Raw genomic sequence first — 890,764 nt, forward strand, 5'->3', positions numbered from 1 at the left:
CAGGTTCACCAGCTTCATCCCATTATCCAAAACAGTGAGAATTCTACTGAAAAAAGCCTAATTTTACTAAATTCACTTGATGAATCATTTTTGTTGAACTTTTGAAAGCTTCTACTGATGATTGATCATCGTAGTTTAATGACTGCTTTATTCCCAACATATACGAGCATAGATATGTCTTCTAAAGGGCAAATGTTTTATTGCACTTATAAATGTATGGAGAAAATTAGGTGTCCATATGTTCAAGATCATAAGTCTTTGATAATTTTCTCATAAGACAAACCGTGATTAGAACCACAAATTAAAATGTGGGAATAATCGCCGGTCTGGTCCACTAATTACACATTGTGTAATTGCGTTAAAACCGCACAAAAACCAAATAAACGATGCATGGAATCGGTTATCGAAAGTGAACCCACCCAGTCCCTCCTCTAGGCGTATTATTGAAATCAACATAAGATTGAACTTAAATAATGGCCGCTTTATTTCGGGGGATTGTTTATCATTACCAGACTGAAATGCACTCGATGGGACGCAAAACAATCGCTCAGCGGTCCGCCACGATCACTCGCTTAGAAACGACCAGGGGTGCAAATTGCAGCAACTTGAGTTTTTTTTGTGTCATGGGAAAAATAAGCCGAATAATGCGAATATTTGGTTTCCGAATCAGTGCTTTGACGAGTTGGTGGTGGATATGGGTCATTTTACTTTATAATTGTCTTGTTCAAAAAACATTTGGTCATATAGTTCCCTCTGACTAGTAATGAAGGGACAGTAAGTATATTATTTTCTGCTCAAAATTTCAAATAGATTTTGGAGTTAGTATTAATCACTCCATTAAATGTCTTACGGGCCTGCAACGAGGAATATGACACGTCTGTTACGCAAATTGTTGTAGTTTACAGAACGGTTCTAATATGATAAGTCTGGACGTCTCGAACTTCACACTTGTATTTGTTTATTCGAAAGAGTTTCGTAACGATCGATCGTTATTTGCGAAAATAACCCACCAGCGTCCAGTTTCCCTTCTGCCAATTACCCACCCCTTATCCGTCTAGTTGCACGGTGTCTGGATAACGACCGTCTCCCGTGTTAGAAACACTCCAGGCTAGTGTTACCAAACTTGTTTGTCCAATTCGATTTTCTGCATCGCACTAGTCACTCAATTATTTGTCTGTTATTAATTTATTTCATTCATCAAAACGAAAACGATCATACAATGCAAACAAGTCCGTTTGTTCCGGTGCTAGGATGTGGGCAGTTTCATTCATTCGAACGGATTTCGTGCGGTGTCTGGGATAAATGTTTTTTAATTGACGGGCACCCGCATCCCGATGATCTCTCACGCCAGTTAATGTTGAGAAAGGCACAATATTGACCAACAAACCTACGCAACTTCGCTGGACCATGACAACCTATTAATAAGGGCCCATTATTTCACCACTAGATCAATTTCAGTTGGTCCGGAGAGAAAAGTGGTGTCACATTTAGGCACGGTACTAATAAAACGTGAACAGTAAAACTGAAATCCGTGTGGCGATTCCCGAAACTGAAATAAAGTGGGTCATCTTGGTTACGGTAAACAATGGATGACACCGCAAGTGGCGTGCCATAAATAATAATAAAAATAATTGTGTCCAGGGCTTGGCCACATTTTTTCCCCGGTTGCCGTTTGATATAATAAAGTATATTGCCCTGAAGAGAAATCTATAAGTTGAATGCGGTGGCCAGGATGAACAAAACGTCTTGGTCTGAACTGAAACTATGGACGCAATAAAAACAAATCGTAAAGTTTACGATAGCTAAGAATGTTTATTATTAAAGAGTAGTGTGTTTAGTTATTTTCACCTTCGAGGTGTGGATGTATTCGTAGTACATATTACACAATTCAATAAAAATTAATAAATATATTTTAAGGAACAAGGGACTAAGTTTAAATATCTTATTTTCTCATATTAATATAGTTATTGCTCAGAATTATAATTAATTAAAAAGAAAATGGAATTTTGAAGAGCTTATCAATATTTTAAAAACGTTGTTAAATTGATAGCTTCAAATTTAACTAAATAAAATTAATGTATCTTATTTATATCTGGCGCAAAATATTTATAATGTATTATATATGTTAATAAATGCAAACCTAACATATTTTGTAATGAATATGCCAAACTATATTTCTATGTGTCTAAGATCCAAACTAAATAAAGACACTTTTAAATTACTTTTATTTTATTTTCCCATATAAATATGTATTAGTTCTCATTTTATTCTTATCTATTTCTGTCTTATCTCTTGACTTAGTAACTATTACCAGTGTGTACTAGTATAAAAGTTTAAATTTAATTTAAAAAAGCTAAAGTTATAATATATACAATATACTAAGTTTTTAAATATAATCGTAAGGATTTTTAAAATATATATATATATATATATATATATATATATATGTATTTGCTGAAAAATTCAACCTGAATAAAGAAACGCTTTTGACTTCTATCAATTTATTGCCGTGAAATCATCAATTGTAGAACGTGCCACTGGAATTCTAAAACGGTGGCCAAAATTTATTGCCCCAATTAAATTACAATAGTGGCCAAAGTAAATGAACTGATCCAATTTCTCCTCATTTTTCGGAGTACCACATTGGTTTCTAGATCATAAATCATAAAATTTACAGCAGATCAATTCGTTACACCTATACGAATTGCTTCTTATTCAAGTGGTTTCACCTTTCATACTGATATTCTTGTACTCAAAAAAAGTAATATTTAGGAACATATGATAATTTATTTTTATGCTTATCTTACCTAGACTTGATAATTAATAAATTATTATAAGAAAATGATATTCATCATCATTATTAAAATAATTACATTTGTCCAAATATTATTTTGTTGTATTAATATGCCTCTAAAAGTATTAGCAAAGTAAAATTTAAAATCAAACATTTTATAAGATATTTCATAAAAAAATTATTCAAATTTTGTGAATATAAAAAATATATTTCAATATTTTATATTTTTTTTTTTTTTTGCTTTTTTGTTACATATCTTATAAACGTCGGAGATATTACTTTAAACACATATAGCAAAGAGCACATTCAAATGTATTCACGTTTTGTATATGAATTTAACAATACTCTTAATAGTTATAATTTATTCTTAATGGGATTTATATTATTTTATTAAATAAATTCAATTTAAATGAGAATATAGAAAATTTGCACTCCAGAGAAAAGGAAATTAATAATTAACATGAAACATCATTGTCCAAATATTTCAGGTATCGCTTGAAACTTATGATGCTTCTAAAAAATGGTTTACATTGCATATTAACAAATATGAAACAACACATTCAACTGAAAATATAATAAGAATATATCCTAACAAAAATCTATTTCTTTTATTGACTGACAAATTGGAAAAACGAGTAAACGACATATTTTCATGTCCTCTACATATTAATATTTTATTAATGTAATTTTAAAAATAAATAATATGTTTTAATAAAAAATAAACGAGTCTAAACTTGAATCAATCAATAATTTGCACTTTTTTTCGAAAGATCTAATAAATTTGTATCAAATAATAAATTAACAAAAGGATTAAAATTTAAAGACTTAGTATGTATGCGACATCTACGGGCAGGATGTATGACTGTATATACAATATTACAGAAATCGTAAATTTATCCATCATTGACAGAAGTGATGAGAGAACAAGACAAAATTTAAAACAAACAGTATTCTACACATTCTTTCGCTTTTTTGAAATATTAATTCAGACAGACATTTTCTAATAAATTTAAGTTTTGTGACACTATTTAACAATACTCTTAATTTATCCTTAGTAATAATTATATTATTTTATTGAATAACACAATTTCAGTGAGAAGATAAAGATGCTCCTGAAAAATAGTTTACAATGTTATTAACAAATATGAACAACACACTGATATGACAGTACAATAAGGAAACGTATGTAACTTAAATATTTTAATAACTATTTTTTAGTATTTTATTTTTATACGGCGACACGAATTTCTGGAACACTTGAATATATTTTAATAATAAAATAATAATATAATTGGTTAATTTAAATAATTACCAATATAATTAAATAATGTTAATAACATATTAATACATATGAAAATTAAAAAAAGTTTTCCTTCGAGCCGGATTTGAACCAGCGACCTATGGATCACTATTTAGAGTACCAACTACAGTCCACCGCTCTACCAACTGAGCTATCGAAGGTTATGCAAGTTATTGCACCAAATTGTAATTTATTATGATGTTTACTTTAATGTTAAATTATTACTTAATATAATATATTTAAAAATTATGTATTTGCTATTATAAAATGTAGAAAATTGCCATGAAAACATCAAATGTTTTCTTAAATGTATGATCAAACTTTTTATCATTTTTATAGTATCCAGATAACCTAACAATTTTGACACGTCAAATGAATTGTGTACAAATAATCATAACACTATATGCAAATAGTTAAAAAATGGATCCAGAGCGAACAAAACTTTTACAGTTACTTTATCCTGAAGGATATCCCGGTAAATTATACATTACGAAACATAACTGTGTTATATTCGTGAAATTTTAGGTGAATGGGACTACAATGTTAACTTGAACGAATACTTAACTAAACTAGGAACATACAAAATCGACGATCTAATAAAAGAACCGACACGTTTGCAAGATGAAAAGAGTAACATTCATGATCAGACCCAAGAACTTGCTTCATCCAATTACAAGATATTCATAGAAACTGCTGACTGTTCCAGAGAACTGTTTACACAGTTTAATGAGATAGAAGACAGAGTTGGGAAACTGTTAACTCATTTGCCAGAGTTTGAGAAAAAATGTCATGAGTTTAGTGAGTCAACAAGTGGAATTAATAACTTGAGGAAGTTAAATTCTTTAACACTAACAAGAAATGCACAGTTATTAGAGATTTTAGAAATGCCACAATTAATGAACTCCTTTATTAATGATGGTTTGTATGAGGATGCTTTGGAATTGGCTGCATATGTTAGAAAATTATACAATCAACATTCAGACATACCAATATTTAAAGTATATTGATTTTCCTTTTAGTTAATTTAAAGTAAAATGAGTTATTTTTAGAGCATACTTGATGATGTTAATCAAGCTTGGTTATTGATGTTACATCAGTTATTATCACAACTTTCACAGGATTTAAGTTTACCAAAATGTTTACAAATTGTTGGCCACTTACGGAGGATGGAAGTTTTTACTGAATCTGAGTTAAGACTCAAGTTCTTACATGCTAGAAATGCATGGTTACAAGCATGTCTTAATGCCATATCCTCTGATGATGGTAAATTGTGAGATCTGTTAAAATTTCCTGTTTTAACTAATATTTTTTATAGTTAATCATCACATCACAAAAACTATAGAGGTCACAAGAGTAAATTTGTTCAATATTGTTACACAGTACAGGGCAATATTCAATGATGATGAACACAGTCCATTAGCATCATTAAGAAGTCAAAATATAAATCAAAACATCATATTCTACAGTTGGATAGATATCAAGGTAAATTTATATAATTTTTTTTTGACATGCTGATTATTCACATATTTTTAGGTGACAGAATTTTTGAAAACCCTTGAATCAGATCTTTCAAAAGGAGTGACTTCAATAGATTCCATTTTGGGGCAGTGCATGTATTTTGGTCTGTCCTTTAGCAAAGTGGGTTGTGATTTCAGACCATTAATGATACCCATCTTCACCAATACCATAGCAACATATTTCAAGAACAGTATTCGCAAATCAATTAGAAGCTTTGAGAAAAACATTGAAAAGTTCACTTTAATTAACAAAAATCACACCAGTGTACCATGGAAATCAAAAACAGAGGACCATCTGCAGCCCCCAGAAAGCTTACTGGAGTTTTATCCACTAGCTGAGTATTTAAATAATGTCTTAAACGCCTTAAATGAATTAAGAGTTTGTGCTCCTATTGCTATTATAGATGAGATTGTTGACACATTGGAAGAATCACTAATTATTATAGCAAAGTCCTTGTTGATTTTATATGGACAAGAGCAACAAGCCTTTACAGCAAATTCAAAGGATGCTTTTACAAGGCTCTGTATGTGTTTTGCAGATGATTTAGTACCTTACATACAAAAATGTGTTCATATTATTTACCCACCAGGAAACATTGCCTTGAAATTGGGCATTGGAGTTCAAACATTGCAAAATGAGGGTATTTCCTTCATTGATAAGATCAAAATTGTTGAACCTATAAAGCATCTATTGCCAGAGAAAATAGAACCTACTTTAAATTTGGAAGAAAAAATTGATCAAGGTGTGATAAACAAAGAGAATGTAACAGAAACAAGTCAGTCCTAGTTGTAATGATATATTTATTTAATTTTATTAAAATAAAATTTTATCCATTAGTCTTGTTTTAATATACACCCCTCATATAACTAAAGAAAATATTTTTTAAGCTAATTGTTAAGCTGTTATAAAGGCCATAAAAGAGATTGTAGACACTTTGTATTTCTAGCAATTATCTAAATATTTACTGCAGTTTAAATATTGCAAATTGAGAGAATTTCCTTCCTTCATTGAAATCGCACACTCTGTTTTGGTTAAAAAAAGAAAGTCTATCAATAAAGAACCTTCATTTGGACATAAAATTTGTTTAGTCTTTCTTTGTTTTGCCATTCGCAGGTAAAATAAAAACAAGTCAGTTGTAGTTGTAGAGATATATTTATTTAATTGTATTAAAATAAAAGTGTATCTATTAGTCTTGTTTTAATACATTCCAAATGTAAGTTTTGGAATTATTTACAGTTTGTGCTAAACACTACCTCTTAGTTAGCATAGCAAATCACAGCTTGTACCAGTCCTTGAATCTCTTTCAATCAGTTTGGGAAACTGGACGTCTAAACAAAAGAACGTGCGGTTCCGGTGCGTGTGACATGTAGTGCATCCAGTTCGGGCTTTGCTGGACGCCCAAATTGCGCCATTCGGTCTCTGTCATCAAGTGGGGCCTTGGCACTAATTTTGCCAAATCCGCTGGTAATATCACGTGTCTGTATTCGTAGTGTTCGTCGTAATATTTCTCGGAATACTGAATATTTTCTGCGGGCATTTTTATAGAAAAAACAAATGATTTTAGTCTCAAAACAAAGTAAACTAACCTCACTCTTATTCTGGTGAAGTTATTCGTTACTGTGGTTCGAGTTTGCGCAATAATATTTTTAGGGATTCGTATTACTGGTTGCATAATCAGCATTAAAGTCCGTTGTTTTTTATTTTATTTGAAATTCTGGTACTAATAAATTTTACTCAAAAGATTCCCATATGAATAAAATATTTAATATAAAATGAACAAGTATATTGGCATATATTAAGCTATTAAAACACTTGTTTTATTTAAAACTTGAAAAATAAGGTAATAATTTATTTAATCTAAAAGTTTTCCAATGTTGTACAAATAAATAAAAGCGAAGAATAAAAATGCACACTCTATATGTAAAATATTTAATAAACCTGTACAAATTGATTTGTTTATATATATTAAGGAAAATGTCAATTCATATAAAATGTAGATTTATTACACAATTAATTTCAGCTTTATCTAGATCTGTTGATTTATCGATTTTTTACACCTTGATAGAAGTAATCTTTTGAGCAAAATTAAACAAACGTTTATCACCATTTCAAACATTTTATTGAGATTAACAAAATCAACTAACATATAAAAATATAAATAGGTACATTAAATTCGAACAGTTTAACATGTCAAACGTGTTAGAGGCTGTCGACGTTCCAGTGATACGCACTGCACCCGTGTATTCCTAACAGAAGGTCCTCATCCAGGTTCTCCTTATTCTTGCACTTAATTTTCCCCTCAACTTTCCGTCTGTCCTCCAATTTAACAAAATCTTAAATAAAAAAAAATACTCGCAACTAAAATATGTACATTGCACAGGTACTGCTTATAAGTAATGGCTCATGATACATCTAGATATGTCGGGCATGTTATGCGTCGGTTTCTTCATGTGCAGTTCGTTCTGCATTTGCTGGGAGGGAATTGGATCAGGTAACAGTATGGGGACGGCCTCTGAAAACAGATTTCAGAGATTTAATATTTTTTGTCGGCACCAACACCTATTTATGAAATGCTATGGGATGATATGAAATGATAATGATTTTAGTATATTTACGACAATATACATTGAATGTTAATTGTAACACTAGTCAAATTTTACAGGCATTAACGTAGGCAGGAACTGGGTCTATTAATTACATGAATCAAGGAAATAATAACTTTTTAAGTATCTAAAATATTATACTTTTTTAGTAAATAACTATTGATCTTTAAAATTTAACGTGAGTTACAGTCAACACATTGAATAACAAATACTGAACATATTATATCGTTGTATTATTGAATACTTGAAATAACAAATTATTTAAGTGGTTCCATTAAGAAATCTTTTCTAACATTAAAATTACATCACAAACATCATAGAAACGAAAATATGTATTTTACATAACCTTTTACTTGTTACTATACTTTTGACCATTGAAAAGAACGTCATTTTTTAAAAAATTGTTGCTATATTTATGACCACACATGTTTAAAAACTTATTTGAATACATTTATTTGAAATTATTTGATAATCCTATTCATATAAATTTTGAGTATACTTAAAAAACACAGACTTCAAGAAGAGAAAAATCACAGTTTATAAATCAGTGTAAAAATATACAACATTTTGGATATTAAAATCAAAACAAAATTAAGAGTGTTAATTGTGGAAAAATTAATTTTTATTTTTCGGTGCTTTCCTAATTCATATTAAACGTCTTCTATGAGAATAAATTTAAACTATATAAATCAATTTTTGATGTAGTTTCTAATGACCGTTAATTCATATCTTAAGTTATCAAATGTTATAAAAAACAAATTAAAAATTAACGACAAACTTACTTTTTTGATAAGTAATTAGCGGCTATCAACAGTAGGTTAAAGAAATTTGTATGTTATTTAAAGCTATTTTTATGCAGGTGATTTAATGAATGATTAAGCAAAGCTCTCAGACCCAATTATTGAATGACATACACAACTAATTGGCGAATATTTAACGACAATTTATTCATCGGGTTTCGTAATCCACATTTTTAATATTTGAGGAAAATAGTTTAATTTATGACATTTGTACTAGTAATAAAATATAGTAATCATTGGTACAACAACAAACACAAAACAAAACAATGATTAAAAGTTATTTTGAAACGGTTTTCTGTGTAATCAGGTCAAATTACAGTAATATTTCGAACCGCCCCCGTATTTGAGACGTAACCGTTTCGCATCCCCGCCAGTTTTTAGGTACAAACAAACCGATGGGATATTCCGCTTGGAGCGAAGCATGTGTTGCAATTCGCCTACACGAGATTTATGTTTATCCTGCACGATTTACCGCTCCGGCTTTAAAACAAACGGTGCAACAACTTGTTCGAACTCGACCGCTCATTGGACGACCGCCAATCGTCAACAACCGTAAAACATTCGCGGAATTCCCCCGAATAACCCGATAACAAATAAAAAAAAAGCAATGAAATCACCATAGTGAGGTTACAAACGTCCTTACCATTTTGGCGCCTCTTTTTGAACTCGGCCCCATCGCCGAATTCCCAGGCCCGTTTTCTGTTCAATCGCAACACACTCTGTGCCGCGTAACATTCATAGTCCATTGTTTCTTGTGTGTTTTCAGTCTTCACCTTGTGGGCCAAGTGCGGCTGATAGCCGTAATAGCCGTTCGACGGTAAACTGGCGACGCCGCCGGCGTTGTATGCCATACCGTCCATCGCATCCTTAACAATGGGTAACACGTTACAAGTCAAGTCCTCCCGCATAGTGTCAAAAACGTACGACGTCTCGCAAGAAACTAAACAACGGGATCGGGAAGCCGGCATCTACTGCACACACACCGCGCTTTGAGATTGCGTCGAGCGCTGAATAAATTCTGCTCCCCGCCGTGACCGGCGACGCACACACGAACCCGATCGACTTTCACTTTTTAAAGAGACGCTATTTCCTAACGGCATACCCCACTTGGTTTAGGGCGGGTTCCCGGGCTCTGGTGCTGCGTTTTTTCAGGCGGAGTGCTGAAATTTTTGCGGAATTTTATTTGAAAACGGAAGCGGTCGGCAATTTTAAATTTTCGTATAAGGCCGGCGGGGATCGGGCGAAAGCCGAGTACTTTTCCGTCGTCGCGGCCAATAAGATGCGAAGGGGACGTTTTGAAATGCTGACAACATTGAAACACAAACTGCGTCCAGTTTAATTCAAAATATAAAAATTAATTATTGTATTAATTTTGTAGACGAATAATAAAATTTATTCTGAACTTTTTAATTTAAAAAAATCACACATTACAACGACTGATTACAGTCCAGTACTTTTCCTCGACGAATAATTTTAAATTGATTTAATGACAGCGTCGTTAAAATGGTTTATTATTAGAACCATGTTGATAAATTTGATTTAAACGATATTTCCGTGAAACAGGATAGAAATAACACTGATTATTATTTTTATTATTTCTACGACGGTGTAACAAAAAGAGACCAAATTGAACATTTCGAATAATAAATATTATTAGAAATTTGCTTTGTATATAAAATATAATACTTCACATATTTGAAAAGGTTGGTAGGTAATAATTAACAGATATTTATAAATACCATTAATATATTTAACATTTAAATTGGCATACATTTGGACAGCTCCTGAAACTATTCTATTTTCATGTTTTATGTTTTTGATTTGAAATACATTTCTTAAATTAATATTAAACTAGAATTTACTTATATTTTTGTCAAATGTATAAATGTTATATTAAAATATTTGTGTATATTAATCTATTTTAATTAAAAATACACAGTTATGGTTAAAATAATAACAATAGATGTATCATTTTATAAAAATAATTATTTTAAATAAAATATTGCACTTATAAACAAAATGTCACATTTTTTGGCCTAAAATCAACTATACCACTGTACTAAACATCTTCTGAAATGGATATATACCAAATTTCATAAACAATATGCATTTTCATAATGCAATTAAAAAATTTAAAATATGAGAAACGATATATCAGATGTGGAAAAATAAATAAATATTGTAGGAGGATACAGAGGAAATTACCTGTCAAAGTATGTCAGAAATTATTAGACTCTCTCATGTCCAAGAATATAATATAATAATATAATATAATATAATAATATATAAGAATATAATATAATAATATATAATAACTTTCTTATAAATATATTGGTTTGTTAATTTTTTTACTTTTTCTTATTCAATAATTATACCACAATTTGTATATTTAATTTGTTATAAAAGTTAAAATATAATATATTAATTCAGGACCTGCTATCTTATTATTTTGAGCACAATTATGTAAATTTTATTAAATTTGTGATTAAAATTGGTATAATTTTATATTACATTACTTTTTAGCAAATTTAATATATAGTTCTAATAATTATTAATATAATAAATATATATATATATATATATATATATATATATATATATATATATATATATATATATAAAATATATACCGTTCCTTGATAATTTTTTTTTAATTTTCATTAGTTAAATGAATGTGAAAGTTATGTTATCAAAATGTAAATTATATTTGTTGTTTGTACATATCATAATAAAATTAGTTAGCATTAACATTACAATTTCAGGTAATAATATCATTAACACAAAACACGTATTGGTAAACAATCTCAAATAAAAAAACATTTTCTTAAAGCTCTTTATTGAATATACCATATAAAATATACTAACAAAATCAAAATAAATATAGTATTTCAAGTGTTCGAAAACGTTTATTTTAAACCTAATAATATAACAAATAATTAAACACAACATTTTTCTTAAATCACAAGATACAGTGTATCAAGACAAATCTGGACAGAATATGATTATGCATCAGAAGTTGTCAGGATCTCCGCGTGAGGGATCTAAAATTTATTTTTTAATAATTTTCTAATTACATGGCTCATAAACTATTTTTAGAAATTACAGTTACCTCGATTTGGTGTGGTGGATCTTGATCTGGTGTTTGTTGGCAATCTAGTTGGTACTTGATCTAGGCCCTCGGCATTATTGGCAAAATCTATTGTCGGTACGTCCAATTCTTCAGAAATAGCCTACAAAATAATATGTCAGTAAACACAGCGTGTGTATATTAGAAACTCTAAAATTACTTGAACCATGTGGAACTCAGAATTCTCCTGAGGCAACTCTAGGTAACCACCCACAGCACCCTCCTCCTCAGCTTCGTCCTCCTCCCCCCTACTTTGGTCAGCTTCGGCTAGATCTCCGTTATGTAATTGCGGACTGTTCGAATTGTTGTTCTGCAATTCTGGAAACTTGAAATGCACACTGGACGGTGGCGAGTCCGACGTTAAATTCAAGGGGCAATTTTCCGGGCTTGTCTCTTGAATCAGTTGAATGAAAGATAACTCACTTCTTAATAGATCACCCAAACTTTGCAGGAGCGCCGCCTTCACTTCAGATAATCTGAAATGTGAATATTGAATTACATTCTTTAATTAATTAAATTCACATTAATATACTTTTTCCCCTGATACTGCTCTAAAACTTCGTTCAGGACGTTGGAGAAGTGTTTGAGGAACACACTGTCTGACAACACTTCCTGAAAAGATTCCGAATCCAGTAACTTCTTCTTGAATATGTTCACAAAATCGTGGTCAATAACCATGTCATTGTTTTCATTTAAAAATTGAGTCACACCCTTAAATGCCGACTGCACGTCGTTCTCGACGTGTTCCATATTAATCAAGTTCCTTTGCGTTGAATTTTTTCTAGTTTTGGTCCAAACCGTGGATTGTAAAGAGAAACTCTCGGTTCTATTGTGGGGTAAACTTTCCGCACCAACCGGTTGAGATTCTGAAGTTTGCTGAAAACAATTGTGTGTACTTTGGAAATAAACAGACAATAAACAACTTACCAGCCTATTTCTATTCGGGTTGGTCGTTAGTGAATGCGTAATGACATTTTGAATGGATTGTAGAATTTTCGTCCGCAAAGAATCCGATCCAATCATTTGCAGATCTCTAAAGAGTTGTATCAAGAAATGCGGCCTTGCTTCATTCGCGGAGATCAGGGACGCAACTTCTTTGTACACGTTCTCCCTAAGATCGTCAAATAATTTTGTCCTGAAAGCGAGAAATAAATCAAAATCAGACCGAATTGGTTTTTATGATTCCCAGATATCTTTGATTTGCAATAGAATATATAAAAAAATGTAAATTGCTTATTTAAATTCATATAATATAATTATAATTATTTTATATATTCTTTTAAAATTACTCTCTTTGAACAAGAAGTAAAATGTCCAAAAGACACTTACTTTGGCGTCTGTTCTCCATGAGTGTCATTGTTCCATTCGTTCCTTCTGCGTGTTAGCGGCGGCGCCTCCCTCTCCTCCGACACGTTAGACTGGTTCGAACTTTCGTCATGGTACGAATTCAACAACATTTGAAAGCCTAGCTGCAAATCGTCCATGCTTCCCCTGTGTCTTTTATCTAACTCGATCGGTGGTTGGCCATCCCCAAACTTTCCGTTATTGTTGACGTTCAATACATCTGGTGGAATTGCCGAGTTGTTGTTGGCAGTGGTTTCGTTGTGTCGGAAAGGGAGTCGTCTTTGCGGGGTGTTTTCCTGCGACGTGCTGGTCGATTCGTGTTCGGAATTGCTCTTGGATAAAGTCATCAAAGTGAACGGGTTGCTACGGTCGGATGTAGAAGTGTTGAAGCGATCCAACCCAGACGAAGAAAGCACGTCGCTGTTTTTGGTCGAAAGGAGGTTTTGTCGTGAATAACTAGAAGAATACTTTTAAATTTAGAATATTTATAACGTGAGAAAACAGGAAAAAAACATCAAAAATAACAATTGAAATTAAATTAAAGACTGTCTAAGATATAGCAAATTATTTTTCAAGACACAATCAACAAATCCAACATACCTGTATACTTGTGATATATCTCGAATAGGGAACAAAGGAAATATCTAGGTTTAAGCGCGAAACATAAACAACGTAACGAAAAATAAAACAAATTGTTAATAAATAAATAAATAAAACGAACTAAAGAATATAATGGGCCTGCCCGAAATTACCTTCTGAAATTGTCCCAGTAATTGTTGGCACGATTGCCGGGCGGCACTTGGTTATTCAGCGCCTGCCCGTTCCACAGTTGTCCGGGCAAGGGGTTAATATTGGCGTGCAGGGCCGCATTGTTAGTTTGATGATGGTTATCAGAAGACGGTCCAGCGTTCATATGATGGTTAGCATTGTTATTGAGGCAAGAAGCGGAGTTAATATAGGAGAGGTCGAGGTTCGAGGGTGGCGCAGCATTGTAATGGTTCAGATTGGGCATTGAGCATGCGGCGGCCACATGGTTCACTTTAGGGGACGGCGAGGGACGATATAGGTTTGAGGGATTCGGAGGAGGAGCACGTTGATGGTGTTGTTGTTGTTGTTGTTGCTGCTGCTGAGCGTTCGTGTCGACAGATAAGTTTTCCATTTGATCTTGAAGCTAATAAAAAATAAAATTAGTTTCTTAGGAATTTACTGTTATTCCATTTCAAATCAACTGGTTTATTCTCATCATTATTTTGACAGGAATGGACCAGTCAATTTGAAAAAGTTCGCCTTTACTTTAACTTACCATAGACACAGCGTTTCTAAGATTCTGCAACTCCCTCTGCTGTATCCAGAGCATCTGACAACACTGATTTAAAGTGTTCAACATGAAGCTTTGAGTTTGAAGAGTGTTAGTTGCCAGCCAACCATTGTAGCCATTCATGTCAGGTTGAGGGGCACCATTAGTCAACCAAGGAGGTTCAACAACGGGATTAACGACGTTTACCGTGTTCAAAGGGTTGGAATTGGGCGAGGCGAAACGTCTTGGTTCTGAATAGAGCGGCGATGGTGTCAAGTTGTTCCGTACTTGGACGTTGGCTTGTTGGTTATTATTATTTGGAGTTTGTTGTTCCAGCATCGACTCACAGACCCTTTTTATCAGTTGCAGCTGTTTTTTAACCTAAACAATAAGGAATTCTAGTTCTGTTTGTAAATCAAACACGATCGTCTTACTTGACACTTGTTCTTCTGTTCAGTATTTGATCTGGGCCTCTCTCTAACGTAAGTGGGAGTGGTCACGGAACTGCTCCGGACATTCCGTTCTGGGGTGCATGAGAACCTTTGCGACCCCTCGTAGTTAGATGACGGATATTCGATCCTGGGCTGATTATGTGTCCTATGTTTCACGGTGTTAGGTGGAGAAAAATTGAAGCTTTGCATTGGGATGTGGTTCTGGTTCTCTGCAATCTCCGAATATTCATTGACGTCTTCTTGGCATTCATCACTATACAAAAAACAACTAAATAGAAAAAACAAGACACTGTTAAATCATTTACCTTGATAGATGATTGCTTGAAATTGACTGACTAGGTAAATGTGATAGAGGCACCCAACCAGCTTCATTCAGGGAATTCGTACAGCTAAACTCTGATTTTGAGTCGGCACCGATGTCATGATTCAAATTCGATGTTCCAGCTATATAAAAATAATAGTCAGTAATAAATAAAGATATTATAAGTATTTTTACCTTTATGCTTTCCCATTAAATCCTCCAATTCTCTCTTTTTTGCTTCCAACTCATTTATACTTGATGTTCTGGATTTGGCGCCTCTGCTTTGTTCTCTGGTGTTTTTGTTGACTTGTTTCTGTCTGTTATCACTCATAGTGTTGTTGTCGTATCGCAACATGTTACTGTCATTCTGAGTATTAGGTCTGGTCTTAATATTCTGAAAGTCGTTGAGCAAGAAGTTTTCCGCTTTGGTACAAACGTCGCAAGCTAGCTCATTTGCCTCTTGTGATCCATTAGAATTTTGGACGACGTTCTCCGTTGTCTTAACGATTTCCAGCATGTCTTTTAGTTTGTTTAGTTGATCCTTCATCGTCACTATTCTTCTCACTTGACAGCCTGAGGAATAATTACATAAATAATGACAAAATAAAAAGTATTAATCCAAAAACTAACCGACATCGTTGTCGTCTTCTTCGGCGCCATCGATACTGTTGAGCTGAGCGACGAGCTGATCGACCTGTTGCTTCTTGTTCTGCAGGTCCATCAGCTTGTTCTGCAGCTCAACGTGCTGCGACCTCAGTTCCGCGTCCCTGTTGTCCAGCACTTCGATCAGCTGCGAACGTTCCTCGTTAGCGTCATGCATGATCATGATCTGGTTTTGGAGTGCATCCACCTCGGCCAGAAACTTGTCTTCAAAATTGCTGTTGGGCGGCGGTCGTGTTCCATTCAGTCTTTTCGCTCTCTCCTCGAGCACACGGATCGCCTCGTCGAAGTCCTCCTCGCTCATACAGTTGTTTTCCCGCTTGGTGGACACGTTCTTTGACTGATTGCCAACGGCTGAGGAATATGTATTAGTTGGGTTAATTTAAACATTTTTTTTATTTATATTAACCAAGTCTAAGCTTCATTTATTATATTATATTATGTATCAAAAGCTAACAATCAAAATCACTTTAAATATTAAGATGTTTTACATTTCTAAATGAAACCACAGATTTGAATATATATCTAACTTAATGATTAATATATGTTACCTTGGGCCAAAAGCATTTTTTCTTGTGCCAATCTGGCATCCTTTAATTTATTTTCTGCCTTCTGCTGTAACTTCAACAAAGTCAATTGTTCCTCTTTCAACTGATCAGCATCATGTCTGTTATGGTCATTCTTTGTAGAACTGGAAGTGCTTGGCTCAGAACCATTATCTCCATTCACTTCGACAATCTAAAGTAAAAAACTAATATTGAACAATATGAGCAAGATGTTACAGTTTCATAATAAAAGCTATTATGTTATATGGCCACAGAAATCATAAAATATTGTTAATGACAAGCCCACTCAAGCAACAGCAAACATTCACCTGTACCCCTCTGTTTTCTTCCTGTTCCATACTATCTAAAATATCTACTAATTTGGCCTCACTGTCATATAAATCTTTCATCATTTTGGTTAAACTCTCTAATTCAGTGTCATCTACCAACTGGTTGAATGAGAAATTTATTAACTTGAGAAAAATAAGAACAGGAATCATCAGCAACATACCTGGTCATCAGTGTTTTTCATTGTGGCCATTAAGGAGCTGGTTATTCTTAAGTATTCCCTGATTTGCGACAGCTTATCCTCAATTTGCTTTTTATCAGGATACTTTGTTACATTGTCGCACTTCAATGTTGAAGAGTTTCTTCTAGAGGTGCTTGAAGAGGAGTTTGGAGTCAGATGTCCATTAGCTATAAATAAACTTATGAAAACATGCTTGAAACAAACCATGCAACTTACTATTAATGAGGCTGTTGAAATTTTGATTGTGCTCTTCCACCGAGGTGTCCATCATGTAGTAGTTGTTGCGAGGGTCCCTCCTGGGATTTCTTATGAAGTTGGTGTAATCTGAATGATGCACATCCGACGCCTGCGGAACATACCAGAAACAAGATCATTCACTAGGTCTAATTTTAACACTTTTATTTTTAGAAAAAGAGATCACTCGCCAGTTTTTACGACAAATCTCATTTAACTTACCAGGTTGTTCGTTAAACTTCTAGGGGGTTCGCGCGGGTTATGCGAATACGGCGTATTAATACGATATTTCACTTTTGGAACAGTTCCAGTGCCGTGTTTATTCGTTTTTCTGCGCTCTTCCGACATCCTGGTGGATTTTTATGTACGACGGGCGAATTCGTGCAATATCCACGAACGAAGGAAATTGATTAAATCCCGGTCGGTTCTAAACCAACACCTACATATTATTGTTCTTTTTTACTAGCTGTCAGTGACAAGGGTTGAAAACACAATTTTTGTATATCTTGTTAGATATTTTGACAGTGTTCTTCTTGTTAAGATCTTCTTAACCGATCCTCAAGCGCGAAATTCAAATAGTGTCTTAATAACCATAATTAAATTTAATAAAATGTTAGTAACATCATGTATAAAATAGAAATACTAATTCAAAATATTTAATAGTATCTTTCCAAATATTTGGATTTTGAATATCATTTATTTATTAAATGACCGGATTTCTATGCATAGTCTACTCTGAAAAGAAAAAATATTTCAGAAAGTATTAAAATTTACTTTTATTTTAAAATTTTATACAATGTTAGAATTATTCAATTACGGATACTTAAGTTAGGTGTAAATATTTTTTTACTCAAATATAACTATTATTAGTGTAGCGTATATTTATATCTACTATATTTACATATTTTCACATAGTAATCACACACACACACGTTTATTATTAGTATGTGACATTATAATAACTGACACATTTCATATGAATAATGCAAAAATAATTTAATAGCGAAAATAAAATATTTCGATATGCACAATCAATTATGCAAGTTTTGTTCTTGAAACTAATAGAGTTTAATAAAAGTAATAAAATTTATTGTCTGAATATATAAATTTACGACGCACCGAAAGATTTCAATTTACACGATTACTGTGCATATCTCCAACCGAGTTTTAATTGTTTATCCAACATTTTTTCTATATACTGTAACTCAGGCCGACCGGATAGATTCATATTTTCGTCAGGGTCGATGGCCAGATCGTACAGTTCCTTTCCGTAAATTTGACTCCAATCAACTGAAAAGTTTTGATGAAAACCCACCCATTCGCTATATCGAAATTTGGTGGTCCTCATGGAATATCCCATTATTTTTATATCCTTCAATCGAGGTCTGTCGCTGTCTGGTTTTTTTGTGGGAAATATTCCGGGTCTTGGATATTGTGAGAAAATCGCAGATTTTTCTACATCCTAAAAAAATTGAGAGGGATTTCTCAACATAACAATCTCAATAATATCAATTTTTATACCTTTTCATTTGTTCTGTTCATCATCAGTTTAAAGAAACTTTTACCTTCAGTGCACAGATCTACTTGAGATTCTAAATAAGGGCATTTTTTAAGAGGTTCCGATACTTTCGTTAGATCAACTAATGTTGGAAACAAATCAACCAGTTCAACTAAACTATCGACATGAACGGTCGTGTGTTTGGTTTGTGGCAAATGAACGATAAGTGGTACCCTTGTTGCTACTTGAAAATTGCTAAACTTTGAGATCTCGCCATGCTCTCCCAACGACCAACCTGTAACATTTATAATTATTTACATATATCAAAATTTTATCAAGTTACCGTGATCTGCAGTAAAAATTATTAAAGTATTGTTATCGACATGTTTCAACAATTGTCCTATTAAATCGTCGATATAAGTGACTGCAGCATTATAAGCTTGAATGATCATCTTCATAGTTTGATCAGGCATCGGACCAAATGGGAAGGATATGTTAAGTAACTTCATATCATCCCTACTTCTCACATCATTCCATGGATTCCAAGCAACTGTTGGTAGTAGTGAAGGTCTATACCGATTTACTGGCAATTTAATATTGTCTAACGGATGATAATCTGAAACGAAATCTCTTTAAAAATCTTTTTACATTAGGCTTATTCCCATTTTACCTAAATACTTTAACGGAAACTTAAGTGGTACGTGTGGTTTGTGGAAACCAACAGCCAAAAAATATGGGCTATAACTTTCATTTTGACGTTTTAAAAATGTTATAGCTTCTTGCAGGGACTCCAAGTCCGGCAGAGTTCCAAGAGGCTGAGTTTCCAACAAAACAGGACAGATTAAATTCTGCGCCAAATTTCCACGTTTATCGAGGCACACTTTAGCGTTTTTGAACTGTTCAGTTTTTGGGTGGAAAGGAACCTCGCTCCAACTTAAAGGATAATCGTCAGTGAAATTGGACGAGACTCCAGGATGAAATATCTTTCCAATGGATTTGGTGTGGTAGCCGTTTTCTTTGAAGTGTTGAGGGAGGGTAGTGAAATTACCAGCAAAAGTCCTCCAATAGCTGTAGAAATCGTATAAGTGGAGGGTGTCGGGTCTTCTGCTAGTAAGGAATGAATTCCTACTTGGAGCGCATAATGCTTGCTAAAAATATAAAAAACAAAACATCTCAATTATATAAATATTTTTTTAATATTTCTTCTACATAAGTAATCTAATAAACATTTTGTTTTGTTGAATTAAATTTATTAAAGAGTGATTTTTTTATTATTATAATTAATACATTAAATTAATTATTTCAAATATGTAATTTATTGTCAAATATCTTAAATATAATTAGACTGCATATAAGTCCATCCTAAAATTTTATTCAATGATAACATTGTACTATGCGTTCAGAGTTGCCTATAATTCAAATATAATCCTAGAAAAATTACTTCTTCAATTTTATTTAAAATACGCAACCATATAGTTATCAGTAAGTACACAAACAGATTTATATAAATTTATCACTAATAACAGATAAAACTGATAATCAGACACCTAACCTGTGCGAATGCGTTGTTGAAAACAAAACTGGAGGCCGCCAATTTGTCTATGTTGGGTGTAAATGCATTTTTGTATTTATAACAACCCAAAGCTGGTCGCAAATCATCCACCACTATGAACAACACATTTGGTTTTCGCGTAGACACTCCAGAAATTGTAAAAAATACAATACATATACACAGATACAGAAGTGAAAACATTGAGTTGCAATTTGTGTACTTTTTTCTATTTAAAGTACATATTTAACTTTGCACTTTGCTTTAATATCAGTCACAAATGTATCCAGCTATAATTTATGTTTTTGTTGTGTATGATAAGCTGTTGTCATTTTCTAGGTGATAAATGTTTGTTTATTTTAATACACTTGCTATAATAACATTTAGTAAACATGTATAAATTGCCCATATTTAATAAACATGTGATTTTTTAACTGCGAAATTTAAAATGATTGTATATGTAAATTAAGTATTTAAAATTGGCGCACTTTTTCTCGACAACCTGACAACAGTGGTTTTGCGTGGGGGTGTTGTTGTATTGGTCCAATCAGCTGATTTCTGTTGTTATGACAGTTGCAAAGTAAAATTGCTTAACCAGCCTGCTTTGTGTTCGCGTTTAACGGTGTTTGTCTATTGATTATTTACAAGCTACGCGTTCAAACACCAAACAACAATTAATTCAACAATTAATCGTTGTTCCTAGATGAGTGCATTGTTTTAGAAACTCTATTTTTAAGAAAATGACGTCACAGTTTGTTTAGACCTTTGTTATAATATGACGCAGTTGTGATTGAAATGTTATGTTAAAAACACGGTGAGTATTGTTGGTGTTTCGTAATGTTATAATTTGCTTTTTTTGAACGTTTCGTGTTTGTTTATTTGCTGTGGTGTTTTGATTTTGACGAGAGCCCACACCCATTGTTTTGAAATACGCAAAGACCTAACGAAAGTAAACAAACAAAAGGTAAAAGTCGTTTGGGTGAACGTCGATTTTATTAAAATGTAGTTTTTTTTAAATATATCTATATATTAGAAAAAACTCCAAATCAGCTCATGCCATGGTGATCGTTTCACCTTGAATTTTTTTTCAAGCTATAAACAAATGCAAGCTGTCGGCAAACACTAATATATCACGTATTTTGCCTATTTTGTTTGTTTATTAAAAGGTGTTTCGCAAAATTAATTGCTTATTTTATTGGTGCTGTTTTGGGGAAATAAATAAATATATTCAATCCAAAAATTTTAATTATTTATTAAATTTTTCTGTTAGAGCTTATATAAAAAAGTTGAAAATTGATGCCTTAAATAAAAAATTTTTGTTCATTATTTTAATTTTAAATATCTTATATTTACATGGTACTTAAAAGTAAATAAATATTTTTTATTTTCATTTCAGTTACAATAAATGCATTGATAACTTTTTTTGTTAATAAATTCAATTAATCTACTCATTTGTAAAACTTTGTACGTAAACTACATTTGTTCAGGGATTAAACATGTTTGTTGGCTGCAATAAACCTTCGTTGTACGAAACTTTCCACATTAAACGAGGATGTAACATATATGTGAATTACAATTGTAAACCGTGCCTGTATTTAATCTGGAAATATATTTTGAATACAAAATATATGTAATACAATAAAAATAATTACAACTGAATAATATACAGATAATATACTCATATTTCGTACATTCAATTGAATTTTAACTCTCATAATTTTCATAATTATCAGCAATAAATTAGATTGTTTTTTGCTTTATTGACAAAATAAATTTTAAATATCGTCATAGTTAATTATAAGATATTAATTAGGAGCCTTTTACATTTTTGTGTTGCTGACATCAAATGATTTAATAGAAGACTATGCTCAAACTCTGAAGCCGTACTATTATTAAAGCAAATGCGGCCGACGTTTCAACGGATGAAATGAGATTTTAGAGCAGATTTTATGGACGAATCGATAAAATGAATATGTATTTACTACATCAAACATTGTATTAAATTCTACATTGTGTTTACCGACAAATTTCTTATAGAATATAATATTAAGTGGTGAAATTATGTATCTTACTTAAGTTAAGTGGTGAAAACTTTTTTATAAATATATATTAATATTCTTTCTGTTTTTAAATTGTTTTTAATATAACTTTATATTATTATTTATTTATAGATATTTTCATAATATTTTAGAATTTTAATATATAGTAAATATTAATAAAAATTTCGATGAAACAGTAGTGGTCATTATTGTAGAATTTTAGAAGCAAATTTTTGTTTAATATATCGCTGTACATAAATCAGTGTAAGGGGGCATATGCCAGAAGAATTGATGCATCCTCATATCACAATTAAATTGCTACAATAACATATTTCAATATGGATATAAGAAACTTTATTGTTCCTATAGGATGTGTAATATAAGCAGAACCATCTTTTTTTACAATTTGGATTTGGACACATCACTAAAAATTACTCGTCTCTACTAGTAGAAACCAGGGTTTTATTTGTAGGTCTGGGGACAAATGAATCACTATCCAGTAATCATCTTCTCACAGTTCATGAACAACTTTAAGCAAATTCTATTTCCTTCAGGTTGATTTTAATCAAAAACTAACGATAAGATTGGGGTGTTTTTTGATATTTGAATCAGTTTTTCGCTATATCAATTATTTCGTAGATAACATTGGTATCCAATTCAAGTAGTATAGCCAGCTACTTTTTCACATGTTTAAAATTTTACATTATTGACTTAATTTACTAATTATCTATTCATATTCTATTCAAAGATTTTCATATAATATTATTTAAAAACTTATTTTAATATTTTCAATTGAAATAATTCTTATTCTTTTAAATTTTGAGTACACTTCTAGATTATTTTTTTTAATATATTTTATTAATTTCAGTATTTTTAAAACTTATTTATTTAAAGTTATTCAATGTTATTTCTCAGAATCGCCACGAACAGCAGGGAAAATGTCGGCGGAGTCGCCACTAAGATCGTCCGAGACTCGGAGCGTCGGACCTTGCGTGATCACGCCGCAACAGGTGAACGATCCCTCGATCCTCGACAACGTAGCCGGCTTCATTAACGACGTGGTGCCAAGCGCGTACAACCTACCCCAGGAGTCCAAGGACCAGATTCAGTGGGCCCACTTTGAGCAAATCGAATCCGAAGAGGCAACCACTTCTTCCGATTTCGACGGCGACAAAGAACTGCCACCGCCACTGGTTCTCGTCCTTGGATACTCCAATGGCATTCAGGTACGAAAATTGTGGTTTTGCTTTTTGGAAACAAACTGTAAACGGGTTTGTTTATATTGTTTTAGGTCTGGGGATTGCCGGCTAACGGGGAGGCCACGGAGATCTTCTCGTGGAGGCATGGAAGTGTTCGGGTGATGAAAGTCCTGCCGAATCCTTTCGAAATCGGACATTCAGAGGCAGAGGATCAGTTCCACGCCAAGCGACCACTGATTGCTTTGTGCGAAAGTGCCAATCCGGGATCGCAGTTCTGCTCAGTTAACTTTGTCTCCCTCAAAACGGGGGATCAGGTAAACTAAACTGTTTAACTCGCACGCGAATTCTTATTTACTAATATTCTATATTAAAGGTCAAAGTCATCAAATTCAAGAATCCCGTGTTAGACATCTTTGCCAACAAGAAATCCGTGGTCGTGACGTTCGCTGAGAAGATTGCCGTATTCGATGCGTTCACATTGGAGGATCGTCTCAGTGTTACGACGTGTTACTTAAGTCCCGGACTGCAACAGAATCCCATCGCTTTGGGCTCGAGATGGATGGCGTACGCCGAAAAGAAGCTCAATCAATCGAAACGGAGCAGCGGCGGTAACGAAGGAGAGGGCCTCCAGGTATTTCCACATTATATCGTTGTTTGTTGATTCAAATTAACATCGTTTATTGTTGCAGAGTTACACAGCTACCGTTTTGCATGCGGCCAAGAGTTTGGGGAGGGGTTTAAGGGAGTTGGGGGAGTCGGTGGCCAGCAGTTTGACCGGCAGCCAGTCGTATAAGCCTGGCACTTCTCCGAATAGTCCTCAAAGCGGCACCAATGCTGATATTCCACAGAAGGGAATCGTTTCTATAATAGATATAGAGGTAAATAATGCAGTGACAACTTGTTCTTTCATAATTGAAGTAATTTTTTCGTATTTTTGTTTTGTTAGTTTCTAGTTTTTTTTTAAAACAATGTTATGTGTTCTTCCAGTCGACCAATCACACAGACAAAACAGGTTTTCCGGATGCGGTGATTGCCCACTTCATCGCACACACTGAAGCCATAGTTTGCATGGAGTTCGACCCGAGCGGATTGCTGCTGCTAACCGCCGACAAGCGCGGCCACGACTTCCACCTGTTCCGCATCCATCCCCATCCTGCAGGACCGGCCCTTGCGGCCGTGCACCACCTCTACGTTCTGCACCGCGGTGACACTACAGCCCGAGTTCAGGATATGTGTTTCTCACCAGATTCTAGGTCAGTATTTATTAATTGACAACCAGTTGGTTGATGGTAATACGTGAATTTTTAGATGGGTCGCCGTTTCGACGTTGCGAGGCACCACCCACGTCTTTCCCATCACCCCGTACGGCGGCAACGTGAGCGTCAGGACACACGCGACGCCTCACGTCGTCAACAAAATGTCTCGATTTCACAGGTCGGCGGGCCTGACTGCTGAGGGCAGATCCAACAGTCCGGTGTCGCTGATCGATTTGCCGACTTGTTCCAATTATCCGTACAACAATCCCAGGTTCCCGCCGTATCCGCATCCGACTATCATCAGTCCGCTTGCACAAATCAGGCAGCCGTTGTACACGCCAAGTCTATTGAACGTGCCACAAAGATCCGGTTCAGGTATGTGTTTGGATGGGGGATTAATCGAAAAGCGTAAACCCATTTTAAATTATTAATTTATATTAATGAGTTTTGATTAATTTTAAATAGTGCTGATCTTAAAATGTGATAAAAATGGATTTATGTGAACGATTCTCAATTTTAGGTTTACTGTCGAATGTTCGAAGAATTTCTGTTTTATGTAACATGTGTTTGTCGATTACCTAACGTCAATTTCGATCTATTTGCCAACGTTCCCATGAAAATTGTCGCCTGACTCGACTAACATTAATCCCAAACAAGATATGTGTGTACAAAATATATTTTTTGTCGAAAAACAAAAGCGTAAGTAATTCTCGAACGCACAATTCGTTTAATTTATTTACAATTATTAACTTAGTCACTCATATTCTCATTTGTTTGCATTTTATCATCAATTAAAAACATTCCATTTTTTTCAAAATTTAAGACATTTGGTCGTTTTTTAACATTTATCACACTTTAATTTATTTTGTTTTACAGTTTTGACATTTGTTTTAATTTAATATTTACATTTTGCAGGATACTATAGTTATTTTTCAGATTATGGCATTTTTTCAACATTCCAGACGGGTTGGTCATATTCAGGTACTTATTTTTTGATATTGGCATGTTGTAGATTTTGTATAAAATTTTTTAAAAATTTTTTATGTATCATATCATAGTTCTAAAAATTTCAATATTTATTATAAATATTGGAAAAATTTGATAATTTTTTGATAATTATCCAGATAATTATCAATTTTGTATATGTTCTTAAATTTCCTTTATGAATAAAATGATACATATAACAACTGATTTTTGACAATTAAAAGTTTTTTAGATATTTAGTGATCTTTTTAAACAAATACATCAACAAAATACACATATTATTTCCAAATGTTTTAAAGAAATATTAAAAGAATCCATCCAATAATTTTTAATTGATTTTAATACATTTATCAATTGATAATTCTTAAGACTAAATATCTCGATAATTATCAATGAACTCTGATATTTATACAGTGTATTACAATTATAATATTTCAATAATTAACTGAAAGGATAATTTATATATTTAAATATTTTTAATTAACAATTTTTAGATCAATTATTTTTAAAAATTTTTAATCAACAAATTTTAATGAGTTGTTCAATAATTTTATTTTTCAATTTTTCAGGATTTTTATCAATTTTCAACATTTCTTACAAACAAATATCAACAATTCGCAAGTATTATAGCAGTATTAAGTTTTACCTTTTTCAGGATTATTATATTTCAACATTTCAACATTTACGAGCCACCCAGCGGGTATATTTTGTTTTACTGAAAATTATATTAAAACATCATTCGACGAAAATTTTAATTAAATAACTCAAATAAAATGTGAGAAATAAATCATATGCATGTCACCTCATCACCTCATTTTAAGCTTGTAAAAAGGCTGCAATTATCAAAACGTTGGCAAACAGTTGTAATTTAATAAATTTACTGAACAGCCAAATAACATTATATTTCGTAATTATAGGTCGACAAAGGATTCCCTCTTCATCCGAAGAGAACGTGTCCTTGCGTCTGACGACGTGTTTCGCGCCGCCTCGTGCCTGGATCGACAACGCACCGGCGAGAGAACCGGGACCCATCAAAATCCAGGCCAAACCGGTCGAGTCCTTATTTGTGATGTCCTGCAATGGATGCCTGGTACAGTATGACCTCGATCCGCACCATTCCGCCTCCATACCCAAGGAACGGGTGTGCGACGACTCGCCCATTGATCTCACCGTTACAGCAAGGGTAAAAACTAATCATTTGTTTTGCTACAGCCATTTAAGGATTTAATTTGTTGCAGGCGCAATGGATATTGCAAAGGCAACCCGGCCACGTTGACATACCATTGCCCCTATCGCCGGAAAATCTGGCGTTCGTGGCACAAGAACCGCAGTGGTTCAAGAGCTCGAAGCCGGACCACACCGACGAGAGCTGGCTGTCTCAGGTCGAGATAGTAACGCACGCCGGCCCCCACCGCCGACTCTGGATGGGACCGCAGTTCACCTTCAAAACCTACACCACTTCCAATGGGTAATACTTCAAATACTGGTGTAAAATTTGATTAATAATGGCGATTTTAGATCTGAACTTTCGATGGCGTCGATGGCAGAGGCTTTACCAATCGACCTGCGACGTTCCAAGCCTGTCAACATGCCAATAACTAAGGCGAACGCTGTCCTGATAGAATCTAGCTCGGCGAATAGTTGTGAACAATCATTGCTGGACAATTATCAGCGTACTTACGAAGAACCTGGTGGCCAGTGCGAGATCCAGCTGAGGGAGGACCTGGCGGAGGCCATGCAGGAGTCGCCGTTCGTTAAGGAAACAGGTCAGTGGCGTTGAGTTGAAAATCTCCGTTTTGTGACTAGCTGGTTGGTTTACTCTATTTTTTCTGTGAGATGCTGTTATAGTTTGTATGTTGTGGTTGCACAAATTCTTTACAATTTTAGTGATTATGAGTATACTGTTATGAGCACCAGAACACAATTAATTCGTAATCCTTTAACTGAACAATACAGTATTAAAATGGTAATTTAATGAAAATTGTTTAGATTAACTTATTTTTATTAACATTAATAGTGTTACTTTCAATTTAATTTTCATTAAATGATCATAAAAATGTAGTAGTAGTAGTAGTAGTAATATTCTACAATTTTCTTCAAAATTTAAGTTCTTTCTAAAATATATTATTGCGACTGTTTCAAATCAATGATAATGATTCAATTGGAAAGTATCAAATTTGTTTTTTATATAAATGGAACTACTGATTTCTTTGATGATTAATTTTTATTATTTAGATTTTTTCTTCGGTTTCATTACTATATTATTTTTATTTAATTTAAATTTCAATTGAATCATATTAATCTATTTTGAAATTAATACATATCAATTTTCTTTAAATGTTACATAAAAGAACCTTATTGTTATAAAGCACAATTTTTGTAGACCGTTTTAGGATTTGTAAATATTTCGTCACTATCATCTTTTAATGGACAAAGTTTAAATGATTTAAAGTTTACCTACATTGTTTATATATTTTTAATATAATTTTAAGTAAATCTATAATCTTTGTCCTTGTAAATACATTTTATTATATTGTTACATATGAAATCACCACCTATAATTAAACATTCTTCATAACAAATAAAGTTTCTTCATTTTCCTACTTCACTACTAACATCTCATCATCTATTTCAGTATTACATGTGGAATTACCACTGTACTACTTGAGAATTTTACTAACCAATCCACACCTTAATTTGTAACGTTTACTTTACTGTTAATCTACAAATTTAAATCGGTACACAATTTAATTATTCCAGATGCGTATGTGCGCAGCCACAACAAAATCGTTTACGTCGCTTATTCTTTTCTTTGTTTTTGGTTGTGGTTATCGGGCTTGCAAAACGAAAGTCAGAAATAGCCAATGGTGGGTGATCTGATCACATAACAAAAATTAACTTAATATTAATTAATTTCACTGCACATTATGTATATGCCACTTTATGTTTTGTAAATTAAATTAGACACAGTAAATTGTAAATTTGAAAGCGAGTGGCTTTGGAATCCCAGCTTTGTATTGGAACCGCTTAAGACCGACTAACTCCAGATTGATTTCAATTGTTTCTTAATTATTTTTTTTGTATTTTGGTTTTGCGAACGCATGCGTGCATGATTTTACCCCAATCTGCTTCCGTCGCCCCGTGAGAGTTTCTTAATACCTGCCATTGGCTTTTTCTGTACACAGGTGGGCGGTGCGTAATTGTCTCAATGAAACCACACACGTCGGCGACGGTCGCCAAGGTGGTCAACCCGTTGGGCACGGTGGTGACGGTGCAATCCGACGAAGAGGCGGAAGTCGTCGACGTGTCCGACGACGTCGTCATATTGGAGAACTGCGACGAGGCGCTTTTCAGGCCGGTGGTCACGCCGAAGCCGCTGCACTACACGGAAAGGCCGCGCACTCACTCGCCGGACAAAATTATCACCAAGAATTTGGAGTCGAACACCGAGGTGACGGTTAAGATACTTACTAAAAAAGATAAGCTCGCGGAGGCGCCTAAGCCGATTAAAAAACCGAGATCGCGTGAGTCGTCGCCGAAAGCGCCGGTTAGCAAGAAAGCTGAGAAGCACACGTCCAACAAAATCAACAAAGAGTTGAGGCAAAATGTGAAGACGGAAGAGGCAGTCGAACTTCCCAGAGCGGAAGCAAAGGCTAAAGTGGAAATAAAACCAAAAGAGGAAATCAGGCCTCCGAAGCCGGACTTCAAGCCAAAACTCGATGCTAAATTTATCTCTGACTTTTCAGATCCGTTGGAGCTTCCGGACACGTCAAATGAGGTGAAACCTAGCGAGGAGCTCTTCGATATTCCTATGCCGAAGCCGTTGGATTGTAATTTATTCGACGATATAATACTAGATACCATGATGAACTTGGACACTAAACTGCCACAACGAGAGAAATCGAGTGACGATGTTTTTGAGGACATAGTCGAGTCTGCTTCTTTTAAAAACAACAAAGAATCGAGGAGTAAAAGGGAGGAAAAGGTGGAGGTCATGACAATGGACGACTCTGTGTCGGAAGAAAGAAGCTTTTCAAAGAAACCTAGGAAACCGAAAGCAAAATTGGGAGTAAAAATTGCCACAGTTAACAAGGAAAACATAGAAAAGACCCTTGATGACTGCACCACTGACATAACATTGGCACCTCCACCAAAAAGATCTTGGAGCAGCATTGCTTCCTCCAAGCCAGCAGAGTCTGACAAAGTGTTAATCGACACCACCGAAAAAGAGAAGAACCTCGATTTTGTCGAGCACTTTTCCGTAACTCTCCCTCAGAAGTCATATTCATCGTCGGTTACAAACGATGATCTGATTAACATCGACACACCTCAAGAAGAACAGGTAGAAGCCAGCGAGTCCATGAACAATTCGGCAAACTCCGACGACAATCTATTAAAAATCGACAAGTCCTCCGACGATGAAAAACCAGACACCGGTAGTTCACCAAACGAAACCACCGAAAGCGACGATTCAGGCAAATTACAACCGGAAAACGATCCTAGCGCGGACGACGATGTGGCGGTGCTTAAATCGAACGCACCAATGTCTAAAGCGTCCAAAAGGAAGTTAAAGAAAAAACGAAAATAACAAATTGCTCAGCTGCAAGACTTCCGCAATGACACATACCTATATAAGATTCTTCATATACTCAAGTATATTAAGAGTAGCGTTCAAAAGTTGTGTGTGAAGTTGTTGAAACTTCTGTATTTTAGAAATCAGTGTTGATTTGTTCATTTTAACCGTTTGTTCACGTAGTTAGCGGTGCTAGCGGATCTTAGCGAATATGTATGTTGATGTTACTGAAGTAACCAACACTGGTTTATTGTACTTTTATTCTTTTTTTAATTATATACGGACTATTTTTAAAAATTAGTATAATTTTCTAACATGAACGTAATGTGAAAACCTTAGGATGTTTCACATACTATGGTCGGTTCATTTTCATAAGATTAATTAATAAGTATTAATATTATTTGTAGTCACTAATTTATTAATGCAATGCATATTAGTTGTTCCGCATTATTGTTCTGTATTTTAGTTCACAAATATTTCAGATGGTGTAATTAAAGTTTTTTAAACAATTTTTTATACAAAATTTATTGTGAAACATCATAAAGCGACCATATTAATTGACATCCATACAATGACTACTTACATATCATTTTCGATTATAAGTATAAATGATAATTTTTATTGTGTCCATAAAACCGATTAATTGTATTGTAATGTACATAATTTTAATTTATTGTTTAATTTTAAGAATAATATAATTATCAAATTACTAATCAAACATTTAAACTACAAAAATGTTACAAAAATATTTTGGATTTTAAAGTTTTAATTGCGGGTCCACTTAACGAAATAATTTTGAACTTGAATTGTAATTTTATCTGAAGTTTCTACATAGGCGTATGTAGTTTTATTGTTCTATTTATTTAAATATTATGTGAAAATTTAACAAAAAAATTATTAAAAGGCAGAAAGGAAAAAGCAAAGTATCTGTAGTTTAATAATATAATAAGTGTTCAATTAAGCTTAAACAAAACGCCTTAGCATTTTTAAGAGGGATGGTTCATTGTTGAGAATTTCGCACCCTATTTTTAATATAAAGCAATTGTGTGTTATTGAGTTTTTCAGTGCCTCAAATTATCCAAATTAAATAAAAATAATTAATATAACGGGACATCAATATTCACACAGTTTGGTTTCCAGTTGTTTATCATGTATGTTTTATCTTGTACATAAATATTGTAAATACAATAATTGATGTATTGTTTTTGTAGAACCAAATATAAAGATCTCATACAACTCGACGTTTTATTTTTCTTAAAACAATTGCTTAGGTAATTATATTTGATGTAATAATTGTAAGGTGTTTTTAGGTGGAGAATTGTCGACTCCAGATGGGGTTTTCAGGGAGTTAGAAGACCTAAGTTCGAGTAGTTTCAGTTCAGCTAGTCGTGCATCTCCAACACCGTCGTTCGGCGATCACATTTTACATTTTCCTGGAGATTCCAGTAATTCAATGTAAAATTGTCAACGTCTATTTAATATCTTTCTACAACTATAAGAAAGCATAAACTTACCGTAACTTAAAAACATATTCACATGTATTTATATAAATTTAATATTACCAATATTTTAACGTATACATTTGGAAATAAGTACTGTTAAATGTTATTAAATCATATTAAAATACTGGATTCGGTGCCAAAGCTTGACAAAATCTTCAACTGATGGCATATAGGGTTTTATCAATCAAAATTTTGTTTATAATTATAATGAAGTTTACCAAGACGGTGTTCTTATAGAAGTTAATTGCTTAGGTCGTATATTTAAGGTAGTAGTATTTACATTGTGCAAAATATGAACCAAATTGTGATAATTGTTTTGGAATCAAGTTGTAGCTTTTCTGCTAGAGACTAAAACTAATTTGAATTGTTTGTATTTTTTTACTCTTATTAGAATTATATTAAGTGTGGCAATATTTAATAAAACATAAAAAAGAACAACCAAATCCATCTATATAAATGACATTAGGTAACAACTATAGACTCATTTCAGAACATATCTGTTAATTTTTGTTAGTTACATTATTCATTTATTGTACATGAATGTTTTACACAAGTAAAATGGGACTGTAATTGTTCCCAATTTAATATTTTTATGTAAAAGTTATGATATACACTATGTAATTTTGTGACTATGCTTCCAGATCACATGTGCTTTTCTACAGTTATCCTTAAAAATAACAATGTGATTTAATAAGTGATAACTTATAGTGAATTTAAATTAGTTTTGTTTATTAAAATAGTACAAACCAAATAAAAAAGCAACGATAAAAATTAAATCAGGACAATTTGTATTTTTTATATATTTTAATACAGCATGTCATAGGTATTTTGTAAATAAGAACTGAAATATAAGTTAAAATATTATCATCGTTTTATTTTTTAAGATTATAATTATGTTTAAATACATGATAATAAATATATTTGTACTTATAAATTGTTTCATTCGTATTTTGTATTTTTATGTAATAAATTTTGCATTTTGTCATTTTAATAATCTAATAAATGAATATTCTATTTTCAAAAAGTATTTTAAGCAATTTTATTTATTTTGAAGACAATTTAAATTTATATGTCATGTCTAACATTTATTGTTAATGAAATAAAACTTCAAATATTTTGATACATTATACAAACATATATTTTCTTAATAAATCACATAACAATGGTTTATTATCTACATGATTATTTTCGATGGCACATCCTAAAAATTTTTGTACATTAAGTAATGTACCAGAAATCACATTAGGGAATGCCCTTTCCTTATTTATAGTTGTTGTAAAAAGTAAACGCTTACTGAAATAGTCGCCATTCAAAGAAATGTTGCCTACTTCAATATACCTTTGTAAATTATTAGAATACATTTGTATGGACAGTCTTAGGGACTCAGTGAAATGTAAATCTTTAGCTGGTATAATTACCAACTTATAATGATAGTTTAGTGAATCATAAAAATCTATTATAACATTTTGTATGTTTTTTAGCAAATCTCCCTCCCCATCCATATAACCCATAAACATTGACAAAGCAGAGTCTTGAGCTAAATTAAACAATCCCCCATTCCATTTGTCATCAAATGGTTGATATTTTCTACCAACTGAGAAGTATTGTAATGGGAACTTGTTCAAATCCACTAGATGTTTTGTGAAATATGCCAAAAAAGATTCAAGTGCTGCTCCACCAGTTAGGTGTAACCTACTCAAACTATTGAATTTTTCATGTGGTTCTTCTATTGTTAACACAGACTGGGCATTTTCAAAGTTTTTGCCTGCACCTTCAACTACCACACTTCTAGAAAAATCGGGGCTTGAGAACTGTGTAAATTTGGATTTTTGTAAATGTTTTCGAAGATAATTAAGTGCTGATATTTCAAATAGTGCACAATCTGCTGTTAAGTAACAATTATATGGGTTGATGTAATTAATGGATTTTGAAAGATTTATATGGGAGTCTGTTTTATTGTCAGGTTTTTTGTTTTTTTCATGGATTAGCACTTCATTGTTAATGGGTGTGTTTTCATGCAATTCATTAGGCAGAGATAAAATTTGTAAGAAGACATTTTCTTCAACATTGTAGTACATGTCCTTTAGGTTTTTAAGATCATCTTTTACCAGTTTTGATTGCAGCTTCCATTTTTCCAGTTCTTCTTTATTTCCATCAGTTTTTAAAAGTTTTGAAATATGATTACCAATTTTAGACCTGGTGGCTTCCAACTGCTTTCTTTTGTTATCAATATCTTGAAAGAACTCCCATTTTTCAACAACTTTATCCAAATCAATATTCACAGACCTGGATTTCAAATTATTTACAAACTTTTCCCTGTTTTCTAAAATCTTACCAAAATCCACATATGGAGTGAGCACTGCAAAATGTTTGTCAGCCTTATCACCAGTTATGTACAAGGCAGAAGAAAATGATCTGAAACCACATACAGCAGGCACTTTTAACAATTGTCTGTGAAACATCTTGAATTTAATCTTCTTCCATCTGCACCTTCTTCTTTTTATTAGGACTCTCTTCTTCTACCTCCACAGGTTTCTGGGTTTCAATCTTTCTTTTAACAGGTGCCTTCCAGCTGCCGTGTCCTGCTGCTCTTTCAGATTCCTCTATTGAATATGGCTCTAATTCCAATGCCTTCAATCTGCGTTTGTGCACTTTAGTTTTGAAATGGTCATTCAGAGCAGTCTCATTGATGAAGTATCTGGCACAATGTACACAGTAATGTTGAGCTGAACCCGGTTTATCAAAATCCACCTCCTGATTTAGAAGTTTCTCGACGTTACTTGGTTGTAAATCTTGATCAATCTGAAAATCAATTCAACTTATTTATGGTGTTGTTTTACATTAATTTTTTCAAACCTCGTCCAAATCCTTCGTTCTGCGCTTTGTTCGCCACTTTTTCTTCAAGTGTGTGTCCCCGTAATGGTATTTTTTACGTTTATAAACCATTTGAAGTGATTTGTATGGTACACGTGCCCGGACTAAATTACAAAAGAACGTTGAGGTTAGGGACGAAGTTTGACAAATGTCAAAATATTTTTAATATTATTTTATAATAACATGTAGTTGCTTAAAAGTAATTTTTTTTAATAAAAGTAGTTTAAAATAATGTTTTATATTTAATAAATTTACTTTGGAAACTTCTGCTGATGCTTTTAAAATATTGTAAACCGGGTTGTCTATCTTACCAAAATACAGGTTTGTTAAGTCCATCGAAACTCAAATAAAAGTGGAAGAATTACAAAGAAGCGTAACAATTTGGTGTAACAAAAACCGTTATAAAATAAAAGGAATTATATATATTTAATTTTATAACAAATTTTTGAATCACAGTTATGAATAACCTGTGTATATAATAAGACGTCCTGATTAATAAGTCCTAATTACTAAGTAACTGATATCGTATTTCCCAGAAAATATTAAATTTTTTGATTAATAAAATATATCACTTTTTAACCAAAAACTGAGATGAGATAACGCTTTGATAAAAAATAATATAGTATTTAAGGATTAGTATTGTAAACTTAGTTACTTATCTTATCAAATGCATTTAAATAATCAAATAAAAAAGAAAAATCACAAATAAATGTAATTAATCCATTATAAAATAAATAAAAGCATACACTATAATATAATTGTAGTAAAATATATATCTAATTTTGGATAAAATAAATAAATCATTAAAAAGGTTAGTTTTTAAGTTCCTTAAATTCTTAAATAAAAGAGAAAGATCACAAAGAGAATCAATATCAATTATAAAATAAACAAAAGCAAACGGAAAATAGAAATATCTTAATGTTTCCACTGAGATATGGTGCATATTATGGACATGATATACATTTTAAGAGCTATGTTCATAATGACAATAATATTAAAGAAACGTAATCAATTATTTTTCAGTATGTGTCCTTAATTAATTCAGTATTTTCCAGGAAATGTATTTTTATAAAACTTTATTTGGAAACTTAGGTCGAGGCAGGATAAGGGTGTTTTAAATAAACAATAATATTAACATAAAATTTGCAAGTCTTATAATATTGTAGAAACGCATCAAAAAAATGTTCAATCAAGTATAACTAAAAAAATTGCCTTATCAATCCTCGTCCTTTGATTGATGAAAGGTTTCAAATAGAAATCTAATAACGAGGAAATAAATAATAGAAATTGCCAACTAACCTCAATGTGTATTTTTAATGAATCACATTTAGATTTCTATATTATGTAACCGTGCGAGCGCTATCTACGACAAATCGCCCAACATTCCCACCGACTATTTACACTTTTCCCCGCGCTTTCGCCGCTCATATTGGAGCGACGTGCCGCTAGATGGCTCATCGGAATTGTCATTTAAAACAATTCTGTTGTCAAAAGTTTTGTAATTTTTTACGGGAGCGCTGACGAAAGACGAGCGTTAGAGCGAAAACGGGCAGATAAAGGGTGTTATTAATTAAAATCGCAGGAGCGGAGTGAATGTGTCGGTGCGTTTACAATCAGTTGGCACAGTTTAAAAACGTCGTGTTCGCGCCGTTATTAAACAGACAGCCGGCGCCATGTTGTAATCTTTATACAAGCCATCATGGGTTAGTGGAGTTGAAGTTTCTGTGTGCATTTTTTACGTGTAAACCAAGCGCTGGATGATGCGAATTAGTGCGAAATAAACTGAAAACGGCGCGTCTGGAAGCGTCGACCATCTGTATATAGTGCGGCGTGCGTTCGGACAATGTTCTGCGCATTTAAATCGGTCATAGAGTAATGTTGAGTTAGGTATAGCTGGGAGTCGACTGCAAGCCCACGGTTCCGAGGTGTCGAATCTACCCCTTTTTGCCGCTACAATCGCCGGGATCTTGTGGGGCTCGCGCTCTCTCGAGACGATCATGTCTGTCGCGTGAGTGTTAGTGTGTGCGCCAGAGTTGGGAAATTTCCGGGGGGCCACAATGGCCCGAATACTGGACAAGGATCCGGCCACGTATTGCAGGGAACGCGACGGTTTCCTCAGGGACCTGCAACACTTCAACGAGACCAAAGGGTAAGTGTTTGTGCATGATTTTCGGCGGTTCACACATAAATCGTCAGCCCACCGCGGAGGTCGACTTTAACCGTTAACCTGGGTGTCGTTTCCAGGACGCCCTTCCGACGGTGCCCGAACCTGGGAGGCCGCGAAGTGGACCTCTACCTCCTCTACACCCTGGTGACGGCCCACGGCGGATGGATCAAGGTACGTACCCCCCTACGGGAGTAGTCGCGGTGTCGGCACCGCCGCTGTTGATGTTATTGTTTGCGACGTCGTCGGTCGGCCGGGCCGGCGGTTTTTCGGACGCCGCCGCGGCGCACGATACGGAAGACACCTGGCCCAAGGTCAGGGTTACATGCATTTCTTTATCGGTGCTCTCCTGGTGGATCGCCCCGCCTCTTCGTCCACGCTCTCTCGCGATCCACACACACACATACACGCGACCTGGTGCATCGCTCGTCGCACGTGTGCAGACGACGCGCATTTCACGTTACCCTGTATGTTGTGGCTGTGTGTGTGTGTACGATTTTGATCGCGGACGGCTACCCGGGAGAGACGGTGAACGATCCGCGGCCGTTTCGCATTTTTACAACGTGGAAACTAGTTTCTGGTCGGCAAAAGGTTCTCGTTCTTTTGTCGAGAATTCGAGCCGAGTGGAACAGTTAGTTACCAAGTAGTAAAATTCGTGTTCTTTGTTCTTTGTACTATACAAAATGTCTGGGATTTTATCTGATCGGATAAACACAAGTCGAAATTCGCCCCTAATTTGCACGGTCGGGGTCTAGGTAACGTCTGAGTTTGCCTACCCCTGTTAGAAAGTCCTCAGAAAAACATGGGGTTTGGTATAATATATAACAACACTCGTGGATTTTATGGAAAAATACAATGGCGTAATTAAGGACGAGTAAATAGTATGAAAGTTTGTTTCGTGACGAAACAGAAAACAATTTTAACAATAAATCCATTTTGTAATACTTATTCCTGCTGTTAAAAAGTTGCAATCAAATTTTCAACTGTTAATAGTTTTAATTTGTTAATTTTATCATATATTTTCGAATTTCTATTCATATTTATTTACTATTGCAAATTGAATTGGTGAGAGTAATTCATTTCGAGCCAATTAAAATTTTATAAAAATTAGACTGTGTCAGAATAGTCGTTTCTATTTAAAATTTTTACTCACACAGATTTGTTAATTTTAGTCGTGTGTTTTTGTGAATAAAAAATAAACAATAAAGATATGTCAGTATTAGTTTTTATAATTAATTTTAAAAAATTATTTATGAGTTAAATTTACATTGAATAATTTTCAGAAATTTAATGTTTCTGAATCAATTGGAATTAATTCTGCATCGTACACTTTCTTAAAATTGAAAAGTATTTTGAGTAAATAAAAATTAATGTTTCGTTTTAAAATTATAATTGAATTTTCATCAAAGATCATATTGCAAGAGAACAGTTTAATTAAAATCGCTTGCAGCAATAGAGTGCTTCTGATTACAATCCAGCAGGTATCTTGTTTAGTAAATTGAACATTTACTACAAATTTAAGTGACAACATTGAAATTTTTTAATATTCATAATAAAGACTAATAAAACGTATTGCAGTTGTCAGAAATGAAATTATACGACTTATCCTTCAATATTGCACTTTGTATAATTCAAAAGGTAATATTTACAGTTTTATTTGCTAAGTAACTAATTAAAAAGTTATTAACTTTACAGTTGGATCTCATATTTAAATGATTTATTAAAAAAAACTACCATAAATAAGGAATATTAATCATAAACTATAGTTAAATATTAAAAATAAAAAGGAGTCAACCATCTCATTAAAAAGATGTTAAGTTAATGATTTTCTATTAATTTTTTTTATTAATAGTGGTGTTTGTCATGTAATATTTACCATTTTTACTAAATACTTATGCCAGTTTTATTATGTTGCGCAACCGACAGTTTTTTCAAATAAATAAGCAATATATCTATTATTTTTGAAATTCCTATTTAATCTTTTTAAAATTGTTACGCAGTAATTATAGTACAGTTAAAGTAATTATTTTATTACTTTTTAGATAATGGTTAAAAATAGTAGTTTTGCCCATTGTATAATTATTTATAAATTCTAAGGAATACATTTTTATATTGAAAAATATTGTAAATGTAAAATTTGACAATCTGATAATTTGGTTATTGAATAATGCTAAATTATTGTAATATTTATCTTTAATTTTTTATTTTATTTATTTATTTTAATCTTTTTTTGTTACACGGCGTCGTAAGAGTGATTACTCTCTTGCTTATTAGATAATTGGTTAAAAATAGATATTTTAGAATTATAGAAAATTTAAAAGTTTGTTAAAGAAATACAATTATAAATAAAAAAAATGAGTATTAATTATACTCAGTATAGAATATTTGTCTCTAATTTTTTATTTAATTTATTTATTTATTTTAGTTTTTTTAGATAGTACCATAAACGAGATTACTTTATTGCTTGTTTGACTATTGATTAAAAATACTTATTTTAGAATTACAGAAAATTAACTTAATAAATAAATAAATAAAATTTATAATACTCAATATAGAATTTATTTCTAATTTTTTATTTTATTTTTTTATTTGAATCTTTTTAAATATGTTACATAGTGCCATAAAAGTGAATATATTCTTGCTTATTGGATAATTGTTTAAAATTAGACATAGAATTATATAAAATTAAGATTTAAAAAGTACAACCATAAATAAAAAATTTTGAGTATTAATTGTATTCAATATAGAAAATAAAATGCAATAATATGTCACATTTGAACTGAATTTGATCTTGAAAAGATTGCAAATGTCTTTACATTGCACAAAAGTGATTTTTTTAGAATTATGTAGATTTAAATTTTTATCAATTTTAAATTTTCTAAACGTCACAAGTCAGATGTTACAAGTGGTGTAAATTTCTAGTAAATAAGTAAATTTAGCTCTCATTTTTTATTTTCACATTTCGATTGTTTCAAAATTGTTACGCCGTTATTTGTTAGAAAACAGTAGTTATTTTACTATTATATAAAATATAAAAATTGTGTTGCCAATGGCAACTTCTGTTTTAATTTTAATTGTAAATGTAAATAAACAATTCACAAAAATTTTCGTATTTAAATCCACTTTTAATTAAAAAGTTTTTTAAATAAACAAAAGCTTGCCATCGCATTCAATTCGTAATAATTGGAAAACTACATTTAAACAACATATTTCAACATAACTTTTCATAAAAGCTGCACAGTAGGTCGTTGGAAAATAGCCGCACCTACAAACCATCAATCATATCGGATTATTGTGTCTTAAGGATAAAATCGGGTCGAGATATTATATTTTTACCGTGTATTTTATAAATTATGAAACGGATCCACCTTGAACGATCGATAAAAATGGAGTTATTCCCTTCGGTCGGACTGAAATGTGTGGTGGCTGCGAGATGTTTCGTTGCAATGTCAGCGGACATTCAATTAACAAATTGTTCTTAATTCCTCGCAATTACGGTCGGATTATGGAAAGTTTTTTATCTCTAACCTTGGTCGTTTGTTATTTTCATAGTCGCTTTGGTTTTGCCGTTTTTAATTTTCGTGCGACGCCAGATGTTACGGCAGGAAACAAAGACGCCCGCCATTTCCATACCATACCACGATTCGATTGAAACATTTCGGTACGTTGGCGCATGTTGGAAGAAATTATGGGGCACCGACTTATATATAGATACATCATAACCGGAATGCGTAGATCAAGAAACGTTCGTGATTCATTCGTCGGCAATTCACGGTGGCGTAAAAATTAAAAGGGCGGGCGTCGGAAAATTCGTATTTTAAATTCGTTATGGAAGTTGCATGTGAGGGGACGTGTTTGCGACTGGTAAACTCGAATCTGTCGGCGGGATCTTTGAACTCGACGTTGGAACGGCCTCGGTGTGTATTTAATTTAACCGGATTGTTTATGTTTCGCAGTCCAAGATACCGAGCTCTATTTATTGGTTTATTGTAATTTTAATGGCCGACGTTCGAATCGAGAGACCATTCCATGATTTTGCGTCTTTTTTTTGTACAATTGTTGTTTGTGTGAAAATGAACTGGAAATAGTGAGGCAAATAAATATGATTGTCAAAAATGTTCATAAAGCTTTGAAAAATTGCTAATTTCAAAACAGCGGAAAAATCTTAAAGGAAGTTATTTTTTTTTCTATAATCTATATTTTTTTCTATATAATCCACATGATATCTTGTAAAAGATTGTTTAAAATTCATTGAAACTTAATCATTAAATTTGTTTGAGAATATTATAAGAATAATTACATAAGTGAAATAAGAAAATATTTTTTATACATATACAGTAGTGGCCATAATTGTAGCAACTTATTAAAATATATTAAAAATACATATTAATACTTTTTGTTCTTTCTATTATTATTGTGTCTACCATGCAACTGGGGAACCTATTTTTATTCTTTAAAAAATTGCATACTATTTTATTTTTCAATAGATAAAATTATAGCAATTTTACTTTATGGTCTTTTATTGCTTTCTGTGAATATAAATCTATTATTTAATAGCGGTCTTTTGCTTATTATAATTATTTAATCATTTAATCATAAGTGAAACTAAGAAAAATTATAATTTAGTATTAACAAGACGGAGAGTAACAAGATGAGATAACTAATAATATACGGCTAATTAAGTCAATAGTTCCCGTACTATTAAAAAATTTAGAGAAAATGATTAAATGTTAGCTGTGACAAAAATTAGTTCGAAAAACTTCAACGAAAATCGTTAAATGGATAATTTGAATAACAAAATACAATCCTATCTTATCCTCAACTGGATTAAAGTCAACCTGAAGGAAATATGACCTGCTGGAATTGACTCGAAGATCTGTTACAAGATGGTTAGTTGATAAGGGTTCGTTTAACCCTAAACCTTCAAGAAAATAGAATTTTGACTTGCTTAGGATCACATTCACTTGGCTACAGAATAAAGGAGACGAATAGTTTTTAGTGTCGTATCTAAATTTAATTTATAAAAAATGTTCTGCTTATATAAAACATTCTACAAGAGACAAAACTACACAAAAAGTTTGTTATATCCACTGTAAAACATGGTGGCGATTCAATTATAATATGAAAATGATTCAATTCTTCTGACGTAGGTTCTCTCTTAGATTGATTTAGGAACAGGGATATATTAAACAAGAATTTATTTCCATACATTGAAGAAATGAAGCTCATAATAAGTATGTTTACACTAAAACGATCCTAAAGACACATCCAAAATTGTGATGAATTAATTAAAAGACCAAAACATCGATGCTTTGTCTTGTTCGTCTCATTCCCCAGTCATCAACCCTATAGAAAACATGAGGGATCATATTTACAACTAAATTCGACATAAAAAATTTATAAATGTAAATGTATTCATCGTAAAAAATGGTCGAATCTGTCCTGTTAATGTTAAGTAAACCATTATGTGCAGTACGATTCAGAAAAATATATGTACTATTTTTTAGAATTAGAATATGGTAGTTGTAATACTGCATAAAACAACATTAAATTAACACTCTACATTAAATAATAGTTTTGGCAAAAAAAAAGTTCCTTATTAATGACCACTACTGTAAAATTTTTTAAATGTAAACAACTTTTATATTATTTAAATTAAAATTTGTTAAAATTTACAAAATTAAAAATATATAAATAGAATATTATGAATTAATAATGTACTTTTAAAGAATTTTTAAAATTTAATGATAATATTTTATTTTATTTATCACATAATTTTATATATAAACATACTATAATAATAAAATTTAAAATTTATCTTCAAGACGCGATTATAATTCGTCGTTATATGTTTAAATTGGAAGAAGTGACCTTTGCAAATGACCCTAATTTTCTATTCGTTAAAAGTTTCAAAAAGAGAATTCCCATATAATTGAAACATAATCCACAATAACTTCACATCAGTGCAGGATCAGCTCATTTTTTATGTACTTTATTTGACCTTTACCCTTACATATCCAGTTTGCATTCTCTCCCTCTAGAAGCATTTACGAATTTCATGAATAGCAAAACATTTTCTACCACCCTTACTTCAACGGAATCCCAAACTGCTCAAACATCACCCCTTACATACATACGTACGAGGGTGCGACGTGGTGTTTCATTCCCTAAAACATACGTACCAAACGGCAATGTAAACGACCGCGTCCCAGCAATTATAGGTCAATTGGCTCTAAACGCACCAATCCACTCAGTCTCTGATAGAAAGCAGCAGCAGCAGTAACTGCTAGCATCGTTTTATCTCTTTGTGTGTCCCAACATTTGGGATTTACTGCGTTTGAAGATTTAAATCGTTTAATGTTTCCTGCTAACTAATAGTTACTTTAGTAATTTTCACACTATTTTGACCTTTCATTCGCTTTCTGAATGGTGAAACGTTTCCTGTCGTACATAATCTTTGTGAATTTTGCACGATTTTAGTTCTAGTCGACGTCGCAGTCGTTGCTGAAGGTGAAACTGACCATTAAGCAAAAATATTGGGTTAAGGTAAATTTTTGTGGGCACTGCACACACAAATATTTTACTTACATGTTTATTTTTTTTTTTTTGACCGACCTCGTTTCGACAATCATGGAAACGTCATAAAAAACCTTGCTACAAGCACAACCAGATCTTCCATCCACTTTGTAACCTCCAAGCGGTTTTAATGGTGCCATAAAGTTTTCGAACAACAATATGTGTGCACACTGCTCTTATCTCATCTAAATATAAATCGAAATGGGAGCTATTGGTAACACATGTGCTCATAAACTTAAATACAAGATGAAAATGGAATTGTTTAATTCAGTTTTACTGTTAAGCAATTTGTTATCGTTTACATTTTTTTTTATATAAAACTGGAATCGTGTTCTGGTTTTACCCACATAAGGAGTTATCAAGTATAATATGAGATATTATAGCGACGGTTTAACTAGGTTATTATTATAGTTTTATTTTAGTACACACGTACGGGCAATTTTTAGTTTTGCATTGGGAACGTTTATCACAAGTTTCGGTTTTTACTAATATTTTTTGTTTCTTTTATAGCGCCCAGAAAAAGTCGACAAGCAGAAGTAAAATGGCATGTGACATGATACGGGTCGAGTAACCAGCAAATCATCCACTTTGTAATATTACGAAACAAGTCTGGAAAACATGTCATGTGGAATGCAGTTTTATCATGCTGAAGAACATGAGGCTTTTGCCCAAAAATGAGATGATAGAATTTAGTAGTAGTTGTAGTAGTAGTAGTAATAGTGTTAGCCATAAGTTATTAATTATCCGGTAGCGCCGAATTTCGGGCAAACTGCGCCAATCACTCGGAAGGAGAGTAGACAGCGTCCGGTGCCTCGTCTCCGCGTTGCAACGCTGACGCGTTCCGTGCGTTCGGGTGTCCCGTCCCGGCGTGTGCCGAGAGGGAGTCCCCGCGACCCACAGAGAGACAGCACAGACGACGACGGCAGACCGTGACCTAGTACAAAATCCACCATGTGCTCCGCACTGTCCTGCCTTGCCTCCTCGCCGCCCGGACGCGGACGGAGCGGAGGCGGCGGCTGCGACGGGCCCACCGCGACACGACGGTACCTTGTGGCACGCGCACGAAACGTCCGCCGTCCGATAAGCGGCGGGCGCCAGGTCCCAAGGCGAACGCGAACACGCTTGACTATCTACCACACTGTTCGACTAACCGACCAAACTGCTGCTGCTGCCGCTGCTGCTGATCAGATCGCCACTCTAGGCCCGTGTTCACGCGCTCATCAAGTTTCGTGGTGACCCAGGTCGGATGCAGTTCCGCGTTGGCAGGCGCCGCGGTGCGCCGGTGGCGCAGGGTGAAGGTTTTCGGGTCGTGGTAGGTGGTCTAATGTTCTGAATGGAGTGACGATTATTACTCCTGGGGACATCAGTACGCTTCTAAAGGAATCACAAGTTGCGATTCCGTCACAGGATCTTCTGATACAAAGGGTTTCCACCTGTAAACGTCTATTTTTCATGTTTTTGGATCCAGAAATAAATACGCCAACCTTATGAGTACCAAGGATCTGCAGATCAAAAATAAATAAATACAATTTCAATGAGTGAAAGCATATTCAGGAAATGTATTATTGAAATACTTAATTATTAATAAAAATTCATCAAAATATCGCATCATCTTTGTGTTAACCTTTAGAAGCCAGTTTCATCATTCAATGAACTTTAATTTTTGATGAAGGAAACTAAAATGTTACAAATGTTTATTAATATCGTATTACGAATTTTAAATTTTAAATTTTATTTGGTATTTGATCAAGTTACTTATTTTTTATTGATCTCTGCAACGAATGGATGTAATCTTATTTTAATAAAAAAATATGATATCCAATCAATCGAAATCAATTATACCAATAATTAAGAACCATCAAAATATTATTATATCTATTGTGTCGTCATGTGTAATTTTTAATGTAAAAAACTAAAAATATAAGACATCTTTACCAATTTAGTGTATCATTAAATTTTAGTTTCTTTTAACTTCTACATTACAGAAGTGATTGTAAAAGGAACCTCAAATTGACCTTCATTATTAAATCTAATTTTTAATGGAGGAAGCTTAAAATATAAGGAATCTTTATCAATTTTGTCCATCAAATTTTATTTTGACGCTATTGGCTACTTTCCAAAAATAAAGTATATTTAGTAGTCTTCTAATTAATAAAGGAGCTTCAAATTGAACTAACTTCATTATTAAATTTAATTATAAATGGAAAAAATATAAGAAATTTGGTAGTCTCCTATCTTCATCAATACATAATTCCAAATTAGAAAAAGTGTCAAATTGTCCTTCATTATTAAATATAATTTTTAACAGATAAAGTTAAAAATATAAGAAATTATCAAATTTGATTTTGATGACAATTTTTTTTGATTAAATTATTAAATTTTTAATAAAAAAAATTGAAAATCTTAACCAATAAATATTTTCTTCTACATTACATTTCTAAATTTCTAATTGACCTTTATTTTTAACCCTATAGAATGTATAGTGTTATTATCTGATGAATTTTAATTTAAAATATAAGAAATTTTTATTTTATTTTACTTTAATTGTAGTTTACTCTAGTAGTCCTCTATTAACTTTTATGCATCGGATGACGTGTATTTTAATATAAAAGATGCGATAAAATTTTAATTTAGACGGATTCTAGATTATATTTTAGTGACTGTATATCATTAATTTTCCTTATATCATGTTTTTGTTTTTCATTTTATTTTGATGACATTGTTTATTTTTCAAAATTAGAATTTATTATCAATTTAAAATTATTTTTGTTGATATCGGTACGCACAAGTTTGATTAAAAATTAAAACATCGAAAGGATGTGATTTATCACACAAAAATACGATATTGTTTGTTGTATTATGGCCGTGTCAATTTACCACCTATAGTTGGTAACCATTGGTTACCGATAAATACATATTCTCTATTTATAAAAAGAAGTTATGTCCAATTAACTTCGTTTTATATTTGCTGTGCATTGCCATTTTATAATGAGACCATTGCCAGCAACTAAAATTTATCTTATCCCTAACCGCAATCAATGTGAGCATATATCCTTAACAGCCAAAGTACTATACTTCTTCACTTAGGTAGTTTCCACATATGGAATTGAATTAAATTATTCGAACCGCCACGGTCTGGTTTGAGGTTGGTTCGTGCCCGTTCGGTACCGACGGCGAACACGAAACCCCAAGAGAAACCGCACCGAGAGAGAACTAGTTTAGCCGCAGAAGGCAATAAAGAACCGGGGGCCCCCGCGGATCGTAAAAGGCACCTCTGTCTCACCTCTCTCCGACTCGAAACACGTCTCGAGCGCAGTGAAGAGGTGAAGAGCGAGGAGACCGCTTTTATGTGCCGAGGCGGTATCGACCGTCTTCACGACGTACACGGTGCTCCCTCGCCGACGGGCGGTCGGAGAGAACGAACGGCCGTGCGGCTCCCCGGCATCTATCCGCAAGTTCAAAGACCTGCGGCTGAGAACCGCGCCAAACGGACCATCTCGCACAGTGGAACGAGGATTTTGATGCTGTCGTTAATCGGATTTATGCAGATGGTGGAAGGGAAACTGTGAATCAAAATCTTGCTTGGATTTTGCCACTCTTAGCTATTGATAAGGGGTTCCTGGTCATAAAATTGGCTGCACCTCAATAGATTTATTTGTGATCAGGCAGAATATCACCGAAACTTGATGGTGCCCTCTGAACGTACTGGAAACATTTTATAAATTAGTACAACAGTATTGTTTGCCTAGCAACTAAAACCATTGCCTGGCGCATACACGCACAAAACACTAACATCCGGTGTTTTGAAAATTAAATAGTCACTAGGACAGCTCAGTAACGTTAATTGACTCGAACCCAGCCCGTATTTAACAGGGAGTTGTGCTTGCCCGGTCTCGCTAGATAAACAATATCCTGTTTCTGGTTGAAGATCGGGTTGCGTCCTCTTCACTGTAAACCACCACTGAAGTCTCATCTTTACACACTAATTATAAATCACAAGAAAGTTGTGAAACAAGATATCTTGCATTTCCAAACGTCTATAAAAGTTAACGTCTTGCGAAGTGTATAAAGTTACCGTATATTTATTCTTAACGGTTTCCCATAATTAACCAACTATGTCGCTACATTTTAATACCCGATACGCAATTATGAAGTCCGTCAATATGAAAAGATTTCCAGATCCAGACGGTAACCGATGTCTTTGCGCGTCGCATAAAAATAGCGGTCGTGTCGTAACAAGACATCTGACCGAATTTTCCCGCTCAGCTTGGCGCGCTCATTCCGTACGGAGTGACGTACGGCGCCGTGAGCAGGAAATGCAAGCGGAACGTGGAAAAGGCTCCGACCCGGAGCTTCGTAAAAACCCTTCGTTCCGACCTCTGAGACCTTTCACCCGTTTCCGCGGCTAGAATATCATCAAGATGAGTTTCTAGTCGCACAATGGGATTAAGGGACCACATTAATATTGTAAACTGGTGGAGGTGAATGATGAAAACTTGAACGGAAAAATACCAGGGCATAATGCCAATATTAATTGAGGGTTTCAAAAACTCTATAAATATTGCGTCAATGTCTTTGATGTAGTTCACCAAGTCTAAATAAAGACCCGGGAGTATTAACAAATATAATGAGATCTAGTAGTCAATATTGAATATTGAACTTGTAAGAGACATGTTTCAAAATGATCTTGTTACATTACTCCTCAATTAATGAAAATGGCAGCATAATGGCAAGCATAGTGCAATTTTGTTGGGCTGCTCTTGTTAAGTGTTCTGCTTTGTGTGTGGTCTTTAATATATAATTTGGTTATCAAGCGGGAGTTGGAAAGGAATGGGGGTTGTTTGGATGCATTACTTACGAGACCAAAGCTTTTGAAGTGAAATTCATGCAGTATTCAAAAAACAAAAAATAGACAGGGAGAAACATTAAAACTGTTGACTCTAAACCACCATTCTATTTTTTAAAAAAATGATTATTTAAGGATGCTAAATATTTTATACTACAATGTGGTTTAACTGTTGAAGAAACTGTTGGATTTAGGTAGCAAGACGTCAGGCTTTATCTGTAACTTATACTTGATCTTAATGCCTTTCATCCCGGATTTTCGAATAAGCTCTCAAAGATCTTCCAGGCAACCATACATCGCATCCGGCCGCGAACGCACGAACCAATCGATAATGCAACAATTCCCGATTGCAAATTGTTGCATCTCGACACACCGCACGCTATCGATTCCCACCGATGGGTTTTGCAGACGTTGTTCGCACCCCCCTCGACCTACCCACCTACCTCGAGCCACGCTCGAGCTCACGCAAGATTATGTCGCGTGTCAGGTGTCGATTTGACGCGTACCACCGTGATGGCGGAGGAATCGGGCCGTCAGTTGTTCGGCGGCTGTTTTTGATGATGGAACGTGGCAACTAGGCGGAAAAGGGGCTCCGCAACTTTTGCTCTGCGTTGCCAGATGTGGATGTGATTGATTATACATGTTTTCACTTACTTCGATACATGTTGGCAAACACAAATTGGGTGGGGGATGTTGCTTGCGTTCGTCGTTATGTGGTTGTTGTGTATTGAATTCAGATACGGTCGAATTTGGGGGTATTAAAGGCGTGAAAATTCACCGAATGCTACTACAAATACATACCAAACACTTCGGGGAAACACGCCATACGAAATTAGCTCACGAACGTCTGTTGTAACACGAATGGGGCAAATTGAATTACTGTCTTATTTAACATGGTATGGTGATTTGTTATGATAAAATAAAAAATATGGGTGTTCAGGAAATTAACAATGTATATTTTTATGATGCCCAAGATGGTTTTAAAGTTCAAGAGCAATGCTCAAATTACTGCACTGAATTCTCGTAAAGGGTTAAATGCCAAAGATGGAACGTAGTAGACTGAAGAATAAGCCTGGGTGAGAAGGCCCGAATAAAACAGATTGAATCTGAAAATGAAAACGATGTAGGAGATCAATGAAACGTATACTCGAGTTTTAGTACGTTCCATACAACGCTGTGAGGGTCACACAAATTATTCATGACGAATGAACAATAAAAATACAATTGGACGAAGTAAAACGCCATTTGTTAAAAATTAACTGTACACAAGAGAACCATTATCTCATTGTTTTAATCTGTGTGTTTTCTATTAATATAAACTCCATTGTGCCGTGGAGGTTGTTGGTTCTGGCGTAGGTTAAAAATGGTGATGGGTTTGTTTGAATGATCGATCTGGATGGCGAGTAAAAAAATTTCACGAGATCAAAACCCGACTCGTAAATAAACAACAAACATTGATAGGACCGGAATATCTCGATCGTCGGCTGACGAGACGTCTCAACGTCGCCTCGCCAGCAGATCCGGCAACCGGGCGTCCGCCGGCTAAAAGTGATCACATTCATTTCCCCGGCGATTCGATAATCGGGCCCTGCCAACACTGTCCGTCATAAAATTGCGGTTCGACGTTGCCACACCATCCGCCCGTCGCCAACAAGGACGGCAGCGTGTCGGACCGATAATTTATTTTCTCCTCGCTTTGTTTCTGTGTAAATGGATGTTGTGTGCATGTGTGTGGGAGATCGGACGGCTCTCGCTATCGATACGTTGCTCGTTTTCTTCCTCCGGTCTTCTGGTTGCGATCGGAGCCGCTTCTGGCCCTGCACCGTTCTTTCGGGTGCGTTGGGTCCGAGCCGGTTTCAACTGGTTTATGGCTGTTAACTCATGGGATATGACCAAAATTCTCTGGCTTTTTTTGTATGGCTTCTGCAGCATTTTAACGGTTGTTCCAGAAATAATTTTGAGTTTAATATGGGTTGTTTTCTGTCTAATTTCATTTCATCAATTTTATTTCAATATATGATGTAAGATAAAAAATATTACTGTTGCAATTATATTTTCGAAATATGATGACAAGTGGGTCTTGGAGATTGTCTACCATGTCATTGTATCCTACTAAAATTATTCTTATTATTTACTTTGGTGGGTAAATTTTTACTAAATTGTGCTGACTGATGCAAAACTACTGAAAAGATCAAAAGTTCAATTACGAATTCTTGCCATACCCAATGAAAGATGTTTAAGGATGTTTTGGAAATATTTCTGTGAGGAGTTTTACTCATCACAAGTGCAATTCTTTCTTATTCCATACTACATGTATCATCCAAGATGTAACATAAACTACTACAGTGTCATACAAATTTATCACAATTATTGTTTGGTGGAATTTATTAAGATTTATTTTAGAGGATAATTGTTGTATTTTCTTATACAACGTGGGGTAATTGACGCAAAACAATTCCAGTATTGAAAAGATCAATATTAAATTAAAAAAAGGAGGAATTTTATTCATCAAAAGTGTGATTCTTTCATGTTCCACACAACATGGTTCATTCAAGAAGTTCAACGCCACACAGTTTTACTTAAATTGTTACTTGGTTAAGCCTGGTTTATTTCATATTGTATCTGTTTACTCAACAAAACACACCAATATTGAAAAGATGAAAAGGTCAACGACGAATTGACACCTTCATTTTCTCTCGCCACATCGAATAAAAAGAGTGCATAAAAAAGTTAAAAATACACGTTTTCGTGAAAATACTTCAACGTGGAATGTTCATAAATACTGTGTACATCGAATGAGGTTTTTGTGGCGCTGGACTAAATTAAGTTGTTTACCTCCAAGGTATTTCTGATTCATTGGTGAAGTGACAGCGTTCGCTGTTCGTTATTTTCGTTCAACACAAAACACGTCTCGCACAGTCGATCTAAATAAATGTGCATTTGTCGCGTCTGTAACATTCGGGATTATGAATTTCAATAACTGCACCGTCGGTTATGTAAATAACCGCTTTGAATATGGAAATGGAAGAATTTGTAATCGAGTCTGCTAAATTTCCCGATGTCTGGAATTAATATTTAAATATTTTTTTATGGGTCGTATTGTCGTCTGGTTAAATAATAAATCAGTAAGGCAACAAAATATCAATCCGGCTGAAAGCCCAGATGAGTTGGTAATTCGCGGTGCGTCGTATATCAGTTATGGGCATCTAAAAACCGTCGTTACGACTGGAATTCAATTAGTTTTACTGCCTTCATGTCGCCGACCGCGCAATAACAACTCACCCCGAACCTGTTAATTTAATGGTGACTCCTCCCATTGTAATCGTTCATTTTTGTGTTGCAGGTTAATTCGAAGAACACGTGGTCGGAGATATTGCCACATTTTAAAGTACCCAGTCACTGCGTGAACGCAAGCGTCGGACTCAAACAGATCTATTTAAGGTAAGGAATTTTATTATTTTTGAGGACCAAAATACATATCAATTATTTTGCCTTTAATTATCAAATTAGCTGGAGTATCTGTTGATTTAGAGTTAAAACGATATTTTTCTGCTACTGTATTATTTAAAATCCTACAGTTTACATTTTCGACCTTAGATCATCATGGCTACATTAACTACATGAAAAGGCAATTAAATTTAATAATCGATTATGTTTATCACTGATTTTTGTCCTAAAAATATATACAGTCAATAAGGTTTCGACAAATTGATTTTCGATTGTCCTTCGAGTTATTGTTTTTCAAAATATCACAACTTGTACAAGCATTCATCCTTCAAGCATTGGTTGTTACAAGGTTATATTTAATTTAGTAGGAAAACGCTTTTATGGGGTTTTACAATTGTGGCTTTTGACCTTCCATCCATATCAATGCAATTTAAGAAAAACCACTCCATGATTTATTTATGAGTTAATATTTGTATAATAAAAATTTTGCGACCAAGTCTATATTGATGTTTTAGTCACATTTTCTGGACAAGAAGATTCAAATGATTTGACATTTAAGTTAATTAGGTTTTTTGTAATATATTAAAAGTAAGTTCAACTTTGATGATTAATTTCCTAAAAATTCATATAGAAAATAAGCTTTTGATAAATTCTTTCTAGTTTTTTACATTAATAGATTTGGGTTGTGCTAATTATTCATCCTTCAATTCAGGCGTTGTTGTTACAAAGTTAAATGTAATTTAGTAAGAAAACGCTTTTAGGGGATTTTAGAATTGTACTTTTGAAACTTCCATATCAATAGACAGTGGTGCCATTTAATGTTAAACCATACCTTGATTTATTTATGGGTTAAGTCAATATTTGTGTAATAAAATTTTAACCACAATGTTTATATTAACGTTTTAGTCACATTTCCTGAACTAGACGCTAAATACGTTCAAACAAATTGACGTTAAAAGTATTTAATATTTTTTAATACATTAAAAATTTTCAAAATTTATTATATGCCAATTTCATAAAGTACAGAAAGTAATTATTTATGATGTGTGATTAATTTCCTATTTGTCCTTCATGTTATTGTTTTTTTAATATCACAACTTGTACAAGTTATTTATGTATCCTTCAATGCATTGTTAATACAAGGTTACCTTTAATTTAGTAAGGAAACCCTTTTAGGGGGTTTTAGATTTGTAGTAATTGCTTTTGACCTTCTATATTAACAGTGCAATTTAAAGAAAAATCATTCCTTCATTTATTTATGAGTTAAGTCAATATTTGTATATTAAAAATTTCGTCACAAAGTCTATATTAATGTTTTAGTCACAGGTTGTGGACAAGAGGCCCAAATACGTTTAAATGAATGAACATAAAATTATATAAAACTAATTAGATATTTTTATAATATATCAAAAATAATTAAAATTTTCGAAATTAATAGATGTCAAAAAAATTGATAATCTTTTACGTTTACAACTTGTAATTAATTTTCTAAAAATATATACAGTTTCGACAAATTGTCTCCAGTTTTTTTATTTATTAATTAATTTAGTTTGTCCTTTTACAAAGAATAAAAATAAAAAAATTACATTATACAATTATTAAGATTGTGATAACTGCTTTTGACCTTCCATATCAATTGTTAATATAATTTAAACAAGCCATTTTGAATAATTCGTTATTTAAGCAAATATTTATACAAGAAAAAATTAAGTTTAAAATCAATATTAATGTTATTGGACAACAAGCTAAATATGTTCAAATGGACATTAAAAGTTTTTAAGGTAATTTATAAATATTAAAAGTAATTATAGTTTCAAGAGTCATTAATTTACATTTTATCTTTGTATAGAGAACAATTCGTAATAAAAATTCTTCAATATATGATTACTTTTTTTATTAATTCTTATGTATTTAAATTTTGTTAAATAATTTGTTTGTTAACAATCTTATTATGCTTATTGTTTAAAGTACCGGTTTTCCTCTTTTGACTTTTAGTACTAATAAATTTGAAGTCTTCAACAATGAATAAATTAAACGAACGTGCATTGAAAACAAAATCGTTGCTTATTTCGCAACTTCGCCTTGGAATGGAAGACTTTCATATGTGATCATTCATTGTGACGAGACGTGAATATTAAAATTGTTTTTGCTCTCGAGTAATAATAATAAGTTGAAATAAGTTTTCTCAATCCGCGTCCGCCTCTTGACCCGCTCAACCCGTACAGACGAGTCGGACGTCGGGAGCTACGACCCGGGCCGTCGAGCTCTCGTGACCGATAGCCCACCAGGTCGGTCCTCCGGTTCCTGGCGCGTGCCGGCGCACTTTTCGCCGGACGTTTCCTGATTTGCCGCGAAGGTCCTCCTGTCTGTCTGCTCGCCTGCCTCCCTCCACCGATCGCCGCCCGCGTGCCGGTGAGTGTTTGTGTGTGTGTGTGTGTACGGATAGACGACCGCCGTCGTCGTTGTGGTGCAGCGAGCGGGGCAATGCGTTTCTCGGCGCCAAGCCGTCTGTCCGAGTGTGTACGTGTGTGCCATCGACCCGATAGAGATAGGACACACCGGCGAGATGGGTCCGGCGTTTGCGATCGCACTTGGTGCTACGCGAACCCGGGGCTGGCTCTCCAACTGTGTGTGTGTGTGTGCACGTCCGTCCGCTCCGATCTGACACCGCCACGGGACTGCGGAGCACACGCAGCGGTGCCGACGGTGGGCAACACCCCCCTTTCGGATGGCGGGCGGCATGAATGAACGGAGTTGCTTCCGGGTCCGAAGAGAGCCACTCACTTTCTCCCCACCCTCCCGCAGTCTTTGTCGTGTTCTGTGTTCACTTTGATCGCATTTTCGCGGTGTCCTTCCCAACTTTGGGACGGGGGCGACACGTGAGGCGGTATCTAGCGGGCGAAAACTGAAAGCTTGTTACGGCGGGACCAAAGAGATGTTTGTTGTCATTAGAGGCGGATGAGGGAGGTATAACTTTTGGCGGTGGACCTTTAAAGTAGACCTAGCTAACCGCAGGCGTCAGCTAATCATCTTGAGGGGGAGGATGCCAACCATGTGAAAATAAGAAAATTAATAACGGATGAAAAACAATTCATTCCCAACAATTACAACGTCTAAAAAATATTTATAATTGCTTTAATAACTTTCTTTAGAATTTCGTGGGAACTAACTTATATCATTTCTTCTGCATGACATGACACGTTAATCTGTTTCTATTCTTACTATCTTTAAAAAAATGCTTTGTGATTAAAAGTATTTATATGTTATAAAATTTAATTGTTAACTGCAGAGAGACGTTCACTTTTATGTATTAATGGGCGGAAAGAACTACTTTCTGTATCACTTTAAGATTAATCAATATTGAGAATATCGTATATACTTTCCACTATATTTTCTGTCATCGTAACTTAAAGTATCTTACTTATTTTGTCTATTTTTGTTTACCCCATCCAATAGTATCAAATTTTAAATTTTAAAATAACTCGGAGCAAATTAGTTGGCAAGGGAGTCCAAAGTGAAAATTATGTGTAATTTTTACTTGATAACTCGAAGTAAATTCCTTGAGGTTTTTCCTGTTCGATGATACCTCACATGCCCTGTCGACAACCTTTCTAAAACCAATTATTGATTGATTAAAATAATGCCGGAAACTTTTTACTTTATGGTGATTATTATGATTTATGATTATAACATCTTAAATTCTAAATGAAGTAAATTTTTCTAAGGGTTTTTCCAATTAAATGTCTTAAAGATTACCCCTACAATGTTTATATTTCCTTACTAGGCTTCGTATGAGAAGACCTATGTATGAAGATCTTGACAAAGCTTCTGGAATGGTTTAATTATAGTTTTTTAGAAATTAAAATAAAAATCCTTTCGTCATATTGATAAAGAGAGTGTACTTTAGCATTATCTTTCGTAATACCTAGCTTAAATTATACTTACTTGATAAACTTAATAACTATTTTTTTGTGGCAAATCATACTTATCGAAGTTCAACTGTAATTAATGTTATAAAATGTCAACTTAATCATTGTGATACACAGAGAATTGACGTTAATTAATGTAAATTTAGGTATATATCCATGAGTACTATAAACTACTATATATCCATGAGTAATATAAAATTTGCCAATATTTTTAACAATGACAATCATCTGAAGTAGGATATTGATAACTTATTTGAGAAAGCACTTTTTAATGTTGCAGTATTTTGTAACCTTGTTTGAAATCACGGAAAAGTAAATAATACGTTATTGTGGAGTAAATAAGTTTATGCATTTTTTAATTATCACGTTAATTGCATTTCGTGAGAAAACACTTGGCAACGCACTGAGCAAATGCCATTGTTAAATGTTCCATGTCATAAACAATTCAACACAATCGACGAGACGACTTGCTGAGAACATCGACATCTTGAAGGACCAATTAGTAGCTGAACATTCTTGAATTAATTTAGAGAAGCAATATGTAGTGGAATTTCTGAGGAACGTTTGTATGTATTAGCTGGAGTACATACCATCATATATTAAACATGAAATATACTAATTAATCCTCTTATTGGAGTTATCTTATTTAAATGTGCAGATTATTTTAAATTTTATAATGTATAAGATGAGTTCTTCAAAAAACTAGGCAACATAACTTTGGGAAAATGTCAACGACTATTTTTTGAAAGGTTGTTTCAAATAATATCCTAGTATAGGTCTTATGTTGGTCACATCTGATTATTAATGAACTTTCCTCATATATCTTATTTTAATTTATCAGAATAATCTAAATAAATACACAGTTAACTTGGAGGAGAAATTTCTTTTAATGATCAAACGTTTCCCATCTGTAGTACCGCCAACTACTTATAGATAACTGGAGAGTTATTATGAACGGCGTCTCTTTAATGAACCGCCCGTGCAGCTGATAACCGTGTCGTACTCAATGAACCCATTTTGGGATTTATCGGTGACTCGCCTCGATGCATGGACACCGTCGCCCTGCCTCGGCCCGTCCGCTTTCTGCTAGCCGTGTACACGAGATATGTATTGTGTGCATGTGTGTGTGAGCATTGTCGAAAGTCACGTGGTGCGCCCCGGAGAAAGTCGTATGCTCGTTTTTTGACTTGGTCTAGGTCAGTTATGGCTGGCCGTGATTTTCTGCCTGCGGAGAGAACGATCGGGGAGCCTCACTCACACTCTCTCGATGCGTTTTGCTCGGCTTTGGCTTTTGACCCGCCCGTACGTCGACGTTGACGCGTCGCTCGGGTCGTCGCCGTCGACGTCGTCGTCCACTGCGTTCTGTTGTGTTGGTGTTCCCGCCGGCCGGTGCGTTCGAACGCCGGCACGCCGTTCCTTCACCTCCCGCTTGTGCGTCCGGGGATTCCCCGGTTGCTGCTTGCAGGGGGAATTGTAATTACAAGTAGTGGACACGTTTTTGCGGAGAACATTTTCATTAAGTGAGAGTTATTAGTAAATTAGTAAATTTAAATTAATATATGACTAGATGAATGATATTGTTCTCCTTTAAACTAACTTAAAATTGACTACAATTAATATTTCACATTTGTCAATTAACATTGAGGAATTTAATTCAAAATTATTAATTATGTAGATATGAATCCCGCCATTTATAAGAAGGAAGAAGGAACATTTTCTTTAAGTAAAATTTTATTTATATTTTGTTCTAATAACTTAACTTAATTAAGGTGGCAAGAATTGTGATTACAATTATTACCACCTCACATTTGCTAATTAATATTGGTTAGAATATAATTCTGAATCATTAATTGTACGGTTATGAAACCTCCTTCAAATGTCCGGGAATTCCCCGGTTAAGGTTCTGTAGTTGCCATTTTTAGGAGGGAATTGTTATTACAAATCATAGACTTTGTTTTTGCGGAGAAGTGAGATTATATTGATTTGAATTTTTATATTGATAATATAAATAATACTTTTCTTTTTATATAGCTAAATTTATTTATCTCAACTGAAAATTAAAGCAAGAATTGTAACTACAACCATTATCCCTCATTTGACAATAAAAATTAGTTATGTAATTGTGAATCTTGATTTGTACATCCTCTGATTGAGTTTCTGCAGTTGCAACTTGTAGAAGGAAATTGCTATTAAAAATCCTGGGCTTTTTATCTCATAATTGCCGCTTAATATTGATTAGAATTTAATTCGAAATCATTAATAATGTGAATTATGCGTCCAGGAACTTCCCTGCCAAGGTTTCGCAACTGCCGCTTGGAGGAGGAAATTGTAATTAAAAATCTATTTTTGCAGGAAACATTTTTTACAAGTGACATTTTATTGGATTATATTTATTTTGAAATAAATGTTTCTCTCTATAAATATTTCTGTTATAAGACTTCTTTAATTTAATTGTAAATTAAAGCAAAAATAGTTACAATTTTTCATTAAAATTATGTAAATTATGGTATTCCCCGACTGAAGATCCTCAACTGCGATTTGTACAAGACTTTGTTTTACGAGAACTATTTCTATAAGTTGCACTTTATAAAAGTATGTTTATGTTGTAATATAAATAGATAATTAATGTTGTTCTCCCTCCCACATATATTCTGTTGAATTCAACCATTATGCCACATTTGCTAGTTGAAATTGGCTTGAATACAATTCAAAATCATTAATTATGTGGTTTAAATTGCCTCTTAATTATTATAGTGATGCAATTCAAACATAATAAGAATAACCGCAAATTTCGCTTCGATTTGTAACTTACCACCAGCCTAATAGAAACTGGTTTGCCGTAAATCTATTTTAATAACTGTGGAAAAGCGTCCGCTATTTTTATGATGGCGGTGTTTGTTTCAACATGACTCGGACGAAAATAGTTATGTCACTTACGTAAGCCTGCATAATGAACATGTTTTATATTAACAACATTTCAATGTTCCAGGTACTTGGACAGATGGGAGAAGGTCCATTATTTGGGCGAAGATGGAGAAAGGGGTAGTGACGACGACGAGGAGAGCAGGCACAAGCGCTGGTCCGCAAGAGCTCTGCATTCGGTGCCGTACACCTACAACTACAGCCAACACAACATCGCCGGTAAGTAACCTTGTGTGATATTTACGGAATAAACCGATTGTCGAGTGGTGTTGTAAATTTGATTGCAACGCACCGTCGCTCATCTCGCCATTATTTGTTTTCATCTGGCAATTAAATCGGTTAAACGGCGTGCCTGCGTTCCCGCGGGGAACCTTGACAAACGATTTACTAAGTACGTAGTCCGTTTGGCGATAAAATCGCCGGAGATTGGGTAAAATCAGCTGAAACAAACCGTTTTTATTTCGTCATTCGGTCGACGTTCTTGGTACATTCCTTTTGTGTATTGACGAAAACATCGTTTTGCATAAATTTGTTTATTGCGATAAGGATATTGTAAATACGATACGCCTAGCAACACTGAATGAACACATTAATTATGTATGTGTACAGGGAAAGTTCTGTTATTTTTACCAACAATACGATGTAATTGTTTAAAATTTCTAGAAAAGTAAATAAGAAGAAATTTAATGAATATTATTCACAGTACAGTCGGCTGCAGAATGGCATTACCACTTTCCAAAGAAAATCCTTTGCGACCCTCTCTCGCTAAGCCCCGCCCGGAACCCCAAAAAAATGTAGGCCGTAAAACCCAGGTATACGTAACAAAGGGTCAATTGCGGGTCAAAAAATTTACTTAATTTAAAATATCGATTACATAATAAGAATTTCATATTTTTGGAAACACTTCTTGAGAAAATTAGAGATTGACTAAATTAGTATCACAGTCATAAATTAAATAAAATAGCCCTATTTATAAAAACTAATAAAAATGTATAAAATTAGAAAAAAAATTTTCTCTCATCTGTTATGAACTAAAATTAATCCTATTGACATAAACTAAGATATTTATGATTTTATTAATATATAGCAGAGGTGGCCAACCTGAGGCTCTTTGGAGGATTATTTGTGGCTCTCGATAAATGTAACCCCGTTCCCTTTTCATTCCAGAATTATCAAGAGATCTACACAAATGTATCATAGTCCAGAATTTTCTTTAACACGAGCTTCATCAAAAATCAGAGCAATTACAATACTATATATATATTCATTGTCAAATTGCCAAATTGTAGTAAAAGTCTGTTAGTGTAACGATATATACTACTTTGATTATAATAAACAATCATTTTTTTTTAGTAAAAATTTATTTATTTAAATTAAATGCTTAATTTTAAGCAGTAAAATATAATTTATTTAATAAAATTTTTAGTTTTCAGCAGGTAACTTATGATCTGTAAAAAATCTCTTTCGGAGATAAATTATAGGAAATTGAATTCTCTACAAAAAATGTCATATAAAATTTTCTCATAAAGTTGATGGTTGCGTCAGAAAATGAGAAAAATGTCAAAATTTTAAATCAATCCAACTTTAATGTTAAATAACTTTTGAAAAAATGAATATATCAAAAAACTGTAAGAGACATTTTTTGTAGAACGTTAAATTTTCTATAAAAATCTGTTTTGGTCATTTTGAAATATTATCTTTAACTAAAGTTAAAAAATTTCAAAATCCAAGAGAACACCGTTCCCGTCTTATTTAAACAGGAAATTAAAATTTACGATTTTTTTACCATTTCCAACAAGATTTTCGATATAAATAAGAAAAAAACAACTTTGTCGATTTTTTTGAAACAGTCTATAATTATTTTATATATATTTAATAAAATTTATATATTTTAAATTTTGGTTTATATTTAGTTCTTTTATTTCATCTATAAATATCACATATAAATGTATTATATATAATACGATGTAAATTTATAAATAATAATTTTATAATAATATAATTATACTACTACTCAAAAATTTTTAAATTTACAGAAGTGTTCTACAATTATTGCGTTAATATGGTCACATAAAATTGTTACTTACTAAAATAACAATAAATGTAAATTTGGGGATAATTTATGTGAGCCCGCTTGTTCAGGTCGCAAACAAAACTCGACCTTAGGGTGGTAATGCCATTCTGCAGCCTACTGTATAAAAATATCAGATGTTTATTTATATTTCAATATACAGTAGTAGTCATGAATATAGGAACTTTTCAAAATATTAAATATTTTAATTGTGACTATACTACTATAATATTTTAATATAATAATAAGTTCTAAGTAGGACGGTTAAAATTGTCACGAATAAAAAGTATTGTTTTGGTAATTTGCAATACACCACATAACGTGATATTTATATTAATATAAATATCATGAAATATATCCTTGAATCTCGATTTATTGTAATTATTGCCATGAAAATTTGAAAGCCACGTATGGCACAGATCAAAAAATTAAAATAAGAGCCCCGGATCCCAGGAGGAACGCGGCCCCGTGACCTGTTGTTCGTCGACCGTTCCGTTCCGCCCGTCGTCGCGTCGACATGCGTCGTCGGCGTCGCCGATGACGGACGACGAGGGCGCAGCGTCGTCGAATCAATAACGGTGCGGCGAGGCACCTCGCCGAACGCGACTAAACGCCGACCGCGTCGGCTTTCCTTCTCCAAGACCGATGCCGCTCCCCCTCCCGTCGTTGCGACGGGACCGGCGTGAAGGGATTCTGGGGGAACCCTTTCCGGAGCTCTTTTTTTTGACACGGATGACCGCTGATTAATCCGATGTGACGTGCTTTTGTGTTGGGGGAATTAAGGTTTCTTCGCGTTGCCCTTCATGTTGAATTATTGCTTTGAAATTTGATTAATGTAATGGGAGACTTTTGATTATGTATTGAGAATATCAATATGATATAGTTTGGAGAATATATGGTTTAAAATTATAATATATTTAAAAAAAAATCATAGTTATATTCTAACATAAAGAACAACATAAATATTTCAAGTCAAGAAAAAAATAAAGTTTATATTTTTTAAATATTATATTAAAACATTGGTAACTCGAATTTAGAGTAGTGGTCATAATTATAGCAACTCAAAATATAGTATATATTAAAAATATGAATTGGAGCCAGTTAAATTAGACAGATTTATTTAATCATTAAAAATTCCTTTCTAAATTAATATTGCTATATTTAGTCCAGGTTAATTCAGAAAAATATGTGGAATATTTTATAGAATAAGAAGAATAAGAATATTATTTTAAATAAAGGCGTTTTGGTCATTTAATATTTTAAAAAGTTTGTATAATAATTACCATCACTGTATATCAATAACTTTAAAATTTATTTGGATATTAATATCACAGTAAATATTATGATATTGCTTTATGTACTAATAATCATAACGACATGAAACTAATTAAATAGAAAGTAATAGTACTGATGTTAGAAAGTATTTCTAATAATTCCGTTACTTATCATTAGACCTGGAGTATATCTTGTTGGTTTAGATTATTTAACACACCACTACGTTATTGGTCTAGTGCAATGTGTTGTAGACACAATACACTTTTACGATTTGCCGAGAAATCTGTCGTCGCAGGACACAAATTCCACAGCGAATGCGTGTTCTGGCAACTGCGCCGCGTTCCCGAGATGTTTGAAATAGCGAGATCCGGCCCATAATCGAGATCTCCAATCATTTACCAAGTACCTACACGGAACGTCTTGTTTTTTATTCAGACGTTCCTGTTGTGAGTTTTCACGGTTACGGGTAATTGTGGCTAGAAACCTGGTGGTGTTCGTCGATGGCCACAAAGGATCCTCGTGTCGGCGGATATCGATTGTCAATTTGCAACCTACGAATCGAATTAATTTAATGGCGGTAATTGGATTTCGTGTATGGAAGGCCTTGGTCGTATTTTTATTTCATTTAATCGCGGTGTCAAATACAATAACTTGACGGTTTCGAGAATTATTATTTGTGCAGGTTGATGACGAAATGTTGTTTATCGTTGCAGGAAAAATAATACCCTCGCATTAATATCGCGTTACTCTCACGTTTACGACTGATAAATTGAACGTGAAGCAAAATGTTTTTTGTTGCGGCTGATAAAACGGTGTAATCAGTTCATTGCAACGTGGTACAATTAATAAATTCTCAGAAATATTTTACTACAATAAAATAGTGGTTTGATCTTATATTATACAATATACAAAATTAATTTATTTTGTGTTGAAATAATAATGTGGTCAGTAGAGTTAAAAACACAAGAAATTGAAATATAGCCAGATAATTTCGCAAATATTAAAATATTTTCTACTCATCGTACGTTGCCAACTAATAAATCATTCCAAACATCAAAAAGTCAATGCTTAAATTATAAAATCAGGGACAGAACACTGTCCTCAGTCAAAGCCCAATTGGGGTGTACTGGAGTTTCCTAATTCAACTCTGTCTGTCACTATTTTTTTATTTTTTATATTCAATACGAAGAAGTGAATACTTAAATTATAAAATCAGGGTGACAATTAAAGGACAGAAGACTGTCCCCAGTTGGAGCTGAATCGGGGTGCCTTAACGAGTTTCTTGGTTGAATATGGTGCTATCAAAGGCGTCAATACTGGAATTATTAAATCCGGAAGACCAATAATTGAACGCTGTCATGTCAGCCCTAATGCTCGCGTCGCATAGAACATTTCATGTGCTAATTGTCGCCGAGCATTTCCCGGCCCACCGACGGTTTGGCAGTCGTCTCGTTTTACCGAAGCGACGACCGGCGCCCGCACTCGGAGGGCGACCCCGATTATCACCTGTGCATGTGCAATTTGGCGCACGCGGGCCTCGAAGGGGGATGGCGTACAGGTTGCACCGTTGTTACGTGTATCGACGCGTGAGCGCCAAAACAGAGATTTTGTCGGGGGAAACGATGATCACGACGACGGCCACGACGACGACGCGGACGACGTTATTGGGTCAGGTCGACGCGGTCTTTTGCTCCGGTTTTTGCGGCGGTCGCCGGATTGTGTGGTGGGGCTTCATTTGGGGGAGATAATGTGACGGGATTGGCCGTTAAACTGTCAACAGCCGCCAGCTGAATGGGGGGACTATTTAGATATTAGACTACTCTTGTTATATCTTTTTAAATTAATAAATATTATTAACAATAATAATAAATTGAATAAATGATAATTTAATAAATTAATCTTAACTCAAAATTAATAAGAATTACTCTTGCTGGTAAATTTTAATTCATAATTATTTTTTTATTGATAAAATGAAAAATTATTATTCATAATTTACATTTTGCATGTTATACCAGTTTCCTGGTAATTAAGGTTTATTAATTTAATTAAAGGTAATATATTCTCTCACCTGATAAAAAAATGTTTATATTAATTATATAATTTTTTAAATTAATTAAGAGAAATTTGTTGTCTAATCTGAGTTTTGATTATAAATGATAGTTTAGATATATCACTGTATCTCAAGAAAAAAATAAATGTATATTTTGTGATTAAATTTTAATTATTTACTTATTCAATAAATGAGAGAATTACATAGTATTGATCAATATTCTTTAATTAAAGGAAATTTATTTTCTTACCTGACAAAAATCCCGGTTAAATAGATTATATAACATTTTTAAAGCATTTATAGCAAAATAATGAAGCATTACTTATGTTCCCAACAAATAAAACACCTCGCCGGTTCAATATTGATTGGACGCCAGTTTTAAAATCATCAACCATTGGCTGAAACAAAGACAAAACCCGGATGACGCGATACGTTTCAGATCCGAAATAAAATAATAGATATAAACACATTTTTGTGCGCATCAATCATTGATGCACTGAATCAATAACGGGGTGGAATATTCACGCTCGACATTAAAATTTTGTAGGACGACAATCGGACTGCAACATACAACAGCTACGAGGTACGAGACGGACGCGCAACACGTTACGAAGCGTACTCAATTATACGGACAGAACAATATGGTCGTTAATTAGCGAAGGGTGGAAGTATTTAAAAAAAAAAAATAAATAAAAGGATTTTAGTTTGAGTCAGGCGCACTTTCAGATTTAATGCGGATCAATACTCGAGAGGCGACGTGCAATTAGATGTATGCGTTTTGTTGTGTGCAATATTTAAATGAATCGCGTTTGCGTGAATCGATATTTTCAAATTATATTCGAATTTAAATAGCTTGAACTGTTTTCCTGTATTATTTTGAGAAGGTTTACTTATAGCTTACCGGTTGTATTTGTGGGACTACGAATCTTTATGAAATATTAATCAAATTAATTAAAATTTTAATAATTTTGAAAAAACTATCTAAAAACATTTATTTTTATCATTTAAAAGAGTTAAGAAAATAAAATGTAACTAATTATAAAACAAAGTACATTGATTTCTTTTTACTATAAATAATTATATTTATAAAACATGAAGAAAATTATTATTTTAAACAATAAAAACAGTATTATTACCAATAATTAAGAAAATGAAATATAAGAAATTTTCATTTTATCAAATTATTATTTAAAATATAATAAATTAATTTTTAATTATTTAAAATTTTAAATAAATTATACAAATTTACTTATTTTTTTTTTAATAAATTAAGATAAAAATGTTAAATAATTTAAATAATTCTTTTTTAATTATAAATTATAATTTGTTCTATAATAAAAACAAATTAATAAAAAAATATATTTAATCAAAATACAAATTAATCAAAATTATATTGATTAATTTAATTAATTATCTAAAAACCAGTATATATTGGTTTTTTAACAGATGTTAAAAAATATATGGAAAAAAATAATAAATATAGTAAATAATATGTATAATAAATTCATAAATTTTCTTTATTATTAATCGGAATTTGTTTCATTAATAAAAAACAAACTAATATTAAGATTTTAATGAGGAAAATAAAGCTCCGGCAAAATACATCTGCAGTAAAATAAAATAATACAGATAACGATTATTATTGAGCTTCCTTGATTCTTAACCAAATCTAGGAAAAGATTAATAAGGAGAAATGTAAAAACCTTAATGAGAAATAGTTATATAATAACATCTGTAGATTTATAACTCAGTAAATATTTATTAAATAGGTTTAATTTCAATATGAAAATTAATCATGACTGTCTAATTCTCTCTAATAATTAATTTAATTAAAAATTTCACTATAATTTGGTAAATTTTTTAATGAATGATGATAATAGTCACCATAATTATATCAGTTTATTAAAATATATTAAAAATATGAGCTGTACTTCTTGAATTAGGTGATTTTTCATTTCATTTCATTCATCTGAGAAATTAAGTCGATTATTTACTAGTGAGTTTACAGTAAAACTGTGAGAAAAATTATAACTCAGCTGTACCAGGATCGAGAGGAACAAGAGGACTAGTCAAGTGGTAACTACGAAAAAAATAGTCTGAGAAAAAAAATCTATAACTATATAATTCGAATGTCAAAAACAGAATCCATTGTGAACTGAAATTAAAGCCTGACAGAAGGGAATAGGACTTGAAATTACTTTATTTTAATTTTTATATCTCCAATAAACGTTGTCCAATAGAATAAATATTTTGTTGATTTTATCTTAAATAAATAAAACTTTTTTATGTCCATTTTATCGAACTTATAATAAAGGTAGTTAGTTTTATTTGTATTAGTTCGGTTTTGAACTGTAAATTTGAGTGACATGAATATATTTCTTATTATAATAGTTGTACATTGTGTAACATGCCAATTTGCATATATTAGCAATGTTTATGATGTTATGTTAGTACTGATGAATTGATTACATCAGCGGACGATTTACAAAATGTCGTCAATAAATTATATTCCATTTAAATATCAATGAGTGTACTGTTTGTTGTTAAGTTAAAATGGACGATTCCATTGTGCATTTACTCGGGAATATTCGAAAGTTTTTCTATTTTTATCATTTGTAGGTGCAATAAAATTAATGTTTTATATTAATTTACAGAAAGCAACAGAGAATACAACCATCTGTCGACCAATTTGTACAAGGCATCGGACTACGACCGCTTGGCCCTGTCGCTGATCTCACCGCTGCCCAACGAACAAGACTTCGCCATCAACGTGTGCACGCTGCTCTCTAACGACGGAAAACACACCTTGAAGCTAGAAAAACATCCCCGCATTGTTAATTTTCTTCTGGGCCATGCCGGCGTTTTTAATCATGGTAAATCGATTAAGTAGCAAAGAGTGTAAAATTCATAACTTGTTTAATATGTTACAGAATCTCTTCGAAAAGTATTTATCCACTACTACACGGATATCCGGAAACACTCGATCCACAGTTTCTGGAAGGACGTGCTCGAATCGCGGGAATACCTGGATCTCACCGAGGAAAGCAAGTTCGTGGAGAAAAAGGAAAAGACGGTTACGGAGAAGGCGCCCGGCACCAATTTCCTCAGCAAAGACACGATCGTAAGCATAGAGAGTGAACGGATGGAGGTGGACGCGCCCGGTGCGGCTGTGAACGACAAAGACTGCGACACGGACAGTGACTGTGAAATTGTCGACCATCCGGACGCGTTGAAACAGTGGCCGGGCAAGATGAAAATCGAACCGGAGGACGAGAGCATGTTTTGCCTGAAGCGGTCGCTTGGCACGCAGGACTACGTCGGACAGCGCGTGCTTCAGATCGCCACCATATTACGGAATCTGAGCTTCATCGAGGAGAATATGCCGGTGCTGATCGGCAACGTGAACTTCATGCGGTTCGTGTTGTTGTGCTCGAGTGCCCAGTGGAGTACGTTAAAGAACTTGGGCCTGGACATGCTCGGCAACATGGCCACCGAGTTCTTAGTGAAGGATTCGCCCAACGACATCCTGTCCACCACTCTGATGAAGATCGTTCTGAGGGGCTTGGAAAGCGAGGACCGTTCGTTGTGCATTTCGTCGCTGGAAGTGTTAAACAAACTCAGTCAGAACGAACAGAACGAGGATGCGTTGCTGCGTATTCTCGAATCCAACGTTTACAGGCGGGTGTGCAGCTTCCTGACCATCCACGACGTCATGTTGCTGATCTACACGTTGGAGTGCCTGTACTCGCTGAGCTCCTTGGGGGAGAAATCCTGTCATTACATAGTTTCGAATCACGGCGTCATCGACACGTTAGTCTCCCTCGTCACCGTGGAGGGTAAGAGCTACGGCCCGAAGGCATGCATCGGGATGAAGCTGGTGGAAACGGTAACGGGGGTGATGAATGTGGCGCAGCAGAATCAACAACAAAACCAACAGCCGGCCACGCCGGCGACAAGTGCTAATGGCGCCAACGCCTCGGGCACCACCACCACGACCACGTGGACGACGAGCGCCCCAGCTAGCGTCGCAACGCCGGTTAAGATGGTCTCGCCCGGGACGCCGATTAGAACGACCGTACAAATGGCACCCCAGAGGTTGATCGCGGTTACTCCGGCTACAATTGCTAATTGTAAGTAAAATTTGATGTGTGGGGATATTGGAGGCCAGGTGAGGTGGACGTTGATATGTCGTATGAGCATACGATATTTTAATTAATTGGAAACATTATTACGACCTGTCAGTATCTGTTTTCATTGGAGAATGAATAATAATTTCTGGGAAATAACTATGGTTTTGTTGATAATGGTGTAACGAATTCTTAATTGCACACACAGTTGTTAATGTGTCATAAATTAATCATCATTATTCAAATAGAGTTGATTAGGTTATATATTTTTAGTATTTTTGTAGCTGTGTTAAAATAATATATCAAATAATTTTGTCAAAAATCCATATCTATAGTTGAAGCTTCAATTTATTAAAGATTGATTGAATGAAATGAGAAAGTATAAAAAACATTAGTAGGAATCGATACATTATTTTTAAATCAGCTTATGGGATGAAGAATAGAGTTGAAAATAAACTGTTGTTTTTTGATGAAAAAAGGAAAATAGGTTTAAAAGCTTTAAAATAAAGTAATATCGGAAATGTGAAGTTTCCCGTTTTATTTCTAAGATGATTTTCAATTTTAAGCTCATTTGAGACGTTTTATTTATCTGTGTGTGTTTTTGAATGTAAATTTATGACTCTTGATTTATTTAGCTCCCACACCTGTATCAATTGCCACACCGATTCCTCAACAATCGATCGCGTTAACCGCGACCACCGTCCAGACTACCACCACGTCGGTATTGACGCCCCAGCAGATGATACAGCAGCAGCACGCGCATCAACAGGCGATACAGGAGAATGAGCAGTTCGCGCTGGCGTGGCTGCGCGCCACCTACGAGCCCTGCACCAACGGGAAGGTCGACCACCAGGAGGTTTACAAGCACTACTTGAACTCTTGTTCGAAAATCGGTCGTAAGGGCGTCATCTCACCACTACACTTTCCCAGATGCGTCCGGTAAGTTGTTTTAATAAGTTTAAATCGCTTCTGAACGTTTGATGAATTGAAATGTCGAGTATACTGAAGACGTGTGTGTTTTAGGTCCGTTTTCGGAGGAACAGTCGGCCCCAACCCGATGAAGCCCGCCAACCCGAACGATCCGCAGTACTATGACGGCATAAAGGTGCGACCGACCCCCCTCATTATAAGTATCCCGAACACCTCGACAATGGCCCAGTCCCCTGTCAAAAACGCTCCCCAACAGTCCAAAGGCGTCCAACTCGCCAATCCCGCCACAGTCACGCCCCAATCCCAACAGGCGGCGGCGATCCGTAATAGACGGGCGACGCCGCCGTCCAAGTCCCCCGTTCTCAGCGTCCCGACAGACAATGTCGGAGACGCGGCACCCCTATCCGGCTCTCCCGCCTCGCCCATACTCAAAGCCCAGCTGAGCGCTCCCCCCAAACAGCAACAGCAGCGGGAGCATGCGACAGCGGCGACGGCCCCCAAGCCGGACGCCAAGAGCCAGGTAAAAAACTATTTTGTCTAAGCCGATTACAAGAAACGATACACTCAGCAGCACCATATTTATCTACTGTCTTGCGCTCTACTCTTGTATCCAAATACGTCTGGTACTCTATGTGTGGTTTGGGTTGAAATTTGTTTATTGTTCTGTTGGTTTACGAATTAATAATGCCTACCAATAATGACGATATCTACGAGACTAAAATCAACAAGTTTTAACTCAGAAATAGATTATTAAACATCAAATTATTTTTACCAAGGATGATTGGTACCGTCTATCAGATTGACAACATTTTTTAACAATAAGTATAGAAAAAGGAAGGAATTATGTAATTTTATATGTTGATTAGGTTTGACAACCAGTTAATTACAGTTACAGTTCATAATTAATTATTATTAATTATGAAATGTCTTGGTACGAAGTCAACATTAATGTCGTCACTACATACAGTCTTTGGTCTCTATACACAATATTAATAGCAAAATTTTTTTATTAAATTAGAAAGAAATATCTCTGTTAGAAAGAATTAGTAACCAACATTGATTAGGTGCTGATAAATAAGCTGATGTGTGTTGTTAGAGGTTGAGAGGGTAAATGTTAAGTGTTTAATCTAGTCAAAATAAAGTTCTTAGTTAGTTCAAAAAAATCCAAATATTAAGTGTGAAAATTTCGACCCAAAGTCGCACAAAAATATCCAGATTCCTCTTTTCATTTAGCATGACATTTAGTAGAGCAGTATTCTTGTCCTACATCACGCATCTTTATTTTGAAGTCATTTTGGTTATGGGACTATTGTCATTTGTTCTGTAGAAATAAATTTCGGTTTAAGGTAAGCGTTTTGAATTTTGTTTTTAGTTTAAAACTCCTGGGTTGTCCCCGTTTATCCCTTGGTTGATGGAGAGTTGTCCAGTTTAGTTTGTATTGTTTTGTTTCATTTACATGTATTCGGCCTAACAAAATTTTACCTGCAACATACTAACATTTACGATCATCCTAATATAATAATTCTTAAAAAGTAAAACGTACAAGTCTACCATGAGGCCTAGCAAATTTTTGCTGGACACGTGCGTGGTGGATGAAAAATACTATTGACCTCAACGTTCGTATTATTTCGCAGGTGATGGCGCACCCGCACCTGAGCCAGGCTTTATTGGGCGCCAGCGGCACTACGACCACGACGTCGGCGACGTCGGGGCAGAAAGACTCCGGTCAAAGTAGTACGTCACTCATCAAGAGTCTATTGGCTAATAAGGTAAACGATTGCATGACGACAGTGAGCATGAAGACAACAGACTGCCAAAATGTAGCTCAGGTAACACACTAATCTCAAACAAAAAAAATGAGCATGTTTATTTGTTTTTGTGTATTGTAACGGAGCAACGAATTCATAAGTCTGTCCCTAAAGTTTTATGAAGTTCGTTGTTTCATGATTTTGTTCGCTTGGTTTTTTTAATAATAATAAAAATCTAATAAAGTAAATATTGTAAAATTTTTAGTGTACACACGCTAATTGTAAATGCATGATTACGTAATTTAAATTACGTTAAGATGTGTATTTTTCCATTTTATCACTAAGTTACATTAATGTCGAAACAAACCGTTTTTACCACTTTATCGAAAGACTATTTCATTGTAGTGCTTCATGTGCATGGTAAATACGCGATAAAAATTAACGATTTGTTTTTATTTTAATAACGTTTTATTATAGTTCCGAAAAATACTAAAAATTTGCAATCCAAGTTAACAAAATTAAAATGTAGTGTTTTAAGTGCTTGTATAGATATCTTTATTTATACATTTTAAAAGTAAGTTAAACAATGCCTTTGGCTGATCAAAATACCTGATAAAGGATTTAAAGGAAATATTACTAGTCTGGCATACTATATTCATGGGTATTCAATCTCTAAATCACAGACTACAAAGTAGATGCAAATATTGAGGGGATTAGCTAGATGGCAAATGTGTAATATAGTGTATGACTTTCTAATAAAAGAGAGTATACAACAATTTGACCAGAATTATTTAACCCTCAAAAAAAAATGTATGAATATTTTACTACACATGTTACATAAACATAGAATTAATTGCCATGGCACATTGTGCATGAATATAAACGGGACTCGTTCGACAGGTGGCAGCACGACAACAGCAGCAGCGCATGCTCGCGCAGCAAGGCACCAGCGCGGCATCGGCGGCCACCACCCCCGTGGCCGACCACAAGGCCAAGACGGGCGGTGGCCAGGAGACGCCAAAGACATCGCGCCTGAACGGCGCCAGGCAACTGTTCAACGACATAGGTTCGCCGGAGGCAGTCGGTGATCCGGCCGTCTCGTCGACAACGCAGTTCGCCAGCGGTGTTAAGGGCAAGAAGGAACCGCCGCAGCCGCCTCCTCCACCACTGGCGCCGCTCAGCAACAACAACGCCAAGCTTAAGGTCAAGATTGATAACGAGGATTCGGACTCCATTGGGAACAACTCGCTGTCCAGCAGCACTGGTCTAGGTAAGTGAAATGTTTGATGTGTAATTTATATTTAATAATGTTATTTTGGACAAACTGCTAAAGAGGAAAAAACTATTTGGACACATCAAAAGTATATAACCTTCTGCTTTCAAACTTCCATTTCCAGACCTTTTAAACAAATTTTGATTAAAAGATGGAAAAAACTATGTCCACCCAGCAATTGAAATTTTATGTTGCTACTTATTTCTTTATTATCTCTTGTTTTATATAATTTTTATTTTTGGTGATGATTGTAATATTGTTCAAAATTTTTGTTCGTTATTTTATATACAAAAGAAGTCCGTGTGGCGCATGCTCTTGATTTTTTTTTACTTTACAAGAAGTCGATTCGAAATTCGTTCAGTTTTGTACAATATACTCGCTGGTTACGACGTTAAAATTTATCAAAAAAAATGAATAGAATTGGACCGTTCCGTTGGGACTCCAACTGTGTCCTAGGCGAAGGAGGTTTCGGAAAAGTGTACTTCGGCTGCAAACACAACTCCATCCCCGTGGCCATCAAGAGAGTCAGAACCTCGTATCAAAACGAAGAAATGATTGAACGTGAGATACGCATGATGCAAATTCTCAACCACGACCACATCGTCAAGATTCTCGGTCACGCGTTGTCCTCGAAACACGTGCACATCTTCATGGAATACTGCAACGGTGGCGATCTGCGAGACTACGTGAAAAAAGTTGGACCCATGTCCTTACGTGAGCTGTCGTATTTCCTGCGACAAATCGGCTCGGCTATGAGACTGCTATACGACAAAAATATAGTGCACAGGGACCTGAAGCCGAACAACATTCTGTTGTCCTTCTCGTCCAGATATAAATCGTATCCTTCGACCTCGAAGATCACATTCAAAATCGCCGATTTCGGGCTGGCCCGATTCATGACCACGTCATCACCCACGATTTGCGGCACGCCGATTTATACGGCTCCGGAGATTCTGACCGGCAACAAGATCAGCTGCAAGTCGGACTTGTACAGTATTGGCGTAATTATTGTTTTTTGTGTGCTTGGTAAACCCGATTTGAAGAATCTGTATTTCGATGACGACGATCTGACATCGCTGGTTTGTGGTTTGATTAAAAAGAGAGTATCGAAGCGCATGGAGCCGAGGCAATTTTTTCATCATCCCTTGGTGGACTAATTTAGTGTTTTTTAATTGTTTTTTCGACTTATTTTATTATATTCACATGTTGACTTTTAGTATATTATGTTGTTTTGTGTCCTTTTATTTAATTTAATTTTTCCATGTAATTTATTATAATAAATATGAATATTGACTTTATTTTGATTTCACTTAATTTGCCACGGAATCTCTTATACTTAATCAGAATAATTTTGCACAATTAAATTACCAAATAAATAACTTTATTAAGTGGTGTGAATTGGTAAATTTTTATTGACTATTTTTTATAGCATATAAAAAAAGTTGATTTTTTTTTACTAAAAATAATTTTAGGTTATCATTTTTGTCACAAATTGCTTCATCATTATAAATACTATTTTATTCTGAAATGGATATAATTCATTCATAAATTAAACGATTTACAATTTAAGAAAAATAATATTGATGATCTTTGGAAAAATTATATATTTGATGACAATAATAGACAAAATAAAATAAGATGTTATTGATGTCTTATAAATTAATTTAAAAAATAATCTAAATATATATCAGTTAATAAAAAAATTAAAATTATAATTTTGTTATTATTCTTAGGATCGTATTACGATTCTTTTGTTAATTACATTTTTATATTTCCAATTTTTTTATATAAAATTTGATTCTCTTTAAATTTGATAATCTGAAAGTAATTACTAAGTATTTAGTTTCAAATTTTCTATACTTCAGTATTCAAATAAATAGTTTTAAATAAAATAAAGTAAGTAATTGTGTGTGTCACAATTTATTGCAGTTTTTCAGTTTTTATTACATCATATTGTATGTAATTTGTAGTTATTTTATAGCTCTGTTATCGATAATTTAATGTGTTTTTTACTTGTTTAGTAACAAAACATTTAAATGTATTTATTAAAAATTTTTAATGACTATATTAGATAATGACATAAATAAATGTGCATTTTTCTTAAATTCAGGTACGGTGGGCGTAGGCGGCATAAGCAGCACAGAGGACGGCGAAAACTCACTGACGTCGTTCGAGGGCTTGCTAAACGGTGTGCCCAACATCGACACCGCCCTGAACGAGGATAGTAACTCGAAGGACTCTGTACATATTTTATCCAACGAGATACTGATCAACAAACCGTTGCGGCTGGCTGACCTGCTGGAAAAGAAGTTCGAGAAGAGTCCGCCGATGTTGAACGGCGGTTTGTCCAAGGACTTGAGACTGGGCGACAAGACCGGCCTCGATTTGGTCGAGAATCACATAGAAAAGGCGCTGAGGGACAGCGACTGTCATATCAAGCACGAAGAGCCTAAGCTGGAGGATGTTCCGACGACGAACAGCAGCGAGAACAAGGTCGACGACGTCCCAATGTCGGACGCCGAGATTAAGCAGGAAGACGGGACGAACGTCGGCGACGCCCTGATCGAGACCAAGCCCAAGATCAATTTGAAACGGGCCGCAAGCGACGAGATCGTGGAATGCGATTCGAAGAAGCCGCTGCTCAGTGCCAATGTGAACGGATCGCGGAATCCCGACAGTCCGGCTCCGGATTCGGTCTCCAGTTCAAACGGGGAAGAAGGTAAGTCAGCTTATCAAATAATATGTGCAGCGTTTTATGAACCTTTTTTAGCAGCTTCTACGGCAACGGCATCTACGGCCGCCGCAAAGTTGTTCGCCGACCTGGCCGCCGATATTCTGGAAGACGAAGACGAAGAGCAGCTGATGCAGGAAGCGGCCGCCCCCACAATTTCTCTACCCGAACCCACACCCCAACAACCGACGCCCCAAATCGTGGTGGATAACAGCGGTGGGCACGTGCAGCTCGTAACTTCGGGTACGGGCACGCCGGGAGCTGTCACGCGACAAGTTATCGTGTCGCAGGGTCAGATTCAGCCAGCTAATCAGGTGGTATTCACCACAAGCGGTGCCGCCCAGATTAAACCGGGGACGACGCCTACGACGAACGCTCCGCAAACGGTGATCGTGAACGCTGGTCAACAGAGGAATCCGGTGGTTATACAACAGGCCAACCCGCAGTTTTTGTTGTCATCCGGATTGCAAGGTAATACTACAAGAAATTATTCAGTAATCTTCTTTAAATGGACTTAAATCCATTGTTTTATGTTCAAATATATATTTTTTTAATATCAAAATTTATATACAACAGCCCTTTTATGAAAATTCTCAATAATTAAGATTTATATGTCAAATATTAAATTGAACAACTAAAAAGCAATATGTTGTTTGGAATTATTTATTTTCTCATACTTATATATTGTATTAATGTGTTTATTGATTTTATTTTGTAGGTCAAGTTCAGTTGTATCAAAAGATATTTTAATATATTTAAACCTATACACCTTTGCGTCATTATTCTAATTATAACTATAAGTAATATTTATTTAGGGTGAATTAAATAATAAGTTTATCAATTGGACGCATTTAAGAAAACCTTACTTAATATATTATATGCTTATATATGTCATTAATTCGTATTATTTTATAGGTCAAGTTCAGTTGGTTGCCAGTTCTCAACCTGGCCAGTACGTGCTGCAAACAAGTGGTACACAGGGCACATACATGGTGGCCCAGCCGCAAACAGCCGTCGTACACGGACAGCCGCAAACTGTTCTCGTTGCTCAGACGTCCCAACAACAGGGCACCGGAGCTAAGACTATTATCATTTTGCAGCAACAACCCGCCAACAATACAGCTACTCACCATCAAAAGGTACCTAATTAGACTATCACTTCAGATGATATTTAAACAATTTTTTTTATCAGGTGGTGGTGACGCCGCAGGGTCAGCAGGTCGTCGTCACCCAAGTTCCTAGGCCGGTAATACACCAGTCTTCGGTGTCGAACAACAACGTCGCGGCAAACAAGGCGATCAAAACGTCGGTGGTGGGCACGACTGCCACCACAGTTGTCCAGACAACGAACTCGAATGGCATCACGACGGTCGTCGAAAAGAAAGAGGAGATCAAACCAAAGATTATTAGGGACTTGACCACCGCATTTGTGTGCGAGTGGGGTCAATGTAATGTGTAAGTATTCAGTTAATTATTGTGTGACAAGTTATTTATTGTGATTGCGTTTCAGTGATACAAAATTCAAATCGGCCAATCAAGTGTATTTGCATGCCTGCGAGGCTCATTGTCCGCAGGACGGCGAAGAGGTCTTGTGCCAGTGGGACAGATGCGACAGTATGAAACGGAAACGGTTTTCCTTGATGACCCACCTTCACGACAAGCACTGTAATCCAGAGGTAAGTCTTTTTAAGACCATAAATTGGAGTTGTCAATAATTTTGTTTAAATTTTATAGGCAATGAAACAAAACCTGATTCGTCGGAAAAAGGAGGCGCAGGGAGTAAAGGTGGATCCCCCACCGCCAGCCCCGGCTAATTCTCATCCTGGTTACGCGCCCGATGCGGCCTTACATGCCATCAAGCGTCACGCTTTAGAGTTCGTCAATCCTAAGGAGTTGCAGGTTAGTAATCCCCTTAAAAATCTACGAATAAGTTAATACGATTGGCTTTTAATAATGTATAATAAATTTTGTGCCAGGCTGTCTGGCTATAAATAATCAAGCCAAAATTAAATCAATGATTAGTTAGTTGAATAACATGATTTGGCTTTTAGTACACTAAATTATTCATCCTACTTACAAAACTCTACGATTTTAGTTTACTAACCGTAGACTTGTAACTGTACTGTGTATACTTTATTACTGTGTATGGGAGGGTGCCTTTTCCAATATATTTTCTTTTTTACTTTGTAAATATAGACAAAGTCGGCAAAACACGCGACTCCGGCCGTGTCGGCAGTGGTTGCGCGTCCGGGACCGTCGGCCCAGCAGGAACAGGTGAGGTGGCGGTACCGTGTGAAATTTTTCCAAACTGTGTTTATTCATGTTTTCATTTTTTTATGTATTATTTGCCGCATTTTTAACATATCTTTTCCCTATTCTATTAGTTTTGGTCTTCCTTCTGTTAGTTGTAGATAGTAATATTAACTCTGCATGCATTATTAATTTGTTGTTTTAATAGAAATTAATTTTACAAATTTAGATTAAACTTTGGAATGAATTTTATATTATAACAATAAAATTAGTAGTAGTATTTAGTTTAAAATAAATTCCCTAGAATTAAATTATAATTTCAGTATTATTTTATTGAAGATTCAATATGAAATCTATTTTGCACTGTTTGCTGTTTTTTTGCTTGAAATTGATAGTACTATATTTTTTCGTGAACTAATAATTTATGGTGGAAATTTTCAGGATGACAATGAAGGTCCAGTAACAAAGAGCATACGTCTGACAGCCTCTCTAATATTAAGGAATCTCGTGATTTACAGCACTCATTGTAGAAGGTAAAATAACGTCGAGAAATTTTGTAATAGTTATTTTAATGTTTTGTTTTCCGTTTTGTAGGTACTTAAAGGGTTATGAATCCCATTTAGCAAACGTGGCACTGAGCAACGTGGAATCGTCTCGAACCATCGCCCAGATACTTTATGACATGAATGAAACTTCGAACCTCAGGTGACCGAAACGCAAAAAAGACTAAAGGACTCGCTCCCCCAGTGAAAGTGTGAATAAGTAAAAACAAAACTATCTTCTGTAAATTATTATTAAGTGGAAGTGTTAAAGTGTACAAATATTAGTTTTAGGTACTAAAATGCCTAATTGTTATTTTTATATTATTTACTATTTACTAGTGTAAAACCAGCTTGAAAGAACTATGCAAATTTGTTTTCTGGATTTAAGTCTTCAAACATAGTAAATAAACACAAACGATTTTTTATATGTCTGTGCAATTATTCTAGAGGGCTAAGGTGTTTAGTCCATTGTAAATAATCACAAAAATATATTAACTGAAAATTTTACAGTGTAATTAAAAAATATTACAGCACAAGTTTTTTATCAAAAAACATTGGTTGTGCTAAGGTAAGTTTCCATTTTGATTCGTTTTATTTATAATTTCACTTCACTAAATTCCTACGTTAGAAAGCATGAGGTTTGTCAACTGACTAAAAAAAATGAAATAGAAAAGGCACTATCTCATTTGACAATCCCCAATTTTGTAAATTGGCTTAAGTTTTCCTTTTAAATGTTGATTTTAATTTGTATAGTTGTTGCAGCCAATGTTTTTTATAAATGCATGTGCTTAAATCACTGTAGTTATTAATTATTGAGAGCAGATATTCTTCTGATTCTGTCCATGATCTTGTGATAGAGATTAATTGAAAGCAAGCACACCATGTTTATAATAATCAGTATTAAATGAACATATTCGTAAGATGATGTGAATATGATTTGTAATGAGACTTCTGGTATAAATAAACTGGTATTGTCTGATAGACTTAAAAAGTCTCCGTTTTTTCACCTTGTTGTGATGCTATGGCTGAAAGTTTGTAAATATCCATAAAATCAAGTAAAAATAGTAACATTCACCTTTTAGTCTGGAAAAAGGCTGTGAAAATTGAGAGCAAGTAGGTAACGTTTATTAGTTAAGTAGGCATGATCAATTATTATTTGATTTCGATAGTATTTACAAAGTTTCAATCAAGTGAATTTTTTAATTAAGTAAATCGCTGACATTTTACCGTTACAAATAGTGGTAAAAATCAACGTTTCATAGCCTTGTTAAAGGTGGACTAAGCAAGCTTTGTCTTTTTATATATTTTTTTTTTCTTGACATCTTTTTAATTGACTGACATTTTTGTATAGATGAGATTGTTACATTTTTTATGTATTTAGCGTATCCACCTTTCTTGAATAACATAAACTGTAAAATGTTTACACTTATGAAAGGAAATAAAATGCATTTAATGTGCCCATTTTTTTATTTGACACATCATCAAAGGGATTATAATAATTAACACAATTCGTAGTTATAATAATTTTATTTTAATAGATTCATAGCATGAGTAGAGAGACTTAATAATATCAACATTTATAGATTCTTTATATACATAAAAACATAGGAAGACTTACACATTACTTTGTACAAATATAAATCAATATTTACATACTGTTCTAACTATTGTAGGAAAATTTATTTACTAATTAGTGATCTCAGTCCTCCTATAAAACATTGTACAATACACCGTAACAGTGTTGCATCGAAAATTACTGTCACGTTACATAATATAAAACTAGTTTTTAAAACAAACTTAACATATAGTCTTTGGCTTACAAAATCAGATCTGCAAACATACAAAAATAAAATTCACTGTTTAAAATCAAATAAGTGACACCGAAGCCAGTGCTTCTTCGGCCGGTCACTGGATAGTGGTTGGCACACTCTCAAGGGCTGCGGTCCGATGCGGATTTCTCAGGAGGCCAGGTCCAGTCCTAAACGCGCACACGCGATGTTTTTTCTCAGCCTCACTATCTCCCAATAAACGTCATGAGCTGAAAAATCCAAATTTGTTAGTTAACGTCTATTAATTTAAATTAACTCAATTATTTTTGAAGGTATAAGTACCGATATATGCAAAAAGAAAATTTTCAATTTTTCAAAATTTCACATCAATTTAGTAAACACTGCAACTGCCAGACTATATCGATTAGAAAAAAAAATCGAGATTAGAGATATTTACATAAAATTTAGATAAATTTTCAATTTAATTGATTACCTGAACTTTTGACGAGTCCACGTTCGATATATTTCAGATAATTTAGAAAATCACAGACAGCAATAATCTGAAACAAGTAAACAATATTTAGCATCCATCGACTTTCATTACTGCGATAAATCTTACCCGATTACGACATATTTGTGATATGCTGTACCAGTCGTCGGATTCCCCCATATTCATTCGATAAAAACACAGTCTCGGTACCTCCAACAGCGAACATTTTCTGCAAGAAAAAAGCCAAACATACTGTTAATATCGGGTTTAATAAAGCGACTAAATTGCAACGTTCTAATTTACCCCCAACTAATCTCATTAGAAAAGCTTATTTCCAAGTTCATTACATAAAGAGCTGACCCGCTGGAAATTCCCTCGAGACGCGATCTACCCACTGAAATTGCTCTCCGGCCTTTTACTGCACACTTCCGCCAAACTATAAATTTCAATTCCTCTGAATTATGCACGGAGCACCGCGACGCCATGCCGTTTTTCATTCGTTTAAAAATGACCGGAATTTAAAACTTACTTCGGAAACATCGCCTTGGTTTTGTCGCCAACCGCCTCGATGTGGATGGTCCCGGATTCAACGGCACCGATCACCTTTTCGCTGAGCTCTTTGTTGGTGAAACTGAGACACAATTCGATGTCCTCCACGTAGATCCGACGAAGGAATGGATCGGTTTTGTCCAGCGTCGGATTTTGTTTCCATGCCAGGAACTCCTTGTGAAGGACGGGGTCGACCTGAAATGAATTGATTTATGAAACAATGAAATATTGACTATTGATTTATCGGCCTGAACGTTTCATATTGACATTGAATGTTTACATGACTAGCAGACGTTAATTTGAATTCGTCCCCACGATTTAAATTGCTTTATCAAAATGTCAGCGGAAAGGTTAAAGGTACGTAACTAATGGCAATTTAGAATCAAACATTTGCGAATGTGGGCCATTTTTAGAAATGATTTATTTTTCTGTAAATTACATTTCGTGTACGGCAAACATACGTGTGCTAACGACCCAATGTTTTAATATCAATCAACATTAAACTAACAGTAACAGTACATATTACATGTTTTTATTTCTATACCAACGGAATCTTCAGCTGTAAAGAAGGAAACAAAGTGGAGGAAAACACGAGAAACATGGGAATAATGGGGGAAACTGAGCAATATATTTCTGAATAGTACGTAGTAAACTTTGAAAAGTGTTTTCTGAATGTAGGAAAACTAAAAGAAAATAAAAGAATATTTTCACTGAATTTTATTTTATGATAAAGGGAAAATGAAAGAACAAATAATTACATACAAAAGGTAATAAATGCCATTTTATTTTTAAACTTTTAATTTACCCAGTATATTTTTGAATTTTCAAAATTTACATGTAATAGGAAATAAAATGATCTATATTTAAACCATTGGTTTTTATATTACTTTTGTTGTCCAAAAATTTGCACAATTTTTTTAAATATTCAATAATTATGTTAAAAAAACAATGTTTGACCGAAAATAATTAATGTACTAAATTAAACGTAAATAACGAACAATCTGTATAAATTTTGAGAGTACTGATAATGGGTCTTTATAAGATTGTCATTTGTGAACGTGTATGCTAAAAGTTTACAGGTGAATAAGTAAATCGTTTCCAGTATTATTAAAAAAATTAGAGAAACTGGCTACGAAAAATATGAAAGAAAATCGATAACCGAATAAATCGAATGGGAAAAAACATCGTCAACTGAAATTGAAGCCAAACTGAAGGAAATGAGAAGTGCTGAAATTAATTCAAGAACTGTGAAAAAATGGCTCATGAATGGAGGTTTGTTTGACCCCAGATCAACAAAAAAAATTTCTAGTTTCTACTAAAAATGTGAATGTCCAATTTTGACTTGTTTAGGATCACAGAATAATGGTAATGAGAAGATTTTAGGGACAAGTTTAAATTTAAATTATAAAAAAAATGATAGTTCTGTTTATGTTAAATATCCTACAGGAACAAAACAACACAAAAAGTTTATTATAACTTTAGTGAATCTGGTGGCGGTTCAATTAGCTATGGGGATGTTTCAATTTTTCGTGCGTAGGCCTTCTTAGAATAATTTATCTTCAAGGATATATTAAACAACCATTTGTTTTTATATATTGAAGAAATAATGCTTTTAATAAATGGGTTTCAACATAAAAACGATCCCAAACATAAATCCAAAATTGTGCCAGATTGGTTAAAAGACCAAAGCATCGATGTTATACAAAACATGGGAGATCACATTTATAACTAAATTCAACATAAAAATTTTACAAATTTAAATGAACTCATTACAGCAATTCAAGAAGCTTGAAGGAATATAGATTTGAGATGGTAAAATGATAAAAAAGGATGTTATATAAAATGTAAATGTTAAATTCAATAGAAGAATTAATCATTAAACATTTTCAAAATTGAAGTTGAATTGATATTTATGTAAAGCTTAATTCAGAAAAATATACTTAATATTTTATAGAATAAGAATGTAGTAGCTTTTATAATAGTATAGTTTATAATGATATAAATAATTTTTATTTCAAAAATTAACAAAATTTGGTACCTCCAATCCCTCCTTCGTCTCGAACTCGCCGGCGATGTGCAACACCTCCTTGACCGGCGATTCGGGCGGCGAATTCTCCCTGCCATATTTCAGGTTGAAGTGCGAGGGCGACCTGCGGTGTTTCTTCGTGAATATCGCCACACCTGCAAGTACAAAAACCACCTTCAAACACGGACGCAAGTATAGTAAACTAGTGAAGTAACGTGCTTCGGTCACGTCATGTTAACACGTTTAGTTAACAGGTAGGTGTGCCCCATTCACAAACCTGGGCGCTCCTAACAATTTCATAAATTCTTCAATATTTAGTTTATGTTGTGCATGAAATTTTTGCATCATTAATTTTCATTGTTAATAATGGGAATAGCGGGCAATTTTATCCATTGAAAAACTGAAAAGTTTCCCACGAATCCGGACCATTGTTGGAGCAACGCGCTCCACATTAATTGAGTTGATGATTTCGCAAAGCCGAACAGATAAACGGCCTGAAACTCGCTAATAAGCTTTTAACTGTTTTAGCCGGTTTAGGCTAATGCTTTAATAAGCCTTGACATCAATGAGCTTATGACGTAGTCACGTCGGACTCGTCACTGTGACAATGGATGCTTGTACTTCAAGTTTAATTTATCAATTTCATTAACCAGAAACGGTTTTATGCGTAGAGCATTATGTAAATTGCGGCACTAATTAAAATCAACAGTTAAATGCGGTAACGAGCACGTGTTGCGGTCACGTGAATCGATCATTCTTCGATGGTCGGGTCTCCTTAATTCAGAAATTTCCAAGGTGATTTACTCCCGTGCATCGATACCGTAAAATTGTGGTAAAAGCTTTCACGACAATAAATCAAACATCAAATGCATGCAATGAGGGGCGGATTATCCGTTACGCCCTTGACATTTTCCGTGAATCGGATGGGAAAAACGCGCCCGGATAATAACGGTAATTTGGCAAATTCATTATGCAAACTAGACATTAATCTCTCTTATGAAAACGTTTTCCCATTACGAAGCCCGTTTTCCTACAGAGGATAAATATTTACCATTAAGTGGTTTTTACACGCCCTTGTTTGTGGAGGTATCGGCGTCCAAGGAGATAAATTACTAATTAATTATTTTTATGATATATTGCAATATCGTTGATATATTTTTTTGTGTTTTGTTGTTTCATATTTGATAAAATTATGTTTAGCTTACAGTAAACATTTTAATTCAATTAAAAACAATAGAGGTCAATTTCAATTAATTATATAAATTAATAAAAAATATGAATGAGTTTTTTTAAATAAGTTTTAGAGTCAAAAAAACATTCAAAAAACCTTTATTTCTTGACGGAAAAATTATCAATTTAAAATTCAAGATAAGTTTTATAATTAGAAAAACTTTTTCGTTAATACAATACATTATAATTGTAAACAGATCTAACAAACTTGTTGATTCCTTTAAAAATTATTACTGTTTATTATATTATTTTCTTAAACAGATTAAATTTTAAACTCTTTAAAAGAACTTCCAAAATCCATAACAAATTTACAGAATACTTTATAAATACACAGATTTATTGTATTTACAAAACACATTGTGCCTTGAGAAATGTTAATTGGTGCCAAATTTACGGGCTGCAACAATTTTACAACATAAACAGAATTCGAATGTTCGCGTTGGGAGTCATGTTTCATCTCAAACGCGTGTACCCACGTCATAAACATTAAACACGCGAAACCTTCTAATTAACAGCCTCTAAACGGCATTATTTTGACCCAATTACTCCACACTCCTCCAACGTATATATAGGTCGGAGGTTCGGGTACGCAAACCCCCCCATAAAACCCGGCGTCGTAACCGTCGAACACGATAAAAACGTTAGGCAAATGCTGCGATTTAACCCTGACACGGACCCGTTCGGATTTTTCGCACCGCTAGAAAACCATAACGCGAACGTTTCGGCCTCGAGAGGCGAAAAAGTCGCGTTGCGTCACAGACGTGAACTTGGTGCCAGGTTGGGTGATGCCGATGGAACCGGTCTTGGAAATGCGCAGGAGATGAATCCACACAGTGGTTGAAAATTAATTGATATCCGATATTTGATATAAAAAACACAAGAAAGTAATAACCAAAGACTATTTATTAATTAGTATTAGTTTAATTTAATTTATATAATAAATAATAATTTTAATAATTCATTGTTTTACTATGCAACAACTGGTAAATCTTATTGATTCTTTGAAATATTGCGTACTGTTTTATTTTTCAATGGTAAAAATTATAGCAACCTTTTATATTATGATCTTTCTCTATGAATATAAGGGCATTATAATCGAAGAGTCGAAGAGAAACTTTGCAAATAATTATAATTCAGCTTTAACAAGACCTACAGAAATAAGAAGAGATGACTAAGAGTATATGGATAAATAAGTTAATATTTTTTCATATTTTTAAACAACTGACCTGTGGTAACTACAAAAAAATATTGTTGATAATTCGAATGTCAAAAAACAATCCTCTTATATCGTTAACTAAAATTAAAGACAATCTGGAGGAAATGGGAATTCCTGAAATTTGTTTAAGAACTGTCAGAGGTTGAAAATCCATTTTGGACTTGCTTAGGATCACATTCACTGAGTCTAAATTTAATTTATAAAATAATAATGGTTCTACCTATGTTAAACATCTTATAGGGATAAAACTACAAAAAAAATTGTTATAATCAGAGTAAAACATGGTGGCTCTTCAGTTATGCTATGGTGATGTTTCAATTCTTAAGGCGTATGCCCCCTTAGATTGACTTACGTACAGAGATTTATTAAACAACAATTTGCTTCCATATATTGAAGAAATTATGGTTTTAATAAATGTGTTTCAACATGAAAAGGATCCCAAACACAAATCTAATGTTGTGACGGATTGGACCAAAGCATTGATGTTTTTTCTTGCCCGTCCCAATTTCCAGACATCAACTCCACAGGATAGAACACAAATTTAATCACTAAAAAATCCTTTGAAAATTAAAGTTGTTACATTTACTAAAGAAAATGTGTTCAATTCACAAAAATATATGTAACATTTTATAGAATAAAAATATAGTTGATATTATAAAACTATATGAAATAAGAATAAGTAAGTTAATATGTAAAGGTTGAGGCTTTCGTGTCCATTGTTTCCATATATAGATATGGAAACAGCTGTTTGGGTTTATTGGTCGACGTTTGTTGGAATTCACATTTATGACAAAAAAGTTATGGCTAAAATATTTAATATTATAAAAAGTATTATTGGCGACTACTATATACAGTACAAAAATAGTTTGATCCATCTGAATCCTGAAAGAGACATCATGTGCAATAGAGGCAGTAAGTCTCCCACTATAGGACAGACTTCGACTGTCTCTGTCATGCGTGATGACTCTCTCTATATTCAGAGGGGTCAAATGCTTTTCCTATTGTATAATAAATCCAGTTGGGCCATTAAAATGTAATTAAAAGCTACTTGGACTTTTTGTACAACATAAAGAAAAAAATAATAAGTAATACATAGTTCAAATTTAAATTAAGTAATGATATTAAGTAATATTATATTGTTATATAATAGTATTATAATTAAAATAAAATTAAAAATGACTTTATCAAAACAATTTTTATAAAAATTGTTAGTAAAAATTGTGTGAGCTCAAATCATTTATTATTATTATTATTTTGTTGGTATTGCTTGTATATTTGTTTTTTAATTGTTTAGATGTATACCACCTTACAATTTCATTAATTTATTTATTAATAAAATATTACACTAATGCAATATTTGATTTTAATTATTTATCACAATATTTAAACATTGTCTGTGGAAAGCTATTTGAACATCAACAATGAATTTACTCTCAGAAGTAAGGAACCACACACGAAAGTACCATAAAGAGCACTGTGCGAGATTCTGGTATTAAAAATTTTTTCTTAGTTATTGCGTCGAATCATGTTTTGGATGGCCTTGAACTGCAGGAGAAATTCGTGGAGAAACGGTGTATTTACAATTTAATGGTCGATTGATTTGAATACAAAATAGGTTGTTGATTAGCCCGATCCGTTGTTTAATTGTATGGTTAAAGGCACACGACCCAACATCCAGAACATCATTTCACGGGATATCCTCATCAATTTAACTAAAAACATCGTAGTAACACTAGAAAGCATGTTATGAGAAACTTGTAGCGCATGGAATCTTTTTATTGTCCGGACAGTATTTCATTTCACAATTTGAAATGAGTTGTTTGTCTTTTTAATTTTGTAATTTAACATTTGATGCTTGAACTTATCGATTCTCACCTGGCTCGTCCTTGGAGATCTGCGGATGTAGATGGGGGTTGGGATGGCTGGGCGTCGATGTAAGGACGAGGGTCTTGAGCGCGGCAACCTCGGCCGTCAGCACGTCCACTTTCATCTGGCTCTCTCTGAGCGCCTTCTCGGCGGCCGCCTGCTTCTCATTCGCCTCCCGCACCATGTTGTGGGCCTCCTGCGAACACAAAGACAAAAAACACTTGTCTCACTTGTTCGGCTAACTAGATTTCCATTTGCTCAGACGTCGAGAGACTGGGTGGCGCGTCGGGACGCTTTTTTAACGAGCACGGACTTGATTTGGAGAGTTTACTCAAAAGTATATGGCTTATTGAGTTAACTCTGCTGGCGGATGACATAAAAATGACTTGGATCAATTAACTAGGCAGAGTTATGTCATTTTACTGAAGATCAAAATATTAAAAATACTTCCATAAAATATTATTAGCAAATATGTAGTTATTAACACTGGTTTAAATATTTAATTAGGTTAACCATATTTAAAAATTTAAATTAAATAGAATAGAATCATTAAAAACTAAAAATGAATAAACTTCATTAAATTTAAATGTCTTTGTTACTGAATAAAGTTAAATCATAATCAAGATTTTCATTATAATATTTATGGTAAGTTAATAAAAATAATAGATTTCCTCCAAATCAAATTTGCATCATGCACGCTATAAATGTATAAATAATTAATATGGAAATTATTTCAAATCTGTTTACTATTTTCGGAAACAAGATAAACGAGTAAATCAATAGGAATTTTACAATAAAAGCAAAATTATGTACAGTTAATGTTAATGTTTTATAAATAGGATCCCTGCAAATATTTATTATTTTCACAATTTTACGTAAACAATGTTGATTTTTTAATATAAAAAAACACAAAGTGTTTTTAAAATGGGTGGTAAAAATTTGGGAGCAGTTAGAACATGTCCAATGTTGAAAAAATTTTACATATTTTTTTTGTTTATCCTGAAGAAAATATAGTACCTTAAATTTAAATTTTAAGAATTGTTACTTTTACATATTTCTTTTACCTTTGATCCAATCGTCCACTAAATATTCTGTAAAACTATTAAGTTTTTCATATTCCTTGCACAATTTAGGAGAAAAAAGGTATTCTTGATTAAATTTGCTTATTACAGACGATTTTGAGATATTTCAGATTTAGTGTTCAATAACATTAAAACTGAAACATCTTATATCTTCTAAATTATGCAAAGAATATAAAAAGTTTAATAGTTTTTAAAAAATACACAGTAATGTAGAAAATAGAGCGAGAAAAAGAAGAAAAAACTCAGAATCTTCGCAACAGTATCATTATGGAGCAAATTTATTACACTGAATTATAGGAATGTATTTTAGGACAATTACATATCAAATTTAAACTCGATTGAAGCAAAGGTTACGGGAATACGAGAAAAATATTATTTAGATTTTTTCATTAATGAACCTGTTGTTAATTTCTCCTAAAATTCTCACTACATATTTTAGAAACACCTTATTTATTGAATGTTTACATCGAAAACATTGAAAGTCATTCATATAAGAATACAAATAAAAAAGTTACAGAGGTGTCCCACCTTAAATAGACCACACTGTATTTATTTAATATTTTTCAGATTATACTGGTTAAATATAGAATAAAAGAGAGGAAAATAACTCACATAATCATAATAAACTGCATCCAACTTTTCAATTTCTTGTTCTAGTTCTTGTAGACTAAAAGTCAGTCGTTTTTCCAGTCGATATTTTCTGTCCATGTTCAAACTTAAACTACTTCGAATTAAACAGTATGAATATAATATGCCACAAATGATACAGACAGGATATTCGGTTTTTACCGGAAGAGTGTACAGTTTGTTAAATATTATATATAATGTGCGTTTTTGCAAATTATTTAGAATTAAGCTTTTTAAAAGTGGGTTTTCATAAATCAATCATGACTGTCGGGAACTGGTATTAAAGTTTTATTCCCTAGGTACTTTACGCCCTATAAAAATTTTACTGTTGTATATAATTAATTATACTTTTTATAGCCATAACTTGGGTAAGTTTGTGTGAATGTTTAATGAAGTGATGCAATAGCGGCAATAAAATTCCATTTCATGAAAAGTACCTCGAGTTGAATGTTCTTTTAATGTACAATTTCACTTTGATTAAAAATCGTTTGGTAGAAACGTTTAGGTCGCCCAGTTTTATTATCCGAATAATTTAAGCAATAAGTAACAACTTCATCTTTAATTTATATTATAAAAAATAATATTTTGATTTGACAAGTCATAACAGTATTATTATAAACATTAACCATCACTCATTCACATGATCCATTGTGCGGTTTAAAACAATTTTATCAGAATCTGGTTAAACAAGATGACAAATATGCAATATCTTCAGCGTCCATCAGGAATTATAACACGTCCATTTAAAAATATTTTCTGGTACGAATTACTGTACATGCCAGTCATTCACCTTCTTTACGTGATAATCGACCATTACCAGAAGTTATAATTGACAACGACATCTTGGTTAATTAAAATTCTCCGCATTACTATATCACGATCGTTAACAACAAACAGTTTGTTTTTGTTTATAAACCACGACTAAATTAATCAGTTTGATGCTTTTTTCCTCGTAGCGTTAGAATGTTTAGAAACCAGAACCGGTAATTCAAATATTTTTCAACTTATGGAAACTATTATTAATGTTTGGCTTAATTTAATGTTCAAACATGCAGGGAATTTATGCATAAACATATTCCGATATTTCCCACAACCTTGAAAGTATAAATAGTCTAGCATTATATTTTTGTGCGATTTAACACCACTCGTGTGTGTTTTTTGGCTAGAATACTCAGTAGCATAGAAAATAGAAAACATGTGTTTTTAGTGCTCAGTTTAGTACAATACAATTTTGTACAATATCAATTTTTTGGTATTGATCAATTGCGTCTTGAGATATTCTATTTCTAGCCATCTTTATTTGAGTGCCAACAAGGTCTGTGGAGGGAGGACTGAATTTGGAAGTTCCCTGACTATGACGTCCCACAGGTTTTAAATCAGTTATAACTTCAGAAAACTTGTTTGTCATAATTTACATTGAAAGTTGAAATACTCCACAGTAATCCTTATAATATGTGGTCAGGCATTATCTTATTGGGAATCTGGATTTTGAAGGATTCTATTGCAAGGAAACAAATGTCATGATTAAAATTTCATGTCTTCGTACTTTGAACATTTAAAATGAATGAAAGAAGTTCAGTGAGTCGAAAAAATTAAAATGTGGAACAATATCATTTTTTTAAATAGCAATTCCAATTTGAAGCATTTCATTTCATACCACGTTCCAACAAAGTCTGAGGAGGGACAACTAAATTTGGGAGTCCTTTGACTATAATGTCCCCCACGTCTTCAATAAGTTATACATTAGAGAATTTGTTTCTCAATGCAATAAATTTACATTGGAAGTTGAAATACTCTAAAATATACCATTACATCTTGTTCTATTCTAAATTCTAAACCACATCTACATTTCACTATTTAGACTTAATCTAATAATTTTTCGTCCTGTTATGGAAAAGTATACACAACAATTTTTTTCAAAATTAGACTGTGATTTATTTTCCATCTCTGAGTACATTATGGTAATTATCATTATAATATTAAATTCAGTGTTAATTTTGTGAATTTGAGGATGAATACTTCAGAATTGGAAAGGGGTGTAATTTTATTGACTAATTAATATATTTGTGTCTTAGGAGTTAAGAGCTGATTTATGTAATTAATTATTCATAAATTGGCAGGTTTAAGTTACACTACTTCCAATGAAAATCGACTTAATTACTGAACAGCATATTGGTCTTTGGAATAGTATTCACGAATACCAAGAAATTTACAACTCACGCGATTTCCGACAATGGAAGGCATCGATTAATGATTTTCCGTGAGTCACATTTACATCGTGAATTTCTGGGGACATTTAAATTAAATGGTGCTCTAGTCTGGAATGACTGATTGTTTGCCGTGTATTTCACTTTCTTAATTATAAACATTGTATCGATCTCGACAACGTATTCAAAATGGATTGTTTGTAATTATAAAAGTGAAAGTGCAAATTAAAAGCCTTTGTCAAATCGACTTACTTGGAACAAACTGGCGGTCAAGTCCTCCAGTTCCGATTCGACATCCTTCCTGATCCTCGTCAGCCTGATCAGCTCTTCGTCCCTCAACTTCAGCTCCTCGTTGGCCTCCTTGAGCTCGTTTTGCAGCCTGACCACGGTCTTGTCCCTGTTGCGCACACACGCGAAGTCCACCTGATCCACATCCCCGTTCTCTCCATCGAACCTCTTCAGATCGTCGCTGGAGCCCGCCTTGCTCCCGTTCTCGTACCCGGATATGTCATCGCACTTCTCGAACTCGCTGTAGACCGACGAATCGGATGAGTTGCGATGCATGACGGTCGCATGCCCTATTTTGTCTGTGATGGTGGCTATGTCCGAGTACGAGCCGAAATCGCTTGTGTTGTTTACGTACAAGTTCCTGGTGACGGGCAGCGATAATTCGGGGTCGTCGGTGTCGAGGTCGAAGTCCTCGTCGGTGGTGCAACTCTCGTCGCCGGTGGTGCCGGTCGAGCCTGCACGTTTGTGCTTGTTGATCGTGTTCAAGATGTTCTGCGGCTTGGGCACCATCAGCAGGCCTTCGCTGATGGTGCCGCGTTTAGGTGGCGTCGGTTCCGGCGTCATGGTCTCGCTCCTCATCTGTTTGGACACGATTTTTGACTAATGCGCCATTCACGTTCTGAAACAATGAGACACTGATAAGGAATTTTCTTATTTTTGTTTAAATAACTCTTGTTACGCGTTTTAACTAATTACACAGGTTTAATTATCTGATTAAGGATCTAATACTGATAATTATTATAAAATGAAGTACTTAACCAGATATTTTCAAGAGGTGATAGGAATTTTATCACAATTATAATTTGATTATCAAATTTTAATACATATTTCTTTACAAGCTAGATTAAATTGTTAATTATTATTTAGTAAATATCTCTCAAAATCCGACTTCTTTAATAACAACCCCAGATTTTTCTTTTCTTTATGTAAATTATGTCAATAACAGTTATTTATATTGACAGGATCAATAGAAAATCACATTTCAACATCTTATTTTGAGACCCAAGTTTAGACAGATGAAATACTAATGAAAAACTAACAAAATTCTTAGAAATATCACAGCAAACACAGTTATTTAATTTGAGTCATGCATAAACTACATTTTATCTGATAATTGAGGATTTCAGATAACTAAAACAATATTGAGACAATTAGTCTACGAAGTTTAACAAGGAAACCTCGGGCCAGTATCTATTTACCTTCGATTTGTACGACGTATAACACAAAACTCCGATTAATTGCGATATCACTTAACATAATTGACATTCACTTAAATTTATCAAAATAAAACATTTTGTCACAACCAATAAGAGTACAACGTGGATAAAACGTGGCATCATGGTGATTCATCGCTGACATATGCATTTTTAGTCAAACATAAATTTAATGTAAAACACACGAACGTCTCAACGTCACACCACAGTCATTTTGACACACATACCTAAACAACATTCTTTCCATGGTGTTCACTTTGTTTTTGTGCAGCTGCCTTTTCACTTTTGTTGTGCGCTTTAATTTAAAAATACGTATTAAACAATGAGCAATGAAACTATGGGAACGTTTAAGCTTTGTGTTTTAATCATGTGATTAAGTGCAACGATTATGCATGTTGTAGGAAATATTTTCCTAAACAGTATTATTAAAATTGTTCCAACCTTTATATGACATAACCAAATACTGATTATCTTAAAACGTGTGTACTAATAACGATAAATAATTGGTTATAGAAACAATACCATGTGTAATCATTCTTATTAACAAAGAAACTTAATATATTGTATTTAGTGTTGCTCAGACCGCACTTTCTCTGCAACTATTTGTAGAGGCTGGCCACTTAAGAAATCATCGCGAGATAATAGTAGTGATTTGTGAATTCCTCATCAATTTTTTACGAGTTCTGTTTCCCTACATTTTTGTTATTCAACTAGATTTCCTCGATTTCATACCAGGAAACTGTCTTGTGCATAATTTAATCCAGTTAAACGAATTGTATTTTTTTTATGTCTTGTAAAGAACGTATTTATCAATAAATTGATTTTGTTTGACGACATATAAACGTGGGTTTTTGAAATAGCCGAAGGGAAAGAAAGAAAACAGATATAAAAATAGTAATATTGTGTTGACGCCTGATGTATAAATAATCCCACAGTTGTGAAGCTCGTTTTGTTAAAAAAGTTGTAAAAACTAATTTACTACATTCCTACTATTTAATTTCCAACTACAATTATCTATTAAATATTCATTCCTTCATTAATGTTCAGTTTTAAAATAGAAATGGAACTGCACTATACAGAAATATTCAATTATTCATTCAATTTAATTCTTAAATATTCATTCATCTATTCAATAATAATGACTTTATTTATGGAACTGTGTTATACATAAACAATTGTTTATTGATTTAAGTTAATTGGAGAAATCCCACCCCAATTGCGTCAAATAAACTCATTTATTACAACTCCTTGGCCATTTTAAACTATAGTAAATCAAGTAAATAATTGATTGATAAACTTTAGTCCCATGTATTGTAAGATAATTTTGTTGAGACTGCCATTATTACTCTTAAATTAGTTTTAAAGTATTAATCAATAGTTCATAGTGTAATTACATTCGAGGATTTTCAATATTAGAACAAACGAAAGCAAAAGGTTCATCTTGCACTTCAATTTTCTGAATAAATCATATTCTCAGTTGGATACTTTTGAAGGAAATTGCATCGAAAACTGAAGCGGAAAAAGAACTAACTGTACCATTATAATAATTTACTTTAGTATTTCTTCTAGCGTAATGTACATTTTACGTTTTTGTTTTAGACAGCAATTAGGCTAAGAAATAACTGTTTTTGTTAGATTTATTTTTAATCAATGAAGCGTTTATTTTTAGTCCTGTTAAGATCATCCAAAATGTAAATAGGGGAACATCCTCCACTAAATTATAAATGTTTAGTGTCGTGCTATTTTTACCAACAATCCATTAAACGTATCAAAGAGCCAACGTAATACTATGTATTATGTATACCCTCGTTATTTAATCAATGCCCGGCAACGACTTGTTAGGGTTTCTTTAGTTGTGGGCAATTATTAATATGGCACTGAAATAATTTTGACACCAGCAAAATGAGGTCACAAAATGTTTAGTGTGTAGATTTATAACAATGGTATCAGTGCTAAACAATTCTATCTAATTGTAAATGATCAGTTAAAGGTGCTTGTGTCAAAATTAAAGTCTAGCACTATAGTGTTAAGAAGGTTGTCATATTTATAATAATGAATAAATTCCTTAACATATTTAATCTTAATTATAAAGACTATTTGTCGTGTTACTGTACTTCTTTAAATGCTTAGCACCGTAATGCTAACAATTATCATAACAGACAACAGACACCAATTAAATTATCCTTCAAATTACGTCGGAGATCAACTCGTTAACACGTAAAAAAACTTAAACCAACTCTACCTCGTAACTTGAATATCGATTAGGATGTCGGAGTGCCAAACAAGGTCCACACACATTACATTGTTTGGTGCGGTGCGTCCTTGTTATTTAATCGACTGTAGTTGTAATTTGTTTAAATAGAGGTATTTGTGAACTATGACACTTTCCATTACATCAATTGCATTACATTAAATTATGCATGCCCACGTACGTTTATCGAATTAAGCCTTTGCAGCTGCTCCACGTTTTCCGTCTGGTCATTTCATGCTTCTTGTGCGACATTATCGGTGCCGCTCGGTCCCAAAGTCATTTTCTTGGGTGCACTTGACGAAATACGCAAAGATAATCGAAGCAGGTCCAACAAAAGAGCGACTTCCATTGTTCATTTAAATGGTTTTGCATACAATGTGGCGGTGCGAAAGAAACCTTGATTGGCCGTAGTTGGGTGCAGGTGTACTAATATATCAAAATTAGTTTTTTTTTTGCAAGTCGTCAATCAACTTTGGAATTTACATAACAGCTATTTCATCATGGGCTCGGGCTAGAAACGTGGCGGCGACTACATTTCGTTAATATGTAGGTACCGTAGTGCTTTATTAAAACACACCCAAAAATGCGATTGTTATCGGGAAGAGAAACTTGATAACGATAATTTGGTAATGGCCAATTTGTAAGAAATAGATTTTAAAAGTCGACGTCCAAGTACCAGTTGTGAAAACACTCTTCTGTTTTTAAATATTATTTTAAATAAGAGAGAACAATTTTTAACATTATATATATTTTATACGTATAGATTATTAGTCCAACATAATATTTATTAATTCATATTTTCGATTAATAATTATAATTACATATTTCAATATTTGTAGTAGTAACATAATATTTTATTGAAATAATTTTATTTTCCATTTTATATGTATTAATTATGTTTCATATTCATATTTTAAATTTAATATTTTGTTAGTAGTATTAATCTTCCAAAGCTTTCAAAATTTAATTAATATTATTTTATTTCAAATTATAACTTTGACATGATATTTTAGGATATATTGATTTTCTATTGCCTTTTTCTGATTATTTAAAAGTTGATTCTTTGAATTGAATAGTGAAATAAAAATGTTATTTTTTTTAACTAACAAACTAATAAATTTATTTAGTCAAAATTATAAATCATTGTTACAAAATTTGTAAAAAAAACTTAGTAGAAAGCCAAATCATATATTATATTATTTTAGTTTCATATTAATGTAATATAGTTGCAACATTTAATTTAAGGTTTACAAAATATGATATTGATTTTTGATTGATTTTTTCTGATTATTTAAAAGTAAGTTAACTTTTTTATAATGATATTAATAACGTTTTAAATTGGAATATGAAATAAACATGTTAGCAAATATTTTGATAGAAATGTAATTATCAATATTTTTATTTATGATAAAAAAAATTTATAAAAAAAAATGTAATAGAAAACAATATTTTATTTTTAATCCTCTATTGATTGTTCTAATATTTATGTTATGTTATGAGTACTTGCAAAATTGATTTTCTTTTTAAATATTAATAATTGATTTTAACAAATATAATAGTAATAATGTAATTTCAACTATTTTTATTAAAACTTGATATTTACTTTCATTTAATTTTTCTAATTACTTGAAATGTAATGGTTTTAGTCTTAATAATAAAATTAAAAAAATTTTAAAAATAATTTAATAATAAAAATACTTAATTTTTTTATTCAAATCACAACGTTGGCGTAATATTTCAATGTTAAATTATTATTTTTAAAATAAAATTTGAAGTAAAATCTTTGTAGCAATTATTAAGTAAAAACTAGTCAAATTAATTTATTCATATTAATAAAATATTTAAGACAAAAATTGTAATAGAAAACAAAATATTATTTTCAATATTATTTTGTCTTGAATTTGCTATTGCAGTATTTTTTATATTTTCATTTTGTAATTTGAAATTAACATGTAGTTTCTACTGTTATTTCTATTGTAAAATTTACAAAATATTGTATTTACTTTGATTATTTATACTTTTATGTAATTTAATGATTGTAAAAAATTAAAATTGTATTAGTTATTAAAATTTTAATTGAAATCATAAATTTGATATAAGATATTTTATTTTTTTTTAATATTTCAAGATTTTATAATTAATATTTTTTATATTTAATTGAAACATTTTTCTTTTTATTTATTTTGTAAATATATCAATTGAACTAATTTAATTTCTGTTCAGTTCAGACATTAATTAAATAACAATAATAAATCTGTCAGTCACAATTTTGACATATTTTATTTTTTTTAAATATTAAGCTTTTATAATTATTTTTTTATGTTTAATTGAAATCTTTTTTCTTTTTTTATTTATTTTGTAAATATATCAATTGAACTAATTTAATTTTAGTTCAATTCATTAATTACATAATAATAAATTTAACAGTCACATTTTTTTATCATATTTAACATTACATAGGAATGTGTTACTGAAATAATATTTTTATTTTTTTGTGTAATAATAGATTTATGGTGTTTCGCGTATTTTCCATATTTATACAATTTTTCCACAAAACAATTAAACTTATCCTTGAATTTATGATAACTGCAGCAACATTTAAACCTGGAGGTTACGTTTTTATATAAGCATACCATACGATTAAGTCCTTTGATATTATGAATTAAAACTAAGTAACTCGTCCATTCAACATCTTACTTCATTATATCAGTAATTACTTCGTAAACTCAATCGCCACAAATCCACAAGCGTAACGAATCATATCTAAATTGTGGCATTCGTAATTACAATCGCAGCATTTCAATTGTACAAATCGATCTCTAATGTTAATATTAATGTTACAATAATTATTACATTTCAGTAGGCTAACGTGAAAATGGGTTACTTAACGGATTTGTTGCGATCTGATTGAAAATTTTCTACACTTGAACAATCATAATTATCCGGTACAATATTGAACTACATAATGATTCCGACGAGATGGACAATTTCACCCGAACACAGCTTTTTTAATTAATTTTACATAAATGTAACAAGCTTGTTAATTTCAAATATCATTAATTTAATTAGCGTTTGCATAATTGTCGTGACGTGTGTAACGTTTGTCCAATTAAACGTGAAAAATTGAACGAAAGTGCTCCGCTGCTTTCACAATTAAAATTTATTTAAAATTAACACATTCCTGTGTCGCATATTTTTGGGGCTTAATTTAATTTAAAAGTGGGTTCCGAATTGGAAAAAAAGACACCAAACAAACATTTGCATAAACCAGATAAGCGAATTGATGAATATTAATTGCGTTTTTGGGCAGTATCAAATGGCATGTCGGACATACCTAACTGTACTTCGGAATATCTCTTGCACGAGATGAAATTCAAGCTGCCGCGACTAACGTGTCCATCCGCCTAGTCGAAAATGACGGACGAGAGGTTTTCTCACGAGTCGTGTTGCGGTACGAAATGGCTTTCCATTGTTTGACTGCTGTGGAATTCTGTGTTTCGTACGGTCACACTTAAATTGGTAAAAAATACGCATATTTTAGTTATTTCAAGGCTTATTTATGCCGAATAATGATTAAATATAATTTTCTCAGATTCGTTTAATTACTGTATTTTTCCTTAATTACGTTGTTTTCGGTTAATTTTTACTGATTGTAACAAATGTTTTTTAAAATATGTAATGCAAATGAATATTCCTCAATAATTTACTTAATATGGTTCCCCAATTAAATAAATGTATTATAAAATCTAAAATATAATTAATTAATATTGTTAGTAAATAATTAAATGTTTTTAAACAAAAATATAAAAAAGCAATTTTAACTATATTTTAAATATATCACTTCAGTAACTAAACAACATATATATTTTATAAAAATATTGAAATAAATTAAAATTTTAAATTATTTTCAATTAAAAAAGGGATTTGAAGAAACTTTACTAAATATGAAAAAAACTATAATAAAAAGTTTATGAATAATTTAATAAATAAAAATACATAAATATTTCTTAATATTTTAGTTTAGTTTACAGTTTTCAATTAAATAAAAGTATTTTATAAATTCAACTTTGATTTTTATAAATTAAAAGTGTTTTTAACAATATAACTTACAATTATAAAAGAAGTTTCTGATTAGATACTATAATTATTAATTTTAAAATAATAATTCCAATTTACTTAATATGTAAATATATTATGTATTATCTGTCATTAATTAAATTAACTTTTATTACTATATAGCTCAAAGAAATGTCATCTCATAACTGCGTTATTATTTAAACAAATTGTAAAGTCCTCAATTTTATTACAAAACTGCCGATATATCATATTTGCCTAAGGTTCGTTTATTTACATTGCCAACGTTATTTACATACGTTATTAACGTTTCAACATAACATACAAATAGTTGAAATATGAACGTTACTAAACAAACTATTATTGTGTCACTTATGCCCACTTCTAAAAGATAAATTTTGGGCTCTAGTTAGTAAAACTGCAATAACATTAATTCCGTCCGTACACAAACGTCCAAAATAATGGCAAAGTCAAATTAATCATCGGCCAAGCGAGTCCGTTTCAGTAGTAAACAATAAACGTGTTAGATTGCAACAGAACAAAACACTTCTCCGTCGCATTTAAATGACCGAAACGGTTCTTCGGCCCGGGTCTCTTCCACACCAAAAATCCACGAACAAATTACGTAACACAAAAGGTAATGGGCCAGGAGTGTGGAACGGCCCCGAGGAGAACGGGTTCGGCAGGAAACCGAAGAGATTCCATCCACGTTGCGGGTCGAAAAATGCACTTTCGAAGGTTAATCGTCGGGTCGGAATCAGAAGTGGTTTTTAATGGGTTCGATGTAATATTTTGTTATCGAATCGAATGCTGACTGTACTAAATTACTTTGTTTAATATTATTATATGTGGTTTTAATTAGAAAGATTATCTGTTGTTGGTTAATACAATTTCCAATTCGATATTAATGTATTACACAGCTAATTATTACAATGGATGTAATTCAATATTTGTTTATGGCAGCTCAGTTTTGTCCATAAAGCAATTTGGTGTATATATATTATTATTAATTAATTTTCAGAAAAAGAAGAAACTGATGAAGTAATACAAATAATTAGAAATTTTAATAAATATTTCATTAATTAGATTTTTCCATTTGTTTATATTTCAATAATAAATATTAACATTTACAATATTTTTAAATTTAAATACAAAAGATCAATTAAATGAACAATTTAATTAATTTTCTAAATAAGAAGACATTGGTGTGTTAATACAAACATTAGGATACCATTAATTAGAATTTTCCATTTATTTATATATATTTCATTCCATTCCATTTATATATATATTAGTTATTGTAATGAAAAATTTAATTAATTTTCAAAATAAAAAGCTGGTAAAAAAATTCAATTATACAGAAATGTTTTAATACTGATTTAATTTACATGTTTTTAATATTATATTAATAAATATTGTCATTTAGATTATTATTTATTAAAATGAACAATTTAATTAATTTTCAGAATAAGAAGGAATTAGTGAATGGTGCAATTTTATTCAGTTTTCTATTAATTAGAATTTTTAATTTTTTTAATACTTACTGACAAATCAATATTGACATTTAGAATATATATTTTTTTAATCTAAAAGAATGAAATTAAGTATTATAACAAACAATTTAATTAATTTTCAGAATATGAAGAAACTGGTGAAATAATACAAATATCCAAAAATGTTTTTAGTATTTTATTAATTACAGTTTAGATATTTTTTGTATAAATATTAATGGCAGTAAGGATATAAATATATATAAATTACTAGTTATGATATAAAATTCAATTAACTGTATATATAAGGAAAAACTGGAGTAATATAAATATGTATAAATTTTTCTAATTGTACTAATTATTATTCTATTTATTTTTTAATTTTATTAATTACCAAATTTTTGGAATGAAATTAATTTTTAAAGTTAGTTGTTAAAAAATTTATTGTTTAAAGAATTAATAATAACTTATGATTAATAAATATAAATAACAACCACTTAGAATTCACAAAAACACAAAGAACTGCCAAAAATGTTACATAAAACTCCCACATATTTATGTATAATATAATTTTAGTATTACTTATTACTATTATATTATTAGTTTTGTTTAATTAATTGAAAAATTAAAAATTTCTACAGTTTCATTTTGAATATATCTGTTTGTGATAGGATTTATTAAAATTTTTGAATTAATATTTGATGCAATTTAAACATGTAAATAAAATATAAAAATAGAATCTATAAAAGTTTAACTGTAACTTTGTGTCGTAAAGTGGAATTTTTAATAAAATGTTATCATTAATTTTGATTCATAACCTCCTACAATTTCCCGTCTTACATATTGACATTCCAAAATAATCTAGTGAAAGATAAAAATACTGGAAGAATGTTAGTATATAAAATAACTGCGTATGTGATTTAATTGCCTAAATTAAATATTATCTTTAAATTTAATTTATTAGTTTCCGGAGTGTAAATTTACAAACAAATAATCAAAATGAATCTGTCGATGTTGTACCACAACAACATTAAAGCGTATTTGTTTTCGTGAACGAAATTTTGATATACAGGATTAAAAACGTGACGGAAAATTACAACTAGGAACCAGAATATCAATGACACAGCCATACATTTAAATAAATTTTAAAATCAAATACCATTCCCGATTAATTTATGCCATTTACATTGTAACAATAACATTAAATCGTTCAAATTGAATTGGATTTGTTCAGATTCAGATTTATTACACTTCATCCCAATCAGGACAATAAAAACTGAATTGGACACCTGATGCGGGCGGATATCAAAAATTGTTCGGTGAAAGTGTTCACACGAACATTAGACAACCGGTGAAATTACTTTTAGAAATTATTCGTAAATTCGCTTCAATTTTTTTTTGTATGTACGTATGTAATTTTCCCTCGAAATTCAAACTAGAAATGTTACGCAAATTTAATTTCCGTCGATGACGTCTGTGAAAGGAATAATGTTTACTTAATCAAAATTTCAATTTACTTCAAAGTCAATCTAAAAAAGATGTTTAGGAAAAAGTAGTCGAGTGTATGTATGTTTGGTTAAATGACTGGAATTAAATGGAAACGGAGTAATCAATTGGCAAAATAAAATTTATTGCAGTAGAAACTACTCCATTTAATAATTAAAAATTAATTGTATATAATCCCCACAATTATTTTGTATCACATTTGAAATTATTATATCATACAATTTTTATATTTGTAGAAAATTAATAATAAATTAATAAAACAAATCTAAATATTGTTCTATTAATTGTAATTAATCTAGATAATTATTTTCTATTTCACTTTTAACTTATTAAATCGTATGACTATACAAATTAGTAGAATTAGTACAAAATTTACAAATACAAATTATTAACTAATAAAAAATTTTAGTAAAAAGAACAATAAATATTTAAGAATAAGTAAAATACAATTAGTAAAAAAATTATTAATAATAACTGTTTTTTCACTTTTTATTCAAAAATTATTTGTTTTTTTTTTTAAATTATAAATAAAATTATTTTTTGTAATATTATAATTTATAATAAAAATTTAATACATAAATATTTTATAAAGATTAATATTAAATAAAATATATTTTTATTTTATAATTTTTAAAATTTATAAATTATAAAGAAAATAATAAACAGAAAAGAAAACAATAATACAATTTCTTTCAATTTTGGTAAATTAATATAATTAAAGAAAGTAAATATTGTTGTCTTAATTATAATTATTCATATACAAATAAATTTAATAATGTAATTTTTTCACTGTTTTTTAATAATTTAATAAATCTAATATAATTTTTTAAAAATATAAATATTAATATAAATTATAAATTAATAAAAAATTAATAAAACAAACCTAAATAAATAAAAATAGTAAAAACAACAATAAATATTAAATAATAAATTAGTTAAAAATAAAGAAAAATGAAATATTTTAATAATTAATCATTTAAATTTAATATAATTTTCTTATAATGTAAATATTAATACTGAATGAAATTATATTTTATTCAGTAAATATTTGAAAATAAATGAAAATTATATTTTTAAAATTTTTAAATTATGAAGAAAATGATGAATAGAATGTTATTAAAGTTTTAAATAAAATAATAAAAGGTGCGATTTAATAATTCAAAATATTGGTAGAAAGTATATATTGTTGTCTTAATTGTATTTAATTTAAATAATTATTTTCTTTTACAATTTTAAATTATTAAATCGTGGTATTTATATTTGTAGAATATTTTAATATACAAGCATAAAAATTAATAAAAGAATTTAAATAAATTATAATACAAAGATTATATTTTAATGAAAAGAACGTAAATATTTTAGAATAAAATAATAAATACAATTGGTTAAAACATAAATACATTTATTTTTTTTTTGAAATTTTATAAATTTAATACTCTTTTATAAATATAAATATATATTTATTAAATTTGTAAATAATAAGCAAATCGATGAATAGAAGCACAAAAAAATAATTATTTTCTCAAATCTCTTAAATTTTAATAAATTCAATTTTGTATAAATAAAAATTAGGAGTAAAAATTAATTAAGAATTATAATTATTAAATTATTATCTTTATCATGAGCTTTTAGGATACCAAAAAACAATTGTAAATAATAACCGAAACGGTGAATTTCTGTGGAAATTAATTATTGTACTAATAATTATCTTTTTCTATGACGAAATATTAATTGTATCTTCAGGTTTTAGGGTAAGTTTACCAAAAAAACTAATGTGTAGCAGGTTAAATGACTAGAATTAAAGGGAAACGTTTATTAATTATGAAACTTGTGTAATTATAATTGGCGAAAGCGTCCTTAACATTCCTAATTACTCATTAGTTATTTAATTTAATGTCGAAGACATCAATTTCAACTATTGTTATAACATTTTGTTGTATTTAAACTTGATTTGCTTTGATGTAAGATATGTGGAATAATGAAAGTTTCACGACAAAATTGCACTTCTTTGGTAAATGTCAGGGAGACATTTAACATAACTCGTCTTGCCGTGACATTCGTATTGTCTTCCTCTTTTTATAATATAATTTAAGATAAATTTGTAATAACTTGTAATATATAATTAATAAATTAATTCTAATATTTAAATGTCAAAGTAAAACGATCCCGAAACAATTAATAACTTACCGCAAATCACCGAAGAAAAAAGTTCTCGAGGACGCCAACCAAAACAACCAGTAAATAAAATTCCTGCAACGTCCGCAAAGCACAAAACTAACCGCACTGTAAGTGTAAACGAGCGCGAGTACAGCGTCGAATACGTCGTCGGGCTCGTGTTTGGTTCCTGCGAAGCTCCAACGACTGAATCCTGTCCGGCACTGAGGCGCGCGTTTTCGCTGGCCGGCGTAGCGCCGTGGAGGATCACCTCTCTCGGTCGAGATGCCGTCCCCACGGTTGCCTGGCAACGTCGAGGGGGAACGCCGCCGTCGCTGCAGCGGGTCCGGGTCCCCGTCATCTGCGACAGGCTTTAGCTGAAACTATCGCGAATTAGAGAACTACCCTTAATGTGTTGGTCCAGAAGCCAATCTAAAATTGTATCGACATAAATGTGTTGTTTGAGAAAATTTACAGAACCATTCAAAATATGTAGATATTTATAACTGTATTTGTGGGAATAATTATTATCTGTTTAACGTAAACTTAAAATTGGATAATTCTAAATTTTTATTTTAAATATATACGAGTATGTTCTAAATTTTTTAACAATACGTAATAGATATTTAATACGTCGTAGAAAAAGATAATTATTAGCACAATAATTAATTTCCACCGAAATTCATCGTTTTGTTTATAATTTACAATGTTTTAGTATCACAAAAGTTCATGATAAAGATAATAATTTAATAATTATAATACATAATTAATTTTTACTCCTAATTTTTATTTATACAAAATTAAATTTATTAAAATTTAAGAGAATTGAGAAAATAATTATTTTTTTGTGCTTCTATTCATCGATTAGTATATTATTTACAAATTTTATAAATCTATATTTATATTTATAAAATAGTAATAGATATTTAATACGTCTTAGGAAAAGATAATTATTAGTACAATAATTAATTTCCACAGAAATTGATCGTTTTGTTTATAATTTACAATTTTTTTAGTATCCTAAAAGTTTATGATAAAGATAATAATTTAATAATTATAATACATAATTAATTTTTACTCCTAATTTTTATTTATACAAAATTGGATTTATTGAAATTTAAGAGAATTGAGAAAATAATTATTTTTTTGTGCTCCTATTCATCGATTAGTTTCTTATTTACAAATTTTATAAAACTATATTTATATTTATCAAATAGTATTAAATTTATAAGATTTCAAAAAAAAAAAAGAAAAATTTAATTATTTATTTATGTTTTAACTAATTGTATTTATTAATTTATTCTCAAATATTTACGTTCTTTTTATTTAAGTATAATTTTTGTATTATAATTTATTTAAATTCTTTTATTAATTTATGTACTTGTTTGTATATTAAAATGTTCTACAAATATAAATACTACGATTTAATAATTTAAAATTGTAATAGAAAATAATTATTTAAATTAAATACAATTAAGACAACAATATATACTTTCTACCAATATTTTAAATTATTAAATCGCACCTTTTATTATTTTATTTAAAACTTTAATGGCAATCTATTCACCATTTTCTTCATAGTTTAAAAATTTTAAAAATATAATTTTCATTTATTTTGAAATTTTAAAATATAATTTCATTCAGTTTTAATATATATATTATTAAAAAATTATATTAAATTTAAATGTTTAAAAAAGTTAATCTATTTTTCTTTATTTTTTAACTAACTGTATTGCATAATTTATTCTTTAATATTTATTGTTGTTTTTACTATTTTTATTTATTTTCGTTTGTTTTATTAATTTTTTATTAAATTATAATTTGTATTAATATTTATTATTTTAAATAATTATATTAGATTTATTAAATGATTAAAAAAGGTGAAAAAATTATATTATTATATTTATTTGTATATAAATAATTATAATTAAGAGAACAATATTTACTTTCTTTAATTATATTAATTTACCAAAAATTAAAAAAATTTGTATCATTGTTTTCTTTTTTGTTTGCTACTTTCTTTATAATTTACAAATTTTAAAAATTATGAAATAAAAATATATTTTATTTAATATTAATCTTTATGAAATATAAAAAATAATTATAATTAAGAGAACAATATTTACTTTCTTTAATTATATTAATTTACCAAAAATGAAAAAATTTGTATCATTATTTTCTTTTCTGTTTACTATTTTCCTTATAATTTATAAAAGTTAAAAATTATAATATTATTATATTATAATATATTACCTTTATAAAATATGTATGTATTAAATTTTTATTATAAATTGTAATATATTTAAAATTAATTTAACTTAAAAGTTGTAAACTGCTTATAAAATATTTTTATAGAATATAATTATATTAGGAAAAAGTTGCAAAATAAATAAAATATATATTTTCTTAACCAAAAATAATTAAAAATAATTTATTAAAAAAAGTGAAATAATAAAAATTTTATTGTCAATTTTGATAAATTAAATTTATAACAATAAAACTATACTAACTTAAAATTATAATAGAAAATAAAAGTAACTAGACAAAAATAAATTATAAAAGGTTTGTTGGTTCTAAAATTTGTATTTGAAAGAAATGTAATAATCTTTTTTTTTTAAATCAAAGATTTATATACATATATATAATTTAAAATAAAATAGAAAACTGAACTAAATCATTTTGATTAATTGTTAGCCAAGTTTTAAAAAAAGTTATTCTAGATACTATATCTTGTTTTCAATCTTTAATTTTAATAAATTAAAATTAAATTTTAATTAAATACTGCTCTAGTACAATTTTGTGTAAATAAAAATATTAAATGTGAACAATTTTAGTTAAAAATAAATAAATTATAAATGATTTTTAAATTATTTGATATGTGAATAAAATTTTTATACATATTTTGCATTTTTAAATTGATTATATATAATTATAACTTATTGGGAATGTAAAGAATTTTTAGAGAAAATAATTATTTTGATTGAGATGAAAAAATAAATATTGGATGTGTTTAAAATAATTCCTAGTTGATATTATTTTAAAAATCATACTAAAAATATTTTTTTTAAAATGCGTTCAAAGTATTAAATAAGAATGATTTAAACTGGCAATTAAAATTTAAAGAAATAATGAATAGAAATAATTTTTTACAATTCTTTGAAATATATAAATAATTTAATATTAATTGATTAATAAATTAAAATAACACATTATGAGTAATTTCGAAAAATCACATAATTGCTCAGTGACTCATTTAGTTTGGTTCAGTTGTACTTTTGAAATAGTAAACGACTTGTATTTTGAAGTCGAGGCCTCGCACTAATGTTCTCTGCACCGGTGTACAGTTAGTACAGATTCTGCAGCATTCCACGGACAATGTTGCACGGCATTATGCAAAACGACGCCGCGACAAAGACCAGAACTAGCTTTGGAACTTTAATTCCGCGAGGAAACGACGTCGCAACAATTCCACTTTTCGCCTTCCTGCACCGGAGGAAAACGATAATTTGCACATAATTACGGTAATCTGGTTTGTTTTCTTTGATATTATCACGTAACATGTCTGTGCGAATTTGTTTTCTACGTTAAATGGGACAACTAAGGTTAAATTTGTTAGTGTGACGTGGAATTTTGAGCGTTGAACATGTGGGACAATTGTTACGTTTTCGTACTGTTTTAATGGTACATTGTAAAATCGGTTGATTAGATTCTTTTAGTTATCTCGTGAGTCAAAATTTTTTAATAGGAAGTTATACTTCCTACGTGGGTTACTCACATTTGTGTGACTAACAGAAGTGAATCAGATTTTCGGTCTCGATTTAGTTGGAAATAGTTGAGAATCAATAACATTTTATTGTCACCTTAAGGACGTTATATAAGGAGTTAATTAATTAATATTGTGACTAATAAACAATTAAATTTTAGAGAAACTCCTTGAATTAATGAATTAATTACAAATAGGTAGATGTTTTCTAATCAATGTTAATAACACAGGTCAATAGCCAAATAATTTTCAACTGCTTTTGCTTAAAATTTAGATTTCTCCTACCAGCTCTAGTTTTTGAAATATACTATTTCATTGTTTTACTATATATTAATTCATAAATTATCACGTAAATTTTTTGGTTTAATTTGGATTCAACTAATTCAGTACAATCCTTTCAAAGGTTTAGTCCTCTTATGATATAGGTCATTTCTTGCTTATTAAGAGGTTGAAGAATTGTTTAATCTTCTTCAAAGTCACTACCTTACTGGTGGTGTAGGTCTTAATGAGAAATCTTTTAATATTTTTTATATTTACAAGACAAAAAAGTTATTGGAATTCTCTTCAAATCATGGGCATGCTAAACTTTAGGTAGTAGTTCTGTCTCATGAACCAATGAATCAAATGTCAGCGAATGGTGTAACATAAAATGTATTCTAAACTCCAAGACAAAGACATATAGATTTCTACTTTCCTTTCCAAAAAACCGTTTGAATGGTTTCATAGCTATGAATGATTTTAAATTCCATCGTTTTAGTTCAGTGGTTTAATAATACTAATCGACGCCAAAAATCCACACAGTATAACATATCACAACTTTAGTCATGAAAGCTCAATAACCAGGTAAGACAGAAAATCAGAAATTTTATTTCAATCTCAAAAGGTATTTTTATTTCTCTAGATATTTCTTTCATCAGAATAGTTCAATTAACCCGAATTTCAAAGTATGATGGTATTTTTGAAATAAGTATCATCATTACTTGACCTGGATAATCATTATTAATATCTAAAACTAATAACATAATATTAAAAATATTTAAAAAAGTGTCAATAAAGGTTAAAAAATACATTTTGTATTTATATTATTAAATACACAATATGAAATTAGAAACATCCAAGCGGTAATAATTTAAATGCATTATTTAAAAGCCCATTAAAACCAAGAACAATGCACTTTCAGATTTCAGATACTTTTACTAATATGGTACAATCTCCATTAAATGCTCATGCTGCTTTGAAAGGTATAATATTGTATACAGTTTATGAGCTATAAGATCTTGAAAATAAACGACACGACAGTGAACATTGTATAAATTTTGATAAATGGCACTTTGTTTTTGATAAAACTCTCTAAAAATCCCAATGTAGATAAATTATTCGTTACAAAGTAACATTTTAAATCTTGGTGCGTCACATCCAAAGTGCCGGAGTGCTTTCACTCTCTTCACGTGAATTTTTGACACCCGCCTCACGTTCGATTTAACGAGAGAATCGGAGGTGTTGTACGATTTGTTTCGATCGTTTTGTACGAAGCCAGTAAAAGCATCATGTCCGCACAACGGTTGCAGATAAGAACGACTAAAATAGTAATCGCATCTAAGCGAACGAAGAGATGGAATGTTGCTCGGCATTATGTGAAGAAACAGGTCAACGCACCATGTCTTCGTATCTCGTGTACAATTATAGATAATTCGTTGGCTCTGAGGAAATATTTCAATTTATTTACATGCATCTGTTGTGATGTATTTTTTAATTTTAATTTAGACTTTTACTTTTACGTTAGAAAGGTGAAATTCGTTTCGGACGGAATTACAGTGGAGGCATTTAATTTTGCACGAAGTAAACAAGTTGGCAAAGAACTTGAAACTAATATTAAATGCTGTAAAAGTTAAACCAGATGTTTCGTTATTTGTAACGTCCTTTAATTAACGAAAGAATTTGAAATGAGGTTGTATATTAAATATTTATTTAGCCGATAAGAGTTAATAAAGAGACACAAATCAGAAGGACTTTTGCCTTTAAATAATGCAGTGCTGGCAGAATATATAATTTGCTCTTTTAAAGTTTTGTTGGTATCAGATTTCCTGTCGCAATCTATCAATGTTCTGGAGTCAAGTGAATTAAGCTTTCAGGTACTCTTTTTTTGTTCAAAGTTTGGATAAATAAATAAGAAATTCTTTGTAATATCGTTTAATTATAAAAAAAATCGAAAATAAGTTGAATATTAAATATTTATTTAGTTATTTATGACACTTATGAGAGACACCAATGAGAAGGACTTTTCTCTTTAAATAATACAAAATTAGCAAAATACAAAATTTTCTTTTTATTAAAACAAAGTTTAGTTTGCATCGAATTTACTGTCTCAATCTATCTATGTTCTGAAGTCAATTGGGTTAAGCTAGTAGTTTTATTTTGTTGGTTACTTCGCCGGAAGTTTCAGCGTATAAGATATATACAAAACTTTATTTCATTTTACTGTAAACTTGTTTAAAATATAAACGAAGAGTATTTTAACAAAAGGAATTTATTTCCAACATAAATATCAATGTTTGTAGTTAAAATCCTTCATAGTGACTTTTATAATAAATAAAAATAAAGGTAATAGCATGGGCACAAATCAATAAGACTGTTCTGTTTAAATAATACAGTATTTGTAGAATACAAAATTTGTTCTTTAAAATATATATATAGTTTATTATCACAATCTGTTAATATTCTGGAATCAATTGAATGAGACTCCCAGGGTTTATTTTGTTGATAATTTCATTGAAAGCTTCAACTTATAAAGTTAAATTGAAACTTTCTAAATTTATTTCCTTTGTTACATTTTGCTTACAATTAAACGATTGTAATGAAAATGATTTAAACTCCACTTCAGCGAAGTAAAAACCTTAATGTCTGTTCCATATATTCTCTAATGGTGTTTTTTAATATTGAAGTTTCAATTTAGAAATAATTGCTTCTCCATCGTTTACTAATTCAGTACCCAACATCCATTAAAACCCATTATTAAAAGAAGCATCTAACCATAAAACAAAACGAATTTTCTGCCTAATGGACTGTGGAACTTAATTAATTGGCTGAAAAAGTCATCGAAGCGGACTTTCACGTTTTTCGTTTTAAACATGACATCGATATAAAAGTCGAAGGAGAAGATGAAAAAGTTCAACGGTCGTAAACTGAGTTCAGCGAAGAGAAATGCATATTTCAACGAAGTTTAGCTTTTCTTTATTTCGGTTGTCTGGACATTTTATTGGTCGAGTTAAAAATTTATGATGCGTTGCGGTTTTGTCAGGTATGGAGATGAACACGTTGATTTTTGAATGAGATAATTAAATTCGTTCCGAGAATGATGTGTCTGGCATAAAGATTCGAATTGTGCATTTTAGTAGGAACAGTAAAATGGTCTTTAAGACACGTTTTATAAATAATACGTACGTACTGTTTGAGTTGTTTCTTAACAGGTGGCCTGAAAATGCTGATTGTGATGCCAACTAAGATTTCATTAGCTGGAAATTTATTGTTTTCATGTTATTTTTGGAAAGTTCTGAGAAGGGATGGAAAAGTTCAGATTCATTAAGTTATTTTTGTCTACAGGCAGTTTTCACGTTGTCAACGCAGAAAATTATTTCCAAGCTGTAATTGGAAAAAGTTCCACGTGTGGAAACCGTACATTTACAATGTTGAAAATATTCCAGACCCTTGCGAAGCAATTCCAAATTACACACAAACAATTTTACCTAGTCCTCTTCCAGTACTACACATCTGTATATCAACAAAAAAATGGTTGTACTTTCGAACGAAATAAAAAAGGGTAAGTCACTTAACATGCGAGGTACAGAGTAATGATTTCGACGAAGTGTACATGTCCCAGTTTGCGTCTGTTTAGCCGGTGCCAGGCAGTACAACCTCAGCAGCGTACCGGAGAAAGGTTTTTCAAAACCGTACGAGTGCGTTTCTGCTGGCAATGCTCTCGAACACACTCACACGACCAGATCCCTCATCTCGTCTCACCGTTTGTATTTTAATTGCGCTGATTATGATAATCACTTTCAGGTGCATTGCATTACTATCGTTCTCGGACAGGACAACAATGCGTGTTGCTATTGTTTATGAATAGATGTGGGTTTCACTGCCATACAAAGAACTCTTTGGTCTTGGTTAAATTGATTTGCAATTAGTACCAGACATGAGCAAATTTATGGTACTATGCCATGGAAATTAATACCAATAAAAAATTCTTAATCAATGCCAATTACTTTTCTCTTTGTTTTTCCTTTACATTTATCGGATTACGTTTTATATTTATTGGTTGTAAACATTATTTTTATTATCCAGCCCATTAATCTTACAAGAAATAAAGGTAGAATCTTCATCGCATTTCTTAGAAGTATTAAAGTAATATTTAATCAATGACCAAATTTAATGCATATTTATTATGTCCTCTGACACATTCAATTCAATGTTCTTTGTTGTATTGTGTGATTCTATGGCAAAATCGTTGTTAATGTCTAATTAATACTTAGTTTCTTAATTTCAAATATAAATAAATTATATTGAAAATAATTTGAGAAAGTTTTGCATCCATTCACCAATTGCTAGTAATAATATTTTATTTATTTATGATATGTCCTTAGTATAATTAAGACAATTTTCTAATTAGACCGATTTATGTCAGTAAACAATCTCTGCGATAAATTCACTTAAAAACAAACTAACAAAATAAATAGCTAGAGCAATCAGAGCGTAATGATTTATTAAATTAGTACTCTACAGCTTGATAAAACTTCAAAACCATCTCCCGTTTAATTGAAGCCCATTAAAAGGTACACGAAGGAAGTCAATCTAATATATAAATATTAGATTAGAAAGCTTAATTAGTTGCAACATCCGGTTGAACTTTTTTTGAAAAACACGATTATGATTTGTCATTATTTTTTATTTATTATTTGTGGTTGTACAGGATGCCATTGCGTAAGAATGCATCAACCGATGATTGCATTCATCAGTTCAAAGAAATGTATATTAATGTCTATTTAAAGTTAATGATTGAAGGTAAAACAGGTTTGAAGTATTTCAATGCAAAGTTTGCAGTGCAAAGGTGCAGTGGTTCTAACTGGAGGAGTGTTGATTCATTCAAATTCCAACAATTTATTTGTAATTGATAAAAATTATAATACACAATGGCTTCTTTAATGTTCCCAAGTGAAATATGTATAATTTCTTAATTACTTGTGTTATTAAAACTTATGAATATCTTAAAAAAGTTATGGATTTGTCTTAAGGAAATAAAAGGACCAATAATTAGTGCATAAACTAAATTGATTTAACCTTTAAAATAACTTTTATTCAATAATATCATTAAGCTACGAAAAAAAAATAGGTTCTTGCAACAAAAAGAAATCAATCTCAGTTTTGATTTCCTCTTCAGAATTAAACTATTTATGAAGTAAAAATTTAGACAATGATAAAAATGAATAATAGTCACATATGAACTATATTTAGTCGGTACATTAGTTGATTTTCCATTTTAAGCTCCTCTGAATTTGAATAAGCTCAGTATGTAGTTATCAAAATGTTTCTTGGGTTTAAGTGTTGTTTTACTAGCTTCAGCATATTGTCCAGTCTGACGAAAATTGTGTAACAATATAATCAATAAGAAGTTGTGTGTGTATATTAAAAATGTGAACTGTACTACTTGAATTGGAAAGCAGTACCTATAATGTTTATTGATTTTTCTATCATTATTGGATAAACTATTCAACTAGCCAAGTGGTAGCTACAAAAAAATTCTCTGAATTTGAAAAACTTGATAACTGGATTAGAGTGTCACGAAAACAATTCATTCTTATCGTCAACTAAAATTAGAGGCAATATGGAGGAAATGAAACTTGAAGTTAGTATAAGTTTTGTGAAAATCTGGTTAGTGGATCGAGATTCGTTTGACCCTAGACCTACAAGAAAAATCATCGTTTCCCCTATAAAAATTTATTTTTATTTTAACTAATTTAGGTTCACATTCACTGGACCACAGAATATTAATTAATAAAGTTATGGCTAAAATATTCATCATTTTAAAAAATTGCTATAATAATGACCACTACTGGATATAAAATATTCTCTTGGAATTGACAATAAAAAAGAGACATTATTGTTATAATGAGGGAGGGAATGTTTATTTTTATTGTTTACATGAAATATGGCAAAATGTCAAACATAAATTGCATTACGTTATTTCATAATGTTTAAAATAAACAAAATACTTCCTCGTACATAATTTCACGTGAAATAACGGCCTTTTTTACAAATTGGTATTCAGGAGTGGATTTATGTTGGCAAAGTCCATGCGGAATCATTTTAACTGTAAAATGGGTTCTAATGAAATGAAAATTAGGTTCATCAAGGTTACATCAATGTTGGAATCCTGCTTTTTTATCAGTTTATTTATTATTGCTTTAATGTTTATTACATAAATAAACTTAATTAATGGTAAGATTTATATCCGGGTTAAACATTAGAGAGAACAATGATGAATAAGTTCATGAAAGTACATTTCAATTAAAATCCATAAATATGTATTTAAAATTCGCATAGTTTTTATTATTTTAACTTTTAAATTTGTAGGAATAAAAAACGTACTTGCTATGGAACAATTTATTCCACCTCAACACACCTACTCCCGAGAGAACATAAATGAAATATCCACTGGAAAAAGGTCAAAGCCAGAGCAATTTTTCACGTCGCACGTGACGTAGCCCACTGAAGAAGTGGATGAGGCACATGTGAAATGAACGAACAAAGAACATCCACATGTTTTATGTATTTAATTTTTTTCTGAATGGTAAATTGCTCTTATTAACTCGCATAACTCCCGGTTAAAGGACCATGAATGTGCCGGTCACGGGGCATGCGCCGTTTATTTAAACAACCTGAGTTACATGGCTGGATCACTTGCAACTTGTTTTGTATGCCGATGGTTCACGGAATGGATATTGCCATTATGTTATGGTTATTTTGTATTTTATAAATGTAAACAACTGAATGCAAACTAAGTGAAAGTGTTCATTTTAATACTGCAATTCTCTGGTATCTTCAATCTCTCAAAAAGCTGAACGCAACAACCACATGTACTTACTGAATGTTGTTCAAATAAAGATATTGATCTTCGTATGTTCTACGGCTAGTTTTATTAATTTTATGTAATTATAAAAACAATTTCTTACGTTTAGTTTTTTTCTTATGGTTTCTTACAACATATTGTACAATACGTGTAATCTGTATAATTTGATAAATCGTGATTTCTTCTTAGAACCTTAAATGGAATCTTACAATACTAATTGTTTTGATCAAGATTGTACTTGAAGGCCGACAACAAATCTTTATTAATGTCTGGTATTTGTTAATAAATCGGTTAAAATTTTTATACATATCTATGTGATTATGTGAATTATAATTCATTGTGTGTATCAACAATAATAGGTCATTAATGATTTGGGAAAGTTTCTGTCATCAAAAGAAAAGATTATATAATTCATATATTGAATTAAACATATAAAATTAAACTTATAATTCATTGTGGATTATCTTCGTTTTGTATAAATTAAAAAAAATATATAATTTAAAATAATAATACATTGTCAGTGATCTGAATAAAACGTTACTCAATTTTTCAGCTTTAATATTTATCAAAAATATTTTTATTTAAAAAAAATTGCGTTTAAAAACATTAAATAAAATTAATTTTACATTAGCAATTAAACAATTTTTTAAATATCTTCTCTTCTTTTTCAAAAAAAATATATTTTTTTTATCTTACCTTTTATTTTTAGACAAACTAAATTATTTGAAAATAAAATATTAATTTTTATTAATACCTAGATTATTAGTAAAATTCACAATGATTTGATTTAATTTAATAAAAAATAATAAAATTTTATTATTTTTAAATATTATTTATAATAATAAAAATAATAAATTGTTTAATTTAAACAAATAATCTTAAAATATTTCTTTTAAAAATAAAAGCTAAAATAAATAATAATTAAAATAATAATAATAATAAATTATTTAATTTAAAAAAATATATATTCAAATATTGAAATTAAAAAAATAATAACATATTTCATTAAAATTAAAAAATAGTAACAATAAATAATTTAATTCAAATAAAAAATATTAAAATATTTAATTTAATATTTAAATAATAATAATAAATTATTAAATTTAACAAAATTATATTAAAATATTTAATTTTACATAAAAAAATAAAATATTTAATTTAAAATTAAAAAAAAATAAAATATTGATTTAAAATTATAAAAATTAAAATATAATAAAATATTTAATTTAAATTAAGATTTTAAATTTTTAAGAAATAAATATATAAATAAATGTTTAAAATTACGCCTCCGGTGAAAAAATAAATATTAAAATAGACAATTTAATTTAAATAAAAAAATAAAATAAATTAAAAAAGTAATTTAAATATTTAATTTAAAATTTAAATAATAATAAAATATTTTATTTAAATTAAAAAATGTACGTATAATAAATTATTTAATTTAAATAAAAATATTAAAATATTTAATTTAAAATTAAAAAATATATATATATATATATATATATATATATATATATATATATAATTAATGTTTAAAATTGCCTAAAATACAATAATATAAATTACAACTTAAATGTTAATTCAAGATTTGACGAATTATAAATTTGTTATTTAAATCTTTACCCACATACAAACACAACGAGCCATTGTTTACAGTCTTCACCAACACAATTCCGAAGAACCGCATCCTAAAAACATTCGATTATCGCGTAGAGGTACTATTTAATATTCAAGGATGGTGCAGATATAGGAATGCGACTGAGCACATTCTATACGTGATGCGTTCAATTGTACTTTTTATTAACACCAATCACAACAAACAGCAGGTTTCTCCATTCAGAAAATAACGAAACGAAACGAAAGTAAAGCCATTCGTTAAGATTTATACGCATCACAGGTGAATCTAGAAAAGTAGATAAAGCGGAAAGTTTTAATTAAGATGTACAAACTCATTTACTTGCTACAAGTATTTTTCAAATGGCTGTGTGGAACTAAATTATTAATAAGATGGAACTTTTCATTTACTTAACTACATGTTAACATTTATAAAGTCTATTTATTTTGCTCACTTTTGTGTTTATAATGAGGTTACTATAAATTAAATTAATTTTAATTATCTTATTGTATATTACTAATTGAAATAACAGAATTTAATTGAAATTCATTAAATTATCTATATCCACTCTTGATGTATTGTTCCATTCATATATTATTCATATAAATTCATATGTAAAATTGGTTTGTGGATTTTACTTAAATGGTTTGAAGTACGCTGTTCCATCTATGAATGAATATGTGAAACTACTTTCTTTTCGTATAGATTCCTCATGAACCTTTTTAATCAAATTTACTATAGAAGAAATAAAAAATAATTTTTCTGAAGGATATTTATCACAGATTTATTAAATATATAAAAGTATAAAATGTTAGAAAAGTGTGATGATTTGATTTAATATTCATTCGCTGCAAAACTGATAACTTTCAGCAAAGGCTTATTAACCATCTTGTATGCAACTTTCTGATTTGATTTAATATTCATTCGCTGTATAATTGAATATAACTTTCAACAAAGGCTTATTAACCATCTTGTCTGCATCTTTTCCAAATATAAAATCAACGTGATTCCAAGAATCCATTTTCACTTCATAACTTCCAATAAGATGGGGCAATTTGGAACTCAGCCTTAATACATCCTGAAACATAATAATATTTATCCACTAAAGTCATTAAAAGATACAAGAACTTACAATAGGGCTGGCGAGCCAATCGTTGAGTCCGTACATGAGATAAATAGGCGTTTCGATATTGGATATATTATAGTCTGGCGGATTTTCAGTACCGTACCGTTTCTTATTCCCATCTGCCCCATAATCATAATGCTGGAACTTGCCTTGGTTCTTGATTTCATGGGCGTAATGCAGGATGGTTTTAGTTGATGCTCCTGCAGGGGTATGATGAAGAATCACTCCTAAGTTATCCTAGAAAACGTTAATTATTAAATTTTGCATAAATTTCGTTAGTCGAATTCGTACGTGATTGAATTCCTTCTTGTCGAATCCACACAAGATGAAAACTATGTTTTCACAAGATGCTCTTCCCCAACTGTTGCGTTCGCATTCTGCTGATAGGATCTTGATTATCCTGTTGTTGGGGAGGAATTGGTTCAGGCCGAAGAATCTGTTAAGCCACTAAAATGTACAATATATAAATATTTAGGTTATTAAATTTAAAATGTAAAAAACTAATTAAACCCAACCAAACAAATTATTATAATAAGGAAATTTTTTTCGTACCTCAACATCATTGACAAATGGGGATAGATATCTAATTGGTGTTTTAATGTGTGTCATATAAGCTACAGGTGCTAATGCCACCATAACTTTCACATCTCTGGCAGCTTCAGGCATCAACGAGGAAAATATAAAATACATAGTCGTTCCCATAGAATGACCAATGTATATAATATCTCCTCCTTGTCTTGTCACATTACTAACGTACGATAAAGATGCAGGAAGGTCATAAATTGCCATTTCGTGAAAACTAAAAATATACTTTTAGTCTAAAAAATACAATTGTTGACTGTTGACTCTACCTAAAATTCCAAAATTCAGCACTGTCAGTCGGTAAAGAAACGTGAGCCTTGGAATAAGTGTTGCCCCGAGCATTCCCCAACCATACGTCGTAACCCAAGTCAGCCAAAATAAAACCTACAAGTTAATCAGTTAAAATCTTTTTTTGTTCAATAACCCACCTACCTAAAGATATATTATAGTTGACGACCCAATCGAAACTGCTGGCAAGGAGACCATGCTGAAGGAAAATTGGCTGGCCACCTCGTTTGCCGGATTTAGGGCCGGGTATTCGGTGCAATGTGAGAAGGTACCCATCTTTGGTGAGGACAGTGTGGGATTCTGCATCGTAGCCGTGTTTTCTTGCGAATTGGACCTACAAAATTGCCATGATTCATCTAAACAGATTTATAATGAATGTGTGAATAACACAAATGTTATGACAATCTGGGCGATTAAAGAAGTTAAAGTCTTATTAATTTATAAACAATTATTTTGCAATTGCGGATGTGGGTATTTACGCATTTTTTTATGGAAATTTTATAACGATTGATAAAATTAATGCATTTATAATAATAATTTAATAATAATTTACTTTAACAAATGATTTTGTATAAATTTTTATAATTACTATATGTAAAACTTCTAGTATTACATTTCTCTGAATAAGTTTCTAGAATAATTATTATATATAGAATCATTAATGATTTACAGTTTTACAAATATTGAAAAAATATAAAAATTATATTTTTTAGAAACAGTGTTGTTAATTCCAATTCTACTATTAATTAATGTTTCTATATAAAGTTTATTTATAATATTATACATACAGTAGTGATTATATTTATAACTCTTTTCTTTAAATATAATAATAATATTAATTTACTATTGATATTTTTACACAGTATTATAAAAATTATAAATACTTATTCTATAAATTGTTACATATATTCTATTGTATAGAGTTCGACATAAATACAGAAACATTAATTTTGAAAGAGATTTATCAATTTCTTTTCAAGTTTTTAGAACTCAGACAATTTTTTTCATTTGGTATTGTGTAACTATTCAATAATACATTTTAATATGTTACTATAATTATGGGCACCTCTATATAGAAATATATATAAAACTAATTATTAAAAAATTAGTTTAACTAAAAATTTCCGTATATAGAACTCAATAAATAATTATTAAGAAATAAGCTTTTACTTACCGTGTCTAAAATTTCATCTGGATTATACTGGCATAATCTTTTTGGCCTGATCCACTTCTCCAAAAAATTACATTTCGCACCGATAACAACCTGAATACAACAAAACCCAAATAGGATAATAACGGTCTTCATTGCACTGAAACCGTGTGCCTCAATTGTCTTGAGCTAAGTGCCAATAAATGCAAGCCGTTTCGTTTTTAGTCGATCCTTATCAATTAATTTTTAACATTGAAAACAAACCGGCGTGAACTCTAACCCCTTGAGTCACCACTGGTGTTCTTATCAAAGTCGTAATTAATTGTGAATAATAAGTGACGAACGATGAGCAATGCGATGCAGAAATAGATGCGGATGAATGTGTGACTTTTATAAGTTTACCTTGTGAAGGGGCTGTCAAATTTTACCTGGGTCTTACGTTCCTTTCTTGTAAGAAAAATTACTTTTCTATGTTAACGGCATACTGTGGTACAACAATGAATGGTATACTGTGTATTGAAATTTAAAATTTTAACTTAAAATCAGTAAAATAGGGATTGAGTTTTTCGAAGTAAAACTAAAAACATAACTTTATTTATTCTAATTCCATTTTGATTACAAATGTTATTGGGTAAATGATAAAATATATGGTGTGGCCCATTTGAAAGAGAAACTCCCCCATGAAATTTGTTTTTTTTTGTCAAATTTAATTTTTTTTTCAATTCTAAAAATTTCAAAATGTCACGTTTTTTGACCCAAATCCAAAACCTTTTTTTTGTTAATATAAAAAAAAACAAATTTTTTGAGGGTGTCCTGATTTCAAATGGGCCACACTGTATATAAAATGGGGACAAATAATGAATTGAATAAGTTTCTTGATAGAATAGCTAATAAGTTCAAGAAGAAAAGTAACCTAAATAGTTGTAATTTATGTTTTATTTATTCATACATTAAACTTATATAATGATGTATGTTTGTCAAATATTGTCGTAATTAAGACATTAAAAATATTTTCTACGCTTACCAGACGTTAAGTTAACTTGGTTGTCTAATTTTAAGTTAAAATAATTAAACATGTAAAAATATTACATATACCACAACCAGGGACAAGTTTACTTAAATTTAATAAAAAACTACTGTAATTTTATGCACGTGTATAATATTTAAAAAAAAAAAGATGTTTTCATATTCGAAAATTTGATGTTTTTCTAAGCATAAATTAATAGATAAAATAATTAATAATAGTGCATACAAAAAATATAAAAAAGTAAATATTTGAATGATAATTGAAATTGATCTCGATTAAAAATTGGTTAATACACTTTTAATGTGGTTAAAAGCAAAATACTTTTAGGTGTTAAACAGTTATCGTTAATTACACAAGTTATTGCATATTAAATATTAAATTTACACATATCTAATCAATTATTACTTCCTATAAACATTTGAATTCCATCATCGCCATAAATGAACAGAGAGTGCGCCCAATGACGAATAATCGATTTACTTCTATGTTCCTAAACGCAATTATTTAACTATATATTTACGTTTTATCATTAAACTAGTAAAACTAATTTAAAATAATTGTTTTATCGACATAAAGCAAGAACAACAACATATGATCGGGTGATTCATTACAATGTGCATCAGTGCGGATTCGTACTTAAAACCAGTTTGAAATTCGCATTTGTTGAAACTGAAAACGCGACATGGAACATAACGTCGTATTATTATTGTTGCCGGTTATGACAGTGGTAAACGGTATGACAATTATAAATATCGGTAGTATGTTGGATGATCCCGACTGTGACACTTTGTATGATATGGGCAATAACCGTTGTAACATTAACCCAGACGTTTATTTGAGTGTGGTAAGTATTTTTTTTATTTCTGATTAATTTTCTAAATTATTTGCATGTTAAATTTATGTAAATTTTATTCTACATGGAAATCTACTGGTACAGAATTCTTTTCAACTTATATGTAGAGGGCGGTGGTTAAGGGGTGATATATTGATTGGTTCGAAAACAAAATTCAATTTATTCTTAAATTATTCCTGAATTTAATAAATAAATGTTTCATTTTAGGGTAGAATTATATGAAGAAACTTAATTTTTCAAGACGAAATTTTTATTCAAGTTTTCTTAATTTTCTTCAAACTGATTTTACAAATATTATTAATTGCAATAATTGAATGAAGAAAATTGTTTAAAAAATATATATAATTCTGGAATGTAATACTTATTACATTCTTGTAAAAATGTTCTACTCTTATTCTGAATGAGTTTTAAATATTACTGAATTGATATAAAAACTAATAATTTAATTTATAAAAATCGGACGGTAAAAATTTTTATTAATTTTTCTTTAAGTTTTTAAATCTATAATTTAAGTTTTAAATATTATCTGCAAAATTGAAATTGTTTAGTGGTTTAAAATAAATACATAATTGTAATGTTATTTAATTTTTCTTATCTATAATATAATACAGTTTGGCGGAAGTAACTTAATTAATAATGAATATGAATAATTTTTTTAGAATATTGTGATATTTTTAAATTTTTTATTACAATTTTTAAAAATATTTATACTTATTATAGTATAGTATATTTAATTTGTTTATGCAAGTATATAAAAATCAGGTAATATTATATAATTACAGAATAATTAAAATTTAGAAAATTTACATTAATGTTGTTAATTAAATAAATTTAATAGTCCCATAGTCCCTGGCGTATTCCATTTTTTAATGTATGTAGTAGTATGTAAAAAATTACATATTGTTATAAATTATACTTTGCCCCCTGTAATCACGCTACCAAATAATTAAGAGAAATTGATCACACGTGACACGTAATTTACAAAAATATCAAACAAATTTTCAGCCTCAAATTATAAGTCGTCATGGATATCCAAGTGAGGCTCACACGATCAGAACGGAGGACGGGTATCTGTTGACTTTGCACAGAATACCAGGCGATAAATCAGGAAAACGTGGCGGACAACCCGTGTTTTTGCAGCATGGTCTCCTTGGCAGCAGCGTTGATTGGGTTGTTAATGGCAACGATTCCTTAGGTAATTAAGTAATTTTATATGTTTTTCTTAAATGCTCGCACGCTTATAAATATTATTAACTGTATATGGTAAACAAAATAAGTGTGTATATGTAATTATAAGAAATCTCAAGGAAAAAACTGCGTAAACTGAGGAAATATTATTAAATGTAAACAAAATATCAGTTTTATTTCTGGAACGTAATTCTATTTTGAGATTTCATACATTTTAAAATTCTCAAAAGCTTGATAAAGTATTGTTTTGAAATTTCAATACAATACGTCACTGCGATTGATTGAGAAAATTATAATTACAGATTTAAGTATGAATTTAGAAAACATGTAAATATTGATAGTCGTTTTTCCTTCCAGCTTTTATTTTAGCAGATGAAGGGTATGACGTATGGCTGGGTAATGCTAGAGGTAACTCCAATTCCAAAGGCCATGTATCCCTTTCAACCAAAAGTGCAGAATATTGGAATTTTAGGTAATTACCATTTCTATGTAAATAGTTTATACTGATTCGTGTTTTTCGTTGTTAGCTGGCATGAAATGGGAATTTATGACTTACCTGCTGCATTATATTACGTCAGCAACACTACAAATAGGATGGGTGACATAATCTACATAGGTCATTCAATGGGAACCACCATGTTCTTCGTGTTTGCATCTCAGAAACCTCAAGATGCTAAAAACGTGAAACTTATGATAGCTTTGGCACCCACCGCTTACATGACCCATGTCAGATCTCCCATAAAGTATTTGGCACCGTTTTCAAACGACGGAGCGGTAATATAAAATCACGTTTTTATTATTGCTATTATAAACATTTTATATTTATGTAGTGGCTTCTAAAACATCTCGGTTTCAACCAGTTTTTGCCAAGAGGTAAAATTCTTCAATTGTTGACTTTCGAATGCGAAATCCTGGAGGCGAACAAAAGGAAATTCTGCGAAAATATGTTCTTCGTATTCGCCGGATTCAACAAGAAGGAATTTAACAGGAATGTGTTCGACGTAGTTCTTAGCCATGATCCTGCAGGAACATCAACGAAAACCGTGATCCACTACGGGCAGGAAATAAAAGAGGAGGGCAAATTTCAGCAATATGATTATGGCGAAAAGGAAAATTTGATAAAATATGGACAACCAACTCCTCCGGAATACGACCCTGGAAAAATCAAAAATTCCATTTACTTAATGTTTGCCGAAAAGGACAAGCTTACTAACCCAATCGTAAGTAGATGCTTAATATTATTTATCATTTAATATATAAATTAAAATATTTTTGTTTTGCAGGATGTTTTGCGATTTTCACATAAGTTAAACCATTTGGCCGGAATGTACAGAGTACCGAATGACGATTTCGACCATTTAGATTTTATTTTGGGTATTGATGCTAAAAAATTAGTGTACAACCAAGTTCTCAAAGTTATGAAAAACTTTACTAGTGAATTTAGTGTTTAATATAAATTATGTGATCAATGTTCTGAATAATTTACTGGGAATAAAATTTTTTTAATGAAAAGATTTGTCTTATTTTATTTGCAACAATTCATAAAAAATAGAAACTAACCAGATAGTTAGATAGACTATTAATTTAAAATGTTTCCTTTGTAACAAATGATTGTAAACTGGGTTGCCTATATTAAGCAACAAATTGACAACATCGTGAATATTTCCCGCCACTATTCATGTCAAAAATCCGCATGTTCCAAGATTTTGTGTATTTTGACATTCTCAATTTTTATTTACTTTCGTAACTAATAAATTAATTAATAATCTTACTATAAAAAACAAAATGGTGAGAACTGGTGATGGAGGAGTTAGAAGTGAGTGAATTGATTTAATTAAAAAAAAGAATTTATGAAATAACCAGTTTTGTTTTTTTAGTTAGTGGTGGAAAATCATCAAAAAAAGGAGGTGGAGGAAGCAGATCTTCCGGCACTCCAAGCAAAAGAACTGGTGGAGGTAAAATTAATTTAAACTCATTTATTTCATTTTGTCTTCTGGCCAAAGTATGTTATAATTATATTATATAATTATAAGATTTATATTTTTTTGTAACAATACTCTTATAATATTATTACTTTTTATAGGAGATGGAAGATTACATGCAGGAGTGCTTCGAGAAACACCACAATGGCAAAAACCTATAACCAACTTTTTTAACATGCCACAAAAGCCCATGAATGAGGTATCAGAACAGGACAAGACTGAGAATGAAGTTGATGAGGTCCCTGATGTAGGAGCTGAAGAAGATATCATATCAGAAAATTCTGAAAATAATCAAGAATAATTTGTTGATTTATTTCATTTTCTGTCAGTATTAAAAGTTTGTTTGTATTTTATGTATATATTTTGTATTGTACCTTCTTAAATATATGATGTTTATAAGAAATGTATTAATTATACTTTTATTTCAATATACTAAAAATTCCATGATATCTTCTTTAAAACCTAATCAAGTGGTGTCAACAAATACAATTTTATTATTTAATAGTACAAATGCACTAATTGTTAGGTTTGTTAATACAAAATTACGTAACTCCAAAATAGCACAGTATTAATAGTATAGAATTGTAACTTAATTAAGAAATTAAATACCACAACTGATAATGAAATTACGAAACTGTATATTTCCGAATCAGCACAATTCCACTATTAAACGTGTGTTAATCTCGAAAATCATCGCGTAAGTAATTTTTGCTCAAAAAGTCATCACGCGTTGAGTTCAAATCGGGTCAGATCCGTGCAAACATTTTTTCCTAAAAAGATATGAATTAAATTAAAGAATTAAACCAATAAAACATTACTGAACGATAAATAATCGCAATAAAGTATAAACATTGAGTTAAAGTTAGACATTTTGGTATTTTGGAAGTGAATAGAATTAAAGTTTCAATTTAAACGTTTTATGTTTATTTTTGCCTTTTAAGGTTTATTTAACAAGATAGGTAAATATAATTTATTTTCACAAAAACAAAAACAAATAAGTTGGAATAAGTAATATAGGTCTTTTTTTAACATATGCAATTACTATATTAAACACATAATATCTTAAGTAAAATAAAATTATTTCTGAACAATGGAGTGCTCACTTGTTTATAATAAATTTTTTCAAATTTTTCCTTTTTTATAAAAAAATATCCTCCCCGGCGGGGAATCGAACCCCGGTCTCCCGCGTGACAGGCGGGGATACTGACCACTATACTACCGAGGACTTATTTAAAAATATTTTATAGTACTGCACTCGTCCATAGTGGCGCTAAATTATCTCTACTGTAATTGTTTGTCAAAAAGTTAAATAGTTTAGGCTTATAAATAATTTAATCAACTAGCTATATAAAAATAAGTAAAATTTATAATAAAATTTTTTAAAATGAAACATTTTTATAAAAAGAATTATCCTCCCCGGCGGGGAATCGAACCCCGGTCTCCCGCGTGACAGGCGGGGATACTGACCACTATACTACCGAGGACTTATTTAAAAGTATTTTTGTAGTATTGCGCTCGCCTGTGGTGGCGCTATTTTTATATCCATTCCAATTATTTGTCAAAAACTTAAATAGTTTAGGCTTATAAATAATTTAATCAACTAGCTATATAAAAATAAGTAAAATTTATAATAAAATTTTTTAAAATGAAACATTTTTATAAAAAGAATTATCCTCCCCGGCGGGGAATCGAACCCCGGTCTCCCGCGTGACAGGCGGGGATACTGACCACTATACTACCGAGGACTTATTTAAAAGTATTTTTGTAGTACTGCACTCGCCCGTGGTGGCGCTATTTTTATTCACCACAACAAATGCTCATCAAAAAATTAAATAATTAAGGTTTACATATAATTTAATCAACTATCTACACTCAAATAAATAAATTTTAAAAGAAGTTATCATAGTACGATAAGTAATCTGAATGTATCTCGTTAGTTTATTTTCAAAAATTTTAAAATTATATTTTTTATATTCCACATTTTATTTAGTAATATGATAATTAAATATTACTTTTACAAAACTTTTAATAAAAAAAAGTAAAAACTTCATACTATTAAGTAGTTTAGTTTTAAATTCAGACCTTAATTTTTTTCTGTATTTTAAAATTTATTATTATTATACTTTTATTATATTCTAAAGGTTTACAATTCAAATATTATAATATCGATTATCTTAAGTAAAATAGTAAAATAGGTTACTTCTGAACAAATATTAATAGTTAATAACAAATATTTATATCCAATTTATGGTTATATAACTATATATAGTTATTTAAATATTTTGGTCAGTCACACTAATAAATTGGTTTCGACTTAATAATAACTGAGGAAAACAAATTATTGGATAATTAGATTTGCGCATAAAGTGTAAACTGTCAATCATAATATTTAAAATCCTGCATAATTTTTTGAGTACAAACTCTAAACTTGGAGATTCCGAAGATGAAAGGTCAAACCACTTATAAAATTTGCAATTCAATTCATTTTAACAACAGTTGTAACATTAAAAGATATTACACAAAGTCAACTTAAATAAATTCTATTCATGCTTAAAAAATAAGTGTGATATGTATTTATATTTTTAAGTTGTCTTCATCCCCATTTAGAACTTTTTATTTAAATTACATACATAGGGGCCATAATTTTTATTAGAGAGTAAGATGAACTTAAATTATCTCGTTCTTTCATTGGTTAAATCTTAACACTATTTATTATAATTTATCTCGATTATTATTATTCGATAGTTATGAGAATATCTTACAATTATTCATTTATGTATTCATTCATTCTGATTTTGTATACAGTGTATATGTTCATGAATAATTAATCACAATTATGTTAGCTTAATATTGTTAAGTGCTTTCAAATCGGTGTGGTGAATATGAAACACACGTGTCCCAGATCATAATAAATAATTATTGCATGTGAACGATGTTGATCTGTAATATTTATTCTGAATAGTGTTAATTAGTTTGCATCAATTAAAAATGGCAGTGATGTGTATAATAAATATTTAAAGCGACGAAGTGTGAACTTTAATCACGTCCTAATCAGTAAACAGTTTAACTATAGTGGTGATTGATAATCCATTAAAAATAAAATTAGTATTGTAATATCATAATTGAAAGAAAATGGTAGATAAATGCAAAAGTGAAAATTAATGAATATGTTGCAACAATAATAAAATAAATAAATAAATAAATAAATAATAAATTTAGTTATTATTTAAAAATTAAAAAAACTAATATTTATAAAGGCAGTTATAATGCGATCAAATGCACTTAAAATGATGTTAAAAATGTATTTTCTCTTTAAAAAAATATAAGGATAAAATATAATAATTAACAATAAATAATTAATATTTATTTTAATATCAAATAACGCAACTTTTAAGGTCACTAAAACCCATGTTATTGAAAACATACGTTACGTTATTGTTTTGTATCTTCGTTAAAATGTTATTATGATGTATTTTAATGTAACATTGTCAATGCATTAGTACAACTGAGTTAATAGGTACAATAGGTAATTAATTACGAATAAGTTTCTTGTTAATTACGGCATTTAATTTATAATAAAGACATTAAACCTTATTTTTATTGTTGAACCAACCAAAATTTGTTTAGCTTTAAATTTATTAGTACCACTTCCCAACATAATTTTTTATTAAAATATTATTTAAACTACAAATAACTTACATTTTAACCTCATAGTTGATATTTACATGAAAGAGAATAAATCATTCGTGGATAAATACTAATAAAAAACAACAAATTCTCCAAAGATATTAAATTCCAAAGTCCGAACCAATAATTGGTCATTGTGAATGCGTCCAAAACAAACAAACAAGCCACTGCGCCATTTCCTTTGCCCATCTAGGAACTATCGCCCTCAGCCGAATCACCATCGGAAATAAAAAAATCAGATCGACAACCAAAGCATAATGAGTCCGCGAAACCGACAATACAAAGTGTGAACTTTAATCGTGGTCCAATCAGTAAACACTTTCTATATAAGTGGTCGTTCCGCAGATAAGCAAAGCCAGTCCGTTGCGGCGACCCGTTTTGCTCAGTCGAATGCAAGCCATCCCCACAATTTGGTGATTCGCATTTGGTCCCAGTCGAGAAATGGAGATGGTACTGCACGAGGCGACCAACGGTCATGGTACGACCGAAAAGAGTGAAAGTGCGAGTGCGACGCAGGTGCCGAGGACTTATGTACAGGCCGAAAATGGAAACCGCGCTACCAAGTTCAGCAGACTACCGGAAACCGATCCGGTTGATATGCAGTTCACAGATATCACATACACTGCCACCATGGGAAACATATTCACTAAAAGAGGTGAGCTTCTACAAATGAAAATACCAGCAAGGATTTTGTCCCACGTTGAAATGAAGAAAGTATTCATGTCTCCTAAATATGCATCATTATTTATTAATATAATCTTAATAATTATACAGATTTTCATGAATTTTAGAGCATATATTTATAACTTTTTTTGACTATGAATTATTAAGTTCTTAGTTCTTGGTTTGACTCTTTTGTTTTTAAACCATAAAATCTTTAAATTTTAATGTAAGTTACAGGAAACACTTGATTTTCATAATTTTTCTGTTTATTTATTTTATTTTTAAGTCACTATATTTATCAAATTCTTTAAAGTTTTCTTTGTTTATTTATTGATTAGATAATTTAGTTTTCCCACTTGTTTATATTATTTAATTTATTTAGTGTCTTTAATTTCTTAAGCTCAAAAAACTTTCTTCAGTTTCTCCTGTTACTTTAGGTGCCTTTAATTTAAATAGTATATTTAGCTAAATAAAAATTTTACTTACTTAATTTTACTTATTTTAATTACTCTGATTTTAATCTGAATCTTTGTCAAATACATATTTTATATTTCTTGAAATCTCTTAAACTTTCCTAGTTTTTTAGGTTTCTAAGTTTCTTCAATATTTAATTTTGTGAAACTGTTACATTTTTTTAAATTATTTGCCTAATAGTATAGTTCAATATATTATTTCCGTTTGTTTTTTTTTTACTTTCTTAAATTTCTTCACTTTCTGTAAAGTATTTAACTAAATAAAAGTTTATTTTCTTTAAATTGTTCTTAATTTCTTTGTAGTTCTTGTTCCATTAATTAATAAAGATGATAATATTAAAGATTTTGATTAAATCATTCAAATTCCATTCGATACAGAATATTTAAATATAATTAATGTTCAAATAAATAGTTTAATTACATTTATACAGAATAAAATACTATTTAAAAAAGCAAATTGTAAAAAGCATCTGTAGTCGCTTAGACAGACAGAAACTTGCTGCGATTCAGGTTAATGATCTGTTAGGCGAAGAAATTAATGGTAGTTCGGACAAAGACCGAATAAGATTTCTTCTTTTTTGACCTTGAATTTGAACCGAAATTTCTATCAATTTTTTTTACTTTCACTTCAAATTTCCTTGTAAAAATTGATTCCGATTTAATTATTAAAATTTTCATTGGGCCTTGCACGTATATTTATGCACTTTGACTTGCCTTGGATTAATTAATCTTATCGAAATTGATGATTAATACTTTGTCTTACAATCTAGTTTATTAATTTCTATAGACGTTGATTGCATAATTCGATTAGATTCCTTATCAGAAAATATGTTCCTAATTAAATACTTAAATCCATAATTATTTTACGGTTTTTTAATTTATTGGATTAGATAAAATATTGTAATGACTGTATATTTAAATATGTTATGTATTCATTTATTATTTCTTAATATTCTAGCAATAAAATTAATATTTAAATATGTAAACACATTTTTATTTTTTGATTGTTCACAATAATTAAGTTAATTATTGTTATTTGTCAAATTGAACTACTGAATCTATCACTATACCAACAAAGTAAACGTTTTGCCGATAAGCCAAGGACTTGTCTACAAAGTAATCATCTTAAAATTCACCTCACAACGTCAATTGCATAGCGAAGGTCTACACGGAGATACACCTGATAAAACAAGTATTTTATAATAACAGTGAAGTAGATTCATCTTGTATTAATATAATTGGTAAACTAACCAAAAAATTTACAGTCACTTAACCGGTTTTTCGTTATTTGATATACGAATAAGTATAATTACTGGAGTACTGGCCTTGCTATGAATTTCATTTAAGTAGTACTTCGCAAGGACGAGGATAAGAAATTTGTGGCAATTGCCTTTGGTGCCCTCAATATTTTTTCCACATTTCGCATTTTTGGCTTCGTATCCAAAAATGTAAATCGACCAAAAGGTCGACGCTCAATGGGTAATTGTAATTTTTAATTACTTGACTCTGACTTGTAAATTTATTCGTCCTTTGTAAATGTTGAATAAAACAAGAAAGTGTAATAGAATTAAAATTAATTATATATAGTAAACAAAAAGGCCTTACGGAAGTTTTTTTGGTTTGATATTTTATTACAAGATAGTGATTATTACATCATATTTTATTAATAATAAATCTAGTAATTACTGGAAAATGGTTGGCAATCCAAAATCTCATCAACATTTTAACCAAATGAGGAAGTTTGCATAAAGTATAAATAAATATAGATATTCTGTGTATGAATGTTTATTTCAGTTATAACATATCTTCATAAAGTTGATTGCAAAATGATTCAATGACCTATCAACAAATATACAATGATGCCTGGCAAAAATCTCGTGATTTATAGTACCACCGCCTTATCGATTTTATGACTCTGAAAACGAAAACGAACTTGTTTTTATTGCATATAGGAAGATGCCACAATCTTGTATTTACATGTTGCTGTTAATTTCGTTCAAAGTTCATCCGTTGAAACGCCAAAAATATCAAACAAAAGCTACTAATTAAATTATTGTTGTTGGTGCAAAGTCATTGTTTCCATGGAGGAGCAGATGTAACATTTGATGAAATGTGCAGAATTGTAAAAAAATGCGATGTACTCTCACTTTTGTCGACCTAAATTTGAGCATGATGTATACATACAGTGTTGCGAAACATTTGAAGTTGTTTTCTCGCTTGTATCCTTCAATACTGCAATCAAAATAATAAACGGGATTGTAAATATTGTTGATTAACGGTGACCCACGGAATTTTGGTAAATGTTGAAGGTTTTGCGTTGCAAACTTTGAGGACATATGTCAATTGATATTTATTAGTTTAAACTCTAGTTCAAGATTATGTGACGTTTCACCTTATGAATAAAAAATTCGATATTAAAAAGGAAATATTCACACATGTTCTTTATTGACGATACATGCATTAATTTAAATAATATCAAATTACTTTACAAGTATTTTTTCAGAAATTATTAATTTTATTTTTGTTTCTTAAATTAATATTATATAAAAATAATATTTTTTGATTGGTCTGGTTTAATATCTAATTCGGTCTTTTTGCGCATATTTAATTAAAGTTAATTAATGAATAATACGTTTTAAAATTGAAATTTATTAGTGTTTATGTTCGACACAATCAATGACCTAGAACTCGTGTTATTTTTCCTGATATGATAAAAATAGTGACACGCTCAAAAAATTCTTGTTGGTGCATTAAAGCGTGCTTTAAATAAACAATTATCAGTTTATATAATAAAAAAAATTGACAAAATAATTCTTGAAATTTTGATATCGATGTTAATAAATTTTATCGGCTTGGTTGATTTATGTAATGTAAATTAAACATTTTTAAATCAATATAATCTATTATGTTATGGAAAATTAAAACCACATAAACTGACATTAAAAATATTTGTATAGCCATATTAAATTAAGTATGTCGAATCTACTTTCATGAGGGTTTAATCATAACATATTTATTAAATATTTTATTTAATATTTTAAATAAACAAACACCACCACATTTTCCTCTCGTTGTTTTTTATTTTTTAAATTCTATAAATTAATTATACTATATAATATATATTTTTAAAATTATTGGTATTGGTGTTGGTAAAAATTACAACAGATGATAATAGATATCTTTAGTTAATATATAGAAAACAACAATTCTGCATTTTAATTTGCATTTTATTTATATAATTATTTCAATTTTTATTGTATATATATTTTTCTTTTATACTTATAATTTCTTTATTTTATACAACCTATTTTATTTTATTATTTATTTTTTAAATTAATTTTACCATTTTTTTTTAAATTTCAAACCTACTATCAAATATTATGTTAAATACTTTCTATCTTACCTCTAATTTGATTTTAATACATAATAAATAGTTATGTCATTGAGAGAAATTTTCTTGTTTCAGAAAAGAAAGAAATCTTACACAAAGTAAACGGCAGATTCCCCGCGGGACAGCTGATAGCCATCATGGGTCCATCGGGAGCCGGCAAAAGTACCCTGCTGGACGTGCTAAGCGGTTACAGGATCAACGGCGTGGGAGGCACGGTCAACATAAACGGGAGACCCAGGAATTTGAAGGCGTTCAGGAAAATGTCCTGCTACATCACACAAGACGACCGTCTGCAACCGTTACTCACGGTCAGGGAGAACATGCTCATCGCAGCTGACCTGAAGCTCGAATCAAACGTGACCAGAAAACAGAAACTTTCTATTGTAAGTAGATAATGGGTTTTAAATTGTTTTCTAAGTTGCATTTGTGTGGTCCAAAAATTAGTTGTGTGCGCAAAATTAATCAGGTTTATCGTCCGGTACCCGCATGATTTCTCCGGGTTATCGTCAATCAAAGCCATGTTTTACATGCGTGTAATTAGTTAAATCATATGCTTTTATGTTTAATTACCGTTCAATTAATCACAATTAAATTCAAACAAAAAACATGCTATTTATAATCTTCATGAGTTAATGTTATATTTTCGTTTCATTTTTTGACCTTTCCGGTAACAATGCAAATTTTTAAAATAACGTCATCAGCCTATATGATTTGCTTTTTATCTTATCGCAATTGTTTTCCAATCTATTGTTCTACTATTGATATCACCAAGGTTAAGATGGTAAACATAGTTTACATATTTGTTAATAAATGTAATAAATAATATTAATAATTAATATCTTTCACGGCTGAAATAATTTAATTAATATGACTTCAGCTTGGAAATATTGGAAATAGTAGGTTATGTTAGGAGAAGTAACGTTTAACTTTAAATTATTATTCATCTTCAGTTTAATTGCAAACAACAAACTATTAAATTATATAAAAATATTAAACAATCACAATTAACAATTAGATAAGTAGATGTTTTGATAATTCTACCTAAACTAATTTATAATCAACAATAAATTAAAATAATAAAAAATCATTGAAACTAAAATTTATCATCTAATGATTTATTATTTTTATTAAATTAAACATTAAATTTCCAGCAGGAATACACGTTTTAAATTAAATTTAGTAGTATAATATTACTTAACTTGATAAGTATTAGATTTGTCAATGTTTTCATTTAAATTAAATTTTAATTTTTGACATTTCTGAAATATAAAACAATAAATAGTATTTGTTTTATCTCTCACACAAAATTAATTGATTAATAACGTCAGGAGTGAATTTTTATAAAAAAAATCACAATTTCTAACTAATTAATACATAATTTTATTATTTAAGAAACGATTTATTAAATTTCCAGCAGAAATAATTGATACAGGTTTAAAATTAAATTTAATAATATAATACTGCTTAATTTAATAAGTAGCATTATTTCTCAATATTTTAATTAAAATTAAATTTTAATATTGGACATTTTTGACGAATAAAACAATAAATATTGTTTGTTTTATTTCCCAAGTATAATTAATTAATTAATAACTTTAGGAAAAACCTAAAGAGTAAATTTTAATAAAAGATCACAATTTCTAACTAATTAATTCTTAATTTTGTTATTTGAGAAATGATATATTAACTTTCCGTTAAAACGTAAAGAGTCAATTTTAATAAAAAATCACAATTCTAAATAATTAATTCTTAATTTTATTATTTAAAGAAGGGTATATTAAATTTTCAGCAGGAATAATTAACACAAGTTTAAAATTAAATTTAATAATATAATACTACTTAATTTAATAAGTAGTGTTATTAGTCAATATTGTAATTTAAATTAAATTTTAATTAATATGATTTTTACGCAAATTTAATTTAACTAAACATTTTAAATTTTGATAAGCTTCATTTTTTATTTGTAATTATCCTAATTAACATCAAAAGTATTAAAAAATTAAAAAAAAATTGACATAAATTTTTGAAGCATTTAAAAATATTTTTGTGGACAACAAAAAATGTTTGAAATTATGGTCCCAAATATTATTTATTTAAATATTGCAATTTCAATCAAAATTAATTTATTAATAATAAAATTTGTTTATACTTATTTTAATGGTAACCTGAAAAGATCTGACGATTTGGAACGGCTAGCAAAAACAAAAGATTGTATTGTCATTTTTAAAAATAGTTTTATAATCAGAAACAACATATTTGAAAATAATTCGCTAAAAATTACATAACAAAAATGACTTTACACGATCCAAAACTGTGCGCAGCGACTACCGACAAAGTAATCTCGTGGATTCCGTCCGGACGATTGTGGATGCATTACTAAATTTCATATTGTGTGCATCGCATCAACAGTTATCACAATCTTATAATTAACGATGTTTTTTCGTTGTCGGTTTCGAACTTCGCAGCACATGCTTTGTGTGTGAAATCACCATTGCCGGAGATAAAGAAGCATACGCGTGGCGTTTATCATTAGTTTCTTTGACCCGTGTCCGGCGATAAACCGAAGACAACTAGGACAATATTTATTTACTTGCTTCGCTTCGACTCTTGTTCCTTAATTGATAAATTTTGTTGTTCTTTGTGTGTTTAAAATCCGATGGCATTCTTCCGCTCTCACGCACGGACTTTAGTCATTAGCGATAGCACGTGAAATTTAAAAACAAATACATTAAGACACTAAGTACAAAGAGAAAGCTTTACGTTTTTTGTCTGATCTCTTATCGAAGTCTCTCAGGTCTAAATTGTTTTCTTAATTTCAGATCAACGAGATCCTGGAAACTTTGGGCCTGAGCAGGACGAAAAACACAAAGGCATCCGGTTTGTCCGGTGGTCAGAAAAAGAGGTTGTCGATTGCTCTTGAACTTATAAACAACCCGATGATTCTGTTCTTGGATGAACCCACTACGTAAGTAAAACCAGTTGTGTAACCAGTTATTATTGTCAAATTACCTGAGCAGAGGTTTTCTTTTTACAATATAAAAAAGGGTTCAAAATAAAACAATATAAAATAAATTTAATGTAAATTGCAACAGGTGACCGTAAAACTTGGCACAAGGTTAAGTCAACAACATAGTTTACATAATTAAAAGGGTATTATACCTTTTTGTTTATTCTGGAAAATTTGAATTAAAAGCTGAAGATTAATTGGAAAATTCTAAATTAAAATCAACGTTAAAAAAATACTGAATTTTATAAATTATACGATAATATTGAAATAATTAGTTTATAGTAATTTTTGTTTTAAACTTATCATATAAGTAAGATAAGATAAGTTAGTTATTTTCAATCATTAAATGTATCAATTATAAAGTATCCTGTATAGATATGACACTAAATTATTTATAATAAAATTTTATATAATTTCTATACAAAAAACGTTTATTAAATTGTTCAATTTAAAATAATATTTCATATAATATCACCTTTTGAAATATTAATTGACTAGATATTTTATGTGTCTAAAAAAGGGCGAATTAAAAATTAAATATTGATTTTAAATTACATATTCAATAAATTTTTACACTATCTATACCCTACTTAATTTAACATTACCAGAGTTTATTTAATCTTCTCGTTGTCCAACCTAACCAATCATAACCTAGTCTAACCTGATCTACCATATCCCAATTAAAAACCTATACTTTTGTATGATTATTAATATAAAGACATTTTATAACGTATAAATTTATTTTAAATTTTATTAAAATGATTGTCACTCTGAAGTTTAAAGTGGCATAATCGAAACAGATCAAATATTATTAAACATTATTATAAAAGTCAAACAACAATAAATACCTATTTACCAAAGAGGACGAAACGTTTTTCGTAAAGGTCAATAAACAAATTTATTTTTCGACCCCACAACCGATAGTAAAACAACGGGTCAGACTTAAATCGAATTAAAACAAATTGAGGTTCATAAAAATTAGTCGGCCAGCTGATACAACAAAACATTTGGTGAATGTGCAGCGATTTATCTCTTCTTTGTGTACACAACACCCACAAGTACAAAGGACAAAGATAAATTCATTTGCATTTCATTAGCCGCTAATTTAAATGTTTTTTTTTACATTTAATGAAAGCTAAATAAATCATATTCTTTGTGTGACATGATATGATATTGGTTAATTGCTTTGATGTGACTTTTTTATGCATATTAAGTAATAAAAATTGCTGTTACTTGATAAATTCACATATTTGTAGATGAGTAATTACTAAACCTTATACTTTGAACCTAGACATACCTTCGTACTTTAGAATATTAAAATAGTTTTAAGATAAAACTTACAGATAAAAAACTGTTTCATAACTATTTATTTAATCAATCGATTAATTATTATTACGTTAGATATTATAATAATTATCTAGCTAATTTATTTTACTATACATTAATTTTTTAAATTTTTTTGACTTATGACCTTATTATGTTATGCTAATTTAAATTTCTGTATTCAGCATTTTATTCATTTTTGATACATATTTTATGAAGTAGTAAATACATCCATTCTTCATCTTTGTGAACGTTGTCATAAACAATTACACGCTGCGCAAAATAAGAGAAAAATAATCGAGAACTTTGAACTTCAATGCAATATTTGATAACAAAACGTTAAAAATATGTTGGAAAATCACAATTGAATTGTGCATTCCTCCAGATCACATTGACGTACATTCTTGTGAAGCCACTTTGAGCAAAATATTTCAAGAACTACGATAGTTTATCACCAATGTCATAACTGTTGATCTAACTGACCCTGATTCACGACTTACGAAATCTATATTATTTTACATATTTTGTATTATTTTTAGTGGTTTGGACAGCTCGACATGCATGCAGTGCGTGAAACTTTTGCAATTTTTGGCCAGACAAGGAAGGACGATTGTTTGCACAATCCATCAACCTTCTGCTTCTTTGTTTTCGCTATTCGATCAGGTCTATGTACTTGCTGCTGGCAATTGTCTTTACCAAGGGGACACCAACAAACTGGTGCCTTTCTTGGAAGACGTTGGCTTCCCTTGTCCAGAATACCACAACCCGGCTGATTATGGTAAGAACGTACAATTTTAACTTGTCTACGTTATTAAAGTTTTGATTTGTTTTAGTTATCGAATTGGCATGTGAAGAATATGGTAAAGATAAAGTCCTCTCAATGATTAAAGCAACCGGAAATGGTACGGATTACAAATATTTAAAAGACTCAGAGAAACTTCCTATTATTCAACAACCTATAGGTTAGTTTAAATTGCTATTATTTGAATTGTATAATATTATTAAACCTTTAGATGATGATTATGATGATGACGATGAAGATGGTTTACAAGCCACATCCTCCTTTAATCAACTAAAAGTGTTAATGAGAAGAGGATACATTAAAACCAAAAGAGATACGGTAAAATTATTATTATTTAAAAATATAATGACAATAATTTGTTAATGTAACTTTCAGACTCTGACTTACATGCGTCTTATTGTAAACGCCTTGGTAGGTTTGATGTTAGGATCTGTTTACTGGCAGGCAGGACAAGATGGTTCAAAAGTATTGGACAATTACAATCTTCTTTTCTCTATTCTTATGCATCACATGATGTCCACCATGATGCTGACCATTCTAACTTGTAAGTTCAACAAATTACAACTTAAAAACAGTCTGTTAAAGTTAAATAATTGCAGTCCCCAGTGAAATGTCCATATTGGTAAAGGAGCACTTCAACAGATGGTACTCGTTAAAAATGTACTACACGTCGGTAACTCTCGTGGACATTCCAATTTCGGTAAGTGTTTAAAATTTGTTGAAAGATCATGTTGTTTAAGCAACGTTTCTAGGTGCTCTCATGTGCTATATTCACAATCATCGTCTACTACATGACAGGCCAACCAATGGAGTATGAAAGACTGGCCATGTTCTTCATAGCCACGTTGCTGGTGGTCTTCGTTGCACAGAGTTTCGGACTTGTCATCGGTGCATTTTTCGACGTTGTGGTAAGTCTGCACTTACAACAAACACTCTGGAACTTCTACATATTTAATTGCAATTTTAGAACGGCACCTTTTTGGGACCGACACTTTCGGTGCCAGTGATGATGTTTGCCGGATTTGGAGTTTCAATCAGAGATCTTCCGCCCTACCTCCATTGGGGAAGTTACGTCTCCTATCTCCGTTATGGTTTGGAAGGAGTGGTGGCCGCAGTTTACGGCTTAAATCGAGGCATTATTGAATGCCCCGATGATAAATACTGCCATTACAAATATCCTAAAAAGTTTTTGGAGGACGTAGCAGTCAGGGCTGATCAATTCGACAACGATGTTTTGGCTCTACTGTTGACTTTGTTTTTCCTGAGAATAGGAGCATACGTAGTATTAAGATGTAAACTTTTGGCTTTGCGTTAAGCGGTTGTATTGGTATGTTTGAGTGAATGAGATGCTAAGTCAGTAGAGTTTCGTACTACCCATAAAATTATGAGGAGTGTATATTTAGTTTTATACTTACTCGCCAATGTGACTATTTATGTAAGGCTGTGTGTTCGTACTGTATTCTATTTATTTTTAATTTTATTATGTTATTTCTAATTTATGTGTATGACTTTATAATTAAAATGTTGTTGTATTCGACTGATGTAAATAAAATAACTAGTTATAATATTGTTTTTATTTATATTTAGTAATAAGATAAATAAATATTAATTCTACAAAAATTTTTGATGTTTAAATTAAAAAGGCTTATAAATTATTTAACCAACTAGCTGTATTGAAATTAAAATAAATGAGTATTGCTTTATATACAAATTTTTAAAATTAGTTATACCACATTACTATGATTATTAAAATAAAAAGGATTTTTCGATGGAGAGAATTAAAAAAGTTCTTAGAGTAATAATTCTAAAATTCAATAAATATTATTTTCAAAAACTTTAAATAATTATTTTCTAAATTTTAAATTTTACTCACAAAAATGAATTACAGAAACTTTTAATGAATAAATTTACAACAATAAGTAACATAGTAATAAAGATCTTGTTTAAGATGTTTCCCCGTTTGAAGTAAACATTTTATTTTTTTCATATAACAGAATATTTTTTTTAATTTTTACATATTGCATAAAAATAATTATTCTCCCCGGTGGGAAATCGGGAAGAATTAAGAAACTTTTTAGATTATTAATTAAAATATTCTAAAAACACTATTTAAAAATAATATAATTATTTTCTAAACTTTAATTATAATTACCAAAGAGGAAAATATAAAATATAACTATATATCTTAGATAATAAAGGTAGTTTCTTGTCTACTTGTTTAAAGTAAAAAAATAATTTTCTCTTTTCTTTTTTTTATTTTAAAATCTATTTTCCAACAAAGTAAATAAACGTTTTTGTTAAATGAAGATTATTTTTGGATTTTGATGAACTTACTTGTTTATATATAATAAAAAATTTTAAAACGTTCACATTTTTACTAAAAGAATTAACCTCCCCGGCGGGGAATCGAACCCCGGTCTCCCGCGTGACAGGCGGGGATACTGACCACTATACTACCGAGGACTTATTTAAAAGTATTTTTTTAGTCCTGCACTCGCCCGTGGTGGCGCTAATTTATCTCCACTCCAGTTATTTGTCAAAAAGTTAAATGTTTATACTTATGAATAATTTAATCAACTGGCTATATAAAAATAAATAAAATTTATAATATAATTTTTTAAAATGTTCACATTTTTACAAAAAGAATTATCCTCCCCGGCGGGGAATCGAACCCCGGTCTCCTGCGTGACAGTCGGGGATTAAACTAAACTAAACTAACTAAACTAAAATATACTTTATTCGTCTTTTGATAAAATACATATCATTGTTTCGTACAACTCGAGTCTCCAGTGGGCACTATGTGTCGTAGGCTCCGTTCTTGGGGAGGTGGGTTACCGAATGGAGTCCGGGGTTGTCCACCATCTGGGAGAGTGGCTTGGCCAATTGCCGGTGTAGTGGCATCTCTGAGCGTCAACAACGATTTTGAAGGTAGAATAGGTCCAAGACCCCCCTCACATGGTCGTAGCATTTCTGGGGGCACTTTGTCTCCAATATGAATTAGATAATGGGATTTGTAAACAAAATTAGCAGAAACTGTTGCTGGATGGCCCGTTCTGTAATTTAGTGTGTTCAGGAAAAACTTAGGCAAAAAACCCGTTGAAGTGTTTTGAGGGAGATTTCGTGTTGTTGGGATAGTGTTTTGTGATTTAGTGGGTGTTTTTACGTTTTAAGTAAAAAGTTTTGAGTGCGCGGCAGACATTATGGTGGGAGTTTATGGAAAATTGGGAGTTTGTAGTAAAGGGGTTTGTGTTTGTGATTAGGGTCAATGTTGTGGTTTCTGACATCAGTTATGTGTTTTGTGAGTGTCGAATGGTGTATATGTTTTTCATGGAATTTATTAGCCTCTTGAATGATGTAATCCTGTATATATGGTATTCTAGTTGTGTCGTGTATGTGTCGGGTTCTGCTTCTTTGGGGTGCGCTGATTGCCATTCTCAGCATTTTGTTTTGCAGTCGTTGTAGTATGTTTATGGCAGTTATGGAGGCTCCACACCAGATGGGGCATGCGTATGTCATGATGAGTCGAAAGACTGTGGTGTATAAATTTATTTTGTTATCTCTACTCATGGGGCTGTTTGCAGAGATTAGAGGGTATAGTGGCTTGATTGCGCCAAATATCTTTGGTCTGATTTTGTCGATATGGGGTCTAAAGGTCACTCGATTGTCCAGATAGGTGCCTAAGTATTTCACGACTTTTTTGCATGGGATGATGGTTCTGTCTATAGTGGGTGGAGAGACTATCCTTGTGTTAGTATATATTTTTGAAAAGTTGATCATTTCTGTTTTTTCAGGATTTATTTTAATTTTCCATCTCTCAAAAAACGCAGTGAGCATGCCCAGATGGATTTTAATCTGTTGAGTGGCGACCTGTGAGCTGAAGGACGAGCTGTAGATGGCAGTGTCATCCGCGTATAATGCCAAGTTAGTGTGGGAAAACTTAGGGATGTCGGAGGTATAGAAGTTGCAGAGTTTTGGTGCGAACACCGTTCCCTGTGGGACTCCTGCCGAAATGTTTTGTGTTTCGGCAGTTTTAGCTGGCCCAGTTTATACACTAGTCCATCCATCTAACCAAAATATTTAACTAACTATATATAGTTATATAACTATAAATTGAATAAAAAGATTTGTTAATAACTATTAATATTTGTTCAGAAGTAACCTATTTTACTTAAGATATTCGATATTATAATATTTGAATTGTAAACCTTTAGAATATAATAAAAATATAATAATAATAATAAATTTTAAAATACAGAAAAAAATTAAGGTCTGAATTTAAAACTAAACTACTTAATAGTATGAAGTTTTTACTTTTATTTATTAAAAGTTTTGTAAAAGTAATATTTAATTATCATATTACTAAATAAAATGTGGAATATAGAAAATATAATTTTAAAATTTTTGAAAATAAACTAACGAGATACATTCAGATTACTTATCGTACTATGATAACTTCTTTTAAAATTTATTTATTTCAGTGTAGTTAGTTGATTAAATTATATGTAAACCTTAATTATTTAATTTTTTAATGAGCAATTGGCGTGGTGAATAAAAATAGCACCACCACGGGCCAGTGCAGTACTACAAAAATACTTTTAAATAAGTCCTCGGTAGTATAGTGGTCAGTATCCCCGCCTGTCACGCGATAGCGTTGACATCATTAACGACGACCTCTGTAAATTACCGATTTTTAAGTGCATAAAACCGTCGAATTCTACCAAATGAGATTCAACGTACATATAGAGAAATAGACTCAGTTAATTGTTACTTTAGTTTAGTGTGTGCCGTTAAAATTAGTTTTAGTTCTAATGATGTGAGAAACTTGACTCATCCCCTGTGAACACTCAGTGTTTTTGTTGGACTGCATAGTGCCGCCCAAAATAAAACGAACAATTGCCGGGCGCGGCAGAAGGAATGACGCAAACCTAGGTACAGGTGTAGCAAAACGATACTACTCAAAAAATAAAACAAAATCCGTAAGTACACCCCTTAGTAAGGAAGACAATTGTACTGAAAGCGTAACACCAGACGACCCCCAACTTTCGTCCACCAATGTATCTTTATCATCCGCCACGTCCCCATGCAAAATGAATGATAGCTCAAACATAAACAAACAAACCCCAAAATTAAATATTTCCCAGTCTGACCTATATATGTCAGACTATGAGAGGGATCAAGTGGCAAAAAGAGAATACCTTATCAATGTGGTGAAAAGTAAAATTTTCCCTGAAGGGCCCCTACACAACCAACCAGAAAGCTTCCTCCTCCCAAGCCTGGGGAATAACTCCTCAGAGTCAGTATCTGTGACTACCGAGGCTGTTGACACATCTGTACAACCAAGTCTGGATTCCAACAGCAAACAAATGTCACCACCCACACCCCAGTGCCTAATGCAGGTTGAGGCTCTGGTACACCGCCCTGCAACCAGGTCGAGTCCCAGCCCCGATAACAACACACACAACAATTACGGATCACTAGAAACTAGGGAATCCCGCATCAACAATGTAAACAATAACAAAATACAAGTAATAAATGACAACACAACAATTCCACCAAAGCAAAAATCAAAATACGATGGGGAACAAAAAAGTAAAACACCTGTTACTATGGACTACGATACAATTGAAACAGTAGAAACCACCCAAACAAAGCCACTAGAACCGTCGCAAACTGAAATTAGAGAAAACACCATCAATGATAAATTCCTCAAACCGAGAAAAACAACGTCATTAAAAACGATTATGACAAAGCGCATCGCCATAGAAGAGAAACTGATGCTGAATAATCGTTTTGAGAAACTAGAATCACTGAACAAACCCGAAATTGAAACGGGAGTACTACTCAACAAAAGAAAAAGACTGTCTCCACTTTTGCACGACATAACCAAAAAACACAAAAATAGAAACTCCGATTATACTGACACAGAAGACAGTGCAACTGAGAACAACCCGCAAACCCACAAAACTAAGACAAACACAAGAAAATCATCTAAGAAGTCCACCCCGCCGCCAATAGTTCTTGATGGGAAACCCTCAAAACACGAAGCACTACAAACACAACTGAATGACTTTATTAAGAAGGGATATAATATCAAATATACCAAAAACAATACCCACATATACATCAACGACTACCTCGAATACAAATTATACTTACACGAAATACAAAAAGAGAAAGTCGCATTCCACACTTACACCCATACCAACGAAAAAACACACGCGTTCGTAGTAAGGGGGCTGGATGGTGAGCCAGACACAGACACCATAGTAAATGACATAAAAACAAACCACGACATCATAGTACACCAGGTATATCGTCTCAGGTCCACGAAAAGACCACTTTTCATGGTCGTCACAGATTCTACAGTTACCTGCGATTGGCTGAACACAACTTGCAGATATATCCTTCACACCAGAGTTTTCTGGGAGAGAAGGAAAAATGAAAAGCAAATTATACAGTGTCATCGATGCCAACTGTGGGGCCATGCCACTAGTAACTGCAATAGGGATCCTAAGTGTCTGAAGTGCGGCAACCAACATGAGACGAAGACCTGTGCCAAGCCGAGGGAAGAACCCCCCAAATGCGCTAACTGCCAGGAGGCACATACCGCAAACAGTGTCAAATGCCCTGTATATATATACAAACTACAACAATTAGAGGAGCGCCGTAAACACAACAAATTCAACCCAAAAGCTCAACGATTAACCGGCCCAAAAACATTAACTGACCTGCCCAGACGCGATAACAGGGGAACCAATGGAGTAATTAACCCAACCAACCTACAAGAATACCCACCCCTGGAACGGACAACAATCGAAGTAAACAACCCAAAACCGAAGCTATCAGCACCAGCTAGCAACATTTGGATACAGAGGGCCCAAAAAAGTATAGCTACCAGCTCCGCACACAACGCCCAACGAGCAACTGGGCACCAACAGGATGACACTGATGGCGCTGAGGACATGGGAGCTCTGTTCTCGGTGGCCAGGGACTTGCAGAACGCAGTTAACATGAAGGAGATGGTGCAAGCTCTCCGCGACCTAACCGCAAGAATGTCCAACGCTGGCACCAAGCAGGAAAGATTCCAGGCTTTCCTACAATTCTGCATCTTTGACGTAAACAACTATGACATCTAGGCTGAAGATCTGCACTTGGAACGCTAACAGTGTTAATAACAAAATACCATGTTTAATTAATTTTCTGCACACACACAAAATAGACATAATCTGCATAACAGAAACAAAACTGTCCAGCAGACATAATTTCAAAATTAAAAACTATCTAACTTACAGAGAAGACAGGCAATACAACCCGGGTCACACCCGCCACACACACGGAGGAGTTGCAATCCTTGTTAAAAACTCCATCCCACACTCCAAAATAGATAGTATACCTAGTCATATAGAGAATATATCAATCAAACTAGCCGACGGAACCGTAATAATGTGCGCATACAACCCTCCATCCAACAATTTTTCTACACCACAAATAGACCAACTCTGCAAAAAGTATAACAAAACCATAATCTTAGGGGACCTTAACTCTCGCCACACAGCCTGGAACTGCCACAGAAATAATACCAACGGAGCCACCCTGTACAATTATATACTCAACTCCGACGTTGACCTCCTTTTCCCTGAAGAAGCCACGCACTATCCCAATAACGGGGGCACTCCATCAACAATAGACCTAGTCATAAGCAATGGAGTACGCAGAGTGACTGAACCAACTGTACTCCATGAACTAGACTCCGACCATGCCCCAGTGCTAATTAATATCCAACAAAAAAGAACAAATGTCCTCCAACAAACCAAATTCTGTTTCCGAGAAACGAACTGGGACATGTACAGGCACGAGCTAAACACTCTGACGGTCCTAAGAGGTCACATCACGGATTTGGAATCACTAAAGAGAGAAGTGGATTCATTCACACTCAATCTAAAAATAGCCAGGAACAAAACTACTAAGGTAACAAAAACCAAACCACCAGCAGATGATCTTCCAGATGATATAACAGAAGCTATCAAAACAAAAAACTACCACAAAAAACGTTGACACAAATACAAACTCGACAATGACAAACAAATAATGAACCGGCTCAAAAACGAAATTACATATAAAATCGGGCAACACAGAAATAACGTGTGGCGGGACCTTCTGGGCAGGCTCCAAGCCACGGATTGCTCCTTATGGAGATACGTAAAGAAACTAAAAGGGGAACGTCCTATATACCCGACCATCCTCTACAACAACATCGAGCACATGTCCAACAAATCTAAAGCTACAGCCATCTCCACACACTTTGCAGAAATTCATAAAACTGATACGACAAACCTCACACCGGAACAAAACTACATACAGCAAATGGCTCAGAATATACACAAAGCTCAACCAGAGGTAATTCAAAACAATGAACTTGCTAAACTACTCACAAGGCCGAGTGAAGTGCAGCAAATTCTGCGAAAGCTGCCAAATAACAAAGCTCCAGGACCAGACGGTATCCAATACATCCTTTTAAAAAACATACCAAGGAAGACACTGGTCCATCTAACCTATATTATCAATGGTATTATTAGGCTGCAATACTTCCCAGAACAATGGAAACACGCTGTGGTTATCCCCGTACTAAAGCCCGGTAAACCGCCACATAACCCCAACTCATACAGGCCAATATCGCTACTAAGCTCTATTTCCAAGGTAGCCGAAAGAGTTATACTGCGACGCCTGGAAACAGCCGACTCACACCTACACATAACACCACACGAGCAGTTCGGATTCCGCCCCAAACATGGCACAGTCCTGCAGGTGGCGCGAATTGCTGAACACACTAAGAAGCACTGGAACTTCGGGAGAAACACAGTTGCACTCTTTTTAGATATGCAGAAAGCCTTCGATACCGTATGGTTGGATGGACTAGTGTATAAACTGGACCAGCTAAAACTGCCTAAATGTCTGGTCAAACTAATCGACTCGTATCTGCGAGGAAGGACCTTCCAGGTAAAAATCAGCGGGGAATTATCCGAAACACGAAACACTTCGGCAGGAGTACCACAGGGAACGGTGCTCGCACCAAAACTCTACAACTTCTATACCTCCGACATCCCTAAGTTTTCCCACACTAACTTGGCACTATACGCTGATGACACTGCCATCTACAGCTCGTCCTTTAGCTCACAGGTCGCCACCCAACAGATTAAAATCCATCTGGGCATGCTCACTGCGTTTTTTGAGAGATGGAAAATTAAAATAAATCCTGAAAAAACAGAATTGATCAACTTTACAAAAAAATACACTAACACAAGGATAGTATCTCCACCCACTATAGACGGAACCATCATTCCATGCAAAAAAGTCGTGAAATACTTAGGCACCTATCTGGACAATCGGCTGACCTTTAGACCTCATATAGACAAAATTAGACCAAAGATATTTGGTGCAATCAAGCCACTATATCCCCTAATCTCTGCAAACAGCCCCATGAGTAGAGATAACAAAATTAACTTATACACCACAATCCTCCGACCCATCATGACATACGCATGCCCCATCTGGTGTGGAGCCTCAATAACCGCCATTAACATACTACAACGACTGCAAAACAAAATACTGAGAATGGCAATCAGCGCACCCCAGAGAAGCAGAACCCGACACATACACGACACAACTGGAGTGCCATATGTACAGGATTACATCATCCAAGAGGCTAATAAATTCTACGAAAAACAAATACACCACTCGATACTCACAAAACACATGGCTGACGTCAGAATCCACAACATTGACCCTAATCACAGACACAAACCCCTCTACCATAAACTTCCAATTTTTCACAAACTCCCACCATAATGTCTGCCGCGCACTCAAAACTTTCCACTTAAAACGCAAAACGTAAAGACGCCCACTAAACCATAAAACATTATCCGAACAACGCGAAACCTCCCCCAAAAATGCTTCAACGGGTTTTTTGACTAAGTTTTTCCCGAGCGCACTAAATTGCAAAGCTGGCCATCCAGCAACAGTTTCCGCTAATTTCATCTACAGGTTCCATTATCTAAATCATATTGAGACAAAATGCCCCCAGAAATGCAACGACCATGTGAGGGGGGTCTTGGACCCATTTTGCTTTCAACATCGTTGCTGACGCTCGGAGATGCCACGACACCGGCAATTGGCCGTGCCAATCTCCAAGAAGGTGGACAACCCCGGACTCCATTCGGTAACCCACCCCCACAAGAACGGAGCCTACTATATATAGTGCCCACAGGAGTCTCGAGCTGTACGAGCCAATGATGTGTATTTTAACAAAAAGACAAATAAAATATATATTTTAGTTTAGTTTAGTTTAGTTTATCCCCGCCTGTCACGCGGGAGACCGGGGTTCGATTCCCCGCCGGGGAGGATAATTCTTTTTGTAAAAATGTGAACATTTTAAAAAATTATATTATAAATTTTGGTAAAGTTGCAGAATCGGTCACTCTAAGGAACATTATCTAGCGCATGCGTCGTGAGGCGCTGATTTCGCGCTTCTTGAATATTTTGAAGTGCAGTGTTGTCGGTTTGCAACGGTCAAAATATTCGAATCATTTTTTATAGTTGAATTATTGTTGTGTTGTTGTGTATGTATTATACTTTTTATTTTTTTGGTAAGTATAGTATTTCTTCTATTTTGATGATTATTGCTCGTTATTAAAATATTATACTTTACAGATTATATTCTCATGGCGTTTTTAAAAACAATATATTATTCCTATTCTTCTGCTAATTACTTTCTTAATTTATTTGTATGCTCATTTAATATATTTTACTTTATAGATCTTTCTCATTTTTAAAATATTTTACTTTTATTCCTTTAGTAAGATTATTTTTAATTTGTTAGCAGTCATATTTTAAGTTATCTTACTTTATAGATTATTTGTGTGCTGCATTTATTATTTTTTTTGTACAATCTTAATTTATTGATACGGGTCGTTAATTAATTAATATATTTTACTATATAGATAATTGTATTGTATTTAATTAAAAATGTTTTTAATTTTTATTATTTTTTAATTTATTCCAATTTATTAATCAATTTATACTATATTTGCATTGAACATTTTGAATTTTTTTCGAGTTACATAGACCATGACTGTTCCTCGGAAGATCTGTTTCCATCGTACCTCCACGAATTCATATGGAGAAATAAATTTAAAAATCATAATATGTTTATGAGCATTTTAAATTGTATCAGGAAGCAATATCCAGTGGAATAGATTTTTTTGTTTTAATTGATTTTGTTTTTTATTATAAAATACATAAATATATCTTTTTTGTTAATTTTATATTAATGTTGTAAATTTACCTAATTATTTAATAAAGAACTTTTAATTAGATAGTTAAACTACCAAAGAAATATAGAGTAAATAAAAAATGAATATACTAATTAATAAAGTGATTTGCCGAATTTTATCTCTTTTCGAATTCAACCACATAAATAATATAAGTCATACATGAAAAACATAATAAATTACATATATATTTTTCTAAAAATCATTTCTCTACATATTTCGTTAAAAATGAAATCTGGCAACTATGCTGTCTAAAATCTCCGAAACAGACGATTTCAAATCCAGTTGACGCATGCGCTACAAATATTCCTTAGAGTGACCGATTCTGCAACTTTACCTAAATTTTATTTATTTTTATATAGCCAGTTGATTAAATTATTTATAAGTCTAAACTATTTAACTCTTTGACAAACAACTGGAGTGAAGATAAATTAGCGCCACCACGGACGAATGCAGTACTACAAAAATACTTTTAAATAAATCCTCGGTAGTATAGTGGTCAGTATCCCCGCCTGTCACGCGGGAGACCGGGGTTCGATTCCCCGCCGGGGAGGATAATTCTTTTTATAAAAATGTGAATATTTAAAAATTTTCATTATAAATTTTATTTATATTTATATAGCCAGTTGACTAAATTATTTATGTCTACTAAACTAAACTAAAATTAAAATATACTTTATTCGTCTTTTGATAAAATACATATCATTGTTTCGTACAACTCGAGTCTCCAGTGGGCACTATGTATCGTAGGCTCCGTTCTTGGGGAGGTGGGTTACCGAATGGAGTCCGGGGTTGTCCACCATCTGGGAGAGTGGCTTGGCCAATTGCCGGTGTAGTGGCATCTCTGAGCGTCAACAACGATTTTGAAGGTAGAATAGGTCCAAGACCCCCCTCACATGGTCGTAGCATTTCTGGGGGCACTTTGTCTCCAATATGAATTAGATAATGGGATTTGTAAACAAAATTAGCAGAAACTGTTGCTGGATGGCCCGTTCTGTAATTTAGTGTGTTCAGGAAAAACTTAGGCAAAAAACCCGTTGAAGTGTTTTGAGGGACATTTCGTGTTGTTGGGATAGTGTTTTGTGATTTAGTGGGTGTTTTTACGTTTTAAGTAAAAAGTTTTGAGTGCGCGGCAGACATTATGGTGGGAGTTTATGGAAAATTGGGAGTTTGTAGTAAAGGGGTTTGTGTTTGTGATTAGGGTCAATGTTGTGGTTTCTGACATCAGTTATGTGTTTTGTGAGTGTCGAATGGTGTATATGTTTTTCATAGAATTTATTAGCCTCTTGAATGATGTAATCCTGTATATATGGTATTCTAGTTGTGTCGTGTATGTGTCGGGTTCTGCTTCTGAGTCGAAAGACTGTGGTGTATAAATTTATTTTGTTATCTCTACTCATGGGGCTGTTTGCAGAGATTAGAGGGTATAGTGGCTTGATTGCGCCAAATATCTTTGGTCTGATTTTGTCGATATGGGGTCTAAAGGTCACTCGATTGTCCAGATAGGTGCCTAAGTATTTCACGACTTTTTTGCATGGGATGATGGTTCCGTCTATAGTGGGTGGAAAGACTATCCTTGTGTTAGTATATATTTTTGAAAAGTTGATCATTTCTGTTTTTTCAGGATTTATTTTAATTTTCCATCTCTCAAAAAACGCAGTGAGCATGCCCAGATGGATTTTAATCTGTTGAGTGGCGACCTGTGAGCTGAAGGACGAGCTGTAGATGGCAGTGTCATCCGCGTATAATGCCAAGTTAGTGTGGGAAAACTTAGGGATGTCGGAGGTATAGAAGTTGCAGAGTTTTGGTGCGAACACCGTTCCCTGTGGGACTCCTGCCGAAATGTTTTGTGTTTCGGCAGTTTTAGCTGGCCCAGTTTATACACTAGTCCATCCATCTAACCAAAATATTTAACTAACTATATATAGTTATATAACTATAAATTGAATAAAAAGATTTGTTAATAACTATTAATATTTGTTCAGAAGTAACCTATTTTACTTAAGATATTCGATATTATAATATTTGAATTGTAAACCTTTAGAATATAATAAAAATATAATAATAATAATAAATTTTAAAATACAGAAAAAAATTAAGGTCTGAATTTAAAACTAAACTACTTAATAGTATGAAGTTTTTACTTTTATTTATTAAAAGTTTTGTAAAAGTAATATTTAATTATCATATTACTAAATAAAATGTGGAATATAGAAAATATAATTTTAAAATTTTTGAAAATAAACTAACGAGATACATTCAGATTACTTATCGTACTATGATAACTTCTTTTAAAATTTATTTATTTCAGTGTAGTTAGTTGATTAAATTATATGTAAACCTTAATTATTTAATTTTTTAATGAGCAATTGGCGTGGTGAATAAAAATAGCACCACCACGGGCCAGTGCAGTACTACAAAAATACTTTTAAATAAGTCCTCGGTAGTATAGTGGTCAGTATCCCCGCCTGTCACGCGGGAGACCGGGGTTCGATTCCCCGCCGGGGAGGATAATTCTTTTTGTAAAAATGTGAACATTTTAAAAAATTATATTATAAATTTTATTTATTTTTATATAGCCAGTTGATTAAATTATTCATAAGTCTAAACATTTAACTTTTTGACAAATAACTGGAGTGGAGATAAATTAGCGCCACCACGGGCGAGTGCAGTACTAAAAAAATACTTTTAAATAAGTCCTCGGTAGTATAGTGGTCAGTATCCCCGCCTGTCACGCGGGAGACCGGGGTTCGATTCCCCGCCGGGGAGGATAATTCTTTTTATAAAATTGTGAACATCTTAAAAATTTTTATTATAAATTTTATTTTTTTTATATAACCAGTTGAGTAATTTATCTATAAGTCTGAACTATTTAACTTTTTGACAAACAACTGGAATGGAGATAAATTAGCGCCACCACGGACGAGTGCAATACTACAAAAATACTTTTAAATAAGTCCTCGGTAGTATAGTGGTCAGTATCCCCGCCTGTCACGCGGGAGACCGGGGTTCGATTCCCCGCCGGGGAGGATAATTCTTTTTGTAAAAATGTGAACATTTTAAAAAATTATATTATAAATTTTATTTATTTTTATATAGCCAGTTGATTAAATTATTTATAAGTCTAAACTATTTAACTCTTTGACAAACAACTGGAGTGAAGATAAATTAGCGCCACCACGGACGAATGCAGTACTACAAGAATACTTTTAAATAAATCCTCGGTAGTATAGTGGTCAGTATCCCCGCCTGTCACGCGGGAGACCGGGGTTCGATTCCCCGCCGGGGAGGATAATTCTTTTTATAAAAATGTGAATATTTAAAAATTTTCATTATAAATTTTATTTATATTTATATAGCCAGTTGACTAAATTATTTATGTCTACTAAACTAAACTAAAATTAAAATATACTTTATTCGTCTTTTGATAAAATACATATCATTGTTTCGTACAACTCGAGTCTCCAGTGGGCACTATGTATCGTAGGCTCCGTTCTTGGGGAGGTGGGTTACCGAATGGAGTCCGGGGTTGTCCATCATCTGGGAGAGTGGCTTGGCCAATTGCCGGTGTAGTGGCATCTCTGAGCGTCAACAACGATTTTGAAGGTAGAATAGGTCCAAGACCCCCCTCACATGGTCGTAGCATTTCTGGGGGCACTTTATCTCCAATATGAATTAGATAATGGGATTTGTAAACAAAATTAGCAGAAGCTGTTGCTGCATGGCACGTTCTGTAATTTAGTGTGTTCGGGAAAAACTTAGGCAAAACACCCGTTGAAGTGTTTTGAGGGAGATTTCGTGTTGTTCGGATAGTGTTTTGTGATTTAGTGGGTGTTTTTACGTTTTGAGTGGCTCAAAGAATACGGGATACTGACCACTATACTACCGAGGATATGTTTAAAAGTATTTTTGTAGTATTGCGTCGCTCATGGTGGCGCTTTCACCATTCTAGGTGTAGTTTATTCTATCAAGTACAATACTTTAGGATTATAAATAATCATCGGGCTATATTAAAATAAAAAAAAAATCGTTTTATATATAATTTATTGCAATTACACTTGCGATTTAGGTTTTTATGGTACTAATTCCAATATCAATTAACATTATTTTCAAAAAATTTATATAATTATTTTCTAAACCTTGGTAATTTAAAAATAAAAATATATTTTGTAATTTTTAAATCTTTTGAATTGGTGGTTCAGCGCACCAGCGCACTTAACGTACAGCCGGCATTGCTACTGAGGTCTTTATTAAAAGTATTTTTATAGTATTGCGCTCGCCCGTCGTGGCACTATTTTTAACACCATGCCAGTTGTCTGTCAACAAATTAATTACAAATAATTTAAACAACTTCCTATATTAAAATAAATATATTTTGGTTTTTGTAGATATTATTAAAATTACGATTTCAATTTTAAAGGATGCTACCATACTGTTATGATTAAAGTGCTTATAGTACAAAATGTACTTATTGGAAAGCCTTTCCCACTGAATTGTGAGAGAGGTCATGCATGACAGAGACAGTAAAAGATTCCCACTACGAAGCAAATTTGCAGACTTTTTCTATCTCTGTCGTACATGATTGGTATAAATATCATTTTTAAAATTTTTAAATATTTATTTCCTATATTTTAAATTATAATTATAATTATAATTCGTAAATAAAAAATTTAATAATCTCAATTTTAATAAATATTAAACAATTTTTCTTCGTCTTGACTTAATTTATTTCATAAATCCTTTAAATTAAATCTTTTTTTCTAAATTTTTACTATTTTCTTTCAATAATTTAAAATTTATTTAAAAATAATACTTGTCTTGTTAATGTCTTAGGGGGACTTGGTTGTGTGTAATAAAATTTTTTGACATCTTTCTTTTTATAAAAAAAATTCTCCCCGGCGGGGAATCGAACCCCGGTCTCCCGCGTGACAGGCGGGGATACTGACCACTATACTACCGAGGATATTTTTGTATAATTCTTTTTGTACTTCACATCGCTAAGTTTATTTATTTTTATTTTCACGTTATGTTTTTATTTTATTAAAATAAAAATTAAAATAATATCTAAATCTTCTTACACGTAACATATGAATTTATTTTATTAAAAAGCATTATTCATTCAAGACAAATTTAATGAAAGATTAAAATGAGACGTTTCAATTTTACTTAATAAAAAATTGTAGTTAAATTGTATTAACATTAATATCATCTTATTAATTCCTTTTTTAACATAATATATTTTGGTCATTAAATTAACATAAAAATATTTGTTTAATAATTATAAATGAATTTTAGAAATTTGTTAACTGTTTTATGTTTACGCCATACTTTAGTGTAGGCAAACCATAATACACCATTTACAATTTGGTTCAGAATATGTATGTGAAATACTTTAATATCTATTTATTTATCTCTTATTTAGAAATAATATGGTTGCATTAAAAATTTTGTAATTTATTTCTACATTTTACTAGAGAACGTTTATTAAATACATTATAATACAATAAAATCAGGGCAAAGAATGTTATTAAAATATTTACATTGGTTAATAAATTTTTATTCCTAAAACGAATTCCAATTAATAATTCAAAGTTAATGATTTTAATAATTAATAATTTACAAATAAGATTATTAGTTAAAATATATATTTCAGAGATACTAAATTTAAAACCACGGATCCACCTGTGATATAAATCTGATTGAAACTAGTTCAGCTGTATGCAACTCGTTTTATTCTACCTGGACCCATCCCTGCGTACTGGCACAAAAGGGCGACTTATTAAACCTACCCTAACAAAATCGATACAGCAGTCATATGAAAACAAGGTTGTGTAACGTGTCCCATTTATTACAATTTTCTTAATTCGTTTACAACAACGTAAGTTAACGCAGATTTTTTTAATCAATTTATAAACTCGTACATTGCGTTGTATTTGGTCAAATCAGACAAGGTTTTTTGTCTGTCTTAACCTTAATAATAATGGGAGTTTCGTGAAAGAAGTGCGTGCGTGTATGGAATACTGTGTTTGATTATCGGATGTAACGTAATATGTCGTCGGTTTTATTTCGTATTAATTAATAGATGTAAAATTGAACTTTGCTTCCCCAATTACACCTACGCATACTAAATGATAACTGTCATCTCTGCTAGTTTTGTTATTTTATTTCTGTCACAAATAAATAATAAATTTAAATTAAGTCACACACAAATTAGTCAAATTATTCACTCATAATAAAGTTAGAATTTATTTATTTATAATTAAAATTTTTCATGGACATATTTTTAATTGAAAATAAAATACAATTATATATTTTAACATAAATATTTCACTATTTATTCTGAAACAAACAATTTTGTAACTATAACTATATTTTATGCCATTTTTTTAATTATATAAAATGACATAATGCTAATGAGAATTCCTATTTTATTATTTAAAAATGCAGTAAAATTAACAATTTTATGAATATTAAAATAATTTGCAACGATACAAATAAATGAATTAATTGTTTATATTTAAACTTGAATCTTCATGTTTGTTAATAATTTTACAAATTAAAAATCCTGATGACCTACTAATTTTATAATTTTTATTTTTCTGCCATACTATTTTGTAAATGTTAAAGATAATCAATCAAATATTTAACCACATAACCACAAAGTAAAATATCGTATTTATTTGACTACTTAACATAATAAATAAAAAAATTAATTTTTATTCAGTTTGGTTCCATTTTCAAGTAAATAATTTATATCCAATAAAATTATAAATGAATATATTTATTATAAAAATTATTATTATTTAAACAACTTAATTAAATATTATTTATATTATACTATTTATATTTGTTTATATTATTTATTTTATTTTCAATTCTTGATTTTAATTAATGTGTTAATAAATTAATAAGTAATTACTTACTTATTAATATTTAAACAAATCCTTAAATAAAAATTGTCTTTTCTTTACTAAAATGCTCATTAAATATTGTCAAGTCAAATATAAATAAACGAGGAGGTTTAATTATTAAATTCTCATTATCCTCTTATTATGCGAAGTCATAAGTCAAAATTGAAATAAAACGTAACATTAAAATAGATAATAAGTGTAATTACGTTTTGTAGTCTCCAATTCACAAACCAAATGAACGAGGATTAAAAAAACAATAAAATATCAATAAAAAATACTAATTAAAAATATAACTAGGTATTATATAAATTACAAAGAAGGTGACATATTTATAATTAATTTAAAAATAATTAAATTAAAAAATTCACAACTGTAACACGTGTGAAAACCGCATTAGACAATACTAAGGTTGTAAAATAATTTAGTGATCGTCGTAATTTTAGATACGTTTTCAATATAATTTGAATTGTTATTTTAAATTAATCTAAAAACATTTCTTTGTTTTTCTGTTCTGTTGACATAGTGCATTAATTTCCATTGAACTTTGCCATAATTGTCATTCAAAGTGGACAATTAACTTAAATTCTTGAAGATGACTTATAATTGTTATAAATAATGTTTTAAGAAAAATAGAAAATATATTTTTATAGTTTTTATGGCGGTATAAGTTATTTTCATAATTTCATTAACTGACATATGTAATAAGCAATCATTCATAATGTTGTTATCTTTAAATTTTACAATACAACATTATCGATTTATATACCTTCTTATCAAATTCGAGAAACATTCTAAATTTACCCAGCTGTTTCCATTTGGAATATTTAGAGGATAAAAAATATAAATAAATATGTAAAATATACATGTAAACCAAATTATGCTTACTGAAAAATTGATATATATATATATATATATATATATATATATTTATATATATATATATATATATATATATATATATATATATATAAATATAAATTATTATTGACATAAAAATTTTACTTAAATACTTTGTAAATATTTTAATAAAAAAATATTTTTACACACATTTTGTTGTTGTGTCAAATTGAGTATATAATAAGATATTGAGTAAAATAATAAGATAAAACTGATTAAATCTGTAGATTTTATTTTCAAAGCCTACTCTTTTCAATCAAGTTTTGAACTTTAAACTTGATTGAACTTTGTATCTAAAACATTCGTAGAACCAATTAATAATACTGAAATAATTTTCGATAATTATTTTCATATAGGTTATTTGATTTTTAATGGATGTATCCTTTTTATTTATTATTTAACACGATCGTTTAGGGACAATTGCAAATTACTGACTGTATTAAAAGAGTATAACAAGACATTTAACATTAATATTTAATATTTTTTCTAATATTATACTAATTATAGACACAAAGGGTTCACAGAAAAATTATTATTATAATTTTTATTAATTCACTTATAAAAAAAAATAATTAAAATATTTTGTATGGTATAACTTGTTAAAACAGATTGTTAAAAAGTAGAACTAAAATTAACATATAAAATTTAAATTTTATGAAAATCAACTATGACAAGGCGGTTTTAAAGATAAAAAAATAACTTAATTAGTTTAGGAATTGGCGAACGAGTACAAATCTTTAATTAAATAATATTAAAAATCACTGTGGACAATTTACTATTGAATGTTTCAAATATTACGAATGAATGAAGTATGTTTTATTAGTTTTTCTAAATTTTTGCACCAGTGTGAAACACAGTTTAAACAAAATTTACTTGAATTATCACATCATTAATTACATTACATTCATTAAGAAAGTAATTTAGGTTTTTTACTTGTAAACATTGATATTTTCAATTCAAATAATAAATATTTTAATTATTATTGAATAAAATATTTTTTGTTCATTTAAAGACAAGTAAAAATAATTAAATTACTTGCGCATGTATGTAATAAGATTATAATGAACAAATACACAATTTTAATTTATCAGCCAATTAAACAAACAGTTTTTTGTTTAATTGGAAATATGTTACATAAAATTAATTTAAAATAAAGTTTACATATTATTAAATCAAATTTCTAAATTTTTATATTAGTTTTGGTTATTTTGTTAAGGTTTTTAGCAACATGGATTATGATAATATATTGAAAAGTGACTTAAATATACAGTAGTGGCCATAATTATAGCAACTTTTCAAATATATTAAAAATTAAGATCTGTACCATTTGAATTGTCAGCAACTGGTCAGTCTAATTTTATTCTTTTTGTACACCTTTTACTTTTCTGTGTACAAAATTATAATATTTTACTTTGTGTTTTTTCAACCAACCTGGAAGAAATAGGACTTGCTGAAATTAGTTTAAGGATTGCGAAATGATGGTTAATGGATGGGGGTTTGTCTGACCCTGGTTTCTACGAAAAATGTGAAAGTCCTATTTTGACTTGCTTAGGATCACATTCACTGGACAACATAACAATGCGGACGAGTGGATTTTATTGACAGAAAAACTAACTTCCTATAGGTATAAAACAACACAAAAAGTTTGTTATATCCACAATGAAACATCGTGGTGATTCAATTATGTTGTGGGGTGGGTCCAATTCTTCTGGGGTAGTCCAATTAGACTGATTTATATATTACTTCTTATAGTGAAGAACGATGCTCTTAATAAATGTGTTTCTACATGAAAACTATCATAAAAACATTCAAAACTGTGACGAATTGGTTTAAAAGACAAAAGCGTCGATGTTTTGTGATACACATCCCAATTTCTAGATTTCAACCCCAACCAAAATAAGTAACACATTTTTAATTAAATTTTACATAAAAATTATACAAATTTATATGATCTCATACTAGAAATTGTAGAAGATTGAGGGAATATAGATTTCTTATATATTCGGAATAGATTTAATCATTAAAAATCCCTTTTAAAATTAAAGATGCTGTATTTTTGTCCAGCACAATTCAGCAAAATATATGTAATATTTTATAGAATGAGAATAGTAGTAGTTTTTATAATATTTTATTACGTTATGACTAAAATTTTTAACATTTTACATAAAAATTATACAAATTTATATGATCTCATACTAGAAATTGTAGAAGATTGAGGGAATATAGATTTCTTATATATTCGGAATAGATTTAATCATTAAAAATCCCTTTTAAAATTAAAGATGCTGTATTTTTGTCCAGCACAATTCAGCAAAATATATGTAATATTTTATAGAATGAGAATAGTAGTAGTTTTTATAATATTTTATTACGTTATGACTAAAATTTTTAACATTATAAATATGTATAATAATGATCAGTCGGTATATTACATAAAAAATGAGAAAACAAAATAAAAGTTTTATAAAAAACTTAAACCATTGTTTTTAATTTATATTTGTAATTTAAAGATTATAAAAATCTTGATATTATTTCACGTATATGAATAATAAAAATAAAGTTTCTTAAAAAAATAATAATAGCAGGAATTTATTAATATTTCAAATAAGTATTTTAATTTTACCACAGATAGCGTTAATTATTGAAAAGATTCTCTGAGAAAAAACTCATTTCAAATAAATTACCTAAATTGAATTATTTGGCCATTTTTTTAAATTAATCAAAAATAGAAATTCTATTAATTTGTGGGAAACACAAACCAAGTAATTGGTTCAATAATAACAATAACACATAATCAAACTGTCCAGTCAATTTTCAGCGTCCCATTGTCAATAGGATCGGAAAAGCGTTGAATGAACGTCGCATATAAAAAAGCCAAGCCGTCGGTCGGACGTCAGTTTCACTTCGACACTCGCGCGCAGCGAATACACACACAACTGCAACGCACCGCGTGAACGTCGCGACGCTTTGTCCGTCTCACCGCAAACCGAAATAGCCGCATTGTTTTCCGCGACAGCAATGAACTAGACGCATCACAATGACGTCGGAGGAGAAAGCCAGACATTCGAGCCCTTTGCGGTGCTGTCGCAGCGATTCGTCGATCAGCGATGGCATCGTCGCTGAGAATAAATATTCGGGGGTCGTGCCGAAGCCCTACACCTTCCCCAAGAGGCAGGCCGTCGATTTGGAGTTCGAGAACGTCACGTTCGACTCGTGGGGATGGTCGATGACACGCTTTCGCAAAGGTAAGTGGCATTTTTTTGCGCACAAAGAAACTTTCTTCTTTGTGTTATTATCTTGCGATTGTCCCGACCGATTTTTATTTTTATTTTGTTCATTAAAGATTTAATGAGTACAAAAATGGAGACAATTAAAACTTTATTTCTTAATTAATAAAACGGTGTGGATGCCACAAATTCTACAGATTAATATGGGTCAAGTATTACAGGTAAACACATGAAGTTAAATATTTACTTTTGATGAGATGGAAATGTTTGGGTTTTTACTTGATTGAAATTGAAAGTAACCCAGTTTAATTTGTGGCAGTTTTGCTCGTATTGGTATCTAAATTAAATTAAACATCAAAAAGCAAATATTAACGTAAAAAATATATTAAAAAATGATAAATATTTAAGTAATAAGTAAATACAATAATATCTTACTTAAAATTCTTATCCTTGGTTATACAATTGGTTTTATCAAATAATTATGGGCTTATTTTTTTAATCTTGAACACAAATATGTTATATTATTTTTCACAAATATTGTAAAGTTTCTTCTAAGATTTCTTTTTTCATATATCATTGATTTTCAGTATATGATTTTACTTAGGTTATTTAGAAGTATAATATATTTTTTTTGGGGTTTATTTATTTTAAAAATTGGGTTAATATAAAAAATACAATTATCATCAAAATGCAAGTTATCAGTAAATAAATATAATAATATCTCACATAACTTTTTATCCTTTTATTAAAAAAATTAGAACTACATAATATAAACATTTTTATATATAACATTTTAACAATTTATATTTATTAATTTAAACAATAGCAATAACAAGTTATTTGTAAGTATTCAACTTTATTCTAAGTAAAGTAATTATTAAATATAATATTCTTAAATTTTAAATTTCTTTTTTTTATTTAATAATTTCTAAACAATAAATGATTATTTAAGAATAGTAGTATTAATTTTTTATCTTTAATCTAAAAGTGGGTAAGGTTAGTACAAAAAATACCATTAAAAATCAAAATGCAAGTGATATCACAGATAAAATTATATTTAACAATTCAGTAATTAAGTAAATACCACTTAATTTTTTATCCTTACGTATGCAATTTATATCAATAAATATTTATGGTTTATTTTTTAGTTGAAAAAATATATATTTTCTAAAAATATTGTAAAATTTCATATAAAATTTTTCTTTTCACTGAAATTTAAAATTTATTTATTAACTGATTATTTAGAAGTCTAAAAAATTATTAATTTTTTTGATTAACTTAATTATAAAATTGCATGTGTTAATGTAATGTAAAATACAAATATTATGTCAGACAAAAATATATTTAACACTTAATTAATATGTAAATATTATTATTTTTTTATCCTTACTTTTATTCTTGCTTATACAACTGATTTTATCAATTGTTTGTATAGTAAAATTTCTTATAAACTTTCTATTTTAATAATGTATCAATTTTTAATATATAATATTCTAAAATTTTAAATTATTCTTTTTATTTAATAATTTCTTAACATTAACGGATTGTTCAGAAGTATATTCATTTTTTTCGTTATCTTGGTTCAAAAAGTGAGTAAGGTTAGTATAAAAAATATCATTAAAATCATCATCAAAATGCAAAGTTATCACAGATAAAAATATATTTGAGTAAATATTAATAATCACCCACTTAATTTTTTATCCTTACGTATGCAATTCATATTATAAAATATTTATGGTTTATTTTTTATTTAAAAAACAAATTTATAAAATTATTATTTAGAAATATTGTAATATTTCTTATATTTTTTAGATAAACGTATCACTGATTTTAATAAGATGTTTAAAATTTTAAATTTTATTAATTAACAATTCAATTTTTTGGATGACTTATTTAAAAATGAATATGTTAGTATCAAAATTTTAGATGAACGTCAAAATTCAATTATTATGGTTGACAAAAATATATTTGGCCCTTGATAAATAAGTATTAATCTCTTACTAAAATTTTACTTATTTCTTTCCTTGGTTATACAACTGAATTTTATCAAATATTAATGGGCAAAAATTTTAAATAAAAATATTATTACAAAAATATATATTATAAAGAATTTTATAAAATTTCTTTTTAATATGTATATCATTAATAGTGTTTTTTCAGCTCATTTTTTTATTTAATAATTTCTTAATATTAATGAATTATTTAGAAATATAATAATGTTCTCAATTTTTTAGTTATCTTCGTGGGTAAGGTTAGTATAAAAAAAATTCCACTCAATATCAAAATGCAAGTGTTATCTGAGATAAAATTATATTTAACAACTGAGTAATTAAGTAAATAATCAATCTTCCACTTAATTTTTATCCTTACGAATGCAACTCATATCATTAAATATTTAAGGTTCTTTTTTTAATTGAAAAAGCAATATATAAAATTATTTTTTAAAAATATTATAAAATTTCATATAAAATTTCTTTTTTAATTGAGTATTTGAGTAAATAAAATAATTATTCACTTAAATTTTTATCCTTACTTATGCTTAATTATTGTAATTATATTTTAAATAAATATATCATTCATTGTTGTTTGTAATATACCACATTTTAAAATTTTAAATTTATAAATAACTGGTCATTTTAAATTACAAAGTAAATTTATTTTTTAATCCGAATATCATTTGAGTCAACATTAATTTTATGTTTCTGTTAATTCAATTTTACATTGTAATCATACACTCCTAGATCTTATAAATAAAGTAATTTTAAAATAATGCACATTTTTAAAAATATTTATTTTACTCAAAATTAATGTAATACTAATAAAATAATTACGTGATTACCAATTAAATAATTTAAAAAAAATGAATTCACATGTAACAGTTTAAATTAAATTCTATTTTATTAAATAATTGATCAATTAATGATTAAATTATTATCATTAATAAAAGTGACTTTTACGTTATTTATATACTTATATTCTAATTATTTTTTTAATAAAATGTATTTTTAGCTTATAATAACATTTTAATAACAATTAAATTATAACATAAAATTGTTTAGTTCCATGTTTCCAAATTATGTAGCATTTAAGATGACAATAAAATTATGGGATAATTAAATACGAACACATATAAATTATAAAATTGTACATGTTTTTAATGGAGAAGAACATAATAATTAAAAAACTAATTTAAGATACGAAGCATATAAACAAAACAGCATTTCCAACAAACATAACATAGTTCCCTGTTCATTTTCAATTTTAAATTCACTTGAATTCTGAAAAACTGACTTTAATTTGCCACAATTATCTCAAATTGAAATCTTAACCATGGCAAATATTAACTTTCACATCCATCCATCCGTCCAAATCAGGATGGTGACGTTAATCCGAATTGAAACTGGAATGATTTCTAATGCACCAAAACTTGCAAAATAACGCGTGTCATCGCGTCGAAACGGCGGAAAAGTCGGAACATTGACCCAGAAAATTTTCTGCACTGTTTTTATTTATATGATACGGCCGTGAAGCACAACTAAAAATAAGTGAGGATCAATTCCGTTTCCACACAATAAATCACACGCTGTTTGTCTCAGCGATTATCACGTCTGTCTTTGCTTAATTTAATTGAACGACAATTACTATTGTTTAGTATTGTTTATAGTCCGTATGGTTTTGGTGATATAATTAAAATTTAAAAATTTCCGTTTAAATATTGAGCAATGTCATTGGTTTTAAATAAACTAACTTTTAATTGATACATTGCAGAAATTTTTATTATTGCTTCAATTTGTTTTTGAAAGAAATTGTACATATATTGATAAAATATATTTATATATTTTATTTCTTAAATTATATTTATCCATATTTATTGATTTATATTTTTTTCTGTAATAATTTAAATTTTAAATATAATTATTTAAAATTTCCAACAATTGTTTTGCACTTATTTGTAATAAAAAGTAATTAATTTTTAAAGTAGAATGAATAATTAATAAATTAAATATAATCTACACACTAATATTGATTAATTGTATAAATATTTTATTTCTTAAATACAAATACTTATTCCATTTTCTTTTTAAAAATTTTTATAATTAATTAAAATTAATCTATTAATTTTTTAAACCATGATATTACACACATTTTTAATTTAGGATTATATAGTTTGTTTAAAAATATTCCTTTTTTTAAAAATTTTTATAATTAATTAAAATTAATCTATTAATTTTTTAAACCATGATATTACATACATATTTTATCTTTTAAAGTACAAGGTTTTTTTACAGATATAATCAAAACTTATAAATAATTTTTTATTTAATCTATATCTTAATGCACTGTGTCCTTGATAAAAAATACTGCATTTTGAAAATAGTCACGATAATAAAAAATGAATAAACATTTTCATCATAAAATGGGAAAGTAAAATATACACAATTCTTTAAATAATGATTAAATGTGTTCATGTATTTTATTGCTTAAATACAAATACATAATTTATAATTAATTTTTTTATTTATTATGTTATTTATTATAAATATATAATTTTATTTCTTTTTACAATAAATAATAAATGTAAATTATACACAATTATTTATATCATGAAAAAATATTTTTAAATAAAACGACACTTTTTCTGCATATTGAAACATAATTTACTAATAAATTTCTGTTTAAAAATACTAATTCTTTATTATTCCTTTTCATGAACAATATTCTATTCTGAAAATAGATCTGACAATGAAAATATATATTTTTTTATAATTATAATTTCATATAAAATATCTAATTAATTATACAAGATTGTTTAAACCATAACAAAATATTTTTAAATATTAAATAAAATATATAAATGTAAAAATATGTTTTTTATAGAGATTTAAATGCAATATATGAATAAATTTTCGAAAATCCTTTTTTCACTGAGCCTATATACAATATTAAAAATGTTTCATTTCGGAAAATGCGTAATAGTGAAGAAAAAACTAAATTTTATAAAATTTTAATTTTTTATAACAAAATATGAATGTAATATTTTATAAAATAATTTCATTTTTTTATAATAAATTATACTCATTTGCTTAAACATTATTTACGAGTAATTTTTTTGTTTAAAAATATTTCATTTTGAAAATAAACTTGACAATGAAAAAATCTGAATATAAATATTAATTTATTTATAATTAATTATGTTAATAAATGACACGCACTTTTTTAATATTTGATAAATTGGATAATTTATGGTTTAAGTACAAGTACATATATTTTTTGCAGATATGATTATTTTTTTATCTAATTTATAATCTTAATGCACTGATCATGACCTTGATATAAAAATATTGCATTTTAAAAATAGACAAGATAATAAAAAAATTGAAAAAATATTTTTATAATAAAACAGAAAAGTAAAGTATACACAATTTTTTAAATCAGGATGAAATGTGTGTTTTTTTTTAATACAAATAAATAATTTATTTTTTTTTATTTAAAAATACAATTTTTTATCTGACCTTGTTAATGATATAAGACATACTCTATTATGAAATGACAAATTTTTATAAATATTCTTATTATAACATATAATTAATGTAAATTATACACAATTGTTTAAAAATATTACTTTTTAACTGATCCTGTTCATGATATGAACAATATCTGTTTTGAAAAAAGAATAAATAAAAAATAATAAAAACACATTTTTTTATTATAATAATATATTGTAATAAATTATAAAAAATTTCTAATAAAATATATAAATATTAAAATATGTTTTTTTTTTGGAGATTTAAATGCAATATGAATGAGTAAATAAATATTTTAAAAGCCGAACTTGTACACAATATTAAAAATATTTCTGTTTGAAAAATTATAATGAAAAAAAAAAACAAATTTTTATATATTTTTAATTGTTCATAACAAGAGATAAATGTAAAATATGCACAATTATTGCAACCATGACAGAGAATTTAAGTATTTTATTTTGTTTTGTTTAAAAATACTATTTTTTTCTTACTGTGATCATAATAAAAAAATATACTCTATTTTGAAGTAGACGTGTTAATGAGATACATTTTTATATAATTTTACTTTTTTAAAATAAATTATAACTAATAAATAATAAATGATAAAATGTGTTCAATATTTAATTTTTTAATTACAATTACATATTTTTATGCATATTCAAACATAATTTAACTATTTTTTTGTTTAAAAAAATTTTAGTTTGAAAATAAACTTGACAATGAAAAATTCTGACTATAATATTGATTTTTAAAACCATGATTTCTTTTAAATATTTTATCTCCTAAATACATGCACTTACTTGTACAAGTATTTTTTATTTAATCTATAATCGTAGTGCGTTGATCGTGACCTTCATATAAAAATATTGCATTTTTAAAATAATCAAGATTCTATAAAAAATTGAATAAATGTTTTTATAATAAAACAGGAAAGAAAAATATACACAATTCTTTAAATCAGAATAAAATGTATTTATATATTTTATTGTTGTTTAAATACAAATATATAATTATTAATATTTTTTTTATTTAAAAATACAATTCTTTTTCTAACCTTGTTCATGATAAAAAACATCCTCCATTATTATTTTCGTTTTTTATAATAAATAATATATATAAATTATGCACAATTGTTTAAACTATAATAAAATGCTTTTAAGTAAATAAATAAAAGTACAATTTTCTCTGTTTATTGAAACATAATTTACTAATACATTATTTGTTTAAAAATACCAATTTTTTATTGATTACATTCCACAATATTCCAATGTAATTATAAAAAGACAATTTAAGTATTAAATAAAATATTAAATAATATTACATAAATATAAATTTATGTAAATAAATTAATGAACATTTTTTCAAAACTTTTTATTAAGCATATATACAAAATTAAAAATATTTCATACTGAAAAGAAATCCATTTTCATAAAATTTTAATTTTTTATAACAAAATATCAGGAAAAAATATATTAAATTATTGAAAACGTAATTGATGCTAATTATGATGTACATTTATACTGTACTTAAACCTAATAATTCACTGGAATATATCAAAAGTGACAGTATAAATATTATAATTAACTATAAAATAATGATTATTAAAGAAGTTGATTTGGCATCCCAAACATAAACAATTTTATCATCTTAATGTTTGAAATATTTATAGACATGCTGCTAACTAATTATGCACTGGGTACTTTTATAAACAATTTCCTGTGTCATAAAATTATTAATGGTATTTGTAAGTCGATTTAATAATTGAAAATGATTTCTATTGAAAATAAAAGTCAATTTATCATCTCAAGTTTTTTGTTCATAATTGAACAGTTATAAATAAATTTTCCGCACAAAATAAACCTTGTACTTTCCCAAGCAACCTCCAAAAAGACCCTTGGTTGCACCAAACCGACCCAAAAGCAGTACAACTAGTCCCATTAACTCGTTCCACATTTGCGATTCATGTGAATCGACGACGTTAACAATGCGATATAAATAGAAAAACAGCACTTGTCGGGACGTTTAACAATTTTAACGCAACGACTGTCTGTAACTTTTATTTGCACGCACTTTCGATCGGACTCCAATCGATTGGCAACCTTCGTACGAAACGAAAATAACAGTGACACTGATTAATGCCCATTTAACACATGTGCATGATGGCGTGGGATTCATTCCGGAGATAATGACGGCTCTTTAAAGTAAAAATTATAGATTTTTCCGTGTCAAGGTTTGCACGTAGTACGGGCGATAGGTAGGAACCACAATTATCGTGATTTTCCAAGCAGTTAAAGCATAATTGCGTTATACTTGCCAACGAATTCGCGAAAACCGCGAGTAGAAACTCTATGAGATCAATGTTAAAAAACAACTTTAATGGCCGCGTTATGCAACCGAGAAATTGCAATGGTGCATTTTAAATGATCACGCACGAGCACGAGTAAATTCGTGCATTGTTTCACGCCGGTTTCAGCGAAATGAATCATTTCTTTATCGTTTTCTGGTCTTGCGTCATTTAATTTAATTAGATGCGGAGTGTTTGAAAGCATATTCTATAATTGATGGAATTTTTTTTGTTAACAAGATTTAATCTTGTGTTTGTTTGGCCAAAAATGAGCATTTTAATCCTTGAACTGCGGATGCGATGGCTTTATTGAACGAAGGCAAAGCAAACAGTAAACGGCATTGAAAAAAATGATTTACTTTTTTTTGGTTTCTGATTTATTTGAGAGTTTTTTATATTATTTAGAACCATGCTACTTTTCTATATACTTGTATTAATAACATCTTTTGTGTCTTTGGAGAAGATGCTGTAAGAAATGAAATTGCACGACGTTGGTTTACAGCTGGCATAGAAGAACCTCAAGGTCAAATTAAGAAATATTTCGTGCCAAAATCTCCGTGTAGTAGACCAGTCATTAACAGGTTATCCATCAATCATTAGAAAGAGGTAATGAAAAAGTGGGCAAACGAATTCTTTATAAATTAAAAGAAAATCTTAAATTTTGACGTTTACCAATTGCACGCAAAGCAAACGAGTCTTTTATTGATGATATTGTTATACGTGACAAAAAATGGCGATTGATCACGAGAATTGTCACAGGTCTTCTACCAGGGTTGAAGCTTCCAACGCTGATAGAAGATTTTGATAGAAGAGATTGACCATCAATGCAGCTGGCTGCTGCTCTCACAATTGACCATTGAAATTTTTCTTAAATATTTCCTTCTTTAGCCAATGGTGCCTCTTCATAACAACGCAGGATCACATGTCACATTAGATACTCATAGGTAGCTTCAAAATTTTAAATGACAAGTTTACCTCATCCACCATACAGATTCGATATTTCTCAATGTAACCATTATATAGTAATAAAGTGTTTAATTATGAAAAGAAGGTCAAAACTGAGGTTCCCCAAGCCCATAAGTTTTTCTTAAGGCATGAAATTGCCTCTAGAACGTAGACAAAAAAAATTGATGAAAAGTCATTTTAAAGTTACCTAACCTAAAATAGTTATATTTCTATAACGATTTTATCCATTACTTTTTATCGTTATTTTATACGTCTCTTGTTGGAATGGACATCAGAAATTTAAATTAATTAGGTACAATGTTACACGAATGTGTGTCAATTGCATTGACCAGGTTTAGAACGACATGAAGATGATAATTTAAATTGTGTGTATGTATGGATGTTTACAATTTCCATAACTCAGTTTTCCAACTGTGAACACTATAATTAGGAAAAGATACTTGTCATAATTAATGTTTCAACAATTAATTTCATTTAGAAAAGCAGTATTGTATTCAATGTTTGTGTATAATGAAAAAAACACCTTCCTTAAAAAGTTTTACATATAAAATGTTGCAAATTAAATATTAGAAATGCGAATTATTATTAATTATTCACTTAATAGTAAAACATTAGTAACCAGTTTTTTCTATTTAATTTTATCAATTGTTCTACAATTAATTTTAGTCGTATGAATTATTATAAATATTTTGCAGAGAAATTTTGCCTTAGGACATCAAATTTTTGGTGACATAACCACCAGCTATCTCCGCTATAATAGTTTTTTGTAAGGATGTATCAAATGTTAACATTTAAGAAAGTGAGAGTATATGTCTAAAATTATAATAATTAATATAATGTTATCGCAGGGAAACATAATTTTTCATAAAATAAGTAAAAAATAAAAAAGCAATTTATGAAATGTATTTAAGAAAATTACTTATAAATTATTGTATATATTTATATAAGTTTTGTTTAAATAAATACATTTAAAATAATAATAAAATATTTTGATGCAATTATAGAATAAGTTAATGTTGTCCTTATGTTAAGTAAAATAACGTTACAGTTAAGTATACATTTATCTAAATTTGACATTATAATGTAATTTAAAATATTAGAAGCACAATTATTTTATCCCTCTAAATATTTTTTCTCATTAAAACATTAATTTTCAAAAATATACGTAGTTTCTAAAGAAAGTAAGAGTACCTCTATTGCACTGAGTGAGGCAAAGAGTATGTCATTATCCTTATAATTAAGCTATTAATATTTTTTAAAATACTCAGCGAAAGTATTCAGCTAATTAAATGAAACAAAATAAAAAATGCATAACATCATTAATTAGCTTACAAGGACAGCTGCAAATACCATTAAATGCCTGATCCAATAAAAAGATTAGATGTAGTTTTAAACGTAAGACTGATATTACCGGTCTCGTACTCACTAAGTACTTTAGAATTAAAGTCAACGATCCTAGATGCCCTTCAGGTGTAAAAGTCACAAAAGTTTTACATAAGACATTGAACTTGCACCTAAATTTGCTTAGGGGGGCATTTTAAATTTCGCGCCTAAAGCGGCAATGACGTCATTATTTAGTAAACACTTAAATGCGAATAATGTTGCAATAATTTTTATATTATGCGAATAAACTAGAAAATTATTGACTTTCAAACCTTGATTTTGCGAACGTGAATAAGCCAACGCATTCAGTCGTACGTATCATCGGTCATCGAGTTATAAAATTTCAAATGCGGTAATTATCACCTCGAAAATATAATATTTTACCGGTAAAGTTTTCTTACAACGGTGTCGCGTAACATAAATACTTCAATGAATCAATTGTTTATGACCTACACAATCGATGCATAATAAGTTTCTCAACCTTGGCAATGACTTACAACTCAAGTTGTAAGCTCAAGATATGACTTAATGATAGATTAACTGCGCCGTGCATTTAAACATTCTGCTCTTTCGTCTTCTTGTAATGACATTGTGGTGCAATTTTCTTATTTTAATTAATATTCATTGTGTTTATCGAAACTCACGTGCAAATGAGTCTATTTCCGTTGCTGATACTGCTATCGCAGAGCGTTGTGAATTATTTTTGTAAATAAACATCCACATTTAGTTTACTTTGGTGTTTATTATATTGTAAATGTTTGTTAAATCGACACCACTATGAGATTAACGTTAGTTATAATATATATTTATCTGAACGATAAAAAAAGATAAAAGCTCCTGAACCTTTTTTCAGAAGTGCCAAATCACCATTAAATCAATAGTGACAAATGATTAAAACTAATTGTTGGACCTTTAAATCATGCAAAAATTAATGCAGTCGAAGAAACCTCTGTTTAAATATGTAAATATTCAATTCATCCATAACTTTCACTATCATCTGAAGTGATGAATTTTTCTTCCTGATTACTTTCACCATAATCTCGATTTGCGATTCGGTTCCTGCCACCGCCTCGGGCAACATGAATGAACATGTGTAAAATTCAAATCACATAATTACGTCGATTAAAAATTTCGCAGAAGTAAAATCCTTTATTAACACGTTTTAAAGACAGTGTATCGATAACATCCTGCTATTAATGCTAATATGAATCGAATCTTGCACGTTTCTCTGACAGTGTTCATAGAATTATAAATAAGCTATTTATGTTTTTTAATTTAACTATTAAATGAGTCATTTAATTGGCAGAAAATGCGAATGTTTAAGCACGTACATAATGAACGGTGAACTTGTTATCCAAAATGTCGACGATTGTTTTACAAGATTAATATTCGTTGTAAAATTTGACGTAGGTTAATTTATTAACTAAATAATTATTTTAGTAGAGCAAGGCTGTTGACGACATAAGGAAGAAGAGTCATTAAGGCGATTCATTCATTGTTGGTCTTTATTATGATGCTGCAATCTCCTAAAAAATATTTGAAAATCATTTTATAGAATGTGATGAAATGTATAAATAATATAATATTTTGTATATATTAGTTTAATATAAGAAATCAATTATTATACTTACTTATTAAGTTCTTGCCAATTTATCTTATTAAAACTTTATAAATATTTTTATTCGATTCGGTTCTATATCAATCAATAATTATACATTTTATATATTTTAATTAAATATAAAAAAAGTACTAAGTATACTTGCCACTTAATAACTTCTTAGAAAATTAAAAGATCTTATTAAAAGTTATAATTATGCTTCTAAACCATTTATAAAAAATTATGAAATAAAAATATTACCAAAACATTGAAATATGATTTTTATGAATTTCTAAAAAGTTGTTTCAAGTAATATGTGATAATTTTTATATTTTTAATATAAAAGATATAATATTTAATAATAAAATTTTATAATATATAATTTAAACTCAAATTGAATAAGTTAAAATATTTACAAAATTAAAATAAATTTTAATAACTTTAAAAACATTTGGATTAAGAATTTTTTAAATTATTATAAGTTATAAAATTAAAATCATGTTGAATAAATTTTATCATATTCACATTAATATTACTTAAAATTTTATATTATTAATATAAACATAACGACGACCACAAACTCATTTGCATCTGGGTATTTTGTTCATCATAATTGGAACCTAAAATTAGCATAAGAACACCAACATTCAATTTGTAATTTACAATTTAAATAAACACTATTGTGTTCTACTAATTCTAGGTCATAAGAATCATTTAAAGACATAAACGATATATTTATTTTCTTTAAAAGAATAAAATTGCAATAAGTTGCACAATAATTGAGTCGACTACTGAATTTTAATTTTATTCTTTACCATGTTTAATGCCAACAACTAAATATGATTCCAATCTAATTTAAGAGTTCAACGAACTTGCGAAACGCTTTTGCAAAATTAACCCACAGCATCACACTTAAAGGTCGATGCAGCAATCAATTTTGCAATTTTCGGCGGTTTCGAAACACCCTAAAAAGGTACGCCAATAAAGAAAAAAAAAACGAAGCAATTAGGCTATAAAATTACGGTCATAGACGAAAAATTAAGCAATTTACGATTTCGGTTTTGTTTCATAAACAGAAATATGAGTGCAACTTCTATGATTTAATTAAATTGGCAACAAACAAGACTAAATAATAAACGCACGTACACTAAAACTATGTTCAAAGCGGGCATAAATTCACCGCGTTTCAGGATTAATTAAGATCGTGAAAACGATAAGGTACGCATTTGCGGTTGAAAGTAAGTGAACGTGTGGGTGAACGCATTTTTTTGACCGATTTACCAATTTTGTTGCAGAGAACAAACGCATTTTGCACGGAGTCTCCGGGCAGTTCAAGTCCGGTGAACTGTCGGTCATCATGGGCCCGTCCGGCGCCGGCAAAAGCACCCTGCTGAACATTCTTGCCGGATTCATGTGAGTATTTCAATAATTTTTATTGAATAGTTAATCGAGTAGAAACGAGTATAATTTATTGTAGTTTACATTTATTTAAAATAATGTAATTAATTTAATTTACGATTCGCAAATAAAGTAAAATAGTATCAGACTTTCTAATTGTCGTTTTAATCAAGAATTAATCACTAGTTGTTAAACGTCTTTTGCTTTTATTTTATATATTTCAAAACAAGTTTAGTGTAAAAGCTTTAGTATGTTAGTGCTTTGAATATATTACTTTTTAAATATAAATAAATGTAAACAACTCATTTTAAACAGTAATTATTACATTTTAACAAATTAAATTAAGTCATTTAATTTTAAACATAGGAAATACCAACAATTTTAATTTTATTGTTACTATGCCACTTTTTCAATGTACAAAATTATAGTAACGTTACTTTATGGTATTTCATTGCTCCCTGTGAATTTAAATCGATTATTTACTAGTAGTATTTTGCTTAATATAATTATTTAATTATTGGTTGAAGTTAAAGTGTAAGAAAAATATAATTCAGCGTTACCAAGATCGAGGGCAAAAAGAAAAGATGGCTAGAGAGTTTTTGGCTAAATAAGTCAATCGTTTCCCGTAATATTAAAAAATTTAGAGAAACTGACAGAGTGGCAGATACGAAGGACCGTGCGAAAGTGGTTAATGAATGGGGGTCCGTCAAACCCCAGATGTAGAAGAACAACTTTGGTTTTTACTAAAAATTTTAAAGTCTAATTTTGACTTGCTTAGCATCACATCTATAAAAAAATGAAGGACTAAATTACATAAAAAGTTTGTTACAGCAACTTTTGGTGTAGACTAAATTTTGTTCAAAAATATATTAAACAAGAAGTTGCTCCTATACAGGGTGTTTCATAGCTAATTCAAAATTTTTTAACACTTCGATAAGTCGATTTCTTAAAAAAAAAATCTAATAATAGTCCAACAGAGAACGAGGTATACAGTAAATTAAAATCAAATAAAAAAATAATTTCAAACTAAAAATAAAATAACTTAATTTAAATAAATAAAAAAATATGTTTAAATTTAAATGTAAAATAAAATGTATTTAGTTGTGGCAAACTATTTTATAAACATAAAAAAGTCAAATATGTTCAGGTTCATCAAGAAGAGTTTAAAAAATAATAATAATAATTTACCTATATTAAAATTATTAATTAATAATGGTATGGATAATTAAGTTTATTTAAATAAAAACGTATAAATAATAAATGATTTCAAAATAAAATATATAAAATAACTATTGTATAAATTAATAAACGAAAAAAATTATTTTTAAATTTTTATATCAAACGAATGAACTGAAAATACTATTACAGTTTTATTATGATAATTATGAAAAGTGTAAAATTACTGGAAAAGAATTATATTTACTATTACGATTTAAGTTTTAGAGTTTCTTTTAATTTGCGACATTTTTATATAATACATATTATAATTAAAGTCAATTTTAACAGTTAATGCTTAACCAACAAAATTAAAATGTACCATAAAAAAACTGATTAGAATATTAGTAATTGGAAAGTAAAACCAAATTGTAATTTTTATTGATAACCAATAACTAATCGATTTAGAGTAAACTGAGCGAATTAAATTAAAATGAAAGTAAATACTAATTTAAGTCATTTGCTTTGACTGTAACTTTAAAAATCGCTTTCATTTCAAATTTTATTGGAATTAAAAATAGTTATTTCACCTGTAAAATATTCTTCTGACTATTTTCCGATAAATTCAAATTAGTTCAGTTAAAACTAACTTCAATGTCAAATTACGTATTCTTATACAGAGCATTCCATGAATATTGATTAGTGGATTAAAATATACGCGAGAAATAGTGTGGCAACGCCAACTTAAATTGTTATATTTCAAAATATCCAGATTTATAAAAATTAACATATTGTAATGATAGTCAAATAAATGGATTTATCTAATTTTGAGTTTAAATGTTCGTCATTGACACATTAAATTTGAAGGTCGTAATTTAGAATATTAGAATTCACAAAAATATTACACAAAATGTAATAATTAAAAAAATAAACATGTGTTTGAAGAACACAACAAAAAATATCACAGAATTATTTAAGCAATTAATTTTATGAGACCACTGCACAGGACTAGGAATGATGGATTTTATAAATGCATTAAAAATCGTGATGTCATTCTTAAAACATGGAAATGCAATAACATTTGGATGTAGTTTTATCAATATATAGCATCAGTAATGGTCATTTTAATCTTTTTAATTATTATATTAGTTCTGTTTTGAAAACTGTTTTAAGTGCCATTACAATTGATAAAACACATTCATAGGTAATTTTATAACAGAAACTTCATTAGAAATGGTCACTTTATCCAGTTTTTATTTTTATGTGATTATTTATAAAATTTTTATAATCAACCTACATAAGAATTCATCGAAATGAAAATGTTATCACTGTAATAAAATTGTTACATTAACATTTTTCACTTGTTAAACGTGTAATACAAATTACTAATAAACGTATGTTAACTATTTATAAGTAAGTTGTACTAATAAAAATAGATAAGATTTTTCAATTTCAAAGAATTCAATGGAATAATCACATTACTATTGTAAAATGTACAAATAACAATAAAAATTTTGCATTAACAATTACCATGGTCATACATAACCCTTGAAAGAACTACATCACTGCATATGTAAACTTAATGTTCAGAAATCAAAACTCGAAGTATCATGCATAAAAATTGACCATGATTGCCAAACAAATGTTAAAACTTCAATGTCCTGATATTAAAATCCTCGTCCTCGTCCAGTTTTATTATCGGCCAAATTAAAAATACAAAAATGAATAAAACTTTAATTACTCGCCAACAAAGTTACTCTGCAACATTACTTTTACTTATTGCATATCGAACTAAAGCACCAACAATCATTAATGCTTGTGTAACGCAGTTCAATATTTACTATTTGCATTCAGGAAGTAACCGTGCATATATTATTATTCGGCGTGAACACAGTTATTTATCAGGTACCGTACTGATCCATATCCAGAACCAGACTGGCAGAAATGGTTGTGCAAAACTGAACAAAATTTAAAATTGTTTCGAAGTAATCTATCATTGCCTTCACCTATTAAGATCTCACATTCTCTTTTTTTTATTAACTGTGTCGCACGTGGTTTGTGTAGGATTGCTACATGTCCTGACACAGGTTCTTTATTGTATTTTTTGTTTCACTATGTCAGACATGTCAATGTTAAAATTTGATGTACTTTAAGTATAAGATTGTTCCATCAAATGAAATTAGATTAAAGATATTTCTGAACGACATTTTCGAAAACATCTTAATGATAATTTTTTTAATTTCAAAAATCAAGGAAAATTATCTATAAATATATGGATACAGATTTTAAAATTTTTTATTAATTATCGTCTGTTAAACCTGTTGGGTTAAAATTAAAACATTTTTGAATGATGTTTTTAAATAAAAACATAAATAATGTTCTCGAAAAAAAAAATATATATATATATATATCTATAAATAATAAATATTTTTAATTGGAATACTTAAAAACTGACAATCCAAGAATGGCTGAAACTATATTTTGACTATACTTTGTGTATTTGAAAAAAAATTTCGATTATAAGGATAGAAAATGTGGACTAAAGGAAGAAGAGCTGAAACCATATTTTAAGTATAATAATACTTCGTGTTCGAGGAAAATTTTCAATTATAAAGATGAAAAGTGTATATTAAGAGATATTTTTATCATTTTTTTGTTGTCTAACATAATAGGTTAAAAGTAACTTTTTTTCTACATGGAATACTGAAAAACTGATACTGAAACCATATTTTGAATATAAAACTTTGTTTTGGTAAAAATGTTCGATTACAAGGATAAAAAGTGTAGACTAAAGGATGTTTTTATAATTTTTGATGTTATCAAACCTTATGAATTAAAAATAACTGTTTCTACTTGGAATACTTAAAAACTGACAACCCAAGAATGGCTTTTGATAATTTATGTTGCCATCGAATTTTTAAATACTTAAAATTGACTGGCTTAAGCCATGTTTTGAATAAAATAGTGTTTTAATAGAATTATATGAGTATATTATTAATTACAATAAGACATTTCTTTTTGACATTTTGGAAAATCTGTCAACTTTTTGTCATGAAATTAAAAAAAAAAAAATACATTAAATTTTTGTTGAACTTTTAGGTTAAAGCCATTTTTGAACCATGTCATGACGTGTTTCAAATTATTTATATTTCATGTTTTACTTACCTTTTCGGATTTTATTTATATACTATAAAAGAAAAGTGAACTGTGAAGTTAAGACTCGAAAACAATGGAGCAATAAGTTTTAGCTTTATTGCAAATATCTAATAAAAGCGCCAGAAACAGTTGCGACAGTTGTTTATTAGACAACAAGGAAATATAATTACCCAACTGTTTTGTCAATATTCTTTGTTTTAGTTCAACTATTTGTTCACTGAATTGTTATTTTTTTTGTTCTAGAACAAGGGGCAGTGGCGGTGACGTAAAACTGAACGGCACAGTTAGAGATCAGAGCCCCCGTTACAGGAAATTATCCGCTTACATACCCCAAGACGAAGAACTCCGTATGACATTGACAGCCAAAGAGGCCATGACATTCGCAGCCAATCTTAAGCTTGGCTACAAAGTCTCCCAGGAATACAAACAAAGACAGGTAATTTTGCTACTTTTAACGTCTTTAATGTACTATAATAATTATAACTATAAAATATGTTTAATGGTAATACAATAATAACTATAAATATATATAAACTTAGAAGTTTTCATGGATATAACATAACTGTGCGATGCGAAAACCCCATCCTCCTCGATCTGGCGTGGTTAGTCAACACATGATTCTTGTGCATGCTATCATCTATTATTTTTCGCTTTGTTGATATGTTTTCAATTAACACTGACTGTAACGGCGCGATGTGTACTTACTCCCCTTATTGTGATGGCACTGGAAATTTTGCAAGTCAGCCTGACACAAAATGAAGACCAAGGTTTCGTAGTTATGCATTATCCGTTCGTTTTTCCGTTTCGTAGCTTCTTAATAAAGACGAAGCTTTCCTATTACCGTATTACTTGTATTTGTGATTACACAGCTCCATAATAAAGAAGCAGCTCCCCTATTTTTGTATTTTTCTTAATTAGTTTTTCACAGCTCCATAATAAAGGCGAAGCTTTCTTATTTCTGCATTTTTTATTTTTCTATTTTTTTGGTGTTTTCTTTATTGTCTTATCAGAGTTCCCCACTGATATTATGCCGAATGATTACTAGAAATTTCGAATGTTCGGACTCCATAGTTACAGATTACGATTCGCTTGTAATCGGATCCATAATTACGTGGCTGAAAATAATTACAAGATAACTATTACAGAGCGAACCAGTAACAGCAATATATAAAATAAAATTTAAAAATATTAGGACAACTTTTCTTAAATTGTTTCAGCATGAGTAAATAATGGTGAAACAATATAGCATTGAAATCAAGTAAAAAATTGCAAAGTTTAAAGTAAAGTATTCTATTAAATCCTAACTTATAATTAAATATATATATATATATATATATATATATATATATATATATATATATATATATTATGTTCATGTATGTATACGTATGTGTATGTATGTATATGTATGTATGTATGTTTCAATTTGAAAAAAATTATATCAAATTCAACTTACCCTCACAAGAGTGTGGTTCAAGAGATCTGGTACGAATGATGATGACTGAATATTAATATTGCATATTGAACGTTTTGTTTAGTTTTTTCCATTACTATGGATATGGTTTATTTATTTTGACAGCGCCAAATTTGAATGACCGGAAACTGTTTTTTTTTTATATTTCATGATTCACTTGGAAGTCAATGATACTGCGATTGTATGACTTGAATTTTAAACATAAAAGACATAGATGTATACTTATCTAAAACAATTGTTAGCGATTCATTCATAAAATTCTTAAAAACACAATAATCTAACACATTCATTCCAAAACCTGAATATTTATAGATAACATATTTTAACTTCTAACAGTTTCATAAAAGTATATGTGAACGTTCCATAAAAATAAATATAATAATAAATTAAGTTCCTTTCAACACATTCTTTATTCATAATTGCTAAGATTGTACAGTTAAACTGAGCTACAACAAAATTCTTAATTGCCATAAAAATTGCTCCAAACACCAGTAGAATACTTTTAATTGGCAAAATCTCAGTTAAATTATGCGGTGCAGATTAATAACGTCCATGTGCGATTTTATTGCGCATTTTTAGAATTAGCCGCGACAACATAATCTTTTTAATTGTGTTGCGAAATTTTAACTGGCCTGTTTACTATGTAATGTGAAACATCTTTTTTTATATTTGATGATAAAATGATTTTATAAATGAAATAGAACTCGTTTGGACTTCCTGGTATAAAATAAAACAGGAAAAGAAGCGTCAAGAAAAAAAATGAAATAATATGACACGGAAGAAGTACCTTACAATAAAAGAATAAAAAGAGGAGAAAGCAAAAAATTGTTGAACACAAGTAGCAATTTAGCTTAATGGTCTATTTATTTCCTTATTGAATGGATAATGTTATGATTGAAGTTAAGTCGCATGCATCATTAAATATGGTGACAATAATTGGCAATTACTTCTTTTCATTAGCGTACTTTTTATTATTGTTTCGAGCTTTTTTTTTGTTTTTAATTACCTTCACTTTACTTGAATTTAATTTTCCTTTTTTTTTCAAATTGAGAATTCATAAATATTTTAGCTATTAACTATAATTTGCATCTATTTGTAATTGCATCATTTTATTACAAAAACCACCAGAAGAAGGAAAAATAATACAGAACAGAATAAGTATATACATGTAAATGATTATATATGGATTCATGTTCAATAAAGAAGTCCTAGCTCTAAGACTTATCTTATATTTCAATCTACTTTAAAGCAAAATATATGATTTAAAACAGTAACATCACTGATAGGTTAAAAATAACGTTCTCTACATAAAATACACCTTAAGAATGACTTTAAGGATCATAACAAAAATTAATTTTTGATATTTTATATTGTCATCGAATTTATTTTTCAATTTGAAATACTTACGTAGTAACACAAATCAAATATAATTTGATACAGCAATAAAAGTAAAGATTGAAAAAATAATATAAAAATTAATTATCCCTTATTGTTCTAAATTAAAGTGTTGAAAAAATAAAGATTAAGCACGTTCCAATAAAAAATACTCGTCGTTGTAATTTTAAAAATAACTTAAAGGAATTGTTTTATATAATTATCAGACTTTCAGACAACAATGTTTTGATAATACATTTTCAAATGAATAAAGTAATTTTGTAATTACCATTTTCTAAATAATTAAATAAAAGTATATTTCAATGAAAATAAACTATCATTTCTGTATTTAAAATAATTAACAATGTGGTAGCATGTATGTGTTAAATATTTTAGCTATAACTCTTATTTAATGTGATTTTTTAAAATAATATTAATTTCTGGTTAACTAGTTTTTTGGTAAGATTAAATTTAAGAATTAATTTTAAACACCATATTTAAAGTGGTGGTCACGATTATAGTAACTTTTTAAAATTTTAAATATTTTAGCCACAACTCTAATATTGTAAAAACTACTAAATATTTATTCTATAAAAAATTACATATATTTTTCTTAATTCTGGATATAAATAAAAAGATAGACCATAAATATAAATATAAATATATTTATGGTCTTTTATTGCTCTTTGCAAATTTAAATCGATTATTTACGAGCTATAATTATGGCCACTACTATATGTGAACAATTTTAAACAGATTTGAAGTAACGATAAGAGACTCAAATATCGTATTCAAAGAGCATTTCAAAATTGTAAAATTACGACAATTTCCGTCTGTCAACGATTAATTCCATATGCCAGACTGATGTTCACAGATTAACATTTTTATAACGCACGACCTTCAATAAATTTATTGCTACAATTTTTTTCGAACAACAAATTCATTTTACAGAAAAACTACATCATCATAATTTGATTGTTACGTCAACGTCCAGAGATTTTCGTTAATTTGGCCGACCCGTTCCACATCTACAAGGACTTTCACGCATCAACATATATCCCGGGCGTTCCGTTCTTGAACTTGAACTGCACCGGAATGTTTAGAAAAAATAATTAAAAAAAAAAATGCGGTGTAGTCTTGAATAATGGGCGATTGCGTAACATTTGTGAACCGTGAAAAATGTTAGTCACAATAGTCATAGGACAACCCGGTGTAAAGTTTAAAATAGTTTTAATTGCGGTTTTGTAATTATAACATTGTGTTTTTCGACGTGGTGAATCAGCCACCACACAACAAAAACAATGTGACTCAGAAAATTCTTGTGACAAGTTTTTTATTAATTGCATCATGTCCTGTACGGAAACATGTTTAGAAAAAATAAACAATTGTGTAAATTCAACTTTTTTTAAGGAAAATAGGCTGTTAAAGAGAATTATACTTTTTTCTTTCATGATTAAACAAATTTTTAAACGTCTATGTGTTAATGAACTTGTGTCAGAGCATCGTTCACATTTTTTTATTTTTCTTCTAGGTAGTGGAAATACTTGATCTGCTTGGCTTGGGTGAATGCCATCACACTCTTACATCGAGATTATCCGGCGGACAGAAGAAACGACTGGCTGTCGCATTAGAATTACTTAGCAATCCACCAATATTATTCTTGGATGAGCCCACAACGTACGTTGAAGTTTTAGTTTGTTATTTAAATATAATTATTCTACATGTCAGTACATATTAGTTGTTAGCTGAGGAACGGCGTAAAAATTATGAATTTCCTCACTATTTCTATAGTTTAAATTAATTCTTAATCACAGTACAAAACTGCGCCAAATTAAACATTTCTGTAACAAATTAACAGGAACTATTATATTACTAATACTTATGTTAATACAACATAATTAGTATTAATACCCCATTGCAATAATTCTATAAACTCCAGCTTATCTTTCGACCCTGAATTAATTAATTTGACTTTACGTTTTGTTTAATAATCATTTACTGCGGAAGACATATTTTCACATCGCACCTAACAGGGCGTTATCAGGGTTAAACGATTATATAATTAATGAATTATTTTCACAGTGGCTTGGACAGTTCCTCTTGTACGCAATGCATTTCGCTATTCAAACGTCTGGCGCAGGAAGGACGCACCGTCGTCTGTACGATACATCAACCTTCGGCCTTGCTTTTCGAAATGTTCGACAGGCTTTACGCTTTGTCCGCCGGAAAATGCATTTACAATGGCACAATATCTGGATTGATACCGCATTTGGAAACGCTAAACCTTAAATGTCCCGCGTATCACAATCCTGCTGATTTTCGTAAGTTTTGTAAACTTTGGTAGTTGACTCTAGGCAACCCACATTACACAGTGTATTGAAATTTACAGTGATGGAAGTTGCAATTGGAGAACATGGAACTGATGTTGATACTTTAGCTTCAGCTGTTAATAATTCTATGGCGATTGAAGATACGAAAGGTAATTTAGGAGAATATTCGATTAAGGTCTTTAAAAATGGTTTTCTTTGTAGATAAGAAGTATTATTCGTTTGAAGAAGCTGCAGAAGTGGATAAGCTTGTTGAAGGTCCAGGTTCTTCACCAGCTGCGATTATCGGACAATTTTTATTGTTATATAAGAGAAATTTATTGACAACCAAGAGAAATTATGTAATTTTTAATTATATACTGCTTTACCATTATATTTTATTACTTATTTTTTTGTAGATGTACTTATTAAATAGATTAATAGCCCACATAGCTATTGGATTTATCTTTGGTTATCTGTATCTAGGGGTTGGAAATACAGCCCATACCATTCTTGCCAATTATGTGTATTTGTATGGTTCACTTTTACTCATTGTCTACACTGGAAAAATGTCAGTTACTCTATCATGTATGTAATTTGGATTTTTCCTTAAATTAATATTATAAAGTGGTTTTACCTGCGTTTCAGTTCCCTTAGAAATGAAAATACTAACAAGAGAACACTTCAATAGATGGTACAAGTTGACCCCCTATTTGCTGTCTGTGATATTAATTGAAATACCTTTCCAGGTAAATATTTATTATTTTTTTAATTTTAATGTGTAATATTGAACAATTTTTAGGTAATATGTACGTGGTCTTACGTGGGTATTTCATATTGGCTGACGGGCCAACCGTGGGACTTCCGAGTTTACTTGTTCACCCTCTTCTGCACGTTACTCACCCTGTGCGCACAAAGCATGGGCTACTTCATCGGAGCCACGACACCCATCAAGGTAAACCCTCCACCCCATAATAAACACATAAAATGCATTGTTTCAATTTAGATCGCAGTGTTCGTCGGACCGGTAATCGCCTGTTTCTTCTCCGTATTCGGTTTCTGCCTACGTTACATGGATACACCCTCCATTTTCAAATGGTTGTACACAATCAGCTACTACAGGGCAGGTTTCCAGAGCATCGTCTATTCGATGTACGGTTTGAACAGGAAGTATCTTATTTGCCCGGAGGAAATGGTCTATTGTCACTATCAAGATCCGAAAAAGTTCCTTAAAGAGATGGACATCACCAATGTGGATTTGGTGTCGAACATCTCGTTGATCGTGGTGATTTGGTGTCTGATGCACGCCGCCACGTATCTGACGTTGTGGCTGAAGCTCAACAAAAGATAAACACTTTTATGTATTCTTTACTGTGTACTTATAAAGCCAAAGATTTTCTAACATTTATTTTTTCACTGGAACAGTTAAATCATTTTAAATCCGATTATCAATGAAATATTTTTATTATTTGGCTGTTTATATGCATATTAATTGTTTAAGTTCATTGATTTTTGAACTGAAAATATCCCCATCTTCGTTTCATTGTAAGAAATATATTTAAATAAATTATATACGTAATTTAGTTATTGCTTAATGCTTGTATTGTAGAAAAGTTTGTATTAAAAATGAACTAGTCTAGTCAAAATTTAAATATGGTGATAATGTAAGGTAATATTACTTAATTCTATTTTTTCATTATTAAATAAATTTACTATTATCTATTTATTGCACTGTGTTTTATTTAACTGCTACATTTAAAACTTTAAGAATTTAATTGTACAGAATTGTTGAATTGATCTAAGTAATTTGATTTAAAGAATTATACAAAATAATGTATTTTTATCACTTTTCTGATTTATACTGAACAAACTTCTAAATAAAAGAGGCAGACCTTTTTTTCTTTTTAATTTTTATAAGATAAAATTTTGTTTCAATTGCACACTAAAATACAAACGTTGCTGACAAATATATTTAACTGACAATCAATTTATCACACGTGTCTCAATATCGTATATATTGTAGTTATGGTATAATAACGTATTCCTTATCATCAAAATCAATAGTTCAGTAAAATACTATTCAAAAAAATTATCTTATCTTTTTACAATTTATATATTTATAAAATATTTGTTATACATAATTCTACATATATATTATTTCAAATAATCTTGGCTTACAAAATTATTGCAAAGAGTCAACATTTGTTACACAAGGAATAAAAGCATATTCGAAACGTAAATATGCACATGTATTCTACAAATTTATCTATACTATTTCTTCACTGTCAGAAATACAGATTAATATAAAATATTTCACAACTAAAACTTAAAATATAATATATTAAAATTTACTAATTTCAATTTTTTTAGAAACTTTTAAATTACTAATTAAACTTATTATTTTATATTTTATTTTTATAAAAATGGTTTTAATAACTTCAACAATCTAAATTTATTAAAATAAATTAGATAATTAAATTAGTTAAATATCTTTAAATACTTTAAATAAATATTTTTTTAATGTCTGTCTGTACAACTAAAAATTTTAAATTTATTTTAAATAAATATACAGGGTGTTTTTTACCAAACCGAAATTTTTTAACCAGATATTGGGATTTTGTAACAAACCTTACTCTACAAAAGCTGTTAAAAGTTTTCTCCATTGACCTGCAAGCAAACTTGGGCCTGTCTTATCCAGTTTCGTCGCCTCCTTGCTGTTTTTGTTCCCGGAGACGCAGATTACAGACAGTCATTGTGACCCGTTCTCGCAGTTAACTTACATTTTGTGCTTCCTTTAAATATCCCTAGAAAAAGCTCCAGGATGGATCCACCTTGTCATGGTCCTGTGACTCAGTTTCACTCCACAAACCAGTGGCAGGCAAGCTAACGGATCCAACAGCAATTCCAATCCATTCCCAGAAAGATCTCCGATCTTCCTGTGATTGTCCTTGTTCTTCCAAACCCAGTTGATAGGGGTCTGGCATCTTTGCTTGCCTTTCTTCTGGTTCAGTAAATCCATGTATGCCTCGTATATATGTCTCTTTGTCATCCATATATGAGTTTTCATGTACGTCTGACTTTTGGTTATGATCTTCAGATTGGTGCCCGGAGAGGAGTATTTAGACGATGGGAAAGTAAAATAAATAAATAAATTTCAATATATTTCAATTTAAAATTCTTCTACATTGATTGATTTAAGGCAAAACATTTTTTGTTTAAATTTATGAAAATAAAATATTGTTTTACAAATATTAACACTTTGGACACAAATTGATAATTCTTAAATCACTTATTGTCGGTATAATTACTAAATCAAATTAATTATGCCCGTTACTCGTTCAAATAAACAATAGTTGTTCAACATAAGCCAGAAGTTTAACAATATTTGTACGTATGTGTTGAATTCTCGCCTGTTTCTCTTATGTGACAGCGATGCAGACGATTTTTATTCCTGTCTGGCTATGCCTTTTCATTAATTGCCGCTATTTCGAACATTCCCATGTTTCATTTGGCCGATTGACTTTTAGCCTCGTCGTGGGCCGATTTTATAATTGCTATTAAACCATTAAAGACTGTTGATGTGCGTTTATTAAATAATATTATAATTATCAAGTGTCATTTAATCCACGCCACGTTATTATGATTTTTGCTATTGCCACCTCATGACGGTGCTTGATTGATTGAAACAATATTAATGACGATGTATGGAAAACCTTGAATACAAAATTTATATTGTTCCTCTTACATTTCGGTAATAAAAAAGGTTACAAAGAGTAAAATGTATGGATTAACACGAAAATTAGCAGGTCCTGATTTAGAATCTATTATCGGTCTGGGCCCCAAAACTTTTTCAGGTGTTCTATTGTAATTTCAACATTGAAAATCCGTAAAAAAGTATCTTGTCGATTTGATACAGACCTCTGGTTGGTGAACACTGCCGGGTTTGTTCCTGCTGGCCCCCTCCGAAATCCGGTCCTGACCAACAGTAATTTTCTTCTGACGCATGTATTATAATAATAATTCATGCGCCAATGCAGTCATAAATTGTTAAATAATGCTATTATTTAATAAGATGAAAAAATTTCATACATTTGTTGGTTAATACAATTGCAATAGACACTAATTTAATTAATGTATTGGATGTAATAAAAAATGTTACTATTTTTACTTCTCAATTGGTATCTTTATTTGTTTGTTAAGATTATTTATTTACCTATGTACATTAAAAGTAAATATTAGTAACAATATAAACATATATAAAAGATAAGATTTAAATTAAAACAACTTCAGTTTAAAGAATATATTTTATATTTAAATTAGTACTTCAATCCCATTTGAGTTTTAATTTTTCTAAAACTTTCGGTAGATTATAAATTTCCCAAAACCACTTAAATTATCACTGCCTAATTTATTGTTGATGAAATTATAGAACATGAAAATATCATTAGTAAACTAAATTACGTAATTTTATTGTTAGATTAATTAGTTCTTGGAATAATATCTACGTTTGAAATTTTAATTCTAAAATATATTATTATCAGCAATTTACTTAAGTAATTCAAAAAACTTTTTTGTTGGTATAGACCAAGCGAGTGAATTCAAAAGATTAGTGAAAAATAATAAAAAGCAAACATTGAACATATAATTCAAAAGTGTACATTAAATTTATTTATAATTTAATATTAGACTAAATAATTTCTTTAAAAATATAATAATTAAAAATGATTAGCAATTATTTGATAATAATTTTAGACAAATAAAAAATTAAATAAATAGAATTGTTGTTAAAATCTATTTTGTTTTTTATTAATTAAAAATTACAGGTAATATTACAGATTTTTTTTAAATTTAAATAAATATTAAATTTGATAGTAGTCTGTGATTCCCCGAGATAATGAAACAAATTTTATACATTATCAGTAGAATTATTCATACTTTTATTGGAATAAATCATTAAGTATTAATACTTAACTACTCTGACGACTATACTTTTATTATTCAATAAAATTAATTTTGTCAATCTATTTTTATACAGTTTCGTATTATTAAACGTTATTGTTTTATTGAGATATTAAAATGAAATGACTAATAATTTAATAGCAATTTCAATTTTCTTTGTTTCGAAAAACAATTAATTAAATAAATACCAAAATTTTAAAAAATTTAATAACCAATTGAAATTATTAATACTGGAAATAATTTTAATTAATCTGCAGCAGATAAAATCTTTGACCCGATAACAAAGACAATTAACTTATTTAAATTGTAATTTTAGACACAATTTGGACTTTTTAACACACATGTGTGTTCTATCAACCAATTGTTTTGCGTAGTAACTAAGGGTCAAGTTGAACAGAGAATAATTCCTCATCAGTATGATTCATGTTATGGAGTATCTATATGTACTGATAGACAACTTTTTAAAAAGTATCACTAATATTGATTAAAATTATGCATGGCTAGACAAAGTTCTAATTAAGTCTAACTAATCTTTCCATTATGTTGCGGAAAAACATGTTTAATTTAACTAAATCTAATATCCTTATCACATCAACAACTGGAATAGCTGCATCAATAAGAAGATAAGATTCCCTTATCAGACACAATAATGAAGATAATAGAGCAGTCTCAGGTGCGGATCCACTGTGACAGAGTCGATTGGTATACCACAAAACATCGAAATAGTTTTGAACCAGCGATAGATAAAAGGAGTACGATACTAGCCAGAAACAGAGACACCGATGCGGTAGTGGGGCTGAGCGTGTGGCCGACCGAGTGCTTACGGGACCGCAGTTGATGGCAGAGCTGTCTTTCAGCGCGATGGATACGGCCTCGGCTCCGAACAACGTTTCCAGACTGAAAAACAAACGGCCCGACTCGCAGAGAATCGAACTGTTGACAATACCGGAAAATGAGTGCGTGAAGTTCGGACAGCCCGAGGGTTCAGTGAATGTGGCCTTTCAGGACCTCAGCTATTCGGTGACCGAGGGCATTTTCAGGCGAAGTAAGTTTTAATACGAAAACAAAGAAAACTGATCGTCTTAATTAACATAATTAATTGGGTCGTCCCTTAACAAAATGTAAGATTGTGTTTGACAATGGTCTTTGTTGTGGTGGTCCCCACGTTGCGTCGCCGTACAGCCTCGAGCTGCGAGCGCGTTTTGTTTATCAACAAAACGAAACTCAGCTGATTCTGAAACGTGAAAGTGAAACGCGTGGAGGGTCAACGTATCCACTCTTCGGTTTGAGTGTGCACGCGTTGTTGCCGGTTGCCTGGGATACCGTTCGCAGCCTCACGGGAAGGGGTTGCTGTTTATGTGGGTGGTAAATTCCTTCGTTCCCATTGTCTGTTTTGATTTTGAACCGAACATATATAGGGGATCATACGCCTTTGTTGGTTTAAGATGGATGAACAATGTGTATTTATATTTTATCTGGGTCATGTGGATGTTGTTGATATCGAAGCCAATGATCAATTAATAACTTTTTGTTTTAAAAATTCCTGGGGATAAAAGTGAGACGTTTCTCAGCAAATATCAGTCAGAACTCATTGAATTTTCATTTTCCCAGATGAAATTTGTATAATTTAATTCTTCAATTTCAGTTTAATTTTAATTCAGTTCACTTCCACCAAATTAAATCTTGTTCAATCTTGTTATGTTTAGAATCTAAACTTACATTAATTCAAACAAAAGTTATGGTTGCTTATCATTTATGACATGTGTATATTATTACTATTTATTTATTTTTTTATCTCGTAAATTATTTTATTCTTAGAAGCATATTAATTAAATATTATGTTATTGTGAAATAAAATGTTACAACTAAATATGTACTCACAGATAACAATTAAGAATTGGTAAGAGTTAGATATTAAAATATATTTCAGGAATGGCAGAAATTCTACAAAATATTGAAGTAAAAATTAAATTAGAATATTTATAATATAAATTTTAATTAATTTGTAAATAATCAAGGATATCAAAAAAATTAAATAAGTCACACAGAAAATTCTTAAAATCTTTTTGTATTCTTTAAGAAAGCAAATTCAATATACAATATTGTTAAAATGTATATAACTTTACTACAATTGTTTCTTTTAAAATAATTAAATAAAATAGCTTTGCCAATCTAATTTTACATTAGTAATTCCTTAGAATATTAACACTATTTATTTTAAACCATTTATTAATTAATTATATGTATGATTAGACACATGTATGCAGAAAAAATGTTTAAATTATTTAAGAGAAGTAAAGTTTTTATAATTTTTATAGTTTATAAATATATTTATGTTAACCTTTAACTTCACTGAGCAACAATAAAGATAATATACTACAAAGAATATTTTGCTAATTCTCAACTAGCTTTTTCAGTTAAATATTAATTAATATTAATTTCCTGGTCAATAATTTTCTCAATTAATCTATCAAGTTTCTACGAATAAAATTATATTTAGTAAATATGTTATTAATATATTTTTAAAGAACAAGAATTTTGTGTTCAAACTGTTCAAATTTGATTATAAAAGGTTATCAATTTATATAAAAAAATTAATTTCCCTAAGTGTTTAAAATTTATTTTAACCTTTAACTTAATTGAACAATAGTACAATAAAAAGTTATAAAAGGCTTAATTCCCTATTTTTAAAACTAATTTGTTAGTAAAATGTTCGATTAAAAATAATACCTAATTGATATTTATTTAGTGACCAACAATTAATCCATCAATTAATGTTGTTTATAAATAAAATTTAATGTGTAAATATGTAATTAATTTATTTTTATATAATTAAGTACTCATTAAATAATAAATATTATCTAGAATTATATGTTTTAAAATACAGTAATATCAGTTATTCTTAATAAGGGTTTTTAAACATAACAATTAACAATATTTGTTAAATGTTGAAAATAAAAGTCTATAAATGTGTTTCATCCAATTTTATTATTTTTGTTTATTAAAAATATTCAAACCATCCGGTATATAATAACAATGAAAGAGTTCTGTTCTCTTTACACACTGAAAAAACCTAATTTCATTAATTCAAATATATTATAATTAATATGGCGTTAGATTTTCTCGAAGGACACAGGATGACAGGAAATGGAATTTGATATGGGTAACACCAAGTGGATTCTTCTCACTCATTTGTTGTGAAACAATATGTAAATCAAATAATTTCTAACTCCTAACAGCTTTATAACACAACATAATTTTAGGCATCACTTTTGACCTTTACTTTCTGTTCAGTAAAGATTACACAAAGCGATATACCAACAAATTTATCTGAATGTTAATGAACGACAATCAGCAAGACACTACTTGTCTTGCACTTCCGTACATACAACTGTGCAAACCATCCACTTACGCACATACTAAATTAGATTATAAAAGAGTTCTAAATTAATTTAGTGAATAGACCAAACAAAACTTATCAGTTAATCATTTTTGATAAACATCCGCCCTACATAACATCTATGTCATATCGCGTACCGCAGTTTAATGAATTATTATATTGGTGGCAACGTATACTGGTGTTAGGAACAAAGCATTTTTCCAAACATATCTCCCACAAAGAGATTATTGCGTCGTACGACATTCCTCAACAGTTTCCTCTATATTGTTTGACTGTCACGTGCGTGTTGAACACCACATTTATTTCTTTCTCATCGTCTTATAGTCTCATGGAAACTGGTAGTTCGATAATTACCAACTGGTTCATGAGTTTCCTTATATCTGAACTCATTTTGGTTTTGTACGAACACGAATTTCATGGCCATAGACCAAAGTGCGTATACTTGTTTGTTGATATTTAAATGTAAATTATAGATGTCCTAATTATATTTATTACACACATTAAATACTTTATAAGTTTATTATGAGTATTTGAAGGTTTATGTCAATGATTTAATAAACAATTTATTATTTCTTTGGAAAAAACCAGTTGTTAAATATTTCCGAAAATGTAATAAAACATGTATTAAATATAAATGATGTAAAAATTTAATTGGTCCTAAAATAGGAAATTATAGTACTCGGTAAGATATTTAAAAAAATTCTTCTTGAAATTGGTTGTACTACAATAGTTTTGTTTGGAAAGTTGATCTTGATGTTATAAAATTTTTAAAAATTGAAAAAAGAAAAAGAAAATTTCTATAAAATTGCATTTATAAATGTTTAAAAATAATAAATATTAATTATATATTATATATTTTTAAATTAAACTATTCAAAAAAAATTATATTTAAAAATTTGTAATATTTATGAATAATAAATATTAATTGTACAAATTAAATTTTTAAATGTTCAATGACTTACAGTTCTAGTAAGAAATCAATCAAATTTAGAGATTTAAACAAATTTGGAAGAAATTTTTAGTGTCGTTTGGAATTCTTTAGTTAATAACAAATAATATAGTTTTATAATTCCAAAAATTTCAGAATTAAATAAATAAAAACAAAAAATTGTTTAACTAGTAAAGAAATAAATTAATCTAATAAAATTCTCAAAAACTAAAATTTGTAATATAAGTTAACTTTTATAATTCTAAAAATACATTTGAATCATCCATAATGTTTATGTTTAAATTAAATTATTCAAAAAATTAATAATTTATAATGGTATATAAAAATATACATACATTATAAATATTATAAAACTTCTTATAGTAATTTACAAATAGTACTTTTACTATAAATTATAATTAAAAAATTGCCAATTCAAAGATTTTAATAAAAATGAAGGAAATATAAAAATTTAAACAGATTTTAAAAAACGACGAAGTTTTATAATTCAAAAAGATTAATTTTAATTTTTTGTTTAATTGATTCTAATAAACTTTCAGATTTATGAATAAATAAACTAATATTTAATTTATATTTTTTATTTAATGGTTAAGAGAGTTACGAGTTGATTTTTTAATTATTAATTTACTTATAAATCATCATTAAAATTAGAAACTTTTGTTTTTTTTTTATTTTTTGTTAATTTCTATATAATCCAAAAAATAATAAAATTTTTTAAATTAAAAAATACCAAATTTTAGGGTAAACAAGTTTTTCTACTTTAAATACATATAACTTTTATTATTATTTATTTAATTTCAGTAAATTTTAATAATTATATTGTTTATTAATTTACAAATAGTACTTTTATTATAAATTATAATAAAAAATTGCCAATTCAAAGATTTTGATAAAAATGAAGAAAATATAAAAACTTAAACAGATTTTAAAAAATATTCGAAGTTTTATAATTCAAAAAGATTAATTTTAATTTTTTTATTTGATTCTAATAAACTTTCAGATTTATGAATAAATAAATTAATATTTAATTTGTAATTTTTTATTTAATGGTTAAGACAGTTAAGAGTTAACTTTTTTAATTATTAATTTACTTATAAATCATCATTAAAATTAGAAACTTTTTTTCTTTTTTGTTAATTTCTATATAATCCAAAAAGTAATAAAATTTTTTAAATTAAAAAATACCAAATTTTAGGGGTAAACAAGTTTTTCTACTTTAAATATATACAACTTTTATTATTATTTATTTAATTTCAGTAAATTTTAATAATTAGATATCTGCATTAAAATTTATAAGAATGTAACAATTTTATTTTAGTAATAAATCTATTTTTGATATATTGTATTTTTAACGATCTACAAAAATGTAGAAAACACTCCTTATAAATAAGGTAAGACGCACAATTATTCTTATCTGCAAAATTTAGAATGGTATTAAGATACGGCCTCAATATGAAACTTTTTTTTTTGAGCTGAAGTTATCAGACTTCAAGTGTGTTTAACAAAATATTTACAAAACAATTTGTAGAATTGTATTGGTTTTAACAGAAAATGAAATGAATCTCAAAAAAAAAAAAGTACTACATCCAAAAAGATTTCTGTAAATTTAATAATCATTAAATGGATAATTTCATTAAATAATTCATCAAAAAAAAAATAAAAAAAATTCGCATATTTTATATCCTGCTTACACCTTTTCGTGAAGACCGAAGTGAATTAACGAAAAATTTAAAAGGTCAATTGACAGAACCAAAGAGCAAATGTCTCAGTTTTCATGGCATCAGCTCGTGCAGGAATAATTCTTGAGCGTTTTTAATAAAATTTGGCACACACATGTGAACAGCGGCGACCAGTTTTTACCAATTCAGTTGCAAAATCTGACCGCCTTACCGGTTCACCTACCGCCAACAAGTCGTTGCTGTTCCTCGATCTTACTTACGCATATCTTGCGTTCGAACCAAGGCCGCAAAATTCAAACAAACCGGGCATGTAAACGGAAAACGAGGATAATCTAAATACTAACGCCATTACCATTCGCTTTTTACTTCCACCGGCCGAATGTTCGTAAACATCAGACCCGGCCATCGTGAATTGACCCCATTTAAAGCGTTACCAGCCTGGCCTTTGAACTTGGAGGAAATGAAATTGTTATTCAGGTTGAGATTTGGCATTAGCTATTATTAGACGTGCACGACAATCGAGTCGGTCGGAAATTTTGGCGCCTTTTATCGTTGCACAACCGTGAGTTACGACGGATGGCTAATTATTTCAATCTACTTACGGCGTTTAGAATTGGTTGAAGTAATAGATTATGTTTTATCTAATTGATATTATTGTCAAGAGATAAAAATTCACTTCGGGTCAATACCATTGATTATTCGCGTAGGGAATCTCATATCATTTTTTAACCGAGTTCCTCATATAAATATAATTATAATCAGTCTGTCTAATTTTTATAATCTTATGACATTTGTCAATGTCTCACGTTTCAATGACGGAACTTGATAATATGATAATCAAAATATATCAAATAGAATAATATATTTTTTTCATTATTAAATATTTTAGCCTTAACCCTTTTATTTGATGTGAACTACTATATTCTTTTCTTATACATTGTTTCAACAAATTAATGCACCACACCAATATTAATTGATTATGATTAACATTTTCTGAAAACGGGAAAAATGAACATTTATTTATATTTATAATTGTAACAAAAAATCTTAAAAAATATTGTTTTTCTAAAAAATTAAAAATTAATAAAATTTGATGTTTATAAAAAGTAAAAATTTGAATTTAATATGGGGTATTTCCACCACTACTATGAGTGACAGCCTCACATCATCTGATCATGCTCAAAATCTGGGTTCGAATTTCATTTTGGTTCAAATTCTCTCAAATTTCAAATAGAACATGCTCCACACTCTCTAAGTTATTCAGGATGGTGCTTCAAACGTTTCCCAAGAATGTCCCAGATATGTTCAATTGGGTTAAGGTCAGGACTAGGAGCTGGTCAGGCCATAACATTAATCACAACGTCAGCAAGATAATGTCGGGACAACAAGGGCTGTATGTGGTTGTGCATTATCCTGCATTAGTAAAAAATTTGGATCTACAAAAGGGACATATTGCATGACATGTTCTTCTAGAATGACCAAAATGTAACGCTCAGCATTAAGGTTCAGATTATTTATCACCACCAAGTCGGTACGTACTGTTAAAGAAATACCTCCTCACATCATAATTGAATTTTATGTTTAAAATATAAAGAAAGTCACAACCATTTAAAAACGAAAAAATTTTAATATTTAATTATTTTATTATTATCTATAAACTATTAAAACATTTTAAAAATCATTTTTTATTTATTATTTTAAATTATAAAAACATAAATAAATGTTAAAAAAAGTTTAAAAATACTCCTAAACATTGATTAACTATGAATTAAAAAAAAAATAATAATTAAATATGTATTTATCTTTTCATCTATTTTGAAGGTTACAACGCTTATAAATATTATATCTATAATAAATATTGTTAGAAACCCTTAATATCAATTACTATTATTATTTCATCATATTTTATGTGTCTTAATTAATATTCACTGAATAATTAAAATCGTTGTTAATTCTTTCTTATTTATCTTCTACTCAGTAAATATTATATATATAGTTCTATATGTTAAATAAAAATAATAAATATTACATTTGTTTATTGATATTAGTAAATTCTTTGTTTCATTGACTCTTCATTTTTTATATATTATAATTAGTACGCACCCTGAATAGCAAATAAATAATAAATATTTTCAACCTTGATGTTCCTGTAGCACACAATAAATAAACAGGTCTGATTTGCAATTACATTTTAATTAAACTGGTTATTTTCAAATTAAAAAAAAAATTATACAATTACTGTCTGAACTCGACTTCTCAGATATTGAATCGAACAGTGTGCTTCAATAATTTTAAACCCAGGAAACAATAATCGAGACAAATATTTAGATGGTCACAGATAGGACAGAAATTAGTCTAGAAATTAGACAGATTAATCTAAGGATGTAAAGTTCGAGTGTCCAAAAATTAGTCAGATTTCTGACTTTTATCGAAGCAGATAATGGACTTAATTACGAGTCCAATGACGGTTTGTGAGAAATGCCCACAACGCAACTAACTGACGAAGATAAAACACGGAGTGTACAGTTCGAACAGTTTCCTGCGGCGTCGAAACAAAGTGAACAGCTTGACCCCATTAGTGTGCTGCTAAATCGATGTATGCAAACAAACGAAGCCAATATTCATATTAGTATTGTTTTGATCCATTTTTCCTTTAAAAAGGATTGGCAAATTGTTTGCTAAAAGCTCTCTACATTATTTTTTTTGTTTTGAATATATGTATCAAATTATGTTATATTAAACAAATTACAAGAACAAGAGTATCTCCATTACAGCATCAATTCAAAAATTATTAATTATAATGTTGTGTTAATTGTGCTATTTTGGACTGTTTCAACAGAACATTTGATTAAACAAATATATTCATAAAAAGAACATGACTTTTTATTTTTCCACGCAATTACTACATACCCATTTTAAAGGGTGCTTAATTCCGCTAATAATATTTTTATTTCTGGCTTCCATCACATTATTTTTAATTTTAATTAATTATCAGATTATGATTTTTTTTATATTATTTTATCTATTGTATCATCATTTTGTTATCTTTTCAAATCTTTTAAATTAATTAAAAACAAAAAATTTGGTGACTTATTTATTAAAATTTTATAGTACATATTTGGTAAATAATTGTTGCTTTGTCTTTGAACGTATTAATGGAAATTTTTGCTAATATTTTCTAAATCTTCTACAAAATTATTAAAAAAATGTTTAATTAAATCTGGTTATATTATATTAAAATAACTTTTAAACCTTAGTTGCTTAACATTACCTATAATATTTAATTTATTTTATTGTATTGTTTTAGCAAAAGTTTGCAATAAATATTTATTGCATTTTTAGTGAGTTATAACTTTTTAAATACTTCTACAATTAAATGTATTAATACATTTTAATTGCCTAAGTTTAATTAAAATGTAGTTAAATTATGTATTAAATATTTTAATTTCCCTCTCGTAAAAATTAACCTGTCCACAAACTAACTTACAAAATGTGATACATTTATTGAAATTCATTTTACGTACTCGTTTACATTGTAAATTTAATTATTTCTTGTTCCACGTCGTCGACGTAACGCAACAAAATTTCCGCACGTCGAATAAGTTTTTAGTTCATTTGTACCGAACCCTTGCAAAAATTTAATTGTAATATCAATTGAACACACTTTAACCATTACATTATAAATTACACTGTATTTACATATTACAGTTGATTCGATGATTACGATAATGACAAAATAACAGCCCGTGTAGTTTGCTTGGGGGCGCCAAATATCAGACAAAAGTACATGGCAGTTTTTTAAATCCAACAAAAACAATTAAAATACAATTTAAATGCAAGATAAGATTTTAAGATAACTAATCCGTCGTGTCTTTAATTAGCAACAGCAAATGGCAATAACCGCGTAGCAAAGTTGTTTCAAAAACAACTAAACTTCAGTCAACGACAGTTTTTAACTATAATTGAAAATTGGATTAGGCTTCATTGTCAATACACAATCAGCAGGTTATCACACCTGTTCAAACAAATTAATTGAATACTTAATTAGAACACCTGGCTTTTATCAACAACACAACAAAATAGACATTTTAAATCTCGTTTTAACAATAGGTTGTAAACATTGTTGCAGAACATCGTCAAATTCTGAAGGGGATCAATGGGGAGTTCAACGCTGGAGAATTGACGGCGATTATGGGCCCGTCGGGGTCGGGGAAGTCCACCTTAATGAACATTCTAGCAGGATACATGTAAGTTTAAACAATTCATATGTCGGTTTGTGTAAGTATTTACATTCAATTGAAATAGGTAAACAGATAATGCAGGTTTAGGATTTTTGCAAATTACTCAGATATGTGGTATTCTTTTATTTGGTTAGATATTTATAATTCATAAGCAAATTTTTTATTAATAAATAATTAGTTATTAAATGATATTTAAAACATATTTGTATAAGTTGGATAACATGCAAATTATAACAAATTTAAATTAATGTGAATTTTACAAAATCATAATGATTGTAAAAATGTACAGTAAGATAAACAGAAATCATCAAAATTATTAATACCAGTAATTTAAGTGCTTAAAGTGGGTTGTATATCAATTAATATTATTATTTAACTAAATAATTATTTATGATATGATCAATCAATCACAATTTAATATAATCATAAACATATAGTACAGCATTACATATATTATCAATTGCATTAGAATAACGTTTTGACAACTATTTAAACTGTAATAACTATATAATTTTAAATTAAATTATTTATATATAATACTTTATATTTTTTGTAGTTTTTTATCAATTTCAATGGGATATGTATAATATTTTATTTATTTAACTGGTTTCCTGTTATATGCTAAATAATTATTCATTTCTTGTTGACGTGAAAATCCTTTTAAATAAATAAATTTCATAAATTTAATATTAATTACAAATTTGAATATAAACAAGTGACAATTAGACTTTTTTTAAATTACCATCAAAATTAACATAATGAGGCATATAATGACATTTTTTAGGGTATCGTCTGTGTCTAATTATAGTTAATTGAAACTGGTTTCAAACAATGGCTGATACGAAAAACGTGTCAGATAATTACGAATACGAGCCAGGAGGAAATAATTATGTACATGGATAATTGTTTTGATGCTTTGTGGTTAAAATTGGTTGGTTGAAATATGTAGTTTAGAAATAAATCCCGGAAATGCTTTTAGACACTAATGAAGTATTAAGCGTTTTTTTAATGGAACAGTTTAGGAAATTTCTCGGTGTATGAGTAAACTAAATTACAATGCAATGTATTGGTTGTATTGTACAATTTTATAAAAATGTTGTGATGCGATTAAACTGAAACAATAAATTTAGGTTCCTGACATTTTTACTACATGTTGCTTCGCATTAATGTATTATCTGATAAAACTTAATTTATCTGTACGGAAAACATACATTCTGTACATTGAAAATATTAACTGTAATTTTGACTGTTGATGCATCTTCAGTCATACTTAGGCTGCATACTGAAATTGGACGTATTTTTACATACACATATACATACATACACATTACACTTACGGAACATCACACACTGATTTTAAATTTTACGGAGCAACGTTGCAAAGTAAAATAGACAGTCTCTCTTATCAAATACGAAATAAATTATACGTGGGTCAACGATTTGGTGATAAATTAACTCTTGCTAAATGAAATAAAGACAAAACCATTTCAGCGTTAATTAAATCAATTTTTATATTTAGAATTTGTATTATTCTATTTAAATATTTGACGTTCAACTTTATCTTATAAAAACAGTGGATTAACAAAAAAAAATCAACAAGAGTTTGTGAAATCCAACTATTTTCATACTAACTGATTTCTCAATTGCATCCAGTAATTTTCTAAATGCGCAAATCGACATTTTTATTATAATTATTAATGTAATGGCGTTTATTATTAACCATAATTTATACAAACATAATTGCACATCATTAAAATATTCTTATAGTCAATGAATGGATGTTTTATATAAATGAAAACATTACTCGAAAATTATTAGCTCATATATATATAAAGAAACGTAAGAATTCGTGTAAGGTCATTATTTAGTAATTAAATAAAAAATCAGGTTATTTCAATTTCTATTGGAAAGTAAACGAATAAAGAACATTACGATGAATATATTAATATTGTTATTGTTTCTTTTAATTGCTTAATTTTAAATGTTAATTATTAAAATCGTTGATAAATATCATTATTCATTTTTCTTGTGTATATATTCCTTTTTTCTTTTTTATTTAAAAATATACTGTTTAATATAACGATAGATAAATGAGATTTTTATATTTTCTTTATATATATTTATTATAATGTAAATTTATTCTTCATTTAATTATATATACCACATTTGAATAAAATATTTATTGTTTAATATAAAAATAAACAAATTACATTTTTACTTTGAAAGATTAAAATTTTTCATACAATTCAAAAATAATATTAATTTCATATATACAGTAGTGGACATAATTATAACAACATATTAAAATATATTAATAATATAAGTTATACTATTCGAATCTGCTTTAACTAATTTTATTCTTTAAAAAATTACGTACTTATATATTTTACAGTGGACAAAATTACAGAAACTTTTTTCATTATGATCTTTCATTGCTCATGACAAAACTACACAATTTTTTTCCCGTAGTGAATATCGTCGAGGTTTAATTTGATGATATTTGTCATTAATTTCTAATGTATATTCGTTGTTCCTGAAAATATTTTTTCTTTTTAATTAGATTGTTTTTAATTAGATTATATTTAAATACATTACATATGTTTTCCCTTAATTGTCTTAAATTAAATTTAAATAAATTCTTCCGAATAATTATTAAAATCTTTCTGAAATACCATTATTATTAAATTAAAAATTCTTTCACCCACATGATTGTTCAATAAGATTTTGTTCAATTTTTATTTAGTAACAATTTTTGTTCCCTTTAACTAGGAATATTTAATTAAACAGTATTACTCAATTTATAGATAAACGACAATGAAAGTATCTCTGTCTAACATTTATATCGATAACAGATACAGATCTATTAAATGCATTTTAAGTCAGAATTGTCAGTTGTGGTCCGCATTAAGAACGGTGAACATCCCAGCAAGTGCCAAAATGCTAATTAGTGCCAAAAGTATAAAAACCTCTATGACTCATTGTGACACAAAACTGTTTGGTGATACCCAGAGTGAAATTTGTGCGAATGCGTTCCAAGTTCTGGTCTTAACACGTTCATTTAAATCGGTGAATTACCGTCTTATGTAATCCCACAACAAAGTGAATTGTTGGGCTGAGAAGCATGAACTCGCCTTTCAATTCCGTCAGCAGAAAATAAGCAGGTAAATCCTGCAACGAATCGAGTACACATGCACCGAGACCAAGGCGGCGTATCGATTTCGTCGAGTACATTCGCACCGCAAATGAGTGCGCTTGCACTCAACTTATGTTCGTCCTTTGTCCCCGTTTCTGGGATAAAAAACGGTGAGCAAACATAAGCATTAGTCAGCGAACTGTTTCTTGTATCCGATAACAGGTTTACTCGCCAAGATGTTTCCGGTTAAACGTAATGGTTTTAGAAGAAAAAGAGAATTAAAGTGATTATTGGCTGGATCAGCAATTTTATTGACGGTTCGTGGAAATGAGAGCTTAATTGTTCGGACGAATCCAATCTATCATTATCTGATATTAATTGTTCATAATCTTCTAATAAATAAACACTTATTTCAAATTCCAAGAGAGGAAATTGCTAAAACATAAATACAGTATTTAAATTAATTCTATTATTTCTTTAATGTTTCTGCCCTAAAGAAGAGTTCTTCCATAGGAATTTAATTTAATACAACTGTCTACTTGTCTATTATTTCAACTACTTTCATCATATTAATCCAAATGATTATTTGAACCAGCTAAGCTTAAATACAAGAATTGAAATTGTATTTCCTTTTCATCAAGGTTAGAAAATGGAAGATATAATGAGCATAAAAGAAGAGGAATCGGAATCAATTCAAACATTTATAACTATTATTATACATTATATAATTTTGTTGGGCACTTCTTAATTGAACGTTTTCATGAACGTTCTTCACCATTTATAAACATTTAATTGCAACAAATAAGCACAGATTTAAAATTAATTTTACATATTTTCTCAGAACAAAAGGGGTGGTTGGCAAACTACTCGTTAACGACGAGTTGAGAGATGAAAGCTCGTTCAGAAAACAATCCTGCTACATAATGCAGGACGACAGCCTCCAACCGTTGTTAACCGTGAACGAGGCAATGTCGGTGGCCGCCAACTTGAAAATGTCCTCTAGTTACAATCACAAAGAAAAACAACAAAGGGTGAGTGATGACACATCTAAATTTATTGTTTTTATTATCTATGATGTTTTAGGCGAAGGAAATTTTAGAATCGATTGGATTATGGGAACAGAGGGGCGTGAAGACTCAAGCTTTGTCTGGTGGACAAAAGAAGAGGTTGTCCATTGCGCTGGAACTTCTCAAGAATCCGCAAGTTATGTTCTTCGATGAACCAACAAGGTATACAATATTAGTTTATAAGAAAGATTCCATCTTATAATTATGAATTATTTTACCATGTAAATCAAAACATTTTGTTTGCTTTTTTAATTACATAATTTTTTATTACAAATATTGACTAAGTTTGGTAATATTTTGCTATGTAACTAAAATTATACAGTATAGAAATGTAATATGATTTTCATATCATATTTAATAATTTATTTAGTAAATATAATAAATATATAATATATAGTTATCAAATATTAATTTATTATTATTTACAATATAAATAACTTAATTTAAAACTTATTGTATTACTTGTATATAATAATTATTTTAAATTTAATATGTAATTGCTTAAAAGTTTAAAAACAACAAAAAATGAAAAAACTTAAAAATTTTCAAATGTACTGTATGTAAAATAGAAAAAAATAAACCAAATAAATAATTACAAAATGTATGTTAAATAGTAATTTATCCGTATACAAAATTTAACAAAAGTTCTTTTGTTATGCAAAAACTGATGATTTGTTTCAGATAAGGATATCATTTGAATAACAATAATACCCTTTAAACCTTGGGGCGCATTAATATAACTCAGTCGTCGACTCATCCAACCGCATAATGATTGTTAAAATTACAACATTAATGGATTTTAAATTTAAAAATTCGTGCATTATTTATTTAAAACATTTCTTTATTTAAATGCTCCATTAATTCGACCTCGCAATTTACCGATGATGAATTTATACTAAGGTTGACCCTTTCATGTCGTGATTAATTTAGGTAATATTCGTGTTAGAAATCCGTTGATTGTAATAATCACAATTATTCTATAAATTGCAAACCACAAGATCTATTTCTCTTTTTTAAATGGTTCAAGTCGAATTATTTCGTGAATTTTATATCATAATTCATTTATGTGAATTAGAATTTAAAAACAATTAATATTAATTCCTAATTGCATATTTGACAAAAATATTAAACTGAGAATAAAAAATATGAATTAAAAGTTTAATAAGTTTAGTTTATAATAAGAAACTAAAATATATGAAACAAAGATACACAAAAAATTATTCCTAATGTTATAATTAATATTAACATTATTATAATTTTAATCATTAATTTTTTATAGTGGTTTGGACAGCCTGACATCCAAACAATGCATAATGCTGCTGAAGCAAATAGCAGCAACCGGCAGAACTGTGATATGTACAATCCATCAACCAAGTGCAATGTTATTCGAGATGTTCGACCACCTCTACGTCCTGGCTACCGGAAAGTGCCTCTACCAAGGCTCCATCAAGGGTCTGCTTCCTTACCTCGAAGAAGTCAACCTCAGATGTCCCTCCTATCACAACCCCGCCGATTATTGTATGTTGTCGCGGCGGTTGTTTAGAGCTCGTTTAGTAACTTGTGGTTTTTAGTATTGGAAGTTGCGTCCGGAGAGTACGGAGATGACTACTTGGGAATTCTGTCCAATAAGTCCGACAACGGAATGAACAGTGACTGGAGGAAGAAGCAAAGGAATTCGCTGCAGTTCCAGTCCGTGGAACACATAGGTAAGACACCGGCGTCCACCAAAACCATTTCCCTAATCGCATTTTCATCGCCCACAGAAAAAATTATGGAATCCGGAAGGATAACACCGGTGAACGCGCCTCCAATAATTCCGCCCAAATTTGTGAAAGCCTACAACCAGTATCCTACGTCGTTTCTGTATCAGTTGTACGTGTTGTTAAAGAGGACGTTTTTGATATTGAGTCGCGACAGGACGCTAACTTACTCGAGATTGGGCACACACACCGGCATCGCCCTCGTCATAGGGATTTTATATTATGGCATCGGAATCGACGCTTCGAATATGCTCAATAACTTTAATTTCATATTTTTCTCCGTCATGTTTCTCATGTTGACCGCCTTCAATTGTGTCACTACTACTTGTAAGTATATTTATTTGATTAGTTATCCAACAATAATAAAAATGCATCCTCATTGAAAATTTTGGCTTACAATTAATGTACTAAATATAATAAAGTTATATTTTAAATATAAAATATGAATATGGGAGATCGCCAAATTATATTCAAATTAGAAATTAGTTATAATAAAATTTGCAATAAGTTTAAACATATGGAACATACCTCAGAAATTCTCATTTTTCAATAACTTTGATCTAGTTTAAATTTACTATGTATTATACTAAAATACATACATACAAACATAGTGGTGGAGAATAGTATGGAATATTTTTAAGAAGTGGATTTTTACTCCTGGGATTTTTCATATCTGTTGTAACGGTACTAAACATATAGGAAAAGAGTAGTTGAAATTTGTGAAAGTGACCAAACGCAATGTGACTTGGCAAAAACATTAAATATTACTCAGTTCTGTTTCGATTATTCTGTGTAAATTCCGCATTCAAGGTGGTGTTGACATTCGACGTAAGCCACTACATCCACGAATTAATGTTAATAAAATATTCCACATTTTTTTCCATGCCAAATTGATATTTCATTAAAAAAGTAAAAACCTGGGAATATAGTGATCATTGTGATTAATGTACCAATCTTACAGTAAATTTTCCACCTTTCTACCTATAATTCAATACAATAGATTCAATAGATAGATTCTGGTGGTTCCCCTCTTTTTCTCACTTCTTTTTCTCTTATTTTTTAAAAATATTAAGTAAAATTTAGAAAAAAGGTACTATTAGTTAATTTTGATTATCACAACCGTTTTTGTGATATTTCTGTTTAAATGTTTAAAGAAAGTTAAAGTTAATTTGGAAAACTAGTTAGTTAATTTAATAGTTTCTAAAAGTTTCAAAAATATGTTCAAACTCCAGTAAGTAATAATTCTGTTACTGAAACAATTTATGAACATTTTTGGAAAAATTATTGGAAAGGCTTTTTTATAATATACAAAAACTGCACATACTAAACAAGATTATAATTGTTTAATTTGGAGTTGGACAGATAATTTAAAATTTTTATACATCATTCCAAAAAATGTATTCATAATTATCTTCAGAAGACAAGAATTACTAATTTTTAAAATTATTTTCATATTATCATATGTTCCTTAATTAAAATGAATTAAATTAATTTATTTTATTTACTTTTTATTCGTTATTGAAGATCATAACCAAAATGATCGCTTTAAATCCGGGTTGCCTATGCACAAGTTAAGTTACAACATATTTTAGTGTTATTTCCTGTATTTATTAAATTTACGCCATTATATGTACTAAAATGTATTAAAATATTAAAATAATTTCTAGTTCCATCCGAGGTACCCATAATAACAAGAGAACATTTCAACAAATGGTACTCCTTGAAATCATATTACCTTGCTATATCATTAGCAGACATTCCAATTCAGGTAAAATAATGAATATTGAAACTTCTCATCAAATAAATTAATTGATCATATTTTTTCAGGTTGCAGCTACATTAATATACAGTCTCGTTACTTACTTCTTGACACAGCAGCCTTATGAAATCCAACGAATATTATCTTACATATTCATATGCATATTAATATCTTTGGTTGCTCAAAGTTTCGGCCTTTTGATAGGAGCTTGCATGGACATAAAGGTAATAATATAGCGGTTTTACCCTCTTTAATGTAAAATAAAGATTTTAACTTTAAGAGTTAAAAAACTCTTCCAACAAATTTTGCCCAAAAAGCTTGATTTATATAGATGTTTATAAATAAAAATATTAAATTTCGATTAAGATATATTTGATTACTCACTCATTCAATGGTTTGTTTACAGAATGGGGTAATATTCGGACCATTGTGTTTCCTACCCTTCACAATATTCTCCGGCTTCTTTGTCCAGCTGCACGACGCGCACCCGTACATGCGCTGGCTCTTCCACATATCCTACCTCCGCTACGGTTTCGAGGGTCTCGTGCTGTCCGTGTTGGAGAACAGGGACAAGCTGCCCTGCAACGCCGACTATTGCCACTTCGTCTATCCGAACAAATTCCTGGAGGACATGGACATGCAGGACTCCCATTATTCCATTGCTGTGATATTCCTGCTCAGCCTCTTCTTCGCCATCAGATTGGCGGCGTACTTTGCCCTGATCATCAAGGTGCGGATGAAGCGATCGTAAATACGGCCAAACCTCACTACCTCCGAAAAATGTCTTCACAGGGTTTCATGCACGGTTTTCCAGGAAAATGGTTCAATGTTTGTTTCTGGGTGTTTGTTGTACGTTTTATCTGTACTTTTTCGGATGACTTGGTTCTTAAAAAGACGGTGTGATACACTAAAATGTGTTCAGGTATAAAAGCCATTGTGATAACAAAGCATACATATATATTTTAAATATCTCTTTTATAGCTGGATGTGTAAAACTAGGTTTAGGGTACGTTGAAGACTGTGTACTATAATTACGTTCGAGTAGCACTCACTCACAATCAATTTGCCAAAAATTTTTATTGAACAAACAGGGTACTCTGTCGACGAAAACTTGCTCTTGTCATAGTTATAGCACACATTCTGAAAGAATTATAAAGAAGTTTGTCAATTTTATAATCACATAGACTGTTAAAATATCATGCAATAAAGTTACCAAAGAAAGAATTGTAACCACATCAAATTGAATTTTTTAGTGTTATCGCGTTTAGTTTGTACATATAAATAATACATCACTGTATTGAGTGAGTCCATTGTTACATTTTGTACGTTGAATCATAGCAATTTTGGTGCTATGGTTTTAGAAAAACGCATTAAAGTATTTTGTAAAAATATTTTTTTTATACGATTGTGCCATTATTACATATCATGTTAGTTTTTATAAATATCGTGACGACTTTTATGGATCAAAAATGGACAAATAATTTTAGGACTATTTATTTTTTAACAAATTATAAGGATAATATGAGATTGATTGTGAATTAATTAAGAATATTTTGCGTTACATTCCCAGTACTTTAAATATTTGCACATTGTATTGTGATTTATAGAAATATATCAATATTTTTGTAGGTAGTTTATTGATTTGATTTAAATCCTGTTTTTTCCATTTTGAAAGGTCAGTTTAAGTACGCTTAAGTTTGCCAGGAAAGAAAACACCTTAAGATTATCATTTGAAGAAAATGCGTCTGGTGTTTATACTATAATACATACACATTTATTATGATAATACGTAATTTTTTCATACTTCCAAATCTACAATTTATTATTTTAAGATCTGAAAATAAATTTGTGTATTTTGAGAGCCATTTGTTGATTATAATAATATAATCACTTCTAATGTTAATCTACAAAAAATTAATATATGTAATTACAGGATTTTTACATCTTAATGCCATAATTAATAAGGTGAAATATGTAAACCATATATTTAAATATAAGTTTATTCAGTTTAGCCTCAGGTGATTGATTAAAACAGGAAATTCAATAACAATTATATTAATTTGTTTATTGATAATTGATAATAACTTATCTGGTTAACTAACACACTATTATAAAACAATTTTGCGTGATTGGAAGATTTTAATTAATATTTATTAGGGTAATTTAACCTTGGCAGTGAGAAGAATCAAATCATGGAATACACAATTATATCGTTGTGATGAATAATTGTTACTCGTTATCATTCAGTTTAGATTCCTTTTTAATAGTTGTGTTATAAAATCAACTGAGGCATCACATCATATACACTGCGCATCTTTTGAAGTGGATAATTTAAATTCTCCATACTAAATAATTTGAATAATATTCTCAATATTTTTTATCAGTAATGTTATTTGAATATTTCCATCTTTAGACGGTCTGTATTTTAAATTTATAAAAGTTTAATAGACAACGTTCTTGTCAAGTAAAAAATTTTATTTTGTTCATTCTTAATTTGTCTATTGTTCAGCATGTTTCAAAGAAAACTTTCTTTTGAAGATTTTTTGGTTGTGATTGTAGTTTTGGAAATCACAGTCTGAGTCAACAACAAACAACCCAAATGATTATTTATGCTAGACGAAATTCCAGACGTTACATGATGCTGGTTGTGGAACCAGAAAACATTTTCGACACATCCTGTTAAACAGGGAACATTCGGTTGCTCGCAGAGCAAAGACAACTGTTGTTTTTGGAGGTGGTTTTTGGAGGTGGTGAGTTTCTCATATTAAACCGAAAACCTATGACATATTCACCAGACTGCAATCCTATTGAACGTGTAAGGAACTGTCTTAAAAGAGAATTTTTCATTCGTAACCACCAGTTTGGATAAAGCCCTTTAAGAAGAATAACGATGTCTGGAACAAGAATTTATTATCTCAATAATGTTGAGGATGCCAAGCAGGGTGGAAGTTGTTCGTAGAACAGGAGAAGACCGACCAAGTACTGATTGATACGTATGATATAATGAATATGTATGTAATATTGTAATATAAATTCTGACTAAGATTTTGTGTGGGTTTTATTTATCTTAGAAATGTGTTCCAATAACAATAACAATTTATATACTATTTAATACAAATCTCTATCATATGTTATGGTAATCTGAGACATAGAATATTTACTGAGTTCCAATAATTTTCCTCAAGACTGTTTAGTCATTTTCACAGGCGGATGTTGTTGACGAGAAAGATAAGCACGAGAATATACCGTGTAAACATAAACAATCCTATAAATAACCATCACTCACCGTGTATAGAGGAAGAGTTATTTATTCTGGGAATGCCCCTGCATCGAGTATGACTTCACATTCACGTCCACAGTTCAGACATAATAAGGTGACGTACGCTATCACAACCAGTGGGGTTATTATTCTTATTTTGGACATGAGCGCATTATTATTTTTTATTGCGGTCCGCAAAATTGTTGGCGCTTAAGATAACAACGAGACGGCAACTTCCAACATCATTTCTAAATAAATACGCCTCAAGTTGGGTAATTGTGTGGGTTTTTAAAACATCTTGTTATACTTGTTTGTAAAATTCTTCCTTTTTATATTTGTGCATGTTTAGTATTACACAACTGAATTAAAATAAATAAATAATTTATGGAATTTGTCAAATATTTGCTACATCCGTTTTAGAATGCAAAAAGCCGTCCTTCGGAAGACACAAAAGAATTTTTATCGTACCGCTCGATTTGAATACTAATGCACCCCGCGGATAATTTCTTAACGTCACAACATAATTAAAACAAACTAAATTAAATAATAATAATAATAATAAATAAAATAAACACCCGCAGATAATTTATAAAAGTCCCAGACCAATCATTATTTAAATTCAGCGCAACATCAAATCAAAATTTTAAATAAGCCTTTTGTTTGGGCAACATGAAACGGTTTATTAAACTGGCAAAACCCAATATCAAAAAGTGAGATGCGATTTTATATCACGTTTCGTTAATTTACTGCTCCACGGGACCCTTTATTTCGTATGGAATGGGTATCCGTCAACGTCAGGACTATAAAATCAAGATTATTAAATGTCGACGATAAATCTGATGAGATTGCGAGACGTGGAGTTGCATTTTTGATTGTGGATTAATATAAATTGAACTTAAAATTGGTAAATCCAAAACGCAGGTGAAGATTTATGTTTGTAATTGAATTTTAACTTTAACTCGTTTCCATACAACAAAATTTTAAACGTTAAAGACGTTTACAAACTCAAAGGAAGCTTCAGAATGTTAAATGGGAAGTCCTACTTCATCCATCATATACCTCAGATATTCCTCCATGTTACTGTTTTAATAATTATCCAATTCTTTATGTAATAAACAACTTAATTTTGAAGAAAAGAATGGACATTTCTTCAATTCCAAAAATATTTTTGTTTGACATAAAATGGTTAATTTTAATGGTGGTGATTTTGTTGAATAAAATTTTAAAGAAAGTTTAGTTAAACGTTGAAGCATAAATTATTTTTTACCCTACGTAACATTACACATAATTTATTAAACCTGAATAATCTTTCTTATTTTAATATTAATCGTCGAATTAATTAACCATGATTAATATAATTATTTGTTACGCGCCTGTGATTGCTACTCTGAATAATTGTTATTCATGAGTACGTTTTAAATAACAATCATTCATGAAAACAACAGAATTCTGTCGGACCTTATAAGTATTTTCTTGTGATCATCTCCAACTTGGTCACATATTTCTGTTAAATTCTTGTCGTTTTAATCGACGTGCTATAATTGTGTTTTGATATACATATGTTGAGGTCAATAAAACGCACCATACGAGTAGCTGAATCGACGTCACCAGTGAGTGAATTATTATTTGAACTAAATTATGTCGATTCCAGTAATTGGTTTAAATATATCAGTGAGTTATATCATAGAAATAGAATTATTACTTATTAGAAGGCGTTAATGATTAATGAAATACGTGATCAATATTTCTAAACCATATTTTTGTAGTTTTTTTTTATTTTTAGAACAATATCATTGTAATTTATAAATAACTTTTTGTGAGCTTCTTATCTGGTACATACTTGTTTACTGAAATTATTGTAAATTGCCCACAAAGTATTTAAAATGTTATTATGTTATATCAATTTAAATGATCATTAAAAATTTTCATTAATTTGAGTCTATTTATAATATTAATTATTACAATTTTGGAAGACTTTTTTCAATGTGACTGAGTGTTCTTATTCCAGCTGTCTTAAAGGTTCCAAATGAAAACTATTAAAACATAAATATTACTACTACTAACTGCTATTAGATTATTATATATCTGATTAATTAAAATTAAATCAAATTATAAAAACTAAGATATACGCAGAAGTTCTGATATTTTGCAATTTTTTAAAATTCTGAGAACCATTATTTTAAAGAATCCAAGAAACAGATTTTAAAATATGTCTAGGTCATCAAAGTCTGTTTACAATGGTGTCAGTTAATTGACTTATATTCCATTTTACAGCAGAAGATAAGATAGGTGAAGGACGTGACAACCATATTACTTTATTAATAATAGATTTTTTCAAAATAATATACTTCGACAATTTTACTTTATATTTAAAAATAAAAATAAATAATCAAAGATGTATAAATTTATTATTATGTATATAATTATGTAATTATTAACAATTCAAATGTCTAAAAATCGATTTAATAAATATTAATTTATTCATATTTATTTTTGTTTATTTTCAATACAAAGTACAGTTTAAAACATTATTTAATATGTATTTTTGTTTATATTTTTTGTACATTTTTGATAAATCCGGAATATATAAATTTAAATATTTTTCGATTGTACATATGTAAATATTTAAGAAACAAATAAATAAAATTACATGGAAATTTATTTATTATAACTCTGTATAATATAATTATTAATATTGAATAATAATAAACAAACAGGTATCTATTTTCAAGATGTATTCAAATATTACTATTAAATGCTTTACAAAAAATGTATATAAAAAAAATATAAATTATTATTAAAAAAAACCTTAGATGATATAATTAAATAAAATATATTGTACATGTAGATAAGAAGATATATTTCATTGAATTAATATTAGTAACAATTTTACGTAATTTATAAATAGGCAAGATAAATAAGCACTGTTAACAAGAATAGTAATATGATATTTATAATATACCACATTTTTTAATTGTGTAAATATAATATAATAATATAGTTTATAACATACTGTTGTGGTCATTATTATAGCAACTATTTAAAACATTAAATATTTTAGCCAATACTATATTCTTATTCTATAAAATGTTACATTACATTTCCGTGGCATATATTCGATAATTTTCTCAATATTCGGAAGCTCCTTGAACTGTTGTGATTATTCATTTCAATTTGAAAATGAAGCGTTCATTTGTTTATAAATTAAATTTAGATTTGTCATTAAAAACTACTCGTCCCTTCTGTTTTGTCGTCCAGTGAACGTGTTTTTAAGTAAGTCAAAATTTGACTAATACATTTTTAATAGGAACCAGGGTTTTTCTTATACGTTTGGGTTCAAACAAACCCCCATCCACGAACCATTTTCTCACATTAATTGAATTGTTTTATGACATTTGAATTACCCAATTATCGATTGTCTTTTTCGTAGCTATCACGAGTTTTTCTAAAATTCAAAATTTTTCTAATTAACTTATTTAGACATGAACTCTTTGACTCTTCTTGTTTGTCTTGGTAACGTTGATTTATAATTTATTCTTACAATTTCACTTCGAGTAATGATTAAATATTTATAATAAGCAAATCACCACTAGTAAATAATCGATTTAAATTCATATAATGTAAAAATTTGCTATAATTTTGCCCATTGAAAAATAAACAAGTACGCATTTTTTTAAAGAATAGTTGCGGGTCTACTATACAATAATAGAAAAAAAATCAATAAAGACTATAGGTACTGGCATCCAATACAAGTAGAACAATTTTTAACATATTCTAATACGTTGCCATAATTATGATCAATACTGTGCATATTTATCCAATATTATTGATACAACTGAATTTAATAACAAAAATACTCATAGTAATTTTCCCAAATAACCATAAAATATAAATAAAATTAATGAAACAAAAATAGAGCTGAAGAAACATTTCTCTAAAATTACGATAAAATAATATAATATCAACAAATATAACAAAATGTGTTTAGAAATATGTTTATTTAAATATTAAAATTATAATTATTTTGACAAGACAAGACGCAGCTGAATCAATGTCATTTTGTCCGTCAAATTAAATTACAGTCGCCGATTGTCCTTTCGAAAAACGGTCGTCCAACAGGTGGGAGACAATTCTAGATCGGGCGCTTCGCAGGAAAACCACGCCGCCGATTGTGATGCCTATCCTGCCGTATTTATAGTACGCGACCGTCCATCGAGGCAGCCACAACTTATCATACCGCAGACGGTTATTTACATACACAGAATTTATCGGAGTTAAAGAGCAATTTCGACGCAAGTTTGTTTCCATATCGATTTTGCAAAACGAAGAAGAACGGCTTAAGAAAAATGAAGAGCGTGGTGATCGTTTGTCTTATGTGTTTGGTGGCCGTCCACGGATTGCCAGGTGAGCCTAGACAATTTCGTTTTGTTTACGTACAGAAAATTAATTTTCGAGTGGGTGAAAAATTAAGCGAGTTATTAAGTTGACCATATTGGACGTTTAGATCATTTAAATAATCCCACAATTTGTGGCTTGGCTATAAATAAAATTGAACTTTAAAAAATTTTTTATTTTGTCGAATTTGTGTATATGAATATGCAAGTTTGCGAAAATGTTATATCTGTAAATGGTAACAATTATTAACAGTTGACCATATTGATTGATTCGTTCATTTAAATAATCCCACGATTTTTGTTTACTTTAGGGCAAATACAATTGAACTATAATTTGTTTTCCAATAATTTTATTAATAAAATTATTTTAAATAGAAAATAATGTCAACTTGTCTTGTTGCAATTATACTATCACTTGCATAAGTAAAATTGATCTTTGGAGTCTAATGTACTCATTTTTATATTATTATTAAGTTAATTCAAAAATTATTTGATTAAATTCATTCAAAATATTTTATTTATTTAATGTTACTGGCAACGAAATACATTAATTTTTAAAACAAAAATTAAATAAAATTAAAGAATTAATCTAATTGTCAAATATTTAGTAACAAAATCAAGGAATTTTTTAAAAGTTAAACATTATTTTTAATCAATTTTAAAATATAAAGAATACAAAAAATATAAATACATATAATATAAAACTGTTTTCATAAGTTCCCTTGAATATTTTTAAATATGAGAATGGAGCTCATGGAAAATAAAACTTTCATACAAAATTATTTTCAATTATACTTATTATACACAAAATTTTATTTCAAATATGACCGGAAATAAACCAAAAAATTTTTAAAATATAACAAAAGGAATTTCTCCCCTTTTAATTCCATTAATAGAGTAATAATAAATTCTATTATACTGTACATAAACGTATAGTATTTATAAAACCCTTATTACATTTTGGTAATCAAAATAAACAACTAAATAACCAACTATTTATTATTTAAATTTATATTTTGAAACAATTAGTAGTTGTACCAAATTTTGTAGCTGCAAATATTTTAAAATTTTCATTTTGTAAAAACAGCGTAAGAGTACAAAATTATTATAAAATCTCAATGTCACATTAATTTAATTTTGTGTTTAAACTTCCTGTTTCCGATTAAAATAATTAACCTGATATATAATTTTATAGGGATTTAAAGAGTTCTTAGTTAATAGATTTCAATGCGTTGTTAATTGTTTTCTTGAAATCGATTTTTGTTTATTTATAACTACATAATGAAACTTTAGTATTTAATAAAATTATAATATCCTTTACTAATATGGAAACCAATTTAAACAACTTAAATTACATAAATACTGAAGTTCAAGGTGAATACGAAACAATTTATTTTAAAGCGGAAAAACAACATTATTAATTTAATATTTATAATGATCTATTAATATAATAGCCTTTATTCTTTTTATTTGTATTCTCGAGACTACTAGAGAAATTTACTTATTGCTAACGAGTATTGAAATTTCTCTAATTGCTCTAGTATAATGTCCATTGTTAGTATTCTTTAGAATTCACAATCAATAGATTAATTGCATAAAATTAAAAATACATGTCAATTGAAAATTATACTTTTCCTAGTAACCTTTACAGGTTTTATAAAATGAATCATCAATTTACACGTAAACAAGGTTCATTTTGCTAAAATCAAAAATATGTACTCCTATCAATGTAAATTACAGTTAGTCATACGCTTTTAAAATTTACTTTTTACAAGCCCACAGAATTTCTGACTATTTACGTTTAAATATTAATGAAATAGATAAAAACTTAATTATTATACTATTCATTTACATAAAGTGATATTTGCTGCAGCATTGCTGGCCTTATCGAAAAAAAACACAGTATGAGTGTATTTTTTCCAAGGTTCAATAATAATCAATAATTATATGTATTCTTAGAGTCTTCCTATATTTATAATAATTTATGGTACACAATTATTGTATTTAAATCATTTGCGAAGTCGTTACTAGAAAATAAAAGTTCAATCTCAGTTTTGATCTTTTCTTCGGTTTTAAGTTATTTATTACTTAAAACATTGGACGATGACAAAATAGATGATAACATACAGACGCTGTTGACAAAAGAAGCTCGCCTTTATTTAATTTATAAATGTGGTCAATACAGACATAAGTTAAAGCTTTTTTTAATACTGTTCCGTCAGCCATTGTCTAAGACCGGCAAGAAAAGTAACAGGACGAGTAATAAAAGGCTTATTTGCGTTGCGTGCAAAATGGAATTGGGAAATGTCAAACACTTAATTTTATTAACCTCATTTAATTTATGTGAAATCCACTTGTCCAACTTTTTGATGAAATTCATTACAGGACGCTTCTTTCTAATAGTTGATTCATCAGTTTAATGATTAGCCAGCCTATTTCCGAACATATTGCACGGGAATTTTGCACGTAATATTGCTTAATTTCTTCGTTAATACAGGTTTATCGACGACCTTGGCATTGTTCATTTTCAATGCATTAATTGGCACTTTTAAAACGATGAAACCAAAATTGTGCGACTTCATTACTTGCAGCATCTTCTTCAAACATATTGTGAATGGGTTTAGCCGATTTTTTGACTCACAAAAGAAGTTATTACTAATTATAACACTTATATACACTGATTTCAACAAAAATGTCTCAAATACAATGAAGAAAAAAGTGAATGGCATATTTAATGAATATATAATAAAGTTTTTCATTAATCCATACAATTTAATATTAAAAATGTCTTCATCAACGAAAGACGTAAATTACTTTTTCTTCGTACCTAATATTTCATTTAATTGTAGTACCTGTTGATGTGAAAAGTACTATAAAAGATCTGCTGGAGATTAAATATTTTGTAACAATAAAATTCTTACCCGCAATTAATATTATTTCACTATAAGAAATTCTTAATAACTAATTGATACTGATCTTATGGTTTCCTTTTTTGCTTTCAAATCATTAAAAATACACTACGTACATTATTTTACATATCATTTTACAAAAATAAACGTGAATTGTTACTCTTTATTTTTTGTACTAAATTACCACTATAATTAATTACAGTTTCAATATGTAGTAATTTCCATTTGGTATAATTAAAATCAATACATATGTAAAATATGACATTTATTTGACTTATTTTACAATTAATTTTTATACCTAGTTCTTTTAATTATTATTAATTATTAATAAACGACTACTCATACAAATAATGTATATCTAGTTTATTGACACATAACTAGGACGTCTCTAAACGACAAAAAATAAATCTTCTAATGGCACAAAAATGAAATGAATCAATTCGTATGATTGTTATTCAGCGTGTGATCTAATAATGAACAATGGAAACATAACATTTCTTTTGGTGATAAGGCATATTATTAAAAAAAATGTTTATCAATAGAAATGTCCGTCGACTTCGTAATTTGAAGTCCGAAGGCCGTCAGGTATATTTATTGATGAGCTCCGTTAATAAGCGTTAGTCATGACTGTTTTCTGCGGAATCCGCATTGAAAAATTAAAACGGATTTCGACGAAAAAAAAAGAAAACGAATGTCCCACAGCCTAAACCATATTTAACAAACATCCAATCCGTTGATCTGCACACCTAATTGGATGTCATAACCCGATTGGTAATTTCAAGGATGCAGTTTTTTGAACTGATCGTTTATAAATATTGATTTTATATATCTGCACTCATTGTTTATGATGACGGACAACAATTTTATAGCAACAAATTGCGCGCGACGTTCGTGTGCAATTAGTGTTTGAATTAATGGCGCTCACCTTGGACAAGTACAATAATAAATAGTACTCTGTACCTGTATTATTTAAATGTATTGTCGAAACGGCTTCGTTGAATTTATTTTTAGGAAAAAATATGATGTAGAGTTAATCCTTGCATGTTACATAAATTATTACAGTTTCAGATGTTTAATTAATGTTAACTGCGATTTTCAAGGCAAATATGCCTTTTTTATTTTTTTTATTCTTGTTAATTCACAGTTAATTTCTATTTTTATTAACTTTGATCACAGCACAACAAAATATTTTAATCATGATATTATTCATAATACATAAATATTTATATATATTTTTAGACCAATATTTTTAGTACCTTTTCCTAATATTGAAATTCTGATTCTGATTTTTCCAAATCTTAATTAGTAGGATAGTATTTTTCAATGATTTTATAAAAAATAATAGGTTTCTGCTTATGTTAAACATTCTACAGAGACAAAACTATACAAAAAGTTTGTATATGCTTCAATTCTTCCGATTAGGCCCCCTAGACTGATTTATGTACAGGTATATAATAAACAGCAATTTGCTTCCATATATTGAACAAATTATGTTCTTATGAAAACTTGAACATGAAAACAATCCCTAACACATATCCAAAATTCTGATGGATTGGTTAAAATACCAAAACATTAATGTTTTGTCTTGCCCGTCCCAACCTCCAGATATTAGTCCTATAGAAATCATTGAGGATCACGTTTATAACTAAATAGACATAAATTTTACAAATTTGAATGAACTCATAGTAATTCAAAAAGATTGAAGTAATATAGACTTGATGTATATTCGGAAGATGGTCGAATCTATGCCACGGAGATGGGCCAAAATTATAATACAAAAAGGATATTATATAAAATATTAATGTTAAATTAAATAGTACAAATTTATTTATAATGATTAGAAATCCTTATTATTTTTTGTGGCAATATTACGAAGCATATATTTAAGAGATTTTTTATGTGCTTTGGAAATTGTTTCTTAAAATCGCTGCGGTCCATTTCTAAGAAATTCAGAGTTCACATTCTTTCAAAGGCCAACATAAAATTACCAATATGGGTTTTTACAGAACCGATACGTGTGCAACGGGAAACAATCTAAATTCCTTCCAGACTAATTAGGTACTAAAATAACTTGAATTTATTTCAGCCAACAAAAAAGATGAAGTTGAAGTGATTCCAGCTAGGGGAAACCAAGGAGACCAACCCGTCGTGGACACCGGAATCTTCACTACCAGCGACGCAGGATTCGGCTTAAACTTCGACCTCCTACAAGGTAAATTACCGATATCCATCACAAATCTTAATTACCTCAATTAAACAATTAAAGCCGTGGGTGACAACAAACGAAACCGTCCCGTTTCGGACTTAAACCATTATTCCTAATTACCGATTGAAATTCGTATGCAAAACGTGTCCGAACTGCGTTTCATGCAATCTTGTTAACCAATTAATGTGCGACATAGAAAGACTGTCGAAGGTCTAGACGTAGGTTTGTTTGGTACCTACACAACATGTGGGTGCAAGCGACTGATTTAATAAAAACGGCAGGAAGTCGATTTTTTTATTTGCAATTGAACCGTGTCGCATTTTGTGCCAGGTGATGGGGTTTTTATCGAATGCGGGCCGATATGTGTTAATCAGTGCAGTCGGATGTCCGTATTGAAAAATGTGCGATCAATCGTGGATCACAGGTTTGAAATTTTAATTTGAAATGATGGATTTCAATTGGATTATTTATAGCTAAAATAGAGTTTGATTGAAATTCACTTGTCGGTTTATTTGTTAGACTCGAGCAATTTTATTCACATTAATCTATTGCAGGATGTTGCGTTGGGAAAAAATAAAATATGAGTTGATGCAAAAACAGGACATGTATGTGTTTGCATAGAAGTATGCACCTACTTAGTCAGCGACCCATTAAATGTTTACTAAACGGAGTATTTATAGCAACTTGTTCCACAATTGCATTTTATGCGTTAATTACATTTAAATGAAAATTTACTTGATAGCGGTTTTATTGCTTACTTGTTTGAAATACAAATCAGGAAACATTTTTATTATATCTAAATTTTAGATAAAGAAAATGGACTAACAATGTGCGCATTTAACATAGAAACATTGATTTTTTTATTTAGATTTATAATACACTACATTTTTTATTTATTCCCTTCTATTGATATATATATATATATATATATATATATATATATATATATAAATCTGATTTTTTTTATTCCATCTAAATGTATATTTCATTCTTGAGTTTAAAACTTTTTTAACTATATGCAGTGGTGTAAAATATGGAATATTTATTTACTTGTTACAAATGTCACTTTATGTAAGATAGGTCTATCAATCAATCACATTCACATTAGTAAAAAATCACTTTTGGTCTAAAAACAAGTATGGAATATTTCATAAATATTCATAAAAAGAAGAAATTCTTGTTGGCTTTTGATGTTTTTTGTTCGGATGCGACGGTGGAGTATTTCCAGAAGGTGGTCAATAGGATTTAGATCGGGAGACTGAGAAGGCCATTCAAGCATATAGTTAAGTTTTTCATTAAAAACCACTTTTTATTTTTAGATGTGTGATTAGGAACAATCCTATTAAATGGTGTCGAATCTTCTTACATGATTTTTTTGATGTTTTGCAAGGAATCTTAAGGGAAAGAACTTTTATAACTTTGTCTATCTTGGGAGTGGTTTTTGGTGGACATCCTGACTTGCGTCCATGTTCAACACCACCTTGAGTGAAATTTATTTTATAAAAAATAAACACACTCTGACTTCTACATTTCTCATTAGTCCGCATTGTATAAAGAGAAAGCTATTCTTTTTTATTTGTATTATTCTATTTTCTTAATTATGTCATTAAATTCACTTGTTTTGTTGATTCTATTTTAAAATCATTTATTTTTATAATAAACATTCTTTAATTATGCAAAATGATAGTTTTAAACATCTAAAAATTGATATTTGTCTGGGTAATTATGTTTTAATTTATGACTTTTACTAAATTAACTATATTTATATTTAAAAATAGAATTAATCGATTTAACTTGAAATAATTTTATATATTTAAAAATAATAAAATTTAATGAATTTCTGAAAAATATGAGAAACGGGAAAACTATAATTTATTTATTATGTGTATTAACAAAAATTTTAAATATACAACTTATTAATACATTGATTGTGATTTTCTCATTTTTAGGATTGATGACCAGAATACGACAACAAATGGACCAACTGATCAGGAACTTCCCGTTCCCCGGTAGCTCTAACGAAACCGATATCGCTGGATTCCCCGACTTCTCCATTGGCGGTCCCCAATTCCCACCAATTGATTTAGGCAAAGGCAACACCACTTCCGTCACCAAGGTAAAAAACTAATTGTTACAATTGATCATTCCTTTCAAGACCGAGAATTATTTATCAATTATTTCTATAGGTAAACACAATTTACATTGATAATTTTTTTTCGTCTTGAATTGTTTACAGCTCCTATTTATAGAGGACAAACAAAACTATGAGCGAATGTTGTATTTGCAAAATTCAAAGAATTTGCGGACCTTACTCATTCAACATCTATTTTGGTTCACTGAATTACCACTCTATTAGAATGGGTGACATCACGTACACCGATGCGTACAATGTAACTTTGATCTACCAAAATTATTATTCTGTGTGATTAAACAGTAGTCGATTAGTCAATAGCACTTCCTGAGATTTCCCCTCCAATGTCAAACCAAAAATGTGACTCACAGTAAGCAATAAAAACACATTTTCACACTTGAAACAGTTCAATTGTAATTATTGTGCAGTAGTGACCGGTTGTTTTTAGTTTTGGGTATGTGATTGTAATTTTATTGAAGTCAATTACTTGTTATTGTGTTTTTATCGTCCGTCCTTAATCTCATTACATTTACAATTAATCATTGTTGCAGATAATTGACGGACATAAAGTGGTGATCAACGAGACAGAGTACCAGAAACAAGACGACTTCGGCGGTTCGTTCTTTAAAGTGAGAATCATAGACGTCCAACCTGATAGTAACGAAACATCCGACGAGGTTCCAGCAACCGCTGTGACCAAAGACAGAGAACCTCTCGAGAACAACAACAGCTTCGAAAACGAGATCCCGAAAGGAACCGAGGTTGGTAAAAGCTCAACACCAGAAAAGGTTATCCAAGCTTAATCGCATGATATTTTAATATTAAATTTTACATAGATCTACAATAACTAATATTAAGTAGTTTATATTGTAATATTTTACTATATTATTATTATTATTAAAGCTGTTGTAAAAATATACAAATAAAGTAAATTTACCTGAGCTTGCATTTAACAATTTTTAGTATATATGATTAAAAGCATGTTAACATTACTAACACATATTAGTTAAATCTTTTTTCTTTTGTTAGCGGTCTCCAATATTTTGAAATATCCACATTTAATAATACATTTTATAAGACAGCATCCAGAAACCTAAAACTGCATGACGATACTAAAACGAAGATAAAGCGAATGGTGCATGACCTGCTCTTACAACTGTATCTTTTTATTAACCCCTTTGATATGAGACATTTCTGTTTGGGCACAAATTTCATTTCTTTGCACTTTCCATCCCACTTAGGCTCCTACCTTACAAAAACTCGAACAATTTGACGAAACGGACAGTCCCATCATGAGTACTACAGATTTCCTCGATGAAAACACCCTAAATCCCACTGAAATAGATCTTAGCGGAGATATTTTGGTTAACGATATGGTACCCAGTTCTTATTCCAATCCCGATGCAGAAACAATACCTAATCTATCAGAATTCGAACCGATAGATTTGAGTGGTGACATAAAAGTTAATGAAATAGCTGCCAGACAAGGGTGGCCTTTGAATCCCGATGTGGAATTCGTTGTTGGAAATGACGGGAAACCCATTCAGCCCGGCTTTTATCACTACGAAACAGTAAGTTAAAATACACAAATTGTTAACGTAATACAATAATGTAATTTCTAGGCTCCTGAAGATAATATCGAAACCTTTGATGAGATTGACGGCGAGAAAGAATCTCCTTATAGAGAAAGTCTTGCTGAATCATTCGAAGACAATTCACTTTCAACTCCGGTCGAAACAAAGACGGTTGATTTAAGTGATGATACCCTGGTAAATGATTTATTGGCAAGAAAAATGGCAGCTCTGAATCCCGACGCAGAATTCATACCAAATTCTCAACTGTACTCAAAAGTCAATCCTCGTTTCGAAAGACTGGAAAGTTTAGATGATGAGTCTAAAGATCTTAGCGGTGACACATACGTAAATGAATTTGCTTCGAATTCTGGTTATCCGATAAATCCTGATGCGGAAATTATTGATGTGAACGGGGACTCAGTGCAAGGACCTAAGTATGAGTACAGTTAGAAAACGGAGATTTTTCTCTTGACAGAGTTGAGACTGAATTTGTTGGTTGTCTTGTAAATGTGCGATTCAAGAACGTTCTTGCCAAAGATTATTTATCATTGTTGCCATTGTCTAACAAATTAATGTAATATTGTGTGATATTAACATAGATGAAGTCTATGAAAATTAATGTCTAAACGTTTGTAGTTTAGTTTTACTGTTTTTAAAAGGCACCACTCTAATTTATTGTTGGGATTTAGAGGCTAATTAATTTATTATCGGACATCACTTGGAACTACTTATTTTTGTATTTATTTATTTTTAATAAATTGTAGTTTTTTATAATTCTGTTTATTTATTTTAGAAAAGATTAAATAAAGTAATGAAATAAAACATTTGGTACATTTTATAGCTTTAATTTAGCATAATCATCATATAATTTTATCAAACTAGGTGGAGTTCTTGGTTTAATCAATTCTAAGGCCTTTTCAAAGTGTTTCTTCTCCACATATTCAATATCCAAACTTTCTTCTAAGGCCATCATTGCAGCTTCATGACAAACTGCATTTACTTCAGCTCCTGAATACCCTTGTGTTGATTGCACTAACTCATCCAAAATTACGTCATCACGAACCTGAAAAACATCATTATCCAAACAAGAAATCAATTAAAAGTATTTACTCACTGGCATCTTCGCCAATTTAATTCTAAAGATCTCCCTTCTAGTGTCTTCACTTGGTAAAGGCACATAAACAATCCTATCCAACCTTCCAGGCCTTAACAAAGCTTTATCAATTCTATCTGGTCTGTTAGTGGCAGCTATTACTGTAACGTCTCCCAAGGGTGTAACACCATCCAACTCTGTAAGTAGCTGAGCCAAAACCCGCTCTTGAACACTCGTCGAAGAACCGCTACTGCGCTCTCCGCCCAAAGCATCGATTTCATCGAAAAAAATTATAGACGGTGCCACTTGCCGTGCTTTTCTGAATACCTCGCGCACCGCGCGCTCCGATTCCCCAACCCACTTGCTAAATAACTCCGGACCCTTAATAGACAAAAAGTTTAGGCCACTTTCTGTGGCTAAAGCTTTGGCTATCATGGTTTTGGAGCAGCCCGGAGGGCCGTACATCAGTACCCCTTTAGGGGGCGTCACGCCTAATCTTTTGAAACTGTCGGCGTGCTTCAAAGGCCATTCGACGGCCTGTCTTAAAATGAGTTTCAGTTTGTCCTGTCCTCCAATATCATTCCATTTGACATTTGGTACCTTAAGATATACTAAGGTAAGTAAAGAGTATTTGCATTTATTTAAATTTAATTTTACACTGACGACCAATTCCTCAGATTGAAACTAAATAGTTCTTACCTCAATTTGAACCTCCCTCATTGCACTTGGCCTGACCCTGGTCAAAGCAAATTTGAAGTCATCGAAAGTTACGCAATCGTCGTTCCTTTTCGAAGCACTTAAACTTGCCCTTGAACACAATGAAACTAAATCGGCACCGACAAATCCGTGTGTATTTAAAGCTATATCTTTCAATTCATCCTCTGATAAATTCCTAGAATAATCCTCCAAAATTTTTTCAAGTATTTCTTTTCTGTTTTTGGGATTTGGAGTTGCTATTTCCAACTCCCTATCGAGTCTTCCAAACCTTCTGAATGCTGGATCTATGTTGTCCACTTTGTTGGTTGTGGCAATCAAAAATACTTTAGAATTAGGATTTTCATTTAAAAAGTCAAACATCATCAACAATGTTGAAACAATCCTTTTCTCAGTGTCTGTGATTCTGGCAGTTCTAGATGGGCATAAAACATCAATTTCATCCAACACAATTATAGAGGGTGATTGACTGACAGCACTTTGAAACAAATTCTTGATAGAATCTTCAATATTACCTGAGTGTTTACTGTACAAGTCAGGTGCACAAATTTCAACTTTGTTGAACTTGGACTCTTCTGCAATGGCATTGGCAAGCAAAGTTTTACCAGTTCCAGAATGTCCATAGAGAAGAACAGATCTGCAATACTTTGGGCCAGATTTTGATCCAAAATATACTTTTATAATGTCCCTGATTTCTGTAAGTTCATCAGAAAGTCCAGCTAGTTGGTGTATGAGATTTGGTTTGATTTCAACTTTAATGAATTCATCATGGTCTTTGTACATCTTCCATTTGGTTTTTTCATCTATTGTGAAGAATTCTGATTCTTTCAATTGTAGTTTATTAAAAGATTCAATTAAATCATCTTGTTGTCTGGCTTCAATTGATTTAATTTGGAATTTAAGTATTTTGCCAAAGTACATCAGGTTTACTTTATTTTCTGTTTTTAAGATTTTACCAATGAAGTTTTTACTGATCCTGTTAATTAAATCTGGATTTATTTCTAAAGCTTTCGGACCATTCAGCAAGATAACTGTTACCAAAGAAGCTGGTTTTAAATTACTGTCTAACTTAGACACACTAGCATGTTTTACACCAGAGAAATTTAAATCATAACCTGAAATCAAAGATTATTTAAACACAAAGTAGCGTTTCACGTAATGACTTACTTTAAACTTACTGTTTCTGGTGAATAATATTGAAGTTAGAGTTTTTTCTGTTGTGGGCCAGACAATTTTAGCAATTGACACTGGCCCCCCTTCAACTTTGCACCAATCACCTATAGATAAATTTGTTAGCTGTATTGCACTTTGACTTAAAAACACCAGAAAGTCTTTTTCCGAGGATGCTAAATTCTTAATCTCTTCATTCGTCTTTACATCCACCGTACCGTACAAGATATTATCTTTGATAAAATCATAATTTTGCTGATTTTGTTCTGGAGGACAATCTTTAGAGTGCAATTCAATGTCCTTGTTTATTAAATTTGTGCCGCAGGATTCGCATTGTGACCATGGCGAAGAGTTTTTCTTGCCCTTTTGTTGTGCCATTTTAAATGTGACAACTTGAATATAACCACACTTTAATTTGAGGTTAATCAAAATGTCAGATCAATAATAACAATAATAATAATAATAATAATAATAATAATAATAATGTATGTCAGTCCCGCAAGACATCCCAAAATAAACAAAATAAATACAAATACAATTGTTAAATAAATGTAATGTTAAGCTGAGTTTACATTGAAGTGATGTCATTTAATTGATTAAGGTGTATTTTCACGATGACTTTGCATTGGAGTCAAGGTTTTTAGCAAAATTATCTAATTTACTGTAATTTAATCATTTCCTCTAATTTGGATTAGGGCGTCAAGTTTTACAACACCGTAAATTCCACCAGTTTAATTCGATTAGTGTGCTAATCAAGATGAAATACTTTTTGGTTTTGCTTCTTTTCGAAGCAATACAAAGTCAGAATTTCACGAAAAAGGCGTACTACTTTAAAATGGATCAACCTAGAAATGAGTTTAAAATACACAACCGCATACAACTTTTAAACTATAACGTAAGCGATGTAAATCATAACCGGCCGGCTTACCTCAGAAAAGCCCAAAAATCAGTAAGTAACACATCAAACAAAACAGATAACATTGAAATTACTCGTTCTAACTCACAGGAGCCTCAACAGAAAGAGTTATTTTTAGACCCAGAATGGGAACATAACTATACGTCATATAATAACTCAGAACTTCCAGCATACTTTCAAAAATTCTACGAGGCTAGAACAAATAAATTGCACAATACAAATAGCACCACTACAAGATTTTTATTTAACGAAAACGCCAACACATCAAGCAGTATAATAAAATTCAACTTAGGAAGTTTGAACGAAAATGAGACGATACACGATGCTGAACTATATTTTTATTGGCCCTTGGACAATACTTCGGATATTTACAAGACTTCGGTTGTTTTAAGACTATATCAATTAGAACCACTTGCTAACAAATCTGAAAATGAAATAGATAATCCGGACGTTCATAAATTGTTCAATGTGATTTATATATTGAAAGCCCAAAAAGGCTGGCAGGTATTTTAACCCTTATACGTTAAACTAGGTGTTTAATATTGTCCTCAGAGTTTTAAGGTGAAGAAAGCCTTCAATAGTTGGATGAAAGAGGAACCAAATTTGGGATTACTTCTAACAATTTCGACCTATGGTGAAAATAAATTATTGTCTATATTCAACGACACGAACACGGGGAAGTTCAGAACATTTGCTATTATTCATATAGGAAAAAATGGTGATGATTTAATAATTTAAGAGACTGTATAAATTTATAATTCTTAAAAATTTCAGACGCATTGAATATAAACAAACCTGAAAGTCCTCAACAAGAAGTAGCATCTCTCATCAATGTAGATCACTCACTTTTGATGCACTACTCCACTAGATGCCAAAGAAAAGGATGGTACGTGGATTTCCGTCGATTGCACTGGAATAACTTCATAATATATCCTGAAGGATACACAGCTTTTGACTGTTTTGGAAAGTGCACAGTTAACGATGACGAAATAGCTAACAATCATATTAAACTGTTGGACTTCTTTAAACAAAGACTGTCGCTTTGTGTACCAATAACTTATTTGCCCCTGCCAATTATGTACTACGATACATTTGGAAATATTGTATTGAAAAATTATGAGAACATGATTGCAACAAATTGTGGATGCAGATAAAATGTATTATTATAATGTATTCAATTTTTAAAATGATTAATTGATGATGATTTATTTCTACAATTTTCAATAAATTATATCCACTTTATGGTACAGTTTGTTTTATTTATTTAGAAGTTTATAACTTTTGCTAGTATGATTTCTCCAATTATCATACTTAACAAAGCGAATTATCCCGTAGATTTCGGTTTTGGGTCAAATTGTGTCAAAATTAGATAGATCATACAAATTTCATGCGAGAGTCCCGCTATCAAATGGGCCACACTGTATGCATAACTTATAAATAAATAAGTAAATAGAGTAATTAAATGTTTCCATTAAAATTACAGAAAACTGATATTTGTCGTAAAAATTAATAGAAGTAAAAAATGGAAAAAATGATGTGATAAAATAATATATAAATGCAGCAGTTAATTTAAGTGATAAGTTTTTTAAAAGTAAATTTATTCATTTAAAAATGTTAAAAAATAAAAACAAATTTGTTAACATTTAATCAATTTATATTGTGGAAATTGTTTTTAATCGAGTTTTACAAATTTTCGATTTTAAGCGGGACTTTTCGAATCATGTAGCATTTGTAAACAACAAAAACCGGCAGTTGGTTGACTTGACCTGTCATATTTTTCTTTTTATGTCAACCAAAGAGATAAACAGATCGTGAAAATGGGAGACAACAATGATATTTCGACAAACTCGTCCGCTGAACAGACGAACGTGAACCAGGACGAACTGATATTAGCCCAGCAACGTCAAATCGAGAAGGAGGTAATTTTCTATATTTTGAGGTTATGCCATTTTTTTAATTACTTGGTCATTTTCGCAGATATCGGATTCGATCCCGCTAGTCGGAGATTTGGAACCGGTGTCGTCCCTTAGCAAAGAATATGTGACTGATAACGTTTATTTAGACAAAGTCAATGACTTGGCTTCAAAATACAAGTTTATTAGAAGGACCAGACCTGATGGTAACTGCTTCTTTAGAGCATTTAGTTATGCCAACATTGAACGTTTGACTGATAAAAAGGAAGAGTTTAATGAATTCTATAATTTTGCTGAAAAGAGTAAGAACACTCTGGTGGAATTGGGCTTTCAACAATTCACTGTTGAAGACTTCTACGACACTGTATGTTTTTCTGTCTTATTGTATTCAATTTACTTATTTTTGACGTTTTTAGTATATGGAAGTTCTTAAGAGAATTAAAGGAAAAGACACTCCACAGGAAGCCAGAAATGAACTCCACACTTTGTTCAATGAACAGGGTTTTTCAGACTATATGGTGGTTTACCTAAGACTATTAACAAGTGGACAATTGCAGAAAGAAGAAGATTTCTATGGCTGTTTCATTGAAGGACACAGAACTGTATGTATTATTAAAAAATGGTATAACATTGTTAACATAAATCTCATATTAGGTAGCAGATTTTTGTCATCAGGAAGTTGAACCAATGTACAAGGAAAGTGACCATATTCATATTATGGCTGCATGTGCTGCTTTAAACTCAGGTGTTAGAGTAGTTTATATGGACCGTGGAACTGGAAAGTCCTGCACAGAGCATGATTTACCAGAAGGTTGCACTCCAACTGTTCATTTATTATACCGTCCAGGACATTATGATATTTTGTACCCATAACAAATGTTAATTTTTTTGTAATATTGTTTTTTTCAATAAAGTGTTAAGCTCCCATGGAGTGGTCAGTAAAATTATACTTCAAACCCCTTTAATCTTTAATAATACATTCAGTTTAGAATAATGTATAAAATAATATATAAGAAAGCAAAATTAAGAGAAATTTGGGATTTTAAGTAATGTAATTTCAATAATATTGTAATAAATTAAGCATAATATATATTAAAAAAGAAATAGTAAATTATATATAAAGTCCAAATAATTTTTGTTTATAAAAAAATTGTTTTATTTAAGATTTATTAATTTTAAATTGATTATACAACACAAGGTAAGATATGTGATGAATATGATACATTATGATTATATAAAACCTTTACGGAACGACCTGCAACATTTTTATGATGAATTCAGTTCATTATCGACCTCTATATTGATCGGTGGGGTGGTGGTGTACATCCGCTCCCCAATATTAATTCAATTTCATACTTCACTTTAATGCAGTTTTGCTTGCAATTAGTGTTTTATTTAGTGTCCTACTGGTTATACTATAAAATTAAAAAGTAAGTTTCTTTTATTGTAAACTTGAAATCATTTATTTCAATAATAATCAATTTAAATAAATTCAATTAAATAGATATTTAAAAATTCCGTAAAAATATGCTTTCTCGGCTTTATTGGTCTGAATGATTTTTATCATTCAATATAAAGAACGTGGAACTTCATACTTTAAAATTTTACTTATAAAAACAATATTACACTTCGAAGGCATTTTTGGGTAGGTGTTCTGTGAATGACAGTTTCGTCAGATTAGGATTAGTTCCAATAACTCATTTGACAGTTCGCAATGTAAATATAAAAAGTCGGGAAAATTTCATTATTTCAAAATGGCATTTGTCGTAAAATCCATAAAAACCGTCAGAACACATTGGAAGAAGTCCACATTCGGTGCTGTATGCTTTTATTACGCCGTTAGTTACGGAAAAAACTATGTCGAGTAAGAACCTAACCTAATACTTGTATGTTTTCGCATGTTCCAATTTTACAGAACCAAAAACTTAATGACTGTATATTGCGAAAAGGCTGCTCAGTACGGACGACAACCAATTCCACTTCACGTCAATCCGCGTCACATTACAATTGTACTAAATCCAAATGCAAATAAACGAAGTGCTTCGGACGACTTTAAAAACTACTGTGCTCCATTGTTGCATTTAGCTGGTATTGCTGTGGATGTGATAAAAACTGAATCTGAAGGCCATGCCAGGGACCTGATGCAAGATCTGAAAACAACAGATGCTGTTGTTGTGGCTGGTGGTGATGGGACTCTATCAGAAATTGTGACAGGTTTACTTCGAAGAACACAAGAGAACACTTCTAATTTGGTACCAATTGGTTTGTATATTTTTCATCATAAGTGTTATCTTAAAGTTAATATAAAAATTATAGGTATTTTACCACTTGGAGGTACCAATTCAGTTGCAAAATCACTGTTTCCTGTGGGACCAAAACTTGAAAATGTAAAAAGAATAGCTGAAGCCACAATGGCTGTAATTGAAGAAGTAGTGAAGCCAGTAGATGTTATGAAAATAGAAGTTTTTGACAATTCAACAGGAGAAAAAGTTGGTAAACCAGTGTATGCCTTAAACAGTATAAAATGGGGTGCATTTAGGGATGCAGAAGTAAAGAAAGAGAAGTACTGGTACTTTGGTAAACTCAGGAATTACGTTACTTATTTATTTAACGGGTACAAAAATAGTTTGTCATGGAATTGTGCAGCACAAGTGAATTATAGTGTACCCTGTGAAGGTTGCAAACATTGTGTACAAGTTAAAAATGATCAGCCTAAGAAATGGTACCAGAAATTCCAAAGGGAGGCAGATCCCAATGCAAAATACTTAGCTGTAGACAATCCCGCATGTGAAGAAGTGCATGAAAAGAAAATTTCTACTTCAGATCTAGCTCTTTTAACTTCAAATGCAATTCCCAGTAATTTAAGTGATCCACGAATTCCAAAATTGCAATTAAACATTGGTCCCGACGCCCCCGAATATTTATCTTTTGTCAAACAGGGTTGGGGTCATGAAAATGGCAAGGGAAGAATTATACAGGAAGTTATTGAAGCAAAAACAATTGAAATTAACCCAGAAGTCGTGTCAAATGATGATGATGAGAAATGGTTTTCTATTGACAATGAAAATTATGAAGTTAAACCAATTAAAATTACATTATTACCAAAAGTTATAAACATGTTCTGTAGAAAAGAAATGGCATAGTAAAGAGTTATTTTATTAAAACTGTTTTATTTTTGATATTTTAACTTCTATTCATATTAAAGATATAGGCTTCAGTAAATTGACATCTAAACAAATTATATACAACAGTGGTCATAATTATAGCAGCTGTATTTCTTGAACTGGATTCCAATACCCAAAATATTTGTTTGAACTAAAAAATATTTTACAATTAAGTATGTCCAGTTAGGTTTGGAAAACAAATTCAGTATTTTTAGTATATAAAAAAATAATACATAAATTTTTTTTAACATGTTTATTTTAAATGTCTTAAATTCAACTAAAATATACTTAACACATACTCAGTCATGGAATAAATAGATATATACAATTTTATAAAACTTATACAAAATTAGAAACTATAGAGATCTACATCTAATAAAGCATTATAAAACTTCCATCAGGAGTTCATTTCTAATGTGTGAATAGTAGTAACTCATTATTGACATTGAATTTTTGCTTCTATTCTGGAGAATATGCAATATAAGTAAATTATTTAGAGGTATATCAAATTTGAACTTATAAATGTTATTATTATTCACAACATCTGATAAGAAAACTGCCGTAGAATTGGCAAGAGTAAAGTTTGTTGTTAATTTGTTTTCCAGTTAGAGGGATCTAGATTTCTAGAGAATATATAACTTTCGCTGTACACGAGGTTCTAAACATCCAATATCTCTAAAAAGATTGTACAATGAAAATAAAATTTGAATTCTTACGAAAAATGAATCATGAATTGTTTAAGCATAGTAAATTTTTACTTAATTCTTCCAAAAATGTATTAAATTCACAATAATAGTGTTATCAGGGATATTAAAAGAGAAGCACAATAATATCAGGCTGAAAAAGTGTGCCTCTACTGCACACTTGTCCACTAATGTTATTGTCTCTCTCTTTTAACATCTCTGTTAAAACTATATTAGGTTTTAAGTGGATGTGACTTCACTGAAAATAGATTACCGCACACTTTATTCTTATGGTAATTTATGTGTACTATTTTTATTGCAATCTACAAACCTTTTTAGAGATTATAAAATTATTATTTCCAGAAAATCTAAATATTGTAAAATTGCTCATAAAACAAAATATATACTTTAAATCACAATTAGTGGCTGGGACTTGAGATATAATTATCACATGAATGTACTTTTGAAGGACACAAACCATCAGGTTTTATGTTCGTTACCTTAAAGAACCGTAACAACGGGCTTTTAGTGGAGGACGTTCGTCTGCTGGGGGTAGTGTCCACTCTCGGAATTTTAGGAGAAGGACAATTTTCCATCGCCTTCTCCTGCATTTCCCTTTTGAATTTACGCTCAATTCTCAACCGCGTTAACCAGTCCTGATTCCGCTTTTTCGGTGGGGAATAGTTAATGTGAGGCGCCAATCCATCCTTCACGAAATTGGGGAGATTAATTGTGGGGGATGGAGGCGCGTAGTCGAGGTCTTGGTAGCTGCTGGTGGTAGGGGAGTTACACTCCTTTATTTCATCCGCCACTTTCGTTTCAGTTTCTTCATCCAAACTGGTGGCCAAAAGTTGGTTGGACTGCATAGCTTGTCCAGTGAACAATCGTTTCGGTCCAAACTCGCTAACGGTCGTTTTATTTTCGGAGTGGAGTTCCTCAGAATTGCGACGTTTTCGGTTCGTTCTGCAATTTTCACACGATCCCTTGCTGTTAATTAAGCTGTTACATCTTCCGCATTCCACCGCTAATTTTTTAGGAGTGTCCTCCAGAATAACCGGTAAACGTTTCAGAGGATCTTTATCTGGAGCTCTCAAGAATCTGGGGACAACTTCCGCTTGGCCGCATCCGTTTATTGCCCAATCGTCGGGTTTCTCTTCGTTGCCCACGGTCCACAGTTTATGGGTCATGTCGTCTGAACATGTGACAAGAGTGTTGTCCAAATGACACCAGGCAACGCATGTGACTTCGGCGTTGTGTCCTACGAGTTTGACCATGGGATTGGACCGTTTCGTCGACCAGATGTACGCGTTTTCATCGCTACTGCCGCTTATCAAATACTCCCCATCTTTGGACAAACACGATTTTATATAAAAGCTACTGTTTTGATGACCATTGTAAATCATCAAGGGTTCAGTACAGTATGTGCTAACATTATAACAATATATACAATTATCTAGACAATTGGCGTACAATTTAGTTCCCTCCTCGTTAACGACCAGACTACTGAACCCGTTCTTCGAAGTGTTACCCGAGTAAGGTATGACGAACTTCGGCGTCGGATTGTTTTTGTAGACGTTGTAGTGCCTTCTCAGATCCCACGCTTTTATCACACCGTCGCCTGCGCCGCAAGAGATCAGTGTGTTGTCGTCCTGGAACACGAGACCGGTAACGGACTTCACGCCGGACGTCGTTGGCGTCCACTTTTTACGTTTGCTGGGCGTGTAGTTCCTACTCATGTGCGAGTTCTGAATGGCGTGGTCCGGTTTGCCTATCAAACTCGACTGCACCATTCGGGTGTCCCACAGGATTATTTGTCCGTCCCGGCCTACAAAAAATGAGATAACATATTAGATTACAATTACAAGTAAAATTCAATTAACAATCGCAATTCATTTAAATTTGATGGTTTTGTGGGATTAATTGAGACTCTATCTCATTCCACAAGTTTTTAATAAATTTGGGCGCTTACTTCAGATCATTATAATAAAAATTAGCCTTGATGAATATTTTTTTTTTGATGCCAATGGTTTCTTTACTGAAATACATCCTTTCTAGTTTTATTCATTCATTTGATATTTAATTTCTCTACTAAACACACAGAAATTGTGACTCAATTCATTTTTTTATTTGTCTAGTAGACAAGAATTGATTTGGGCTACTGTCTTGGTTGAATGTTATTTCAAATGAGCATGTTGTTAATAACATTGTAAATCATTTTTCAGGAGCATTTTTTTGGCTGTCAGCAACATTTAGGCCTTAATATGTCATCTTAATTATTATTTCAGCATATTATTTGCAAAAAGTTTAAATATGTTTAGTATACTTACTGGATAAATTTTATAAAATGTTTAATTTTAGATTTTGTACTATTTGTCTGCTCCCCATTGTTTTTGTGATGTTACTTAAAATGAACATTAAAGACAACTGTCCATTAATTAATTGCATGTTTTGATTTGAATTCTTTAATAAATTTAATTTTGTTCAATTAGCTTTTGCAATTAAACTAAATTTTAAATATATTATGAATTATATGTTATTAGGTATATATATAATTTAAATCTGAATGAATTTTGTTTGTAAACATAAAAACAGTAAACAAATATTCAAGTCAAAAAGTAAAAATAACCTACATACTAAAAACAAATGACATTTCACTTACCACCTGTAGCAAAAACACTGGAATCTCCCTTCTTAAATGTAACAGTCTTCACTGATCTGGTGTGTCCATAAAATACAGTCTCCTCTCTAACCTCTCCATTGCCTATGTCGATCAATCTGGCAGCATGATCCCCACCTGCAGTCACCAACTTCATCTGGTCAAACATCCAAGCCAGATCGAAAATCGCATTGTGGTGGATCTGCGCCCCGTACCTGCTGTTGTCCTGGACGTTGTGAATGGCAAGTTTGCCATCTTCATTTGCCAAAGCCAAATAATGTTCATTTGTCGGCTGCAGCGCGAATTTACATGCAAATATCGGCGTGTCCCTTGTCAATTCGTCGTTTTCGCCGGTGTCCAACAGTTGGGTGTATGCATTCTCCTTTTTGCACAAATAACGCGACATAATAACGCCGTAATCGTTCCATTTTGCTGTAACCGAAATTCAGGTTTGGGGTCGGTTCTTTCGAATTATCTACTCACTTACCGTATCCTGCCTGTTGATTATACAATAGTTTTGTGTGATTGTCTAACATTTTTGGCGGATTTTGCTTGACTATAGAAGAAAAGCGGGAAAACGTTAAATTTCACATCTCAGTAACATACAATCTGCGTGACACAAACAAAGCAACTATCTTTTTTTAAATACGGATCAAGATGTGTTAAAAGAGGATAGACATATATTCTAGAAAGTAAGTTGGTATAACTGATCCAAATGAGGGATTTATTTACGATGATGCCAGATTAAATAATTTTGGTGTGTTCTAATATTTATATTTACGTTTTAAAAATTATGGTTTAAATTATACATATCAAACATGTTGAGATGATCGAATAATTTAAGTTAAAAACATATTAAACAATAAAATTAATATGTTTTTACAAATTTGATAACAAAACAAGTAGGTCTGGCATCATTGCTTTAAATTTAAAATGAGTTTGTTTTAAAACTTTTTTACATGTTAGTAACCATAGATTATTTAGGTTTTAAATTGTTTTAGTGTTGTTTCGTTAGTCTATTAATCTAAGTCCAATTAATAAAATGGCTGAAGAAGGTATTTACAATATAAATATAATTAATAATTATTAATTATGTATATTTAGAAAACACTAAAACCCGCTGGGACAAATTTCTACTCTACATGACAACAAAGTATGAATTAAGGAGCAAATTTATATCAGAAGCAACCACCATTTCAAGCTTGACCGAGGATATATTAGAAAAAGATAATTTGCATGAGAAAATCAAGATACAAGATAAAAAAGCTGAAGTAAAATCTCTTCATGCAAATAACTCAGGTGAGAAAAGCCAATGTCACTCAAATTCAAATTGTCAATCAATTTCTATTTCTAATAAACCACTTTCACCTCCTCATACTCCAAAGAAGGCTTCAGAAAAATTGAAATCGCCTCAGATTAGTTCACCAGATCAATCGACTACAGGTATTGAATCATTTTCTTTTCTCATATCTCCTTCTAAACATGTTGATTCAACCCCATATAATAAAAATCCTGATTCACATGTCCCAAATGATTTTGAACATTGTAATATATTGACTGATCTTAGTGAAATGACAGAAACTACATCTATAATGGATAAACTGGACGGTAATGATCATTCAGCACAATCCTCTCAATCAGTGTATGATCCAAGCATTAAAGCAATTGTAGACAAGTATACAAGTGACAAAAATATCTGGATGACTAAAGAGGAAATCTGGAATATCCATTCTTTTGTAACAAATACAATTCATAGTAATCTCACTGATGTGCTCATTAATAAAGACATAGACTATGTTTTGTGTCAGGATGAGAAGAGAGACCATTGGAAAAGGTGCTGCAACACTGAAATTCGGAAAATAAATAAACATTTTCCAAGAAATATCCGAAAGCATTATATTAAGCGCCTTTATGACATTATCTATGCAGACAATCTGAGTGATATTTATGAACAATGTGAGGCCGCAGTAAGGAAGGATATGAAAGTACTTTATGAGAAGTATGAGGTGGACCCTAAGGAATCAACAAAGAATCGAATTCGAAGAACATATAAAGTCATGCGCCTTCGTTTTGGTAAATTTGATGTATTACATGCGATGAAAGCAGTTCGAATGGGGCTAAAAGAGAACAATTAGCCCATTTCTTTCTACTTAATAAAATTTTATTTTTTTTGTTTAATGTGAAATTTATATAAATTTTATGATTTGATAATAATAAATGTTTAATGTGAAACGTGCATTATTTTATATTGTTATTTTTTAAGCACAAAATTTCATTGTTTATTATTAGGAACATATTAAACATTTTGAAACCGTATCTTCTTCATTGTTATTTGTACAGTCTGAATATTCATATGAGAATTTAACTATGTGTTACTTAATAGTTTTATTTTAAATTACAGGACTGACTATTGATAATTCACACAAAATATTAATTATATCAACAAACTTATTTAAGACAAATAATAAAAATATGAACTATGATGTATATTTTTATTTTACAACATATAGTAGTATCTAAATGGTAGGAAAAATAAAACTCAGATTCAATATTTTTCATTCGTTTTATTAATCTAAATAAATAAACAATGTAAAATTTAATAAAACGACAATCTATCATTTAAGTATTACAGTAAGTTACTCACAATGTTACTAAATATCAAATTTAAGAATATTTGTATGAAATAATTAAAATGAGTTACGTTATTTTGCGATTGGAATAAAACTGACGAATGATTAGATGATTAGACGTCGAACATTTAGAGAAAACGGCAGTGTTTTGAGTACGATCAAGCCCATCTAAAACATTTTAAGTCCAGATCGAGACTTAAATTGGACATTTGAGCGAAAAGTTTATATTTCTACACATTAACATACTTTTTTATTATTTAAAACGGCGGGATTTGCCCGGAGAGCGCCCGCAATTTCTTACATACCTATATACGTATTCCTTAAAATAATTTTAAAATAAATAATGAGAGAATTAAAATATTTATATACATAAATGACAATATTGTTCAATCTCTATAGCTATAACATTACTTATATATAAGTTTCTTAATATCATATATATTTCTGTTTATGATAACACACAGTATTATTCAGAGAAGGTTTATAAAAAGTCCGCATATCGAAAAGCGGTACTGACGATTCGATTACTTGTTATCAATCTTCCCTGTTTAGCACAAGACAATTAATATGTATACAAGTTAACCTTACAAGAACAATGATTATTTATCATTAATCTTTTCCTTACGGTTTTAAATATTACATTTGTATAATGGAATCACATTTTATAACGATTAAAATGCTTGCTAAACCGCATGTGAACTTACATCTTTACCTAATAATAAAGATCAAATTCAAACAGGTACCACTAGCAATCAAAATAGGTGTTTAAAAATTTTTACTTTGCTATGTAAAAGATGATGTTTATATATATAACTTGTACCAATTACGCTTTGGTCGTTGAACTTGACAATTAGAAAATAAAACATTCAAAACATATATGGAAAAATCGAAAATTCTAAATTTTCTGCTGTTGAAAAGTCTCATCGGTTTGTTTTGGTATTCAGTAGAAGTTGGTGGTCCTCAAAAATTACAAGCAGTACTTTGGATAACAGCTAAATGCAATCCCGCAAATATTTGTACAATCGAAAATATTTGAGGCAGCGCTTTGGGAGTCATGATATTTACGTTAAGATATAAGATTATGGTATCTGGTCATTGCATGGTTCATAGAAAATTTTGAGATGGTTGAAATATGAAAACTTTGCTGGTTGAAAAAACGTTCATAGATCAATAAAAAAAAGTTATTCCTATTGATTACACAATTGTTTACCAGTTTCTTCGAACAAATTCTATCAATTATTTGATTTTTATATACACACATTTACCAACATTGAACTATACTACAGTTGAATCGGTGAGTAGCGCTGTATAATATATAAAAATGTATAGGTATTGTGAATAAACCTTTTCAATGAAACTTCTATTCTAACATCCAAGTTAATAGGTAATATATGTGTAACACTGATGCTATATCTTCTGTTGTCTGATATATGTAGCAAAATCTAACTAACGTTATATCGTGGAAGCAACCACCACTTCCCCGGACCTCAATTTGTAAAACCAAACCGAGGTGAAGTGGAAATTGCCTCGACACCGAACATTTTGTAGCAAACCAACTGTTTATGGTTAAGCCTAAACATCGAATACGGTTTATATAGATTTTAAATAGTTATACTGTTGGTTTGGAGCAAGAACGTTCTTCTTAGTTTCTAGAAATGTGTGCGTATAAGTACCTATCTATTCGATTTGTCCAACAAAGTTGTTAATTTGCCTGTTTCCCTCAACCAGTTTTTATGATATACATATAAGTAATAAAGCTGTGTCTTGACTAGTGCAATCAGTCTTTGTGTTTTTTGTTTTTGTTGTACTTCGGAAATCAAAAATTGTTGTTTCCTCGTAGGACAAATTAACAATTTTCTTGCTAAATTACCAATATTGGACAAAAACTAAACTCATCAACAAAAAAATAAAATATATAAAACAAAACAAAAATAAACTTAAAGCTTGGTTTTTACACGTGAGCAAAAATCATCAGACCATCAAATTACAACGGCTCCTGGCCGCATATAACTGAGCAGCTGAATCCAATAAAAAATCCCAGTAAAATCAATCTAACTAAATCCACCGTTTACTCCAGTCTAGCCTTGTAACTGGTCTTCCAGATTTCGGCTAGAGTAACAGCCGAATGGAATCTATGGAAGATGCAAAGGGGCAAAGTGATACGTTGCACAATAGCCCAGGCTAAAAAGCCGTAAAATTCAAGTTGCACCGGATTAGCTTCTACTTTTTGGGTCTCGAACGTGTATATTATCCACATAGTTACGTTGCAGATCAACAGGAACGTAACCACTTGTCTGCCTGGCTTGGAGCGATCGTGTTCCGGAAGGTGAACTCTGCGACGTGAAACGTCGGCTATAAACAGCAATTGTAAAAGAACCTGAAATTATAATCGGTTATTTCGTTGAAACATTTGATGATCGTAAGCGGCATTTTACCTGGACCACCGAAAGCACACCAGTGATCATGACGAGAAGATTGGGTTCTTTAGTAAAGGCGTTCAAGTGTCCGGCGATGACGCTGAAAACGGCATAGAGGAACAGTCCGAAGGCGGAGACGCGCAACAGGATGTCATTGAGATCGCTTTGCTCTTCCGTCTTGAATTTGAGGTGTTGTACCCTGCAATTGAGGCGCGATGACGTCAGGCGCATTCTGTGTTGTGTGAGCGTGATGTGTATGATATGGTTTGGATGATTTTAGATGCAGATGGCGTGCGAAGCGAACATAAAATGAAAAGAAACGAGACACTGCATGAGTGAAGCTGAATAAGCCATGAACAAATTGTTACCGACACAATTCATAACATTTTATTGGCATTTAAAAGCTATTAAGTAGTTGCTCACCTGATAAATCCTATGATGATGGCAAAGATGCTGAGCACCATGAGCACGCAATGTGAGACGTCGGCGAGATAGATCGCAAGAAGTCCAAAGTCGCGGTGGTGGATGAGGACGAAGAACAGTATCAGACAGATGAGGGAGGCGACCAGCATCAAGAGGCCAAAGAATAAACCCTTGGAAGCGCCCACGCAGTCTACACGGCCTTGGTGGGCCTGCGCCATGGCCACGGCCCTACGAGACAACATGATTTCAAGACGGTGCTCCAGGTCCTCCTGGGTCACGTATCTGACACAGAGACAATGAATAAATGCACAAATTATAAAAATAGCAAAATGAACTACAAGCATTTAAAAAGTGTTCGTTATTTTTACCTGGGATTTCTTCCAATGTGTTTCCACATGACGTAGATGACGGCAGCACCGATTAATGAGTATTCAATAATGAAGGGGAAAAGGTATGGAGCTGAGTCTTGGACGATGGTTCCCATGATGTTAACTCTGGCGCAACTGTCGTTGGTGTTACTACTGAAGTTGAAAGCTCTGAAAGCTTGCGGTATGATATCTTGGATGAGTTCGGTTCCATTTTCGCTGACGCTGTTAACGAGTTCTTCAGGGAAGCTTGCTTCTTCAGCCACTGAAAGGTATCCACACATAAATTTTGCATATTACAACAAAAATTACATTAAAAAATCATGCTATTAGTGAGGTTAGTAGTCATACCAGCAGCCACATCGTTAGCAGCAAAGTTATTGAAGGTTCTGAAATCCATGAAGTTTCTCATGGGTGCCGAAGTAGTTGAGGTGGTCGTGGAAGCTGTCGTGGTGCTAGCAATAGTTGTGGTTACCGCCTCCCAGAAACGATTCGCAGTAGTTTTGAGAGTGGTGGTTGTGGTGGTCGATGGGGTAGTGAAAATTTGCGGAGCATTTGTGTGGAACATCCGGAATAGCGTCGTTGGCACCGGCTTCGGTGTGGTCCATACGTCTTGGGGGAAGCCATTAGTATTGTTAGTAAGGGGGTTAGGTTTGCTCATAAAGTGAAAGAACTTTGAAATGAAAATCATGCTGTGTTTTGATTAAATTATTTTTGAGATTACTCACGAGTGGTGGTGGTGGTAGTTGGCAATGTGGTGGCCACTTCGTTCAATTTGGTGGCAGCGGTACGAGCTGTGCTTTGAACTAGATTTTGAAGGGTTGTTGCAGCTACATGTGGAATTTCTGTAATTGCTTTGGCAGCAGTTGCTCTAAACGGATTTTGTTGGATTGGTACTGTAATGAAAGTGAAAAATTGCAATACTTAAAACTTATTTGAATCAATTGTTTACCGGGAGTTGGAGCAATAGTTGGAAAGGTGTCGTTTAGCATCTTCCAATGATGATTGGTAATCTCTTTAATATTATCAAGTAAAGTTCTAATCCATACGCAGATATTTGTAGCAACAACGTGCATTAAACCGAATCTAGCGACAACTTTAAAACGGTGAATATTCAACTAAAAACGAAATATTGATAATTTCTATTAGAGACAATATAAAGCAAGTCCTTACGCGTGAATTCATGAAAATGAAATACATTTGCATGAATGTGAAGATCATTTGAAGAAGGGGATTTACACCACGAAGGATCATGTAGCATGCGGGTGTAAATGGTACTTCAAAGAACGTGCCAAATTCCAAACCATTGTAGATCATTGTACCCAAGCCGAATGCTGAAAATTTATTAAATAATTATAATCCCAAACTATTTACTTTATCTGGCCAATATATATGAGTAAATGAAGGTGCATTAGTGTCCGTCAATTTACCATAAAATACATAAATAAAAGGGAAACGCAGAACAATTACTCATATAAATTTTTTTAGGCACTTCCTCTTCGTAACTCCACTTCATTATTTCAATCGCAAAAAGCGTGAAATAATATAGTAACAGTGGGGGTAAAAATGTTAAATGTCCTGTAATCAAGGAAGCACGTTTTATTTCACCTTTTCAACTGTTTTAGTGTTTCTCCTGCAATTCTAAATTTAGTGAACCGAATTACGGCACACGAGGGAAATGTTTTGTTTGTGTAATATGCATCTGGCGCGTATCCAAACTCAGGAAATATTCATTCAGCAATATTTTCCCATCCGCATTTCGGCTCATGCACGTCGAATAATTTAATAATTTGAAACTTCGACGAAATTACCATTTTTTATGCATTGGAAATAATACATAAATCAGCTTCGCTGAATGGTGATTATTAGATTAATTTCCACAAAATGATCGTTCAAAAGTAAGTCAATTACAGGAATCCGCTTCACAAATAAAATTTGTCAATCGCTCATTTAATCGGAAATTTAATTGGCATTGGAGTTCCATCGGCTTTTTCATTAAATTTCCGGAATGAGGATGAGCTGAGGAAAGAGACATAATTAATTTAAGACCTCTATAATTAAAATGCACTTTTTAATGGGCTTTATTTCTTTATTTAATATTAAGATAATTGTAATAAAAGCTCACAAATAATTTTATGTCTTTAATTATTGAGCTTTTATCATAGTAATTAATATTCCATAAAGGTAATTTTGGTACGTAAAGTAGCTTGATTCGTTAGTTAATTGATACAAAACGTACTAAAACGTAAATATATTGTGAAAATAACGGGATGTAATTTAAGAATTTCCTGCTAATGTTACGATCAGCAGTCTTATTCTAAATTAGATTTCTAGGAATAGTTGAAAACATTTTTGTTTTTTTTGTTTTAAATAGAAGTTAGAGTCAGAAGATTAGTTTAAAAACATGGTCATTGTCATAGTATATTGTGGATGATTTTTTATCCTTCACTATTCTATTTGATTTTCGATACATACCAATAGCACCAATTCTAAGGAAGAAGCTGCCGTGACTCTGGTCATTTTGCGTGGTCTTCCTCTTCCTCTTGACCTTGACCACGGTACCCGCTTCGACGTCGACCGAATTGTTTCCCGCGGCGGACGGTAGCGGCTGTGGGGCCGCAGGCGGCGGTGCAGGAGCCGCCGGCGTCTGTTCCTGCAATGTGTCGACTTGAGACTGATTCTCGAGCTCGGCGACCGGCACCGGCACGCTCGAATCGACCACCCCCTCTGAGTTGCGGCGGTACGTGCTCTGTACCGCCCCACAAAGAAACCAAACAAAAAACAAAAAGGGAAATTAACACAAAAAAACGGAGGAATGGAACGAAACTGGGACGTGTGGAAGCGTTGTGCGTGTATGTTTGCTCGTTATTAATATTACATTTGAGCGTGTGGTGCTTTATGTCTAGCGAACTGTACAAAAGCCAGATATCAACTGATCTATTGATGTTAATTTGCAATTTAATAGTTTTACATCTGCAATATTTTATTTATAATGCTGACTGTTGGTGCCAATTAATATTTTACACAAATGATCATTGTTCTTTCATAGGTGTTTGTACTTCTATTCTGAAAGTTTGATTAGATAGTAATAAAAACATGTCTATCTATTATTTAGTGTTAATTCTAATTTGCAGTTATTTTTGTATTTTTAGTTATATTAATTTGATCAAAAGATAAAATTCCATAAATAATTTCAGTTACAACACCTGGCTTTCTGTTCTCGACTAAAAGTATCAAGTGATGTATAAATGTGGATGTTTTGTCAGGCGATTGGGGCAGAAAAGAGGATATAAAAAAACTTTACTCATTGAGCTATTTTTACCCGTTTTTTTTCACATGAACTATTAATAGTAATCAATAATTCATCTGATTAAATCCTGTGTCATATCGAAACAACAATTGAATTAGTTATTTTTGGAACACAAAAATAAATATAACCTGGTTGTACACATCTGTTTAATGAATGGTTTTTAATGAACGTCGTAGATTTTTATATCCTCTTTAATTTAATGATCACCATAAGAGAATGAATTAACTTGACTTTCACATTTCATCGTGACATTTTTCATTTTTATAATAAAGTTTTAGATTATCAAAAGCATGTTCAAAAGCATGATCTAACTAGATTAAAATAATTATGACAAAATCTATGCGGTATCTAATGTTAGCTTAAAGGTTAAGTTCTAAAACTATATTATAATTTTAAAAACACTTAATAAATTTCAACTATTTCTATTTTAAATGAACCAATATGGTTTACTTTACGTTAGAAAAGTATATTAACACTATTTATTTTGATAATTTTAATAATTTTAATTTACTAGGGTCCATTTTGAAATATTTTATTGACATTGTTAAAGGAAACCATATTATGCACTCAACAAAATGATATTTACTCAATAAGTAATGGAGAATTATTTTTTTCTTTGTGTTGGTTGTTCTCACCTGATGGTTCAGGATTGTCGACCTTTGTTGGACCACATCACGCATCTTACGTGGGAGTTTCTCCCTCTACACGCACAACATGCTCAACAACATAAAATAACTCAAATTTAATATTAAATAAATCAAATTAACCAAAACCAAATAAAAATCTAATACGTTCACATCATTTAAGTTTTTCGTTTAAAATGATATAAACGCATCGGATCAAAAGGAAAAGGAACAAAAAACAATTAGTAAAAAAATTAAACCAGTTAAACGAAATTAATGTAATTCAGAAGCACCACCCCGTAATTGTTGCAATGTAAAAGTGTAACTGAGAACCCAGCCTCACCTTCTCTTGCTTCTTGTCCTTCTTGTCCTTGTTCTTATCCTTCTCCTTTTCTTTCTCCTTCTTCTCCTTCTTCTGACGCTCCTTCTCCTCCTTCTTCTTCTTCTCCTCCTCCTTCTTCTTCTCCTTCTCCTTTTCCTTGGCCTTTTGTTTCGACGGCTTCTTCACCACCACCTCCTTCTCGCCACCGGAACAGCATGTGCTCTCTTGGAGCAGGAAGCAGAACACGTAGAGCAGGAACAGGATGCTCATGCCGTAGAGGTAGGTGAAGAAGCCCTCGTAGTAGTACTCGTAAAGGGGGATGTTGTGGGTGACCACGTCGGATATCACGGACGCTACGCATATCACTACCAAGATCTTCGCATAGACGAAGCTCATGATAATGAACAGTGATGTCCTGGATAATACGTAAATGCATTAAGTTGTTTACTTAATTTTCTTCATGGAAAACTAATTAAAATTAATTGTTATTTGCTATTTAATGAGTGAAGGAATACTTGGTTATTTTGATGGAAATACAAACAAGGGAAATAAATGTTAATTAGAGTTAAAATTCAAACTGAGAATAATCTGCCTGCAAATTACATTGAGAATGTTAAAAAACAAATAATTTAAATGTACTAATTTGAAAGAAAGATTTAAAAACTACTGCAGTAAACAAGAAATACTGTACAAGTTATTCTGATGAAAATATAAACAAGTAAAATTAATTAATTAACTGGAGTTGTGAATAATAAATAATTCACAGTCTGCTAATTATACTGAGAATGTTTAAAAAGAAGTAATTTAAATACTGTAATTTATTCGAGAGAAAAATTTTAAAACTACTGCAGTGAACATTAAAATTAAGAAAGATAAATATAAAATATATTAATATCATTAATATATTAGATAGACTGTAGTATAGTACTATTTTTTTATTTTTATGATAATCTTCTAAAATTTGTTCTGGTGACATCAATTAGATATTTTGTAAAATTTGACCGTGTCTATTAATAACAAAACCTCGGAAATAGATCAAACATTATTTTGCAATGGCACACACAAAATTCAAAGACAAAGCACATAACAATCACAGATAAAAACATAAAATGCACAAAACTGATTGCATACCGCGGCACATCGGCAATACATGTTAGCTTAATCATCGTGTAAAATTTTTTACACGTTTTCCCACAACACCGACCAACCAAATGACTATAAATAAGTTTTGAAAACCTTCTGGCGCATATATTTACTATTTTATAAATCCCACTACGGCTCCGCTACATATTTTGCTCCACTCTCAACACAACCCGGCTTAAACTGTTTATAATTTTCCTTGTTAGCGCCATACAACGCTTAACACACACCGATCTTTTGTTATTGTTTTAAGTGCTTAAATATATTCCGGCACGTAGTCTCGAATTAGCATGGAGGAACGTGAAAACGGCTTCCGGACCACGGAATCGCGCAATTGAATGCCGTCTCGTTCCATTCCCAAACTAAAAATCCCTTTGTCGTCGGCACGAAAATCCGTCTTAACAGCACAAACGTGACGGACAGTTTTATTGCTTCATTCTTCTTTGCCGTTTCTCATTCAATGATATGGAAATTATATGTGCGCATGTAAAACTATCTTTTTAATCTTCCGCTGGTTTCCTCCGAGACGACAGGCACGTCAGGAATTTTATACAAAATTATAAAAGAAAATAAACGTTGCCGCATCTGTTAAATAAAAACACACAATTTGCGTGTACGTTCCAATAATTGCTTATGTTTGTACGGATTTTTATAACCTATCTATTTAAAACCTCAAACTAATTAATCACCAAAATATTCGACTACCTCTGATTCAGTTTATAACCGCATATCTTGAAAGCAAACATGTATGGATTTTAATACAAACATGTTGAACTTCGCGATGAAAACTGGATATTAAAATCTTTGCTGCGACGAGATTGGAGCGAAGACGATAAAGGTGGAAGCTGCGGAGAAAGATTAAGAGGCTCTGTTATGTAAGGGACTTATCGTCGTGTGTGTATCGAGGTAAATGGCCGAAGGAAATTTGCGTTCCCCGTGCGATAATATTCTGTCACTTAATGTTGCATGGTTGGTAATGGTGACGGAAGGACCCTCGGGGATTTTACCGTCGCTAAACAATTAATAAGGATAAAGACGATGAAATTACAGTGATTGCCTTCATATAAAATGGAAGCACGTATCAAATAATAATAACAAACTAAATATGAAAATTTCTGATTCGTTACCTCAGCTGCGATTAAATTGAATTAGGTTAGATTGGGTTGAAACCAATAAAACATAAATGTTTAATTGTGTTTAATTAAGTTAAACTAATTAATTTATAGGGTTTCAGTTGACAGGTTAAAATATATATATATATTTTACAAACTAATTACAGAGCTTTATAGAAATGCATTAATTGATTTAATTTAACCTACATGAATCTGAATTCAAGCAAATATCTAGACAAAGTACAAAAATATTTTCTGTTAATAGCAATGGTTTTTAAAATATTGCTTAGTTTAATTTTAATAAAAATATGTATACGAATATGTAACATAATAAACGTATGCTTATAAATATTTATAATTCAAGCCCTCTTATTTTAATTAAATTTAAATATGTTTAAATTAATTTTTTTCACATTAACTAAACATTTTTATTATATATAAATATTACTCTAATAAAGTCTACTAAAATATTTACTTAGGAATAGTAAATATATAATAATAAAAATAATAACTAAAATTCCATGTAAAAATGAAGTTAATGTAAATTAAAATCTCTTTTCAAAATAAACATCAAAAGAAATTAGTTAATTAAAAAAGCAAGTACATAAAAATGTACAAAATTTAATTAAATATTGTTTGCTTACATTTTAAGCTGTGCTTTTACAGAACACATTTGACATATTTTGTTGAGTAATTAGAATATAACAAAATATTTTTAATTGGATATTCAGAGTTATAGTTAAGCATGGAAAAATTTTATAAACATATTTTATTTAAATAATTACTTTAGCAATGTTAAATTTTGTAAGTGATTTAAAGAAGGAACAAATTCAAAAATTAATGTTAATTAAATTTAATAAATAGTTATAAATTAATGGTAATTTTAAGTTATTGTAGCCAAGAATTTTAAATTGACTGAACGATATCCAATGAAATATAAAACATCATTTTAATTCTGTTCCAAGCCTCAGTAAGGATTTACCCTTAATGAGTGAGAAGAACAGGATACAAAGCAGGAACAGATTAATTAAACAGAGATGGAAAGTATCTTGTGAAGCATTAGCAAAAAATCTGAAGCTAAAATGAGCAATAAAAAAGCTTTTAGGAGAAACGTTTAAAATTTTTTCTTAAATAGTGCCTATTTAGGATGGAGTACGACATTTAATTTTTTATGATCACGATTCCTTGATACTGACTAAGAAAGAAATTTGATTTTGTCTATAAATATAATAACAGTAAGCATCAGTAAACGTTTTTGTTTAGTTTTGATACGAGTCTTCTTCGTTTATTATTTAAATGAGAAAAAATACGTACAAAAAAGTCATTATCATTTTTGTGTCTTTTTGTATCAAAAAGTTTCTATAAATTTAAAAAACAATTTAATTTAAGTCATGAAGGTGTTGGTTGTGGCAACTTTCTTTGTGTGTTGGGTTTGTAACTCTGAAATGCAAATCCATTAATACGTCAACAGTTTTCAGTTCGAAATAACGGCAAACAAGTCGTAAAAATGGGTGTAACGTCGTCTTATGCTTATTAGATTTGTGTTGGGTAAGATTTTTGGGGTGTTGACTGTATTGTTGCGGTTTTTGGTGTTTCCGTGCGACACAACACAAGAACTACTTAAACATCAAGTACCTTTTATCGGGCTTGGGTTGGACGTATTTTAATTCCATTTCTTTGTTGGAGGCATTATTTTTGTCATTGGATTCGTTTCCGGCATGTGCCCGCGAAACCGGAAGTGTCGCCATGTTGTCTACGGACTCCACCTCAACGGTGGCTACTTTCACCTCGCCGCCTACCATATTTATTTTTTGTCTAATTTAAAATTTCCAAAATATCCTCGAACTCTGGTACCAATTGAATAGTATTCGCTCTACTTCGTTGCAACTATCACAATCATTAAAGTCATGTCGATGTCTGTAGGTCGGAAGGGGTTCCAGGACTGTCGTATCCAGTTACATAACGGGTTAATGAGAGGGTTGATGTGACAATTAAATATTTACATTGTCCCCGTCACTTATCACGCAAAATGCAACCGATCGCGGGCGAACGCTTTTTATTATTAAAGTGACAAAGGCTCTTCTTTGGCAGACGGGCACAACTGAAAAGCTCTTTCAGCGGCTGATGCTGGGAAGGGATGCTGTCTACGTCACGTGCTCCCCACATCTCGTTCTCATTGGACGACGCGCAGTAGCTTTCCCGGGATTTCGACCTAGTAACCCCTCATGACCTCACCCAAAAATTTTAAAACAATAACAAGTACAAGAAATTAACAATTTTTTTGTGTAAACCATAACGAGCTGCTTAAATCCTGAAAATCCGCAGCTCCTCAAAGCCGAAAGTCATGGGGAAAAGTTAAAAATCTCGACCTTCACGGGACCACCTTAATAGAAAATTCGACCCCAATTTCCACTTTAAAAACTATAACGCAATGAGTGTGTAGGGGTTAAAAACTACGGCGAGTAAACGTGAAAATCCGTTGTGTTTTCCCGTTTTATTGATTTTCCGCGGATCCCCTCTCTCGTGAAGAGGGCGTGTTGCCCCGTTCGGTTCGGGGAAGCTGTAAAGCAGGAAAATGAAGCTTATTACAGCCGATCTCTGAACTTTAAACAAACTGCGAATCGACCATTCTTACAAGAGCTTTTTATGGGGTAGTATTTCCACTGAACGTAAGGCGTTAGGGTTGGTCGTACGTGGAATTTTAGACGGGTGGCATAATTAATAAGCGTCGGATGTTCAAGTCAGGTGTATTGGTTTTCGGATAGATGTATCTATGTTGTTATCTCAGTATATATCAAATTGCTGATTTATGTTTCATGAACGATTAGTGTGAAGGGAGGCTAATTAGTCTGTGATTTACAACTATTGTTGCAATCAGACAGTTATTACAAGTAGCTCTTGAACAAAGAAATAAATCCTACGTAAGAATAATATTTATAAGTTTCAGTAAATAAGATATAATGTTAATAATTGTTAAATGAAATATTTATTAACATGACAAATTTTTAAAAGTTACAGATTTGTTTGTAATACAAAGACTAAATAATAACATTTTATAATCTGTATAATAAACCATTCAATCATTTTATATATTAATTTATAAAATGATGTTTATTTATATGCTCTTTCAGTTTCAACGAATAAAATTATTTCATTAATATAAATTATTTGACAAAATTTTATAGATTTGCTTGAACTTATTACACTATATTATAAAATCATATATATATATATACAATTTATAAATTGTCTTCATGTTAAAGAAAAAATAAATAACTTCAATAAATAAATATTTTACATATAAATTATCTTTTTAGAGCTTTGATTGAAATATACCGGAAAGATCCAATAATATTTTTCTAAATTTTATAATTGTCTGTAAATTTATAAAACGGTATATTACTTGAAATATTTTAATAACGTCAAATAATATGTATCCAACTTTAATAAATAAATGATATTACCACATATTTACAGATTCGGTTGAATCAAATTTACTTATACAGTTTAACTTGTAACTCGAACTTCAATTACTCGAATATCTCGATAACTCGCACTACATGTTTGGCACAGCTTTAGATAAGTCAAATTTCTCCTGTCTCTCGAGGTTCCTTTCTGATGATACCCGTCTTATGCCAGAACTGCATTCCCTGTTGGCAGCAATTCTAAGACCAATTATCAATTGATTAGAATAATGTCGGAAACTCCTATAATTTACTTTGTGGTGTTTACATGATTACAAACATCTTACATTCTAAATGGAGCTAAATACATTTTAATAAGGTTTTTTTCACTTAAATGTTGACAAAGATATTCTGGAATGGATTAATCCTTTTGTCAAACACATATAACTGATTTTTTTCACATTAAAATGAAAACTTTACATAATATAATAATTAATAATAATAATATTGACTGTATTATGTATTACATATTTATAGGTTTCAAAATGATATTTTAATAGTTTATTTTAGCAGTATCTTTTATAATATCTATTTTAAATCATTCTTATATGATAAATACATATTTATAACTTTCTATATATGAATTTTACTATTAATTTAATATTGTTTTATACAGTTTTATAAAAACTACTATATTCTTATTCAATAATATGTATATTATACATACATTATTGTACACATATTTTTCTATATTAAGCTGGATATAAATATAGCAACTTTAATTTTGGAAGATATTTTTAATTATTAAATCTGTATTATTTAACTTAACTTTAATACTTTGCATTATAATATAGTTTTGTTATTTAGAAATATATGAACAGTAATATGAAATGTTGAACGTGTCTTATATCTCACAAATCAATAAATTTCAGAATGAAATATCTTACTATAAACAAATAGAAATATATATGCGGACCATTAAACATGAAATATACGATAAACATAAGCGAGCGTTTGCAGTTATTGTTCACGAACAATCTCGTAAAATTTCAAAATGCAACATCCCATGAAATTTAATACACAACCTCCATAATATTTTTCACGGACAAGAAACTGCGAAATGTTTATAGACGTGTTTGTTTTATACGTAATTTTAGCCACTGTTTGAGAAAAATAAAAGATCATTGATGCCCAGGGATTTATTGGCAATACGTTCTTTATTACGCCATCATTTTCGATGAAGGGAGGAACGGTTCAGAACCTTTCCCAATGAAACTTGCCGGCAAATTGAGTAAATATTGAGATTACTTACTTGGCATTTTTAGGATATGAAGTTCTTTCGACATAGTGGAACTCATCTTCGGGTTGTTTAGGCATTAATGGGGTTCGGTCGGCACGATGATGTGTTGGTGACGTGTGAGATCCGTATCCATCTGGATTTAACTGTAAAAAAGTATATATCAATTTAAAAAAATGCAGCCTTTATGATTTTATCCCTTTCTGTTCATCATTCTACATCTTTAATTCTTTTAAATAAATACAATTGTTACTTTTGTATAATTATTACTGAGAAAGAAAGATGAGCTATATTAAAGTTTTAAGAGGAAAAAAAGATGAGTACTAAAAGTTTGTGTTAAAACCACCCCATTTAATAGCTTCACTTTGCAAACCTTAACAATAGTAGCTACTGGTTGTTGTTGTAAAAGTTGTTGTTGGTCCATATTGAAAGGCGGAGGCGTCGGTATTTTCTTGGGGACGGGTTCCATAGGTATCTGCTCTCCCAGGAGACGCTCTTTCATCTCGTGGATGTACGGACACCTCTGCATATTGTTGCTAAGTTTGTACTGGAACAAAATAATAGAAATTTACTTCTTGGGAATTGGATATTTTTTGTATTACGAACTTCGTAAGAAATGATAACTTTTATTGGCATATTTCAGGAGCAAATTATACGTTTCTTTTAACAAAGTGGTAATGACGGAGTAAAATAATTCGAATGGAAATGATTGACATGCTAATTAAGCAAACTGAATAAAATCTAATAATAAGTCCATCAATATGCATTGTGCAAGAACAGATATCTGGATATTTTTATGGCCACGTGCTCGAACATCCTTTATGCCATATCAGAAAGATTTCCTTTCACACGCCATCCACAAATACGCGTTGCGTAATTCCGCGACCAAAAATGGTCAGACTTCTTTACAATGCACTTGATCAAACTGATTTTAAGTGGTACGTGCGACGTGAAAGTCACGAAGGTAGGTTTTGTTCTTGAAACGGCTTTTCGCATACGGCTGTCTTGTTTGTTGAGATCCGATTCAATTAATTTGTCGCATAATTACTGTGCCGCACCGATAAGGACTGTCGTTAATTCGGTGTGGTCTATTTGGTTGTTGACTTGGCCACACATTCTTGTTGTATCAATTAGTTGCTTTCGTACAAACTAACAAATGGGTTACCGGTGATTCTTGAAGTTGACAATTAAAATGGGGCGCAATGGAAAACATGCAAATCTCCGGCTTTAATATGTACCATACATTCCTGCGAGCAAGTTCTCTTATTGCTCCTGCACTCGTAAAGCTGTGCAAACAGCTCAACAATCTTCCGCGTCTTGGAAAAAGCTCTGAAATTGGAATCTCGCATCGGTTATGTAAATCCGCTTTTAGAATTCCTCGACAACCATTAATTTAGATGGGATGGACTTGTGCACGTGCTGCTCGTTTTGGGTCTGTGTATTGGTTTTTAATTTGTTGGCGTGATGGTAAATTGAAATTGGTAATTGGTGTGTTATTTTTGTCAATTTTAAAAGTGATATTATAAGATTTTAATTGGAATGGAATATTTTAAGGTTCAATTAAAATGGCGACGAAATCATTTGTATGATAGTTTGTAACTTAATAAGAATATGTTATTTATTTCTGTTGGTATAGTATTCATTGGCAATTAATGATAAATTAAAGATAAATAAATTTTAATTTTTTAAAATGAAGATTGAGTAGTTATAGTTTAATTCGTCATATTCATATAAAATATTATATTTATCATAATATATCAATTGAATTACTTTAAAAACTTCTTATAATAAATCACATCATTAATTGTTTTATGTCATTTAGATTACTAATTTTAGATTACTAAAATGAATTAGAATGGAGTATTTTAAGGTTCAATTAAAATGGCGACGAAATCATTTGTATGATAGTTTGTAACTTAATAAGAATATGTTTTTTATTTCTGTTGGTATAGTATTCATTGGCAATTAATGATAAATTAAAGATAAATAAATTTTAATTTTTTAAAATGAAGATTGAGTAGTTATAGTTTAATTCGTCATATTCATATAAAATATTATATTTATCATAATATATCAATTGAATTACTTTAAAAACTTCTAATAATAAATCACATCATTAATTGTTTTATGTCATTTAGATTACTAATTTTAGATTACTAAAATGAATTAGAATGGAGTATTTTAAGGTTCAATTAAAATGGCGACGAAATCATTTGTATGATAGTTTGTAACTTAATAAGAATATGTTTTTTATTTCTGTTGGTATAGTATTCATTGGCAATTAATGATAAATTAAAGATAAATAAATTTTAATTTTTTAAAATGAAGATTGAGTAGTTATAGTTTAATTCGTCATATTCATATAAAATATTATATTTATCATAATATATCAATTGAATTACTTTAAAAACTTCTAATAATAAATCACATCATTAATTGTTTTATGTCATTTAGATTACTAATTTTAGATTACTAAAATGAATTGGAATGGAGTATTTTAAGGTTCAATTAAAATGGCGATGAAATCATTTGAATGATAGTTTGTAACTTAATAACAATATGTTTTTTATTTCTGTTGGTATAGTATTTATTGACAATTAATGATAAATTAAAAATAAAAAAAATTAATTTTTTAAAATGAAGATTGAGAAGTTATAGTTTAATTCATCATATTCATATAAAATATTATATTTATCATAATATATCAATTGAATTACTTTAAAAACTTCTAATAATAAATCACATCATTAATTGTTTTATGTCATTTAGATTACTAATTTTAGATTACTAAAACGAATTGGAATGGAGTATTTTAAGGTTCAATTAAAATGGCGATGAAATCATTTGAATGATAGTTTATAACTTAATAACAATATGTTTTTTTATTTCTGTTGGTATAGTATTTATTGACAATTAATGATAAATTAAACATAAATAAATTTTAATTTTTTAAAATGAAGTTTGAGTAGATATTGTTTAATTCATCATATTCATATAAAATATTACATTTATCATAATATATTAGTTGAATTACTTTAAAATTTCTAATAATAAATCACATCATCAATTGTTTTATATCATTTAGATTACTAATAAATAAAAAAATAGAAAATTATAAAATATTTATGAAATATTTTACCATTATTTAAAAAACCGTAAAGTCATTTGATGTAAAAATATTTAATTAAATATTTCTTTTTCTTTAAACAAATAATAAAAATTTATATTGCAGTTAAGCTTTAAATTATTTTAAATTAATTTAAATCAAAATTATATATCAATTTTATTACATTGTCCCGACTAATAATTGAAGATCTTTCTACAATTAAATAATATTTTAATTTTTACAATTTAAATAATTAGGCAAAATAGAAAATTAAATATATTTTTTAAATTATAATGAATAAAATATGAAAATATGTTACATAAATAAATAATAAAATCAAATTAAATTTATTTATTTCTACATTAATATTTTAATTATTTTATATATATAGCATTAAATATAATTAAATAACAGGATAGACTAATTAAAGAGTTTTGCTGGAAATTCCATGTAATAACAAAATCTACAATAATTTTCCATTACGTATCGCTAACTTTTTAAAAGCTTTTAAAACATTTTGCCTTAATTTTATTAGATCACCGATGCGTTCGTTAATGTACTGAGCTCATTAAAATTAAATGTTTACGTTACAAATGCAGCTTTTTAACCTGGTTTAACACCCCCTTAGTAAATGTAGGTCACACCCTCCCGCTGCAATATTGATTTAAAACTTAACACTGTTAAAGTGGAAAATGAGTTGAAAGCATGGTAAACAAATATAATTGGAAACATTTTTCACTTGTTACATGCTCAATATTCAATCATCTTTTATTTTTGTACAGGTAAAATTGTTTTTTAATATTTTCGTTTGCAATGGTGTTTTCAGACTGTATTGTTATTAGGTTAAACATTCCAAACAGATTTATAACAATAGGTAAGTTTTAAACTTTTGACAGTTAAATGTTTTGTTTTGGACAAGTGAGTAGGACTGTTGTGGTATTGTGTTGGTGGTTGAGGTGTGTTTCCTGCTGGCTGTGTCAAGGAATGCGACTTACCCACCAATCAAAACCTCAGCATCGCGTGTCCGTACTACCAACAACCCGTAATGAACGAAACGACCCAGAACCTCGTGTATCAGCACATTGTTTACTCGGTCCGCGGACTGGCGGATGTGCACGGGTGCATAGTGGCGACGTCGGGTGCAAAAAAAACCGGAAACGCGAGCCCCAATGAATGGGACCCGAATGGAAAAATGATGCCGCTACAAAAACAAAAACGAACAAAAATCGTGGCGTGTGCGAGAGAGCTTTACAAAACTAGTCCTACTACGGCGGGTTCGTCGGACCTTCGGGTCTCGTGTGCGTTACCATCGGGGCCGACGCTGCTGCGCCCTGCGTCGCGGCGCTCGCCGTCCAGATGTGCGGGAGACAGTTTCGGCGTGTTTCATGGCAGATTTGAGACGGTGCCGTCGACGCTCTGTGATCGGCCGGGTGGAGGGAATGCAATTAATTTTTTGAGTGTGGGGCACCGGAAGTGGGTCATTGGACGGATTAGTTGGGGGATTTTCGAAATTCGACTCATTTTTGGGTGGTTATCTGGTTGGATTGTTACAATGCTCATTCGACACAATTTTGAAGCACGTGTGGGCAATAATTATACTAATTTAGACAGGGGAATACCTTTAAAAAAATCTTGTTAAAAATTTTCTATTCTATTTACTTTAAATGGGTTTTCGTCTAAATTATTAAAAATTAAATATATAAAAATATTATAATTAATTAAATTAAGATATTAGAAATTATTTTTTTATAAATATAAGATGAATTCTGATTATATAAAACATCTTAAACTTTTTAAATAAAATTATTTACTGTTATTTTAAATTTCAAAATTTTAATTTAGTAAACCCCAACTAATTAATTATCTAAAATTAATTTTTATATTTTTTTATGAAATAAAACTAAAGTAAAATTTAATATAATTTATTTATGACATATAAATCAGAAACGATATATAATAAAAAATCATATAATTTAGAAAAAAATTCTTTAAAATGTTTTTTCTAGTAACTATTGTTTAATTGCTACTTTATATAAAAAATAGTTTTATTATACAAATATTTGAAAACATTCTATAATTTAAGTTAAATAAAAAAATACTCACGTAAAAAATAAATTAAAAAAAATTAAATTATTTTTTTATAAATACAATTTAAATTCTAATTATGTAAAATATCTTAATCTTTTTAATTAGAAATTATTTTTTTATAAACATAATATGAATTCTGATTATATAAAACATCTTAATCTTTTTAAATAAAATTATTTACTATTATTTTAAATTTCAAAATTTTAATTTAGTAAACCCCAACTAATTAATTATCTAAAATTAATTTATATATTTTTTTATGAAGTAAAACTAAAGTAAAATTTAATATAATTTATTTATGACATATAAATTAGAAACGATATATAATAAAAAATCATATAATTTAGAAAAAATTTCTTTAAAATGTTTTTTCTAGTAACTATTGTTTAATTGCTACTTTATATAAAAAATAGTTTTATTATACAAATATTTGAAAACATTCTATAATTTAAGTTAAATAAAAAAATACTCACGTAAAAAATAAATTAAAAAAAATTAAATTATTTTTTTATAAATACAATTAAAATTCTAATTATGTAAAATATCTTAATCTTTTTAATTAGAATTTATTTTTTTATAAACAAAAGATGAATTCTGATTATATAAAACATCTTAATCTTTTTAAATAAAATTATTTACTGTCATTTTAAATTTTAAAATTTTAATTTAGTAAACCCCAACTAATTAATTATCTAAGATTAATTTATATATTTTTTTATGAAGTAAAACTAAAGTAAAATTTAATATAATTTATTTACGATATATAAATTAGAAACGATATAAAATAAAAATATAATTTAAAAAAAAAATTCTTTAAAATGTTTTTTCTAGTAACTTTTGTTTAATTGCTACTTTATGTAAAAAATAGCAAATAACATTCTATAATTTAAGTTAAATAAAAAAAATACTCACGTGAAAAATAAATTAAAAAAAAAATTAAATTATTTTTTTGTAAATACAAGTTAAATTCTAATTATGTAAAATATCTTAATCTTTTTAAATAAAATTATTTACATTTATTTTTTTCTTTTAAATCTTTATATTTAGTGAACTAAATCTTTTAAAACCCTAATTTGCTACAACCACAAATTATCTAAATTTAATTTATTTTTTATGAAGTAAAAATAAAGTAATAATAATAAAAAAATAATATAATTCAGAAAAAAATTCCCTTAAAATGTTTTTTCTAGAAAATCAAAATATTTGAATCAACTATATTTAATTACTTATTTATATTTAGAAGCATATAAGATAGAATTGCTACTTTATATAAAAATAGTATACAAATATTTGAAAATATTCAATAATTTAAGTTAAAATTAAACAAAAATACTATTATATATTATAAACTATATTATATTATAATATACTAATTAAATTTATAATAATTAATAATTTAATAATCAATATATTTAATTTTCAGATTAAAATTTTTAGTTTACAAGTTTTTTATGATAAAAATGGTAATTTATTATAAATCAAAAAATTGTAAAATAATTTAATTATTTAATAATAAATTTTAATAAAAATAATTATCTTAGAAATAGAGGAGTAAGAGTTGTTAAAGAGTTTTTTTCATAGAATGACTTTATCTAATACCATTTTTAATTATATTTTTATATAAAAAATAGAATAATTTTAAATAAGGAATATAATATAATATAATATAATGGTTTAAAAAATTCAAATTATCTTTAGTTTGTTTATTTAATTTTTTATAATGGAAAATGTGATTATTTAATTATATTGGTAATTTTAAAATTATCTACAACTAATATTTTTGGCTTATATATTTTTCCTAAAGTTAAAATATTTATTTAACACTTTCTTCAAAAGGGGAACAATTTATTGATTAATTAAGAGAACTAATTTTTTTAGCAAAAATTATAAATTTAATTAAAACAATTTAATTCGTTGTCTATATTTATAATAAAAAAGTATTTTAAAAAACTGTTTTTTACTTTTATAGTAATATTCTTCTTTTAATGTCTCAAGCTTAATTTAAAATGAAATTGATTGATATTGGTAATTAAGTAGGATATATAATTTTTTCTTTCATATGATTTTAAGTAATAAAAACTTAGGAAATAAACTCAAGATGACCCCAATAGACAGTCATATAAATAAACTGCGTTCTAGGAAGTAACTACCATAGTACTAGAATAATACCCGACAGATCTAATAAACCACCCAACCACAAGTTATTTTGTCTGACCTATTAATAAACTTACACTCAAAATGCTTTTAACTCTTAACATTAAGACTTCATTTAACAGATGCAAATGCAAGAGCGACAAAATTAGAGCAGTCAAAATCTATCTACAGTTATTACATATGAGCAACTCAACCAGCGATTCTATTTCCTGTGAAGAAAAGAAGTTATTACTCCAGTAAAAAGTAGTTATTGACAGGAAATTGTCTACTAGGAAACGTTCAAACACACTATGGGGTTAAATCACGAAAGTAGACTTGGTAACACCTGTAGATTCGGGGTGAACGACACTTCGTCGTCGTCATTCAACGTTTCGTGTTACCAATAACTACTAACAAAATCGGCATCTCAAGCGGCGGCATGTCACTACCGGTGTGGCGGTGTGTGTGTGTCGTGTCCGTGTGTCAAAACAAAGCATGGAGCATCAAACAGAAACAAAAAAAAAAACCACCCGATTGCCGGGCCGTCACTCTGCATCGACACTTACGATTTTAACTTTGCACCTGATGACATCCTGCGATTTGGGATCGCGGGCCTGGTCGTGAACTTTGTCGGACATATCGCCTGGTCATGGCTATCGATCAGTAAACGTAGCGCCACTGCAACAGTCGAATTGCATCCGCCACATGACTCGGTCCCCCCGTTCGGTCGGCGTGAATCGTTAAAATACGCGGAAACGTGTGCTAGGACCGGAGTTTGGACGCACGGCGTCGCGGCGCTGCTGCCGGCCCTCTATTTTCAGCGTCGCGCGGTCTGGCGGCGGCGACCCGAGGAATGGCGAAGGCGCCCGTTTCGGGAGACCCTGTCTCTGGGATCGGGGTGATCTTCCCTCGACTTGAAGGGGGGTATTGATTCGATGGGGGATGCTGGGTCACTTGCGGGGGAGGATGCACCGCGGTCTCGAGGGGTGTTGAACTTTATCCCATTTTCCGATTATTCAAGGACGAATCGCTTGAACTAAGACGCAACACTTCTGCTACGTCATCAGTTGTTGTGGTTTTACCTAGATTGGAACAAATTGGCAAATGCCTTTTTCTTGTTCACGTTTTCTCAACTGACGTTCCTTTCCATCTGTATTTTCTATTATTTAAGCTCGAAATGATTGTAATGTAAGATACTTCGACGTCACACATGATTTGTCACAGAAATTGAAATATCAATAAAGAAAACATCCCCACATGTATTTTTATTTCACAGACCACAGAGATTAAATTGAGCAGGTCATAAGAAACTTCTTTCACAAAATAAATAAAGAATGTAACATGTGAAGGTAAAATATTCGTTTCCAGTAATTGAAACTTGAGGATTACTTTATAAAATATGAATGTAGCTTATTCACACATGTGAACTATACATCCATTAAAACCATGTATGTACTTCTCAGTCGACTGAAGTAAAGTATCATATTTCGCATCCTCTTTCCTATTAACTGTTTTATTCATAATTATCATAGTAATTGAGCAGCATAATCATAAATTTATTTGAGGATGAATTTAAAGTGGTGTCGGAAGCAGGTTGATATTCAAATTTTCCATTAATATAATGCAAATTTATGTAAATTAAACAACTCAAAAAAGTGATAATTTTAGTGACGAAATTCAACTGGATTTTGGACAGAGGAAGTAGAAATCACGTATTGAATAATTAAAAGGTAATGATAAATTAGTGGGTAATTAAGATTATTGTCACAAATGTAAACTGGCAATGATTACAATTAAAGTAAAAAATATTAAAGTACATAGAATAATCATTGACAGACAAGTTAATGATCCAATTTTAACAAAATTTGATGTATATATTGGACCCCATGAGGACAAAAAGTGATCAAAGTTGTTTGTCGAAGAGTTTCATCTAAAGGTGACAGAAGTATTATATTATTTGGTTATCTATCATTCATTCATTTCAAATGGCATTAGTATGAAAACGAGAGAGTCATCTAATTGTAAGTGACTTTGATGAAGGATGAATTATCTTGAAAGAGGACATTCGCCTGTGGAAATTGCCAATCGGATTAACTGGAGTAGCACAGTCTGGATATGTCGCAGGGCGATGTATGAAGAAGGTTGTGATCGACGTGTGAGAGGTTCAGGAAGGCTACGAACGAGAGAACATTAGCTCTACGAGATGGCTTTGCGACCACTTGTCCAACTACACAGTGGTCAGAAGAAGGAAGACTACAATGCCGAGTGTTGGGCTTTTATGTACGTCCATAGTTTATGTTTCTTCTCAGGTTGAGACATAATTGATTACTTCGTTAAATCGATGCCAAAATTCAATGAGTGTCTAGATCAACCTGAAATCAAGAAAATCTGACCACTGAGTGGTTATATGGAGATTTATGAGAAGGATGTTAAACATAGGAAAGATAAAGATTAGTTTTCATATACCTAATAAAAGATTTCTAAAATATTTATTATTATTAGGTCTTAATAATAAAATTGGTTTGGTATCTTTTTTGGTAGCCGAAGTTTTTATTTTCCTAATGTCCAACACTATTTTAAATGGCTCAGTAGCAATAATTTGAATATAAAACCATTGAAAATTGATTGTCTCAACTTTACAGCTCAATTACTAAGCTAATCAGCATCCACTCATATGTCAGCTAACGAAGCAATAGACTTTTTAAGCGATTCAGTGATTTGCAATCGTTCCGGGGAGGCGTCGATATCTCAAATGTCGACGATAACACGTCGAGAAAAGTGCCCACTTAAAAAAAAAACGGGTGACATTTTACAAATGTCGCCGTCCCATGTGCATACGTACCGCATAATACCAACCGAGGTAGAAATAAGCCGATGGACACGCGGACCTTTTACATCCTTTTGTTCCGGTCGGGCTGTTGCGCGTGTGGGCATTAACGATTGCCCCATTACTGTCTATTTATAAATTGGCAATTTATGAACGTCGATATTGTCCACTTTTATTTTATGCGACGCAAGTCGGTTGCAGACGTGACGGATGACGAAATTGTGTGTCTGATGGATGATGCTGCAACCAACGGCCTTTTTTGGTCGGGGATTGTGGGTCACTAGAAATCGCTGGTGGATCGTTGAATCGTTTAATGTTCTAAGTGGGCCGTGCGACTTGCACTAATTTATCTTTGTATTTAAAATTATATGAACTAAATAATTATCTTTGATAGCTGTGTTGTTATATTAATAATAAATACAGATGATTTCACTTAATTATTAGAGGAATGTAAGATAAATTATTAGAACAATTTGAGAACTTATAAAATTTAAAATTTCAAAGGAATATAGGGGCACTATGACAAATCTTTCAATGTTAGAAATATTGAAAATTATACAATTATTAAATACTAGAAATTTTAGTGAATATTATAATTATTACTACAATATTATATAAGTAATTAATTAAAATTTCATGTGTTTAGTAAGTTTTATTTATTTTCAAAATAAAATAAAATAAAATAAAATTTTAAAAATTATTAAAAACTTAAAAATGAAAATACTTTTTTTAATTATAATATGTAATAATCATTTAATTATAAAATAACATGAAAACCATTTTTAAATATATGAATATATTTTGTGATTTAATAAAATAGAATAATGTGATTATTAACAACTTGAATAGACCCTGATATATAGAAAAAATTATAAAAACTAACTTATTTTAAATTTTCATGTTTATATATTCTACATGAAAAATTCTAAAAAATCTAATGAATTTAATATTATAATTATTACTATTGTATTATATAGATAATTAATTAAAACAACTTAATGTGTTCAGTAAGTTTCAGAAAATCATAAAATATTAAATTGTTAAAAGTGTCTAAAAATGAAAATATTTTTATAAATTATAATATGTAATAATCATTAAATTAAAATTAATAATATGTAAACTATTTTTAAATATATTTTTCAATAAAATGATTCAATATTCATTATAATTTGTCATTTAATAACATAATAACTTTATTATTAATAACTTGAATAAATCGTGTAGAATATGTTTTGTTTATTTTGAGAAAAGAATATTACAAAAAATATTATATAATATTTGCCTTGGCAATAAATATTTGATTAAAGTAGGTACCATAAAACTTGGTGGTACTATAATTTAATTATTTTTTGCTGTAGTCTTGAGTATATTGAGCTATTAATTAAAGAAATCTGAACAATTATTTATATGCGTAATATTTATACCTATAGTAATAACAATAATAATATTTCACATAACTAATAATCAATATAAAGCATTATTATTTAACTTTTTTTTAGATAAATCACTTAATTTTAATGTATCTAATATACAATAACTTAAATAAAATAAGAATGCATTCAGTCGTAAATTTAATATTTCATCGTCTAAATGTATTCATTTATTTTTAAATGACTAAAAGTCAAGGATAATGGTAATTATTTATTGTTAAATAATTATTCTCAATGAATAAAGTTGCAAATTATACATAAGGAATACATAAAAATTTTATGAGTAGTAATATACGTTTCATAGGCTTATATTCACAATTTTTATTATTTTTTAAAAATAAACAAGTAATTATACTTAGAAAAACTAAAACGTTTCTCACGAATGTCGGTTCCTTTGTAAACGTTTTTAATTAATTAAAAAGAACATGTGAGAACCATTATTAAATTGTTCTATTTACAAACGCAGTTAGTCCACCGGAAATATTTTAGTGTTAAGCTCCTTCCTTTGAACTAGATCTTATCCAAACCGAATAGTATTGAATTGTCTTTGTGATTTAACAAAAAAGTATGACTTATTTCCCATATCCGTATTAATAAAACACATTTAATAAGGTGGTTTGGAACCCTTAGTAAATTCATAATTTAAACCCCAAACCCGTATAAATGTCATGTCGTCCTCATAAATTTTAATCGTACTTATAGGTAACACAATATGGAACAAGTTTACACAGTAATTACTTCTGAACCCTTACTTCGCCCGTTTGAAGCGTATAATTATATCTCTATCAAATCCACCATATGTTATAAAATTTTATATTAACAAAAATTTACCCCGAACTGAATTGGGTTGTTGAGAAGGCATCAATTGAAATTCGTCATTTTAGCTGTTATGAATTCCGAGTTCCCATTTCTGGTTTCAGCATTACAAGGATTTTAGTAATCAATAGTAATTATAACTGTGGCTGGATAGCCCTATGCACATGACATGCTGTACATTGTTGCAAATAGGGATTGTTTCATGTCGTGTTAGGACGTTGTCATAAAAGACACGTGATAAACATCTCTATTGGTAAATTTATGTACGTACTAAATGTACTATTTCTATTGTGTTGGAGACACGTCTTAAATTGATATATACAAAGAAAAGTTAATCAATACAAAAAATTGTGTAATGGAAGGGACGGTACATACAGCAAGAGTTTTAGTAAAGCTTTTAAAGCTTAGCAGAGGGTAAATCCAAAAATCTATACAAGTGAAAATGAGAAAGAGATGCACCACTCACACGAGGGTTGAGGGATTTTATATTGGATTTAAAAAAGTTTGGGGGCAACTAATTGGCTTGAAGAACTACAATTTGAATAACAATTTTAAAGAGAATGAGGCATAGTTTATTTCAAAATTAACAGAAATGTGAATTACGGACTACTTAAGTTTTTATTACAAATCGATAGAGAATTTATTCAGCAATTTAACTCAATGAAAACATTTCGTGCATAAATATTATGGAATTTTTAATGTTATAAAGGAATTTTAATTTCTTTCACAGATAAAATAAAAATAAATTCAAATTAATATTACTTTAATGTTAATTTTCATTAATAATAATATTAATTAGTTAATTTATATTAATATCATTACATTTTTAAGAATTCATTCTAGAATTTATTCAACCAACTTTAGTTTTATGCGAATATAATTTATCAAGATCGATTTAAAATTAAATTATTAACTTATTAATAAACATTTTTTATTTTATATTATTTATCGTCTCATTAATTATTGTTAAATTTAGTAAAAATTATTTGAAAATATTAATATATTTTTAGGAGAATATATTTAATCTTATCATAATATTAAATAATTTGTTTTTTATTTTAAATTATTAACATTTTAGCGTCATTAATTATTGTGGAATTGTGTGAAAATATTAATAAAAATATTAATATATTTTTTATGGGAATATATTTAATTAAATTGGAATTAATACTGAAATATAAAAAATATTCGACAATTTCTTTTTAGTTTACTTTTCATGTAAGTATACTTAATTAAATAAACTTAAAATTGATTCATTAAAATATTAAAGAATTCATAAATTGATCTTATCATAATATTGAATCATTCGTTTTTTATTTTATATTAATATCATCTTAATTTCATTAACCATTTGTTGAATTTAGTTAAAAATATTTGGAATTATTAATAAAAATATTTGAAAATATTAATAAAAAATATTCGGAAATATTAATAAAAATATTAATATATTTTTTATGAGAATATATTTAATTAAATTCTAATTGTAACTGAAATATAAAAAAGTCTTGAGTATGTTGAATTATTAATAAAAGAAGAATTAGGAATTCTTTCTAGAATTTATTCAACCAACTTTAGTATTATACGAATATAATTTATCAAGTTCGATTTAAAATTAAATTATTATTAATAAACATTTTTTATTTTATATTATTTATCGTCTAATTAATTATTGTTAAATTTAGTAAAAATTATTTGAAAATATTAATATATTTTTATGAGGATATATTTAATCTTATCATAATATTAAATAATTTGTTTTTTATTTTAAATTATTAATATTTTAGTGTCATTAATTATTGTGGAATTTAGTTAAACATATTTGAAAATATTAATACAATATTAATAAATTTGAAAATATTAATAAAAAAATTAATATATTTTTTATGGGAATATATTTAATTAAATTGGGATTAATACTGAAATATAAAAAATAATCGACAATTTCTCTTTAGTTTTCTTTTCATGTAAGTATACTTAATTAAATAAACTTAAAATTGATTCATTAAAATATTAAAGAATTCATAAATTGATCTTATCATTGATCATATTGAACCATTCGTTTTTTATTTTATATTAGTATCATCTTAATTTCATTAACCATTGTTGAATTTAGTTAAAAATATTTGGAATTATTAATAATAATATTTGGAAATATTAATAAAAATATTTGGAAATATTAAAAAAAATTTTAATATATTTTTTATGAGAATATATTTAATTAAATTTAAATTGTAACTGAAATATAAAAAAAATTCAACAATTTCTTTTTAGCTTTTTCTTTTCATATAAGAATATTTAATTAAATAAAACTTATTAAAATATATTGATGAATGTATTAATCGATCTTATAATATGTTATTTATTATAAATTAGTTCTAGTAGTAGAACTCAGTACAATATTTTATTAGATATAGTATACTCAAACATTTGATATATATATATATATAGAGGGAAATTTTAAAATTATGAAGGAATTTTTATTATTTTATATGATATATTTAATTAAATTAGTTCTAAACAGTACAATATTTTATTAGATATAGTATACGCAAACATTTGATATATAAAGGGAAATTTTAAAATGATGAAGGAATTTTTATTATTTTATACGATATATTTAATTAAATGGAATATGAATTTTAAAATGGATTAACAAATATTGCAAATTTATTTTGTTTATTTTATTTTATAATAATATTCAACAATAACTATACATATTTCGTCCTAATATAATTATTTATTATTAAATTTATTCCAAATTAATTTTTAATAAATATCGCATTAATTTATTATGTATTTTACTATAATTAAGTAATTCAATCATGTACGAATTACTTAATTAGTTAAAACTTCGAACAAATTATTTTTGCAATATACACTAATTTATGCGTTCCTGAAATCAAGTGTAATTCCCTTCAATACATACATGTATAATAATTGTTAATTAAATTTAATCAATGAACATAATCCTACATTATTATTTCAAACATCACATTCGGCATTTACCGACCGGGTCCAACCCCCGGATCGATACCAAATAAATTCCGGTTTACCCCCTGCATGCGATTTCCAGACTCCGTACCAGCTCCCCCGTTTCCACCGTACCGCCGCGGCCGGCAAGTGTTTACCCCGTCGCCGACGAGAGCAAGGGTCAAAACCTCCCTGCCACCGGCTGCATGCAGGAATGTCCAACGTACCGCGTTCAAACGCGGCATAAAAAGCGTGTGCCGCTGCGTCACGCAAAAACAAAGCGCGGAAAGAGGAAACGCACCGGGGTGCATTTACCCCCACCAAACACCTGTTCGGAACAAAGAAGCATCGGGACGCCATCAGACGTCGATCGAAACCTGGCTACGAGCCGTTCCGAAAACGTTGCGGTATCAAACAAAGGGAAATCGTTTTCATAATTTTTGATGCGAACGTGCACCCCCACGTCAGTTTTTCATTTAATCGCACCACGATTGTCATTCACGTGTGCGAAGCCGCACAACTGTTATTGATTAAAAAAATTAAATAATTCATATTTATTTAAATTACATTTAAAATTGGAAAGTTTCGAGGCTTCATAAAATTAACTTTCTTTAATAGATTGTTAAAGAATCGATTTTCCCATATTAAATATTATTAAAATCGTAAAGATTGGATTTTGAATGAATGAAGCCGGTTCGAATCCAACTGATTAAATTTATGGCTCAATAAAATTAAAAATATCATACATGTATGATAATTTATATAAATTATTTTATCAAACCTTGAGAAATTAATTAAGATTAATATTATTCAACAGCTAATAAAATAAAACAATTTTTATACCAACCTGAAATGGTTCAATTCAAACGGTGTCGTAAACATTGTTATGATTAAAATTCCTGCAACTGTGTCTCCTTTAATAAAATATGAACATACATTCCTTAAAACGTTTTAATGTGTAACAAAAGTTTTAATCTTTTCATTATTATTTACTGAAGTAGTTTGAAGACATTAATATTGTGGATTTTTGTAGAAAATTATGTTGAGAATTTTGTTAATTTAGACGTATATATTTAACTAGTTTGAATTCCGTTCCTGTTAGAATAACAAAGTTTTCACATAAGTTTCCTAGAATATAACAGAGATGTTCATTAATCTTCTAAAGAAAAGTTTTATGGTGGTTATTAACATTGAAGTTTATTAAATTAGGATAGTTTCCATGAAGTAGAATAAATTAGAAAAAATACTTCTATCTACATTCTTGTAACTGATTTGATTAAATAGTTTAAAACTTCTTCTTTTATAATTAGAATTTATGTAATTAAACAGTTTCATAAAGATAAAAATTTGAATAAAGTTATACTGTTTTACAATTTTTTAATTAATTTCAGCAAATTTATTATGGACATTCCTTTTTTAAATAAAGTTTTAAATTTTTTGATACCTTATAATGAAATAAATAAACTTTAAAATTCAATAATTTATTTCATTTCAGTATTTACAAAATTTATTTGTGTATATCAGTATTAAAATTTATTTTTTATACTTAAGGTAATATTTTTTTATTTTCATATATTACCATACAATGAAATAATATTAATATTCAAAATTTATATTGAAAAGTTCCTATAAAATAGCAGTAATTTAAAAGAAAGGAAGTAAGTAATTTTTAATTGAATTAACTAACTAAAACGTATTACTTTATCAATTAAAACTTCCTTAATTAATATAAGTGTTATTTAATAATTTTTACCGTTAGATAAACATTTAAAATTGGAACGAAATTTATTGCTCAGTAATTTTTTGATTTGAATTATATTATAATGAAATAAAATATCAAATATTATTATAAAAAGATTGTTTAAATTTATACAGTGCATCAAATTAGCACGTCATTTTTTGAATATTATATTATATTTTATTAAAGGTTCAATATGTAAATGACAATTACAGTTAAAGTAATTTTTTAATTTTATTAAATAGATTTAAACTTATTATTTTATTCATGAAAAAAACCTTTGCGTGATTACCTAGTTAGATAAACAATTAAAATTGAAATTAAATTAAATATATTGCCTAATAATTTTTTATTCAATTATATTATTTACAAAGTTTATTTATTTTATTTTATTTTTATACTTCATGAACTAAATAAGCTTGTGAACCAAACTTGTTTTTTCAAATTTTTTTACAACCAAGAAAAGTAATGCTAGTGTACAACATAATGCAATTAAAACATCAGGAATATTAACAACTATATTAATTAATTTTATAAATAAATAAAAACTACGAAATCTACTTTTAAATTTATCTTTAAAATTATTTTGATTTTCTAATTTATAATGAGACTTGATCTTTTGAAGTAACATAAAGAGGATAAATTACAACACTTAATTGATGTTAAAACTTTCGAAAATTTTAGAAAAGTTATGTTATTCAAACAAATTTGTTTTATACAATTTTATAATTACAACTTAACTTTAACTGTATTCGTAATTATTTTCTGATTTACATAAATATATGACTCTAAACGCACTAATTGTTTAATTACAGAACAATTTTATCGCCAAAGAAAGTAACGTGAATATATGAAACATATAATTTAAGACAGTGCAGCAGGAATAAAATTTCTCATAATTAAAAAACAATTTTTGATGTAAAGAACAACATGCAGATTAAATCTTTATATCAACAAGCAAAATTGTGTGTACTAACGAAACTGAAAATGTAGACGGCAAAGATCCGGACCAAAACACAAAAGATAATAGATTCAAAAGACAAACGAAGACGAATCACATGAGAACAATCCGTCTATTGTTTTGACTGTAAACGAAACCAATCCCAATAAAAATACGATAATACTAAATAAACCATTGTTGATATTTGATTAGCAGGAATTGCAGGAATTGAATGCATATAGCAACACCTGTACCACAACCGAATTTTTATTACTCTTTAAGTTGTTAATTCGTGATTAAGGTAAAGAAACAAATTAAGTAAAAATTTCGCCAGTTCAGCAGGAACCGTCCACCAAAACTCACCAAATCATATTGACAGCTTCAGCTCAAACAATTCACGAAACATCTGCGGGACCGCGCACCAATTTCAAAGTCACAAAACCAACGAAATGTTCGGAAACGTTGTTTACGTTCGCACGGACCGTAAACGGTGCAACACACGCCGACGACGACAACTGGTTCTCTCGCTCAGGAAAGCAACGGCAACGGCATTGCAGTGCGTCAATTCGCCTCGTACCCAATTTCACCAGTACCCAACTATGCGTTTACCCCTCTCCCAACCGTGGTCGTGTTGTTTGTGTCACGTGACCGTTCAGCCTAAGGGCCCGAAGGGATTTCTTTCATTCATCCCCCGTTCCCGTTTCCCTTCCGCCGCGTCTTTGACTGCGATAACTACGACCCCACTTTTACGAGGGTGCGTTCAAATTTCGGATTCCGTTCGGGTTTTGTTCATTGACTTGATGCGTCTACGTCTGTTGTGAGATAGAACAATATAAAAGAGGATCGATCGATTCATTGATTAATTGTTCGTATCCGGTGTAACATAAGATTTTTTTAATACATAATAACAACTTACGTAACGTTTATGCGGTTATTGTTAGTTAAAAATAAAACATGACTAAATAATAATACGTACTTCGTTAACTCTAATGTTTCGATAAATCCATAAGTAGAATTTTTGGAGGAAACATCTAAACCATTATTAAACTTATTGAATTCTAATAATTTATAATAAATTTTGAAAATGTCTTTGATCAGATATTGGAAGACTTAATATTACAAAATTAGTCATTATTGTCATATTAGACTCTCTAATCGTTGGTGTAGAAATTATTTATCTCTTAAATTATTATTAATCAATTTCTTATTTTATTATTAGCTTCTGAGAAGTAGACGACTTCTCTAATACGAAGCTTTGACAAGTCGAAATATTTTCGTGGCTAATGATAATTCGGGTTATCGAAATTCCACTGCATTTATTCACTTTAGATACAAATTAGACATTTCCAATCAAAAAACTCTGTAAGGAATATTTTTTATCTAGTCATAGTTGTGGTTTCCAAGAATGAATGAAATCTTTATCTTTTTTGACATCTTACATCTAGTTTACCTTAAAAGATATAGCAAGAGGATTATAATAAAAAATATAGAAAGTTTTCTCAACATAAATAATCCTCTTCACTAAAAACATCTTTATTAGATATTAGATTAGAATTTTGAAGAAAAATTGATTGTCAGAGCCATGAGTGGAAACTTTAGAAAAAAAAAAATCCTGGACCACTTTTAATAATAATTAATTTCTACATCTATTCTATTAGTAGTTTCTACGAAAAGGTAAACGACGTCTACAATTTCGTAGAAACCTTAAACGTGTAGTTTATTTGATAATTCGGAGCTTCATAAGTCGAACTTTTTTCCTGCTCGGTTTTCAAGGTTTGTTTCAAATTTCCAATCTGAAAACTATAGAAGAAATATTTTTTTTTTTTTGGTTTAATGTTGACATCTTAAATCTACTTTATCCTAAGAGATACAAGAAGATAATAATTTAAAATATAATATAATCATCATCATTAAATACATCTTTAATTAGCAAATTTTGAAGAAAAATTTTGCTGATTAGTCAATGTTGCCAATGCCCATGAATAAAAATCATATAAATAAAAAATAAAAATTGGTAGTTATAAAGACTGCCGTTAAAAGTAAAAACTGAAATTTCATAATGTTTGAAAAAAAATTATCAACATCAATCTGGTTATCACATCTATTGACACTCCAAGCAACAATTATATGCATGTTTATGTGGTTTTTCATTATTCAAATATATTACGGGCTGTACAAAATCATAACAAAATATAAACACAATTTTAATTAATATACAATCATATTATTATGGATAGTATTTGTATTTACTTAAATTTCAATGCACTTGATTTTTAACATTGTTTTAATTATTTGCATCATTGTCATCATTAATTTCCACAATACTTAGACTTTTTGTACTTTCAATTATTTCATTTTGTTCTAAATAGATGCAATAGGCTTCTAGTAACTAAAGTAAGGAATGAAAATGTTTGATTCATCTAAGTACCGTGTAAAAACGGATTCGATGTCGTTTTATATTTTGTAATACTGAGTTTTCGATCATCGGACATGGTCAATCAAATAAAAATCAAACAAACACACTATATCAACAATGCACAGTATATACACATTGAACTTTTCACTAAATCCATTCAATTTCACTTATAAGATATACAAGCACTATACGTCAGCTGTATAGCTACAGATATACTGCTATAAGCATGTCGGTGACGAGAATACATGAGATTTCATCCATCCAAAAAGTGTCTGAGGCGTCCAGCTCACTGCGCGTGCGTCACTATCAACACGATTCCCTGGTTGCTAAAAGAAACTTTGAACAATTGATGAATGAGCATGTCGGTGACGCGAACCCATAATATATTCCCCTACCAAAAAGTGCCAAACGCAATTAAAGAAGTTTTCATTTTAAAAAAATCTATGTTTTTTCAAGACCACGTTTATTAATAATTAATTTCTGCGCTTATTCTATTAGTAGCTTCTGAGAAATGGTGGACGACCTCCACAAATTGAGGATCTGTATTTTGCAGTTTATTTCATAGGTCGAACTTTATTCTTGGCAAGACTTAGTTCAACTGTATTCACTACACACGCAAATTAAACATTTGCCAATCCGAAATCTCTGGAGGAATCATTCTTTATCCGGTCACGGTTGTGGTTTCCAAGAATGCAACAAAAATAAAAAACACAATTAAAACAATAAACGGTACCGCAAAGTTTTAATCCGTTTTTACTGTTATGTTAATGCGCCGTTTGAAATCCAGCAGTAATTGAACCTTACCGTAACACAGAAGCGAATTTTCACGCCGCATTAACTTATACCATGAACTGCTAGTCCACACACTATTTATAGAAAATCATAGTTGCAACAATCTGACAAAGTTGTGTCGCTTAGAAGATTAGAGCTTAGACTGTTTCGTGTGCTCACTGTAATTCATTAGGTAATTAAATTTATTCCCTACCTGTTTCATTTGAGTGTTGGGTTACCTTTTAGGGGTGGTTTTTTAAATTTGAAACCTTTGAACTTGTCGTCACACGTGTTTACTTCCGTAAATGTGAAAAAGTAAAAGGAAATTTGTTTAAATTCATTCAATTTAATTAGGCTAATGAGGAGAAGCAAAAATACTAAACTAAAACCAACTCAAAATGTTCGCCATAATCCGCCCCTCTAGTAGTTGGTGGATCAGCATTTCGATGCGTTTCGTTTAAGTACAGTTATGTCATGGCGTTTTTAATGAGTATCATTTGTATCTATGGGGGTGTGTTGCAGCGGTCGAAGGGTGGGTTTAATTTATTGTCCGGATGAGTTTGGGGACCCGCACAAAACTCTGGCCTCGGGCTTAGATTAGGTGATTATGGAGGTGCGCTCACGTGTTAGCTTTAGAAATGTTTACCGAGTTAATTGAATTAAAGATCGATTATCGCCACATTTAATGTGTTTCTTGATACAATAACAAACATCTTCTGTGAGAAAACTGTAAGTTGATGATTGAAGTAATTAACCCTAATGGTTTTGAGATATTGTTTAAAAATTACTTATTGCTAATTTATATTCAAAAATGATTTACACATTTAAAAATGAAGTCAATAATTTTTGTAGGTATTAAATTAATTATATATCCTTCTAATATATTTTTTTTTCTGATCACGTAAATTAATTTAATTCTTATTATCAATGAGATACACAAAATATATATTTGTTATTTATTCTGGAGTTACTCATAAATTGATTGAAATTATAAATAAAAAATTGTAAATTGATGAAAAACATGTTAATTGGAAAAACTCTATTCAGTAAAAATTTTACTGAAACTTGTAAACAGTATAAAAAATTAAAACTTAATTACTGATATGTTGCTATATTTTAAAACAGTTTAATTTAAATTCTATGTTGTATAAAATGTATTTATACAAATTGATTTTAATAAAACAAAATGTATGTCAACTTTTAAGTGACATTGAAAGGAATTATTTATTAAAATGGAATTATAAATAAATATTTGTAAACGGATGGAAACCATGTTAAAAGGAAAACACTCTATATTTATTAAAATATGTAAATATTATAAAAAATTAAAGCTTAATTTCAAGTATATTGACTATTATAGTTTTAAAGACTTTAATTTAAATTCAAATTTTAGATATCCAAAGTAATTTTATTGAAACACATTACATATCAAATTCTTATTGACATATTGAGAAAGTACTAATGGTGGACTAAACTGGATTTATAAATAAAAAGTTTATTTATTTATTTATTAAAATAGAATAGTATTATTATATATATATATATATATATATATATATATATATATATATATATATATATATATATATATATATATATATATATATATAGTTTTTTTATTTATTAAAATAGAATTTAATTTTTACAGATATTAAATACCATTAAAAGTTAAAACTTGGGTATATATTTTTAAAGAGTTGAATTTTAAGACTATCGAAATTATATATATATTTAAAGTGATTTTATCAAAATAAATTGCATTTCAACTAATTGTAAAACATGGAAATGAAACACGTTTAGGATATAATAGTTTAATGGAATACATTTACATAATCATATGTAAACAACTTGCAATTAAAATTAACATCAAATAAATAAAATAATACTCATATATACAATAAAATTGTAAAATACATAACAAATAATAATATATTAATAAATTATCTAACGACTATTACACAGTAATTAATGTATGGCACAAAACAAATATCAATTAATTAATCTAAAGTCGATGAATATGTGGAATTATGCACGAGCTCTAATAACTGTAATTTAATTTGGTTTGTAGTAAATAATGGTCTATTAAATTATTGCAGTTTACTTTTCATCGACTTTTCACATCGCCAACAATCACAAATAGTCAATAACAAGCTTTTGATTGGCACCAACATTAGAAACAGTACACACAATAACATGGGTTTTCTTACTGGAGCAAATATGATTATCAAAATTATAATGTACCTTAACCTACATCTAAATATCATATTGTTCCCAAACATTTGTACATGATATAATTAATATAAAATTACAACAGAACATACATTAATTTTATTATAATTTAAATCAACAGCCATTTGGAGCTGGAAAATCTTTACGGAACTTCCAGTTTGTTCAGTCAAAAAATTTAATTGTAGGAAATTAAGTTGATGAATTTGTTATAATTTTGGAGGTATCTAAAACGACTGGTTAATATTCGTACATTTATACTCGATTACTGACCTTATAGTTATAAAATTTATTCGATGCACTAGATATGCAAAGTGGATATTATAAAATTTTAGTATTTACGTAGAAAATGATGTGAATGATTAAATATTAACATTTAGTATTTAAGACTAGTTTTATGTTACCTAATTATATAAAAAATGATGGATATGAATATTTATTGATGAGCAACATGCTTTGATTATGAGTTTGGTATCTATATTTTGATTTCTAGACATTTTTTTGTATTTGTGATAACACATATTTTCTTTCACATCTCAATCTAACTATTTGCAAATGTGCAACATATTTAGGGTACTTGGTTAAAATAGTTTTATCCAACATAGATATACGTATTTTTAGTATCTGTCAATAGTAGAAAGAGCTAATTCTATCTAAATCATGAACTAGTTTGAGGAATCTACAAAGTTTTTTTAAAGTGTTTTATGTAATAAGAAAATCAACAAGAATGTCGCATAACTTATTATTAATCTTGTTTGAATATTGAAATATTTAAATGAAACTTGAATAAAAATGGCTAATCATTCAATCAAGTCAAAGATCATTTGAATAATATTGCTCAGGCACATGAATGAATAATTATAATATTGACACAAATCTCCTTAATTATACATACTCAAACGATAGAAGTAACATCTGCACGTAGGTGTTTTACATATTAAATAATTTTTTATTTGAGAGGTATAAGAAAATATGATTTCTTCTAAGGTTGTTCTACTAATTATGCAATTGTCTAAATTTGGACGTAAATCTGGATGTTGTTTCTAATACCTTGTAGCAAATATAAAACCTACATAAAGGTACACAGTAAAAAATAGTTATCATTGAGTCTAGATCTACGTAGTCTTGGTCTATGTGGCTTGTACTTTGATTCCTTTCTAAACTACTACTCCAGCAAATCAGGTTTTAATCTACAACTACAGAAATTATTATCCAGTTTGCTGAAAAGTCTTTAGAATACCTTGTTGCCTGTTGCAAAATTTCGCCTTTGTCTTAAAAATGTTTATGGTACTACAGCCTACAGATCTACAATCTATCGAGCATAGTCATTGATTGTACGGTGAGCAAAGCATGACGACGACCACGCTTTGCTCTATTTTCACATGTACGTTGGCTTAATTTTATACGCCCTCTTCCAAACTTCGCAGAGACAAACAGTGGAATGGAACCGATAGAAAATAGCCAGGGGCATTGAAACGTGTGTGATGATGGTCCAGGCCCATAATCCGTAAAAATGCAATTGAATTGGATGTGATTCGGCTCTGGATTTTTCTAAGGTATTGATTGCCCACATGGCTAAATTAGTTACGAGCAAAAATGTGACGATCTGTCTTCCAGGCTTCTTTCTAATTTGGTCTGGAGTGCTGCATGCCCTTCGGGAGGCGTCGAGGATGAAAATGGTCTGGCAAGTAGTTTGGAGCAGAGACGCCAAAGCGGTCACCAAAACTAGAACTGTGTTCTTCTGAATTGTAAACTGACCTCCGATTATAGTAAATGTGCTGTAAATAAACATGCCGGTTTGTGCTCCTATGAGGAGGATATTGTCCAGTTGCAAGTTTTTACTGCCGTCATACTTGAGCTGCCGAATTTGCCACATTCCAATCACCGACGCTAGTGTCGTCAATCCATACAAAGTTAACTCGCAAATGTTCACCTCAATCACAGCCAATCCAACGAATTCCACCCGTGATATTAACACGAAAAAGAGTATGAGGGAGATAATAGTCAACACCAGGAACAAAATCCCAACAAACAAGCCTTTGTGCGCTCTGGCACAATCGACCGAATAATGGTGAGGACTTCTTTTGTAAGCGTTCAGGTCCTGTTTGGAGCTGAGCATCCCCTTCTGGGGCAGTTTCGATATGCTCCTCCACATGACGTATAAAATAGCGGCGCATATCAAACTGTACTCGATGGTGCAGGGAAATAGGAAGGGTGACGCGTCCTGCACCAAGGAACCGATTATATTCGTGCGTCTGCATTCGTAAAGATGGTGGGGACCTTTCAGTCCTCTGGCCACTATGTGATGACCGTGACTTTCCGGGTGATGGTCGGATGGAGTTGGGAGGCCCAAGATGTTCCCTAAAAAAACGCATGGTCAATCAGAGATTACTGAAGTGTCATAAATAATGCAAAGTTTATAAAAACAGGCTGCGAATAACTTTGATGTTATCTGATTTGTGAGTGTAATCACGTAAAATACACGAAATTTTTCGCCCTGTATGAAAAATTGATGAGACACTTGTTTTCCTGTTTTCCCCCTTTTTGTTCCCACGGGCCATAAATCGAACGTGTCTCCTTAATCGAATACGTTCTTCCAAAAACACCCCATCCGGTTTAAATTCGATCCAATCAAGAATGTCTGTGCGTCCCCAAAATAAATTGCGCACGTTTGCGCCCTTGTAAATGGCAAAAAAAGCCACCACAAAATATAGAGGTTTCAAAAGAGGTGCGCTAATGAAGTTGTACATCTCGTTATCCCATTTCGTAATTTTGATGTTCTACAGAATTGCGCCTTTAGAAAACATTCTTTTAATCAAATTTCACGTGTCTGCACTCGTATAGAAAGAACTGAGCTTACGGATTAAATGAGTTTTATTAAAAATTAATTGGAAGACAACGTTGCACGGGTGGGTTCGATGTACAGCCCCTTAATCCAATAATGTTTACCTTTGTAGGGAATCCGGTGAGAGATCCTAAGGGAATTATTTTCGGGATTGTAGAAAGTCAATATCTCGTGTTTGGTCTCCTGCACTAAAACGTTCAGCCACACCGATAAATTCGTGCCTATCATATGCATTAGGCCGAACCGTGCAGCCACCTTGTGCTTGTAAACGCGCATTTGCTGGAACATAACAGATAAAGAAAGTGAATAAAAGGGGCAGTGGGAAAACGTGAGAGGTTTATCTAATAGTAGCCTGTGATTTTTGCCCCCATCCCCTATATAAGGGAGAGGAGGAAATGCGAATATTTCTGTAATATTGATTTGTAATTTTCTAAATATTTCCTCTTACTACTTTAATAACAATTATACGTGAACAATAATAGGCAAAAAAATAATGTCGTGTCTAAAAATAATACCTACTTCGTTATTTAAGAATATAAAATACATTTGTATAAAAATAAAGGCCATTCTTGTGGCTGGCGTCAGGGCCAACATGACGTTGTGGCATTTGGTGTTCGTTTCCAGTTCAAAGTATTGTCCGAATTCCAGTCCCGAGTAGATCATGCTCCCGATACCGAAAGCTGAAATCAAAATTCCAAATCACTTCTAATAAAATTTATGGTCCAGTCGTAAAAAATACGGAAGATGGTCCCTGATATGTCTGATCTTTTATGGTTATCGTTCCACTTTCACATGTTTATGATTCATTCTCGTAATGGTTTTCGTTGTTAATGGGCGAGATTACACCCCGTTCTTATGAGGAATAATAGTCTAGAAATGCCATGTGTGAACAATTTAGAAGGAACTTGATAGTCTTCTATTATTAGTTTCAGGAAATTGCTTTCATTTCTCTGTCGAATATTTTCTACTAGAATTTATGAATTCGGTGTATAATGACGCCAAAAGCAAATATGGACACGCATTCACTTTTAACGTCGTTGATATTATTGAAGGATAATTTAATTGACAGTTCTGTTATTGGTTTTGTGTTTGTGGTAACATTATGCTGAAAGGCCTGCGTCAGCGATGATTTTCTCATTCATTAATATCTGTCACCAACTGATGTCACTTCTGTTACACCATTTCCATTCAGCTTAGTGTGCATTGTGGCGTTCAATCATTTTTCTTTAAATAATATTAATATAGAGGATTACATGGAAATGTCGCAATATCCAATTAATTTTCCCATTCCTCACTTCCAGCCCGTTCACGGCATGCTTATTATTTCGAATGACTGTTGCAGTTATATGGATTTCTCGTTCGGCTCTTGAGTTGGAATTATGTCAATTATAGAAATTTATCCCCCTAAGGTATGTCTCAATTTACCGCTGCTCATTTTGTCAGAAATTCCTCTCAATACACGAATTAAGATTAACGAAAAGAGAGCATTAGTGGCGTTCGTTCTTGTCGAGTAAAATACAAAATTAATTATTTTTCTAACCGTCCACTTGAATGCAAATGAAACCGGCAAAGGCCCAAAGATATACCGTCAAAAACTTTTAATGGAGCCTCCAACTTTTCCACACCCACGTTAGTGTTAATCTTCTTCAACTTAACAAGTTCATTAAAACTCTTAACAACTAATTTATTATCAGAAATAACCGGAAAGTTTTTTCTAGGACTCACCAACTGCACCCATTCTCAAGTAGAAACTTCCGTAGTGGTTGTGCTTTTGGGTGGAGAAGGATACCTTTCTCGATCGGAACTTCTTGGAATCCACGGTGCTTCCGGAATCACCTGTTGTGTTGTCCGATTCGTCTGTGGATATACTACTGCTTGTCTCATCCTTTGACTTTGATGATTCTAAACAAAATTGTTAGTGAAGGTGATATAAAATTAGAGGTGGCTATATTAGAAAATGTTAAAAATGGAAAGGATATAAAATATATTTTCGAATTTCTCCTGCCTCAGGCAGCTTTTAATGCTTTTATTACAGTTTTGATTAAAAGAATTGTTAGAGTGGAAAGACTGGAGATAAACATATTTAGCTTTTTGTTAAAATATTGAATAAAATTCATCAAACTTATAATTTCTTCTTGCATTAAAGTAAATTTTAAAAACACCTAAACTTTTACACAATTTACAACATAAGTTTCCAACTAGTATTTTTTTAATATTAAAACAGTTACAACAAACTTTTGTCCTGTTTTAGTTTTTTTCCTATTAAAAACGACTTGGGAAACTTTTATGGCAGTTTAAAAGACACATAACGAAAATATAGATAGAAAAGATTCTAACAAGACTTTCAGAACTTTTCCTTTCCAGCTTGGTTCGATGAATTTCTCAATTTAATATCCCGAATATTCTGCTTTAAAGTAAATAAAATATCAGTCTGAATTCCATTTAATTTAAATCGCAGTAACTTCAACTGTGACTGTTATATTCATTAAGTACCTCTTTTACGAAATATTTATTTAACATAATCCAGCTATTACAATAAACATATACAGTTATTTGCATTATCTCAGTCTTTGCCTCGTCTCATTCGGATGTAGCCATCTTGTGACTCATAGATAAACGAATTAGACCGCGTATAAAACACAAACGTTTAATTAGCGAGCCCCGCTATCTCCATAATTAAAATCCATCCTATGCAAAACTAAGATTTTCCACTAGCTAATGTGATTACAGTTCAGATGGCAACTTCCTGCGAAAAGTTTAATTATTCAATTAAATTCAGGACCCTAGCACAGCAGTAAATTCTAAGTGGTCGAACCCGATTCATACTGCGACATTGTTTTATAAGTGGCCCTCGTACACATGTGTGAGACGTACTCGTCGAGAACGTTGCCCTTTTGTGAGTAAGTGTGCAGAAAAAAAAATCCAATGGTCCGATTGTTCTCCCCCCTTGAAGGTTTGGTACTTGAATTTTTAGTAAAAAAAATTGTAAATCGAACGTACTTGCTGTCGCGTCGGCTTCCTTCTTACGCTTGCGTTTGTCCCTGAGGAGCACCAGGTACATGTAGAGCAGGAAAAACATGCTTCCGATGTACAGGTAGAGATAGTAAGCCTCGTAGAAGGAGGGCGGGATGTAGGTGGAAATTACTTCCGCCATTGGGAACGCCGTTCCCATTACCACAAGCAACTTTCCATAAAGTGCGGAGAGTGTGGTCGCCAGGGCGTCCCTGAAATCAAATTCGTCAAGATAAATAACCCGCGTTTCTCTGGGGGACTCCTCTTAGAAGTTATTTTCGAACCATCTCGATTCGTATCAGTTCCTCTTTGATTATTTTTAACTGTTCGACACCTCGGCATGGAAACATTGACGCTCAATCAGATTGTGGTCGGTTCATTAATTACAACAACAACAAGACTGACCGATAATGTTGAGGCAAGAACCCGTTCTCACACAACGAGGAAACGTCATAAATGCATAACACTCAGGTATCAAGCAAATAAATTGTTGCTTCTGATACTAAGATGGAATAAATTGGTTCTTCAGTGAATAAATAATCATATGTCTATTAATGTGGTAATGTTTGATAAGTTGGAGTTATGCAAATTGGCTTTTATGCTGTCAGCCTTCCAACTTGGTTACAATTTTATTTATTTACGGTGGTCGATATATCCGAAGGCTGCAACTCATAAATTGTCCATCAGTAGCTGATTCAAAATTGTTTCTTTCAAGTTAAACTCAAAAGGAGTATATTTTAAAGAGTTTCTCCGACATTTTATACGCTTAAAGGCTAAGTAAGCAACCTAATTGCTTATAATTAGATAATACCAGCTTTCACAAACCATAAATCCCTATTAAACGATGATCATCGTCCCGATCTGCATAATTAAACTGCGTTTCAGTCCAGATTTGAAACAATTAGCCCGGTGAAACGCTCCCGTCTTAATTATGGTCCGGGCACACGATTCCACATCTAAGACAACCGAAAACCCGGAGGGTTGGAACAACGTTGGCCATAAACACAGTTTCTCCCGTTCCCTTTTCTTAATTTTATGTTATGCTTTGTCCCCCTTTTTCGTATGTATTGATTTTTTTGTCGGATAAAGTGCGGGAGGAAACTGAATACTTGCAGTTCTCAACATTGTTGTTTATCGGATTTCACGGTACATTTAACTGTCAACGAAAGGTATCGCTTAAATTACTAAATTTTCTTGAATTTGTCTCTGAGCGATGATGTAAAAAAAGTATGCTTACGCTCCGAGCTGACGCCATTCAATTTGCCTCTCAGCTCTGGATAATCTTCTCATAACTGGATACTGCTGATGGTATTGGTAGTAACTTAGGGCGGTTAAAGCAAGCGGTCCGGGCGAAACTGATCTGAAAAAAGGCGAAGACAAATTTAATAACACGAAGAATATGCCAAAAGGTGAACGAACGATTCAAGTGGAAGTTTAAAGTCAATAAGCCCTTGGGACCTCGAAATTGGACTCTTTTATCAAATTTTATTCGAGAATTGGAGAATTCTGATGGAAAAGGCATTAAGAAATCAACACTAATAGTTCATGTTTCTTTGTTACAATTTACTTAGGAAACAGATTCTTGATAATTAAAAGAGTATAAAGAAAAAAGTAACTAATAATAAGTGAGGAAGAATTTCAAGATGTTTGTGCAATCGTTTGGATATAAAGATGTGAAAAATAAATAAATAATATCATCAAATATTAATTTACAGAAGGTGATTAATATTTAATTTTTGGTAAAAACTTGAGAAAAACTGAAAGTTTAACAATATCTTTGTTTTCCTTAGCCCCTTTCAATTTTTTTTTAGAGTAACCGAATATTTATAGAAGATGTATCAAATCAGTACTAAGTAGTAGTTTTTTATGTTTAAATAATAAAATTTAATTAGCAGGAGGAGAAGAAGTTTCTTAAATAGATAAGAGTTGAATAAAATAGTTTAACAAAAACTGAGGAAGTTCAAGATGTTTTTGTAACCATTCATATATGAAGATAATATTATAAAACCAAAAATATTAATTTCAAAGAAGACTTTTATGATTTATGATTTTCTCATATTTTTAATTACCAGCATATTTTAAAATTTTTCTTTACATTTTAATAGTTTGTTCATCTCTTTAGAAATAAATTTATGGTTTAAAATACTTTTTCTTTCAAATAGCTTACATATATGTAATTCAATCATTGTTAATTTCATCAATATACCAATTTTAAAATATCCTTTTTTAAACAAGAAACTATAACGATTCATGTGTTCATTCGTCTAGACAACAGGGACTTGTTGTTTCTGAAGTGGTCCGCGAACGTGGTGGAAAAAGACACCATTCACGTGCAGGCTCATTAACTACGTGCCCCTTTAGACTCCCCAGGGTTAAAAATTTTTAATCCCTGACTCTTGACACTTGAGATACGTCTTACTTTGTAATCTGGAATCGGAGTGAGCCTTCTAACAATGGGAGCACAGATCCAAAGTGAAAACATTAATAATTATTACATTGCTGAGAAATTAATTTGCTAATTAGCTCTTTGAAAATGTTGGAAATGCTTCTACTTCTTTAATGGTGGTAGCCAAAAGCAATAAAACTAATCTTGCAAATTACTTTGAACAAGTCTCCATCTTTTGATTAGTTATCAACGTAAATATCAACATTAGTCATTAAATTTGTTGTGTTATGGAACAGATTCTAATTTGGTTGTCAGAAAGTGAGCATCTTATATTAGTCTTATTAAAGTCTCAAAGTTAACAAGTCGTTGAGACCTCAAGATAGAGCACACTCTCTGTAGGGTATTAATTTGATGCTTACGATGTTAAACGTCGCCAAGTTAAAGAAGCTTATGGTTACTTATAATTACTCCCCGTCAACAGCACAAATAAAAATCTTCGTAATGGTCGTGTCCCTCTTGCTGCGACCCGTGACTAAGAACTTTTGCAAAGTTAATGTTGGGTTGTTGATATATGGCGCTGTTTCGTCCCTAAAGTAAGATTTATTTATCGCATCCCCATGTACTGATGAGTCAAGAGGGATCGTAGATTTGTCAATAGAGAACTAGGGGTAAATGTGACACAGATTGAGTCACACAATTTGGAAGATCACTAAAATCAAGGAAAGGTCACGACAAAATCGTTCATATCGTGCCATCCACATTTTCATATTCAATCACTTTGGAGAATTTAAATCGAACTCGATGATATGTAAATATTTTTACAGAAATCTACTTTTATTGCGTCTGCATGGAAAATTTCCCTGTGGAGTAATATATTTTTATATTGGCTTCCAGACTTTATGAAATGAAACATTGTTACAGTTAGTGTATGAAATTAAAATAAAAATGATTTATTCGCTTATCGATCCTTACTTCGGTGGTGGAGGTGCGATTTGAACATGGGCCGATTGTCTGGTTGATTTGGAAGGAGATGAGTGGCTCAACGTCTCCGGTGACACGATCACGGCGCTGGGCGATGCCGGCGACGGCAGCAACGGATCGCCACCCCCCAGGGCGCTGCTTCGGCTGCCGCCGCTCATGTTCTGGGGTGGTATTGTTGGCCAGCTGAAAAATAAAAACGAAACTTTTATGCAGTTGTGTTTGTTTCAATTTAACAAAGTAGAATAATTAATTTGTTATCTTTATGTTTGAGCGTTGTTCAGTCAATTTATCGTAATCCTCTGCCACCCTTTGGATCCGCAGCCCCAACGATGATACATAAGCTTCACGTAAATGAGTTAACTCGTGATTTATAAGGCCATTACGTAGCGAAACTGGATTCGGTTTCGTGTTTCGCCAAGTGTGTAAATTCAAGAGATCCGCCGACAACTATCGTCCTGTCGTCAGGCCGCGTCTGTTTATATCGATCGTCATTTAAAACAACCCTGTATTAGCGTCGTCGGCCCTACGATAATTCAATTACTGTCGTTACGCCTCGGCTTAACAAGAGTTTGGTAAAGCCACACAAATCACAATTAAAACGTGTGAAATCGATTTCTTGCGGTCTCGCAATTTGAGGACCTATTGAAGAAGATTGTATGTGTGAATCACTGGAATGGTGCGACGGAAATCGGAAGTCTTGCAATTGGGGACAATTTATTTGACGATATCCAGTGACTGTTGTATTGGAAGGATTGCAGTGGAAAATTGAATTCGAAACAAGAATTCTATTCCGAAATCGATATATTCAGATCGGGACGGTTTTTACATGTCTGTTCAAGATTATTAAATTTTCCATATGCATTGGCAGATACGGGAAATGTTCATTTGTGTATGAAAGGGTATTGTTTAAATTGTTAAAATTCATTTATCATTTATTACATTTTTGCCACTCTGAATTGAAAATGAAATATATGGAATTGTATTGTACAAAATTTTTTTTTTGTTTTGAATAAAAGATTAAAATAAAATTGTAACATATAAATTTATATTTTCATCTACACAATAAAGGAACAAAGTATAATTTTAAAAGCAAAATTATTTATGTATGTAATTTTTATTTTTGTTATAATTCAATGACATATATTGTGTATTTTAAAATGCACACCATACTATTAAATTTATAATAGAAAAATTATAATAAACAAATTAGCAAAATTTTGGAGAAAATTATCTTTAATTTATATCTTTCTTTATAATTTCAGTATTGGCATTAAATAAAAAAACAATTTTTACCCAAATTCCATTCACAAAGTTTATTTTTATTGTTGTCAATTTATCTATATGTATAATTATTAAATACTATTAATGATATGTTATATACCATGTTTATCTGTGTTATCTTCTTCATTTTTATTTTCTGATAATATTTTTAATTATTATTTTTACAAATCGGGTTATACAAATTATATTTTTCTACAGTAATAATATTTCTTTTGATTTTCATACACATTTAATATCCATTTTATTAAATTTGTTCAAAGGAAATTATTATATATATTATTATTATATTTTATAAAAATAATTGAAAAAGTTAGATTAGAATTTTAATGAAGAATAATTTAATATATATTTACAACAGAAATTATTTTATATTTTCATAAAAGCTATTTAAATACAATTAATTTCGTTTAATGTTTTTTAATACTTTGATAAAAAATTTTAAGACGCTACATTAATTAGTATTTATTTGACAGCCAACAAAGTGGATGTTGATGAAAAATAGTAACAAACTAAAAATGCATTATGTAGAGAAATAAAGTTTTTCTGGACATTTTTGCGTTTTGTTTGTTAATTTAATTAATTTTTTAGAACAACCTCAAGATTGTTGAGTTTTTTAAGATTCTTTTTTAAAATTTTATTTTTTTTTTCATTTAATTTGTTCATTTTAACTTTTTTAGCATAATTTTATATATTTAAATATTTGTAAATTATTATTATTTTTATTTTTTTAACTTAATTTTTAAAATTTTTATAACTGAAAATTGTTTTATTATTATTTTTTAATTTAATTGATTATTTTTAATTTTTTAGCTTAATGTTTTAAAATTTAAGCTCAATTTTTTAAATTTTACAAATTCAAATGAACAATTTTATTATTATTTTTTAAATTTAATTGGTTATTTTTTAAGCTTTATTTAATTTTAAACTGATTTTAATTCTTTTTAAATTATGTATTTGATTTTTTTTTAAATTTTTTTAAATAGTTTTAAGCTTAACTTTTTAAATTTTGTACATTGATTATTTTTTCATTTAGTTGGCTATTTTTATTCTTTAAGCTTAATTTTTTTAATTTTATTTCTTTTATTTAATTGGCTATTTTACATTTAATTTGTTAACTTTAATTTTTGGAATTTTATTACTTGAATTTAATTTTATTTTAAAAAATAATTATTTTACAAATTATATAAATTTTAAATAATAATTTATTTTTTATTAATTTAATTGATAAATTTATTTTTATAAATATAAATTGATAGATTTAATATGTTTAAATCTAATTGGTTAAAATAGTTTTTAATTTTTTTAGCTTAATTTTTTAAATATATAAATTTAAATTTTACAAAAATAATTTTATTATTTTATATTAAATTAGTAAATTTTTTTTAAGTATAAATTTTATTAATTTTAAATTAATAATTTTATTTTATTTTTTTAATTTAATTGGTACTTCATTTTTATTATATAATTTATTCGTCTAATTTAAACATTTAACTTCATAGAACATTTTATATTTAACCTACACACATTGCAGAAATGTTTGGGTGAACGTAGCTTGGTAGAAAGTGCATCATTCAACGTGCCCGTCCCTCGAAAACCGCAAAAGGCACACGTGTCCTATAAATACAACCGAAAACTGGGGAAAGCCACATAAAAAATAAGCATCGACAATAAAACAGGAGGGTAGACGTTTATGTACCACAATTCGGAGCTATTTTTGAATAAAAACACGACTGACATGCGACCGTGCGTACCTGTAGACGTTCCACACAAAGACTATAAGTAGATGCGTATCTTTATGGTTTGGCTCGACGTGGATTTTTATTTATGTTCAGGATCTGAAGGAATTTCAGAAGAATTTATTATGCTCATTTTGGCCTTTGTTTAATAATGGAAAATATCTAATCTTGGAAATGATTTCTTTTTAGAAAATGATCATGATTAATACCACAAAAACTAACAATTATCTTTGATTTTTGTTACTTATAACCTTTTAAGTCTTACACCTACAATTTACTAATCGTCTTTTAGAAATTGTTCTGAATGGGGCTGTGTAAGTGTGTGTAAGTATTGTTAGGACTGTGCGTAATTCACACTTGACAGATTCCAACTCAGTCCTTACGCACTCATTCATTTTTCTCCCCTTCCGATACGTAAATCTGTCGTCGACTGTAAAATATTGTGTTTTTATACACTGGCGCGTTGCCTTAACTAAGAACTGGGGGCGACATGACCTGAATAAAAAACACATTTCTCCACGCAATGTTCACTAAAAGGGTAGTCTACTAGAAACACATGGATTGATCGGGGTTTTATTGATGTGAGGCAATAAAAAATTTACTTTTTAAAGATTCACAGTCAATGGTTGTCTAAGTATCAACTTTGGATGCGCCATCTTGAATTTCAATATAAGTCTAAATTAGATTTAAATCAATGACAATTTGTTTCACTCAAAAGGACGAATTTTAAATTGGTATTTCTTTTGACAATTATATAAAACCTAACAAATGTAGATAATCAAGGAAGATCACAAAAATCCACGTCAAAAATTTTTCACACACCCCTTAGATATTTGAAGTATCTTTGATATCAACACCAAATATTGAGAATTGAAACAACAACAAAAAATATATAGTTAATTACCTTATGACGAGTGTTGTTGAACGACATGCGAACACATGACCCTAACATCACCAACTGCAAGAGTATTAGGGTGTCCTGTATTCCTCCTAACAAGTCAATTATTCCATTGAACCGGTCTCGGAACATTTCCCACATTGTTTTTAAGTATCAGACGCGTTTAACAACTAAATTGGTTTTGCACACGTGTACTTGCAGTTTGATTGGGGTGTTCGGATGACTGTAGTGGTTTGTTGGTTTTGATCTCATATCTATCATTGAATTAATTTACCGAAATAGTCAAATAGTTGCACAAGACCTAAACCAATATGGGATGAAAGAAACCGAAGTGTTGGGAATGGGTGAAGACATCCAAACCAGATGTTGGCATGTAATGAAGGAAAAGATAATACATATGTTATCAGCTTGTTCCACTTAAACCGGAGCTCATTTATAAAAATAGAACATAAATCTTTAAGAGTTCAAAAAACACCTGGCAAAACATTTTCAACAACATCAAAATATTGACGAGTTTAATTAAAATTGGATTGACAAAAACTACGGATACATTAAATACTTTTAGCCGGCCGAGCAATTAAAATTCATTTTACTTTTATTTCCCATCTCGACGACGATTAAAGCGAATACCATTAGCGCCTCCGCCGTATTGTTATCGGCCTCTCAAATTGAATTTAGTCCCGGCAGGAAAACAAGGAGTTTTAATTAATCAATGAACGCGGCTACGACACCGAAAGGCTTATTTGAATAATTAACGCCGTCATTTCGGATTCAGCGGAAAATGACACTGGACACATCTTGAAATATGTCGGAAGCCAATTTGTTACATTAATTCGACGTAGATTTCGGTAGGGTGATAAAAATAGCTGCGTTCGGGTTTTATTAGTTAATAAATTCAAACGGTTCAAAATTTTTTAAAAGACATTAACTAGATTGTTTCGAGTATCTCCATCCACTTTGATCGTGGCTGGTGAGTAATTTCGTTAAAAATAGTTGGACGAGTACTTACAGTTTTAAATTCAACGCTTCTAAAATTATATTTGTGGATAATTTGACTCTGACAACTCTTTATCGAATTATGTACTTTAGTCTTTTCGGTTTTTATCATCCTTCTCAGTTAACATATAATTCTGCAATTCAATTTTATTATTAAGCATTCTAAAATTATATTAGTTGTTGGAATTGATAATTTGGAATTTCCTAGATTCAAAAATATATTTTATTTCATTAGTTTTATATTATTATTAGAATATTTGTAATCAATATATTAATTTTATTTTATTTCATATATAAGGTGTTTCTAAAATAGGTTGTCTATATTTCTTGCAGTTGAAAAGCCACTGGTATAAAAGAAAAATGGAGTGTCCAATCTGGAATGTGCAAAATCCCACTTGTCATGGGACTCAGGAGGAATGAAACATACCATTTTAAATATCAAATTCTTACGGTTAACATGGTGGCGGAAGCGTTATGGTTTGGGGATTCTTTTCTCGATCCAAAGATGGACACTTGACACAAGTGGAGGGTAAAATGGATCGTTTTCAATTCAGGGACATACTGGAAATCACCATGTTTCCATTTGACGAGGAAGAAATGTCACTTCGTTGGATATTTCAACAAGACAACCCAAACACACGTCTCAAATTATTAAAGAGTGCTTTCTAATGAAAAAAATTAACCGTGCTTGAATGGCCGTCTTAGTCCCCCGATCTAAATCCTATTGAGCACTTTTGTGAAGTGTTAGACCGTCGCATCCGTCGAAGAAAAAACATCAAGAGCAAACAAGAACTTCTTAAAATCGTACAGGAGAAAGAAAACGCTTCTAAAATTATATTTGTAGACAATTTGACTGTGACAATTCTTTATCGTATTATGTACTTTAGTCTTTTGGTTTTTATCATCCTTCTTAATTAATTTATAATTCTTATGCATTCAATTCAATTTTATTATTAAACATGCTAAAATTATATTAGTTGTTGTTGCACGTCTCTTGGAATTGATAATTTGGAATTTCCTAGATTAAATAGATTCAAAAATATTATATATTATCATTAGAATATTTGCTGTCAATGTATTAATTATATTTTACTTCATATACAAGGTGTTTCTAAAATAGGTTGTCTATATTTCTTGCAGTTGAAAAGCCACTGCTATAAAAGAAAAATGGAGTGTCCAATCTGGAATGTGCAAAATCCCACTTGTCATGGGACTCAGGAGGAATGAAACATACCATTTTAAATATCAAATTCTTACGGTTAACATGGTGGCGGAAGCGTTATGGTTTGGGGATTCTTTTCTCGATCCAAAGATGGACACTTGACTCAAGTGGACGGTAAAATGGATCGTTTTCAATTCAGGGACATACTGGAAATCACCATGTTTCCATTTGACGAGGAAGAAATGTCACTTCGTTGGATATTTCAACAAGACAACCCAAACACACGTCTCAAATTATTAAAGAGTGCTTTCTAATGAAAAAAATTAACCGTGCTTGAATGGCCGTCTTAGTCCCCCGATCTAAATCCTATTGAGCACTTTTGTGAAGTGTTAGACCGTCGCATCCGTCGAAGAAAAAACATCAAGAGCAAACAAGAACTTCTTAAAATCGTACAGGAGAAAGAAAACGCTTCTAAAATTATATTTGTAGATAATTTGACTGTGACCAACTCTTTATCGAATTATGTACTTTAGTCTTTTGGTTTTTATCATCCTTCTCAATTAATTTATAATTCTTATGCATTCAATTCAATTTTATTATTAAACATGCTAAAATTATATTAGTTGTTGTTGCACGTCTCTTGGAATTGATAATTTGGAATTTCCTAGATTAAATAGATTCAAAAATATTATATATTATCATTAGAATATTTGCTGTCAATGTATTAATTATATTTTACTTCATATACAAGGTGTTTCTAAAATAGGTGGTCTATATTTCTTGCAGTTGAAAAGCCACTGCTATAAAAGAAAAATGGAGTGTCCAATCTGGAATGTGCAAAATACCACTTGTCATGGGACTCAGGAGGAATGAAACATACTATCTTAAATATCAAATTCTTACGGTTAACATGGTGGCGGAAGCATTATGGTTTGGGGATTCTTTTCTCGATCCAAAGATGGACACTTGACTCAAGTGGACGGTAAAATGGATCGTTTTCAATTCAGGGACATACTGGAAATCACCATGTTTCCATTTGACGAGGAAGAAATGTCACTTCGTTGGATATTTCAACAAGACAACCCAAACACACGTCTCAAATTATTAAAGAGTGCTTTCTAATGAAAAAAATTAACCGTGCTTGAATGGCCGTCTTAGTCCCCCGATCTAAATCCTATTGAGCACCTTTGTGAAGTGTTAGACCGTCGCATCCGTCGAAGAAAAAACATCAAGAGCAAACAAGAACTTCTTAAAATCGTACAGGAGAAAGAAAACGCTTCTAAAATTATATTTGTAGATAATTTGACTGTGACCAACTCTTTATGGAATTATGTACTTTAGTCTTTTGGTTTTTATCATCCTTCTCAATTAATTAATAATTCTTATGCATTCAATTCAATTTTATTATTAAACATGCTAAAATTATATTAGTTGTTGTTGCACGTCTCTTGGAATTGATAATTTGAAATTTCCTAGATTAAATAGATTCAAAAATATTATATATTATCATTAGAATATTTGCTGTCAATGTATTAATTATATTTTACTTCATATACAAGGTGTTTCTAAAATAGGTGGTCTATATTTCTTGCAGTTGAAAAGCCACTGCTATAAAAGAAAAATGGAGTGTCCAATCTGGAATGTGCAAAATCCCACTTGTCATGGGACTCAGGAGGAATGAAACATACTATCTTAAATATCAAATTCTTACGGTTAACATGGTGGCGGAAGCATTATGGTTTGGGGATTCTTTTCTCGATCCAAAGATGGACACTTGACTCAAGTGGAGGGTAAAATGGATCGTTTTCAATTCAGGGACATACTGGAAATCACCATGTTTCCATTTGACGAGGAAGAAATACCCCTTCGTTGGATATTTCAACAAGACAACCCCAAACACACGACTCATATTATTAAAAAGTGCTTTCTAATGAAAAAAAATTAACCGTGCTTGAATGGCCGTCTTAGTCCCCCGATCTAAATCCTATTGAGCACCTTTGTGAAGTGTTAGACCGTCGCATCCGTCGAAGAAAAAACATCAAGAGCAAACAAGAACTTCTTAAAATCGTACAGGAGAAAGAAAACGCTTCTAAAATTATATTTGTAGATAATTTGACTGTGACCAACTCTTTATCGAATTATGTACTTTAGTCTTTTGGTTTTTATCATCCTTCTCAATTAATTAATAATTCTTATGCATTCAATTCAATTTTATTATTAAACATGCTAAAATTATATTAGTTGTTGTTGGAATTGATAATTTGAAATTTCCTAGATTAAATAGATTCAAAAATATTATATATTATCATTAGAATGTTTGCTGTCAATGTATTAATTATATTTTACTTCATATACAAGGTGTTTCTAAAATAGGTTGTCTATATTTCTTGCAGTTGAAAAGCCACTGCTATAAAAGAAAAATGGAGTGTCCAATCTGGAATGTGCAAAATACCACTTGTCATGGGACTCAGGAAGAATGAAACATACTATCTTAAATATCAAATTCTTACGGTTAACATGGTGGCGGAAGCATTATGGTTTGGGGATTCTTTTCTCGATCCAAAGATGGACACTTGACTCAAGTGGAGGGTAAAATGGATCGTTTTCAATTCAGGGACATACTGGAAATCACCATGTTTCCATTTGACGAGGAAGAAATACCCCTTCGTTGGATATTTCAACAAGACAACCCCAAACACACGACTCATATTATTAAAAAGTGCTTTCTAATGAAAAAAATTAACCGTGCTTGAATGGCCGTCTCAGACCCCCGATATAAAACCTATTGAGCACCTTTGTGAAGTATTAGACTTTCGCATCTGAAGAAAATACATTAAGAGCAAACAAGAACTTCTTCAAACCATACAGAAGAAATGACAACATATTCCTGTTGACACATTGCAGAGGTTGGAAGATTCTATACTTTAAAGATGCCAAGCAATGGTAGAAGCCAAATGTTACACCATAAAATATTGAAATATTTGAGTAATTGTTAATTTTTTATGAATATTAACAAAATATATCACACATTTTTTCACACCAAATGGATTTTTTAGTAAAAAAGAGCAAAAAACCTGTGAATATAAAGATCATTGTGTTTAAAGGACCGATCTTGCAGTAAATTAGATTTGTTCAGATTTGCAACAGATTAGGGAAACTCTTCATCAAATTATTTTCTTCGATTTTTGGTTTTCCCAATACTTCTCAGATCATTCCTGATGTTCGTTTAAGCAATATTCCAAATTTAATAAAAGTTTTTATACACATTTACCATTCAGTTTAAATAGTTTCACTCTTTTATCTTGTACTTCCCCTCCATTGGCAGCGAAAATAAAAATTCACAATCCGCAAACAGAGATAAGTACCCCAACTAGAAGACTCAATGGACCAAAGAAAAATGTCAGTCTAACTAAAGTTTAATGCACCTCGGGGAGTTTCCGAGACGAGATCATAACTTTTCACCCTCAAATTGAACGAATGCGGACGTAAACGGGGCCAGTTCGAAATGCACCCATAAATTTGTTATGCGCTTAAGAAATGAAATTCCCTACTAGTGTTGGTAATTCCGCCGCCTAACAGCATCGAGCCCTATAAAATCGGAAAACGCAGATACATTTGTAACGGCTGTCTAGACGTGTGCCGACAAAATAAACAGTGCCTCAAAAACGCATCGATAAACAAGCGACGATTGAAAATGCATAACCGAATTTCCTGTACGCATCCATTAAAAATTCAAACTTCCAAGCGAACAACTTCCGGATACGAATTTTCGTCGCAGTCACGCGACTCGATTGCACCACACGCAGTTTCCGGCCGATGAATGGAACGGGAACCCGTCGTTTTTGTTTGGGTAACTGACCCCATCTAAAAATAGTTATTCAACCTACGTTTTTGATATCGTTCCATCATTTATTTATTCGCGGTTTTGTATTGGTTTCTGTACAAAGCATAAATCAATGGTTTGTGTGCGATGGGTAAAAGGAAACACGGATTAATGTACAAAACTGCTTGTTCTTTGTTTGGTTCAAAAAGCGACTCGGAGTTCCGAAATGTAGCCGGAACTCAATTCGAATTCCGTGAAAAAGTTGTTCGTAATTTGTATTTTCCTATTTTTATGTAATAAAAACATTGCTTAATTAATTCATTTTGTAGTCAAGTAGTTAAAATTTCGCTTCAAAATTAATATGAGTAATTCGGATATTCACTTTATTCGATTAACATACAAATATTTGGAATTAAATGTTCGTGTATATTTATATTTTTGGATATTCATTTATAAAATTGAATAATTCAAAAGACGTGAATACATATTATATTAAAGTATTTGGATATTTGAATAATCGAATAATCACATAAAAGCCACATTGAATTATTTAACTTTTGAATATTCAAATATGTGATGAACTATTTGGACCTTTAATTATTCTAAAATTCTGAGTATTTTCAACAAATTTTAAATAACTAACGCATAAAAAATACTTCATAAATTGCATTTTAGCGACTTTTTGTAATATTAGACATTTGGTCGTTAGGTAATTCGGTCATTTGATCATTATGAAATTTTGACATTTCAGAATTTTAGTAAATTTATACGTCTTTAGTAACTTTTTTGGATTATAGAAAATTTTTACATTTTTGGTGAACGTTTTAATGATTTTTTGGATATTTTAATTACATTCTGCATTTTTAGTGATTTTTATATTGTTTGTATTTTTCAGTAATAATTTATTCACTAAAGATGTAGTTTCTCCAAATTCCTAAAGTATCTCAATTCCTTCCATTTTGCAACTTTACCAAATTAGAGAAAATTTATAATTTTAACTATTGTTTATTTAATCATTTGGTCATAAAGTAATTTGGTCATTAGGTAATTCGGTCATAAGGAATTTCGGTCATAAGATAATTTTGTCAAAAGGGACTTTGGTCATAAGGGAATTTAGTCATAAGGTAATTTGGTCATAACCTTAACTAACCTAGCACAACAGTATACAGAAGCATATCAAAATTATACATCAACATTAATATTATTGGAATATAATTGGAATTAATTGAATAAATTTGACTTTGAATTTTAGAATATTCGAATATTTAAATATAATATGAATAATTCAAATATTTTAAAAAATAAAAATTATTCAAATAATTGATCAATTAAACATTCAAATATGAACTTCAACTTTTGAAAATACTCGAATAAATATGATTTATTTGAATACTTGTATAGTCTAAAATTGTGTAATTCGAATAAATAATTGTTTTCATCAAAATTTATTTATAAATTTAATTATGTGTATTACTGAAGTTTTGAGATTCAAATTTTAAAAGCCAGTGGGATAAAACCGAACAAAGTAACCAATTTGTAGCATACAAATATTTGGAATTTAAATGTTCGTATATATTTATATTTTTGGCTATTCATTTATAAAATTGAATAATCCAAAAGACGTGAATACATATTATATAAAAGTATGTGGACATCTAAATAATCAAATAATCACATAAAAGCAACATTGAACTATTTAACATTTGAATACTCAAATATGTGAACTATTTCGACCTTTAATTATTCTAAAATTCTGAGTATTTTCAACAAATTTTAAATAACTAACGAATAAAAAATACTTCATAAATTGCATTTTAGCGACTTTTCGCAATATTAGACATTTGGTCGTTAGGTAATTCGATCATTTGATCATTAAGAAATTTGAATATTTCAGAATTTTAGTAAATTTATACGTCTTTAATAACTTTTTTGGGTTGCAGAAAATTTTTACATTTTTGGAGAATTTTTATGTTTTGAATGATTTATTGGAGATTTTAATTACATTCTACATCTTTACTGATTTTTATATTTTTTGTATTTTTCAGTAATAATTTATTCACTAAAGATGTAGCTTCTCCAAATTCTTAAAGTACCTCAATTCCTTCCATTTCACATCTTTAACAAATTAGAGAAAATTTATAATTTTAATTATTGTTCATTTAGTTATTTGATCATTAAGTAATTTGGTCATTAGGTAATTCAGTCATAAGGTAATTTGGTCAAAAGGTAAGATAATTTGGTTAGAAAGTAATTTGGTCATAAGAGAATTTAGTTATAAAGGAATTTGATTATAAGGTAATTTGGTTATAACCTAACCTAGCAAAACAGTATACAGAAGCATATCAAAATTATACATCAACATTAATATTATTGGAATATAATTGGAATTACTTGAATAAATTTGACTTTGAATTTTTGAATATTCGAATACTTATTATAATATGAATAATTCAAATATAAAAAAATAAGAATTATTCAGATAATGGATTAAATAAACATTCAAATATGAACTTCAAATTTTGAAAATACTGGAATAAATATGATTTATTTGAATACTTGAATATTCAAGTACTTGAATAATCAAAATATGTACGTTATTTTTTTAATTTTCAAATATGCATTCAGTCTGATTAATGAAATATAATATTTTTTAATATGATATATTGAAATTCTGTAATTCGAATAAATAATTATTTTCATCAAAATCTGTTTATAAATTTAATTATGTGTATTATTGAAGTTTTGAAATTGAATATAGAAGAACAAAAGTGCATTTTGTGTTTATTTAAATTTTATTTTAAAAACCAGTGGGGTAAAACCGAACAAAGTAACCAAAGCATGGGATAAATCGATAGACTTTAACTACCAGTATCGCAAACGTGTTGCTCGTTTCCCCCGTTTTGTTTCATTTTGTCAGCTAATGAGTCAATTAATTTTCAGTAGTGCCCCAGAGTCGAAAGTTTTCCCACATTGTTTTGCATTTCCCGACAAATTGGATAACGGGATCGTCGTTACACACGTGCCCGTCCATTTTATCGATCCGCCGTGCACAAAAGGGCCGTAGCTGGTCTTTACCGTCGAATTATACAAATCGGAAGGGTCGCGAGTTAAAACTAGTTTCGTTTAACAATCGCGCCCCGGAATTGTTGAGTCGCGAATATCGCCAGTTTTTTGCATGTCGACCGTTTCCAGTTTTAAAGGCCACTTGATGGAGCTTCCATTCATTATTTTCCCTCGCGCCCGTTTCGACATCATCAAGCCTCTGCAGTTTATTTATCTTTTCTCTAACGCCTTTGGACATTCTTTCACGAACGCCACACGTTTAATTCGTTCGGGAAACGTAACATATTTTTCATGCGGATTTATGAAAAGTTTAATTTTCGCCTTTCTTCTTTCACCGTCGGCAATTCACTCCGTTCAGCGGTTTTGACGCAGCGAATTCTTCAACGTGCCGCACAATGCGAACCATTTTTCTCTGCGGATTATTTATGTTTTTTTTTATATTCGTAATTTCCTTCCTCGATGTTTAATTCGTAATGAGAGTTCGCGGCAAAACGGTCAATCACGTAAGTCCGTTCCAGACACGCAAAGTGCATTGCTACGGTGCTGATATAAAAGATATAATAATTCTCTCGTGTCGTGGAAAACGATATGTGTACAAAGGAGCAACGGAATTTTAAAATCATGCACGAATTTTCTACTTCAACTATAGTTATTATTATTGACCGAATCTGAATTAATAAAACGCGTTGTCTGCTGATATACGTTAAATTAATGGGCGACTGCGTTTGAATTATATTTTAATACGTCATACCGGTCGTATATGTACTGTGGTGTATGGCAATATATTAATTTGGTAAATTGCTATTCACATTTGTGAATGGTTTAAACGCAAATTTAAAACGGCTTTTTTAAATTAATAATTTTGATGTTGATGTTTAATTTTAAAATGCCTCTGTATACAGTAATGTTATCATAATTCCAATACTACTTTTTGTGAATTTAACTAATATAACACAGAATTAATATATGATTTTTATACAAACCTAAACTATTTATTACTTATTTAAATTTAAAAGAATCGCATATTTGAGTAGATAGGAATTTTTAAAATATTCGAATATTCAAGTACGTATTATTCTTGAATATTTAAATAATCACTTATAATATTTGATAAATATAATAATTTATTACTTATTTCTTTTTTAAAGAATTTGACAGATATAATAAAACGAATTAATTAATTATTATACAAATTATGAATAGTTTATTTTTATACCAACCTGAAGAATTATTAAACAAATTAAAAATTAACAATCAAATGTATATATTTATTATTTATTTAATTTAATTAGTTACAATTATGAATAATCATATAATCATCTCTTATTTTGATGCAAAACTGAAAAATTATTTTTAAAAATTTAATTTTTTTTATGAATTTGACAGGTAAAAAGTTAATAAATTAATTATTTACTATAATTTTTTTTTGAATTTATACAAAATTTTTAAAACAAATTGGTTTGATTTCTCTCATCTATATTATTTGTACATATTTGTGTGAATATTATGAATATATTTTCATAATTTATTTTTACTCAAACCTAAAGAATTATAAAAATATTGATCTAATTATTTAAATATATATTTTAATGAATTTAGTGTCAATAATGAATTATTATTATTTAAATTGCTAATAATGATAATAATGATAATCATGATAATAACAACAATAATGATAATATATAATATCTATAATAATGATAATAACGATAATAATGATAATAATGATAATAATGATAATAATGATAATAATGATAATAATGATAATAATGCTAATAATGATAATAATGATAATAATGATAATAATGATAATAATGATAATAATGATAATAATGATAATAATGATAATAATGATAATAATGATAATAATGATAATAATGATAATAATGATAATAATGATAATAATGATAATAATGATAATAATGATAATAATGATAATAATGATAATAATGATAATAATGATAATAATGATAATAATGATAATAATGATAATAATGATAATAATGATAATAATGATAATAATGATAATAATGATAATAATGATAATAATGATAATAATGATAATAATGATAATAATGATAATAATGATAATAATGATAATAATGATAATAATGATAATAATGATAATAATGATAATAATGATAATAATGATAATGATAATAATGATAATAATGATAATAATGATAATAATGATAATAATGATAATAATGATAATAATGATAATAATGATAATAATGATAATAATGATAATAATGATTGATAATGATAAATGGGAGCTTTACTAAATTAATTGATATTATGAGTCAAATTATATTAAACGATATGATATGAAATCTCCATTTCTTAATTAGATTAAAATTAATTTATTATTATGAATTATAATTTTAATAATTTATTTTACAGTTTACTATATTTATTTATATAACATAAATAAATTTATTAAATGTTATAATAATTATGAATGTATTTTTTCTCATTCTTAACTGAGGAACTATTAAAAAATAATTCAGCGAATTACAGATAATCAACATTATATGTAAAGTTTAGTCAGAAGCACTCAATTTATGTGACTTAACAATGAATAAATGGTCCAGAGATATTTACTTAACAATTTGTTAAGTTCACATAATTTGAAAAGCAAACTTGTCTAATAAAAGCTAAAACACACAATATTCATGCCTTTAATAGAATCAAGTTGTATAACGGATAAATAAATATGCTAGCAGGAATAACTGCAGCATGATACGGCTGTTAGACAACGAAACTATTGAGAATAATGTAACCTGGGATACCACAGAAAACCGATCGAGTGTTAAACATCAAAATGCCTCCGTTGAGACTCCACACAATTAAAATTCCACAAACGAATTTACAATTGATTGGTTTTCATCTTCATGCTTTTTGGAGCATCAAGAATTAATAATGAAACATTCGTTTTTCGTTTGTAGTAAACAATTTTGGACCCATTAAAAATGTCGATGAAAAAATGAGACAATGATTAAAAGAGGAAACTTTTTTGTTCTCCGGAATTTATTACGTTTAAGAAATCCCAATGGAATAACCTTTTAGAGGAAAAAATATGAAACATTCTCACCTAACTCCCTCGCTCTTGCCTGGCCCGAAGGCGGTCGGGGTGGCCGTCGTGTCCGCGGTGGTGTCCGCGTGATCGGCACCGGAAGTCGCCTCGATCTCCTCGATGTCCGAATCGATGCCCTTGTCGAAATCCATGTAGAACGAGTCCCGGGAATCGCTCGATCCCCGGCGCAATTTCAAACTCAAATCCGGCGAACTGTCCTCCATTGTTATTCAATTTTTTCGCTTTCTTTTTTTTTATTTTTCGTCGTGTGCGTGAACGGTTATTGTTTCAGTTTGCAGTTGCTCTTCATGGTTTTCACGTTAGTTATTTCGAATGTTCCTGAAGGCGGTGTTTCGTGTCTTCGATGCCATTTCGGTGATTGAGCTGCTGCAGAAATAGAACTCGTGAGGAGGATGCATCGAAGCGGATTTAATTAATTTTAATTGATGCTTCGGAAGCAAATCGCTGATTAAATTTGCCCCCGTTGAACAGGATTCGGTTGTTAGCTGCAGTCGGACGAAAGTTTGCAGGAGTTCGGAGTTTTTGGATGTTGCTTTTGTTGTAAAACAATTATTTTACTGTATTCAAGAACTAATATGACTTCGTAAACTGAGTGGGAAATGGGAAACATAATTTATCGCTCCATCTCACATCATTCATATTCGGGGGCAACGTTTAAGGAAATACTTGTCTGTCACATAAAGACTGCCACATGTTGAGACGAGACTCAGCTCAGTTAATAGTTCTGTCAGTAAGATGAATATCTTTAAGCAGAATCTCCCTTTTGTCAGGAGAAAACTGGGACCATATTTCACTCCCTGTTATTGTTTGACGGAGCGACTGAACCTGAGCAAATCGATACCTTTATGTTTACGTTTGATGATTATTTTTCTAGCCTCGCCGCTGTTTGTAATGGTCAATTGGTAATTAGCGTTATGAGTTGCGAACAATTTAACGGTATCAAACATTGAAGCGACATTAGATTTATGTCCCAATTAATGCTGTACCTCAACTGGAATGTACGTAGCTACGTGTACTAATTATGGATCTGCTCAACATTCACACATGTGTACACATTTCTGTGTATGCATGTTTCGATAACAATCGAAAATAAAACCAAATTATACATTGTAACGAGTTTGTTGCAGAAATTCCGACAAAGCTTTCAGTAGTGAAAAATTGAGCTTTTGATTTCCGTTAAAAGTATTCCTTTGTGTTCATGTTCATTCCGTGGACATAAAGAAGACCGTGAAAACGTATATACGCTCTTAATTGCCAGTTTTAGCACTAATTATTTTGGTTCTGATTTACGATATATACATTCATTCCGGGTTATATTTCAGACAGGTTTTTTGCGGTGTTTTTCAGAATTATCCTGCAAATTAGTTTTACAAAAAATGTTTGGCCAAGTAGAAATTAAACAAAAACAAGTGAAATATTTATAGTATCTATATTAATTTAAGATAAATTAAATATTAGTTTCTTAATAATTAAACTAGATAATTATTTTAATATTCATAAATAAACCCTGACAAAATTAATAAATAAAGTATTTATTACAATTAGTGCTTTTCATTCTATTAATTTAAGTAGATACTCTCATATTAATTATATGTTTAAGTTTTTAGTATTTAAATTATTAGAAATATTTCTTTAAAAACTAATGCATTATCATCTAATTAAACTTTAATATTTAATCGTATTTACTAATTTTCTTCTCATTCATTCATACACACTATATAATTTGTGATATAAAATAAAATTGTTTTTTTTTTCATATTGTTTATTATTTCGAATAATTTAATATATAATGTTAAATTTTACATTTGATTATTTTCATTGTCTTTGACTGTTGTCATTAGTAAGATAATTATCAATTAAGTTAAAAAAATAACAATTATTTCCTTTTTAAAGTCATTTAATTAAAATCGAAATAAATAAAGTGATTACTAACTACCTTTTCTAAAACTTAACAAGTAAGTACAATTAATATCATTTTCTTTATAAATGTTTTATTTAAATTTTATCTAATTTATTGTAACAACAGTTTTAATTTTTAGGTTAAGATTAGGTTAAGTTAGTTTAAGTTAGACAGGCTGAGTTAGATTTGCTGTAGGTTAGTTGTAATTATTTTATTAAATGTAATTATAATATTAAATCAGACAATTTTTGCAACAGAATAAAATATATTATTGTCTTTAACTGTTGTTATTTTAAAATAATTATTGTTAACTAAATTAGAAAATTAAAAGAATTTGAACTTTTATTACCACTTTAACACAATTATTTCCTTTTTAAAATCATTTATTTATTTAAATAAAGCTACATTTATTAAATATATAATTATACAATTAGTACTTTTTAATACAAGTTATTTTTTAATTATTGAAAGGAAAACATTAATGTTATTAATTATTCCAATTTTAGTTGTTCAATTAATTTAATTCAAGTTGTACATTTTTTAGAATATTTTATAGTATGTATTTTTTCAAAATTAAAATATTTAAAAATAGTTTTATTGACTAAATGTCATATTAATAAAATTATTTTTATTAATTGAATTAGCAAATTAAATGAAATAAAATAACTCTAAAACAATTATTTCTTGTTTTATATAATTTAATCAAAACTGAAATTAATAAACTGACTAATAACATATAAGTATAATTTTAAACATACAATTTTTAATTAAATAAAACTACATTCATTTAATAATCAATTTTATAATCATTGTTTTTGACTGAATATGAATTATTTTGTTTTAAATATTATAGAAAAATAATATTGAAATCGTTTATTACAATAACTAAATTAAAAATAGGTATTAAAATATATAAGTTTATTACATTTATTTAACAAAATGAATTATTTATTGCTTCAACAATTATTTGATTCACAATTTTTACATATATGAATTTTCCATTGAATTAAAAATATTATAAATTTAACTTATAACAATTAATATTACTAATTAATTAATAGTAAATAGTATATGTATTTAAATTTGAAAGAGAAGAAATATATCAATTTTAAAATTTAGAAATTGCCATACAAAATTTGCAATAATCCCTTATATGGTCCACCTTTTCATCATACAGAATCACCCCAAATATATTCGCTCCATCGCCCGGATGCTTCATACACCCAAAAACACTCCTGCATACTCGCAACCACGCTCCTGCAACCTTCAGCCTTCCACACACTTACGCTTCCTCGACGGCTCACATCATCATCCCCCCACAGCCACCGTTCAACCGATAACAAAAACAGTCGTAAACAGATCCGCAGGCAGCAGGAGAAGCGAGCGCGACGCGGCGTTTCGCGCACAAACTCACGCACGGTCCCTTCTCACTTCCAGTGCACCACTGACTGTCGGTTTCCCTTTCATCTGGTGCGCCGTGGAAGTCAACGACTCGGTCGTAGTACGCCACGGCGTAGAGGGGGATGGGTCGCTTTTGTGCAGGGGGTTGGTCGCCCTGCACGCCGAAAATGCGACCATCAAAGGAGATTTCGGTGTGCGGGAATGTGCGTGATGAGGAACGACCTGCGGCGCTAGCGGGAATTCGCCTCAGGGGCGGTTTGTCGTTTGCTCTAGGTAGTTTCTTATTAGTCCTTAATGAATCTTGGGAGACGAAGGCCAGAAAGTAGTTTACCGGGCTTGCTTCCGTTTGTACACAATTAATAAACCATATATAGTTATATTTAAATTAAATTAAATTAAATATATCATTTTTTATAATTTTGTTTTTATAACAACACATAAATATATTTCTTCTTCATTTATTCCTTATTTAATATGATTATTGCAATTTTTGCAGATTGAATTTTTTAACTAGTTTAAATTAAGTTGGGACAGGCCAAATTAGATTAGGGGTAAACAAAATAGTAAATTATTGTTTTATTTTTATAACCACTTAAAAATAATAAAATCCTCTTTATTCCTAATTTATTATAACTATTTCAATTTCAGCAATCAGGTTAGGCTAGACTAGGTTGGGTTGGTTTGGTGTGGGTTAGATATAATTAATTTTCAATTATAATATTAAATTAAATAACCAATCGCCTTTTTATAATATCCTACTTATATAATGCAAAATTAATTTATAATTTGTCATTTTTATAATTAAAGAACAAAAATTTATAATATATAACAGTAATTGCTATTAAAAAACTAAAACATCTCACAATTAATCTTATAACACAAAATCAATTAATTCCATCAAATCTCACCGAACTGTGGTCGAGACAATACGTAGTTTTTTTTTAATATCAGCCAAGTCCAATTTACCGGATCTGATCGGATCGGCCACAGAAACCGGCAATTTATTTCTATCAGTTCCCGTTTAAATGAAAGCAAAAAAATAATTAGAAAAATTTCATCCGTTCGTTTCTTGTTAAAAACGACTATCCGACGATTTAAAAGAAACTAATACGCCCGTATAAATGACGGATAACAGTCAGACAACCCTTTTTAATGAGCTTTATTACGTTTATCCTCGTATCCTAAATGATGTGTCATGAGTTTAAATTTGCAACTGGCATTTGTGGCCTGACGAATGTTCATAACTGAATGTAATCGATATATCTGCCATTTGAAACATTTGCTTTATTGAATTGGATTGTTCAAATTTAATCGCTGTATAATTTAGAATTTCAGACTGAATTCCAACGTGCCAATCCATTATTAACTAACAGTGTTTTTTTAAAAATGTTTATATATTAAAATATGTTCTATGTGTTAGTTCTATGGGAATATAAAAAAAATTGTTATTCATACTTTAATTGTTCTCTCTTCTGTAAATTTAATGTATTATTCGAAAAAGAAAACAACCTATTATAAACAACAACCAAAATGTCACGACAATTATATATAAAATATGTAAGTCACTAGAAGTAAAACCAAAAAACCGATGTCTGTAGATATTTGGAGTTCGATATTTGGATTCGATGTAGTCGAGTTTATCATTTATCCAAGATGTATACATCGACACGTCCGTATATAACCCCAGGAGACCTGGTGATGCACACTTAAATCCAAACGAAACTATGCCTAAAACCAATAATGGCGAATGCTCAGAAATTATTATATTATCCATTTAACTTGTTTATCATAGTATGGCACATTTGGAAGCAAACAATGTTACATTCTGTCTATAAGCATACACTAGGAAAAACGTTAGACCCATCTGAATTTAGAGAGAGGCAGTAAAAGTCTATCCCAGTGAGAGACTTACTGCCTCTATTGTTCATGATGTCTCTTTCAGGATTCAGATGGATCTAACTCAAATCAAACAAAAAAGTTTGTTAAAATCGAACAAAAAGTAAAAATTTTATGAGGATGTCCCTCTTTCAAATGGGCCACACTGTATATATTTAAATTTCACCTATTTGCACGTAATTTCCGTTTGATCCAATGACTTGTAACGGTCCTCCACTATCCCCCTGGTTATAGAAAAATATAACAAATTGAATTTATCTTATTTTTATATTTTTGATGTTTTGAATATTCATCACATACTGATATATTGAGTACCGGAAAAGTTATGTTTTAACAATTCTGGCATTGAACTCTATATATTAAGATTTTTATGCTCATTATAAATACTTTTTTTACTGTTTGTGTATCAAACAACTTTTGGTATTGAAAATGGTGTACTTAAGAAAATAATTTAATTTTTTTATGATACTAAATCCATATAGTAAGTGAATATATTTCACATTTAGTTAAAAATAATTAAATACTTAAACTGTTTTATATCAATAACCCTTTGTTCAACAGAGTCGTCCAAAATTCATTAGATGATATTCCACAATAAACCGAAACCTATATAATTTAATTTTCAAATTACCAATTTTATAGATAATAAAACAATGCAGTAAAATGAATAATTAACGCGAGCTCTCACCTGGCATGCGTCGATACCACCAGCCAAATATCCGGCGCAGAATGCTGATTTTATAAGGGTATCGTTGTTACCCGTCTCATTTAACATTTTATGACACTCCTTGTCTGTATAAATTAAGAGCCTGGCCTCGTTCAGTTTGCAGGGCGCTTCACCATTATATTTCAGCGAGCCCAAGCCCACCACAATTCCCTCCTTCGGCTTAAACTTTACGTCTACAAGGAGTTATTAAATTTACGAGGAAATTTTGCGTACTCACTTGCCGGTGGAAGACATATCGGGGTGAATTGGTCTGTAGGGTTGTCGAGCACTAATATGGCAATGTCATAGTATGGTTGGTAGTCCCAATATTTTTCATGAGGGATTACTTCTATTAAGGTGTAATTTTGTCGAGTAGTGTTTCTTTCACACCAATCGTACACCCCTATACTTACTTCATACGCATCCGTTAAATTCGCCAGTCCCTGCCTGAAAGTTTCGGCAATAGTAATGTGCCTTTTTAAAAGCAATCCAATACCTGGCTTTTGGAATGAAGGATTTAAAACAATGTGCTGACGTTAAAACTGTTCTAGGTGCTATTAAAGAACCACCGCAAGATATAAAGTTTCCATTGTGTAGTGCTACGTACCAAGGGTACTTGTAGTAACCTACATCGTAACCGGAAACAATCCTTTCTTCAATTCGATATTCCCCTCCAGATGGTTTTCCACATTGAAAGGCTTAATTGAATAGTTAATTTACATGATAATTATATTGTTATCCTACCTTGTATTATTATAAATATGATGTTCAGAACCGTAGCTGCTGTAAAAGTGTATAGAACGTTCATATTCTTTAATGAACACGTGTATCAATGTTAAATTTTAGTTCGTTATAACATTTAATATCGGTATTTCATTTAATGACTTCATTAGTGGAATAATTTTTAATTACAAAAACTGTGTCCGTATAAAAAATTTTACACAAATAATTGCGTGTTTTATATAGTGAGGTCTATTTGAAAGCAAAACACCCTCATTAAATATTTATTTTTTGTCCGATTTTAACAATTTTTTTTTCAATTATAAAGCATGAAAATATATACTTATATACAAATTATAACGTTTTTTTTTTTTGACAAAAACCTACAGAGTAATTTTTAGGCATAAAAAATGAAGAAATTATACTAACAATTTTTTTATAAAAAATTTACCAAATTTATCATCTGACAGTTTATTCAGGGGGTGCTTAATCCAATATTGTAGTTAAATTTTATGTGGTTATCCCACTTTTAAATGGTCCACACTGTATATTTTTTAAACAAAACTATTTTTTAGAAAATACTGAATGTATGTTTATTGATATATTTAATTTCAGTAAATCATGTTAGTACTCACTAAAAATTGTTGTTATATATGTTTAATTGACAGAATTTATTCAGTAAATCTACACCAGTAATAATCATGTTTTTATTTCTGATAATTAATATATTATTTAAATTTTAATGTTCAATGAACAGAATTTAGAAGATATATTAACAATAGGATATACAAGTAATGTAAATAACTTATTACTCATTTATATTTTTTTATCTGTATCTTATCACTTTAAAAATTATGTGTAAATAAATTTATTATATACTTAGTAAATATGTATTTTTTTTACCAAATGAGGATGATTGGGCAATTGAGATAAATAAAACAAGGCTAAAAAAAATTCTAAAATAATATATTCATCTACAAATACTTGTTTAGATTATATACAGAGTCGGTAGGAATGATATAGACAAATATTTCATTTTATATATGATTAATAAAACAATGTTGATGAGTAAAACTTAAACCTATAAATACATTTATTTTGCGACACATCCTTTCCATAATAGCCCACCACAGGCAAATGAAATGATAATGTAAATAATCACAGTAATAACCAGACCAATAATCACATACAACTTCACATTTTTCCAAAACATTGACCTTGCTAAGTTCCGGCTGGTTGTGCGAAATGTAACTGACTAAAAATAAATTTATTTTAGTAAATTCATGTAATAAATATGCCCTTTAACCTACTCCTGAATTTAAGTTTTCAGCTTTATTAACTAAAAGCTCTAGTCTTTCTCCTCTCATTGAAACATTATCAATATTCTTCACCATTATATTTTTCAATTCATCCAATTCACTGTGCACTTTGGCTATGGTATCAACATCATGAGACTCAGAATAATGTTTCATTTCAGTGGCCAGTATCTTTGAAAACTCAGAATTCATAGCATAGGCAATGGCAGTTTGCACATTAGGCCCGTACATTGACAAAAACCTCCTTTTGACTTCATTTAAAAATAAAAATGCCCTACTCCTTTCAAATTCCTATAAACCATAAATTAGTTAACAATCTTATGAGTATTATTATACGTACATCATCTGTAATACACATGTAAACAACTCTGTTTTCACATATGTAGTGGAATAAATAGTTGCCATGGGAGTATGTAAGTTTATCATCTTGGGGTGGAATCTTTGTGATTATTTGCTCTGTTACTTCTGCAAAATTGCCGGCGCAGCTGGCATATTTTGCCAAGATTACCGTTCCTCGACATACCACACTATACAAAATTGGCATCTAGAATAAATGTTATTCAACCTAGTTTATGTTCCACACTCAAAACATTTAAAAAAGTGCCCTAAGTATAAAACAATATCTACCTTGGTAAATTATCAAAACATTTATCGAAATTCACTAAATTTACATTAAAACTTATAGACGTAAATTAACAACAACAACAAATGTAATACGTCTTGACAATGACAGCGAACAGATGATTCATGCTCAATATGTCAGACAAAGAACCACACAATCCTTTTAGAAGTGCATTTAAATCAATGAATGGTCACACTACCAAGTGCGTTGCGTTAACAAAGTAAATTAGCATATGTAAATAAATTCCTGTCCTTAATTTATCCATAAAAGAAGTGTAGTCATGGTTGCATAAATGTGGTAGTTCTTTCGCCTCCACTCGAATGACCCTGTTCGATTCATTTGACGTTCACTCCACGCTTTCACGCTCAGAAATAAAAATTAGCACATGTTGTGTTCAGTGTGGTCATAAAATTTTTTAATTTTGGTTTAGCAATCGTGTGGGATAATGTCAGGTAAAGCCGTTTTAGAAGAACAAGTGAAACAACAGGGCGAACTAGTGAGGAAATTGAAAGCGGCGAAAGAAAATAAGGAAAAGGTGAGTTTACATCATTTTATTAACGGGATGAGCTGGCCCTGAGATTTGTGCGCGTTGCATTTTACTTGTATGTCGATAAATGTTGATTTTTTCCTAGGGTGATACTGGAATTTCGACATTCCTAGTAGACCTGACTGAATCCCATTATATTTGCTTAAATGAGTACCTATCATCGAGAAGCTACATTTGTGGATATTCTCCAACGGTAGCGGACAACGATGTTTTTTGCAAAGTCACAAATAATCAGAAATATGTGCACATCTCCAGATGGTACAGCCATATTAAGTCATACTCGAATAATGAAAGAAACTGCTTCAAAAAAAGTGACAACAATCTAATGCGCGAACTAATCAATGACTTTTTAAATCTACAGGTAATTACTTGTTAGGCATTGTGGTTTTGGTAGACTATTGAAGAATGTTGCAAATTTTCCGCTCTGTTTGCCATTTTTCACGACCTGTGGGACCAATAAACTTATTATGCACCTCTGCAAGCATTAATAGGATGCCACAGGTCAGTGAACAAAATTATTAGACTGTTTAGTTGTGGCTTTTTGGAAAGTACCCATTATTTCACTTTGTGTGCAACTAATATTCAGTTTTGAAATATTGGGTATCTTTTTATCACTTGACCTTAGTTGCACATGTTTGCATAGTTCCTAGCATGCCGTCTATGTTGTCTTCGATTTGATATTTAAAACTGCGTTTATCAAATTCATGGTCATTTGTAGTTGGTACCAAGTTAAGGAATTATTTATTGTTCATGAATAATAATTTTAAATACTACTTTAGGAATTTATATTATGCGAAAGCTATTGATTTACATGTTATAATTTAATTGCCGCGTTATTTAATGCGTATATATTTACCACTTTGCTTCAAGTATACTAACTAAATACACTTATATATTAGTACATCTCGCAATCTCTACGTGTGTGTATTTATGAAATTTAATTTTACTCTAATATTAGAAAGTATTTTAATATGTTTTGTTTGTTTGTTCATTCAGTAGACGTCTGATTACTCTACTAGACACTCTGGCTGTGTGACTCAATTAATTCATTTTTTATTTGCCTAGTTGATAAGAAAGTATTTCGTTTACTAATTCTTCCAATCTGTCTAACTATCATGACATTTTGTTAGAATTGTATGTTCAATTGAGTTTGTTGTTTCATATATATTAATAACATCGTAAACCAACGGAACGTGTTAAATTTTTAGTAATTTCAACAATATTTAGACCTTTATTTTTCACATTAATTATTATTTCTTTTGTCTCTGAAATGCAATGTTTCTTTCTTTCCACTGAAATAATATATTATAACTTGTGCAAAGAATAAATTCTTATTATTTGGAGAATTGTTAAATAGTGTAACAAAATATAAATAGTGTGACTCATTTAAAAAGCGGCACACAACCATAAAGATTGAATTTTTTGTCCTATTTTGAAAAAACTTTTTAATTGTAAAACATGAAAATATATATCAATATAAAAATTGAAGAAATCATAGTAGCAAAAATAATTATGTGGGAAAATTAAAAATCATATTCAATTAGTCTGTGGAGTAACATGTCAAAAATAGCATAAATTATCTTATTTTTCAAGAATATTGGAATATTTTGCCTATAAGTACTTACTTTCATACTTTATAATTGAAAAAAAAGTTTTTAAAATCGAACAAAAAATACAAATTTTATGGGGGTGCCTTGGCCACACTGTATATTTGAATGTGTTTAATCATATTTTAATAATATCTTCGTCATTTTTATGAAAATAGCAAGAAAAAACCTATAGAATATTGAAATATATTTTTTATGTTCTCTGGACAAAATTTGAATCAAATACTTTTATAAAACATTTAATTTAAAATATTTCTATAAAAAATATATTTATTTTTAACAAATTGTAATTTGGTAATTTCAAACAGTTAGTAAATTTAACATTGCTCTAATAGTAGAAATTTTAAATAAATAAAATGCTACAAATTTTGTGGAGATTAACTTTTATTTATTATAATCACTAATGAATTATAATATATTCTTAATTAATTAATACAAATCGTTTGTGACTTAATTACGTATAAGAAATATGTGTATATGTATATGTATTAATAATTATTTCTTAAGTGTAAATGTAAAATTGAGTCTGTAAGTTAATAAATAATTCTAAGAGTAATTCTATTATTATTTAACTAAAAATCTTACACTGATTTAATGAAGAAAATAAACAATCTCCATTTTCATAATAAACTTTCCTTTTAGCAATTAACAGTATTTTTGTTAATATTTCATTAATTTAATTTTAAAGATAATTTTTTTACAAGGATATTATACTTATTTCTCCTATAAATAAATATATTCAAGTTAATAAGCTATCCAACAATACTATATAATTAAATATCTGTAAATTAATTAGTAAAAAACAATCAACACCTGTAGAGAAACCAAACGCGAGTCCAACTCTGCCGTAAAAATATAATCGGCAACGGTTGTGAACGTATGCGTTTATATCTCCCAGTTCCGTTGCAACTGCACCAGTTTCGCTTTCCGTCGCCTGCAACACAAAAGTGTTCTATCTCGTGTCTCTTGCACAAGATCCGGTTTGAATATGGTGCACACTGGCTCTCAAAATTTCATCGTAAGCCTCCTCTTTAGTTTTAAACACTTTTGGTAGTTCACCAGTTTGCTGATGCAATACGTCGATGATTTTACAGTAGTTTCGTTTCATTTGCAGATCGCCGAAGAAGTAGCCAAATTGTTGGAGCTGAAGGCCCAGTTGAACGATGGCAACGAAACGACGGCCGGACCCCAAAAGTTCACCCTCAAAACGCCGAAGGGCACGAGGGATTTTTCTCCGGAACAAATGGCTGTGAGGAACTCGGTTCTGCAGAAGATCGTGTCAGTATTTAAGAAACACGGGGCCGAAACCATCGACACGCCCGTGTTCGAACTTAAGGTGAGATATAAAAAGTAATTAATTCTAATTACATATTAGAAATCAACTAAGCAATAGCGTGGTATCCAGTGATTGGTAACTGAATTTCTTTATAATTATATTACAATTCCAACATTACATTAATTGCCGCAGTGATTGTACATATGTAATTTTCATATTTAACACAAATATAAAATTTATACTTTCGTCCAGACGATATTGACCCAGTTTTCTATCGCAGATAACCGCGGGGTATTTAGTTCACTCGTGACAACACTTCTACAAAATTATGTGACGCGTTGGTAAAATCCGGGCGATATAAATTTCGCATTTTGCATGATGCAACTTTCGTCGCTTTCTCGGATTCACAATGGAACAGCTGTGCGAACCATTTAGCATCTAAGTTTTCACGGTGCATACGCTCCGAGTTCAGTATCAAACGGGATGATGTAATGTTGGCCTTTGGGAGTCTGATATTAATGTCGACTCTTGAGACCTTGGAGGTGTGTGTCGAAGAAGTAGACACACCTCCGGAGAGCTGCGCGCGTGACTTCGTTTAAAATGGTTTAATAGCAGATTTCGTTGATAAGTAGAAAGGAAAATTGCAAGTTGTTCCAATACAACCGCTTATTTTCTAACACACATTATGCAAAGTCTTTGTTTTGCGTATCTAAGTGAAATTTAAAGTAATGATTGTGATTTTATTCCGTTATTCTTGACTAAGTTCAATAACTTTGAGTCGCAAGTTAAGTAGCTGTTTTTACATTTCCGCAAATCACTTTTATAAATACAAAATTAAATAGTTTTTCATTCTGTTCCTTGTGTGGTGATTTAATGCATATAAAATATATATTTAAAGTAATATAAGTATTATTTACTTCATATTTAAGGTCAATATTTGTATCATTATTATTTTATATTAATATTATCTAATATTATCCGTAAACCATTTTATTTTTCAATCCGATTAATGCTTAAAATTGTATATATATTCTCATGATTTTTGAAAAACCGATAGAGTAAGTCTGTCTATTAAACATATACAAATTTGAATCCATTTTTCATGTAAAGATTTTAGAAATTAACAATTAAAACCATAACTGCAATTACCTAAAAAGAAGTCCTAATTTATATCTGTTTGTTATTATAGGAAGTATTGACTGGAAAGTATGGCGAAGATTCCAAGTTGATATACGACCTGAAAGACCAAGGCGGCGAAATCCTTTCGCTACGCTACGACTTGACGGTTCCTTTCGCCAGGTACCTGGCCATGAGCAAAATAACTAACATCAAACGTTACCACATAGCCAAAGTGTACAGAAGAGACAATCCCTCGATATCGCGTGGGAGGTACAGAGAGTTTTACCAATGTGTATGTCATCATACAAAGTTTGTTTAATTAAAGTTTGTAATAATTGAATCGTTTGTAGGATTTTGATATAGCGGGAGCTTACGATGAAATGATTCCGGATGCGGAATGCGTGAAGATCGTGTACGAAATCCTGGAGAAGCTCGAAATGGAACCGTTTGTCATTAAGCTGAACCACAGGCTGCTCTTAGACGGCATGTTCGAGGCCTGTGGCGTACCCAAAGATAGTTTTAGAAGCATTTGTTCTGCCGTCGACAAATTAGACAAAGTAATATTAATCCAATGCTTCCTTTAACCACTAAATTAAACATTTTTTTTTAGTCGCCGTGGGAGGATGTGAAGAAAGAGATGTGCGAAGAAAAAGGCCTGGCAGAACACGTAGCCGACCAAATCGGCGAATACGTCAGACTAAACGGTAAATCGGAACTGGTGGAGAAACTGTTGGCGGACGAAAAACTGTCCAAAAACAAGTCGGCGGTCGCAGGTTTGGAAGCAATGAAGTTGATCTTGAAGTACTGCGAGATCTACGGGACCTCGGATAAAGTGTCGTTCGATTTGAGTTTGGCCAGAGGCCTGGACTACTACACAGGAATCATCTACGAAGCAGTTTTGATGGGCAAGTCTGATGGGAAAGGAGAGGATATATCTGTTGGGTCCGTTGCTGGCGGTGGTAGATACGATAATCTTGTCGGCATGTTCGATCCCAAAAATAAACAGGTTCCGTGCGTTGGGGTGTCCATCGGAGTTGAGAGGCTGTTTGCTGTTTTAGAAGCCAAACTTTCCGCTAACAAGCAGAAGATCAGGACCACTGAGGTGCAAGTTTATGTGGCTAGCGCACAAAAGAATTTGGTTGAGGAGCGCATGAAAATTTGTAAGGAACTTTGGGACGAAGGTTTGAAGGTGGAACATTCGTACAAGAAAAACCCGAAACTGTTGGCTCAATTACAACACTGTGAAGAATACGGTATACCTTTAGCCGTTATTCTGGGAGAATCGGAAATTAAGAACGGGGTTGTTAAACTCAGGGAAGTAACAACTAGGGCGGAAGTGGAAGTACCTAGAGGATCGCTGGCGGATGAAATCAGGAAACGACTGCAAACATTTTCTTCTAATGGATCGGCTTGACGTTTCGGATTTTATTACACCTAGGTCTAATAATGTAAAAGAAAAACGATTTGGGTAACTGGATTGAATCATTAATTTTATGTTACCTAAATAGTATTATTTAGGATTTAAATTTTATTTATTGTTTACTGCAATGATTTGCTACACCTATTTATTATACATAACTGTTTATAATAAATATTATAAATAAATGTCTGTACCATATTTTTAACACTTTATTTATACCATTTTAACAATCATATTTAGATTTTGATGGATCACAGTTTTGATTTATCACAATTTAGGTTTCACATTGACTAGAAAACTTGTGACTAATTTAGCCACTTCTTTGGTATTAACATTATGAATATCATGTGTTCCATTAATGGTAATAACTTTAAAATTTTTAGATTTTTCAAAAAAGTCAACTATGGGATCATGACTTGGCAACCTATATTCAGAGTCCTTCCCTAAAATAAGCAATGTTGGTGCTGTTATTGGATACTCTTTCAACAATTTTAGTTGATATGTGTTGTCATTCAAGGGGATAAATATATTTTTCAATCTCTGGTCTGTAGTAAAGACATATTTATTATCAATTTGTACAACATTTCTCTCCAACAGAGCCTTTGCAGCTTCCAGAGATATTTTGCCATTAGCCCTTTGATGTTGCACTTTTTTCAGTGCTTCATCATAGGTGTATCTTGGAGGACTTCCGGTTGCAGTTTTTTTGGATATTTCCATAAACTTGTCTATATGACCTAGCATTACAGTTTGGAAATCTTCCACAGCAATACTGTAACTGTAAATGGCCTCTAGAAGAATAAGTTTTTTCACAATTTCTGGGAAAAGTTGTGAAAATAAGGTTGCAGTTACACCACCATAACTATGACCTATGATTATGTACTCATTTCGTTCAAAGTAATCAACAATCAGCTTAAGGACTATTACTTCATGTATGCTGTGCAAAGGCATATGTGGTGGATATGGGCTAGATTTGCCATGGCATGGCAAATCATAACACACATAGTAATAATTGTTAGGCAGTTCGGGTATTAGCAAGTCAAAACTTGCTGCATTGTCCTGGACGCCATGTATGCAAAGCACTATTGGATCTGTTACTTTGCCCCATGCTTTTACTAAAATCAAATTAGTAAATTGAAATAAACTAAGGTGTTTTATTTACCTGCAATTTTTCCCCAGGGAACTTTCACAGTGAATTCTTCAATATTCATTGTTATTTCTGTTATACTTTACACTTTTAGAATATCTGGTGTTATCAATTGCCTTTTTTAAGGAGGCCCTTGAATATATTTGCATTAAACATGATATAGAGTAAGGCTACACTTCACCTTTGATCAGAGAACTTCAGTAATTATAAATAAAAATTTAATTGTTTTCTGTTAACTAACATTATATTGATTTGTGTAAAAACTACATTGTAAATATACACAGAGTAGAGTATTTAGATTAAGCTTTGATAAACCATAGATTTAATATTCATGGATTCGAATGTCTGGCCATTTAGTACAATAAGTTCCCCTTCTAACTGTCGCCATCTATGAATCAACCTTGCTACATAAATTTGTAGGTACTGACATCTGATAAGTGGTAAATTAAATGGCATATTTATTGGTATTGAGCTAAAAGTTTAGAAATATTAAGTATTATTAGCCAGTTGACATTCTACATTAGGTTTTCTTTCTATAAATAATTCAAATAACAATAAATATTATTTCTATGTTTTCTCTACTATGGATTGAACGGTAGTTCAAAAGTATGAAACTTTTGCAAATCATTCAAAACCCGATTTTTTTATTGAAATGGCATCAAAAACAATCTATGAATCAGCTTACAACGGGGATTACGATTATGTTAAATCCAAACTGGACGAAGAACCATCACTGTTAACAAAGCTTGACGAAGTAAGTAATTGTCTCTTATTAAAATCCCATTTGACTGGTCTGTTTGCAGAGTAAACGCACATTGCTACATTGGACCTCCGTGGGAGGCAACTTCAAATTACTTACGCATTTAATTGAATTGGGGTCGCCGATTGACACCCCAGATGATACAGGTACAACGCCTATTATACTAGCCAGCTCTGCTGGACATGAAGAAATTACCAATTTGCTTTTGGAAAAGGGGGTTAATGTTAACAACAAGACAAGCACAGGACATTCTGCTCTTCAATATGCTGCCTCTAAAGGCTGGACAAAAGTAAATATCCATTGTTTCTAACTGTCAGTTATTAAAATTGGTTTTTTGTAGATCTGTGTTTTGTTATTAGAACATGGAGCTGACATTAACATTGTTGATAACAGAGGAAGTACTCCCCTTCATAGAGCTGCTTCAAAGGGAAACATTTCAATTGTCCACATATTATTAGAATACAAGGATAAATTAAAATTGAATAACAGAGATGTTGATGGTAATACAGCTTTACATTTAGCCTGTGAGGAAGATCAACAAGATATAGCTCTATTGCTAGTCAAAAATGGTGCTGACATCACTTTAAACAACAAAGAAAAGAAAACTGCTTTAGATTATTGCTCGCCAAAATTATTAAGACTTATTAAAGCTGAGAAGGGTGATTAAATTCTTGTAAAAAAATTTTACCAATAAATTTAAGTTTTCTCATTTTTAAATGATTTTGTTTTAATAATTAGTATTATTATATATGCATGAAACAACTTTTTACTTTTTTATCTTTGATTCTATTAATGACATTCTAAGAGTGTTCATTTCTAAACAAATTATCTCACTTCACACTCTTATATTTTAGAACTCTGTTAAAAATATGTTGTGAAAGAAAGGATATAATAAAAGTACAAATATTAATTGGATTTATTCAATGAGTTGACGTGCTCCTGTACAATAACGAATGTAAATTAATAAAAATTACATTATCACCTCTGTAAAACTTATGAGCACTAAATAATCCAGCAACACAGCTTGTTCTTCCTTTCTTTAAGAAAGTCTACTGATATACAGAAATTTTAATTACAATTTTGATTGCACCATGGATAATAATCTAGTACAAAAAATATACTTATAAAGGGCAGTAACAAAACAAAGTGTCATGTACAAAGGGCTGTGTCTCATTTAAGCACAAATGGGACTTGTGATGTGATTTATCACAATTACATCAAACTGGATGCATCAGTGTAAAGAAAAGTTAACTTTCATGGCTCTTAAAAAATATTAAATATTTCGTTTCGTTTGTTAGAGAAGCAATCTTGGATTTGGGATTGTTTCTAATAAAATTAAATCAAACTCTTTTAATATACTAACACCAGAAAGTTTACTCAACTTTAAAATTACAAGGCTGTCTATAATGTGAATCAATTAAAGAAAATAGACCTTTATAAACAATAAACATAAATTAAAGAGGAAATATATAAGAGAATGATTACACAGAACAATCAATAACTTTAGTGCCTCATATTATTACAAAACCAAACGGGAGAGATACATTGCTACTGTTTGATTTCATAAATATAAGTGTTGTTTTTGTTCATGGCCAAACAAACTAAAAGCGTATTTTAAAACTTATAATTAAATAATAATATGGCAAATGACAAGACAAGGCCATGCTCAAATGAAAACACCTAACAAGATTATTAAATAATGACACTGCTATAAACAATTTTTCAGTTTGATGAAAATAATTGGCCCATAAGAGTTTCTCCTAATCTCCATATTTCAACAAAACCTTACAGTTTTTAGTTAAAAATGAATTATTTAAACTGTTCTGCAATATCAAATATGTACATATATGTTTATCAAAAAATCTTTTCTTAAATCTATTGAGTACAGCGCTTTCTACATATTTCATTTTGGATATTAAATATCAAATAAATAACTTTCCCAGTGTCATATTTTATCAAAATTTTAAATAAAAAAATTACAATACAAAATAATACAATTGATATTACAATATAAACTCTCTTAAAATTTCAAAATATACATAAATGTTCGAGACTCCTGCCCCGAGTCATGATCCGAAAACAATATAATCTTCTTTACGTTCAAAAAATCACATTTGATTGTTTGTAGAAAAGTCAAAAAACGACCACCACTTAAATATCACTGTGACACAGGCGGTTCCTTTTTTAAGCTGTGTTCTATACAGTCTATTTCCGCCCACAATGTTCGTACATTTGAGAATAACTGTAACAAACAAACTTACTTTAAACCAAAGTTCTTAAGTTATAGAAATACAATAGCACAAAGATCAGTGATGAAATTACCTGATATAGCCAACCCTCATCAGCTAGTAATTCGTTTAATATACAAGTCGTATCTTTATTCGGGTCTAAACTTCTTTTCTCCGCAACTTTTTTTGCGCATTCTATGTACATGAGATACTTTTGGTGGGTGATTTTGTTTGATAATTCTATTTTGCTTGCACACATCCGACACATAAGGAAATCCTGCAACATTAACGTTACAAAAAGCCTGTCGCAACATAAAAGGTTTGAAACACTCACCTTTTCGTTCATAGCTGAGGGATCTGGCTGGCATCCCTCGAGGGTTGTGGAATTATAAGGTTGTCCGTACATTAAAACTCTTACGGACACCTCCGTCTTTCCACAGGCATGGCACTTTTTCAGCTGAGCGTCTTGGCTCACCTACGCAAAACTTTTTGTAGAAAATCAAAGGTAGTGTTGAATAAACTTACCTCTTTTAAAACATTAAAGCAAGGCCAAGTACAAACTGCAGCTTGCAATGAGGGGGGCCACCTCAATATCGACAAAAATTTCGTTTTCCTACTTTCTGTAATCTCATCTATTGTTCTAACGTTTGATAAAAAGTATTCATCTGTAACAATATTATAATCAGTGAGACTAATGTAAATACTAATGACACTAACGATTATTACCTTTTTCACTGAAGATCTCCATGAGGAAATTACTATCCAAGGCTTGCGATATCAGAGTTTGTATATAAACTTCGAAGTTGTCCTGATAACTTTCGAATTCCTTCATGCATTTCGCTTCGTATTCGGGATCTATGATGGTGAGTTCGTGCTTGAGGAATTCCACTATGGTTTCCATTGAACCTTGAGACTTATGTTTCACCGGTATCGAGATGTATTGGCGCTTGTTTTCGGGCGACCATGACGTATACTTAAAACAATAAATCACAATAAATATTAATTCAAATTTTGATAAACAAAATAATTACAGTGGACATATTCCTGTAGAGGGTGATGCCGTTTTGCTCGAAAGGCTCGTACCGTTGAAGCAATGCCTTGCCGTCGACTCTCCAAATGGGCGGCCACTCCTGTTGTAAGTCCGCCTTTATTGCCAAAAATTCACCAGTCTGCAATCACCCGTCTAGACGTTACACAAATGGTAAATAGCTTAGAACAAGACGTTTACCTTGAAGGGATTGTCGTCGGTGGAAGTGTGATTTTGCATGGAAGCCGCGATGTTGTCCTCCAACATGGGGGCGGCACCAGAGTGTTTCTTACCCGGCTTGTTGTTTTTCTTCGGTGAAAGCTCGGTGCCGTACAGATCGTTGTCAAGGATGCCCGCCCCTTGGGCCGCCGCCGCTATCAAGTTTTTCACCTTCTTCGGCTTCATACCTGAATAAAATTGAAAAGCTTACAACCCAGTTAGTTAACAGTGGATTTATGTATTTTATAAAACCCCTAAATGTACCTTGCCTATTTCTTTTGTTTTTCTTGAGAGGAAGCACTATTTCTTCGTCACCATCCTTAGCCATCGGTGTCCAGGCGGGATCTGAATCTTCGGAATCTTGGAATTCAAGCGGTTCATCGGGTTCGTCGTCTTTCATCAAGGAATGAATGCTCTTTTTCTCCTTAGCTGCCCTCTTTGTTGTCTCACGTTTCGGAAGTGATTCGGTATCCAACTTAACTGAAGTTCGTTTATTTATTTATTAGTTTTATGAATGTAAACTAATTAGGATTAAGTAATATTATTATAATATTACCTTCTTTGTCCTTTTCCCTAAGTAATCTTTCCTTTTCTAGTTGTTTCAACCTTTTTCTCTCAGTCGGTCCTCCCGGTTTGCAAGGTCTTCCCTTTCTGGATGGTTTATCTAGAAAAAACACAACCCTTTAATACCAGTTTGTAAACATAAAATATATAGTCCATATGTTATTGTTTTTCCATAAATATACCTTTATTTTTATCTTTATCCTTCAAATCCCTATCAGATTTTAAGCTGGGCAATGCCAACGACTTTTTACCAGGATTGAAGAAATCGTCGTCAGAATCCGCATCGCTGTCAGAATCGAAGCTATTACGTTTCCGTTCTTTGGGCAACGGAAAGTACCGCGGATCGTCTTGGGGATCCCCCTGAGACAATCGTTGGATTGGAGGCACAATTGGTGTCACAGGTGGAATATTCGGGGTACTCACAACCGGCGTACCTAATAAATATACAATAATTTTATTAATGGAAAATCAGCTAATGTATATTAAGTGTTTATAACTACAATTTATAGTTTCTTTATATATCTTATGTAAACCGCAGAAGTTGAAAATAAAGTTAAAAAGAGGTTTTACTATACAAATTTACAATTATTCGTCCACAATTTTTAAATTCAAATTTGAGGGGCTGCAATTTCTTTAGAAGAAACTTGAATATGTTTTTCCTGCTCTTAAATTGTGAACACCTAGTTAAGGAACATCTTGTATAAATAAATTACCTGTGATTACGCCGTTAGTTTGTCCGGAGGGTGCGCCGCCTTCGCCGGCCGACGACGGCCTCGTCCAATTCTGTTTCCTTCCGCCGCGCGACATGGGCGGCGGCGACGTGTCGTCCCGCTTGCCCTGCAGGAACTTGAGGTAGCTGGACATGAAACTGGCGCCCAGACCGGACGCGGCCTTGTCGGTCACATTCGGCTTGCCGAGCGTCGCTCCCACATTCAGCGGTGCGCTTGCATTCGTTTTGTGGTTGTTGTGGTTCGCCGGCCGTCTAACCGTACCTTCTGCTAAAAAATTAAGTTCCTCTTCGATGTTGGGCACCACGACTTTGGGTTGGTCCTCTTGTGGTGGTTGGAACTGGACTGCCGTGTTGGCTGCCTGTTGTTGTGGCTGTTGCTCCGTGTACGTGGTGAGTGGTGTAAGTTCCACGTTTGAGGAAAATTCGCTGGGTGGAGGAATGTGGAAGGGAGCGAAGTACGGTAACGGGTGGCCGGGATGTCCATGCGGATGTGGCACCATTAAACCTAGCAAAATTAATGTTATTAGGCACTCATAAACAATTTCATTTATCTTAATATTTCTGATAAAAATACAATTAATACCTTGGTGCTGCTGATGAATAGCTTGCGTAGCGAATATCTTCTGTGGAGGCAGATTCCATCGTTCGAACTCGAAATACGCCCCGTTCTGCTGCTGTTGATTAGCCGGAGTGTGTGCAGGTGGGGGTATCCTATCTGTTTTTGAAACAAAACCGATTTATTAAATGTTACGCAACTAAATAAGCATCAAACTTACTTGCAACATGAACCTCAGGTGCAACCACTGGTTTCTCATTGCTGAGCCTCCGCTTAACAGTTTTTTTAATCTCGGGTTTAATATCCTGTTGCACCTATAAACAGTAAAAATTTAACTATAAGAAATAAATATAGAGTAACAAATATACCTGACAGCTCTGTTGCTGTTGGAGATTCTTAACGATGCTCATCGGATCACCTCTACAGCTGGACAGATCCTGCAGAGTAACTTGGTGTCCGCTGGCTGAGTCGAAGTATGTCGTCGGTTGTCTGTCCGAATTTGGGATAGGACGTTGTTGACCGGCGGGGTGATCTATATTATTGGGGGCGGCAGCAGGCGGTTGCGGGTATTGGTTGTTCGGGAACTTGCGCTGACGCTGTTCCGTCCAGTTACAATTTTGTTGCGGTCCCCCCGTTGCTTGTGATTGCTGAAATTAGATGTGTATAATTAAATAGATGTGTGATGTAGATTCTGACAGTTAATGATTTTTATTAATTGTGATAGGATTATGACGATATGACTTCTTACCGTTTATTTATTAAGTTCTCAGCGATGCTACTTGTCTATTTTAACTTTTTTAAAATTTATGTTAAAGTTACACAATGGTTTTGACTACACTGAAAAGTATTTAGAAATTTAAGTGGTCTACATACAACTGAAGAATGTAAATTTACGAGAAGTGGTTATTTTAGGTCAATTGAGGTCACGACTTTTTATTTTGATGAGACTGAAATATATTGGCAGTCAAATATAAATTAAATTCATCAATCAATCAATAATTATTTATTCTCTAAAAATAAAAATATCTATAGGTCGCCAGGAATTAAGTACAGTAATAATTAATAAATTCGCTTAAGAAACAATATTTCATTTTTTCCACCACCACACCAAAATATAAAATCTTGACCATAATACTCAAATACACAAACTTACATCGATCTGCGCTGAATGACTGTTGTGTTGAGGCGCCCTCTCGTACCGTTCGGCAAAAGTCTTGTTGTCCGAGTTTAGTGCCCGCGTTATCACACTGGGATAGGCCACGCCCTGCGCCTGCGAACTGGCGCTGCGGGGTAACGAAGCGTCCAGGGGCGACGTACCGGACGTCTGTTGTTGTTGTTGCTGTTGTTGTTGCTGCTGTTGCTGCGGCGACGATATCGAATTCAACGGACTATTGTACAGTGGATAGGCCGGACTTTGTGCGTGCCCGATGGGCGAGGGTTGAGAGTGGGCCTGCAACGGACTGGGTCGTCTGGGCACCACCACTACGTTGCAGTCCTGCTGGCCGTTCGGTGGGTAATCTGGCCCACTCTTCGGACGCTGGAACTCGTCGGTCGTGTTGGCGGTAGGTTGCGGTTGCTGCGGCTGTTGGGTCTGCTGCGGTTGTTGTTGCTGATAGTGGCTGAAACACGTAATACAACGTAAAATAACTACTTATCTATATATCTTTATTTCTTCCTTATCGTTATTAAAAGCTATTAATGTTACTTAATTGCGATATTTACCGGTAATTATGCTGGAACTGCGGCGGCCTTTTCCCTGAACTGTTGCTGCCCGAATAGTTGAGCCGTCCTGGCGAATCCATGATTGAATAGCTGATGGGACTGTTCTGCGTTGTCGCCTCTTCGGTCGCCCGCGTCCTTTCGTTCTGACTGCCCAACTCGGGGTATATCTTGGTCTGTGCCTTTGTCTGAATTGCATTCTGACTCGGCGACAGGGAAGACTGAGTATTCTTTGCCGCCGCCGTGAACGTTTTTTCGATGGTGGTCCGCGGCGACGAGTTGTTGTTAGGCGAGGCGAGAAAGGCGGTGCGGGCAGGCGCCTGAGGTATCCTGTACTCCTTCGTCACGGCCGTGTTCGGCGACGAGACGATACAGCTTTGCTGTTGCAGTGACGTGTTGTTCGACGACGTGAATGTCTTCGTGTTGGTGGACGGGGTTTCGGAAAACGTGTTCGGCTGACCTTGGAAGAATGTTGCATCTGGAAACGGAACCATATAATGGAATTTGTTCTTTGAAAATAATGTTTTATCTATCATTAAGCATATTATAAATATAATAAACAAGTTATTCAAATAAATTATGAACCAAAAACGTAAATTACAAAAGTAGTTCTTACTCTGGGTTGCATTTTTTGTGGAGGCGGTGGTGACCTGGGGACTCTGGGAACGGGCGGCCGCTGTGCCCGTTTTCGCGTTCGCCGCCAGCTGCGAGTTTAGGTGGTTCAGGCTCTGGGCGGCGGCGAAGTGGGCTGCGTTGAAGTTCTCGTACGGCTTGGTGGTGGTGGTAGCGACGACGCTCTCGTGCGGCAATATGCCGAACGGCGAGTTCTGGGGCCAGCCCGCACCTAAAAAAACATCAACACAAAAATTATAGATTTTTTTCTTAATTAATACTTTATTGATACCAAATTAAAGAAATTTTACTGCTTTTAACACTCGAACTATTAATTCAAATGAATTGCTGTTATTTTATGTAACATACATTTTTAATCGTAATAAATGAAAAAATTTCTTTTTTACCTTTGGGCTATGAAACCTTTGAAATGTTCTATGACAAATAAATATATATATAATTTGAAATGCGATTTAAACATTGATTTTAAATACACAATAAATAGCTAATAAAAAAAACCTTACATATAATTATAATTATAAATATATCACACGGTGGGATAAAATTTACCAACATAATTAGTTGAAGAAAAAATCTCCAAGCAAATTATCTCCTAATTAAATTCTCAACATATTTAAAAACTTGTGACTTCAATATTTTTAATAAATAATGAATATTATGTAACAAGAAATAGTTTTTTATGAACGATTTATTAATAACTTTTGGAAAATTTAGATAAATATATAAAAAAATATATATTATATGTATAATATATATACAAGATTGTGCATTTTCATATAAAAATTATTAAAGATATGAGAAAATGTTTTCATAAATATCAGTAAAAATTTAATTACCTGGATTTTGTTCGAAAAAAGCAGGTGTTTGAAACTCTCCATCTCCTTGCTTCGATGCGGCCTGAGCCAAGGCCTGCCTATGTTGCACATAATGAGCAGGAGGTTTGGCCCCTGAAACATAAAATGGTATGTTATAAAGTTCTTGTATCTTTTCTAATTAAATATATTTAATATTACTATTATTTTAGATTATTTCCTGTTAGTGACATTATCAAAAAAGTACAATTACAATATACACTTTTGGCATTTGAAACATCAGAGAATCAATTATAAATTTTTTATTTTAATTTTTTCAATTAATTTAAAAAATAATGAACATTAGTACCTGCATTTTAATAAGTAAAAGTTACGTTACGTAATAACAAATACTATTTTACCTAATTAATAATCACATAAATTGTAGCCATTTGTGTTTAAGCTCATTTGCATTTAACAATTATTTATCAATTTTTGCATTTTGTCACGTTTTAATAAAATAAAATCTGCTTATTTATAATTTATTGTTAATATTTATTCAAGCAACAATTTAAACTTGTAATTGTACAAAACCGTTGATGCAAAATTATCAATAAAAATGATATAGGTCTTGCATTATCTTTATAAAAACGTCATTGAATTTCGTCATTGTTTATTATAATGGTCACATATCCATTAAAATTAATAGTTATTTTAATTATATGATACTACAAGTCCTTTAACACATTTTACTACAGCCTTTTAATACATGTGTTTATACAAGAACTTCCATGTTACAAGAAATTAAAACAGTCATTAATTAGTAATATTATTAGCATACATATACAAAGTAATTAAATATGTCAATTCCAACATATAGTTAAAATGTAACATTCAAAATATCCTTCAAATAAACCATTAAACAAATAACATTTTTATCCAAAACGTTTCACCCTTTCTCACACATAAATCAATCAAAAACAAATAAAATAAAAAATTACCAGCTGCGGCGTGATGCAGGAACGGTGTGAACACGGTCTCGTAGCCGACGGGCGGCGGCGACAGGAACCCGCCGGGCAGCAGCTGGGCGGTGGTGGTGGCCGGATGGGAGCCGGTCGCCGCGGCGGCCGCCGTCGTCGACAGATGGTGGTGCAGCTCGCCGGCAGAGGCGGCACCGCCCTGCACGCCCGCCAGCCGGTTATACTGGGCGTAGGCGGACCACGGACCCACTGGATCCATCGCGCGGCGTCCGCTGCCTGGCCGGCGCTGCTGCTCCTGCTCCTGCTACGGCTGCTGGCGCTGCTACTGATGCTGCGGCACGCTTGCCCATCCCATCTGAAATATTTCAACATATGAATGATTGCACTAGTTTACATGAATTTTATTTATAAAAAAGTGGTCCATTTTATGATTAGGGGGTTTAATACAAAATAAGATTGAAAATCATCGTCAAGTGTAACAATGACAAAAAACGTTTTAGCATAATTGATCACCCATTAATTTGTATAATAGTATAATTGAGGTGTCTGGGGTATATCACAGAAAGTAAATAAAAAGAACAACAACAAAAAGCTACAAATTTATTTAGAAAAACTAAAAAATTTAAGAATATTAATAACATTAATTTTAGGAGATTTAAATAATACCAATAGGATAATTAAATTTAATTACAATAAATAAATAAACAGAAAATTAATTAAATAATTAAACTGAATAATAATTATTATTGTATTTATGCATTTGTGGTTATTAATTTAAAATAAACCTTTTAGATGTATCAATTTATTTTTAGTGTAATTTCATTTCGTAATAACTTCAATTTATGGTTAGCAAACAATAGATTTTCTTTGTTTCAATTAAATATCTTGTACACTAAATCTTTAACCAAAGATTTTTTTATAAGAAATTCTTATAAATAATTGACAATATTAATAAAATTGTTTGTATTTTATTTAATACATATGGTGCACATAATAGTTCCTAAAACATTAAAATAGTATAGTATTTTATTTTTAATTAGATACAATTGACATTACAATTATTTCAGATTATTTTCTGTTAAAAACATCGTCAATATACATTTTTGACATACTTTATTTAATTTAAAATTCTCCAATCTTACATTTAACCATTAAGAAAGTTCAGTCATTATTTCTTACCTCCATTGTTTTATTTTCTTGCTTAATTTCATTTTAATAATAAGACTATTTAGGAACTGGAAAAAATAAGATTTAATATTTTTACCTTATAGCTTCAGTAGATATGTAAGATGATATCTTTGATACAAGCAAAAAAAAAGTTTAGTATGTGTCAAAATGTAATAGTAATTCGATAATCGAATTAAACGTATTTAATTATTTAAAATCAATATTAATTAATAATAATTTATATTAACAACTTATATGTAACAATCAATTAAATATTGTAAATATTATATGGGTTTCAATTCATAAAATGTATATTTATATTTATTTATATTTTCACACGATTTCAAGAATACACTTTCAGGAATCTGTTCTATACTATATTTACTTGAATTAGTAAGTTTGTAATAAAGGTGTTAATGATACGTATATGGTAATACCCTGAATATTTAATTGTTATTGATATAAACGACACGATATTATAAACTATTTGTAAATTGAAATAACAATTTAATGTTAGTAAAATGTTTTTGAAACGTGTAATTTTCATAAAAGTGTCATGTTATAGTTTTTATACAAAACAATTATTTTCTTTTACTTACATTAAATTTTCATTTTTTAAACACTTTTTTATAAGTAAATCACAATATCGTTAAAACGGTTTGTACTTTATTTACTGCAACATTCAATAATATTTTAAAATAATCGAAACGCATTTGTAGTTCTATTTTGTGATATAACCAAGGCCACAATAATTTATACCTGCATATTCAGAGATATTCGCACGGGAGTTCGTATCAATTGAAATTGTTTAACAATAATATGTACATAATCTAGACAAATCATTTTTAAAGTAAAAAAATCATCATTATATAAAAATTACTATTTTTACTAGATATTTATATTATAAATTAATTTAATTTTCAAATGCCTTAACTGATGGTAGTTATTGTCAAATTACTAAGTACGTCTCTGGTTCATTCATACATGAACGTATCAGTGGTTCTAAACATTTTAAACATTATTTAAACGCAAAGTGGTTTTTAATTAGAAAATTGTACATTTTTAAGTTTTAATTTAAATCACTGTTTGTAAATGAATTAGCAGTAAATAATTCACGATAATACGCACGTATAAAAAAATTTATTCGGCAAAAAATCTAAAATAATTTTCTATCAATAATTTTAAGTATTACACAGTTATATGTAATTTTAATATGTATTGTTAAATTGATTATTCGGATGATTCACGATGATTTGCGGTTGCAACTTATTGTTAGTTGAATTAGCCAAAATGTACTTATACAGTGTCCTTGAAATGATCGACTTGAATAAATAGCTCTCAACTTATTTTAAAAGATGAGACGTATATACGGTGTGTATAAATACCTATAAATAAATAAATGTTAATAAAGAATTCAGCTCCAAGACCAGAATAAGAACAAACAAAATTTGAACAAAATTCTGTGGTCAATGAAAGATTAAGCTTTGTTTTTGAATGACATTTTTTATGTAATGTATATCAACCTATTTTTCAACATAGAAATTTATTTAATAATTACATCGTTAAAACCAACTATCAATGGTCACAAGTACGTTGACAATTGTAAATTCACCTCAAATATTAAAACAAAGCCTACTTTATTATTGTCCTTTGAACATTGTCCAAACAATAGTTCAATTTTACCGACTTCTAGCTCATCTGCTATTAATTAGTAATTTTGTAATCAGGAATGTACCCTATCAATGTGGAACAACCACATCCAAATACCTCATATAACATTCATACATGATCAAACCTTAGGTCTTTAAATGAAACTCAAGATCGTTGTAAAGGAACTGTTTTAGAACCACTGATTAAAGGACATATCGGAAGTTAAAGATAGACGTAATAGTTTTTGTTATGAATGAATTTTTGATGAAATGATTCAAATAATTTTACTATATTTGTTAATAGTTGTATATAAATATTTAACTTTATGTTAAATTGGTAACAATTATAGCATAATAATTGTAATATCATTTAATTTGTAACTTCAACAAACATAAACACTATAATATAAAGTCTAATTACTATAATAAGATTTGTTGCGATGCTATACTATAGAATTAGTTTTTATTGGAATTTCAAGAAATCAATAAATAAAAACTAGATATAACGTACGTATCAAATATTCTCTCTTAACCAAAGACTTAAAATTGTTATCATATTTATCAAATAGGAAAAATTTGTATTAATTTTAAATGGCAATATTTTGATTATTTTTTTACTAGTGGAAAGACCATTAGATAAATTAATGTTATAGTATAATGATAAAAATTTAATGACAATTAAAAATGAATAATAAATATATATAAATATATTATTTAAGTCATAAAATATAAATAGCTAAAATTATTTAAAACCTCAACTTAATTTTAAATAAATTAAACCAAGGCTCTGCAAAACTGATAAAAGAATGTATTTACTGAAAACCAGCGACTCAAATATACAAAATAAAAATAAACTTGAGATGTTAGAATGTTCTTTGAGGATAATCAGCAATTTATCTGGACAGACAAATAATAAAAATACTTCATAAAAATGTCTTTTTGTTTAACTACAAGAAAAATCAATTATTCTAGCAACAATACCAAAAAAAGTGCTGAAATAAAAAGCATGAAAAAAAGCGATGGATCTACGTGCACAAGACAAGATTTATTGTCGAAAAACAACACCATCACTGAAGACTTGACGAACCCAATAAATTCCACAATAATTTGTTTGGTGTCTTTGGTCAAAATTTGAAATTCGATAACCTTGAAATCGAGAAGACCTCAATACCACACCGCCGGTTAGAGGACGAATTTTTAGATTCGGTAAATCGGAAATTTTTACAGTCGCCCTTCACCGTGCACCATAATATTTGGCGAAGAACCAGTATTAGTGACCCCTTGACATGTTCTAATAGACAACGCTTGTTACGGGCCTGGGCTGTACGAATCGGGACAAACCGCTGGCCCAAACAACCGTTCCAGACAGTCCGCAAGCAATTACCGCGGACGACGGTTTGCGATAACTCACCTCTCATTTAAAATTTCGGTTTGTTACGAGCGACATGCAAAAAAATAAAACTATAAATATGGCTCCACATAAATTTTGGAGACAATAACACTGAATTTCACCACGGTTTATCGGTCAATTCGTAATGGTCCTCGACAACGATCACTCTAACGCATCGAACTTGTTCGGTTTGCACGCGTCTAACAGCAATATTCATTATAACATCGATTTGTTTGGATTTTGGCGTTTCAACGTTTCACGGATAAACGGCACGCCGCCATTTTACAAGTTTCACTAACAAAAGACCTGGCGCCATCTTTGGACTTGCAACGATTTTTTTGGCAGCAAATTTGAATTCGAATCGCGATTTCGGCCGGCCGGTGCGACTGTTAGGTGGCTATTTTTCGACGTTTGGCACACCAAGACACGCACGGTTTTTGCGTGCACCAGCTTGTAAATCGTTTATCGACGATGCGTCCGACGGTGTGGACGAGATGACGATGATCTACCTGCTTCGACGGTAGGCGGACGGACGCAAAACTTTTACGACTCGACCTCAGAGATCACAAAGTTAATCCTCTTTTGTCGTTTTGTTTGATTTATTGGTGTTTTATTTATGGGCTTTAAAAATTGCTTTTTTCACTAACGAACCGCACATTACAATTATTTATTATTATATATAATGTTACGTACATATAGTCTATTAAAAGAAAAATACATATATTTATTATCAAAGAGTAAAAATGAATATTTTACTCTATTTACTAACATATATTTTTACATTATTCTACATATTTGAGGCATGATGGCGGGCTCTCTAATAAATAATTATTGTGGCGACTCAGGTGTTCGAACTACGAAACATATGAAGGAAACTATAAAAGACATAAAGTAAGTTACTAATAGATATTATGTAATTATAATACACTATATTGTTTTTAAATAATCAATGTTTCAAAAATTATTTTGTTTTAATTGAAACTTTTGTAAGATATTTTTACCTTCATAGTAAATAATTAGGAAATAATTAATAATTAAGTATATAACTCAACACAGACTGTACGTTTAATAAAATTATTTATAAATACTTTTTCTCACAGGAATAGTAAGAAATATTTATATAGTGGTGGCCAGAGAAACAGCAAAAAAATTTAATTTGAAAACAGGATACCACTATAAAATTTGTATTTTCAATTTAACAATTTCTTTTTAATTGTAAGGTTCGTTGGGTCAACTAAAACTTACATGGTAATTTTTAAGCATGAGAATTGACGAAATCATACTACCCATATTTTTCATAAAAAAATTATGCATATTCATAATTCTGTGGAGAAATTAAAAATCATATTCATTTTATAAATTTATATTTTTAAATAAGTAGTCTGTAAAATTTTCTTCTTATTTGTGATATTTATCATAACAATGTCTTAGTGTAATAATTAATAATATTATTAATTTAACAATTCTTAATAATAATTTTATTAATATAAATTTATATGTCTATTTATATTTATTGATTAATAAAAACGTGTACGTGTGAAGGTGTACTTCTTGTTAAGCTTAATTTTTATTGAATATTAAATTTGAGGTTTTCAGTGTTTCCATACAGATTTTAATTTTAATTAATAAATGTCAAAAAATTCTTATCTTTTTATCCTTTATTTAAATATTATCACTATTTTAAAATTTAAATTTTCTATTACTGACTCTGTTATGGAAATTTTCTTTATTTTCTTTATTTTCTTATTATTTATTATGATGAATTAAATATAAAATACTAATAATTATAAGTTTAGAAAATTCAGTTTTTAATTATCTCGTTTAAATATTTGAATGAAGAAAAAATAAAGTAATTGTATATAAGTTAATTAATTTACTTCAATTTGTTGTTTTTTATTATAATAATAGTAATATTTATTGTTATTTGCTATTAAATAAAATTAATAATGCATACAAACGTATTCAATATTTTATGAAATATATATTTTATTAAACTTTAATAATATGTAAAATTCATTAAAATTATTAATGATTATAATAATGTTTACACAATTATTTATTTTACAACGGTGTGTACGATTTGTAAATATAGAATCAAATATTTTTATGTAATTACATGAACCCCAGCGTCATCAATTTCAATTCAGTCCATTTAACAGACTCTTATCGACCTACGTATCGATTGGTCGATCAGTCGGGTGGTGGTGCGCCGAATTATTTTGGTGGTGCAGTTTAGTTTAATGTGGGGTAAATTAGTGATGTCGTAAGTGCCCTATTTATTTGATGTATATTAAACTGTTTTATTTAAATTTGAAATCGATATTTTTATATATTTTATCATCAATCGTTCATTCATTCTATATTTTAAAACTTTTAAGTACATTACAATTAAAATTATATAAAATTACCAAATCTAGGTATATAAAGTTTATATTATTACAAAATTAAATATAAATGTTGAATTTTTTATCCTTACTCCTTATTTTCCGGGTACCCTTTTTATATTTTTTTATTATTACAGAACATTTTTGATTTCTTCGTTGACTAGATGAGTGGAAGAGAAGAGTAATGAATAACAAGAGTTTTGTGAAGGTTTTTGGAAACAACTAAACTGTAGTGCCCAACCAACTGGAAGATGAGAACTATACAGAAATTAAATGATATTATATCATTGAAACATTTAGATGGAACCAAATGCCTTTAATAAACTGTTTAATTGATTATATAAATGTGACAACGTTGCTATATATCATATTGGAATTTGAAAATATGTTCACTATTGATTCCTTATCACTACTTAAACTGCAAGAATATCAATTCATTGAAATATGATTGATTTTTAAATTAAATATAAATTACGGAATTTGACATTTTTAATACCTGCAATAGTTCAAATGTATCATATTTGACAAGAGCGTGTTTGACAGCCGTCATAACAGTAACGATAAATTTATTGAACGTATTACTCATATTGTTGTTGTCAATGCCGTAAAAAAATCGTATAAATTTTCCGTCATTTTTTCCATTTACTGCCCCCACATTGCGTATCGACCTTACGACGTCGACTCCATGTGAGGTTAGGCTGACACAGTGACAGATATTGGGCGATAAAATATGTGCATTTAAAACATCTAATACGACGATAAGGGTCCACGATGGTCGGATTTAGGTGCATTTTCGGGTTGCTCCTTGCCGATTTCGTTCTGCAAATCAACGCACTCCCAGAACAAGGCAAATGGGATGAACTGTTAACTATGGTAAATTATTTACATCCATATTATATTACTAGACATAAATATTTTCGTAAACAATTTTCTACGATTTGCTGCTGTGTCTGATCTGTATTGTTTGTTTATGTAATTAGAGCCGGAGCAATATCATTTTTTCAAAGAGTTTGTATAAGGAGGCACAAATTTTCATTCAAAGTGAGTAAGAAACTGTTTGTTGACACTGTGTGGTTTAACAATAATCTTTTTTTAGTTAATTGTGAATCAAAAAGTGCTCAAGAACTAGGACATCAGCCCAATGTGGATATCCGATTCTTCATTCTGCAGTCAGTTTGTTGGGACAGTACAGATGTAAGACAGAGTGCTCAAGATGTAAGTAAAATTTTTATATATATCATTCTGTTCAAAATTATTTGTATTTCTGGGTTTTTTGATAAAGTGATAAAAATATAAATTATCTCACTGTGTTATTTTCATGTTTAGTTAAGGTAAAGCATATATAAACTTATCTGTAATATATCTGTTATGTTAAAATATTATCTCAAAACGTAAATATGTTTGAATATGCTATATTTTGGCCAACCAAACCAATACTAATTCAAATCATACTAATATGAGCATTTAATTTTTACAATATGTGCAGAGAAGAATAAAAAAACATAGAATATTAAAATATATTATTTATACTTACTGGACAAAACTAAAATTAAAAACTTTTAAGAAATATCTTACAAAATGTTAAATTTTTTATTATTTCTGTGGGCATCACTGGATACCAGTAGTGATTACAAAATAATTAATTACAGTTATAGCCTATGTAATATTTGAAATCTATGAGAAAATATGATATTGATAAGGTTATATACATTATACATTTATTTTTTTATTCTTATTTTATTTTCTTAATACAGCAAACGTTTATATTTCATAAATAACATTATAGAAATGTTTGGAGATCATCCTGTAAAGAAATAAGATTATAAAAAATAATTAAACTAAAACTAGTCACGATTGTTCGAAGGTGATCTCGAAACCGACAGACAGACAGAACGTGTCGGTGGAGTTCCAGCTGGGTCACACCTATACCTGTAACGATCACATCGTCCTAAACGGCACCGATCTCGCCGCAGACGAGAAGTCGCTGCATCCCGGCACTCATCCCGTCTTCGTGACGCAACATGACGGCGTTTACGTCTTCGGCATGTCGGCCAACACCAACGCGTCAGACTTCACCATGAGCGTGCACTTCGACTTTCGCAACACTTACGGCTACTTGTCGGCATCGGACTGGCCGCTGCTCCCGTTCTACGGGTTCATGTGCGGGTTCTACGTGATCCTCGGTTTGATTTGGCTGGCGTTGTCGTTCTTGCAGTGGCGAGATCTGTTGCGCGTCCAATTTTGGATTGGCGGTGTCATTCTCTTGGGAATGTTGGAGAAGGCCACCTTCTACGCCGAGTATCAGAGCATCAATAACACAGGTGAAACCATAATTTAAATACAAGAAAATATGTTTTTACTAGAATGTTACTGCAGGAAGTAGAGTGCAAGGAGCCGTTCTGTTTGCGGAATGGGTCTCTTGTGCGAAAAGAACACTGGCCAGGATGCTGGTCATCATCGTGAGTCTCGGCTTCGGTATCGTGAAACCTAGGTTGGGCTCAACCTTGCACCGGGTCGTTGGGGTCGGACTTCTCTATTTCTTCCTTGCCGCCTCTGAAGCCTATCTGCGAATAATCAAGACGAAGAACGAGAACGCTAGAGATCTATTAGTTGCTCAAGTAATCCATTTAGTTGTCTGCTAGAGGTCCTTACTAATATTTTGGTTACAGGTCCCGTTGGCAGTTTTAGATTCGGCAATGTGTTGGTGGATCTTCAGCGCTTTGGTCAACACCACCAGGACTTTGCGGTTGAGAAGGAACGAAACGAAATTAGCCCTATATCGTCATTTTACAAACACTTTAATATTTTCAGTTGTCGCTTCCGTGTTCTTCATGTTGTACTGCATCAAAGTAATTACTAGTTTCTTTTTCATCAAGCTTTAAGTAATAATTATGAATTATGCGCAGGTTCATCATTACGTCAAATGTTTGAAAGTGTGGAAGGATATGTGGATTGAGGACGCTTTCTGGCACATTCTTTTCTCGGCACTGCTTCTAGTAATCATGATTCTCTGGCGCCCTACCAATAACAATCAACGATACGCTTTTGTACCCCTTTTGGACATGGGTGATGACGAAGAAGAAGAAGAGAGACTAGTCAGTGATGCGTATGGTGTCAAGGTAAACTTGACTTGTTCACTGTAATAAAAAAACTTTACAATTCGGTACTTTTAAGGTGAGAATACACCATCCTAAAACCACAACAGCTCCTCAAACCAGGAACAGCATAGAAGACGATTTGAAATGGCTGGAGGAGAACGTGAAGAGCGAATCGGCCCTTCCCATTCTTGATTCGGATGAAGAATTGGTCAACACAAGGTTTGAAGTGTCAAAGATGCAGTAGACACGTGGATAAACGCACTTTACCTCATGTACCTCCTTTTTTAATCTGGCATTAATACATTAAGATCATTACAAACAGTTCTTTTTTGTATTAGTTATAGGTATTGGGCTGTTTGTGATTTTAGCACTATTTTAACAAGATTAGAAAGCGTGAGCAGATAATTGACAAGGTTACCCTTATGAATGGAACTGAGTGTGTGCCATAAGTGTTTATATTCCCGGTGCAAATGTGCTTTATCGAAAATAAAAATAATAATTTATATTATGTTAAGCAGCTCCGAACACCGTCTTTAGTTAAATGTAAATAATTTACAATTGTTACTATAATATTTTGCGTATTGTATCAGTGTGACTGAAGGATTTTTTTACTGTGATAGTTCTGTATTAACCCGTCTATTGACTTATAATTTTTACAGCCGCTTTATGTTTTAATAAATTACTTTTTCAATCACAGTCATTGTAATATTTATGTTTATTATTATCGGTCAACATTTCCCTTACTTTTAAGAAATATAATTGTTTAAATTTTTTTTGACTTTATTTTTCCTATATCAAATAAGAAAAAATTTTTATAGAAAATTGGAGAAATAAAACAATCCCTTTTTTTAATTTTTAAAAATAATTGAATAGCTGTAATATATATAACTAACAATACATATTAAAGTATTAATTGATTAATTACTACATGTAAGTTAAAATAATTTTGGTGGGTTTAATTAAGTAAATACACATTTTTAATCGATCATAATAAAGCTATTTTATTTATGTACGTATATACAATATAAATAAATAGAGAAAATTATTAAGGTATTGATTTCGAAAAATATGGTTATAAAACAGATTAAATCGTCCAGACCTGAACTTTTTCTGCAATTATACACCAAGATGAATGATCATAATAACTACTAATAATGTGTAAATTTTCAACGTATTTCTCAATCAAACTATCCAACTCGCCCTCTCTGAAAACGTGATAATATCTGTGGAATGTAATCTCTCCCCCCTTCTCCGACTGAATCGAATCTAGAGAATCGTTTGACTTTTCCGTCACGTCCTCCACGTTGAACTTCTCACCGAACTCTTCCAGCGAATCGGTGCAAGCCTTTTTTATCTGTTGCAGCCTTGAACTCTTCACTTCCGTCGGTTTTTCCGGTGACGGTTTGAAATTCTTCCAGTCGGAACAGCTCGCAAGGCTGGCAGTACTACCTTCGTTGCTTGTCACACTGATGTCGCAGGATTTTTGGGATTTGAAGTCCTCGAAACTGTCCTTCTCGCGACCAGTTTTGTTGGAGATTACCGACTCGAAGCTGTCCGACGAATCCGTTGACTTGTTGAACGTCGACGAAGACGATAAAGCTTTCTTACCTGTAAAATAAACAATATGTCGAAACGTGAACGATGTTCATGTTAAACCGAATGATTACCAATTGGGTATTCGGTGGATTTGTTGGGTTTGGTCAAGGATTTCCTGGCGACGCGGTTTGTGTTCAGCAGGGGTTCCTCCTCGGAATTATTATCACTGTTGTTTATCGTACTAACTTCGCTACTATTGTCAAGGCTGCATTTTTTCGTTTCTAATTCCCTAATTAAAGTCGTTAAACCCGTAGCGGTATCACTACAGCTGTTTGAACTTTTATATTTAATATCACTTTCACTTCGATTTTCGCATTTACAATTTTCTACTCTAGTTGCTCGTAAGCTATTACCGCGGTGTACCGTTTTTGTATCACATTGGTCGCATGGTTTCTGCTCATTGAATGACAAATTGTCCTTTACGCTTAACTTGTTTAGGTATTCGTTTTGTTTTTGAATCTCGCTGCTGATCTTTGATAAATTGTTCAGTTCTTCCGATAACCTGAAACAAATGTGAACGGAAATTTAATTAATGTTGATGGCACAAATTGAAAACCATTGACCAACCTGACTATATAGGGGTCATTGTAGTCGATCTCATCGTTCGATTCCTTTTTCTCTTGATAATGGTCGATTTGCTTTAAGAGCTTCTCACTAATTTGTTCGGCGAAATCGGTCAAGTGCTTATGACATTCCTCGTTCCAATTGTCGGGCCAATTGAAATTGTCTGATAACAATTCGTTGTCTACGTACTTTCTATGTAGGATCGATAATACCTAAACCAAAACCAACATGACACTCCATTAAGACCGTACAAAAGAAGTTACTTACTTCGTTAGTTTCTACTTTTCGCTTAGCCTTAGGGCTGAACTTAATAACTTTTTGTACAGTTTGGTCCAATGAATTCGCTACATCTGCAGCTGCTTCTAATAAAGTCTTTTTAATGGGATAACTAGGGTCATAAATTGCATAATTCTCTGGAAGGCCTGTAATCATGTGGTTACAAAAATATGGCACTTATTACTTACAAAGTTACACTTACCAACTGATTGTTTGTCACAATTTATCCCCATGAAACTATAATTATCAGATAGTGAATCTGGAGATGATATACAACTGGAATCGCTATCTAAATCATCTACGGCGGGATTGAACAATTCTATGTTCATGAGCTTGGGTAAGGGTTTAGCGACTGCTTCTACTTTCCCATTCGCTATTGAACTTCTTCTAACTATTGGGAATGTTTTGTCTTTTGCCTTCGAGCCAAACTCTACAACGACATTTAATTATACCAATATTACACCAGTGGGAAATGACTTACCTGGATTCTTGGATAAAATTTCTCTAATTTTTTTAAGGCGCTCGTTTCTGGAATCCACAGGAGACTCTTTCGGTTCAGGACTCGCACTAACAGTCTGTATGGTAGGTATTTCTGAACTATTAACGTTATTACTATTTATGCTGGTAGCACTGTTATTATTATTAGTATTATTATTATTATTATTATTATTATTGTTATTATTAATGTTACTATTACTATTTGTTGTGTTAGTTATAGGATTGCCACTAGTCGCCATTGATGGAGTATTGAGTACTGTTTTTTTGAATTTCGGAATTTGTTGTACTGCGTACTTTTGTGCTAATGTATTATCAATCTGAAACGAATTAGGTGTGAATTTGTTTGACACCGTGCTAAGTTGCCTTACTTGTCTTTTTGTGCTTTTCGGGGGTTGCTTGGATGAGTCACCCTCAACCTTCTCACTAAATACAAAGTCGGTCGCAGGTTTCGGATTGCTCATTTGCTTCGTGAGGGGATAAAGTGCGAGGGGCAGCTGTTTGAACTTGGGACTGGTCGGGCAGCTCGATTGCTTGATTTTCGGCGAATTGGGCAGCGAACTGAAGAAGTTCGTGTTGGTGTTGTTCTTCCATCGCGGCGATATTGGTCCTGGCGATAAAATCGGCGACATGTTCTCCGATTTCGGTACGTAAATCACCTGTGAAGGAACGGCTCAACAGGTTGTTGTAAAAGTATGATTGGTACCTACAGATGCAAATGAATCTTCGCTGTCCACGCTGGTGTCGCTTTGCAATGAACTATCCTTGCTGCTGTCGCTGCTTTCTTCTTTAGATGATCTTCTTTCGCTAGTTTCTGCCACCTTCTCTTCAATGTAGGGCAATTTCTTGCGAAAATTGTCCATTGATGCGTTTTCGGGGATCGTTGGACTAATTAGATCGCTATTCTTCCAATTCTGGAATATTCTAACAAAACCGTTCTTCAAAGATGAGCCTAAAATAGTAAAATAACATTCTCCCTGATGGTCAAACTGTTGTAAATCAAATCTAATTTCAACCTTCTACTGTTTAATGACTCTACTAGTTCTAGTTCTAGTCTATCTAGTGAAGCGGAAAATGATAATTCTACGTGGTTCCACTAGATGCGAGCAGTGTAGAAGATGAAATTTAAGGAAAAAGAGTCGTAGAATCAATGTACATACAAAGTAGATACTAGACTAAATGTATGAATACAACAAATTTAATATTAAAATCTTCATCTCAAGGTTAAATGAAACATGTAGTAACAACGTACAGTACATACATAAAAACTGGTGATAAGGAATAAAAATCGGTTCATTTTCATACTCTGAACCAACGTGAGAATATAAAAAATATGTTAGTGTTCAAGTGAAGTTCGTACCTGCAACTTTCTCAATATTCGTGGTGGAATTTTTAATCTTATTAGTAAATTCCATTTTAATAAAATGAAAACCCTTCGAAGTGAAAAAGGAATCTTTTAACGAGTCAAAAACATGTCTTTGCGTAATGTACTCTTCATTCAACGAAGCTTGTTTTTGGATGTTCTTCTTTAATTGTTCTTTTTCCTTCAATCTTTCAGTAGACATAAGCTCTTCATTTAAAGATCTTTGCTTTAAAACACTACCTCTAGCTACAAAAAATGCATAGATAACAAAGCGGTGCACTTTGGGTAAACGCAATCAAAACGACGAAAATAAATGAACGCATAAATCAAACCAAATTGATTTTCATCGTTTCGACTGTTAAAACTAAACCCACAGTGCGGAAGCGAAACCATACCTTTCTGATGATACTTATCATGTAACACTTTGTATTCGGGCGGACTGTTTGACGAACTGTTCATGTCTTTCGGTTCGTCTAACAATTCATCCATGTCATCATCGCAGATACTCTTTTTCTGTTTAACCAGCTTCGGTTTCTTCAATGAGTTCGTGCTCGAAACGCTGACGTCTTCGGTCTGCGATTTGCCCTCTTCGTCCACGCTGGACTGTTTCGAAACAGTTCTGCATTCGGTATCGTTCAGTCTCAAATTCGAGACCGATTTCGATTTGATGGAGACGTCGTTGAAGGACGACATTGTCGAGGATGTTAATTTCCTGTCTAGTTCTACGTCGGCGTCGTCGATTCGTCGCAGTTCTATTGGTAGATCTCGAATGTTCTCCAGGCAGTCGTAACAATCGCACATGTCATTGTCGTATTTCTTTTGCTGATTCACTCTGGTGCAGTTTGTCCAGTTATCCAAAAACCACGGCCTGTTCACCTGTATTAACATCTATTTTAAGTAAACCTCAATTTTGACTGAATGTTAAAATAAATTCGATCAAAGCGTGAGCACCTTTAATTTCAAATAGTTTTAATTGTGGAAAAACTTACTCCAAGGCGTCTTCCCCCGGACAATTTTTGTAGAGCCCGTCGCAGGAAACTGTAGCAAGTCTCAGACGTGCTGAGCGAATCGGAATCGTTGGACTTTCTTTTCTTAAACCTATTTCGTTTTTTCATCAGTTCCTTCGACCTAGTAACAAACTAATGTAAACAATTTCTCACTGATGTTTTATTTATATACCTAGAGTTTTTGGTTGGTCCTTCATTAGCATTATAGTATGTGGCATTGTACACACTCAACACATCATAGTCGGATATTTCCTTATTCATCCTAAAATTGGTGTTTATCATCTGTTTTGGCAAATGCCACGGTACTAAAACGTCCTGAAACAAAATTGAAACAAATTACCACAATCCCAGTAAAAAAAAACCTAAATTACAGTGCACAAAACAATTATCTGTTGAACTACGTCACCGGCATTAGTCGTTTATCGATTATTTTTTCAACGAGTATATAAATATCATTTCGATTCGTGTAAAATTAAGTTTGACGTCTGTGTATCGTCATGGATGGGGGTTGTAAAAATAAATAGTGTTATTAGTCGTGGGTTGATTCCTTACTTGGGTTTCGAATTTTCTGTGGCTCTGTTCCATAGCCCAGGCCGATATAATAAGTTTTCCACCTATCCTAAGTACTCTAGATAGTTCTTGAAGGGCACATACTCGTCGCTCCGTTGAAGCAAAATGGTGAATCACAGCAATGGAAATAACTGCATCTAAACTCTCGTCGCGAAAAGGCAAAGATAAATTATCTAGTATTATAACCTGAAAGGTCCAAACATTAGAAATATGTTTTTACCTACTGTAGTTTTAGTTGTGTATTAATAATAATGTAAAATATAAGTGTCTGACGAATAATAGAAAATAAAATAAATTTATTTTATAACAATTTTTATTAATTGCTACAATTTTTTTTTTGAATCGATGAACAAAATATAAAATTTAATAAACCAATTAATTAAACATCAACTTGGTATTTATTAATTCATGTGAATATGCTATATGATTAATTAATTACACTTATACTAAAGAAGTTTAAAATTAAATAAATCAATGTCAGTCAATTTGTATTTATAAACTATTTATGAGAATAATAATTTTAGAATATAATTTAAGTCAATTAAACAAAATAAGTGTGATAACAATAAAAAAAATTGAAGATTAATAATAAAAAAGTAAGTTAAGTATAAATTAAAATCTAATGAAAAGAATTAAACACTTACCTCATTTTGTTTTTCTCTAACGATATTACTTAATTTGAAAGACCGTTCAGCCCCAATGTTAAATATTGATTTATTAATATTGAGATATTTTCCGTTACCACATCCTAAAAATAATACATTATATTTTTATATTACATGTTTATCGTAATATTTTAATTTTGTTTTTTGTAAACTTTTGTCTAAAATATAATATTTGCTGAATATTATTTACGTAATTTCATAAAATGATATTATAGTAAAAGTCATAATTACACGGATCCATAACTAATGTGTCTGCACGTGTAAACATGTATTGAACGAATATAAACAATTAAAGCTCGTTAAAACAGTTTTCAACATGTGATATAAACATCCACATTGTCACTGCATGACCTACGATTATAACAATGGACAATCTGTATAACTAGTAACACCAATTTCCAGAACTGTGGAACATGTTAAAGTTGAAAAGTCCAGCTTAAATTTTAATAAAGCTAATTAGTAATGTATTTCTAAAATTGTATGTAGTTTATGTAGTTTTTTTCCACATTTTGCTTTGATGTATTTTTCTGTGAAGTTAGTATAAGCAAACATTTAATTAACATTGATGGTAAATTTCATTTCCAGAATGTGGCTAACCACAAAGTAAATTATTTCGAAATGAGGCCTAGCATTTCGAATTTGTTGAACAAAGAGACTGTTTACATGGGAATTTTAAAATTTTAAACATCAAAGGCGAAAGAGAAATGCAAGTTTAAGAGGAAAATATATTTTTGTGATTATTTTTCATATTTTCACCGAGCTACTTTAATATATTTGATGTTATTTTAGATTTATAATCATTTATAAAATATTTACAATATCTATTACATTTTTATGTAATAAATAATAGTCAGTTATTTTTTTTTAGACTTTTAATTATCAATTATTCTTCAAATTCTACAAATTGAATATTTACAAACAATTACAATTTATTGTTGTAATATAATAAAAAAATACAATTAAATTTCGAATAATCATTTAAAATTGATATTTTAATTTTAACAAGAATTTAAAACAGTGAAGAAATATAAAAGATTATTATTTTGCAAAGTATCTACAAGATTTTTAATTTTTTTTATTGAAAAAGAGAATAAATATATATTTATAAATAATATATATTAAATAAATATTATTTATATACTTCATTTTTAAATGAATTATTACTATAAAATTATTAAATGAAAATATTTTTCATATAGTTTTATATGTTGTAATTTTGTAAAAAATTTACTGCAATCTTGAAAAATTATTTTCTATTATTAATCAATTAAGTAATTTAAAACTGATATTTCAAGTTAAACAAGAATGTCATATTTTTAAAAATCAAACGATGACTAGAAATAAAAGTTTATAATAAAAAATAAATAATAAAATATAATTTTATTATTTTGCAAAGTAACTACACTATTAAGATTTTTTTATATTGTTTTTTAAAAGGTAAGTGAATAAATATATATTTTTTAAACGTTACATATTATATAAATGCTCTTTATATATATATATATATATATATATTTATTAATTTTTAAATGAATCATTACTATTTAGCTCATTTAAAAACGACATTTTGCTTTCTTGATTTTTTTATTATATCTTTATTTTAATAATTTATTTTTATTCAAAATAATTTATATAAATTCTCTTAGTAAAATGTTCTAATCAATAATTTTTAGAGAAATTTTTATTAAAATTAAATTATTATTAAAATTTAAAATATAATATTAGGACGAAAACGTTATTAAAAATATGAATAAGCTTAGTTAATAAAATAATAAACAATTATTGTAATTAATAATAATACTAATAATGTTTTATTTGTTTCAAATATTTAATTTTATAATAGGAAAGATTCTCTTGGCCACAAATATTGTTTGTTTTACTCAAATCTTAAATATTCCTTCTTATTCCTTTCTCGACTCAGTAATAATTCTTAGTTTAATAAAAGAAAATAATAGTAATTTCAGCATTTCTGCATACCTATATCACATACTATGGAGCCAGGTTCGAGTTCCTCTAAAAAATTTGCTACTTTTGGCCACGGTTCATTGTGAAGTCCTTCCGGATCGAGTTGTTCGTAGACTTCATGGACGTATGTTTGCTCCAAAGCGAGACTTCTTGCTGTTTTCTCATTTGATGACATGATTGGTCTTATGTCATGTCCGCTGAAACGGAAAACACTTTAATTTTCCACGATCATTTCAACAAGCACCTTTTGTATATAAAAAGAATACAATAAAACCGTTCGACGAACACAGTACCGGATATCAAATCTAATTTTTCAGCTTTGAATGACACGTCCTATATTTTTAGAGCTGCATATGACAGTTGATAAATACAAAAGCCCATCGTTCGGGTTTATTATTGTACGGAACGGGGAATTTTCGCCGCGAATCGATAAGGAACAAAGAGATTATATCACCACTTATTCATGTCCGTTTAACAGATGTTTGTGTTTCATTGAAGCGACGACAAATATTCTAACGAGGCGATTTACTGCGGCAACGTCCATATTTTCAAGTGCCGTTTAATGAGACAATTATAAGAAGTACGCAATTAGGAGATTTTTAAAACCACTTCAGTCCTTCAGTGCAGTCAAGGGCTCTACATGCACAAAATAAACGTTAATGAGTGCATTAACTTGACATGCCTCTTCAATTGGTAAATCAATTTAGCAGAACATTTAAGACAACAGTTATGTTTTATTAGTGTGAAAGAGTTGAATAAAAATTTAATGGGTCCGTAATTGAAGGAGGCTTTACGCATGTTTAATTAAGGCGAAACAAAAACTGCGCTGTTTAAAGATAATTGCCGAGAGTGAAGTAAAAAGTAAAGAAAAGAATGCTTCTCAACGGCGTACATTTCTTAATGGCTCGTTTTGTATAACAGTATGTGGTATGAAAATTTTATGTGACACTTGTCCTATTTTTCAAATAAAAGTAGCGTTTTGTCATTAGTTATGAAATATGGTAGTTGAAATATGAGTAGGTAAAGAAGAAGAAATATGTGATTATATATTAAATTATTAAAGAAGTATTTTTGAGTATAGTAAATTTTGCTCTTAATTGCTCTAACTTATTTTTTGTAAAAATTTTTTTGAACAAATTAAAACTTCTTTGATTTTTAGATAAAAAAATTTACCAGGTAAATTACTATTTTAATTCAAGATAATTATTACATTATTTTTTAAAATTAATCATACTTCATTGTTTAATTAATTATATACATTTATATTCTTTTAAATAATAAATGATAATAATATATTTTTAAACTTATAACTACGTATATAATAATAGTTGATATCAATTATTCAATTGATCAATTTTAAAGTACTATTTATCGAATTTTTTTTCATTAAAAAGAATCAAAATTTGTCATAATTCTGAATTACTAAAAGTGTATGTTCTTTGTTCTTCGAAACCTCCAAAGCGAATTGTTAAAAATAATATATCAAAATCAATAAAGATTTAAAATTTATTGAAAACGCAAAATATTAAAAAATTAATATATATTACATTTATAACGTAATTATAATTGTGTTTAATAGAGAGTACTTTTATGTAATTAAAGATAAGTAACATAATATGATTTCTTCAAGTATTTCTTTCGTGTAATTTTCAAAAATTATTAGAACTATTTTGTTTTTTCTGTTTCTTTTAAAAAATCTTTATTAAATATTACCCGACTCTATTTAGTTTTCTTGGTAAAAATTGCTATAGTATATTTTAAATTGAAAATTGGTTATTATTACTAAATAATTAAAATTAAATATTTATTAATCTTAAACTGTTTATTTATTTTTTTCTCAAAATTTCCGAAAATTAAGTTATACTTTAAAGATATTAAAAATATGTTTTAATCTTTAGGTTTATTTAAAAAAAAATATTGTTTGGATATTATTATTTCAGATTTGTTTGTCAAATTTTTAAAAATTATTCGCTTATAATTAACTTCCATTTAATTAGAATTAATTAATTCTAATTAAATATTTAAATTATTACCTCTGAAAAAATTTTTATATATCTAAAGCTACTAAGAATTATTTTAATTTTTTTTATTTATCATTATAATTTTTAAGAATATTAATGTTTATGTTGGTTTACAAATTTCTTAAAAAACCTTGTTTAGTGTATTTCATTTAAATATTAAAATTATTATATTCAATTTCAACATATCTTTCTTAAAGTTTCCACAACTTATTAATTAATTAATTTTTAAGAATATTTATGTTCATTTTTAGGTTTCTTTTAAAAAATCTAAATTTAGATATTATATGTTAAGAATATTTTTAGATTGTCTTAATAAAATTTTTAACTTAAAAATTAATTAATTTCCCTAATTAATTTTAATTGAATATTTAAATTATTATGTCACTTAAAAAATTTCTACAAGTATCAAAAAATAAATATAATTTTTAATAATTTTAAATATTTATGTTAGATTTTTAGGTTTCTTTTTAAAAATCTTGGTTTAGATTTAATACACTTTCAAATTTTCTTAAAAAATTCTTAACTAAAAAATAAATTCAGTTTGCCAAATAATTCTATTTAAATTATTATATATCTTAAACAATTCAAACAATTATTGTAATTTATTAGTTTTTGTTTTAAGACTTCTTATTTAGATATTATAAGAATACCTTTATTTTTTCGTAAAATTACTACTTTTAATATATTAAGTTAATTATAAGTTTCAATTTCACTAATTAATTCCAATTAGTCTTAATTTAAAATTTCAGTAATGCGCATTCGCCATATTTGTAACAAATGTAACAGAGTTACAAACTTAACTTATTTAACATGTCTTTATATTTAATAAGTTAAATGTGATAATGTTAATAATAATAACATACAAGTAAAAAGTGAACATAGAAACAAAATTTACATATTATTGTACAAACATCAATTTTAAATTGTCGCATTCGCCATAATTTTAACATGAAATTATATACTATACATATATATATATATAGTAATGGAAGAAAGGCAATAATGAAAAGATAATCTCTTTAATCTCTTACTAATGATGTATTTGATTATATTTTTAACTATTCGAACGTCATTTGTATTAAATAATTAAGCAAGTTAATTGTTGAACGGATGTGTATCAACTTCCATAAATAGAAGCGAAACATGGTCTCCGAAGGACACCAATCTAGAAATAACGTCCGTAAATCAACCGCAACCTGCTGAACAAACTCCATGGTTAATTAGAGCCATGGTCTTGTCCTACATATCAAATGATCACTGAACCCCCGCAATTTTTTGAGAGCGAGGCGAGTGCGATGATCAAATAGGCCAATTTCTCAACCGAACATAATATTGATTATCTTTCGTCTCTGTCCCGCCGTTCACGGAACGTTGTCGGATCGCACGAAACTTCCAACATATGTTGCTGGTGCCCCGAAATGCCCACCCCCCTCGCCGGCGAAAAGGTGCAGCGGTGTAGTTCCCCCGATCGTGGACCAGGTGCTGGTGGAGCGGTGGATCCGGCGCCGACGGTGGGAGGGCGGCACCGGGTGGACCGGATGAATGGAACCGGGGGATGACTGATGCAAAAATAACAACCTAGGGGGATGACCCATACAAGAACGGGGGGGTCCGGCTTAATTAAGATTATGATTTCGACCGGCGAGGCGGCAACGTTGCGTTTTACGTTACTCGTTCATTCATTCGTATTTTATCAATAACACAGAACCACCTAATTGAAATGGAACGATAAAATCGGTGGGTTCTTGTGAACGGTGCCGGACGAGATTGTGGTGATAACGTTCCGAGAGTTATGTTATTGTGAGTGTGTGTTCAGTTCATGCTCTACCTTCTCTACGTCTATTACGTCCTTTGTCATGTTGCCTTGCTGCGACGGTATCCATAGGCACTCATTCTTTCAATATAAAAAAATAGATCACTGCGTTGACCGAAAAACGTAACTGGCCAGTCCACTGTGGCATCGGCGGTGCTGACACATCGGCGTTACGGTTAACGAGTGTCTCGGCTCTATGGTGCGGGGCGTCGCGACGGTCGAACGGCAAAAACGAGGGGTGTTATCCCGTCACACAGGAACCGTGCGAACACTCGAACATATTTTGCGGATATATCTTCCCTTTTGGTCTCACTCGATTGACTGAAATCGTGCGTAGGACGAGTCCGTTTGACGTCATCGGCGCGACATGCGCCCTAAACTAACCACCCCTCCCCGTATCCTGCCGCCGTTTCGGTACGGGCGGGGGGTTGTTTCTCGGTTTGTGTTTTTCCTGCTGGATTCGCGCAACCGACGACCGAATTCCGACAACATAAAAACGAATGGGTTTTATTTTCGGCCCCGTTGATTGTTGCCTCGTTAAATGTAATAATGCGGCGTCAACACCCTTAAATTGTATTAATATCCATCTGAAATTGGAATTTTTCTTGGTTGCACAACGTTAAAGTCTGATAAAAAAATTTACGTTAATGTTAAATGGCACAAACATATTTGTAAAAGATTATTCAAAATATTTTTATTGGTGCTAATATTTAAAATATTCAATTATTTGTACAAATGCAATGTTTTATACATTTATTATTTATATTAATTAAAGTAAAATTATATAAACATTAATTAGTTAATACAACTGCTTTTGTGACTCTTCTTTATTCGTTACAAATATGGCGAATGCGGAAATTACCTATATTATTAATAGAAATAATTACATTTTATGATTTTAATTAAAATTAGTTTATTACAATTAATTATTAAGTTAATAGTATTAAAATAGAATATTTATTAATTATTAATAAATAATAAAAAATTAGTAACTAATAAAGTTTTTTTTTTTTTAAATCTGAATTAAATTTTAATATTCTTAAAAATTACTAAAATTAAAATATAATATGAAGAAAACTTCCCAAATCTCAATAATTAATTAATAAAAATAATTTGAATTTAGTATGTTTAGTATTTAGAAAATCTATTATAATTAAAAATTTTGAAAATTACAAAATATATCTAAAATATTATTAAAAACAATAATAATAATAATAGACATATAGAAATAAACAATTCAAAATTTATGTTTATTTAATATTTTATAAAATAAAAATTTTTGAATATGAGTAAAAATAGATTAAAAACTAATTAATTGCAGTAATTAATATAAATAATTCCAATTTAGAAAATTTATAATTAATAATTTTGATGAAAATATAATTTAAATTATAATAATTTTAAGAAAATATTTTCTAAAAAAACTAAATGATTTTAATAAATTATTTAATATTAAATTTTCAGAAATAATTAAATAATAATGTTTAACTAAATTTTAACAAAATTTATGGAATTACTATAATAATTTCAATTTACAAATAAAAATTTGGATATGAATTAAATTTAATAAAGTAAAATAAATTTTAATTAACCATCTACTTCAAAAGTTTAGAAATAAAATTAATTAGAATTTTTGAGATATAAAATTTTCTCAATTAAATAAAGTGCAATTTACTATTAACTATTAAATATAACTAGACAATACTAAATTAGACTTATATGAATTTAATAATTCAATTTACAATGATTATGAATACTAAATAAAATGCTGAAATCTTAATTTTAGAAATATTTATTTATATTTTATTTTTTCTAAAAATTTAATTAATTATACAATAACCTTTAATATTTTTAAAATGAATGATCTAATCTATTTAACACACTATAAATTTTACGTAAATTCCAACACATTTACTATGAACATATGTTAATTGAATATATACATAAATATATTAAAAGCTTTTGATTCATTTACTTCTTAAAACTGCGAGGATACAATTCAGTTACATAAATTTGTGCATTATAGTTATTTTTAACATTTAACACATTATTTTTCTTAGGTCGATATACCAATAGTCGCACGATAAAATAAATAATTTCAATCAGACTTATTATCGAACCTCCCATGCACAATCCAAAAATCCCACCAATCGAAGCTGAAACATCCGCATTGTAACAATGTAACGTTCAATTAAACTCAATTTTACCCAACAATGAATCCCATGTAATATAAATACTCTTTTTGTATTGGGTGCAGGCGACTACGTTGAAATACACATTCAAAATCGTTTCGTTAATGTTGTCGTCGTCATATCCAACACTGCGAAGTTGAGTTATAGTTATTGTTTTAATTTAAATACGTTGTATGTCCTTACATTGGGTTAGTGTAATGCTGGTCAGCCTGGTAATCATACGTAACCTGGTCACATTGAGACAGGCAACTGCACTCCTTCATGCTTTTGGACAAGCCATCTGAAAGATTAAATTTATCATTGCTGTTAATTGTCTGAAATATTTTACGTACAATTGTTCAAGCTGTCGTTTTCTCTGTCCACGTCGACGTATAAACCTGATGTTAAAAAAATGTTTTCATAAAATTTGTTTTTAACATTTATTTTATTTTTTTAATATTAGCTTATTTAAAAAATTATCATAAATTATGTTAATTTTTTTAATTTCAAACAATTGTTTCATCTAAACTAACAGTTAGTTTACGAAGAAATAATTAAGAAATTTAAATTAGTTAGAGAGTTTAGCATTATACAAAATAGCGTGGCTAATATGAAAAGCATAGTTTAGTAAGTTAATAAAATAACTACTTATAATTCATGAAATTTTAACAACAAATTCAGGTATGAGATGAAACACACAAAAATAAAATTAAACACATAGATATTTAAGGAGTCATTGCAGAAATTACTTCATAAATAAAATACATTTAAATTTTAGATTGTAAAATGACACATTTATAAGATATCCTGTTTAAACAATCACTTCTTTAAAAATTAATATACTTACAAATTTTCTGAGCTCAAAAGCTTAAAATAGTGAATATTTTAGTATTTTATGTGTTACTTTGATTTAAAGAAATATGTGTTTTAGCTTGAACTTATTTATTATAATTTTTGAAACCGAAGTTTTAAAATATTCATAGAGTCAGGTAGATCACGTGCAAATATGAAAAAAATATAAATATTTTTTTTGCTTGAAAAAAATATTATCTCTATTTTTTAAAATTTTGTCTCTCATAAACTTTGATCCAATCATGTTAAAATTTGATGTGTTACCTACAATTTGAAGTAATAAATTCTTTTCTTAATTATATGATAGGGTAGATTCTAGAGAGTTCTTTTTTGTCAACCTATTTTCTACAACATAAAAGTCACCGTAACTGTAACGAGTGTGATAATCAAATTAATCAAGAGTAACTTTGTTTTCTAAATTGTATAGAGAAATTTTAAAAATTTAATTTTAAACAATATTCAATGACGTGAAAAATAGGGGGAGATATAAAGGAATACCCTCCAGAATCTATGCTACTGTATGATTATAAAAAAGTTTATTACATTGAATTGTAGATATGTGTATTAGAAGAATACATACATACATTTTAAATTTCGAAAATATGATAAAAAACAATTTTTAAAATATAAATTTTAAAGGGGTTGCATTTATTTCAGGAAACACTTCATTTTTAGACGTTTTCTACCTACATTCAAAATTTGGACACATATTTTGTATAGTCCTCCTTGTTTACCTGCAGTTAATTTTAAACAGGGGGCATCCAATATAGTACAAAATCTAACTGGAGCTAAAAAGTGGTAATTTTAATAATATATTGTAACACCGGACTGTTACTTACCAGGAATCGGATAATAATATGGAACACACTTGCATACCTTTAAAATTGCTATTAACTTACAATCAGTTATGCAACTGGAGAAGCTGTACTTCCTCGTCCAACTCATTTTCCTCTGCACCAAAACATTACGAACTTTAAATCTCATACAGAAAAAAAGCGTGTCTATGTGGTACTACTTGCTCTATGTTCTTTATACCTGCCTCATCATAAAATATACATCCTCGATTTTTCTTCCCAATAACTCGTATGTCTTCATCACTGGAGAAAACGGTCGGGGTCATGGCCATAGAAATTTTATAACCCTGAGACAACGTGGTGCTGGCAAATATCATGTCAGGAAATTGGTACGGTTCATGTATTGCAACCTCTAAACCGAAGTATGGTTTTATCGGCGACACATACTGATCTTCATCTATGTTCACAGACACCTTCAAACCAAACTGTGGACCCACTCCACTAACAAAAACATCTGAATATCTACGATAAAAATGCAAGACAAGTGTTGCCAATTAATTTATGTTACATATTTACGTTGTTTTGTCGCCATGCAGTACGTTCTTGTAATTGAACGAACAACAAAAGCCATATGTTGTTTTGATAAGTCTAAATAATGAACTGCAGTTTGCATCTTTGTCGTTCCATTTACATCTTACAAGCATGGCCTCACATGGCTGCGCCAACTGGAAAAAATTTATTAAAGACTTACTTATTAACGAAAAACAAAATAGTTACTGATTTCATTAAAGTTTCTGTATTGTAACCAGCTTCTTCCAATAAACCAGTGATTTTCTCATATGATTTTGCTTCCATATTGCCATAAAGATTGTCGTTTAAGACCAGAGTAGACAAGTTGTAAAAGAAGTCTTTTATATGTGCTTCAGGTACTTTACCATTTCTAAAATTTTAAATAGCTGCCGACCAAAATACTTTAAATCGAAAACATAACACTTACAGAATTTTCTCTATAGCACTAGTGTTGTTTTTGTAAACAACATTTACGTTGCAAAGGGTAACAGATGGAAAAGGTACGTCATAAATCGGGTACACCGTTGTGGCTATGTTAGTGTTTACCCTTTTGGTCGTATATGTAATTAATTGTAGGTTAATTAAGTACAGACAAAACGCCAAAGACAGACAGCAGATTAAAAACCAGATAAGGGATAAAAGTATGCTGGAAGAGTTTGTAGTTATGTAATGAAAACCATGTAGAGTTGTTTCTTGACAGTATCTCTGTAATTGGAAGTGAAACCTCTTTTTCACCACGTCGATTTTCTTTCTAATTGAAGCAACTGTAGTGCAAACAAATTTAGTTTTATTTATGATGTTACATCAACAACTTACTGCGGCTGTAACCAGTCATTTTAGTTGCAGATTAATGGAAGTAATATTGCTGAGAATACTTTATCACTTGACTTTTTAATTAAACCAATTTTAATTAACGTCTCTATAATTAAAGAAAGTTACACAAAAATATTTGATTGAAAAGTAATTACCTATCAAAAGTTTTAATAATGTTTTTTTTAATAAACTTTAGTGGTTTATTGAAAAAAAAACATACTTAGACACACAAATGTGATTAAATTTTAATGGTAAGTAGGTCAGGATCATAATAATAATTATTATTATTAATCTAAAAACCAAAATAATAATTATTATTACATAATCGTTTTAAATATTGTAGTTGTATAACAATTTCAACAATATACGGTGAATATTATAATATAACTAACGCATAAGAAATTAGTTCATAAATTGCTGTTTTAACGATTTTTCGTCATATTAGACATTTGGTCATTTGGTCGTTAGAAATACGGCCATTAGATCATTAAGTAATAGGGTCATTAAGGGTCGTAAAAAAATTACTAAATTTTTTAAAAAATTAAAATTCCAAAAAAAGACTTTTTTTTGACAAAATACCCAATTTGGTCTCTCCTTACGTTAGAAGAAGAATTTAAATTAAATTAAAATAAGAAACATAATTTAATTAAACAATTTATTCATACTTTTTGTGCATTTATTTCTTAAAAGTACTAGGATATAATTCAGCCACATAAATTTGTGCGTTGTAGTTAGGTTTAACATTTAATACCTTATTTTTCAAAGGTCGATAAATCAACAGTTGCACGAAAAAATAAACAATTTCAATTAGACTTATTATCGAACCGCCCATACACAATCCAAAAATTCCCCCAATCGAAGCTGCAACAATCGCATTGTAACAATATAACATTCAATTAAATACAATTTTACCCAGCAATGAATCCCAGGTGATATAAATACTCCTTTTGTATTGGGTGCATGCGACATCGTTGAAATACACATTCAGCACCGTTTCATTGATGCTGTCGTCGTCGTATCCAACGCTGCGAAGATAAATTTTAGTTATTGTTCAAATTTAAATGCGTTTTATGCGCTTACACTGGACTGGAGTAGTACTGGTGGACAGTCCGATATTCATATGTAACTTGGTTACATTGAGACAAACAATGGCATTTCTTCATGCTTTTGGACAAGTTATCTGAAAGAATAAGTTTGATAGTGTTGTGCTTTGTCTAAAATGTGTTACGTACAGCTCTTAATAGAAGCTTTTTCACGATATATGTCTACGTATAGTCCTGAAATTTAAATTAATTATTTTTCTTAATATTAATATCATTTACAATTATTTACAAGAACAAACTTCAATTTGAAATTGCAATTTTAGTTCAAGAAATTTAATATAAAATATTTTTTCCTAAAATATTACCTGCACATGATTTTAAACATGGTGCATCCAGTATAGTACAAAATCTGGTTTTAACTGAAAATTGATCAATTTTGCTAACATATTATCATATTTAATTATTCACTTACCACGAACCGGGTAATAATATGGAACACATTTGCATACCTTTAAAATGGCGATTAACTTACAATCAGTTATACAACTGGAGAAGCTGTACTTCCTCGTCCAACTCATTTGTCGCTGCATCAAAATATAATTAATGTAACAGCACATTGAACGGAATTAATTATTAACATGTTGTTGTAGTATATTCAGTGACATACAAAATAGAACACATAGATCTGGTGTTCAGATTTTATTGATTTGTATCATACAGTCTGGGATAACAGAGTATAGTAAAATGATTAAATATTTAGGGAAGGAAATATTTATTATATTGATCAGTATAATGTTTTAATGGAACAGATACTCATTGAGGCATATTGGCATTGCTCTAATGAGGTAGACAGTTTCATCCTGAGATTATCACATTGAATCCTACTTGATGCTGAAGTCGGTAGAAGGAGGTCTGAATGTATATTCAATTAACGTAACAACACATCAGATTAGGAGGATTGAATATTATCCTGTTGAAAAGTCTAATATAGGACAGAAAATTGAGTTACTTCATACGAAAATTACTGAAGACAACCTTTTCTCTTCACCACTCCAGTCTTTGATGATGATGTTGCATTATGAAAATGTTCATAAGGCTATGGTCAATACTTTGTATGGTATGAAGCATTCCTTCTTCTCTAAACCACTTGTGTACAATTATATGTTACGAGTGGTCACAAGTCACAAGTTCGCAGAGATAAAAGTTCAAGGAATTGAACCACTGTATTTATGACTTCTGTTTTATTTACTCTATATTTACCTCATCATAAAATATACATCCTCGATTCTTTTTCCCGATAACTCGTATATCCTCATCACTGGAGAAAACGGTCGGGTCCATGGGCAAAGCAATTTTATAACCTGGAGACAATGTGGTGCTGGCGAAAACCATGTCAGGAAACTGGTACGGTTCATGGATTGCAACCTTTAAATTATTGTTGATAATTTAGTATAAATAAAAAATACGTTTAGTTACCTCTAAACCATGGTAAGGTTTTATTGGCGACACATACTGATCTTCGTCTATGTTCAGGGATACCTTCAAACCAAACTGTGGACCAACACCACTAACAAAAACGTCTGAAAACCTACGACATATGAATATGTAAAACAAGTATTGATAATTCAGTAGTGTGAACACGTTTACGTTGCATTGTTTCCATGTAGTACGTTCTTGTAATTGAAAGAACAGCAAAACCCATACGTTGTTTTAATGTGAGTAAATAATGAACTGCAGTTTGTGTCTTTATCGTTCCATTTGCATCTTAAAAGCATAGCTTCACACGGTTGCGCCAACTAGAAAAAATATATTAACGACTTAGCAATCGTTAAATTAAATAGTTACTGTTTGCATTAGAATTTCTGTGTTGTAACCAGCTTCCTCCAGTAAACCAGTGATTTCCTCATACGACTTCGCATGCATATTGCCGTAAAGATTGTCGTTTAACACCAGGGTGGACAGGTTGTAAAAGAAATCGTTTATGTGAGCCTCGGGAATTTTTCCAGCACTAAAATTTCAAAAAGTTCACCAATTTTAATAAACCTTAAAAACATGGTACTCACAGTACTTTTCGTATGGGGCCCGTGTTGTTTTTGTAAACAACATTGACGTTGCAAATGGTAACAGATGGAAAAGGTACGTCGTAAATTGGATAAACCGTTGTGGCTATGTTGGTATTTACCCTTTTTGTCGTATATGTGATTAATTGTAAGTTAATTAAGTACAAACAAAACGCCAAAGACAGACAGCAGATACAAAACCAGATAAGGGATGAAAGAGGACTGGAAGAGTTTGACGTTATATAATGGAAACCATGTAGAGTTGTTTCTTTGCAGTATTTCTGTAGTTGGAAGTTAAATCTTTTTTTCACCACACCAAACCTTTTTCTAATTGAGGCTACTGTAGAACAAAAAATTAGTTTTATTTACGATAAAATGTTACATAATTAACTTACTGCGGCTATAACTAGTCATTTCTAAAGCTGTTGTCTAATAAAAAAGATAAAAAGTCTTGATACTTTTTGTTCAACTTTTTAATTAGATCAAAGTTAAATCAAACCTAATTAGTGTATTGCTGTTGTTAATTAAAGAAAGTGATACCAAAAGTTTGATTGTAAAATAATTACAAAGTTTTATGTCATTTATTGAATTCCATGTTAAGTGAAGTGTTATCTATAGTGTATTCACTTAAGGTACTGAGTGAAGTAAATAAATCGTGCACAATTCACACACAGTACAGTTGATTGTTGACAGGGCCATATTTAAAACTAAAGATAACCAAAAAACATTTTTAGATAAACATAAAAAAATGTTTCTTTGGGGTCAATAATTTAGCATAAATAAATAATAATACTATTTACGCCTGAATGCTACTCTGGCAAAATTTAAATATGAAGTAGACATCTACACGACCCAACCATTAAAAACATGAAATAGTTTGAATGGAGTATAGTTAATATAATGAAGAATTTTATGTCAAATTAAGAAATTATATGTCAAATTGACACAGATTTTATCTGTGCACATGAGTCATACACATGTCCAAAAAAATCCTTCAGTATGGAACATACGACTGTTGTGAATCTTGCGGAAATTTTTATGAGAAAATGTTTTTATTGGGCAGCACCGCCAAACACATATATTGTGTGATTTGTATTAAGGCAAAATTACGTAAAGGTAAAATCCACAGCTTTGAAGAAACCATCTTTTCTCTTTTGTGTATTAATTTAATGTGAAAAAGAGTGTGAGTATCAAAAATTGATTGTAGGTTACTTTTACAGTAAATAAAACCCGCGTCCAATCATATCGTGGTTACCAATCCAATGAGTTTTTACCAAAGCCGGAAATTTTTGTTAAGCCAAAGAAAACCACGATGACACTGAACATTAAGAAGGCTTCCAGCTTGATGGATCTTTCGAAACGGTAGTACTTAATCATTCGTTTTTACTTTTTAAATCCTAAGTCGTTTCAGGCCATTTCAGTGTCCAAACGGTGATTGCAATAAATTCGTGTCAGTGAACAATTTACATGCTCACTTTAGATACGAACATCCGTCGATCGACAATCTTTTCACAAATTTTAACGAAAGGAACAAGATTCAAGTTTATCTTAATGACATCAAATACGATACTTCGCAGTGCATTTTTATATTAAATGTTGTGGCTGCAAATTCTCCTTCACACACCTTCACCTGTAAACCTACATCGCAAGTATATTGCTTTGAACATCGTTTCGCTTATGTATAATTTTAATTGTAGGCAGTTCGGTTTGTTGCAAATACTGGAAAATCCAAACCCTATGTTATTCCTGCTCACATCCAGAGTGAGGGTCGGCGTACCAGAAAATCAAGACTCGGAATTGGAGTCCAGCGAGACGGACGAGACGAGCCAGAGTTGCGACGACGAGAACTCAGAAAACTATCCCCTGTTCAAAGAAAATGACTATGTCATAATTTGGTTGGCCTCCAATTTGTTATGGTCCAATCTGCGTTGCACCATTTCCGCATCAACAAACGTACACGACGTACGACTGAATTATTACGGTACCATTCAAGATCTACGGAACGGTCCTTCGGAGGTTCATCAAAATTCCCGTTGTTTGATGTTGAGCCATTATCATTGCGACAAAATGACCGAAAACGGACTTAAATCCGTACTTTTGGACGTTGAAATCCATGAAGCTTAGCTTGCGGTCAATACTGATAAATTATCATGTAAAATGAGTTGTTATAAAACCCTTATCTTCATTTTATTTATTTACACCTTTGTGTTTGCTTTTACTGCATTGATAAATATTTCTTGCTATAATGAATATAGAATATTGTTTTAATAGCTCAGTGCACACACATCTCCTATTTGCTAAGATATGGTACGGTAAAGGATTCAGCGCCAGCCTTGGTTATATATTACGACCTTTAATATTTTCATCGGTGTAAAGTTTTGTTTTGATCTACGAAACTACGTGGGATGTGGTTTGACGTCATACTAAAGTCTTTCCTTTCCAGAATGCCCTTTTTTATGCCAGTGTCTGTGATATTTCATTGTCGTATTGAATATTTATTGCATTTAATCGGTCGAAAATTTATAATAGTCTTAATTGAGGGGATTTTCATATTTAATACTTTAATTTTCTAGACGTACATTTTTACTCACTTTTCAAATTGTATTTATGTTCTAGTAAAGCCATCATTAGTTTGCACAATATTGAATTTCACTTATAAAACCATTATGTGCATGTACATTCGTTATATAAATAGACGCCGACATTTGTTAAAGACGTGATAAAAATGAAACTAATTCACTTAATAAACATTTTTTATATTTTAATTATTTACATAATTACTTGTACAGCTTAAATTAAATTTAAATAAACTGTTACATTTGTACCAGGATCCCTTATAGAACTGAAACATTATAGTCCTGGCTGTTTCTTATTAATGGTCACGCAAGAAGCCATGTCCATGAATGGCATGCCATTTATATGAGTCATCTCTGATCTCGTAAATCCATCAACTTTGTTTATAATCGTATTATTTGACGGTTTCAGTTTTTGTGCCAGGCTCCGATTTTTTTGCCAATTTGGTTCTTAAAATTCTCATTGGAAAATTATAAAATGAACTATCTCCCAGTATATCAGACTACGGTATTATAATCAATAATACAGATTACAATTCCATAGTTCTCGGTGCAATTTCTTTTTGAAATTTCTCGAAATTATAGCTGATAGTAAATCATAACGAACTACAAATAACTAACGTAGCCCTTCTTGATATTGATTCTAAATTCGACGTTTAAATTTGTATTATTAACTTAACTAAGTTGTTACTTAGTTAACAACTCAGACTACAATATATATTATCTTTTGTTATATATAAATTATTGTAATATCTTTTAATTATAGCTAGTGGTAATAACTCTAAAACAACAAACTATAAATGATTATGGATCTAAATTTTGTAGTCTTTACAGATACATACTTTGAAAGTTTGTATTTTCATAGTATTAACTTCAGTAACCACGTAGTTAATAATATGTATAATAATGTAGAATAATATAATGATTCTTGCTACCTATACTTTTTTGTATTAATTAATTCCAAATTATTGAAAGTCTAAATTTTTTGTTAGTATTAACTTAACAAAGTAGTTGTTTATAAAAACTACAATAATATAGTTAGTAATTGATTTAAAGAAAATTAATAATATGCACTACACTCTTGTAGTAAATAATATAGAATAATATAATGATTCTTGCACTCTATAAATTTATTGAATTCCTTTTAATTATAGCTAGTATCAATTCTTTAAACTACAAATAAGTATACATATAGTTTAGTATAGTACTAATTGACATTAATTTCAAATTAGAGTCTAAATTTTCATTAGCACTGACTTATCTAAGTAGTTAATTATAAAGACTAAAATATATATAGTTGGTAAAACTATATAATACACTACTATAAATATTTGCACTTAATTGTAACTCCTACTAACCCTTAAATAATTCCTCATATATTGATTCCAAATTTGACGTCTAAACTTGTGTTATTATTAAGATAGTTAAATAGTTTATTATTGAAAGTCCAATATTGTAGTAGACTTCAATGTATATTGTTTCGTGACATCTATAATTTTTTTTAAAATTTCTCTTAATTATAACTAGTTGTAGTAGCTTTAAAACAATAAATTAAAAATAATTATGAATCTAATTTTTGTAGTCTTTATAGATACAATGAATTAAAGAATGTTATCATAACATTATCTGTACTATAAAGTTAATAATATTTACTACACTACACTACATATTTTCTTGCTGTCCAATTTAACTAACTACAATATTATAGTTAACAATTCAAAAATTTATAAACTCAAAAGTTAATATTATAATGCAGTTTAGATATAAAAAGAGTACAACATTACGTATTTTTCATTAACACCTGTAGTAAAGTAAAAACATATTTATATACGTTATTATTAATATAAATAAATATTGATTAAATTTCTTTAATTTAATAAAAGAGAATTATAAGAAGCAAATGTTAGTATGTGACTTTTTTGTCACAATGTTTCTTCTTACAATTTGAGCCGATCAACATTAGATTATTTTAGATCGAACAACCCGAACCAGTATTTTTACGAACAAACAAAGTGCGATGACAGACTAATTTCCATCAGACTGCACGTTGAAAAAAAAAACTGTGCCGCAACCGAGAGCTCCAATCTTAATGGCATCGCATAATTCACGTCGCCCACGCGAAATCGACGAAAGCGGACGCATTCGTAATGAAATAAGGATAACGCGAACGTTTCCGAAGGATGGCCTTCCGAGAGGACTCCCACCTCCGTCGGCTCCCCCAATTCCGACGTCGCTACACGTTTTCAGTCGCATCCGAAAAACGGACGCTTTCATTAAACAAATTTTAATTAGGCCACAGTTCGGGTTGTCAGGCGTTATTTGGAAAGTTCGTGTTTTTCTTCTCCCTGATGTTCACGATCTGATGTTCCCTGAAACATTTCCACAGGCCGTATCTGAGTTCCCAGTCCTCTACGTAGAAATCCCCGTAATTGTACAATATGTGGTGCGGTGCGTACTCGTACGTGGGCCTCAAAGGAGGAAGCAAATGCGGACCGAACATTGCCCTTTTGTGTATTATCCTGTTGATGTAATCGTGGAGTTCATCCGCTTGGAATATGTAACAGATCAAAGACAAAATTGATACTACCTAAAATATACGTATCAAGACCACGTACAATTTAAATTTAATATTACCATAGCATGTAGATGGAACTGATGCTCGTAAGAAAGACTGTCGCGTGCGCTTAGGGAATACTCTTGTATTTTCATAGCCAAACAGGCGGCGGATGAAGCCACTACTCCACACGGCAAGTCGCACAAATTTAGTGCGATGCATGTGAAAATGTGCTCGAGAACAATCTTGTTGTTGCAATTGTGCCTCAGACAGTCTGCAATTTAACAATACTTCAAACTAATTTACTCTCGCATCATACAAATTACTACCCAAGAAACAGTTTTGGAAGGCGTCCTTCAAATCGTTGTTAAAATAGTTCTTGCTTTGTGGCGTGTAAGAGCCAAAAGTCAGATGATAATTGCCCTCGTCCTTAAAGATCACCGGAGTACTGAAGTAAGGACGGTTCACAAACCGATCCCAAAGGTTCTGGTAGACGACCAAGCCCAATAGACTTTTGTACACGCAATGGGATATGATGAATTTGAAACAGAGCGTCAGCATTTTCTTCGGTATTGAAAGCAAAGGGGAATCGTACATTAAACGGAAAGCCGCCATTTCTGCCAACAAACCGAAGTTGATGATACCATTTTCAGACAGGTTTTGTTTATCCACAATATCTAAGATCAATTCTGTAAAATTAATAATTGGTATTTTAATAAGAGGCTTAAGACATCAGTTAACATGAAGAATTCAAATTTGTGTTGGTGCTGTACAAGTTTAGTGTTTACTAAAAACTGTTAATGCTATTTAATTATTCGTAAAACTAATATTTGATATAATTGAGTGGTATAGGCTGCAAGAAATCTCATATTACGAGAATAGGCAACCAAGTTTTCATTATCAGTACTGTGAAATATGAAATAAAATTAAAATTTGATTTACTATTAAAGGGTATCTCGAAAATAATTTCATAATTAGAATTATTTGTACCTAACAATTTGGATTTGCGTTGCTTTGGAAAATACTTAATGCACACTTTTAGGGAATATTGAACCCCTTCTTTAAGATATCCGTATTTGAACTTGTCACGTGGTGATGTATCGATACTTAGTTGGTACATGTACATCAATTTAGTCATAAAGGCTTCAGATAGATCTTGAAACTTCATAAATTGCAACAGTTGGTACAAAATCTGAATGACGTCCCTCGCTTGACTCGAATCGGACAGCGACAATTCTTCTGCAGTATCTAAACAAAATTATCATTAATTTTGTGTTTTAACTTTAAATGGGACTCACTAATGATGAAGAGAAGGGAATCTTCAATATTCATGGTAAATGTCATGGTTCTTCCCAACACCAAATGGCAAACTTGTTCGTTTTCCCACAACTTTCCCACTTTGAAAAACGTCATCACTGCGCTAACAATAATAACATGGGATCCTTTCGGAAAATACTTAAGCAAGTCGTCGAGAAACTTGGCCACCCTGTTAAACTTCTTTTGCCTACTCCAGCTTATAATACCTAATAGATGTTCAAGCAATGAGTATTTTAAAAAATACACACTTACCACTTTTCAAAATGAGTCTGGTCTGAAAATGGTGAATGCACGTTAGATACCCCCATAAAATATGAACCATATGTAAATATGAGAGTTTATCGGCTGAAAACTTGCTTATTATATACTTGATTATCTTTAAACCATTACTTCTATATTCATGTTGTTTGTGTCTGTCTCTTGTGGTGATGAAGCAAGTTTGTCTGAGTCGACTCATCACTTCTTGAATTTGTTGTTGTTCATTTTTCTTCGTGAAAATCTTCTTTTTAAGGTTTGATGTTATATATGATGGCTTATCCCCATGCAGCTCATCTTTTTCTTGGAATGTCTTCAATGTTACTTGTGACAAGTTGGATTTTAAATTTATTTTTGAGGGTTCATGTTGCGATTCAGAATGTTGTGGATTAATAAATTCGTTTGATGCGATGGCATGGACATTTCTCTTGTGAGAACTGTGAATATCGTTGGGGTCTGACATGTGTCACATATATGAAGATTTATGAAATATGAAACAAACTAAACAATCATGTCAATTAAAATTAATAATTATATATATTATGTGACATATTCATAAGACCACTTATTGCAGTAGCCATTGAATATAAATTTGTTGTAACCTATAATATAGATGAGAAATAATCTGAGTAATGTTTTCATTGTTTAATTTACCTTTACAATTATTGTATAATCCAAACTTCTGTTTCAGACATGCATAGTTTATGGCCATCTATGGTGTCTATGAGCACTATAAATGACAATATAATAAGACAAAACATTGTGGAATAAGTAGCATCCTAAAAGTAATAATAATAAAACATTATTTTTGTTTAAAATAAAATGTTGACCCCCAAAATTGTACCAAAAATAAATTGAATCAACAATGGATATGTCACTAATTCTTCGAGTCTATTCAAAATTCTAGAAAGAAATGCATAAGCGGATTAATTAAGTTTATTCCAAATTATACCTCTTAATATCTTGGTGATACTTAATGCAATAGATGAGGCGTTTTTTTATACAACTCTGATAATCTTTGTCATAATATAATTCCAAATTTTCTATGTCGTGATCATATGAAATGTATAATATATAATTTCTTAAAATTCTAATTTGAAATATAATTTCTAAACAAAAATATAATAGTGGCAAACACTCAATAATACTTTCAAAAAACAAATGACAAAGGATTAAATAATATAGCCAAATCATGTAATTGACAACTTTTTTACCAAATATATTAAAATAATTTTTAATAAACCAGATAGCAAAATACATTTCTTCATTAGCCCCACTCAGTGGGGTGAAAAAGAATAACAATATTTGAGTCATGATTAACAACCAAATGGAAAGATGATTCGAGAATTTTCTAAGAAACTCAATGCGCTTTTGCGACTTTCTACTGAGTGTCACGATACTTCGACTTAACTTGCTTAAATTATTTACCAAATCCTTTTCCGAGTTGAAATAGAATTCGGAAATAAGGACCACAGCTAAACACTAAAATATATTTCATTAGTGTAGAATTAAAAGCGACAGAAATTATGCTTACATATAAAAAGCCAAAAGTGGTGGCTGCATATTTCATTAGATACTTAGTGGAGAATTCTTTTATGAAATATATAAAAGCTAAACAGAGTGCTACTATTTGCCCTAAATTAGAAATTTTTATAAAATGTCTTAGAATCTTGTAGCTGAGTCTATCAGTACTATTTGCCATAAAATAGAAACTTTAATACCTAGTCTTAAAATTTTGAAGCTGCCAATTGTTACTGTTAAAAACATCGGTACCTTCATTTTTATTTCTGAAAAAAATAAATAATACTTAATAATTTACACTTTAGATAAATTATTTTCAACTAATATTCTTTGATTCCATTGAAATGTAATATTTATGATTTCAGTCATTATGTTTAATTATCTATCACAATCGTTTACCAAAAGATTTTTTCAGCTATTTTATTTAATCATATTCATTATTAATTCAGTTAATAAAAACCTTAATGTATTTTATAACAATTATTATATGAAAATAAAAGTCAATGATTCATATTTTTTTTTGTACTTCCTATGATAATTACAAAACGTGAATAGTATTTGTTAAATGGACGCCATACGTACGTTTTTATTTATGTACAAATTTATTTTTAAATTAAAGTATGGAAATTACATAAAAGTAATCTTTAATTAGTAATAACTAAATAAAATTAAAAAATTACATTAATTGCAACTAAGTAACATAATAATAAACTTAGTATAATTAAAATTAAATATACTTTATAAATAATAGTGTAACGTCAAACAAAATTGAATTGGTTCTAATTAGGAGGGAATTTGGCCTAATTTGACGTCGAAGATATTTTTAATATTCTCTTTTGTACTTTTGCATTTTCATTATTTAATTTTTATTTCATTTTCTAATTTTAACCAAATATACTTCTAATTAAAGTATTACTCTTACTATTTTAAAGTGTTTTGGATACAGATTGAACGTAAATTCGTAAAAATGTAATCATTTCAGTATTTAATATTAATTACCTCATCATTAAATAAAATATTTATTATATTTTACATATATTTATAATATTTTACATATACGAAAACTATCGGAATGTATATTAATAATTATTACAATACAACTATCGTTTATCGGTGATTTCTGAAGATCATTTTAACTAGTTCTAACTGTATAATTTTAATAAGCATGTATACATTTATTTAATAAAACAAACTTAATAATCACATCAATTTAACATATCATATTTATATATTATGTGACATTTCTATTCATAAGACCACTTATTGCAGTAGCCATTGAATATAAATTTGTTGCAACCTATAATATAAAAGAGAAATAATCTGAGTAATATGTTTTCATCGTTTAAATTACCTTTACAATAAATGTATAATCCAGACTGACTGTGTCTGACATGCATAGTTTATGGCCATCTATGCAGTTCATTAAAAAAATGTGGAAAATTTGTTTATTCTCATTATTCCACATGAACCAAGGGCAATTTAGTGCTTCATCAAAGATCGCATTGGACTGCAAAACGTTCCAATAATTTTAGTTCATATTTCTATTTAATCTTACCTCATTGGCTAAAGCTTCTCCTAAAATTGACACTACTACGACCAGTGTAAATGATAACATTATAAGACAAAAAATTCTGGGATAAGTATCTTTTGTCATATCCTAAAAGTAATAATAATAAAACATTATTTTTGTTTAAATATTAGCCAGATTTACCGTGTACATATAAAATAAAATGCTGACCCCCAAAATTGTAGCAAAAATAAATTGAATTAACAGTGGATATCTTACTAATTCTTCCAATCCACTCAAAATTCTACAAAGAAATGCATAAGTGGATGAAGGAAGTTTATTCCAAATTATACCTTTTAATATCCTGGTGATAATTAATGCAATAGATGAGGCGTTTTTTTATACAACTCTGATAATCTTTGTCATAATATAATTCTAAATCTTCTATGTCATAATCATGTGATATATATAATATATAATTTCTTAAAATCCTAATTTGAAATATAATTTCTAAACAAAAATATAATAGTGGCAAACATTCAATAATACTTTCAAAAAACAAATGGCAAAGACTTAAATAATATAACAAAATCAAGTATTTGAGAACTTTTTTACCAAATATATTAAAATAATTTTTAATAAACCAGATAGCAAAATACATTTCTTCATTAGCCCCACTCAGTGGGGTGAAAAAGAATAACACTATTTGAGTCATGATTAACAACCAAATTGAAAGATGATTCGAGAATTTTCTAAGAAACTCAATGCGCTTTTGTGACTTTCTACTGAGTGTCACGATACTTCGACTTATCTTGCTTAAACTATTTACCAAATCCTTTTCCGAGTTGTAATAGAATTCAGAAATAAGTGCCACAGCTAAACACTAAAATATATTTCATCACTGAACAATTAAAAGGTGGCAGAAATATTGCTTACATATAAAAAGCCAAAAGTGGTGGCCGCATATTTCATTAGATATTTCGTGGAGAATTCTTTTATGAAGAATACAAAAGCTGAGCAAATCAGTATTATTTGCGATAAACTAGAAATTTGTAGAACAACTCTTAAAATCTTGCAGCTGCCAAGAGTTATTGTTAAAAATATCGGTACCTTCATTCTTATTTCTGAAAAAATTAAAATAATATTTAATAAAATAGTTTCAACTAAAATTCTTTGGGAATTTTTAATAATAATTCAAATTAGATTAACATACTATTGTAAATTAAAATTAGTGCGGACTCACCTGGATCATAAATAATAGTTTCGTAATCCATTTTAATGAATTGTAATTGTAAAAATCACTAAGAACTCAACTCTTTTACTATTTGTCTTCTATATATATTTACGATGTTATTAATTAAAATTTATTCAGATAATTACATTAAAAGACCATTGAAATGTAATATCTATGATTTTAGTCATTATGTTTAATTATCTATCATAATAGTTCAACACAAAATTTTTTTAGCAAATCCATTTACCCATTTTCAGAATTAATTTGTGTTAATAAAAAATATTAATATATATTTCATAACAATTATTATATGAAAATTAATATCTGAAAATAGTTATAAAGGTAAATAAAAGTCAATGATTCTTATTTTTTCTGTATTTCCTATGAAATTTACTAATCATTACAAAATGTGTCCAGAATTTGTTAAACAGATGCTATACATACGGTTTTTATTAATGTTCACATCTATTTCTAAATTAAAAAGTATATCGCTATGAAAAATTCACAAAAGTAATTAATTATGTGACATTTCTATTAATCAGACCATTTATTGCGGTAGCCATTGAATACAAATTCTTGGCAACCTATAATATACATTAGAAATAATCACAATAATATTTTTCAAATATTTTGTACATTACCTTTACAATAAATGTATAATCCAAACTGACTGTTTCAGACATACATAGTCTCTGACCATCTATACAGTTCATTAAAAAAATGTGGAATATTTGTTTATTCTCATTGTTCCACATGAACCAAGGGCAATTTACTGCTACATCAAAAATCGAATTGGACTACAACTCATTCCAGAAATTTTAATCCATATTAATATTTAATCTTACCTCATTAGCTAAAGCTTCTCCCAGAATAGATACTATGATAACCACTGTAAATGACAATATAACAAGACAAATAATTCTAGGATAAGTATCTTTTGTCATATCCTAAAAATAATTATAACAATAAAACATTATTTTTAATTACACTCTAACCAGAGTTACCGTGTACATATAAAATAAAATGCTGACCCCCAAAATTGTAGCAAAAACAAATTGAATCAACAGTGGATATCTCACTAAATCTTCCAATCCATTCAAAATTCTAAAAAGAAATGCATAAGTGGATGAATGAAGTTTATTATAAATTATACCTTTTAATATCCTGATGATACTGAATGCAATATATAAGGCGTTTTTTGATACAACTCTGATAATTTTTGTCATAATATAATTCTAAATCTTCTGTGTCACAATCAGATGAAATGTGTGATATATAATTTGTTAAAATCCTAATTTGAAATATAATTTCTAAACAAAAATATAGTAGTGGCAAACATTCAACAATACTTGCAAAAAACATATGATTGAGACTTATATAATATAGGATAATCAGGTATTTAACAATTTTTTCACCAAATATGTTAAAATAATTTTTAATAAACCATATGCCAAAATACATTTCATCATTAGCACCACTCAGTGGGGTGAAAAAGAATGCCACAATTTGACTCAATATTAACAACCAAATGGAAAGATAATTTGAGAATTTTCTAACAAGTTCAATGCGTTTTTGTGATTTTTTACTGAGTGTTTTGATACTCCGACTTATCTTGCATAGATTATTTACCAAATCCTTTTCCGAGTTGTAAAAGAACTCTGAAATAATAGCCACAGCTAAACACTAAAATATATTACATCAAGTTACAATTAAAAGGCTGTAGATATTATGCTTACGTATAAAAATCCAAAAGTGGTCGCGGCATATTTCATTAGAAACTTCGTAGAAAATTCTTTTATGAAATATATAAAAGCTAAACCGAGTGCTACTATTTGCCCTAAATTAGAAATTTTTATAAAATGTCTTAGAATCTTGTAGCTTCCAAGTGTTACTGTTAAAAATATCGGCACTTTCATTCTTATTTCTAAAAATAATACTTAATAGTTTATTCTTTATTTAACTAAATTTTTTTGGGGAATTTTAAATCTAATAATACAGACTTTTTGTAAACCAAAATTAGTGTTCACTCACCTGGATCATAAATAATAGTTTCATAATCCATTTTAATGAATTGTAATTGTAATGAAAAAAAGCTCTAAGAATCCAACTCTTTTACTATTTTTCTTCTATATATATTTACGATGTTATTAATTAAAATTTATTCAGATAATTACATTAGAGAAATCCTTGAATATGATTTTAGACATTATGTTCAATTAACTATCATAATCGTAGATCTTTTAACCAAATTTATTTAACCAGTTTGGTTATTAATTTAATTAGTAAAATACATTAATCTATAATTTATAACAATTGTTATATGAAAATTAATATCCGAAAATAGACATAATGGTAAATAAAAGTCAATGATTCTTATTTTTGCTGTATTTCTTATGAAATATACTAATTATTACAAAATGTGTCCAGAATTTGTTAAATAGATGCCATACATACAGTTTTTATTTATGTACACATTTATTTTTAAATTAAAAAGTATATCGCTATGAAAAATACACAAAAGTAATCTTTGATAATTAAATTTACAATTACTAATATCTAAATGAAATGTATATATTACATTAATTGCAACTAAGTAATATAATTACAAACTTAGTGCAACTAAAATTAAAAATATTTTATACGTAACAGTATAACGTCAAACAAAATTCACTTGCTCCTAATTTAATCTATCAACGGGGAGAATTTTAATTTGATAGAGAAGTTCACCATTTTCATTGCAAAAGTCCTTCATCATGTTATATTTGAACATTATATATTTGTCCTTCTCGAATCGTTGTGCGTCATCAGTTAAATGTACACAAGGTCCTCTCACCGTTACCGCTTCCTTAAGGGTATCTCCGTACATAATCGACAGGTCAAAAATATATTTCATAACTGTCCTTAACTTGTTCATTGAGTAAACACCAAACCTAACATTGCCCTTTTCTTCGTTTATGTCCAAAGAGCATCTGAAAATTTCGTCGTACACGCAGAAAAGGATATAATATTTTTTGCTTGTGTTTGTGTTAAAGTCCTTGCATTTAAACGTTTTGTGTTCTTCAAAGTATATGTTGGTTGCGTGTTCTTTCTTACAATGCAACACCAATTCCAATTTTCGTCCTTGCCACTTGCAATAATTGTTAAATCTTAAGGGACACTTCCTCGTCGAATATTCACAACCATCTTCGTGGGATTTGATTTGATGACCTTTAGCCTGATATCGACAACCATCGTCAGAAAATCGACAAGGAAAAGTCAGCTTGTTGTAAACTCTTTCCAGGACGAAACTTCTAGCTTCAGTTTTGGGAGCACGACATTCAGGACACCTTGATAACTTGTGAAAGCACTCCTCACAATACGAATGGCCCGTGGCACATTGTTTTATCGGCGGGTAGAGATAATTTAAACAAACTGGACAAACTAACTCAGTGAGGACTTCAGGACAAACATTTTCATATTCCTAGAAAGAATTAAACTGATATCAATATAACAGTTTTAAAATAAAAGCAAATTATTTAAATTTGTGTCGTATAAGAAACAACCTGTATATAATATACAACAAATTAAAAACTGAAAAGTTTGAATTAATGTAAAAAAATAGTTTGAACATGGTAAGATGCCTTGGAAAATTAAATTAAAATTAAAATAAATTTATTTATAAATGTCGAAAGACATGTTTAACTAAACCATAAGAATAGTCCAATAGTCTTCAAAAACAAATTCTGTATTAACCAACTCACATTTAATCTTCTCAATTGCTCCATTGTCATATAAATCACAGTCAAAGTTTGGTAAAAATAATTAAAAACAATAAAATAAACAGATACAATGAATTGACGGCACTGAAGCAATGTGCTTCAGAAATGCAATTGAAACATGGCGTGGAAAAAAACCAATAACAAAAACCACTTCATTGAACCTGGTTGAAAAAAGTAAAATTTCATTTCAAATTTATTTGCGCCATTAATCATTTAGATTATTGGTATGAGTGGTACAAAGAAAAACAATGTAAAATTACAAATATTTATTACCATCCTACAATTCACATAAGCATTAAACAATTCATATTATATAAAACATTAAATAAGTGAAATCGTGCAAAAAATTCATTAAAATAAACATTAACTAACATATTCAGTCTTCGAAATGGGTCTGTTCCTCGAATTCGTTCTCATACTTTCCGCGCAATCTTAAGTTCTTTGGATCGAAAGGACTCTTCAGGAACAAAGTTGCTGGGTATTTCTTGTTCCGAACTTCAATCTGGTAATTGCCACTTCTCAGGAACTCATTGGTTAACGTGGATCCTTTGGGGTGTTCTACGTAGCTGAAAATTAAAATTGAATTAAATCGACGTCATTTTCATAAATGTTTAATCTTTACCCAATGCCAATGCTGGTATCCAGACTGAAACCATACTCAGCCCTCCGGAGATATCCAACAATGTCGTCGTCCCTCCAAATGGTTTCCAAACCGTATAAAGGAACGTAATCGTCCAATGTAAGGAAAACGCGACGTTTCTTTACCCCTTCTTGCTTCAACTTTTCCACGTGTTGCTTTCCTAAGTATTGACCATCCTTCCTGCACACATGCTGTAGATTTGCTTCCACTGGATTATCGTCCATTCTCAGATCATGATGAAGGAGGTGGTAACCTAAATGTATGTTATTTTAGATTAGTTAATTTATAACTGGATTTACGTACCTTTTTCAGTGCTGAGTGATTCCAAGGCTCTAAATCCGGAGTGTTTCATGTCAAAACCACGTCCAGCCTCCATAACTTTGTTATAAATGGCGACACAAGACGCCAAAGGAATATGGATTTCATAACCTAGCTCGCCGATGTAACTAACTCTTAAAACGCGACATTTATGACCAGCGATTTTGATTATAATTGACATGCCATAAGGAATTGTCTCATCGGTTATGGGATATTCTGTGATCGACTGCAACAATTCTCCACTGAAAAATTAAAAAACAAATTTAACACTCAAGTGGCTAGTTTCAAGAATTTAGAACGTACCTCTTGGGTCCCTGCACTGATAAAATTCCAAGTCTCTCAGTGGTCTCCGAAATGACCGCTTTAAGATTCTTTTTGGCGATTTCCTTTCTGAAATGTGATACTGAATGGTATCCTGAGGCGCTTCCAGCTACTATATAGTAGCCCTTGCCCTTCAAGATGGGACCTACAAGAGTACCGCCTCCTTCTTGCAAAGGAGTAACCGTAACATCACTTTCAACGCCACCTTTAGAATTCAAGGCGCATGTGTACACAACTCGTCCAGGTTCTTTGTCGACGTCAGCTGTGAACAACCAATCCGCAGCCTCTTCGGCGTCTTTACCGGTCAAGTACATTTTAGTGTAGCAAGACAAATCGAAAAGAGCCACATTGTTTCTGGCAGCTAAGGCTTCATCTTTTATCTGTAAGAATTTTAAATTAGTCCCTTGAATACGGTGGAATATGTTATACTCACCAAATCGTGATGTTTGGAGAACTCGAAAGTGCAGTCTCCCACCAACTCCCTTTCATACCGTTTGTCCTTGTTATCAATATGATCGTAATAGCCGTACCAATCATAACCACGCACTGGAACTGTACGATCTTTAACGAAATATGATGGTCTCTCCCATCCACCCGCTTGCTCCATTACAGCACCAGCAGCAACCAACACCTAGAGTAACCATTATATTACTATTACAGTTCATTAATTAAGGAAATAAAAATGTTTATTACCTCATGGAAGGCATCGATTCTGTGGTTCCTGCCGGCAAGAGGCTGATCGTGCGGATAAACGATGCTGTAGGTCTTCGCATAACACTCATGACTAGTCTCTATGACCCAAGCGGTGTCTTGTCTTTGCATTGGGGTAAACCTTCGAATGTCATAATTGTGCATGGATAGCGTGGGACGACCTTTTACCACCCATTCAGCCATCTGTTCTCCAACTCCTCCGCTTAACTGAATACCCAGAGAATTGAAACCACACGCATGATATAAACCTATAATAGAAATTGAAATTTTAGGTGTAAATGTAATATTCAACTGTGCTGAAATTTACCAAACAATTTAGGGTCTTCACCCAAAAGGGGTTTGTGATCAGGTGTGAAGGATTCTGGACCACAGACATCGGATTTGATACCTGCTTTTTCAAAGCTTGGACAGAGTTCAACGGCATGCTTCCAATGGACATCGAATATGGACTTATCCAGTTCATAAAGACCAAAGTGGAAATCATCAGCAATCTATAGACAAAATCTTGTAATGTACATTTAAGAATAAGCATGAATCCTAAATACCTCTTTGATTAGTTCCGGATTGTTCTCGTATCCGCCGAAAAGCACGGAATCTCCCTGAGGTCTGAGGTACAGTCCCCCGTCGTGGTCTCTGATGCAGGGAATGCCCTTCACTTCCGGAATACTTCCGGTCAGCACGTAGGCATGTTTCATTGGTGCCAGAGGAAGTGGAACACCAGCCAATTCGGCAATGTTCTTAGCCCAGCCTCCAGTTGCGTTTACAACGCATCCTGTTTTGATGTTACCCCATGTCGTTTCGACACCTGTAATCTTTTGGCTATAGGAATAATCTTCTTTGAAAATGTTCGTCACCTCGCAGTTTTCTAATATCTAAAAATCATTTTATGAGCTCGTTTAATTTGTCTGAATTTGTTTTATACGACATACTTGGCCATGTCCGTGGATTTTGGCTCCTTTGGCTAAAGCCGAACAATACATGGTGGGATCAACGTAACCATCGCTTGGTGAATACAGGGCACCAATAAACGACTTTGGATTTAAAATAGGTGCAAGCTTAGCCGCCTCTGAAGGCGATATTAGTCTGCTTTCTACATCGAAGAAATGACCCAGAGTGTGCAGTCTCTTGTATTCTTCCAACCGTTCCTACAAAAACTTCATAAAGATTTCATTTCCTAAGCCATGAAAATACTTACATCCGTTCTAGCGATAAAAATTCCTCCGTTATTAATCCAGCCTGGATCTAAACCAGTTTCAGTTTTCAAAGTTTTAAACAAATTTCTGGTGGCTTGTAAGATTTGTATGTCTATGTCGTTGGGTCTTAGAGACCACACGAGACCGCCGGTGTGCCATGTCGTGCCGCTTGTTAATTTATTCTTCTCAACCAATACTGCATTCACACCTCTTTTAGATAAATGATACAAAATGCTACATCCTATTACTCCTCCACCTGTCACAAAAAAAAAGTTCAAATACAGTTTCAAAATGATAATACTAAAATTTTTTGTGCTTAATAAAAAATTAATTGATAATATCTTTGAGAATTTTGAAAGTCAATCAAAATGTATTCAAAACAAAATTAACATTTTAAAAACAGAATATCTGCATGACTAGTATTCAACTGTGACGTATTTAATCAATTGATTAATCGTAATGAGACAATTAATAGCCAACGAACTACAAAACTTCCATCATTTGACAATTATTTAGAATATACATAAAACTGCTTCTTTGATTCCCAAAAAAATAATTAATAAATGTCATTAGCATTGGCATATTTAATTAAATTTCCTATATCGATTACTTCTTCATAAATACGTTAATAATTAGATACAAAGTTCAAGTGTTCAATTATAATTGTGGTATTATAAAAAGGATATTTCCGATACACGTATTGTATATTAAATATGAATTTCGGCACAAGAAAGATGTACCTGGGTTTGTGATAAATAACAATATAGCACATGTTTTTATCACGTGTAAAAATATTTGTTCAATTAGTAATATGAATAAATTTGTGTCTGATTAATTGACGTATGATATCGCCTTTAATAGAGAGCAAGGAAGGTAAATAAAAAAATTAGTAAGGCAATAAAAACACAAATTCTATATTTTATTGGTTTTTAAATCGTTGAATTGTTTTATGAATTTAGTTGGAATATATAAATATTCTAATATGAATATAATGTTGACGAAACTGCAAGTGCACTGTAAAATTTAATCAGTTCTAAAACAGTAAATATAAAAATTATTCAGTGGTTGTTATCTCATTGTACTTTACACTATCTGAAATTCACCGATTAAATGTTAGCTAAAATAGCCGTAAACTTAATTAAATTTTACGAACGTGAACATGAAAAATACCATTATTTTATTGAATTTTTACGAACTGAATCACAGATTGTGTATAAATATTATTCACTTACCAACAATAACAACATCGGCAGATTTGGGCAAACCAGTGTCCGAACTAAATTTTCTGTCCAAGTGGTTTTTCAAAATACTCGCGGATTTTTTCCTGAGACCACTTGCACTGGCTGACCTTAACATTGTTATATTATTATGGGCAAACCGATTTGTTTACTTCATTTATATGAAGCACATACGTCCACACAAAATGCTCTTCTACAACTGATAAATTAAATGTTATTAAAGTCGTTATTCTATCAAAACAACTCTGACCCCGAACCGATTTGTTACAATAATCACGTATCAGCCAATGGTTTCGCTTTGAGAAGGGCCTCGCTAAATGCACCGTTGATATGTAAATGTGTAACCTTTCTTCGCGATGTTCATCGAGGATTATATAGTTTAAGCTTTAAACGATGCCGTGTCTCACACAAATTCGACCGTAACTCAATACTGCAACTGCATATCAGACAAATATGCCAATGTTTATAATTGTTCGGTTGATTTGCACTTATGAACCTTTCCAACATATGTATGTGGCGTCTGGGTGCAATCAAAGGTCCCATTTCTCTCTTATGGCTTTATGAATACCGCGTATTTTTCAAAAAATATAATGAAACCATAATGTTTTCTAAAAATTACACTTTATCCTGGTATAATTTTTTTATAATTTATGATCCCATTTAAATTTTATTTTTTAAAAATATTATTTATTTACTTAAAAGAATAGAATGGAGGGTATAAAAACGTATGAGTTTATTAATTATATTTATCATTAAAACGTGTAATATCTGGTATTGTTTATTTGAACATTTAAAAAAGTTATAAATGTTCGATAAGTATGAAATATTACATATAACTTGTTATTGTATTTATTTTTAACGCACGTTCGGTTAAAATTAAATTTGTAAGTGGCCAATTATTAAGCGTAATTTAAAGTAAATTTACAGGCAGAATACACTTCGAATTAAATCAATTAAATAATGTATTTATATAATTTTGATTCCAGATATTCGTTAACTTGCTTGAACAATATTGACTCTGATGTGGTTCTACTTTTATTGATAAGCTAGTACTATTAAAAGTACATAGGTCACTACTACCGGACAATTAAGATGTTATTTCAATTTAATAATATACATTTGTATAATTTTTATTATTCTATAGTAGAATTAGAGAATTAAGTATTATAATTTTATTATAATATATAACTTCTGAAACATGAACATAATATATAAAGTAATAACAAAATAAAAAATATGCCAAAACTTTAACAATATTATCGATGAAGATACGCCAATTTCTTGTTGTTAATTAATAAGAGGTGGAGGTCAGTTTGATGTAACAAAAATTATTAATAAATTTAAGATTTTGTTTTGCACTTGTTTATTAGAAAGACAATTAAATAAACACAAAGTCATTTTAATAAATAAATTTTCTTATCAAATATGTGTTCTTTGACCTCAACTAAATATTTATGTATATTTAAAATATTCGTAAATATATATTCATTATATACCAGTTTTAAATTATCTATACCTTAGTTTCAGAAAATTAGTGCTCTATTATAATAAGATTTTAATTAATTTAGGTGAAAACAAAGACAACTAAAATTACTCACAGTATCATGTATTTTCATGATATAATATTTTAATATTCTAATTCTATTAGATATACATATCTTTTAAAAAATAATCATAATTTTGATTAAATATGCATAATACATAATTATTTTTCTTGTATGTTTTGATTTCAAATATTTAGAATTATATAAGAAAAATAATCACTTTTAAAATAAAATTAAAAATAATCACTAATAATAAGATTTTAAATATAAATATATGGACCCTTTTTGAAGACAAAAAACTCATTTCGTAATATCCAATCACGTATTTTGCGTGTCTTATCTCAATATTTTTGTGAAATACGTCAAGTACTTGTAAAGGTCAGTTTGATTTAACCAAAATAATATAAAATATTAATAGTATGTTTTGTAATATAATTAGATATTTATTTGTTAGAGATAGTAATAAAACAGATGTACATAATGAATATTGACAATTTCGAAAGTTAATTGAATATTAATTTATTGGGGTAATAAAAACGTTAAATACAATGCACAAAAAATATTAATTAGTGATTAATTAATGTATATTAATTCTATTTTCATTATCATATATTTTTTATAATGCCAAAAAGTCATGACTTGCTTCTCTTATATATGACTACAATTAATAAAATGACTATGCATTAGCCATTATTAACTATATTTTTAGAATAAAAACAGTGAATAAAACACTACAAAAATATACAGTCTCTATACGAAAAATGATGCATTTGAAATGCAGTAACATTTAGTAATATGCATATAAGATTTAGCGAGTCTTATCTTAACATATTTGACGAATGCGTCAAATACTGGTAAAGGTCAGTCTGATTTGGAAAAAAATAAAACGTTAATAACAAATTTGGTAATCTTAATAAATATTTGTTTGTTAGAAATAGAATATAAACATTGAGTTTTGACAACTTCATTAAATTAATGATATATTTTTTAAGCAATATAAATTTTGATATGAAACTAGGAATAGAACAAACAATTAAATACAATTAATTATTATCCTAAGATTATTATTTTTATTTTCTGAAAAATATATAACGAATAATATTTCTATATCCCTTTCTATCATAATTTTATGGATTTTTAAAATTTCATCTATTATATAAGACTAAAAGTACATAATAAGCCCTTACTTGTTTTTCTTGTATATTATTATATTTAGTTATTACAGTTATATAGTAGTATTGAGTTGAAATTTAATGTTTGATCAAATATATATTTTTAAATTAATGAATTATATTGACCAAATTCATTTTGAGCGAGCTTAATCTTAACATTTTTGTTGAGTGCGTCAAGTAGTTTAGTAATCGCATTAGATATTTGTTTGTTAGATATATAAATAGTAAACATAAACTTTGATAGAGCGACCATCTTTTGACTTCTTTGATTAACAAAAAAATACTTTTTAAATAGATTTGTATCAGCAAATTTAATTTTATGTATTATTTCACCACACCACTCAATTATAATCTTTGTGAATTGACATTATTTAGGGGAAAGGTTACAAAAACAGCATATTAAAAACAATATTTATTCATATTCTCTAAAACTACTTTACTTATAAAACAGTCAGATCTCCATGAACCTTAAAAATACTGATTTATGTACTTTGGAAGAATATAACTTCATCGGCCGCAATCGCAGTTGTTGCCTTTGGTTTGCCATCATCAGTTCTTATTTCACCATAAGTTATCCTACCAGTCACATGGACCCTTTGTCCTTTTTTCAAATAATTTAAAATTGTTTCCCTTAGGCCCGGCTTGAAGCACACTACTCTGTGCCATTCTGTACGTTGTAAGAACTCACCGGATTCGTATCGATAATTTGAATGTGTGGCCAGAGAAAACACAGCAACTGGATGGTCATCGGTACCTTTTCTTTGGGGATCTGCTCCTACCCTACCCAACAGTTGCACGCTGTTTATTGCTAAAATTAGTAACCATTTATAATTATTCGAGAACGTTGTAACAAACTAACTTTTTTCCATTCGAGCGGGTTCTTGTGTTGAACTTGTTGTCGAACCCAGTCTTACGAGACTTTGACAGGCAATTTGTCTTGCTTCATTGTGAAGGAGTCTCAGCTAAAAAGCACAAGCTTAAATATACTATTACGCTAAATTGTGTATATAAAAACCTTAGATGAAAGCATTTTGTTATCATGGAATCACGTTCAAAAAACCGAATTGTAGGTTAGGTCACTGGTATACCAACCACGAAACTTCGGAGCATCCAAAATTTTAAAGTTAAACAATTATCAAATTGTTCCTGTAACAATCACTTGGACTCAATTGTTTCAAATTTCACTTGTTATTTAAAATAATAATATAACAATAAAATTTGTTCTTAATAAAGAAGGGTTCTGTAATTTTATACAGGTCTATAGTCAATATATTTGTATTTCTGTCATATTATTTTTCCATTGAAAAATGAAATTTAGTCAACATTGAAAATGGGAAACAGCAGTAGCCAAATCCATGATATTTTGCCACCAATAGTTTCAAATATTTTATGTGAGGAACCCGTGAATACTCTAATTTCAGATGAGATACGTGGTCTGACTTATGAAAAGTTTTTAACAATAATGGGAGAATTAAATCGCTTGTAATAACATTCTCATAGTATCCATTTGAAAATCTAATCACTACTTTTATAGGTCCAAACAATGCCTGGATTCAAATGGAAAACAACTAGTCTTTGCTGTGAAAAAGGATACAGACTCAACAATCCTTTGGAAAGCCACTGTACAGATTGCATGCGTGAAAATTGATCCAGAGACGCAAGAAATAGAAACTTACAGGCTAATTAACCTGGCTCAATTTCTGAAAATTTTCAAAACATTAAAATGTCAAAGCAATGCTGCAGAACATAGGTAACTTAATATACTAAGTGTTATTGTATTGGATAATGTTTCAGCTTGTTTTAGTAAAAATGATATGAGCATGTCCACTTTAATTCAAAGATTGGACAGTTCTAGTTCAGCTGAAAGTACAAATGAATGTTGTATATGTTTTGAAAGACAAAAGGAAGTTACTTTGCCTTGTGCTCACAGTTATTGTCACAAATGTATTGAGGAATGGTAAGAAAAATATTTTTGTAACTAACATAAGGGTTTAACTGAAAAATAAATTTATTTTGTTTTACTTTTCTATCATTGTAATTAAAAATAGTTCAAATATTTTATTGACTATGTGTGTAAAACATTAAGTTGTAAATTTATTTCATTTTCTAGGAACGAATGTCATGATACTTGTCCAATATGTCGCGAAATATTGGAGAGTCCCGACGACACTTGGGTGATGTCAGAAGTACCAAAAGCTGAAGAGATCTGCAAAGAAATTCGTGAAAATTTGACTGAGTTAACTGAAGAAAGAACTAGTTGCAATCCATCATAAAATATTGGCACATTCCTGCACTATGATTTTTTGGTATTTATATTGCATTTATATACTTATATGATGTTATAATATTGTGTATATACTGTAGTTATGTATTTTAATAATGTTTTAGACTACCCCAAAAGGGATTAAAAAATTTGAGCCGACAATTAAATTTAGTCAAATATTCCTATGTCAGTATTTGTAATTAGGCTGTGAAATTGTTTATGAATGTTTGTAATTTTTCTTTGTTTTACATTAAAATTCCTACTCAAATAATTTAGGTGTTTAATAATTACACAATTTATTGTAATTTATCATGTTAATCTTATAAATTATTAATAAATTTCCATAAATTATTTCTCTCAGGTTTAAACCACTTAATTGATGATTAATATTAATTATAAAATAATCAAGTTTTTGTTGGTTTTAATAAATCAATAGTTTTCCTAATATGTAAGAAGCACAATATAAATTAAAATTTGCATATATAACTTATTAACATGGAAACTGGGTTGCCTAATAGTGCATAGTATACATCTGCCATCTAATCAAAAATGTTGGCAGTGTCACTTAATGAAAAAATTATATTAAAAATGTTTCGGAAATACAGTTTTGAAATTAATCCGATATGATGACGTTCGAAATAAACAAAGAAATGGAATTAGAAAATATTTATTTCAGAACCAGCTCAGAAAATTTAGAAACAACACGACGTAAATAAGCTTTTTTAAATGAAGATGTCATCAACATTAATTTCAAATTATTCTCAAGTTATTCTTAAGTAATTCATTGTAATTTATGGAATAAATATCATGCAAAAACCCCTGAATGAATTATGTGATTAATAATTATATTTTCTACCCTACGATAAGATAACCTCCACATTTTGACATTTCTACTGGAAGCATTGCGAGCATCTGTACTTAGTATTATTTTCCAGATTATTTTATTTTAAAAAACAACGAAAGTACTTCAAAAAATGTCCAGAAATGCTATTTCGGTAACATTTCTATTATCAAAATAATAACAAACAGTTTATAAAATTATTTTCAGCGGGAAGAAATAGCCAAGCAGTTTCTGTTGCCAGAGAGGCAATCTAAAATTGATACACTTCTAAAGCAAGATGGCCAAGCCTACTGTTTTTGCAGATCATCAGATAGTTCCAGATTTATGATAGCTTGCGACGCCTGTGAAGAATGGTAACAGCCACCTATTTTAAAAAGTGACATATTTCAAATAATTTGTTTGTACTAGGTACCATGGCGACTGCGTGGAAATATCTGAGAAAAAGGCCAAACTTATTACACAGTACTTTTGCTTCCGATGCCAGGAAGAAGATCCTACTCTTGTAACAAGGTGGAGGAACAAAAGAGATGATGGTGACAGGACCGAGAGGACAGAAAAACAAACAAACAATGAAGAGAATAAAGAGAAATCGAGAAAACGCAAAGAAAGAAGTGAGAACAAAAACGATAAAAAGGTAAAAAAATGTGGAGAATGTGTGGGATGTTACAAAACTGAGGACTGTGGCAGATGTGATGTTTGTACTAGAAAAAATAAACATAATTCTTCTAGACAAAAGGAAAGGTGCAAACAGAGAATCTGTGTCAATTTTGGAGGGTATGTGAACTTATTGGCATTTAAACTAATATTAAGATTGTTTATTTTAAGGAGTCGGAGAAAAAGGAAAGATTCAAGTGATGATGAACAGTCATATAATGCTCATTTAAAGACAGATTATCCCAGGCAATGTTATGGTTTAAAATGTGTGAAATGTGCCAGGTATGGGTCAAAATATTGTTCTGATGAGTGTGGACTGGAACTAGCCAGAACTAGAATTCTTCAAGTGCTACCACAGAGATTGCAAGAATGGTCTTTGGGTCCTTCAATTGTTGAGGAACATAATATAAAAGGTAGTTTTTAATAAAAATATTTATTTTATTTAATTCAGTATAATGGATTAAATTATATTGAATTGCAGCTTTGGATCAAGTGCGAAAACAACAGTCAGAAGTAAAGCAAATTCTACAAGAACTAGACAAACATCATAGAGAACTGGATGCAATAGTTGACAGAGCCAAAAACGCGGTGATCGATCCGAATCAAGTAAACGATAACGAAGATGAGGGAGAAATGTCTATGTACTGTATAACTTGCGGCCACGAAATACACTCAAGAACTGCAATTAAACATATGGAAAAGTGCTTTAATAAGTATGAGTCACAGGCTTCCTTTGGATCAATATTCAAAACAAGAATTGAGGGCAATAATATGTTCTGTGATTTCTATAATAGTGTAAATAAAACTTATTGCAAGAGATTAAGAGTTTTGTGTCCAGAGCACTGTAAAGACCCAAAAATTAGTGACACTGAAGTATGTGGGTGTCCGTTGGTTACTAATGTGTTTTCCACAACAGGAGAGTTTTGTAGAGCCCCAAAGAAATCTTGTACAAAACATTATGTGTGGGAGAAACTAAGAAGAGCAGAAGTAAGTTTTGATTTATTTTATTATATAATTTACTAAATGTGTTACATATTACAGATTGACTTAGAAAGAATGAGACAGTGGTTGAAATTAGATGAGCTTTTGGAAAAAGAAAGACAGTTAAGAACTAGTATGGCATCTAGAGCTGGAGTTTTGGCATTGATGTTACACTCAACCTACAACCACGAAGTGATGGAAAAATATACTAAAATGAATCAGGAACAAGCTGCCATGCAAGCAATGCAAGAACAACTAAATCATCAGTGAATTTATATCATTCAATTGTTAACTTGAACTAAAATTGCTTTGTAATACTTTAATAATAAAAGGTTTTTAATTTTTTATCATATGTTTATAATTATATTTATTTGTATAATTCAGCTCAAATTATATACTACTCTATAATTAAAGTTTTTATTAAAATTACTTTATATACATTTTAGTATAAAATTTTAAAAACAATATTCGATTTTAAATGAAAAGTTGGGTATGTATGTGTGTGTATACAAACGACGTTTATTTCACATAAAAATATACAAATAAATTTTACTTGCAACAAAATTAATCTATATTCATATCACAAAAAGATTCATTTTATAAATGTATATAAATAACATAGGTATTAGATATCTTGAACATAAATAGAAGATTTGTTATCTCCTTTTCTTCATCATTAGCCTTTTCCTTTTCTTCTCCTCCTCCTCCTTTCTCATGTCTTCCAAATCTTCCATAATACCAATTTTTTTACTTATGGCTTCCTCTTTCATCTGTTGAGCCCATGAAGATTCCATATCATCAACATCATCCTCACAGTCCCGGTATCTTGATTTATCATAACCAAATATTTCACTGATATATTTTGAGTAATCATTTCCTTCCTCTGGTCCATCATCAATAAAGTCATCCATCTCACTATCATATTCACTATCATCATCATCCAGAATTCTTCTGGGATTTGGATGTGGTCTTTTCTTTGTTGGAAATCTGGACATATCTGGTGGTGGTATGTGATGTTTTGGTTTAATATCCCTTGGTGGGGCCTGTTTTTGCTTCATAGCATTCTTCGGTCGAAGATCATTTGGTGGGAATTGCTTAGGCTTCAAGTCAGAAGGTGGTTTTCTCTTCAAATCACTTGGTTCAATTTGCTTCCTTGCCATATCTCGCCCAGGTTCTTTTGAAGATGCAAGTTTTGGCCTGGAGTCTTTCATCAGCTGTTCTTTCCTTTTATCAAAGTGTTTTTCTTGACTACCATTCAAGCTGGTAGATTTAACTGGCACCTTGGCAGAACTATGTGTAGGTTTATTTACAGTTGGTCCTTTATCACTAGATTTAGTTAAGGCATTCATTAATTTACTAGAGGAATTGGCACTTGTAGTTGAGTTCATAGATTTCTTAGAGTCATCTCTTGAGCCATTTAACTTAGGAATTTTATCAGACAAACTCTTCATGACTGGTTTCTCTTCAAGCCTAGGCTTTTTTGCATTCAATTTTGCCTCTTTTTCTCTCATTTCTTTCCTTTCCCGGTACTGCCTCTCTAGCTCCTGTTCCCTTTTTTGTTTCTTGGTAAATAATTTTTCCTCTTCTTTAGTTTTCTGCTCTATAACAATTGGTTCATACTGTTTCTTTTCAGCAATTTTCAACAAATCAGCAAAGTTCATTGGTGGGGGAGCGGCAGGTCTGGGCTTTGGCTTAGGCTTGTCAGTTTTCTCAGGCTCATACTTGTCATAAATTTCTTCTTCACCATTCTCTTTATGTTTTCTTTTTCTTTTGTGTGGCATCATTGCTTCTTCACGTTCCTTTTCTAAAGCAGCCCTAACTCTATCTTTAGTACCCTTTAAATTTGTGTCTACTTTTTTTTTCGTGAAATCATATTTCTTTTCATCTGGCATCTTATTATATTTCTCCATCATTTTGTTGTAGAAAGCTGATGCTTCTTGCGACACATACCCATAGTCGTCCTCATCAGGTTGACTTGGTCCTGCTAATGTGACCGCCGTATTATCATCATCTACAGCATCTTGTATAACAGATTGGTTTGCAGATTTTGTACGTTTTAACATGACATTGACTCTGCGCGTTGCCTTTTTATCTTGTGCTCTCAATGCCAATAATTCCTCTTTCTTCCTTTGGGCCTCCAATTGTTTTTGTTTCTCTTCCTGTTCTTTCCTTTCCAAAAACTTTTTAACATTCACCGACAACTCCTTCGATCTTTGCTCCTTCTTAGGAGGCTCAAATTTCGTACTGTAGTACTTGATCTGAAATAGGACAACAGTAAATAGCTGTTCTAGAATTTCTACAGTTAATTACATACCTCCTTCTTTTGTGTTTTGTCATTTCGTTGGGCTTTGTGAAGCAACGTGCCGAAATCCATATTGGTAAGCTTCAATCAGATCAATTTGGGGCGCCTATCTTAAAAAAACCAAGTTTATGTTAGACGACTATTAGATTCCAGCTGTACATATCGCCATTTTTAATGTGAATGACATTTCTAGTGATTTCATGCAACGGAGCATGCGCGTTTGTTCAGTGACATGCCGGATTAAATTTAATTTATAGAGATAGAACTATTTCGTTTAAAAAATAAATGTTGAACATTTTACTTACCAACACTGTTTCCAATGACACTTTAATTGCAAATAGTAACTTAAATGATAACCTTAATTATATACTGAATTACTAATAAACGAGGTATTTGAATAATTAAAGGTATATTTAAATTTACTTAATCATCAGGTAAATTTTAATAGTAACAATTAGGATAAGTCTTACAATCCATTTCCTTTTAGCCTGTATGTGTAAATAAAATACATTCCTTTACATTTTTATGATGGTACATTTTGATTTATGTATTTTTATATTATATTAATAGTGTATTAATTTCAGAGGATAGAAGGGTTAGCTTAAAAAGGAGGGATTAAAGTTTTTGTTACGCTACAGAATTAAGTTTTTATTAAATGATTAAGAGATTAATTATAAGAAATAATATGTATCAATTTAATCCATCAGATTATCTGAATTAAACAAAATATAAATATTATTTCGATATTAACATATACTGTAACCGAGAATTGTTCTTTCTTCCAATGTTTTTTCTTAGATAAAATTAATAAACCACGTTCTTCGTTCTTAAATAATATTTATACTAGATAATTGTTTTAATTATAACAAATTATAATTACTTATCCATTAGGTCAGGTGCAAGTAAGTAACTAAACTATTTTGATATTGAATTAAAATAAAAAACTATTTGAATATATTGAATTTATTGAATATAATTTGATAAACACATACATAAATTCTAAAACCCTTTAGTAACAAATACATGATTGTATTCATCACATAAGTTATATAATATATATTTAAAAGATAACATTCTAAAGAAATATGAAATATTCTTGTAACACTATATACTTCATGGACATTTATGAAACATAAACTAATTATAATTCCACAGAAACTGAACATTTAAATAAACATTGCAGACTTTACGTTTACAAATAATATAACTTATCCCAAAGTTCATGAGATGGCATTATTTTAATATGTTGTCCCACCAATCCGGCGACCTTATGAGCATATTGACATGGCGCTGGTACACGTACTGTGCCCGCCCAATTATAATATAAATGACACATTTTGTATGTCAGCCTTTGTATTATATCAGGTCTCATGTTGGTTTCGTCGTGGAGCACAATGTAATGAGTCGGATTGACAGTACCCTGTCGTACGCTTTGTGACACTATAAAGAAATCTTTTATGGTACGTCTTGTCATCGTGTGATCCAAAACCGTTCCTAAAACAAAATTTTTGTTTAACCATTTTGGTACAATGAAGTTTTGTATTATGTACCTGGAGGTGGATTATGCGTCTCATTTCCTAGGGCAAAAATTCTTGTATTGATGCGCTTCTGGACGGTGATAAAACAGATCTTCGTTTCGAGACCAAACTGTTCAATTACTGATTTAAATTGTTGCACTTCATATCGTTTTACTTTTTCCAACTCTCCGTCGCTTACGCCGTCTCTATATATGATTAATTTGTCAGGATATGATCCGTTCTCATTTTTATAACGTTCTATCATTTTCGTAAAGGAAATTTTTAAGTGATCTCCCATTTCTTGATCTTGAAAGTTTACTAGAGTCATGTAGCGGGATAGACTTTCGTTTAAGCTGCACACGAGACCACACACAGATTTGTCCCCTTTTCCATGGTACACATCCATACCTTTAATGTAAAATGTCAATTAACATTAAATACTACTATGAATGTGTTTCATCTACTTTCAATCAGCTTTAAATACAGATCAACTGATAATATGTATGATAAAATATTTTAAACCATCATATTTACCTGCCACCATCCATCCTTTGAAGGGACATTTAACATTCCACAGGCTGCCACCCATTTTGGCCACCATTTGAAGCGCAATCTTCTGCACAATAGCACGTACTTTACTCGTATTAGATAAAACTCTGGACGTTACTACTTGGGATGGGACTGGAATCACATTGCAGCACATCTTTTTGATTATCGCGTAACGGTCCTGACGTATGGTGGGCACCACAAACACAACGATCTAAAATCACCATTATATAATTCAAGCCAATTATAATCAACAACGAATATTACCTGCACATTGTCATTGATGTACTCGCGGCAAGAGCTCATGTAGGTTTCGGTGCGATCGTTCGGGAGTTGGACAGGTTTCGGCTGGTTGACCCGACACCCCATCACGCCGCTCAGCCGTACCATGAGCTGCGCAAAGTTCTTCGCACTATTGGCGTCCCTTGCCGTGTAGAAGACGATCCAGTCGCGGATGTCGACCGGCGTGCACACCGAAAATTCACTGGTGGCGCGGGACCAGTCGGCGTTATTGTTGGTTTGCACGGATTTCCCGTCACCGAAGAATATCTGCTCGTTCTCCAGTTGTCGTGCAGTTGTTTGAACGGGTTGGTCGTCGATGCTTAAGCCCCAGTCGGCGAGAACATTCTGCGCTTCGGGGCTTTCACGGACCTTGTTGAGATAGTTGTGCATGGCGTTGACACGCTGTTGGGGTGTTACCCGTGTGTATTGCGCCACGTCTTTCATCACCTGAAAGAAAGAGAGAACCAATGAAGTTTAGTAAAAATATTCCCTGTCTTGTAATGGTACCAACTGGGGTATCATTAGAATTTACTAAAGTACGACGAAATGGCCACGCGATCAATTAGAACAATTAGGAGGCCTCATTGTGTGTGATACGAAAATTATGGAAATATAGTAATACAACACTGAATGCATAGAACTGAATAATCAAGGAATACCACAAAGAATAAACACAAGTGAAATTAACTGTGATTTATTTGTATCTTTTGTATCACCATATCCACATTTGTTCAAAATATATGCAAATTGACTTTCTTGTTATTACGATTATCAATATAACGTGTCCTGCAAAAGTAATTATTTATGACTAATTAAATTAAATGAATTTAGTTATTGTCCATCGTCATTTGGACACTATCGAATACCGAAGACAATTCCTTCCTGGTTCTATCAACACAAATTAAAAAAAAAACATATACATAATAATAATCCCCTCGGAGTTATCGGCATAACGTCTCATGAACAATAAGTAAGTAGTATATAAATATTTCAATAATTAAAGTAAAACATTCAACGAACAGAAAATGACATGAGAAACAATATAATTCTGTACGATTCTCAATATAATAATTTAAAATAGTGAACTAAAATTTTGACGCAATATCATACAAAAATTAATAAAAAAATATTAACTGTCTGAAAACACAGCTCCCACCTAGATCTCCAGAAATCTATATGTGAGAAACTGTTTTACGAGATCATATCAAAACTTTATAAATCATAATAATATGACTGAAAATATTATAATGCAATGGAAATTTTAAATGGCGGACAAATTTAACAAAGAAAGGAATATTCATATCTAAATAGAAAACTCGACATTTAAACAGAATAGAACAAATACAGATATTATTACAACAGCATAATTTTTAACAAGAAATATAATAAATATAAATTTTCATACCCAGAATTTATTATCGTTCTGGATAGTCCTGTTAGTTCGACGGATAGAAACAAAGACATCAAATTGCTCCAGCCAAGGGTCGTACCACCCCTTCTCGTTACCAACTTAAACAGAAGGGTGAAATAATGATAACGAAGAAGAGTTAATATTACATTAATTAACTCGAAAATCTAAACAATATGTAATAAAAAACAATTATATTCTAATATAATAGTATATATTGCAACATATATACATATATATAACAATATTCATAGTTTTTAATATAATACTTATTTGAAAGCCATCGTTGGTCATTTTGATATCTTGCGCATTCGCGTACCATATTTGCGTAATTAACGGGTATTGGTCGAATCGAAAACTATGACGACATTACAGGTAGCGGGAATTTAAATTCAAAATATTTTACTTTTAAGAAAATAGTTACAAAATGCAAGTTTTTATCTCCGAAGGTTTTAGACTGATTGACTTAAATCTTCAGAAAATTTTTTAAAAGCTATATTTTAAAAATATAATTACAAAAGGAGATATCAAGTGATCAGAAAAAAAGATTCAATCAAGCCAGGGAAAAAGTTTCTACTTCCCAGAGTTTTACTCCGATTGACCTAATACTTACTTTAAAGTCGTTTCTCATGCTTTCAGTCAATCCAGTCATATGACATAGCTCAGGTACTAAGCAGATCAGTCTGTCCTCCTTTTCACCGGTAGATGTCTTTACGGTACTCCTGTTCACCAGCATAGGCTGATTTATATCACGAATTTTCAATGCGTGTTGTCTTTCATAATACTCCAGAAAAGAAATTTGTCCTCCATCCCTTGTGGGAAACGTGTCCTTGGGCGTGAGCTCCCAGTTAATGTCGTCGATCGTGTATGTACGATTGTTGTATTTAGTAAAAACGCAACTGCCTATCAGGTTTGCGACGGCGATTTCCTTGAATCGAGACGGATCGCTAGCGTTGAGCTCCATTAAATAACTGTAGACGTTCTGCGTCCGCATCACTTTGTGTTGGGTGTCCAGGCATAGGAAAAGGCCACCCTCCATTTGATCAACGCTGACCGCATAGCCTGGTAGTACCTCTAATTGATGCTGGGGAATCATGTGCTTGTTCGTGGGATCGAAGAAGCTCCTTCCCATTTGTTTGTAGAGTAAAATATACATTATTCTTTTGAACAAAATATTATACAGATGAAGGCATTCGCTGTCATACATATTTTTCTTTTTTTTGAACACAAATGTTACCTCGAACGTTTCGTCGCCGCCTGGCAAAGTCGTTATGAACGTTTTTCTGTCGTCCGTGATTTTTGTGGGTAGATAGAGAACGGAGCCGCCGTCAAATAATTTTACGTTGTCGAGATCGTTACGAACCACCATGCTGACCAGTTTTTGTCTCCTATATTTGGAATCGACCACTGGTTCTATGATGACTTCGTACTCGTAGACGCCGCGGTTACTGTCGCAAAACAGTTTGATGTAATTTGCTGAGATTTGCAATGTCTTGCCGTGTTGACCTATGAACAAGATAATAGTAGTATTAATACTTCATTATCATTTGTACTAATAAGGTTTCAACTGTTTTCTTTGTCACAATTGTATACGTATACGTAGTTTTATATTAAATTAAAATTACTTATATAATATTATAATTATTATTATTTTTGAATGTATTTTATATATGCATAATTTTATCTTAATAACCTATTATTTTTGTTATAGCTATTAGTATTTATTTTATGAAAGATTTTATTATAATAACAAAATTTTATTCATATCTTTACCAGTTTTTTAACATCATAACATTCAGAAATTTATGGAACTTTTATATATAAAAGAACATTATTTGGTACTGTATATTTTCATTAATCCATTTTTACATCTATTGTCAACACGCTGCATAATTTATTTTTAAAAGGTACAATTGGTGGATTCATTTATTTACAGAAATTTATGGAACTTCTATATATAAAAGAACAATATTTGGTACTGTATATTCTCAATAATCCATTTTTCTATCTATTGTCAACACACCCTATCATTTATTTTTAAAAGGTACAAATGTTGGATTCATTTATTTACTTTATTAAGTTGAATAACCTGCTGCATGTTTCTATGGTGTCAGTACATAACTATGTATAAATATAACATTGAGTACTTGACATTAGTAACTATTAAATAAAATGTAAAATTAAAACAAATTTGGGAAAATCATTTTAGTTAAAGAAAATAATAATTATAATTTTTTTGTAAAATGATATTATTAGTTGTATATTAAGGTTTCAAAGACTACAAACAGTACTGTCAATAATTAGGCAATTTGTAGTGAAACTACTGTAAAAAATCTTTCCTCCAGCAATTATTTACTTACCTTTGAATGACACAAGTTCCTTCACCTGCATTTGAGACACCGTCTGGTCAAGCCTATCAATCTGAGACTCTCTATCTTTTAGTAGCACTTCCTTTCGAGGGGATGGAAAAGGTTGTTCAGAGGTCTCAATAACTTCTCGTTCAATATCTCTACCAATGGGTTTAACTTGCGTTTGTTTCAAGAACGCGAGCATTGCAGCTCGTCCCCTGGGTTTCTCGGGTTCTTCTTGCGGTGGCTGGGCTCCCACTTTCCGCATCTCTCTCAAAGCAGCCAAAATAGCCCCCCGGCTGCGGGGCGCCATCGGCCGCTGTTCCTGAGACATTTTCCTGGTTGTCACTTTTATTTATTGATTGAATTATATCACTCGGGCGTTTTGTATTAACATATTCTCAAAAATTTGCACACGTTTATTACTGTTATTGCAATGTTTTCCATTTGATGTAGGAAATTGCTAGCCAACACATTTCGCAAAAGTGTGAAGAAGAAGCTATCGAAACCGAAAAAAACGCAGAACAACATTTGAAAAAATAACTAAAACTTTAAAAGTAAAAAATAATAATTAAATTTAGGGATTTCGAGTGTCACTGGACATAAACGAACCATAAACAAAAGATTTAGAAACAGAGGTAGAAACAGTACCTCTAAAAATGCGCGGCGGTGGCGCCATCTAGTGGTTGAACCACAAACTAAATTTAAAAAAAAGGCACGAATTATAAATTTGAAGAGTTCTAAATTTCTTTGCTTATAATTCGAAAATAAAAATATTTATACATTTTCCTATTTTTCTTTTAAACGTTATAAAAGTTAGATAAATTAAAATCATAACAATATCACACAGAATTCAGAAATCCGTTTTTTGATATCTTTAGTTATTCGAATAATTTATGTTATAATAAACATATAATAATATAACTAGAATTTTATATTATTCAATAAAAAATAAAATTAAAATTTCATTAGTTATTATGTGATTGTAATGTGAACTATCTTATAATATATTTTTAATTTCTTAATATCTTTAAATATATTGTTAACAAACTGTGAATAATAAATAATATTTATTAGGAAAATAAGCAATAATTTTATTGTAAAAAATTTACTTTAACAAGTAATAAAAAACTATGCATATTTAAGCACAAGTGCATATTCTCTTTCACGTTCTTTGCATAGTTGTATTTTGATTTGCATATTTTTCATGGTAGAATTATCTAATTAAACTTAAGTTTTTTCATTATTTGTTGCAATTTTTTCGATATTTCACTTACCGGAATGATTTATTATAATTGATTGGTTTAGGACCAAAAATAAAATAAAATAAAATAATATATAAATTCATAAAAATAATGATTTTTATTTTTTTCACAGAATTTATTAATATGCATATTTTTTATGAAATTTCAGAGGGTGCTTAATCCAATGGTGTAGCTAGATTTTCTGAAAAAATGCTAGTTTGATTTCTTCAATATTCATACTTAAAATATACCCTGAAAGTTTTAGTTTTGGGCCAAAAAACGTGACATTTTGTTTATAAGAACATGTTTTACAATTGAAAAAAAAAAAAAATGTGTTAAAATAAGACAAAAAATATAAATTTTAGGAGGGTATCCCGCTCATATCTTATCTGTGGAATGCAAAAATGCATATTCATAAAAGAAGGGACGGACCAATTATTGATAACCAATCTTTTTATTCTTTAGGTCACCTTTTTCTTTTTTATGCTCGAGCTTTAAACTTTAACTATTCCTCTTTCTACGTCGCTCTGTCTATAATTTTGTAAAGTGTATTAATAAATATATTTTAAAATTAATATGACTCTTTCAAAAATGACTGGTACTGGTAAAATGACTATACAGATATAAAATATACAGTGACTCCAAAATATTGTATCACAATACAACAGGTAAGTGAAATTTATTGTAATAGCCATTGAATTCACCAACGATCCTTATTGAAAAATGATGCCGTATATTCCTATTGCATATTAAATTTTATGTCAATATAAAATCGTATCAAAGTATATATTTTATAAAACTACCAAACAGACAACAGATTCAACATGACTGGATGAATCTTTATCTGTTCCCCCGTCGCCCAACTTATCCAACTCTCTGGTTCACAATTACGGAGTTGGAAGAGAATAATGCACACAAAGTAAAATAAAAAGCTGACTCGTCAAATCTTGTGAGAAGAGCCCATCACAATCTGCGCGCATGTTGAAGTGACACTTGAAAATACACTTCAATGCCGCCGGTATTCATTTAGGACACAAAAATTCCCAGTGTCTTATTAGACGGTCTTTCTGCCCTCACAATTTGCATACATTAAATTTTAAGGTACGGTTTCAGATTGATTTTAACCGCGTTAATGAACGAACGATTCGTCGTTTCGTATTTGATTTCGAGCTATGTGGCCACCGGCACATCCGTTTCAGAAGCAGCTGTGCGCTTTGTTCGTGTCTATAGTTTTCGTGACGTATTTTCTGGCCAGACGACAAATGATGAGTTTGGAGGAAAGCGTTCCGGCATTCAACACCAGTTCGGATGTGGACGAGTACTTGAGACTGCTGGACCAAAACGAAACGGACAAGTTTAATGAATTTTTCTCGATAGATGACAATTTAATGGACTTTACTTCTTTTGATTGGTACAATTCCACTTTGGTCAATAACACGAGGGTGCTGTATATTCTGGGACTGTTTGAGCTGAGTACAAAGTACGGGGAACGGGTGCAAGGAATTAGTGAAAAATTAGCGGCCGAGTTAGCTGTTCAACACGTAAATCAGCTTAATGTTCTACCTGGATATCAAATAAAAATGTTGATTAATGATACAAAGGTATGATTATGTTTTTAAAGGCCCTTTTTGTACAATATTTTTATTCTTGTAATTCTGCTTTACAATCTGGGACGTGCCTCAAATTTCTTATAACTACAATATGCATAACTTGTCGTATTCGAAGTTCTCTTAGATAGTGTCAGGGGACTCCACTTTTAACGTGTCTCAAAAACGTAGGAGGGTCAAAGGGAACTATAATTTTCGGGACCAGACATCAATCACGGTTTGCTTGTCAGAGAAATTGCTGGAGCAGTTAAAAGTTTTGGTAATTAGCTAAGACGGAGCTTAAAGAACAAACACAGGGGAAACATTTTTCTGATCAATATTCGTAACCAGTTACAGTGTATTGAAATTGTCCCACGCATTTTCAGCCAACAAAACAATTTTCATTTTAATTTGTTTAGAAGGTGCTTTTGTTTCAGTGCGATCCTGGTGTGGGAATTGATCGGTTTTTTCATGCTTTGTATTCAAACAAAACTATCCTCATGCTGTTGGGAACGGGATGTTCAAACGTTACGGAGAGTTTGGCTAATGTGGTGCCCTATTGGAATATATTACAGGTAACTGGGATAATCCCAGTTGTTGGTTCAATAATTCTCAATGTGGTGTTAGTTAGCTAGTTAATGTTGCAATATGCTATTTGGGTATTGACAACCCTTTGAAGTGGATTTAACAAGTATTTATACACATTAGTCGCATTTAAATAGCAAAATATGCAACATGATATGGTTGGAATGGAAAACAAGAATATTATTTTCTTTCGTGTGGCTGAAAAGAGAAATGCGAAATACACGGGATAAAAATGGGCGAAACGGGGAGAACTTGCTATAACACAATTTGCCGGCACGTGTATGTGGTCATTAAATTCTTAGTCGAACCAAACTGGATTATGGTTATTTTAAAAGTGATGTAAATTTAATATGCTTGTACCATGCAACTGTTCAGTTGCATTTAAAGTTTTTAAGGGGATGTCAAATACATAAATTTCTAAATATAAAACATAATTTATTTACTTGTCCAACTATTGAATCAGGGATTTGTTTAGGTATCGTTCGGTTCGACTTCGCCCTCGTTAAGCGACAGGAACAAATTTCCGTTATTTTTCCGTACGGTCGCTCCGGATTCATCCTATAATTTGGCCAAGATTCATTTTGTGAAGAAGTTCGGTTGGAATGTGGTGGCCACGTTCAGCCAGAGCGAGAATGCCTATTTGCTGCCCCTTAATAGGCTCGTCAAAGAATTGGAGAAGGTCAACGTTACGTGCATTTCAACCGTTACGTTTTCATCCGATAATTACTTGGAACAGCTTAAAGTTCTGAAAGTAAGTCTTTCAGTCCTACGAGCTTTTCAGGATTTCCATTATCCCAATCTACAGATTGGATTACAACTGGTTTTATAAATGAATGAAAAAATAAATGTGTTTAACGTTCCAATAAAAAATCTTATGCATTGTTAAATAAACAAAGGAAAAATTTTAAATAATTGAATAGTGAAACAGCTATATAATTATTATTGTAATTTTATAGGATTTAAATACAAGAATAATTTTTGCAAGTTTTTCGACAGAAATGGCAACAAAAATATTCTGCGCAGTAAGTATAAAAATAAAATGTAAACGGGAGTAGGTATTATTTGGCATTAATTCAGCAGCATTAATTAAGATTGTTCTTTTATCAAGATTTAAGCTCTTTTCTGATTTATTTCTTCGTAAAATCACAAATACCAAAATTAATAATTCATAGCATGATTAATTGATGAATGAAATGAACATTTTAAAGCATATTTAATTATTTTAGGTACACGAATTGAATATGTATGGAATGGAATACGTTTGGATTTTGCAGGATCAGGAGTATATTTGGAATAACAAGTACTGCTCCAGTTTCTCGTTAAAAGAATCTATTGAGGGACTCATATTAGTATCCAGTTATGACAGAGTTTTTGCAAACGACTTAACAATTTCTGGAATGGTACAAGTTTTATTTTTGTTGCTGATTAATTGTATGGCAATAAATTTTAGAATTCTCAAAAATTCCAAGACGTATTAAATGTTACACCATCGACAATGTCGAAGTACGCGAAACAAACCTACGATGCTGTTTGGGCGATGGCTTTGTCGTTGAGGAGAACCCAGGAGGTTTACTGGTTTGATTCGTTGCACGAGTTTCATTATAAACGACAGGACATGGTTTGCAACTTTTTGAAGATGATGAGTCAGTTATCCTTCGCAGGTTTGTCGGTGAGTGCAAATGATTTTAGGAAAATTTGGGTGTGAAGCTATGGTGTTACAGGGCCCCGTTCAGTTCAACGGTGCTGATAGAATTGGTGATTCCATTTTAAGGCAAATTCAAGGTAAACTAACATACTTATTTAACCATAGTTTTGTATTGATACTGAAAATGTATAATTGTAATCTATGAATGTGTATATTAATTAAATGATTAATATAATTAGTAATTAGAATTTTTAATTTTCAAAAATATTATATTCATAATTTTAATTTAAATTGTAATACATTTTTTAATATTAGTGTTATCGAACTTGTTATAAAATGAAGTTTTTAAAGTTTGTACATTGTAAATATTTATTTTATTATATCAAACAATATTTAGGTGATTGAATAAAATAATATTTTACAAAACATATTTTAATAATAAGTAAAAATAATACATTTTTCTTAAGATAAAATATTAAAACTGAAAAAAGTATATTTAAACATAAATGATTTGAATGTTACAAATCCAATTAATTGATCAATTTGGAAAAGTTTAATTTCTATACTTCAATTTAGTTGAACTTTTTTACGTAGGGTATGAACCAAATACAAATAAATAAATCACATAATTTCAATTGAATAGAAGTCATTGAACCACAGTTTTGAAAGAGAAACATTTTTTTCATAAGAAGTAACCAAACGTAAGTATTTAAATATGTAATATAATTTTTATTATAAATATAAAATCATTTCAACTTGAACTGAGTTCGTATATTTTATTAAATATATCATATTCACATTTTGCCCGTTGTATTTACATTTTAATATGTTAAACAAAACACTTCGGATTACTGAACAATGTACAATTTTTTTTTACAGATGGAAAACCCACCGACATAGCAATATTCGATTCGACGAAAAATAAGTTGGATTTCAAATGCGGCAAATGTGGAAACATTTATTGGCCTAACGGAAAAGTGCCAATAGCACAAAGAATCCTAAAACTCTCCTTGGTTAAGATTCCCAACTTGCTTTTCACATCTGTGGTGGCGGTATCTTTGAGCGGACTGGTTGCATCCCTTTTGTTCCTTTACTTTAATCTCAGGTTCAGGAGAATGAAAACCTTTAAGCTGTCCAGTCCGAAATTGAATAACGTCACTGTCGTCGGCTGCATACTAGTGTACTTGTCGGTGATTCTTCTTGGATTGCACAACTTCTCCATTAAGTCGAATGTTTATTTTAACGAGATGTGTATTGTAAGCAAAGCGATTTCGTTAATGTCAGTTATTTGTGGTAGCTTCGTTTGTTTTCAGGTGCGCGTCTATTTGTTGTCTGCAGGTTGTTCGTTGAGTTTCGGCTCAATGTTTGCTAAAACTTATAGAGTTCATCGACTTTTTACTTATAGTGGGACTGCAGGTCTAGTCAAGGATAAACTTCTGAAGGATAAACAGCTGATAGTGCTGATACTGATACCGTTGGTCATAGATGCAATCATATTGAGTCTTTGGTCCGTTATTGATCCCATGGAAAGGAATCTCCATAATTTATCACTGGAAATTAGCACGAGGGATCTCGGTATCGTTTATCAACCACAGGTAAGAACTGTAAGTTAATTCCTGTCACATTAGACCAATTCAGCTACATTTTAATTAAAGAGACTTTTTAAAAGTGTGGCGAGGTAAAGATTTAAAAAAAATGAACGTCTACAAATTATTTCAAAAAAACTTTGACATAATATTTCAAAGTTATTCTGTCAACTATTGGACATAAATTAAAATTTAGTCATGAGTGAAACATTACTCGAACCGGAATTTTTTAAAAAAGATTGAAAATGTGGTTTTGGCAAACTTTATTATGTAAATTAAATATGCAGTATTTTAAATTTACGGTAGCACGACAACTGTATACTGCGTTTACATGTTTTACCGATTCTAAGTATAGAGTGTCTCCTGATTTACCATTAGAAAATTTGAAAAAATTTACATTCGTAAATAAAGAAAAGATAATTGATGACTGCAAAGTTGCAGGTAAGTTTAAAACTACATTTATACTAGTTATAAATAAATTTTTGGTTATTAAAAAAGTATGGGGTTTTTCAATTATTAAGTTTATTTTTAGAAAACATTTTGAAAAGTCCAACATTACAACTTCAATCTTGTCTGAACAAAAATCAAGAAGAAGTTGCAAAAAATGGTAAACGGAATTTTAATGTAAAAATTATGATGAAAGATTTAATTATAATATATTTTCAGAAAATGAATTAAGAGGAAATATCGTAACATTTGTAAATCCAACGCCAAAGGAAGCTCCAGAAGAAAGTAAGTGATATATTTTTTTTTAAATATTTTGTTCATAAAATTCTTTTTAGAATATGTCATTGATGATTTGCCAAACATTAAAGCTTTAATAAACAAAAAGCAGGAAAATCAGATTGTTGTGCAAGATCGAACAGAAAAATGGCTTGATTTGCACAACACTTATAGGAAACCCAATAAATTAAATTTATTTCCTGTTGGTGAAGGTTTGGGATCAGTTATTAATAAAATTATTATTTTAAATAAAGAAAATTTTAGATTCATCCAAGAAAAGAAAGAAACCATCAACCAAATCTGACGAGCCCGATAACGTGCCTCCTTTAAGTAACCACTGAACTGAAACTGAAGTTGGTCTTTTATTACCGTATAATTTCAGGGAATGTTCCTGAGATAAGGGAGTTATTCAAGGAAATCACCTCAAAAAACAGCAAACATAAAAAAGGAAAATTTAAATTAAGCGCATCCGCTGACGATGACGAAGACTGTACCACAGTTCCAGAGGATCAAGCAGAAGAGATAAAACCTCCGGAGGAACCAGAAGCAAAGCCAGAAAAAAAGGAACCTGATGTGGACAACATTGTGAAGATACCCACTGAACCTGTCGGACCGGGTGCTCACAAAGACGGCGAATATAAAAACCCCGAATATTTTTCCTACAATAACATGAGCTTTTTCGACGCACTCACCGAGTTATCCAAGTTCAGACAACCACAACCAAGCAACAAAACACCAATCAAAGAAAAGTAATCGTAAACAATAAAAAATGTGACTAATGAAGTTGTAACGTTGGCGTAATAAAAATTTAAGACCGTACCAAGTCTCGTTTTAATTAATTCTGGCTTTGTATAAAAATTAAAAAGCTTCCCTATTTTACGTCATAAATTCAAACTAACTCCTAATTATATTTTTTAGGTGGAAATCTGCAGATCCCACAACACTTACGGGTGGTACATTGCCCTCTATGGTTACAAAGGTATCCTGCTGATAATGGGCGTTTTCATGGCCTGGGAAACGAGACACGTTAAAGTCCCCGGACTCAACGACTCCCAATATATAGGAATTTGCGTCTACAGCGCAGTTTTTAGTTCCATCATTGTGGTCATATCTAGCCTAATATCCGAGTATGTAGTGCTAAGTTACTTGGCCAAATGCATAAGTATTCTTATGTCCACCACTATCACTCTTGTTTTGCTGTTTCTACCCAAATTGAAGTCTGTATTTGGAAAGATCGATGCAGTCGATCCCATTATGCAGAGCATGGGCCTGAAATTGGAATGTAACACCCGCAGGTTTATATCCGATGATCCCAAAGAGGTAATTTCCCGGTTGGAGATACAGAACAAAGTATACAGATACGAGCTCGGTTTGCTAGATAAAGAAATTGCTCGGCTTGAGGAGTTGCTCAATTCAAATGCTTCCTACTCAACCATAAACATCAATTTGATAGAAACAAAAGCCGAATGTTATTACTTAAAGGTACCCTCACCGGTTGTGACAAGAGCTTCATGGCCGAATAGTCGTGGACAACTAGGGTTGCGCAAGCCTAGCTTCCATTCCGACAACAAATTGAACAAAGAAAAATTCTTTGACAGGTTTAGTTTTCTGACAAAGCTCAAACACATCTTTGGAAGTATTCCGTCTTTGCAGGTCAGCAAAGAAGCTTTAGCAGACTTGAATTTGTATCACGTCAAGTGCAGCACCAAACCCAGATCAAATCCTGAGTTACAGTTACTTAATCCAGATATTGGTATAGTTAAAGCTCTATCAGAAAACGCAATCAACAAATAATTTGTAAAATAGAAATATATAGTTTAGTAGAACTTGGAATATAATTTTTTAATGAACTGTTATAAATAATATATGTAGATTATATTATTTATCGTTTTTACTACTAATGGATGTGTATTTATGTGTAAAATTAAAAGATATTACAGAAATCTATTTATTTTTTTGTTTCCTTCAAATATGACAACTTAGTCAAAATCATTCCTAGATAAGGGAACTATTCCTTTATCTCAGGTATCGTTCATCTACAATGTCATCTAGTAAAGATCAGAAAATTGTAATACCAAAAGGAACGGTGAAAGAAGACGAACAAGTAGTAATAACAATTAGAAATGATTTAAAACATCAAGATCTTATTGTAGTAAAATCATCAGAATTAAGTTACAACAAAGAATCAGGAAAACTAGAAGGAAGTCAATGTCCTGGTAGAAGTAAAAATCTATACGCACAAGCTATTGATCCTAACGAAAGAGGTTGTTATGTTACATGTGCCAAAAAGAACAAGGATAATCAACAAAATTACGATGAGGTTAAAAATTTTTGTAAAGAAAATAATGGTATGGGAATAGAAGCAGGTGAAAATAAAACTCAAACTGTTGAAAATGCGTCCAGAAAAACATCCAGGAACAAATCAAATGATAAAGGTTCCACAGTTAATATAAGTGAAGGAAAAAAGCAACCAAAGATACCAGAGTCAATAACCGAAATAAATGTGTCTGATCCAATAATAACTAATAGTATTAATACATCAAATTTAGAAGATTCAACTAAATTAATGGAATATAATCAGGCTTCAAAGAAATTTTCAATTACTATTGTTACAAATGATTGCCCTTGTTTGGAAAAAGTTAATACCTTTCCAGGATGTTATTGCAATACTGCCAACAATGAAGATCCATTAAAAAATAATATTAATGAAAAAACATGCATTTGCGGCAGGATTGAGTATCCTGTTATTGCTAATGTATCAAATATATCTCAAAAATGTTCAAATAATCAATCAGTCAGTTTGCAAGATGAAAATACCAATGAGTTTGTGGAGGGAATCAAGAAAACATCAAGTCAACTTGAGTGTTTTAGAAGGAAAAAGTCTAAGGAAGTTGGAAACACACAAAAATCTAAGAAGTCTATTAACTCGATAGAAAATATTAAGAAAACAGAGGGCAAAGACATTTTAGAAAGTCGAGTTGATAAGTTGGATTGTAAGTGCTCTTCAGACTTTAGTTTAGAAAAAATCGATAAATATGAAAATGATAAACGCGTTAATTCAAACATCGAAAACCATTCTTCTTGGGATAAGTGCTCAATAGATGCATGTAAAAGAAGTAGTTGTCCAATATTTGAAGATTCTCTGAAAAAGGAAGTTCCAAAAAAATATAAATCCACAGAAGCAATTGCTAAAGAAAACGTGCAACCGAACTGTAGTTCCAATTGCCCAACCATACAACCAGGTAAGTAATTTCAGCGCTATTGTCAGTTTACTTTAGTGGTGTCAGTGAGTAAAAACGAATATGACAAGACGTCAAAATTTTTGCGATCACCCATTTCGGTCAAGATGGTGAAAACGTTGCGACATCACACGCCAAAAGTGCAGAAGGTGATAATACCAAAGGGAACTATCGATCCTGACCATGACACCGTTGTAGAAATTCCTGTTGACATAAAACAAGGTGCCGTTGTTGTTGCCAGTAGAAAGTTTGACAAGCAGTCCAGAAAGAAAGTCCTGACTCCGCAGGATGAGTATTTACTAAGGTCATTAGGTGAACAATGTCAACGTGATTGCGAATCGCATGTTTGCAATCCTGGTACATCTCAATTAGCTGAATCAACGAAAAGTTCTGACAAATATATGAGCTTTAGAAAAAACGTCGAAGATAAGGGTGTTCAACAAAATGTATCAAAGAAAGATTTTAACGTGGGTCACAAGAGTAGATTTCAACATAAATCTAAAATACAGCAGCATAAAAATAAAAATATTAATGTAGATTGTCAAACAGTTGAGACAAACAAAACCCAAGGGCTGTTTGATGACTGCTGCTGCTGCTTTAGTGATTTCTGTTCACCTTACTTATTTGGAAATCCTTCCCAACATCAGTATTCAAATTTTTGCGAAACTTGTTGCAATTTCAATTGCAAGGATTTTCCAATAAATCAAAGGATGTTTGATGTTCCCAAAGATGTCCTTAACGATAGCTTTATGAAAATGTGTCAGAATTACATGAGCAATAACAATTGTAATACTGCATTGTATGACTCCTTTAACAAACTTTACGATTCACCAAACATAAATACGTTCATGAATTTTGATTTATGCAGACTTCTGAATGTGTGCAATAATGATAGACCTGAGAAAAACGTGAAACTTCTGCTGAAATACAAAAAAGAAGCGCTTGATGATTTGTACCTAATGTGTTGTTCGAATGTAGACCTACGTAAAAACAAAGAAACTGAGCCTTACTGGAACAGTGAATATAATGAAGGTAGGTTATTTTTTGTTACCGTCTTTGTCACTACGTCAGTCATCAAAATTTATCATGTCAAAAAAACCTCAAAAAATAATAATACCTAGAGGCTTGATTAACATTAACGAAAACACAGTCGTCGAAATTCCTGAGGCATTGCGTGAAAACGAAGTGATTATTGTTAAGCCAACGGTTGATCAGGAAAATTTAAAAGAATGTGAAAATGAAAGGAATTCGATTCGACAAGATTACTTTATAAAAAAACCCACCAATTTGAACAACCAATATGCTCAAACTGAATGTTCCAATTCTACACCCGCCGTAAAAGAAATACCATATCTACGTCTACCTAAACCATTTACATTTTCAAGAACTACTCCAAAATTTTATTCAAGCGCATTAGATCCGTTTTCAAAACCTCAAACAGAACGTTCGTACTATGATTCATATGATGACGAATCGTTGAGGTACCGTAGTAGGAAGCAATATGAAAATGATTCCACATCTACAGGTGGTAATCATTACCCACATAGTTCCTATCAAAGTCGAAAATCTGAAAACTGGAAATCCTATAATCCCAATGATACTCAGGATTTAAGTGGCGTTATTTCAGAAATAGAATTCATTTTGAAAGGTAACTACCAAAATGTAACACAATTTTCCTATTATTTCTACCCAATTTGACAGTTGTCATACCCGTCCATCAAAATTCCATGTAGTCATGCGAAAAAATAAAAGTCAAAAAATCATCATTCCAAAAGGGACGGCAAATCCCGACGAAGACATGATCATAGAGATCCCTGGTGCTTTGCGGAAGACTCCAGAGGTGCAAATCGAACGACAAGACTACGTAACGTACGTGCATCCTAGGGAGGTTGGACTGTACGGAACCAGCAAACGTAGTACGGCCTCCGCATGTAAAGGATGCGGCATACAGCCGAGAGCCAGCTTTTATGTCAATCAACAACCGACAACTTCCGCTGCATATCAATCATCTTCGAGTCCGATGAAAACGAGACGGGTCAGCCTCGATATGATTCAACTTCAGGATGTCCCAACAATAAAGGATCAGTTGTCGAAAAACGATATTAACTTTCTGCAAATGTGCAAGTCCTTACAGAGACTTTGTCCAGTGGCTAGCGAGACTGATTTCAGACAAAGGGTCAGTCGGGATGATTCTAGCGGCAAAGACTGTAAAACAAATAAATCCATCGAGAGGTTGTTAAGTCAGACTGTGATTGGCATTGAAAGACTCACAGAAGGTTTGTTTGTTGTTAGGAGGTGTGCTATTTGGAGTCATGCAACAACTAGTTAAATTATTTCCGAACAATTGATCATTAATATCTTGTTTTCTTTCAGCCTTGACGACACCACAAAAATCTGTAAAGCAAAACAAAGAATATCGAGACGTTGGCGATAAAGATTTGTTGGAGACGGAAGAAAAGGAATTAAATGAAATCGAATCGGCCTTAAAGGACTTTCAGAAAGCTAGAAGGAATTTGATTAATAAATTAAAGGAATATTCAAGCACCCAGGCGTTGTCCATTTCTGATTTGACCGATAAAGATACCAAATGAGAGACATGTAAATTATATAGACATTGTTGTTTGCACAAGAATTAAATATACACAAGTTTGTTAAAGGTATATTTTCGTCTGATAGTTTTATTGATAGGATATAAAAACCATTGTACAAATTTACATTAAAGGTATATATAAGTTGTTAATATATTGTTTTTGTTGGGTATAACATTGTTAATATGATCAACGCAACTGTCTACTGCCCAAAATTCCCTGAAAAATTTACTCAAAGACTACAAAATGTTCAATGAAAAGAATAATCATATATTTTTTCATGTTCCTAATATAATAATTAAGTCACTTTCACTTACAGCAGAAATATATGTGTCATTTATGTAATTATGCACAGCTAGAATTAGGTCTTTTTCTATGTTAGCTGATGATGAAGATTCTGTGAAATACAAAGTATTTGTATACATATGCTGCTTTAATAAAAATGTGGAATTTAAAAAAAAAAACATTCAAATAAATAATCTCCTCACTTGACCCTTTCGTAATTTTAGCACCTTAGGCGACCCTTCGTTTTGCTTAAACTTTAAGCCTGTATTTAACGTAAAAACAAATCCAGTTAGTCGTTGAACATATTGTAATATCATAACCGCATGTAAAACAACAGTAATTTTTCCCATTAAATTAAAGGAATTGTGTAAATGATAAACAGAATTAACTTCAAATTAATGTTACGCATTTTTTTTTAATTAAAGTTAGGTTATTAAGATATTAATAGAAAACACTATAAATTAATGTCACGCTTAATTAAAGGAGAAACATAAGGAAAAAAGTAATAAAACTCCTCCTCAAACTTTCTGATTAAAGCTTATAATTCATGAACCTTTTTGAAATGTATTAGTGTTAATTATTTTTATTATTATTAAATTTTATTTTAAACATGAAGCACCATTAATTTATGTTTCGATTGAAGTAATATAACTGCGTAAACATTTAAAAATTATGTGACATACAAAATAAACAAAAAGAAAAAAATACAATATTATCGTCCAGCATAAAATAAATATAAATTACAAATAACTTCACTCATGGGAGTACTCCTATTATAAACTGTGTAAAAAGGATTGTAAAAAATATACAATATGTAAATTTCTTAATATAAAAAAAAAACAGTCCATCCCAGTTCCGGCTTTCAGGCGAACTTCACCAAATTAGTTGTAAGTTTTCGACTATATATACTTAGAAGTTCATAGTCGATTTTAAATTGATGAATATTTGACGCATTATTTAAAACAGACTGAGAATTTCAAATTGAAATCTGAATTTTGTTTCTTAATATAAAAGTAGAAATAGATGATTATTAAAAGTGAAAAACAATATTGTTGGTTATTATTTTTCTTTATTACATTTCAGGAGACTCATTACATATAATCAAAAAATTCTCATGTGAGAGTATTTACAAAAAGAGCAAATAAATCTGTTTGTTCTTTGTACATCAGATTATAAATTGGAGGAAGTTTATTCACTAGGGTCTACAAACATAAACCTATGAAATTTATGTTTTTTCATCATATCTCCGGGTCAGTAAATGTGTGGGTGGACGTAAAACTACATTTTCAATTTATTTTCTTTTAAATTGATCACATAATAAACTTAAAAAAAGCTTAAGAAGCATATGAGAAACATTTTCAATATATCTATAACTTAATAATAAGCACAAATTGCTACTGAACCAACATAATTATGATTGATGATTTTCGTTTGTCACATTATCTAAAATCATAGCAGATATTATAGAGAAAAGTTACAATGTTTATGGCAGATTTTATTTAATTACTCCGAGAAAACTTTTATAATTTTATTTCAAAAGTCGGATGCTATTCATAATTAGTTCAGATTTAGTGTAATTATGAATATTTAATTAAATGTGTAACTCTAAAACATTTAGTCCGATGCATAGTTTTTGATGTTTAATTAAATTATGTGAATTGCAAAACGTATAACAATAAAGTTTCAGAATTTAATTTAATATGTTTCACGATGAAATGTGGTTTTCTGTAAATTAATTTCTTTGTTGTATAATCATTCTCACAATTAAAAGCATTTGTGAAAATAATCTATCTATTTATTATATGCATGTATTTTTCATATTCATCTATAAATATATATTTATAAATATGTGTGTAATACTTTTACAGCATAAATAATGACTGTATGTATATAAAATATATGTATTGTGTACCCCATCTTATAAATTATCTAGAATATTATTTTATACTCTCTACTAAATGGAACATGTTCCTGGTAAATCGCCTCCCTTGTGGTTAAGTTGTCAGTTGTCATAGTATAATAGTGAAATCCCATTTATAAAATATTGCTAGTTGATAGAAATTCTTGGAAACTTACTACATATTAAATTCAAATATTAGTTACTTTCTTGAAATAGTTACGCACTCTTCGGGCAAATTTATAGTCGCATAAATCCCTGAACCATTTTAAGGATCTATTAACTTGAAGGTCGCATTAAAATTTATTACATGCAGGAAAAGGCATGCAAAACAAAATTATTGATAATGTCTGCTAATTTCGATCTCACTTTTTGATTTAATTTATATTTTTTACTGTTATTTTTTAAACTTTTACTGCGATGTAAATCTACGAACAACTGTTATATTATCAGTAAAACTTTTAAATTCTGGACTTTTAATCCTTGGAGAGTTGCAGTTATCCAAGCATTAACACGTTATTTGAAAGAGTAATCGTGCGAAAAGGTGATAAGAGTTTAAAGTGAGCCACAAATTTTTGTGTGAGACAATGCATTCGATTATTTAATTAAATTAAAACAAAATATCTAAATCTAATAATTCGGTTTATTCAATTCTATAATCAGAAGTTGACATTCCAAGTTTTATTTTATGGTCAATTAAATACGAGGTTTGTATCTACCATTTTAGGTTTAAAAAGCTCCATTTAGAGTTGTAAGAGTAGTTTCAAGAATATTGCGATTTAGAGTGTGTTTCTTAAAACTTTGATACAAGTTTTTAAAGAAGTCATAAGTAATATTGTTTTAAAACATTTAAGAAGGTCTACAATGCATAAATAGTAATATACCAGATATAAAATATTTTCAATATTAAACATACATAAGCTATAAAATTATTCTGCTGAAATCAAAACTGAAGGAATTTAATTTAATGTAGGAATTCTATTCCTATTAAAAATCAATGAAATGAAATAATGAAAAAAGAAAACGTCACTTTTTAATTACAATCATATTTTTCCAATTTGCCAAATTGAAATTACGTGTTTAATTATTTTTCCACGATTTATTAATTTCTAGATTACAGTCACTGGAAAGTTGTTTCACTTCGTTTAATTGGAATCATAAATTTTTAAGAGTAAAATACATGGCACTGTTTTAAATATTTCCGGTTTTAAAAAATGATTTTTTTATAATGTTACATTATCAACCGTTATTTTGATTTGTTCAGTTTTTTAATCATTTATAATCTTTATTATTTGGTAATTTTCAATTTTAAATAAGGATAAATGTTAATATTAAATCATTATTATAGAAAAAATAAAATAAATTACTACAAAAACCATTGATTCTAATGTTATTGTCTAAATAGAAAACGAAGAACGAATAATTTTGGATTAAATGATAATTGTAAAGGGTGATCTTCTACAATGCAGCTGCATTCGTTAATTCGTTTAGTTCATCCCATTTATAAAACTCTGTTAGATGCGAATTGATATCGATAACATTTTATCGAAACAGAAGCATAGATATATCTCGTTTTGTTTTATTTTTAGTAAATATAATAATAAATATTATTGATATGTTTTGTGTTTTAAACGATTCACCGTATCTAATTTTAAGTCCTGATTTTGACTCCAATATCGATATTTATATGTAGATTCCCAATTTGTTTATAGCATTGTATGTCTGGTATGGGATGTTCTCTCGTTTATTTTAAATGTGTTGTCAACAAATTTAATGTGTGTATTTCTTTTTCAACCTTTGACTTTAAATAAGTAATTCATCAGTCATCAAAATTTTTCTTCTCTAAAAATCTTCCTTAGATTCCAGATTTACCACCTTCAACTTATTGCCTAGATGTTTTTGGGCTTTTATTTAAATTATGTGCACAAATGTTTATAGGCAGCATTTACAGTTTATAAAAAACTAAATAAATATATAAAGAACTCAATTTTTCTCTAAGTGCATTAGCAAGCTCTTTTAAGTATTGAGGCTGGTGGTTTCGAGTGTAAATTTGTATTTGCAGAGGTTACCATACGTGCTCAATTGGATTGTAGTCTGGTGAATGAGGGGGGCACTGTGTCCGAGTAATGTTATGATTTTGTCTGGTTCAGATTCTTAAACTAATGGAATAACAATTGGTTAAATAATTAAATCCTGAAGTTGTCGAACTCTCATAGTCTCTCAAAAAACAACATTTAGGGCCATGTTTTGCTCGTGATATCTCTTAACACGTTCGCACCAAGTCTAAGGTTATTCAAGTGACATAATGTTTAATTAGAATCATCTGAGAATAAATGATTACGCCATTCGACTGCTGTCCATGGTTTAACAGAGGCGAAAATGTCTTCTGACTCTGTCTCTAAGACCTTCAATCTTCTTATGCACGGAACGATTCCAAAGACTATAAATTATGCTATGTGAGACATTATTCACTTCAGAATAAAGTCTTCTTTAAGTCTCTTTGTGGTGCTAAACAACGGATTAACTAAGAATGGACCGTTTAAAATGTGTTCAAATCCACAAAATGTCTATATATAAAAATATATTTCATATACTAAACATCAACATCGAATATTCAAATAATATTTCTGATAAAAATAAAACAAACTCAAAAGATTTTTTATTTAATATTAAATTACAATAAAAACGATATAAAATGTTTAGAATACATTTAATTTAACATACACCCAACGAAAGGCCGAAAACATGCTAATAGATTTTTTAATTTACAATTTTTGTATAAAAAACAATTTTCTGCCCATTCTTCAGAAAAATGTACAATAACCACATGATAAATAACCTTGTGCAAACACCGGTTAATATTTGTGGACAATTAAGATAACGCCAACATTACAAAACAATTGTTTAGCGCCATCAAAATTAAAACGAGACAAATTTTACGTAGATTAACGGAGTTGTCGGCCAAAAAAAAATAGGAATACAGCGATTTTCCACGTCTGTGCGAGATGCACTCGGCAATGGTGGTGGGTGATAACGCCGCGTTTTCAGTCAACGACGACGCACCACACCGAAAAGTTGAGCTGTCGTCGCGACGCTAACTCACAAGCGCCGCAACTCCACGGTGCATCGCATTGGGTTAAAGTTCTCGACTGGCAGGAAGTGACGCTCTCTCAGCTTTAAACTATGACTTCCGTACCTGTTGAAAATATTTGCCCGATCGACTAAGTAACTTCTTCTATCAGTTGCGACAGTCACTTCTGAAGTTTGGTGAGTTCTTTGCTAATTTATTAGTCATTTTGGTGCGCATTTTAAATTAGATGAGGAATATTTTAAAAATATTTTGAATTTGTTGCTTCGATTAATTCAATTAAAAATAAACAGTAATTGTCATAATTACATTTATAATTTTCAAATTGTATTAGAATTGAATTATAAAACTTTATTGTTAGAAGTTAATTAGCCAAATGGCCCGTTTATGGTATTCAATGCATATGAGTCTCCAAAAATTAATTTATTTTTAAAATAAGAGATATTTTTACATAATTAAAATACAATTTAAACTTTTTTATATTTTAATTAATTAATTTTTTAATTGTTTTTGGTGTTAAATTTTTAAATAAATAAATAATTTAAATATATTATATTAATTTTAAATTAAATTAAATTCTAGTAATTTAATATAATTTTATTAGAATTTTTAATTTTAAAATATTTTTACATAATCAGAATGTAAACTTTCAACTCTTATTTAAATTAATTAAATTTTTGTCTTAATCATCTGTTAAATTTATTTAATTAATCAATTAAAATGAAATAAAATAATTTAAGTACACAGTAATTTTATAATTTAATTCAATTATTAATAATATTATTCTTGCTGGTAAATTTTGCATAATTAAAATAGTTTCAACTCAGTCAATTATTTTATATGTGTTATTAATTTTATGTAATTAATCAATAAAAGTATAATTAATTATTCATTAAAATGAAAAAAAAAAAAAAATAAATAAATCAAATTAACTAATAATTTAAAACAATAAACATTAATTTAATTCATTAAATTTTTTAGATTTTATGTTTCCATCCGTATAAAATTTTTTATAAATATACTGTTCCTTACATAAAAAAAACTACATTGCTGTTAAATTTATTTAATTAATCAATAAAAATGTAAAAAAAAATTAAATATGTTAAATTAATTCTACAAAAGTAAAAACTACTGTTTTTAATTTTAAAATATTTTTCTGGTATCTATAGTAATAAGATATATTTTGACATTTTGGTCTTAAATTTATTTAATTATTCATTAAAATGTATTAAAATATAATAATAATATATAAATATTAAATAATTTTAAATCAATAGGCCGTAATTAAATTCATTAGGTTGATTTGTTATTATGATTTCTAAGCTAATAAATTATTAATTTCTTGTGGTTTAATGATTTAGAATCGTTTTCAGTACACTTAGTAATATTACAATTTTTCTAGATTTTATGATTCACTTATTTATACGTAAGAAAACCTACATTGTGAAAGAGTTAATTGGTACAAATCAAATAATTTAATTAATAATATTCAAATAATTTACAAAACAATAACAATATTTGCATAATTTATAACATTTTGGTTGTAATTTAATTGTATTTATAAATTCCGTTTCCTTAATTGACCACCCGAGTTTGAACTTGTTGCTTAAGCCCCCGCGGGGTTATTGAAAGTTAATATTGAATTTCCCAAAACGAAAAGTTCGCCTCGATTAACCTGCACTTTCAATTCTTAACATAGCTTGAAAAAACATCTTTTCATTTTTGTTCAAAAGTACAACCACATTCGCTGTATAATAAAGTATAAAAAAACACAATTGTTTGCCACAATTTAAATAGCTTCATTTGCGACATTATATCCTTGTACTGTTTAATACATTTATGACGACAGATAATAACGTACGTATTGTTAATCCGTCAACATATCCAGCTGTAGATGTAGGTCTGGGCATACAGCTTTATGTATAAATAATGCCGTAATAAAAAGTGTTTACATATGGTAATCTTAGCCGCAAATAAAAATTTCATTGTATATGTTAATCTTGTTGACATCGGTAATTCCCCCATCATTGATTATTAAATAGATATTAAAGATATGTTTATGACAATTTTTAAGTAATGGTAATTTTGTTGTTGCTGTTTGTACATTCATTTTTGTGTCTTTTTTTCAACTTTTCAATAACGTGAAATAAAGTAAATATCTTATTGTCTAGACGTTATTGCTAAAAAAACTGACTATCGAGAAATGTAATACAAATTCGACATTTCCATTGTGAGATTTGTAACATTAACTGATATTAAAATGTTCTTTAAACTCCATTACTTTCACTGGAACAGTCAAACTTTCGAATGAAATTCCATTTAATTTTTAAATGTGAATACGAATATGGGACTTTGTTGTCTAGTTGTCATGGTGATACGTGACTCGCTAACTAATTTAATTTAACTGTAGCATAAATTTTGTGAAATATTTTTTCCATGAATGGATATCAAATTTTTCATCTACATTCGCCTTTGGCGTACACGTTTATCATTGTTAACAATTACGAGCAAATATTTGTTCAGCTACAAGAAAATTCCTTTAAATGATGTTTAATACAATTTTATATTTAATTCAATTTTATTAAATGAATATAATGAAATTTTAAACAAATGTATATTTAATATTTTAAAAATATTTATAATAGGCATAATTTACTAAATAATTGTAAATATACATTTAATTGTTAAATTATAATAATTATAATTAAAAATATCAAATCAATTAATAATTATTGTTATTGGTAATATTTGCTTTATTTATTTTTAATACACAAAATCTATTAAATATTTTAAATAATTAATTAATTACTAAGTAACATTAAAATTTTTAGTTAATACTTAGTTTTTATTAACCAAATTTTCATAATTGGTAGTATGTTAACATTTTAACTAAAAGATCGGATGTTATGGTGTAAACGTGATAGACAACAAAGGGTTCATTATACAACGTATTAAAGGAATATGTAGCTTTTGCATTAACATTATGTATACATAAACAAAAATGAAAATTTGGAAATAATATTTTTTAAGAATATTTTATGTGGTTGTAGTTGTCTATTTATAAATAGACAAATGTATTTGTATTTTATGTGGATTATTGAATCAACCATAGGGTGAACAGATATAGACAATTAGGTGGATACTGAGCGTCTTAAAATAGAAAAAAATCCATCAATCAAATCAATCTGACCAGAGGCTTATAAAATTTCTGACGCAGTAATTCACAAATGCAGCCACACCTGTGACTTTAAGGAATTGTGGCGTAAGTCAGATAAACACAGATTTCAAAAACTAATCAACTTATTAAAAACAATCACAAAACAAATAGAAAATTTACGATAAGGAAGCACTTCGAAAATGTGACTGAAACTACCTTATTATACTGAATAATAATTCCCCAGAGTAGGGAATCACTGAATCAATCTAATCCCCAATTCTAACTAGAGTTGTGTTTATTTAATAACTCTGGATGTTTATTTATCAAATATGGCAAATCTGCTATTCAGCATCTAGTCAGTGTTAATATCAATAATAAACAACATCTCCTGTCTTATGTGAAAAAATTACTTAATCTCTCCCTGGAAGTACAAAACACAATTTTGATGACATTAAAATTTAAAAATATTGTGAATAGCACGAAAATAGTGTGATAAAAGAAAAATGTACGATTACTCCTTTGACAATTTTTATTAAAGTCCTTTTTCATTTCACGTTTCATCAAAATATGAATGAAGGAATATATGAATAAAGGGATCAAGTACACATTTTGGATGTAGCTCGATGATTTCCGGGTTGAAGTGGTTTCCAACAGGAAAAAGGTCTCACTTTTAACGGCTTCATATTTTATTTAAGGACCCTATATTAGTATAGAAAATATTTTTATTGGATAACAAAATTTGTTTGTAAATACTTTGAAAAAATTTAATATATGAATTATAAAAAGTGACTGAGAATTTGTAATTAAATTGATTGAATTTGTAGTTGCATGAGTAATCAAACTTGAGAGTAATTAATGCCATGTTAAATTAATTTCATTATTTAACCAACGGATAGTACGTATTTGCGAAGCAACCTAATAATACAGTAATAATTGACTGTTAATAAATCTCAACCTGAATCAGTTGAAGCATACTTATTTTATCTAGTATCTAAACAGGATATGGAAAATCAACAATTATATATAATTCGCATACAATAACCACACTTTCTTACATTAAATGTAAATGTCTAAAATATATAATGGAATTTAATATACCTAAACGAGGCTTACAGATTTACCTTATGCTTTATCTTTTTCATGATACTTTTTTTGTAATACAAAAGGGCTTGTTGCACGGTGTCTCGTTTCAAAATTAAATTTGATTGGATATTCATTGTATTAATCATGAATGTCTGTTTATGACAATTTATTTTTTGTAAATGTTTAGTTATGTAACTCTGAGCAACCTTGTTACCCAACAATTTCTAATTAAATTACGTATTGGCTAAAGATAAATTTCATCTAAATAACTTAAAAATCAAATCATGTGCAGTTGATTATTTTTATTGAAATTGGTTGGCAACAGCATCAAAAGTGATAATTACGAGTAATTTTTACTTAATACCTCGAATATTTTCATAATTTGAGGAAAAAAATATTTAGCACTAAATTCAATAAGTCGAACATTTGGTTAACCGTTCGATGGATTTTGATGACTGTTCAATCAGAGTTTTTAAGTGATAACTTTTAATAGTTTATATTGTTTTTAAAAAGTTTTTGAAAGGACTGAAAGCTAACAAAAAAATTTGACGACTTTATGGAATAATCAAATCAGTTTCTTTAACGGCTGACGTAAAAAAAGAATACATGTTCAAGGTAGATACGTAAAAACTCTTTCTTTGGATGGTAAGTTTATCGATTTCTGTTTACAAAAATTAATGTTATAGAGTTTTATCTATTTCATTGTCTAATTATAATATAAAAATGATCCGGGTTTTCAGTTAAGTAGTCATTGCCGTAAATGCACCTTTAATTAGTAAATTAAAATTTTTCAGTACCATTTTAAATAATTGATGTTTTTCTACACAAATTTGTATTTTAGATACTGACATATGATTGGCAACCACTATTCTTAAATATTTTGTAGTTTATTTTATAACTCAAAATCTCTCTTTTTACTGGTAAGTCATTGCCCAAGTTATTGAAGTTTAACTGAATTTTAAAGGGAAACATTTCAAAAACGATATCTCTAAAGGATATTTGGTTGGTGTACTTTTTTCAATATAAGTTGGGCAAACAATAAGTGAGGCAAATTTGATTAAAATTTTACGTCACAAATACAATATACTGAGAAACCCTTAACACCCTTATGACGCCAAAATTATGCGATACCATTTTCAAAAGTCATTATTAATTAAAATACGAGTTGTCAAATTTAAGGTCTTATTTTTGGTTTTATTTAGTAACTTCGATATAAACAAGAGCAAAATTTGTTGAAGTTTATGCCTCATTACTATTCATTTGGCACTTCTATAACTAAACTGTTATATTAAACAATTGAGAATATGAACTAATTTCTAATATTACACAAAAGGCTTTCTGTAACATATGTAGACATAATAATTTATTATATGCATTCACTTTAGTGGCTTATTCCAATTTTGAATGAACATAATTGTTTAAAGTTACACACAGAAAACAATTAATGAAAGTTGTTCAAATTGTTTTCAGCATAAAGCTACGTATTTTAAACACCTATGAATGTTTATTGAATTAAATACCTTAGTCAGTAATTGTATAAATCCTTTTAGCACATTTAGTTCTCACTTATAAGACATTTTCAAAGGAAAATTAGTAACGTTGAAAGTACTTTTAAATGAAATAACTATTTTTATCTGGAATTTTGCATTGACAAGGCATTTAACTTATATTTAAAAATAAAGGTGAATCTCTCCTCTGTTAGTAAAAATGTAATTGGTTGGTTAAAACAGACAATTTTTCAATATAAATTGTATAAACATAAATAATTAAATAAGATCATTCAAAATTTATTTATTATAAAATAAATATTGATTATTAATTAAATATAAAAGCGTTAATTAGATAAGGTGTTATCTAATTGCTTGTAATGAAAATAAATTAGATAACAAGATAATTCAATTAAGAAGTAATTTAATCTGGTTGGGCTGTATCTAAGAACTTGTGAACTTCAACCCGACTGAATTTTGCAGTTGCATTTTTGAACAAAATATCACTTTATTTATGTATTGCCATAAATTATTATCAGCATGAACAGGGTACGCGGGTTAAGGGTATGCATATTCTATTTATGGCTTCAGCGTTTGTCATTGTGTAATCATTTTCTTTAAAAAAGATATTCCAACCAAATATCTTTCAGAGAAACTGTTTTCAAGATATTCGCCTTTAAAACTCCGTTAAACTGTCAGGAAATTCAGGATATTTTATGTTACTAAATAAACAATTTAAGTATGAATGTATCCGGTGGTCAAATAGTGAACGTCGTCAATCATATTTCAGAAACTATAAAATCGAATGGGTTTGGAAAAAATGATACTGAAATTATCGGATTTGCCCATTAAAGGTACATTTAAGACATACGACTATTTATCTGAGGAACATGCATCATTTTGGCCAAACATAACTCGACAAACTTAACATTCAAAGAAATCTATCATTTATATTTTATTCCTTTTTTACATCAGCAGAAATTAATATACTTCTCTAAAAAGTTATGTTAATTTTTTTTGTTGTCTTTCAAGACATATTTTAAAACAATATAAGCAGTTCTCAATTATGATTTAAAGAATACTGAGACTAAAATTTTATCAAATATAATAACTTTTTAGTTGAATTTGATGCTAAATATTTTTTATGAAAACATTCAAGTAAAAAAGTAAAAATCACACACAATTCTCACTTTTGATAATGTATTCGAATTATCGACTGCATTCTATTTAATTTTGTGAAATGCTGCATTTTTCATTAATTCGGCTTTCAACATAGTGCTAGTTAAATATTTTTCGAACAAACCTGAATAATAGCCAGTGTTGCTTATGCTGACAAACCTGAATGGTAACATCACTGTACAAATAGTAAAATTGTTGTAAAAATGCCGTATTAATGCGGTTATTTAAATAATTAAATTTTTCTAAAATGGTTATTTAGTAAAATAGGTTATCTAAATTACAAATAAGTTCTCTATTATCGATTCAATAAATACGAGTATGACGCCTCACCTTTTTTATTCTTCCAAACGTAAATAAAAACATATTCTATTCCCAGTGTTTCAACAAATAAAAGAAATTATTTACCTTTACGCGAGGCTGGATACAAATAACTTATTGATTCTAGTATAATTCCTTCGATTCCGATGAACCCATCCGAAGGTTTTGATCTCATACGTTTTCGGACAACTGACCCTCTCAATCTTCGTATATATATTATTAGGGAGTTATTTATTTATGTTATATTATTTGTGGGGATGATATTTTATAGATAGTGTTTAAAATCGATTAGACGTAACTTAATTCTATTTTTAAGATAAATTATTCTCAATTTACAAATTGCTACGAGATTTAAAAACTGCCATTAATTTACTAGTTATTGTTACATGTCTCCAGAGAAAAGACTTTTAAACTAACTAAGCAACTAATATTCTTTTAGATCTTTATTCATATAGAATATTATAATGTTATGTATACTCGTTATTATTTTCGTTAACTTTATATTCTTTGTATTTTAGCCTTTTATTATTGTGCATACCTAAACTTCACGATTTTGTTAATTGATCTCTTTCTATAGAGAAACGTTCAATGAAATTTAAATCCGAACAGATCGTTAAAAAGGTTTTAACAATTTTTTATTCATGTTTAACGTTACATATGTTACTTCAATGTCAAAACAGTCAATATCTAATCGGATAATCATCCTTAGTCAAAAGCAAATATTTTTCTACTTTTAATTAGCAGTCTTTCAAATGGAAGGATGTTGTCCACAGTAAACAATTTATGTTGAAAGGATTAAAAAGGCAATGATAATACTATTTTAATTTCCCGATCTATTATAAGATGTTAATATTGTGTTGTTCGAGCATTCTTGATTCTGATTAATGAGACCAGGTGACTTTATTCCCAAAATGGAGTCTCAGCACGTTGAACAGTCGAGATTACATTATCATAAAGTAAATATGTATGTTTGAAAATGGATTTTGTGCCGTCATAACTTTGAATCTTTTATAACTGCGACGAATGTGGTTAGTTGTACGATATGTCAGGCGTATCCAAACTAATGCTTTTTACATGAAGATTTTTTGCAAACAGTAAAAGTTTTTAATGCAACAACAGCAAAAGAAAAATGTTATTTGCATTGAAAATATTTGGAAAACAAACCAAAATTAAGTTTCAACCACAAGCTTTATTATTATTATTATTACATTTTGTACAAATAAATACGATATTTATATAAAAAATATTTGGAGAATTGTATCTAACCTTATATTTTAATTATTTTTAGAAAAGTTTAAATATATTCTCGTGTCTGTTTAGATTTCAAGTAATGACAATATTAGTTTTCAAAACAAATATTGTCTTTAGGTTTATTAATGTTTTTGTGTTATTATCAACTATTTTTACTTTCCTAGCATATTTAAATTAACTTTATTTAATTATACAATTAATTAATATAAAAAATATTATAAGACTATTTGATACAATAGATTAAAAGAATTTCATATATTTTATAATATAATTTGAAATATTCTAAAATTTTATTATAATAGAAGTTCTCTTAATTGACGTTTGGATTAAAAATAGTAGAAATGAATCTCCATTGTAATGTTGTACGAAATTTCAGAAAGTAACTTGTTTTTCTCAGGTTGTTTCCAAAAGCTTCAGTTTCAAAGTGACGGGAGTTTATATGCACCTTTGTTCAGCTTAATTGCTAAAATTAGATCTATAATTTTAATTAAAAGGAAATATTTGATGGAGGGATCAAAAGTTCCAATTTGTTTTTTAAGTGTTACAGAGCTTGTTTTTAAGGGTATTTATCTCCATTTCACAATATTAAATTAAAATTAAGTGAGTTAATAATTACTTTAGTTAAATTAATTTTAATAATATAAAATAATTATATCAATTCATTCCTTAAAATACAAATACGTCACATAAAACGTCATAGCTAAAAATTAGCTTAAAACTACTCGAATACAAATATATGCTACGTTTATATTGCCTAACATAATTTTAGTCAATACATCGACAAAATTATAATAAAGGTTGTTTAATGAAATTTAGGTGGTTTTAGGATTTATAATTGATATTTGGTTAGTTTAGAAATTAATCAATTAAAATACATACTATACTACAAATACAAGACTGACAAATATTGACCCAACTTAACCGTAATAATCTAATGATATAAACAAATATATGCATTTAATCGTGTGGCTAATTGATATTTATATTAATTAATTTCACTTCTTTATTATTATTATTATTATATAGAGTGGTGGTCATTATGACAGCAACTTTTAACCAATCTGTCACAATTTTGGATTCATTTTTCGGATCTCTTTCATGTTAAAATATGTGCCAGAAGCACGAAAGCATTCTCATAACCTAGATGAAATGCCACCATGTTTCACAGTATGTATGTAACATGTATAACATAAGCAGAACCAACTGTTCTGTGAGCCCGTGAATGTATTCCTAAGAAAGACAAAATTGAACTTTCACATGAGTTTTTCTTGTAGATCTGGACTTCTTTAAACTCAGCCAAAATTTTTCGTAGTAATACAGGAAAATATTGACTTATTTATCCGTAAACTCATTTTGTTTCCCTTCGACTAATGAATAAATAATTATAATAAGCAAATGTTCGTAATAAATAATCGATTTAAATTCACAGAGAGCAACGAAAGACACAACAATAACAAATAATAATAATAAACATTATAGGTAGTGGCATTCAATTAAATAGTACAGCCCATTTTTTAAATGTATTAAAATAATTAAATTTAACTATGGCCTCTGCCATGTATATTGATTGTATACTATAATAAATATATTTTTCCTTCAAAATTTATTTATATTTATTTATTTCATTTCGTATTTTTCTGCTTGTTATATTTGCAGGTATTTTTTTAATATTGTACTTTAAATTTAATATGTAGAAATATTTTATTTACGATATTTAATAATATAGAAATACCTTCCAAATAGTTTTATTTGTTGTAATTTTTTCACATATGCATTCAAAAATCCATGATGTTGCAAATTTAATAAAATAAACTGTTAATCCGTATATTTTCAGTGGTTCAGCAGTAAATATAATTTAAAAGTAAATAAAGTACACACTAAACACATTCTTAAATATATTATGAACTCTCAAGGATTCCTGTGATACGTTATGCTCGAAGAAGTTTACTAGTAAATTTTCTCTAAACTGACTATTACTTTATCATAAAGCAAATATCAACGTTTAGAAATGGATTTTGTTAATGTACCCACCATAATTTTGAAATTTGACAAATGAATTGTATTTTTTATATTTTTTTAATTCACCCCTTCATTATATAATTATTATATTAGGAATTAGTTTTTATTAATATAATATTAATAAAATTAATATTGCACATTAAATTCAATATTTTCTGTATATGTACTCTGAAATATTTCATTAAATACATTATATTTCAGGTTATACAATTATTGTTATTATATTTAATAGAACTCAATTATCATTTGTTTTGAATTTTTCTCACATGTTTTCAATAACTCATGACATGGCAAATTCAAAAAATAGTGAACTCCCTTATTTTCAGTGGTTTGGTAGTAAATAATGTAAAAAAGTAAATAAATTATGACCCCATTTCTTTTTAAAGTTTTAAAGGACACAGATTGTGTTAACGCCATTGTGAATAAAAGCCTAAAGGTCACAATATATTATTTCCGCATTATTAAATATTTTATGAATCTAGAATGATTTCTGTCATCTGTTATCCTGGAAGAAGTTTACGAGCAATTTTTTTTAAAATTGAGATTCTTTTACAAGTGTCATATAATAAATATCCATGTTCAGAAATGGATGTTGTGTGTGCAGTACTTATACTATATATTTTATGTGTTACAGATAAATTAAGCCTGAACGAATGCACAAATTGATTATTTTGAAAGAAATAAAATTGTAAAATAATTCTATATAATTTTATATATATCCAAATCATAACAGTTTTTAAAATATAAAAAAGTTATGTTATTTATATTTTTAAATAGTTATTCAAATCAAATAGATAATCAATTTTGACTAAAGAATCAACAATTTTTAATTTATTTTTATTATCGATCAATTTTATTTAATCATCTAAGATAATACCATTCTTTTAATTTCATTCATTTGAAAATGTATTGGTGCATTCACCATTTTTTTAAAAAGACAAATGTGACTACAAAAAAAAATATTTTATTTTTTTTTTGAAAATTTTAATTTCCAATGATTAAATTCGTACGTTTACATTATTATAAATAATTAAACATAAATGTTTAAATTCAAATAATTCGACTGAAAATTCAGACATGTGGAAAGTAAGAAGATGTTTAAAGGAACTAGAGTGGAATAAATGTTTAGTGTAATTTCATGCAATTTTATACAGCTCTTTTATCACAATATTAAAATCTCATTACTGTTATACAGTAGGATTATAAAAACCAGAGTTTATTTGACAATTAAAAAGTTAACTAGGTTAGGATGCTGCCAGCTTTCCTAAATCTTGCTGAAAGCTCTAGTTTTACAATAATAACGTAAATTGACTTAATTTATGAGTATCCATCAGCGAAATTGGTGTTTATTTATATACATGCATATGCAAAATTTGTATTTACGTTTTATAAAAATTCATTTATATTCATACAAAGCCTAATTTATCTCACTATTGGGATATTCGCTGGATCAATCTGAATGTTGTGTTCATTGTTAAATCTAGTTATTCAATTTAAAGCATAATTACAAAAATCAACACAAATCATTTATTTAATATTTTTGGAATTAGGAAAGTTGGCTGAAAAGGCAATTCAACTGGAAATTAATAAAAGGAATATTTAATCGTATTCTCTAATCACGAGAGAAAAACATGTTTTCCTTAAAATATGTTGTGTACGAATGTGTATTTTATTCAATTAAAATGTTAACAATTACAATTCCACTTTGTATTTGTAATTCATTTGTAAAAAAAAATATTTTGAACTCGACATACAAATGCTTTGTGCAATTACTTACCATAGTGTGCATTTTTTATTTCACATAATAAAATACTTGATTAAGGTCGATTTGTGTAAATACGGTTTCTTTGGAATTTTTAAAATAAAAATTTATGCAAGCAATTTGCGTTTGATGTTTTGATTTTCCTCCGCCTGCCTTCAATAATTATTAACGTCGGTGTTTGTGTTACGTGAATTCAAACGAGTGTTTAAACAACACCCTTTTATTACATCAAATATTTCCTTTCCGCCTTCTTAAGTAGATTATTATAAATCAAAAATACGACTCGCTTCTGCGATGCACGGTTCTTGAAGTATTTTATCATTTGTAAAATGAGCAAAAGTAATTGTCTATGTTTATAAATGGATTTTGTTAATGCCGTAATAATTTTCAAGGGAGGTACGAACGTGGGTGTTGGAGCAAAGGCAATTTTTATGTTCAGGGTAAACTATAAACATAGTCATGTTTCATTGATAAGGTGGAGGGACAAATATACGGACGAAAAGCAAATGATACAATGTATATAAGTTACTTTTACAACGTTTTTTATCTGTTACAGGCAAATTAAGTGTGAAAAAGAGCCCTCTGCGAGTTTTTAAATCTGTTTTTAAAATCCAGTGATAAAAAGAGAGATTCTTGCAATAAATGTAGCCAGGCTATGGAATAAGAATATAAATATAATTTCTGAAGGCAAATCACAACAAATGTACCTAAATTACTATATATATATATATATATATATATATATATATATATATATATATATATACAGGGTGTCCAGAATATGTGGGCAATCCCCAAGATTTAGATAGAACATAGAACACAAAAATAATAGGATAAGTTCCTATAATTTTTTTTCTCAAGGCCCACAATGGACACTCTCGGAAACTGTTTTTAAGTAACTTTTGAAGTACTAGGTGGAATTGAATAATTTTTTAATATGATAGTAACCTATTTAAATGCTAGTACCCTCCTTTAAATGAGATTCGGTCCGGGACAGACTAGTTCTAACACATTTATGCTATTTTTTGTTACACCCTGTATGATAAAGGTGCAACAACATTTTTGGACAGCATCTAATATTATCCATTAATATAAAAATAAAAGCATAAAATAATTCTTCATGACGTAATTCACAGTTTATTTTATTTATGTTTACATAAGTGTAATGTAATCACTTATTTTTAAACAAATTCTTTTGTCAAATATTGAATTACTATAATATGACAGGGTTACAAAGTAACAGAGCTGAAACATATGTAAGAGTTACTTCATATTATTCAATTAAAAACATTAAGTAGCTTAGGGTGCAAGCTTTCCCAAAGGTTGCTACTGAAAATTTTACAATAACGTAAATTGGCTTAATTTATGTTTAATGCGTTTATGTGTATCTCCCAGTGAAACTTTTGTTCATCCGTTCCATAAAAATTCATTTATATTGAAATAAGACCTAATTTATCTCACCATCGGGATATTCATTCATTGAATCAAACTGGAAGTTGTTTAGAATGTTAAATCTAATTATTTAAATTAAAACTCAACTAGAAAAAGCAACAAAATATAATTTTATGAGCCTAAATTTTTTCCCACTTTGTACACTTTGGTGTAAACTGCCTGAAAAAAATGAGATTTAGACTGAAATAATTTAATAGTACAAAAGGCAATCACGAACAGAGTTTTCCTTATTATTGTGTTCAAGTATGTGTTATTAAAGATTTAATTTAATTAAAATTTCTTGGTTATATTATGGATGTAACATTTAAAATTTGTACAATTTAAAAAGTAATTTTAAATTTAAAATTAATTTTTATACATATTTACAATTCCTCTTTGTTTATTATATTTGTAATCAATTTTAATAAAAAAATATTTCTAACTCAATATACAAAAGTTTTGTGCAATTATTCAGTGTTGACATTTCATTTCACGTTATAAAATACGTGTCAAATCTCAACAATTTTTGTTTAAATGTATTAGTGTATGGATGTAGTGAAATTATATGTGTTCATTTATATACAAGTAGCAAAATTTTTTATTTTTGCATTCCATATAAAATCATTTATATTCAAACAAGGTGTAATTTATCTCACTATTGAGAAATTCACTGGAGCAACTTAAGTTGTTATGATTTTTAAATTTAGTTATTTAAGTTTAAATTAATATTTAATTATAAAAAACTTCAAAAACTCATTAATTCGTTACTTCTATTATATGGTATAATAGTGTAATTCAAATTAGCAAAACTGCCAGAAGAGAAATAGCATCACGAACAGATAGTAAAACATGTTTTCCTCAGCATATGTTGTGCATGTGTTTTATTCAATTAAAATATTATAACTTAGTCGCACTATGGTTTGGCAATTTAATATTAAGTAAAATTTGAATAATTTAATATTTAATTATTTTTTGATTTACAATTACTCTTTGTTCAATATATTCGTAATTCATTTTTATGAGAGTCTTGGGCAATTAATTGTTGTAGACATTTTATTTCACATAATAAAATATACGTTACATTTTTTTATTAAATTAATGTGAGTCTTCTGTGAGTGAGAAATTTTTCAACTGAAAATTTTAATAAAGAAACAACAATTATACAAACAATTTTTGTTTGTTTTGATTTTCTCCCATCTACATTCAATAATTAATAACGTCGGTGTTTGTGTTACTTGAATGCAAAAGGGAGTTTAAGCAACACCCTTTTATCACATCAAATATTTCTTTCCTCTATTCTTAAATACAATATAAACCAAAAATGCGACCCGCTTATGTGATGCACGAACTTTGAAATTTTTATCATTTGCAAAATGAGCAAATTTTATTAAACCTGTTATATCGCAAAGTAAATGTATATGTTTGTAAATGGATTTTGTTAATGGGCCCACCGTAACTTTTTGCAAGGGAAAGACGAACGTGGGTGTTGGAGCAAAGGCAATTTTTATGTTCGGGGTAAACTATAAACATGGCCATGTTTCATTGATAAGGTAGCGAGACAAATATACGAACGAAAAGGAAATGATACAATGTATGTAAGTTATTTTTACTACGCATTTTATGTGTTACAAGCAAATTAAGCCTGAAAAATGAGCCCCCTGGGTAGTTTTAAACATTCAAATGTCAAATGATTTTGGGAACAAATATAGCGTAACTGTAGAGTAATAACATCAGATTATTTCTGGTAAAGAACCACATACTTGATTTACTATACGATATATAAAATTGTATAATATTAAGAAAAAATGTAATAAATTAGTAGTACATACACTATCGTTCATATGTAGAGCAACAAATTGAAAAACATAATCATTTTATTAAAAGAATGATTCGTTTTAATTGAAATTAATTTTATAATATAATTTTTTACTTTTACTTCGACGTTTATAAGTAAAGCAACCAAACCGGACATTCAATACAGTTGATTTTATAATTTATTTCCGTATCCGACATCGTTCCTTGAAATGTCTGGGACTCGATTTATCGATAAAAATTCAACAACAAATGGTAGAAAATTTCCGATATGGTGAAAAGCTGAGTAAAATTGCAGTCGATTTAACTTTAAACGAATCGATTACTTCGAGGACGATTTCCATTTTTAACAGAAGGAATTCACTGGAGTTCCCAAAAGTGGTAGAAACACAAGACTAAGACTAAGAGAGTCGTTGACAGGAAAATAAAATGCTTGCTATTCGTGACCCTTTTATGAGCTTATCCCGCATAAATCAAGAAACTAACGAAATCAGTGCGTCAGTAAGTACCACCAAACTGGACTAAAAGAAACTGGTCTCTATGGCAGAAAATCAGCAAAGAAGCCCTTCATTTTTGCAACAAATACGGCAGCGAGACTACTTTTTGCTTGAGAACTGAATAGATGGGCAATGGAAAGTCGGTTTCAATTATTCAAATCTGATGGCATTTCATAGGTGATAAGACCAATTAATGAAAGGTATAATCACACCAGACGTACTGTGAAGCATGGTGGAGTAGGTGTTATGATTTGTAGATGTTTTTCTGGATTCTAACGATCTGAAACACGCGTTTAAGTTAGTTAAAGAGTTTCTCAAGGAGTACGAGTAATATCTTGGCCAACACAAAGCACAGACCTCAATCCAGTTGAAAACCTTTGGGATGAAATTGATGGGAAGCAGGGCAAAGGAATATCGGACGGTTATATTGAATAGCTACTGAAATCAATGACAAAAGGGGTTTAGAAGTCTAAATGTTTTGTTTATAGTTTTATTTTATAGTTTCTCTTCTTTTGACCTTTGATATTTTTTCAAATGTTAATAAACACTTAACTAAACTCACTAATAAGTAATTATATTGTCATATTGTTGTTATCAAACAGACTGCATAACAATAATATACATATTTAAATGAACATTTTTATGAAGACAAATGATAATTCCTAGAGTTGCTCTATATATAAGCGTAGTAAACTTTTTATTTATTTTGTAAAGGTTAAGAACCATTGTTTTTATTTATTTAATTTTTATTTGTTGACAAAAGTTTCTAATTAGAACAGGTATTTGTATACGTATAAAAAGCTTACCTTTCAAGCATTGAAGATTTTTATAAAATAATTCTGACAACAGAATTTACAAATTCTCAATGGCACATCTAGTAATTTTAACATGATTTAAGAGTAATTTGTATTCATGATATAATCAGATAATTACTTCGGAATACTAATAGAAAATATTAATACAAAATAAACTAAATATACTATTTGAATATAGTAATTAATTTTTTAAAAATTTGCTTATTAAAATTTTTCGACCCACATGTTACAATGTGTCTTCCTACATTTTTCATTACTGTGCGAAATGTAAATCCCCAATTAATTAATCGATTCTATTCGAAGGATTAAAGGAAATATTGGTTTAGGGAGCCAGTTGGTCAATTAGTACAATTACTAAGTTTATTTTACTTTATATAGGCTTAAGACAAATTAATTCGTAAAATTAAATATTTTATTACAAAAATAAACATGTAATAATTCATCGTATTATCCACCAGAATTTAATTAGAATTTCAAAAGAGAAAATGGTTATCAGTAAAAAACTCTTTTCAATACATTCACGTTACGCCGTTGGAAACATTTAAATTTCCAATCTTATCTTTTGTTACATTCAGAATCATTTCTTGAGAACACGACGCGAGTGAAAACCATTTGCAAAAGTGCGAGTTTTATTCAAATGTATTTCATATAAAACAAAAAATATAAATATTTATTTCGTGCGGTTATTCGAGTGTTTCACAAAATAATGAGGTTTGTTTCTTATAAAAATTCAGATATTTTGATGACTTAAGATTATGTGTTCAGATTTGATTACTGAAGTAAATATTAACAATGTTTTGAATAAATATTGTAATTTTAGATATATAAAACTTAGCTGGAATATATCATCATAAAAAACGTCTTAACCAAAAGAGACGAACTTAAGTCAATTGAAAATATCTTTTCCTCTCCATATTGGACTGGTTGCGCATTCGCCATTTTTAACAACAGTTGTAAAAATGGTGGATGCGAACCAAAATACTTAGTTAAAATATTCAAATGAATTAGGATAAGATATTTGAAAACATAAAATTAATTGCCTTTTGCATGTAGTTGTAATTATACAATTTGTTTGCGCATTCACTATGTTTAAACATTTATTAAACATCAAAGTCATATTTTTTATAGTATTTTAAAGGTTACTTTACTGACTGATTAAAAAAATTTAAATAGTACCTGTTAAAAATGTATCTAACAGTGGATAAAATATATTACTTTTAATATAATCAACTTATTCTTGGAATTTGTTTAATAGTAACTAATTATTGGATTGGTTGCGTATTCACCATTTTTAACAACAGTTGTAAAAATGGTGGATGCGAACCAAAATACTTAATTAAAATATTCAAATAAATTAGGATAAGATATTTGAAAACATAAAATTAATTGCCTTTTGCATGTAGTTGTAATTATACAATTTGTTTGCGCATTCACGATGTTTAAACATTTATTAAACATCAAAATCATATTTTTTATAGTATTTTAAAGGTTACTTTACTGATTAATTAAAAAAATTTAAATAGGACCTGTTGAAAATGGTTCTAACAGTGGATAAAATAAATTACTTTTAATATTTTACTTTTTTATTAATCCATTTGACGGCGCGTTTGTAATGGATATTGTACCAATGTTCAGATTTAGATCGCGAATAGTAAAAATGCGAATGTAGGAAGCGCGAATAAGGAGCTTTTACTGCACTCCTTTCACCAGCAACATCTTGTCCAGATATTTCTTAACGAGTTAGAAATTTATTTTTATCATTGTCCAATTTTTTAAGTAATAAATTCTGAAAAAAGATTAAGACTGAGTTTAAACTGTCCTTTTCGGGGGTCGTTTTCAGGTACAATTTAATTAAAATAAATACAAAACATAAATTCTGTCTGAAAATCGTTTGTTGTTGGTACATTTTTTACGTGATTCACGAAAATAAATAGGATATAAATCAATGTGATTTATTTTGTCCCTTTTCAAGTCACATTTTTGTTACACGAACTGTTAATATATCTAAACACAACTTATTAACTTTAACTTATGACAACTAAACAAAACACTAGTTTAAATTCTTTTCTTACTTTATCTTTTAGAATTTCTAATTGAAAGTCGTTCTGAAAAATAAAAAAAAAAAATTATGTAGTAAAAACATGCACGATTTAATAAATTTAACATCATTTAAATTTTTAATCAAATTTATACCTATACTATAGGTCATGTAGAGAAATTTTAGAAACCTTCATTTGTTTTATACGTTCTAATATCCATATTATTATTAGTTATGCAGTTTGATAACATGTACGTTTGTTTATTGGTTGGTTTTGTGACTTATTTATTAATATTTGAAATAAATTCAAAGGTCAAAACTAGAGCAACTATAAAATAAAACAATCTTCCTTTATTTAGTATCTAGTGGCACATTCATTATTTTTCATAGATTTCAGTTGCTTTTCAATATAATCGTTCAATATTTCTGTCCACTGATTTTGAACTTCTTCGTAGAGTTCATTCAAATTTGACAGATTAATTTCAAACAAAAAGTTGATACTCGTTCCAATGTATTACTTCTCTTAAAATTAGAAATCGCCCTCGAAATTATCGATTTGTTTAAATCGACCGCTATTTTACTCTGCTTTTTCACCATTGAGGAACATTCAGTAAAGTTATATAAAAACTATGTTAATAAATATTTCCATATATAAAGGGAGGTACGAAACGCTTAATAATTATAAAATTAATTAAAATTAAAAAGAATCGTTCTTTTAATAAAATGATTATGCTTTTTAATTTGTTTTTCTACATATAAGCGATGCTGTATCAATATTTCATACTTGTGGTTTCGCTAATAAATAAAACAATTATTATAATGGGTATGTTATTAAAAAATTATACAGGTAAAATACAATTTCATTCTCATTTAATTGTATCCAAAAAGGTATGTTATGAATAAACAAGTTCAAATATGTGAAGTAGTTTTTCACATCCGAATAAGCAACAATTTCCATTGCATTAATCACAAATTCCGAACATTTATGAATACCAGAATTAACATAGAAAATAAGCGAATTTTCATATTAAACTGTAAAAACATTATGATTAATAGATAACTCATACCGATATAATGTAGAAAATTTTCAATTATTAAGTTAAATTGATATGAACGATTTTAATATGCGGAAATGGAATGTGTTCAAGTATTTAATAAAATAAAATTTCCTGTGTTGAATCTGACCATTGATAATCCATTTAAGGACACAATAGACTTGAAACGCTCAAAACAGCATTCGCACTTGATTTAACTGTCATCCCCGTAATTACTTTTAACATGTAACTTCGTTACACGCCCAGACATGTTCCAACGCATAAAACGGACTAAGCAAAAAGTAAATTATATGCGACATATCTATGAAGGTTTTTGTTCATTGGTGAATTAGGAATTTGAGTGAATGCGAAATATAGCAGCCGCGATGGGGAGTGTGGGTGCACCCATTCATGTTTATAAAATTTACGGTCTCCGAGTTTCCGTGTTTCAAGATTAGATTAGCGGTGGTAATTTTGTAAAACCTTTCGAATATAGTTCAGGATTTAATTAATTACTTACCTAATTTAATATATAATTAAACCGTAATTTGAATGATATTAATTAAATCCGGATTTGCTTTCAACTCCCAAATTGGTTGGTTGATTTTGATTATTGCGAATATTTCTAAACAAAATAGAAAAAAAAGATGACTTCACACCTCATTTTTTATTAATAATATTTCACAAATTAAATATTTTTTGAAAGCAAACACAACTGAGCTCATATTATTTCGAAATATAATAGTATTTTGTATGTAACTGACTAATATTAGGTAAAAAATTTAATTTTAAGTTTTAATTTATTTTGTGTGTTACTTGTGTGAATACAATATTTTTTTTTTAAATTTATAAATAAAATAAATTTATAAATTATCAGTTATGTAAATTTACAGGATATTAATATGTGTTAGCTAAAGATAATCTCGAAATTTAATCATACTGATAGAAAAGTGCATTTAGTAAATTTTTGTCAAATAAATATATAAAAAGTTATTAAGTTCAATGAATGAAATATCAGTTTTCGTTGATATTTCAGAAACTGACATAGATATTAAAATGTGATATTTCATCAAAAAGTTGACTTTTAAAGTTATCAAAATAAAAAAGGACGGAATGTGAATATTTATTATTTGTGTTAATAAAATTGCATTATTTCCACTACTTATGAATAAATTATGGTTTATTGAAAAATTAGACAATCATAATTAATATCCCAACATTATTCATGCTGATATCAATTTAAATATTATTATATGTAAAACGAACAAACAAACCACATAAAATGTAATAATCTATCTTTTCCCTTTGTTTGCATATTTAATAAATCTAATATTTGATAAGCTTTTAATTCACAAATATCACAATTTGTGCGTGAGTTTATATGAATAAACTAGAATTTATTATAAACTAAATGAAATAAAATAATATTTTTTTAAATTATTACCTCAAAATTTACAGAAATATTGATATGAGTAAGCTAAAAATAATTTAATATATCTTAAAATCTGTATTTTTGTTAATCCAAATTTCTTCTGATATTTTAAAAATTCAAATTCAATCATAGTCATATTATCTCGAAATTTAAAAATATATTTTTAAATATATAACTCTTAGATAAAAAAGTACATGTAGACAGGTTTTGTCAAATAAATATATAAAAAGTTATTAACTACCCTTTTGAAAGAATTGCCAGTTTTCGTAGATATTTTAGAAACTGACATAGATATTAAAATATAATTTTTCAGCAAAAAGTTAACTTCTAACCACTCAATTTCTGAAATAAAAAAGGAGTGACGTTGATTATTTAGAGTTTGTGTTAATAAATTTCTAACATGTTTAATTAATTAAAATTACATTATTCCACTATTTACGAATATATTATGGTAACATTAGACATACATAAATAAAATATTTCACAATATTATTTATGTTTATGTTTATGTAAAACGAACAAACAAACCCCAGAAAATGTAATAATCCACCTTTTTCCTTTGTGTGTACAGATATATTAAATATATGACTCTATATCATTTTTATGTCAATAAAACCTTTCTAAATACAAACACAAATATATAAATATGATTTGAACATTCTTTGTTTGATTGATAATACTTTATGCAAATCTTAAATGACATACGGTTCGTTAAACACAAAATTCTAAGGACTTTAAAACGTCTGTAATTTAATTAAATTACTGTTAGATCGATTGTTACCATTTTAATGGTTTATATAAGATAAAACTTATAAAACAGTTTATATAAATCTAAAATAAGTTGATAAAATAGATTTGTAATTTATATATGTTCAAATAATTTTATTTCATATTAAAAACTATTATATATAAATTTAAATAAATGATAAAAAAGTGAATAATAAAGTTGAGTTTATATTGTCATAAATAAATTTAATGCATACTAAATCAGAGAGTTATATTTTCGGTACAATATATTTTATATCTTCAAATGAATTTTCATTAATTTATAATAAATTGCTTATAAAATAATAATTTTTTTGCCTTTTTGAATTAGAAATATAAAACAAATAAAGATAAATTTTTGAATTCTGTTTGTTCTATTAAAGTAAAAAATAACATTACTGAGAAAATTAAATTAATTTACAAAGCCAATCTTATAAACAATTAAATTAAATATTTCATAAATCTAATATTTAATTCGTTTGAATTTAATTATCTCGTAGAATTTCCTTACCTATTTAATATGCAAACTTCGAAAACCCCTTGAATTGCAATATGATATGTCCTAGATATAAATGGTAAAAGGATTAGTGTCTAGTCCAATTAAGTTGTTTTCAACGACGCTTGATAACACAATTAAGACCTTAATTACACGTGTTATACCACAAATGCTTTAATTTCTTAGTTGACAGTCGAACAATCGATGCGATGTCCGTAAGTAACTTAATGGCGGTGGACATCTTCATTTAATTATGGCTAGTACATTTTAAATTTTGACGTGTCCGTTCCTATTTTCCGTGACAATGTCTACGACTGTGTTCTGTCTGACAATCATTTTCTCGGAATTATCTATGAATCACGAGTTTAACTTTAACATGTTGACATGTTACAGTGACTGTATTTTAATTACTACTGCCATTACCATTTATTACAAATAAATCAATTTTAAAAATTATATATAATTTTATCATCCATGTTAATTCATAGTCAGGGGACTAGGACCAAAAATATAAAAATAAATCTGGGGACTGAAAACTGATAGTTTAAAATACATAAGTAAATAATTCTAATTATACCAGTAAAAAGTGCACAAACTTTAGATAACATTTATTCTCCTAACTTATAAATAATGAAAGTATCATGTTTTATTTACAAAGAGAAAATTGCCGAAAGCAACTCATGATTTTTTTTCAAATCCAGAATTTAATATTATTAAACAAGAAATTTTTCCTTTATAGATATTTTGTATAAAATATCTTCCGGCAATTTAAAATAAATAATGATTTAAAACAATTTATCATTGTATTGAAATGTCCTCTTATTGAATTGAAGTATTTTTCCTTAATGAAATAATATGAAACCACAGAGAGGTCCTGATATGTACAACAAGAGAATGTTTCCAATTCAAAGGGTTTTTATTCTGTTTACTTAATAATTACTGAATATTCATTCAACAAACTCAACTGTGAAATTCGACTACCCTTTTAAAATAATAATGGACTGATAACAAACTTAAGTGAACTAAAGTAAAAGTTGATTAGGGAATGTGAAAACACTTTCACATGCTGACCTTGCGGATTTCCACTGCCATTGTGAACGTGGCAAGTGGGAAGTTCAATGGTAAAATGGTGTAATCAGGGGAATTATCAACGAAAGTTAGGAACTCGCCTGAAAAAACCTTTAGAACAAAAATGGTTTAGCTTATAAAAAAAAGTGAATGTACGAGGAAGCAGTATGTAGGTAAAGTAATAACATTTTCGACACTTTCACGTTCTGACCTTGCGGATTTCCAACGCCATTGTGGACGTAGAAAGTTCAATGGCAAAATCGTGTAACCCGAGGAATTGTCAACGAAAGTTGGAAAACTAGCTAGAAAATACCTTTAGAACCAAAATGGTTTATGTTAAAAAAGTAAATGTGCGTGGATGCAGAATGCAACTGAGATAATAACATTTTCACTACTTTCACATGCCGACATTGCGGATTTCCGCCTCTATTGTGGAGGTGGAAAGTTGGAAGTTCAATGGCAAAGTTACGTAACCAGTGGAATTATAAACGAAAGTTGGGAAACTGGTCTGAAAATGCGTTTAAAACAAAAGCGGTTTACTTTGTAAAAAAGTAAATGTGCGAGGATGCAGTATGCAAACAAAGTAACATTTTCAGCACTCCGCTTTTTATGTTAGTACACGAAACATAAAATACAAACATAAATTTTATTCATTAATGGGAAAAAAAGTTTTAACGAAATCCTGGTAAATTAATACCTGGAATATGCAATTCTAATTAATTTTTATTAATTTTAATTGAAGCTATCAATAACACCAGGAAAAATAATGAACGTAAAATAATTTTACTCGGTCAATTTACTAGTGGTAGCGAGTTCCACTGGTAGTTTTTGACCTCTTGGTAGTTTGTCAATATGTAAAATTCCAAGCGTATTATCAAAAGATTAAAGCTTTAATCTAGAATAGTACGAATTCACCACTTACAGCATCTTCTCCAAACGCATTATGAATACCACCTACGTGTTAATTTTGTTTTGAATACATTTTAGTCAAAAAATATGGGAAAGAAATAAATAGCATAAAGAAAGCTTTCAAATAATATACAGTATAGTTTAAGACAAAAGTATTAAAATATAAATGTTTATTCAAATAAATGATGAAACAAAAAATAAATTACTTTTTCCGGTTCCTAATAGGTTTTCTTAAAAAAATATAACGAAAATTCTATATAAGTAAGTTACTCAATATCAGAAATAAATCAAAGGTGAAATAAATATGTGATTTAAACGAAACAAGGATTGTTTCCAAGTGTAGCATTACAAAAACATCTGTATCCAGTTTCAACTGAAAATATTACTGTAAAAATAAGCTAAGGTATTAGAATTTCCATTTGTTTACTGACACAGATTTTGTGGTAAAGTGGAACGAAGCAATTCCTTTTGTTTGATTCACAATCACCCACACAAAAATTTAAATTAAATTGTAGTTAATATTCTTTTCGTGTTAGTGAAATTAAATGGGGTGATATTTAAATTAAGTTTACTGATAATTAATGGTTAAAATATTTGATTGTTGAAATGAAAATGGGACGAATTTTCTAAGGATTAAGTCAATTTTGAATTTTATTACACTACTTACACTTATGGAATCCACTGACCAACCAAGATTTTAAATAGAAAAAGTTCCAAAATAGCGGGTAACTTCAGCAAATGTGATCTGTTTTTAATTTTTTACATTTTTGGGAAATTTAACTTCAAAATATTTACAACAACATTTACTGGAATCAAGAAGAGAAGATTATTTGGATTTCAATGTGTTGAATACGTTTTCTAAATATTAATAAATAAAGGTTAATTAACAGATATTAATTATAACAGTGCAATAATTTAATGCATTCATCATTGTTTAAATATTTTATGAGATAATAATATCTGTTATAAAGTTGCTAATGACTGCCCAAACTAGTTTATGTTTATATATGAGTTTCTCTATTAACGTTTCAATTATTTGCTACTCTCGATTATAAATGAAAAATTAATGCAGCTTTATTATTCTGAAAATTTCAGTATTGTTAATTAAAATAGTTCACCCCATTATTCACCAACGAACAGTGTTAACCTAAACCAAAATACGAATATATCCATTCATTTAGACAATATTTCTAATTATGTGGTCAAATATTTATTTTAATGTTTCATGCGTGAGTGATTTAAGGGGGTTTAATATTTATGTAAACCAACTTACATACAATATCAATATTTATAATAATAGTAATTAATACCGGCACCCTCGTGGGTTTAAGATGAATTCCAGTGACTGATCATAACGTAAACTGATCAATTTTTTTACACTGCATTTACCCTCTTTTAAAAGCCTTAAGTGCTTAGGGAAGTACTGAGATAAAAATTGAAAGTAATATCTCAATTTTAATACTCAGACGGAAGTATATTACTGTTTGAGCTAAGGAAGTAATAGAAAAAAAAAAGGGCAATAGAAAATTTTAACTTTTTAAGACGTTTTGAATACATTCTTTTATAGTATAATTTTGTTTTTAAACGAGGCAAATTACTTCAATTTCAAAAGTTGCACAGCTTGTTTATCGAATATTAAGAGTTTAATAATAAGGTTGAAATGTAACTACATATTGTTATTTTGGTTTTACCAGTGTGGTAGACTTATGACCCCAAAGTTGTGACAAGTATCCCAGCTGTTGTCGTCCTAAAGAATGTAATTCGCCTCAAAGCTTCAAATTCCTTAAAATGAACGCGAAACTGGAAACTACCTCAGATATATAACGTTTGTCGAAGATATTTTATTAAAAGGAAATGCCTAAAATAGTTTACATAAAACGTTCTACAATATTATATATAATTAAATTTTATAAATACCATGTGACAAATTTTAAATTGATATTATATTCAAAGAACTAAGGATACTTTATTTCATTTAGAGGTGATGCCACTAATTCGTAACGATTTTCAACATTTCTTTCATTTTTATTAATGGTTAATTAGCCAAATATCACACTAAAAATATAAATGTTGTGACTAATCTCTGTTTTAGAGTTTTAAGAAAAAATTCAACAGCTTTTCTTATCAAAAGTTTTATTTGTAGCTTCTTAAATTAAATTAAATAATTAATATTTTAATTATAATTTTACCAAAATGATATCAATCTCTACAATTTTGTTTCTAATAGATTATCCCAACCACAAATAAAATAATTAATATATTAATAAAAATATTAATTTGAATTGTTTTCTGCATTATATTTTATGCAAAATTGACTATTTATAAATAAATATTGTCTCAAATTTTGTATAAAAATAATAAAAATAAACAAAAGTTTTTGCTAACTTTAATTCAAAACAAAAGACTTTTGAAATATTTATTAATATTGTATTTGTATGTGTTTCCCTCCTAAATGGCCTTTTGTAAAAATTTTGTTATAAATCAATTGAAACTGAAAAAAAAAAATATTACAGTTTTTATATTAGGCGAAACTATATCCAAACTTAGAACTGGAAATTGTTACGTATAAACCTTAATGCATTTTAAAAACCGATGCAAAGATATAGGAAGCAATCTCACAACTTTTCTAACCTTGATTGTTTCCAAATACTTTAAACGTGAATTCCAGTTAGTAGAGGGGAGAATGATCCCTTGAGCCTCTTAACTTTCTTAAGATAAATTACAGTATAATAAGATCCACGTCTAATATAAATGCTAACTTATATTTAATTACATTGTTTCCTAAATGAAACTGTGTTATTAGTGTTGACTTTATAATTATCGTTGATTGTGTCGCTTAATAAATAAAGTGTACACGAATTAAACAGAAATTTGTGTAATTAATTAAGAAGATTGGGTCTTCCTAATTCAGAAAAAGTTTAGTTATAATAGTATTTATTTATTATGTCCTGAATATTTAGAAAAACATTTTTTGATGTCTTAAAGTATCATCTAACTATATTATTTCTTAAATTAATAACATAAACATTAGAATGGAAATACACAAGCAAATATTTGAAAGCTTTTTTGTAGTCTTTCTAATAATGCTATTTATTATTTTTTTGTACTTTGTATTTAAACTATTTGAGTCAAAAATTAGTGTCCTGGAGTCTATACTAACAAAAAAATTAAGCAGTATCTCGTGCAAAAATCCTTGTGTGACATGTTTAAAAATCACTTCATTGAAAAATTGAACAAATGTAATTTATTTTAAGAAATGTTATGTTATTAAAAACATGAATTACATTTTTACAGTACCTAATATTGTATCTCACCATTATTTGAATTTTTAAATTCAGGTGGAGATTGTATACTTGCGTCACCACAAACATTGTTTCAATTAACACCGATATCCATTAATAATGTGCGTATTATCCATATTAAGTTACTAATTGCGTCATTGTAATAAAGATATATCCGAATACTTCATTTTCCCCTTATATTAATCCATCGATTTTCAAATTGCGGAAATTGCGTTGTTGAGCCACAAATGAAAAATTCTTCCGGTTAACGTACCCATAAATGTTCCCGGAAAACACTGAAAACTTTACTGTTATTGGCTTCTGCCACAGTTAAAATCAAATAAAGTCCCAAACGAGAATTTCGTTACGCCAACTAAAAACGTCATTAAGTCGCAAAGACAATAAATACCGCGAAACGTTAATTGGCGGCAATTTCTATTGAAAACGAAACGCAGCTCTGTCAATGATTTAATGCAGACGCGAAACAATTGTTTATTGTCACGCCGACATAAATGACAATTTGATTCACCGGCAATACGTCCAACGCAAACTAACTAATTAAATTTACGCTAACTAGTTTCAATTTAACGGCAAGTTTCAAACCTCGGTTATGGTTACAATGACCAACCACATTTGCGTAATCTTATCGTATAAGTAAAAATAGGAATCAGTTCTCCGTTCTGTTCGCGGTTCATTATATAAATTATTATTCCGGACGTGTCGTGTTGAGAGATAAATGGCACATTCATCTTCAGTACACCGTGTAATTGAATCAAGGCCGAAGACAATAGTCTGCAATCAAAATTATTAATTTGCAAGTTAAGTTTGATTTATACATAACACCACTTATTAACGAACAGGTTAATAAAGTATTATAATAACAGAAGTGGATTCTATGAAAGTAGGATTACCGCTCGTCCTCATTAACATGTGAATATTTCGACAGTTTGTTTGGATATTACTGAACAATTCATGTAGATCCATTGTTATGATTTAATAATCGATGTTTTCTAGCCATTGAAATTAACATCATTAAAATTAATACAATGATTGTTTCAGGCGAATCGGATTAATTAATTTATTTGTTTTTTATAGAAAATCGAGTTTCTATCAATTTTATTAATCGATAACACTCTTATTATGTAACTAAATTTGTCCATGTTACTCAGTAACTGGTTTGAATGGAGTATAGAATTTTATCATATATATTACAAAAAAAGATAATCCTTTGGAAACTTGTAAATCAATATTTATGACATTTTGGATCTACATTCATTAGAAGTTTTTTCTTAAAATGAATTCAAGAATCTCCCCATTAAATATTTTAATTACTTTTGAAATTCACTGCATACATAGACCGTAATATTGAAAATAAGTTTTAATAGATTTTTGCATAAATTAAACATATAAACTAGTATTACAATTAATATCACCAAATACCATGAGAAATAAATAAAAAAAAATTAATTAAATTAAGAATGTTGGTCACCTTTTGTACTAGGAACAGCTCCCATCCTCTATGGTATACTCTAAACTGAAGAAAATGTTCATTCATAGCACGATATTCTTCCCTGAGAGTTTGAATTGAGAATACAGTTGTATCAAAGATATTATAAGAAAAGATAATTCTCTGAAAACCAGTAAATCAAAATTAATGACGTTTAGGATCTACATTCATTAGATTTTTTTTCTAAAAGTTAAAAATGGACCATTATTTTACAGATAATCATGGAGAACATCACGGATTCCATTTGTCACAAGACCAATGTCACAATCAACGACTCCGATGACTTCGACGTCTGGGCCTATGTCGAGTGCTATCGCGGTCTACAACGTCAACCGCTCTATATGGCTCTACCGATTACCATTATCAATTGCTTCATCTTCGTCACCGGATTTCTAGGGAACATCTGCGTGTGCATTGTAATCGCCAAGCACTCCTCACTGCACACCGCTACGAATTATTATCTCTTCAACTTGGCTATTTCGGATTTGTTGCTGCTGGTCTTTGGTAAATATATACACACCCTTTTATCCTTCAATGACATTCCTTTACGTATCGTTTTTTTTGGACTAAGTAATTTGAGGTACGTTAATAATTTCTGTTCAATAATTGTTGTGTTAAGTTATTTATCGTGAATAAAATTAATTTAATCAAATTAATGAGCGGTGCACGCTCACGCATCTGCTTTGAACGAAACAGAATGTGTTGTTTCAATTCAACTTTATCCGCAGTCTATCTGTATTTAGATATTGAAATAGCAGCCATTAAAATAATTTAATACATTTAAATTTATATAGTAAAACATGAAATAATTTTTATTACAAATTCAAAAATGCTGAATAATAATTTTTTTATTAATTAAAATCGAAATGTTAAAGTTAAAAATTATTTATTGTGAGGTAATATTATATTTGAACTAAAAATATTATGCTCATATATGTAAATCAACAAATTAAGCTAAAAATGCCTAGAGGTGTACATTTAACGATATAAATTAAAAAATAGAATAGAAAAGTTCCGGAATGGTGAAAAGCAGAATAGAATTTCAGTCGATTTAAATTTAAACAAATCAATTTCGAGGACAATTTCCAACGCATTCCATATAAATCATGAAATAAATGAAGTTAATGTGTTGGTGAGTAGCGTAAAGACTTAAAGAAGCTGGTCTCTAAACCAATCAATGAAAGGTATAAGTTTACTAGACCTACTGTGCAGTTTGGTGGAGGATAATGGATCGTTTTGTTTTTCGTGACATTCTGGAGAACCTTAAACATAAGTTTAAGGTGGACCTTCCAGCATGATAAAGATCCGAAATATGTCTATGTTAGATAAAGAATTGTTTGCTTCTCAAGAAGTACGTGTAATATCTTAGCCAGCACAAAGCCCATACTTCAATACAATTGAAAACCTTTGGTATGAAATTGATCGGAAAATCTATGCAAAAAGTGGAAAGAAAAAAATATTAAACGATGTATAGAAAAGCTACTGAAATCAATAAAAAAAGTTATTAAAAATAATAGATACGCTACTAGATTTTAAATAAAGGAAGGCTAAATGTATGTAAGGTTGTTTTATTATATAATTGCTCTACCTTTGACCCTCAATTTTTTTTTTCAAATACCTAACTAAACCCACAACAATAGATAATTATATTGCCGTATTGTTGTTATCAAACATATTGCATAACTGACAATCAAGACAAATGAAATTTTTAAAGTTGCTTTACATATGAGAGATAACGTATATATTTTTTTCATTATGATTCATAGAAAAAACATTTTGTCATTAATTTTTAAAACTAAAATTTCTCACTATAAAATTTATAAATTGAAATAAAATGTTTAATAATTTTTATATCTGATTTTATTTAAATATTTATTAACTGAAAGTTAAATATATTTTTAATAATAAAAGAATATTTCTCATCAGAAATTGGTTTCTATTGTAATTTATAGAAAACATTTTGTTCCAAATTTGTAAAAAAAAATAAAATTTGTCACTCGGAGAGTAGTTTTAAAAATGTTTGAAATTAGAAAATTTAATTTTTTATATTCATTTGTGAAAAATAAATGAAAATGCTTAAATAACTAAATACTCAATATTATGAAGTAAATTTCGATTAATAACATACGAAAAGAGAAAATAAGTAAACATTATTTGTCAACATTAACTTTAATCATTTAGATTAAATATTTTGAATGGAAGATTCAAACTCAACTAATTACGGACGTATTAATTTTAAAGGTAAAAGTAAAATGCCGTAATAAATTAAAGTACCAGATTAAATTTATCTTGACTTTATGATCTGAAAGACGCTTTTAATAAACGAAAATTAATAAAATTTACCCATTTATCTAGATTCGTTCACATAAAACTTAACACGGAAAAACTTGTAGCATAATTTGTACATTAAACAAATAGACAAGCCTTAACATGCAGTAGTGGCCATAATTATAGCAATTTATTAATATGTTTAATGTTTAATATTTTATATTTTTTATTCAGTATCTAATTTTATTCCTTGTGTAGATGTTAAATAATTTTATATTAATAAATTATTAATTCTACACGTGTAGGTCAGATTATCCAAATCTTTAATCAGTTTATTCAAAAAATTTAATTAAACATAAAATCGCGTGAAGGAAATGAGATGATTTTGTTCAATAGATATTCGTATGGTTGTAAAATTCTTTATGGGTAAATTAAATCAGGCTATAGTCGATAAGCATATGGAAAAAAGGAAATTACAAGTAAAATCTCCAACATCTTTTAATCAGTATTTCAAAGGCATTTTTCAAATTGATTGATGTTCCAACATTTCGTAATGTGTTTAATTACAATTTCATAATTGATTCTTATGAACAGCTAAATTATAATTTACTTTTACCATTAAGTATACTTAAACGAACGCTGGTTTGACCGTTATAAATTATTTCGATTCTTATAAGTCAATAAATTGGATACAGTTATACTTTGTATATAGAAAATTTGTAAATGCACCCGTTCAATTTTCAGCGGATGGATGTCTACACATGTAGACGGGTCGCAATGTTGTTAACTGGCAATCCTCAACAGGATAATCTCCAATTTTTTTCTTTAATATCCACACAAGAATTCGCAAAAAAATATCGTGTTCAATTTGAAATTCACAGGGAAAAATGTAAAGTGAGTTGCACGACTATGTAATGTGAATATTGAGTGGGTATGGAATCCATACTATGGTTGAAAATAAATTTTAAAAAACGTCAAAATTATGTTTTGATTCATACTAAAATTGAGTCATATTGCATTTGATATTGCATTAGATATTAGTTTGGTAATTTATTTGAAAATTCAATTTGCACGTATTTTAAAATGAAACGTACAGAGCGAAAACTTTTGTGTTTTCAACGAAGTTTTAAAACAAAATGTGACCATAAACACAGTTTAAATAGTTCTTCATAATGTCATCTTAATTGATATGAACTATCGTTCATATATAAAGCAACTTGTATGTTTAACAATAACAATACGGCAATACAATTGTTTATCAGTGGGTTTAATTAGGTAGTTATTAATATTTGAAAAATATTTAAGGCATAAAAATAGAACTAGAAGAAGCCTTTTTTTATAACTATATAATATTTTAATAATAATTAATTTAATAGAATTTTAGCAAAATAAAACTTACATATTTAAATTATATAAAAACTATACAAATTTTTACATTTTTAAATTTTTTTATAAAATAAAAAAATTATAGTATGATTTTTGTGTGTTTTCCAAAATTACAAATTGATAAACAGGTGTGTACCTTATGACCAAATGACAAAACGACGAAAAAAAAACCATAAATTTTTTCTATGTTAGGAAAGTTGTGGAATTGGAGAAATTTAAGTGATTTAAAAAGTTCTCTTTAACGATTTTTAACAAATTTAGAGAATAAATTATTACAGAAATTGTGAAAAATTACCAAAATCCTGAAAAAAAATCATTAAAACGAAAATTTATCTGGACTTATCTGGATTTAATTCCAATTTTTCTCAACTGAAATAAATTATAAATAATTCGTTCACATCAAACTTAACACTCAGATGAAACTCAGATTTACTAACATTCCGAAATGTCCAAATTACATAATGTTCAAATGACCGAAAAATCACTGAAACGGCAAATTATGAACAAATTTTTTATGCGTTAGTTATTCAGAGAATATTCTTCGTGTATTGTTGAAATTGTTAAACAACTGCAGTATTTAAAACGATTATTTAAATGGCACACATTTGGGAATCGTGTCTTATGATGTGATGGGATCAATTACTTGTTGAAGGAAGTCGACGTAGCATCTTATTCCGACTATGTTAAGACCTTAACAATTGCCCATATTCTGGCTAATTACCCAAACTACGAAATCCGCTGATATTTCGATAACATCAAAGGACACTAGGAGACAGTTCAAAGTTTCCCACATACAAATTTTTCTTAAACAAACGAAATTATATAACCTATCCTTACTTTAAACTATATTTCCATAGCTTATAATAACATCCTGGGGTTCATTCAGATTTAAGAAATAAATATCTTTCACAAAGACATAATAAGAGTTCAGACTCGTGAATACATTTTACGTTTTTTTCATATTTTATTTTCCGACATTTCACATGTAATCTCCAAATTTTAAGGAGATCAGAAATGCACAGAATTATTTTTTGGGAAATAATTAGATTAAATTTAGAAGTAAGGCTCATTATTAGTTTCATGTAGAAGTCACAGTTTTCACCAATTTATAAAGGTATTTTCTCAGCAAATTCAGTAATGGCACTCACCTCGGCAATGTTATTACATATTAAATTTTAATATCCGCCTTCAGGCATGCAAAGTGTTCGTCTAAAAGCCTGCAATATTTACAAGTTTGTTCATTCATTTGCGTCTCCAATTTTTTGTATGGATGAAAACTTTTATTGCGCGGCGAATAGAACAGAATGTTATTAAAGACTCCTCTGAAGGCGGATAATAAAAAGTCCTTTATCTTGCTGATATGCAAGGGCATATTTACTGGGGTAATTTGTAAAATTTAAACTTTCAGATGCAAAATTATAATGGGAAAAGTAAATGGAACAATGTGAATTAACTGCTTAATATTAATTAATACTTGTTTATTATTTTAATTCCTGTTAAAATCTGTTTTTCTATGGTGTAAAAATATGATGCAACACAACGTCAAATCTAATTAATTATTTTCAAAACTAATGTTTGAATTAACTGTAACTGTGACTGCAGAAAACACATTCATGGGTCACAGCATTTCTTTATTTTGAAAACTACTCGTGCATATTTTAAAATTGAATTTAATTCCGTAAATCTAATTAAAATAGTAGACGGAAAATCTAAATTAATGTTTATCTGTTAACGCAAAGAGATTTACTAACATGTCTAAATGTCAGACCGTTTCAGTTTCAAAAGTTCCTCATTAAAACTACGGGTTTAGCTGTAATTCCTTTTGAGGTGCAAAATAAAAGTAGACTGGTATGTGAGGTTAATTTTGAGCGCGCCAGAATATTGATTGTTGATGTGTGGAGTTTTTCTTTTCAACAAACTTCTTGTTCTTATTATATCTTGTCAGTTGAGGACCACCCTTCACATAAAACGTACTGATTATGGTTCTTCTCATGCATAATTCTTTTGGTCGTAAATTGTGATGTATGTAGAACATGTCTGTCTTATTTTACGTTGTCTGTCCCTCCCTGATTCAGGAATTGACCTCAAAAATATTTAACAACAAAAGACGAACGTTTATTTCAAAATAACTTGTTTTCCAATCAAATTTGCGAAAGAACTAATTGAATTTGCATAGTTTAGATTACAGGTTTGATCATTTTGTTCTATATACCAAATATTTAAATGAAAATTGTTTTTGAGTAAATAAATCGTAAGTTTACACAGTTTATTTAATTTTTTTAAAACGAGTTTCGATAATAAAAAGGGTACATCAAAGTTTCAACGGTATTTGATTTTCATTAATGGAAAATTCGTTGCCGAAACTAATGAATGATTAAATAATGCAGTTTATTTGTAATGAATTACTTTTATAGATTACATTTTTTATTACATACAATGGTAATGGAGATCAAAATCTGATACTTTTAGCATTTTGTTGATGATTTATTCATTTATTTATGTTACTTTCTCTGTCTCATATTTAATATTCACTTTTTCAATAATTTCATTTCAAATGTTAGATTTAAACTTTTCTATTTAGACCTTATTTATAATATACAACTGTAGATGTTTGTATATTATAAATATTTTTTAACTAAAAATTTTGTTGTCATTTACTAAGATTAAAGTGATTTATTGGAGCATGGTTTTAAATCGTGTACTTTGCTATGGATTCGAATCCAATTTAAAATATTCTTTTGTTAGGAACAGGATGACAATCAATACGTAATATCAAGTTATTCTGGATATTTGCAAAATTTTAATGATCCATGAAGTTAGAAAAGAAATATTTACTTTACCGCATCCTGTTTTTTTTACATTTCACAAAAAGTTTAGATAAAATGCATTAAAAGTTACTGAATATTTTAAGGTTCTAGGATGAATTTTTGTTTTTAAATTCTTTCTTAAGTGTGAACGCATTTCATAATATTAAAAAGAAAATTAAATTAATAATAAAGAATTATTTTTTAACGTATTAATTAGTTATATTAAATAAATTAAATACTTGATTAAAACGACAAATTATTAATAATTATTATTATAAAGAAACAATAAATATTCAAAATAATTTGTTATTAATAGGTTATAAACCCGAAATCTTAAATCGTATAAAGTTTATTAGTTTTAACATTTCAAATAAAAATTTCAAAATATTTTTAATAATTATTTAATAAATAATATTTAATACTTATAAGATATAATATAATTTTGAAAACATTAAAAGCAGTTTATTAACTTTAAAATATTAAATAAAAATTTCAAAAACTTAAAATTAAAGTAAATTGGATAAATAACATTTGTCTTAGAAACACTCGGTGTTTTACGAATGTATACAAAATTTAAAATATAATTAACAATTATTTAAGAGTAGATAAATTTTTTTGCTTAGTACTTTTTTCTTTAATGAATTAATTAATTGCTACATTAAGTTAATTAGCTATTTATTGATTAACACCATTTTGGCCCAAGTCCTAATAGTGCTTTTAAGTCTTAAGTGCTATGTCGTGAAATATAAATTAGTTGCTGCTATTTAAGAAAAAATAATAATAATAATCAGACCATTGTCACTCACGTATATAAATTCAATTTAAAAAGATTTAATCCACTTTTTGAATTTTTTTGGCAATCTTTCACTTTAACAACGTCCCGACAACAAAAAACGTTTTCTTACTGATTTTTAATGCATTTTAAAGCAAGGCTTAAGACTTCCAGGTGAGATGAAATTCCCACGTGAGATGCTAAAACATTACACACGGATTTGTCCGGACATTAATATCAATATTAATAGACAACTTAACTCGGTCTTCGGTCAATAAATCTTTTTGCTTAAGGGTTTTGACTGAACATTTTAAGCATTTCAATAGTGATAAAAATATGACGTTTTTTCAGGCTTGCCCAACGATGTCGCTAGCTATTGGCACATGTATCCTTGGAATCTCGGCGAGTTTTTCTGCAAAAGTCGGGCACTTGTGTCTGAAATGTAAGTGGATAATATTGAATGTTTATATTCTGACTCTTCCTTTTTCTTCAACCGTACGGAAAGTTTCGTGGGTGAATGAAAAAAGTTTCTTTAATTCTCTTGTTCTTATTACGTGTTGCCAGTTTATTTAACTTTGTTTACTCTCTGATGTGATTGTGACAAAATCCAAATACTTTCCATGTTTACATGTTATATTCGATTAAAATAAATAAAACACCTTCAACAATGGTCGAAAATAATAAGATATATTACTATTAATTAATCAATTTTTTTCCTATCAATGTCGACCATTCGTGTTGTCGTCATGGCACCATGATAAAAGAATTGTTGTGATATGGTTGAAGCCAAATGATACAATAGAAAGCCAATACAACCGGGAAATATTATTTGAAATGCAGCCAGCGGCGCAATTAGTAATTAGAGTTCTGTTAATTGAGGTTTTAAAAATGTTGGTTTGTATGCTGTATTCATATATTTTTTAAGCATATTCATTAAAATAGTGTGATACAGAGCGCTAGTTAAACTATTGAGCTTCTCCCATTTTTTCCAGTGACCACCATTGTGGAATTCCATGCCTTTGATTATTCAATCTGATTTCATGATAAAAGTTTGTATGTTTGATAATAGTTCCATCAAAATGTTTCATATACGTGCTAATGTTGATACAACCCTGTTAGGCGGTGAATTATTTCATGAATGATAGGTGCGTTATTTAATATCATATTTTCCTATATACAATATATAACTGATATTTTATAATTTACTTTTGAACTCTTGTAACTGCTTAATTGTAACACCACAGTTCTTTCAAATATTTTACCTCTAAAATACACACTATCATCTTCTCAGATCAAGTCGTGACCATTGTTCCCACCACCAAATACATTAACTTAATTGAAAATGTACAAAGCCAGGCCTTAAATTGTTCTACTTCAAGATTGATCGTATTTACCCAGTTAGAGGGACTGAACAAAATACAGTTTATTTACCCTTATGTTTCTGCATGAGAGGTCAGTTTTTAATTAAATCGTTTAATAGTAAATGAATTCGCTGGGATTTATTTTATTAATATTTTAAACAACAATTCCTTAAAAAGAATTGGAAAATTCTTAATAACCTGTTTATGTGAAATCTTAACAAATTTTAAATTATATTGAATATTTTAATTTAACATTAAACACAAACAAAATTTATATTTACTTCTGTTAACAAAGGGTATTTATAATTATTTCAACAATTCAACAATGATATGTTTGTACGTTAGTTAAATATTTATTAATTTTAACTATTTTAATTAAAAATGAGATGTACTATCAGTAAACAATTCTTATTTAATTATAAATACCCCATTTAACTATTAATAATTTTCTTATAAAACTAACCTAAATACGTCAAATTAGGTAGGTAAATGATTGATTAAAACCCTTTAATTAAATTTATCTTTCTAACTTTGATAATTAATTATTAATCACAAGCAATGTGTTAACTTCTTTAAGAAATTGATTAATGACAAATTAAGAAATTTGTAATCAATTTTATTATGAAAGTAATTTACGCAATTACAATAATATCTTAAAAGTTTCGCACATGAAATGACATTCTTGCAAGTAATTTCATGTCGACCCATGTCCTAATGAAACCAGTAATTTGGCTTGTTAATTTGCAGGGCCTCTTACGTGTCTGTATTGACAATAGTCGCCTTCTCGACGGAACGGTACTTGGCCATCTGCTATCCTCTCTATTTGCATAAGATGAGCGGATTTCAACGGGCCGCCAAGATAATCGCCGTGATGTGGGTCGTCTGCTTCCTGGCCGCTCTACCCTTTGCCCATTACACAACAGTGGACATGATTTACTATCCAAACTCAAACAGAAAAATTCAGGTAATATTGATCTAATTAATTGGTTTATTTTAAATTATTAATTACAATTAGACATTAAAAAAATAATAATTAATTTAAAGATTAAAAAATTAAAATTAATATTTGAAATTTGTTTACAAACTTGTAACAATAAAACAATTTTATTTTAATATAATATTTTAATTACAATATAAAAATATAAAATTATTATTAATAATAAATTATGTGTCAAAAAATTTTTAAAAATTGATTTTATTACTTTGTTTTCTAAAAAATTTAAGTATAAATTATTTGAAAATTTTTTAAAAATTGTTTGATTTTTTTAATTTTAATTCTTTATATTTTTAAATTATATTTAAAATTTTCTATTAGCTGAATTTGTAAAATATATGGTAATTGACTTTTTCCTAAATTTTACAAAATTTGAAATAAACCGGAGAGAAATTTATTTTTCATATTTGGTTATTTGGTTATTATTATTACTATTTTAATTAATTAAGTTGTTTAATATTTTTATTTAAATATGATATTAACTTGTTTATGTTTACAGTCCTAGATAATAGCAAACAGAGTATGGACTGAAAAATAAAAAAAAATATAAATATTATATATAAAATTATATATAAAATTAATGTGCTTAACATCTGCCCCTGCTATCTATAATCCTGCCAGCTTATACTTAACCTGTCCGGTAAAAGTTCTAACAAATACCTTTGGCTTTGTTTTCTGTGTGGTTTATTTTAATTTTCATGAATAAAGCGTTTATATCATAAAAGGCATTTTATGAAGAGAATATTATAATGAAATATGAAAAGGTTTTATGCATCTCATTAAATAATATAATAATAAATTTAAGTAATTCGTATATATTAACAAGGAACATTGTGAATTTTAGTCTCTGTTCAAAATAACAATAAAATTCAATGGACTTTTAGTTATCTAAAAATTAATGTTAATACATCTTATTTTTGCAATAAATAATTAATATTAATGTTATGGCAAATATAAAATGAAATTTCATTTAATTACGACATATTTTATTATGTATTTTAAATAATAACAGTGAATTTTCATCTCACAAAAGTATTGTTAATATATATTTATTTATAAGTGTAAAATGATAAAATAATATTATTAATAAATAAATAATTTTAACATTATTACGCATAAAACCCAAAAAAATTTCATTTAACATAAATATTGTATTAAATTTGTGTCCAGTATTTATAATAAGAAATAATTAAATATGAAAACAGTCAGTAATTAGAGTTAACATTAATTAAAATGAATAATAAAATCCAAATTATTAAAAATTGGAAAAACATAATAATTATTTAATTTAATTTATATTAATTAAAAACGTACTTTTGTTGTTTGTTATAGAAACACATAAAATATCATAACTCAGTTTTAACATAGTTCTTTTAAATGTCTAATACTTAAAAATAATAAAATAGTTTCATAAAAACTTGTGCATATACCTTGTCATTTTAATTATGTCTAAATTTGTTGTGTCCGCAGAAATTATATAATAATTGATGATACTTTTTGTGTTGCTCAATTTTATGTGTATTTTTATAAAAGCTCTCAAACAATTCACCTGCGAAGCATTTTAACTTTTAAATGGTAAGCTCTTTAAAGTAAACTGTGAAATTTGAAATACATCAATATATCACTGCCAACTTTTGTCACCGACTTTCCACTCGCAAACAGAACAACAATAACAACACGGAAAAAAAATAAGCCCAGCTTTTTTACATCAAACGAAATAAATCATCCACGGGCATTTAAATTCACACCAAAGCTAATTGAATAGATTTCAAAATCAATTTTGTAATGTTTCTTTTATGCAATGAGGAAAAATGGTGCCTGTCAAAAATTCATTTATATATGTTCATATGTTAGATTTTATTTGTATATTAAACATCTCAACTAAAATAGACAAAGTCATTATTAGTTTTTACACAATTTTACAATTTCACCTGAAAACTAACAAAAATTACACAAATTTACACTTTTTTTCTTACTTTTTTAGTATAATCACTAACATGAATATAATATTTTATTAGAAAGGTGTGTAAATTATGCTTTCAGTGGTGGCCCTTTTGGCTAATTTTTTTAATAATAAATAACTCCTAGTACCTCCTTGATAGCTTATTCAATTACAAACATTTCAAGTTTTAACAGATCAGGATCAAATATAAAATGAGAATATTTTGACAGAAATAATAAGAAAAGAGTATAAACTGTGTGCTAATTTTATGTTTGGTATAATTAAATATTATTTGCTTCCCAGAAAATAAATTTTGGATATTATCCAAAAGTTTAGTTGTAGGGTGTTGTGTATGATTCCACTTCTTCTGAGACACATTAAACTTAAACATAGAGAATTAAAATTGTCTTCAAATCAGTACATTGTATGGCGAGAATGAATGATTAAAGGCAGTTTACTTAGGAACATTTCGTAGTTAACAAGTTTTTGGAACAATACAAATGTCCAATTACGTCAGAAAGCATTGTTATAAATGTACAAGGCATTTGTTATTCATGATTCTTATTTATTCTAAGACATACCAAAAAAGACAATTCGAATTTCTACTTTCAAATAAAACAATTATCGTTGGATGCATAATTGACTCACCTTTCTAAGAAATATATTATTCTGACTGACAATTTATTGTAGATATAGAAAGTTTCTATATGTTTATTGTAAACTGGTGCTATTAAATTGAGATAAAAATAGAATATTAAAATTATAATTTATTCAATTTATAAAATGATTAAACACAATACAATTAACAAAACTTTAAATTAGAAAAATCCTGCCATAAACTAGTTCTCCTGCACGAAAAAAACAATTGAAAACTTGCACATGGCAATATTACTCAACCTTGCCCTCTTTGTTGAGTCTTGCATAATATGTCAATAAAGCAAGATGTAATAACTGAGAAATTTTAACCCCATTTTAATATTTAAAAACTTCATGATAATATGTAATTTTAAGTGCTACTGCCTCATTAACTAAAATTCCAGACCGTGGCAGGCTTCCGACAAACACACATTAAAGTTTCTATTGGAGGCCCGCACTGCGATGTGGTATTACAGTCCTATTGTGTCCCCGCATCACCGCCCAAATTCAGTTGTCGCTTCTTTAAAACGCAGCAGCTGGACGACAAACGTATTCGATTCGTACTTTTCGACTCGCTTCTCCTTCACATACGTGCCATCGATATATAAGTTGGAAACCCGATTTTGCAACTGTATTGAGAAAATTTATTCGCAACTCAATTACAATGTGTCGTCGTCTTCTCATGTAAATTGGCCATTAGAAACTGATGGGGATAATATTTCAATTTGCAGGAGTCGGCCTTCTGCGGAATGTTAAACGGTCCGAAATATTTGTGCGAGATCAGCACGTTTACGTTCTTCATTGTACCGTTGATAATAATATGTGTCCTATACGTAAGAATGGGATTAAAGATACACAGAACTGCGAGGAAAACCTTAGGAAAAGAACTGAAAGGATCGGTACATAGGACGAACAGAAGGCTACAAGTGAACAAGAACGTCATAAGGATGTTAAGTAAGTTTCTCGATAGTTGCATTTCTTTCTTTTGAAAACATTTTCGATTAATTTAGGTAAATAAATTTATAACTTAATGAGGATGTTGGATTTTGTAACAACTTTTTTTGTTTTATTCGAGATGGGATATTTCTTTTGTATCAAAAGAATAACATTAATATCATATTTATTCTTATAAATTATATTAGAAATATCTGTGAATTATCATTCAGAAATAGTTTTTATAGTTTTACTTTTTTTTTAACAAAGCTAACATTAACACACATAGAATAAATAAATGTTACAAATCAGAAATAATATTGATAATGACACTCAATTATCAAAGAGCTAAGTTAAAAATAACACGAACATCCACCTACATCAATTATAAAAAATATCCAAAAAAAACATTATCCTTGTTTCTCTTTACATACCATTTTTAAATGAATTCACTGACACGATCTAAATCCCGTTTTAAATCTCTGAACTTTAACACATCACATGCTTTGACATATCTTCAAATTATCTTTTGAACTTATTTATTATTCGAGTGAAAATAAATTAGTCCATATATAAATTTAAATGTATATTGAAATTTAATTAGAGATGTAAAATTAGACGTTATTATAACTTTATTTTCATTTTATCAACAATAGACAAACTACATAGTATAAAAATCTTTAATAATTTAAATACTGCATAACTAATTAGTTTTCCTTGTGTAAAAGCATATTAAATACCTTGAAAAACTTAAAACCTATATAAATTAACAAAACATGGTTTTAAAAAGTAGTGTTGTTAGTGGATATAATTAAATTGTATAAATTGGACAATTTAGTATTATTTATCTTTAATATTGAAAATTGACAAAATTTAAAAAGATTATTTGAGTAAAAATAAATTGGTTAATATTGAAATTTAATTATAATAGAAAATATACAACTGAAACGTTGAAATTTAAATTTTCTAAAACTAATTAGTTTTCTTTGTGTAAAAGCATATTAAATTGTACTCTTCATAATCAAATTAAAATTGAATAATTAATTGAAACTACATAATTTTCTACATAAATTAACAAAACAATTTGCTAATTTAATATTCAATACATTGTATAAAACTTTAATTAAATACAATTTTAAAAAAATATAATTTATAAGAAACTCCAACTTCCAATTTCTCCAAAAAAATGATACATTTATGAACATTTTATCCGTAATATTTTCATAAAAAAGAGATATCCAATCCGATCAACAGAATTGGTTAATTAAAGTATGGGGAGTTCAAGCAAAATTAAATGATTGGCTTGCAACTTGTTGCCATGTTCAGTTTTTCAGTCGCAACTACAAAAGGCAATTGAATTCTCCATTAAACTTCCCTTTGAAGTTTCAACTTTATTTTCATTTGCTGATGATGCTGTCTAAAGTTGTACAGCTCGTAACTCAATTGTGCAACTATTAAATGGTCGCTGACTTGTTGAAAATAAATTATAACAAATTAATTTTGCTCTTTGTTAATTATGTTAATGTTAAAATATATAATTTCGAACTGTGTTAATCAAAACGTGATTTGAAAATGAATTCAAACTTTATTTATTCATTTTCAATCTTTTGAATTATATTTCACTCTTGTTTTTTGTAGGTAAAAAATCATTTTTCATTTGTTCCACATTGTTCACTTCCATATTGTCATGCATAAATTATTTCACGATTCTCGGATGTATCAGATATGAAATTTGTAGTTTTCTTTTTAGTAATCCATACACATTTATAGATGTGATACAAAAGGAATACAAAAATACGATAAATATTTATATATTATTTATAAACATGAAACAAATAAAAACAAAGTGGCGTTTTTTCTTCTTCGAACACACATTTTTTAATGTCTAAACAGAGATAAAGTTAATAACCACATAAATATAGACCAATTAATATTATTAAAATTACCATCATTAAAAATGAATCGTGTATCTACTAAATATGAATTTTCCACAATAGGAAATTCAATTTAACTAGGTTTATTGAATTTGAATGTCAATTACAATTTATTTATGTGTAATACATATCACAATTTACAAAACACAATACATACAATTTATACAACATTTGTTATAGTTAAACGTTGTGGGTAAAAATAATTACTAGTTTATTTCGTAAAATTATAAAGTTCCTTTTATGAGTTTAGTTGGATTTAATTAGTCTTGACTTGTAAGTAATATTTTTAAAATATATATGTGTGTTCCTTATTCTTAACATTCTTCATATTTTTTTTTTAAATTTATAGATATTTTTTATTCTTCATTCTCATTGTTAATATTATTTTACTGATTGATTAATACATTTTTTTTAATTTTATGCAATTTCCTAATGGTTCGGATATTTTAAATTATTTAAAACGTTATATTATTTAAATACTGTATGATCTTTAGATACTTAAATACTGACAATGTTGGCCATCATCTTTTATGCTTTCATTTTTCATTTCGTCTTAAGCATTGCACGTACTTTACAGTGTAAGGAATCGTTACCCCTATTTATTGTCGCATGAAGCAACCAAAACATTAATATGTTGTATTGCAGATACATCCTTCTATGGAGTTCTGATAAAATGTTGGATCAATGTCTATTATGCAACACTGCAAATTATGACAGTCGACAAATCAACTGGGTTAAACTAGTAAAAATTTCAGAACTTCAAAGTCCGAAACTCCCCATTAACAAAGCAACAATAAAATCAAATTCATTTCAAACTTAAAATAAATCAATATCTTGATGATTTATAGATATTTTTGTGTTTCAGCCTACGTCGTAATCGGTTTTTTCTTCTCCTGGGCGCCGTTCCATGCCCAAAGATTGGTCTACATCTACATGCAAGACCATCCATATTATGAAGAAATAAACACTTGGATATTCATCATAACGGGCATCTTTTACTATTTTTCTTCAACTCTGAATCCCATACTTTACAATTTAATGTCGGTAAAAATGAGGAACGCTTTTAAGGAGGTCATTCTCCGGAAGAAGCCACAAAGGACGTTCATTACAACGTCACAAACGACGACTGTGGTGAGAGACACCAGATCCAACCGACAGAGTCAGAAAACTGATGATACTGAACAGTTGGTAAAGAAAGAAATGGTTAATACTCCACCATCAAGAAATAAAAAAAAAATTATTTACAAGAGGAATAAGAACATCAAGAATGGTGATACTCGCATCAGTTTAGAAACATCAATATAAATTTTATAAATGTTAATTAATATGATAATTAAGTTGATGTGAAATATATATTTAGAATTATTCATATTCAAAGCAAGTAATCAACATACTTCTTGTCTATATTATAATGAATAAGATATACTTATATAAACATTTTATGTAATATGTTATAAGAAATAACATATTATTTCCTCCATTTCCTCCTCAACATACTCTTTTCAAAACTACCATTATTTTTGAATACTCAGTATGGGATAAATTGAATTTAACATTCCTACAAAGTAAATTTAGAGATTAAAGTCACAAAAAATACATAATTAATTATATAAATAAATCTCAAAATTCTGTAAATATATAAAATATAAGGCTGAATTTTAAATTGTTTGTAAATACTTCAATAAGTAAATTAAAATAAATTATAAGAATATGTATCACTCCATGTTAAATGTTAAGTGTTATCTGTGATATATGTATTAGGTTTAAACAATATGTTTAAGTAAATGTACGTTCTAACTGTGTTTATTTTATAAACCTATAATTTTATATTAATATTTTTATCATGCGGCGTACTGATATAATTTTAAGAAAATATATTAAAAAAATCTTTTTTTATTACAGTTTTTATAGTGATCGGGTTTATCACCTCTTGGGCGCCGTTTCATCTACAACGACTGTGTTACTATATGACTGGTATGCCCTACTATTTTGAAATAAATACGTGGATGTTTATCATCACGGGATTTTTCTATTACTTCTCTACGATTTTAAATCCAATACTCTACACCATGAAGGAAATATTGTTGCATAAGAAGAATGTTACAGAATTAAAGAGTAAAGTAATTTATAAACCAAAACCTAGAAATGGCGATTCCCAAATCTTTATTGAAATAGTAGAAAGATAAATTGGGTTATTATATGTATTTCATCTTTTTGAAAAGATGCAAAATGTATTAAAAATCTAAATGTAAAATAAATGTTAACAATGTAGTTTGTTAGGGAATAACTGTGATCATGTTGTGTCGTGCAAAATAAAATCATTTTTTTAAATATGAATTTTTCCGTTATATCCTTCCAAAAATCTCTAGATCGTGGTAACAACCAGCTTGCTACATCCTTATAAAAACATTTTATTAAAACTATATTACATAAATAAAATCACTTAAAACATTCTAATCTTGTCTCTTAAAATTAGGAACTGGTGCATTAACTGATCCCCAAAAGAGTAATTGTTTTGTTTCCTCGTGTCTGATGAAAAAGAAAAACGGCACATCTACCCGGAACGCCACTCTGTTACCGCTCCTAGTTAAGCTTATTCCAGTTGCGGCTGCAGCTTCAGTGCCAGTCTCAGTGATGTCCATGTAAACTTTATGAATTACTTTATCTGCATAAAGTCCTGGATTTTTATAACGATTATCAGTTGATTCTGTGTTAATTAATTCTCTTAAGGAATCTAAAGTCTCAACTTTTTGTTGTATCCGTCTGTTGATTTTCTTCCATGGTCTGTTTAGTGGCTCAGTGATATCGGTTTTGTCCTGGCACACGTTTACTGGACTATTAGGATCAATTGCTTGGGTGCAATTCTTTGGTTGTCCAATCCTGCTGAAAATTAGTACGTCGTTATCACCGGAGTATCTTTGATCAACTGCAAGTGGATTTTTAACATTTTCTATTGGCACATTTAGTTTTTGGTTTGCCAAAGCTGGCAAAACATCTTCGGACGTCCCTGGTGATAACAAAGCCAAGTTTGATTCAGAAGCATTAAACAATGATTTCACTCCTAATGCGTACAAAGGTTTAGTCAAATCTAAAGTACTTTCGATCTTCATCTTTGGAAATAACGTAACCATATCTCTAAGCTCAGTACTGTCAGCTAACCGGTTCAAATCAGCTGCTGTCATTTTCAATTCTAGTTCCCTCAAAATTTGCATATTGGAGTCGACAGGTTTTACCACATACATAACAGTCTTGTTGCCTTTATAAGGTAATCCCATTACTTCACAATTTAAAATTTCGTCATTAAAATAAGGGAAGAAACCACCGTTCGCCATTAGTTCTACATCAATAGTGGCTTTAGAATTCTGGCCATTAGTATAGAAAGGATGTCTGAAATAAATAAATCACGTCTCAAGATTTTCATAATTAAATATATAAAAAAAAACTCACTTGTGGGTTGTTCCAGGGAAAAACGGCCTCTCCCAAGCAGCTTTAAAATACATGGCACTTACGATAACGACTTTAGTCGACGACGACAAAGTGTTTTGCACTATATCCGTAATTTTTCCGTGCGTTCTGTCAGACACCCACGCATTTATTTGCTTCTCCGCAATCCCAATGTTCCTCTCAAAGTCCACATTCAGCACTTCGCATTCGTACAAATCCTCAGCGGTTTGTTTGTACAGGGAACGGATGGGGAAATTGTCCTGGACAAAAATGGATGAGGCGAACAACACCTCAGATCCCATATCGAATCCGGACGTCCTCTCCACCTTCCGGATCATTCGACCGAATTGTGTGTGCACCACCAGGGATTTGGACTTCAGATCTTCCATTCCGGTTGCTAGGCCCATCAAAGATATGATCTCGTCGTAAGTTTTGCCGTTGGATCCCAACAACACCAACGCCAGCGCAGCTGAAATCAACGTCTGTGTTTTAAAGGTAAAAGAAGTTAGGAAATTTTAAGGATTCCGTGGTAGTAACGTTTGGATATTAACATTAGCATTCATGTAACATCGGCCCCGTAATACATATTTATTCTAAACAAATGTTGATGCACTTTGCATAAAAAATTAAATTTAAAATAAAAATAAAATAGAGATGACAAAAAGTATATAAGGAACAGATGTAAAGTATATTTTATTACTAAGTAATACGCAAACACTTTCAATGCATCATTATTTTAAAAACTGTTACCAAACGTTTAATATCTGCAGCTCAACCTTGAATTATTGCCTGATGCATTAATATGAATATTCTAGTTGTATAAATATTTATAAGTACTAGTTTCCAATTTTATTTAGTTGTATATTTGTCTTAAGTAGTAAACAAAGTCGAATGATAAAAAGGTGAAGGATCAGTAGATATAAGACATACCCTATATAAAGTTATCAAATATTTGTAATAAAAAAAGTTAGAAATAAACGGCTCTGAAAGGTCTTAATAAATCAATACTATAAAGATCTTACCTGATATACTGACAGGGGCAAACACAATATTATCATAATTCGACCGAGAAGTTTCCAAAATGACCCTGTTGATCGCCAAAGTGGTTTTAGCAATTCCCTCCGAAATAATCCTGTCGATGACAGTTTCATATTCGGGACTACCTTTAATGGCAGTAAGGTCTGGAACAATCGGTTGCGATGAATTTAACAAGGGTGCCTTAGGCATATTGTCCGGAAAATAGAACTGATTGCATTTTGCTAATGATAATGTCACAAGACAAATAAACAATCGTAACTTGAAATCCATCTGTAACAAAATGCTACATTAGTTTTTTTTAACATAGTACAAACTAAATTATATAAAACTAACACTGTTATTTAACTTCCGATTATTATCTAAAGTAAAAAGTTTATTCAATGTAATCATGTTGTAGTTCGACAGGAAGCAGGAAAATAACCAGGAAACTGAACATTTCAAACTGATAGACTTATGTTGTAATTGTTTTTGTAAATTCAAAATATGTCGCAACAATTAAATCAAAACACAAATCAAAAATTTACCAAGGTAACAAGGCTAACTTGTACACATGCATGTTTACAAGTTTTATATAAAATGTTATGCACAAATTCTGTTTGTTAATGTTGCTCGGGTCTAGTTGTATTTTAGTTATTTAAGAGGATCTTTTTCTATAATCTGAGAACTGTTTTTACAATAAAAATAAAACAAGAATCATAATATTATTTATTACAATATTAGTAATAACATTTTGCTACAAAATATTTGAAAACATCAACAACAAATTTAATTATACTTTGCAACCAAACAAACTTTATTATTGTTTTATTTTAAAAATCTTTAGTTAAGATTAAATTAATATTTAAATAAAATTTTCCATTAATTATATTTTGAAACAATGAAATTAAAAGATTATATATTTATAGAATGGAAAATACATCTTAGTCGTCTATACCAATTAATTACCAAAATACATTGAAAAAGTTTGATTTTAAATTAATAAAATAATCAGAAATATTTAAATGCAATGATCAGTCCAATATTTTTTTGGAAAAATAGTATTTAAATAAAATTGAAAATAATACGCTGCAAAATATTTGCACACAAATATCTTATAATTAGGTTTCCATCTATAAAAATAGATATATAATTTCTGACATGCAAATTAAATTAATTAATTCACAAATTTTAACCGTTAGGTCATCTTTTAGATTCTTCACTTTCTAAAATACATACATACCATAGCGGTGACAATTATCCAAAAATATTCAAAGAAATCAAGTCATTTAACACAAAACCCGCGAAAAATATTAAAACTATTCCGACAACATAATCGAACCACTACAACTAGTCTACACCATTTGAACGAACAGAACCATGTGCAACCCGACGACCTTCTCTGAATCCCCACTTTTGTTTTAATTTAAATAAAACATGATTACTCCTAATTCCACATTACGATTTATCGATTACATTTTACTCCGGAATAATTTTTTTGTTCTCGCAGACGCAATCGGGAACTTCAGAGTCATCCGCAGAATTAGGGTCAATGTCACTAAGTAAAACTAACCCGTGTCAAATTATATTTGCGTGTTAATTATCTGTTTAAATTGACTGATTCAATTGTACACAAAACAACATATCAATTAAAAAAGTACCGACACAATTAGTTGAATCACCTCGACAAAATTGCATTGATAAGAGACACAAAGAAATTTGCGTCGTTTATTCATTCAACAATGAATTAAAGAACAAAGACATTAAGATATTTTTATTTTTGGTGGTACGGGTGAAAGTTTTGTGCGTTACTTTATTTGTAAAATGATTTTTTTCTAATTTTTTTTTGGAACAAAGAGGGATATTTTAAAAACCCCCCTCCGGGTACCGATCCGAAGATCATGTCCAAATATGTCAGACTCATGAAAATTCATGTAGGAATGACAAGACATATATGCGAGGCTGCAAGGCAGGCAAAGATACCAGCCCCGCTATCAACTGGTTCGGAAAGAACAAAACCAATCGAGGAAGATCGGAGATCTTCCTGGGAAAAGATTGGACTGCAGTTGGATCTGTTAGCTTTCCACTGCCACTGGCTTGTGGAGTGGTACTGAGCCTCAGGACCACGACAAGATGAATTAATAAAATGTAATTTGTTGTGTGAATTAATATTTATTTTTCTCAAACAATAGTAGGCCAGTTAAAAAATGTGATGAATATCTAACATTTAGCCACAAAATATCCTTTTAATATCATAAGTTTAAGCTATTATTTGAGCGAACGTCATCATATTAGCATCATGAAATAATTTAACAAAACCTGTTCTTTATAATCACATTAAAGTACTCAAAAACATTAAAATGTAGAAACTGAGATCATAAACTTGACCTAATACTAACATGACGATTTTAGTCGCCTTCAACATTAAATTTGTTGAAATATTATGTGTAGGTTTAAGGTTTTTGCCAGGGATCCAGACAACCGCACTGACAATTACATCAAGAAAATCGCTAAGAATTCGAAGGTTGTGCATATTATTATTGTAATAACCAAAACGTGATACACATGCACAAATCATGTATAAGGATATTCAATAAAAAAATAAAAGCTTTGATTGGAAATTTATATAATTAAATATTATAAAACTATGCAAATACAACAACAAATTGATTAACGTTATTTCCAAAAAACAACCAATTTAGAATGCCACAGGACTTTCCGGTTTAAATTGTTTATTTCAATAAGCACTAAAAATAAATAGTAAAAAAGTACCGAATCTCCCAAGAGTCTATTTAGGAAATTCCATTAGAATTGTCCAGTTACATGCTCTTTTTAATGGAAATGAATAATCAGAGGAACGAACATTGTCATAGCTGGAATTCCCTGAATTGCGACGCACACGTAAAATGAATTTTAACTAAGTGTAAACAAATATAGTATGCAACTCAATGAAAGCTGACGCAAAACATTGCTGATGATTAACAAAGAACTTTTCCAAATGATTTATTTGTGTCCTTTTACAAATAATATCAATATTTAACATGATGGACGAAATGCAGTTTTTTGATTATATTAACATTAACAAGTGGGTAGAAATAAGATCGGACGGCACATTCTTAAGAAATTTATTAATGAAAAGTACAATACAAAGCATACTGAGAGTCCTAAAATTAGTGTGGTGGTGGTACAGGCATAACCTGCCCCAACAATGGAGGTGGGGGCGGAATGGGATTGAACATCGGCGGCCTCGGTGGCGGAGGTACCGGCAACATCGGTGGCGGCGGCACTCCCGATATAATATGGCCCGGCCTTGCCACAATCGTCGTCGGTTTCTTCGACTCGTTCTTGAACGCAAATTGCAGGAAGAACTGTTTCGTGTCGCGGTTCCAGTGCGTCCAGAATTTGTTGTCGGTCTTCTCTACCTCGCGGCTCGGCACTTTGAAACCGATCGTTTCGTACGGTTCTGCGGCGAACAACAGGTACTGCCATTTGCGATCTGGTGGTTCGATTTTCTGTTCATATGCTGACATGAATCGGTGTCTTGGAATAACAGTGTCTCCAATTTCTGAAACAAATCACACAATTTATTAAATATATTTAAATATGAATCAAGGAATGTAAATAATAAAATACTATTCTTCGAAGTACTCAATTTAGGCTGGATATTCAAACTGCTAAAATTGACAATACCTGGATAATCAATTTGAAATAGTAAGCTCTGTTGCCCAGTCTCAGTGTCCCTCTGTTTAGTGACCCTGTAGCCAGGTCGTCCAATCTTGACGAACTTCTTGGGCTCAACTCTGGGCTTCTCAGGCTGTATAAGGGTGGGTGCATCCTTAGCCTCTTTGGCGGCCCTCCTGGCCAAATTGGCCTGATGCTTTTTGCCTTGAGTATGGGCCAAATAACTACCCTCGTTGTTGTGCAAAGTCAGACATAGTTTACACTCGTACGATCCTAGATGGTTTTTCATAAAGTACGGGTCCTTTTGTAAGTCGATGGTTTCCAAGGCCAATTGCCTGAGACGTTCGCGGCGGTCCCTGTTCGTTTCCGACCATGATGCCACCCCGCCACCGCCGGTTTTACCGCCGGGACGATTTTGGAAGTCCATGTTTTACTAACGTAACACAAACAAAATTCACAACCTAAATACCAAACATAACCTAAAAATTCTCTCAAAGATAGCCAACATAAAATATATATATATACAATTATTTATTTCCATTAAATATTTTTTAATTGTAATACATATAATAATATTTTTTTATTTTGAAAATGTGAAAGCAAGATCACAAAATTACAATATATTATCAATTTACATTAAAATTTTCTTAAACCAACAAAACTAGTATTATATGTTGGCAACACTTATCATAAGTTTTTTATGTATCATAACCATAGAAACCTATCATAACCTAGAATTTTTATCAACAAAAGCAATTATAAATTTAATTAGTTACTTATTTTAATAATTGAATTAACAAAATTAAATAAATAACGAACAATTTAAATTTTACATAATGTCATTTAGTGCTTTAGAAGAGGAGAATGAAGACGAAATAAAATATATCGATTCAGTTATAATTAATAAATTATTAAATTTAAATACTTGTAAAAAATGTATTCGTTTTTATTTACGCCAATTTCGTGATCCAAATTTTGTAGAAGATTATGTAAGTTTACGTGCATTACATTACATAACTTTAATTAATTCAATTTTAGATTGATGGTTTGCATGAAAAAATTAACAAAAAAGCGAAATATTGCCCATGCAGATGTTGTTTAGATATTTTTCATACAATTAAGGAATCTATTCCTACAATTGTAGAGGACCTGAAACAACGAAAGTTGAATAAAGTTATCTTAACATGTCACTTTCCTAAGTCTCTGTTATTAAGGATGAAATGTTTTCATATAATGTTGCCAGAAAAATACCCAGGATACTATGAAGGTATATATTTTCCCACAACAAACATATACATATGAAATATTGTATTCATTTTCAGAAATAGAATTTCCTGGTGTATCCCAATATTTGATGGATGAAATAAAGAATGAGTTGAAAAAATATGATATAAATCCTACTAGAAATACCCACGTTACACTGAAAATTGTTTTTCAATATGCTGATGACACGCAGGTGGTAGTAAAGCATAATACAATACAACATAAACAAAATTATTTTCGAGTTTAATTTTAACTGAATCAATAAATTGATATGAATGAATTTTAGGAGGTATTGAAGATGCCACAACTCAGTGAAAAACATATAAGTGCAATGCATGTTAGAGAATTTAGACAATACTTACCAAAAATTGACAATTACACCATGAAAAAGCACTTTGGTGTGCCTCCAGATACTCCAGAAAAATCAGTTTATTTAGAAGAATATTTACTACTATATGCACCCATATACATTTGCGGTCGTTATAATAGGTATACAAAGAAAATATTTCAGGACCACCATCCAAATAGTATTGAGCAAATAGTAATTAAGGCAATAAGTACTGTAATGCGGTAAGTTATGTGGTTACATTAAACCTATTTGTAAATTAAGTGGTGTTTCAGAACGCCTAAGGAAAATATAAAGGTATCGTTCTGCGGTAAAGACGGTGCATTCGATAGAATTTTAGAGAATGGTAAACCATTCTTTGTGGCTATTACAAATCACAATATTCCTTTAAGAGGTTTGACCCACACACAGCTGGATCAAATTGAACATTTGTGTAATCTGGTTGAGGACTGTCGCATATTTAGGGTAGTAATTTTTAAGCACACCAGTATATATATTTTTACAAACACTAAAACTTTTAGTTATCAAACACGGTTTTCAAGAGCGTCCAACTTCTTTCAGAATTTGAGAAAATGGGTTGCAGAAAGTACGATTTGATAGTGTGGACAGATGCACCAAATGTTGCCCAATGCATTGCATGTTTGAACAGAGAAGGTGAGAAAGTGCCAATGTTAATAACTCAGAAAACCCCGATCAGTGCTTTAAAATACCGTCCTCTTCTAACGAGAACACGTTACGTACGTTTACTAAAAGCGGAACCCATTGAAGGTATTTTTATTTTTCAATTTCAATATCCTTGATTTGGGTATATACACTTAAGTTTTTCAGGAGAAAATTGCAAGTTTAAAATGTTGCTGAAAGTGGACGCAGGTACTTACGTAGATGAATTGTTTCATGGAGACCTTGGTCGAACGACTCCAAGCATTAGTACTATAATTGGAGGTTTTAATGTGGTAATAACGCATAGGGATTTGCTTGATCTGGAAGGGGAAATCCCGTCTTATGATGATGAACCATTAGAAAACGAAGCACAATCTTCCTACACGGAAGATTGATTTAGAATTCTATTTAATAAGAAAATGTTAATTTTATAAAAAATTCATTTTTTGTGTATATGATATAATGTTTATTTTATATTTGATTAATTATTAAGTTTCCATTTTAAATGGGTTAATATCATTAATATTTTTCTCAGAGTGTACATAAAAACTTATTTATTATTTACATTAAAATTATCATTTTATGGTAATAAAAAGTTACAGAAAATTGTTATTGTGTTCTTATTCTCGTTTTAATAAGAATTTTGTATAATGATGAATAACTCACTTAATTTGCATTTTATTTATTAATCCTGCAGTAATACAAAGATGAACATTTAGATATATATTTATTATGAATTATATTACTATACAATAAAACTTTGGTAATAGCAACAATATTTAATAAAATCATGAAAATATTACATATTTTAACATGAATGAATATTTTAGATTAAACTATATACAGATAGAGAACAAGAAGACATTCTGAACATTTCCCGGGCCATTTTATCACTATTACTAAATCTAAAACGCAAATCAATTATTTATACAGTTTCATCTACAATATACAATGATTGTACATATTTAAATATTGCTTAGGTATGCTTTAAGGTAGTTAAATTCGATAAATTTTACACACACAAATCAAATAATATCGAGTTTTACGACTACACATTAAATACTGCGATTGGTTCAGTTGGCACTATATAAAAAATAAACATTCGATAAAATATATTCCAAAAATTAAAGTTGTGCTTTAGAAAATCTGTGGCTTTTAGACGAGTTTATATCCATATGCACAAAGAGATATCCTTGCAGTAATTTCCCAATTATTGTACAGATTTTCGGGTTTAAGAAAAATATCGATGCCGTCTTCATTGAGATTGTCGTTACTCTCTAATCTAAAAAGGGACGGATTTTCAATTTACTACCACATCAACGAACAAAAAAGCCCTCTACTCGCTACGGAAGATGTTCAAAATGACCCCTTACAAATAACAATTCCTTACAAAAAGTCGTTTTTAAATAAATATAAAAAATCGGAGACACGATAAGTATGCAGATACTCAAGATATCAACGATTATGCGTTGGCAATAAAAACGAGATGCCGCCTATCAATTTACGAGCAACATCCAATCTTTAAACGAGTTCAGTGATGTTTATTTATCGATAACATTGAACGGCATTCTCTCCTAATTGTTTTGAAAAAAAGTTTAATTATTTTTTATATAAATACTTGGTTTAATAACGTTGTCTCAGTCGATAATTCTCATGTGAGTTGTGCAACGAAACTAGATAATGAATCGAAATGATTGCGAAACTTATGATTAGGAGGAAATCATTGGTTAGTCCAGTCCGAAGAGTCAATAAATTGTTCACGGAACAATCTAAAAGTTATCATGACAACTGCATTTTCTAAGCAACTACTAATAATTTTCTGAATGCTAGACTTCTAATCTTCGAGGTGATCTTATCACATGGACCCGTTAGAAGAGTGATTCTATCGTCCATTTCAGTGTTTGAAACTTTTAGAAATTCCGGGAAACCATATTAGGAAAGTTATCCAGTCATCATCGTTCCCAAAGTGTGTCACCGTTACCTTGTAACAACCACTATTTTTGTGAACTATGGACCATTATTAGTGTAATATAAGGCTTACAGGAAAATACCTCGTATAACAAAAATTAAATACTGCAGTCACACCACCTTTGATAAGGGATAAATACTCATTACATATGACGAACTAGCTGTGTTTATTTCATTCAGGTTGTAAGACCAAACAGGTCAAAATTTATCAGAAAGCACAGTTTAATAAAGGCACAAGGACGTTCCAAAATATGGTCTAAATGTTAGATTAGCTGCAAAATGAAAACAATTGTGAAATAAAAACAGCGAAATCGTCCTCTATTAACCTAGTAATCTTCACGTTTTTGATTACTTAATCCCTTATTCATACATTCATTATGCATAAACAAGACTTAAACTATTTGGGATTTGATGTTGCGATACAGGAGGGGGTTCACACCAACCAATATATGTTTTGAAATTGTTCAATTATGTCTCTAAGGTACACACAGACAAATGAAAGACATCCCTAACCATAAGATAACGACGAAAGCGTTAGTTTTTTCCATGATTAAGATTCGTCGTTTGAGTTGTGGTCCTCCTGAAATAAAAATAATTGATGTCATTGATATATTATAATTTTTATCTACAGTAAATTAGTGTTTACACGAATATATAAATAAAATAAAAAAAAATAAATATATTATGCAAGTAGTACTTAATGACAAATCAGACTAAATAAATATTTTATATACTAATAATATAATATATATATATATATATATATATATATATATATATATATATATATATATATATATATATAAAATAATATAAATAAACTCAATTAAAACCAAATGGGACGTTCCAGTGCAAAGTAAACGAATGCTTTTAAACTATTCGATTTGGTATGGAATATGAAGTATTAAAAACAAAAAAAGTAAAACTATGTGTATAATATAATACTAACACTCTTTGTATTCTGCACAATTCCATTTACTTTAAAATACAAATGTGTATTTATTCAATATAATTTACACAGTGCTTATTAAAATGAAGTGACAATTTTACAATTTCCATGAATAGAACAATGTATAAAATAACTGGATACTACGGTACATTATTATTTACCTCAGATACTACACTCGATCTATTGCTGATCCCTAAATCACTACCAAATGGAATTGCTTTAGAACTACTTATTGACGATTCTATTTTTTGCTCCTTCGAGGAAAAGATGTCTAATGGTGATTCACTGAAACGTGTAAAACAAATTTTCATCAAAATACAATTTTTGTCCATTACTCGTCCCTGAACCCATTAATTTTTTCATTTTTTTTAATTAAGCAGTGTGAAATTTTTTTCCGGCTTTTAATAAATATTATCGTCATTATTTCTCACCTAATATTCCCAAAATGTTGAGTAGGAACAGGTACGGGATGATCGGCGACGGCTTCGTCTTCCAACAGTGGCACCAGCTCGTCTTCCTCTTCCACATCCATCGGTTGGGGTGGAGGCTCCTTCAGCTTGGGTTTCGGTTTGGGCACTATGTGGTCGTGGCACTCGCAGACACACTCGTCGGGATTCACGTAATTATACAGCACACCCTCCTGGGAGAACTTCTTGCTCAGCTTCTCTTTATCCCTGCCGGGTATTGTCTGTATCCTCTTGGGATGACGCCGCTTCTCCGGAATCTGTTCGAAGTCGATCCATTCGCGTTGCACGCCGCGCGGAGGTAGAGGAGGTGGGGGCTCCTCTGATGCCGTTGGTGTGGTTCTGGTGGCGATGGCTGTCTCGGCGAATTCCTGCCAGTTAATTCTGGTCGGTTTGGCTTTGCCTTTCTCCATCGAGTCGGTTCTAGGTAGTGAGATCTTTATCTTTTCTATCCGATGGGTGATGTTTTCTGCGTTGCCGAAAATTTCCTCACAGTATTCGTCTAAGCACGACGGATTCAACGGCGTTGTGGATCGAGGTCGTTCAATGGGGCAAGTTTTGATGTCAATGGCTGACCTTTGGCTACTCGGCACTATGGGAACACAGGATGAACGTTCAAGTGGCAGAGTTGTAGGAACGTAAGGCAGTTCTTCCTCAAAAGAATCTTGAACCAGACCTTTAATCTCCTGTTCCGATAATTTGAGTTTTAATACTTGAGACCTTCTGTTGTTTTTCAAGCCGTCGGCTTCTGAATCTCGTTCAGAGTCGGAGGAATTGCCGTCCGCGATCGTAACCAATGAACTCAAACTACTTCCTGCTTTAGTAAGACTGAGATTTGAGTCGTCTTTTTTTAAATCAGAGTCTTGTTCATTAATGATCGGTTCTTGTATTGGTTCAGATTCCGGTTCCAGAGTTTTTTCTGGTTGGTTACCATTGTCATCGCACTTTATTGGGCTACTAGCTTCGTGTACTATAATATCTACGCAGGATGTGTGATTTTGTTCGTTTTTGTCTTGTTTTGGTAGTTTCGTAGTAAAAATCTCATTATTCCCTAACTGTGTAGAAAAAACTAGGTTTTCGCTGCTGGTACTGCTCTCTTTGCTAATTTTCTTGTCAATGTGTTTAACCTCCCTAATCTCTTCATCTTTTTGTTTATCCTCGATTATGTCTCCATCCTTAGGGTTGGCTTCTATAACTGTATCTTGTGACTCTTGACTCCAGTCATGTATGATTGTTCTTTCAGTGTAGTATGTAGGTGAATGTAGTGGTATGTGTATTATTCGTCCCGCTAGTGGCGTTGCCGGAAACCTTTTGTGTTCACGATCAGACTGGTCGTTGTCGTTAAACTTGAACTCCACCTTGCCGATTCCATCGATTGGATCTGGATCCGGTTCGGATTTGGTTGGCGTCTCCGAGTTTCTACCGAACTTGAACAGAGACAGCAGCGATTTCTGTTTGGACTTGCAGTCTATACTTTCGGAAGAGGACGGAGCTGCAGACAACGATTGAGTGGTGTCCTTACTGTTGGACCTTGGCCGGTTTTTCAGGTGTTTGCTTACCTCTTTTATTTGATCGCCTGCGTCTCTGATAAATCCAGACAAAGCACTCAAGCGTCGACCTCCAGGAGAATCTGGAGTCGACTCGCGACTTCTGAAAAGTGACGCAAATGAGCTACGACGCGATACAGTTGGCGACGGTGTGACGCTTATAATATTACTTCTAGATAATTTGGGACTTACACTTGGTGAGCTTTTCGAGCTTTGCAGCTGGTCTTGAGTTGACGACGAGTCTCCAGTGATCTCCGAATCGTACTGGACCGTCTTCAAGTCTAATGTGTCCGGCTTATGGATCTCATTTATAGGAGAGCAGACTGGTTCGTCGCCGTATTCGTGATCCGGTTTCAGCTTAATTCTGATTATTTGTGGCTCCTTGGGTTTCAAATCCAATACTGATTGAGGCTGGGGCTTTTTAGTTACTTTTTTCACCTCCACTTTTGCACCTTTTTTTCGTTTATTGGGGGATGGGGACGTAACCCCTGGTAATCTTCTTCTGTCAACAGGACTTGCTGATTTACATTCCCTCAAAGTCTTCTTATTGTATTTAGGATATGAAACTTGGCATCCTGGCACATCTTCCGGTAACTTACCGGTTAAAGGTATGTAAAAATATTCAACTCCGCTGGCAGAAATGTGCCTGCTCATCAACGGCGTGCTTCTGCTTAAACCATTTCGTTGGACAGGATCTATCGTAATCTTTATGTCAACTTGCTGTGACTGTGGCTGTGTTTCCATATCTTTCCTAACAGGTTTAACAGGAGCTTGCTTCGGTGACTTATCAACTGCTATTCCTTCGGCCAAAATTGCCTTCATTGGATCATGTTTTCGGGATAAAATCACTTTCTCCAACGCTTCAGTGTCCACTTTGATTCCACTCAAATTTTCCGGTGGCTTAACCAAATCCGGCGTCTTGTTCCCGCAAAACGACGTCTCCAAAACCATTTTATGCGGCGAAGAACATCTCGAGGCGTACGACAGAGCACTTAAATTTGATATTCTACTGTTGGCCGAACCCTGACTTCCGATACTGGAAACGCGACTTGTTCTACCCGCCACCTCGAGCAGATCCGAGTTCTGAGAGTCTTTCCGGTGGAACTCGTCCTGCAAACTGGGCGACCTCGAATGTCCCTTGCTCTTTTTTTTCTCGTGATACGGCAACTCTTCTGTGGACGATCTCAAGTCTAACGCTCCATCCTCCCTGAACCCCAGTCCCAGTTTGGCGCTGTGCGGATCGTGGCCTTCGAACACTTCCCTATCTGGTGTGCTATCCCTGCTGCCATGGTGCGAGGAGCTGCTCGCCCTCGATATATCGATCCTAGGAGTGTTTGGGGACTTGAGCTGACGTCTCAACGTACCGGGACTCGGTTGCTGCATTTGAGTACCCACCAGACTAATGCCCGGATAGACGAACTGTTTGACAGGACTTTCGACCAGTCTTGGGGAGTGGGGCGTCAAATCTTCGCGAATGCCGGGCAACCTCACCACGGATCCTGCTAGGTTTTGTTCCTCGGGTGTTGTGTCGATCTGTAAATTTGTCCAGTTGATACAACCGATTGAAAGGAAGGAGTGAATTGAAGTGGGTTGTGAACTGATAGAAAATACAAGTAGGTGGTTTAACTGTTTTGGTGTGCTAATAAAAGATACGTACTCTATTCTTGTCATCAGAAAGGTCTTCGAAGGAAGCAATTGGGGCAGGACCCATGCGTTTCTGGCGTTTTTTTATGGCTCCAGTGGATTTGTCTGCAGACGCCATGCTGGATCTGGTACTGGGCAAGCAATAAAAGGTACGTTAAAATTAGAGACAGAGTTACCTACGAAGATTTGTCACATTCAAAGGGAAGTTCATTTTATTATCTACAAATACTTTTACAGACAACTGAACTACAAAATATCATAATGAACTATTGTATCAATATTTCAAAAGATGACACGAATATGATATAAATGCGACGTCTGTTAAATTTAGAAGTAATAAACACACCCGTGGAATTGTAAAAAATCAATACCGAAGTTTAAAGTCCTATTTTAGTATAATGTTAATGGCTTCGCGAGAGATATCTTTTATTTAATCAATATTATTACATATACATGTGTAGTCTTTGTCGCATTATTCCTTTGAATGCACGAAGCATTTTATTGAATGTACTTCAGCATTGCATCGTTCAATTAGAGAATCCGTACGAGATTTAAATTGTAAGAAATGACATTTCACCTTTGATCGAATTTAGTTCGCATCTCGCAATTTCTTCTGAAGTAACTTATTTAACTGTTGACATTTTTCGATACAGCTGCATAAAAGTTTGTTATATGACTTCTGATTGGAGACCGTTTTTGCTCAAACTCAATTATTTGTTTTGCAGGTATAATTTATCTTGCAAAGGTGAAAGATGTTGCAATATGATTCAAAATATAATCTCGTTAATTTTTTATACAGCACTACATTAAAAGTTTTTTATTACGGATACTTTTTAAATTAATGTATGTACATTAAAAAGATTTAAAATATAGGTAATTTATTATGAATACTCTTAGCAATCTAATTAAATCTTCTACCTTAAATACGTCTCATTTATTGACATTGTCTGTTTAATTTATTAATTTGGTGCATTAATAAATATTTGACTTACTACATAATAAAATTATGCAAACTTATGCTTGTCGTATACAGCAAAATCTACAAATATTTAGGCAGAACTTCATAAACTATAAAACGAATAAATTATTTTTATATTAAAAATCAATATTTTAAGAATATATTACACTTTTTACATTTTGACTAACAATAATAATGTATTCTTTAATAATAAATTAAATAATATTGTTTTAATAATTTTTAATATTTTAAAAGTAACTAATAATACTAATTTTTATTCAAAAAATTTGCATTATTATTAGTACTAATACAATGATTACCATTAATAATGTGTTCAATCTTCTAGACTATTTGTAAATATAAACGTATGAATATGAAATTTACAAAATCATCATATCATATTTTAAGATAATTTAATATGTTTTTACTTTTATATATTAATATAAGATTTATTTTACCACAACAACCACATAAAATAAAGTATATCTTATAATTTGACAGATGTTCGGATTTTAAGTCTATTTAAAAATATTATTAGTATTCAAATTACTCATAAACGATTTATTTTATTATTAAAGACTGCTTTATTATAGAAGTAAAATCGTACAAACTATTATAAATATAAATTCGGAATCACTAAATCGTGTTTTTAAAATTTACATAATTATTTTACAATAGTTATAATGTTACATAGGAGAAAGTTTTGTATTTCGTCTTGATCATTGCAGTTATTTTACTTCTCTCATTTTACATTCGTTATGTTCGGGGCTTCGATAATTAAAAGGTATATTTAATTTCTTTCTTAACTTTAATTAGAAAAAAGACTAGTTTTATGAATCAAGTTATATAAATTGCTTTTAATATAATAATATACCCATAATTAGTAAATATAAAATCTACCTGATTATTATATTATATTAAATATTTGAGCATTGTAATAATCTTGTGTTTTATATGCATCTTATTATAAATATATTTTATTTTATATACATATAATCATTGTAATCATTAAAATATTACCTTAATTTTGATAATTACAATAATTTTAATTTTTGTGTTTTACATTTATTTTATATTTTATGCCATTAAAGATAATTGAAACATATAAAAATAATAATTTAATTTTTTTAACAATGTATAATAAATACATAATGAAAATCTTAAATTATGGCGAATGCGCCTATAGCAAATTTTAATATTTTTAAATAAATAAAATTTTTATAAATGAAAATATATAGTAAAGTAATAAATCAGTAATCAGTAAATTCACTCATTTAAAAAGAATATGCATAAAGAATTGACAACTAGTCAAGTTATTTGAATATAACAATAAATCAAGAATTATTAATTAATATTTTTAAAATTTAGGTAATTATTTTATAATAGAATGTTACACTACTTTAGTTTCATATTTCATCTTAATCTTTACTGTAATTTTACTTCTATTGTTTTATATTGTTTATGTTCGATTTTCTGTTACATTAAGAGTAATTGAAATATACAATATAAATCATATATTTCTTATATACAATATTAACATAAATAGAATATATATATTTGATGGATGAACAGGTTTTCAATTAAAATTATTATTATATAATAGCAATTTAATAGCCCATGTCTTATAAAATGAGTATTTTGTTATTGACTAAATGATATAAAGAATGTATTGAATGTATAGAAATATAACAACAAATCTAGAATTAACTCTAATAATACTTTTAAATCCAACCGAATTATTTTATAATAGTTACAATATTTATACAATATTAATGTAATCTTTGTATTTCATTTTAATCCTTGCAGTAATTTTTCTTCTCGCGTTTTATATTCTTTATGCTTGATGTATTTTGTGACCTTTAAGGTTAATTAAATGGTATAAATAATTTCTTACCAAATAATTTTCTTGACAGACTTCAAAAATACCACTTATTCGACCGAACCGAGCCTAAACTTTTAATCAACCCCAATTTTTGTTGCCGGCTTAGCCTTCAACCCATTTTCATTACCCAGTTACATACTGTATTCTTGTCCTCCTGACAATAACGCATAAAAAAATGATCGTTCGATGTCGAATAGAGGAATTTATTGACTCCAGAATTATATGCCCTAAATACCTTTTAAGGTTATGAATTCAATTGTTCTATGAAGTGCTCTAGAGACTCAACTTCTCAATTACAAGCAAGATTTCACACGCCAGAACTTAATAGATAATGATAATGGGCCTCGATCCCTTCTAACTAATACGTATAAAATTTTAGGTGATGTTTTTACGGTATGGATTTTGCGAAATAGTATCCGCTTTTAATAAATTAAAGCGGCTCTCGTTTAACCCAGTTCTGTTTCATCCCGTCTATGCCGATGATATGACGGTATGGACGCGAAATACAAAATAAAATACGTGCTGTATGTATGAGTGGCGTGCAAACTTACGATTTTTCACGCGGTCCACCACACTATGTCACACTCACATTACTATTTCGCGTTTCCACCGTCAATGTGTGTTTTCCTTTTGCGCCAGCCTAAGAGTTTTCCCGCTCGGGGGCGCGTACGCCGGTTAGAGTGGTGGATAATCAATATGCCGATTGGTCACTGACACAACAGATGAGGATGATGTTGATAATGTGCTTAAGGGTGATTGGATTAGGCATTTTAAATTTCAACGATTTAAATTGACCCCGTAATGTCGTGTCGGTACACTTGTGGGCTTTCCGGGTCACGAATTACCGTTTTAGGCGGGAAATGCTATTAATTTTATCGAATTATGTGCGTGGAAAATGTGTTAGTACGCATCGATGGTTGTTTTGGTCAATTTAGCCGCTCTAGTAGTATGGTATAACTACAATTCAAAGGAAATGAAATGAAATCGATTAAGAAATATTTTTATTACCAAAACTAGAAAATATATGTATTAATTAATATGATATTTAAGTTACAGATTATTTTATTCTTATATTATTCATTTATAAACAATTATTAACATCTGTAAGCCTAAATTTACTAGTTGGATATTTTATATAAATCTAGATGTTTTATTTTCCCTAATTTAAATGTCCAGTTAGTTTAAACTACATTATTTGTAATTAATTATTTAACCATTAAAATATTTTAGAAATTTAATACTACACGCGCTTACACTAAAATGTACAATGTTTGACTATAAACTAAAATTATTTAAGAGAAGTTTCGAAATTAATATTTCAAAATTAATTTACCACATACGTTGGTTTCTATTGCTTATAAAATAAAACATCTACCCTGCATTTCGCGGATGTTTCTATTCGTGAGTTCCAATTTTAGTCTATTATACCTTGTTTGAAACATTTCCTGCTCGTATTGTGTTCAGTGACTACATAGTTTCATGAAGTAGAATTAAAGCCACATGAATTTACAACAATTATATTTGTCCTTCCAGTGCAATACCTAATTGGACATATTTGTACATATAGTATTAACGATACCTGGAATAAAGTCCTGAAATACCATATATATTGAAATACTGTTAAGTACAAATTATATAATATTGAATTGCACAGAATATTTATGTGAATACGAAATGTTTTAATATTTGTTAATATATGTTTGTCGATAGTTTCTGCAATTTTTATTTATTTTACATTATTTTATTATTTAATATCACACACTTCTTTCTAAAATTCTAAGAAAAACAATTTAATGTGGTTTATTAAAAGTTACACAAATTAAGCAATTTTATATCAAAAATGATCAAATTACCTAATGACCGAATTACTTTATGCACAAATAACCTTATGATTCTGTGACCAAATTATCTTATAACCTGACCTTATGACCGATTACTTTATGACCATATGATCTTATGACTTCATTACCGTATAACCTTATGACCAAATTATATTATTACCGAATTACCTTAGGATCAAATTAACAAAAATGGGAAAGTTGTAGAATACACAAAACCAAGTGTACATAATTATAAAGTTAAACAGAAAACAATAATTTTCTCCGTTAATGTAAATGACAACAAAATAATTAATTAAGTGAAATAATTTTACTTTATTTTTATTTGTGATTTTTTTATTACATTGTAATTGCGACTTAAGCAAGACTTTTAATTGATTTATGTATTCTTAAAAAAATGTTTTGTAGTGTGATGGGACGCATTGATCTACTCAGTTCTTATCTTGTAGATAGGTCGTAAAGAACATGCTTTAATGGAGAAATCTTGGATGGGAAGTACATTAGTATTTACGTACCGCAGGGTTCAATATTAGAACCGTCGTTGTTTGCAGTCAATATTAATAACATAAATAAGAGTGACATATTTATTTTGAATACAATATTTCTTTATTAAGCATTAATCCAGAAATTTATTAATGGACGAAGCTGAAAATGTTTGAATAATGACGTTGATTCTAGATAAACCAAAAAAAGGTCCTTCGAAAACTTACTATATTCCATGAACCAATCAAAACTTGATTTTGTGAATTGAAGTTTATTTTTGCTTGCTTAGTATTGACATATAGTTTGTGTATGTTAGTTCTGTCCAAAGTGAGAACGTTATCGTGATTTGAACGGGGTATCACCCCTTAGTGTAGAGTATTTAGGCATAGTCAGTCCAACATGGTCATGATGTGTGTCTTAAAAGGAGTATCCCTGTTGAACGTAACTGTATATACAAAAGTTGTTCAGTTATTTTTTAATAAGAGGTATTATGATATCGATTAATTTTAAGATATTTAGTTTAATTTGTGTCTTTTTTGATTTTTATCTTTTAGTAATTACATTTATAAACTCTTATTATATGATTGTATTTGTGTCCATATTATTTTCAGATTTTCTCAACGATTTGTATTGTATTGATAATTAAATTAATCCAATATTTAAAATCAAATTATAAATATAAATAATCCTCATAAATTATAATTATTTAAGGTAACTATTAAAAAATTGGTACAGTACAATATCATATTAAATTCTGAGTTGTATATCAACATGTAATATATAAAATTATTAATATTAAATTAAAAGTGGGTTTTTTCTATGTCACAGATGTGATGTGTTATTTATACTTGTTTTACCGGTGTAACCAAAATAAAAATATTATCGTTTTGTAAAAATTACATTATCAAATGATTGCAACAAACATCAGCATTGATACTTAATTTATGCAGTAAACAAAAAATATACTTGAAATTTTTGATCTTTGTCACATAGACTTGCGCCAAAGTCCACATGAGATAATTACAGTTATATTACTGTTTATATTAGTCTTATGTTACTTAGTGATTTTCTTCGCACACATCTGTGTACTTAATTTAGAAAAATTAAAAATGCAAATTAAGGAATTTAATATCCCAGTGCCATGGGGACATGTTGCTGGTAGGTGAACAACCTTAAAAATTTGAACTAACAAGTGTAAACAGTAAACCTAACCTTATTTATTTGATTTTAGTAAAAACTTGGGGAAATGAAAATGACCCACACATTTTATGTTTCCATGGAATATTAGACAACGCAGGTTCATTCAATAGGCTCATACCACTTCTTGATTCTCACTATTATTACATTTGTGTTGACCTGCCTGGCCATGGTAGGTCATCACATTTTCCTGAAAACCTGCCCCTGTACAACATTGACAACATCATTGTGTATATGCTTGTGGCAAAATATTTTAAGAAAGAAAAGTATTTGATAATTGGACACAGTTATGGAGGACAATTGGCATTTTTCTTTGCACAGGTTTATCCTGAGTTAGTTGAGAAGCTTATCATGCTGGACACAATTATGATGTTCCCTTTGCCAGCCAAAAGTTTTAAATCCTACATCAGAGAAGTGTATGAGTCTTACTTAGTGATGGATGCAAAATTAAAAAAGAATAAACAACCTGAATACACATATGAAGAAGCACTGGATAGATTACAATATAAGCGGTCTTATGGGGAAGTCACTAAAGAAGCTGCTGAGGCTTTGTTAGAAAGGAGTATAAAGAAACTAGACAATGGGAAATATGTATTTACTTTTGACCAAAGGCTGAAGAACTTTACATTGCCCTTGAATGATATCAGATACAAATTAGAAACTCTGAAATTTAACCCAGTGAGTTGTCCTATTTTAATGGTATTAGCACGAGATTCAGCAATACAACAGGTAATTTTGAAGAAGGTTTTGGCTGCATTGAAAAAATCGAAGACAATCAAGATTGTGCTTGTGAATGGCGATCATGACGTACATAATACTAATCCGGAACGTGTCGCACCGCATATACGGGCATTTTTACAATTTAAAATGAACAAATTGTAAAGAGTATTTTGTTTTTGTTTATAATTTTAAACCTTTATTTTATTGTTACTTGTCCTATATTTTTCTGTGGTATTTTTAATAAATTTTATACACATTTGTTTTCTTACATTTTATTGGCGGAGATAAGTACATATTCTTATGTAGAAAAAAATTTTGAATAAAAATTTTAAAACATTTTTCGTGGTTAATATTATGTAAAGTACAGCGAAATCTATTAACTTTTCTGTCTCAAAAAATATATAAAAATTTCTTAATTTATATTTATAATATATATATATATATATATATATATGTTTTGTATATATCTAAACATTATATTTGCGTTTTATCCCAAACAAATTTTAAATAGAACAATTGAAAAGAAACCTGTAATACGTTTAAAGGAAAAACAATTAAATAGAAACCTGTAATATTCATACTTTGAATAAGAGGTGGCAAATTTTTGAGTCCGGTTGCTGTGATCATCTATTGTTTGACCAGCTGTCATACATAAATATAACCCTAAAAAGTAATTTTAGTAATTAATGTTTGTTGACTGACAATTACAATGCAACTGAAAGTGTTTACGCTCAATTGTTGGTGAGTACATTTGGTCATTGTTTAATGCTTGTTATACATAGAAATTCTTTAGGGGTATAAAGTATGTGTCGAAGGACAGAGAAGAAAGAATAAGGGCCATTGCCGAAGAACTGGCCACCGGAAAATATGATATTGTGTGTTTACAGGAGGTTTGGCTGACTTGTGATTATAATTTAATTAAAGACAAGTCATCAGGTGTTTTACCCTATGCACATTACTTTTACAGGCAAGTGGTTATATTAACTTGTTTAAAAATATTAGAACAATTTTGTGTATTGATTTTGATGGATATTAATACCTAATAACCTTCACAATATCAATAGATCTAAATATAAAGTGGGTAATGGTCTTATTGGATTCTCTTTAAAGTAATTAGTATAAAATATTTATAACAGTCAAATATAGAATTTTGTAAGGACTTATTGATAATTCTAACAAAATGATTTCCTTTGTTACTGATTTGATTCTAAAAATATGATAAGTAATATTTGAATGTTAATATTTAAACCATGGTTTAAACTAATATGCATAGACTAATATATATTTAAACATACATTTTATCAGAAGTAAACAAATATTATAATTTGAAGTTGAAACACTATAAATAGTGTAGAAAGATAAATTTTGATATTAGTTCATCCTGTTTCAAATTACTTTCACAGTTATGTGTTGAAGTAAAATTCTGATTTGGTAATAATATAATCATAAAACTGATTAGATTTAAATATTAAGTTAAAATAATTAAAAACTTAGTAAATTATCTCTTATATAATTATATTATATACAGTTTGGCTTTTTAAATATGGAAACTCTTAACTTTTTTGTTATAATTCGATTTCAATAAATAATAGTCAAAAAATCGATGGACTAAATTTCGCTAAAAATGATTGCATATTGATAAATCTAATGAAGTATCATCTACCATTTTATTATTATTTTTATGATTAAATTTTTCTTTCTTTAAATTGGTGTAAATTTACATAATATAAAAATATGGAGAATGATTATACAAAATGTCTTATGAAACTGTATACCTTACTACCTTTATAAATTCTTCAATTATTTGTAAATAGTTATACTTATTAAATCTTATTAGGTTTTATTACATTATTTTTTGCATACTTCAGTGGTGTAACAGGTTCAGGCGTCTGTATTCTGAGCAAGTATCCCATAGAAGAGGTATTCTTCCACAAATGGGCCATAAACGGCTACATCCACAAAATCCACCACGGCGATTGGTTTGGTGGAAAGGGCGTTGGATTATGCCAATTGAGGATCGAAAATTTTATAGTCAACGTTTATTCGGCCCATGTAAATCACCTAATCTCAAGGTTTAATATTTAATTAAAATGATTTGTTACAGTTACACGCTGAATATAACAGAGCATCGGACGAATATTTAGTGCACAGGATCTTGCAAGCTTTCAACACCGCTCAATTTATCAAACAGACTTCAGCTCACGCCGACTTGGTTATATTAGCTGGCGATTTGAATACAGAACCTAATGACTTGGCCTACAGGTAATTTGAACGTTTCATAAGATTATTTTTTAAACGCTTTATCTGGTTCTAGAATTATAACATCGGTAGGGGGACTGACGGATTCGTTTGGAGAGGCCGGCCCCGTCCCTGATTCGATGGTGGCAACAAACGAGGCGTTGGATAACTCGTACACGTCAAAGAGTCGAATTAGCAAAAACATACCGGGAATCAGAATAGACTACATAATGTACCACACTGGGAAAAACGCTTGTGCAAAAGTGGACAAGTATCAATTGCCGTTACCGAAATTCGTACCAAACACACAATATAGCTATTCTGATCACGAAGCCGTATGCGTTACTTTCAATGTGAAACGCAACGATACGATGGATGAAGGCGAAGCTGCAGGAAACGATTGTGGTTCTAAAGTTAATACAATTAAGGCTGCTGTACTTGAAGAGAGTATGGATTTGTGTACTGATTTTTTGAAGGTTTTGCGAAATCACCAATGGGTCTATTTGATTATGGTATTCGTATTTTTGGTCATTTTGGCCATGGCTCTTGTGGCCGACATACCTTACGGTTATCACGTTCTGTATTCCATATTTAAGAGTTTAATTACAATTGTTATTTTTTATTGTTTCTTGATGGGCACATTATGGAATTACATAGAGAAACATGCTATTATGGCCACAATTGCTGGCATGGATATTTCTTTGGCCACGCATAGAAAGGTTCATAAGGATTTGTGATGATATTCAGAAATACATATCTGTAACTAAACCTTTGTCCTCAATATCAATAATTTTTAACCACAGCTCAGTAATTTATAACAAATCTTTGCCAAATATTATTACAACCTTGGGACCTTTAATATGATCTGTCAGGCATTATTTTATTTTTGATTTTTGTTCCTTGTAATTATAATCATTATTTTTAACTTGCATTTAGGAATCATATTATATATTCACATTTATGTTACTAAGAACATTAAACTATAAGGCATATTTCCTCATAAATAAATAAGTGTACTTACTGTGAAGTACAATGAGCTATTAGCCCTAAGCCAATGCATTTAATTTTATATTGTATTCAAGTTTATGTAAGATATGTGCATCATTTTGCATGAAATATTTGAGATTTTATTTATGTGTTTAATCATGTCATGAAAAGCAACATTGCTCAAGTTGTATCTTGTACTTCTGTGATATGAGAAATAAAATAATATTTTAATTTTGTGTTTAATTTATACTATAAATTACATATTTGTGATACATATATAATTATGTATGTTGTGAAATTTAATCAACAGATAAAACAAAGAGATTTATACTTTTATTTTTATTATATTCACTTTTACTTCATCTTTTAATTTTTAACTAACATACCTTTAATCAATTAGTAATTAATAATCGTCGGACAATTTGCAACATTTTATGAAATTTCAATCGGGAAAATTTACTTTTTTTGATAAATATTTCAACACATTTTAATAACCTAATGTGTTTAAAATCTTATCACTATATTAAATTATTTTTTATTTTATGTTTATAAAATCAATTATATTTTATTATGATTATTTAATTTTGATATTTGATTAATTTTTTTAACTTTTAAAATGTCTGTTTCAAAATTCATTGATAAAAAAAATTATTCATTAATTTATATTTGTTAGTTAGAATAAAATGTATGTTTAATTTTCCCATTTTGAATTTTTCTGATAAATTTAAATTTTTTTATATACATTAATGTCCTATTTTTGAATAAAATATTTATAAGCAATGGAGCAATTGAAGAGATATAAGATGTAAAAAGATTTTAATATTCATTTTTTAAAAAGAAACTGACTTTTGATACAGTATATTTTTAAATATTTCATCAAAATGTAGAATGGTTTTAGTCAGTGCCGGATACTCCCGTGTTCAATTTTAGGTCGGCCGCGCGCATGACGTCACGCGTAGAGTAACTTGCATTACGGAGATATGAATTTTATACGAATATTCTCAGAAATGTGTTTATTTTCATAGTTTACAAAAAAATCTAATATAAAAAATGCTTGTTATGCCATATTTTATAAATTAAAGATAAAAAAATTTAGCGTAACTGTGCTATAAGATGCATTACTGTTGCCGTAAAAAAATTTTTACTTAAAAGTTTATTACAATATTAAAGTTTATAAGGATAACCAACCATGGTTTTAAATATAAATTTTTATTAATACATTTTGACAGGTAAACATAGAACAAAAAACATAAAAACCTAACACTTGAATCTACGAAACAATTTTTTTCCATTTTCTTTTGCCGATTGATTTGTCTCTTAAAGCCCTGTTGAGTTCCTTAATTCTGAAGAACATTCTAGTTCTAAAAAAAAGCTGTTTTGCTTGTATGGGACAATCAATTTTACTACTTTTCATTAAAAGATCATGGATAAAATTCTGTTTTTCGGTTACTATGAGTTCACCATTAACTTCGAGAAACACTTTGTTTAATTCTTCAACTTGAGACATAAAACTTAACGATGGTTTTGATAAACCACCCTCAGTGAGGTGATCAATCCATGACCATGATTGACTTGGACTTTGTAAGGTGGAATCTTTTAGCTTGTAACAAACAAACCCTGCCAAATTTTGTAAAGCGTCATTTTCACTAAAAACCCGTTTAATTGCAGCAAGTTGTTTTTTAAGTTGTTCATTTTCAAGTGCGAGGTCATCTAAGTTTTTCCATGTTTCGTTTGTTTGAACACTAAAATTTTTAACACATAAGCAAATGATATGATAAATGATTTATAGAAAAACCATTACCCTTTTCCAAAGTAATATTTGATTCCACTACCATATTATTATCTAAATTTTCCTCCACCTTACAATCATTACTAACTACAGGCTGAGCTGCCCTTTCCCCAACCCTGTTAAGCAAAAAGATAAGCTAGTCTCATACAATCAAAGCAACACACCACCACAATTTGATATTTCAAAAACTTACGTGTTTTCAGCCTCAAGCATGTTCTTTATAAAACGTGCTGTTTCTCTTTTTTGTACGCAACTTTTCTTCTTTTTCCAGCTCCAGAAGTTGAAGGTGATTGTACAACTGATTGGGGTAAATTTTGCGTAGGAACAGCATCATCTTTCAGTGCGCGAAAATTTTTAGGAGTGTAACCCAGAAGGATATGTTTTAAGATAACTTTGTAATCAGTTTCACAGAAATGTTTGGAACACATTACAGCGTTTTTTGTGTTTACTTTGTCTTTTCTCTTTGTGAGATGTAACCACGTTTTGCATAGATTATTGTCTTTAGGAAATCTAAAAAATCTAACGTTTCCGATAGGACTACGTTTAGACTGGTTGTCAGAATTACATCCTACAACAGCACACCGCATTTTTATCACTTTAATACACAAATTTAATCCAGAAATTATGTAAAAAACAATACACACAGAAACAAAACGCCGAAAAGAATACCGTACATATGTTAAATAAGTATATGTATGATAGATTAGCGACTGTTAATCTGTCTTTTTAGTTTGATTAAAACACTAAATTCACAATAATACGCTTTATTACAACAAACGTACTTTAACCCTCTACATCTAAAGCTTGACTGCCTGGTTCTTTTTTAAGAACTGCCCCGATTATTAAATGTAAACAAATACTTCAGATTTGTTTATAAAACAAAACTAGTCTAAATAGATGTGAGCACGTCGCATTGGTCCATCGGTGAAGGTGAAGACGTAAGCTAACATGTATATTCAACTATTTACTTTTAATAATGCTTATTGAAACAAAATTGCCAAAGGGCATAGTAATTCGCAGATTATAGGTCAAAATCATATTGTTCAGTTCAAAACCTACTCTACGCGTGACGTATTCGCGCTAAAATAAGCACCGCCCACCATGCGCAATATCCTACCTTATATTCAGTGTATCATGGGTTTTAGTTAAAAATTTTATGTTCCTACCGTCTACGAGAGGTCGCGCGACTCGGGACTGGATCTGCTCCACGGCGGTTTGTACCTAAGCTGTCAACCTGCGGCAAATAAATGGAAAAATAATATTAATTTAAACCGCTTAACGGTAAATGAACGTCAAAAAACGTTTTTCCGACAAGTTCTCGTCGCGATTTTCCCGTTTCCATTGAGAATCCTGTAGAGTAGGCGAAAGAAAGGCAACAATATTTTGTTGTATATGACGGTCGGTTGCCATGATTGTTTCCAGCGTCACTAGAAGCAAGCGATGTGAAAAGTTTTTTAAATAATGTGCGTATTTTGGACGGTTGTCGACTGCAAAGTGGTAATGTTGCAATTTTAAGACATCGTAGTATTCGAATGTAACGCAAAACGGGAGGACCTAAGTCAATTTAATTGTCCAAATGCGTTTTAGATTCCGTGGTTCAATGAAAGTTCAGGTACGCCATACTTGACAACTACCGAAATTTCGTTGTCGTTTTAAGGGAAGTCGGTACATGAGAGGAATTCGATATTTAGGTAGGAATTTTTTATTGATTTGCCAATCGTCTGGGTCCAGTTTGAACGTATGATAAGACTGTTGCAGTGCGTGGGAGTGGTTATACAGATTGTATTCATGAGCGACATTAAAAAAAACCAAATTTGTCTTTGTTGCCAGCCTGATTACTGACCTTGAAAAACTGTCCCAACAAACTTCATGATAGTTATTGTTTACGTTTTTGCACTCCGTCCATCAACTCTCACATTTTAATTATGAGAATCATCATACAAAATTTGCAATTTTGCACTGCCGTTCGTTGCAGTTCGTGGGAACCCAACCTCACAATCTTAACTTGAAACAACCGTAAACTCAAACAAAGACATGCGTTGTTTAAATAAAATAAACATTTAGTTTTCAAACTTAAAAATCATTCTAAACAAACCCATTTTTTCTCTAGTGAGTCAGAATGGTTGTGGATGTGCCCGTCAAGTCTCACTTTAAGATGCAACCTGTTGGCATGAACCCGAAGGAGCTATCTGAAAATGATGATTTGGCTACATCTTTGGTCCTGGATCCCCATCTGGGGTTCCAAACACATAAGATGAATATCAGATTCCGACCACTCAAAGCTAACACAACAGAGTTGAAAAGCATTGTCAAGGACTTCATTGCCAACCAGAACTATGACAAGGCTTACAGTAGGATTTCGAAGGGTGAATGGATGCCTAGGATCAAGTCCAAAAGTCAGCAGAGGAAATTAGAGGAACATGTGAGTATTTTTTGTTATTATTTTATTGTGATAAACTTTTATTAATTTATTTGTTATTTTGTGTGAATATTTGCAATATTATTTATTGAATGTAATTTATTAAATGGAAGAATAAACAAATTGTTTTGGTGACATTCTGAGTATAATATAACGAGTAGTTCGGATGTCGCGTAGTTTAAATGTATAGGTGACGTACGCTGATATAGAGATCTGTAATTATTTCTCTGATTTTGTTTTTTAAAAGTAAATTAAAAAATTTGTGCTAATTTAGAAATTTATCTATAATTAAAAATCCGAAACTTTAAATTGTTTATAATTTATTAGTCAATATAAGTCAGTATTAATGAGTGTGTTTTCAAATCATATACAGGGTGATTCCCCCAACTTTTTATTAGAAATTTATGGAGAACAGAACGAGTTATTGATTTAACATTTTTATAGCAATTTTAAAAGAACTTTACCTACGTTTTTAATTTATTTTGAAGAAAATTTCATTTCCAGTTCGCCGGAAATCATATCAACTTTGATATTTTCAATGAAACGCCCCTGTATATTTTTGGATTTTTAAATTTATAATTACAGATCAATTGGCTATACCATGTCCTATACGTAAACTATAGTTTTTGAGTTTTTATTTTTATTTCAAAAATTTTGATAGTACATAATGAACACCTTGTATAAAATTTGATAGTATTAATAACGGGTCCTTGATTAACGTATATGCCGAAAATTAACTTTCCAGCATCAAAATTAGTGGCTTTACAGATAATTTAGCTAGCCCATCAATGTCAAAATTTTTTGAGAAAACGGACGGTACAATAGAAAAATTGTATATTAAATTGTTTATATTCATTTATATTCAATTGGCACCTTTTGTTGTTTGCAAAATATTATGTTACGTTTTGATATACCGTTACTTGAGAGTCTCACAAATTAAATTTATTTCCAGATATACCGTTATTTACGTGTCTTCGACAAAGAATCTGGCTTCGTGATCGAGCCCTGCTTCCGATACTCGTTAGAGGGTCAGAAGGGCGCCAAGATCTCCTCCACCAAGAAATGGTACAAGAACGACAAGATCGAGTGTTTGGTCGGTTGTATCGCCGAACTAACCGAGGAGGAGGAGAAACAGCTGCTGCATCCCGGCAAGAACGATTTCTCCGTCATGTACAGCTGTCGCAAAAACTGCGCCCAACTGTGGCTTGGTCCCGCCGCCTACATCAATCACGATTGTCGGGCCAATTGTAAATTTGTCGCCACAGGTAATTTATAATGATAAATGTCGATGTAATACGGGAAATTTTATGTAAAATATTATTAGGTAGGGACACGGCGTGCGTAAAGGTTTTAAGGGACATCGAGGTGGGTGAAGAGATCACGTGCTTCTATGGGGAGGACTTTTTCGGCGATAAGAATTGCTATTGCGAGTGCGAGACCTGCGAACGCCGGAAAACCGGTGCCTTCGCCAAAGAAACTGATCCCAAAGAACTGGAGAACGGTTACAGGTTAAGGGAGACGGACAATCGTATCAATCGCACGAAGCAGAAACTACAGGTAAATGAGGTAAATTGTGCAGATCACTTTTTATATTAAGTACAGGAAAAAGTTATTTATGTATTTGGTGGAATCTTTAACATGATAACTGTTATAGGGTAAAAACGGCAAGGAGATCCAGCAGATCGAGAAATGCGATCAGCGATTGCACGAAAATGGCAAGGTGGTGACTCCTCTTAGTATGAAGGAGATGCGTCAAAAGGGCCTCACGAAGTACGACGCCGAAATGTTGATCGCGCAGGGCTGCAAGTTTTCTGACATCACGGACTTTAAAGGCGAGCAGCAGGAGGCAAAGGAACGCCTGACGATGGACGGGGCAGTTCCGGCGCCGACCGTCGCCAAATCGACGAGGACGTTGCAGGCACACACGGAGGAGACGGCTGCGACGCCCAATGACTCGGTCACGTCGAGGGCGTCGCGGTTACAGAGGCGACATGCCCGTCTCGCTAATCAGGAACTGATGCAGACTGCTAGCCAGAACGTTTCTAGGTCCAACCTGTTGGACGATCTGCAAAGCAACGCCAGCAGTTGTCCCAGCACGTTCAGCGATACAGATCCGGTGGCGGACGGAGGACAGCAGAATAGGCAGTTCAACGATTGTCATGAGAGCGGGAAGGTTATTGCAGGTTAGTTGCAGAAATTAAAATAAGTATAAAAATGCGTAACTGTTTTTGAATTAAATTTAAATATCAAATTTTACTATTAGGATATTGTACTATACGTAGTTTATTTGAATTTTTTTAATTTTAACTTTATATTATGATTAATTCTAAAGACAAATAAAAATTATTTAGATTTATAAATGTTCAGTTAATCAAATCATTTAATATTTTAAATAAATAATTATACAATCTGTTACAATTCTCAGAGGTTTAAGTTATGAACTTTAAATTCATAGGTGATTTACCTAATTTATTAATTAGAAATTTATGGAAAATGGATAATAGTTTTTGACATATTATTTTATTATTTTTTTTTTTTTTCAAAAATTTCGATAAATTGTTGATCTAATTTAAATATTTGTAAAGCCATTTTGAAATTGGAAAGTTCATTTTTGGCATAAACGTTAATTAAGGGCCAACTTATAAGGAGCCATTATAGTCCCAAATTTTATACAGGATGTTCATTATAATTTGTAATGTATAATTTTTTACATATACGTATGTAATTAACTAATAAATTATATTTTTATTTATTTACATTTTAAATCAAAAGACATATTACTAAATATTCCCGAGTTATGATATTTATAATAGTTTTTATATAACTTATAATTAAGTGATTAATAATTTACTTAATATTATTATTTTTTAACAAACTTCCACACAATTTATACAGGTTTTGATAAATTTTATAGTTATGTTATTCATATTTATTTTATTCCCAATTAAATATTGAACATTGTTTACAGCAATTTATAATTTGTTTCTGTTAAACAATTATTTATAAACTAATACTACATATCATTTCACATCATTTACTCAAAGAAATTTAATTAATTAATGATTGGTGTTGGTTAGTTAGTTAGTTAAAAGTTTACTTACATCATTTCATTTTCGTAACTCTGAAAGTAATTGCATTGATTGTATTGTAGGTGACCGTCGCACTCTAAGGACTTTTAGTAATATTCAGTTTCAACATATCGACAGGTGTCCAACATTGACTACCATCCGATTTCAAATTTGACATTTAGTTAGTACAGGCATATGAAAATATGCATTACTAAATAACAATTACTTCAGTATTTTCATTATTTAAGTACCTGTATGATTCGGTTCTAAGGAAGAACTGTTACAAACCATATTGCAATTAAGAAATATTAATTTACTTAAAGTTAAAACACAGACAAGAAAAGGATACAAAAATTGGATGTATAGTATATATAGGAATAATTGTAAAATATACTTATAAGACGATTAAATTAATAAATTTACAAAAAAAATAAGTTTTTTCTTCAAAAATTATGGGTAGGTCAATTGTGTTTTTCTGGTAAGTTTTTTCTTTATTGGGTATTGGCAGATTGTGGTAGTTGGGTATAAAAAATATGTAAGACTTGTTTCTATCAAAAAAGTATTATATGGGCATAATACTTAAAAATGTAATATGTAAAAATAGTGTTTTGTTCTTAATTTTGGGAAATTATATAACTTTATAATAAATTACATTTTTTTACCAGTTATTAAATATCAATACTTGGTAAATAATTTATTTTTGGTTTTTATTATGTTTTAATTGAAGGGAAAAGTGAATAAAAATGTCACCATTTCTAAATTATCATAATTATAATAATTTTTACTATAGATTTGCGTTTAATTGATAAATTATCTTTGAATTTTTTGAAATATGGAAACTTCACAATTTTCAATAGTTACACATTTTGATAAGTTTAATTATATCTAACATATTCACTTACCTTTTACATTTATTTTGTACATAAATTAAATATTTTAGTTAGTTTTATTGTAGCAGAATTAAGTTTATTTTCTGTTGGTGTGTTTACACAATATTTAGGTAGTAGTCACCGATTCAATATTTAACCAAATTGCAATTGCAATTTTTTTTTCAGACGAAATCCTAAAACAGCCCCGCATCCTGCGCAGCACTATTATCGACGATCAGTCGATCAAAGAATCGGCTACCGATTGCAACCAGAACGGCGTTACCGAATTGCCGGGCGTCGACGACGCCCTCATCACAAAACTTCCGGACGATGTACCGGCGGTTGCGTCGGTTGAAGCTAACGCGAAAACCGGGGGCAGGGCGCCGCGACGTGCGCACAAGAAAACACGACGACGGCGTGCGCATCACCGGATCGCCGTGATCGAGGACTGCCACAGCCACGGCGAAACCAAGAACGACATCTACGACTTCAATGAGGACGATGCGTCCACCGATTCTCTGATACTGCGTAAGGACAGGGCGAAAGTGACTGCGCCCGATCACAGCAGGGATGTTAGTGTTGTAAGTAGTGTAATTTGTAATATAGGAGAGGATTTGACAATTTCTTTTAAATTTTAATGTAATAAAATGTAACATAATATTTATAATTTTCCATTCTTTATTTAATATTTAGAAATAATTATTTAATTTAAATCAAGACAATAATTAAGTAATTGTATTTTCATTTCGTTTCAGTGTAGTGACAATGATTACCGTGATACTAGTAATAACAGAGACAGTAGTGCACAGACGGCGACGGCGATCGAGACGACGCCGTCGCCACCGTCTAAGAGAGCGAAGACTGAGGGTACGCCGACGCCTATTGTCGACCAATGGACCGTAAAAAAGAGCGTAGAGCCAACGGCGACGCGGGACGTTGCCAATCGCACGCCGGAAAAGTGCGGCGGCTTGAAGCTCACGCTGCGCATGAAACGCAGCCCGGTCCTCGACGAGGTGATCGAGCACGGCAACAGCCTGGGCGACGAGTGCTACGCACCGGAGTACGAGGTTCTCAGGGTCGAAGGTAATTGCACATCTCTTTGATAAAAAAATTAAAAGAGCAGAAACCTTTTGGATTGCTTATCATATTTTTCTAAGGTTTATTTAATTGAAGTACTAAAATTTTTAACTGCTGAAGAAATTGTAAGAAACTCTTGGTGCACCTTCGAAAAACATTGAAAGCAACAAATATCTGAAGAATGAAGAAGACACTCGAAAGTGGGATATATAAAATTTTTGTGTAGATAATTAATTTTGATGAAATTTAATTAATGCATGAAATAATAAAAAACAAATCAAATAAGCATTAAAGTAATATAAAATCAACTGCATGAACAACAAAAGAATTTATAGAATGAAAAACGTTAGTAGATTAATCGAAAATTCAAAGACAAATACGTGGTAAGGCCAAGCGAATAACGGAACTCCCCAGTGACAGCGTCTGAACGTGGACTTCTTCGATTTCCAGGTGTGGACGACGTGACGCGCACGCCGTTCTCTCACCGCAAGAAGCGGCACAAATCGAAGGACAGGAAGAGGGATCGTAAGGCGAAGGAGGCGGAGGACGGGGCAGCGGTGCCTCGACTGCCGATGAAACGGCTGCGACTGATCTTCGGCAATGAGAGCCACACGATCGACATACCGTCCAGCAGCGGGACCGGCGCCGACGTCGACCGTCGCATTTGATCCCGTACACACAGCACGATGCAATATTGCGCAGTGGCCGACATCGGCCGATTGTTGGGCGTGGCGTTTCCGGTGCTGAGGCACGGTCGCGTGCCCATCGGCACCTTCGTCTTCGGGGGTTGTCACTAGTCAGGGTTCAGGGCGGCGTTTTGACGATGTCAGTCTTGCTATGGTACACAATGTAGTTGTGTTATTGAATAACACCACGGGATTGATTTTACACAACTTTTTGTTGCAACGTTAACTTATTCTAGGAAAGAACTGATTTCTGTATTTATGGCACAAAATTAATTTAACAAAATTAAATTGGTAAAAAAATATTATGCAAGTTACATAATTTTAAATTGTTTTAAATCCATTTATCCTGAAACCTTATAATAAAAATAATCAAGTTTAAAACAAAATGTTAAATATTCACTATGAAATAACTCTAATAAAAATAAGTAAATTTGTATAATCATTTTTTAATTTTTACATACTACACCTTTAATGAATTATGAAAAAATTGTTTTTGTGCTTAAAATATGCCAAAAAATTATCAAATTTTAAAAAATTTAAATTATGATCTTTAAACAACTTTTATAAATTTAAAATGTGTAATAATTATTTATTTAATTATTGTAAAATTTACAATAAAATCTTAAATATTTTATTTGTTAATGTACATTTCCAACAACAATTTGCATATGTTGATTTACGTCACTTCAGCAGCTAATTGCATTTAAAAATTTCTAATAAGGATTGACATTGTTAAAATAACACGTCCCCAGCAAAATTGTCTTAGTAAATCGTCTTTCATTATTTATTAAATGATATACCAAAGTCTTGATATTTATTTAACAGCTTCACAGATACGTATTGTATTAATTTAAATTAAGATTCGATAACCAATCACTACCAGTTTTATCATGACACCAATCTGTGACTTTAGTTTATTTCTACCATTCGTGATTTATATTTAATATTAAAGTGTGGTTGAAGGAAGAACGTTTGCCACATATCCAACATTAAACATACAAACTGCCATTATTTATTTATAAATTTAGCATACTTGTACATATCAAGAGTTTATTTATTTACATTTTAGTGGCCCAGATAAACAATATTACTTCCTTAATATTTATGGTATGCATAAATTAAAGCAGCAGATGACCTTAATCTTAACATTTTCATGTGATTTTACAAGAACCCTTGAAATCCAGCATCACATTTCAAAAATTGTGATTTATTTTATTATGAATGTGTAAATGAATGTAAACTGTGCAATGTTGTGTTAGATCATTTTTAACATTTGTATAGATAATTTGTGAGAATGATTTAGTACTAGACATTATTTATTTAAGGATCCTTTGTACTATAGTTAAACCAATTTTTTTTTAATTTATATTTACATTCAGTTTTAGCATCAATGTATTATTTTTGTATTTATTCAGTTTTCATTATTGACCTCAGAATCTTTGGCTAGTTGTTGATCAAGATAATGGTACACTTAATGTCATAACATTTCATCTTTTCAAAGTAATTTACAATTGATATTTTTCTATTTATACCCAAGGTTTTTGGTGGTAGGGACATATCGACGGTAATTTTTAACTATTGTGAATGTGTAGCTCTATGTATACTATATGAGCTTAAATTTCTATCAAAGTCCATGTTCACATAATGTTACATTTAAGACTTGTCATTTTTAAACATCATCCCATTTCTATTTTACGTGTAAACCAATTGCTGTAAACTTAATAGTCAACATTAACTAGATGTGAGTAATCGTTCGTTCAAATATTATTTTTATGTTATGAATCTCATTTATTGTTTACTTTAGCCCGGTTCATCAATTCCTTTAAACACCAGTATTAAAGAAATACTAATAAAAGTATACTGCCAATAAATTTATAAGTAATATATATATTTTTTTTTAATTTGCAATATGTCGAATATATTTTGTGTTTATTTCAGATGTTAATACTATAACTAATTTTTTTTACACTTCAAGCATATTGATATAATTGAAATTTATTTTGTGTATTTCTTGAATTCAACAAATTAGCAATTAGAAATTTCTTGTTGAACTTTGCTGTTGAATTTTATATTGTAAAAGTATTGAAATATGCTAAATGTAAAAATTACTTGTAAATGATACTGTAAATATATGTATAATGTCTACGGCGATATTCGTTTAGTTGATTCTTACCTCATGTATCTGTATATATTGATTTAAATTTAAAAATAAAATAATCAACTTTGATTCTGATTCCAAACAGATTGTTCCTAGCTGTTATTCTTGTACTAAACGGCTTTTCTGTATATTTCGGCAGATTCACAATAAATTTTTTATTTCAACATAATACTGTTTTTTGTTTATCATCATATTTTAGTTGCAATTTTACAAAGTAAGTTAATAAAACTAACATAAATGACTCATGGTTATTATTCAAGAATAATGACAAAAAATGGCATTTTTCAGGATATTTTATGCTGAAACATTGATAATTTAAATTTGCCAATTAATTACATTTATTTGATTAAAAAGGAAATGTATATACATACATGTAATACAATCTATTTGTTTAATAAACACATATGTACAACGTGTCCCAAAATAAAAGTCGATTGGTTGAAATCGTTCATTGGTTCAGAGATTTTATAATAAAAATTTTAAATACAGTGTAGGAAAAAAGATATAGTATAGTTAAAAGTATAAAAAACTATAAATAAATACAAACATGTAAAAATTTAGTTAACTAGATAGATAAGTTATGTTGGGTACCTAATATATAAAATAGCTAAGCACTATCAATTTGGGACACCTTGTATTAATTATTTTTCTACAGTTTTAATATATATAATTTATTAATATATTATTTATGTGCGACGCAAATTACGTAATTGAAAATCTGTGAAATCTAAAAGCAAACTCCTCCGATATTGATGTTTAATATTTTGATTGATATCACCATGAATTAGTTCAAAATTATATACAGTAACCCATTTAAAGGCGGAGCACCCATAAGATTTGTATTTTTTGTCTGATTTTAACACACTCTTTTTCGTATAGACAAAATGTTACGTTTTTTAGCCCAAAGCAAAAACCTATTTGGATATTTTTTTAGGTATGAAAATGGAAGAAATCATACTAGAAATTTTTTTATAGAAAATCTAACTATACCTTTGAATTATGCACCCCCTGAAATGGGTATATATCATATTTAAAAAAAAATACGCAAAAATCAAATAAGGCCAAAAAACATGACATTTTGTCTTTAAGTATATATTTTTGTACAAAAAAAAGTCAAAATCGGACAAAAAGTATAGGTAGGAATTTACTTTTTGACACCCACATAATAAATTAATAATAATTAACGTCGTTAAAGCTGACATTGAAGCAAACATTTATAATCATACTGATGGTTTAATGGTTTAATGTGTGGAGTTTGGTGTCGCCCCATTTGAAATCGTCTTGAGCTGTAAAATACACCATCCAATAGCATAGATTGAACAATCCGAATGTGGTGGGAAACAATACTCTGGACGCACGATCTATTAATGAGACACTGTTAATATGCCTTACGTTATGGTGTCCATTTTCTTTTTGACCTTAAAACGGGTTAATTAAAAAATTGCACTTTCAGCGTAAATAATTACCTGAAGCTTCGCGTTGCCTCTGTTTGCGAAATTTTTCGTCACCTTTCAAGCAATACAAAAATTGTTTCCATTTCGGTAGTTTGTTTTCGGTTTGTGTCATTCTTTCCATAGTTAAGCGAACTGGAGGTGCAATTTGAGGACTGGAAGTTAACGATGTTCTTCTACTTTCATAATGGAGAGATGAATTCTAAAATAGTCGTTGAAATTATACTGTATTATCTGTAAAACTTATTTACATTGTAAATGGGACATATCAAAGAACTTTTCCTTCGCCTACTAATGGTCTCGCCTAACGGGTTTTCAATTAATTGGGAAGTAGAAGTGTCAATTGTGTCGTCTTTTTCTGCACCATACTCTTCCCAGTCATCTTCATCTACTGGTATCTCCCCACTTCCAACCTACAACAAACCACTAGGTTTGGAAGTTTTTTAAATTTTGCACTAGTTATACCTTTGTGAAGTAGTGCACGCCGGCGAATTCCAACAGGGTGGCAATACAGTAGAAGAAGCTCATCAAAAGAAACCAATCCAAAGCTGTTGCATATCGTACTTTGGGTAGATCGGTTCTGGAGTCCAAACTGATGGTGGATAATGTCAAAACGGTGGTAATTCCAAGTCCTACACGGTCAGATGTGGCCTCCCGATGGATCCAGAAGGATACCCAAGAAAGTACCACTATAAGTATGCAAGGTACATAAACTTGAATAAGAAAGTAACCGGTGTGTCGTTGGAGGTTGAATGAGACTTGAAGAACGGAGAAATCACCTAAAAAAGAATAAGTAAAGAGTTGATAGAGCAATGACTTCAGTTGTACCTTCTCTTCTAGTGAATGTGAAATTTCTATAAGGAAAACTCATTAAATCGAATTGTGAAAGAGTCATCCCCGGCACAAAATTCACACTAGCTTCATTCTGCCATTGGTAAACGAGATCCTTAGATGTATAAGCATCTAAAACCACAGATGATTTCATAAATGAATATTCGGTTAATCTTTTAACTTACAGCTTCCCAAAATTAGCGGGCACGATTGTCTGTCCATAGGAAAACTTTTCAGTTCCATTGGACATTTCGCTTTTATCGTAAGTCTGCAAAAACTGTTTTATATAAAAGTAACTCTAAATTTAAAATATCGTGTACCTCATGGAATATAAAATATCGCCATCCTGGCTGATCCTCAGTAATTTGTTCGGCACAGTGATGGTGTGAACGTACGAGTTTTTCCCGTTGTAAAAATATGTGTCCGGTCGCCAAATACGTTCCAGCATTTTTATCGACAACGATAAGGATTTAATAGGACCTAAAAATGTTCACGAGTACGATTGGTCACATAATATTTTCGATGATGTCCGGGGATGATAATTAGGACAAGGTCGTAAAATGACTGGGATGATGTCAGCAAACATGTGTATTGTGTTAAAATAAATAAAAGGGGTTGAGAATTTATATTTGGCTTTACGATGTGATTTATTCGTTTTGTTTAGTTAATATTACGCAGATTATTAAATTTTATAATTAATTTTACATGTTTTATGTATACCTAAAAATGATAAACGTTGATCTCTCCAGTATTGTCTGAAATAACAATCCATAGAATATTCCTGTAATAACAAACTATTAATAATAACAATAAATTGATATCAGTAGTGGTACAGGTACTACGTACCATATCTAATTCGGAAACTGGACCCATGCTTCGTATTAAAATATTGGTTTGGACAACAGTTGGTTGCTCTAAAACAAAATAATAGAAAACAATTTTCTGTTTCAATTATACAAACAATTAGTATTAAATAATCATCTCATGAAATAAGCGATTAAAATTTATATGTTAATCAAATACAAATTTAAATTTTAGAGTTTTAATTATTTAATATTAGATTACAATAATATAATTAATACTTTTGAAGTGGATAATTTAAATTATTTCAAATTTCAGAATACTAATTGCATTATACTACAACAAATGTATTATCAAAATAAGGTTTAATAAACAATATAATCTCCTGCATAAATTAAATAAATTTGAAACAACAACAAAACCAATAATAAAATTAATACCACCATATTCCATAGGAAATTAATAAAACAATTATAACTTTATAAAAATCACTACTTGATCGATTCCCTCATTGGTTCCACCCTCTTTGACATTCTAAACATCAGTGAACGAATAAATAACTCATCCATAGTTATTCTTTATTCTTCTCTAAGTGCATTAGCAAGCTTCTCTAAATTTTGAAGCTGGTGGCTTCACGTGCAAATCTGTCTTTGAAAGCTGTCTCATATGTGTTCAATTGGATTGCAGACTGGTGACAGCATGGTTTTTTCAATATATGGAAGCAAATTGCTCCTTTCGTATATCTCTGTACATAAATCGGTTCATTTGTTCTTCTATACGAGGGCCTTGTCAGAAGCAGAATAGTATTCCCGTACCATAATTAACCACCACCCTGCAGACTCATCACTAAAAACTACCCATCGCCACTGTTCTGTGGTCCTCACCATCTTAGTAAGCCAAACAATCACCCATCCTCTAACCTTCTTCTCACAGTTCTTAAAATAAATTTCTGTAAGTCCTATTTCCTCTATATGAGCTTTAATTTGAGGTGACGATAAGAATGGATTGTTTTTTTACATTCGACTTTTTCAAGTTTATAAAACTCGCTGAATATTTTTCGTAGCTACCACTTGACCTGCTACTCCATTTTTTTTTGCTAATACAGGAAACTACTAAATTCTTATGTAGTGTGTATCCAAATAGATTAAATTATCAAATAGATAATTTTAATAATTAAAAACAATGAATCAATCCAAAAAAGATCTAAATGTTAAAGTTTAAATTATTTTTACTTTAGTTTTAATTAAAAGAAAAATTATTATAAAAAATTAAAACCTCATAGTTTTTTAGATATTTTATTATTTATTCCAAAATTTCATCCCCATCCAATTTTCGGGTTTGAAGCGCTTTGATGTCGAAAAGCGGCATAGTTTATCCACAAACCTGCGTCCTGAAAACTTCGTGCCGAAAACCCGAATTCCACAAATTCCTAGATGCAAAACACGAGCCCATTGTCTGTTACATCTCGTTACCATTCGACGCTATGCAACGCAATAAATCTACAATTCAAATTCCACCACTCTTCAAACAAATCATAAACAGATTGCGGATCGGATAAGATTGAATTCAAGGATTGTCGTAATTTTTGTTTCACCAGCAGAATATTTTCGGTCCATTTCGCTGAGAATATCGGAAGTAGGACAATGAGGCGTTAAAATATTTATTTCCACAAGGAGCAGAAGGACAACGGGGAATGACCTGTCACTTCGAAATGAATGGACTCCGATCTTGTTATAACATTAATAAAATACCAATTTCACACTTCACACATGACAAAACCTGTCCTCATGCATGTAACAGTAATTTGCCAAGAACAAACACCACAAGCTTATTATTTTTAGAACCGGACATGTAAATTACAATTAGTGCACATTTTATGCTAATTTATAGCCTTGCAAATGAACTCAGGAGTTTAATTGTTGGTGGACGACTTTATATTGAACTTTAATTAGAGTATTAAATGAATTGTATACACTTGTAACACAAGTTTCATTTTAAAAAGAACAATTTATAAGAAACGCTTCCTAAAAAATTCAATGTAATACCATCCCCATAATAACTATGTAGATGCAAACTCTCCAAACTAACGTAAACACGGAAATCAATTGCACCCCGATTGAAAACAATCTTCACACTTTATCCCCTCTTTCCCCCCAGGACACTTGCATTCAAACGCCAACGCAATCTAATATTAAAACAAACCTTTTCCGTGCGTTGGCAACTGGGAGCTCTCGTAGTTCTTGAGCAAGTTCTCCAGCACCATTGTTATGTTCTTGCTCACGACGTCGTTGACTGGAGGTCTGGACTTAGGTTTTCTGGTAGAGTTGTCGAAGGATTTCGACGCCAATGGGGCCGACAAGAAGTCGACCACTACTGATTTTAATGTCATGTTTTGCCCTAAAAGCTTCGTTTCCAAACTTATGCCACTTTCCCTCGGCTCCGCGGAGGAACAAACACTGAAAATAGTTGGAAATTTAATTTTGTCCTGAAGCAGAACAATAACGCTAATGGAATGTTGGATAAATTAAAGAAGTTACTTCATTTTGTTGCATTTTCCATTTAATACAATCAACCTACTAATTGAAGTTAAAGCGCTTTATAAAGAGATAGTTTAAACTCTATAATTGGATTGCAAGAACAAATTTAAGAGCTGTTCCTGCAATTAGAGTTGAGCAAAACAGTTTATTAAATTTGACCCTTTACTTTTGATTACATTAATCTAATAAAAATTTGCATAGTCACGTAACGTCCATTCCAGCCTTGTTATTTTTGATAAACCTGAATAAACTTACAATTTAAATAACCGTCGAACATCGCGCCGAATATATTTTATTGTATAAATATTTGTCGTTGTAATTTTCAATTTGACGATCGATCAGGGTCGCTTCAAGAGTTGAAAAAAGCTGATCGGGCATTTGTTTTGTGAAGACTTTAAAAGACATCGTCAATAGTCGAGTGGATGATTTGCGCCCTTCGGCTCGTTCAATTCGCATCTGGTTAAAAACGGTTGTCCTCGTCAACCCTGCATTAATTAACATCGTTTTATTTTATCATGGCGTGCCGGAAGAATGTTTTAGTTTAAAACGTTTTATTGATAATTTTACTAAATACAGAGACAGAATATAAGCTTTCATAACCATAATAAATTGTTAGAAAAGTTATTTCCTTTTAGAAGTCCTAGTATTCTCCACAACAAATTAATTAAAATTGTTCCAGGAATTTACCACTTTAATTATTTTCTTTAGGAAACTGTGGAAATTATGTAAGATATTTATTTTATTGCATTTTAAACTTTTGATATTAGATACTGCTAATGCAATTTTAGATTGCAGTCGAATACAAAGGATTCCGTAAGTTGATATTTTTCGAGCTGCATTCTTTACATTTACAAGAACAAAAGCCAAACAACGGACTTCTTGGAGTGTTGAGTGTCCGAAGGAGAAATACTTTCACGGTGAAAAGGAAACCAACACAACTATTGAAAAATGGCAAGTTAAATAAAGTGAAATTCAATTTTGGGTCATGGAGCAAATATATCATTGTTTTTATAGGATGAATAAAACGTGGTCTAATAATTCACATGATAAACAACAAAGGAGGCACCGTTAAGATTATGGTAAGGACTATTCACAAGTTAATATTTATTTGCCGTTATTCTTGGATCTACGTCTTTGATCATTTCCTCCACTACTTGCTAATGAACCACACATTTTAATGACATTATTCATCTTGGCTAGACTCGCTATAAACCAACTTTAGTTTGATATTTGATCTTCACCACGCATAAATAACTATTTCGTTTTATACCTCATAAACACTCGTATAATCCCAATTAAGAACATCTTGCAACATCAATCTAGTCAAAGAGGACGTTTTTAATTATAATAATATTAAGAAGAACGGGATCTTATTTAATTAAATACTGTTAAGCTTTTGAGTTCATTCATTTTACAATATAAATAAAGCTGTAAATAAAATCTGAAGACTAATTTATTCCAGTTGCTCGAATTTTGGTCGTCGTGAAAGTTTTCTTGTATTTGCCTGCGGCTTGGCAAGCGAACAATTTGATATTTCTTATGTCTTCAAAGGATTGTAATAATTATATACATATTGTTAGTACAGTTAAAACTTTTTACAAAGTAACAGTTAAATTGTTCTTTTATTTAATTTGAACTTATGTCAGTACAAGTATCTAAATATCTAAATATTAAGTAAGTGTTTTGTAAAAACCCATTTATTATTCTCATTTTCTTTTTAATTTATGCAAATTAACAATATGCACGACAATCTAGAAGTTGAACTCGCCTTGAGTCTGTCTGAATTGTTGTTTTAGTTGAAGAAGGTTGCAGTTACCATAGAATAGCGGAAAGATTTGGTATGGAGACCGGTGACCATACTAGAATACCAGTTAGGGTAGAAATTGTGCTGTGACCGTTTTTGGAGGCAAAAATTTATGACTACAAGAAGTTTACAGCCTCAGTTAGAAAACGTAGAAGTTGTCGAATAAGTATTGAAACTATTCGACAACGACTTAGAGAAGATAATTTGCAACTAACCAAATAAAAGAGAAGCTCAATGTAATTTCGAAAATACCATCTTACTTGGTGGGTGCTCATTTATGGTGTTCCTTTAACAGCACTTACTCACTTGGCGGTGATAAATAATGAGAACTTGCTGAGAGTTATATTCTCGATATTCTGTGTCTCTTTTATAGGTATAAATTCTTCACTAATGCTTTATTATGGCCTGGCCAGCACGCAATCAAGAACTTAACCCAATAGAATATATCTGGGATATTCTTGGGAGATATTTCAGTGACCATCCTAACCGTCTGAATAATTTAGAGGATGTGGAGAGTCTTCTACTCGAAATTTGGGAGAATTTGGCAAAATGAAATTCGAACCCAGATTTTGAAATTAAAAGTTTTATTTTTTATAAACATCAAATTTTGTTAATTATCGGTGTAATTTGAACCAGATTATTCTCAATTTCTTCGTTGATATATTTTTCAACGCGTTATTCATCACTTTTTTAGTTAGAAACAATATAACAAAGCTTTCAAATAATACAAGTAAATTTCTTTTCCACATAATTTTATTTTCGAACTAAGATTCTTTACGAATTGAAGCTGGTTTCTGTACTATTTTTTCAACTAGTTTACCCCTTAAACAGTAACCTGGACAACTGAAACTTTGCAACCCTTTCGCAATAATCGCCGTTCGAGAATGTACCGAAATGGACCGTCGTAAAACGAGTTGCCCCTAATAAAACGGTGGCGAAGTCGGTGCGGCAAGTGAAAAATCTTGTTTCGGTAGAGACGCAGCGACTTGTCACGTATATTTTCATTAATGCAGGCCTCCTTAAATAAATAATAGTTAATTCGGTGGTTCTTAAGCGGTTTTGCTTGCCGCACAAAACGAAATCCGACGAAAAACTGCGTCGCATGTTACGATCATTTAAATTTTAAACGACGTGGGGATGGAAATGGAAACAGTAAATGTTTAAAATTAATCCTTAAATTTTATAAAAGTAATTTAAATACTTTATATGAAACTTTTTAGTTATTAAATATTTTTTAATAGACTGTTTGGACAGCTCTTTATTTCATTTTAGAAAGTATAAAATTTATTAAGATATTTTATATTAATTTGTTATTCTACTCTCATTACATTCTCCTGACAAACATCTTACAGTAATATAATGTATTAAATTATTAAAAAATAAGTTTTTCATGAAACGAAAGTAAAAATATATGCTGAAAATAAAAAGATGATAAAAAAATTAATTAAAATGTTGAATCTTTTAAAAGAATTTTTGTTATATGAAAACAGCTGTTAAATTAATTTTAACATAAAAGAAAAAAATAAGTATTTCAATAAAAAAAATCTTATAATTATTTTTCGTGAAAAAAATAATTTTATTTTATATCGAATAAAATAAAATAAAAATAGTAAATGTACAAAATTTATTTTTCAATTTAATAAAAGAAACTTAAAATTTATTAAGATATTGTTTTTTATTTTGTTATTCTATAAAACTATAATAAAAATATATATTATACAGAAAATAAAGTTTTAAATAAAATATTTATTTAAAATGCTGATTTAAATCTTTTTAAAAGAATTTATATTGTATGAAAATAGCTCTTATATTAATTTTAACCTAAAAGAAAAAAAAATGTTTTAGTTAAAAAAACTGTATAATTATTTTTGGCAAAGAGGATAATATTGTTTTAATCCCTACAAAATAAAATAATAGAAAAAGGGTAAATGTAAAATGGTAAATTTTAAATATTAAATATTTATTTTAAATTTTTTGGACAATTGTTTAATTAATTTTAGTAGTTTTAGAATCTTTTAAAACATTATTATTAATTTATTATTCCATAATCTTTTAAATGGTCTTGAAAAGTATATTACAATAACAATAAATATTTTAAATTATTATAAAATAAGTTTTTTTTTAACAAAATCAAAAATAGTTATATAAAATAAAAAAATTAAATTATTTTTTTACCATTTATAAATGTATACTATATAATTATATACGATCCTGATTTGAATATAAAAAATCTTAAAGTATTTGTTGAATCTTAAAGTAGCTGAACACAAAAATATAAATAATAAATATTTATTAAGTGTATTGTTAAATGTATATTACGGTTTTAATAAAAAAATTACAAAAATTAAATTATATTGAAATGTTTTTAATTGAAAATAATAATTCTGAATTTTTATTAAATATTTTCAAAAAAATTATTTCTGGCGAAAAGAATACTACTTAAAATTGAATAAAACAAAATAATATAAAAATAGTAAACGTCCAAAATATATTTATTAAAATTAATTTTGTTTAAATTCTATAAATATTATTTTATAAATATGATTATAAATGTAATGAAAATAAATTGCAATTATTAGTTATATTAAAAATATTTCCTTTTCATAACTAAATCAAAAATTATAAACAACAATTATTCATAATTATAATTGTTAGAAAGTATTTATATTTAGTACAATTTATTTATTACATTTCGTAGGTAGGTTTGAAAGAAACTGATGTTGACTTATCAGTCGATATTTTTCGTAACTTAATACTTTCAGATATCACGAACGAAGGATTTTCTCTTATTTGCGGGCCAATTTAATTCTTCGAGTCAAGCCTGTCTTATATTTCAGTAAATAATAACAATTTCTAGGAATATCCATTTCACATTTTTAATGACCGAACGTATTATATCATCATCAAGTCAAGTAAGTTTGATTGCGACTTCAGCTTCAAATCGACTGCAGGTTTAAGCGAAACTGATCATGAATTAGGTCCAAACAATAATTGAACTAGGAGCGTTCCAATTTTCGAAATCCGGAAGTGTGTATTGCTTTTTCTTTAATTATAGAAGACGTGATTGGCGTTTTCATTACGGTCCTTCGTAGCAAAACTTCAATATTTTCAGTGCGTCAATATTAGATTCTGATTGACATTGTTTTTACGTCTCTCCAAATAAATAAAACGACTTGTGGTGTTTGAAGGGGAGCAAGTATTAATAATACAATTTTGTTGTGAATTTTACGCCTCCGCAATTAATCACGTCTCGGGTCAGTCTATGAAGTTTGAAAGAAAATTTTGAAATTAACTCAGACAATTATTAATGGAATTTGGCTTTGTTTTTTTAATTAATGGTAAAAAGTTTATTGCTAACCGAAATCTTTTGTTAAAAATTACTACGCAGCAGACGTTTAATTGATTTTTGATTATGCTTGGAAGTGAGTAATTTTTTAACTTCACGGTGAATTTTATTGTTATTAATGGTAAACAACGAATTGAGGCACTTAAAGCAAACGCACACGTTTGATGTATGTGTGGCATTCCCCGGGGGTAGCTAAACTAACTTTCCAGTGTGGTTGCTCATAACTCTCTAAAATGCCATTCCGACGTTCACACAGAAAATTCTGATCGTTGCAACTGTTGGCAGATTCATTTCAAGCAACAAACAAAACGACACAATTGTAATATTTGATAATTATATTTATTATAATTATTTTTTATGGTCTAAACTCAAATTTGCAATGCAATTTTTTTAAATTTACTTCTGTTTAACAAAATAATTACCATTATAATCAACAATTTTTTGATTACGTTTTATAAGCAAATTCATACCACGAAAAAAAAATGAGTTCTTGAATTTATAGAAAAGATCATCCTCAGCTTTGACCTCTTCTTTAGAATTAAACCAATTATGTATGTGGAATTGATTGACTTTCAAATGCATTATGTGATATTACTTTATCTTGAAGAGGTGGAATTCCTTCCACGATATCAATATCTTTCTTAGGATTTTTTTTAAATACTGTTTCACCAGATTTACCAGGTCCAATCCTTTGCCCAGAATTGTCGGGGATTGTCATGATCAGCCTAATTAGACCAATATATGTTCATTTGCGTTGCATGTAAGGAGAGAATTGGCAATTATCAAACGTCTAATTTTCTCATTTTATGTGAACTCCATTTATCCAAGATTTTCATAAAGTTTATTGCCACACTGTATAACCAAATACAATATATCTCGATGTATTTTAAAAAGTTGTCCACAACCATAAAAATGTTCTATAAAAAAATATATTAAAAACAAAAACTTCGATACATTAATCAGGCAAAACTTAAACTTCGCTGCGGTGCAGGCACAAAAGCCGACGCGAATAACCGTAAAGGTATGCGCCTCTTAAGAAAACTAGGCATCATTCGTCGAATATGAAGTTAAAAAAAGGAGCGGTAATACGTTCGACATAGATGCAAACTGGCACGGAACCGTTTTACCCGCTACTCAGGTTATTAAAATTGTAGCTACCATATTATGTGCCATTCGTCAGAGGAAATACGCTTCTTCGGTATGTTTACGCTCGAAAATCCTTTCGACACAGTTTTCGAATATGTCAGTCAGTGCGAGAGTGAATTTTACATGTTATATATCCAGTATTTAGAACGTTTTACAATTTTGGTGGATGCGCTTGTAAATATAAAATCACTTTTTAATTAAAGCTAAAATTTAGGCTATAATTAAATAAAAATAATTTCCTTAAATTATCAGTTAATATCTTAGATCAATAATATATTACAGAATGTAAAATATTTTTTATTTAGAGTAACTCCAGAGGGTCAAAAGTCAAAAGTACGTAACAAAATTAAAAATGGCTCTTTTAAAAATATTTTAACTAGTACTGAATTGAATTTGAATTAATGCATTAAGTCACTCTCTGATGATCCAAGATTACTTACTTTAGATAGTTTAGTTGATGAGAAGATATAATTTTATTAGAGATGTGATTTTGGTATAGTGGACCTGTATTTCCAACTTATACGGGACACATAGTATTTATTTTTAATCAAGTTTTTATTACTCTAAAAGATTAATTTATTTACTTACTTTTTATATAAATTTTCTTGTATTAATAATAAGATTATTATTGAAAATACAAGTATTTTTTAAATCCTAAATTATTATTAAACTTAGATTACAGTAAAATTTTATATTGTGCCTACATATTTTAATTACACAAGATGCTTCAGAATGAATAATCGATTACTTAAATATTCTCTTATAATGATAATTTAGGATTTAAAAAATAATTTAAATTTCAATAATAATCTAATTATTAATACAAGAAAATTTATATAAAAAGTAAGTAAAAAATTGTTTTTTTTTTTTTTGAAAAATCAATGATTAAAAATAAAACACTATGTGTACCATATAAGTTGGACAAATTATGTGTTTTATGGTAAATATTAATTAAATATGAAAATCGTGTAAAATATAAATACGTATATAGAACATCCTGGTTAAATATTAAATTCGCTATAATATAATTAGTAAAAATTTATGATAAATGTTATTTAGACAATATTTTAATAAGGGCATGCAATAATTAGTAAAATACTCTATGAAGTTACGTTCATGAAAGTTCCAAAAAGACAATTAGTAATAGTTTAGACAGTGACATTGATGACTTAATTAATACAAAATATAAAAATATGAGTCAATTAGGTTTTTTAATTAAAAGGCGCATGCGCAATCTGAACTTAATGTACCAACAAAAATTAAAATCGTGATTTACTCTTGGTTAATATCTAATAAACAAACTACACCATTTAAACCTATTAAAACAAATAACTGAATGACAAATTTATAAACAAAAATATGGAACTTACTTGATATTAACAGCGAGTGCAATGACGAGTACCACGAAGACGTCCATACCAATTACCGATGACAATTGTGCGGCTCGCATTTACCACAGTTATTATCCCGAAGAAGTAGGAAACACGGCGGGAACAATGAGTTCTGAGCGCGCCGTTTCCACCGAAAAGTTTTCAAAGTCGCCGACGGCACATGCGTCGCGGCAATGCGAGGCGGCGGTGGCGGCGGCACCGAGGAGGACCTTCACATACGCAGAACTCATCGTTTTTACGAGTGATACCACCGGAATGTGGAGGCTGTCGTTTCCGTCGGTTGTGTACCAACCACTTGGCTGACGGGATCAATATTCAATAACTGCGGTTGAAGTTGCTAGAAACTCGGCTACACTTACGAAAATGATCCGACAGTTTATGTTCAAGACGTGTACAGTCGTCTTGCCTTATTCCCTTCCAGATATGTCGAATTTACATAGCATTTGTTAACCAATTTTTAAAATCAGATAAAGATTATTAATGTTTGAAAAAATTAAATTCAAATATAAATTAATTTTAAAGATTAATATTAAAGAATGATACTAAGTTGCAAAAATAAAAAAGCTACAGATTCGAGGAAATCTAAAATATAGGATCAACCTACATTATAAATAACTAGGGCTCTAACGAATGTGAAGAATGTAGAGAATGTAGAGAATGTAAAGAATTTAAAGAATGTAAAGAATTCAAAGAATGTAAAGAAAGTGAAGAATATAAAGAATGTGAAGAATGTAAAGAATGTGAAGAATGTAAAGAATGTGACGAATGTAAAGAATGTGAAGATGTAATGAATGTGAAGAATGTAAAGAATGTGAAAAATGTAAAGAATGTAAAGAATGTGAAGAATATAAACAATGTGAAGAATATAAAGAATGTGAAGAACGTAAAGAATGTGAAGAATGTAAAGAGTGTGAAGAATGTAAAGAATGTGAAAAATATAAAGAATGTGGAGAATATAAAGAATGTGAAGAATATAAAGAATGTGAAGAATGTAAAGAATGTGGAGATGTAATGAATGTGAAGAATGTAAAGAATGTAAAGAATGTAAAGAATGTAAGGAATGTAAAGAATGTAAGGAATGTAAGGAATGTAAAGAATGTAAGGAATGTAAAGAATGTAAAGAATATAAAGAATGTATAGAATGTAAAGAATGGGAAGAGTGTAAAGAATCTAAAGAAAAGAATCTAAAGAACATAAAGAACCATCTAAAGAATCCAAAGAATCCTAAAAAAATCTAAAGAATCTAAAGAATAAGATATTGAAAATAATCTAAAAATTCTTAAAAGATTTCAAGATTTCTGAAGGATTTTAGGATACTGGAAAATCTAGAAAATCTAGAAAAACTAATGTGTATTATAAAAAAAACAATAAATAAGTAAATAATAATATTTTTCAGCTCCCTTAAATAATAAAAGTGTATTTCACATAAAAAATCTATCGGTAAAATTTGTATTATGTGACATCCATATAGTGTTTTGCCAAGTCAACTTCAAACATATTGTTGAGGAGTTTCATGGGCCTCAACATATCTACCTTTATATCCACACCATCTGTTACGAATTTATTATATTGAGCACAATGTGGATATAACATGTCCTAAGGAAATAAAATGTCTCAGATTTATATTTTGTCATATTTGACATTTCATATTGTAATTAATTTCATCAAATATAAAGTTAATTACTGACCCCTTAGTCTCTCCAATTATCACGTCCGGGTTGTGCTTATGTACATATCGATTGTGTTAAATGGTATGTGGCCTTAATGCTTTGTGCCGCACAGTAAATTAATTTCCAATTACCCTTTCTCTTAATTTAATTACACACGACAGTCAACAATAAAATTTATGCTCCGGAGCGCAATTTTCTATGAAAATGTAAATTAAAGAATATTGTCCCAAAATCTACGAACAAAGTTTGGGAGAATTTCTTGTTTCGAATTAAATTGATATATGTGGATATTTGTCACTTATAAATATAAATCCGTGTTTTATCTTTTTACAGCTTTGTGACTATGGAAAAGTTTATATCCGTGAAAACTGACGCGATTTGCTTTCAGAAGTTCAGCGGCAGAAGTTCTCTTTTCTGTGATAAATTCAACAAAAAAATGATGATTTCTTATTTATTTTACATATTTACGATTTAGATTATTTAGATAATCTATTATAATATGCAAAGAATATATATTCTAATATTTTGTTTTAAATATTTGATAATGCATAATTGTTGTCATTCGGAAGAAAATTAAATGATTTATAACTGTTGAAATTATGACCATTTTATTTTCAACAACACATGCAATAATTCCTATTAAAATTTGTTGTTAGTTTATTAGGTCAAAAATTTTTCAAGCTCTGATAGTCTGGATAAGAAATGAAAATGTTATAATAGAAAGAAAAATAAATGAATATTATATTTAATGTAGTAAAGTTTACTGGTTCTATATTTCTGTTTCATCTGTTCAGCTTTGAGTTGAAATTTTATGTCATCTACTAGTCGGAACTTTTCGTATAAGAAGCCAATCATAGTCCGCCATCATTCGCCTACTCTTAAAGCTTATATTTCAGTTATGAGTTGATGAAACCTTTCACCTTTAACCAGCTATATATTTTTGAAACCAACTGACGAAGAGATAATTAATTTTAATTATCTTATTTGAACTTATAAATCAAAAATGTAATTAATTAAACATAGCCCATTTTGAAAATAATTAAATGGATAAATTTAAACTATTTATTAAAAAACTATTATAATCAGTACGCATTGGGATTTGGATGCAAATATCTTCTAAATAGAGTAATCGATTATACGAAAATATAATACATCATAAATATATTAATTGAGTCGCCTTTTTAAACGTCTGTTAGACTCCAAAACAAAACAAACAAAAAATCTAAATGGGAAAACGAATTTAAATCAATTTTCATTCATTTAAACTTTCCCAATTTCACAATGAGAAAAGTACGAATGCACCTAATGAGTCCGCATTTCTTTAAGTGACACCGGATTTATCCCACATCACCAAATCCACGGGAGCCCAAAGCGTTTACAAAACGAATTCGAAGTCACGAAACAAATCGTAAACGAAATTCCGCATTCTAATTCGGAAGTTCGGCAAGTTTTTTCGCCGAACGTTTCCGGCGTGGAACGTTGGACGTGTGTGTAGACGCAAACGAGAAAGGAATGGGTTATTGGTGCCATAAGTTTTGATTATTGCCCCGTGCGTGCAATACTGGTGGGTGGCTCAGATAAACACGGGTTTATTTGTTTTTTATTTTAATAAATGGTCTCGCTGAAACGTATTTATGTACGACAATCTCTTAAATCAACATACTGTGGGAATTAAATTGTTTCAACCCTTTCGCATTTCTTATGAGTTGCAACGATGTTTAACCAGAGGGTGGGATATTTTAATATGTAAAATTACATTTTCTAATAATGCAGAAACATTATAAAAAGATATATGAAAATATAGTCATTATATAAAGACACTACTAACATAAAAATATTTGAAAATTATACTGTCATAATTTTGTTAATATTGATTTGGTTTAATTACAAATTTAGTATATTATATTTTATTCACAAAATCAAATTTTGCATTAGTGATAATTTTATGCAGGAAAAGCATTCGAGTATTAAATTGATTTAGTGCAGACTGAATGGTCGTACATTAATTAAAAGTAGATTCAACATACTGATAAAATAGTTATCAATCATTTACATATAAACACAAATGAATGAAATCCAATACACTGAAATGTGAATCAATGTGCACGAAATCGCAATTTCATATGTCTAGTTATATAGGAATATAGTCTGTATAAGTTTTTGATTTATAAAAATAATTTTAAAATCTTTGTCTTATTGATAACCTAAAACTTTATTTATAATCTTTGTTTCTCAAATATATTATTTCGTTTTTTTGTTTTGTTTTAATAACAACAAGTACTTAAAGTCTTCAGTAGTATAATAATAAAATGCTGTTGAAAATCATTCTTTGAAAAATCAGGATTAATATATATTTTTTTGTTTTTTAAGACATTTAGTTTCATTATAAATATAAAGATTTTTTAGAATTCTACAGTTTTCCAGGTATATTATAACATTTTATAATTTGTTAGTTTCATTTTAATAATAATAATTAATTATTAGTAAAATTTGTTTAATTATTAAATTCCTCATATTGTTTCACTTGTTTTAGATTCTTTAATTCCTTTAGATTATTTAGATTATTGTTCTTCTTTTAGTTTTTTTAGTTTTTTATTTTTCAAACATTTACTTCTTTTTAAGGGATACTTTACTTATGAAAGTTATTATTAATTATAATTAACTATGTTTTTTAATTTTATACTACTGAATATATCAATTTAATCAATTCATATTGATTTATTTACCCTATAAAAAAGTTTTTAAGTAACTAAGATATTTATAAATGTACTAAATATATTGACAAACAAAATAATTAGTTGATTTTCAAATTCAACCTACTAATTTGGATAAATTTCTTTATAAAACTATCGTTTTTTAAACTAATTAAATCATTCATTAGTAATTGGACATAAAATAACAGTAAAAACGTTAAATATCGGTATTAACACATCAAACATTTTAACGGGGTGGTCCATCGAAAATCGCGTATTAATTTCCTCCGAAAAGTGTCTTATCGTATTCCATAGGTGTCGGGGGGCCCATATATCGACTGCAGGCGGTTCATTTTCCAATCTGACAAATAGTGGAAAACGTCGGATTTGCTCGGAGGCGCACGCGCCGCCCCACAACAACACTTGATACATAGAGAAGCTGGTGCAGGGGAGATATACTCTCGCCTCGAAAAATCAGATTGCGTTTACCGTTTTTCAACAACAAAACGTTTTAAAAAAATCCGATTGCATGATGCAGATTTGTTTTGAGCTCACAACGGTGTTGGGGTGAACATTTAAGTTATGTGAGGGTGATTGTGTGTGTGTTCGACGTTAAGGTGACAGATTTATAAACAATTGTGAACGAGGGAATAATAATTTGTTGATTTTCATGACGAGAGATGTGACGCAAGGCGATGGTGTTAAGTTGCTGTCATGAGAAAAGTGGAGGGGACGATGAATGCTTTTAAAATTTCAAGTATTTTTAAGACTTTATAGTTCAATTTTTTAAAATTAACTAAAATGTTGCTGGCAATTTTTACTCTGTGTTTTGGTTTCTTCGATGCCATTTTTGTTAGTGGGTGAGTATATTTAACTACAGTTAATTTTCATGATCTTCCTTTAAGGTAGCACCAAACAAAAACAATTTTTTTTAATTTAATAATATTTTAATAAATATCATAATAATTTATACAATTTGAAAACCTAATTTTTAATTAAAAATAATATACTAATATTATATTAATAAAATTATTTTAATTTTAAGACCAAAAGAAAAATATAATATTTACCAATAGCCAAACATTATTTATAAATAATTTAATAATATAGATTACTATAAACAATAAAATAAAATTAACAAATAAATTCATTAAAATTTATTAAAATTAAAATATAAAAAAATAACTAACTATTAAATTATAAATTTGATTTTAATTCACCAATTTTGTCAAATATAGAAAAAATATTGTTTATAAATTTTAAATTCATGTTAATATAAACATATGTACATAAATTTGTTCTTACCGATTAATAATAAAATGTTATTATATTTATTTATAATTACACAATAAAATTTTAAGATTTAAAATTGTTTATATATGAATAATCGAATATATTTCTCTTAATATAAAATTAAGGTATATGAACTATTGAATAATATAATATTATTACTAATTTTTAGAAGGAATTGAATTATATTAAATAATTAAAAACCTTGTTAATGTAAACCAGTTGCATTAAAATTTGTTTTATACATAAAATTATGCATAAAGTAATATTGCTAAAATTATATTAATATATTTTTATGTATAATTTGTAATTTTTTGTAAAATATTCTAACTAATCCACTACTTACTTTTATAAAATGTATTTTTAATGAGTTTTTTAGGAACATATATTAATGTCATTAATATAAAAAAATTATCATATAATATATTTTTTATTTTTAAACGTTTTTTTTTTAATACTGTACATTTATTCTAATGTTTTGGATACAAATAATTAAAAACACTTATGTAGAACAAAAAGTAATAATAATATAATTAAAAAATTGTAAAAAAATAAAATTAAAATATTTTTGTTACAAATGAATGAAAATGTTTTAATGTTCCTAATACTAGTTAAAAAATATATATTTGGTCAGACTAAATAACAGATTAGTTAATAAGTTTTATAAACATTCTAGATTTGTAATTATAAAATTAAAACTACTATAATTATATGTACTAATACTTAGTATTTAATATATAATCTTTATTTAGTAAAAAAGAAACAAATTTTTATAATGCAATTAAAATATAATTAATTAGATTTGTATACTACATACATATTTTTTTAATTCTTTTTATACAACATATTAAAATATTCAAGTACTTTTTATAATATTTTTTTATATATTATTATAAACAATGTAAAAATTTAAATTTTAATTATATAATTATGAATTGAACAAAATAAAATTTTATAATTAAGTGAAGTAAATATTTTATGTAAGTTAAATTAAAATATAATCATAAGGTTCATGAAATGATGTAAATAAATGAATTTAAAAATATAAAGCATATTTTATTTATTATACTATTTATTAAAAACTATACTATAACTATACTATTTATTAAAAACAAATTAAATAAACTCATTAGTTGACTATTTATTTACATATTATAATTTAAAAAATAATAAGACAATGTTTAGTTTAAATATAAAATTATTATAAAAGAAAATTAAATATTTTGGCTTAACAAAATATATACATTTAATACTCATTAAAATATATTTAATTAATAAAGTACATCTACATAATAATATGTATTATATATTTCTATATCTACAGTAATATTTATGTATGTATTTGTATCTACAAACTAGTTTATATTCAATAAATAATTCACAAAGTAATTAACTACAATATGATGTTTGTTCCTTTATTTAAAGTAAAAATGTTTTAATAATATAAAAGAAAATATGATTTCATATCTATCTAGCGATCTATCATTCATTTTATAAAATCTAATTTCGTTGTGTAATATTTGTTACTGAAAATCCCCGTAAAATTAACCTCATACTCCAATACTGCCGATATACGCTTTCATCCATCACCGACTTTAATTCCATTTAAAATTGATACAAATGCAACATTTCAATCTATTCGACTATGCTGCATTTAAATTTCCCTTTGTTTGCAGTTCCCAACGAAATATGGTTTCCGATAGACTAGAAAATGTAACGCAAACAATTTCAAGACTGCTAGAGGGCTACGACATAAGATTAAGACCGAATTTTGGGGGTAAGTACAAAAAAAATTATTTAATTTAATTCAGTAGCACAAAATGGAATGGAATTATATAAAACAAGGACGTTCTGAAAACGTAATTTTTATGATTTATTGAACGAATTTGTCAGCTAAATGTTTAATGAACTTTGAAATTAACTATTACTCTTCATTCACTTATACTTGATAGTATTAATTAATTATGGAGTTAACTTTTAAATAATATGTGATTGTAGCTTGTTTTGATAATATTTACTTAATTTTGTTTTTTATAAATGATACGACTATTATTTCAATGTTGTTTGAATGTCCACAGAGAAAATTTGTACCTTTAAAAGGGGCCCATGTATGCCCCTGGCAACCCATAAAAATTTCGACACGCATCTACTTTCAACGATGTTCATCACATTTTTAAATTGATTTATCTCGTACAGTTCATGAATTAATGCATGTTCCAGGTGACCCGCTGTACGTAGGCATGGATCTGACGATAGCCAGTTTCGATGCCATATCCGAAGTGAACATGGTGAGCAAACAAATTAGTTGAAATTTTACAATTTTTGCGGTCCTACATTATTCTCCAAAGATGGATTTTCTTTATCGGACAGTCAATCCCGATAAGCTGGAGCAAGGTTAGCTGGCGAGATCCCTTCTAATGACTTGATGCGATCGGCGGGGCTCATCTTGTGTGAATTTATGGATTTTTGCACCCACTTACCGACCTTAATCTCAATACAATATTAATTTAAGGTGTCGGGGGTGATAATTAAATTTTTAACAGTAGAATATCATACTGGAAATATACAATTATTTATTACAATGAGCAATAACTAAAACAACAAAGTTATAATAATAAATATAATCTTATTTAGATTTAATTTACTGAAATTGGAAGAAGAATAAAACATAAATTAATTATAATTTAAAAAAGGTTTATTAATTTATTGTTGTTATTCATACCAATAGTCTCAAAAAGATTTGTTAATATATTCTACACGCTCTCGACGGTTGCCATTGTAAATGAAAAAATTGTAGTGCTTTTTCTTAGCCATTGGCATATCAAAATGTACACTATTTTTTTGCACAATTACATATGAGACTATTGATAATCTGATTCTGTATGTAAGTGAAGGAACATCGTATGTGTTTCCATTCGATGTTGTTTGTTTCCATTTTCAGTTCTTCTTTCCCGATTTATACGACAGTTCCATGATTATCTCCAGGTCGCTGGAGTCAACTACTAGATAGGAAGAATTGAAATATACCTGACTAATCTTATACCTTCTCTTAGATTATTTTGATAAGTAAAATTTATTTTTGGTAATTTTAATTCATAATAATTCATATTAATCGGTTACAGAATTGCGTTACCACCTGCTTCACATTGAAATATTGTTTCTCTTTGTAATATAGTAATAAAATAAAGATACACATTTAAATAAATTACTTTATTTACAATAAACTAAGTACAGTAATTGAGTATATAGTATATAATATATGAAAATTAATAATTAATTTTTTCCTCATTCCATGGCGTAATGGTCATCGTTAGGTTGTACCCTAAGTCAGAGAAATACCGACCCATCTCCTTCGATAGTACCGCCAAGCAGGCCATACGTTCTTGACGGTTGCCATTGTACAATTTAAATTTGTAATGCATTTTATTAGCATGTGGCATATCAATGTATACATAATTGTTTATGCATAAATGGCATTTGCATAACAAACTTTTGATCATTTCTTCTTGTATGGATGAGAAAGAACATTTTATGTGTCTCCACTCAGCATTGTTTGGTAGCTGCAATTCGTTCTTAAGTTGTTCATCCCCAATTTCGACAACGGTTCCAGGTATAAATCTTAGTTCAGCCAGTATTAGAAAAAAAGACACGTAATTTGTATTCTCTTGAATTCTTTCGGGAGTCCTTGTAGAATGTGTATGCGGATTCATCTTGATCAAGATTGTGAATCAAATGTTTGAGTAATTTGAATTTATATAATGTTATTATACCTAGTTTTTCTTATACCTAGTTTTTTTTATACCTCGTTTTTAATTTATTTAATACACATTATATTGATTTCTATTCTATTGTATGTAATTTGAAATGCAATTAAAATAATTTTATGAGGTGCAATTAAGAGAATTAGAATTTAGTGATTGGCATTTCCTTTTTATCATGAAACATTTTATTTCAATGAAAATGCCAATAAATTTAATGATAATTAAAATAAATTCAAATATTATAATATCTTATAATATAAACAATATGATGTTTCAGAGATTGTGGTATAATGATTTCATTATATTTATTTTTTTACAGGATTACACAATAACATTATATCTAAACCAATATTGGAAGGATGAGAGACTCGCTTTTAGTAACGAGGAAGAAATTCTGACCCTTTCTGGCGATTTTGCAGAGAAAATATGGGTTCCGGATACATTTTTTGCCAATGATAAAAATAGGCAAGTTTTCATATCCAAAAACATTTAATATAAATTATTTAATTTTTTGTTTTTAATTAATTCAAAATTTGTATAATATCATAATTTATAATTTATACTTTTTTAATAAAATATGACCTAATCAATGTTTTTCTTGTTACTTATTACAAGATAATTATAAATAAACTAATCACAATGAAATAGATATCACTTCAAAAAATGTTTGTAACTTTTTATTTAATAAATATATCGAATAAAAATTGTGATCATTAGGTTGCAGAATATCCTCAATGTATAGTCTGAAAGTGTAGGAACCGTTCAAGACGTGAAGGACTGTACGTCAGTTTGAAGTTATATCACCCCATACCAATACAGATCCTCCTCCAAAAGCTCTTCTCTCAGAGAACCTGACTACATTGGTTCATGTTCCAGTTAATCTTCAATAAATAGTTCCATAGCTTCAGAGAGTATGGAACAAAGTACTCCAAGACTTGATCCGTCGGTTGATACAATCAATACCTCAACGTTACGCCGAACTTCAATGAAGTAGAGGAGGACATATTCACTATGAAATATAGTGATATCTTTAAATTTTCGACATTTTATAATATTACATTAATTTAAATATTAGCACATATTTTCATTTTTGTTACGCCCTTATCTACTACGATTAAAGTCTGTACAATTTATTATTCAATTATTTGTTTATACTATAAATGATCAAAATTTCATTTCGATATATTTATTGATTAAAAAATTCCAAATCAAAGGAAGTAAAAATGTTACAACCAACCAACTTTTCACACCAAAACATTCCTTCATTTATCATTTTTCACTCCGCTTAATCCTCCAAATCCATACAAAGTATCACAAAAAATGGGAAACGTTCGGAAAATCACAAGTGTTTTTTGTTCAGTTTTCTGCACGACGTGACGGAGCGAAACAAATTGGTCCGTTTGAACGGGGACGGCTCAATAACGTACGGGATGCGCTTCACCACCACCTTGGCCTGCATGATGGATCTGCACTATTACCCGCTGGACTCGCAGAATTGCACTGTCGAAATTGAAAGTTGTGAGTGATTTTATCGGTCAATAATATCTTTCACATTTCATTGAAAAGTGCTTCAATGCAAAATAATTGAGCCAATTTTATAATCTGATGTTGTTTCAATTCACGATTTTGCTTTCAGACGGCTACACGGTGACAGACGTGGTGATGTACTGGAAGGACACTCCAGTTCGAGGAGTGGAAGAAGCGGAACTTCCTCAGTTCACTATAATCGGCTATGAGACGAATGACAGAAAGGAAAAGCTAGCGACAGGTTCGCCTCTTCAATTAAAATAATCACAACAATTTATATTTGCTAATTTACTACAAGTACATAATCCCAATTTCCTTTTCAGGCATTTATCAGAGACTGTCGCTGTCGTTCAAGTTACAGAGAAACATCGGATATTTCGTGTTTCAAACTTATCTGCCCAGTATTTTAATTGTCATGCTGTCTTGGGTTTCCTTTTGGATTAATCACGAAGCTACAAGTGCTAGAGTGGCCCTTGGTGAGTGCATTTAATTATTTAATTTTCCACCACTTGCTTATAATTGGAATTTGCCAAAAATATCCACTTCATAGTTTCCACTAACCCAAAATAAGTCATATTTAGTGTACAAATTTGTGATTAGGAATTACAACCGTTTTGACGATGACCACAATCAGCACGGGCGTCAGAAGTTCGTTGCCCAGGATCAGCTACGTGAAGGCAATCGACATTTATCTAGTGATGTGTTTCGTGTTCGTGTTCGCCGCCCTGTTGGAATACGCAGCCGTCAACTACACATATTGGGGCGCACGTGCCAAGAAAAAGAGCAAGAAGAACAAAGAGGCGGACGAGAACAAGACAGGTGCGTACCAGCCATCAATTAACGTTCGATTCGCGTGCAAAGTCGATTCCAGGGACCAAAGTGAACAATGACCAGCTCTACAACAATGAGGACATAATCGAGCTGCAGGACGTGAGGATGAGCCCGATAGCTTCGATCCGTAATCGGCACAATTCCAAGAACAACGCCACCGCCGGAGTGGATCCGTCTAAGTTCCCGCCCAGCTTCCGGATCTCCAGATCGACGGGCTACGCTTACAACTACAGATCACAGCCGGGGTTGAGATTCAGGGGAAACAGAGGCAAGACAATTGATAATTTGAGCTGCGAATTTGAGTACTTAATTAAAGTGTTTTTAGGTAATCCGATCCACAAACCGAAAGTACTCCACGCCATCAGAAAAGGTGCTCTGGTGTTGAAGGCGTCCATGCCAAAGATCAAGGATGTGAACGTCATCGATAAGTATTCCAGGATTGTGTTCCCGGTCACTTTTATGCTCTTTAACGCCGGCTACTGGCTCTTCTATTTTTTCGAATAGCCTCTAAGGATATGCCTGAAACGAGATGCGTGGCCCTAAATTTCGATAGGATAGTGAGACCAAAGATTTATAATTAATTTTTTATACAAAAATGACATTTTTTTAATGTAAAATGACTGTCGAATTGCGACGTTTTAGTTTAATTTTGATTTTGTATCGTAATTAGATAAGCTTGATGATGAAAAGAGAATAAGAGCTTACAGATAGTTTAGCAAATTAGCATTTCTTGGACACTGGTTGTGTAATATAAGTTTTTTTACTCTGCTCCACCAGATTACTATTCAGCTTCAACCTACTATTAGATGTACTCAATGAAATGGAATTTAAGATAAATAGTAAGTCTCAATGGACCAAAAAGTGCGTTTATTTTAAGTTATTAGTGATTTTTACATTGTGATAAATCGGTTATTTTTCTGAACAATGGTAAAAAAATTGCCAAGGTTAATTTGTTTATAAATAAACAAATAACTTTCTTAAATTAATATTTATATTTTTTGTAACGTATGACTTGTATTTAATTTTAATTTTGTTTATATGTGTCCATATTTATCTGAATTCATAAATATATAATGATCAGATATAAACCAAAGAAGACAAATTTATATGTTTTAATGTGTTTTAATGTATGTATATATTGTTGTTTCAAGAAAAATATACATAGAATAAGTAATTATCCAGAAATTAAAAACACTGAAACGAATTTATTTTTCAAGTCAATATATTTCACCTTTAAGAACATATCTACCCTCGAGTCGCTTTGGTTTGTAAAAACGATTCTGGAAGGTGATTCATTAGATGTTAGATTAGCCTTTAGAAAAAAACAATGTTACTATTATTAGGAATATAAAATTTATGAATGTTGAATGTTAATATTTTAAGAGAATGTGTTAAATCATATTTTATTCTAACTCGTATAGACCATAAAATTTATGTATACCAACATTGTATCACTATTTGGCGAAAATATTAAAATTATTGAAGTCATTGTTAATTTATTATTGAAGAAGTTTATTAAGGTGAGTAAATATTGGTTGAACTAACTGCATAATAATGTGTGTTTTATTATTTTAAATTATCCAAACACCGATACATAAATTTAGCTGATTGTCTAAATGGTACTTGTGAAAATTTGGTCAATTATTGTAGTTTTCCTCGACGGCTAATAAATAGTTCAAAGAATCCATTAGCTCCCCCACAGTAACTCGTCAACGGCGCTATTAAATCACAGAAAGATAATCTTCTTATCTTAAATTTACACGACAAATTTATCTTATTGCAACGTCAATATGCTATGCAATTTGTTTATTAACCCATTACGATGTATCTGTAAGATGATCTCGGGATCTGCGTTCCTACCACCGGCTTCCGTTTAAGGAAACTTGCCTGAATGCTAATTAACAATGGTCAGTAGTTGTACTTCATTGGAATTTTAAAGATGTTTATTACGTTTATCATATGTTATTTTTGGATGCGCCTTTTTGGTACATTTTAATATTTTAATGTGATTTATTCAGTGATTGGTGTCTGGACTGTTAATTTCATTAGTGTATAAATATATACATTTTATATAATCATTACCTTATAAACTTAAATTATTTATTAAATATAATTATTAAACAATTACACAACAATTAAATTGCGTTGACTTATAATAGGCAAAATTAAAAGAAATTGTAAGGTAGTCCTTTGAACTTATTTTAGTAGTACCTCCAAATGTAATATTTAATTGTGTGCTGCAAACAAAACAACTTATTTGTATAGATGAAAGAAATATTTAATTTAAAATGCAGATTTTAATGACAACATATAATTATAGCGCAAATTTTATCCGATTGAGAATAAACAACACATGGTCTATAATTATATAATTACAGCAACATTATTGCTTTGTTATTATCGCAGTTTAAAAAGAAAGTCTGTAATTTACTAATATATTTTTACAAACATATTCAATAATTAAAAAGTACACGTAGTGTTTTTTAAGATATAAAAGGAAGAATTAATCAGTTTATTTAGTTTTCGATTCAAGATGGCTAAAGAAATCAACTTCTTGAAAATGTTGAAAATGCTCATGATAATTTCAGGCATTTGGCGACTGCCTTTAAAGGCCAAACCTCTGCAGAGATTGTACAATAATTACAGCATTATTTTCCAAAGTTACTTTTATGGGTTTGTGTTAAGCATGGCCATAGCTGTTCCAATAATATGGAAGTATTCGATGGAAATGACGGTAGAGTGCTGCAGCGTTTTGATCTTTTGCATCACCATGACATTCAAAACCATCATGTGCCAGACCGACACCGTTAAGAATCTACTGAAATACATTCTGAAAAAGCAGGCTGAATTGAAAAGTTCAATCGACAACGAATCGAAACAGATCTATATCAAACACCAAAACGTTACATATTTTTTTATTGGACTTATCACGTTTCAGACGGGAGTGGCGGCTGTTTGTCTCCTTTTGACCAAATATCATTCGTATTGGGACATGGAGACGAACCAGAGTTATCCCAACATCACGATGTACAGGAAGAAACCTTTGCCCTACGTAATTTGGTTGCCGTTTAACAGTGACGAACATTATGTTCCTGCTTTTATTCTTCATTCGATTGCAGCTTCTATTGGCGTTATTTTCAATGCCATCACCATTACTTTCTACTTGACGGTCATGATTTTTATTCGCTGCCAGTTGAAAATTTTGCAGCTCAGGATCAGGACTCTCGACACAACAATAAATAAAGCCGAACTGGAAGTTAAAAATAGATTAAGATCTTTGATCATCGACCACCAAACAATCATTGAGTGAGTAGTTTTCTTGTGAAGTTCATAGAATATGTACATGTGCCTTTTTCAGGTTTTCAAAACAGTTCAATAACGACATTAATTTGATTTTACTGCTAGATTTTACTTTGAATTCAGCCCAACTTGCATCAATATGTTTCCAAATGATCACAGTAAGCGTTTTAATAAAAATATTAATATAATAATAATTGCAACATATTTTTTCAGAGAGATTTAAGCAGAATAATGATGCTTTTTCTCTTCAATTACCTCGTACTAACCTTGTTGCAAATTTTCTCTTTCTCTTGGTATGCTAACGAAATTAAAGAGCAGGTAGCCAGTTTTCCATTTTTAAACACAAATACTACTGTTAATAATTTTTAGAGTTTGGGCGTAGCAGACGCAATTTATGAGCACAATTGGTACGAACAATCCGTTTCGATCAGGAAAACACTCCTGTTGATGATGATGCGGGCTCAGAAGCCCTTAACTTTGACAATTGGTCCATTTTTTACAATGACCAATAGTATACCATTAACGGTAATTTTTCTGTTATCGTACGTGTATATTTATTTATTATAATATGCCTTTTTTATTCGTTTTCAGGTTATGAAAGCGGCGTATTCGTACGTAACTTTGATGACCACATAGAAAAGAAAAAAAAATAGCAAGTTTCATGTTTGTTGCTTGTTTGTTTAAAATAGTTTTTATTTATATATTGATTAATTGTTATAAAAATAGAATTCAATTTAGGGTGACATTATTAACTTATCTTATCTCTTCAAAAAAATGGTAACAAAGTATCCTTTTACAAACTATTATAGTTGATAAGTTTCCCAATATCATGCACTTATTTTTACTGTAATTTATTTGATTTATTGATTTGCACATTATTATTCATTTATCTATAGTTTTTTGTTGGAATATAAAAATATTTTTTATGTTTGTTGATATACTTTTATAAAAGCAGTTTAATTAGGAAAACTAATTATAGAAAAAATCCTTTGTTTTAGAAAGCATTTTATCACCTACTTAATTTTTGACACTTAAAGAGAAGCATTTAAATAAATTTTACTGTTTTTACAAAAGCATGTATGTAAGAAGCAATAACTAAATAAATGAATAAGCTGCTCTTTATAAAAAAATTATCACAACATCGTAGAATATATATTTATGTAGAATTGTAAAATTTAAAAGTAACTGAATAAATATGTTTACAGTTGATAAAATTGTTTATTTTTATAGATTGTATTTAAACGATAACACTATAAAATGTAATAATTAAAATTGTATTTAAAAGTGTTTCAGAAGAATAAAAATATCTTTTTATTGGACGTTATTGACTTCATAGAATAATTGCATGCAAAAACTTTATTTTGCTTTATGGAAATTGCGATTGTTTGCAGTCAAGAGAGTTGAATAACTCAATTATACCAATTATTTTTACGTTGAAGGCACAAATTCCCACTATCAATTCCATTCCGCGTTCGGTTTGCTCAACTCGCTTTCGGTTAAGCCCCGTATAGAGAAGCGTGGGCACGTTTTAAGCGCCGGCGCTTCGAAAGCTTACCATCTCTATTCATCTGTCGCCTCGACCCACACACTGATCCACAGATCTCAGTATCCAGAATCCGTGCGGGCGCATCTTGTGTCCTCGGCCGTTTCATGTGAATCTATCGATTTTCCTTCGACGGATCGGTCAACCGATATTATTTCCAGTTTCCGGACAACCGAACAGACATCCGTGCACCCATAACGAAATACGTTGCGAAGTCGGTGTTTCGGTATAAGTGATTGGGTGGTTCATTCATGGACGTTTCGAAGGACTATTGAGAGGACCCACCCCGTTACAGGGAGGGCTCGCCCCCGGTGGCCTCTCACCCACCAGCGACAACGGCATCCGAAGGATGCTCTCATATAAAAGAAGAGTTTAAAGGATAAGGGTGTTGTCACTCTTCTCTTTTAAATACTCGACGAGGAGGATAATGCTAAGGATTCGTGGTACACCCATTTCGGGATGTCAACTGATATTGCTGTGTCTAATATTTACTTTTGGTGAGCAACATATACGTGTCCTTTGTAATAAATTGTTAAGATCTGAATCATTGGTGTAAGGCAATAAATGGCATATGACGAAGTACAGTTTACACCTTATTCGATTTTAATTAAATTAATAATTATCCATATATTGGGAAGTTTTTATTTAATATGTTTAAAAACTTCTTTACAATATTATTTTTATTATTAATAGTCTGAATATCGCAGATTTAATCGAATAAAATTTATTTATATGGTATATTAACATACATGTACCATGTAGTTAATTATCTGGAAGAAAAATGTTTAATTATTACATTCTTATGTCAATAGAAAATATGTAACTACTAAAGTGTTTCTCAATCCCACAATCTTGAATGCAGAGTAATTAACCCACAAATTAATCATCATAATTATCTGGAATGAATCTTAATTGCATATGTCTGTTTTATTTTAATATATTACAATTAGTCTTGTCTAAATTTATATATTATGTTGAGTATCTTATCTGATTAAAAAAGTAAAAAATTGTTTATCATAGTTTGAAAATGTAGAAGTATATGTTAAGGCTGAAAATCCTTTTCAAAAATGTATTATAAAAAATGTATTTATTATAAATATATTTATATTTTTTATTTATTTCGAGAAAATAAAAATTAAGATAGGAATATAAATATTAATGAGTAGGTTAAGCCATATTAGGATTCATGTAAATTTAACCTATTCTTAACTTAATAGACCTTAACCTAAACTAAAGTAATATTACTTAACCTAGTTTAATCATTAATATTATTCACTGGAAATTTAAGAATACCAATTTTAATGTTATAAAAATTTATAAATTTTATATTTACATATTAAATAAAAACTTGTCATTACAGAAAATTAAATCAAATCAACGATAGCTTATAATTAATATTAATTATATAATGTTTATGTCCCCATTTTTAGTTCAAAGAATAAAAAACAGAAGATCATTCTTAATATTCAATAAAATTGTGAAATAACCTAATTAACTTTAAATTATTTAAACCTAATCTTAAAATATTTAATTTAATAATATTAATTAAATTAAATAAATACAATTATAATAAAAAAATCTTGACAATGTCATCATATAAAACTAAATAATAATAAGCTAATAAGTAAACAATTGCATCCATTTAATAATAATTACATAATGCCGTCATAATTTTTGGTTCACAAAACAAAAGATAAATCTTAATAGAACTACAAATATAAATATTTATACTGAAGCTTACACTTAATTAACTTTAAATGACTTCTTAAAATATTTTGAAATTATATTGTAAGATCAAATGTCACGTCAAATATTAGAACATTAATGAATAGGTTAACTTATGGTGGGCTATAAATTTAATCTAATTTAACCACTCCATTACTAACCTGCCCTACCCTTGCTCAACCTAAGCTACCTAATTTAACCTAATCATTAATATTATTTGACAAATATTTAAGAATAAATTTTTTAATGTTATAAAATTGTACATTATATCTAAACAATACAATTTTGATGAAAAATATAAAATTTATAGACTTCTCATTATAAATAATAATAAGGCAAATAAACAGAGCTTATAATTAATATTAATTATATAATGCCTACATCACAATCTTTAGTTCAGAATTGGATGCAGTCAAGTATTGTTTTGATTTTCTTCTAAATATTTTTTATGTAAAATTAAACTGCAAATAAAATATTTTTTTAAGATCTGAAACTAAAGCTTCAATAACGTGTTTGATAATCAAAAGTGCAAACTTTGAAAATTCCTTTATGTTAAATTTATTTTAGAATACGCAGGTCATTGAATCGAAAACGTGTGGAAGAAAATCGCGTCTATTAACGGTCAGACGTACAAAACAACCACGAGGACGGTTTAGCAAGTGACACGTGAAACACATGTTTGGAACCGGAGACATGTACATATTAATTAAAGTTCACACTCTAAATATAAAGCGAATTCAGTTTAAAACAGTCCGTGTTTCACAACTGACAATTAATAATTTACGTGCCGTTTCTATAACTGGATTAATTTTACTACAGCCAACCGGCAAACAAAATAAATCATTTTAAATCGCGTATTCTCTAACTCTCCCGTGACTTTTGTGTACAAACACATTCGACACTTGGAATTGATGTAAACACATTTCAGTGTAAAACTACAGCAGACTCGAAGTGGTCTATATATAATTATCCGGTGCAGCATGCCGCATAACCAGTCCCGATTATATCCAATTTAATCTTACATCGTCGTAACGAAATGTGCGTGCACTTTTTTAATTCGTCCGGATTCATCATGTAAGCACGTACATTCGTTACGCAACCACTTTTAATGAGCAGTTTCATCTGAATTTCATCTTGGCAATCCAGCTCTTTTTCTATTGAGTGGCTTAAGTATCAGTTGCCTTATACGTCTCCTAGCAGCAGAAAAATGATACGTAACTCAGTTATCTACACAGGAGTTTTTATAATTTATTATTTTGAAATTTTCTTTCAGGCAATTTCAGTTGTAGATAATTCTTTAAAAAATTTGTAGATAATTTTGTGAAAAATAACCCCGATCCCTGAAAAGTTTTAGTGAAAATATTATAGATATTTTTTCTCCTAAATTATATTCAAATTTGAGAAATATATTTTCATAATTATATATATTTTTTCTTCACAAAAATTTCAATCTATTAAATTGTAGATTATAGATACTTTTTTTCCTAAATTATATTCAAATTTGAGAAATAGAACTTTATAATAATATTCATTTTTCCTGCTGATCTACATATCGTTTCTAAAGAAGATTACGAACAATATTTTTTTCAAAATTATCTTGAAATTTAAAAAATATATTTTCATAGTTATATATATTTTTTCTTCACAAAATTTCAATCTATTAAATTGTAGATTATAGATATTTTTTCCTAAATTATATTCAAATTTGAGAAATAGAACTTTATAATCATATTCATTTTTCTTCCTGATCTACATATCGTTTCTAAAGAAGATTATGAACAATTTTTTTTTTTCAAAATTATCTTGAAATTTGAGAAATATATTTTCATAGTTATATATATTTTTTCTTCACAAAATTTCAATCTATTAAGTTGTAGATTATAGATATTTTTTTCCTAAATTATATTCAAATTTGACAAATAGAACTTTTTAATCATAATTATTTTTCCTCCTGATCTATATATCGTTTATAAAGAAGATTATGAACAATTTGTTTTAAATTATCTTGAAATTTGAGAAATATATTTTCATAGTTGTATATATTTTTCTTCACAAAATTTCTATCTATTAAATTTTAGATTATAGATATTTTGTTTCCTAAATTGTATTTAAATTTGAGAAATAGAACTTTTTAATCATATTCATTTTTCCTCCTGATCTATATATATCGTTTATAAAGAAGACTATGAACAATTTTATTCTCAAAATTATCTTGAAATTTGAGAAATATATTTTCATAGTTATATATATTTTTCTTCACAAAATTTCAATTTATTAAATTGTAGATTATAGATATTTTTTCCTAAATTATATTCAAATTTGAGAAATAGAACTTTTTAATCATATTCATTTTTCCTCCTGATCTATATATAGTTTATAAAGAAGATTATGAACAATTTTTTTTAAATTATCTTGAAATTTTATATTTTCATAGTATATATATATATATATATATATATATATAATATATAATATATATAATATATATATATATATATATATATATATATATATATATATATATTTACTTCACAAAATTTCAATATATTAAATTGTAGATTATAAATATTTTATTTCCCAAATTATATTCAAATTTGAGAAATAGAACTTTAATCATATTCATTTTTCCTTCTTTGTGACTCACATTTTCCTTCAGAAAATTTAAGCCTGTTTAGTCATTTATTAAGAAGTCTATAAAGAATATTTTATAAATTATCTTAAAATCCGAAAAATTATTTCTCTTCACACACACACACATTTTGTATTTATTTAGTTTATTTTTCAACTATAAAACAAAACCAAATACCAAATATGACGGTGTAAAATAATTAGTTCCCAGCATAACCAAATTTCATGAATAAATTGTTAACAATACGAATACCTGCATGCACTCAATTAACCTTGAGATGCGCCATGAAATCCAGAAATAGGACAATCGAATCCGGGGCGTAGTTCGAATGGATGCATCGCTGCAACCTTGCCATACAAAAATACCACTCGCTGATTCCATACAGCAAACAATAACCGTTCTATACGGCAAAATCGAGAACGGAGATGTAGTAAGGCCCCGCTAATGGTCATTATCGATCCGGGTCGGATACAGCCTTGCCGCGTCTACTCAATGAAACCGTTTCATTCAGGCTTTCAGCTTTCAGACTGAAACGCGTAGCGTCCGCTCGCCAATATCTTTCTCTAGGTCAGAGCCGCCATAATATCGTACATAAAGTTTTATGGCATCGCTCTTGCTCTTCTCTCATCTATGGGTCGCGTGGATGTGGAAATAATGACCGTAAATTAGATGAGTTGTATAAGGTTTTTTGAATGGCGGTCGTAAAAAATTTACTTATTTTCATTCGTGGTTAATGTGATACAACATTAACATGTAGTACAGGAGACACTGAGGACTTACATTAATTTTTAAATGAGTTACAGTCAGTAATCTAAATACGTAAACCAATAATTCTTTCCAGTATCATGTCAAGGAGAAATAGTGACATCTCCGACGACACCGCCGCACCGAGGCGCCGCCCGCCTTAAATACGGCTCGGGATCTCTTAGACCTCCGGGTTCTAAGCCCATTTATGCCACTGGTCAGAGGGACCATGGCGTCAGAACGACCCTAAGCCCGGCTCTTCATAATCACAATGCCAAGTCCATACCAATCCTCTACCAATACCCTTTCGTGCCATACGCCATTCCAATCGATCCGATCTACTTCAATCGCGATTTGATGACCAGATTGCACCCCAAGATTGACAACAGAGGAAGAAATAGAGGTAAGTTGTAAAATATGATGTCAGGATTTCAAAGCACGTCAAATAATGTCGCAGGTGGAATGTACGGCGGACGTCCCGAGTATTCGAACGGTCGTCCAAATCACGGAATCATAAACGGACGGTTCCCATTCGATCTTGGATTCCTACCTGGAAAGGGTTACGAACCAAACATTCACGTGCCACTTCCAAAGTACGCACTCATGAAATATACTTCAACCCTTAAGTATCCACTATAAATTATTAATTTCCCTCAGATACTTACCACCATCCCCGCCAAGGAAAGAACTAGGTCCCCCCGATCACGAACCAAAGCCGGATGTGGAAGATGAAGCACCAAAGGTCGTGGAGGAACATCCTTGCGGAGAACCTTGCGGACCTGGGGAATTCCTTTGCCTGCAGAGTTGCATTTGTATTAAAGACATTTATAGGTACCGTACTATAAGCAAATGTCCTTATTTTAATACAATGAACACGTTCAATTACAGATGTGATGGCGACGCAGACTGTCAGAATTACGAAGATGAGCTGGAATGTGGGGAAATGTTGAGCATTCACAATGACAAGTGCAACGAATCGCAGAATTATGTTCGATGCCCCAAAACCAACAACTGCATCTCGAAAGATTGGTTGTGTGATGGTGACGACGACTGCGGCGACTTCTCCGACGAAACTCACTGCGGTAGGCCGTACATTTTTCTAATGAACTGAAGAAAACGCTTAATGTGCATTGTTACTTAAGGTGTTCCCGAAAATTGTACTTCTGACCAATTTCAATGCGAGAACGGCTTGTGCATCCCGAAAAACTGGATATGTGACAACGACAATGATTGCAAGGACTTTTCGGACGAAATTAACTGCAAGAAAATAGGGTAAGTTATTTTTATTATTATCATTTAACGTACCAATTATTAAAAATTAAACTATTAGAAATTTAACCAAAGTTATATAAAAATCTCATCTCAACTTTTAATTTTAAAACTAAGTAAATATAATATTTATTAAGCAATAAAATAAATAATTAAAATTTAAGTATGTAATTTAAATTAATAAAAAATAATTGAAATTGAAATAATAAAATTATTAAATGTCAGATTGCTGCATTTTTAATTTTTATTGGAATTGTCTAATTAGCTCACAAAAGATGTACATAATTATTTATGATACTGATATATATTTTTGTTTTTTCATTAATATTATTATTAATTATTTATTATACAACTATATAATAAAAATTGATGAAAAAAGTATTTTTTAACTGTTTCATAAAAATCTACAATTTTTTTTTCTTATTTATATCGAAAATCTTGTTGGAAATGGTCAAAAATACTGTGAAAGTTACAGATCTTAATATTAATATAAAGGGGTGCCGCATCGTAAATTTGAATTTCCCGTTTAAATAACACGGGAACGGTGTTCTCTTGGATTTTGAAACTTTTTAACTCTCGTTAGAGATAATATTTCAAAATGATGAAAACAGATTTTTATAGAAAATTTAACGCTCTACAAAAAATGTCTCTTATAGTTTTTTGATATATTCATTTTTTTTAAAAGTTATATAACATTAAAGTTGAATTGATTTAAAATTTTGACATTTTTCTCATTTTCTGACGCAACCATCAACTTTATGGTATATATTTTATATGACATTTTTTGTAGAGAATTCAATTTCCTATAATTTATCTCCGAAAAAGTTTTTGATATTTTTTACAGATCATGAGTTATCTGCAGAAAACTAAAAATTTTATTAAATAAATGTTATTTTACTGCTTAAAATTAAAAATTAAACTATTAGAAATTTAATTAAAGATATATAAAAATCTCATTGATTTAATTGATAGTTCGAAAAGATAAATTTTCATATAATATATAAATTATGTTAATAGTCACCTTATTTAAGTAATGAAGTGTTTTATATTATATAATTAATTAATATATACATGAAATATTTAATTATTTTTTTCTTTTAATTACTCTTTAACTTTTAATTTTAAAACTAATAACTAATATTTATTAAGCAAAAAAAATTAAAATTTAAGTTTAGTAATAATAAAATTTACGTAATTTAAATTAATAAAAAATAATTAAAAATTAAAATAATTGAAATTGAAAAATTAAATTAAAAAAAAATTGTAAAATAATAAATAATAATGAAATTATTAAATGTCAGATCTTTATTGCTGTTTTTTTAATTTTTATTAAAATGTCAAATTAGCTCACAAAACATTTACATAATTATGATACTGATTATTCCTATAAAAAAATATTTTTGTTTTTTTTAATATTATTATTAATTATGTATTATAATAAAAATTCATGAAAAAAGTATTTTTTGTGTTATTAAAAATTTCTTTCTAAACATAGTTATTTATTTACATAAGGGGCCTTAACTAATAAAACTAATTACTCAATTTTATTGAGCAATATATTGTGTTAAACTTAAAATATTGGTTACATTAGATGAATATGTAAATATAGCTAAACAAAAAATATTGTTCTTATTAATAGATTAATAAAATATTAAAATTAAATTGTATGGTAATTTTGTCAAAAATAAAAATATTTTATAATATTAATAAATTAAAATATAAACGTATGTACATTTTAATTAAATAAATAATAATAAAATAATGTTATGTTAAGCAGTTTTTAAATAATTAATTAATATTGATAAACAAAATTACTAATTAGAATCTTAGGCCTGAATTGGCCTTAGGCAAAGAACAAGGAAGATATCACTGATAAAACCAATTTCGCGTTATCCTATCTATTAACAAAAAAATCTTCGAGGAAACCCCAATTTCCACACTACTTAGTTCGATGCTCCCGACCGATAAACAGTACAAACAGAAAGACAGTACCTAGTGGAGGGCTAAATCTGGCCTGATGAATAAAAGGAAAGTTTAGTGAGGGACGTACGCCCACGGGGAACGGGGGTATGCTGTCCACCCACTGCGTGGGTGTTAACATCAGGATTACACAATACTGCGTCCCAGACCTAGTCCTCCTCCAAACGGCTTTCCTTTTCATTTTCATTCTGTTCGGATCCTATATTTAGATTTGTTTTGCGATATCGTCATAATTGCGATGCTGATGAGGCCGATTGTGCCATATCGAATGGAAATAACTCAATTACCAATTATTTACGTCCCGATCGATCGTTCTCCGGTGGCGGAAATGTGGAATACAAATTTTCATTGGCGTTGAACAAGTATATATTAATCATTAAATTTAAACGAAATAAAATGCAATATATAGAATAGTTTAATTAATACATATTAATTTGATAATATTATACAAAATGTTTTTCAAATAGGTGTTCAAAATAAACTTAAATTCCCTTTTCTAAAACTATTAAGCTCTCCATATATTTACATAATTTAGAAAAAAGGTACTCACAATTAATTTTGATTATCACAGTCGCTTTTGAAATGTTTCAGTTTTAATGTTTGAAAAAAGTTTAAGTGATTTCTCTCGATACCTTGTTAAAAGTTAAATTTTAAAAATAAAGATTAAACAATAAAAATTAGAAAATTAAATATTAAAAATTAAAATTAAAAAGGTAAATTGAAAAAATCAAAATATTAAATCAAATAAACAAATAGAACAAAAAATAAAAGTTAAATTTATGTAATTAACATTAAAAAGTTTAAAAAAATTAAAATTAAAAAAAAATAAATTATCTAAAAAAGTTAAATTTAAAAAATCAAATTTAATCAAAATACTAAATCTATGAACTAGTAATTAAAATTAAAAAGGTAAATCAAAAAACTTAAATTAAAAAAAAGTTAAATTTCAAAAATTGGAATTACATAATTAAAACTTAAATAAGAAAAATAAAAAGATATAAAAATTGAAAAGTTAAATTTAAAAAATTAAAACTAAAAATTTGAAAGATTGAAAAAATATATTAAATAATTTTAACAATATTTATTTTATACTTTATATTTTATATATTGTTTACTATTTTTGGTTAATTTCATAATTGTAAAAAATAACCTAAAATATGATATATTTTTACAAAATAAAAAAAATATTAAAAATGTCATTTTATAATGGTCAATATATGTTAATTTAATTTATTGCAAATTGTCAAACCTTTGAATCATAAAAAACGGAACAACAAATATTTCATTAAATTCAATTTAATTTTTCATTTAATTAGTGCTCATGATAATTCCATGTAATTAATTAATGATTAAATTGGAATAGTCCAACAAATAATTCTCGTAAAACCTGTGCCGTTAAAACGCCATTAATAGGAATATCTATCATGAGATCCAACATGTGGGTTGTTCTATTGTCGTAATTTCGGGGTGTGTTTTGTAGAGGCGGCAACAATTGAAGTCTCCGACTGTCTGAACTGATCGATTTCCAGATGCTTTTGCTTTTCCGTTGCCACGGGAACCGGATACAATATCTGGATGCTTTTCAAGTTCAAAACTGCAAAGCGTGTGCAATACAATTAATTCCTTTCATGTATTCATGTTTGCAGTTATTGATCCGAACTTGAAACTGGATGAAAAAGAAATAAAATGGATAAAATGAAATGCAGTAATATCTCTTGTTACCTGCATGTACGAGAATATATTAAATATTTATATCAGTCTAAATTTAGCATTAAACAGATTTTATGAAATAATAATTTCTTTCAGATGTAATGAGCATGAATTCGAATGCGGCGATTCCTCTTGTATTTCAGCCAGTTGGAAATGTGATAAGCAAATCGACTGTATGGATGGTTCAGATGAAAACGATTGTGGTATGTTTAGACACTTCAGTCACTGTCGCCAAATTTAGCAACATTACTTTTAGATATTTTGCCTCCGTTTTGCAATGATGAAGAGTTTCAATGTACAAATAAAATGTGCATCAAAAAAGCGTTTAAATGCGACGGCGACGACGACTGCGAAGATTGGAGCGACGAGAATGACTGTCCAAAAATTCAAGGTGTTTGCGTGTCGGGAGAATACAAGTAAACAATTAAGTCATGTTCATGTTACTATTGACAAACAATTAATATATTATAGATGCAAAAGTGGAAGGTGCATACCAGAAAGATACAAATGCGATAAACAACAGGACTGCGACGACAACGACGACGAAGAGAACTGTCAAGTTGCAGAAAGCAAAACCTGCTCACCCGACTCATTTACTTGTGATAACGGCGTTTGCATCTTGGTAATTTTATTACTCACCCAGATTCCAGTCGCTCATTCGAATTTATTTGTAGCACACTTGGAGATGCGATGGGTTCCATGACTGCACACATGGTGAAGACGAGGCAAATTGCGAGATAAAATGCGACGAATCGAAATTTCCATGTTCTGGACCGGGTCCACATGACAATTCCACTTATATGTGCATCAACAAAAAGCACGTGTGCGATGGTTATAAAGACTGTGCAAAAGGTAAAGGAAAAATTTCACATAAAAATACAACAGTGTTTAAAAATTTCGATTCCAGGCGAAGACGAAGGTAATTGCCCAACCAAAAGAGAATGCGAACCTGGCACCAAGTGCAAGCAACTCTGCATAACCACCAAAGATGGCAAAAATGGCTGTTCCTGTCTTCCTGGCTACTATCTAGCAAAAGATGGATACAGGTACGATTATTTATATACGATAATTGAAAAGAAATAAATTCGTTTGTCTTACAGTTGCGAGGATATTGATGAGTGCATGTATGCGACGGATCCGGTGTGTTCACAGACTTGTAACAATACGATTGGAAGCTTCCGTTGTGGTTGTATGACTGGTTATGTCCTGAGGCCCGACTTGAGGTCTTGCAAGGCTGTTGGAGCTCCCCCAACTTTACTTTTTGCTAATCGAATTGATATTAGACAGGTACTGTTTGTTTTGTTTTGGTAATCTTGATTATGTATCAAAGTGTCAGATAATAACTTCAATACTTTATATTGATTTAAATCAATTGACTTGAAGCAAGTAAAGTACTACGTATTTTTGTATGTGCAAAACGATTATGTTTTCGTTTGTATTTTTTTATATTGGCCGTTTGATTATTGTGACATAAAGATGTAACTAACCATCTTCCACAAAGGTCGATTTGCAGGTTTCACTAAGCAACAATAAATATACCGCCATTCTCAAGGGATTACACAATGCGATCGCTTTAGACTACCATTATGAAAAGAAATATATATTTTGGTCTGACGTGTCCATGGATGTTATCAGAAGAGCCTATGTCAACGGATCAGGAGTGACTGGTATTAAATTAATTTGTTGTCTTAATTTTGTTAATATTTTATTAAAATAACAATTTTAGATATCATTAAATGGGGTTTGGAAGCGCCAGGTGGAGTAGCACTGGATTGGATTCATGATTTACTTTTTTGGACGGACTCAGGTACAAGAAGAATTGAAGTAGCATCTTTAGACGGGCAACAGAGGGCGATTATTATTGCAAATGAAATCGACAAACCTAGAGCCATAGTCGTTCATCCTGGTAAATTAAATTTATTATTAATAACAACATTGAATTGAACTAAAACTTTTGCTTGTAGGTGAAGCCCTTATATTTTGGACGGACTGGGGACCTAATCCGAAAATAGAACGAGCAGAAATGGATGGAAGCAATAGAAGAAGCATCATCACAGAATCTGTATTTTGGCCCAATGGATTGACTTTAGATTACACTTCCAGCAGGATATATTGGGCAGACGCTAAACATAATGTAATAGAAACCTCTCTATTAGATGGAACAGACAGGAAAAAAGTCATTAGCAAAGGCTTACCACATCCATTTGCAATAACAATTTTCGAAGATGCAATTTACTGGACGGATTGGCACACAAAGTCGATATCTACAGCCAATAAAGCTACGGGCGCTGGACTCAAGACAATACATTCCCAGTTGCACTTCCCCATGGATATTCACAGCTACCATCCGCAACGACAACCTAAATACAGAAACAGATGTGGCAATAACAATGGAGGCTGTGAGCACATGTGCATACCCAATATAAAATCTTATACTTGCGTTTGTCGTATGGGCCAAAAGTTAAAAAATGATAGAAAGTCGTGTCAGAAGCCCGATAAGTTGTTATTGTTTGCTAGAAAGAAAGATTTGAGACTCAAACACTTAGATCCTAACCCTAGTCATCAGTTGGAAATGGTCATACCTGTAAATGGAATAAAATCTGCAGTGGCAATTGCATGGGACTCGAAAACTGATTATATTTATTGGACAGACGTGGAAAGGGACGCTATAAGTAGAGCTTTATGGAACGGTAGCAATCAAGAAGTGCTTGTGCACACAAATATTAGTAAGTTAATTTTATAATATGTGAAGACTTAACTATAAACGTACATAATTTATTAGTTACTCCTGCTGGTTTGGCTTTGGATTGGTGTACAGATAAAATATATTGGACCGACGCTGACACAGCAAGGATCGAGGTGGCAAAAGCTAATGGTGAGATGAGAAGCTTACTAATATGGGAAGATCTGGACAAACCAAGGGATATAGTTGTGGATCCAATAGGTTTGTTAGTGAATTTAGTCAGAGCCTTTCTCATTATTTCTTCATTAGGTGGTTATATGTATTGGTCTGATTGGGGTGATAAACCTAAAATCGAAAGGGCTGACATGGATGGGAAGAATCGCCTTATCATTGCAAGTACAAATTTAACTTGGCCCAATGGTTTGGCCGTTGACCATTCCACTGGAAAAATATATTGGACAGATGCGGGATCTAATGCTATCGAATTTGCCAATTTCGACGGCTCCGATCGCCGAGTTTTGTTGTGTAAGTTTTTTAATAAAAACTCTACAAGAAATTAAATCTTAAAATAATTCTAGCTGGTATTGATTTGCCTCATCCGTTTGGATTGGACGTGTTTGGAAATAACATCTATTGGTCGGATTGGCAGAACATGAGTATTGAAAAAGCGAATAAACTAACGGGACAAAATCGGACCATTTTATCTACGTCTATGAATGGAGTAATGGATGTACGAGTGTTCCACCGTAATAGAAAAAATATTCGTTCCTCTTGCAACAACAATAATGGTGGATGCAGTCATTTATGTTTATTGCGCTCTAAATCCCACAGTTGCGCTTGTCCCACAGGAATTAAGCTTGGAGTAAGCGATGGAAGGATAAAGTGACCATTTTTATAACATTTTTTGTAGGATGATGGAAAAACTTGTGCAAACGGTCCAAAAAATTTTTTGATAATGGCCCGTCGTGTGGATATTAGGCAGATTTCATTAGACGTACCTTACATGGTGGATGTCGTGTTGCCTTTACCGAAATTAAAACTAGCTACATCAGTGGACGTGGACAGAAAAACTGGAGAAATTTATTGGACCGATACAGCTGAAGATGTGATCCAGAAATCGACACCTGAAGGAAAACATGTTGAAACTATCGTAATGCACGAAATGGAAGCTACAGATGGATTTGCCATAGATTCCACTGGCAGAAAGGCATGTTTCTGTAATTTAATGCCTGTTTCAAATATGTTAATTCGAACTCTTTCTAAATTTACAGATGTATTGGACTGACGGTGAGAGGAACAGTATTGAGGTGGCTGAGCTGGATGGTACCAATAGAAAAGTGCTAATTTGGGAAAATTTGGATAATCCTAGAGCCATTACGTTACACTACCATCACGGCTTAATGTTCTGGTCGGATTGGGGAACTGCAGCAAAAATAGAAGTTGCCCACATGGATGGAAAAAATAGGTAATTCCTAAAATATAGGAAAAAAGTTTTTGTCTTTAAGTAACAAATTTTACAGACAAACCATTGTGTCTACAAATTTGTCATGGCCAAATGGTTTGGCAATAGATAGGCCAGCTAACAGACTTTACTGGAATGATGGCAAATTGCACACCATCGAATCTAGTGATTTGAATGGGAAGAATAGGCGGGTGTTAATTAGGGATGTGTCCCATCCATATGGTTTAGTCGTTGTTGGAAATCATGTTTATTGGACCGATTGGAAAACACAAGCTCTGCACAGGGCGGAAAAAATTAACGGGACTGACAACACAAAAATTAAACAGAATTTGGAAGGTACAATTTAACATTTTTGAGGATCTGTCATACGTTATAATACAGAATTTCATGTAGGTTTAATGGACGTTCGATCTGTACAAAGTGACAATATCGCAGAAAATGCATGTGGAGAAAACAATGGTGGTTGTTCTCATTTGTGTTTAAGAAATCCCACTTCTTTCACATGTTCATGCCCAACGGGAATACGATTGACCAAAAATAATCCAAAACAATGCGAATCCCAACCATCCACTTACCTTCTTGTAGCCACTGGTTACACTTTAAGTCGAATTAGTCTTGACACAGATGGTAAGTCTATATTTGTTTGTCTATATACAAATAAAAAATAACAATGATTTTATTACAGATGTGTGGGATTACACTTTGCAAATTGAGCAACTTCAAAACGCTGTTGACGTCGACTTTCATTGGGAAAAAAAGAAAATATTTTTCACAGATATTGAGCAACACCTAATTCAAGTAATGTCCATGCAAAACTTCTCAGACATCAAGCCAATAGTACAAGTTAATCTGAGTAGCCCTGGTGTAATAGCTGTGGATTGGCTGGCTGATAATATTTATTTTACCAATACTGGAAACAAAATTATAGAAGTAGCAAGACTAGATGGATCTTCAAGAAAAACTATCATTAAACGAGGTTTGCAAGATCCAAGGTCAGTGGCAGTATTTCCAAGAAAAGGATATCTGTATTGGAGCGACTGGGGTTCTAAACCAAAAATAGAAAGATCATTTTTGGATGGTAGTAGTAGGAAGACTATCGTAGATACAGATCTTTCACTTCCAATTGGATTGGTCGTCGATTATTTAGCTAAAAGATTATATTGGATTGACGCTAAAATGAATGCTGAAAAAATCGAAACCAGCGATTTGCATGGTGAAAATAGGGTTTTATTAAATGTACAAGGATCGCCATTTTCTTTGACCCAGGTACATCGTTTATTTAACGATTATTAACATCTCAATAAACTTTGACACTTTTTTGCAGTTCGGAGATCATATCTACTGGACCGATTGGAAAGAAAAATCAGTTAATAAAGCGGATAAAACAACGGGAAAAGATGCTGTAATAGTTCGACCACATTTAGATGCTACTATGGGTCTTACAATGGTCACCCAAAGCAGACAAATGGGATGGAATCCTTGTGCCATAAATAACGGCGGCTGTGCTTACTTGTGTCTTTTCAAGCAAAAGAACTACACTTGCGCTTGTCCCGATAACCGTCCCAATTGTAAACCAGGTCAAGTTTTGGTTCATTTACTTAATATAAATTATTTGAAGTCGTCTGTGTGTAACGAACATTTAAATTTTAGGTCCTAGTCAAGTAGTTTCAATAAAATGTCCCGGGGAAAAATTCAAATGTGATTATGATGACGATGATGAAACTGATTCGTTTCAGTATGATATTGAAACTGGCGATGATTATCAAAAGCATAAGCGTCATCCTAATGTATTCTACGTCATTACTCTGGTACCTATGCTTTCTATTATTTTGATATGCTCCACATTCTTCGCCTATTTATTTGTCAGGAAAGGTAAGTAAAATCAAGCAAGTTGAAATATGTCTTAATATTCTTGCTATTCCAGGGAAGAAAAAGTACATGTATGCGGCTAGTCGAAGTTTTTCAAATCCAAACTATTATTCCTCCAACAATGAACCGGGAAGGGGAGCAGTAGGTGCAGACAGAAAACAACTGTGGAAGAGACTAAAATACGATAAATCACAAGTAATATTTTAACCATATTAATTGATAAAAAGTAATAAACATTTTTTTCAGGAACGAGTTTATGAAGAAACAACAACCAATAGCCCAGAAATAACCAGCTTAATTCCAACCATTCTAACTCCATGTAGCTCGAACTGTGAAACGGTAACTCCGGAACTAGAAAGATCTCCATCTGTTACGCCTTTGCACAAATCCGATATCGCAACACCCACGGCATAAGCGACATATTTAATTTTGAGTAACCGATTCAATCTTAAATCTGGGTAAGAAATATTATAAGCACATATTACACCCAGTACTTTTTTGTTTACTATTTACACAACGAACTTAATTTGTTGCTCATTTCTCACACCCTCGTAAATGAGGCTTAACTAATAATTATAAAGCCAAAGAAATTAATTGAAGCAGGTCACCTTTCTTGAAAAATCTGCGCATAATAGAAACTTCTGTCGATTATTGTCAAACCTAATGTAAATATTAACTATTCGGTTTTTAACCATTTCTTCTCAACGACGTATATTTTGACTGTGTTACGAAGTAATTGTCAAATTTTAGGGTGACTGACAATAAAATATTTTTTAATAGGACTGTTACGTCAATAGTTTATATCAGTGGTGATTTCATATATATTTTTTTTTTTTTGACGCAAGTTGGACAATATGTTTAAAAAATCTTCGAAGTTAATATTAAATAAAATACAGTGTTAAATAATAAAAAATATTGATTTATCTTATTATGACTTACTAGGTTATAATTTGTTGTTGTGTTTAATATTGTTGAACATTACCAAAGATTAAATGCAAAAGACTTTTTAAATTTATAAATTATATATTTTATTAAAAAAAGTAAAACAATATACCTATTTGTAATAGATGTTTACATATCGCTATTATATAACTGAATGTAATAAAAAAGGTTTAGTTTTCGATCAATCAAAACTAACATGTAGTATTTTATAATTTGTAAGATGCAAAATCAAATGATATTTTCAAGAGATTATTCTGATGTACAAAGTGAGATAGATACCTAAAATGGTAAACTAGTAAACTTAACTCAAACTCACTTTGTATAATCATCTCATATCATAACTATTTTGATTTGAATACCACTTAGTCGAAAACTGACCAAATTATTTCTAATTTATAGTTCTGTTTAACAATTTTTGACTAAGTGTTAAAATTTAATTCTTATGAAATATATTTAAAAGAAATATTTTTTATATATTGTCGGATGAAGACTGATCAGAAAGTAAATGTATTTAAATATTTTCATGATACATTGTTAGGGAAAATTTTTGCGGTTTAATATAATAGGTATATTTAAATACATTTTCAGTGATATTGGAATTCCAAACAAAACCTTACTAAAGAATACTATAATAATTTACAAAAGTCATCGATTTGTAAATCAATCTTTTATTAAAGTAAGATTGTGTCTGGATGAGTATTAAAGGTCAATGCAGGGAGATTGAACTTAAGAATCTCATTTATTACTATTACATTGATTCTAACTTTGAATCACTCTGCTAGTTATGTGTCAAATGTAATAACTTAAGTAAAAACTTAAGCTAATGAGGGCTCAAATTAGCTTAACTTTTTCTTAATATACAGATCTTTCACGTGAACAGTACCCAGTGTTGAGTGATAGTAAAGGCGTTGTCTAATTACACTAATGGTCGCCAATGTCGAACAGTCCGCTGTCTAATTTTATTAGTGAAATAAGGCAACAATTATCTGGTGTGAGTACCACGATAGTAACAGTAATATGGATAGTGTTTGTATGAAGGATCGGTATATGTATAATGGAATTATAAATAAAACCACAAACGACGTTATTATTAATAATAAAATCGTCACATTGAAAATTACAAAAATATCTTGTAAACTTTGTAAATGTATTAATTCCATTTTTGAGAGAAATTAAAAATTAACTGTGTATGTTTATTTTTAATTTCTTCATATTAGCTCAAAATGTAATAAATAACAACTGGCTCAATTGTTTTTTCTATTATTTGTTATTACGTATGGAGGTACTCAAATAGAAAGTATTTATGTATAGACAATTAATTCAACGGAATCATCTATTGAGATTTCAAATGAAATTTCAATGTGTGATCCGATTAAATGCCTCTCAAATTCCTCCTGTACACTTGTGAACCGTCATTCGTAATTTGAGAAATATTCGTGTAAAAATAAAAACCTGAAAATTTAGTCATGTTTATTAAATGTTAATAGGTAAGGTTATTTATATAATAGAAAAATTATTTATGTTTATAATTAAGATATTCCCAATTCTAGGAAACATGACTCTCTTACGCCTCCAAAAGGGAGGTCATGAATAAAAGTGAATTTTTAATGTTACTTGTGTTTTATTTAATAATATTAACTTAATTTATTGATGTAATGATTTATCTTTGCAACTACACGTCCTGTAGACAAGAATTTAGTTCAATAAATACACAAACATATAAAATAATTTATTTAATTTAATATCAAATTACAGAATATGAAGTACATTTTTATCACTTGAATCACAGATTTTTATTGCTTCACAATACAATACAAATGATGAAGATAGAATGGAATGAATTAGAAATTCAAATAAGTAACAACTAAATAAATTACAAAATACTCTCATCTTCTTTCATAATATAACTAGCAAGGCAGTTGTGTATGAACTCATATTGTGCCTGAAAGTTATAGAAGTCATTATATGTATTCAAATATTAGTGAATTCTTACATATGTCTGGACCATTAAAACTCTTTGTTTTCTGAGATCTAAAACTGTTTTATAAACATTGATATCTTTATTTTCATCAATCAGACCCATATTAATGTCGAGTGTAATAAATGTTCCCGTTCTGCCAACTCCAGCACTATCAACAATAATTTAGATACATAGGTAACACTCCAAAATATACAACTTACCTGCAATGTACTAAAATTTTTCCATACTTGTGATAACGTCTGACCGCTTTGATCAACTGAATAACACAACTGGTGTTCTTTGGAACTCCAAAATCCGGCCAGCTCAAAAAATGAAAATGTCTTATTTTTATAACATCGTCTCCTTTCTATAAAATTGTCATTAATAATTTCAATCAACAGATCCTAATGTACTTACCTGTAATTCAATATTTCTTAAGTAATAATTGTCAAAGAATTCTTCCTCAGTACACTGAATCGTAATCTCGTCTTCTAACATCGTGGAATTGACAGTCGGAAAGTATTCGTAACATTTTTCCTAAAATCCACAATGAAGAAGCGGAGGTCCAATTGCAATTTCATTACCTACTTTTTTGTTTTCATAGAACTGAGTGACCATTACAATAATTGATACATCTTCCGTTATCACCATGTTCCAGAAGTCTTTATTAGTATGTTCCAAAGGGCCTTGGGACGCTATATATTCTATTTGGCCCGATTTACCCTAAAATATTTGGTGTGTAAACAATACGAAAGGGTGAGTCCAATGTAATTTTTTAAAAATATTTTATACCTTTATGTAAGAGGCGTTTATGTAGGTTCCATCGGGCAAAACCACTCTCGTAGCATCATCTGAAGCAAAAATGAACAACAAACTCACACATATCACAAGCAACAATAAAACTTAATTACAGGGTAGTATATTTGCGTATCTGTTCAGTCTTTTGTTTTCCGGTAAGAGGGCAGCTTGGTTGGATTTTCCCAAACGTTGGGCCTCGGCAACTAAGTCAGTGAATTGTAGTTTCAACGCTTCATCGGTGGTCTGTAAGCGTTTCCAATACATTGGGAAATTGTTCGGCGTACAACTGTACATGCCATTCGTGTTCTTCAAATCCCTGTAGAAAGAAAAGGAAAATATGACACGAGGCATAAGAGAAATTCAAGGGGGTTACTTGTATAACGGTTTTTCGTCTCTGATGTTATAAAATATTATGGCTCCTCCAATAACCAACATTAATAGTACTCCGAAGACTATTCCAATTATAGTGCCAGTATCAATTTTGGCGGATGCTGTAATTTAAATAAAGTAATCTTTTATGGTTAGTTTTTTTGTAATTTAACATACAAATTTTAAAATGTAACTGGTGAGATTGGCCATAAGCAAATTCAGTGAAGGCACGAAGGATAATGTAGTATTCAATTTGGTTAAGTTCTTCGTAAATACAGTTACTGATTTTCTGTTGTAGTTCACGCGTGGGGCAAATTTTTATAATAGTTTCAACTTCATCCTCTATAAAATTAACATTAACGAATCAAATCATAAACAAATAAATCAAAAATATACTTTTAAAAGGATTCCACAATTTTTCTGTAATTGTTTTTCCTGTTGCTTCCTCGGGCCACTGAGTGGTCCAATTGGAGAAGTATTGTGGCAAACAATATCTGGGAGGTATTAAACTTCTGTTAGATGCACCTGGGATTTCACCTTTTTTGTATAACAACAAGGCGTAATACAATATTTTGACCTTAGGATTGAAATAATCATTCCGCATTTTGAACTCGATCACATTCTCCTCTGTTACTTTTGGTTCCGGAATTGTTGAGTTTAAAACGGGTACTAAAAAAGTAAAAGGTTAACGAAAAATATTTTTTTTTTAATTAGGTTTAACTTACTGTCAGGAGATGTAATAAATTCTTGTGCAGCAGTTTCTTTCTGACCACTGTATGTCAATATAGTTATTTGTGCAGAGTATTTAGATGATGAGTTAAGATTTTTGACAAACGATTTGTTATTTTTTAAATCAATATTACTATGCTTATTGATTTCCATATTTAATAATTTAACTCTATACCCTTTTAAATAATTATACAGTCTACATGGAGCAGTGAAATTACCAGATAATTGGTTTTCCTGAATACAATATTCGATATTTCTTGGAAGATCTATCTGATCTAAAATATGTCCGATTATCCAACAATTAAACAATACACATATTTACCTACTAGTAGAGTTGCTTCTTATTTTCTCTATTGTAGTATTTGTTCCTTTTGACGTAGTGGCACTAACGGAAACTTTATATTTATAAAATGTTTTCATTACATAAGAAACCCGGGTAACACTCGCATTTACAGTTTCACATTCGGGTTCTTTTTTTATAAAATCACAATCCTCCTCTATGGGTCCCACAGTTTCAATGCAGTATGTATAATTTTGTATTTTTCCCTTTCTAACTTTGTTTTCCGACCATTGTATAGCATTATCCGTTGTTTGCACATTAGGACCCCAAGGAGCTAATTTAATAATTATAATTAACAGATTATTCAACAGATATGGTATTGAAAATAAAATTGAGATATGGGTGCATGTTTTGTAAATGTTTTATAAAATTACTCACTTCCGTCCTGAGTCCTGATATATTTTGATTGTACCAATTGTTGGTTATCCACTTCCACAATTAATGTGAAGTTATAATTATATGATGAATTAAAATTTTTAAATTTAAAAGGAGATGTGATATGTTTCTCTATCTTATTGAATGGATTATAATGTTCATCCTCGGTATAGAGACCATTGATTTCAATTCTAGTGTAAGATTTTAATATGTTAGTTTGTTTATAATTTAATAAATCATGGTACTCCCAAGTAACAAAAATATCCTCCATCTGCTCTTTCAAATCAAAATTTGTTGGATCTAAAATTTAATTTAGGAAAATATTAATATTCATGCAATATTTGCTATACATACATACTTACATGGAACAGGGGTAGTGAATACCACTTTTACGCCCCTACTTGTATTATTATTTATTATTACTTTAACATAAATATTATGTTCACAATACGGTCTTAGGTCGTTTAAAGGTAAATTTAAGTTTGTTGTTCTTTTTTCTGTTGTATTTTTACAATCATTTATAGTAATTAGAAATTTATAATCTAATCTGTTAGACAATGTATAGTCCCACCTTAAGATGTAATCAACCTTATAAGTATCTGTGTTAATTATAGATTTATCACCGATTTCATAAGTTAAATTTCTTACTTCATCGGGTTCTAAAATAAAAAAAATAATCTTAATAACATCAAATTGTTGCGAAAATTTAAAAATTGTCTGTCACATTTTTTAGAGCTAAATTTTTTTATTTGATTTATTTGATATTGAAAAAAAAAATAATTTGGTTGAAAAACATCAAAAATTTGCTGCGGGTACTTTTTATTTCGATCGAAACGAATTGATACCGTTGGTTCCATAATTTAAACATATTTCTAAGGATATATTAGGTACCGAAAAAGTAACATAATAATAATAATAATAATTTTTTGTATTATATTTTCGCATTTTGTATATTATTTGAAAGAAATTAAGCCATATTTCATTTAGTATTTCTTAATTTGTGTTATTGCTCAATGTTTTACTTATTAAACTGTTTAATTCTAAAAAATGTTGTGTATAATAAGAAAAGTTTCTATGATTCAATTTGATAAATTGATTTTCAACAATCACTTTAATAAATGTACTTACGTCCTAAGGGAGTTGTAAAGTTAACCTTGTCACCGCTACTTTTTATGCCATTTTCTAAAACTACATATACAACTGCCTTATATTTACAGTGGGGTAAATTTGCAATAAAACTGTATGTATTTTTCTTTGTTTGATATTGGTTGGGTATTTTAGAATCACATGATTCTATTTCAATTAAAAAATATTTAAATGGCCCATTTAGCATACAAGGTTTTTTCCATTTTAATGTATATTTTACTTTAAAAGATGAATGTCGTATACTGACTTCTCTAAAATCATATTCCAACTCTTTAACCTTCTCCGGAACTGAAATAGCTCTTTATCACTCTTCTATAATATCAGAACAAATTGAAACTTACCGCCAGGATTACTCTGGTACTCCTTTTCATTACTATAACCGTAACCTCTTGTCGTCCTACACTTAATAGTATAATGGTAGTTATAATAAGGTTTCACTGAATGATCATAATAGTCAAAAGATGTGTCAATAGACGTTTCATTCTCATACGCTTTACAACCAGTATTTACTTCAGATTTCTCTTTTATATTAACCTTACAATCTAAAATCTTCCCCTTTCTTTCGGAATTTATTTCCCATGACACCCTAACCCTATCCATAGCAATATTCTTGACTTTAATATTTCGTGGTTTTGGTGGTTCTGAATAAATTTACAAATAAAAGATTACTTTTTAATCAAAAATTATAAATTGTACTTACTATCAGGAGGAAAATTAATCGATTTTTTTACCACAACACTTCTTTGATTTTTATCAAATACAGTAACCGACAGAGTGTAAGTTGTTGCTGGTTTCGTGTTGTTCAAATCAAAATAGGGTTCAGAAGTATTATAGTATTGAGAACTTTCTGCATCTTCTTCATATTTTGATGTGAGTACCAATTCAAATTGGCTAGGGGGAATTAGGGGATGTGGATAATACCATTTAAACTCGGTAGTACCAAAAGTAATATTCTGAACAGGCTCTGCAACAGGTTTTATATTTTATATAGTTTATTTGGGTGTAGGACTTCGAATAGTAGTAGAATACTTGGTAAGATGATCATTGTGTAAAACACAAATCGATTTTAGTTTTAAACTTACCCTTTAGTAATATTATACAGTTTTTAAAAAAAAAAAATTAAAATTATAATACAAAAACCAAATATGTTCATAAATAATATAGAAATAGAAATAATAATAAAAAATAAGCAATAGTATTCAAAATAAATAAATCACTGCTAAATATGTTTTATAAAAAATATTTTGTTTAGTACCTGGTTCGGTCGTAGTAATTTCAGTGGTAATTCCTGTTAAAAACACTAGTTAATTATTAACGTTTAAATGTTTTACAATATTTTTATTGAAAAAAATAATAATCGCTATAATAAATACAAAATCAGGAAAATGTCAATATATTTAGAATTTCTTTATTTGTTTTTTATTGAATCGAAAAACAATTTGTTGACTGATTTAAATACAAATTTTGAGAAAAAAATTAATCTAATATCTGACCAACTGAAAAACTAAGCGACGTTTTATTGCTCAAAATAATTTTTTAAACCCAACAATTATTTACTGTAAAAATATATTTTTTTCTTTAGTACCTGGTTCAGTGGTTGTACTCTCAGTGGTCATTCCTGTTTAAAACATAATTATTAATTTGATTTCTCTCCAAATTTGTTTATAAATGTATAAGTGAAATTCTGATTTTTTATGCTTGTGTGTACAACTATCAATTAAATATTTTTATAAAAAATATTTTGTTTAGTACCTGGTTCGGTCGTAGTAATTTCAGTGGTCATTCCTGTTTAAAACACTAGTTAATTATTAACGTTTAAATGTTTTACAATATTTTTATTGAAAAAATTAATAATCGTTATAATAAACACAAAATCAGGAAAATGTCAATATATTTAGAATTTCTTTATTTGCTTTTTAATGAAACGAAAAACAATTTGTTGATTGAAATAAATACAAATTTTGAGAAAAAAATTAATCTAATATCTGACCAACTGAAAAACTAAGCGACATTTTATTGCTCAAAATAATTTTTTAAACCCGACAATTATTTACTGTAAAAATATATTTTTTTCTTTAGTACCTGGTTCAGTGGTTGTACTTTCAGTGGTCATTTCTGTTTAAAACATAATTATTAATTTGATTTCTCTTCAAATTTGTTTATAAATGTATAAGTGAAATTCTGATTTTTTATGCTTGTATGTACAACTATCAATTAAATATTTTTATAAAAAATATTTTGGTTAGTACCTGGTTCGGTCGTAGTAATTTCAGTGGTCATTCCTGTTAAAAACACTAGTTAATTATTAACGTTTAAATGTTTTACAATATTTTTATTGAAAAAAATAATAATCGTTATAATAAACACAAAATCAGGAAAATGTCAATATATTTAGAATTTCTTTATTTGCTTTTTAATGAAACGAAAAACAATTTGTTGATTGAAATAAATACAAATTTTGAGAAAAAAATTATTCTAATATCTGACCAACTGAAAAACTAAGCGACGTTTTATTGCTCAAAATAATTTTTTAAACCCTACAATTATTTACTGTAAAAATATATTTTTTTCTTTAGTACCTGGTTCAGTGGTTGTACTTTCAGTGGTCATTCCTGTTTAAAACATAATTATTAATTTGATTTCTCTCCAAATTTGTTTATAAATGTTTAAGTGAAATTCTGTATTTTATACTTGTGTGTATAACTATCGATTAAATATTTTTTAATATAACATGCAAAAAACAAAATTGAAATTTAACATATTTAAAAAATGAATATTTAACAATTATTTAATAAATTATTTCCTTTCAGTACCATGAAAATAATAAAGAATACAGAATAAATCAAAAACAAAAAAAATTAATAAGAAAAATACATACAAATAATATTAAATATTTTTCCTAACAAAAATTTTCTTCAGTACCTGATTCCGTAGTAGTACTTTCTGTAGGCGTTCCTATTTAAAACAAATATTAATATATTATTGATATATTTTTGTTATATATAGTATTATTATTTAATTATAAATGCTCAAATTTCACATATTTCGAAGAAGAATATTAAACAATTATTTAACAATTTATTTCTCGATATAAAATATGATAAATCGACTACTTATGCGACAGTGAGTGTATAGTTAAAATTCGTCGAATAAGTTGCGAAACACCCTGTATTTAATTACAATGTTTAAAGAATTTACAATATTTCAAAAATTGTTCTTGAATTCAATTAATCTTTTGAAGAATTTTGATTTTTCTCTTATATTTTTATTTATAAACGTTGAAATAAAATTTGAATAATTTGGATATGTATACTACTTATTTATTATATCATAATACTAAATATTTTTTAAGAACCTGATTCCGTAGTGGTATTTTCCTGTTCCTGTTTAAAACATATTAATAATATATATTAAATATACACACGTATAAAGTAATCTTTATAACAAACAGACAAATAAAATTTATATTAAATTGTTTATATTTAGTGCCTGGTTCAATTGTAGAACTTTAAACCCCCATTCCTGTTTAAAACATTAATTTAATTTGTTTCTATATTTTTTATTAATTTATTTTCACATATAGTGTTATTTATTGTGATAAAATTTAAAACAAAATAGTTTGTATTATGTGAATATTAATAATATTTAAATAAGAGATATCGATAACAATATTTATTTTATTATTCATATTTTTACTCTCTTATATATAATTATATTTTTTAATAAATATAAATATTTACAATATTTTATTCAGCTTTTATGTTCACAATTGTAAATAGATGGATATTTAACGCCAAACTTACCTATGCAATAAACAAAATCACCACACAAAGATATAAAAAAAATCACAAAAATTTTCATTTTCTGTTGCTCACAAACTTCAAAGTCAGTCATTACATTGATTAAACATTTGTTTAACAGGATGTTTTTATCAGTTGTGTTAACCGTTGTCACATCACTATATTAATAATTAACACATTAATCACACATTTTAAACTCGATGCAAAGTTAGGGGAAAAAAATAACATCGATAAAGAAAACCACGTTGTGCCGCGCATTTCAAAAAAATATTTCACTGCTTCAGTGGAGTCTGTAGTTAAACATGTGAATCGCCCCTAAGAGAGATAACGGTTTATTTTTAGAAAGCATATTGTTTCTGGGTTTTGGTTTTATTTCTGCTCAAGTCTTCCTCAATGCAATGAAACACATGCATTTGTTTTATGTATCTCTTTATAATTTTTTATATTATTAATTAGTAAATTGAAATATTCATTTTATATAAATTGATTGGTATTATTAATTATTAAATTGGAATATTCATTTTTCATAGAATGTTTAACGTATTATTGTAAAAGTTTAAAATTACCCTAAAATTTCTTAATCTTTAATCTTTTATTTTATTCTCCAACAAGAAGCTAAGAAATCATAAACTGAAGAAAGAAAATAGAGATAATTTCTTACAATAATATCTATTATAAATTACCTTTAGTTAAAGAAAAATACAAAAAATTTGTTTTTTGAATTTTGTACACATTTATCTGTAACACTCAAAATTATTTAATAAATAAATATGGATAAATTTTCTACAAAACGTAATCAATATGGGAAAAAATTAATTTATCAAATACATTACCAAAAAACATATGTTATTTATATAAACATATTTAATATTTTAACAAGTATTTTCTTTTATTTGTCGTGTGTACATTATGTTAGTCATATAAAAGGAGAAGGTATTTTCTTTTTTAAATATTTATTCACAATTGTCATAATTATTTAATATATTTTACATATATTACAAAGGACATTTTTTAACGAAAAGTGCTGAAGAAAAAGTCAAATATATTGTTAAAAGAAACAATATTAATCATATTAATTTAGGAATTTAAGAATTTTTCAATAATTTATTCATATATACAATATTCTTAACAATACTTTATTAAAACCAAACATTGGCGAATTTACCACCACCAGTCACCATATGGGTATCCATATCCTAATCCATGTCCATATCCGCCATATCCTATTTGACGAAAGAGCAAAATAAAAACTTTAATTTTCACAATGATTTTTAATATTTACCTCCATAGCCTCCATAGCCTCCGTAGTATGATTTGATAACTGGATAATAGGAATATGAGGGATAATAATGGCCATATCCTCCATATCCGCCGTAGCCGTATCCATATCCATAACCCAATCCAATACCTCTTTTTACCGGTTTCTTCACTTCAACAACGTCTTCCTGTTGTTCTTGTTCTGCTTGAGTCAGAACGATGAGGGCAAAGAAAACTAACAACTGAAATAATTCCAAACCAAAATTACTCAAAAAATTTAAAATCACCATCACTATAAACTTATAAATAAAAAACATTCCTATTGTTTGTGTCCACTCACCAAGAATTTCATATTGTCGATGTCGAAGCACACACAGCGACGCACTGATGCCGGACATTTTTCCATTTGCCGTATTTATACACGTAAATAAATTATTAAAAATAATTGCAGTATTACGGGGTGGTTAAGCAGAGCGACCACTCCAAGGTTCCCCACGTATTACAACGCTAATTACCGTTGTGGGTTAAGGTTAGGGAAATATTTGTTTGTGTACACATTTTCTTTGTTCGAAATCGGTGAATTTTAAGAAATTTGCGTGACACATTATGTTTGTTGTATCTCGTATTTATCATTGTTGTAATTTAGAATTTTTAGGACAAATCTACAAATTTTATAATTTAATATCAATTTTCTGTGGTTCACGGAAGGAAAGTTAAAATGAAAGAAACAAATAAATTTTGAAATTTCAGTTGTTTTTAGAAAAAATTACTTTACTTACCTTAATTCCTCAACATTTTTAATATTTAGTTTTACTATTCAGGAATATCTTCCTTGATCGTTCAGACTTCAGAGTTCAAATTAAAAAAAATACAAAAAGAAGAATAATATTTATTTATTTCAAACATTTAAACTACATATTTAATTGTTTATTCATGCTAAAACAAACTAAAAAATTAATATTTGTAATAATCATCCTCAAATATTTAGATTAATTTTTTACATAACATGTGGTGAAGGAAAATGAAAGATAATGACTAACAATTTCCTTCAGTGTGTGGAATATTATCGTTATTAATTATCTGTATTCCGGTTCAGTATTTAATCACATTAAAGTATTCATTTTCCTCATTTTCAGACAAAAATATTGTGTTTATATTAAAAAATTCTTTAGAAAACATATTTTCATTCTAAAATTAATTGATTTAATGTTCCAAAATATACTAAATAATTTAATAAATATAATTTTAATCCCCAAACATTTTATTTAATTTAAATTTTTACGAGTATGGCGAAGTAAAACAGTGTTTTTTATTAATAGTCGACACATTATAAACTCTCAAAACAAAGGAAAATGGAAAATAATGGTAATAATTTCCTTTTCTGTATATGAAATATTATTATTATTATTATTATTATCTGTTCAAAATAAAATTACATTAGTGTTCATTTTCCTCATTTTATATCAAAAATTTTATTTGTAAGTATTTAGATTTAAACATTCTTTATAAAACTAAAGACTAATCTTCATAAATACTCTATTTACGATAATGTATGAAAATATTGTGCATGACTATAAGAACAAGCAATTTGAGTGACTACTTGAACTATTAATTTAAAAAATTCTATCAAGTACTTTCGATACTTTTTTTGCAAGATGCAGAATGGAAAATAACAATGTTTTTTTTAAGTTATCATGGGAAAGAAAATATATCAATGCAACTCAGACTGATTGTATTTATTTATTTACTTCCTCATTTATTAAAACCATTACAGTTAATGTGTCGCAATTAGAGTCGTCGCAACCACCATTGCGATTAAAAAAAATAATTGTACAACATTATTGATAATAATTACCCATATATTACGTAAATTATCCATATGAAATTAAACACTTTTATAACGCATTTAAATGTATGCATTTAAAGATTTTTAAAAATCTTAACTCGGATCCGGTGTTTTCAATGACTTGCCTTGTGTCAATATTAATAGTGTGAATGTGTGCGTGAACCTCGAGGACCTATTAAAAATAATTTTGACATTTCTATAGTCTAACAGCCAATAATTTTTCACGCATCGTTTCATGTGCTGTCGGTGTTATTGAAATGTGGAAACAATTAATAACCGTTCATCAGCATGTTGTTTCAATATTGTTGACCTACTTGCCAAAAATATATGTAATACCGAAAAATGTGATAACAGGACGCATTTCTATGGTATTATTAAGAGATTTGTCTTTTAAGCAATAATTGGCAAACATGCGAAACCACAGTTTTAAACCGCATTAAATAATTGTATATTTTCTTAAATGTGGTCAATAATTAGATGAGATCTGAAATCTAGACATTTGTTAGTCTAACAAACAATTTTAACAAAAAATATTTATTTTACTATTTAGTTATTTTACAATAGGATAAAAATCAAATAAAGAAAGACAGATGAATTTATTATATTTAAAATAAATTTTATTAACTTATATATATTATAAACGGTTATAAAAATTATAAATATTATAACAAATGCGCAACAACATTTGAACCTTTTACTTTAGACACATACATAATATTTTAAATGTTGTTCCACTTTCTTGTAATCTGCTTTTAAACGTTTAAATTTCAAGTTAATATAATTATATTAGCAATTAATTATGTACAAATACATTTATTTTTTTACTTCATAATTTTACAATTGTCCAACTATTTTTCTTTTGGGTTAAATAAAAAATAAATTATTTAAAAAATTACAGTTTCTAAATATTATTAAATACAATTTGATATCCGTGCCCGGCTCCTTGGCCTCCAACCGAAGAACCCACACCGAAACCTCCATAAAGATGTTCCCCGTTTTCCCGATTCAGGAACAACGTTCTGGCCACCACCACTCTTGGCACGAATACATGATGCAAATGTCCAGGAATGAAAGCGTGATGATACACGTGACCTGGTACCCAGACGTAGGAGTTCTTCCCTTCCGTTTTGTCAAGGGATGCTTTTAGTTGAGCTCTTTCGATATTATCTTTGGGAAGATGAGAGGGCAGATTGAACAGCGAGGCAGAGCCGTGTTCGAGTGGTGAACGTTTGCGTACTGCACAGGCCAATAACGTGCAGTTTAATAGAAGGATCACGGTGATAATCTGGAACAATTGTTTTTTTATTTAAATGACGGTTTTTAGCGACCGATACCCATGACAAATTTTAGAGGTAACGAAGGTTAGTTTATCACATGTTAATTAACAATAATTGATAATTAGTATAATTTAAACAAATCCAGTACCTCATACTTTGACCGGCGCATAATGATGCCGTACGTTCCACTTTCTTGCCGTTTTAATGCACGCAATGCGACTTTTTAAACGGCATGCACTCACACACAATGCCATATTAAAATAGGCGAGTGAATTGAGATAAATCAGTACCGAGTGGCGATCGGAATGGTTATAACCTGAATATCTATTCTTCTATTGCATCACATCAGGCCGGCACAGGTTTTAATTAATTATTAATGCTAAAGAAGGTGGTTTAGGGTTTTCAATGTCGTTCGACTGGCTTATGCAAATTTCGAAAGTGATTTTGTTGTACAAGTGAAATGGTCCACCGGGATATCATTAAATTTCGTTATAGTTAATATTAATAATGTCGATAAAAAACACAAGTTATTTATAAAAAAATTAAATTAGTTTATAATATTATACATTCGTTATAAATATTTCGTGCTAAAATTATTGCAATCTGCACTTTAATATGCGCAAATTAGTTTTTAAATTGGTTTATGTCTTTATTTAATAAATAATTTATAAAAATATCAATCTTTAGTGTAATGAAATCCGTGATGATAATGTGTCTAGTTAACTAGTACCTAAAATTGAAAATTGTTTTATTTTTTATACATTTTTTAGTTTGAACTTCTGTATTACAATCAATTACAATTTTTTTAAATTAATTTGATGAGTTATCAAAATTGAAATATTTTAAATATCAAATACTACTAAAGGTTGTTTAATTTTAATTTTTGAAATACATTTATATTTAATTTCATTATTTGTTTTAAAAAATATATATTTTTTAATAGTTACTTGTTTAAATGAAACATGAAAAATATTCTTAATAGGTTAATTAATTTGTAATTGGCATATAGTTCAAAACATAATAATTGGGAAAATCATTATAAAATTTTAATTTGAAATCTAGCCAACAATTATTGTGTGCAGAATTATATTGGTATTTAATTGTCCTCGTTCATATTACTTATGGTAATAATTAAAAATTGGATAAAAATACACAAACAAATCTAATGTAAAAAGAATATGTTAAAATACCAAAAAGACTTAAAATTTTAAGTAGATTAGTATGATTCAGGCAAATTGACAAAGAAATTACACATTATTACACAAAGGAATGAAAAATAAGATGGTTTATTTTTAGCAAATATATTTTATTAATAATAATCTTCGTAAAAATAACTATCATTAGAAAATTTTAATAAACTTAAATTCATAAATTAAACAAAATAAAAATATCTTGATACAATATAAAAATAACATAAATAAAAAAATCAATTGCATTTTTTACAAAAATTTAAAGAAATAAAATAACAATTTTAACTTACTTTATACCAATCAGAACAAAAATAACACAGTACATATTATAAGGTAAATTAGGGAAAACTGCAAGAAAAATTTAAATCAAATGATAAGTTCTAATAAGTGGCAAATGAAAATGACTGTCTTTATTAAATTAAATTGTTCTGTATCTGCAGTCGAACCCTTTTCATTGCATGTTGTACATCAATTTTACCAAAACGATTACATACAATTTTATATTGCTTTATAATTAGATTCCTTGTACTTTCATCAGCGTTTTCTTCCAATTTCTTATAAAGCATTTCCATTTTCTTCCTTACTAAAATCTCACACTTTTCATATTGCTGAGATAGATTATTTAAATATATAATCTTATGGAGGTATTTAATGTAATATTTTCGGATATTTTTTGGAAAATATTTTTTTATTTTACGAATTTCAGTGCAGGAACACCTTTTCCAATACCTACTATGTTCATCCAAACCCAAGACATAGTGAGTATCTTTATTAAAGAGGGTACCACAAAGTTTACTACCAATTCTGTTTGTTACAAAAGCATGGACAAGTCTAATTTCCTCATCAGTCATATTAATATCTTTGACATTTACATACTTTGCCACAATTGTCATCACACTTAGATCACAGTCTGTTTGTGATTGTGGGAAATTATCACTTGCAATTTGAGTGTCTGTTTTATCAGTGAAAATATCACACTCACTAAAGGTACTTAGGACAGATGAACTAGAGAAAAAAATGTGATGAAAAGAAACCGATTGTGTACTTGAAGGGCTTGCATCAGTTAATCCATTAGCCAGAGGTGAATTTTTTTCTGTATTTTTATTCAATTTATTGTGAATATTGGATTTTATCTCTTGTAAATCATTTTTTAATGAGGCACTTGATGATTTTGAAGGGGTTGATTGTTTTAAAACAAAACTACTTCTTAATTCATATCTCTTTGCCAAGTAATGTAGAGATTTTTTCCAGGTGGTATTATTGCCTTTAAAACATATATATTGAATTTCAATTTGTTATGTCTACGTTAAACCTACCCTCTTGATCCATTTTAACAGCTGTAGCTTTTACTCAAGCTCATAATTTTCAAATAAATTTCGATAGTTTACAACAGTTTACGTTTACAACACTTTTAAACTTGAAGCAGTGCAGCCAAACGTATGTTTTTATAACCAATCTGACATCTTCACAACTAAATCGCGCCTTTTAAACCATAGAAAACCAACAGAACAGCTAAATAAGTTATACCATCTTTATTCAATTAGTATGAACTTTTAAGTATTATGCAACCCACATTGCACAATATATTTGTGGTGACAGTGTTAGGTTAGGTTGTGTTATTAATTAATCTTGAAAGTTACTTTAAATCTGATAAAACAACATACACTATGAATATAATTAGAAAAGTTATTCAAATAGTGCCTCAAGTTAAGCCATCATTATTAATAAATGCAGAAAATAAACAACTATTGGACATAACCTCTTCACTAACCAGCAGACTATCATGTTTAAATATTCAGGGTAAGAAACATTTATTAATGTGTTCGTTTTACTTTTTTAGTTCCCAGTTAACAATGAGTTAATTTCCATTTTAGTTCTTCTGTGATCTATTTTGTTGTTTGAAAACAGTGGTCTCATGGACTTTTCAGATGGCTGAGTTATTCTAAGACCATATATACACTTATAAATTGTTAAATACTGATATTAATTTAGATATTACCTTTTACACACTACATTTACTCTGATGTATTATTTATATTCATTCTATATATATATATATATATATAATACATATATACCTCCTTATATATATATGGGGGTGCTTAATCCAGTAGTGGACTTAAATTTTCTGTAACAAATGAGAGTATTATTTCTTCAATATGCCCAAAATATGCCTATGTGTTTTGGTTTTGGGTGACAAAAATGTTTGTCAAAATTGGACAAAAAATACAAATTTTATATGGATGTCCCGCTTGCAAATGGGCCACACTGTATTTTATAACATATATGAATAATTATAAAATTTCTTTTATAATTTAAACTATGATGAATTTTGTTGAAGACATGTTGTTTGTTTATTTGTAGCTTTTCCTTCTTGAAATTGTTAAATTTTCATGTTCTTCCAGTTAGAAACCTCACATATTCATATAGTTTGTGAATAGGAAAATTGTGATTATCTTGTCAAAATGTCAATCATCATCAGGCAAATCTGTACATAAACCGATTTTGAAAATACCTTTAAGTTTCATAATCTTGTGCCATTTGAATTATAATTTTCCGAACCCGTTGGCAAAAACAGGTACTTTTTCAGTCAACTTCTCGAGACGATTGTGTTTGCATACAATGGATTAACAAAATCGGTTTTGTACGAAAAACCTTACGGAAGAAAAACGCATATGATGAAAAGTTGACAACATAATCTTTTCTTTCTGCGTCCACGACACGAATTAACTTGTTCGGTTTACTCGAAATGTGCATCTCATTTTGTTACGCATTCCCGGAATTCCAACTCTTCTTTTGCGTGTTTATTGCGCAGGGTTTTATTGCCGGGGAAAGTTTTTTTTTTTGGGCAACACCAAATTTGCACTGTAAAAATTGGCGTTTCGGCACGGTACCGTTATATTATGCATTTTTACGATCGAACTGGACCATCGGGCAAAACACCCTCATAAAATAAATTTAAATGATCGGTTATTTTTATGAAAGTAAAACCTATCTGATTTATTTATTTATTTGGAATCGGTTTTTATTAGTTTTGTTGTAAAAAGTATTTAAAAGGCATTCTTGGAAACCGTTGGGCATAATTCATATTGCAGAGTTAATTTTGCAACACCCGTACAGTGTGCCCATTTGTGATTATAATCTTGCAGATTTTCGTTGACTATTGTATGGCACCGTCAATGTCGTTTCAATTCTGCTGTGTCATCAGGCATTAGGGAAACTGTACAGTGGTCAGTCTTTTGCTAATTTCAGATTTTAATCTTTTTTCTCCTACTCCATTCATACTTTTTCGTCCTTACTACCACTAATTTTATACTGAGAATAGGTCCTGACAGAATAATAAATCGTTTTATAAATGCACAACTCTTAGGTCACGTGTGACTTCGTGAATTTTATGGGACAGTGTCCAAATTAAATACCAGTGTTTTTTTTGAACAAATCTGTTTTTTTTTAATTTAGTTTTTCAAATATTTACAGAATGATATCTTATTGCTCTTTCTGATGGAAACAGTCTGACATGGAGCCCACCTAATTCCCACTGTTTACGTTACATTACCAAAAATTGTCCGCCAAAATAGCCAAACAATGAGTCCCACACGTCACCCTTTGCACAGGCAGGTGAACTCTCGGACATTGTCCACTGTGCGACAGTTGCACCCGCACATAAAGCCGTTGCACGGCGCATTGCACATCGTAGATGGGAAAATGGGTCCCAGAAGGATTATGAGTAGATTGACCAGCGATTGTGGTCCCGCCGATGACCACACGGGTTGCCGTCCGTCATGATTCCTCCCGATTTGCTTCGTGACATCTAATCAATTTGTTTATCGGCAGATCGATGCATGGCCTCGTTGTCGCAGATGCACAGGAAGGGGCCGCATCAGAAGATCCGTAAGCCGCGACAACCGCTGGACGGGAATCCCTTCATGAAAGGTGTCGTCATAAAAACGCTTATTAAGAAACCGAAAAAACCGAACTCGGCGAATAGGAAATGCGTCCTAGTCAGGCTATCCAATGGTAAAGAAATGGTGGCTTATATACCAGGGATTGGTCATAATCTTCAGGTGATTTGAATGTATAAATGAAGCGATTTAATTTGTTGATTATGATTTTTTTAGGAACACAATATTGTACTTTGCCGTGTAGGAAGAGTCCAAGATTGTCCAGGAGTGAAACTGAAGTGTGTTAGAGGAAAATTCGACTTGGGACATGTTATTCAAAATAAAAAGTAGAATTATCTAAAGTTGTTAATAAATTTGTTAGTTATATTTGAGTTTTATTATTCAATTAACACACAAAACATACAAAAGTACAATAGTCGTCATTATTATAACACATAATCATAATAACTAATTAGAGTTTTTTTTTAATTAATGAGACTATTAAGGTATTATTAATTTACTAATATTTTATTTTGGGATCTAAAAAATATATTTTGGAATTTTTAGAAAATTTTATACATATTTTTATTAATTGAGATTTGTCCTCGTCACTAAATCTAGTTAAAATTGGACAGCCACGTTTTTATTAGAAATTAGTTATTTTATTTTCTAGGTGTGGGGTCAAACAAACCCTTAAAGGTCCTCAAACTAATTTCAAAAAGTACCATTTTTTCCATGTTGCTTTAATTTCAGTTGGCAATAAAGTTGAATGGTTTTTTGGCATGCAAATTATCCAGTTACAGATTTTCTATTTTGAACTCTGACAATTTTTCTAATTTTGTTGTTTCTCTGAATTTTGGTAAAGATACATTATAAATTTTCTTACAGTTTCACTTTGACCAAAGATTAAATAGATATAATAAGCAGAAAATCACTAGTAAATGATCAATTTCAATACTCTGGGGCTAATGAAAGATCATAAAGTAAAAAATTGGTATAATTTTGACCATAAAAAATAAACGCAATTTTTTAAAGAATTAAATTAGATTGACCAGTTGCATAGTATAGTCAACAATAACAGAAAAATAATAAACATAGGTACTGGATTCCAATTTAAGTAGTAGTGCTCATATTTTTAATAAATTTTAATTAAGTTGCTATACATGTGGCTATTACTGTAAATATTGAAACATTAATTTTGAAGTTCAGTATCTCAATAATCATTCATTCAATTAATAAATTTAATAACATTTAACATGAATACTCTGTATAATATTCTTTTCGTTTTATAATTGACTACAGCGGTATCTCCGTACCATAATTAAACCACCATCGTCTTTCACAGTTGGAGTATCAAACTTTTTTGCTTAGTTTGGTTCCTGTAAAAGATGTATCATATAAAATACGAAGCAGGCAAATTATATAAGAAATGTTTGGTTTATACTAAACCAATTAAAACAACTATTAACCAAAAGCCTAATTGCTACTAGTTTAGGTAGAAATAGAAAAATCCAGATTCAAATTAAGATAACGGTACCGTAATAAAAATGTGAATGGCATTTTTTGAATTGGCCACAAGGGATGTTGTCTCGGCTACTAGTTCACTTGCCGACAAATTTTTATTGAACGTAATAAATGACCGTGCACGTAACGAATCGGACTATGCAAAAGTCCCGTTCATTTTTCATAAAGTTATTACGGTAAGCAAAAATTTTTGGCAACCCGATACAAAAACCCTTTGCACGCTGGCAGATGTTTCCGCATTATGTAGGTCAATAGGTTTAAATGTATTTGAAATAGAGATTAAAAATTTTGGTCAAATATGTATACAGTTATGCTGGACAGTTGACACAGACATCCATCATATTCTTGCACAAAAGGAAACGAATGAGAAGAATGGGTTTTTGTGGTTTAATGTCGAAAACCCTTCTATAATAACCATATTTGTAAAGGCTGACCAGCAATGACAAGTGACAAGTAGGTAAAAGGATCAATTGGAAAATGTGCAAAACAAGACGTAAGATTTTTACATGTTATGTCCAGTAACAGTAACTTTTAATAACGCAATCGATCACATTACAAGTACTCCTCACAAAATCGATTTTTAATTAACTTTCTAATATATAATACCTACATTTTTCCCAAAGCCTCTATTTTTAAAAAACTTATTTCAAAAATTTTACCGATCACTAATTACCTAATTTAAAATTAATATTACTACTAGCGTTTTTAAAAAGATTTTTATTATTGTCAGTAATTTTAAACGACAGGCCCAATTTTACCTGGAAATTATGTTATAATAAATAAACTAGTTCAAGACAGAACACAAAAGACAGATCATTATTAACCCCAATAAAATAATTTAAAAAATAAAACTCATTTTTTATTTAATGTAAATTTTACAAATATACCAGGTAGGGATACTTTTATCATATTTTTGTATTTTTAATTTATTCATTATTTATTGTTGTGTTATAATGAATATTCGTCTCATTATTCATTAATTGTATTTTTAATATTTTTCAACTGGTCCAATTTTCTGCATTTTATCGTAATTAATAAGAATTTGTAAATTACAATTTAATTTAGATCTGAACGAATATAGTTTGTTAAGGATTTATAATTTTATTTTAATTTATTTATCTTTAACCCTCCTTTAAAAGTAAGAGTACATTAAGCAAAAATATTTTGATCTGATTTACATTTAATTCATGAAGATTAACTCACAGAAATGCAAGAACACAAAGCACAATGGCCATAAATCAAACAGTAGAACCATTTTCCACGCACTAATCATATTTGGCGTAGGGGTTAAATATCCAAATTACGCTTGTTTTGTATTTCTAGGATCCATAAAATTTTACAACGCAATGCTTCAGTTATTGCATCTCGTTGCTACCAGAATTACCAATAACCATTGTCCATTGGGCAATAAAGTCGAAGGGTTAAATGTTAGTCGAAAATATTAACTTTAGGTCGAACTGGTGAAATTTATTGATGTAGATTTATGAACGTTTTCTTAAAACTTGATTAATTATTTATGAGTTCAAAGTCAATGTTGCTCTATTTTAATAACAAATTATATTTGACTCAACCAAAAATCAATTTGTTTATTGTAACCAAATAAAGAATTTTGAGAAAATGTAGTTATTAGAAGCTCAATTATTTTTTAACTTCCATCCCTTATACAAAATTCTTAAAAAATATTTTGTAGTATCTTTAGAATTAGGTTTGGTTTAAAAATAATTTGACCTTACAATTATTTGAATAATTATATCAAGGACTGTAGCTTTTATATACAGTGGCTGTTATGATAATAGCTTTAAATTAATTAAAAGAGATTAAAAATAATATGTTGATCAAGGACCAGACTTCTCAAAAAGTATATTATCTCCACCCATGATATGGAGATACCACTTTGCTTCAAACATAGGCTCTCTTTAAGAAATAGAAGGACGCAAGAGTACACATTAAATAAAAACATTAAAAAATGTGTTTCAATATGATAATGATTCCTACCATCTAAAATTATCATAGATTGTATAAAAGACTAAAGCAATAACCATGTGAGATTATGTTAGTTACCAAATTCGACTTTAAAATTATACAAATTAATATTTTTCTCAGTAATCAAAGAAGCTTGGTGGAATAAAAACATGTGCAGTAATGGTCATGGAACAACTTATTAAGATATTTTAAGAATATGAATTGTACTACTTGTAGTTTCTGTACTTCTACTGACGTAGACCTCCTTCATCGTACTCATGGACCGATTTATGTACAAAATATTAATTAATATGTAGAAACGAAACAGTTAATTGTAAAATACAATAAAACACATATTCAAAACCAAAGTTGTTTATTTATGTCCAACTGAATTCATCACACAGTATGAAATAGCAATAGAAAAATAACATATTAATTAAACTAAGTGCTTAAAGTAAAGTAATGGTTATAAAATGAAGAAGGTAATAATATTATGCACTTCTAAAAATTTTCTTGGTATACCTTGCAGTTTGTGTAAAGTGTGTCAAAATTCGGTAGTGTTGCAATTTGCATATTTACCGTGAAGTCGAAAAATTAGGTGATCAGAACGCAAACAAAGAGTTTTTGTGTCTGTAGGTCAGTGAATGTAACGGGGTTTGATTTACGGTCCGCAATTTGCGATTGTGCCCGTCATAAAACTGGCAAGGGGTGGTTGATGCAGCATTCATTGTCTAACTGTAGGTCAGAAACGTGCAAATATATGTCAACCCTTTACCAATATTTCTGCAAATGCCTTCCTGAATCCGAAACTGACTCACGCACTTGCATCGTTGCGGGACCCTTCACTTTCGGTCACAATGTCGTTTCCACAAACTGGCCTATAAATTTTAACCGAGTAGGATTAGAAATTTACATTTCAAACTGATTTTATTACCTTTATTAACTTCATGATCATACTTTTATTGTATCCTATTTACAAATACGATTTCTATCTAGTAATGGTGTACAATTTTCTGCTAAAATTAAAACATTACCACAAACAAAAATTAATGTGGAAAATGTTTTGGTACCTACAAACAAAGGCACAAAAAATATAATTAATGGCTTAATTCTCAATATTATTTTGATTTGTACATATTTACGACATCTGGAATAGTTGCAACCCTAACATCCCCCATATAGATGTTAACCAAACATAACTAACCCTTCCTCTTCCGCAAACTTGGACATGTGTGCGACCGTTTCCGTTATGTGGGTGTGATGCCCGCCACCACATGAATAATGATCGAGAGGAATCTTCATCAATCCACGATTGTGGACAAAGCTCCCCCAAATGCTTTGGCCAAATTATAGAATACAATTGGGAATGTTTCACTAATTGACAGCTTCACCCGAAGCGATATTCTATTTTTCTCCCATCTTTTAATGATTTATTCACGCGGATTTAACTCAATGCTAAGCTCGGTTACCGTTATTGGGATAAGGCGTGAGATTTTCTACGCGGTAGCCAACGCAAAGGGCTGACAAGTGATGCGTTTAATGCACCTGAATATTTACCAGTGAATGCGATTTTTTACGTACCGGTTTTTGTTATTCCTCCATGGATACATTACCGTACTAATAAGAAGCGATTAAGAGAACTTTCAGTCCTTGAATGTTTTTTGGAAGTAGCTACATTTTTTCCTAGTTATTATCACAAATCTAAACAGTTAAAATAAGAATGAAACCTTAGTTAATTTAATTGTTTTTTGATTATTATAATATTTTAGGATATGTATGTGAATGTATTCTTCTTCTAAATATATAAAGTAAATAAAGTTTTTTACTCCATTTACAATAAATTAATGTAAAACACATTTTAGTGTTCTATAACAAAATAAATAGAATTAATAACTTGTTACTTATTTAATGGGAACTCAGTAAATACAGGATCTAGGCCTTATTCCATAATATATCATTTTTCTCCATTTTGGAGGCCTATACCAAAATAAAGGAATTTACCAAATTAAATTAAGAAACTTATTTAACAGATTTTTAATATTCAATTGTCTATTATATCTACAGCATATTAGTAAATTATAAATATATATCAAAATTTGTGTTACATATAATAACTATTTTGTTAATGTCAATATTTAAATCAAAAATATTTGCGGCACCAAGACAAAATTACATAACTTTCAATTTGCTTAATACAAAAATCTCATTATAATTATGGTATACATCTAAACATACTGTAGGTATTACCTAATCATCTTACACATCTAAATAAAAGCATTTTCTGATACCTATTTTATTTATTCATAAATATTGATAGTACTGATTTCTCTTGTATCTGTGTTAAGCCGTTTTACATTTTATTACTCTTTATTGCCCCTTAACTAATGAACCAAAGGAGTAAGAAAATTCACCTGACTTGGAAAGACATCAATCTTCGGCTTAAAAGTTAATAATTCCTGGACTCCAACTTCTGAATAGGGTTAAAAATAATCAGGTAAGTGGCTTGAATAATAATGACATTGATTAAACACAAATCAGATTAATTGCATTATTGACTAAAGCAAAATTGTAATTTATGCAGAATACATCGGCATTTGGTGGTCAAAGGCCAAAATTTGGTTAAATCCTTATTATAAAATTTATTGACAGTAAACATGTTTACGTGTTTGACTCATTAAATGTGTTATGATTAAAAAAAAACTAAAGAGAAAACAATCAAGGAAGACATGAAACTTTTGACAATAAAACATTTGTCCTCGAACGAAGAAAAACTATTTCCATAATAACTGGAATACCAATAAAAACATCCTGTCGATCACTTTCTAACAGTAAACAACCTTTTTGTGGCCCCTAAAAAATTTCGCAAATTTTTACAACAGTCAGGTACCGTTGGACAATTGGCAAATTTAACGGTACCCTTGCGTGCGAATCTTGCCCCCCGTAAGGGACAGTACCGTAAATCCGAGAAGAGTGGGGATTAAGTCTATGGTCATCAAAGGGTTGCTTGTGGGTGACGCCGCTTCCATAAATACGAAAACCACTCAGTTCTTCTTATCAGTCGTGTCTTGTCCATCCACGGTGTAGTTCGGTGCTTGGTGCATCCAAATTTGGTTTTGTGCGTGTTAATTGGATACTTAAAACCACATCAACGTAAGTATATATTTCGTTCTTCGTTTAACAACAAAATAATGTAAAGTATGTGGAACAATTTTTAATGAACTTCTTTATTTTACAGATGAACACTGTACCATTCATGCCCTACAATGCCGCCTTCTACCCCGTATCTTCCAATTACTTCCCAGCCAGCCATGTGGACATCGACGCTCCAATCGATTTAAGTGTTAAAAAAACTTGCACACCGTTCGCGTTCCCACCAACCCAACTGCCCTACATCGAGCCATCAGAATCCTCCGTTTGCCTCAGCCCGAAATCAGTGTCCGACTCCGACGGATCGGAATACTCGGAATCATCCACCGGTGTGTCTTCAGTGGACGTGAAACTTGGTGGACCGAAAGCAGTGAGGCCCTTCAAGGCATTTCCGAAAGATCCGCTAAGTCTCAGCTTGGGAACATCGTTGCCCACACTATGCGACTACAACTCGGACGAGGCTTACGAAGAATTCAGGGAGAAGATGCTGGCCAGGGTGCGCACCAACACGGGAACCAACAAGAACATGAGAAGGAACTCGCAAAGTCAGACGGCGCAAAGCGAAGACCCCAACTACCGGGAGAAAAGGAGGAAGAACAACGAAGCGGCGAAGAGATCGAGGGACGCGAGGAAAGCTAAAGAAGACGAGATCGCGGTCAGATGCGCCTTTCTGGAACAAGAGAACATCAAACTGAAGATGCAGATAAGCTCTGTCGAACAGGAGAACGCCAGGATGAGGATGATGTGCAGTGTCAATAAGTAAATCTTTTGGCTACCTCCTCCATTCTTTTTTGTACTATCGAGAGCTTTATTTTTACGTAAACTTGGAAATCTGTGTTTGGCGGCTCAACTGTGGATTTTCGTATTGGTTTATCACTTTTCTGGTCAATTAGGTTTAATGAATTCATATATTGTATATAAGTATTTATTTTATGTATAGAATAGTTTTAAGAGATGTCATGTGTAACTGTATTTTGTATAGAAATATAATTTATAAAATATAAATAAACTATTAATACTATCTATTTTAGACTTTTTTTAAATAATTACCAAAGATGATAATTGTATAAATTATTTTTATCATATATTTGTTTTATAATACTCAAGATAGGTTAACATAACTTAAACAAAGATTTTTTAAGTATCGATTTAATTATTACGATCCACAAAGTTTCGTTTAAAGTGATCTGTATTATTAGTATTATTTAGTATTTCTTCAGAATGACTTTATTTATGACTTTACATTTGAAAGTTGACATTAAGTTAAAAATTATTGCAAAACTTCAACAAGATAAACTTGACAAAATAACCATATACCTGAAAACATTTTACTTTTGGAAATTTATTTTAGCCTTACACATTACAAAATTACAAATTACAATTACAAAATTGAAGAAGCAAGAAACGTTTATATTTATTGTAAAAATAATATTATCCAGTGTCTCTTATGTTCTTGATGAACTAAATATTATACCTTTAAACAAACACCATTTAACAAATAAAAATTCTGTTTTTGAAAACTTCAATTTATGTCTTCAATTATTGAGTAAAAAGTTTCTTTCTCTGTTGTTTGAAAATAAACCCATTTAATAAAAATAGTTGGAATAAAAACTATTACGTAATTTTCCACAAAAAAACACCTAACAAGTAAAAATTCAATACCTGGAAACTTTGTAATTTACTTTTCCAAACTTATTGCGTTGGACCACCCCCTCGTCAAAGGATTAAACTCTGGTCACCAGAATTTACATAATAACATTCCTGGAAACGGTCTTTGAAACGTCGACAAGCCTTTAGTGCAAACGGCATGCAATTTTCGCAAGATCTTTCTGATCTTAGGGAAAGTTAATGCAACGTTAAGTGACGAACGGCAAAAATTCAATGGGACTAAGACAACCTAAAAACTTCATGAAAATATTGGTATTTTCATTGTTCGATTTCCGGCTTCGGTGAAACTATACCGAATCGAAAAATGGAAAATTTCTAATACATTATCTAATAAATCTGCATAGTAATTTTCAAAAATCTGGTTACTTAAAAATAACTGACCTTCCGTGTTAACGATATCGTTACATAATTTCCAATAACGCAACCAAAAATCATTAGAAAGGCCATTAAAAAATTATTACGGTTTTGTCACGTATGGACCTTAAAAATGTGTTAAAAGTAATTAGGGAAATATTAATTTAATTTTGTCAGTTCTAATAACTAATCATTGTTCGAAGTGTTAACAACAAAACATTAAAATATAATTACGTATTTCCACTAAATGCATAAAAAATACTACGCTTATTTTAAATACAAAAACAAGTTCTCACGAATTTTGCAAAAGGGCTAACAGAAGCCTGAACTGTAAAATGTGTACAGGTTGGCCCAAATCCCACCTCAATGACAAAACTAACGGAACAGCGGTCAGAAAATCCAACAAAAATGAACATGCAAATAAATACAAATAAAGAAATCCAAAACCGTATATAAAGGATTGCTGACAAAAGCGAAGCTTCCCAGGCAATGTATCTTTTTGTGGGACGACCGATAGTGTTGACAAATGTATTTGCCCTATATTATGGCGAAATGTGTGGGAGATTTTTGAAGAACCCTTTAGCGCGTGTCACCTGGCAGTTCAAAATACATATTGTATTGTCGCGTTTTGGTACCATGGGGATTAAGTTTGTCAATTTTCGTTTCCCGTTTCCAAATCCCACAACCACTGACCATTTACAGTTATATTGAAGCTATTTGTTAATGGAGTTGTCTTTTAGAAATTTGTGTGTGAGAATGCCTTACTTAATTATGAAATACTCAAAATGTTTCATATTATTTTATGACATTAATATTATAAACATATAAGTACACAAAACTGCTATTATATACATTTTCAAAATGTGAAACAAAATAGTTTGATATAAACGATTAATTAAATTATAATTATATTATTATTTTATTGAATTTACTAATAAAATCTATATATTTTAAATTCACAGCCCAAACTTTTCTAACAGAATAAATATCTCTCTTCATTAATAATAAATATAATATTAATTTTCAATATTAAAAATTTGAAACAAATTATAAATTTTGAAAAACATGATGATATGATTTTTGCTGTACAAAATATTCTGTGATGACAATTAAACCGTTAATATAAAAACGATAAAATCAATATACCAAATGACTTTTTTTAAAAATCACATCCAAAAGTTAATATAGGTAAATTTAAAATCAAATAATTTAAATAATATATACTATACATCAATTATTTTTTATTGTTACTAACGTTAAAGACTAATTAATTAACTGAACTTAGAAGAGATCAATTTTTTTATTGATACATAAAATTTTAAAAAGATTCAACTATTAGAAATATAATTTTATCTAACACACACTGATCATTTAACTTTAATGACCAAGAAAATTCCATATTATTAACAACAAACGTGTAATGTTTAAACTTAAATTAACTAGTGATTGATATTAGAGGATATCCCCTAAATAACTTTGCTCCACAATAAAAATAATTTTAGTTCACTATTCCTGAGCATATATACCTTTTGTAACAATGCATATCTTATGTTTCCATTCATTGACAAATTAATTGATTGAAATCGACTCTGTGTAGACTGCCATCAGATTTACAATATTACTCTTAAATCATACAAAAAAATATTTTTATTTTTTAATTATATGTAAATTTATTTATTGACAATTTTTACAGTTATATTGATTATAAAAAGAGCCTAAAACTCCGACTTCTGTTTCTTTATTGCACCCTTGCAAATATTGCAATGCTTTAAAAAGAGACGTACCGTTTTCTTCTTTGTACCGTACCTGATATTTTATGGCTAGACTTTTTTAAAATTTGCATTTTAGTGGCGCACTTCAATCTAACAGTACTTTCCAGAATTAGATAGTCAATTTAAATCAGGCGACTAAAAAATGTACCAATAAAACGAAGCCCTTTTTATGACGAATGATTTTCATTTGATTTATTTATGAAGTTGTGCCTTTTCCAACCGCCAAAAGTCATTCAGGTAAATGTTGTACGCAGATTAATTAAGATTAATGTTTGACCAAAATTGCTCTGATATTTTAAACGCATTTAAATTTTATTACACATATTTATATATTTGGAATGGGACGTTAATACCAAGAGGTAAATGTCAATTTAATAATTTTAGAAAATAGTTCCATAGAAATTAATTAATTAATCAATACTTTTTAATGTATTTTTTAAAGATATATTACATTTAATACAATATTTAATATTTCTGAATTCATATAATTTTTAATATATTTCAGTCTATTAAATACTCAATCAAAATTACTATAATTATGTTTTTTAAAAGAAATTATTTCGATTTCTTTGTTTCTTGAAATTTTGACGAGGATAAACATGGAAAAAATTTGTATTACTAACATCGCTAAAAGTTTATTTATTTATTTATTTTAAAATACTTATATCCTGAAATCCAATTAATTAATATTACCGTAAAAATATTTAATTTTTTATAAATAATAATAAAATATTTCCTCAAATATTCAAATTCATTTTCTGCATACAAGCACGTCCTATGTCATAAGACTTCCTGGAAAATGGTGCAGATTTCAAAAATGAGGGTGGGAGGGTGACTTCTTGCAATGCCTGCTCCCCATTGGCCAGAATAAAAGGGTTCTAAGCCAAGTTAGGGAAAACCGTAAATATTCTAATATTTGGAACATTCTATACTTGCGCACAGTAGCATCAATATCAGTTAGTTTTAAATTTAGTCACGCAAGGGTCGTCCAAATTGGTTTACGAAATCATCTGTCACAATGGTCGTAAGTACAAATGTTCATCCATTTAATTAATACTTTATTAATAAATAATAAAAATGTAGTAATATTAAACATTTATTAAAATGTTTTTAATGCTTTTCATTTTTAAGTTATATGTATTGTAAAACGACCGGGTTATTTTCAGTTGGACTTGAGTTCAAAATCAACCTCGGAGTCGTTTCGAAATGCGGAACAAAAAGCGGAAAACGTATTGGACCTGTGCGTGAAGAAAACTACGCCAGAACCCTCCTATCCAGTGGCCACCAATTTGACTATAAAAAGTGAAGTAGATACGACACAGCAAATATCGATAAATTCCCCCCACGAGTCTCCCGTTCCCCAAACAGACATTTACGAAAACAACAACCCCCCCAATCAAGTAATGGACATTACTTCGGTGTCGTCCTCAAAACTGGCACGTCCGTTCAAGGCCTTCCCCAGCGACCCCTCAATCCTTCCGATTTCCTTGACCACACCGCTGGCGATACCCTCGCCCAATTCCGACGAGTACGCGGAATTCCGACAGAAAATGCTGTCGCAGGTGCAATCGAAGAACGGCACCAACAAGAACATGAGAAGAAATTCGCAAAGTGCCAACGCCCAAAACGCAGATCCGACCTACTGGGAGAAGCGGAAGAAAAACAACGAGGCTGCGAAACGTTCAAGGGACGCGAGACGTGCGAAGGAGGATGAAATCGCTGTTCGTTGTGCGTTCTTGGAGAGGGAGAACTTGAATTTGAAATTTAAATTGGCCACGGTCGAAAGTGAGAGAAAAAGATTGCATAGTATGCTGTATAGTTCTTGATTGATTAAGATTGTATATAATTGCAACTCGTGTGAAATATTTTGTGATACTTATATTTAGGTTTAGATGTTATACAAATTTTGAATATGTAAATTGGATTATATCATTCATTACATTTTTTTTTCTTGTACATGTTTTTTAATATTAATAATGATAAATAAATCCTATTAAATGAAGTTCACTTTGATGAAAATGGAAATGCTATAGTATATGTTAAAAATATAAACAAAGAGATTATAATAAATAAATATAATTAATAATAATCATATAATTTAAATTTTTGTTTTCAACTAAGAAATTTAATTAATTATTATTTATTACTTATATTAAATAATAATAATAACATAATTTTAAAATATTAACAACATGACTATAATGAATAAATAAAATAAATATAATAAAATGTTTAATTAAATTATATAACTTAGTTTTTTATGCAACTAAATATTTAATTTATAATATACTATTATTATAGTATATTATATAATTATTTATTATTAGTTAATTGTATAATTTATACTATAACTGTATTGTACTATTTTTTTGTTTTCATATATAAGGCTGTCAACTTAATACACATATTATTTAATTAATGATCATAAAATAAAAAATGTTTATATGAAGTATATGATTTTTAAAAAAAATGCGGAAGCGGCATCTATCCTTCTTCTTTAAAAATACTTTTACAAATAATTAGAATGCTCTTTTATTATATTAAAAATTATCTTCTTATCAAGAAACTAACTCTACTGGTTCATAGATGGCGACAAACTAATATTATTATCAAAATTAAACAGCCGAAATAAAATTTACAGATTTCTGTTTTAACTTGTTAACGAAACTGTCCCACAATAAAATCAATAATTAAAAATTAAATATTAAAAACTCCTTTGCATTAATATCAAAAATTTTAAGAAAAAAATTTGTTAAAAGCTTTAAATAAAATATTGTTGAATCGTTGATATTAGCCATGACAAACTTTCAAACCATTTCCATGAAGAAGATTAAATACTGTGGATTTCCTCTGAGTGAAAAGGTAACTTTTCTGATTCCAGATATGAAGTTTATTATTATAACTTTGCATATTCAAGAACTTTTTCTATATTTTAACTATTGAAGAAAAAGCTTTAAAAATAAATGCTAATATGAAAACAGAAGCAACTACGTCCATGTTTTATAAATTAGTATAATAGGACTAAAGGAAGTTTTGGATAACTTCTGTTTAATTTAATAAGTTCCAGACTATGCGAAGTAGAAGCAGGAAATTTATATCCACCATCTAATTTCAAATCTTATCAAACAGATTTAATAATCTTTTTTATCAGAAAATGGAACTCAAATATTTTTGACTGAGTATAAAAATTTTCTATATAAACCCAGGATATATATAAAGATAGAATATTGCATCTCAATGCTATATAATTTTTATATTATTATATATTATATTTACACCTTATAACAAAAACGATTTTCTGAAAAAGACTCTGCTTTCGTATTCGAAATTTAATCAAAAATGACCTGCCGAAGATATTATCTAAATATATCAAGTATTAAGCAAAATGCATATTCTTCTCTGTGATTCTGTGGAAATTAAATTCAAATATATTTTGGCATACATATACTAAAAATGTGTTAAGCAAATTTTGAAGAAGGAAAGTTAGTTTAAATATAGTTATAGTGATAATAAATTTACGTACCTATCACCAATTTCCGTTTTTTTATAAAAAAAAACAATTGCATATTTTTAAAAAATATAATTAAAATCACAAACATAACTGTATAAAAATATTGTTGTAAAATAAAACTGTATAAATAAAAACATATGAATATAACAAAGATAAATAAACTATTTTTTACTAAATTCTGCGTCTACCTATACATCATGTTGTGCAACCTCTCACGTTCGCTTTCTAACGTGGCAATTTTAATTTTGAGATGCAGATTTTCCCTTTCCAAAAACGCACACCTTATGGCGATCTCGTCCTCCTTCGCTTTCCTGGCGTCCCTCGACCGTTTCGCGGCCTCATTGTTTCTCTTCCTCCTCTCCAAATACTCCGGATCGCTGGACTGACTAGAAGTGGCCCGTCTCATGTTCCTGTTCACCGAATTGGCTTTCGCCTGTTGCTTCATCTTTTCCCTGAATTCGGCGTAAGCCTCGTCCGAGTTTTTCGCCAAGATTGTTTCCGTCGGCAGTGCCATCGACAAACCAGCCGGATCCTTGTTGTACATTTTGAAAGGTCTGGGTGATTCCTGATTGTCCAGGTTGGACGAGCCGGAATCGGATTCGTTGTTAGACTTGGGACTGCTCGTGGTGGACGATGTTTGCTCCGTGTGTTGGTTGTCGTAATGGAAAGGCACTATTGGCGGTCGTCCCACGTATAAAACGCTGTCCAACAGTGGAGGCATATGAAAGGGGTGGGCTGCTTGGTATGGAAAATATCCTGGGTGTGATGCCAGCAAAGATGCGGCAGCAAATGTGGAAGCATTTGAATTCATCTGGAAAAAAATATATAAATTAGTTAAAGATTCACAAAATATTTTTACTATAATATCCTAAATATAATTAATACACCACTTACTTTTATTTATCACAATAGAACAGAGTTACCGAAAACAACTTAAAAAAACCAACTTATGGAAGTTTATGGACGAAGAGATGAAATGGTACTGATGGATAAAACTGAAATGATACAATTTAAACGCAATTTTGGATATTACCTGATATCCCTACTTTTTGAGGCAGAAGTACCGCTACATAAACAGGCAAATATTGCGCAATTTGAAATTCAAACTGCCCTTATAATAAAACATCATAAACCCAACCGCTAAAAAATTTGCGAACTTTAGGAAGAAAATTGCACAATACCTGGGACAACAATGGTTTACAATTGAGATGGTGTTGTAAACGGTTTATTGTAGGAAGAGGATAAACAAACACAGACGTAAGACAATAACCTTATTTACTATTTAAAATCTTAAATGGGCATCTGGAATTCTTTTTATATTATTTAAAAAAGTAAACGCTTTTAAAATTTCTAAAATAAAATATATATATATAATATTATCTATATACATTCACATTTTTCTCTTTTCTTGCAATTTTTTCCGAGATCTTTATAAATTAAAAAATATCTAATATTTCTCTATTTCTGAAACATAAGTTAAAAAATAGCAATATTTTAATATTCTGATTTCAAAAGTATTTAATTAACCTAATTTCAGTAACGAACTTACATCGGAAGTAAGGCGGAAATGGTTTATAATAATATCATTGTAATAAAAAGGATTAAGAAATTATAGTTAAAGTGTAAATGAATTTATTAGGTCACAATATTTAATTATTGAATTATTATGTCGGCCCTTTTGAAGTTTAAGGAACGCAATAAAACTATTTTTGCTGTTTTTAAGATTGTATAATTGTTGATAAATAATATAAATAAATAAGTTTTTATAGTACTTTTTACATACTATCATTAGTTATTGTTGTTGTTTAATTTAATATAAGTATATAGTTTTAAAAGTAAAAGAAATAATTATTTAACATATAACAATTTATATTCAACCTAGTGTAGTTTAATGTACTTTTTTAATTCTCTAGTATCTTTTCTTTAGTCATTCATAATAATTAAATTCGATGAATAATATTATTGTTTTGTTAAGCCAAGATTATTTTATTAAAAATCTTATTATTACTTTATTATTTTTTGAAATTTTAGAAAATGTTAAGGCGACAGTTGCCTAATAAAATAATGGTGACTGTTTAATATTCAGTCTAACGGGATAATATATCTGTGTCCACAATAACAATAAACCGTATAATTTCGCAAATTGCTCCCCAAATTGCGCAACACAATTTCCCAGGTAACTACCGGAATTCAACCTTATCACGAGCCATCCCTTTTGTCCTGAAAATATTGCGCAACTACCCTTATTAAATATTCATTTTAAATATGCCGAACATTTTAAAGGCACGTAAACTATTTTACAACTGTTTTATTTTTTAATATTACTTAATATACATCGAATCACATCTTAACTTATATTATAACATTTATATTTTTTAAACTGATTTGAGCTGTAATCAAGTTATGTAATAATTTAAATTAATTAATTGTTGCTTAAGTAAGCACTACCAATTAAATTAGTACATAAATCATTTGTGTTATTTTTGATTTGTAATAAATTTATTGATTTTGTACGAAATAATTATGTAAGGAATCCTTAAAGTAAATAATTGGATTACATATCCAGTATCACTGGGAATAGAATTGATAAAGGAATAATTTTTATTATTTTTAATAATAATTAAATATTGTAGGTATATAAATTCATATTTAATAAAACACAATGTTTTTAAAAACTTTTTATTTATGAATATGCATAGAATCACAATCTTGGTTTATATTATTGTCTCATTTAAATGAAATCTTTATTTCTTAAATACTTCTAATTAACTACTGAAATAAAATAGTATTTATAGATTTAGATTGAATGATATGAACAATATCTCCTTGATGTGTCGTTATATGAATCGTTGTTTCAGAAGGACCCCTATAAAACAGTCGTTAACAAATAATTTAAATTAATACAATTTAGCACCTACCCGTTATAAAAAATTACTGCGATAACATTATCTGGTCTCTTAAAAGCTATTGCATTCACGTTTGCAGTTCTATGCAGAAACGTCGTTTCAATACGAACTGATCCTGGTCGGATAAATTTAGAAAAATGACCAAGCGCATAGTAAATTGGCAATTTGTAGAACTGGCCAGATGTAGAGTTGATCATTATCGCTGCATCTAAAGGATTCAAAAGGGTTGGGCCGCCGTTTTCATTTAGGACCATGTTCCAATCTACCCAACCAACAGAATTGTGTTGTAAATCCTAAAAAACATATTAATTTTTATTTTTTATTAAAAAATTAAACTTGGTTAACTTGATTTGGAAGTGACACTTACAAAAATTATACTTTCAATATAACCTTCAGCCCTTGTCCAATTTCCTATGGATACTGGACCTACAAATAGCAAATATAACAATTTCCCGTTAAATAAATTTACATGTGTCTAAAATGTACGTATTTACCATAACATGCTTCTGTAGCCAACAAAAATAAATCCTTTTTACTGGACTTCGTGTATTCCAAAAAGGAATTCGGATAATAAGTGTCCCAATAAAAATGTATGGCCACACCATCAGCATATTTTATTGTCTCATCATTTTCTAGTTGCTAAAAAACGATCTTTCAATTGAATCTAAAAGCTTTTCTTACCTGGTTACCAAAGGAAGAAATGGTAATGTAAATCTATTATCATCGTGTAGCATAATTTTCAAATACCGAAACGGGGAATTCCTTATTGTTGGACCTAAATAATTACCAACCCATTTGTTCTAAAATATCCATGACAAATTATCTGTTTGGCACGAAATTAAAAATTTACCATTTGGTGTGGATAAAAGCCCAACCAGTTTAGACCTTGTGCGAAAAAAGGATAGATTCCATCCAGCGGTTCGTTTTGTGTAGTCATACCCCAAAAGTGTATGCCTTGCTTGGAGTACTCTTCAAAAAACCTTAAATAGTAATTTGCCCACGCTTGATAAAATTCCTCCTTCAGCATGGTAACTCCGGTGAAATTATTGGTCTTCATCCAAGCCGGCACCGTCCACGAACTAGCAAATAGCTCCAACTGATTCCTAGTCAGTTCCAAAGCTTTTTTTATCAAAGGTATCTAACAATAAAATTAGTCTAGATGATTTCCATTAGTGAAAAAAGCAATGTAAACCTTTATATCTGTATCCTCAGGTTGCAGTTTGAAGTGGGTCATCTCCAAATCGTTTCCGTAATCGTCGGCATAAGTGTATTGTCTTTTAGAAAAATCCGTACCGGCAATTGGGACCCTGCATAGGCTGTATCTCACACCGTCATCCCCAAATAAACTGTTAAGCAACAGTTTTTGTGCCCGTTTCGGAAGTGCGTTCACACTGATGCCTGTTGAATCAGTGAAAGCCCCACCGAACCCAACAATAGTTTGATAAGTCGTTTCGGGATTGACTGAAATGTAATTTTCCGCGGCAGCATGTTGATTTTCCAATAACTCCCCCAGCGACGATGAGAAACCCAGTTTCTTCTCGCTGGTGGTGTAGATTTGATATGAGCCGGGGGAAAGAGTCAATTTTTCAATGGAGTCACAGTATTTTGAATCGCAGATACACACTTTTCCTGCCTCCGTCTTTAACTCGCGACATTCTCTACAAAAACCTGGAATCAAACAGTAAAACTCTTCTAATAGTAGAAAAAGAATATAAAAGAAAATGTCATAAATGTTGTTTTCAAGTGTTTAGGTTCCTATTAATTAATCATTCAAACAATGCGGTATTCAATAAAATAAATGAAGTAAATACTGCATTTAATTTTAGTTACATATAAGGAATTTCTACTATAACTCAATAAATATTAGATCAACAAGTTTTTAATTTGCTGTAAGCGTTCAAATCAAGGAAATTATGTGGTACTCAAAAAAATATTTCCTCATTTCCTTAACCGATGCATTTATTCGATAAATAGAGCGTTAAGTGAGCGTTGCAATGTCAATAACTAATGCACGTGAAAAAGGTGAGATGAAATGTTAACTTACATAATGTTACAGCAATTTTCATTTATCGTTATGAATTAGATTGTGTTCCTTGAGAATGTGTTTAATAGCTAGAACACTTGTTTAAATTGTTGGTGTATTAAATCATTTTGGAATTATTACAAGTTTACATTATTAGTAATTTATAAAAGGATATTTGTTATTTGTTACAGTTTTACAAAACTTTGTAAAAACTATTAAAAGTCAAAGGAGATCTAGCTCTTCTTTATCACTTTTTATTATAATGGTAGATACAGCTCAAATAAATTAAATGCCTCGTCATGTAATATGTCAATACAAATATTGAATAATTATATTTGCCAATATTTTAAAATAAAATAGTTAAAAAAATATCTTGTCAAGAAATGCACATTAAAACTCTAGTCAAAAATATTATAAAAATGATTTATTTTTTAACCAGAAACAAAAGAGAAGTATTGAGATATTTATTACCTTATAAACGTCCCAACTGGTACACTTTACCATTACATCATCACATGTTATTTACAAATCACTAAATGGCATAATCATCACTTACCTAAAACTAGAAGAAAAGATGCAATTATCACTTTACACAGCATCACGGGTGGAACCTGTTACAGTAAGAAATACAAATCTAACAGCGCACGTTATGAATCAGTGAAAGTGGCCTAGTAGTATCACTACCCGATTTGTTTTTTATTTTGTACGGATTTATCGGAATCACTGTTTTGCTAGATCATTTAATGTTTGTAAATACGAATTAATTAATATCCATATTTACTTTAAATAAAACTTAAATTAATTTTTATTCAATTAACATATATTTAATAAAAAGTAATAATATTACTTAAATTAAGGCATGGATTTAAAATACGTGTTACAAATTATATTTATTAAAATACCAATCTAATTAATTATGACAGATTCATATTTATCGATAGTTGCTATAAAACCATTAATAAAATATTTCTCTTTATTAAAATAATTAATAAATAATATCTTGTCACAATTACTTTTTTGAATTTTACTATTTATTTTAAATCACCCTTTCTTAATTGGGTACAAATTAATTAAATTCATAGTTGGTGATATTTTGTGTAAAAACGGTTTTATTTAAATAATATATTAAAATATTTAAGATGTAATATTTTTTAAATTAAACAACACATTTAGAAATGTCGCATATTAAAGAAGTATCAGTAATAAAAAGTTCAAAAAGTTGTTTGTTTGGATATAATTGAAAATTAAACACACAAATCTAGTAATAATTCTTTATTTTGATATTGTTAACATTCAAAATAATAAGAACTTCAGATCCAAATTTATTATGGTACCAATAAACGCTTTCCATTTCATCAATTTTTTCGCACTACGCTCATTAATAAATCAGCCTTTTTGGCCAATTCTTCCAAAGGTAAATTTTTGTAATTTGCTAATTCAGATTGGATATTCGGTGGAAGGCGGCTGAACCACACATCCTGCACAATTTCTTCGAAGGATACTGAAATGGCGTAACGGCGAAGGTGACGGAGGAACTGTGACGGCTTCTTGGCACCCATTTCTTCGAACTCGATACGATGCTTAATGATCTCCAATTTTAATTTTTCGTATGGACGGTCAGGCATTGATATCATAATGCCACGCACCCTGGACAAAACTTGCTGGTTCAGTACGAAAGACACTAAAAAAACTTTATCTTCCTCCTCTTTGATGCGGTGACTTCTAAAAGTACGTTCCACCATATCAAACCATAATTCTGGTTGGTTTGGTTTATACGGTGGTAATTTAACTTTATTCAGTATATTCACAGATGCCATTTTCTGTCTTGTTGCTTCTTCGCCTCTTTAATGAAAGGTGTGTGTACTTACTTATTTCCCTGTTCTTTACTCTTCTTGTGTATCAGAATGGGAACCAGGTACTAACAACAGGATTAACGGTAATATTTGAAAACTTTCGAAGAACACTAGGTATAAGAAAGTCCTCATGTAATTTTGAATTAAAACGTTTGTTTACGTTTATTCAAATTGTTATCTATCAAAATATCTGATCGCAAATTTAAAAGGCTTTTTATTTTAATTATAATTTTTAAACTTATGTAAAATACCCATTTATTTTTATTAATCTAAATATGCTAAAAATAAATTATTTGTATATGTGTGAATATTTTTATTTTAATTGACAGAATTGACAGGAAATATACATACGTATAAATTAGGATTTTAGGCAACACTGAATGCACATTCTAATCGTCTAACAATAAGTTTCAATGATCTGCAAACGTGTTCCATAATCTCTCTAGTAAAACAAACAAACAAACAAAAATTTTTTGTTAAATTTATTCGATATAATATTTAATTAGTTTAGAAAACATTAATCAAAAATTTTTAATTATATTTAAAAAAATAAAATTGTTTTAAATTTTCAACGTATCAAGTAATACTTTAATTTATACGTATATTAATTTATATAAAACAAAACGATTAATCAAATAATAATATTAAAATATAAAATATATATGTTTAATCAATATTATTTAAAAATTATATTATTTATAAAATAAACAACTTGGAATATATTGTGAATCTCATTATGTAATAGAAAATAATCTTATATATGATAACACGTTAATTTTAACATTACAAACTTAATTACATATTGGTTCTATAATATTACATTTATCGATTGTCAAAAATAATGATAATTAAATACATATTTAAATTACAATAATAGTAAACATTCATTTTTAAATTGAGCATAAAATAATATTCTTATTTTTATCTATTTATGTTTCATATTTCACCTCACCTGGTTTATTTTTTTAAAATTTGATTTTAAGATATTTTTACTATTTTACTTCATTAAAATATTTACATAACAATATTATAATACATAACTACTGTGCGGTTATTTTATTATAACAAACTAGTAACACCACGTATATTTAAAAATAATTTGGATTTAATTTATTTTAAATTAATCAACAATAAAAATATTTTAACTAATCTACCATTTGAAGTTATCTACAAATGACGAAGTACGGAAAATGGCCACTTGTTATTTTCAAGATTATGACCCGATTTAACGTAATAATACTATTAATTATAATAAAATTTTCAGTATAAATCTAATATTAAAATACGAAAAATTTAAATATACACAGATGCGACATAATAAACCAATAAATGAGAATAATTGTGGGATTTCAAAGTCTTCCGCCAAATCACCAATGCAATTGTTATTGGTCACGTCAAATTTACCGATAGAGGTCCGTCATGGCCCCCAGTATGTTTGTAAACTGGGGTTTTCTATAATTTCATCAAAAAACAAAAGTTTCAGCTTATCATTTATTTAATAACAATTCTGGAATCATTATTTCAGTGCAATCCGGTTTCAGCGTAAAATTATTCACTCTATGTGTTCGATGTATTTATGTTTGAGTGACAATAGGGGTTAGGTTTACCCTTGCAGCCTTATTGAAATCGCAAGGTTCCAGTGTGCTTGCAAAACGAGACGATTGCAGTATGTAGTTGAATAGAACTGATGTTTTTGTACATTTATAAATAAATAGCAAAACGTGAGTAATTTTAATGTCATACTGTGTTTACATGACCTACTAAGTTAAGGGATGAAATTTATTTAACTGCCCTCAAACGCACAAATGGAACCGTCCGATCGAACTGACGACGTTCTAAATGGGCCTGTTGCTTTGTTTCAGATGTTCTTGACTGATTTTTTTATATTCACATGGAACTAACATGACATTGGCTGAATGTTGATACTGAGAGACTCTAACGATGCAAAGCCTGGAGGCAGCATGTGACGAGGGTGAAGTATGTAAAAATCCGTTTTCAATATAAAATAGAATTTTAACAAAGCAGAAATGATACTTGCATGTGTAAATGGTCACTGACATTTTGATTCTTTACAGCGTACAATTAAAAAACTGAAAACAAACCGTTCCTCCTTGCCCCTGCTTCAAACCCAGGAAGAGCCAGAAGTATCAGAAACATCAGAAGAAACAGAAGAAACAGATGAAACTGAAAAGAATGAGACCAACCAAAAGTCAATATTCACAAAATTATATGAACTCTACAGTGAACTAGAAGAACAATCTGAAGGAAGCGTAAATATCCTTTTTTATTTTGTTTTTCTTTGTAGTTTTTTAGTACTTGAGTGTTTCTTTTTCAGATTTACTTGAAGGTCCATATATTTCTCTTTTTATTAAAGCTAAAGTAGAAGTCTGAATGTATTCTACATTTTTTATATTTATTTATGGAAATAGTTTTTTTTTTTAATTATGACCTAAATCATATTTTCTAAATACTAAGTGACAATCTATATATTTCAATACTGTTTTGTATTCAACAGTAGTTACAGAAATATTGCATATTCAAATAATGATTTCATTTGATATATATTGATTAATTAAATTTATTGAAATACTAATTATGTATTTAGACAAATATGTACAAAATAAACAACCATACTGATTTAATAATGCTATTACCAATGAATTATTTAATTTTTAAAGAAGTAGTATTCCTCAGAGGCAAGTTAATTCAAATCAAATTAAAAATTAAATGAATTTAATGAAATTTGACATTTTTACTTTTATAGATTTTAATTTACTTCTAAATCTTAATTTATAAAATTGAATAAAAAATATACAAAAGACTGTCAGTTTAAAGGATTATATAAATTCAGTATTTCATTTTGATTAACGACACAAGTCTATATTTAAATGTCATAGAATTTGATTATAAATATAAATATCCTTTTATTAAAATTCATATATATATATATATATATATATATATACGTCATTTTCTAATGAATGAAAAAAATATTAATATTTTAGGTACAAAAAGCCTAAAAAATAAATTGTTTCTCTACCCTCAGTGATTAATTATCGGAAAATATTTTTCAGTTATTAAAATAAATGAATCAAAAATATTATATATCATAATAAAAAATTGAAGAATTTCAATTATTTCAGCTAAATTGTTAGAAATATAATATAAATAAGAATTTTATAATTTAATACTTCAAACTAAAAATTTTAATTTAAAGATATAATTAAATTGTAAATGATGGGTGTTAATAAATGTATGGAGGCATCTAGAAATTTAATTTACTAATATTTGAAAAACTGTATTTATATAAAACTTGAAGAAGGAACGTTGTAAATTAAAAATATGTGTATTGTTTATTGAAACTAGATATAACCTCTGTTTTCATTTTATTCTTTCTGAGAAATTTCTTTAGTATGTTTATCAATTTAAAATATATCTATTGTTAAATTGTCGATAAGACGGTTTAGTTGTCATGCATATTATGTTTCCTTTGTTTATTAAAATTGATATTTTCAGTATTTTGAAAGTTATAATATTTTCATATTAATACATGCGTATTTTTTTGTCACGTATTTATAAGTTCAGCTTCAGTTATTGCTTAATAATATTTCTGCCATCTCTCATCAGTGACACATATTAATTAATAATTTATTCATTTTCAGCGGATAAAAGACAGCTCAAATCTGTTAGACAAACTTGTAGCGAGAGAAAGACTGAACACATTAATTCTAAATCTGTACCCCGGCAACAAAGGATATTCCCTGGCGGTAAGAGCGAGTCCACGAACCGCCGACGCCCCCGACGATACTGCCAATATAATTGAATCAGCACAGTGGCCTTACGAGAAGGACGAGCTTCTCATGTATATTAACAATGAAGAGCTTCCCCCGTTTCTTGCGAAAGATTTGGAGACAGAATGCAGTTACCTCTTTTACAATGGCTGTATCATAGCGGAAGTTAGGGACTATCGCCAAGCCTACCCTCATTTCAAGTGTGATATACACCATGTTCTACTCAGGCCTACACTCAGAGTAAGTTTATCTATTTCCATTTGACCAATTATATGGTGGAATTTTATTTTTTTCTTACACAGAGTCTTCTTGCTGACATAAACAATATCGTGGATGAGACTGGCGATTGGGGGAACGAGGACAGGGATCAATTGGAAAGCCAACTCCTACTAGCCAACTCACCAAACTTGTGTTTAGAACCAAATAGTTTAATTAGTTACAAAGTAAATCAAATCAATAGGACAAGGCAAATGTGGAACACGCACAGGTTAGTGTAGAGTACTAATCCAAAACATTATCCAGTAAATTTAACAATTGTTTATGTTTAAGGTTTAGGCGGGCCGCCCGCAAATTCTCTCAAGTAACGGTTAACCGAAAACGGAAATTGGACCAGTTCACACACCGCCACGGTCTTGAGCTTTTCGACTTTCTGACACGGACGAGGGCACGAGCTCCACGGACACCGTCGACGAGTGGGGCGACCACTTCGGGCGCCTCGTCGTCGCAGACGTTGTCGTCGGCCGCGTCCACGTCGACGAGCAGGCGGACGCCCCGACACGAAGACCTGATCAGACCTGTGCCGGTGCCCAATTTGGATCTGCCGCCCATAGCGGCGCCAAGCGGTGGCGTGGTCATCAACGAGTTCAAGGCTTATCCCAGGATAAAGGCATGTGATCAATTTCTTCCTCATTATTTTATACATAGGAGGGTTTTTAAGTTTCTTGATTTGTAACATTGGATTTGGGATTGTAGGAGACGGACGATTGTCTGCCGCAGCCGGTCGAAGAGTACACTTTGGAGACCGACATGCCGTCGAAGGAGAACGGCAAGCCACGAGTCTATCACATAAAGCTGTCGATATTGCAGCGTCCCTCCAATTCGGAGTTTCTGGGCGAGCTGTATTTGGACCGTGATCACAGACGGAACGAAAGGAACGGGGTGGCGTGTCGGTTCTCGCTCGGGTCGAGGAACAACGCGAACCGTTACATACACCAGTTCACGGACATTTTCACGGAGAGTGGCAGGAAATCGGTGCGGATACGATGCACGCGGGGGCCGTACAAAGAACTTGCGCAGCAACAGGTAATTAAGACGTCATCCTTGAAGCTGACGTTTGTTATACACCAATTAATTTTTGTCAACGTGCATTCATTTGTTATTGGACAACATTTCTAAATTTAGTATTTCTAACATTAACTGCAGATATTCAAGTAATTCTTGTTAATCTTTAAAATCCAATGTTTTTGCCTTTAATTGTCTAAATGTTGTTTTTAATAAAAATAAATTATATTTCATGCAAAGAACTCAGTACCTATAATTTTCAAAGTAAGTATTACTCGGAAATTTATCCGATTTATTTTCGTATCGAATACATATTTAGATTTATTCAAATACAAATTTATTTCCACCATTGTGTTATTAATTAATATAATTATGTTTTGCTGCCATTTTTTATTTTTAATTTGCTTGAGGATTATGTGGAAAAGGTTTGTGTTTGATAGTACCACATTACTTTTGCTTTTAAATATATAAAATGCAATATTAAGTACTGCTACAAATATAAATTACAGAACAACTTTTACGAAATGTTTCAATGGATTATTTCATATGATTTTATTACAATTTTCTTTATTAACAAACGTTGATAACTATTAGGTTTCGTTAATTGTGCATAATATAAAGCAACTATATTTTCCAATGAATATAAGCCACAAAAATATTATTTTATTGTAGACTCAATAACGTTTTAACAAAAAATTAGAAGGATGATTTAAAATAAATAAAACTAAAGTACAAAGTTCTAAATGTTACATTTACTTTTCGGAATAAAATAGCTTCAAATATAACTAATATTTCTGAATTAAAATATATTCTGTATTGATTAATTTATTATAAATTTTTATTTCTAAGAATGTATAATTATTTTCGGAAATCATAATAAACAAATTAAAACTCATCTTTAATAAAAATTAATATTCTGCTTAATACCTTAAACCCTTTTTTCCAATTTATATATCTTTAAATTTTAATCTTTAAAGTTTGTAAAATAATATATAAGAAAGAAGTATTACAATATTCAATTTTATTACAAAATTATTATTTAATGGTGAACATTTTAATGGAAATAAGAAAAGTATTAGTATTACAAATTTAATTTAATTTAAAATTATTCATTTATTAAAGTGTTATTAACATTATGCAATAGCACAATATTGAATCATAGTAAAATTTTAAATTCTCTTTATATAAAATGCACAGTTGTATAATTATTTGTAAATAACGAGTATAAAATGATAGAAATAAATAAAAATAATCTTAATGAAAAAATACATTTAGTAGATGGCCCTAATTTCCTGTTTTAGAATATAATTTATATTGCATGTGACGTAGATCTATTTTTATATGTATTTATAACTCTTGAGTATGAAATTATCAAAATATATACGCTAATAAATGTCTAAAGATAAAAGCTTTATTTTAGAATAGCCGCAAAATAAAAAAGCCTAAATAATTGGTCCAATGACCACAATTTAAAATTGTTTGCATGATTTACAAATTCTTGTCAACGTTCTTCTAACGAACAACGTTAAATATTTCTTTTAGATGCAAGCACAGACAAATTTGGTACAGCAACAGTTGAACCAGATTGGTCAGAATGTGCAGGGTCAATCGCCAATAGTCAACGGGGGCATCAGCCTAGTACAACAAAACCAGCAAACCACTCACAACATTAACGTTCCCATTTTGGTAAGAAACCGATCGTTAAACGCGATTAATACAAATAATGAGATGTTCGTCTCGTCGGTGCAGCAGAACCAGCTGCAGGGAGGGACGACGCCGGCGAAAGTTACGCAGCAGGTGTCCAATCAGGAATTGGAGATCAGTGCGCTGGCGCAAAAGCTCATGAACTCGGCAAAACAGTTTCAAGCCGCTGGTAAGGATTTGTTGACAAAATATAATAATCGAGTCAAAATATAACACTGAGCAATTTAAAAAAGTAAAAAAAATGTTCAGATTCTCTCAATCTCATAAAAGTGTATAATAATCTTACAGCGAACGCAAAACATCAACAGCAACAGCAGCAACAACAGAAACTGACCTCAGGCAGCAGCAACGCGGCTATTATCAACCTGTTGAACAGTTCCACAACCGGCGGTGCTGGCAGCGAGGCGACCAGCGCCGCGGTCGCGAGCGCCATAGGCGCCCAGCCGCAACAACAGACGGCTACAGTAACGACGACGTCGCTGCTGCCGCAGCAGCTGCAGGCCGTCAACCAGAAACTGATGGCGGCCGCGGCGCGTAAAATGACGATACCCAGTGCCCGTGTCTTAAACCACGCCGGCAATTTGATCGCCATCAACAACAATAGCAGGTAAATTCATTGTTCAGCTTCTATAATACATTTATTGTATTTTTACAATTATTTACTATTAATTTTTAATATTTCTATCATTCGTTTCAGACTGAATTTGGCAGATCTTAACTCACAGATTACTGGCAGGCAACAGCCACAAACTATCACTTTAACGTCGGTCAATAGCGGCGGTACTTTTACGAATTATACGACGGTTCCAGTAAAGCAGGTAAAATTATTTTGAATTTATTTATCCAAGCATTAGTTGTATACGGTTAATTGTTGATGTGTTTAGGTGCTCAACCAGCGGATAGTTACGAGCAATACGGCGGCAGCTTCAGCTTCAGGCGGTGCCGGCGACAACAAATCACTAAGCGCACTACTTGTTGGTACGCCGGCCGCCGACCATCCCGACATCGCTAGTCCCAACACCAACTCGCTCCTTATCGAAAAACTGGCGGGGGCGTCGGGAAACACATCCTCGTTTCAGGTATATTTGTTGTTTCAAATGAAATAACTTTATATAATAGGAACAAAAGTTTAAAACAATAGCAACAATATCAACACATTTCTCAGTCGTGCATGATTCAGTTAAGATATAATTTGAACGTTAAAATAAGTGCTGACTATTTTACTCTCGTTAAAAGGGTACCACACATTACATACAAAGTCCAAAGGGCGGACAACAGTTCATGGTGCAATCGCCCAAAGGGCAACAAACTGTTTTGACACCACTGTCTAGTCCTCCGCCACAGAACTCAAACACCATCAACGTTCAAAGCCTCAATTTTGCTCAATTACCATTACAGGTAAGTCGGAAAGCATAAAGGATAGTAGTAATTTAGAATGAAACGAAATATATAAAAAGTTGTAAACGAAGAAAGAAGGAGAAGTGTCAATTATAAAATTTACTTAGGTACAGCTACCGGGGTTCGCGCAGTCGATCTCGACGACGGGGACGACGTCAGGCGCGGCCGCCACCAATCTCCAGGGAGCGACGGCCGGTCCCACCAGCCTCCTGGTGTCAATGCCGGGGGCCGTGACTACTGCCGCGGCGTCCTCGAACACCGTAGCGCAGGGAGGCGGCGCTCAGACCATGAACTCGCTGGTCGGCTCGCCGACCGTCGTTTTGGCGAACGCCGCCTCGCCTAATTTAGGTATGCATACGCTAATAACCGGGACCGGTCCATACAAATTGTTAAATTTTTGTTGTTTAGCTCTGCTGGTGACGACGGGCGTTAAGGGATTGGGACAGCAGGGAATACGCGCCGCTGGAACCGCCCAGACGGTCACCCTATCACCAGGTGGGCAACCATTCCAGCTAATAACGCCGCTGCAGCGGGCCAGACCGCAGCACCACGGTGGGCAGGGCACCGCCACTGCCCGCACCATCCAACGAACCACGCCGATCACCATCAAAATGGCCACGACCAACGCAAGTCAGTTGACAGATTTGCCATTAAATTTAGATAACTGACAGAGAAGAAGCTTAAATTAAACTCAAGATGAATAATTCTCTTTCTTTTACAGTTTTTGCAGTCAGTAAACTCAAAGAGATTAAAGATTAAATAATAAGTCAATGAAAGTCATGCATGCATATATTTATTATATATTTTTTTGTTGTTTTTTATAATTATTTAAATTTTATCCAGTCTTGCATAATTTAACTGTGATATATAAAGTTCCCGCAAGAAGCTTTTTGAAAACGTAACCGATTTACTTCAGATACGGTACAAGTACCAGGAAGTCCAGCGTTGTCAAGCCAACTACAGAAGCAAATGCACATGCAGCAGTATCAGCAGATGTGCCTCAGCCAGCAAGCCAACATGAGCAAGTTAAGAAGAAGACCCAACGGCTCCGAACCTCAGTGATTCAGTTTCGCGGTCTTGTTTTTAGTAGTTAAACTCCCATGTGTGCGGGTCACCTCCCCCATTTCTTGTTTCGTGTCACCTTAGGTCGAGATCGCAGCCGTCACTAGCAGTACTCTATTATCAATGTTGCTTCGATTGGGAACGGTCGAAAATTGCTTCGATTTTATTTTAGCATTCAAGTTTTATTATACTTTGTACATATTTTATTTATACAATTTTAAAACTTAATTATTTGACTATGTTGCAATGTAGACATTCATTTTGGTTGTGAGATATTGTGGATTGGAAAGATTCTGCATTTTAAGAAAGCTCGATATTTCTGAACAATATTTGTGTTTTGATTTATAAAGGACTGCCATTGCCTTGCGTTAACTTGTAGTTTGCGAAGTTTCTATCACTGATAAAAACATTGCAATCTACAAATTAACGTAAAACAATGGAAGTCATTAATAAATTTAATCATCGTGAATCTTTGTTGTGAAAATTTAAACATATATTTAACAGAAAATATATTATTTGTGTAATTATACTGTTAATTTAAAATTGTATTAATAATAACGTGATTGTAATTGATTTTTCACACGTTATTATATTTATATTGGAATTTCTTTTTATTTTGCTTTAGTAGAAATTATGATCAATTGATTGTTTAAATTGCATTAGATTGTATTTCATATAAGTGCATTTTAACAAAAGCCACCTGCTTATTCTTTTACACAAAAACATGAACTACTTCACTTATCTTTGTAAATTGATGCAAATCTTTCTGATTTACTCCTGGTATAAAATTAAATTATATATTATGATAACTAACGCTTACAGGAATCAAATAAATCAGAGAAAATGATATACATTTTATAAACTTCCATAAGTTTCTACTCACTTCTAGTTTATTTAGTTACAGTAAGCGTCTCCTATTTTGCATATGAATTTTAATTGTCTATTTTTACCTACTTTTTATAAAAATGCAATTTTATTTTTATATCAATTTTCGATCCGTAACTTTTCCAATACTTTACAAAATAGTAATTAAGTAAATGGTCAGTCGACGGCTGTGATTCAGACAAATGTATTAACACATTACATTGATACTAGTCTATTTTTGTCTATCCTGTTAGAACTTTACTTTTAAGGTATTGTTAACTTGTATGAAAACTGCCGAGCATCATGTGCAAAAAAACATCAAGAACTCGTTAATTTTTAGTGCTAAACTATTTGTGTATATGGTTATAAAAAAATTCATAACAGACAATCACCACGCAAAAATAATCCTAACATGAAGCTAATCAAAAAGTGAAGGTCCACGTTTTGAACATGTTATGAAGTTCCTCAGGTATTTATGGTTTAGAGAATACGTTGCTTTCGGTGAATACCGGACTAATGTAAGTATTATTGTATATAGAATTTAGTTAGAATGGACATTTTTTATATACTCTCCTGTGTCAACACATCTATTTTTGTTTTGTCAAGCGAAATATGCACTATTTCGTATCCAATTGAATACTTCCTATAACATAAATAATTGTAAATAGCATATACAGTGTGGAGGCCTAGATTACTGATTTTTTGTCTGTTATGGGTACATCATATATGCTGTTTATTTTGTTGGATTTTAAAAGACTACGGGCTATGGTCAGACTGCTTCTACCAATATTGTTTTTGTGCATGTTTGTAGAAACGGCAGACCAAACTGAAAATAATACATAGTCGGCGGCACTTACATCTCTGTAATTTAACCATTTGACTTGCTAAAAATACGTGTTCTTTTTACAAGTGCCGTTGGATATCCGCAATAAACCTTGATCGACCTTTCGATTAGTAAAAGTCGATGAAGGGAGATAATCTGATCTCAAAAAGCTGCGTTACATTTGCACAATTGTTCCTGGAATTTTCATGTTACATTGTAATGCCGGTGCCAAACTCAATTGGTTACCTCACCCATTGTCTGCTCGTATTTTTGTATCGTGGTGCGTGACGGCTTCTATAAATTGATGTTGCATAATACACAGTCCTATGTAAATTAAATGTTTACCCGCTGTTCGGTCGTCCCACGTCACCTCACGTTTTTCTTTTGCAAAACAGTACAAATTAATTTTATGGTGTTGAAACAAGTGAAAAAAAAACAATTATGTGTATTTGTAATTGAAGCAGTTTCTAGTTTTAAAACTTGTTTAGTTTTGTTATATGTTGTATATAATAGACAAGTGTTATTTTTTAATTTATTGATCATCGAACAACTACAGTTGGGGTTAAGGATTTTCGACGCAACATTTACTTTTTAATCTTAAAATTAGTCTTTTAGTTTAGTGCTAAATTTAATTATTTAATAAAATAATCTGTAGTTTTATTTACAGGTATTAATTAAAGTAATTTTCGGACAAATAGGGCAGTAAAAGTTGCGTGGAAAATGTGAAACCTTGTATAAAATATCACTAAGTGCATTAGCAATATTTTTTAATATACAAAATGCATTAGGATTGTTTTGAGGTTCTATATCTACAATTGTCCACTTTTTATATAATTATTTAATAGTTAATACTCTTGTACAGTGTTTTGTATTAAATTTTGTTACAGAAATTTTGAATTTTACCACAATTACAGATATAAAACCCTTTTAAAAACAAATTGTATCTAAAATTGTACGATAAACATTGTAAATACTTTTTTTATGTAATCATTATTATAGTTATTATTTATATATTATCTATGAGTCTATTTTTTTACTCATAATTCTAAGTGGTTGTGTATATGTCATTTCTTATTTATTTCTTCCTTTGCTCATATTGAAAATATAATTGTTTTTTACTAATTGTGCCAAATAATATCCAACAGGCAAAAAAATTGTTACAAAAACAATAAATTCTTATAATTTTTTTTTAATTCTTATTTATGTATCAGTGATAAAACAACGATAGATTACTATTTGTAATATAACATGTAAATAGTAAATTAATTTCAATGATTTTGTAGAATTAAAAAATATGTTCTCAGTTATCAAAAGAATCGTTTCATATTAAATAAATAATTTTTTTCATACAACAAAGGTTTTTAAATGTCTACATTGAGAAAATTATAGTGGTAAGTATTATTTCTTTAATAAAAAAACGAATTCTCGAACGAACACAAAATTTATTATTGATATACTATAATGATACAATAAATAAATTTTTAAAATGTTGAACAAATTAAGCTATTATAAAGTGTTTTAGTTATTTGAAGAATTAATTACAGAAAAAATTAAATCCTGTATAAAATAAGTCCTAGCTTTAGCCTTACTAATACAATCTGCTAATATAGATTGTTCTAATGGTGTTCCTCCAGGTTTATGCACATAGCATAATTCTCCTTTATTTATAACCACGGTAACTGTTCCACTGCTCAGATCTTCCTCTTCAGCAGTTGGATCAGTTAAAATATATTGACTAAAAAATGAACAAAACACATTAAAATAATTTTTTGAGACATATTGTAAAATCATACTCATCAAATACAACAAATGTGGTGGAGACTGGTGAACCATCAGTCATTAGAGGTCTTCTGTCCTCCAAATTAGTTTGCACATTTTCCAAAGCTGGATCATAATCTATTGTTGGCAAAGTCACTAAAATAATAAGACAATTTGGGTTTTATTATTTTATATATATTATTAATTAACTTACTTGTTCTTAGTGCACTCATTAGGGCAATGACACATGCATCAATTATTGACCCATCATAATCTAAACATATTAAATCTGCATATAAGCACCAAGCTAATTTGTCAGGGTGCAAACATAAACTTTTTAAATTAATACATCCAGAATTTTGTATAATATCTCCTATAAATTGAGAAAATACTTGAGCTTGATCACTTGGTGGCCCTGGTCGGAATCTTGCTGAACACAATGGTGGTAAATCTACATTGGGAATTATAAAACCTTCAGATGGTGCTTCAGGTTTAGGCTTACATAGTTCCTAGGGGAATATGTAGGGTTAGAGAAATTATTTGTTTGACATTATTACTTACAGCTTTGACACCGCATATTATAGTTGTTTGACCAATTTTACAAATTGCAGAACCATCAGCATTGGGAATCGACTTAACATTGAGCATAATAGATCTGGTTTTATCAAAGGTTCTGCCATCTGGCCTGATGCCGTTTTTCAAATAATGGTTGTAGAATTTTTGAGGGTGAAGTGATCTAGAAAATGTTTATATTGATTTTTGTATTGAACATTATAAGAGAAACTTACTTGTATTCCTCAGCCATTTTCTAATGAGATTTGAACTTTTTGCGAGTACTAAACTTCAATCTGTACTTCATTCAAAAACCAATAAACACCACATTTGAAAATATAACCTCATTTATTCACTCCTATTTGTGTATTTTGATAGGCAGCCCGTGAAACACATCATAACCTACTACATTGAACACATTAGAAAAGTGAAAATAAATATATTAACTTTTAATATGTATTAAATTATATTAATTAAAATATACAAGAAAACGTTTCATGGACTGTTTTTCAAGGTGCAGTTTCAATTAAATTAAACATCGTGTGATTTGATAATTTAAATAAGACTATTAAAATATTTGTTTGATGAAAATGAATATGATTTTAATGATTTTCAGTATTTTTCGATCCTATATTTATTATTGGTAAGGTATTATAATTAATTTTTTATAATCTAATGTTCATCATCATAAATAATTCTAAATTAATGCATTCCATTTCTTCAACTCTTCACTTTTAGTTTAAAAAAATACCATTAATTGTAAAATAAAAATACAAAATGTGTAATTGTGCACATAATCCGATTTTGATATGAATAAGAGTAAATTTATAAACTTTTTTAATTTCTTTATTGAACAGATTTGTTATAAAATTTATTTATATTATAAAAAATTTTTCTAAACCGTACTATATTTAATTTATTTTTTAATTAAAGATATAAACACACATAGTATATTTAAGTTATTGTAAAAAAGTTATTCACTGCTTCTAAATATAAATAGTAAAATTACCTTTGTGAACTGTTTATGAGTTGTTTCTGAATGAAAAGAAACAATGTAGCAATAGCGAACCAAGGAACCCGTTCCAAAATCCACGAAAATTACCCCATATTTATCATATTGTGCTGCTTCCTGTGTCCAGTCAAACAAAAAAAAAACTTGCAATTCCAGTTATGCGGAGGCCACATGTGCCAAAATTTGCTCAGATTTTTAAAATCCCGTGTAAATATGTGTCGCGTATGCGCCCTACGAAATTTTGGTACACGTGACTGGAATCGTGCTCCACTATTGGTCCGACAGACAGTTGGCAACGGTCTCAGCTGTTGGCCGTTTCCCGCAATTGCACTCTTTGCCCGCGACCGTTGCTGTTAACATCGGTTATTTTTCGGCCCATTTGCCGCTATCCATATCCAAATTCGCTTCGTATTGCTAAAACTCCGTGTAGAATTTTACTCTCGTTCCGGTGGGAGTAAATAGCACGCGTAAATTGCAATGGCTACCCTATGTATCCACGATGATCAAGAGAACCGCGTCCCCGACATCCGGCAAAAACAAACGAACGTCGGCAGGAAACGTGCAGTTTTGGGTGTCATCGATTCGAACAAAGCGCAGCAAAATATCCAGATAATCAAAACCAAACAAGTAAGTGCCTCTTGTGTTTATAAAATCCTTTATTTTCTATAACCCCGAAAACGATTAGCCTTTAGGTGTTCAAAACTGCAATGTTAGCCAGAAGGACCAAGAAAATGTCTCCAACAGAGAAAACAGGAAGAACTTGGTCAACCCAGTTGTGCCAGTGGCCCAATTTGAGGCCTTCAAGGTCTATGAAGATACCACCATGGAAGAACGAAGGGCCAAGATTGATGCAAAGTTAAAGATGAAAACATCTTCTAATCAAGTCTATACTGGCACTGAGGAGAGATTCCTCACCAAAACTGAGGCCGCCGAGATTCTCAAACAGAGAAAGGAGAAAGAGGAGGCTGAAAGACCAAAAGTGAGGCCTGAAGATGTAGAACTTGAAATCTGTCCCATGAGCATCGAGAAGAATGAGAATGAAGTTCTTGCTGAGGAGGTAATACTCAAGACAGGACAGAAGAAAGATGTATTCTTTGAAATGGAAGAGTACAGGGATGATATCTTCAAATATCTTCGTGAACATGAGGTAATTTTTATATTAAGAAATTTTTTTTGTTAACATTTTAAAGCAAAGTTTTTGTGTTGATTATTATGTACAGGATGTTACAATTTGTTTTAAGTATTTCTATGCCAGGTGGATAACTCATCACAAATTTTGATACAAAAAAATTCAACCTTTTTAAATGAGTCTGAAGTTTGTTTATATTTTGAAATAGTTACTTTTTTATTTTTAGATATACATACATTATATTTTTGATATAATATGAGATAAAATTGTATATTTTGAAATTAAATAGTATTTACACATGTAAATCTAATTTTTAAAGATATAAATATAAAATAATTCAAAGTGATTATAATGCTCCTAAATTTACTCAGTTACATAAATGTTGAAAATGTTCCATTGCACTTTGATATATAAAAATAAGATAAAATTGAAAAATTGATATTTTTCAAATAGTATTTCTCATGTGTTAATTTTTGAATACTATTTTCCAACAAACATTAAATATATATTTTCTCTATATTTAATCTTTGAAAAATAAATCAAAATATTATTTTATAATTTATACTGATTTGCAGATTTTATGAAATTCTTGCATAAATGTTTGTACTTATTCTTATTCTATACTTGATGCTTTAAAAGATTGATAATATTTTTGAAAATTATATTCTCATATGTGTATCAACATTTCAATATAAAACAGTAAAATGCTTATAAAAATATTTATAAAATTTAGGCCCGTCAAAATAAAATTGTCTTATTTCAGATGAAGAACAGACCCAAACCTGGCTACATGAAGAAACAACCGGACGTGACCCCGAACATGCGCACAATCCTCGTTGATTGGCTTGTGGAGGTCGCCGAGGAGTACAAGCTGCAATGCGAAACCTTGTACCTTGCCGTCAATTTTATCGACCGCTTCCTTAGTTATATGTCCGTTGTGCGTGCCAAGCTTCAACTCGTCGGTACCGCTGCTATGTTTCTGGCCTCGTATGTCAATCTTTGTATATTTTGATTTGTGGAGTATTAATTGGTGTTGATTTTTTAGGAAATACGAGGAAATCTACCCACCGGACATTGGAGAGTTTGTCTACATTACCGATGATACGTACAACAAAAGACAGGTAATCCGTATGGAGCAACTGATTCTCAAGGTTCTTGGATTTGATTTGTCCATTCCCACGCCATTGACATTTATTCACGCAATTTGCGTGTCAACCAGGTTGACGGAAAAGACGCTGTATTTAGCTATGGTAAGTGACAATAATTTTACTTGTACTCGTAATTAAAAACCGATTTTTATTTCCAGTATCTCAGTGAATTATCGATGCTGAACGGCGACGTCTATTTGGAGTATCTTCCGTCGATGATCGCTGCGTCGGCCATCGCCCTAGCCAGACACACCCTGACCGAGGAGCCCTGGACCAATGAACTCGTCGCCTACACTGGCTACGAGTTGGACGACCTACAGAAATGCATCGAATTTCTGAACGTGATGTTTAGAATGGCGCCACTCCATTCCCAACACGCCATCCAGGACAAATACAGGAAGCAGAAGTATCTGATGGTGTCTAATCTGCGCCCCAACATCAAGCCCATATACTAAGACTGAAGAATTTTTATAATTTTATTGTATTGGGACGAATGTGCCTTGTTTTTATATGTATTCAGCTTTTACTTACAGTTTTGTCTGACTTTTAATCTGTTTATCTATTCAAATTTTCGTCAACTACGGTTGAACATTTTCGAATGTCTTTTATGATTTTGTTATTGTCAACAGAGTACACAAGAATCATCAGTGTTTTAATGTTTTTTCGCGTGTCTATGATTCATGCAGATTTTGTTACTCTGATATATTTGTACATATATTTATTTTTTAGTGATGTTTGTCATTAATGGACAAATCGATTTTATTTTAAGAATATTTTTACGTAGTTTACTTTTTCTATATTTACGACATGACGTTTCGATGTCAAATGAAATCTCGTTCAGATTTGCAATAAAACGTTTAGTGTAACTCGTTTTTTTTTGTTAACCTGTAAGGTAGCATTTAAAATTTTTCTATTTTTAATTATATTAATGTTTATTATTATTAACACTTAAAATTTTTATATCGACACCCATTTATTTATTTTCTTTAAATTGTAAGTAATTTGCAAACATCTGAATATGTATGTTTTATGTATTTTCAAGGGCATAAATGATTTACACATTAAATATAAGTTTTTATTTATAAATAGTAAATACATAATTACAGCATAATTAACATATATAAAGCTTTACATACATATCAGGAAAGTAACCGAGATTTATTTATTTTTTCTCGTGACACGAGAAATGGACGACGTCACCATTTGGGTACCTTACCAGAGCACTGAAAAATAAATCAATTTTTATTAAACTAAGTTTATTTTAAATAAATCATGTAGTGTAAACCTTTATTAGTAATTTATGTTTACATCGAGATGAACAATTGATTTTATTGTTAATATTTAACAGAATATATTTTTGATACAAAGAATATAATTAGAACATATTCTCAAAAAGTAATTTGAGATTATTGCTAAATATTGAATAGTCAACATTTTTTTATTATTTTGAATGTAAATGTAATAATATAATGTAGTAAATGATGATTGTAGCATTTTTTTTTTTTAAAATTACATAAAAACCTGATGTATTTAGTTTGTTAATGTAATAAAAAGTATTAAATTATTTTAAGTATTACTTTTCCAAAAGCACAATTTTATTTTATTTAAAATTAAATAATTCTGAAATACGATACTTAAATAAAATAAAATTTTAACCTCAGCATTTCATTGTATACAGTGTAAGTTACTCACTCACCTTTGATTTCCAAACCTCTTCTTGCAAACTGGACATACGTTGATGTCGGTAACTAAAACATATTGACTCTGCAGATTAAGCCTCATCTCCTGGCATTGCAAGTGCTCAGCGTACAATAGTCCCTTCATAAGTTCCTTTCGGCGCCTTTCGTTCGTTACCTTTTGCAATGCGACTAGCAGAAATTTCCTAATCCTGTGCACGGGTACGTCGTCCGGCAGAATCGCCAACATATCCAGCGGATTTATGGCATTGGAATATTGCTCGAGAAGTTCCAGGGCTAGTTCCGTGTTAGCCTGTGCCGTTTTCGGTGATAAAACGGTTCCAGGCAAGGCCAATTGACAACTGTCTGGATTTAAGATCAAGTTTATTAAAGATACGTACACCTGAAACGTTTTAAATTTAAGTATTGAATAATTCGCTGTGTGCCGACACTTACAGATTCATGACCGTACAATCGATTGTCGTACACTTTTTTACAATAGCCTTTTGCCTTTTCTATGTCACCCAATACCCTAACGTAAACTGCCAATGATTGTTCATGTTTGCCCAATCTCCCTAAAATAATCGCCCTCTCCTCCAACAAATCGTCAGTAGGAAAATTGCTGAGTATATTCTCTGCCACATAATAGGTGCTCTCTTCCAGAAAACTGAGCAATTTTTTTCTGGTGTGTTCTGAAGATATACTTTCCTGTTTGATTTTTTCTCGATATTGATGGACCAGAGCGTTATGGAAGAAGGCACTAGTATCCTTCCACACATGGACGATGTGTTCCAAGTAAGGGATTGCGGCGGATGGATGGTGTTTTAAAAGGAAGTCCAGGATTCGGGGTCGAGGTAAAGCTTCTACTTCTGCTATATCTTCAGTGAATATCTAAAATAAGATTTCTACCATTAAAACAAATTATTATTGTCAAAAAAACATACTTTAAGTCCTTCCTCTGGTGAAGCTTTTAATATCCAATCAGCAAACTCCAGTATTAGCCCCATATTTTCAGTGCCTAAATGCTGTAAATATGTGATAGTCCTTTCAGCACTACCTTCAGACTGTAACAACTCCAAAGCACGTCTGTGTTGACCTTTCGTCTGATATAAAATTATCAAATCGTTGTGTTTGCCTTTCTTTTTCAAAATTTTTTCTGCCTCCGCCAAATGGCAGTGATTCAGGCGCAGTAATGGTGCCACAAGTGCATCGTTCGTTTGTAGGTAGCACTTCAATAAGGTCGTATCTATAATTTGAAGTAGTTGTTGCGTAGATTTACTCGGGCCCTTTTCGTTCAGATTTCCCTGAGCGTTAACGTTAGCCTGCAATAAAAATCATTAACGATACGTATAAGGCATATTTTCGAATGAGTTACTTTGGGTTTGGCTTGAAGTCTAAATCGCATCTCAGTTAAAAAGTCGATCAACGCCAACAGTCCAGTTTCCAGTTCTTTTTCGGTTAAATCTCTGGACGTTTCGGGGAATTCGGGTGCACCTGTTTGTTGCGGTAATAAATCAGGAAATAAACGAATTACATCACACGGATCTGTACCCAGTTTCAAGAACTCTTTCATGCTGTCATGGAATTTTTTATTTGCGAACAAGTCGTAAGCTAGAAGAGTTTGAATATGATGGATTTTTTCATTCTTGTCTTCTTCCGATTCGTTGGAAACAATCTAAACATTACCACTTTTAATACATTTACATTTTGATTAGAGACATAAATTTACCGTGATATTTAGAGCTAATTGAAACTGTTTGGTATCCAACAAAATTTTCCTTTGTTTGGCTACGTCTACGGCCTGTATGCACCAGATCTGGCTAACAGAAGCAGCATACAACAAACCTTGCTTGCAAGGTAAAATAAACCGGACCTTTTGCAGGTCAGTCAGGGTTTGAACCAAACCATTAGGTTCCAAAGTTAAAATCTGAAACTCTTTTAGTTACAAAAAAAAACAATGGAAAACGTAAAAATGGGTACCTCAACAGATTCAGGCAAAACACCCAAAGCATAAGGTTCATCCCAGGCCAAAGTGATTGGAACGTCTGACCATTTTAGGGCTTTATTTCTATCGGGTTGTCCGTTTACGTTCACTAGAACCGTTTGCGACTCCCTACATAACGCAAACGTGTTGTCAGATACTTTGACTATGCAAGGATCACTGGACTTGGTGCTGCTAGTTGGAAACAGGTCCGTGTATGTGGTTTCAGAGTCTTTAAACTATGATAGAAGTTAAAAAGATGTGTGGCTTCAAACTTCTAATTTTTACCTCTATTAATGCGTATTCCCCTCTGAACCCAATACAAATGGATTCCTGACACCACACCATGGAGCGCGGGATGTCCGACAAATTGATATCTTCGTTCAACTGATGCAAACTACTGTTTTTTAAATAATACAATTGTATTTTACGTTTGACCACAACCGCTACACGAACTAGAACGCTTGATTCGCCGGTTAAGGAAGTTCTTTTCTGAAATTGCGAGTTTTTATATCGATAAAAAAAATTTAGAGTTATTACCTCAGTGTTCACAGCAAACAAAGTGGCTCCCTTTGATTTCTGAACTTGATGAATTGTGGTGAAATTTATTGCGTTCATATCATGCAACTGTATTAAATTATCTAAAATGATACAATGTGTATATTCATGAGCATTTGTAGATACATTTCTGTTTAAATTTTGAAAGTGTATAATTCTAGGTTTCTATTTTTTAAATTACTCTCTTTCACCATTTAATTAATGACACAATTCTTTAGTTTTTTTCCCTCATTTAGAGACATTTTAAGTACATCTTGCATTATTTTAATTAGACAAATAGAATATATTAAAAGAAAGGAAACGTAAATTTAATATTCATACAAGAAAATAATATAAATTAAATATACTTAATTAAACACTACATAACATTTCCAATAATTAGTTTTTAAAATGGTTTAATGAAAAACACAGTGAGATACCAAATGATGCAAATGATAGATCTATATAAAGTAAAATATATTTTATTGATTTTAATTATGTATGACTGACCTGTTAGACTAATTAGAATATTATACTCAGGTACAACTTCAATTTGTTGAACAGCCTTTTTGCTAAAAGACTTGTTATACCTCATAAGTTGTACTTCACATTTGTCTTCGTTTCTTGCCACACTGTACATAAACAGGTGCCCCTGCCTAGTACCCACCAATAAATTTTCATCTAAAATAGATAGATACTTGATTAAATAAATTTGTAATTAAATTCAGCTTACCATAAGCTGCTATTGACTCCACTTGAAAAGAAAGTTTTATCAAAGAATGGGCGTTATAAGCTTCATGCATTTTAGATAAATATATAATTGACTGGTGGCTTTAATTAGTATCAAAATGTTAAAATTTAAAATTCTTTCAATATATATCACAACAATAAAAAACTGTATATCTTCATTTCCGTAGAGAATTGCAGATTATTGACAGATTATTGTAAACAATAAAAGTGATAGGTTATGTGCAAGGTTGCCATTTTAACAGCTGTCAGAAATATGATTAAAATCATAAATTGGATATACACACGAAGCTGTCACTGAAATAAAAATATCAACATTTAATGAACTATATATTTTTCTTTTATTTCGATGTTCTGATATTTTTAAATTGTACGTGTGGCAATACAGAGTAAATTGAGATGGCAACGAAGTAATGTTTTGACCAGAAATGTCATTTGCATGTTTTGTTAAATTCATTTAACCATCTTTTTCGTATTGTTCATGTAAATTGTATGCAAAATAGATATTTTACTCCATTCTGATAATATTTATCCAACATTAACTTTGTAGGTTTTGTAGGTAACAAGTCATTGGACTCTCCTGGCTGTTCAAGTGCAATTTTAAGATGTCCCTAACAATCCAGCAAATAATAACTGATGCAAAAAGGCTGGCAAGTCGTTTAAAAGAAAGAGATGTCGTGGCTGACAGTCTGTTGAATGAGACCCATGCAATAAACAAGAAAATAGATGCAATGAAACAGGTAAAATATGTTACCTATTTTAACATTCTTATTTGAACTTTCTATTTAGTTTCAGGAGGAGGTCGAAATATTAAATGAAGTTGCCAACCAAAAACCACATTCCCAATTACTGGCCAACATCCAAAAAGAGAACAGACACCTGAGGGAAATTCAACAAGAGAATCGTGAGCTGAAAGCTGCTTTGGAAGATTACCAAACCACTTTAGAACATATAATGTCCAAATATAGAGAACACACCAATGAACACATATATAATTCCAGGATTAATTTCAAAGCATTGCAAAATCATAAGTACAATTTAATAATAGAAAAACAGGCTGAGCAAATAAATGAAATGGCTGCAATTATGCATAAGGCTGTTAGGCTTGATGATAATAAGGGAACCCAAGAACAAGAAATGATTGCTTTACTTAAAGCTGAGAATCAGGTAAATTGGGTTGGAATTTATAAGTGATGTGTATTAATAAATTGTATGTTTTTAGGGATTAAGAGAGATGCTGTTAATCTCCAAGAAGTATGGGTCTTTTAATAAAGAAGATAAGGATGTGCAAACTGAAAAAAGTTAACTTCCAAAATTTTACAGCATGTATAGTCAAATTAAATATTAAATCCACTCTTTTAAAGATGTTTGTCTCAGTTTTGTTCTTGTAGAAACTGTTCACTTTCTTGTTTTTATTATTTATTGTTTTTTATTTGTTATTGTATAATATAATTAATTAATTGGTAGTAATTTCAGATTTAATAATTTTTATTATTCACTTAATAAATTATTTTTTATAAAAAATGTCTTTCAATTTATTCACACTCTAGAAGATGTATATTCCACTGGAAATTGGAATGTATGTTGTCCATGAGCAAAAATGTTTGGTAGCAAACCAGCATTTGGGATGATGTTCCATGATAGAGTTAATGTGATATTCTTGTTTCCCCTGGAACAGAAAAATAGTTAATAAAAAGATCAATTTTATTGTATTTAGATTCTTACTTCAAACCATTGCCATCATCCCAGAAGTAATATTTGGTGTTCATATTCTTGAAGTCGAGTACAGCATTTTCCCCTCTCAATATGATTTTATCCCATAACACAACCTTAAAAAAATATTGAAATATTTGATTCAAAATAATGCATTTAACAAACCTGATTAAGTTCATTGTTGGGCGTTTCATATTCAGCAGTGAGATACAAGAACAACTGCTTAACATTCCAGTTGAACAAATGTGTCAGGTCAGTTTGAAGATCAAATGTTAGAAAACCTAAATCGTTCTTTTCTCTGGACGCGCTGTAGTCAGGTACGTTTTTTCTAAAAGAGAAACATAATTATTAGATGTGCACAAATGATGATACATACACATACACAACAACTTTGACTGTGTTCATTTTCGCATTAGTCCTATAATCGAGGAATACAGTCGATACGAAGCAGGCAAAAGTTAAACATGCTAACACGCTAAGGGCATAAGCCAAAATTGAATTTCCTCGTTGAAGTACTGTGTGCATTTTAGTAGTATTTTTGCTATAAATACCGGAGTAACAGACACGTCAACCGTATGGTTGAAAGTCGATAAACATAACCTTAGTTGACGTTGGCGATTTGATTATTAAAGTTATTTGAAAACTGTCTTACTGTTGTTGTAACGTTAAATATTTCCAAGAGATGGCGGTGGGTACAAATATGTCCATTCACTTCAGCAGAAGTATTTTGTGAGTAACTATTTTTTGATGATATAGTTGTACCCATAATTCATAGATGGCACCACAATTACTGAGTGCACAAATGGACATTAACAAACAATATTTTCATATAATATTATATTATTCCAAGAAGCAAAAAGTTACAATGACTTTAAAATACGCAAATTGTCGTACGAGGCTCCTTTAATCTACAAAGAAATTATAATAAATTGCCTCCATGTAAATGGAGAGCTTTCTGAAATGTGAATGAAATTTATGTTTATTAAATTAATAAAAAAATATAATAAATGTTTTCTATTCATTCTTTAACCATCAAAATCAAACAAAAGTACCTTATCAAAAATTGAAACTAAAAAAATGTCTCAAAAACGGATCAGAACGGAAAGGAGTACCTTTCTTCTAAAATATGCAAGAAAAGTTTAAAAAATATTCAGTAACGTAGAAAATAGAGCGAGAAAAAAGGGACCCCTCAGAGTTTATGCTACCGTATCATCAATTTTTCATAAAGTGTTATTTAGATTTTTTTCATGATTAAACGTGTTCTACAAGTTCCAAATTTTGGCCATCTAGACATAAACATCTTATATATAAATATTTAAATATAGGCAATAACAATAACAATTGTATAAGTAAAGTAATTTATTACCTAAATAAAATTACATAATAACTAGAGACAGAGAAAACAAACATGAGAGTAAAAAGAGGGTCACAGTTTCATATCCCTGAGCATTGTTACAGGGATAGGTACTTAATCCCTTCTGACTTTTGCATAAACAAACTTCCATCTCGTATCCGTCCACTGTTTGAGTGTAGCAACCGCTGGTTGCCGCGCCGTATCCCACCTTCTGAGCCTTTGTGCACATGTACGTGATGTTTTGAGCTGAAAAAATGCAGCAATTAACCCAACACCGTACTTTTCATGACACATTTCTTTTTGGTTGGCAAGTTATGGCATGACATGTATCTGGGGAGACGTTTCAACTAAAATTCTACATACCTCTTCCATTAAACTTGTAGGTATACCTGGCGCAGACTTTGTTTGCACTTTGCAAGCACAGAATGCTGTTTAGCTTGTTCTCCCACAACCATGTCATATTTGGTGGTTGGCCGTTATCTAGAATGGAAATATTTTCATTTTATTTGTTGAGGAAAAACGGAATCACCTACCAGTTATAACAATTGGAGGGCTGCAGGGCACATCTTTCGCACGTTTTTCGTCCAAATACTCTTGGCATGTTCCATTGTAAATTGTGTAATTATTGTAATCGGGACCTAGCCAAGTGAATTCGAAACAATACTCCCATTTGTCGGATAAAACCATTGAAGTATCATCGTCGTCGTCATGGTTGTCAGCTCCTACAACAAATGATCTTATTACTTTTAATTAATAGCATGTGCTAAAATTACCTTTTGTTAAGTTTACAGTGGCGACAATTATTAAAAAATATATTAGTATTTTCATCATTTGTTTTCAAATTGTATTGGAACATGAAAGTTAAACGTTGTTTGGATTAAAAAATTCTTCGATAAGATATCTAATCTTTTCTTTATCGGAACATAACGGATCAACTAAATCCGAGGAACGCGATTAACTTAATTACATTTCTTTAGAAGAATATAAATAGATAAGATTTAATTATAAAATATTATCGTGATTGACGATGTATTTTATTTTATAATCTTTTGGCACCAATTTAATTTTTGTTTTTAAATGATCAAAATTGGAATTATTATATTACAAAAATTGTCAGTTTTAATTATTAAAGTTAATGTGTAAAGAATTATTAAAATAAAAATTTATGAAAATTTTATCTTTCTTTTATGAACATTTCCTGATTATGTCGATACTCAATATAAATAAAAATGTAAAATTATAACTAAAAAATTATGAAACATTTTTTCATTGTTCAATGTTTTAGAAGAATTTTCCTATGCAAAAATACAATTACATAGGACAATTTTATATATGGTCTACATTTTACACTTTTTTATATTTTAAATTAAATTTTTCGATTAGAATTTTTCAAATTATATTTGTAATATAAATTTTTATCAATAAGTAACATTAAAATTGATGATTAATCAATTTTAAATGGCTCAACCTGACATTTTCAAATACAATAAATATATAGAATATATATTTATAGAATTCTGCTTATATTTAATAACATAAATTACTAAAAGTATCCCAGTTTTATCATACTTGAAGAAGAAACTATAAATTTCCAATTATAACTTCGGAAACTAAAGAACTACCGAACAACTTATTACAGAATCGGCTAGCACCGACAAATAAACTAATTAATTTAGCACCTACACTAAAAGTGGATCACACATACTGTAAAACACGTAACCCTCGAGGATTACATGCAAGTAGTGAATTCTGGTTTCCGCAACGGCCGTAAACTCAGTGGTAGGATTTTCTTCAGTATCTGGCAATGAAATTTAAAATCGTCCAATAAAGTTCACCGGAAACAAACAATACAAAATCCATCATTAGCCGTCCTTTTGTGCGAGACTAAGCCCGCGTACAATATGACAAAGGGGATTTAATTTGTATTATTTTCAGTCGATATATTTGAATTTCTAATCCGAACCTTGCACTGTTATTTTCCATTTTAATTGAATGCGGGCGACATGAAACGGCCCAACGACTTGACACCTACGGAATTAAGTGCGGGATTTTCTCGTGGAGCGAGGCATTCGAGAAATGGCAGTCATAATGGAGAGGCGCATTCGAATAAAATAATGACGGGACCAATGATGAAACCGACTGAAACTTTTCGACGTTCAAAACACGAGGAATTCAAAGGAACCATTCAATTCAGAAATAAATGTATACAGCAAACCAATCATACAAATATGAAAAAAAAGAAAACCTACCATTAAATCACAGGGATGATAATAATGAAAGAAGCGACTTTTTTCTATCTAGTTCATGAGCATTCGAAAATGTCAATGGTTTTCTGAAATATTTGTAAAAAGTAATTTGTTACATTTTTTATTAAATTGTAGAAGAAAAATTACACAAATAAAAAAATTAAGTTTAAAAATAAAAGAGTTTAAGCTTTCGTGACAAGAACTAAAAGTTAAACAGAAAAAATATAAATTTATGTTGATTTAAACAATTTAGCAAAAAGAACAAAAAGAAGAAGTTGTTTTCCCTCAAATTGTTTCAAATGGGAATGGGTGTCAAGAGATACTACATTAAAGGATATTTCATTTTCAGTACTTAAGTCAAGAGGAAAGTAATCTATCTAGATGGCAAAATACTTTCAATATAAGGTATATACTATGACAATAACTTTAAATGACAACCAAGCTCATTCAAATTTTACACAAATTCTCATCTTTCTGCATCAGCTTATGAGCTTGAATAAATATTTTCAAATGATAGCTTCAGAAAAACGGTGATAGGTTATTGAAATGTAAGCTATCAACATCAAAAGTTTTTAGTGTTTTATTAGGCCACTAATAAGGAGAAGATTTGATATAACTCCACCAGTTTGGTAACAGCGGCATCGTGCTTGCATGAAAGTATAAAAAATAAAGAGAATTGACATGTTTTCAATTGATATAGTTACTTATTTATTGGTAGATTATCCATGGCAAGTTTAGTTTCGCAAAATAAGTCTTCTGCTATAGATATAAACATTGAAATTCATGGACTCAGTGAAGCAGTATATGTGTATGGGTTTGGTGACTCGAATCTAATATTTACAATTGAAAACGTAGCTTTCGGCTAGCGCAATATTTTTTTTAATGGGAGAAACTGAAAATCGTATGCGGAGACGTCGAGCGTAGTGATAGATGGAAATCGATATGGAAAAATGTTTTATTATGTATTGCGCCCTGAGGTAACGGGATCTTTATACATTTTTGCTGACATTTTATTTATAAGTATACAAAGCTTTGTAAAAAAACGAAGTTTACTATTACAAAAGAATTCATATAACAGACCCGGTACCCGTCCCCACCCCGATATGCGAAATATGTTCAGTTGGATTTTTAAAACGCCCAAAGGGCTTCGAGCAATATGAGTTCCTCGAGAACGTCGTCTTGAGGCCATATTAGCAATGCAAATGCTAAGATATATTTTTACAACCGTCTTTTTGACTATAATCTTTTTGTCGCCGTTCTCTTTTAAATTTAAACTTCATTTAAAGTTTCCAGGCACGGTTATGCGGCGAACTTGATAATACACTTATTTTGATGGTTAACAGCTAAATAACGAAACAAACTTTTACTTTATACGAAGAATCTTACCTAAAATGCTTATTCAATGCTATTTGGCATTAGTCCCATAATTTTCTTTGATGTATCCGGCCTAAGAAAAGCTTCAATATTCCTTTTTAAAAGTTTCTTATTTATGAAAACATAAAAGCATTAAATTTTACAATTATTTATGATAGGTAAATCCTGCCAGTCAGCAATTAAGGTATATCAAGTCTGCCAATCGACAAATTAAAAATTAATTATACATCCACAAAAACAATTGTGCTGTCTAAAAAATTAATAGTTCAGTCAGCCATATGTAGTAAAAAATTGATTCATGGGCAATTTGGAAAAACATATTGGTCATTAAATCTGGCACGGGTACGCCTTAATTTGCAACAATGGAAAATAATGAGTGCTAATTAAAAGTGATCACTTCCTGATAACTGAATTCGAAATTCGCATCTCCCACGCCCACATCGCCGAAAAAATGTTCTAACCTTCAGGAGCACTCGGTATTAATTCACTAATAAAATCAATGCAAGGTTGATTAAATCCAATTAGGTTTCCCTCAGTTTTTGATTCGATTCCATTATTTTAATTAGATTAAGTTCACATCTTAAATTACGACATTGTATCAAGGCTGACGTGTTATTGTAGTAAATCCGTGACAAGCAGCGGTTTGCTCTTGCAAATTGATGGTCCATTGTTGGGTGCAGACGGCGGCCTTTTATCTATTAGGACGTCCGCATGGGAAGACTTGAACTTGAACAAAATCTAGGTTAAAAATTCAATCCGGAAGGTTTTACGGCGGTTGCTGTAAAACCACATGAATAAATCAAGATGGAACATTTCACTTTCTTAGGCTCCGCGATTTTTTTATGAAATATATCTTTCGACATACGATCTTAGTGAATTTATTAATAGTAAAATAAAAACATAAATCATAACTTAGTTAAATTTTATAAAAACCATTCCCTCACAATTTTGGAGTTGTTTTTGGGATACTGCTTAGTTTAATCTATTTATTATGAGCATTATTTCCTTATTGTTTCAAAGTGGTCGTTCTTTAATCATTCCAAACCTTGACAATTTCCCATATGAGAATGAGAAGCCCAAACTAGGGACAGTGGGAAAAAACTGAATTTTATGGTAATCAATTCTCATGGTAAGTTTTTCTGGTTGGCAATTGCACGAGTGGTTTTAAGTTTAAGAGGACGGTTTTGGCATTTGTCTCTCGACGTTTTCCTGAACCTTCCGCACGTCACTCACGTCGTTCTTCAGACCACATTCTCTAACAATTCCAAATAGTGATTCGACTTCGATTCATCCGATTGGCAATTTCTACAAATGAAAGAGTTGCCTTTTTTAATCCAAGAATTCGCATTTCATAGATGACTAAAATTTGTACACCTTAGAATTTGAAAAGAATTAATGAATGAATCCTTTAAATTCAACAAAGTAAAATTAATATTTAACTGTGGATGTATTCTTTTAATGTGACACACAAAAATTTTACGAAAAATTTATTAAAATTTTGTTTGATGTTTAGAAGCTTCATTTAGAGTTTTAACCAATTTTAAATCTGGCGATATCAAACACAAAATTTAGTTAATAAAAGTTGTAAAATAAATTTAATTAAGCAAATCCAATATAATATTTATAATGGGTTAAACTTTAGAGTGTTCGGTTTGCTGCAGGAAATGACTTTATTTTATGTAATATACTAAAACATCAGTTTTAGTAACTTTTTTATTATTCGTAATACAAAGGACACACTAATTTATACTCAATTAGTGACACTATTATAATTATAATATATTATATGTTGTGCCATTCATTAAAATTTTATTATTATTTGTAATTATTACAATTTTTGTTTTTTTCAATTTTGGCTCGATTTTTTCTTTTTTAATTTTTATCTCTAACTAATCGACTTTTTTTTCAAAATTTTCATTTGGAAAATAATATTATTTGGGTAAGTTATGGCTCATTCAAGATTTATAAAATTGCTATTAATAAAAAAATATTTTTATCCCAAATCAGTGATTATTAAAATTTATAATCATTTTATTTTATATTTCCAAAATAATAAAAAAATTGTAATGTGAGAATAAAATTTTATAAATTTTTAAATCATTATTTTAATGCCATCTCTACATAAATGATAAGTAAAATAAATTTAAATGAGACCTTTTCTGAAACTGAGAAACTGGTCATTACAACTTTTGAATAAAGAATAATATATATCTTTGAGTGAATGGTTATAGATATTAACCTTCAACATTCAATAGAATAATATAAATCTTTCCCAATTTCCCAGACGTCCCATTCACCCAATAACCATATAGAGACCATAAAAGTTATGAACACTTGAAACAAAGTTTAGCAGTTAGCCTGAAACGAAACCGAATATCAAATGGTAATATATCTCAATGTACGAATAACGTTTATAATTATTAATCGGACTAGAAGTTCTCGTTAAAACTACTACAGTGCCGTTAGATGAATATGAACGAACCATTCTCTGTACATAGGAGAAATAAACGAAAGGGTAAACACAAACAGCGAAGGGCGACCCTCGTCTGGGTTTTTGGGGAGAGATGCGGCTCATTGAGGCAGAATGTTTAGCGAAGCAGCATAAAGATGTGAACATCGATCGAATATTGAGTTATAAAGAGACATGTTTACATCACATCGACACAGGAAGAATTTTAGGAAATAATTCTGAATACATCACGTTCGCAGATTTACTTGGCTGCCGAAAAACCCGATGGAATTCGATTCTAGCGGACTTATTTTTCACTGGAATTTATATACGAGCTTGATATACCGTATGAAAAATGCTCTTCGTGTCTGGATGTTGTAAGAGATGGATGCACGACAAAGAGAGAAAAGTTTTGCCCGGTAGTAAGAATCCCTACTCTCAGAGACAATGCGCCGTGCTGGTGCGCGCCGGCGCACAATGTAAATTAATCTTTGCGAATGCATTTAGTAACTCTCCGTATGCGTAGGGATGTAGTTCGAGTTCTTCGGATGCTCCATTTAAATTCCGTAACTTTGTATAATTTTCAATCTGTAAAATGAAATATTTTTTGAGGGTATATCAAAAACAAAAATAAGTATTCTAAAAATAAACTACTTTTTTCAAAATAAAAATGTATCCCAAAAATTAAATAAAATTACTAAAAACAACGTCTGCGGAGACGAACCGCATGCTAAACGCAGCAAAACCAAATGATCCCCTCCAGTCAGTTCGGCCCGCCCACATAATTGCATGTATATCTTTCCTTTTTGTTTACAAAGGGGTATTGATGTTCCGTCTCAATATGCGAGTAGACACGCTCATCATTTTTGATACGGTATGATATTCGGGGTTCATTCCGTTTAGGAATATAAACTTCTCGTTTGGTCTTGTTGTTCAATCTGCGAGTACATGTGGATGTTTCATATATCAGTGTTTGGAAAAATGCGAGAATGTTTTGTGTTGCATCTCAGAAAAATGGAATAAATAACAAATGATGTATACATTTTTTAAGTAATAACTGAGACATCTATTTTTATATTGATAACATTGACAAAATTTGAAATTAATATTTATGACACATTAATGAGATGTTTAAAAAAAGGCTGCTGGAATACTTTTACTATTAAATCAATCAGTGAACAAGATATATACGGTTTTCCATACAATCATGTTAAATAGTTCAATTATCGATCAATAACCCTAACACTCTTGTGTCCCATTTGAATGCAATGTAAAACCAATAATCAATTGTCTGTTGGAATGTCAAGTGAATTCGTATATCGAATCTGGCCACGCAATTTAATGGGCCGTCGAGAAAGTGCTGTTAATCCCATTTAGCACATTGTCCCGCGGGATGCAAAACGGTGCACCCCACCGAAAATCACCTGCTTATCCTCAAGTTACAAATGTGAGAAACTGCTGACAGAATACTAATATTCGATGATCATTGCGTTCAGCACGGACATGTAAATTTCTGGGAGGCAGTGGTAATGATGATCTCAATTCAATTGACTTGAATGTATATTGATGAATCTATTATGGGGGGCTTTTGTCACGGATCCTGGTCCGAAGGGGGTTGAATTACACGCCGTCTGGTTTTCACTGGGCTGCGTTATGGAAATAATAATGGGTTTCCCAGTAGGTAATTCGGATTACACCAAAAAAAAAAATTAATTTGGAATTCAAAGAACGACTACTCTTTGTTGTGGTTAGTACAATGTGGATAAACATTGATTTATTTTTGTCCTTTGAATTGAGTTAAGACTTTAAATTATTGATTAATGAGAAAACAATAAAATAATAAAAATCAAACTTAAATTAAACTTTGAGTATTTTTCTAAAATATCTAGTAATAGTGGTTGCCTAATGTTAGTACTGCACATGTGCTGCTTTCTATTGTATATGCTAATGAACTATTATTTCTATAAATATTTTTCACAATACAAATTAAAATATTCAAACGTTGCATGTTTTATTCATCGAAACAAATTTTATAATCTATAATTTTCATTTTAAACAATCATACTATTCAAATCTAGTATTAAAAATATCAAACATAAAATTACCCTAATAAAAGTTATTAAATAAATTTAATTAATTAAATCCAATATAAAACAATATACATTTTCAATTTAATTACAATTTACGCTTTGCAATTTTATTTTATGTAGTATTTTGTTATTAAATATATATTTCTTGAAAGGAATTTAAATTATTAAATAGTCAGAAAAGAGTAAAATAGCAAAACTAGTGAATAAAAGGGTTTATCGTTTATAGTAAGCATGATTTCATAACATTGGCACTGGATATATGTTGCCTTCTATTGTATACGGTCTTAACTAATCTCCTAAGAGTCTAACTGTCCAGAATACAGTTAAAGTGGTCAATTTTAAATTAGTATTAATTTACGATACGCTTCGGCCAACCAATAAAAAAAAACCAGATGGATTTTACTGACGGGTACTTAATGATTCTTCATTAAATTTCCACGTGGACTTTTCCACTGAACGTTTTTGCTGCCGTCACGGGGCACTGTTTCCCCGTTAATCCTGATTGACTCGCCCTCCATGCCCAACCAATAACATCAAGACAAGAGATTTAGAAAAGAGGATTCCTTCTGGTCACATTAAATTAGAACGAGGCTTTAAATTTGACCTTCCTTTTATTTGCGTTCAGTCTGAGAAGCTATCGGACCCGCAGTAGTTATTTTAAATTGTTGTGCCCTGGTTGTAATCTCCGGGAATAAAATATCACGATTCGAAATTAAATAAGAATCCACGGGGGATTTGAATAATTTGCAGGGTTTTTAGTTAGATTTTACTTTTTGATATCATTGTAATTGATCAAAAAGTTACAATATTTTAAAATTAAATTTTTTCATTAAAGAAAATTAATATTTCTTTTTATGATATATAACCAAATGGATAACAGTTATGACAACGAATAATGCAATGATTTACATAAAGTTTATTTCACCACTTAACACAAATATTAAAAACGTTGAAACAACTTCATGTGGATCGGGCTAATTGTCATTGTGTGGATTTAGCTGAATATTTCATTTCGCTGAATAGTGCTGATTAATGCTTTTCAGATTCAATTCGAAATAAATTGCATTGTAAATGTTAATCCATTTAATATGAACATTTATTTTCGCCATCGTAAAATTGTTAATGAACGTAATTGTATTAGTAATTTTCTATAGGACGTGAATAGTTTTATATTTCAAATTACCTTGTTTCTGTTTCAACTTGTTTTCATAAATGATCGCTTACACGTATATCGTATTAATGCACATCAACATAAATGGGGATATGAATATTATTAAAAAAGTTGTTTTTGTTTGTTTGAACGATAATTTATATTTATTCGATTCGCTGCACTTCAAATACGACATTTCAGCCAAATGTTCGTCAATAATTATTTGCAATAATGTGATGAAACATTTATTTCGTTTCATTTCTACCATTTTTTTAGTCCCCCAATTATGTACAATTTTATTTGATAATAAAAGAAATAAAACGTCACACAATTAAATTAAAATTAAATTTTCTGAACTTCCTACAATTAATTCTCATCCATTAAAATAAAAAAAAATCCATACATTCTAGACATAATTCCAGCGAGTCCGTTGCAGGGTGCATAATTTAAATTCTTGGCCTGGTATCGTAGCCCGGTGTAATTTTCATATAATGGGCTCGAGTCATTACCAACTCCAATTTCAGTCCTCTGGCGTTATTGTTACAAGTTGACTGTCTTAATTGCAACACTGTTGTTAAAGCTCGGCTGCAGGTTACTGATATAAACACTATTCACGTCAAAGGAGAACCCTCGAAAAATCCAGTTGGACAAAATCTCATCCTCACACTTACATTAAGTCTAAGTTAAATTTATAATTATCTACGTAACGATGCAATTTATGTAGCCTTAATTATCTTGTTACTACGGGCAAATCTCTGTAAAGGCTTAATGAAATTGAACAAAGCATTTTTAGAATTACTGCTGCCTTTAATTTATTGAACAATAGACGGTATACAAAGTAAATGTATATCCAGCCAGATGGCGACACTCAGTAAGCGGCACTAATAGGCAACTAAGTTTACTTTAATAGTAAATGTGAAATAATATATATATATATATATATATATATATATATATATATATATAATAATTAATGTCTCAAAAAAGAAACAATATGAAGTTATGAAGTAAATTAATATATTAATGAACATGTTTTTTAAAGTAATTGTTATTAAATGTTGGTTTTCAAATATCATTTAACCCACAGAATTTTTCTATACTTTTATAGCAGATAACCAATATCTAACCTAATGAAAAGATAGAATATAATTTTACCTTTGACTGAATTGATCATAATTCCTTAAAACACTTAATGTAATATTAATTTAAGTGGGTTTTACTTTATTTAAATCACATTAACCTTTACGTATTAGTGGTATGTAGCAAAGACGCTATAAATGTAGAGCCATTTCATTTGTAACATTGAGGATCTGGGACTGTTTTATCTATAAGTATTACTAAATTCGTTTACTACTCGACTGGTTTTACAGTTGTCAGGAATGACACCTTAGTTTGAGCAGTAGTTCAAGCCAGGTTTAACGAGCTTAACTACAAGGGCCTTTTATATTCTTTTATATTCGTTTCCCGAATTGGCGGACTTCAAAGAGGGTCTATACCCATTGTAAAATGGCACATATGTCTTGTCGGAAAGAAACTATCGGGCCCCTAGTATCAAACTGTCAGAAAAGTACGTGTTACAAGTATTTTTTCTGCATGACTTGACTTTTCTATTAGAGTAAAGTTGAACTAAAGTCCGTGCAACATAGTTTTATGCGAATGGTCAAAGTTAGATAGCAGACGATTTCATGATACGAATGTCGATCACCCTGTCGCGACAAACCCCTCGGCTTTGCACTGAGAATCCTCTCTATAGATTCAATGAAATTACACGGTGATTTCACGAGGACTATTTATCGCATTTTTGAACGATTTACTTTGATGTTTGACTTAAGTTGTCTAAATTTAATGTGGGGCTAAAAAATAGCAGTAATGCAGTCAATGTCAATATCATACTTAACAGTTGAGAAATAATTTTTTCATAGTTTAAATCTCCAGTCATTTTGACAGTCAAGCATTTAAACTAAGAATCTATACTATTTTTACAGACATTTATCTTGTGCTTCATAAATAAGTGCAAATGCTCGAGCAGAGGCAGAGATTTGCTGTGATTGCCAATTTACTCAACTGAATCATATGCATGCAGATTTTATTGTTGGAGGAGATTGCTTTTTGAATATAATGATTATGAGTCTGCTGTTCAAACTAATAACTTTAATAGGATTCAGTAATTTGAATATGCGCGACGTTGAAATTTTGAAATAAGATATAACATTCTGGTAACATACTCGTAAACTTGGTTGCCTAATATTAACATGACATATGTGCTGCTTTCTATTAGACATAGTTCAAGACTATCGAGAACAAAGGAATGAACCATAAATTATGTATCCAAATTAAGAACCAAATATTTTAGTATAATTAACGATAATATAATATTGATAGACATTTTATTACAATATGAGTTGTTTTAATGTGTGCAAATGTTGGAGTTAATAAATAATTTATGATATTGCTGGGGTTACAAAATAAACAATATGAATATATAAATGTCTAGACGTTTCATATTAAAGACAAATATCAAGAATATTGAATTACAGTTAATTGTAATATATATATATATATATATATATATATATAGGTGTGAGATACTGTAATGATAAAATTTCAACGCTATCCATATTTGCAAATAAACGAGAATCCACGAGCCCGATTATGTATCATCAGCAAGATTTGCGGTTATGGCCAATTTACCGTGTTGAATTCATATTCATGCAGATTTTATGTTGAAGAAGATTGCCTTTTGCAAATAATAATTACCCGTCCGCTGTTTAAACGTGTTGTTTGTTATTTATGGGATTTAATAATTTTCGAAATTGCTTTTGTTTGTTGTTTAGCAGTGCAAAATTTGTGTTGTTAATTTTAAGCATCAATTATTAATGCATTGTAAACAGAATCTCTGATTATTATCTAATGCCTGATTAGTCAGCTCATTAAAAGGCTGATTTAATAATAATTAATATCGACACTTGAAAATAAGATAATTAAATCTGTGCAAATTTAATTATTCCGTGATCATATACGAAATAAACATGATTACGTGTGTTGTCCTTTCCTAAAACATGTTAAAGAAAAGTTTATAATTTGACTGTAATTAACAATAAACAAAAAAATGTAGGTTAATATGTAGGACAAATACAACAATTGTCGTGATTTTTCCTCTTGATTTTATGGAATACTTCTGTTTTATCATTAAGACGTAAATAATTTAAAGATAAGAGAATCCATTTAGAGATTAAATTTTAGTTTAAAAATTAAATATATTTAAAAACTAATAAATAATATAGGTAATTAAACCATCAAAGATTTTTAATTTGTAATATTAATAATAAAAGCAATTTGATAAATAAAATGGCAGACATATGGCAGACAAATTAATATTTCAAAATCATTATTAATTAAATGGTTTAGCGTCAGAAGAACGGTTAATGTTCAACTTAATGTCGGTAGACTCAGAAAAACTTAGCGACAGATTAATTAAACGTATCGCTCAAGAGGATCCGCAAAAAGCTCTAGTTCAAAAAAAAAAAGAATAAAAAATAGAGGCGGTTTGGAAGACTGACAGTTAACTCATACAAACTTTTTGGAAAAAATGTTATGATATGGGAATGCTTTCGATGATGTGGCACTTATCCAATAGTATTAATATATATACTAATAAATATAAATATAACCTAACCTAACCCAACGTATCGTAGACAAATAATATTTTTTAATTCTTTTGTATTTTTTATGTTATCTTCTGATATTTATTTTTACAAAAAATTTACAGTAAAAATTCAATGTAAATAATAAACTATTGTCAGATAAAAGATGAGTAATGAGAAATCAAAATTCAAGATGTTTTTATTGAATATTTACATCCTTTTGTCTGCTACTTTAAATGTGTTATTTTTAAAAAATTCAATTCAATTATGATTACGTCTAATCAAACTTAAAAAAATCCATCACGTGCATATTGCGTAGGCGTATTATTTTAAAGGTAATGTAAAACTTCTGTTGCATTACAATAATATTCTTATTTCTGTAAATCTATTCTGGGATTACCAAATAGTCAATCCAATAGTGTTAATTTTTTGTGTCAATGTATTTTGTATATTTTAGTTATATATAGTTTTAGTAGAATCCATACTGATGTAATTTTTTAGTGTCTGCTTAGAGTTAATCAAAGTTGTAGCGGAATCACGGTTTAACTTTCAATGGGGGCAAAAAATTATACATCCAGATTCGCTTACTTCTGCCTCAAAATACAACTTATCGAGATAAGAAACGTAGTTACTTGAAATTGCTATATAATGTGAAAATCATATGCATCGTATCACTTTGCTATCGACCACAGAAAAAAGAAGACGTTAAATGAATATTGTTAGTGACTAAACATTCGTCCAGCATCAATGTTAGCAACCCCATTAACAAAATGCAGTCATCGGTCAAATCAAAATATATTTATTTCGTCGTTCTTACAGGTATTTAACTCTTTAACATATTTAACTCTTGTGTTGTCTTTGTTACTATTTTTGTATATGCCCCAGTAGTAGTTCCACTATAGTGACAACAATAACGTGTTAACCACAATCAGTTCTTTATGCATTTGTGTTAATTGTTAATTTTTCGACTCTTTGTAACATTTTTTATGAGCCGTGAAATTTATATAATTAATTTTTTATTTGTAATTTGGGTGCTTTATTTTCAAATTTATGGACTGTGATAAAATATAATAATAAATACTTTCTCCAGCACATCCCCCAAATTTTCATATCGAATGACGTTGTAATTTTTATAATTAATTTTTTATTTTATTTTATCACATTCTTTGCTTATTTTGGTATCTATTTATCATGTTAGATCTTGTCTATAATATAAAAAATACATGAATAAAAATTTATTAATTGTTGATAATATATGTATTATGTTATTATAAGTTAATTTTAATTAAAGTATTTATATTCAAATTTGTGGACTGTGATAAAATGATTGAAGTATTCCCTTATATATTACTTTTAATAATTTTTATTTTTAACAATTACCTATAATAAACAAGAGCACTAAATAAATTATTTAGTTAATATTTTATTAAAAAATTGGATATTTACAAGTTTATGCTTAAAATTTGAAAATTCAAAAATTATTAGTTAAGAGTGTAAAAGTTTCAGTAAAATTTTTTTGCCACTAACTTAGCAATGTACTGTCATATCTTGGGAATCTTTTGCCGTCTTTGTGATTATGACAACCCAAATAAATTTTTATTTTAGTCAATATTGCCGCATTCACCACCGGGACCCTGGTCTCCAGCACATCTTCCCAAATTTCCAAATTGAGCGACGCTGAACATAGTCCTTTGGGTCGAGCAATTACTAGCACCGAAGAAAGTTGGATTGGCTCTTTGCATGCAGTCGGAGGAATGTTTGGACCGGTGCTGCTGGCGTTACTGTCGGCAAAAATCGGAAAACGTTACACCGTCATATCGTTGGTCGTGCCATTGGTGGTTGCTCCACTAATCTACGCTTTTGCGGAGACCATTTATTTGTTTCTTATTGCTAGAGTTGTTGGTGGTATAGCTGTTGCTTCGATATTTTCTTTGGTTATATTATATGTGGTTGAGATATCAGACAACCATAACAGAGGTTTATTCACTACATCTTTTATAATATTTTTGAGTTTGGGTATGGTATTTGCTTATTGCGTTTCACCATATACATCACTGAAAGTTTATAACTTGACTGTGATTGTGTTTCCTGTGCTATTTGCGGTTGCGTCTTTTTTCATAATTCCGGAATCTCCTTTCTATCTTGTGGCCAAGGGGAGAGAGGAGGAAGCAAAAGATGTTCTTACAAAATTACGAGGAACGGATGTCCACATAAAAGAGGAGATACAAGTTATTAAAGACGCACTCGCTAGAAACAGTGATCAAGCTACTATTAAAGACATGATCAGTACAAAGGCAGCAAGAATAGCATTTCTTATTTCCACATTGTTGGTGGTTACTCAGCAATTCTCCGGATTGGCTGTAATTTTGTCTTACACTGAACAAATATTTAAGGAAACAAATAGTAATTTAACACCTGCAGAATCTTCAATTGTTATTGGAGTGGTAGGATTTTTGTTTTCTCCACTTGCTCCAATACTCTCTGATAGGTTTAATAGAAGAGTTTTATTTTTATCATCTCTACTTGGAAATTTATTAATGTTGATTGTCATTGGATTATATTTTTTCTTGAAAGATAATGGTACTGACGTAGATGCCATATCTTGGTTACCCCTCGTGTGCGTAGTTATGTTCCTTTTTTTCAACAGTTTCGGACTTATGCCACTAGTTTGGCCTATAATTACTGAAATATTGCCACAAAATGTAAAATCACATGGCACTGGAGTTCTGAACTTACTATCCAATGTATCAAGTTTCATAGTTAATTTCCTGTTTCCTATAATGCAGGATTCCATGGGATTGGCAGGGATTTTCTGGTTTTATAGTGGAATTATTACGGTGACAGGTATCTTCTTTTATTTTAAATTGCCTGAGACTAAAGGGAAGAGCATGCTTGAAATTCAAGATATTCTTTCTTCATAGAAGAAATAATTGTGATACTTTGATCTAATTAATTATATTAATTAATTTGTTTACATATTGTATGATATATACTTTTAGTATGTAATAAGCATAAAAATGGTAATTAATCAATATATTTTTTAAATAATAAGTATCCTTTATTGTAAGATTTGATTTTTGAACATACCTACCCTAAAATTTTGATTTCACTCAATCACATTTATTAATACCTCCATTTAAACAGTGAAATAATAATAAAGTAAGAAAAAAATAAAATTATAAATATATATGAAGAAAAAATAAATAAAAATAATTTGAAAATGATTAGATATAATATATGTCTAATCATCATTTTTAAGTACATTTATATCATAATTACTTTCACTTTTTCTACATCTACATCTTAATTGAAATGGATAATATTTGTTTTTGTCATCTCCACACAAACTTAAAAATGTATCAGTAATTACAATATTACTAGTAAGTAATTAATAAGTTAAAAAAGAAACACAATACTTTCAAGTTTTTTGGTAATACAATATATTCAGTAAACTGGGTTGCCTAATATTCATATTGCATAGGTGCTGCTCTCTAAATTTTTATTGAATCAATTATCAATATTTGTACATGAAAGAACTGGACAAATATATTTTTCCATGTTAACAAAACAAATAAGTTATGTAATGTTGAAATACAAAAGGGATAATTTAATTTATGTAGAAGAAGTGGATTTAGAAAATCATTATTAATATCTCAACAAGATTTGATGTAGTGGTTTCACTTAATAATCAAATTTGCATAGATTAAATTATCTTATTACGTAAATCCAAACTAATTTGATTTTTTAGTGTTCGGCTACATTTAATCAAACTTGAATGAAAATGGCTTAACCTTAAACAAGGGCACATCTACTCCTAAATCTCTATCCCGTACTGGATTCACTTCTGCCGCACTATACAATTTATCGAGATAAGAAGCGCAATTACTTGAAATTACTATAAAATGTGGAGATCCTGTTCATTGTATCAATTTGATTTCGACGATAGAAAAAGAGGAACGTGAAGTGATATTCTTTGAGACAATCAACAAAATGAAGTCAATAGTCAAATCGAAGTATATTTATCTTGTCGTATTTACAGGTATTTAATATTTTAATGGTTTATTATTATTTTTTTAAATTATGTACCATATTTCACAAATTTTAATATTTTCATTATTAATTTGTATGAATATAGTTATTTGATACGACAGTATCCATGGTTACCAAGTAACCACCATTCTTCAAAATTTAATGAGGTGATTGTTTTAAAAGAGTTGTACTATTTTTTGAACTATTTTTGTTCTCGTGTATTAATTTAATTATGTACTAATTAAAATACATTTTCATTTCAGTTAATATTGTCGCATTCTCCACTGGCTCCTTGATGTCCAGCACATCCTCCCAAATTTCCAAACTGAGTGACATTGAAAATAGCCCTTTGGGTAGAGTCATCACCAGTACCGAAGAAAGTTTGATTGGCTCCCTGTATGCAATCGGCGGAATGTTTGGACCCGTACTGTTGGCGTTACTCTCGTCAAAATTTGGAAAACGCTGCTCTGTCATAGCGTTGGCCGTGCCTTTTGCGTTTGCTACGCTGACTTACGCCTTTGCGGAGACTATTTATTTGTTTTATATAGCAAGAATTGTTGGTGGTATTGGTATTGCCTCTACATATTCCATACTTATATTGTATTTGGCGGAGGTATCAGATAAACATAACAGAGGATTGTGCTCCACATCTTTTGTAATATTTCTTAACTTGGGTATGGTGTTTGCCTACTGCGTATCACCATACACGTCACTGAAGGTTTACAACTTGACTGCGTCTGTGTTTCCTGTAGTATTTGCAGTTGCGTCTTTTCTCATAATTCCGGAATCTCCTTTCGATTTAGTGGCCAACGGTAGAAACGAGGAAGCAAAAGAAGTTCTTGTAAAGCTTCGGGGGACAGATGCGAATATAAAGGAGGAGATACAAGTAATTAGTGATACCATTGCAAAAAACAGTGAAAAAGCTTCTATTAAAGATATGATCAGTTCGAAAGCGGTGAGATCAGCATTTGTTATTTCAATATTGTTGATGATTAGTCAACAATTCTCTGGATTTTCTGTTATTTTGGTTTATACGGAACAAATATTTGAGGAAACAAATGGTAGTTTAACACCTGTACAATCTTCAATTGTAATTGGAGTGGTAGGATTATTATTTTCACCAGTCGCTCCACTGTTCAGTGACAGATTTGGTAGACGAATTTTGCTATTATCATCTATATGTGGATGTTTTCTAATGCTGGTCAGTATTGGAGTGTATTTTTGCCTAAAAGAGACTGGCATTAACGTAGATGCCATATCTTGGTTGCCTATAGTGTGCGTCGTTTTGTTTATATTTTTTAAAAATTTTGGACTTATGCCATTAGTTTGGCCAATAGTTACTGAGCTACTGCCACAAAATGTGAAGTCACAAGGTGCTGGCATACTGAATATGCTATCAAATGTATCAAGTTTCGTTGTTACGTTCCTGTTTCCTATAATGCAGGAATCAATGGGATTAGCAGCAATTTTTTGGTTCTATGGGGCAATTATAATGGTGACCGGCATCTACTATTATTTTAAATTACCTGAAACTAAAGGAAAGAGCATGCAGGAAATTCAAGATATTCTTTCGTCATAGAAGATACAACAATTGTGATGTTAATAAACTTTTTATAATATTGATGTTGAAATATTATTTCTAGTATTTAATTTTAAATAATTTACGATATCACTTAAGTATGTGATAACAATTAAACTTTTATTAAAAAAAATTAATTAATTTTAATTGTATTAATATTAACAAATTTTAAATCAATAAGACGCACCAGAATGTATCACATAAACAATAGTTGTAAAGGTCAGTTTAAGTGAATTCATATGTACACATAATTCAATACTTATTGAAAGACATTATGTTGTGAATGCAATATTTATGAGTCTCTTGTTCACACCAGTAACTTTAATATGATCTAGTAACTTGAATATATGCATGAAAATTTAAAAAAATGAGGTAAATTACCTGTAACCTACTCAGTAAACTGGGTTGCCTATTATTATCGTTGTATATGTGCTGCTTTCTATTATACAAATTATCACTTCTAGTTGTAATCAATATTAAAAGAAATATTTCATTTGTTGTTTTACTAATTTTATTAATTAAAACACGAGTTGTTTTAATTTATATTCGAATACAAGAAACACTTATTAGTTATAAACAATTTTATTATATTACAAAACAAAATATATTTCATTTTTTAGTATTTATATATAGTCATACAAATTGAAAAGAAGTTAAAAAGTAACTTTCTGTTAGGGCAATCTCCATCTCGTAATGGGCTTACTTATTTCTGCCTGCTACATAACTTATCGAGATAAGGAGTATAATTATTTGAAATTGCTATATATTGTGAAAATTTAATTTATTGTATCATTTAGAATTCGACGATAGAAAAAGTGAGGTCGTGAAGTGGTAGAGACAGTCAACAAAATGAAATCTATAATCAAATCGAAGTATATTTATTTCGTCGTATTTACAGGTATTTAACACTAACAAATTTAATAACGTATTTTTTAAATGACGCGTACTTGAAAACAACCTTGTAAAAACGTCAATTTAGATGATCGAAAATTGATCTCATGTGTAAAATGTGTTTAATGTTATTGTAGATTTTTTTTTTTTTGATATAGAACATGACATCAAGGGTTATTTAAACATGAATTGTTAACTTTCGTATCCATGAATTGTTTATTATTTATAATTGATCAATTGCTTTCCATACATTTTTATAATTTTCTTTAATAAATTTTGATTTAATTGTTCACCAGACGAAATTTTCAATGTAAATATTTTAACAAATTTAAATTTTCTATAATCTACATTTATACTTTTAATTTTTCATGACATGTCTATATTAAGATATTGTCTACAATTTATTGCTTATTATACTATTAAAATAAAAAAATACTTTAATTTGATTAATTAATTAGGAATTATATCGATATTCGTATTTAAAGTATACAAAAATTTAATGTTTAAAATCTGACAAAAACATAATTATTGATTTGCAGATTGAAAGTTTATGTAAATATTTGTTTGTATTGACTCAGTAAGGCACCAATCCAAATAAATTTTCATTTCAGTCAATATTGTCGCATTTTCCACTGGGACGCTGATGTTCAGCACATCCTCACAAATTTCCAAACTGAGTGACATCAAAAACAGCCCTTTGGGTAGGGAGATAACCAGCAACGAAGAAAGTTGGATTGGCTCATTGATTTCAGTCGGAGGAATTTTAGGACCGGTGATGTTGGGGTTCCTGTCATCAAAAATCGGAAAACGCTACTCTGTCTTATCGTTAGCTGTGCCCTTCGCGTTTGCAACACTAACATATGCCTTTGCAGAAACGATTTATCTGTTTTTTATTGCTAGAGTTATCAGTGGCATAGGTATTGCTTCGACATTTTCCTTAGTTATATTGTACGTGGCGGAGATATCAGACACACAGAAAAGGGGATTGTTTTCCTCATCTTTTATAATATTTTTGAGCTTGGGAATGTTGTACGCATATTGCGTATCACCATATACATCACTGAAAGTTTACAACTTGACTGTGACCGTGTTTCCTGTACTATTTGCGATTCTAGGCATTTACATTATTCCAGAATCGCCTTTCTATTTAGTGGCCAACGGGAGAGAAGAGGAAGCAATAGAAGTGCTTACCAAGCTGAGAGAGGCAGATGCTAACATAAAGGAAGAAATACAAGTTATTAAAGATGCTCTCACTAAGAACACCGAACAAGCTTCTATTAAAGATATGTTTAGTACAAAAGCGGCAAGGTTAGCATTTTTTCTTTCAATATTATTGGTAGTCAGTCAGCAATTTTCTGGAATGGCTGTTATTTTGGCTTATACCGAACAAATATTTAAGGAAACAAACAGTACTTTAACACCTGCAGAATCTTCAATTATTATTGGCGTGGTAGGATTTTTATTTTCACCCCTTGCTCCAATGCTGACTGATAAATTTGGTAGAAGATTTTTGCTCTTATCGTCCATTTCTGGCAATGTATTAATGCTAGTAGTTATAGGATTGTATTTTTTCTTAAAAGACAATGGCACTAACGTAGATTCAATATCTTGGCTACCTATAGTGTGTGTAGTTATATTTATTTTCTTTAACACATTTGGATTATTTTCTCTAATTTGGCCAATAATTTCTGAACTACTACCCCAAAATGTTAAGTCACAAGGTGCCGGCGTTATGAGTCTGCTCTCCAATTTATCAGGATTTGTGGTTACTTTCTTGTTCCCGATAATGCAGGACTCAATGGGATTGGCAGGACTTTTTTGGTTCTATGGAGGAGTTATTTTGGTGACCGGGATCTATTTTTATTTCAAATTGCCAGAGACTAGAGGAAAGAGCATGCAGGAAATTCAAGATATTCTTTCTTCGTAGGAAAAAGATCTTTTAAACATTAACTGTGATACTTTAATTAATTAAATATGTGATGAGAAATAAATAAAATTTATTTCGTTAGGATATACTTATTTTAAATTTATGGTTCGTCGATGGAGGTCATTTTTTTTGTAGTAACTGTTATAAATCTCAGTACTGTAAAAACGATAATGAGTTGAAGAGTTAAAGTTGTATGAGAAATAAGATTTCTTAATAAAAGAATTAACTAGAAGAAATGTAGAAATGTTTTTTTTTATAGCTACCTCAAAATCTTATTTAACACAATAAATTAATAATTGTGGGGAACCATTTTTCCCTATTTGAATGTATAAAATTACAAAAATATATTTATTATTATTTTGCTACATTAATTAATCTATTAAATTTTAATATTATACTATGTATATGTATATGTATATGTAAAGATTAGATATAATATAGATTACAGCTGGTGAGAGCTGGATTAGTGATTAGTTTTGGGTATTATGTAAATCATAATCTTGAATTGAAATGAACACTGTTGAAAACAAAACGTTTTATTTTTTATGACTTTTCTTCGGAATAATAATAATTAAGAATGATAAAATAGTAAATGTATGTATTAGTAACTAAATTAAATAGAAAATATGTAGACAAAAAAATTAAAAAAACATATACTCTCAGTTAAAATATGATTTATTCAAAGTAGACTCTTTAGCAGTCTAGACTTCGTTTTTGGATTTACCACACATATACAAGAATATTGTAGACCCGAATTGTCTACATTAACTAACATTTTTTGCAATAGCATTGAGAATTTTAAATATAAGTAATGTGTGTTTTATTTGGAATTTATATTGTTAAAATTGTGGCATGCATGTAATGTTATTACGTATTTAATTTAAAAATAATCATCATATCTTATCCTAGTCATATTTTCAACATCATCAAAGGTAAGTAAAATCATTGTATTTCTAATTTATTTTTATCAAGTGGTCTGTAATTATGTATTTATAAATAAATTATATGAATTGACTAAGACCCTTATCAAATTTGTAGTATCTGATAATTACATTAGGAAAAAATTGTTTCTATTGTTAAAAGTATCAAAACATAATAGTACAGCATAATTCTTCTCATCTTCATATGTTATGTTGAAAATTTTTAATATTAATTAGTCCCTTACAAACTAAATAATTTGTTTCATCGATGTGAAATGAAAATCAAACATTTACTTTTGAATAGGCTAAGTAACTTCCTGGTTGTATCACGCAATTTGGGTAAGTGTATTTAATATAATTAATAATTCTCTTTTACTGCTCCAATAATTGGGATATTCAATTTTTTTCCTACATATTAATAAATCAATTGACGTCAAAATTGGACAAACTGAATAGTTATGAAAATGATTTCATTGACATGATGTTAATATTGAAAAATACATTTTTTTTTTGTTTTTATTCTTTAAAATATATAACTTCATATTTAAACAAAGATAAAAGATATAGTTGATTTTATTAATATTTATGAGTAATTAATAAAATAAATAATAATATTAAATACCAATTTCTCCAATTGCTTCTCCATCCCCACCTTATTCGTCAGATTTAGCTCCATCGGACTATTATCTCTTCCCAAACCTCATCAATAAAAAATTCAACTCGCGCTCAAAAAGTTGAAAAATCGCTGGAATAAGTATATCGATCTGAAAGGACGCCCTCGAAGGTAACTATATTGAATAATAAAATCAAATTCTATCAAAGACAAATTTTTTTCTATGCTAGTCTACGAACTTTTCAGCTCAACTGCTAATTTATAATTATCAAACGATCCGTAATCATGAATTTATAAAAAGTAAATGAACATGATACGTCATTGTCTATGACTATTGTCACATTTTTTTAGTCTTTTACATTACATTAGTGAATCGTTGTTGCCATTGTTAAAAATATCAAAGCATAACATAATCCTTCTCATTTTTATATGCCATGTTTGGGAATTTTTGTTGTTAATTAGTACTGTAACAAACTAAATGTTTGTTTCATTTATTATTCCAAAGGAGAAATGAATATTAAACTTTTGATTAGGTTAATTAATTCCGTGGATTTTCCGAGCGATTTGGATAATTGTATTTGACATTTTTAATAATTCTCTCTTATAGCATCAAGTTAATTACGGCAAAAAATAATAATTCAATTGATATTTACGTCGAAATCGCACAAATTACACAGTTGCACCACAATGACGATTACCACCTCAAATTTCAATAAACCAATTAACGGCCTTCAATAAATATCAAAACACGTATTTTAGCAGCATATCCAATAATATTGCGCAGCCCTTTAATTTTGTTCCCGACTCGAATAATTTGGTTTATGCATTTTAGGAAAATGCCATTTTGTCGCCGTACATCGATAATTTGTTTAGCGATGTAATTATAAAATATATTGTACTGTAAATACACCTAAATTGTAATACGGCGGGTATTTCGTGCGCTGCATTAAAATATAAATTATCGACACCCCAAAAATGTAATTCTATTTCGATAAATTATCATTAAAATGTTGCAATAAAAATGCAAATGAAACATTCATACACGGCCATATAAAATTTATCAGCGCCAATGAGAGTGTGTTATCAGCTGGTGAATTAACAAATAAATGCAGTTTATAAAGGCAACAACACCCAAATATATGTATTTTAATATGCAAATTAACTGGACTGTTCAAAACCTACAGCAGATGGTGAGTTTGTAAATACAACGGAAAAATCTGATACAGAAATTAAACTTAAATTTATAAATTACATTGGGTAGTATAATTTTTGCCTTGGGCTGCATGTATCCTAGAATTAATAGTTAATAATTATAATTATTAGTTATGTGTATCATGTAATTAGAATATAAATCATGATCGTATTAAATATTTTTAATTTGATAATTAATTATTACTTTATTTTTTTGTTAATAGACCTGATTAAACTGGTAAAAAACTGTTGACCCCATAAACACCTATTCCTGTGTTTATTAATTTCCTTATGGTAATTAAATAAATTGGTTAATGTGAGATTAATGGTTTTAATATCTTTTAGGTATCAAAAATATATAATTAATTATTGATACTGATCGATTTTTTAAGAACGGCAAATTTACTTAAAAGTACAATATTTTATAAAAAAATAAACTAATTACAGAAAATTGTACAGTACAAACTGTATCAGCAACTGTTAATATATAACTTCCATGTCACGTTTTTATTGTTGCTTATGAATATAGTGTAACCTTGTATAACTATTTTGTTTGCAATTAAAACACCAGTTATAATTTTTCATTTTTGATGTAGATTTTGTATGCTGTTTTTTATTCAACAGATTAAATGTTGGTTTGAGTCATAAAATATTCATATGTGTTGGAATAATCGACCTCTTTAACACTTTTAAGTTGAGTAAATATCAATCAAAGTTAAATCCTTTAAACTGCAATATAAAATTAAAATAAATTATGAGACAACGTTGACATTGGATATTATTAACATGCAACACATTTAATTTAAGCTTTGAAAACAAGATTGTAATCGATAAATGCATTTTAATCCTCCACTGAATGAACGATGAAGTGTTGACGATAGTCTTAAATCTGATGGTCTATTGTCAACATAACTAGCACATTCAGGAGGATTAAAATATGCATTAAAATATGTTTTTAAAAGCTTATCAACTTCGTCTCATAAGTTAGACCGATGAAAATCAACATCAGGTAATAACATATGAATTAAAAAGACTTTCCCTTGCTATTGTAGTTGAAGATGTGGATAATCAGATATATAAAATATGGCGCAAACTAGAATTAGTCCGTCTCTTTAAAACATATTTACATTTGAATAATACATCATTTCATAACAATAGTTCCAAATCAAAAAATTACACCAAATGTTGATGACTAAAATACATTTCAGTGAAAGGACGTACCTTTTTCAATTTTTTGAACATAAACCAGTGTTGTGTACTAACACACGTTTAGTAGCACAAAATGAGTGAATAAAAATGCACTCTAAAGTACATAAATTCCTTCGACCGTGTCACACCAAGACAGTTGGCCAGGAATTGCAAAATCCAGTGGAACGTTTAATTGTGCGTAATGTGGCATGCCAAAGGCTAGAGAAAGTGCCGGATTTTGATTCATTTGCGGGTGTTTACGTTTTGCTGAATGGCAGACCATGAACTGGCGACCCACTAGATAGTAGATCTAATGGCACCGCGCCCATCAAAGGCGTTTTCAACGTCTCCAATACCCACTTGTGCAGGACAGTCAATGTCAAGTCGTTGGTCGCGTTATTCATTAGGAACTGTCAAGACTAAGGCACTCGGTTTTTTCAACACTCATTGTTATGTTGCCTTATGCAGCTTTCCTTATGGTATAGGAAGTCGTAATTGAATTAATGTCGTCACGGTTTGGCAATAGTACTGCGTCCTTTAACATCAAATAAAAATAACAGTTCTTACAGAATTAACAGATTTTTAGTGACGATGGTAAGACAGAAGAAAACAACAGTAATTTATCTTTATTATCAATTTATATTCAGAGTAAAAACTACAGTAATCCATGTTTTCGAAGGGATTTTGTTTGGCCATCACGGTCAGATGCCTCTAATTCGATCAAATGAACTTTTACAGGCCTCGATAATTTCCTGACGCTGACGAACGTCGACGTTAATAAGAAAACGGATTGACTTAATGGATCGACGTTTTTTATCTATCGTACAGCCGCAAATCAATCAGCCAAATCTTGAATTGTTATTGTTGGAACAATTCATTGAAATGTTAACGTTGGGTTTATTTTATGGTATTAACAGCAAGGAAATAAAAATAGTGTGACATTAGGCGAAGTTATTTTTGGTAAGGCAAAATAAGACTACCCTTTAATAGATGGCGGCATCGAATCTCTCGTGTGCGCTGTAATTCCCAAAGTCCCATTTGGAATCCGACCAGGAAAATTGTATCGTTGTCTCCGCCATAAACAGAATTGAGTTGATCCGGAATTATCCATTGGTCGGAATTTCGCAGGCGCACTCGACATAAATTAATTAAGGGCTCGCAGTATGGAAAAGGCGAATCTCGACACTTGATAAGGTATGATTGTCCGACGTCTAAATTAATATAGAGGCCAGTCAGGCCGCAACAATGCACTCTTGCTGAATTACGTTTAGAATGTGTCTGCCACTCTATAGTTCCAGGAATCCAAACTGTTGTTCAATTAAATGGATATTTTAATGTAAACTTTGTAAACACCATCACTTTTCTATGATCTCTTGTTTGAATAAAGCTGCAGTTTTCAAGTGGTGAGGATTAAAACCTTTCAAAACTGCTGGGTATACGTATATGTGGAAATTCAAATATTCTCTGTCAGGATTAAAGTAAAATATGTAAAGTTTTGAATATGCATTTTTAGATATTTGCATATTATAAATTTTATGGCTATTAAAATATGATTAAAATTTCAGTTAATTTAATCTAAAATCATTAATCTGCAGTTAAACAATTTTAGTTATGTGCAATTGTTTAATTTTACGATACCACATTTAGAATACAACTTCTCATTTTTATCTCCAAATAATAAATGTCTTATAGGTTTTATATACAAAAGTGATCGATGATAAATTCAACCTCTACATAGTCACCATAAATCGTTGTTAAGCTGACGTTCCCATGAATTTTTCATTATTTGAGTGGCGTCTGCACCACAATTATGCTCCTCTAATGGCAACGTTCCGGACAGTTGTTAAATTTTCTTTGATAAATTCTACAATCCCACAAATGCATTATTGATATCCATCACTTCTTCAGTTTTAATATAATTTATTCACCAAGCTTCAGATTATTGATGGGCTATACAAACATTTGCTTATATTAATATTTATAAGTTGTGTTGTAAATTAAAGAAAAATTATTATTCAATTGGAACATCAATTGGTTCAAAATAAGAAAACAAATGTAGAAGTGAAAATACATAAGTCAAGTTGCTTAATTGGCTGTCACAATTTAAAATGTTGCTGAGCCATCGATGGAATTAAGGAGGAGCTCCGAGATGGAAGACATTTAATTGCACTTAGCGGAGCGAGGCAACCAGAAGAGAATAAGGCGCGGGGTGCGGCCGCAAATCAGCTGCGGGTCGTGATTATCCTACGCCGCGATAAAAATAGGTGAAACCCCGGCACCGGTTGCAATTACAATGAAGACGTGGCGGTTGCGTGATGTAACATTTAACATTTTGATTCCCGCGGCGGTTGTCGTGATAAAGGTAAAATAATTGTTGGCTCGTAAGTTACAAAGTGTGGCACGGCAAAACGATACGCCTCCTTGCACACGATCGGGGTCCCGCGGGTGCCGTTTCGGGACGTTCGCCCGCATAGCCCGAAAACAATAATCGTCCGACCAGATTTTCTGATAGACATTTTATGTACACACTTTATCGGTTTTATAATCACTTTGTTGTTGGGAATCGGAGCCGGGAACCGGAACACGCCCACACATTTGCATCCAGAGATCGAAAACAATAACCTAAAATTTTATGGGAGACATAAAATCGAATCAGATAGCGATTTTAACTGTTATACGAAACAAATTTACCAGTTGAGGGCGATAATAACGAAGACATCGCCACCACACGGAACTCGATATGTATGAATTATTTTTAAATATCTACCGTACGACAGGTGGCTCTTGCATGTAATCATTTTAAATAAGCATGCGCAAGGGAATGTAGCACTTTTATTAAATATTAAACATATGAAATATTAAATTTTATTACAAATTATTCTGTTCCTGTAACATCACTAAACATTTCTTCTATGATTAAAATATTAAGTATATGCATATGTTTCTTTAGAAAATAAATTAATATATTCTATTGGACTAAATTCAATGGAAGGATATTTTAGTGTTATTACTCGATTTTAATCTATTAAAACATTTTTATGACCAAAAATCAGATTAAACTGTTTAATTTTCTAAAAATTATTGTTCAAATATACAAAAAAATACAAAAAAATAAATAGGTAAAATAACACTAATTTAATTCAAACTTAAAAATATAATCCTTTAGATAGTTTTATTGAAGTACGATATTCATTAATTTGTTTAAAAAATGAAAATTATAAAATTCACATGTAATGTGAATATTAAATTTTTTTGCTTAAAATTACAAAATTAACATGTATTTTTTTTTTTAAATTACTAAAACTTAACCACCAAACCTAATTGAATAAATATGAATTGTTATGTTATGAGAAGTATTTATAGTTGAACATATTTAGTAACATATGTATTTATTTATCTAATAATTAATTATTTATTATGTAATCACTTAAGGTATGTATAAAATATTTGAAATATTGTGCAATAAATCAATGAGATAGTAAATATTTGTTTTTATCTTAATACATAAGAGGTTTTCATTTTTATACGTGCTCGAATTATTTATTAAAAGATAAACCATGTCAGTTATTACTTCTTTATTTTTTTTTTTGAATTTCAAAAAGACTAATCTAATGGTATATATATATATATATATATATATATATATATATATATATAAATTTTCCTAATTTAAGACCTTTCCTGTTACCATTAGATTAGTCTTTTTGAAATTCAAAAAAAAGAAGTAATAACTGATATATATATATATATATATATATATATATACAGTATCAAAAATGATGAACTTGTCTACTCGCGTATTGAGACGGAACATCAATACCCCTTTGTAAACAAAAAAGAAAGATATACATGCAATTATGTGGGCGGGCCGGACTGACTGGAGGGGATCATTTGGTTTTGCTGCGTTTAGCATGCGGTTCGTTCCCGCAGACGAATCGGTGTCTTTGAACACTTACAACTTTATTTTTAGAATACTTATTTTTGTTTTTAATATCGCATATGGAGAGTTACTACTAAATGCAATCGCAAAGATTAATTTATTTTGTGCGCAAGCGCGCACTAGCACGGCGCATTTTCTCTGAGAGTGGGGATTCCTACTATCGGGCAACATTTTTCTCTCTTTGTCGTGCATCCATCTCTTACAACATCCAGACACGAAGAGCATTTTTCGCACTGTATATATATATATATATATATATATATATATATATATATATATATATATATATATATATATAATAAAAAAATTACAACATACGATACTCAACAGGAATGTTAAAATTCTTAAAGGTTTGGAATTGTGAAACAGTAGCTCTATCTATTAAACAGTAGCTTAATCACGTGACGTTGGATGGAAATGTTCGTTCAGTTATTGCAAGGACGTGGTAAATTTGTGTATATTGACATGAGTACACTTTCTCCATGAACACTAGACAGCAAATATCATTAACGTTGACAATTAAATTTAATGCGGCGGTTTGAGCCTGACATATCCTATAATGAAACGTCGAATAAAATTACCATATTAATCTGATTATCGTCGGGAATTTCAGGAATAAAGCGTCCCGTGATTTCGATATACTAAAGGAAGTGCCACAAATTTTATTAGCGGCACACACCACACTAAAGTTTAATGCAATTACGTTTGACAAATTGCTTACAAAATGGATTTCTGCCAATATCCAGGGCGCATATCGGTGTCTTGCAAATAACCATAACACGGCTATTGATCTAAGGGGGGGACATAATAAAACAGCGAGAGGTGAGGTTCAGGCATACTGCCAAAATTAATTACGAGTTTATTCACACCCACACATGAGTTAGTAGTTAATTTGCATCGGTCTTTGCGGCACTGCAACACATAAATATTCAGGTATTTCAATAATACCCCCGCATAAATTTATTCCCTACTGAGTATTTCACACGTTACTTAAACATTTATAAAGTACAACCTACATATCTAACAAACAAGAAGGGTAATAAATAATTTTTAATTAAATAATTACAAAATCTATAAGATACCTTCTTTCCCAAATGGACGTCGAAGAAGCTACAAAGAAACAGATGGAACTAAGGGAAGAAATACAAAAACTGTTTTAGAACAAGAGAAAGGATTAAGCTTACAGAAAAAGAATATTTCGAAAACATAATATTTATGAATTTTGAAGACCATATGGCTTAATAAAAAAGAAGTACAAGCATACACCCATTTAGAACCCTAGTGATGAGGCGATACTAGAAGTTTTACCAGTAAATCGTATCGTATTAATCCTTTGAAGTTTAAACTGTTGAAATAGTTAATTGAAGATATCACAAATCAGTTAATCAATCAACAATCAGTGCTTGGAATAAAAGAAATCTGATATTGACAACCAGTAGAGACCTATACCTTTGGAATCAAGGAAGGAAGTCATGAACATAGGGTCGAATTGGAAGAGGACAGCAACCAGGAAGAAAAAATACGCTTGCCAACAATAAATATTCAAATTTTAAACGGAAATTACCACAAAGTATTTACAAGAAATCTTATAATAATCTTAATAACACCATCGATTAAGAAATCCAGTTATAATAAATAAATCATGAAACGTGCGCAATTTTTAAGGTACTAAATAACTGCTCACATAAATAATTACAAATGCAAACACGTGATCTTCAACATTATACAAGATTGAACGGTTCTCCAGTTTTTTCGCACACAACATTTATTTGTCCAACAGCAACTGTATTCATTACAAATCTTATCTTAAGCTACCGCCTGTCAATATATCGTTAATCATTACAAAGTCAAGAACACTATCGTTTACGCATAAAAAAATTAAATAAATAAATCGGTCTTTAATTTAATCTATGGTGATAAATCACAGTGTTTTATCTAGTGGTACAAATATGTTAAAATTAATCACTTCAGTAAACGCAGTCGTAAACGTTCGCAATTTATTTACAAGGTCTTGGAAATAACATAAAGCTATGGAGAGTAACAGTGTTAATAAGTATCGTTTTTTATCGTTGTCACATCCATGACACTAATTTTTACAGCAAAAATGCAAATCCTTATTATTGTAATTAGTACAAAGATTTAATAACTACTTATTGATTAAAAAATTACCAATGTCATCTGAATAATTAATAACAATATGCACACGAGAGTAAGAAGTAGCGGTAATAAAGTTCCTGTTTCAAGATTAATCGAATCATGATCAACTTTATAAAACTAATAACAAAATAAAATTAGAACGTCTGAAATCATAAAGAAGTAATCACATAAGAATCAGGCCATGGGACTGTTCCATGTCAGTATTCCGAGCACAGAGCCACGAAACTTTAAAACTAACTCAATTAGTGATACTGAGATAAAATAAACTTAAGCCAACAGATTCAACAATTATAAAACTATTTACTTTTATTCCACGACGTCCGGAAAACTTTCCTGCCGATGCCGAACATTTTTCAAACGTTACACAAGATCCTAATTACGGAACTCGGTTAATAAATGTTCCAAATATATTTACACCCCGAAGCCGACGTATCAAATATGTATTGGCCCCTTGACATAGTTCAAACAGGGGTTGCCAGCCAATAGGCTGGGTAATATGCGGCTGGCGGTAGGTTATCCTTTGCGAAAATAAAATAGGTGCGGAGATTGAATCGGGAAGTTCTCTTTATCAGAGGTCTTGGCTTCATAAAAACAAAGATTTCATAAGGAGTCGAACGCTTTGAAGTTGCCCCCGTCTATAACCCGCCCGTCTTTGTAATTCTCCCTTTTCATTTAGAATACATACATATTGGTTGCCATACCTAAGGGAGTCAAAGGCGGACCCATGAATAAAGTATGCAACTTATTGCAAACAAGCTAACGAATATATTAAGATCATTTTGCAGCCAGTAGTTTGAATAAAACTTATTTTATAAAAATAAATAATAATAAAATGATTTGTGGAATTTTTGAACTAGTGATTATACTTATACTTATAAACAAAGTTAAAAAATGTATAAATTTATATTAGGAAATAGTTAAAAGTTAATCCCAGGAAATTTAACTACCACCTAGTAGATGGCGCTGCCTGTTACAACTATATAAAACGCATGTGTAAACATTAAAAAATAATAATACTTTTTTCTGACAAAATACATTTAAAATTGAAGTTGCAAGTTAAAAATAAATTATTTTACTCTATGAATAAACATCTTTTTAAAATTAGTTTTAAAATTAAGTTAATTATTATTAACTAAATATATTAATAGTATTCGCATAATCATATGAATCATTACTACCAAAGTCGAGCTCATTTCGTTATAAGTAATATCAAGGACTCATAAACTATATAAAATGACAACTTTTAATATAGATTATTTCATGTGATTATGAAAAATTGAATTTACTTATAACCTACAACCGTTTTAATAAATATTTCAAATGTATATGTAAATTATTTAAATTGAAATGTATAGAGATCTGTCGATTAGTATAATAAATAACTCCTGCCACCTTTTTTATTATTACCATTGTTTATATAAATCATTATTTCCTGTTTTGTCGTTGAAATTGAATATGTATTCCCACATTTCAGTTTATATTCAATTACATATTCAATTGACAAATAATTTTCACACCTAAAATATAACCACAGTTGAAGGGAAACATATTTATTAATTCACCGACACTAAAAAATTTATTTTGACGACTCGATGGTGTCAAACTAGCACAGGACGGTATGATATCGATTTAATATTTCAAATTAATTTAAACTTCTCCGAACTCCTCGACACTTTCTCAACCACTCCCTTTTAAATTTCATAATAATAAATTAGTTGTCATTACTATTAATTCCGTTGGGAACTAAATTTGTCACATTTCTTATTTTCACTTAAAATTTGTCTCAATATAAAGTTGAAGGGGAAAAATTTGTTGAGGATCTTTCGATGAATATATTATTAATCGATTTATTTAAATAATTAAACATACAGATCAATACTTTTTATTTAATTTTATGAAACAAAGACATTCTTACACAAAATTTATCATCGACCTTTTCAAATACGGAAGTTAATTGTAGAAGTTACCTTCCAACTAAATACATTGTAAACATTTATTTAAACTTAAAATCTTGTTTCCCTGATTGGATTTAGAATCACCACTCCTCTATTCCTTCCACCAAATCGATTTTCGCGGAAAGTTGCCCCGTCAAATTGACTTTGAAATGGAAACAATTATAGGCAGTTTAACCGGTTAAATCTAATGAATTTTCCGTGCGAATTTAATCTGTAACGTTTGTTAAGTTGCGTATAATGACCGGTGGACTGTTTGGCGCGCGATTAACTAGTAATTAGGAAGTGATCTCCATTGTAATGCCGCTGTAATTGATCAATTATAGAGCCGATTCAATAATGCATGTATTTGAATGGGTGAACGTATTTGTTAACGTCATTTACTAATACAGTATGTTACAGAGAAATGGCACGGGATGGATCGATTGACTAAAATGATTCACCACACGTCAACGTGCATTAGGAAAATCCATAATTAAACACTAAACTATGAACGGACTACCACGGTGGAGGTTTAAATTAACTTTTAATATAATCTGAAATTTTACCCTGCACTCTCAGATTGTTCATAAATGGCGGATGCGCCGAATTAAACTTGCAGAAATTCTCTTAATTGGACAATACATGCATTAGGAGATAGTTTTGGAGTAATTGGTAATTATTTAGCAACTTTGTCTGCTTTCCTTGTGATAGAATCAGCATAAATTTTCTCTAAAGGTGAGCAATTTAATATGTATTAAATGTAATATCAAATTATCCAGTACTGTTTATTAAGCTATACTAATTAAATGTTAATTTTAGTATATCTAATAAGCAACAAGCAATTTCATATACATGATTATTGTAAGATATAAATTTTTGTTTATTTAACTTTTTACTTTGTCAAAACTTTAATATATGTGACTTAAAAAAAAATGCTAAGATTATCATATAGTCTTCTTGGTAATAGGCTATAAAAGTTTATTTAAGGGGGTATTTTATTGTAGAAATTCAAAACAATCGATTTTTTTCTTCATATTTTCAAAGTTTAACTATTCAAGAATATGTCTACAAGAGGATTTTTGAAAATTTAAATTATTTTCGGAGATATAGGCGTTTTACTGGCCCGGCATCCAAATGGGTTCGGCCGAGTATTTATTTATTTAAACCAATTTATGAGAGTTTATCATCAGAGGAATTATTAACTCGATGTTTAGGTTCAGAAACTCAAAATAATAATGAGTCCCTAAACTCGTTGATTTGGACTTTGGGGCCAAAACATATTCATTCCGGAGTTCAGATAATTGAGATAGCAACATATTGCTGTTTGCATTTTTAATTAAGGTTTCATTCCTATTTTAAAAATGACGACGCTTATGGGAGTGAAAATTGGTTCGGAAGCTCATTCATTTGCTGTGAGACGAGACAATGCCCGGATTGACCGCTCCGAAATACGAACATCCAACGCTTCAAAGGAGGCCAGAACAGCTCGATTGGAAGAAAGAAACGCGAAAAATAGTTTTTTTGAAGATTGAATAAATGTAAGTATAGCATATCATTTCATGATTTTGACAGCGAAAAACTGTACGCGAAACTCTAAATGCGTTTTTCTCAAAACTGTCTTTTTCAATAAGATATCCACGATTTCTCGAGTTCTACTGAATCGGTTCACTTGAAATTTTCAGAGAATCTTCTTTATAGACCTCTCTCGAGTATGATCTATCCTCACCCCCAAATTTCAATTTTTACTATTTTTAAAAAAATCGAGAAAAAGAAAAAAAAATTTTTAACTTATCCCTAGTTCATGCAATTGCGACATCATTCTAAATTAATAATCTTCATCAGTTGCTAATTTTTAAAATTTTTAACTTTTTTTTTAATTTTTTTCTGTACTCTTGTAACATTAATAAATAACTTATAAAAAAAAATGGATAATAAAAATATTGATTGCCTTTTTTTACGACACTTTAAAAATCACCTAAAATTCATGTCTCTACACTAGAAGAAGTAGGTACGCTCATAATATCATGTACTTTTAATTTATTGTAATATAGATGGCGCCTTATTTTGATTTAAAACGCATGCGCAAACTGAATTTATTTAAAGATGAAATTCTATACTTTATAAAATTATATGTTATGACGATATTTATATATTTATTACAAATTAATCAGTAATATATAAGACAACGTGATATTTAAAGAATAAAAACAAAATAAAAGTAATTAAAAAATTATCTATATAATTCAATTATATATGGTAACAGGATTAATGTAGTAAAATATTTTAGATAATTATGAATGAATATGTCTGATAATATAGTTTATTTAATATTAAACTTTATCTATTCTATTTTATTATGTTGTAATTCTAGATGAAAGTTTACTGTGCAAAATCAAGAATTCAAGAAAAAAGTTAACACAGATTAAATTTATATTAATTATCCATTGCAACCTAAAATTAAGCACCATTGCATTAAATTAATGTTACTTGTTTTTCAATTTTGATATGGTAACTTCCACGTCAACTAAGTTAGTCAGTTATTGACAGTAGGGGATCTAATTCCAGTTAATACTCCGATAACTGAACAATATAACAAATTAGCGTTGCGGAGATATACCGTACGAAATTGTTTACCCCTGAAGCACAATGTATTATAATTGTAAGCGCCATAACCCGTATGCTGTACAGGCGATTTCAGATAATCGTCAGGAAATAATTCGGTAGGGTAGGAACTAGATGTCGGGAATTGTAATTGATGTCATAACTCAAAACGCTTACCTAAAGGATACATTCATGTTATGATTACATTTGCATTTTAACTGCTACGCTCCTCACGCATAAAAACCACCCATATATTTTGTTTAAGCTTTAATTAAGGCCGAATTTAAATGGCCACCATTCTTTTCTTTCGCACCGACTTAATGTGTGTCTAGATCGCGGCCCTAATGGCGAACATTCCGGATAATAAATGTATTTTAACAATTATTGCGGCGCCGGTGTTTTTTTACTTCACACTAATATCCACGAAAAATGTGAATTGTCGTTTGTGGGCCACGAACTGTGGTGCACCTAATGTATGACGTCAGAAACAGTGTGTTAGTGCTTTTTGCCCATCTATAATCAGTTATTTACTATTTTATTATAGTCATAATTTTTATTCTTTAAAAAATTTTGTAGCATTTTAGAGAATAAGAATATAGTAGTTTTTATAATAATAAATAAAACAACAATAATAAATTAATATTATTTTAATAGCTCACATTAAATAAAAGAATTATGGCTAAAATATTTAACATTTTAAAAATTTGCCATAATAATGGCCACTTCTGTAAATCGCTTATCAATATTTATTTATTAGAATGTCGAATTTTACTTTAATTAATTTCCTGCTGATTTCCTAACATCAACTATCGATCGTAATACATTTGACGGGCACTGATTCCGGAACGTCTTCGCGAACAGGCGATACAGATTGAATAAATACCGAAACCTGAGGGTGAACGGGTCACAAATTTTATTAGTGTCAATTCCCCGTAGATTTTTAACGCGTTTCGCAATCCGGATAGAACCTTTGTTTCGGCTGTCATCTAATGTCTCGTTAATGCGCATTGTCTTCGTCGAAGATGTGTTCTTTGTCCTAATGGATTTGCTAAAAGCGTTCAAATTAATTCCGGTCGATCCTCGAGCCCGATGGAGTCTTAGTTTTTTACCGCTGTTTGATATGACGGATCGATTTACTGTTGCTCGAGTGTCGAATAAAAGGATTTTGTTTTAACCTCGTGAATTATAAATTGTTCCTGTTTTTAGTGCTTTACATTACCGTGTTTTATGTTTATGTTGTGCAACTCTTTTGTGGTGCATATCAATTACTGAAGTTTGCTTAAGGAACACCACTGTTTTATGTTATGAGATTTTCTGTAAAATTTCTTGTTAAAGAAAGTAATAAAAATTGATTATTTATACAATTTGATTAAATGTATTAAATCAGATTATATTAAAATTATTACTGTTTTATCTCAAAAGATTTACTATCAAATTTTTTTGTATGAGAAATAGAAATTAGGATATAGAATATGGGTCATAGGATGTAGGATGTAGAATGTAAGATTTAGGATATAGAATACAGGATACAGGATACAGGATACAGGTTACAGGATACAGGATACAGGATACAGAATACAGGATACAAGATACAGGATGCAGGATACAGGATACACGATATAGGATATATAAATTTCTTTAATAGTAAGTGTGGTAAAACTAGATTATATTAAAACATCTCTCTTTTATAATATATAATTGTATGATCAATAATACTCAATTCACAGTTTTATCTCAAAAGATTTACTATAAAATTTTTTTGTATGAGAAATAGAAATTAGGATATAGAATATGGGTCAGAGGATGTAGGATATAGAATGTAGAATTTAGGATATAGGATATAGGTTATAGGATATAGGATATAGGATATAGGATATAGGATATAGGATATAGGATATAGGATATAGGATATAGGATATAGGATATAGGTTATAGGATATAGGATATAGGACATAGGACATAGGACATAGGACATAGGACATAGGACATAGGACATAGGACATAGGACATAGGACATAGGACATAGGACATAGGACATAGGACATAGGACATAGGACATAGGACATAGGACATAGGACATAGGACATAGGACATAGGACATAGGACATAGGACATAGGACATAGGACATAGGACATAGGACATAGGACATAGGACATAGGACATAGGACATAGGACATAGGACATAGGACATAGGACATAGGACATAGGATATAGGATATAGGATATAGGATATATAAATTTCTTTAATAGTAAGTGTGGTAAAACTAGATTATATTAAAACATCTCTCTTTTATAATATATAATTGTATGATCAATAATACTCAATTCACAGTTTTATCTCAAAAGATTTACTATAAAATTTTTTTGTATGAGAAATAGAAATTAGGATATAGAATATGGGTCAGAGGATGTAGGATATAGAATGTAGAATTTAGGATATAGGATATAGGTTATAGGATATAGTATATAGGATATAGGATATAGGATATAGGATATAGGATATAGGATATAGGATATAGGATATAGGATATAGGATATAGGATATAGGATATAGGATATAGGATATAGGATATAGGATATAGGATATAGGATATAGGATATAGGATATAGGATATAGGATATAGGATATAGGATATAGGATATAGGATATAGGATATAGGATATAGGATATAGGATATAGGATATAGGATATAGGATATAGGATATAGGATATAGGATATAGGATATAGGATATAGGATATAGGATATAGGATATAGGATATAGGATATAGGATATAGGATATAGGATATAGGATATAGGATATAGGATATAGGATATAGGATATAGGATATAGGATATAGGATATAGGATATAGGATATAGGATATAGGATATAGGATATAGGATATAGGATATAGGATATAGGATATAGGATATAGGATATAGGATATAGGATATAGGATATAGGATATAGGATATAGGATATAGGATATAGGATATAGGATATAGGATATAGGATATAGGATATAGGATATAGGATATAGGATATAGGATATAGGATATAGGATATAGGATATAGGATATAGGATATAGGATATATAAATTTCTTTAATAGTAAGTGTGGTAAAATTATATTATATTAAAATATCTCTCTTTTATAATATATAATTGTATGATCAATAATACTCAATTCACTATTTTATCTCAAAACATTTACTATAAATTTTTTTGTTATGAGAAATAGAAATTAGGATATAGAATATGGGTCATAGGATGTAGGATGTAGTATGTAGAATGTAGGACGTGGATGTAGAATGTAGGATTTAGGATATAGGATACAGGATACAGGTTACAGAATACAGGGTACAAGATACAGGATGCAGGATACAGGATATATGATACAGAATACACGATATAGGATATATAAATTTCTTTAATAGTAAGAGTGGTAAAACTTTCCTCTTGTCGAATAACAAAATTTTATCTAATAATTGTATGCCAAATAATACTCAACACACTTTTTTGTCTCAAAAGATTTACTACAATATTTCTTATAAAAGGATATATACAAATATTTAATTAAAAATGAAAATATCAGTAATACTAATCTTAACTGCACCAAATCATTTTATATCAAAATATCCAACAAATCCAAATGTGGCAGAGCGTTTCTCTTGCCGAACAAATTTTTATAATAATTGCACGTCCAATAATAAAATAAACTAAATAAGCAACTATCTGGGACATATGTTGCACACAATACGAGTATAAGTTCGCGTATTTTACATTGTGCCGTTCCGTTTCTGAGATTTCGATACTTTGCTATTCAATTCAGGTCGATGTCGAGTTCTAAACATTATTTCGGTTTGGGAAGCTGCTGCGATTCGGAATCGAAATGCACCGCATGAAACATTATGATGCCATGAAATGCGAACTCTCGAATCGTGTTGTTTGTTATTAAACTTTTATAATAATAAAACTTGGTTACTAACTTATATATATACCTTATATATTTTTTAATTTAAAAGTATGTAACATGTATCTCATATATTTTTTGAATTTCTTTTATTATTATGATTATTACTATTATATTATTAATATTATCATAAATACAAATTATTGGAATTAGATAGAATTGAAATATAAATTTGTTAAATTTAATTGTAAAACTTGTTCTATAATAATTTTAAGAGTTTATTTTGAATAATTAAACGAATTAATAATTGGATTCATTAAAAAATTTTATATAAAATAAATTTAACACAAAATAATTTTGGTTCATTTATATGTTAAAATATAAATATATATTAAAATTGTAACATATATTATATTAATAATTAAAACTACTTAAAATAAATGTATAATTAACATAATAATGTTTACTATTTTTAGAAATTATGTGAAAATGTGCAGAATTTTGAGATTAACAATGTAAATAAATTTTAATTAAACGTATAAATAGTATTATACGTTCAAAAAATTTGCCTCTTATCTTTCCAATTTAAATAATAGCACAAAACAGCGTTTTCTGTTTCATATCAAGTCCCCCCAGACAGAATAATTTTTCTCATAAATATAATTTAGTATGAAAACTGGAAATTGCATTCCTTATTTTAATTCCGCGTATGCAGCAATGCGGCGAATTTACAAAGATTAAAAAGTTTATTCTATTCATCTTCATTTGGATAGTGTTCTAGTTAAGTTTGCGGCCGTATAATCTTGTTGGAGACACTTATTTCTTTGCAGTTCCTTAATGAAATAAACGATGGCGCACACCGAATTGGCCGTGTTTATCACGACAATAACGGATGGGATTTAATATTATTTCTCGGTACCTAAACGGATTCCAGATAAACGAGTTCAATCCATTGGTAATTGTTTCATTCGTAGTGAAACTAATTCCGATAAAGTAATTGGCGGCAGTGAGTTAACCTGGTTTGATTAAGATTTGTATTCAACTTGCATGGATTAGGTGAACATCTCACACTTTGTAAACCCATATAAGTGTGTAATTATCGTATAATACAACAATGATTTATAGACTTGCCTTTACACGGTTTTAATTGATAGTTAGAAGTGCAGACGTCTCTACAACAGCGTTTCAATTATCTCGAAACTTTATCTCTTTGTGTTGGATTTTCCTCAGCACTAAATAAAACCGACTACATTATTAACATAATATCACGCTAGTCTGGGCCCGATATTATTTACTGCTTAGTTTACTTCAGAAAATTGTTGCAAATTCTAAATTGTTATTGCGCCCCATAAAGTTTTATTAGCTGGTCATTTATTTACTATTTTTGACGTTCGGTTGTTTTGTATATTTTTCATAAAGATTTACACACCGCATTTGAAACTAGTTTCTTTATTGCTTTATATTTAGAATCATATATACTTAACATTAAAGAAAATGTATTAATTGGAAAAATTATTCTTAGAAAATGCCTCAAATTTTAAAGTTTTGTATTGAAATTTGTTGTTCAATAAATAGTTTTAATTATTTTTGTATTAAGTTAAGATTTACAATAAATTTTATGAAGAATCTTCAATTTCTTAATGTAGAAAAGCGTTTGACCCGTCTGAATTTAGAGAGAGACAGTAGAAGTCTGTAGTGAGAGACTTCAGATGGATCAAACTCTTTTCGTACTGTATATATACCTCAGAAAAATACAAAAGAGAGAGATGCAACATCTAATTCATTTTTTAATTTAAAATATTACAATTTTACTGTATTGTGTTGTTAATAAAACTGTTAAATTCACAATTATAGTCATGGATTATTGACTATTTAGATACCTTTAACATTTACTATTTTAAAGTAAGCCATTTTAATTATTTTTTCTTAACTTCATTTAAATTTATATTAGTAGATTAGTAGATTATTTAATATTAAAATTAAATTTCACAAAGAGTTTTCAATTTCTTTCTACTCAAAATTAAGAAAATTACATCGAAAAAATACAATTAAGAAGAAATAATATATTTATTTATTCAGAATTCTAAATATGTTGGAATTTAATTTGGAAAAACTTTAATAACTTCAATTCAATAAAAAAATTAACAATTACAACTGGACTGTCCACGAAGATTTTTTAGTTTTCTTCTGCTCAAAATTTTAACCCATCACATCAAGAAAATTAAAAAAAAAAGAATAAATGTTAAATTTATATATTTCAAATTTTAAATATCTAATATATATACATATATATAAAATTTTTAATAATACAATGACAATTTGACAGAACTTTATTGTTAATAAAACCATTAAGTTCAGAATTGCAGTAATAAATATTTGATTATTTAAGTAACTTAAAAAGTAAATTATTTTAAAGAAAATATTTTACTTTTATTTAATATTTTTTAATTATTTAAATTCGATTTCACTAAGAGTTTCACTTTTTTACTACTCAAAATTTTAACATATTATGTCAGAAAAATACAAAAAAAAGAAATGTAAAATATTTATATTCAGAATTCTAAATATGTATGGAAATTTTATTTGGAAAACCTCTGCATCAGTTTTGGTAACAATTATAATTTGACAGTATTGTGTTGTTTATGAAATTAATTATTTAAATATTCTAAAAAATTTCAGAAATGCTTTGGAATAAATTATTTTAATCACCTCTATTTATTAGTGGATTATTAAGAAGAGTTTTTTCACACTGAAATATTCTTTCACACCGAAATATTAACAAATCATGTCATCATCAAATCAAAAATACAATTAAAAAAATATATGAAATTTTTATATTCAGAATTTTAAGTATGTCGAAAAATTCAATTTTTGATGAAATAGATACAATTTGAGTGTAATTTTATTTTTTTATTCTTTATTCAAAATTTTGGTAAATTATACTTCAAAAATATAAAATTTATATATTCAGAATTATGTTTGGAAAAGCAGTAATTCAATATTTCTATTTCCTAATAAAGGTAAATGTTAGATATATGCAATATCGATTCCTGATAAAATTATTCCTGATGATGACTAATTGTAAGTGCGGGGATAAACAAGCAACGTTATTGCGTACATAAATAATCAACTAAGCCGGCTAACATTGTTGCAAACGCTGCTTAATTAGCATACGAACATTTTGCTCTTCGAGCCTAACATTTTTGAAGATGTCCTTAATCCTACACGATCTTAGATAAAACCACACCATCAAAGTCATCGGGCATAAAACACAATACGTTCATTGTCGTCGCTTACATTTCCGTGACATTGAGATGTAAAAAAATCGTCATAGGTGCGTTTGGAGCACGTCATGTGCTATTTCATTCCTTTGGAAACTAGATTAAGAGCAAGGATGTATGAGCGTTTATCATTTTGAAGCGATTAGGAAAATTATTACCTTTATGATCTCGCCGTTGTTCGCCGATTTTTTTTAATTATAGACGATTGCGTTTACATATCGATTTAAATGCACTATTTGCAGCCACTTCGACATCTGTCTTTTATTTCGCGACCTTATCTGGGGATGGGTGATTATTTATTGCCCGTTTAAATGTAATTGTGCGATCATCGTTATGGTTAATGATATGGTTGAGGTCGTAATTAGTGGGTACATCAAACCACCGATACACCTACGAATAATTCGTTCATTAACGTTTCTTGGTGCCCACGCACATAAACAATTACTTAGAATATAGTTTTGGACTCCATATTTGGAGTGATGCTGCTGCACACAAAATGGTATTAAGTAATAAAAATTAAAAAATATTTTGTTTATATATACACGCATAAATATAATCCGAAAAAATTACAAAATTTAATTAGTTCTTTTTAAAAATTGTAAAACTCATTTGTTTATAAATAAGGCAGTTTGAATTTAAAATGCTGCTTAACATTTTAACATAATATGATGCTTACGTAAATTAACTAGCGGTAAAAATTAAAAGATATTACAATTTATTTTAAACTTTAAATTGAAGTTAAAATGGGATATTTAATGATAAACAAGGTAAAAAAGTGAAAGTTAATTATCATTAGGTTCCTTAATTTTGGAAGATATATTGTAATTTCTAGTTTGTACTTTAAGGTTTTTAATTAAAAAAATGAAATATTGTTTAATACATATATGTATGTAAATAAATTACAGAAATAAGATTAACAATGAATTATTAGGGGAAACAAAGAGAGATTTACTTACGACATTTTATATTTCAAAAGGCTTTAATAAAAACAAATATATTTCAATAAAATAAAAGAAAATATTAATTGTAATCAATTATAAGTTTCATAATAATAATTATTATTTATATAAAATTTTTCATAATTCACCATTACACAAAATATTCTTTTAAATGTTGAGGCAGAATATTTTCGTATTAATTTATTACCAATGTAATATAAATTTATAAAACCACTTGTACTTTAAGATTATTAATTATTATTATTATAATTATTAATTTAAAAATGAAAAAATATTTTAGTCATATAAATTACAGAAATAAAACTAACCATTGAATAATATTTAACCCTGTTGAAGTAATTGAAACATTTTCATTGGTAATTCGACGAATTTAATGAATGAGAAAGAGTGAGAGATGTAATAACGACATCTTAAATTTCAAACGTCTCTAATAAAAATTATTATTATTGTGTAAACATTTATTATTTAAATAATGTTAATTATTTTCAGTTTAAGTTTAAAATTATATTAACATTTACATAACACTTTAAAACTCATGTTAAAATTAGTAATTTTATATTATATTTAACATTACAAGGATTTGTAAAATGTTGTCATTGTTTGATAAAAATTATTTAAATTTATTCATTTATCACAATGAATATGAAACAAGAAATATGTAACAATGCAACATAAAGTAAATATTATTTCTAAACCTAAAATGTATAATTAATTATTCAAAACCTAAATAAAACCATGAAATTAAAATTTAATCTGGTAATGAAATCTTAACAATTTATGAATGTGACTTGTTATTATTTATATGTATTTACAATCGTCCATTTTTTCAGAACACAATTGCACACTACGTGTATTGTGTTTTCGTTATGATTATTTCAAAACAATTTTATTAAATATGTGTTGACATACTTTTATTGGACAATACAGTTATCAAAATACCAAATTATTTATGATACATAATTAAAGCATTTATCGTTAACACTACGAATTTATGTGTTCATGTATCATATTTAGGAGAACAAATGTTCTGTTGCTTGTTTACATAAATAATTATAGAAAGGTGCCTTATAAATTTAGTAACAAATACAATCTGATTAACGGCACAAATCTATGAAAGAACAAATAAATATATGTATATCAGTGCAATATTACACAACGATCAATTCAATCTGGTATTTGGATAGGTACTCATATCCAGGGTACTGTACCACTTTCAACATTTGGTTTATGTTCAAGGCCGCATTGGCCAAAGAGGAATCGATGATAATCAGGTTTTGTAATATTAATTGTTGGTGTCAAGTTTACTAGACCATTGTAATAAGGTAATAAATTAGTTTTCGATATTTCCATCAATTGATTTTGGATAAGTCATATTTTTGTATATACGAAAGTATTGTAATTGATTGAACCAATGATACATCAATATTTTAGATTAAAAATATTTTTTTATTTAATTTGGAACCAATAATATTTCAGTTGGTAGTGACATATTTTTTGATATGATATTTTGATATTAGATTTATTTATAACAATTAATAATAATAACAGTAATACAATTGATAAATTTTGATTTACAAATAAAACCCATAAATTTTGTCTAGTGGTATATTTATTAATTTTTTTTTCAGATAATTTTTTTAAGTTATTGAGATTGGTAGTATGTTAATTGAACAAGTCATTTTGTGTTTTGTAACCTCGTGATAGTATTGTAACAATTTAATTTTTAACATATTTGTTTTCCTAATATCGTATTTCACAGTTGATAACGCATCATTGCTGGAATGTCTCTTGTAAAGTTGTCTGAAGGCATAGCCGAAGACCCTCAACTGAAGGATTACTTTGATTTGTTGGAAAATTTAATTTCAAATCAAACTGTAAGTAGTACCACATAATATTTGAAATTAGGCGTCATTCAAAATATAATGCAGCAGAAAATAAATAAATAACCTTTTAAATTAGTTATTTTAAGAGGAATTCAAAAAACATAACCTTAAAAAATAAACGTCAAAATTGAGAAGTCGCCCCTGGTGACTACACATGGAATGAAAAGGTTCGATTTAATTTAAACGCAAATAAAATACATGATTAAAATTTAATTTTAGTTATGTCGTGGCCAGAATGAACATCTTTTTATTTCGAGTTATCACTTATCCTTTCAGATGCACCACAAATTAACGTACATTCCAAGCGTAACTAAGTATTACAAGTGTCCCCTCTGTGACGTCTATTTATTCCCGCCAATCTTCCAATGCGTGAATGGTCACTGTTACTGTAAAAAATGCTTCGAACTGGTGGGCGGCTGCGACACCTGCAAAGCTCCCATGTCCGACAAGCGTCACAGTCTGTATGAGAAATGGGCCGAAACCCTCGAATTCCCTTGCGAATGCGAAATCAACGGCTGCAAATACAGGGGCCACTACAAGGATGTGCTCCAGCACCAGAAGGTATGTCGCTGGACCTGTTGCAATTGGGTAAAGTCCATCGGCAAATATACGTTGTTTGAGAACAACTTGGGTTGTCCCGATAACGTTCTGTCTACTTTCTTTGCCAATGGTATTAGACGCAAGACCAGAAGGGGCAAGAGGAGGAATCCAATTTTGTTAGCCAATTAATTGTATTTTAGTGAATTATTATTATTATTATTATTATTATTATTATATTTTGTGAGTTATACTGTAGTAGTTAATACGGATTATTAATATTATTGTTATTTATAAATTAATTAATGTTATTAGTATTGTATTTCTGATGAAATTTATATGTGTAGTATTACTTTTCACACTGTTAAAAATGGCCCATATATTTGAAATGATTAATTTTGTATGGAGTACAGAAGTTGAAACATGCTTCAAAGTTAAAATGTAATATTCAACTGAAGATTAATATTTATAATTCTATGTATTGAAAATTCTTTTAATAAATTAAATAATAAATATTGTTTGTTTACTTCACACAGTCTGACAATTATGAATCATTCATATTATTATACATTAAAATGCCTACGGAATTATTCGGTTTATCATACTTGAAATTTAGTTATAATCTTTTAATCCACTCTAAAACTAAACCTCAACAATTTCATCAGAGCCACTAATTATTTTATATCCTAATTGATGATGTATGTTCAAAGCAGCATTTTGTTTTTGTGGTTAAATGTTTAGGCACATCCATAATGTGTTTCGTATTATCCGACGATGCAGTTAATGTGTTCTAACAGTTTAAAATCAATAACGCAATACCCTTCTCCTGTTACCATGTAATTTTCACGAAGCTCGCTGCATTCCACTTAGAGGAAATGCTGCAAAAATTTAATTATTTACGTTTCAATTACCTATATGGATGGCGCCATTTCATATTTCACCACACACAAACTACATGTGACAAGTGGTTAATTCGAAATTTGTCTTCGAGCCGGCGAAATTAAATTTTGCCGGCGTGGTTTATTTAAGTAAGCAATTTACTTTTTAAATTCTTTAGGACAGTTCAATTTCGTTGTTATTTCAGTTAAGAGAATCCAGATTGGAGATTTACGCTGCCGTCCAATTGGGTTCAGAAGTGTTGGCAAGGTTCCAACCACATAGTCGAGGTTCTCACAGTTTCTGCGTTTGTCCTGCTATTGCAATTGATCTTAACGCCTGTAAAGGACATGTAATTATCTAATTTCGCAGCCTGCTTTATAATTATCATTAACCTCGTGGTGATTTTAAACATTATTAATGTCTGGCAAACATAACGAAATTGACAGGCTGCTGTGTTGAGTTATTAATCAATCAGCCTTCCAACATCTATTATGTTGACAAGTTAAATATTATCTTCGATAATATTTGGTACGTTGGAAAAATTGTTCTCATAGAAATTGTAATGATGGTAGTTTTAGTTTCAAGGCTGGTGGTATTGTTTTTATGTGATTTGATGGTTATGCAAAGTGACCAAAAAAGTGTCGCATTTCTGGCTTGTTGGCTAATTTATGGGTGCAATAAAAATGGATGGATTCAAGGAAGTTTATGCAAAGATCTATTTTAAGAAATCTAATGTGTATTAGATGCATTTGAAAAAAATCATGCAATATTCATAATAACCGTACATAACAGTATAATCTCGTACATTTTGAAGTTGATATCATGATTTTGACGCAATCAATTTCCGTCATCAATAATAAAGTTTCAGATTTTCAGATGATTAAACAGATCAGTCAATATAACGTTACGTTACACAAATCACTTTTTGAACTCTTAAATGAATGATGGGCTTCAGTTGACCAATTTTAATATACAAAACATTCAACCTAAACTAACCATTAAGCAATGAACAAGAATCGAAGACAAAATTAATACAGTTTTATTGAATAGTTGTTTTGTATGCTAAAGAAGTTATCAATATTCTTAATTTTAATTGTAACATTAATTTCAATGATAACATTAGTCAAATTTGATCTAAGAAATAAGGATTAATGTTATATAAAAAGTTATAAACGAATCAATGAGTAGTTTATAAGATGTATACGATAAAAGAGAATAGTTCTTGTTGTCATGTATGTTGTTAAAGAACATAACACTATTCTTTTTTCTAATTCGGCCATAAAAACAAATCCGGGATATGGTAATTTGAACTGTTTCTCTCACTGAATTCTGATATTGTATTTTCCGCAAATCCCTGCTTCCATTTCATTTAAATGATAGCAATCCAACAATGGCGTCGAGATGTCGTCATCAAAGAAAATTGCAAGCACATTCGGTTAGAGACGTTATCCTGGAAAGGCGACGCAAAGTCTGCAGATGAGTCTTGTTACCTCGGGCATGAAACAGGAAAGCCCCGTCCTCGTTATGTGTAACGAATACACTCCTTTTTAAAATATATGCACCCCAACCTGCCTGAGCTTGACTCGACCCGGTCTGGCCAAATAAGCTGCTGCTATATATAAATCACGCGAGTTTTACGGCCCTACGTCGCGTATTTACATAAAGGAAAACTTTTGCAAATATTTAAAAAAGTACGTGCACACGGGAATGTCAACCTTTTTCAATTCCTTCCACTTTTAACTGACCCAAGTTTCTAGACCCCTTATGAACACGGAAATCTGAATAATTCAGGGTAATTGGTGCGCACTAAAACCAGTAAGGGTAAAAAGTAAGTGGAAAAATAAACTTTTTTCTATTTAACAACCCAACCGTATTTGAGTAAAATATTTGCTGTTGCTTTGGAGCATTTTTCTTTTAAAAATGATCCAAAATTAACTTTGGAGATTGACATCAATGTAAACGCATCTAGTTGACCCAGACAACATTTTAACATGCTCTTGAAAACCCAATTTCCCCAATCATTTTAACCTGACATCATAATAGACGTGGGACTCACGTGAAAGCGACATTTGAAAAATTAATTAATATTTCGCATCAGCGGCATTAAACTGGTTAATACCGGGAGTTTATTGGGTTTTCAAATTAAACGAATTTAACCAAATCGACTCGTTTTTCATAGTGGAATTCGTTTTTAAAGCATGTGGGATTTCAGGTAGATGGGTGATAATGCTCAACATCTGTCCGGTCGCACGACTATCAATGCAAATTTGTAATCATATTTGCTTTGCTAATACAGTGCCGGGAATTTCGATGTGTGCAAATCATTTCCAATTTGCGATGAAATCATTTCGTTATTTGCTTAACACCATCCTACCACTGACAAGGGACGATAATAAAATGGAGATGTTGCAATATTCAGATTATTGTTGACTGGCCACAATCCTCTAGAGTTTATTTTGTTGCATTTACACAGTTATTCGTCAATATATAATCTACACGTGACCATAAAAGATGAGAAAGTTTGCTTTCCACAACTTGTTTGTATGAAAAATTGTTGGTATTTTTGTCATTGCTACAAAGTTCCTTCTTAACAAAGTTATTACCTTTCAAAATTTAACTAATAAGTTAAAATTTTAATAGTATTCAAATTTATTATTAAATTTAATATTTGAAAGCTTCTTTAGATTGCAAGATTTATTTATAAGTTAATATTACAGTAGCAGTAGCAATTAATTTTCACAAAGACGTCATAAAAACATTTGATATTATCTTTTCATTTATAATTAAAACATATCCTGTCACTGAAAAGAGACGATAATAAAATGAACCAACATACTGCAATATAGAAGAAGTTACTGTTAATTGATTACAATGACCCTTGCACCGTTGTGTTTTTAGTTATTATTATTATCTACATAATAAATTAACTAGAATATTTATTTACCAATATTTAAGTCCTTAAACTTACACCTACTAAAGAACTTTTGAAAAAAAGGTAGTAAAATTTTGATGGTTTTAGCTTTCAATAAAACATTCTGTTAACTGTTCTGTTATTTGCAAAGTTCTAAATTCATAACTTCTTCTTAACGTAGTTATTAGTTTCAGAATTTAATAATCTATTATTTAGAAAATATTTAAGTATACCATAAAATATTTAATTTACTTTGTTTTTAAGTTTCGTGACATTAATTAAGTTTGAAATTTCTCCAAAGTAAAACCTTATAAGCACCCTAAGATTTAATATTTAAAAGTTTTTGGTATATCAATTTAATACTAAAGAGAATAAATACCATATTCAAAATTATTAAATAATTAATTAACCGTTATATTCTTATTCTATAAAAGGTTACATACGTATATCTTAATTTAGAGCATTAATATCTGAAAGTAAATTATTGTTTAATATATACCTGGGTATAAATCAATCTAAGGGAGCCTACACCAGAAGAATTGAAACACTCTCATAGCATAATTCAACCGCCACCATGTTTCACTGTGGGAAATAATCAAAAATCTTTATGTGAAAGTTTGAATTTTTGTTTTGTTTATTTTCTAAGGTTTTGACATAATCTTAAGGTAAAATAACAAAATATAAAATTTTAATATTTTTTGACTAATGTCATAAATGTTTGAATTTGTAATAATTGTCAATTTTTTGTAATGAATTTATTACTCTTTTTACAGATTATTTATTGAAAGCAATTTTGTTTATTTTAAAATTTCAAATTCAATATTCAATGTTATTTTTATGTTGAAGTGTTGCAATAATTTCACAAAATAAAATAATAATATTGACATTGTTTAACTTATTCACATTTGTGTTATTTCATATCCGTGAGAAAATGTAGGTTTTCTTAATGAAATAATATTAATCTACTTTGATACACGACTTTATTAAAGTTAATTCAGCGTATCGAAAGAAACCTTAAGATATGATAAATAATCTGGTTTTCTTATAAATCATAAATTCTAGAATTTATAATTAAGATATACATTTTACAGTGAAAATAGTAAGAATACTTTAGACCTATGTATTGTATTAATGAGTGTATAAATAAAACATTGTATTAATGGTGTTATATAAATCATAAATTTTTAATGTAAACCATTTAATTGTTGTGATTTGTGTTCAGCATTATACACTCATACATTAATTTTTTCTTAAAACAATTGTTTTTTGATAAAAAACAGCTGTTTAACAAAGTCTGTCAGTCTTCCTGGATCCGCTTAACACACAAGGTCATCAAATATTAAATAATCGAAGTTAAATTTATCGTGAGAGAGATGGTGGTGATTACGTTTAATCCAGCTCTCGTCAAGGAGTTTGAGTGCCCAAACTGTCCCAACTACATGCTTCCACCAGTGCCCCAGTGCACAGAAGGGCACAACATGTGTACAGACTGTTTTAAAAAATTTGGAAAGTGCACCGAATGCTCATCTCCCATGTCTCACGAAAGCAGCGAAGTGATGGACGAAATCGCCGAATACTTGGAGTTCCCGTGCAAATTCAGCAAACAGGGTTGCTGCTTTAAGAGTTACTACGACAACGTGTTGGTGCATCAGGACTTCTGCGGATACAGCAAGCAACAGCCGAAGACGGTGGTTAATGCGGAACCGTCGCACGTCATTACGAAGAAGCCGGTTAGCCGCAAAAAGGAGAAGGTGAAGAAGTTGTACATTGAGTTGAATCCTGAGTTGAAGGAGGATTTTAAGTGTCACTTGTGCCAATTGTACATGCTACCTCCCATACTGCAATGCACGAAGGGCCACAATGTTTGCAGGTCCTGCCTGTCGGACATGGAAATTTGTTACATCTGTCTCGCACCGGTTACTCACGACAACTCTCAAGTGGTCGAATATATCGCGGATAATTTGGAGTTTCCGTGCAAATTCGAAAATTTGGGGTGCCAATTTAAGGGACATTTTCGAAATGTTTTAGAACATCAGGCCGACTGCGTCCACAACGATGATGATTTGTCGGAAACGACCGTGACCGCTATTTTTGAATGTTCCCTATTTGGCGAAGATAATGATGAAAGTTACGTTATTCAAAACTTTTTTAATATTTGTACGATTTGATGATCCCATCATATCTTGGTCTTGACACTTTTTATAATTTGATGTTTCTTTCATATGTTAGTCACACATTTTAAATAAAGATTTTCTAATTAAACTGCGAGTTTTAATTTTAAATTTACGAGTTAGCGCAGCTTTGGAAATGAGACAATTTTATGAAGTAATATTTCTCTCCAAGTATGGATATTCCAAAACATTTCGTTCCATACATTTCCCTTTTAATAATGCACAAATTTTAATTAAACTGATACGACCGATTAATGTCCAATTTTGGACCAGGACTTTAATTAAACAAATGTCTTCATTGGCCATAAAATGAAGTAGTCGTCTGAAAGTACTAACGTAACAAGATAATAAAACAAAAAAGGATGGCAGGAAAATAAAAGATTCACGAAATGGGTTATCACAAATTTCATTACAGGTACAAATAAATTTCGTAAATTACTTTTAAGGAAATTATTTTAATTACGCATTAAACGTAACCGCCTAGCGTTAATCTAGTTTGAAAAATGGTAATTGCATTTGTACAATTACGCGGCTACAAAAGAGAATGGGAGAAATTAAACATTTATACAGGATGTTATTCGGTTAGATTTAGGAAATTCATCAGCAATCGCTAAGCTGAAATTTTTATTGAAAACGGATATTCAGGCTTAATAAAATAAATACAAGCTTAATGAATGATGAGATAATAAAACTTTTGACATTAGCATATGTTAAAATTTGCATTTGTATTGAAAAGTAGAAGCTTTTAGTTTAATTATTTTAATATAATGCCCAATGTTTATTTATTAATGTGTGCGAATAATTTAATAATTTTATTTTGTTTCATATCAGGCTATTGTTCATTAATTAACATAAATTATTAAATATGTAAATTATACATTAACTGTACAATAATGCAACAAATTTTGAAAGGATAATTTAATTATTTTTGATAATTAATACTGCGTCACATCAAACATATTCCCTGTTCATTTGAATGTACAAAAGTCTCTCAAAATTAAATGTTTCACACACGACTGTTAAATTTATTTTTTGCAAATAATATTCTGTTAACGGTTTATAATTCATAAATTTAATTTACAAGTTAAATTAAAATAATTAATTAAAAACCTTTTACATGAAACTATAAAGTACGGGTATATTATGCATTTAATAGAAAGGTTCCTTCAAGTTTGAATGACTAATCAATAAAAAGGTTACATTTTACGACATGTATGTACATTAAAATATTGATTAAGTATTGTTTCTAATAATTTAAAAATTACACCACATTAATGATATTTAATAATATTTTAAAAATTGAAAAATAATAAAGTTTGGATTACAATGATTAATTTTTTTATATTCAAATAAAAATAAATTAAATTAATAATAATTAAATTAAAATTTTCAGCACATGACTGTAAAAATAAATTACTAATTTTTATATATGTATATGACATATTTTCTCCATTTTAACGTTGTCAAACATACGTAAATAGTAAAAGAACATTTCGTTTATATTGAATTTTAATTAAAAATAAAAATTACTACAAAAAATAATAAAATCATAATTCCTTATTATTTTCGAGTAAATTTAAGTAATAAAATTTATATATAAGTGTCAAATTTGAAAATACATATTTAAAAAAATAATCAACTATTTGAAACACAAAAATGTTACTATATATCTAATAAGAAATTATGTATGAACTGAGAATTGATGAGAAGAGATTTTATAAAATAATTATTAATAATATAATAATAATAATAATTAATAATAATTATTTAAGAATTAAAACTATTATTAATTGATCAATACAAGTGGGCATTAAAATAATAAAAAACAGGATTACTCTTGAATTATTTGTACATTTGTTAATATATATTTAAAAAGTGTCCGTAATTATTTGGAAATTAATAATTAAAAAAACATTAATTTAGAAATATTATAGATAAGAAAAATGTTATTAGATTAAATGTAGATAAAATAAAGAAAAATTTTAGATTAGTCGAATGATATTCATCCACGAATAAGGATTAATTAATTAAATATTAATTTAAATAAAACAAAAAATAAAAATTGTAAAATTTTATAAAATTAAAATATTTTTTAATAATATTTGTTATTAATTAACCAAAACTTCTTTGAATTTTATTAATAAAAAAAATAAATTACTTCACTTTTTAATTCAAAAATTAAAATAATAATAATAATAAGACTAATATTATATTTTATTTGAGTTTATTAAAATTGAATATATTTTACAATAGTCATAATTTATTTAATAGTATTTTGTAAAATTTTAAAAACGAATGATTATTATAATCTCTAGATTTAATTAAAATAAATACAAAATAAAAAAAATAAATTATCTTACTTTAAATTATTTCTTTAAATTTTAATTCAAAAATAATTAAAATATATTTTTTTTATTATTACTTTATTTTATATTAATAAATATGTTAATAATTCAATAAATTATTATTAGAGCTTTTCTTCAATTTCATTTCATAGTTTAGGATTTTTCATTTGAATTTAAAGAAAAAAATATTTTTAAAAAATATTTACTACTATTCTATTTTACTTAATTAACAAATGAACCCAATTAATTAATTATATTTTAAATGGGATATGGTAAAATATTTTAGGTATGATAATTGTCTTCTTATTCTTGTCTTAACATAAAGTTAATAATTAATTTGCCCTACTTCGGCGTAAAATTTATTTAAGGAGAGTTTAGAATTCATATTATAAATTTATTAAAATAAAATTATAATATTTTTTAATGATTTTACTATTACTTTATTAAAAAATGATGTATGTATGTTTAATTGTTGTATTAACAGTTATTGACATCTGACTGAAACTTGTTTATTCTAATTAATTTTAAAAATAAATTGCGTTAAGAATTTGAACAAATTTTTTATACAATTATGTTATCCCTCTTTAGTGTTTTAAAACAATTCAGATAGTATAATCCAATTAATAACATTCAGATTGGAATGTTATTGATTGGTAAGGTGTAAAAAATTAAAGTTGGATATGTTACTCAATATCTTTTTAAAAACATAAGAGGTCTCTTTCAACAATTTCTGCTACAATAATTGGATCTGTGTTAACATTCGTTAACCATACCAATCGAAACGACAGAGCATCGTGTCAACAAGTTCACAACACCATTCGGTACTATTCGAAGTTCGTGAAAATGGTTACGTTTTGAAACCAAGTTGCAGTGCCCCGCAACGCCTATGAGGTGTGGAGGGACCTTGCTCTTCAAATAATTTCGGTGATTGTCGAAAAAGAAAAAAAAAAGTTACGCAAATCGCAGCAGCGACAATAAGACAATAGTACGGAATGCCCGTGTGACCTAGAGAGAAAACTCAATTCGGATTGGATATAGTCGCGCCGCTTCAGCTGTGGAGGAACGGATTCAGTCGCGACGCGGACTTCAACACAGTCGATACTACCTTTCTTCGGAAGGTGCGTGTTCCGTGGGTACCGTTTCACTCTCGTCCAATTTTACCGGTAAGTAGTACCAATTTGTTCACTGCTACGGTGTCGGTGTGCGACACCCCCGCTTGCTTGGGGCTTTCTTTTTGGACGTCGTTCTTCAATCATGAGGATCGGGTGAATGATCTCGTCTAGAAAGTACTCTCTATCGCGGAAGATTTTAACGAGGGATCGGACGACGAACCTTTTCCTGCAGATTCGCAAATCGATTATGATCGTAATCTCGTCATTTTCTCCGGTTATTACTTTCTTGTGATGAAAACTAACTGTATGTAAACCGTTCAAGGTGCATTGTCTTCAATTAATTCTATTTATAAACGTAAATTTCCTATGCATGAGTCAATGAGCCATCAAAGTGTTTTCCAATCAAAATATTAATTGTCAGCAAACAAACATTTATTTTTAGTGTTAACATCACTTCCAGTATTACCAAATTAATTATTGTTTTCATAAATCAGAAAAAAAAATCATGTGCATATTTTGTTTATATGTCTCTCCCCAATAAGAAAATCATCAGGAACAATCGCAAGGGCACGACATTAAAAGACGAGAAGTATTCGTGACGATGATGATTATCGTTTTTCCTGAAGTGGGGATGTGATGTCATCGTTGTCACTTTTCAATAAATTATCACAAAAACACAGTTGGTAGGGATAAGGGGGTTGTGCCATCCCCACCCAGGATTTTAGGGCTTGGTGTTCGAATATAAGTACGTTAGATTTTATTGTCACAGTAGTACTGTTACAGGGATTACAATAGATGATATACAAAATAAATAAATTGTGGTTTTCGAAATCTATTTGTGTTATTATTATATTGTGAAGTGTTGGTGGTACTTGTTTTCTTTGGAAATTATTGTGGTTGGTTTTTGTGCCAAAATGTGGATATACATCATTTACATTTGGATTATTCTTTTCAATAATTAGATAAATATTTTTTGAATTATTAAAAATTATAATTTGAAAATTAATTTTAGAAAAATGTCTATTTAGATAACTACATTTAATTTTAAAAAATGGTCAAACATCATTAATACAATAAATCAATTTTATTAAATGATTCTAAAATATTATTTAAATAAATTTAAATTTAAAATATTTAATTTTAAGATATTGAAGTCATTTTTTATAAAAAACAATTAATTTAACTTCTTTATGAAACTTCAATTATTCTGCTTTTATAAATGTATAAAAATTATATATTCTTTTTAATTTACACGATATTATATATATATTCTTTAAATCTAACATAAACTTTATTAGGTGAATTATTTTATTTTTAATATACTCTTTTTTTTTTGTTCGGGAAATTTAAAAAGAAATACCAGAATTAAACCAGTTTGTTTAATCAAAAAAATACATTATTAAAATTTTAAAAATTGATTAAATTTATTATTATTATATCGAATATAATTCGAAAATAAATAAAGAAAAATAATAAATCAAAATTTATCTTTATTTTTTTTTCTAACTTAAAAAACATTAATTTTAATCAGAAAAGAAATTATTTAAATTGAGCAAGAATTATTAATTAATTAGTTTAATCATCAATACAATATTGTAAATTAAATAATTTTTATTAAAGGATTCGAAAATATTGCAAAAAGACTAAATTTAAAATATTTTTTTTAAGGTATTGCAATTTTATTAATAATAAATTCATTACAAATTAAACTTCTTAGTTTATTACATATTAAACATAAATATTTTTGTTGAAAAATTTTCTTAAAATCTGTTCAACTTATATTTAACGTAGTAAATGTTTATTATTATTATTAAATTGCATGCATAAATTAAAAATTTTGGAAATTTATCAATTAAAGCATAGTTCAATATTTTTCAATTCTAAAAATGATCTAATCTAATATAAATGTTTTAAGCGAAATAATAAATCTAAATATGTAAAAGTTTTTGAATTTATTCATATAAAATATTATTAAATTAATTATAACACTTAAAATAAATATATTATATTTTTTTGTCTAATAAAAGAATATTCAAGTTCATTGGATTTATTAACTTCTCTTTCATATTATAAATTTATTTCAATTGGAATTGGTTCTTGTTACTATATGTATTTTTAAATATTAATGTTTTAAATATGTTATTATTAAAATCTACACAATAGAATATTTTAGAATATTTTAGAAAAATAAATTTGATGTACTGATCTCTAATTAATAATTATGACCTGTTTTACAAAGAAAATTCCTTTGTAAACTTATCGTTAATTTAATTACTAATACATATGTACAACAAATTATAGAACAATGCATGTAACATTTAAATAATTAATTAATTTATTAGCTAGCACGATGATCATTTTTATAATTTATATGTTATTTATTGAATAAATTTAATACGGCACCATTTCTCCACAACAATTTAAAATAATAACATCCATGCCCGATGTAATTGATCATAAAATTTAATTTCGGTTATGAAAGCAAATCATTTTGAAGTCGAAACATAACCTTTACCGGCTCGTCCAAAGACAATAATAAAATCGCAACGCAAATTAGAGCATTGCACTGAAAATACCAGACCATTTGGAACGCAATTTATCGCACTAAAATCGCACCTTTTGCACCGTCGATGTGACATTTAAAGTTCAAGTCTAATTTCATACAATATAATTTCTATAATCGCCGCTAAATCTCAACCTCTGCAACAATGACCTCTTAAGTATCTTTCTTCACTGTGGATAAACGGAAGAACTAATCGATTGTTGATTCACGTTGCTTGGGCCTGTTGTTTATAATTTGTAAACAATGTGGGTGAGGCCGATTTTTCAATAACTGTTAATAATAAGCGTTTCAACAAAGTAGGGAGTGTTACGAGAAGTCTTTGACAGTAATTTGCGGGTGACAAAAAAACGCAAAACTTTTAAAAGACAGTTGGAACTTTTTCCACTGCTGTTAATTAGACAGGTTTGGTGTAGAATTAGAATTATTTTCTTGGCATCACATTTTCAATGGAATTGATGTGAATAATAATTATTAAAGAGGTCATACGGATCTTTTATCTAGGGAATAATAAATAATGTAATTTGAGCTTAATTAATTATGAAGTGTTGCGGGACCATCAATTCATGTTAATATAAGGGATATTGATTTCTAAAGTATCTTTATATACCTAATAATCACAATATTAACGATTTATACAGGGTGCAATGTAATAAAAGTCCAACAGAAAACAGGAAACTGGATAATAATTAATAAATTTTATAACAAACCATTTATTTTGTTCTGTAGAAGTTGTTCAAAATTGTTTCCATTGACTTGAACGTAAGCTTGAGCTCATCGAATCCAATTTTGACGTTCTAATTCAAATATTCCTACTGATCCCGAAGGCGCAAAATATCGTAGTTCTGATCAGGATATTTTAGATACTATATACACCATTTTTTAAATGTCTCCATTGTTTTCAACTCTGGTTTGAAATACTAAAAATAAAACTTAGTTATTTTTATATAAGTTGTGAAATACCCAGTATATAATCTGAAACATAAAAATAATTATTTTTATATCTCTTCTTTCCAATATTTTTTAAATTAGATGTGTGTAGAATTCGAGTTATTTTGTTGGTATAATAGTTTCAGAAGAATTGTTGCGACTCTGTCCTTTATTTTGTGAATAATAATTAACTTGGGTTTAATTAAGTTCAGAGTTTTAATAGACCAATAAATACATCTTGATTAAAGGGACGTTAATAACTCATTTAAAATATTATTTTTATATTGTACTTTACTAATAATATTAATATTAATAATAACTTATAAATAATTTGAAAGTAAAAGGCAATTATTTTTGTTTCCCATAATGAGGAAATCATTATTGTTAAAAATAAGATAAGAATAATAAGAAGAAAATTGTTAGCAAAGGTTTTAAATGTGATTGTAAATTATGGGGTTTATTTTCCTTTCGTTAAACAAACCCCAGTTCTTTACCCTGGGAGTAATAACTTGAGATTAATTAATTAGAAAGTTTTAAGGAGCCAATCAATACATGTTAATTAAAGTGATATTGATATCTAAATTATTACTGTTATTATACAATATGATATTATACAATAAATTTATATATATATATATATATATATATATATATATATATATATATAACATAGACATAACATAACAAATGTTAATAATGTTTGGTTTATAAATTTTAAAATTTCAGTTTATTTTCAGTTTAATAATGCTTTCACTGAAACACAATTTTATGATATTTCTCAACTGGCAAGTCATAACGTTCTCACGTTTCAGCGGTTTAATTAACCCTCGTTTTATACCCATAACAAACACTCGACCAACAATTATGTTGTAAATAAATTTAAAAGTAATATTTACTGAATACTAATGAATTAGTGTCTATTTTCTTTTTTTTTGTGTAACGATTGACTCACTGGAATATTTATAAAACGGTCTAATTGGATTTCCTGACTATTAATGTACATAATTTCCAGCCACAACAGAAACTAATTATTCCAAATATTGATCGATCACGGACAATTGAATTGAGTAATTGAACTCGAATTTTTCGTGGCATCTATCGTAAATCGTTTTCTGTGCATCTGTCGTGATTTCTAATCCGTCCCATTTATCGGAAAAGTGTTACGGTCGCCAATGATGAACAACGATCGTTAGTTAAAACGAATCCAGTCCGGTTGTTTTGCGGTGCACATTCGATCGGAACAATAATTGTTCGCAACTTCCGACCGACGTTTCGGACCATGCGAACTATGCAAAGGAGTGCACATCTCGCGTTCGGGTCCGGACAGTGGTATCATTCAAGTCACGGTCCACTTTCTATACCGCCGCGAGTTCCATCTGTTGTTGCCGTTCTTCTGGTTGGGCTGTCAGGAGCGTTCGCGTTATTTTGCCATGGTTATCCGACGATAATCTGTTGACATCCACTCAGTGGCGACATCGCGGTGAATGAAATACAAGGGGATAAAAAGGGCAGTGATTCGTTATTTAAATGTTTTCCATCACGTTTCCGATCACGACGACCGTTCATGTTGTGATGTAAAGGATTATGTTCCGGCCGTTTTGCATTTAATATTATATTTTACAACTGCGAAATATTATTATCAATGTAAATGCCCAAATAAAACAAGTTTATTGCTCATTATGAATTTAATGTTCATTTTATATTTCTTTTATGAAATATTATGGTGAATGATAAAAGGTTTTTGTTTTAAAATCTTAAATTATCTTTTTGAGTGACATTTATTTTAATTATTTTCTTCAGAAATTATAATAAATGCTTCTGTATTTTAGAAAATGAATGTTTTATAAACATTTTGTAACATGTTCATTTTATTTGACATAATTTTAATATGAATAAAAAATGTAATTTTATGAATAAAGTGGAACTCATTCACTATTTTTAATTAATAATTCACTATTAAAAAAGATATACATTTATAATATAAATATAAAAATACATAATATGCATACTATAACTAAAGATTAAAGTAGAAGGATTTAATATCTAAATGTAAAAAATGCATATTTAAAACAATTTTTCTTTGTATTTGAGATAAATACATATTTAAAAAATTTTAAATGAGAATTGTATATTTTTTTGATTCTAATCTTTTTGTTGTAATATTTATATTTTTGAAATATACATTCCCTTTCATAAAAAATATTTTATAATTATTTATGATATAATTAAAATCTGTTCAGACTAATACATAAATTTATGGAATTGTATTACGTACAAATATTTGAAAGAATTTTTTAGAAATAACTATATTTTTAATGAATATTAATAATGGCGTAGCAGAGAATATTCTCAAATAATGAAAAATAAATAATAACAACCTGCAGATTCATTAATTTTAATAGGTATTTTTTGGTCATAACACGAAGTACGAGATTTGTTTGATAAAAAGCATGATTAAAGTAAAATTTTTATATTCATTAAAATTATACAGACGCAAAGACACTTCCATTCGTCAGAATAATATTGAATCAAAACAATCGATTTGTAAAAAAATTCAGATGTAATTATCCAATTAAGTCGGAATTAATTTTCAATGTCGACACCGTTCAAACTAAAACTGAATTAAAATAATGCTCTACATAACAATCCTGAAAGTTACATAACCGTATCGAATTAATTAACGAGCGATTGCTAATTGTAAACGCGGAACTGTCTATTTAAATTACAAAACCGTCCTGAAAACGGTTTTTTATTCGCATCTTTTTCGAATTTCGCCCGTGAACTTGACTTTCCTTGGTGTCTGTGAATTCCACAAAAACTGGTTTCTGACTGGTGGCTGCCGTTGGATTGTGGGTGTCCAGTGTCAATGATTTTCATTTTATGGATTACGAATTAACCGTGAAGCGATCATTAAGCCTACCGTTTCGACGTTAATCCACTTTTTTGTGTTAAATCTTTTCAAGAAGTTTTTTTTTTTCTGGGACGCATTATTAAGATAACAAATCTGATAGGCTGAAGCAGTTCTTTTTCTTTAGTAGCACACTGACCCATTTATATTGTGTTAGTGTTGGAACGTTAGATTTTATTAATCACAATCGCAATCTGTGAGCGATTATTAGACCAGAAAATCGACGAAAACAAACGTATCGTTTTTACGTCGGATCATAAAAACTTGCACTTGCATCAAAAATTTTTGGGTTCGCCCGACGTTGATTCAAATTCCATAAGCGAGGTGCACGTTTGTTTTCTTACAAATGTAAATACGACGTGACTGGGCGACAGGACGTTCACTCCGATGCAAAATCAATTTCAGGCTGATTGTCATTTAAATGAAGGTAGTAAAATTCAGTTGACTGTTGCCTTGCATTCGGATGCGAACGTTTAAAAACCAGTCTGCACTTAAAAACTGGAATGAAGCATCGACTCTGGAATGCATTAAGTTATCTGGAAGATATTATGTAAGGGAGTAGATTCATTAGATATTCATTGCAAAAAAAAAGTTACATTGAAATGTCTATTTGTGAACGTGTAGGTTGAGTCTTATTGACTTTGATAATTGCTATTCTATTATAACTTTACTTAAATCACTCAAGAATTTTTTGTCAAGTAACAAAAAAGTAATGTTAACACGTTAATTACTTAATAGCCAATATTTTAATATGTCAGATATGTTTATATATTATTTTAAATAAAAAACGAATTACTAGACAAATTAAGTTCTTTAAAAATATGTATATTTTATTTTTTTATTATATTAGTACATTTTTAAATAGTTTTAAATTTATTACTGTATTTAATAGTTATTATAACCAAAAACTCAGTTGATTTAGATTTGTTTTATATTTTTAGAATATTTTCAATTGAATAAATTTTAAATAACAATGACGATGAAATTTTGTATTATAATAATATTTTTTTAGCTATTAAACTATAAGTAAAAATTCAGGTCGTAAACTAGATTTTTATATATTTTTTAAAATATATAAATACATAGGTAAAAAATAGTCGTTAATAAAAAATATACTTTATTCTCTTTCAAATAAATATTAATAATATTTGGAGCAATATTTTCAAATATTTTGGAATTCTGGGAGGTAAAGTATAATGTAATAATTATTATAACCAAAATATAACTCAGTTTATGAACTAGATTTTTCTATATTTTTTATTTTCAGAATATTTTCAATTAAATAAATTTTAATTAACAATACCAATGAAATAATAAGTATAACATAATAATTATTATAACCTAAAGACAAGTTAAGGTCTAGATTTTTCTTGAATTTTAAAATGAGCTTTTAAAAGATTAAATAAAAAATTTCACTGTTAAATAAATATTAATAATACGTAGTTTTTTAATAACTTGATATTGTTATGTGGTAGTGGAATAATAATTACTATAATTAATTAGTTTTAGTTAATTTCTGTTTAAAAAGAATATTTAGAGTATACGAATCTTTAAACCTAAAAATTGAATTGACTCATTAGATTTTTTTAAAACAGAATAAAATATCATGTAATATTTACAATCAATCAATAATCAATCAACTGAATTTTTAAAGCATTTAAATATACAAATAGATATATCATTCATAACAAATATGTCATATTCACTTTCAAATAAATATTAATAATATGTAGTACAATATTTTTAAATAATTTGAAATTAATTATTACAACTGAAACCTCACAAGATTTTTCTGTACCCTGAACTACAGAATTTTTAATTGAATTTTTAAAAGAGCTATTAAAAAATCTTATTAAATAATAAAAAATTACTCAAGTCAAGATATAAGTAATACAGCATTTCCGTACATTTTTTTCGTTCTCCCTAAACTTTTGGCGAATAACTTAGACGAATCACACTGTATTTGTTCTGTGTATTGATTTTTAGTTAAATATTTTTAAATAAAGTTTACTGATTAATATAGTCAAACTGAACAAATTTATATTATATTCCTGTGATTTTTTTACTTAAACAATTAAATTATTCAAATCAACTTTTCTGCTTTAATCCATGAAACATCCCAAGGGTTTAATACAATAACCCCACGACAATTTTTCTATATATATATATTGCCTGTTTGACTTTCATGAAGCCGACGTTGTTAGAAGAAAATGCAATTTTAGATGGATCCGATAAAACAAACGGCCTGATATCTTGTAATATAAGTGCATTAACAAACATGACTTTCTATAAAATAAACTACCAAATACATAGTACGTGAGCGTAGAAATTTAGCAATTTTACGAGCCATTATAATGTTATGATAAAGCTTTGTTGAAAATATTCCGGTGTTGTATCTTTGTTATGAGATATTTTATGCTTTGAAAATTATGCACTGTTTCACTAAAGAATTTATTAAACCTAATAAGTTAAAAGTGTAAGTTCGTAATTTTACTTTGTGCCACAATTAAATTTCCGTTTTATGCATGCCACAATATTATATTATTCTCAATTTTACCGATGCTTTTAAAACCGACAAGGTTGCGAAGTATTCCAGACATTTTTAGCTCTATTAAAATTTTCGTTTTGCCTTGAGCGTTCAAACAAATTTATTACATTGACATATATACATATGGAACAATCAAAAAGATTAATTACACATACTATTAAAGCCTACGAGATCATTTAAACAAACCAAAAAACTAAATATAGATCATTTATTTTAGTTCCTGTAATCTGGCAATTACTTGGAAATAAAAATTTGATATATTGTTATTAGTGTGTCAAAGCTCGGTAATTATTCTTTTATAATTAATGTACGTTCACTGAAATGATAAAACATATTATAATTGCTTTTTAGCAGCTACGATTTGCCATGATTAATCTATTTTTCTAAGCTTTTTAATTAACATGTTAGTCGCCTTGAACGATGTCGTTTTTGATCGTTAGGAAAACAAGGAAATGCGCAATATTTTATGGTTTTGCCACAGATTTATTGATCTGATCGAAAGCGAAACTGTAATTTAATGCACCGCATAAAAATGTTTTACGAGCAATTTTTTATTCTAAAATATTGCAATATGGATATTTCGATTAAAAACATAATTACTTAAAATCGTATTCATGGAAAACATAAATGGAGGTATTAATATTTACATTCATATAAATATTTATCTGTATTAAAAATATTGAGGTTATTCCATTTGTGGTAATAAAAAAATAACGCATCTACTTGATTTAATATTACAATTAATGAAGCGCAAAATATTTTCTATTTTTTTATTTAGTGATTCCATTTTATTTGATGGATGTTTAAAATTACAGGTAAAAATATCGGTATGTAAAATAGTAACATTTTATGCTATATTTTATTGAATAAATAAAAATGTTATTAAAAAAGAAATTATTTAAATATGCTTATATTTTATGATATTATATTTTTTATACAATTTTCTACACTAGTATAAAATTAATTCAGAAATTAAAAAATATTATTTTTAATAAACATTTATATTGAAATTGTTTAATATAAGTTTAGTAGAAGTATCTACTTAAAATTTTGTTACACTGGAAATATATAAAAATAATAGGGAACATGAACCTTGTTCAGAAGAGATGATAATAAAAAATTTATTTATTAAAACTTGATTTTTTATTAAAAATAGAAAGGGAAAAGCAAATCAAATGTAAAAAATTAAATTTGACCTCAAAATAAACATTATTTTTAATGAAAATATTTATTTAAATTTGAAAATAAACAAACTAATAAAAAAATTGAATTCAAAATAAAATATTAATTATAATTAATAAATAAATTAAAATAACACATAATAAATAATTTATTGAAGAAAAGGAAACTATTCTAAAAGTGAAATGAAATTTAAATAAAAATTTCTTGTATATTGAAATTATTTAATATAAATATTAATAAGTACCTAAAGTTGGAAGTTATAAAATTACTGAAGATTTTTATTTAAGATATTTAATTTATAAAATTAATAATTTTGAAAATTCAGTAAGTGAAAATATAAAAAATATATTTTTTAATACTTTTTTTGTTTAAACTAGAAATTAAAAAACATTTTTTAGACCTTTTTAATAATGAAATATGAAAATAAAGTGAAATAAAAATTAAATAAATATTACTTACATGTTGACATTATTTTAATAATATAAATATGAAAATAAAGTGAAATAAAAATTAAATAAATATTGCTTGTGTGTTGAAGTTATTTTATGAAGAAGAAAAAAATTAAAATAATTGTTATTTTTATGAAACTTTTCTTATTTAAAAGAAGAAAGAGGAAAATTCAAAATTAACTTAATTAATTAAGTTAACAAACATGGTCAAAATGGTAAATATCTTTCTTCCATGTACGACTTGTTATTCATACTTGATCATCAAACATAAACAGAAAGTGAAACTGCAAATCATGTGTAGTAAACAATGTGTTAATAGAAAACTTGCACTTTTCACAAAAGTATTTTTAGCCATACGAGCAAAATAAATAATAAACGTCAACATGATACCACAACATAAAAGATTCTCATCGTTGCACAAATCAATTATGAAGCTTTGAGCAATTTCCATGGGATTTTACAGTTCACGACTTTTAACGAGGCATTCATTCCTGAATAATTCGAGTCGCACACTTAAACAATGTAGTGTGGAGAACAGTGAATTTATCGGGCTCGAGTTACATAAATATTACAATTGCAAATCTTTTTTAATCTAATTAAAAACACTTTCATTTTTTTCACGTATTAATTACCGCGTTTTCTTGATTTCTAATAAAAATTGAAATTGCATTCGTAATTGCCTGTTTGTGTAACAATGTTGTTCCTCACAGTTCGTTTTTATTAATACAACATTCCCATGATTATTATCATTATTGTAACTTAGTAAAATGGTGCAATTACCGAACAATAATGATATGCCGTCCATTCGAAAGGTTAACAATAAACCCCATCGGAAAAATGAAATTAACAGCTCACACCGAGAAAATTACGGTAATTTTTTCGTGTTAGGTAAACAGGTGTTTATATCCACTCAATTTCCGTAACGCCAATCATACCTTACATCAAAGCCCATGTTTAAATAACTTGTCACAACTAATCGATCGTTTTACAGATTTAATTCACACATGGACAACTTAATTAGAATAATTACAACATGGAGAGAAAAAAATTCTATTGTTCGTTTTCCATCTGATCAGATCCAATTAGATTACCACGTGAATCAAGGAAGCAAAAGGCGAAAACGAAAGGATTACGAATGTGTAACGTGTTACATGCCTCACGGTTCCGCTAATTTAAAAATTCTGTATATGGTAATTCAATTGCAGCCTCTCGAGTGTATCGATTTCCGTGTTTAATTGTTGAAATATCTTGTTGATTAAGTTACAATCAAAATACGGAATCATGTCTATAAATACGGCAATTAGCATAAATAAATATTGAAGAACAACATTAGTGAGAACGTAGAAAAACATGCCAAATTTACCGGGTATAATATGCAAATTAAAATATGTATTTATGTTATGTGATGATGTGAAGAGGATATTTTACATGGTGAGTGTTTGTTTATACTGGGGAAATAATATTTATTTATTTGTTCGATAAGATACACACTCTCATGTAATAGTGTAATCAGATATTCCAAAAATAAAGACTGTCAAAATAATTGAAATATAAGTAAATAAGTTGTAGTTTAAAATAATACATTTATTTTAAATAATTGTATTAAATTATATGAAATAATTATTCAGGCTTTAATATGAGAATCATTGTATATTAAAAGAGTTGAAAAAAATTGATTTTTTTTAAAGAATTTAAAAATTGTACTTAATTCATATTTAATAAAATCGATATATTAAAATAATTGTAGATATAAATTCCAACTAATTATTAAGTAAAATGTGTTATTAACAAAGGATTTACATTAAATATGCAAAAAGATGTGAAATAATTAATTCATATTTCCTTTTAATATTTAAATGATTACTAATATATTACTAGCATTAAAAACTAATTTTAAAATTACGTTTAATAAACATTAAACATACATTTTTTAAAACAATTTAAAGAAAGTCAATGAAAATATATCAATAAAATTAATATTAATATTAATTAGTTACTATTAAAACATGAAATAAAATGCATTAAATATAAAAAAAGAAGTTGCTTCTAGGTGGAGTAAACAATAAATTCGACCTCAATGTTAATATTTAAGTAGCAGAAAATAGAAAAGAATTTTACCAATAGAAATTAAACTATTTTGAAATAACACAATTTTATAAAAAATTAAACATAAATATATGAATAAAATGAATATTAAGATTAATAAATATAATTTATTAAAATTAAAACATCAAAATAAAATGTAAAAAGAAAAATTGAAATATTAACAATTTATTCATAGTCATATCATGTAAAATTAAAAAAGGACCTTTTTCCCTATTGGAAAATATAGAATATCAATTTTCAGAACATTTAAGTATTTAGTATGTACGCTAACATTGAAAATAAAATTTATTTTATATGTTATCGATATTAAAATATTATTTTTCAATGCTATTAACATATTTAGAATAGAAGCTGCAAATAAATTACAAATTAAATTATTATAAAATATTAAATTAAATTACGGATTTAAAAATTATTTTTTGTAAATATAAACGTAAATAAATAAATATACATAATATATATTAGAAAAATATTTTAATGAATTTATTAAATTAAATTGAAGTTTTATGTTATTTGTGTTACGTTTTCTTTTCAATAAAATTCATTAAAAACCATTTTCCTCATATTTAAGATTAACATAGTAAAAATATAAATACTGTAATTGAAAATAAAATTAAGTGAAATCACAATAAAGCTATATTCAGAATAATGAAATATTCAATTACATACGTTAACATATTGAATAATATATAGAAGTTGTCTGTTAAATTTATTGGAAAAATATTTAATTTAATCAATCAACTTTCTTTGGAAAATAATATTAAAATATTATTTTTTAATATTATTACCATATTTAGAAAATTTAATCTATAAAATCATATGTATTGAAAATACAATTGTTAAACATAATTGTAATGGATAATTATGAAAAAACAATGAATTAACATAACAAATAAATTTTATTACATATGACCAAGTCATTACATAAAGTAATTTTAAAATTCATATATTGTTACCATTATTTTATTACTATTAAAATTGCATAAAACTTATTTAAATATTAATTAAATGGAATTGCTTTAAATAGTGTCAATAAAAATTAATTTATGGCATATCCATGTAGTTCAAGTTTAAATTACAATTCAGATACTAATGAGACATTTTTTAAGATGTAAATAATATGTGTATCTATATTTATTACGTTATATAAATTTTATTTCAAATCAGTCTTAATAAATTTGAAAAATTTTAGCCACATTATAATGTTGCATAATACAATATATATAAATAAAATAAAAATATTACTTACTAATTAACTTAATTAAGAAGTTATTTATTATTAGATTTTAATAATCTAATAAACTAAAACCTTATAATATTATTTATTACAACAATAAGCTATAATTAATAAAATAATAATCGAGTTTTAATGTATTTCACAATATATTGATTTGAATATTAATTAAATGTATGTATTTTATGCTATCAATAACATTTAATTTGTTTATTCGGATCTTTTTAAAATCGTCATTTTAATTATTTCATAAAACAGACATTTTAAATGATTATCGAGACAATTAAAATGGATTAGAAATTCATTCTGTGCATATAAACACAAAATAATGCGGACTGGTGAATAACTAGTGTCTTCTTCTGCATAGACTCAGTTAAAAAAATACTTTCTATTTCAGCCCATACTTTATTCCTACAAAGAATAGATATTAATCGTAACATTCAAAATGAAATGCAAGTCGATATCTGCACTAATAAAGATACATTGCGAAACCGTTTCACCTGCTGGATTAAAATGATATACGGCTTCATCTCTCGCACTTGACTGGAAATACCGAATGTATCGTTTTGCGTTTGATTTCCAAGCTTATCCTTTATTCGTTTTCGGTTGTGCCCTCATCCCGGTTCCGATTTATCTCCTTCCGAAATGTATATATGGAAATAAAAGTCGCCAAATATAAATGTTAAACGGAGCCTGTGGGTCGAATGCGACAAATAAAATCGCCATGGGAAAATTAATGTGCAAACGGCGTACGCCATGTTTGTTTCGTTATTGAAACGACAAACATTCAAACAAGTCGAGTTAGTGCCGGCAACACTTTGTCCATTGATTTATCGTGCCCAAGATTTGTAGGTGGATGTTAACTATGTATTTCAATGTATACGATGGCAATTTGCAGTTAGACGTTTCTGCGTTGCCCAGCTAAAGATGAATTGGTTGGGTTAGGTTAGTTCTGTACTAAAATCGAAATGGGTGTATGTTCAAATTCAGTGCAGAGTTACTGGTCTAAGCATTAATCAGAGGGTAACGAATACGTTACATTTTGGACAATAGTTACGGTCTTATATAAAAATAAATTCCATCAGTATGAAGGTGATTTAAATAAATTTAAGGGATTCTAGTTTTATTCATTTTATCGGAAATTGCTTGGCGATAAAATAAAATATCTAACAAGGTCATAATTTTTAATATTTTAAGGTTTTTAATTAATTAAATTTTTCCAATTTAAAATTTAATATAGAAACATTAAAAAATTAATTATTATATACATCGTCACTGTATTCAAAAGTAACCTTGCACCGTAAATTATTAATAATATCATGCACTTGTAATTTAAAAGATTGAATGGAACAAATATTGTTTCCTATATTTTTATTTGCGCATATTCATTGTTATGAATTGCCTTACCCATTATTCCGTTTTACAATATTATCAACATCCAAATTTGATCCTCTTACTTAATGCAGTATTTTAAAGTTAGCACCGAATGCTTAATTTCGGGATGTAATAATTTCGGACTGTCGCAAAAAATACCATAATCTTTTAACTCTATTTCTTGTTCATTTGGAGCATAATTAACGCACCATATTTTAGAGATGAGGTCTTGTTATCCACACAGAGATTTGCACAGAAATCGATTAATTATTGAAAAATTTTGGATATTCCACTTAGCAGTGAATAAATTCAATAAAATCAGCATCTAAGGAATATAAAAAAGTCTAAAAACTTCAAAATATACAATGAATTCAATAAATCTATGGACTAAAGAATCTAAAGAATCTAAAGAATCTAAAGAATCTAAAGAATCTAAAGAATCTAAAGAATCTAAAGAATCTAAAGAATCTAAAGAATCTAAAGAATCTAAAGAATCTAAAGAATCTAAAGAATCTAAAGAATCTAAAGAATCTAAAGAATCTAAAGAATCTAAAGAATCTAAAGAATCTAAAGAATCTAAAGAATCTAAAGAATCTAAAGAATCTAAAGAATCTAAAGAATCTAAAGAATCTAAAGAATCTAAAGAATCTAAAGAATCTAAAGAATCTAAAGAATCTAAAGAATCTAAAGAATCTAAAGAATCTAAAGAATCTAAAGAATCTAAAGAATCTAAAGAATCTAAAGAATCTAAAGAATCTAAAGAATCTAAAGAATCTAAAGAATCTAAAGAATCTAAAGAATCTAAAGAATCTAAAGAATCTAAAGAATCTAAAGAATCTAAAGAATCTAAAGAGTCTAAAGAATCTAAAATGTCTAAAGAATCTACAGAATGTAAACGAATCATTAAGATTCATAGATCTAAGGGATATAAAGGATCTAAGGGAACTAAAGGATCTAAAGGATGTAGAGGATGTAAATGATGTAAAGAATGTAGAGGGTGTAATGGATGTAAAGTATCTAAAGGATCTAAAGTGACTGATGAATCTGAAGAATCTAAAATATGTTATATAATGAACCTAAGAATTTAGTATTCTTTTTTTAATTTCTAGTATAATTAAATATTAATTAAATTTAAAATCTTTTGAAAAAACATTTAAAAAAATGAATTAATACGTTCATCGTCATTGTATACAAAAGTAACCTTGCATATTGAATTATATATAACATTATGCACCTGTAATTTTGTTTTTAATGGAATAAATATTGTTTCCTTCATTTTTATGCATATACTTTTTTTTCTGATTATGAATGGACTTGTCCATTACTCCATTATTCAATACTAATCATTATCCAAATTAACTCCTCTCACTGTTTACAATGCTTTAAGGTTAGTACCGAAGGTTCCATTTTGGGATACAACAATTCCTGATTGCCAAAAAAATTGACACAATTCTTTAATCATAATTCTTGTTAATTTGGAACAGAACAATTAACGTATCATATTTTGGAGGTGACGCCTTGTTATCTACACAAAAGCTCGGCCGAAAATCGATTAATGATTGAGAAGTTCCGGATATCTCACGTAACCGTGAATTATTCAATAAAATCAGAATTCTTGACCTTGCTATCGTTTAATTCCACATATGTACCACGACGACTAATTTAATTAAGTTCAAATTGTTGTGTAATAGTTTGCCTCTGCATATTAATTAGTTGCATACAATTATTTACTATTTGGTCGTTTATGTTTGCCCAATAATCACCGAGAACGTGTTGAAATATGAAACATTTTAATTTGTGACTATTGTTTAATAATTTTAATGATATGTTTTTTTAATATGACTTCTTTATGCAATTAACTGATGCAAAACGGTGCCAGAAATTAATTAATGGCAGGAGACAATAAACATATTTTTTTCTTTCATTTGCGAAACATTTGCTTTTGTACATCGTTTCGGTGATGAAAAGAAATGTTAATTGAATCGTTTTTTTAATCAGCCATTGCTTACTTTATTACACTAATTGTTGCCCATTAAATTGCAACACTAAGAATAGAAACTGCCCATTAAACCACTCAAAATCTAAATCCCTTAAAACCGAATTGCGTAACTGTCGTTCGGGCATGATGCGATGATCTAAAGGCATGCAAAATTATGCGAAATGTGACCCAGATTTGATTGGAATCGATCCGAGATCGGTGAGCGAAAGGTAATAATGAAAGTTGATCTGGACTTTAAAAATCTGCGGAGGAATCTGCTACCGTTCAATGCTTGTTGTATTCATTAAGAATCTAGGCATACGTTTATACTTTTATTTACCATACTGTACTTATTATTTATTTACTAGTTATCGGATAAATTTACCTATAAAAGAAGTAATATTTTAAAATAGGTCTATAACAATGTTGGTATGAAACTATTTAGTTGTTAAAATATGGAATGAAGTAATAAAACAATAGTCGAACATGAGTCATACTAATAAAACTGAATGAAATCATAAGGCATAAATAAACTCCACATATTGCTGGAATACCTGGAAAATCAAATAAATAACGGAAATAACTGAGTTTTTACCACACTGAACTGTGCTCTTATAAACATTCATTTTAAAATAAAGCAAGGAATGCTAAGATAATATTGATAAAAATTTTGCAAATATAAATACTTCTTATTATTATTTTTAATGAAAGATATTGTATAGAAGAAACTACAATGAAATTTTAGCAGAAAATCTCACAAAAATTAAAAAATATATATATAAAAGCAATATATATTAAGGAATCTAAAGAAATCGACAATTTTTACTTTAACTTCCAACACTAGGCACCTTCAAACATGAGCTCTTTAGTTTTTTATTTAAGAATTATCATTAAATTTATTACTAGAAAAGAAAAAAGTAAATAACAAAGTAAATTTTTATTAAATTGTTCAAACTTTGACCTCCGATATCTTCTAAACGTTAAGAGTCATGAAAAATATTGTAGCTTACCTTTTTTGTAGGACATTCAAATTTATAAAAAATATAATTAGAAATTTTCTGTACGATTAAGTAATGGTGACATATGAATTTTGCCAAATGGGACTGAAAAAATGGAAAACTGAGATGAGGAGGAGCTTCCTATTAAAATGAAGAGCACTTTTTAAATGTGTCTTGGAACCAATTTTTCAGTGGCGAGAATATTCGTTTTTTTTTTGGTCCACTCTAATTAATTAATGACGTAATACCCAGTGAGTATAAAAAAATAAAAAAGATATTATGGTAAGATCATTAAAATAACAAATCATTTTATTTGAGTATTTTAAGAATGTTTAAAATTACATGGAAACATAAGGAAACAATTAAAAAATGGTTTATATCATATAAAATAAGAAATAATTTTTACATTATGATAATTTGACAAGGTTTTCTATGTTAATATAAGACAAATTATTATACTAACAGCTACATTTTACTGTAAAGTCAACAATGAAAGAATAAGGAAATAATAAACAATGATATTTAATGTGTTATAAAATTGAAAATCAATCGGTTTAAGATCATTAAACAAGTCCTAAAACAGAGTTAATTAATCACCAAAAAACAATTAAAAATGTATATTTTACTTATTAATTTTTTTAATATGGTTTATTCGATTTTGTGCCAAAATAATACGGAATTATTATAAAACAATTAACAAAATTGTTTTTATACAATTATAAAATTAAAAATAATGACCGGTTTAATGTGATTTAACAAGGTCTAAAACGTAATTGATAATTGAGCAAAAAAACAATTAATAAAAAAGTAATTTTTAACATATTAAGAATGTCCATAAAAAAGATATATGATAACTAGTAAACATATTTATTAACTGTGGGAGTATATTAATTTAGCAATCACGCATTGTTTCAAAATGAAATAAAATAATTGTTAGAAACAATATTTTAATGTCTTTTGAATAAATGATAATAATTGGACATAAAATAAATTTTTCATTCATTTTGTATATCTAACTAATTATATCATCCATAAATCATTAATTTCACCTTGTAAATTAAGGTGTGGTCATATTATTTTAAAAAACGTACATTAGTCGTTGAAATAAATTTTCCTTTGGATAATGTAAGAAACACATATATAAATAAAATATTTTAAAATTATTTTAAGGAATCCAATCTTGGTGAGTCTTGTAAGATCTAATATTAAATTTTGATTCACATTTCTGAGAATATTAATAATGATATTAATTATAGACATCATTGGTTTATTATAAAACTTGGAATTTTTATTCGAGTTTTAATATTATTAAAGTTTTAGAATGTTAATTAATAAATAATGAGTAACTTTTTTCAGTGAAGCTCTAGAACTTCCTGGATATTTGACCATATTCGATATTTTTAGATAATTGCTTTGTCAGTAAATTCTGTTTTATTATATTAATAAAGTAAAAAATAAGAAAAGAGTGTTTTAAGTTTAGTGTTTATTGTTATATTTGTTTTAAATTCCTATTATATATATAGTATAGTGGAATTATCAGTTGTGCGGAGCCTTGAAATGTGGGGTGGTACAAGACCAATTCCTCCATATACCTAATCCGTTCCATGCGGCGCGAAATCCCGGCATAGATCATGGCCGTGGCAGTTAGCAGCAGAAACACTAAACATTAATTTGGACCGTCCTTTGTCGGGACTGAGGAGGACCGTATGTAGTTTGTCATAGTTGCAAAACAGCGTCATTCCTTACCCACTGGCACGTAACAAGGGTTCAGTTGGTCAATGGGCGTTATGAGTTGCGTGAGCCGCGACAGACGGAAGTAAGGTCGACACATCATTTATATCCTGCGACCCCGTCGTCGGCCACATGTGCACTGCGTCGCCTGTATATCATGCACGCGTCCCTCCCGTATCGATCGACGTCGGGACGGCCCGTCGACTCGGCATTCCTGAGGTGCGTCTCACGCGGACTGACGAAGGAATCACGTTCGGCTTCGCTTTTTCGTGGCCTAACGGCTGTTTGATGGTCCATCAATGTGGGTGCCGCAACGGGATTTTACGTGGTTCGTCTAGACGTACTTTATGCCGTTTTCTCTAGTCTTGTAACAAGAAAAAAATCGTGGTCGAGGTCATTTTGCCTAGTTGATTTTAATTAATTTTCATTAGATGCGCCGATTACTATCAAAAGTTTTTATTTAATATTGTATCTATAATATAATTTAATAAAATTCTTCAGTTGGAACAGTTAAAAACTCCAAGAGATCCAAAGAAATGAGAAATATTAAAAAATATACAAAAATAACATGAGTCAACAAGAATGACAATCATACCTTAAAGATATTAAGATTTTAAAGAATCTAATAAATATATATGGAGATGTAAAGATTTTGAAAAATCTTCTGATTCAAAATATTTCAAGAATTTAAAAAGTGTCTAGAATATGTAGAATATCGAATTAATCTAAAGACGTTAAAGCATCCAAGTAATCTTAATTCTAAAAAATTTAAAGAACAAATTTTTTTTTTAAATGTAAAGAATGTAATGAATGTAAATAACGTAAAGAACGTAAATAATGTAAACAATGTTAAAAATCTAAAGAATCTAAAGGATCTAAAGGATCTAAAGGATCTAAAGGATCTAAAGGATCTAAAGGATCTAAAGGATCTAAAGGATCTAAAGGATCTAAAGGATCTAAAGGATCTAAAGGATCTAAAGGATCTAGAGGATCTAAAGGATCTAGAGGATCTAAAGGATCCAAAGGATCTAAAGGATCTAAAGGATCTAAAAGATCTAAAGGATCTAAAGAATCTAGAGAATCTAGAGAATCTAAAGAATCTAAAGAATCTAAAGAATCTAAAGAAAGAATCTAAAGAAAGAATGTAAAGAAAAAATCTAAAGAAAGAATTTAAAGAATCTAAAGAGAGAAACTAAAAAAAGAATCTAGAGAATGTAACGAATCGAATCTAAAGAATAAAAAAAGATGTAAAAAATATTAAGAATTTAAATTTACAAAATTTATATATTCGAGAACAATGATAATTTTTGCAATAGTAAATTAAAAAGTAAGAATATAAACATGTTTTGAAACGAAGTAGCATTCCTGTAAACCCAAGGACTTTATCCAATAAAATCACGGAGAAAATCAGTTTGTCAATCATAACTGCGAAATAAATCAAAAATTTTAATAGACCTGTGTCAGGTTTGTAAATGTCGCAAAAATTTTGTAATTTAATTAAAATGTTGATTGCAAAAAGAACATTTATGGCGTTGGTAAATTGCGAATTGTTGCTTAGAAATAAATCTTTTATGTTTATTTAAATGAAAATTTTAAAATAAAACATTAAAATTAAAAATAATTTTGCAACTATAATTAAAAACTAATATTGTATAAATGTACAATAAGACGCAACTTATTGGATATAGTTGGATGTAAAAGTGTTACTGAAATGTAAATTTTCCATGTACAATATCTTGAAAAAATCCTATTAAAATGTTATTAGATATTATCTATAGTAGCATATTTTCAATAGTCTATTTTAAGAGACCTAGAACAACTCACGTCTAAATTAAAATTATTAAAAATATCTATTATAACAACTATAATCATTATATTAAAGCTACCTAATATAAATCTACCAGTATAAAAAATTGTATAAGTCCTGAGTAATGATGTCTATTAAAAATGAAATAATGTCTCGGCCGAGTAATTATTAAAAATCGTGAAAACCACACGCCTAAATATTACCTAGCACTATTTGTCCCGCCGTCAATTATGGTTATTAATGACCCCGTCACATTATTTCAATTAAACGTCATATTTTATCATAATTGATATTTGTTAAATTTGTTTTAATTTATAAGTTTATGCGGACACCCATTAAATTGGGCCCAGATTAATCGATCTTAATCTAATTTATTTTTTGCTATAGTTTTCACTCTAAATCATTTTCATTAACACCGTCCTTCGGATAATTCATAACCGAAAATGGTCCGCACCTCTTTTTACGACCGCTTGGAGGTCAAGATTAGACGATTTGTTCCTCGAAGACTGGCCTGAGTAATTGTTAATTGTAAATTCAAAGTACAAAGTGAATGCCGTAGAAAGTTAATGGGATTTTTTTTTCTTGTTTCAGGTAAACACCGAATCGTTCGTATACGGTGAGTAACTGCACCATTGTGTACCATTCGTATTGACAATGACTGATCCTTAAGTGATGGAGCAACACTGAATTCCTGTAATTAATTTACAATTTTGTAGATAATTCTAAAATTCTGATTTGGGAGTAGTCAAAATTAGACTTGCTTAACATTTTTCCAAAATTTTTCTTTTAATAATCAGGTAAATTAAGTTTTGAAGAAAGAATTAGATGCAAAATCTAATAGGAAGTACACCATTTAATTTTGAGGGGTATTTTCTTCTGCATATTATTTGTGAATAAACCAAAGAATCATAAATGGTACAAAATATTCCAATAATAGTCGTTACCTCTTCAAAATTTTAAAGGTGTAAGTGAGACACCTTTTCGTTTTAATACATATCATTATGTCTTTCAAATTTAACCGACACTCCTAACCATTAACTGTTCGAAATCGACCGGAAAATAAAAGATACATAAAGTGTGACCAGCACGTTTTCCCTGAACTTTTTCACCGTGTCACGGAACCGCGGCCTTATCGATAGTCAGTCCGAGGCTTGAGTGTGTGCCCGGACCACCGGAGACCGATTCCAGACGCTACTTCTCGAATACCACATCAGCCACTCGGTTACAGCCCCTGAGAGTACCACATTCTATCCGGAGCCCCGCAAATAACGAAGCCCTCAATTGTCCCATATCTCTTTACGTTCGTCCGGTAAATACGTTTGGTCTGTCGATTGGTAATTATCGTCACGAGATGCTCAAGGGATGGAAGCAACAATTTTTCCTTTGAATGAGGAAAGAGAGAACTATTCAACTAGTCTTCGGGGATTTTTCTTGTTGGTTTTAAAACAGTTAATAGTAATTGGTTTTTATTTTTCGCGTATCACGATATTTAAGTTATTGTGTATAAAAAAAACTGTTTATTATAATTTTATTATGTAATTTACTTTGTACAAATTGGTACATATTTGGTCGTATGGTAAAAAAATGAATTGTTGGCTTGTACCTATTCAAATTAAATAGTTTTTATGAGAAAATTATGAGCAATTAATGACAAATGACTACGTATATACAAAGAAGATAATAATTGCTGCTGCAGGTAAAATATGTGAATGTTTGAAATATTTTTAATGTATTCACGTTATTAATTTTAATACATCCTTGTAAAACCTTTTTTACAATAATATTATTAGTTTTTAACATAAATAATTAACATTAAGTTTATGTTTCTTTTCTTGTAACAGTTTAAATGTACACACAATTTATAATAACTCAAGTTTTTAGAATCCAATGAATCAAAATAACTAATAGTTATTTTCAGATATGTTTTTAAAATCTAAAGTAACAGTAAAATTTACGTGAAAAATTAAAAAAAAAACACAGTTTCAAAGAATATTAATCTAAACAACTACAAAACGAAGTCAAAATATTCAAAATTACATATACATTTAAAATTTTGAAACTTTAAAGATAAATTTAAAGAACTTAATATAGACAATAAATAATTGGAATAATCTACGGATTCTGAAGATTCTAAATAAATAAATGTTTAAAAACTATAAAAAGCAATATAAAAATAGTAGAGAACTTAATAAAATTAAAGAATCTAAAAAAATTATAGATTCTAAAAATTTTAAGGAATATAGAAAATTTGAAGAATAAAAAGAATCCAACTAAAATATAGATTCAAAATAATTTAGAATCTAATGAATACAAAGAATCCAAAAAGAATTCAAAGAAATCAAAGAGTCGAAAGAATCCAAAAAAATAAACGAATCCAAAAAATTCAAGTTAACTAAAAGAATGTAAATAATTTGAAGAATCTAAAGAATTTGAGGATTCTGAAAAATATATCTCAATAGGAATGTTAAGATTCTTCAGAAGAGATAAAGAATTTAAATATTTTAAATAATCTAAATAATATAAAAACTCATGAAATTTGTCATTATTGTTTGATATTTTGTTAGTTAAGTAAAATAAATTTTATCCAATATCTAAATAGTTTCATATTAAAACATTTTAAATTGCAATTATCAAGTACAAACGGCTAAATTAATGACCGATTTCATATTCACATAAATATTTTTAACCATGTAAATCATAATTTTGTTTTAAAAAGTTGTACGTTTTGGAGAAAATTCGCTTAAACTAACTTAGTTACGTACTATTTCTCCAACTCTCATTTGTTATGCGAATAAATTAGTGATTAATAAAATAACTGTAAAACTGGGTTATTGAGACATGTGTCGTACAAGCTTAATGCAAGTCCTTTGAATAATTAGATTACATTATACTAAACAAACAACCGATACGCATTTACAAATTAATAGTGTTTGTTCAACAGGTGAATAAAATTTGTGTTAAAATAACAGAACGGCCATTTCTGTAGAAGAACGGAAAACTTGGACGAGTGATAATTGCATTTTAAATCGGAGATTGTTAACGTAACAAAATGGAAAATTTTATTGTACTGCTATTGAACTTTATAAAGGGTTATTTAACATACATGAAAAACAAATTGAATGTACTAGAAATTAGTTAAAATAACAATTGGTTTGTTGACCTAATACGTACGCAATAAATCATGTAAATTTATTAATGATGAATATTTAATAACACAATTTGAATAAATATAATAGAATAAAACTGAGTTGCAGGAAATAACGAGAAAAAAATTCTGAAGTGAAGGCGTTTGTGTTAGTTTGGATGTTTAATAAATTGTTAACTAGTTTTTTTTTCTATATTAATCCTGTTATGGTATTTTATGGGATTTGTAATATTTATTGAGAAAGCGACATTAAACTGGAATAATAAGTTGAAAAAAATGTACCATATGTGTGAAAATAAAACTTGAAATTGGCTAATTAAGTTAGATATTTAATGGATGTAAATATGAATTAAAAACGTGAGTTTCACAACAACAAGTTTTAATATAAGAAATGCAATTTAAGTAAGTAGCTAATAATATTTTATTTTATATTAATAAATACAAAGTAACAGCAGAAGTTGTGCCAACAATAATCAGAAAACGAGATGCCTAATTTGGCATAAGCCGGGCGCGTAATTAATCCAGGGTGATGAAAATTTAACAACAAATTGCTGACCACATTTAAAATTCGCCAAAGCCGCAGAGATTTCATTAGGACGCATTGCTTTTGAATCGTCGAATAATTCACACATTCACTTCTCGTATGGGTTGATCTGATTTTAATTGTTGGTTTTTGTGTAACCAGAGACGTTCACCACGCACCATATGTTTTCGATTGTTTAACACGTTTTTAATTTTTACCGTAAGTTGATTTCTATTTGATGGGAGCGAAAGCATCTTTAACTGCTGGATTTAAATGTAATTTCGTTCACAATAGCATTTTTGCGTTCCTGCTAATATTATGTACGTCCTGAAAAACTTTAAACGAGCCCACGATGCCCGAACGGTGGTGCGAAACGCCTAAACGTTATAATTAAACTAAATTCCAATTAAAACGGCCTCATTCAATTTCGAATACAAATCCACTCAATTCCACCACTTTTATTTTAATTAGTTCTCACCCGTACTAATTAGCAGATTCGTATTCATTATGTAATCGCGGGGATTTTGCGAGATGTCTAAAATACAGTTTGAACGTTTCGGAATTAAGCAAGATGTCACGGTTTCCGTATTGTTTTTCCTGTTTTAATGAGGATTTTGTTTTAGTCATGCGTTTCGACAAACAACTTGTCTCCGACATTAAAACATTACTACTAATTATATTAAACAAAAATGTTCGTGATTAATCTGCGTAATTACCACAAAATGTATGTGCAAAGTTGTACTTCCTCAACTTGTACGAGTACGATTAATTCTTTTTCATATTATTATTATTTGGAAAAGAAAAATATAATAACATGTTTCCGTAAATTAAATTTAAATTGAATTCACCATGTTTTAATTAAACGTTTAAAACATAATTTACATAATTATATTTTCATAATAATTGAACGTTTATTAAAATAACAAATTTAGCAGTCCTAATTAAACTAGCCCTGTTCATAAATTATATCAATAACATTATTCTGCACAATAAACGACGTAATGTCTAATTTCACACTGCAATTCTAATCTATCAGACTTCTTGAATTACTGAAAATAAATTAAGTAATGTTATTATTAATATTTACAATAATAATTTAATTATAAAAGAAAACTATAATAATAAAATATTTATCCAAGGTGTTTCTAAAATAGGTGACAATATTTGGGAGCAGTTTAACAATGAAAAAAATCTGTCTCTTTTGATCCAATTCGCTGTGATAATCAAAATTAATCCAGAATACATTTTTTCTTTCAAATTGTGCAAATAATATGAAAATCTTAATAATTTTAATAAATATTCTGTTGTGTAAAACATAGTGCGAGAAAAAGAGGAGATTAACAATATGGATAAAATTTATTACATTGATTTTTAGACACACATTTTAGGATAATACATACCAAATTTAGACACGATTCGACAGAACAGACAGAAATATGAGAAGGAAATAAGTTAAATTTCGGGGGCTGCATTTTCTTCTAGAGAAACTTTTAAAAAAACAATTATTCATCATTGTTGGACGTATTTTAACTCCTTTCAAATTTTGACCATCCATTTTAGAAACATCGGGTATATTAAAATTAAAATTAAAAGACATACAAATTATTATTAACGAATTATTATGATTATGACCTTTTTATTCTATTTTTTCTATAATTACTTCCACAGTTAATATTTTTATGATTATTAAAATATGTTTTACCAATAATTTAATTGGAATAAAAAAATACTGAAACCGATGACAATTTAAAAAATATTAACATTTGAACATGTTTGATCGTAAATTGCCTCAAACACAATAATTTGCAATTATAAACGAATTTGTATCTAGTATAAAAGTAGGTGCAAATAAATATTTAGACCTTGTTCTGTTTTTCTGGCATCTCGTTAAAAAAAGAGCACGTTATTCAAAAGCTCTTCATTCCCCATTCATATCCATTCAATTTTATTTTGATATTTGTATCTGGTACATGGCTATTTATAACGTTTTACAATCAAAACGTAATTTACCATATGCATATTCATTTTGGATGTTTAACTCTAAAAGCAGATTGATCAGTCATAAATATTTATACTGAGTTTTTTTCGATATGATAAATTAAACCTCAAACAATCACTATTATTCTCACGTCACCGCCATTATCTCATAATGACAGAATTAAACAATAATTCAAGGATGCACACGAAGAATATCATTCCCAGGAGAGAAGAACCGTCATGGTCACATTTTTCCAAATAATACACTAGAAACCGTAATTATGTCTTTGATTCGTGCTGGAGCAATAACGTTTCAACTCACGGTCACACCCTAAGGAAAGGCGTTAAGTTGAGCATCAAAAAAGCTATTTTAAAGTTATATAGCTTTTTTTTGTGCACGGACAATAGTTTTTTCAATAAATCAGACAATTGATTTCACTAAGACACATTTGAATGATTTTTGTGCATTTACTGAAACTTACTAGTGGATTTGTGACAATAAATTATTGTTGCACAATAAATTTTAATTAGATGCACCTCTTTTAAATTGAAAGGAAAAATTCGAATAATAGGAATTAAGTAATACGCATTAATGTAGGAGGATTCATAAGAATAGTGTATAAATCAGCCTTTCAAAGTAATATTTTAATTGCATTCGAAAATTGTAAACGTTATTTTTACAAAATATATTTCATAACAAAGCATAAAAATATTTACTCGTAATTTACTTTTGCATTATGTAAATTTTTGCAATGTATTCTTGACGTTAGTTTAAGTTTATATTTTTTGAAGAGACGCTCAACAAAAATGTGAGTAGTCACAAATATCATCCCCCAGGGGTTTACAACAAATTTATGGGTTATGAATTTGTGGGTGCACGTCACCAGATAAATTCGTATTTATCGCGTTATATATTGATAAGAATTTAAAAGGGAGATTGCTTCATTTTTCTTTGTTTAGCGTGATACATGATATCTATTTATATTATGCTGAAAATGTAAACTGGTTATTTTTCCCGTGCGTCGTTTTTCTAGCACCGGAGGCGATCTTGTTAGGAATTTGATCGCCAAACTAATTTGCCCTTACTATTGGTTGTCGTTGTAAGTTTCCTCGTAAGCTTTATTACATATAAGGCATGAATTCCGCAAGTATTATTGAAGATTTTATGCTCTTATCTTGCTTTTATATTGCGTTTTAAAACCTAATTTGTGAAGGATAATCTTAACGTTGTTGGAGAATTTTAACAATCACGAAGGAAACGTTTGAAATTTATTCTGGGATTATTCATCATGTTAATTTTTTAATTGATATACACAAATTGATTTTAACTATTATAAATCGTATTACCTTTTCAATAATATATGATATATTAAATTATAGAATTAGACAATTTGTAGAATTTAAAGAATCTGAGGAAAAGAATGTAAAGAATCTTAACAATTTAAAGAATTTACAGAACCTAAAGAAGAAAATCTGAATAATCAGAAGATTCTAAAAAATCTGAAGATACCGCCGATTCTGAAGAAGTTACAAAAAAAAATTGTGGGTTTATTTCCGACTTAGGTGGACTACACTATACGTACAAGTCAAATTTATTGTTCCCATAAAAGTTTACATAAAATTACATTAAAACCACATTAAAAAGTTGTTGCAGGATATAAATTTCTGTAATTTCGAAATATTACAATTATTATATCCCTTAAATGTCTTTTAAACCATTGTATATCAACGTTAATTGCTTAAAATTTACCAGCTCAAGTGACCAACTTAATAAAACAAAGTAACAGCTTAACCACTGTTCCCCCAACTGTTAACATCTGGCAAATCTTTATCATCAAATTTGTTAGCATTACACTGTCTTAAACTTGGCCATTACTTCGCAAACACCGCTCACCAATTCCAATTGTAACACCGAAATTTCCAAACTTCTAAATACCATTGCACTCGAACAAAATTACGCTGATTAAATTCGCACAGCTGAGTCATAATAATTTTTTTTGTTTCGAATTTTCATTTACATGATAAAACATGTATATAAACGAAACACACATGACCGACACATTTATAAATTGAATCGGGAATCGCTCTTGGCCATGGCATCCGGTACTGGATTCAATCAAAGTAACGACTTCAATCGCTGCAAACTAATGATATTCTTCTATTCGGTTGCAGCTGCACAATGCGAAAATAAATGACTATTTTAAAACTGCGAACTAAACCTTTAGCGTGGCGCAGCTTAATTGTAATTACAATTGTATTCATTCGATTAACCGATTGGTTTTTTTTGCAAACATCAGAAAGCTTTGTGTATTTGTAATTGAAGATTGTTTTAGTTGATTCATTTTGAAGTAGACTGAAAAGTGCATAATTAAAGCACTATTGTGATATATGTGACTTTTTTGAAATAATCTTACTGAAATATTGGTAAATATGATAATAAAAATATATTTAAGAGATTTCCAACATGAGACATAAACAATTAAAAATAATAAAATATAAAGTAAATGAACCGTACAAATGGATTTAATTAAAACTCGTAAGAGCAAAGCTTGATGAAAAAATCCACCAGTAACAATACATTTGAGGACTCCGCAATTATGGAGTGCGGGGTAAAAATAATTAAGTGAGACGTTTTGGAATTAATAAAGCTATTTAAGTATTCATTAAAATTTCATTATAATTATTATCCAGTCATGTAATCATTATTAAAAGTAATTTTAGATGTCGCTCGGTGGTGTTCTCTTACAAGTGCCATCAATAAGTCGCTGTCTAGAACAGGGTCCCGTTTCTTGCGACTTTCCGTAATATTAACTTTACTAACGTTGTCTACGTGGAAAAGTAATACAACTCAGCTCGAGGACTCATATAAAATACCCTTCTCATTTTCCTTCTAGGTAATTTCAACGAAATATATGATGATAGATCTACAAGAAGCCAAGTGCAACTAGTATAATTATACCTGTGAAAATATACGACTCATTCCTTACATTACCTCTTTAGAAAATTACTTTTGTGCAAATATTGAAACTAATTAAAAATATTTAAGAATTTTTTAGTATCGATAGAATTTCTTTATTTAAATAATTTAATCTAACCTAACATTATATATTAATTAAACTAAACAAGTGATAATTTAAATTATCGCTGGAATTTAAAAATTCTAAAAAATCTAAGAAATCTAAAGACTTAAAAAAAATAACAAAGAGTCCAAAGAATCCAAAGAGTCCAATGGGTTCTAAAAAATTCAAAGAATCCAACAAAATCCAGAGAATCCAAAGAATAAAAAAATCTCAAAAATTCAAAGAATTCAAAAAATTAAAAAAATCCAAAGAATTCAAAGAATCTGAAAAATCTTAAGAATCTAAAAAATAGAGAATTTTAAACAGTAAAAGAAGTAATTTTATTACAGAGAATAATTAAAATTTCAGTGACAAAAATAATATAAAAGATAAATTATGTTGGACTTTTAATATTCTAAACAAAAATTTAAAAAAAAAAATCTGAAAATATATAAAATGCACAGAATATGAAGAACGAAATTCAGGAGAATTTTAAAGAATCAAAGTAATAGTGTATAACTTAAGACAACATAAATAGAAATATTATGATATGTATTTTATTAATAAAATAAAATATTCTTCACAATTATTTCATTTTCAGTAGCTATGTTAGTTTCCTAGAAGTGAATATTAAACACAAAATTTCCATCTATTACTAAATAATTTCAAATTTCTAAAGTATCAGACGTTTTGATCAAACATATTTTTTAAATTCCAATGTATTTAAATAACTTAAGCGACAAATCAAAGATTGCCGAGGTTATTAGGGTTCATGCAAATTTAATTTCTGCGGATTAATATACATAAAATTTAATAATATAATCCTCATAACGGTATTCAAAATTGTTGAACACACTTTTTATATTAAGCATTTTTGCCGAAAACGAAATGAAGAGTCAACGAAACCATAAATTAATGGGATGTTTCTGTTATCAGGCGACTTGAGATTTAAACACCTAGTAATAAAATTTAATTTTAAATTTCGAGAAAATCTTAAATAATCGTTAAGTTTCGACTTCCGTTTGGAAACAAACTAACATAATAACAAGGCAGTTATACCAATGAAAGTTTTGACACACATTTTAGCATAGTTCCATCAGAAAAATGCGTCACTTGGTTAAAACTGAACGATGCAATCGCCCATTAAAACCGTTTATTTTAATCAACATTTTAGGTTTACGTCGCCATTAAAAGTCTTATTATTTCCTCATGGAACGAAACCGCTAATTAGAGTTCTAATTGACGTTGTACTGCAAAACAGTATCAAACGATAGGTAATTTTATCGATCGGAATTTTCGGATTGATTGTATAACATAAAGGCGAAACAGGTGCCCGTTATTGTACGTGTAAATTTATAGTGCCAATGACACGCATATGAATTTGGACATTTTAGAATAAAAATTGATAACGGTATCGATAGTTTGTTGCGTCCCACGAACGCTCGGCTTTAATTTATTTTACCTTAATGTCGCGAACGTGCACGGAATCACCAAAGTTGTTTAGAATTTTTGTATAATCGCCGGCGTGAAAATTTGAATATGAAACGGTGATCAATTCAGTTATTGGAATATTTGTAAGGATTTACTTTTATCATCTTTGGATTCGGTGAAAGTTTAAAGAGCTATATCAATTTTAGCGTAGGTCAACGGGGTCGCAGGATGGTATTTTCTTCGACACTTTTGCTTTCAGTCTCGTGGAGTATCAACTTATAAAAGATTAGAACGGAAGATATCAATAAAATGCAGACGATTGCTTAAAATGATGTTACGATATTTAAACTTTATTGCATTGTTTTAAGAAATTCAATAGAAAGCAGAATTCTCTGGCGTTTCGTTTTATGGCACAAACGCAATTTGTAATAAGTAATACGTAATATTACAATAACTGTTTATTTGCGTGGTTTTAGAGATGAAATTAAAATATAAGTTACACCAAAAATTTTGGACAAAAGTTAATATATAATTAAATAAATTATGATAAGTAAATGTTAATTAAATTATTTAAACCTTTTAATATTTTATTATAAATTTTAATCATACTTTTTGAGATTTTCTTTGAATTAAGAATATTTAAATTTGTCAATTTTATGATTTTATATTAAGTTGGACGTATTAATTTATTATTATTATTATTGTAGACTTTTTGTGTTATATATATTTTATATTAAATATTAAAAAAACAATAATTAATTATTTTGTATGTATATGATAATTATTACATAATTAGTAAAACTTTTAAATTACAACTGAATTTGATAAAGTATAAGAAAACAATTAAAATTTAAGTGTTTTGAAATTTTACGTATAAATTCTTCTTTTAAGGTATTATTGAAATAATAATATAGTATAAAATATAGTTATAAATGTATAATAAATAAATTATATAATATAAAAAATAAAAGTAAATCATTATTATTTTTATTTTGTTTTTAAAATAAACTAAATTTAAAATTAATTCGAAAATTTTCTGTTAAAAAATTAAAATTTACTAATTGATTACTTGATTAATTTACTCTTGATTAATTAAGGCATATTAAAGCATTTTTTTTATAATTTTTATTGCAGTTTTAATATATTTAATAAAAATTTTATAGATTAACCTTAAAAATTAAAAATTGGAATTTATAAAATTTAAAATATTAAAAATATTCAATTAAAAAAAAACGACGAATTTAAATTCAAAAAATTAAGGTTAGAAAATTATAATTCAACAGTTAGATTTAAAAAAAATTAAAATTAGTAATTTAAATTAATATATTTTAAAAAATAAAGCTTAGAAAAGTAAAAATAACTATTTAAATTCAGAAAATTGTAAAAAAATTGTATATTTTAAATAATTAAGCTAAAAAAATAAAAATAAAATAAACTATAAAATTAAAAAAAAAATAACCTTAAATATTAAAAATAATCAAATATAATTTAACAAAATAATACTAACCTATTTAAATTTATTTATTTTAAAAAATTATGCTTGAAAATTAAAAATAACTATTTAAATAAAAAAATGAAATTATTAATCTAAAATTTATGAATTTGAATTGAATTTAAAAAATAAAGAGTAAACAATTAAATTAAAATAACATCAAAATCACTCATTGAAATTCACAAAATATAAAAAATTGATAATCAGTTAAATTAGAAAAAATAGTAATTTAAATTTACAAAATTTAAAAATTTAAGTTTAAAAAAATAAAATTTACTATTTAAATGTAAAAATGTGTTAACTATTAGTAAAAAATTAATAAACCTTTATTGTGTATGTTTAATGAACAACAACTTTAAAAAATGTTAAATTTTTTAACCAGAATTCTTTTGTTTCATGTATCTATTATGTATATTTTTCTGAATAGAGCTGGACATAAATATAGCAACTTTAATTTTGAAAGGGATTCTTAATAATTAAATACATGCTATTTTATTTAACCTCAAAGTGCAAATTGTTGTTTAATTTGTACCTTTTTAAATTACTAATGAACAACAATTAACAATTTTAATTAATAAACGTTATTAGAGATAAAATAATTATTGCAATTATTGATTATCTTTAATTTTGCATAAAACAATGTAATAAATTTAAAGTAGAATATATATTTTACGAATTCTATGATTTTTAGCTTTACTTAACTAATTACACAATAATTAAAAAATACACGTACATTTATTTATAAAATTCTTATTGAGATAGTAGTTATAGTAATATATTAGTAAATATAATAAAATATGATTTTAATTTGTTTATTTTGTTAACGTATTATTAATTGATTTTAAATATATGTCTTTGCCAATATTTTATTGAATTATTCAATGTCTCCTATTAATTTAATTATAAAAATGTGAAAGTGATTTAAAATTGACGAGTTTACTGCCTAAAATTTGTGAAAACCATAAGTCGAAACTATAAACATGTTTATTGATAAGAAATAATCCCCGTATGATAAATGGTTCTATTGACTTCCCATTTCTAAAGAAACGATGCTCATCTTTCTTAATCTAAAAAAATCCTCCTTCATTTTACCGTTACTAAATTATAATATTAAATCACTAATCCTTCCGCAAGGACGATTCGAAATTACTATGCAAATTCGATCAATTAACACGTAGTTACACAACCGAAAATAATCTTCGCCGTGCGAAATTGCCGGGAACACAATAGGCGGAGGATGAGCACAGGTAACTGTGAGACGCGAAACCCGTCGCATTGACCTTGAACCTGACCGCAGGTGAGGCGACCCGTTCGAAAACAAAACCAAAATGAACGCCGCCGTCACCATTTTTGAACGAGCCACACTTTCTCTGTGCGTGCGTTCGTTCGGTTTTCGATCGACCATAGACGTTGCAAAATTCTAGATTACTGCATAAAAGTGTATCTTGTGTGTGAATCGGGGATTAAGTCGTTGCCCGATTAGGAGACCGAATTTTCGGACTGGATGGGTTTTGAAATGTTGCTGAATTTGGCGAAAACTTGGACGGATGACGACAATCTGCGAGATCTGGTCCACGTGCCCATTTATGTACGAAATAAAAACTAATTCGTATTAATTTTTTGTATTACTATTTTTATTTAGCAGAATTTACATATTTTAAGGGTAATTTTAATTTTATTTTATGATTTTAACTTCATTAATTCATTTTATGGATTTCTATGTCGAAATCTAATTTATCACAAGACAAATACGATAAAAAACAGTGGTGCCTCAATATCGATTCTGAATATCAAATTATCAAAGAACAAATGGAAGTTGAATGGGGAATTTAAAATTAATTTAAAATATAACCCTGAGGTTCTTCAATATACAGACACTTTGCATAAGTATATAGAAAAACAAAGAAAAAAAGTAAAAAAACTAAAATTAACTAACAAGACAGGTCCACAATTTAAGTATGAATTAGTTCAAATAGTTTTAAATAACTCAGATATTTGACATATTGAAAAAACAGCAATCTATGAGGTAGGAGAACAACATAATGATACTGAAGAAGCAACTAACAATTCAGCACACAACTCTGGCTACGTTTATGATGAAAATTCAGGATTGTATTATTATTACTTTATTACAATGCTCAGTATGATCTCGAGAAAGGTTCAAATGAGTTCCATTCTCAAATCAAAATTGGAGAGAAACCAGATGAGACAAATGTAGTGGAGAAGAAATACAAGAATGTAAAACGTCGCAAACTTGATTGTAAAGAAACAGGCGAACACTCAAACACAGCGAAGGAACGGCTTCCTTAGAGGGTGATTTGAATTTTACCCCCATTTTGGCATCAAAACGTTGCCCACCTTGTATGCGCATTATGATTGAGTCAATCGGGGTATTAGAATTAAAGGTTGGCACTTTATACATCATAACATTTGAAGGAGGCACACTAGGACGAAAAGATAACCATTCAGTAATCGACCCAGACGTGGTCGTAAACAGGCGTCATTGAAAATTAAGCTTCGATAAAGAAACAAGTCGATATTTGGTCACCGATTTGGGCCCAAAGAACAGCACATTTCTAAACAGCGTTCGTTTAGTTGTGTGAATCAAATTTTGGCCTGAATTCGTTTTGAAATCTTGCTGAATTTGGTGAAAAGTTGGTCTGATGATGACAATCTGCAGGATCTGGTCTAGATACTCATTTATGTGTTACACTCGAAGAAACCAACACGTCTCTAAAAACAACATCAGAACTAATTTAATTTAACAGTTAACTTTTTATAATGTTGTTATATACTCATACTAGAAAGTTAATTATTATAATTATGGTAACAGTAGTTAACCGATTAAATGTTGTTTTCTATAATGATCATCAATGAAACCTGACTAAAATGACACCATTCACTACGTAAACATATTACCAACAACAAATAATAAGAGTGTGAAATAACATTTATCTCCTTACATTAAACAAACACTTAAAATTTTACTTTTCACAAAAACCAACAAATTAAGACACGCTAATTAAAATGAATCGATGATTCAAACATCTATGGATCCAAACATACACACGAGCTAAACTGGTTTTCAACGTTGCCTCAACCGTGACCTCAGTCACCTGGAAAACGCTTAAATTAACGTTTCTTGCTTTTTAACGTTGTCCAAAGGCTCATCCCGAACATTCGGACAACCTTGATGCCGGCTCATCGATGATAAATTTGCAAGATCGTGACTCAGACAAACCTGAAAATTGAATTTAGTATGTAATTATTTGTGTGGATTTACTTGTTGTGACGAAACCGATATTGGCGATAGATTAACAGTAAATGATAGGTATCGGATGGCGTGAAGTTGTTATGAATAAATATTACATATTTGGAAACGTTGCAGCAATACATACATTTTTAACATCTTAATAAATGATTATAATGTATGATTATGTTTTATCTGATGTTGCAATAAGTTAAATTTTATAATTGAGTCTTAGACTATAAAAATTGGTATGAACATATTATTTTACAGGAATAATAATAGTTCATTTTCTTGAAGTTAAACACAAAAAATTATATAATTAATAATCTCTCTAACTTATCAATTTTAAAAATCCTACATAACCTAATCCTTTTAATTGAATTAATAAGTTCGTTGATAAATAATATTTTGTTTAAATAAATATATAAATATAAGGCGTTTTCAATTTGTTAATTATACTTGCTCAAAACCTAACCTAATTTAGCGACATCTAATCTAATTTATCCTAACCTTTGCATATTAAACTATTAATTTGTTGATAAACCTGTTTTGTTTGGAAATATTTAAAACCATAAAATTTAACATTTTATTATTAAAAACAATATTGTATTCAAATAAACAATTAGTTATTAGTAAACACTTTTTTAATTACACTACCTTCTCAGAAGGTAACATAGTCTAACCTAACCTAACCTAACCTAATATTATCTTATCTAGTCTTAACTAACTTGTATATCGTACTCAATAATGTAACCTAACCTAATATATTATAAATTAACTATTTTGTTATACCGTACGAAAAATGCTCTTCGTGTCTGGATGTTGTAAGAGATGGATGCACGACAAAGAGAGTAAAGTTTTGCCCGGTAGTAAGAATCCCTACTCTCAGAGACAATGCGCCGTGCTGGTGCGCGCCGGCGCACAATGTAAATTAATCTTTGCGAATGCATTTAGTAACTCTCCGTATGCGTAGGGATGTAGTTCGAGTTCTTCGGATGCTCCAATTAAATTCCGTAACTTTGTATAATTTTCAATCTGTAAAATGAAATATTTTTTGAGGGTATATCAAAAACAAAAATAAGTATTCTAAAAATAAACTACTTTTTTCAAAATAAAAATGTATCCCAAAAATTAAATAAAATATACTAAAAACAACGTCTGCGGAGACGAACCGCATGCTAAACGCAGCAAAACCAAATGATCCCCTCCAGTCAGTTCGGCCCGCCCACATAATTGCATGTATATCTTTCCTTTTTGTTTACAAAGGGGTATTGATGTTCCGTCTCAATATGCGAGTAGACACGCTCATCATTTTTGATACGGTATATACCTATTAAGAACGTAATCTTATCAAATCTAGTCTCACCTAACCCATTCTAAACATAACATAATTAATTATTTCACTTTTAATAAAAACAATATTTTATTTGAATATACAATTAACCAGCTTGTTAATTAAACCTCTTCAATCATGATTAATTGTCCAATAATTACATATTTAACTTCCGATGTAAAAATTTATTTTAAGCACTGATCAGCAGTTCTTGGAATTCGAAATTCCGCATCGTGCCTGTGTGTTATGCCAGACAAAACAAAACATTTATCAATTAACATAGACGAAGGTTAGATTTTCAGTGTCGCGGCCGCGAACGATTGTGTCGGCCGGTGCGAAAAACGAAAAATCAAATTGCAGAAGCAGAAAGTCATTTGCATATCGGCGATGCCGGAACAAAAACAAAAGTCGTGATTACGCGACGTTCGAGAACACTGAAAACGGCGTAATTAACTAGTAGTTTCCCCGCTGTGAATTAGAATTCTCGGTTATGTTCTCGGGATAAACTTGTTCATGAATATTAGAAAGTGGCTTTAATTATCTGGAATTTGATTTTTGCTCTGTTTTCATTTGATCTAGATCGAAGCGATGTGAATTTAATACGGTTTTAATTGGTTTGTCTTGGATTTATTAAGACGTATCTTTTTGTTTCTTTAAAAATTAGTGGATTGTCATTAATTGATAATGAGAAAAATAGATCTATTATATAGATTATATACCTATTATCTATGGATTATTCTAATGTCTATGGTCAGATGACTTTTGACAGTAACGGCAGATTGTTGATCGTAATTAAATTTTGTAAGTATTTATTAAAGTGGACAAGACAAAAATTCTTTAAACGTGTGTTCAAGTCAAGTATCTTTTGTTGGTTTAACAAATTATTACATTATAATTAATTGGGAAAAATAGATTCACTGACATCACGAAATTGTCAGTAACTTCATATAGTTAATGGTAAATATATATATATATTTTTAAAATTTACAGAAATATACATTAAATAAATGGAAAGACATGCTTCTTTAATTAATTTTATTTTTCAGTTTATATCGGTGTTCAAGATTCAAAGTAAAATAATTAATCATAAGATTAACTCATACTGTCAAAAACATGTCAAAAGATCTGGAAAAAAAGTTTGACGATTTATTTGAAACTATAAAAGTAAAAGTGAACAGAAAAGAAGAAAATATTCCATTAACAAGTTCAAAACCCATCTTATCAAGAAACTATTCAAAATTGGATGGGGAATTGGAAGTAAAGTTTAATGATTTATTTGAAACCATAAAAGTGGGCAAGAAGGCAGAAGGTAATGTGGTTTTAAGTACAAAAACCACTTTATCTAAAAATATGTATGAAACAAATGAAGAATTCGAAGAAAAGTTTGTTAGGAACATAAAAGAGAAAGAAAAAAATTACTCAACTCCTAATGAAACATTATTTTTGCCAAAAAATACTTGTGGATTTAAAAATGAATTGAAAGAAACCGCCAGAGTAAATGAGAAACAAGAATTGCCTTCAGTACTCAGTGCAGAATACATTTTGCCAAAATCCAAGTTTGAATTAAATGGAGAATTGGAACATAAGTTTAATGATCTCTTTGAAACCATAAAAGTGAACAAAAAAGAGGCAAACTCGTCCAAAACGAAGCCGGAATCTAATTTATCAGACTATAACTTTAAAAACCAAGAATGGATACAAAAGTTTAAGACTTCACCCGAAATAATAGAAGACTCCAAGAAAGAAGAAATGAATTTTGAGCAAACTAATTTCAGATCTAACCTATTCAATATCCAAAATAAACAAAATGACGAAATTAAACAAGTGGTCCAATCGTTTCCTATATCATTAAACGTAGTGGACAATAATGCCTCAATAGTGGTTCCCAAGATGAAATTATCCAAGAATAAATGGAAGTTAAATGGGGAATTGAAAGGTAAACTAAAAGGTGACCCTGAGCTTCGTCATTATATTCACACTTTGCATAAGTACATAAAAAAACAAAGAAAAAAAATTAAAAAGCTAAAATTAGCTAACAAGACATGTCCGCAATTTAAGCATGAATCAGTTCAAACTGTTTTAGAAAACTCTGATCTTTTACATATTGAAAGAAGAGTATCCAGTGAGGTAGAAGAACAAAATAATGATACTGAAGAAGCAACTAGCGTACCAGCACACAACTCTGGCTACGTTTATGATGAAAGTTCAGGATTGTATTATGATTACAATACTGGATTTTATTATAGTTCTCAGTATGGATTGTTTTATAATGGCATCTCAGGTGTTTATTACAAGTATAATCCCGAGAAAAGTTCATACGAGTTCCATTCTAAAGTCGAAATTGGAAAGAAATCAGACGAGACAAATATAGTGGAGATGAAATATAAGAATGCAAAACGTCGCAAACTTGATGGTAAGGAAACAGGCGAACGCACAAACTCCAACGAAGGAACGGTTTCCACAGACGACGATTTGAATTTTACCCCCATTTTGGTATCACAACGTTGGCCACCTTGTATGCGCATTATGATTGAGTCAACCGGGGTATTAGAATTAAAGGTTGGCACTTTGTACGTTATAACATTTGAAGGAGGCACACTAGGACGAAAAGGTAACCACTCGATAATCGTTCCAGACTTGGCCGTAAACAAGCGCCACTTAAAATTAAGATTCGATAAAGAAACAAGCCGATATTTGGTCACCGATTATGGGTCAAAGAATGGCACATTTCTAAACGGCGTCCGTTTGTCGCCACCCAATCAGAGAAGTGAACCTGTTCATATTCTCCATAAAAGTACATTATTGGTGGGAGATACGCTGTTCAGGTGCCACATCCACGAAGCAAACCAAACCTGCAGCGACTGCGAACCAGGTTTAGTGAAACCGGAAACGTCGCCCAGGATGTATGAAATTAGCAACAAGACCGATGTTAAGAATGAGTTGATGTCTTTAAGAAAGAAATACGGCGTTCCCAAGTTCAATTATTATAAATTGGGTGCAGGTTACATTGACAGAGCCGACAAACGAAGGAGTGAAGTTGGAAGTCAAAATCCGCACGAGAAGGCGGAAGTTGCGTCACTAGATCGGGCCATAACTTCAAATAATGTGGGCTTTCAATTGATGTCCAAAATGGGTTGGAAGGAGGGGGAGTCTTTGGGCAAAGAGAACGATGGCATCAAGGAACCTGTTACATTATTGACTAATGAAGGACTGGCAGGGATAGGAAGTGCTGATCTTGTCCAACCGAGCTATCTTCCTTTGATTACTGAAAATGAAAGGAAGTGTGGAGTTTGGCAGAAAGCCCTGAGCAGATTTCAGTAGTTGTTGTCGACGATATATTCGTTAAATGTTAATTCTAAACTTATTATTTTGGTTTCCTGTACAATTTTTGTTTTGAAATAAATGTTGAAATATTGTTTGGAAAGGGTGTTTTCTTGTATACATATAAATTTGTAAAATGTGGTGAAATCACTTTTCTCACTTAAACAGAATTCTGCCAAAATTGGTCATAATTACTTCATTTGAAAGACCATTTAAATTTCCATGTCACATCAGTGATGCACGATCGTATAAGTACAAAAAGTAATTTATGATTTTAACATTGACATGATCTTATATTACTTATTTAAGAGTAATCTGTTAACTTAAGTATATAAAAGGAAAACTGTCATAAAAAACAAGTAGCCCAAGATGAAGGTGTGCAACCTAGAAAATCTGGTATGGTAAAACGCCTGCACCGATTAAAATGACTATGCAAATCGCAGAAAAAAGCGCGTGCAATAATTGAAAAGCAACGGCAAGTGCACGTGATCCCCGGCTCTAAAACCGCTCCCGGAGACCGTCGAAACTGGGTCGAACTTTTCAATGGACTTGCACATTTTTTTCGTCGACGCTAAAGTTGAAGGTCCCGGCGTGCATGCACGTTGGCGGCAATCCCGTGCAATAAAGCGTGAGTATCGTGAGATTGAAACATATTGTCAACTTAGCCCCGTGACTTATATTAGAAAGGGATGTGCGACTAATGCCGCCAAGGTAACCGTTTGTTTCCGTTAAAGGGCAATGGTGACTATCGCGGGCATTTATCCAAGGTATCCGTTGAACAAAGCGCTCGTTAATCCGTTCGCATGTTCACGCAATTGTATCGATTTCAGGAAGATGTTTCGGCAACGTATCCTGACCCTGATGGTAACGGTTATTCTATTAGTGTAATGTAATACGGTCATGTATCACTTTAATGATGTACGTTCAATGTTGATCAATAACCTGGCGGTGTTTAATATTCTTTAAGCAGAAGAAGGATGTTATTATGCAATGTCTTAAGATGACGATCCCTTGCAGGACAAAGCAGAAGCACCAGGCGGAAGTTAAATGCTAATTTTCTTGATGTGTGTTCCAAAATTAGATTTTCAATTAATACCGATTCCAAATTGGGAGTTGCTAATTATAATAATGCTGCGACAGGGTGCCAAAACGTTTGATAGATGGAATTATTTAATCTTAATTATCATAATTAACATTATTATATTAAATAAATAAAATTATGACTAATTAAGAAATACAGGAATTTGATTTACAAATTAATATATTTATTTTAAATAAATTATATTTAGTTTTTATGTTTATTAACGAAGTAATTTAAATATCTATTTGAAGATTTATCAAAAATATATTCTTATTTGATTGTCCAATATTTTATTAAAATATAAAAATTTAATATCATAATTTATATAAAATATCAATTTATTAAATTATCTAAATAATATTTTTCTAAAGTATCTCCTGAAGAAAATACAGTCCCTTCAAAAGAAAATGTATTTGAGATATTTCAGATTTAATGCCCACAAATTTAACACTAAATCGCTAATTAATTTCTTGTAAATATTAGTAAATAAAAATATAAAATAAAATGTAATTAATAATCAAATAAATTAAACCGTAGTTTACTCAGTTGTTCCAGAAATCCATCTACTAATTTAATAATTATTATAAAGGAAGGGAATGGAAAGGAAATAATATATGTATAACCTTTTACACTTTAGTTTCATAATAAATATATGTTATTTTCACGGAATTTAAATTTTATTAATTTTTTATGTTTAATTTTTATCATTTCACATTTGTTGGATATTATTGTATAAAATGTTAATAAACTAGATAACAGAACAGTTAAATATTAAAACCTTTTATTTTTAAATATAAATATAAATATACCATGATTTCAATAAAAATTTTCCATGATATCCAATTAAATATACACAAGCCCATTTTAAAATTACAGTAAAATGCAAAAGTTAATATATAAACTTCAGAAATTAACGGTGATTGGGTGAATGTACATTATCACAATGTTTATGGGATGACCATAATCGTTTAGTGATGTTTCAAAAACAATCTGAACAGCTTCATCATAAAAGATAATGGACACTTTCCACTATTATTAGCATGTTATTAAAATTCATTGTCCAATAATTAAATTGACCCATAAATGTTTAGTTTTATCACTGGTATTTATTAGCTTTTATAGCCGCATTTAACACAATTAATAAAATTCACCTATGAAGCAAACAATATTTAAATATGTTCCACTATACGGAGCTAAAGCAAGTAATTTATTTTCTTGCTTAAGAATTTATCGTTTAACTTTAAGCGGATCCCGATAAGATTTACAGTCATTTCGTTGCGAAGATAAAAATTCCGAAACGCAATTTATCCACACACCACGTTTAAATTAGTGTTATTTCCTTAATTTGGGTCAATAAACGCGCATTTACAAAATATTTTGGTACAAAAGGCGTCAAATTGCCCGTTGCATGTCAAAACGCCGACCAAATGGAGCGTGAAGCTATTTTGCATTGTAATGACATCTATTTATACAGACGTGTTTTTTTTTTGTTGCAGAATATCGTTGGAAATTGCATTGGTAAGTAATAAATTTAATTGTTAACCGAAAAAAAAAAATCGTTAAATGGCCTCATACGCAACACCTACCTATTCAACATGAACTTTCTTAACTTTTTTCTTTAATCACGTTTAACGCGACACACATTTAATACGATCGATTGTAATCGAAATTATTAGTTGGACGAAGTGTCGTGCAAAAAATTGCCTCATTAACTATTTAAAATTAAACAACGGTAATCCGCAATATTAGCTACCGCACATTTCCCAGATCGGAATTGAGATAACGTGGGCAAAGTAAATAAAATTACTAGAGCGAAAAAACATGTGTACTTTATATAATAAAATGTTTTATTACTCAATTTCAGTTTCTAAACATTGACAGTTTAATGGTTTTCTTTCGTCGATCGTGCAATGAGTGAAATTATTCAGTTTTATGTTGACAGCTACACAAACGCGTTTGTAGTTTTAAATCGAATTGGATCATACAAATTTGGTTTGGCACTTGGCAAATTAAAAATAGTTTTTGGATGTTTGGTAATTTACTGATTGTGTTTGTTAAAAAAGTTGTTGTTGTAGGTATTGCAACATACATTTTTTACTGAATGTGATGTTAAAAATATTATAAATAATTAAGTATTAATAATTCTCATAATTTCAAGGATTTTTATTTTGCAGTGTTTGAAAATGACAATTTTTATTATTTTTTAATTGTTTGTTTCATAATTGTGATTTTTATGATTTTCATTTTACAGTAATGATAATTTTTATCAATAATTTTTTAATTAAATTACAAGAAATTTTTACTCTGACTGAACTTAATATTAAACCTTTTCTAATTTAGCCTAAAATGTGTACCTTCATGTAATACAAATAATTTTAAGAAACCTCTAAATGCATCAATATAACTTTAAATTTTTATTTAAATACTAAGAGATAATAAAAAAGGATTACTCAGATTAATTGATATAATCGATTTTCATTTGAAATTAACCGAAATGATAATTTTTATCGATAATTTTTTGTTACATTATAAATGGTTTTTAAATTACAGGAAATTATGGGTATTCTCACCCGACCTATCCTATTCTAATTGAATTTAACCTAACCTAATCTTGTTTAACTTATCTTAGTCTAATTTTATATATCCTAATAATTTTAAGATACTTTTATGTATTTTTTAAGAAATTTTATGTTTTTATTTAAATAATAAGGAAAAATGGTAATGAATATGTTTTATGAATTTAATTTTCAGTAAATAAAATTATTTTTTGTGTATTTTTGCTTGATTTAACTTAATCTAAGATTTATTTATTCTACTTTATACAACTTAATTATTTTAGAGACAATTAAAATGTTTTAAATTAATTTAAATCTTCATGTAAATAAAAAAAAGAAATTAATAATAACAATTATTTGATTTAATCAAATTTTGTTTCATAATTTTAATTTTTAAGATTTTCATTTGACAGTAACTGAAAGTTATGAATTTTTATCAATAATTTTATATTTAAATGATTTTTCAATTACGAGAAATGTTAGGTATTCTTACCCGACCTATCCTAATCCTTCTTAACCTATTCTAGCATAGTCTAGTTTCTTCTAATCCAGAGTATATTTTATATAAACTAATAATTTTAAGATACTACTAAGTATTTCAATAAATTCCATCAGCACTGTGACATTTTTGCGGATTCCTTATCTGATATAATTAAGTGTATTTTTGAAAATTTTCACATTTTATTTTAGTTTCCTTAATTATTTTTATTATTGTTATTTTGTATATGTATACTGATATTTATGTCATTATTATATTTCTATGTTTCCTGTAAATGGTTTATAACTATTGGAAATAAACATTGTTATTATTATTATTTCAAAATAATTTTATATTTTTATATAAATAATAAGTTTTATGATTTTTATTAATTGTCTGTGAATATTTTTTCGTCAATAGTTTTTTTATTTAAATGCTTTTTAAAGGAAGTTTCGTGTATAAGTCACATGATCTAACCTAATATAAAAAACTAACCTATCTTAGTCTTATTTTTTCTAATAAAAGTCTCTTATGTAACCTAATAATTTTAAAAAAACTTTTTAATAAACCTAGAATTTTTCTGATATGTTTATTGTTGAGGTACATATTTTTTGCCATTGTTACATTTCTACCTAGAATGTATTTAACTTTAACAAAATAAATAATTATCTTGGCATAAAGAATATTAAAAGTCAAGTTTGCTTTAATTTACATTAAAATCTTTGTTTGTTTGTTTGAACGACAAAACCAGAAACATCCATTTGCAGCATAACAAAGCTAATATACAAGATTACACAACAATGTGTATTTTTAGAACCGTAAAATCGTAATTAATCTCACAATTATATCAAGTTTGGGGACTTTAATCCACTAATGAGATGGAAAAATAACAATTATGAAACCGTGACAAAATCATATTGTTATGGCTGCGAAATTACTTGTTGGGGAATAGGATGAGAATGCTTAACAAAAGAATGTAATAATTGATCATTTTTTTGTATAAAATTCACGTTTGTTTAATAATTGTTAAAAAACATTAAGGTCAAATTCAATGTCAAGCGTTAACTGATTTCGAAATATTACTGGAATAATTATGAGTAATGCTATTACTTAAAAATTTGCTGTTTTAAATATGTGATCAGAATGGTACATGCACTTTTTGGCATGTTTTAAGAATAATAAATATGTTGTTATGAAATTAGTGAAATTCTTTCAGATTTAAGGAAAAATTCATTAAACATTTTAAAATGACAAATTTTAATTTTATATTTTAATTTTGAAATAACATTTACATTTATATCCAGAGAAAAAGTTGTTCGTTCACATTTTTCAAGAGATATTTCTATATAGTTATTAAACTAACTTAAAATGCCCATATGGTAATAACATTTAAATAGAAAATAGTAATAAATTTGAAATCAGTAAAAGGAAAAATATTCAGTATTTGAAATCGACGTACAGTATACAGAAAGATAGGAAAAGCCTTAAATGGTAATAACCATTTGTTTACCTTATAATACCACGCCATAAACAAAAACGTGCATCCAAGTATCGTTTCGACTGACATAAATCAAAAACGAGCCAAGTTGAACCGTTTTCAGAAATTCTTAAAACAGGGATTACAGAAGTCATTTGAGTGGAACAACCTTTACAATGGGCCCAGTTATTTCAAAATGTTAAATCCATTAGTCACTTTAATGGTAGACCTCGTGTACAAGGGAATACGCAATAAATAATTTCGATGGTCTTGTAGTTCAGCAATAAGTTGGGTTAGGATAAACAAAGGCTATTGTAATAAATGTCTGATAGTACAAACAGGGGCAGCTAAATTCGATAATGTTCCTTATTGTTCTCGCCTTACCGCCCTGTCACACTACAACTTGCCTCCTGGAGCAATTAATAATAGCTGATCTTCTTCGGTGCAAGGCGACGCTAATCTGCAATGATTTGTTGGCACCCCTCACGTTATTATTATATTCATATATGTTGATGGTGCCATAAATCATACCTAGACAAGACGGTAACTTAACGTCCCTCGTCAATTAAGCCATTCCCATATTAAGTTCTGAATGGTGTCCAGTAGACGCTGCAATGGAATTTCATCCGTCTGCAGCCCTTAATAAACTCGCCTGCTCTTAATAATTACTCATGACAGAGATGACACAAAGAGCTGTTAAAAATTGGATGCAATCTTTTTGACATTACACGAGACATGTTTAATTTTAGTTAAAAGAAACGACAAATGTATACAATGGAATGTTTCATATAAAAACCTACAACAAACGAATTTAATTTTTCTTTGTAATAGATTTTATGTACACAGGAAAGGGGAAAAAAGGGCTTAGGTCACAGGGTTGTTGATGTCATACATTATAGCTATTTGGAAGTAAATCTACAAAACTAATTTATTGTTTTATATGAATAAAAAAGTCTAATATTAATTTATTCCAATTAGGCAGTGTTTACAAGTAATTATATATTTTCAAGTAAATAGTAAGAGAAAGTATAAAAAGAAATCTTATAATTTTTATGATCATTTTTAATTAAATTCCATTTCAAATCTTTCATTGAGAAACATATTTTTCTTTAAATTATTGATTCTCACCAAGAAAAAATATTTTAATTTAAATAAAAATATTTACTAAAGCTTTTGCATTAATTAAGATTTCAGTGGAGTTATTTTAATTTAAGATGTAAATATATTTTTATTGTGTTTAATCAGATGAACTTAAATATCTTTAAATTATATAATTAGCTTCTGTTATTAGTAACTTAAATGTTTTAGCAATGGTAATTTCCCGAAAGCGTAAAAACGAAAACAACTTATTTAAAAAACAAACGGATCCGAATGGCGGTGTTCATTTAGAAAGCGAATTAAATCTGTAACAGAACAACAGATGTTACAAAACACCATGCATAAATATTCGCAGTTAAATAAGCCCTATTAAAGTGATTTCCAGTGATCATTCATTCCGGAACGGCTTATTAGGCAACTTCTGCAATTATCCGAATTTTTAATGAGCGAAACACATCCCAATGATTTTTGAGGGGGAATTTTAAAACGCTCAAGCGGAAAAAATTAACGTAATAACGCCCTGTGACTTACGACTGTACAAGCTGACGCGGAATTATGGTGAATTTGTTGGGGAGAATAATGTGGAAATTTTATTTTAAATGTGCCTCCAGAGCATTGTGGTTTAACATAATGGCACTGGTCTTACGTTAGTTTTGCAACGGACCAATTTTTTATCGATCAAATGTTGAATAATTACATTACGATTGATTTGAGTAATATTTACTGATTACTTTAGCGCAAATGGCACAATAAGTGTAACACAATGATGAATAGCTTCGTAATGTTTGTCGACCCAGTTTTGCAGTCCAGTCAATGAATAAATCGATGATTGATTTTTTATGAGTGGAGATAAAGAAAATTGTTTTCTTCGTACCATTAAACCATTAAATCGATAAATAATCAGTTTGAAAGATTAACTTCGAAGAAATGTTTTCGAAGTGTGTAATTGTGTCTGGTAAAATTTTTTTCAATATTCTTTTTATTTAAATGATATGATATCCGCAAATGGTTTATAGTCACTTTGTTCAACCTAAACTAATTCAACCTAGCCTAACCTCACGTATTTTCACCTATGGTAACCTCACCTTGTTAAACCTAATCTATTGTAACCTAATTTATTGTAACCTAATTTATTCTTTAATTAATTTAATAATTTTATAAGACATTTTAGAGAATCAAGAATTTTTTCTATTATCATAATTTTATTTTTTACTAAAGACTATATATTGAGTGTTCAATTTATTATGTAAATATGAAAGGAATTATTAGGAATTTTTTTCATAAGTTAATAAAATATAATAAATTTTCGTGATTTTTGCTTCAAAATCTTGATACCATAGTTATTTATTTTCTAAAATTTTTAAATTCTATGGATTTTAATTGTAATTTTTCATAATTCACTTTAAACTTAATTGAATATCGAAAACTTTTTAAACATTTTTAATAAATTTTAAATTTATTAAGTTTTTATCTTAAATTTTTCAAATATTCAGGATTTATGAAATAGTGTAATCTTTAATTAATTAAATAATTTTAAAAGATATCAAGAATCTTTTATTATTATTATAATTTTATTATTTACCACAGACAATTTATATATTGATTAGAATTTAATGTATGAACATGAAGAAAACGATTTTCTTCGTATTTTCACCTATGGCAACCTCACCTAGTTAAACCTCACGATTTAACCTAATCTATTGTAACCTAATTTATTGTAATCTAATTTATTCTTTAATTAATTTAATAATTTTATAAGACGTTTTAGGGAATCAAGAATTTTTTTCTATTATCATAATTTTATTTTTTACTAAAGACTGTATATTGTGTGTTCAATTTATGATGTAAATATGAAAGGAATTATTAGGAATTTTTTTCATAAGTTAATAAAATATAATAAATTTTCGTGATTTTGCTTCAAAATCTTGATACCATAGTTAATTTTTTCTAAAATTTTCATATTCTGTGGATTTTAATTGTAATTTTTCATAATTCTTTATAAAGTTAGCTAAATATCGAAAATTTTTAAAAAAATTTTAAATTTATTAAGTTTTTATATTAAATTTTTCAAATATTCAGGATTTATGAAATAATGTAATCTTTAATTAATTAAATAATTTTAAAAGATATCAAGAATTTTTTATTATTATTATAATTTTATTATTTACCACAGACAATTTATATATTGATTAGAATTTAATGTATGAACATGAAGAAAACGATTTTCTTCGTATTTTCACCTATGGCAACCTCACCTAGTTAAATCTCACGATTTAACCTAATCTATTGTAACCTAATTTATTGTAATCTAATTTATTCTTTAATTAATTTAATAATTTTATAAGACGTTTTAGGGAATCAAGAATTTTTTTCTATTATCATAATTTTATTTTTTACTAAAGACTGTATATTGTGTGTTCAATTTATGATGTAAATATGAAACGAATTATTAGGAATTTTTTTCATAAATTAATAAAATATAATAAATTTTCGTGATTTTTGCTTCAAAATCTTGATACCATAGTTAATTTTTTCTAAAATTTTTTCTGTGGATTTTAACTGTATTTTTTCATAATTCTCTATAAACTTAGTTGAATATCGGAAATTTTTTTAAAAATTCAATTTTGAATTTATTAAGTTTTTATCTTAAATTTTTCAAATATTCAGGATTTATATCCTAATGTTGCCTAGCCAAACGTAACCTTCCTTAGCCCAATGTAATCTTTATTTATTCTAATAATTTGAAAAATCTTTCTATAAATCTTGATTGATTTTGATATTATTAAAATTGTAGAGATATATTTTCGTCACGGTGTTTGAATCAAAAAATCGATGATTGATTCTTTATGAATAGTCATAGAAAACGACTTTCTTCGTACCATTAAATCGAAAAAAAATCGGTTTGAAAGGTTAACTGCTAGGATGTGTTTTCGATGTAATTGCGTCGGGTGTTTGTTACGGTTTTGTTGGTGCCAATTGCGATTTCGCAATAACGTGAGAGAATTCCACGCATCATTGTTAAACAAACCATAGTGTTACGTTTTTGGAAAGGAAAAAAAAAATAATGTAATGATGTGTTACATAAAGACATTTTAAGAAGTACACGGACGAAATAACCCACTTGGTACCAAACGCAGGCAACGAACCGCTGTTAATTCATAGCGAATAAATTCGAAGGGCACGTTACATTTCGGAGATTGCTTTTTCGCGACTCTAATAAAAGAAGTTATCGCACGGCTTTCATGTCTCTCGATTACATTCAATTCGAGTGTTTACAAACCCGTAGCAGGAACCTGAATGTGCAGTGTAAATCTGACGTTTTATTTAAATTCCGTTCGGAATTGGAACGTATCTTCGGGAGTTGTTCCGCTTGAACTAACCGATTTGGTTGGCCGAAAGTGATGTAAATTATGAACCGTCCTGGTAGATAACAATGGTCTCTTTACGAATGGAGAGTGTGAGAGGATCGCATTAAAAAGTCATCTCAAGTTCGATTAAATTGGCTGAATTATAATGGTATTATGAAAATAAGCCAATACATAAATTACATCTAATGATACTGTATCTTTAAGTTTAGCCAGTAATTGCTCGTCTACGATTCAATTAAGGCAAATTATGTTTTCACTTAGAGTTACAACATTATTAATGGTTCACACGATGAATTTGTGATGTGTGCGCTGAAAGAATGGAATTGAGTAATTGACATTTTGGTCATAACGATTGGACTACAATACTAATAGTTAAATAATGAATAAATTAGCTTATTCTTGATTTGATAACAACGTTGGTCCAGTATTGTTAATATTTTATTTGTAACCTTTTACTTTTTTTACATTTTATTGGGCAACAAATATTTCAAACGTAATGTAATTTTGCAGTTTTTAAGTTTAGCATCTAAGCACACATTTGTTTTGTTGAAAACTTTTAGTCTATAAAATTTAATCTTCAATGTTCAATTTTTGACGTAAAGATGAATGGGATTTCAAAAATTTGAGATCATAGCTTAATTTTCTATAAAAAATGTGTAGTTTTTGTCATAAATTCAGATCAAATTATAGTTGAATTTTTCTCAAAATTTTTACATTTTATAAATTTTAATAGTAATATTTCATACTTCTCTCAAAAAATTTTTTAAAACTTGAATGAATTTTTATTCAAAAATTCTAAGAATTTCAGAATTATATTATTATTATCAAAAAAAAAAAAATTGCCTACCATCAATTTTTTTCTAAACATTGTCAAAAAAATAGATTATACCTAACATTCGCATAAATGTCTGTATTATTGGCATTATTCTCCATATGGACTTAATTACCTAATGGATTAGTCGTTTCTAATTTTCTTATGTGTTTCATCAGATGCCAAATAGGGAAAATTACTGAACTGATCTTTGCAAAGCGGAAATGAGCAACGTTGTTCCGCATTTGCATTGTATTAGTGAAATCGGTAATATACAGACTTAAGCTCGAGTTTCATTCATCAGATATCAGTAACTATTTTAATAATGGATTGCTAAATTACTATTAATGAAGATTATTGTATTACTTTAGAATAATTGATAAATTAACTTGATATTTTTTGACGTTTATATAAAACGGACACAAATAAATTTCGCATCATGTTGTTAAATGTTAATAAAAGTGGTTAAAGAGAATTGGATGTCAAATTAATACTTTTATGAAGGGAATTATGTTTTGAAAAACCGTTTCAATATGAGTTAATTGAATTCTGATATCATATAAACAAATAAACAACAAAATGAATTAAAAATGTTTTCAATATTGGATAATTGTAAACGCTAATTAAACTAAATGAAAATTACGCCAGAATCATCTACTAACTTCCAAATTATTTATGCAGAATAAAATATTTTAATTGTATAAATATAATTAATAATGGTTTTTAGTTGATTTACATCGAAACAAAACCTAATTGAAAATAGGAAAACAGCTGACACTCCATAAAACCCTAAATCGCTACACTCTTAAAATAGTTTTAAAATTGATAAAGTTCTTCAGGTGTCTACCGCCATAAACAAAAATATTAAAAGCCTCATTTAAATTTATGAACAACTCCTACATGCATACTGTAATCCGGTACATTGAATAATAAATATATTATGAATTTTAAAAGGGAGAACTTTTATTGTTCAGTTATGCTGTACAAACAATTATTAAAGGCGAATCGGAAATTTGAATGCACTGGAATACTAAAAAAGCTTCGTAAACTCGTGCAAATAATGATACATTTCATAATTTAAAAACTGTGTAAAGGCCGTTAAAAATTGTTAATTGAAGCATTGCGCAACGGTGTGAAGGAAAATATAATTCATTAGTTTCCTTTTTAGATGCATATAATTAGTGATTATTATAGGTCAACGCGAAACAATGTGGGTAATAATAAAACTAATTATAATATCCTTTTGTTGGTGAGATTTTTAATTAATGTGGTGTAGGACAAATTCAGATTTGATGTTTGGAAAACAACTGGGCTAATTTCGAAATATTTCGATATACAATGTTACTGTAGTAATACCGATAATAAACAATCAGTAAAAATACAATTCCATTAATTATGTCAACAAATATGGCAGGTAATAATGTAATTAAAATAGGTATTTTAAAATAGGATGGATGTATGTGTTTATTGCATTTTTCATGACAAATAGTTTATTACTAAGCATTAAAAATATGCGTTGAATTGGGAATGTAGTTGTTGGAATTACTGATGAACTGGTCCATAAAAATACACAAAGCTTTGCAAAACATAAAATCAAAGTAAAATAAACATTTATTTGTTACACACAGATGTGTTACAATTAGTCAAAATGGCATTAATTAACCTGATTATTAAGGCAGTTCATTAAAATGTCTATTTTTACTTTGAAAACACAATGTTATATGTATATACAGGATGATTTCACTAACTGATCCATTTAAGGTTTATAAAGAACATAAAGAGATTTAAAGTTTGAAATTTTGGAGACAGCTTCAATAAGACGATGAAAATAGTTCCAGTACACTTCCGGTTCAACTGGAAATGATGTTAAATTTGTTTTTTCAAATTGAATTCTATAAATACACTTATTGTCATTGACATAAGAAATATTTTTAAAAATTAAAAAGTATTTTTTGACATATTTATTTTCTCAAAAAATGTTCTCACAGTTCAGTGATTATTTTAAAAATTAAATGCTATAGTTATTACTGACATTTCAGATTGATATCTTTTACTTAGCCTTCATAAACCTCTGTATCAGTTTTGTTTCGATTTGTTAAAGGAAGATATATAAATAAATATTCGCATTAAAGTGTAAAATATCATTGAAATCCGTATTGCAAAAGTATGCAAGGCCCTAAAGCCAAAAAACAAAACATGCCCAGGTGTAAATTTCGTAACGTAGACGAACACGGTGTTAGAACTGTTTGCTTCGATTATGCATTCGTTGATTTATCGGGGCACAAGATGCACAACCGTACGAATTTATGAACACTGGCACTGTGGAAGTAGAATTTACGATCAGTCGGATATGTATATTTGACAACCGTAATTCAGTCATATGAGACAAATGTGATTTATTATCCAGATAAACAAAACAAGACTGTGCATCAGGAAATTACCGACGTCGATGGATCCCTATAACTTCGAAGATGGGACTGTTGCAATTTCTGGAACTGGAAAAATTATAAGTATGATGAACATTTACATGGAATTAAGGCCGGGGAACTACCCATAAATTCTTTGTCGAACCTTTTGCAATATGTGGGATGTACAATTCTTTTTGAATTATTGAGTTATCCCTTGCAAATTTATTTAAAGTTAATACGAAATGATTAATATGGCTGAGACTGACCTAACCCAACGTTGCCTTGAAAGTATAACGCCTCTTCTCAAATAGATGTTAGATGTTTTCTTGGCGGTGAGTTATTAGTGTAGATTACCATGTTGTTCGCCAAAAGGTCGGGCTGATTTTTATTTTAGTGAGGATATATGGGTTGGGTCCGGATAAATAGAATGTTAAGTGCATGAAATAATGAAATCATATGAATTTTAATGAATTTAAACTTAAATTACTGATTTTATGATTTAACGGATGTACATAGATAGAAAAAATCAATTTTAAATTTATAAGGTATGATAAATATTTGTTAACATAATGCATAATATGTTGTTTTTAATTAAATAATATAATTACAAAATTTTATTATATAAACTCTGTGTTATTTACAGTAAAAAATACTAAAAGTACGCAGTTTAATAAATGTTTTAATAATTAAACTCTGTGTTTATTCAACAGAAATGTTTTATCCTTACAAAATAGTGTTTACAGAATAATAAAAGCTACAATAATGAAAATTTTAATTATACATATTTTAAAGTGTAAAAAAAGAATATTAAACAAGAAAGTTTTTCATTATAAAGTTAATTAATTTAAAATAAATATTTTTTAAACGTTTTTGTATTTATATACTTTGAAAAAATATTTTCTCCCTTTTAAAGACACTAAATATGCCAATAATACGTGAAAGTTAAATTAAGTTAATTTAATTATTTAAGTTAAAAAAGGTACATGAAATATTTATTAAGTTTTAGTTTCGCCATTAAATTTAAAATTAATTTATTATGAGTCATAAATATTTACTAGAGAACTATAATTTTTTATTACTATTGAAGTATTCAATAAATTACAGTTATTTTTAAAAGTTTTTTTACGTTATTAATTTTAGAGTAGGGCAAACACTTTTATAAAAATTTTATGGGGTAATAGTTAATTATCTGTTTTAAACATTAAAATTTATTAAGACTTTTATTGTCAAATGATAATAAAAAAGTTAATATATAAAATGTAAGTATTTTTATAAAGGAATATGGCATTTCAATTATATATTGTAAGGCTATAGTAATTATTAAATGAAATTCTAAAATTTTCATAAATTTTCTTTTTGAATTAAATAAGAAAAACTATTTCCAACCTAACCCAATCTATAATATACATAATCTACCTCATCCTGACCTAACCCATCTTATTCTAACATAGTGTCTCTCGTATTCTTCTTACAGATAACTAAATCCTAATTTATATATAAAATTAAGGACAATTCTCAATTAATGGAGATTACAAACTTTTTTTGCGTATGACGGAAACGCGAATTAAATGCCGGCAACGATTTATATCTCCCGTTGGAAATTACGTGTGAAGTAAGCACACCGTCGTGATAAATATCTCGGTTGGTGCAGAACAATGCTATCTCACTTAGACTCAGATTTGGGGACTCCGAGCCAAGGTAATCAATTATCTACTAATTGCTACACTTGCAACGTGATGCAATTGTGGTAGTGCTATTGTCTAAATATTTTAGCTGATTGATTTCTCTCCGGGAATTTGGGGTAATTAACGATTTTTTTTTGTGTTTTCTGCATCAGGGATCGTGCGGTAGTTTTTGATGCCGGGTTCCGGCGGTTGCGGCGCGATCGTATTAAAATGCGAACAGCTTAATAAGGATTAACAGGTCATAGTCCTGGCCGCCATTAAAGATTCATACTACAAGGCTCCGGGATCAGAGTTAACTCAATTAAGGACATCTGCGGCCTGGACTACTTCTCATCACTTAGTTTGTATGGGCAAACTTAATCCTAATTCAATTATTAACGTCATCTTACTGATTATGTCATCGCTTCAATTATAACTTGCTAATATGTCTTTAAACTAAAAGGAATTTTAACTTGGCATCGTCATTTGGGAAAATTAATATTGTTTGACTGGCAAACTTTAGACCTGTTTAATTTTCTGATGGCAAAGAACAAAGCTGGTCCGGTCTTAGGGGAATTGTATGACGTGTATGTAGGAACGGGGGACTGAAAGATATGAAACATTTTGTAGAGACGCATTTAATATTTTTTGTTTGGAAAGACCTCTTTATAAGATTGAGTTTTTATTAAAGTTTTTCTGTCATTTTTAAGCACAGGAATTTGCTGGAAAAAATATGTCTGCTTGTTATGATTATCAAAATGAACTACCCTTAAAATGAACCATATTCAGACCGCCAGCATATTAGGGTTGTTATTGTATTTTTTGCACACAATGCTTAGCAATTCTTATCATTTGTATTTTTAATTTTCAATCGCCGAAAATATTAATTTACATAAAAGCAACAATAATCGCTTTGTTGGATAAAAAGGCTGAAAGGGTCCGATCAGGCGTGTAACAAAAGCGTGAGCCTGTGGTGCGGCCCAATCGAGATATATTTAATAAATTTTATTTCGCATGTATTTGAATAAAGCTTCGGGTACAATTTGCATATTTTGAATGAAGAGCCCACTCGACTGCTGAATTGACTAATTTTGCAGTTGAACACACGCGACTCGAATCGACGACAATAAAACTAGATTTTTTAATTAGCCACACTTGTGTCCGGTCAACGTGTTCCAAATATGTAAATTATGCCTGGTCCCGTGCATTTCGCTTTGGCCCAACACAGATAGGGCTCGCCCTTTATAAAACCGGATTTGCATAACAAAAGCTTTACATTTACCAAGTGGAATTAGTGTCTTCATATAGCTGCCGTGACCATTGTCCCATTGCACACCAATTATGATTTAATAACATACCACCGACAATATATTTTATACTGGGGACAAAGGAGCTTTATTGATATTACATAGGCTTGGCCGCAACAGGAACTTTTCAACCTCCAAGACAACACACTCGTCACAATTATTATCTGAGCGAAATGTTGTCGTCGCTGTAGTCCTTTTTGACTTTGTTGTATATTGTAGTTGCAACAAAGGGCGCATACCCCGGGGGTTATGTTTTAACCAATTAAAACCATTCATTTTACTTTGACTGGGTTCCTCTGTATACACCCAAAAAAGTTCATCAAAATTCCACCAGTTGTAAAAAGCACTGGTTACCGTCGAACTTTCTATGTATAATTTAACTAAGCGACAGGGACTTTTAAATTTTAAATGCTCAAAAAATGCACAAAAATATTTTTAGATTAAGGCAGTAACAGCATTATAAAAAGCATTTCAAAAATACAAACATGGATGAGTGGAATTTGATGTCATGTAAATGGCCACCTCTATTCAGATAATCCGTTATCCTTTCAGAGAAGTTTATCATAATTTTCACGGATATGTGGTTCGATATGTTATCTGACCTTCAAAAAATAATCCGGAGTTGCCTCAAATGGTCCAATACAACGGATTACTAGCACTTTAACCTATTTTTTTTCATAATCTAATACTGAAAACACAAAATAAGGATGTGATTAAGTAGTTACACTACTTACAAAAAATCGGCCGAATGAAGTTAAAACCACCAAAAGCTTTTAGTCGTTCTATTACCTCGAGCACATCAAAATATTTACGGATGAAAAAAAAGTTATTAGATCGAACGGCTTTGCCGCCGATACGAGACCGTCGATAATAAGATTATATGGTGGACGGACCCCTAAAATAATGTAATATACTAATCCAAATCATCCGATCCATCCCATCCAACTTTGAAAACTACTGAGCGAATGGAATTGAATTCCGTCCACCCCGCACGCAGCCAAACCCCCGGCTTTTACCGATTCAGATTTTGTCGAATGAATATGTAATATGTTTGAAAATTGTTTCCGACAGCCGACATAACGATGGCCGGCGACAAAATTAAATTACAGATCAATCCCGGCAATTTAGGATGATTGCTTCGTTTTAAAAACGGGTAAAAGTTGTATGATTCGTGTATTCGGTTTTTAAAACACAAACAAAATGTACTTCAATAAAAATGTTCATTTTTTCACCTCTTAACTTTATTATCTTATCGTTTAATAATTTGTTAAAATTGATATAAGTATTGTGGAACTATGTAGTAATAATTTATAAACATATGTTTGTAACTCCTCAGGTATATTTTAACATTTAATATTTATATATGAATTTTTATGGTGTAATAATATATTTATTATTAGAAAAACAATAAGGAAAGATTATTGCAAGGCGACGATCTCTTTTTCACAACATCATAAATATTTTAGAAACATAAAAGAGTATTTTATAGTTTTACATTAAATAAGCACTTACTTTTAATAGTAAAACTAATTAAATTTCCTGACATAAACTTTCCAAAAAGGGACAGCATATCTGGAATTAGAAAATAATCCGAGTTAAATTATTCAATTCTAATTAATTTCTTTAATTATTCTGTCCTTTTTGCATAAAATTGTATAATATTAAAATAATAAAGTAAAAGCTTTTATTATAAAGTGAAACATATTAGTAAAATATGTCATATTCCATCAAGAGCAAAAAGCACTTTATCTCGTCAAATAAAATTTTTAGTCAATTTTATTAACTTTAGTGACGATGAAAAAAGACTACAACTTCAACACATGCACTATAAATGTTGGAAACTCATTAACACCTAAATAGGGTCATTTTATAGTACGAAAACGTTTTGCATTCCACTGTTCAGCATGAAGGAATACATTTGAATATAAAACACGCTCTTTTTCACAATACGTTTCGGTTACATTTGGTTAAACGTGCCTACCTGTTGATTAAGAAATCGCTCGTGTAACGTGACATAACGTCATAAAGGAATTATAAGTGCACTGTTCACTGAACACTTTTATTTGGACTTTTGAAAGCACTAATTGACAAATCTCAATGAAATTATGTTACTTACTTGTGATATTTTGGTGGATATTTTGGGAAATAACAATTATCCACATGTGCACATTTAGTTAGAAACTTTTAAATTTAAAGATTTTTACATTTACCAAACTTTATTATATAAAATGGCATAAAGAAGATAATAAATTAAATTTACAAGATAAAGTTTAGAACAATTTCAACTTCAAAATTTATCGCCCACAATTGTCTGTAAGAAGTCTGTAAGAATATAGTAAAATAGAACCATTGTTTTAATACTGAATTTTTTAACTTTAAATTGAAAGCTTGTATGTATTCTATCCAGTTATTGTTAAGATTAAGTTAGAACAATTTTATGCCTTTTTTTAGACTAAATTTGTCCAGCTTAAAATAGAAAAGTTATTACATTATATTTATTGCATTATTAGTTCTAGAATAAAATTAAATGATAAAGTAAAAACATTTTTAGAAAAATCAGGGAAAATTTCTCAAATTAATTTATCAAGCTTTTAAGTAAATTGAAAACTTGTTGTACTTATGCTAGTGTTTGTTATAGTTTTTAAGTAAATTGAAAACTTGTTGACATTATTGTTGTTTTTGTTATAGTGAATATAAAAATTAAACCAATTTTTTTAACAACATAAATAAGAATAATGTAGTACAGTAAAATTAAAATTCTTTTAGGAAAACCATTTCAGTAAGGTTAAATAGTTTGTCAAACTTTTTAATAGAAAATTTATTGATATTTATTGTATTGCATTAAGTTTTGAATTGAAATCTTGTTGATATTCATTCCATTTATTCTATTAATTATTACAGTTAAGATTTTAACTTTCAAATTAATTGACAATCATTCTTTGTCTCCATAGAAATAAAATAAGATCATTTTTAGCTTTGTTACTTAGCAAAATATTCAACGTTTTGTTGAAATAGATGCATTTAATGACAAATCAATAGAGAAACTGTTAGAAATTCCCAATTTGCATCAACTGTATTTGGTGGTGTACCGACAATTAAAGAACGAATCGAGAAGTTTGCCAGATTATCGTAATATTTTCGGCAATAAGATTCTATCTGCGTTGCATTGATTGAACATTAAGTGAAATCAGAAGCAGTTCGAACTGTGGATATTTGCCGCGCACGGGGAACATTTCTATTCCTAATTCCAATTTCAATCCAACCAATAGCTCCCCGAATGCGAGATACCATCTATTACATTAACTTTAGTTTACTGCATATTCCTTTAGGATTTCGACGGCATTTGCATTTTAAGGACAAGGAGTCCCCTTTATGCGACGGAAAATGTCTCGACTCAAATAAATGCCTTTTCTTCTTTATTTAAGAACTCGAACGCAATATTCTTAATAGACCGGCCATAAAATCCTTTGAATTATTACATATTTTTGCCTCGAGAAAACGTAAATCTTGCCGGGATCTATATAATGCTGATATCGTTGGTCTCATCCGCAAAACCATTTTATTACCTTGTCCGTAATTTTTATTTGTTTTGCGGGCTGAACTGCAATTATACTGAGAGTATTATAAATCACAATTTCCATAATTTAAGCTTCAGGCTTCGATCGTCGGAATTCCGGAGGCGTAATTGTGGGGAATTACTATTTAAACCTTTTATTTCTATTGGTTTTAGGTATGAAATAGTAAAATTATTTTTAATGATCACCCAATAATTATGAAACAGAATCTAATTGCTTGATCCACTTAATGATTTGCAGATATTCGAATGTACAATTAACAATTTTATCCAACGCAGTTAATAATTTTCCAGTCAATCAATCGAAAGTATTTTTGTTACTAAATTGAATTTATTGTGCAAGTAGAAATTTACCGAGATCATTATCAGGATTTGCGGTTTACTATTTTTATTATTATGAAAATTGTACGGAAAGTAAAATTCGTGTTGCATAAATTGTATCATTTCAATTGAGCGTAAAACTTTTTACAGAATTTAATCAAGGAAATAATACGAACGGTAAAAGTACTCGGAAATTGACTGATTAGTTCGTAAAGTTATGCAAATATTTCATGTAAAACAGGTTAAAAAGAACAATGAACATCACTCACTCTCGAATAAAAATTGGCATTAATTCCTACATGCAACAATTAAAACACCAACTCATGGATTAAGTACGAATGAACTGGTAGCGGGATTGTACGGCAAACAATTAACCACGCTTGACGTACCCGAATGGATTTTTTTCCCCAAATTGAAATTATATAAGCTTATCCCGGAGCATTGTGTGCGTTTTCATGCTTGAAGTGTTTTTGTCGTACAACATTCGACATCTACAATACACACGTCAAACGTACAATGGGAATGCTCTTGCATTATCATTTACACTCAAAAGATCGACTGTCGGTTTTCAATCATGCTCGAGAGCAAAAAGGCGACTATATGGAGGAATGTTTGTGTCCGTACACATACATGAGGATATGTGAGATGAACGTCGATGATAGGATGAAATTTTGGGTGTAATTAAAATGGGATTATTTGTAGATAAGCCTCGTTATGTTCGTGGCATGAGATACGAAACGTTTCGGTGGAAAATGATATGTTCAAAGTGTGGAAGTAATTAATTTATGTCTTATTGATCCACAAAGACTGCTTGATCCCCTTCAATTATGTAAGACTCAACGTAATTCAAATGAAACACGGGCTTCATAATTTAAAATTGTTGAAAATTGAATTAATGAAATGTATTCCTTTATATCTTTTAGTTGTTTATAAAATCCTTTGAGGTACTTCAAAGTCTGCAAGATTAGATTAATTACATTTTTTAATTCCGGTTTTCAGTTTTACAGTTTTTTTCTCTTATTTAGAGAACTAAGAACTTTTTTACTAAGTATTTTGATAAAATGGAGCCTATATAATGAAATAGTAATCTTAATTTAGAAATTTCAAAGTTTTTAAGATTTTTATAATGTTTCTATTATTTTTAGCCAAATTAATAAAAGTTCGTTTAGAAAGCATATTAATAGTTAATATTATTTATTCTAATCTTGTATTTAAATCATGGTTTTTTGATAAAATAATTCCATACGGTAAAATAAAAAACTTAATATTTGATGTTTAGTACAGTAAAATTGTTTAAAAATCTTCTTATATTTTAGTGAATTTTAAATTTTTTACTTTTTTTACATATTTGAACACTTTTGGCAAATTATTTAACATATTTATAATTTAAGAAGAGAAATTTTTAAAGATATTCAAAATATTCTATTAATTTTACCTGTTTATCTGGTATTTTAATTCCTAATTTAATTAATAATTTTTGTATGAGAAATTTTGACATAATTTTATATCTTATCATCGGTTTCACTGGAAATGGATCCATTTTCGTAATATTAAATGGAATACCCTGTATATTTTTACATTTTAGGATTTCTGAGACAATTCTCGATCAGACTGTGACTTTAAAAAAATTACTTAATTTTTTTAGTAATACAATATTGATAGGGATTCTTAACGAGTAAATCTGTTTTATTTAATTTTCTTGTCAAATTTGATCCTCATATTTTCTACAGTGTTGATGTCTATAGATCACAAAGGGTAATACAAATAATGGATGCTTTTATCTTTTAACCAATTTCATGTTGAACAACAAAATTTCTTTAATATATATAAAGTAAATTGTTGCTCTGAACATAAATCTGTCTGCACACCAGAAATATTAACCTATGCATATCACATCCATCATGTTTCACTGTGGGTTTGACAAACTTTTTTTGTAATTTTATAAATTAAATTTAGTCTTCCGTAAATGTTATCCTAAGTAAGTCCAAACTGAAGTTTTTTAGTAGAATCCGAATCCATAGTTTTCTAAGTAGGTCTAGAGATAAATGAACTCCCATCCAATAACCACCTTCCCTCAGTCCTTGAATTAACTTCATTAAGTTCTATTTTATTCACTTTGACTTTAATTTTACTTGACAATGAGACGAGATTGTTTTTTGACATCCGAATTATGCAGTTAAGCTATAATTTTTTTATAAAATATAGTATATAATGATTTAGATCAATAATATTTAATTAAACGCCTTTTCTTAATTTAGAAAATAAATGAATATATTGTCAGAAATATTTATAAGATACAGAAAAGGGGAGATGTGTGTGTGTGTGTGTGGATGCTATGTGTTTCATTTCAACCAAAAGGTCTAAAGTTTTTTTTTAACCCTTTGGCGTATCCTATACGAAACGAAACCTTTCACAAATCCACATCCACAGTGTAATTGAACTAATATCCTCTTTCTCTGAAGTGCATTCACCGTGCTTATCCGCCTCAAACCTTCCCAAAGCGCAATAATTAAGCATTCCTTACCCGTACCGAGCAAAACACATTCTCAACAATTATAAACAGGGGGGTTAAGTTTTAATGACGACGACGACACTTGTATTTTATAAAATTATTCCCCACTTTCGTCTTTACGAGTTGCGTCAGTGATTCCAGTCGTAGGGTCCATTTTGCCATATTCCCACCGGCGGTTTAGCCGATCTCATACGCACACAGTGTGAGACAGAAGCGCATGTCGCAAATTCAGTAAATATACAATGTTAATTGCTTATTGTCAGTGAATTTTGTAAGCATTGCGTCACAATTGACAAGCCAACGCTAAAACGGCAACTGCAAATAAAGCAGCCAGCAGACATCTTCATTGTTCATTTCGTTCCTGCATATCATGAATTACGCTTAGTCTTCGTTATAATTGTTTTTATTGGTAGCAAACATCATTAATCGTGGTCGTTCGTGAGTTTGTCACGAGGACTCTTATCAATTTATTTTTAGGATTGGGGTTTCCAGGAAATCGATGAAGTTTGCAAATATTTTATGACCACCGTAATGTTACCTCATACTTTTATGTTAACACAGGTCATATATTTTGTAATGCATAAGGAGAAGAAATCGAAATGGTTTTGTTTGTACATGGAGAAAATTATCTAGGTAGTAACAGTTATTAAATTTATTATATTCATGGAACATAAAAATAATATACTTATGAAGGTGCAATATTTTACTTTTATGCCAGATTGCTTCAATGCTGTATTATGAAATTTATGATGTTAAAAATTTGAAATTTATATTTTATATATACTTCTAGAAAATGGAAATCAGTAAAATATCTTGTACAATAATACATGATCTACATTCTTTAGACTTTGTTGAACATTTTGTACATTTATAAATTTATCAATTTTAGAATGGAAAACCCTCAGGTCAGCTAATATTTTTCTACTAACAAAGTATGAATATTACACGTATATATTTGATATTTAATATATTTTTAATATTAATACTAATTAATATATAAAATATGAAATAACATTGTTGTACAATATCTCATTCAATTAGAAAATATTAAAACCTTTGTCGATAAAAAATAAACACAAAAATAAAATGAAAGCAAATTTGCATCAGACCATAACGACTAAATCATTCGTGCAAAATGTGTACCCTCCATCTGAATTGATTTTGGCCACAAGTAACATGCAGTAATAACAGCGATTTATCATTTGTCTAGACAGTTTTAATTTATAGAATTTATGATACCGGCAACATTAAATACAGTGCTCACTTCAGAATATTAAAGCACTAATTAAATGCCCCGCGTAAAATAATAAACCGCGGTCAGCGATTTATGCTTTTGGTCGGTTCGAAAGTGCACGGATCTTCCTCGTTTCACAAACCGACATTGCTAACTTTCTATACACGATGTTACCCTCAGATGACGAAACACGCATCCAACAAATGTCCATTATCTATAACGACAGTCCCACTTCGTACACGATTAAATATAAGAAATAAAAGCTTCGAGTGTATGTTGTATTGTTCATTAAATGGCTATTATATACAATCATTATTGATCTCTATAGTATGTTAAACTCTTGGTTAAGTTAAACGGGACTTTATGTTTAAACATGTATAATTTAATGCAAATTATGTGTTTAGATGAGCTCGTTTGATATGGCCAATTATTCTCATTATCTAGACATTGTGACAGAAATTGCATGGATTGTTGAGGTTTACCTAAAAATTCTCATTGATCAACACATTAAGCACTGTTAAAATTATTCGAAAATCACTTCAATGAATTATTTATTATCGACTGTTTGACTAGATCAAACAGGTCTGGAAATCAAAAAGGGTTTTAAATGGCGTGTCCGGCATTTAACAGAATACATAAATTGAAAACTGAATGTTATTGATTTTAGATGTTTGATGGTGAAAAAGAAACAAAATCAATCATGATTGTTGGTAATTTAAAAATAATAACAAAAAGTTATATCTAAGTTAATTTTTGTTACTCATATCTGAATTGTAATATGAAATTTACTTTATTTATTTCATGTTTCAATTTTTTAATTTAGTGAAAAGTAAAACTAAAATTTTTCATATTTCAGACGGGACTAAAAAATCGATATTTTTCAAACATAATTCACTGTCAAAATTACGGAAGCCTCTAAAATGTTTCAATTTGAACTAAAAAGTTAAAAAATTATAAAAAACGGTAGAAATTTGTCCATTAAAACTGATAAGCCTCAGCCAAGATTTCTTAATTCTTGGACAAAAATCTTGAAAATTAAATATTTTTTTCTTTCTTTCTATATAAAAACAAAATAAATTTTCTTAAATAATAATTAATTTTAAAAAATGAAGCTAAAATTTTTCCCAAAATTTCAAATTTGGAAGAATTTAACTGTTTTTACATAAAAAATCAATTAATTAAAGTTAAATCAATTTTTGTAGCAAAATCCTGAAAATCTGATAATTTTACCTCAACAATTTTTAAACGAAACTAACTGCTAAATGTCAATCAGATGTCAAAGAGACACGAACCAAATCAGACTTCCGAAGATGTTAGCCACTCGTGCTAGCGAAACGTCAGGAAATAATTCCAACAAACGTCGACCTATAAACCCGAACAACTGTAGATATGGTTTATCAATTTTTGGACAAAAATCTTAATAATTTATAAAATTATATAAATTTTATAATTTTATCATTGAAGTGGATTAATCTAATGGAAGTTTTTAAAACTAATATCATTTATTCATTAAATTTGAGATTGAAAATTGGGAGTTTTGGGGAAAAATGAAAAATATACTTCTTAACTTTTAGACAAAAATTTGGTAAATTCGATAATTTATAAAATATATCAATATTTTGACAAATACTGGGGGATATTAAGCTGTGGTTTCTCAATTTTTGGACGGAATTCCTGAAAATTAGAAAATTCTAAAAAATTAACAATTTTAACACAGATATGTAAGGAATTTGACAAATATTTTTATTAGTACATGTTATGTTTCATTTTTTAATAAGTAAATGAAAACGGTTATGTTGATAATTTAAAAGTCGTAAAAGTTTTAATAGGTTATTATTTTCATTTATTTATTTTATTGTTAATTATAATCCTATTGCAATATGAAATTTATTTTTATGATGCTACTATGTCTTACACACATTATTACAATATTTTATTTTTAAGATTAAAAAATTAAATTTCTTATTCCCATTTTTTTTTGTAATCGGAAATACATAATAGCATAATATTCAAATAATTGAAGGTGTATCAAAAGATGCCTCTTATAAATTATGCTTGGAATTGAATCAAATTGATTACGGTATAACTGAAGAAACCTTTTGTGATTTATCAAGCAATGAACGTGACGAAAAACGTTTCAAATATGATAAACGTGATTTATAATCCAGACGTACCGCCGGAATGTGTTCAAAACAAACGGCTAATGAGCCATTATAATATTTCACTTAGTAACGATATTACATCGGAACATGAAAGTGTAATTAAAGTCAAAAGGTGTGCCAGTTCGGTTGTTTATGCGAATTTGCATATAATTTAGATTTCAGAGGGCGCGTCGCGTATACGGGTTTGATTGCCGGAGATGCGATCAATACCCGGGGACTTGCTTAACATATTCGTTTCGGTCGGGTCTGAGATCCGAGCGTCGCCGTCTTAAAACGGGTAAACAAGCTCTGGGTTTACTAATTCCGCAAATCAAAACTAGATTATTAGACGTAACTGGTTAACTTAATAACCACCAACAACATACTCTACAAATTGCCCTCCAGGCATCAAATGTCGGTCGACGTTACTCTCTATTTGTCTTTCGATATTTATCCAACACTCAAACATGTTCGATCTTCCGACAGCTTCAAACCCGCCACTTTATGTTTTAATAACTGCACAATGATCTTAAACGAAACTAAGCTGCCCCCGCTGAATTTTTAGTACCGTCTAAAGTTCGTCGCATCCTGAAGGACTGGAGGAATATTGTTTTAACACACCCAGGAGTGAAAACTTCTTTATAACAATCATTAAGTTTTACTGTCTCCTTGCTCATATTTCCCGGTTTCTCGTTGGCGGACTTTGTATTTTTCTGTATTAAAAACGCAGCCAGTTTTAATGTAGTAAAAAAGGAGAAAAAGTTTTACTTTATATTCGAGATATGAAGTTTCATCAGCGATTTACGTCCGGACGTTTTTTTTGTTTTATTTGAATTGATACTGTTTGTGCTTTGTTAATGGATTTATTTACCAGTGCTTTATCGTTTTTATCAATAAATTACTTCGGTCTAGTTATTAAAGTGATTGAATAAATTAATTAATATTTTCTCTTGTCTATACAAAATAATGGCTATTTTTCCTTCTAACCCTTTTAAAACAATTTTTTTAGTTCATATCAGTTAGTATAAATATTGTGCTATATATATATGTCTTTTTTATATTATGTTTTTTAAATTAAACACAATAAAAAATGTTTTATTTTAATAAATTTGACACAATATAAATAAAATAGAAATATTTTGAGTGAAAACTTTTACTTTTTTTATAAAATTAGTTCTGGGCGTAATTTTTTTTGAGTTTATGATCAGTAATTTTACGTTTCAATGATCAGCAGTAATTAGTCATCACACTTACTTACCTCGATATCTATAGTCTTTAAGTCTTGATGGAATTGTTCCCCTTGTCTATTACTGAAGTCACCAAGATTTTCTGGAAAAAGTCCAGATATGAATCTAGAAAGTAGAGATTTATTCTTATATTCCATTACAAGTTTTATATACATCCAATAAAGTTGTCATAATATTTTTGTAGTTTTTTGTAGTGTAGGCTTGTTATTGTCAAGGATCTGATTTGTGGTTAGGTTAAGTTAGGGTTGAATATAAATTAAATATTTATTATTTTATAAAAATTCATGACAGATGTATGATGATACATACAATACCTTATAAAGAATTTATATTCTATTTAGGCTGCTAAATTAACAGTAATGTACTTCATCCTTTTGCTTCTATTCGAGTGAATTTATTATAAAAAAGTATCTCTGAATTAAAAGTATTTACAATTTGATGTCCACTTTATGAAAAGTACTCATTGAGTAAAGTAACAGGAATGATAAGAAAGAGTTAAAGAGGAATCTATATCAACTTCTATTTCGTTTGTCAAATTAACGCCTCATACTTTCTTTTCTATAATAAAAACATTTACAATTTGATAGCAAGTCCACTTATTACTCTATGTTAAAGTTAAAACTTGGAAAGGCGTTATCATCAAATTGTAAATGATGTTCATACATAATTAATTATATATTGGGTCTATACAAAAATATTAGACGAGAAATAAAAAGTTAATATGTCATAGGTAATATTTTTTCCATTACAATTACGTGTGATATTTATTTGAATAAAAACGAAATTTACTTTTTCATACATTTCTCCGCATTTTTACATTTCTCACAGAATCGTATTGAAATCCAGGCAATATTCTTTTTCTACATGTTTGGTTACGTATCAGAAATTTGCTTCGGGCACAGTGTTCCAACGAAGGCAGCGAAAATATGAATGAAAGAGGGCAGTAAAACTTAATGATTGTTATAAAGAAGTTTTCGCTCCTGGGTGTGTTAAAACAATATTCTTTATTTCCCGGCGAGTCGATCGGGGACTCGCCCTAAACTAGGTACGTGCTTAGGATTATTGGATTTGATATTTTAAACTATGTGTCAATAAAACCGAATGGATCCATAATAAATATAAATTGAAATTGCTGGAAGGGTAACTCCCGTTCATATCGTGAACCGATTTAGGAATACCGCAACGGCGTCTGGTATGAATAATAAAATATTCAATTGAAAGTAAATTTAAAAGTGAGATTAGAATACCCGAAAAACGTCACGTTCTGCATTTTTGTATTACTAATAGGATAACAAATCATTGCGATCGACTTCATTAATACACCCGGACCGAATTTCAATTTCTATCACGTTCAACCCGAATTTTCCTTTTTGTGTTGCATGGAATTGATTTGTGTAAGCCAAACAATCTATTACACTTTGGAAATTCTGTTTTATAAATCGTTTGAAATATTATTCTCCAAATATGACATTTTATGCACTCTATTTTCCACTGTCAATTCGTTCCCCACGCCAATTTTATCTTCCTTTTCCTCTCCCTTTCCATTTATTTCCTCAATTTATATTAAATAACGTGATCAATGTAAGAATTTGTAGTAATTTAATTGCTTTGTGTTGAACACATATAAGTAAATTTGTACATGCCCACCAACGCTAATTCTTAATCACGAACTAGGAAATGAAACAATTTCGTACGAAATGAAACATGATTAATTTCTCGTGATAGGATCAACCGAATTAGCATATTTCTTTTATCATCAGCCTCCGACAGCGACGAAACACAAAAGCAATTAACAAAACTTAAACAAATATCTCATTTGTCTATCAGATATTCACTAATGAATCATTCATACGTGTCAGTAATGAATTGACACTAAAAAAGCGTTTGACAAATATTTAATTGGGCATTTATACGACCGAACCTATTTTCCATAACATACTATTGAGTTCACCTTCAACAATACAATATTACATGACTGCTATACATTGATTATATTGAATTTATTCAAGACAGTTTCCCTTGAACTTGCCAAGTCACATTATGAAGCACGTGAGACTTTCAGTCACATGTGATCGGATTTTTTCTTTCATACCTTTGAACTGTGATATTTCTAACGTATGTATTATACCCTCAATATGAATTCGATTAAATCAGCAATAATAAGGCAAAAAACGTGACGAATTGATCACAGTAAATACCAAAAAGTCTAAGCACGTGTATTGATTCGATTAATTTAATAACATGCCTCCATGAGTCATGGGTAAAGGTTAGTTTGTGTTTCCTAATGCGTGCCCATCCCACGATCTGCGTGTGATGTTCACAATGATATTTTTGTAATTATCTTTTAGGCAATGTCACAAACAAATTTTGAAACAACTATGTAACGTTCCTCGAAATATTTTATGTACTTCTAGTAACAATTACATTCTGTAATATTTTCAAGAGTTTTTAACGTCAGGAGATTATTTGGGCATGTATCCCTCCATTAAAAAAGTGGAGCAACAAAATTATCATCGGTGCTATGATTATGAAAGACTATATTTATAACTTATATACATAAATTTTCATATTGTTTTATATATATGTATATATATATATATATATATATATATATATATATATATATATATATATATTTATTCATAATATTCCATATTAATTATGTTAGTTATAATTTTATTTATTTATTATGTGTAGTTTTTATTCAATAATACTCGTTTGTTTCCTGTTTTTAAGTGCTTGTATTTATTATTTTATTGAAAATATCATACATGAATTTTTAAATATTTTTGTGGTTCCTAGAATTTAGCAATACTATACTTCTACTTCTTCTTTCATTCATTTCAATCTATTCTGAAACAATTTAAATGTTTTTAACACCGAAATAGTTAAAAAAAATTAAATAAATATTTTGATGACATTTTAGTTTTTATGGAAACAATTATTCTTATTCAATTGTTTTATATAGCCAAACCAATTGCAGAAAAAAATAAATGAAATTAACATTTTTGTAAATTTCTTAAAATTAATTTCAGAAGAAATAAATGTAAATAAAGTTCTTTATTTTTTATTAAATTATCATATTCTTGTTTTTAGACCATTTTATTAAATAAATATTGTCATTATATGTCAAAATAGTCAAACGCCCTGAAACAAAAATTTTTATTTCGCTTTCAATTAATATCCACTCTATCTAAAAGCATTCCAATTATTATTTTGAAAGGTTTTCCTGAAAAAATCGCATTAACGTACAATAATAACATTTTTTTTTAATTTTTTAGCCACTGAACTTTGAAATGTTTTTGCTATGTTCCTCGATTTTTTTTTAATTATTATATTTTTTATGGAAACAATTATACTTTGATAGAATTTGATTGATTATAAAAGTATCAAACTAATTGTGACACTACAAAAGTGTTAATTACTTGAAGCCATCATTAAGAAACGAAATTTATAAAAAACAAAGAAGTTTAGAAATTCCTAGCTTCACCAATTACAAAATTTATGATGTGTAACATTTCCGTCCATTAGAACCCGTCAAGAGGTGTATAACAAAATTTGCGAACGTCCCCCGAAATATAAATTCCCCATTTCACTCCTAATTAATGTCCACTCTGCACTAAAACCATCGCAATTATTACACCGGCCTACAGCAATTTTCGTGGAAAACTCGCATTAACGTCTGTAATATTTTTTCCTCGTTTCAGGCCCGCACACATCTGTTAGAATTGTCGCCTATTGCAACGTACGATGTCCATATAGAGAAACTGGAAGGAAAAGTAAAGTAGTAATGGATACCAGCCGACAATGTTTTTTGTTGGCATGCTGCCTTCTCACTGGTAAGTTTCGTCCCGGAATCCCGGTTGAACAAGCGGTTTTTTAACAGGCGACTCCTGTTCTAATGGATAATTTATTAACTTGTAGGAGCCCGGCACGAACTTGCTTATAAGTTTTCGGTTCTTTTCCGTTTGCGGTAGTTTTTTTCGCAAAGTTGTTTATTAAGGAGCGAATTCAGTCACGAAGATCCAGAGTCTAATTTATATAGTTTCTCTTCTTAAAACACCTATTTTGTTATAATGTTTTATGTTTTAAAATAATATAAACTAACATATTTCGATGATATTGTTTGATGAAACGAACTTAGTGTACATAAAATAAATAAGTATATAGAAACAATGGAAGGAAACTGAAGGTTCACAATAAATTGAAGTGAAAATCAAAAAATTAGAATTTGAAGTTACAACTCATATTAAAATTTTAATAAAAACAATTTTTTAGAACGTATTTTTCGTTATAAATTGAACAACCTCATTGACGAAACAAGCAAAAGCTGTTTAAATCATGAATAATGTCAAAATTTATGCATGTAAATGTAAAACAGTGCTTTCATAAAAAATATACAATGGCTTAACATTGAATTATGTTGATTGTTACAAATCCGATTTAACACCAGTGTAAGTTTCACACACATCATTAATTAAAGCCAACACACAATATCCCGTTACAGCGCCTTAATTAGCATTCTAAAAATAATTGATCTAGTTTATCACTTTATTTAAATAGCTGGTTGTTTTGCCATGCGATTTTTAGGTACGAGATTGATTGTTCTTATAAGAATAAATTTGTACAATGCATGTCATGTTTTTGATATCCCATTAATTAGAAATGGTAACAGGCAAGGTCTCAGATAGTGTCGATTTTGATTACGCTCGATGAAATACTTTAATCTAATTAATGCCATTAGTGTTGATTTCCATGCTAATAACTATTATTTTTATCGGATAAGTGACTAACGACATAAAAGATTGGATCCTTGAAGGTGCTCTTGATTTGATTGACTTTAATGGGTTCGGTGGATAAAAGAGAAAAAGGAAGTTGTTTCGACGACGTACAAAAAAAAAGTGGTTAAGAGGTTTTAGTATTTGCGCATTTTACTGATTTATTAAAACAGTCCCCCCATAGTCATGCATGGCGGGCGTTAGCAACGTTTTATTCATGCATTCCGTGAAGTTTTTAACTGTCAAAAAAGAAAATTGAATTTTATACTTAATCTTGCAACATCTATTCTGCTGAAAGCAAGTTGGTTATGTTTGGCAAAAACTTTAGATTTTTTTATGATTTATAAATTCTAGAATTCCCCGAAGTTGCGCTAAACTTTCCCATCTTACGTACATGTGGGGTTAGATTTATGAGATAGTAAATAATGTAGGAGTGGAATAGGGTAAATCTGCGGTCTTATTCTCGGAGCGTTTGTTTTCTTTTCCCACATGCGTCGATGCATAATAAAACGCATAATATCACGAAATTTATTTAAATGGCCCCTCTTCCTCCGCAAGCACGAATTTACCGCGAAATTTTATTAGTCTTATGCATAATGTGTCTCATGAATTTAAATTATTTGGGACTTAATTCTTATACATAGTTAAATTTTCAATTGTGTCCAATATTTATATTCTTATTCCAGTTCATTATTTACATTTAAAAATTTAAATCTCAAAGAGGTTTCAAAATTTGTAGTGAACAAAACATTATTAAAACTATCAAAAATATTACATCGTAAACGTCTAGCTAATTTAAGAACATTGACAGTATACATATTTGTTCTGAAAGGATTTTGGTTTTCTATTTGGCAAATCTTGACAGGCAATGATTCCCAAATTACTTGTATTAGAAACAAATAACATACATAAAAAGGATAATAGATAATTTTGTAAAACAATTCGAAATACGAAATAAAGTACTATAGACTTTGCAAAATAGTAAATAATTGATAAATAAATAAACACTACATCATGAATATTGAAGGTCTACTTTTATAACAGTTTCTTCGTTTCCTGAATTAGATCTTCAAGGATGACTCTTTACAATAGCAAACCTATATTAATAATCGATATTGATCAATAAGAACACTATTTGTCCCGGACTTCTGTCAGTTGACCTTATGTCGAATGTAATTTTGATTTTTGTACACTATAATACAATGCGAATTATTTTGATACCGCTCCTACGAAGAATTTTTTACATGCTTAGTATTTCACGACCGAATTTTGAATTAGAATAATTGCTGTGAACTTTTGATTAAAGAATTGTCATCGGGTGAATGTAATAAGTTCGGTAAATCCGGATTAACGTTGGTTTTTCACAATATAACTTTAATAAATTTGTTTGCTTAAGTAGCAATTATATGATAATAATGAACGATAATAAACGATATGTAATATTTCACAATTCACAAATTTAATTGTTTTGTTTTCAGTTTTGAAATCATATATAATTATTAATATCTTATAATTCTAGAACTTGAATATGGGATTACATTTTGAAGAACACTTTTATTGACTTAACCTATTTACAGTAAATCTATAAGGGTTGAGTATATTACATACGTAGTAAAAAATATCAATTTTCATAAACTCACATAATTTTCTCTTGATGTCTTTGGAAGATAGATTTATTTGTTCTTTTATATACGCTGTATATATACATATATATTTTTTAGTGGTACTAGATTGTGTAGTCCACAGAATGAGGACTGCCAAATAAAAATTCAGATATTTCCTTGAAACAAGTATTGAAAAAACATTTTAAACAAACAAAATTCGGAAGTACCGACATAACTTGTCAAATTTGTACTTCAATCTTTGACTACATTATCTAATAGTTTCTCACCTGAAATAATAGAGAAAAGAATTCTGACATAATCTTTTGTCGTAACCACAGATATTCTGATTGATTATTTATGTGAAAAAATAATTCGTTTAATTTTATGTTTACAACCAACATATTAAGATTTCTCCAAAAAAATATGGAAACGAGTTCCATGAGCATTAACGTCAAATAAATTTTATAATATTATAGCTTTTTAATTACCAACTATTGTTGTTGAATCCACAAACTATGCGGTTGACAAAATGTCTTAGAAAGCAAAAGTAGAAATATCCATAAATATATTAATTTGTCTCACCTCTGAGTTAACAATTACAATTAGATATACACAAAAAATGTATAATACATAAAGATACAAATTAATACTGAAATTAAATTTTTCAAACCGAAGATTCCTTCACTTTTCTAATATCAGACGCATGTTTGCCAAATTATTTTTAAATTTGCATAAAGTAATTCATAGAGTCAGTTTTAATCACTCTGGAAATTATCAGTCCAATTGTCATGAAGTCGTATAGACGATTATCGGATTATGAATTTACTTCGTAAAAAGTTGGAACACAATGAAAGAATTGTGTATTGAAAAAAAAAAAAATACAACAGATGTCACCAGTTTAATAGTTAAAGCAAACTGCAACAAACGCGTCCTTGAGTACTCTGAGATAGGACTTTTTAATAAACATAGTCTGGAATAACGCTTTTTTTGAATCTCCATGAAACACAATTTCATTAACTATCTAATTAACTGTTTAATTGGCCTTCATTAAGATACTCCAAACATAAATAGAATGAATAAACTCCTTTTTATATGAGCCGGCGAGACTCCCGTAAAAAATCTAATTTGCTGGCTCAATAAAACTGAAATATGCCCACAACATAGGTACAATTCGGACAAGCCGGTAAAAACTCAAACTAATGTCGTTCACTAAATTCAATTAACTGCCGGTTTACGATGATATAAAGAATATTGGGAAAAATGGAACATATGTCGATAATATGAACAATTGTTGCGTAGTGCTGAAGACAAAGTATTAATTTTGATATTAAGTTGTCAATAACGCGTTCGGGTTGTTTGGTTTGGGCTTCAAATTTCATTTTTATCCAATTAGCGTCTTGGCCACGTTATTATTTCGCTGTATTACCTTGAAGTAGATCGATAATTGTGTTACCTTTTGAACGAAATATGTTCGTATTAGTCGCATAACTCGATCGTTAATTATTTTACTGCTACACGCAAAGAGACAAGTAATTTGTTATCAATGGAACGTATCACAGTAATGTAACGTGCATAGCAGATTCGTGACGATGTCAATCTGGATTTTATGACTTTGGATTGTCGTGGGTGTGTATGTGCTTTTAAAATACAACTTTTTTACTTTGTAATACTTCAAGTGCTTGTTTGTGTCTCTTCCTTGCTTTATTTTCAAAGAAGTTGCTTATGTAAACAAGTCTTTTGTTCGTATGAGGATTTTAGGTTTTGTGGCAATCTCTTTGACGCGCATTTTTATCAGAATAAGAATAATAAAATGTAAAAAAGGATTGTTTAAAATTATTTATGGTTTTATATATGTATGGTTTATTAAAATAAAATAAATGTAAGTGCAACAAGTTTTGATTTCATACATATTGTATAAATAAACTACAATTCATCTGTTAATTTGCATGTAATATTTTAGTTGAATGAAAACGAAGTACCAAAACAGTTTAGACCAGTGATCGGCAAATTTTTGGCAGGAAAGGGCCATTTCAAACTGAAATAAAATCGGGAGCACTTGTCCATAATTTTGATTCCTACACTTAGTTGCTTTTTTGGTGGAGGCACCTTCCAGTCAATATGGAGGTACATACTTACTTCGACCTCGTTGATCGTTTACTATTTCATAACATAAGGCTTAAAAAATGTGAATATGGTTTTACAGGGGAATAATATAATAAACAGCAATAGAAGCGTAAATAATAAAAAAATATCATTAATTAAAAAAGAAATTAATATAAACTTTTATTATTTTCTAATCAACTCTCTGTTGTTAGTTTTCTTACAAATATGTAAATTCAAGAAATTTTCATTTCTTGAATCTACATATTTCTAATTTAATTTCTTAGTCAATTTTTAAGTTTTCATTTAATTTCAGTTTAAACAAGCATAAAATTAAACATTCACATTAGCTCCAATCGATATTCTCTGTGTATCCTCTATAAAATTATATGTAATTAATGAGAAAATTACAAAAATTATAAAGGAAAAATAGATATTATAATTATTGATAAATTTAAAAATTTATTTTTAAAGTTTTTATTTCACAGTTTTACATATCTCTAAATAGATTGTAATTTATCCATTACATTATATACATTTTAAAAAAGTATTGAATAAAATATTTATAACTTTAATTGATTTATCCCTCAAATAAGATCATTTTTTAATAATTGATCATTGCATGAAATTGGCAATTGGTAATTGCAATATTTATAATATCAACAAATATAGGTACCTGTATATTTGCAATAATACAAAAATAAATTAAAACTGTGTAAACATGAATGCCAAACCAATTAAAATATCCATTCAAAAAACATAACAGCTCCATAGTTACGTATGAATTTTTGCTGCCCTTTGTTGATATATGGATGGATGTTTCGGTTGAAAATTTAAAAATGAGGATGTTTTGCCACTATTTTCATATCAAAGTAAACAATGAACTTTTGCCCGGCGAAAAATTCGATTGTAAACGAAAATTTAATTTTCACCCTGCCGCATATCCAGTAATCAAATATTCAAAACGGAAAAGTCCCCGCGTTAATTGCCACTACTCATGGTATTATTTGTGGAAAACAGTGGCGCCCAACTTAATCATAACAATTAACGTATTTAAGCGCGCCATGAATATTTATGGCACCAAAAACCGCCTAAAACTATGAAACCATCCGAATGTAAACGATTTTAAGTCCTAATTTGCGAGTGAAATTTTCCCCAGGGTGGGGACTTATTTTCTAGGCTCGTCATAGGTGTTCCGCTATGAACCAGTGAATAGATCAGTGCAGAAAATAATTTTGTTAAAACCAATTTCTATGTTCAGTGCGCTCGATATCCTGAATTATTCATGAAATTTATGGTTCTATATAGGTGATTCACCTACCTGATTCATATGAGGTTTATGGGGAAGCGAAATAGGCATCAATATGAAGTTTTGGTCACTGTCAATATTCATTGTAGCTTTAGAATGCACAACACATCAATGGGGGACAAAAATTTTATGTTGAATGGTGCAATTTTGTTGCCATTGCAATTCAAATAAGAAAGTTATTGCCTTTTAATACGTTGAATACCATTATTGGTAATAAACAAGATGCTTTTTTATTAAAAAGTATAAAAAAATTGCAATATTAATATGTTTTTTGATAAAAAAATTCTCAAAAACAATTGAAATTATTACTCGAAGCTCTCTAATCATCATAAACTCAAATGTACTACGTCGCCGGTGTACCTTTCTAAAAAGTCTTGCAATGCTCCCCACAGAAGAAATATTGAATATTATAGTTTTATTAGTATATTAAATATTCCTTTACATTCTTTCAGAATTTATAATTGTAATAGGGATATTCAAAATGACAGTAAAAGTGAAACAAATTAAAACATTTGCATTGTCCAAAATTGGGTTAGGTGCTCTACTTTTAAATATTTTTTATAAAGATATTATTTTCCAAAAGGAAACATATCTTCCAGACTTAACCCTTGCGCATTGATATATTTAACGTAAAATTTTTAGGGCCGGGAGAAAAATAAAGGGCCACTAGAAAACCTACTAAAACACACGGAACCCCATAATTCGGGTCATCGCTGTATAAGAAAATATGCGAACTCAGTTATTATCTTCTAGTGATTACCGTAACACTCATGCGAAGTTTAAATATTGCCTCATTAAAATGCAATTAAAACTCACGAGGTACTCGTATTGTGTCTTTAAGAAAATGGGGAAAGTTTATTGCGTCATATATATAGATTTTTTATGAATTTCAAATGAAGAGAACAGTCACTGATGAGAATGGGTAACTAATTAGTTCTATGAACAACGAAAATGTTAAAAACTAATCATAAAAGGTAATGAAAAGTTAGATTGCAACAATATTTTACTTCATAAAGATGCAAAAATTACAGAATTCTGCAGTGGTAAGGATGTTAAGAATGTGTAGATGGCGACTGAAGTTTTAATAATACAATTCAAAATTCAATGATATTCCATATTACATTTTATATTTTTTCATATTTCTTTAAAACACGTAACCAAGACATCTATAGATATCTTATGCATTTTAAATAACATATATGCTGTATGACGCAAAAATTACAGAATTATACTGAATCTACTAAAAACTTTAGACTACCTTTAAAGTTTTATAGAGGGAGTTTCAATTTCGTACATCACTTCCTCTACATTTTAAATTCCATCATATTTATGTTAAAGATGAAATATTTACGTGTTCATTAATTTCACTTCTAACTTTAATTGATTAATTGCTTCAATTACTAAGAACAATTAAACACAATGGATTATGGACATTTCAATACTAAAATTGGCAGTCAAGTTTAAAGGAAGTATTAACCTCTGCATAGTTTTCTGGTGTAATAATTGCCGTCCATAAAATCGATTACGTAGGTGTGGCATTATAATTGCCATAGTCATCGCATCGCTGGTAACGGTTTGTCTCGTGGATTATTATGGATCCCAAGGTTGTCCATGTTTATGTTCCATCGGAATCGTACGGGTTTTATGTTACAAGGCAACACGGTAACAAGGTTGTTGCATTTTTATGCAGTTCGCGAATATTTCATAGATATTTATTAAACGGTTTTACACATGTTCCCCCGGGGACGTGTTGTCGGTTTTTGTTGTCGGTATGAATTACTGTTAGGCGACGAGAGACATTGGTTTTTATCAAGAGCGATTAGCGGCACAATTATTTAAATCAGGTAAATAAACAACCTTTTGCGACAGGATGAGAACACTTTCTATATGAATGTAACTGTATCGATGTTCTATTTATACAAGCTATAAATTTTGAGTGTGGGAAGTGGTTTTTCATTGATCTATATTAGTATACTAAAGAACTTAAATAAACTTAATACAACCATTTTTTATTATAATAATATTTCAGATTATTTTAATGGTAATTTCAGAAACATTTTGTCAATTATTTCCTGTAGTATGTAACATAAGAATAAAATTTCTATGTACATATTGTTTGCAATATTGACTGTTTTAATTTATTTAAAATATAAATATTAGTTAGTTTTTATACAAAATTACTTTGTCTTTTAACAAAATCTTTTTTTTTAATACGAATGCTCCCAAAAAAAAAGAAAAAGATGGTATTTTAATTTAAAAATATTTGTATTCACTTTAGTTTTTAATTAATGTTTATTCTAGTAATTTCAGTACGAGTTAATTTAATCTAAATAAATAATTAAATAATGCAATTACAAATATTATAACAGTTCTGTTACGGTTTTTATTTTTAATTATGAAATATGAACATTTAGTTTAAAAATACCAGTTGATTTATAAATATTTATCTTATTTTGCCAATAATTAATTAAACAGATTTGTGCACAAATTGATATTATATTTTATTAAATAAATAAAATAGCTTGTAATTTTTATTAAATATTATGAAATATTTTATTATTGTATTATATATACATTATATTATTTCCCAATCAAAAATACGATTGATATTTGAATATTGTAAATATAATTTTCAAATTATAATTTTAAACAGATATTTTTTAATGTAGTCAATTTAACAAAATATTATTTTATAAATTTTAGTAAAAATTAAAATATTTTTATATGTACTGGTTTTAACAAACAATGCAACAATTAAAATTTTTTGAGCAATTTTAATGAAATTTTCAGAATATGTTAATGTTAACAAAAAACTACAACAATTTTTTACATTACATGTGGCATTTTTTTATCGAATATATAGAGATGATTGTTTTTAGTTGTACTGTTGGGTACGTCCCATTTTTTATTGAAACCAGTATATATTTATAATTTTTTCTTCCAAATTTGAATTATTTTGTACATGAAAAGTGTCACAAATTTTTGTGTTTTAAATTGAATTTTTATACATGTACATGTATATATTATAAATAAATTACAAAATTATTAAATTAGAAATTAATATTTATAATTATAAAAAGTATTTTTTTTAATAGAAATTTTTATAGTAATATTTTTCTTATTTTCTAATATAACTACATCTATAATTTAAAATTTCATCAATAGATTTTTTTGTTAAAAAGGAGAGGAGCTGTAGTTTTTTAAATTTAAGTTTCTTAAAAATATATGTAATTTATAATACTTCCAATATATAATTAACTTAATAATAATAAAAAATCACCACTTACTAAATAAAATCGTGCATTGCTTCACATCCCTTGTGGATATGGTCGCAGCAGATTTTCCCTCTTTACAGTAACTTAAAGTATTTTTTTTCATCTAAAAACAAAGCGAAAGACCGTAGTCACGGGTTATACGTGGGACCTGAGTTCCTTCGTCGCAACACACCTCTCTTTAATTTACGACCTCACCTCCGTCACCTAAAATTATTGCCACCCCCCCAGCATTCGCATTGGAACGTTCGCTAAATAATGATTTTTGCTTTATCGCTTCTAAAAACGCGAATGAATATTCATTCGGGCCGAAACAATTTGTATTTACGATAAGTGTAATTTGTGACCGTTTCCGCTGTGCTGAATTCAAATTCGGCAAAGTGAAGCCGCCAGATATATATCTTATTCGTGGTAATTCACCTTCGTGGAGGGAAATATCAATTATTGGGGAAATTCATTTTGCACAATGGCCGAAACATAATTCGATTGCGTTTATCTATTGTGGTAATGCATCGAACAATTAAGGTGGGGTGGGTTTTATAAATGATATTATTCAGTTCTTGCACTCATCAATTTTTTCAGCTTTATTGCCACCTTGATTTCTTCCGTGAAAAAAACCATAATGAAGTTATTATATGAAATTAGCCATCTTTCAAAACGTTTTAAGCCGAAGAACTTATTTTTTTGCCAATTATGTTTTATTTTTACGAATATCAAAGCTCACATATCCAAAAGCACAATATCCCGTTAATTCCGCGTCACTCTTCGCTAAACACGAAACCTGGGGAAAAGAGTTCCATTCAAGTTAAAACGAAGTTGTCGGAAGTGTTTTATTTAATAAACATATTTTCCTACTTGACTTGCGAAGACGTCTTCGGAGTGGGTAACAAGAACGCCTCGAACGAATTTAAGTTATTCTTTGGTATACCATTACACGGATTTTTACCTTGTTTTTTTTTCACTATTTTCCTCATTCTTATACGTCCCGATAGCGTTTCACACTCTGGTTTTAATTAAAAAGAAAGGGTTCGTTAAGCCGTTAATTAAACGATAATATGTTTTTAATTAGGCGGGAAATGTTCGGCTGTACTAGTTACATTCATTATATGTTGGAACCTGTATGACAGGGGTTGGAAAAGAGGTTTAGTCGAACAGGTATTAGTGAGACGTTTTCCGTAACATTAAGCCATCTCGGTTGGATTGTCGTGAGACACGAACTTGAGATTACGATTAAACTGTGCAAGGACGCCGAAGTTATACTACATTTTACCCTACAAGATTATGCACTTTTATTTATAAAACGGATATGAGTAGCACGAAAAGAATCTAAAATAGAAGTCGGAAGTGAGAATTGTTCTTTGCAATATCGAGTTTTTGGTTTACTTTCTTACATTTAACTTTATATGTGTAAATGTTTTATTTAAATTATTTTTTAATAAAAAAAATAACGAAAAATGTTTTTAATCATGTTTTAATTGTAGTTTTTAACCATAAATCCACTTTTAAATAAATATATTAATCTGTGATCATTAAATTGTATGTAAATAAAGTTATCATAAATTTTCATTTATGATAATTTTGTTGAATGATGCAATTATGGCGACTATATACCAGCTTATAATTGCATATGTATAGCCCATAATTTCACTATATGCTGCGTATATATTTTCTTTTAATTGTATTACTTACACAGTGTTTTCAACCCAGTATTAATCAAAATTCCAAAGATGTCAAAAAATCTCAAATTATCATTAAAAATTCTACAAATACAATTTTTTGTGAACAAATTTAGTGAAATATCCCAAATTTAAAAATCTTTCAATAAGAAAAAAGGCGTGAAAAATCCCAGAAACTCTATTTTGTGTCCTAACTTCAATTTTAGAACATATATTTTTGAAAGTTTTTGCCTAAAACTTTTCGGCCTTCGCTTATGATTATTTACATTAAAACACGAGCCAGAAACTTTTATTGTATAACTTATTAAGACAGATTTCAAGTTGTGATATAATTTTTTACATTTAATAAAGTTCTAATTTACAATTTCAAAAATTAACCGTACTCAATTTTATCTTACGTACACAATTTCACATGTTCAATTAATAAAGAAACACAATTAAAGAGAATTATGGAGAATGTGCATTCAGTAGATTCACTTATATAGGTCAATTTTGTTTATTAAAACTCAAAATAATTAATTAATTAAAAAATTCAAAAATATTTAATATAGACATGTGTGGCACATAAATAAATTTATTATATAAATATATTTTATTGAAAATTCAATTTTGTAAATATATATAAGATTATTTTTTTTTAATTGTTCAAAATATTTATCTAGTATCCTCATATTTATAATATATATTGTCCAGACTTAAAACCTTCAATTTATTAGTTCGTGTAAAACATAAATCAACTTTTTAATTGGTCAATATACTCTTAGTTTTATTTTTCCCCACTTTTAGCAAAATTTGATATTATCCATTCAGATTACATGTACTAATAAAAATAATAATGTTGTGTCTGGACAATATTAATTTTGATCATTTGTTGAATTAATAAAATATATTTACCAAATTTTATGTAATATTAATAAAATAATTATATATATTAAATTCTATTTATAAATGGCTACATGATAATTATTAAATATTCATTTAATATTATACTATCGAATTTAATTAATTATTCAAAATTAATATATGCATTAAAATTTTATTATCTTATAATATAATATACACATAACATATTTTAACAATCACGAAATCATATTTAAATTTAATTTTTATAACCTAACCTAACCTAATTTAACATAACCCAACCTGAACCAACCTAACATAAAGTATGGAATATTAAAATAAAATTAAAATTTATTATCTTCTAAAAAAAAAAAGAAATTTAAATTCACTAAATCTTTGATCCCGTTAAAACAACTTTACACAGTGAATTCAGAAAAAATATATTATTAACTTAATTAAGAAATGTTCTTGTACAATCGCGGTCTGGATTTTGTCAACTGAAAAAAAAACACACATTTAAGTTTTTTATCCGGCCATTTTACAAAGTAGAATATTGTTATAACGACACTTCATAAACATCGTTACCTCCATTAGTTCGCCGTAAAAGGAGCGGATATTAAAACAAATATCTTTGCCTATACTGTTTTTGGTATTCGGACTGCTTTTTCTTAAAATATAAAATAAACAGGGGACATTAGTCTAAGGCAGTTAAGGATTTCGCAACTGGTGAAACGTATTCATTATTTGTAATAGTAACATAATATTAAAGCAAGATTTCCTAAAACGAAAATGTAATAAACATTATTACTTGGCAGTTCTTCGTCTGCAAATAGGAAGTGGCTAATTGGATAAAAATATTTACGTAAGGTGTTAAATTATTAATGAACCTACACTCAAGGATTTCTTTGTCTCTCTTATTTCGTTAATTGTCCTATTGTTGGATAAATTCGGTTTAATTATAATTTTTTGTGTTGAATCACTTATGATGCAAGGCACATTGAAGAATTATTATATTTTTTACATGCTGGCCCATGTTATATTAATAAACATTTATTTAAATTAGACGTGCGTGCGTTAATGAAATGTATGATTAATTCGCCGATGACCGTTTTACATTTCTTAAAATAAACATGAGCAGACAATAAAAAAATTAATACTGAATAAAGTTTGATTAAGCAGCCGTGTAATTTCAATAATGCGTATTAATATTTGCAGCGACTTGTACGTTCCTTCATTTTTTAATTTCCTTTTTGTGTGTGAAGTGTTCCGCTTTATTTCGCCTGCGTTCGGAATAAATTCCAATTATTTCCGTGAATGTCTTACGTTTGCGAAATATTTTATCGCATTTTCTTTCATGTTGTTTCAAAACGCACCATTAATCTGGATTATGAAATCGCAAAACGGCGAAGCCGAAAGATGAAAATGCTCCACATAAATTCGCCGGCCGGCCTCAGTACAAATATTCTTAATTAAAACCGAAACCTGAAACTTTAATTTAATTTAATCTACTGAATTTATAAGTCGGGTCCGTAGATGTTGCACACTAAACGATGAAAAAGCTTAATGAAAGTCTTGTTTATTGGTCCCGTTTTCCTTTACTAGCATTTGAAAATTTTAAAATTCCTGAAATATCTGTCGCAGATAATTTTTTATTCATTTTAATTATGTTATTCATTATAATTCAACTTTATAAAATTCATAAAATGAACTTAAAAAAGTTAACAAAGAGATTTAATTTCAATTGAATTATTATTCATTTATTAATATTTTGAATTGTAATAATAAAATACAATAGAAAACCATACAGAGAAATTTTATTTAACAACTCCAGAAATATATTAATTTTTAAATTCAATTTGAATGAAATGAATTTAAATAAGCTATTTAAAGAGGTCCATTATTAGTTAAACTATTTATTAATTTATTCATATTCTGAATTGTATTGTATAAATACACTAAACGAAAAATGAAATTTATTTGTTATTTATTACACCTACTAATTAAACCTAATCAAGTTAGCTAAGGTAGCTAAACATTAACAATTAAAATAGACTGTAACTACTAAAGTAAACATAAATAAGAGTCTCAAAATAGCATTAATTAGATTAGTTATTCATTTATTAATATTTTGAACAACAGTAACAAAATACCATTGAAAACAAACAATTTATTTATTTAATTAGTCAAAGTACATGAACATTGATTCAATTATTTATTTATTTATTAATATTTTAAATTATGACCCTAACACTAACTTAATTACATTATTTGTTGATTTATTAATATTCTAAATTATATTTAAAATATCAGAACAAAAAAAGCACATAAAAGTAAAATTATTTATTATTTTCTGGAAAATATGAAAATTTCTAAGATAACTTTCTTTGTCTGTTAGGAAATAAATGATTTACTATTAGAATCAGTAGCTTATTATTAATTAAATTGTACGAGGTATTTCCAAAATAGGTGGTCAAATTTTAAAAACAGAATCCGTTCAATAATGAAGAAAATGTAAATAATTTTTTTCTTGAAGAAAATATAGCTCATCACATTTAAATTTCAAATATATTAATATAATTTATTAATTGGGTATGTTTGGCTACAAACATTAAATCTGAAATATCTTAAAAATGGCTGTGATTTTTAAATTTAACCAAGAGTAACTTTTTTTCTTCAAAATTATGCTAATGATATGAAAAGTTTAATAGTTTAAAAAATATTCAGTAGTGTCGAAAACAGGGAGAGAAAAAGTAGAGAAAGAACACTTCAGAATTTACACCACTGTAACAATATGGAACATGTTTATTATATTGAATTGTAGGTATATATTTTAGGATATGTACCAAAATGAAACACGAATTTAGAAAAAACATTTTATATTTTCTTCATTATTGAACCCGTTCTGACTGCTCTCAAATTTGGATCACTCATTTTAGGAGCATCTTGTATATTAATATTCTAAATTTCATATAAACAATATTAAAATTTCTAAAATAAATTTACTTATTTTTGAAATTTGTAAAATCATTAAATCAAAATATCTGAATTTTATATTTCTAATTTCTGAAATATACCCAAAAAAGTTATTTATTTACATTAATTAAATTATTCATTTATACACATTTATCATAAAGTAACCATAGAATACAATAGAAAATTACACAAAGTAAATTTATTTGTTTGTTATTTGTTTAAAATATTAAAATTTCTAATACTTGTCATAATAAATTTTCATTCACTTCAGAAGCCTGTTATTAAAAACAGACTAGTTTACAGATATTATCGCACCAGTAAAAGAAAATACAATGGACGACATAAAAAATAAATCACTTTCACCACGTCTGATTCGCTTAATATCCGAAATCCGACACAATGAACCGCAAACAATAAACCCATCATAAATAATAGGAGTTAAAAACCCTATTGATGAAATTTTCCTAGAAAACTCTTTGGGCTTGTTTGGAGATCCATTCAATTTTTCTATGACATTTCCAATTCAATTCCTTGCACTTCATGCTTCGCGCGACTTTTTGTACTGCGAAAGCTCCCACAATGATTGATATCCCATTTTTTAAGTGCACTCCAATAACAATCGGTGTATTTATCTGTGCTGTTGGATTTATCGGATTAATAATTTAAAAATTGCTTCCTGCTTGATAATTAGGCATTCTCGTGTTAGAAAAGTGGTTACGTCTACGGAATTGTAAAAGTGACTGACGGCTGATCAATAAACTTGTGTTGCAACGCTTAAATTTGCAATATCATGTTTATTTTATTACTTGAGCACTTGAATTTTAATTCTAATTAGTTTTATTTAGTATTCCATAAATTTTCTACGCGGAACTGCTTCTAAAATATTTGAAACGGGAGTGCGTAATTGATGTTTTTATTGTGTGCATCATTCCATTATGAATTTATGCACATACGTTTAGTTTTATTACTGTGGAGATGTTTTGTGTGGGTGGTGCAGTAAAATTATTTTAATTTACTTCGGCAGCGGCAATTTAAATTTTATGGAATGAGGTTAAGGTTTAACAATTAGTATCATAAACCTTTTCAACTAACGTATATTTTCTACATGGTAAATTTGCAGTTTTGTGTTTTTATTAGCACATTTAATTTCTTTTTTAACATCTTTCTGTGATACTATTTATACCATAATGTATATTCATTCTGTCACACCATTTAGTTTTTTAACAGATTGCTCACATATTCTGGGATATTCTGTATAAGTACGTATTTTTTAAAGAAGTTGCTATAATTATGGCAACTGCGGTATATAAAATAATAAAATAAATTAATATTAATTAATAATAATATTAATTATTTTCACTATTATAATTTTTTACACAACTCAAAAGTATTTTTTTAATATTTCTTATAATGCTTAATTAATATTTATACAATAGTAAAAAAAATATTTAGTAAGTAATTTTAATAGGAAATTACTTTAGAAATTTTATTTTTTAAATTATTATATTATTTTAATTTTAATTTAAAATATTTATAAAGTACTAGGTTTATAATAAATAATGAATACAATTAATTTTTTTGTTATTCAATAATATTTTTTATATAAAAATCTTAATAAAAATAATAAAACTAAAAATTATTATAATTAAAGGAAACAGTTATTTGTTTAATAAACCAAACTTCAACCACTTACGCCGAAAGTTCCGAGCCTTAATTTTTTTATTTCTTTTTGTTTTAAATAAACTGCTCCCGTGTAATTTCGTCCTCCCCTATAAAACGGTATAATTCAAATCTCTTTCTTTGGAACAGACTACAATTGTCAGCGTAATATTGAAAATGTAGAAACCACAAAGGAGACACGCAAAAAATGTTCTGCTCTTTCATTTCCTATTTATATTCCCTTTTATGTCGGGCATTAAGAATTGCGTAAACCCAACAGGAAAATTTCATTATTCGTATGAAAAAGTGGGCACTTAAAAAACGCGGTATTTAAAAGGCACCTAAACGCGGACGTATAATAATAAACAACAGCTTAAAGCTTTAGCTTGAAAGCACATATAAATTATTAAAAGTCGGAAAGTTTACGATACTTAAGGGCAACTTCAATTAAAAATAACTTATGTTCAGCTTCCTCGACTCTAATTTTCCTTAGGGGGATGTGTTCATCTCAAACACAACGAGTAAATTAAAAACGAATAAATTACACGTGTGTAATTTTCTACCGAAAAATCAAGAGGAAGTCCGCCCAGTTTTACGACGTTTCTTATTTTATATTCATCGAAAACGCGTTCGCAAAACTCGCCCCGGCTGAACGTACAAAAATAATATGCGAAAAAAGCTGCGAGATTTTCGAATTGGGTGAAATTCATTGAATAAACTTTTGCCCGGGGACGCAGGTGCGGACCAGTAGCCGGGATGTATTAAACGGGGCCCGTTAAAATGATTTACCGTCAAAAACTGTCAATGAAACAGGAAAAATCAAATATAAAGGTCATTTTTCGACGGGAGTTTCATATGGTACGTACGTGGATACGTGTCAGCTCATTTTTTAAAGTGGCATTACGTAGTACGTAGCGAAAATCATTTTCTTACCACCTGCAACTTCAGTTTATGACACCGGGTTTTCGTAACTTTTTCATAATAACGGCGACGACTAATGGTAAAAATGGCGAATGCGACTGTTGTATATTTGATTTTGTAGTTAATCCAAATGAAATTTACATTTTTCCGTGTTTATTTAACTTTGATGAAATGTTTGAAAAGTACGGTTTAAATAACGTAATGCAAATATTCACATTAATGATGGGATATTGGTATATAAATTCTCTGTTGTTGTAATGATTTTAGTTTTCGTACAATTTATCTGAATTATTATGGATTTTTTAATTGAATTGTTCCCGTGATTGCATTTTATTGTTATAATTTCTGATTTTTGTAGTAGTTTGTCATTAATGTGGATTAACTATTATAGTACTTGGCTTTTGGTCCCAACAAATCGAAATGATAATTATGAACATTGAACTTTTATTTTTGCTGTTATTGATAAAATATTACATTATCTACTTATTAAAGAATTGAATTCAATAAATAAATTAAATTAAAGATTAAATTTATGTAACCCTAATTAATTAGAAAATATAAATAAAGAAATGATAATATATAACATATGAAAAAGGAACAAATCACAAATTAGAATTTGTGAGGGCACTCTTCACATTTTGATTAACCATAAATAAATCATCATTAATCATTTTTATTAATGTTTTTAGCACATAGCAAATTAATTTTCTTTATTATTGATTAATAGTCGAAATTAAAAAATATTTCTGAAGTGATTTTTTATTTAATGATATTAATAATTTCAATAAAATTAAAATTCTAAGTAATATAATATATATAAAATAAAAATAAATAAAATTATAAATAGTTTTTTATTAAAATTAAAAATTGTTTATACTTATACTGTTTTCTAATTTAAAGTTAAAAATATTTTGGAAGAGCTTAAAAATATAAATTTGAAACACAAATATTTGTTTCTTTTCTTTGTATATTTAATATGTTTTTACAATAGAATGTAGAAAAAACAATGTATATTTTGTATTTAAAATTCAAATCAAATATTCATCGGAAAAGTGTGTGATTAATATAAAATTTCAATAATCAATACTTGACAAATTAAAAACTGTTGAACGTTGATAATTTTTGTTCATAGAGTCCTGAATTCATAAATATCCACATATTTTCCATCTAGTTTTTGTGCAAAAATAAAAAAAAAAATATTTACCAAACTGTTTTTTTAAATCCAATCTCAAAAATTCAGTTTTGTGTTTTTATTAGCACATTTAATTTCCGTTTTAACATCTTTCTGTGATACTATTTATACCATAATGTATATTCATACTGTCACACCATGTAGTTTTTTTAACAGATTGCCCACATATTCTGGGCAACTGCGGTATATAAAATAATAAAATATAAATATTAATTATTTTTAGTATTATAATTTTTTACACAACTTTAAAATATTTTTTTAATATTTCTTCTAATGCTTAATTAAAATTTATACAATAGTAGAAAAATTATTTAGTAAGTAATTTTAATAAGAAATTATTTTAAAAATTTTATTTTTTAAATTCTACTTACTATTTAATTCTATTTTAATTTTAATTTAAAATATTTATAAAGTACTAGTTTTGTAATAAATAATGAAAACAATTAATTTTATTTTTATTCAATAATACTTTATATATAAAAGTAATAAAATTAATGAAATGAAAAAATTACAATATTTTAAACCAGATGCTGTTTATTTATCTAAATTTACAGGGTGTTACACACTTATCCGACAAACTTTAACCACATATGCACTGTTATATAACAAGTTGATTTTTGAAAAATAGTCCAACAGAAAACGAGATAATAAATAATTAATTTTATAATAAACTACAAGTTGTGTAGTTATTTCCATTGGCTTGAACAAAAGATTGAGTTTGTCGAATACAACCCCTAATACGGGTTGGGATCTTCAAATGTTCTTCTTTCTTGTTGATCCCGAAGACGCAAAATATCGTATACTGTTCAGAACCCGATGTTTCAGGTACAATATACGTTATTGTTTAAATGTCCCAATTGTTTCAACCCTAGTTTGAAACACTAAAAACACTATTTATTTATTTATTTTCAAAAATCAATTTGTTATGAAACAGTTATATGTTGTTAAAGTTTATCCGATAAGTTGTGAAACACTCCGTACATTATTTTAATTAAAATATACCTATTCCATTTAAATCAAATACATTATTTACCCTGAACTGTTTCTGTTGAATTATTGTATATTAATTAAGTAAATAAAAATTAAGATATTTTTTATAAAAATTTAATGAAAAGGCATAATTAAATTTAAATGCAACTAATAAATAATCAGAATTAAAACCATTCAAAATATTGACATTTCTTGATGCAAGCATCGAATTACAACAATATCTGTACATTTTGCAATCATTATAAATTAGCGGGTTGGCAAAATTCAATTAAAATATAATGTTAATTGTTCATTAGCGAAAAATATATGCGGAATAACATTAATTAATATAACCATCAAAACCCCCGGACCATTGAATGTATAATACGTAATTTTGTTGTCAACATTACCCCACCGACAAAAACTAAATTAGTTAGTGCCAATTACAAGTAATTGACCGTTAAATAATTTATGGGAAACGCGTGGTTTCACCGTTTCAGTTCGCAAGTATACATATTCATTGCGTGTTTTTATATTACAGGATCATGTTTCGTCAATTGTGATCCCCCCTTTTTAATTATGGATATGTTTATACCAAAAAATAATCAGAAAGTTGAATCGCCATTTGATTAATGGATTTGTGTTTACCGTAAACAGAGATACAGATGAGGTCACACAATAGAGGAAAAAAAAAAAATGAGACGAAATTCATAGGACATAATGTGACCGGGATTCATTTAATTTTTTATCATTTGATTTATTCAACTGGACATTTTCTCCCCCGGTTCGAATAAATTTCGCCTGATTGATTTATACGAACTAATAACCTCGAAACAAAGGGAAAACAGATAAATCGGGTCAGCCGAATACGAGAATATTAATGTTATTTTGTAATAAGGCGTAATTTTCAAATGGGTCGGAAATTGGCTTTACGCAATATTGGCTTCGTGTTGTTGTATTGTTATTTGTGGGGTAATTTATATACGGGAGCTCTTTTTGATCAGTGATAAGAATAACATTAAATAAATATTGGATACTATCAGAATGTTATACAATAAAAGCAATAATTAAACTTTTAACATATATTACAATGTCGTTTTCAATTGCATAATATTTAAATTTAATAATATAAGTTATAATTAATCAAATAGACACTCAAACATTTTAATATTTTAAAATATGATTATAATAATAATAGCCTAGGTTGGAAGAATTGATCCCTATAGTATGTTATAGCAAAATCGTCACCTTGCTGAACTGTGGATATAACAAACTTTTTGTTGTTCAGTGAATATGATCTTAACAATTCAAAATTGGACGTTCACATTTTTAGTAGTAACTAACACATCGTTCAATAAGTCCCAAGACTAACAACGAAAACAATATTTTTTTTTCAAAAATCATTTTTATTCATCAATATAATCTCCTTTTAGAGAGATACAAATGTTCCAACGACTTTCCAACATTTCTATACCATGTTTATAAAACGATTTATCCTTTGCTTCAAAATAGGATTCAGTTTCGGCAATGACCTCTTCATTCGAGCCAATTTTTTTCCCTGGAGCATTTTTTTGACATCAGCAAAGAGCCAGTAGTCGCTGGAGGCTAAATCTGGCGAATACGGGGGGTGGGGAGGCAAATCAAAGCTCAACTCGTTCAATTTTGCCTTTGTTTTTATGAACTTGTGGCTTGCTTTTGTTCCATTGAAAGCAATCGCGGTACCCACTTTAAAAAAAACCTTTTTCGTGCTCAATTTGTAAATACGCTTCCAGATAATATCTATGTCATTTCTGCAATCTCACAGACCTACACTTTGCGATTTTTCGTTACGATTCACTCACATTTTCCGATGTAACGGCTTCCAATGGCTTACCCGAACGTTCCGCATTGTTTGTGCCCGTACGACCACGTTTAAACTCAACATACCACCGACAAATCGTTGGTTTGGATGGAGAGGAGTCCGGGTAATGTTTTTCAAGCCATTGATGGGCTTCTACGGTGTTTTTATCCATTAAAAAACAATGTTTTATCAACACGCGAAACTCGCTTTTTTCCATTTTTCAAATTAATTACAAAGTGACTTTACTCTAACCTCGATAACTCTGCTGTTAGTGGTCCGACCGACGTGAAATTTTTACACGTTTCATGTAAAGGTTCGTACTCTAGGGAAACTTGGCCAGTTTAGTATTACTAGGACCATTTCTGGGTTTTCTGGGGACTTATTGAACGATGTGTTAAGAATGTTCTTGTAGACCTGGGGTTAAACATACTTCCATCTACTATCTTCTCACAGTTGTTGAACTATTTTGCCAATTTTTTGAATTGGTTGAAAATTTATACATTTATTTAGTTACACCAATACTGTGTCACAACGCACTATGATTGGAACATTTTTTTTATTCACATCAATTTTTTATCGTCTATTTTTTGAGCTATTACGCATTAAAATGCCATACTGTATATTGATATTCGGATACCTTGCCTAATTGTATTGTTTGATAAAATCGATTTTATAAATAGGTTTCCATAAATAACCGTTGTGTACATTCTCGTAGTTAACGGTTATGATAATAATTGCAGCAATTAATATCCTGAAATGAAAAAAATTCCAAATTGCCGACAATCATTAATTACGTCAAAATACAAGATTTGTAATACACAAGATCCCTTTTTCCACAACACGAAAAGTAATTAATCTTTCGTTTCGGCCACTTCTTTTATATTGTACTACGTGTATACTTCCCAGGAAAAGTAATAAATATAGAAGACATATCGGTTAAGTTGAAATCTTATCCATTTAATCTTTATTCCTTCCTAAGTCCTGGAGGATATAATCGGGTCGCAGTAGCAGATCCGAAGCCCGTGTCTCTCTCTCTATGTGTATGTGTGTGTGTGCAGGATAAAGTTTCTGGTTCCACAATGCAGATCAATTACTTTCTGATCATGCGATTAACTCTAATCTCGGCCTTCCAACACAGACGCAGACATCTGACCCGTGTCAACGGGCATCCCCCTTTTTTATTGCCGACATGTTTCATTAAATTTGAAAGTTTGCCAATATGAAATTGTGCGCCGAACCCCGCAGATCAAGGAAGTTTATAATTAATAAAGGCTTCCTGTCGTTACTTGTTCAAGACATTCAAGCAATGTTCGGTGCTAATTAGTGAAGTGGACCGCGTATGAATTCAGTAATATAAACTTCCTGCATTCAATCAATATGCATACCTATAAACTTGGGTTACAAGATTGTGATGTCACCTTTAAGTGGGTAATTTAATTTCATGCAAGTTTGTATGAATCGAGTGGGTTGTATGAAAAAGCACATGTTAAGTTTAGTTCTGGAACAAATTAGTTGGGAGAACCCGTTATTGAGGAGAGTAATGGTTTTAATAACCATGAGAACAATGAATCAGGACTCAATGTAGAAGAGATGAGACGTTATAATACTACGGGTAACATTATAAATCTGCCCTTCAAAGTGCAGGGAATATATGAAATTGAAGTTCCACGACGAGGTTTCCGCACCGTTGCGGATTTATCACCGGCAATAACTTTTTGTCCCGGATGTGGTAAATTATAAGGTTTTAATTAAAAAGTCGCATCACGGCGGTATATTATCTATGAATTATTTCCGTAAAGGTGATAGTTACGCGGTTTTTTTATTAATGTTCACCGATTGAACGGTCTGCATTAAGCAATCACGTCGTCAATATTAAAATAAGTGGCGATATGCAAATCCATTTTGCAGAAAAGCGATAGTAAATTATCTTTATAAGAGAGCGTCACTTAGAGTGCATAAAGTATGCTACTCGAAATGAGTTTCGCATCAGGCCGAGTTAATTGCCAACTTTAATTTAAACCATTACTCGATAGTGCATCTTGAGTTGGTACGCTTGTTTAGACTTTCATTATTGCGAAGCAGATTACGGGGATCATTTTTAATATGCTTGAATGGTTGTGTAGGAATACATTAAACAATTATGGGTGTTAATATCTTATCTGTATAAGTACTAGTTAAAAAGAAATTAGTGTTTTTGGTCAGACTTTCACTCTTCCCCAAATAAATTATTTTAGATTACTATGGCAAAAACAGCTTTAATTATTTGATAAATGACATGTGATATTAAGGTAAGGCTTTGTTATGTAAGTGAAAGAAAGTTCATCACAAAATTGTTGCTTACTAGAATTGATACTGGCTTAAATTCTTTTGGATGTCTAATGTGTCTCATTGTTTATCGCGATAACCAGTCTAATCCTGCATTATATTTTGGTTTCACAATAAATTTAAAAAAATTTATTATGAATACACATTGATATTAGGAAAAAAATATTATCATTTTATTTTAGTCACGATCTTTTTGATTTAAAAGTTTAAGATTTACTTGTCATAATTAGTGCCATGTTCCATTGAAGATTAAATTATTTATATTTAAATTGACTACAAATTCGCAACTATTAAATAATGTATATATTACTTAATTGGGCCATATTTATTAATGCTGTTCATAAGTTATATCAATTAAATTTAAATATAAATTACGTCCTGAAATTTATTATTTAGTTAGTTTAAAGCTTTTATAACATAGTAAATTGTCCTTATTTATAATTATTAAATATTAAGTTTTGTTATAAATAGTTTATGAAAATATTCAAATTTCTTATTTAGTTATTTTACTACTTTACTGTAAATTCGTAATGAATATATTGAATTATTACTAACCAAATAAACAAAATTAATTAAAATTTCAAATATTTCTATTACTTAATTTTATATAAATTCTTCATGCTGTTAATGACCAATATCAGTTATATAATAAGGCCATTATTCAATAGATATATTTTAATCATTTATATTATTTAACGTGATTGTATTGAAATTTATTGTTTTGGCATTCAAGATTAATCATTGAACTGTAACTCTTTTAAATTGGTAGATATTGAAATTGATTTTGTTTTATTTGTTCATGTTAATCGTTCTGATGTGTCACTGTAAATTTATAATATATTTGTTTTATTATTTTTAACCATTTAATTATATCTGATTTGTTCATGTTATATGACAGATATTAATTAAATAATGAGGCAATTACTCAATGGATTCACAACTTTTATCATTCAGTCTATCAAAATTAAATATAATATTTATAATAAACTCCGACATTGGAAAGCTTTCAACAACTCTTCTCTAAATTGATGTTGATCAAGTGATCAATTGGCAATTGAAATTTCTTTTACATTTGTAAATTTATGTTAGTAGTTTGTTGTATTAATCATTCAAATATTTAATTATAAATTGATAGAAAACTGAGTGAACAATAAAAATTGTATTTAACTATTAATAATGAATATATAATATCATTTAGTTTGTTCATGGTTTCTATGATTCTATCAGTTAAATAATGAATCCATCAAATTATAAACTTTATACACATGTGGGAATATTTAAAATTTTGAAAATTTGGCACTAAATCTTCATTTGCAGAGAAAATTGAACTTTTAGAAAAAAATATGTACATATATAATAGACTAGTGTTAAATTAATTGCGATGTCTCATAAAAAGCTTTCTTTTGATCATAAAACAGAGGGATTTTTTTAAATCAAAATAACACGTGCTCAAGACGATCTAAGTTAATTTGTTGGTAAAATCATGTTTTTCTGAAATATGCTGTTTTATTCGAAATATAAACGATCTTAAAACCCAAATAAATGAAAAATCAAAAACAAAATATAAACTCAAAATATTTTCCAGTTGATGTGGTATAAATAAAAAACATAATATATTTAAATTGCTATTTTTATTTTAAAATAAAACGATGTGTCATTGTCAATAATTTTCAAATGACAAAGAATTTATAATTACACTTGATTTTACCAAAAAATTATGTTACATCGTTTATATGATATCCAATTAATAATTCCTACAAAAAAAATGTCGTATGTGGCATGAATGTTATTATTAAAATATTTATCAATCTACAATCGATTCACATAACGTACGACACAGTGATTGTCGAAAGGGCCGTATATACATGTACAGATATCCAAATAAATTAATTGATTAATAAGAAAGATGTTATCCAACGTTACCTGCTTATTACGCAACTAAATTTGTTTATGTTACACCGTACCTTGTTTGAAAGGAGTAAATTTTAACCTACTATTAGTAAAAATAAAATAAAAATTCAATACAAAGAATTAATTATTAATCCCTATTTTTAACTTTCCTCAACAAACGATGAATAATCATTAAACACAATATAATGAAGAAAAAAGGTTGAATTAGGGATCTCAAAATAATTAATGGATAAAGCAGCCCCGCAACGTGACTTTTTAATTAAATCGTTATAAATTTACCACGACTGGGACAAAAAGATATTGCCGGTAATAAATCCGTAGCCATGTGGAGACCTCAACATGGAACTCCAATATATTTTATACAATTTCATATATATACGCCGGTTGACGGTCTTCTATTCTTTGAAAGGCAGATTTACAATGCGCCTCCTAATTCCCGACTCTCAATTTCATCACCGAGCACCGCATCGAAATCCGTATCCATTGTTCCCGTCGTTATTAAAACCATTATTCTCCGTTATAATAATCTGGTCGCCTCTATTTGTCGTCGGATTGCGTCGCAATGTTTTACACCTTAACACGTGCTTTTTCACGTGCGCCCAGCAATGTACGAGTGCATTACGACCGCAAAATTAAGCGGCCGTCCAAGGCGGAATTCGCACCGTAATTTATAACAACACACTCGCGAACGCAAACAACGCGAACGGTACGGGAATTTTAAGTAAATTATTTCGGTCGGGGCATAAGTCATTTCGCCGTTCGCCGCTACGAGATAAGATTTTATGCGAACTAAATTAGTGCACTGAGATTGTCTTATTTGTTTTCTTAACGAGCGTGTGCATTTAGAACGAGATTTTATGACGGATGCACGAAATTGTGCCGTGACACGTAATTTCAGATCCCCGAAATCATTTTCTTGACATATTATGTAATTTAGTTTTTTATGAATCGAATGTGCTGACACGATTTAATAACGGTGCGAAGGTTGGAACATAAAGCCCTGCGGACAATACGTGTCGCAAAATTTATTAAACTCCCAACGACAATAATTATACCTTAAAACTTATTAAATTATCGCTTCCAAATCTTCGGGTGTAACTGGAAAAAAATTTGTCCAGTACGTGACGGTTTTAGGCTGTGATTTATTTGAAAACATTCAAACCGTTTTGAACTAATTTAAATTAATCGCCATTGAACTAAATTTAAATTGCACTCGCAAAGTTGAAGTATAATTTTGAACATAATTCGTTTCCCAGATAATGCGAATACGTGCTTAATTATTAACCACGAACGAATTATAAACAGTATTGCGAAATATTAAGTTATTACTTTAACAGGTGGATATTTAATAAATACCTGTCAGAAAATATGTGGGTGGAATTTTAAATTTTAAGATAAGGGTATAAATATCCCATTACGTCTTTATAAATATTCAAATATTCAATACGGACAACGTTGCTTGAGCCAAATAACAAAAACGTCAGAAACTTCACAGTTACACGTATTTTAGCTCTTTGATCGTGCCATTTTGATTGGCGTTTCGCTTCCATTACGCTGTTAACCGTTAAAATATTAATACAGGAGTTATCATGAAGACGTGCCATTTATTTTGATGCATGAATATATAAATATATTCAATGTTTTCCATGTTATGCAATCGATAAATAAATATGTATGTGAGTGCTATACTTCCAATAAATATTGTTGGCGCATTCGCCATTTATTCAACCAGAAATAAAATATAATATAAATTGTATAAGGTCTTTCTAAAGTTGGACAAGTCAAATATTATAACTCAAATATCTCAAAATTAATCAATAGAATCTTTTTTCTTATAAATAAATTATGCAAAAAATATAAAAAGCTTAATAGTTTTAAAAAATATTCAATGGCGTACAAATATATATATATATATATATATATATATATATATATATATATATATATATATATATATTACCACCCAACCTCCCTTCAGTAAATTCTATTAGAATGATAAAATAAAAAAAGCATATTCAAAATTTATTCAAATATATAATATGGAGTTTAAATTATAATTTAATAATACAAAAATACATAGATTATTAGTTATATCAAACATAAGAGATAAAAAGCTTTTTATTTTATAAAGGTATATGAATTTAGTTTGACAAAAATAATACATAAGATATTTCTAAATTCACAAAAATTTAACAATAATTAAATATTAGTAAATAATTATTTCTGATTGCATAGTGTTGATCTACTAAACGAAAAGTCACAAAGTGCTTGTCTGTTGGCTTTTGAAAGAAGCACATTCACCGGACGTGAATAGCAAACAAGTCAATAAAATGTAAATATGTGCACTTGTATATGATTTATATTATGCACAGCCCGTTAGAGTTCAGTTTCCCTTAACTATTACACTAAATTGTAAATGACACATCAGACCGATTAAGCGACCAACGTTCCTTTGACTGGAGAGTAATCTCAAAATGTAACTTCTGCTCGAACAAAAATTGTAAATTTCAGAACTGTCTGTCGGAGGCACAACAACAATCAACTTTCCCGTATTTTAACTTGAGTGCTTCAAAAACGGGGAAAACGTTAATTTATCGAAAGTGTACAGTATTATTTTCATAAAGTGGTTAAACTTTATGAAATATGAAACGCAGAAGTTTGGCCATTCAAAGAAGTTTACCTTAAACTAACAACTGTAGTTGGAAATACATTGTAATTATAATAATTTTCTTCAATTTTAGACATAACCATCGCATCATTCGGATTATATCAACTCAAACGCAAATGTCGATGGAACACAAGATAATGTATTAATTTACAATGACTGTACAAATTTGCACCGTAATAAAAGCAATTATTCCCCTGATTCGTAATTTTATTGTTTTTTCCAATTACGACACCTCCATATGCTTTCGAATTCAATTGAAGGCATATGAAGAGCCAATTGTGTAACATATTTACGACTCCTACGCGTATAAGGAAGAAGAATAGTATAAAATTACCGCGGTCCCATGAAATTTTCATACAATACGCCGTAATGATAACTCGGCATAAGGTCTAACGTTCTAACGTTACCTTTTATGTCTCTTTGAATTACTTGTTCTTGACACTCATGCGAAACGGTTTTTTTATCGGCAAAATGACGATCAATTCACGTGAAAACTTTTCATTAAAAATTTTTGATTTTGTTATATTAAAATATCGTAATGCGTATATAATCCTTGTTTATTTCCACTTTTTATTGTCAATTACCATTGTTAAAATTTGATATACAATAATATGCAAATTAAACAAGTAAATTAATTAAAACAACAGATATTCGTGCATTTTCATTTATTCAAAATGTTAATATTTTTATATTTAAATAAAATAAATATAATACTTGATCAGAAATAATATTATTTAATTTATTTACTAATACAATTCTGGCGTTGTTCTCTATATTGAAATTAATTGCTGTTTAATATTTTTAATTATTAACTTATCCTTTATTTAATTTTTGTACTCACTTGTGTATTTTTATTTTATACTATTTGTAAAGTAATGTAAGTAAAATATAAAATTATAATTATGTAAAAAAAAACAAGAATAAAATATAAATTAACATGTGATATTTGGTAAATTCATATTTTTCACACATGTTTCTCATTTATTTTAGACTATTATTAATTAATAAAACAGTTTTTTGTATTCATTTTTAACATATTTTAATACTTCTTTTTTTAATTTTATATAAAGATAATATTATAATTACATTTTTTACTTGTTGTCTTATACTTTCTGATACATTTTCTTCCACTATTATAATTAAAGAATTCAAATATTATAATAACAATAATATTTATTGTTAAAATTTTTATTAATAACTTAATTTTATCTTGTGTTAAGGAACGGTAAATAAAATTAATTAATTCTCAAAAAAATATTTTTTAGAAAGTGTTTTTTCACAATTATTTATTTAATTTATTCTTATAATTACTTATTATTTTTAATATATATTTTATTCATTTTAATTTTTGTGCAATAAAATTAGAAAAAAAAATTACTTTTATACTGTATTTTGTGTTCAATTTGATTATAAGTATAAATAAATAATATTAATTAATATAATTTATATTTTCATTGATTTAACTTTAATTGTCATATAAGGAGTATTAAACAAAATGTAATATTCTCATAAAATTAGTTTATTTTTCTTGAAATGTTTACTACCAAAACTAAATTAGTTCTCCGCGTATAAAGAAAATAGAAAACCTCTCTTTCCCAAGTACAAAGAGTATTTGTCCTCTTCAATAAACATTGGAATCGATCACTCCTAAAACTAAAACAATTAATCTTTGAATGTCCGTAATGTGATTTCTTAGTCAGATACGGGCAGAGGAGTTTATATCGGGAAAGTAGAAACTTACTTAAATGTTCATTAGTATACAATTGATTGAAGTTTCCAGCCCGCGAACAAAGAAAATTATCTTTTCCTTTTAGTCAACTTGAAAGTAGACGTCGTAAATAATGCAATTAGAGGGAATACATATTTGAGTTTGAAACATACAATTTCATTTATTATCTGAAGATACAGACTGGGAACATCAAACCAAATTCAATTAGGAAACGTGCATAAAGTAATATTGTGTTTTTAAACTTAAACTTAAAGTGGGTCTTAACATTATTACATTTTAAATAACGTACACATAAAACGAACATTCACTTCTCCTAACTACTAGCACTTAGATAACGAATCCGATTAAAATCTTAAGAATGAGGAAGAACAATTGCAAAACGTGCAATAAATTCTGTTGAACAATCCAAGCTGTAATCAATATCTAATAAATCTAACCGTAAACGGTAACAAACAAAAGGAAGCAAAAACACACTCGAAGCATAAATCATAGATTGTGGGCTAGTTTAACCTCAAAGAATTGCAAAATTTTATTTACATATGGTTAAACATTAATAAGAAATTTAAAAAAAAAATAATTTTTTAATGAATTGATACAGATATTAGATATTTTTTGAGGTGTTGGAATATGTTCAAAAAAGCTGTTAGAATATGTTCAATAATGTAGAAAATTTAAATGAATTTTGTTTCTACTGAAGAAAATGTACCCCCTTAAATATTAATATCAAAATTTCATTTCCCATATTTCTGTAATCTTTGGTAGAATTTTGGTTTGTTTTATCCTAAAACATGACTGAAATTTAATATAATAATTTTCCCTTATTGTTATAGTGATGTAGATTCTCGGGGCTCCTCTTTTTTTCACATCCCTAAATATTTTTTAAAATTATTAAGATTTTCATATTCTTTGCACAATTTGGCAATAAAGAGGTATTCTTGATTTATTTTTGATTATCACAGCCGTTTTTAAGATATTTCGGATATAATGTTTACTTTAATTTTCTTCAAACATTAACATTAACAACTCCCAAATTTTGACCATTTATTTATTATACCTTGTATAATGAATTAATTTACTTCTACATTATATGGCCTGTTACAAATGTTTAGAATAAAATATATTTATAAATATGATAGGTTTACACTTTCCCTGAAATATACTGATTCAAAAAATTTTGCTTCGATTTTGTGGCAACAATGAAAATTTTAACTGTCGGATATTGTTTAAATCATAAAATTTGTGTTAACACCGTACAACTTCATTAAGAATTTTACGATATGATAATAAATTCCATAATAAATTTTCCAGTCCCAGCTGTAATCAATATCTAATAAATCTATTTGTAAACAGAAACAAACAAAAAGAAGCAAAAACCACATTCGCAGTATAAATCATAGATTGTGGAGTCAGATAAACACAATTAAATCATCACTATTGATTCGGAATTTAAAATAAAATGATGTAAACTTTTGTTGAATGTAGTGTGTAGTTTCCGTAGTTAGTTACAAATATTTTTGTTCATGTTGTGTTTAAACAGATTATAGACTTTTGAAAATGTTGCTTCGATTTTATGCTACCATTAAAAGTTTAACTGTCAAATAATGTTCAAATTACAAGATTTGCGGTAATAATTTTCAACTTCATTAAGAATATTACGTTATGATAATAAATTCAGTAAATAGGACGTTGTAAAACGTCACGTTGACACATCACATTGAATTGCGAGGGACGAGCCGTCAAGGCATCGCGCCCCAAAAACCGAGAGACACGCCGGTCTAAGTAATGTTTCTTTTGTGTTTCAGTTCAGCAAAGTTTATGCTCGTTCGGGCCGGTCTTCATTAATCCGGACGCCACGTCGACGACTAATGCGGGAGCGACCGACGCCCCCGACCAGGGGAATTACGTCACTCAAACGGTGTACGGGTTCCTCGACTTCACGACTACAATCGGTAACACCGTTATGGTCTTTTCGCCGCAAAGTGCCGCTCAAGGTATCGTATATCGCCACGTCCCGCTTTATCAACTCAACTTTACTGCCTGTTTATGATGAGCGTGGTCTTAACCAGGTTGGAGTACACTGGTTTTTCGCACCACCGACAGGTTTATGGGGGGATGGATCGCATAAAATACGGTCATATTTCACACTTTTCGTAAAGGAACAACCGAAACGGATGTGCGAATTTAAGAATTTTCAGTAAATTTTATGTTCTGACTGAAAATAATAATAAAAAAAACATAAGCGACATATTTTTTCATTTTAAAAAGTAGTGATTCTCGCTGGAGAAAAGAATTAAGTAGATATTTTGTACATTATATTGCAAGCCGTAAATATTAAATGTAACAGTTCCTCCATCTTTAAGAATTACTTATACAATTATAATTTATGCAAAATATTTAATCTAAACAAATTATTTTCAGTAAATTTAGATGGCGATGAAAAGTATAATTGTAGTATTTTTGATTAGATAAAAATATATGAAAATAAGAAAATGTACATTTTTTGTAGAATTTAAATAAAGCAGGAACTCCATCATTATTTTATGAATCTGTGTAAACAGTAGATTTGAATTTTACGGAGTTCAGAAAGCTTTTATTATTTACGAGTTATTTTAGTTGTAAAACTTAGATATGAAATTAATGCATGTTTTATGAAATTCCAGCTTTATAGCTTACTTTGATGTCCCTTGTTATTTCAATAACATAATTTTATAACAAATTTAATGTAATATAATAGGAGAACAAAGGAGATAAGAAGAAAATACCGGATATATTCACTGTTATACTTATTCTACTGCAATTAAACTCAATGTTGCTTTTAAAAAATTAATTCAGAAAACTTATGATCTTATAGATTATATCAATATATATTATAAAGTAAAAAAATAAATTATCAGTTTTATTTGCATAAATGTGAAAATTTAATTTAGATTTATGCGCCATTTAATCCCTATTTAAAGAACGTTTCAGTTAATTTCCTTCGATTTAAATTGAAACTGTCGACATAATTTCCAGAGTCGCCAGTGACGGAAAAGAAGGACATCGCTTCAAACTCCGTGATAGAAACGAAGCCCGACGTAATTAAAGAAATCAATATTGAACCAAGTAAACCGCAGGCAGACGAGAAAAAACCAACAACTCACGATAAGAGTATTATATCCGTCGTTCAAGTCCATACAAATACCGAAAACCCGACTACGAGTAAATTAGAAGTTATAGCCAGCCAAGTAAACGTTGTCGAGGCAAAATCCAGTGTGGTAAATGTTGTAAAGCCGGTTCTGATGTCCAGCAAAGTGGAAGTTGTGGAAGGACCGCCAATAAAATCGACTCAAAACATTATTACGAAGGTAGAAGTTGTTACAGCCCCGGTCAGCATAGAAAATCCGGTGGTTGCCAGTAAAGTTGAAGTTGTCACCAATTCTAAAGAAGTCGTCTCAAGCGTCGTCGAAGTTAAATCGTCGAACGACGAACCCGCCGTCATCATCGGAAACAACATCGGCGAACCCGAATACGACTTCCTATCCAGACAACCGTCGGAAGTCGTCGAAGAAACTTACAAAGTCATTAATCTAAAGCCCAGTTCCAAGTTCCACCTGAAACCAAGAGCCTCAATCGACCCGAAGAAGGGTGGCAACAAACGCCAGGACTCGGCCCATCCAACAGGTCTGGTCACAACTCTCGGGGGCACCGTCATTAAAGATGGGACGACAACCGTACACGAAACCAGTGTAATAGGCACCTACATCTCAGGAAAGTATGCACAAGTCCTTCAAAGTACCTCCCACGTTTACAACAACCCCAAAGGCAAAATCAATCCAAGTCCGACCCTCAGAATCCTGAAAACTGCGGCGCCGAATTTGGGCAAAGGTAAAATCCACCACAGGAATTTGGACCCTACGCCGGTCGTTACTATTAACGAAGACGCTTCGTTGCCAGTTGAACAGTTGTTTAACGCACAAAATTCGGTGAAGTCGACGAGGAAACCTCCAGGTTCGAATTCCAAACCCAGATTCAAGAACAGGCAAAAGGAGGTGGAGAGCAAGGAAGAAAGCGATGATCCACCGCCGCAGCCCAAGAAGAACAAGACAAGAAACAGGAGTTCCAAGTAAGAATCATTGGTGAATTCTTCTTCTTGATTATTTTCTTTTCTACTATTTGCACATGCATCTTTCCAAGTTCACCGTTTCGGTTTCTGGTGTTTTAGAGAACTGATTTGGTGTCATAATAGAGGGTTTTCCTGAAAGTATCTAAACTAACTTTTTCTATTAACTTAATTCAAATAATAAATTTTATATCTTTAAATAAAAAATATTTTAAATAGATTACTTATTTTTACATCGTCGTATTTAAATGTTTCGCAAATTGTCATGAAAAACAATTGGGTTAAGTTATTGTTCTATAAATATCTCAATAAACTTTATTTTACATTCTATTTAATTACTTTTTTGTTAACGAATAAATTTAAACCATTAAAATTTATAATTAGATTAAAAACAGTTCTCTTATGCATCATTATAAAAATGGGTATGTTACGAAATGTACAGAGAATGTCACATTAACAACATGGAGGTGATTTGATGGTCATAAATTAGTTTTTTTGCTCGTCTAATTTATTAAGTGGTCAAGATCACTTTTAAATCAATCTCTGTTGTAAATTATAGTTTTGGGCACACCTGTCATTACCTTTCCAACTCTTTGATTTATAGAGTGTTTTGTTTTTCATAAATTATAATAATTAAGTACAGTTATTATAAAAAAAATAAGAGCATTTTACACTGCAAAACGAAAGCTTCCTATGTCACACACGTGTGGCGTAATTACAAAAAAAAAACTGAGAGTTAAAATTTCGTCTGACTTTTCTTATCGGCCTATTGTCGGGGGTAAAATAAGGCTCCGGTTATTCGGACAGAACTAAGGACAACTTCTTTGTTATCGACTAATCTAACAACTTGGAGATTGGAAATCTTCTGTTTCCACTTTCGTCGATAATTACTTCCGTAAAAATGGCACGGCCGAACACAAAAAAATGATGTTTTATTTTCCCTGGCGACGTTCGACGGGAAATTAGAAACGTAATTGCGTTTGATGTTATTAATTTTTGTCGATATGTCTCCTACGAAATTTAACATTCCAACTTGTTTCGTTTATTTCGGTTAATGTCATTATATAAATCTCAAGTTTACTTACAGAATTTTAAAAATTTAGTTAATGAAACTAAATAAAACTACGGGTAACTACGAAGTTTATATTGTGTCGATATTTTGTATTTATTTTAAATCACATATACGGTTACAATATTTTATAATAGTAAATTATAAAATTAAAACTTTTACTCTTTTTTCTATCGCTTTACAATGTTTCAAAACATTGGGAAACTAATAAATCTGAATTATGTAATTTTATTATACACAGCATATTATTTTAATTTTTGTGAAAATACATTTTGCTTCATTATTCCTTTTTCACTTTTTGTTTAAATGCAAGTATTACTTTGGTACACATTATTTAAATATACACATTTAATTGTGCCAATATGAAATTTTAATGGAAATAATTACGTTATAATAATCATTAATCGACAAACAAAGTGCTCTAAAAATCAAATACGCGTTTTTTTGAATTAATACAAATTAATTTTATATATTTGCTGCATTGAAAGGAAATAAAAGGATATTATATAATTTACCTGTGATCAAAAGTATTAAAAATTGTGCTCCTCTATAAAATCATCGACCACATTTACCAAAATAATCCAACCTTTTTTGGCCCATTTTATTTCAACCTTTCACAACTTACAAAAATAAAATGATGTATTATTGAGTATCTTTTTAAAAATTCTATCAAACAAAATCCACCATCGAAATTGCATGCGTTGAATTCGCACGTTTTTAATACTTTATAGGCTTTCCTGTTTACTGTGGCTTTAGCGAGATTCAAAATGTATAAAATTTCGTCTCTACCATTGAATGCGGAATGTGGCATGTCAGATATCGATTTCGTATCATTCAACGAGACTATTACATATTTTATTATCGTTTCAATTCATGTCTGAAATAAATTTCTAGCTGTTCTCGTTTCAGTCAGTTTCAATATCTAGCTCAGTTAATTACCACCACCTGTTTTGGTGTTTACCGATCACATCAGGAAATCAATATTACTCGTAATTTTTTGATATAACATTAATAATTACTAAGCAAGGGTTTATAACCCTCTATAATAATATATCATAAGATTGCATGAGGTCCTCTTTCGTGGTTCTCCACAACGGTAAACAAGTTATTAATTACACAGTGATCCCTCAGTACATAACCGCAGTATCAAAGGCTTATAGCCATATAATTATATTAATTACATGTGAATCTTGTAAGGATCTGTTTATCGAAACCCAATCCTTACCTCTATTTAATGCATACGATACGTGTTTAAATGTTTGTAATTGATTTCCATGTGTTTATTTTGAGCGTCTAAGTTTGGCTGACTAAATATAGATGTAGAATAATATGCGTTAATTGTTTTGATGTTGTGGAAATATGTTATAGTCTCAATGAATCCATGTTTTGTGTATAGGTAAGGATTTGTTTTGGGTGGAACGTTGAAACCGATGACAAAGTTGGAATAAATTTGAATAAAACCTTCTGTGAATATTAAATATTTACTATGTACCAACTTTAATGTATATATACCTAAAATAACACAAACTATTTAACTAGTTCATATTTCATCCACAAGTTTTGTTTACTTTTCTGGCTTCTATCATTAACAAATTAACATAAATAAATTGAACGTTGCAGAAACCTGTCGATTTTGAGTTTTAAAAAATATATTTTTAATTTTATATTTGTTCTCACAATATTGTACGTTTAAAATAAATATAAGGTATCACTAAATAAAAAAAATGAATAAAAATATGTTATTTAAAAATGAAAAATAAAATAAATTAATTTTATTTTTACTTTTTGATTATTTATTCATTTATTCTTTAAGTTATTTCAGACAAAATTAGTCTTAAGTTCCTTTAATCAATTTTCAGTCAAACTTCCTTTTTTTCTTCAAATTATTTAATAGAAATATATTTTATAAATTACAAAAAAAATGTTTTTATATAATTTAGTAATTATAAATATTATATATTATTTCCCGATTTTTGAAATCGTTTGTTATCGATAAAGTCGTCACAATCTTTTTCTGAAACTAAATAATCTATGAAATTGTATCTGTTTTAAATTTATTTTATAATGAAGTATATATACATATATCTACTAAATTTATTATACATATATTCTTTTTTTCTCTTTAACATTTTCTTAATCTATAGAGTAACATTCCATTCTTATACTATTTGGCATAAGTGTAGAAAAATGTAAAAAGAACACATTAATAATTAACGTTCCACCTCGAAAACTCCCAACAATCAGCACGTGGGCACACTGACTAACACTTGTAAATAAAAATACAGACACCACACAGCACACAACAACCGACAGAAGTTCGGTCGCACTGGCTCGAGAAAACCCAAAACTACAACTCCATCTGTACACAGTGAAGAGGTGACGCCACCATCGTTCGGAGGCGGTAAACGCTACCAAACCAGAAAAAACAAGCAACAACAAAGAGCGGCCGCCTCGCAAAACTCGGAGAGCAGGGAGAACAAAGAGGGTGGTTACAACAGAAGAACGTACAAACCTAAGGTGCAACCTTCTAGTGTCGAACAGCAGGCCGCCACGACCAGTCTGTACAAGTTCAAGTTGAACAGATCACCGGGAAGGTGGCAATACAAGACAACACCCAAGCCTAGGGTCACGATCAGGAAGCAGAACGAGGAGGAACCCGCGAAGAACGACAACAGTAACAGTACGTACAATAAACTGACGGGTAAGATGTTTATTATTGTGATGGTATCTCTTAATTAACCGACCGTAAATTAAGGCGGTGTAAGAAGTGAATTAGGGTTGACAATGTTGATTAATGATGTACGTCAATGCTAACGGTTGATTTATGCCCAGGTGGCGGTGGCGCGGTCCCGCAGGACGGTGCTCCCCTCTCGAACGATGTCGCGACGCCCCAAGCCAGATCGGACGACGGCGACGGCCTGGAGGGATCCGAATCGGTAGCCTCAATTATCGACGACGCATCGACGGAGAACAAGCTCGAGTCGCCGTTCCCTCTAGAAACTATTAAAGTCGAAATTTCCACTCCTCCGGACTTTAAGGACATCTACTACGAAATTGCCACCATCAAGTCGCCCTACACGTTCCAGGTAAAACCGTGTTTCACTGGGGTTTATGTAGCATCTGTGTAATAAGCAATTTGGATTTTCAATTAGGGTGGAGCTTTATGCCGGGGCACTCGGGGATTATGTCGATGTGTGGATTGGTTTATGGGTCGTACTATTTGCCGGGGAAATATAGCGTTTCCTCAATTTAAAAGATTTGATTGAACTTTATAGAGAGGTTATTTTTCAGGAGTAAGGCTGTAACAGTTTCCCTCATATTGGAAATTTTACAATGAATTTCAGGTTCGGGAAATAGAATTATACCGTAGCGCAAAGCTCTGACATAATATATCTTCATCCAATATTTTAATAATCTGTTATAACATAAGAAACTTGAAAAAGACAATTTTAATCATATAATAGTATGACATTTATGGGTGCTATAGAAAGTATTTCATAGAAAATCTAAAATTTTAACTGACATTTCTTTAATATATCTGCTTAATTAATATTTGTACTACTATAAAAGTTCCAAAAAGTTTTAAAAAATCTTTTAATTTCATTCATAGTACGAAGGGGATTTTTATGTAGTTATATCCTCCTTTACCACCTTATAAGATTCTTATTTAACATAGACTTCTTTATAATGTCTCCAGCTATATTAATATTCTTTAATTCAAACATACTTTAATAATTATAAGTAACTTACAATTCCCAGACTGGTTTCATATCTATTCATTTAATCCACATTCAATCGATTTAAATATACGTGAATGTCCGAGACTTTACAACGAAATCTTTTGCGTAACTTATTGCCTTTCTGGTTTTTATGAATCTTACAGCTTACGTTAGAATGAATAATTATAGCAACTTATGTTAAAAGCTGTACTACTTGATTTAAATCCAGTATCTATAATGTTTATTTCCTTTTCTTTTATTGTTGTATGTACTATACAATTGGTGTATATCATTTTATTCTTTAAAAAATTACATACTTTTCATTGGACAACATTACAGCAACTTTTTTCTTTATTTACTAGTCTTTCTTGGTTTTCTGCTTATTGTGTTGTAATTATTTAATCATTGGCCGAAGGAAATTGTAATGAATGTCACACAGATGGGCCAAATTATAAAATAAAAATGATATTATACAAAGTGTTAATGTTAAATGTTATTTATATATGTGTTATTAATAAAGAGATACATATATCTGAAACGTTCACCTTTATTTTCTTTTTTTGAAGGTTATTTTGAAAAGTTACAGCTTTTTCATTATAAATAGAGTATCGAAGCTATTGAACATCACTTGGAATACTATATTGAGCTAAAATGAAGAGAAATATTTCAGATTTTTTGTGTTGGTATACATGGTACTGCCTAATAAACTATTATTAGGTACAAATCTCAATCGAATTTTCCATTCTAAAACAACCGTTTTCGTTAGTTAATAAAATATTTTTTCCAATTTATAGAAAATGTTTCTGAACCAAACTAATTGCAGTTAATCAGCCATTAACTAACACAAATAAGATTCATTAATGAGCGTTCGCGAATAACGATAAAAACATATTTCCAAGACGGCGCGTCGAAGACGATGTTTTACAGCTTCCTGGCAACCGTCAGCTGCTTTGTGCAGCTTAGGGGTTTCGAGTTTACGCCGTATCCGTGTAACGAGTAATTTGGACTTTCAATTAGGTTTTCACTTTGTCAGAGGATCGTGCCTCAAAGGGAAAATAGAACTATCGAAATTGCAGAACTTTGTGCGAACCACAACATTAATTTCTAATAACGAGGCATTCATCTGTATATTTGGTTTTTTGAAGGTTGCAATTTTGAGTTGTAATTACTTTAAAACTTCCCTTCGCAGTCTGGGAGCTGCATCTTCATTTACAATGTGCAAACAAACGTCGATTCAATATGCACATGTAAAAAGTGTCACAAGTTTGAGCTTACGAATTCATTACGTCTTTCGTATCGTATGATTATTTGCATACAATGGTTTTGAGTCAGCAGACGTTGTACACCTATTTACAAGATTAAATCTTTGGAAAAAAGCAAAGCAAAACCATTATGTGAACTCATAAATAAGATGTTGGCTTCGAAAACAGAACGATGTTGTCAGTGATAAATAAGTCGGCAGTTTATTCGCTTTATGCAAATTAAAATACATAAATCAAAAAAAATGTATTAGAACCACAAATGCGATTCAGATATACTACATATTGTTACAAAATTTATGATGACTTTGATAAGAACCCATTAAATAAATATTTAAAATTGTGAGATAACAATTGAATAAATATTTCATAAAATGAATCAGGTCGGTGTTTTGTGATTGATAAATTTAATAAAATCATGCATAGTACAAAAAACCATCGCAAATTAAATTAAATATACCTATAGAAATTAATCATTTCTAAATAAAATTAATCAATATTGCATGCAGTTTACATAATTAATGAGTGAATTAATTTTGCATGTAAAATAAAACGTGTGTATTAGAAATGCGGTTGAAGCATTGCATATAAATACGTAAAAATCAATTTTAAAGCAGGAGCAATTTTAAAATGTTTTTATTATACATTGTCGAACGGAAATGAGTAAATCGCAAGGTAGTTTTTTAAATTTTCGCAGATGCAGCTATAACGAATAATATTTTTATGACTTTTACTTGAATTTAATGCTTTTACATTAGAATGCATTAAATGTTTCAATAGAATAATTTCAAAAACTTGTAAATAGAATTTATTTTTTTATAGTAGATATAAACGGAACAAAATGGTTTTGAATAAGGGGATTACTATGTTTCTACATAATTAAATCGTTTCATACTTCAGCATAGTAGAGAATATTTATAAATTTCCTATTTGACTTTTATTCTGTTAGTCTGATTAGATTAATTTCAATGCCTTGTTTCAAACTGAGTTATTCAGCCTAACCCATTTTAAGGTGTTTATTGAGTTATAAAAGTTTTACGTAAGATAGTTTTTAAGAAATTTGAGCTAGACAATTTTAAGTATAATGGATTTAAACTAATAAAATATTGATGATGCGATTTTGTATTCAGTACAGTAAGAAGTACTGAAATTTACAGGAATAAAAGCATAATCATGTCCTTTGTCGGTGCTTGATCATGGGTAGTGGAAAACAATTCTAGCATAAGCAACAATAATAATACATGTTTATTTTGCAGGCTGGAAGTGTTAAAAATACAAGATACATCACGGTGACATCTACATTTGAGAAGAGCTTGGTAAACACGCTAGAGGCAACAATTTCCGCGACGTCAACGGAACCTTTAACCGAGAACATTTTAGCGACATCAAGTAATTATGCAAAAGATAATAATTTCTTGGATTCGAGCATTGCCACGCTGCCGCCCCTTTATCTCGGATCAGACACGGAAACCCCGCCCCTGGAAACGCTCACCGAGACGTTCAGCACGACGCAAACAATGTTAAAGACACACATCCTTCCTGTCGTTCGCAACGGCAATGACACCATTAGTTCGACTTTAGTGCAGACCTATCTGGTAACTAGGTTAGTCACGGCCACTAAAACGCTGCCGCCCATGGAAGCGTATCATTTCATACCGAGCAAGACGCTCAACGAGTTTAACAGTCACTTAGACGAGGCGGGATCGGAACTACATCTCGAACTGGAGTTCGGCGACCAAAACGAACAGGACGAGGAGGGTCATCAAAGGCGAGCGTTCCCGCCAGACTTGGATCTGGCTAATATCGGTTCGGACTTTGATCTTTCCGACGTCGATAAATCAAAGATCCTCGAAGGACACTTGCGGCCGAAGAAAGCACACGCTCCCCCGGTACAGAAGCCCGCAATCGCCGAAGCCCTCGCTCCGCAGGGATTAAACCCGGATCAGTTACAGCAGCTCGCCCTGCTGCGTCTCCTGAATCCGGCCGCAGCTCAGGGACAGGTCATCACCACGTCCAAGCCGGTAATTAAAATTGAAACGCTCTACGAGTCGCACGTGATCCCGGTTACCCAAGGCCACAATACTATATTGAGTACGATATCCAAGATCAAAGGCACCATCACTAAAACGAATTATGAATTTGGAACGAGCACTCTTGCGCCAGCTTTACCTCAGATCCCGCAAGTTCCAATTAACCCGATCGGCCCAATACCACCAATCAATCCGATTAATCCGTTCGTTCCGCAGGCACAGCCCCAATTTGCAGTCACCACATCGCCAATCGTGCAAAGCACCATCGTCACACAAACACAGAGCAAAATATTAAAGCTCACGTTCGGCGCTAAAACTGCCTACACCACTGTTTATTCAACAACGGTGGTGCCCACCGTAGTTACCACTTACATGACAGCTTCGATTCCGGTACAGCCAACTGCAGCTTTCCCAGGATACTTTCCGGCACCGTATCCACAATTTCCTTTTGTCGGTTAAATGAAACCATTAAAGACTTTAAATTTGATTCTTATGATTGTGTTTCGTACTTTATTTTACACGCTGTACGTTACGATCATACAAATTGGTAGTTCAAGTTGAATTTTTACGTTCCCAGTTCGAGGCTTGCTGATACATTTTAAGCACGCGACATGAAATGTATATTTGGAGTAGTTGCAGTAATCTATTTATCATATTTTGTACATAAACATTGTATCATTATTATCTAAGCATCATTTAGAATTAATGTTAGGAATTGTAATATAGGATACAAACGTAATTGAACTGATTTCTTATTTTGTCTAAATAAGAAGTATTTGAGAAAGGTATTTTTGTATATAAATTTAACTTAATGTTGCCTTTAAATGTGTGCAATAAATAAGTAATAAATAAGTAAAATATTTATCTGTTGTTTTATTAAAAAATATTTATTTTATTTTATATGATTCAACAATTTATATGAATGGCAAATGATCCAAATGGCAAAAGCGTCTCAATATTTGAATGATGCAAGTCATTTAGTAGAGAAACTAATTATAGCAACTAGAAACATGTCGTCCATTGAATCGTTTCAACATTGCATAACCAAATACACATTTACGTAGTTTCTATTGATGAAACCGAAAAGGAATTACTTCTTGGTTGGACTTCAGTGGCCGAAATGAATAAAATGTGGAGGCTCAACTTAAGTTGGACCTAGCTAATTTCAAACAAGACTTTGATCTCTCTGACGCCGATAAATCACATATTTTTTGCGGTGCTCTTGCGTCTGGGAAAAGCATACGGTTCGCAGATTCGAAAGCTTGCAATCACTCAAGATTTTCCTCCGCATGAATCAATTAAACTGTGATCAGTCGATTCTTTGCTTTTGATATTTCCCTCTACAAACCGTTAAAGTTCTTTCATTAACTACAAATTCTGGTAACTAGAATACTAAAGGTCAAACGTAATGCGCATTAAATTATTAATTCGAAACACATAGTTTCCATAGACATTTAACAGTGGTCCATCTCTTCCAATTAATACGATAGCTTCGATAAACCGATTAGTCTTTAGTTTCCACTATTCCAACTACTATTCATGATTACCAAATTGTTCAGCTGGATCAACAATATCATAAATGGAAATTCTTAAATTAAAATTTTACGGTTAAAATACAGCAATACGGACCAGTAAACCAGAAATAAATAACTAGGGATAAATATTATTTTCAATTTATTGATACGGAAAAAAGTTAATCATGCAAACATGTAAACTTGAAAACTTTATGTACTTTGTACATGAACTTTTAATTAAAACACGGTACTCTTATAAAATAAATCGTTATCTTATAATTCCTATATTTATTTTCCGCCAATAATAGCACAGTTCGTTCGGTGCGGCACATCTAAAAGGAAAAAGCTGACGTTGCAACTCGTTTATTTGTTAAAATTGCGAAGTCTTAATTTAAAATATTGACTGAACAAGTCTGATTAATCGGAAATGGAAAGTTTACCTTTGCCGAAGAGGTACATAATTTCGAAAATTAATTAAACTCATCTAATTGATAAACATTTTTGAAGGGCTTGAGTTGTTAAAAGTTGTACAATTGCAAATTGGAAAAATATTGACACTGATTTGATCAAAGAAATGAAATAATGGTGTATTTGAGGAAACCCTGATTACATGAAATTTGCTCCGGTAAATTCATCTTAATATTTGAATTCTTGATTTGTTTGAGTCTCTTCATTAAGAAATATGGAAAAATTAAATTGAAGCCGTGCAATTAAATAAATACGACGAAATGGAACGAAACAAATTGTACGGATCAAAAATAAATCTAGTCATGCATTTTGATGATAGAACGTCTAAAATGGTTTCCATTAGGTGAAATTGTCGCGTCTCTTGATTCCTGTCGTTCCTTTCCTCTTTTTATCTGTCCATGATAAACATTAAGATTAACTTATCGATATGACCCGAACCCAAACCATATACGATAAGTAAGACATATTGCAAACATTTCGTTTCATTTTATGTGCAGATGCAGATAAGGAAAAGCTCATTAAGGAATTAGTTTTGTTTGAGAGTTTGTTCTAGCGTGAACCGAACGGTTTATCTACTTTGCGAGTAAATTGTGTCATGTACAAATATTGGATGATTCCGTAAAAGTAACATTTTAATGTAAATTAAAATTCTTATCTGTTCATGTAAATACGACTGGGAGACTACTTTATATTACACCGAGCCAACGCCTCATTTAAAAGTTTAAGACGGTCTTGATTAAACTACTTCGGACTGAATTCATTTCAAAAGCTGCATTTCGAGTTTCTTGCATCGGAAGGCATATTTGGTTAGTTAATACAGAATTTTATATTTTGTCCGTCAATAATGCTAAACAATGCTTTAGTGTCTATTTATGAAGTAATATACTTTTATAGAGGTCATTTCATTTTATAGAACCCTTACGTGAAAAAGTCCACTAAAATTGGTTTCGAACTCCGCAATAAACTGAAACGGAAATGGACCTTTTGTTCTATTTGGTTGGGTTTAATGATCCGAGTGTCACTGTTTAATTTAATTAAATTGATAAAATATTAAAATAGCTGAAATATTTCTAAAAATAAGTAAATATTACCCAACTTCGGTTATAAACACTGCTTAAACATGAACTTGGTAGCGAAGGTTTTAATGGGAAAATTACGTAGTGAAAATAAAAGAACTAATAACAGAGTACGTTTAATGGCGGAGCTTAAAGCGTGTATATAATTAAAAAAGGATTCGAATAATAAGTTACATTTAGTCTATAAAAGCGTTGCTACATGCAAATTCGAGATTACACGAATCCTCAACGGGCCTTAGTAAATCGTTATTAATAACTGAGGGGAATTATATAATTGTACTAAACTCTAATTCATTTATTGCTTCTGTAATTGCTTCTATGCTATTTATCTCTCCGTAAAGTTGTTAGTTTAAACGAATGGATAATTACCCCAGTGTGTTTTTGGTTTCTTTTATGCAGCGAATTTAATGAATGTTTAGTTGTATAAATTTACATTTTAAAGTGCATTTCGTTCGTCGATCTTCCGCATCTATTATATCCGAGACTCCAATCTTAAGTGAAGTACAAGTCCGAAAACTATCCGCATTTTATAAATGTTAAAAACACTATTTTTGCCCACAATACTTTAGAAATTTGTAGAGGTGAACATATTTTTAAAGTTGAAAGGGTTGAAAGTATCTTTGCTGAAAGTTTAAAAAACTTTAAATTGAAGTGCAATTAAATTTAGATAACATCGGTTGATACCTTTTGAAAAATAATTAACGATGTGCCGCCTTTATTCGATGGATTTACGAGATTTCAGTTTCCGGTTGCGGTGACGGGGAAATTTGTCAGCTTCTTGTTACAAGACTGTGGTAAGTTCATTGAGATTAGATACAGGTTTAAAACTGTATCTGAAAACCGAAGAACCTTTTATCTAACAAAATTTAATCAATAAACGAAGGACTAAGGGACAAGGTGTGGGTTTAGGTGTGGGCGTCTAAAACATTATTCTTGGCTTTGTTAGAAAGAAATACTTGGTGAGGTGACTTTGTATATATTTTTTTAACATAAATAAAATTAAATTATTGTAATAATCGTAGTATATCAGTTTATAAAAATTTGTTAGATGAGCAAATAATGAAGGCCAATTAGACATCGCATTCTGGTCATGAACTTCAGTCTTAAGTGAGACAGAAATCTGAAAACTATCCGCATATTGTAAATAATATTTTTTTTAATTATTTTTACAAAGAATAACTTAAACTTTTATCTGATATAATTTTGAAATTTGTAGAAGTAAACACATTTGTAAATTTGAATATGTCTATGACGAAAGTTTTAAAGAGTTTAAACAGCCCCAAATGTCTAAACACAAGACTCTTAGTGCAACTAAATTTAGATAATGTCAGTAGAAACCTTTCGAAAAATAATTAACGATATGCCGCCTTTATTCGATGGATTTTCAGAATTTAGAAAGGACCATCTCCAAAATATAATGGATGTTTCCGGTGTCGGGAAAAATTTGTCAGCTTTTCGCTACAAGACTTTGGCAAGTTCATCGAGATTAGATACAGCTTTAAAACTGTATCCGAAAACCGACCGACAAACCCTTTGTTGGACAAAATTTAATCAATAATCGAAGGACTAGAGAAAAAGGTGTGAGTTTACGGGCTCCTAAATAATAATCTAGGATTCATTCGGGACAAAATATTCGTTACAAGTGGCTACTTGGAGATTTTGTAGCTTTTTTATTTTATTTTAAAATTAGTATATTATAGTATTGGTAGTATATTAATTAAATATAAAATTGAGCTGGTTGAGCGAATAAAAAGGCCAAATCCATAACATCCATTCTGGTCATGAAAAAAAAAAATCATTTTGAAATATGTTATCCAATTTATACTCAATTTAATTAAATATATATTTTTTTCATAAAAACGTTCCAGGCATTTGTGAATACAATTTGGTTTTTTGATGGTTTTTTAACATTCATAAATACTAATAAAACTTGAACTCGTATTTTTTTAAATGAATTAAGTTAAATTAAATATTTTTTTAAAAGATTCCATGCCAGTCTCAACAAATTGCTAGAAAAAAAAACAGAATATTATTATTTTACTTTTAAGATTATGTTATTTATTTATTTATTCTCTAAAAACAAAATTATTTACAATTCGTCAGGTTTCCCTTTAACTGATTAAATTTTATTTTTGTAAATTTTATGAATGATTCATTCATTTAATAAAATGTAATTTGAAACATTTATAAAGAAACGCGAAACTCTAGGAGGGGTGCTTAAATAGGGCCTTATCAATTTAATGCAACTGCAGAAGCAAAAAGAATCCGTAAGCGGCCCGGATCGATGTGAATAATTCATTAATCGGAAATTGAATTCGACAACAATCATGATCGTGTTATCCGTCGATAAAGGCGTAAGTATAAAGAGGCTTATGAGTTAATTGGACCGCGTTATCTCGGATGGCTTATTAAAAATAAACGAGTTAAAACTCCGGCTTTGTATTTGTTAAGGCAAACAAGGACTAGACCGCGAGTTTCCAAGTTTATGGCTTTTTAAATATTCCAGTCACACTCCGTTAGCAGGACCTTTCTTTGTATTGGTGCAAGTTTTTCTCGTTAAGCCGTAATTAAAATAAATCTACCAAGCCGAGCCCCGCCAAGAAACTACCGAACACTCCTCGTTTTACTAATACGTAAACTCAACTTTTTAAATGGTTTTTCGTGAATAACGATGATACTGAATAATGGACTCTCAAAATTAAGTAATTTGCGGGGTTCTCCGGGCGTTTCTCGCGATTCGTCCAGTTTTGTTTTCAATCTTTTGTCTAACTGACAATGAAATTAAAGCTATTGATTGAAAAAGTTTGCGCCCAGCCGACCAGACGTTTTAATGGAGAATTTCCAATTTGAGGAAGTGCTTAATTCTGTTTGACAAAAAATTGACGCCCTGTTTCATAATTTTCTTTACCTCTGCTTTCCATTCAGGCAGTGTTTTAATATTTTACGTTGGATTTGAGTCATAAAAATAAAGAAAAACAGAGCAGAAACAAAGAAAAAAGTTATACATTGTACTGTATTAAAATTTGTATTAAATTTACTAATTAAAAATTTATTCTTCTTAAATGTTTGAGAATGTTTTGTGATAGTTAAGCGACGAATATTATTATTTATATATTATTTAGTTATACATTTTGATTTGATTGTGCTCAAAGGTAATCATAATTCTAGGGATAAAATAAAACTTAATAACAATATTACTTTAGTACAAAATTATTCACGAAAAATAATGTAAATTAAAACATTACATACATACAATATATTTATTAACAAACCAAGACTTAGTCCTACTTTTGGAAATAGAATAAATCAATAGAAAGAAAAGAATTTCCACCTAGGATAATTTGATTCTCCATAATGCCTTACAAAATGCGGGAAACCAGAAATAAATTAAAAACAAATTCAACAATTTAAAAAAAAGATTCAAGTAAAAATTCAAACATTTTCAAACACACATATAATATCTCTAGTTGATCTGTATGCCATTCTAAGGGCAACATACCAATAACCATGACTCCCACCCCTAAACTCCATTATGGAGATATAACAACTATATAATAAAGGTCAGCTCTTACAAACAATTTGATTGAATGTGAACATTTCCGAGAAGAAAGTATTGCCAAGACATACCCAACACCATTCAAGAGACTCTAGAAGACAAATTGTCAGGACATAACTTGAAGGCTCTTAACGTGTATAATTAATTATAATGCACTATAATCGCTAATGACCCTTGGAGGTTGATGAGACTCAATAAAAAAAAAAAATAAAAACATCCTTTATTATAAAAATGACTTTTGGTTTAGACTAAGTAGAATTGATTCAATGCATTTACAGTATCAGCTTGTTCCGTCTATAATTACTAGATTTGTTTAGCATATAACACGTCGTTCAATAAGTCCCGAGACTAATCCAGAAATGGTCCTAGTAGTACCAAACTGGCCACGTTTCCCTGGAGTACGAACCTTTACATGAAACGTGTAAAAATTTCACGTCGATCGGACCACTAACAGCAGAGTTATCGAGGTTAGAGTAAAGTCACTTTGTAATTTATTTGAAAAATGGAGAAAAGTGAGTTTCGCGTGTTGAAAAAACATTCTTTTTTAATGGGTAAAAACACCGTAGAAGCCCAGCAATGGCTTGAAAAACATTATCCGAACTCTTCTCCATCCAAACCAACGATTTGTCGGTGGTCTGTTGTGTTTAAACGTGGTCGTACGGACACAAACAATGCGGAACGTTCGGGTAGGCCATTGGGAGCCGTTACACCGGAAAATGTGAGTGAAATGTTAAAAATAATAATGAAAAATCGCAAAGTGAAGGTCCGTGAGATTGCAGAAATGACATAGATATCATCTGGAAGCGTATTTACAATCCTTCATGAAAAATTGAGCATGAAAAAGGTTTTTTCCAAGTGGGTACCGCGATTGCTTTCAGTGGAACAAAACAGCAAGCTACAAGTCCATGAAAACAAAGGCAAAATTGAACGAGTTGAGCTTTGATTTGCTTCCCCACCCCCCGTATTTGCCAGATTTAGCCCCCAACGACTACTGGCTCTTTGCTGATCTCAAAAAAATGCTCCAGGGAAAAAAATTTGGCTCGAATGAGGAGATCATTGCCGAAACTGAATCCTATTTTAAAGCAAAGGATAAATCCTTTTATAAACATGGTATAGAAACGTTGGAACGATTGTATCCCTCTAAAAGGAGATTACATTGATGAATAAAAATGATTTTTGAAAAAAAAAAATGTTGTTTTCGTTGTTAGTCTCGGGACTTATTGAACGATGTGTTATTAATGAAATTAGATTGGAACACAGAAAAAATGTAAAATTCTTATTGGGATTTTCGTATATATTTTGTAGTTTATTATGTTAAATTTAAATTTTAAGATATATCATACAATTCAACTATCTAGAAATAAGAAAATAATTCAAGTAAATTAGAAAATTTTTGATAAATTGCTTAGCTTGTAACATCCTCAAAAGTAGTTCCGTTATCAAGATCACAAAACCGAAGGGAAAACAACTCGCTTCCCAACAATCCAACTTTTAAACGCATTTGCGATAGTAATTTTAAAAGAAAACTAGCTCCATTTAGGAAATATCAGACATTTTGTTTGCCGTAAAAGGTAACCGTTTGTAGTTTACTTTACCTATTAACCGGTCTTATCGGATGGAAAGCCTCAGGCTACTAATCTACGTGGTCTTTGCAAAAAAATATTTTCGTAATCAGAAGTATTAGATAAAATGGAAGGGGCTGAACGTGGCCGTTGTGTTGCAGATAAAGTGAACCCCGATAAAACTTATATTAGTCAAGTATCCTGCGGCGGGTCGGATTAATCCCCCGCAATTCGACCGAAGGAACACATTAATACCGAAGCCCGGAGCGTGTTCCGGTAATTGAAAACTGTTAAAAAATCTTTCGCTAACGGCACGGTTTCCCACACATAATATAATATAATAAACACGTTCGCTCTTTTAAAATGATTGAGCCGCGGTGCGCCAGAAACGTAAATTTGATTGGTATTCAATGCCGCGAGTCACTCATGCAAACCGCCAGGAATTCTCTTCCACCATAATACCGGCACGAATTTCTCGAACCAATTTCCGTCCAACACCCGCGATGTGTAGTATTGCCGGCGATAATCAAATTCAAAGAAATCGTTTCTTAAAACAGACCGAATTCCGCTCAATCGTCCTGAATAATTCCGTCCTTATTCAATCCATAAACCGTTTACGGGGGTGGGGTGGGTTATGCGAACATTATTGTACGATCGTCGTTTCACCTTAATATATTCCTTTAATGCGTGGCAATTTAAGAAGCTTTTAGACGTCGAATGCGTCGTCATGAAAAATAGATTATGTATTTTTCGGGGCGTGGGGCGGAACAACTGCGCACTAGCTTTAATAAACCGAGATCAATCTTGTTCTTTGCCTTTCCCTCGGATTTTTATTAATGTACACTTTCATGCACCTGCACCAACGAAAAAGTAAGCGAGTAAGATGTGAAAATACTCTGTGTAAGATGGTAAATTTTACCGCTTTAAAAATAAAGTGTTTTATATGAATGTTTTATATAGGTATATAAGTGTTTTAGATAAATTTCAATTGAAACTTTTTTTATTTATTATACTATTTTGATGACTGTAGCTCAAAGGATAATAATAACCAATTCTATAATGTACTTTAGGGCACCGCAAGTTTTGTTTAATCAACAGTTTCTAGAATTCTATAGTCTATTCACATAAGGTACGGAATGAATGAATTTTAATTCTGCTACAGATTTATTAACATATTTGTTTAAATTTCGTAAAGTTTTGGGATTTAATCACATACTCATTTTTTACATTCCACTAACTATAAATTTAATTTAATTTAAATTGGAATAAGAAATAAAAAGGTTGCGGGGGTGTTTCAATCATAAATAAAAAACAATTGAAATAAAAGAACTTGAATTTAAAAATAAATAAATTATCTTTAGCTTATTTTGAAATAAACAAACAATTAAGAAAAAATAGTTACTAAAAGGGAAAGAGTTAATTAAATAGCTCCATCTCTTAATATGTAATTGAATGATACTTATCAATTTAAGATTTCTAGAAAATTGATTATAATCTGATTATTATAATATACAAATATAATCTAATAAATTAGATATTTTAATTCTCAATAACTATTCGAATGTTTTTACATTACAATAATGATAAAATAGATTGTTATCGAAAATAATTGAATAGAAATCAAACAAGCACCATTTATTTACAACTGTCAACTTCTTCATGTATCTATGTAAAAAAATGATTTGAATTAATTTATTTTTCTAAAAGCGTTGTTTTTCTAATCCCATGTTTGTATTTTCTCGGAAGTGTGTCAACTGTATTCACCTGTTTTCTAGCTAAACATCTATTGAGTCATATTTACTCAGTGATATCAAATTATCTTTGGCCAGATAAGGCTTATATTATCACTAGTATTGTACGAAACGCTTTGTGCAGGTAGAAAAAATACGTTTAAACATTTTGTGCGTGTTAAATTCGATAGAAAATTCGGAAAAATGGCCGGAAAAGGTGAAGGTGAAGGTGATGGACTGGGAAAACTGACCGCAAGGATTTCGGTGATCAAATATGTGTTGGTTGCCAGCAACTCTCTACTTTGGGTGAGTCACACCTAATTTTTAAACGCCATATTTGTTTTTAGATATGTTTTTCAATTTTTACTAGAACAAATCAAAAGTTTTACATCTGGGATTTTTGTAATTTGCTAGTAATTCACTTTAGTTACGGTGGAAAGTTGATTTGAAGTTTTTGAGTGAATCAATTTGTTATTAGCTCTTTCGAAACACCTATAACATGTTTATCAGATACGGGGGAGAATCAAAATTATATTCTGGCGTAGTTGCTGCAATTTCTCTATTGTATTAGAAAAAATAGATCACTAATTAATTTTAGAATTCGACTAAAAAGTATCTATATTATTTAATTTGATTAGTCAAATCTATACAAATCTCTATAAACAAATTATTTATAAAAATATCTGGTTTTAACCGAAAAAAATATATAGTAGATTTATTTAAGCAAACAACTATTTCAACCGCAAATGTTATGTTTTTTATTTTAAGAGTATCTAGAGTAATATAATTTTATAATGTTAAATAAAATAAGAAAATAGTAACAGCTGATATAAGTTTTAAAGTAGAAAAAAGGTGTAATTATAAAACCCTAGTTGTAGTTTTATTCAAATAGATATAAAACATAAATCCAGTGTTCATTAGTGTAATTAGTCAGGCGGATTTCCCGAGTTATCCGGTTATGCCCGTAATATATTTGAATGTATCTTTGCCGAATCTCGCAATATATCACAGCCATTGCGGAGTATAACCAGCGTAGCGTGTCTGGGCTTCTTTTTACACCCTCGACCCGCACAAAGGATAGATCAAAGGTTATGTCGCCATAAATGTCCTTTGACTAAGGCAATAGTGTCTATTTACTGCTGAAAAAAGGACGGCAGAGGTACATTCTTTGATAAATAAGAAAGCATCTACTGTAAACTCGCATTGTTGAATGTTCAACCCTAATTTAGATACCCACGTTTTTTGGTGTTGGAAACATTCTTATGAAGGTGTGAGATCACATTTAAAAGAAAAATATGACTCAACATATTGATACTGATTAAGCAATCTATAACATCACTGTGTTTAATTAGAATTGTTTATATATCAAATTTCTTCAACTGAGATAAGATAAGGCTGATAAGCGGGTATTAGAACGTTGAGCAATTTTTATTTGAGGATCGTAGGTTTCGCAATTTGTCCCAATTATCATATTTTTTTTAGTAAGTAAATTTAAACGTAGGAAAAAGCTTTGTTTAAAAAAAACTATGGTCTGGCAGTGGTCCAACAAATTATACAGATAAAGAAATTTTAATGGGAACGTATATTACACGTAGAAGAAGAGTTATTTTCGATTCACTTAGTACTGTGCATTTTCCTTTAGAGGTAAAGTTAAAATTCGCAACGAAACCCGGCCATATTTCAGCAAAGTTTCTTCATAAAGAATAACAAAGCAGGCAATAGCTCCCGCTAAACGCGCAATGTTTAAAGGTAGTATATTCATATAATTAAATTCCATAAATAAAAATAAATTATCTGGTAAGGGCGATAATAAGCATGCAACGTAGTTTCCAAGACGGCATAAACTTAATGCAATCTTTATAAACGGCAGTCGAGCAAACAGCGCCGCCATTTGCATACTAGACCGTTGTTATCCTACGAGCTCGAAATTAAAAATACCCAAGAGTCCCGGGCACATTACACTAATTGGACTCAGGAATTTTCCCAATTTATGTTATGATATATAAGAATTTAAGAATTCGGTTCGCTCTAATCTTATGCAAACGTTTATTAAATAAGACCGGGACCATTTTTGTAACGAGGCAGACTTTTTTTAAGGTATAATAAGATTTACACCATCTAGGCTAACACATACAAAAATTATTTTCTTTCAGTTCATGTTTAATATTAATTAAAAGTTGGCGGACGTTTTTTAAATAAATAAATCTTTTACAAATCTTTTTAGTTATCAAATAAGTTTTATCAGCAAGAGATGCTGAGTTCTTTCTTGTTACTTTTATTCATTTTAAACTTTTCTCTTTTGTAGTTTTCTTGATTCATTTTCTAGACTTCTCCGTTCATTTTAGCTTTTTTCTTTCAAAGGTTTGTTAGTTGAATTAAAACATACAAACAATAAAGATTTTAAATTCTCACAAATAAATAATAAAATAAATTTTTTAATTATAATTTTACATTTTTAATTTATTCTGTACGTATTATTTGAAAGCTCTTTTATGTTCTTTCCAACTATATTACTTATTTTTTTCACATTTTGTGAACTTTTTCCTTTGTTAAAAATTGTATATTCAAGTGCCCTAATGCAAGTAAATTTGCTTTATGGGATCAAAAATCAGCCTTAAAGAACAGAAGCAATACATTAGGAGAAGATAAGCGCTGATGTCCCACGATTTTGGTTTCGTCTGTTCCAATGAATTTATTGAAGATGGACAATTGTATTGTACTGCGATAAATCACCTGTTAGAAAGAGGGTTCGGGCAATGAATTTCATGAAAAAGTTGGACAAATGGATTAAAATTTAACAGTTGTTAATTATCTTTTTGATCGCAATGCAAATGAGGTTTTTATTGATCTATTTGTCACATGCGACGAAAAATGGGTTAATTACAACTATTTTCGTCGGTCTGAATAATGGATTGAAGCTGCTAACTTGGTGGAACAAAACCTAACCTAAGAGAAATTCTGATGATTGGATACCAAGTGGAATTTTATATTTCAAATCAAGATTACAAAGGAACAATGCGACTGTCCACTCCACCCCCATAACGATCAAACTGGTGAAACACCATCAAAGACAAGTTTCTTTGGTTTAGCAAGACTACATGTAGAATTAAAGACAAACAAAAAGCTTCAATATATATAATAGGACGTTGGATTCATTCAAAAGATAGTTCAGAAGTTTCTCCAAGCCACTATTTTACAAGGTTTTATTCAGAAGAGGAGGTCAAATAGACCTTATTTTCTTCAATTGCAATAACTCAAATTTTTGTCCCGACATGAATTTACTTGTAAAATGGTAGTTTCCCACATCTAATATTAATAGAATGAAAGTTTAGATATTAGTAATTATTTAAAAAAGTTCCCAAGGACACATTTGTATACGTGAAAATCAATACTGGTAACTGATTTGCGGTAGAAAGTTATTTTGGGCGTCATGTCGAGTTTGGACGTACAACAGAGTATCGGCTGATCAGTTCGAGCACGGCGTATTGTTTACTCCCTTAATGTGGAACCCGAGGCGCGTTGGACATCATCTCATATTCCTTCCGATTTTCGGATCAATTCTCAAAGGATGTATTCCCGAAAGCCTCTGCTTGGGTCCGGAGCTCTCTCTCATTCGGCAGTCATGTCCGCCGTATCCGTGAGATGAAAACCATTGCAAAATTGAATTAGGAAACTTTAACAACTTTCACGGACTGCTACACATGAGATACCTATTTTTCATGGCTGATATATTTCTTTGTCTGATAAACTCTATATATATAATAAATTTCTTAGGAAATTGAAAAATCTACTCGGATAAATTAAACCGGGCTTCCGCTCCGCGTCTGCAATAATGAAATGACTTATTAGGATTCTTCCAGGGAGGTTCGGTTTAATAAATGGTGGTTAGTTTTATTATACCTGCCTATTCTTTACAATTATTTAACAAGGAGGATACAACGTGGATTGGCATTTCTCTTTTCCCTTTTATTTCATCGAATGCACACACTACAAATTGCTTTGTTTTCAAGGCAAGAGGAATTAGTAAGACTTATCCGGCGACAGGTAAAAGACTAATTAATTATTACAAGGGTTGTCATCTCAGCTAAGGGTGTACTAAATATTTAATCCCGACATAGAACCAAATGACGATTTAATCTTTTAAAAATCTTCTACGGATTTAACAGGAAAATGCTGATATTTTATTTATTTTACTTTTTGTCCTTGTCGTTCTGCAAAAATTCAATTTATTTCGCTTTATTTTAGAATTTTAATTATAGTTATTCTTTGTCAGCAATATTTAAATTATTAAATGTTACACTTTGAAGTTGGAATTGGAGTATAATCTTTTAATAATCTTAAAATTTAAATTTTTCTACTTTATTTTGTAACTTAATATTTAAGTGAAAAAGTGACAAACTTAGATGATAGACTGAAACTGAAGATTAAATCATCTTGTTCTATAAAATTTCATTCAAGTTATAACTTAATTCTATGTCATTATATTTATTGCCAGTAATACTAAATATGTTAAATATGTTAGAACTTAAGTTTTAGACTTAACTGTTGAGGGTGATGATAAGCAAAAATTGGGGATTACTCCAATATGGTAAAAAAGATGAATAATTTACTTCTTGTTCTGTAACAAATTGTTCAATTTATTCTGCTTTAATCTATAAATCGTGTCAGAAAAATTTAAGTTATTATATATTAGATTTTGTGACATATCTTGTCCATTAGACGATTAGCCGAAATTGGGGAAAAAGTGCCACCACCATTCGGAAAATAAATGTGCGAAATAAAAGAGCGATTAGGTTGACGTGCCGTTGAGGGCGGATAAAAGTGGCGGTGTTTGTAAGTAAAGAAAGGGTTGGCGCATCGTCGAAATCCCGGGGGAAAGGCGGTGGTGCCGGTAGCGGGCAATCAGCCTAACCTTATCAGCCACTCCTCTTCACGCAAGGATGCGATGAGAAAGGCATTGTCATATGTCAACAGAGGCATAGTCGATTTATCTCTCCTATATTTCACCCTGGAGGTTACGTCGTGACGTCTCTCGTCTGTCACGGGTCCTAACTCAAAAAAAAAAAAAAAATATTCAGCGCAACTTTATTTTTGAATATTTCGCCTCGGAGAACGCTGGATTTATGCTGTCGCTGCGACGTGAAATATTGCCTTAAATATTCCGGACGGGTCAGCGGGCCAAAGGGAAGGAAAAAAACGGACGGGCACGGGGCGACAGGTGAAATTATAATTGTGGATACGGGGATGACGGCTGGACTTGAGACGTTTCATAAATCTCCGAACCCCGAAATACCTCGAAATATTTTTCCATTTTTTCCTCGATTTGTTACCTCCGAAATTCTTGTTCCCCTTTTATTAATAAATTTTTCATTGTGCTTTTTAAATTGCGACGTTGAAGTAATTAATGAATGTGTTCTTTTAAATTTCATTTTCATGTCAATGTCAATAAAACATTTTTTTGTTAAAATAAAATGCTGTTAGTTAACAGCACACATGGAATAACGCTTTAAAACTTTTTATTTTTACCATGAGCTTTTAAGTTCTGAAACAAACAAAAAAAATAATTAATGCGTCGAGGTATGTCACCAACTCCAACATACTTTTTTAATTTACTCATTTTTAGCTTTGTATTGTTTTTAATTTCGAAAAATGTTTCTTCATCGGTTTTAGTTTCTTTTTTCGTTATTTGATCATTTTATTTTATTAATTAGCGTGTCTTTCCACCCTATCTCGGATATGTGAAATATTCTTCAATTAAATTTTTTATCGTTCCATATCGAACAGTCTTCGTCGAGTATATGTATATTTTATGTTGCTTTTATACGGAAATCAGTCTGTAAAATAGTTTAATACTTCATTGTTCGATGTCTCGGTGCACTATTTTATTGATTAAGTAATATTGAACTAAAATCGTTAAAATTTTCACAATATTTAAATGTTTATATTTATTTTCTCGCTTTATGTTTTCATATTTTACAATTGTCCTTGATGTTACACTGTTTTATACTATTCAATAAATTTGCATGAAACTAAAATTGAGACACAGGCAATAAATTCTGTTTTTAAACTCAATATTCTCAATTTTTTCCTTTGTTAAAATATTTTTCCATGCATTTCCCTAATTGGCATTTTTATTTTTTTAAATTCTGTTTTATCTATCCGTATTTTATTTCATTATTTTTTATACTTTGATATCTAATAATCTTCGTCGAACACTTCGATTTATGTTGCTGCTGTGTCGAAATCAAGTCAATAGAATCGCTTAATACAAATTGTCGTGAACTTTATTGTCTGATGCCCCGATGTACTTACAATTTTATTGTTCCAGTAATATTGGACTAAAGTCGTTAAAAATTTCACAACATTTAAACGTTTATATTTGCTTTCTCGCAATAAGTTTTCACATTTTACAATTTCCCGTGACGTTAATCGGTTTTTATGCCATCCAATAAAACTACACGTAAACTAAAATATGTGACACGAACAATAAATCCAAAACGGAGACTAAATCGGTCATAAATATCTTTATCATTGGGCGAAGGCAATTCCGAAAGTGCAGATGAATAAACAATATCTGATTTCAAATCTCTACTTATTTTATGTTTCAAATGCACTGTGACGTAAAATAATTGACACAGGAAATCGAAAATAATCTAAGCCATCCCTTTGTGAGTTCCAAGTGTCTCATCTTCTCCATTCTAGTAGGTAAGTACCAGAGATTTTTCGACAAAATAAAACGGATAAGAACAGTGCCATTTAAAATTATCAAACGATTTGTTAAAACAATGTTCACGCAATATTAAATATTACGGCTATAGTCTTACCACCAGTAATTTCGTTATTGTGTTGTAAAAAAATCTACATAAATCTGCATAATCCCGCAGTGAAACACATCAGATAATAAACACGATTTACACAAGTGCGAAGTAAATTATCTTATTATTTTTTACGGCTGCTCATAATATACCACACCGTACATATTTGGAGCATTCGCCTTTTGTGGATCGGCATCGCACCTTCCCCTTAGAGAGAATGGGACCCGGCGACAAAGCGGACTTAATGAGAAGGAATGGAGGGAAGAAAAAGGAAGGAATTAAGATATACTAGGAAATACAGAACATGGACGACACAGGGGTTAGAGGGACTAAAACAAGCAGGCCATTAGAGTCGAGGGAAAGTACGTAATAGCGAGAGAACGGGCCGTTGCCTCGTTACGACCGAGAAGATTGATAAAAGCGACCTCTTCAATGTGGTACTCGCCCCCTTGCGTCCTAGTATTGGCGTTAAAATTTATGTCGCGAATAATTTCCTATTACTATAAAATAAACTTTCGCCGTCTCGCTCTAATATAAATAAGCACCGATGCCACCATGGGACGGAATGGTATTATTTCTCAAATACGTGACCGGCATAATATCAAATATCCGGCGATTTTTTGATGTTGAAATGTTCACGAGTAAATATTGTATTCGTTTGTATTAGTTGATGCAGCGAACTTTTAATAATTGAACAGTTTTCAGAGCAACAGGAATGTAGTGTGCCTTGGTGCGGCTATATTGGAAAAAACCAATTTTGAACTCATTGGCTTAATAAATCACGATGCAATTAACAAGTCTTTTTCATTAATAATATAACTGGTATTTCACAAATAGTAAATTTTCATTAAATAAGTAAGGAATATAATAAATAAACTTCTTGAGGGTAGAAAATAGGGTGAAAAAAATGTAATTTAGGATATATACCAAATTTAAACACAATTGGGCCAAAGGTTACAGAAAAATGAGAGAGATATTTTGAAATTTAAATTTGTCGGCTGTATTTTCTTCACGAGAAACTTAAAACTATAAAAAAGTATTTAAATTTGATTCATTATTGGGCGTGTTCTGACTACACCCAAACTTTGACAATAAATATTAAAATCACATTGTAGATTCAGTTATTATCTTATTATATATTTTGTACATAAATTGTACTGAATAAATTTGTATAAAATGTAATATTAATTGTTTTGCTTATTTATTTGTTTTTTTTTTGTAGTTAAAAACCTTCATGTAGGCAACTGCTAAAAACCTTTACTTCATTAAAAATTGCTATAAAATATGTATACTATCCAGCATATTACTAACATTAAAAATTTACATCTCAAAAGCACATTAACGTAACAAAAAGAACTCCATACTTACATCTTAAATAATTAAGATACTTAAACAGTATTTATCTTAATGCACGTTGAAAATAGTGCTCTCGACTTTATTTGTGATCCTGCTTCAACAAAATAGACGGTTTCCATTAACACTTTTGTTAATTATTATACAAGAAACTTCACAAAATAGCACAATAAAAGCAACAGATTTATACGCTTGCCAAAATGAAAATCTGTTTAATCGACATTTAAATTATTTGCCTTGTTAAAAATGCGTTGAGCACAATACCGCAGGAAAGTTGCTTTCCCGAAGAGAACTTTGGATAATTACGTTTAAAGTTTATTACACTCTGCCTGTAAATTTTATTCATGTTTCCTTAAAGACTGTTCCTTTTTTGTTGTTGGAAATTTATGGCGAAAGGTTCCAAACTGCGAAGAACATATCTCATGAATTTACAACTGTAGGGGATAATCACACATTCCTTTTTAAAATCTCGATTTTATTATCGCGGTACAAATGTACAAAAGCGTGAAGTAACCTCTGTTTAAACTGTCTTAGTTTTTAAATTACTTTCTAAGCAACAGTTTTTATTATCTCGCAATTTTAAAGAGATATATCTTCATTTTTTTTAATTTGAAGCGTATTTGAATTTATTTTTCTTTTTTTTTTGTAAAATAAAAAATGTATTTTTATGTTTTCAAAACAAAAATGTAATTATCTTGAAATTTACAATAAATATTGTTGTTTCTTACCTAAAGATACAACAAAAATATTTTACCAAACTTTACCAAACCAAAGTTTGTGATATATTAAAATATCTGTAGATGGGATATAACAAAATTTTTGGTAATTTTCAAGATATTTAATATTGTCATCAATGAAACAAATGGAGAATATTTCTGGTAAATTTCAAGATGTCGAATGTTGGGGTTAAAAAATGAAAAAACTTGATATTTAGCCCATTTATTTCAACAATTGGCAAAGCATGGGAATAATGCCAATAGATTTTCGAATAAAATGCAACGAAACGAATAATGTAAAAAAAGAACGTTTAATTAAATCGTATTCACTAACATAAATCATGTGAACTATTGAGCCATAATTCCTGTGTTGTGCATGTGCTGGTATAACAGTATTGTTTAATTTTACCATAGCCGAAAATATATGCACGAGCTAAACGACTGGGCCATAAACGGTATAATAAATCGGGGTGCCGGCAAAGTAATACACGCCAACAAAATGAAATTTTATGAAAATTCTCTTTGTTAATTACGGGCTAATCTTTTATTCGTTATCGTGGCAGCTTTGTTAATTAGGAAATCTTGTAATTCTTGGTGTCTTAAAATAATTTATTTATCGTAAAATGTATCTCATTTAGGTGGAAGGATACGGCATTCGGCGGATTTACTGCGCTAACTCGTTTCGCCCCTCGGAGCTTTTCAGACATTAATGGGGTACGTGTCGGAATTGTGCACGCCGTCACTTTTTCTTTGCCGGCGAAAGCCTACCGGGCTCAGTCCGACTTAGGTCAACGCCGCACCCGTTCGCTCTCATTATTTAGGCTATGCCGGCCCGGAATCAACTTCATTTTGGGCTTAGGTCGACGGCCGGCCTTCCTTTCACCCCGCCCGACTTTTATTTTGTCCCGCGATAATGGCACACTTTAAACTCTATCAATTATTGCGTCCGTATCTCGGTTCACGGCCTGCCAACAACAACATCAAAGGAAAATAATGACGTATTCTAACCCAACATTCAATCTCCGGATTATTTATTAAATTTTATTATAACATTATCGAATGTTAAGTGCACAAAAAGGCGGTAAAAGCTTCACACGCTAGCTCGACGTTAAAATTTACCCTTTAAATTCTTAGGGAAAAGTTTTTTTTGGTTCATTTCAGATACTGTCTGATATAAAACTGGTTTTACGAAGCTCTTGCATTAATACCTCAATAAATGCTAAATGATGCACTAAAATACAAACTAGCATTAAATGGTGGCGCTTTAAAAGTCAATTTCACGGCAATTAAATGCAACAATGGTACGGGATTGTTTATTTTAAGTTACGTTTATTTGTAAGAATAAATTTGCGTTACAAAATACCCATTTGTAGCTGTCAGAAAGTAGTTTTATGGTAATCAATATCTGAAATAATAGTATTTTAATTTGTCACAAATTAAATAAATTGAAACTTACTTCAAACAATAAAAATATTTGTATGCTTTTACATTTATTATTGAACAAGGATATAGGAATAAATAATTTTAAACAAAATGTATAATCAAATTATTTTCGTCAAAATCTTAGATGGTCTAATTATGATCAATGAAAACTAATATTTTTCAAATTTTAAAAATAAATAATAATATTTGATTCTTTTTTTAACAAATTATAAAAATTTCTACAAGCACTTTTTACGTTATATAGAAGAAAAGTATGTATTCATCAGTTTTGAGAACATTTTCAATTAATATTCGTTAAAATAAAGTTAAAATTAGTTCAAATTATTTTATATATTTTTTTTAATAATATAATTTTTGACTTTTTATAGTAGAGGGCATATCCTATTCGTAGCCAAATGTTGTTTACTATAATTACTACAATTATTCTTATTAATAACATTATAGATATATTTGAAAATGAAATTATTTCCCAAGTTAACCTAATAAATAGTAATAAGACATTGAAACATTGAAGTTCAGTAAATGGGCATAAGAAGAAATAACCAATTGTTGTAGTTTTGTGTGCATGTGCATGTATGTAATGATGACAAGATGAAACTTGTAACCTAAAAGATAGATACAGAAAGCGATACATTCAACTTTGTAAGTGATTGAAGTTATAATTTTAACAAAAATATGTCATCAGTTACAAGCTTCGATGTAAAAAAAGTAACTGTTAAACCAGAAGAATAAGAGCATAAACTATATTTAGTTTAAAATTTAAAACTAGAACAGTTTCTTACATTGAGCTTTATCTTTACACATTTAAACTCCTATCATAACAAACTGTTTGCAACAACGCATAGTTTTATAGACGTGACTATAAAATCCAATAGATATAAATCTGAGTTTACGAAGCTGCTGACATTCATACACCAATAAATGTTAAATGTTACATTAAAATACAAACTATTAAAACGCTGTTTCAAAAGTCAATGTTAGCGATTAAATGGTATCAAAGCTTGAATCCCTGGCTTTATTTTTGTTTGTGTATCTAGTTTAATTTTATATTTCATGTAATTTGAAATCTTTCGCAATAAATTTTGAATAAAATGGGCAGTCTTTAAGAAAACATGAAGTAAACTAAACTGGCAGAATGTAATAAACTTTTAATGTAAATTACTCCGAGTTTTCTGGAGCAAGCTATTTTACTGTGATGATTTAATTAATAATTTATTGCTGATTAGACTGATTTTTGCAACAGGAAAAATACATTAAATAGATTATGAGACATAAATTTGACATTTACTTTAAGAAAGGATTATTTATTTTCCATTTCAGTTATACATTTTAAAGTAGAATTATGTGTCGTTAACGTTACAATAATAAATTTTAGATGAAAGTAGAATTTCCAAAATTTACAATATTATCCAAATTTCACGTCCGACAATCCCAACTAATTTATTATTAATCACTAAACAAAGCCAAAACCACATTAACTCAATAAACAATAACCATTTCTCAGCCATCATTGGCCCCATTGCGAAGAGATTTATCAAGTCGACGAAAATATTTGGAAAGCAATACCGAAAAATATCAGATAGTTTCGATGACGGCAAAAACGCGAGAAGTGAAAAAAAATCCTGATGTATTTATAAGCGGCGGGCAGATGATGCGGACAACACGAACCGACAGCCTGTCGTTTCATTTTATTTCTACGGCCACAATTAAAGGCACATCAGGTCAAATGTGTGGCCGTTTTTGCAACGTTGCGTTCCCCGTTCGATTTTAATCGGATTAAATTATTCGATAGGGCGGAGAAAATGCTAATTGTGATTATTAATTTGTAATTGGTGCATGCACCGCAGACATTTGTTTCAAGTAAACTTTTTTGACAACTGGTTTTGTCATCTGATGAGGTAGTAAGTTCCGTCCTGTGATCTCACATTTTAAAACTAGTTTACATTTGAATTTCTTTTCTCTTGCCCTTGATGTCCAATCGGTGTTAAGTTCGGAGGCCTTGCTAGCCATTGCAATTAATTTACATCAATTATTGGATACTATTGAAGCACTGATTTTTTAAGGATCTTTAAAACTACACTTTATAACATTTCAATTTTGTTTCGACTTCTTTCAAGTGAGAATTCCCACAAACGAAAGTCCTTTTAAGCTAATAATTTGTTCTTTATGAACCTCCTTTAGATGCTTTCATATTTATAATATTTTAAAGGAATAATATATTCTTTAAATACACTGGAAGTAAAATGAAAAATGTATAAAAAAGTATAGTGCAAAAACTCTTCCACAAACAAAATATTTTTTGTACTCATACAGATGAACGTACATATCAAATTTTGTTAAAATTGAATCTTTGGATCCTTTAGCATTGATTGTCACTTAAAAGTAATATTTTTTTTGCCATATTGCCATATTTAGATTCAGGATGCATATCTAGAAAACCGAAAATAATTGTGGAGTTTTATAAGTTCTTTCTCAACAATGTGAGAAAAGCTATATAAAATGACCAAACCAAAGTTGAAAAAGCATTAACTCGTAAAAAAAAGTATGGAAGTGGCGTCGTCAGCACTGCACGTAGTGGCTAGACCTTAGTCTGAAAGCGAGAACCAGCACACGACCGATGGTTTTTACTTTCCAAATGAAATCCTTTATGATTGATGGACAGACGTCGTCAGTTCCAATATTGGGTGACCGTCGGTCCCTCCGCGACGACGTCGACTCTGCAGTCCGTGCAGTTTATCGCTGACGTATTTCAACATCGATTCATTGATAACGGTCCCCGGAACCTCTTTGTTAAATTTGGATATATTTTATTCTGTCGCATTCCGCCGGTCCCGGTCCGCTACCAATTTAATAAGATTTATTTTTGCGGTCGCAAATATGCCGGGTCACCATAACAAAATATTAGACGCGCCGCAAAAAAACACCGCCGGTTAATAGCTCCGGCCATTTTTTTTTATAAGATAAATTATATGTCCTGATCAGGTCAGCGTTTTAACTGGTGCGGGGGAAGACCTTTGGATTATAAAGAAGTCCTCCGGGGAAAATAATTATTCCATTCTTTTTTCGCATTATTCTAATATCATAAGTATACGGGTAATCTTAAAATTTTTAATAATGAATATTAAAAAATATTCTTGATGGAGGAATTTACTTATTATTTTTCGTACTGTTTTTCCAATAATTTAAATATACTTTCTGAGATACAAATGTGTAATAAATTATTTTTTAATTATATAAGCATTTTATTTTTTTCCTTATTAATCAAATTTTCAATAAATTTATTATGGTTTATTAATTTTTATTTGATTTTTTAGGCAAACTTTTTAATTATCGTTCATGGTATCGACAATTTTTTCCAGTTCCAAGTTCCTCATAAAGAAAACAGCCCCTCAATTTTAAATTTTAAAAAATGTTTTTTTTGGTTCAACTATATTTAAATTTGATATGTATTATCCTAAAATATATGTCTAGAATTTGTCACAATTTTTGAAATTTTAATTTGTATCATGCGCATTCGCCATTTTTATGACCGCATTCATCATTTTTATGAGCGCATTCGCCATATTTTAAAATAGATTCTGAGACTTCTTAGAATAAAATTTCCAAAAAGCATTAAGAGTTCTTTTAATTAATGAGGTAGGAAATAAACATTAAAATGATAATTTCCCCTAATAACTCAAATCAAAGGATAAGGCTCATTTTAAATTCACATTCAAACCCTATTAGAGTTTTCAAACTGTCTCGATATAAATTGTGAAAGTGACGCATAATACCGACTGCGAGTTGTAAGAAAGTTGATTGTAATAAAGGCGAAATTGAATTATGCAACGCTGCACCCCCGGCCCGAGCGTAATCAAGAATCAAGCCGGGGGCAACGTTTCAATTAAAAAGGAAAATTGACAATAAGCGCGAAATTAAGATGTATGCGCACGTAAACTCGGGAGGATAAAAAAAATCTTGTTTTCCAAAAGTTTAATTGTTTCTGATTTGGACGGTTTCCGCTTAATTAACGAGTTTGTTGAGATGGAAATTGCTATGCGAATGGAAGGAGCGGAGCCTAATTTTATTTAATTTCGAGCATTTTTCCTTGTTTACAAAATATTATTGAATAGAGAATGATTTTGATATTTTCATATTTTGTTGTAATTATTATTTACTATCGGATTTGCTTATTGTAGATTCTGGATAAATTTCGATGCATCAACATGAAACGTTGTTTATTCATCACGTACATATATTTGTATTTATCGGAATTATGGATATAAATCCTGAATTCAAAAATATTTTATAATCTGCGGCGAAAGAGATAAATATCATTAATTAAAATAAATTAAAACAATTCTATTCGTTTCGTTAACATTTTGTTTAAACTGTTGCAATTAGATTGATTAAAGTGTATAAAATAATAAAGTTTGATATAAAAGTTTATTCGTACGAGTAAAAATGTGTCAGCTTCAACTGTATAATGTAGAGAGTGCAACATAAATATAAGTTTATGAGTAAAATCCACATGTATAAATTATTAATTCGTGTACTTCACGTACCAGAAAACACAATTTCTCACGCCGCTTTACAATCTCTAAAATAAAATTATGTGACATTGTACGACAACATTTTCCGTCTAGAAATTAGGTCCCTTTCTTACAATATTGTTTGTGTAAACTACAGAAAACAGAAAAGGCAGAGCTTAAATATTATCGGTGGCTTGGTTTAATTAAGCAGGACAATGTGGAAACGATTCCCGGAACGGAATCCGAAGCCATAGTATCGAAGATCGAGTCCGGGTACAATTAAGTTCCCGAAATTCCTGACAGTAATAAACTGCGGTCATCGAGATCAAATGAGCCGCATTATCGCGACATCAAACCGAGCGTATATACTGCAAAACCGCAACATTCATCAGCCCCGCCGGCAGCTGTGAGTCGACAAGAAGATGTGTCACTTCGTACGGATGAGTTTTGTATCTTCGTCACGGGGAGGGTCGACCTACATCTCAAATATTTACGTCTGGTGATTGTCTAAATATTCCAATCGTTGACCTATTTTAAAAGTTAGATTTACCTTTTTAACATTTATGTTTTAGTCATTTATCAATGTCACTAACTGCCCAACAAGGTTAATAATGGTATTACACTTGAACTGTATGAATTTTGAGGTGTACGATAACAATTTTCTATTTATAGTCACGTTGAAAATAAATTTTGTAAAATATAATAATAATAAAGAAGTGATTATAAAATCTAAAATTATCAAGATTTTACTAATTAAGAGAGTCTTTAATCAAATTTTCATTAAATTATTCTAGTTTATTCGATTTTTTGCAAAAAAGTTTTAAAAATATTTTATATATTATTTTTTTTTAATGAATGTTTAATATACATTTTATGATATGGTTTCTTAATTTCATTAATAATATGTTTTTTTGATAATTTTTCAGTCAAAAGTTTTGAATAATATCGAATCTTTAATTAATATTAAAAATACATTTTTTAAGTAAGACACAATTTATAATATAGTTTTTCATGAATCAAGTTCTTACGTGAGTATGTGGTTAAATTTTGTCGGATAAGTTGTGAAACACCCTGTAAATACATTTCTTCTGAAGTTTGTTTAAAATTGTTTAATATATTTTATAACTAATAGAAAGGTAAAAATGTTAAATTAATCGTTAATTGTACCACAAGTTCAGTGATGTTGTAAAATATATTTTAAAAAATTAACCTTAATAAAATATGATAGTTAAATTTAAACAAAAAATTTACGTGAACACCTGAAGGAAATAAACCTGAAACCATTACGTGGCAGCACCACGTGCTGAAAATTTGAATTTACCATAGTAAATAAATTGCGGTTCGTGTTGATGTTGAAAGCGACCTAGGTAGCAACAATTAATATAACGAGAACATGAATAATTCCTTTTACGTGGCAGCCTCGCTTGTTAAACACAAACAGACGAAGTGTTCGAAAACACGCAGCATCCGAACTAAAAATCGTGCAAACGTGATTGATCCACATCAATCCGCATTAAACAGAGTGGCGTTTCAAGGAGATTTAATTTAACGTACGATCCCGTTATCAAACAAAAGGTCCGACTACGTACGTGGTGGTGGTCGGATGAAATGTTAAAATTAATATGTGAACGTTTAAAAAAAAATGTTTGTTCCTGAAGTATCATATTCAGCGGTTCATTAATAACTGTCTGGGTTCAAATCTAATTAACTCGTTTACTGTTTAATGTTGCTGGTATAATAATGTTGGCCCTCTCAGCGACAAAAAGTGGTTTAAATGGACATCATTATCTATATTTGCTTGAGGTTCGGATTATTTGTAGCTATAGTTTTAATTGGTCGCTTCCAAGATTACAGCCATTCCGAAATAATGGAGCCATTGTAGCGACTGGTCCGCAATTAATGTGCAGAGAATAAATTTGTATTCAGATTCAAAACTGTTTTGAGATGAAAAGCACTTTAACTACTGAATTTTTTATAATTCTATTTTTGTATCATTCATTTCAGAATTAAATTTACCTTAGTTATGTCAACGTTAAGAATTGAGGAAGTAATTTCAATAAAATTTTAATATTATGAAGATAAAGTTGTTTTTTAAAATTTTAAATACCAATAACTAAAATTATTGGTATTATATTTAGTCTTAAAAAAACTTCAATTCAATAATGTTTATATTTGTTTAAATAATATTTAATCCTTCAAGATTCACACAGATCAAACATTTTTCGTACTGTGTATAGTTTTTAAGTTTATAAAAAAATATTTTCTGATTTATTTGTATAACCTTAGCATCTAATATAATGTTTATACTTTTATTTATAAGAATCTTAAAATTTAATGTTATTTTTCTCAGCACTTTTTTTCGAGTTATATAATATTTACAAAATTTAAAAATATATTTTTGAATATTTGAATGGGTCTAGTTTTGGAACTACAAATTTGAAATAAAACATTTTATGAAAATGATTCTATAAATTAAAAGGTTTAAATTGTGCATATTTTAATAATTCCCCTTGAATAAACAAACCACAATTAATAATGATATTTCAAGTCAAGCAATAAAAAATGATTGAAACCTTAATGGAAAAACTAATAAAGTGAATTGCAGCAACGTGAACGGCTCGAGTATAGACAATGAATGATTTGTGTCGATTTAAAATTCCCGTGAGCCCCCCAAATGAACTTGCCACGGCGAATTAACAAACAAAACGTGCCGGAAATTGAAAATTTGCTGTTTGCTCAGATACCTACTTCTGCCTTTTAAACCGCAAAACGACGTAATTAAATTCTTGCGATTTCGCGTGTAACAAGTCGAGTTCAGCGAGTGACCCTAAAACTGGGAAGTGCTTTGTTTGCATTCCAGTTACCCATACTCAACAGTTTGATTCTGTAATTGCCTGTTTTTATTATATACTTACTGGCACATAATATGAGGGAAAATTACTTAATCAAATACATGTCTGTGAAAGGATCTGTTTGAATTAATGGATCATATCACATGAAGGTTTTATTTGCAAAACGAAGATTTGCTTAACACTGTGTGGAGGCGTTAATTAATTATATTGTTCTCTGGGACTGTTTGTGTTTCCATTTCATCCTTCTTGCCGTTACTCCAATTTATATGGTAACAAAATTAAATGTTATTTTTAGTGTTACGTGGGTCGGATTATACATTGCTGCAACGATTTAACACAAATATGACAGTTTAGAACTCATTTAAAAAATACAGAAGAAATATTTTACATTTTTAATGTTTAATACTATTATTAGTTTAACTAGATTTTTGGGCCCCTCTTCAGAATTGAACCGGAAATAATTGTATAACAAAAAAAAGTAATATGGAGAAATATACGGATTATATGGTGTATAAAAAAGAAGAATTTGAAGCTTCCTTGTGATGTTGCATTGTCATGAAGAATTTCTTTGCTATTGATAAAAAAGCTTTCAATAAATTTATTATGAATTGTGTCAATTGTGTCGCCTTGTCTTGAGTGCAAGATGAAAATAAAGACACTAAAGTATTAATTTTGTTATCCTCACTTCATTTATAGGATAGAAATCCTTAAATGAAACATAGCAGGCTTTCAAATAACATATTTACTCTGAAAAATGTTAAAATAAAGCATAAAAATTTATTTAAATGTGAACCAAAAATGTAAATTATATTTTCCAGTTCTTAATATTAAAAATGAAACGTGTCCGAGAAAATCAGAAAACCGGAGGCCATCGTCTATACGTTTCAATTTAATTGAACGCCCGAACCAACTCGTTTCCGAACAGTCCAAATGAAATTTCCCCATCGACCTAACTAATTCAATAAGTAGTAAATTCTAGTTGAGCCGTTTGGCGGAAGTTTGTTTATTCATTAAAAATAATCCGGCTGGGTGATTAGCAGGAAAGTTGTGCCAAGTTTCCCGAATCCAGCCATTGATAAACGATTGAAATTCCGGAGTGGAAGAAAGTGTTTTTGGTGGTGCGGCGATTGTTGCAAGGGCATAATGGATTATCGCAATGTTTTAGTGAATCGTTCTCTGTGCAAACTTCGTACAGTTGAACTAATGAGGATTGAGACTAATTTGACGCTGGAAAACCGCAGGGGCAATATCACTGTGCCGGCGCGCAAATGCATTTTAGTCCGGGCCTCGTTAATTTGCTCAATATCCAACCGTCAAACCGTTCTTATCAAAATATCCACCGCGGAATTAATTAATTTTACTCCATTTTACGTTTTGTTACATTTGTCGTTTTGCACGCTCGATTAAACATAGATAATTTATTGGCTTTCCGGTTAATTAGTTGATTCGTGTCAATCAATTTAATTTAAATGTATTTGAAATATTTTGTAAATTTTTATTTTGCACTACTTCTTATTCAAATCTTAAAATTTTATTAATTATAAAAAATACAAATAATTAATACAAATCCAGGAGAAATATGAAATATAACAATAAATATTATTTTATACTTATTTATATGTTTAATTGTTAAAATCTTTTAAACAAAACATCTTCTAAATTCTAAATAAAGTTTATAAAATAAATAAAATATTTAATAAATATAATAACAAAATGTTATATTACAATTACTTATAATTAAATATATAGAATCAAAACTAAAATGTTTCAAATATTTGAGAAACCTTTAATGTTTAGCTTTTCTAATTATTAAATCTTTTAATAATTTTAGTATCATATAATACATTTGTCATTCATTAATGTTAGTTTCTTTATTTATATTTTACAAAATTTGTTTTTATACTATGAATTTTACAACTAAACTTCTTAATTTATTTTATTTACTAAATTCCAAATTTACAGTATCCTTTTTATATTTATAATTATGAAGTTTAAATATAAAATTCTTACACACACACAAAGTTCTCAAATAATTAAAAATATTTTGCTAAAAAATGATATAAATAATAATAATAATCTTTTTATATTTATTGAAACTTTGTTTAATGAAAAAAAAAATCATAATGTTCATAATCATCATTAATTAACAAGTTTATTTATGTTTTGCTAAACAATATGAGTTTATTATTAATTAAATATACGATATAAGAAATAATATAAAGAAGTATTATATTAATTCAAATTCTTTTTATTTAAAATATTTGAAAGTTTTGTTTATTTGTCTTTAATTATCATTATTATTATTATTATTATTATTATTATTATTATTATTATTATTATTATTATTATTGTGTTACTATTATGTAAATTTATTTGTTTATTTTAAAATTGTTAAACTGTGACGTCAAACATTTTTCAACATTTATTTTTTATATAAATTTTGTGAAATTAATTATTAATTATAATATTCAATATATATATATATATATATATATATATATATATATATATATATATATTGAATAGCAAAAACTCTTAACTGTTATTAACATTAGAAAACACTTCAAATTTAAAAAATTATACAATCGTAGTGCAAATGTTGTATAATTTTTTAAATTTGAAGTGTTTTCTAATGTTAATAACTGTTAAGAGTTTTTGCAATTCCATATATATATATATATATATATATATATATATATATATATATATATATATAATATTTCTAAGAAATCGTAGTGCAAATGTTGTATAATTTTTTAAATTTGAAGTGTTTTCTAATGTTAATAACTGTTAAGAGTTTTTGCAATTCCATTCAAATAAATTTCGAGGTACGAAAGTAAAACTAAATAAAACAACATAATTGAACATGAATGAATATTCATCGTTAAAACTCCAACACTCAAAGGCACACTTGGCACCTTTTCTCCAAACTCGTAATTGAGTGCCATTACGACACATCCAGCTGCCTAAATTAAAAAAAGAAATAGGAAAAAAAAGCGATAGAGCCAGGGCAAAAAGTATTAAATTTCGCGTTATATGTTTATTGTCAAAAAAATATTATAGCATAAAGGCGTCTCGTTTTTCACGTAACATAAGAGCCGTGGTTATTTTTATTTGTCGCAGAACGTTGTCGTTTACTCGTTGTGATGAAAAGCTTTTCGTACGGCTCCACTTTAATCCCAAAAAGTGCTGTCGGTGTTTGCGAGCCTTAACGTAAACAAAGCACGTCAATTTATTGGTATCGGCGACGGTTCTAATTACACCTTAATTAAGTTTACCTCCGGAAAAGTAACTTGTCTTTTATTTTAATCGGAACGTAATTGCAGTTGATTTGATCCTTAAAAGAGTAAACCGATTAGCGAGTAATATCTAAACATCATTTGATTTTATATACTGATGCTCCGGCTCAAAAATTACAAAGCTGGTACGAGAAAATTAAATTTTTCTTTAGTCAAATTTTAAGTAGGTTTCTAAAAAGTTATTAAGTTTTTTTTATGTTAGCCCCTGTTTTTAAAACACTATTAGGTGTATTTATTGTATTAATATGTGAAATTTCTGGTATTCAATTTAAATAAAAAGTGTATATAAAATAAAATATAAATAACTTTGTGCCTTCATTTTTTAAATCCTTCTAATTTGGTTATTATTTAATATCGTTGGGGATGGTTATATAATTTTTTACAATTACTTATATCTCCTATTTAAATTACTGCACCTTTCAGTTTCTAAAAAAATATTTTGATTTTAAATCTTTTTGAAAGATGTAGTTAAATTTCTGTATGATATTGTTTAGCGAACTAATCAAAATATCAAATATAATGTATTAAATCAAAACAAAATGAATGTGCATTATAAACTAAATAATAAAAATCTAATTAATCAGAATCTGAATACGTTACTAGAAAAATGTATTTTTAGTTGAAGTATGAATTAGTAGTAATTCGTTTGTCAATTTAATTCGAGCTCATAGAGGCATACAACACCAAAATTATGCAACGTGCCAGTGAACTGATGCTTGTTTCACACCGATAAAACCGCACAGGAGCAGGAAACAATACCCGGATTTTAGTCGAGTCCGGGGCTCCGTGATTATCTCCCCGACCGTTTTTCGCAAATATTTTGTGCAGCGATCGTATGCAGTGGACCAGGAGAAAGGGCAACGAAGCGGGCAATGGATCTCGATAGTGAGAGGGCGCAACCGGACCAAGCATCGATCGGTGCTTAAGCCGAACGGACCGAGGGCCTCATATCATGCATAATGCGACAAATAACTAGGCACTGCACCGGCTGACACTATTTCCCTCGATTTATGGCGGCGCGTTAAAAATCAATTAATATCGTAAGATAAATGACCGGGCGGAACAGTGCCGGTTGCTGTTGCACAGGCTGAAAGCTTATTTGAATTTACGAATGTTATGGATGAGTATTGCGGTGCACCGCTAAATACTATTCAACCGGTTTATATGCAAAAATAAATGCTACCAGTAAATTCTATCTCTATAAACAGTTAGGAGCTTACTCTGGTACTTGCTGGGGGGTGTTAAACCAATATTTCGATTTACTATTAATTAAATTACTTTACACATTTTGAGAAATTTCATACGTAATCACCATAGTATTTAAAATTGTTAATGGTTTTTTAAAGATTTAGTAATTTTAGGTCCTAAATTATGAAAAAATTTAGCTGAAAATGTAGGAAAAGCATTTTTGATCGTTATACATAATTGTCAATTTTCAGTTTCATTTTTCAATTAGATCGATATTTGTAAGAAAAGTGTTTGGAATATATTTATTTAGTTTTTATTCTAGGAAATCTTAAATTGTGTAAAATATACTATTTTTTATTAGTTTCAGTCAAGAAATTTGTCATTTACTCAGTACAATGAATACTTGTGAGGTGTTACATATCATATTTTTGGAAACTCAAAGATTTAGTATTTTTTCTAGAAAATATATTATCTTTTATTAGATTCAAAACAAGAAATTTGACATTTACTTGATACAATAAACACTACATATTATATTTTTAGAATCTCAGAGCAGTAGTATTTTTTTTAGAAACTCTTAAATTGTTTAAAATATTTTTGGAAACTCAAAGATTTAGTATTTTTTCTAGAAAGTCCTATATTGTTTAATATATATTATCTTTTACTAGATTCAAAACGAGAAATTAGACATTTACTTGATACAATAAACACTTCATATCATATTTTTAGAATCTCAAAGCAGTAGTACTTTTTCTGGAAACTCTTAAATTGTTTAAAATATTTTTGGAAACACAAAAATTTAGTATTTTTTCTAGAAAGTCCTAAATTGTTTAAAATATATTATCTTTTATTAGATTCAAAACAAGAAATTAGACATTTACTTGATACAATAAACACTTCATATCATATTTTTAGAATCTCAAAGCAGTAGTATTTTTTCTGGAAACTCTTAAATTGTCTAAAATATTTTTGGAAACTCAAAGATTTAGTATTATTTCTAGAAAATCCTAAATTGTTTAAAGTATATTATCTTTTATTAGTTTCAAAACAAGAAATTAGACATTTACTTGATACAATAAACACTTCATATCATATTTTTAGAATCTCAAAGCAGTAGTATTTTTTCTGGAAACTCTTAAATTGTCTAAAATATTTTTGGAAACTCAAAGATTTAGTATTATTTCTAGAAAATCCTAAATTGTTTAAAGTATATTATCTTTTATTAGTTTCAAAACAAGAAATTTGACATTTACTTGATACAATAAACACTGCATATCATATTTTTAGAATCTCAAAGCAGTAGTATATTTTCTAGAAACTCTTAAATTGTTTAAAATATTTTTGGAAACTCAAAGATTTAGTATTATTTCTAGAAAATCCTAATTTGTTTAAAATATATTATCTTTTATTAGATTCAAAACAAGAAATTAGACATTTACTTAATACAATAAACACTTCATATCATAAATTTTGAATCTCAAAGCAGTAGTATATTTTCTATAAACTCTTAAATTGTATAAAATATTTTTGGAAACTCAAAGATTTAGTATTTTTTCTAGAAAATCCTAAATTGTTTAAAATATATTATCTTTTATTAGATTCAAAACAAGAAATTAGACATTTACTTCATACAATAAACACTTCATATCATAAATTTTGAATCTCAAAGCAGTAGTATATTTTCTAGAAACTCTTAAATTGTTTAAAATATTTTTGGAAACTCAAAGATTTAGTATTTTTTCTAGAAAATCCTAAATTGTTTAAAATATATTATCTTTTATTAGATTAAAAACAAGAAATTAGTCATTTACTTGATACAATAATTACTTCATATCATAATTTTAGAATCTCAAAGCAATAGTAGTTTTTCTAGAAACTCTTGAAATGTTTAAAATATTTTTGGAAACTCAAAGATTTAGTATTTTTTCTAGAAAGTCCTAAATTGTTTAAAATATATTATCTAAAAAGTGACTCTACTCTACAAAAGAGGATTATTAAATCATCATAAATTTACATATAAAAAAATTAAATCAACTTATATAAAACAAAATTATATGTATAAATAAAACATAAAATTTCTTGAGACCAATTTGTTGGTTATCATTGACATATGGATTATAAATAAGACATGTTAAAAGTTTCACCTTAAAGTCCCCGAAAATATATGTTCCGATATCTCGAATCCAATAAAAACAGGGAAATAAATAATAAAAGTACGCGACCCCATAAAACCGTTACCATGAAAAAAAAAAGAAGAAGAAAGAAGGAGAAAAAGCTCGCCCCCAATTTGGGTGCATTCCGCGTGGTCACATAACGTCAATACCCCAGATATCGGCCATCATCCGGTATCTCCATAAACCCCAATACATTTCTGACGTCTCCCTCATCCGCTCTCATTTGGGAAATGCCCCCGGCAGTCGACAGGACCATAGCCGAGACGGCTTACGCGGAATTGATACAATAAACATCCGTAGGCGAGTCCAGGACGCGCGTGACGCGAATGCCACCCCCGAAAATTTCATCTGGCGGAATGCGGCGGGGAGGCGATCGCATACGGTCCACGTCGCAAATCGACCCTCTTATGATAACGATTATCGTCCCGATAGTTTGCAAATATTTCGGCTACGATGATAGAGGTGCCGCCATCAACGGTGGGGAACGGTTTAAGGCGTCGACGATCCGTTACCCGGATTATCTGAAGTGGTTTTACAACTTGGCTTTCAACGGACAAATTTAAAACGTTCGATAATAAGCGACCGTTTTAACTGGTTCGGAGCACGGAAAGTTCAAAGAGCAAAAATTGCATCTAGATTTTAGGATTTGTGGCTCACGGCAATTGCAATTTAAAACTAACCGTAGAAACAGATAAATTTTATAATAAAACGCGTTTTAAACTATTAATGTCGTTTTGAAAATTCATTGTGTTTGTTTCCATTTTAGTTATTTATTTCTCACTGAGAGAATGAGAAATTAATTAATTCTACAAAATGTATTTTAAGTATTTTGTTCATAATTAATTAGCATAAAATAAAATCGAAATATGCTTTAAATTATTGGACTTTCATCATTAAAATGCATACACCGAATTGTGGCTTAACGTTAATTAGTTAATTAGAACACGCAAAATTTTTTACTACAAATATTGGTTGTGTGAACATTCCTATTCTCTTCTATCCATATACACGGATAAATTGTACTTTGTTGCCTACATCATTATCAGTCAAATCATTAATTCAACTTTAAAAACAGGCATAGAATTTCCAATTAACTAATTAATCATTTTTAAATTTTCAGATGCTGGGCCTGACAATTTTCGCTTTGTGCTTGTGGATGCGAGTGGAAGACGGCATCCAGGAGTGGTTGATCAAACTTGACGCTACCAACTTCTACATCGGCGTTTACATCTTGATCGCCGTCTCTATCATCATTATGTTAATAGCTTTCTTCGGTTGTGTGGTTGCTGTAGTTGACAACAACTTCTTTTCTTTAATTGTAAGTACATCAAACTTATAATTAGTTTAATGTTCCAAAACTTTTAAAAATATTTACGAATACGTGATATAAGAGAGGTTTTGTTAGTCTTCAATGTGACACTTAAAATTAAAGGGCCAGGATGAAAAGAGTTTAAGTTCATTTTTGAAGCTTTGTTTAAGTTTTATCTATCTACATTAAAATAAATTTATTTACTTTAACCATATTTTGACAGACTAATAAACAAAATGTAGAAGAAACTGAAAACCAAAACCAAAGGAAAATACTTTTATTCATGTATTATATTAAAATTAATAATAATAATTTTGATTAATCAATTAATTAAATTAAAACAAATAACATAACTCAAAAATTATTAAATTTTCCTCATTTTTACATTATCTGGTTATTTTTAGAAGAATAGGTAAATTAAAAATAATATAGAATAAGTAGATAATTAAATTATTAATTATTTAATTTGTAATTTTTAAGAGAGAAATAAAATAAATAATAAAAACAAAATATATCTGTATAAAATTTAATAAAATTTGTAGCTAAATTTTGTACTGATGATGAGGATTTTGTTTTTATATAAAATCTATTAGAAAAACTATAATTTGGATTTTATAAACCGTTATATTATTTTGGATCTTATTTCATACCATAATATTATAATATTTGTTTTGAAATTTAATTTAACATATGCAAAATTTAAAAGAAAACACATAGAGGTACATTTTAGCAAAAGAAGTTTAATAAAAATAAAATTTCACTTATTTAACCTGAGAAAATATTGAAATTTAAAAACAAATAAGAAATATCATACAAACAATTGAAATTTAAGAAAAAAGGATTATATATCTTAGATTTAATTTTTAAAATTAGCAATTTTCATTACCTTCAAAATTACATTTAAAATAATAATAAGAAAATATAAATGTATGAATGAAATATGAAATAAAAAAAGATTTGATAAAAATAATAAAAAAATCATAATTTTGTAATTTGGTCCAAAATAAAAAGGTAAAGATTGAAAATCTAACTAAAATATATTATATTAAATAAAATCTTTAATTTTTATTATTCTATTAGTAATTCTTAATAATAAAATAAAAATATATAACAAAAAATTCTCTTCAGCATCAGTATAACACAGTTAAAGTTGGTTACAAAACATTTGTTTATTTTGAATTATAATAAAACCTATAAAAAATGTAAAATTTGGTTCTCACAAAACAATTATATTTTGCAATTTATTTCATACACAAAAATCAAACTCTTTTGTTTTGAAATATCTTGAATATTTGCAAATTATTAATAAATAATAATATTACAATAATTATAAAAAACATGAGGTAACATGTACGATCTATTACCCAAACGTGTACAAATAGAATCGGTATAATTTTCTGACAAGAAAACAGCAAAACTAGATAAGCAACTATTGGCTTTTATTACACCCCCATTACAACCAACCATACCCGACAGAACATTTACATTATGCCTATAATTAGGCAAAATCCGATATGTAATTAACGTGTTAACCACATAATTTCATCTAATGGGGTACAAAACGAGACAATCGAACCAACACGGAATACAAGAAAAATTTAACCCCTAATGAAAGAGTTCGGTACGCAATTATGTAGTTATTCTATTGGTGTTTTTGCCGTATATCAGAGAGAGCAATTGTAAGGCAATATTTACAATGTTCCGATCTAGCAGTTCATTTTCATTTTAACTCGGTTGGCAGTCATGCGATGTATAAAGCTCGCGTGACCAACAAAGTGCTAGCTCGAGTCATTCTCGAGGGAAATGTCAACATCTTTTAGAGTAATTGGATCCCGGTCTTCAGTGGCCATCCCAGGGCTTTTACGTACTGAAAACTCATTTGACATATTTTGCTTTTTTATATTATACCTATTATAAGCGGGCCCCAGGATACTATTTTTAGTATATATAGAAATTTTATCATCAACGACAAAGTATTTATTTTATCTTTTTTGATATTACAAATACATCTCATATTGCTGCACCCGTTTGTCTCTTTCTTTGTTGTCGTACCTTTCAAATAAAATTTTTGTTCTCTATTTTTAACTTTGACATAAATTTCAATAAATTTCTGTTTATTTTATTGTTAAATAAATGTTTCAAAAAATATAAATATGGGATGTAACATTGATTTGTAATTAGTTATCAAAATACCTTAATTCGAATCAAATAAATATTATATTTTTATTGTACGTATTCGTAAAATTCATCGAGCATCAAATTTTGTAAAGGACCATTCAACTTTTATCCAGCATAACCACTACACATGTAAAATCATAATGCGTGATTGTGCATTATTTAAGTTAAAAATTCCATAAGCTCCCGTATGCACCAGTTTAAATTTCGTGTGTACTAGACAATGCACGGTGGATTTGAGCCCGCAGACCGACTTATTATTCCTTACCCACGAATGCTTACTAACTAGCAGAACGCTAAACTAAAGTTAAAGAAGAACTTAGAAATTTAAGCTGGGATAAAGTACTTTACCTATTGTATCCCGCTTTTCATTTCATATTATTCATCTGGGTTTTACATTCCCTATTGTATATGCATTAGACGGAGCTGCAGATCTACCCAGACCAGTTTTATAGCCGAGCTGTGTTTTTTTATTTCGAAGTACTTGTCTTAAAGTAAGAGGTGTTTTCGATGAAACAGCACCTAATGTTTACAAACGATTGGGAAATTGAGCGAGGGTCAATTTTTGATGTGCTCTTAAATCACGAGTAGGTATCGAATAATGTCACTCGCCAGTCTGGAACGAAGTCTGGAGGCAAGTTAAAGTGGTAAGGCGTCAAGAGAAATCGATTAAGCCGAACTGTTTTTCACTTTGAAGTTTGAACCGCTTTGAAAACGGCGGTTGCAATTAAATGCTTGAAGTTGCGACTGGTGGGGACCGACACTCCTCCCACCTCAGTGCCTTGTGGATCCCGGGGCTCTTGGAAATTACTATAATCGCCTTTGCCGATTTAATCATTTTAATGCCTTTAATTATAATTTCGGAATTAAAGATATATTCAAACCTTCAGTAAAATCAAGAGGCAAACCTATATCATCTTATAACGAGAACTTGCGAGTCGAATTAGTTGAAGGTTCAGCCTGGCGGAAAATCCACCAAAAGGTTCGCCACGGGAGTCATGCAAAGTTCGAGTGCATGTTTTATTTACTCTGCAAACAACAACAATCTAACTTCTCAAGACCGGTCGACAATTTTTTAAAACACGGGCTCTTTGATTAAAATAAAGTTAAGTTGCCTCTCCTTGTTATGTGACATTTCTCCCTTTTAGATACTTTTAATGAGTTTGGCTTTGAATTACATTTTTACATGTAATTTAAGTTTCACGAGAATATTATTAATTTTAAGATATATACAATCGCCAGAGCAACAAATTAAAAAACATAATCATTCTTTTAAAACAACGATTTTTTTAATTTAAATTAATTAATATAAATGTTTTTATATAACTTTTTATTTTGAGCAGGGTTTAAATTATTTCAAAAATTAGAATACGAGTGAAATTATATTGCAATAAATATGTTATTAAAAAAGTTTGGCAAACTCAAAACTAGTGTAGTGAAGGAATAGATTCTTGACCCAAAGGTCTTCTAAATTTTGAAACTGATGGTTTAAAGTGTAAATTTGTCTTTATTCGCCGAATCTTGAAGAAGATATTATGAACGTCATATATAGTAAAATTCCCTACTACGAGGCAAATTTTTACTGTCTCTGTTATGCATTATATCTCTCTCAAAATTTGGACACTCAAAAACTTTTCGATCTTTGTGTATTATAAAAACATTTGTCGTATTTTTTATTAAAATCTCTTCAATTTTCAATATCATTAAATTTACCATTAAAAGAAAGGGCTTCCTTTGGTACATTGTCAGCATTTTTGTAGAATTATTGCCTGTTTTACATTAAACAACTGAGGATATTAATTTAAGTATAAAAATAAAGTTGGTTGAATATTGATATCTTATTCTATCTTTATTACCTGTTTTATAAACTAAAATGGCAGACATTCAACTACATATGTCAGGGAAAACCATAACAAAATTTAGCTTATCAATATACAACAAAATGTTGAATTAATATGTGTTTAAAACTGTCAATTAAATTTAACAAGCAACTCCGTGTGGAGTTTGCGGTGAATAAACAAAATGTGCTGACCATTCCGCTGAAAACTCTAACTCGAACTAATTTATAACCAGATTAGAAACGGTTTGACGGATCGTTTTGTTTATGAATGTGCGATCCCCCAATAAAACAAGACAGTTTATTCGTTAGTCCTCCGTGCGCATCCAAGAAATCTCATCTTACATAAAGAGAGCAGTCAACCGACGCCAACTAAGACATTTGTCTTGTTTGCTCTATCCGGTGGGTACAAACTTCGCTTACGTTGTTTTGTCTCCTTAACTCCGCTTTGTCAAGATAAGAATTCTCCGGCAATTTACAATATTCGCAAGAAAATTTTGCGCCGTTCGGTCGCCCATTCGTGTTTTTCACAAACTCAGCCACTGCAATTGTGCCCAGTGGGGGCGGCTGGGGGGTACGGCAAAAACTTAAGGCACGTCAATCCCCTTCTTTTATTTTACCTAGACGTTAATCTCTTCGAATTTTTTTGTGTTGTGAAAGTCTGGCAAAAGTTATTTTTACAACGTGTGTGACAAATTGCCTTTGTTGAATTTATCTTTAATGTGTTGGAAAAAAGTCACAGTTTTCAAAGGTATACTGTAATTATAATCACTCTAATTTGTGATGCAAAAATGTCTAATAGTTGAGTTTGTCTTTAAAAAGTCGGAAAAAAACGTTTTCCAAAAATATTAATTACTGATATAATAAATTATGGTGAGAAAACAGTACCCTAGTAGTCTAGTAAGTATTTTTTTTATATTCTACAATTCTGCATTGGTATTACCTTAGTTCAGAGTTAATCGATTGAATAAATAAAATTAAAGAAGAAGATTTAATGATGTTAAATAAAAGATACTATTAATAACTTCTTACTAAGTTTTTGATTGGATAAATTTATTATTCCATTTCAATTAAAATAACATGTTGATTTTGCAGACGCCTTTCTCAAAGAATTCGTTTTCCCATTAAGGTATTAATTGATGTGGTGTACTTTAGTGACTTTGTGTGCGGTCCTTAAATTACTCTTTCCCATTTATTTCCAGTCTCGAAGTGTGATCGAATAAAGCAAAAGTATAGTGTTGCACATTTTCTCTTAACGAAAACCACTTTATTTACCCACCGACAGAACAAACGTTTACGTAAAATCAATAGTGGATACTTTTTATAAAGAACGTCTCACCAGAAAATGCTCCATCTCCCGTAAATAAATAGTGTTGGAGTGCAGACTGCACGGTACTCACGACCACATCGTATTCGTGGCGAGTTAACGGGAAGAGTCCCTTAAAACTCCGGGCGATAATTCCCGTCGTAATGGTTTAGTTGGTTTGTTCCACTTTAAGGTGTCTGCGACGCACCTGGGATCACACCATCCAGACCGAGTTTACACCTCCACTTCAAATCCCGGGGGATTTGGGCGACTCGGATATGTGGCCTAAACACAACCGAAAGCCTTCTTTCCTCTTCACCGAACATATAAAATAAAGTTTTATACTGTTTTTCACTGCCCCGTAAATTATATATCAGATTATGCCTCTTACCTTAAATTGCATCCCCAATGAGCACACAATTTACAGAATATCATGCCGCATTATCCACTATTCTCGTTTTGTGAACTGCCGGCAACTTTGGTTAAATGGCGTTTTAGTTTTGGAACTGTTATCGCAAATATTGGCCATTTTACCGTTTAATAAACTGTAAAACTACAAAACTTTTCAGGTTGGTGAATTTGTTTATATCTTATCTTATTTGTAACTCAAATTGGTTGATTTTGTTTGTTAGTAGTATTTCCAGAAGGGAACCTAACAACATAATATATAATATCACTGATATTTTCCTTTCGAAAATCAAAAATATTAATGATTAAAAGACCAAACCATGTTTTACCTTGCCCATCCCTATTTCCGGACATCAACTCTAAAGAAAACATGGAGGACCACTTTATAACCAAATTCGACATGAACTCTCAAGAAGCTTGAAGGAATATATATTCGTAAAATGGCAAAAATTATAAAACGAAAATGGTAAATATCACAGATATAATATTCCGTTTTAAAATTAAAGTTACTATATTTAAGCCCAGCTCAAATACTATATGATATAAAATTCAAATAAATATATAGATAGATAGATATAGATTGCCATAATTAAATGCATAAAACAACATTTTAATTAAAAAAGGAAATGTATTGCTTAAAAATATGTATGAATGGGAGTTATAATATTTATAATTTAATCCCGGTTGTATTTGCACGTTTCAATTTACTAGAAAATCACTATAAAACGACATAAAAAACACGATTAAATCAAAACCATAGGTTGAAATATTTATCACGATTTTAAAAAATAGTTTAAAATAGACCATATTGCTTGACGTACGTTTATTTAGGCATTTTTATCACACAAACTTCATTTAATAAAAACTGATGGAAAATATTCACTTTTGACTAAATAATAAAATTATGTGTTTTAACTTCATATACACTAATTGTGAAGCTATGAATGAATTTAATTCAGAATAAACAGTTATGATTAAAAACTAACGACTATTCATAATTTAATTATGAACAAATAAAATCTTTTTTTTTTTTTTAAGAATAGTCCGTATTGACGTGACATGTGTTCATTTATTTGGACATTTTCCAGAACATAACTCCTATATAAAATTCAGTGTTTATTAATTCCGTCGCGGCGTATTCTAAATAAATGTCAATCTGGCTCATTGTGCCGTTAATGGGAAATGTAGCAGATATGAACGGCGCGTTTAAAACATAGCTATAGCGAACGTACGCAAACAAAAGCAAATTGAATCAAAATACGGACAAAAGACAAAACCGCACCTACGTCAAGGGTGGGGTGTGTCATGACATATCACCCGAGGTTTAATTAAAGTGAAATAAAGTTATTTTATTATGTAATTAGTGTGCTAGTAACAGACCGAAGTCTGCGTTCATCCGCGATCGATATAAAGTCGTTGGATCCACCTACGCAAACGAGAAGTGTTTTATTGTCCTACGCAGAGAGGTTTTTATTGCTATGCAAATTTATGGTTCCGAAGATTTTTTTAATTAGAAAGATTGGTTTTCTTTATATTCGAAGTTTAAGGACCAACTCCTTTGCCAAAGTTTAATGGAGGAGTACATTTTTATGGCGTACTGAACTTGCGAACCTTCATTCTGAGCCTAAAATATTCGATGACTTTATTTATTAGGCTTAATTTTGTAAAAACGAAGTTTCCAAGTTGTAATACGAATGGATGTAAAATAAAACTACAATTAAGAAGATATTATTTAATTTACTTTTGAAGTTATTGAAACTTTTTTTAGAAAATCACCTATTAAATATTAAACATTTAAATATAGTAAGACGTAAAAACAGCTAAAATTAATAAAAAAATTGTTAAAAAAATATAGTACTCATTGTTAAGTACATATTGTTTATAATAATAATTCAAGTACATTGTTAAAAAGATTAAAAAATTCCCCAGATCTGACTCTTTGTTGGTTACTTCGTCATTCGTCTCCTCCAACTTTTCTTTGAACCATTTAAGTAATTCCTGTTTACCTGCGAATGTCTTGCGCCCTTCAAGAAGTTTCAGAGCAGTTCTTCCATGTATATCTGTTTCAGTTATCAGTTTAGAACAGTGTGGGTACAACAAATTAGCAGTCGACACCTTCCCTTTTGCACTTTCCGCCAAAACATGCCACAAATTCCTACCCTTATTTGTTTTAGAACAACAATTAGCGTTCTGATTTATCAGCCAATCCACACAAGCATCCTGATTCTCCTGCACAGCAATTGCCAGAGGAGTGTATCCATTCGCATCTTTTTCATCCAATAATCGACTATTTGCTGCCAGTATATTTTGTGATATTTTCATAAAACCTTTACAAACAGATATGTGTAATAAACTTCCTCGTACAATATTGTAGTAATCGCATCTTTCATTAGCAAAGTTTGGATTAGTATATGTAATCCAATTAAACACTAATAACTGATCGTTAATGATGGCTTCTACAATGGGTGTTTGATCCATGCTGTTCTTTTGTTTTATTAGGTCAGGATTTTTGGCATAGATTTTGGTTGCAATATTTAAATATCCTAAGGACGCTATCACGTGCATTAAATTACTTCCAGGTACACCATCCCATTCGAACTTAACCGAAATGTCTGCATTATGTTTTAAGAAAAATTGTGCCATACCTGATTTATTTACATTGTTCATTGCATAAACTATAGGCGTCATATTTTTAGAATTCCTTACATTTATTAAGTGGGGATAGGCTTTCAAAATTCTTTCAGAAATTTTTTCATATCTGCAAACATGTAATAAACTCATATTGTGGCAACCCCACTTGAATAGAATCGACGCATCAGCATTGTTTTCTAGTAATATATCCACCAAATCCAAATTCCCTTTAAGAACCGCATATAAAATAGGGGGCCTGTTCCATGAATCAGTGGCATTTACCAAATTGGGATCTTTTCCTAAAAGTATCTGAACTATTTCATCTTGGTGCGTTAAACAGGCAATGTGAAGCAAATTGTTTTGTTCAGATATAAATTTAAACGACGTTGAAACGTCGCAATTCATGTGAATTAAATATTTGCTTAATTCAGTGTGACGTTTCTGTATTGCAAAACTTAAAGGTGTGCGATTGTTTTCGTTCTTATCATTGAGTAGATTTGGATTTTTTCTTAGTACTGTATCAATTAGTTCGATGTTTCCATAGAAACATAAAACGTGCAATAAATTATTATCGTTCACCCAATTCCACATAAACTTAACAGAACAATCTGCATTATTATCGAGCAAAAATTGTACAATTTTTTGGTGTTCAAATATGCTAGCACAAACAATTGGGGTTTGATTCCACTCATTTTTCTTATTTATTAGTTCGGGATTTTTCTTCAATATCAATTCAACCATTTCTAGATTTCCTACCACTGACGCAACATGAAGTAAATTCATTCCTCTAACACCATTCCAAAGGAACTCCAGAGATAAATCACAGGCTTCATCTAGAAAATATTTTAACGTATCCTCGTGATTATTTTTGATAGCATATAATACTGGTGGTTGATTAAAACTATTCACAACATTGAGAAGCTCAGGATCCTTATCTATAATAACTTTAATTACTTCAGTTAGTCCCTTATCTGCAGAAATATGAATTAAAGTATTTCCATCACACCATTCCCAGCGAAACACTATGTGACTTTCATCTGCACGTTTCTCTAGCAAAATTTGTGCCATGTTCACATTATTGTTTACAACAGCGTAATATAAAGGAGTTTTTCCGCCACTGGTTATGGTATTCAAAATGTTAGGGTTTATTTTAAGAATATCATTAGCTAATTCTTGGTCGTCTTGAGCTGCAGCTACGTGTAATAAATTTGTAAACCTGTCGATCCAAGTGAATCTCACTCCAATGTCAGAGTTATTGCTTCTCAAGAACTTTACCATCTCATACTTTTTGTTTAAAGCAGCACAAACAAGAGGCGTTTGTTCATTTACATTTAGTCTATTCACCTGATCAGGGTATTTTTCTAATACCTTCTCTGCGAGTTGTAAATGTCCCAACTCTGCAGCAACGTGTAGAGGACTATCTTCGGACATTCCTTTTAAATATTTTAAATAATCTATTTCGGCGTTGTTATTCAACAATAATGATATCATATTCGGATTTCTAAATTTAACAGCATAAAACAGAGGAGGCATATTATCACCATTTGGTAGATTCACCAGTTCCCGATTTTTACTTAAAATTAGTTCAGCAATACGTGTATCCTTTTTGGTAGCAGCTACGTGAAGAATAGTGGTGTTACTTGAGTGCCATGTAAACTGTACTGAAACATCTGCTCCTTGTTCAATGTACCATTTTGTTTTTTCATACGAATTACCGTTAACTGGATCGAAAAGTAACGGAAAATTTTCAGACGTCATTTTATTAATTAGATCTGGACATTTATTTTGAATTAGTTTAGCAACTTTTTCATTTTCAGCTGCCAGATAAAACAACATGGAAATTACTGATGTTTTCGGATCAGCAATTGCATTATTTTCTAACAATAAAACAACCATATCATCGTTGCGTTGTTCTAAAGCGTAATGAAGTGGTGGTAAGTTCCCAGCGTTCTTTAAATTAACCAAACTGGGATCCTGATTTATTAATAACTGAGCAATTTCTGTGTAGTTATAGAAAGCAGCTACGTGCAGCAAGCTGGAGCCCAAATTGTCCCACAAAAACGTAAATGAAACGTCTGCGTTTCTTCTTATAAGAAGTTGAACCATTTCTATGTTATTCTGCTCGACTGCATTATAAAGTGGTGTTAACTGACAGGAGTTTTTTTTATTCACAAGCTCGGGATCTATGTCTAAAAGAGCTTCAGCTAACTTTGTGTCGGTGGTTAAATGTAAAAGATTGGAATGTTCCCACTCGCTGTCAAATTCAAAGGATACATCCACATCTTTACTCAGAAGGAATTTTATCATTTCATCATTATCTTCTTCGATAGCATAAAATAGTGGTGTACAATTGGATTTTGATTTTCTATTTAGAAGTCCTGGATCTTTATGTAAAAGAGCTTTAGCTATATCAATAATACCATTATATGCAGCTAGATGTAATAAATTACAACCATCCCCATCCATATAAAAAAGGAAAGAAATGTCTGCGTTTATGTTTAGTAAATAATTTACCATCTCAGTATTACTGTTGTCGACTGCGTAGTAAATGGGCGCACAATTCACTGCATCTCTTAGATCAAGTAGTTCCGGATGTTTGGAGAGAAGTAACTCTGCTAATTCAATATTATTGTGGGACGCTGCCACGTGTAACAAATTATTGTTTTCAAATCCTTTCCATGTAAACTTTATGTCTAGTTCAGCCTTATTATCCAACAGAAGTTTAATTATTGGCATATTGTTGGCTTCAAATGCATAAACTATCGGAGTTTGTCCCAAAGAATTCTTCCAATGCACCAATTCTGGGATTTTCTTAATAATTACATCAACTGTTTCAGTTTTTCCTAGTGAAACAGCTAAATGCAGTAAATTGTCATTAGTTGATTTACATCGTCTAAATTTGTGAGTAAGATCTGCATTTTTTTCAATCAAATACTCAAACGTATCAAAATTTTTGTAAGTTAGAGAGTAATAAATTGCAGAACGTCCTCCCGAATCTTTTTTATTCAAAAGATCACTTTCATTTAAAATTAGATCTACCACATGCCTATTGCCATACGCCGCTGCTACATGTAATAAATTGCAATTACATGAATCGGCCCATTTGAAGTCAAGTGGAACGATTGCACCTTTACTAATTAACAATTCAATCATGCTCAAATTTTCTGGCTGGTATTTCTTAATTAGATAGAATAAAGGTGGACGTCCGTCTAAGTCCACTTGATTTATTAGAGATGGACAAACATCAACAAGAAATCTTATTAAAGGTTCACAACCAATGAAGCAAGCTATATGTAGAACGGTGACTCTTATTAGAAATTTTTTGTTCACTTCTCCATCAAATTTACGATTTAGATCATCGACTGTTTTTAATAATTGTTCTCGTAAGCTTTCGTCGAAGTGAAGGTTGGTATTAATGAAAAGTTGTTCTAACATATCCTGATATTCGTCCATAATTTTTAATTTCTAAGATGGTACACGCCTAAAAAAATATAGTCAGCCTAAAATCTAAAAGTAAAATAATAAACAATAATCACAAAAATAATCACAAAACAACATTAACTGTGATTTTTAATTTGATTGTTAATTTTAAAATTTAAATTAGTTTACTAGGACTCTTTAAATTCAAATATCAAGAACCAACCGGTATACAATATAAGGTATGGTAAGCTTTAACAATCCACATGATATAAACAATTTTAATAAATTTTATACTATATTTTATATTGTAACAGTCACAGTAACATAATGAACGTATCGTGTATGTAATATTGGGGAATATATAATTATTAATTTAATTATACTTAAACTGTCAAATTTAAGAATTTTATATTTGAGGTTATGTTATGACAATTTGATGTTTTTCCCAAATAGTGTTATAATATAAATAAATATGTATAATACTTACATAAATACACTTAGTAACACAGGTATTAATAATTTTTATTTAAATAATTAACCACATAGAGTAAAAATTTTGAAAAACCACAAGTTGAATACACATTTATTATCAATATTAAATAAAGGAAACCGTACACATACTGTTATACAGTTTGTTTAATTTTAGTGTCATATTTGTCTTGGCAATTAATTAAATTTATCCACTTTAAATGATGTTGCAGACAAAACATATGGGGAATAGTCGAGTATAACTTAAACAACTCATTCACTTCATGATTAAACGATTCTCAGGTCTATTTATTTGGTACTTGAATTACGTTAAATTGAGGTTCCATTTTGAATGTATCGTCTAGAAGTAAATGTTATATATGGATTTCTGCAAATTTTCCTTTGACATTAATAGTTAATGATAAATATTTATTCAGCACAGGCGTAATTGATTTAAAAGAAAATTACATCTATTTATAGACATCCGCGTTCATTCAATAATTAAAAATTAATAGATACAAAATAATTAAAACGTTTATATCCATGAAGTAGCAAATCATAATTATCAAACGGCGAAGTAGATTGTAACGTTATATGGGGATCATAACTTTTGAATGGGTTCAAAGATTCAACCAGGATAACTTCAGATAAGCTTGCATAGGTAAACTGCATCGATTAAAACGCCGATTTGAATAATTCGAAACCGTAAAATCGGAATCAAACATTCACACCGGCTTGATTAACGGCCGTATACATCAAAAGTGACGCACGAAATTATTTATCCAGTTATTTGGTCCGATCATGTTTTAACAATAGTTTTTCATTAAAGCAAATAAATCACGGGGCAGGAACTTTATTCGGTGCCCGAGGCTGGCGCACTGGCTCCGATCAGGTCCAGACTGATCAAAATGATCGATGGAACAAACAACCATCCATCTCGAATGGGGGGGCATTTATACAGTATTGTCAGAAACAGCTCCGGGCTTGTGGCACGGGGTCCCTCCGTTTTCGCCCCATACAACATGCACGTATGCCCGCGATAAATGTTTACCCTAATTTATTTTCGACTACGACATTTCTGCGCAGCCGATTTTCTGTGAAATTGCACACTATTCACATCCGGACGATACATTCAACATGGAACGTCAATTAGACGTAATTCAAATAGAGGTGGATCCGCGAATTATTTCATTTATCATGCGGGAATTGTGCTGTTTAATTTGTGCCCGATTATTTTCGATATGTTTCGTCCGGCAATTTAATTTATATTAAATTAATTCTGTTTATTCAACGCGTCAAAAATAATTTAGGGGCGGTCCGCAAAGTTTGCATAAATTCGCTTTTGTTCTGTTGTCCATATCCACCGACTAACTGGGTTAAACTAGTCAATACCAATGAAGTTAATTGATACCTATTAGTTTCCAATAGAAACTTTCTGTAAACAATTAAAATGTATATTTAGTTACCACAAAAACCAAGCTTTAATAAACTCCCCAGCTGCCTAGGAAGGTGTTACTGCAGTGAATTAACTATCACCTTCCATGGAAACGTCAACCGATGTTTACTTGTAATTAATTCGGTCGGAATATAATATAATTAAACCAATAAACATACAGGGCAAACAAAGCAATTAGGACAGTCCGCCTCCGGATTCCAGGCTCAACCCCGACGCATAGTGTCCCGTATGCGTATTACGGAAAACACGGAAGACATCCGGCTCCAAATTAATGCAGCGACAACGCCGGCGTAATATATGAGGATCTTGGAGAGTGGAATTATTATATATTTTGTTATAAACGTCGGCGTGCCGCAAATATTTAATTAAAACGTTCCGAATAGGTGCTAACCCTGAGCCCGTTGTTTGAACTGGAATGTAATTCAATGTGATATTACGGTTCAATAATACGGATTTATGGGAAAGGCCAAAAGCATAGCTATGCGTTGGAAATATAAAGGGGAATGTAACACCAGAGCTTTTAAAAGATGCAACCAATAATAACAAGAAACCATAGGAAACTATCAGAAAAAGTATTTTAAAATATCTCTATTTTTAAGGTAACTTGCTTCATTTCAGCAAATTGTTAAAAGTTAAACAGTGTTTTAGCTTCACTGAAACATTTTACTTTGGTTTATTAAACGTTTAGTGTTAACTCAAACTTGTACGAAACTAATTTATAAATTCATAGTGTGTATCTAATACTTTTACGGATTTTTTTTTCCTTAGATAAATTTCCTATTCCTTTTATTTCAGCACCAAATTATTCATCAGAAATTTAAAAATAATTCTAAAATTCTTTTTTCTTTTCAGAAACAAATTATTCATTCAAATATCACAATAAATTTAAATAATTTAAACAATATTATAATTTAATATTTTTAGACTCCTTCCATTACAAGAGTAAAATATTTACCAAGTATTTCCAATTTTAAAATTCCGTAGCAAAATGTAAAAATAAAATTCTGGTACAAAGATCAATATACAAATTCCTAGCTCCCTAATATTCTAAAATTTTTTAATTTTTGTATCAAATTTTTCAGTAATTTTTCAGACTCTCCCCAATACAACAATGAATTTATTGTTAAATTTTATGAATATATTCATTTTATTTTATCAAATTACTTAATAATTAATTGAAAGGTGAAAGTAAAATTGTCATACATATAGAAGATATTCGTTTATAATAAATAAAATTTATTTTACCCTAATCTACATTCTAAAATTATTTATATTTTCAATACCATCACTTAAATTATATTTCTATTACTTGAAATAACCAAATTTTAAACAATATTCTTATTTAACATATTCAGTATAAGAATGAACTTAAAGCCAAATTTTTAATTATTTTAAAATCAGTTATTCATTAAAATGTAAATTAATAATCCTAATTTAAAAATACATTATTTTATTACTTTAATAAAGCTCTCTTAAAATTTCTCAAGTCTTTCAGCATATAACATAATAATATCTAATTTAATTTTATTTCATATATTACGCATTTTAATAGACATGACAAACAACTCTAATAAATTTTTACAGTAAGTTTTTCTTTTAAAGCAATGGAATAAACATTAATGTATTTTTTAAAGGAAATAAATTTAAATATTTAATTTAATAAAATGTCAAAATTAAGAATGGTAACTTTTAAGTTTTATGATAAATATTGTATATATTAGATTAAAAGTTTGTACATTCACCAAATTATTTATTAAAAAATTAAATTTTAATTATTTCTTTGTTAGAAATGAATTTTTAGATAATATATAATTCAACATATTCAAATTTTTTGTATTTTCTTAACTACTGAAAATATTCGATATTTAAATTAATGAAAGTTTTTTTAACTTCCATTAAATTAAATTACATACAATGTGAACATTAAGTTAACTAAAATTGATAACATTGTTTTAGTTCTTCATTTCTTAATTGTCAAATTTGTTAACATTAATGAATTACAATAAGACCTGAGTGTGTTAACTGTTGAAACATTTCTCCTTAACCTATTCAATAACAATTTACTTGTATCCAGATCATGGAGGTAACGTCGACATTTCTAACATGCACTTGTTTCCAGAACATTAAGACATTACAGAAATATATACCCGTTACCACCAAGAAGAAACCGCATCGTTTATTGCAACTTTGTGCCAGAAACTCACCTTTCGAAAATTGAAAATACGACCAAACGTCATAAATCAGCGAATATTAAAAACCGCCGGTTACATGAAACATTAAACCGCCCCGAAGAGGTTTCCATAATCCGTACGTCGGTGCGATAGCAACTATTTTCCGGATAACTTGCCCGAACTATATTCCATTAGGCTGCAGTTTTCGCATTTGGCCATAACTAGCGTCCCGCCGCTTGGCGAACGAGCGTTATTGCTTCGGCCCGTAACGACGTTACCGCCCGTATCGACTGTCTCGTGACCTCATGCCATAACCGCATGCACCCTTATTCCCGTGCTTTTAATGTTACTTGAGAATCCCTGTTGCTCCTCTGATAGCGCACAATTACTCGGAAGTGAGTGTTATTGTCGCAAGCGATCGTGAGTAACGAGAATTTGATGACGGTAATTAGAACACACGAAAATGTACTTATCTGGGTTTTCTTTCTCAACTAGATATCCTAATGGTAATCTACATTTGCCTCAGAACGAGCCAATGATTACTGCGTGATGCCATCATAAATCACAGACGCTTTACGAAATAACCGAGAATAAGTAGTTTTTGATACAGTTTTCGGTATATGATTCGATAATGACTGTCAGAATAATAGTCCAATGGTGAAAAATTCCCTAGTAATGATAATGATATTTACCACAAGGAATTACTTTTTATTTAATGCTTATATTTTTGTTACAGGTGAGTACCATATTTTCAAATCAAACTTCTTTCATTAATGGTAAGTACTTATCTACAGAATTGTTATTATTGTTATTTTGTGCAGTGAATAGTGTAAAATATTTCGTCCACCGTATTTTCTTCGTAGGTAAGTATAGTTCCAATTGGGAAGTATATAATAAAATAGCCAAAATTTAAAATTATATCACATTTATTTTATCTTAACATAATGTATGTTTTATAAATTTATTTACATTTATATACACTTAGTGTTTCTTGGCCTTGCTGGCGTTTTTGGAGTCTCTTTTGACTAGTTGAAGATCTGGAGCTCCATAGCTGTATCCTTCATCGGAAGACAAGCTGACGGATTCGGAAGAAGAGGAGAGGGCTTCTCCGCTCAAAAGTCCGGATCCTCCGGATACAATGCTGCTGACACCACCGCCGATTCCGCCGAATCCAGCATCAAGGGAGGCACCACCGCTGATTCCGGAGTCGATTCCAGAGATGCCGGTGGAGATGGTGGAGATTCCAGAGCCCAAAGCGGCGCCGCCACCCAAACCAAGTCCGGAGTCAAGAGATACAGAGCTTCCGAATGAGCCAAGTCCGGCACTGGAGCCAAGACCGATGCCAGATCCAAGACCGATGCCAGATCCAATACCAATGCCAGATCCAATGTCGAGGCTAGAGCCGATACCTACACCGGAACCAGCAGCGGAACCGATGCCAGCCAAGTTGCTTTGGACGGAGAAAGTGCTTTGGGTGTGTTCGGTTCCTTGGTGAACGATTTGTGGTACTCTGACAGAGATTTGTTGTGGGACTGGGACAATTTGTACTTGTGGTACTTTAACGGCGTATGGCTTTGGTACTGGAACTTGGACGGTGTGGGGTACCTTGACAACAACGGTCTTGGCAATTGGTACTTCAACACGTCTGGTTTCAATGACGGCGTATGGTTTTGGGATTTCGACTTGGTGTGGTACTTTAACGGCAACTGGTACTTGTACTGGTACTCTGACGGCGTATGGTTTTGGTACAGATACTGGTACCCTGGTTTGAACGGCAACTGGGACAGTTCTGGTGACGTGGATTGGGACAGCTTGTGGTACTTGGACAGCCTTGGTGACGACGTAAGGTTGTTTTACTGGAACTGGGACGTTGACGTGTTGTACAACTTTCCTGACTTGGGTGTTGGTGCTTTCGCCACCGTTTTCGAAACCAAGAGAAATACCAGCATCAGCAGCTCCGGCAGATAGAGAGGAGGTGACAATTTGACCACCACCAATGGCACCACCAGCAAGACCAAGGGAACCGAGTCCAAGACCAAGGGAACCTCCTCCAATACCAATGGATCCAGCAGAAAGTCCGGCGTCAAGACCCAAGGAAGATCCAGAGGAAATGATTTCACCACCTCCCAAGGCAGCTCCACCAAGACCGATAGAACCACCGGAAAGTCCAATGGAACCGCCAGAAACATCGATGGCACCACCAGAGAGACCGAGGGAACCGCCGGAAAGGCCAATTGAACCACCAGAAAGACCGGCATCAAGAGCCAAACCAGCTCCACCAAGAGAAGAGGAAGAGCTGATGCTGCCAGCACCGAGACCTCCTAAAGCGAGACCGGAAAGACCTCCCAAAGCTTCACCGCCGTTAAGGCTGATGCTCTTTTGGATGATCACATTGCCGCTTTCAAGACTACGTTTCTTCTCTTCGACTTTTTTGGCGGAAGCAAGAGCCACCAAGACGAATAAGGCGGTGAACTGAAATAAATTCTATCATTAGATATTTGTTTGATATAGTGTTACAAATAAATAAACCAACAATGAGAGTGGTTCTAATATTACTTACCGACAGAGCTCTCATTGTAAGTATTGTATTTGTGAAGCTCTGAAACGAGAATGATTTCGTTGTTAAAAAAATTTCATTTTATACTAATGCAGATCGATAGTTTGAAGGACGAGCTAGAAAATCCAGTTTTGAGATGATACAACCGCGTCCGCGTGACATTTTAATATTTTAAACAATTTGACTGTATACTATCACTTGGGGTCATTTGTGGAACAACCACTGAAATCCTCGTAGAAAAATTAACATAAACCGAGTGTTGTTAGGTGTTTTGCCGAAATGGATGTTAGAATAATTAATTAATTTTATTTTAAATGCTATTTTTGATATATGGACAAAAACACAATGTAGTAAATAATTAATTTACACATATTATTGATTATTAAAATTTAAAACAACTTTTCTGCTTACACATGTATGTTGAACAAGAACCTTTGCATAAATTATAATTAATATGCGTTAATGTATGATAATAATAGAACTGTTGAAAATGAAGTGCCATCACAACCTGTAACATTAATTTCAAATGTTTTGTAGTATAAAATTAATTATAAAATTTAAAAAAAAAATTTTAAATATTATGCAGTATATATATATATATATATATATATATATATATATATATATATATATACATATATACATATGTGTACTATAAAATATTTTTTAAACAAAATAAATATAAAAGAATATTATTTCTCAAAAAATAAAACCATTTATTTTATTTTTAATTGTTCTAATATTAAATTAATTAAATTAAATTTTAATTATTTAAATTAACTAACTATTAAATTTATATAAATAAAAATAAAATTTACTGTTTAAAATCATATAAAAATTCAAATTATTTAACAAATAATGTTACTTTTTTATTAATAATTTATTACAAATCAGAGTATAAAAAATAGTTTTCGAATAAAAAATCTAAATTTGTATATAATGGCCTTGTTTAGCATATCATTAATTAAAAGTACAATGAGTGGGTGAGTTTAATAAATTTAGTTTTGAATTAATCTCATTATGTAATCTTAAAATACATTAGTTTCAAAATAAAATAGATTTGAATTGGTTACAGAAAATATTCCGAGAATTATAATATATCAATTTAGAAAAGGTTGCAAATTAACATTTATTTTATTGCCTACTACAAAATATTTCCTAATAGTATTAACCCATATCTATCTTCAATGTCATCTATTTTTGATTTTACTATTCATAATATTTTTTACATAAAAATTTACACTGATATTTGCATATGAAACACAGCATCATTTTTTTATTTGGGTAACGCAATTGTATATTGGATGTCATCATGTAAAACTAGAATTTTAATTTTTGCGCATACTATTGTTTATAAAATAATAATGACATTTAAATTTAAAAATTAATTTAGTTGACATTTAAATATATTCTATTTATTTCTTGATGTGTCCGGTTGATTTAATTTATGAGTGATTCAACCAAATTCGTAGAAAAAATATTTACAAGATCGTATAATTATGAATATTTTATCATATGTTTATAGACACATCATTTAAAGAATTTTTTTATTTTTTTATTAAAAGATTTACATAATTATTTGTATTTTAAACACATGGGCAATAATTACATTATCATTTAATAAAATTGAAAGCTAATAAAACGAACTAATATAACTTAGTCATTTGTTATCTAAAATTGAGCTTAAAGTAATTTTTATTATTATAACATAAACTGGGATTATATTTATTTTAATGAATCATATTACAAAATTTAATTTTTAATATTTAGTTCATAGTCAAAAATTAATAAACATTAAATTTATAAAAAAATTTTATAATTTTTTACTAAACCTCTGTTATTAATCTTAAAAAAACCTTTTCTTAAATGAATTAATTTCCTGATATTCTTTTTAATTACTATTTACTATATTACTCATACTACTCAGGCATATATTTTATTTATTTTTAAATTTACCAATTTAAAAATCAAAAAATTCTTATAATATATAAATTAAAATGACTTAACAGCATTAGTTTTTTTTTTTAAAAAAAAAAACAACATAATAATTTGTATCTTTGTTTATTTTAATTTCTTTAGTCTATTTACAAACTATATCACATAATTATGTTTATTTTTTGCCTGGAATGTATTTCCTGCTTGGTGCTTCTAAACCTACACTGGCGGTGGAGGATTCGCTAGAGATAATACTAGCGCCTCCGGAGCTGATTCCAGCACCTCCAAGACCAATCAAGGATCCAGAGCTGAAGCCAGATCCAGAACTAATTCCAGAACCAAGACCGATTCCTGATCCAAGACCCAATCCGGCACCAGAGGAGCTGACGGAGATGTCGCTTATTCCAGAGCTAAGTCCAGATCCAAGGGCGAGTCCAGATCCCAAACCGAGATCGGCGCTGGAGGAGGAGAAAGAGATGTCGCTAGCACCAGAGCTGATTCCGGAGCCAAGACCGATACCGGAACCGAGAGCCAATCCGGATCCGGAGCTGATGGAGCTGATACCAGAGCTAAGACCGGAGCTAAGACCGGAGCTGAGGCCAGAGCCGAGAGCGAGGCCGGATCCCAAACCAAGACCAGAGCTGGAGGAAGAGAAGGAGATGTCGCTAGCGCCACCACCAATACCGGCGCCAAGACCAAGTCCGCTTGCGGATCCCAATGTTCCCAAACCAATTACACGGATTCCACTGTTGACGAGTTGACCTACTCTGGTGTGGACATGGCTTTTAACTGGGATGACTTCTGGGACTTGAACGATTTGGGCAGTTGGTACACGTACTTGGACTGGAGTTGGGACGGCAACTGGGTAAGGTTGAGAAACTCCTACTCTGGTTACTTCTGGGACGCGTACGACGACTTGTCTTTCAACTGGGACGGTTACGGTCTTGATGATTTTGACTGGGTATGGTCTAGATACTTCGACTGGTACTTTAACTTGTACTGGGACTGGGACTGCGTGTGGTACTTGGACGGCTACTGGCCTAGATACGGCGACTGGTACTCTTACGTTGACTGGTACTTTAACTTCCTTGACGGAGTGTACTGGGTATGGACGGGGTACGGCTACAGTCTTGACAATTGGGACTGGCACGGGGTGTGGTACTGGATGAGCAACTTTTTCAACAACAGTCTTGACAACTGTGTTTTGAACGGCTTTGCCTACGAGTTTTCCTTCGATTTGAGCGGCTTTAGTTTGGTATTCAGCGGCGTATTGAGCGCCTCCGAGACCGGAAGATACGCTGATGGTTTGAGCGGGGCCTACAATAACGCCACCACCGATACCACCGAGAGAGGCAGAAGAGTCAATAGTGGATACACCCAAAGAAGAACCACCCAATGAAGCACCACCCAAGGAAGCTCCAGCCAAGTCAAGACTAGCACCAGAAGATTCAATGGCTGCACCTCCCAAAGAAGCACCACCGATAGCGGCATCTCCTACAATAGCACCACCAAGGGAAGCACCACCGATGGCGGCACCACCGAGGGAAGCACCACCGAGAGAAGCACCGCTAAAAGAGGCATCCAAAGAAGCACCGCCGAGGGAAGCACCTCCGAGAGAGGCAGATCCCAAGGAAGCGGCATCAAGGGAAGCACCACCGAGAGAAGCACCTCCGAAAGAGGAGAGGCCACTGCCAAAGGAGCTAGATTCGAAGGAGTATCCTCCGGACAGACCACCAAGGGAGGCTCCAGAACTCAAGAGTCCACCGCCCAAAGAGATTTCACGTTTGCCATTCGTTGTTTGTTTTTCTACTTTTTTGGCCGATGAGATGGCCACGAAGGCAAGAAGAGCCACACACTAAAAATAATAACAAAAAATTAGCATTCAAATTGGATAAATGTATAATTGAGTTTTTTTGACGATTTAAAACTTACCAAAAAAGCTCTCATTGTATTTGTGTGTATTTGCTAAACCAAACAAGAATGATATCAGTTTGGGACGCGGCGTGGTTTTTATACATATTTTGGTATTATGAAGGACGCATTCACACACAAAGATGTGCCATTCACCTCCAACATGGTTTGCAATATGTGAATTCGTGTTCGGTATAATTGTTAACATTTAGATGATGTCCCAGGTTTATTTGCATTTCTTATGAATAAATTACTGATCTGTTGGACCGGTATTATAATTAGATTGGACAATATTGGAATTTGATTTTAAAACAGATTCCGTTGCCCGAGGCCAAACTTACGGGATCTCTTGTAAAGGATAGTAGATTAACTAATAAATATTCAATTCTGAAGGTTTACAATAACAAGTAAAAATTATATCAAAACTATTTAAAATTATTTTTTATTCATTTTAATGTTTAAATAAATAATATATTTGCATCAATATAATATTAATGAATACCAACAAAGGTAAAAGAACAGGTTTAGTTTTTTTATCTTGAATAATAATTAACTACTTTTATAATTTTCATTCACAAAGGTAAATTTCAGCGTACAAATTTCAAACCATTTTAACTTGTTTTCCGTTTTAGGAGAAAAATATATTTTTAAATGTTTAGTTTATTATCCTTGAGTTTATTGATCAACTCACTTAATTAATCATTAATACATAATTATAATTCTATCGAATGAAAAACATTTTATTATTATCTTTGATGTATTTTCAAATTAGTAACCTCAAAATTTTTTTATTAAAAACTTGTTAATATATTTTTAAATATATATTTTGATAAAAAATTAAATATAATTGAGATCTGTGACTGAATCTAAATCGTATTAGTTGTAGTTTATAATTTTATTACAATAATAAATTGTTACAAAATATTTAAAAGTGAACTATGAAAAATATTTTTGTCCACATCCGTTTTAAAATTCAATCGATAAAATGCCAAACTTAATTTAACAATATGTTTAAAAACTCTTGCGAAATTTGCCATATTTAACATTTTCAAATAATTTATTCTAAAAGATCCAGTTAGTATGTTAATGAATTCACGCAGTTCTATCAATTAATGTGATTCTAGTCTAAAATAAATGTTAAATGCGTTTCGAAACTGGCGTATTTCGGATTATTCAACGAATCCCAATTTGTAATCCTTTTTTGTCGTCAAGAGGAAACATGTCTTTTAGCTTATGTAAATTAGCTTACTCTTTTTCGAATTAGACAAAATATTATTTGATAGAAACGCCTCTACTTTATGTAAATAAACGTAAAATCATTCCTCTTAACCAGATGATGACAACAAACATGTTATTTTATCATCAAAAATACGGTTTAGTTAATAATTTGATATTTAAGTTTCAAGGCAAGGCAACAAATTACGAATTCATATACGAACCGATAACATCCTCTTCAGCTTTAAAATTGTTAATTTTTCACTCGTGTCAACGTTTATTTTTTCATTCGCGATGAAACCGAAGATAAAATAAACTGATTACGGCAAAGAAATTATATGGCGTTTTAAAATGAAAAATTTATTATTCAGTTTTAAAACTCTATTCCTGTCGGAAAAAAAGAAATATGGTCTTTTATTCTGTTTCGTGTGGTTTATCGGGAAATTGTATCAAGGACGGTAAAAAAAATAAACGAGTTCAAGCAAACACATATTTATTCGTATAGGTACTTGTGATTAATTAGTATTTATATCAGATTATAATATGTTAAATATGTAACTTTATGAGTTTTTACGTGGTGTAACATGTTATATTTTTTTCCTACTGTGAGGACAGGTTGATAAAGGGTCGCTGATGACAAATTTCAAATAGAAAATGTTTTTAATTACAGTGCATAAAATACTTCAATTATAACATACATTATTAATAAGGTTAAGAAACAACGACCACTAATATCACTAGTTGAAAGCTCCCATAGATTAGAACAACCAATTATCATCCTATTACAGCTTAATTCATAATGTGCATCTCTCGACCGGACAAGTATTGGCAGTGCAAAATTTATATAAAAAAGATCTATTCTGGTATTTACCAGATTTTCAAGTATATTTGTTTCAAAATTGTTATTATATCGTAAAGGATTCTGTGATGTGAATTCCAAGAAAATTAAGATTTTCTGCAGACTCTTTTGAACCCATTAGAACCATAGAAGAAGATTGAAGAAATGAAGATAAAAAGAGTGTAATTGGAGCAAATTTTAAAAATGGGAGATAACACGATTGACAAGTTGAATTGAAATTAAAAAGGTTCAAAATAGCAGATAATAAATGGAGTTTGTCTGCAGTGAGCAGAAGATACCGACTGATCCTATCACTATGACATATCTGAAGGTGTGAAATACATAAAGGTGTAGGGAGATCTCTAGGTTTTCTCAATAAAACAATTAAAATCATAAGATAATCAGAAATGTTTACTATTTAATAAAATTTGAAGAGGACATAAAAAAATGTTATAATGTTTGATGTGGACCCTTGACCTTACGGGAATTGAGGTCAATAAGAGGCCAGATGCGTCTGCAAGTTGATTATTTCAGCACCTGAAGGTATATAAATCATGATTAGAACAAAATTTATGAGGAATGGCAACATGATTGGCAACATGATGAATCGAAATTGAAAAGGTTTAAAATAACATCAATTAATAAATGGAGTTTGTCACTATATTTAAGCAGAAGAGAAAATATTGTAATAATAAGACAAAGAATGGGCCATACGCTGCATACATTCTATAAATAGAAGGATATGGAATATTGGGTTTCCCCACAAATAAATTAACAATTTAACAAAATTTGAAACAATACGGCATACAAATAAATAATATTTATTAAAAATTAAACTAATTATTTAATTAAAATTTTAAATTTAAAATAAAAAAGTGTAACAAAATATATATTATATTAACAAAATTATTTAATTCATTTTTTAATGTTTAAAAGACAATATAAAAAAGTTAAAAATAATACAATAAAATGGGTATCAATTTATCAAGATAAATATTTTTGAGATGCTAGTTTTAATTAACAAATAATTCAAATAAAAATATATTTTAGTAAACAAGACCTACACAATTCTAATTAATTTAAACACTGATTTAAATTTTGTCATATTAAATATGTAATAAAAATTAATTACTAGAATAATATTGCAATAAAATATTTTAAAATACTAATTTATCTAAATAAATATTCATGTTATAGAGGAAAAATTGTATTTTTAATTTACAAAAAATTCAAATAAGTAAAATAATAGTTTGTTAATTAAAAAAATAAATATATTTTTTTAAAAATTTCCCATCAAAGATTTAAATAATCTAGCATATCATTATTTTTACATTTTTTACATTACACATTTTACAACAATTTTTGACATTTGGGAATAGGAATTAATTAGAATATTAATAAATTCAAACAATTGACATAATTCAGAATATCTGTTCCTTTCCAGAATTCAAGGTGAAAACAAAACAAATTTTTACGACACTTTGAATGTCAATTTTGAATTGATTAAACTCTTTTTAACCGTCCCGTAGATCCGTTTCATAAAATGAAAGTTGATCGCTCACATTTAATCGATTGGATCATTGTTCTCAAATTAAACCAGTAGAAATTAGTTTTTTTATTGTATACATGTGCATATTTTTTCCTTAAACCATTACGAGTCACATATAACTCTAAACGACGAGTTATTTGTGTGATGCAGCCGTTATTATACGGTCCATTGGGACGGCAACTTGGACCGAATGGAATTTGGTGGCGCGAAAAACGACATAAAGGAAAAACGGCTGTAATTATAAACGTCGCGAAATGCATCAAGTTATAATCAAACATTAATTAGTGAACAGTTGGTTAACTTGACTCGGCGAAATAACTGTTTTATCCCGGACGTACAGAGCTTTGGGTTAAATAGACCGAGGCAAATCGATATTTGTTCATAATTTTGCAGGCGAAAGCTTTCGACTTAATTTTCTCTTAATGCTGTACGTCAATTTCACAATAGATATTATTTTTAAAAGGGTAAATCAATTAAACAATCTTTGTTTCTCAGCAAGAATTTTTCTAATATTTGAAATTTGTTTAACGTTAACAAGACATGCTGATTTGGCTCATCAAGTCTTGTTAGTTTGCAACTAAAAAGCAACATATATACCAAATTTATCAATTTCGAAATAAAAAAAGACTATTCAAAGGTCCTTTTTTTATTTATTTAAGAACTTTCTAATCAATATTTAAATTCTATTTTACATTTTAAAAAAGTTTTTATATTAAAATTATCTTTAAACATATTTAAATATTTATTAGACATTTTAAATCCAAATTTGTTCATATTTTGGTCAACAAAAGCTTTTAATTTAATTTTCTCTTTTCTTTTAAATGTCAATTTCAAAATTAAAATAATTTTTAAAAGGGTAAAACAATTAAATATTTTTTTATTCTTATCAAATATTTTCAATTAACATATTTGTTTGTTTAACATAAATCATAAATTTTCTGAATAGTCTCATTAGTTTATAACAAATTTCAGAATGATTAATCAAATTAGAAAACAGAACACAAAGAAGGACTCTTCAAAAGGTCAATTTTTTATTTATTTATTTTTCTGACAAATAATATATAATAAATATAATTTTACATTTTGAAAAGTCTATAATTAAATCATTTTTTAATAAAATTAAACATTTATAAATGTACATTTAAATCGATATTTGTTCATAATTTTGAGTAAATATCCTATCCAATTTGACATTGAAAATGAAATAATTTTTAAAAGAGTAAAATAATTAAATATACTTATATTAGTATATAATTCAAAAAGAAAATCCAGAATAACTGATCAATTTTGGAATCTAGAGAAAGACTGTTTGAATATCAATGTTTATTTATCTAAGAAGATGTTTTTTGTTATCAAATATCTTCAAAAATTACTATATAGTAATAATTTATATCAGTCGAGCCTAAAATTACCAGTAACTGGATATCTTTAAAAATGTAAAATTCACAAATTTCCATTTTAAAACATTAAAAATGTAAAACTACACCAATAAATATTTAAATATTTTTAAAGAGGACGAAATTTATTATAAACTCCTTTTTAAAATGTAAAATGGAATTTAAATTATATAATATTTATCAAAAATTCACAAATAAATAATTCGTAGAAAATTGGCAGATAAACTAGGCAAATGCCAATGACATTTAAAATGAATTCATTTTATTAATGTTACATACAAAACCATTAAATTAAAGATAAAAATTTGTTCCGAACTCATTAAACTAATTTTAGATATAATCTATTCATTAATGTGATCAAATGAAAGTTTCTCTATAAAAAATTATACGTTGTTTATCAGTTTGGCATTTGCAACAGGGATTATCCTAATCGCAGTTAGTGGTGTTCCAAATAGATATCGCAGTAAATTAAAATTAATTTAATGCCCCGAAATCTGCTATTTCAGAGTAATGTTTAACTATGTTTAACCTGATTTCACTAATTGCAACGTTGTTTTAGTATTTGTTTACTGTTTAAACGGATTAATTTCATTTGGTTACAATTTGTAATATTAGATTTTGTTGAAGGGGTAATTTTGTCACAGCTAAAACTGACAAATTTAAAAACCAAACTGTATAAAAGTTGTTTGTTAGAGTAAATGAAATTTTTATTTAACATTTGAATAGAAAATATTTTTCTGACAGTTCACATTACATATTTCTTCTGCAATCGGATATTTTCATCTCATTAAAAAAACATACCGAACATAACATATTTTTGTGACGTAGTTCTTGTTTCACGTTTCGTTTGCAATCGTTTTATTTTCATCACATTAAAAAATTCAGTTGGAATGAAAAAAAAAGTGGAGCACATGTTTATTGGTGAGGGTGCGTTTAAGTGACAGTTAATTTTAGAAAATTGAAATATTTTCTTGGACCGTTCGGCGTAATCAAATTTCTGGCGGCAACAAAAAGCTTTTATGAGTCTTGAAAAATAACATTAGGCACCCCTAGAAGATTTTAAAACTCTCGAGTGTCCGCATCATTTATGGCGTTTTATGTTCTACTCCGGCAATTTCTCCTGAACACTTCTCCTAATTTTAAATTTATATTCCGGATTAATTTATGCTTTCGATATTTTAGCATTTTATTACCGACATTTTTTATTGTTAATGCTTCGCTTATATTCATAAAGATTTAATAATCTCGAGTGGAGTTTTAAGTCTTTCTTGTTTAAGTGAGGACGTTAAACGAATTTTGAAGGGGATAATCATTGTAATATGATTTTAATAAAGCGACAAGGTTTTATGGAGCTATTCCAAAGACATCTACATCCATTTTTCTTCATCCATAACAAAATTCATTATGTAATCGATAATAAGAATAATTTATCCATTTTAAGGCCGAATATCCTTAAAAACAAACAAATAAATATTTTTTTCATTCATTTACTAATCCTTTAAATAAATTAAACATAATGTACAAGGTCGAATGTTTAGTAGGCGAGGCGTCTGTATATATATACGTTGACAAAACATAATTTCACATCAGTTGATGTTTATTAACTGAGCATGCGAAGATTGTGCTCATTTCGCTTGATGAAAACACTCGACACCCATTACACACGAATTTCAACAAATGGAACATATTTCACGATAAATGCAACGTGTACTTTATTGCAGAAACGTTCATACAAATTCTTCAGCGTATCGCATAATCTGCCATATATTTTAAATTGCAAAGCCAGAGATCTTGAGTCGCCTCTGGAGAGATTGTCGAGTTTTACGATACCTCAGCGAGGGAAATATTTTAAACGTCATTTATTTTCTCGATTTTTATTTTTTTATACTTTATTTTGCTCGTGCCACGGAGATAAGATATCTCGCAAAAATATCTGGAGAACTAAAAGTTAAGTTTGTAAGCAATGAGACTCGCGGAAAACAATGCTAAGACATAAGCCAGTCTCGAGTGTATGATAAAAGATCAGGGAAGTTGTATTTACGAATAAAAATTCAAAACTAACTTTAATTGAATCAAGTGGTTAGCAGTGAAGTGTTTAAACTTCGGGCGTATTTCAGTGTGGCAACGACAACATCCCAGAATTTCAAATTGCTAAAGTTTGTTGTTCCTGTTGGTATTTTTTTATTTGTAAAATCTCGATCCCATTATATATCATTATTTATTTTTGAAATGATTTTGCTTTGATATGCCTTATACTATATAAAAGATAATTATATTTCAGGTACAACTGTTCTTTAACATTCTATTTTATGATAAGATAAACTTTAATAATTTTGTTAGATACAAAATGTAGTTGTTTTCCTCCAGCTAAGTTCAAAATATCCTTAATTAGATTAGGATTACTTGAGCGGATCCAAATTATTTCATATTACAAACGCCCAAAACAAGAGTTCATAGAAACGGGGAACAATTCGCTTTTGTCGCAGGCACATATTGTTATTTATATCGTCTGCAAAGTTTTCAGCGATAATTAGAATCCCCTTGAAGTACATATAAGATTAATAAAATACTCCTCGAGCAACAGAACAGAAAATATAATTTCCATTTTCGCAATTCTATATTGTGGGGACTCTATTAAAATGTGAAAGACAGAGAGGTGATTACATTGTGCCGGGGGATTTGTATTATGAAGTCCCGATGTGGTTGGCGCTGAGTGAAGAACCTTGTATCAAAACCGGAGCCTTTTGCCGCAGTGACAGAACAATACACTTTTGTCGACAACTTTCTGAACGGGGGACTCTTTCTAAATCTTTTTAGCCGTCCTCACTGGCGGCGGCGACGCGCCCCGGCCTCTATTAAGTAAGCGCCCCCGATTAATTAGCGTCCCGATGATAAACTGCAACTTCGGGCTTAATTATAACCAACAAATTGTACAGCCCCACTTCGCGTCTGTTTTACATTAGTTCAGACAGGAGTAAAACGCATTGTTTCCCTGTTTCTTGCTTGCACCGCTGCAGTTATTTACCCTGTTATTACGCGAATTCCTGGTAAAAACTATACGGGTATGATTCATTATTACGGACAATGAACTGGCAAGTTTTTCAGCCGGAAATGAAATTGTCACGGTGGAAACTTTAATCCAGGAATGGGGATAGTGTTCAAAAGTTAAATTAACAAGTATAATTGGAATGGTTTTTATTACTTGCTTTGTAACCACCGGTTAATGAATTTAAAAATGCTACTAAGTTACACTACGCTCAAGTGGACAAATGTCAGAGTAGCCATGTCCCGTAGTTTTCGCATATAATATTTATTTTCATACCATATTATTAATTATTACATGAAATCCTATAATTTAAATATATTAAAAATTAATATATTCAGTCGGAAATGAAAATATCACAGTTGAAACTTTGAACCAGGAATAAAGATAATGGTTAATTTATATAAACAAGTATTTTATTTCTTTATAATATATAAGTTTTAATTCTAATTTTAAGCTATCAATTCATAATTACCAATGAATACCCTGATTCAATATCCATCCATATTAAATTAATTAAAAATTGACTAATTTTATTCATTAAAAAATTTTATATCAAGGTTTGCTGATAATGATCTTGATACTTAATTATCAAATAGTAATTATCAATGATTTAACTTTATTAAGAATTATCAATGAAGCCTGGTTTAACATAAAAACCATTTTTTTTTGTTTTCATTAAATTAATATTAAAATTAATCAATTTCATATCATAATTTCTCTTTAATACTCCAAATTTATACATAAGAAAAAAAGGATTTTAAACGAGGGTTCATTAATTATCAGTGAACTCTGATTTCTAATAATTTTTTTTAATTAAATGCATAAGTAGTTTTATTAATTAATTTAGTTAATTTTATCTTGTGATAATTATCAACGAACTAAATTAAAAAAAAAATGTTTACATGAATAAATGATTTTAAACCAGAGTTTGCTGATAATAATTTTAATATTTATTGTGATTCAATGACTTGTTAATTATTAACAAACTCTTGTTTAAAAAAAAAAAATTGTAAAATTAATATAATTAATAAGTTAACTAATTAACTAATTTTATTTTACTTTTATCATGTGACAATTAATAAGAATTCAGCCGGAAATGAAAATATCACAGTTGAAACTTTGAACCAGGATAATGGTTAATTTACATAAACAAGTATTTTATTTCTTTATAATAACAGGTTAATGGATTTCAAAAACATAGAGTACGTTCATGTAGATAATTGTCAGACTAGCCCCGCCCTATATGTGCGCAATGGTTTTTGAGCATAACATTTATTATATATCATATATGTCACTTTACAGTTTATATAAATAAATATATAAGAAATCCGTTCGGAAATGAAATTGTCACAGTGAAAACTTTAATCCATGAATAGATATAATGGTCAAAAATTAATAAAATAAATATTTTTTGAATGGTTTTTATTTCTAATTTTGTAATCACCGGATTGTTAGGATATGTCTAAGCAGATAATGTTCAAATTAGCCACGCCCATGTGCGCAGTGGTTTTTGCGCATATTTATTATAATTAATGTAGGAACTTTGTACCTACAAGATAATGTGGATAATAGTTAGGGTAATCACGCCCCATAGATGCGCAATGGTTTTTGCGCAGAACATTAATTTTCAACATTTGTTGTCATTTAAACAAATTGCGAAACTGTTCACATAAACTCAATAAACAACAATTCCGGTACAGGAAGTTGGAAAGTGGTTTTACTAAGTGAATTCATCGAATTACAACAATAGAAAGTTTAATCCAGAGCTCGTATTTCAAAGTTATGATACACGATTACAATAAACATGAAACTGAATTAGAAGTAATAAAGGGCAAATTGTGTGACTCCATAAGACCGCCGGAACATAGAAAACAAACTGGTCTTATCTAATAAACTAAAGTAATCAGGGAAGATGTGTTGGAAGGAGCGTTCTCAGTTTCCTTAACAACACGACGATTCGAAACTATATGAATGACACATAATACGTTTGGACACAGCCATTTTGACAAAATTAACCCCGCCACGGCGTAGACGAGTTCTTCAATTAGTCTGATGCCCGTACGAGCGAGCTTGTAAAACGAAATAACTGAAATAAATTCAAAATTAAGGGTGGGATTACGCGAGTTCATTGTTTGACACACCCCACTTCGTAAAATGGAATTCGGTGTGCGTGTACTGTACGAGACGGGCGGGCGGGTACTTTTCATCCGAACAATCTCTCGCACGACGACGTTTTATTACGTGCATTTTGAAAATAACGGCACTTTTTGGCGGGTGCGTTCTCGCGCCTTACGCCGAATTTAATCCAATAAAACGGCCGAGTAGTTGTGTAAAAGTGTAGTTAGTGTGTCGAATCACGGCGGGCTCGTAGGCGCCGGCACGCCCGCAATTTCGCCCCCTCGCGCTTATTTATTTTGTTAGTTAAGCTGTTAAAACTATATTAAACTTTGCCCATAAAAGAATACAAACACTCGACGGAGAAAAACTCGCATGAAATTAATTGAGCGAGGCGACGGCTCTCTTGTTTTAATGGGCCTTATTTAATTATCGTTTAATAGTTTTCTTGAACGCCATTTAAGGTGAGACGTACGAGAAATTCAATTTTCGCTCTTTAATTGTGTCGTATTGCTGTATTTTTAATTTTGAGCAGCTCTATTAAACTCCCGTTTTGACGGCAGTGATACATTGAATTTTTGTTGTTGTTAGCTCAATTAAAGCGCTCGATTTGAAAAGCCCTTTGTTTGAATAATTGGCTAGCTCTAAATCACATCCATCTTTGCCCCTTTAAACTTTTGTTATGATCCAAAGAAATTATACTTCCCGAAGGGAGAATATGAACTAAACTGATAATAATTTAACTTGTCTATTTTAAATTAGTAAAGCTAAATAAAATTGTTCAGAAGTTTTAATTCTAATTTTCAAGCTATCAATTCATAATTACCAAGAAACTCTAGATCAATATCAATCCATATTAAGTTAATGAAAAATTGACTAATTTTATTCATTAAAAAAATGATTTTATATCAGGGTTTGCTGATAATGATCTTGATAATATTATTCCTTCGTTAATTATCAAATAGTAATTATCAACGATTTAACTTTATTAAGAATTATTAATGAAGCCTGGTTTAACATAAAAACCATTATTGTTTTCATTAAATTAATATTAAAATTAATCAATTTCATATCATAATTTTTCCAAATTTATATATAAGAAAAAAATGAACTCTGATTATTTAGTTAATTTTATCATATGATAATTATCAACGAACAAAATTAAAAAAAATGTTTACATGAATAAATAAAATATTTTAAGATTAATCAATTATATTTTTTATTAATTTAAAAATAATTAAAAATGATTTTAAACCAGAGTTTGCTGATAATAATTTTAATATTTATTGTGATATCAATGACTTGTTAATTATTAACAAACTCTTGTTTAATTTTTTTTTGTAAAATTAATATAATTAAGAAGTTAATATTAACTAATTTTATTTTACTTTTATCAAGTGATAATTAATAAAAAATCTAAGTTTAAAAAATACTTCTTTGTATTAAAGTAATAAAAAGTCAATATTAACCAAACTTTTATCGATCGAAAAATGAATTTAAACCATTTAGTTATATAATTATAATCGCCTCAGTAAAAATATAATTAACAAGAAATATATTCAAATATACAAAATTTAAAAAATACCCCCATTATAAATTTCAAAATGTTATTACTTAACAAATAAAAATGAGCCCTCATTTGAACATTTTTTTTAGTTCTGTGTACCTAAATTTGTATTTTATAATATTAATTATTGGGTAACATTTAAAAAATATTTAGATTTTCTATAATTTTTGGCATCTCTATTATTTTCTTAATTATTTAATATCAAAATATCATTTTTGTTGATTCCATAGAATAACTTTATTAAAATCTGATAATATGTTATTAAGAGAATTTAAGAATAATTTTTTTAAGTTTTACTTTATAATTAATTACACAAAATCTTTTTAAAATAAGCAATATATAACTCCTGAATATATAATATATTCATATAATTCATGTAAAAATGTATTCATAATACATTAAATTTTTGAGATTTGTTTAAAATAGCAGAATTTTTATCTACCTGACTAGAATAACTAAAATCAGCAACAAAAATAATGGTATCAAATCATTTAATGTACGAACAAAATTTTTAAAACTCGAAAATAATGTTTGCTCTATTTAAATTCAATGTTTCATGTATTTATAACTCCGACAATTTTTAAAGCTCAATTACACAAAATAGATCAAATTTAAAATGGATTTTACATAATACAAGTTTAATTAAATTTAAAGCATGATATTTTTTGTAATCTGGCAATGATGCCATGACAAATCCGTGACAATTTATATTCGAACAATGGAAATTTATTAACAGTTTTAATTTGTTTAATAATGTATCAAAATCACTCGTTTAAAACACGGAGGTCTGCCGTTAATCGTGGAAAATCGAAGTCAACGATGCATCGAAAATGTATATCCCATTTACATACATAATTAATTCGAATAGAAAAATCTACGGACCGTAAATAATATAACAAATAACGCCGATACATAAATAATACGACGGGACCTAAATATGGGGACTCCGCAACGACCAGATTTAATGAATTGTACACGACGTCATGTATTATGCTGTACAAACAATTTTACTGTGCATAACGATGATCTATAGCACCGACAGTGCAAACATTCTGGTCCTGACACATAGTAATTATTATTTGATAACGCACATCTCACAAGCACAATTATATTTCAATTTTAAATTCGTCACAACCCTTTTATCTGTACGTCAATGTCGACGAAATAATATTTTAGTAATTCAATGGACCGAACAAATGAAACTAATTAAAAACAACAAACAACTACAATAATCTAAAGAAGTGTATTAGAAAAAGTTACGAAAAGGAAATTCTCCTCATATTTCAGTAAGTTGAGAACTTTATGTAGTTTAGAAATAATTTACGACGGGAAACTTCCCGAACAACACATAAAATGGAATTGATCCCGGACGAAATCGTTTACTATTAATTAGACGAACGCATATAAAGGAATACCTGAGATAAATTCGTCTCAAGTTTTGCTCATTTTATTAAACAAAGTCTGGCCCGAAGCAGAACTGAACATGTGACGTTTCGCAACTCTATGTTTTTAACAGTTAATGCATATGCAACAAAACAACTGGAATGACACGGGAAGAAAACTTAATATCACCCTCACTCCGTCTGGATAAAATATTATTTCTGAGTCGCTTACGAAGAATACCGAAACAGTTTACCGGGTAGTTGCATATGACGTGACGCTGTAAAAGACGAAACGTGACGCAAAGAAAGTTTTGATACTGTGAACGTTGGGGTGTTCACTTTGTTCAATTAATTTTAAGCTACACTGTGACGTGCATGACATTAAATCTTTGACGACGTTTCAAAATTCGCTGTGAAAGTATTGATAACTTTTAATTATTACATGAACAGCTTCATAATTTTCATAAGTGACAACTAAGAAACGAAATTATATTACTTATAAAATAATTATTGGTGCTTTTAATTATTACCAAGAAGAGCTTAACATTTTTAAAGCATCAATTAAGGAAAAAAGTCATATTATATGTTATAGGTTTATCATTGTTGTAATCCTATTATAAATAGAAAGTAAGTTCTGTAAGTACTTAGAGTAAAATTATTGTGTCAACCTATTTTGATAATAAATAAAATTTAATTTGTAAGTAATAAAATCCAGAAAAGAAATGTATTTTTCCTGTTAACTTTTGTCGTCTGTTTTATATAAAAATATTGTTCCTTTCTATTTGTACTCAAATATACGAAGCATTGTTACATTTCACTATCAGTGACTTTATTGTGAAGCCGAACAGATAAACAGAAACCAGCAGGGACATTTTATAATTGGATAAAAATTCCTGTTTTAGTGTAAGACTTGGCCGGATGTTGTTTAGTTATTGCCAGAAAATAGCGTGCATAATATCACGTAATTCCAAAGCGAATAACTGAAATGCATCAATTTACCGCAGCCATTAATAAACGTCTCGGTGCAATTTATTAATTATGACTCTTGAAAACATTTATCGAAATGTTTGTCGAGTTTGTATAAAGAGACATTTCCAACTTCCCGTATTTATTTTCATGTAATGTATTCCCGATAACTGTTTGGAATTCATCAATTATACAAAAATGAATGTTCATATCTTGTATTTGTGGCGTGCAAGAAAAACAAGACGAATCAATTTTGCTTAAAAGTAATATTTCTCACTTTTTAATATTCCACTTCTCGTGTATTGCTTCATTTATCTCCCGAACAATACAAGTAAAAATATACGACCCGGAAAAAATTATCAGCAATGTAAAATGAAGCGTCGTCCGCAATTTTATTTATGTAATGGTTTCACGGCGGGATGATAAACTATAGGAGAGATTTCGACCGAACTCCCGAGAAGTATTTCGCGAGGAACTCTATTACCATTTTTTAACATCAGTCTTAAACTTTTCAACAGCTTTGATTTATGATCTGAATGTTAATTGAACTTGTCAGTTATATAAAGCAGATTTTTTACCCATCAATATCCTTAATAAAAGTTTTGCGGGTTCCGTCGCCGTTTTTCTTTTTATTTGCCGGAAATCGCTTGTCAACGAGAAGAATCATATAAAACTTAAATCAGATATTCCAGGCGAGTAATTAATGGAATTTTGTTTTGTCGTATCTTCAAACTCTACTTTTTCTTTGTTAATAGCGTTCTTTTGTTACACTAATATCGTCTTCTATTAATTGTTTATTTCAGTTTCAAAAGTTTGTGATGTTTTTGTACATTTTTAAGCTCTAATAATTATTTGATTAGTAACTTGTTTCCATTGCTACCTTAAAAATGTTAAGTTGTTCCTATAATAATTGAAAAATTATTTTTACAATAAATAATAAATAAAAAAAAATTCATTGATTAATTGCAACTTAAGAGGACATTCTGGTCTAAAGGTATGAATTTTAGGAACTTTTTAAAGAGCAATAAAAAAAGACAAACAATATTTTTACTATCCATTATTTGCAAGATGTTTATTAATATTTAAAAATACATTTAAAAAAGTGAAAAAATTAAAAATTGAAAAAGATATAAGCTGACTAAGTGGGCGATCCCAAAAATCTGAAAAAATATATTCAAAAATATTTTTTTTCCTGCCAATAATAAATTTTTTGGTACTATTTTTTTTACTTCTCCATGTTATTTGTTACAAAAATAGTAAAAATTGAAAATTGGTGTTAGAGGAATGTATAAGAAAGACCAAATTTCAAGTAAATCGATTGAGTAAAATCATGACAAAAATTTAAAGAAAACTAGTCACAAAGAGATATTTTATACTTACATCTATTCAATCTGCCATTCCTGCTTCATACATGAAACCTTCCTCGATTTCGAAAAAAGCTAAAGAATTAACAAGGAATCATTATCGCAGGTAGACTGGGACGATCCCTAACGTCTTTAATTCGATGCGTTCCGGCCCTGTGGGTTTGGATTCCTCGTAATTAAAATAGCTTCGAAAATAATCTGTTATTGTGTAATTTTGAAAAATCCTCTTAAGGATGTGGTTCGCACTTTTTTTAATGAAATTGAAATAATGTGTATAATGTATAAAATTTATTATTCGAGTAATATTATAATAGTAAATGTAAACTATCGAGTGCCTAATGAAACGCAATTCGAAACAACGAACTTTCCAAAGCAAACAAAAGCGTAATTCTTAATGCGGAAACTTTTATAATAGTAGTACGTCGCTTTCCCCCAGAAAAGAACTCTAATAAAAGTATCCATTATTGTACTTAAAAATGCAATTAACCTAATTATACCCGATTCTTCAACTTTATTAATTACTTCATTTTATCTAAACGACTTCATTTTTAACCGCAACATTTTTAATAAAGATAATTCAGATTATGGCCGCGTAATGTTCAGCCACCGCCCGCCACAGTTCTTTTAATAAATGAAATGGAAACCGCATTAAATGACTTGTAACTCAATTAATGTATCAAATAAAAACGGGGCGAAAATTTCATATTTAGGAGATTTCGCGCTCGTTAACATAATGAACCCGACGAACTATTCACATGCAGTTCGCCGACATGATTTAATTTACGTAACGGCCATTAACTAAGCCCAACATTAACTAATCCACCGTTCGGCCGTTAAAAAAACCAAACTGTAGCGATGCAATTTGCACAGGGAAATCCCCCAATTCAGTTTTTATAGTTGGCAAGAACTTGCGCAGCAATAAATACGCATAAATCAAGGTATCAGTAACATAAACATTTTATTGAGCCATACAATTTTTACATTATGTTCTGTTACAGTCCATTCACAGCCATAAAGATCCGGAATGGCAACGTTCGTCGTGAATCGATTTATATGCAAAAATCCACGAAATTTTTCGCGTCACACATCCATGTAAATGTTACCCCGGCGTTATACGAGAAGCCGCCACGTATCTGGATATCTCGAACCCAAATGAATATTGACGTTCCTCTTTTTTGTATGAGATATGCTCTTCCTTGTTAACCGTTCGAAAAAAGGTACAAGATTGCGTTTATGTGTATCGCATAGTGAATTTGATTTGCCAGTATTTCGGTGAAAGGAAGTTCTGTTATTGCTTCCATTACCCTCTGTTGTCATCCACATGTGAAAGTGTTGATGTTTTATTATTTGTCGACTTGTTTTTTGTTCACGAAACTGGAAGGTCATGTTGCATACAATTTAAAAATTCGAAGATTGATAATAAAAGAGACATAGTTTACTTCTTACAGTCAAAAATTTATAAATACTGGTTAGAAAAATAAAAAAAATAATAACCACAGTGTTTACCATGTATGATATAAATCATACATGGGGAAAAGAACGTATATTTGCATATACGGGGTATGCTGAACCAGAAGACGGGACTGACAAAGATGCCAGCCCCCTGTCAAATGGGTTCGGAAGAACAAGTCCTATCTGAGGAACATCCGAGATCTTCCTGGGGATGGATTGGTCTTTCAAGTGTTGGATCCGTTAGCTCCCCACTGCCACTGGTTTGTGGAGCGGTACTGAGTCCCAGGACCACGACAAGGTGGATCCATCTAATAATGTCATCGAATTCAGCGTCCTTCGTCTCCCAAAATTATTGCACATTAATGACTCATGAGAACAAGAAAGGTATTATTGATTAATTACAATTATATATTGAGATATTTCAGTTTTAATGTTTGAAGTAAATTAAAAGAAACATGAAATGGTATAAGGAATATAAAAAGTTTAATAGTTATAAAAAATATTCAGTGGATAAGAACATAAGAGGAATTTACGTTAATGTATCATTAAGGAACTAATTAAATATATTGTATATTAAATAGGTATCAGGTATTTATTACATCTAAAAATATAACTTAAATCATTAAAATTTCACTTTTAAAAATTTTGTCACACTCTGAAACCAATTTTTCTCTGCCTGGTCTGAAAACATTGTTAGCCAATAAAGACAACCAATTTTAGTCAGCCCGTACATTTGAACTTCAAATTTTTAAATAAATAAAATGGAATTATAATTTTTAATTGTGACATAAAAAAAATTCCTCTAAAGAGAATATTCTTAAGAATATTTTCTGGGAACTTAACGCAAATAAACCTGTAGCATCTTTATATTCACATATTTATTTTGTTGCTGAAAATAACTAGACGGCTTTTGTACGTCGATTTATCGGAACTTGTTAAATTCACCGTTCCCTTTACACTTTTGTGAGTGGTATAAAATGAATGTTGTTCGCTCGCGAGATCATTTAAAAATAATGAGGGACCACATCGATTCTGGCGGTGGAACATGATGAAAAGCATCGAGTTATGTACTGAAAACCCTCTTCGCGTTTATATCAGATTTCACATATTTACTATTTGTAACAAATATTAAACTGGCTGTGAAAACTTGACAACACTGATTTATTTAGTTTAGTTGGTCTGAGGCATCTGAATCTTAGATTAATAAGTATATTAGTTGTCACAATTTTAGTTATTCTCCTTGGTAGAGTTATTTGATTTAAAACTATTATTTGATTTGAACATTATTATTACTAAAAATTTCTCAATAATAAAATTCCCGATTATTTTTAGTTTGTTTGTGTTTGTTTATAGTAAAATTAGTAAAATATTTGACGCTGAATGTACTACATACTGAATAAGGTAATCGTCGTTGTCATGTTTTAAAAAACAATAGTGTGTTTAATTAAATAAAATATAAAAGTATAACAGTTTGACTAGTTGTATGGACAGTTAGATAGAAGGTGTGAAAGTTAGGTAAGGCACAAGACAAGTATCGATAGTGTCATCCTCATCCTTAAAGATGGCCCTTAGCGTAGGTTAGAATAAGTATAATTATTGTTTGTTTCCTATTAGTAATTATTTGTTAATAAATTATTTTGTATATACTTGGATTCTGTGTTTATCTGAGCTACCAACCCCCAATAAGTCACAGGTGTGAGAATAATAATTGTATAAAATACAAAAGGCAACATCAATAATATTACATTGTTTTATTTTATTAATTAGGATGTTGTTAGAGTAAAACAGAAATAATTGCATTTGTGAAGCAACGTTGAAATTTGTAAAGCTTTTCGGATTATAATAATGTTTAGCACCCATAACCGTTTTAATTAGCTTTTGAAAAAAATCAAACTATTTCCTGCCAGAAAACATGAAACTACACAAAACATAACAAACGTATAAAAACAAATTGGAACGCAAATAAAACTTTGTTATCGTTACCAAAAACCAAAGTTTTGCATTTTGTTACAGTTATTTCTCGGAGCATAATGCATAACGATTCACCTTTACGTTCGCATAAACAAAAACGTCGGAATATTTTATATTTCCGAAAAACATAAATATCCCGTTTATCACAGCGGAATAAATCCAACGGGTGTTGCACGACTGAGACTCATGAATTTTATCTTTCTTGCAGTACATCGGGATCCAAGCGATCGGCTTCGTGTTGAGCTTGGCCGGTGCGGCGGTCCTTCTGGATTACAGCGCAAGAAATTCCAGGTTCCAGCCGATAGTGCGCGATTCGATGCTAAGACTCATCAGCAATGCACACCATGAAGAATCACGACAGACCCTGTCCATGATTCAGGAGAATGTGAGTATATTTATTTAAATGACGTTGTTTATTTTCGCTCCGGTTTTTCCGCATCACATTCGAAACCAACGCGAATTTTATATCGCTTTTTTTCTCTTATTTTGAGGAAGATCTGTTTGGAAGCCAGTTTTCCTTGATTATTTCACATTTTCTCCGACTTCCGAATTAAATTGCAGACGTAAATATGTTTACTTAATCATGATCGCTGGTTTATACTCGAGTACAGTTTAAAAATCTGAAAATTAATTTAAATATATTATGTTGAAAACTAGTTGTATTAAAATTGGAAAAAATTGATAATACGCATTTGTTTAAATATAAATTCAATAACTATTCACAAAAATAAGAAAATATTTTAATTTTAATTTAAATATAATTTTTATTTTCTTCATTAACAGTCTTAATACAAAACATCCACATATTAGCAATTTATTTAAAAAAATAAAAATATTTTCAAAATTCATGACTTAAATAGATAAATTTAAAATATTTATTGAAAAACTATTAAAATTCTTCAAACTTTGATCTCCAATATCTTCTAAACGGAAAGAGTTATAAAATAATTGTAACATAACATTACACATAAATTTAATTCGGTTTTAAAATGCATTTTCAATGTTTTTACTTAATCATCACACCTCATTATTATTATCATTAACTTCAAGTTCATTTTGATTTGATTTAAATTTTAAATTTAATTATTAAAACTACTATAAAAGAAACTGTATTTATTAACAAAATTCAAAATATATTTTTTCTTTTAAACTTAAAAATGTTTACTTAAAAAATGTATTAAATTCTTTATAGTTCATAAAAATATAAGCAAAATATAATAATTTTTATTACCCTGTCTATATTAAGTTATAGGATTAAATGCAATACGATTCATAAAACGTTATGCAGGCATAAATAACTTTTAAAAGCTAAAGTTTATTGTTAGAAGTTCAGCTAAAGTATTGTAAGGTAATTTTTAAGAAAAATGGCGAATGCATTATAATTTTAAATAAGTTTTTATCTTTAATAAAATAACAAAAGAAATATGTTAAATAATAATTAATGGTTAATTTCATGAATTATTTAAAATATTTTATTTTATTTAAATTTTATTAAATAAAATTATTATTTTTATTTAAATTGCAATTGCAATGTTTTTACTTAATCATCACACCTCATTATTATTATCATTAACTTCAAGTTCATTTTGTTTTGCATTAGACAAGTATCTTAAATTTTAATTTTAATTATTAAAAGTACTATAAAAAAAACTGTATTTATTAACAAAATTCAAAATATATTTTTTCTTTTAAACTTAAAAATGTTTACTTAAAAAATATATTAAATCCTTTATAGTTCATAAAAATATAAGCAAAATATAATAATTTTTATTACCCTGTCTATATTAAGTTATAGGATTAAATGCAATACGATTCATAAAACGTTATGCAGGCATAAATAACTTTTAAAAGCTAAAGTTTATTGTTAGAAGTTCAGCTAAAGTATTGTAAGGCAATTTTTAAGAAAAATGGCGAATGCATTATAATTTTAAATAAGTTTTTATCTTTAATAAAATAACAAAAGAAAGATATTAAATAATAATTAATGGTTAATTTCATGAATTATTTAAAATATTTTATAAGTAAACAAATATCAAATAATTAAAATGTTTTATTATATTATTTAATAAATTATTTTTTCAAAAAATGGTGGATGCGTTGCCTTTTTATATAGTAATAGATTACCATAAAAAATTAATAAATATAATAGCTTTTGCCATGCCTATATTTATGTGTCTATTGATTTCATGTAACAATGTTGCCTTTATTTATTTATTCCTCGATTATTTGAAATTAATTAATACTACTTACTGACAATAAATTTCAAATTTATAAGCCAATTTTCAATGTTTACGAAGGCAAAAATAACAAACAAATAGGTAGTCATTTTTATCTCAACCCGAAGCGACAGGTTATTTTTTAATGCCAGTTAATTAAATTGTCAGTAAACCGTTCGACAACAAACGAATCAGTTATTCAGTACATTGGCTCGATCCGAACTAAGATATAGAACCGGATGTGTTCGGAAAATGTAATACAAAAACGCCTGGCCTGAGGTTGAAGGAAATATTTCAATGCGGAATTGGCTTTACAATCGTTTTATCGAGTGTACGTTTCGATGTAACACACACACACGAACAAAACTACAAATACAGACCGAAATTTATAACCAGACATTGATACACGTTGAAAATTTTATTCAATTAATATTTGAAATCCGAACGCAAATTCAAATTTAATGTGACACGGACAACTGTGTTGGTGGTTACATTTTTTATAGGTTTTAATGGTTTGAATACAAATTCTTTTATATATTATTAAACTACATAATAAATAAATTCGTTTTAATGTCTTGTATCAATAACGAAGGATATAAATAAAATAATAAAATTAATAATATTTTTGTCAATGTATCTGAATATTTTTTTTATTAACCGCATCAACCACTTAAGGGTTATTAGCGAATATGTATATGTATATACAGTTTTACATTATATCTTATTATACATTTGAATATCTTTTAGGTATTTTATTAGGTTAGTGACTGATAATTTGTCTTCTAAGATTTCTTGGATAGTGTTGGTGTTTTTCTCGAAATTGTTCACATTCGGTCTGAATATTGAAGTGTGGATTTTTTAATTTTTTAACTCGACATCTTGTATGGACTTTGTAGGGTCACATTTTAATATATTGCAACGTCATTTTGAGACACTTTTGCAATATTTATTATAAAATATTGCAATAACTTGTCAATTTCAAAAAGGTCGTTTAATATTAGAAATTCCATTTCACACTCCAAAGGCTGACGACATGCATGAGGATATTAAAATCCCGAAGATCATAGTGTTTGACATAGATGTACTAAATATTTGCTGCTAACATACTAGGACGAACTATTTATTATACAATTCACTATGATGGATAGTATTGTAATTTGTAAAAAACAGGTTCGATTTCATGATTAAAACTGTATAATTAAAGTAATAAGTAGGTACAACGTTTCCGTTCCAACGTTAATATTGACTAACATCACTGTCAGGTTTATGAATTTAAAATGTCGACACTGTTAAATGTGACTATTTCACTTTGGGAATAATTTAATACCTGCAATAATAACAATGGCGATTAAATTGACATTGTCGTGTGCTAAATAATATAAAGCATTTAATAGTCTCCAAAGCTTTAAATGGCGACTAGTAATTAAACGGAATTTATAATGCGTCGATACATTTAAAACGTTTTTCTAATGTTTTATTCAGATTGTTATCCACTCAATTCAGATTTATTCATTTGTTGTGTCCGAAATTTGCACACAATTTAAATAAACTGACTAAAACATTCTACTACATAATAAAAAAACACATTTATTTAACAATATTTCCATTATTCTATTTTACAACGGCAATTGCCTAGGCGTTTAAATTTAAAAAGAAATATATTCCAATTCGACTTATATTGGATAGTGCCTAACAATGTAAAATGTAATTTTTCGTGCTGGTTTCTTTTTTATTGCTTAGATTTCATTGTTATCTTCACAAAAGACTTTTGTCTGCGTTGTCTACTTTCTTTTTGTCACTCTTCGTTCCTAATTCATTTTTAATGTAATCACATATTGATTTGTAGATACCATTTGAATTTCAGTCTGTCCAAAAAAATTGATAATTGATCTTAAGATTTTTAGGCCAGCAAAAGCTTTATTGCCTTCATACAATTGACAATAAATTAATTTAAAAACATGACAATTGTCTGGTTTTATATCGAAAAACTTATTTAAATAGCTAAAATATATATTTATCATGTATATTTTTTTTGAAATTTAAAAATATAGCTTTAATTATGTGTTTAATTATTAGGTTTTATGAAATTAGATAATGTTAATACTTATTTTATTGGATATAGAAGAGAGTACGACACATACAAATTTTTTCTAGATAATCATTAATTTAATAATTCACAATTTTTGCAAAAATATGATTTTTCTAAAAAATATTTACAAGTGTAAATGTGTCTTTTCAGCTGTATATAAACAATCTGTTTGATTTAAGGCTTATCTAATCGTCGCCGTTTTTTCGCACATCCAATTACTCAAGAAAAAACGAATTCCGCTGATTCGAATCGAATTGATTATGCACCCGCAGTTTTATCTAGCCGTGATTTAATTACGGCGAAAGTCAAATTGGAAAGCCATTACCGGCCAACTGAATCGGTTGTTTCCCTCAGGTTTCGGTCACGCCACCGTCCCCATGGCAGCCGGGGGAATGCCTCCGTTAATTTGTAGACACAACAGTTATATGAGGAGGGTAATTAGGGTCTGCCTCCAAATTTGCGCCCCGGTCGGACCTCCGGGCTAACGGGACCGTTTTAAATTTAGATTTCGGTTGGTTCGGGTTTCTTCCGTTAATTTTACGAATAAATCGGCAAGATTCTTATCCGCCTTTCTGGCTCACTCGTTTCCTCCACGTCTGCCGCATTATTTGCTCACGGTCCGCTTGTGAATTCCCGGATGATTGACTTATTAATGATTTCATTCTGTCTACCGCTATTATTTAAAATAATTATATTAAATGCTTATCATGTTATGAAACAATTAATATATTATAGGTCAATTTACAGTTACATACCTATAAAATATCTAAACATGGGTAGTTAATAAACTAGCTGAATACCTTATAACCTAACTATTAACTATTATAATAGGTAATTAATTAATTAGGTAATTAATGTAGATAAAATACAGGGTGATTCACTTATCATTAGTTTTTTTTAAGTTTATAGGGAACAGCAATTCCCAATTTGTTAAAAAAAGTTCATTTCCAGTTTCACCGGAAGATACAAGTATTATTTTCCATTTAAAAGCCTTTTGGATTTAGACCCTTACTTAAGATTAGAATAGTAAATTGCAAAAAACATATTTCTTTACTTTCAATCTATGTGGTTTGAATTTTTATTTACCTCTTGACAAAGTTTTGAATCACATTTACATTTTTACATTTTTTTACAATTAATCTATATCCGCTGTTGTTGAACATGAAAATGTACATTTTATGTTAATGTCAAAAATTCTATTTAAAGCCTCAAATATGCAAAATTCAGTAAACTAAAAAACATTTTTTTTTACATTTTGTAACTTGTTCCTCTCTAAATAGAGGCTGTCATTAAAACACAGCAACATATCCAAAAACGCAATAAACTTTACAAATTCTAGTTTATGAATGTTTAACGCAAACAATGATAGAGCGGACACCTGCATTCCGCTGTTTACAAAGAAGTATTTCGTTTTTGTGAATATCGTGGAAGTTTGTAATTAAAGTCCGTTTTTGTAAAAGTCTGAAATACGGGCACTTTGTCTCCGGAGATTGTTATTAAATTTGCCTCCGGAGCTTGATAAAACCATGTTCATAAAGTATTCGTTGGCGTTTTAATGCACCCCGACATTTTCCTGGATAAATATCAATAAAATGTATTCGTCCCGTGGTCCAGATAAAAAAAAATTGTACGTCCTTAGAATCTGACGGTGTAAAAGATCACGGGACAGGAATCGTATGTGAGGTGGACGTTAAAAGACATTCGGTACGTGGTCGAAATACGTTTTTATGTGGCAACGAAATAATAGGCGGTCGAGTTGACATTGGCCCGGCACATTCCGCCCAATTTGTGAGGTAAACATTTTTAAGGTCGAAAAAGTGAAATACACGTGAAGTTAATTTACAGTTACTTAGGGGTTTTACGTAAAATAAACAAGATTCTCCAGTATATCAGACACTGTCAGACTCCTAAGCTGTAGATAAATATTGGTTCTTGTCGGATATTGTGACAGGGCTTGGCAAAAGCTATTTTTTTGCGACTGCTCGAAAAAGGAATTCGCCACGTCTTCCCAATACAAATATCGAACGTTATTATAACACACTTGTTTCCCCCCAAAATGCTCCTCTCCAATTTATGTGGGAGATAAAGACTTCCGAATGCGAATTGCATTTGTAAAATTGAAACGTAAATTTTATGGGCCCGATGCCGGAATCAAATCGGGATTCGATGTTATTTAAATAAAATCCTGATATATTTTTATTTGCTCCTACGTACAAAATATCCGGCCTCAATTTTTTTTAATCGTGGGGTTTACCGTGGAATATTTTATGTTGGAAACGATAATATTTTTCCTCGTTTTTTAAACATCCTTTTTACTAACCCAAAATATGAAAAACGAAATAAATCAAAAGTTGATAGTTGCCAAATCTGTTTTTTCTGTGTGTCGTATTTATGTATTTTATTTTTTGTTAAAAACGATAATATTATCTTATTTTTAATCACTCCTTAATCAAATATTGTTATACATAAAAACATTGTTATGATAATAATTCAAAATTATGAATATAAAGTCCAAATAGAAATACATTAAAAGTCCAAATAGAAATAAATTAAATTTGATATTATTTCTATAGAATTCAGTCATTATTGTTAAAAAAAAGAATATTCATTTGACTTCTAATGCATTACAAAATATGAAATTGAGTTACTAAATCATTTATGCTAGAATGATCACTTGGAATTAACATATAACAAGCATATTTTTATGAAAAATATAGCTTTAATTAAGTGTTTAATTCTTAGGTTTTATAAAATTAGAAAATGTTTATAATAAAATTAAAACTGAATTACTAAATTTGTTATTTTTTATAGAGAATTCAGTCGTTATTCTTATAAAAAAGAAAAAAATTAGAATATTTATTTGACTTGACATATGAAAAGGGAAAAGATAATTAAAATACTAATTAATATATTTAAAAAAAAAATGAAAGGATTTATTCAATTCTTAAATTATCTCCATTAATCTACATAATTTTTTAATTGCAATTTATATATTCATGAATAATAAAAACTATAATTCTCTTCCAATTTAATCGAAATCCTCCTTGATTAATAAGTAAGATGTAGTTTTAATAGCGTATAATCAAAGATTTTATGTTAGAAGTGTAACTGCTCTACTGGAATTAAAATTTTGAAATAAATCAAAAATAAAAGAGTAATTACATGGTACTATTTTTTATTTATACAATTTGTTTTTAACTGGGTCGCTTTGTTGGGAACAAACATATTAATCAATCTCTTTATCAATTAATCATTATGAAAATTAAATAATTCAAAAGAGAAGGAATGAATTCCTAAACCTTTTTTTAATTTAAATTTTCAGTAGCATTACAAACTCTTCTTTTAAGTTATTATATCTTTTAGAATGAGAAAAATTATTTTTTTAACTGAATTTTAATGGTTTATGTTGAAGATAATAATAATGTTTATGAATTTATAAAATTAACTCCTTCAAAAAATTAAACAATTCAAAATAGTTTTGTTCTAATTATATTTTACAACATACATATGTATTGAGAACTTGAACTATTGAAAGCACAGATTTTCACAACCACTTATTTTATCATACAGTTTATATTTATTAGTAATGTAATGAAAGCAATAATTACAAATCAAATATTTAAAAAAGTTATCCATTGGCCATGAACCAAAATAGGATGAAAGTACACACATTAAAGCGGTCCTTTAGTTGTCTAAAATAAAGGATAAAAACTGATACAGACTGACAAAAAATACAACAAAGACCTCACCAGAGAAAAAAACAAAGAAAATCCTTTTGTCCGATATACTCTTGTTACATTAATCGTACGTTTGTAGTCGGTCCCTTATTCTGTGTGTGAACTCAAAGGGACTGGTCGAACTTGTTGACTGATCGCTACGTGTCCACTGACACGGACTTGCAATGCATTAAATAGACACCGACCAACACTTTCCAAATCTCATACCGAACATCGTAACAAATACAAATTGGTTTTTGTTTTAATTACAGATCGCCTGCTGCGGCGCTGACGGTGCCTCCGACTACGTGAAGTGGAACCAGCCCCTACCCAGCGAATGCAGGGACACCGTCACCGGAAACGCCTTCTATCACGGCTGTGTGGACGAATTGACTTGGTTCTTCGAGGAAAAGTGCGCCGGAATCGCCGGACTTGCCATGGCCGTCTGTTTCTTTGCAGTAAGTAACTTCAGTCAGGACAGTCTAAATATATAACGGAGAAGTTTTACATCATCTGTGCATATCATTTGGTGGTTCATTGAACTGTTGACGGTAAACATTATTTTGGAAAATTGAAGAATGCAGTTTTCCGGTTAATAAAATCGATCCGCAGCTCAATTTCTATTCTTATCAGAGCGGAGCGGGTGTATGGATTTCTGATTTCTTTGTTGGTTGCGGATTTATGTCCGCTTTATCTGTAAGCCACACAATCCTTGCAAACTTTATACACTTTCGAGTGATTAATTGGTCAGGATTAAGAATTGTCGTGGAACTATTCTCGTGTGGAGGCGAGCGACTTGTTGAGAATGCGAATATGTGCTCCGAAACGGAGTGAAAAAAGAACATTTATGCCTGGCTTTTTCCTTCTTTTTCGGCCATTTGTCCAAACGGAACGAGCGAGATATAAAGTTACGCGAACAAAAACGTAATGAAAACCGTATTGATCCAGCCTTTGTTATTGTAATAACGCATATTGTAACATGTTAATTTTTACTTAGCTTTTGTGTTGCCTTTCACTAATTATTTTTGTCAAAAACAAAGTAAAGATTAAAAGAAGCGCTTTGTGAACTAATTGTAAATGTCACGTTTTAATCAATGAAGAATGGCGCAACAATGATCTGCGACTTTATTAGTAGGATGCCAGAAAACTGTTAATGACATTACAAAATATTTTTTGTTTATGATAGAAATAATAAAATGACTAAGTTTAACGTGTAAATATTGTTTTTCAGGTTATGAACGCAGTTTTGACTATCGTCTTGATGCAAGCTTTGAAAAAGGAAGAACAAGAAATCACACATGAGGCAAACAGGAATATTAAATAGAGTAAAAATTTTCCACTTCCTGACAGGTTGAGACACCACATTTATCACCTTGTGTTTTCATTAATTATTTATGTTATAAACTTTATAATTTTGTATGTAGTTTTTAGTAATAAGTACATGTACGGTATTAACTTTTTCCTGACATTATGAATTTAATAATTTTAATTGAGTTTTCATATAAATTTATTTAATATCTAATTTGTTGGTTGATCTCTAAAATTATTATATTAAATATGTATAATAAATTTAAAATAAAAACTTTGAAAAAGTATACTTTGCATTTTGTTTCCAATAGGTTTTCCTTTTATATCAAGAATATTTCAATATCAAACTTCATGTATTGAAACTATGTTTTCGCGAACTTTTTAAATATAAAACTTTTGTAGTTTGTTGAAAGAAACATAATATCTTATGTATGTGAAATATTTTCATCAAGGTTTCATAAGTTTGTAAAGAGAATCATTTACATTATTTAAGGTAAAGACATCATAATCTATTTCGGTAATTCTTTAATATTATCCAAACAATAAATAATCCATATACATACGTCCCTTTTAATTTATTTCTAATTTGTTCTGCCCTTAAAATATCAAAGAAAAATTGATTTAACATCTATGTATCAAATGTGACGTATCATGAAAAATTATTAATTAATTTCCCTACAATTTCAAACACATTCATTATCATTCACATCCCTCTCTAAAAACCGCCTCTCGGTTGTCAATTATTCGTAATTGAAAAGCAATAAGAAATTAACATACAGGAAAAAGCCCTTTTTAACAACCCTTTTCTGCCAAAGGGGTTTACTCTCTATAGGAATAATTTACCCTTTCGATGTATGAGCCCACGCAACAAATTTTAAGCTGACTTTGCTATGTTCACCTGGCAAATTAATTAAAGTAATTGATAAACAAAGTAAAATATTAAAATAAGTTAATGAAGGGAATAAATAAGGATCTCTTAGATCTCTTCTTTCGACTATTCCTTATTTTTATGGTATCTCTTTATCTCTTTCTTCTCATCATCTTTTATATTCTAACTTAAATTATTTTTTCCTTAGAAAATAAAACATTTGTTATCATTCACATTCCTCTTTAAAAACCGCCTTTCGGTTGTCAATTAGTCGTAATTGAAAAGCAATAAGAAATTAACATTAAAGAAAAAGCCATTTTTAATAACCCTTTTCTGCCAAAGGGGTTCGCTCTCTATAGGAATAATTTACCCTTTCGATGTATGAGCCCTCGCAACAAATTTTAAGCTGACTTTGCTATATTCACCTGGCAAATTAATTAAACGAATTGATAAACAAAGTAAAATATTAAATTAAGTTAATGAAGGGAATAAACAAGAACATTTTATATCTCTTCTTTCGACTATTCTTTATTTTTATGGTATCCCTTTCTTTTCATCATATTTTATATTCTAACTGAGATTATTTTCCCCTAGAAAATAAAACATCTGTTATCATTCACATTCCTCTTTAAAAACCGCCTTTCGGTTGTCAATTAGTCGTAATTGAAAGGCAATAAAAAATTAACATTAAGGAAAAAGCCCTTTTTCTGTTAAAGGGGTCTGCTAAAACCGTCTCTAAGTTGTTAATTAATCGTACTTGAAAAGCAATAAGAAATTAATATACAAGAACAAGCTCTTTGAACAATCTTTTTGTATTACAGGAATTATTTATTCTTTTGACCTATGAACCTACGCATCAAATTTTAAGCAGACTTTGTCATGTTTACCTGGTGAATTAATTAAAAGGATTAATAAGTAAATTAAAATATTAAACATTAAATCAAGTGAAAGAGTGGAAGAAGTAAGAATCATAAATTATATTTGAATTAAGCTAACTAAAGGCAACTCTTAGATCTCTTCTTTTGAATATTTCCTACTTTTAAGATATTTATATCTTCTCATCATCTTTTGTGTTTTAATCTAGATTATTTTCTTTATACTCCTTACTTCCTTATAAACCTTTAACCTTTTACGTGTCTTTTTTTCTTTATTTATGTTTTCTTTATCATTCTTATTTCTTTTTACCACATTCGTTGGGTTCCAGCATAATTGGACATTCTTCAGTTTTTGTGCTAGTTGTTTTTTGGAGCCTTTCTTGTGTCTTTTCTCATCACAAATTTACCATATGCAGTGCAATTTATGGTATTAAAGTAAATCTACCATCTTTATATACAAATATGTAAATGTTAATTCCGTTTAATTCTATTCCATCATCTGGGGGATTAAAATTGGACCTCGTGAAAAGTTAATTAATCCTAGTCCAGACGGAAGGTAATGGTTTAATGCGTTTAAAATTATGTGCCGTGATAAGGAACAAAAAAGGTCCTATTTAATAAGTATTTAACTAGGCACTTTGCAAATGAGAAGTAACAGGGACCTGGCGAAAGGGAGGGCGATAATGTTATTTTGAATGCTTCCAAACTTAATACAGAAGCCGTGTCGGGGTGACTCCACGTTACAGAATATGCCATTAAAGTCATAATGCGCCTGAGGACGCCATATGGTCTTTTTATGGTATTTATGAATGCGGCATTCCTCCAGGATTGCCATATATGTTAATAACTGACACTGAATGAGGCGGACCGGATGAATTTTTGAGTGGTGTTCGTCTAGTTTATTTGTTGCAGACGTGCATTAAATAAAATATGGGCGGACGGGGCGCGTTCCCCTTTTTTTAACGGAATTGTTTACGAGGTACGAAACACCTGCGGGCGCTTTCTTGGAGTTGCCCGCTTTTCCTCATTATTAATGGTGGTCTTTAAATTATAAATTATTGTGGATGTGACAACTTACCAGTGTTGATTCAGTAGTTGGGAATCAACATAATGTTTGTTGGTACCACTTTTTTACAATTTAGTTGATTTTATTCGCATGCATTTTTCTTTGTAAGAGGAACATTTATTTATGCATTTAAAAGGGTTTTGATTTCCTCGTTGGGTTCTATTTTTAAATTTTACCTCGTTGAATTTTTTAGTACACATTGAATTTTTGAGGATTTACTATAATTCCCACTTTAATAATACGATTTTCATGAAAAAATTGAACAAACCTCTCTTGTAAATGAATTTCATACGGACATCAACTCTGTTACCCCTTCAATAATTTTTGTACCACAAAATTTAAAAAATTTTAAAAAAGTTATTTCCTTAGTGGGACTTATATAGTCATCCATGAAACAAGATAAAATTAAGGTAAAACTGTAGCTTAGTCATAAAATATTATCATATAAGAAATTTTCCTATAAACTCATGATTTACAAAACACTTTTTTAAATTAATTATGATCTCAGATGGTATCATAAACATCCCCTTCATATAATTTCCCGAGGTGTTCATAAAAATAAGCAATTCTTCGATGAGCTAAAGTAATTCCGGGTTAAACGATCCCGTTATAAATTCATGAGCACTTCGGGAACTTCTATGGCATTATTAACATTATCATTATAATTTGTTGAGTTGGTAATGTTCAGAAGTTTGAATATTTATGGGTAATCGATACCATTATCCAGTAAGCGGCCAAGTAATTTGCTGTCTTTAAGATCATTTAATTTATGGCTTTAAAATATTGTAATAATGGATATAAGTGAAGGTTTGGTTATAGTCGGAATCAATAATAATTCTCCACAATTTCGGGACCGTTGCTTTCATAAATTTCGGTCTTATTGATTTAGTAGTTGACGTTTATGGAGACAGTATCATCGGGTAATATCCGTTCGGAACACAGTTCTATGATTACCTCACGTAAACGATATATACATTTCGAAATAACTATACACTTTCCGAAAACCCACTGCAACCATCAATTGTCTCTTCCGCATGAATTATTTAACGTTATAATGGAGAAATTAGCTTCTCTCAATTGAAATTAAAATTACATGTCTTGAAATTATTAATTTTAATTTAAAATTGGTAGACAATGAGTCCAGATAGTCATTACAATTGATGAATGATAATGATGACATACTATCCCAAAAGTCGTATATAAAAATAATCTGACCGGCAGTTCAAGAATCATTTCTTCGTTCAAACATTTTTATCTTTAAGTTATTAAATTATTCAAACATTAATAATTGTAGAAATGTGTTCGCAAAGTTTATATAATGGAAAATACAGTATCTTATTAATATTTAAGTGGGTGTAACATGTATGAAACACTACAACATTTATATGGGCATCATTTATACGTAATCCAGCTGTTTCGAATAAATCAGGCAATCAATATAAAGATTCACATTCACAGACACTCGAAGGTTGAACAAGTAATATTTTATTTTACCTGATTTCAAATTAAATATTTTAACTGTTTTTTTTTATTTTAAATTAAATATTTCATTTATTATTTATTTTTATTTAAATTTAAAATTAAAATTTTTGTTATTCTAAATAAATATTTCCTTAAAATTGACATTCTCTTTTGAATCTATTGAAGTTATGAGCCTTTTAGACAATCTTCAAAAAAAAAACATTATTATTATTATGTGACTATTATTTAAAAAACTGATATGCCTACAAGAATATTTATAAAAATTATGAATTTTAGTTGTTTATTCTTATTAAATATTCTTAATATACAAACTTTAGCTTTTAAATAATTTCAACAAAAGTATATTTATTACTTAATATGAAATTTGAAACATTCTAGTTAGTAATTAGTTTTCATTTCATGTTATTCAAACATTAATAATTGTAGAAATGTGTTCGCAAAGTTTGTATAATGGAAAATACAGTATCTTATTAATATTTAAGTGGGTGTAACATGTATGAAACACTACAACATTTATACTACCGTCATTTATACGTAATCAAGCTGTATCGAATAAATCTGACAATCAATATAAAGATTCACATTCACGAACACTCGAAGGTTGAACAATTAAATCAATTTAATTTCTTTAATATTAAATAAGCAAATAATTGCAAATTTCATATATAATACATTTTTAATCAACATTAAATATTTATTATTTTTACTTTCAGAGTATACAACATTTTATTTTTAAAATGATTTCATGAAATTATTAAAGATTAGTTGAAGCATTCCTTAAATTCATAAAATTTCATTTATATATTGCTTTTTGATGTATGTATGTCTGAATACGTTTTCATATTTATAGAAATAAAGTGCTTTGAATTTCTTTATATATTTTATTAATCAATATAGTTAAAATATCAAATATTAAATCATGTTACTAAATTATCCTTTAATTAAATTGTTATCAAAATTAACATCAACATAAATATCAGTAATTATAAAATGTAATTTAAACACTAATTGCTGATTATTTTATGGATTTAGTAATTTTCGTCATTCTAATATCAAAATAAACGTTCAATTTCCCAATAGATTAATTAAACATTTAACGGTACATTTAATTTAACAAGGCATACGATCAACAAAGGTTTTCGCCCTTAAAAAACGCTTTTGCCGACAAATTCATCATCAATTCGAGTTTACATTGAATTACGGATATAACACAATCGCACTCGCCATTAAAACAAATTACATGAATTGTATTTGTCAAGTGGCGAAAATAAAATCTATTCATCTTCATTTGTATTCCGCGTGCATCATCTATGTCATAAACACTCAGCTGAAACATGCCCGCTTCCGGTTACAGGGTTCCCGTTTCGGCTTCGCCTGTTGTGTATGTGAGTGTTGTTTTTTATTATTATTTTTTTCTTTTGTCGTCAGTAATGATTTAGGACAAATACAGGGCTCCAAAACAAACCCGGGCTCACTTAACCGGAATAAGGCATTTAAAATTGCGGCGAACGGTCTTGCGACAAGGCGAATATTAAATTTCGCCGGAGTCGCGTCTGAAATAATGGAGTTCGGATTTTCAATGGATGGAGGGGACTCATTCTTGACGAAAAAATTAAGGGACCCGAAGGAATTTTATTCCACGGCGAATGCTAAACTGGGTTCGGTGATGCTATCGATTCCACAGGCGACTGCTCCCTGTGCAAAAAAAATCTACCGAAAATGCCACGTTTAAAATTCGAATGCACAAATGCAATTGTTTTTCGATGAGGAACAATTTTTCATATGTCAGTCACGTCGGGAGTGTTTACGAGACAATGAATGATGAACCCAAGCCCACGTACGGATTTATTTATATCGTGCATCCCGAAGGCTAAATATAAAGGTGAATCGTGGATGGGATGTGTTGAAGTTTTTGCTGAAATCCTTTTAATTTTAGAAATTCTCCGGACTCTGCATTGCAATGATATTGGCATTCCGATCTTTGTGGCATGTCCGTTAAACTAATTTCTCTGAAATCTAGGGAATTGCAAAAAAATACCTCTTGATTAGATTTGTTTTTCCTTTGATCCTTCGATATTCAAGAATATGGGAAAAATTTAAGTTAATTAATAGCTTAATTTGGTTATTATTAAGTTGAGAATTTTAAATTAGACAATTTCAAGCTACCATTGCATCAAAGTCGAACTGAAAGGGATTCGATCCGTAAAGTAATTTGCTTGTTTGAAACTTTATTTGATTGAAATGTGATTTTGTCGATTTGCTGAAGGGGAAAGGGACTTTAATAGCCTCCAGAAAATGGCTAAAATTCCACTCCAACGTTTTAAACACTAGCTTCTATTAAAATTATATTTAAATGTGTCCAAATGGATGAAGCACTTTGTTAATATTAGTTTTAATTAACTACATTATTATTAATACTGAAATAATATTATAATTAAAATTAATAAACATATAAATATAATCATGTTATCATCAATAAACATAAAATGATAAAATTAATTATTCAGTGTATTTTAATTGTAGAAATGTAAAAAATAAAAATATTAAACATAAACTTTTTGAGATGGGGAATATGCCATTATAATTTTTATAGTTATTTAACAATGCCACCAAAATTTCGATGGCTATTGAGAAAGTAAAATCAAACCTAAATAATAAAATAAATTATTATGTTTTTTTTTAACTGTAGTAGTATAAAATATATCAAAATTGAACTAAAATGTTTTGTTGAAAAAATACCACCACAATTTATATAATATAACGGGCCTGGCGAACTCTGATTCCAGTTCAAGTATCATAACGTAACCTAACATAATAAAATCTAATGTACCCTAAGCTAGCCTAGTCTAACCTAGCTTAACCTATCTTAACCTAATCCAACCTAACCTAACCTAACCTAACCTAACCTAACCTAATATTAAGTTTATTTTAATTGTAGGAGTATAAAAAATAACAAAATTGTAACAGTCTAATTTTTGATCACTGCTGATTAAACAAAATCAAATATATGATAAAATATTTTAATTATCCCATTTCATTTTAATTGTAGTAGGACAAAAAATAACCAAATTATACACGCACTTTCATAGATAAACAAATGCCACTATCAGTTTTACAATTTTAACAAAATTTAAGAATAAAATTAAAAAAATAATGAGAAACTTAAACTATAATTATTTTGTTTATTTCATTTACAGTAATATAAAAATAAATAATAAATTGTTCATAAACTTTTTTGTATAAAATGTGAAAATATTATAGCGTTTAAGTGAATAAAAACAAAAATCTGAACTTTAATTATTCTGTATATTCTAATTACAATGGTAAAAAAATTAAACGAGCCTGTCAAATTTTTTATCCCTGTTAAGAATACATGAAAACTTCCAAATTCCTTACTCATATTAAAACTTTTGGTGAAGTTTACATTCTTCATCTGAATTTATGTTTTGCCTAAGGTTGTGCCTTTCAAAAACAGGGGACAAAGTGGCAGGCTATATTCAGATGTAATATCGTTCACGTGTTTATTTTGCACGAAAATAATTACGTTTTGTTTTCGAGTTTGATGAATGTTTGTATGTTGTTTGAGGTACTCGTTCGTAATTTTCGTGAACCATAATATTTTTTCAAGTTTTACGCCTGAAACGAACATAAAAACAAATAGTTCAAAGAAATCCCCTATTAAATTTTTAATTAATCAAAGAATTAAAAACAAAGTAGACGTTTGTAGTCTGCTTTGCATATGACTTTATAAAAGGACTAAATTTTCGAAGACTGCGTAATACACCCTGCATACTTCAAAGTAAATTATATACACATCAAAGTAAGTGGCTTTAATTTTTTTTCTTTATAAACAAACAAAGAATTTTAACGAATATAATTTAGAACGTACATAATTTATTCAAATAATTATATTCTTCGTATATTTCAATACTCGTTTTTGAGTTAATTAGAATTTGTTTTTTAAATTTCTTTAGAGAAAAATAAAATAAAATTGTGATATGATTTATAAATATAATAAAGCACAACAAATTATATTTATTGAAATGAAAATAATTTTACTCATTAAGTAAAATCAATTTTTAATTTAAAGGTTAAATATGCAATATTCAATTTTAGGATTGGAACAACAGAGTGGATTTGCAATATATTAATTAAATTAAAAATAATTTTAAACAAAAGCTTATTATAATTCATATGCTTTTAAATTATGATATGTTCATCACTTTTGTAGAATTATGCAAAATAAGCAAATAATATTATTATTTTTAACATGAATTTATGGACTTTTAATACTTTAATATTTATTTTAATCTCTAAGTTAAAAAAATAAATCAAAAAGAAAATAAAATATTTTATGAAATATAAACAAATCTACTAAAAAAATTGTTTTTATAGAAAACCTAGGTACCTAAAATTTTTAAATATTTATATTTTTATATGATAATAAAAAAAGTTGTTAACATTTCGAGAAAATTTGTCATTATAATTTATTTATTTACAATAATTTTTCAATACAAATCCCACAAAAATGATCATTGATTAAAAATTTATTTAGAATTATGTTATTAATGTATTAAAGTTTACTTTGATAAAATAAAAAAAACATATAGAGTATACAAGGTATAAATAAGACAAAAACCATCATTCTGAAGAAACTTTGAAATACAAACCGAGAGTCAAGGTTCACAGTAACTCATACATCGATTCCGTCGAAAAAGGAGACCAGAATGAAAAACACCCTGATAGTATATTAAACGTTCAAAATGATACGTTATATAAAGTGTTTTGATATAAGGGAACATATGTAACTTTGTATTTTCTTTTGTATTTTCCCGAATTTATGTGTGGCTGAAAAAATATCGGTTTCAGTCCGGAGTGGTTTATCTAATCCGACGGATTTTTCTGGATTAAAATGTACCTTCGTTTTATAAGTACATCACTATTGAAAAGTGATCTTTTAGGGAATCATGGAATTTTTAATTCTGAAAGAATAAAGAAATATGTAAATTATGACAAGATTGTTATAATAAAGTATAAAATTTAGAATTAGTTTAATTAAATGTTTTATAAATAAGTTCTATTCCTTTACTAATTATTTTATTAAAATATATAATATAATCGCATTAGTAAATTGTATTATATTTATAAATAAAAAATATGTACAGAATATGTCAATAATATTGAAATAAAAAAGAATTGACAAGTAATCAGAAATAAATAAAAAGTTCACTCAAAAAATTGTACGCATAGAATATTAAATGTATAAATTGATTCTGAATTCAAAATCAATCTTTTTGTAGAAATAACTTACATATTGATATGGAGTTCGTGCAAAAGCGATGAAAGTAAAAACACGAATACGATATTAAACATATGAAGTGATACCTTTTATAAATGTTTTCGTAACGAAACACATGTAACTTTATATTTTCTTTTGTACGTCCCGAATTCATGAATGTCTGACACAAAATCGGTTTAAGCCGAAGAAGGGTGGAGGATTTCGTTAAATGGGATGTATGTAGTAGTCAAATCCTTTGTATTTATTTTATTTACCATGTATAAATTTATTGTAAATTATTTTATTTGACACTGATTAAATTTTTTTAGTGTCCACCTACTAAAAGATTAGTATAATTATTATTATTTTAAAAATGTTAAATATTAAACTAAAACTTATTTTTGTTGTTTTAACAATGAACAATATAAGCACATATTTTTAACATATTTTAATAATCTGCTATAAAGTTGAAGCCTATGGGAGGTAAAAAACTGAAAGATAAATTGACATTTAAAAGTGCACGTTTTATAAATTTATTTTACGTTTATTTTATTCACAATGTTTAAAAGAGGTGTTATTGAAAAACTCTCCAGAACACTGTAAAGATATATTAATATTAATAATTTATTTTACGTTTATTTTATTTACAATGTATGAAAGAGGTATTATTGAAAAACTCTCCAGAACACTGTAAAGGTATATTAATATTTAAAACGACACATTTTATAAATTTATTTTATATATTTGTATCAACAACTTGTATATTTATGTTAATTAAATTTGTTATTGCAGTCCATCGACTAAAATTTTTTATTAATAATTTATTATGAAATAATTAAAATGACCTGTAATTTGAAACTTTAATTATTTATTAGGAATGACACTATCAAGAACGGTTTAAAGGGAAATCAAGTTTGTAATACAAAAACACGTGATTTGAAGATACATATAAAATCTGAGAAAGAAACGGAAAATTCTAAAAAGCTGTAAAGTATAGTAATATTAATAATGAAAACGGCAATTTTTGCTTTATAAACTTTATAAACTTGTATATTTTATTTTTATTGACATTAATTAAATTATATTTTTGCAGTAGATTTCAAAATTGTACGTTAAACTTAGCAAGACTTTTTTTACAGACTAATGTATGTAGTTATACGGTACTAAATTATAAATGATACTATTAAAATTTAATTAATATGTAATATTTAAAATTAAAAATAAACATTCCAATTTAAATAAGTTCAAAAGTTTTAATGATATGAAAAATATATATTATCGAAGTGATTTAAAGAGACTCGCATCAACAAAATAAATACTGACTGTTGGAAATAATAAATATTGACTGTTAGAAATCCACATAAAAATTTAAGTTTAGGTCGAGTATGTGTAAGAGGCAAAAATAAGAACTATTTAAAAAGTTGCGTATAAATAATTTTAATCATTGTTTCTGCATATTCTTTAGTGTGTTGAATTTATGATAATATTAAAGAAATTAGCATTTAAATAATTTAATTATATTTTTTGTCACACTTGTAATATGAATGTTAGAACGCCACGTAAAATACGTTTCAGTGAGCATCAATTTAAATATCTCATCCGCTGTTTAAAATTGAATATCTTGCGAGTGATACGTTTGAAATGAAAATATTTTCAATTTATGCAATACTACATCCGCCTACATATCCTAGTTTAGTTTGCCTCACGGCGCAAACTTTCTGGTAAATTTTTTACTTGCATTTCTCAAAAATAAAAATAGTCCTCTCTTATTCCTTATTGAACCTATGTGACGTGTACCGTCGGGATAAAATAACCGACTTATATTTCGCTGAACGGCAAATTCCAATCGCCACAGGGAAACTATTCGTCAATGAAGCCTCAGACGTATGTGAAAAAATTCTGATGTTTCGTTTTTGACGTTCTCAATTTCCTATTTGTAAATAACAATATGTATTCCGAAACGAATGTCCGCCAGTAAAATGAAAACCGAAAGATCTCAAAAATTAATCACCGCAAAGTACGTCCGAGACACCGAAATGAAAAAAAAAAGACCCAATTAAATTAAATAGAAACTCCGGTCGATCCGAGGACAATATCTATTCCATTCCGTGCAATAAAAACAGACATTAATGTTTGAGTAGCTGCGGGGCCAAAAATCGTGGGGAATTAAAAACGGCAGCATCTGCAAAACCGCGTTCTTGAATATTTCATTTTCTTCGAGTGCCGCTACCACTTCGGCCAAACAAAGGTGCAGATGTAATCCAATTACATTGCTTTGCGAATATTAAAGTTACCGAGTCGAAATATATTATTTTTGTTAGTGGCCGCGACTGTACGGTGGCGCGTACCGTCTTTATTTATTTCAATTTGTTGAGACAAACGTTTATAATGATTACATTATGTAGCCGGCACATTTCAACTGAACAATTAGTGCCCGGACAATTTTATTATTCGTGTTGATTGCACTGCAGTTTTCGGTCCGCCTTTAAATAATTGGTTCGTTACCATTCGTTTTGGTTCTTGTTTTCGCACCATGTTAATTTTAGTTAGATTTTACAAAATCTAATAATTTTAATCACATGTGTTTCATTAAAAATGAGAAAATAAATATATTGAAAAAGCTATAACTTATTTTATAATGCTTTTTATACTTTGATATTACAATTTGATAAAAAAATTAAATAACAATAATAAATAATAAAAATAATAACAATAATTCAATTTTATTTTAAAAGTTATATAAATTGAATCAATAATATCAATATTATTTGGAACAGCAGGATAAAAAATACAAACAAATAATAATAGTAACATTAATTCTAATAATAATAAATAATCATAATCATAATAATGAAATTAAAATGTGTAAAAATTTTCCAAAAACGCTAACAACCTTACTTAATCTAATTAAACTTAACCTAATCAAATCTTACTCAGCCTAATTCAAGTCAAATTCAACTTCCCTTTTGAATTTTATATATTATTATTATTTGCATATTATAATTACATTTGTTGAATATGTAATATTTATAGAAATGATCAAACATAAAAATATTACATAACCTAATCGAAGCTAACCTACTTAATATAATTTAAGCGAGACTAATCTAACACAGTATATTCCATATATTATTCCATTATATTAAAGAAATCATGAAAATTTTAATAAAACTGAACTTACAAGATTTATATAACATAAAATAATTTTCTTAATTAACCTGCAACAATAAAAGTCATTAAAATTAATAATAAATAATATAATAATAATTGAATAGAATTATGTAAAAATTAACCAAAAACTAATAATTGTTTAAGTTGTGTTTTGTTTTCAAAATTTATTGTATAAAAATGTCCATAGAAATAATCAATCAAACATAATAATAAGCTTACTTAACATAATCCCAACCAATTTAACCTAATTTTACTTGACTTAACTCAAGTGTGTAACCTAACCTAATTCTGTTTAACATCATCACAGAAGTTACTTTAGAAATTAGAAAAATTAAAACAAATATATAACAATATTAAATAATTAAATAAAATAATAATAATATTAACCTAATATATAATTTATTTAATTTTAATATATGTTGTTTAGAACTTATTGAGTAGATTTATTGTAAATCTAATTCAACTAAGCTCCCTTTTGATTTTTAATAACAAAAATGTTATAAAAACAAAATTAATAAAGCTAATAGAGGAAATGTAAAAATTCAATAAAAATAACAAATTTTACAATTACATTTGTTGAATATTTAATATTTATAGAAATGGTCAAACATAATAATCGAATCGAAGGTAACCTACTTATACTAACTTCAGTCAGATGAATCTAATACAGTATATTCCAACTCAACTTAACCTTATCTATTTAGGCTAAGTATCATATTAAAAAATCACAAAAATTTCAATAAAACTGAGCTTACAAGATTTATATAACATACAATAATATTCTTAATTAATCTACATTAAATAAAAGTAATTATAATTATTAATAAATAACATAATAATAATTGAATCGAATTATATAAAAATTAACCAGAAACTAATAATTGTTTAAGTTGTTTTGTTTTCAAAATTTATTGTATAAAAATGTCTATAGAAATAATCAATCAAACATAATAATAAGCTTACTTAACCTAATCCCAACCAATTTAACCTAATTTTACTTGACCTAACTCAAGTGTGCCTGAGTTAATATAACCTAACTTAATTCTATTTAACATAAATTCATCACAGAAGTTACCTTAGAAATTAGAAAAGTTAAAACAAAAATATAACAATAATAAATAATTAAAAAATAATAACAAATTAACCTAATATATAATTTATTTAATTTTAATATATGTTGTTTAGAACTTATTGAGTAGATTTATCGTAAATCTTTTACATAATTTTTAAGGGTAATATAATATAATGAGAGGCAAAAAATATTAGATTCATTTTTTACATTGTATCATTATTATACATTGTCAAGACTTTTTTCACTTATTCAAAGTAACGATAAAGAATTACATTGTACAAAAAAATAACTGAAATAAAATAATGTATAAATAACGATCCTGGAATAAATTAGGTTCGAGGGAATGATATGCGCCGTCGCGACGCGTCGCGGCGACAGAATACATTTATATTAAGTACACCTGTGTCGTTTTAGACCTTCAATCGAAGTGGGTTCCTCAAGTTTCTGTCACGGCTTGTTTTCTCCAGGGAAATTTACACTGAATTTCCTATTAGATCGAGGTTTATATCTTCATTAGGACGCGATAAATGTCAATAAATTTGTACATGTCCCTCTTTCATTAGAATTTATTAGTTATTAATTAATTTATGGCGCGACACATTAGTTTGATATTGCGCCGTGCTGTTTATTTATTTAATTAGGATTTAATGTTGTACTTGGAATATTAAGTCCAATTATTATTGGAATTTATAATTGTTAATAATGCAAATTAAACCAAACAACCATTTATATCACTTTATTTTGGGATGCACTTCAACTTTGTTTGGATTGTTGTTTGTTTACTTTATATTTTAACATAAATTATTGATGTGTGATCAATTTTAAATTAGCGGTCAGTGAAATTATCAAATTATGTTTAAAAATTAAATGCAATTATCGAAAATGGCACTGCATTGTTGACAACTGCAATAAATGAGCATGAAATAAATATTTTAGTAATTTTGATCGATTTAATCACACGGAATTTGTATTTATAATGGGAATTTCGGATTGTGCACAAGTTCCCTGATCCCGTTCTACTAAAGCACCTGTCTAAGTAAAACTGGATGGGGAAAGTAGTGCAAACATTAAGTCGGATTAATTTAAGCACGATGGTTTAATCACCACGAGGTTTGGCGATAGTGCTAGGGACGAGAAAACATTTCAATGGCAGTTTCTAACGAAGGTTTCCGGTGAAACGTCAAATTCCGGATTCACAATGAAATTATAATGCGAGCCGTGACAAAACGTGACAAGCTTTCACTCCGGTTTAATATAATGTTATGGGATGGCTATTTATGGTGTCACCGGTTTGTTGTGCCATGCAAAAATGCGCCTCCAATGTGGGGCGTCTATTTTTGTTTAACGTGTCAATAAAATTAATTGTAAAAACAAAGTATTGTTAAAAATATAATGTGCATAATGTTATAGTATACAGAAATATCTACCTTCAAACTGCATGAATAAATAACGCTCGACAAATTATTTATCCATTAAGAATGTGTCCACTTATTTTAACAAAACATTTCAAAATGAAATAATTTCATTCATACTTAAGTAGTACAAATTTATTTCAGTTTATTGCGTACCTGTAATTAATATATTGTCTATTCTATAAATATGTGTCCATTTATTTCCATAACAGCTTGTAAAATACTGTAAATTGCTGCAAAATTATAATAAAGTATTTTATATGCAGAAATAATGTGTTTATTTTGTTCTTCCATGAAATATACTCGTACATTATTTAAGTATTTAAAGTTCAAATTGAAAATGGCTTCTACTCAATACAATACCTCTAAACTCCCTAAAGCGACTTCCATGAATAAATAACGATAGTAAAATTATTTATTCAATAAGGATGTATCCAATTTTTAAATATTAAAGTAGATATCGATATGAAAATATGTTTTTTGAAAAATGAATCAACCTAAATAACGTATAATTATAATAAAATATTTTATTTGCAAACTTTGGTCGGTTTGCTTATCCATCAAATATTTATCATACGTAAAGTACATCAAATAGAAACTGAAAATTACTTCGACTTCATAATATTAATAAATAAAATGCGAAACTCCACCAAAAACTTCTTCGAACAATAAAACTTCATGCCACTAAAACACACATACACTTAAGAAGCAGCATGTGCAATTTATTTGTTCGTTGGAAATTTTTAAGTTTCATTCCTCCGTATTGATTGGCTATATGTTGCCGAATGCTGAACAAAAACCATAAAACATTTGCGAAAAGTTATTTGTGCATTGTTGTCAACGTCAGCAATATTTCTATAACGTCGCTCTTGCATTATAAACTTTTCTAATTTACACGGACATGAACATGGAGAGTGTGTGTGTGAATTCTTTCGGAAAGCAATTTTAATGTTTTCGACCGAGATTGCATTATGTATCTCATTTCATGGTTGGGGGATAAATATATAGTTTATTACTCTTTTTGCCTAACTTACAACAATATTTATTACCACAATATTTTCAAATATGCCGTGTATTTTCAAGATGTAGCTTGCTATCCACCTTTCAAACACAAAAACGTTTAAAACCCCGAGTCGAATCATAACGCAACTTCCACGTAATTGAATAAATTCTGCTGCCAAACATTGCAGATACAAAACATCCCCGACGATGTTTATCTCCCCCTTTTTCGACGTTGGCGAAAGTCTAAATGCAAACGGTTTTTTTCCAGATCCTAAAATATATTAGAATTCATGATGGGAAAAACATCAGCATCCGAATTTACCTAATACACAAACAGCCAAACCATTCATTCATTCATTTCGACTAGTACAGTTCCTGTTTTGCGTTTCAAATGCCTTTTTTCACACCCTCGCATCTAATTTTAAATGATTGATCTTTTTCCAATGAGAGTTTTCACGTTTATATGTGCTAATGAAGCAATAGCATTTTCGTATTTATGTTTATTTTATCTGTTGACAGTTGTTGGGGCAAGAAAATTTTTTGTTAGGGTTGATGAAAGTATTTTCTGGCACGATAATTTTTAAAAAGATTTTTTGTTAATATTTAAATATAAAATATGTAATTATTGTAATACTTCACAAAAGGCAAGGAATTCTGAATTATTAAAGATTCATATACATAAAAAATCATTTCATAAAGAATTATATTATTATTATTATTTAAATTTCCTCAATTGTTTTTTTATATTGCTGAGGTTGAGAGTCAACAAAGAAAACCTATTTTTTGTACCTAATTTATTTTTATATTTTCCCATTTTTATTACTTTAATTTTTTAAATTCAATAAAATGAATTCAATAAAAACATGGAAAATGTTTAAAAAAAAATAAAATATTTTGAATTTATCTTGAACTGAATTGAATTAAAAATTTAAAATGACTTTAATATTGTCTTGATTTTTAATAAATTTTTTTAATTAAATATATGTAACAAAATAAATATTTATTCAATCTTTTTATAAATTTATTTTAAATGAAAATTTCTAGAATTATGACTAATTTTTATAATATTATAATACACGCCAATATATTAAAAATTTTGATATGATAATAATGATAATTATTCTTTTTTGAGTGTTCTCAATTTATAAGTATCCACATTTTTCTTTCATCACTTCTATTTTTTCTATAAAATTAAAAAAAAAAAAATATTTATTTCAAATTATCAAAGTGAAATATGTTAGAAAGGTATTAGTTTAAATTTTCATAAAGAAAATATCAATTACAATTAATAAATAGAAATATTTTGAGTGACATCTTTTGTACTTTTTTATATAATTACATCTGGGTGAAATTTTTTGTAGATTTGACCAGGAATATTATCTCAATGATTAGTAATAGCAATAATAATTAATCTTGATATCTTGATGGGTTTTAATGTCTTGATGGGATTATTTTCTCTGTTCTTATCTGAAGTTACCAATATTAAAGCAAAAAGTGGAATTTAACACTCATATTTTTATATTCGTCACCAATTTTTATATTTGTCCAATAACATTACCACAATATTCTTATAAGTAATTAACAATTCCTAAAAAAAGTATGTCTACATTTTTGAACTGCAGAGACTTCTAATTTAGATCTATTTATTTTTATTTCAAATTCTTCACTGTTCATTAAGGATCTAATTTGTGATCCACGAAAATGCCTTGCTTAAATTTACATAAAATAATATTGGAAATTCTCTATACAGGTACTTAAAAATATGATTTTTTATTTAGAGCTTTAACAAACTATTTCATTAAACTCAATTTAATATGAAACAGACGTAACAAAATTTAGTGACGATCAATTAATTTTTACGTACCATATTTTTCCACAAAAAAATGTGGACAGAATTTGATTTGAGCCCTACAAAGTAGTAAAAAAAGTTAATAATATTTTAAAGAAGGAATAAGTAATATTTATTTTTAATTAATGTTAATAAAAATCTTTTAAATTTTTTTAAACTTAAGTAATAAATTATAATGTTTTTCAATAGCTAATATAAATTTAAACTATTAATTAATTGTTTTAAGGACAAATATTCATTATTAATTTCGGACGAATGTATAACGTCAATCAAAATATGTATGTATATTGTATAATTGAATTTACAAATTAATTAAGCAAGCTCTGAATTCAAATAAGTTGTTTATCATACTAAATTAATCTATTACGAAATATAATATTCCTTCAGTGACTAGAATTACATATCAATCCAATAGAGAGTGAAGGGGGACAGGCGGGGGTACCAAACCGAAAGCGCTATCTGTAACGCGTGGAACGTCGCATTTGTAATGCAAACCCAATAATGAGAAATAAATTAGTTCAATTTGAGCATGTATAAATCAAATTACAAACAGCGTGTATCTCCAAAATTCACATAAATATCGGTTCTGGTACACGCGGTCGCGGCGTGGGTGGAGGAAAGAGGGGCCGCAGGATATAATCTACAACGACAAAAGGGCGCCCCCTTCGACGCTTATATCTTTGCCAGAACATGGCACGAGTGCTCGTTTATATCCCGGCCTTCATCTGCAGACCCGATACTCATATTTAGCTTTATACAATTGTAACAACACACAATTGTACGACTTTGTTTTATTGTCTCGATACCGACGGCTTTTGCCGCATTTACTTGCCTAATTTCACTTTGGCTTTTTTTTATTTTCATTTATTTTTTGCGGATTAACAAATTACGTTTCGCATTGGGCTGGTGTTATGCAATTACGTCGGAATTCTCGCGTTGCATTTGTTGAATTAATTACTTTGCAATGATGCATTCCTGGTCTGGTCAAAAGGAGATATCAGATTGTTCGTGTTTTTATTAAATTGCATACGGTTCAATAATTTTAATTATTCCAACATTTTCTTGATTCATATGGTGTGTTGGAATTCATTAATTGGAAGATTCAGTCTTTCAAATCCAATTTTTCACCAATTTTCTATAATACTGATTTTGATTAACTTGACCAATTTGTTTACAAACATATAAATTATATATTCTAACATAATCTAACCTAAAAATAAACAAATAATTGGTACTTGTAATATACAAATTACTTATAAATTGTATATTATTGTTATATATTTTATTTATTTATTATTATAATTATTATTATAGTTTTTTTGTAAATAAAAATCTTTAAAAATATTATATAATTATTATTATTTCTAAAAATATATATTTAAAAGGAAATGAATATTGAAAGAAATTAAAAAAAGAACTCTATTTATATAAGATTTATATTTTATTAATTAAAATGTAAGTAAATATGTTCTTAAACGTTATTTTAATTTAAATAAACTAAAAATGAGACTCATACATTTATTTTTATTTATATAAAATTTTTTGACGAATCTAAAAATTTTATATTGTTACAGAAGTTTATTGAGTTTCTAGAATAGTTTTACATAAAAAATTTAATCTAATTTGTAATAATATTAATAAATATAAAGAAAATAACAATATAAAATGTAAGTATAAAATAAAGATTAATACAATAATATACTGCATAATTTTTACCAAAATCCTTTAATAAATTTTAGAAATTGTAAATTATTTGCTATTTTTCAACTTTAAAATTAGGAATCCCTTTTTTATTTGTTTCATTTTATAGGCAACGTTGTGAAATAATAACAATTACTATAAACATGGTAATACTATGGTTTTAATTTATAAATTCACAATTCGTTCAAATAAAAAGTAACCGGGTATATAACTAAATACGTAGTTTTAAATATTATTTGAGTTTATTAAAATTCTTAATTAAATATTAATCATATTATATTATTAATATATAAAAATCTTTAGATAGAAAATGTGAATCTGATATATAATAATAGAAAATAAATATTGATTGATAAAAATAAACCTCTGAATTATTTGGAAATGTTAAACATGTTTGTATCATATAATTTTGTTTCCAAAGTAATCGAATTTATTTCCAAAAAAAGTGACAATAAACCACCTATCAAATGAAACACGCTCCTATTCATTTACTTGTATTTTATGCAAACTACCAAATGTATTACTTTTTTCAGCTATTTATTGCTGTCATTTGTGCCCCCGTATTATACGCTCCACCGTGAAACAAAACCATCAATTTTAATAACTTTTCATTCACACGAAACTTTGTCGGCCGTTGAACAAAATCAAACAAATCCAAATCTATTGAGATGGATTGATACTGTACTTTACTATGTGTTCGGTGAATTAAAAAAAAAAATAAATAAACAAATACACATCCAGAGGCAATAAATTCGAATATGTTTAATTCGAACAGCAAATAAACGAGAAATTTTTGTTACTAAAAAAATGTTTCATGAATTTATTTTTGGCTATAAATGTAAAATATTAGTTGGAAAATGTCAGGGATTGTTTATATTCTACGAAAACATGAAAAAACGGGAAAATAATGATAAATAAAAGTTTTCGAAGAGGACAACTGGTTCTTCCAGAAAATGTAAATTCATCAACCACTCTTTCATCCCAACGAACATATTGAAAATAAAAAATTAAAGATAAGCCAACGAATGGGGACAAACAAGAAATTATTTTGTCGAAGTTTAGGACGAAATGTGTAGGGGGATGTTCCGTTCCGGAAAGTCTGCCATGATCAAATTCTCAAGATAGGAACATAATAAACTAAACAGTTTAAAAGAAAAACTTACTTAATAAGTATACTGTCATTCTGTAAGCGAAACCATAAAAACTTCGTCGACAGACTCAGAAGAAAACTGGGTTGGATAAATAATGATTTTTTTGAGTCTAATAGACGAGTAAATAAAACTATTTTTATTAAAGATTTTAACTATTTTACAAGTTCGACAGTTCTTAATTACTTCTCTACAACTAACTTTTTATTAAAACCAGGTTAACACTGGTAATTTTTTTTTTTTTAAATTAAATTTAGTTTTATATTTTTAATTACACAATTTATAATTGTTTATATTATACGTACATACATTATTTAAAGAGATAACGTTTATTTTTTTGACGATAATTTTAAATTTGTTATGGCTTTAAACATTAAAAAATATATTATTAAATAAAATTTTGTAACGTATTTTTAAAATTAGGTTTTCAACTAATTGTTTGTATTTGTTTATAAAAATAAATCAATTTACTTTTAAATTATTTTATTTAATTTAATATTAAAAAATTAACAATTGATTTTATTAAAAATTGTAAATGAATTGATTTTGTTGAAAAATATATTATTAAATAATTAATATAGCTTTTATCAATTTTTATTATATAATAATTCTCATCCAATATTTTAAATTGTATTGTTTTTAATATTGTATTTATTTAATATAAAAATATTATTAAATAAAATAAACTAAATGTATTTTCGGAGTTAAATAGTATTTCCAATAATTCTATTAATTTTTTAAATTACATTATTCCTAATATAAAAAATAAATAAATTCAAAACAAATATATAAGGATATATTCACATTTTTTATTTATTTTAATTTAATAATAAAAAATAACAAAATATTCATGTTTACCTTTTATAAAAATTTAAAATAAATATAATTACTTACTACATTTAATAAAAATATAATAATTTGTCTTACATTTCCTGAAAAGTAAATTATTGAAATATTGACATGATAAATAATATATTGTTATATTAAGTATATGTTTAAATCATAGTTATTGCATATTACAAATTCCATAGTGAATTCCACCTTCATAACTAAATGGCAACACACATTCTAACATAATTAATTTGGTATTATTGTAAAGCAACAAGATCGGATCTGCATACGTGACCAACATTCGTAAACTGTGCGCAAAGTTTACACAGTATAATGTGCATATCAGAACTTTCACAACTTTCAAAATATAATAGGTATCCCGTACTGCCCCCAGGTTAAAGTTATTACGCATGATTTAGCTATAAATTTAAATTAGAGCTGTGGCTATAAATAATAAGGGTTATTATAGTTAGCGGCCCACACAAGAACACAAATGTTACCTCCTGTAATTGCGCCCCTATCCCCGAATAAGTTGTAAACTTTGAGAAACTGCGGTTCATTTACGGATGTATCTATAGAAAACTTGCCGCGGTGATAAATTTCGCAATTAATACGCCACCGTTATCTTTCGTTTGTACGTTTTTATAAAATGCACGTTTGATTAATAAGTTGCATTTTTAATTTTGCAAGTTGTGCAAGGGTAATTTATTATGGTTGCTTATTTACGTAGAATGTTGTTGATTAATTATTTTTAATCATGCGACAATTTAATTTTTTACACACGGTGGTATATGAAATTTAATTAGGCTAATTAAAACCGGTAACAGCAATGTGTTTCGAATTCATCAAGTCCGACAGAAATTCTATTAAAACGGGGTGGAAAATAAGATTAACAAATCTTAATTTGATAACAGCAAATCACCATTTTTTTACATTAATTTACATTTAAATTTAATTTTATAACGGTAATTGCCTGTTCAACAAAACTTCTAAAACGAACCTTCTAAATTATTTTGTGTGTAATTTTTCTGAACACAAAATTTTTATATTTTTTTGACAGAATAAATTAATATATGGAACATAATTATAATTATTCTAACCACTGGCATTTATGCAAAATAAATTTTAGATAAACGAATGTTTATAAATATGAACTATGTATAACATAATAAAATAGACTATATATTAATATAATATAAATATATAATATTTTATGTATGTTGCGATACAGTATTTATTTACTTAATAATTGAATAATTGCATAAAAAATAAAAATATTAATGAAATTGTATAAACTCCATAATTGGAAAATCTCATTAAAAATAAATCTCATTCGTATAAACGCATTGTTGTTTTTTTTTTGCAGTTATTTATTGTCGCCCTTTATGCCCATTGTACTTTCCGAGTTCAAAGATCCCATATAAATCCGAAGCATTTTTTTCAATATGCAGTCCATGGATGACAGAAAAATAATAACGATGAAAAAAAAAAAAATAAAGCGTTGTGGACGCGACTCAGAAAGTTTCATGAGCCATGCAAACGGATGTATTAAAAATGTATGATAAAAGTGATTTATTTAGAGTGGGTCCTGCTTTAATTGACAATATTTCAAGCCGTCTGGCGTTTCTAAACAAAAGCGCCGATTTTAATCAAGTTTGAATTACTACTCAGTATATAATACATGTGTATAACAAATTCGTCGGCCGACTTATTAATTCATCGTGCGAAATTCAATTTGTTGTACTGAATCATTGAGCCGTACCAAACCGTGATCTAATTAAGTATTCTTGGTTGGCAAGCTTCTCAACAAATGTTATGTCAGTTTTAGATTAAATGTTAATAATACAAATATTTTACACTGCATACTATTAACAGACTTAAATTACTTTGCCTAACATTAATCTATGATTTTTCAATTTATTATAATAAAATATTTTTAGACAGGTTAGACTAAACAGGGTTAAACTAAATTAGATTAAGTTGGATAGGTTAAATTACCAACAATTTTCCATATCATGTTTAATATTTCATTTTGATGTGCTCTCAACATGAATTTTCCATAAGTTTTGGAGAGAATTTTAGATTGCAACTAGTAGTAATCTGACTTTGATTTATAAACTATAAATCCATTAAAACGTCTCCTAGCGAAAAGTACTTTAAAAGATAGCATTATTTATGCAGATACTGAAAACTAAATGTTTTATCTGGATTCCGTTTAAAACAAAAATAAACGTCCCTAAGAACCTCGAAAGCAGGAATATTAAAGTAACAAATTCCGTTGCCCGAAGGGTGTCTATTATTCTGGGCAATAAATTTTCAAGTTGGTGAATTCATAGGCCATTGGATAAAGTAAATATTCACTGTAAAACGTAATTTTTCTTTGTTAGTTTGTTTTGGTGGAATTTATAAGATAAGTCAGGTCATTAATTTCAAACTAGATATATTTATAGGGGCTGAGTTTGTGACGTACTGGTGCTAAACAGTGCTTACGAGGATATCAATGGTCTCGTTGCGTGAGAAGCAGTTATCAGCATGATACTGTTATGTCTCGCTATTATTTTGTCCTGGAACTTCGTCGCAAATAATTAATTTTCACCACATAACTGTCCCAAAATTCAATGAAATATTCATTAATTTATTTTGAGCCCCCCTCATTTTCAGGGACAGACTAAATCCAAATATACGCTTTTGTTCTGAAATGTATTAAATAATTATGGGAATTATTCAGACAGAATATATTTGTAAAGGTCTGCGATTGCTACTTCCATTAATCTGCCTGATGATGAATGATTTTTTAAGGAGGGGTAATTAATTTTGCACGAAATAAATTAAGAAAATAATCAAATAATTATCAAGAATATTAACAAAAATTTTCTGTTATTTTCTTTAAGTTGTTAGATAATATAGAAAATATTCAAGTGCAAGATACTTAATTAAAGTTATTCCACAATTGTTTTTAAAAGTGATCAGAAGAAACTAATAGCATTTTAAAACATATTCATTCCTAATGTTAGTACTCAAATAAATTGAACTGTTGTTAAAAAAAATACATTTAAATTAACATAAAATATATTGATGATGGAAAGAAACTTTATGGATAATAATTAAACTTAGCATAAATATTAAATAAATTAAACATGGAAAATGTAAATTCAAAGTTACATATACAATATTGTAATAAAGATAATTAAATAAAACAACAAATCAATATCTGAAAATGCTATTGATAATATGTATATAATATTGTAATCGTTCTATTTATCAGAATTTAATTCATAATGGACGAATTGAATATGTGATAAATGATTTTTATTCATATGTAAATGTAATTACAATGTGACGTTTTTTAATTCCAATTTTACAGGTTAAAATTTTATTAACACAAATTTTTAACATCGAAATTATATTATTTTATACTTTTAAAATATTAAATAATAATTTTCATTTATTATATATAAGTGTTTTAAACCTTCATTCACAATTAAATTATTAACTGTAATAACAAGTTTCTATTGTAACAATTTCGATTTTCTTATTGTAATTATTTATTGATAAGGGTTTTGTTTATAAACGTTACAGATTAAAATTTTATTTTACAAGCCTTTATTTATTCTTCTACTTTATAAAATGTATCAACAAAATAAAAAATAACAATTTGCTTATATCATCAATTTCTTCTGACAATATTCGTTTTATAAAATTCCTGAAATTAATTACAGTAATAAAAATATTAATAACTTTTGAAATTTCATCCTTTATTCGTCATATATTTATATCTATGAAAACATTTACCAATCAATAACAAATTTATTTTTTAAGCACCTTTATATAATTTAAAGTGTTTAAAAAATATTTTGAGATTTTAAAAAATTTTGTATTAAATCAATTATTATTGCATGCTCGTAATTTAAAAGATAATATTTGAAATATTTTGATATAATTATAAATTGTAATAATTCAATAATTGTTTTAATTAATTATAAATGGTTTAAACTATTTGTGTAATAAAACCTTATGTGTGAGTATTATTATAATTATCTGTATGAAACTCACTCTATTTTTTGAAAAAGAATGATAAATTATGTTTATCAATATGAAAATGTAATTGTGATATGATGTTATTTATTTCCAATTTTTTAGATTAAAATTTTATATTATAATCATTTTGAACATTGAATTTGTATAATTTAATGTTTTTAATATATCGGATTATAATATTCTTTCATTATATGTATGCATTTTAAACCCTCAATATTAAATGATTAATTCTAAAAGGTATTGTAACAATTTTGAATTTCAATTTTATAAAAATCAACATTATTTTATATTTTATTATTAATAATACATCTAATATATAATTAGTTCATTTTTTAAAATTTTTATTTGTAATAAATAATTAATTAAATAATTTATAGAGTAATTTAAAAATAAACACAAAATTTGTTAAATTTATTAATAGACAAATGTTATTTATGATTTATTTTATAAGCATATTTATATAATATATATTTTATCCTTGAATTTAATCAAATCAATTATATAGTTTCATATTTTCCTGTAATATAATATTGCTGTTGTTTTGATATAATTATAAATTGTAATCATCTAATAATTATATTAATTATTGTTTTCTCCACATGACAATATAAATTTTCAAACATGATATATATTAATTAGTCTAATAATTATAAAAATATACGAAACTTTATATCAAAATATTATATAGGTCTACCCGTTGCAATAATATAATTAAAATGATGTTGTAAAAGTGTTAATAACCTGGAAATTCTATTTTAAAATTTAAAAATAGTCAAATGTTGGGAATAATATTTAATATTTGTTATTTCATGAATATGCTCATATTCAAACCATTTAAATGACAGATATTTTTTGACTAGTTTAGAGTTACTCCATTTCTCTTTTGTACAAATATATATAAATGTCATATAATAAAATACTTAAAAACAATATCAAACATAACGGGTGGGCTGAAAAGTAACCACGTTTACAATGCGATTTCAAAAAAATATATATTTTTATTAGTAATCGCCTAAAAGTAAAATAATGATTGCGGTCTGCATTTTACGTATAGAAAATCAATTTAGCAGAAATCGGCCGAATTCAATACCGATTGTTCATTCGTATGACTAAATGCAATTTTCTCTAAATCACCCATTAACCCAGCCGTTATTGATGGTAATTTATTTTCGATAGTGCAATAATTTTTCTCAGACAATAAATTTCTAATCTATTCTGTACCGTTAACTCAAATTCAAACTCGCTACTGCTGTGTTCTCCAGATTTAACCCTTGTATTTTGTAAAATATACGTTCCGGAACAACAACCCTTCCCTATTAGATTTATATGAGTACACTTGGAAATTGGCTATTATAAATTATTTAAATTTATATTTGTTACTACCTTTTGCTATTCGAACGCTGTTTGTTTTATGGTTTCCTGTATACATAATTTAGCTATCGACATTCCTGTTGATGTTTTAATTTGGGCCCGGGGGATAGCGCATATCTGTAAGTAAATACGCGTATAGTTTACTTTTTACTGAATTTACATGTTAATTAAATGCATTTTGCTTGGCTATACGTTCACTCCAAATAATAATATTGATCTCTTCAGTCGAAAAGAGAAGTTTGTGCAGCTAAATTCAATTAACGTATGAACAAATGGTAAATTTTTCAAAGATTAACCCCGTGAATTGTAATTACACATTAATTAACTCGCATTGTAATTTGTATTGGACAAAAATGGTCATGGAGAGATTAAAGTGATTGGATTATTGTCTGTACATACACTGAACACGCAGAGCTGGAAATAATAATTAAAAAAAAATAACGACGAGGTAAGCTCCAGAGCATACATTTAAATTTACCCAAAGCTTAATAAGCGGAAGTTCCGGATACTTTTAAAATTGTATTAAAAATTCAATAGATAAAAGTGTGTGCCGAATATCCGACCAATTTTTGGCGTTACGATGAAAGCGAAGTGCCAAAAAGTGGTTGGTGTTGTGTGTTGTGCTTATGCAAAATGGATAAAGCAGGAAACGCTTAGGTAAGGGATTTTTTGAAATGTGTTCATAATCCGTCATATTATGCGGAACGGAGAACAAGTCGGTAGACGAGGTACGTCAACGCGGGGTTGATGTCTGTCATGCCGTTATGGCGGGCTGCGAACTTTAATCTCCTCCGAATGTTACTCGAAAAATACATTATGAACATGACTCTTGTTCGAGATAGACGGCAATTCGAATCCGGTTTGTTTTACGGGATATCGCGATGTTGCTGGGAACAACTTCCACGGACTGCGCGTCCCGAAATATTGGATTTAATCCATGCGACTCCGACAACGAACCAGTTTTCGGAGATACGCGAACTCCTACAATGTTGGGATTAAATTAATCTTTAATGGAATTATTTCGTATTGTCTCAGTGTTACACGTTTATTATTTATTATTCACATATTATATTTTATAAGTACGTAAAAGCCAAGAAGAGGCGACAAAGCGAAATGTGTGGCTTCTTAATAATGAATATATAAATAAAGTTGTAAATAGAAAAAAACCAAGTCTAGTTTTAACTGTTTGAAATATAGTACAATGGATATGTACTTAAAAACTATTTTTTTTTTCTTTAATCACTCTTAATTACATTACATATACCACTAAAATAACATGGTTACATTTTCAAAATTATCAATAGTTAACACAAACAAAAAAAAATGTTAAAATTTCATAAAAAATATTAAATCATTATTTTAAAGAATTTTAATAAATACTGAAAAATGTCGACAAAGTAAAATGTAGTTTGATGATATTTGATGATGATTTACCGATGTGTACAGTTTTACTTTTTATAGAAATTCATTTTATCAAATCAATTATTTCAACACAACGAAATTTGATTTTTTATATTATAAAATACGTTAATATGCATTCCATGTCACGTCAATTTGGTGATGAAGTTCCGTGAAAGGAGGGCGATTTCTAATTCTTTCAGTGATGTCTCGTATGTGTTAATCGGTAATAATCTGGGTTTCTTGCTGCCCATGACAACATATTTACAAAAAAATGATGGAAATCTTCACAATATAAGGTCGTGCATTATCCTGGTAGAAAACAGAATATTCAAAGTTGTCAATTTATAAATCACTCCAATCTTTGACGATGGTGATACAATATCAGAGGAAACATAAACTGGGAACGGTAAGAAAAAAGTCGCACAGAAGGTTGATAAGTACATGAGTGATCATAAAAGAGCTAAAATTCTAATACGTTCGTTAGTCGCTTGTCATCTTTCTAAACCTCTCCCAAGTAGTTCACATTATTCTTTAAGGAAGACTCTTCAGCAATTACAGACAATATTTCGTCTCTCATTTATTCGATGGGCAATTTTTACAAAGGATAGTTAAGCCAGTAATTGGCTGCCTGTGAGACTTCGTTATATGGATTAAAATGTAAAATGAATGAAAGAA

General features: G+C 29.7%; 84 protein-coding genes, 3 long non-coding RNA genes and 11 other non-coding genes across 145 annotated transcripts; 50 read left to right on the forward strand and 48 right to left on the reverse strand.

Annotated features, from left to right (window-relative positions):
• Positions 1-4,164: 4,164 nt before the first annotated feature.
• Trnay-gua (transfer RNA tyrosine (anticodon GUA)) lies at positions 4,165-4,255 on the reverse strand. The gene is given in 2 exon segments: positions 4,165-4,200; positions 4,219-4,255. It is a non-coding gene; the product is annotated as a tRNA-Tyr (tRNA).
• A 201-nt stretch (positions 4,256-4,456) lies between these two features.
• Positions 4,457-6,448, forward strand: LOC109598543 (conserved oligomeric Golgi complex subunit 8). Its single transcript, XM_020014457.2, has 5 exons — positions 4,457-4,569; positions 4,620-5,092; positions 5,144-5,357; positions 5,410-5,576; positions 5,628-6,448. Exons 1-5 carry the CDS (start codon positions 4,515-4,517, stop codon positions 6,396-6,398), a joined length of 1,680 nt encoding a protein of 559 aa, XP_019870016.2. The 5' UTR covers positions 4,457-4,514; the 3' UTR covers positions 6,399-6,448.
• Positions 6,449-6,745: 297 nt separating this feature from the next.
• On the reverse strand, positions 6,746-7,231 carry LOC109598550 (cyclin-dependent kinases regulatory subunit-like). Its single transcript, XM_020014465.2, has one exon. The coding sequence runs from the start codon at positions 7,147-7,149 to the stop codon at positions 6,916-6,918; it is 234 nt and encodes a 77-aa protein (XP_019870024.1). The 5' UTR covers positions 7,150-7,231; the 3' UTR covers positions 6,746-6,915.
• Positions 7,232-7,708: 477 nt separating this feature from the next.
• LOC109598544 (uncharacterized) lies at positions 7,709-10,127 on the reverse strand. 2 transcript variants are annotated; one of them, XM_020014458.2, is made up of 2 exons: positions 9,659-10,127; positions 7,709-7,945 (listed from the first exon to the last, which is right to left on the reverse strand). In XM_020014458.2, exons 1-2 carry the CDS (start codon positions 9,981-9,983, stop codon positions 7,812-7,814), a joined length of 459 nt encoding a protein of 152 aa, XP_019870017.1. In that variant the 5' UTR covers positions 9,984-10,127; the 3' UTR covers positions 7,709-7,811. The 2 variants fall into 2 exon arrangements, with proteins under 2 accessions (XP_019870017.1, XP_019870018.1); XM_020014459.2 differs by having other exon boundaries at positions 7,709-8,124; positions 9,659-10,073.
• A 1,774-nt stretch (positions 10,128-11,901) lies between these two features.
• Positions 11,902-18,012, reverse strand: LOC109598568 (pericentriolar material 1 protein). Of its 5 annotated transcripts, none has more exons than XM_049969557.1 (17): positions 17,727-18,012; positions 17,487-17,616; positions 17,253-17,437; positions 17,077-17,190; positions 16,748-16,934; positions 16,167-16,550; positions 15,732-16,109; positions 15,541-15,679; positions 15,218-15,488; positions 14,790-15,164; positions 14,239-14,657; positions 13,472-13,942; positions 13,070-13,277; positions 12,675-13,018; positions 12,303-12,618; positions 12,125-12,245; positions 11,902-12,056 (listed from the first exon to the last, which is right to left on the reverse strand). In XM_049969557.1, exons 1-17 carry the CDS (start codon positions 17,850-17,852, stop codon positions 12,025-12,027), a joined length of 4,200 nt encoding a protein of 1,399 aa, XP_049825514.1. In that variant the 5' UTR covers positions 17,853-18,012; the 3' UTR covers positions 11,902-12,024. The 5 variants fall into 5 exon arrangements, with proteins under 5 accessions (XP_049825514.1, XP_019870036.2, XP_049825513.1 ...); XM_020014477.2 differs by having other exon boundaries at positions 17,071-17,190; XM_049969556.1 differs by having other exon boundaries at positions 17,077-17,214.
• Positions 18,013-18,255: 243 nt separating this feature from the next.
• Positions 18,256-20,839, reverse strand: LOC109598542 (iduronate 2-sulfatase). Its single transcript, XM_020014456.2, has 5 exons — positions 20,555-20,839; positions 19,673-20,150; positions 19,346-19,618; positions 19,026-19,297; positions 18,256-18,966 (listed from the first exon to the last, which is right to left on the reverse strand). Exons 1-5 carry the CDS (start codon positions 20,753-20,755, stop codon positions 18,646-18,648), a joined length of 1,545 nt encoding a protein of 514 aa, XP_019870015.2. The 5' UTR covers positions 20,756-20,839; the 3' UTR covers positions 18,256-18,645.
• A 269-nt stretch (positions 20,840-21,108) lies between these two features.
• Positions 21,109-31,838, forward strand: LOC109598560 (breast carcinoma-amplified sequence 3 homolog). The gene is made up of 11 exons (XM_020014470.2): positions 21,109-21,365; positions 23,506-23,816; positions 23,882-24,103; positions 24,163-24,420; positions 24,479-24,667; positions 24,777-25,042; positions 25,098-25,420; positions 26,947-27,212; positions 27,268-27,497; positions 27,548-27,795; positions 29,215-31,838. Exons 2-11 carry the CDS (start codon positions 23,529-23,531, stop codon positions 30,615-30,617), a joined length of 3,693 nt encoding a protein of 1,230 aa, XP_019870029.2. The 5' UTR covers positions 21,109-21,365; positions 23,506-23,528; the 3' UTR covers positions 30,618-31,838.
• A 1,380-nt stretch (positions 31,839-33,218) lies between these two features.
• Positions 33,219-34,566, reverse strand: LOC109598561 (serine--tRNA synthetase-like protein Slimp). The gene has a single exon (XM_020014471.2). It carries the CDS (start codon positions 34,564-34,566, stop codon positions 33,229-33,231), a length of 1,338 nt encoding a protein of 445 aa, XP_019870030.2. The 3' UTR covers positions 33,219-33,228.
• A 7-nt stretch (positions 34,567-34,573) lies between these two features.
• Positions 34,574-35,116, reverse strand: LOC109598563 (zinc finger protein 593 homolog). Its single transcript, XM_020014473.2, has 2 exons — positions 34,961-35,116; positions 34,574-34,906 (listed from the first exon to the last, which is right to left on the reverse strand). Exons 1-2 carry the CDS (start codon positions 35,048-35,050, stop codon positions 34,574-34,576), a joined length of 423 nt encoding a protein of 140 aa, XP_019870032.1. The 5' UTR covers positions 35,051-35,116.
• A 1,365-nt stretch (positions 35,117-36,481) lies between these two features.
• On the forward strand, positions 36,482-78,286 carry LOC109598559 (AT-rich interactive domain-containing protein 2). Of its 5 annotated transcripts, none has more exons than XM_020014468.2 (19): positions 36,482-37,127; positions 37,223-37,316; positions 51,908-52,005; positions 58,930-59,081; positions 66,913-67,131; positions 67,189-68,388; positions 69,021-69,324; positions 69,409-69,835; positions 70,950-71,144; positions 71,964-72,333; positions 74,447-75,055; positions 75,107-75,538; positions 75,983-76,206; positions 76,260-76,522; positions 76,578-76,743; positions 76,802-76,966; positions 77,264-77,341; positions 77,759-77,850; positions 77,912-78,286. In XM_020014468.2, the coding sequence occupies exons 1-19, from the start codon at positions 37,036-37,038 to the stop codon at positions 78,024-78,026; spliced, it is 5,295 nt and encodes a 1,764-aa protein (XP_019870027.2). In that variant the 5' UTR covers positions 36,482-37,035; the 3' UTR covers positions 78,027-78,286. The 5 variants fall into 5 exon arrangements, with proteins under 5 accessions (XP_019870027.2, XP_049826033.1, XP_049826034.1 ...); XM_049970076.1 differs by having other exon boundaries at positions 75,110-75,538; XM_049970077.1 differs by having other exon boundaries at positions 70,950-71,084.
• Positions 72,691-73,634, forward strand: LOC109598562 (serine/threonine-protein kinase ULK2). Its single transcript, XM_020014472.2, has one exon. It carries the CDS (start codon positions 72,747-72,749, stop codon positions 73,491-73,493), a length of 747 nt encoding a protein of 248 aa, XP_019870031.2. The 5' UTR covers positions 72,691-72,746; the 3' UTR covers positions 73,494-73,634.
• A 1,081-nt stretch (positions 78,287-79,367) lies between the features above and the next one.
• Positions 79,368-104,106, reverse strand: LOC109598569 (guanine nucleotide exchange factor for Rab-3A). Its single transcript, XM_020014481.2, has 8 exons — positions 103,932-104,106; positions 91,174-91,828; positions 87,015-87,201; positions 82,706-82,848; positions 80,648-80,862; positions 80,248-80,347; positions 80,122-80,188; positions 79,368-79,897 (listed from the first exon to the last, which is right to left on the reverse strand). Exons 2-8 carry the CDS (start codon positions 91,786-91,788, stop codon positions 79,818-79,820), a joined length of 1,407 nt encoding a protein of 468 aa, XP_019870040.1. The 5' UTR covers positions 91,789-91,828; positions 103,932-104,106; the 3' UTR covers positions 79,368-79,817.
• Positions 104,107-117,156: 13,050 nt separating this feature from the next.
• On the reverse strand, positions 117,157-119,732 carry LOC109598538 (lipase 3). Its single transcript, XM_020014453.2, has 7 exons — positions 119,570-119,732; positions 118,540-118,729; positions 118,377-118,491; positions 118,078-118,324; positions 117,817-117,972; positions 117,532-117,762; positions 117,157-117,477 (listed from the first exon to the last, which is right to left on the reverse strand). Exons 1-7 carry the CDS (start codon positions 119,699-119,701, stop codon positions 117,313-117,315), a joined length of 1,236 nt encoding a protein of 411 aa, XP_019870012.2. The 5' UTR covers positions 119,702-119,732; the 3' UTR covers positions 117,157-117,312.
• A 1,380-nt stretch (positions 119,733-121,112) lies between these two features.
• LOC109598539 (gastric triacylglycerol lipase) lies at positions 121,113-124,125 on the forward strand. The gene is made up of 6 exons (XM_020014454.2): positions 121,113-121,416; positions 122,431-122,620; positions 122,971-123,085; positions 123,141-123,387; positions 123,444-123,833; positions 123,897-124,125. The coding sequence occupies exons 1-6, from the start codon at positions 121,255-121,257 to the stop codon at positions 124,062-124,064; spliced, it is 1,272 nt and encodes a 423-aa protein (XP_019870013.2). The 5' UTR covers positions 121,113-121,254; the 3' UTR covers positions 124,065-124,125.
• A 163-nt stretch (positions 124,126-124,288) lies between these two features.
• LOC109598557 (uncharacterized) lies at positions 124,289-125,002 on the forward strand. The gene is made up of 3 exons (XM_020014467.2): positions 124,289-124,429; positions 124,491-124,568; positions 124,697-125,002. The coding sequence occupies exons 1-3, from the start codon at positions 124,399-124,401 to the stop codon at positions 124,894-124,896; spliced, it is 309 nt and encodes a 102-aa protein (XP_019870026.2). The 5' UTR covers positions 124,289-124,398; the 3' UTR covers positions 124,897-125,002.
• A 746-nt stretch (positions 125,003-125,748) lies between these two features.
• On the reverse strand, positions 125,749-125,820 carry Trnad-guc (transfer RNA aspartic acid (anticodon GUC)). The gene has a single exon. It is a non-coding gene; the product is annotated as a tRNA-Asp (tRNA).
• Positions 125,821-126,007: 187 nt separating this feature from the next.
• Trnad-guc (transfer RNA aspartic acid (anticodon GUC)) lies at positions 126,008-126,079 on the reverse strand. Its single transcript has one exon. It is a non-coding gene; the product is annotated as a tRNA-Asp (tRNA).
• Positions 126,080-126,268: 189 nt separating this feature from the next.
• Positions 126,269-126,340, reverse strand: Trnad-guc (transfer RNA aspartic acid (anticodon GUC)). The gene has a single exon. It is a non-coding gene; the product is annotated as a tRNA-Asp (tRNA).
• Positions 126,341-128,589: 2,249 nt separating this feature from the next.
• Positions 128,590-139,506, forward strand: LOC109598537 (ATP-binding cassette sub-family G member 4). The gene is made up of 10 exons (XM_020014452.2): positions 128,590-128,937; positions 132,885-133,192; positions 135,629-135,774; positions 137,679-137,917; positions 137,973-138,101; positions 138,153-138,259; positions 138,317-138,485; positions 138,541-138,641; positions 138,694-138,849; positions 138,909-139,506. Exons 1-10 carry the CDS (start codon positions 128,724-128,726, stop codon positions 139,254-139,256), a joined length of 1,917 nt encoding a protein of 638 aa, XP_019870011.2. The 5' UTR covers positions 128,590-128,723; the 3' UTR covers positions 139,257-139,506.
• Positions 139,507-140,332: 826 nt separating this feature from the next.
• Positions 140,333-140,404, reverse strand: Trnad-guc (transfer RNA aspartic acid (anticodon GUC)). Its single transcript has one exon. It is a non-coding gene; the product is annotated as a tRNA-Asp (tRNA).
• Positions 140,405-149,749: 9,345 nt separating this feature from the next.
• On the forward strand, positions 149,750-149,821 carry Trnad-guc (transfer RNA aspartic acid (anticodon GUC)). Its single transcript has one exon. It is a non-coding gene; the product is annotated as a tRNA-Asp (tRNA).
• Positions 149,822-151,705: 1,884 nt separating this feature from the next.
• On the forward strand, positions 151,706-151,777 carry Trnad-guc (transfer RNA aspartic acid (anticodon GUC)). The gene has a single exon. It is a non-coding gene; the product is annotated as a tRNA-Asp (tRNA).
• Positions 151,778-151,965: 188 nt separating this feature from the next.
• Positions 151,966-152,037, forward strand: Trnad-guc (transfer RNA aspartic acid (anticodon GUC)). Its single transcript has one exon. It is a non-coding gene; the product is annotated as a tRNA-Asp (tRNA).
• Positions 152,038-152,225: 188 nt separating this feature from the next.
• Trnad-guc (transfer RNA aspartic acid (anticodon GUC)) lies at positions 152,226-152,297 on the forward strand. The gene has a single exon. It is a non-coding gene; the product is annotated as a tRNA-Asp (tRNA).
• Positions 152,298-152,486: 189 nt separating this feature from the next.
• On the forward strand, positions 152,487-152,558 carry Trnad-guc (transfer RNA aspartic acid (anticodon GUC)). Its single transcript has one exon. It is a non-coding gene; the product is annotated as a tRNA-Asp (tRNA).
• A 1,601-nt stretch (positions 152,559-154,159) lies between these two features.
• Trnad-guc (transfer RNA aspartic acid (anticodon GUC)) lies at positions 154,160-154,231 on the reverse strand. Its single transcript has one exon. It is a non-coding gene; the product is annotated as a tRNA-Asp (tRNA).
• A 5,705-nt stretch (positions 154,232-159,936) lies between these two features.
• LOC109598565 (ATP-binding cassette sub-family G member 1) lies at positions 159,937-184,707 on the forward strand. Its single transcript, XM_020014476.2, has 11 exons — positions 159,937-160,321; positions 173,414-173,531; positions 178,071-178,263; positions 182,207-182,352; positions 182,758-182,996; positions 183,065-183,154; positions 183,207-183,343; positions 183,401-183,569; positions 183,630-183,730; positions 183,784-183,936; positions 183,988-184,707. The coding sequence occupies exons 1-11, from the start codon at positions 160,114-160,116 to the stop codon at positions 184,330-184,332; spliced, it is 1,899 nt and encodes a 632-aa protein (XP_019870035.1). The 5' UTR covers positions 159,937-160,113; the 3' UTR covers positions 184,333-184,707.
• On the reverse strand, positions 178,265-179,438 carry LOC109598567 (uncharacterized). Its single transcript, XR_002191499.2, has 2 exons — positions 179,284-179,438; positions 178,265-178,942 (listed from the first exon to the last, which is right to left on the reverse strand). It is a non-coding gene; the product is annotated as an uncharacterized LOC109598567 (long non-coding RNA).
• A 3,961-nt stretch (positions 184,708-188,668) lies between the features above and the next one.
• On the forward strand, positions 188,669-207,560 carry LOC109598564 (ATP-binding cassette sub-family G member 1). The gene is made up of 10 exons (XM_020014474.2): positions 188,669-188,985; positions 198,098-198,215; positions 202,184-202,373; positions 202,426-202,571; positions 203,689-203,927; positions 203,981-204,115; positions 204,173-204,496; positions 205,837-205,937; positions 205,997-206,152; positions 206,335-207,560. Exons 1-10 carry the CDS (start codon positions 188,778-188,780, stop codon positions 206,677-206,679), a joined length of 1,962 nt encoding a protein of 653 aa, XP_019870033.1. The 5' UTR covers positions 188,669-188,777; the 3' UTR covers positions 206,680-207,560.
• Positions 207,561-213,326: 5,766 nt separating this feature from the next.
• Positions 213,327-223,175, forward strand: LOC109598540 (uncharacterized). Of its 2 annotated transcripts, XM_020014455.2 has the most exons (6): positions 213,327-213,591; positions 218,577-218,702; positions 220,646-220,812; positions 221,379-221,588; positions 222,069-222,398; positions 222,450-223,175. In XM_020014455.2, exons 1-6 carry the CDS (start codon positions 213,534-213,536, stop codon positions 222,849-222,851), a joined length of 1,293 nt encoding a protein of 430 aa, XP_019870014.2. In that variant the 5' UTR covers positions 213,327-213,533; the 3' UTR covers positions 222,852-223,175. The 2 variants fall into 2 exon arrangements, with proteins under 2 accessions (XP_019870014.2, XP_049825358.1); XM_049969401.1 differs by lacking the exons at positions 213,327-213,591; positions 218,577-218,702 and adding an exon at positions 218,966-219,120.
• LOC109598535 (ATPase family protein 2 homolog) lies at positions 223,171-225,797 on the reverse strand. The gene is made up of 4 exons (XM_020014448.2): positions 225,387-225,797; positions 224,194-225,323; positions 223,516-224,094; positions 223,171-223,464 (listed from the first exon to the last, which is right to left on the reverse strand). Exons 1-4 carry the CDS (start codon positions 225,754-225,756, stop codon positions 223,237-223,239), a joined length of 2,307 nt encoding a protein of 768 aa, XP_019870007.2. The 5' UTR covers positions 225,757-225,797; the 3' UTR covers positions 223,171-223,236.
• Positions 225,798-225,935: 138 nt separating this feature from the next.
• LOC109598554 (bone morphogenetic protein 4) lies at positions 225,936-227,541 on the forward strand. Of its 2 annotated transcripts, XM_020014466.2 has the most exons (4): positions 225,936-226,327; positions 226,385-226,798; positions 226,847-227,012; positions 227,069-227,541. In XM_020014466.2, exons 1-4 carry the CDS (start codon positions 226,136-226,138, stop codon positions 227,446-227,448), a joined length of 1,152 nt encoding a protein of 383 aa, XP_019870025.2. In that variant the 5' UTR covers positions 225,936-226,135; the 3' UTR covers positions 227,449-227,541. The 2 variants fall into 2 exon arrangements, with proteins under 2 accessions (XP_019870025.2, XP_049825681.1); XM_049969724.1 differs by having other exon boundaries at positions 225,936-226,798.
• Positions 227,542-228,054: 513 nt separating this feature from the next.
• LOC109598549 (ubiquitin thioesterase otubain-like) lies at positions 228,055-229,132 on the forward strand. The gene is made up of 4 exons (XM_020014464.2): positions 228,055-228,213; positions 228,272-228,571; positions 228,624-228,809; positions 228,862-229,132. Exons 1-4 carry the CDS (start codon positions 228,112-228,114, stop codon positions 229,078-229,080), a joined length of 807 nt encoding a protein of 268 aa, XP_019870023.1. The 5' UTR covers positions 228,055-228,111; the 3' UTR covers positions 229,081-229,132.
• A 764-nt stretch (positions 229,133-229,896) lies between these two features.
• LOC109598546 (acylglycerol kinase, mitochondrial) lies at positions 229,897-231,371 on the forward strand. Its single transcript, XM_020014460.2, has 3 exons — positions 229,897-230,071; positions 230,123-230,469; positions 230,524-231,371. The coding sequence occupies exons 1-3, from the start codon at positions 229,962-229,964 to the stop codon at positions 231,348-231,350; spliced, it is 1,284 nt and encodes a 427-aa protein (XP_019870019.1). The 5' UTR covers positions 229,897-229,961; the 3' UTR covers positions 231,351-231,371.
• Positions 231,372-231,406: 35 nt separating this feature from the next.
• On the reverse strand, positions 231,407-235,338 carry LOC109597672 (protein lethal(2)denticleless). The gene is made up of 3 exons (XM_020013419.2): positions 235,198-235,338; positions 234,714-235,142; positions 231,407-233,879 (listed from the first exon to the last, which is right to left on the reverse strand). The coding sequence occupies exons 1-3, from the start codon at positions 235,244-235,246 to the stop codon at positions 232,474-232,476; spliced, it is 1,884 nt and encodes a 627-aa protein (XP_019868978.1). The 5' UTR covers positions 235,247-235,338; the 3' UTR covers positions 231,407-232,473.
• Positions 235,339-235,520: 182 nt separating this feature from the next.
• LOC109597713 (uncharacterized) lies at positions 235,521-236,942 on the forward strand. Of its 2 annotated transcripts, XM_049969541.1 has the most exons (3): positions 235,521-235,612; positions 235,712-235,765; positions 235,815-236,942. In XM_049969541.1, the coding sequence occupies exons 2-3, from the start codon at positions 235,753-235,755 to the stop codon at positions 236,843-236,845; spliced, it is 1,044 nt and encodes a 347-aa protein (XP_049825498.1). In that variant the 5' UTR covers positions 235,521-235,612; positions 235,712-235,752; the 3' UTR covers positions 236,846-236,942. The 2 variants fall into 2 exon arrangements, with proteins under 2 accessions (XP_049825498.1, XP_019869021.2); XM_020013462.2 differs by lacking the exon at positions 235,521-235,612 and having other exon boundaries at positions 235,625-235,765.
• Positions 236,943-237,254: 312 nt separating this feature from the next.
• On the reverse strand, positions 237,255-260,329 carry LOC109597712 (proton channel OtopLc). 8 transcript variants are annotated; one of them, XM_049969536.1, is made up of 14 exons: positions 259,647-260,329; positions 252,127-252,300; positions 251,769-251,899; positions 244,822-245,215; positions 244,491-244,556; positions 243,021-243,294; positions 241,719-241,879; positions 241,498-241,663; positions 241,274-241,441; positions 240,897-241,157; positions 240,549-240,810; positions 240,181-240,462; positions 239,776-239,956; positions 237,255-239,717 (listed from the first exon to the last, which is right to left on the reverse strand). In XM_049969536.1, the coding sequence occupies exons 1-14, from the start codon at positions 259,716-259,718 to the stop codon at positions 239,409-239,411; spliced, it is 2,901 nt and encodes a 966-aa protein (XP_049825493.1). In that variant the 5' UTR covers positions 259,719-260,329; the 3' UTR covers positions 237,255-239,408. The 8 variants fall into 8 exon arrangements, with proteins under 8 accessions (XP_049825493.1, XP_049825492.1, XP_049825494.1 ...); XM_049969535.1 differs by having other exon boundaries at positions 239,776-239,989; XM_049969537.1 differs by lacking the exon at positions 244,491-244,556 and having other exon boundaries at positions 239,776-239,989; positions 243,021-243,198.
• Positions 260,330-274,808: 14,479 nt separating this feature from the next.
• Positions 274,809-304,094, reverse strand: LOC109597669 (proton channel OtopLc-like). The gene is made up of 9 exons (XM_020013416.2): positions 303,681-304,094; positions 300,492-300,860; positions 284,430-284,621; positions 282,309-282,431; positions 281,060-281,283; positions 279,785-279,961; positions 278,579-278,739; positions 278,164-278,338; positions 274,809-277,575 (listed from the first exon to the last, which is right to left on the reverse strand). The coding sequence occupies exons 2-9, from the start codon at positions 300,695-300,697 to the stop codon at positions 276,593-276,595; spliced, it is 2,241 nt and encodes a 746-aa protein (XP_019868975.2). The 5' UTR covers positions 300,698-300,860; positions 303,681-304,094; the 3' UTR covers positions 274,809-276,592.
• Positions 304,095-305,235: 1,141 nt separating this feature from the next.
• LOC109597667 (clotting factor G beta subunit) lies at positions 305,236-307,224 on the reverse strand. 2 transcript variants are annotated; one of them, XM_020013414.2, is made up of 6 exons: positions 307,142-307,224; positions 307,005-307,095; positions 306,636-306,844; positions 306,380-306,591; positions 305,858-305,915; positions 305,236-305,523 (listed from the first exon to the last, which is right to left on the reverse strand). In XM_020013414.2, the coding sequence occupies exons 1-6, from the start codon at positions 307,203-307,205 to the stop codon at positions 305,276-305,278; spliced, it is 882 nt and encodes a 293-aa protein (XP_019868973.1). In that variant the 5' UTR covers positions 307,206-307,224; the 3' UTR covers positions 305,236-305,275. The 2 variants fall into 2 exon arrangements, with proteins under 2 accessions (XP_019868973.1, XP_049825379.1); XM_049969422.1 differs by having other exon boundaries at positions 306,894-307,095.
• Positions 307,225-308,065: 841 nt separating this feature from the next.
• Positions 308,066-309,224, reverse strand: LOC109597689 (vesicle-associated membrane protein 7). Its single transcript, XM_020013438.2, has 4 exons — positions 309,061-309,224; positions 308,774-308,977; positions 308,428-308,724; positions 308,066-308,372 (listed from the first exon to the last, which is right to left on the reverse strand). The coding sequence occupies exons 2-4, from the start codon at positions 308,975-308,977 to the stop codon at positions 308,211-308,213; spliced, it is 663 nt and encodes a 220-aa protein (XP_019868997.1). The 5' UTR covers positions 309,061-309,224; the 3' UTR covers positions 308,066-308,210.
• Positions 309,225-309,368: 144 nt separating this feature from the next.
• Positions 309,369-315,222, forward strand: LOC109597705 (histidine--tRNA ligase). Of its 4 annotated transcripts, none has more exons than XM_020013454.2 (6): positions 309,369-309,590; positions 309,688-309,963; positions 312,324-312,545; positions 313,675-313,896; positions 313,955-314,161; positions 314,215-315,222. In XM_020013454.2, the coding sequence occupies exons 1-6, from the start codon at positions 309,501-309,503 to the stop codon at positions 315,016-315,018; spliced, it is 1,821 nt and encodes a 606-aa protein (XP_019869013.2). In that variant the 5' UTR covers positions 309,369-309,500; the 3' UTR covers positions 315,019-315,222. The 4 variants fall into 4 exon arrangements, with proteins under 4 accessions (XP_019869013.2, XP_019869011.2, XP_019869010.2 ...); XM_020013451.2 differs by lacking the exon at positions 309,688-309,963 and adding an exon at positions 309,964-310,103 and having other exon boundaries at positions 309,385-309,590; XM_020013452.2 differs by lacking the exon at positions 309,688-309,963 and having other exon boundaries at positions 309,371-309,590.
• On the reverse strand, positions 315,221-316,503 carry LOC109597699 (serine hydrolase-like protein 2). The gene is made up of 2 exons (XM_020013446.2): positions 316,184-316,503; positions 315,221-316,136 (listed from the first exon to the last, which is right to left on the reverse strand). Exons 1-2 carry the CDS (start codon positions 316,230-316,232, stop codon positions 315,292-315,294), a joined length of 894 nt encoding a protein of 297 aa, XP_019869005.2. The 5' UTR covers positions 316,233-316,503; the 3' UTR covers positions 315,221-315,291.
• Positions 316,504-316,649: 146 nt separating this feature from the next.
• Positions 316,650-317,645, forward strand: LOC109597691 (26S proteasome non-ATPase regulatory subunit 10). The gene is made up of 3 exons (XM_020013440.2): positions 316,650-316,922; positions 316,972-317,217; positions 317,269-317,645. Exons 1-3 carry the CDS (start codon positions 316,821-316,823, stop codon positions 317,593-317,595), a joined length of 675 nt encoding a protein of 224 aa, XP_019868999.1. The 5' UTR covers positions 316,650-316,820; the 3' UTR covers positions 317,596-317,645.
• A 181-nt stretch (positions 317,646-317,826) lies between these two features.
• LOC109597666 (uncharacterized) lies at positions 317,827-331,032 on the reverse strand. The gene is made up of 20 exons (XM_049969417.1): positions 330,603-331,032; positions 326,397-326,730; positions 325,441-325,551; positions 324,588-324,815; positions 323,975-324,449; positions 323,406-323,871; positions 322,621-322,899; positions 322,473-322,566; positions 322,280-322,411; positions 321,680-322,201; positions 321,149-321,400; positions 320,959-321,066; positions 320,667-320,882; positions 320,385-320,590; positions 320,188-320,325; positions 319,883-320,129; positions 319,682-319,821; positions 319,491-319,631; positions 319,251-319,433; positions 317,827-319,170 (listed from the first exon to the last, which is right to left on the reverse strand). Exons 2-20 carry the CDS (start codon positions 326,632-326,634, stop codon positions 319,087-319,089), a joined length of 4,260 nt encoding a protein of 1,419 aa, XP_049825374.1. The 5' UTR covers positions 326,635-326,730; positions 330,603-331,032; the 3' UTR covers positions 317,827-319,086.
• Positions 331,033-333,500: 2,468 nt separating this feature from the next.
• Positions 333,501-336,834, forward strand: LOC109597678 (transmembrane protein 87A). The gene is made up of 8 exons (XM_020013426.2): positions 333,501-333,838; positions 333,946-334,006; positions 334,062-334,180; positions 334,830-335,286; positions 335,342-335,583; positions 335,635-335,814; positions 335,872-336,084; positions 336,140-336,834. The coding sequence occupies exons 1-8, from the start codon at positions 333,737-333,739 to the stop codon at positions 336,305-336,307; spliced, it is 1,542 nt and encodes a 513-aa protein (XP_019868985.1). The 5' UTR covers positions 333,501-333,736; the 3' UTR covers positions 336,308-336,834.
• Positions 336,835-337,037: 203 nt separating this feature from the next.
• Positions 337,038-348,688, reverse strand: LOC109597665 (probable serine/threonine-protein kinase DDB_G0267686). Of its 2 annotated transcripts, XM_020013411.2 has the most exons (16): positions 348,414-348,688; positions 344,577-344,761; positions 342,579-342,682; positions 341,917-342,120; positions 341,537-341,679; positions 341,347-341,485; positions 340,753-341,233; positions 340,355-340,603; positions 339,705-339,946; positions 339,366-339,653; positions 338,981-339,314; positions 338,702-338,929; positions 338,491-338,645; positions 338,227-338,435; positions 337,731-338,161; positions 337,038-337,671 (listed from the first exon to the last, which is right to left on the reverse strand). In XM_020013411.2, the coding sequence occupies exons 2-16, from the start codon at positions 344,737-344,739 to the stop codon at positions 337,148-337,150; spliced, it is 3,894 nt and encodes a 1,297-aa protein (XP_019868970.2). In that variant the 5' UTR covers positions 344,740-344,761; positions 348,414-348,688; the 3' UTR covers positions 337,038-337,147. The 2 variants fall into 2 exon arrangements, with proteins under 2 accessions (XP_019868970.2, XP_049825375.1); XM_049969418.1 differs by lacking the exon at positions 340,355-340,603.
• A 5,586-nt stretch (positions 348,689-354,274) lies between these two features.
• On the reverse strand, positions 354,275-357,199 carry LOC109597707 (sodium channel protein Nach-like). Its single transcript, XM_049969935.1, has 10 exons — positions 357,097-357,199; positions 356,705-357,041; positions 356,487-356,649; positions 356,289-356,437; positions 356,118-356,229; positions 355,902-356,066; positions 355,174-355,225; positions 354,679-354,778; positions 354,511-354,623; positions 354,275-354,459 (listed from the first exon to the last, which is right to left on the reverse strand). Exons 1-10 carry the CDS (start codon positions 357,113-357,115, stop codon positions 354,275-354,277), a joined length of 1,395 nt encoding a protein of 464 aa, XP_049825892.1. The 5' UTR covers positions 357,116-357,199.
• LOC109597708 (uncharacterized) lies at positions 354,843-355,142 on the reverse strand. Its single transcript, XR_002191444.1, has 3 exons — positions 355,114-355,142; positions 355,007-355,060; positions 354,843-354,875 (listed from the first exon to the last, which is right to left on the reverse strand). It is a non-coding gene; the product is annotated as an uncharacterized LOC109597708 (long non-coding RNA).
• A 452-nt stretch (positions 357,200-357,651) lies between the features above and the next one.
• Positions 357,652-358,886, forward strand: LOC109597700 (uncharacterized). Of its 2 annotated transcripts, none has more exons than XM_049969423.1 (4): positions 357,652-357,817; positions 357,922-358,063; positions 358,113-358,350; positions 358,403-358,886. In XM_049969423.1, exons 1-4 carry the CDS (start codon positions 357,679-357,681, stop codon positions 358,823-358,825), a joined length of 942 nt encoding a protein of 313 aa, XP_049825380.1. In that variant the 5' UTR covers positions 357,652-357,678; the 3' UTR covers positions 358,826-358,886. The 2 variants fall into 2 exon arrangements, with proteins under 2 accessions (XP_049825380.1, XP_049825381.1); XM_049969424.1 differs by having other exon boundaries at positions 357,684-357,817; positions 357,909-358,063.
• A 2,242-nt stretch (positions 358,887-361,128) lies between these two features.
• On the reverse strand, positions 361,129-363,863 carry LOC109597663 (uncharacterized). The gene is made up of 6 exons (XM_020013409.2): positions 363,398-363,863; positions 363,127-363,351; positions 362,819-363,076; positions 362,158-362,517; positions 361,909-362,102; positions 361,129-361,861 (listed from the first exon to the last, which is right to left on the reverse strand). The coding sequence occupies exons 1-6, from the start codon at positions 363,861-363,863 to the stop codon at positions 361,583-361,585; spliced, it is 1,782 nt and encodes a 593-aa protein (XP_019868968.2). The 3' UTR covers positions 361,129-361,582.
• Positions 363,864-370,032: 6,169 nt separating this feature from the next.
• Positions 370,033-371,543, reverse strand: LOC109597692 (E3 ubiquitin-protein ligase siah-1). The gene is made up of 2 exons (XM_020013441.2): positions 371,403-371,543; positions 370,033-371,122 (listed from the first exon to the last, which is right to left on the reverse strand). The coding sequence occupies exons 1-2, from the start codon at positions 371,430-371,432 to the stop codon at positions 370,340-370,342; spliced, it is 813 nt and encodes a 270-aa protein (XP_019869000.1). The 5' UTR covers positions 371,433-371,543; the 3' UTR covers positions 370,033-370,339.
• Positions 371,544-371,671: 128 nt separating this feature from the next.
• Positions 371,672-376,230, reverse strand: LOC109597723 (sarcosine dehydrogenase, mitochondrial). Its single transcript, XM_020013477.2, has 11 exons — positions 375,836-376,230; positions 374,606-374,859; positions 374,340-374,555; positions 373,956-374,282; positions 373,718-373,901; positions 373,393-373,658; positions 373,133-373,330; positions 372,682-373,079; positions 372,364-372,620; positions 372,043-372,313; positions 371,672-371,986 (listed from the first exon to the last, which is right to left on the reverse strand). Exons 1-11 carry the CDS (start codon positions 375,957-375,959, stop codon positions 371,797-371,799), a joined length of 2,685 nt encoding a protein of 894 aa, XP_019869036.2. The 5' UTR covers positions 375,960-376,230; the 3' UTR covers positions 371,672-371,796.
• A 2,726-nt stretch (positions 376,231-378,956) lies between these two features.
• Positions 378,957-379,727, reverse strand: LOC109597682 (single-stranded DNA-binding protein, mitochondrial). The gene is made up of 3 exons (XM_020013432.2): positions 379,573-379,727; positions 379,417-379,519; positions 378,957-379,365 (listed from the first exon to the last, which is right to left on the reverse strand). Exons 1-3 carry the CDS (start codon positions 379,585-379,587, stop codon positions 379,040-379,042), a joined length of 444 nt encoding a protein of 147 aa, XP_019868991.1. The 5' UTR covers positions 379,588-379,727; the 3' UTR covers positions 378,957-379,039.
• A 43-nt stretch (positions 379,728-379,770) lies between these two features.
• Positions 379,771-381,091, forward strand: LOC109597681 (RING finger protein 141). Its single transcript, XM_020013429.2, has 4 exons — positions 379,771-380,039; positions 380,092-380,307; positions 380,362-380,514; positions 380,668-381,091. The coding sequence occupies exons 1-4, from the start codon at positions 379,888-379,890 to the stop codon at positions 380,828-380,830; spliced, it is 684 nt and encodes a 227-aa protein (XP_019868988.1). The 5' UTR covers positions 379,771-379,887; the 3' UTR covers positions 380,831-381,091.
• A 290-nt stretch (positions 381,092-381,381) lies between these two features.
• Positions 381,382-383,641, forward strand: LOC109597680 (CXXC-type zinc finger protein 1). 2 transcript variants are annotated; one of them, XM_049969421.1, is made up of 6 exons: positions 381,383-381,815; positions 381,869-382,014; positions 382,070-382,435; positions 382,487-382,728; positions 382,797-383,302; positions 383,357-383,641. In XM_049969421.1, the coding sequence occupies exons 1-6, from the start codon at positions 381,795-381,797 to the stop codon at positions 383,564-383,566; spliced, it is 1,491 nt and encodes a 496-aa protein (XP_049825378.1). In that variant the 5' UTR covers positions 381,383-381,794; the 3' UTR covers positions 383,567-383,641. The 2 variants fall into 2 exon arrangements, with proteins under 2 accessions (XP_019868987.2, XP_049825378.1); XM_020013428.2 differs by having other exon boundaries at positions 381,382-381,815; positions 382,070-382,728.
• A 148-nt stretch (positions 383,642-383,789) lies between these two features.
• Positions 383,790-385,784, reverse strand: LOC109597679 (protein SPT2 homolog). The gene is made up of 2 exons (XM_049969420.1): positions 385,611-385,784; positions 383,790-385,554 (listed from the first exon to the last, which is right to left on the reverse strand). Exons 1-2 carry the CDS (start codon positions 385,668-385,670, stop codon positions 383,953-383,955), a joined length of 1,662 nt encoding a protein of 553 aa, XP_049825377.1. The 5' UTR covers positions 385,671-385,784; the 3' UTR covers positions 383,790-383,952.
• A 761-nt stretch (positions 385,785-386,545) lies between these two features.
• On the reverse strand, positions 386,546-392,322 carry LOC109597717 (piwi-like protein Ago3). Its single transcript, XM_020013465.2, has 6 exons — positions 391,712-392,322; positions 389,965-390,857; positions 387,929-388,390; positions 387,650-387,875; positions 387,149-387,523; positions 386,546-387,092 (listed from the first exon to the last, which is right to left on the reverse strand). Exons 1-6 carry the CDS (start codon positions 392,031-392,033, stop codon positions 386,791-386,793), a joined length of 2,580 nt encoding a protein of 859 aa, XP_019869024.2. The 5' UTR covers positions 392,034-392,322; the 3' UTR covers positions 386,546-386,790.
• Positions 392,323-394,037: 1,715 nt separating this feature from the next.
• On the forward strand, positions 394,038-400,930 carry LOC109597670 (gamma-aminobutyric acid type B receptor subunit 2). The gene is made up of 10 exons (XM_020013417.2): positions 394,038-394,544; positions 394,967-395,104; positions 395,590-395,865; positions 396,071-396,136; positions 396,341-396,514; positions 396,565-396,783; positions 396,836-396,896; positions 397,639-398,015; positions 398,073-398,354; positions 399,987-400,930. The coding sequence occupies exons 1-10, from the start codon at positions 394,116-394,118 to the stop codon at positions 400,860-400,862; spliced, it is 2,898 nt and encodes a 965-aa protein (XP_019868976.2). The 5' UTR covers positions 394,038-394,115; the 3' UTR covers positions 400,863-400,930.
• Positions 398,523-399,887, forward strand: LOC109597671 (uncharacterized). Its single transcript, XM_020013418.2, has 6 exons — positions 398,523-398,786; positions 398,878-398,952; positions 399,012-399,077; positions 399,128-399,280; positions 399,333-399,398; positions 399,451-399,887. Exons 1-6 carry the CDS (start codon positions 398,591-398,593, stop codon positions 399,819-399,821), a joined length of 927 nt encoding a protein of 308 aa, XP_019868977.1. The 5' UTR covers positions 398,523-398,590; the 3' UTR covers positions 399,822-399,887.
• A 103-nt stretch (positions 400,931-401,033) lies between the features above and the next one.
• Positions 401,034-404,967, forward strand: LOC126266300 (uncharacterized). 4 transcript variants are annotated; one of them, XM_049970062.1, is made up of 2 exons: positions 401,034-402,310; positions 404,681-404,967. In XM_049970062.1, the coding sequence occupies exons 1-2, from the start codon at positions 401,110-401,112 to the stop codon at positions 404,896-404,898; spliced, it is 1,419 nt and encodes a 472-aa protein (XP_049826019.1). In that variant the 5' UTR covers positions 401,034-401,109; the 3' UTR covers positions 404,899-404,967. The 4 variants fall into 4 exon arrangements, with proteins under 4 accessions (XP_049826019.1, XP_049826020.1, XP_049826022.1 ...); XM_049970063.1 differs by lacking the exon at positions 401,034-402,310 and adding an exon at positions 402,366-403,339; XM_049970065.1 differs by lacking the exon at positions 401,034-402,310 and adding an exon at positions 403,383-403,955.
• Positions 404,968-410,050: 5,083 nt separating this feature from the next.
• Positions 410,051-456,607, forward strand: LOC109597676 (neuropeptides capa receptor). Its single transcript, XM_020013424.2, has 6 exons — positions 410,051-410,344; positions 439,722-440,010; positions 447,091-447,181; positions 448,848-449,064; positions 452,404-452,626; positions 455,405-456,607. Exons 2-6 carry the CDS (start codon positions 439,728-439,730, stop codon positions 455,842-455,844), a joined length of 1,254 nt encoding a protein of 417 aa, XP_019868983.2. The 5' UTR covers positions 410,051-410,344; positions 439,722-439,727; the 3' UTR covers positions 455,845-456,607.
• A 327-nt stretch (positions 456,608-456,934) lies between these two features.
• LOC109597709 (serpin B13) lies at positions 456,935-460,399 on the reverse strand. The gene is made up of 4 exons (XM_020013456.2): positions 460,241-460,399; positions 459,006-459,291; positions 457,987-458,452; positions 456,935-457,926 (listed from the first exon to the last, which is right to left on the reverse strand). The coding sequence occupies exons 1-4, from the start codon at positions 460,241-460,243 to the stop codon at positions 456,993-456,995; spliced, it is 1,689 nt and encodes a 562-aa protein (XP_019869015.2). The 5' UTR covers positions 460,244-460,399; the 3' UTR covers positions 456,935-456,992.
• Positions 458,382-465,617, forward strand: LOC109597711 (tRNA pseudouridine synthase Pus10). Of its 2 annotated transcripts, none has more exons than XM_049970259.1 (7): positions 458,382-458,478; positions 463,717-463,945; positions 464,001-464,134; positions 464,228-464,511; positions 464,563-464,752; positions 464,809-465,055; positions 465,116-465,617. In XM_049970259.1, exons 2-7 carry the CDS (start codon positions 463,894-463,896, stop codon positions 465,340-465,342), a joined length of 1,134 nt encoding a protein of 377 aa, XP_049826216.1. In that variant the 5' UTR covers positions 458,382-458,478; positions 463,717-463,893; the 3' UTR covers positions 465,343-465,617. The 2 variants fall into 2 exon arrangements, with proteins under 2 accessions (XP_049826216.1, XP_049826215.1); XM_049970258.1 differs by lacking the exon at positions 458,382-458,478 and adding an exon at positions 463,415-463,667.
• LOC109597710 (splicing factor 3A subunit 2) lies at positions 462,109-463,155 on the reverse strand. Its single transcript, XM_020013457.2, has 2 exons — positions 462,688-463,155; positions 462,109-462,562 (listed from the first exon to the last, which is right to left on the reverse strand). The coding sequence occupies exons 1-2, from the start codon at positions 463,103-463,105 to the stop codon at positions 462,168-462,170; spliced, it is 813 nt and encodes a 270-aa protein (XP_019869016.1). The 5' UTR covers positions 463,106-463,155; the 3' UTR covers positions 462,109-462,167.
• Positions 465,618-467,368: 1,751 nt separating the features above from the next.
• Positions 467,369-471,609, reverse strand: LOC109597660 (uncharacterized). Of its 2 annotated transcripts, XM_049969649.1 has the most exons (4): positions 471,533-471,609; positions 468,296-471,408; positions 468,026-468,149; positions 467,421-467,495 (listed from the first exon to the last, which is right to left on the reverse strand). In XM_049969649.1, exons 1-4 carry the CDS (start codon positions 471,584-471,586, stop codon positions 467,466-467,468), a joined length of 3,321 nt encoding a protein of 1,106 aa, XP_049825606.1. In that variant the 5' UTR covers positions 471,587-471,609; the 3' UTR covers positions 467,421-467,465. The 2 variants fall into 2 exon arrangements, with proteins under 2 accessions (XP_049825608.1, XP_049825606.1); XM_049969651.1 differs by lacking the exon at positions 468,026-468,149 and having other exon boundaries at positions 467,369-467,495.
• A 6,082-nt stretch (positions 471,610-477,691) lies between these two features.
• Positions 477,692-478,858, forward strand: LOC109597659 (serine hydrolase-like protein). Its single transcript, XM_049969647.1, has 2 exons — positions 477,692-477,838; positions 477,912-478,858. Exons 1-2 carry the CDS (start codon positions 477,790-477,792, stop codon positions 478,757-478,759), a joined length of 897 nt encoding a protein of 298 aa, XP_049825604.1. The 5' UTR covers positions 477,692-477,789; the 3' UTR covers positions 478,760-478,858.
• A 217-nt stretch (positions 478,859-479,075) lies between these two features.
• On the forward strand, positions 479,076-482,053 carry LOC109597686 (putative neutral sphingomyelinase). The gene is made up of 5 exons (XM_020013434.2): positions 479,076-479,338; positions 479,391-479,564; positions 480,466-480,649; positions 480,702-480,859; positions 480,912-482,053. Exons 1-5 carry the CDS (start codon positions 479,307-479,309, stop codon positions 481,570-481,572), a joined length of 1,209 nt encoding a protein of 402 aa, XP_019868993.1. The 5' UTR covers positions 479,076-479,306; the 3' UTR covers positions 481,573-482,053.
• A 2,827-nt stretch (positions 482,054-484,880) lies between these two features.
• Positions 484,881-494,057, forward strand: LOC109597721 (histone-lysine N-methyltransferase Suv4-20). 7 transcript variants are annotated; one of them, XM_020013470.2, is made up of 9 exons: positions 484,882-485,145; positions 485,199-485,302; positions 485,722-486,033; positions 486,983-487,295; positions 487,355-487,596; positions 487,685-488,213; positions 490,154-490,548; positions 490,723-491,050; positions 491,495-494,057. In XM_020013470.2, the coding sequence occupies exons 3-9, from the start codon at positions 485,731-485,733 to the stop codon at positions 491,710-491,712; spliced, it is 2,328 nt and encodes a 775-aa protein (XP_019869029.2). In that variant the 5' UTR covers positions 484,882-485,145; positions 485,199-485,302; positions 485,722-485,730; the 3' UTR covers positions 491,713-494,057. The 7 variants fall into 7 exon arrangements, 6 of the variants coding, with proteins under 6 accessions (XP_049825631.1, XP_019869029.2, XP_019869031.2 ...); XM_020013472.2 differs by having other exon boundaries at positions 484,882-485,108; XM_049969674.1 differs by having other exon boundaries at positions 484,881-485,302; positions 487,355-487,587.
• A 914-nt stretch (positions 494,058-494,971) lies between these two features.
• On the reverse strand, positions 494,972-507,582 carry LOC109597685 (gamma-aminobutyric acid receptor subunit alpha-6). The gene is made up of 12 exons (XM_049969763.1): positions 507,555-507,582; positions 507,175-507,494; positions 499,174-499,427; positions 497,017-497,084; positions 496,891-496,951; positions 496,491-496,650; positions 496,356-496,438; positions 496,168-496,302; positions 495,805-496,118; positions 495,591-495,752; positions 495,355-495,541; positions 494,972-495,306 (listed from the first exon to the last, which is right to left on the reverse strand). Exons 2-12 carry the CDS (start codon positions 507,252-507,254, stop codon positions 495,122-495,124), a joined length of 1,689 nt encoding a protein of 562 aa, XP_049825720.1. The 5' UTR covers positions 507,255-507,494; positions 507,555-507,582; the 3' UTR covers positions 494,972-495,121.
• Positions 507,583-512,013: 4,431 nt separating this feature from the next.
• LOC109597677 (gamma-aminobutyric acid receptor subunit beta-like) lies at positions 512,014-520,034 on the forward strand. The gene is made up of 10 exons (XM_020013425.2): positions 512,014-512,418; positions 514,525-514,625; positions 515,069-515,136; positions 516,929-517,074; positions 517,970-518,127; positions 518,246-518,377; positions 518,460-518,612; positions 518,737-518,955; positions 519,008-519,235; positions 519,293-520,034. Exons 1-10 carry the CDS (start codon positions 512,360-512,362, stop codon positions 519,469-519,471), a joined length of 1,443 nt encoding a protein of 480 aa, XP_019868984.2. The 5' UTR covers positions 512,014-512,359; the 3' UTR covers positions 519,472-520,034.
• Positions 520,035-521,596: 1,562 nt separating this feature from the next.
• Positions 521,597-523,101, forward strand: LOC109597703 (odorant receptor Or2-like). Its single transcript, XM_049969876.1, has 5 exons — positions 521,597-522,273; positions 522,326-522,425; positions 522,481-522,585; positions 522,637-522,792; positions 522,859-523,101. The coding sequence occupies exons 1-5, from the start codon at positions 521,654-521,656 to the stop codon at positions 522,901-522,903; spliced, it is 1,026 nt and encodes a 341-aa protein (XP_049825833.1). The 5' UTR covers positions 521,597-521,653; the 3' UTR covers positions 522,904-523,101.
• An 807-nt stretch (positions 523,102-523,908) lies between these two features.
• On the forward strand, positions 523,909-542,436 carry LOC109597720 (low-density lipoprotein receptor-related protein 4). Of its 2 annotated transcripts, none has more exons than XM_049969856.1 (27): positions 523,909-524,307; positions 529,006-529,311; positions 529,366-529,501; positions 529,566-529,739; positions 529,797-529,990; positions 530,051-530,180; positions 533,964-534,070; positions 534,124-534,283; positions 534,339-534,489; positions 534,542-534,719; positions 534,775-534,913; positions 534,968-535,154; positions 535,369-535,534; positions 535,594-535,773; positions 535,832-536,593; positions 536,650-536,811; positions 536,860-537,075; positions 537,129-537,412; positions 537,461-537,757; positions 537,822-538,015; positions 538,071-538,348; positions 538,406-538,639; positions 538,698-539,278; positions 539,337-539,589; positions 539,663-539,884; positions 539,937-540,076; positions 540,128-542,436. In XM_049969856.1, exons 1-27 carry the CDS (start codon positions 524,238-524,240, stop codon positions 540,293-540,295), a joined length of 6,069 nt encoding a protein of 2,022 aa, XP_049825813.1. In that variant the 5' UTR covers positions 523,909-524,237; the 3' UTR covers positions 540,296-542,436. The 2 variants fall into 2 exon arrangements, with proteins under 2 accessions (XP_049825813.1, XP_019869028.2); XM_020013469.2 differs by having other exon boundaries at positions 535,381-535,534.
• Positions 542,437-542,537: 101 nt separating this feature from the next.
• LOC109597694 (tyrosine-protein phosphatase 10D) lies at positions 542,538-550,480 on the reverse strand. Of its 4 annotated transcripts, none has more exons than XM_020013442.2 (17): positions 550,344-550,480; positions 547,241-547,504; positions 546,523-547,181; positions 545,757-546,053; positions 545,398-545,694; positions 545,006-545,293; positions 544,676-544,954; positions 544,347-544,619; positions 544,128-544,292; positions 543,955-544,072; positions 543,695-543,897; positions 543,576-543,634; positions 543,372-543,506; positions 543,201-543,320; positions 543,005-543,150; positions 542,817-542,952; positions 542,538-542,765 (listed from the first exon to the last, which is right to left on the reverse strand). In XM_020013442.2, exons 3-17 carry the CDS (start codon positions 546,725-546,727, stop codon positions 542,697-542,699), a joined length of 2,790 nt encoding a protein of 929 aa, XP_019869001.2. In that variant the 5' UTR covers positions 546,728-547,181; positions 547,241-547,504; positions 550,344-550,480; the 3' UTR covers positions 542,538-542,696. The 4 variants fall into 4 exon arrangements, with proteins under 4 accessions (XP_019869001.2, XP_049825571.1, XP_049825570.1 ...); XM_049969614.1 differs by lacking the exon at positions 550,344-550,480 and adding an exon at positions 548,790-548,812; XM_049969613.1 differs by lacking the exon at positions 550,344-550,480 and adding an exon at positions 548,293-548,312.
• Positions 550,481-551,431: 951 nt separating this feature from the next.
• LOC109597704 (prismalin-14-like) lies at positions 551,432-552,083 on the reverse strand. The gene is made up of 3 exons (XM_020013450.2): positions 551,938-552,083; positions 551,623-551,839; positions 551,432-551,563 (listed from the first exon to the last, which is right to left on the reverse strand). Exons 1-3 carry the CDS (start codon positions 552,001-552,003, stop codon positions 551,502-551,504), a joined length of 345 nt encoding a protein of 114 aa, XP_019869009.2. The 5' UTR covers positions 552,004-552,083; the 3' UTR covers positions 551,432-551,501.
• A 2,000-nt stretch (positions 552,084-554,083) lies between these two features.
• On the reverse strand, positions 554,084-555,058 carry LOC109597698 (uncharacterized). The gene is made up of 2 exons (XM_020013444.2): positions 554,869-555,058; positions 554,084-554,728 (listed from the first exon to the last, which is right to left on the reverse strand). Exons 1-2 carry the CDS (start codon positions 554,887-554,889, stop codon positions 554,345-554,347), a joined length of 405 nt encoding a protein of 134 aa, XP_019869003.2. The 5' UTR covers positions 554,890-555,058; the 3' UTR covers positions 554,084-554,344.
• Positions 555,059-556,305: 1,247 nt separating this feature from the next.
• Positions 556,306-557,397, reverse strand: LOC126266201 (uncharacterized). Its single transcript, XR_007548664.1, has 2 exons — positions 557,227-557,397; positions 556,306-557,174 (listed from the first exon to the last, which is right to left on the reverse strand). It is a non-coding gene; the product is annotated as an uncharacterized LOC126266201 (long non-coding RNA).
• A 79-nt stretch (positions 557,398-557,476) lies between these two features.
• LOC109597687 (40S ribosomal protein S12, mitochondrial) lies at positions 557,477-560,178 on the forward strand. Its single transcript, XM_020013435.2, has 3 exons — positions 557,477-557,710; positions 559,745-559,974; positions 560,029-560,178. Exons 1-3 carry the CDS (start codon positions 557,578-557,580, stop codon positions 560,140-560,142), a joined length of 477 nt encoding a protein of 158 aa, XP_019868994.1. The 5' UTR covers positions 557,477-557,577; the 3' UTR covers positions 560,143-560,178.
• Positions 560,179-566,382: 6,204 nt separating this feature from the next.
• LOC109597697 (protein giant-like) lies at positions 566,383-567,424 on the forward strand. The gene is made up of 2 exons (XM_020013443.1): positions 566,383-566,427; positions 566,513-567,424. Exon 2 carries the CDS (start codon positions 566,513-566,515, stop codon positions 567,185-567,187), a length of 675 nt encoding a protein of 224 aa, XP_019869002.1. The 5' UTR covers positions 566,383-566,427; the 3' UTR covers positions 567,188-567,424.
• Positions 567,425-571,180: 3,756 nt separating this feature from the next.
• Positions 571,181-572,065, forward strand: LOC109597702 (protein giant). The gene is made up of 2 exons (XM_020013449.2): positions 571,181-571,242; positions 571,385-572,065. Exons 1-2 carry the CDS (start codon positions 571,237-571,239, stop codon positions 572,042-572,044), a joined length of 666 nt encoding a protein of 221 aa, XP_019869008.1. The 5' UTR covers positions 571,181-571,236; the 3' UTR covers positions 572,045-572,065.
• A 1,834-nt stretch (positions 572,066-573,899) lies between these two features.
• On the reverse strand, positions 573,900-574,540 carry LOC126266270 (thyrotroph embryonic factor-like). The gene has a single exon (XM_049969936.1). It carries the CDS (start codon positions 574,538-574,540, stop codon positions 573,914-573,916), a length of 627 nt encoding a protein of 208 aa, XP_049825893.1. The 3' UTR covers positions 573,900-573,913.
• A 1,933-nt stretch (positions 574,541-576,473) lies between these two features.
• On the reverse strand, positions 576,474-579,297 carry LOC126266228 (putative glucosylceramidase 4). Its single transcript, XM_049969789.1, has 8 exons — positions 579,215-579,297; positions 577,828-578,303; positions 577,486-577,773; positions 577,325-577,435; positions 577,130-577,274; positions 577,003-577,061; positions 576,648-576,928; positions 576,474-576,595 (listed from the first exon to the last, which is right to left on the reverse strand). The coding sequence occupies exons 1-8, from the start codon at positions 579,255-579,257 to the stop codon at positions 576,499-576,501; spliced, it is 1,500 nt and encodes a 499-aa protein (XP_049825746.1). The 5' UTR covers positions 579,258-579,297; the 3' UTR covers positions 576,474-576,498.
• A 2,552-nt stretch (positions 579,298-581,849) lies between these two features.
• On the forward strand, positions 581,850-592,450 carry LOC109597716 (transcription factor SPT20 homolog). 3 transcript variants are annotated; one of them, XM_020013464.2, is made up of 16 exons: positions 581,852-582,232; positions 582,374-582,488; positions 582,587-582,781; positions 584,174-584,542; positions 584,605-584,789; positions 584,852-585,188; positions 585,275-585,604; positions 587,126-587,269; positions 587,333-587,456; positions 587,576-587,894; positions 587,985-588,105; positions 588,172-588,366; positions 588,524-588,685; positions 588,793-589,033; positions 589,094-589,180; positions 589,602-592,450. In XM_020013464.2, the coding sequence occupies exons 2-16, from the start codon at positions 582,453-582,455 to the stop codon at positions 589,745-589,747; spliced, it is 2,991 nt and encodes a 996-aa protein (XP_019869023.2). In that variant the 5' UTR covers positions 581,852-582,232; positions 582,374-582,452; the 3' UTR covers positions 589,748-592,450. The 3 variants fall into 3 exon arrangements, with proteins under 3 accessions (XP_049826078.1, XP_019869023.2, XP_049826077.1); XM_049970120.1 differs by having other exon boundaries at positions 581,853-582,232; positions 589,094-589,315; XM_049970121.1 differs by lacking the exon at positions 588,524-588,685 and having other exon boundaries at positions 581,850-582,232; positions 589,094-589,315.
• Positions 592,451-592,856: 406 nt separating this feature from the next.
• LOC109597715 (exosome complex component RRP43) lies at positions 592,857-594,923 on the reverse strand. Its single transcript, XM_020013463.2, has 6 exons — positions 594,754-594,923; positions 593,981-594,149; positions 593,754-593,928; positions 593,407-593,701; positions 593,228-593,348; positions 592,857-593,169 (listed from the first exon to the last, which is right to left on the reverse strand). The coding sequence occupies exons 2-6, from the start codon at positions 593,995-593,997 to the stop codon at positions 592,953-592,955; spliced, it is 825 nt and encodes a 274-aa protein (XP_019869022.1). The 5' UTR covers positions 593,998-594,149; positions 594,754-594,923; the 3' UTR covers positions 592,857-592,952.
• Positions 594,924-595,101: 178 nt separating this feature from the next.
• Positions 595,102-597,899, forward strand: LOC109601714 (cyclin-A2). Its single transcript, XM_020017984.2, has 5 exons — positions 595,102-595,383; positions 595,442-595,903; positions 596,649-596,872; positions 596,931-597,135; positions 597,192-597,899. Exons 1-5 carry the CDS (start codon positions 595,234-595,236, stop codon positions 597,486-597,488), a joined length of 1,338 nt encoding a protein of 445 aa, XP_019873543.1. The 5' UTR covers positions 595,102-595,233; the 3' UTR covers positions 597,489-597,899.
• Positions 597,900-598,094: 195 nt separating this feature from the next.
• LOC109601712 (vam6/Vps39-like protein) lies at positions 598,095-602,180 on the reverse strand. The gene is made up of 11 exons (XM_020017983.2): positions 601,961-602,180; positions 601,738-601,908; positions 601,231-601,331; positions 600,979-601,182; positions 600,690-600,929; positions 600,439-600,636; positions 600,085-600,384; positions 599,654-600,031; positions 599,166-599,600; positions 598,730-599,112; positions 598,095-598,256 (listed from the first exon to the last, which is right to left on the reverse strand). The coding sequence occupies exons 1-11, from the start codon at positions 602,028-602,030 to the stop codon at positions 598,196-598,198; spliced, it is 2,541 nt and encodes an 846-aa protein (XP_019873542.2). The 5' UTR covers positions 602,031-602,180; the 3' UTR covers positions 598,095-598,195.
• Positions 602,181-602,278: 98 nt separating this feature from the next.
• On the forward strand, positions 602,279-603,339 carry LOC109597674 (FGFR1 oncogene partner 2 homolog). Its single transcript, XM_020013420.2, has 4 exons — positions 602,279-602,464; positions 602,525-602,714; positions 602,764-603,141; positions 603,197-603,339. Exons 2-4 carry the CDS (start codon positions 602,580-602,582, stop codon positions 603,278-603,280), a joined length of 597 nt encoding a protein of 198 aa, XP_019868979.1. The 5' UTR covers positions 602,279-602,464; positions 602,525-602,579; the 3' UTR covers positions 603,281-603,339.
• Positions 603,340-603,444: 105 nt separating this feature from the next.
• On the reverse strand, positions 603,445-605,895 carry LOC109597675 (signal peptidase complex subunit 3-like). The gene is made up of 8 exons (XM_020013422.2): positions 605,815-605,895; positions 605,575-605,763; positions 605,405-605,521; positions 605,210-605,287; positions 604,070-604,244; positions 603,853-604,015; positions 603,700-603,803; positions 603,445-603,643 (listed from the first exon to the last, which is right to left on the reverse strand). The coding sequence occupies exons 1-8, from the start codon at positions 605,870-605,872 to the stop codon at positions 603,514-603,516; spliced, it is 1,014 nt and encodes a 337-aa protein (XP_019868981.1). The 5' UTR covers positions 605,873-605,895; the 3' UTR covers positions 603,445-603,513.
• A 12,852-nt stretch (positions 605,896-618,747) lies between these two features.
• LOC109601704 (facilitated trehalose transporter Tret1-like) lies at positions 618,748-620,923 on the forward strand. Its single transcript, XM_049969939.1, has 2 exons — positions 618,748-618,813; positions 619,600-620,923. The coding sequence occupies exons 1-2, from the start codon at positions 618,765-618,767 to the stop codon at positions 620,913-620,915; spliced, it is 1,365 nt and encodes a 454-aa protein (XP_049825896.1). The 5' UTR covers positions 618,748-618,764; the 3' UTR covers positions 620,916-620,923.
• Positions 620,924-621,605: 682 nt separating this feature from the next.
• LOC109601705 (facilitated trehalose transporter Tret1-like) lies at positions 621,606-623,619 on the forward strand. The gene is made up of 2 exons (XM_020017975.2): positions 621,606-622,033; positions 622,287-623,619. Exons 1-2 carry the CDS (start codon positions 621,985-621,987, stop codon positions 623,600-623,602), a joined length of 1,365 nt encoding a protein of 454 aa, XP_019873534.2. The 5' UTR covers positions 621,606-621,984; the 3' UTR covers positions 623,603-623,619.
• Positions 623,620-624,422: 803 nt separating this feature from the next.
• LOC109601706 (facilitated trehalose transporter Tret1-like) lies at positions 624,423-626,578 on the forward strand. Its single transcript, XM_020017977.2, has 2 exons — positions 624,423-624,500; positions 625,105-626,578. Exons 1-2 carry the CDS (start codon positions 624,452-624,454, stop codon positions 626,418-626,420), a joined length of 1,365 nt encoding a protein of 454 aa, XP_019873536.2. The 5' UTR covers positions 624,423-624,451; the 3' UTR covers positions 626,421-626,578.
• A 24,175-nt stretch (positions 626,579-650,753) lies between these two features.
• LOC109601711 (E3 ubiquitin-protein ligase Siah2) lies at positions 650,754-652,035 on the forward strand. Its single transcript, XM_020017982.2, has 2 exons — positions 650,754-650,974; positions 651,260-652,035. Exons 1-2 carry the CDS (start codon positions 650,882-650,884, stop codon positions 651,710-651,712), a joined length of 546 nt encoding a protein of 181 aa, XP_019873541.1. The 5' UTR covers positions 650,754-650,881; the 3' UTR covers positions 651,713-652,035.
• Positions 652,036-656,683: 4,648 nt separating this feature from the next.
• Positions 656,684-657,478, forward strand: LOC126266271 (uncharacterized). Its single transcript, XM_049969940.1, has one exon. The coding sequence runs from the start codon at positions 656,684-656,686 to the stop codon at positions 657,476-657,478; it is 795 nt and encodes a 264-aa protein (XP_049825897.1).
• Positions 657,479-660,881: 3,403 nt separating this feature from the next.
• LOC109601708 (uncharacterized) lies at positions 660,882-776,356 on the forward strand. 5 transcript variants are annotated; one of them, XM_049969754.1, is made up of 9 exons: positions 660,890-660,989; positions 683,335-683,359; positions 704,852-704,873; positions 733,258-733,389; positions 765,119-765,307; positions 766,329-767,418; positions 770,770-771,164; positions 771,317-771,570; positions 774,719-776,356. In XM_049969754.1, exons 4-9 carry the CDS (start codon positions 733,341-733,343, stop codon positions 775,949-775,951), a joined length of 3,210 nt encoding a protein of 1,069 aa, XP_049825711.1. In that variant the 5' UTR covers positions 660,890-660,989; positions 683,335-683,359; positions 704,852-704,873; positions 733,258-733,340; the 3' UTR covers positions 775,952-776,356. The 5 variants fall into 5 exon arrangements, with proteins under 5 accessions (XP_049825712.1, XP_049825713.1, XP_049825711.1 ...); XM_049969757.1 differs by having other exon boundaries at positions 770,854-771,164; XM_049969755.1 differs by lacking the exon at positions 683,335-683,359 and having other exon boundaries at positions 660,882-660,989.
• LOC109601707 (angiogenic factor with G patch and FHA domains 1-like) lies at positions 699,859-702,377 on the forward strand. Its single transcript, XM_020017978.2, has 2 exons — positions 699,859-699,910; positions 700,000-702,377. Exon 2 carries the CDS (start codon positions 700,067-700,069, stop codon positions 702,272-702,274), a length of 2,208 nt encoding a protein of 735 aa, XP_019873537.2. The 5' UTR covers positions 699,859-699,910; positions 700,000-700,066; the 3' UTR covers positions 702,275-702,377.
• A 9,182-nt stretch (positions 776,357-785,538) lies between the features above and the next one.
• Positions 785,539-861,811, forward strand: LOC109596467 (tetraspanin-2A). Its single transcript, XM_020012017.2, has 5 exons — positions 785,539-785,704; positions 810,870-811,067; positions 852,404-852,580; positions 860,489-860,674; positions 861,448-861,811. Exons 1-5 carry the CDS (start codon positions 785,603-785,605, stop codon positions 861,538-861,540), a joined length of 756 nt encoding a protein of 251 aa, XP_019867576.1. The 5' UTR covers positions 785,539-785,602; the 3' UTR covers positions 861,541-861,811.
• LOC109596466 (alpha-latroinsectotoxin-Lt1a) lies at positions 818,573-823,409 on the reverse strand. The gene is made up of 2 exons (XM_020012016.2): positions 823,323-823,409; positions 818,573-822,896 (listed from the first exon to the last, which is right to left on the reverse strand). The coding sequence occupies exon 2, from the start codon at positions 822,866-822,868 to the stop codon at positions 818,579-818,581; it is 4,290 nt and encodes a 1,429-aa protein (XP_019867575.2). The 5' UTR covers positions 822,869-822,896; positions 823,323-823,409; the 3' UTR covers positions 818,573-818,578.
• On the reverse strand, positions 827,839-829,533 carry LOC126266183 (uncharacterized). Its single transcript, XM_049969501.1, has 2 exons — positions 829,491-829,533; positions 827,839-829,402 (listed from the first exon to the last, which is right to left on the reverse strand). The coding sequence occupies exons 1-2, from the start codon at positions 829,503-829,505 to the stop codon at positions 827,912-827,914; spliced, it is 1,506 nt and encodes a 501-aa protein (XP_049825458.1). The 5' UTR covers positions 829,506-829,533; the 3' UTR covers positions 827,839-827,911.
• Positions 831,533-833,398, reverse strand: LOC126266182 (uncharacterized). Its single transcript, XM_049969500.1, has 2 exons — positions 833,355-833,398; positions 831,533-833,277 (listed from the first exon to the last, which is right to left on the reverse strand). Exons 1-2 carry the CDS (start codon positions 833,367-833,369, stop codon positions 831,598-831,600), a joined length of 1,695 nt encoding a protein of 564 aa, XP_049825457.1. The 5' UTR covers positions 833,370-833,398; the 3' UTR covers positions 831,533-831,597.
• Positions 861,812-890,764: the final 28,953 nt, after the last annotated feature.

This window comes from Aethina tumida, chromosome 7, assembly GCF_024364675.1.
Source record: "Aethina tumida isolate Nest 87 chromosome 7, icAetTumi1.1, whole genome shotgun sequence".
In the NCBI taxonomy this organism is placed as follows: domain Eukaryota; kingdom Metazoa; phylum Arthropoda; class Insecta; order Coleoptera; family Nitidulidae; genus Aethina; species Aethina tumida.

Coding starts and splice junctions, on each gene's coding strand:
- LOC126266300 (XM_049970062.1), top strand. CDS start 401,110: ATGTCATCTAGTAAAGATCAGAAAATTGTAATACCAAAAGGAACGGTG. Junction 402,311..404,680: donor TTGCCCAACCATACAACCAG/GTAAGTAATTTC, acceptor GTTTTCTTTCAG/CCTTGACGACACCACAAAAA.
- LOC109598561 (XM_020014471.2), bottom strand. CDS start 34,566: ATGTTTCACAGACAATTGTTAAAAGTGCCTGCTGTATGTGGTTTCAGA.
- LOC109597694 (XM_020013442.2), bottom strand. CDS start 546,727: ATGCTAAATGGGCCATTTAAATATTTTTTAATTGAAATAGAATCATGT. Junction 546,054..546,522: donor CTTTACAACTCCCTTAGGAC/GTAAGTACATTT, acceptor TTTTTATTTTAG/AACCCGATGAAGTAAGAAAT. Junction 544,620..544,675: donor ATTTATTACATCTCCTGACA/GTAAGTTAAACC, acceptor TTACTTTTTTAG/TACCCGTTTTAAACTCAACA.
- LOC109597709 (XM_020013456.2), bottom strand. Junction 458,453..459,005: donor TGCCCCTGTCAGTATATCAG/GTAAGATCTTTA, acceptor CGTTGATTTCAG/CTGCGCTGGCGTTGGTGTTG. Junction 457,927..457,986: donor TTCCCTGGAACAACCCACAA/GTGAGTTTTTTT, acceptor TATTTATTTCAG/ACATCCTTTCTATACTAATG.
- LOC109598542 (XM_020014456.2), bottom strand. CDS start 20,755: ATGTTTTCACTTCTGTATCTGTGTATATGTATTGTATTTTTTACAATT. Junction 20,151..20,554: donor TCAACAACGCATTCGCACAG/GTTAGGTGTCTG, acceptor TTATATTTTTAG/CAAGCATTATGCGCTCCAAG. Junction 19,298..19,345: donor AATTTTTACTGCAGATCACG/GTAACTTGATAA, acceptor TAAATGTTACAG/GTTGGTCGTTGGGAGAGCAT.
- LOC109597711 (XM_049970258.1), top strand. CDS start 463,515: ATGTCATTTAGTGCTTTAGAAGAGGAGAATGAAGACGAAATAAAATAT. Junction 463,668..463,716: donor CAAATTTTGTAGAAGATTAT/GTAAGTTTACGT, acceptor ATTCAATTTTAG/ATTGATGGTTTGCATGAAAA. Junction 463,946..464,000: donor ATACCCAGGATACTATGAAG/GTATATATTTTC, acceptor ATTCATTTTCAG/AAATAGAATTTCCTGGTGTA.
- LOC109597671 (XM_020013418.2), top strand. CDS start 398,591: ATGTGGTTTTGGCAAACTTTATTATGTAAATTAAATATGCAGTATTTT. Junction 398,953..399,011: donor AGAAGAAGTTGCAAAAAATG/GTAAACGGAATT, acceptor ATATATTTTCAG/AAAATGAATTAAGAGGAAAT. Junction 399,399..399,450: donor CGATAACGTGCCTCCTTTAA/GTAACCACTGAA, acceptor GTATAATTTCAG/GGAATGTTCCTGAGATAAGG.
- LOC109597669 (XM_020013416.2), bottom strand. CDS start 300,697: ATGGAGGACAGTTCGCCGGATTTGAGTTTGAAATTGCGCCGGGGATCG. Junction 282,432..284,429: donor ATCGCACCTCCACCACCGAA/GTAAGGATCGAT, acceptor GCCTTTTTTCAG/ATCAGTTTCGCCCGGACCGC. Junction 278,339..278,578: donor TTATATTCTTAAATAACGAA/GTAGGTATTATT, acceptor GTTATGTTCCAG/CAAATGCGCGTTTACAAGCA.
- LOC109597660 (XM_049969649.1), bottom strand. CDS start 471,586: ATGGGTCCTGCCCCAATTGCTTCCTTCGAAGACCTTTCTGATGACAAG. Junction 468,150..468,295: donor CAACATTTTGGGAATATTAG/GTGAGAAATAAT, acceptor TACACGTTTCAG/TGAATCACCATTAGACATCT. Junction 467,496..468,025: donor GATCGAGTGTAGTATCTGAG/GTAAATAATAAT, acceptor TTTTTATTTCAG/GAGGACCACAACTCAAACGA.
- LOC109598568 (XM_020014478.2), bottom strand. CDS start 17,852: ATGTCGGAAGAGCGCAGAAAAACGAATAAACACGGCACTGGAACTGTT. Junction 17,215..17,252: donor TGAAAAACACTGATGACCAG/GTATGTTGCTGA, acceptor ATTTTTCTCAAG/TTAATAAATTTCTCATTCAA. Junction 16,551..16,747: donor AAAAATGCTTTTGGCCCAAG/GTAACATATATT, acceptor CATATTCCTCAG/CCGTTGGCAATCAGTCAAAG.
- LOC109597687 (XM_020013435.2), top strand. CDS start 557,578: ATGAATATAATTAGAAAAGTTATTCAAATAGTGCCTCAAGTTAAGCCA. Junction 557,711..559,744: donor ATCATGTTTAAATATTCAGG/GTAAGAAACATT, acceptor GTTTATCGGCAG/ATCGATGCATGGCCTCGTTG. Junction 559,975..560,028: donor GGATTGGTCATAATCTTCAG/GTGATTTGAATG, acceptor TGATTTTTTTAG/GAACACAATATTGTACTTTG.
- LOC109598562 (XM_020014472.2), top strand. CDS start 72,747: ATGAATAGAATTGGACCGTTCCGTTGGGACTCCAACTGTGTCCTAGGC.
- LOC109598559 (XM_020014468.2), top strand. CDS start 37,036: ATGGCCCGAATACTGGACAAGGATCCGGCCACGTATTGCAGGGAACGC. Junction 69,836..70,949: donor AGCCGGACGCCAAGAGCCAG/GTAAAAAACTAT, acceptor ATTATTTCGCAG/GTGATGGCGCACCCGCACCT. Junction 76,967..77,263: donor TCAATCCTAAGGAGTTGCAG/GTTAGTAATCCC, acceptor TTGTAAATATAG/ACAAAGTCGGCAAAACACGC.
- LOC109597720 (XM_049969856.1), top strand. CDS start 524,238: ATGCTAAGGATTCGTGGTACACCCATTTCGGGATGTCAACTGATATTG. Junction 535,535..535,593: donor CAACGGATCAGGAGTGACTG/GTATTAAATTAA, acceptor TAACAATTTTAG/ATATCATTAAATGGGGTTTG. Junction 538,349..538,405: donor AATTAAACAGAATTTGGAAG/GTACAATTTAAC, acceptor AATTTCATGTAG/GTTTAATGGACGTTCGATCT.
- LOC109598563 (XM_020014473.2), bottom strand. CDS start 35,050: ATGGTTTATAAACGTAAAAAATACCATTACGGGGACACACACTTGAAG. Junction 34,907..34,960: donor GAACGAAGGATTTGGACGAG/GTTTGAAAAAAT, acceptor ATTGATTTTCAG/ATTGATCAAGATTTACAACC.
- LOC109597699 (XM_020013446.2), bottom strand. CDS start 316,232: ATGAATATTGAAGAATTCACTGTGAAAGTTCCCTGGGGAAAAATTGCA. Junction 316,137..316,183: donor TCCCTGGGGAAAAATTGCAG/GTAAATAAAACA, acceptor ATTTGATTTTAG/TAAAAGCATGGGGCAAAGTA.
- LOC109601711 (XM_020017982.2), top strand. CDS start 650,882: ATGTCTCTTGTAAAGTTGTCTGAAGGCATAGCCGAAGACCCTCAACTG. Junction 650,975..651,259: donor ATTTAATTTCAAATCAAACT/GTAAGTAGTACC, acceptor TTATCCTTTCAG/ATGCACCACAAATTAACGTA.
- LOC109598564 (XM_020014474.2), top strand. CDS start 188,778: ATGGCAGAGCTGTCTTTCAGCGCGATGGATACGGCCTCGGCTCCGAAC. Junction 202,374..202,425: donor ACAAAGAAAAACAACAAAGG/GTGAGTGATGAC, acceptor ATGATGTTTTAG/GCGAAGGAAATTTTAGAATC. Junction 204,497..205,836: donor CAATTGTGTCACTACTACTT/GTAAGTATATTT, acceptor AATAATTTCTAG/TTCCATCCGAGGTACCCATA.
- LOC109597710 (XM_020013457.2), bottom strand. CDS start 463,105: ATGGACTTCCAAAATCGTCCCGGCGGTAAAACCGGCGGTGGCGGGGTG. Junction 462,563..462,687: donor ATTTCAAATTGATTATCCAG/GTATTGTCAATT, acceptor GATTTGTTTCAG/AAATTGGAGACACTGTTATT.
- LOC109597712 (XM_049969535.1), bottom strand. CDS start 259,718: ATGTCCGACAAAGTTCACGACCAGGCCCGCGATCCCAAATCGCAGGAT. Junction 244,557..244,821: donor AGGACAAGAAGCAAGAGAAG/GTGAGGCTGGGT, acceptor TTGTGCGTGTAG/AGGGAGAAACTCCCACGTAA. Junction 240,463..240,548: donor CACATTGGAAGAAATCCCAG/GTAAAAATAACG, acceptor TCTCTGTGTCAG/ATACGTGACCCAGGAGGACC.
- LOC109597691 (XM_020013440.2), top strand. CDS start 316,821: ATGGCATCAAAAACAATCTATGAATCAGCTTACAACGGGGATTACGAT. Junction 316,923..316,971: donor TGTTAACAAAGCTTGACGAA/GTAAGTAATTGT, acceptor GTCTGTTTGCAG/AGTAAACGCACATTGCTACA. Junction 317,218..317,268: donor CCTCTAAAGGCTGGACAAAA/GTAAATATCCAT, acceptor GGTTTTTTGTAG/ATCTGTGTTTTGTTATTAGA.
- LOC109598538 (XM_020014453.2), bottom strand. CDS start 119,701: ATGAAGACCGTTATTATCCTATTTGGGTTTTGTTGTATTCAGGTTGTT. Junction 118,492..118,539: donor CAACTATAATATATCTTTAG/GTAGGTGGGTTA, acceptor ATTAACTTGTAG/GTTTTATTTTGGCTGACTTG. Junction 117,763..117,816: donor ACAAGAAGGAATTCAATCAC/GTACGAATTCGA, acceptor AACGTTTTCTAG/GATAACTTAGGAGTGATTCT.
- LOC126266271 (XM_049969940.1), top strand. CDS start 656,684: ATGGTGGTGATTACGTTTAATCCAGCTCTCGTCAAGGAGTTTGAGTGC.
- LOC109598565 (XM_020014476.2), top strand. CDS start 160,114: ATGACGTCGGAGGAGAAAGCCAGACATTCGAGCCCTTTGCGGTGCTGT. Junction 182,997..183,064: donor TCACAATCCTGCTGATTTTC/GTAAGTTTTGTA, acceptor TGAAATTTACAG/TGATGGAAGTTGCAATTGGA. Junction 183,344..183,400: donor TGACAACCAAGAGAAATTAT/GTAATTTTTAAT, acceptor ATTTTTTTGTAG/ATGTACTTATTAAATAGATT.
- LOC126266228 (XM_049969789.1), bottom strand. CDS start 579,257: ATGCTGTGTAAAGTGATAATTGCATCTTTTCTTCTAGTTTTAG. Junction 578,304..579,214: donor ATCTTTTCTTCTAGTTTTAG/GTAAGTGATGAT, acceptor GTTTGATTCCAG/GTTTTTGTAGAGAATGTCGC. Junction 576,596..576,647: donor GCAGTAATTTTTTATAACGG/GTAGGTGCTAAA, acceptor ACTGTTTTATAG/GGGTCCTTCTGAAACAACGA.
- LOC109601704 (XM_049969939.1), top strand. CDS start 618,765: ATGCAGTCATCGGTCAAATCAAAATATATTTATTTCGTCGTTCTTACA. Junction 618,814..619,599: donor TTATTTCGTCGTTCTTACAG/GTATTTAACTCT, acceptor TTTTTATTTTAG/TCAATATTGCCGCATTCACC.
- LOC109598550 (XM_020014465.2), bottom strand. CDS start 7,149: ATGCCCGCAGAAAATATTCAGTATTCCGAGAAATATTACGACGAACAC.
- LOC109597680 (XM_020013428.2), top strand. CDS start 381,795: ATGTCCAGAAATGCTATTTCG. Junction 382,015..382,069: donor TGCGACGCCTGTGAAGAATG/GTAACAGCCACC, acceptor TGTTTGTACTAG/GTACCATGGCGACTGCGTGG. Junction 382,729..382,796: donor TGAGGAACATAATATAAAAG/GTAGTTTTTAAT, acceptor ATTGAATTGCAG/CTTTGGATCAAGTGCGAAAA.
- LOC109597707 (XM_049969935.1), bottom strand. Junction 356,067..356,117: donor AACCTTACCATGGTTTAGAG/GTAACTAAACGT, acceptor AATAATTTAAAG/GTTGCAATCCATGAACCGTA. Junction 355,226..355,901: donor GATGTATATTTTATGATGAG/GTAAATATAGAG, acceptor ATTTTGATGCAG/CGACAAATGAGTTGGACGAG.
- LOC109597705 (XM_020013454.2), top strand. CDS start 309,501: ATGTCAGGTAAAGCCGTTTTAGAAGAACAAGTGAAACAACAGGGCGAA. Junction 309,964..312,323: donor ATGACTTTTTAAATCTACAG/GTAATTACTTGT, acceptor TTTCATTTGCAG/ATCGCCGAAGAAGTAGCCAA. Junction 314,162..314,214: donor CCGTCGACAAATTAGACAAA/GTAATATTAATC, acceptor ATTTTTTTTTAG/TCGCCGTGGGAGGATGTGAA.
- LOC109597678 (XM_020013426.2), top strand. CDS start 333,737: ATGGTCGGATTTAGGTGCATTTTCGGGTTGCTCCTTGCCGATTTCGTT. Junction 334,007..334,061: donor GGCACAAATTTTCATTCAAA/GTGAGTAAGAAA, acceptor ATCTTTTTTTAG/TTAATTGTGAATCAAAAAGT. Junction 335,287..335,341: donor TCAGAGCATCAATAACACAG/GTGAAACCATAA, acceptor ATGTTACTGCAG/GAAGTAGAGTGCAAGGAGCC.
- LOC109601705 (XM_020017975.2), top strand. CDS start 621,985: ATGAAGTCAATAGTCAAATCGAAGTATATTTATCTTGTCGTATTTACA. Junction 622,034..622,286: donor TTATCTTGTCGTATTTACAG/GTATTTAATATT, acceptor TTTTCATTTCAG/TTAATATTGTCGCATTCTCC.
- LOC109598537 (XM_020014452.2), top strand. CDS start 128,724: ATGGAGATGGTACTGCACGAGGCGACCAACGGTCATGGTACGACCGAA. Junction 133,193..135,628: donor GAAAACAGAAACTTTCTATT/GTAAGTAGATAA, acceptor TCTTAATTTCAG/ATCAACGAGATCCTGGAAAC. Junction 138,850..138,908: donor GTGCATTTTTCGACGTTGTG/GTAAGTCTGCAC, acceptor TTGCAATTTTAG/AACGGCACCTTTTTGGGACC.
- LOC109597670 (XM_020013417.2), top strand. CDS start 394,116: ATGTGGCCACCGGCACATCCGTTTCAGAAGCAGCTGTGCGCTTTGTTC. Junction 394,545..394,966: donor TGTTGATTAATGATACAAAG/GTATGATTATGT, acceptor CTTTTGTTTCAG/TGCGATCCTGGTGTGGGAAT. Junction 398,016..398,072: donor ATTTTAACGAGATGTGTATT/GTAAGCAAAGCG, acceptor GTTTGTTTTCAG/GTGCGCGTCTATTTGTTGTC.
- LOC126266270 (XM_049969936.1), bottom strand. CDS start 574,540: ATGAATTCAAATGCTTCCACATTTGCTGCCGCATCTTTGCTGGCATCA.
- LOC109597698 (XM_020013444.2), bottom strand. CDS start 554,889: ATGCGCCGGTCAAAGTATGAG. Junction 554,729..554,868: donor TGCGCCGGTCAAAGTATGAG/GTACTGGATTTG, acceptor CAATTGTTCCAG/ATTATCACCGTGATCCTTCT.
- LOC109597676 (XM_020013424.2), top strand. CDS start 439,728: ATGGAGAACATCACGGATTCCATTTGTCACAAGACCAATGTCACAATC. Junction 449,065..452,403: donor ACTCAAACAGAAAAATTCAG/GTAATATTGATC, acceptor TTCAATTTGCAG/GAGTCGGCCTTCTGCGGAAT. Junction 452,627..455,404: donor GAACGTCATAAGGATGTTAA/GTAAGTTTCTCG, acceptor TTTGTGTTTCAG/CCTACGTCGTAATCGGTTTT.
- LOC109598543 (XM_020014457.2), top strand. CDS start 4,515: ATGGATCCAGAGCGAACAAAACTTTTACAGTTACTTTATCCTGAAGGA. Junction 5,358..5,409: donor TGCCATATCCTCTGATGATG/GTAAATTGTGAG, acceptor TATTTTTTATAG/TTAATCATCACATCACAAAA. Junction 5,577..5,627: donor ACAGTTGGATAGATATCAAG/GTAAATTTATAT, acceptor ACATATTTTTAG/GTGACAGAATTTTTGAAAAC.
- LOC109597679 (XM_049969420.1), bottom strand. CDS start 385,670: ATGGATTTCGGCACGTTGCTTCACAAAGCCCAACGAAATGACAAAACA. Junction 385,555..385,610: donor ACAAAACACAAAAGAAGGAG/GTATGTAATTAA, acceptor GTCCTATTTCAG/ATCAAGTACTACAGTACGAA.
- LOC109598535 (XM_020014448.2), bottom strand. CDS start 225,756: ATGGCACAACAAAAGGGCAAGAAAAACTCTTCGCCATGGTCACAATGC. Junction 225,324..225,386: donor AATATTATTCACCAGAAACA/GTAAGTTTAAAG, acceptor CTTTGATTTCAG/GTTATGATTTAAATTTCTCT. Junction 223,465..223,515: donor TTAAATTGGCGAAGATGCCA/GTGAGTAAATAC, acceptor GATGTTTTTCAG/GTTCGTGATGACGTAATTTT.
- LOC109597700 (XM_049969423.1), top strand. CDS start 357,679: ATGTCCAAAAAAATCCTTCAGTATGGAACATACGACTGTTGTGAATCT. Junction 358,064..358,112: donor TTGATGGATCTTTCGAAACG/GTAGTACTTAAT, acceptor AAGTCGTTTCAG/GCCATTTCAGTGTCCAAACG. Junction 358,351..358,402: donor CCTGTAAACCTACATCGCAA/GTATATTGCTTT, acceptor AATTGTAGGCAG/TTCGGTTTGTTGCAAATACT.
- LOC109598569 (XM_020014481.2), bottom strand. CDS start 91,788: ATGAGGAGCGAGACCATGACGCCGGAACCGACGCCACCTAAACGCGGC. Junction 80,189..80,247: donor CACAAATATGTCGTAATCGG/GTAAGATTTATC, acceptor TACTTGTTTCAG/ATTATTGCTGTCTGTGATTT. Junction 79,898..80,121: donor TGGACTCGTCAAAAGTTCAG/GTAATCAATTAA, acceptor TGGATTTTTCAG/CTCATGACGTTTATTGGGAG.
- LOC109597682 (XM_020013432.2), bottom strand. Junction 379,366..379,416: donor ACCCGCTCGAATGGAAAAAA/GTTAGTTTGTTA, acceptor TACTAATTTTAG/CAATAAACAGCGTGCAACTG.
- LOC109597721 (XM_020013471.2), top strand. CDS start 485,731: ATGGTTGTGGATGTGCCCGTCAAGTCTCACTTTAAGATGCAACCTGTT. Junction 486,034..486,982: donor AGAGGAAATTAGAGGAACAT/GTGAGTATTTTT, acceptor ATTTATTTCCAG/ATATACCGTTATTTACGTGT. Junction 491,051..491,494: donor CGAGGTTCTCAGGGTCGAAG/GTAATTGCACAT, acceptor TTCGATTTCCAG/GTGTGGACGACGTGACGCGC.
- LOC109597716 (XM_049970120.1), top strand. CDS start 582,453: ATGCAAAGCCTGGAGGCAGCATGTGACGAGGGTGAA. Junction 585,189..585,274: donor AGGCTTATCCCAGGATAAAG/GCATGTGATCAA, acceptor TTGGGATTGTAG/GAGACGGACGATTGTCTGCC. Junction 588,686..588,792: donor TTGCTCAATTACCATTACAG/GTAAGTCGGAAA, acceptor AAATTTACTTAG/GTACAGCTACCGGGGTTCGC.
- LOC109598554 (XM_049969724.1), top strand. CDS start 226,136: ATGAAATACTTTTTGGTTTTGCTTCTTTTCGAAGCAATACAAAGTCAG. Junction 226,799..226,846: donor AAGCCCAAAAAGGCTGGCAG/GTATTTTAACCC, acceptor TATTGTCCTCAG/AGTTTTAAGGTGAAGAAAGC. Junction 227,013..227,068: donor TATTCATATAGGAAAAAATG/GTGATGATTTAA, acceptor TAAAAATTTCAG/ACGCATTGAATATAAACAAA.
- LOC109597692 (XM_020013441.2), bottom strand. CDS start 371,432: ATGACAATGGAGCAATTGAGAAGATTAAAT. Junction 371,123..371,402: donor AGCAATTGAGAAGATTAAAT/GTGAGTTGGTTA, acceptor AATTCTTTCTAG/GAATATGAAAATGTTTGTCC.
- LOC109598546 (XM_020014460.2), top strand. CDS start 229,962: ATGGCATTTGTCGTAAAATCCATAAAAACCGTCAGAACACATTGGAAG. Junction 230,072..230,122: donor TACGGAAAAAACTATGTCGA/GTAAGAACCTAA, acceptor CCAATTTTACAG/AACCAAAAACTTAATGACTG. Junction 230,470..230,523: donor TTCTAATTTGGTACCAATTG/GTTTGTATATTT, acceptor TAAAAATTATAG/GTATTTTACCACTTGGAGGT.
- LOC109597666 (XM_049969417.1), bottom strand. CDS start 326,634: ATGGATCCAGTGGGTCCGTGGTCCGCCTACGCCCAGTATAACCGGCTG. Junction 321,401..321,679: donor AACTAACGGCGTAATCACAG/GTAATTTATTTA, acceptor TATATTTATTAG/GTACGCCGGTTGTGAGTACC. Junction 321,067..321,148: donor GGATAAAGATAAAAATAAAG/GTATATTTATGG, acceptor TGTTTTTTCTAG/ATAAACCATCCAGAAAGGGA.
- LOC109597674 (XM_020013420.2), top strand. CDS start 602,580: ATGTCCCTAACAATCCAGCAAATAATAACTGATGCAAAAAGGCTGGCA. Junction 602,715..602,763: donor AAATAGATGCAATGAAACAG/GTAAAATATGTT, acceptor CTTTCTATTTAG/TTTCAGGAGGAGGTCGAAAT. Junction 603,142..603,196: donor TACTTAAAGCTGAGAATCAG/GTAAATTGGGTT, acceptor GTATGTTTTTAG/GGATTAAGAGAGATGCTGTT.
- LOC109597686 (XM_020013434.2), top strand. CDS start 479,307: ATGCAACTGAAAGTGTTTACGCTCAATTGTTG. Junction 480,650..480,701: donor TCAACGTTTATTCGGCCCAT/GTAAATCACCTA, acceptor GATTTGTTACAG/TTACACGCTGAATATAACAG. Junction 480,860..480,911: donor CCTAATGACTTGGCCTACAG/GTAATTTGAACG, acceptor ATCTGGTTCTAG/AATTATAACATCGGTAGGGG.
- LOC109597685 (XM_049969763.1), bottom strand. CDS start 507,254: ATGCGAGCCGCACAATTGTCATCGGTAATTGGTATGGACGTCTTCGTG. Junction 499,428..507,174: donor GCACTCGCTGTTAATATCAA/GTAAGTTCCATA, acceptor AACTATTTTCAG/TGTTTGTTCCTCCGCGGAGC. Junction 495,542..495,590: donor TGATATGTCCCATTTACAAT/GTAAATAAGTTT, acceptor CGACTATTTTAG/AATTCATCTCTCCATTATGA.
- LOC109596466 (XM_020012016.2), bottom strand. CDS start 822,868: ATGGACGAATATCAGGATATGTTAGAACAACTTTTCATTAATACCAAC.
- LOC109598540 (XM_020014455.2), top strand. CDS start 213,534: ATGAAGAGCGTGGTGATCGTTTGTCTTATGTGTTTGGTGGCCGTCCAC. Junction 213,592..218,576: donor GGCCGTCCACGGATTGCCAG/GTGAGCCTAGAC, acceptor AATTTATTTCAG/CCAACAAAAAAGATGAAGTT. Junction 221,589..222,068: donor AGATCCCGAAAGGAACCGAG/GTTGGTAAAAGC, acceptor CATCCCACTTAG/GCTCCTACCTTACAAAAACT.
- LOC109597689 (XM_020013438.2), bottom strand. CDS start 308,977: ATGCCAATTTTGTATAGTGTGGTATGTCGAGGAACGGTAATCTTGGCA. Junction 308,725..308,773: donor ACATGTGTATTACAGATGAT/GTACGTATAATA, acceptor TATGGTTTATAG/GAATTTGAAAGGAGTAGGGC. Junction 308,373..308,427: donor CTGAAAACTTAAATTCAGGA/GTAGGTTAAAGG, acceptor ATTTATTTTTAG/TCAGTTACATTTCGCACAAC.
- LOC109597667 (XM_049969422.1), bottom strand. CDS start 307,205: ATGAACGTTCTATACACTTTTACAGCAGCTACGGTTCTGAACATCATA. Junction 307,096..307,141: donor CATATTTATAATAATACAAG/GTAGGATAACAA, acceptor TATTCAATTAAG/CCTTTCAATGTGGAAAACCA. Junction 306,845..306,893: donor TCCTTCATTCCAAAAGCCAG/GTATTGGATTGC, acceptor CGAAACTTTCAG/GCAGGGACTGGCGAATTTAA.
- LOC109597659 (XM_049969647.1), top strand. CDS start 477,790: ATGCAAATTAAGGAATTTAATATCCCAGTGCCATGGGGACATGTTGCT. Junction 477,839..477,911: donor GCCATGGGGACATGTTGCTG/GTAGGTGAACAA, acceptor ATTTGATTTTAG/TAAAAACTTGGGGAAATGAA.
- LOC109597663 (XM_020013409.2), bottom strand. CDS start 363,863: ATGTCAGACCCCAACGATATTCACAGTTCTCACAAGAGAAATGTCCAT. Junction 363,077..363,126: donor TTCCCTTCTCTTCATCATTA/GTGAGTCCCATT, acceptor AATTTTGTTTAG/ATACTGCAGAAGAATTGTCG. Junction 362,518..362,818: donor ACGCAAATCCAAATTGTTAG/GTACAAATAATT, acceptor TTAATTTTACAG/AATTGATCTTAGATATTGTG.
- LOC109597677 (XM_020013425.2), top strand. CDS start 512,360: ATGTTGCTGGCAATTTTTACTCTGTGTTTTGGTTTCTTCGATGCCATT. Junction 512,419..514,524: donor GATGCCATTTTTGTTAGTGG/GTGAGTATATTT, acceptor CTTTGTTTGCAG/TTCCCAACGAAATATGGTTT. Junction 515,137..516,928: donor CCATATCCGAAGTGAACATG/GTGAGCAAACAA, acceptor ATTTTTTTACAG/GATTACACAATAACATTATA.
- LOC109597672 (XM_020013419.2), bottom strand. CDS start 235,246: ATGTTAGACAATCACACAAAACTATTGTATAATCAACAGGCAGGATAC. Junction 235,143..235,197: donor TAATCAACAGGCAGGATACG/GTAAGTGAGTAG, acceptor TTTCGGTTACAG/CAAAATGGAACGATTACGGC. Junction 233,880..234,713: donor CAGTGTTTTTGCTACAGGTG/GTAAGTGAAATG, acceptor CATTTTTTGTAG/GCCGGGACGGACAAATAATC.
- LOC109598560 (XM_020014470.2), top strand. CDS start 23,529: ATGTCGGCGGAGTCGCCACTAAGATCGTCCGAGACTCGGAGCGTCGGA. Junction 25,421..26,946: donor GCCACAAAGATCCGGTTCAG/GTATGTGTTTGG, acceptor TCGTAATTATAG/GTCGACAAAGGATTCCCTCT. Junction 27,796..29,214: donor GCCGTTCGTTAAGGAAACAG/GTCAGTGGCGTT, acceptor TTCTGTACACAG/GTGGGCGGTGCGTAATTGTC.
- LOC109598549 (XM_020014464.2), top strand. CDS start 228,112: ATGGGAGACAACAATGATATTTCGACAAACTCGTCCGCTGAACAGACG. Junction 228,214..228,271: donor AACGTCAAATCGAGAAGGAG/GTAATTTTCTAT, acceptor TCATTTTCGCAG/ATATCGGATTCGATCCCGCT. Junction 228,810..228,861: donor TCATTGAAGGACACAGAACT/GTATGTATTATT, acceptor ATCTCATATTAG/GTAGCAGATTTTTGTCATCA.
- LOC109597703 (XM_049969876.1), top strand. CDS start 521,654: ATGGCCATAGCTGTTCCAATAATATGGAAGTATTCGATGGAAATGACG. Junction 522,426..522,480: donor TATGTTTCCAAATGATCACA/GTAAGCGTTTTA, acceptor ATATTTTTTCAG/AGAGATTTAAGCAGAATAAT. Junction 522,793..522,858: donor CCAATAGTATACCATTAACG/GTAATTTTTCTG, acceptor ATTCGTTTTCAG/GTTATGAAAGCGGCGTATTC.
- LOC109598544 (XM_020014458.2), bottom strand. CDS start 9,983: ATGCCGGCTTCCCGATCCCGTTGTTTAGTTTCTTGCGAGACGTCGTAC. Junction 7,946..9,658: donor CAAAAAGAGGCGCCAAAATG/GTAAGGACGTTT, acceptor TTTTTATTTAAG/ATTTTGTTAAATTGGAGGAC.
- LOC109601712 (XM_020017983.2), bottom strand. CDS start 602,030: ATGCATGAAGCTTATAACGCCCATTCTTTGATAAAACTTTCTTTTCAA. Junction 600,930..600,978: donor GGGAATACGCATTAATAGAG/GTAAAAATTAGA, acceptor CTTCTATCATAG/TTTAAAGACTCTGAAACCAC. Junction 598,257..598,729: donor AAGAGGTTTGGAAATCAAAG/GTGAGTGAGTAA, acceptor TTTATTTTTCAG/TGCTCTGGTAAGGTACCCAA.
- LOC109597704 (XM_020013450.2), bottom strand. CDS start 552,003: ATGGAAAAATGTCCGGCATCAGTGCGTCGCTGTGTGTGCTTCGACATC. Junction 551,840..551,937: donor TCGACAATATGAAATTCTTG/GTGAGTGGACAC, acceptor GAATTATTTCAG/TTGTTAGTTTTCTTTGCCCT. Junction 551,564..551,622: donor AGGCTATGGAGGCTATGGAG/GTAAATATTAAA, acceptor TTCGTCAAATAG/GATATGGCGGATATGGACAT.
- LOC109597665 (XM_020013411.2), bottom strand. CDS start 344,739: ATGTCATCAAATGAGAAAACAGCAAGAAGTCTCGCTTTGGAGCAAACA. Junction 341,486..341,536: donor GGACCAACCAAAAACTCTAG/GTATATAAATAA, acceptor GTTTGTTACTAG/GTCGAAGGAACTGATGAAAA. Junction 340,604..340,752: donor TGATAAGTATCATCAGAAAG/GTATGGTTTCGC, acceptor CATTTTTTGTAG/CTAGAGGTAGTGTTTTAAAG.
- LOC109597723 (XM_020013477.2), bottom strand. CDS start 375,959: ATGTTAAGGTCAGCCAGTGCAAGTGGTCTCAGGAAAAAATCCGCGAGT. Junction 373,902..373,955: donor ATCCGGAACTAATCAAAGAG/GTATTTAGGATT, acceptor TTTTGTCTATAG/ATTGCTGATGATTTCCACTT. Junction 372,621..372,681: donor TCAGTGCAGGGACCCAAGAG/GTACGTTCTAAA, acceptor TTAATTTTTCAG/TGGAGAATTGTTGCAGTCGA.
- LOC109597717 (XM_020013465.2), bottom strand. CDS start 392,033: ATGTCTCAGGAACAGCGGCCGATGGCGCCCCGCAGCCGGGGGGCTATT. Junction 388,391..389,964: donor GCATGAGAAACGACTTTAAA/GTAAGTATTAGG, acceptor TCTTTCTTTCAG/GTGATGAAAGACGTGGCGCA. Junction 387,093..387,148: donor GACGCATAATCCACCTCCAG/GTACATAATACA, acceptor ATTTTGTTTTAG/GAACGGTTTTGGATCACACG.
- LOC109597715 (XM_020013463.2), bottom strand. Junction 593,702..593,753: donor TAATATGCGGTGTCAAAGCT/GTAAGTAATAAT, acceptor ATATTCCCCTAG/GAACTATGTAAGCCTAAACC. Junction 593,349..593,406: donor AATGAGTGCACTAAGAACAA/GTAAGTTAATTA, acceptor TTATTATTTTAG/TGACTTTGCCAACAATAGAT.
- LOC109597675 (XM_020013422.2), bottom strand. CDS start 605,872: ATGATGAAAATACTAATATATTTTTTAATAATTGTCGCCACTGTAAAC. Junction 605,522..605,574: donor CCCTCCAATTGTTATAACTG/GTAGGTGATTCC, acceptor TTTCCATTCTAG/ATAACGGCCAACCACCAAAT. Junction 604,016..604,069: donor AACACAGTCAAAGTTGTTGT/GTATGTGTATGT, acceptor TTTCTCTTTTAG/AAAAAACGTACCTGACTACA.
- LOC109597681 (XM_020013429.2), top strand. CDS start 379,888: ATGGGAAACAGCAGTAGCCAAATCCATGATATTTTGCCACCAATAGTT. Junction 380,040..380,091: donor ATGGGAGAATTAAATCGCTT/GTAATAACATTC, acceptor CTACTTTTATAG/GTCCAAACAATGCCTGGATT. Junction 380,308..380,361: donor AGCAATGCTGCAGAACATAG/GTAACTTAATAT, acceptor AGCTTGTTTTAG/TAAAAATGATATGAGCATGT.
- LOC109601708 (XM_049969755.1), top strand. CDS start 733,341: ATGGATACCAGCCGACAATGTTTTTTGTTGGCATGCTGCCTTCTCACT. Junction 765,308..766,328: donor GCCGCAAAGTGCCGCTCAAG/GTATCGTATATC, acceptor CATAATTTCCAG/AGTCGCCAGTGACGGAAAAG. Junction 767,419..770,769: donor ACAAGAAACAGGAGTTCCAA/GTAAGAATCATT, acceptor ATAAAAATACAG/ACACCACACAGCACACAACA.
- LOC109596467 (XM_020012017.2), top strand. CDS start 785,603: ATGGCCGGAAAAGGTGAAGGTGAAGGTGATGGACTGGGAAAACTGACC. Junction 785,705..810,869: donor CCAGCAACTCTCTACTTTGG/GTGAGTCACACC, acceptor TTAAATTTTCAG/ATGCTGGGCCTGACAATTTT. Junction 860,675..861,447: donor TGGCCGTCTGTTTCTTTGCA/GTAAGTAACTTC, acceptor ATTGTTTTTCAG/GTTATGAACGCAGTTTTGAC.
- LOC109601707 (XM_020017978.2), top strand. CDS start 700,067: ATGTCAAAAGATCTGGAAAAAAAGTTTGACGATTTATTTGAAACTATA.
- LOC109598539 (XM_020014454.2), top strand. CDS start 121,255: ATGGAACATAACGTCGTATTATTATTGTTGCCGGTTATGACAGTGGTA. Junction 122,621..122,970: donor TAATGGCAACGATTCCTTAG/GTAATTAAGTAA, acceptor TTTTCCTTCCAG/CTTTTATTTTAGCAGATGAA. Junction 123,834..123,896: donor ACAAGCTTACTAACCCAATC/GTAAGTAGATGC, acceptor TTTGTTTTGCAG/GATGTTTTGCGATTTTCACA.
- LOC109597697 (XM_020013443.1), top strand. CDS start 566,513: ATGAACACTGTACCATTCATGCCCTACAATGCCGCCTTCTACCCCGTA.
- LOC109598557 (XM_020014467.2), top strand. CDS start 124,399: ATGGTGAGAACTGGTGATGGAGGAGTTAGAA. Junction 124,430..124,490: donor TGGTGATGGAGGAGTTAGAA/GTGAGTGAATTG, acceptor TTGTTTTTTTAG/TTAGTGGTGGAAAATCATCA. Junction 124,569..124,696: donor AAGCAAAAGAACTGGTGGAG/GTAAAATTAATT, acceptor TACTTTTTATAG/GAGATGGAAGATTACATGCA.
- LOC109601706 (XM_020017977.2), top strand. CDS start 624,452: ATGAAATCTATAATCAAATCGAAGTATATTTATTTCGTCGTATTTACA. Junction 624,501..625,104: donor TTATTTCGTCGTATTTACAG/GTATTTAACACT, acceptor TTTTCATTTCAG/TCAATATTGTCGCATTTTCC.
- LOC109601714 (XM_020017984.2), top strand. CDS start 595,234: ATGGCTACCCTATGTATCCACGATGATCAAGAGAACCGCGTCCCCGAC. Junction 596,873..596,930: donor GCTGCTATGTTTCTGGCCTC/GTATGTCAATCT, acceptor TTGATTTTTTAG/GAAATACGAGGAAATCTACC. Junction 597,136..597,191: donor AGACGCTGTATTTAGCTATG/GTAAGTGACAAT, acceptor TTTTATTTCCAG/TATCTCAGTGAATTATCGAT.